General features: G+C 43.3%; 12 protein-coding genes and 11 long non-coding RNA genes across 59 annotated transcripts in view; 8 read left to right on the top strand and 15 right to left on the bottom strand.

Annotated features, from left to right (window-relative positions):
- Positions 1-2,512, top strand: part of HGSNAT (heparan-alpha-glucosaminide N-acetyltransferase) — a 25,907-nt gene extending 23,395 nt beyond the window's left edge. For all 4 annotated transcript variants that reach the window (XM_071808276.1, XM_071808277.1, XM_065836285.2 and 1 more), the window contains one exon: positions 1-2,512. This exon is cut by the window's left edge and continues 1,994 nt beyond it. The gene's annotated coding sequence lies outside the window, so the exon portion shown is untranslated.
- The window catches only part of INTS10 (integrator complex subunit 10), a 17,678-nt gene extending 826 nt beyond the window's left edge, over positions 1-16,852 (bottom strand). The window contains exons 1-17 of one of the 4 annotated variants that reach the window (XM_065836276.2): positions 16,718-16,852; positions 15,499-15,566; positions 15,136-15,239; positions 14,138-14,277; positions 13,770-13,851; positions 13,317-13,457; positions 12,772-12,940; positions 12,368-12,537; positions 10,547-10,680; positions 9,696-9,852; positions 8,984-9,066; positions 8,101-8,253; positions 6,918-7,026; positions 6,489-6,568; positions 5,897-6,059; positions 5,070-5,163; positions 1,468-1,545 (exon numbers count right to left, since the gene is read on the bottom strand). In XM_065836276.2, the coding sequence (XP_065692348.1) occupies positions 1,468-1,545; positions 5,070-5,163; positions 5,897-6,059; positions 6,489-6,568; positions 6,918-7,026; positions 8,101-8,253; positions 8,984-9,066; positions 9,696-9,852; positions 10,547-10,680; positions 12,368-12,537; positions 12,772-12,940; positions 13,317-13,457; positions 13,770-13,851; positions 14,138-14,277; positions 15,136-15,239; positions 15,499-15,566; positions 16,718-16,846 (2,054 nt within the window). In that variant the 5' untranslated portion in view covers positions 16,847-16,852. The remainder of the gene's footprint in view (positions 1-1,467; positions 1,546-5,069; positions 5,164-5,896; positions 6,060-6,488; positions 6,569-6,917; positions 7,027-8,100; positions 8,254-8,983; positions 9,067-9,695; positions 9,853-10,546; positions 10,681-12,367; positions 12,538-12,771; positions 12,941-13,316; positions 13,458-13,769; positions 13,852-14,137; positions 14,278-15,135; positions 15,240-15,498; positions 15,567-16,717) is intronic. The other 3 variants (XM_065836277.2, XM_065836278.2, XM_065836279.2) reach the window with 3 other exon arrangements.
- Positions 16,853-16,869: 17 nt separating this feature from the next.
- Positions 16,870-36,752, top strand: LOC136101266 (uncharacterized). 9 transcript variants are annotated; one of them, XR_011738977.1, is made up of 11 exons: positions 16,870-17,244; positions 17,556-18,928; positions 19,477-19,585; positions 19,849-19,958; positions 21,763-28,120; positions 28,585-28,736; positions 29,771-29,896; positions 30,379-30,462; positions 34,117-34,255; positions 34,342-34,480; positions 36,418-36,752. It is a non-coding gene; the product is annotated as an uncharacterized lncRNA (long non-coding RNA). The 9 variants fall into 9 exon arrangements; XR_011738978.1 differs by having other exon boundaries at positions 16,870-18,341; positions 18,551-18,928; XR_011738976.1 differs by having other exon boundaries at positions 16,870-18,928; positions 19,510-19,585.
- Positions 36,753-37,932: 1,180 nt separating this feature from the next.
- On the top strand, positions 37,933-51,243 carry CSGALNACT1 (chondroitin sulfate N-acetylgalactosaminyltransferase 1). Of its 3 annotated transcripts, XR_011738966.1 has the most exons (9): positions 37,933-39,558; positions 41,652-41,868; positions 42,695-42,796; positions 43,281-43,459; positions 43,845-43,939; positions 45,965-46,046; positions 46,390-47,837; positions 49,942-50,118; positions 50,463-51,243. XR_011738966.1 is itself a non-coding variant. In XM_071808266.1 (7 exons), the coding sequence occupies exons 1-7, from the start codon at positions 38,925-38,927 to the stop codon at positions 46,671-46,673; spliced, it is 1,593 nt and encodes a 530-aa protein (XP_071664367.1). In that variant the 5' UTR covers positions 37,933-38,924; the 3' UTR covers positions 46,674-47,942. The 3 variants fall into 3 exon arrangements, 1 of the variants encoding a protein (XP_071664367.1); XR_011738965.1 differs by having other exon boundaries at positions 49,942-51,243; XM_071808266.1 differs by lacking the exons at positions 49,942-50,118; positions 50,463-51,243 and having other exon boundaries at positions 46,390-47,942.
- On the bottom strand, positions 51,234-61,607 carry SH2D4A (SH2 domain containing 4A). 5 transcript variants are annotated; one of them, XM_071808267.1, is made up of 10 exons: positions 61,508-61,607; positions 60,747-61,066; positions 59,944-60,103; positions 59,131-59,284; positions 57,116-57,181; positions 56,361-56,499; positions 54,271-54,487; positions 53,584-53,717; positions 52,561-52,781; positions 51,234-52,141 (listed from the first exon to the last, which is right to left on the bottom strand). In XM_071808267.1, exons 2-10 carry the CDS (start codon positions 60,919-60,921, stop codon positions 52,049-52,051), a joined length of 1,359 nt encoding a protein of 452 aa, XP_071664368.1. In that variant the 5' UTR covers positions 60,922-61,066; positions 61,508-61,607; the 3' UTR covers positions 51,234-52,048. The 5 variants fall into 5 exon arrangements, with proteins under 5 accessions (XP_071664368.1, XP_071664369.1, XP_071664370.1 ...); XM_071808268.1 differs by lacking the exon at positions 61,508-61,607 and adding an exon at positions 61,376-61,468 and having other exon boundaries at positions 60,747-61,062; XM_071808269.1 differs by lacking the exon at positions 61,508-61,607 and adding an exon at positions 61,099-61,236 and having other exon boundaries at positions 60,747-61,004.
- LOC139827869 (uncharacterized) lies at positions 58,646-64,699 on the top strand. 4 transcript variants are annotated; one of them, XR_011738968.1, is made up of 4 exons: positions 58,646-58,792; positions 58,943-59,388; positions 59,766-61,031; positions 64,011-64,699. It is a non-coding gene; the product is annotated as an uncharacterized lncRNA (long non-coding RNA). The 4 variants fall into 4 exon arrangements; XR_011738970.1 differs by adding an exon at positions 62,246-62,366 and having other exon boundaries at positions 58,943-61,031; XR_011738969.1 differs by adding an exon at positions 62,246-62,366 and having other exon boundaries at positions 58,943-61,742.
- Positions 64,700-64,976: 277 nt separating this feature from the next.
- CDKL2 (cyclin dependent kinase like 2) lies at positions 64,977-80,827 on the top strand. 2 transcript variants are annotated; one of them, XM_065837373.2, is made up of 14 exons: positions 64,977-65,111; positions 68,009-68,196; positions 71,970-72,164; positions 72,922-73,100; positions 73,696-73,808; positions 74,030-74,169; positions 74,869-74,957; positions 75,438-75,564; positions 76,304-76,566; positions 76,868-76,958; positions 77,706-77,817; positions 77,939-78,045; positions 78,492-78,585; positions 79,999-80,827. In XM_065837373.2, exons 2-13 carry the CDS (start codon positions 68,029-68,031, stop codon positions 78,546-78,548), a joined length of 1,641 nt encoding a protein of 546 aa, XP_065693445.2. In that variant the 5' UTR covers positions 64,977-65,111; positions 68,009-68,028; the 3' UTR covers positions 78,549-78,585; positions 79,999-80,827. The 2 variants fall into 2 exon arrangements, with proteins under 2 accessions (XP_065693445.2, XP_071664366.1); XM_071808265.1 differs by lacking the exon at positions 64,977-65,111 and adding an exon at positions 66,575-66,660.
- On the bottom strand, positions 65,916-67,928 carry LOC139827868 (uncharacterized). Its single transcript, XR_011738964.1, has 2 exons — positions 67,501-67,928; positions 65,916-66,575 (listed from the first exon to the last, which is right to left on the bottom strand). It is a non-coding gene; the product is annotated as an uncharacterized lncRNA (long non-coding RNA).
- An 829-nt stretch (positions 80,828-81,656) lies between the features above and the next one.
- Positions 81,657-84,962, top strand: RCHY1 (ring finger and CHY zinc finger domain containing 1). Its single transcript, XM_065836699.2, has 9 exons — positions 81,657-81,742; positions 81,842-81,961; positions 82,335-82,450; positions 82,518-82,596; positions 83,034-83,078; positions 83,165-83,223; positions 83,637-83,663; positions 83,897-84,017; positions 84,166-84,962. Exons 1-9 carry the CDS (start codon positions 81,680-81,682, stop codon positions 84,292-84,294), a joined length of 759 nt encoding a protein of 252 aa, XP_065692771.1. The 5' UTR covers positions 81,657-81,679; the 3' UTR covers positions 84,295-84,962.
- Positions 84,963-90,519: 5,557 nt separating this feature from the next.
- On the bottom strand, positions 90,520-102,975 carry PARM1 (prostate androgen-regulated mucin-like protein 1). The gene is made up of 4 exons (XM_065837311.2): positions 102,866-102,975; positions 93,016-93,675; positions 91,873-91,951; positions 90,520-90,779 (listed from the first exon to the last, which is right to left on the bottom strand). The coding sequence occupies exons 1-4, from the start codon at positions 102,912-102,914 to the stop codon at positions 90,695-90,697; spliced, it is 873 nt and encodes a 290-aa protein (XP_065693383.2). The 5' UTR covers positions 102,915-102,975; the 3' UTR covers positions 90,520-90,694.
- Positions 102,976-106,061: 3,086 nt separating this feature from the next.
- BTC (betacellulin) lies at positions 106,062-113,170 on the top strand. 3 transcript variants are annotated; one of them, XM_071808261.1, is made up of 6 exons: positions 106,062-106,162; positions 109,319-109,414; positions 110,504-110,621; positions 110,732-110,878; positions 111,165-111,272; positions 112,960-113,170. In XM_071808261.1, exons 1-5 carry the CDS (start codon positions 106,087-106,089, stop codon positions 111,268-111,270), a joined length of 543 nt encoding a protein of 180 aa, XP_071664362.1. In that variant the 5' UTR covers positions 106,062-106,086; the 3' UTR covers positions 111,271-111,272; positions 112,960-113,170. The 3 variants fall into 3 exon arrangements, 2 of the variants coding, with proteins under 2 accessions (XP_071664362.1, XP_065693786.1); XM_065837714.2 differs by lacking the exon at positions 112,960-113,170 and adding an exon at positions 111,367-111,461; XR_010651339.2 differs by lacking the exons at positions 106,062-106,162; positions 109,319-109,414; positions 110,504-110,621; positions 110,732-110,878; positions 111,165-111,272 and adding an exon at positions 111,827-112,166.
- Positions 113,171-119,979: 6,809 nt separating this feature from the next.
- On the bottom strand, positions 119,980-122,038 carry LOC136101446 (extracellular matrix organizing protein FRAS1-like). The gene is made up of 5 exons (XM_065837591.2): positions 121,995-122,038; positions 121,536-121,897; positions 121,015-121,220; positions 120,735-120,881; positions 119,980-120,275 (listed from the first exon to the last, which is right to left on the bottom strand). The coding sequence occupies exons 1-5, from the start codon at positions 122,036-122,038 to the stop codon at positions 120,201-120,203; spliced, it is 834 nt and encodes a 277-aa protein (XP_065693663.2). The 3' UTR covers positions 119,980-120,200.
- On the bottom strand, positions 122,038-123,122 carry LOC139827867 (uncharacterized). The gene is made up of 3 exons (XR_011738958.1): positions 122,779-123,122; positions 122,405-122,692; positions 122,038-122,187 (listed from the first exon to the last, which is right to left on the bottom strand). It is a non-coding gene; the product is annotated as an uncharacterized lncRNA (long non-coding RNA).
- Positions 123,123-128,725: 5,603 nt separating this feature from the next.
- On the bottom strand, positions 128,726-130,066 carry LOC136101175 (uncharacterized). The gene is made up of 2 exons (XR_010651312.2): positions 129,679-130,066; positions 128,726-128,942 (listed from the first exon to the last, which is right to left on the bottom strand). It is a non-coding gene; the product is annotated as an uncharacterized lncRNA (long non-coding RNA).
- Positions 130,067-130,400: 334 nt separating this feature from the next.
- Positions 130,401-130,835, bottom strand: LOC139827866 (uncharacterized). Its single transcript, XR_011738957.1, has 2 exons — positions 130,591-130,835; positions 130,401-130,495 (listed from the first exon to the last, which is right to left on the bottom strand). It is a non-coding gene; the product is annotated as an uncharacterized lncRNA (long non-coding RNA).
- A 5,631-nt stretch (positions 130,836-136,466) lies between these two features.
- LOC139827865 (uncharacterized) lies at positions 136,467-140,144 on the top strand. Its single transcript, XR_011738956.1, has 2 exons — positions 136,467-136,589; positions 139,813-140,144. It is a non-coding gene; the product is annotated as an uncharacterized lncRNA (long non-coding RNA).
- LOC139827863 (uncharacterized) lies at positions 139,768-141,141 on the bottom strand. The gene is made up of 2 exons (XR_011738954.1): positions 140,721-141,141; positions 139,768-139,984 (listed from the first exon to the last, which is right to left on the bottom strand). It is a non-coding gene; the product is annotated as an uncharacterized lncRNA (long non-coding RNA).
- Positions 141,142-141,447: 306 nt separating this feature from the next.
- LOC139827864 (uncharacterized) lies at positions 141,448-141,869 on the bottom strand. The gene is made up of 2 exons (XR_011738955.1): positions 141,638-141,869; positions 141,448-141,542 (listed from the first exon to the last, which is right to left on the bottom strand). It is a non-coding gene; the product is annotated as an uncharacterized lncRNA (long non-coding RNA).
- Positions 141,870-150,500: 8,631 nt separating this feature from the next.
- On the bottom strand, positions 150,501-151,863 carry LOC139827861 (uncharacterized). Its single transcript, XR_011738952.1, has 2 exons — positions 151,453-151,863; positions 150,501-150,717 (listed from the first exon to the last, which is right to left on the bottom strand). It is a non-coding gene; the product is annotated as an uncharacterized lncRNA (long non-coding RNA).
- A 308-nt stretch (positions 151,864-152,171) lies between these two features.
- On the bottom strand, positions 152,172-152,499 carry LOC139827862 (uncharacterized). Its single transcript, XR_011738953.1, has 2 exons — positions 152,361-152,499; positions 152,172-152,266 (listed from the first exon to the last, which is right to left on the bottom strand). It is a non-coding gene; the product is annotated as an uncharacterized lncRNA (long non-coding RNA).
- A 576-nt stretch (positions 152,500-153,075) lies between these two features.
- Positions 153,076-186,498, bottom strand: SMARCAD1 (SNF2 related chromatin remodeling ATPase with DExD box 1). 3 transcript variants are annotated; one of them, XM_065837464.2, is made up of 24 exons: positions 186,412-186,498; positions 185,915-186,158; positions 179,725-179,899; positions 177,312-177,486; positions 175,911-175,974; positions 171,582-171,670; positions 170,083-170,172; positions 169,362-169,446; positions 168,254-168,633; positions 164,614-164,816; positions 163,485-163,575; positions 162,638-162,737; positions 161,637-161,696; positions 161,332-161,407; positions 160,756-160,891; positions 159,979-160,116; positions 158,608-158,703; positions 157,832-157,949; positions 157,536-157,657; positions 156,264-156,452; positions 155,266-155,384; positions 154,700-154,882; positions 153,952-154,061; positions 153,076-153,637 (listed from the first exon to the last, which is right to left on the bottom strand). In XM_065837464.2, the coding sequence occupies exons 2-24, from the start codon at positions 186,099-186,101 to the stop codon at positions 153,576-153,578; spliced, it is 3,048 nt and encodes a 1,015-aa protein (XP_065693536.2). In that variant the 5' UTR covers positions 186,102-186,158; positions 186,412-186,498; the 3' UTR covers positions 153,076-153,575. The 3 variants fall into 3 exon arrangements, with proteins under 3 accessions (XP_065693536.2, XP_065693535.2, XP_071664361.1); XM_065837463.2 differs by having other exon boundaries at positions 186,368-186,482; XM_071808260.1 differs by lacking the exon at positions 161,637-161,696 and having other exon boundaries at positions 186,368-186,482.
- Positions 186,499-256,662: 70,164 nt separating this feature from the next.
- ATOH1 (atonal bHLH transcription factor 1) lies at positions 256,663-257,947 on the bottom strand. The gene has a single exon (XM_065837852.2). It carries the CDS (start codon positions 257,945-257,947, stop codon positions 257,099-257,101), a length of 849 nt encoding a protein of 282 aa, XP_065693924.1. The 3' UTR covers positions 256,663-257,098.
- Positions 257,948-268,375: 10,428 nt separating this feature from the next.
- GRID2 (glutamate ionotropic receptor delta type subunit 2) lies at positions 268,376-822,716 on the bottom strand. 9 transcript variants are annotated; one of them, XR_011738961.1, is made up of 17 exons: positions 822,018-822,211; positions 716,165-716,320; positions 502,468-502,752; positions 492,670-492,875; positions 452,557-452,610; positions 445,955-446,128; positions 438,534-438,695; positions 431,822-431,941; positions 386,622-386,723; positions 374,677-374,874; positions 368,830-369,142; positions 349,840-349,978; positions 340,901-341,096; positions 320,535-320,701; positions 273,033-274,991; positions 272,029-272,293; positions 270,946-271,409 (listed from the first exon to the last, which is right to left on the bottom strand). XR_011738961.1 is itself a non-coding variant. In XM_065837720.2 (16 exons), the coding sequence occupies exons 1-16, from the start codon at positions 822,103-822,105 to the stop codon at positions 270,628-270,630; spliced, it is 3,024 nt and encodes a 1,007-aa protein (XP_065693792.1). In that variant the 5' UTR covers positions 822,106-822,716; the 3' UTR covers positions 268,376-270,627. The 9 variants fall into 9 exon arrangements, 4 of the variants coding, with proteins under 4 accessions (XP_065693792.1, XP_071664365.1, XP_071664364.1 ...); XM_065837720.2 differs by lacking the exon at positions 272,029-272,293 and having other exon boundaries at positions 268,376-271,050; positions 274,751-274,991; positions 822,018-822,716; XM_071808264.1 differs by lacking the exons at positions 272,029-272,293; positions 822,018-822,211 and adding an exon at positions 737,635-737,729 and having other exon boundaries at positions 268,376-271,050; positions 274,751-274,991.
- Between the last annotated feature and the right edge of the window lie 82,545 nt (positions 822,717-905,261).

The following is a 905,261-nucleotide window of genomic DNA, read 5'->3' as shown; positions in this document are numbered from 1 at the left end:
AGACGGCTGCTGCCCAGAGCAGAGGGCACCTTGGACCAGAGGAGAGGGCAGGAAGGAGCTGAAAACCCTGCTAGAGAATCCTGCGGCACCGGTCGCTCTTGGACTAAGGAAAGGCAAGCGGACACTTCCCAGGCCAGCACAAAGCCCAGAGTCAGCCAGGCTGGGAGGGTGCATCAATAGAAGCCTCTTGTGTCCCCTGTGGAGACGCTGGACCCCTGGCAGGGATTACGTTTATTCTGAGCACAAGTTCAGGATGTGAGGGCTCATTTTTAAACAGAACAAGCTAAAGCGATGCTGGCTGGGAAAAAGCCTGGGATATTGCCCTGTTAAAGGCCATTCTTATGAACAGGTCTTTGTCCTCACGCTGGCCAGCAGCACTCAATACCTGAAGTCTTGTTCTTAAAACAATGTTCTGCAGCACCAGAGCTCTACGCTTTACTTGTACTGGTCCAGACCTGGAGGCACCAGACCAAGACTTTGTAACATCTACCTGCAAGCCCTACGTGGAGGCAAAAGATACGCCCTGAAATGAAAGCCCTAGCACTACTACGGGAGCAGCATAAATTAGAGAGAAAAGTCTAACTGCTTATGTTGAGACAAGTCCTGAGTCACAGTTCAGAAGGGAAGAGCTGGACCAACCCCAGCAAATACACTGAAAGAAACGAAATTAAAAACAATAAAGGGCGAGGGCGTCTGTGCCAACCCAGAGATGCTGGAAACGTAAAAGGGCCAAGTCCAGGAATTAGGCTCATCAGCAATACCACCCCACCTTCCACTCACAGCAGCAAGTCCAGCGTTTGAGGAGAGACTGGAGTTCTGTCCCCATCGCTCCCTCTCTGCCCACCAGCGAGAGCTCTGCGAGCTCTGGGCAGGGCAAAGGGGCTACTGAGCACCAGCCTGGGGCTGCTGGGCTGCGTGAAAACGGCACAGAAAATACTCCAGAATGTTCAGAGTTTATGGGATACGCCCTTTTTTCCATCTTCACTGTTTTAAACATCGCTGGCAGCTGAGTGCTATGGTTGGTTAAACCCCAAAGGAGAATATGCAGCCTAGAGCTGCTGAGCGAGCCCGCAGCGCTTCTGATGATGTGTGGCATTAAATCTGAAACCACAATTCAGAACAACCAAAAGGGAGAAAAGTAGTTACAAATGGGCTTGGGAAAAAAGGGGGTTATATGCTTGCTAATATGTGATTGGACATCAGTGTCATTTTGGGGGGATTTCTATGTTTTTGTTTAAATTCAACAGTGTTTATTAAAATTGAAAGGAGACGGATACTGGCAACTTATGGGAAAAAGAAAAAGAAATGTTATAATAGAACAACATGGCTTGCCAGGCAATGTGGGCACAAATGGAGAAAAAAACAAAAGAGAAAGAAAAATACCGAGTAACAAATTGCTGAAAACCATGGGCAGTAAAACATGTTGACAAAACACAGCACACCATGAGCGGGGTTTCCACTCGGTACCTGTCAGCAGTCTGTATGCTGGGCTGTAGCACAGGTATGAATTCCTGCTGCAGTAACCCCAGGGGAGGGCTAGAAGTCCTTTAAAAAACAGCAAACAGCAGCATTCAAACACCCACACGCCACCCACCCCAGTGCAAAACAACTCCAGATACAGGAGCGAGAAAGGACGAGGATGAGACCACGGAGCAACGTGAGCAGCCCAAGGACCTCACAGCGTCAAACATGCAAATATCCCCAGACTTCATCGCAAGGCTGTTCTGCCACTGTGGTCTAAATACATATATATATAGATATCGCTATTTTTGGACGGTTATGCTGGGGCAAAGGGCAGCGGGAGAGCCCACGGCGTGGAGCTACGGGATGTGCTGCTGAGCCCAAGCCACGTGCATGCACAGCGGGTAGCGGCCAAGTCGGTGTGTGTTGCAGGTTGCACAAGTAGCTTTTCTTTAGCTCACAGGTGGCCTTTGTCACCTTTTCCAACTCAAACCGCACACAAAAACGGCTGCTAGAGGACGGTGCAGTGTCAGAGCACAAATGCTCCCTCAGAGCGGCCTCCCGTTTGAGGTGACCACATGAATTAGCTGCCAAAAGGTGCTTTAGCCAAAAAATGGTGAAATTAAGTCCTTATCTCCGTGTGCTGCCTATAACACGGGCTGACAACCTCAGACCTCCAGCCTACAGCAGATTCAATGCCCCACCTAAGGAGAAATGAGAAACTTGGTCTAGAGAAGCCTAGTGTCACAATGTCACCCAAATCTTAGGAGACACCCAAGCACCGAGTGCTTTGTTCACCCCTGTGGGTGCTCAGAAGGGAGCAGAGAAGCAAGACTGACGTTTATGTTCCTATAATGCTGTGTCAGGTGCCTACCAGGTGGGCGTTTTGGTTAATATCTATAATTTATTAATGAACACGGATGGTGAGCTATGGTTATAGAAGTCAAATAAAGAAGGGCATTTTAGTAGTGCAGAAACACTCTACAATAACCTGAAATTAAACACTCACAGGAATTATTCAATCTAACCTGAAATAAAATATTCACAAGAATTTTTCAATCAATTGAGGGAATTTTTCAAGAGTTCTTGGCACGAATGAGTCCAGTGCTTGCAAAAATGGACACGGGAGCAGGAAATACAAGGGAACAGCACAGTGTTACTGCCCCCAGGCTGACAGATGTTTGCGAAGGGGATTCTGCACAACTGCATTTCCATTACTGTTCGCAAGGTCTGCAGTCAGAACTAAACACACCCAGACTAAAAATTACACTTCTGAGATACTCAGTTCCACTTCAGTCCCAGATTCTCCTCCTCTGGCCCCAAGGAGAGATGAGACGGGAATGTGAGCAGAGGCAGAACACTCAACACCTTCCACATTGAGTTTACACAGCGTTTGGTAGACTAAGATCAGACTAATTAGACTAAGATCTGACTAATCAGACTAAGATAAATAAAAAGCAGGAGCACATATGAATCAGCCATATCTTGCATATTGTTCTTTTCCTCTGTAAGGCTGCTGGCTAACACTGCTGCTATTACCACTGAAATCAGGAAAACTGTGAACCCGGGCTTGCCTAAAACCGAGCTCAAAAGCACTTGAGGGCTGAACTCGTAGCTCATGGCAGAATTCTCAACCCTGCCAACAGAACGAGCTGGCTGTATCACCGGTTAAACCCTGACCGTGGGCCCTCGTCTTCCCACAATGGACACAAGCAAAGGGAAAGGGAGGATCTGTGTTTTGCAGGACCCGATAACAAGTCTGCAGGCTTCCAATATCTTCCTTCAGCTTCGGAAAACCACACTGCAGTTGGCTTTCCTGGGTTCAGGAAAATGAATATATCATTTCCTATAAAGTATAAGGTACTGAGGAAAAGTACTGGAAGAAGAATGTGGAATCCACTTGAGGAGAAAATGTCCTGGAAGTCATGAAATAAAAAGCTCTTAATAAAAAAAAATCAAACCATACCAGGACTGGTGAGAATTTTGAAAGATGACAAGCAGTCTGCAGCTTTAGAGCCTACCAGGCACTTACTGTAAGGGAAAACAAGAAACAGGGCTTCTCTAAAACCCCAGGGGAGGCAGGGATGCTGCCGAGGTCCACACGGGTGGGAGACACCAGCCAAAAACCGTCCGGGTACCAGGGGAGCCGGCGGCATCTCCCATCAGCCGACTGCCCTCAGCGCTCCCTCCCAGCGTCCCGCTCATGATGTCCTTCCTGTCCTACGTGGCTCAGCCACACGTGGCCTTTTGAGCTGGACGGGGACATCTGGCCGTTTCGGTTCAAGAAGCACAAAGAAAACGGGCCTCTCTTCTGCAAGCATTTCCATCGTTCCACAAACAAACCACTGGGCAAAAGGTTGGAGGGAGATTTTTGTCTTCCTAGAAAGGCTGCTCACCACCTACTTCCTGATGGGGGGGGTCAGAAGAGTCAGTAAGTGCTACCACGCCAATCAAAATAAAGCCGGGAGGCAGGGAGATGGTGCTGAACTGCTACAACCAACTTGGGACGGCAGCTGAGAAGTTACGGAGCGTGGTCTGCAGCGCGGAGCCCTCTGGCTGACAAAGCTCTTTACCGAACGTCGCCGTGGCAGCGCTCCCCGGTTCCTGTTCTCACCCAGCGGGTTACGAGCAGTGACACAGAGCAAGGGTAAGACTTGGAAAAGCTACAGCTTGAAAGATAAAGCTCGGTCACATAATTAAGCACCTGTATTTCTTCTTTAATTACACCTACTATCTCATTTTAGCGTTGGTTACCTGGACTCTGGAAAATCTATTGACTGGCACAGATTTGGATCTGGTTCTCTGATGTTAGGCTCCCGGTTTTTAAAAAAATCCCCCCATTTCTAGTGAGAAAGTGAAGAACCAGAACACACTGCCCCAAACTGGAATTCCCACAAACTTCCGCAATTATGTTGTCTTACGAACTAAAATACCCCAGGTTCTAATAAACAACCACCAGGATATTGCAAACATTCTGCCACTGAGCCCCACAGCAGATTCTTGTTCAGCCTTGACTCCAAACTAAGAACACTTAGGAAGTTAATCCGTATTATTAATTTCCTTCAGCATCTCGTAATGAGCTAAGCAGAATAAACTTGTTCAGTGGGTAGCAAGAGGTGAGCTGCTATTAGAGTTTACCTGGAGTGTAATTTAATCAATGTTTGTTCCCAGGTTTTTCATCCTTTGTGGTCTTTCATAGCCTTGTTTACAACAAACAGTGTTTTCTGTTCAACATCACTGTTCAGCACAATCATTCCAGACCACTTTGTACCTGTGCCTCATTATTTCAAGAATGCTTGCAAAGTGCAAGTGTCTGCCTGAAAAAGCAAAACTGTTTTCACTTTAATATGAATCGTCCTAAAGCAAATGCAACAAAGGTCTGTACAACTAAAAGCTTAAAGTTGATGAACCCCCAAAATGAAATGTACAGTTCAGCAGGAGTCAGAAGAAGAACCTCCTGGCCTTATTTGAACTCCTCAGCCAGCTCCTTCCATTTAAGCTCAAAGATCCGTCAAACCCACAGTCCAGAAGATTTCACGAAAGCAAAGACAACTACAACACCCCTTTTTTTCTTCCAAAGAAAACACTAAATGCTTTTTTATCCTTACTTGATCAACATTGCTTGATTTGGCAGCAATTCCAGATGAATCTTCCCTCCTTCCTGTGTTCTTAAGTAAGCAAACTCCTCCAACATATCAATATCTGAAGAAAACGTTAAAGATTTGAGTGGGGAAAAAGTGAGAGAGGACATTCCTTATCCGTCCCATCCCTGCTGAAAGGACGCTCCAAGCCAGCAGCTATTGAAACATCAGCACAGTGTGTATTCCTCACCCTGCACAAACTCATGGGAAATGGCTTTTTTAAAGTGCAAAATGCACACATCAGTCAATTCATTTTCTTTATTTCTCTCTTTCTCCGTACAGCCGGACAGAGGTAAAGCAAGCTCATCACTCCACACATATTCCCTGGTTGTTTTCCTTTCTTTTCCTGCCTTGCATGGTATGAAGGTAGCGCGGGGCTGGGACAGGAGACACCCCATGGTGGCACACGCAGTTTATTGTGGTCCCTTATTCACCTTTTCTTTCTTTTTTTCGCCCTCCTTTAACACCAGGGTTTTCCCACTTGTCTCAGGTAGGAGTTGGAGCACCTGCCTCCTGGGGCCCATGGCTTAAACATTAAACTGTGTGTGTGTGCGCTGAGCAAAGCAGATGTCAGCTCTCAGACCGCAGGAATCAGACACGCTTTGGACGGGCTTTGACACAGCTCATTATCTTAACCCCAAAATCTGACCTATCACAAGAGGCTGGCGTGCTATGGGAATAAAAAGAGTGTGATTTGTGGAGAAGAGCTGCTGCTGAAAGTATCGAACAGCGTTTTCAACGCCCCCGCAGACAGTTTGGGGTGTGCACCACGTTCTAGGCTAGAGAAAGGATACTCGTGACGTAGTTGAAGAAGTTCTCGTACTGGAAGTTTCCTTGCTGGCAGATTTTGTTGATGGCTTTCAGGAACAGGTTCTCCCCGCGCGGCCACTCGTGCTGCAGCAGAACCACCACGTGGCCCAGCGCCATGTCGTCCCTGCTGTCCGTGAACGCCCGCAGCTTCGGGGAAAGGACAGCGGGACAAGCGGGAAAGACGTGTTGCTTTTGTAAATACGCGCGATCGATCTCACCTATGTCTGGGCAAAGTTCTTTAGGAGTGTATTTCATCCTGCACTAATATATACATTTAAAACCGGCTGGAAATTTCCAGCCAAAATACCATGTTCTCCACTCGCCTATAAGGGAAGTCCGAATACAGACCAAAATATTTGGACATTAAACTATTTCCTCTGCCCAAAACTAAACCAAACAGAAGAGAGAAAACAGAGAACAAACCCTCCTCCATTAACACTCCCCCCCACTCAGAAAGAAGCCCCTCCACAAGCACAGCAGGCTGAGAAGCCCTTGAGGCCCAGCCAGTTTCGGGACTCGGCGACATAAGCCAGGCCTGAGAGCACAAGAGGAGGCGGAGCCTTGAGCAGAGCTCACCTTGAAGCAGGCCAGGAGGAGGTGCAGGCAGTACGGCATGATGGCTCTGCTGGTGCACGGCCACAGCTTCAGGTCGGACCCTGCCACAAAACACTTCATCAGGCGCTTCTTGAAATACATTAGAATGGAGAAAAACGCATCCACAGTCACCTCATTTCAAGCAGAGATGGGAAACTTTGAAGATAAATTATAAATTACTCAAAACATGAAGTTACATGATTCAAAAGCTTTTCTTCGTTTCCCTTTTGCTGTGGTAGGACCTTGTCACCACCAGACAGTAACAGGTACCCGCAGGAAAACCACTCGCAGTAACCAGAGGGCAACTTCCTCCTTTTTCGTAATACGAAAAGACAATAATGGTATACTCCAGCGAAACGCACCAGCTGAAATGATGCTGACACCGAGTTTAGGGTAGTAAAAGCTCCATACCTTTCCTGAATTTAGACTTGACTTTAGGTTGCTCCTCTTGTACTTTCCCTCCTTCTTGTATTGGAAGTAAAATACAGCACATGAGGTCAAGCACTTTCTCACATGTTTGCTGTACCAAGACGAGAGAGATGATGATGCTAAGTTTAAATTAAAGTTCTTAAGATATATTAATAGTGATTAAATATTTCAGACACAGCAAAAGACAAGAACTACCACAAAATTCCCTGCTAGAACTTCAGTGGACTTAATGTGTGACTTAGTGTGGTGGAGCAGAGACAGAGCTGTGATACGGAATGGCACTGAACAATCCCGGAGAGCCTACAAACGTCATTTTAATGGTGCAAAGATATGTTTTGGCATCCTTCATTTCAAGAGCGTAAAATGGATACAACTAGAATCAAATACTATTTGATTTTGGAGGATTAAGTTTGCAAATGAATTCTTTGAACAGGTTTAAAAGCTCGTTCTGTCCATGGTAAAAATAGGAAAACGGCAATTTGACAGCATGACAGGAACGCTATACATTTTTAATGCTATTTCCTAGAGACAGTAAGAGGCCTGTGGGGATATATAATCCCATTTCCAACTGGAAGGGACAAAGCCTTGTCTGTAGCGCTGGGATGGTGTTGGGGCCTAAGAGACTCAGCCTTTCTTGGTGGTGCCCACACGGGCTCAAACCGCCCGGCACTCCTGGAATATTAAATGCACAAAATCTGTATTGCAAAGGTAAAGCAAGTTCAGAGGTCAGGCCTGACAATATTGTTCTGGAGTCTCTTATACTGTCACTTGATAACTGATTATTTTGAGCAAGACAATCACAGAAGTTTCTTTTCTAGAAACCTTTTCTTGCCTGTGCCACATGGAGCCTCTGCCCAAGAATTCTCCTCTCAAGATGTAAAGCAATTCAAATTTACGGTTACATTTACAGACAACTCAAACGCTTGAAGGTGTGGAAAATCATAACTACGCCTCCCAAGTCAGAACTACCAAACAGACGAGATCAGAACGATGCTCAGGGACAGTGAGAGGTGGCGGAGCGCAGCACAGGTTTGCCAGCTGGACACCCGTTCGAGTTGGGCTAACAAGAACTGCCCATGGGCTAATGAGAACGTGCCGAGGAAGACAACAAAGGGGAGGCGCAGGGCTGGATGACGAAGGGCCGCGTGTGGAATGCCGTACGCACCCGGTACTCTCCGAGGGCGAAGTGGCACGTTGCTAACTGGATCAGCGCTCTCTGATTCTCCAGGGATCCTTGTCCTGTCATTTGCTGTGGAGAGTGAGAGCCCTGAAGAGCTGCCAAGTGATGCAGGCTGCTAATTGCCTTTTTGTATTGTCCCTTTAAACATAAGATAGAAAAAGACAGCATTAGAGTCTTCTGTGTACAATGGCTTGGGGCATAGAGAGAAAAAATCCTTTACAGAAAGCTTTCAAACGGGGTGTCCGAGTAACAGGGCTTTAAAATCTGACTGGAGCAGAAGACCCTCCAGCGATGTGCTGTGTGCAGCAGTGCGGGGCGATGAGCACAATTCTGCTTTAAAAAGCCTGTCTATGAAATCACACTTCTAACACTCCTCAGAGTTAATCATTGCTTTACTTAGTCGAATAAAGTTTGCAATAGCTCGTGTTCGGTTACAGGCAAAAATAAAAGACCTCCAAAAGAAAACCAGCAAAGCAGCAGCTCTGTTCTGCAGATAGCAGCGGGCAATCAGCCTAACTTCTGAGAAGAGGGATAAATTTTAACTGAGACACATTAAAAATCTGCTGCTGTTTTAAATTCCTTCTCTCTGATTGCGTTCCAGTAGAATGTACTGCCAGGCGAAGCAAAGGCACTTCTCTTCCATATCGCTATATATATGTACTGGTCAAAATGCCAGCGTGGGTATCTTTTCCATACGCCAAAACGAGCTGGACTCAACAAACAGCTACGAGGAGAGAAATTCGTGAGTCGGTTACCTGGGGTAGGAATGTCGTGATTCCGCCCCAAGGGTCACTGGTCAGCTGGCTAACCAGAACAGCTCTTCACGTTGTGGGGTCATTTTCGCCAGGTTTTACTCTACTTTTCTTACCTGGTAGATGATCATGTCTGTAAGAAAGATCCTCAGCCAAAGCCACGTGTCTGTCTTCCACGACAGGCAAATTCTGGTGAACTCTGCGCAAACGGTCAGAGAAGAAAACGGAAAAGAGAAAACTATGTATTTCACAGATTCAGGTTAAAAATCAGTTGTCTAGAAAAAAAACCACATAGCTGAATTGAAAACCGAAAACGCAGAACAGGCAGAGTGAGAAATATTTCCAATGTCGGATAATCTTTTCGTGTACTAGCATATTTTCATTATCTTTCTCTTCATAGTGTCCAATACCTGTAAAAGCAGTTAAGTGGCACTATTTGCCTGCTATGTAGAAGAGAATGTTGTTCTCAAGGTTATCACAGCAGATATTATCACAAAGGGAGAGACACAGTAAAGCCATGTCGTCTTAAGCCTGACCTAAAGCAGCCATTACCAGCACATCCTCACCCAGGATTATCAGCACAACCCTCAGTCAAAGCTGCTCCCAGAATTGACCGGTGAACAACCAAAGGTGCATGAAGAGTGAACAAAAATTCCGGAAGAAAACATTCAGAGTTGAAACAATAACTGCCAAGGCTACATCAAAAACAGTCAGGACCCACAGTGAATTCCATTTTAAGGATTCCCAGTGACTGGAGTTCTATGTCACCAACAGCACGGTGACTTTTGTGGGCAGCGATGCCGTGTGGAGGCTCTGCAGCGGCGTTACCTTTGTCGAGAGACTCCAGGGAGTAGAGCAGCTCCCAGCTCTCTCTGGCCAGCTTGAAGCTCTCCAGCACCTCAATGGAGTTCGCCAGGTCTGCCTTGTTCACTGTGATGTGGCGGCTCCGCGCCTTCCCGGCAGGATCCTCGTCATCCGAGCTCTGCTTACAAGCCAGTGCAAAACACAGAGTCACTTCTTCAGTTAGACTTATTTCACATGAGTCTGAAGTCATGCAACTTCCACTGAACACAAGAAAACTCTCTACTAGAGATGCCAAGGTCCTGGTTTAAGTGCCTTTAGGTGACTGTCCATTTAGCTTCTTTTAATGTTAGAATGATCTGGTTTGCTACCAGGACGCTCAGTGGTGTAGTGCGATAAACGGTGTCCCAACGAGTTAATTGTTAAACACTCGGGCCCACCACCGCACTTCAGCCACATTATCTTTGAAAAGGACACACACACTTCACAGTTTATCACTCAGAGATTCTCTAAAGGAGTGGTTTTCCACTATTAAAGAACTGGATGTATTCACAGTCCAGTCATGAGGAGTCAACTCATTTGGAGGTTTGGCTGTAGAACATCTGGCGGCTATAGTTGCCATTTTTAACAGCTGCTGCAGTCTCTGCAGTTGCAGTATTCACATCAGCACATAAACATCTACAGCAATTGCTACAAAAACGGTTTGAGTTTTGCTGGTTTTAGCAAAAAAAAATAATCTGTTTGCAAATTGTGGCCATAAACAGCTATTCCAGGATAGCTCTAAAATGCATCCATTACATCTGTGTCAAAAGCACTATTGCCTGCACTCCAGTACCAATGCCATTCTTGTTATGAACAAAGAAGTCTGGAGAAGTTACCATTGTTTTTTCTCTTCCTTCGGCAAGTTTCCTCTTTTTGTGGATGTGTTTGTTGCGGTCGATGTCGGTGTCGCCGTAGACGTTGGGCACGTCCTCCAGAAGAATCAGTGGGGCTTGGCTTGGGGCATTTGGACCTGGATTTAAAGAGAAATTAATTGGAGATGGCTTTAGCGCGTGGTCAGGCGGTTGGGTTAATGACCGTTGTATGTCCCATCCAACTGAAATCTTGTCTCCTATTCTGCTTTATTCTACTCTGCTTCCAGTGCTGTCCCAGAGCATCCAGGGGGATCTGGCACGTGTCATTTCAATCTCAGTGCTTAAGTTTCATTCCATATTATATAAAATAGGAACAACTCTTCTTAATCTCAAGCAACATCGTTATGTGGCCACTACTGAGAAAGTTTTCCTTCCCCAAATTATTTCTCGTTTCCCACGATCAAACTGTATATAGATGTGCAACACTCACACAGAGGAATGGAAAGGAAAGGGGAAATCTATGAATCCGTTTTCCCTTTTTCAGATCTCTACCAGACTACACAATAGTGCAGATGCGTATTTTCAGTATGTGCATTTGTTCTGTTTGCAGAAAGATGTGAGACTGAGGCCTCATTTGTAATTGCAAAGAACTGATTTAAGAGCTTAGTGCAAGGAGAATCCATCTCACCCCTTACCTACAGGAACTCATATTAAACTTTTCCCCTCTACCCAAAAGTGCCGTGTAAGGAGTCCATTAACACAAGTTAACGTTACAAGAAACAACCAACCTGGCATGCTTAGCAATTAACGCTGCCTTTATTCCAAAACCTCCAGTCCTAAACCAAAGCCAGGCCTAACCTCAGCCTTTACTTGGACTGCAAACTTTCTCTGCCATTTCTGCAAGTTACACGGCCACAGAAAGTGCAGTGTTGGTTTTTTCTGCCAAACTGTGCTCTAGAATGCAAGCTTACAGAGGTTTTAATTGATTTCTAGCATAGGGTGTTATAAATAAATCCCTAAAAACATCAGCCCGAATAGCAGCTCCTGCAGGCGGCCTTCCCGTTACCAGAGTACAAATCGCCTCATTTATGTCTCGAGTCCCCAGCAAGGCAGAGAGGAATTATTGAACAGAAATGCATTGAAAAGCTTTATCTCAAGAGGTTTCTTGCAAGTCCGTGCGCACGAGAAGAATTTGGTCACGGATCAAAGCTCGGAGCTGCCGGATTACGGAGCAGACGGCTTTTATCCCCGCCACACTTCCAAAACATGCACCATCTTACCTACAGCGAGCCCTCCAGAGAGGAGGAGGAAAAACCCTGATGACGGGAAGGATATGAAAGGCTCTGGATACCGCTGGGCTCTAATGCTAAAGCAGCAATGAGTAAAAATTGCCTTGGCAATCTTCTGCTGTCGGCAGACGAGGAGGGTGCCAGAAAGCGGCAGCGCAGGGCCCGTGCTCTGCCGTCTCAGCACGCTTTGTGCTGGTTCGGCCTGGAAACGTGCGCTTTAACACGGAAGAAGCAATCCATGTGTTCCAAGGAACCCGATTAACCCCAAGCCCACAGACTGGAGGGGGCAGGAAAAGCCACAGGTAACATTCACATTTTACATGTTCCGTTTACAAACTACTCCTTAATTACTTAACGATTGATGTGCAAAGCACACTTAAAAGATCACGGTTAAACTATACCAAAAAAAAAATATCCAAGTTGGAAGCTTGTGAAATGCAGGAAATCTTTTCCTGTTTGGTTTTATAAAATAGATTACAAATAACTTTGCAGCCCTGGCCGTGCACGCAGACCGGCCGTGGGTGCTGGGAGCAGCTCTGAACCATTAGAAACTGACCCTGGAAGAGCGAGGGCTGGATGTTGCTGACGTACTGGAACGCGTTCTTGAAGAAGACCAACATCGTGGAATACACGACTTGATTCTTATATTTAGCGTGTGCGTCGCTGTCGAAGTTACTGATGTATCTGCACAGGTCCTTCATTCGGTGCAAAATATCACCGTAACTTCTGAGGAAGAGAGCCAATAATAATTCAATTTGTTACACAGACTCCAAAAGGAAAGGGAAGAACGCATAGAGAATATGGAAAATTTCATGTTTTGGCTGAGGAAGTTGTATGGTCTTGAAAGAAAAACTGCACTGAATTGAAACGCAGGTTAAAATCCTTCAACCCACCTCCTTAATCATTAAAAAGCCAAGTTCTCCTTGAGAAGCAGCATGTAGAGAAGTACACCTTTCTCACCTTCGTCCCTTATCCATTTGCCACTCGCACCTCATCCCCACCACGGAGAGGATTTTGAACAGCCTCTCCCACGGGTCTGTGATCTGCGAGGATTTCTCTGTCAGGCCGTCGATCACGTATTTCTGAGAGCGCTTGCTTGGGGACAGGATATCGGAGGAGTCCTGCGAACCTGGGGGAGCAGGCACGTTCTTCTCTTTGTAAGGAACCCAAAGCAACTGGTTTATTTTCAAGGAGGGGACGTGTAAAATGTACACCTGAGCTGTCAGGGTGACCCTTCTTTCCCAAGAAGGTAACGGGAAGCGGGGGCATACCAGAGGTGCCAGGCTGGGTAAGGACATCTGGGACATTTTCTCCTACCTCTCAGTACACACAGTGAAGCATCATGATGTATTTTGATGTAAAAGAACTAAGAAACATCAAATACTGTTATTGATCTTTGTCTACCGGATACATTACAGAAAAGTAATGCACTCTTCATTATGGGCCTCGCTTCAGTAATACTAAAATATATCTACGAAAGGCTGATTTTGTGAGAATATTCTTACCTTGATATTGGCTTTCTGTCTGCGTAGATCTAGTTACATAGTTAATATAAAATTCCGCTGCTTTATTCAGGTATTTATATAACAAGCTGGCAGGAAGACGAACATCGGGGTTGTTAATGATCAGAGGAAGAACATCACAAACTAAAATAGAAAACAAACCAAAAAATCCTTTAGGTTTGTGGGGTTTTTTGTTCTGTTTGTCCTCTGCAAGGTTTCTCGATCAGCAAAATGAAGCCTCCATCGCTGGTGGACAGAGGATGACCCCGAACCTCACACGAATGAGGGCGATAACAATTGGTCCCATACGCTTGGCCTGGCCTCATGTGGCCGGGGCCCCTTCTGGCTAAAGCGGTTTTCTACTCACAGTATCCTGAAAGCAGTTTACTGACCTCAGAACCTTACTGCCGTACTGTAAAGTTGTGTAATAAACCAAGAACGTGAATATCTTCTTACCAAATAACTTTCTGAAGCAATTCACTGGGGATTCTTGGTCTTCGATACTTTCAGCCTCTAACAATGACTCTCCAAGGCCCACCTGTGCAAGCAGAGGGGGAAATCAAACCCTGGAGCAGCCTGCAAAGAGTACTGTTTGCATTTCCAAAACAAAACACAACACAAAGTTCTATTTGCTTCCGTTTGTTTGCTGCCCAGTTCTTTCCTGGTGGTGACCTCAAGGTGCAGCGATCTGAACAATGAACCGCAACTCAACAAGAGTGAAAAGGACCCACCTCCTCACCCGGGGAAATTAAACACAGGTAGGCAAAATCTCAAGAAACAGAATGGCGATGTCCTGAACAGTTACTGGGAGTGTGTGCTCTTACCCCGTGTTGCACCACGGTCTCTGGGAAGCGTCGCAGAAGCAGCAGGAGCATTTCTGCCCTTTCCAGGGTGTTAAAACACTGCTCTGTGGCCTTCAGTAACATCTCACACTGCACTCGCCCAGGGAGGGTTTCAAATAAGCCTTTAAAAGAAGAAAGCGTTTGACTCACTGTCTGAATTGTAGAGGTGACTGCCAAAGGGTTACAGACTGGTCCATACCATTTGCCACGGACAGGGAGAGAGACTGCCTTGTACGTTTTTGGCTTTTATGATCTATGCCTGGGAAAACAGCTGTTTCTTTCAGAGAACACCATGTGAATATTGATCTGTGTTTAACTGGGTGCATGGAGCTTGCTCAACAAGTAAGAGTGCTGACGAGTGGGATACTGAAAATATTTAAGTATTTGACATTTTAAGCTGCTTCTTCAAGATTTTTTGTTATTCATTTACTTACATCCCACTCCTGCAATTAATACTTCATCATCAAAAGGTACCTTTTCTATTTGAACTTCCAGTGAGACAACGAAAAGAAACCAAAAGATTCTCCCTGTAAGTTACATGTACTCTCTCCAAAAAATAAACACAACCCACGAAAAAGCAAATGTTTCCTTAAGCGGAACAGCCCGTGTGCCGAGTTACGAGCTGCTCATCTTTAGAGCTTCTGCAGTGAATCTTCAGAGGGCAGGTTGTAGGCTGGCAGGTGCAGATCCTGCTTGCAAAACCGCCTGTGCTTGCCAAGACTTTCTGCTCACTTAATTTTCATCACCCTCACTTCATACGTATAAATTCAGCCCATTTTTACGATCATTCGTTGTTCTCTGCAGTCAGAGATGATGATTCCTAATTCCCATTCCACATGTTCCCTACGGAACCTCTTTTCTCAGTGCTTTTTGTTCTGGCAGGCTCAGTCTGCCCCTACCAGCGACCAAGCAATGGGAACCAGCTCCTCCTGTCCCTCTGTCCTTCCTAAGGCCGACAGGCTGAGCTGAGCAAGCCTCACCTCTCAAAAACTGTGTCTGCTTGTCCTGCGAGTCATTCCTTAACGCCGCCGTAATAACGCTGATCTCCCTCCACACAGCAGGCTGGTCGGGGAAGTTCACAAACCTGTAATGAAGTTTGAGGCGAGGAATGCACCGTGATCTCAAAATCTGTTTCCAGGGCAAAACCTCCCTGTGAAAGAATGTGCGTGGGCAAATGGAAAATAAACCCCCCTTTTCGTTATTTCGTTTTAATTAATAAGACCTTTTCTGCTTAATTTATCCACACGGACTTGCAAGAACACTCACATTATGTCTTTGGCAAGTCTGAGGTTTATGGGAACAAGCACCTGGCGCGAGTGTAGAGCCACGGCTCCATGACTTACATGTCGTAGAGCAGCCGGCCCGCAGACGCTGTGCGCTCGGCATTCCTCTCAATCGTGTACATCTCGTACTGCAAGAGAACAGAACATTTATCAACCACATTAGTCCTTCCACGCTAAAAAAAAACATCCCCGGTTTGCCACAGCAGTCTGAATCACAGTAACGGAAAGGACTGCAGCATTTGCTGTAGGAATTAAGAGGTTAGACTGCCTAATCACACATTAAATTACGCGTAAACTTCTGTATAATAATGTGAGTAATCTAATATTAATATGCTGGCTTTATTTTTAGACAAATAAGAACCTTAGTGAGAACTCAGAGAGTTCTTTGACCAGGTTTTGCTTCCAGTCAAATGCAGAGCGAAACCTCACGGCATTATGAAAACCACAGGCAAGAGAATTACTTGAAATCCCTATTAGAAATGACTATTTCTTTGCAACAGCAAACCCAAATATTTCATCACGTGCTAACACAAGAAGCTTCTCTGTGCCGCAGGCCGGGCCCCGCTGCTGGTGCTGCCACGTAGCGCAGGAAACCGTGAGACCACATCTGGAATATTGTGTCCAGTTGTGGCCCCTCAGTTCCAGAAGGACAGGGAACTGCTGGAGAGAGTCCAACGCAGCCACCAAGATGCTGGAGGGAGTGGAGCATCTCCCGTGTGAGGAAAGGCTGAGGGAGCTGGGGCTCTGGAGCTGGAGAAGAGGAGACTGAGGGGGGACTCATTCATGTTTACAGATATATAAAGGCTGAGTGTCAGGAGGATGGAGCCAGGCTCTTCTCGGTGACAACCAGTGACAGGACAAGGGGCAATGGGTGCAAACTGGAACACAGGAGGTTCCATTTAAATTTGAGAAGAAACTTGTTCATGGTGAGGGTGGCAGAGCCTGGCCCAGGCTGCCCAAGGAGGTTGTGGAGTCTCCTTCTCTGCAGACATTCAAACCCGCCTGGACACCTTCCTGTGGAACCTCAGCTGGGTGTTCCTGCTCCATGGGGGGATTGCACTGGATGAGCTTTCCAGGTCCCTTCAGATCCCTGACATTCGGTGATTCTGTGAACGGCGCCATCGCAGGCACCGCCGCGTCCCCGTCACCGCGGCAACCGCCGGCCCCGCCCCTCCACCCCCATTGGTCGAAGCACCAGCCAGTCAGGCGGCGCCCGCCGCAAGGCCGTGTGGGGGAGCGCCGCGCCCTTAAATAGCGGCGGTGCGGCGGCGCCGCTTACCTGGATGTTGAAGTCGGCGGGGTAGAGGCTCCGCGCCGTGATGAGCCAGGCCTTGGCCGCCCACAGGTCCCCGGGCACCAGCTCCCGGGCGCGCTTCACCAGGAACTCGCAGTCCCCCTGCGCCGACATCTTGCGCTGGGCCCGGCGGATGGGGGGCGGCCACGGGGAGAAGGAGCGCGGTTGCGCCTGCGCTCTGCTCCCCGGGGCGGGTGTGCACCGCCCCCTGGCACGTGACTGAGCGGGCAGGGCCGGGGTGCGTTTCTGGCGCCGCCATGTTGGGAGCGGGCAGAGCTGTTGGGAGCCCGTGGCGCCGCCATGTTGGGAGCGGGCAGGGCAGGTGTGCGAAAAACTAATGGCTGTGAGAAAGCGTTTCTTGGTTTACGAAGTTATTTTTTTTTCCAGTTTTACCAGTTCTGTGTCCCTGGGGCTTGCGCAGAATGATTTCTCCAGCTGGGCTGCCAGTGCCTGGGAGTTTGAGGCTGTGACCAAGCGCCTTGTTTGTCCCTTGGAGCTGCAGCACGCAGGAGGTTGGGTTTGTGACCAGAGGGGAGACACCAGGAGATGGGGAATGCAGGAGTGGGGCGCCTGGGACCTGTTACAGCCTCTCAATGAGCAGTGTCTGTTCACGGCCTCCTTGGTGGCAGCATTGGTGTTTTGGGGACCTGGTGACTTCTCATGGAGCGAGGGAATGGGGATCTCTGACTCCAGCCTTGTCTGTGCATTCTTGATAGTTGAACCCAAATTCTGGCTTAAAATCAGTATAACTGCCCACAATCCATTTGTGTAGTAGTCTAAGGCAGCTTTTGCTAATTGACCTGATTTTTATCTGATAATTTAGGGTGAAAGGGACTGCGGGAGATCATCTGGTTCAGCCATGTGCTCCAAGTGCAAACAATGCAATGCAAATAATGCAGTTTGGCAGTGACGATGGGATCCATGCTGATACAGCAAACATTTCGGCAGCCTAATGAGCAGGGGTTGTGAGGTGTGGTAAAACACTTTCCTAGTTTGTAGGTCTGGGAAACAGAACCCGGTTACAGTTCTGTCCCACCCAGCAGGGCCAGAATTGTTCATCACGGTTCCCTTGTCCCCCGCCCTGAGCACAGGGGTTTGTGTGCGAGCAGGACCCTGCATTCCGTTCACAGGGCTCAAAGCTTAGCAAATGCCAACTTGCTTTGGTAAATGGGTGTATTTTATCCAGAGACTTCTTTTGCATTGTGTCAAAGCACTTTTTAGGGGGCTGATTCATTTTCACCTGGAAGGGTTTGGAGAGAAGAGGTTCAAGAGATAATTTTTCCCTGTGTAAGTTTTCTTAGTAGAGGAAGAACATGGACAGGGAGAATTTCCCTCCACCTGCTGACTTCCCACATATTTATGCTCATAATGGCCCTGTGGCAACTCTGATAGATGCATAAATAGAAGATAAATTGTATATTAACCTGCTGTGGATGTCTGTCCCTGCTTTGAATCCTGCAGTCAGGTCAGAAAGTGCATTCCACACTTGAAATTTCATCTTTTTCCTTCCTTTTTCAGATCCCATTCTTCTTCCTCGTGGGTTCTTTCTTGGCAGGTGCGGGTGGCCTTGTCACTTGGAGCGTCACCTGGTGTCTGCAGCCTTTTTATGGTGGGGAAAGCCGTTCTGGGTGCTGTTTGTAGGCGGTGAAGCGGGGTTGCAGTGGGTTGAACTGTGCTCTGAACACCTTTGCTCAGGCTGCGTTGGTGGTAAAGCAGACGCAGGGTGGTTTCCTCAGGCTCAGGGGTCCTGTGTGGTAATTCCTGCGCGGCTTTGTTAAGGTTTAAGGAGGTTGCTGGGTTTCCTGGCTCTCTCTGCAGTGAATATGCACTTTGAGGATCTGGAGATGCCACCAGTGGCGTGACAGCTGTTCCCGGGTGGGCTGCTCAGCACATCACAGAATCCCAGAATGTGAGGGGTTGGAACGGACCTGGAAAGCTCATCCAGTGCAATCCCCCCATGGAGCAGGAACACCCAGCTGAGGTTCCACAGGAAGGTGTCCAGGCGGGTTTGAATGTCTGCAGAGAAGGAGACTCCACAACCTCCCTGGGCAGCCTGGGCCAGGCTCTGACACCCTCACCCCCAACAAGTGTCTTCTCCCTCTGGTCCCTGGTGCCGTCCGGCTCCGCAGCGCACACAGAGCAGCCTGGGCTCCGCGTTTCCTTGCACCAGATGGAATGGCACAGGAGGCTTCCTCCGTAAGTACCGTGTCTCGGGGAACCCCTTTCCAGCAGCACCCCCGAGCAGAGCTGCGTTTGAGCAGGCAGTCAGTCAGCAGCAGTCAGTCAGCAGCATCCCGCTCTTAAGCCAGGGTTGTGTTCACTAATCTGGATTTAAAAACACCTGTGTTTCCCCTGGAGCAGGGAGTTGAGAGAGGAACGCGGGAAGGTGTGTGCGTGTCCCTACGCCGTGGTAGAGCAGCGGAACAGCGCATCTGCAGAGCCGTCCTGGAGCAGAGCGTGGCCGGCGAGAGGCGGCTCTGGCGGGCGATGCTCGGGGGGTGTTGGCAACCCGGCTCCAGCGGCAGCTCGGCTCCGGCGCTCCCGCTGCTCCTGCTGCACACCGGGCTCTTGGACGCAGCAGAAAGAGCTGCCTTTGCTTTCTTGTTTCCTCTTAAATCTGCCTTGCCAATTTAAACTTGTGGATATCTCTCCCCACTCGGGGAACACTTACATGAGGATTTTATTTAACAGCTCATTCTGTGAAACAGTGGGTTTTTTTGTTTGTTTTTCTTGTTTGCTGTTAGAGGATGGAGCTGGACACGAGGCTTTTCCTGCAGGTCAGCGGCTGAACTCCTGACCAAAGCGTTTAAATCCGAGCGTGGCTTTAGCGAGCGCTGCGTTTTGGGAGGAAAGGTGAGTGGCTGTGTGGTGTGCGCCCGTGTGCGCCCGCTGCTGGAATGGAACCGCTTCAGGTCCCAGGGACTGAGCTCTCAACGATGAATTTACCATCGTCCTTCTGTAGACCAATGCACTGAATTGATATTTTATTATAAACTGAGGCAACATCACAGTTATGCCTATATTGTTTAATTCCTGAGTGTCTCTACTCCTGCAAAATGCAATAGACTGCCCTGTGGATTTCAAGTATTAAGTTTTTGCCTTTTCATTTTGGGCAGGTTTTCTTTGCTCCTGGGCTGGTGCTGTTGCGGGGAACAGAGTTCTTTGCTGTTTGCGTTTCTTACATTGCTCTCAAGGGAACATAGAACTGGTATGGACATAATGCGAGGTAAGACCATCTTCTTTCCCATCTCTGAAATCAGAACATGAAATAGACGCAGTATTTCTCATTTCTAGTTACCAAGATTATTCTGTTGCTGTTTGTTTTTCCTGTGGATAAAGTGTTAATGTGTTTGTCACAAAGCCGCTCATTGTCTGTTTAACACGATATTCTTATTTAATATTCTGTAAATCGTATATTTTTATTTCAACATCTGCTACATCTCTGCATGTTTCTATTCACTCGTGCACCCTGGATTAATGGTATCTCAGTTTTGTAATAGTTTTGGTCTTCTCCACTGTTATTTCCACAAGAGGCGTGTGAGTGAGTGGATTTCTTGTGCAGACTTTGTAAAGCTGAGTTACAAATAATTTCCGCTGTGAATCACTTTCCTGGGAAGATGGTGACTTCTGTGGTGATGTTTAACTGGAGCAGACTTGTTTTCAAACACACACAGCGCCTTCTTGGCGTTTTGTTTTTTAACAGCGCTCTCAAATCCAATAGACAAGCAGTGATGGGTCTGGGGTTGTGTCTTTCCCGCTGGGAACGGCCACGTCGCTGTGCGTGGGCATCACTGCAGGTGTCACTGCGGCCTCAGCCCCGAGCTGCTGCTTGGGAACGCAGTTTGGGTGGGAAACCACTTATTGGTAGTGCCCGGAGGATTAGAAAATACCACTTGTTGGGTTCTTTCCAAGCAGTTTGGGAAGCGAACACTGAAGGGTGATTAATTTCCCTTTTGCCCTCTGCAGTACCCAGGTTATATTTTTTATAATTAAAGATTTTTGCCACATGCTTTACTATGATTTAAGTGGCTTTTTTGATCTGTCTGGATCTTTGTGGCATCTCTTAGCGTATTTTTGAGGCGGACGCGCTGTACTGCAGGTCCGGACACTTTAATTTAGATAATGGTTCTAAATCTATCCTGTTGGCTCCTCTTGCCTCTGGAACTGTTGGCTGTGTGAATTTCAAGCGCTGTTGGCTCCGTTCAAGAGATCTGTCCTTCAATGCTTTGTCCAGAGGCCGTTTTTGCACTTGGGGAGGTATTTGTTTCACCCCATGGTTGTGGTACCAGCTTTCTACCCAGCCATGGGCAGCAGAGCTCGTGGCTTCTATGCTTAACCTGTTGATACCTGGTGTATATTAGAGAGATTTCTATACCCGCCCCACTGATTTGATGCTCTTCTGACAAGGTTTGCTTGTTTTCCCGTCGTTTGCCTCTTGATGAGCCCAAGATGAGTTACTGGGCTGAGGAACGGGGTCTCCATCCCTGTGTGCAGGTTCCTCTGGTGCTGAGGAACCTCTCATTCCTCATCCCATCTTCTCTTCAATGCTTTGCAGGCAGTGCCATGTTAGTCTTTCATTCCTGATCACGTTTTGTGTCTGTCAAGACGGGGGTCGCCCTTGTTCTCAATTATTTTGTTATCGGGGACTGAAAGGTAGCGTTATTAGTGTATTGGTTACCTTATTGCACTTGAGTGGTTAGTCAAAAAAGTGAAGCTCCTCATCGCCCTTTGAGTTTTCAGGAGAAATGTCATCATGGTGAGATGTCCTTTTTACCAATGAGTGTATAATTAGGTTGGTGCAAAAGGAATTGTGGTTTTTGCATTGTTGAGATTGGGCATTTGATAGTGGAATACATTCCTAAGTAAATGTGGTTATGTTACACATCACGTTAATGTGCTTTTTTCACTCGTTTTTGCTACTGACTTACTACTTGCTGGTTATTTTATCTTTGAGATGACCGAAAATTAAAAACAATAGTTTTGAAGTATTGTCTTACTCTACACAAGAGCAATGAACCATTTCTTGATAGGATCGTGACGTGTGATGAAAAGCGGATTGTATGCAACAACTGCTGACACCCAGCTCAGCGGTTGGACCAAGAAGACCCTCCAAAACCTTTCCCAGAGCCAAACCTGCACCACAACCAGGTGACGGTCACTGCTGGGTGCTCCACTGCTGGTCTGGCTCCCTGCAGTGCTCTGAATCCCGTGAAACCATCACATCTGAGAAGGATGCTCAGTGAACTGGTGAGATGCACCAAAAATGGCTGCACCTCCAGCCGGCATTGGCCACCAGGAAGGGCCCGGTTCTTCTCCATGCAGCACCCGATGGTGCGTTGTATGCTGATGCTCCAAAAGGTGAATGCGTTGGACTATGGAGTTGTCTTGTGTGCCAGATTCACCTGACCTCTCGCCACCCGACCACCCGTTCTTCAAGCATCTCGACAGCGTTTTGCAGGGAAAGCGGTTCCACGACCAGCAGGATGCAGAAAACGCTTTCCGAGAGTTCGTCAAATCCCAAAGCACAGACTTTTATGCTATAGGAATACTCATTTCTCCCTGGCAAAATGTAATGGTTCCTATTTGGATAACTAGGCTCAAATGCATCTATATTTATAATGATTTAAAATTCACGGTCCAAACCCACACTGCCTTTTGCACCAAGCTGATAACACGCTCAGTGCTGTGCAGGGCTCTGAGTGGCTCTTCCCCTGACTCCAGTGGCAGCAGCGGCTCCCGGTGCCGTCAGCGACTGATCCCGGAGCGTGCGCTATCGCTGCGCCTGGCTGCGAGGTCCTGCGCTCTGCAGCGAGGTGATGATGTGATTAGCTGCATGTGCAAAAGCTTTTCTTTTACGGTTCTGCTTGTCCAGTGTCACAGTGAGGAAAAAAAACCTCTTATCCAACAAAACCTATGGATGTCTCCTCCAAATACAGGGCCTTTCTTTTATTTCTGGAGAAAAGCGCAAATGCTTGACTGGGGTTGTCTCGTTATGTGTGCGGCTGCGGTCGCCGTAGGGCCCCTCAGCACTGCTATAATGACTCAGGAGCAGCGTCTGAAGAGTGGCCTTTGGCAGAACACCACGCTGCTCCAGGGCTCCAGCAAACCCCAGCACTTGCGCTTATTCGTGCGATTGAGCGAGACCCTTTCATTGCAGCTCAGCTGGATTGAGGCTCCAGAAAGATGACTTGGGTAAAAATATCGTGGGCTGAATGTCCCCCATGTCTGCTTTGGGAAATGCCACAATCCCGGTGATGAAGCTGAAAGAGCGCTCTTCCTCGTGTTCCACCTCAGCTGTAGCAAACTGTCTGAGTTAGGACCTTAATAGCAGGTTTCCACTGGTTTTGGTTCATTAACTACTCATTTAGACTACAGCTATAGGTAGGAAGTGCTCAGGGGCACCTCCATTGGGAAACAAAGCCAGGGCAGCCTGGTCTTCCAGGCACCGTCTCTGCAGTTCCCGATTGTGATGTTCTCCGTGTGGATCCTCGCTGTGAAGTTTCTGGTGACTGGAAGGCATCAAGGCAATCACTGCTGAGGCTGTGGACACTTTGCAGGTTCATTTTGCCCTTTGTTTTTCCTCAGAAGTACAAATTTTGGGTCCACGCTGTGAAGGGTCAATGGTGCAACCACATGGGCTGAGGAGGAGGAGTGCAGGTCATTTACATCTGCTCTGTGCGCTGTCAAAGGCGATGCACACCACGTAGCTCCTTACCATTGGTAGAACCTGTTGAAGAGATGTTGTATTCAGCTCTGTACAATCAATACTTTTCCCCTCCTGTATCCCTTATACTGAAAGCGATAGCTGGGTTTTTTTTTAATTTAAAGGTACTAGCGTAGGTCCCGAGTTTTGTAATAGTTACAGTTCTGGATTCTGTTTTCTAGTTCACTTTCAACAAGTTTACTGGTTTTAGGCTAAGTTATGTTATACTAGCTCTGTTCCCTGCCAAGCACCATTAAAGCCAGCGGGAGGTTCTTTACTGTCCATAAGCATTAAACGTTGAGATTTTCAGTCTGCCCGAGCTCTGGTGAAGCTGCATTTCTGTCCCATCAAAGCCACGGTATCAATGGCCATTCTGGTTGAATTGGTGGCCGCTCCCAGCTCTAGAGAAGGGGCTTGTGGGGCCGGTGGTGAACGGCCACTGTCCTTGTGTTGCGTTGCCTCCATAACAGGGAAACATAAACCAGTTGCTTGGATGGGGGCATCATGCTTCTGTTGAGCCGCTCTTTGCAAACGGGGAGAGGAACTCTGAAGTGAAATCCTGGGGAAAATAAAGGCATTTGTTTCCTTTTTCCTCTGCGTTGTGTGACAGTGGTCCTGCGATTCACTGGTGAGAAGGAACGGAACAGCATTGACTTGGAGCAGCGTGTGGATGCCCTAGGGAATCCGTTCTACTGGAGACAGCAATGGGTTTCTGGCTCGCTGTTTTTGTGCAACTTGTTTTTTTGATAGCTAAGGTTATAAATAGCTGGCAGTTCTTATATTGAATAATCCTCTCTTCCTCTCTGGAATGAGAAACTGGGTCCGGATGTGCAAAGCCTGCAGCCAGATATCCCTATTCATCATCTGCTTGTCGTGTTGCTCGGATTTTGAGGGAATTCTCCTATCGTTGCTGTTTTGCGTATGGTGAAAAGACTGCCCCGGTGGCAGGACGTGTTTCAGCTCAGAGTTCTGCCTCTTGGGTGGTACTCCATTTCACGGCTGCTTTTAGAATTGAGGATTGCTTAATTTTCAAACAGGCCAGTATTTAAGCAAACCATTGCTCTTCGGCTGGAGGAGCCTGGAAATACAGGTAACAGTTTTGAAACACCCTTTTTACAGGAAACTTTATCGTTTTATTTGCGAGAAGGTGAAGCCTCTTGATTTCAGGGGAGAGATTTTGAATGAACTTGTGGAAGCTCTTAGCGAAGGATACGTGGTGTGTGTTGTGAATCGGGTTGTTGGCACGGCCGTAAAGTTAAATAAAAAACAAGGGGATCACGTAACACATCAGAATGTTGACTCAAATCCTAGAGATTGGAAGCAGAAATGTGTAAGCCTGATGCATTTCTTATGGAAGTGGTGGTTACCCGGCTAGAAACCAATGCAGAGATTTGTTTGAGCCATAGGGTGAGAACACGGTGAAGAAGCTGTCACCTCCTGCTTGGCGGGACGGTGCGGGGTGACCCTGTGAGACACAGGGCTGTGGTGACATTTTCTTATGCCTAGCTGAACCAAGTGTATATAGGTACTTACGAATGAATTAGTGAGCTATTTCATAAATATCCCAGCTTTCTCGGAGAGCTGTTCAGGAAATGAAAAACACTTAGGTAATGTGAACGGAATGAAAGGAAAATCTCTTAGCGTTAGAGGAGGGAAAATAAAGCTTCACTCTACAATCCTTTGGAACCAACTGTGCTAAGAAACTAGATCATCGCAAATGTACGGTTCCTGCAAAAAGTGTGTTTTGAGAGCACATCCTGATATTCTTTACGGAGTATTGAAAGATGTATTCAAAGTATTGCCATGAGTCATCAACCCTTCTTTTGAGATGTGGCCAGAAAGAGTTTAAACTGGGCGCGTATGTTTGCGTTTCTCCAACCACGGTTTAAGCTTCCTTCTCCTCGGTTAGCACAGGTGCGCTGTGTCCGGGGAAAATGGCCCTTGTTTTCAGATTTAAGGGACATATGTTACAGGTTTGTGTTTTCCAGTCAGTGCAGGGCTGTGCTTTCCTTGCCCTCTTTGCAGTTCCTCTGCTTGAGCTGCAGAAAACAAGCTCAGCTGGTGGTAAACCTTGATGTATTTTCAAAGGTGGCGATCTTTCTTTGGGTCAGAATGTTTTGGCTGTGAACTGCTGAAGAGGCCACAGCTCCGGAGCCCAAGCTGAAAGAACTTGGCTGGCACTGCTTGGTGATCTTGCACACGAGTTAAACCTCAGCAGCAAGAGCCGCAAAGGTCTGCATTGGAGTTAGGAACGGGGGTTTGACAAATTCTCGGCTTCACTGCTCTCCTCGGGTGGCCGCCTGCAAACAGCTCTGGGAAAAGCTTTTAATCTCCTCTTGGACCCTCTGGCATTTCACTGGTCTATTCTACTTGTGTTTTAACCCCTGTCCCTGATACTAAGACTTTTCCAGTTGTTCACTATAATACTGATTTGACTTTGAGGCAGCCCCATGCGCCTTTGTGGGTCACGTACTCCTCCCCCTCTATACTGGTGTAGCATTTCCAGTTATTTCCATATTCATGGCGCTCAGTAACTCCTCGGCCAATTGAACCAGGCAGCTGAATTGAAACTCAATGTGTTTTCCACTCCAGGAGTAATTTAATCATGGAGAAAGCGCATTATTTTTTCAGAGAGCAGAGCTGTGTGACCTGCAGCACAGAACAGCGTCCTATTGAAAAGGTTTAAGCGTTTCATGCTGTTTTGTGTCTCTGCAACTTGCAGCATGGCTAACGGTGCTGTCTCGGTGTCTTCTCTAGTGTGCACCATTCCAATGTAATCAGTTACAGGAGGTTTAGAAAGGAGGATGAATGAGCTGTGGGACCGTATTTATATCGTATGAGACCGAGTTTCAAAGCTGCAGGGTCCTGTGAAATCCTTCATCGCTGTATCTGTTTTACAGGAGTGCTCATGGAGCAGATTAAACCTATTTCTTTGGTTTCCCTCAGGACTCCCATCCTGGAGTTTAACAAATCTTGAATGGGAGTTGGATATTGGTACATTTGCACAAAAATCTGTCAGCTTTGGTAGGACAGCAAGGGACAGGATTGGCTGGGGGAAGCCTTGCGGGGGTCCTTGCATCCATCATCTTCATCTTTCTTGATTCACCTTTATTGTGTCTTTCAAAAATCATCTGTCAGTTCAAAGAATAAGAGCCCAGTCGTGTCCGCAGCACCGTTAGGTTTGTGATTACATTGTCTGACTCTTGAAGAAATCTATTTAACTGACATTTTAACCTGGGACATGTGTTGGAAGCTTTCGTATTGGTATAGAAAACAAGAAACTAAAGAGGCCTAAGTGTCCCGATGCCTGATGAGAACAGTGGTGTTCCAGAAGAAATGGGAAACGTTCTTGAGAAAGCGCTTGTAAATTCTTCTAGGTAGCTTTGGGAGTTACCGAGGTCATCGGTGTGGTTCCCTTGTGTTATCTGATAAGCTGAGGTGTCTGTGTTCTTGATGTTGCTTTAAGTAGTGGGACCGAGGAGCTTTGTCTGGCGTATTTTACATAGGGCACAGGGAAATGTGCCTTGCCAGTTTTGTGTTAACCACAACTAGTGCTGCCTGTTAGAAATGTTCTTCTGGTGTTGTCTTCATGTCCTTAACTCCTTGGGGAACTTCCCTTTACAAAGGAAAAACATAACAGTGACCATCACGGAAGTGTCATTTTGGGAGTGTAAATTGCCCTGTCCTTTAGAAAGCTTTCTGGTTTTCCCCAGTAATGGATGGAAATGTTTCCTGGCTGAGACTGAGCGGGAAACGGGGAACCCGGGGTCTTTAAAATCGCATGGGTTTTGATCTAGAAAGTGTTTAAAGTGAACAGGCTGGGCTGTCTGCAGTGGGTGTGGTGGAGGCGTTTTCTGGTGGTTCTGTGCGATTTTTGGCAGCCTCGCAGCTGAGGTGGCCGGAGCCCCAGGACAGACCCGTCCCGTGAACACAGCCACGTCGGTCCAGCGTGGGGCTGGGCTGGGAAGGGGCTGGTTTGCCAGGACTTGTGAGCGGCTGAGCTTTGTGTATTTGCAAGCAGCGAAGTCCGCTGCTGAGCGATGCTGCGTGGCGTGGGCCTCCAGAGAGGGCTGCTTTCAGGGAATGAGCCTTGGCTTGGATTCCTCTGGAACAGGAGGCTGCCCAAAAGCAGGTTTTTCTGCCCATTACCGTGAGTTGTCTTTACTTTTGCCTCCGTTTGCCTGGATATTAGGGACCCATATCTAAAGGAACCCTCGCATGCAGTTCATCAGCTGAAGAAGCCGCTTCTCATCTTCTCTTTCAAGACTGTGAATCCTCCTTTTCCTGTGCTCATGGATGTAGAGGGGCCCATCCTATGGTGGTGTTGTCTGTAGCTATAGCCCTTAAACCACAGCCTCCCGCTTAGGAAGGAGAGTGACTTGCATGGAGCATCTCATCTGGAGATCAAGGAGAGCAGTGGAGCTTCCACCGGGCAAAAGGGGCACGGGTCAAAACAGCCCCCGGAGGGTGTGCCCTTCGGAAAACAGGGACATGCAGAACGGGACATCCCAGCCAAGGTATTTGCTTCACGTCTGCTGCTCAGATTCCTTCTCTCTGCCCCTGTGTGACAGATTGATGTGACATTCCAGATCTGCCAGCAGCTGGGGACCTTGCTGTGCGGCTGCAAATACACACACAGGATTGCGTTGGTTAAGATGAGATTCCGGAGGAGTCCTAATTGCAAGGTATTTACCGTTTTCTTACTCTTTTTTCCCCCGGCCATAGTTTTTACCGTATTGGAAGTTGCTGGGTGGGTTGTCAGCACTGCTGTGCATCTTTTAGGGAGAATGAGGACACTCTGGGCCACTATCTGCTATTTTCATATCTGCTGGGGGCCCAGCTGGACCCGACTCACACTGTGCAAGGTGTTGAACAGTACTAAACATCGTTGTTCTGGAGAAGTTTGCTGTGTAGAGATAGAAGATGGGCAGAAAGAAGACCCAGAGAGTGGTAGGAATGCACACAGCTTTGGTGTGGAGCAGAACCCGCTGCCAGGGGTCGGCCCTTCCGAAGGGAACACGGCGAGATCGCACACGGAGCGGTTGGCAATATGAGGGCAATATTTGCTACTCAAAGCTGGGACGAAATGGCTTTATTTATTTAACCATGTTTGCAATAGATTCTCACCCCCTTTTTCTTTTATCCACAGATGACTTTTATGTCTGTATGGCACATTTTGCTGTTCTATAGTTAGACTTGTAGTCCTGGATGTATATGTGATTCCTCAGCTAGCAAGCATCTTGTTAGATCAGTGCCTGGCTCTTGCGTTTCCTATATTTAGAGTCGTTGATCCATTTTGAGGTAGGTGATCTGGAATAAAGCAGAAGCATGTCCATGAAACCAATGGGGGGTGGTCAAGAGCATCTGTGTTTCTATATTCTTTCACTTCTGTGCTGGGTGCACCTGGGGTGAGTTGGATTTGCTGGAGACGCACGGTGCAGTTGACAGACAAGGTGGTTAAGTTAACCAGGTAAATTCCTGGGGCTCCCATTGGGAATGTGGTTCTTGCTGTGAGCAGATGGGTCTGCGGAGATAACTCCGTAGCCGGTGCAGTGCCTGCCATGGGTAACAGAGATCTCAGTGTGTCTTTTGCTTACAATAAATGGGAGAGTCCTGCCGGGGACCGTACCTTGCCCCACTGGGGTTATCCGCAAGATGATAATCTTAGAACTTTCTCGTTATCTTTGAAGGAATACACTTTTCTTGATCCTTTTTGACTGGAACCTGACAGAACCAGTTGCAGAAGGAGAGAGCAGCTGTTAGCAAAGGCGTCTGCTGACAGAACTGGTCACCAACAGCTGGAAGTGCTGGAGGAAAAACCACTTGGAAGCAGCGTGGGGGTCAAAATAGGGAAATATTAGATGGGGTTTTAACCCTGATAGGAGAATTGTTCCCTGTGCATGTCTGCAATAAAGTATAGACTTATGCTGAGGGAAATGACAAGGGTTAGAAATATTTCTCTGCTGTAGAAGTGTGTTTTTCCTACCTTCCACAGCACTTGGCATCCTCTGCAAGAGCCGTTACAAGCCATTAAATGGACATCTGACCTGCTCTGCTCTGTCGAGCAGCTGCTCTTACCTCTGTTTTGCTTTACAAACGCAGGGATTTCCCTCAGCGTCTCCAGTTTGACTGCTGAAGTTTTTCGTCATAGTTTGGGTGCCAAGCTGCGCTGTGTTCAAACCAGGTGTGCGTTGCCCTTTCCGCTTGATCCGTGTCCACATTCAGGTGCTGTTTGCTAGGATTTAATGATTTCCTGCAGAATCTTTCAACAACAGTGGCTGTTCACCATCCTCCCTCTTCTGGGCAAGAAAATCCTCTTGTTATTTGTCTTTCAGATCCCAATCTTGGAGCGGTCTGCCCTCGTTGAACTAATTCTGTGCTGAGGGAACGATCTACAGAACGGAGCTGGTGTAAGGATAAAAGAAATATACATTTCAACCAGTTTTTGTGGAATACTGCAGGTATTTCTTATTTGTTCTCATGTCTGGGGTTGCAGAAACTTCGTTCATATCTACTCAGCTGTCACTGCTTATTAACAATGCACTCAATGGGAGTAATTGGTTGTCTGTATAGGGACTTCAAATGCACACTTGTGCTGGGGAAGGTGCTGCAGGGTTGCAGTGGGACCTTAGGGAAGGTGATGGGACCATGTGCACTTCCCAGACTGCAGCAAACAGCCGCGTTTCCCTTTTCGTGAGTTAGCAAACAGGCAGAGCAGAGGACGTGGGCTCGGGACTGTGTCCTGTGGGTTAAACCCCGTGGGTTCCCACTGAACACAGTGCGATTTTAGTATTCTGCAGAAAACTCTATTAGAAGGAGGGGAAGGGAGAAATCTGCAATGGCATAGCAGCAATTCCTTCCTTCTGTTTTGTTGGCTTCTGTAGCTGTGCCAGCGCTTATTCCAGCCAATCTTTGCTAAAATAAAAAATAATATCATTTGCAGGCAGGTTTCCATATGAACAGAAACAAAGACTCAGCAGCACGAGGCTTCGTGTCCTAAGGAAATCTCTTTTCTTCCAAAATTCTGGTAGGTTGTGAGAATGATAGTTTTGTTTGTCGTTTTGTTTTCCTGTTTTCTGAACAGCTTTGTAAATGCATTGTGTTTCAGGAAACTTGTATTTGAAAAGATGAACTCTCCTGAAAGATAAGAATAATAATTTTTGACCTTGGTGTCTTGTTAAATCAAACCAAGCTGGTTATTGTTTTGGTGCAACAAGAAAAAACAACCCCACAACAAGGGTTTGTGTGAGTTCATATTGCGGGTGGTATTTCCTAAAGCATGCAACGTGCTTGGCTTCTGCTGGGAGCCCCAGTTGTTGTTTTAAGCCATGGGCTCTTTGAACCCTTCAGGAAACGCTGACCTGACAGCGGGTGTAACGCAACCGGGAAAACAGAGCTTTTACTGGCAAGGGAAACTGGTTTTACTGGTGCCATCCGTCAGCTCTGCCTCCTCCGCGACCTGTTAACATTTAACACATTTCTAGCTTGAACTGCTTGTTTTCAAGAGCTATTGACAACTATGCAATAACTGCAGTTCTTCAAATGTCTGTAAGAAACTGCAGTTTTAGTCCCAAATACTGATAGAACTCAGTGCGGGAATTGTGATTTCTTGCTGGGCGGTGAGAACTGCAGTCAGGTTTGTACATCAGTGGGTCAGACAGCTGTGAGTTGGTGTGTCAGGCTGCTGGTTGGAATCAAGGTCGTTCATAGAGAACTTCAAAGCTTAGCTCCCATTTTCAGTGCGATTTGATGATCGGGGTGAAACCTTAGAAACGGAAGTAACTGTGAATAGGCGTCTTGTTAACAATCAAATGTGGCTTGGATTACTTAACTGAAGGATCTAGAAATGTGATGACATTTAAAATATATTTTTACGTATATTTGACCAAAAGCAGCCTTTTCCGTGGGTCTTTGTGCCTTCTGGCATTTTCCCAGAAACCCACAAAACCTGCCGTGAAGTGGGAAGTCGAGGCACTGTGACTTATTCAGTTAAAACAGAGCAGACCACCTTCACCTATTGAAATACTTTATTTCAAATTAAATCCATAGAAGTGATAGAGTGTCATACAAGGATAAACAGCTTTATTCTGTTGAAAACAACTAAAACAGCTCAGGCTTTTCAAAGAATTGGGAGGAGACTCAAGGAAATGCCAAGGAAATGGTAGGGCTGAGCAAACCCCCATGAATCAAACCAGCGGTGATGAGCTCGGTGGGACTCGTTCTATATTAATAGTCAGGGTGAACCTGGGGGAGGAAGGAAATGTGGGGTGAGTCAGGGGACCGGCCTCTTCCTCTCCATCAGTGTTGACGGGGAATTGTGGATTATTAGAGCTGGGCTTGGTATGTGAGGTCTGGGAGCTGGAAGCGCAGGACGGGTTATTGGTGGGAGCGCAGGGTGGGTTATTGCTGGGAACATGAGATGGGTTATTGGTGGGGGGTGGGTTATTGGCGGGGGGCATGGGGTCGGTTATTGGTGGGGATGCGGGGTGAGTTATTGGTGGGAGCATGAGATGGGGTATTGGCGGGGGGCGCGGGGTGAGTTATTGGCAGGGATGCAGGGTGTGTTATTGGTTCACCTGGGGCTTGGGGCACCTGTCTCAAGACTGGACCTGTCTGCAGTTGTTTCCTGGTTGTTTGTGTTCTGAAACTTGATTTTCTTTTGTGATAGCTGGACAACAATCTCAATCAGCTGTATTCGTTCCTAACCTGATAGTTCGTGCTCAGGCTAGATAACACACCAAGCCCTTCACACCTGCTAGACCAAGACGGTTTTTCTCTTGTTGCCTTCACTCTGAATGGTTTTCTTTGCTACCACACTACCAGGCAGGGTTGCTTTTCAGTACAGGATGCACAGGCCTGCGGGCTCTGCATTGCCATGAGGGTTGAGCAGGATTTGTGGGAGCCACGTGTCTCTCCACAATTCACACGCGCTGGACTCGGGAGGCAGGAAGACCCCTTTGTTTTCTGTTCTGCTGGAGCTGCTGAAGCTCAAGCCCCCCGCCTAGCTTGGTAGGAGCAGTACAGGGATTGCTGGTGAGGGGGGGATCTCCTGCTCCAGCTGGATTCTTCAGACCTCTTACAACTATATTGCGGTTATACTTCCTGAGGACTTGCACAAGATAGGGAGCTGAAGTCACTGTTATTGTCCTTTATTGCTTAGTGGCTTTTTCTCAAGGCTGAGGACTTTGATTACCCTTTGCAGGTGCAGCCGAAAGGCTGGTCTGACGGCAGCTAAACATACAAGCCCTGCCTAAAGCTAATACGTACACAGACTGCTTTACAGCTCAGCCTAGCTAGGTTTGCCTGTTTCTGAGCGTAGTCACACGTTTGTGCATTTTTATCAGTGATAAATGGCTCTCTTGCTTAATTAGATACACGCTGAAGCCTTCGCTGATTCCTGACGTGCTTCGCGAGTCTTTGTGCACACACCGGGCTCCGGGTCTCATCCAAAGCCTGGCTGTGGTACCCGGTGCTGCACACAGCACCCATAGGGCTGCCGGCATAAAGGGATATATGTCTGTATTTTGTGCAAAAAATATTATTTGTACAACAATGTTTAAAGAGAAAAGCAAAATTTATCCTATTGTTTGTTTTAAGCAGGGAAGACTAAAGGATTTTGTTTTCTATACATCTTACTAGGCTGAGTGTCTGAGCCGTTTGAGATGCTGGTGTGGCTGGTGTTGTGTTAAAAGTGAGTTCAGTCTTTCTGGAAGCCTTCTATATGCAGAGCAGTTGAAGTAGATCTTAAAATGGAATGAATTAGGGTAATATGTGTTAGCCCCTTTCCCTGGCTGCAGCTTGCCCTTGTTTTGTTAGCGAATTTCCTGCAAAAAGGCATCGTTTGGGATTAACACCCTGTTATCCGAGGGCTTGCGTAGGGTGATTGGAATGAATTGGAATAAGGTTGTTCTGGGGGAGAGAAAGCAGTTCTGGGAGTGATGTTGCAGTTATTTGAAGTAATGGTTCTTTTTTGTAATAAACATTGATGTTATGTGTGGAGATCATTTTAGCTGATGCATTGGTTCATTTAGATGTAGTTGGAGCTTCGTTGATGTTTAACTTTTGTGGTTTTTTGCTTTAGAACCAGTTTGATTTACAGTGGAGAGTAGAAGGCGATGGCACTTGGACTCTTGCTTGTGCATTCACGTTGATACCCCACGTGCAGAACGTATGTGCACTGGGAGGAGAAACAGACCCCAGTACTCGTTTTGAGTAGGTGTTTTTATGAATAGAAGTAACAATACTGTAGAATGACCATCTCTGCTGTGTTTACTGCGTGTAACAGTGGAAGGCTTTAGGAACACCTCTGGATTTCTGCTCGGGAGGGTCTCGGGGAAATCCAACCCGAGAAGCCCAGCGCAGGTGGAGCTCAGAGCGCAGCTCAAGTGCTGTTCAGTCAAGTTACTGATTTACCTTGATAAGAGGGAACCCATTAAATTAGCAGCACTGAGGTCCAGAGTACTGATGAAGGGAAATATTATGGCTTCACCATGGGTTTTGAAACTCTGCGAGTGAGAAGCCTACAGCATCGTCGTGAATATAAACCCAGGCACTTGGCAGTTTACTCACAAGGACAAATGTAGTATTTGCGATGCTTCTGAAGGTTTATTGTCTTCGGATTGCTTCTAATAGTTGTTGTAAGTTATTTGCTAGATAATCAGGTTGTAATTCTTAATTATAGAGGGGAGCAGCGCCGTTGTCTTTCTGTGGACAGGGTTAGAGACCAGCTGGTTTGTTCGAGCGTACGCGTGGGAGCACAAGTGAGATCTTCTGTCGAAGGTGGCTCTGGAATCAAAGCTTAGGAAACCAAGGTTTTTACAGTAAGTTATCTGCTGTCTTCACGTATTGGCTTTTAGCATTTTGATTCTGGACGCTACTTTTAACAACCATTTATTTCTGTTCCAAGTGCTCTATCAGCCGCGGACATCAGGATTTGATGCAGTTCATTTGAGACGTGTCGAGCGTCAACCCAAGAGGCAGCAGCGCGCTGGTTTTTGACGAGACGATGCGGGAAGGCTGTGAAGTGCACGCAGTTGGTTTATCAGGCAGGTTCCTTTATTTATTCAGCCTTGTTTTTTCCTAATTCAGTCTTGAGCAGATGAACCGGGCTGAGAAGCGGGTGAGAAATCAGGGCTCGGCATTAAGCAGAAGTAATTGAGTTTTCCATTCCCTCCACATGCAGCTGTGTGAGGTTGGGTTTTCATTCTTGTCACTTGCTCTGTTGTTCTGAGGGGCTGGAATTTCAGGTGGGGGGCAGAGGGGAAGGGGGCACAGTCTCATTCCTACATTAAACCAACCAATTTGTCTGCAGGGCTACGCGCAGGCTGCGAAATTATAAAGTTCGAGGCAAATGCCATGTGGCTGCAGAATGTATTTGTTTTGTTTGGTTGGTAAGACACTTAAAGTCTGGGTGACACGTCTGTTTCCTCCTCCCTGCAGCTTGTTTTGGAGGTAATGGTGATTCTAGTGAGACCTCGCTGGAACGTCCAGTAAAGGCGTTTCAAACACCTACCTGGAAACTAAATGCAACTTGTACCATTCACTGCCTTTATAAAAAAATAAGACATTTAAAAATTGTGGTGTGCTACAATGGTGGTTGCCAGTCTGTTGTATCTGCGATAGGAAGCTGTGGCAGAAAATACCTGAAAACACGGAGTTACTTGGCGTTGCCACCGCCATGTGCTCTGTGAGATCGCCGCCTCTGCTAATGCGGCTGTTGTTCTGCCCTCGACATGAGGAGTGAGGAGAGTGCAGAGATCAGAGGTGAAATGCATGTATAGAAAAAGGTTGGTCTGAGTCCCTTTCTTCTGCCCAAATTCATCATTTGGTTTTTGGGAGCCGAAAATTCAGGCTTGAAAATACAGCTGTGTGAGCGGGGCGACCTCTGGCAGGGCTCACAGCTCCAGCCAAGGCTGAAGATGTTTTTGCAAACAGAAGGTTTTCTTAAGAATTAATGTCCCTTTCCTCATCTATCGGTTAAAGCTTCTCTTTGCTAATAGACTAATGCTACTCGGTGCAGCTGACGGCTGTAAAATACAGAGGCGTTTTTGTCAGTTCCTGGAAGAACCTGATGTTTGTTTGCCTGCCCTTCACCTCGGGCTCTCTTCGGCTGCTGTGAAACCACGTAGGTTTGGTGGAATCAACAGCGGGGCTGTTCGGAGGAGTCACCGTCCCCAGCTTTCTGGTACCGTCTGTGCAGCCTTCAGTGCTGGCTTTAAATAATCTGCTTGTTTTGGCGGCGGCGCGGATCGGTGCTGCTTCCACAACACGCCCAGGAGACAGCACAGGAACGTGTGTGTGCCGAAATGTCCATCACGGGAGCCACCGGTACAATTTCATAATACATTTGTAGCAATAGAGGGCAATTAATGAGCGTTTGTTGTCAGGAGGCTTCGGCTGCGATGGCAAAACCCCCGTGAAGAAGGTGGAAATCCTCGTGGCCCGAATTCGTTCTAATGAGAATGCCGGTTCAAAGGACAAAGTAGCTCAGCTAATTTACTGCCCTGAAGGGTGTTTGAAGATGCTTTGTTGAGGGGTGAAATTATAAACTAGAAAACTAGATAGGAAAAAGGGTACCCTGAAGAGAGACCCAGTATTTTTTAGCAGATATATATATATACACACAGACACATATATTGTAAGGTCAGCGTTTGAAGAGCTCTTTACCCGAACCTCAGATCTGATGCTGCTTATAGAAATGAAACTGTGTGTTTATCTAAGCCCTTGAGATGTAATTTCGGTTTATGCCGTGTTAGCACAACTAATCCTTTCAGTGATGTTTGGCTCCCGCCGGCCCGCTCAATGGGGGGATTGTGCGGAGCGGAGCGTACGAGCACAGCAGAGTTTTATGTCCCACATCGTGCCACTTCCTGGCCCTTCCCGCCGCACACCACCTCCTCGCAGCCCTCCAGCCACATCTCTTGTGCCGTTAGCGATGCCCAGACAGATTTTCCCTGCTTTGACGTGTTCCTTTACATTGCAGGAGGCCGGTTTTTATAGCACGTCCATAAGAAGCGCCTCCGCTCCAGCCTTTCGCCGCGCAGGAGACAGACTGAAGATGTAGGCAGCTGGAGGATCTGAAAGCAATGAAGAGGTGTGCTGAGCCCCATGGTGTTGCTTAGAGCACACATGTTTTCTGGGAAAGGCATAAGATAAACAGGAGGTGAGTGTGGCGAGCCGAGGAGCAACTGCAGCAGACCAGGATGTTCCAGGGAGATGATCGCTGCAAAAAGGTAACGGCGCTAACTCTCCTTCCCTTTCTCCTTCCCTTTCTCCTTCCCTTTCTCCTTCCCTTTCTCCTTCCCTTTCTCCTTCCCTTTCTCCTTCCCTTTCTCCTTCCCTTTCTCCTTCCCTTTCTCCTTCCCTTTCTCCTTCCCTTTCTCCTTCCCTTTCTCCTTCCCTTTCTCCTTCCCTTTCTCCTTCCCTTTCTCCTTCCCTTTCTCCTTCCCTTTCTCCTTCCCTTTCTCCTTCCCTTTCTCCTTCCCTTTCTCCTTCCCTTTCTCCTTCCCTTTCTCCTTCCCTTTCTCCTTCCCTTTCTCCTTCCCTTTCTCCTTCCCTTTCTCCTTCCCTTTCTCCTTCCCTTTCTCCTTCCCTTTCTCCTTCCCTTTCTCCTTCCCTTTCTCCTTCCCTTTCTCCTTCCCTTTCTCCTTCCCTTTCTCCTTCCCTTTCTCCTTCCCTTTCTCCTTCCCTTTCTCCTTCCCTTTCTCCTTCCCTTTCTCCTTCCCTTTCTCCTTCCCTTTCTCCTTCCCTTTCTCCTTCCCTTTCTCCTTCCCTTTCTCCTTCCCTTTCTCCTTCCCTTTCTCCTTCCCTTTCTCCTTCCCTTTCTCCTTCCCTTTCTCCTTCCCTTTCTCCTTCCCTTTCTCCTTCCCTTTCTCCTTCCCTTTCTCCTTCCCTTTCTCCTTCCCTTTCTCCTTCCCTTTCTCCTTCCCTTTCTCCTTCCCTTTCTCCTTCCCTTTCTCCTTCCCTTTCTCCTTCCCTTTCTCCTTCCCTTTCTCCTTCCCTTTCTCCTTCCCTTTCTCCTTCCCTTTCTCCTTCCCTTTCTCCTTCCCTTTCTCCTTCCCTTTCTCCTTCCCTTTCTCCTTCCCTTTCTCCTTCCCTTTCTCCTTCCCTTTCTCCTTCCCTTTCTCCTTCCCTTTCTCCTTCCCTTTCTCCTTCCCTTTCTCCTTCCCTTTCTCCTTCCCTTTCTCCTTCCCTTTCTCCTTCCCTTTCTCCTTCCCTTTCTCCTTCCCTTTCTCCTTCCCTTTCTCCTTCCCTTTCTCCTTCCCTTTCTCCTTCCCTTTCTCCTTCCCTTTCTCCTTCCCTTTCTCCTTCCCTTTCTCCTTCCCTTTCTCCTTCCCTTTCTCCTTCCCTTTCTCCTTCCCTTTCTCCTTCCCTTTCTCCTTCCCTTTCTCCTTCCCTTTCTCCTTCCCTTTCTCCTTCCCTTTCTCCTTCCCTTTCTCCTTCCCTTTCTCCTTCCCTTTCTCCTTCCCTTTCTCCTTCCCTTTCTCCTTCCCTTTCTCCTTCCCTTTCTCCTTCCCTCACCAGCAATTCTCCCTTTGAAAGTGCTGACATTTTCTGGAGAATGCTCTAAATACTACAACAGCCATTCCACATTGACCTAAGCACAGCAGTACATGGATAGCTCACTTTAGCCTCCTCAGTTCCTACTCTACAAGTTGGTGATTTTTTCCGAGAAGCCCTGCAGGCTGATAAAATATAGGTAACGTTGCAAAGATCAGAAATATCTCTGCATGATTGCTGTATATAGAGTAATAGTCCAGCAAGACATGGAGGGCGGAAGTCAGGTAGCGGTTGATAAGTCCTATAGAAAAACTTGACTCGAGATTTTAAATAAACCTGAAACTCTTATTCTTAGATCAACTTTTAGTACCTAAGGGTCTGCCAGCAAGGGTGTGTGACTAACAGGACCAGCAATCTCTGTGGTCACAACCAGTGGCCTCCTGTCCTGCATGCATCCGAGGGAGAGTGTCAGGGGCTCATTCCATTGTCACTCAGCCTTGGCCTAAGCCTGTTGGCAGCTGAGAAAATGATCAAGTTCCTTTAACCAGTGTGGATTTGGGCCCAAACTGAGCATCTTAGCACGAGTGCTGCGCAGCTCTGAGATCCACGAGAGCAGCTGAGAAGCAACAGCGAATTCTTAAACCACTCTCAATGGTCTGGACTGAGTGACCAAACTCTAATGTGCGTGCATCCTTGTCATCTGTCTTTCAGGTCCCCAGGCCCTGTCCACCAGCGGCTGATGAGGCTGCAGTGCTGCCATGAGGATCAGGAGGTGTCCTGTCCGCTCTGCCACTTGCCTTTTGGTCCTGCTGGGTCAGCACCAGAGAGACCCCAAATTACAGGTGGAGCGCATATTTTAAGGAAGCTAATGAGACGGTTTTTGTACATACATGCATCTGCGTAAGCGTGCTCCAAGTCCAGGAGCCTCTGTGGCACTGTGTGGACGTAAGGACTGTTACGTGCGTGGGGTTAGACTCCGCTTTTTGAGAGATGATGCTCCGAAGAGGATTTATTCTGTTTCTCCCCCGACTCGCAGGCCTGCTGGTGGTGGCGTGTTGCTCGGTGTCTATTGTTTACATGTTGGCTTGCACACCCAAGGGTGACAGCCAGCAGCTGGCCTTGCCCAGGGCGCACAGTCCCACCGCCAAGGAGGGATACGAAGCCGTTCTGCAGGAGCGGGAGGAGCAGCACCGCAACTACATCGTCAGCTTGAAGAAGCAAATCGCCCAGCTCAAGGCTGAGCTCCAGGACAGGAGCGAGAAGCTGAAGAACGTGCAGGGCCAGCTCCCAGGCCCCTTGGACACGCGGCTGGACCACAGCAGCCCGGAGAAGGCCCAGGCTAACCTGCTGGCCTTCCTCCGCGCCCAGATCGACAGAGCGGAGGTGCACAGCGGCGTGAGGCTGGCCACGGAGTACGCGGCCGTGCCCTTCGAGAGCTTTACCCTGCAGAAGGTCTACCAGCTGGAGACGGGGCTGACGCGCCACCCAGAAGAGAAACCCGTCAGGAAAGATAAGCGAGACGAGCTGGTTGAGGTGATCGAGTTAGCCGTGGGGAGTTTGAACCATCCGGAGGGGGACGGCAATGCCAAACACCGCGTGTACGCAGCCTCCGACTTCGTGGAAGGTTTGTATGCTGACAACGGGTTACAAGACTTGCTCAGTACCCCTGGGGGTTCTGATGGAGACGGGTGTTATGTCCGAGGACACATCTGGGTGGTGTTAGTGCTGGGTCCCAGCCACAGCTGCAGAACGGCAGCTTTTCTGGGGAGGGGACTCGGTGACAGCAGAGCTGCCCGTCCCTTGTGGTGACCACGGCGTGTGCTCGCAGCTCTCTGGTCCTGTGTTTGCCTCAGAACTGGCAAAGCAAGGGTTGACCAGCAGGCTGCAGTCGCAAATCTGTTACCGGTGTTAAGGTTGCTAACTCCAGTTCCTATCTAAATGCCAATGTTAGTCACTTCTACCCACACCGTCCTGCCAGAGCAAGCTGTGGCGAGATAGGTGTTGAGCTCAGTAATTCAGCTGGTATCACCCGTAACTGCCAATAACTATGGAAAGCTGAACCTTCACAGGGTATCTTCTATACCAGGACTTGTGCGGCTCACCCCTTGGATTCCAAAATGAACTAAACAGGTACTTGTCTTTACCCTTACATGTGATATTGAGGCAGTACATGTGGGTTTTTAAAGTGCTGCTTTTAACAGTGGCCATTTTTTATTTCCCATCTTGTGTCACTAAATCCGAAGCACCCGCTTGTTTGCGGTCAGGAGCTTTTTCACCCCCGGCCAGCGGCTCCAGCCGTATCGTGGGAGCTGCTCAGGGCAGCTCTGACTTCACAGGGCAGGAACATCCACAGCAGAGACGTGACAAGGGACACGATTCCACAGAACTTGTTCCCAAGGACTCACAACTGGTTCTCGTTCAATAAGAGCTACGCTTTGACTTTCAATAGGGCTCACCTAGTTTCAGTCCACGGGAACCAGCTCGATCCCTGCTTGCTGTTTGGTAGCCTTGCCTGTGAGATTTAATCCACAGCTGACCCGGCTGAATTTAGTACAGGAGGGAGAACTTGCCCTTCTCATTCTCTAACGTTTGTACTGCAGACTTAGAGGACATGTGGGTGAAACAGCTCTCAGGGAGTGACTGCTCTGATGTGCTGAACACAAATCCCCATGCTTGTCCCACATCACTAGACCTTTTGCTGTTGTTTTTTTCCTTCTTCTTCTATATTTATGGATAGAGAAGAGCAAGGCGCATCCTCCCTGTGATGCGGACTGTGTGCGTATGGGGTGTCCACAGACAGCAGGTTCTTGAGCCCGTGCCGGGATTTACCTGCTGCATCGCATGGTCGGTGTTATTAAAAGGGTTGGTGTGATTTACTTCTCCGTTGTGATGAAAAATGTCGGTTTGCCATGTCAAATACGCGAAACAGTCCTACCCATTTCTCTGTAGAGAAAAGGCAAATCAACCATGTTACAAACCAGGGAATGAGTACAATTTAAGAGAAAAAGGCAGCACTTTGGTCAAGCTGCTTTTCACAACCAGGCGGGAAGAAAAAGACAAAAGTCAAGCAGAGTTTTCTTCAGATGTGTTTTGCTTGTCTCTTCAGTTTCTGCAGGAGATGGAAAGCAATGCAACCGGACCCGGCTACCGATGAGGCTGTTGGGATACGTACAGTGACCTGACAAGTAGTTAGAATTACCATTTAATTATTTGTTCTTAAACCAAACCGATCTGACTATGAAAAAGCTTTATTTCAGTATGCGCTATAAGGACCCAAGTGTTGTGTGGTGTAAAATCTATAGCCTTTTTGCCAAGTTTATCTCATTTAAGGTATAAGAATAGCGTGGGGCACGACCAATACCTTTAGAGTTCAAGCCAACCCTCAGCATGGGACCAATTTCATGCATTGAGTATGTTAAAAGTTCGTTCCATGTAGGAAATGACTCTTTGCTTGTATGAATTAGATGTCCTTGGAGATGGTCTGATGCAGTGTCCAGCCTGTGGAAACTCCGCAGCGTCACCCTCGCAGACCATTACTCACCACGAAGGAAAAGAAGCCTCTTGAGAGTGGAGTGAAGAGCAAAGTTTCATTGCGGTTCTACAGTCTTATTAGGGGACTTTGCAGAGAGCCTCACAGAAAAGGAGGAAATGAATCATTCGGATTGCGGCGTGCAGTCAGCTTCAATCCAACATCTCCTCTCTCTCGTTTGCACGCAGGGATCTACCGCACGGAGAAGGACAAGGGCACGTTGTACGAGCTGACTTTCAGAGGAGACGCGAAGCATCAGTTCAAGAAGGTTGTTTTATTCCGGCCGTTTGGCCCCGTAATGAAGGTGAGAAGTGAAAGCGTCAACATGGCTGACACGCTGATCAACGTCGTCGTGCCGCTGGCCAAGAGAGCCAGCAAATTTCGGCAATTCATGCAGAATTTCAGGTGGGTTTCCAGTCCAATCCTGCCTTTGCTTGATCTTACTTGGAAAGTAATTGAGCCCTCGCTCGGTACAAGTTGTGCTTCTCTTAAATAACGTTTCATTATGCCACTAAGAAGTTGGTATTGAGCTTAGGGAGGCTGGAAGGCGTCGGGCTGCTTAGCGCGTGGGGTAGAAGCAATTATGACAACCCTCGGGTTCCGATCTGCATGGACCTGGATGATGAGCCCCAGTCTGTGTTGTTGGGGCAACGCAAGAGCGAGCTGCAAATAAACATTTCCAAGGAAAAAGGGAATTGGTGCTCCCAGACACCTTGCCAGGCCCTCTTGGAGGAAACATTAAGGCAAGAAGGACATGTATTTGAACTCTCAGGACAGTTACTTTCCAACTGCTTTTCTTTAGCAGTGCAGAGATGATGTCTGGAGGGAAAACTTAATTGAGATCTAGCTTTAAATAGCTGCCCTGAAAAGATTGTGTTAGCAACACGTAGTGACTCTTACAATGGGGTTTGTTTTGCTTAATTACAGCTGTCTATAAATAGGCACCGTGTTTAAATTAGCCATCTGATAGATGTGGGCTTTGGGATGGGAGGCATCGCCCTCTGGCCGCGTTGATCTCTGCTGATTAATTTGTGCGGGGGAGGCGTGATGTCTGGCACTGGTTCTCCTACCCTTGGGCAATCGGCTTCGTGGACAGTTGAGACTTAATGTTTCTTAACAAAATGCAGAAGGTATCAACTCTAGAAGATTTGTTAAAAACCAAACACAACAAGTCAAGGTTAAGAAGTAGAACTATGCGTAGCATTTTTACGGTCCCCCTTCTGTTTTATAGGGAAATGGGCATTCAGCAGGACGGGAGAATTCACCTCACCGTGGTTTATTTTGGAAAAGAACAAATGAGTGAAGTCAAATCCATACTTGAAAATACCTCCAAGTAAGTAGCTGAGTATCTAATGTGTGTGGTTCATACGCAGCTATCGCAGTGAACTGGAGACCAGGTAGCTTCCCAAATTCGTAGTTGTACCAGCCACGTGGAGGAAGCTCCAGTGGTGCCCTGACAGTCCCAGAGCTGTGGCTTTGTGATATTGATCTTCAGACCAACAAAGCAGATTTTACAGTAGTATGGCCACAGGTATTTTATATTCATGTACATTTTCCTACTAAAGATATTTTCGTCCATCTAAGCCTCGTTGGGATTTTGGTGAATAGTGTCAGTGACAGGAGTGCTAGAGCAGGAGAACACGGCTCCAGCTCTGAGTGCAGCGGGAAGCTCCTCCGGGCTCACAGGACAGATGTTTCTGCCCCCAAACCGCACTCACAACCCCGATGCCGCAGATTTCCAAGTTAATTCTTCCATACCAGGTTCCATATCAGCTTGTGCTGGAAGGACGGGCTAAGTTGTGTTTTCCTTCTCCTAGGTCAGCCAACTTCAAGAACTTCACCTTCGTCCAGCTGAACGAAGAATTTTCCAGGGGCAAAGGATTAGACGTTGGTGCTCGAGTCTGGAAAGGAAGCAACGTCGTTCTCTTTTTTTGTGACGTGGACATTTACTTCACCGCCGAGTTCCTGAACTCCTGCAGGCTGAACACGCAGCCAGGTACAAGCTCTCATCTTTCAACAGACATTTACTTGCTGTCTAACAGCCTTCACCGGAGTCTTCTTGCCTTTGGGTTGGTAGCGAAGCTGCTGTAAATCAACTTACAGAATGAATTAAGATGTATAAGAAAAGGTTGCCGTTTGGCTTTTGAAAGGCCAGAAGACCTCTGCTCCCCCGTGATTGAATTTCTTGCTTTTGGCGGCTGTGCTTCCTGAACAGCGTCTTCCTGTTAATGATATCCTCATATTTTCATGCAGAGAACACAGGCTCAGTCCAAATGCTGTGTGACTCAGTCTGGGTTTAGTCTGGCCTGGACAGCACCTTGTAGGCAAGAGAAGTGTGTGCTATGCAGCTTTTGACAAGATGAACCCCTTGTCATTTGCAGGGAAGAAGGTGTTTTATCCCGTTCTCTTCAGCCAGTACAACCCCAGTATCATTTATAGCCACCATGACTCCATCCCACCTTTAGAACAGCAGCTGGTAAGTGCGTGTTTTTCGGAATGCCTGCTCTTATTTGGACAAAACAATGTGAAAAGCTGCATGTGCTCCTGGGTATCATTTTCCTATTCCTCGTGCACAGTCACAATGGCACAGGCAAAATAACCTGCAGCACTCGCCTTACTGTCACTTCCACAGTTAAGTTTCACAGGGAAGTGTTTTGGTAGTGTTTGTTTTAGCCCTTGTTTGGTGTTTTATACATGGAACCGAAGAATTTAGACCACGTCTGCTTCTCTGCCAAAAGAGATTTTCTAATTAGCGCACAATTCCTGTGCGGTTTGCTGGCTTCTGTCGCTCTCATTTAATGGCACCGCTTGCACTGGGTTTATCTCAGAGCAAACCTGTTTGGGTAATACCATGGATTCACGTTGGCTTTTCTCTCCCTGAGGAGAGGCCGCTGGGATCCTCAGCCTGGTGAGCACTGGAAAATAAATAGAGTTTAGCTCTCAAGCTAGCGTGAATTCCACAGAGCGCGTTGTCAGGATTGCGCAAATATTTATAGCTAAGATTTGAGTCATAAAATGTGATGCTTATGTCAGAAAAAGCCTCTTGATTTAAAGGAGTACTACCAATCTAATTTTTAATGATTTTACTATTTCAGCCCCCATTAGTTGGCGGGCATGCGGCCAGAGCTGTGCCTTTGAACAAGACAGAGTTGGCTCTCTGTCCTGGTACTTGGGCTGCTCAGGAAAAAAAATGAAGTAAACCTTCAGAGATGTTTGAAATAAGTTGATTTGTGCAGCAGCCACTTGAGCTAATGGAAAATAATAACACTAATGCATCGGAGTAGATCGCTGCAAGGACATGGTTACAGACACTGCTTGTTCCAGCGCAGACCTGACAGGTACAACCTCATTTCATCTTCATTGCGTCTGCAGCAGCTTGGCTCTGAGAAAAGGAGAAACGAGGAGATAGAGAGATGTGAGGTGTAGAATAAGAAAAGCTGCTGAAGTGGTTATGGACAAAAAGGGGAGGCGTGAATGAGAAATCAGAAGAGACTATTTTGTAAGAGGATTGTTTTGGAAAGGAAGCGGTGAGATTCGTAGATCCAGAAGTGGAAATCCTGTCTCGTCGTCTTCTGGAACTTTGTCACAGGCAAAGCCAGAATTGTCCAACGCGGCTGCTGAGGGGCAGGTTTGTAACCAGAGCTTCAGGAGCGCCCAGCACTGCTGGGTCCCCCAGGGGGTGTCAGGACACGTCCCGGTCCCTCGGAGCCCTCGGGTGTCTCAGCCGATCGCGTGAGGTCTCACACCCGTGGGCTGTGATCTGGGGATCTGTACTGGGGTATCTGCTTCTGAAAGTGCAGCCGTGGCCTCTCTGCTCCCATTTTCTACCCGTAATACCAAATGTTTTCAAGGTCCATCTCAGTGGTGCAGGCTGCACATTAATGATGACAATGGTTTTTATGGGATATGTATTATCACCTAATGTTTCTGGACTCCACTTGAACTGAGTTACAGGAGTTCTGTCACAGAAAGCTATTCTTACCCCAACCTAATTTTTGTCAAAATGGAGGTCCTGAAGACGCTGTCAGTTGTGCGACCAGACTGGAACCGCTGTTGTCGTGCAGAGCTCTTGGGCCCACAGTCCTGTGGACAATCTGCTCTGCAGCACAACTTGGCTTCCAGCTCAGCAGGATGGTCCTTACGTCAGATTTGAGCCCCGCAGGAACTAAGGGTTTTGGAGATTGTTTGTCCACAGAAGAAACAAACTCCAGAGTGATGTGATATTGCTCCATGTGGTCAACAACAGCCAGAGTCCTTCTGGATTAGGGAAAGGACTTAGATCATTCTCCTTGATAGCTAATGATACAGCTGGCTTTTTGGCAGAGGAACGTGCAATAAGTATTATAGCTACAAGAAATGGTTCAGGACCAACAATGGATTTACGCAGGGGAGAATAAAAGTGCAGCTGTTCTATTTCTGACCAGATTTGGGACTGGTTTCCCTGCTGCACACACTGCAAGCATTTCTGTTCCCATATAAATATTCCTTTCCTTCCTTGCAGGTTATTAAAAAAGAAACTGGATTTTGGAGAGACTTCGGGTTTGGGATGACTTGCCAATACAGATCGGATTTTATCAACATAGGTAAGAATAATACACTCCAATACATCTGCCTTTTTACTGAAACATAGGAAATGATGGTCAGCTCCCTTCTCCCTGGCCAGCGTGTCTGGGTAGCAGCGCTCTGGGTAGATGTTCAGATTGTCCCCAGGTGCCACCGAGGTTACCGGAATCTAAGCTCTGCTTGGTACAAATAATGCGATTTTGGCTGATGGTGGAAGATTTGGAGCTAAGAAATGCGGACACTTGGATGCTGGCAGAGTCTGGGTGTTTGGAGGGCTGACTGGAGAACAGCGGTGGTGCGATCCATAGCGCTGATGTTGCCGGTGTCTATTTCTGGTTTCACCTCTGTTTTTCTTCCCATCAGGTGGCTTCGACCTGGACATCAAAGGCTGGGGCGGCGAAGATGTGCATCTGTACCGCAAATACCTTCACAGCAACCTGCTGGTGGTGCGCACGCCGGTCAGGGGGCTGTTCCACCTGTGGCACGAGAAGCGCTGCCCGGCGGCGCTGAGCCCCGAGCAGTACCGCATGTGCCTGCAGTCCAGGGCCATGAATGAGGCGTCCCACGGCCAGCTCGGCACGCTGCTCTTCCGGCGCGACATCGAGACGCACCTGCGCAGACAGAGCCTGGGCAGCAAGAAGACGTGAGGCCAGCAAGGGGATGCGAAACAACCCTCTCTGGATTGGACTATTGGGTGTTTAGGGAAAGAGTCGCTAAGGAGATAAGATAGGATGAGACTGAAAGAGGATGGAGGTGAAAGAACACGAGGGAATGTGCTTGATGTGCTCGTCCTCTGTTCTGGTTTTTCATAATAGGGCTTTTCACAGAATCCCGGGATGTCAGGGGTTGAAGGGATCTGGAAAGCTCATCCAGTGCGATCCCCCGGTGCAGGAACACCCAGCTGAGGTTCCACAGGTGTCCAGGCGGGTTGGAGTGTCTGGTGTCAGCTCTGCGTTAGCCAGGCTGTCCAGCACTTGCTGCCGGAGAGGCTTGAACACTTGATGAGATTCGGGATCGCAGAGACAAAGAACGTTACACAAATGTAGTGTCCACAGTAACAACTGGGTGTGCTTTGCTGGAGAAATGTTAGTGAGATGGAAGCAGTTATTCAAAGGATTGACCCTTTATTGGGCGAATGAGTTGGTTTCTACATCTAACCTGATGTGTCTAAAAAGGGCTGGTTTTAAATCAGTGCAGAGCTGCTGCTCTGAGAAGGAAACGTGATTGTTCGTGGTGGTGAAGTTGGAGCGGCCCAAGATCTCCTTCCCTTCCGGGGCTGGGGCCGGGGGCAGCAGCGGGTGCGCTAACGGGGTGTTCCTGGGTCCTTCCGAGACAAGAGGCGTCTCAAAAAGTGCTTTCTAAAGTTCCAAAAGAGCAGGCCCTACCGATCAAGTGTGATGATGCAGAAATGCTGTAAGGTTGTTGAACAAATGCTTGTTCTTGCTGGGGAAAGAGCACCAAAAGCAAAGAGCCGTGTCTGCGCCGCAGGAATCACGGTTTGTCTCTGCTTTGCTATACTGTCAGTATCTCAAGATTTATCTTTAAATGAAGCTGGTTTTGCTTAGGGATTATTTTGTCATAGTTCAGGTTTTGTACTTCTAGCCTTACTAGGAAACAGCGCAGCCTTCCAGAACGTGGGAAACGCTCCGCAGATGGGTGTTTGGTGTGGATGGGAGCTGGTTCAGATGAGTGAAGTGGTTGTTCTGCACGGCTGGGGTGCTGGAAGAGGAGCCGCGTTGCCCGCTGAGCGGAGGGGAACGCAGCTCGACCCGAGTACCCATTCAACAGCAGCACCTCAGGTACCAACACCGGTGAGCGCTTGCTGGCTTCATACCAAAGTCTGCCTTCGAAACCAAATCCAGAGCATAGCAACCTTTTGTAATTAACAAAATAAATCTTTGTGATGGATTACTGGACCCTGCAAGTTCTCTTATGATAATTGTAGGTGCATTCTGAAAATTAGTCTCCTTTTCAATACTTGTTTTTGATTGAAAGCACGTGTTACTCTGCTCCTAAAAAGCTTTTTTTAAAAAATCCTGACTAGTGTTTATCACTTTAATATTAACTAGCAACAAAATGCATGGGCTTGGAAATCCCATTTGCTTATCTACTGCTGTGGTCACTTTGTTTTATAGCTTCAAGCTTAATTCAGGGCAGTCTGAAGCCAGGTTCTGATTTGGTTTTTGGCTTGTAAGAGCAGGGGGAAGAAATAAGGGAGATGTGAGTGACCGATGAGTAGCAAATGCTGTGTGGTGCTGCAGTGGGCAGCGGGAGAGCCTGGAAACCGCTTGGGTAAGCAGAGATGGGGCTGCTCCAAGCGCCTCCTCCCTTGGCACAGGTTTCCTTGTCTTTGCCTTTTGTTGGATACGAGTGGTCTGTGTTGTCCTTCCCTTGCAAGTCGCCGAATGTCCTGAAATGCTGCAAAAAAGCAGAAGGATCTAATGGAAAAAGAACTCTGAAAAAAAAAAAAAAAACCAAAACAAAAGCATCCCCAGATCCATCACTCAACATTGAAACTTCAGCAATAACACAAGGAGGTCTGCCAAAGAGCTTTTTCTTCCTGGAATACATGATGAATTGTTCACAAATGGCTTTGTTTTGATGGTGATGATGTGTTTGTGCTGGGGGAGCCAGGCATGGCTGGTTGAGCAGCTGAGCCGCTCCAGGGTGCGAGTTCTCCTATGGTCCCACTTAAGCTGAGTTGGAAACTGGGTGATGCGTGTTACAAAAGCTCTGGACTTGCCCCAGGCCCAGCCTTACCTGTTTCCCATGATGGTTTTTGGTGCCTTCCCTTAGGTTTGCCCCGAGAAAGTTCATGTGAGCTGGAGGTTGGCCCCTCTTGTAGAGCAGAGCTCAGCAGACCTGCAGAGGTCATTCCAAACTGTGCTGGTCTCCAAATACTGGGCATGTGGGAATTCAGCACCTTGGCTGCCTTACCAAGCACATCATCCGGCCCCTGTCAGTTCCACCGCGGGAGGGGAAGATTTTACAACCTCAGGATTCTCTTTTCTCCCCCTGAAACTGCCAGGATTCTTTGCCTACCGTTTCATTTTAGTTCCCCTTATCCCAATCCTCTTCACACCTTCAAAATGTCTTCCGAAGTCTGAACTCATTTAGCTTTACTGAAGTTCAATGTAAATAATTTATTACCTTGAGACATAAGAGCCTAGGAAATGAATCATTATAAGCAACAGTGCAGCTTTTCGTCGCCTAGGGAGAGGTTCATAGTCTGAACAGAATCCTCCTCACCAGTTGGAACACCAGTATAAAACTCCACTTCACCTGTCATCACAAGGTCCTCTTCAGGAGTTTCCTTGAAGATGTACCGGTTTCTTTTCTGGCTTATCAAGTACAATGTCATTTGTGGAGTGTGGTTTTTGTTCTTCTGTTTGGGTTTTTTTCTGTGGTTGGTTTTTGGTTTGTTTGGTTGTTTTTGGGGTGTGTTTTGTTTTGCCCTTTTTTGTTTTGCTCAAGTTCTTCAGCAATTTATTTGGAAAAATAGGTTAACTTTTTTTTTTACACTAACAGACCTTCTCTTCCAAAATGTCTTATCCCTTTGGATCTGGAGGGGCATGGTTTAATTCCTGTTTCACATGGTTAGCAGAAAGAAACATTTTCAGAAATACCTTATCAGTTGTTGATGAGTGTCTTATATTATGTTTGCTACTGGTTTGAAACACCAAACCAACCTCCAGTCCACACAGGCTTTAATTAAACAGCCAAACCAATTTTGGCATCGTGGCTTGGGTACCACCAACATGGAAAATTGGCTTGGGGGGCAGCCTCGTTGGCTGTGTCTGTGAGCCAAGCAGAGCTGGAGCAGCATCGATGCTGCTTTAACTCTGCGGTGATTTTTTGGTGTGGATGGTCGCACCCTCTGGCTAAAGGCACCGGCAAACCGCTGTCTCCTTCCAGGTGTCACGGTCTCTCCAGCCAAGCCATCTTCACGTGTGCAGCATCCCTTGGGGGAAGACCCTGCAGAACCCCTCCTGAGACGTGAGGCCGGCGTCCCGCAGCGAGCGCTCCCTGTGCCGTGGGCTCTCAGCCCGTCCCCAGGGCTCTGTTCTGGTGACGGCGCAGTCATCTGAATGTGTAGGTATAAAGCTTCAAGTCTCATCCTTCACAGCAGAGCAGTGAAGCTCAGAGTGTTTAAAAACCTGGAGCGCGATTTCTTCGAAGATGTGGGGTAGGTGTGAGCTTCCCCATGGCAACACTTGCAAATAAGTAGTTATAATTTAAAGGGATGTGAAGCTACCAGTTCCGCTATAGATCTCGGAGATAAAACCAACTGTGTCGCACAGCCCTGCTGTGTCCGTGCCAGGTCAGCCTGCAGCTTTATTTCTGCAAGTCAATGCTGTGATTTTTTTTAAAGGAGACTTTGTGTGCTGACTGTACCTGCCCACGGGTGTACAAAGAACATGGTGATTTGTCTTCAGCAGGACCACAGCAATGGCACCTTCTTCACGTGAGAACGGACGCCAGCGTTTCTCTAGCACTGCGGACCTCTGAATGACCATTAATTCTGGACATATTTTTCCAAAGAAACAGGGAAGGAAGGATTTTTCTCCTATGCATGATCTAGCACTCCCTCTCAAGACTGTTGCTATCATGTTGAACACCTCTCTCTGATATGCGTGGTACGGTGCTCAAGTGGCTCCAGAAGTCGTTTGCCCTGCCGGAGTGTTGTTTATTTCAGAGTCTCACTTTACATTAAAGCTTTATGTCGAGCAAGCTAAACCTGCTCCAACTGGAGTGCAACCACCCCCTCCTTCCTCATGTGGAAACCACCTCTTGGTGTAGTTGTAAGTTTTAAGACCAGATGCTTACAACAATTTCTTTTAGTCTGTATTCTGCAAAGCACAGATTAACATCGTTCCTGAAGATTTCCTCAGGTTAAGCAGAGGAGCCCTGGCCCATCAGGAGAACTGGAACAAGGTGGGGGCTTGTGCGCTGTTTGGGGATTGCGTCTCTGAAAAATGGTGTTGGCAGATTGGCACCACAGCCCTCAGCTCGAACCGGGGCAATTTGAGTGAGGGTGAATTCATGCGACTCCATCCAGCCTCCCCCCAATATTCTGAATTATGTCTGTAAAGAGCAGCGTAACAGATACTAAAGGAGAACATAACCTTGAAGGAAAAGCTTCTATGTTAAAGTTTACACCAGATGCGTCTCAGTAATCACGACACGACTTGCAATAAATAGCTCTGTTTTGGAAAATAGTGTTCTTTACTGGGAAACACTCTTGTGGAAACTGTCCTAATACTGACACAGGTGCTGCTTTTTACATTGCTGTGCATGTTTTAAAGTCTTTCAAACAAGTTCCCATATCCCTGCCCCCCTCCCTTTCAAACCACCAATCCCTCTCTGTGCAGAAAGGCCAGGGTGGGATTTAAACCCAGGTTCAAGGAGTGAGGATCTACAGTTGGGAGTTAAAGGACTTGGGGAAAAAAAACAAGGCACTTTCTATGCAAATCCCTCTTCACACAAACACCGTTCCCTGGAAGGCACTGAGGGCTTGCTTGGATGTTTGGCTTGGACATCCTTGGCTCTGAGGGTACAGCATTTTACAGGATTAAGGTTCACCTATACAAATGACTCTATCAAGAGCGATTCACCTCTCGGAGGTGTTTTGTGCCGTAGGAAGGTGCCATCTCTGTCCGGCTGTGGGTACTAATCCATTTCCCAGGTGGCACACAGCTTTGCATTCAAGAACAAAAGGCAGCTTGAACACACAAGGACCCCCGCAAATCTGCAGAAACCCACGGAAAATACGAGGCAGCATCTCCCTGTTCAATGAGTTGCTTCTTCCAACCTCCGCGACCACCCCGGTGCTTTGCAGCTTGCCAGGCTTAATTCTGTTGACCTGACAAGCTCAGGACGGGGCTTGTCCCCCTGCCCTTTTGCTGTGAGGGGTGTAACAGAGGCACTTATGGCAGCTGTTCCAGGTAGACGCCAGCAGCTCCGCTCTGAAGCTCACTCTTTGTGAATGCGGGCACGGGGCTGCACGACGAGATGGGGGCGCTCACTCAAAGAGAGACGTGTAATCTGGTTCTTGGTCCTCTTGGCCGCACGGGTAAAGCAGCAGCTCCTTCCCCAAGGAGGTGATGGGTTCATCCTGTTGGCAGAGGGTGTGATTAACCACCGCCTTTCAAACAGACCGGGGCACAGCCCATCCATCGCAACACCGCTGCTGTATTTTCTGCTCACCCAGCTCACCGGGATCCCGCAAGCACGGAGCCAAATCGAACACAAAAAGGGGCCTGCGTGAGTGCGCTGTCACCTCTCACCTTATCAGCTTTGCTACTAAAGGGCATGCAGTGACTCAAGCCCTGTGTGGAGGGTGAGTGGGGTTTAGGATGCCTGAGATGTGCCCATCAGGCTGGCGTGCCCCTCTGGAGCAGCACACTGGGTACCTGGCAGTAGCTAAAACGGGTTTAGTTATCCACTTTAAAGCAACAGAATCTATTCTTTCTTACTTTTAAGTGTCCCGAGGAAATTAAACAGATACTAATGAACGCATTGCTCGATGTTCACCTTATGGTAGTCCACGAGGTCGGCCAGTGTTGAGTGCTGCAGCTGGTCCACCCCGAGGAAGCTGTAGGAGTCGCTGGAGGCATCGATGAGGAAGTGCTTGCACCCCTCCCCGGAGCGGTAGGAGAGCACGTAGCCTTTGATTTTCTCACTGACCCGGATCAGGAAACTCCCCGGCGCTGTTCTGTTCAGCAGCTCCTCTGCTTTCTTCGAGGTGAGGATACCTGTTAAAACCAAAACATGCAACGGAAGGGAAAAGAGCACCTGTGCAGGACTGGATGGAGCGGTTCTCACAAGAAAGCTCTGTTGCTCTAAAGCCATGGCACTTCCACCCATGGCGTGGTTCCTTGCCCAGCAGCCCAGGAAGAACATCACTGCCATTGCCGGTAACAGACTGTGGCATCGTGGGCTGCTCTGGAAGCCCAGTTATGAGAGGGTAACGCTTCCTTTGCTTCAGTCTGGGATCTGAGGGGTTTGCACAGCAAGGGAGATGGATGGGATCATGATGACCCATTAGAAATGGGACAAAAAGGTGATGGACGATGAGTGTGTATGGATGGAGAATCATAGAATCACACAAGAATAGAATGGTTTGGGTTGGAAAGGACCTCCCCAGGTCCCCAGTGCCACCCCTGCCATGAGCAGGGACATCGTCACCAGCTCAGGGTGCTCAGAGCCCGTCCAGCCTGGCCTGGGATGGCTCCAGGGCCTGGCACCAAGGATGAGTGGGATGAGGTGATGAGATGTGCCCAAATCTCTCTCGCCATATGGTCCAAACAGTTACCAGGGTGACGGTGCATCCAGGACAGATGTGGCACAGAGTATTTTGGGGACCTGGTCTCTGTTCTAACACTTTAGGTTGTCCTCTGTAATGCTAGAGCAACTTAAACTAGGTTAATACATAATTAAAGCAGAAAACTTAGCCACCCTCCAGAAGCTCCTGGCCCAGCCTGTGTCCACACTGCAACCACGTAAGAGAAACTACTCCTAAAGCACTGGGTTGGGGCAGAAGCGCCCAGGACTCACCATGGAACCAAGGTGCTATTGTGTCCGTGCTTTTCTGGTAGCCAGCTCGCAGCGGGAATTGCTCCTCTTTGAACCACCTGATGATGCTTTCTTCAGTGGAATTGGAGATGGTCCTCTGGATTCCCTCTTTTCTGCTAGAAAAGACCACGGTTTGGGCATCAAGCACAAATGAGAGCTGCTGAGTCCTTGGCAGGACTTGTCTTTCTGTCGGGGTGTTAAGAGCAGCCCTGAACAGGAGGTTGATGCTTGTGCAGCCATCAGCAAAGGTACGTGGTTTTCAGTGGGCACTTAACAAAAAGGATATAGAAAGAATCGTAGAATCACAGGAGGATTTGGGTGGGAGGGACATTCCCAGCTCCCCAGTGCCACCCCTGCCCTGAGCAGGGACATCTTCACCAGCTCAGGTTGCTCAGAGCCCGTCCAGCCTGGCCTGGGATGTCTCCAGGGATGGTTCATCCACCCCCTCTCTGGGTACCTGGGCCAGGCTCTCACCACCCTCAGGGCACCAATTTCTTCCTCATGTCCAGCCTGAATCTCCCTCCTTTAGTTTAAAACCATGAACCCCTTGGCTCTGTATTTTTTCCCTGCACGGTGTTTTCTCCATGCAAGGAGCAGAACAAACCTTCCCCGTCTCACCCATCCCACGCTGGACCAGGAGCATCTCAGCCCTCCTCGGGGTGTCCGTACCTGATCGCTCTCCCGTTGGCCGTGGCAGGAGGTAGAACTTTAGGTTTCGGGGGGAGAGGCGGGTACAGGAGCGGTCGCCGGTCCCCCGCGGTGCCGGTGCGGGGGGTCTCTGCCGGCTTCCTGCGGTGGATGCCCTGCAGCGACAGCCGCCGGTAGTCGTCCCGGGCTTGGCGTGCGAGGGAGCGTCTCTTCTCGTCCGCCGCCTTGGATCTCCGCACTGCAACAGAGCCAACAAGCAGGTGAGCGCTCAGCTCGGCTGCCCTTGGCCATCCCCTGCTCACTGGAGCGAAGGAATAACCCGCTCCACCGGGTGAAAGGTGCGCTTGTCCCTCACCACTTCTGGACATCTCCTGTGTAACAGGGCCCGTTTTTTATTCCATCACATGCAAAAAATCCGAGTTTCTTCAGGGCACCAGATCCCTTTGTACTTAGAGACAATTTTTTGTGGTGTTTCACTGCCGATTCTTGGTTTCAGACACGGATTTCTGCGGTGCCCTTTCTGTGAGCAGGGGTGGAGAGGGCGGAATCACACAGAATCACAGGATGGACTGGGTTGGAAAAGCCCTCAGAGATCACCCAGTCCAACCCTTGGTCCAACTCCAGTCCATTGACCAGATCATGGCACTAAGCTCCATGGCCGGTGAGTCCAGCACCTCCCTGGGCAGCCATTCCAATGCTGACCACTCTCTCCGTAAATAATTTCGTTCTAATCTCCAGCCTCAATTTCCCCTGGCAGAGTTGAAGCCCCTGCCCCCTTGTCCTATTGCTGACTGCCTGGGAGAAGAGCCCAATCCCCCCTGGCTAGAACTGCCCTTCAGGTCGTTCTAGAGAGTGCTGAGCTCACCTCTAAGCCTCCTCTGCTCCAGACTGAACAAGCCCAGCTCCCTCAGCCTCTCCCCATAGGGCTTGTGCTCAGTGAATCTGCTGGAGTGACCCCAAGTCGATCCTCTGAGGGATCTGAAAGTGCCGATGGGTTGTGAGTGTGGGAGGGAGTCTTGCTGGGACCATCATGGAAAGTAGGGGACCTTGCTAGGGGGTTTTCTTGCTGGAAAACTGCCGTGATTCCCTAGGTTACAAGCGTTCAGTAGCTCATCCTGGTCTGTCTGTGTTAGGTGAGTTCTCTCCTTGCTTTTGTAATCAACCTCAGATATTTTAATTGTTTTGTTTAATCGGTAAGAAAAGCAAAATCCCTGGCCGAAAGTGGAAACAACTGGTGGTACGGCATTGCCATCTGCTGAGCAGCGGGGGAGCAACTGGGAAGAAATTCAGTGCTTAGGAAGGATTCAGCAACAGATGCTGCTGCGCGTCTTGTGCTTCTTGCTGTTTTCCCTCCTATCACTGGGGTTAATCACGTGAAGCGGTGCCACAGGGACCGTGTTTGGCTGACAGGGAAGCGGGGGCGTCCTCGCTTCTGTTTCATGCAGCCTCTTTTCTCATGTTTTCACGTTCTTTCCAAGGTCTCTGCTCAGCCCGCCCTGTGTTGTGCAGAAAGGAGCTTCGCCCCAGCCTCGCACTGACCTTCTGTATCGAGCAGCAAAACCCTCCCCGCTCATTTCTGAAGCCCAAAAAGGGCCACGTTCACTCCAGCAAAAGGAGTTTGCCTCCAACCAAGCGCTTTTGAAATTGGCCCCATCACCCTTGTCCTCATGGGCAATGGTTACCGCAGTCCCACAAAAACCCAGCTTCTAGCTTAAGATGAGTTATCTGGGCTATATTTACGTGGTTCCTATTTGTTGCTTGTTTTAACAGGGCACCTGAGCCTCGCCACACAGACCCACGCTGCGTGGTCCTGTTCTTAATATTTAAAACTACAATATTCCAAATAAAAACCAACTGGAGCAAAACATAGAAAAAAGTGACAATGGGAAATGTTGACAAATGGTCACGTTTTCTGCAGGGTCAATCGTCCATTTCCCTGCCCAGCTCCAGTGCCAGTGTGGACTCAGCCATATGTCTGACAGCGCAGCGCTGTATTTTTGGCAGTGCTTGCCACCCACCCACCAAATTTCCCATTCCAGTGTCCGTGTTTGACCCCCCAGGCCCCCAGGGTTTCTCCATCCCCCCAGGAGAAGCTCGTCCGAGGCTCTTACGGGATTCCTGCCACTCGGGCTCGCTCTCCTCCGCTTTCTGCGGGATCCTGCGGCAATCGGAGCCGGGCTGGCTCTGCGGCGGTGGCTCCTGGGGGGCCGGGGGCTCCTCTGCTGAATTTCTCCTTTCTGCTTCCTTCACCTGTGAAAGAAACGGTATGTGCAGTGATTCCTCCCAGGTTACTTTTAGCCCTGCTCTTTAGCTAGTCTTAAAATACCAAAAATTCTGTTATTTATTGTGAATCCCTCCGATTTCGACAACATCCAGACCCTCTTTCTTTCCAGCAGGTTATAACAAAGGAAGGGAAAACGAATCTATCAGAAAGCACGGGGAGCATGTCCTGTCTGCCAGGCTGACCTGCTTTGTGTCACCTCCTCATGGTCCCACCACGCGGGAGGAGACCAGTCCAAGAGGTGAGGATGTTAGAGTCATAGAATGTCCTGAGCTGGAAGGACCCACAGATCATGGAGTCCAACTCCTGTCCCTGCAGTGACAACCCCACAGGTCACCCCGTGTGTCTGAGGACGGTGTCCAGTCTCCTCTTGAACACTGTCAGGTTGGGCCGTGACACCTCTCTGGGAGCCTGTTCAGTGTCCAGCACCTCTGGGGGAAGAACCTTTCCCTCATGTCCCACTGACCCTCCCTGGCACATCTGCTGCCGTTCCCTCAGGTTCTTGGGTCAGACGAGGCACTGGGGCTGTGGGATAAAGCCTGGAACCCACTCGGGCCATTAGGAACACCCTGGGTTGCCACTGACCTGCTGGATGCCACGCTTCCTCAGGTGGCAGTCGGCCAGCATCTGGTGGACATCCCTGGCTTCCCTCTGGGAGGAGAAGAGCGGTGAGAAATGAATGCTGCTGAGACAGCCCCAACCGTAGAATCATGGAATCGTTTAGTTGGAAGACACCCCCAAGATCAAGTCCAACTGTTACCCCAACCCCAGCACTGCCCCATGTCCTGAGAACCTCATGTCCGTCTGTCCAACCCTCCAGGGATGGCAACTCCAGCACTGCCCTGGGCAGCCTGTTCCAATGCCCCACAGCCCTTTGGGGAACAAATTGTTCCTAAATCCAACCTCAAGCTCCCCTGGCGCATCTTGAGCTGATAAGGTCTCCCCTCAGCTCCTGTTCTCCAGCTGAACCCCCCAGGTCCCTCAGCCGCTCCCATCACACTTGTGCTCCAGCCCCTCACCAGCTCCGTTCCCCTCTCTCCACTCGGTCCAGCACCTCAAGGCCTTTCTTGGCACAAGGGGCCAAAACTGCCCCCAGGATTTGAGGTTTGGCCCCCCCAGGTCCCAGCACAGGGACGGTCGCTGCCCTGGTCCTGCTGGCCACACCAGTGCTGGTACCAGCCAGGATGCTGGTGGCCACCTTGGCCCCAGATCCTTTTCCTCCTGACTGCTTTCCCCAAGCCTGTAGCATTCATGGGGTTGTTGTGACCCAAGCGCAGGTTCTTCCCTCCCGACCCATCTAGGAGCAGCTGTCACCAGCCCAGCCCAGCCTCAAAAGATGAAGGGTTTGCCTTGTCTCGGAGCCATCTCCCTGCTGGACCCTGGTTGCCTCCCACGGCGCAGCGAGTAACGAGTTAATCGCACTGCACTGCTCGCCAAGGACACCCTGTGTTTTATCTTCATCACCCGCTTGGCTAATATTTAATACAAACGTGGCTTTCCAACTTCCCCCTCTCTTGGCCAGGGAACTAGGACCTTCAGGTGTGTGTGAAGCAGCTTGTTTTGGCAGATCAGCCCCGCTTCCCTATTGCAGACAGAGCACAGCGCCCCGTCCCTCGCGCTGAATGGGAACCAGGTCTCGGAGGAAGCACCATAATGAGGGAGGGGAGAAAAATACCCTTTGCAGGCAAGAGGGGTCTTAGGTCTGGATCCCTCCTAATAGAAAAAGCCTGAGAAACCTGGGAAAAAACCACTAATAATACGACAAAAGAAATTACTAGCAATGTAATGTCAGGAAACAAAAGTAACGTGTACAAACAGCCTCTATTTCCATGTGCAAGACTTGGAGAAGGGGTCGGGTTCTTGGTGGTGGCGGGATTTTTGGTTTGGGGGGGTTATTTATTGATTTAGCTATTCTTTTTTTGTTAGCTGTGACTAATAGTTTCCTTTGAAAAGAAAAAACAACAAAATCTCCCACACAGTTGCTCAACCTCAGCAAACAGCGCTAAGAAAAGCCCCCTGTGACTCAGACGCTCTCGATAAAGGAGACAGAGCCACTCCAAATCTCCGGTATTTTGGCACCAGGGGCGCTTTGCCAAAACCCAACCTTCAGTTATGCTGCTTTTTATGCTGAAATACGCAGCGGCTGTGTAATAAAAGAATACAGGCTCACCCGAGCCAGCAGCAAAAGGCTGAATGCAAACTCTGCTGCATGAGCTGGGCTTCTCCAGTTAAACTGATAGGATGCTCAGCAAAGCAGACACGGTAGTTACTGCGTTTGGAGCGTCCTGGGCTGTCGAGGCCATGAGCTATTTTCTAACTGTTTTAAAAGATGGCAAAAAAATTTTTAAAAAGGAAAAAGGGAGGCAAAAATATGAGGATGTTGGGAAAATCATCTATTTCTTTAATAAGCAGGTGGTTTGCTGGAGGGCTGCGACAGATCTTGGGGAGCCCCAAGAGCCGGCCGAGCCAGGCCCAGCGCGGGAGGGAGCGTGCGACCCATCTGCTGCCCGTGAAGCAGAGGAATCAAAGGTAGCTTCTCTGTTGGTACAGATCTCAAAGCACATATCTCTGACAGGGATGGAGAAAAGGGCAAAAACTACCTTTGGCGGCTCCTGGGGTTTCCCTGTGGTAGCAGCCGTGTTTTTTCTCCCCTTTTCCTTCTTTTCCTCCACGGTGCTGCTTTTATTCCCATGAAGATCCGTCTCACCCGGGACTCCTGGTTGTAGCGACCATGTTACGGAGGAGTCGATCTCTCTAAAACCAAAGAGAAAGAGGATTTTGGAAGCCGAGGGCGTCGCTTTCCGCTCCCAAGCGCATGAAGCGGCGTGTGTGCCGGCAGCGGTCGGATCTCCCGTCAGGTAGGGCGGAATAACTAACGTGACGAGTCGCGGTGAGTGACTGTCACCCTGCTGCGCGGGCAGGTGAGTCAGAGCCATCCCAGCGCCTCACCTGCTGCCACAACAGAGCTGGCATTTCCTGGGGTTTGCAGAGGCTCCAGTGCTGGGGTGATATCCTGGGGGGGCTTGATGAGCAAATCATAGAGTAGTTTGGGTTGGAGGGACGTTCCCAGCTCCCCAGTTCCCCCTGCCATGACAGGGACATCTTCACCAGCTCAGGTTGCTCAGAGCCCGTCCAGCCTGGCCTGGGATGTCCCCAGGGATGGTTCATCCACCACCTCTCTGGGTACGTGTGCCAGGCTCTCACCACCCTCAGGGCAACAATTCCTTTTCCTCAGGTCTCTGCCATCATTGTGCACACCCCCAGAAGCCAACCCCCACCTGCACCTTCTGCCTGCGACTCCGCTGGCACAGCGATAACCACGGCCCCTACGGAGAACACTGGGGTCTCCAGAAACGCCTTCCCCGCCTCACCTGCCCACCTGCCCTGCTCACCTGCCCACCCGCCCTGCTCACCTGCCCTCCTGGCCGCGCTCCCTCGCCAGCCGCGTCGCCCTTTCCGCCTGGATCTCTTCGCAGATGGCCGCGTAGGGTTTGTCTGAAGGATGCTCGCCCATCACCCAGACCCAGACGTCGTTGTCGGCGCCCAATTTCCACGTCACCGTCTTCCTGCTGCCTGGAAAAGAAGCAGCTTCTGTGGCAAATGCTCCGTACGGGGTCTGCGTCCCTCCCGCCATCCCCTCCCGGCTGCTGCTGCTGACAGAGCCTTTCCAAAAGCAGCTGGACGTGGGGAAAGCTCGGCCAGGATCCTGCTGCACCTCCCGTTTAGTGCCATGGTGCTGAAGCCAGGTGGGTGAAGGACACATTGCTGAGTCCGAGGGCAAGGGAGGAGGCTCGCCGCTGTTTTCTCTCCTGCTTTAATTCCTCTGAGGTGCGGGACAGCGGGAGGAGAGCGCTGCCTTCCTCAGGTCCCGGACACCGCGGGATCCCAACGAGGGGACTTGGGTCTGCAGGCACAATGGGACCTCCCTGCAGCTCCAGCGCCTCAGGACAGACACCCAAGCCCGTAGTTATTTTATAGACAGTTACTTATATAGTTATTTATAGACAGATTCCAAGGCCAAATTTAGTGGGAACTTAACGAGACGCATCTCCTGGGGGCAAGGAAGCCCTGTCTGCCCAGCCAGGGCAGTGGGGCAATTTGGGCAAGGACAGACGTGCTGTTTGGAAATATAACTGTGGTGTGTCCCGAGGAGAAGAAACAACCATCTCGTGCTCCCGGGAGCAGCCGGCTGGCCAGAGGCAGAGCAGGCTCTCACCTTTCCTCGGCGCTGGCTTCTCAGCTGCAGCCCTGTTGGCGGCGGCTTCTCTTTCCTCCCAGCGCCTGATCTGCTCCTGCCTCATCTTGAAGAACAGGATCTGCTTCTGCTCCTCGCTGAGCTCCGCCAGCAGCTCGGGGTCGATGTACATCTCCGATAGGATCTGTTTCAGCATGGCTGCGGGTCGCAGTTACCCACGTCTGCGGCGACGATCTCCGGGGCTCAGATCCGCTCTGGCGAGAACAGGTCCCTCGGAGCCTGGGGCAGGAATGCAGGCGTGCCAGGGTAATTATACTCCCTTTTTTTTTAGCTCAGACTTCCTGCGCAGACCAAAAAAAAAGTAAATAAGTACCTTAAAACTTGCTATTAAGATTCCTGGAAATAAGAGGTGAGCTCCCACGCAGCCCCCGCGCGCTCGGCGGGGCCAGAAGGGCCGAGTGCCGGAGCGGGGAGGTTGTGCCGATGCTCGGATAAAGCCGGCGATAGGATATCAGGAGAGAGCCGGCCGCAGTCGGCACAGGCGCGGCTTGGCCGTGCCGAGCAAACATTCCTGCTGGGCAGGGAATCAATGAACCCACCAGCTCCTCCTTCCTTCCGAAAAGCAAAACTTAGATGTTCCAAAGCCCAACCTGCCTGGGAAAGGTGGGGAGGGCTGTTGGTTCTGCTTTTAGGGGGAGGGGAGGAGTAAGTTTGGGGTGTTCCCGTCCACTGTAGGTGGAAAGCCAAGGGAGGAAAGAAAGCCGAGGTGGATGATGAGGAACCTGATGGGTCCTGCTGATGTGTCTGCTCCGGGCAGCGAGCCCGGTGTGGGACACCCCAGCCTGACGAGACGGAGCGGGTGGGGAGAAGGAGCAGCGCTCCCGTTCCTGCCCAGGGTGCTGGGTCACGTCCGGTGCACGTCAGCGAGGACCCGACACCCACACAGCTCCGGGTGTTTACAGCTGGGGTTTATGTGCAGAAACTGGGGAGGTGCCAAGTGAGGAGAGAGAAACGCGGGTAAAGACCTTGAAAGCAGCTCTTATCTTCTCTGGGTGAGCTCAGGGACATCAGGAGGTTGGTCGGCCATGGTTTCGGTGACACGGGGCAGCTGGGGCTTTCTGGACACCCTTTTGGGCGATGTTGTTAGCAGGCTACCAGCAAATGGAATGAGTGGGGTTATTAATTCTTTCTGCACAAATCCTGGGAGGCTGAGGAACAAGGATGCTGGGACAAAGGGGGCTGGTTGGGCAGGAACGTGGAGGCACGGAGGACACAGATGTGGCAGAAGGACCTGTGCCAGGACTATCTATGGAATCTTGGAGTCAAAATTCAATAGGTGTCTTATGGGAGAGGGGATGGATGCCTGGGTACCCGCATGTTGGAAGGAAAGTGTCGGGAGCACCTTCAGCGTCTGACTGCTTGGCTTCTTCCAAATTAAATCGAATAGAGGAGGAGCGGGAGAGGAGCCGGCGAGCTGAATGCAGCCCCGCTGCAGTGAAATCCTGATGTATTTTCACCAGGGAGAGCTTGGGAGGAGCTTGGGACAGGGAGACACGTTGCTCCTGGAGGAGCACGGTCACACCAGAGCATCCCCATGGCCGGGAGCAGGAGTCCCCAGGGCGGCGCAGTGACCGGAATCAGGTGCGATCCTGCTCGGTTCTGCTTTGTTTCTCTGGTTACTTTACATCTTCCCTATTAAAAATGCTCATTCCAGCAGAGCTGCCTGAAAGAGCAGCTGTTCGCAAGCAGATCTGGGTGTCAGAAAAACGCCTTTAATCAAAAGTGGGTCCCTTGAGCTTTTACAGTTTTATTTTTATAAAGACAGGAAGGAGGACACAAAGTTTGAGGCTTATTTTAGGTAAAGCGCCATCTTCAGAAGGTAGTTGGTGCTGCTGCGATGGTGACAGTCTCTTGGAGCCGAAAGGTGGGGTTTGTTTGGGAAAATAACCAGGGTTGGATATTGTGTGGGTCCGGAGCAGGCACTGGTGGCCGCGGGCACGGTCTGAGCTCTGCGGGGCTGGCGGAGACACCGATTAATTAATCACCGTGTCTAAAACCGAAGTGGCTTCTAACATAGAAGACTCATTGGCACACAGGGAGGTGAAACACGTTTATTCGCTCTGGCTGAGAAGGGTTTGTGGTTTCTGTGGGCCAGATGCCAAGGGGTTTGTTAAGCTGAGGACGCTCAGTGAGTGCAGACCGTGAGCTGGATCCCTGCTCCCTGTGCTGCTTCCAGCGGGAAGCGGCTCAAATCTGCTTTTGCCGGGCTGGGTTTCCTTGTCACACTTGCTGCAAGAGGAAATTTCTAATGTCTGTCCCAAAGGCACCCTTGAAAGCACCAGCTCTGCCGCGAAATCACATAAGTGTGCTGAGAAATTTGCAGGCTTTATTTTTCAGTGGTCACTTCATTGAGGATCTATGGGGCTGCAGGTCCTTGTCATTTCAGTCATGTGCTCTTCCCTAAAGCTGCGTTACCGACCCTTGGCAAGAAGGGGTTTTGCTGCTGCTGTTCCAGCTGTTTGGAGGTAGAATTTTGGCAGCTCAAACTTAGGGAAGCCGAGGAATCGTGGCAGTGGAACCTCGGAGCTGGAAATTCATAGGAAAGCTCTACGAGAGATCTTATTAAACGTTCTACCTGCTCGTATTATTTTTTCCCCTGGGAGTGATAGATGGGAGCTGGTTTTGTGGAAGAACAGGAGATGAGAGGAGACAAAACCAGCAAAAAATCAAAAGCATGGGGGAGATGTGAAGGCAAAACAGGACTGGGGGGCTCTACCACTTGGGTACAAGGCAGTTAAGTTGAAAGCCATAAATGTAAATGCGATTCAAAGGGTGATTGACGGTTCAGAAAGCAAGGACACGCTGCCGCAGAGCAGCCGCTGCTCCTGTAAATCATCTACCGGGAGCGGGGGGAACGCAGACCCGAGAGCACACATGGAAAGGCGGTGACTTTGGGAAGAGCCACCGCGCATCCTGCTCGCTGTGACACTCCAGCCACCAGCAGCACCCCGGCCCTCAGCACCCATGCTGCCCGGAGGGACAGGTTCTCCCAAAGCCTATATACAAACATACCTCGATGTGCGTTTGATGTGCTTCGCACCAATAAATCACAGAAGAGGGTATTAAATGCAATAGTGGGGTTTGTGCTGATTTTCAGGGCTTCTTCAGCCTGCTGCACACATCTCTTTGCCAAAAATGTGACAGGAGTGTTCAACTAAATCCTTATCCTGTTCTAAATAGGGGAGGGATTCATCTCTCTCTTGTTCTAATTTTCTTCTGTTTCAGATGGAAGGAAAACTCCCAGTTTGGCCATCACAGAAGGACAATATGACCGTATAAGCTTGGCCCTTGGAAGACAGAACTGTTTGTATTTTATTTAGCATAAATAGACGGATTCTGGTGTACGACACTTGAAAGAACAAAACCAACTGAGTGACCGCAACATCAACTGCCTTGAAATGATTTACAGCAGCACTGACTTGCCTTACAGGTCCCTGGTTTTGCTGGAGGTTATTTTAAAATCATTTTGCAGAGGTTGTTTTAAAGCGGGTACAAATGGATGAGGATGGTGATACGGAAGAATAATTAGATAGGGCAGTGGTGGCCAGACGCAATCTCTCCTTTCAAGAAGAAGGTTTATTTCCTGCTAAACTCAAGTATAAATATCTCTACAACGTGGGAATCATCTTCCTATATCAAAATTACTTAGGGTATTACCCAAGAGAAGGTCAGTGTGGTGGCGAGGTTAACACACAGGACCACACATAGAACCCTGCCCGCTATAATGAAGTTTTTCTAAACCTGACACCTAATTTAACCTATTTTCAGGTTTTGAAGGTGGGGAGATGAGCTCAGGGATTTTTTTTACTGTCAATGTAGACTGCAATATTTATGCTTCCTATTTGCATAGGGTGGTTTGGTCAAAACAAAGACTGTTTTTGCAAGCAGGAATAAAGGTTATTTACGGTAAGCCGAAGCAGGCAGCAGGGAGGGCTCTGAGTGCACCGTGTATGGGGAAGATGGCAATAATGGGAGACAAGGGAGTGAGAGGCAGGGAACTGGGGGGTATATTAGATAACCGCGGGCTCTCCCCCTCTTCTCTCCAGCCGTGCCCTCTGCTGGTGCCACGGTCGCTGCGGGTCCTGGGCGGGAATGCGACGGGAGCGCGGGGGCAGCACCGCCCGGGCGGGCGGGCGCTGGGACCCAGCGAGCCTCCGTCCCAGGTGGGCGGGGCGTTCCCCAGGGCGCCTGAGCGGGACGGGGCCTGAGGAGTTTTGTCCCTGACAGCCGCCGTTGTTTCTCAATTTGCTTCTTTTCCCGCGAAGGGGCGGGAGGTGCCGGGTCACCGGGAGCTCGGCGCGGAGGGGCCGAGGCTGCTCGCCCCAGGTGAGGAGGGGGATCGGCCCGGAGAGCGGCAGCACCCGGGGAACCGGAGGGTGTCGGGGCGGAGGCGGGTGGGCAAGTGCAGCCGGTTCCCGGGCGGCTCCGCGGGGAGCCCTGCCGGGGGACGGAAACCAGCTCCCCCGGGCCCGGCAGAGCCCGCGCCGGGCAGACCCCACACGGGGACCCGCTCCCGCCTCTGCGCGTCCGTCGGAGCGGCGCCCCCTGGCGGCCCGGAGGAGCTTTTGAAGCCTCGGGGGGGGGGGGGGGGGGGGGGTGTGTCACGTGACCGCGGGCTCAGCTGCCCCGCGCAGTGGCGCCGCCTGGCGGACACAGAGCGGCAGCGCGGGGTCAGCGCCACCCGGTGGTCGTTGGGAGGCACCGCAGCTCCCGGGGACACCGGCGGGGCCGAGCAGCCAAGCAGAGCCCCAGAGCCCGGCAGAACCGGAGCCTGTTGTCAGTAAAAAAGGGAGGAAAACCCCCCAAAACTCTTTATTTTTATGGTTCATAAAAGGCTTCCCATCACTAGCACGCTAGTCCTGGTCCTCGCCATCGATGCTGCCCGTGGAGGGACAGCTTCTCCCAAAACCAATATACAAACATACCTAGACATGCATTTGATGTGCTTCACACTGATAAATCACAGAAGGCGGTATTACATGAAATAGGGGACACATTGAATGGTGTTTCTTGTGCTGATCTTCTGGGCAGCAGCTTCTTCAACCTGCCGCACACATCTCTTTACCAAAAATGTGACAGGAACGTTCAATTAACAGTGACCCAAGAAACTCAAAGGCAGGAAAAAAAACATGCAAGGACAACCAATACTTTATTGTTTTTCATCAAAGGTCACGTATTTTTCTCTTCCCTCTTCCTTTTATCTTCTTCCCCCTCCTCGTGCTCTTCTTTGAGATGACAAAGAGATCAGAGTTTTGAGGATTGTCGCCCAGTTGAACCTCAGATTTCAGTGCAGGACATGACAAGGTCACATGCTGCTGTGAGGCACATCGGACAACTCTTAACACTGCTTCACTAGGAAGAACAAACGGTTACAATGCTTAATGCCTGAGAAGGGCTTGCTGCCTTTGCTATTTTTGTTCCTGTAGCACCTATAGCTTTTTCAAAGCACCAAAACGGTTTTCCTGTCATCCCGAGAAGTAAATTAGTGTATCTCTAAGACCTCACCGAGCATTAGAAGGCCGTAAAAAGCCACATGAAAAGTAAAAATGAACAGATTATCATTTCTTATCTTTGCTTCAAGATGCTGTAGGTACAGGCAGGGCCCCTTTCTGCCAGGCGCTGTAGCACATGGCGATCGCAGTCCTGTGCCAAGGAGCTCATCACCTCCAGGGCTCGAGTGCGGAGGAAGGCTGAGGGCAGCAGACGAGAGCCAACAGCACAGGCAGCAGCAGCGGGGACGAGATCGGCCTCCACGTCTCACCTTGACAGCTGCCCCCAGCCCTTGTGTACCTGCAGAGCAGAAAGACTGATCCTTCCTCCTTACACCAAAGCTGCACTTCCCTCCCCCAGGAGTTACAGTGAGGAATGCTCACAGGTAACCTTCTGCCACAGGGCTTGGAAAACACTCCTCTGTGGAGCCTTCCCGGCCTTTTCCCCAGCCTCCCTGCGGCCACCGTGTCCTGCATGAAGGCTTCCAACGTGGCCCCAGACACAGGGCACTGCCCACTTTGCACAGCCCCTGGGCTGTGCAGCCCTTGTCGAGCCACCACATAACCTTATCCAGATAAATGGGTTTCCTAGGGAAAAACCTTCCCTTTCTCATGCTGAACAAGCAGGGGAGTCACTGAATTAGTACAGGTTGAGCTGGAAGGGCTCTTCCCAGCTCCCCAGTGCCACCCCTGCCCTGAGCAGGGACATCTTCACCAGCTCAGGTTGCTCAGAGCCCCGTCCAGCCTGGCCTGGGATGTCTCCAGGGATGGTTCATCCACCCCCTCTCTGGGTACCTGGGCCAGGCTCTCACCATCCTCAGGCCAACAATCAATTCCTCGTGTTCAGCCTGAATTTCCCTTCTTTAGTTTAAAACCATCACCCCTTGTCCTGTCGCATCAGCCCCTGCTCAAAAGTCTGTCCCCATCTTTCTTATCGCCCCCTTTTAAGCACAGAAAGGCCGCACTAAGGTGTCCCCAGAGCTTCTCTTCTCTGGCTGAACAGCGCAGCTCTCTCAGCCTGTGCTCCCAGCAGAGCTGGTCCAGCCTTGGATCATTTTTTGTGGGAAGGAAAAAAAACCCTAAAATAATTCAAATTTCAAAGCGTTTCATCACTGCCTGGCCAGGTTTGTCATCAGCACCACTCAGGGGCTGATGCACAAGCACGCAAGGAATCAGAATCATTTCAGTTAGAAGAGACCCTGAGGATCATCAAGTCCAGAACCTACCTGTAGCACTGCCCCCTGTCCTGAGGACCTCCTGTCCGTCTGTCCAGCCCTCCAGGGATGGTGACTCCAGCACTGCCCTGGGCAGCCTGTTCAATGCCCCACAGCCCTTTGGGGAAGAAATTGCTCCCAAATCCAACCTCAAGCTCCCCTGGCGCGACTTGAGCTGATGAGGTCTCCCCTCAGCTCCCGTTCTCCAGCTGAACCCCCCGGTCCCTCAGCCTGTCGCCGACCCCTCGCACCCCGCGCCAGGACACGCCCCGGACACGGCCCCGCCTCCCTCACGGCCCTGCGTGTCTCCTCCGTTTCCGGGGAGCAGCCGCTCGTTTGCCGGTGGCTCCCCGGTCCCCTCCGCTCCCCCCTCACGGCGGCCCCGGGGCGACCGCTCCACGAGCGGGGCGGTTGGCGCGCGCGGGCGGGCGGTTGCCCCGGTGACGGCGCGGGGCGGGCTCGGGCCCGTCACCGCCACCGCCGCCGCCCGGAGGCCTCGGTGACTTCAGCCTGCCCTCAGCAGCGGAGCCTCCTCCGGCCATGGAGAAGTACCAGGTGCTGGGCCTGGTCGGGGAAGGCAGCTACGGGGTGGTGACCAAGTGCCGCAACAAGGAGACCGGGCAGATCGTGGCCGTGAAGAAGTTCCTGGAGAGCGAGGAGGACGCGGCGGTGCGGAAGATCGCGGGGAGGGAGGTCAAGCTGCTCAAGGTGAGCGGGGCGGCCTGAGGGCAGCGGGCCTGCGTTTCCGATACAATTTGGAGCAAAACGATGGGTTTTTTTTTGGCTTCGTGCTTAAATTCGTAGCTCCTTGTACGGCTGGCGGGTGTTGTGCTTCTTGCAGAGCGTGGCTTTTTTTATTTTGAAGCTGCTATTAGTTGATTGCTGTATCAATAACTGCTGCAGGCCAGGGGAATCATAGAGTCGTTCGGGTTGGGAGAGACCTTCAGGATCATAGAATCATAGAATTATTTCATTTGGAAGAGATCCTCAGGATCATCGAGTCCAACCATAACCCAACACTGGCACTAACCTGTGTACCTGAGAACCTCATCTAAACACCTTTTAAACCCCTCCAGGATGACACAGCCTGACCGGGGTGTTCCCTGGGGTGCAGGTCCAGCCTCTCCCCTGCTCCGGGTGCCTCTTCAGGGTGTATTTTGGGTCCTGGTCAGACATTTGAATACCTTCAATAAGACAGATGTCTCCTTCAAGCAGAACAGCAGCCTTTGTGTCTGTGATGTGTGTTCCTCGTGGTAAAGGCGCCAGTTGTTGAGAACCGCGGGGTATGCGTGTGATCTACCTGCAGAGAATCGATGGGTTCTCAGCAGGAAACCCCCTCTTGAGACTCCGGAATAGCCCTTTAAGGAGTGGTGTTTATCTGGTCAAACTGTAGGAGGGGTGTAAATTTGAAACGTTGGGTCAGTTTTGGAAGGTGCTTTCATTTCAGTTGCATCTGACTGTGGCTCGCAAAGTATAAATAAAGTTCAAACCAAGAGAGACATGATCAGGTCTTGTTTGTATTTCTGTGAACAGCCAAGCCATGGTAGATTGGTTTCGTCTTCGAGCTGTAGCTGTGCAGAGCGGTTTTTCAGTGTCCCCGGGCACTGTGCTGGATTTGCTGGAGCTATGTATGTTTATGTGCCCTGTATTCCGTAAGGAAAGGTAAAAGGGAGCCACAAGGTTTCCATTACCCCCAGGTGGTAACTGTGCCCGCCTGCGTTGTGTCCCAAATAACAGCACCATACTGCTGTCGGTGTGCTGAGAAAAACAGATGAATGTTGAACTTGTAAAACCCACAGGTGAGCGGTGACCTGGATGTGTGACAGTGTGTCTGACCAGGCTGGGTGCCGGCGTTATCTGATACGGAAAGCTGCTTCTAGGAACGTTTTATTTTGTTTTATTAATGGCACTTTCCTGGCAGGCTTGTACTGGAGGCAAGAGGCTGGAGGAGGACAGGTAACAAATTCCCCAAACTTTATCAGTCAGCAGCTGCCACTCTGTCCCTTGCTGTTTGGGTGTCTGCCTTCCTTGGTATCCATTGTGGATGCTTTATACGCACCTAAACGTCCACTCCTACTTCAGTCAGCGTCTCATCAGCAGTGTTATGTGGTGTAGCACCCTTGTGTGGGTTGGTTTATTAGAGATGCTTCCCTTCATGGGCCATAGATACTCTGGGAAAATACTCAGGTGCTTAAGATAAAGAGAGTTTTGTGTGTTTGCTTTTCAGTGTTTTGTCATACGGTCTTTGGGCTTTCTCTCTCGCCCATGTTCTTCATCCAGAAGCTTTTGCAAGTTCCTAAACTGTTTCACTGCCAGGTTTTTCTGCTGCGTTTCTTTGTAAATAGGGTGACAAGCATGCAGGGTGGCATTCTGTGGCAGGACACGTATCCGTCATTCTGCTCACTTGTTTTGAGCACGTTCAGCCCCTGTGTTTGCCGTCATCGCCTCCAGCAGCAGTTGCAGCATTTTCCTCCTTCCCTTGTCCCATGGGTGCCTGTCCCTGTGTGCACAGGCACACGTGGTGGCTTTAAGTAATCTGTCTGGTGAAGAAATTAAGGAAAGTCTAATTACAGGTGGAGTGCATCTGGGCTTTTCTCATCTGGAGTGTTCTGGAGTGGGAATATGTGCAAGCCTACCTGCTCTCTTCACAAATCTGCCAGACTACAGTCCCTGGGCTGAGAAGGAAACAAACCTGATTTCTGCCATCACTGCAAGAGCTACAGACCCTGAGAGTTAATAGAGATGTAGGTGCTGGAGCTCGAGATGCAGCCTGTTTTAAAGCAGGTCTCTGTTAGTCTGGATCATACCTTATCCGTTGGCAAGGCTCGCTTAGTTACCGAGTCAAAGCACGTACCGCCTGCCAGGTCTGTTGGGAATTAACTTGTTTTCTTGGGTAAATGGGAACTTAGCAATGGGAACATTTCCATAAATAGCTCAATAACTGTGGCCTCTCACCGTGAAAATAAATACCTGGAGATGCAATCTTTTTGTAGTTTCTTCCCTCGCATGCTCGCTGTGAACCTGATTTTGTTGTTGTTGTTTCATTTTTTTCATTCCTGCTCTTGAATCTGGGCTGAAATTTAATCTTGGCTGAAAATGGCAGAACTTCCCTGCCAGGCTCCGAGCTAATAACCGGCTTCCATCGTAGCGTGGGCTGTTCTGCGGTGTGTGCTGAACTGGTGTTGCAAATGTGCGACGGATCGGAGATGGATCCTTGTCTGGTCAGAATGTGATCACACTATAACTAGAAAATACAACTGCTTTTTAAAAAAGTGTTTTTTCATCTAAATTACAGTCTTTTCCTCTAAACCATCTTCAGCTTTCCCTTTGCATAATATTAAAAACAAAGAAACAAACAGAAAAAACCCTTCAGATCCTCGGCTTGTCACTTTTTGCTCTGAATCCACTAGGCACAATTTAACAGAAGCTGTTCAATCGACAACAGAGTATTTTAGGTAAGAATGATGAACCTTTTATCCATTCAATGTGCTTGTAATTGTGGTACATGTTCGTTATAGTAAGTGTGTATAAGCTAGCAGTGCCGACAGAAATGCTTGGAGTATTTCAGGAGCCTGACAGGAAAGTCTCCTAACAGCTTTATTAGAAAAATTAAGATACAGATGCTGAGTAGTTGGCAGCTGGATGGAACACAGGTATTGCACCTGCTTTTGGTTTGCTTTTCAATGGCCATGTAAGAGAAAGGAATGAAAGAGAGCAAGACTAAAACTTGCTGGAAATGTAGGAGAGAAGAGATGAATCTGTTTTGGGTTTTTAGGAGAGTCAAAGTTTTCTTCAAGCGTGGAGCACTGTGCTCAGGAACCCTTTGGATCCCGTCTGGAAGGGGCAGCTGGTGTCGCAGGAGCAGGCAGGGCAGCCTGGTGCCACTTGGTCACCCTGGTGACAGCATCTCCTACAGGAGCTTGTGTGTCAGAGCCTGAAAATCCAGGGCCTCTCGATTTTCCTTTCCTGTGGCAAATCTGTGTTGGAGGTGCTGGTAGGGACCTGCTCTCTCGCGTGTAAACCATGTGCTGCTCTGGAAGTCTTCTTAACTTCCTCGCAATTTGTCTCATGTGGAATATACATTTGCTGTAAAGCTTGTGGAGATGGAGGCACAAGTTAGAGTCACCTCTCTGTGAGGAGAATGTTGTGAGAAGCAGGATGTATGAGGATTTCCGACAACACAGCAGTGTATTTTGAGCATCCCCATTAAGAAGAAATGTTCGTAGTCAGTATTTTCAGGTTTAAAAAGAGGTGTCTGCATGTATCAGGTGGTGGAAATCCTCCAAGTTATGTTGAAAAAAAAAAAAAGGCAAAATAAAACATATCTTAAAATAGCAGTGAGGTAATTTTAAAAACCACCAAATGTGGGTACCACAGCACTCCAGGGCAGTGCACCGGCTGGGGCGCAGGTAAGTGTCTGCTCTCAGTTTACCCATTAAATGCTGTCAGGCTCTCACAAAATATTTCCTGTTTTATAACAGCAACTGAGGCACGAAAATCTGGTGAACCTGCTGGAAGTGTGTAAGAAGAAGAAACGGTGGTATCTGGTGTTTGAGTTTGTGGATCACACGGTGCTGGACGACCTCGAGGCGTTCCCGAACGGCCTGGACTATGGCAGGGTTCGGAAATACTTATTTCAGATTATAAGAGGAATAGCGTTTTGTCACAGTCATAACGTAAGTACGCACGAGAAGCCGGCTCTGCACTTAACCCTGAATGGACAGATACAGAACCGTATTTTTTTAATGTGTATTACAACTTGAGGAATTAAGCTTTGGCACAAAAGGAAGAGGCACCTCGATGGAGGCTGGCTCATCTTATAGAGGGATATAGTCTGTCTTCAAAAATTTTCTTCTGATAGCATCTATATAAACATGCAGCCTTACTTTCTTCTCTTTTGTACTTTGAGGGGTTTGTTTGTAACCGATTCCTAACAGGTTTGCCACTTTAATCATAATCGTGTAACTGTATGTTACACATGCATTTATTTATTTATATGTTGGGAAAACTGTCTGTTTTATGAATTCGTAAAATACTCTTCACATTTAACTGCAGGACGTGCCCATGGCCCTTGCAATACTTAACAGCTTTTAAACTGGTGGTTGAGACCAGTTTTCCCAGACATAATAAATTGAGCCTGTTAAAATACCTATAGTAAATACACCTGCAGAACATATGCAGAGTGATATATAAAATTAACACTTCTGCGTGCAAAAAAATTAGAGGTTCTGTATTCACCTATGGACTTAGGTTAGCACTTGTTTGCTGACTGTGTGCACATCGCTGTATTTTACAGAGTCCATGTGTTTGCCATGCCTGCAAAAATATAATTTTCTACTTGGATGTAAGCAAGTGATTCTTTTTGGTGAGCCACTGAATTTACTGTGTAGAAACGGGAAATCTGTTTGTCTCGCCTTGCTTTTCTCTCTGCAGATAATCCATCGGGATATTAAGCCAGAGAACATACTCGTCTCCCAGTCGGGAGTCGTAAAACTGTGTGACTTTGGCTTTGCCCGCACGTTAGCAGCTTCTGGGGAAGCTTACACTGACTACGTGGCCACCCGCTGGTACAGAGCTCCGGAGCTGCTGGTGGGAGACATCAAATACGGCAAGTAAGAGACTCACAGAAGGGCTGTGGGGAGTTTGGGGGACGATGCTCTGATTTTTTTGGGGAGGGAGGCCTCTTCGCTCGGCAGTCAGGTTAAAGGGATGTTGTTCAGCGTCATGGGATGAATGAGATATTTTTTTTTCTGACTGGGATCCCCAGTGCCACAAAACCAGGTGAGAATTTAAACTGTGCCATTCATGGGTCTGCTCTTACAACTGCACAGGTTTATGTACATCCCTGTGTTACTTAATGTTCATTTTCAGTAAATGTACCTGGAGAGCAGATGCCTGCAGAAAGAAGGGCTGCTTACTTTTGTCATTCTCGAGGGCAAGATTCTACTAATGCCTTACATTGGATTATTATTTTTTAAAGCATTGGGGTTTGGAACCTGATCTTAAATCTGCTAGTGTTTGCCTGCTTCAGGAGCTAAATACCTGCCGTTCATCAGTGCACTTGTAAGCTTGGAAAACTTGCTGTTTATGGGACAAAATCCGCCCTCAAGGCTTGTAGCCTTGGACTGGGCTGGCTCAGCCTCTGGATCAAAGAGACAAATGAAGCCGTGCTGAGCTGGAGTGTTGTGGTTTCCTTGTTTGTCCCAGGGCTGTGGACGTGTGGGCTGTTGGCTCTCTGATCACAGAAATGCTCACGGGAGAGCCCCTGTTCCCTGGAGATTCAGACATCGACCAGCTCTACCACATCACCAAGTGCCTGGGTAAGAACAGCGCATCAGGCTTCTAGTCCCCGCTTACTAATGAAGGGGTCAAATCGGTTTTGACGGGGTCTAGGGAGAAGGAGGATGTGAGGAGAAAGGCTGTGGTGTGTGCACAACTGTTTCTGAGGGCGTGTGCTTTTAGCACCTTTTACAAAGGAAAAGCTACGAGCAGGACTGTGCGGTATTTTTTCCATGTGGATGCTTTGTTTGTGTAATTCCAGGTAACTTAATTCCAAGACACCAAGAGTTGTTCTATAAAAATCCCCTCTTTGCTGGCATGAGGTTGCCTGAAGTGAAGGAGGCCGAGTCGCTGGACAAACGCTATCCCAAGCTCCCTGCTGCCGTGCTGGATTTAGCCAAGGTAATTTGCCCCACGTCTGCTACTGAAGTGGACGCTTTGTAGATAATACACAGCCCCATACTTTTTACTTGCCAGCAGAGCTGCGTGTGTGGTGTTTTCTGCCAACCATCTGCTGATGGAGGCACACAAGCAGATAGGTCTGGGTGGGATGGCATCCAGACGTGTCCCTTACTCTGGGTGCTGTGTGCCCACCATGTGTGGGAGTTGGGAAGCCTCCGAATTTGTAATGAATTCTGAAGAATCCTTCCAGGGAGTGTCTGTTGTGCTTTCACGCAGTAGTCAGAACCCTGGTATGCTGGGGAACTAAAACGCCCACTCGGTTGTGTTTGAAATGCCTAAAGATTGAAACAGATCCTAACATTTTAGCCAAACGAACCTGAAAACAAGGGAGCGTTCCTGAGGGTGGAATGATCCATTTGTCTGACAGGTATTCCCCGTGTAATGAGGCTTTGTGAGCATTAACGATTAGAATGGACAAACTTTTGAGGGGACTGTCTGTCTCTTGAGCTCATCTCAATGCAACAGGCCCTAGAAGGGGGAGGTTTTTGGCTTTTTTTTCTTGACTTCGTTCAGAAATACTAAACCCTTTGTTTCTAATGTATTTGCCTTCTTTTTTTTTCTTGGCTCCATTCAGAAATCCTGAAACCTTTGTTTCTTTTCTAATGCATTTGCTTTCTGATGTTTACATTGATTCGACAGAGCTGTTTGCAGATTGATCCTGACAAAAGGCCGTCCTGTGCCCAACTCTTGCAGTGCGATTTCTTTCACAAGGATGGATTTGCTGAAAGGTAAACAGTTTATTTCTTGCTCAGAGCAGGTTAATATTAGAAGGAGGTTCAGCAGTTGTGTTTGAAGAGGGCACGCTGGGTTTGCAGAGCTGTCTTGGGTTTGTTTGATTTAACCTTCCTGGAAATGGGAGAACAGTTGAAAGGGAACACATTGCCTCATTAACTTGCCATGACGTCCATTCGTCAGCGTGTGCACCCGGTGTCATGCCGTATTGGGTAGCACAGTTTATCGCTGTATTCTCTCTCTGTATCTGTGCCAGACTGGGATACAAACACCTTTAGTGCTGTGATGTGAAAAGTGTGTCCTTGTAAGATTTTATTTATTTTAATGGATGCGTTATATTTGGCTTCTCGTTACTTAAAAAGGCATGGTTTGTTTGATTACTTCAGTCTATAGGAGCCTGCACTGAACACCAACTGATGGTGATATTGAGACTAACAGAAGCCCCTCTTTTTTTTCTTCCATTCTATGGAACGTAGATTTGCACAGGAGCTTAAATTAAAGATTCAGAAGGATGCCAGAGACCATCAATTACCAAAAAAGTCAAAAATCAGCAAAAGGGACAAAGACGATGCCTTAGAAGAAAGAAAAATGCTTGCTGTCCAGGTTGGTCAATCTTTGCTTTCCAAACTTGTATTTTTAATATTTTTTTCGTGTTTTAAAGTCACTGTATAAGTAAGTGCAGGAGTTTAAGTGGGAGTTTTGGTTCAAGGCGGGGCATGAGGCCCGGCGGTGCTCAGCGCAGTACAGCAGGCAGGCTGTGCGTGGAAGGGAAGTTCTCTGCCTTGGGTTTTATCCTTTTGGCTGCTACAAGGTTGCTCTAGTGCTTGGCTCCACAGGCTGCAAGTGGCTGTTTGGCTGGTCCTTGCCAATAAACTACATCGTGGTGCAGTTCTGGGCAAAAACGGAGCCGAAAAGAGAATCAATTAGGAAACCTAAGTCATGCCAGCTGAGCAAAACATCCTTGTATGCTGCTGCTTACCTGCATTAAAGCCCTGTCTCCAAAATGGTGTGGTTTGCTTTCAGTCAGATACAAAGGCCTGGAGGCTTCAGAGTGACCGTGAGGTGACACTGAGCTCAGTTCGTGTTTCGTCTTTTCGGAAGTGACAGGGTTACAGCTGTTCCTCCTCCCTCACTGCCAGTCCCATTCTGAGGTGACTGACTTACAGAGGGTGCAAGTCTCCTCCTGTTTGACAGAAAACAGAGGGTTTCCACCTAAAACCAATTCATCTGCATCAGATCCTTGCACAGTTGTGTAGGCTTTGGACTTTTTTTTCCTGCGTGCACTGCTCTAAGTTTGCAAACGTGACTGCAAGACAAAGATGATGCTCATCTTCCCGAACAGGATTTCAGCATTGACCCAAGGAGCAGAGACACTAAGCTGTTCAAGGCAAAACGCTCTAAAGCTGATGCAGAGAAAGCGGATCGATCCTCCAACCTGAGCTCCTTCTATGACAGCCCAATCAACCCCTTTAAAATCAGCCCTCAAACCAGCCTAAAAGATTCCAGCGGCAGCTTGGAGTACGCCAAGAACACCGGAGTAGTTATTCCTCCCATCAACCAGAATCTCTCTCCCACTATGGCTGGGATGGGAACCCATAATTACAGGTATGGAGCAGAGACAGAAGAGCTTTTGTCCATTGTCCCTGTTGCTGGAGGACGGGAATGTCCTGAGAAGCGTGCAGGGTGACAATGTGGGGACACAGGGTGTGGGTTTGGGAGAGCACACGGCCAGGAGCAGCTCTTAGGTTGTACGCGGGTCAAACTTCTCCGTTCACTGCGCTCACGAGGGTGTTCTCCTCGTCAGCCTCCTTTTAATGACGGTGTCTCTGGGTGTCTTGTGTTTGTTGTTTTTACACTAACCGTGTAACCCCAGATAACGCAAAGTTTGGGGCATTTCTGATTACAGAACTGATGAAAAGAGTAAAAAATACTTGAACCCGTTTCTAAAGCAACGCAAGCGTTCTCCAACGGGCCATTACAGCATCAGCCTCACACCGGTAAGTCGTCAGTCTTTACCTCGTGGCAAAGTGAAATACATTCCTAGCTGAAGTGTGTGTTTTATTGTCAAGAATCCCACCTGTCGCAACCTTCGCCATAACTCCCAACTAGAAATATTATTTCTTTGACCCTCTTTTTCCTACAGGAGTGTTGTCTGTTATTCTTTGTTAATATTTATCTTGTATGAAACACAGTTTGCGTCAAAGGACAATTTGAAACAGGGAGGAGCCCAACACAGGAGACCGTGAGATATGTGGAATATGTCCGTGGCTGCCTGCCCGGCCAGGACAAGTAGATAAATGTGTGCTGTGCTACTGATGCAGAATATAGGATTTGGATTTAATGGTTATTTAGTCATGTCATAAATGCATTTAAAATTTTTGCAAAGTGAAGTGCTGAGCTCTCTGCTGCACTCAGCACCCAGACAATATTCTTTCCATGCCGGCAGCAGCATTTGTCTTTTGACCTGGAACTAACCCGAGCCATTCTGCAATGGTTGTTCTGTCTCTTTGCAGCCAGTCTCGCTTAGGTGGTTGTGGGTTTTTGCTGTGGCTCTCGTGTTGTTTCCAGTGCATAACGACACTTGAGCAGAACGGATTCCTTTAAACACATTGGAGTATTTTCTTCTTCTCTTGTACAAGTTCCAGCTGCAGCGGAACGTTGCTGTGTTCATGCTTTTTTAAGCTTAAAAATAGCTTTTTTTTTCCTGTATATTCATGAGCTGGTACTTATGCTTTCAATTGCAGGTTACTAATGAAAAAAACATCCTTCAGGCAAATAGAAAAAAATGGGAATTCTCCAAGACAGATGTGCGTTTGCCAGAACTGAATCATCTCCCCGAACTGAGAGGAGCGGAAGGTATGAACCTGCCCATCCTCTGAATAAAACCTGCGTGCTAAATCAGCGTCACACAGCAGCGTGCATTGCAGTTGTCAGCTCGTGCTTCCTTCACACGCTGTGCATTGGTTGTGTCTTGCAGCGTGGCATCCCAGATTTCTGAAAAAGGAAAATAGATTGGGTTCAGAATCCCGTGTCCCTTCTCTTGCTGCTATTGACCTCCATAACCCAAGTCGAGCTTCACAGCAGGTAACAAAAGCAGCAATAAAACACTTTGTGCTGCTTTCTATTTGGTTGGTTGGGGATTTTCCAAACAGTGCAACTCAAAGTTTCCAGTGTGGCTCGAGAGAGAGAGCAGAGGGAGAAAGTGTCAGAGAGGGAGAGAATGGGCAACTTGGCAACTCTAGTAAAGATGAATTCCTTAGTAACGCAGAGGTGCCATTTGGGAGTCGTGGAGTTCACCGGTAGCCACCTCGACCACCTTCTCACCTTGCCCATTGAGACTGGGCAGGTTGTGTTGGGGGATGGAAGGAGCATTTCGAAAGTCTGATTTGACCCAAGGACAGGTTGGTTTTCAGTCGGGTGTTGACATCGTGTGTGTCCCTACGAGGCGGTTTCTGACTGCTCTCTCTATTTATACTGCACTTGGAAATGGACCCCTTCATTTTTAATTCTTTTTCCTTGCTGATCACCAGCTGTCGGGGCCTTTGCCTGATGCATCCGAATCCAGCTTCCCCAGAGTGGAGCACTAGCCTTACGGAGAAGGGAGATCGCGCCTGCCTGCAAAAGGTAGGCTTCAATTTCTGCAGCGTGGCTTCCAGACGGATCATTGAATGAACACTTATCTATTTGGGAAGGGCAGTGGGGAAAATACTTGTACATCTCACATTTAGGGCTGGGATACGTAGGAGCACAGATCTTTAGCGACACTGAAGCTGGCTGTGGTAGGTGCTGGGCGCTGGAAATGAATCGGCTCATGAAATCGGGGGCTGAGGAAGCTGATGGAGCGTGAGGAAGGGGAAACTGGCTGCCTGCACCTGAGGTGTGGCGAGAAGTGGGTTGTGTGCACAGCACTGTCAGGTGCCTCACAAAAAATAGACTTGCAGAAGGAAGAAAGGCATTTCGGGGGGATTGTCAGGCTTAACATTAGAGAAAGTTTTTAGTAATTATGTCATGCAATCTAAAGTTATTTAACGTAGCTGCTGTTACCTCAGTGCTCTCCAAGCATGAGGGAGGACTTGGGGAGAGAAGGCGGCTTAGGAAGAGTCCTGGCTGTGTGCTAGATCTGCAGTCCTGAGATGGAAACACTACATTTGAACTCTGCCACTTTGTGTTTTTGCTTAGCATTGCATTTTACCATTCTGGATTGTTTTAAGCTGAGACTTTTAGCAGTCTCTGATTTTGCCCATTGAAAGACACGCAGTTCTCCGAGTCATTTTGTCTGAAAAACTCATGGGGGAAAAAAAACGGTGTGGTTTTGTTCGTCGTTTTGCTTTTTTCTTGTTGGGGTATCGTTCCCTTTTGCTGCTCAGCGTGTTCGGGGCGCCTGCCGCACGTGTTGGAGCTGCTCTCATCCTCCGGAAAGCGAGAACTGCGGCGCTTAGGCGCAGGTTTTGAGTCCCGCTCAGCCCCTCACCTCGCTGGGGCTGGGCAGGACTGAGCCTTCGGAGGGAACACAAACGGGAGGTTCAGGAGGGAAAGGCCCCCAGGCTCCGCAGTTTCCCTCCTCTCTGCCCTGGCCGGTGTTCTCGTGTTAGCTGCACATAGCCAGGAGCGTCACGGCAATACCGGGAACGCACGGGTGCGAACTGTGCCTCTCGGGGGTTTTGTTTTGGGCTCTGGTGGTTTGTTTTTGAGGAGAGGAAGCAACCGCTGACTCTGAAATCTCTACCCGAGCACTGTATGTGCTCTTAATATATAGGAGTGTGTTTGGCACTTATATTCATGTGATGCGATGGCTTAATGCTACTAGGATAAAAGGAGAAAAATCACTGGGATAGGAAGTGATCCTCCTAATGTGAGGGGAAAAAACACCTTATTGAAGTTGTCTGATCTGTGAAGCACAGAGGTGTAAGTGCACGGCTTTAGCGAGGTAAAGGCTTGTAATAAATAAAAATAAAGGAAGCACATGATCAGGGAGGACCTCTGTGTTTTGGTTTCCCCGTCCCGTAACATGGTCCTGCTTTTCTCCTCTTGGTGCAGGTGGCTGAAACGGTGGGAAGGACGCACCGGGACATCCAGGTGCTGCCTCGGGCAGGTCTCCGCAGGCACGAGGAGGATCCCCGCCTCTGGGTAACCGCGTCTGCCGCGGGAAGGGCTCCGCTCAGCGCTGCCACGGAGCTCGCGCTGCCGGCGCTGCTGGATTTCTTGCACGTGAAACAGCTCCGCAAATGTTGACTCGTTGGCCTGGGGGCCAGGGTCTTCACTGAGGTCGCTCGGTGGTTATTGGTGCGTGACAAGGGCAGAAGCGGGTGTGCAGGATTTGGATTTTGTGAAACCACTGCCCTCTTGCCAAGGATTTCTTTTGGAAGGGTGAAAAGAGTCCGGAAAGCTGCTGAATTTGCTGTGTTTTGGTGTTTATGTGGTCTGTGTTGGAAAGAAAGCACCTTTGCCTTGACTAAAACGTCCAGGAAGAAGATATTTGTGCAAGAAATACGACACGTAAAGCTTCCCCAGCTGTTCTTTGCACCCCTCGCTAACACTCAGCAGCACATGGGACCTTGTGCCAGGTTCCTTTTCCCCCCGTGCTTTTGTCCCCCAGTCTGTGGGCGGTTTGTCCTGTGGGTGTTAAACCAGACCTGTGGTCTGGCTGCTGTTATGTCGAAGGAAAAACGTCGGTGTGAAACCCTGAGCTGTGGTGCAGCTCCCGTACGGTCTGGTTAATTGTCTCTCCACAAAACGTGGCCTTTCCCGCTGATGTGTCGCGGCAGAATCCGGGATGAATGTCGCTGTATTTAGAGCTTTGTGGCCATGCTGTGTTTTGACACGTACGTTAACATTTGTAAATAAAAAAGGACACATAAATGCCAAATTTCTCCTTCCTCCCGCGCGCCAACCCATGTAAGATGTGCGCGCTTAGTCCGCCCTGGAACTGCCGTTCGATCTGCTCATTTATTTTATAGCATTGCCTGCACTGAAAAACAGGACTTTGGGATCGCTTTTTATTTAGTGCTGTGTGGCAGATGGGAGTTTTTTCTCATGGTTTCTGGATTACAGCCGCTCAGGATCACGGCTTTTGTGGGCATTCTTGATTTGCTTTTCAGCATCTGCGTTTCCCTCTTTCTTTAGTGCTCTTCGGATGAGCCAGCGCTTAATTGGAGGGCAAAAAACTAATTGTAAGCGTGGGGTCCTCGTTTAGGTGAGAGGCGATTTCTTTGGGTGTAGAAGGGGCCTGGAAGAGGAGGTAAAAATTGAGTTTTCTGTGTGGGTAATGAGAAAAACATTTAAAAAAATAAGAAAGGTTTAAGGGGGGGAGGAAAGGGAACGTTTGTGGGTGAGGAAAAGGAAAGTTTAGGGGGAAGAAAAGGAAGGTTTAGGGGGAGAATAGGAAGGTTTAGGGGGAGAAAAGGAAGGTTTAGGGGGAGAAAAGGACAAGTTTTAATGGTTGGAGAAAAATGAGGGGTTGGGGGTCGGAAAAGGAAGGTTTAAGGGGGGAGAAAAAGATGTAACTGGGGTAGAGAAGGTTTAAGGGGGCGAAGAAAAGTTGTGGGGTGGAATACGCAAGTTGTAGGCGGTACGGCAGGGTTGCGGTGCGGGCAGAGCTCGCTGCGGAGCAGCCCCGCTGCAGGACCCCGGTCAGCGCCGTGCGCGCCCCCGGAGCGGCGGCGGGGCGGAAGCGGCGGAACGGAACCGGAAGCGGCGGAACGGCCGGGGCCGGGCGGCCATGGCGGCGGGCGGGGAGGAGGAGGAGGGCTGCGAGCACTACCGGCGCGGCTGCCTGCTGCGGGTGAGGCGGCGGCGGGGCGGGAGGGCCGGGGCGAGGCGAGGCGAGGCGGCGGGGCCGTGCCCGCGGCCGGGCGCTGATGATGGGCCGTGCCCTTGGCAGGCGCCGTGCTGCGGGAAGCTGTACGCCTGCCGCCTGTGCCACGACGGCGCCGAGGAGCACCAGCTGGACCGCTTCAGCGTGGCCGAGGTGCAGTGCGCCCGCTGCCGCCTCCTGCAGAAGGTGGGTCCGGTGGGTAGGTGGCCGTGGGGGCGCCGCCATGTTGGGGAGGGCACCGCCACCATGTTGGTGCCGTCGTTCAGCCGCCATGTTGGTCCGGTCGCTCCGCCGCCATGTTGGTGAGGGCACCGCCGCCATGTTGGTGGGTGCCCCGCCGCCATGTTGATGCGGTCGCTCCTCGGCCATGTTGGTGGGTGCCCCGCCGCCATGTTGGTGAGGGCACCGCTACCATGTTGATGCGGTTGCTCCTCGGCCATGTTGGTGGGGGCCCGCCGCCATGTTGGTGAGGGCCCCGCCGCCATGTTAGTGAGGGCGCCTCTGCCGTGCGGTGCGGCCGGGCGGCTCAGGGCCGTGTCCCGGTTCTCGCCCCCCGCAGGCCCAGCAGCGCTGCGAGGGCTGCCACAACCTCTTCGGCGAGTACTACTGCGGCATCTGCCACCTGTTCGACCGCGACAAGCAGCAGTACCACTGCGCAGAGTGCGGCATCTGCAGGTGCGTGCGGGGCGGGAGCGGGAGGGAGGGAGGGAACCGCGCTGGGTGACGACGCTTTCGTCTTCAGGATCGGACCAAAGGAGGATTTTTTCCACTGTTCAAAGTGCAACTTGTGCCTGAGCTTGAGTCTTCTTGGAAAGCACAAGGTAAGAACCATAGAATCACAGAATTATTTCGACTGGAAGAGACCCCTCAAGATTGAGTCCACCCCAGCACTGCCCCATGTCCTGAGGACCTCCTGTCCGTCTGTCCAGCCCTCCAGGGATGGTGACTCCAGCACTGCCCTGGGCAGCCTGTTCAGTGCCCCACAGCCCTTTGGGGAAGAAATTGTTCCCGGTAACTCCGCATCTTTAACCTCGCACCTTGAGCTACAGGAGCTCTGGGAGCTCTTTGCTGCACCTGCTTCCCGGCTGTTTAGTTTTTAACACACTAAAACGCTTGGTAGCTCGCAGAACTTCAAAGCTACGTGCAAATAGTACCGTTTTGTACATCTTCTCTTCCTGTTCTAAAGGAATTGTATGATTTAGGAAAGCGCAGGTATTCACAGAGTAGAATAACTCTTTATTTTGTGTCTTTGCGCAAGTGCATCGAGAACGTGTCGCGGCAGGACTGTCCCATATGTCTGGAGGTGAGCTCCTCCCCGTCCCCACCGTTTGGCCGCGCCCCGACCTGTGCCCTTGTTTTAAGGGCTCTGTTTTGTCCGTGCCCGAACAGGACATCCACACGTCCCGCGTCGGCGCTCACGTCCTGCCCTGCGGGCACCTCCTGCACAGGTAACGCACGCGTTTCACAACAGCCAATTCCCCTCTTCTCTGCGTTCATTTGCAGCCCTACGGGCCTGGTTATCCTGCTGGGATTTAAAGCGCTGTGATATATAACACCGGGCACCTTTGCAGAAATAATGAACGCGTGTTTCTCTTCTGTTCTGCTCACGTCATAACCTCGAGGTCGTGTTTTCCCTTTCTCGCTCCTGTTCTCCGTGTTACAGACACCACTTTTTGTTCTCCCCCAGCTCTCTGGATTGATTGTCCGAGCATCGTGTGGTTTTCCCGGGCATCTTTCTTCCCTTGACCTCGGGTTTATTTTATTCTATAGAATAGAAGTGCGCCCTTCCCCTTCGCTCAGCGCTGTTAACATCAGCGATTTAATTCTTCTTACTGAGCTTCTCGTCCTGTTTCCTTTGCAGAACGTGCTACGAGGACATGCTGAAGGAGTAAGTATTTCTAAACGGCTCTGAATATTGTTGGAATCCAGACTCAAAGAGGCAAAGATGCGCGTCCTGTACTTAGTAACGGCTCCTAAGGGGAAAAGCGGCTTTTAGTTCCTAGTAGTGTGCGTGAGTTTTTGCTGTGTGGTGTTTCTGCGTGATGGGTACGATGCAGCACTTGTGCTTTTGGGCTCTGTATCCGAATTAGAGCTTTACTTCGGTTTTTGCCGGGCGTGCAGGGGTTACAGGTGTCCGCTCTGCATGCGCTCGGCGCTGGACATGACGCGGTACTGGCGGCAGCTGGATGACGAGGTGGCGCTGACCCCCATGCCCCCCGAGTACCAGAACATGATGGTGCAGGTGAGCGGCCTGGACCCGGAGCCTCCCGGGGAACGGCGACACCTCCCGCTCCGCGCCGGGGTGCCAACCCCTTCCATAGCCGCCGTGTGCTGTCGAGCAGCCTCTTGGTGCTAAGCTGTTGTTTTTTTCCCTTTCTCTGTGCGTGTAGATCCTGTGCAACGACTGCAACGCCCGCTCCACGGCGCAGTTCCACCTGCTGGGCATGAAGTGCGGCAACTGCGACTCGTACAACACGGCGCAGGACGGGACCTGCCGGCTGCCGGCCGAGGAGCCGTGACGGCCGCCCCGCCAGAGCGAGGGACCCGCTCCTCGCTCATAAACCCACACAAAGATCCCACGGCGTGGTGTGGAACGCGGTTTAGTGGACGCGGGTGTGTTCGCACCCCTTCCTTCCCCGTTTCGCTTTGTTCGCTGCCCTAGGGTTTGGGCCGCGGCCGTAGCGTTGGTGGTCGCGAGCGCTCAGGGCCGACCGCTCGGAGCCCGAGGCGTTTGCTGAAGTAGCTGCAGTTTGTAGAAGCACTCGAGTAGTGCGGGGACCAGTTTTCTGTGATGTTTCTTGTTTTGTTTTCTAGTGGCACCTGATTTCCTTGGGCGGGCAGAAAGGAGGGCGGAGGAGCACTGCTTTTTAAAACAAAACACACATTCCCACCCTTTTCTTTCAAGGTGTTTGCAGACAAATGTAACAAAGGGTTTAGTGGATGAGGATTTCAGGACGTGCAAAGTATCCAAAGTCCATGAAGTCTTTGTTTGTTAAAGGCCCATTTGTCTTCACCATGGGACCACTTGTTGACAAACACAGCTTTTCATTCCCTTTCTTGCCGGAAATCCAGGATTCGGGTGCCGCTGTGACCGAACCTCCCCTGTACCTGAGTCTCTTTTTTCCTGAAGCACTTTTCTCTCTGTTTATGTAAATAAATGTAAAATAAAGTCTCTATTAAACTGAAATATACCGGGTTTGATACTTGATGTATTTACTGGAAATTCCCTGTTGAGCTCAAACAATTCAAGGCTGAAAAACGAGTGTTCAGCTTCTTCCAGCTGGGTGGTGAGGAACCAGGTGTGTGCGCAGGTGGCCCCCGTCACCTAGTCCCTTAAATCCAGTGCTGGGGGGAGTTTGGGGAGGGAGCAGGTGGGATGGTTTTTGTTATTCGCGCTGGAACTTGTTGATTGTGGGGGTGCTTGCAGGGGAAGGTGCGTTTTTGGAGGTTGGGGACTCGGGTGGTGGGCACCATGGGGTGGTTTCCTCACAGGGGAATGGGGGGGGGAACCACACTGAGGTGTCTTGAGAAGCTGAAGGGCAGGAGGATCGGGGGGGCTGGAGCTTTTGCTGCTTTTCTCCAGCCTCGCACAGCGGGGTTTGGGGGGGACACCCTGCAGAGCCACCCAGAGGGGACATGGCCCAGGGAAGGGGTTGGTTTGACGATGGGGCTCTGTGGGACTTGCCAAGCGAGAAGTCCCCCTTGGGCTCGACTTGGAGCTTGTGCACATGGTGAGAAGGACTCGTCTCTTGCTTGTGGATGATGATATGGGTTCCTCCGGTGACACCACCAGCTTTGAAGCCCCCTCCGAATGCGTCCCGTCGTCACCTGGTGGCTTCGCTGCCCTCCCAGCTGGCTGGAGACCCCCCTCCAGGTAAGTCCTGAGGGTCACCTGCCCACTGGCAGCATCTCTGAGCCCTCCTGGGGCTTTGGGACAGCTGGGGACACCTGGCCCCAGCAGCTCTGGCCCCACGGAGGTTGCCAGGAGCTGGGTATGGTGGTTTTGGCTGCCCAGAAACGTTCACTGGTGCCACTTTGATGTTTTCAAGGTGCTCCTCATGGTTGGGGTGTTATTGCTTGAAAAGCGATGTTCCGTAGACCTCAGAAGGATGGACTGGGGTAAATGAGATCAAAACGTGACATCAGATGGTGTCTTTGAGATAAGGAGGCTGCAGCACGGGGGGTGTTGGTCTCTGCTCCCCAGGAACAAGCGCCAGGAGCAGAGGAAACGGCCTCAAGTTGTGCCAGGGGAGGTTGAGGTTGGATTTAGGAACAATTTCTTCCCCAAAGGGCTGTGGGGCATTGGAACAGGCTGCCCAGGGCAGTGCTGGAGTCACCATCCCTGGAGGGCTGGACAGACGGACAGGAGGTTCTAGGACATGGGGCAGTGCTGGGGTGGGTTATGGTTGGACTCCATGATCCTGAGTGTCTCTTCCAACCCAAATGGCTGCGATTCTGCAGCGGGCAGCTCTGCAGGCAGCAGCTGCTGAACGCGGCCTTAATTAGAACAAAATACAGAAAATAAAGCAGACAAATTGTCCTGCGAGCAGCTGCTGCAGGAAAGCAGACGCAGCAGCTTGTTGGCTGCGATAACACATTAAACCAGCTGCTGCGGGGCCGGGCGCTGTGCATCCTGCGCCTCCCGTTTCCAGAGCGCTCGGCTCATCGACAGCAAAGTGTTTCCTGCCCGGGGTTGGTTTTTCTGTGGGTTTTATTTGTGGCTTTTTCTGTTTATTTTGGTTTTTCCCCCCTGCAAAAGTACATTTTTATTCCTCTTTGGGTGCTGGGAACCGCGGGAAGATGCTCTGACCCTGGTGCGAATTAGGGGGTGTAACGAGCGTTGTCGCTCGTTGTGCCGCATGTCGTTAATTCCCGCTCCCTTAATTCCACCGAGAGCATGAGGAGATGATGCTGGGCAAAAATATCGATGAGATCGCGGTATATCGGCTAATGAACAAAGCAAAAGGCTAATTAGCAAGGCCGGAGTGGGTTTGGAGGTGGTGGGGCAGAGCCCCGGAGGGGCAGGGGATGTTCTCAGTGGGAACTACGGCTGTTTTCCTGCTGAATAAAATAGCTCTGAGATTAAATGTAGCCGAAAGGGAGCGGGGGAGTGGGAAGCCTTTTGCTATTTTTGTAAATAAAACAAGCTTGTGTTGGAGTTATCCTGCAGCTTTTGGAAAGAAAAGGGGTGTGGGGGGAGAAATACTCTTCTTCCCTACCTTCCCCTTCCTCCCTCCCTCCCTCCCTCCCTCCCTTCCTTCCTTCCCTACCTTCCCCTCCCTTCCTCCCTTCCTTCCCTTCCTTCCCTCCCTTCCCTCCCTTCCTTTCCTATCCTTTCTTCCTTTCCTTCCTTCCTTTCCTTTCTTCCCTTCTTTCCTTTCCTTTCCTATCCTTCCTTCCCTCCCTCCCTTCCCTTCTTTCCCTCCCTTCCTTCCCTCCCTTCCTCCCTTCCCTCCCTCCCTTCCTTCCCTTTCCTCCCTTCCTTCCCTCCCTTCCTTCCCTCCCTTCCTTCCCTCCCTTCCTTCCCTCCCTTCCTTCCCTCCCTTCCTTCCCTCCCTTCCTTCCCTCCCTTCCTTCCCTCCCTTTCTTTCTTCCCTGCCTTCCCTCCCTCCCTTCCCTCCCTTTCCTTCCTTCCTTCCTTCCTTCCTCCCTCCCTCCCTTCCCTTCCCTTCCCTTCCCTTCCCTTCCCTTCCCTTCCCTTCCCTTCCCTTCCCTTCCCTTCCCTTCCCTTCCCTTCCCTTCCCTTCCCTTCCCTTCCCTTCCCTTCCCTTCCCTTCCCTTCCCTTCCCTTCCCTTCCCTTCCCTTCCCTTCCCTTCCCTTCCCTTCCCTTCCCTTCCCTTCCCTTCCCTTCCCTTCCCTTCCCTTCCCTGCAAGCTCTTATGTTTCAAGGAGGTTTCTCCGAGCAGCACGAGGTGGCACCGAGCGCGTATCCCACGTGGGTCTTTTCATCTCTGTTTCCAAACTATATGGACAAAAGCAACCTATTTATTTGTTAATTCCTGCTTGGAGTCAGCTGGGAGCACCCTCACACCGTCCTCTGCGCCCGCAGCACCACTAAAAATACCAAAAAATCGCAATCAATCCCTTATTAATCCAGAAACAAGGCCGGATCGCGGGCGCGGGGCGAATGTTGGCGTAAGGGCTCTGGTTTGAATTTCCCTGGGAAATCGGCCCCGGCGAGGGGGTCCGGGTCAATCTCTTGGTCAAACCCTCCTCCTGGAAACTCGGTGTCGTGCACAAGGTGACACCCATTGCTTTTCTCCTTTGTGGAAAAGGAATTTATTCCCCTGAGGGTTATATATATGTATATTTTTAAGTGCATTGCTTTTCCCCTCCCCTTATTCCCACACTTAATTTAGCACCAGCGCTCGAGCCAAGCGAGCGGGAGGGGGGTATTTTGGATCCTCTGGGTGGGCTGTGGCTGCCGCTGGACAATGCCAAGCTCAGCAGGGGTTTTAAAGCCCAGCAAAGCAGTTCTGCTCCCCACCGTGGGTTATTTTGCTGTTGGGGTCTCGGGAGAACCTTTTCCATGTGGTTTGGGGGGGCGAGTGCAGCACCGTGCCGTCCAAATCGTTTGGAGAGCAGAAGGGCGCTGGTTTGGGTTTTGCTGGGTTTGGGGTTTGTTTATTGGGGTTTTTTGGTGTCGTTGTTGTTGTTGGTTTGATTTGTTTGGTTGGTTGGTTTTGCTAATGCATGGAAAATTATTATTATTACATGGAAAATAGTGGGGTTTCCCTGCATTTACAGTGGAGTTTATGGGTACAGGTGGGGTGAGGCGCATTGGAGGGACCGGATCGCTCCTGCACACCCAGGTCATTCAGCCCAGGACAGGAATGTTCCCTCTTGCTGTCTGTGCCAGCAATTATTTAAACCCTGAAACGCAAGAAGAGAGCGGTCCTGTTATACATCTCAGCCTATAGGGTGATATATCCGATATATACAGTCCCAGCCGCAGTGGTTTCCTGGGCTGGATGCAGGTTGAAGGTGTGATGGTGGTTTGCTGCTTTATTCTCGGTTTCTACCCTGTTTGGATTAAAAGAGGGTAAGGAACAGCCGAGCAGATAGACTTAGTACCAGCAAAACCTGTGCTGAGGCCTCGCTGTTGAGCCAGGCTTGAGCTACCCGGCCAAGGCTGGGTTTAATATATAAAGAGAGGGGAGGGATGGAACGGTGGTATATTAAAGAAACGAAAATATCTTAAAAACAAAACATAGGAAAATAAAACTAAGTCAATCAAGCTTTTGGACACCACGGCCCTGCCAAAGGGGCCGCTCTGCAGGGGAGGGTGTATGTATGGTGTATGTATGTAGGATCTATCTAGGGTGTATGTATGGTGTATGTATGTAGGATCTATCTAGGGTGTATGTATGGTGTGTGTATGTAGGATCTATCTAGGGTGTATGTATGGTGTATGTATGTAGGATCTATCTAGGGTGTATGTATGGTGTATGTATGTAGGATCTATCTAGGGTGTATGTATGGTGTATGTATGTAGGATCTATCTAGGGTGTATGTATGGTGTGTGCATGTAGGATCTATCTAGGGTGTATGTATGGTGTATGTATGTAGGATCTATCTAGGGTGTATGTATGGTGTATGTATGTAGGATCTATCTAGGGTGTATGTATGGTGTGTGCATGTAGGATCTATCTAGGGTGTATGTATGGTGTATGTATGTAGGATCTATCTAGGGTGTATGTATGGTGTATGTATGTAGGATCTATCTAGGGTGTATGTATGGTGTATGTATGTAGGATCTATCTAGGGTGTATGTATGGTGTGTGCATGTAGGATCTATCTAGGGTGTATGTATGGTGTATGTATGTAGGATCTATCTAGGGTGTATGTATGGTGTATGTATGTAGGATCTATCTAGGGTGTATGTATGGTGTATGTATGTAGGATCTATCTAGGGTGTATGTATGGTGTGTGCATGTAGGATCTATCTAGGGTGTATGTATGTAGGATCTATCTAGGGTGTATGTATGGTGTATGTATGTAGGATCTATCTAGGGTGCATCTATGGTATATGTATGTAGGATCTATCTAGGATCTATCTAGGGTGTATCTATGGTGTATGTACGTAGGATCTACCTAGGGTGTATCTACGGTGTACGTATATAGGATCTACTTAGGGTGTATCTATGGTGTATGTATCTAGGATCTATCTAGGGTATATCCACGGTGTATGTATGCAGGATCTACCCAGGGTGTATCTGTGGTATATGTATCTAGGATCTATCTAGGATTTATCTAGGGTATATCTATGGTGTATGTATGTAGGATCTATCTAGGGTGTATCTACAGTGTACGTATGTAGGATCTACCTAGGGTATATCTATGGTGTATGTATGTAGGATCTACCTAGGGTGTATCTATGGTACATGTATCTAGGATCTATCTAGTGTGTATCTATGGTGTATGTATGTAGGATCTATCTAGGGTGTATCTGAGCCCAGCCCCCAACTTTGCTCATTGCCTTCTGTTACACAGAAATTGGGGAATTAAAGAAAAGCTTCACTGTATTTCAGCGGGCAGGTTTTTTGAGGGTTATAAATAAAGCTGTGGAGCCAGCGGCCACCTGCATGGAGATGTGGCCCCAGCCCAGGGGTGCGGGTGGTCTCCGCACCTTCCCCCGGGCTGTATTTGGGGGAAAAAACATAATTAAATAGAAAAAATACTAAGCAACGAGCTTCTGCGTGAGTGTTCCCCCCTCCCAGCCGTCAGAGATTCCTACACAAAGGCCAAAACTCAAGTTTATTGTGGGCGCAGTGCACGCACCCCGTGTCACCCGTTGTCCCCGGTGTCCCCTGCCCGGTGCGGGGGCAGCGGCGAGGGGGTCGGCAGCCGGTGATCTGCTGCTGAAGCGCTTATAAATAAGGGATATTTTGGTGAGGTTTTTGTGGTCCGCATCCCCGCTAGGAGTCGTCGTAGAGAGGGTTGTTGTAGTTGCCCCAGGAGCCGTAGTCGTGGTCGTCCAGCAGCCGGCCGTAGGACGAGTGCCTGGGGGGACAAAACCACCGCCTTAGCCCGCGAGGGCTTCCCCGTGGGCTTGGTGTCCTCAAAATGCAATGTATGCACGTTCTAACCAGCAGTGTTTGGGATGATTTTGGCCCCAAGGGTAACACAAGTGCGCCCAGGTGGCCACCAGCATCCTGGCTGGTACCAGCACTGGTGTGGCCAGCAGGACCAGGGCAGTGACCGTCCCTGTGCTGGGACCTGGGGGGGCCAAACCTCAAATCCTGGGGGCAGTTTTGGCCCCTCACGCCAAGAAAGGCACCGAGGTGCTGGAGCGAGCGGAGAGAGGGGAACGGAGCTGGTGAGGGGCTGGAGCACAAGTGTGATGGGAGCGGCTGAGGGACCTGGGGGTTCAGCTGGAGAACAGGAGCTGAGGGGAGACCTTCTCAGCTCAAGTTGCCCAGGGGAGGTTGAGGTTGGATCTGGGGAACAATTTCTTCCCTAAAGGGCTGTGGGGCATTGGAACAGGCTGCCCAGGGCAGTGCTGGAGTCACCATCCCTGGAGGGCTGGACAGACGGACAGGAGGTTCTCAGGACATGGGGCCATGGGTTATGGTTGGACTTGATGATCTAGAGGGTCTTTTCCAACCAAAATGATTTGGTGATTCTACGATTTTAGCAGGAGACACCAGGACAGAAAACAAGCTTGGGCAGGGTTTTATGCCCACAATGAATCAGACTGGGGAATTAAAACAGACCTTTGCTTGTCTTGGTTGTCAGCAAAGCCTCGTTAAAGATGCTCGGTGCCGGGTCGTGCTGCTGTTTAGGGTCTAAATCACCGCAAAACCCGTGGCAAAGCCTGCCCGGGGGATGATTACTGGTTCTGGCCATGCGCCACGCGGCGTCGCTGGCGTTAGAGTGAGTAAAATGAAGATGAACAGCTCTGCTTTTTGATATTGACGCGGCACAAAGCGCAGCTGTGCTGGGACTGGAGGCTGCACGTGGTGTGGGGACGGCATCTCCCCAGGGCTCTGTCCCCGGGCACCCCCTTCGCAATGACAAGAGGGGCTGCTCCCCACCACGCAGACACCCCCTTCCCAGAGCAGCGCCTCGCAGCGCCCCAAAGAAACAGCCTTACCTGATCTTGAGGTACGCTGCGGCCCCGAAAACCAGCACCACCACCACGATGACGGTCGCGGTGATGGCCACGATGCTCCCTGTGGAGATGGGGTCCATCAGAAAGGGCAGCGCTCAGCAATCCCCCAAGCCCCATCGCCACCCCCACCCCACCGTCTGGCTTTGTGACGGGCCCACGAGCATCACGAACAGCCCCTGACCTTGTCCTCCTCTTTCTGCCTCTACCTCAGCACCACCACAGCAGCATTGAGAAGGGTTTTATCCCCACAGTCCTTTCAGCAGAGGTTTTTGGGGTGCCACACAGCCCCCTGCAAGCTGGCTGGGACCCAAGCTTGCTGCTTCTGCAATATGGGGCTTAAAGGGCACGAAATTAGGTTGGATCTTGGGAGCGATTTATTCCCAGAAAGGGAATGCTGTCCAATGCTGTGGGGCATTGGAACAGGCTGCCCAGGGCAATGGTGGAGTCACCATCCCTGGAGGGTTGGACAGACGGACATGAGGTTCTCAGGACATGGGGCAGTGCCAGGGGTGGGTTATGGGTGGACTCGATGAGCTTGAGGGGCTCTTCCAACTAAAATGATTCAATGGTTCTATGAAATGAGACTGGATGCCACCACCTGGGGACGCTTCTGTCCTCACCGAGGTGCTCAGTAGGGACCATAGACTTGATCCACGATGCTCCTCCTGGCACTCGGTCGCATTTAATGCTGAACCAAGGCCAGAAAATGCTCCCAGATCCCTCAATTTTCTTGCTTTATGAAGCACTTTTAAGGTCTCTGAGCTTGCAGAAGGGGATGGGTCAGAGCTATCATGGGCTTGGTGTGGTCTGCAGGAGGGAGGAGAAAAGCATACACCAGGTTGCACCCACTGCCAGGGCACTTCTTTCCTCTCGTCCTTAAGCGTTTCAATGCCAGTTTGCAACTAAGGCTTTTATTTGTGTCTCGGTTCGGTGCCTATGGCTCCTTTTCTCCACCGGTGGAGTGGATGCTCCAGAGAGCGAGTTGGGAAAGCTCAGCTGTTGCTGAACAGTGCTTTCAGAACATTCATCACCTTTTCGCTTCCAGTTCCCCCCTGATATAAGCACCCTGAGGCTGACATTATATAAATACATATATATATGTACATGGAGGGCGGTGGAGCTCACCTGCATTCAAGGCGCGTGGGACCTCTTCCATGGTGACCCCGGTGGAGAGGGTGGTTTTGCCGGTGGCCTCGGCTGTGGTGGGACTGGCCACAGTCACTGGGGGGGACGTTGGCTCCACGGCCAGGCTTGACGCCATGGCCAGCGTCCCCAGGGAAGGGACATCCTCCGTCAGCGCCGGCGGCTGGGTGGTGCCAGGGCTCGCAAGGACAACAGGTGTTGGGGACAAAACCGTCCCAGGGGATGAGTGCAGATCGCTGGTGGGGAGGGAGGGTGAGGAGGACGCAGGGACACCCGTAGGGCTGGGAGATGCCCCCATATCCGTCGTGCCTCTCGCCGAGCTGGCGGTATTTGCTGTCCGTGGACCTGGGGCTGTCTCCGAGGTTGGTGGCACTGAGCTGGCGCTGGAGGTGATGGATGGGCCGTCCGCTGCGGTGATGGAGGTGGGAGCAGGGGATGGTGCCGCCGTGGGGGTGGCATTGTGGCCACCCCCCTCTGCTGGCCTGGAGATCACCCCTTCTCCAGCAGGTCCCCTGGACGTGGGCACTGAGGGCTGGCCAGGAGCTGGCGCGGGCAAAGCCAAGTCCCTGGAGCCTGTCCCCACCGGGGGGGAGGGAGGGCTGCTGGGGACAAGGGGTGACACTGAGGAGTCATCGCCCAGTCCTGGAGGGAGAGAAAGAAACAGTAATGATGGGCAAACCCTTGGGACAGCATGGGGTTTTGGTGAATGTTAAAGGGTTTTGGAATGAAGCTGGAAATGGTTATCGGCTTTAAAATGCTGAGAGATATCTGAAATTGTTGTCAAGCGCTGGAACAGGCTGCCCAGGGCAGTGGTGGAGTCACCATCCCTGGAGGGTTGGACAGATGTGGAGATGAGGTTCTCAGGGACATGTGTTAGTGCCAGGGGTGGGTTATGGTTGGACTCAATGATCTTGAGGGGCTTTTCCAACCAAAATGATTCTGTGATTCTCTTCTATGCAAGTAAACGTATGGCAAATATCACTGCATGGCAAGAGGAGAAGGTTTAAACCAGCCCGTTGCCCCATGCAAGGCTGGGATCCCCCATCCCCAACGCCCCCTCCTTCATCTTCCCAGCATCTCGGAGCGCGGCAGGAGAACAAGTTCCTCCTCCACAGCCACCACGCAGCTGGGAATGATAACAAGACGCTTCTTTCTCCTCTTCCCCCCTTCTCCTTGTGCATTCATTCATTTGTCTCCATTTCTTGACAGCGAGATGAGTCATCCTCTCCTCCATCCCCACCAGCAAACTGCTGGGGCTTTTTCCACCCCCCACTTTTCTGCTCCCCAGGGTTAAACTCAGCACTGGGCCATCACCAGCAGCTCCCTCGGCACGGCTGGGCTGGAGAGACAGTGTGCCAACCCTAAATTACATCAGCGGGGATTTCTGTTCCCATTCATTCCTTCATTCACAGCCCCAGAGCATCCCAAGCCCAGCACTGGTAATGGTAAGAACTTGCTCTGATAAATTAATTACCCCAACAACTCCACAAAATGCTGATTTTCTGGGAACCCTGAAACCAAACTCCTTCAGCTCCAGAAGCAGGAGCTTGGTGGTCATGTAAGGGAGAAACAGCAGCAGGAAGAGCCCAGAAAATGATGGCGGTAGCTCTTCATTAACAGGGTCTTGCAGGTCTTACCTGGGTGGGCATTGTCACCAAGCCACCCCCTAAGGACTTGCTGTCACCCGCCACTGTCAAAGCTGCTTCCCCCACAGGCAAACCGCAGTTCCACCTGTGCAGGTGACACCCAAGGTAGCGAGACGGACCCAGCTTCCACCAGAATGTGGGGTTGCTGTCCCACCACACGACTGTTATTGCAGGTAAAGCTCCACCAATAAACCACGGGGTGGGAAGGACTTGAATTTGGGAGCTGGGACTGTGCCACACGAGGTTCCTCCAGAGATGGTGGGGTGAGCAAGGACTCACTAAATCACGTTTTTTGGGTGTTCTCAGCCATCAGTGCAACCAAGAGGCTGCAGGTGTCTCGTACAGCTCCACTCATCCTGAACATCTCCAGAGGAGGAGGACAGCACAAGGGACATCTCTGCTGAGGACCTTGGGATCACAAGAGCAAACTCAAGGTACGTGGGTGACTTTCATCACAGCGTTTTCTGTCTAGAAACTGCAAACACATGCTTGGCTAGGGATTTAAAGCCAGTTCTGGGGCAATGCTTTCACTAGAGCACAAACCCCTGGTGTGTTTGACCCAAAATTGTTTTTCCTGGCCCTGTAGTTGCCCCATTTCCCACGCAGGAGAGTTTTGGAGGTGGGACTAAGACCATGGGTGCTCTGCACATCTGACGCTGCATCCCTGTCTGCATTGGCGAAGCAGGGAATCACATACCTCACTGCAAACTCTTTCCATGCAGATCTGTTTTGATGGGCTCCCTCACCACCCTGTCCAGCATTTGGTCTCTCTTTGCCCCGTAAAGTCAGAGGGGGTGTGCTGTTGCCTTGATTTTTGGAGCTGGTGGAGATAGCACCCAAGAAAGACCTTCCTCAGGCTCTTGGGCTGCTGAGGCGTAAGGCTGGTAGACCTTAGGATGAGGAGATGGATGGCAAGCTGGAGTCTGGTTATTAAATAAGTCGCTTGCCTCAACATCTGTGATTTCCATACCCAGCCCAGCCACAGCAAAGCACCCAGAGGTCCCACCTCCTCCTTCCCAAAGTTCCTGCAAAGCCACCACGTGCTTCTGCTGTCAACAGGGTGCTCTGCTGTGTACCCATCCCAAAATGTCTGTGTCTCTGCCTTCTTGGTTAATACCTGGGAATTATCGGCCTGTGAACTCGGGTTGCATTGCCGTGCTAATCCCGAGCTTAAAAGCCATTAGTTCAGACAAATGCACCGGTTTTCACAGCTTGATGTAACCCAGAGCATCTCCCCAGGACAAAGCCTGGCCACAGCGCTGGCTCCATCCAACACACCCAACAGGTCCCCGTCATCCAGCAGAGGTTCATGGCTCTCTCGCTCTGTTCAGACCCTGGAACGCCATAGAATCCACCATTCCCTGTGCTGCTCCAGCCCTTGGGTAGCTTTCCACACCGGTGTGGAACCGGCAGTACTATCTGTTACTCCTCTATGACCATAGATGCCTTTGGTCTCTCCTGGATACAGGGAGCTTACCACCCCTCTGCAAAGCCACCCACGTTGCTGGTTTTGTACTCAGGGTCAGCAGAGTCATCATGGTCTACTTGAACTTCGGAGAGAAACCACCAGGGATCTCAAAAAGCTGGCAACGCTGCTAGCCAGGATGAGTCAGGCAGTTTCCGATAACATCTAAGGGGTATAAATTCAGAGGGCGAGCCAAAATTGGACGCAGGAACAGTCCTCGTCCGCGGGCTGAGGGCTCCTGGCCAAGCTGGTCACAAGCCGCAGGGACACGTCCCTGGGGAGCGAGCACGGCCAAAGGCAGCGTTGCTGGAGTCACTCAGCTCAGCCCTGGATTCCCCTCTCCCTCGTCCCTGGGCAGGGTGCAGGGTCATTGCCAGCGTGGCGCTGGTTTGCAGACGGACAGTCACCTCTGCTGGAAAACCCTGCCTGGGCCAGCCCTCTGTTGTCCTCTTGTTCTCCCCATGCCGTCACCTCCACCGCACTTTCTGGGACCCAGCATCCGCGCTGGGCTGGAGCCCTCACCCCCAGCACTTCACCCCAGGCTGTGCCCCCTTTGCACCGCAGGACAAGTCCGGATGGGACCCCGGAGGTGACACAGGCTGCTTCCCAACCACTGAGGATGGGACGGTGGAAGGACCTTGCTGAGGAACCCCCGGGCTGATGGCTCCACGCGTCCCCGTGCCACCACGCCGAAGGACAACCTGCGTCCCAGGTGAGTGCTGCCTGGTCCCAGGGAGCTGGGGGGATACAAGGGCCCCCCAGCTTTTCTGCAAGCCCGGTCCTCTACCAACACATCTGAGAAAGTGGGAAATAAAAGGGTATTTCCCTGTTTCTGCAGCGCCTGGTTTGTATGAGCGGCAGCTGCGAGCAGGAACCAGAGCAGTGCCAAGGAACAGAAACCCACTAGAAACCTTCTTTTGGGACCAGAGGACTTCAAAAGCCATTCACAAAATCAACCAGGGGCTGTCCAAGGGACTGAGGGACGTTAGCTGCCTAAGGATGCCGCACAGAGCGGGGCCGGGAGGATTTTATCCATGTCATCCCCTTAAGGCAATTGACCGTTCTTCTGGAATCCACCCTAGAGCAGAGCTGGACAGGGGACACAGGGACAAGGGAACCGCTCCAAACAGTGGTTTCGCACTTCGCAGCCCTGTGGGAGCTTTGAAAAGTTGTTTTTCTAGGCAGTCTTCCCTAGGAAGGTTCTTTCATGTAGGAAAGAGGAAATAGGGATCCAGAGCTCCTATAATACAAATATAAAAGTCCAAAGCTCCTGTAATGCAAAACTAAAAATCTAAACCTCCTATAATACAAATATCTTACTGTTAGGGAATATTAATCTCAGTCACCTGCCAGCCCAGGGAATGAATCTGATAGAGTTAACTCCTCCTCCTATTTTCATGCTGTTCTTCCTCATGCACGCGAGGGTGGGCGTCTCACCCTGCGCAGGCTGAACGTTTCCCACGTCCTGCTCGGAAAGCAGCTGCCAGAACCAGAGCAAGCTTAAAAAAACACCCCAAACAAACGGTTACGGCAGCTGAAAAGCAGGGTAAGCACCAGGGACGGTCCCCAGCCCCAGCGGATGACATCAGATGATGGAGCGGCTCCGCCGCAGCAAACGAGCAGCGCCGATAAGGCAGAGATGCAGCTCTTAATGACCGCGGCTTCGTGACTCATCACGGCTCATTCAAGCAGCAGAAGGTCCGCACGCCCCGAGCCGTGCTCCACATGCTGCGGTGCTCTTAGTCTGAATTAACCGAGACACCCGTACCCCCGCTGGGGTGGGTAAAACCCCTCCAGCAGCCGAAGGACCCAGAGAAATAGAAGTTTCTGGATTATTATTTGATTTTCTTCTTCCTCTCAGCAATTCATCCCATCTATATTTACAGGCAGCATCCGACCACCCTTTCTGAGCAAGAAATACAACTCAGGAACGAGTTACTGTGGAAAGATCTGCTGGGCACCCACATCATCCCCTGCTCGTGCAGTAGAGCTGGGTACTGGGTTTTTATGCCAGTTTAGCAGTTATTTTGGGGACGGGCGCTACTAATGGTCCTTGACTGAGATCATACTGAAGCAATATATGACTGAGCTTTTAGGTCTCTACTTTTGACAACAAAAGTTAATGGGAGCCTCGTGGCACACCCGCAAGACCCATCTGGGGCGGGCAAAGGGTGTTAGAACAGCCCCGTGCTCCGCTCACAACAGTGGGATACGGTAAGACTGGGGATTCGCACAAGGAACACAATTAGAAATGAAGCCACAATATCAGCGGAAATTGAGGAGAAGAAAAGAAGAAAAAAGGAAGAAAATCAAAAAGGAAAACCACCACCACCAAAACCCATCACGAGTTAGAGACAACCCACCCACAACACGGGTCTAAAAGCCACACAGATCGCTTAAAAAATGGGCGCGCGAGCTGTGTTCTTTCTGCACGGTATTCCTGAGAGTACGGGGAAATCATTGTGGGTAATTAATTGCAAATGATGCTGCTAGTGAGGGAAAACGTGCAGGGGAGAGTTCTTCTTTCAGCTCTTTTTCAGAGATACAACCAGACCCTAAAAACCGGGCTAAGCTGGTGTGCCTTGTTACGTGGTTTTTGGCACGCTATCATTTTTTGACCAGGTTCTGTGTTTTGCTGGTTGTCCCCGGGCCAGTGACAGCGTGACCCCGACTCCTCCGGCCCCGCAGCACGTGTTGGTTTGCGAGCAGGTGAAATGATGCAGAGCAGTAAAGCAATTTATGGTTAAATATGGGGCGAGCACTTCCTGCTCGTGACCTTGTTGGCTCGTTTTAGTTTCTGCGGCTGGGGATTCACGAGCCTCGCGGTGTTTTTCCTGCACTGCCTCTTCCCCCTCGCTCGTGCTCAGGTGCGGTTTGGATTGCATTGTTGTTTTGTAGCTGCGAGAAGCTGGTAGCATCTGGCCGTGGGAGGCTGAAGGTCCTTGGGTATAGCTACAACTGAATAAAACTGGTTTTAGCTTTGGGTTCAACTTGTTCTTCGAGTAAATCAGCACTGGGCTGCTTCGCCTTGTCTGTCACCATGTAATTCGGGCTTTGGTGTTGTGAGTGTCGCCAGTGGTAGGGTCCCATGTGCAGTAAACAAGGGTCTGGCTGAGCTCACGTTGCTCTTCACCGACACAGGACAAGGGGAAGGGAGGATGCGTTGATCATCTTGGGTGTTGAACTTGTGTCTCCGCTTCTCTAGGAGACACTTTATCTGCCATAAATAAGGACGAGAGGGGGATCTGTGAGCAGCTCTGCAGGACCTGAAGCTTTGCGTGACCCACGTCACGTCGGAGGGAGCACCCAGCCAGGTTGGTACCACTCAATGCTCATTCTTTGGAAGGTCTTTGAGCTTAAAAGAGCAAAGCAGGGCCAGGACGGTGGCTCTGCAGGTGTGTAGCACAGCTCCAGCACCGCGTGTGCTTTCTGGCGACCTGTAATTCCAGCGGCAGCCAAAACCCCCTTGGGCAAAGCGCCGCTTCCTTGCCATCTGTTTGCCTCATGCTGTCTCACCTGGATTTTTCAACGCCAGGTCGCGCTGGTGAGGGTAGAACAGGATGGGGATCGCAAGAGGAGGAAGAAACCAAGTGAGAAAAGCAGGGGGCAGAGACATAACCAGGTAAATAGCAAAGCTTTTGGAAAAAAAGAAAAAAAATTTAAAAAAAAAACACAACAAAAACCCAACTGTCGAGAAGCCAAGGCAGTCAGATCAAATAAATGTGCAGTGGCTCTGATGTACCGGCGAGCTGAGCTGGCTTCCTGCGTGATTAGTTTTCTCGTGCTGAGTGGCCCTTAAGTGCTTTGGGTCTAATTGCTGCTGAAGCTTTCTGTAGCGAAGAGGAACAGAACGGCTCCGCCATGGAAATGCATCTGCTGTCTCCCTGTGTCCCGCACCACCCCGAGACCCATGGCTGTCCGCCTTGTTGGGTGTCGCTGTGCTGGAATAGCTCGTAGATGCACGGTCTGACTTGGCAAAACGTGAGCCGTGTGGATAAAGCCAAGTGGCCTCGGGCAAGGTGGCAAAGAGGGGCTCCAAGCGGTGTTTGCGCTCGCTGGTGTGATGTTGGATGGCTTGAGAGCAGTGGCTGCTCTTCTCCAGGTTATTACATGGGAGGAAGGAGCTAACAGGGGGTCTTGCGCATTTTTCAGATGCTGAGGAAAGCTGTGGCAGGGAGATCGAGAGGAACCGGGCGGGCAGCCCCAGCACCTTGTGGTCTGTGCTCCTCCACGGCAAGTTACCATGAAATTATAGCAGAAAAGAAGACGAAGGTGAGTCTCGAGAGGGTTTGCTCCTCCGGAGAGTAATGGAACAACCTGTGCCAACCGGTCCGTCCGCAAGGCCCGTGGTGTGTGCTGGGGACCCGGGGGGAAGTCTCTGCTCCCTGTGTCCCCGGTGGGCTGTGTTGGCAGCTGTCACCTCCTGGCACCCGCTGCCTTGAGATGGCACAGTGTCACAAACCTGCTGGGAGGCATCGGGACTCTTCATCGTGCCATGAGCTTCGCCCTCGTTAAAAACAGGCTTGTTTTACAGCAGCAGCGCTTTCTAAAATCATTCTAAAATTATTTTTGCTTGATTTAAACACAAGTAAGCCCTTTAGATCCCGGCTGTTATGTTTATCAAGCGTGCTGACGTGTAGTATGCTGTGCTTGTTTCCCTGGGATGTCGCACCAGGATTTGTCAGCAATTCGGGCTGGGATGCCGGCGCAGCCCTCTCCCTGTCCGTGCCACTGGGCTCGGGCACCCTCACCACGCAATTTTTCAGGCTGATATCTGTGACACAGCCCTCGATCGAGCCAGGCGTGTTGCAAACAGCAGCTCTGCCCGAGCGCCAGCACCCCGGCCTAATAATTTTCCTGGCTAGCTACTAATTACTGCTGCTAGGCGCAGCATTAGCCGTGCGTCAGCCCCGTCCCAGCCTCCCGCCGGCGCGGGGAAACAACTGGGCGCATCACAGGAATTTCCGAGCATCCTCTGGAAAGGCAGTATTAGAGGCTGAAGATGGGTCTTGCTTGTTTGGGCTGGGCGGGGTGATAATTATTGTATTACTAATATAATACCTGCATATCCTCCTGCTCTTCAGCGGGCACGTGGGGGCTGGGAGCAGTCAAAGCCGCCTGTAACGATGTGGTGCCAGGCCCTGAGCCCCCAAAAAAGCAGCTTCTTGCTCCCTGCAGAAGCACCCGAAGCCTTTAAAGCCAACAGGTTCCTCTTGAGGGTATCTCAGCTGCTGGATGGGGAGAAGGGCAAATTGCTAGAGGGGAAAACAGGCTCAGGGCATTTGTACAGGGCCAGGCATCATGTCAGGAAAGCAGCTTTGAGTTTACATCCACAGTAAGAAGTAATAATAGGATGAAAACTTTCTTGTGGGAGAGATGCTATTATTTCCCTACCTGGCCAGGCAAAGCCCAGCCTTATTTTGCTCCTGATGTCCTCTCTATTGCCAAGTCCTGAAAAATGAGCTCAAAGTATATCTAAATAATATTTTTTATGTTCTCTCAGGCAGCAAATATATTTTTTGAAGTATTATTTCTATAAAAAGCCATAGAAAGCACCCGAAAGATTCGGGGCTTTGGGGTTGTTTGGGAGCAGCCCAAGAGCCCCGGGGACAGTGCTCCGGGGGAATGTTTCCCAGCTCTTGCGCCAAGCCCTGCTGATGCTGGTGCTTCGGAGAGGGACGGTCATGGGAACAGCCTGGACTTTGGCCCGGGCTCTGGGAAAAACCCGCCTCCCACCTCAAATCTGACTCCCAGCAGCATCCCCGAGCAGCGGGAACGGGGGGCACCGGCCAAAATGCAGCTTCATCCCCACCCATCCCAAATGCACTTGCTGTGAAAGCGCAGAAACAAGAGCTTTTGGTCCAAACTCTCCGTTTACAAGAAAGATTTAGCCAGATCTTTATCCTCTTGCCTTAATGGGGTCACTTAATGGGGGGAGATCTCCCCCGGCCTGGTGTGCTCCACAATGCTGGTTTGCTCCTCTTGCAGACCACATTTTGGGGACATGGCTGCTGGTTCTGGGCTTTCCCAGCTTGGTCCCCTTGCCCCGCGCTGCCGCAGGCCCAGAGCCATTTCATAATTTAATAGCAACAGCTTCACCCGATGTATTTCTCCTTGTGCATGTCCCCGGCGCTCTGTTATGCGAGTGTGTTTTTAATGTTCCTAAGCAAGCAGCTCTTGGTGTTTATTTAAAAACCCAGCCTGGATGGAGGGATGAGCGGTGCGTGCTGTCATGTGAAAGCGCTCGCTGTCACCCTTGCTGGGGACCGAGCCATCTCCTCTGACTGTGTTGTGCGGGGAGAGATGTCAAATTGGGGGTGTTTGTGTGAAATGGGGGGGTTGATATTGCGGGGGGGATGTAGGAGGACAGAGATGCCAGGGAAAGCGCCAGGTGCTGGGTGCGCAGGAGCCTCTGCTCGAGGTTGGAGTGAGCGATAAAAGCTCCTTCAAAGTGGCCACCACGCTGGGAAGGGGGGGATAGGAGGCTGAGGGCTGAGCTCCAGCCTGGACGGGGCGGGGGGCTGGCTGCTGGTGGTCCCCTGAAGTTATCCTCCTGCATCCCGACTGGGGACCGAAATGGGGACCCCTCTGCGGGGCAGGGGGTGGAGGAAAGGAGAGGTGAGACCCCCCCGGGACCGCGGTGACTCCCCGTCCCCATCGCACGGCTCCCACCCCGGCGCTCCCCGCTGCCCCTCACCCCGGTCCGGCGGCGGGCACTTACCTGCCGGGAGGAGGAGGAGGGCGAGGAAGAGGCGGCAGGAACAGCCCATGGTGCCGGCGGCGCTGGCAGCCGCGGCCGGAGGGACGGACGCACCGCCCGGTCCCCGCCGCCCCCGCCACCGCCCCCGGTCCGGCCTCCGCCACCGCCCCCGGTCCGGCCCCCGCCGCCGCCGCCGGCAGCACAGCGGCACCTGCCGGCACCGGGATGGGGCACGTTGTGCAGGACACCGGGCGCCGGGTCCATCGGGAGGGCACCGGGCACTGGGACTGGGTGGCGGCTCCAGCGCCGGGCACTGGGATGAGGCACTGGGCACCCAGCGCTCATACCGGGTGCTGAGCACCACGCCAGGACCCGGGCCCAAGCGCAGCGCGTTGTCAGCGGGCATCACGCACCGGGACCGTCACGGGGCACGGGATGCTCTCGTCCCAGCCGGTGGCATTGGGCTGGTGCTCAGGGTGCTGTCACACTGTCCCTGGGGTCTCTCCTTCCTCTGGGCCCATGCCAGCTCCTGCCTGGGTAGGGCTTACGATGGGGACAGACTTCTGAGCAGGGCCTATTGCGACAGGATAAGGGGTGACGGTTTTAAACTAAAAGAGGGGAGACTCAGGTTAGAAATGAAGAAAATTGTTGCTCTGAGGGTGGTGAGAGCCTGGCCCAGGTACCCAGAGAGGGGGTGGATGAACCATCCCTGGAGACATCCCAGGCCAGGCTGGACGGGGCTCTGAGCAACCTGAGCTGGTGAAGATGTCCCTGCTGATGGCAGGGGGGGCACTGGGGAGCTGGGAAGGTCCCTCCATCACAAACTGCTCTGTGATTCTATGATTTAAAAGCAGTAAGTGGTGTGTGTGCCTTGCTGGGGCACTCCCCTTCCCACCGGCTTGCCCCTGCCTGCCCTCCCTGCAAAAGCCGCTGAGCATCCATCACCTGCCGCATTCGGGGAGTCTGGGGCCCACGGGGGAGGACACCCCAGCTCTGTGCATCACGGGGAGCCCGGGCAGAGCCGGACGGCCAGGGCCCTTCCATGGCATTTGCTACCTGCAGTGGACGGCCCCCAAAATGCAGATCCCACTGCCCAAAGGACCCAGCCGGGAGACACCTGCGGCACAGTGGAAGGTACAAGTGCCTTTTCTTTTTAGAAGAGATTTTAAATCTCTCTCCCTCTGGAAAGCACTTTGCTCCAGGTGAGATGTTTTCAGGCTGAACTCATCTTCTCCGTTCTTTTGCATGCTCGCTACGAAAAAGGATGTCCTCGAACCCGGGCCACGGCCGAGCTATCTTTAACTGGGCTTACACAACCATCCAGTTTGTTGCATTGTGTTGCATTTTTCTCAGGACGGATCTTGGCTTCAGGCCTAAAACAGCAGGACAGAAAGTCCAAGTCAGCTGCTGCTTCTGGAAGGGCCAGGAGGCGGCTGCCTCGCCGTACGTCGGTGGCTTCAATGCACCATCGGCATCCCGGCTCTCCTTGGAGCCTCTCCTCTGCTTGGGAGGAGGAAAAATAACATCGTTATCAGTGCAGGAGCTGGGCAGCGTGGGAAAGGCACGCTAATGTCCCCATCGCCACTCTCCAGGCCTTTTTGTAGTTTTCTTTTGAGAACGTGCCACTTGTTCCCACGAGGAGGAGATTTGTGGTGGTCACCTCTGCCTGGCCACATCTGCACGGCCACTCCTGCCTGGCCAGACAGGTCCCTGGGAAGGTGTGACACTCATGGTGACAGCGAGAGCAGAGGCCATACGGCCGGCAAAGTCCCTTTTGGAGACACCTTCTGCCAGCCCTTCCTGGTTCCTACTGGGGAATGGAAACCATTGCCTCTGGTGACATCTGCCTTGGGGCTCCAGCTCTTTTAAAATTCTCTTTAAAATGATTTTTCTCCCGAGTTTCATCCCGTTATGAAGGATGCTGAAGGGAGACTGTTTTCTTTTGGTGGGCACAAGGATCTTTTTCTGCTTGCTCCCTGCCTTTGCCCACCCCACCATGACAAAGCCACCTCCTCTTGGCTGTCCCTGTACCCCAGCCAGGTGCCAGCCCCTGGTTTTCCGCTGTTGCCCAAGTCCCTGTTGTCCTCACCGGAGCTTTGCAACGTTTCCCTGGCGGTTTAGCACCCCCTGCCTGCTTTTGGGGGGCCGGGACTGGGCTCTCGCCCCACCACCAGCTGGGAGCTGGGGTGAGGATGCGCTGGGGAGGTGACAGTACTGTCATGCCGGAGCTTGCGGCTCATTTTTTGGCTGGCCAGGGCTGCAGGAGCTCGCTCACCCCTGGCCGGTGGCCAAATGGCATGGCTGGGCAGCTGCCAGCACTTGCATTAATAGTTACCAGCTTGCGGTTTGAGGTCACCCGTTCTTTCCAGTCTTTCATTTCCCCCCTCCCAGCTTATTTCATGCCTGTAAACCACAAGGAGCAGGCAGCAGCTCCTGTACCCCCCCGGCCCCGCTACCCCTGCCTGCCTGCTCGCTGCAGGCAGGGTTTGTGCCCCTCTCTTGTTTTGGGTCTGGGATAGCATCATTTCACACCACCACATCCCTACTGAGCATCCCCAGGTGCCAGGAGGGGACAACCAGCATCTCGGGGAGACACCTTCACCCCCACATGGCTGGGGGGAGCAGAAACATCCTCCCAGCTACCCCAGGGCTAAACTTGCCCTCCCCAAAGCCCAGCATGCAGAAGGCTTGTGCCAAGGCACGGCCCCCTTGCAAAATAATTTGTAGCTGCCGTCATCCCCTGCCAAAGGCTTCGGGAAGGGTGTTTTATTAGCAACTCGCTAGGAATAAATCTCCCTTTTCATAACACGCCGGCCAGGGATAAATAGGTTTGGGGGAGGTGAGTCTGAGCTCTGCCCACAACCCCCCGGCCCAGAGCCCCACTCGGAAATGGGGGCGGTGGGATGAGGGGTCCCCCACTGGACCCCCGGGGATGCTGCTGGGGGTGAGGCACCGGGGACAGCGCCTGCCCGACACCTCCTGTGCTGCCCACTCCCGGCGGGACGACCAGCGGGGACACGCGTGGGGGTGGGAAACAGGCGGGGGGAGGGACACGCGTGGGGAAGTCCCGGTACCACCCGGTGGGGCTGCCCGGGGATGTCCGCGGCGGGGCAGGAGCGGGGCAGCGGGAGGAGGAGGAGGAGGAGGAGAAAGAGGAGGAGGGCGGCGGTGCCGGCAGCGGCCGCCCCGTCCCGCCCCGCCGCAGCTGCCGGGCACCGGGGCAGGCGGAGGCGGCGGCGCGCATGGAGGCAGCGGCGGCCCCGGCGGCCCCGGGTGGCGGTCCCGGTCCCCTGCTGCTCTGCCTGGCCCTCGCCTCCGGTAAGCATGGGGCAACCCGGGGCGGCGGGGTCCCCATGTCCTCCTGGACGGTCGCGGTCCCCGGCTGGGTGCCGGTGTTCCCCCTGTCCCGGCCCGGTGTCCCCCGCTCCTCCCGGTGTCACCCCGCGTCCCGGCCCCGTCCGGCTCTCTGTCCCAGCCCGGTGATGCCCCTGGTCTGTCCCGGTGCTCTCCGGGTCCCACGCCGGTGATCGTGCACCTGCCTCTCGGTCCCAGACCCGTGCTCCCCCGTGCCTGTCCCGCTGCCGCCCCATCCAGTCCCACTGCTCCCCTGCTCACAGCTCACTGAGCCCCTGTGTCCCCCCGTCCCACCCCATTCCAACGCTGTCCCTATCCCATCGCGCTGATCCCTGTGTCGTCCTTGTCACATGCCATCCCAACGCTGCACCTGTCTCATCCTGCTGAGCCCCTGTCCCACGCCATCCCAGTGCTGCCCCTGTTCTATCCCACTGAACCCTGTGTCCCCCCTGTCCTGCCCCATCCCTGCCCCACCACAGTGCTTGCCATGCCCACCTTAGTGTTCCTCCAGCCCCATACCTGTGATTCCTTGTGTCCCCCTCACGGTCCCACCCCAGTGCTTCCTGCATGCCCAGTCCTGTCCCTGCCCTTCCCTGCACCCATCCCAGTGCCCCCCCGTATACCCCCAGTTCTCAGTGTGGTTCTCCCCACCATCCCAGCCTGGTGCTTCCCCACATCTGTGCCAGTTTGGCTCCAAATCCCTTGGGGCCAGGGTGTCCTGGCCAGAGGCTGGGATGTTTTTTACCACCTGTAGATGGGACATTGGTCATGTACGCCCAAATCCCCACGTTTCGCCATCCTTGGCAGCACTGGGAATGGGGATGCAGGGAGAGGAAGCCAGTATTTGGCAAGAACATGAGTGTTCCTGTGTTAGAGCCAGGGTTCTCCCTGTTGTGGGACCTGGACATTTAAATAGCTCAGAGCCCTCGTGAAGGCGGGGAAGGGAAGATCCTGTCTTCCCACCTCATTGGAGGTATTTGGGTTGGCTGGATTTGGGGGGAAACGTGAGCCAGCAGCCTGTGGTGCTGCTCCTCAGCCAAAACCCACCCGGCAGCAGTTCCTGAGTGATCGGGCAGCAGGTGAAACAGGAGCTGCCTGCTCAGGGCTGGCAGGAGATAACCACAGCTGGGCTTGGTGATACCCCCCAGCAAAGAGCAGCAGCCCCCGGGGTTTTTGGGGAGCCCTCCCCTCCACAGGGAGCAGTTTGGGTTTGGCCCTTCAGCAGATGCTTGGCAAAACCTGCCAAACCTGTGCTGGCAGGAGGAAACCAGGGGCAGCCAACCTGCTCTGCGGCCGCGGTGCCACCAGGCTGGCAAAGCCTCGGGCGGCTGCTCCCCTGCAATTTGGGCTCTCCCGGGGTGGTGTGGGGGGGGTGTTGTGGCAAAACAATCCAGTGTTCGGAATGCTTCTGTGGATTATCTCTGCCTGCTTGGGAAAGGATGTGGCCTTAGGTAGAGGAGCTGCTCTCTGTGAGTATCAAAGGGAGGAGGTTGCTTTGCACCCACAGCTCCTGGGTGCTGGGACCTGGGTGTTGGGGTGGCCCCCCAGAGCTGGCGGTGCCTCTGGGCAGGTCCTCGCCGAGGGGCTGCCAGCCGGGAGGATGCCAAAGCACCGCATCTGCTTGCATTAAGGGTGGAGATCTCATCCTGCTGGGGATCTTTCCATGCCGAGCTGCCAACTCGGTCACCAGGGATGAAGTCAGCCTCCCGCCCCGTGCCGCCTGCAGCCTGTTCCCTGGGAGCAGGGCAGACAAACACCCCATGGCTCATCCCCGGGCTCCCACCGGCCAGATGGGGTGGTGGGCTCCATCCTCACCCCGCCAGGCCCTTCCAGCGGGCAGGGGGATGCTGGCCAGCAGGGAAGCCCCGGTGCAGGCTCAGCCCCAGCGTGGTTGCAGTTCTGTCACCCAAAGCACGTCATCACAGCGGCAGTGGCTATATATAGCCAGGAGGGACGTATGTGCTGGGAACACCACTGCCACAGGCCAGGGGATACAACTGAGGCTGGCCAGGGAGCCCCCCCCGCTGCCGGGGTGCCAATGGGAAAACACGGGGTACCAGGGGCTGCCCAAACTGCCCCCTCCCCACGAAGCCATGGCTGAGCTGCGAAGCGCAGGCAGTGGGGCTGGGAATGCACCTTTCCTCGGTGTGCTGCCCCCGCGGGAGCCACCCAGCACCCTGCCCCAGCAGGCAGGACCTGTCCCTGCTCCGGGGTGCCAGCGCAGGCGGGTGAGTCCCCGGGAGGGCTGCGCTGGGAGCGGGGCCGTGCTGAGTCAGTGCTGGTATGTCAGCGATCCGGTTACCGCCGCCGCGACGTGCCGGGGCTGAGCCGGCCCTCGGCTTCGTCCTGCGGCCGTGGTGAGCACCGTTACCCCCTTCCCAGCTCCGGGCATCCCATGTCCCAGTGCAGCGGCGACCGACACTGGGAACGATGTTTGCAACGGGGGTTTAGCTGCGCTCAGCGCTTGGGAACTGGAAGGAAACGGGATGAATTGCAGCGCTGCCATCCCCTCGGTCTCATGGCTGGTGTGGTTTTTTGGTGCCCCTGAAATCCAGGCTCTTCAAAAAGGGGCAGTGCAGTGAGATGGTTCTCCCTGGGGATCCCTCCTTGCAGCCTCCCCAGGCAAAGGGGCTGCTGGCTGCCCATGGGCAGGGCTGTGCTCCCCAAAACCCACCCCTGGAATCCCTGACCCCTGCAATGGGGCACAGAATCATAGAATCACCCAGTGTCCCACCTGCCATGAGCAGGGACATCTGCACCAGCTCAGGGTGCTCAGAGCCCGTCCAGCCTGGCCTGGGATGTCTCCAGGGATGGTTCATCCACCCCCTCTCTGGGTACCTGGGCCAGGCTCTCACCACCCTCAGGGCCAACAATTTTCTTCCGCATGTCCAGCAGCAGCGGGCAAAGCGGCTGGGGCGCGGGTGGGTGGAGGAGGCAGGCGGGGACCAGCTTTCCCTTCTCCTCGCCCAGGGAAAAGCTGATGCTGTTTGAGGGAGGGGGGCGGCGAGCGCAGCTGCGGAGCCCTTTGCCCGTCCCCTCCCTGCGGCTGCGGTGGGGCGGCAGCAAGGCTGTCAGGCTCTGGCCGGGCTTCCCCTCTGATCCACCTCCACTGCCTTTCAGGTTTGGCGTTTTTCAGCTGCGTGGGCGCCGACACCAATGTCACCGCTGGCCATGGCACGGATGGGCTCTCCTGCAGCGCGGCCGAGAGCTGCACAGGTAAAACGTGGTGACAGCCACACGAGGATGCTCGGGGGAGATGGTGGTGTTGCAGGGGAGGGTGGCGGTGGATGGACTGAGCATCTCACAGCATCCCAGGCTGGTTGGGGTTGAAGGGACCTCTGTAGATCCCCAGCCCACCTGCTAACGCAGGGTCACCAGAGCAGATCACACAGGGTCACCAGAGCAGATCACGCAGGGTCACAGAGCAGGATCACGCAGGGTCACCAGAGCAGATCACACAGGTGAATCCAGGTGGGTTTGAATGTCTCAGAGAAGGAGACTCCACACCCGCTCTGGGCAGCCTGGGCCAGGCTCTGGCACCTCCCAGCAAAGACGTTTCTGCTCATGTTCAGATGGAGCCTCCTGTGTTTCAGTCTGTGCCCGTTGCCCCTCACCCTGGCGCTGGGCACCGCTGAGCAGAGTCTGCTCCATCCTCTGACACCCACCCTGAGATATTGATCATTGATCACATCCCTCTCAGCTCCTCCAGCTGACCCCCAGCTCTCTCAGTCTCCTCATCACAAAAATGCTGGAGACTCCTCAGCATCTTTATGTCCCTGCGCTGGACTCTATCCAGTAATTCCTTGTCCTTCTTAAACTGGGGAGCCCAGAACTGGGCACAGAAGTCCAGATGCGCAGAGCAGAGCAGGAGGACAACCCCCTTGATCTGCTGACCACACTCGTACTAAGGCACCCCAAGTACCACTGGCCTCTTGGCCACAAGGCCACGCTGCTGGCTCATGGTCACCCTGTTGTCCCCCAGGTTCTCCTCTGCAGAGCTGCTTTCCAGCAGGTCCACCCCAACCTGCGCTGGCGCGGGGGGTTGTTCCTGCCCCGGTGCAGGGTGCGGGGGAGAGGGACGAGGCTGAAGGCCGAGCAGGATGTTTTGTCTAGCACAGCCGCCATGGATGTGGGATGCGACCGGGGCAGCCGTGTCACCCCCAAGGACACATGTGCCAGCTGCTCTTTGCCGCTGGCCAGGCTGGGACCTGCTGTGGGGATGAACCAGCTCTGGGATGCTGCCACCTCCGGGCAGAGCCATAACCCCTCCAGGGAGGGAATTCTTTGTCCTTGTCACCTCCCCAGGTAATGTGACACAGCTGCGACGGCAAGGTCACTTCTCCAGGTGCCCGGAGGAGTACAAGCACTACTGCGTCAAAGGGAGATGCCGATTCCTTGTGGCCGAGAAGGCGCCAGCTTGCGTGTAAGCCACCGATGGTGGGGACAAAGTGACACAGTGTGGGGGGCGGGGGAGGAGAGGGGTACGGACACCAGGGCGGTTTTTCAGACCCCTCCTCCGCCTCCCCTGCGCAGGTGTGAGCAAGGGTACACAGGGGCTCGCTGCGAGAGGGTGGACATCTTCTACCTGCGGGGTGACCAGGGACAGATCGTCATCATCTCCTTGATCGCAGCCATCGTCACCCTCATCATCTTTGTCGTCTGCGCCTGCCTCTGCAGTCAGTATGTGGGGGAATGGGGGCGAGGGGCGGGGAGGGAAGGGGCAGCCCCAGACTGGGGGTGAGTCCTGCCCACCTGCACTGGACAAGACCAGGTTTAATTTGGGATGCACTGCTGAGGCGAGACACAGCTTCTGAAGGTGCTGAGAGGGTGCAAGGGGCATTGTTTTGGGGCTGGAAACCATGTGTGATCCTATCCAGGAGTAGGGTAAGAGCAGAGGGAGGAGCAGCGTTGCTGCAGTGCCTCATTCTATTTTTTTTTGTTTCAATTATTATTTCCCTCCTCCAAGTCACTGTCGGAAGCAGCGGAGGAAGAGAAAGGCAGAAGAGATGGAGACACTAAACAAGAATTTGCCTTCCAAAAGTGAGGACGCGCTGGACACGGACACGGCGTGAAGGTGCGTGGGGCCGGGGGGCGGCTGAGCCTGGGGGAGGGGACACCCCCGGTTGGGGGGCGGCTGCTGGGGCTGCAATCGTCCCCTCTCTCCGCAGGAGCTCCAGGTGCCTGCGGGCAGGTCCCGGACAGAGGCAGCGGCGGGCAAGGGTTAAAACCTACAATGGCTTCAATAAAGGGGTGGTGGAAAGTGTCCGCATGTCGCCGTGGTCCTTACGGGTCCCTCTTGTCACCAGCCCGGGGGGGGGGGTCAGGCCGAGCCGTGCCCTGAGATCCCCTCAGCCCAACCCCACCAGCGACTCTTCCCAGACACCTTCCCCCCCCTCCCCGATGCGGGAACCCCGGTTCTCCCCCCGTCAGGTGAATGGGACACGGGAAGCTGTCACCGGTACCGGGTGAGCTGCTGTGCCGCCCAAAGACCACCGGGTGGCGCTGCGCTCTGCAGTGCCGCGCTGTGTCCGCCAGACGGCGACACTGTGCGGGAGGGAGGGGCGGGGTCGAGGGCGGGGCGTAGGGGCGGGGCCGAGGTGTGCCGGCCCGAGAGGGGCGTGGCCAAGCCACGCCCGGACGCGCCCCACGAGCGCAGCTGAACCCGCGGACACGTGATTCGGCGGCCTCCGAGGCTTCAAAAGCTCCCCCGGGCCGCCAGGGGGCGCCGCTCCGGCGGGCGCACGCGCAGAGGCGGGAGCGGGAGCGGGGCCGGCGGGAGCGGGTCCCGGTGCGGGCTCTGCGCGGCGGGGACTCTGCCGGTCCCGGACCCCCTTTGGTCCCGGTCCCGGACCCCTTTTGGTCACGGACCCCCTTTGGTCCCGGTCCCGAGCGCTGCGGCGGGAGCAGAGGCTCATCCCGGCGCCGGGCGAGGAGCCCGTTCGGCCCCGAGGCGGCGAGGACGTGCCCGGTGAGTGTCCCGGGGGCTCGGGGAGCGGGGCTGTGCTCGGGGCTTCGCCCCTCGTCCTGCTGCAGGCCGGGGAGGGGGCTCCCGTCCCCCGGCAGGGCTCCCCCGGGGCTGGAGGCTGCTGGGGGTGCAGGGGGGCCCCGCGGTTCTGAGCCGGGGCCGGGCCGGGCTGGGGGGTGTTCGGGGAGGCGGCAGCGGGCGCTGGGGGGTCCGGCCAGAGCCGCTGGCCCCGCTGGGCTGGTGGGGGCCGGGGGCTTTGGCCGCGGGGGTTTCTGCTCCAGCTCGGCCTGGGGGGCCGGGTTGTGGCCCCGTTTGTGGGTTCTGCACCAGTTTTGTTGTTCGGGGGTCTGTGGTTTTGGGGGAATTTGCAGCCGTGGTTTTTGGGGTCTGCACCTTTTGTTTTTTGGTGTCTGCAGCTTTTGTTTTTTGGTTTGTGCCCAAGTCTTTGTTGCATTGTGCACCCGTGGTTTTGGGGTTTGTGCACCCGTGGTTTTGGGGTTTCTGCACCTGTTGTGTTTGAGTTTGTTCAGCTGTTGCTTTTTTGGTTTCTGCACCTGTTGGTTTTGCTGTGTTGCCCCCATAGTAGTTGGTGTATGCACCTGTTTATTGGCAGTGTTCCAGATTGTATTTGGTCTGGGTTTGTGCTTGTGCCTCTTTTGTTGGGTGTGTACCCCAGTTTATTTGGTGGGTACCATTTATTCTTTGCTTTGTGTTTGTGCTTCTTGTGTTTCACATGAAGTTTGTGTGTGGCTGCAGTTGAGTTCTGGTTCTGATTTCTCTCTCTGGTCTCTTTCAGCTCCAGTGTGTGCAGCTTCCAGCTTGTTTGTGGTTCCAGCTCCTCTCCAGCTGCTTCTGGTTCCAGTTCTGCTCCAGCTCCAATTCAGCTTGTGCTTGTTCCAATGAGCTTGGCTTTGGGCCAGATCGTAAATCAATCACTGTCACAAGCTGCATATGAATATGACCTGTCATAATTAATCATGAATAAAGATGAACTAATTATCTAATAAGGAGTCCAGTGGTTGTACAGTCCTTGAACAAAAGGAGTAAAAAAAGGGGGGAAAATCACTTTTCGCGCCAGAAACTAAGTCCAACACCTGAAACAGCCTGGTGCATGCCAGCGTCCGAGCATTTGGGGGCCAGGGTGTCTGGACCCCCCCCCCTCCGGAGGGGGTCCCCCCTGCCTGGCCCCCCACCCTGCTCCTCCCCAGCCTCCCACTGCTGCCCACCCCCCTGCCCAGCGCCCCACCAGCCCCTGCCCAAGGGGCCGACCCGGCCCCTGGGTTTGAGCCCAGGAACAGCGACTGGGTCTCTGTTCCTGAGCCCAAAGCCCAGGCCTCGGCCCCAGGAGCCCCTTTCCCAGCCCCGAGAACGCAGCTCAGGCTCCGTTCTCAGGGCTGGGAAACGCCCGGCTGGCTCGGGGCTCCAGTTGCACAAGCACCCACGGAGCCAACAACCCCAGCGAACCCAACCCCGCGTGTGGTGTCGGGAGCCCCGGCGGTGTCGGGCGGTGCTTGAGAACTGGCTGGGGGGACCCGCGGAGCGGGCCCGGCCCCGTGTGGCCGCGGGCGGCTCGGCCGGGGACGGGGGGCGCCGGGCTCCGGCCCTCCGGGCTTTATTCCGCCCCGGCGCCCCGAGCCCCGCGGCTGCGGCTGCTGCTCCGCGGAGCCGCCCGGGCACCGGCTGCCCTCGCCCACCCGCCTCCGCCCCGAGACCCCCCGGCCCCGCGCTCCCAGCCCCGACCCCCGGCGCGGCGGCGCCCGGGCCGAGCTCCCCGCACCTCACCTGGGCCCCGCCGGGAGAGCCCGGACCGGCCGCTGACGCCCCCGCACGCACCGAGAAACCCGAACAAATCGAAACGCGCGCCTTAAATACCCTCGGCCCCGCCCCGCGCACGCGCTCTACGCTCCGCCCGCCCCGCCCCTCACACCTGTGCTGGCCCCGCCCCGCCCAAGTGCGCATGCGCCACCAGGCCCCGCCCCCACACCTGCGCTGGCCCCGCCCAAATGCGCATGCGCCACCAGGCCCCGCCTTGTGCACCTACGCTGGCCCCGCCCCGCCCAGGTGCGCTGCATTTCCGGCCCGCCCCGCGCACGCGCCGCCTCTTCTTCCGGCACAACCGCGGCGGTGCCGCTCCAGGCGGACGCTGGGAACGGACCGGGCGCTCCGGGGGAACCATCGAGCGGGACGCGGCGCTGCAGCCCCGGCCCGGCCCGGGGGCGGTGAGCTTGGGCTGCGGCTGGAACCGGGGACGGGTCTCGCGGGGACCGGGGCTGCGGCTCTGCCGGGGCTGCTGCCGGCCCGGGAGTCCCGGCCCCGGGCTTCGCTGCTTCCCGGGCGGCTGGGGCCGGAGGCTTCCGCTCCCCCGAGCGCCCGGAGCCCGAGTCCGTCCTCCCCGGCCACGTCCTGGCGGCAGGAGCAGCAGGAGCAGCGCTGGAACCGAGCCGGGAGCGGCCGGAGCTCCGGGGCTCAAGTCCCGCGTTCCCCCGCGGCTGCTGCCGGGCCGGGCTGCCGGGGACACCCCGGGAAGGCTGGAGCCACTGCGGCCCTAGGGCTGCTCCGGCACCGTCTGCCCGGACCCGCCGCACAGCTCGGGGCCGCCGGGGCCCGAACGGGGCTCCCGAGCCCCCGAACACCGACCGAGGAGGGGAAGGGGCGTCTTGGCTCTCACAGCCCTTCGGGCCCTGCACCCAGACCAGACACACCCGGGCGGCTCGGGGCTGAGCCCCGAACAAAAGCGCCCAAGTGAGTTGCATTTCAAGCACCCAAAACACAGGACTTGGTGTCTGACCCATCCATGGCCACATGAGCCTCGTGGCAACCACAGGAACACGGGGCTGAGTCTCCTCCTTCAGCCCCAGACCTGCCCCAGTAACACGGGTCCCCAGCCTTCCACACACAGCACTTTGTTTCCAGCCCCGCACAGGCCAAATGAGCCCGGTTATCAGTGCACACACATGGAGCAGTCTCTGTGACCCGGGTTCATGACGTAGTCTGTGTTGGTGAGCCCCACACTGCACAACTTAATATCTGTGACCCAGATTTAGGACTTAGTCTCTGTTTGTGAGCCTCCCAATTCAGAGTTAGTCTGTTTGTGAGCCCCCTCACTTCATGACTTAGTCTCTTTTTTTTGAGTCCCACAATTCATGACTTAGTCCAAGTCCTGCAGTTGGGGCTGGATAGGGGGTGCATTTGGGCAGAGGGAGGGCTCAGGGACAGAGATGACGTCATGAATTGTGGGAGTCACAAGAAAAAGACTAAGTCGTGAATCTGGGTCACAAACAGAGGCTAAGTCATGAATATGGGGCTCAGAGATTAAGGACATTGCAGGACTCACCAAAAAGAGACTAAGTCAGGAATTGCAGTGCTCACAAACAGAGACTAAGTTATAAATTGTGGGGCTGCCAAACAGGGGCTAAGTTGTGACTGTGGGTCACAGAGCTGTGTGTTGTGGTGTTGATTAAAACAGAGACTAAGTGGTGACTCTGGGTCACAGAGACTGCTCCATGTGTGTGCGCACTGATACCCGGGCTCATTTGGCCTGTGCGGGGCTGGAAACAAAGTGCTGTGTGTGGAAGGCTGGGGACCCGTGTTCCTGTGGTTGCCACGAGGCTCATGTGGCCATGGATGGGTCAGACACCAAGTCCTGTGTTTTGGGTGCTTGAAATGCAACTCACTTGGGCGCTTTTGTTCGGGGCTCAGCCCCCAGCCGCCTGGGTGTGTCCGGGCTGGGTGCAGGGCCCGAAGGGCTGTGAGAGCCAAGATGCCCCTTCCCCTCCTCGGTCGGTGTTCGGGGGCTCGGGAGCCCCGTTCGGGCCCCGGCGGCCCCGAGCTGTGCGGCGGGTCCGGGCAGACGGTGCCGGAGCAGCCCTAGGGCCGCAGTGGCTCCAGCCTTCCCGGGGTGTCCCCGGCAGCCCGGCCCGCCAGCAGCCGCGGGGGAACGCGGGACTTGAGCCCTGGAGCTCCGGCCGCTCCCGGCTCGGTTCCAGCGCTGCTGCTGCTGCTCCTGCCCGCCGGGACGGGGCCGGGGAGGCCGGACTCGGGCTCCGGGCGCTCGGGGGAGCGGAAGCCTCCGGTCCCGGCCGCCCAGGAAGCAGCGGAGGCCGGGGCCGGGACTCCCGGGCCGGCCGCAGCCCCGGTCCCCGCGAGACCCGTCCCCGGTTCCAGCCACAGCCCAAGCTCACCGCCCCCGGGCCGGGCCGGGGCTGCAGCGCCGCGTCCCGCTCGATGGTTCCCCCGGAGCGCCCAGTCCGTTCCCAGCGTCCGCCTGGAGCGGCGCCGCCGCGGTTGTGCCGGAAGAAGAGGCGGCGCGTGCGCGGGGCGGGCCGGAAATGCAGCGCACCGGGGCGGGGCCAGCGCAGGTGCACAAGGCGGGGCCTGGTGGCGCATGCGCATTTGGGAGGGGCGGGGCCAGCGCAGGTGTGGGGGCGGGGCCTGATGGCGCATGCGCACTTGGGCGGGGCGGGCCCAGCACAGGTGTGAGGGGCGGGGCGGGCGGAGCGTAGAGCGCGTGCGCGGGGCGGGGCCGAGGGTATTTAAGGCGCGCGTTTCGATTTGTTCGGGTTTCTCGGTGCGTGTGGGGGCGTCGGCGGCCGGTCCGGGCTCTCCCGGCGGGGCCCAGGTGAGGTGCGGGGAGCTCGGCCCGGGCGCCGCCGCGCCGGGGGTCGGGGCTGGGAGCGCGGGGCCGGGGGGTCTCGGGGCGGAGGCGGGTGGGCGAGGGCAGCCGGTGCCCGGGCGGCTCCGCGGAGCAGCAGCCGCAGCCGCGGGGCTCGGGGCGCCGGGGTGGAATAAAGCCCGGAGGGCCGGAGCCCGGCGCCCCCCGTCCCCGGCCGAGCCGCCCGCGGCCACACGGGGCCGGGCCCGCTCCGCGGGTCCCCCCAGCCAGTTCTCAAGCACCGCCCGACACCGCCGGGGCTCCCGACACCACACGCGGGGTTGGGTTCGCTGGGGTTGTGGGCTCCGTGGGTGCTTGTGCAACTGGAGCCCCGAGCCAGCCGGGCGTTTCCCAGCCCTGAGAACGGAGCCTGAGCTGCGTTCTCGGGGCTGGGAAAGGGGCTCCTGGGGCCGAGGCCTGGGCTTTGGGCTCGGGAACAGAGACCCAGTCGCTGTTCCTGGGCTCAAACCCAGGGGCCGGGTCGGCCCCTTGGGCAGGGGCTGGTGGGGCGCTGGGCAGGGGGGTGGGCAGCAGTGGGAGGCTGGGGAGGAGCAGGGTGGGGGGCCAGGCAGGGGGGACCCCCTCCAGAGGGGGGGGTCCGAACGCCCTGGCCCCCAAATGCTCGGATGCCGGCATGCACCAGGCTGTTTCAGGTGTTGGACTTAGTTTCTGGCGCGAAAAGTGATTTTCCCCCCTTTTTTTTACTCCTTTTGTTCAAGGACTGTTCAACCACTGGACTCATTATTAGATAATTAGTTCATCTTTATTCATGATTAATTATGACAGGTCATATTCATATGCAGCTTGTGACAGTGATTGATTTACGATCTGGCCCAAAGCCAAGCTCATTGGAACAAGCACAAGCTGAATTGGAGCTGGAGCAGAACTGGAACCAGAAGCAGCTGGAGAGGAGCTGGAACCACAAACAAGCTGGAAGCTGCACAGACTGGAGCTGAAAGAGACCAGAGAGAGAAATCAGAACCAGAACTCAACTGCAGCCACACACAAACTTCATGTGAAACACAAGAAGCACAAACACAAAGCAAAGAATAAATGGTACCCACCAAATAAACTGGGGTACACACCCAACAAAAGAGGCACAAGCACAAACCCAGACCAAATACAATCTGGAACACTGCCAATAAACAGGTGCACACACCAACTACTATGGGGGCAACACAGCAAAACCAACAGGTGCAGAAACCAAAAAAGCAACAGCTGAACAAACTCATACACAACAGGTGCAGAAACCCCAAAACCACAGGTGAACAATGCAACAAAGACTTGGGCACAAACCAAAAAACAAAAGGTGCAGACCCCAAAAACCAGTGCTGCAAATTCCCCCAAAACCACAGACCCCCGAACAACAAAACGGGTGTAGAACCCACAAACGGGGCCACAACCCGGCCCCCCAGGCCGAGCTGGAGCAGAAACCCCCGCGGCCAAAACCCCCGGCCCCCACCAGCCCGGCGGGGCCAGCGGCTCTGGCCGGACCCCCCAGCGCCCGCTGCCGCCTCCCCGAACACCCCCCAGCCCGGCCCGGCCCCGGCTCAGAACCGCGGGGCCCCCCCCGCACCCCCAGCAGCCTCCAGCCCCGGGGGAGCCCTGCCGGGGGACGGGACCCCCCTCCCCGGCCTGCAGCAGGACGAGGGGCGAAGCCCCGAGCACAGCCCCGCTCCCCGCGCCCCCGGGACACTCACCGGGCACGTCCTCGCCGCCTCCGGGCCGAACGGGCTCCTCGCCCGGCGCCGGGATGAGCCTCTGCTCCCGCCGCAGCGCTCGGGACCGGGACCAAACGGGCTACGGTCCGAGCCCGGCTCCGCGCAGGGCCCAGAGCCGCCCCGCGGCCCCGCCGAGTGGAAGCAGCTCCCCCGGCAGCAGCTGCCCCGGGCCCGGCAGAGCCCGCACCGGGACCCGCTCCCGCCGGCCCCGATCTCGCCTCTGCGCGTGCGCCTGCCGAAGAGGCGCCCCCTGGCGGCCCGGGGGAGCTTTTGAAGGCTCGGGGGACCGCCGCGTCACGTGACCGCGGGCTCAGCTGCGCTCGCGGGGCGCGTGCGTTCGCGGCTTGGCCCCGCCCCTCTCGGTCCGGCACACCTCGGCCCCGCCCCTAGGCCCCGCCCTCGATCCCGCCCCTCTCTCTCGCACAGTGGCGCCGCCTGGCGGACACAGCGCGGCACTGCACAGCGCAGCGCCACCCGGTGGTCTTTCGGCGGCACCGCAGCCCCCGGTACCGGTGACAGCTTCCCGTGTCCCATTCACCTGGCGGGGAGAACCCGGGTCCCCGCTTCGGGGAGCGGGGGCGAAGGTGTCTGGGAAGAGTCCCTGGTGGGAATAGGCTGGGGGAAGCAAAGGGCACGGCTCGGTCTGACTGGGGGGGCCTGATGACAAGAGGGACTCGTAAGGACCACGGCGACATGCGGACACTTTCCACCACCCCTTCATTGAAGCCATTGTAGGTTTTAACCCTTGCCCGCCGCTGCCTCTGTCCGGGACCTGCCCGCAGGCACCTGGAGCTCCTGCGGAGAGAGGGGACGATTGCAGCCCCAGCAGCCGCCCCCCAACCGGGGGTGTCCTCTCCCCCCAGGCTCAGCCGCCCCCCGGCCCCACGCACCTTCACGCCGTGTCCGTGTCCAGCGCGTCCTCGCTGCGGGCTCGGCTGCGCTGACGGGAAACAAACGAGGCACCAACGGCAACCAGACAAACAGGGGAACGCACCGAACAAACGCGGCACAGCACCGACCCCATGGAAACCGGGCACCGCGGCCCCGCTGCGGGCTCAGCTGCGCTCGGGGCGCGGCCGAGCGGGTTGGCCACGCCCCTTCGCATCTGCGCCCCGCCCCCTCTCATCTCGGCCCCGCCCCCTGTTACTTCGGCCTCGCCCCCTCCCAGTCCGTCCCGCCCCCCCCGCAGCCCGGGATGGCGCCGCCTGGCGGACACCGCGCGGCCCTGCAGAGCGCAGCGCCATCTCGTGTCCGTTCGGCGGCACCGCAGCCGGGGCAGGGACAGCGGGGCCGGGACTGTCACAGGGGGAGTCACACGGGAACGACCCCCGGGCAGCCCCGGTTCGTGTTCCCGCTTCGCTCTCCCCCTCGTGGCACAACTCCTGTCGCTGCCGCCCCCGACCCAAAACGAACCTCCCAGCCCCAAGCCCCCAGTCCCAGGGCTGCACTTGGATTTTCCGAACGGTTCTGCCGCATTTTCCGCAGCAAACGCCACGTCTCGGGTGTTAAACGAGGGGTTCCTGGGGCTGCACCCAAAGCCCTGGGGTCGCTGCTGGAGCTGCTCTGCCCTCCCCAAGAGCATAAAAACAACAGCACAACTTTTCTTACCTTTTTATAAAGTCGTCTATAAAAGGTGTTTCTCACCAACCCAAAGCAGGCGCTCCGTTAAACTTCCGTCCCGTCGTGCGGATCGTTCTGCGCTTTGACTCCCCCGTTCAGCCGCTGCCCCTTTACTGACTCCTGCAAACACCAACAGAGCAGCTCATTGTGGTTTGGGGAGCACCCGCAATCGTGCTCATCACCAACTGAGGTGTTCGGCCTTCTCATCTGCCTTTCGCAACTGCACTAATTAACTCAGGAACGTTAATAAAGTCTTGCTAAGAAGCTCATTTCCCAACTGCTTTCAAAAAACAAAGCACCTTCACCACCAGAATAAATTCCTCACCTCTGTTTCCCGTGCTAGAGTTTGTTTCTTACCTGGCTCCGCTGTTACTTTGCGGTACAACAGACACAGCCCACTGGGGTACAAATACGGCCTGTCTGGGGAAATCCCGACATCAAATCCTGCCAGAGCCTCCCCAGCGCGGATTCGGTGTCTCTGGGCAGCGTGGGGCCCGGCGCCCGCCATTCACCCAGCGAACCCGGGACGTCCCGGGCACAGACGGGAGCTTTGGGGCCCCCGAGCCCCCGGGCACGGACCTGGTAGAGAGCGTCCACCCTGAGCGTGAAGCCGTCGACTCCGGGCGCGCTGCTGACGGAGCGGAACTCGGCCAGGTCGGAAGCGAAGTGGGCGTCGAAAGGCACGTCCTGGAAATACTGATCGGTCACCTCGGGCTGGGTTCGGTCCTGGCACCGGAGAGAGGGGACGAGGGGGTTGCGACCCGCACGATCTGGCGCTGGTTCAGCGCTGAGTGTGTCAGGCCCGCAGAACTGACCGTAGGGACGGGTGTGAGCAGCCCGCTGGGGTGTGCTTACTTACCAAGAGCAGAAATCGGTGCTTCAGGTGCTTGTTGGGCTGGATGCAGCCGTACTGGGGCCCCTCGTCACAGACGGTGCCGGTGGGGTCGAAGAAAGGCACGTGCCCGTCCTTGCCCGTGCACAGATAGACCTTTTCCAGCTGCAGCTTGTAGGCGGCGTTCAGGTTCTGTTCGGGGTTCCAGAGCACGCGGCCGTACAGGATTTGCCCTGAGGAGGGTGGGGGAAAAACGGTCGGGCTAAGTTCTCCAGAAGACAACAAATATGAACGAACAAGAGGAGCCTGGTGAGAGCCAAATGCACCGAGCCACGTGCGGTTCTGGCTCTGCAGGGCTGGGTTTGCGTGTGCAGGCGACAGAACGCCGTGCAGAGCACGTTCTTGTCCCTGGGCGTGCTGTGCCAGGGCTGGAAAAGAGGCAAAGCCCAGCCTGGTTTACCCCTCTCTCTCACAGGCGTGGAAGCTGGGAAGACGGAAACGTCAGGGACGAGGGGAACAGGTGAGAAGGAACAACATGGAACTCCCACCCTTTGAAAAAACCCCTTTGTAATCTGCCACAGACATTTCGGACTGGGTGGGATCCGTCAGAAACACCTTCTCGTTGTTGCAGAGCTGGAACTCCGTGTTCAGGGAGCAGGCGAGGGGAGCCGGGCGGTTCGTCTGCTGGAAGGCGATGGGGATCGGGAACCTGACACGGGCACTAAAAGAGGCAAAAGGAGAGGCTGGGGCTGCCCGCGCCCCGAGCGCCCGCGCTGCTTTCCCCCTGCTCCTCTGCTTCAGCGCCGCCGGTCCAGCCGCCCGTGGGCCGTGGCGCTCAGCCCCTGCCCCTTCCCGCTGCCGTCGCCGCCGGCACACGGGACCACAAACCCCCGACCGCGCTGGGACCGTCCTGCCGGGACGGTGACAAGTCCTTACCGCTCGGAGCGCGGGCCGCTGTGCGCACACCCGCAGGCGCGGCGCGGGAAGAGCCAGAGGCCATAACGCACCGCAAAGAGCTGCTTGGATTTTCGCTCCCTCTCCACCGGGGCATCTCCGAAGCCGCACCTGAGCTCCCAGCAGAGGTGGCACCGGCGGGGACGCAGGCGCTGGCCGGTCCAGCCCTGCCGGGAGATCACCGGGCCCGCTGAGCTCGCCTGTGTTTCACGGCTTCAGGCCGGCGCGGCCTCCCGCTCTTTCTCTCTGCAAAGCAGGAATCGCAGCCATAGCCATGGGGTGCCTGGAGTTTCCCTCAGGCCTGCGTATCTAACACAGAGGTTCTGCTCATCAAGCACACGAGGCCGGTAAAACAATCAGTGTGATGTATGTGCGTTTCCCACAGACAGGCGACAGTCACTTGAGCGTATTTACATTGCCAAATCCTCCGCTCTATCCCCGTACATTCCACCCTCTCTCTCACCTGACTTGCGTCTGCTGGGGCCAACAAAGCCAGAGTTATTCATCCGGGCCTGTGAGGTGTAGCACAGAGCAACCTACAGGGGCACACAATAAACACATACAGAAAAAGGAAAAAGCATATTTCTGCAATGATCAGGTGTCCCGTTCATCTTGTCAAGGAATTAAAGGAGTCATTCAGCCAGGCGTTAGTTCCCAAGATGCCAGACGTCGCCTTCCGTGCCGGCCCGTTCATCATCTGTGCTGAAGCAACACACGCCTTCAGAATCAAAGCAGCACTTGCAGCTACTGCCTACTCAGAGAAACAGCAATAAGAAACATTACTGTTGAGATCTCTTGGCCCAGCACGGTTCTGTAACACAGCTATGGGGTTCTCACCTTCCAGTAACACAGGGGCTGCTGCTCCAGCTCCTCAGCTGCGGTCACTCTGGGTTTAACACCTGCTGTGGGCTGATTGCCCACACAGACTGGAAAGTCCTGGCCCGCACTTTTTCAGGTTGGACTTCAGTTGGATGTTGAGTGTGCGACACCAATAACATTGTTCCAGTGCTGCCTCCTCCAGATAAAACACAGGCGTTCACTGAAGAAACCTGATATACAAGAGCTCGAGAATCTGATGTTAGTAAAGGATGTAACGTAAGAGGAGAAGTCAGGGTACAAATCCATACAGCATGCTCTGAGCCATATGAATTTTTCCATCTAGATCAACAGGCTGCAGTCCCACTTCACAATCCATTGGTGTGAACAGTTTTATTTCCCCTGTAGTTAGTGCTGACACTGCATCCACAGAAGTGTATACATATTGCCAACCCGTACATGGGGGTGCGGGGCCAATATAATCAACCTGACAAGTATTCCAGGCCCACTGACCCCGTTTTACCTCTCCCCATGCTCTTTAATGTAGCTGTGTACAGGCAGCAGGATGATGTGAGCATGTTTTACAAGTATATAACAGCAAAGGGGTTTGATTGTGACCAATGTCCCATGCGTGTGCAGCGTAAGCTGATCCATGTCCACAAGCTATAGGCACATTTAGAGCTTGAGCATGCAGCTCAGCAGAGGTCACATTATCTGCTTTCTTACTGTTTTGAGACTCAAATGAATCAACTTGGGATTCGAAGAGTGTTTTGTGGTAAGAGTACAAACGTGAGAACACAAAAACTCACTTTTGGCCTATTTTTCCTTTTGTTCCTTAGCAATACACGCTAGCAGCCGGTCTACATTCTCTTGCAGCTCATAGCACCGCTCTGCTTGAGCAGTAATTACTTCTTGTGCAATCGCCTTTGCATCCTGTAAAATCTTAACCTCCTCTTCCAATTCCCTCATTTTACTCTTCAATGCAACAACGTCACGATCAGGAGCTCTAAGACCGGTAACAAATAACCATCCCAATCTCCCCGCTGATTTGCGAGACGAAGTTGATGCCGCTCTCCATGGAAACTTTAGCATAGCTGCTTGAATTACCTGGGGGGTGATCACCGCCCCATCATCAATCTCAGGCCAGGCCTCCCATGGAGCAAATTCAGACAGGAGAGCAGCCACGGGAGCCCAGCGCTCCGTACTGGGCCATCCCGGAATTTGGGGAGTCACCCTCGAGTCCTCCCCTGTCCCTGGCTTTCTTTTGCAAGGTGCAAGTCACCTGAGCGTGTTTACATGGATCTGCTCCAGCAGATGCGGGAGGGACAAACGTGACCCGTGGGTTTAATTTGAGCCTCTGTGCGAGCAGCGGGACTGAAGGAAGAAACAGTCACGGGCAGAACTGAGAGAAAGGAATTCCTTCTAAAAGTGAACCACATTTTCCTACATCTTAACACACCGACCTCCACCAAGCACAGCGCTACTGATTAAGCTGTGGACGCAAAATCCCGCTTTTAACTTGCTGACGGCAGAACAACCTCGAACACATCATCAGCGCTGGTGTCTGTCTGCCCCGGCTTAACTAGAAAAGCGCATTTTCAATGGAAGCAACGGGTTTTGTTCTCCGAGTCTGTAACACGGGCCGGTTCCTGAGCAGCCACACAACTGCTGTGCCCGCGGCTGCTCCAAGGGCCACAGGGATGCTCTGGGTTCGGTTCATGGCACACACACCATCGGTTCAGAAGCTGAACCCGCCAGCCTCACCCATTGTAGGAGCTGGTGGCTCTGCAGAGCTGGGAGGGCGAGTCGAAGGTCCGAGCGCTCCACAGCAGCTGCAGACCGAACTGGATCCCCCCAGGTGCTCCGGGGTCAGGGAAGCCGAGCTGGCGTGGGGCAGGCTGTGGTGCTCCAGCACAAACAGCCCTGGGGCAGGACACGGGGGGACGGGTCAGGCAGCGCAGGGGGACTCGTCCCGGGAACAGCGACCCGGCCCGGCCCTGGCGATCCGGGAATGAAGGGGACGGGCGGGTGGACCCGGGCTGTGGCAGAGCAGGGAGCTGACGGACCCTCGGCTGGGCCGGGGAACGTGAGGAAGGACAGCGGGGACGGCCGGGGGGCTCTGCCCGCTCCGGCTTCGTGTTGACCTGAGCGCGGGAGCGGGGCGACACCGGGACCCCCCGGAGAGGAGCGGGGGACAGCGGGACTCTCGCCGGGCACAGCGGGGCAGGGACGCCCGGCCAGCCCTGCCGGCGGGGACTCGCTCCCTTCTCGGGGAGACACACAAGCCCGCGGGGGCCGGAGCGCCGGGCTCGGGGGGGCCGGTCAGTGCCCCCCCCGCCGCCGGGGTTTGTCGGTGCTGCGCGGGCGGGCGCTGGGACCCTGCGGACAACGGGCCGGACCCCTCTGGCCACGCCCCCGCGCCCCGAGCTCCGCCCCAGCGGAGCCTCCTCCCCCGGGCCGGGCGGGGTGGGGTCAGGGCGCCTGCGCGCCGGGTCCGAGTAGTTTAGTCCCCTGGCGGCCGCCGTCCCATCTCATTGTGTCTGCGGCTCCGGGTCGGGCGGGTTGGGGTCCCGGTCGTGGCTGCGGCCCCGGGGGCAGCGGCGGCACCGCGGGCGGGGGGACCGGCCCGGGCCTTCGGCGGCAGCTCGGAGCGGCGGAGGGGCCGAGTTCGCCCGCCCCAGGTGAGAGGCACGGTCGGCCCGGGGAGCGGCAGCAGCGGGGGTCTCGGGGTGGAGGCGTGTGGGCGAGGGCAGCCGGTGCCCGGGCGGCTCCGCGGAGCAGCAGCCGCAGCCGCGGGGCTCGGGGCGCCGGGGGGAATAAAGCCCGGAGGGCCGGAGCCCGGCGCCCCCCGTCCCCGGCCGAGCCGCCCGCGGCCACACGGGGCCGATCCCGCTCCGCGGGTACCCCCAGCCAGTTCTCAAGCACCGCCCGACACCGCCGGGGCTCCCGGCGCGGCCCCGACACCACACGCGGGGTTGGGGCTGTTGGGGTGTTTTGGGGGCACAGCAGCTGGGCTGTGAGATGGAGGACGAGCTGCGGGGGCTGCCGAGGGACAGGAGCTCCCTGGGGGGCTCACAATCGAGAGACTAAGTCATGAATTGTGGGGCTCACAACAAAGACACTAAAACGTGAATCTGGGTCACAAACAGAGGCTAAGTTGTGAATTGTGGGGCTCACAATCCAGAGACTAAGTCGTGAATCTGGGTTACAGAGACTAAGTCATGAATTGGGGGGACTCACAGAGACTAAGTTATGAATTGTGGGGCTCGCAATCCAGAGACTAAGTCGTTAATCTGGGTTACAAAGACTAAGTCATGAATTGGGGGAGCTCACAGAGACTCAGTTATGAATTGTGGGGCTCACAAACCAGAGACTAAGTCATGAATTGGGGAGGCTCTCAAACACACTAAGTCCTAATTTGGGTCACAGAGACTAAGTCATGAATTTGGGGATCAGAAATTAAGTTGTGCATTGTGGGGCTCACCAAAAAGAGGAATTGAAGAGCTCACAAACAGAGACTAAGTTATGAATTGTGGGGCTTACAAACCAGAGACTAAGTCGTGAATCTGGGTCACAGAGACTAAGTCATGAATGGAGGGGGCTCACAAACAGAGACTAAGTCGTGAATCTGGGTCACAGAGACTACTTTATGAATTGTGGGGCTCACAAACAGAGACTAAGTCATGAATTGAGGGGGCTCACAAACAGAGACTAAGTCGTGAATTGAGGAGGCTCACAAACAGAGACTAAGTCGTGAATCTGGGTCACAGAGATTAAGTCGTGAATTGAGGGGGCTCACAAACAGAGACTAAGTCGTGAATCTGGGTCACAGAGACTAAGTCATGAATTGAGGGGGCTCACAAACAGAGACTAAGTCGTGAATCTGGGAGCTCACAAACAGAGACTAAAGTCGTGAATTGTGGGGCTCAGAAACAGAGACTAAGTCATGAATCTGGGTCATGGAGCTGTGTGTTGTGGTGTTGATTAAAACAGAGACTAAGTGGTGACTCTGGGTCACAGAGACTGCTCCATGTGTGTGTGCACTGATACCCGGGCTCATTTGGCCTGTGCGGGGCTGGAAACAAAGTGCTGTGTGTGGAAGGCTGGGAACCCGTGTTACTGGGGCAGGTCTGGGGCTGAAGGAGGAGACTCAGCCCCGTGTTCCTGTGGTTGCCACGAGGCTCATGTGGCCATGGATGGGTCAGACACCAAGTCCTGTGTTTTGGGTGCTTGAAATGCAACTCACTTGGGCGCTTTTGTTCGGGGCTCAGCCCGGAGCCGCCCGGGTGTGGCCGGGGTGGGTGCAGGGCTCGAAGAGCTGTGAGAGCCAAGACGCCCCTTCCCCTCCTCGGTCGGTGTTCGGGGGCTCGGGAGCCCCGTTCGGGCCCCGGCGGCCCCGAGCTGTGCGGCGGGTCCGGGCAGACGGTGCCGGGGCAGCCCCAGGGCCGCCGGTGGCTCCAGCCTTCCCGGGGTGTCCCCGGCAGCCCGGCCCGGCAGCAGCCGCGGGGGAACGCGGGACTTGAGCCCCGGAGCTCCGGCCGCTCCCGGCTCGGTTCCAGCGCTGCTGCTGCTGCTCCTGCCCGCCGGGACGGGGCCGGGGAGGCCGGACTCTGGCTCCGGGCGCTCGGGGGAGCAGAAGCCTCCGGTCCCGGCCGCCCAGGAAGCAGCGGAGCCCGGGGCCGGGACTCCCGGGCCGGCAGCAGCCCCGGCAGAGCCGCAGCCCCGGTCCCCGCGAGACCCGTCCCCGGTTCCAGCCGCAGCCCAAGCTCACCGCCCCCGGGCCGGGCCGGGGCTGCAGCGCCGCGTCCCGCTCGATGGTTCCCCCGGAGCGCCCGGTCCGTTCCCAGCGTCCGCCTGGAGCGGAGCCGCCGCGGTTGTGCCGGAAGAAGAGGCGGCGCGTGCGCGGGGCGGGCCGGAAATGCAGCGCACCTGGGCGGGGCGGGGCCAGCGTAGGTGCACAAGGCGGGGCCTGGTGGCGCATGCGCATTTGGGCGGGGCGGGGCCTAGTGGCGCATGCGCACTTGGGCGGGGCGGGGCCAGCACAGGTGTGAGGGGCGGGGCGGGCTGCGCGTAGAGCGCGTGCGCGGGGCGGGGCCGAGGGTATTTAAGGCGCGCGTTTCGATTTGTTCGGGTTTCTCGGTGCGTGCGGGGGCGGCAGCGGCCGGTCCGGGCTCTCCCGGCGGGGCCCAGGTGAGGTGCGGGGAGCTCGGCCCGGGCGCCGCCGCGCCGGGGCTCGGGGCTGGGAGCGCGGGGCCGGGGGGTCTCGGGGCGGAGGCGGGTGGGCGAGGGCAGCCGGTGCCCGGGCGGCTCCGCGGAGCAGCAGCCGCAGCCGCGGGGCTCGGGGCGCCGGGGGGAATAAAGCCCGGAGGGCCGGAGCCCGGCGCCCCCCGTCCCCGGCCGAGCCGCCCGCGGCCACACGGTGCCGGGCCCGCTCCGCGGGTCCCCCTAGCCAGTTCTCAAGCACCGCCCGACACCGCCGGGGCTCCCGACACCACACGCGGGGTTGGGTTCGCTGGGGTTGTGGGCTCCGTGGGTGCTTGTGCAACTGGAGCCCCGAGCCAGCCGGGCGTTTCCCAGCCCTGAGAACGGAGCCTGAGCTGCGTTCTCGGGGCTGGGAAGGGGCTCCTGGGGCCGAGGCCTGGGCTTTGGGCTCGGGAACAGAGACCCAGTCGCTGTTCCCGGGCTCAAACCCAGGGGCCGGGTCGGCCCCTTGGGCAGGGGCTGGTGGGGCGCTGGGCAGGGGGAGGGGGGTGGGCATCAGTGGGAGGCTGGGGAGGAGCAGGGTGGGGGGCCAGGCAGGGGGGACCCCCTCCGGAGGGGGGGGGTCCGGACGCCCTGGCCCCCAAATGCTCGGACGCCGGCATGCACCAGGCTGTTTCAGGTGTTGGACTTAGTTTCTGGCGCGAAAAGTGATTTTCCCCCCTTTTTTTACTCCTTTTGTTCAAGGACTGTTCAACCACTGGACTCCTTATTATATAATTAGTTCATCTTTATTCATGATTAATTATGACAGGTCATATTCATATGCAGCTTGTGACAGTGATTGATTTACGATCTGGCCCAAAGCCAAGCTCATTGGAACAAGCACAAGCTGAACTGGAGCTGGAGCAGAACTGGAACCAGAAGCAGCTGGAGAGGAGCTGGAACCACAAACAAGCTGGAAGCTGCACAGACTGGAGCTGGAGCTGAAAGAGACCAGAGAGAGAAATCAGAACCAGAACTCAACTGCAGCCACACACACACTTCATGTGAAACACAAGAGGCACAAACACAAAGTGAAAAAACACACTGAACAAATGTGGGCACAAGCACAAACCCAATAAAAAGTGGTCACTACCAATAAAACAGCTGCACCCAAGAAATAATATGGGGGCACACACCAAAACCAACAGGTACATAAACCGAAAAAGCAACAGCTGAACAAACTCAAACACAACAGGTGCAGAAACCCCAAAACCACGGGTGCACAAACCCCAAAACCACGGGTGCACAATCCAACAAAGACTTGGGCACAAAACAAAAAACAAAAAGTACAGACCCCAAAAACCACGGCTGCAATTTCCCCCAAACCCACAGACCCCCGAACAACAAAACGGGTGCAGAACCCACAAACGGTGCCACAACCCAGCCCCCCAGGCCGAGCTGGAGCAGAAACCCCCGCGGCCAAAGCCCCCGGCCCCCACCAGCCCAGCGGGGCCAGCGGCTCTGGCCGGACCCCCCAGCGCCCGCTGCCGCCTCCCCGAACACCCCCCAGCCCGGCCCGGCCCCGGCTCAGAACCGCGGGGCCCCCCCCGCAACCCCAGCAGCCTCCAGCCCCGGGGTAGCCCTGCCGGGGGACTGGACCCCCCTCCCCGGCCTGCAGCAGGACGAGGGGCGAAGCCCCGAGCACAGCCCCGCTCCCCGCGCCCCCGGGACACTCACCGGGCACGTCCTCGCCGCCTCGGGGCCGAACGGGCTCCTCGCCCGGCGCCGGGATGAGCCTCTGCTCCCGCCGCAGCGCTCGGGACCGGGACCAAAGGGGCTCCGGTCCGAGCCCGGCTCCGCGCAGGGCCCAGAGCCGCCCCGCGGCCCCGCCGAGTGGAAGCAGCTCCCCCGGCAGCAGCTGCCCCGGGCCCGGCAGAGCCCCCGCCGGGCAGAGCCCGCACCGGGACCCGCTCCCGCCGGCCCCGCTCCCGCCTCTGCGCGTGCGCCCGTCGAAGCGGCGCCCCCTGGCGGTCCGGGGGACTTTTTGAAGCCTCGGGGGGCCGCCGCGTCACGTGACCGCGGGCTCAGCTGTGCTCGCGGGGCGCGTCCGGGCGCGGCTTCGCCCCGCCCCTCTCGGTCCGGCACACCTCGGCCCCGCCCCTAGGCCCCGCCCTCGACCCCGCCCCTCCGTCCCGCACAGTGGCCCCGCCTGGCGGACACAGCGCGGCACTGCAGAGCGCCGTGGGCGGCACCGCAGCTCCCCCGGGACCGGTGACAGCTTCACGTGTCCCATTCACCTGGCGGGGAGAACCCGGGTCCCCGCTTCGGGGAGCGGGGGGGAAGGTGTCTGGGAAGAATCCCTGGTGGGAATAGGCTGGGGGAAGCAAAGGGCACGGCTCGGTCTGACTGGGGGGGGCTGATGACAAGAGGGACCCGTAAGGACCACGGCGACATGCGGACACTTTCCACCACCCCTTTATTGAAGCCATTGTAGGTTTTAACCCTTGCCCGCCGCTGCCTCTGTCCGGGACCTGCCCGCAGGCACCTGGAGCTCCTGCGGAGAGAGGGGACGATTGCAGCCCCAGCAGCCGCCCCCCAACCGGGGGTGTCCCCTCCCCCCAGGCTCAGCCGCCCCCCGGCCCCACGCACCTTCACGCCGTGTCCGTGTCCAGCGCGTCCTCGCTGCGGGCTCGGCTGCGCTGACGGGAAACAAACGAGGCACCAACGGCAACCAGACAAACAGGGGAACGCACCGAACAAACGCGGCACAGCACCGACCCCATGGAAACCGGGCACCGCGGCCCCGCTGCGGGCTCAGCTGCGCTCGGGGCGCGGCCGAGAGGGTTGGCCACGCCCTCTCGCATCTCCGCCCCGCCCTCTGTTACCTCGACCTCGCCCCCTCCCACTGGGTCCCGCCCCCCCCGCAGCCCGGGATGGCGCCGCCTGGCGGACACCGCGCGGCCCTGCAGAGCGCAGCGCCATCTCGTGTCCGTTCGGCGGCACCGCAGCCGGGGCAGGGACAGCGGGGCCGGGACTGTCACAGGGGGAGTCACACGGGAACGACCCCCGGGCAGCCCCGGTTCGTGTTCCCGCTTCGCTCTCCCCCTCGTGGCACAACTCCTGTCGGTGCCGCCCCCGCCCCAAAACGAACCTCCCAGCCCCGAGCCCCCAGTCCCAGGGCTGCACTTGGGTTTTCTGGACGGTTCTGCCGCATTTTCCGCAGCAAATGCCGCGTCTCGGGTGTTAAACGAGGGGTTCCTGGGGCTGCTGAGGGCTCCCAAAGCCTTGGGGTCGCTGCTGGAGCTGCTCTGCCCTCCCCAAGAGCATAAAAACAACAGCACAACTTTTCTTACCTTTTTATAAAGTCGTCTATAAAAGGTGTTTCTCACCAACCCAAAGCAGGCGCTCCGTTAAACTTCCGTCCCGGCGTGCGGATCGTTCTGCGCTTTGACTCCCCCGTTCAGCCGCTGCCCCTTTACTGACTCCTGCAAACACCAACAGAGCAGCTCGGTGTGGTTTGGGGAGCACCCGCAATCGTGCTCATCACCAACTGAGGTGTTCGGCCTTCTCATCTGCCTTTCGCAACTGCACTAATTAACTCAGGAACGTTAATAAAGTGTTGCTAAGGAGCTCGTTTCCCGACTGCTTTCAAAAAACAAAGCACCTTCACCACCAGAATAAATTCCTCACCTCTGTTTCCCGTGCTAGAGTTTGTTTCTTACCTGGCTCCGCTGTTACTTTGCGGTACAACAGACACAGCCCACTGGGGTACAAATACGGCCTGTCTGGGGAAATCCCGACATCAAATCCTGCCAGAGCCTCCCCAGCGCGGATTCGGTGTCTCTGGGCCGCGTGGGGCCCGGCGCCCGCCATTCACCCAGCGAACCCGGGACGTCCCGGGCACAGACGGGAGCTTTGGGGCCCCCGAGCCCCCGGGCACGGACCTGGTAGAGAGCGTCCACCCTGAGCGTGAAGCCGTCGACTCCGGGCGCGCTGCTGACGGAGCGGAACTCGGCCAGGTCGGAAGCGAAGTGGGCGTCGAAAGGCACGTCCTGGAAATACTGATCGGTCACCTCGGGCTGGGTTCGGTCCTGGCACCGGAGAGAGGGGACGAGGGGGTTGCGACCCGCACGATCTGGCGCTGGTTCAGCGCTGAGTGTGTCAGGCCCACAGAACTGACCGTAGGGACGGGTGTGAGCAGCCCGCTGGGGTGTGCTTACTTACCAAGAGCAGAAATCGGTGCTTCAGGTGCTTGTTGGGCTGGATGCAGCCGTACTGGGGCCCCTCGTCACAGACGGTGCCGGTGGGGTCGAAGAAAGGCACGTGCCCGTCCTTGCCCGTGCACAGATAGACCTTTTCCAGCTGCAGCTTGTAGGCGGCGTTCAGGTTCTGTTCGGGGTTCCAGAGCACGCGGCCGTACAGGATTTGCCCTGAGGAGGGTTGGGGAAATATGGTCGGGCTAAGTTCTCCAGAAAACAACAAAAATGAACGAACAAGAGGAGCCTGGTGAGAGCCAAATGCACGGAGCCACGTGCGGTTCTGGCTCTGCAGGGCTGGGTTTGCGTGTGCAGGCGACAGAACGCCGTGCAGAGCACGTTCTTGTCCCTGGGCGCGCTGTGCCAGGGCTGGAAAAGGGGCAAAGCCCAGCCTGGTTTACCCCTCTCTCTCGCAGGCGTGGAAGCTGGGAAGACGGAAACGTCAGGGACGAGGGGAACAGGTGAGAAGGAACAACACGGAACTCCCACCCTTTGAAAAAACCCCTTTGTAATCTGCCAGAGACATTTCGGACTGGGTGGGATCCGTCAGAAACACCTTCTCGTTGTTGCAGAGCTGGAACTCCGTGTTCAGGGAGCAGGCGACGGGAGCCGGGCGGTTCGTCTGCTGGAAGGCGATGGGGATCGGGAACCTGACACGGGCACTAAAAGAGGCAAAAGGAGAGGTTGGGGCTGCCCGCGCCCCGAGCGCCCGCGCTGCTTTCCCCCTGCTCCTCTGCTTCAGCGCCGCCGGTCCAGCCGCCCGTGGGCCGTGGCGCTCAGCCCCTGCCCCTTCCCGCTGCCGTCGCCGCCGGCACACGGGACCACAAACCCCCGACCGCGCTGGGACCGTCCTGCCGGGACGGTGACAAGTCCTTACCGCTCGGAGCGCGGGCCGCTGTGCGCACACCCGCAGGCGCGGCGCGGGAAGAGCCAGAGGCCATAACGCACCGCAAAGAGCCGCTTGGATTTTCGCTCCCTCTCCACCGGGGCATCTCCGAAGCCGCACCTGAGCTCCCAGCAGAGGTGGCACCGGCGGGGACGCAGGCGCTGGCCGGTCCAGCCCTGCCGGGAGATCACCGGGCCCGCTGAGCTCGCCTGTGTTTCACGGCTTCAGGCCGGCGCGGCCTCCCGCTCTTTCTCACCGCAAAGCAGGAATCGCAGCCATAGCCATGGGGTGCCTGGAGTTTCCCTCAGGCCTGCGTATCTAACACAGAGGTTCTGCTCATCAAGCACACGAGGCCGGTAAAACAATCAGTGTGATGTATGTGCTTTTCCCACAGACAGGCGCCAGTCACCTGAGCGTATTTACATTGCCAAATCCTCCGCTCTGTCCCCGTACATTCCACCCTCTCGCTCACCTGACTTGCGTCTGCTGGGGCCAACAAAGCCAGAGTTATTCATCCGGGCCTGTGAGGTGTAGCACAGAGCAACCTACAGGGGCACACAATAAACACATACAGAAAAAGGAAAAAGCATATTTCTGCAATGATCAGGTGTCCCGTTCATCTTGTCAAGGAATTAAAGGAGTCATTCAGCCAGGCGTTAGTTCCCAAGATGCCAGACGTCGCCTTCCGTGCCAGCCCGTTCATCATCTGTGCTGAAGCAACACACGCCTTCAGAATCAAAGCAGCACTTGCAGCTACTGCCTACTCAGAGAAACAGCAATAAGAAACATTACTGTTGAGATCTCTTGGCCCAGCACGGTTCTGTAACACAGCTATGGGGTTCTCACCTTCCAGTAACACAGGGGCTGCTGCTCCAGCTCCTCAGCTGCGGTCACTCTGGGTTTAACACCTGCTGTGGGCTGATTGCCCACACAGACTGGAAAGTCCTGGCCCGCACTTTTTCAGGTTGGACTTCAGTTGGATGTTGAGTGTGCGACACCAATAACATTGTTCCAGTGCTGCCTCCTCCAGATAAAACACAGGCGTTCACTGAAGAAACCTGAAATGCAAGAGCTCGAGAATCTGATGTTAGTAAAGGATGTAACGTAAGAGGAGAAGTCAGGGTACAAATCCATACAGCATGCTCTGAGCCATATGAATTTTTCCATCTAGATCAACAGGCTGCAGTCCCACTTCACAATCCATTGGTGTGAACAGTTTCATTTCCCCTGTCGTTAGTGCTGACACTGCATCCACAGAAGTGTATACACATTGCCAACCCCTACATGGGGGTGCGGGGCCAATATAATCAACCTGACAAGTATTCCAGGCCCACTGACCCCGTTTTACCTCTCCCCATGCTCTTTAATGTAGCTGTGTACAGGCAGCAGGATGATGTGAGCATGTTTTACAAGTATATAACAGCAAAGGGGTTTGATTGTGACCAATGTCCCATGCGTGTGCAGCGTAAGCTGATCCATGTCCACAAGCTATAGGCACATTTAGAGCTTGAGCATGCAGCTCAGCAGAGGTCACATTATCTGCTTTCTTACTGTTTTAAGACTCAAATGAATCAACTTGGGATTCGAAGAGTGTTTTGCGGTAAGAGTACAAACGTGAGAACACAAAAACTCACTTTTGGCCTATTTTTCCTTTTGTTCCTTAGCAATACACGCTAGCAGCCGGTCTACATTCTCTTGCAGCTCATAGCACCGCTCTGCTTGAGCAGTAATTACTTCTTGTGCGATTGCCTTTGCATCCTGTAAAATCTTAACCTCCTCTTCCAATTCCCTCATTTTACTCTTCAATGCAACAACGTCACGATCAGGAGCTCTAAGACCGGTAACAAATAACCATCCCAATCTCCCCGCTGATTTGCGAGACGAAGTTGATGCCGCTCTCCATGGAAACTTTAGCATAGCTGCTTGAATTACCTGGGGGGTGATCACCGCCCCATCATCAATCTCAGGCCAGGCCTCCCATGGAGCAAATTCAGACAGGAGAGCAGCCACGGGAGCCCAGCGCTCCGTACTGGGCCATCCCGGAATTTGGGGAGTCACCCTCGAGTCCTCCCCTGTCCCTGGCTTTCTTTTGCAAGGTGCAAGTCACCTGAGCGTGTTTACATGGATCTGCTCCAGCAGATGCGGGAGGGACAAACGTGACCCGTGGGTTTAATTTGAGCCTCTGTGCGAGCAGCGGGACTGAAGGAAGAAACAGTCACGGGCAGAACTGAGAGAAAGGAATTCCTTCTAAAAGTGAACCACATTTTCCTACATCTTAACACACCGACCTCCACCAAGCACAGCGCTACTGATTAAGCTGTGGACGCAAAATCCCGCTTTTAACTTGCTGACGGCAGAACAACCTCGAACACATCATCAGCGCTGGTGTCTGTCTGCCCCGGCTTAACTAGAAAAGCGCATTTTCAATGGAAGCAACGGGTTTTGTTCTCCGAGTCTGTAACACGGGCCGGTTCCTGAGCAGCCACACAACTGCTGTGCCCGCGGCTGCTCCAAGGGCCACAGGGATGCTCTGGGTTCGGTTCATGGCACACACACCATCGGTTCAGAAGCTGAACCCGCCAGCCTCACCCATTGTAGGAGCTGGTGGCTCTGCAGAGCTGGGAGGGCGAGTCGAAGGTCCGAGCGCTCCACAGCAGCTGCAGACCGAACTGGATCCCCCCAGGTGCTCCGGGGTCAGGGAAGCCGAGCTGGCGTGGGGCAGGCTGTGGTGCTCCAGCACAAACAGCCCTGGGGCAGGACACGGGGGGACGGGTCAGGCAGCGCAGGGGGACTCGTCCCGGGAACAGCGACCCGGCCCGGCCCCGGCGATCCGGGAATGAAGGGGACGGGCGGGTGGACCCGGGCTGTGGCAGAGCAGGGAGCTGACGGACCCTCGGCTGGGCCGGGGAACGTGAGGAAGGACAGCGGGGACGGCCGGGGGGCTCTGCCCGCTCCGGCTTCGTGTTGACCTGAGCGCGGGAGCGGGGCGACACCGGGACCCCCCGGAGAGGAGCGGGGGACAGCGGGACTCTCGCCGGGCACAGCGGGGCAGGGACGCCCGGCCAGCCCTGCCGGCGGGGACTCGCTCCCTTCTCGGGGAGACACACAAGCCCGCGGGGGCCGGAGCGCCGGGCTCGGGGGGGCCGGTCAGTGCCCCCCCCGCCGCCGGGGTTTGTCGGTGCTGCGCGGGCGGGCGCTGGGACCCTGCGGACAACGGGCCGGACCCCTCTGGCCACGCCCCCGCGCCCCGAGCTCCGCCCCAGCGGAGCCTCCTCCCCCGGGCCGGGCGGGGTGGGGTCAGGGCGCCTGCGCGCCGGGTCCGAGTAGTTTAGTCCCCTGGCGGCCGCCGTCCCATCTCATTGTGTCTGCGGCTCCGGGTCGGGCGGGTTGGGGTCCCGGTCGTGGCTGCGGCCCCGGGGGCAGCGGCGGCACCGCGGGCGGGGGGACCGGCCCGGGCCTTCGGCGGCAGCTCGGAGCGGCGGAGGGGCCGAGTTCGCCCGCCCCAGGTGAGAGGCACGGTCGGCCCGGGGAGCGGCAGCAGCGGGGGTCTCGGGGCGGAGGCGGGTGGGCGAGGGCAGCCGGTGCCCGGGCGGCTCCGCGGAGCAGCAGCCGCAGCCGCGGGGCTCGGGGCGCCGGGGGGAATAAAGCCCGGAGGGCCGGAGCCCGGCGCCCCCCGTCCCCGGCCGAGCCGCCCGCGGCCACACGGGGCCGATCCCGCTCCGCGGGTCCCCCCAGCCAGTTCTCAAGCACCGCCCGACACCGCCGGGGCTCCCGGCGCGGCCCCGACACCACACGCGGGGTTGGGGCTGTTGGGGTGTTTTGGGGGCACAGCAGCTGGGCTGTGAGATGGAGGACGAGCTGCGGGGGCTGCCGAGGGACAGGAGCTCCCTGGGGGGCTCACAATCCAGAGACTAAGTCATGAATTGTGGGGCTCACAACAAAGACACTAAAACGTGAATCTGGGTCACAAACAGAGGCTAAGTTGTGAATTGTGGGGCTCACAATCCAGAGACTAAGTCGTGAATCTGGTTTACAGAGACTAAGTCATGAATTGGGGGGGCTCACAGAGACTAAGTTATGAATTGTGGGGCTCGCAATCCAGAGACTAAGTCGTTAATCTGGGTTACAAAGACTAAGTCATGAATTGGGGGAGCTCACAGAGACTCAGTTATGAATTGTGGGGCTCACAAACCAGAGACTAAGTCATGAATTGGGGAGGCTCTCAAACACACTAAGTCCTAATTTGGGTCACAGAGACTAAGTCATGAATTTGGGGATCAGAAATTAAGTTGTGCATTGTGGGGCTCACCAAAAAGAGGAATTGAAGAGCTCACAAACAGAGACTAAGTTATGAATTGTGGGGCTTACAAACCAGAGACTAAGTCGTGAATCTGGGTCACAGAGACTAAGTCATGAATGGAGGGGGCTTACAAACAGAGACTAAGTCGTGAATCTGGGTCACAGAGACTAAGTCATGAATGGAGGGGGCTCACAAACAGGGACTAAGTCGTGAATCTGGGTCACAGAGACTAAGTCATGAATTGAGGGGGCTCACAAACAGAGACTAAGTCATGAATCTGGGAGCTCACAAACAGAGACTAAGTCATGACTTGTGGGGCTCAGAAACAGAGACTAAGTCATGAATCTGGGTCACGGAGCTGTGTGTTGTGGTGTTGATTAAAACAGAGACTAAGTGGTGACTCTGGGTCACAGAGACTGCTCCATGTGTGTGCGCACTGATACCCGGGCTCATTTGGCCTGTGCGGGGCTGGAAACAAAGTGCTGTGTGTGGAAGGCTGGGGACCCGTGTTACTGGGGCAGGTCTGGGGCTGAAGGAGGAGACTCAGCCCCGTGTTCCTGTGGTTGCCACGAGGCTCATGTGGCCATGGATGGGTCAGACACCAAGTCCTGTGTTTTGGGTGCTTGAAATGCAACTCACTTGGGCGCTTTTGTTCGGGGCTCAGCCCGGAGCCGCCCGGCTGTGTCCGGGGTGGGTGCAGGGCCCGAAGGGCTGTGAGAGCCGAGACGCCCCTTCCCCTCCTCGGTCGGTGTTCGGGGGCTCGGGAGCCCCGTTCGGGCCCCGGCGGCCCCGAGCTGTGCGGCGGGTCCGGGCAGACGGTGCCGGGGCAGCCCCAGGGCCGCCGGTGGCTCCAGCCTTCCCGGGGTGTCCCCGGCAGCCCGGCCCGGCAGCAGCCGCGGGGGAACGCGGGACTTGAGCCCCGGAGCTCCGGCCGCTCCCGGCTCGGTTCCAGCGCTGCTGCTGCTGCTCCTGCCCGCCGGGACGGGGCCGGGGAGGCCGGACTCTGGCTCCGGGCGCTCGGGGGAGCAGAAGCCTCCGGTCCCGGCCGCCCAGGAAGCAGCGGAGCCCGGGGCCGGGACTCCCGGGCCGGCAGCAGCCCCGGCAGAGCCGCAGCCCCGGTCCCCGCGAGACCCGTCCCCGGTTCTAGCCGCAACCCAAGCTCACCGCCCCCGGGCCGGGCCGGGGCTGCAGCGCCGCGTCCCGCTCGATGGTTCCCCCGGAGCGCCCGGTCCGTTCCCAGCGTCCGCCTGGAGCGGCGCCGCCGCGGTTGTGCCGGAAGAAGAGGCGGCGCGTGCGCGGGGCGGGCCGGAAATGCAGCGCACCTGGGCGGGGCGGTGCCAGCGCAGGTGCACAAGGCGGGGCCTGGTGGCGCATGCGCATTTGGGCGGGGCGGGGCCAGCGCAGGTGTGGGGGCGGGGCCTGGTGGCGCATGCGCACTTGGGCGGGGCGGGGCCAGCACAGGTGTGAGGGGCGGGGCGGGCGGAGCGTAGAGCGCGTGCGCGGGGCGGGGCCGAGGGTATTTAAGGCGCGCGTTTCGATTTGTTCGGGTTTCTCGGTGCGTGCGGGGGCGTCAGCGGCCGGTCCGGGCTCTCCCGGCGGGGCCCAGGTGAGGTGCGGGGAGCTCGGCCCGGGCGCCGCCGCGCCGGGGGTCGGGGCTGGGAGCGCGGGGCCGGGGGGTCTCGGGGCGGAGGCGGGTGGGCGAGGGCAGCCGGTGCCCGGGCGGCTCCGCGGAGCAGCAGCCGCAGCCGCGGGGCTCGGGGCGCCGGGGCGGAATAAAGCCCGGAGGGCCGGAGCCCGGCGCCCCCCGTCCCCGGCCGAGCCGCCCGCGGCCACACGGGGCCGGGCCCGCTCCGCGGGTCCCCCCAGCCAGTTCTCAAGCACCGCCCGACACCGCCGGGGCTCCCGACACCACACGCGGGGTTGGGTTCGCTGGGGTTGTGGGCTCCGTGGGTGCTTGTGCAACTGGAGCCCCGAGCCAGCCGGGCGTTTCCCAGCCCTGAGAACGGAGCCTGAGTTGCGTTCTCGGGGCTGGGAAAGGGGCTCCTGGGGCCGAGGCCTGGGCTTTGGGCTCGGGAACAGAGACCCAGTCGCTGTTCCTGGGCTCAAACCCAGGGGCCGGGTCGGCCCCTTGGGCAGGGGCTGGTGGGGCGCTGGGCAGGGGGAGGGGGGTGGGCAGCAGTGGGAGGCTGGGGAGGAGCAGGGTGGGGGGCCGGGCAGGGGGGACCCCCTCTGGAGGGGGGGTCCGGGCGCCCTGGCCCCCAAATGCTCGGACGCCGGCATGCACCAGGCTGTTTCAGGTGTTGGACTTAGTTTCTGGCGCGAAAAGTGATTTTCCCCCCTTTTTTTACTCCTTTTGTTCAAGGACTGTTCAACCACTGGACTCCTTATTAGATAATTAGTTCATCTTTATTCATGATTAATTATGACAGGTCATATTCATATGCAGCTTGTGACAGTGATTGATTTACGATCTGGCCCAAAGCCAAGCTCATTGGAACAAGCACAAGCTGAATTGGAGCTGAAGCAGAACTGGAACCAGAAGCAGCTGGAGAGGAGCTGGAACCACAAACAAGCTGGAAGCTGCACAGACTGGAGCTGGAGCTGAAAGAGACCAGAGAGAGAAATCAGAACCAGAACTCAACTGCAGCCACACACAAACTTCATGTGAAACACAAGAGGCACAAACACAAAGTGAAAAAACACACTGAACAAATGAGAGCACAAGCACAAACCCAATAAAAAGTGGTCACTACCAATAAAACAGCTGCACCCAACAAATAATATGGGGGCACACACCAAAACCAACAGGTACATAAACCGAAAAAGCAACAGCTGAACAAACTCAAACACAACAGGTGCAGAAACCCCAAAACCACGGGTGCACAAACCCCAAAACCACGGGTGCACAATCCAACAAAGACTTGGGCACAAAACAAAAAACAAAAAGTACAGACCCCAAAAACCACGGCTGCAATTTCCCCCAAACCCACAGACCCCCGAACAACAAAACTGGTGCAGAACCCACAAACGGGGCCACAACCCAGCCCCCCAGGCCGAGCTGGAGCAGAAACCCCCGCGGCCAAAGCCCCCGGCCCCCACCAGCCCAGCGGGGCCAGCGGCTCTGGCCGGACCCCCCAGCGCCCGCTGCCGCCTCCCCGAACACCCCCCAGCCCGGCCCGGCCCCGGCTCAGAACCGCGGGGCCCCCCCCGCACCCCCAGCAGCCTCCAGCCCCGGGGGAGCCCTGCCGGGGGACGGGACCCCCCTCCCCGGCCTGCAGCAGGACGAGGGGCGAAGCCCCGAGCACAGCCCCGCTCCCCGAGCCCCCGGGACACTCACCGGGCACGTCCTCGCCGCCTCGGGGCCGAACGGGCTCCTCGCCCGGCGCCGGGATGAGCCTTTGCTCCCGCCGCAGCGCTCGGGACCGGGACCAAAGGGGCTCCGCTCCGAGCCCGGCTCCGCGCAGGGCCCAGAGCCGCCCCGCGGCCCCGCCGAGTGGAAGCAGCTCCCCCGGCAGCAGCTGCCCCGGGCCCGGCAGAGCCCCCGCCGGGCAGAGCCCGCACCGGGACCCGCTCCCGCCGGCCCCGCTCCCGCCTCTGCGCGTGCGCCCGTCGAAGCGGCGCCCCCTGGCGGTCCGGGGGACTTTTTGAAGCCTCGGGGGGGGGGGCCGCCGCGTCACGTGACCGCGGGCTCAGCTGCGCTCGCGGGGCGCGTCCGGGCGCGGCTTCGCCCCGCCCCTCTCGGTCCGGCACGCCTCGGCCCTGCCCCTAGGCCCCGCCCTCGACCCCGCCCCTCCGTCCCGCACAGTGGCGCCGCCTGGCGGACACAGCGCGGCACTGCAGAGCGCCGTGGGCGGCACCGCAGCGCTCTCGGGACCGGTGACAGCTTCCCGTGTCCCATTCACCTGGCGGGGAGAACTCGGGTCCCCGCTTCGGGGAGCGGGGGCGAAGGTGTCTGGGAAGAGTCCCTTGTGGGAATAGGCTGGGGGAAGCAAAGGGCACGGCTCGGTCTGACTGGGGGGGGCTGATGACAAGAGGGACCCGTAAGGACCACGGCGACATGCGGACACTTTCCACCACCCCTTTATTGAAGCCATTGTAGGTTTTAACCCTTGCCCGCCGCTGCCTCTGTCCGGGACCTGCCCGCAGGCACCTGGAGCTCCTGCGGAGAGAGGGGACGATTGCAGCCCCAGCAGCCGCCCCCCAACCGGGGGTGTCCCCTCCCCCCAGGCTCAGCCGCCCCCCGGCCCCACGCACCTTCACGCCGTGTCCGTGTCCAGCGCGTCCTCGCTGCGGGCTCGGCTGCGCTGACGGGAAACAAACGAGGCACCAACGGCAACCAGACACACAGGGGAACGCACCGAACAAACGCGGCACGGCACCGACCCCATGGAAACCGGGCACCGCGGCCCCGCTGCGGGCTCAGCTGCGCTCGGGGCGCGGCCGAGCGGGTTGGCCACGCCCTCTCGCATCTCCGCCCCGCCCTCTGTTACCTCGACCTCGCCCCCTCCCACTGGGTCCCGCCCCCCCCGCAGCCCGGGATGGCGCCGCCTGGCGGACACCGCGCGGCCCTGCAGAGCGCAGCGCCATCTCGTGTCCGTTCGGCGGCACCGCAGCCGGGGCAGGGACAGCGGGGCCGGGACTGTCACAGGGGGAGTCACACGGGAACGACCCCCGGGCAGCCCCGGTTCGTGTTCCCGCTTCGCTCTCCCCCTCGTGGCACAACTCCTGTCGGTGCCGCCCCCGCCCCAAAACGAACCTCCCAGCCCCGAGCCCCCAGTCCCAGGGCTGCACTTGGGTTTTCCGGACGGTTCTGCCGCATTTTCCGCAGCAAACACCGCGTCTCGGGTGTTAAACGAGGGGTTCCTGGGGCTGCTGAGGGCTCCCAAAGCCTTGGGGTCGCTGCTGGAGCTGCTCTGCCCTCCCCAAGAGCATAAAAACAACAGCACAACTTTTCTTACCTTTTTATAAAGTCGTCTATAAAAGGTGTTTCTCACCAACCCAAAGCAGGCGCTCCGTTAAACTTCCGTCCCGGCGTGCGGATCGTTCTGCGCTTTGACTCCCCCGTTCAGCCGCTGCCCCTTTACTGACTCCTGCAAACACCAACAGAGCAGCTCGGTGTGGTTTGGGGAGCACCCACAATCGTGCTCATCACCAAGTGAGCTGTTCGGCCTTCTCATCTGCCTTTGGTAACTGCACTAATTAACTCAGGAACGTTAATAAAGTGTTGCTAAGGAGCTCGTTTCCCGACTGCTTTCAAAAAACAAAGCACCTTCACCACCAGAATAAATTCCTCACCTCTGTTTCCCGTGCTAGAGTTTGTTTCTTACCTGGCTCCGCTGTTACTTTGCGGTACAACAGACACAGCCCACTGGGGTACAAATACGGCCTGTCTGGGGAAATCCCGACATCAAATCCTGCCAGAGCCTCCCCAGCGCGGATTCGGTGTCTCTGGGCCGCGTGGGGCCCGGCGCCCGCCATTCACCCAGCGAACCCGGGACGTCCCGGGCACAGACGGGAGCTTTGGGGCCCCCGAGCCCCGGGCACGGACCTGGTAGAGAGCGTCCACCCTGAGCGTGAAGCCGTCGACTCCGGGCGCGCTGCTGACGGAGCGGAACTCGGCCAGGTCGGAAGCGAAGTGGGCGTCGAAAGGCACGTCCTGGAAATACTGATCGGTCACCTCGGGCTGGGTTCGGTCCTGGCACCGGAGAGAGGGGACGAGGGGGTTGCGACCCGCACGATCTGGCGCTGGTTCAGCGCTGAGTGTGTCAGGCCCGCAGAACTGACCGTAGGGACGGGTGTGAGCAGCCCGCTGGGGTGTGCTTACTTACCAAGAGCAGAAATCGGTGCTTCAGGTGCTTGTTGGGCTGGATGCAGCCGTACTGGGGCCCCTCGTCACAGACGGTGCCGGTGGGGTCGAAGAAAGGCACGTGCCCGTCCTTGCCCGTGCACAGATAGACCTTTTCCAGCTGCAGCTTGTAGGCGGCGTTCAGGTTCTGTTCGGGGTTCCAGAGCACGCGGCCGTACAGGATTTGCCCTGAGGAGGGTGGGGGAAAAACGGTCGGGTTAAGTTCTCCAGAAGACAACAAAAACGAACGAACAAGAGGAGCCTGGTGAGAGCCAAATGCACCGAGCCACGTGCGGTTCTGGCTCTGCAGGGCTGGGTTTGCGTGTGCAGGCGACAGAACGCCGTGCAGAGCACGTTCTTGTCCCTGGGCGCGCTGTGCCAGGGCTGGAAAAGAGGCAAAGCCCAGCCTGGTTTACCCCTCTCTCTCGCATGAGTGGAAGCTGGGAAGACGGAAACGTCAGGGACGAGGGGAACAGGTGAGAAGGAACAACACGGAACTCCCACCCTTTGAAAAAACCCCTTTGTAATCTGCAGAGACGTTTCGGACTGGGTGGGATCCATCAGAAACACCTTCTCGTTGTTGCAGAGCTGGAACTCCGTGTTCAGGGAGCAGGCAATGGGAGCCGGGCGGTTCGTCTGCTGGAAGGCAATGGGGATCGGGAACCTGACACGGGCACTAAAAGAGGCAAAAGGAGAGGCTGGGGCTGCCCGCGCCCCGAGTGCCCGCGCTGCTTTCCCCCTGCTCCTCTGCTTCAGCGCCGCCGGTCCAGCCGCCCGTGGGCCGTGGCGCTCAGCCCCTGCCCCTTCCCGCTGCCGTCGCCGCCGGCACACGGGACCACAAACCCGCGACCGCGCTGGGACCGTCCTGCCGGGACGGTGACAAGTCCTTACCGCTCGGAGCGCGGGCCGCTGTGCGCACACCCGCAGGCGCGGCGCGGGAAGAGCCAGAGGCCATAACGCACCGCAAAGAGCCGCTTGGATTTTCGCTGCCTCTCTCCCGGGGCATCTCCGAAGCCGCACCTGAGCTCCCAGCAGAGGTGGCACCGGCGGGGACGCAGGCGCTGGCCGGTCCAGCCCTGCCGGGAGATCACCGGGCCCGCTGAGCTCGCCTGTGTTTCACGGCTTCAGGCCGGCGCGGCCTCCCGCTCTTTCTCACCGCAAAGCAGGAATCGCAGCCATAGCCATGGGGTGCCTGGAGTTTCCCTCAGGCCTGCGTATCTAACACAGAGGTTCTGCTCATCAAGCACACGAGGCCGGTAAAACAATCAGTGTGATGTATGTGCTTTTCCCACAGACAGGCGCCAGTCACTTGAGCGTATTTACATTGCCAAATCCTCCGCTCTACCCCCGTACATTCCACCCTCTCGCTCACCTGACTTGTGTCTGCTGGGGCCAACAAAGCCAGAGTTATTCATCCGGGCCTGTGAGGTGTAGCACAGAGCAACCTACAGGGGCACACAATAAACACATACAGAAAAAGGAAAAAGCATATTTCTGCAATGATCAGGTGTCCCGTTCATCTTGTCAAGGAATTAAAGGAGTCATTCAGCCAGGCGTTAGTTCCCAAGATGCCAGACGTCGCCTTCCGTGCCGGCCCGTTCATCATCTGTGCTGAAGCAACACACGCCTTCAGAATCAAAGCAGCACTTGCAGCTACTGCCTACTCAGAGAAACAGCAATAAGAAACATTACTGTTGAGATCTCTCGGCCCAGCACGGTTCTGTAACACAGCTATGGGGTTCTCACCTTCCAGTAACACAGGGGCTGCTGCTCCAGCTCCTCAGCTGCGGTCACTCTGGGTTTAACACCTGCTGTGGGCTGATTGCCCACACAGACTGGAAAGTCCTGGCCCGCACTTTTTCAGGTTGGACTTCAGCTGGATGTTGAGTGTGCGACACCAATAACATTGTCCCAGTGCTGCCTCCTCCAGATAAAACACAGGCGTTCACTGAAGAAACCTGAAATACAAGAGCTCGAGAATCTGATGTTAGTAAAGGATGTAACGTAAGAGGAGAAGTCAGGGTACAAATCCATACAGCATGCTCTGAGCCATATGAATTTTTCCATCTAGATCAACAGGCTGCGGTCCCACTTCACAATCCATTGGTGTGAACAGTTTCATTTCCCCCGTAGTTAGTGCTGACACTGCATCCACAGAAGTGTATACACATTGCCAACCCCTACATGGGGGTGCGGGGCCAATATAATCAACCTGACAAGTATTCCAGGCCCACTGACCCCGTTTTACCTCTCCCCATGCTCTTTAATGTAGCTGTGTACAGGCAGCAGGATGATGTGAGCATGTTTTACAAGTATATAACAGCAAAGGGGTTTGATTGTGACCAATGTCCCATGCGTGTGCAGCGTAAGCCGATCCATGTCCACAAGCTATAGGCACATTTAGAGCTTGAGCATGCAGCTCAGCAGAGGTCACATTATCTGCTTTCTTACTGTTTTGAGACTCAAATGAATCAACTTGGGATTCGAAGAGTGTTTTGTGGTAAGAGTACAAACGTGAGAACACAAAAACTCACTTTTGGCCTATTTTTCCTTTTGTTCCTTAGCAATACACACTAGCAGCCGGTCTACATCCTCTTGCAGCTCATAGCACCGCTCTGCTTGAGCAGTAATTACTTCTTGTGCGATCGCCTTCGCATCCTGTAAAATCTCAACCTCCTCTTCCAATTCTCTCATTTTACTCTTCAATGCAACAACGTCACGATCAGGAGCTCTAAGACCGGTAACAAATAACCATCCCAATCTCCCCGCTGATTTGCGAGACGAAGCTGATGCCGCTCTCCATGGAAACTTTAGCATAGCTGCTTGAATTACCTGGGGGGTGATCACCGCCCCATCATCAATCTCAGGCCAGGCCTCCCATGGAGCGAATTCAGACAGGAGAGCAGCCACGTGAGCCCAGCGCTCCATACTGGGCCATCCCGGAGTTTGGGGAGTCACCCTCGAGGCCTCCCCGTCCCTGGCTTTCTTTTGCAAGGTGCAAGTCACCTGAGCGTGTTTACATGGATCTGCTCCAGCAGATGCGGGAGGGACAAACGTGACCCGTGGGTTTAATTTGAGCCTCTGTGCGAGCAGCGGGACTGAAGGAAGAAACAGTCACGGGCAGAACTGAAAGGAATTCCTTCTAAAAGTGAACCACATTTTCCTACATCTTAACACACCGACCTCCACCAAGCACAGCGCTACTGATTAAGCTGTGGACGCAAAATCCCGCTTTTAACTTGCTGACGGCAGAACAACCTCGAACACATCATCAGCGCTGGTGTCTGTCTGCCCCGGCTTAACTAGAAAAGCGCATTTCCAGTGCAATGAACGGGTTTTGTTCTCCGAGTCTGTAACGCGGGCCGGTTCCTGAGCAGCCACACAACTGCTGTGCCCGCGGCTGCTCCAAGGGCCACAGGGATGCTCTGGGTTCGGTTCATTGCACACACATCATCGGTTCAGAAGCTGAACCCGCCGGCCTCACCCGTTGTAGGAGCTGGTGGCTCTGCAGAGCTGGGAGGGCGAGTCAAAGGTCCGAGCGCTCCACAGCAGCTGCAGACCGAACTGGATCCCCCCAGGTGCTCCGGGGTCAGGGAAGCCGAGCTGGCGTGGGGCAGGCTGTGGTGCTCCAGCACAAACAGCCCTGGGGCAGGACACGGGGCGACGGGTCAGGCAGCGCAGGGGGACTCGTCCCGGAAACAGCGACCCGGCCCGGCCCCGGCGATCCGGGAATGAAGGGGACGGGCGGGTGGACCCGGGCTGTGGCAGAGCAGGGAGCTGACGGACCCTCGGCTGGGCCGGGGAACGTGAGGAGGGACAGCGGGGACGGCTGGGGGGCTCTGCCCGCTCCGGCTTCGTGTTGACCTGAGCGCGGGAGCGGGGCGACACCGGGACCCCCCGGAGAGGAGCGGGGGACAGTGGGACTCTCGCCGGGCACAGCGGGGCAGGGACGCCCGGCCAGCCCTGCCGGCGGGGACTCGCTCCCTTCTCGGGGAGACACACAAGCCCGCGGGGGCCGGAGCGCCGGGCTCGGGGGGGCCGGTCAGTGCCCCCCCCGCCGCCGGGGTTTGTCGGTGCTGCGCGGGCGGGCGCTGGGACCCTGCGGACAACGGGCCGGACCCCTCTGGCCACGCCCCCGCGCCCCGAGCTCCGCCCCAGCGGAGCCTCCTCCCCTGGGCGGGGCGGGGCCCAGCGCGCCTGCGCGCCGGGGCCGAGGAGTTTAGTCCCCTGGCGGCCGCCGTCTCATCTCATTGTGTCTGCGGCTCCGGGTCGGGCGGGTTGGGGTCCCGGTCGTGGCTGCGGCCCCGGGGGCAGCGGCGGCACCGCGGGCGGGGGGACCGGCCCGGGCCTTCGGCGGGAACTCGGAGCGGCGGAGGTGCCGAGTTCGCCCGCCCCAGGTGAGAGGCACGGTCGGCCCGGGGAGCGGCAGCAGCGGGGGTCTCGGGGAGGAGGCGGGTGGGCGAGGGCAGCCGGTGCCCGGGCGGCTCCGCGGAGCAGCAGCAGCAGCCGCGGGGCTCGGGGCGCCGGGGGGGAATAAAGCCCGGAGGGCCGGAGCCCGGCGTCCCCCGTCCCCGGCCGAGCCGCCCGCGGCCACACGGGGCCGGGCCCGCTCCGCGGGTCCCCCCAGCCAGTTCTCAAGCACCACCCGACACCGCCGGGGCTCCCGGCGCGGCCCCGACACCACACGCGGGGTTGGGGCTGTTGGGGTGTTTTGGGGGCTCAGCAGCTGGGCTGTGAGATGGAGGACGAGCTGCGGGGGCTGCCGAGGGACAGGAGCTCCCTGGGGGGCTCCCAATCCAGAGACGAAGTCATGAATTGTGGGGCTCACAACAAAGACACTAAAACGTGAATCTGGGTCCCAAACAGAAGATAAGTTGTGAATTGTGGGGCTCACAAACCAGAGACTAAGTCATGAATTGGGGAGGCTCACAAACACACTAAGTCCTGATTTGAGTCACAGAGACTAAGTCATGAATTTGGGGATCAGAAATTAAGTTGTGCATTGTGGGGCTCACCAAAAAGAGGAATTGAAGAGCTCACAAACAGAGACTAAGTTATGAATTGTGGGGGCTCACAAACCAGAGACTAAGTTGTGAATTGTGGGGCTCACAAACCAGAGACTAAGTCATGAATTGGGGGGGCTCGCAAACAGAGACTAAGTTGTGAATCTGGGCCACAGAGACTAAGTCATGAATTGAGGGGGCTCACAAACAGAGACTAAGTCGTGAATCTGAGTCACAGAGACTAAGTCATGAATTGAGAGGGCTCAGAAACAGAGACTAAGTCATGAATCTGGGTCACGGAGCTGTGTGTTGTGGTGTTGATTAAAACAGAGACTAAGTGGTGACTCTGGGTCACAGAGACTGCTCCATGTGTGTGTGCACTGATACCCAGGCTCATTTGGCCTGTGCAGGGCTGGAAACAAAGTGCTGTGTGTGGAAGGCTGGGGACCCGTGTTACTGGGGCAGGTCTGGGGCTGAAGGAGGAGACTCAGCCCCGTGTTCCTGTGGTTGCCACGAGGCTCATGTGGCCATGGATGGGTCAGACACCAAGTCCTGTGTTTTGGGTGCTTGAAATGCAACTCACTTGGGCGCTTTTGTTCGGGGCTCAGCCCGGAGCCGCCCGGGTGTGTCCGGGGTGGGTGCAGGGCCCGAAGGGCTGTGAGAGCCGAGACGCCCCTTCCCCTCCTCGGTCGGTGTTCGGGGGTTCGGGAGCCCCGTTCGGGCCCCGGCGGCCCCGAGGTGTGTGGTGGGTCCGGGCAGACGGTGCCGGGGCAGCCCCAGGGCCGCCGGTGGCTCCAGCCTTCCCGGGGTGTCCCCGGCAGCCCGGCCCGGCAGCAGCCGCGGGGGAACGCGGGACTTGAGCCCCGGAGCTCCGGCCGCTCCCGGCTCGGTTCCAGCGCTGCTGCTGCTGCTCCTGCCCGCCGGGACGGGGCCGGGGAGGCCGGACTCTGGCTCCGGGCGCTCGGGGGAGCAGAAGCCTCCGGTCCCGGCCGCCCAGGAAGCAGCGGAGCCCGGGGCCGGGACTCCCGGGCCGGCAGCAGCCCCGGCAGAGCCGCAGCCCCGGTCCCCGTGAGACCCGTCCCCGGTTCCAGCCGCAGCCCAAGCTCACCCGCCCCCGGGCCGGGCCGGCGCTGTATCACCGCGTCCCGCTCAGTGGTTCCTCCGGAGCGCCCGGTCCGTTCCCAGCGTCCGCCTAAAGCGGAGCCGCCGCGGTTGTGCCGGAAGAAGAGGGGGCGCGTGCGCGGGGCGGGCCGGAAATGCAGCGCAGCTGGGCGGGGCGGGGCCAGCGCAGGTGTGAGGGGCGTGGCCTGGTGGCGCATGCGCACTTGGGCGGGGCGGGGCCAGCACAGGTGTGAGGGGTGGGGCGGGCGGGCCCAGGGCGCGTGCGCGGGGCGGGGCCGAGGGTATTTAAGGCGCGCGTTTCGATTTGTTCGGGTTTCTCGGTGCGTGCGGGGGGCGGCAGCGGCCGGTCCGGGCTCTCCCGGCGGGGCCCAGGTGAGGTGCGGGGAGCTCGGCCCGGGCGCCGCCAGGCCGGGGGTCGGGGCTGGGAGCGCGGGGCCGGGGGGTCTCGGGGCGGAGGCGGGTGGGCGAGGGCAGCCGGTGCCCGGGCGGCTCCGCGGAGCAGCAGCCGCAGCCGCGGGGCTCGGGGCGCCGGGGCGGAATAAAGCCCGGAGGGCCGGAGCCCGGCGCCCCCCGTCCCCGGACGAGCCGCCCGCGGCCACACGGGGCCGGGCCCGCTCCGCGGGTCCCCCCAGCCAGTTCTCAAGCACCGCCCGACACCGCCGGGGCTCCCGACACCACACGCGGGGTTGGGTTCGCTGGGGTTGTGGGCTCCGTGGGTGCTTGTGCAACTGGAGCCCCGAGCCAGCCGGGCGTTTCCCAGCCCTGAGAACGGAGCCTGAGCTGCGTTCTCGGGGCTGGGAAAGGGGCTCCTGGGGCCGAGGCCTGGGCTTTGGGCTCAGGAACAGAGACCCAGTCGCTGTTCCTGGGCTCAAACCCAGGGGCCGGGTCGGCCCCTTGGGCAGGGGCTGGTGGGGCGCTGGGGAGGGGGGTGGGCAGCAGTGGGAGGCTGGGGAGGAGCAGGATGGGGGGCCAGGCAGGGGGGACCCCCTCCGGAGGGGGGGGTCCGGACACCCTGGCCCCCAAATGCTCGGACGCCGGCATGCACCAGGCTGTTTCAGGTGTTGGACTTAGTTTCTGGTGCGAAAAGTGATTTTTTCCCCCCTTTTTTTACTCCTTTTGTTCAAGGACTGTTCAACCACTGGACTCGTTATTAGATAATTAGTTCATCTTTATTAATGATTAATTATGACAGGTCATATTCATATGCAGCTTGTGACAGTGATTGATTTACGATCTGGCCCAAAGCCAAGCTCATTGGAACAAGCACAAGCTGAACTGGAGCTGGAGCAGAACTGGAACCAGAAGCAGCTGGAGAGGAGCTGGAACCACAAACAAGCTGGAAGCTGCACAGACTGGAGCTGGAGCTGAAAGAGACCAGAGAGAGAAATCAGAACCAGAACTCAACTGCAGCCACACACAAACTTCATGTGAAACACAAGAGGCACAAACACAAAGTGAAAAAACACACTGAACAAATGAGGGCACAAGCACAAACCCAATAAAAAGTGGTCACTACCAATAAAACAGCTGCACCCAACAAATAATATGGGGGCACACAGCAAAACCAACAGGTGTAGAAACCAAAAAAGCAACAGCTGAACAAACTCAAACACAACAGGTGCAGAAACCCCAAAACCACGGGTGCACAAACCCCAAAACCACGGGTGCACAATGCAACAAAGACTTGGGCACAAACCAAAAAACAAAAGGTACAGACCCCAAAAACCACGGCTGCAAATCCCCCCAAACCCACAGACCCCCGAACAACAAAACGGGTGCAGAACCCACAAACGGGGCCACAACCCGGCCCCCCAGGCCGAGCTGGAGCAGAAACCCCCGCGGCCACAGCCCCTGGCCCCCACCAGCCCAGCGGGGCCAGCGGCTCTGGCCGGACCCCCCAGCGCCCGCTGTCGCCTCCCCGAACACCCCCAGCCCGGCCCGGCCCCGGCTCAGAACCGCGGGGCCCCCCCCGCACCCCCAGCAGCCTCCAGCCCCGGGGGAGCCCTGCCGGGGGACGGGAGCCCCCTCCCCGGCCTGCAGCAGGACGAGGGGCGAAGCCCCGAGCACAGCCCCGCTCCCCGCGCCCCCGGGACACTCACCGGGCACGTCCTCGCCGCCTCGGGGCCGAACGGGCTCCTCGCCCGGCGCCGGGATGAGCCTCTGCTCCCGCCGCAGCGCTCGGGACCGGGACCAAAGGGGCTCCGGTCCGAACCCGGCTCCGCGCAGGGCCCAGACCCGCCCCACGGCCCCGCCGAGTGGAAGCAGTTCCCCCGGCAGCAGCTGCCCCGGGCCCGGCAGAGCCCCCGCCGGGCAGAGCCCGCACCGGGACCCGCTCCCGCTGGCCCCGCTCTCGCCTCTGCGCATGCGCCCGCCGGAGCGGCGCCCCCTGGCGGCCCGGGGGAGCTTTTGAAGCCTCTGGGGCCGCCGCGTCACGTGACCGCGGGCTCAGCTGCGCTCGCGGGGCGCGTGCGTGCGCGGCTTGGCCCCGCCCCTCTCGGTCCGGCACACCTCGGCCCCGCCCCTAGGCCCCGCCCTCGACCCCGCCCCTCCGTCCCGCACAGTGGCGCCGCCTGGCGGACACAGCGCGGCACTGCAGAGCGCCGTGGGCGGCACAGCAGCCCCCGGTACCGGTCACAGCTTCCCGTGTCCCATTCACCTCGCGGGGAGAACCGGGGTCTCCGCGTCGGGGAGAGAGGGGCAAGGTGTCTGGGAAGAGTCGCTGGTGGGGATGGGCTGGGGGATCTAAGGGGACGGCTCGGCCTGAACCCCCCCGGGCTGGTGACAAGAGGGACCCGTAAGGACCACGGCGACATGCGGACACTTTCCACCACCCCTTTATTGAAGCCATTGTAGGTTTTAACCCTTGCCCGCCGCTGCCTCTGTCCGGGACCTGCCCGCAGGCACCTGGAGCTCCTGCGGAGAGAGGGGACGATTGCAGCCTCAGCAGCCGCCCCCCAACCGGGGGTGTCCCCTCCCCCAGGCTCAGCCGCCCCCCGGCCCCACGCACCTTCACGCCGTGTCCGTGTCCAGCGCGTCCTCGCTGCGGGCTCGGCTGCGCTGACGGGAAACAAACGAGGCACCAACGGCAACCAGACAAACAGGGGAACGCACCGAACAAACGCGGCACAGCACCGACCCCATGGAAACCGGGTACCCCGGCCCCGTTGCGGGCTCAGCTGCGCTCGGGGGGCGGCCGAGCCGGTTGGCCACGCCCCCTCGCATCTCCGCCCCGCCCCCTGTTACCTCGGCCCCGCCCCCTCCCAGTCCGTCCCGCCCCCCCCGCAGCCCGGGATGGCGCCGCCTGGCGGACACCGCGCGGCCCTGCAGAGCGCAGCGCCATCTCGTGTCCGTTCGGCGGCACCGCAGGCACAGCGGGGCCGGCCCCGGGGAGGGTGAACTTGGTGTTTTCTGGACGATCCGGCCGCATTTTCTTTAGCAAACAGGTTTTCTGGGGCTTCAGGCAGCTCATCCCATCTCAGCCGCGCACGTTTTGCAGCACAGCCACGGATTTCCAGTAAATGCAATCTGGACGAAAACTTTAATTTGGCCAGAATTCCGGTTTTATAATCAATGCCCTAACACAACTGTGATTAGAGGGTAATGAGACGCTGATAATTAAGCAGTGCTGGATGAAGCGAAGCCAGTTCGTACGGAACATCTCAGCTCGTTTATTCACAACACGCGAGTTGTCACCACCCCCAAATCACCACGACGTGAAAATATTTGGTTAATCTGTGGAATTTTATTCGAACAAGTTGATACAAAACGGTTACGGTACATCAAATGAACCGAAAACAAGCAGAACCAGACTCAAGCATTGTCAAATAAGGCACATATAAAAAAATCTACACAAGTAATCCAGTGAAACAGACGGTTTATATATATATATATATTTGGAGGTAGAAATAATTACAAAAATACTGACAAATCTTCAGCAGTAGCAGATTTGTTAAAACAAATAGTACTTAGGTCCCCATTTGGAAAAGCGATCTGTAAAATAGTATATTTTTCAGCATCCCATGTTGGTACATCTGGGCCGTTCATGTTTTTAAGCATCAAAAGAATGCTACCGGTGTTAAAAATATTCAATACCATGAGGAATACGATCAAAGGAACTACAAAAAGTTAAAAATGTCCATAAAACTCATGGTTGCAAGTAATAGAAGAGTCCTTGGGGTTCAACATCACCTTTCTTCCTTGAATTCCACAACGTATTTACATTTCAGAGACCTAAGGAAGCTTTTAGTAGTGTGGCTATATCTGCTGGGATGGTTCCTTCTTCTCCTGGGGAATGAAAACGAGTGTTAGTACAGCTCACAATATTCCATAGAAACAGACAAAATCCACATTCCCAAAAGCACACAAAACCTTCTCCACGTGCGAGTTTGTCGTTGGTTCGTGGGCCAGACTTCGAGCGCACAAACCAAACGATAACCAGCACAAACCCTCCTTTCTAGTTTGTTATTTCACGTGAAACAAAAATACGAAACAGGTATAAAACCGAATCCCAACAAACAAATAAAGGGTCATCTGCATCAAGCACCCTGGTTGTTTTCAGAGTAATACACTGATTCACATAATGAAGCGCAGAGACTCACCTGAATCTGCCGCAGTCATATCCTGCTCTAACTTCAGTTTCTGCTGGCTGATTTTGAGCATGGATTCCTCGATAGTCCCCTTACTGATCAGCTTTATGACTTTGACTTCTCTGAAAAATAAACCCAAATCAGGATAAATCCATTATTTTACAGTTCCTCTGGGCTAGTGCCAAAGGGAAGGACGCTCTGCCTTTGCAAAAGGGCGATACTGATCCCTTCTCGTTTTTCTGTGCTGCCAGCAAACTTGTTTTCTCCAGCACTTCCAGCCACCGCAGCGTCTGTCCGGTCACAAAACTCCATTAACAACACCCCCCTCAGCTGAAATACCAGTTATCAATTAGATCCTATCATCTTGTTCTGACAGACGACTCGAAAACAGCCCCTGGTTTCATTTTCCATCACAGGGCGGCACTTGGGAGCTCAGAAGCCTCCCGAAGAGAACAAACAGCTTTGCCAACTGGCCCCAAACACCTCGGATCTGCCTTGAAATGCTTCCCAGCACCAGAAATGTGAGAATTACAGAGAATTTAAGAGCACTGGGAAAAAAAGAGGAGACCGTAAATGCGGTTTGTGCCGGCAGCAACACTTGCTAAGACAATTACAACTACAATTACCTGCAAAAACCGGAGCTGGGTGACAAAAGTCTCTGCTTAAAACCGGAATATTTAATGATAAAATCTTGGCTTTTGAGGCTCTTTTGAGAGCTCGCCTCCAAGAAAAGCCAAGCACCGTAACTAAAGAGCCCTACCTTGTCTGACCTACTCTGTGGCACCGGTCTTCTGCTTGCTTATCGTTGTAGGGGTTGCAGTCGATGTCGTGAAGAATGACGACGTTTGCTGAGGTCAGATTGATCCCCAAGCCACCGGCTTTGGTCGACAGGAGGAATACAAATATACCCATGTCTGTATTGAACTGGTCTATGAGATGTATCCTGCGGAACACGAGAGTTGAATACAGATTTAGGATGATTATGATCTTTTGAAAGGGAGGACAGAGGCGTTGCAAAGCAGCTCAGAGCTCCACATGTTCTGCAGAAGGAAAAGCGGCACCAATAGTCCTCAGCAGTGACCTCAGAGCGACAGACCCATAGCAAAGCATGGAAAAAGATTTGGGGTGACCACAGAATACAAAGAGCGAGTTGGAGGACGAGGGGGGACTGAAGCACACGGAACAAACCCGAAATCCAACATTAAACCCCTTCCACAGTGACCACACAACTCTACGCTCTGCACAACAAAGGGGTTTAAGTCACGTCCTCCCCTCCATGCACACGTATATTTTTTCCTCTCGTCTGCAGCAAAAGAGGTCACGTACCGATCAGAAATCTGTGTTTTTCCATCCAATCGAATGTATCTATGCTGCCAGTGTTTTAGGAAAACTTCCAAGATATCCAGCATCATAGTAAACTGGCTGAACAACACAACCCTGTCCCCCTGGAAATGACAAAGCAGAACAAAAGGCTTACAACGTGTAAATTATGGATAACGAACTACACAAATACTTCACTGGTGGGAGCACATGATTTTACTTTGACTTAATTCCTACTTTTTCCAAGCTTAAAAGGCTAAGTTGATGTTAATCCACTCAGGACTGAGTTTCAGTGAAGATGTTGTAACCAGTGTTTCTGCTGCACTTGATCCACCTTTTGTCGGTGCATTAATCTGTTTAGTTACTTTGTGCTTAGGTGACTCTAGAAATCACACGTCAAATGCATACATGACAGACCTGCTCCATCTAGGAACAACAAAATATGTTCATTAAAAACTTAAATTTAAACCCTATTCCATATAATACAGAGCAGCAGCACTCTTCTGTCTGAAATAATCCAACAGATGTGCAATACACACTTGTGCAAATGCAGCATACTCTGAAGTATTATGGTACGTGCTCACTTGGAAAATCAGTCTGGATCTCTGACTCAAAGCAGTGAGCTCTTCTTACCTTGACACTGGCTTAACACATGATTATTCTGGTGTAACACTCTTATTCAACCGCCAAAAAGAGGTTGACGAGCTGTGAAAACGAAGGCAGCCCTCTGCACACCCAGAGAGCAGCGCTAATGTGGGATGAATATTCTGAAACTTAGAGAAATGGGAAAGCTGATTTCAGCTGCCTCTGAAGTGCCTGCGCAGGCAGGACCGCACATCAAGAGCTCTAAGTATCGCTTTGTAACGCTGCACATGCGCTAAATCACGTTGTAACACTCCACAACCGGGTTGCACACACAACCAGCAGGTGCTAATTTAACCTGGTGTTCAGAGCCACCCTTTAGATGGGCAGGAAATGAAGTTTTGGCTGCCTGCAGAACCAACCTTCTCCTTGAAGTCGGCCAGGATGCGTTCCAGCGCCCTGAACTTCCCCGAATCCAAGATCTGATCCATGCCCAACTTGTAGTCGCTGATGTGAGGATATTGCTTGCAAAGCAGATGCAGCTCAAAATCCGTCATGACCGTCATGTCTTCCAAGATAAGGTCGGGGTTGGCATCACAATGGGTGGGTTCCTGTGGGCGAAACGGAAGGGAAGTAACGCAATGCACGATTCCCACCAGGCAGACAAGAAAAAGCCAAAACCGACACATGATAAACATCCAAACTTTCTGAAGGAACAAAGCAGCACGATGAGACACGGACAAATGCCAGAGCGTGGCTCACGCGAGCGAAAAAGAGATGAGCTCTGCAACCCCAGCTTTGTAGCAGAGGATCATTTGTCGTTTCGCTTTTACTACCAAAAACTAAGAATTATAATATAGGCTCAACGTCCACAGCCATTACCCAGATCCCATCAAGCCCTATGAGCTTTGAGCCCCCTACCAGACCTCTTCCCATGAACACACATTCCCTAAAAGGGAGGCCTGGTCCTTGGACAGACGGTGAAGACATGGGACGCCCAGCCCAAGATGTGGGGTGGGCAGGGGGATGTCATGGCTGGAGGAAAGAGGGAAAGAAAAGCCACATCTGGGGAGCACGACGGGACGGGGCGGAATAAAAACGAGACAAAAATCCTTCGCAAATCAACAGTCGCTTCTCCCATTCTCCCCAGCCTCGACTGGCTTCATTTCAAAACAAAGAGAAAGGAATTGGAAGCCAGGGGCAGCTTTCTCAGAGCACTTTAATACTTGAGAGAAAAGCAACAGTTTTCCCCAAACTCCACAGGCCAAATTCCAAACAAATAACCCTCAAAACTTCACTGCTTGTATCTTCCCTGTTTTAGTTCTGCACAGCCTGTATTTCCTGTTGCTCAGAAACTAGGAATCAACTGCCCACCCAAGGTCTTTTTTCCTATGTACTCTGCTTTTGAATTTTAGGGCAGAGGGAAGAGGCGTTACGGGGGAGCTCATGAAAAAGGAAATGCCTGCAGTCCCACGGATGTTGTCTCCACTTAAAAATCTACGTTAAATACATACAGAGTTTGATTAGACCCCTGGATAGATGCGGAGAAATACAAAGCAGCAGCAATGAACGCAGTTCAGCAAAGACACACCTTGGACCAGTGGACTGACAATAAAAAGAATAATGAAAATCTATTCAAGTTGCATTACAAATGCGGAGAAGTTAAGAATTGCTTCTGAATCTCATCGCCTCACCTTGAGCATCAGCGTGGACATTGTCCTGAGCTTGTCGGTCGTGTAATGCTGCCGATGCAGGAGGGGGTGATTTGCCATTTTCCTAAGTTGCATCATCACATTTCCCATATCAGAGTTTTTCTCTGCAAACAAAGAATGTGACAGTTCACTCAGTACCTGAACTTACAGGAAGAAAAGAATGATGAGAGAGGATACGGTCAGTTTATGAGCATTAGACACTTGTGCAAAGTGAGGGCTTTGTGATCGCACACAACAGACGTGTGGGCGTGAAACAAGGCAATGAGCACCTCACACACCATTGCTGTTGAAAGTCTTCTTGAGCTTGTTGAAGAGATCACAGTAGAGTTGTTCCTGCTTCTCAGACATGGCACATAATTCGATGAGGTCTTTTTTGGGAGGTAGTTGTTTAAGGACCTGGCAAAATAAAAACACAGCAGGTAAAAACTGTGCTGCAGGAAACAGTCGTGAATTCTGCTCTATCTCAGAAGCTGCTTTTGAGCTGCTCTGTTCCCAACTCCTTTCGTTGGCTGCAACTTCACCAACTCAGCAGAATGCAAACTACTACTCAGATAACTACTGAGCTTTCCCTTTCTTTTATATATGTGATTCTAAATAGAAGAATTTAAATAGGCTTTGGATTTTGGAAGAAAAAAGAAACATTTTGATGATGGCGAAATAACTTACAACACACATTTCTAGTCATACACATGCACCAACACATACTCACCGCCCTTCAGTTAACTTTGTTAAAATAAAACGTGGTTATTACGAAGTCCTAAGTCTTTTTGTCATTAATGTGGAGGATTTCTCACTTCTCATCACTTACATAGCACTGAATCACCTTCCAGTCATCTTTCCTACCTAAAATGCCTAATTGCAAATAGCCAGTGAATAATAAGCATCAAAGCTGCAGCAGGTTCACGTTTTCACTTGAAAACTGCTAAAAGTTTCTTGCTCTCCCTGGATAAAGAGCTAAAACCAGCCCTGACAAAGTTTGATCTGAAATTCTAGTCTCCAAAATTATCAGGCTTTTTGAGAATATGAACCCAGCATTTTAAAGATGCAACATTACCTCATCTTTTACTCTTCTCAAGATGAATGGTTTTATTATCTGCTTTGCATGCGCGATCCTCTCCTTTTCATAGATGCTTTGTTCTTCAGCACTCTTCTAGGGAAAATATTGCAAGGATTCAGTCACAGTGTGAAGTTTGCAGCTGTTACAACACTACCTTCACTATTCCAACCTGATGAGACACCCAGCCAGAACAGACAGATCTAGTGCGGTGCCTCAGGGGTCAGTGCTGGGGCTGGTATTATTCAATATATTCATCAATGATTTGGATGAGGGAATAGAGTGAGTGTCAGCAAGTTTGCTGGTGACACCAAGCTGGGAGGAGTGGTGACACTGGAAGCTGTGCTGCCATCAGAGACCTGGACAGGCTGGAGAGTTGGGCAGGGAAAAATTTAATGAAATAGAACAAGGGTAAGTGTAGAGTCTTGAATCTGGCCAGGAACAACCCCAGGTTCCAGTGTAAGCTGGGGAATGACCTATTAGAGAGCAGTGTAGGGGAAAGGGACCTGGGGGTTCTGGGGACAGCAGGGTGAGCATGAGCCAGCACTGGGCCCTCGTGGCCAGGAAGGCCAATGGTACCTGAGGTGGATTAGAAAGGGGGGTGGTCAGTAGGTCAGAGAGGTTCTCCTGCCCCTCTGCTCTGCCCTGGGGAGACCACACCTGGAATATTGTGTCCAGTTGTGGCCCCTCAGCTCCAGAAGGACAGGGAACTGCTGGAGAGAGTCCAGCACAGCCACCAAGATGCTGGAGGGAGTGGAGCATCTCCCGTGTGAGGAAAGGCTGAGGGAGCTGGGGCTCTGGAGCTGGAGAAGAGGAGACTGAGGGGGGACTCATTCATGTTTACAGATATAGAAAGGGTGAGTGTCAGGAGGATGGAGCCAGGCTCTTCTCAGTGACAACCAGTGACAGGACAAGGGGCAATGGGTACAAACTGGAACACAGGAGGTTCCATTCAAATACGAGAAGAAACTTGTTGGGGGTGAGGGTGGCAGATCCTGGCCCAGGCTGCCCAGGGAGGTTGTGGAGTCTCCTTCTGTGCAGACATTCAAACCCGCCTGGACACCTTCCTGTGGAACCTCAGCTGGGTGCTCCTGCTCCATGGGGGGATTGCACTGGATGAGCTTTCCAGGTCCCTTCCAACCCCTGACATTCTGGGATTCTGTGATCTAACAGGACCATTCGTATTCTGAGATACCCTGTTCTGACACTTTCTTACTTTAAATGGCTTATTTCATCGTTTCATTTTCTAGTTTTTCATAATCTCATTACCCGTTCCCCTAAGATACCAATAAAACACAAGTTATGCAGCAACAGCAGTGTTCCAGCAAAAAAAAAGCAGCTATTTTCAGAAAGAATATATATAATCCTTACTGCTTTTGAAGAGAACATCCTCCGGATTTCGCTCGTGCTGCTGCTGAACATGTGCGGCATGACGAAATTCAAAAGGGACATCAACTCCAACAGGTTGTTTTGCACCGGAGTCCCCGTCAGCAGCAAGCGGTTCTTTGCCTGTTTGTCCAAAGTGGAAAACAGAAGCGAGAAACATTTGTCAACCGGTTTAAAAATGAATACTGGCCAAAACAACGCAGCTCTGGACAACTGACAAAACAACTTGATAAATGATAACTATTGAAACTTCAAATCAATTTCGATCTCGTGGAATAATTTCCTGTTCAAGTCACCAAAATGGTTTACAGATCGGTAGGGAACTGTGCACATTCCAATTTCAGATTATTCAAGAAGCCTAATCTGGATGTAAGAACAGCCTTCCTGGCTCTGTTCGGATCTTATTTGGTTGGTTTTCTTAAATTTATGTGCCAACTGTTCCTCCCATGTTGTATCTTCTCTAATGTTATAAAGAATTTAGGCACAAGTTCTGAATTACAAGCAAAAGCCACAGTTTAACCGCTTAAAGATCGCCTTCTTAAAAGTGCTTTTGACGAAAAGATGGCGTTGAAAACTAAGTTGTAATAAGTGATCATATAACTACTGTACCAATAGTACAGTGCTAAAATCGCAGCTCTTAGAGAAAGAGCGGTGCTCCAACTTTTTCCAGATGCTGCAGGCTCCGTTCTGCCTCAGCCCATCACTGCAAACCAGCAGAAACGGGAGCTGTCCCCAGAACTGAACGATAATGAAAGCTCTTACATTGATTGTCATGAGGTGCTGGTAGCGCACAGAGCTCATGTTCTTCAGCATGTGGCCTTCGTCGAAAATTGCATAGTTGAGCTTCAGCCTGCGAAACAGCCCTCGGTCGTCTGAGCTGCTGATCGCACAGTTGTATCTGACAGAGAAAGACACACATTTACCATGAACATATGGCTATCACAACGGTATTAAATGCCCTAGAACTGCAAAGAGCTGTGGACAGAATACACGAGGGGCACGATGTCAAAGCAACCAGAACACGGTTCACTACTAGCAATTAATTACAGTTTACTCGACGAGGCAGCGCTCTCCGTAACTTCCCAAAAACCTGTGCAAACCTATTACAAAGGAATATGTATTTATTAGTATTACTTCCTTAACAGAGAGACAAATAGTATCTAAAGCATCTATTATGTACTATCTGCCACAGTATTAATAAAATTCTAGTTAATCGCCACCTGAAGACAAAAGCCCGTTCCCTTCCCACCTCACCAAAATCCAGACTTCACGTTTTTGTGCCGCTAGAGGTCAGTGGAACCCAACCACATCCCACTGATTATTTAATTCTGCACTTACGTAGTCACAATCACATTGAAATCCACGGCTTTGTTATGAATGTCCACCCTGAGATGCTTCCGATCTTCTTGGGATCCTATGGAAGAACAGCGCATGCAATGAGCATAAGTACTTTTTCATATATATATATATATACACATTTATAACATAAACCTATGAAAATTAAGACTGTCCACAGAAACACAGTCAGCAAGTGATGTGTATTTAAACAACTGTCTTAACACTCCCATAAGCAATTATGTTTTCTCAGGCTGACCATGCGAGCAATTGTAGCACTGGGTTCATTTCTAGATTATGTTCCTCACCATAGTAAATAAGGATGTTCAGTTCGGGACACCACAGGTGAATTTCTCTTATCCAGTTATCTGTAAGGCATCATTAAAATAAAAAAAAACCAAGTCATTTATGCTTTTTATTATGTCTTACGCATTTTTAGATGCAACTCAGGATTAAACCAAACATCTGATTCTTAAGCAAATCCCTCTAAATCCTCCTGAAGTTTAAGAAACTCCACTTACACCTCTACATACATCTCAGTTTTTAATTCATGTGCATTTTTGAGAGCTATTAATAAAACGAGTGCTGTTGGATTTCAAAAGCACGCTGCAAATGGCCATTTCAAACGGGCATCCAACAACCTGAAGCTCTTCTGATGCGTTCAGAGAAATTTTTGAAGCCTGAGTAAGTATTTGACATCAAAAGCAGCATTTTCTTTCCAAATCCAACTTGCTGCTTTCTCCTGTCTCGAATCATTTAACAAAAGCAAATTTAACTCCACAAAAACCCAGTTTCTACTCAAACTCATGGGCTTCGCTGACACATTTTGTCCCACCACATTCTTCTTGCGTTCAACTGAGGCCATAAAACAAGCAGAACACACAACGAAAAGACCGCAAAACCCCATCATTTTAGGATTTGGATCTGCTCCGACACATTCTGTGCAGCAAAGAGGCAAAAAAACCCCACTGAATGTCTCAAATGCCATGAAACCCAATCCCAAGCACAGCCTGAAGACTGGGAGTTTCAGCCAATGTTCAGTCAGGAAAAAAGACTTTGATAAACACGTTCAAATTGCAACAAGCAGCTCTACTTTCTGTGAAGCATATTAAAAAATCTAAGCCCACGTTAGGTGTAATTAATTCAGCACAAGCACGCCTTCAGTGTGCTTTGCATTCCAACTCAAATTACTTAAGGCGCTGAGTATCTCCATAAGAAAATCAAGTTTTCTTTCACAAAATTATCTGTTTCACAGGCTGTCCATGAGGTTTATTTAAACAAACAAATGATTTTGAAGCATTTAACTTACCTAATGTTGAAACCGGCACAACTATCAAATGGGGACCCTTATTGCCCTCTTGGTAGAGATAAGCTAGGAACGCAATAGCTTGAATTGTTTTTCCTAAGCCCTAAGAGAAAACAAAGCCATTTAAATAAAATTTACAATCTGTGGAACATAATCATGTTTTGTACTCGTAAGATAATGACAGTGAAGCCGATGAAATCGTTCTGTTTAACCACATTGTTTTACACAAGACAAGCACAATCGCAGCAAACCTCAATCATCTTTTCAGCTCAACATTTGCGCATCAGGGATTCATCTTTCCCATTTATAAAGATTTTCGTTTTAGTTCAAATTCATCCCTTAAATCTTCAAAACTCTACCTCCCCAAAACAGCGCTGCAGACCAACGATTACCTGCAAACTAATTGTTTCTTTCCATTTGAGCCAGTTGTACAAAGGATTTCGCAGCTGTTTCCAAAGGGGAATTTAATAGGAAAATCAGATTTCTCTCCCACCCATACTCACTTTTGTGTCTTCCGTACCATGGATTTAAAAACCCATCCACCCATTCATGGCCTTTGAAACTGATGGGGAAATGTAGAAGATGGGCTCACTACAACTAAATGCTGGGCAAGTAGCATGAATTATATTTGTGGGCAAGGAGCTATTAAAATGAATGGTTTAGGATAACCTGTTGTGGCAGAAACTGCAGCTTCTCAACACTTGGAGAAACTGTTTGCAATATTAATTACTTATATTAACTGAAACAAATTACTTAGAACCTGCTTGGGGTTTCTGGGAAACGAAAGAATTTAATGAAGTTATTTTTGCAAAGCTTTTAATGGTTATTAAATGACCTGTTTGGCACTTACCATTTCATCAGCCAATATGCCGTTCAACCCGTGCTTATGCAGCAGCGCCAACCAGTTCAAACCAATCTTCTGATACGGCTTCAGCTCCAAACTGTTAAGAAATCAAGCCTAACGTGTTACCATTTTTAGTTGTTTCTCCATGAAGCACAACTGTACCTTTCTGTGATGAACCTAAGTTGAACATTACTTATATTTTAATGCGCTCCAGGCCTCCTCGTGTAGTGAAAAACACGAACTTCACTTAAGCGGTCACCTGAATACCAAAGAGCGTTTCTGAGCTTTCTAGGGAGTCAATCTGAGCTTTCACACATCTGAAATGATCCAAATGAGCGCCACAATAAAGACCTTTCTTCTAAAATCAACGATCCACAACCAATTAACAGCAGTTACACAACTGCTAATTTTTAAAAAACACAAAAAATCCAGTGGCGTTCAGCAGCTGCATTGCTAAGTTTGCTCTGTTGTACAATTACTGGGGGTGCTGGCACCAAACAACAAAAAAACCCACACGAACACATCACTGATCACCCCCAAACCCCAGCCTAACTGTCCCCCACCACACCCGTTTCCATTCCTCCTCAATTCTCTTTATTCCCAATATCCATTTGGAGATCCTTCCTAATTCACCTCTCTGAAATAAACCTTTCCTCCCTGGTGGCCCTCCCACCGGATACAGATTTCCCGATGATGTTGTATTAATACATCTGAATTCCTGACCGAGCTCTTCAGTCCAGCTGATAAACTTTACAAGTTTGCTCGGATCCACTTCAATTTGGCCTCTTTGAAATAGAAGGTCCCCTATGACAGCAGTTTGCTTTGATGTAAGTTGACAACTCATGATCCAATCACTCAGGGTTGGCTTCTACATTCAACAAAAACTGGAGCAAGTAAAACAAGGTATTGTGCACTGTTATAGATTCCTGGGTTTATGTTCGTAACCTCCTCACCTGCTTTCCTGATGCACTTAAAAACATTATATTGATTTACTGAAGTGTTGCACCTCACTCTCCGATAGCTGCAAAGTGTCCAACACTTGCAAGTCTACTTTCAGACACAACAGCTTTGAAAATCCCAGTCTTCAAGCATATCTTCTTATCAGACATCTAAGTATAATAAAAGGGAAAGGTACCTCTGATTCAGAGTGGAGGGTTGCTCTATGTTCCACCCGCATCCTCCATCCTCAGTAATCCTGGTTACTTGTTTTGTCAGTTTATTGGAAATTTCTTCGCATTTATTCATAAGCTTCAGAACCACGTCCCTCTCCTTAAGCAGGATCTTGCAGTTCCACACGATGTCTTCTGACAAGCCGGTAGTCTTTGTCATTTTGGTGAACTGTAAAATAATAATCATTAAAATAAAATGCGATGAACACGAGGTGCTATGGTGAAAACCCACGGCTGCTGCAGGTAGCAAGGAATTCAAGTGGCGGACAACAACAGCATCCCAGTCGCCTCAAAGCTCCAAATATTCCCTGTGCACACTGCAAATCTGGGCACCCGCAGTGAAGGTCACCATTTCAGCTCCTTGCGCTGTACATCTTAGAATAAAATAGGCAGTTTTTCTGCAGAATTTCTAGTGTAAAATACAGGAGCAACGTACAGCACAATCCAACAGAAATCCACAAGGAAGATAAAAAGGCACTGATTAGCATTCACGGGTGTATGTCGTCCTAGAATTCCTCCTTTAAGGGTTGTATGGTCCAGCTATCGATCAATATTGCCATATCAAAGCATACAAAAGCGCGATGCCCTCTACTGACCATTGGCACTATTGGAGGTTTGGGGACTTTTTGGGGTGGTTTTGTTCCATTTCAACAAAATGCAGAGTTTACCAGCTCTCAGGTGAAATCAGGCTAAGGCGCACGTGTCAACACTTGCAAAGAAATCTCCTAAATAGACACCTCTATTTAGAAATAAAAAGAGACATAAATAACGTGATTTTTAATAGATGATTAAAAAATTTCAACATTTGTTTTGATGCCTAAAGCTCTGGTTGGCATGAATATAAATCCCGTAATCTATATAATAAAGGTGTGGGGAAAGAGGCCATCTGTTATTAACAGAAATTGTATTGTTTGGCGTCAGCACGTCCGCATTCACCTCCAAGTTACAACAAGAATAACTCCAGCCAGCGGTTTGCGTGCGGAACACGCGGTGTTACCCTGTCACGCACAACAAAACGCAGATCCCCAAACGGCCCCGGGTTTACCAGAGCTCCTGAACATCCATCTGGGGGCCATTTTTTATCAAAGGGGGTGCAAAGATGTGAGACCATCACAGACAACCGAACCCCTAAATCGTGAAGTTAAGCCCGAGCTGAAGGTTATTTAGGATTTCACTGCTGTAGGGTGCGAGGCGGCCTTGACCAACAAAGCCCAGCTCTGCTTCAAGCAGCTCCCATTTCCAGCCTGATGCATTTGCCTCCTTGGTGCGAGGTGCCTCTGGACTTCCTGCTAGTTTGGTTTTCATAGTAGTTTGTAGGTGTGTGGTCAAACGAAAAGAGAGATGACAAAAAAGCCAAAGCCATCCTCCCTTGAGTGTCTCTCTCCCAGCTCGTGTGCTACTGCAGTGCACAAAACACAAGGGACAAGTCAGTTCAGCTTCGACTGCTCAGTTCTCCCATTGTCTTAAAAGCGAGAAGCTAAATATACGTCATGTCAGAATTTCTACGTGACTTTGCGCATCGGTTTAAGCTGGGTGTAATTTTTAAAAACAACAGGCATTGTTTAATTCATGATGCTAAAAGAAACGGATTGTTTTGTGACTCTGCAAAGCAGAGAAACCAGAGCATACAGCAAATCTTACACAGACACGTTTCTATGCTAAAAGGGAACTCAAGTGGTTGACAGTCCTAAGACTTCAAAATCAAAACCACCGTAGCATTGTTACTAGATCAAGTTAAAAGTTTATCTTAAATACCTGCTCTAAAGAGTATTTTCAAGCATTCTTAACTTCGCCAGCTTGAAATTTGCTTAAACCCATCTGAAAAACATCTCAGTCCAACTTACAAAGCTCATCTAGAATAAAGAAGCGTTTTTAATGCACGTTTTCCTGGAATAAGGTGTTCCATCTAGAAATAAGTCGGCTTTAGTCTTAATCTCAGGCTGAGAGCCTTAAGATCTTCCTCGATTCTTGTCATAATTAGGAGGTGGTAACAACTTCTAGTGCTTCACATTGTGTTACAAAATACACCATTAAAGTGAAAAGAGACCTTAAAACGAAGCCAATTTCTCTAATGCTCAAACTGAATCAGTTCTCCCCATTATTCTACCGCTCATTAATTAGTAGGAAAAATGCTGGGTCGCTGAGCTACCGCATCCTTACAAACGATTAAATCCACACCGAATCGAAACATCTGCTAAGACCTGCTGCAAACTGCTACCCTGGGCAAGTATTCACAATATTACACAAACATGTGGTGCTGACAGCAGCAATCTTTATGAGAGACACATCTGAAACGCAAACAGGCCCATGCAGCTTTTTTTCTGCTAAATATTTTACGGGGAGAAAAAGGAGAACAGCCCCGTAGCAAATATTTCTGCGAAGAATGAAGCTCAGGCAAAATCCAACACGTTTCGAAAGGAGCAGCCGTATGACAGATGTTCTGTGAGAAGCCAAAGGCTCGGGGCAAAACGGATTTCTTGTGCAGCATACCTGTACCCGGGGTTTTTTTTCAAATATCTTCCTCTTTTCTCCCCCCTTTGCAACACAACATACAAAGATCGTTTTGTTTTCCCTTAAAAATCTGTTTAGTGTATCTTATTGTTTGTGGTAAAACACTTCACCCACCAAATAATAAATGTTGTTGTCTTAAACATATTGAAATGTGTTCTGCTCTGACAAAATACACAGACAGATCTCGCATACATCAGTGGGGGAAGCTTCAGAACAAATACTGATGAAAAGCCATGTCAATTAGTCTGTTAAAAGGCCTACGTTCAGTTACTGGTTTAAAATCCAAAGTGCTAACAAATTAAAACGAGACAATGTGCTGTAACGCACTTCAAATTTCCTACCAGGACGCTGCTCTTACCAGGTCTGATGTCTTGCAGTTAACTGAAACTGCAGGAAATGTGAAGGCAACAAACATTTGCAAGTAACATCCCAGAGACGGTAGGTAATCTACTTACCAAGAGAGAGTGTGTTCCCATCTGCTGTGGATTCTGGTTCAGCCTCCTGATGCTTCACCTCTTATTAATAAAAACACAGCAGCTCACTCCACTAAAAAAATGGCTGCATTGCTCAGCCAGCAAAACCATGCTGGAGCTGAAGGAGGTTAAGCAAAACACACCAAAAAAGAGACGAGTGTTTCTTGTATGAAAAGATCCATGCTGGCAGCTTCAACCATGGAGCTGCCCTGGAAGCTGCTGCTGCTGTTCAGGTGACTGCAGAAAAGGTCCTGCCACGTTCTTGCCCCTCCTGCATGGCTTTTCAGCGACAGGAGCTCAGAACAGCCTAGCAAACACCTCCTTCCCAACTGAGAGCTCTAATTTCTTCTTCTGCAGTGAAAACAACCAACTTTCCCAGCTCCAGAGTGAGTGACGGTAATGTCAGCCAATTAGCTCGAGTTTTCCAGGAAAATCACCCCTTAATTCATTCAAAAAATCAGGTCATATGACACTATTTGAAACGCTATTGGCTTAGGAGGAACGGAGCATTTGAGCCCAATCGGGATAAGGCCACCCATCTAAGGCTCCCTGGGCTGAAGCTGCTTTGAGTCTCAGCAGGCTGGGGAAAGGAAAGGGAAAGAAAAGAAGAATGCGGACCTACCAGAGCCTCCCAGCTGTTAAAGGGCCGGAGCGCGATTATCTTCTGAGCCTTTTTCTGAGAACACTGGGGGATCAAAGCCAGTTCGCTCAGGGAAGCATCCTGCAGGAAGCTGAGGATTTTGGCTCGGTAGCCGTCGTCCATCACCTCGTTGCCGCTGCTGTAGTCCTCGTCGAGGGAGCTGCCACCATCGTCCGAGGCCGACTCATCCTCCGAGCCTTCTGCTTCTCTTTTGGTGCTCCAAATGCTCTTTTTGCTTTCGTCCTTTTTCTGAAAGCCGTTCCGCTCGTTCTGCTTTGGCTTCTCTTCGCCCTCGTCGCTCGTGCTGTTGGCGGAGGCTTCGGTCCGGTCGGAAGCTTCGCTTTTGGGAGGAAACTCCATGCCTGTGCGTGCAATGTAGAAGGCAACAAGTCAACGCGTACTGGTTGAGGGGATATTAAAACACAAGGTTCTTCCAAAAAGAAAACTGATATAACACACAATTCCAGTATTTAATACCCAACTGAACAGCAGGCGTTGCTAAGGAAAGAGGAGTAAGCACAACGCAGGTCTGTTTAAAACACGCAAACAGCACCAACTGTGAGCCTAACACGAGCAATGCCAATTTGTACACTGCTCAAATAGCAGGAGGTTTTATGCAACACAGGAAAATCAGCTATTCTTTCCATTTTAATCGATCTCAGGACAGCGTTAGAGGTGAGACAACAAAAAAATGCACCTGTTAAGGAACCTGGAAGAGCAATGTGTTCCCAACCAAAATAACCCTGCTGTCTTAAAGTAAGATAGAGGTTATTTAAGAGAATGTGAATGTCAGCTTTGACACACTTCAAAGTATATTTTATTAGATGCCTATAGGTAATTATAACTTCTTATGTAAATCTGTATTAGCAAGGCAAAGAGATTTTACTCCACTTACTGAGCAAAAGATGAAATAACCATGAAACTTAAAAACACAGAAAAATTGAGTTTCGTTCTTTTACCCTCCCCATAATATTAATTTCAAGCATCGATGCAAGTTTCTAGACATACTGTCGGGACTGTACATTAGAACAGATTTATATCGTAAGCCTGTTTTATCTTGAGATAAAATGCATTATAAATCTGTCTTTACCCTCATCGTCTTCTGCAAACACTCTCAGGGCCTCCAGTGCCTCGTGAAACACCCAGTTATGCTCCTGAAGCACATCTCTCAGCTCCTAGTAAATTAGAAGACATTTTGTATTGTGGTAAGGTAAGCAAAAACTACATTTCTGTACATAATAACAAGGCACCAACATTTACTTTTAATTGCACGAGGCAGAGAAAACCCCCATAAACCCTACGATTCGTAACAAAGGAAACCAAAAAACCCTTCACTTTATCCTGAGATGCTCAGTCTAGGCAGAGCTGCTCCGCTTTTCGAAAGGGCAAGAACCCACAGAAACAAGCCTTGCTTCCAACAATTTAAAGCACAGTATTAAACTGCCCTGAGCAGTTGCTGAGTATCTTCAGATGCTAAACTAACAGAAAGCACACAGTGTATCGAGTTGTCCAGGGGAGAAAAGCGTGGGCCAGAGGGACGGATAATTTCCTCATGCGTTTTTATAACAGGTCGTCAAATCTGACTGTGCCAGGCTTGTTGTGGCACCAAAGAAAGTTCCATATAACCCTGATTACATAAAACTGCTCTCAATTCGTGGTAATACTACACTCCAAAAGCAGCAACAGGGAAGATCTTCCTACCCTGGGCTCTTTTTGAGGGTGCTGCTGCTGTAAGGACGGTTTCATTTGGACTACCGACAGCGGCAACAACTCTCTTAAGAAGTCAAAACCACCAGGAGACGTGAGCTCACCTCCTTATCCAGTTCAGGGAAGGTATTTTGCAGCTTCTTCACAAGCATCTCTTGCCTCTCCCATTGTCTTTGGGGTTCTGACTCATCCAGCTATGTTAAAAACCAGAAAGCTGTCAGGTTTCATGTAAATTACAAGCACAGAAAATACAACAACAACCACACACACAAAACCCACACAAAATCAAAAAAATCCAACCTAATCACTCTTGTTTACTCTCAAGGAGCCACTGGGAATGACAAAAGCACTCAAGACAAATCCAAGTTGCCAAAGTGGTACAAAGCCAATGCTCAAAATAAGACCACAACTTTGATAAGCATAGAAAATGTTTTCTCTCATCAAAGACTGGCATTCTTTAGCTGATAAACATACACAGTGCAAAATCACATGCCAAAATAGAAATCACTTAGAACTACCTAGATTGTATTTATTTAAAGTAAAGGGTTAGTGGTGATTGTGGATGATATTTAAGGCAGAGGATGTCAGGGTTACGAGTCAGGCCATTAGGTCAGATCGCCAAGCATGCAGTATTTAACCCACCAGAGTCTATAAACACGTCCACTGGTGTGTTTATATGAAGATTCACAGGTAATAAATGGACAAATACTGTGTTGCAGCACCACGAAGTCACAGCAAAACCTCGCAAAAGGTTTCACCCACAACAGCTTCTCTAACAGTGACTATCAGCCTGCAAAAAGTCAGGTTCCTATGTACCCATGCCAAAACTCCTACTTGCCACAAGCTGCTCTGTTATGTATCCACCACCAAGAATTGCACAAGTTCCTTCTCAGAGCTTTGAATGCAAAGTGGTTGCAGGTCTACTTATCTCCAGCAGAGATGCCAAGAGGTTTGATTCATATTTACTTTGCTGATTGATGCTATTTGCTGAAAGAGCACAAACTAGATCACCCAGCAGCTCTCCATGGAACAGAGCACAGGGCTCCTTTCCTCAGGGAGCCTATAGTATCAATAAGGGTTTGCTGGGCTGGCTGGGCAATGATTTAGTGAAGTCCCTTTGTGACCAAACCCAGGTGTTTAGTGAGGAGGAACAAACCCCAACCTCAGGAAATCTCACCTCGCCAAATTCACAGCTCTCCTCTGGGAAGCAGGGGAATATCTGAGTAATATTCTTCTTGCTTTCATGGAAAACTCTGTGTTTCCTTCATTTGGTTCTAACCGAGGACAATGTTTGGTTACATTGCAACACAAAGATAGTCCCCATCCTCCATCCAGCCTCCAGCGTCTACTGGAGAGTTCCCTTCCTCTACCAGAACTGGTTTTTAAGGATGTCTACTGGAATAACTGGGAGCTGCCCTCATGACAGCAGCGCATAAGATCTGCCAAATACCAACGTGAATGCGCAGGGATCATTACACAGTTCCTATTTATGAGCAGAAGTCAAAGTAATAGTTCCTTTAATTGTCATCAATACATACACAGCACCGCTGTCAGGTAATTCCGCTTGCTTTACAATGCAGAGAGAGAAAAAAACATTACTTACGTAATTAGATTTTGGCTTTTTGGTGACTTGCTCATTTCCGTTTTTGCAATTTGTGGGAGAACCTTTTAGCTTCCTTTTACGAGATGGAGCTTTCAAAAGAATTGAGACAGAAATTAATTAATTACTTTCATTAAATTCACTCCAAAGCAATAGGATCATTCAAATAGACGCTATAGTAGCTACTTATTAGCTGCACGAGATGTTTTCCCAGTCTCCATTATAGGCCACAGACACACTGAAACTTGAAGCAAAGCAGCTGCTTGAAAGTACATCCTTATTTACCTCTAAGTTTTTTCTAGTAGTTTGGCAATTAATCAAGCAATTACCTTTCATATGTAACAACTGAAATAGCTTTTTTTTTAAATAATTGCCACACATTTTATACACAAGTTGCATAAAGGTATCTGTTTCTATTCAAGCTGACTGCTTTGGGCAAGTTGGTGTTTAATCAAGGCTGAACCCCAGTCCTGAGTTGGAATATGAGCATCGCTGCCAGTCTGGAGGTGCTGGTGAAGGATTTCTGGCCCAGGTGCACAGGGGAGAGGCCACCACCAACAGTTTTCAACATTAAATCCAAACGTCTGAAAGAAAACTATGCATATTAAGTCAGTGATAACTAAATATCAGTGATAATCATATCACTTATGAACAGCCCATATGAGCCAGAACTTTGTGAGTATCTTTGTGCCCCAGTGATTATCAAGAGATTATCGATTTAGCGTTAAGACCTGCCCAGTCAGATGCATTCTGTCGAACGTCTTTATCAATGATCTGGATGAGGGGGCTGAGCGCACCCTCAGTGAGTTTGCAGATGACACCAAACTGGGTGGTAATGTTGATGTGCTGGAGGGTAGGAAGGCCACACAGAGGGGTCTGGACCGGCTGGATCGATGGGCCCCAGCCAGTTGTCTGAGATTTATCAAGGCCAAGTGCTGGGTCCCACACTTGGGTCACAACAACCCCATGAACGCTGCAGGCTCAGGAAGAGCGGCTGGAAAAGGACCTGGGGGTGCTGGTGCCAGCGGCTGAACATGAGCCAGCGTGTGCCCAGGTGGCCAAAAAGGCCACCAGCATCCTGGCTTGTATAAGGAATTCTGCGACCAGCGGGACTAGAGAAGTGATTTTCCCTCTGTACTCAGCACTGGTGAGGCCACACCTTGAATATCATGTTCAGCTTTGGGCCCCTCATCATAAGAAGGACATTGAGAGAGTGCAGAGGAGGTGACAAAGCTGGTGAGGGGCTGGAGCACAAGTGTGATGGGAGCGGTTGAGGGACCTGGGGGGTTCAGTTGGAGAACAGGAGCTGAGGGGTGACCTTCTGATCTCTGAACTGCCTGAAAGGAGCTTGGAGCATGGAGGGGGTTGGTCTGTTCTCCCAAGCAGCAAGTGATGGGACAAGAGGAAATGGCCTCAAGTTGTGCCGGGGAGGTTTAGATTGGATAACAGGAAAAAATTCTTCTTGGAAAGGCATTGGAACGGGGTGCCCAGGGAAGCGGTGGAGTCACCATCCCCGCAGGGGTTTAAAAGACGTTTAGGCGAGGTTCTTAGGGACACGGGTTAGTGCCAGAGTTGGGTTATGGTTGGACTCGATGGTCCTGAGGGTCTCTTCCGACTGAACTGATTCTCTGATTTTCTGAGTGCTGCCACGCACAGCTCACAAACGCAAGAACACGTTACCCCTATTCCTGCTCATTAGCTTTGCTTGAGGCAGCAACTGTTACCAGATCAAATTATTGTCAAATTCCTAGACCACGATCTGAAATAGAACTGCAAGTGAATTTTTACTTTTTTGATGAATAACTGCCTGTGGAGCTTTGCTGTCTGACACCAGCATCTCCGGCCAGGAAAACACCCCCAGGGCAGAAAAGGAAAGCAACAGCAACGCTTCCTTAAACAAAGGATCTGGCAAAAGATACCAAAAACCACTGAAAAGCCTTTTTCAAAGTCTGCATATTCCTACATATAGGCATAAATATATACACGGGGCACAGTTTGAAGCATCCAAAGACTGTGGCAATGGAGGGCGGGGGGCTCTCCTTTGCCATTCAGACCATGACCTTTTAAATTAAAACCGCATTTAGGAAGGATAATTCTGAATATGAACAGCGACCCTGGAAACCTCTTTGCCCTAAAACATACATGGGCTCTATATGAGAGTATTTCAAAGATCTCCCTGCTTTGAAGTTGCGGGCTGAGCACTCAATAGCCTTTGAAGAAAGAGCAATTTTAGAAGCAATTAAACTGGAGCAAAGGATCTGGAAAACTCTGGTGTCAGGACCCTATCAACACAGAATTATTCCAAAAGCGACCTGTGGTCTTACGAGAGCCCACACATCTGCAAACAACATAAAGATATCCCAACTTTGTGAAGACATTAACTTTGCTAGGTACAGTTGATTATTCCTTCCTGCTGGGGGGATGAAGAAACTCTCTTACTGCTAGAAGGAACCATCCCTGGGGTGGAGGGGCCTTCCAGAGGAATCCCGGTTATCTCTATACATTTTATGATCAACGAGCAAGGAGAAAAGCAGCTCCGGGGTTTCAAAACTGAGAGAGGCATCTGTAATTGCTTCCACTGCTATTTGCTGCTACCACTACAAAAAGCCCCCAAATTTATTAACGTGACTTCCCCTGCTATTACAAAAGAAAGTCATTTAGGTTTACATAAGGCTTCAAGGAGCACCCTCCCTGATACGATGGTTTTCAAAAGGTATAGAAAACACCACCAGAAACAAAGCACAAGCAGCAGGAATTACTGTAACTTTACAACTTTCATTCACGTGCATCTTTTCAGTGTGTCACGTCTAATCTTCATACCTACAAGTCACCTGCAAGGCTTCATGTTTTAGCTGCGTACAACTACCGGATTCAAGCTATAAATACAAGTTTTTGTCATTTGGAAAGGACAGAAAAATGCGAGGATGATCCGGCCACGCTTTCTTAGCAAAGCCGTGCCTCACTAAACTGTGTCTTGTCCCTGACCTCTCACACACCCAACACTTCACAACAAGTAAAGCGCATCCCAAACTGACAGAGATAAGCAGATGTTCAGTGATGTCTCCATTTTTAAAAAATGTGTCCAAAACGAGGTGATTTATACCATCACTCTCAGGCATGCTTACTCCTAACTAAATATTTTATCAAACAGCTGTGATTAGCGAGAATTTGGCTGCCAAAAAGATTTTTCTGTGGGCTCATACGGAAAGGATGTGAAACAGTTTTTAGATCAACACAAAAATGGCCAAAAGGCAGGGCCCACATACCAGAAATCAAAGTGGTTTAGTTCAAACGCTGCGAACTACAACAAAGTTTAAGGACGTATATTAGCTACAATTGGTTTAAGATTAATCAAAACCCTTGAAAAGTAATCAGAGTCTTTCAGGATGGGAAAAATCAGAAAATCAAAATAAGTACAACAGGCAGAACCAAGTTAGCAAAAGGTCTTCTACTTCAGAAACAGAGTACAACTGTTCTCCCTCAGCACATGAGCTTCCCGGACATAATGCATCCAAATCATATGATATTGCCTGAAAATAAATGTATGAACCACTTAGAACCACTAAAACAATCAAGAGTGATCATAAATAGCTTTTTGTGTTGTATCCAAACCATGCAGTTTTCTCGGGAAAACCAAGGACAACTGAAGTTTGCAGGTTCCTCCCAATCCAAACTACTCTGTGATTCCTTGTGTTGGGGTTTTGTTTGTTTAGGGGTATTTTTTAATAAGAGCGTGAGAGTGCAGGAATTCAGATGCAGAACAAATAACCCTCAAGAAGCTCTGAGGGCTCAAGTGGATGGGCCAGAGGATGTTTTGTTAGAGAACCATTGGTATTGGTCTAACGTTTAAGCTTAATATCCTTATTCAGAATTACAAGCAAGGCTTGAAGTCAACCTGAAGAGCAAATTGTGATGGGTCTTGACACAAATAATATCTAGTTATGAGTGGCGACACACTCCAGTGTATTTTTTCCATACCTTTGGATCTCTCATATTTAGAATTACTATTGCTAACCCATCACTATTGGCCTCAATGTGTGGGCAAAGAAGGAACCAGCAGGAACATAAATCACTTAAGGAGCCACATGTAAAGCAATTCTAAGCATCACAGAACAAATTCGCCTTTTTTGTTGTATTTTTAAATTTTGGTCTGCAGCCTCTTTCCATCTTCATTTCAGTTTTGTGTTATTATACTAAGCAAACAGTAGTATAACTATTAACAGATCCTTTTCCACTTTTTAAATCATTCCCAGCCAGGTTTACTTCACTGAATTATCTATGGCTTCTAAAGATTGCTTTGCCCCCCTTTTTGTTTCTTTTTGTAATACATACCTTCATCGTTGAACTTCAAAGCAGCAGCTACGGGTTCCTCCCTTGTGCGTGTTGGTTCAGTTGACTGCAAAAAAACCCAACAAATTAACTGCTAAGTGGTGGATTCGATGCAGTTGAACAGAGCGGGACAATCGTCAATCAGCGTGATTGAAATGCACTTTAAAAAACACCCCCAAAATACACGTATTATAAAATCCAATAACACAATTATCAGGTATCAAATTAGCTAGACTGATCACTTGGAAACACTTTAAAAAACCTACAGGAAAACATTTTTAAAACAATCTCATTTATCATCACTTTTTTTCCTACTTCACAAACACACCAAGCAGGTTTACTTAAAAGCTTTTTCACAACACCAGATGCTCCAAAAAACTCATCTTTTAACTCATAAGACGTCTCTATCCTGGTATATCACATTGGTCCATTTCCTCGAAGCACACACACGAAATTGAGAACATGCCCCAGAGTTTATCTGCACTTCCTTGCAGTCCTGGATTGTTTCTCCATCCACGTGTCATCTCCAAATAGATCACTTTTACAAATTAATTGGATGTTGAGACTTTCAGAATGCTTTCTGCAAGTGAGACAAATTGCTTTTGAAAAGGCTCATGATTTTTCCCTCATAGCCTTTAATGGCATTTCAACGACCAGAAAACTTAAGAGATTAATTTGAACGCATGTAGCTTTGAAAACTACAGCCAGTAAAAACCTGGTTACGCATCAGCACTGAAAAGTAACCTTGCTAAAAATCTATGTTACTGTACTGACGATATTTTACTGTAATCAGTTACCATAATGCTACTGTAGATTTGTACTGTACATTGGACAAGGGACAAAAGTATCTCAGGTTCACATGTCAGCATAATCAGAACAAATTCTAACTTACCCTCTTTTTGCCTGACTGGAACCACTAAAGGTTTTTGAGTATTAAACTTCATAAATGCAAGGGTGCAACGTTTCATTTACCGCAGAAGATGGCAATGATTTCACCCATTCTGTATTTCATCTGTTAGCTGCAGTTAGCAACAGTTTTCAAGCAAGGCAGCTATAATTAAGATTAAACGTCACGACAGAAAAAGATAATAGAAAAATTTACTATACACCGGAATTCACTGTTGCTGAGTTGATCTCAAGGTGTGTATATATATATATACGCACATATATATACACACACACACATATAAAAGCGTGTATGTATATATATTCATTTCTATATATTAATAAATGTGTATGAATGCAAATGTATATGGAAATGTGATAAGGCTGTAGTTCCCCTAAAATACTAATATACCTTTTTGCTAATAAGAACTGAGGCTATTTCCTCTAATAAAGCACAAGCTTAGCAATATCGCCCACAAAATAGCCATCGAAATAAATCAAAGAACAGGGGATTATTACTTGTAGTAATTCTTGGTCACTTCTCCGTGAAAAAAGCTCCTTCAGCGTTTGGATCTTTGCGGCTCTGGTGTTTTCCTCTCCTCCCTTCTTCACAGCCGGGGGCTGATCCCCACCGTTCACAAAGGCCAACTGGGGTTGTTCGTCTTCATCCTGATCATCGTCAGACTGTTCAGAGCTGTGATGGACGGAGGGGGAGAAAAACAGTTAATTTTTGGTTTACTCTATCAGAAATAGCACAACCTACCCTCATACTGTGCTGTAAAAGGTCACTTGCTAATTCAGCAACACCATCCTTATACGTTTCGTCATTACGTTTCGTCATTTCAGCTACTTGAATAACATCAGAGCATCTCAAGTTTGTCTCAGACAGACTCGTTAGCAGGTATTTGTCCAAAAGATAAACAGATGTGGGTAAGTCCTTTGTAAAAGCTTCCCAAGTGCAGCATCAACTCTCTGTCCTGGTTCTCAGCTCAGGAAATTCAAAGATCCTTCTGCAACGTCTTAAACAAATAAACATGGGAAGAACCTTTCTGAAAAGAAGTCCTGAATTTACTGGAAGATTTATTATCTGAGCCAACCTGCAGGAAAAGCAATCCCTGTACATTTTTTCTGAGAGTCAGTTGCACAGACAGGACAACGGAAGCACAGGTCTCCCATCCTACTGCCCTCCATAGACACATAAAAATCTCTTTTCCTGAATGAAAATTAATTGAACTGTACGGATTTTGCCATTTCGGAGGGTCTTCACCACCAGAAAGGCTTGCCTACAAGTCTCTTTAGACAGATATAGGTAAAAGACTAAAAATAAACCCGGTTTTCCTCACTATATCTTTCTTTAGCGGTTGCAACAGGCAGATTGCAATACAGCTCTGCAAAACAGGAGCAACGTGCCACTTAGGTAGAAGGTACACACTGTTTTGAGACAACCGTTCATCAAACAAGCCTTTTCGCCTTGTCCTGTTCAGAAGGCACATACAGCCCGTGGATTCTCTAGCTGTGCTTCTCAAAGTGAAAAAGAAACATACTCTCAACAAAAAAGAACCCAAATTCCTCTTCAACCGAGTAGGTCATGCAGTTGTAAGCTGCAGAAGGTGAATCCAGCATCCACTTTAAAAACATCTTAGTGAAACAGAAAATTAAAATTCTATTAGCATATTTCAGATCTTTTTGCCTTGATAAGAAATTGTTTCTGTATAACCTGCATCTGAAAAGAAAAAAATCAATCCAAATGGAAATGGTAACACTGCAATTACCTTATCCTTTCCTATCAGGGATTCACATCTAGATGCTTGTCAACAAAGCCGGAGTTGCACACATCATAAATCTTATCCTCTCTGCATAATCGCGTTTTTATCGAGCATGAAGAAACACTCATTTAGCTGCCATGCAAGTATGACTGACCCACAAAACCTTGCCTTAGAGTTCAGCTTGCCGTCTGGGTATCTTTGCACAATCTACAGCTTCAACCAGAGGCAGAAACGGGACTTCACTCTGCTAACCAGTATTTCTCTTTTTCTTACTACCTGCCTTAAGTTGAAGCTTCAGGGGAGCACTTCGGATAACAGCAGCAGGGAAAAGCATTCTTTAATTTCTGCTGACGAGCTCCGGTAACTCCATGCTCCGCATCAGGCTTGAAAATCTGACAAGAGACTTCACCTGCTAAGGTTGCTACTCCCATACAATTTCTTCAAAAATTAGTTCAGTCAGACTATCGGAAAAAGCAGGTTGAGCCATCTTGTTTTGCTTTGCACAACAACATTGAAGGGGCACAGACAATTCCCACATATAACTAGCAGGGGTTCCTTTAAACCGCTCCAATGGTGTGTGAGGTGTCTGTCCACATCTTGTCTCTCCTGCACTGTCCGTGCTGCCCTTTCAGCACCCACACAATGACTCTTGCACACCCTTCTCCTCCTTCCCAGCTTATTCAAAAAATATAAGTTTCCAAACTACTAAAAAAAAGTTGTCACTAAGCACAGCAAACATGGCATGCAACTAATGCTCACCTTTAGCTCAGGAACTCTTATATTGCACACTGAAGCTCTGTTTGCTTCCCTGTCGACTATGGTTTCAGAAAAAAATATTACATAAACTCTAATACAGTTAAAAACTAATAAAGTAAATATTTTATGGTTAAGCTTTCAAGTGCCATTTAAAAGGATTTCAGAGAGGCAAATGCACAAACGTATAAGAAACATCACACGTATCATTCAACATCACACAACTCCTCCCTCTTAAGCATCTTCTCTGAGAAAACGGCTTAAGAGCTGGAAACCCTGTAAAATTGTACTGAGGGGCAGGTGAATCACAAACCCGTAAACCAGAACCCAAGCCTTGAGTCTCAGCTCAGTATTTCAATTTAGAACAATGCTTCATGTCGCATAAACACCACAGAAAACTGGCTTAAACATACATTACAGCCACGTTTCTCCTCGGGGCCCTGTTTTCTTTTGCAGCACAGAAGTTTCTTGGTTCTTCGCTGTCGCTGTCTGAAGATCCATCGAGGAACTTTACCCCTCTGCGGGGCTTGAAATAAGACTGTTTCCTTGTCCTCTTGGCTTCAGGAGTTTCTGGGACAGCGGAGTACTCTGCAAGCCATTTCAACAGGAGAAAAGATAGGAAACAATGAGTTATGACTTCAAATATTGATCCGTACGCGGAACATTAGATACCTATGATTTCTTCCTTATACACAGCAACCATTTAAACAGAACCTACATGGAAAATTCCTGTAAGCTGTGTTCCCTAAAGAGGTAACTTACCTGGCAAAAGATCCTCAGCCCTCTTACATCAAACAAATCATTTTTATAGTACAAAGTTTAAGAGAGCACGTATTTTAGCTTAGTAACTACTTATAAATACACTTTTACTTTTGGAAAAGTCAACAATCATCAAAACTCTCTGAACTATTTCCAGGCTGATCATGACACATATAGAAACATATTGGTGTATCTGATGGTTGATTTGTGATCTGCTTTTCAGAATGGGAACATCACTGTCATACTGCAGAAAATTAGGAAGCTACACTGAGGAACTGACAGATAAGCTGCAACACCTATAGAGATATAATCTATTTAGCCAGTCTTTTCCACATTATACTCCAGACGATTCTTAATAAGCAAACTTAGCATATGTTGTGTTATATACAAAGCATCAGGATATAGAAAATCTATACATAACCACGGTAAGTCACTGTGAAGACACCACACGAATCATATATGACTTTCACTGAACTGACCCACTATGTGTATATTAGCATGTCTTAATTTTTCAGTTCTGAACATGCTTGTAAGAGAGCCAAAAGCACAAGCAGCCAGACTATTGATATAATTAAACCGACCCAAATAGTTGGACGCCTATTGCCACCTCTTAAGTGTGCTATTTCATGTCAGTTATTGAAGAAAAGCACTCAAGGCGTTTTGCAAAAGGTATGAGCCAAGAACCATATGTAGCATATGAACCATATGAACCCGGTGCAGCACTTCCGCATAGTGCAGACTTCATTCCTTTCTACCACTTCACCATTTCCACAGCCAGAGCTGGAAAGAAGAAAACAGTTGGTAAGCCGAGTAATTTTGTTTAAGACCAGACAAATAATGGACCCTGGAGGCATACGAGTGAAGAGAGGAAGGAGAACGCGTGGAGCAGAGAACACGACAGCTGCGGAGAAGCATTTTCTGCATGAAAATAATCTCGTAGAAAATAAATTTAAAATAACTCACTGTGGCAGCATTTGATGGAAACAAAGATAAATCCCAGAAGTACAAGCGATTTGCTGACATGGGGAACTACCAGGTGATGCTGGCTTCGAAAGGGAAAGATCCTCAACAAACTACAAAAAATATGGTACCAAATGGTACATTGCACGCTAGTGAAAAGCAAGAAAAGAACTTGAAAATGGAGCTTAACACTGGCTGAAGGGTTGGAGCAAGCATAAGTCACATCTTCAGTTACGGATACTTCTGTCTTTCTTATTTTTGGTCTTAAGAGTCAAACGCTGGTCTTACAATTGCAGACATCCCCTTAATAGTCCTTTTAACTGCCTCCAATAATTACATGCTGTGTCAATAACTGTTTCATCTGCTACTACTCTACAAGTGTATAATTTGCTTTAAAGATGAGAACTCCTCCTTACATATGCAATTTCTGCTCGCTTCCCACCCCCCCCAATAATAACGGATTGTGTTCAGTGGAATAGGTGGAGGAAGTGAAGAAGGAAATAGTGCTTTTTATTTTAGAAGGAGAATGCTTCTTCCAGGTAACTCAACATTTCGTACTTGTAGGAGTTAGTTAGGAGTTGTTATGAAGACTGGACAATGGTACTTGTAGGAGTTAAGAGTTGTCATGAAGACTGGACAGTGATCGCTATTTAAAATAAAAAGAGAAATTACCACGTGAAACAGTAAATCCTTTTTATTTAAATCTAAAACTCTCACAAGGTTTATATTGCAAAGAATAAAATTATTTTTAAGACTGTTATTTTTGGAAACTTTTCATGCTGCTGTTTGTTTGTTTGGACAAACAGAACAAAACAATAAGGTTGCTCTTAGCAAGGTGTCGTGTGGAGCTGGCACGGGGTGTCATGCTACTTGCAGGAGGAATGTATTTGGAATATAGTCTGACTTACAAGGCAAAGGTCATGAAAACTGGCTTGATCAATTCTGTTAATTCAGCAGAGATGTGAACTTCTCATGGTTCTTATAGACCTGCTCTGATATTTCCATTTACATCTTTTTATGCATCTCGTATTTCTTTCCTATTGCGATAGCCCTTGCTCGGTCCAACTTTATCACCTTCAGGATTTTTCTGCTTTATTTTTCTTTGCTAGAGAGCTGAAACAAATTCACCCGCACCTTCATGTTTAAATCTAATAAAAATGCTTGATATGTTCTCAAAGGTCTCTTTTGCTCTTCTCCTGTATTCATCTTAAAACTGATATGGTTTTAAGGTAAAGCAAAGCAACTGTGTCGAGGACAACACATCTCCTTCCAAATGTGGACACAGACAGAAGGAGAGAAACTTTTTACAGCCAACATGCTGGTCTCAGTTTCAGGGAGTCCTGTCTTGGGACACTAGGTAACTGCTTCACAACTAGTAACTTTTAGGCCTGCCTAAGTTTATGCATGTATGGGCTTTTCAAGGCAAGATTACTGCACAAAGTGAGACTTCTGCCTCTTTTAAAAAACAACATTACCATAATCCTCTATCATGTGATAGAAAGGATTTAGATCTTTATGATAATTAAAACTGTGGCCTTTTATCACAGATGAAGGAATTAGACACCGTGCAGCTCATTTCTGCATTTGATGGTCAGGTGAATTTATTCCAGCCACTTCTGCTGGCAAATCAGCTTTGAAAACTGGTGTTAGGCTCTGTAGTAACTTGACTCAGCAAGTTTCTGTGTCAGTGAACGGAGGGAGAAGAAACTACCTTTATTTCCAGCTGAAATTATGGTCATCATGGTGCTGGGATCACAGGCACATGAGTTTTAAGAAAGGACTGACCCTAGAGGGGAGAGGATGCCCCATGATGCTGCATTTGCATTATGAGGACATAAAATCCTCTTACGTGAGGACTTACACTGACAATTGTTATCATTAAAACTCAACTCTCCCACGAGTTTTGTAGCTGAACCTTCTGCACTTTCCCCGTGTAATTGTTTTCGTCTGTTTTCTTACGATTCAAAGCTCTTCGGTGTAGGAAATGAGTGTGGAGATTCTTTTTCACCCATCTGCCATCCCAGTTCAGAGCATATTACTGTCTGGCACCCTTCATTGAGGTTCTTAATGAACCATAGCTATTATTTCTTTAATTTCTGAGGCCTCTTCTACCTGTTCTCTCTCGCTCTGTGTTCTCACCCATCTCACAATGTGATGAACATTAAGGAGCTCCTGTTTCTTCAGTACTTATTATGAGATGCTGGCAAGAGTTTTTTAGGCTCATACAAAACTTGCTGTGGGATGTTAAAGGGGAGAAAGCGAAGGTGGGGAAGTGGAGGGATGAAAATGGTTTAAAGAGGAACAAGTGTAGAGAAAATAGCGAGACAGGGGGGTAACAGCAGCCGGTTACACGTAGACAGGTCGGTATACTTGTCTGGCCATGCCTCCTTTGTGATCACCACAGTCCATTCTGCCTTCTTGTTAAAATCCATTTCTAGTTGCTTTCGTGGGCCAGGGGAACCTGGTCTGGGTACACAGGGGGTCGAAGTTCCAGCAGCCTGAGTGAGGACCCGGGGTCACAGGGGCCCATGTGTAGGCTGCCAGCAGCTGGAGGGACCAAAGTGAGCAGAAAATCAAGTGACAGCCGGTGTGGGCCAAGGAGGGAGCGAGGACACCCAGGGATGAGCGAACAGGTGCAGCCTGGGAGGGACCACAGGGTCTGAGTCATAGAATCATAGAATCTCCTGAGCTGGATGGGACCCACCAGGATCATGGAGTCCAACTCCTGTCCCTGAATTGACAACCCCACAGGTCACACCGTGTGTCTGAGGACTTTGTCCAGTCTCTCCTTGAACACTGTCAGGTTGGGGCCGTGACACCTCCCTGGGGAGCCTGTTCCAGTGTCCAGCACCTCCGGGGGAAGAACCTTTTCTGAATGTCCAACCTGACCCTCCCCTGGTACATCTTCTGCCATTCCCTCGGGTTCTGTTGTTGGTCACTAAATAGAAGAGTTTGGCGCCTGTCCCTCCTCCTCCCCTTGTGCGGAAGCTGTAGCCATCATGAGCTCTCCTCTTAGTCTCCTCTTCTCCAAGCTGAAGGAACCAAGTGATTTTAACTGCTCCTCATACGGCTTCCCCTCTAAACCCTTCACCAACTTCGTACCCTCTTCTGGACACTCTCCAGTAGCTTTATCTCCTTTTATGCTGTGTCCCCAGTCCTGCACACAGTGCTCCAGGTGAGGCCGCCCCAGATGCACCCAGAAAACGGGTCCCTCTTGGAGCCAGAGACACTGTTGGCTCCTGTTCAACTCACAGTCACCCAGAACCCCCAGGACCCTCTCCACAGACCTGTTTTCCAGCATCTCGTCCCCCAGTCTGTCTGTACAGCCAGGGTTGCTGTGTCCCATGTGCAAAATCTGGCACTTGCCCTTGTTAAACTTCATGCGGCTGGCGATTGCCCAGTTCTCCTGTGTTCGGTAACTCCTGCACCACAGACAGACACATGACACCTGTTCCCAAGGGTCCAAACTCCCCCAGAGTGCCAGTTTTTCCATGCAATCCATTGCAAATCTCAAGGTAAAAGCCACAACTAACAGTTTCTTGCTTCCTGTGCGAACAGGTTACTTAAGTCTAAAATGGCAACTCCCCAGCCAAGATTTAGAGGAGTTTTTAAATATTCTTCTAAACACAAAGCACTGACCGATATTCACTAATGTAAACATGAGAGCACCCCAGTCAACTGAAAACAGTCACCCTGCACAAAACCTAAATTCATGGAATAGTAAATATCAGTCCCCTCTCATACTGATTTATTTGGCCCACCTTTAAAAGACGAACTCCTCCTTGTACATGAAAGGTCCTCTGTTATCACACAGATAAGGTACTACAATAAACCATCTTCTACTATGGGAAAGTTGTACGTAAAACAAATATAGTTAAACACCAACCAATATTGTTGCTCTATTACTGACTAAATGCGTAGTCCAAGCCTGTCTGATCTCTTCAATAACACTTGTACCTTGGCATCTGTATCTGAAGTTCTATGGAATGTCCAAAAAGTATAAAATAATCCGCAACGAATCTGGTTTTTTTTCTTCTATTCTTACTCCTTCAGCAATAAAAAAGCTACCGGTGAAGGTGATTATGCAGTTGACAGCCATTACAGTTGTTTATTGGTATTAACTGATAAATCCAAACAGAAGCAGCACATCTCTAGTGTGTCAGCCAAACAAACCAATGAATTACAACACAAACACGTCTTCCACACTTTCACGAAAACCACAAGCCAGAAAGAGGCCAAACGCTGCGACCCAGCTATTAACACGGTCACCTTGGGAGAAGCAGCAGCAGGTTTCTCGGCTCTTTACAAAACCAGGCCCAACTGAAAAGAAACTGTTTCTTTTCAGTTTTATCTGTGATATTGCACATTGCACTAGCCTAGGACTGTAGTGAAAAGGTTAAGTCTTCACAGCGTTACACTTATCAGACAACTAAACGTTTTCCTTTTTCCCTTTGAAGGTACTATATTAGTGTAAAGTATCGGTAAAGATGATTATTAAACAGGAAAACAAAATGCAGTTCAAACACTTAAATTGCAGTTTGTTTCCCCAACTGAAAGAAATAATTTCGGCTTTAGTTATCAGAAAGTTTCTAATTGACTGTAAATGCACAGATTCAATTAGAGCACTGTTAAAAACAATCACAGAATCACAGAATGTCAGGGACTGGAATGGACCTCGAAAGATCATCCAGTCCAATCCCCCCACCGGAACAGGAACACCCAGATGAGGTTACAGAGGAAGGATATTTTTGTGGAAATTGCTATGAAATATGAACTCATAGAAAAACATATCTGTATAATAACTGGGAAAAAAACCCACAAACAAACAATAAGAAAACAAGTACCTGCGCTGTTCTTATTCTACCTGCAAACCCTGTGACTCACCAGTTCTCTGTGTCACATCCGAGGCCGGTGTCTCCGGCCGGTTGCTGTCATCTGTGGCTTCATCCTCATCCCCTCCAGCCGCATCCCCCGCCGCAGCAGAACCCTGGGCCGCGGGGGCCTCGCTCTCCTGCTCCGCTTTTTTCCTCTTCCTCTCGAAGCGAAACCGGTCCAAGTTGTAGAGACTCATGTCCTCAGCTTCTGGCTCCCACCTGCAGCGGGCAGGCCCGGCTCGACCCGGCGGCTCCTGCGGGAGAAGAGGCAGCGAGGCTCAGCGGGCACAGCTCGGGGCAACGCCGGCCAAGCCACGGCAGCGGCCGGAGGGCCCCGCCGAGCGGGCGCTGCCCAGCAAGCACCCCCGTTCCCACGGAAACAGGCGCTGTCAGACAGCGGGGCGGCGCCATCGCCTCCCTCCCTCTCCCCTCACGGCACCTCCGCCACGGACCCCGCACACACCTGCCGCGCACCGGGAAGCCGCGCCCCCCGGTCCCCCGAAGCACCTTGACCCGCCTCAGCGGGGGAAGAGCGAGGGTCTGCGGGAAGCGGTGCCCGATGGCGGCGGCGACAGCCCCGCTCCCCTCAGGGGCGATGCGCGGCGGCGCTCGGTTATGACGTCCCAGCACCACCCCACCAATCGCCTCGCCGGGACGGGGCGCGCGGGCGCGTGCGCTTTCGCGCCTTTTCTGTCCGCCGCGGGACGGTGGGAAACGAAGAAATGAGTTTAACGACAGAATCAGTTACACTGTTAAGCACCATTCTTTACTTTATCAACCCTGGGGAGCTCTGGGGATCATCCTCCATAAGCGCTCCAAAGACTGGATGGCCTTGCATTGCTTATATTCACATAATTATTACATATGCATTACAATTTTTGAAGTTTTTTTACATACAGCACATCTATACTAAGAAAGAATTGATGAGGGCAGTTGTAATCGTTTAGATTCTTATTTACAATACATTAATTATTAGTTAAATGTAAACCAAGCACTCTGCTTCTGAACAATGTATCTATCTTCTGTTTAAGGGAGATTGAGGTTGGATCTGGTGAACAATTTATTCCCCAAAGAGCTGTGGGGAAGAGGCTGCCCAGGGCAGTGGTGGAGTCACCATCCCTGGAGGCGTTTAAAAGACATTTAGACAAGGTTCTTAGGGACAGGGGATAGTGCTGGAGTTGGGTTAGGTTATGGTTGGAATTGTTGATCCCGATGGTCCCTTCCAACTGAAACGATTCTATGATGTTATGATTGTCATTGGAAAGGTGGCACAGGCTTCAAAAGGTTTTACCATCTTGCAACCCATCTCTCATATATAGTGGTAGGGTCTCCTCTTCATCCTCAGGGCTGCGGCAGAATGTTTTGTCATTGTGGTCTGCGCTAACGCAAGACAATAAAACTGAGCCCTGAACAGGCAGATAATCTTTGAAGAGCAAAAGGATCTGGAGGAAGCCCATTCCAAATCAAGCTTCAGTGAAGATGTCTTGCCTCCAAGTTAAATATTGATCTAAAAGTTAGAAAGCAGATGAGTTGAAATTGGTTGTTAAGCCCAAATTCGAGTAAGTTGCAGCTGAATGTGTACGTTGAACAGAAGACGGATTTGCCCTGCACAGGTGGATGTCAGGGCACTGGTGGATTTGCAGACATGTCCGGTGATGGAACAGGAGGTGATGTGAGGTTATCTTCTGAGAATTGTGCTGGAGAAGGATGAATACCTGGGCTAGAGACACTGTGGAAATATTAACAAGGCTACCGGTCTAGAACTCTCATGGAATAATTGTGCTTTGCAAGTTGTATCTAAAATAAACAATGCAAATGATTTTCCCATCAAAACTGAGCCAGACTATTACCAACTTGAAATTATACTCCCTTGAAAGGCAAGTTACCCCAAAATATGGGAATAGAGCAGTTCAGAGATACATCAAAAGCTAAGCTAAGTGGGGGTTATAGGAGAAAAAAGGATGGACTGTGAGGGCACGTTCACTTGAGTTCCTGGGACATGGGAACCATCACCCTCTTTGCAAAGTGTTAGTGCTGGTGTTGGCATCTCCAATCTCTCACACAGTCTTATAGCAACACATTTGATCATCTATCCTTCAAGAATCTCAATGAGACTTTGACCACCCTTTCAACGAAGAGAGGATGACAAAATACACGTGCGACGGATGTGAAGCCACATTGCTTGACTGACGTGGAGGGCACAGCCAAACCATCATAGCAAACGTACAGAGAGTGATAGACTGTGAAGCTGAAAAGCTGAATGAGTAATAAAAGTTGGGTTATGAAAGATTAAACCGGAGAAAGCAAGAAAGCGTCCACTCTGCTCCGCTTGTATTTGTGGCTCAGCAAAGCAGTCAGGCCCACCAGCCTTGGGAACGAGGGGAACAAAGTACGTGAACTCCAGAACCTGGGAAAGAAAGCAAGTACAAGCTAAGAAAACCATGGAAATGAAAGGGATTAAAGTCAACGCTCCACAACATGTCAGATTTTAAAAGCATTTTGTTAACAGGAATTAGCGCCAACCTAGAAAACGCTGCAGCAGATCATTTCAGGGTTTTATAGTGTTTTGAACTTAAAAAGACTAGGGAGTTCATAGGTATTAGTATCTTTAACAAGCTATTGTGAATTCCTGGCAAGCAAGGCAGGCAAAATGTCTTTTTTGAGGCGCTAATAACAGCGGTTAGACAGCTCGTGCTTACCGGAGAACTGACAGATTGCTATCTGCTATTGTTTTGAAGGCTGATTTATGGGATTTTTTGGAAGAACGGTAGCAGAAATTTGAAAAGAATCTATTTATGTACAGAATTGCTTCACATGCAACATTAGAGCTGTTAAATTGGATGTATTTTTACTTAAGCTACAGTTGAGCTGCTATGCCAGTGAGAAAGAGGAGCATACCAGATGGTATGTTGGCCTTTTGAGATAATTATGAAGGTTTATAGAGCAGTGATATATAACAACAGCCCAAACACCGAGGGAGAAAAAGAAAAAGATCAAAATTACTTTCTTTGCAATCAATGCAAATTGAATTTTCATCATCTTTACTAGAAGTAAATTCAGTTTTAAGGATCACATAAGCTAGAATCTGTCCAGATACGAAGAGTTGCATTTTATATTACATTTTACAAATTGACAAGATATTAGGAAAATTGTTTATTAGTAAACAATGAACCAAGACAAAATTTGTCTATAACCATTCCTAACAAGTCTCTTTGGTTTCTAATATTGTTCTTTCAGCTCTGATTCGTGTCCTTTTTGTGCCCTGCTGCTTCAAGGAATATTGGCAGGGGTGCTGTTTTGTATGGAAAATAGAAGTGAGGGAGGGAAAGTCTACATGAACTGCAATATGGGAACACCCCAAAGTTGTCCTGTGATATACAATCAACAGGGTCTGTGGTGTAGATAGATCCTCCCAGGACATCTGTTGGGGCTTGCCCCCAAATATTATATAGGATTGGTGGGAAGTGTTTCTGCTTTGTTAGGAATTGTGAGCAACAAGACAAGCTGTCAAAGGCAGATGGGTTTGTACTTGACCATAAATTAAAAAAAACCCCAACAAAATGTTGAAACTAGTTCAGCTGCAGCTGGGAAAGCGATGAGAGTTTATGTAGCAACCTCACCATACCTAAATATCTCAATATCCAAAGTGTTTCGGTGTGTGAGCTGCACAGTGACTATAGAATAAGGCCTTGGGTGGGAACTGCCCCAAAGCTGTCTCTGTTCTCTCTTACCCAAGGGGGTTTTCCTTTTTATTGCCCATTGAATAGACTTAAAAAGTCTATTCCTCTATTCCTCTTCCCCTTTGGGGAAGAACAAGAGGATAAGACGGTTTTTGTAGTATGCCTCGTTTTGTATTGGCATTATGCTACAGTAAGTCGCTTTTTTGGGTGTCTGAAGATGCTTGAAAAGCGTCTGGTGTGGTTCATTTTTACCAGGAAAGCGTCATTCCAGTATCTTTTTTCTCGCCTGAAGTTATTTGAGATAGATGAACCCGATTTTCAGGGCTACAACGCAACCAGCTTGAAACCTAATACACTTCAAATGAGAAGGAATGACTATGCCAATAAAATGCCAAGAAGTTATAAGCACTTAATGCACACCCACACACACCCCTAAGGAGCAACAGCCAAACAGATTTGTGAAAAAGCAGCATCAAACCAATTTGATTTCTTCTGAATCAGAGCAGGGAGGCTTATGCATATGGGGAAAAATGTTACATGTGTTGACTTCAGTAAGGTTTTTTGGAGCGTGTCATTATGACTTATCCATAATTTGGGGTATCCTGTAGCATACCCAGAAGCCATAGAAACACAATTCAGATCAGACTCCAGAACTGGTTAATGGCTGGATAGGGAATGGTCAGCATAGAAGAATATATCAAATAGGACGTGTTCACATGGCTCCTGTCCAGTCTTTGTATTTACAACCCAGGCCAAGCAACACACACGGCACATGGTGAATCAGAGGATGACACCAGACTGAGCACTGTAAGCACGCTGGGGGTCAAGATTAAAATGCAAAGTGGTCTTGCAGATTAAAGAAAGGGTTTAAAAACATCTCGTGCTATGCAACAGCAAAAAGCACAGGTTTCACATAGGAAAAAAAAAATCCAAACAAACAACTACATAACAATAGTGCAGAAGCAGATGTGAGAACGCCAGCAGGTCGCGCCACTATGGAAGATGGAAACACCACGTTTGGTTGTATGAAAACAAATACATCCCCAAGACTGCGGCCTTTAAAGATAGATTAAATAAGCGGGACAGGCTGAATATAAAGCAGAGAGCGCCGAGGAGAACGTGTCTGCAAGTGCACAAATATACTGCAAAAGGCAGAGAAACATCTGTCCCCTGCTGTCGCGAAAAACTGAAGCAGTGATTGCGTTAGGCTTAAGAAGTTCTTTCAAAGCACAGAAATAATTTAACACCGGAGTATAACATCTGGTGAGGTTGTGAATTCATCATCTTTAGAAACTTTTAAGCAGCAGTTAGGCAGACATCTGTCAGAGCTGACACAGGCAGAGTTGCTCCTGCCTCCGGGCAGAGAGGGCTGCGTGATGATCCACAGCCCCTTCCAGCTATGTATTTTTAATGATCCTCTCTCCCTCTGTTTCATTGGTGTGTTTTCCTCAGCTTCTTCATCTGCCTTCTTGCACCTGATTTTAGCAAGAGCAACACCAGACAATTCAGAAAGTCATGTAGGCCTCGCGGAGACTTTCCTTCGTTTAGCCTTTTAATTAATTTTTACCATGTAAGACAACATTATCACACGAACAAGCCCGTGCAGTTGATTTTAATACGTTGTTTTCTATGGTCAATATGTGTATGCTTCAAATCAGACTAATGGGCATGAAGCCATAGAAAGGCAATGCCGCCCTGGTTTATTCCTGTACCACGTGTTAATAAAACGTCTCCTTTCCACTGAGAACCAACAGAAAAGGAGCTCAGTACCACGCAGAACTTCTTTCAGTTTCTGACGTTTTATATTCACTTCTTTTTGGAGGGAAGGGAAATATTTAATAAGTGTTCCTCAATACATGCTTCGCATTAAGGCTTTGTTGAGGTTTTCAATTAAAACTGAATAAACCTTTTGGGATGAAAGCAAATGTGCCTCTCAGTTGGCGTGGCACATTAAGCACAAATAAACATATTGTATTGCCTACACTGCAAAAGCCAAGAGGATATGTGCTAGGAATTCCCTAGCAAGTGCTATGGTGCCTTGTTCTCTAACTCACTGATACGCTGAAAGCTCAGTTTTCAAATACTCATTAAGCGAGGTCATGGACATTTCTGTCACTTTTCTTAGCTTTATAAACAAACTGAGTTCAAGTACATTCTCTCTTTTTAAAGAGACCAAGAATGGTAAAATACGTATTCTTAGGCCTTTGTCTTTTCTGTGGCTATTTGGTCAATCTAATCACGGCAGAATTTTCTACCAGAGCAAGTCAAGCTCCACCATCTGCGTGCCAAGAAGTTCCGTCATCGCTCCGTTAACATCTGGGGTACCAATCTGCAGGAATCCGCTGAGCTTTGGCCCACGGGGTTTGCAGCTCACCCAACAACAAGGGTTTGAAGGGTCACCTCATTCTACCGCCGAGGCTCCTCGGAGCCCTAGATCCGTCAATTATTCATTTTTGAGAAAACTATGCATTTAAGTTTTTCTTTTCCAAAATGCTGTGAAACCTCTGGGTAATAAAGTTTTACTTAATTCGTAAATATAAAATAATTTAATAGTTATGTGGATATTGCATATTACCTTATTTCAGAATGAATCCCACTATTTTTAATAGGACTGAGTGCATGGTAAGATATCATTCAGCATGAGTAAGCACAGAAAAATATTGCTCTAAGTGAAAGAAAAATAATCTAGTTGAAGCAACTATACAGCATAACATATACTTATATACCTTGGCCTCTAATAAATTCCAAGTAAGAATGTGAAAGAGAAGGAAAAGAAAAAGGAATCATTTAAATGTCCACTCGGTAGCCAAAGAAATGTACTCTGTGCACTCACAAAATTCAGATTGTAAGGAAAGAAGTAGCGAGGCTCACATCTCATTGGAACAGCTAATAAAGATATATTTGACATTTAATGACAACAAGCTAATAAAGGTATATTTGACATTTAATGACAACAACGTAAGTTCTCTCCATAGCACCTTTTAGGGATATTGGATCTTGTACCTCTCCTTCTGTGCAAGTATTTAGCGTGATTTCCTCATATATCTTCCGACAGTGGTTTTTCCACACGTTTGCACTCATTGTGTAGGAAAAAAAAGCCCAGAGAAAACAGGTTGTGTGCACAACAGCAATTTCCACCCAGAAACTGTTTAAAATACAGCTCAGCTGCACCTTTTAAAGCAGCAGCCGGTCAGATTTAAGCCAGCACAAATTTTGAACTGCGATTAGGAATAAAGCTTATTGCACTCAGGGACAGGAACTCGAGGTCAGAACCGGTTTTAGGGTGGTGGATTTTGGGGTGGTTTTAGGTAGCCCCTCAGCCTTACTAAGCCAAAAGGTACAAGAGATGCAAGAGCTAAATGTCCACTAGATGCCAGGCTTCCTTCGCTTTGTGCAGATGGCCTCGGCGTTCGCCTCGCACACCAGCTCCCGTGTTTAGCACCAAATCCTGATCCCATCCAGGTTCAATAGCAAACCCTCCGGATTTATCCCCAGCACCTCCCGGAAATTTTGGAGAGAGCGAGAACACTTTTCAGAAGGGTTAAAAATAGGAGCTATCAGTAAGAAGAATTAGGGTTGGGGGGTTGCGTCCTTCTATTCTCTACCCGCAAAAAGCTGCCGGTGAAGAGCGCGGGATGAGTTTTGTGATTGACGTGCTCTAATCAGCAAACAAACCCGGTTGGACAGGGGGGAGGAAGATTGCTGACTCTGCCTCCCGTGCTCCCGGTGGCCTCATCGACAGGTAGGTGACCTCCAGCCTCCGCCTGTCACCCGACAGCCCGGGCGGCAGCTCAAAATATTGACTTAAAAACCACATTGGGGCAATATTTGCTTTCCTGATTATCTCGCTTCTGTGGTTGAGAGAGGCTTCCAGAGTGCAAGCATCCCTGGCTGTGAGCAGACGCCTTGGTTTCAAAGGGCTGCTTGCAAGGAGAAGAAAATACCTGATTTGAGCAAGGGCCTCTGGCGAGTGAGAAGCTACAGTAGTTAAATTACCTATCGCTAACCTAGAGCATTAGCTACTCAAAATCGCCCACCTGTATTACTCAGAACGCCCTTTCTTGAGTTCAAACAGGGTAACAGAGAAGAAATCTTTAAAAAGACAAAACAAACCAATTCATTTGAGAAACATCACTCCTGGAAAATAATGACGACTGCTTTCTTCCGTCCAGGGTAGCATAGTACAAACTGCCATTCTGCAATGAACACATTTGCTCAATTAAAAAAAGAAACACCTTCATTTATTCAATAAAATGAACTTTGGTGAGCGGGCTGGTTTACAAGTATTTGTATCCGTGTTCCTCGTTTCAGCTCTGAGATGTTGCCTCTGGCTCTGTTGGCCCTGTGCAGTTTTTGTGTCTGGATTTGCAGAGATCCGGGCGCTCGAGGGTTTGGAGATGAACCACTCGGACCCTGCTCACCGCCCGGCTCTCCCTGCTAGTCCTGCCCTACACTACACAAGCAATTTGGGGGGGTAGAACAGGGCTCTCCACCGCTTCTCCTGTCACCAGCTTCCCTGGCCAGATCAAGCTGCATAAATGTTAATGCTCTGGCTCATCTCGCGCTCGTTGTTGCATCCCTAAACCCAGCAACACTCTGCGGTGTCGAGTCAGAATAATCAGCTGCAGCATTAAGCTTTGCACTGCAAGCTGGAGATTTCTTTTAAAACTCAATTTTCCTCGAGTTCTAAAAAGGGAAAAACGATAAAATTGGCTACTAGCATCACAGAGAGGAGAAAACGTTATTCTCTAAACGCATTAGAGGTACCAGCCGTTCTACACTGGGCAGATCCTCATGGATAGAGACATTTCTTTATTCATGTATCTCAGTGAGTGGTAAATGAGGCATGCTCGCAGAAGTTATTTGGGATGGAAATGAGTCTAATTAGTCTATCCAACTTAGGAATAGCACTGTGAGGCAAGTCTGGGGAAGACGAGAGAGTTAGCAACAGAAACAGCAGTGGGGAAACAGAGTTATGCACTTTCTGCAATTAAGCAGAATATTTGAGGTTTCACTTAACAGAATAAACAATAGGTAAGGGAACCGTTCAAGCAGGCAAACATTTCTAAGAAACTAGTTTAAAACCATTCTTATTTTAAATGCAAGGTCTGTAAGTAGCCTCCTACATATCCCTACATCAGTTTTCTGCTTCACAAGTCGTTGCACCTTAAACAGTAAAAAGCTGCTCAGTTACTTTAGAGCTTTCTGAATGGGGCAGATGTGCTCAAAACTCAAATTGTACTCATAAAAATTTGTGACTGTCGAGGTTAGTGAGGGCAAAACAATGATTTTAAAATAAGCTGCTAGAATATGTACATGTATTTTATATACTGACAAATCTTTTAATCTGCGAGAATCACATCTAGTAATGAATCACATTCTTGGAGTGAATAATTCAGCCCTTGACGCCAACCTCTGAGGGAGAATATTGTGGTCATGGTGTCTGAACAGTGTGGTAGCTATGGCTACCTATATAATTCTTAGCAATGGAAAAAAAAGTGACAATGACATTAAATTTAATCAGGTTCCCCTTTTCTGCGGTTCCCACTGGGATGAGCCACTAGTGTCTTGCCTTAAATATTCAAAGCCTTCAAAGTTTGCATGTGTTCATATACTGGGACAATATCCTGCTAATACAGAACAATGGATCTGTCATGTATTTCTCCTGTGAGTAGCCGTAAGTCTGAATTTAGTTAGTATAGGGTATTATGATTGCTGCTGCTTTAGCGATTGTCTTTACATTAGTCTTCACTTGGAAGGAAGAAGAGCAGTAATGAAATGTAGGCAAAAATACAATGAACTTGGCTATTTTGGTTTGGAAATATGGAGCAAAGGACTGTGTCTTCTTAAAAAGATCCAGCTTTATTTCCAGTCACACTTCATCTGATATGAATGAGCTGGAACTACATATTGCTTGGCTGAATACATTTGGGAAGCACAACCTAATGTATATTTAGGAAAGAGAGTTTGGAATCCAACTAGACTAGTTAAACGCACCAATTATTTGAATTTTCGTCTGGTAAAGTGCATAAATACTTTTTGCGTTTTGTTTACAAAGCTGAGAAAATGTGACTTTCATTAATAGTTGCTAGTGCAGGAACTTTCCTTTGGGTTGCCTTAATCTTCAGTAAAAGTCAGTACCGAAAAGGTTGATACTGACTATAAATATTTGTGAGTGTGGATTTGAAGTAGATATTTAAAACCATAGTCCTTTACACCCCCCTTTTATTTTGTTTAAGTGTGAAAGGGAAAAATAAAGGATGTATTTTGCTATGGATTTGGAGGTCAAATCTCACAGCAGGTGAACACGCCACAGGGAGAACCTGGTGCCCGTAACTCTTATAGTTCAGCACACTTAACAGAAAGTTGTCCCCTCAGTTTGTGATTAGAAACCAGTCGGGTCCATGATGATTTTATATTCTTTCTCCAACTTTTGGTAGCTTAATGATGTTTATCTCTGTCTGGCACAGCGAACATTGGCCTGTTCTTGATACTTTCTCAGAGAATTGAAGCCACAGTTTGGAAGGTGTCCCTAGTAAAGTAACTTCTCTCGCACACACTCACAAATGAGTTCTAGCAAGTAGAACACATAAGCACCTGCCACTATTCCTACGTGCAAACCACAGCGCTTGAGGAGAGGTGACCACGTTCTCACAATCTGGGTCTCATTAAACGATGTGCAAATGGGACACCTATTTGTCCTGTTGGAACTCAAACTAAAGCAAATGCCACTCTCTTCTATAATACCGTACATCATCAATGAAACAGGATGGTATCCACCTTTATTTATTTTTCTAAGTTATTATATGGTCATATACGCTACTCAGGATCTTGCTGTATGAACGCTTCTCATAGTTACGATGTGTTCATGTCAAAAAAACAATCATTACTTTCGTTTTTCTCTTGCTTTTTCTTTCCTCCATTCAGATCAAGAACCCAGCTTTAATTTATTTTGTTTAGGTAATTTAATGTTAGAAAGATAAGTACTGATCACGTAGCAAAGACTACGTGTTCCTCCTCTGATTTTTCCATCATAAAATCCATTATCTAGGTAAAACAATTTAAAAAAACCCCCGTGTTTGAGACAGCGCAGTTTGCATCCCAGCTGGAATACAAAGCTCCATGGGATGTCCAGGGATAGCAGTCTCATCAGCCTCGGTCCCCAAAGCTGCACCACCCTGAGTATGGTCTAATGGTGGAGGTAGATGTTTGAGTTTAATCGAGGATAACAGCATCAAGACTTCTGGTTCCCTTCGAGGATGAAGAGAGGAACGCGTTCTGCCTGCTCCTCTGTTCCTCCTCGCTCCTTACCCAGATGTTCTTGATGATGATCGTCCAGCCCTGCCCCATGTAATACAAATTTGGGGTTGAGATCCATCTACACTTTAATCCCGTGTTTGGTCCTGTTTTGTGGACACCAGTTCAGGTTTTGAACAGGACTAGGGAGATCTAAGTTTTTGAGCATCTGTAGGACGAGTAATCCAGTTTAAACATACATTTAACTCATCATTTTCCTTCAACCTCCCCCAGCCCAACCTACCCCTTTTAATGTCACTTCGAAAGCTTTGCTTTGCAGATTGGATCACTGATACGGTAATGCCAGAAAAAAAGGCTTAGGGGAATAATCACCCCAAACCTGTCGACACCATAAAGTGACAGCTAGTCTAATTAAGACGTAATAATGAGTTACATGTTAAGATACACAACAATATGAAGCAAGTCAGGAAAACTGAAAGAGAGTTTTACCTCTTGCCAAGTCAGAGTTAAGTGGCCAGTCCAGTGCAAGAAATGGCACTTACTTTGACAAAACAGCTCTTGCATCTCCAAAAAAGTGACACGTAAATTTAATGTATTTCAAGTAGCATCAGATCTTTCTCTTAAACAAAAGGGGAAAACTCCATCTCCGATTTAATCTTGATGCAAGTAGATGTTGTGTTTCCCTTCCTCTGTATCAGCTAGTCACTGTGCTTTAAACAAATATTTTTATTAACATTTCCTCCTGGAATAAGTTAAGGGTCAGTTCAAAGTACATGACTATTCACAAGGTGTTTCTTAACCAGCCATGTAGCAGATCTATAAACTGGGACACCTCGATATGATGACTCCTCCTGGCCATTATGTTCTTGGGTGGACCCAAATGGTAAGAGGTTGTTTCCTCACAGAAATCATATAAACTGGTTTAGGAGCTGATATCGCAGAGGTTGAGAGGAACAAGAGTCTTCCGAGGAAGTGGTGACAACAGGAGGCTGTGGGCACCACACCTGAACCACAGAAATGCCAAGAGAAATTACGTAATCATGAAAATACTTCATTAGAAAAACACGATTCTCTCTTCCCTGGACAAACCACATCCGTGATGGCCGAAACACCACTCCTAATTGCCTGTTGATCATTAATTGATACCTAGTTGACACAAGTATACATCTTACAATGAATTTGTCATGAAGACTGTTTAGCTATATTTTTTTCGTGCAGTATCGTATACTGATGATATAATACACACTGATGATATAATACACACTTAGGCTTAGTTGTAAGTTAAAATGGAACAATATACCACCAAGAAAACAGCAAACTACAAGAAGAATACATTTACTCCAAGAGAGAGCAGAAAAGCAGGTTGTGCCAAATGTTCTACTTGATATAGACAGACAAATTCAGATATTGGGACATCAGTTTGAATTTTATCATATATTCCTACAGCAATAGCTACAAGAAAGCCTAAGTTACCAGTATCAAATCTTTCTAACAATCAGTAGTGGGCCAAGAGAGAAACGTCAGCGACTTTTTTCTTACCCCTCCTCCTAGAAGTTTTAGCACTAATACAAAAATGACTTGAGTTAAACTTCCTTTGTGCATTTAGGGAAACAATTTTGTCATCATTTATTTTCTTTCTGGTTACACAGTCAGCTCGTAGTTTAAAGAAATATATGTATTTCTCCAAGTAACTCCGCAACCTAAGGCATAGTTAAAGTAAACTCTCGCAAGAATACAACTGTAAGAATGCAGATGCTTTATCTAAAATACCCAAAGTGCTAAACCTGGCAAGTGCGATCCCTGAAGAGGTAAAACAAATGAGATGTATCCACAGTGATCGCTTTCAAAGCGTTGTAACAGTCCTCAAAAGAGTCACATCGTCAATAAAGCCGGTTAAACCAGAAGGAATTCTGATTGTCGCAAGATTTGGTAGAAGAGCTGTGGTACTAAAATAACATCACCAATGGACTAAAAACAACCAACCAACATAACAATCATCATCATCTGCAACAAGGGGGGGGAAGACAAAACCCAAAAGCACCAGGAAGACCCTTTTGAACCAATTCTGCTAACAAAAGTCAAGGGATCTCATCTTGACCAAACGGTCAGAGGTGTAGACTGGGTAATCTCATATAGAACACAGATTTCGAATTACCTGGTTAATGGCTCACAAATTAACACTTTCTCCTTCAACTACTTGCTCCTCCAGCCCTGCAGTAAAAAGCACGCATACCCCAGCTATCTTTTTGTGGTTTAGATGTAGTCCCTTTTCCATGCTAACTCAATTAGTATGATTAAAATACTTGTTGGCCAAAAATAAAAGCTCTTCCTTTGACTTTCTACATTAACCACAGGGAAACCACCTGACTCGCTTTCCGAAGTATAAAAACACTAACCCAAAACGATGCTGCTACCAACTGCGGTCGTGCAGGCTTAATGATGGTGGGGTTTTTTTATTGCTTGATCCCTGTGATAGCTCTCGGTGCAGGGAGCAACGTAATAAAAAGGGTAAGCTGATCCGGCCCTTTAGAATAACAATCTTCTTAATTGCTTTATGTGGACTTAATTCTCTTCCGTGGCCTCACCTCGGGGGAGCACACCCCGTTGGCAAACAGCAGGTTCTGTAATACGGGTATGGAACAGCGATTCCAAAGTGCAGCAACTTAGCTCAGCGCAGGTTGGGGGGGACATGAGGTTATTGAACATCCCACGGCGCAACAAGGTGGGTTGTAGCTAATTCCATAACACATTCCTGCAAATCAGTGTAACGCTGGGATGAGGCACGAGCTGCACAGGTGCAGCCCCCAAAACTTCCGACCTGATCCCTGTTTAATATCTCAAATCCCTTCCAAATGGGAAATAGCTTTCCTGAGCTGCTGGAAGCTGCAGGGATGTGGTTGTTGCCACAAACCGAAAGGTACGGCGTGACGGCTTTAGCGCCCTCTTTTTGGGTAGAATTTGGCAACAAGCAAATACTGTACCTTTGTCATTACGACAAAGACTCTCTGTTCTTCCCATTGTGCTAAAATAAACAGGCTCGGTCGGCACCGTTGGGTTTCAGACTCCATGGGACGATGAGTCTCACCTGGGACAAACTGTTTGCTGTTTCACAGGACTGAGTGACATGGGCACTATCAGCTGCGGACACCTTGGTTCCATTTGGTTCTTCTGGTGCTTGTGAACTGGGCTGTGAAGTCCTGGTGCTTCCCAAGCCAGTCGTTCCAGAGTTTGTGGGATGCACAACTTCTCCAGCCTCACAAAGCATCAAAGCCCCAAGCTCGCCATTACAGTATGAGCCACTTTTAGCTGCTGCGCTTAAATTAAGAGAATCTTTGAGAAATCCAGGAGCTGCTTATGAACAATTAACACCATGACATGAATCAAGGGTCAAAGGGGAGAGGTTACTACAACCTGGAGTGGATCAAAGTGATATTACAGGCTAAAGATAATTTGGAGATAAAGATAATCCGATACAGTTGGAAAGCTGGTTTATGCAGTTTGCACAGATGCCACAAGCCCAACAACCAAACATTCTCGCTTTCCAGTGAAGTAAGACAGCAGAGCTGTGACTTAATCATGGAAGAAGCCTTCATTACCTCTGGCAAACGGACACTTTGTGCCCCAGCACGAGCATCTGTTGAATTCTGAAAGATTTCTGCAGCTTTCAGAATTTGATTCCTTGCACCATAGTCCAGTATCAAATATTAGGTATGCTCTTTGCTCCTAAAAATATTTTCCTGTTTTTTTTTCATACCTAATATATTTACATAAGAGCAGATTCAGTTGAGGAACAGGGAAAAATGCTCTTAGTAAGGATAAACAGAGAAAAATAGCTTTCTGAGAGAGGTAGGGTGGTAAAAACTCACAAAGGGCTCACCAAACAACATAAGGACCTTTTCTCTTATCCTGTAATAGCTCGTTGATTTTTAAGTGCAGTCATCTTTGTCCCTTTATGTCACTACACGTTGCCTGAAGTATACGTATGTGTGTATTTCCTTTGTTCAGGGTTAACATGAGCTAATCAAAATCGATCCCGTTGGGAATATTTGATCTATTCCTATATCATGTTGATAGAGCAGACACCCGTAGACAAACAGTGTGCCAGTTCTTATATCGTGCCTTGAACCTACAACTCTGAAAAACAGGGGCAATGTGGGAGTACAGTCAGTTTTGCTGGGCAAAATGACTATTCCAAAAGGTTTTGCTGTTTGTTAAAATGCACAGGCTCTCTCTGCCCCACCGCAGTGCTGTTTGCTTCTGTGTGAGGTCAGGGAAATTCTTCCTGGTAAAAAATACATATTTAGTGAGTCTCTCATAGATTAGATATGTCAGCTTCTAGATGCCTGAACATTTTCAAATGGAAACACAGAGCCTGCGGCTTTCTCGCCAACTCTTCTGGTGGCTCCCAACCTTTTCGCCCCCGAAAGACTCGCCCAAATTGTGCAGATTAATGTGAGAAATCCTGCGGTTGGGTTGCTGCCCGGGGACAGTGATGGATGTCCCCGAGAGCGCGGGGATTCCCCGCATGGCTCTTCTCGCCGATCCCCGATCGAGAGCTAATGTGGCGACAAGACGCGCCGATCCCCGAGGTTCAGCGTCTGGTAGTTAGACTCATTACAATTAGTCAACTTGATATATTGTTTACAATTTACACCAAACAAGCTCGGGGCTAATTATGACTTAGCTAGTTTGTCTCTTTGATGTCAAGATCCCCTGCAGGAGGCCCGGCCAGTGAACAGCAACTACGTTTAGTCTCAAGCTCAGGTGCAGCGAGTCAACAAGGCCTTCAAATTCACTTGTGGCAACACCAAGTCCTCAGGCATTAATAATTGTAGTATCACAGCTGATAAACTTTCTTGGAATACTTTTATTTCTATACCTTCTTCAAACACCTGCTATCCAGGACAGCAATGATTAAGAAAAAAAGAATCACAGCTGTGACTTTCAGCCATTCGAACACAGCAAGACTCGACCCACATGAAATGCTATGAGAGAGTCCCAAATATTGCTTCGTTGCATTGAAATTTACGGGTTGCGCTTCTGGTTAAAGCTGCATTGTTGTGGAAGCTATATCATTAGAGACAGACGGTTCGACCCTTTCACATAGAATTCCAAGTTTGCTCTACCGTTTGTGATGCTGAAATAATATTTTATTAGCAAAAGCTAGGCCATCAGACATGATGATGGCTTTATGCTATAATATCAAACCACAGAAGTTATTGGCCAAGTTTAAGAAAGAAACCAGATCCAGTCAGAGGTGAAATAGGAAAGCAAAGGGTTTCCTTCCCTCAATGAAAACTGAGAGCCACAGAAACCCCCTTTGCCATGTGGGATCATTGACCTTGACTCTCACTCTCACCTTTGGCTACCATATAATCCCTTAAATCAAACCCGCCACATTATAACAGTTTATTATTCAACCCATCTTTAGTTGGCTGGGTAGAATTTGCAAGTTAGTAAAATAAAGAGAGATACGGATCTCAGCAAAGCAGTTTGTGAGACCTGAAGGAAATGTTGAGTTTCTTAGTCGCTCTGAAGATGGGAGCACTTCTATTTTTGTGCCTTACCTTACATGGTCAGTATTGAACCAAACCAGAAAAGAAACCTTAAGCCTTGGCCTAAAACATCATTACATTCGGGTGACAACTGACACAAAGTGGGGGGTAGAGGGAGAGAATTTGGTTGGAAAAGTCTCATCTCTCTCCTGAAAAGTTTAAGAAGAGCCAATAACAAGGTAGGATTTCCCAGTAAATTCTCCCCTGCTCCTGAACAGTAACTTGATCGATTAGTACAAAAGTATTTTAAAACATTGAAAGGTGGATGAAAACAGGTGTTAGAAGGAAAACTCAATAGTTTGAGTTTTACAGTAAATTCCCAATCACTTGGTATTCTTTTCCCTCTCTCCGTACTTTTCTGTAATTTGGCTTTTTTTTTTAACTACTGAGGCAAAATTAGAGGAATGGATAAGATAAAAATTACAGTTGTGAAAACTAAAATTAGAGTGGGTAATCAGACAAGAGGATGCTTGTAAATGGCACTTTCTTTGTGTGCCTCCAAAAAACCCACTCGTGAGTAGCACTAATGGGGGAGAATCTGAGGTAAAGTCCCTGGAAAATAAAAAATAATACCATGCCTAAAATGAAATCAACCTCTGAAATCAACAGATCTAATTTTTAGAAGCTATTTCAGCTACTGATTGATCCCCTTCAAGCATTAAGAGTCTGAAATGGAATGCGAACTTCCCCCACTTGTCTAGATAACCAGCCAGTTTATCGGCAGAGATGGGGATTGACCATAACCCATGGTTTGCATTAACCTGTCCCAGCAACGCAGCGAAATCTGCAAATTGAAACACCAACTTCCGAGAAAGTCCTGACCAGCTTCCTCACGAGACTTTAGCATTGAAACAAACAAAACTTTCCACTGGATCCCTTTGGAGAACCAAAGTCCTCCTGCAACCTGATGTGCATCTCTGAGCAGATCCCTGCAGTTATTTTCAATACTCAAAGAAGTGCAGTGGAAATTTTGCCAGTTACAGATGGGGTTCTCTGTTTCTTTTGAAGCTGAGGGACCATTGTTCGGCAGCTACGGCCGCTGTTATCTGCCGTGTTTATTCCACTTGAAAATCTCTGACCTCTGCATTCCCTGTGTCATAAAAAGAACAAAGCAGTGAAATTTGATTAATAAAAGTCTTCGACTCTATTGGCAAAGCAGTTACGAGCATCAGGAACTTGTATGAGTTGAATACTATGTCCTCCAAGACTAAACACCTCTTATTTCTGCTCTGTTGACCCACAGGAACCTGCTTCTCTCTCCCTCCACTGAGTAAATTCACCTGGCCAGTTGGAAGCAAGTTGTATTTCCCTCCCCCCTGAGACAGGAGGGGAAAGTGAAGGGAATGTTATGATGCCTTTATAACATGAAAAGCAGCGGTGAATCTGAACCACCTGAGCTCTGTCTCTGCAGGACAATGATAAATGTCCGCGTGAAGTGCAAAGATCAAGTGCTGGGAGAGCAAGGTCAGATGCTTTACATGACATCTAACGTGACTGTCATTTCTCAGGCTGGGTCGCCGATGGAAATGCGGCGACAGGATGAACCAATCACTAAGGTACCATGTCTGGCATTTAAATAGAGTGCAGTAATTCCAGCAGTGCCCAATGATTAGAGATCTAATTGCCATTGTCTAATGAATTCCTCTGTGGCGTGGCGTGTATATTCAAAAGAGAGTTAAGCTGAGTCTGGGAAGGTACTCTCGCTAAAATTGCATTTTTAAAATAATAAATTCTGGTTTTCTATTCCTAAATAGTCTCATGAATTAACAAAAGGTTCTATACAGACATATGTATAAATAATGGACAACCATTTTGCTGTTTTATTGGGAATTACCTTCCTATACATTCCAACATTTGGCTCTAGGGAAATAGTGTGTCTGTATTAAACTCCCCACCAAGACTGTGAGAATTCTACAGTTCAATTTTTTGTCTTAAAAATCATTATCAATTTCTTTTCTTGGAAGAATATATCACCTTGTGATCGTTTCAATATACTAGTGACATACTCAATATAGAAAACATCGATTAAAGGAGTGCAAAATATAATTTATTGGGAGGCTGAAGACTGTGTGTGTCAGTTAAGGTGACTTGATCACATTCTTCGAGTACCTCTGGGTGAACAGAAATTTGGTAGTTGGTTGCTCTTCAGTTGATTTGACTTGAGCCATTACACTGCCCAATGATGTAATATAACAAGTGTAATTTGGGCACACTGACCCACAAAATTAGATGTCCCTTTTTAAAACGAGACAGTAGTTGACAAGTCATGCGGTTCCCAAAGACCATCACAACCTTCCTGTTTCTGGCAATGCCCGAGTGCGGAGAGATTTTTGGGGTTTTTTTCCTAGAAAAGTATGTTCTGTTTCAAAGAATTATGACCAAAGTCAGGCAGCCCAACATCCTGTGTAACACCAGGCTGCAACTCCCGTCTGCTCATGTAACCCAAACGCTGCCACTTGCATTCAGAACGACACTTGCACGAGCCACAGCACCTTAAAAAAACGATACAGAATACTGATTTTGATTTGTTCTTATTCCTGAAAGCTTTAAAAATCATGCAGATGAGTGCGTCTCATCAGCTGAACACCCACTGACGTGAGGCTTTATCTGCCACCTACGTCCACCCTGTTCGCACTTCAAATGGCTCTCCCCATCTCCTAAAGGTGGGATCAAAGCGGCCCAGTGTAGGCAGATCAAGTTGAGTGCAGAGGGCCCCGAGCTGGTTTTCAGCCGCTGTGATTGACAGCGAAGGCCTTGCACAGTGACAGTGTCACTTGGGAGACCCTCCGCTTGCTTTCCCAGGTTCTCCGCAGTCTCTGGTGTCACGGGGGGACAGCCCCCCGCGGTAATGCCAGGCTCCTCACTGTCAGGGGGCTAAGACCTGGACTAATTCATTGCGGTGCAGTTTAATTAAACTGCACCGGAGTTGTTTCCCTGGTAAAATAAGTGTGGGAAGAGAATGTGTGTCAAAAGAGACATGCCTCTTACTGTGTGTGCTTTATTGTTACACCACAGCTAATATATTGTGGGAATTCCCATGGAGTCAATGATAAACTATATTATCAAGCTCCATAAAATAGGCATTCTACGAGTGAGGGTTACTGTAGCCCACAATTCCATTAATCCTCCTAATTTATTATATTATAGCTGTATGTGAGGTCTCATAAATTTATTATAGCCCTTTCATCTTGATAAAAATGCTTGTTTCTCCTCTCAAATAAAAACCCTTATTATTTGTTGTGTCTGTCTCTGAAAAATAAATGTATCAACCACTTGCAAGAAAATGTGATTATTGGCAGAGAAATGTAAACTGCACTTGACATGTCTTCTGCCAGAAAATTAAAGTATTTTATTAAGCCTCGCTTTCTGAGTACAAACACCAGTATATGAAGGCCCATTGAATTTTTATTTACTTTTGGTTTAGAGCATTGCATTCTCTTTTATTTTTATATATCTACAAGGTTTTGAATTTAAAGCCACAAAACCTGCGTATGTCAGCTTTGCGTTTTATGAACAAGGCGATTTTTGAAACTCACCATTACGTGTCACTTGGAAATTGCTCTGGGTAGCAAATCAAATCATTCCCTCATTTAGGGCACTTCACGTAAGTAACGTGTTTGTCAATAGGTTACGCTGCAGCGATCTCTACTAGAGCATTTGATGTGTGCTAATATATGTGCTGTGTTAGGTAAGTCTATATGATGGAAATAGCAAAAAGGGCTCCTCTAGACCAGCATCTCCGAGCTTTCAGCTCAGAAGACCTTTTGAGAGTGACCCGGTTTGACTTATTTGCTAATCCTCCATGGGTTTGCCTTTCAAACATTTCTCCTTTCTCCCCTTGAACCCCTGTAATGTTTTTTTAAATCCACATCAATCTTTGGCGAGAAGTTCCATGCAGCTGATTCATGTTGGGGTGAGAAACAAATCAAAACAAACATCTCCTTGCATTAATTTCGTCCCTGGCTCCTTCCCACATGATATCACAGCCCTAGATTTTGTATTGGATGAAATAAACAGCACATCTGTCTATTCTACTCCTTACTTTATTGATCTCTATTATCCTCGCACTAAACCCAGCCCAAGTCATTCCTCATGCAGAAGCTGCTCCATGAACACCTACATTTTAAGAATTGCTTCACCCTCCTGTATCTTTCTGCCTTTCTGGATTCTGCTCCCAGTTATCAAGGTGTATTATAGGCTTTGTTATGTGATGAGCACCTGCTAATCCAGCTCTCCTTGTGAGCAGAAGAGTGCTTATCTGGAACAGCCGAAAATCTGTCAGCTTTATCAGTGGATAATCCCTCTTACTCCTTTCAACAGATAAGGCTGCCAGGTTGGTTGATATTTGTGCACTTATTTGCTGCAATGGAGGGGTTTTTTCTCCTGCATACTCGATGCTTTGCACAATCTTTGTTCTAAGATATTTCATCAATAGCTTACTGAAAGGTTTTCTCCTCATCAAACCTTAGGTTTACATTAAAATACAAAGGAGAAGCAAAGAATAAACCCACATACTGCCTGTTAAAAGCTAAGGAACTGCAGAAATGGAGCCACCTGTATCACATGAGAGGTGCCCAGAGCTGGAAGGGTTTTATGAGGGTCCTGTAGGGACACAGCGCATTAAACTGGCTCAGACTATTCCAACAGGTCCCAGGTTTTCTGCTGTGCTAGTCAGGAATAAACAGAAGCTCAGTTCTTCTGAAACACAGGTAGCCAGGGCCCTTCATAGTTCTTAACACTTGGAAATACCCACCCCCCGAGGTACAGCCCATGGCATTCACTACGCATGAAAATAATACAAGGAATCAATGCTGAAATCTTACTGAACAGGAGACTCCTGATATTCAGGATGGTCCAGATGAACCTACCAAATGCAAAATCTCCCTTACAAAAAAGGACAAATATCACCACTATCACGTGGAGCTGTAACTCAGAGCGAGTTGCTAAGTATTGCTTTTAAACATAAAGGCTTAGGGAAAAGGTTTGGTGTGTTGTGATACAGTCTTAAAAGAGGAATTGGGAGGAAGGCTGGGAAATGCTTTAGGAGAAACTTCAATGCGAAAGAGGATTCAGTGTTACCTCAAACACCACCCAATATTCTCCATTTCAACAGTTTGCTGTTTCAAGCTAGAAAAAGTCACTTTAAAGGAGACTATTATCCCAAGCAAAGTGAAGCTGTTAGAAGTGTCCAATTTGGTGTAATTAACCGCAATTCAAGAAATAAACATGAAGCAAATTATTTCATTGCCACCTGAGAGGGGGACAAAAAAATATTGTTTTGCTAACAGCCTGGAAAATGAAGACTCAGAAGTATTTCCTAACTAAGCCTTTGCTGAGATCCTTGGGCAAGAAAAGGGCAGATTTAAAACTGCAGTGAGCACGCAGTTTGATAAGGAATAAGCTCCCACTTGTGTCACCTCCACTGTTTGTTGTCTAAAAGCTTCTGATTTCATAACAGAAGAACAAACTTTTAGATATTAAACCAAACGCGAGGCTTGAAAACCAAGAACATGTCATTAGTTCAACACGTGAACTCCATGGCCTCATTGCTCTGGCCAGATCTGAAGCCACAGTGAGATGCACCTTCCACTGCTGCTTTAGGGACCACAAGATAGAGAAGCAAAATCCCAAACACCCAGAACATCAAAAAAAACCTCAAACCACTACAAGCAGCCAATGTGAGACAGTTTCTCATTCTGGTTTGCAAAAATTACTCCTTGATCACTGAGCAGTGTTCAATAGCTGTTCCTTAGGCTGTAACCTGCAGTTTGCACTCCTATTTTCCTTATTTCACTTAGTTGCATTTAGCAGCCAGTGATTAAAAGGACTAAAGCCTTAAATGAGAATTAACCTGTCATACGAGACAATTCTCTTAAACTGTAGCGGGCAAACACAAATCCATTGCATGTGCTGCATATCCACTCTTGTTGACACATTGAGAGACTACGAGAGCTGCACATCTTGTTCAGGAATAGAAATGCACCAACACACTAATGAAGTTGCCTCCAACCCAGAAGTCAAGAGGCTTGGAATCTGTAAGTTGTCTCAGCTGAGACACGAAGGGGTGATGCAGGCTACCCGCACAACTTCAATATAGCTTTGTATTTGGAGCCCAGAAATTTAATTGGGATAAAAGATCAGAGGTTTACATGTCTTGGCAAGGAAACAGATTCAGTGTGCAGGCAGGAAAAGGGTCCAAATGTGGGTTACTCTAATAAAGCTGAGAAACATTTGGTTCATACAAGGTTCTTCCACGTTCATTGGCAGCGGTCCTGACTGACAGCATCTAGCAAGACTCGAATTTCAATAGCCTCCCTCCAATGACAGCCATCGGAAGAGGTTGTTCAATCTTAAAACAAAACTAAAATAAACCCATTGTGTTCTTTGTCTGGAGGAAAGCTCAGAGGGGAGAAGAAATACATTAGAAGGTGAGAAATCTGTGCCATTGGTCAAAGTCGGGAAGAATATCTGATGGAAATACATGACATTGTTTCTCACCTTGGGGAATGTTTTCCACTGTACTTCTGCAGGCACTTTTAGACTTCACTTTTTTGCAGTATTGCTGTAACTTTCAAGTGCTTTTGTTATGACTAATGCCTAGTGAATAAAGTTTTGCCCCTGCCCTCCAAATTGGTGTATTGCTATGGTGGCTTGACCTTGATGACTGACAGACACCTACCCAGCCACTCTGCATCTCCCCCTCATCAACGGTGCAGGAGGTGAAAATAAGATGGGAAAATCTGTGGGCAGAGAGAAAGACAAGGGAGACTGCTTACCAGTTACCATTGTGGATGAAACAGTCAACTTGGGGAAAACCAACTTAATTTACTGCCAATTAAAATAGACTTGAATAACGAGAAAGAAACGTGAAATTAAATCAAAAGCTTCTCTCTGTTTTCCCCAGCTCAACTTCACTTCTTTCCTACTCCTCTGCCTCCCCAGCATTCCTCCCCGCAGGGGATGGGTTTGGAGGATCGTGGTGGGTCAATACAGCCCCTCTCTGCTGCTCCTTCCTCCTCGCGCTTTTTCCCCGCACAGTCCTGTGGGACAACCCTGCTCCATCACAGGCTGCAGATCTCTGCTCCAGCATCTGCAGCATCCCCTCCCCATCTTTCTTTCACCTTCATGCCTGCAGGGCTGCTGCTTACGCCATTTTCCCTCACTCCTGGGCAGCATTTTGCCCTTCCTTCAATACATTTTTCAAAGCAGCACAGCTGTGCCCTGCAGTGGATCAATTTGACCCAGTTCTGCATGGACAAGGACCACCCCTGCAGCACCTCGTACTATTGCTCACAAAATGATACTGATAAGGCCAAATTTGGCCTTTAAAACAAAAAATGCCAAGGGACAGAAAGCCAGATGTGCATCTCCTTCCAGCACCTCCTGCTTGCCCCATGCGTGACTGCTTACACCTCAAATTCCTCTTAATACATTAAAAGGGGTATGATAAGTTTGCCATTGCTAACCAACTGAGGCAAAGCGATTAAAAATCATACTGCAGGTGACAATCCTGCCTCTTGGCCTTCAAGGAAACTCCTCCCCAAGACTATTGAAACATCTACATTTAAGCATCTACCAGTGACCTGGGGTCTCAGTGGGAGGAGGACGGAGTTGCCACCAGGCTCCATTCCCATGCTCGGCACAAGCACAGCTCGTCTTGCAACGACCCGAAATTCAAACGCGCCGGCGCAACCCAAGTCCCACCAGACATAAATCTTGCACTTAGAGATCTCCAGGCTGCCGCTGGGGCTGGTAGGAGCCTTGTGTCTCCACTGAGGATGTGCTGCCAGGGGGTGGTGACAGCTCGCAGACTGAAAGGGGAACATGACAGGGGGCTCTGTCTGACATGGACCTTCGCAGCATGGGAGAGGCTGCAGGGACGGCAGCCGGCATTAATTCTCACCCTCAGACAGAGCCTTCTGCTTGAATCAGAATGAGAAGTCCACTTTTAAATCCTAAGGAAAGTTTTGGGATGTTAAAAATAAAAATCCACCATAAATAAAGTCCAAAAAAGCACGATTTAAAATATGCGCAGTGTAATATACGTTTCTGTTCAAAACAAAATTTACCTCAAACTGCTCGCACACAAATCAGTGTTTTCTGATAACAAGACCACCTTCTCTTTTGCCTGTTTATGTGTATTTTATTGATTTGTTTTAAACTCTTGTTGGGGACCGTTAAGGATTTGGAGTATAGCAGCGTGTTGTAGTGACCAGAAACGCCGTGTGTGTGAGGTAACCAAGCGAGCCTTTTAAAACCTCGGGAACAGTCTAAGAAATAACGTTTTCCAACGTGAGTTTTCTATGTCTAGAACTAAGAAATTAAAGTTAAAACCGGAGGTCGCAGTCAGCGGATAGTTAAAAACTGCAGCTCGGCATTTACGCCTGGGTTAATTTTGGCAGCTGTGATTGATCACCCAAGTCAGAGAGCAGTTTCGCCTCCACTATAAGCCGGGTTTACCACTTAAGTGAGAAAAATGACTGTTCACAGGTAGCAGTTTGACTGCCCTGTACAAGCTCTGGAAAGAAAACAGGCAGCAAATGCGAAGGCAACAGCAGCGTTTGGACAGAAGGAGCTGGATGGTGGAGAAGCTACAAGAGATACACGCTTCCCAGATAAGAAAATAGCACCAGACAGTAGGAGCTGGTGGTTTTCTCTGCTTTGGTCTGACACAAAGGGGAGCTGACGGTATTCATCTGAAAGAATAATATCTTTCAGAGATGCCCTTGAGGAATATTGTTAAGAGTTGGTCTCTGATGACTAACCAAGTGTGTTCAACACAGGGTCAATTCTTCTGTAAAGAGAGTTCTCTGGACTTCGTTGCAGAAGTTGGAGTAAATATTAAGGTCAGAGTAAGTTAGAAATATGCACTTATTCTATTACAGAGCTCCATCAGGGAAAAAATAAGTTAGTCATGGAGCAAAATCCCTAGTATTTTGATTTTAACACCAATTCTTAGAAAACTCATTGAGAAGTGACTTCCAAAAGACATCCCGTGTCCCGCCTATGTAAGCACACAGTGAACATCTCCGTGAAGTGCGGAACACGCTCTTAATAGGGAGACAACTCTTAGAACAACTGAATAAAGAAAAAACCAAGCACATTAAAACAGAATTCAGAGACACACGGGGAACACTATCGGCAGCACGCTGCTTGGACACATTCAGAACGCCAAATTGAGCCCCAGCGTTACCAGGCTGGCCAACGGTGCCACGATAATGTAGTTTTGTTGAGGAAAAAAGCACATCACTTGTCATCTTTGGCCAGCACCTGAAATAAAACAAAATAGCTCTACAAGGGGCAGAGTTTGTGAGACTCTATGAGCTCTTGCAGGCTCTCTAGCACATACATTGCAATATAACTGCAGAGGGGTCATTGTTAAAGGACAAATCATTATTTAGCTATGAGTTGGAAATGAAAGAACAAGTCATTTCTTGTTTTCTTTATAGATCACTTAGACTAGCAAGCAGAACTTTAGGCAAAAAAGTATCATTCACCCTTAATTTCTAGCTCGGGAAATGCAAAATATTTGTGGTACAAAGCGAACATGGACCCCGTTGAAGTGCAATATTTTCTCCTGTCTGTTTAAAGGCATCAGAGAGGAAAGTGCAAAGGCGAAATGCCCCCAAGGACGAGCCAGCTAAACTCTGCTCACCATGAAAAGAGCTGGAATGTAACACGGTACCAGCTCCCCAAACCAACCTTTGTGCGAGGAAGTAAATGTTAGGGCTTGAAATGGGAAACTGAAGGAGGTCACTCTGCTTTTATTGAGCTTTTCCTCCTTGTCAAACCAGCGGGTTGTGTGTTATACTCTTTATGGGTCACCGATAGCCTATCACAAAGCCCCCTCTGTTTGGACACCGTCCCCCAAGCGCCACCGGCGCGCAGAGCACAAACACCAAGGTGGAGCTACCGTCCAAAAAGCTTCCCGGCACAATAGCGGCCGCTGTCACGGCAGCACAATCAAGTGGAGTTTATGCCGGTATATTTTTCTCATCATATGCATGACAGAAAGTCTAATGGGCCTTGCTGGTTTCTTAGTGGCTTTTAAGGACCTATAAAATAGCTCGCTATCAGTTCCATCTGTGTTCTCGAGATGTCTGCCCCAACATAAGAGAGCTCCAGCAGGAGCTATGTTTTCATCCCCCCAACCTGCGTGGAAGAGATAAGCTAACTAGCTGAGAAATTAGAGAGGGAAACCATTAGCATCACAGAAGCGAAAATGAAGACACTATGAGAATTCATGGATGGGGGACACCTGCCCATCTACTGCTCCCTGAGGTCTGGAGGGGTTGGGTTAACATACCTTCTGTTTTCCAGAGGAAAGCAGTTCCTGCCAATATCACAGTATCACAGTATGTTTGGGATTGGAAGGGACCTCAAAAGATCATCCAGTCCAATCCCCCTGCTGGAGCAGGAACGCCTAGGTGAGGTCGCACAGGAAGGTGTCCAGGCGGGCTTTGAATGTCTCCAGGGAAGGAGACTCCACAACCTCCCTGGGTAGCCTGTTCCAGTGCTCTGTTACCCTCACTGAGAAGAAGTTCTTTCTCAAATTTAAGTGGAACCTCTTGTGTTCCAGCTTGATCCCATTGCCCCTTGTCCTATCATTGTTTGCCACTGAGAAGAGCCTGACTCCATCCTCATGGCACTCACCTTTTATATATTTATAAACATTAATAAGGTCACCCCTCAGTCTCCTCTTCTCCAAACTAAAGAGCCCCAGCTCCCTCAGCCTTTCTTCATAAGGGAGATGCTCCACTCCCTTAATCATCTTTGTTGCCCTACGCTGGACCCTCTCCAGCAGTTCCCTGTCCTTCTTGAACTGAGGGGCCCAGAACTGAACACAATATTCCAGATGGGGTCTCACCAGGGCGGAGTAGAGGGGAAGGAGGACCTCTCTCGATCTACTGACCACCCCCCTTGTAATACACCCAAGGATGCCATTAGCCTTCCTGACCACAAGGGCACAGTGCTGGCTCATGATCATCCTGTTGTCCACCAGGATCCCCAGGTCCCTTTCCCCTACAGTGCTCTCTAATAGGTCATGCCCCAACCTATACTGGAACTTGGGATTGTTCCTGCCCAGATGCAGGACTCTACACTTTCCCTTGTTAAATTCCATCAGATTATCCCCCGCCCAACTCTCCAGCCTGTCCAGGTCCCGCTGGATGGCGGCACAGCCTTCTGGCCTGTCAGCCACTCCTCCCAGCTTAGTGTCATCAGCAAACTTGCTGATAGTACACTCAATTCCCTCGTCTAAATCATTAATGAATATATTGAATAATATTGGCCCCAGTACTGACCCCTGAGGCACTCCACTAGATACTGGCCTCCAACTGGACTCCGCACCATTGACCACCACTATAGTCCTGATCGGCAGGCACTCAGTTAATGTTAGTGAAGAAACACTTCACAAGTGTGACTATATAGTGACTTCAATAGTCAACTTGCAGTTGAATGCCCAGCTCTATGGAGTTTCAAAAGGAATCCATTTCCACAGGACAAAAATACCTGGCTTCACAATCACTGATGAAGGGAGCTACAGACAGATTTGGGTACAAAGGGACGTGGTGAGACACTTTTCTTCTGATTAAGACTTGATGCCTGGTCACTGAATCAAACCCCTCTCCCTTCCCTCTTGGCAGCCTGGGTCTGTCCTATGCCACTGTGTAGGCAAAAGTCACTTGGTGGCAGCTCCATGGGGACGGGTACATCCTCATCATTGCCCTGTATCCATTGTTATCCTCAGTTCAGGAGAAAGCACAATACTATTTTTCCTTTCTCTGAGTCCTGGTTATACTCATCTAACCTATGGCAGCCGGGTCCAGAGGTGACGCTCGGAACACGCAAGACAGACTGCATAATGTTTTTGCAGCATAACTTAGAAACGTCATTCTTAGAAAGCAAAGAGATTGATTCCTTCTGTTTTCAGTTTTACACGGGTCCAAATTTGCCGTCTCGCTCCCACCATGGCGCTTGATAATATATTAATGAAAACACGCACATCTGAATATATCTACTGCACAAACGCATGATCATTGCCACAGACCCTGCCAGACTCCCTCCCAGTTAAAAAGACATTCCTCCGGAACAGTGTGGCAAAGCTTTCCACGGACTAAGCCTCATACAAGTTGAGCATCACCAGCAGAGTCAGAATGACGGTCTGGTCAGAGAACAGCTAAAACTTGTCTCTGAAACAGCTCACATACAGCCCCCGACTTGGAAAACTCTGAGGTGCAGGTTAAGCTCCAGAGAAGTCTCTATTTGAAATGAAAGCTGCAGAAAATGTTACACTGGAGTGACATTTGCCTTGCAGCAGCTTATATTTGGACCCTACAGACTGATGGCAAAATATATCTCTATACTGCAAACATGCGCATCTGGATGCTGAAGTTCTGCAGAGCGAATACAGTCACTTGGGTTTGGATGGTACAAAGCGGAGAAAGAAAAGCGGGACAGCGAAGCTTCTGTCTTTTCTTAAAAAAATGCAAGATATAGTTCAAGTTATGTAGCCACAACATGAAAAAATAGGCAAAACAAAAGCATACAATCAGGGAAAGTTCAACATGCACTCCACATGTACAAGTCATGCACATAGAAAGCCGCCAAACACTTGATCTTTAACTCCTTCCCTGGAAGACATAATAATATCCTCACCTCTACCAAAGACTGCAGAAACGGAGGTTGGTGGTAAAAAGGATCAAAGGCAGGAGCACATCTCGTTCTCCTGTGTCTCCCAAGTTTTGCTCCCAGCCCTGACCACGTCTGACTTTTGTCTGTCAGGGACCACTCAGCTCCATGAGGTAATTACAAGCTAATTTTGCAGTAACGTACCCAGTACTTCACTTGCTATTCTAAACAACAAACCCTGGCAAGAGCTACTAGAGCTCTCCCAACAGCATCATGAACTAGGGGGCAGGCAGAGATGCCCCCACACATGGAAGTGGAAAGGTGTCTCTGTTTTTGCCGAGTGCCTAGTTCAGAAGAATGAGTAACTGTCACAGCCTGCTTGCCCAGGCCATTTTCGGCACAGAAAACCCTTGTTGTATAACCTAAACAGATGTGTTCGAGTGGTACCCAGCTCTTTCAGAGACATTGGGAACAACCTGGCTTCTTGCACTCCCCACCCCTCTCCTACGCATCACAGTGTAAAGACACAGGATTATGTGGCCCTGTGTCCTACAATAGCCCTTTTGAAGAACACTGAAAGAAAAGTAGAAGTTAATAAGTGTCTCTCAATACCCCCTTGAAAAGCTAGAAAGATTTTTGTCCACCGTTAAGGAAATGTTTCTTCTGTTGACTAGTACTGTCACTAAATGCATATTTACATAAACATTTTGTATATTTACTGTCGGTTTTGAGAGACACGATACACATGTCACTGAGGTCAACGACATTTTAATTGCTAAAGAATTTCCTGTGTGTGTGCAAAGCCACCTGGGAACATTTCAAAGAGGATACGGGGCTTTTATTCCCACTTGCCTTCCCGAAGTGAGCTCTGTTCTCTGCTGTGCACTCGATAGTCGCTCTGCATACAGATAAAGCACTAACAATACTATTCTGACATTTAAGTATTTCACCCTCGGTGCAGGACAGCCTGTATTTCTAAGCTTGGTTCTTGGGCCAAATGCAAAGAGACCACTGTGTGACTCCGGGCTTATCTTCTGTGCTCCCGTCTCAAAAGTTAATGCTGGAGTGTGTCAGGTATCACCCGGGGATTTAAGCAAGAGGCTTTTTGCAGTTAACTCAACCCCGTGACCTGCTCCGAGTTACCTTTGATTTGGAGACGGTTTAGTTAACTACCAAACTGCCCCTTCCATTAATCGGAATCAAATTCTCCTGAAATGTGGGCGCACAATAATTCCTATCTTGCCTCTTTAATGCCTGTACACATACTCAGTTACACCTTAGAGCAAAGGTAGCAGAGAGACACAGGTGGAGAAGGTTGTTTTGTTGTGCTGACCTTATTAAACCCGGTTTTCTTTGCTGAACACTTTCCAAGTGTCAGCATCGAGTTATCCTATTGTCTGCACAGAGGTTAGGGCCTCCTTGTTTAAAATGCTTGCTTACCATTAAGAGAAACACTGTATTCATCACTGGTTTCTGCTTTACCTACACTACGACCAAACTCGCTTTTGTGCATCTTTCAACATCTGGCCAAGCAGAGCAACAGGCATGAGCTCTGCCCCATGTCTCCTCATTACTGGTGTTCAAGTTGGCATCCAGTTTGTGTTCAAAAAGCATCAGCCCGAATCACCAGGCAGGCGCTCTTCTTGTTTGTGGGCTAAATCAAACCTTGCGTATGCCCCAGTCAAGGGCTGAATAGGATTTTGTGTCGGTGCCACAAGGAAGCTGAGCAGGTAGTGGAGGAAAACCGTCTTTATAGCAAACGGTACCAAATGGCATAGGCAGTGGCTGAGTTGTCAGCTGGATTTTAGACCCAGAAAGGGGCACAGACACGAGTCCCACAGTTCCCCGCAGTCACCGTGGGGTTGGCTTTGCCACCACAGCCAGGACCGGCTTCTCTTGCGAGCCAGATTACACCCACCCCTCTGCAGCGACGCCTCTCCAGTTCCAGCCACAAACTGCTGCACTGTGCACAATAGGCAGCAAGGGGACATTTTAAGACGTTACGTTGCAGAAAAGAGGAATATTTGTTGCAACATCAGTGCTGCTTACTTTCAATGCTTTACCAAATTATATCTGTTTTATAAATCCTTACTTAGGGCAAGAATAAATAGGGACCGAAAAAGAAGCATCGACCAGAGCTGTGCCTGGAGCAAGTACGTTGATAGCATCTCCATCCTTCACTATTCCTGCGGGTTTTGTCGCTTCTGCAATTAGACCAACGGGAACACACGGCACGGATCCCATCTCCTCCTTCTACAGGCTGACTTGCCCACTTAGGGCATGGTGTATGTGATAGATATTCTATGTCTTGCTTCCACGACAGATACAAAGACAGAGGCTTCACGACAGAGTCGCTTATGTCGACCTACGGAACACACGGACACGGCAACTGTTCTCATTTTGTCACCCTAACCATTCCTTGAGGACTGGTGCCTTTTTTGACTGTCCTCTAAGCTTTTAGAAGCAGCAAGATTACCGGCTACATTTAAGATGTACATTAAATATAACTTTTGGTAAATGAACTACACCTCTTGAAAAATCCTGCTAGCAATTTTCCCCAGGGTATTTCCTTTGGGAAAACCTAACTCGATTTTGGTGATTTAAAGGTTCTGTCTAGTTCTTTTAAATATTCCTTTGACGTTGTATTGCTCTGCTTGTAATAGATTGTTATTGCCCTATATTGAGTTTGCAGAGTGAGGGTAAATCTTTTGTGATGTGATTGTGCTACCCCAAATTCAATCTTGTTCAGAGGTCCTTTATAACTCTCTGGTTTCACTGCAACAAGCAGGACAAATTTTCATTTTTACTCTTTTAGATTTTTATTTTCTGTTCTGAAACTCTCAGGGACTCTATTTACAGGCAACGTCTAGTGCACTTCTCATGAACTGAGCACTCAAATGCCATGGTGGGACCGCTGTTATTCCCTTGGCCCCAATCACTGCTTTGCAATATACAGGGAGAAAGAAAATGCACACACGTCCGGGCATCCTATCATAGTATTACTAATACTGCAGACAACCAAGAAGCTTCCAGATCTGATATCAAGTGTATCATGGCAATTCTTACTTTAGAAATACCCAATGTATACATTTTTGTATAATATTACCGGCCTAATCGCTTACATCGGTACTATAGGTATGGCAACTAGCTTCATACCGCAGAGAATGAGTGTGTTTTTGTATGAGGACATGTTCATTCTGCCAAGTTGCTTACTAGACAGAAAAATAAATCAAGGAAAACTATCAGCTTATGGAGGGATCTCTTTAAACATCAACTATCCCCAAATCTTTGTGTTTTCTTAAACGCTTCGGCTCTTCAATGTCCAGGTTTAGTTTGGAAAGCCACACAGGGTGCAGAGGCTGTGTGTCTTCTCAGGAAAAAAGGACCATTCTTCCTCCCTCATCTTTGTATGAGCAAAAAACAATGTCTGTACTGCCTAAGGCTATTTAGTAAAGAGACTCAATGCTTATGCAGGTTAATAAAGCAAAGAACGAAAATAGTTTGTCGCTATTGTGTGGTTCTTTTGGTTTCATTTTGGTTTTCATTTGGGACCTCTTTTTTGTGTGTGTGCGTGCACGCATACTTCTGGGGAGGTAGGATTTCATTAGAAATGCCTTAATTAGTCTGAAACACATCAGTAAACTCAAGCTTGCCGGCGCAGAATCATGGAGTGTGAAAGGCCGACACACTGGGGTCAGTCATGGCGAGTTAGTGGGTTAGTAAGGCTCCCACAAACCCACCTCCCAAAATTATAAGCGGTCAACAAGACAAAAATAGCCTTGATCAGCCTTCAAAGTCTTGCCTGTCCGGACAGGACACTTAGCTACTGTTTTCTGCCTACTAATGTTGCAATGATTCTTGGTGCCTTTTGTGTCCTGTCTCTCCTATTCTAAAATGTTTGGCTGGAACCCTTTTCCCAGGTGAGTGCACTTGGACTTTCTGTAAGTTAAAGGTCCTTTGTGAGATGTGGCTTTGACTCCGAGAACATGATCTACCAACATTTAAGATGTTTCGGGCTAAAATCTGCTCCAATGTTCAAGGCAGTCACCCCACGTAGTACAGACATACCTAGAGCGTACCAAAAACCTTGGGGTGAAATAGGTTGGAGATTGAGACCTTCAAAACATTTACAAAGATATAGGTGTGTGTATATATATCTATATATCTATATACATATAGATATATCTATATATATTTTAACTTGCCTAGCTGAAAAGCTGAGGGTATAATTTCTTATTTGCCATTTCAATGTTATTAGAGACAGAGCAGCACCGCAGAATATTTGGCAGCTATAACCTAAACAGACCCAGCTAAGCTAAGGATCCGCAAAACCCCAAATGTGTTGCAGTTCCTATTTCCTGAACATAAAGCAACAAACCCACCAAAAGACCCCAAAAACATCCTCAAGAGCTTCTGCTTCCCCTAAGGAAAGAAAAGGGCGTATTTTGGTGTTACGGCTGATGTCACTGGAGGGAGTTCAGGGATGAGTTTATTAGGTTTTCAGAAGCTGCCCAGGTTACTGCAGGGAACACACTCACAGTGCAGGATGCTATTGGAGACAACTCCAGCTCCTGGGGATGCAGGGAGAAAAAGGGGCCCCAAGGCCAGTTTTACCTGTTTTGTTGGTTTTTTTTTAAATTCCGTATCTACACAGAGATCTCTCTGGTTGATGTTTAGCTCTCTGTGTAGCGATTTTATCTCTGCTACATAACACATCCCAAGGCGTTAACAAAAAGAATAAAGCTACTGGGACCAGGCAGCTGATCTCCAGGCTCCGATACGCCGGGCTACCCTCATCCGCCTTTTCACCCAGCGCCTTGCCTGAAAAGAAGCTGGAAATCAGAGGCGAGGAGCCAGTGCCCAGTGACACCGCAGAGACCGCGGGAGGAAGATCACCTAACGCGGTTTGCTTTCTCATTGTTAGCTCGGTCTGATCCCGGGGTACAGGAGGCGGTAGGTGAGCTTTGCGAGGGTCATTCCCCCTCTTCACGCTCTGCGTTAACTCCTTCACCGCCCCGTGGCGACAGCCGTCACGCACCCCATGTACAGCGCTTCGAGAAGCTACGTGGAAAACAGACCAATACTGTACAAAACTCTTCCACTGGTGAAGGATTTGGGATGGCAGAAATACACTGAAGATGAAGATTGTAGTTCCAGTTTCCTGGAGCCTGCCTCCTTTTGGGTCACATATGCAAAATAAAGATGAACGCTTTTTTTTCCGCCTTAAGGAACATCTTAGCTTAATTTACACGAACTGGAATTTCTGAATTGTAAAATGATTCTTTCTGCAATAGGTAGCAGAGAAATAAAAGCCAAGCATCACCTTTCCCTCCTTTACGTGTCCTCTCCCCCTCTTCCCCAGCCTTTGTAGTGTCTGTTTTTCCAAAGAGTTAAACTGGGTAGTTCTCAGGGGTTTACAACAGGCATAACTACTCCTGAAAAACAATCTGATACATTCAACTTAGCAAGGCCTTGCTCTTTCTCTCTAATCTTTCAGCAGGACCCAGGGGAGTCTAAAGCAGAGATCAGCCTATTCTCCCCTCGAACTTTGATTCGCTATTAAATTCCTCCTAATGACGATGACTTTGCCATCTCACGTTCATCAGCGGGCTACACGCAGAACAATGCGGGCCCAGCGGTGGATAGAGGGACATTGTTCCTGCCTCCCGGGCGCTCTGTTTGAGCAGCATCACGTGAAAATCCCCATACACAAGAGCCATGTAAAACCAGCGAGCCCTATTGCTCTCCAGGGTGCGACGGTAACTCAAGTCATCGCTTGTGCGTGCGCGTTTGTATTTGTGTGATCTCCCGTTGAGCTCCGAAAAAAACAACAACGAAACCTCCAAAAGGATAATGTATAAGGAAACACCAAAGAGCTCGGTGGAAAGTGAAATGCAGGGCTGCGATGGAGGTGTCTCCTGAACATCCACTGCCCAAGTGCCCTAATGATCTGCGCTGAAATCCTGTACCTCCGTTTGTGCATCTGTGCACGGCAGAAAACAATTGTTATAGCTTTTCAAATCCCAGATTCCTTACCCAATTATAACTAACACAGCCCTTAGCAAATCAGCATGTGCCCCATCACAACCCACTTCCACACAGAAATTCACACACAGATTTCTATGCCGTTTTACAGAAGCGTCCCAGCCAGGAACAGCGCTCATTACGAAGAATAACTCAATTTTCTGGAGGTGCACACAGCCAGCAGCACCATCCCTGGCACTGCGGGACAGCCGGGTCACGCAGGTGGCCAAAATCCTTCTCCCCAGCCATGTTATTGCACCGGGTGCCAGCCCTACCACGCTGTAATAAGGACCACAGTTCTTGGTGTTTGTCCACCTGTTTTCTGCATCCCTGTTCTGCACTTCCCAAGGTACAAGCGGATCATTATGGGCGCGCATTGCAAGCAGCAAGAGCTGAATCTTACGTGTTACCATAGAGGACACAAGGCAAGAAAACAACAAAAGCCTTACATTTGCTACACTCGCTTTCCTCTTTGCACACTATGTGACTCTTTCCTTGCCCTGCTCCAATAAATAACTTGCTCAATACATTAAGTTCTGTAAAATCTCTGAGGAAAAACAAACTGGAAAGCAGTAGTCCAGGCATGAAACATTTTCAATTGCTTGGAAACTACAAGGATTCTGTGTCTCATTCATTCCTTCAGCTCCATCTCTCAAAAAACCCCAACCAAACCAACCAAAAAGACACCACCAACCACAAAATGCACCACCCACAAAACAAAAACCAAACACACAACTTGAACAACAAATTCAGTTTAACTGTTTCAACTATTTTTCTAAACTACCTCGGTAAATTAACTAGTTTCATTTTCTTCTCACTGAACGGTATTCACCTACTCAAAATAGGTGGTTTTTTGAGCTGGAGCCTCAACATGTTAGCTCAGCTTTTACCAATCCAGCTCAAAGAGAATCCACTGCAAACACTTCTCTTCTGCTTTTTTACATTAGCCAAGACATTTTTATACATTCTGTAAGATGCTCAACCCAAAGCAATAGCTCATGACCCAGAGGCGGCAGCAGAACCAAGTAGAAAGTAAAATAAAAACCTTAATGCGACATATTGAAAAAGTATTGGGTGTTTTTAAGGTTGAAGTTACCTGTCCATTTATGAAAGGACTTAACACAGGTTCACATTTCGTGAGGGCACTGAAATCTGTGCGCATTAGAACACAAAATACTGTAACAATATTACCCTTACAAGGGAAGAAAAACTGAACTTCCGAAGCTGGGGCTTTATTATTATTATTATTATTATTATTGGCTAAAAGGTCTTACAGTCCTTTTTTTTTATTATACCAACAGAAGAACAAAGAATGATCTAAGTACTGGCAAAGAATGCTTTAACCCATGTTCTTGTCAAAGGGAAGCAAATTACTCTGTCCTTATCTCTGAAAGGAGATCCAGCCTCACACAAGAGTGTGCCCAGTACCCAAAAGGGGAGCTCAGCGTGAAAAGCAAACCCTTTGGCTTTGTGATTATTTTTACTACCTGCTAAATCCTTTTCCATATCGGGCACTCATGCGTTAGGATTCATTTACTCAACCGGTCACCATTTCTCTCCCTTTAAGACAGTGACAAACCTCAGGTCACTTGCAAGATACGGCACAGCCCTCCCGTGGGGTTATCGCTCAGGTTCATTGCATGAACCAAACCCCAGAAGAGAGCGTGAGAAGCAGCACCAAGAGCGGTACCTTGTCCAAACCTGCCTTCAGAAGCCCCCACAAAACCCTTTTGCTTCTGCAGTTGCCATTTCATTCTTCTGCTTGGTTTATTTTGTCCAGTTTTCTCAGCTGCTTGTCCCACGAGCCTGTTTTGTACTTCGGAAGGTGACACCAAGCAATCTACCACACCCATGGTCTTCCAATTATAGCAGGTTAAGTTGGACACCAGGCAGCTCTGTTAAAGCAATAGATTTGCAAACCTCACAGACATGAGTCCTGCAGAGTGGGAAGTTTCTCCCCACCTTCCCTAATATAAGCAAATCCCGTTCTTATTCCTGAAACACCCGCGTTCAACCCCACACACGTTACTCCCAACACCTTTATTGGTGGCCTGTGATGGATTTCGCATCAAAAACTCAATTGCAGTTTATCTGACATCAAAACGGTGCCCCTGTCATCGCTTCTGCTCAGCTCAAACCACCTTGCATGGTAACACCTTGACTTGTCATTGCAATGGGGGCACAAAGTGGCTTTTCTTTACTGTGTACAAACATATAGGCAAGAGCTATTTATAATAAACAAACAGATAAATGATTTCCCAACATTTAAAGCAAAACCGCGCACTCAGCTACATTCATGCAATTACACTCAAGCCAGGTTAGGTAACAAATACAAAACCAGATTGCTGGCCTTTAGGAAACAATGTACCTTTCAAGTATAGGTCACTTTTAAAAATGATCTTCGAATAAAATATAACTGCTTTGATCAAGGGTGTTTTGGAGGTTTTTTCGGCAGAAGAGTTAGCAATCAATAGTTCTTTCATAAAGTGTTATTTCAGATAGGAGGAAAAAAATCAGATCTCCAGTTGGTCTGTTAATCATAAAAATCTCAAAATCCTAAACCTCGGGTCGATTGTTCACTGTGCAGGAGAAGCAAAAAGATTGCAGTAATATCATGTTTTCTTCCATCTTTCACTCATCTTTCAAAACTCGGATGTGAAGGGATTTTTCCCCTCTCAAAGCCTCTCCCCTTTAAACGCTTGTTGTCTCTACCACTGATCAAGTTTCTGAGAAATGACTTTATGTAAGAGATTGAGCAAGATAAAGTTGCCACATTTCGTTTTATCTTTTGGGTTGAATTATGAGGACTTAAAGTTGTGGTGACAAGGCTGCTACCTCCTAATAGGTCTTGTTGCCATGGGAGTGGGCTTTTTGAAAAGAAAAAGGCCCACAGCCACCAAGACCTTTTTGACTATTATTCCCATCCTCGACCAGCACAGAAATCCTTAGTCACAGACAAGAAAACGCAGTGTAGTATACACCGTAACACTTGCTGACAGTGAAAAACAAAAGGAGTGGAAACTAATACTGCAGAATGCTCAATTGCATCACAGCTTACAAGCACAAGCGGTTCTCCTCCGTAAAAGAAACGCTTTGTGCATCCAAACAATCCCCTCAGCTCTGGGTCTCTTCGAAGATAAAAGGGAAGAGGGATGCCATGGTTCAAAGCAAGTATTTTGGAACTGACAGGAATTTGTTTTCCTCTGGGAAAAGACAAAACTGCGTGGTAAAAACAGGCGAACGAGCAAAAAGCATCAGCCAGTGGTCCAGGTGGTGCCCGGCCACCACCTCCTTATGGAGCAGGAGATCTGGTGCCTTTCTGCAGGCAAATGTTTCACAGGCTCCACGTCTGCACCAGTTCAACCTTTTTAATTAAAGAGGCCTATCAGGTAAAATTCTGACCGCAATTTTTGCAATTTAGCGCATTCGATGTGGGTGAAGGCTGAGATGTGTCAGTGGTTCAGCAAAGCACGTTGAAGGCTTCTGGTAAGAGAGATGTAAATATAGCGTGCTGGTTGATGAAAACCATTAACACTTTACCTGCCTGACAGACATTCACTATTTTTTTCTATTCACAGCAGTTAAGAAACAAACAAAACAGCTTTATTAATACCTAAACATTATGCTTTTTGAGGAAGTTATTAATTTAGCTGAAGTCCAGTAAAAAAAGAAACAAACAAAGCTAGAACTCCATGGATCACACCAAGGACAGATATCCATGCATTCTATCCAGCTTTTAGAAATGTCCCATATCAAACATGGGCTTACAAAAGCCCAACAATATTTTTGAAGGAATGCATCAGTAGCAAATCTCAACACACATACTGATATAAACACGCACACACTTTGCTAAGAAGCTGTCTTTGTGGACAAAGTATGAGAACAGAAATGCTACCAAAAAATTGGCATTAAAGAGTACCTGAGATTGTGAAATGCATCTCATTTGGCAATGCTGGGTTGCTCTCAGAAGATATTCTACTTGCTTTATCCAGTCAGGTTTTAAATGGTGATACACTTGTTCTTTCTGTGTGTTCTCAGCACAGCTCTGAATATGACGATTGTTTGAAAGCAGGTGTCATAGCAAGAAAAGAGCTAACTTTTATTTCCTCAGAACTAGAAGTTAAAAGTGTTCCCCAAGGAAAGCGTAAGATGGCAATGAAGGTGGGGAAGATGCCAACAAGTATAAAACAATAAGAAAAACAATAAGAAGAAAATCTCAAACCAAAACATCATGACCAGCGTTGTGTTGCACACCAAGATGCAACAAGAACAAGAAAAAAAGAACCAACACCGTTGGTTTGTCTTCCTGATTGTGTTACCATCTAAACACACTCGTCTAAGTAAAGCTGCTGGATAGAAAATGCCTATAAGTGTCACCCCTGCTCCCTTGGGAAACAATATTCAAAACTGACCAAAATAGAAAGAATTTCCCCCCCCCCAACTCTGGTCCTTGGTCACCACAGCAGCATCAGAAAGAAAACTCAACCATGCAACTTTACTGTTGCTTTTTGGAGGGTGAAAACTCTTTCACCTGTCTGGCTTAAACCACCAGAAGTTTGAAAACACCTCAAGGAATTCGCTCAGGTAAAGGCAGGTTTATCTAAAAAAGGAAAGCTTGGTTAATATAACAAGATATTATTCATTGTATACCACCTGTTTATTGCGGTGTGGCTCCTGTGTGCTTAGCTCTTCCCTTTCTGTTGATTGTCAGAGCTACTACTATACGGATTGGAACTTGATTTTTCCTTCCCATGCCAGAAAATCTACTACCAAGTCGTCTGAAATTAAATGATATATGACGGTATTACTGCAGCTTGCACTGCAAGAGATCTCTTAGGATGTCACCAATGGGCATAGCCATGGAGAACAGTGCAATCAGGCAAAATTACTGCCTACCGGTATTTTGTTGTAAGAACTGCAAGAATGTGTAAATCTGTAGGTAAAAGAAGCTGTTCCCTTAATACATCTCCAGATCTAGACTAGTTCAGTTGCTCTGTCTATATCAACTGTTTAAATACTCTGCCCTGCGTACGCGACACCCATCTTCAGTCAATGCCTTTTGCTCAAAGCCGTACCTGTATTTGCATTTACACCCCTACAAAATGCTCTGCTGATTCTCAGTGTCCAGAGCATCCCCCAGTCACTTTCAGGCATCTGCCAATTTTTGGGGGAAAAGGGTTATAAAAGGGATTTGGGGTAGGAGGAAAGGACCAAATATACTTCTAAGAGAAGGGTGAGGACAACAGGACTTTTTACTGCTACGTCCATGAGAAAGAGCACATGATAGCTGTTGATGCTTGGGATCAAATGTGAAGTATTAGTACCAGCTATGACATGTGGCTAATTAATGCTTTGAGTGTAAATAGGTAGTTCATAATGAAACAATAAGCTGTCTCTCAACACTTGTTTGCTGTTTAATGAGTTTATGGTGGACTTGATGATCTTAAGGGTCTTTTCCAGCCTGAATCATCTGCAGTTCTACTCTATGACTATGAATATGTGGTCAAAAAAAGTGTAAACAAAAAGAATAAGTGTTAGAATGTGAAATAATTCTGATGGTTGTCATAATCTATCTTTGGAATATATTACAAATATTCAAGCAAAATAAAGTCTCTACGTAATGACACCGCAAATAAAATAAATGAAGTTTATGAAACCTAGATAAGTCAATCGAAACATACCAAAGGAGGATGCGTATTTTAAGGATTAAAAGATAGTCTAGGAAATTGAAGACTGGAAAGCGCAGGTAAAATATTCACTAGCTAAGGAACGTCATTGTTCTTTACTCTTCTTCTAACTGTGGAGAAAACCAAATTCATTTCTGGAAACATCTGTGCCTACAGTGTTATTCCTCAAATGCACAATGTTGTTCTTCCCACTAAAGGGCCTATTTTGTATTAGAAACATCAACTAACATCAGCAAAACGCCAGCAGTTTCCTTGAGAGGTGCTTCTGATTCTCTACTCCTAAATTACATAGACATCACTTCAGTTTAATTTATGTAGAAGAAATGTCAAGTGTCCATGAGAGTGGACCTCCTGGGAAGCATTCAGAAATGTAGATGTAAGGCCTATGTGTGTTCCTATTTAATCACATACATCGTTAGAAGCCGAGACTTGAAACTGAGGAGGGGTATTCTCTTGCTCCTCCCTTATTTCCAGGCGTTTATTTCGGAACTGACTTCATTTCTAGTGCGCAACTTACATCTAAGTATTGGTCTTCAAAGATAGTTTCATAAGGATCTGAATATGGCGCTTTGTAGAGAAAATTGTGGGGAGACTTCTATGTAAATGTCACCGTAAGCAGTTCCATTGGTATTTCCAGCTATAGGTGGCTGAACATTTATACCAGACTCTTCCTCATGGACCCCGAGTGCCCCCCGTGCAAGCAAACAGCCAAACAGCTCCACATTTCCATCTCACCTCCTGCCTCCACACCCCTACAAGCACATGTTTTTACACCAACTTTCTTTTTTCTCCGAGGGGATGGTGTACTGGGGGGAAGCACAAATAAAAAGCCATGGTCTTTAAATTTGATTTGAAGGTGGCAAGTTTTGTGGTGGTTTTGATCTCCTCCAGGCATTCCATAATCGTGGGCCAAGTTGCCTAGAGATCTTTGTCTCCCGCACTTCCAAGTGTCTCTGTTGCGGCTGACAGATCCATTGTTTGGGAAGCATGTAGCTGTCATGGGAGGTCATGATCCCCCAGGCGTGAGGCAGGCCCTGCCCTGCTTTGGGTTGGGCTTTGAAGAGAAAAATGGTAAATTTGAACTTGGGCGTGAGGCCGTTTGACAGAAAGCCTCCCCTTTTCTTCCCTGGAAAACTCGTGCCAGCAGGCAGCGGGCATGGTGACAGCAAACCACGTATTACTGTGGTTATTCTGTTTACACTATGGTTTAATAGCTGAAGTCGGCTGGGTCAGGGCCCATAGCTCCTGGGATAGCGCGAGCATATAGTAAATGACAATTGCTTGGTCAAAGCAGTTACATTTGACCTTTATATTCCTTATGTTGTATCCGTTCTCTCGTCACCAAAAATATCTTTGATGACGTTGTGTCAAGTCAATGTAATTTTGCCTTATACATTTAATCTGAGGATGAAAACTGGAAGGTCCTGGGAGCGAATCCCATGCAAACCATGTAGAAATACAGACAGGAGGCTCATTCCTGCTCCTGTATAGGAAAATTAAATTGAAAAACCCCACCAAATGTGTTTATATTACACCACTGGCTAGACCTCTGTCTTCCTAGATTGTATCTGTAACACAGGCCATTTCCCTCTGCAAAGGGAAGGTGACAAATGGAAATATGGGCTAAACTAACAGGTACATGCTCAGTTGGTTCTTGCGGATTTCTCAGGAACCAACTGTGCCACTTGTTGTGCGACTTCAATTACTATTTGTTTGGTTTTTTTAGCTTCCTAAGCTCCTGCTCTGTCATCTCTGGGTACCAGCAGAGTGGATTAGAGCTGCCTGTCAGCTTTCCCTGCCGGTGCGAGCTCACAGAAGAGCGCTGGCCCCGCTCCTGCTCCTCTTGGCACAGAAAGGGGCTCCAGTTCCCCTGGCACACGGCAGATGTGGGGCTGCCCTTGCCCCGGTGCAGCTGGGCAGCCTAACAACAACCCAGCTCTTTCTGCTGTTGTACTGGAAGAGGAATAAAGCACTTTTATAGCAGTATATCACAAAGGACCAAACCGATGCAACCACGGCGGAGTAAGCGCAAATGAATTCCGCAAGGTTTAAAACACCAAGCACACAAGGGCAAAACATTTAAAAGCAACAAAGCGAAGCTGGCTCAAAAACTGGTTAGTGCTGCTTGGAGCCAACGTCACGCACCTGCCTGCTCCCCAGTCTGCGTCAGCAGCTCGGTGTTCACTGACTACAGACCCTTGGTCAGATAACTGGAGAGCCAGCATCGCAACAAAGCAAACTGTGCTCCAGCCTGCTCTGAACCTCCTCAAGTTCAACAGTTCCTCTGCTGAACATCACTGCATCCCTGCTTCCAAAATAGGCTTGTCCAATACGCACCCTCTTGTATTGAGAGCCCCAACTATGCACTAAAACCCACTCTATGTCCTCAACTTGCACCCCAAACTGCAGCACATGAAGGTCAAAATCTCCTTCAGCCAGGTCGTGCTGCTCCATTAGGAAGCCACGTCATCCACTCCCACACCAGCCACACGCTAACATTTAATTATATATAGGTAAACGCAGTCATCTCGGGGGCCGGTTCGGGTGAATCAGGAATAAAGGAACCTCGCCGGCATTGTTCACCCAAAAAACGCTATATTTAGGCAAGCTGCACTTGCTCTGTTTTTCAGGATGCTTCTGGTTCTTAAGAAGGGGGCAAGTTTTGTGGTGCTTCTGCTTCCTCACACGTACTTCGGCATAGAGGGAATCTACTCTTAAAATCCAGAGCAGCGTTTGAAGGTCAATGTGCTTGGGATGAGGCAGCTGCACCACAACTGGGACTCGAAACAGGAACCCCAAATGAGGTACCCCAGTTACTGTGGTTGGGCAGAATGTATCCACCGGCAGACAAACATTTAGGCAAACAAACCTAAATCCGCAAGGTCCAAGATCACTACAGAAGGTATTAATGAAACCATGACATTTTTTGACAAACACCACAACAACAAAACATGGCTTTTCTCCTCAAGAGCAGGGGAATAACACAGCTCTGCTTCTCATAGTGTATATCAGGTGTGAATGGCACTTATCTGCTTTTTTCTTCTGCCTTTTTCCACTTGTTCAAAACAGGAGCGTTAGTACTTGCAAGTACAGCAAGAAATAAAGAAATGCTAGTCAAAAATTTATAGCTTACAACGCTGAATTATGTAGTGAAAAACATCATCCCTGCTAGTAATGTTATGATGTTTCAATTTCAACTAATTAATTTTTTTAGGTTAAAAAAGTGATTAGTGCTGAGTTGTAGATTTTAGAAATTGAAATTCATCCATTATTCAAGTAATTAATTACTTGATAAGTCGTGCTCCTTGGAATTTACTTCATTGCATTATCATTGTTTCTAAGGCAACCACGCCGCCTTCTGCTGTTTTATGGTACGAGATCCTCCGAAAACGAGGCAGTTTTGGGTATCCCAGAGGTTTCCAGATATGGGAGAAGACAGGGAATTATCACCCAGGGTGGAAAGGGACCCTGAAGAGCAGGGAAAGAGCCCACATAGTTGTGTCTGAAGGGCACAGGGTAACCGTGGTGGAGAAGTGGGAAACAGAAAGCTGCTGCGGAGGAGATGACACCTTTTGTGACACCCTCATGTGCGAACAAAGGGACCGGGCGGCGGGGAGAGGCTCAGCCACGGCTTCCAGTGACCCACTTGCTCTGGCAGGGCTTGAATTTGTTGACCTTCAGCATCTAATTCAAATGTTAACTAAACACTTGGGCTGCGTGAGAGGAGGATGCTTGGAGAGCTTTGTGCTTTGAGTTTTTACATTGCTGGTTTATTTGGTTTGTTCCCTTTGGGTTTCTAGCACAAGTAGTTTGAATCTCGACCGTGACAGCTCTATTTTGTTATAGCAATAAAAAAACAGTCTCTTGGTTTAACATACATTAAATGCAGAAATAATTTTCATAAGCAAAGTCAAGCACCACCAATTCTTTGAGAAGTGGCTGGGATGACAGGGAACGAGTTCACCTCACAAAGTACATCAGAAAAACTCAAAAAATAAATGAAAGATGGAAAACAACCAGCAGAGACAGGTTGTGAGAGGTCTGCCAGAAGAACCGATATTCTCAATGTCTGTTTTTCAGCTGTTGATATCTTACGTATCTTCCTTTTTTTAAAAATACCTATTTTATAGTCGCTTTTTCATCCCTAAAACTCAAGGCAGCCAAAACGCTTTCTCCCTTTGAAATGGAGGGGAAAGTGATGCACAGGTGCAGTCATTTGTCCCAGGTCCCCCAAGGAAGCCTCTGACAAAGTCAATTAACGTCCACTCAGCCACAGTGCCCTGCAGAGAACACACTGCTGCGTGTTGTGGGTCAAATCCATCGCACAAGCCATACCCACAGATATTTTAAGTCTATTCCTCACAAAAATGGATAAAGCACAGATGACTTTATTTCCAAGTGCTCCGAAAGTTCATCTGTGCTCAGAGCTTCATTCGCGCCAGTGTTTCACCATGGTATGTTACACTTATGTAGATGTATCTCTCCATAAAACATAGTGATGATGCAATATTTCCATTGTTAAGCTGTCAGTGAAACGTTGACCTTTGCTCCTTCTAAAACAAACTTCCCTGTCAATCAAAATCTCGTTATACATGGATATGACATTAGACCTATGGATAACAGTCTTGTTGATGGACAGCTCGTCTGCAATGACTCCCCTTCTAAATCGCCCAGAGTTTAAAGCCTTGAACAACCAACCAACCACACTCCTCTCTAACTTGAGCTCTATACTCAAAAAAATACAATTAGCAGTCATACAGATTGTAATTTTCCCAAAGCAAACAAGCAAGCTAGAGAGCTGTAGGCATCCAGGGCTACGCCTGAAAAGCAGGGGAAACAGAAAAAGTGCAAGAAAACAGCTGAAGGTTTGCTAGGGCTGCTTATTTATTCCCCCACTAACGGAGCTGAAATATAAAATTTTAGCCGCTACTGGTTTAGGGGGGAAAAGGGCGCAACAAATAATAAAATTTAGATTAAAACCAGCTAATTTCTAAACCAAAATAGTAACCATAATTACAGTCATCTTGGGACTACTACAACTTCCACCAGCTTGACGCAGTTGCTCTCTAGGAGACCTCACACCTTCTTGATCATAGAAGCAGTAGCAAGGAGCTGTTACCATTGGTTAACACACATTTACCACTCAACTTGATGCGTGCTTATAGACAAACCCCTTGACTTCACATCATGAGGTAATCTGGGTTGGAGGAGACAGCAAAAGGTGTCTAGTTCTGCTATGATCAGGGTCATCTAGGAGATCAGACCAGGTTACCTGGGGCTTTATCCAATTGGGTCTTGAAAACCTATTCGTTTTGGTTGAAAATTAGCATTCATTCATCAAGATAAATTAAAAAGGACACACTCGTTAGAGCTGATCATTAGAGCTGCCAAATAGGCACCTGACTGTGTTTTGTGCCATTTTGCTCTCTCTGCTGCCAGGAGGGCATCAAAAAGTTTGGTCTGATTCCTTCTGTACTCATTCATACACTCCTACCCCCCTCATCGCCAGGAAAAGCTCCAGTTGACTTGCCAACAGCTATTTGGTCTTACTTTATAAGCTCTAGTGAAGCAAAGCCCTTTAGGAGTGCAGAACCACAAGGGTTCCATCAGCAGAACGTGTTTGTGCCACAGTTCCCCAGCATCCAAAACTCACCCACGTCCTGAAACCCCTGCCCAGCCAAAAGCTCCTGCCCTCTCCCATGTGCGCAGCTCAAAGACAACCACAGCAGAAGAGAGAACGGTGCTGCTGTCGGTTTAGTGCACTGAAACAGCTTGGGAGAGAAACGCTGTGCTGCTTGGTATCTACACAAGCTTTTCAGCATCGCTCACTTTTAATCCTGCTCTGACCAGCGGGGCTCTGCCAAAGAGAATAATTCTCATGCACAACGTGGTGGGAAAGGCCCAGCTCCTGTGTGTGTCGGGTGCTGAACGATGCAGAAGAACCGCATTTCTCAAGCGCCCTATGAGACGCTCGCACCGATATCACTTACACGTGCCAAGAGCGTTTAACCTCACAGCTGCCTTCAGAGCACTGAAGGTTTCCTCAGGGGAAAGTGGATTCTTTCCTGAGAGTCCACCGTGTAGCTTTGTATTTTTTGCATATACCCTCTTAGCTCTAATCATGGAACCACAAAAGAGACCCTCAGGATCATTGAGTCCAACCATAACCTAACCCAACTCCAGCACTAAATCATGTCCCTAAGAACCTCGTCTAAACACCTTCTAAACCCCTCCAGGGACGGTGACTCCACCACTGCCCTGGGCAGCCTGTTCCAATGCCCAACAACCCTTTCCAGGAGTAATTTTTCCCTAATATCCAATCTAAACCTCCCCTGGATGATAGTCCATGCTTCAAACCTATAGGAAGGGAAAGCTTCAGAGTGGAAGACTATGAAGCTGAACCATTTTCTTGCATTGCCGGAATTTAGTGATCGCGGAGTACAGGGCTGTCACCACCCTTGACCAAAACCTGGAGTGCAATGACTCGCTCAAGTTTTCACTCAACACTGTGTGGAACGGATAAGAAACTGGATTTGGGGACAGTCATTGTTGTATTGGTACAAGTTATGTTGTAAAAAGTACAATGAGTTGAAAAGTGCTGGGTGCTCTTTGACCTTATCAGGTCCCCCTCTGTTTTTGTGCAAGGCAACAAAACGCATCACGTACAACACGAGCAGACCCTGGTACGGCCGGGTGGCTTCCAGGACAGATTGCCCCAAACTCAGATGCTTAGCCACAGGCTCTTCCATTCACATGCCTTCCTTTCTGCAAATTTCTCAAAAAAACCCACCCAAAACCAACAAAAAACCCCAAATTCCTCAAAGCAAACCGTCTACATCATTCATAAGGGCTGCACCACAGGTCTGTATTCCTTACAGATCCTGTGATTTAGGAGAAGGCAAGAGGGGGGCGATTGAACATGGAATTAAAAAAAGAACAAAGCATTATGTTGTTCTACATTTAATAAACATAACGCCATAGAAACACTAACGTAAGCAGCAGTGTTTCAGTATAACAGAGAAGATTTAGTTTTACTAAAAAAGGTTTGAATTAATGGAAGTTTCTGAGAACTACGAACTACACCCTACAAGGAATTCAAAATAAACAACGCTGAACCCACAAAATGCCGTACCTGAAATATTCAAGTGTTGTTGTTTTTATGGGTGTCACTTTCAGATTTGGGATATTACAGGCACTGTGATAAATATTTCAAGTAGCTGATTACAATGAAAAGTAATTAACCCAGCTCCAACAACAGGTGTTGTATGGGGAACTGCTGGCTTTTATCACCAAGTTGTGGGCGCATGTGCTAAGTGCGTTGGCCATTTTCTCCTTTTATTCAGAGAATGCCCTGGGGAAAGTATTTTGGTGCCAGCACTTATAGGATATAATGAAACTCCATTAAATATGTATCTGACTGCTAACGCCTGTGTAGAGGAAGAATAACCCCACTCTGGTTATGTAAGGCTGCCCATTCAGCCAGCTCTGGTAGCAGCAGTCATCCCATCTATCTCATGTACCCTGCACTTAACTGCTGGGTTTGGGTTGAGGGGAAAGCTACAATTATTTTGTGTCACTTAATTTCATTTTCTAATCAACAAACGCACACAGTGGGATTCAAAGCTCTGTTTGCTTGAAAAGAAGTACCCCAAAATACCCCTAAGAATTATAATCACATTTTCAGTTATCTTTTGGCACAGAAGTCATCCTTACAGAGAAAATGCCGATGAACATTTTGACCTTTTTTACCCAAAACACACGCAGAAGCTTCACTCCTCCCCTCCTATCTGCATTTGGAAGGGACAGAGGAGCCGTGGATCTGCTTCTCCTGGCTGCCTCTCACCTGATATAACCTTGAACAGCAGAAATACGGGTAAAAACCAGAGCTGAAAGCCAGCTGAGCTGCTCCTGCAGAGCGGCAGGAGGAAAACAACAGCACTTTTACCGACCCGAGCTGTCTTCTCTTCCGCGCAATGAAACCCCACATCCTTCGCTTTGTTGCGAGAGATGTTTTAGAGTGGTGTGTGATTGGAAAAGGCTGAGGAGCAGCAGTTTAGCACAGGACATTGCGTGTACAGACCCCTCACAGCCCATGGGGAAGAGACAAGCTCCCAGCTCTTGTATGGAGAGAGAAACCCATATAGCCAGCATTGGTCAACCCCAAATTCTCCGAAATCACAAACTTGGCATATTCTTTCTGCTTCACAGGTTATTTCTCATTAGGACTATGCGACAACATGGAAAAGAAAAACATCAGTATAGTTTGCTATGGATTTCCTCAGCAGTAATAAACTTAGCTGCATGCATTCCCTAAGGAAAAGGACAAAGAAAATCACATTTATGATGGCACTTGTTATTTTTCTCCAGCAGGGCTAGATAGGGGGGATGTGTTTGCAAGGCGGGTTTGTTTGTCTAAAGATAAACAGGATTGTCTCTCTTAAGCCAGTTATGTGATTTACAAGGGAAGACTTTCCAGCTTCTAAACAGCCTTAACAAACTCTAAACGTGCTCATAAAGTGTAAAGTTCCTCCCGGCCGAGGCTCCGTGAGTTCAAAAGTCATCTCCCGCTTGTGCAGAGATCACCGCTGCCTCATAAACCGGGAATTTACGGGGACCAGGTTACACCCACTGACCCCCGGAGACAAAAGCCGAACCTGACATTGATCATTTAACATCTTACTGACAAATGCAGCTCAGGAACAAAAAAGTTTGACTGCGGGCATTCGTAAGTCTGAACTCATGGGTTTGGGTCGGAGTTTAAATTTGCAGGGGTATTTTTGTGGTGCGAGCCACATCACTTCCCGTGATCAAATACAGACATGAGCATCTTACTAAAAAAATTAAAACCAAACAAAATAAAGGCATTTGACAGGTATTTGAGGGTATGAGGCCCATCCCCACCAGCAGGTCTGCGTTTCAACTTTAAGCGCCTATCTTAAACCTGCTGCCTAAACGGTGACAAGCAGCTCGCAATCCCAGCGCAAACACATTTATCTGTCAGAAAAGGCTTCTTGGGAACGCTGTGCCTTGACATCTTGAGATCCACTGATAATTCTAATAAAGGCTGTTATCTGGCAGGGGGTTGTTTACCCCCAACATTCAGTAACACCGCACGGGTGCGTACGTGGGAGGACGAAGGGTGCTCCATAGGAAGGTCCTGGTTGCCCAATGTCTCCCGTGACTGAGGTGACACCAAATCGGGTGTTTGGCACTTGCCTGTCAAAAGTCATCTGCACATCACCACACCACCCTGACAGCCGCAAGGGCTGGTCAATGTCCTCGCTATTCCTCTCTCAAGAATACATGCGCAGAAATTAAAGAGTCATCAAGAAAACTCATTTCACTAATGAGCTGTAACAGCAAGCAAATGCCAGGTAGCTGTTAAATGAATTGCATGGTCTGAAGCTAATAAAACACAAGTAACTTAATAGCGTTGGGGAGATTTTCTCCCTGTTTTATAAAAGAAAGAGTTACAACGATTTCATTGAGGGTCTGCTTTAGTATTATGCATTGCATCATTTCATTCGCTTTGGAAAAACTACCATCCCAAGGGGGATACCTGGCAACCGCTTGAGAAACAGCAAGACCGAGCATCTCCAGCACCTTCCTATGGAGCATCTCTTGCCATAAATGCAAAAGTCCACCTGACTTGACCAAATTATGAACCGCTGGAAAACTCCGCTCGCAAAGGTTTAAAGGGTTGACAGACACGTTGTCTGAGCTACTGACAGGACACTGCATCCTGCAGCTCTAGGGATTAAATAACCCTGAAGACGTTCCCCTGCAGCTCCAGCTTCTGTCTCAAGACCCAGTTACCTGTAACCTGTTCGGTGATGGAAGGGTCTGGTCCCGTGGGTGGCCAGCATATGTGTTAATATGAAGGCACACAACAAAAACCGTGCTGACAGCTTAAGAAAATTAATCACTGCAATCACAATAAAGGCATTTGAGAGTGCAACACCACCGACTAAAAATTCAGGAAATGCTAGAATTGAGGTTGCTGTTAAAAACATATTGCAATACCTCCTTTAGTTATGTTAGCATGGGCGACTTTCTTTTTTTTCTATAGGATAATTGCTTCATTTAATGCATTTGGAGAACAAATCGGGGTTGTGTAGCAAGACAAACTGTTGCACATCTTGAGGGCTGGAAAGCAGTCAAGGGCTGGCAGGGTGGCCTCGCTCTTCAGGGCAAGCACCAGAGACACATCCCCTGCTACAAACTTGCTTGACACCCGTGGGTAAGGAACATGGCCAAGTTCTTCGTAGGCTCAATGTCACTTCTGCCCCCCTTGGAAAACTTGGCTTCTGAAGAGCCGAGTGGTAGCAGCTGGAGCTGAAGTGATGGCTACGATGCCCACAGGACCACAAGCATCTTGGGCTGACCATCACAAGTAAGTCCAGACTTAAGGCATAGTCTCATTTTTCTTCCTGCCTTCATTCCCCCCCAAAAAAACCCCAGACACCTTATCCTACTACCTTATCCCAAAGAGCCCTGGAGCTACGCTGCTATCTCTGAAGCATTCAAGATACTGAAAAAACCCAAACAAAAGACACACAAACACTCACCTACTGAAAAACAACACCATGGGGGAATCACCAATAAAATAGTTGCTTAGTGTACAGAATAGGGTGCAAAGTATGTAAAAGTGAGTCATGTCAAGGGCCATATTCAGGAGCTCAGTACAAACTCTGACAACAGTAGTCGCCCTGCAAATTAACTCACGGTGGCACATTGTGCAGGAGAATAATATTCCACAATCATGTAATCCAAAAAACTATCTCATGAGCATTTAGATGCATTAAAATCTGCCTTATGAACTGGGCTTTTGTGATAAAAATTAGTCCGGCACCCCGTAACTTCTAAAGTCTGTGTCTTCCCAGTGGCTACATCATTTATAAAACACTTCATAGGCAGCTTTTGTACGGTGTGCAGAACACAGGGAGGTTACATTGCTTCTGGGAAGCAACTGCTGGAAGACTGCAAACACACCCTTTTGTTCTCAGTGTGTTCTAGGCAGCAGTTTAGTTAAACACAGAAAGGGATCCCTCTAGAAAGAAGTGAATAAAAAGCAAACGAACAAACAAAAACACGCGCACATCACATCACTTCTTTTGGTCCAGGATTTGCTTTCCGCAATTTACAAAAAATAATAATAGCAATAATAATAACAAGAATAAACGACAAGCAGTTCTTTTGTGATACGGACTCTAATTTAAGCCTCACTTGAAGCAGCCAGCAGGCAGAGAATTTGTGGTACGAGCTGCTGAGCGATGCTGAAAGCGCAGCCTTGGCAGAATCGAGGTTCGAGGGGGTCTATCTGCAGTATTATTTACAGACAGGACAGCTGTGCCGGTGGCTGAAGTGAAACACCCTGACTAAATATAATCTGAAGCCAGAGATAAGTGAGTGTTTCAAAGCTGCGTCCCTACAAGAGGCGCATGTTTAGCTTTTCATGCATCACAATGGATGTCCCACATGAACTTTTTTCTTCTTCAGGTTTCCTTCAGCCCCCGACTGTCCCTGTCACCCTGTGCCAGATGGGAAGTGGGAGCTAAGCCGATCCACCTCTTTGTGGTGGAAACCCCCCGAGCTTCGGCTACAGGTTACTGAAGCCTTCATGAAAAATTCAGAGCTGGTATAACAAGCTTGCTGAAAGTAAAATGCGTGTCACATTATCCACCCTCCCTTTTCACGAGCGCCGCGCTGCCAGCTCCAAGGTAGGAAACGTTCCCGTAACAAACTTGTACAGAAATATAGGTGCAAAAAAATCAGCGTCGTTGTGTTCAACTTTTTAATTTTAGCGGCGAAATTAATATAGTGTAAAAGCTAAGGAACAATAAAAACACAGGAAGATGACTTATAGTGATGCATAAGGGGACACTGAAGACTGCAAAGCTGCTGGAAAGATTTGGATGTGGAAGTAGTTTGTGCCTTTCTCAGTATCTAAGCCTTTATGGCTGCTATATATCAGATCTCATTTAAGAGAGGTAATATACCACTTAGTGTCAAAAATTCACTTCAGATGCTAAATTCAGAGCCTTTTAAGGGTGTGATTCGCTGTAACAAGGGGAGATTGAGCAAAACATTGGAAAGCAGAGTGGCCTGAGTAGGAAAGCAGCTTCGTAATTTGGCCCAACCATCCCTTTGTGCTTTTATCCTGCAAGTGCGAGGGGACACACGCTTACTGCAGGCAAGTGTGCGAGCTTGTCCAGCCATCCGAAACACTTGAGATGGGCTATGGAAGTGATGGAAACGCTGCACAGGGCTCTGCTCATTAGAGACCGCGGGCTCAGGGAGGTGGGTGCGGCATTCCCCTTTAGAATTAAAGCATAGAATCATAGAATCATTTTGGTTGGAAGAGACCCTCAGGATCACCGAGTTCAACCGTAACCTAACCCAGCTTCAGCACTAACCCATGTCCCTAAGAACCTCATCTAAACGCCTCTCAAGCCCCTCCAGGGATGGTGGCTCCACTGCTACCCTGGGCAGCCTGTTCCAATGCCTAACAGCCCTTTTAGTGAAAAATTTTCCTAATATCCAACCTAAACCTTCCCTGATGTTTCATCTGACTGCCACGTCACCCTGGGGAGTCTGCTTCTTGCCTACATACTCTATTTGTAGGGAAAAGACATAAATAAGAGGTGGATAAACCAGAGAGGCTGTGTACAGCCTGGTCGGTATAAACAAGAACTGTGCAGGGCATCACTTCTTTTCTTGGAGTTGCCCCAACTCCAGTCCTCTGAAGAAAACACAATTCCTTAAAGATGCAGTTTGCCCTTCACATGCGAAAATCCCATACAACAAAAACACAGAGATCTCTCCATGGTTTTCTTAACACCTGACTAAAGTCAGTGCTTCTTTCAGCCCCGGTGCCCACACGTGTGGTTCATTTTGGGTCACGCACACACATTCATGGGGCTCAAGCACATCTCAGACCCTTGGAGCGACCATGGAATCTGTTCAGCTGTTGAAGAATATTATCAAGCCACCAAGACCACAGGCAAAACAAAAACCTTACAGCAACTACGTGATTTGAAAACCAATCGTCATAAAGTAGCATTAGTAACAACCGGTCACTTAAACAGAAAAATCACGTTATGACAGTAGGAAGAATAATCTCAACGGAGCTTTAACCTTGGGCAGGGCTTGCGCCAAGCATGATGAGGATAGAGGGAAAATTTAGCATCAACACACAGACTCTACAACTTGCTACAGTACCAATACTCTTCCCAAATAAAGGAACACTCGTTCTGCACCCGCAACCTACACAACCCACTGCTACACACATGGCTAAGTGTCCTTTTCTTTTGGCATTTGAGCCTGTAAGGCTCCATTAAGTGTATCAGCACCTGCATCTCAATTTAGAAACGCTTCTGCCTCAACAGTTTCAACCCGGAGGAGTAAAGTCACCTTTTTTGCTAAAGACAGAATTTAACAATATAGTTATTGCTAGTTGTGCGTTTAAGTTGTATTTCTAAACATTCAGTAAGCATCAAAAAGTCTTTCCTATCCAGAGAAATAAATATGAGGATTCGGGATAAATATTCATGCAACAACTTTAATGATCTCAGAGGGCCTATTGATGGAAAGAATTGGGGTGGGGGAAAAGAGCAAGAGGGGGAAGAAAAAAAGAAAGATCTACAGAGGGATCTTGTTATTTGCCCCAGCAGGGCAGCTGTCTCTGAGGGGAAACAGCAATCGCCAGAGCTTTGCTGCAGCTGGATCATGATTTATGGATGTCGTATTGATCTGGAATGGCAGGAGTAACCAAACAGATTTAAAACGAGAAAAAAAAGAAGGGAAACATAACTGCAATATAGCAAGACCTTAGTGTTGTTAAAAATGTGTGACTACAAAATGCTTGACATAACCTCAGCTCCGAGTCTAAACATCTCCTTATAAATCAGTTCCCACAGAGTCCTCTGGGTGAAGAGGTACATGGTGAAGTTCAGGAGCACGATCAACTCTTAAAGCATTACAGAAATGATCTGCACTTCTCAAATCCTCCTCTACTACAACGTTTTATGCTTTGGATCTCATCTGTTCCAAGTACCATTACCTACAGTCGTAACGCAAGCCAATTTAATGGAGACAAGAACGTCACTGAGCCACCTAACATAGCTTTTACAGCTCTTACATGGTACTGCACACTACCTTAAACTCTGGGCTACCAGTAGATCCTGACCTAACCCTGTTTGTATTTCATTTGCTATTTAGAAAAGTAATAAACACACACACACCAAACCCTCTTGGAAGAGAAATCCATGGACAGCAGCAGCCCAGACACACCAAATAGCCTCCCTAATCATTAAAATTGTACATGAGAAAAAACCGAATTTCTGGAAAGCATCTCGCTTACATACGGGCAACAACACGTGTTGTTCTGTGTCTTTTATAGCAACCGCTTTCTCCTGGAAAAACAGACCTTTGTCTTCATTAAGCAGCATTTGGATTAAGGGGTAACTACATGGCTGCTTGGAGAGTTTAGGTAAGCATTTTCAGGCTAAAGAGTAGGCTGTGAAGATATAATGTTATTTCTACATACATTTCTTGTTTTTCCAGTTCTTCCTTGCTGAGAAAACGTCCATGTAATAATTTAGGCATGAATACTTACTGATAGGACGTGACTTAAGACTGGTATGTACATAAGCTACTGAGAACATGTAAGTAGTCCCAAACGCACTGAAGAGAAACCCACAAAGACTAGAAACTCATGTACCCACACCTGCCTTTCTGCTCACTGCTTCCTCCTCTTAGCAAACCCAGAATTAAAACAAACAAACAAAGCAGATGTAAAGGCCTAAGCATTCTTTGTCCCAACCAACTCAGACTTGTGACGTGGTTTTACTTCAATTTGAGGTGAAAGACGCATGCAACTGCTTTCTCAACTTCTATCTTTTCTACTGATGTTTTATAGAACTCTAGCTTTTGAAGTCATATTCGTCACATCCAACTCTGTCGTCAAACACTGGTGCAATTACCTTAATGAATATTATTTATAATCCACCGGTGTTTTCTTTTATGGTATAGAAAGGATTGTGACAGTTATTAATGACGTTCAGTTTTATTTGCTAAGGACTTTTTCCTCATTTTCCCCTATCTCTATTATCTTATAACCTAATCCTCTGCCTACCTACCCTGGCTGCTTTTACACTCCCTCATTGTTTACAAAATGAATAATTAATGGCTGATAACCTGCAGCCAAATCCCTCCCGCCCTATTTCTTTCTGCCTGGTCTATGCTATTTTCTAATTTATTCCAGCAGCTTGGTTTACAAGACTTGATATCACTTACATGTTTGAAAGAAAGAAATGGGAGAAAATAAGAGAGTAGCAAGGTGAAAGTTCACATGAACGGGAGCTATAATACTAATATATTTGTACGTCATTTTTGTAGTACTTGTCATAGAGCAAATTTAACGACAAAGAGCATCCAGAGCAGCAAGAAAATCACGGCAAATGCATTGACCGGTTTCTGAAACACTTCTACCATTTCCCAGCACCAGCCTGGGCCATCCCTGTACCTCAGGGCATCTTCCCAGCATCGGCAAATGCCACTTGAATTGTCCACCTCTCACGGCACAATCATTAAAATTATATAAATAAATAAAACAAGGTCTTTGCTCCAAGCAGCAAGTGACAACTTACAAGTCTATGAAGCAGAGCCCTCAATGCCGGGATGAGATTCCGCTTCCCTGCACAGCAACAAAAGCTGTGTCAGGGGATGCTCCTTTTGACTTTCCTCTGATGGCCCTGACTTCAAGACTAATTTTTAATTTAATTTTCCAGCTCAGCATCTGAACTAAGACCTGGAGCTCCTCTCAGCTCCATTAGTTTGCACTAACAACAGGTTTAAGTCACTTGTGGGCATGGGAGCCAGGCACCGGCTTCCAACTCGCCCTAGGTGTGTTCCACAATGCGTGCGCTAAGCTCAAGATGCCTAAACCTCAGGTGAACAATAAAAATAAAAGTACACATGATGCAGACTAAGCACGCCATGAAATTCAAATATTTGGCAGCCGTTTTTCTTCTTCAGGCTGAAGTTGCATACCTCTCTTTTGGTATCTATGAGGCACCAGGACTTTGGTCGGGACTTACAGCTGTAAACAGGAGCATTCAGATATTGCACTAGCTATGAACGCACATCAGCCTAGTTTAAACCAATTCTAGTGGGCTTTTTTGCACAGAGAAGTGCTGATGAACTTCACATGGCTCACACAATGCCCTTTCAGTTGGGATTTTATGAACCAAAACAGTAGAGCAAGTGTTCTTGGTGGTGTTGATGGTTCAAAAAGTTAAGACAACACACCTTTGCAGTTCCTCCACCGATACATGTAAGGTGAACCACAAATCCTGTCCAAATACTTTGTATGTGTATATATGTATCGCATACTGTAATCTTACTGACAAAGGGAACATAATGATAAAACAGATTAATGATGGTGCTGACAGCAAGGGTTTCCTCCAAACTTGGAAGGTCTGAGTCTCTCCTCATCACAATTGACTTCTGAAGGGCAGGAGACCTTCAAGGCTCAGCACATTTGACGGAGCTACAGGTTCCCAGCAGCCTGCAAAACCTGTCTACACCTCAAGAAATATTGCTGGAAAGCGGGGGATTTTCTGCAAAGCGGTTTGCAAAATATGCTAAAAAGCAACATTTCTTTTTACCACCATGAAGTTATTTAAGTAGAAAATCCTGACAGATCGTTGAAAGTTAGAAATTAAACAGAGATGCACTTGGAAGCGTTACCGGGGCAAGAGGGATGAAGACATGAGGAGTGGCCAGTGGGACATGAAGTGTAAAGAAAATAGGGAGGATGCTCTGTTGAGAGGAAAAGAACACAAAGAATGTAGAAAACAGCCTGCAGTCACAGGGGAAGGAAATGGGTCCATAAAAGGTGACATAGGTCTATGGCACATATAGAGAGTCTGACTGATTTTCAAGGAAGCTATCAGGAAACACACGAGAATTTAAGATGAGATGTGAGGACATAAACAGATAGTTGGAATAGGATAACTATGAAACTACCACATGAGATGGAGGGGCAAGAAAGGAAATATTTAGAGGGACTTCAGCATTATGTTTAGTCCAAATCCCAGATGCTGAATTAAAAATGCAGAATGGGAAGAGAGGTGCGCCGGGTAAAGAGCAGAGAGTAATAATACCATCGTGATGATATAATCAGTCAAAAAGTGATATCTATCTAAACCTTGCAAACAATCAGAGCATTTTCACAAGAAAACTTTATACTAAGAAGTAATGCGGTTAATTTCCGATGAAATCCAACAGCTAAACCTTTCTATTATTTGCATGAAAAAATTAAATACTGACAAAGCAACCTGTGAGAAATTTGATACTCTGATCCACGCAAGAGATTTCCTGGAAGGATTCTGAAAGACTCAGCAGTTAAACCATTTCCACCAACAAGCTGAGAAACATACAAAGACATTCTGAAAAATTTTATCTGTGTGTCACATGTTGTGTTGTTGGGTTGGTTTTTCTTTCTTTATTCACACTTTTGCCGTCATATCTGAGAAATAAAAGTAATAGATCAGAAGCTCACTTTTTCCTCTCCGTGACAACACGTTTTACACAAAGCTTTAAAAGGAAATTCTCCGTGTGTTTTCCTTCAGCCATAAAATACTTGTTATAGCAGCACTGAGGCGCTACAAGGCGCATTTCTGCCGTACCCGTATGGCCTTGTGCCACCTGGCCAAGAGACGTTGGTGAGGCGGCCGAGCACACACCCTGTCGTGTGCGCTCACCTTTTATTGCCCGTTCAGAAAACATCATGTTCGTAGGAACGGAACAAATGCCAAGAGAACCCCCAGCCTGGATGAAATCCGAGTCAACCCTCACAGGCGAATTTTCGGCACAGGCACAACCATGGGTCGGGCTCAACACCGCTCACCAGGCTCTGCCCACCCTCCCAAACCCCCATCTGCGGAATGAATAGGAATTCATTTGTCTAGGGGGCTTTTTAAGAGAACCCACTACAAACACATTTGGTTTGGAGCCCTCTGGTAGAAGGTTCACACGGAGTTGTAGTAGCGGCTCTTTCGATGGGCGGTCGCTGTGCCAGAAGAAATTGCTGTGCTGGCAAATTCACAGTTGCATCTGCTACAGAAATGGGAAGGAAGTAAATTTCTAAAAGGAGGAGATTAACTTTCCTATTTTGATTTTTTTTTTTTTTCCTTAGCAGGGACCTGTTCCATGTGACACAATCAATAGAAATGCTCCTAGAGATAAGTACTTTGATACTTAAATAAAAGTCTTGGTCCAGTAAGGGACCTATTTTTTCTTTTTGAAAGGGAAGAGACATGGTTTATGACTTAGAAGATCATCCATTTTTCAGATACCTAAAGATGAACTTGAACAAGGTCCTCTCAAAGCGCACCAGGAGGTGGCTTTTGAGACCCTCAAGGCACCGATCCCATCAGTTCACCTGCTCCAACTGCTTTCAGACACCTTCCTGGATAAAGTGCATAAATGATCACCAGATCAGGGCTTACCACCTTTATGTGAGTGATCACACTGGAGTCCTAAATGAAACACCCATGTAACTCCAGCTAAAACACACACAGGTTGGTTTGTGTGATCAGGGCTTTGCAGGCACTAAATCTGCCCACGTAAAGTCACCCGAGTTAGAAACAGTGAAGCTTCAAGTACCAACATCAACGCAAAACACGCTATGCTTATTTTAATAATATTTCATAATATCAACAACAGGGAATGTCTCCATTCATACATGGGGTCATTGTTTTAATTACATTGGAGAGCTTGTTTTAGTTTGGTTTATGGGCACATCCTGTGCCCTCGTGCGTGGTTGAGTAATCTCATCCAATTCCAAAGGCTTATTTATGAGCATAAAGATGACTTAGAGTAATAAAGAGCTACACCCTTGTCGTTCCAGCGTTCACCTGCTCACCGAGAATGTTATCATAATGCAAACAATGAGGGAAAAAAAATCAGTTTGTGTTTTCAGCCATGCCTGAGCAAAGCACAACTATGCAGCAAGGGGTAGACAAGGATCATCCTACAACTTCCAATGCCTGCCATGGTTGAAGGCAAGAGAAGGAAACTGGAACCACAGTTCTTAGAAGGATGGAAAGTTCTTGTTTCACCATGCATTCAAATCCAAGACACACGCGTCTGCCGTTGTTTCTTTCATAGGAATGAAACATCTGCTTTTGAATGTCTTGCCTCTGGTTTGTTTCGGTGGGGGTTGGTTTGGTTTAATGCTACAAGCATTTATTTCTTTCTGGTTTATATATCAGGACTAAATTATTATGCAAACAACCTAATCCAATCAAGCATGCCACTTTGTAATATAATTGCAAATTCTGATAGATTGTAGTTCTGCAGGACCTGGATTTTATTAATCCTTTTTTTCCTCCATCTTTTGTTTCACCTTTTATAGCTGCTTGTGTCAGTGTTTTTATCTCAACCAGTGATACATCTCCATGTTTCTGCCTCTATTTATTTTTTTCCCTACATAAAATACCCTTCTCTTAGCCAATTTTTCATCCTGTTTGCTTCTTGTTTCTCCAATGGAGAGTGGCCAGGTGAACATCCTGGGGTTGGAGCCAGCTCAGAAGCAAACACGTATTTCCCTGCCAGCCACAAACCACTGGGATTCTCCCTGCACAGAGGTGACTCAGGGAGAGGCTCTTGCCAATATAAATACACTTGCACTGTGTCAACAGGCAGAAGGACCAGAGACTACGAGCCCTGGAGAGCAATTGCTTCCTTGTGATAAACGACGCTGTGAAGTTTAAAAAACACCAAGACCTCAAATGTTGAGAGATTCAAAGAAGGATCAAGTTAGGCGAAAACATCACTTTGCATCAGCCAGTTGCTTCCTTTATTTAGGCTTCAGGGGCTGATTAGAATTTATTTCTACAGTTCCCCGTCCCGCCCAGCCCTTGTCTATTTCTCTCGTGTATATGTCAAAACTCACCCACTCAACTGGATCATTGAGTCCAACCATAACCTAACCCAACTCCAGCACTAAACCGTGTCCCTAAGAACCTCGTTTAAGCACCTTTTAAACCCCTCCAGGGATGGTGACTCCAGCACTGCCCTGGGCAGCCTGGTCCAATGCCCAACAGCCCTTTTAGTGAAGGATTTTTTCTTAATATCCAATCTAAACCTCTCCTTGTGTCCTTGTATATCATTCTGAGCCTTTCTTTTTCTTCAGTTTGTTTCATATTAAAGCTCACAAATCGAAATTCAGATTGGACCAATATTGTCTGTTTTCAATTAAATTGTAATGAGAATCATCCTTCGGAGTTTATACAAAAGATAACCTGCAGACCCCAGAAGAAATTACTGCAACGTCACCTGTGTAACGAGCTAAGTGCCTGTGTTTTACATATTACTTGGGGTCTTATAGGTAGAGGTACTATATAGATTAAAAATACACGCCGGGGTGGGGTGAAAAGCTTTACGTTGTGCAGTTTTTTAATGGGAGTCTGTGTTAGCAGGATGGGACCCAACTTAAGAACCAGAGTCAATCAGCAGGGATAAAAAAATAAGACAATAAAATAAACCAGAAAGCCCCAGAGAGCCCCCAGAGCTCTGCAGCCGGTGGGCAGAGCTGGTGGGACCGGGGTACCATGGACAGAGCCCGCGGTGGCCCCGGTGGGATGGGGGAAATCGGCCGTTTTATGGGCTTTGTGCTTTTTTTATGGCAATTTCAGGCTCGGGTCAGACTCCGCTCTGTTGATTCACCCCTCGGAACACCTGCCTCCGGGCAGTTGTCACGTTATTATTAGGCGAGCGCAAAAGCCACGAAGTTCAGTTGCAATAAAATGCTAATAAAAAGGTTTATTACAGGGCGTGTAAGCCTAAAATTTTAAATTAATCAGGAGAGCAGCTCAGAGGCAACTTCAAAGGTTATTTTGTTAAACATAGCTGTGTCCTCCTATTTACAATATAAAACCTTCGTTAAATACATTTTTGTTTGGGGAAAACTATTCTTCCTGCAGGCTGATCCTCCAATCGTGAGCCCTCGAGGATTTGCATTTCGGGTATACAACATATTCAACATGGGAATGCCCTATTCCCAGTTCTGCAGGCTGCTACTTCTGAGGGATAGTTGCCATTAACACCTCTTTTTTTCTACATAATGTCACACTAAAGGGAAATCTCAAACAGCAATAGAAAAGCTGAAATGAATCTGCTGATGCTGCACCCCTAACAACTTAGAGCTGATGTCTTTAATCAGCCCAGTAAGGACCAGACGCTAATGCTGTTACTCAAACCAATTAAGTAGCATGAAAACCAGAAATGGAACTCAAAGGTAGAAATGAAAATATGTAAAGTTGATTAAACTATTCAATGCTGCCTATTAGTAAAATTGTAAAGTAAAATATTTCTTGCCCCAGATGAGAGTATCTGAGAGTATCAATTTTCTCTCCAAAAGATTAGCACTCAAGTAACCTCACCAAAAAGCCACTGATCTTAAAAACTAATTAACTGAAATGTAAAAATGCATTTAATTACCAGACCCAGTTTGCTCCATCTTACCAATAAAATTTGTAAGAAATTAAACCCAAGACTGATGTGAGCCACGAATTTTATATCTGTTGGGTTTTTATTTGAATAAGCAAATTAAAGGCCTGCCAAAAGAAGACAACAAGCTATTTGTTCCCAAGACTTTGAAGAGTCTCATTCAGTCTTGCCTGCCAATTCTTTGCCTATACTTCAGGAACCCCTCCATCATCTCCACCAGCGTTGTCAAGGTGTGCAAGTATAATAAATACGACAGCAAAATGCACCCACGGATACAACTTTGGTATTTCAGAAGCTGAGGTTTCCTCCCCTGCTAAACACCCAACTGCCATAGAAACAACTGAAAACCTCTGAATACTCACAGCATCCTCTGAAAAACAAAAGCCTATCTTTACATGCTCATATATCATTTTCCTTATTTCTATTTCAGGGAATAACTTTTCTTACTTTTTCTTTTAAGAACATTTGAAACTATGACAGCAGAGTTTCAATAGTAAGTTTCAACCCCCTGATACCAGTTGGGCCAGAACAATGCTCTTCTACTTTTCTTGATTATCTGCAGTGGGGGAAGGAAACCAAAGACAAAACTATTTTCTCCAAATGTCCCTCCCCCCAGGGGCAGGAATACTAGCAAAAAAAACCTATGAATTACTTTGAAAACTCTTGTTTAAGCACGGGTACAAGACGCTTAAGATAAGCCTTGGAAAGCATTGGGGAGGTCACATCTGGGGCTGCCACCACAAGCTTCAGCTGCACAAGAGGTGCAGGTCTAGGGACACTTGTCATGGGGGTATCACCCAAGTATCAAAGCAGCCCCAGGCAAGTGCATGACCATTACTAGGAGCTTTCTAACACCCTGACAGTCTCTCATAGCTGCTTAAGTTACACTGGACCATGCCCCAGCCCCTGGAGCAGCACAAACCTGCAGGCCCAGATTGTGAAATTGCCATTAAAACCACAGCCTAGAGTCTCCACACACTTAAAGGAGGTGACACAATGGGTTCCTTGCAGTGACACTGAGTAGCCTCTACAGGATCATCAGCTAATAGAACCAACTAAAACTGCCTTTCCTTAAAACCTGCATCACTCCTGCAGCCTCAGCTTTACATGCTGCTCACTGCAGTTCCCCTGGGCAATCACAGGCAACAGCAGCATCCGAATGAAACAACCCCATTACCTGTTGGCCCCAAAGTTACAAGCAGTGATGTTTCTAAGCTTTTGCTTTCTCAACAAGCAAAGCCTCGAAACCTAATGGCAATTCAGAGCCCTCCTGTCTCACTGGACTTCAGTATTTCAAGCTTTTTTTTTAACAAAAGGCTTTCTCTCTGCAATGTAGAGAGAAAGTCACCAAACTAGAGGAAAAGGATTATTTGGATGCTAACTAAGCAATAGACTTCACCCAGAAATCTTTCCATGACCAGAGAAGTACCACATGAAAGTCTGCTATGAGAATACTTTTGCAAGACATTATGGCAAGTGATGCAACATACATAACAATACAAGTATGGCTGTATTCATCACAGCCTCACTACAAGCACTGCAGCATTGGTAAATTCAGAAAAATAACATATTTTTCTAACCTGAGAGGTGATCCAGGCCAGCATGCACTGCGTGTTCTGCACATCAGATCACGAGGGACCTTCTCACGTGCCCTGGAAAGCTACCCCAGGCTCACACTCTCACCCAAACCAAAAGGAAAGCTCCAACAGGAACAATTTATGCTGCCTCACCTGCAGGTACTCCTCATCACACTTAACGAGAGAACAACCTGTGGGTCAGGAGAATGATTTTGCTTGCTTCCAGCAATCATACTCCCCAAGGTGTTGATCAGCTTCACTCTGCAACAGAAAATACCACCTCTCCCTGCCCCAGATAACGGGCTACAGCTGTAGCAAAGCATCTGCTCTGCCTCCCTAGGCCCTGGGACCCTACCAGGTGGAAAGAATGTGCCCAGTTGTCCACAACAAATCACTTAGTTCAGTATTAGCACTCTCGTGAGAAAAATTAATAAAATAAATAAAAATAAAATAAAATAAAATAAAATAAAATAAAATAAAATAAAATAAAATAAAATAAAATAAATAAAATAAAATAAATGAATAAAATATTAAATAAAATAAAAATAATAAAACAAAATAAAATTAAATTAATAAAATGAAATTATCACAAAAGAGCATGTGGATGAATACAAAACAAATACTAAAGTGATACTTTCGCCCACAACAACTGAAGTCCAGACAAAACCAGCTGTACAGAAATACGTAGCTGCTATCTCATTGCTGTTTCACAATACTGTACACAAGAGCTCAGTGCCCGTTCTGAGAGGGGTCCCTGCCCCCCCTGGCCCCCAGCTTTGCTCCGACCCTCTGGACAGCCTGACCCGGCTTCAGCAGAAACCAACAGCAAACCTTGTCCCAGCACCACCTCCGGTAGCCAAACAGGCAAAAGGACTATGTTTAAGATAATAATAATGCACCACCAGCAACCCTTTTTAAAAAAGGGCAAAAAGACGTTGCAAGGGACATTATCATGCACGGTTCTTTGGATTTAATAAATAAAAAGATCGGCTTCCGAGCGCGGCCCCGGCCGGGGGTAGGGGGACTGGGGCCCACCCGGTGCCCACCCGGTACCCAGCGGCTGCCGGGGGAGCGGCGGGAGGCCGGGGCAGAGCTGCTGGGCGCCGATGCCGCCCCGGAGCCGAGCAGGATCCATCCTTGGGCACGATAAAAGTATTGACTGTAGATAAGCGAGGTGCAGGTGGGGATTGAGGGCGCGACGGCGCTGGCGGCTCCGGGAGGGCGTCAGCGACACTCGCCCCTGCCCGGATCCCCGAGGAACGGTTTTTGGGGTTTATGGGAAGCAGGTGATGTCGTTGAACAGTTTCAGGCTTGTTTCAAAGTGTACCCTGAACCAGAAAACTTTACATCTGGGGGGAGGGGGGGGACACGGAGTAGCCGAGCGCCTCGGCAGTACATCCATCCACCGGATCGGCACAGCCCTGGAGAAAGGAAGCAGAATAAATGAATACACGTTAGAAACTTGCAAAGTCAAACGCTTTCCGCTGCTCCAACAGCTCCGCTGGGTCGGTGTCGGGCCGCAGCCCCGGGTGTGCCCACGGGGTGGGTGCCACTCGGGACCAGCCCCAAGCGCACGGGCCCAGGACCGGGAAAAGGATCCGATCCCCCCGGTGCGTGCCCCCCCAAGCCCGCTGCCAGCACAGCGATCACGGGGGAGCAGTGCCGGGGTCCTGAGCTGCCTGCCCGCCCACGCACCCCCCCGCCGCGTGTCCAGGTTTCCCGCAGGAGCACGGCGAGGGGCGGCGTGTCCCCCGCATCTGCCGGGCAAGGGCTGGAGGGGTTGTGCTCTTAGCAAGAGGATTTTGTAGCGCGGTTTTTGCACCACAGATCGTACGCAATGTGCACACCCCATGCACCTCGTGCTTCTGCCGCTGGATAAAACTGTGTTGCTAAGCACTGAATGGGAAGAAAAACAAACAAATAAACAAGAAAACCAAACCAAAACAAAAGCAAACCAAAGATCCTGAAACATAAAAATATTAACGGGTGGCTGGGGGTGAAATGATACGCGCTGACCCGGTGGGACCGAGGGAATTGCTTTGTCCCAAACAGATCTTTAAACACCAATCTGACAAGAAGAAGAGCGGGTTGCCGTGCCGGTGGGCTGGGTGTCTGATTTCAGCGAGTCACGTACCATTAAAGAGGCACTTTTACAAGTTTACGGGGAGGCGACGAGGCATTAAAACCTGCTCGCTCGGGAGGAAAACCCGCAGCGGCAGCGCTTAGGGAAAGGGTTAACCCGCTGGCCGCCCTGCCTGCGAAATGATGGTAGATTACCCGGCCCGTTCTCCCGGGGAAGAAATTAGACTTCAAAAGGGTTGGAGCCCTCCTGAATATATATCAAGCAGATGGGCTGATGCGCTGTCTCGCTGATGTGCAGTTGATTAACCGCCCCATAAAAGTGCAGCAGTCCCGGGCACCCCCGACAGCAGCATCGCTCCTTTTCGGGGCTGATGCCTCGGCATAGAGCAAGGGAGGAGGAGGAAGGGGACATGGAAAGGGAGAGAAGGAGGAAGCAGGGAGGAAATAGCGAAAGGAGGGAGTTGGGGGAAAGGAAACAAACTGAGGTGAAACGCAAAAAGAAGTCTCTTCCTAAGCAGACGGGATTTGCTCTCCCACTCCCAGATCGTGCTTTCCCACTCCCAGATCTTGCTTTCCCACTCCCAAACCTTGCTCTCCCGCTCCCAAGTCTTGCTTTCCTCTACAGAGAGCTCATCCCCGCCTCGGCACAAGTTCCCACCGCCGAATCCCCGGCTACCCGCCGTGCTGGAGCAGGAGCGGGGGGGGTCGACATCCCCCCCACACTCCGACAATCCCCGGTTCAACCGAGCTGGGGGCGAAAAGCTCTTCCCGCTCCCGGCTGCAGGACGGGACAGGGCGGCCGCTCCCGCGGGGAAGCCCCCGGTTGTGACAGCGGGCTTCAGAGAGTTTTGACGGGGGAAAGCGCTAAAGGGATGTCGCACCCATCCCTGTAGCAGCTCCGTAAAAACGTTTTCTCCCTCCTCCCGGTCCTAAGCGGGGAGGGAGAAAAGCACACGCCAGAAAGCCACCCGTTGTAGCGTTTAAATGCCTCGGCGCTCAAACCGTCTTTGACACGCCTTGGCTGGGCTCCCGGAGGCATCCTGTGCCATTTGATCGCACTTCAGAAGAGGCCTGTCTGTCTGTCCTCGCTCCGGCCAAGGCCGACAGAGGCAGGGCGCCCACCGCACAAGGGCAGAGCAGCCACTTTTAACTCCCGGGGTGTGCAGCAGCTCTGCAAAAACGGCTTTGGGAGAGTCAACCCGAAGTTAAAGCGGCGGGACGGCAGCACTGGACCCCAGCTCCCAAGGGCTGGCTGCTGCGCGTCCTGCACCCCCCGGGCAGCTAATCCCGGGTAAAGCCCCTTGCAGCGCTGCAAGGATTTGGCCAAGGCCGAACAACTTGCCTCCTTGTCCCTGCGGTGCGCAGGAGGCTCCTCGCCCCAGCCTGAGCGCTGCGGGGCTGGGCAGCCCGCGGAGCGATGCTCCCCGCACCGGTCTAGCAGGGTGCCCACGTCATCCACGCACACGCCGTCCCCTCGCCCCTTTCCCCGCGTTTTTCTCTCCCCGTCCCGCGCAGATGTAAGGGTGGGTGGCCGGACCCAAGGACGGGATCGGTGCCCAGACGTGTCAGGGGTGCACAGAGGAGCCCAACCCGACAGGTGCCCCACACGGGGCCGGGGCTCTTCCCCTTGTTCCTGCACAACAGGAATCGGAGTGCGACCGCGTGTCTCCATCCCCGCAGCAGCGGCTCGGATCTCTGCAAGCGTGTGCGTGCGTCCACGCGTGTGCACGCCAGCTCGCCTGTCCCTCTGTGGGCGCCCGCCTCCCCGCACTGTCGGAGCAGACACGCTGGGCCGGTCCTGCGTATCTTTTTCTCCTCCTTTTGTCTCCCTTTCTTTGGCTTTGACTCTTTCAGGTGCCCCGGCGGTGCCCTCGCGTGCTGCCGGTTGCTGGGAGGTGGCGTGGCTGCCACTGCGCTGCTGTTGTGCGAGGGGAGGGAGGGAAGGGGGGCTTGAATACGGGCTGTTGTGTTGGGCTGGGGTGGGGGGCCGCCGAAGAGGAGGAGGCCGGTGATGATGATGATGGAGGGGAGGGGGTGACGATGGAGCTCACCGCGGGCGCGCAGCTCCCTGGGGAGCCGCCTGAAAGGCCGCTGCGCTCACCAGCTGACAACGCGTGCTCCGCTCCAGACACTGCGCACCGCGGCCGGGAGCGGGGCCAGACCCCCCCTCCCCGCTCCCCAGCCCCCTTATCCCCCCCATTGTCCTCCCCATCGCATTGTCCGCCCCGCTCTAATTAAGAAACACTGGCCCCACGGCCAGCTCCCCACCGCCCCCCCCCGTGGTCCGTGCGCTTTTCTGGTCTCCCTTCGCCGGGTTTAACCCTTTCCCCCCTTTTTTTTCCCTTCCTCCCACGTCCCCGAGTCCAGAGGCTGAGCAAACCGCAGCCGCGGATCCGCAAGGCAGCGATGCGCTCCGGCCGCCTCGCTGCAAACTCGCCCCCCACACCCACCGCCGCTCCTCGCCCCCCTCCAGAATCCCCGCACTAAACCCCGCCGCCCAAACGGGCGCGCGGACCCCGCACCGGAGCTCCTGGCTGCGGTTTATCCCGCGATCCGAAAGCAACGGAGCTCCCGTGCGCCTCGCACAAAGGCGACCACCTCCCCCCGTCCCCCGCTCCCCCCGGTTGTTCTGCAGACCCCGGAGGATATTTAGCGTTCAGCCAAAATTTAACGCTCGGATAGTGCGCTTCTGGCTCGCCGTTTTCAAATAAAAGCCCGTTTAAGATGATAAAACCACGCGAAGAAGCAAGCGGGGCGAAACTGCTTCGAGGGGCTGGTGCGCGTCCCTGCTCTTGTTAAAAAAACTTTGCGCTACTCTATACAAAACAAACACTGTCGCAAGCTCAATAAAGCGATTTATCCATCTTCATTACTTAAAGAAATGTTGTCTCTTTGTTTGTTTGGGAGATATTAAGCATGCTTAGCTTGCAACACATAGTTGATTCCTTTGCTAGTATCTTGGATACTTGGATCTGACTTTGGAAGGTAGGAGCTAATTGCTAATAATGGAGAGAAAGGAACCAGCCAGCATAGCGGGAGTGGCCTGGCATATGGGGAATGAGCAGTCTGAAATACTCAATATTCAAGTTTCCAAAATATTAATGAGATTATAGCAACCTGCAGCTATACGTTACAGCTTGTTAACGGAGTGTAAGAGAGGGGGGATGCCAAAGGGTTGTTATGCAAAGTCTATAGCTGAACCTTAACATGGAAATGTGGGTATCTCTTTCAAAGAAGTGTTTAAAAAAAAAAAGCCCCTCAGACAGCGAGTGCTGCGAGCACCAACTGCACTCATCTGTCGGGGGAAGGGAAGGGACCCCCGCCCCGCGGAGAATTTTGATCTGCGCTTTTCAACCCCTTCCTGCGTCCGCAGCCGCCGAGGGAGGCAGCGCCTGGACGGCGGGGCCGGGGGAACCCACAGCTGCCCCCTCGGGACCCTCCCACGGGGTGATGCCCCGAGTCACAGCGGCAGCCGCTTCACCTGCGCTGGGCATATACCCAAACGAAATCAACAAAACAACATCTGCACCTCCCCCAAAATTGGCGTCATTTTGCTCCGCCGCATCACTCCCGTACTGGGAGCCCTAAGAAGCGAGACCGGCTCCCGGAGCCCAGAAATAAATGCCATAAACCAAACGTGACCTACCACGAAAAAGCTGTCTTTATTTTAAAATTTGTTTTAGGAAGGGAAATGACCCTACCGATGAACTTTTCACCCTGCGGGACCGTAACCCGCCTCGGCAGGTACGGGGCTGCGGGTGTTGGGGGAGCGCAGCCCGGGGTTACCGAGGGGGCAGGTGCCCTGTTTCTTCAGGGGAAAGCGACACTCGCAAAGTCTCCGCTCCCGCCGGGGCTGCTGGCTCCCTGGTTAGCGTGTCCCCCGTTAGACCCCCCCGGTGTCACCTGCTGAACGCAGGGGGACCTCGGCTCCCGGCACCGGCTTAGCCCCGGGTCTGGTGTTAGAGGTAGGATGGGCAAAGCATCTTCCCGCCCCGGGGCTTAACCCGAGCTCAGGGGTCGCATCCTGCTCCCCTGTTGTCCCAACACCCCGCCGGCTTTCCCTGCCCGACCCCAGCCCCACCCGCACCGCTTACACCTCCACCCCCGACGCACACGAGGCTCCGTGGGGGTCCCGCTCGTGTCCACGACCGGAGGCGGGTTGGGGGAGAAGGGAACAACGGGAGTGGAGCGACAAGGCGGCCACCGAGCAACGCACAGCCTGCACTTGTTGCAATTACCCGGGTTTTCACATCACCTTGACTCAGGCCGTGCGGGGAGAAAAGCTAAACCTGGTCCCGCTTGCAGGCTGGTTTGGTATTTTTTCCTCACTTTTATTTGATCTCAAAAACATTAAAATACATAAAACAATGGCAGCTGGGTTCGCTAAAATTAAAATAAACGATTCTCGTCGTAGAAAAGCTTTTTTTTTTTAAAAAAAATCAGAAATAGTTGCAAACACTCCATAATAAATACGTTTCCTATTATCACAAAAGCAAAATAAAACGAACATAAAAGTTTGACACGACAAAACAGTTTTCGTTTTTAAGAAAGCGTTAGGATTAAGTGGCTTAATTAAATATTGGTCTCCAATTGGCAGTTAATTAGTAGCTTTCCTCTTGAAAACTCCATCTCCAGCCGCTGATAAAGTGCTTGCACCAAGTTCCCCCCACCCCCAAAAGACGCCGACATGGTGCGCTGCGGAAAATCCACCTTTTTCTCCCCCCCCCCCCCGCTATTTACAGGACAAGACGGTGCGCTATTTACACTTTGTGTGTTTCCACAGCAATACGACCCGGGACAGGATCGGGGTCCTGGAGGGCGCGGGTGTCAGAGCAGGTGCACATCGGGGTGGGGGGGGCGATGGCGACACCCCCGCCCGCCGGGCAGCAGCATCGGGGCCAAACTTTGTCCTTGTGCATCGTCTGCTCGCTCAGGCTCCGCGCTGCAAAGCGGCGTGTTGGCAGGGGGGAACGACAACGACTTCTAGGCAAAAGCAACTTTTGAAAGTGGTAACTAAAGATAAAATAAAGAAATACGACCAACCCTGACAGCGAGGGCGGTACAGTCACTCGCTAACAGTCATTCCCCCGGACAAACCGAGGAGCAGCCGGGGTGGGAGGAAGATGGGGCGCGTTACAAAGCTCCGAGGGGCGGCCCGGGGGTGCTGGGACGGCGCCCCCACCCTAGCTGGCCTCGTCCGAGTCGCTGTAATGGGAGCGGGGCGAGAACTCCCCGTCGCTCCTGTGGGACCGTGGCGACGTTTTGCTCCTCTCCTGCGGCGGCTGCCCGGGCTGCGGCATGAGGAGGGCGGGGGAAGGGGCTCTCTGTCCCATCAGGGCGCCCTCCGCAAAGGAGGGGAAGTGCAGCGGGTCGAGCTGCACCGAGTAACCCCCCGCGGCCGGCGGCGGGGGGAAGCGAGTCCTGCCGTGCCCGGGAGGGGAGGCTCTCGGCGGTCCCGGCTGCGGCGCGGGGGGCGGCCCGGCCCCGGGGGCGCAGGGCGCCTCGAATGGAGCCCCGCGGTGCTCGGCCTTGCCGGGGGTGTCGGGAGGGGCGTCGGGGCTGTGCAGCAGCTCGGCCAGGGCGCTGATGTAGATCTGCGCCATCTGCAGCGTCTCGTACTTGGAGAGCTTCTTGTCGTTGTTGAAGGAGGGGATGACATTGCGCAGCTGGTCGAAGGCGTGGTTCAGCCCGTGCATCCGCCGCCGCTCCCGCGCGTTGGCCGCCAGCCGCCGCTGCTTCTGCACGCCGCTCACCTGCGCCCGCAGCCCGGCTCCGCCGCCGCCCCGCGGCCGCCCCCCGCCCGCCGCGCCCCTCGCCCCGCCGGGGCTGCTCCCGCCGCCCCGCGCCGCGCTCCCCTCCGCCGCCTCCTCCTCCTCGTCCGCGGGCAGCAGGTAGCGGGGCGAGGCGGCGGGCAGGCGTGCGGCGCAGCACACGCCCAGCCAGCCCGGGCCGAGGCCGCAGCCGCCCGGGGCCTCCGGCACCAGCCCCGTCGCCCCCGATTCCCGCCCGCCCTCGGCCCACGGCGCGCTCATGGGGGGGGGCAGGGCAGGGCCAGCCCGGCTCTCCACGGTGCGTGCCCGCCCGACGGCTCCGGTGTCGCCGGGTGCTGCCGCGCCCCCCTTTAAGGAGCGGCACGCGCCGGGGTCCCCCCCGCCCGGTGCCCCCCCCTTCCCCTCCCTCGCGCCCCACCCCTCCCGCCCTCCACTCGCGCCGGTCGCGTGTCGGCGCGGCCAATGGCGCGCGCGCGCGGGGGCCGGCGCGTGCGGGGAGCCAATGGCGCGCGGGGCGCGGAGCGGGGGGAAGCGGAGGTTTTGGGGGGGGGTGGGGGGGGACCGGTGGCACGCGCGGTCCCGCCCTGCCAGGGGAGGCGCGCGCCTGGCGGCCGCCCCGCGCGCGGCGGTGCGGGGAGGGGGGTGGGGAGGCGGGGAGCGGCCACCGCTGGGAACGCGCCCCCCCGGGAGAAACATCTATAAACACCTATAGACATCTTTAAACGTCTATAAACATCTATAAAGGTCCAGTTTTGTTCTGGGCCCCTCGGTTCCAGAAGGACGGGGAACTGCTGCAGAGAGTCCAGCGCAGCCACCAAGATGCTGAAGGGAGTGGAGCATCTCCCGTGTGAGGAAAGGCTGAGGGAGCTGGGGCTCTGGAGCTGGAGGAGACTGAGGGGGGACTCATTCATGGGGATCAATATGGAAAGGGTGTCAGGAGGATGGAGCCAGGCTCTTCTCGACGACAACCAATGACAGGACAAGGGGCAATGGGTGCAAACTGGAACACAGGAGGTTCCATTCAAATACGAGAAGAAACTTGTTGGGGGTGAGGGTGGCAGATCCTGGCCCAGGCTGCCCAGGGAGGTTGTGGAGTCTCCTTCTCTGCAGACATTCAAACCCGCCTGGACACCTTCCTGTGGAACCTCAGCTCGGTGTTCCTGCTCCATGTTGGGGGGATTGCACTGGATGAGCTTTCCAGGTCCCTTCCGCCCCCTGACATTCGGCGATTCTGTGATTCCTTCCCCGCCGCCCAAAACTCCGAGGCTCCGGTAAACGCCCGGACTGGGGTCGCCGTCGGTCCGTCCGGCACTCGCTCCGGACGCGGCCCCGACGGTGCCCGGGCAGCCCGGACCCCGCGGGCGGCCGTGAAGCGCCGCGCGGATTTGCGGGGCTGCCGCTGCTGCGAAGCTGCCGAGTGCGTGCGCTTGTTTTCAAACCGTGAATCCCAGGGCAAGGTGAGGAGCGGCGGCGTTTGCAGCCGGGACAGCACATGTGTGTTGCACCCGGAGCTGCCGCGTTTTCGGCAGGGTCCCGATCCCCCGCGAGCTGGTTCTTTTGTTCGGCCGACAATAGCTCCCCAAAGGTGGCGGAGAGGGAAATAACTCCGTGCACGCATCTTAACTTTCCTTCCGAGCAGCCTCCCCTCCTGCCACCACCGCCCGCTTCAAGAGGAAAAGTGGAGGTTTACTCGTGAATAGGCGTGTTGAGAACAAAGTGATGGGCACAGTATGAGGTAGATATGTTTTTTCAAACGTGAATAACTCGCAAGCCAAGGAGGGAGCGAGGGAGCGCAGCAGCTCAAAGCCGTGCGGCGGTGACATAAAATGAGCAACCTTATTAGTTTATTAGGCTGGCTGAGCGCGTTGCAGGCGCCGGGGGCCCACCTTCCACAAACAACTGCATGTTTTTTGAGCAAATAGCACGTCGATGATTTGCCTTCTCAAACTTTCGCTATCCTTTTCTGCTTGCGATTATGTTTCAAAGGCAAAGCTTCTGTTTTTTTTTTTTTTTTTCCCTAAACAAGTTGTTTCCGATCAAGGTGGAAACATCCACTTGGTAATAAAGAAGAAAAGGAGCAGAAGTTTATGCCTTGTTTCTGTATATTATCCATAAAGTTGGCACGCCATCTATTTGTACCCAGCAGCAACTTTTATAAGTTCCTATGATATTACCCCCTACACAGAGATGCTTTTATTATTAAAAACAAAAAAACCCCACTTATCTCTCCACTATACTGTTCGCCAGCTAAATACCCAACCCTCCAGCTTTTCTTCCCATCCCCAGGCACCACCTGTTCCTTTATCCCTCACCTGGGTCCCGGTGACACACGCTTGCTTTGTGAGGAGCCCCCCCCGCACTCTGCTCTCCTTTTGGAGCACTGGGTGCCATGGCTGTGACCGCACGATGCAAGGATCTTGGGCCAAAGCTTTGAGATGAGCGGGATCGTTGCCAAGCAGGAGCTGCTGACACACGTTTCCAGAAGCCTTGCAAGCATGAGAAGAGCGATGACGGTGTGAAGACCTGAACACCTTCTTCCTGGCTGGTGGACCGCAGGGCTTGCCCATTGCTCCGTGATAGCAACCCCAATCCTCCAGCACATGGGCCACCCACTTTCGAAGGCGGCCAGGCCAGAACCCCAGGCATGGAGGGGAGCGGAGTCCCATTAGCATCCCATGCAGATGTGGGGTGATGGGCCTCTGGGTACCCCACACTCCCAGAAGGTGCTGGGGGGCTCCTCTTAGCAGGACTGCAGTGATTTTACAGAGCGCAGGGGGATCATCCTAACACCCCGTGTGCTTCTCAGGCGCTCAGCTCGGCTGACAAATACTGCTTGTTTTTCGAACGCATGTTTTGTGAGCGACCAGTTTGAAACTGGAGGCATTTGAGACTCGCTTGGTAGTTTGCCTCTGAAAGAATGGGCACAAAAAAAGCTGTTTTCACCACCACAGCTCAGAGGGGGGAAAAAAATCCCATTGAAACCCATTCCTCTGCGTATGCCCATGTCCGCTGTGCTGCACGCACATACACTCACAGTCAAAGTCAAAGGCAAAGGGTGGTTTATGTCAGTGCTGGGTTTAGCTCTGCTCTCCCAGAATAAGATAAATGTAAGTGATGAAGAACTCCTGGGGCTGGCTGAACTCATTTTGTATTCAACACTGCCCGGCCCTTTTCTCTTGCCTTTCTCCCTCTCTTTGTATGTTCAAGCCTACTTGAGTTTCTTTTTCTCTTTTGTAGAAGTTGGTTCTTTTGAAGCGGTTCGAGGCACGCCCTGCCGCAAAGGGAACTTCACGGGAGTCGGAAACACAGGCACACCGCTCTGAAACACTTACTGTACAATAGCAGGAATGTAGGAAGCCTTGAAAATGAATCTGCTCTCTTCAAGAAAGTGTCAAAGCCTTCAGAGGAAAACAGACTGAACTTATTCCCTTATCTTTATGCAGATTTCCCCCTCCCGCTCCTGCGTTTCCCCCCAGCCTGTTAAGGGCCGAGGCAGCAACTCGGGGTCAGGCACATATTAGTATTACAGAAAAACGGGTTACAAAAGGCAGGGGAGGGGGGGAAACAGGCTTGCAAAAAGCCTCCTCTATCATTACAGCCAGAGACATTTTCAAAGCACACAAAGCACATGGGTCAGCCCTCAGCTTAATTGTGCTCAGAACTCTATTTGCTCATTCCATCCCATTTCAAGATCAGCTGTCTGCTCTGCGGCCATCACCCCGGTTAGGAAGTATTTTATTCCTTCTCTTCCCTTGCCCCGCTTTCTCCACATGTTCTCCTGTTTCCTCCCTTCCTTTCGAAATGCAGGGGGGAACCCTCTCTGCATCTCTCCCCTGGCTCGTGATCTGGCCTTCAGGCAGTTGAACGCACGACTGGGTAGAGACAAAGTTGTGAGTGTCGCTTACCAAGGTCGGGCGATCCTCGCTGAATCCCAAGCACGACCTGCACAGGCCTCCAGCCAGGGGAGGGAAGGGGGATTCCTGCCCAGCCGGTGACCGACCTGCGCCCCAGAATGGCAAACCCCATCTAGAAACCACTGCAGTGAGCTACAACAAACACATAAAGACAACACAAAACAGAGGAAGGTCCAGCAGCAAGTCTGTCTTAGACTCCTGTAGTCAGTAGCTGACGCTTTACTGTCAAATGCACTTTAAACACACAGGAGAAGTGACAACGGCAAGGAATGCAAAAGCCCAGGTACTTGGGACATCGCTACGGACTCCAACGTTCTTGAAACCTGCCCCTTTCCACTCATTAGGACCGCATTGCAGCTGAAGCAGACGTGCCCTCATTTCTGCACAGCAACCTTCCTGGGCAGGTCATGATAACTGCCCCGTGCCATTTGCTTCAACTCTTTGAGAGTCTATAAACTTAATTCCCATCTCTTGGTGGCCTTTACCCCTGTAAGGCTCTGGTGCTGGGCCTAACTCTGCAGACACGTTCTGCTGTGCACCGTTAATCCCAGCGCAAGCGCTCCCACTGCCTCCAGGAGCAATGGGAGCGTCGCTATAACAATACTTGCCCACCTCTTGGGGTCATTGTAAGGCATAACGAATGCAGCTTTCTAATATATTTGGAAACGTCATCTGTAAAATTTATACCTACGTACACTTTGCCCCTTTATTTAAATGTCTGTAACTGTTACTGAGAACTTAATTTATGCCCATAGTTTAAAAATAAAAAGCTTTATGTTCAAGGAAGCATCGCTAATAACAGCAGGAGCAGTTTCACCAGGCCTGTGCGCACCCACACGTGCCACCCGCAGCTCCATCGTTCTAGTCACTCTGGAGATGAGCAACAACCATAGCGAAGAACACATTGCATGCTAGAAAGTGCTATAAAAGCAGGTGTTGTCTAGCATGCTTTCATTAGGCTGTTAATTAATATGTTTTACTGATATAAATCACTTAACCAAGAAAATGAGCGCTGCCATCAACAGTTCTACAGCATAAGCACAACACCTCATCTGGTTAAAGATGGAAGAATTAACATCCATCCATCCAGACAACATCTTCCCTTCAGATCTTATCTGTTCACCTCCACTTGCTCTCAGTGGCTCTTGCACAAGAGCCCAGGGAATGTAAAAGTGCTCCACATTTCTAGGCACATACAATTGCTGGTATTAGATACATGTATACATATATATTTAAACTGATAGCCACAGCATTCCCTCTTTCACTGTCACTTCAGCCATTGCACAGAACATAGTTACACAAGTTTCCTCTGGGAAAAGGTTCTAATCATAGGCTTGAAGTATAAACTAAAAAAAATCAGCTTGCAGACTCTCTGTGGCACAGCAGGAACGTATTTCAGTGGACAAGTGGCAAAAAAAAGCCCAACAGTTGATATGTAAGCATAAGGAAAGATTTGACATCTTAAATAGTCTGTGCTGCCTCTCAACAACAGCGTTACTAGAGCAGTAACCTGGGAGCATGGGGGGGGTGGTGCTTCAATCGTGCTGGGCTTCGATACGGGGTTCTCACACCCATCACCCACAACGCTCTGGGCAATCAGGGAGCCCTGAGCCTGAAGGAGGTTTCTTAGTAGTGGAAACGCCAGCCTGGAATTGGAACCTGCGCAGATCTCCCAAGGAGAGGAGGTCTCCAGAGTCCAAAGAGTGAAAATTTACAGTCACAGAAGCCAAAATAATGCAGAGAACAGGGGTCCCTCTAAGGGGACAGAAGCATGTGAGTGGACCCACGCTGGAGCTGATCAGCACCTGCATGGATCCCCCAGAGCAGAGAGTATTTCCCATCAAAGAAATACACACCACAGCACCAACATAAGCTCTCAGGAACTGCCCCTGTGAGAAGCTGTGAAAACAAACCCCTCTGAAGACAGCCTCATCTGGTCTCCTACCTCATACATTAGGGTGCCTCAAGAATTTTCAATTACCTGTTAAAACAAGAGTTTGTGACCACGAAACCCCACCTCTTGCTCCAGCTTGGCTGTTGCACCCATGCCGCTAGAAATGAGTTTTTGCTGCGGGCCTGCGCACATTTGGGTCTCGGTGACAGCACCAGGAGACAACACCTTGCCAGGAAGGCAGCACAGAAGCAACTTGCAGCAAGAGCTGCTTTGCTAACCAAAAGCCTGGTGTTTCCACCAGGGTGGGCGTGTGGGCTTTGCTCTCTTACCCCTCCCAGCAAAACAGGTCCCCCCAGCTTGGGGCACCCGCCTTGGTGGCACAGCTCTTTGGTGGACACCATTTCCCGGTGGGGCTCCCAGACCCCCAAGCACGCAATGTAAGAAGTTCCCCCCCAAAACCTCACTACGGTGAGAGCCACGAAGATGCTGAACGGAGTGGAGCATCTCCCGTATGAGGAAAGGCTGAGGGAGTGGGGGCTCTGGAGCTGGAGAAGACGAGACTGAGGGGTGACCTCATTCATGGGGATCAATATATAAAGGGTGTCGGGAGAATGGAGCCAGGCTCTTCTCGGTGACCACCAGTGATAGGACAAGGGGCAATGTGTGCAAACTGGAACACAGGAGGTTCCACTTAAATATGAGAAGAAACTTGTTCCCAGTGAAGGTGGCAGAGCCTGGCCCAGGCTGCCCAGGGAGGCTGTGGAGTCTCCTTCTCTGCAGACATTCAAACCCGCCTGGACACCTTCCTGTGGAACCTCAGCTGGGTGTTCCTGCTCCATGGGGGGATTGCACTGGATGAGCTTTCCAGGGCCCTTCAACCCCTGACATTCTGGGATTCCGTGTGATTCTATGAAACGGCTGCAAAACCCCCCGAGCCGTCCCCGTCCTCCCCCCCCGCGCCCCTCGGGTGGGGTGTGCGCCCCGGAGCTGCCCCTCTGCCGGCAACAGGTTGGATATTGTAGGTGTGGGCGATTAAAGTGTCGCCGGCACAATGGCGGTCTGTGTCCCATTCGCCACGCCCGGGCTCCTCTTTGCAAAGCGCACACAAGAGGTGACACGGCGCTGGCCCCCGGCGGCATAGCGGCGCGGCCCGCTCCGTCTCCCGGGCGATGCGGCTCCACCGGCAGCCGCGGGGCTGCGGCGGGACCACCGCGGCCGCGCACCGCTCCCCGCGACGGCGGCTCTTCCCCTTCCACCCCCGCGGGGGGACGGCGAGCGCCTGGCGGGGCGGGGGAGCCGAAAAACGGGGGTGTCCCCCCCATCCCGGTGGCCCCGTCGAGCCGGAGCGGGAGCCGGTGCCGGGGGAACCGCAGGCGGGGCGGCAGCGCCACCGTCCGGACAGCGCCGGGCACTGCAGCGCTGCTCGGCCCCGCCGCAGAAATCATCCCCGCGCCCCCAAATCTTCTTCCCAGCCCGCCCGGGTTTCCCCGCTTGCCTGAGGGTAAAGCCGGTCAAGCTCCCATTGAGGAGGAGCAGCAGCCTCCCCGGTGCAAGATTCGCTCCTACACAACGCACGAAGCTGGTGAAACGCAAACCGGGCTTAATTTTCAGCTTCCCCGAACAGCAGCGTCACCTCGGTATATTCATACGTATGTTAGGCCTGCTATATCTTCTACGAATTGTTTGAAAAGGGAAAACTTATTTCCGTAAATATTCCTAAACATTTATTCCATAAATGATGACACATACAAGCAGGTTTCCCTCTAAAACTTACAGCCGTCTATCTGTAGTATATAGTCACTTGCCGGAGCGTAAATAGAAGTTAACCTGGAGTACAGACATGAATTTCTATTTCATGTGTCGAAGCCATGTCAGGAAGCAGCAGGTACTCCCAAGCCTGCGACAGGTTCCTGCTCACCTGCAGCCCCATTCACCTGTGCGAGGCCATGAGCTGCAGGTGAGGAGGCAGGAAAAGCCACCCATGAGTAAATGCAATGGCTGATGCAGAGGACGGTAGGCAGAAGCTGGTAGGTGACAGTCAATTCAAGTCAGGCTAAGAAACTAATCGGTCTGTTTAACACAAGTGCTGAACCGAGCAATGTCACTTTTGTATGAGAATAAACCAGATTAAGGCCAAAAGTCTTCATAAGGGAAAATCCAGGTAGGTGTTGTGACAGTCTGCCGGGCTCAGGGGCTCCTCACTCCAGCAGCAGAGTAACCAGCGCTGTTTGGGGTTTTTTTTCCACCTTTTCCCCTTTTTTTGGGCCATGCTTTTGCAAGTGACCACCACCCACTCAGGAGGATGATGTGTGGGTCCATGAATGGAAACAGGTATGCAAAAGCAGTGTACCTGCTGCTTCCTGCCGTGGCTTCAACACATGAAATAGAAATTCATGTCTGTACTCCAGATTAACTTCTATTTACGCTCCAGCAAAGGACTATATACTACAGATAAATGGGTGTAAGTTTTAGGGGGAAACCTGCTTCTATGTGTCAGTATTTATGTAATAAATGTTTAGCAATATTCACGGAAATAAGTTTTCCCTTTTCAAACAGTTCATAGAAGATATAACAGGCCTAATATACATATGAATACGCCTACATTTGCCAGATGCTACAGCAAGCCTTTAAACCCGAAGATCGCGGTGATATTTATTGAAGACAACAAATACATCTTTCAAAAGTCAGACTTCCAGCTGTATCAGCTCCACTTCTACCCACCTTTCATCCCGATGTAGGAAAACCAAAGATCCCTGCTCGCCATACCAGCTACACCTTCTGTATTGTCTAAACAGTCCAACAGCGTTTTTAACTCATACAAAGCGTTTGAGGGAATCCCGGTTCGTTGGGGGGAGGAAGAGAGAGAAGAAAACACCATCTGCAGTCTCCTAAGCCTGCGGAGATACCAAAGTGATCCGAGCAACAGCAGACAGCGTTCAGAAAGGTCTGCGAGAGTCAGAGCAAGACAAACCCTTCTGGCGTGGCCTGAGCGCTATTTGGTAGAGCAACAGGCTTTGCTGTTACACTGCATCAGTTTCTGGCTGTGTTCGCTGCCGTGCCTCACAGACCATTCCTTTAAAGAGAAAAAAACAGGTGTCAGATTGTAGGAGTAGCAAGCAACCACATTATTAGCCTTGTTCGCAGTATTTGCTTTCTTCCTGCCATTCCCCCCGTGTGTAAGCAAAAGGATTGATTAGTAACAACACGGGTCAGCTGTGATTACTCTTACTGTGGTCCGCAGTGAATATTCATACACGGGGAATATTCAAAACCAAACAAGACCTCCCCACTGCGTGCTGGAAGAAGCACGTCCCTGGCTGCTGGGGGAGAAACACAAGGGCCACAATGCGCTCAAATAACAGCTCCCCGCTCCCCCCCTTTTGATTTTCCTGGCACTTGACACGGCCACGAGGCAAATGTACCGCAAACAGCCCATGGGATGCGTGGTTTTGTTTTTCCAACTGTGCTTTTTCGTTTCTAGCGCTCATATAATGTTTACTGCAAAGTGCTCGCCACGGCATCCTCTGGCCGCGCTGGTTGGGAAAGGAGGGTCCCTCTGCAGTCCAGGAAGGGGAATAAGCAACATCTCCGAGCCTTTCTTTGAGGGGTGACAAAAGTTTGGTTCAGGTGGGGTAAGTTCCCGTATGCAGGAGGAGGATCTGGTGTTTCCATTCACGAAGATGGTTCCTGCAAATGTTTGCATCCTGCGCACAGTCTAACAGGAAAGCCTGGGTAATCAGAAGGGGCTGCTGAGAAGGCAGGGGCTGCTTTCCATTTCTCTGGCTTGCTCCATTTTCCCAGTGATGTCCCGTCTGGACAGCGCTTTCCAAGAGGCCACCATTACTTGACAGATAAGGAATAGCCTAAGACTTCGCTCCTGGTCACGCAAGCATCTCCGTGGCTACAAGAAGCCCTACTAGACACACCGGAATGTGCATGAAGGCTTGTAGGGTCAGGGTTTGCCATAGCTCTGCCTCACGGAAAACAAGCAGAGCTTGTTTCTTGGCCCATTTTTACAACGCAGTAAAAGCAGCCATATTATTAAAGTTCTAGCATCCTGTCGCTAGGTCTCTGGTGCCCGCTGAGGTACGCGCCTGTTGGCATTGGTGCATAGGTACCTTTACATTTTAACCTCAATCACTTTAAATAACCTAACTTCCTTTAGATTTTTAAGCTATCCGGATTCAGGTTTTGTTTATGTAATGTAGCACGAATTGAGGACTCCTTCCAAAAGCATTTTTGAAACTGTAAAACGAAATCCCCCGAACGCCTGCTGAGCTTAACAGAAAATTGCAAGGGGTCAAAAACATTATTCAGTGAATGAAATACGCTGATTGTAAGAAGCCAGCAGACAGACTTAGGATTAGGTAAGATAAATCATCACGAGTGACGTTGTCGCAGTACATCCTGCGTGACTTACTAAAGATGAGGCCATTAAGCTTGACGTGCTAATGAAACTTAAGGATTGAGGCGGCCGCAATGAAATACGGGCTAAATTCTCTCCCACTCAAACTTCTGTCAAATCGAAAGGCAGCGTACGTCTGGTATCACAGCAACCTAACTTCTGCACACCTAAGGATGGCACAATGTGATTGTCTGAAAAGAACGACCGCGTTCCACAAAAACTCGTAATGACACTAAGAAGGACAGAGATAGGATGTTGCATTTCTACACATCGTGCCCACGAATCCAAAACGCTGCTGTTTCCTGAAGTCTGAGCCTGACACTGATAAATGTGGTCAATCTCGGTGATTTCCATGGGTGCTCCAGAGTGAGCTTTCCCCTGGCAGCCTCATCCCAACCCCACGGGCTAAACCCACCCGGTAACCGCGCGGCAAAACCACTCGCGAGCGGCAAAAACCCCACCGGAGGAAACGCGGGTTTAGAAAACAATTTTATTAGACAAATTATTTAGACAAATTATACACAGAAAGCTCTGCCACTTGTAACTGAGGCCTCCAAAAAGTGTTTTGTGTATCTGTAGAATAGGCAACACATCAAAATAGGCCTATTTTAAACATCATACATGGTTAACAGGTTGGTTTTGTTTTTAAGAGCTAAAATCACTGCGACATCAGGTATGTCCCTATGGAGCTTGTTGGAAAGGATTCTTTCTGTTCTTTATTTCACTCGGAAGTGTGGATGAGTTCATGGATGCTACAAGGGGGAAGCAAGTTGTGCATGCGTTTGGACACTTGCTACCCTGCAAACAAAATGGCCTTTTGCACGATCAGAATTGGTTCTGCCTTACACAGTAGACAATATTCGAAGATTTAGTACAAAAAACAGTGACAGTACAAGATGCTCCCCCAGAACAGAATTAGCATCAAAATAGAATAGATCTGAAGAATATACCTTTTAATTCATCCTAAAGCAAATCACGTAGGCTGATTCCTATTAATCCTAGCCAAAGAATGAGTTAGGTTAAAATAAGCGTATGGTTGCATTAAAACCAAACCAAAAGAACTCACAGGCTAAACTGCTTGCTCTCTACTTAACCGCATTTTTAGTTGTAAGGATTACAAATTGAAAGCTCTTCCTACATTTCTAACAGTGTTACTTGAAAAAGCTGGTGCCAACGCGGGCACTGGTTTTGCTCTCACTGCTGTTCCTTCTCTTGCTCTATAGAGTTGGCACTAATGTAAAAAATACATCGCTCCTCTAAATCTAACTTAACGTATAAAGGGCTAAAATAAGCGCCTGTTCGCATTTTTTTTCCCCTTCGAACAATCCGTGATTATAATTAAGGCCACATCTGTATTTCTTGAGGGCTTTATTCTTTTTCCTCCGCTAACACCATTATTGTATCGATCAGCTGCATCGATTTGGAAAATGATTTCTTAACCTTTGATCTATGTTTAAACTCCTCTAAAGCTATATTAGAACGTGGTGTACCTAAGAGAGAGTTCCGTTCGTCTAATTAATTACAATTATCAAGGTTAGCCTTATATTCTAGAGTGCTCAATAGCCAATGCAGAACCTAACCAAAGGAGTTACATCCAGGTACGAACCTTAAATTGCCCCAGATGCCCTCATAGAAAAGTATAAAATATGCTCTTGTTGGCAAACGATGCGAGTCAGGATAACATTAAAGCCACCTGTCTTTTCTAAACGAAAAGACCCCCTGCACTGTACATCTTCCCTGTATACAACACATTTGTACTAAAGCTTTATTAAATGAATTGCGATAGCAACAGCTGCCATTTTATAGCTATATATACATGTATATATATATACACATACCTGTGTGTATATATGTATATATATATGTATGAGATACTGATTTATTTAACACAACAGAGGCTTCTGCCATATGATACAGTTTACTGTACATAAGAAAATCTTTTCACACTGTACAATCACATAAAGGTCACATGCACTGTTGCAGTGCAAAAGTAGATTTAACTGTAGTCTTTACTGGCATAGTAATGGCTTTTTTTAATTCTACAAAATTGCATTCTCACATTATGGGGCCTGGACGGTCTTTTCGCTTCATTTGTTTTGATTTTTTTTTCTTTTTTAAAAATTATTTTTGCCTTTTTTTAAAATTTTTTTTAAAATTTTTCATTTGTTTCAAACTGCAGGGTTTGCCTTTGGTCCACAGTTAAAAGGACACACAGCAGTGGAGCGCTGACTGGAGGCAGCAGGATAGAAGAAAAGGATATAAGTTATTGCAATTATAGTAAAAAAGGCGGTGGGGGAGGAGGAGCGAATGCCCTTTTGTAAAGTAATCCTCAGGTTTTCCTATGCGTGAATCGCTGCACATTTGCTATATTTAAAGTATATGAAAAGCCTGAAGTAACCAAAACCTAACGTGGCGATAAATCAAAGTGATTCAAGTAGTAGAGAGAATAAGGAGAGAAAGAGGAGACCAGACCGAGGAAGAGAAGAGGAGGAAGAGTTGTTACTAATCATCTCGATTCTTAAATAAAATTTCAAAAAGAAAATAAAATGAACAGAAAATAACCCCCAAACAAATTAAAAACAAAAAACAAACAAAACCAACAACCCTCGAAAACAAAAAGATAAGGAAACGCAAAAAGGTTACATCCATTGTTAGTCCCACAACATCACAGCGGCTCCTTGCAAAGGGAGTCCTAGAAAAGGAACGGTGAAGGACGCTGGTCTGATGCTCAGATGGAGGTGCCTCGGTCGGGGTCGCTCCCGATATTCAGCCCCAGGGTCGGCGTCGGTTGGTAAGGGATGGATGACATGGTTTTGATGGGGCTTCTAAAAAAGCCGCCGTTGGGTGCCCGGTGCCTGAAGGGGCCAGTCCGGTGCTCGGGGACGCTGCCGAAGGAGAAACCCGAGGCGGCTTTAGCGGACAGCGTGCGGCTCAGAGTCTGGATCTGCTCGGGTATGAAGGTGGTTGTGGTGATGTGAGTGTTCCTGAAGTCACTGATTTGCTCCAGCGCCTGGCGCGTGGGCAAAGTGTCAATGTCCAGCGGGGTCAGGTCAATGGACGAGGTGGAGAACTGTTTATGGGGGCTCTCGTCGTCTGTGCAGAGGCTGTTGACGCGCCTGTGCAGATGCTCCAGGTCGATCTCCTTGTCGTCCTGGGGAAGGAGAAAAACAAGAGGCACCACTCACCATCGCCGTTTGGGCTGGGTGGAAGCTTCACGGTGCGATGAGGACGGCGCACAACGACTGTTGGCTGACGGCATCTCTGAACATCACCAGCAAACATCCCCACCGCCCGGGGCCGGGTGGGCTAAGCCAACCCTCACACCACAGCCACCTCCAAACCCCGGATCTGTACAACAACAATTCCAAGCGCTGCCCGTAGGTTCCCATCAGGAAAAGCCAGGCTCAGAGCTAGGCGGGCTGGACTAGCAACAGCTGAGTAACAGCGAACTTTGTGCCATGAAAGCAAAGCATCGTCTCAACGGCCTGGGATGATGCCAGTTCTTCAACTCTGCAACGAGGATTAAGTTTGAACGTCAACACGGGAGGCTCTGAGCAATCAGGTTGCCCATCCTGATCATCCTCTCGGGGCTTAAGGGAGGGCTAAAAACATCTCAGGCTACTTTTTGGCTTTATAACGTAAGTTGCAGCATAGAGAAGCTGAACTTCCAGGCAAAAACCTGAGCGCTGGTGACTCCCTGGCATCAGACAGACAGGAGTCCGCCAGGCAATTTTACACTACAATGCCAAAGGAGGAATTCATTCTCGCCTACAAAGCAGCAATTCCACAGATTCTGATGGAATTGCGCTCTCGTGGCTGAGAAGAGGAGGCGGCCTGGGGTATTTATCATAATATATCATCCCTCCTCTTACCTCTGTCCCTTCTTACATCTCTCCTCCTAGAGACCTCAGCTAAACAGGCTTGTTTGTTATAATTAAGAATTTAAGTGCACAGAAGTTAAAAAAAAGAGGAGAAAGCCCTGGGTGACACAAGAAATCTGTATTGTACGGGGGTATTTCTACCGAACTGCAAAGCTTAATTCAAAGCAGCACTAAGTACACACGTCCGGGGGTTTTCCCTCAGTCTGGGGAGCGCGGCTCATTCAGAACAAAAATCGATTTCAACTAACCTTAAAATTTACCTTAATCTCTGTGAAATCTACTGGCTCTTCCAGGCCACTAGAAATATCTCTCACTCTAGGACCTCACAGAGGATAATTAGGCGGCCGATAGATGACGACTTCCAGCCTCCATTACTGCAACTCAATGACTGGCTTGATCCAGAGCTCCCTGAATCAATGGCAAAACTCCTAGCAAAGCAAACGGCCTCGAGATCCCTCCTGTGTGTCTAGGAATGAAGTCAAGCAGTCCGAAAAAGTCCACACCTGGAACAAACTGCAGGAGTTCATCCGCTTAGCAAAACGGGTCACCAAAATACCTGCGCTGGTGCCGCGTGGGCACAGAGCAAAGGAGTTTTACCCTCTTTTAGGACAGGGAGAGAAACGGGGGGGAAAAGGGGCAGGGAATGGGGCATCGGGGACCGGCCACAGAGGCTTGGGTTTGAGCTCACGGCGGGAGGGGAAAGAACGCAGCGCTCGTTTCTAGGACTTGGCTTTCTGGTCTATAGTTTATTTGCACATGGACTTAGACACGGGTGCACGTAACAACCACAGGGTGACACCAAAACCAAACGCGTTCACCGAGCGCCCTCTCCTGAAAATTTAGGGGGGGGTGCGGCAGACCTGGGGCCACATCCGGAGGTAAAGAAGCGCACAGAGGCTCTGTTAGCGCCTGCGAGCCGTGACTGTGTCTCTGAGGGACAGATCTACACATTTTCCTTCCTTTGTTGAGCTTTGGGTTTTGTTTTACCTTTTTAAAATACCCGTTTTGTTTGGTTTTGTATTTAAACACACGCAAACGCTTTGTAACCTCAAACGCCAATCAGGAAACCATTGGAATTTCATCACTTTTGAGCCTCTATAAGCTGCTCGAAATATTCCCCTTTCTTCTCTTACAGAGATGCATCTGGGGCCGGGGTCAGCCCAGTGGAGATATCTAAGTGGTGATATTCTCCCATGCTTAGCCCACAACCCGATCTCCACCCAATCCACACAGCAAAACGAGACCCACTCACGGGAAGACTGTGCATCTCTCCATAACATGAGCTTTCCTCTTCTCTCTTGTGTGAGACCAGCAGTGAAATATTCAGCAGTTTTCACACTTAAATTATCATCAGGCTTCAGAGTCAACATCCCATTGAGATTACTGGGGCGGTTGGTACTTCCCTCAGAGAAGTTTAAGGCTGTCTGCAGCCTCACACAGCACTGAACGGGTCGCTTCTGGCACGTTACCGAAATGTTATCTTCGTAACCACAAGACAATTAGTTTTTCAGCATAAACGCCACAAACTGGCCCAATCTGACCCCCGCCTCTGGACTAGTGGCCTGGAAGAGCCAATAGGTTTCATGGAAGCTAAAATGAATTTTAAGAGAGTTAGTTCAGACGGATTTCTCTGCTGAATGGCTCCCAGGTCCAGCAGAGCGGGGACATTCAGCACACACGGCCACGGCAAACTCGCTTTTGAGCCAAGCTTTTCAAGTCAATTCCAAATGCTAAGCTAATGATCACGGAACAAAGATCAAGGAGGCCAAATGATACCATTTGTGGAAAGGATACACTCAAATTTCTCCGCATTTGAAAACTGAAATACAAAATTTATTTAGAGTGATATAAAATATCCGTGTTGTTGTTTTGTTTTTCCTTTGTTATTTATCTTTATGTTTAACAGAAGATATATATGAAGCATGAAGTTCTGAAAGTTTCGGTAAACAACAATTGAGTAAATTTTAGGTTTTCAAAATAATGTACCAATTAAATCTCTATGGTTTCGGTTCCTGAGAAACTCAATTTAAAGCCTAGATTATTTTTTTTCCATAATGGTCTGGTCCAGATCTTGAGCAAAAAGAAAAAGCTTGGGAATTAAAACAGGCAAGAAAAGATGAAACGTATTCTAGCATCAGTGCCAATGCTGTTTAATTAGGTAGTGTAATTAATCCTGCCTGATTACACAGCATTAGATTAGCAGGAATAAACACAATGGAGAAACTGCAGAGAAGGTGAACCCGCTGCACACAAATCAACAGCAACACCCCACAAGCTACAGAGATGTGGTCCAACTACACAGATAGAAAAGTTATAATTGATAGTGCTACATTCAAGTTCATCTTTAGGTCCAGCTTTGGGCATTGCTGCCAAGTACATTTTAATGACTTCCGTCTTCCTAATGTTCTTCTGGTATTTTCTGTCCTGAATCTGAAAGATCGAATAGACTATTGGTTCCCTGGACTTCAGATTAAGCACTGAGAGCTGAAGTTCATGGAAGTCTCAAGAGGTTAACATGTCTGAAAATGGGGACCAACTTCGTTGAGACGCTGACTGCTAATTAAAGGGCCAAACTTCACAAATCTATTTTGAAAGATTCAGCCACTGAGCTCAGGGGAAATATTTTTCAAGAAGAAGCCAAGAAACTTTGAACTTACTGGTGAGAATTAGCTCTTCCCAGTGGGAATAATGAACTAAATATTGATGTATTAATAATGTACTATTCTACAAGTAACAGTGGTGTTTTACTCAGAATAGTTGCATATTTATACATCATCCATATATTTTTTAATTCAAGCTTTTCTAGATAGAATAGCTAAAGAGATTTTGAGGAACAACCTTAAAAAAAAGTCAGGAAAGCTAAGGAAACGTCTCTGAATTTGCTTCCCCACCCTCTCTAATGCTCTAAATTCAAGGCAGCAATTTTTAGGGTGCATGAAAATTCCCCAGGAGAAACGGAGGGTCTAATACCTCTTTTGACGGAACCCGGGAGCCTTTCCTTTTATTCCACCACGTTTCCAACATTGCAATGAAACAGGACAGGACAATCCCAGCGGCGAGGATGCAGAAAACACCTGCAAAGCTTTTTATGTCCAGGGCGCCTCCTTTCTGCTTGGTGTCCACGGACGAGTAGAGATCGCACTGACCGTTCTTCGGCCACCACTTGTGCTTCAGGATGTCCATGTCACCGCTCTGCTGCAGCTCCAGGATCCTGGGGGAGAACACAGAGTCAGGGCTTACGGAGGTGGCACCCAAGGGCGTGAGGATGGAACCCAACTGCTTCCAGCCTTCCTGTGTATCCCAGAAATCCACAAAACCCTGATTTAACCAGAAATCTCGAATATGGGTTGTCTGTAAGGCTGAGCATATGGATATCCACGCTCCACTCTGTCTAGAAGGTGGCACACGCAAGTCTCTTTCTGTCTTTCAAGACCCTTAATGAAAATGCTTTACTTAATAGACCATATTTTCTTAAGTGGCTTTCGCTATGGACTACGTCAATTGACTTTTGCAGTGCATCAGATATTTGACAACACGCATTTTGCACTTTAATCACTGGAAAATGGAACCAGGCTCTTCTCGGTGACCACCACTAATCAGACAAGGGGCAATGGGTACAAACTGGAACACACGAGGTTCCATTTAAATTTGAGGAGAAACTTCCGTGAAAATAAACATTTCAATCAAAAAGAAAAAGGTAAATACACTTCAGTTGTACTGCAGGTTACCTTCTTGTAAGCTCACCTTTGCTAGGTTACCTGCTTGTTGCTTTATAGAGAGAGCAGAACCCAATTAGTTGCAGCCAGTGAGGACCTAAACTAATCTTGCTCAATCTTGTGGGACCTGCTGGCAAATGATTTCCATGGGTGGCTCTTTGCTGCGGAATTAAATTGTCCTTGCACCCACGTACCCAGCCCATTGCCCAAGACGGACTATTTTGCCAGACTTCCTGCGGGATGAGCAGTTTGGGAAATGAGAGTGGTGTTTGGGAGAAGATGTTCATGTTTGGTTCCTTGGTTCATCTCAATAAATTCCCGAGGAGAGCGTTTTCTTACCAACAGCCAGAAGTGACTCAGAGTCGCAGCTGGGCGCATCTGGCTACCCAAATAAAGAAATGCCATGATTACACTTAAAAAGGGTGAAACAGGGGGAATGTTTTCTTTCATGCAATAAATTTGTTTTTCATTTTGGCGGTGGAAGGAAAACAATTACTCGTGCAATCATTTGACACAGCATGCAAAAAGATCCAAGCGCACACAAACGAGCAGAGCTCTGGGATGTCGCTACCAGAGACCGCACTGCATTGACATGGGAAGAGTTGCCTGCGCTATACTTTGAATTGCCTGAAACCCAATGCCAGCTTGGGGAAGCCCCATCCCAAAGCTTCCTGAGCGTCAGCGTAAATAAATCACTTTCGTTTAAGTTCTTGTAGAGTAACAGATAAATTTTCAATGCCCAACCTCAAATATTTGGCATGTATGTTTGTATATTTAGGAATTGCTGTGCTATCTTCATGAGGCAGTAACAGAACGACATAGTGGGGCTTGTTTCTTCCAGCAGCCGCTCTAATCCCCATGCAGGGCTATTCTGTTTCTTTTATTCAGCTGGTAATAGAGCGAACCATCCAAATGATTGCTCTATTCTCATTAATTAAATGATTCTTCACTTGTCAGTATAATTCCTGATTACACAAGACATTTTTTCAACAATAGGCATTTGCATAAAGACAATGAACTTTAGCTTGTTCCTGAACAGAGATTTATTCCTAATTGTACTCCTGCTAATTATTGGCAATTTTCTTTATGGATGTAACATCTAAGTCCGATTATTTAAAGGAAAACATAACAAAGAAGCAGAAACCAGGGATAGTAATTGTATCATTACACAGAAAATCTTGAGAAAGGGAAGGCTTATAATTAAGCCTTGTACAACCGCAGCTGAAAACAGATGTTGAGAGATAAAATACATATCAAAAGAAATTATTAAGAGCATGAATACCTAACTATATTAACTTCATACAGAGAGAAAGGGAGAACCCACTTCTGTTAGACTTATAAACACTTTGTTTCCGAATTCACCTGTTTGCGGAACTGAAAGAACAGTTAATACGTCAAGAAGATTTAACATCATCAACCTGCTCCTAGTTGTGCAACTTCCTATTTTTGCCCACACGATGGCACCCGTTCCGTAGAAATAGGGGCTTGTTCCTGCTGGGGGCCCCTACACAACCTCATCAGGCACCCCTCGGGTGGCAGACACTACAATCACTTTGATATTTGATTTTTCAAATTTAATAAGCGACTAAAATAATTACGTGCTAACTAAATGCTCTGAATTACAACAATGCGCTAAATGCTCTAATTCCAGCAAGTTCTTTGCCTCACAAGTCCCGTATTATTACAACAGAACTTTTCCTCGACAGAGGCTGCGGTATTGGCAAGGAGTAGTACAGCAACGCGTAAACCAGGAGTAAGAGCGGTGGAAAGCAGTAAGTAGGGCGCATGGGGTTCCTGCTCTTTTCAAATACAACACAAAAGAATCTTGAAATAATCTGATCTGTCTGGAAAAAACCCGACTGTTCAAACCTGCTTATGGATAGAGTGTGGGTCTTATTATTTTTCTCTAGCAGGCAAACTGTTATAATAACATTTTTCAAGGCAATGACATACAGTTATTAAGCCGTGCAAAAGAAAACGTCTGCATGCACTCTAATTTGGCCCTGGATTCAGGGTGCCAAGTGACATCTAGTGGACAGAAGCACAGAAAACCAACCTGCCTGCGCTTTCCAAATCTGACAGTGATGCGGACAAATCCTATCAAATCCACAAGAACAGGGCTGGACTCAAGTCGGTAACCACACACTTTGCTGCTCGCAGTGAAATGGAACGACTCCAGCAAAATAACCCCAGATAAAAAACCCCCAACTTGCTATGACAGCAAGGTCTCACAACTGTTACAAAATTGAGACATCTGTGACATCTGTGACAAGACAGGTTTTTTGGCCGGCTCAAGGCTTAGATGCCAGAGAGGATGGGGGAAGAGGCATTTCCAGCCACGGGGAGGGAAATGGGGAATAAGGATGGAGAGGGCAAGTAGGACACTCTTGGGGGTCCTTTCCATCTCCTCCACCGGCACCTCCCTGTCTTGCTGAGACCTGTTGAGCTTTCATTATTTTGACCTTACCCTTGGTGCATTGTGGTAGATGCATATTGATGCTCATATCTTTGATGCCAACAAATATCGTCCTTCCCCAGCTGCCCAACAAATCATGTTTGGCATCACACTACAGCCATGGACCTTTATGAAGAGTGAAGGATGTATCTGTATTCACCCCCGCAATGTCTTGCCCAAAAAGCACAGGATAAAGAGGGAAGGAATGGTCAGAAATAAAACTTAGAAGTGTTTAAAGAGCTGATGGGAATGTGTTTATCCAGAACTGGCTGCTTGCCCGGCACCAGATGTACTACCCAGTTAGCCATCCCTAGGCTTAAGCTTAGAATTAAAAGGGGCACCAGACCGTTGGAAAACACAGCCCAGGAGGTGTGGGAAGGTGTAGGGCAGAAGTAGCTGTCCCAGGGTGAAATAGGGGAACAGTGCAGGGTCCGCTCCTGAGTACCGAGGCCATGGTAGAACTTGCAAGATGAGCGGAGACACAGAGATCATCGCTATTCCAGCCCTTCCTTCTACTATAGGGCTTCATATCTGTAAACAAATATGTTGGTTTCAAAGAGACTGTTTTCTGTTGTGGGGTTGTTTTTTAGCTTTTTGGCCAGTGTTTTAATGAGCTGCCAATCACAAGCTCTGCGAGAGGGGATTTTTCACACCAGCCAAACGCGGCTCGGGCTGCCAGACGAGAAGAATCCGCGCTCCCCATCCACCCATTCCCACCACTTAGCCCTGAAAAAGAGCACCCCTGGGTCCAGCCGCAAAGCCTGTTTGCAGATTTAAACCCGTGCAGATTTAAACCCGACTAACTTGCGGCTCGCAATGTCGCCTTCTGATCTGCCCTTCGGCATCGCGCTGCTATGGCCAGGGAGTCCACGCACAGGAACAAGGACAAGCACCTCACCTTCCAGACACGATGGAAGATGCCGTAGTAAAACCAGACCTGATGTTCAGCATCAAGGATTTGCACACCAAACAATATTAAAAGAGAGAAAGCAGCCGACCGCCCGTTTTGCTCAGCAACGAAGCATTGGTTTCAGAAGACGCAGCTCTCGTGACTGGGAATCCAGAAATTTGTATCGCTACGCTCAACGTAGTGAACGTCTTTTTACACCAGTCTGTTAAACTTACACGGCCACTCTCAAATACAAAAGGTTAAACTTCAATGAAACAGCATCTACAGTGAGAAATGAGGTATTAACTATATTTAACATATAACTGTGGTAGAATTGTATAAGGTAGGCTCTGTAATAGTTTTCTTCAAGCCACATAGTTTTGCTGAACGCTACCAATTCGGAAACCCAGATAAAGACAAAAATCAAGTTATCCAAGATTTCTGCTTACTGCTAATACAGAAAAAGTCGAGGTGAACTTAACTGGCCCTTAACCATGCAGATCTTTCCTGCTCAGGAAAACGCAGCGAAGAAAGTATTAGTACCTCTTTATAAATCCTAAATGACAAGAGAGCATCTCCAGACAGTGGTATAAACATCATGAGTTCATTAAACTCGGTGCTGGTATGGTAAACCAATTAATTCATTATGGCAAGTCACGGTACGCTGCCAACCTTATTAAAACAAATAAATGTCCTTTCAAGGTATATTGGTTCCTGTGCGCTACCTGTACTCCAGTCCCCTTTTAAAAATTGCCTGAAAAATGCCAGTTACTAAGCTTTACATAAAATTCAATACTTATGGCCACATGAATGCCTGAGGCGTAATTCTTCTCTTGCTTTCCTTACCATAAACCCAAAGCAAGCCCCAGCAGATGCAGTCATAAAGGACGTTTTGCCTATACCAGGAGGCAGGATGGCGATATACATACATACAACTTGAGACTTGAAAAAAGTACTTTAGTTTGAGTTTGTTTGTGGTTTTATTTCTCTCTTGAGTGAGGTGCAAATGGGCACTTATTGGAGTCAACTGCTATTTCACCTACTCCATTCGCAGAGTTTTTGAGTGCAAAGTGATAAACTAAACCCCAAAGTTTGCATTAAGAAAACACCACAATGAAATAGTTGAATGTTTCTTTTAAGGAAAAATATTAAAAAAGAAATCAGATCATAAGGAATAACTTTAATCTGTTTAGACCATCCTGCTGATATCCTGTAAGAGGGATAAACGAACAAGGACTTCAGCGACCCTGACCTAGCGTTGAATGAATGCGAAAGCCTCAGCTAAGAAGCAATGACATGAGAAATCAAATTACCAACATGATTAATCTTAAGAGTTGTGGTGACCAGCAAACTTTAATTTTTATATATATTGAATATGTTTATGCTACCATTGAAGTCAAGCAGTCATTACAGCTTTGACAATATGGTCTCTGCTAATACCAAAGTTGGGCTCCAATGAATTGACAACAGGCAGAATTCTTGTACAAAATACCTACACCCACATTTGAGAGCCAGAAGACACATCAGTTCCATTAAGTCCTGTCAACCGATAGTCTAGAACAACTCATTTTTAAAGTAAGACAGACATCTAGGTGGCACTTGCATATTTGACATTTATTTGCTATTTACGCAAGCAAAGATGAGAAAATATAGAGCTGATGATTCTCTCAGATTTTTAAACTGTTTGTCCAGTGTTTTTTTAAAGCCCTTAAAAACGAAAATCAAAACCTTCAAAGTGTTCTTAGATAGTGTTTAAATGAATTATTTACATAGGCTGATAGAAATATCATCATTTGGATTATAAAGAACCCAGATCAATAGTTTAAAGCTGTTTCCAGGGTGAACAGGGTTGTTGATAGAAGCTAGACAGATAAATACAGAGTCTGAAGATCAAATCACAGTAAGATACTTTGTGTCTGAAATATGACATTTAAAAATATCTCCAAGGCTTTTATCTCCTGGGTACTTGGTTATGGTACTAAAAGCTTCCCAGATCCATTCCCATCCAGGGTTCTAAACACATTGGGGCTTGAAACAAGTACTTCCAGACATGAACACCGCACTAACCAACCTTATAGATTAATATTAAACCGAGGAGAGAGAGCTCCAAACAGTCCTTTGGACACTGGAAGTGAAAACATTGAAGGCACCCTACACGATATATTAGTGCTTCAAACTTTAAGTAGCTACTTTGATTTGTTCTCCTAAGGAAAAACGTTTCATAGAAGAACCATTTCTAGAGATGCCCCCCAAATAGTTTTTCTTCTTTAAAGCCTTTCTCAAGTCATCCTAATGAACACTCTTGGAAGACACATGGCAGTACAGCAGGGAACTGCCATGGTTCTGCCTAGGAAATTATGACAGTCCCTGCCAAATCTACAGAAAGCAATGAAGAGAGAATTCAACCATCCTTAAAAAAACCTATATATATATATATTACATGAAATCTTGCAGCTTACCGACAGATTTTGAAGACGAACTGGGTGCCGTTCAATGCGGGTAAGGATCTGCGGGAGGACTGAGTGTTTATTCTGTTAATAACGGCGCCTCACCGGTAACGCTGTTGTTTTTCAAGAGCTGCGGCCAGGGGGTTTGGCTGGCTCCTCATCTCCCAAACGTCCCCTAACCACCTCCTCCGGTCCCTTCTGCATCGCGATACACAAAGGCTCAACCTGTTCACGTGCATAATGGTCTCTACTTCAGCGCTTTGGAACTAAGCAGCACAATCCAGACCTACCGTGACTTTCAGGAGAATCTGAAGCTTTCAATTTCACCCTGTATCTTGTTTTTTTTTCCTCAAATCTAGGCCCATATTATTCACACGAACTTGAGGGGTGCCTGTTCCACGCAAAAACAAGTTTGTTAGGCAAAATATACGCGTGGCAAAGCCACCAGAATCCCGGAGTCTTGTGGCATAAATCTCAGCCCAGGCAGAAGCAGGAGGACATAACTACTTCTCTTTGCAGCTCATCCAACCAGGTCAGAACTGAGACTTTTCCATGGAGTAGGAAGAGTAAATAAAAAAGTAAAGCTAAGTAGAATAAGTTCTTGCCATCTAGCTAGAACACACCCTTCTTACGCCCTATATGTCTCATATTTCATGCTGGAGTGTCCAATGATTACATTCAACACCAAACGTCCATAAGCATAAGTTAGAAATAATGCAAACAGGAGAAGTTTCAAGGAGTAACTTAAATCTTAATTTTTAAATGGAATGTTTAAATAATTAAATGCAGAGAAATAGCACAGGTTGATTTGTTTTTTACACTTCTGAATTATTTTAAAGCAGGTGACATTTTCTAAGAAAATTCAGTGATTTTCATGAGGAATTCTACCTTCTTTCACTGTGTATCTCGCTTAGCAAAGTCCACACGGCTAAACAAAGCCATTTTTTTACATTCTGTTCTTAAAAGTAAGCAACACAATTTCTGTATTTAGTTCTTCAGTCTTAGAGTCCTTCATTATTTCTGTGGTTTTAGAAAGGCGTGGGGTTTTCTTCCCCTCCATTCTCCCCAGTCTGTTCGTTACTGACCTGAAGATTATGTCCCATTTTGCTCCAGGGAATAGAAAACATGAAACATAAGCTTGCATAGCAATACCAGCATGCATGATTTCTATCCTAAAAGTGTTTTACAGCTTGACCAACCGAATCTGCAATTACGGGGGTGCCTTGAAGCAAAACTCTTTCACAATCATAGGGGACAACAGGCACGCTTACCCTCTGTTACTGTACCCACTGCCACTTCTTTTACAAAATGATTAATCCCTCTTGCAGTTATGCAATTTCTCAAGATCAAGGGCACGAGGTCAAATCCTGTGGCTTCTTTTTGACAGCGCAAAGACACAAGGTCCTTCTCCTGAGCTGGACAAGGGATCCCGTTTGGCGACAACCAGATCCCATCGGAGAGTCCCCCCAGCAAGATCTGCTGCAGGAAAATGCAGGTTTTGGAGGGAAGATGTAAGACAAAGGAAGAAAGATAAAGCCTCCCAGGTTTAGAGGAAGAATCAAGACTATCCTGACTTCTCCTGAAAAGTTGACTGGTGGGAGAGATGGGAACATGGATATTCCCAGCCCTAATTTCCCATTGCCAGAAAGTGAAAGTTTATTTGTGGGAGGGCAAAGGAGGATATGGACAGATTCTTATTTTCCCCCAGCCAGTTCACCTGTCTCTATCCCCGTGTCAGGCTGAAAATCAGGATTCCACCGAACGGCCCCGTCGCCGCGCTGCAAATTCACAGCTGCAGAAGATGACGCGCAGTAAATCACTGTCGTCTCACTGCGATCTGCCATAAATAATGCCACAGGAGTTCTCCCCCAGCTGCCTGCAGCTGCTGGGAGCAGAGCTGGAACACGGCCCCCAGGTAGGCAACGGAAAGAAGGCAAAACAGAGCAGTCTGAAAAATAAGATCCTGGCATTTATCATCACATTAACTTGTAAGCCTTTCAAAATATTTGTCTCTTCTTTCCCACAGGAGAATTTCTATAAGCAAGTTGTCATAATTTCAGACACATTTCAGGAACGTGCTGTGTTAATTCCCTAAAAGTACCTAATCTTCAAAGCATTTTCATTAACAGCGAGTATTATCACTCTGCTTTTTCGGAGGATAAAGCTGAGGCAGAGACTGCGAGGCAGGCAGGGCAAGATCAGACCTCAGGTGAGCAGTGGCTGAACCTGGTCCCTGCTCTCTCTGTTAGATTAGAGTGGATTGGTGGCCAGGGATAAAAGAGGGCGACAGAAGACCCTTCTTGACATTCCCAGCAAAGCCATAACATTTACCAGCCCGACCTGTCACCACCTCTCCCATGAAACCCCGCACCATTCACAGCTTGCATCACATCCTTAAACACAGGGTTTTTTTCACCTAATTTGGGACAGACCTTGCAAATATATGCAGACACTTCTCTCCCAGGGAGCACTTGACTGAAGAGAGAGACCAAGGCTATGTATTGCGGTGCATGCCAGGGGAGGCTGAGGCTGGATTTAGGAACAATTTCTTCCCCAAAGGGCTGTGGGGCATTGGAACAGGCTGCCCAGGGCAGTGCTGGAGTCACCATCCCTGCAGGGGTTTAAAAGGCGTTTAGACGAGGTTCTTAGGGACACGGTTTAGCGCTAGAGTTGGGTTATGGTTGGACTCGATGGTCCTGAGGGTCTCTTCCAACTGAGATGATTCCACGGTTCTATGATCTCCTGGACGCTGCCTGCGGCTGGGGGTAAACAGCAAAACACCCCAGGTCATCCCAAATTCATCCCTCTCACGTTCAGCAAAAAGTGGGAGCAGAGGCTTTTTGCAGTGCACTCATGCTGCCCTAAGATTCATGTAACTACGATCAACTACATAAACCCCTTTTAGTTAGGATTTTGCTAATCACCAAGCATCGGGGTAAAGTTTCCCTTGAATATTGTTCTAGCCAGCATGGAATTAAAGTGGATTTGCCAGAGTTCTGTAAATACCATTTTTTAAATAAAGATGTGCCTAACTTCTGAGAATTGGTAAAAAAAAATGCCAAACTAACGAAAAACCAACACCGCTTCAGAAACAGATACGGCTGTGATTGACTGTGGAGATAGCGATGCTACAGGGAGCCTTCCATGGAGATTGCAATGGAAATATTTAGGGCTAAGCAGATTCCGGGGAGGTTTTTGTTAGTTTCTAATTCTGATTTCAATTATAAACTAAGAAGATCTTTATTTTCTTTTCTCTTTCAGTCCTCCCTTTTTGGTCGGGCTTCAGGTCAAACCGGCTATTATGGCCAAACTTCTCAGAGAGAAAGATATACATGCAGAATGTAGGCAAACCGGGCTCATACCCTGTTTGCCCAATTCACAGCAAGGACTGTGAGCCAGAACTCCTTTGTAACAGGGATTATCAGGTAGAGAAGCTACGCCAGAGACAGCGATAAGAGACTTATCCCTGTAAGCAAATCTCTAGTTTAGGAAGCTACTGCAGGGTGCAGGAAAATCAGATATAGGAACCCGCCTGCACAAAGGAGAGCTGCAAGCCTCTGGAAAAAACAGATACTGAAGCTTAAGTTTCTCCTTATTCCCCTCACCTCCGCAAAACAGGATTTTTGCTTTCCAGCCAGCTCTTCCAAAAACCGGAATTAAATACCCAGCACAGCGCTTCTCTGTTGGAAAGAGCCACCTTCACTGGACCAGAGCTGGCACCAGCCACTTGTCACCTTCCCTGGCACAAGGAGGACACGGATGGAAAAAGGCAAAGCTCAGCCATGCTGCCCGCTCAAGGAAAGCCCTTTACACCGCTCACAAAGGTTAGGGAGGGACGACAGAAGTCAGAGCAAACACTCGGCACGTACCTTCTCACCATTCCCATCTCCCAGGATGAGCAGAGCAGCCAGAAACACCCCAACTAGCAACGCATAGAGCACGAGGCCACCAACCTGTTGCCTGAGGAGCCTGTAATCACGGGCTGTGTCTCTCTTTATTGTGTAATTCCAATTACAGGTGATGGGTATCAAAGAAAACGGAACCAGCTGCAAAACAACACAGCAACTGGTGTATTTTGTTTTAACACCAGTGCTAACAGAGGGGAAACCCAGGTCAGGCAGTCCAGCTTTTCTAGGCAAAAAGATATTACACTGCCTAATTCTTTTCTTACACCCATTTTACTTTAAAGCAATAACACTGACTAAACAGTGGGTTCTTGTTCGCATCTACAAGAGGAATCAGATTTTACTTATTTTCCTGACAGACGAGCTCCTCAAGACTGTGCGCATATTTGCAAATTGAATTAATATTTAATATTTAAAACTTATTTTTAATGCAAGCTCTGTGTTTAACCAGGTTTCAAGCGAAGCCCTGTAGAGCTAAGAACTGAGTTCAGAATTACTGCTTGCTTTTTGCTTCTTAAATAAATAAAGCAAGGAATCAATCCCAGGTGAAGACTCAGCAGCAGACGTGGGGTTTCAGTAGAAAAAGAGATTCACGTTCCATTTTAAAATAATTTTTGGGATGCATTACATTTTCAGGTTTCTCTTTTGTAATTCTTTGTTGAGAGGACATGAATCTGTTCTGCATTTGGCATTGTTACCTGTCTTCCCGGTCCCGTGCACAACCCTGGGGTTAGGAGGAGACTTCACTGGATTACAGTGATTTCTGGGATGTTTCAGCCTGGTTCACCTGCTCAGACTTTGAAGTCAGGGGAAGGAGGGCTCTGCTTGCAAAGGAGAGATTTAAGATCAGAGTGTTGCTTGAAGCCTTATGGCCAGAAAACACATTGAGAAACCTCCACGCTCCTCGGACAGGCTGATCCTCTGCATCGGCAGCATTTTCAGTCCTCGTAACGGAGCCTTTTCGCTGAGAAAGGGCAGGGAAAATTTCAGGTTTGCATTTCACAAGCTGTCCATAGCTCGCGGTCTGCCTCGCCATGAGGGAGAGCTGCCACGGTGTCGCTCTAAGCAGCTTAAAAACAGAGAGCAAAACGAAAAACACGTTCTCTTTTCTCTAAATGTAACCCTTCTGAAAAGCTAATACGTGTTATTCACATTTTTGGGATATGCAGTGCTTTAGACCTTCACCACTTCAGCCTGCAAACGAGCGGATGAAACACGCTCCTCCTTTACCTCATCATGTTATTCGACTTCTGCATGATAGGTCGCAGGTTAAAAAGGAGGCAAAATAGCGCCTGATTCTTTGTCAAGGAGATTTTGACCTTCCGAGCCTTTCTGGAGCTGCTCTCTGCAACTAAATATTCGGGGTCGTCAAGCTGCTGGACCTCATCTGGCTGGAGGAGGACCGGTGACAACATGGGTAAGTAGCCAAGGAAAGCAAATTGATTTTATAGTCTCCCAGCTCGGTAAATCATGTGTGAAGTCTTTTATGACACAGAGTTACCTGGGAAGTGGCACCGGAGAGACAGGTGCTCGTGTGCTCCATGCAGGCGTGAAAATGGCACAAAGCTTGTGAGTCACGGGCCTTAAAATGTAATGAAGTTAATTTCCTTTCATACTGACACACAGTTTATAACATCAGTACCTTCTCTTCCAGGCTGAGAATTTCAGACAGTGTTTTCCAAAGCAGCTAAATAACATCAGCATCTCAGGATTTTGCAAAAATAGACCCTAATTTTGGCTAATTACACTTTTCTCGCTACATTATATATAGCAGCCGTAAAAGTCAACCCCAGTCCTGCTTTAGACACCAGGACAAGCCTTGCCCATCACTGAATCACTACTGAACTCTCCCTTATGCGACTGCATCTAAGACACGACTATATTAATGACATATCTATCTTGCGTGTCGTTATATTGCAGCGGTGGAGCAGCAGCAGCTTTGGGGAACGCCAGCACCTCAAAAGGGGCTCAACCAGACTGCAAGGAGCACACGTTGCTGTATTTTCTTCCGTGCAGATGCTGGTACGATCCGAAATCTCAGTGCGGGCATTGAGACCACCAGATGTGCACATGGCCGTGTTAGAGCAGGGAGGCAAATTCCATCATCTTTATGGAGCAGGCGATCCTGCACGGGGCAGCCAAGCGGCAATGCTATTGTTCCTCTTGTAATGACTTACAACAACGCTTCTTAACCTGAGCAGCCCCGGCCTCCTCCCCATCCCATGAACAGCAAATGGGGTGTGAAGCCCCCACCTCACCTCAGGAGCCATCAAGTACAATAAGGTACAAAGAGCTCTGAATTAGGCTACCGTGGTTTAGAGGAGCAATTTAAATGGAAGAAGCTTTTGAGAGGTGCTGAGAGAGGTCCCTGTCTCGCAGTGCTTGTACAACATGAACGCTGGGTCATTACTGACCTTGATAGAAAATACAAGATGAATCCTCAGCTCCCTCTTGGTTCCAAGAGGCAGATGGGAAGAACAACCTATATGAAGCTGTAGTTACAGTGTCAGATTTTCCTCCAACATACAGCACTGGGCAGAGATGAAAGCGATGCAGCCGTGGCTATGTGGCTTAGCTCAATGCCTTTATGGTTTGCATCTGATAAGACGCTTCTTCTGAAAAGGTCTCCTCATCAAGCACGGAGAGCACAGCCTTGCAAACCTGGTGTCTTTCTTATTCAATAGATTATTATCTGTATCCAGCAAAAACATCTCCCAGCTGACTCATTCTGGCAGCCAGCAGTTGCTCCGTTTTTCTTATTAGCACTGTGTAAAAGACTTCCCAACATCTATCATTTCAAAAACTTGATAGTTGAAAAGAAAAAAAACAGCTAGAAAAATAAAAGACAAGCACAGAAAAAAAATATCATTATCTTAATTACAGAGCAGCTTTGTCCTCTAATGGGCACGTAATTTTTTCATAAGATACCGCTACTCTAATGGAAAACGTGCTTTAAATAGGAGCGCAGTTTGGACACCGCACCGAACTTCTAACCCTTCACAGCTTCTATCTACTGCATTTCGAAATAGCAGAAACAACAAGAAGAGTTCAGCCCCAAAGTCTTTTTCCACTGAATTTTCATGAATTAGGTTTTGCTCCCATGGGTCCACTTCAAGTTCAGAAGATGAGGCATGACAAGGACATCTCCTTTTCTGTTAAGAACGTGTGACCCGCCATAGACTCACTCTTCATACGGACAAACCATAACGTTTTATTTCTGAGCCTAAGCACTGTTTGGGAAAGTCGTTGTGATGCTATATATAGTGCAACATAAATAGGAAATCTAAATATTCCATGCAAATGTCAAGACACATACTAAATATTATGATCCTTCACAATGCACAAAGGCGACAATGAAGGCAGGATTTACCATTCACAGCCCAAATACATAAGCCACCGCTAATTCAAGTGTTGCCAGTAGCTGATCTGCTTTGTGCAGAAAAAAGACGCTCAAATGTGAATCAAAATTGGAGCAACGCAAGCAGAGCTTTCAAAAAAATACTTGAAAATATAGTGCTGCAATGGGAAAGCAAAACATCCAAATTGTATTTCCAGCACCCAGCTTGGCATATATCATTACTCATTGTCAAGAAGGCAGTTTGGCTCAGTTTTTCCTAATTTTAATTCAATATTTCTTACTCATCACGGTGGCCTGTTGAAGGCCAGTTAAAATCGGAATGGTCATATTTGCAGTTCTTGTTGTTCAAATAGAACTGCTCGTCCTCGCGATCCCCACACTTGCAATCACAGCCTTCTCGCAACGTTTTTTCCTGTGGATGGGTGTTATTACTATTACAGTTATTACTATTGTTGTGAACGTTCCCACCCACAGGAGACGAGCTGGCTCCGTGTTAAAGGTTCAGAAGTGATAGCTGAGCCATACAGATTGAGTTCTCCATCAGGGAACAGCCGCCCTGTGCTCTCACATAGGAAACTCTGATTTGCAACTTGGTTGAAGAGGAGGCAAAATAAGGCGAAATACAAATCTATCTTTTATTCTGAGCTGCCAGGGAAAAATACATTTCCTCTACAAAAATGTAATTCCTTTCAGAGTTTCTACATCCTCATTCAAATACAATGAATAACCAACAGGCGCTATATATACTCTCCTGTCTTGATTCATAAATATGGTTATGGAAAGCGTTCCTGCAAAAGAGCTTTGTCTAAGGGATACTGCAAAGCTTGACTCTCAGTTCTAGAAATCTGGATTCAAACTTTGGGAATTAAAATTAGGTCTGTAGAATGTTGACATAAATTACTTCTTTCTATACCAGAATAACTTTACAACATACATCTCCAAACCCGAGAAGACAGTCTCTTAAATCATGAATCAAGCCTGGACGTTCTTCCTTTAGGCAAAAATCTAAGTTTTGACAATAAGTAACGCTGATTTTAGAAATTAAAATATGCCATCAAACTTGAAGGCTATTGAGGCCGGAAAGGCTCAGCATCACAGCCTGGTTCTCTGCAGAAGAGAGAGGGAGGCAAAGACAATTCCGCCCACAGCTCCCCATGCAAGCCCAGCTGGTGCGAGAGCAAAGGCACATCCTTCTGAAATAGAAGGTTTTAAATCTCTAACTAATAGAAAATCTTTCACAACCCCCACTTCCCTGCCCATGGAATTGTTCCAAAACTTAATGGTCATCGGTCGAAAGCAAAACACAAACCAAAAAAAAACCTGTCGAGCTAATTCGTAACTGACTTCATCCGGCTTCAGTTTTCAGCCTTCAGACTTGGCTGCGCCATTTCTGTTCTAGATTCCGGTATCGGGATTGTCTTCCCACATAATCACACCACAATTCATCACCTTTTCTTTCTCATTTTGAGAAGCTGGATAGCTTCTAGCATCTTCCATGCTAAGTCATGTTTCTCAGGTCCCTGACTGCTTGCATAGCCGGGAATTTTTACGGTGCCTCCGTACCAGAAATTAACTTAGTATTAACGACCAATAAAAACCTCCCCAGTGTTGCATACAGAAACAAATCCCTTCTGCCTGCTCAGTAGCATCCAACTTGCATATTCAATTCCCATCATTTCTCCTTAGGACTCTCCAAATAATTTTAGGGGCTGTTTGTAATAGAAAAAGATTATTTAATCTGGCCTAGAGTGAAATGCTTTGTTCCAGACTTCAGCATCTAAGAACTTTGATTTTTTTTTTAAAAAGTGAAATTAAACGCAATTAAATCTAAAATTAATTCTGAATAGAAAAAAGTGTCGTTCACATTTTTATGCCAACATTTAACATTATTTTTTGGGCCCACAATTTCTGAAAGAGAAAGAAATTTATGTCACCACCTCAGCACACTTTGCCTGCTCCTTTCGCTCCTGAAATCATCCCAACAATTCCACGACTTCTAGGAGGGCTGATTTGGGTTAAGGCGAAGTGCAAAACCAGGACACGACGATGACAAAGGTCTCGTTTTCCATGCAGTTTATTCCACTTTGGAGCGAACTAAGTTAAGTCAGATCAGTGGATTCATTTTTTCTGAGAAATACCGTTTACACGCCCCATCATTTGGATGAAGCTGGATTGAACGCAGGCACCAGCACACGTCAAAAGGAAAGGAGAGTGCACCGAGCCACTGCAGGCAAAATGCAGCTTGGGGAAACTTTATTAACTGCAATGCTAAGTTAGGACTGAGCAACAGCGCTGATTCCAAAATTCTTGAAATTATAAACGCCAGACCCAGCGATGTCATTTTCAAGTCAATTTTCAGAGGGCTAATACAAGAGCAGGCAATGCCAGAATAAACCAACACAGCTCACTGAACTGTTTATTGTCAGAACAATAGCTGTGATACACTCCGCCACTATTCTGGAAAATTACCTTTTTAAAAGGGAAACGGATGCAATAAAAGGTTCTCAGCCCCTGCAAGAGCCATAACAATATTAATGTCATTTGAAAAGATGGTCAAGGCGCTTTGCTAATGCTCATGAATCATCAGCTGCTTTCGCAACGTAACCGCTGTGTTTGGAAATTGCATTTCCCCGCTCGCTCGTATTATTGGGACCATTCCTTTAGTCTGCCTGGTTTGTAAAGAGTCACCACATATCCAGGAGAAAGTGAAGAGGAGCCTTGGATGTGCTTCTCTCCTCCTTTCATTACAGAAAGGGAAAGTATGGCTGTAAGTGCTTGCTCTGAGCAGAAGAAGCCGTCCTGCCCGGCTCTGCAACGCGACCACGAGCTGATGGAGTTGCTGTTGTTATAAAGAGCGGGTAGGAGAGCTACATCTGCTATAAGAGACATCCCCCTTGTAAAAGGGAAGGATGAACCAAAATCTTTACTTCAAAAGAACAGCAGAGTTGAAATACCAACAAGCAAAAATCCTTCCAAATGAAGTTTTAGCGAAATAAAGAAGGCTGACAATGTTTCAGAGCGTGAAAAATTGGGAATAATAAGCAACATGAGGTCTGTTTTACTGGCAAATCTCATCACTTAAAAAAGAAATCAGTCCTCTGAATCACCCTTGATGCTGGGTAGCAGACTCTCTGTTCAGAGCACAGTATCTGCCCTATCTATAAATATTACTCAAGGCAATGGCAACGGGCCTGTAAAACTATTGAGGGTAACATACACCGCAGTGGTCGTAAAAAATGCCGTAAAAGAAAAACGCTCTTCTATTAAATATTTTTGTTTGGGAGGAACTTTGCATTTCAGCGGGGCATTTAGCAACCAGGATAGCTCTGCAAAAGCAGCAATCACTCTGCTCACAGTTGAGATTTGGAGCCTCGTCAAGTCCTAAAGTGACTTCAGCCAAGAGGTGACGGCCCATCCCCATCTCAAGGAGCGGGATGTTCAGCGCTAACACAAAGCTCAACTTGCCCTGTTCCCCGGTCTGTTATCTTTTCTTCTAAAAGCTCGATACACAGCTGCAAAAGCTCAGTATGGAACTGCAAAGATTAATGTCTCAAAAGCTAGATACAAGCCAGCTAGAACAAAACGCCATCCATTTTATTTACGCCGCGTAGCTAAAGACAGTGGCAAGGTAAAAAAGTTGCGTGGAGCCTGACAAGCCAACTGTTGTGCTGTGGCTTAGCAGCACAGCTGATAACCAGGCTTTTATTGATGTTTTCCTGCAATGGGATGCAGTTGAAAACGCTCTGGGGTACCCGTATAAATCAGAACGGTGGGGGTTTCTGAAGCGCGTCTGTCTTAGAAGATGAGAGAGGAATTCCATCTTGATCTCTGGACTCTTTCCTGGTCTTAAGGCAAAGACTAAAGGACCTTCAACGCCCTGGCCAGGGTGGACACAGCTCACATGAAGCCACCGATATTATAAAACTCAGCCAAACTGCCTTCAATTCAAGTGTCAGGATGGGCAGGATTATGACCAAATAGAGAGAACGCTAATATTAGAAAGCCAGACACAGCATACTTGTGACAAGATAGATAGATGTTGATTATTTCAATGGAATAAAAATAAACATACTGCTTACAAAATAAATGAATAGTTTAGAGGTTTGATAGCATTTGTCAGCCTGTGCAATCATAACAAAATATGATACGCTCTAAAGATTAAGTACGACTCTCACGTAAATGCCAAATGAGTGCTTTGGGAGTTGTTTTTACGTATCCGAGGTTTAGAGCTTGGCCCTAAGAGCATTACTATTTCCTTTAGGAATAGCGCATGAACAGCAAATCCAGCAGAACTCTTCCTGGTGCACTATAAACCACATCTCAAACAAACTCCACCTCACCCACGGAGAGCTTCCATCTTCGCATAACTCAACACTTCTCGTTCCTCCCAGAAAGAATCCTTCCGACCCACATAAACTCAATCTGTGTCATCGTTTCTATCACAACGCAGTCTCTCTACGCCAGAGCCTAATCAAACACAAATGTTTACTTAAACTAGTCACGATCTGTTACTTCATACTAAAGCCAGCATTTGTATCTAATTAATCTTCCTGCTTTTCTAGCCGTGTTGCTTGGATTGCATCTGAGCACTAAAGCCGTGACAATGGAATTGAAGTAAAGAGCTCACGAGGGAAAACTCGCACTCCGTCTCAGCCTTTGGTCGCATCACCTAGGAATGGTTTTAACGTGGCCTGTATTCCACCAAAAGCCCCCACAAATACTTCTCCAGCAGCACCGCTTCCATCCAAACGACACTTCCAGAGTCGCGCTATAGGAGAGAAGAGCAGCGTTTGCTCCGGCAGGCACCGCAACTGAATTTCCAGCCTGTAATTGGATGATGTGGTTTGCAGCATCTCCAGAACCCTCTTATGGAATTACCTCTGCCTGACAGATCGTACGGTTTTGCAGAACTGTATTTTACACAATGCGTGGAGCCCTGTGTCCTAAAGTCCCGACGGGTACCACCTGCCTTCTGCTCCTGACATCCCAAGAGAGGCTTAAAGCACAACGAGCCACCCTTTGCTCTGACACAGAGCAGAAAGGAATGCCCAGGAATCAATGTGAATTCAACAGGATTAAATTCTCGTTTCCTCTGCTGCCTTAAGTAGTGGACAGCACATACCAAGTGGATTTCAATCTGAGATTGTAAGAGGAATTGAAAAATAACTCATATATCACTGTAGTACTCCTAATGGCAGCCTCAGTCCCTGAGAACTGATGAAAGAAGCAGCTTTTCCTTCCTCTACCTATCCCCTTATTAAAAGAGAATAAGCAATGAGGTTGGACGCAGAATAAATGAATGAGAAAACAGCCATTTAGTATACTTATTTAATTAGTTCTTTCTGCTTCTAATGGCAACGTGGCAGAATAGGAGGCTGAGCAGAGCAAGGTAGCTGCCTATGGTATAATTAGGCCTTTTAAGGAGGGAGAGAAAGGCATCGGTGTGCACAGGCTGGCAGAGAATGGAACTTCAGCGAGCATCCAATTTCCATAGCTGGAAACATGCAGCTCCTTTCATCAATACATCTGGTAAAGCACTTAGTGGGTTTTTAAAAAAATATATATATATTTTAAATAAAACGCAATCATAATCTGCCCCTTGAACAGTACTTATCAGGTGTTTTTTACATTAGATGGCAATGGAGTTCCCAGCCCAAACGTGTGAAGGACGATGCTAAGTTTTAACACTTGAACGCTTTTAAAACAAGAGAATGAGGAGGAACGGGGTTGGAGGAATGGAAGTCACCAGAAGGGAGGACTTCCCCACACCTCCCCTTTAAAGCCACAATTAACCACTCTGGATTTCGATCGAGTGCCCAGGAGCAAAGACGCTGTCAAAATTTCTAGTTACAATAAAGGAATAGCCTTAACTAAAAAATATTTAATTAAAAGCACTATTTCGGGCATAACATCAGCGTTTTCACTGGGCCAAAATGCGTATGCATACTTACATATACACTCATCGCGAAGTGAAGTGTATTACAACCTACGTTTGTAGTATCCGAATCCAGAGACTCATATAAACTCATTTTTAATGGATGCTTGATCTCTTCAAAGAATTCTGCCTCAAATCTCTTTGCGGAGACTTCTCCTAACGTGACCCAAGTCCAAAAGCTTCAATGTCCACGTGCAGCAGAAATCACGTCTCGGCACAACTCTTTCCCTCAAACTAATCAAAGTTGGGCTCTAACCTACATTCCTGCGAGATGTAGGACAAACATTATCTTAAGTGCACCTCTGTTCACTTAACAGCGCAATTTAGGGTACAATAAATACACGCAAGCACAGATCAGGATCATATCTGGTAAGAAGCTGCTCTGATTGAAGTTGATAAATACTTAGCAACTGATTTGAGTTGGAATCGGACTACCCAGTAGGTCAGTAAAATCAGTATCTATCTGAAAATTGCTATAACTACTCCAAATTGCCTCACCAAATTGTAACAAAATAACACACGGGATCAAATGAGGAATTCATGCCAGGACACTGAAAACAGCCTAGAAAGTAGCGTTAAAGAAACATGGTCTGATATGGAAGACAATATTTTATTCCTAATCCAATGGCATTACTGTTTATGTCTTTCTTGGTATTAATAAACCTGCAATACACACAGAGATGCTTTACAGTCTTATTTATCAGGTAGATAAGCATTTAATCAATTTTTCTTTGCTTTGCACAGCGCTGCCCTTTCATCTCCTGCAACAGCCTATTTATGCAATTAAGAGGCTTTTTCCCCATTTTAAAATTCAGCTCGTCCTCGTATCTCAACACATGATCTGGGGAGACGAGTAGCACCTCTACTTAACTTTTATGGATAAATTTTCCAAGTCCAGGCCGTGCAGAAGCCCAAACTGCTGCCACCAACCTACGCTCCCGGAAGGGAATAACCAACTTGGGTGTGTTTTCCATCTATTACTTTATCTCACGTATGCATTGCTTGCTATAAGCTGCAGCACCACTTCTGCAAATACCCTGCAACACCCGATTTGGGAAAACCAGAGCACAGTACAGCATCTTTGGAGATGAGAGAGAGAGCGAGCTGATAACGATGCTACAAACCAAGCCGGATATCTTGCAAAAGAAAACATCAGTATCTGAAGTCCCTGCCGTTCCTTTAATCACACTAGTTAAGCTGGAACAGAGACTTTGCAATTTTCTGAGTCAGATTTTCTCCCTGCTAGGAGGAAAAAGCGAGCACAGGTAACCTGAGACTGAGCAGAGCACCTTCTGGACACGTTTGTAAGCTTCTTACTGGAAGAAAATAGTCATAAGCTTTTCCAACCGTGCCCCTTGGACAAGGGGCAGCTCTTTCCCCTTTCAGATGGGTTTTACTTACAACGACATGATTTATTTGGTACTTTTCCATGTAGCAAAGGGAACAAACAGTAAGTAGGGTTGTGGTTTTATTTTGTCAGCCTCAAAGCATCCAAAATTGCTGTGCCTTGTGTAACTTCAGAAAACAGAACAGATTAACATAGCATTATTGTTTCCAGACCCATATATACTTATGTCAGAAATCACAATTCTGGTTGTTTGGGTGTTTTTTTTGTTTGCGTTTAATCAGCAGAACTTTAGCATCTCGCTCTTCTCTTAGAACTGGGATTTGCTGGAGGAATTAATGGATTTTGTTTACAGCTGGTATTCACTTGATTATTTCTAAATAAATACTTAGGTGAGAACGACACAATACCAGCAAATTGAAGTGATAAATTTCACTTTTTTACTATTAACTTATTAAAATGATAATATGTACTATATAAAATTGATATATCACATGTAAATATTTTTTTAATTACACAACAATTATTATTTGTTACCAGCAGAAATAGATGCTTCCAAGGTTGGGTCCATGGGAGTCAGTGCAGAGCTCTGATCTAACCTAACTCAATAAGCCCAGATAATTGGCAGTAGCTTTCTGAATATGAGGCATTGATATCAACCCAGTATGATGGGACAGGAACCCTAATAATCTTATTCTTAGAAAGGAGTTTGGCCCATCGGTTTCCCATAGAGTGCCTCCATTCCTTCTGTCTTTCCTTCCATCCCCTGCTAGAGCCTGGCAGGGCTCGTGATGGGGCTGTTCAACAGAGCAAAGTAGCAAAAATACTTCATAATGACTTTTTCTCAGCACGGTTAGCATGCATGAAATGAACGAGGCTTCCCGCACAAGGGATAAATCTATAACTAAGTGTCAAAAACTATAACTCTCTCTGAAGGTAGCTTATTAAGAATTTGCTATGGTTCATTTTGCAGTGACACTTCCATATTCAGGAGTGTCAGAGTACGGAGGAGCAGCCTGGGATCAATTCATTCTGACATTAAAAAAAAGAGATTAAAAAAATAAAAAGGGGGAAAGGAGGGAGAACAGAGCTGGTATCTAACAAAGCATCTGGACTCAAAGACAAAGCAGATTCATGATTCATTACTGAGCCCCCGTCCCAACGGACAGGCTCGGTGACACAGGGTGACTATGGCTCAGCAGAGGAACGCCGGGCACTCCCAAAGCACCATTTGCTCAAACAGCGTGATGGAGTTCTCCCCAAATCACCTACTAAAGCTCTATAGAAAACCAGTGCAGGAGTGAAACACGCAGCATGCATATGCCAGAAAAGATGAACACCAAGGCTGTTGGGAGGAAAGTATATTAATGACCGCACTAAACTCAGGTTGCTGACACTATTCGCTTTTAAAAGCAGTACTGGAAGCAATGCAACATTTTGCTTAAAAGCAATAGCAAAACGCAGCCCTAACTATGCAACTCTCCACCATAAACAGATACACAGAGATCGAATGAAAACAAAAGATCAGAAGAAAAATAGTTGTGTTTTTTTTTTTTTTAAAGGGTATTTAAATATGTTGCTAAGGAATCTCCGGACTCCCAGGGCAACTACACATGCTCTCATGGAGGATGCTGGCTGCTCGGGTACCCTGATAAACCAAGTGCTTGGAGAGGGACCACCATGGTTTAAACCGACGGCGTGAGCACTTCTAACGCCCTAATGCAGAATAAGAGGCTGCTTTAGTAGTTCCATTGGGGATAAAGGACAACGCGCATCAGCAAAGTTAATTACATGAGCACATGTTTCACGACAGAGCTGAAAAAGATCAGATAAATACTCCATTTCAAAACCTTTTCCACTCGTATTTTTTAAACGGTTCTTGTCTTTTGTGCATTTTTAATCGCACAATTTTTGAGCGCAGGGAAACAGGATATATGAGTAATGTATATATTACTCATATATGATGGTTTATAGTAAAAATCACTAAGAAGACTCGTCTGATGCAGGTAATGCAACAGGGTGTCTGCGGGCTCTCCGAGAGGCGAGGCAGGAGAGACAATCAGACAATCACATTCGCAATGGATCGAACGGAGATGCTCCCTTCTCTCACCCGACATTTCCTACCTGCCGCCTTCTGTTTCGGAAGAGCTGCTTTCTCACTCACGTAGAGATGCTACCTCATATCCAAAACAGCTCCCATCTTAATCACACCATTTTCAGCAGCAAAAAGAATTACATTCTAATGATGCCACTGATGGCTCGCAGAGATCTCGACACCTTCAAAGCATTGCATAAGAATAAGCGGAGTAACGCATAACTGTGCACGCCTTTTATCAACTCCAGTACTTTTTACTGTTCATTAAATGTTTCCTGGGATTCAAATGCACAGTACTTTATGACCGAAAGCCTCATTGTTTAGAAGAAGAACAGAATCCATGGAAGCAGTTTTCTCTGACGGAAGGAAGTTTACATTTCTCATCAGAAGCACAAAGCACGTCTAGCTTAGCACGTTTTATCTTGTTATTCCAGGGAGCGCTGTACATTGCAGCCACGTGTCTGTTTTTCTGAGGGACTGGGGATAAGTACAGTTTATTAAACCCTGCTGAGACAATCTGTTGTGTCTGTCTGTTTTAATGTTGTTATAAGTCAGTTAAGCATGTACCATACTTGTTAGCTGCATATATACTAATTTAATGTATTGATGGGCTGTCAGGACGAATACCTAATGAATATTAAAATACAAACTCGGATACAGAAATGCAAAGCAGAACCAGCATGTGGTCAACATTTTGAGGGACAGGCAGAGAAAGGAAAAGAGCGGAGTTCAGAGTAAATGACAGTAAACACTCCTGAAATGAACCTGGAAACAAATCACCAGCAGCTTCTCAGCAAAGACGGAGGAAAATAATAATTAACAGCCTCGAAAACACAGGCTCTAAATCTATGCTGTGAACTTTGTCTTCTGCCAACTGATTTCAATATAAATGAAACAAGGGCCGGCTGGAAGACCAGTATGCCAGTAAGACAAAGAGAACCGGAGAAAACAGAATAAAGACACTGTACCAGGGGAGGAGAGAAGGAGAAATCTCCCACTGTCTCTACCGCGATGCTAATTTTCTGGGTAACAATGGCTCTAAAAATGGCCAGCAGTCGATACTTTGCATGCTCTGCATAATTTCGCCTTTCAGCAACACCGTGTACGTACAAATCTCTCCTGCTTCAAGCGGATGCGGCAGGAGCTTGGTGGGCACGTTTCCCCCTGTTAGATGATATTCAGAGCTGCAGCCAGCTGCTTGATAGAGAGTGAAAAGTGAATTACAGAGAGAAAGCCCTTGGGCCAGAGGAGAAAATATCAAACCGCTGTGAGTGGGGAGGCAGGGGGGTAGGGACACGCGGGCTCACGAAACCAGGAGGAACAGCCCAAGTTGTGCGGGATCTGCCTGGAGTTCGCTCACTTCTTCCTTCCCCCCTCTCCGAAATCATAAAGATATCTTGAGGGTGATGTGGAACTGGTACATCCACCAGCCACGGAAAAGAAAAGAGCAGTTCAACATCAAGGAACTCATGGTCGGACCCCCACGCCAGCCCACAAGGGACCCCAAAAAAGGGCCCGATCTGCAAAGTTACCCCTGGAGCTGGTGGCTCCTTCATGGCGCCGGACCTCTTGCTCCCACCTTTTGGGGTGGTGACCCCTCCATCGCCCACCCGGCAGGGACCACAGGGATGCAGGGCACGAAGCGACCGCAATGCAGATGCTGTTTGCTCATCAGCGTGCGGGGACACGCGGAGCCGTCGCGAAATCTCTGCAGGCGACAGGGGAGATGTGAAGCCAAAACGGGCTCCGGCCGCGGTTGGTGGGGAGAGTGGTCAGTTCTGATTTAGAGGCGAGTGATGTTTCTCAGCAGAGACCTTCGCATGGGGGGGAACGTGCAGATTTATCCACGGCAAATCCATCCTAGTTTGTAGCCAACAGCTGCGTCTGTTGATGGGAAAGGGAATGTGTCCTCGTGGAACAAACGCGCAAGGGCTCGTCAAAATTTCAGGCACTACATAAACAGCCGCTGGAAAGGCAGACAGCGAGCCTTTGAAATATTAATAAAAGGGAAAATCAGCGAAATTGTAAAATTATGTTAAGAATCAGGATCTTGTTAAAGATACACTTCCCTGGTGGCTTCAGTCGTAAAAAGATTTAGCAATAATCTGATTGAAACACAACCTAATACGATCAAATACCTCGCCTTACTTTTTGAGCTAGAAGGGTAAACATACAGGTTTCTTTACCATCTCTCTGCGCCCTTCACGGCTCCTGGTTTCTCTTCAAATGACTTCAAACAGGCCCTTGTAGCACCGGGAGGTGTGAAAAGTTCTCGTCCTCCCCAATCATTTGGGCTCTGGCCATCAGAAACCTGCTGGAGGAACTGCGGGGATAGTAAAGCAGGGAAGGGAAGACTAATCATAGCTTGGCATGAGGTACTTCATCACCTTGACTTTACAGGTGAGAAATCTCCCCGGGTGAAGTGGTACAAGCAGGGACATTCGCGGTAGTAGAGAAGAAAAACCCGCTGGGAAAACTGCAAGAAGAAAGGGCTTTTTGGTCTACTGGCAGATGTTGGGTAGATGATGGAAAACCCAGCTACAGAGAGCAGATGAATCCAAGGGCACCTACAGTTTGGGGAAGGCGAAGAGCTGAAGTTTGCACTCATTAGAGCTTTCTTATCCAACCCAAAGTGTCCTTTGTGGAGAGCTCAGTGCAAAGCCACCACCAGGCCAGATCAGGACAAGCACTACCGCGTAGGTCCAAGCACTTTGTTAGTCAGTATTCTCCTCATTTCCAGGGTTTTATTTGCCTTCTGCCAGCAGAATAAGGCCTCATATACAAAGGTAGATGTCAAGCAAATATTCAGTTCAGTTTGATATGACAGAGTGTAAATAACACAGACTCTACACTCGACGCTCACTAAATAAGACTGCATTATTCCTGTCTCCTGTGGCTTCTCTCATTGTTTCTGGCAAGAAAATATAGAAAGGCAAGAAATCACTTACTCTGAAGTAGAGCCTTTGCTTCTGTAATAACTCACTAAAGGCCTAATCCTGTTTGGTTTGAAAAACTTTGGAGAGACAAAGGATGTTTAATTTAATCAAGTATTAAGGTCATGCGCGAAACAAAATAAACAAGGAAAACAAAGAGGAAATCAAACGGAACCCTTCCACCAAGAGGCTGAAGGCGAGAAAAAGGAGGAAGAGTCTGATGGCTTTGTGCACAAACAGCTAGAAATATTTGCTAGAAATAACTGAAACAGCTGAAATCACCGTTTAAACCAGCAAACAGCTCCGGGTGCTGGTCCGTGCCCTGTTGGTGGCCGCGGGCAGGGGGACACGGCCGGGGCACCGCTGGGATGTGCTGAACGAGGCAGAATAAATCCCCGCTCAGCCAAAGCTGAGCCGGTGAGCAGGGGCAGGTCTGAGTGTGCCCACCGGGGCGAAACGTTTCCACATTCAAGCAGCCACCTGCACATCCATCATCCGGGCACCAGGGCGAGGAAAGCGACCTCCTATTGACTCACCTATTTCCCTTGCTCAATCATCTTAACAACAGAAGAAACCGCCTCAAAAGCTCGGCTTAGCTAATCCCACCAGTGTCCCTCTTGCCTGCTGCCACACTCCGGTCCCACCTGCTTTGCCATCACCTGGACGCCAGGTTTCAAAACACCTCTTTTTTGGCATTCTTGCACTTTCCTTGCTGTGAAAGGTCCAGAAAATAAACCAGTGTCTGGCACTTTGGAGGAACTGAGGGAACGGCAACGCATCGCAGCTACATTTCACATCTGAAGCTATGTAAAGTTAGTTCCAATCAAGCCGTTACTTGTCAAAAATTAAGAGAAGGCCATCATTAGGCCTTAATTCAGCTGGTTCGAAATCAGTAATTAACTTTTCAGAGAAAACAGATATTTTGCAGGGAATCAGAGGTGACATTTTAATGCATGATGTACTTTTTGAGCCAAAGGAGGCTGCGTGTTGACTATAAACATGATGCCACCAAACCCCACTGGGCTGGGAGACAGCAGCCAGCAGAGCACCAGCAATGTGAGGTGTTCCCGATAAACACCAGCAGAAACCACCGAGCAATAAATTCAGCAGCGACTCGGCTGAGGAGCCTCCATCCGGGAAGGAAAAGCAGAGAGGGAGGCAAAAAGTGACGTTAGCCCATCACAAATCCTAAATTACGGCGTCTTCAGCACAGGAAACGCTTTCGCATCGGTTTAGAAACTCGCAACGCTTGGTTCGTTGTTCCTCATTCACTTTCCTTCTAAAAAAGCTGAGAATTTGGGAAATGATAGAAAGGCCTGTCTTGGCTCGCGCTGGAAAATGCTGATACAGGCTAAAATCAGCAAGTTCTGCAAAGTGCTGCGACTCATTTAAACAAACGCATCCGCACGCACAAGCATAAGTATTAAGGATGCAGCTGACAGCCATAAATCACGGCAACGCACTGCGCAGGCAGGAGGGGAGGAGAAAACTCGCTTCGGTGCTCAGACACCACGGGGATGGGCACCATACACATCCATAGCATTCACATAATACAAATTAGATAGCTGTTGCCTAAAAGATGACCGTTAGGGAGTACAAAGCACTGACACTTGGGGAAAGCGGTAATATAATATTTCTGGTAGCGAGAAAGACAGGAACGCCCCAGGAGAGTGAGGTTTTTCTTATCGATGACTACATAAAACACTCAGTTCATTGCACTTCGATAAAAACCTTTGAAAAGCACCCCAAGCTGTTAACCTGCCCCTCTGCCCACGTACCAGCGCAGTCAGGAATCAAACTGGTAGCTTTCCTGTTGTAAAATGAACTTCATACAACCGGGAAAACACATTTTATTTTGTTTTGTTCTAAACTGAGATCTACTTGCTGACATGGATCATTAAGTAAAGTAGAACGAAAAGGATGGGGAATGAATGAAAAGCTATTTAAGAGAGCAGCAGCAGCGCTACCTGGATGGAATAACAACCAAGAGACAATGCGGAGTATCCAAGGGGGTGGGTGACATTTGGTGTTCACCTCATCACGCCAGCACATCCCAGCTACTCCGAAATCTTTGTTATGTAAATCAAAAAGACAGGCACAACGCACTGTGACAATATGCAATATGATGAGAGAACATTAAATTCCGTAAAACAGCAACACCCAGCACGGTTGTGGATGTAGACCCTTGGAACATTTTTATTATCATCTCTGTTATACAAGGCTTTGAAATGCAGCCATAAAAAATCCGCTTCATAATAAGACCTGGCACACAGCACAAGAAGATCTTAGCCTGGAAAAGAGTTGCTGATTGACTTTCTTCTCCCTGCACAGACTAAATCCTAAATTCACTTACCAAATGCAAACAAATAAATACATTTTCATTAAAGATGAATTAAGCATGATACTCCCGCCTGTCTTACACCTGTCAAACATAAAACAGAGCAAAGAAGGTTGTTCCTCATTTGGAAAGATACTGATTAATTTCCCAACGGGGACTTTGTGCAGAATCCAGCTCTGTTCTCCCCACAGAAAGGATGCTCAGTGCGCTGGAACAGATTTATGCCAAATGGCGACAAATCTTGAAGGAATAAACAAAACAAGGAACCATGATTTTGTACCCATATTTCAAGCATCCTCTGTGCAGGCTGACATCCACAAAAGTTGTCGTTTTGAGACGACCAGAACCCGGATACCGCTAACTAAAATTGAAATTTGGGCACATTTGTACTCACTAAAGAAGCAGCTGTCAAAGGAAAATGGCAACTTCAGCAGAGAACTTACTCGAAGCAGTAACAAACTGCACGAGCAAACCACCCCAAGTTTGCCGCAACGAGCCGATCCTCGGCGATCTAGTGGGTGATGGAGAATAGGTGAGAAAAGCCTTGCCAAATTCTGATTTATCCCTGCCTTTTACCAGTCGGTCTGGCAGGTAATGCTGCCGTGCAGTCATTTCTCAAAGGGCTAGAAATTAAAGCTGATTTTGCAGGACATATGGAAAACTGGGAACGCCGAAAAATTCAAACGCAGCCCTCATTTTTACAAACGCGACAATGCACCAAGTTAAATGCTTCGCGTAGTTACTCATGCTTGATTACAAAAGGTTTAAATGGCAGCTTTATGAGCTTTAATGAAGGCAGAAGCTGCTGTGCTAACACAAAGCAGAATTTTCCAGTAGCACTGGGTTGTTCAGCATTTGCAGCTCAGACTTCCGAAAAACAAAACAAAACCCCCTCTCCATTTGGAGAATTTGATTCCTGGCTATTGTCTCCCAACTTTGCCAATGGCTATTATATGCAGGTATCCTTTATGTAATAGATCCCTCTATTACGGTTTATTTCCTTGGCTCCCACCAAGAGTTTCTAGAAAGAATGCGCTGTTATTCACTTAAATTGGACAATTCGACAATAGCGGAGCGAATAATGGAGAGGAGCCACAATCCCTCAAAGTGATAATAACCTGCAGAGATATTTCGCTGCCCATTTTTTAGCCAAAATCTGACATTTCTCATTATTTCAGAGTGCAGACCGCCTAATCCAGAAGTATATCTATCACAAGTAATTCAGGTACAGAACTGACACTGCAATTATTTTTACTAGTTCTAGCCAAAAATGAACTATGTCTCAATGACCACAGATCAAATCTCTCCTACAGATACAGCAGCACCAAAAACTTCCAGTTATTGGAATGAAAACACGCACTTGTCGATCCAAATCAAGCGTCTGGGGAAGAAAGCGCCTCTGTTTGCCTCTATTTATTACTTTCCAATAGCCCATCTCTGTCAAGTAACAACAGTATTCTGTTTGCTGTTTAACATGTAAAAATCCATCGGAAAGCATAACGGATTTATCTATCAAGCAGAGATAAGAGCAGTTCTAGTGCAAACTGCTTGCAATGAAAGTTCAACCCACGGGAAACGCACCAGCCCGGCTTTTGCTGGAGACTCAAAACCAAGCCTGGTTTTGCTATAAGGTTCAGGACCCAGTGAAGAGCTCTGAGGCAATTTATATCTTGCAGCTCTTACACGTTGGTGACAATCACAAACACCTCTGACTACAGGACAGAGAGAAAAGCAGACTCAGCTCCACTTTCACCAAGGCTGTTCTGCGTTTTTCATTTTGCAACCATACGTAGTAAAATCTCAATAGCGTCATGGAAAAATTCAAGAGTGGTGTAATTGTCCCACTACAATGAATAATCAGAGACCAAATGTTGTGTTATTATCATCAGCTACATCTCCGATGCAGTCTGCATCTATTATTCTCCAGGTTTGCAAAGAATAGAGACTTCCTTGGGAGAAGTCATCTTTAGCTCACAACAATGGCATTTTCTTCTGTGCTACCATTCTCTTTACACTGAAGGAGCGTGGGGGTGAGAGAAGCAAATGCAATTGAGCTCACTCTTAAAAACAACCTGAATAACCAAAGAAAGGTTTTTTAGCTGAACTACAGTAACACATTCACATGGGGCCCTTTCCCACCCAGATTAGCAAACCCGTATTACTACATTGCTACTGAACAGCGTGATTGGGACTTTTCTACCAAAGCTTACCCTCAGTTTCAGAGTAAAACAACAAAACCAGAAATAACATCTTTCTCCTCTGCCCCTACCCCCCTCCTCAACTTTAAAAAAGAAGAAGAAAGAAGAAAAGTCCGTGTGGTCAGGACATAGCGATTTACCTCTATGAATTTTACAGACACTGAAGTCGATACCTCCATCTCAAAATTCCTACCTTAATCCTCATTCAAACTCAAAACCTGACAGGATTTCTTCCAAAGGTTTTTTTTTCTCTCTTTGAAATACAATTGATAAATATACAAATAACACCACACATTTCTTTCTTGATTAAAGGTTTGCTGTCTTTTGTCTTGTGGCTGCCTCCTGTGTTTAGCGTGTTTACTGAGGTTTCGGTAGAAATGATTTCCCCTGTTGAGGGTTGGAGTGCACGGCTGCTGAGGACCAATATACCAGTATACCACACCAGCTGGGAATTCATCATTTGGTCATGGATGAGGACAAAAAAGGTTGGGGCATCATAGTGACTAAGGATGAGGCTGCAAAAGAGGCAAATCCTGTACCGGAATGTGTCGAATATTTCTGATACACATTGTGAAAGGTAGAGGGGTGATCTCACCCAACACACTCTGCACTGCCCTTACCCACCTTCAGGACACCAGACATGAGATATGGGGATGAACAAGAGAACAGAGACCTTACCTCGGGAGGGTAAAAGCCTTTCTGACTTGTATGAGAAAGAGGAAAACTGAGATGCAGCAAAGCTTCGCAGCAGGAACAGCACCAGAAAGACAACAGAGCTCCCAGGGTAAGACACTCCAGTGAACAAAAGTCCCCCAGACTGGTATTAAGATGGTGCTTGATGAAGGTATGAAAGGACTCGGATGGCATGCTTGCCTATCATAGCAGGGTAATGGCTTCGGTGACCCAGCAGATCCCCGCGGTCACAGAACAGCAATAAAGCAAATTGCCTGTGGCTTTGTCACTCGGGTCTTCTGTCAGACAAATGGAGATCTCGGACTGCAGATCTGAAACGAGCACCCCAGCCCAACGCGAACGGCTTTTGCAATGCCCCATCGGTGTTCCCCCAATGGTAAGGGGGACATGTGGTGGATGAAGGACACGAGACCTCTCATCTCATTGCTCCTCCTTCTGCCAGTGTCCCTCGGTGCTCTTCAAACCCCAAGCCCAGGAGAATCCAAGGTGAAACCACCTCTAGAAACCCTGAAGTGCTGTACAGCTGCCAACGGCTGGCTCTTGAAAACAATTTAGCTTTCAATAGCCTAGAGTAAGTGGTTTTTCTAAATAAAACCAGGTATATAATAGTAATGAAACATTAACTTTATTTACGCCAACCAAGCTTACTTAAAATATTATCGTGAGCATATAAATAGCTGAATGAATGCAAAGTTATTTCGGAGCTCCACAGGGGATATTAATAATGACAACTTCACCACGCTGAGACCCTGAAGACTCTACTAAAAAGTTAAGGTTTCCTTCAGGCTTCCTGGTCCAGCAAATATTTATTTACAGCAACCCCCCTGTAGTACTGAGGCTTCTAACACTATTACTCTGGCTTTATCATCAGTGGGTAAACCGCACATACTAGTGAGTCAAATCCAAGTGTTTGATGGATTGACGGTTCTCCTTTCTGTGAGGATTTTACACTCTTTACTCTGTGCTAACACGACACTGGGAAGCACTTTCATTCATTACCTGTTCACAAAGAAATATATGATTAACTCTCACTTCCTCCAGATATCTGTAATCTCAAACCACTCTTTCTGGTGCCTTTTGCTGATAATGATCCTTGATATGCAATGCCAGCATGACTATGAAATTGAAGCACGTTAAGGCAAAACGCCTTCCAAAGTTTTGGCCTCCCACATGAAATGAATCATTACAGTATGAGTTTCTTTTTGTGTTTGCTGTCAAGTTATCCATAGCAAAAACCTGCCAAGGGTTCTCTAATGGCTCCTCTCAAATTCTGTCTGGCTGCCTCAGAAACACCATTGACTTCAGCCATCGCTTCACCCATAACTTCATCCTAAACAACCCCAAGCCTGTAAAAGCCACAGAAGAAGTAGTCTGGCTTTATTATCATATCAAACATGTCATGTTCGTGAAAGAAACCGGCATTGCGAGTCTTTAATCCTCTTTCGACTTCCCCTAAATGCCATCAATCAGAAAACTGTCAGCGCAAGTGTGACAACAAACCTGGTTCCATTCCCCCAAGACCTCAGTGAAATGGGTATTGTTAGCCCATTTTTTCCTTTAGAGGGGTTCACGACAAAAGCACGAAGCATCGAGAAGGAGACAACTCTTGCCCATGCTTTTGCCAGTCAATAGACTAAAGACCGTCCTTCTCCTCCTTGTCTAAACACGAAGCGACCGCCAAGCAACCTGAGATACTTCAAAACACTCCTGCTCATGACAAGTTGCTCAGCAAACACCAAATTCATGCCACGATGTGCCAGAGACATAATTTTGCCCTATAGAGTGTATCTGACTTAAAGGGTTGTGAAGCATTTTCTCCAAATTTTAACAAAGTCATTTGATCCTGTGTATGGAGCTGTGGACTGAACAAATTTAACAGAAACTTCTCCTCCTTCCCAGCCTTGTTTTTCATGGAAAGGGTTGTTTTGTTTTAAGAAAAGAGGTATACATTGTGATATCGCTTCAAGGCCCCACTCTACTAATTTTCACTGTCATCGTTTTACTAAAAAGCGTATTGATGACAGGTTACTCTTACAAGCGCCTGGCCTGTTTACATCATTTGCTTTATCTTGCATTTTATTTATTAGTTTATGTAGACTTACAAGCATCTCAGCTTCCTCAGTCAATACAAACAAAATACCCGAGGGGGAAATTTAGTGGATGGAGACATTTAGTAGCTGAGGGTATGAAGCCTTCTGTTTTGTGTTTGTCATCCGGTAAGAATAACCCATAGCTGGGTTAGCAGTAATGGTGTGCTCTTACCATGCATGGACCTTTTTCAAGCTTATGCGAGGAGATTTTCAGACTTAGCTCTGCTTTCACTTCATAAACAAACAAACAAACAGCTGTATGACTATTAGACTATAGCAACTTGAAGAATTACTCCATAGAGAATGACCCATTTCTTTCACCAGTGGTTTCAAATGTCATTGTGATTGTTAAAAACCAAATGAATAATATTCATTCAGGACCCAATGCGAAAGACACACAGGATATTGATTGGAAGTCAATCTACCAACTGCTACAGCTCCAATCATTTTGGTCACTGAGCAGTATTAGAAACGGATATTTTATGCTTCTTTGAACCGCTGCTTCTTCTGGCCATCAGCTTTCCTCCCCTGCTCCGAGCACACGAGTTGCAACCATCCGACAGTAATTGCCATGACAACTGATGCTGGTCCCAAGAGTGTGAAAGACAACACCGCCAGCGAAATTCAATAAGCCGTGTAATGAAGTAGAACAGATCGCGGGAAGTTAGTTGTGGGTTCACGGTATGGACAGCGAGCAATCTGGAGGATCCCCTGGGTGTCCCGGGGCTATCGACGGCCCGGGCTGGAGCATCCACATATGGTGCTGAGGGTGACCTAAGTGCCCTGAGTAGGATGGAGAGATGCTGCAAAGGAGCAAACTGGAAGCTTGGAGGAGAAAGGCAGCAGGGGAAGAGCGGTTTAAAACCAAGCGACCAGATTTGCAGACAGCAGGGCCAGAAAGGCCATTACAACACCCAGACCAGCATCCTGGTCCACACAGGATCTCCCACTGGTGTAGGAAAAGGCAGAGGTAGATTTCTCAGAGAACAAATATGGATCAGGCACATCCCTCCCATGCATTTTGAACTTCCTAAGTTTTCCGCTTACCAGCCTTCCCATCCCTGCCACGAAGTAATCATCTGAAGACAAAAATCTAACGTCTTACTGAAAAGAAATAAGCACGCTTGTTTTTATCTACTCAAGTTCTAATAACTAAGGAAATGCTTTAATTATAAGCACAGGTTAACTGCACGACACCATTATAGGGCTGATTTGGAGTTGGCTGACTGGATTAATTGCATCAGGTTTCTTTGATGTGGAACCTTAATTCAGACTTTCCGCATTTCAGGATGACTGATTCTGGAATTATTATAAGCATTCTTTTCTATTTCTATCAAATAATGGGTTTCTACTTTCGACTTTAACAAAGACTTCAGTGTAAGAGTTCCTACTGACATTGAAGTATCTAGGTAATACTAGCTAATCTAGCTAGTAGTTATTGTGGCACAGACAGAGTAACAGAAGGAATGATGTGCTAAAAGCAGCCATTCTGATTGACAAGGCCTTGAGTAAATGCTTTATAATCTCATAATTTGTTCCCTATTTTGAGTTTAAAATAATCCCTGAATATTGTACCGCTTTTCAACCACCAATTACTACAATTTATTAAAACAAAGCCCAAAAACCTTAGCTGAAATTTCTTCGAAAGAAAGCCTTTCGGTGGCTCCAGTTCAGAGCAGGTAACAAAACTTCAGCCAGGAAACAATTCCCTAGGAAAGCAACTCTTGCCAAGGATGCTCAGTGATGGCTCAAGGCGAGCACCACTAACGCCCCGAATGAAAGCGATGCCGGCTGCCAAAAAGAGCAGCAGACAGAAATGAGGAGCTTCCTTGCCCAAATGAAGTATTTACAGTAGTGCTGGCAGCAAAGCAAGAGGCTCATGAAGTCCAGCATCAGGCCTGCAGAGAAAGAGACTTGGTTCATAGGCAGCACGCTGGGTAAACTGCCATATCCACAAAGGGTAAATCATCAGTTTTACCTGCAAGCATCACAAACTCGACTTTAAGAAGGTGCGTCCAGATAGGAGTAAACTGTCCTCTTTATCCAGATCAATATATCAGTGCAGACTTGCAGCCCTTCTCCTGCCGAGTAAAGATACTGCACGGCTTACCCAGAGATAAACCACACCACTACCGTTAAGATTCGACCTGTAAAGGGTCAGCTAGATGCATATTAGCGATCTAAACAGCTGTTAACATTAAAGATTTTAGCAAGGAGCTTATCATTGCCTGGCCAAGTTGAAGGGCTGGCAGCTCTACTTTTTCCTGAATTTGGAAAAAGATACTGGTGTGTGTGAGGGGGATGAGGAAGCCTTGTGAGCAAGCAAATCTTCAGAACTGAACCCAAAAAAGGTGTTAGAGCCAGTAAACAGTTAAGCCACGTGGCCTGAGCTAGGAATAAAGAATCAAAAGCTGTGAAAACGGGTAGAAAAGGGGTAGTGGGAGAAGAGAGGGCTTTGCTAGCCGGAGTTACCTTGGATGTGTCGTTCATTCCTGCTGCAAGGTGGAGTGACGGCCCCTTTGCTTGTAAAACTGAAGGAGAGGCCCTTGCTCCGCTACTGCCCGGCTAAATATTTCATTTTAGGGGTGAAAATAAAATATAAATGCGGCTGCCAGCAGAGCGACCTGCTTACCTATACAGCCAGGGGTATTACTTGTTCTTGAGTTAAACACCTGCCAGCGGTTGCTTCTAAAACCCCTTATTTTCAAGAGCCCTTCTACGTTTAATTTGAAGCAAGATTGCTCCTCTTGAAGAAATGTAAAATGAGCGTGGTAGGCGTTTCTAATTTAAGAGGAGCACAAAGAAGATCAACAAACCCTCGCTTCCTCTGGGTTGTCACCATGCGTCACTTCCAATTGCCTTTCTCCTATGGATTTTGCAATTTTCTCCAGATTTATATAAAGCGGTGGAGGGAAGCAGAAGAATTTGATGCTGCGGGTGAAGCCCAACACCTTTGTGGAATCCCGGGTCACGGCACGAGTGTGACTGTCAGTGAGGACACGTTTCTGTAGCTTTGCACAGTACTGCACGGGCAGAAAAAGAAGTGAACATAAACGCCCTGTTTCATGGGGATGTTCATCTTGAGCCTTACATCTGAACTATGCCAAAGACATATTTATAGCATTAAATGCTCCTGTCAGCTAAACCGGTAGAAATCTGGCATAATTCCACGATCTGAAGATCCGTTGCTAATTAACTCGAGTTCTTTCTAACTCGAGGAAATTAATACAACCAAACAATATTAAAGATAAGAGTGTATGCTGCTCAACTACTCAAGGGCTCACTCTACAAATACCACAAACAGAGCCAAAAACCCTCTGTCCTGGGTCAGGAACTTCTAATCCCTGCTCTCAATGCTGCAAATCCGTGCTTGCTACTCTGCTCCTTTTCTCTCCAAATATTACTGCAATGGAGTTGTTTGTTGTATTTTTTTGTAATTAAAAGATTAGAATTTTTAATTAAAAAAACCCATAACCACAACAGCTTATCTATTTTCCAGGCTTTATGTAGGAATCTCACGTCTTTGGAGAGACCAATGATCCTTTTGGTGATGTTTATGCCTCCCATCTATGAGACTGCATCCAACAAACGTATTTTGCCCTTTCGTGCCTGTTAGTAGTTGAAACCTTTCTGCTTTGGTGGGTGCAAGCACGTAGTTACCTACAATTAATTAAGTGGCAGCTTTTCTTTACTGCTTTGGAAATTTGCCTATTCTTATACTATTTTTTTGAGCTGAAGACAACAGCAGCAAATACAAGGAAAGCTATTTTTTTAATTACAATGAGCATAAAAGGGTCATTACCTTTCCAAACAAGTGTGCTTCCCTCCGGGTTCAGCCCTAAACTGGAAGGGCTTTTAGAGTGAACCAGCCAAGCTATTAAACATATATGTGCTGGTTTGACATATGCATACGCGCTTAAACAAAGAGATTTATTTTTTCTGATTAATTTGGTTGTGTGGGATTACAAATCCTGCCTTGCCCTCCTCTCCTTTTTTTTTTGTTTTTTAAATTATTTTGGCTGTTCATTTAAAGCATCTATTTCCGTTCGTTCAGTCTAATTTTATTCCGGCTTATCTATTGTTTTATTGAGCAATTTCAATATTCTGCCTCTGCATATGACTTTTCCCTTAGTCAGGAACTGCAGTCTGTAATAGCGGCAATCAAGGCAGTTCATTCTGACAAATGTATGTCAGAAAAAGACTGCTGTGGCTTTAAAATATAGCCAGTGACTGATAACATAATGGGTGAAGCAGAATAAATGCATACAAATGGAAGTTTTAGCTGAGCAGTCAAAGTATGAACTAAATACGGTGTCAGAGCACTGCACTGAAAGCTCTGCGTGCAGGTGGTTACAATGGCAAATTACTAAATGCACTTTGCCAAAGTGTTTTATGAATAAAGTGGCAAGCACAGTTTTTCCTCGGCTGTATAATCCTTTCTTTCTGTTTGCACTTAAGTCATAAAGCAGAACGAAGCCGTGTTGAAGTACAAAACCACGGCCTGGAAAACCACTTGGTTTTTATAAAAGTTACCAGAGCTACGATGGCTGGGATGAAGGTCCCGCTTAATTTTGGGCTAACCAAACCGGACTGGCACTAAAGCAGCAACTTGCGATATCTCATCCCCAGAGCATTTTTTCCTGGAGGGTCCTGAGGTCCCATAATTTCAGAGAGAAAAGGCTTCCACACCCCATCTTCACCTTCCAGCTCGTCCAGTCCTCTCTGACGACCGCATTCCCTTAGATCACCGTCCCTGGAGGGGTTTAAAGGGCCTTTAGACGAGGTTCTTAGGGACGTGGTTTAGTGCTAGGGTTGGGCTAGGTTACGGTCGGACTCGGTGATCCCGAGGGTCTCTTCCAAATGAAATGGTTCTATGATTCTATGACTTTCCACACGCTCTTTTTCCCCTTTTCTACGTCCAAACTTCACAGAAGTCACCAAGCAAAGCTCGCACCTTCCCTCGCCTACTGATGACTCGGGGATGAGTGACAAAAGCAGCAAAGTGTTTTATGGCAGGGGGAAATCTCTGCAGGCTCAGGCAGCCCCTGATGCAGCAGTTCCATGCATGGAAGCAAAATGTTTAGCTCGGTTATGGATAAACCCCCTTAGCTGCCACACCATCGAGTTCCCTATTTACCAGAACATATTTCAGCTTTGAAAACAAGCTTTATTTCCAGGTAAAAGGTTTTCATTTTTATTTGGAAAACAGGATCAGCATTATGGCCAGCTAAAGGTTAATTACCTCTTGAGCCAACAAAATGGGTTAGGAAAGATGTATTATTCTCAATTGTTTTGCTACTCTTGCTCATTTTAACTGAAATAGGTTGACCAGTGTTTTGAGCAACTTAGGTCAAGAGGCAGGAGCTTTTGGCAGGTAGTGTTGGGATGGGATGGGCAAGCTGAACACTCACTTGTGGTTATATGGTTCTGTCAGCAAGACAGCTGCATGGCTGGATCCTTCCTATCCGCGGGAAAAGCTTTGCACTGGCTTTCCACCCCGTCGTAAAGCCAAGACTGCCGCCCTACTGAGCCAGACATAGGAGCTGAGACTGACTCACACAAATGTAAGAGGAGCAAGTCACAAAACACCAAAACGTACTGCAGGAAAGTGCGCGTTAACTGCCGACTTAACCTCTTCTTTAGGAACGCATAAAAAGGCAAGTTCTTGGAGGGAAGCCACTCACTGAGGCTTCTTTTAGCTTCACTATCATCAGATTTATAACCAAGCAGTTTCAAGTTCTGCAGCCGTGCACTTACTCTATAAAACTTTAAAGCGCATTAACAACTCGGCTTACAAGAAAGGTTCGTTCCATGGAGTTGGACGAGCAACACTCCTTCCACTGACTGTACTGCACACACATTGCTGAGTAATATCTGCTCATTTTACACGCCAAGTCTGTGGTGCCTAAGGCTACAGAAGTGGATAGAAAGTAGTAAGAAATAGCTTGTGAAGCGATATATACTGGCAACTTCGCCTTTTACAATTAGGCTGTTTTCTTCGGGGCGGTTCACGGGTAACGATGGGGAATCAGTAGGGATAAACAGCTTTCCTGGCTTGCCTTCTTGGAACTTTGATGCCCTTTCTGAAAATGAGCACTGATTAGGCAAAAGAGAAGGCCTGAAGCTCTCCTTCTCATGGTCCCTCTTTTCCAACGTGCCGCAACCCCTTCACCACCACATCCTTTGGATGCAGAGGTGCCTTCCCACGATGAAGCCTGATTCTCTGATCCTTCCAGATCTATGTTGTACGAAGGCAGAAGACCTAATGCCTTTCCCTTAAGGTTTTCTTTTCATGCTTCATCTTAATATTGCCACTTCAGGATCCTTTAACTTACCCCATCAATTCATATTACGGTATATTTTAAAAGCCCGCTAAACTGCTCGCCGCCTTTATACGTTTTCACTAATTAATTCTCCATTATGTGCCTATTACAAACTTCAGACCTGCTGCAGAATCTTTTAATCCACCTCATCAGTTAATATTACAGCACATTAAAAAAGTCACTGAAGACTGTGTTTCTGTAGGCGTCTCCATCTCTTTCAGCTTCTAATCAGAGACCTGCAAACACCAGATGCACACCACCAGGAATCAATAAACCCCTCTTTTCCTGCTCTCCACAAGGCGATGTGTGGGAGCCACAGCTTCTCCGCAGTCCTACAGGCAGCAAGCGACAGGCGAATGGGTAACAAAGCCAGGAAAACACTTGCGATGACGGTGCAGGAATCTTCAGAACCTGCAGTTAGTGGAGCAGGATGCAAAGGGACAACGTCAGACGGTCTGGTCCTCGGGGAACGCTATCAGCAACGTGCAGAAGGCTGGAAGCTTGGATCAGATGGTCGTGGGCTTGGTGGAAACAAGAAGAGAGAATAGCAGGGGGATGAAAGCTGCTAGAGATTTATAAGAAGCAGTGGATGCCTTTCTAAAAAATCAGAATGAAGCTACATGTTTTCTTGCAACCTATTTGAGGTTAGAGATCTTCAAGGCTGGATTGGGAGCGGGCTGTGCAGAATGAGACGCCCTGTGTGTCCAAGCAGCACATCCACAAGGTGAGTTACCCGGCACCGAGGCCAATTGTGGTTTATGTCGGAGGATTTGGGCCAGGAAAAAGGAAGGAGGGTGTGTTTTGAGGTCTAGGGCCTGATGCCATTCTGAGTTTCACTCCTAGGAGTCAAGCTGTCTACACTTGACTTGCAAGAAGTAAGGATAGACTGTATAATTTTGGACAGTCAAGAAATACTACATTGCTCTGCTACTGCAGGCTTTTTATTTACTATCCTTGCTACCTGACAAACCATCTTGTTCCTATGAGCTGCTCCGAAGTTAAGGCTTTGCTTAACAGTGACTGTGTCTGGATCAATTAAGACCGGACTCTCGTTTCAGTTCTATGAACTCGTGACGTAATCTGAGGGCAGGCTCTAAGAATAGAAGTTTTCTATTTAAATTCAGGAGTTCGCTTCAAGTCCAATTTGCAAAGTTCCCTGATCTTCTGGAATAATAAGAGAAAAGATCTTTGGAGGGGGATTTTTCTATTTTCCATGCTGTATTATTCAGAATGTTAGAGATACAGCTCAGAACAGCACTGCAGTCCTAAGTAAATAACAGAAGCAAAGGAAAACTGAGCTCTTACTAAAGAATCCACTGCTCTTTAGATGATGGCTGTATTTAACAACGAAAAATCCAATTAGACCATCATAGTCAGTCCTCTGCAGGGTTGGGACGTAATAAAAAACTCTAACCCATAGTTAGGAAAAGATAAATCAGATGGTATTGGCTACTGTCTTGCGTTTTTACTTAAAATAAGAAAAAGGGGGGGGGGTGTTGGAATCTCCTCAAAGCAAGGGGTACACAGTCCCAAGGACTCAGCAAAAGAAATCAAGGTAGTTAAGGAGAGGTAACTTTCCTTGCACTGGAGTCTTTGGACATCAGTGACCTCCGAGACACAGAACGAGAATCTAAGGAGAGAGAATTAATACCGAGGAGACAGGGAGAACACAGATTTATGACTCAGGGCAGGAACTTTCTAGAACTCAGGGTTTTGCTGATGAGATAGAAAGAGAAGATCTGTACTATTTATTTAAAGCGTAACTCTAATAATTTGCTAAGGGAGAGTCTGAAATGCTACACGATGGCTCTCTCCTCCTCGCCTCCAAAGTTTTGAACATCTGAAAGCGCAATGCTTGCTGCTAATGAGGTGTCTTTAGGCTTTCCACAGGGAAATCATTATAAGTCTCCATTTCTTCTTTTCCCCCCCAGGACAGAAAGAAGGGACTGGCTTTTCTAGCTGCAGCACGGGTTCTTTGCCACCTCACACGATTTACGCCAAACTCCATCTGAGGTTCCTGCAGACGCTCTATGGCGGTTGCACCCTCCATATAATACACCATCGCATCTCACAGGTGCCCACCCGCAGGTATGTGATGGCTGTTGTGTCTTTTGGCACACAGACAATATTAAGTGTCCATAAGCCTGTGCTCGGCCAGGGCGAGTGCTATTTGGGCTGCCACCGTTTCCTTTGATTTAAAAGTTAAGTCACTGGGGCAGAACGCACGTGGATGCTCTAGGGATATAAGGGACACAAACCAACTATGGGTTGATTTTTCAGCAGCGCTGGGTGTTGACAGCTGTTACCTAAGCGAAAAGCTGGCTGCTGGCCTCTGATGGGCGTGAAATCAGTGCTTCCTCTGCCTCTAATGTTGTGTGGCCAAGACTGTGATGCAGCAGAAGAGAAAGCCGGGGTATGAACGATCCAAGCACTTTGCTGCCGCCCCTTCCTTGTCCCCCACCAGAAACCAGCACCATTGCTACCACGTCGTAGGGAACTATGAAGTACTCTGGAAAGAGTTTGCAATTAGATCTATTCCTTGCAGGGGTGCAATGGAAGTTTTAAAGTGTAGAGCTGAAAAGACTTCTTAATGGGTGCCAAATTTAGTGTCAGCACCACAGTTCTTTACGAACCAAATGACACCTCCTCCTCAAGCTCTCCCAGGAAATTTGGCAGCTCCTATTATTACAGCCCCCGTCATTATCTTGAAAGGAAAATGGAGAGAAAACTGACACGCTTGCCTGGAGGCTGCCGGTGCTCAGAAGGTTAAATCTCAGTCTTGGCAAAGAAAAGGGGACAGAAATCCAGCCGAGCGCATCAACCGTCAGACGTGTTTGCTAAGGTCTGCAACACACAAATAAAGTCACCAGGACGCTACGACAGGTCCGTCACTCAAACGTCTCCCAGAGCATTTTCTGCATTATTTGTGCTGCAGCCACACATCCGTTTCCAGGATGGACTCGAAGGAGCTGTTTCCAGAGAGCATTAGGCACGGGACGCTCACGGGCACCACGTGGGACCCCAGTTGCCCACTTTGCCATCCCCACACGGCAAAAAGCCAATTCCGTTTTGCAGCCAGAGCACTCAGTGCTGCTCATGGCTTTGTTTTGGCCCAGAAGAGATCTTCTGCATGCGAAAACAAAGGTCTCAAAAGCCTTTACAGTTTCTTTACAGTGCTTTCAGATGCTTATCCTTCCCCTTCACTGAACCGTATCTGCACAATATTTCAAAGCATATTGATACTGCACTTCGAATGGTCTAACTTCTCTCATTAAAAACATTTTGTTCCTCCCCAAAATGCTGGATTTCCTTGAGTCTGGAAAGAATAAGCCTGAAGAGGGTTCCACCTTCTGTGTTGTGGCTGGAATTAATCTCCTAAAAGCCCAGCAAATGTGCACGGAGTTTCTAAGCGATGTGCATTTTGCCAGATTCTCCGCTAATGTTTCGCTACAGCCAAACTTGCATTTGTAAGAATAACTCTGATTTTAAGCTGCACTAGGCAAAACATGTGGGAGCACTCACCCTTCCCTCCAAAGGCATCACCTTGTATTTGTAAAATAAACACAAAAAGCAAGTGTACCTCAATGGCAGCACATTCCCATACGATACTTCAGCCTTAAACTTGTGCCCATGTTTCCTGCACTGAGACCAAAATCTCCTGTAAGCTCGTCAGCCCTTTCACAGCTCCACCCCAGGGATTTCACACTCTGCAGCTTATGGGTTTACATGAAATTTCATAAAAGAGAAGCCCTGTATTTTGACATAAATATATTTATTTGGGGAAAGATCAAGAAATGACAGTATATTTCCAGCAAGTCCCCTACTGCATTAAAGAATGTGAAATATTCATGTGAACGTTTGCTAATCCTATACAGCGAAATCTATTTCCCTCTCTATTTAGCATGCAGGCTGCAGCAGCTGCAGGTTGTCCAGCCTTTTCATTAGGAAGAAAAGGAAGGATGATTTGTGAAAACTGCATGGAAGTAATCATAGGGAACGCTACTAAAGGCTTGTTAGAACAAAACCTTGTCAGGTACCTTGTAAGCATGCTTTCTCTTTCATGTGTTTGTTTCTCATACGGTGTTTCACAGCTTCAAACTGCAAATTTATGTCTATGGACATAATTAGAGGTGCAATATAATATGCTTTCATAATATAGAAATAGAAATGTATAGGGCAGCACACATATTTTTAGAATATATATCTCAAGCTCTCTAAATTCTCCAGTAGGTAGCATCCTAGCAAATTATAATATTCCTGTTCAACCATTACTCTTGGTAATGTAACGAGTCATGTTCTCATCAGTGCTAAGTTCTGTGTATCCCCTCAGACCCCCCTGTGTCTCACAAATAATCCCTTTCTTCATCCACCTGAACTCTGATAACTACAGCAGGAGATGGAAAATGAGGAAATCTGAGCTCCTATGATCCCTGATGCCGCCAGGGAAAAACATCTGACCTTGGGAATTCATTTAAGTCTCTTTATGCTATGATTCCCTAAGCGCTAAACGGAAGTGGCATTTACTTTCCACTGAGAGATGCTAATATTTGAATATTGCTTCCAAGATCTTCAGATAAAAAGAGCTATATACGTGCAAATTTTTATGCCTCTTTCCGCTTTCCTACACCTTGAAGATATAATAATACATCGAAACGCTGAAATTTCGTTATGAAATAAAATTGTGCTTGGAAATGTCAGACTTGCACAGACCAGTGATCCAGAAGCTGCTAAAGGCAGCGTATCAGGAGCTGTAATTTCGCCTCTCCAGGTACTGAATACGGCAACAAAGACGACGATCGCTCACCAGAGCCAGCCGCGACCATTGCCCCCATGAACTGAGAACTATAACCAGCACAGAAATGATGCCAGAACCAGCCCCTGAGGGGCAGTTTGGTGAAGGCTGGAATATTAAAGTATTCAGCAAACGATTGCCTATAATGTTGATTGTAACATAAAAAAGGAAATATATATTTCATTGAAATTAAATATTTTGTTGACCCTGTGAACTTTTGCACCACGTTACTGCTCCGTCAGCAGAAAACTCAGCCGAATCCCTCCCGATATAGAACAGATTCAAAGATTTCAAACCGTCTCTGTTCATACAATGTGTGTGAATAGAGCGATTCCCCTGAATGTGCATATTACTTATCGACTACGTTTTCCCCCTATGTCATTCTATGGACTGAACACAAAGGCAATAGCATGAACGAAGCATATTCATATGACATAAAGGTTCCTGTTCATTATGGCAACCAGACAAAAGAAATTCCATCACAGCAACTGGAACATTTTGTTACGTGCATCTAACACAAAACACTAGAAACCAGGTTGAGAATAGGTTCAGAATGAGAGAGGATCATGAGATAAGCCCACATGTTCCCCTAAAAACCAGACTGCAAATATTGCACTTTTAAAATATTTGGTCATTTTTACACTTCGCACACACCTTGATTCAGGAATCAATACTAGACGGAAGCGTAAATACTGCAAAGGCATAATACGTACATTTAATACAGGATTTCTCATCCTAGCAGAAACACAGTGCCAGAAGCATCTCTAGAGATCTCACGTTCGCAGCCCAAGAAATCAATTAGTACTGGGATAAGCAACTAAGCTTTTGGGTGTTAACAGGAGTCTATTCTCCGAAACGTCAAAAGTTGTCCTTCATTCCCTTCAGTTTCTCCATCAGTGTCCAAGTTTACTCTTCTCTCTTTAATAAAGGCTTCTGTAACAGCAGGGGTTGACTTACGGTGTCCCACTATAACAAATGAATGAACTCCTTCCTCATTTTCCTCCTAATGAGGTTCAGCTTCTCTCTTTTGTTTTCCAAAAGAAACAAGGACACTTCAACATAAAGCAACGCGAAGTATTTTCAATGCAGTTTCTAGAAAAGTGAATAATCCCGTGTCTCCAAGGAAATGAACGCCTGTGTAGGAGAAGGACTGCAAGAACAAGATGTTTGTCCTTCACAGAAAATCAAAAGGAGGTTTCATAGCTGAGAAACAGACCCGTTCCTCCTCCTGCGAGCCCTTACCTTTGTGAGAAGACGTCCCGGTAGGGGCTGCCGTGCTGCAGCGCGATCCCGTATCCTCTGTCCGCCACCGTGTTCCCAACCGTGTAGAAAGAGCAGTCGGCGTCGTTGATGGCCACGTACTCCAGCACCGCCGCGTCCCACACAAAGGCGTAGTTCCCATGTTTCACCTGCGGTAAACAGACAAAGAGCTCAGACTATGGGCTGTCGAGTCCAAAAAGGAGGTGAGGGCACCTAAAAACACGACAGTTTTGACATAATCTGCTCTTTAAAGACAGTGAAGTTGGGCGCCCAACAGTTACCAGCACAGAAAATGCCCTGTGACTGGTGCAACACGGGACTCGGGCTGATTTTTCTAAGCTTTTCCTTTGAGACATAAAAGCCACGATGTAGAGAAAAGGTAGGTGTTCACATTGGGAGAAGGAGGGCATGGCCACCCAGATGGAAGACCACCCTTCCACACGGTCCACATTTCAGTCGTGCTTCAGGTCGCCATAGACGACATGAACACCCATTTGTCTTTCGGGCTCTGTGCACGACTGTGAGCACGATCATGCCAATTAGGTTTTTTGGGATTATTTTTCTCAGCATGATGGGTTTTCGTATATCCTCACTGACTTTTGTATAGCAAGATCAGGTAAGACATTGTAACTGTTTGACTAAGACAAATAAAAACGCCTCATTATCTTGAAAAGCTTTTAAAATAACATTTTACTATCCATTCACATTTGAAACAAATCCAGATTTGTCTTTTCATTTCAATATGAGATGCATACAGAATTTCAGCATTTGTCCAGAAGCAAGGTTTTAAAAACACAACTTCAGTCTAAACTGATCCTTCCCTATTTGAGTGAATTTCTGCTTTTCAAGTTGTTCTGAAAAAACCCAAAAATCTCTAGCTGCTCTAGCAGATCTTGTACCTGTTTTCCATTCCATTGATCTCTATGTCAAACCTAAAGAATCATCGTGCTTGTTTTCTGACCCTTTGCTTGGCTCATTCTCCATGCCGTATTAGCCAACTAAGCCGAACCCACTGACTGTGCATCTAATGGGAATAAATATGTGACAGCTCAGCGAAAAGCCAACCAAACACAGAAAGGCCGTCTGAGGCCAGGCAATCCGGGGAGAATTCAAAACCAAGTCAGCATATCGAAATAAACCATGTCAGTACATCATTTAGATTAGGCTTTGACAATGTGGATTATGTTTTTAAAGACTGTTTACATATAAAGACTAGCGAAGCAAGGCACGGCGGCTGCTTGCTCACAAGATGTAGCGCCCAAGGAGCGATTGCATTTGGGACACGTTCCTTTTCATGCAGAATCAATCTGAATTAGGCACCGCAGGCCTGGAAAGGGAATTCTTCCTATTGCCATTCGCAGATATGGCACAGGGAAGATTTGCGCAGATTGTGGAGCAGAAATGCAGCCATATCATCCGCGGAATCCGAATAATTGGCAGGATAAAAAAAGTTATTTTCGAAATACACACAGCTACAAATGCGGGACTGGGTCGGTTTTAATCTTCAGGCTCTGAAAATGAAGAGAAGCTGCCAAATTAATGTACACTGTGAGCAGCATTAACCAATTGGCAGGAAACAGATGTTTTCTGACCACCTGCAAAACGAGGAGATGCTTTCAGGTTTTGGATCCTTGTGCATGACAAGAGGGAGATGGAAGATTAAGTGATACACTGTTCAGAAGCAGCGTGCTTCGTTTATATTTAACTAATAATTAACGTATTGTAAGTAAGGAACTAAACAATTGTAACTAGCATCATTTATTTCTTAGTATAGATGTACTATATGTCAAAATTTGCAAAAATTGTAATGCATATGTAATAATTATGTGAATATAAGGAACACAAGAGCACCCAGTCTTTGGAGCGCTTATGGAGGATGATCCCCAGTGTTCCCATGGCTGATTAAGTTAAAAAAAAGACACTTAACAGTATAATTTACACTGCTGTTAAGTTCATGCCTTTGCTTCGAAAACAGTCAAGAAAGTTGTTTTCTGTGTTGTTTATTTTATTCAGCCTCCCAGGGGAGTTGTAGCTCTACCTAAATGGCCAGGGAACGAGGGACAGAAGTGAGCTCACTGTGAACGATCACTACAACTCGTACGCTTGTCGTACAGGCACTGCAGTTCACAGAGCTCTTCCTAGCTTGGGTTTGCACTTGCTCTGATGTTCCTACAGACACCGCTTGGCTGAGAAATAGACAGCGTGACTGAGAAAAAAGCCCGTCCTAGGAGTATCTGAAAGGATAATGACTCAGCCTGGAAGAGTCAGGATGTGCAGGCAGCAAGGGAGGGAAATGGGAGACAAAAGCGGAAGATCAGAAGGGGGGAAATGAATCCTAAAAAGGCTCAAATGGACTTTTCCAAACAAAGGAATTAAGGAAAGGTGGGGTTCAAAAAGATGAGCAATTTCACATGCAGGGAGATAACCTTTGAGGCGATGGGGAGAGCGGAGGGTTACGTTTTGACACCTGCCTTTGTCCTAACCCCCCCTTTTAACATCCCAGCGCATTGTATTCACCTTAGCGATTGTAAAGAGACTTCTCAGCTGGCCAGGAAAAACCCTCTTGATTTGGCTGCCTTGCTGTGAAACGACTCGCAGCGAGAATATTTAAAAGCGGTAAAAGCACTTAGCGTCAATAATACCTATGACGAAGGGGTGTATGTAAGATCCTTAGAGCAGACCTGATAATATCCCAGTTGAGGTTCCCACAAAGATTACTTTTCGTAGATAAGATCACAGCGAGCTTCAGTCAAAGTGCACCGGGCAGCCAAGAGATTGAAGAACCAGGAGGGATCATCCCAGCAATCAATGCAATCAAATACATCCTTTTTAGCATTTTTGCCCTATCCTTTTACAAATCGAGGCAATTCGAATCCATGAAGCAAACCTAAGTTGCAACCGTCGGGCTTGCAGCCGCTCTCTTTACTGAATTACTCCTCAGTCTAACAGTTTTGATTGCTATTCAATATATTTATATATTATTTAAAATAACTTTCTTAAGTCATTCTTAGTTATTCTTCCTTTTGCAGTTCTAAATCCTCGCACTTTGGGGCTAACGCCCTTCAATTATTGATGAACCTTTCTGTTACTTAACTGGGCTGGATATAACTTTCTTTAATCTTTCCTCGCAAATCTTATAAGTGAGAAAAACCCCTGTGTCGCTAAGAGAGATTCAGTTACCTGGCAGCTCAGGAGGCACACGATTCCCATTCTGAGATTCACCGATTCTACCGGGTCGCTAGACTATTAAAAGGGGAGATGATGCTCTGTGTGAAAGGAGAAGGGAATTTCAGGACAAAACGTCAACCAAAACCCTATGCCCTTCTCTCCCTCTTACTATGAGAAGCACATGTTTTGTAGCTTTCCATTCTTGTAGACTTCCACTTTGGGCCTCAAAATGAACAGCAAAAATTCCAGCTCTGCATTAGGAAAAATAGTTAAGGAGCTTACGGTCCATCAATTATGGGGGCTGAATGAAGGCAAAACCTCATTGGAAAAAGAAACAGCTCTTTGTAATGTATATAACTTGCTATTCATAGAAGATCTACATCCCTGATGCTCCATTTGCATATCCTTATATCGCTGTTTTTCCCCCATCCACCAGTACTGTCACCATGGCAGAGGTGAACAAGATCTTTGGGGTATCTGATGACTATTGCCACAGCAAAAGAAAAATTACAGGCAAAAGGGAAGCTGTTAGTGGCTCATCAGGGTATTTTGAACTCATGCCCTGCGCTGGCTCAGTGAAACTGGGAGGTTTTGTGAGCAATTCCAATGGAGTCACTGTAAAGAGTTGTTACACAGAACAGGGGCCATCAGCACATAGAAGGTAAGATATTGCTATAAGGCTGCTGATATTTCTATTTTCCATCACTGCACATTCACGAGATTTTTATTTGCCTGTAGATATCAGTTAAAATTTATCTTTGATGACTCCACCAAAACCCGGTTGAGTTATATGAGGAAAGCACTTAGAGCCAGTACGCTGTTGCATATGCACATATTTTACATCCAAAACAGATGTGGAGAGTATTTCTTCTTATAGCCAACCCGTTCATGCAGGGTAAGCTGAATAATTTATCTGTGTACCACTCCAGCATCCTAAACCCATATTTCTAGGTCTAGAAAATTATACATTTCAGAAAAAAATACTGGTAAATAAGAACCAACCAACTACTGCAATTTTTCATGCTTGAATTCTTGGACATGATCTTTTCTCTATCTTACAATTCTTTTAAAAAGCAATACAAAGAATCCTCATGAAAGAAAAAGAACTATACATGAGAGTCTGCAGGTTAAACAGAAGAGGTGGTAATTTTTCCCACAGACATCTTAAAAATATTTTATTCTGCATAAAATATGTTACAATAGTTTTAAGGCCAGGGAAATCTTGTTTTAACTGATTAAAAAGATATTAATTTCCTGTACTCCGTGGTAAAACAGCCTTGCCAAGGCTGCTGTTACACGAGGGATGAAGAAGAGGGAGCAAAATGGAACAAACGCTTGCAAATATAAAAGCGAGAGCTCATACACATAATGCGGATATCGCACTCCAAAATGGGAAAAGGCAGAGACAAAATCTGTGGTGGAAGCTTAAATCTAGATGTTTATGTTTTCAGATGTCGCCAAACGTTCACAGCAGCGGCTGTTTCCAGCAGAAGGGAATGGGAACACATTGATCTCCATAATCCTCTTCCAAGAGGCCAATAAAGTTGCTGTTTATCGGACTGAAGCAGAAGTCGGTTCTTCTGCCTTCAGGGCAATTCTCCTTTGCTAATCTGTTTTTCTCCAGGGGCAAACGTTTCGCATTTTGGGGACCTGCAGAATTTGGAGTGAAATGCAACCCTACAATCCAGGAGGCGGAATACGAATGCGTCTGACAGCCCTCTGCAGTATCTGATGGGAGCCAGATCCCCATGGTGCTATTAGAGCACAGAATAAACATTCTTTCATACATAAAACTCTACCCAGTCACCAAGGCAAGCAGCTAATTAAATAATAATAATAACAACAACCCTTCAGGATGTCATTTTGAAGCATCTCTAGCAAGATATTTAAATTCAAGGGGCACTATTAGACAAACATTGAAACTTATTCTCTGTACTTATTCAAACAGAAAAGTGCAGAATCATTTCTAAGAGCGTTATTGAGATCGTGCCCAGGAGTGAAGAGCAGCAGGAAATGAAACACCGGGGAGCTCAGGGGAACAAAGAAGAGGTTAGAAAAATCCCAGCCTCATCTCCTCTTCAGAATGAAGTTTATCTTTCATTACATTGTCATATCAGCTTCAGTGGCGCGTCTATTTGCTCCAGATAAAACTTCATCAGGAAAAGCATTAATTCCCCATAAGCAATCTGCCAAAAAAAGCTTCATGATCACACATTCGCTTGTTACACTGGGCAGACCTTGAATAATTCATCCAGAATTAGAAGAATTACTCAGGTAAGAGAGCTCTGTAATGAGAGGGCGCCTTGGTGTTAGAATTGCTCCGTTGCTTGGTGCGTTCACATTTTGCCACTGTAATTAAACGCATCTTATAAGGTACAAGAAAGCGAATAACAAGCAGAGCGGAGGCCAATCAAAGGTACAATTTCGGAGGGCAGGGAACGGAGCCGGCAGCTCCTGCAGGCAATCACAGCAAAGCACTCAGCAGGCAGCAGGTCGTGCTCATCGCCTACACGCAGCTCAACCACAGCTTCTTTACGGCCAAAGTTAATTTCAGATGGATGAGAAACAGGAGAAAAAAAAACAATAGGAAAAACAAAATGGCAGCAAAGCAGAGCTTGGAAAGGTAAGGAACAGCTTTTCTTTTTTTTAATATGCCAGCGTGTAATTTATTTTATGACAACTTACTGCTTGTAGATACTGGCAGAGAGTATTGTAAGGGTATCACCAGTGCAGGTCATACACACTAATTATATGAAAGCACTTCAGGTTCCTCAAAACTCCAGATCTGCAGTAGCCAAGTGGCAGCCTCAATAACGAGGCCAATTTCAACCTGAAGTCCAAGTGACTCCTCCCTTCTGATTTATCTATAGTTTTGTGGCAGTGAATTCCCAATAAAGGAACATTTAAATGAGGGAACGCACGCAGATCAATCCTCTGAATTTGGGTGAAAAAGTAAAATTCTGTGGATTAAAGTATCAGGGAGAAGATAAATGCAGGTGAATTTAGGGAACCAGCATCCCTCTTTAAATGAAATCAATCCAGCGTGACACTACCTGAAGGGTTCTTGTCCTCATGCTTTACGGTAGAAGCAAGGTCAATCTTAGTGCAATTCTTGGGCAGCGTTCCTTATTCAATTAAACAGTGAATAGCAACTGCAAGGATAGGAAAACCATCAACATTCCAAAAACTACTCATCAAAACCGTTCATCATCTGTAAGAGAACTTCCACTACAAGAACATTCTTTGCAAAGCTGCCGGCATTACTGAAATATCCTCTAGAAAAAGCTTAGCTGAAACATACGGTTTCATTTCAGAAGCTTATATTAAAGAAACTGACTTAACTTTCAGTTTTTTATATTCCTTATACAAGAGCTCTGATGGGACTCAGAATGTCCCTCTACCCACCCAAAATAATTCAACTGTCCTGTTTTGAACCACTTGATCCTTCTGTCTTCAACAAGCATCTCCTGCCCAGGTGTTTTAAGAGCCATTATTGTTCTAACATCTGGGTTCCTAATGCCACCACACTGCCCATTGTCACTGGCTTGTCAGGTCTTTGGAGACCCTGCTCTTGAACACGTTTTAATCCCTGGCTACAACCTGCGCAGGCATTTGCACTCACCTAAGGCTAAAACATTCATTTCACACCCCTCTGTAAATAACAAACCAAGTGCAAGTCACAAGCTCCTATTACATTTGTTTCTAATTCATCCTGACCTGGCCACACGATAGCTCAGATGTCAGAAATGAGTTTATCGTTGACAGAACTAAGAAAGAGCAGCCAAGTATCAACTAAAAACCAAACAGATTGTTGTAAACCAATCACTCAATTCCTTATCGTGATGGAGGATTTGTCCAGGACTGATATTTTTCAGGAAAGATTTCTAAACCCTTCTTTCTCCTGCAACAGAAATCAATAGAAATTCCTGGGCAGTACACTTGACACAAACTCAGAGAGGTAATGTTAAACACAGAGCTTTTGCTTGAACAAAGTGATAAATGGAGCTGGGCAGAAATCAGTTATCTGTCTGCACAAGGACTTTCAAGAGTTTGAATTAAGGAAAAGCGTCACAAGTTTGGGGACCAAAACCAGTTAAGAAATCCAAACTGGACAACATTCTATTCCAAAAAGTTGACTTCTACCTGAATTATTTTCCTCGCAATGGATTAACATTTCAAAATGAAAAAAAAACCAAAACATTTTGATCAATAGTTAATAGTTCAATATGGAAATATCCTATGATATATTGGCAATTGTAAACTAAAGCAATTTTTAATAAAAATATCTCTTTCCTTACAGAGTTTCAACTACTGTAACAATCCAATGGATAAATCCCTTATGACAACTAAGTCTGGTTTCCTAGCTATATATTTGTGGGCATCTTAGCAATCTAAACTTATATATATAGAATCATTAATACAATAAGCAATCTTATTTCCTGCTTCACTCTAGATTTCCCCTAAGTTTGGAAAATGGTGGAAATTACGTCTCCTCACGTTTTGCCCAAGTCTCTCAGATCCAAACTCGGACAAAACGCGCCATGAAAACTCATCGTATCATAAACAAGAAGAATAGTTCTTTGGTGAATATAATGCAATTAGTCAGCCAGTCTTATTTATTTACTTCATTTGAATGTGATGTGTATACTCTGTGTCAGTGGCATTCTTTGGAAAAGTATGATCCAACTGGGTCAAAGTCAAATACTTCTCCTAGTCTCACCGTATTCAGAAAAAACACCAAAGTGTCTGAGAAGATTAAGGAGAAAAGTGGAGCTAAAATATTTATGGCATGGAAAAAATGCTGGTACAGGGATTTTTCAGTTTTAATTGCGATGATACAACGCAATCAGCTGGTTTACCTTCTTAAAATGCAGTAGCATCTCCCCTAGAACTGGGAGAGCGAGTTGAGATATTCTCAGTTACGCGACGCCCTTGCAAATCAGGTATTTGTACACGCGGCATTGAAAGCTGAGTGCCCAGCTAATCATGTACACCGTGAGTATCTTACTCAAATAATTTCATTAGTTAGCAGCAAACAATGGGAAAGCAACATGACAAACACGAGCAACAGCATCATAAAATCATCACCTTGATGTTTTAGCGCTTCTTCCAATGTACAGCAGGCACCACCCAGCACCTGTGTGGGGATGGCTTGGAAAACTCCACTACGCTCGTTAGGAAATGTAATCTCATTTAGTGCCTTTTATTTATTTTGCTGAAAACCAAATCAGACTTTGAGCATAAGAAGAATTAATATCTAAACTGATGGGTAATTGTTAGTTACGTTTACACCATAACCTAACTTGTTCTCTTTTACAGAACGATGCCACGAGAGGGAGCCTACATTGGACAAATATATACTAAATGCGGTGAAGAGCTGCAGTTTCTCTCTGGCATTTGAACGCACACGACCAGCTGGAGATACATCTCCTTCCTCTGCTCGGTTATATTGAAACATCATACGCAAACACAACTTCACACACGTGGGTTCTTCTGCTGAAAACGTGATCCCTTCAGACCCAAATGGAAGGTGTAATTCCTACCGATGGACACCTACGCCATCTCCGATGTAATAATACCTTTGCGGCTGTATCTTTTCACTTTACATTTTAGAAGAAAGTTTAATTCACAAGATGCAACGAGAAAGCAGAGGAAATACAATGCCAGGAAAATATATCCTCCTTTTTCTTATGTATGACATATCTATGAAGGGTGTGTTTTACTGTAGCTGAAGGAGATAAAACCACAACAATATTTTATCTTGTCTCCTTTGACTTCTTTTTAGCTGTGTTTATGCTTTTTGTCATATTTCAAATTATTTAGAGCCCAATAATACAAGTTCAATGGGAATCTAAGGCCCAGTGCAGTCATCTACATTTGGCAGCTACTGAATAAGTAATAATTCAATGGACTTACTCTATACCTACACGGGCCACATACTCAGAGCAGAGCTTAGGATGAACCAAGAGACAAACCAGAGACCTGCAAGGGCATAAAATACAGCAAGTGCATTATAAAAAGAAAGAAAAATCTATGGATTGAGTCTAATATGATGATTAAATCAAAGCTGCAGTCACATAAAACTTGTCATGGGGCGTTAGGAACACCTCATAGCTTACAAACCGTGTCAAGTTGTAATAACTAAAACATACTGAAAGCTGTATAGAATGCGTCCGACACCAATCACGAAGGGACGCAATAAAATTTGACACAGTATCTGTCAAAAGTGCACCATGTAAGACTCTATGGGGACTGAAGAAGCTCCACCAGGCCTAGGATGACTATTGGAAAGAAATTCAAACCAAACCTTCTGCAAGTTTCTCTGTTATTGGGATGTGACTTGTCTTCCTTCAGCCAGGAATGCATCTGGATGACACATAACGATACATATAAAATAGCAAGATTTTGAAAAGCGGGACATAAGTTTGGGAGCGGAGGGGCAGAGCAAGAAGGGGTAGTAAAATCCACCAGATGCAAAGGATTGATGCGATGTTGAGTTACAGGCTTGGCGGATGTTTCCACTTCTATTCGCTACACTTCATTTTAATTTTGTGGAACCGCTATCACGTTTGCTAATGTGAGGAGACTCTCAGCACCACAGCATGAGATCATTATTGGCATCTACGGAAAGACAAAATAACACCCTGAGGATTCTCCACAACTGTTGTTATTCCCAAACGTACCTTATATGTCATTATCTTACCCGGAATTTTGGTATGAGCTCTTTAGATTTACTTTCTGGTTTGTCTACTTTGATTCCCTTCTGTGATCTCATGTCATGTTGCATTTGCTGTTGTTCTGCTCTCTTTGTTGTGTTCCATCTGCCGCTTACTTTGTTAAATCCAAAATGATTTAATGATCAAGCTAATCAAGAATAAGATACTGTTTTAAAGAAAACCATCTCCCTCATTTAACTTTCAGCACAACTAGAGGATAAGCAAAAACGTTCAGTTTAATAATAGCCTCATCTGAAGGACCGAAAGCATTTTGCAAACTTTCATTAGCTGATGTTCACATTTTCCTTTTGTGAGAAATTGTCCCCACCTGCCCGATCTGTCCCTATGACTTCGTGTGTTGTCTCCAGCCTGTGCTGTGAACTGCAACACCCGGACTCAACTTCAAACAACAACTTGAGTAAAGTGTTAGCGCTCGATCGCTTTTTTCGGTGCATCCCAGAGGTCACAAATTCAGACGGTTTTGGACCGAGGTGTGTTGCAGCACCTTGGATCAATCACTAGAAAGATGTCCTGGTCATCCATCTCTTCTCCAAAGCATCTGCAGCCAGCACTTAGTGGAAGGCTGATGAGAAACTTTGAGGTTTCCTGGGAATTAGGGACAAGACTCCTTAATAAGAAGGTGCCATGTTCTAGATTTTTTACTTACGGGTTGAGAATTCTCACTACAAAGGTATTATAAGGAAATCCTGTCCCGAGGTCAGAGCGATAAAACAACCAAAGCTTCTGCCTGACGTTATGACCAGAACCTCTCGCAACTTAGACTTGTATAATGCAGCAGCTTATCTACTCTCCTTTTCTCATTACAGACTCATATTTTTCACCCATCTCAATGCAGCCCCTGGTATTTATATCCCTCCCTCTTTCACATTCAGCAGGGAACGGCGGCTGTTTTATTTGATTAACCAGCCCTTCTGCAAACAGCCACAAACACCAATCAACCCCGGTGCAGTGGAAAAGCTTTAGAGCCGGGAACGGTAAAAAACAACCCTCTCCTGCCATTGCGGTCCCAGCCAGGGAGTCCGGCAGCCTACCTAGATTGGGTATTTTATGCAAACTGACAGAGGTATGAAATGTGATTACGGCCTGTTTAAAATGCTTCTTAAAATACTCTATGTGGCACTTTAATCCTCTCCTCCCATAGCTTGGCTATTAAAAAGAAACTGATTTATCGTAGCCACGTTTTCGAACCGGACAACTCCGCCACCTAATTCAAATACAAAGAGACATAAACTGCTTGCTGGCAATTTAACTAAAGAGAATAAAATAGTGGAAAAAACACAATTATCATTACTCTTCGGCCTAAGGAAAGATTCTGCTTATTTAACAGAAGAATTTTATCCTTATTTTTAGTTGACATACTTTCAGAAAGCCAGCTTGCCTACCTGGCATACCTTGCTCGATGCTGTGCTCTTACTGCTAAATTATTAACTTGTCGGCTGGGAAGTTCACTCCATCTACATTTCTTTCCAAGAAAAGCACTCAGAAAACATCTCAGAATCAGGTCAGTAAAAAACAGTAGCAGGAGGCATCTTAATATATGCTATAGAATAAACCCACGTTATTACGGTAGGCTTTCTAAGGATTTTGCTGTGTATGAAAGGTGCCAGGTGAATGGCAGACAACAAAAGGTCTTTTCTCATTGTCATGTGTCGATGTCTGTGTGAGCGCAACACCGACACACACCAGCCTTGTGGGTTTGAGGAACGGGAGAGAAAACCAAACAGGTTTTCAAGCTCCTGAAATATTTAGTGGGAGTTAAAGAGAGGTGTTTTCATCTCACATCACTCCAGAGGAGGCAAGTGAATAAGGCTCAGACCTTAGTGCCGCCTGACAGCACTGGAGACTTTCTGCTTACTATAGGTGTCCTTTAAAGAAAGGAGCTCCTACAGCCCAGCCTCAGGATTCTGTTGGCATGAATACGGTTTAAGCCCCAAAAACTTATCTATTCTGCCACTTTGCTTAATATGACACCAATTATTTCTGTGCAACAACTACCCAGTTTGAACCACTACATCTGGTGCTTCAAGCTGGTCCTCTTCCTCCTCCCTTCCTCCTTAAACACAACATAACCTACTTTTACTTCCTCCTCAAAACACTTGGGGTTCAATACATAGTTGTATTTCCATAAAATACAGTTTTACTAGAATATTCCCCGCTATGTGCAATCAGAAGACTGAGGGCAATTTTAAAAAGCAGCCGTCAACAGAAGTCGGCTCAGTCCCCAGTCTCTCAAACCAGACCCTGGAGATCTCTCTGGCTCTACAGCCTGTACCTGCATTCAAATGCATGGAGGTATTTTGAAGCACAGACCAGGGGTGTGTAAACCATTTTGGGGATGCATGGGTAAAGTTTTGGGTTTCCGTTTCATATTTGGAAAATGAGTTTTTTACTGTGCTTCTCTCCCCAAACATTCCTGGCCTTTGCAGCTGATATACGGAAGGCAGAACGTCATCTTCTTTTGGTTTTAATTGAGGGAGTAACATGCAACAGAACTTCCATTTTGCTGCAAATCTCTCTGTAAAGGCACCTCCTGTTTCGCACGCTTTACTAAAGCCTGGATTTTTCTCCTAAGATGGTTTGCAACAGCACCCACGAGAGCCGTTTCTGTTCCAGACCTCCCCTGTGCTAATGCATAATATATGCGCTCGTCACATAGTAAATACTCAGGAACCTTTTCCTTTCTAATGGAAAGTGACAATAGCATTACTGTTAGATCCAAATATGCACAAATTAAGCTGCTTGTTTGTAGGGGTGGGCTGAGCATCCTTTTGTGTTTATGCCACCCTTTCTAACAGGTGCTTCCTTAGAGAACACTTCAGCAACAAATAACGTTCCTTCGAGCATTACCCTGACACACTGGTGCTCAGCTTTTACAATCACTGACCCAAAAGGCACTATTTTTCTTAAATTATTTCTTAACTGGTTAGTTTTCATACTCCCTGCTCCCTCCCCAAACTTCCCACCCCCTAAAAATCTCAGCTTCAGGACAGAGCTTGCAATTTCTACAACAAATCCCTCACCAGTGCAAACGAGAGCAGCACTCACACTGCTTAGTTATTCAGAAATGTTGAGTCTCTTGCATATAAAGCTGGAGATTATGGTATGATATGGCCACGGAAACAACTGGGGTACAAACTACTCCGGCATCAGTTCCCAGAGCTGCACACCTCATGCTTTTCCAGGGCTGGTCTCCTATTGTCAATTCAGGGATGTTTCTCTCACGTCACCACCCTAATTAGCGAACTGACCACTGTATTTGTGCACCGGGATGAAGGATGGGGACCCCCCCCACCCTACGCTCGCTCCTCCAAGGGCTCTCAGTCATCCTTCCTCTATTTGAGAAGTCAGCACTCAGCTCTCTGCAGAATGCAATTCTACAGGATTCAAGCAAAATTAGTTCCTCAGGGTACGTTTTGCTATTTCTTATTTTTTTTTTTTTATTTTTATTGCCACTTCCAGTCATGGAATATGATCTGATTTTGATAGCTACTGTACAAAATAAACTGCCAAGAAAAATAGGCTCCCAGCTTAGGCACTCCCAGCCACTCTCTAGAGAAGGAAATTGTCCATCTATGATATCTGAGAAACTTGGACGTCTAAATTAGGCACCTAAAGTTACACATGACGGGAGTGCAGTTGCAGCCGTGACACTGTAAGGATCTAAGTGAAGCAAAGTTTTAAGAGAGAATTACCTTTAAACAGAAGAAGGGATCTATCTGCGGGGGGAACCCCTAAGTACCCAAGCTTTCAGACAAACGAACCTCCGAAAACAAGCAGAGATCTTCAAGACTTGAAAACTGACTCTGAGATTGATGCTAATCAATGAGACAACTCAGGAGAAACACGTAGCTGGTACCACTGAAGCTGGAGAAACAAGAGATAATAAGGACCGATCGCTCGATAAAATCCTTTCCCCCCTCCCATATATTTTTATACTGTATCTGACTGTTATGCACTTAAGGTCCCATGCTTGTCTTCTGAAGTTAGGCTGTAGCTCTCCTTTGAGGATGAAAGGTGAGACACGGAGAGGTTGTTTCCTGCGAGATCATCTTCTGATAGTGGTCGTGTTGGTTAACTTAGTCCATCCTGGGGCACAGGAGTCCTTTGGTTTCACCCACATCACATCTGCGGTGGCATTGAGATGACTATCGTGTGAGCTCCTCTCTCGCCTCTTCTTCGGCAGTTATAAAATACACCAAATGAAGGGAAAGAGCATAAAGAAACAACAAAACAGCGCTACTCAGCTGATGGGTAGCGACTGCGGTACACCAGAGACCCAGTTGTCAAGGTTTTTGTTGGTGTAATAACAAAGGGGAGTGTTAAGGAGTTTGAAGAACAGACAAGACTGCTGTCTTGAGGGAAAACTTCATGCCTTACAGAACAGATGCTTGCTTGAAAAAGGAGTTGTGCTTGAAGCTCAGACAAATGATTTCCAAGTCAGAAATGACCATGAAGGGCCTTGAAACTCAAGACTCTCTCCCTCTTCCTCTCTATTTTTCTTTTTTTTTCTAAATGCAGAAACAGCGTCTTGCAAACACCAGAGAAAATTACACTGAAAACTACTGAAGCAATGGCCTGGATGTTGTATGGGTAAATCATCTTATGGAAGGTAAACTGACAAAAAAACACACACTCAAGCTTAAGCAACAGAAACCCACAGGAAAGAAAACGAAGGTAACTAGATCAGTCGTAGGTTTCATGTTGAACTAGGCTAATGGTCAGACGTGAAAAGCCAGTGGAAGAAAACACACACATTTTGTTTCAGATAAAAGCAGCTCAGTCTGGCTTAAGAGAAGCAGAACTGCCAGTTGTCCCCCTGGAACCGCTGCCTGAATTTGTCTGGACTTGAGAATACTCAGGGATGAGCTACGGAAAGAAAAGATGATGGTCTTGGGTGTAGGACGGCCCATAAAAACTGGAGGAATTCTCAAAATAATAGAGATATAGGGAAGAGGGCAAGCAAAGACAGGAATGGCACTGCAGGGGGACATCAGTGACATCTGAGGTTGCTAAAGTGACTGGCAGCCACATGCAGACTGGCCTTTGAGCAGAAGCCAACTTGGACAGCATTTCAGTGAGAGCAAAAGGGGCAAAATACACTTGGGAGCATCTTAAGATGAAACAGGAGAAGACGAACTCAGATAAAATTTTTGGGAAACTATGGAAACAAAAGGAAGACGGCAGTAGTTGGCTTGCTCAGATGTCAGATGAACACGTGTCTGGGTAGATCCGTTTCGCGGTATCTAGGCTGACTTGGATTTTGACTTACATTTTCATTTGAATAAAGCCAAACTCTACGGAAAATAACTTTGACAGCTGTTCCGCTCAAGATAAAACCTGTGCAAGCTCCCTACAAAGCCAAAGTTAGATCAAGCTTCAGTATATGCTTCGGAGTGTTGGTGAGGGAGAACAAGACTTCTTTTGAGCCTACCTTGAATTCTGAGAAAACGAGGCAGCAGGAAGAGTTTCACATTTCGTTTTTAAAGCTCTGCACAGAACCTTCTTCACGCTCCGTTAACTGGCACAGATCACTTATTACACATCCAAAACACATCGACCCCCTAAGCTAATCCAGATAACTATTAACCTTTTGATAATGCCTGGAAGTAACAGCACACTGTGTGTGCAATGTTTGCTGGTCAGGACTCGGAATTTTTCCACCGCTTTTAGTTTGTTTGGGCCCTGGATATGGAAAGCAAAGATACACAGGATTATAGGAAAAAAGAAATATATATATATATATATATATCTTTCTCCAGGCTGATTATTCTTTCGGCTCATGCAAACTGAAGCCAATTTATGATAAGGCTATGAGAAATATGCTTTGCAATGAAATATACTCCACTCCCCTGCCCCCATAAACCGACATGTTGACAAGCTATTAAACACGCTCGTGTCAGTGGATCGGGCATTCCTCCTGTCATTATTAACAGCATTTCACTGGTAAATCCGGTTCAGGTTTTATGTTGAGAATATGTGACTAATAATATGGAAACAGAGCACCCATGATAATACAAAGTGAGGACAGCACGTGCATTTGGTACCCCCAGGCACCCATGAGTTCCAAGTCATGGACTGTGCTGGAGATGAATATTGCAAAATAGATAAACTGCACCTTCGTGAACATCTTAAGGATTCTCCTGAACCTTAGGACTTGTAGACCTGACACAGAACATCTCATCTGCATCTCTTGTTTTCAGTGTCTTTCTATTGGCCAACTCCATGGTCCGAAATGTTCTCAATAAAGATGTATGGACTTGCACACGCTAACCAGAACTTTTCATAGTGCCACAAGATATATTTATCTGCCACCAGAATGGCAATTCCAATGGCAAATTTGTGAGTAAATCAGGATAAATAGTTAATTTATGAGGTTTTTGGCCCATCAATAGAAATCTTCCAGCTGTTGCTACTGCTGAAAACAAATTAAGAATAACTACGTCCACTTACTAACAATTTGTTTCAGCACAGAATCGCAAATCATTCTCACCCCTTTCTTCACAAGATCAATCACCTTAGCAAAGCTTCCTTATGGCCTGTTCACAGGCAGTTTAAACGATATTATTACAGTTACGGTGTTCTCAGGAAGGTGAAATTGCCATCCGCAGTGTCCGGGGAAAGCAAAGGGGCTCAGCAGTCGCCAGTGTGCTCCCACCAGAAGTGCAAGTAGGATCACAAGAAAATCAAAGCCTCAAAGCGCAATTCCTTTTGATACTGTGTGAAAGTTGAGGAGGAAATATTATGAGAGCCTAAGAGGAGTTTCTTTTAAATGCACCATCCAGAAACATCATTTCACCTGACAGTCACTCACAAGGTTCCTACCGGCTAAATATTTTGCAGCTAGAGTTAAATAGAGGTTTCAAACGCATTCGGATTCTGCCTGTGCAGCCTGGGAAAGGAATTTTCCACTTTGTACTGCTGAGAAAAATGTAGACGCTGTGGGCTATGGTATCATGTTCAGAGGAACAAGGTGGGTAGGATAGGGCATTAGGCACTATTATACTCTAGGGAAGAAAGACCAGACAAGGGCACAATGGAAGTGCTTCATTATGTTTTAAATGGGAATAGTTCCAAGGATAGGAAAAGCCTGTGGTGCTTGTAAAGGATTAAGCAGGGTAATGTGCTTTTTAAGACGACATAAAGAGGTATGTAATGTGATATGTTTAAGCCTAAATGATTTTTCTTGGAGTCCTCAATGAATGTTTAAGCAGGCATGACTTAGGCCTCCGCAAATCCCCTCCGAATAAATAACTTTAGCGAAAACAGAGAATCTTTCGACAGAATAAGATGCGTATTTCATAACCTATGCAAAATGGGAATCAATTTGAGATACACGAAACACTTAGGAATAATAATAATGATAAAAAAAGATGATAAAAGTGAACATTCACCAGAATAATCCAAGAATATGTAGGAATACAGCTACGGCCCCATCCATTTTGATTTGACAGAGCAGGAAGACAAGCAGCTGAACACTTTCCTACCTTCAGTTCAGACCTTTTTGTGGCCTTTTGAGACAATAAGTGGTAGAAAATTTCTAAAGCACTTGTGCTTTTCAGGCTGTCTTAAAACTCCGCTCTCTCTTCAGGGTAAATCTGCTCAGCTGCTTTTGAACCAGACCTGATGGTGCATAAAGCCGTTCGCTACGGGTGGAGCAGCAGCACACCGAGTGATACGTATGCACCCGATTTATAAGAACAGAAGCAATAAACAACAAAACCTGAAAACTTCAAATGACACCATCTTCCCACCTCATTTCTCTTGCCTTGCCCTGCTCCCCTGCCAGGAGAAGCAGGTCGAAGTGGCAGATTGCAAAACGGGACTACACAATCAGTGTCGTTTGGCTGTATTGTATTCTGGCTCACGCAGGCGCCGTTCCCCAGGACGCCGCTGGTAGAGTGAGCAACGCGGTCCTGCCGAGCGCGCAGGATGATGCCATCAGTCAATCAGCGCTTGACTCCCCTCCCTTCCCCCTGTTTATATGCACATTACTATCAAACCGCTGCTTTCCTCAAAATAGAGAGCGCCAGCCCCGCTGCAGTTTGCAGAAGAGCGAGACAAAACTAGAGGACTTTTAAGATATAACAAAATTCTTTGGCAAAGCCTTTTTTTTTGCAATGGCGACTAGAAAACCCCATTTAACCTCATTGTTGTTAAAGAAGAACACGTCCACCACATCCGTCCCTCCTGCACACCTCTCACCCGCTGGCCCCTCTCCTACCGCTGTTCCTTCACGGTCATTAGGCAGTCTCGTGGAAATCCCTTTCCCCGTACCCATTTGGAAGCGCTAATTAAGTCTCAGCTCCAGAAACACGTAACGGCCTCGGAGAGCTTGGACAAACTGCTGTTCAGTCGTGCTTTAGCGCTGATTAATGGTGGCAACAAAATGAAGCACAGAGGGAGACCTGGTGGCTGAGCTTGTCCAGGGCCATGACCTGGTTGAGTTAATAGCTCTGATGTGGCCGGTTAAAGTCGTTTGAGACCCCAAAGAACATTACGAATCATACAAATAGGCCGAAAGGACCCATGAATTCTTTCCTCTGAAATGCTTTCATTTTTTTCAAGTATGCTACAGAGCTTATAATCCCTGCCTCTTGCCAGCTACCTTTTAAAATATTCATTTTCCTTGCCTATGACTAGCTATTAACGTCATATTCTTCTTTCAGCTTTCCTCCCGAGCAGGCAAAATACAATCTCCCCAAAGCTTATGTGTGAACAGCAACTGGCAAATAATCATTTTCTGTGTTATTTCGTCCTTTAAGGTGATAGAAAGGCAGAAAAGTGTGCACACACAGGTGGATGCCTAAGTTTATCAGAATCAGGCCTGAGCCCTTTGATATGTTAAAAGTGGCTTGCTCACATGCTGTAATTTGTTTGTTCAACAGTATAATTTGCAAGTGCTTGCTCCTGGGAAGCAGAGGCAGAGGAAATTCAAGAACTCAGGCATTCCTGGGTTTGTAGGTTTTAAGACGGCGACTGCCACGTTTCCAGGAATGAGAAATCAAAGGCTGTAATCTGGAATTACCTGCCAGCAGGGTTTTTTCGGCTAAAAGACATTAGTCAACACAGCTGTGTTTGACACGCTCCTGGTTTTGATTCATCTGACACCTTTAGTATAACTTGGGAAGGCAAACCGGGAGGGCAGCTTTGCTTTATACAAAAGGCAAACCCCAGCTTTATCAGCCACTTACAAACTGAACTAAAATAGCTTTTCTACAAAAAAACCACAATTTCCTTCAGCCCATAAGGCTTCAGACTGTCTTCTCCTTCTTTTTTTTTGCCTTGCTTTTTCAGCTTATGACTTTTTCTAAAGGAGTTGAAAAAGTGCAGCTCCCCAGGGCCTCTCTTGCCTCTTCGTTCGTGCTGTTTAGTCCTTCAGAGAGGAAAATATGATCTAGATATAGATATAGAGGGTGCACCAGTGATTTTTAAAACTCCAAAGAATCTTTGATACTTCGTGGCTCTTTTACTATCAAGAGATCATCAGCGATTTCGCGATTCTTTTCAACATACTCTTCTCTCTTTTGTGTTTGTATCCGGCGTGAAAACACCAGAAATTGCAGGTTTTACTGGCAAGCGGATTTAGGTGGAGACAAAAGGAAGAGTTTGTCTGGATTTTTAGAAATCTCTAAACCAAGCTTAAAACAAGTGAACGCACAACTTCATGGATATTTGCTCTAATTAATATTCACATTTTGAAGCTTAAAATAAAGTCTATAAAAGATAATAGTTCTCAGATATCATTTAAAACTCTCAATATGAAGATACAATGGTAGGGATAAAGTCCATATACAGTCACTCACGAACCCATTTGCACTCTCATATTGAACTCTTCCATGTGCTATTGTTATAAAATCTGCAGCTATCAACCAAAAACATGTGGCACAACCATTGCAATCACAAATATACCTACAAAATATTAACTCCTGTTCTCAAAAGTATTTTCCCCCTGCTAAACTCACTACAGAAGGTGGCTGTGAGACTCTTATTTATATCCAGATCATCTTTCTCTGCCTGCCTTTCTCAAAAGATACACAACCCGGAGCTACAACTGAAAGATGTTTTCAGTACCAGGAGTCTACAAAACCAAGTTACTCAATGTCTTTTATTCAAAGACCTTTAAGCTTTGTCCAGTACATCGCCATGTCTTCTGGGGTTACAAGTCCAGCGATCCTATTCCCATTTTGCATCCTGAAAAATGCATTCATCTCTCATCCCTATAAATCCCTTTCAGAGCAAACACTCAAGGTACTTACATTATAAGATGTAGTGGAAAACAAGCCCCAATCCCCCGTGCCAATGCAAGAGGCTGCATAAATTGGTACTGGGCACGATCATTTGGGTGCAAACGCATCTCTTAGAGTTAAAAGCAACAACTACGCAAATGTGGCGTTAGAGCAGAGCATCTCCAATGGGAAAGCAAAATCTCAGCCGTACCAGTACCTTTTGAATGCCTGCGGTCGACTCCATGACGTTGTTCTCCGAGCCGTTGCTTCGGTTGATCATCCGCCACATTTGGGAATACATGCTGTCCCTCTCGAAAGGGTTCATCCCTTTCACTCGGACGTGCTCGTAGACCGCGGAGTCCAAGACGGTGCCGTAAGGAATATCCGTCTGCCTTGAGAGATCCTGGAGAGACCTTGGTTGTTGGGGAAGAAAAGAGACACGGGAGACTTGAAGCTACAATTTTAAGAGGAAGGAGCTGCAGGCAAGCAAAGGGCAACACGGAGGAAGACGCTGTCAAGCCATTTTGTTTTAATCTATTTTTTTCTTAAAAGTCAAAGTGAGACTGAAAAATCGTTTTTATGGTTTAAGAAGCAAGGAGGAATATGAAGTGAAAGGAAAGGGTGGAAAAAACGAAAATGGATGAAAAGAGAGCAACAGAAAGAGGTCACATCCCACGCTATCTTCAGCAAATGGAAGATCTCTGTTGTGGTTTCCTGAACTGCCTTTTCATCACAGTTCATGTTATTTAGCCCAAAAAATTTGCTCTGCTGTACATATTATCCAGTCTTATCTTTTCCCTATAAGCAAGAAAAATTAACCAGGTAAAAAAGTTTCTAAGCATCCCAAACACGGTTTTGTCAATCCTGCTTTGGACTTCTAACGGTATATTAGAACCCTCTGAAGTCTCCTTACCTCTTGGCCCTTATTTTCCTGTCCTATAGAATCGGTCTCTCGTACCTTTGCTGCTTTAATGGCATCCATTAAAGCTTCAAAATAACGACTGCAATATGTCTACTGCCTAAAACTCATTACAGCTTTCCCGGCACAAATTAACTTGGTTTAAATTGGACGAACCTAGTGGATGACACCTAAGGACAAACCAAGGAGATGAATGCTGTCTTAAGTAGGCAAAAGTAAATTGTAAAAGCTCATCACAGCCATGGAAAATGCAAATACAAATAGAGGAAAGCCATCAAGTTCCAAGTTGTGTTTCTGAAACATACATATAAACATATATATATATGTTTGTTTCTGAAACGTGTATATACAAAAGCCAGTGAAAATGACCCTACAGGCAGAAAAAGGAGGAATTGTTAGTTGTTCCAGGGCTGGCACTGAAGAAAGCAGTAATCGGATCTCAAAGGGTATGGGTGCCTCTGGACACAATGGAAAGCAGCAAAAGAAGAAATCAGCAGAGCTCAATAGCAAGGGTTTAGAGGTCTGTTGAGTCAAAAAGATACCCTTTGAAATTCAGACATATGGGCTCGGGAAAACATTGGACAAGCGCTAAATTCTAAGCACATAATACATAGCAAATATAAGGAAAGGATGAATTTAATTTTGAAGAGTAAATAACTAATGTTCTTAAAGACCCCACAATCCTCTCTCCTCTTTCCCCAACAGGATGGCATTGCTCTTCAAGAATCTAAGCAGTAGGGAACCCGAGAAGAACCAGTACACGTATGGGATCATCAAAGGTGATGAAGCTTCTCCTGAAATCAAATATATCAGTCTTCTACCAGAGGATTGAACCACGCTCTTTCCTAGGAAGAAAAATGTGGGACTCTAGTAGACTAAGGTATCAGGAGAGTAAGTACGGTGGTTAATTTGCAATTCAAAAGTCAAATAAAACCCCAACAAACAACACCAAACTGAAAACACAACTAAACCAAAACTAAAGTAAAAAAAGACCCAAAAAACAAGTCCAAATAAATACCTGTGTCTTCTGAAAGGTTAAATATGAAATGGCTGAGCTGTTAGCAAAAACTTGAAACCTTGTTACAGGCAGCATGTGAAAGGGAAGCAGCAAATATTTTTGAAAAGGGCCTAGTGGTAATAGTGGGAATTAGGAAAGTAAACAACCAAGATGTTCTACTGAGGTCTAATAACTAAAGTGAAATAAGGATTGATACAACTTGAAGGATCAGTCCTGGAGATTGGACATAGCCACCAGGTGCGTTTCTCCAGTAAAAGCAATTCCATCCTCTCTTACACTTTGAAACAACTGAAAAAACACAAGACTTTCAAAAGGCCATAATCTCATCAAACAATACACACAAGGTGCGAATGTGGATAGGCTACAAAGGGGGAATTTAGAAACATATCCTCCCAACTCTGGATAGCATTAGGAAAGACAACACTCATCTGGAGTGGATGCTCTCCAAGGACCCCAAGGGTAACAAGAGCAGCTTCTGCAGAACTGGTCATCAGTTTGCTGGTCATCCAACATCATGGAGAGTCCTCTCAGAGCACATAAAGGAGGGAGCAGTCAACATTGATTTACCAAAGATAAGTCATGCCTGACAAATCTGGTTGCCACCTACAGTAAAATGACTTGGTTTGTAGACAAGACCAGAAAAATGAATATAGTCTACCCTAACTTTAGGCAAGGCTTCCAATACTGTCTCCCACAATATCCTGGTGTCCAAATTAGGTCATTAGGTCTGGCTGGGTAGGAAACCAGATGGATAAATTCCTAGATGGATAATCAGGCTCGCAGCGTTGCTGTTAATGAGTTGTATCCTACTCAGAGGTTGGTAACAGGTACCACAGAGATTAAACCTGCAACGTGTCTTTACCAAGAGCCTGGAGGAGGTGAGCAAGCGCTCTCTTGGCAAGTTTGCAGATGACATAACGTTGGGGACCAGTGGCTTGTTCAAGGACAGGCTGCCCTGCAGATGGACCCAGAAAGGCTGGAGGGACGGGCTGGCAGGAGCGCTATGAAACCCAGCATGGACAGATGCAAAAGCATCACTGATGAAAGGCACTGGATAAATACACGATACTATATCCACTCATCCTGTGTCACTGCTGCTACCAATACACTTCAGTACCTCCTGCAAGTGCTCCAAACTGTCACAGGATGCGTATTGTAATGTCCTGTAATTGCTGCGTTATTTGTCATGCATATTGCTAGAAAAGTACACAAGAAGTATTTACTGAGTCTCCAATTTCTCGTGACAACACCTAGCGAAATTGCAATCATTACAAGACTCTGCATAGCCATATAATTTCTAATATAACAAGCGACAAAGCATTTTTCTGAAATACTATCACTAACTGCTATATAAATGAAATGTGTAGCTGCTGCCACAAAACAATACAGCTAGAAACGGCACAAGAGAAAACCAGCTCCTCTGTATATCTTGTGGCTGGAAAAGCAACCTTTCTATTTTGAGGAAGGCAAAGCAACACAAGCCACAAGCTGTTAGTCCGGAAGGATACGGCAATCAGGTATGGGATGCTTACTACAAACAGTCAAGAGTGCCATCGCACACAAAGGCATCACCAGCAGGGAAATAACAAGGAGTAGAATTATGTCAGTGCCTTCAGGAAGGCACGGTGGATCTGCCAAGTCTGGCTTTAACTCCAGCCTGCAGGTCTTCACTGCTCGGTGCGTTATCCTAAAGCACAGGACGCCTCTCCGCTGCCCTGCTCTGCCCCTTCACGCAGTTGTAGGTGCTGAGAAAATCACGGGGAGAGGAGAAGAGCGAGCCAAGTGCGAGTGTGAAGTCTACGGATGTGCTAAACGCTGCTCTCAGCAGAAACACCCCAAGCTTTGGTTCGCCTGACCCTGCGGGGAAGGAGCGAGAGAGGTTTTGCAGCCTCTGAGGTGTCCGTGCGTGTGTTGCTGCAAGCGGCAAAAATGGGAAAGACCCGTCACACCAGAGACCTCATCCCCTCACACAAACATGCCAAATAGGATCATAATATATATATGACCTCCTTCAGAAACCGTTGTTTATAACCTGCAGCTCTGCAGACTACTGGAATGACATTGACAGCCGAGCAGCCAAGGTGCAGCAAAACAAAGAGAAATGACAGACCTTGACAGAAGTAATAAAATTATTAAAACACTGAGGCTCCTTTCCAGAAGAAAGAATTTTGATAGCTACTTTGCCTCCAGACTGGTTTGCGGGTTACACATTCTTTGATGTACCTTTATTCCTGGATTAAACAACTCATTCTTTGTTCAGACAACTACATTTAGTGGAGACATCAATCCCCAGCCTATGTCACCCGGTCTCAGCTCAGAGCTGACACACATCTCAACATAAGGAAAACATATTTGTCTGACTGATTAATTCCTACAGGGTATCCTTCGATGCCCAAATTCTGATACCATCATCCGCACTGGATGGGAATTTAATTTTGCTCTAGTTTCTAGTTGAAATAGCTGCGAAGCGCACGTCTAACGTGCAGTAACGGAATTAAAATCCCACCATTTAAAACCTTTATCACTTTGAATTTCTAATTTGGAAGCAGTAAGGTAACCAATGCTAAAAGTGTCTAAAACTAAAAAGAGCAGATACAGTTGAAAGAGTTGTTATAAAATACCTTGAAGTGTGCTTGCGTATAGAAAAACTCTGCTTATAGGGAAGTGACCACACAGGTCACAGTTTGGCTTATTTTTGGTTATTGCTCATGAAGCATGGTTGGGAAAAATGTTATGTGTGGTCTTTCTGATAAGTTTTTTTCTCATTGCAGTTACTGGGATAACACCAATATTATCCCATACAAATTAACTACAATATAGGGTTGTTCTGAGGATGACTTTAGTCATCTGAGGATGAATTCTTAACAGCTATTCATATATGTATTTTTCAGCACATGTTTGTTTCGTTTAGTATTCTGTACCTTAAACAGGCAGCAGTTGTCAGGTCACTTTCATTTTCTGGCTTAGCACAAATTAATTACTTTGTAATTTAAAAAATTATCTCTGCTTTCAACTCAAAGAAAATAAATCCTATTAGGTTTTGCATGTGTTTCTTTCCCCAAATCATACCCTCTTCCATAAATACAAATCCTAGACTTAGAATTGGCAACATCCTGTCCATATGTGTCGGCCAAAAGTGTTTGATAAGTATACAGAAAATGGAGAAAAACAAGAGATCAGCTCCGTAAAGCAATAACCAATTCCTTTTTAGATAATTAAACACCACCGAGGTCAGAGCCTTGGGCATCGAAGCATCTTTGTACACCTGGGTTACAGAGTGACTTAGGCTGGCTGTGTTGTTAGACTCGACTCCTGCACAGAACGACCTGCAAGAAGGATCAGTACATTCTAGAAAACAACCGATGTCATGGTTTACGCTCAAGTCTTTATGACTAGTTCAGCCAAAGCTTTCCAATGCCTTTTCTCTGCTTGCCGGCCAGCTTGAAGATCTGGGTGAACCACATTCAAGGAAAGGTTAAAGAACATTCTGTTCTTCAGTGTAAGGAAATATCTCCTCCAATTCCTACATTCTTTTGTAACCCCCCCTTGCAGAAAAGCTGTAAGCAGCTCTATGGAGCTGTTTAAAGCTCTGAGGACATCTGAGCTCCAAGAGAATCACAGTTTAGGAAAAGATGTTGTGAAAAGAATAACTAGGCAAAACAAAGATGACAAAGGGGATGCTTTACTGCTATGCCTCCATTATTTGGAGGCAGAGGTCTCACCTATTTATAGGGCATATGACTTATAGGGTGTAGGACATACTATTTATAAGATAGAGAATGTAGCGTGAACTTATTTTACAAAACACACAAGACACAGACTCTCCCCCATAACCTGTATAATCTAAAGTCTCCATCAAGCTTCCACACTTGCACGAGTGGATTAGACTTAAAGTTGAAACCACCTAACACCAACCCTTCATCTGAAAAGCCCTTCGACCTCCCCTCTGCCCACCTCACGCCCTCAAGACCTCCAAATTTATTTGGCATTTATCAAGCAAAAAGGCGCTTTTTAACTATTATTCATTTGCATTGCATTTGAGGCAGTGATCTAAAGATTTAAGAAACTGAAATTACGCTTTTCTATGGCGCCACAATGTTTTGGCATCTCAAATGCTGTCTTGTCCTGATTCAAATGTCATCTGCGGTGTGGGTCAAGTGTGAACAAAAGACACATCTAGTAGCTATTTCATGACTTGCACACTCCTGGTACTGCCTGTTGGCAGAAGATGAAAAGCTGAGCTCTCAAAGGTATTACGAGTAACCATTTGCTTGGAAAAGGAGATTAACACCCACTCTTATTCTTCTTGTTCCACTAAATTCATCTAAAAATTGTAACAACTTGAGCCAAATTAATCAGTGAAGCAGAGAACAAACGCCATCAACTTCAAGTGAGGTTGTACAGCAAAGATCTACTTCGAGATTCTCTAGGGAAAGGGAACGTTTCGTTAGTCATTCCTAGTCCATTGCCTAACCAAATTTTGTCTGTTTTTCTCCTCAAAATAGGCTTCTGGACACTGTGGGGCACTGATTGGGAAGAGCGGCCCAACTTTCACACCAAGAGCTCTGAATTCAAACTGGCTGCACATCCAAAAGCTGAAATGTGGTACCTACCACAATGTTTCACAGAAATGAAATGCGCTGGGAGCTACCTGATTCCTCCTGTCTTTCATAGAAGATATCACAAGGACCGTACCTTCAACAACACACTGTAATATCTGATGCTAGCCGGACAACTGAAATGAAAACCTATTAATGACTTGTTACACCTGTGCAAACCCACTGGCTTAAATTTCCCCCATTTTTCTGACTTCTCTGAAGCCGCCTGGATAGCACTGCAAGCAGAATCTGGTTTGTTTTCTTTAAATACTTAAACTCATTTTCATTCTGGCCTTCAAAGCTCCCCAAGGTGCAATTTGATCCATTAAAACAACCGCAACAAAAAAGAGCATCAGCTTGTTTCTTTATTGCTTATTCATGTTTCCCACTTTGCAGTAATTCAGGCTGGTAAACAAACAGCCTCTCTCTTCCTTGTTGGTTTGAGTTCCAATTCTGGCAGTTTTGTAAACTCAAGTTTTACACTCCCACCATAGTTAGGATAACTTCATTCCCTAATGGATACTTAACACATCTAATTACTCTATTTTTGAGCTCCAAGTGCTGTTGAAAAATGTCTCCATTCTTTTATTTCAGGAGCTTTCCAGCTGCAATGTTTTCTACTGAATAAAACATTTTCAGTGACTTTGCCCATAAATAATACAGCGCAAAGACCAATGTAGTCCCAAATGTACATAATAACCTCAGAATTCCACTGAGGGTTTTCTATTGACATCATAATAAACCGCAAGAAAAAGCTGAAGATGTAGTAAATTATAGTTTGGGTACATTTTCTTATTTTCTACACATGATAAGAAAACTCAGCCATTTGTCACAGTAATTTGACCATTTTTCTGGACTACTTCAAAACTAGAAGGGACATAATTTCAAAGCAGGATGCAGAGGCGTATTTTATATTTGCAAGGACAAACCGAATGACTGAATATATCATTGCTGTTTATTTTGCATGTACGAATGTCTATGTTTCATCACACTCCCTAGTCAAATGTAAGCCTTTTTAAACTTAAAAAAAATAAATCATCCTCCCTCAAGACCTGAAGATCCATGTTGACAAACATTGACGTATAATGTCATTTTACTCCCTTGTAAATTGTGAAGGGATTGTAATTAGGACTACCCAGTCAAACAGTTGGGTTGTGCCAAAACAGCCCCACAGCACTCCATGATCTCAAAAGAAAATGATAACTTGATTTAACTGGTAATCCAACTGTGAAAGGAGCTGGACTAGAGGCAGTAAGACCTCAGGTGATGATACAAGGACCTGAATCAACAACCAGAGTGAAAAACCTGAATTTTCCCTAAGGTCAACTTTGAGCCTGACTTGGAGGTTGGGTTCCTACCTCTCTGGAGGAAGAAATACAGCAAAACACGTCTTACTGCTTTAAAGCCACTCTATCATTTTGGTGAAGAAGGAGTGTCAGCCTCACATGCTGTCATGGACTTGTAGCCTCAAGATTAAATAGGAAAATGGCCAGCTGGCCCTTGGAGTGCTTGGTTAGCTAATGCTATTTTCTAGGCTTTGCTTTGGCCCAAGAGGAAGGATTTGGGGGTGGAGGAGCTCGCTGGAGCAGTGGGAGCGAAGACAATTGGGCTTGCAGCTTGCTGAAGGAAAGGAGACCGAAGAATAAAAAGGCAGAGAGAGAGGACAGGAAAACGTGGAAAGGTTCTTATGGTGTGGAGAGATGAGATGATCTGGAAAAGGGAATTGGAAGGTGTGACAGAAAACCAGTCCACCGTAAAAGCAACAGGAGAAGATAAGGATGTTCATGTTAGAGAGACTTAAAGCAAAAGAACCAATAGACAGAAAAAAAACCCCAGAGCAATGTCATCAGTTAACATAGTACAAGAGCATCTGCGAGCAGAGGAACAAAGATAAATATTAAGGGATTTTTTTGTGTTTGTTGCTATTAACATTTTTTGTTGTTGTTGTTGCATTGGCAAGAAAAGGTGAATTCAGCTTTGAGCTGCCCATGCACTGAAGAACCACCGGGCTCCTCCTGATCCAAGTGTCAGAGCACACGTACAGCGGAATGCGTCTGAATGGAAAGCAAAGCCTGAACGCACACAGCAACAATCTATACTTGCCCTTTTCCAACACCGCTACACTCATTATCTCAAACTCAATTGCTTCTTTCAAAATATGTATGTGAGCACACATATGTATGTATATGTGCCACAGAAGAATATCTGCAAGAGGCCGATAATTCTGATCCCAAAGACAAAGCGTATCCAGGGAGGCTGGAAGTCTGTGGTATATTGTTTGGGTTTTTTAGCTTCCAAACTGCTTCTCAGGATGATAAGTTTCTCCCTCTTCTCACATTTAAGTAGAACATTCATAACCCTCTACATGTGTGTGTGTCTATATCTATCTATATCTATATCTATATCTAATCTATATCTATATCTAATCCATATCTAATCCATATCTAATCCATATCTAATCCATATCTAATCCATATCTAATCCATATCTAATCCATATCTAATCCATATCTATATCCATATCTATATCCATATCTATATCCATATCTATATCCATATCTATATCCATATCTATATCCATATTCACCCTCCTTTCCCTCAGTTCATTGTTTATCAACTTACTGGATGGAGTTCTCGATGCGTGTGATGGTGAGGAAAGCTGCTAGGTTTGCCGTGTAGGAGGAGATGACAATCAAAGCAAAGAGCCACCAAGCCCCCATCATCAGCCGGGTCGCCAGGGTTGTGTACGGAACCTCTCCTCCTGTGGGGAAGAAGGAAAAGCAAGGATTTTCATTTGGCAGAAGGAAATCCAGCTGCTCATTCACGCATTGCTCAGGAGAATGAAGCCCCAAGGTGAGCAGGTCACTACAACAAGTTGCCTTAGTAAACCGAGCAAGACTTGGAAACACACTTTCCATGCAATGAAAGCACCGAAGGAAGCCCACACTATCAGCCATTATTACTGTATTTAATCTCTTTCGCTATTGTGCCTTTAATAGCAATTTGTCGGCCTGTCCTGTCCAGTAATGGAAACAGATTTCAGGATCTCAGAACAAAAAGAGCAAAAGTAAATTCTTACAATGTCCTTAGAGACCTTCCCTACAAACCTTAATTAAGCTTTTCTTGCATTCTTGAGAACATAAAGTTAAAAAACCCCATCAAAACACAATTGCTTTTCCCAGTTCTGTAGGCAGGCAGATGCTCGTGAGAGCCATATGTGTGCACAACTTGACGCAAGTGAACACGGACACGCCAAAAACCGTAATAACCGCATGTATTGAAGAAGAATGCAAAATTGTTTTGGATTCCCACAGTTGCTGTCCCTTAAGATTCAACTGCCGTGTAAGCAAAACATTAGCAGCAGCTCAATCTACCAGGATCTGAGCTTCACGCCACTGTTTGCGCTAATGGAGATGAGAAACATTTTTAATTCAAATAGTTGCCCCCAAAACACACCAGTTCAGAGGTTTTGAAAGTAAAAACGTATGAAGTTAAAAACATATGAACCACAGATTTTTAGACAAAGGAAAACCTCATCGTTTTAAAAATACCCTTATGGGTTTTGTCGCAGCTACAAGTCATTAGAAAGGATGGGTGAATGCAGCCAATGCTTGCTCAAAATGTTCACCCTCTTCCTCTCCCCCTGCACTCAGCAATTTGAAAAGCTGGCATTACCACTGAGGGAGCTCTCTCAGATGCAAAATCTTATTTTGGTCCAATAGTTGGGATTTTCAAAGGAGTTTGTTACAGATTCAATCACCCGGAAGCGTTTTGCGCTGGATCTTCACCTACATGAAAACTCCTTGATGTTTCCCCAGCAAGAAGCTTTAATGGGAATACAATTTACAATTATCTCCATTCCAAGCCCAAATAATTTTCTATTATATATATAAACTAGATATTCAATGAACAGTTGAATATGAAGGCTCACCTTCCTGTTTTGTGCCCATTTTGTCCTACCTCTACAAAGCATTGTGAACTTTTCTACTCCAGTTACATGGAGTTCTACTGTATATGAAATAACTGACTCCATTCATTTATATTTTTGGTGTATAAGCATTGGAATCCTTTGCCTTTTAAGAATTCCCACACTGAAAGACAAAATCTATATTAGACTTGAGCAGCTGGAAATAAATTTCCTTTAATTTCCAAGATGCCATGTAATTATCGCAAATAAGAATCTACCGATCAGATTGGGAGATATTAATTCAATATAAGAACTTTCGAAGATGAACATTAACTTCGACATCTGAGTATTTGGTTTTCTCTCCCGCATAAATTTTAAATGATTTTTAATAGAATATTTCTGCTTCACAAAAGTTTTTGCAATGTCTTTGGAGTATTTATTTTAAAAACTATTTTATTAAAATGAAAAGAGCAGGCAGCTATACTAATTTATTGGAATAGGCTCTTTGTCCTTTTAACTTTCATATGCCAATCCTTGCAGAGAATCTTTGTATTGAATTAAAATGGGTAGAGTGATGGAGAAGCCAACCATCTCCTGCCCATCCTTGCATCTTCATTTTTCAGCTTAATTAGTAAAAGTTGAAGTTGTCACGTATTTTTCTAATCTAAATGAAATGGCAGGAAGGAGACCACTGAGAGCCACACACCTGCCTTCTGGTTTTCAAGCAAGGATGCTGTGCCACAAGCGCTCAATTAGAGCTCAATCAGAGCTCAGCTAGAGCTGAAGCTTTTTGAGACTTCAAAAACTGTGAGTTCTGGTCATCCCAAGCGCTTTCAGTTCGGCCGGGTGTTCGTGGAGCCTTATTCCTAATTCACAGTTGCACCTTGTATAGCAGCAGGCAATAAACGAAGCTTGAAGGCAAAGCTTGGACACGTACAAGAAATACACATCAAAATCATCCGTCACTCCTGCCTCTACTCTCAAATCTTGGCACTGACACTTGGTAAAGCACCATTTCTAAAGCAGGGCTGACACCGCAGCTGCAAAGGTACATGATTTTTAAGCAGTACAGGCAAGGTACTCCACCCCTCCCAGCAAAAGAAAGAAAGAAACAAAAATCAAAGGAGATCATTTCCTGCCATACTATCATTTCTTTGGCATCTATTAGGAGACTTAATGTGATACAGTCTTGTTCTATCGTGTTGTTTGCCGAACCACCTCCCGCACCGTGACAGCTCACCTTAAGAAACCTCTTCGCTCCCTCCCCCAGGTTTGTTTCAAGGGATAAAACTTCCAAGAGTTTTCTTTCCGTCCAAATTTACACGTTTTCTCAATGCAGAAGAGGACCAAATAATTCAGGGGAGCAACAGTCATTTGTTTTCTATCAACACTGCCACAAAAAAGAGCTACGGACCTAACAGCCAGCCCTGTTGACTCCAAATTAGCATGCGGAAGGGAAATAAATGCATGTAATTCTCCCCGGGCTCTGCTTCCCAATATATGGTATGAGTTTCAGGTGCACAGACATCTTTATGGACGGCAGCATGTTCTGTGCGCTAAACTATGCGCAGGACCCACCATGCCAGGGAGGAGGGAACCAAGATGCAAGAAGCCTTTCCTCGCATACTTAAAAACACTGAGCTCCATTCACTAAACAAATGGATATCAAAAAAGATGCTCAGCACCCCTGGACTTGCTTTGTCGTCTTATGAGACAGACCTCAAATTGTAACAGAGGATGTTTTATTCTTTAGACTTGGCCCATCCAATACATTGGCACTACCTGTAGCTCACGTTGTTGTGGCCACAGCCACTGGTATAAATTCATCTGCCGCTTCTGATGCGTACTAAAAATCGTTTAAAAATCTAATCTGCCGTTAAAATATTCCGATTGCATGTGCAGGAAGGGAAAGATATTTCCCAGAGTAAACCTAGCTAGCAGAAAGCAATCTCATTGGGAGTTTCCTCAAAGAGCTGAATTACCGTAGAGGTGACAGTGGAAGAAATTACTTGTAGTCTTCCCACTCTCATCTAATGCAGCTCCTCTCCATCAATCCTAGACCACTTTAGTGCTGGCCTACTTCACATGGCAGCCTTACACTTGCAACTTATCTTATGAATTCTTGTTTATTCCCGTTCCTTTTCAAGTGCTTCAAGCTAAATATCATAAGGTAAGAAAAACAATGCATTGTCTTGACAATGCAAACAATATAATGCATAATTACGACAGACCTAAATATCAAAAACACACCTCAGGAGATAAAATGTTAACCTATACAACTCTCATACAGATCTGTAATATCTTAAGTTATTCTCCCTTAGCAGCAGCAGAGTTTAAACATTTCTTCAAGTCAAAAATCGCAAGGGAGGATCGCGGGCAAGTAGAAGAATTGAAAACATGAGAAAAACGGGCAAAACAGGGAAATGAAGGATCACAGCCTGGCGAGATCTTGATATTCCATAATTCTGGGCGAAATTTGAATAATTCAAAATGCACAGGGTGTTTCTCCAAACACCTTGTTCTCAGGGATCTGTCAATTGCTTGCCTGCAGAAGAAACACAGCGTTCGTCTGTGCACTCCAGAACTATGAAAGGGTTTCAGATCAGAATAGAGAAAAAATAGGGTTTTTTGTGAACACGAAGAAACGGTGAAATGTTTCTTGCAGGAGTTTTCACTGCATTTCTGAGCTTAAGCCTGGCGACGGTCATCTTGCTAGAGAAGTGCTGCATTTCTCTTTTTTAGTAGTCATTCAGGCAGTAAATGTACAAGATAAGGTTTCTCTCTGGTTTAATATCGATTGAAGAGCTGCACCAGGAATGTGCAATATTTATACATAAAATTAATTTGCTTAATAGCTCAAAAATACTTTTTTATTACTATTATTACTAAAGCCAATAGCTTGGCAGCACAACGTTGACAAAACTCGGAATTGATTATTGAGAACAATCGTGGCCCTTGAAGATTAATTATTGAAACGCGTATCATCAACAAACGCACTCAGGCAGAGAGAAAAGCCATAAAGCACCACGATTCTGCTTCCCAAATTGGATAACTCTACTAAATGATGTTTCTGGGGGCGGCGAGAGCCGGACGGGGAGCCTGCTGGAGCTCTTCCAGATGTGAAGAGCAGCCTTGGGTGAGAAGACTCTGCCCTTGTCCTCCAGGAAGGACACCACAAGAACCACGGCTGCCAGGGAAATCCCAAGACCAGCCTCTTATTACAGACAAAACTCAATTTGTCAGTAGTGCTCCCCATCACTGCTATCCGACCGTTCTCGCTCCAACAACGCATCTCCGTTGCGAATAACTTTGTCAAACGTCAATCACCGAAGCCACAATAGACTGTGCAGTGAGCTGAATTTCTAAGTGAGGAGTTTCAGCCGATATCTTACAGAAAATTTTGAGAACCATAATAAAAAATAAGTGAATTGTGACTATTTTGTTGAGGAACTCTAATGCTATCAAACTTGAAAGCAAAGATCCTCATTTTGCTCGCAAAAGAGAGGTGAAGAAATAATAGGGTGGGTTATCTGGGGACAGATTTTGGGTTTGCTTTTCCTTGCAAATATTCTGTCCGCATTCAGTGAATTATTGGCCTTTGGAAAAAGCCACAAAGGACTGGGAGTTGGCTGCAGTTTAGCCTTTAGCTTGTTAGAACAGTCACATCAATTATGCTGTGCTGCTGCAATTTCCATTTGCACAAATATAAAGTGTGGAGTTCTGTTGCAAACAGTTTAGATCAATGTACGCCTTTAGTTTTCTTTGTAAAAGGGACATTTAATGGAGAGTGGGTGGAAGAGAAGTAGTTTGTATTAACAAAGAGGCAAAGGTATTTTGTATTTCAGCTATTTTTGCCGTCAGAAACAAAACCTCAAGTTTGACTGAGCTCTGTTATCTTTACAAAACTCCGCCAAGCAGAGCTCTTCAAAGGCAGAATGTTTCAAGGCATTAGCTAGCACTATTGTTCTGTTCAAAACTTTCTTGATAATGTAAAATCTTCCCTGTTTTCAATTGGAAATGTTCAATTCAGCACAGGACAAGAAAAAAACACTTTACAGTCAATGAAGCCTGTACCTATTTCCACCAGCTGTGAAATAAATGCAGCTTGGAAGTTGTTGGAAAATCTCTCCCCACAATTTTTTCTTCCTTTCTTTTCATTTTTCACCCATACTTATCCATTCCTTCTTGAACCGTACAGAGCGTATTCATTCCCATAACATATAATCTAAGTTTGTAATACCACGTTTTCTGCTGAACTTAGCTCCCATTGACCACAGCAGGCATGACGTGTATTCTTCCAATAGTCAAGTACAACCCCTCGAATCGCTAATGCCTTCCAAATAAGCTTGTAAAGCAGTGCATGAATTCTCTAGCCTTGCAAATATTGGCAGATTGCAGGGGACTGAGGGCAGGGAGGAACTAAGCACAGGGTAGGGCTGGTGGCCAGGTTCTACAAGGTCTGGGCAAGCTCAAGAGCCAGCTATTGTTTTTATTCACCGCACCAACTGTTTCTTCCCTAGCATTTTGGTTTTATTAACATGTAGTGATTTTTATTATTTTTTTAAAACTTACATATGAAAAAAGGCACTCAGGTATTTTGTTTCACATATTAATCATTCCTTCAGGTCTTACTGTTGTAGTAGGATTGGAAGGGAACCGCTTTTACTAGAGTGATTATAAAAGCTTCCATCAAATCCAAACGCTCAAGCAATCTTTTAAAACATAAAATAGTGAAAGTCACATGCAGCAGGGGTTTTCATTGTCAAGACACTCTCACCTATTAGTCTCCTAAAAATAAATGTGAAGCAAAGGAGAAGCAAAAAACACTTCAAAAAAGATATTTGAAACATGTTGAAATGTTTAGAAATGTTCGTATCTTCTTCTGTTTACCATCAAAATAACTTAGTGAGTCCATTGCAAATTCATGGAAAAGTTGGAACTCATCAATCTTACCATTTGAAATATTAGATACTTTTTTTAATGTCTGTCTTCCTGGTAGACAAGGACAAGAGACCGTTGCTGCACTCTTGGAGAAATACCAATGTTCTATGCAAATACACATATTTAGTACCAAACTTTTTAATGGTGGTATCTTTTGGAACTGTTGAGTGTCTATTTATATTTGTGAAGTCTTTCAAGTTGTTCCATCCATATGTTAAGATGGAATAAACAGTTGAGTTGAATATTCAGTTTGGCCTTTAGGTTTTACACTAGGGTTTTTTGGTCAGTTTTCTAAAACCCGCCCAATGCTCCAGGACTCGGACCCACAAATAATGGTCCTGGAAGCTCCATAGCAAGCTCTTTTAAAATGTTAGGGTGAAATCAGTTCAGATTTGCTGATTTAAAAACGTCTGATGTTAGCACCTGCCATTTAACATCCTCTAGAGCTGCTCTTGACATGGAAAGTATTTAATCTGCTTTTTCACAAACATGGAAGAGAAATATTTATTGCCTTTCTGGCGTAACTATTTGGAATGGTATCGCCTTCACCTAACACACCACGATCATTAAGGTTGCTTTAGCTTCTAAGAAAGTTTTCCAAGCCCTCCCTCCTGTTGTTCTCAACTCAACCTCACCTCTGGGTACACTTGCTCTCCGTGCCATTTTTCATCAAGTTTGTAGCTCCTAACTCCGTGGTACGATCAATGTTCCTTTTTCTTTCCATCTGCTCTATATGTGCATTCAAGATGCTTCAGCATGGGCAGCCTGAGACTTGAAATACATCATTCAGATTGAATACCCCTATTACAGCTCACATTTTCCTTGATACATTACAGATATGCTCTAGAGGAGCCCATCATCCTCTACTCCAGTGTGATTTGGTGCTCTACACCAGACACTGACTCCCATCTCATTTTGTGCCCCAACCATTAGCACACGGTCCTACAAGAAATAAAGATCAATACTTTGTAAGTTCTCAGTGCCTCTGAAATACCTAATGCCATTTTGACATAGTGACACTCGTCTTGCCCTTTTGCCCACCTTGTCCATCTGTCTTTCAGTACTTCACAGTGACATATGTTCCTACTGGATTTTAGTAACACCACGAAGGCCAAATCTATATTCGTGAGTAATTCCAGTTGTTCTTTTTTATGACTCAGATTTCTGGCGCTGGTCTATAGGTAATTAAAGAACGCGTTAGCTTTGTCGTTTGGTGCCCTGATTTTTTAATGTCTTACTCCCAAACTAAACAATCAATTACTCTCTCCCTTTTGTTGTCATTAGTGTAATGACACCCTGATTAATATCATTGCACTTGCTTCCTGGAAGATACTTTCCTTTCAGCTGGGTGGGAAGCACTGCCCTCATTGCCCTCCCAGAAGGGAAGCAATGATCTGCAAACCAAAGCTCTCCTCATTTATTTCTCCTCTTTTATGTGACAGGGAAAATATCTGAGACGATCCTTCTTCTTCGGGCATATTTCAAATCACTCTTACTCATCTGAAACGTGTAAAATAGTTTGAGAAGCTGTATCTTATACATGCGTATAGATCCTTATCACCAACTCTGGGGGCCAGATAACCTGAAGGCATCTGCACAACCTTGTGCAGGTAGATGTTGTCTCCCCTACCAAGGAGGCCAGGATGAGCCAGCTCCGATCTGAAGGAGAGATTACCAGGCTGCCTTGTCTCTCTTGGTTACTGCTGGCCAGTAATCGCCTCCAAGTTATATTTCCTATCTTGAAAACTCCCTCTGAAAAGCCTTCGTTTGCTCCTGCCGTGCATCTGTGCGGATGTGCCTTTGGCATTCGACTCATATACTAAGGCTCATTGCTCAGCTCTGGCTCCTCATTAATAGGAAGAGATTACCCATGCTGAGATTTCAAATGCTGGGACTAATCGTGGACCGGTGGCACTGCCATTAAACCTTCATCAAGTTGCAACCCAGTGTAACCATCTCATAAACCTGGCCAGAGAGCCTTGACACATAACCTGAGGATCAAATAGAAATACCCAAAAGACGGTCCAAACAACTGCTCACAAGCTATTCTGCTTGAAAAACAGGATCGTCAGTCCTGTTCTTTGAAACCTTCTCTCTGAAACTAGAAAATGCCCCAGCGCTACCCAGGGCAAAGCATTTCGGCCCATTACAGCGTTGAGTCACGCCTGGGTTAGCAACCTACAGAGTGTCCGTAAGCTTAAATCTCTGCTACTTCTATTACCAAGTTATTTTTCTATCTGTCTTCAAACGCCCAGCCTGCCCAGCTGCTGTCTCCACCGCGCCAGCTTCACTCCAGTGGCAGAGGGCGAACATTCGGCCACCAGACTCCCTTGTAAAACGCTGCCAAGATACAGCAGGAACCGTAACAGACATCCTCCATTACAATTTTGTTTCAGAATGAATCTATCTGCAGATACAGCTATTGACATCATGCTTCCAATCGCTTGTTTATGCCGAGCCCCTCTTTTCTCCCTGCATCTAATTTATACACAACAGTAGTCAGTAGCTCTATAAAGCTGAAAAGTAATTTGTGCCAATAGCACTACTAAGGGCAAATCAAGGAGGGCAGCCACACACAACATGTGTTGTACCTATAAAGGTCAGATTTAATTCTGTTTTAATCTTCAGACACTGAATGCGGGCTTTCTAGAATGTTCCCCATTCTCATTTTGAGGAAGAATGGGTCGGATTCTCTTTAAAATCACTGCTACGCTACTACTGTGCAGGACTCGGAATAATCCAGATAGGACTGCACTCCGCCTGCTGCTACTTTTAAAAGCCGCTGCTTTTTCACAGCCATAAAACCTTTCCACAAACCAAACCCCTATTCATCCTAAACACAATGGTCAGGCTTTGCACAGAACGAAACTGAGATGTTTTTCATGGATGAGGTAACAGAAAGTCAACCCCAAAATCTAATGGACTTTGTTTAAGGCTCTATTAAACACAAATTCAAGCCTCTAATTAAAAGTGAGAACAGTACAATGATGAACGTTTTTACTTACTTTTCTACTCAGGAATTTTTAGATAAAACCCAAACATTTAAATGTATACTGAAGGTTTTAAAAAAAGGACCTAATAACTGTATTCCAGAAGAAAGGGATCTAACGTGATAATGGAAAGTCTAACTCCTTTTCAGCTGAGCTGAGATTCCAATTTTCTGCATCACTAGCAATGATAATGTTACACAAACAGTGCTCAATCACTAAATTAATTCCCATTAAATCAATGTCCTTAAAGGCCAAACAGTCCTTTAATAATTACCTGATTAAAATGGTGTTAGCACAACGTATTAGTTATATTACATTTATAATTCCCTTCCCAACAATAAATAATTCCTTTCCACCCATCTCACCAAAATGTTGACAAGGAGGCAAAAGTTGAGAAGGGAAGAGTGTCATAGCACCATGGAGCAAATGGTTGGTGACACTTCAAAAATGTCCATCAATCACATTCACATTTCTATTACGTGGTATTTACGGTATGGATCTTCAAGAGCTATAGGAATTAATTCCTGACTTGTAAGCCAAAACCCACAAGATAAAAGACTTCTTTCAGATATTAGCGGTCAAATTCTGTCTTTCTGCAGAATTAGCAAGATGGGACATTTTCAATTGAAAATCAAAGCGCGTCATAGATAAAAGAAAATGTTAGATACAGCGGTCAGTAATTTAATGCCAATACATTGTTTTGACTTGTGCAATGGAATTACACAGAGGCAGGGGATGGACAGACATCACAGTGCTTCTAAACGTTGTGGGAAGTGCATCATAAACGTGCATTTCATTTTTTCTCTTCTGCTGTTGTTAGAAAAGAAGAGTAAAGACTGCATCTGAAGTTTGGAAGTGGAGGCATCTGCTTGTATGTGCTGAAGTTACCGGGAGCTCTTAGATGCAGCATTACTAGACTTACAATAAACACATTCAAATGCTAAAATATTCACGCAAGTCTTGATATTTGAAAGTAAATATTTTGATTGCGATCACTGTGACCGTATTGGAACTGTGAGGCTTGGTGCTCATCTCTAATGAGTCAGTTGGCCAAAATCTCTCATATTAATGCTACTGAAATGCATTGTTTTATCACAAGACTTAGCAAGGTTTCAAATTTAATGTTGGGGTTACCCAATACATAATCGCAAATAACTGCGCAACAAGCCTAGCAATTCTACCAACAGCTGCTTTCCCAAAAGAAGTTCTGACCAGATAATCTTCCACTGCCACTTCTGCAACATAGGACAATAATTTCACATGATATAAACGCCCACGCGTGCAGAGGCAAACACAGGGCACTATTTGCAGCGGCTGTGAACGCATCAAGATGGTACATGTTATTATTTCAGAGAACGTTGTCACCTGATCTTAAAATATCCTCACACACTGGCAACCTTCTAAGATTTCAAGAGATGCCGAGACCCAGTTTCCCTAATGGCTGGATATAAATGCTCTAAAGCTTTAAACAAACAAGCACAGTTATCATCTATGGTTCATATTCATAAGCGGTTAAGCAGTTGTCACAAAGAGTTTGGCCTAGCGGTGGCCTTTCCATAGACTACCGGCAGTGTCATACGTAGGACGTTCGGGGACGGCAAAAAGAACTGTGCGCAACGGACTGGAAACAGGCCATCTGGACATCCAGTAACAGTGAGCCGAACAATGGCATTAATGAGGAATTAAAGAGAAAAGCCTGCCAGGGAGGACATTATGAACACGAGGGAGAGAGTCCCCCTTGGCTGCAACTGAGCAGCTCGGAACCGAGCAAAACAAAAGCCAGCTCAGTGGGACCAGAAGGACAAACAATAATTCCAATAAAGCCTCTCTGTCTTTTGACAGGTACTTTTTCCCATATTTTTTCTTTTTTAGCCTCTACACAGCTCTGTGACTCCAGACTTTGGGGGCAAACAGAGTTTTTTAAAAAGATCCCACGCCGAAATATAGTTTTTTGGCTTGAACTTTAAAGTATTATGAAACGTTTTATAAATCTGTTCTTGCAAGATTTCCAAGCGTCCGTCATCACAGTGGCACCCAACTACTTCGAGGCAAGTAAAACACTGACACCTCGGACACATCAGTTCAGTTTTCACGCCACTAATTCTAGTTATCCTTTAATTTTCAGAGTGCTTCTCTGCAACGAACTCCTAACCTTACGGAATTCAATCATAACTAACGCAGGAGCGCTCTAATTATGTTCCAAAATAACACATTTTAAAATTTAGGCTAAAATTCCACTTCAGTACATCCAGTGACGTTGTTATCACAGCGATCTCTAAAACTCACAGTGCCCTAAACTAATCCTATGGCAGCTCACGGTGAACAGGGGGAAGAAGAAAACCCTCAACCTTTTAAGCTTCACTAAGGATAATTCCATAATATCCTTTAGTGATGGAAGTCACTAATACGAATGATTATGTTTGAAAGTTGAATATCGCCCTGCTGAAGATCATGACTTGGATTTGGTAGAAGTGAAAAGCGACTCCAAGATGACTTCACTGGATAGCAAGGACAGACACAGAAATGAAAGAAGTTATTGTAAGAACAGAATATGTGCTTATATCCAGGCATGAACAACCAACACTCCCACTCAATAGATTATCAGCGTTCCTTATCAGCCTGTTTACAGAAGGTTTTATTTCCTACCTTTCCTCTGCATTGTTGTCTTTCTCCTAGTGTGGGGGAAAGCAGACTCTTCAGTCCAAACCCCACGTGCTCCTTCATCTCCGTTTGTGTCTGCATCACACGTTTTGAACCCAACCCCACCTCACCAGCTTCAAAAGCACTGAAAAGGTAAAGTCCTCCTTTATGATCTCTCCCTCCTCTATTGACAGTGGAAGAATAAAAATGAAGCAGCAGGAGGTTCCTCCACCAGGATGCTGCAGTAATGAAGGCAATCCTCTTAATTTGCTCCCTGGGAAGCTGACTACATAAAAAATACAAATAAAAACCCCAACAGCTCTCATTTTCCTGCATTGGCTGAGAGTGGACCTTCATCTCAGCAATCAGGGGAAGCAACAGGTTGGTTAACTTAATCAAAATATTCATTTGGTATCGTTATTTGCTTCCTTTCCACATTAATTTCAGCCTACTGAAAAGCACCACGTGTGCACCTCTTAACCCTTGGACATCCTCTGCTGAAAAAAGCTGAGCAGTTTGTAAATGAAATTGCTCTCACCCGAGCAGAGGGGGAGTGTTTTTAATAAAGCTAAAACCCATTTCTCACTTCCTTCCTACCTTAAACAGCCAAAGTTGCCAACTTCATCGTAAGCTGCTATGCAGCAAAAGCAAATAGCAAGGCAAATAAGGCTTACCTCTTCAGCTTCTAAACATCTTTGCAGACAAAAACGTGGGCTGTAGTCCTCCAAAGCACCAAAAACATTCAGTTCCTGGCTAATATCTCAATTAAATATGTGTTATACACAGGTGAACTCCAAAAAGTCAAAACTGATTACTTCATCTGAATCTATCTTATCCATTCTTTACCCAAATACAATATAAAGCCATGTTAGAAACCACAGCAATTAAAGAAACTGTCCTAAGTAAAATATTCACCTTCGGATGCATTTGAGAGATGGAGAGATGCCACAGACATCCAGTTCTATGTTTCCTTTTGCTCATTTGGTCTTGATCAGCATTTACACTATAGCCAGACATACATCACCTTCTCACAGTGTATTAGGCAGGCTTGGAGCTAGTTCTAGGGGAATGAAGGTGCTTTTTGGGCTGAGACATGCAGAAAATACATACTAATAGAGAAGCCTAAATCTAACATAATAAAATGAGAATTTGCATGTTTGATGTTTAAGGGTGGAACTATAATGCCACAAATATATCTGCTGGTGTTGGCGCTAGAAAAACGTGGAGGCTGGTTCATTTCCTAACGTGTTTGGTATCTGAGTTTGATTTGCCCGGCTTAGTGCGGTGCATTTTAGGCCCAGCAAGTCTGTTCCTCTTGTTTCAGGAACATGTCAAGACCTGGCATTAGTTTGAAGAGCGATTAAAATTGTTAATTAATGACACTGGGATTCAAGTGTTGCTTCCTATCACAAGACGTAAAACATGTTTTAAGAAAGAAAACAAGGTAATATTTCCATTTTACAATAGAGAACTGATATACGAGATACTACATGAAGTTTCTATGGTCGGTCAGCAGATGAGATGCAGAGTCCAAATTAGTAACTAGGTCTCAGTCCTAAAGCCTTTATACTGGATATTGTTTGATTTGCTAAGCTTAAAAAACAATTAGGTCTCACTACTAAATATTCCATGTGAAGACGTAATTGATTTCTAACATATTTCTTTCAAAACACTTCTAGAGTTTTCCCCTCAATATCAAATACATAGAGACGGGTGTACAGTTAATTAAGAGAAAATCTCAAATACGTTGCCAGAGCGTAATGGTTGCCTGCAGACGGGGATAAGCGAGATAGAGTCATTTATTAAGCAACAGCACCCGCCAGGTAGCGCATTTCAGGGGAATTAGCTCAGGTCTTGGGTGGTAATACAAGGAACAAGCCCGAGCAGCTTTACCCATCCGAGAAGTATTATAATGACTTAGAAGTGCCAAGGCTTGAGGTCCATTTTATTGCTCTTATGAAATGTAATTTAAACAAGGCAAACAGTGAGATTTGCTCATTTACTGGGCATTATGAACATAATTGGCCATTACTGACACCAGCGATGACCAAGCAAAACCTGCGGTTGTGAGCGGCATCTTAAACTAACCCAAAAATAAGGGGGGATTTCACATCATTCATCTCCTAACTTGGTTAGGTTAAGCAAAAGTATCAAGATCTCTGAAGAAAATAATATTGTTGGGGGTAATACCTGAATCACCGATTATCCTATGGTCAAACCCTATTTATAAAACTATAAGAAATGTTTGTTTTGTTGCAGTCACTGTGAAATGATTAAATCTTCGATGATTCAACCATTTTTAATATATTTCCTAATATAGCAAAAAAACCCCAACTAACCAAACTCCACCAAAACCCAACTGTCTGGTCCTCTTTCTTACAGACATTTCCAAGGGAAACAGAGCCTTGCATCTTTACCTGCACAATTTACAATTCTGATGGCCCAATTCAGACATAGTAAAATGAATAGAGATAAGAGACAAAGTCTTTCTATCATGTCTTTTCTATTAAATACAAACCATCGTAATTTTCAGTGTAACTTCGTTATTTTGTCTACATTCACTTTAATTCTATTGAACTAAGTAAGCTTTTCAGTGCTGCTCTCCAAAGCAAATCCTCTAGAAGATTCCTCTGCAAGTTCTTGCTAAAAATCACGCAACATTTCATCTGCCTCAAAAAACCCACCTATTATACAAAAAGGGTTGGGAATAGCAAAATCTTCAACTTCTGTTTCTTAAATCATTGGTTTTCTCCAGCACCGGTGAGAGCAGAACGCTCTCTAGAGTATTTCATAACAAGAGCCCATAAAGTAGTAGGAAGCTAATAGAAAACCTTCCAGAGATTTAACCAAGTTCTCAGCAAGAATAAATAGACATTCTGCCATTGCAGTGGTTCGATTCTGTTCATCTCCATCACGGTTTTAGTAAACCTAATTTCCTCCCCAAAACAGCTCTTTGGTCCTTGTTCACCTGGCAGATTTCCAACATCGGCGCGTTCTAAAGAGGGCGAAATTGGAGGGAACAGCAACAATACCAGGGCAACATTTTTTTGTCCAAGCGGTAAAATCTAGGTTTGAAAAGAAGCAAAATACTGAGCTTCTGCTACTTCGTTTTCTAAGATGAGCAAGTCGAAAAGAACTAATTCAGAAGCCACAACACTAAATTTCAATATAACTTGCTTCATCTTTAGACATAAATAAGGATCTCTGAGATGACAGATGTGTGTTACAGAATCTCGTGCCTGGATGAGTTTGTTTTTCATGTAAACCACAGCACTGCATGGCCAACACCACTAAAAAGTCTCTGCCTTCTTAGTGACCACAGCGTATTGCAGATTCAGTGGGTATATTGGGTAGTAAGGCAAAGAATTTCAATGCACTGATCATAATTCTTTTGTTCAAATGAAAGGTTTGAGTACAGAATAAAAACCAAAAGAAAACACCTTGCAGTTTACACACTTTTAGATTAATGAGGCTCCCCAGTTACATTGCAGTTCTGCCTTCAAAATTCTATCTCCTAATCCAAAATCACACGTATCTTAAAATGGCAAAAATAATGTATATAAGTACATACACTGATCTCTGCGATGAACATAAACTTAAAAGGGCAACCGAAAGAAAATATATCTCTATACTATGATAGTCTCAAAATGGTACTTAGACCAGTCACTCCAACAGAGAGAAGAGAAGAGAAGAGAAGAGAAGAGAAGAGAAGAGAAGAGAAGAGAAGAGAAGAGAAGAGAAGAGAAGAGAAGAGAAGAGAAGAGAAGAGAAGAGAAGAGAAGAGAAGAGAAGAGAGAAGAGAAGCCAAGTTCAAGAGCCAAGTTTAAATGATCTAAGCTACAGTGACAGCAAGTTTCAGTCTACCTTCAAGGAAACAATTACAATTATGCTACCGAGTATGACAGCAATCATAGACCTGCCTTAAAAACTATTAGACCGGTCTGTGCTGAGTCTGGTCTACAGACAATGACATCGTTTTTTTCCTCTGATGCTCCAAAAATTGCCAAAGGTTAAAACCTGTTAACAGAATTTCATCAGGGCATCAGAGTCAAGGCTGAAATAAAACCTAAAGTGACACAGCAGACCAAAGCTACCTGGGAAAATCTGCAGCGTTTTCACCTATTTTAGAAGAAACAAGCGAATTGTTTTCTTTCCTGCGTCTAGAGGACAGAAGGAGAAGACGACGCCAGAACGCGCCCCATAGACTCAGACTAAGAGCCCAACGCAATCCTCAGTTCACGCTGCTTTGTTTCTCTGAGCGCAGGATATAAAAGCATCTTTGGCTGTGTGTTTTGATAACCAAAATGAGTACCTTGTCATGTTTTAAATCGGCATCTGAAAGGCTTCTTAAGCGAACGTGACAGTATTTGAAACGGCCCATGCTGCCACACTTAAGATATGCCAGTCACCATTAATAGCAACAGATTTGGTATTCCAAACCAAATCGAACCTGCAGAGTTCTGCTGCTGAATGAAGGGCTGATGAGTGAAAACAGAAGCAAAATTACTACAATAGCCAGTTAGCCTGTCAATGGAAATTACTTTCATTTGTCTGTATTCACAAGGGTTAGTAAACAATAACGCTTCAGCTAATACAGTTTTTGTTATATTCAAATTGAATGTGAAATACAGGCTGGCATTATAAATGGATTTCTTACTCTTTCGCACTGGATTTCTGAGGCCTCCTGAGTCTATAAATTGGTTGTTAAGTTTCATATACTTTAGTATCAACCCTATAAATCTTTGTAATTCTTCCTTCTAGCAAATGAAGGACCATGCTTCTTGTTTGAAGGCGAGATGTGCCTAAGGCTGCCCCTCGCTCAGCAGGAACCAAGTGAATATTCTATATTATTCTAGTGGATTCTAAAGGGTTGTGCTGAAAACCCACTTGGCAGGGTGGTAAGATCTCTCTCTCTGTAAATAAAAGCCTCTCACCTTCCAGGTTCCGTGAATTTGTTTTTCCGAAGCCCCATAACATTTTTGGGGCTCCCAGCTGCCTTGTCCCCCCAGCAGGTTCTACTGAGATGCATCTCCTGACCTTCTCACCACGGGGAGTGATGCAAACCTCCTTGAGTGAATTCCTTTTCTTTGCCTTTCCTCCCAGCCAGTAAACTCTGCTTTTTATCATCTAGTCCCACTCCTTTTCACCTTATTTCTTCCTCATCTTCGTGCTTAATTCAAGGCTTCCCTCTAACCCCCCCTTCAAACACTCATTTTTACTGACTGATCAGAACCCCCTTTTATTTGTAAGCCACTGAACATCCATTGAAGGCACCTCCTGTGGGCTCCTACTCTGGACCTAAGACTTTGGAAACTTTGGGACCCTGGGTAATACAGGTTTACTTGAATAGATATAAGGCAAACAATTCTAACAATAACACAGGAGACTGACGCATGTGATTAAACTGGCTTTGCCTCCTTTAAACCTTTTCTGGGCAGTCTCCTATAAAGCTTTTAGGGACTAATGATGTTTGGAGCATAGCAGGGATGCTAAGGCTAATACCAGGCAATAAACCTATGCAAAATTACTCGCATTTATGCAGTAGAAAAACTAATTCACAAGTTTGAACCTAACGGGCAGACAGATGTAATGAGTCTAGTTCTGTAACAGACCAACTGCTCGCTCACAGTTGGATTCCCTACACAGTTACACTGGGAATATTTTGGACAGAAAGAAAACCCACCCACATACATTCAAAAAACGCCTGCAACTCTCGGCTGGCTCCGAAGTCTTTGGTTTTTCTTAAAAAAAAATAAAATTCACAACAAACACCAAAATATCTTCAGCCTTCCTCAGCTAGAATTCGCTATAATGTGCATTGAGCAGTGATATCAACGCAAATTAGAATTTTAAAAGTAACGTGTCTAGGTCAACGTGTTTAAAACGATCCCTCTTGTGGAAATTCTCAACTTCATCTTTTCTTCTTTTTTTTTTTGGATGGTAGTGTTAATTTAGCTTTTTTACCTTCTAGGTGTTTCACACTCAATTTTCCCGCATGCCTTTAGCTTTTTGGATGCCATTTGATAGTTTCTAACAGGGAATAATACCTTTTCTAAATGACACCTTGCCAGCGTTACATAAATTTGATACTTTCACCTACAGTATGAGTGTCAAACTCATTTTCAGTGTAACTAGCCCTACATTTATACAGACCTAAAATTACCTTTGGCCCTTTGAAGGCAACCATGAGGCTGATGTGGCCCCTGGTGAAAACGAGTTTGACCTACAGATTTCCATCCAAGTTCATGGTAAAATCTAAAAAACTGGGAGTTTTGAGGCTGCAGTTGACATTGCTCTTTGTAGAGCAGGTGCTCCATGCAATTAAAAACAGGTGTATCGGCATTGCTGGTAGGGACTAATGAACGATTACACGCCTATGCCGGAAGGTATTTGTTCTGTTGTGTTGTCAAGTGTTATTATCTAAATCTTCTTTGTTCTTGTAGGAAGCTGTATTTTCTTATTCCACTTTGCAATACAATCCGAATTTGTAGACCTGAATTTTAAGTAGTATGTACCCAACCCAGATCTCTAGTCCCTGATGGCTTTGGAACGTGTGGTTTAAGCTCTGCCAGAAGAAGTAGGCTGTGAAGGACTTGGGAATATAAACCGAACTGGGGAATAGCCTGGGCTCCACCAGATGCTACAGGGGATTGAGAGAGCATCCAGGGGGGCCAGAGAGGGTTGAGCCGAAACTTTACGTAAGAAATTGCGATAAATCAGAAGAGGGAGATCATCAGATACAATAAGATCATTTAACACTGGTGACTAGTCTAAACTTAGTTCAAAAGCCAAATCCCAACATTCACTGTCTGACTGTGAAAGAACACAGCGCTCACATTAACTATGAGTAATTTTTCAGCAGATATGAGAAATACTCTTTTTTTTTTTTTTTTAACCTGAGGAAAGAAAAAAAATCATCTTTCTCTCATTAGACAACTACAGATACAAAGAAGATGGCATGCAGTGCTCTGAACTTCTCATGGTTCCCACACTGGGCAGCCAAATGCCTCAGAAACCTTATAGCACAAGGTTTTCCAGTGCTCCCGGTCCCCCGTGGGCCACGGGAGGGAGACGCGGAAGATGAAGGTCTCTGCAGCAATGCGGAGGATGCATAGGTTTGCTCTCGTCTCTTACCTTGTTGCACAAAGGATCCGTAGACAAACCACATGGAGTTGTAGAGAGTTGTGGAGGTCATGGATCCCATCTGAAGGCGCGGGGGGTTGAGCCAGTTCAAGAGGTAGACCAGTAGCCCCACTAACAGCACAGTGCCGGCGATGCACGCCCACAGGGAGAGGTCGAACGGGGCCAAGCAGGCAAACATGTCCACTGTCTTCTCCGCCTTGCGAAGCAGCACGCCCACTGAGTAGTCCATGTAACGCGTTGTGAAGTCCACCACGTTCTCCCTGTCGGGGGTGATGGTCAGGGCAGAGATCCCTATATCAGCTCTCTGAGGAAAGCGGGAGAGAGAACACGCATAAGTGGAAGCTTCAGGAAAGATCTTGGTTCCCCTGTGCTTTGTAGCAGCTAAACTTACGGAGAAGCAGATGCCAAGACTGAAATCTTAAGCATCCCATATGTGGTCCCAGAAATGTGACTAAAGCTTGGACAGTATAACTGTACCGTCTGTCAGTTTCTGTAAGCAAACCTCACTCGGTGGACTTGGGCACTTCGTTTTCCAAGGAATCAAAATACTTCAAATATAGATAACAGCCAGCGGAAATCTACTTCTGGTCATTTTTTTCAGCCTGGCTTACTGAAGCCATCATGGTCATTGTGGGAAAAGGTAGACCTTGTGTATGGCCTTTCCAATCAGAGGAGCCACACGATATCCAAAATTTTGGTGACATGGTGATCATGACAAAGGGCCACTGCATGCCAAAGAGCATCTTGGATATCCTGGGATTTTGGGGGCAACTTGACATTCTGAAAAAACATCAATTTTGACTGCAGAGTCTGAAGTGCAGAAGAGCAGATATTCCACGCGGTTCCTTTACTATTAATTGCTCTATATGCTCCTGCTAAGCAATTCCTCTCCACGCCAACATGTCCTGCAGCTACCCGAGACTTGTGCCATCTACATTCTTCTAAATTTAAAGAACCCATTTCAGATGAGAAGCAGATGAATAACATTCCTTGATCTAACCATTGTATTTCACAGCATGTCTGGATATTGGGCCTCCAGAGACACCGGGCACAACTACAGTAGGTGCTATTTTACTTCTTGCTCGTACAATTAGAACTGCAGCGAAAACAAGAAAGGGTATTCAAAGCAGACACATTAACACAATTTTAAAAAGCCCAAATACCGAACAAAAAGGCTGTGAATTCTAGATCTTTTAATATGAAAAAGACCACTTACAATACTTGAAGCCGCTACTAGTTTGATTCAATCCATTTCTGTTCTGCCTGAAGCCGTGTGTGGTCCTTTGGAAGAGGGTGAGAACAGCACAAAGGCTTGAAAGTACTGTGTCAAATGTTATTAACTCTCTTGAATCTCTTTCTTCTTGCCCAAAGAAAGCAGAAATTACCAGCTCCTTAGAAATGTGATGTGAAATATTAAGTGGGAAGGTATGGCAGCTGAAACTGATTAGAACCAAATTTGCAAATCACCTGGGCTCTATTAATACCACCTGCAAAACACTCTGCCACCCATGGTACAAACACACTTCATCACAGCACACTTAAGACTTTGATTTAAACCATATTACTTTAACTTCCTACTAATTGTTAGCTGGCTTGAGACAGTGGCAGGAGATAGCTGGCGGCTGATGATTTGGGCAAACAAAAGTGTTTGAAAACATTCATTTGCTTAAAAGGCACGAATTATTCAGCTTTAATTTGGGGGTGAGATTCTCTAGTGTCTTAAGTGAAGCTGTGCTGACGCGCACAACTGAAAACACGGTTTATCAATTCACTTCACGTCCCTTCCAAACAAGGTTTTGTGAGTGATGATCTAAGTGCCCTTTGCCCATGGGCACCAGCAAACTCGGTCAGTAATCCAAGGGAAAATTTCAACAGTTTTCCACAATTGTGAATACAAACGTAAAAACCCAACGCTCTATACTAATAGTATCAAACAGGAAAATACGGTTATACTTAATGAATAAGTACGTTTATTTTTGTTTTTCCCAAAAATACATCAAAAAGTCAAACAGGAATTCAGGGTTAAGGACACATGGAAACAAAAATCCCTGCTGTTTAACTTTAGCTGTGTTATTAATTACCAGCATGGTACTAAAGTATTGCCCTACTGCACCAGATTATTGTGAGGTGCTAATTCAGGCTGTATTTGTAAGATGTTTAAAGATTCTCCACTGAAAAGCAATATACATAGGCAAAGATTCTTTTATCAAATAACAGATGAGTGTAGAAATGAATAATAGAATTTTTTCTGGCTCTCCCCACCCTTTTAAAAGGGAAACCTATTTCTCTATGAACTACACTGAATACAGTACATGGCATTTGTGGAAATGCTATGTTACATCTCTGGGGAGCAGCATCTCCAAATTGCACCGCATTGTGGTTCCACTGTGGTTATCAGCCATCTATGGCAGAGGAACAACGTTGTCCCAATGGAAAGGTTGCATTTTCTTTGCCATACTGCAGTAGCAATCGTGATATAATTACGTCTTGCAATTAAAGAGTGGTAGTAGAGTAAAAAACAGACAGGAGAGAATTAAGTCCTGGCCTCTCAGTACCTCTGTACTGAGCTGTTTTAAAAAAAATAAAGGTTATACTAAAATATGACAACTCATATTCTAAACTAAATCGAACGGTAAACATCAGTTTACCGGAAGACTACAGGTTTAGCGCACAGCAAAGCTTAGGCTTAACCTAACAGTTGATCTACTGATGGTGAGCGTTCTTAATTACATATAGATCCTGTCAACTTGTATCAAACTTGGAAGACGGAAAAAATCAAACGCTTGTCATTAACACGTCAAATTGGATCAGAGAAGACATCCGTTTGAACAAGTCAAGGTTCGCTTAGTGTTTCTGAGACAGAAAGGCAAATGCACACAATTATGTCAATATTTAGATGAAAAGCTGCCAATCTGAATTATAAACAAGTAAAACTCCCCACTCACTAAGTTTTCGCATTGCCAAAACCAACCATCAGCATCCTAGATGTCTGTTTAACACTTTTCTGATGAATGAAACTCCTCTGACTCCTAAAACCCACTAAAAAAAACAGCAGAGGGCATTATTTTTCTTCACGTGACCTGTCTAGCAATTTGTATCTGTTAACAGCAGCTCTCCTGAGATCGTTGTAAAGCAACGTTACCAGAATTAGAAAACCCAGAAGAAATGACCAACTGGGTGTGATAGCATTGTCACCGGTGTCACAGAACCAGCTCATCAGCAAAGCCCATAAATCCCTGAAATGCCCTGATGCTATTGCTTTCGCAAGCACATCTCATACACATAAAAAGCAATCTTGTGTTGATTCCTATGTTTCGTGATCAAGAACAGGGAAAATAAATGAATCTACTTTAAATTATTCCCGTGAGGCCTTTCATTTTATCAATTTCCAGCGTTAAATCAGGTTTCAATGAATGCTGGAAGCAATAAACCACAGTCCCACACGTTACATCGTTATTAATGGGGACATGCAAAAATGAATCACAGAGACACTTTTGCTCAAGTTAACACACATACATCCAAATAATTCTCCTTTTACTCAGTTATTATTTGTTCTTCTTGCTTTTCCTCCCCTCATGCTTCCTTCTTTCCTGTACTACTCCCCTTAGCAAGACGCATTAAAAAGAGCCTTATAAGAGGCTTCTACTTGGCTTGTGGTTTCTTTTAGAAATGTTTAGGCCTGTATTTAGTTTACCTTTTTTTTTTCCTATGGACCTAAGTGCAATCAGATAGTTTTCTCTATGATATTTTCCTCCTGATGGCTCCTCATTGGAAAAATATCCTAGCAAATGAGGTAACATGGTTGCGTATGGGAAACAACGGCTGATGGATGTGAATATCACTGGGAGGTCCAGAGCCATGCTGGAAAGCCTACTGACCTTTCCCACGGGCACATTCAGCTTATTTTGACAGAATAAAGGGCATGGAGCAAGGGTGAACTTGATATAGGTCTTGACAATCAAAGCAGGGGAGGCTTGAGCCGGTTTCCAAATTCTAAGTAAAGACCAGTTGCTTTGATCTGCTGGTTCCAGCTCCTATTTTAGCAGCCAACAGGGACCTTGTCTTCAAAGCTGGAATGGAGCAAACTTGGCGTGATCTCATAGCTTATCTTCTGTAGAGACCACAGACCTCCTTCTCAACCAGATGTACTCAAAAAGAGAAGGCGGCTGTTTCATTTCCCTTGAGGGGGGACTTTAACTTTTTGCAGAAATACATTGTTCCAAACTCATTTCTGGCTCAAGCACCAACAAAGAGCACTCTCCATGTTTCTGGATTTCCTCCACACATTGGCCAGGCCATCACATTAAGACTCGGTTGGGAAAACAAGGAAATGCTCTATTTTGAACAGGTTAGACCTTTAATTTAGAACTATTCTCTGCTCCTTCGCTTCCTCTTACCAAGTTGCCAAGCAGATAGATATTTGAGTTCTGGGAGCAGAACTCCGTTCACAGCAAATAAGAAAGCAGCCTTGCAAGAGCAGCTTGCACTTGTTAAGGGGTGGATACACACTGGCTGCTCGCCCAGAGGTTCTTTTGCCTCAAGAGGGACAGAGAATGGAAGAAAAGGGCCCAGTGAACCTTTACTATTAATTATATAAGGGGTAAGGAAGACAAAAAACTCTACGTTTCCATGGAGTATCGGGAAAATAAGTTTTTCGAATTACAAATGCAGTTCCATTAACTCTTCATAGTTTCTAACTGTACAGAAATATTTCATATCCATGAAGACTCGTTTATAGCAAATTTGTAGCACACTGGTAAATTTGTTCCACCCGTGACATCTAAATTTGTTCCACCCGTGACATCTATCCAGGTGGTCACCACCTTAAGTGTGTTATCAGAGTTATACAAGTCCCTGCCTGCTAGAGGGACAAGAATGCCATACACGATATAAAAATAAACCACACTACTGTGTCTCATAGTTAGATGAGGGGCTTTTAGTTGTTAAAATTTAGAAGATGGAGGAAAATATACTTTTCTAAGTATAGAAAGCTTTTTCCAGCTTACCATGTATGGTCACAGCATTCCAGCTTCATAAGGGCATAGGGAGATAGCAAAATAAGTTTATTACTACGGTGTAAATAGCATCATAGAATAGTTTGGGTTGGAAGGTACCTTTGTATGAACTGTGCTACAGGTATGGCTCATTTGGTTGTTTTCCGTTCCAACAGGTTTCAGGAAGACAGAATAAGTTAAGCCCACTGCTATTTTTTTCCTTTGCATGGAGATCATATTTTCATTCTTGTATTTAATGTAAAATTAAGTAGACTAAATGGTTTATTAATTACAGAACAGAGAACATACTACTCTTGATTCATACATCTACATAATGTGTTATTATATACCAATAAAGCATTTTCTCTTGATTCTATACTTCATGTATTCATCTCACCAACATTGTTCTAAGTGCTATATGATATTTACGTAATTCTTCACTAATCACTGCAACACCAATTTTTCTTTTTCAAACAGCCTCTTCAACTCATTTGTGTCGGGTCTTACCAAATTAATTAGGACGCTGTGCATCCCCTTATTCGACTGCGTTCAGATTTCACACTGCTATGCTTTGCTTGGAAAAAAGGGATTGCCCTGGTGCTTAAACAGTTGCCAGCAAGCACTATTTCCAGCTTTTTCTTTCCTGCCCAAGGCACCTGGGGATACTATCAAATACTGGTGACGCAGGTGATGAACATCATTATATATGCATATATATTATTATTACATTATCAGCCAGTATCCTTTTTCAATGAGTTAGTGAAAGCACTTTGTTCCGAACGTCAGCCGGTATATATACCGTGTATTATTTGGCTTTATCGTATGACCTCATTAATAAACTTACCTTAAATACCAGTTCTCCTATCAGTCCATTCCACGACCCATCATCCTGAGGGCTCCCATACTTGTGATCTGGTGCAACATAGATTTCATATTTAAAGCCAAGGTAAGTGGCCAAGGCTTCCAACACGTCTATTGAGAAGCCCTGATACTTCTTCGGCTTTCCCAGAACGTTTTCAGACACCATGACAAAGGGTTCTTCCTAAAGAGAAAACAAAGTAGTCAACAGTCAGTAAAACATTCACATGTCACAACTGGGTGCTGTGTAAGGAATGAAAACCATGGCAAAATAGGCCGTACATGCATTTCTCTTGTCCTTCTACTGTCAACTGAATCTGAACATAAGGCGGCTCTATACGAAGAGGATCCATTTAATTAGTTTAGGGAGAATCAATTATGGAGCTTAAGTTTGTCTATAAAGAACAAGCAGTGAATATTTGTCAAAAAGATGACTGTAATAAAAGATGCAAAGAGATACTGAAAGTTGGAATGGGTTAGTAAGACTTCCAAACTGTATGCTTTGCTTTTCTCTTTGCCAAGATCTGTAATTGTTTTCTTCATTTTAAAAAATTAATATTTCTAATAACATTCTCAAAACCAGATGATTTTTGGCTAAATTAATTTCTCCTCTCCTGTCCCCAATTCTTCATATTGAGTATTTAATTTCTAGCCATTCTCCTGCCTGTCTTTTTAAAACTGAACACAAAAAGAGATCATATTCCTGAACACAAAACATATATTTGCCATACGTGGATCTCACTTGTGCTTGTTCTTTATTTTCTCTAAGAACATCTGTCTGATTTAGAGCAAAAGTATCAAATTCCCCCAAAAAGCATGAAGGCATTGTAACACTTAGCTATTTTTAAAAAATATGCAACACTCCTTCCTTTTAATTATTCACATGGGGCTGTAATTTAGTATGAGTTCATCGGGAATCTACTCATAGGTGTGGAAGGTCAAGCCTGCATGACCCACAAACATACAGAAGAAAACAGAAACCATAGAATTTATTGCTTCCAGTTTTCCAAGATCCAAATAGAACAAAATCGGAGGACCGCAAGTGAATTTTTCAAGTAGTTCCCCAGCACCTGGGTCCCGAAAACATCGAAGAAACACAAACTAAGTTGGTCAAAAAAGAGGGAATTTGGCTTTGCTGATCACTTGGGAGAAAGATTCTTTCCATGCAGACTCAAAACTGCTGGAAAAAATGTTTCCACACACACACAAATATATAATTTATCAATCTAAGCGTATTATGCACAAAATTCTCAAGATTTGTGTGTTTTAGAAGTTGATAATTTCCATGTTAGAAAGAATTTATTCTTAACACTTCCAAGTCATTAAAAAATAGCTGCTCATAAACGGAATTCTTATTCATTTACTTAAAAAGCAATTGCTAATTGTACTGATTTAAAACACTTTCAAAAATGCCGCTTTTCATGACTGATTTCAATCCTTTACTAAGCTCTGTAATATTGCTTGCTGTCGAGAGATTTACAAAATAACCCCAATGTCCAATGCGCTGTATATTTAATGAAATAGAAATAATCCAATAAGCTTTATGCAAAGCAACTAATACTTCCCAATTTCTGCTGCAGCCTGGAGCAGCAAAATATTTAATCACATTCCAAAGGAAACAAACCCAATCTATTCCTATGGGGTTTTCTTTTCGTAGTTGTTTACATTTCTCAAAAGGCGTTGAAAGAGGACAAAAATATTTATCTGGATTTTTTCCCCCATAAATGCTGCGAGCTGAAACGATGGCTTTTTACACACTGGGGAGGTGTTATGGGAGTTCCTATGGAAAGGGATATACATCCCTACGACCCTATTGTTAAAATGATTGTCTCCATCCTTGAAAAAGCAGATCTTGCAGAAAGAAAAGACACAAAACCGGTCAATATATTTCTCACCTACTCAACAGAAAAATAATGAGAAGGAAAAAGAAGCTTGCAAAAGGAAGGTGTCAAAAACTCAAGCTAACTAGTGAGTTTGGAGGTGGCCAAATTCACCTGGAGGATGAAATTTCCATTTGACCATCCTGTTTCACTTCCTTTACTAGACCACCTAATAAAGTTAAACAAAACCAAACCAAACCAAACCAAACCAAAAAAGAAGAGACAAGCTTTTGGGCAAAGAAAACCTCCTTGTCTGAAAATGGAAAGAGCAATACTCAAACCAACTAGCAGAAAAGAGCAGTAACTCTGTGTTTAACTTGGTTACGTGAATTAAAAAGACAACCAAAGAGCAACATTGGTTTATAACTGTGCTACAGAGGTAGGGGATAAAGTCAAGCAATAAATTCAGGCCTTAGAGGAGGGAGGGAAAGCAAGAGAATGATGGTTTGTGAAGCACTCGGGGACAACTTATATGCAGGCAACAAGTACATCCCTAAACCCAGAGTCTCTATTTGGTATGATCTTCAGCAGCCAATAGAGTAGTGAATAAACTCCAAGCTTTGATCATCATCTTCTGGTTCTTCAGTGAAAATCTTGGTGTGGAGGCTCTGGTATATTTGAATAGATTCTCTCTTTCTGGACAAATTAGAGAAAACTCTCTTGAAAGAACAGGAAAAGCACCATTGGAATCTTCAACGCAGCTCTCGACTAAATGTGTGACGGGAAGAAAAAATGGCATTCATGGTCTGTCTGTAACAAAGTGGTGGTCTCAGGCCAGCTGTACATGATTTTATGTGCACACCGCATCTTCAGGAGATCATTGGATGGGCGACAAGACAGATTTTGTAATTACAAGGGTGGTTCTGTGGCTTCAAGTTGAGAGTTATTGCAGGATAGAAACTATACGGAGCCATGATACACTGCACTGCTGCACTTATTTATGAGAGTCCTATGCTCTCTCTAAAGATAAAAATGCTAGGATGTACTTTATAAATGGAAAAACAAAAGCAAAACGAAATGCTTGGGATTATTCTCCCGCTCAGCTGAATCATCTCTGCCCCTTAGAATGGTCTGAAAAACTTCCCGGCCAGAAGAATAGACAAAAATCATTAAGTGAACACAAAGTTATTGGCTTGTGAGATCAGAAGAAACAATCACTGCTCAGATTTACAACACGCATTGGGGATTGACTCTAAAGCTGCAGATAGGTTGCCTTATGTTCTTCTACAATGTTTGGGAGAGAGTTTTGAAATTAGGTAATTGTAAGGGTGGTTAGAATTCATAATGCACACAAATATGACCTCTGTGTCTACTCAGCAGAAACGCCTGAACACACTGGGATATAATACTTTAATATTGACACTCTGGGTTCATTAAACGGGACTCTGTTAAATATTCCAGTCTTCTCTAATGAAAGCAGAAAGAGAGAGGAAAAAACAGACGAAATGAAGCTCGGTTGTGAGCAAGCCTGACAATCTGTGCCCAGCACCGACTCCAGGAACAGTGGACAAGCACATTAAATCATTCATACACCTCAAGCAGAGCCCTGACAGCCACATGAAGGAACATTCACTGTGACACCTGGAAACTCCCAACACCCGCAAATGCCAAGAAACTGCTCCCCACACTGAAATTCACTCATTACCCGATCTCTCAGCTCCCTTCCAACACCACACGCAGCCACTGTAACCAACAAGAAACACTGTCATAAACCATAAGAAAAAGATTTCCACGCACAAAGAGCTGTTGTCTTGTTGCTAGGCATAATTATATTTTTCCCGACTCATAAAATAAATAACCCCCCAATTTTAAATGTTGGCCACTTTGCCTTTCTTTCCCCAAAAGATTTCCATGAAATATGCAGCCCCAAAAACTCAATTTCCTCAAGTACCTTATTGACCGCTGTTTTGGGGGATTTTATTTGGCTAGGAGCAGTACAGCATCTTGTTATTTTTAATTGGGCAGCAACGCACTTTACTTCATGTTAGAATCAATGACCAAAATTTAATTGAAACATTTCATTCTCTCATTACAGAAATTCTCCCACTAGCGATGGTTATAAAAGTTGCTGCAAAACAAAACCCAATCCCCACCCCTTAATAACACTAAAACAAAGATGAAGGTTTAAAGCCTACAAAATCTTGGTTAATTAAAGTATTACTCAATAGCCCGTTGTGCCAAGAGGCCGTGTAACAGTATTGGCATCGAAAACCCCGTGTTTTCAACCAGACTGAAAACCAAGTCGGTTGTACTAACAGAAAAGAAGCAAGAAGCTAAGCTCATGGCTCAGAAGATGAACACAACATTAAAGGAAGGGGCTTTTACATATGACCTTTATTTACCACCGTCCTTACACAGGTGCTTCATCCCTCCCTTTTTTAAATGACAGTTTTAATGACGTCTTCGACGAGGCATGAGCCTGTGCTTTCAGCTACAGTACTTTAAACAATGTTTTTCCTCCTGAATGAAACAGCGGCTTCCAGATTTATTGTGCTATTTAGTTTAGCGCCATTTAAAAGAAACAAACAAAAAAGGTTCGTCCGTATCCCCAATACCTCCCATTGCTCTGCAGTGGGACTGAGGCTTATTTCAAAGCGATCTACTGCAACGGTGTATTAGGATACTGCCAAGCCCCGTGTATTGATTTTAATTCACAATAACTTAATGCACCTAATAGTTCTTTCTGAACCATTACAGTTATATGATAGGAAGATGGATTGAGATTGGAATCGATTGGAGCGTCTCAGAGTATGTCTAAACAGCACAATGCCAGCTTTAATGTAGGCAGCTCAGATACTGGAATTATCAAAAGCGTAGTGTGGGTACATTAACCTGCAGGGAGCTGCATTGTCCTTCTTCCAGCAGCCATCCGAGAGCTCCCATTCATAACAAATTCACAGAACACTTCATGACATCGCACTGTAACGTGGTTCGCCTCCTTTTTTATCCCGCATAGCACGCAAGGATAATTACAATCAGACTAAGAACCTCTTTCTCTTTAAAAGCCAAATCTCCTATGTGCTCCCTGAACTATGTGAATCCCTCTGGAATGCAAATAAGCCCACGGAGCAGATGGGTAAGGATCAGTGACGAGATAGGAGAGAAGGACCTTCGAGATGTGGCCCTTGACATAGAGATAAATTGGGTTAGTCCTACCAGGTTTTGCACTGCACCCACCTTGCTGTCAAACTGTGGCCCCCGCCAGGTCCCCAAACATTTGAATTCCTCGACATTCACCCCATCTTGTATACAGTACCCATTACTTGAGAAAAAATAGATTGGAAATATTAATTGAAAACGAAAGGGGCCGCGTGTCCCAGCAGGCTCTGAGATTAAAGCTTGTGAAACAGATGATCCCAGTAGACATGTGCAGTGTAAATAACTGTAAGGTACATAAAGCAGCTATTAAATGTAACCTGTGCCCAGTCAGCGGCAATTTCAATTTGGCCCTTGTTCAGGTGTGGTGGCGAGAAGAGGAATGGAAAGCCAGGCTCTGCCTCTATCAAGGGATATCAGCTCCTGTTGTTATAAGGATGATTTTAATCATCAGTATTTTGAGGAAATCTCATCACAGTACAGCACCACTTGAGGAAAAAATCAAATGGAAGGGATTAACATCTCAGCTGACTAGCACGGTGTATTCAGTTTGGGCTTAATTCAGTGTATGGCACTATAGGTATGCACTGTAAGTGAGGATGAGCCAGCGTCAGAAGGCACCAGAGCTTAAGGAGCAACTTTTATGCGCCAATGGCTTCTGAAATGCTGAACGGGCCTACAAGCTAGAAAAATAGGAGGTGCTACGTGTTATGCAGGATAAGTCATGAAAAAAGGTGAAGCAGGAGAAAGACGCATATCAAGGCCTCTCCTGAATGCTCATAATAAGTATAACTGCCACATAATGCAATTATTACCAACTTTAAGGGTGAAAGTTTCTATCTGCTAAAAAGCATCAGCTAAAACGCACGGAACTCAAGGAAAAGTCTGTCTGACTGTGGATCTAGCATCTCCCAGCGCCGTCTCCTTGCTTTTTAACAGTACTTGGCTCAACTGAACTCTAGAAGTCTTTCCTTATTTTCAGAAATTGAAGTCTCTACGTGACTTTTTGCTTAGAACCACAATAAAAGTGTCTATTTTTTAAAATTAAATTGTTTCTAACCAGTATTTCATGAGGAGAGTTAGGTCAACACAAACTGCTCCTGCAAAGACCACGTCTTAGTTTCTAATTCTTTGTACATGTTACTATGGTTTTTTGTTCCAATAATACCAACCTATTTTCTTTTATTTGACTAGAAATAGATAGGTTTTCATGAAAACGTAAGCTGGAAGGAAGCTGGAAAACCTTCTTTCCTTTCTCTGATTCAGGATAAAACTATCTAGACCAACCAAGGCAAAAATGAACCTACTGTTCCTTGACGCCCCTCTGGCAAAGCAGAGCCCACAGCCACCTTATAACTCAATACCTAAATATTCTTACCACTAGAAACTGTCCTAGGAGCCCTGTTTTTAGGAGAATAAGAAGAAATTTATACTATCAGCATGCATGCCAAGCCATTAGAAACAATTCTCTTTACATTAGGAATGAGCAAGCTATTATTAAAACGTGTAGAAGTGAATATTTTTTTAAAAGTCAAAATTGCAGTTTCAATCAATGCTTGCCCAGAATCATGCCCTCAACTCTCAATTAAAGTTACCAAATTGGAAAATCTGCCCCATGAAAAGATATTCCAATACCAAATGACTTTTCCACGGGCATCCTGGATCTCCCATACCAAACAGCAGCTTTCATGTCAATAACCGGGATAACTATGATGAGGAGTAAACAGCCTAAACCTGCCATGCATCATTGCTCCTCATGATTTCATTCATTTACCAATCAAATGAACACCCTTGCCACTGTTCCTATAATTTACCACCATCTCGCTGAGCATTTTTCTTGATGCGTTTGTCTATAAAAAGATCCATTCTTTCCAACTTTCTTTCAAAGGGCAGCAAAAAGAAAGAGAAATCAAGACACAGGGGTTTGTTGCTGCCAAGGAAACTACGCGTTCTTTGCAACCAGCAATGCAATATTCTAAAACTTCAAGTATTTTGAAAGTATTTTAACTATGGCACATGTGGTAGATACTAAATACATTACTGACTTATACATAGAGATTTTAAGACAGACTCCAGACCAACCTACATCACTCACAGCTTTTCTGCCATTCAAACTAGGCTGCATGAGCAACCATCAAAGGATTTATCCCTAACAGGCAAAAGAGTCAAAAATGTTTGCCCAGAACACAAATACTCCAAGAGATGAAGATAGTCAAGTGTTTCTTAACCTTTCCACCTTCTAAGGCATTTCTGCTGCCTGCAGGAAATTCACTACGGTGCACTAGAGTCCAATATGCCAATAATGTTGAGACACACAACAACATATAATTTAGTATAATACACACCTTAATTTATTTTTTTGGTGAAGATTGTAGGCACTGGTGCATCTTATAGAAAGTGCAGCCCGGCAGAATGAAGAAGGATTCACAGAAGTGCACCCCATTCCGTTGTTAAAGTTGGGAAAGGGATCAGAATTGCATGAGAAGAGTGAAAAAATGGGAGGAAATGGAAGCAGCATTATCTACGAGATTATTCTGATTGTACAATATCATAAAATGTTTATTCTGTACTTCCTGAGGTACCCACACATAATCCTCGCTGCAGTTGATCTTTATTTTACAGTCATTCGCTGCTTTTTTGCCCTGCTGATTTTTCATCCTTTATGACTTCTGACTGTTTATTCCTCTGCGTACACTTAAATACCGTCTTATTTCATCTCTCTTACGCCTTCCCTTTTTCCTCTCACTCTGAAAGCTGCTCCAGCTTCTTGGAAAGGACTTTTGTTGGTTTGTTTAAAGCGGTGTTAGAAGTCAAATCCCAAAGACAGTCCCAGCTTTTAAAACCAGGACTTAGCTTCATATCTCACTTTTCATCTTTTCTCTGCCTGTTAAGTTCAGCAGAAAAAGGGGCTGAAGAATGAGACCTCCTGCGGGCTCGTGTCCTTGAAGATACCGTTGCTTGTGGGTTTGTTTCTTTCCTAATGTGGGCAACAAATGCTCCTGAATTTCATGTCAACCACTGAGAACTGAACCAGTCCACATAATGATACTATTTTCCCTGCTGTAAATGCTATGAAAATACATGCCCTCTGTTTGGGAGCTGTGTCGAATTCTCATGTCAAGTCACAAATCTATTTCGCAGCATTAGGAAGTTATGCGGTTTCAGAAAAGGCTCAGTGCTTGTCGGTCGAGGTATTAATTCCTGAAAACGGGGAATTTCAAACTCCTTCCTTTTCCAAACAACAGGGGCTTTTGTAGAAACATGATCTGGGGAGTACCTGCTGGTCCACTCATTGTCAAACAGGCCAAATCGCATTCCATTTCTGACGGCTTCACTTTCCTGTGAATAATTCATTAATTGCCACTACTACTAAGATGATATTATGAGAATACCTGCTGTATTCCAGCTCCTTTTCAATAAAACTGAGCAGCTGAAAAAGAGAAGGATAAACTGAAATAGCCAAAATGGATAACTAGCTAAATTTATTCTTTAACAACTTCATTCAAGGCATTCTGTACTTTTTTGGAGTTATCACGCTGACCTCTGATTGAGCTACATTTCAGAAACTCAGAATACATTTCAGAAATTCACCAGCAGGTGACTTGAACTTCAATGTAACTCGTCAAGCACAAAGTTCCCCTCAGAATAAACCACCAAGAATTGTTTCCTATTCCTATTTATTATACGAGGGAGACAATTCCCATTAACTTCAGAGGAGTCGCAATTCACTGCCAAATGAAACCAGAGGTGTCCAGTTTGGGGACATACTGTATCCTGTCATATTCACAGAGAGATTTTATTTTGGATCTGCAGATACACAGCCCATCATTATTACATTTATCCAGGGAAAGGAATTAGTAGATGGATGCGGATAGTGGGAATTGTTCAGCACTTGCTTTTTGAAGGACTGCTTTGGGGAAATCGCTCACAACCATTTATCATTTTCATGCTGCAGAATGTTTCATTTCATAATAAGTCTAATGCCGTATAACCCAGGTGTTGCAATTCGCTGTCCTCTCAAATTCGACTGCAATGTTTAGAAGCAGTCCTTCCCAACCTGAAGGCACAACAAAATTAAACTGGAAGAGGAGATCTAGAGAGATTCAAAATGTTAACAGAAGAAATGAACAAATTAATGTTAACTTCTCAAACGTCGATGAAAATAAACCCACTCATATTCAAAGGTAATATTATTTAATTTCGCGTAAGCCTTCTTGTTTCCCCGCATTAAGCCAATACTGTTAGAAACTGCCAGAATTAATAACAATAGCTAATCATTCATAGTCAATAATAGATTCTTTACTTTTCACAGAAAGGTATTCACCTAAGAACTCGGAGAAAGATGGAAAAGGAAGGATGATGAAGATCTGCAGTAAAACAAAGCGATGGGTGAATCCCTCCTGCACTCACATCAAAGGCAAGAACCGCACATTTTCATCACAGCTTAAATGTGAATCTGCAGTTTTGTCCTACCCAGAGGAAATAAAACCAGATGGACGCTGCACTTCCACATATTACTATGGCCTTGGTTTAACTAAGAGTTCCGTCGATTTGTTCAAACTATAACTTGAAATTTTTATTCTATTTTGCAAAATTAATGCCCTTAATAATACTGTAAAATGAATAGAGTTTAATGAAATTCTAGTCGGTGTCTTTCTTGATCAAGTTTTTCTAAGAACAAGTTTATCTAAATTGAATACCAACAAATAGAGAGACTTAAAGTTTAATATTAAATTGAGAGAAAACAAGCATTAATACTTTTTTTATAGCTTTGCTTCATTTCCGGTGTTATGGCATCCCAGTTCAAATTCAAATAGTATACCTATTTATTCATTTTATTCCAGTAAAAATCACATGGTTGCATCATTGTGATAAGCTACGTGAATAAAGATGAGAACAAAGCTATAATCAGCAACAAGTAAAAGCCCTATAAATGTATCCTATAGGCACATATAAGTTTGAAGTAATGATATGCTAATGACAGCTATATTTTAAGTCTTGGATCAAAGAAAGAAGCCAGTCCATCCTCATGAATAATCCTTACTTATACGTAGTAAGAGGAGTAAGAGAAACTACTATGGGGTGAGCATCCTAAATTGCTCTGTCATGCACAGGACCGGCAGCAACATCTGCCCATATCCAAAGATGAGAAGAGGTTAGAAATAATGACAATTTTGCAATTCTGGCATCTGCATCGTCCAAATTCTCTTGTGGCTTTCAGTTAGTAGCTTGATTGGTTGTCTGTCTGTCTGCCTCTCTATCAGCCATTAGAGCTCAGGGATGAGGGAGAAACGGTATTTTATCACACTGATTTCGGGCATGTGAGGGCAAGAGAACTGTTAGTGAAATCTATTGTTTCTGGCTCAGGGGTTTAAATATTTGCTTCCTCCTTTTATTCATACACTTTACAAAATCCTTGCCTCTCATCTTTGCTGAGCAAAACCAAACAAATCTTGACTTGCAGACGGTTCACAGCTGGTTTTGTCTAAATTGCACCAACCGGCCAAAGCTCCAAAATTTCAGAGAATAAAGGAAGTTTTCTGCTATGAAGCCAATACGAATAATTCGCACCTTCCCCATATATTGCCTTCAGCGCACATTCTACGCAAACCAAGAGTCAGCTGGCAAAATCAGGGAGCAGAATTTGTTCTTTGTGCATGGAAGTTGCCACCAGTTGCGCTTTAAAAGTGTCAACAAAACCAAATGGCTTTTGTGTGCTCACGCGAGGAGGAGACTGAACCGCCATGTGCTGCGCGCTGAACTTTAAATGTCTGCCTTCTGGCTTTATTATTCATATAGAATCCTATCAGCATCACTAATGACTGGTTTTGTGTGTTTGCACGTTGCTAAATATTCATGCTATTATGACTTGAAGGAAGAACGCTCTCTGGCAAGCTTACTGAAATAACTGGGGATGAAATCAGAAGAATGGAGTTGGGAGAGAGAAAAGAAGAAATAAAGGGGAAAAAAAAAGTCCAAGACTCTAATTTGAATTTATTTTGCTAAACAACATCCACAGATCATTTCTGTCAACGAAAAATTATACTGAATCCATTAACATGAATACCAGGCACAACTCAAAGACCAGCCACTGCCACCATGATGTTATTCTGATGAACATGCAATTAAAGCGTAAAAAAGAACACCCTACTGCTTTGTCTTTTTCTGTGCATTCATCCTTCTTTTTTTCCCAAACTGGGAAATGAAAAACAAGTGTAGGTGGCAGAAAGAAGGAAGCAACTCAATACAACCTTGACCGTTCCGCAGCCCTGGGTCAACGTTGTGTTTGGGTATCAGTCCAAAAAAGCCTATACATCTCATACTTGTTTCTTTATTTCTTTCTTTTCCTCCACTCTAACAGCTTCTGCTCAAGCAGCCAAAGGTTAGGAGAGGGAATACGCTGCCCCTAGATCCCCAAAATACCTTCCTATTCTTGTAGAGCTTTTCCGTTCAGCTTTAAACCAACAGCTGCTTCATGCGAGGTGGTCTGATGGGAACAACCTGGTTGAAGAAGAGCTGGAAGGGGACAGTGGATGTTTTACTCAGTTAACATTACTCACCCTAAGCTGATCCTGAATATTATCCGAGTGAGGCAATTTGTGTCAGGTCGCACTCAATTTGGCAAGGTAACTGGAAGGCAGCTACATCTTATGAATCATTTGGAGTTCCAGCTAAGTAACTTGAGCTAACGGGGCACTTGAAGTTGCCCTTTATCAGTTCATATGGTTGTGTTAGCTAATTTTGCATGTGCCTGTGGAAGAAACAGGTTTGAATGCGTTTGATTCGCTCGCTGAAATGAACTCTAGTGATAAATTTGTGGAAATTGCTCTGGTATTGAGAACCTGACAATGGACACTCGAACGCCCACAAAGTTCTTGGTAAAACGGAGTATTTAGTAAAGAGGTAAGGGAGAAAAGACATTGCTCCCAGTGCAAAAGGATGAGGATCTGCTTACCAGCACGGTCACCACACGCAGAACCACTCCTCGCATGTTATTCTCCAGCTTTCTGTCGGTCAGCGACCCATTCAGACCAGTGACGGGATTCCAGCAGCCCAGCTGAAAGAGAACACAGAGATCGCCTCCTCAGTGCCCAGCAAACTCTGCCGCTCACTCCTCTAAGGATCGCGCAAAATAGACGGAACACCTGGAATCAATGGGGTGGAAAGCCAGGGAAGGGCTCGCGCACAGGTTCATTGCAAATGAAGCAATTACGGATATCACTTTGTGTTTTAAAACACCAGTGTGCAATGGGTGGCAGCATCCAGGGTTTGGGAGGATATGTATTGCTTTAGAAGAGCTCAGGGAGGGCTTCTGCATTAGTGAAAAACGTTTAAAAAGTAGTACAGCTGTAACAATACTTCTACCTTGCTTTCAGTGATACATTAATTGGAGAAATAATAGCTACCATAATTCTAGCACGCTGCCTGCTCCAGCCCATCTTTCCCAGCAGAACTCTGATGAAAGAAATTGCACTAGTTTTAATTAAAGTTTATACTACTCATTGATAATGAAACAGCAGTGATTTTTAGCCAGGTTAAAAATCACATGTAATGACGATTAAGGAAAAGACCATTGGATAGGCACATCGCAGTACTGAGAAAGGACTGCAACCCACGATGCACAAAAGGAATTCAGCTGCAAGATGCTTTGCGTTTGTGTTATAGTATTTCCTGGGCTCCGATGGGCAGCAGCTTTTTCTCAAGGATCTCTCTAGAACTAACTGCCTTTCAACAGGAATTTAGTAGATATTGACCTGTAGTTTATCTTCTCTGAAAATATAACTTGCCAACATTCTCACATGATGGTAGATGCTCATCTTGCATACAGAGAAACAAACCAGCCCTCCAGTCATTCCTTAGCACCGTACACAAACATTACCGGTTTCATTTCTGGAATTCATTACCACATTCATCCAACTTGTACAATTACCAGTGTTAAATCTCAAATCTAACCGTAAAACATCCATATTTTAACGCACAGAAATGGGGAGGTGCCCGAACAAGCTGAAGGGGTCTGTGAAAGAGGAGGAACCTTTGCTGACCGTGCCTGAACACAAACTTACAGAAACCATTCTTTTGGGTCCTTCACGGGAAAAGCCTTTCCATAGGTGTCTCATAGGTCTTTCAAAGAGAAACCGAAAACAAGGAACAAACCCCGACTACCCACATTTAACAATTTAGGAAGCGGACCATTTGAAATATTTGTTTTCTTCATCACACCCGCTAAGGTATTTTAAAGCAACTTCTAAATTATTTATATTCAGTATATTCCCCTCAGTTCTTTGAAGATGGCACCTTCAGAAATGGAGGTCTCAAAAAGTAAAAAAAAATAAATCCAAACCTTTCTGCAATGATACAGAGCTTAGGTTTGATCTTAAAGGTCTTTTCCAGCCTAAATGATTATTTGTTTCCCAAAAGATTGCCTTAAAACTATGTATTCATTTCCTTCTGCCATTTCCAGGTCTTCATCGCCCCTCTGGCCAAGCCCTCCACCACTTTAAGGTCAATAACCTACTTGCTGAAGCGTGTTACCCATAATAATGCAGTGAAGGTATTTGAAATGCGCGCACTGTGCGCTATATGTGATAAACCACTGCCATCCTGTAGGGCAAAGTATTTGATAGGCTGCATTTTCTGCACTAGAAATATTGAAAACGGCACTAAGTTCAGAACAGAAGTGCATTAAATTAATTTGGCGATTGTCATTCTTAGTCACATAAAGAAACTAATTAGAACTCAGATCCAATTAGCATATCCAAATGTGCTGTAAGTATAATTACCACAGAAAATGTACTGCTTTTGCCAGATTTAAGACTCTAGGAAGTTACTGAAGAGCCTTTGTATCCTTTTGAGGTTAAAGTCCGTCTTTAATTATGTCCATTAATATGTACATATTTATATAATTAACTTGTTAGCCTGACGCATTCTACCTTTTTAAGGGGGGAAAAACCTCAACAAACACCAAAACCAAGCCAAAAACCCCAATCAACCAAATTAAAACCAACCAAAAAAACCCCAAAGCAAACACCGACAAACAAAACCGCAAAAAAACCCCCAACAACCCACAACTGATTCCTGGAAATTTAGCATAGCAATAATTTTCTTTTAAAAAGGCACATTTTACTTTCAATTATTGTTCATTTCATTTTCAATTCAATTGTTCCTTCATGCGGCAAAGTCGCGGCAAAGACAAACGCGCGGTGCCTTGCCAATACAGCTGAAATTGATTTTGAGGGGGAGCTGCTTACTGTTATTAGATGAAAACAAATCAACATTTATTGATGACAACTTGAGCTTGTCATTGCAGCAAAGAGCAAATCTAACTATTGCTCTACCTCTCACTAAACCGCTTCTGCACAACATCTGTTGCTTCTGCATGTCCTTCCTTGGGCTTTTGTTCAGTCTCAGCTCAAACGAGAGAACAGATCAGGCCATTACAGAATCTCATGTTAATTCTGCTTGATTGGTGTGGAAGAAGATGGGTGATGGGAATTCCTTATGGAGCACAGTACTTGTCATCTTCATAGCGCAGGAATTTAGTCAGTTAAAGTTTCTTTTCACTCTGCTACATTCAGATATAAAATGATGAAGACGAAAAATGTGACAATGTTCTGCTTCTTTTGATATCCAATTTACAGTGTCTTTATGATCTCCCTTGTTATTCCCTCTATCATCATTATCGGAATGGGTTTCGCTCTCCTGTTTTACCGGCAGAGCCAAAAACGTACCTCTCTTTGCACAGATGCTTCTACATGAGAAACTTGCCTATATGAACTATGCGCTATGGAAGGTCTGTCATTTGTATATTGATATTAAAACAAGCAAAATCTATTTTATCTATATCTGCAATTTCCAGACATTGATCTACAAGAAACTCGGAGCACTAAAATCTACAACGCCTTCACAACAGGGCTTCCAGCCAGATTTTCTCCCCTATTTCCTATTAAATCAGCGGACTCTGTCGAATAACTGAGAGTTTTTGCTTCTTTCTTTCTGTTTTGGTAGAGTAAAATTAATTGAGAAAAATCCATTGGCCTGGCGCGATCACAGTTGAGGACAATCACGGGAAATCAGTAAAACCAGAATACTGATATGAACGCGTTACTTAAGTGATTGTCACTACAGGAGAGCACAGGGCACTCCGTTACTTCAATTAACATAGCAAATATACAGGACCCAGTTCATCCAGCATTGCAATGAAACCGCTTTCCAAGCATGGACTGCACCACAGCAACACTACCAGGCAAGAGCAGAAAATACCCTAGAGAAGCTGCAAGGGAAATTTGGAAGATAAAACACCATTACATCCGCTACTGCAATCCATCAGGACACCACGATTAGTCACTTCTATTTCCTTTCTTTTCTTGCATTTATAGGAGAAATGGCACACACAGCAAAAAATAAAGCAGGAAATGTTTGTTTTTGTGATGTGTGGATCCAGCACTTGCAAAATTTGCTAGGACACCAGTTTAGGCAAAATTCAAGCAGGACGAAACAGAAATAGTTTAGCACAAAGTATTGCTGATGCTTCTTGTCAGCTTTTCTTCAACGTGTCCAACAGTGGCCAGGAAATCAGAGACTAAATCCTATAGATGAAAGATTATGTCTCGCAAACGAATTGCCATAAAATATGTATTTCAGTTGTCATTCTGAGACTGTCGGTTATGAAAAATTTAGTCAGACACCCTGTCAAGCTTGTTAAATAGCCCTTTCAGTTCGGGTCCCCAGCCAAGAGCTGGTCAACCAAATTCAAACAAAGTCTTATGGCCAGGGCTTTACTGAGGACCTTTGTACTCCTGGGCTTGATCAAAGAAACAAGGATGTTTTGTTCTTCACAACGATTTCCTAATATTATTGGTGAGCAGCAAAGCTTTCTGTGCTTAACTTTTCCCTTCACGGGAGCTTGGGTAACACTCAGCAAATAATAAGTTGTTATTAATAACACCAATAGAAAATACTGCGTTCAAGAAATTGGACCATGTATAGCAGCACTTGTTTCTCCCACATTTTCTGTGGTGAAACTTGTATAGTTTTGTGCATTCAGTTGATTATTTTGTACAGCGTGTTTTATTGCTTTGTCTCTGGACTAGAAGAAATGACCCGCCCCTGTTATTTTCAAGCTGTGTTAGGAGAACGCGAATACCAAGTCTAGTTTTATATCCAGTGGCTTAATGATGATAATTGCAGCAGCCAAGGTGGTCTGTTTGTTTTATTAACTGACCATAGACACAAGTGGAAGTGACCTAAGGATTTCTCTCCTCAAAGCCAAAGCACATGGCAGAGTAATGCTGCACGCCGTTAATAAAATGTTTTCCTTTGGGGACGGCCCAAAATTGCTTCTCTTATTGAACTGCAATGAGGAAAGTTAATGGAAAGCTACCTGCTGGTAACCTGCTGTTTGTTTGCCTACCAGCTTTTGGCTCAATATTTTCTTAAGGATTCATGCACTCAGATTGGTGCCAGAAGTTATAATTGGATGGATTAGACTACTGACAAATGTTGAATACATGGAGAAAAAAGCACAGACTGCGTCGCTGTTCTCATGAAGCTCAGGCTCAGCGCTTGGGCCAAGCTGTCAGAGGAACTCTAACGGTACGAGATTTTGAAAGCATCGTAAATCATCACATCTCAAAGGCAATCAACCATCTCCCCGAGCCAGTGCTTAATGATCACTCATTTCCCCCCCCCTTTCATCTCTTGCTTACTTTCTCTATTACTACTTTTCCTTTCATTGGAAATTGGGTGGTTTTAATCTATCACTTCCCACTTTTAAGCACCTTATCTTTGGAAAACACCCTTTCTTCCCCCTCAAGCCCTCTCTCTGAACTGAGCACTCCCAGCCGTTCTCCAGCCTGTGCTTATTTCGCCCTCTCCTCTTGCCACCTCTCTGTGCGCCCCCAGCATCCCTGCTCTCTGCTCTTCTCCCCCTTGATCTTCCCTGCTCTCTCCTGTGCCCTTTTCTCGTCTTGCACTTTTTCTTCAGGGCTCGGCTTGGTAAAGGGACCTCACTTTTCACTTCGCCCGGCTTTGATGCATCCTTCAAATCACTTTGGGTCCTTTGTCCTTCCCCTTGGATCTCTGTTTCTTTCAGGCATCCCTCTCTCTTCAGAACCTTTCTCTCAGCTCCTCTCCCCTTGTGATATGAGGGATACAGAACTTATTAATACACTTCTGTGTGGCCCCACTTCTCTTGCTTTCACCTCCTATACTTTTTTTCATTCTTGTCCTCTGAAACCCCCACACAACTCTGAGGAAAAAGACCCAGACAAAGATATTAATGAGCCAGATGGTCACCTTGTTATCGTTTAGCAGGTGGCATAAATTAACTTGAAATAACATAAACAGACTCTTCCTCCAACCAAAAGAGCGAACGTATGATAATACTCTTTCCGTAAAACACACATCAGACACTTTCTTTCCAGGATGCAAACCTTCCTTTAGACTATTGAAGTTCTTCATATTTCCAGAGTAAAACTCACAACTATCATTTTACACCGAAAGCTCTCTCGCTCATGTCTGAATTATTGCAGGGAAATTGATACTACCAACTAAGTTCAGGTTTATGTGCAGTTTAAATACAGTCACTTTGATTTTTAATTGCAATCCTCATTTCCTTTCTCATTAAGCATTTTAAGAGTTTAAGAGGAAGTCTTTTAGATAAATCGTCTAAGGTCTGAAAAAAAATCAATTAAAAATCAGGGTTTGTAATTGACCCTGGTCCGTTTCATGCTGGGACATCACTGCATCTTTATCAAATCAAAGAGAAAATTATTCAAGTTACCACTCCAGCTGGTATTGGATCACAATATGGAAGATTTCCCTATTTCTTTTGATCAAACCTGATCAGTGGCAAACAATGAAGATTATTGTTTTCCACTGGGTTACGTGAAGCTCCGTCTCTACAGGTAACAACAAAACTCGGGTGGCACAACTGAGCTTCTCATCAGTTCCCTCTAAGTATACAAACATTCTTCTCCCAGCTCTCCACTCAGCTTGCTAAGGTGCTTTTTGGGGATTAGATTTTTCTGGAAGGGTTTAACAAAGGGGAATATCAACAGAAACCATTTGCGCTGTTGCAGGACTCAAAATATCCGGGGGTAGCTTTCCAGAAATAAATCAAGATTGTAACAGCATTGAAGAAACCCAGCGCTGTTTCACCTGGGTTTGCAGAGCAGGATACTCAACAAACCCAGTCCAATAAACCACTTAAGCGAATCCTTCGAGGTAAATTGGTGCCACATCGAGAGGAACCTTGGCTTATTTTCTGCAATGAAAGCCTCCCCTTTAATATAACTGCAGGATTAGCAGTCTAGGAATGAGTTCTGCAAATAAACCTGCCTAGAAAATTGTGTATTAGCTTAATGACTCCCCAAGTCGGGAAGCAAAAGAGAGGTGGTTGTCCAACTCCAGCCCAGAAGCTGCAGCCATAGAGCAATAGTACAGGCCTGTGCTTGTACTACAGAAATGTGTGTTTGTTTTAAGGGCAGCTGACAGGGAACACTGTGTTTAGCTCCATGTGGGGCCCAATGAGGCTACAGAACATCTCGACTAATCTTAGCAGCACCTCTTTAACTCTATTTTCAAAGCGTAAGCGGAATTATCACACTACTGCTCGCACAGAAACGTGTCAACGAACTCTACATTGGGTTATCCTTTCATATGAAGCACCCTACTTACTCAAAAGGGGATGTCTTTATTTACTTGGCCACTGAGTGCTCCTTGAGCGTTACTGCTGCCGTTTTCCCAACACATGGAAATCAAGAGGTGCATTCACAGGACTTGGATAAAGAGTGGAAGATGTCTCTAAGATGCACATCGCGTGGAAATACACGTACTGAAAACCTTCGAAAGAGGTCACTCTCGTTTTTAAATATGTGCTTACGCTTAGCATGTTTGACATTGGTACATAATTAACTTCAGCATAAAATAAAGAGTAAGAAAAAGACACGGAAAGACACATCCTGCCTTACTCAAGGCACTGATGTGCTGGCATGAAAACACTCCTTCCGAATCCCAGATAGAAAATCAAAGAGTGGAACATGCCATAAGATACTATTTTTCTCCCTGTCTCCTCAGACACATTCAACTTCTCATCAACACGAGAGGCAAAGGAGGCTGTGGAGAACACGCTCCACTGTTCAGTACAGAAGATACACGTATTTTAGAGCATATTTGTACCTGTCTGGAAGCTGTTCGAGCTCACACCACATCAAAGAGCTTGTGCTCTCTGCTGTTCAGCACAGAAGTATTTGCTAGTGCCTTCTTGAATGTAGTATAAAGAAAGAAACATGCAATGAGAGCATCTCCTATTCATACACGCTGGCGCACCACGTTTCCCATGCACCAGGACTACGAAACACCTGCTCACAGAGCAGCAACAAAAACGAAAAGAAGCGCATGAAAAATTGACATGAAAGGCCAATTTAGCTCGTTACCATCTCATATATGCACAGGTGAATAATGGAGACTGTTGTTAAAAAAGGGGCGAACCAAAACCAGTTGTTACTCAAGTGTTGCCTTCAGGTTTCTCACCGCAGAGAAGCTAACGTGACAATGCAGCGGGCACAGCGCCAGATGGGGAACCGCTTGGCGCTGATTGCCCGCGTTTCCACGACACTTAGATGGGAGATGCAGAGATTGAAACCATCTTTGCTTAGACATAGATCAATACTCCGTTCCTAAAACCGGAATTTATTCTTGGTGCTGGCAGAAAGAAAGAGGCTTGCTAAGTTGGACATGTCACAAACTCACTAGCTTGATGCTGGCTATTAAATTAAAGCAGCGTTTTGTCACTGATATGTTAGGAAGTATTATTCCAGTATAAGCCAGGCTCACAAGGTGTATGGCTACAGCATCATCAGTTTTCAGTGCACTATAGACTAGATATTACAAGTGATTTACTGGATCATATATTTTCAGGGTTCGGTAGCAAAACAAATAAGGTTGTGGGGTGTTTTTTTCCCGACTTGTTCAGCACAGAGCAGCTTTCTTAGGGATCGGAACTGGTTGTGAAGAACTAAAAAGCAGTGATTGAGTAGGGTACCAGGACCAAGCAACAGCTTCTTCTGAAGGGTGGTTTTGGAGCATGAAGTTTGGGCAGTGGAGAACAGAAAGGTTGAGAGTGAATTTGAAGAGATGGTCATGGGTTACAAAAGGGAACCTTTTCCCACTACACGCAACTGCAATGAGAGCAGATGCGTTCACCTGGAGCCCTAAAGACCAGCACAGAGGCCCAGGAGCACTGGGAAATCTTTGAGGAACCAGATCACGGTCTGTCTCATACCACAGGTCCCCTCCTTCCATCGCGTCCAGATAATACTTCCTAAGGTGTTTGCTTCCAGGTGATCCAGCCTGAGTCCCAAAGCACAGCCCTTCCAGCATCAATAAGCTGTTACTGAAATGATTTCTGCGCTAGGGGCCCTGACAGAAGCGCTACACTGATAACCAAATGTTATACTGATAACGATGAAAAGCAATTTCCTCTCTGACCACCAGCACTATAAACTCACCTTCAGCACACACAGTACATTCAGCTTTTTTTCCCTTATACAACAGGGCACCTGCTACATCATTATTAGAGAAACAGAGGCATAAATTGCATGTGCTGAAGTGTGGGTGGGGAAAAAGGCTGCCTGTTAAAGAATGACCAGTAAAATATTTGGTAAAAAAGTGAAATATTTCTATATGCCTATTATTTCTATATGCCTATTTACTATTGAAAAGACAATAAACCACCACAATAAAACAGCATTACAGAGGCAGGTTATGATTGTCTTTCCCATGCATTAAAAAACCCACCCTGCTCTGACAATTAGACACCAAGACTTTTCAAGTATTCCAGAATTGCTATCAAAAAAACCCAAAACAACCAAAACAAAATAAACCCCCCTCTTCTGTTCTATCATCAACTGGACAAAACCGGAAGGTTAAAGAATTTTGTGAAGGAAAAGGCTGAGTTTTGCCAAGACAAAATAGTTTTAGTAGATTGCTCTGAAGGACCTGAACGGCTGACGCTATAAGTGATTTTACAAACTCATCGCTCCATACAGTGCAAGTATTTGCTCTTATTATGGTAAATAAGTTTGTCAGAACAATTTACACATCATAAATATTTAAATGGCAAATGATATGTAGCAGAATAACTTAAATAAAGGATCCTTGTGGAAAAAAGTAAACCATTAGTTTGAAAGATGAGCTGATACTTCTAATAAGCCCTCTCTGGAACAGCTCAATTGTTAAAATAAATTCTTATTGCAAATTAAAATAACTGCTTTAATAACACCAGGATTTGCCACAAAAATAAATTAGCAATATATCTTAGTAATTAAAACTACAGAAACACAGTATAAATCTGCCTTGCAAAGGAGGTGAATTATGTTTGCTAGTACACTATATTACCACAATAGATCCTGTTTAGCACACACAAGGCTGAAATTTTATAAAGAAACCAACAATTTCAAGCCATTGAGATTTTTTTAAGTTAGTTTAATATTGCAAAGCTCCTTCTAAGAACATATTGTGGCATATATGACAGGGATTATTTAAGCAGCTACATCGCTACAGTGTTTCCAGCATTTAATTTTAAGGGATAATATCAATTTTAAAATCACCTTTCCATTTGAAAAAAAATCTACTACTTTTATAGAAGGGAGAAAAGTCTACCTTGAGTTTCTATTAACAAATCAGTAATTGGGCTTAAATTACCTTCTTGAGCACACTGCAGCTGCTATACTTGCCCTTTGAGCACATTACGGTTACTACACCTGCCCTGATCGCTTGTTGCTTCCCATTTTCAACAGCATCATTAACAGAGTTTTTTACCGTAATCATAATTACCCGTAGAGATATTGCCAAAATCAAGTATCTTGTCCTCCTTTTTCCTAAAGGTTCCACTCTACCTTGTTTGTGTCGCCTGCCTGACTGCTACCCCAGACTGTTTCTCCTGTCTCATCGATTATTGAGGGGTCAGAAATGCCCAAGAATTCTGTTTCTATCCGATCTACCTGTAGCTAGGCCAGAATCGCAGCCTTTACGCAATGCTGATGGAATTAAGTGGATTAAGCTCTTTCCCACGAGAAGAAATTTCTTCACTTGGAAAGGTGACTTAAAATAATAATAATAATAATAATAATAATAATAATAATAATAATAATAATAATAATAATAATAATAATAATATCCCTCCCAATGTTAGACAGAGCTCAGGAACAGAAATCTGAAGTCCCATTTCTCTCTCCATTATAATTGTGACAGAGAATGTTACTGGTTCAGCCAAACTCAGAGAGAAGACATTATTACTATAGCTTCAGATTTTACAGAAACTTCCCCTACTTCTTCTTCTTCTTATCATTATTATTATGCTGTAAGTCCATTACTTCAGGCTGAAGAGAAAACAAACAAGTAAAAAGAGCCTATTAACTGGTGTGGCATCTATCCATCGCCTAAAGTGGAGATGAAGGCTATTACCCCACCGGCATTCAGTTCTGATTTAAACACTTTACTCTAGACGCTTTCATTAACCGTGTTGACACAGCTATATATTATTCATTTAACCTGCACTTCATTGCGCTCCTAATACGCAATCATGTTTTGCAAATGTGAACCTGAATATAAGGCTTTCAAAGCGTGGTGCAAGCCAAAGTATTTTAGTGCAAATAAGGCTCATCAGTCTAGCTGAGGATCCAACCCCGTCTCTACACCTGCAAATGCATCTCTATTTCTTCCTGGAATCGGTCCTGAATGTCTCTCCATTTTTAGCACGACACCTGGGATTTATGCTCAGCTCACTTTTCATTGCATTAAAACACTCATTAAAATGAGAACTTGTACTGTTACAGGAAAAGTAAAATGCTTGTATGCAAGATGCACTAAAACTAAGTGAATAATTAGTCTGTTTTTCATACACAAATTCATTAATGGAATAATATCCTCTAATAACTCCTTTATGGAGATTGCAGGCAGTTTCTTCAATGATCAGAAAGCCCTGCTGGTTTATTTGGCTGGACAGAATACCTTTGCCTTGTGATTGGACTGTCAGGTTTCTGGTATGAACATCTGCACACATCAGCTCCAGCTTTAGAACCCATGAAAATACTGAGCACATCCTTTCTAAAGCAAGCATCAACAGTATCTCCGTGTAAAAATTACACAGCACACGATACTCCTACTCTCAGTAACCATCATTCAGAGTTTTAGCAAATTTAAACCCCTTGGACAATCAAAACTAAGTCCTTAGGCAAACGAGCAGTGCTAAGTCCAAACCCCAGCCCACAAACAAACCCAAACCAGTCTGTCTACTTGGATTTTTTGTGCAAAGATACAGCACTATTAACAATGCATTAAGCTATAATACATTCACTAATGTCCTTCTCCCTCAGCTAATGGGATTCATCATTATCTCACTTCAGTAGCTAAGAGAATTTCCTCACTATTTCTTTGCAGTTACTTTCTCATACGCTATTTCCCTGAAGAAAACTAGGTTTAAGCCACTACACCAAGTCTATTCCTACCTTTAATGCACTGGCATCTTCTATTCCCATCTCCAGATAGCTATTAGAGTCATATCTCTTCTGAAAAAAATTCGCTAATCAGCCCAGTCTATTTCTGTGCTAATTATTGCCATGCTCAGACTGCGTCTATTGAACAGATAATCCTAATACATACACATTACTTTGAATTGTGTAGGCTTCTGCGTCCCTTCTCAAAGACAAGTGTCACCGTAGTTCTGCTGGTGTAATTCTATGAACAGGCTGGGCTTGGAGAGAGAAGTAATATCTTTTATTAGACCAAGAGAGACAGTCAGGAAAGAACAAGCTTTGGGCTCACAAAACTAATGAAAGCCCTCTGAGATAAAAAAGCTTTCTTGTTTTTCCTCAACTGTATTATTTGGTCTTATAAAAGATACGGCCTTTTCCCTATAGGTCTAACTGTCCTTGGTTATAATAGATTATTTACGATGGAGATAGACCAAAAAGGAGTTGCAGAACAAAATAAACCAAAAAGCCACAAACACAGTTAGGGAAGGTAAAATAATGGCCTAGATAAATAGCAATTGATAAGGGGATGCTTAAACAACCAAATGAGACCGCACAGGATACATTGAATGGGGCTGAGGGAGCTGGTGGATGTCCCTACGAAACTCTGATATTTGAAGGTCATTGTGACTGGGAAAAGGCAAACATCGCACCTTCTAAAAGCACAAGAAAGAGGATCCAGTGAAGCAAAGATTGGTCAACCCAACCTCAGTTCATTGAGGGGTTATGGAGCAAACCCCTTTGCGAAACATTCCCAAAGACACAAAGAACAGGTCTCCCCTTCGTCCAAGCAACTTCCAGCCATATCTTCCATCCAAACAATCCCCTTTTCTTATAAGACCGATTCTTCAAATCCCAGCTTATGAATTAATCTAGATTGTTTTTTACAGTAGACAACTGGCCCCAGTTACCGGCAAATTGTACCAATGACTGTTGTCTGGTTTCTTGAAGAAGGTTGACAAAAATATTTAAAAGGAAAACAATTTTTCTTGAATACAAATGGACCTCAGAACTAAACAGTGGCCAAATACAGAATTATAGCATGAACTGATGTACTACCAGACAGGTATAACAGAAGAAGGATTAATCAGTAATTATTAAGGTCATCCAATGACTCGCACTATGAAGCCTCCTTTTTCGTTTGTTCGATATTGCCAACTTGAACTACCTACGCCAAAGTTTCCCATAGCAGATATACGTTCCGGTAAAATAAACTCTGCCATAACTCATACACACATACCATTTGAATTTAAAAAACTGCTGTTCAAATAAATTGGTCCTGTTCTAATTTCTGAGTAGTGTTCAGCCCTGGAAATAAAGACTTTTTGGTTGTTTAAAGTGATAATACAGTAGGTACTGTTTTAGCACAACTTCCACCAAGTTCACCTCCCACTATTTTCCTATTTGTTTCACACTTCCTAGCTGGAAACGTTCCACGCTTTGTCTTTGCCCGATGTTTAACTTTTTCCTTAAACTAGGGCAAAACTTTCCCAACTCTTCGCAAAATGAAGATAGCAGGAAAAAAACCCCGGCATTCTCAAAATTAAAAAAGAAATCCTAACGGTGTCATGACCTACTTTCAATGCTATTTGGGCCAGAAAGCTCAGTTCAGCAAGGAAACAAATGGTCTGTGAAAAGTTTGCATATGCTGAAGCATTTCTGAGATAGGCAAACGGCTCCGTTCGCTATTGTCATTGTTAAACTGATCCACAGCTCTGGCGCTAGATCATCTTGCCAAAATCCGCTTTACGCTAATGTTGAAATCCTACTAATATGCCTTTCCTTGACACAATGGGACACAAGTCTTAATTCCTAGCTCAGAACACTAGAATTAGAGCTTTAGATTTTAGCAGGCTTTTTCGAGCATGTTTTCAATCACGCCACAAAAGGCACTTTTCAGAGTATATATTACTAGCATTAAATACATAAAATTTCCTGTGGACTTCGTGAAGCCGTTTCTGACGCGGTAGATATTGACTTGCTATTAATCAGTCATGAAAAAACCCAAAGCACTATTTTATGGGTTAGGTTTCTGCTGTTTCTTCTTTGATGAAACAACTCTTCAAGCATCAGGAAGGGCTGATTAAAGCAAAGTGCTCTTTCTTCAATTGGTTTAGAGGAGCACAGGGTTCTCATGTAAAATACCTTAGGAAAAATGTCTCTTTGAATGGGGTGAACTTAGTCTTTTCTAAAGTAAGCTCGACTCAGTGATCTGTGATTTCTCAAGGATCAGGCTGGCTATTTCATTCTAACTCAAACTCTCCCGCTTTGATCTCAGTCACAGGTCCATACAACGATTTGAAATCATTATATGATTTAAAATCAAGAACACACCCTTCCTTAAATGAGGAAGAACAAAAGAGAAGGCAACTTCTGACACTCAAGAAATGATATCTTTTCTATTCTTTACACAGTATAGAAATCATATTAAAGAAGAATTTTGCAAACAGCTGAAGCTTTCACCCAGGTCCGAAATCAAAGACCCATTTCTATTTCGATCTTCTCAAGCCCTTAAGGAACGTGGCTGAAAAAAATCACTGTGCATGGATTATCTCACAGAATGAACTGTTTTGTTCATTGCTTTTAGGTATTGACAGCATCAATAAAAACCAGAGTATGGCCGAGCCTGAGACCGTCGCTTCAGCATTTTCTAACAGACCGTGTAGGCTACAAACTTGCATGGAATCAAATTACTATCTGCACATATTAATTCTGGAGTCATACATTGCTTTTAATCTCTGCATTTCTTAGTCCCAGCGTTCCTAGACAAAACACATCAGCAAAACCTTCAGTGTACTGTTAAAATTTAGGAAATGAGTTAATAAGCAAAGGGAGTGAAGTTCCATAAGAAATAACAGCTCTGCAGTGGGACGACAAAGGATGGGATTGGTTGGAATACAGAAAAGCTCTCTCCTCAATTTTTTGTGTTAACAATTCTGTAAAACCTCTAATCATCACCGCACAAGACCTACAATTCTAAAATCTAGAGTTTAATATCGGGCTTCTCAGATTTGCTTTTGTTCTTATGCCAAGCAGATGCATTTGCTATGGATTTGCTACTCGCTTTCCAACAGCGAAACAGCACGACAAAAATAAAATCCCAAACCCCCAGAAGATGACAGAAAAGATACCGCATGTCATGAGGACAGGAACGTTCGCTGCAGCTGCAAAAATCTGTACAAACCGAGCTCATCTGCAAGTGTAGAGAATGCAGGGAGGAAAAAGAACACAAAGCCAACTCTTTTGGCCCAGGGCCGGGCCGTACAACACATCAATGAGCTCATTCTCACAGACCTGTTCTGAAAGCTTACTGCTGCCATATCGAGTACCTCCGTAAGATTTATGGATAATGGATACGAGTTAATACAATCTACAATTTTTTTCTTGCCCCATTCCAATTACGCAAATCCAGCAAAGCCCACAGACTCAAAGAAACTGGACTCAAAAGTGGAGCGAGGACTTTTCTTGTAATGAAGCTACCGCCATCTGCCTCCAAAACACAGTCAGGATGAACATGAAGCCTCTTCCATAGCATAAAAGATTGTAAGCTTGCAATGCCTATAGTTTCACACGGGATACGTGCAAAAACCTCAGGGTGATGAAGACCTTACCACTGCCCCACATCCAATATCTTGTCTGAACGACCAGAATCAGACATAAAGCTGTGTTCTTGCAAAAGAGCAAAACACACACGCACAAAACCCCAAGGAAAGACACCAAAAAATACACGAAAGATCCTGGCCAAGCAGTTCTGGATTCAATTAACTCCATGAAAATTCAGTATCTTTTCATAAGTCTTCATTATCTCCTTTAATCACAGTCTGCCTTTTTATGACCCATTCCAAACCTTAAAGGGTAAGGTTATCATCGACATCACATTAAAGAATCACTGTTCCCTTTCCACCTCGCACTCCTACTTTTGAAACTGTAGGAATATAATGAGTCTCTTAAAATGTATATAGTCAAAGGTAAAATGTTGACAGCTGTGATGAGAAGAATGAATTCCCCTTTATCTAAAAGTTGTGTTTTTAAAATCCATATATATCTAAGAGGAATACAAGTATCAAATTTCTTCCATGATGCATTGTTCATATAAAAGCAGCAAATCAAATAGCCGTGGTCAAGGCTGGTGGGAACTGTAGTCCAATATAGATGAAGTTCCAACAATTCCACCATAGGGCTCTTATCACTCTAAGTGATCTTCAAACATGGTGGTGGTGACAAGATTCAAATGAAAAGAAAAAGGATAGGAAAAAAAAAATACTACTTAAAATACAGATTCTCTTAATGTTGTCCAACACACAAGGGTCTCATTGCCAAAGATAAACTGAGTGATCCCTATTGACTGTAGCCATTCCCAACTTTCACATCATCTTGGTCTGTATTCAAGTCACATCAAGGGATTTCAACCATTTGAACGGGTATTGAACTTAGTGCCTGAATTCCCATTCTCTAAATCAGGACAGATGAGCTAAATTGCCTCATTAGGATGCTAGGAGTACAGTTTCATAAATGCCTTTCACCACTTCAAAGATATAAACCTTTCTGAATACAAGTATTTGCTTAGATAATGAGAGGCCTAAGTTTAACCTGGAACAGCTCAGAATGAGACTGCAGAGCTCACTTCGGCACCAAAACTTTCCATCTTTTCAGAAGTTTGTGACATTGCAGCACTGTGGCTCTCAACATCGCGTGGTTTATCATGGGCTGGCAGGCAGATGACACTATGGAAAACACGAGTTAGTGCAAGAACAGATTTCTCTTCTCCATTCGGTCAATTCCATTCTCACTGCTCTTGATGAGAACTGTGCATTTAATTTTCTTTGCACCATATGAACCAGCTGATATCACAAATGTGACCAAGTTAAACGCTTCCTACTCAGAATGCCGATTTATCAAATACTCAAAACCACATTTGTAATACGAGATTGGTTGAAGGGCTACGTTAAATAAGGCAACGATATTTTAAAGGGGTAAATCAAACAGGAATTGTGGAAGAAATTTCAGTTCAGTGACGCAAATTGAAATATGATGTAGGTCTGCTTAACTTACAAATCCCTGAGCAACACAAGCTGATATCTATTATATCTGTTATCTATTTTTTCTGATATCTATTACATCTGATATCTATTATATCTGATATCTATTATATCTGATATCTATTACATCTGTACTTTAAAATAAATGTCATAAATTGCTGAGGAGGACAAGGACAATTCCGAAAACTTCCAGAGACAGCTCTAATTTTGGCAAGGATCCATCATCACTGTGAAATCCCAAATGGGATGCCTTCTCTGAAATAATGATCCAGTCTTCAATATTTCATTGACATACTGAATTACCTGGGAGAATTCAATGTGATCAAAGATTATTAATCACATCAGGTTGATTGATTTTAATGCGAATCCAAATAAATCTTCGGAATTTTGGACAGCACTTCTATTTTATCACAGTGATATTGACTAAACTCTGCCCTCCGCACCCTAAAAATAATCATATTAATGGAGAAAAATTCAGGGATCAATATGCATATGACTGAAGAAATTAATGACCCAGCACCAAATAAACAGTGATACAAGAATTTTGATAGCACAAATACTAAGCAAGCGTAGAGTCATAGAATCACAGAAGTGAAACCCAAGTAAAACAAAACGTGGCTTTACTTGCCTGAAATAAAAGGGGTTTTGTTGCTTTTTGACACGCTAAAGCATTCAAGCAAGACCTCAAAATCTACCTCGACTGTATTTTTGAGACATAACTGATCTGTGTGGTCAGAATTGATGGTCTTACTTCAAAGCCTGGTGTAAAAAGCAACTAGGATTTCACTGGGTTTGTTTCTCTCTTTCTGAAGGTGGGTGGAGCAGAGTATTGTCGGCATGTTTGTTGAGACATTCCTCTATTTCTCATTATTAGAGGTAATTGGTAATAGTAACTTTAATGTAAATTACTACCTTCGCTATTTATTATGTGGTGGCATTATTATGATTATTGCTGTTGTGTTTAGATACCTAATCAGGACTAATATTATCATCATAATGGTGGCTGGGAGAACTACTCATGCTCCCATTTTGCGAATTAAAATACAAGAAGGAGCAACCTCTGCTCCTCAATCATTTTGAGATGTCGATGTCAATCAAGTGCTGCCTTACAGTTCAGCATCTGCTGGAAATGTTTTCCTCTTCCACTCCAGCTCAGCTGCAGCTCAGCTACACCATATGCCAATTTTTAGATCTCTCATTTGCATTCACGCAATATTTCATTTATAAAATTAAAATTAGTAAGACTCTCCAGCTCCATACGGGTTATTTAAGGCTGACAGTCGGTCACTGGTGGCTTGGACTACATTTGAATCAGTGACGGCAATGAAGGATATTCTGCAATTTGTTACCGTTTCCTGAGCCAGGCGCGATGATGTTTTACATGTTCACATCAAGGCAAAGCGTGGCATTTGATCAAGCTGCCAGCGCCGACTTCTTGGCAGAGCCTGAGGGAAAGCGATGACAATAGGAAAACGGACGGGTAGGTTGTCAGGAGAAGTGGCAAGGCTTTCCACTGCAGACTTCTATGGAAAATCCTGCGGTGGAAGGGCTGAAAACATCTCCAACAGCACCCATGACCATCCTGGAGCTGAAGGATTGGTTTATGAACTGCAGACAAACTATCAGTAAATTAACTCAGATAAGAGTTAAATTCATTCATTCACTTAACTCTACTGTTGGCAATGGAGCAAATCCTCAGTGGCGTAAACTGGAATTGGAGTGATGACAATTTCCAGCAGGAGGGCGTGTGACCCTCAAAGTATTTATTTTGCTTGAAAAAGTAAAACTGGTTTATATGTAAATGAGATGCGGCTTTCCAGCTCTCTGTAATTTGTCAATACGGATGTTAATTTCACAAAGACTGAGCAATCTCTGCTCTAGAATAATAATAAGACTTGATCCCACCAACCCTTCCTTGTGCCAGTAATTTTATTATGGTGGGGGGACTGGAGGAACAAAATAAAAGCTCCTGTCATGAACATTTTCTGGCGAATGCATATTATAAGTTCTTTTATATAATTTCTTTGATGTTTCTCCAGATCTCCTTCAACACGATGAGCGATGCTAAGAGCTAAAATGAAACGCTAGGGCCTCTGTTAAAAGTCAGCTTTTTGATGGATTTTCAGGGAGTAGTATGTCTTGCAACTGGATCTGGATGTCGGTAAAAATACCATTTCACAGGGGAAATCTGATATCAAAACTACTGCTACCCTCTCGCTTCTTCATTATAAAAGGATTTATACCTGAATGCAGAAACATTATGAAGCTTAAACCTGTCAAATGAAATGTTTTTTGGAGAATTTCCCCTCCTGGGTGTTTCAGGTATAAATCCAGATTCTCTGATTTATTCCCAGTCTTGATAGCACTGGCCTCAATCTGCAGGCTCTGCTTTTAAGGATTTGGAAAGAGCTTTAAAGGCAAGAGTGCTAAATCCATTTCAAGGTGTGCCATAAGATAATAATACAAGCTATAGACATATTTTTCAGAAAAGACACATTTAAAGTGCTGTCTCAGACACAGCACTGAATTATTAAACCACTTCACCTGAGAACTACCACAAGAAAAAAACAAACAGGTGCAGAAAATGAATAACAGCATCTTTCATTTTCATTTCACCTCGTTCTTAGAACATTTGAATTTATTTTGTTCTCATTTTATTCTGACCTAATTAGCATTGACTTCAGGATTTTGAGTTGACTAACAGATCCGTCCTGATTGTAATATATATGTTCTGGCTCTCAGTAACATTTTCTAATGATCTTTCTCCAAATCGTTCTGTTGGTAACAGGTCTTCAAACCTCATCTAATAACCTTAAGTAGGAAACCAGGTTGACGCAGGACAGCACACACCACGTAAACCTGCTTAGTCCTGTTGGAACTTCAACACATTTTAGGCAACTAAATACACACTTCATTGCTCGAGTATTATTTTTAGTAAGGATGAGTTTAAGCACAGCCTAAACTGTTTGCCTGAATCTGGCCTTGTACCTATTTACTTCTAACATCTGCACTGGAAACACAAATTCCCACTAAACAGTCTCGTGCCTTCAAAAACAATAAAACATGAAATATATATTCCAACATCAGTTGTTTCCTCACGGGAACAAACAAGGTTAAATCAAGCTCAAAAGCCCAAAGGTAATTATAAAGAAATAAATAAAGAAATAACAGCTTTGTTTCTTTTCACTGAAAAAGGTGAGTTGCCCTGGAAAACGACTCCTTTGCAGGCTGCTCTCCCATTGCCTTCCCTTCACAAATAGACAAGTAGCGCTTATCTTCTCCACACCTCTTCATTAGACTCCTTTTACATACGGAGCTGTCGCAAACGGGGATTCATGACGTGATCTGTTTGATTAGGAAAATGAGAACAGTGCTTACAAAAATAAGGGAACGTGAATATCCTATCAAAGAGGATGTACCTAGAACTTCCATGGGCCGTGCCCATGCAAAAGAATTATAAGCTCATAAACCTAGAATTCTAGAGATCATTAAACAAGGCTATATTTTTCTTAATTTATTGTTCATTAAGGATATTTTTATCAGCTTAAAGGCTCGCTGCAATGCTGTCATAGCACGGATCAGATTTGTGGTCGTCTCTTGTGTAGACGTAGACCATGGGCCCACACAACGTGCAGTTTGCAGTCACACTTAAAATTTGCAGGTTGTCAGATCTCCGTATCATTTATTATTCCTGCTATCGTCTCCGAATATTTTTATGAGCCAACACGCTTTTTTGGTTTCATCAGCAGGAAAACAAGCCCGAAAATATACCAAAAGTAACATTTCCAGACACACAAGTTTCACGGAATGCATATAAAGGTGCCCTTGATGTTTCCAAAATGCATACGTTCCCGTGATGCTCTGGTTTCATTATCAACTGAATGGGAAATAAAAATTAAAGCCCCAATGCTACTAAAAATGCTTCCAAAATATATGTTCTTCAGCCAAGGATATACTTCAGAAAAACTCTTACTACATTTTCCATTGAATGGATAAAATTATACACCTCACCTGCCCTGCCAAGTTATCAGTGATCCTATCCTCTGGTAAGCGAAAAATCACTTGGAAAGCAGAAAAATAATAAAGGAAAAAAAAAATCTTAGGTTTATATCACACATTTCACCTGCAAAAAAGCTATTTGATCATCATGTAAGGAAGCGCAACACTAAATCATGACACACACAAACAGATAACAATAAAAGAAATAGGGATACAATTTAATTGATAGTTCTGAGGTTTCTACTTCCATCAGATACCTTTAAAAGTGACTGAAATCTATCTTGGGTAGATGGGTATGGAAGTGGGTAATAGGGTCTACGCATTATTACTTTTATATAGATGTCTGTCGTTTCCCAAAAAACTAACATCAAGTCAAATGTTGCCCCATTTGATTGCAGATGGTTAGATGCAATCAGTTCCATCTTTTATTTGATTTCTGAGAAGAGCTCAAAGTAGATCTCATGTACTATATATACATATATATGTATATATGTCACCAACGTGATCCCCTTTTCTTCCTCCTCTCAAAGTCAGATTGTCTAAATCCCTCTAAGAGCAAGACTTTGCAGTTCACTGCATTGATTTATCTTCTTTTCTTGAGTAAACACCGACCTTTCCTTCCACTCCCATCTTTTCTCTCAAGGTGTCTTAACATAGCCCCATCCTCGGGAAAGTAAACCTGTTAATTTTAGCCAGAACCAGACAAGCCGGCATTTCCAAACGAATGATCTAATTGAACAGCGCTGTAACACTAAACCAGTGATGACAGACAACTTGGTCATTAGTCTAGCTGCTTTTGTATTGCCTGCATTTCTTTTGGCAGGCATTTCAGGTCCAGTTAAGCTCTCCCAGTCCGAATAATACCAGCCAGTTCTGCGCTTGGGTGGGAGATACCTGAGGAAAACCCAAACTGCATCAATAGATGGAAGGCTGGGCTTCAAGTTGGTCTTAAAAGTATAATTTCCAGGGCTAAATTTCCACTTTAAACAGCACCTTACACTAACTGTGCACTTACACCAGCTTTTACTGAGCTGAGCTCATTTTCTATGGACGTTTGCACCTTATTCTTGAACACAGATCAGTGTAGCAATAAGACTGTGCATCAGGTTCACTCGAACGATGATGTAGTTTTTGTGTCTAACACCTTGAAATTCACCGTCCACAAAAACACAAGCCAGTCATTTCTGATGAAGAAAAACATCTTTTTTTCCTGTTTCAAGTGGGTGAGGAACACCAACCTCTTCTGCACAGCAATTAACCGTAGGCTGAAAGAAAAGCTCGTGTTGATATTATATCTCTGACGCAAAATCCCACCGCACAAGGAAAACATTTAAAGGTATTTCTTGGATACAGAGCGCCTCTTGTTTAATCGGTGTAAAACTTCTTGACATCTCTGGTAAAAAATACTCTAAGTACTGTAAAAGGACACGTTTTACATTCATAGCACCAATAAACCTACGACAAGTTTGCACAATTGCAGTTCTGTCTCGCAAGGCAACTTTTTCACCCCAAACTATTTAAGGAAAATATGTACAATTCTTCATCTACAGTCAGACAAGTAAAAGTGATTTTACAGTAAACAGGCAACATAAGATATTTAATAGCAACCCAAAAAGAGGCTGTAAACGCAACACTTTCAACTCTAATGGAGAAAGAAGCACTGTGATTTCACGATTAGCCATAAATGCCACGCAGCGCAGAGAGTTTCCTTTACCAAAAGAGACGACTCAAAATGAAACACAAAATAATTCAGACCACAGCAAAGGGAGCATAAGAGGAAAATGAGAGAAGAATCAGGTATACGAAAAAAGAAAAGGCGCCATTAAGAAAAGAAAATGTAGGCACAGTTTGCTCTCAAGATATAACCATGAATTCCCCTGCAAAACATCAGGATGCCTGAGTACACGGAAGAAATCTCAGCAAGTGCTGCAACAGGTAGGGTGGGCTGCTCCTGAATATTTTAGTGGTAAAACCAATATTGCACAGAAAAGATTCTTCTCACGCAGCTCACAAGAGATTATCAGCGCTCACAATTAAATCCTGTTGTTATTACCAGCAGGACAATGATTGCTGACCACAAACGTTTGTTTGGGCACACAGGTGAACACTTTGGTGTGGAGCAAAGAGGGAGAACAAGCGAAGATAAAACCATATAGTAAGAAATTAGGCCCTGCGGAACATCCAGTTTTGCATCCTATCAGATACAATTGCAGAGCTATGAAGATCTTTGAAAAAGCAAAGCGAGTGTGGTTGATAAATAGATTCCATCTCACAGCAATATCAAGATTCTAAGGTCGTGGTTTAAAACATTTCACTTCAGTCATTCACAAATATAGTGCTAGAAGCCTGAAATGAAATATGACATTTATTACTTATGTGAGCAGTTCCACTGATACCAACCACTAGAATAAATAAACGAATTAATTAGGATACGTAAAAGGAATGACACCGTTACACACCTACTTCTCATCATACTTCAGCGTTTCTGATGTTCTACATAACAACTGAATCTTAAAATTCAGAATTAAGGACAAAAAAACAATCAGTCTTTCAGAATCATTTTAACGCAAGTTTACATGAACGCACATGTCCATGCACATAGACACAGATTAATACACATTTGACGAACATGAGCAAGTCAAAGACCTCTGCTTACAAACACGGCCACAGATTTAGAGTATGTATGTGTCCAGATACTCCAATTTCCATAATCTACGCCTGATTTTTATACAAGTCCCACGAAGAGACAACATCAACTGAAATCAACGCCTCGTTGGATCAACCCTTCCTTGGTAAAACAAATTCAATCACCTCACATTCAGAGAACAAAACATAGAGCTTTTTGACCTGCAACCCCCCCCAAAATCTCTAGCGGTGTCCCCAGATTTGTAGTTCTAATTTGATGTAGAATAAGCACGGAACAAGCAAGACACAGCGCGTAGGTCGAGTGGACTTGGGAATACGGCATCCACAGAGACAAATTTCTCCTACCTTTCTCCTACCCATGTCAAATAGGCGGAACTCACGTCCAGGAAAGAGGGGAAAGGAAGAGGCCAGGTTGTCAGTAACCAGAAGAAAAAGAAAGAGATAGAAAGATTATTCCCTGCCTAAGCATTGAGGGAGGTAAAGAAGAAATAACTGAAGAAGGAAGTGGAATGGACCTTGCGAGGCCATCTAACTCCACCAGTTTACATAAGGCAAACGTAACCGTAACTACACAAACTTTAAAGACAGACCTTTGCCTTATGTGAATGTATCAAGTCATCGTATTCCCACACCATGTTTGCCAAGCAAACTGCAGTTCACCATCACAGTACAACTCAATGCACTTTATTTTAAACCTTGCTGAACATAGGGGTTGGATTCTGGCTGTTAAAGGTACACAGGTCTGCTTTAAATACAAGCCAAGGGAGTTTAGATCACTGTGCAACTCAATTCACTGAGCAGTTCAGATTTGTTTTTCCTACCTGAAATGCCTGTATTCTTTTCCTCCTATGAATTAATCCATACGAAAAACCATGACTAAAACCATATGGGGCACAGTTCCTTCTCATACAGCACAATATTCAAGTCAGAAGAATGGAAATGTCTAAATGAATCAGACTTGCTTATTAAAATACTTCATTCACTTAACAGGAATGAACACGTTACTTGAGTTATTGTGGTCCCATGGCACATCAGTAGCCTGCAAGTGCCATGTTACAATATTTAACAAAAGATATGCTATTAAATAGAGTATTTGTGAATAAATCAGCAGCAATTTGTCTGCAGTGTCCAAGTAGGATGAAGCAGCAAAATACACTTTAAACTCTTCAATTATATTGCAAGTTTGGGAGTTTGTCATTGGCATTATTAGTCTGACATTTATCCTTTTGTTCAAATAGCTCTGCCTAATAAAATGCCTGTGTCTTTTTAAACTACATAGCTTTCCTACACACTCGAGGCTTTAAATGCATTTTAAATATTAACAAAGCTTTCATTAAAATGCAGAAACAGGGTGGGGGAGCTACGAGAAAAGGCTCTACTCTCCGTCCTTTAGTTTTATGTGGAAATATCAATCAAAATCTTCATTAATCTTGTACGAATTAGGAGCCTTTGCACAACTGGAATGCACATTACTTATTATTTACATTACTTTAACTTTAGGGTACAGTCCATTTAACAAAAAACGTAGGAGACTGAGGATATTTATGCATGTATAGGAAGTGCTATATCGCAAAACTCATGTTCTAGGCAAACTTCTGGATTTCTAAAATGGAAAACGGAAATTCAGTAGCAATCTCAAGCAGTATTTCCAAAAATATGTGTTTGATATGGCAACTTCAGCCCCGGGAGAGACCAATTATTGAGTTCTCGAGATTTATGGTTAGAGTTCCCTTCTTTCCTTCGAGACTTGGGGTGAACAAATGTGCGCTGTTCACTAATAGAAACATCCAGAGGCTCCAGGAAACTGGGGGAGGTTCATCAGAATTCCCAACTGCCCTGCTAAATACAGAATTCTGAGGAGGAAACAGTATGTTTTAGATTAAAGTCACAAATAGTAGAAGCTGTGATGACATGTAAGGGAAAGTACAGTGTTAAAGGACAAAAAAATGATAGGAAGAAGGGAACAGTTTCCTATTAGGAGGGCATTACTAATACCCTGGTATCTGTACTAATGTGGGATCGGTGCTCTTTGACGTATTCATACATGATCTAAACAAGCTGCTGAACAGCAGAGTGACCAAGTTTGCCTGTTGTGCTAAATAATTCAAAGGAGTAAACGTGAAAACAGATGACAAAGAATTCATATAGATCTCGCAGTACTGACTGTGACACAACAGATGACATTCGGTGTTGATAAACGTGAAGTAAAGCACACTGGAGAGAACAAATTTAACTCTAAAAGGACAAAGGAAGCGGTGGAAGGTGTCGCAGATTTTCATGAATATCAAAACCTTAGAAGGCTTCAAAAGCAAAGAGAAAAATCTATTAATCCGGGTTCATTAAACACAAAACATTATCTCAGTCTAAGCTTTCAAGCTGGCACTGCTGGAAGGTTTCTGATGGTTTATGGAGGAACTGCGATGTTTTTCTGTTCTCTTAAGCCTTCTCCATCAGTATTCAATGAAGTGTATTGGACTAGGGGACCTTCACAACCCCTCCATGTATTATCTGAAATCGATTTGTTGCAACCAAAATCAGACCTCTCTTATATATTACTAAATAATACCACTGTTTTTTGTGATAATATTCCACTGCAAACCACTGAAACAACATGTGCAAATCCCTCATGCTCCCATTAATACAACTCTATTAATTCCTCTACAGTTGTGCCTTCCCTCTACTATCTACCATATAAGCCCAGCTTTACATATAAGAAGAAGAAGTTGGAAATGACTACTTTTTAAAAAAGGCAACCTGGAAAAGCAACATCCAGTGGGAATGGTGCTGGAATTCCCTGAGGTCAAAACCTCACTCAAAATGTCACTAAAAGGCTTTTTGGATTCAGAGGAAAGAGAAGACTTGGGATCAGTCTTTTAACTGGGGAAAAAAAGGCTGCACAACAGACAATTTCTTTTCCCCCCAAAAATATTTAATCATCTCTTCTGGCTATATTTTAAATTCCAAACAGCAACACGAAAATGAACAGAGAGATGTGAAACTCAGAACTAATGTGCGAGCTCCAGTCAATATTCTAACAGTGCTGAGTTAATGATACAAGTAAGCATTTTAAATTTACATTCCTGGATCGCTTGCATAGTGTAGACTTACATTACTCAGTATGTGGATTTTATAAACAATGGCTGCAGTTATTTGCCTCGGCTAAGAACCCATTTGAGCATTTTCACTATGTGTATTACACCCAGTGAGTTTAAAGGATTTTTTAAAAACGTATTTCAAATGTCATCACATGGGGATAACAAAGCTTTTCATCGTCTGTATTTTGATTTGCTTTTGTCAGTTCTCTAAATACATAATGTGCAAAGCTGATCTATATTTGCACTGGATGGTGTGAGGCAGCTGCGTGCTCTGAGATAACAAGATATAGGAAAAAATGCCTGTGTTAGGCCTTCCCCGGGACTTGTAAGGATCAAGTTTACTTAGTTCTGGTTTCAATGCACTAATGTAGCACACAGATATCTGTCAGTTCAGAATGAGCTTGTATTTGCCTACAAGACTACACTGTAAATATAAATACCTCTCCATCTCAGAAAGCAAAAAGGAAACAAAAGGAATAGTAGTTCCTCTTGAAAAGCTGAGCTATTACATTAGTGTGAATGAGATGAGTAAGGGAAAACCTAGAAACTAATCAAATCTTTGAGATTTATAGAATTTGTCTTATTTTACAAATGATAAAGGAAACTTTGCCACCCCAAATCAGCACCACATTCTACGATACACGGAACACATTAAATCCGCCTCGTTATTTCTGGATTGTAGCTGTCTTTTAACGCCTATGTCCAATGTGGTATATTTGCAGGCAGCAACTTTCAATTTCAGCGTAGGAACACATGAAATCATGACACATGTTGAAAATGAAACTGAAAACGTCTTATAAATCATGTTTGATTCTGTAAAATCTAGAGAATTTGTCATTAGAGATTGTTTTTGAGGTTACTCTAATTCAAAATACACCAAATTGCTTGCGTTGAGGGCAGAAGGGATTTATTTCAAGTAGCGACAAGACAGAAAAGCACCTTAAATTTATTCTAATTAAACCACTTGCATTCTGCACAGGCAGGATCAGAAGGGGCTTGAGCGGGGGTCACTTGCCTGAAGAAGCTCTGAGCATTGTGGGGAACAATTAGTGTCAGATTGCAGTTCAGGGTTCTCTCTTCACTTCATTATGACCATCTATTCAGAGTTAACTATTTGGGAACCCATTTCCCAGTGTCTTTCTAATGACACATCGCAGCCCCCACGGTAATGTGCATAGCAAATATGCATTTAAAAGCACCTCTGCATTTAGCGACAGTCTAACAGGCAGAGAAATGGAGTAAAAAACAAAATGTGAAGAAGAGAGGTGCAATTCTAGAACTTCAGGAGGTTGTATTCCACTAAAATAGAGGCAATTTCTTTCACCAGTCGGAATAAAAATACAGCAAAGTATATTCATGTGATAAACGTCTAAGGCTATAAACACTAAAGCCAAGGAATATAAAGAGATAATCTATTTGTGTGTGTGTGTGTGTGTATATATGTATATATATATATATATATATATACATAAAACTGGTTGTGGATATCAATGAAGAAGCCGTGACACACAAGCATCTGGTGCACTAAGGTTCATAATGTCAATTCTGGAAAGCATTAAGTCTACGCTACCAAAGGAAATTCCAAGCTCCTGTTTCTTCAAATCAAAGGACCAAAAGGGCCTATCTCCCTTTTTGGGAGATACCATTTGGTACCTGCTTGCCTCTAATCCTGCTGTGTAGATACTAACACCCCATATTGCAGACTTATAGATTTTCCAGTTTTCAGTCTATAAATAAAAGATGCTTTGCCCTGTTTTTACATCCCATTAACGGTGGAGTTGTACAGCTGGCCTTCTTTGCAAGTTATTCAAGGTTTTACTACGTGTCACAACAGACTTCCCAGCTAATTGTCAGGCAAGATAGTTGCAGCAATCAGCTCAGTGCCTTCAAAAGAATAACAATAACAGATTATTTTTTATAAAGGTGTTAAGCTTCACAGAAATTGTAGCGCAATAGAAGGACAAGAATAGGGTTGATTAGAAGCTACGATACGTCCAAAGATCACGCTGGGAATCTCTGGTAAGCACACAATGCACCTTTAATGTGAATCAGTATCGGCAGCCTGACGATGGCCCTCAAGAAGGGAATTGCAATCAAGCTGCTGCTCCAAGAGACAGAGCCGGTCCGGCAGCGAGCGGATGGGTTCCCTCTTCCCAGCGTCAACGGGAGGGAAGGATTTGTCTCATAATTACGGCTGTTCAAATGATTTTTCGCTGTTAAGTAGGCTGTGATATCCAGGAAGCCATTCTGGGGTTTGCCTTATAATGGCGCAATCACTCATTGACAGAGCCCAGCGGCGCCGTTGTGGGGAACGGCTCCCAAACATCAGCCTTACGGGCTGCAGATGACGTGTAATTTGCACAAGAACTTGTAAAGTTCTCCCCATATTGTCGTGAGAGCTTCAAAAACCCACTCTGAAAACTGTGAAGTGTTGCAGCAGCTTTTTTGAAGAGTGAAGATACCAAATGAGGGCACGTAGAGACCTCCAACTCCCAACCTCAGTTTTTTTGGGGTTGTGTAGGCCCTGCTCACCAAAGAACAGTAGGTGGGTATAGTTCTTACAACATTTACTCATTTATTTCAATGTGGTGTCTAGAGTTACGCTTCTTCCCACAAAAAACCTTCCACAGTCTCACTAAGTCTCCCCAAAACATATGGTCCTAACTCTACTGTTTTTAGCAGCAAAATAGAGCAGGGCTAAGCAGGGATGTTCAGCAAAGGAAGACAACCCTACCATTGAAAAATCGTAGGTTTCTAAAGCGTAGTTTACATTCCACATTAATCCAGGACGTTGAATTAAATGTAGATTTTAAAAATAGGTTGAACTAATTCCCCCCTACCCCCCATTCTCTGTAAATTCAGATATAACTGAGCTTGCAGGATTTTGAGATTAATATTGGAGGGAAAGAAAAAGCACACTCCTTCCCCAACAACATTCCTGTCTGAAAACATTGATTTCTTAAAGGTATGTCACTGACATTTTGAAGGCCAAAAACTATATATAGGCACAGTGTTGGCAGCGAGCTCTGCTCCTGCAGCCCAAATCCACGAGAGGGCTTAGACCAGAGATGATGGGGACTTAGACACCCCAACTCACATCAAATAGCTTTGCTACCAAAAAGCATATTTGCTTTTAAGCAGGGGCTTTTTTTAATGGTAACTCCCCCAACACGTAGCCAAAGAATTATAAATTACTATATAGTGCTTAAAATTCACAAGAATAAATCATCCTTGGAGCTTAATTGACCACAGGGTTCTGAAGGTTTTGTTAAATGGGTTGAATACCTGTAAAGTTGTAAAAATAACTTAAATGTTATTATTTCTGCAACTAAACTTAAGAACTTAAATCTTTAATTTGCCATATAAATCTAAGTGCTCTCATTTTCCCAGATGCTTAAGACTCTTAGCTGCTATTAACTTTGTAAATTCAGATTTCTAACTCCTACTAAACAAAAACCAACTCTCCATGCTTCTAGTGTTTTCATCCAGTATCCTTCTAGTGTGGGATGATATTCCCCTCTCCAAGGAACAATTATGTAAATAAGATTAACATATACGTATTTAGTTACATTGCACACTCAACAACACAGCTAAAATTGCTTTTACACAGTTTCCTGTTTCATCTTACAATATTACAGTTTAATGATTAACATATACTTTTGCTTTTAATTACCGATGTGTTAATTATATAGCTATCCTACCACATTGAAGAATGAGAACTTCGGCTATGCAGGCTTTTTTTATTTAGTGTATATTTCACCGCACCATTTCTCAAGTACCCTAAAGGATCATAAATACAAATTCACAGCTAAAAGGAATATCACATTTCTAAGGATTTTCAAGAAGCTTTTCTGAATTTTCTGGAGATAATGTGTCTTGTTGGAAGAAAAAAGAGATAAATTAAGCATTCCAGCAAAAATTATATATATATGTATGCATGTGTTTGTGTGAAGAAGAATTCTATCTAGTCTACTGGAAGATGAAACCAAGTTACATTGAGGAGAATCTATCACCAAGAATAAGTCAAGGCAGTAGAAAAGTCAATCCAACGTGCCACAGATAGAACATATGGTCCAACAAATCCACGGATGCTCAAACATCAGGAAATAAACGTGAAGAGTAAACATTACGGGGTACCACGTGCGGGAAAAAGAGCAAATCCAAAGCAAGATAGCAATTATCATAATAAGCGATATCCAATCACGAGCAAAAATCACAGCACTGCATAACATAAAAGCATAAAATCATCTCCTTATAAGTCTCTTGTCCGGGGCTCATGGTGGCTCTAATGAACTGCTCCATCAAAGCCTAAACCCAAAAATAAATGGCAAGTGATGCTCTTCTAATTCTCTATCCAAGTCATTTGGCTCATTAAACACATTAAAGTGAAAAAAGTCTGGTAAGTGGGTCATTCAGCAGAACAAGAATACGATTTGATAGCTTCCCCGAGTATATCTATCATCATGATACGGAGGGGCAAGAAGAAGGGAAAACCTGATGACAAAACTATTTAGAGTTAAGGACGTAAGGACAAAAGTGCTGGAGGTTAAGAGGAAAAGAGAGACCAAGAAGTAAAACGGTTCCCTGTAAAGCCATTCATCTCCCAAGTTAAACCCCAGGCACAGCTTCCTACAACTGCCTCGAGCATCATGTATCCATTAACGCTATAAAGAACAAAAAGCAAAGCTCTGAGTTTACCACCAGCACTTGGAAGGAGAGGAGAACGGGGTGACTCTTCATTCAAATAGGGGTCAATGGAAAGAATGGGAATAAAAACAAAGAGAGGCCAATAATATGTGGTACCGTCCGCAAGTCTTTTGCGGACCTGAGGCAAGCGATCCCTCCCAGGAACTCCGGCACCCTCTGAAATAGAGATTTCCAACAGATCTATGAGTGCCAGGAGGGAAAAGCCTCAGGGCTTTAGAAACAAATACAAAGACCTGGACTAAAACGTCCATCTCACCCTCGGGGCACTCAGGATTTCTGAACACACTGTATTTGAGACAATCTATTTTCACCCAGGGAGCTCTGTGGCCCAGGGCTTTTAGGAAAACTGCAGGCCACCAGCTTTGGTGTGCACGCACCTATACGTACATATGTATATGCACATATATATTAAGGCACTTCTGTATGGATTTAAAATGAAACTGAGCGCAGCCAAAAACTTTTCTCAGCTATTCCAGGTCTTCCTAGTGTGCTGTGCTGTAAGAGAAGGGTGCGATTTGAAGGCATTATAATTATTTCTACATGAATAAGATATACAAATACTAAATTATTTGAGTCTTAAAATGGCAAGCAGGCGCCTCATTGGGAATTGTGTTCATTAGCTGAATTACAGGGAGAAGTCTGAGGGCAGTGGCAAAAAGCTTAAAAGTAAAGGTTTCTTCCTGATCAGTTTTTCAGCTTATTAGGAAGTCAGTAGTAAAAGCTGGGCAGTGATCTTCTAACTGTGAAAGGGACCAGAGGAGATATTGGTATCCAGCTTTTGGCATTTCACACTCACCGAGTGTCCTTGAAGCCCTTGGACAGCAAAAACAAAGGAAAAGGAACACCACGGAAAGTCGGGTAGGAAGCAGTCACATTCATTCCCTTCCCTCGCTTCTCCCAAAACAGCGTTTCTTCCTCAAAACTGTTCTGTTCCCACATGGACAGGGGCACAGGAAACTGAGCATCCTCGCTGTTGTATCACCCAGTGACACCAGAAACAAAACATCAAGAGGAAAAGAGACGTCTTGCCATTCCATAACATTATTGAAGGGCTTCTCCCTACCACCCACCTTGATGTCCTACCTGCTTACTTCATACTCATTTCTGCAATTTGCACCAGTTGTCAGCCTAAAATTCATCCTCCAGACTAATCCAATCCCATACACAGGCTACGTGGAGATATGCACCAGCCAGCCAGGTTTGTATTTCCAAGTTTAAATGCTGGCCCTCTCTACTAATACAGAGATAGTCAGTAGAGAATACCAGTTAGTTGTGAATTCATCCTCAAAAATGCAGTAGAGGATGGGACATATCCCACAAGACTGACTTGAAACAACAGCTACACAAGAAAGAAGGCAGAGAACTGCGCGGCAGCCCCGAGGCACTTTAACAACACTGTGTACAAAGATTGCCGCATCAAATACATTGCATTTTTAAAATGTGTCGTGATTCCTCTTTTTCTGCTGTGTTGAAAGAGATACGACTTTTTTTTTTTTCTCTTTCGTTAAAGACACGGACAAAGAATTAATAAGGGTCTCTCAACCTGGTTCTTCAATTGTTTTTCTCCTCCTAATTTCCTGCCAAAACCTGTAGTCGCTTTGCAAGGTGACATTTGCAGAAGCTCCTCGTAGACTGATTGGCCAGCCTGCTGGGGAGCCGAGAGAATTAGTACAGAGAACGACCTTCATTCACGACAAAGCCAGACCTGCTGCTATTGCCACCTGCCAGGAAAACCCCCTTGTCCCCGCTGGATGCTGGGACGGGGCTGCTGTGGGGTGCAGAGCACAAACAGGACAGCAAACGCCACCCTGGATGATCTGCAGAGCTCCTGATGGTCAGAAGTCAGGTGGTGGTGCCAGACAGGAAAGGAACAAAAGCAAGCTTGGCTTGGAAGACCATCAGGCATAGTAGCAGAGAGGGTAATAGCGACTTCAGGCAGCAAACATGCAAATCCCTGCTTGTCGTAAAGGCTCAGCTTGTCTTTCCATTATGATTTGCCTCCTTTTCAGCGTTTTCCTTGGAAAAGCTCTTGGTGCAGCTCAAACTTTTTGACACGTCTGCTCCTCAGCGCTTTCCAACCAAGCAGCTTGGGACAGGGGCTCAGGCCAAATTTGCATTTACTACATAAGAAGTCATTGCTCTGTACAAAAACATCTCACACAGATTAATAATTCTGCTGTGCTACCAGCAAGGGCAAACCGTGGTTTAACATTTCTGAGTTCAAAGCGGCGTGCCTGCTTTGCACAACAGACTCCACACATGTACCCAATTTCTGTTTTCCTTTACGTCTTTGGCTGGAAAAAACCACATTGGCAAAAGACAAGATGTGTTGGTTTATTTTTGCCCATTCAGTCCTTTGTAAATATTGCCATAACATAGACCTCCTGTGATATACAGCAAAACATAACTTTCATCAAAAATGATCTGTTCGGGAGTTGCAAGATATATATATATATATATACACATATATATGTATCTAACCGGTGGCATTTCTAAATTACAGTCCCTCCTACAGCGCCTCTCTGAACCTATAATGCTATCATTGAAGAATTTACCCTGCAAGATGTTTATCTGCTTTGAAACTAGACGGTGAAATTAGCTAGATAATATCTCCAAAGACTTTTCTTGGTTGTGAACTGCTTTCTAGGGCAGCACCTCTCTATGTGGTTTAGAGGGAGATTACTAGTTAACATATGCACCTGAATTGCCCGTCTAAAATGGGCTAGGTTTTAATAAAATAGCTCATTGTTCCATCAAGCCATTAAGATATCATTAGCTTTCTCACCGCTCATGAGACACAGAGATTTAAAGTGTTTTAAAAATATTTCTATACAATTACGAAAATTGATACATTGTCATTATGTTTGTATAGGGTTGAACCACACAAATAGATTAATAAATATATATTCCTAGACATATATGCCCACACACCACAAATTAAAGCCGGGAGCTCTTACAGACTTGAAGCTGAAATAAACTGTACAACCACCACAACTTCATGGATTCTTATTATTCCAAAATATCCAGCTTCCTATGGTTTCCTAGCAAGTAAAACTAAAGGAGAAGCCTTTGTTTGCTCTTGGGTTAAGGTTTGTGAAGCAGAGACTGGTTTTATCTCTCACCAAGAGAGGGCAGTGAAATATCTCCAATTATTAGAAGATCCCACTCAAGAGCCATAGACCTTTATGGCAAGCGTGATAGCAAACGATCTCTGCGGACATTTCATTTTAAATTCTGTGGAGCATTCAACTGATGCTGGATTATTTTTAACTAACATCCTCCCACCCCCGAGTGAGTGAACTGTTTGTTTGGAGCTGGAAAAAAACGAAGGAGATAATGCATAAAACCGAGTCCTTGTGAAATAAGGTTTTTTTCAAAGAAGAACATTAAGAAACACCTGGTTTTGAACCACCGTTCAAAAAATACAGTTGGCAAAAAGCCATCACCTTCCTGTTTTTCACACTCTGCTGAAGATTACAGTTTGGCCAAACTAAGATAATGACCAACAACCGAACATGTAACCTTTGGGTAGGTGGAAATGGATAGATGTAATCCAAAAGGAAAAGATCTTGTTTAAAGGAAAAGAGAGAGGGAGAGAGAAATACACCACTATTTCATATTATCAGTGGTCTTTGAAGGTTTAGAAAGGTTTTAAGTGCTTTTTTTGTTTTAAATGGACTTAACTAGACCAGACACCGTGTGGGTTTTTCCTCTAAGGCAAACGGAATGAATAAGAAAATTCAAAATAAAATAATGATGACAAACATTTATTTAACAATGCATCATAACATTCTGTGTTTTCTTTACTGACGTTTTCATTTTCTCTTGCAGAAATGAGTTGCCTCAATGTGCTTAAGTGGCACAGCAAACTAGAAAGTGGCTTCCAATGACTAATGGACCGACTGACAATTTAGATGTTAGCAAAGAGCCTAATGAAACTTAGAAGGAATACACAACCAGAAGCAAAAGTAATCCAAAGGAATGGATCTGCCATAAATATGGAGTATGATGTTACATACTGAAGACGTTAAACAAATAGGGATGTGGTACACTATCAGAAAAAGATCAGAATTTCTTATTACAGAAATATTCCTATCAAGTTCATCCTCATTCCTCCCAAATGGTAAAAGAAGCATGAAATCTTAGCCGTGCTATCAGTTTAATGTGAATTTCACCCCGCTTCGGACTACACAGATACACTTCAGTATGTAGGGATGCTAAAAACCATTTGCGTTCAACTCATCAATCCCTGTTCAATGCAAACTGTTGGTGGCCTGGAGTCACAAAGCAACATCAAGCCCGTATTCTCACGTGGGAAGATACCCAGCACCTGGCTGGGCTTGTCATGTTTGCTCTCCTGCAGACATAATAAGCGGCAAAGCTAAAAGCAAGCAGGGTTTAAAGTTTTCAGCAGTCAAGTTAGCAGCAAGAGAGGACAATAACATCCCCACGCTGCTCAGGGTACAACAAGCCCCAAGGCCAAACAGAGAGATCGATTTAACTCTCCAGAATCAAGCGTATCAAGAGACTCATTATAACTTCACCGTAGACCAAACTAGCTATGAATTATTCTAGTCTTTCAAACACATTTGAAAAGGTAATTTGTGAACAAATAGGTCACAAAATATTGCGGAAAAGCAATTCACCTTAGTTTACGCTGCCTGAAAGGTTTCCTGCTAGCACCAGATGTGTTGACTCTCCAAGTACTGTAGATTGGGCTTTGCATAAAGTATTCCCATCTGTCATTACCACTGTAGAACAGAAAGGCCGTTTTATCTGTTCCTTCCTCTGCAACAAACTGTTACAGAGATAACACGAATATCCACCCATGGCAAACCAGTTTTCCAGCCAATTTCGAGAGCTAAGAGTACCTGAGTAATAATTCAGAATACCAATAACTTTAGAGTACTGAAGCATTCTAGAGCCAAACTGACGGAAAACAGCAGCATCAAGGCTTTAGAATATCAAGTATTATTTTTAAAAGCAATCGAGCTATAATGCATAATAAGTAGAGGTGTATGCAAACTGCACGTTGCATGAAAATATCCACATAAAACATGGCTCATTAGTAAGTCACTCCATTTAAATGAGTATTTTAAATCAGATTTTTATGAACTACAGCTATTAAGTTATTAGTTTAAATCCAAATGTTATCACCTTCATTTTTTAAAATCAAACATACTGGTTTTGATACAGCACACTACATTTTTCTAAAGCAAGTCATTAAATGCTTTACATATATGACCAAAATGGAAGTTCATTTGAGCTCAAATTTCAACAAAAGACCTCGTGCAGTTTAACCCATCCCCTTGTTTTCTGTTTAAACAAGAAAAGTGTTCTATCCACCGCTACACTTGAGAAAGAAATGGCCATAAAATAACTTTCATAGCCTTTGAGAAACGGAGACAAGTAATATCGGAATTGAGGATGAGACTATTTTCTACCAGACATCTCCCACAGATGCAAGACACACCTTACCGAATTCCTTAAAACATAGTATTTCCCCCCATTTCCTTCTAGCCTCAAGACTTTCAAAGCCTTGTTAAGGTTTCCAATTTCCTGAAAAAATATTCTTCAGAAAAAGAAATTCTGTCAAATTAAAATTATTCTGTTCATTGAGATGAAAATATTCATGTGAATCGCTTTTTCTATTACTTCTGCTGTGCATTTTAAAGCAGGAATACACCATGACAAGAGTATTTATTATTGATTTTTATTGTAACTCACCCTTTGATTACGGCATTATATCATGACTTTGGAACTGGCAAAAATCAAGCACTGCAATTTTAAGGCTGAATCATAAAAATCTTTCAACATTATGAGAGAACTATAAATATTATGAAGTCATCGAAAGCTTCATCATCCTCATCTTTATTATTTGTAGAGAACTCAAGAGGCGCAAGGAGGCCGCCTTTACCAATTACGCAGAAGTAACATTTTATCTCTGAAAAATCGCTTTAACATTATTTTATTTGCAGGATACAGCTAGAACCACTTTATGGGAAACATATCTCAGCATTGCCACAAATGCAGTATTGATTGAGACAAAATAAGGTAGCACTTCTACTTCCAGAGTCTTTTTGGCAGACGAGAAAACGTAACTGAAAACTTTGACTTTACAAATGACAATTTATGCATTGTATTTTGAAATACATGAGCTGAGCAATTAAGCTAGCAAATACAAAGCGTTATAAACAATGATACAGCATCCAAGCTGAAATCACAGGGATGCTTCCCTTAGTCTTCTCAAATATTAAACACGTTAATCGTTTGGGTTCTCCCTGCTTTAGTTGAAAGTGGTCACGGAGGTAAAGGTCGTTGGGCTTATTGGGGCTGCTTACTGCCAACTACTGTCAATGAAGTAGCATTCAGCAACAAAACCACAACAACAAAACCAACAACCAACAAAAGACCCAACAACAAACCACCACAACCACAACGCAACCAAAAAAAAACCCCACGACAATCCCCCCTCATCAAACTAAACAAAAATCAACCCAGCTTGCTTTCACCTCTGCGACACACCAATGTTCGGTGTCTAATAAAACACATTTTTGTATTTTTCTGCCAATAGGTTAGTGTGGAACAAAGGGGTCTTACTGTGAAAGAAGACAGTTCTGCCTAATTTATAACATGCACCAGCAAAAGTTTGATCAATATGAGCCTTCCGTGCCTTTCAGATGTACCACAGGGGCTCATCCAACATTCATCAGCCTACAAAGCAACACGGCCTTCGAGCAGAAATTGCCCACAAAATGTGCAAATTAAAAGCAGCTTATTGAAAGGTTGGAGCAGGTGATCTTCGAGACCCAACCTGGGCTGTTCTACAATCCTAGGATTCATTATCACGGGGAGACACGGACTTACGGAGCCATCTAATTGCGTCTGTCTTGGCCTGTGGTTCTTGAAGAAAAAGAGCAGCTTATCAACTCTTGTGAGATCTGGGTAGATCTACTCCCACGTATTATGGACCAAAAGCTGTGTTATAACCCTTAGAACTGTCATCCCTCCCAAAGGCTGTGAACTGAGCTCTTAATTCTGAGAACTGAACAATACCCTTCACCACCCTCAAAAGCTGAATGACCCATTTCCTACTCCCATCTCCTCGTGCCTTTTGTTAAACGAAGCAGCTCAATTTTTTATCATCTCCTGTCTACATGGTTTTCCAATTACTATTAATTTTTGACTAAGATACCCAATTTACATTCAAATGTGGATGGAAATATTTAACTCACTGAAGACATAGTTATTATCTCTCTCCTCGCACGGTAAATTAGCTACAACACCTCCTCCTTTTGGACTAACGGAGAGTTAAAGTCACTTATTACTTCTTCCTACCACTGGGAAATGTATTATTGTTCCATTTACAAGTATTCGTGAAATAAAGCAATTTTTGTCAGATGATAGCTTGGGTCAAAACCAAACCGTCTTTAAACAGCAGAAGACAAGCACTGAAAACTTTAATTCTGGAAGAGAACTATAATTCACTGAGAGTCCCCACCTTAAAACAAGTAATCCTAAGTTAAGCTAAGTGTTTTATACCATTAATTTCAAGCATTATGAACCACATTCCTGACACAGCACTCATCGAATGCTCCCTTAAAGATGAAGAGAAGTCCCTAATGGGATTTCCAAAAATCGCATAGAGTATTACCGTCCAAGAGGTCTGTGAAGCACTGACTCCATTCTTCAATCAATCACAGCTCCTTCCAACATTATCCCAAATGTCAGTTTTGAGGCACTTCAAAGTTTCCAAGCACTTCAAGTGAGTTACAAAGCCCATTTTCTCACCACAACTTGTTCTGTAGATCCGTGTTCACCAGGAGGCTCTCACAGCTCCTCAAGCAGAAGAAAAACACATCTAACCACAGTCAAGGTATTCCAAAAGTGGCCCAACCAATCATACTTAAAACTGTGAAGGGTTACTAGTTGCAAATATCAAGTTTGGAACAACAAAAGTGATACACTCTGCTTAGCCTGGTTGACCTACAAGTAACTCAGGTGGAAAAGAGGAACCCAGAAGTGAAGGGGAAACATCTAACAGATCTGATTTGCAAATAAGAGATGAAGTTCTGTATCATTCTTTGCTCTTATGCCTATTTTCAAGCACAGAACAATCACCCTGTGGTTAGGCACTTGCCCAGCAGCATCAACAGAAAACAGGAGCTACTGACACGATTGCTGGCTTTTTTATTGTTATTTTTTGATGGATCTTTCTCAAGTTTCCATTGTCATAACAAGATATTAAAGGAAATTAAAACCACAGCTTTGGAAGTGGAAAATATTTCTCCTGTTCTTTGCTGTCAAGACAACCGCATTTTGACAGAAGATGGGTAAAATGTAACCTCTTATCCAGATGAACAAAAAATGAATAAGAACCAGGAAACTATATAATTTAAAGCACATAGAAAAGATTTGTCTCTTTCTAATGAAAGCATTCAGTCAAAATAGGCAGCTCCCAATCCACTGAAAGCAATTTTGCGTAAGAACATTCATATCAGTTTTAACAAAAGGTTGAAATTCTGAGCAAAAAGAGGTGGACTCATCCCTGCCAAAACTGCCAAGAGAAATACTGCAGAGCACCAAGGTCCCAAGGGGAATTGCTGTCGGACATCAGTGCTTCTCCCCATGGTCCCATCTCCACTCCTGCTACCCTGCATGTTCCCTTTTTCCCCACTGTTCCCACTGCAATGTTACCAAAGCAAACTCCTTTTCATTCCGGAGGCTGAAAAGACATTTTTGGGGGGGTTCAGATGCCACTGTTCTAGCCCTCTAAATGTCACTGCTAACAGCTCCCCAACTGCATGCTGAAAACCAGATACATCTGTATCTTAACTATTGGAGTTGTCTTTAAAACCAGGCATTAACTTTATTAATTATAGGCTGGAAAATCTGGACACCACCTTGTCTTACAGTCTAAAATCACCTTTCTGTTTTCCAACAGGGGATGTTCAAATGTACAGACACGACCGACAGTGCAGAAATAAGCAGGCTAACGTGTCTCTGTTGCACGATGTTTGCCTTGGCTTTGTGGGAATTAGTTTGCAGTTCTGCATTTAGTAATTATCACTAGAAGGAGGACTTGAACCTTGGGCTCCCATATTCCTGCAGCAGCACACACCAAGACACTGAATCCATCTCTGGCTCCTTTACTTTGCACTTGTTACGAACACTGAAACGCTTTATTTACAAGCAAAGACAGAGAACTTTTTTAAACATTTACTTTTTGTTTGTTTCTTTGTTTTTAAATTCAGGAATACAATTACGGATAGCGGCATTTTCCCATTTCCCATTAGACTCAAATACGCATTTAGTTTGACTTCTAAGCTAAAAAGAAGTGCGCGTTCAATCAAGTCACAGCTCTTCGCTAACACTACTTTCATTGTGATAACATGCAAATTTCCAAGACTTCCCAGCCAAATTAATTCTCACTGAAATTTCACGAAAGATCTGCAGAAGCTGGGAGAAAGTAAAGGATCGGTCACCACATCTTCATCTATCACCAGCACTAGAGAAAAGTAAGTTTACAGCAGATCTAAGTGCGGTGCTGAGCTGGAACAGCAGGTCCCAGTACACCGAGGTATTTAATTACCTCTTTACCTTCAGCACTAGAGTAGTTTATTTCATTTCTAGCGGGCTGCTTACGTATTTAAAGTTGCTCTAGAGAGAGTATCATGTTAGTGCTGTGCCAGGTCCATCTTTTCTATCTACACTAGAGGTAAAGCAGCCAGACGCAGCAACATTTCTTTTCAGCTCACCACAAAACAGACCATTAATAATGTTTCCGTAAATTGCCAGTATACCTTTCAGTCACATGATAAAATGCTTGTCAGCCTTTAGAAACAAATCACAGCTTAAAGTACCAGGTGCTGATAAATATACATTTTAAAAATCACATTACATTACACCTTTGATCACGGTCACAAAGGGAATAAGTGAACCCATCATTTACCTCAGGTAGCTAACCAAGTAGAAAATACTTTGTCCTCTCTTGGTTACTAAACAGTGTTAGCTAATATCTCTATAATATCTCTTCTTCCCTAACGAAGGAAAAGGAAATAAGAAATAAAAGACGCAAAAAATAAGTTTATCAAAGAAAAAGTTATATACCAGATAGCAAAGCCACGCCACTATTGTAATCAACAACTGTTCTCGGAAGAAATACAAGTGGCAGTTATCTTACTAGAATGAAATCCAAAAAACGCCACACAATTTTTCCAACTCTGAACAAATAACGCTATAGAATGTTTCACACAACCCTTAATAAAAACCGGCATTATTGAGTCCACAGGGAGGGTCTTGCCATTCGCACCGGCAGGAGGAGAGATGAACAACACATCTGGCAGCTGTTATGGCCAAAGGCCTTGAGTCAGATTCCTACAAAATGGGAATTCCCCAACCACCTTCAGAAGACAAAGAGAAAGGCACGGGAGGTGGGTGTACGCTAACAGGGACACGGATGCAGAGCAAAACGCACCACAGATCTCCAGATGTCTACACGTACTCAGAAAACCAGTGTGGGAACACGAAGAAAGTCCTCGAACTTCAAAAGGTGCAGCACGGAGCCTTTGAGAAGAAGCCCAATCTGAATTACAAGGAGCACTGTGAGAAACATGAAAACCATTGTATTTCTGCAGTGCTGTTTTCTACCCCACTAAGATATAAGACAGCTCTCCCAGCTACCAGCTCCCTTTTGTCCGTTTGTTTGTTGGACGGTTATTCACAGGAACGGCAGCTTTTATTTCAGCGGCACAGATAAAAGTATTGCGCCGAAATTTAAATGTCAAAGAATACACACTCAAATGCCAAGTACCAACAGACAAATGCCAACAGAGAAATGTCAGAAATACAGCCGTGTCGCTCACTGAACATCACTATATCTGCACAAACGCAGGCCGCGGGATGATGGGTACAAACAAGAGTTCTCCCACGGTTCCTTTGGGATGGTGACACCGCCGGTGTCAATGAAAGCAGCATCTGGCATTAATGTGACCGTACTACCCAACTCTGGCATCACGTAACCCAAGTGATCCGTGCTCTGCAAGGTGAGAGATGACATTTATAACAGTACAAAATTCATATTTCAGGCAAATCCCGCTCCTGAACTTGCTAACTCCTCGCTAGATGAAGGTCCCCAACGCCATGAACCTCCACATCAATGTCCTACCGCTCTCCAGGTACGACAGAAGCTCATGAAAGCTGAAGGAGGGGACTAACGGGCAGTTTTTGCTGCATACATGGCATAGTTTGGCCAATGAAAACAAACACTAATTCTTGACATTCCCTAATTTTTTGTTGTTTTTGTTTCTTGAGTCCTAGGAATATTAACCTGTGAATACAAGTGAGCTTTTCAGAAGCAGCCAAATTACTCTGCAACCCAAACAGAGCTGACTTCAAGCACAATTTGGACTTGAGAAATTTGAGTGCGTTTAAGCATTTGTCTTGTTTTAATTAAAATCAATTGATTGTTCCCCAGGAAAAATAAAACAAATTCTTTACACACTTGACTTGGTGTGAACTTCTGGTCCCAAAGACTTCAATGGGCCTTTTGTCATGATTTCAGTCTTCATTATCTCCCATAAAAGTACTTGGAAAGATGTTAATTAGGGAAGATGCATTTGTTTAGAGATTTCAGACAGTCTGCTAATTGCAGCTGCTTCCACTAGAGTTGAAAAATAAAGTGGTTTAGGTAGTTCTGCAGTCAGACCACTAAATACATGAAAATCTGAAGTGCACTTTAATTAGCCTAACTACCAAGAATATATCTGATTCCTGTCATTATTGTGATTTGCATCCCACACTAGTGGCTCATTCACTGTAAAACCCAATCAAAGATAAAATACGTGAACTTTTGTCAAAAGGCTAAAACCAACATGTGACATTTTGACCTAAAAAGTTTTCTTCTTCTCTCTCACTTGATGTAAAAGTTTAAGGGTTCCCAGGTTGTTTTTTCGGTGTTTTTTTTTTTTTTTCAACTTTGTGACACTGATTGTAAATACCATTTTTATTTTAAACCCTTTTACTATTTAGTATAAAAAATACAACATTTAATTGGAATTATTCCGATTGTTTTTTGAAAGATGCTTTCTGGAACAATGATCGCATTCTCACACTATATAGAGAAATCCCTTTCTAAAGACCATTCCTTTCTGTACATCAGGCCTCTTTCAGAAGCTTTTTCTCTGCATCACTGAACGCTGCTTAGGAAAAACCAATGGAACAGATTAAACCTGCTCTGCTCTGCTGCAGCACATCACAAAACTCTAAGGGTAGACGTGTATAGTACAATCTTCAACAAGAACACGTTCTTATACCATCTAGATTTAATTTCGAACATCCATCTCGGCAAACATAAACAAATTTACAGACTTTCAGGATCTCAATTTTTAACTTTGCTTTTCTCCTGAATAGGGTTTCATGGTCTAATAATGTTCTGTGCAAAACTCTGCTCTCTTGGACCAACTTCAAATCTCTTTCCTTTCAAAGACGGTCAATGTCTCTTTGTCCTTGAACTCTGATAGAAGGTAAACAAGGTTCAAAAAGCCTGTTTGCACTATATCTCATTGTTCTGCACAATGCTCATTAATCTCTTCTTTAAAAGTAAACTATACCATAGTTCAAATTTGCACTGTAAATCTAAATTATACCATTGGAAAAGAGTTAGATAGGCTAGGAAGTCTTTTTGCACTTCTATATTTCCAAGACCTTTCTGGGGGTCTCTCTCTTATCTTTTTTGTGAAATGGAAGAACACAATTTAATGCCTCACTCAGACAGGCCTGAAGTAAAAAAGCAGCCAAAGTCAACCAATTAACTGAAGATACAGAGATTTGTGTTCGGAAAGACTACCTGGTTCCTCTGTACAACAAGTAGCCCTCGATGCATAGCACGGAAAATAAATCAAGTCAAAATATAGGAGGGGGAATAAGGACTCATCCAACATTCTGGTCACCCCAAGACTTTGGGAAGCACATCTCCAAATATCAATAAGATCCAGCTCCATATATTTCCAGGATCTCTGCTCAAGATGACATAGCTATGGGCACATATGTACATTAAGGTATTGACAACAGATGAAACAGCTGGAATGGAATAACGACTCCAATGAATAGCAGAGGAGAAACTTCAGGAGTTTAAAGACACCTTTAACTTCTTATTTATCTCTCCCTTCTTTCAAAGCACTTATCTGTTACAGCAGAAGGTGTGCAGACAAATGACGTACTTCATCATACAGCGACACCGACACATGGAACCAGTTTACATATATTAAGATAACTTTCTCTGTCATTTGCTTTCAGACAATGACTTCGGGTTCCTCACATATTAAAAAAACCAGTGTGATGTGATATACTAAATCAAGAGATCCTGGTATTACCTTTCAGGTATGAATGCGAGATGCTCCTGGAGAAGTCTATCGGTCTTTTTATTTTCCTAAAAGGTACCATATGATTTTCGCTACTTTTGCCATCCCAGCTGGGCAGTTGTCCAAAGTTAAAGATGCACATTGCAAATAGAGACCCGCTCCCACCATTCCTAAACACAGGACTTAACATTGATTCTTACAGGCTAAGAAAACTGAAATACCAAGAGAAAGGAGTTTTGCTGGAGGTGGACCCTGTTTCCTCAAACAATCTCCGTCCGAGTACTTTGGACCGTGTCTGGCAGCTGAATCCATAACATTACTCTTATTCTGTAAAACTCATTTCTACTAAAACATCATGTACTTGTTTTATGAAGAGATTACAGAAAATCTGTCTATGTTGCAACAGATTTTCTCTTGCAGTACCTATGAATTTTAATCATCTAGTGGGTGCAGCATACCACCACGAGTATCAAGTGTCAATCTGGGTTTTCTAAACATAATTCCTTGTAAAATCTGCTATTTTGGGCAGTTGACCAGCAGCTTAACACATTCGGTATCACAGGCACCACCTTGATCAACACAACCTCCTGCACGGTCCCCTCGCAATAATAAAATCAATGGGTACGCAGGGGTTCAAGACTTTTCTCACATTTCTTACTTCTTCAAACAACGCACAACGACGTGTTAGCTGCCATCAAACACCTTTCTATTAACATGCAACACAAGAAAGGTTTTTAAAAAATTGGTAAACATGGTCTCATATATGTAACCTCACCTTGCGGATGCCTCTGCCAAGATCTTCTCCGTAATTTGTCCCCAAAATTTCAAAATGCACATTGGGATTCCCCCCATTTTCTGCAAACTCCAGTTCTCCAGTCAAGCCGTTCACTCCACCCTAGTGGAAAAAAACAAAGGAGAACGGAGTGAAAACTCAGAAGTAGCCAATACTGGCAATCTTTTGTTTCTCCAAGCGATTTGTGCAACTCTGTAGAACACATACACAACTACCAGAATTAGGACGGTTTTCCGTTTCTGAAAACCACGTTTCCTTAAAGAAATTTGGATGTTCCTGTATCATTTAAGCTCTTCACAGAAGAATCAAACTCAACAATGCTAAGCAGGTACAACACAAGCAATACTCTTACTCCTAGACAATTTGCACTCCCATTTGTGTTCTTTGATCCATCATACATAGATATATTCTAGACCCATTAAAACCAAAAGTTTTGCCATGAATTTTAGTGGAAGCATAACTAAAGACAAATACGTAAAATACATTGCGCAAAGTTTTCTCACTTAGAGGAGATTTCCACATCAGATCAGATTGAGTTTTGGATCACGTTAGGTGTCTTTTAAGCCCAGCGTAATTGATCTGCACAAATGAAGAGGTGCTTGTCTAGCCGAATATTGTGATTTTCCTGTTTTCCTCCACGATTCTTCTCTACTACTAAGAATGCATGATATGAGGGAAAATACAGCATATTTTTGAGCTTGCTTTTGCTTCTTTACATTTTAGTCAGAAGGGGTTTAAATACTGAAGATGAAACAGTGAATATTGACTGTAATAAATCAGAGTTGAAAGGGCTATGTGTGCCACAGCAATACGCAAAATATATTCCAGGGTTAATTTAACATAAAGCACATTTCATTTTTATATAAGAACTGCGATGACCTGAGCTGTAAAACCAACAGAGCCACATCAAATGGCTACAATGAAAACCTTCAGCTTTAACAAAATTCCTTCAGTTTTCGGATTCAGGGGAAATGAGATGTTTAACCCACTCCTTCCCAAACCTTGAACAGTATTTTATATTGCAATATCAACTACCTAGCTAAGCACATTAGCCTTGCTAGACCATGGTTTTAAAAGATCGATTCTCACATCTTCAGTTTGGAGAAAATCCAGGAAGGAGTATGAAATTTGCATCTCTATTAAAGATCACTATGAACTGACATAATCTGGTTATCCTTTTATAAGCATTAATAAGATTATAATAAAAATAAAGAAGTTGATCGTTGGGATAATATGTTTAAAACTAACTAGAGGCTAGTACTATCAGGGAATAATACATAAAATATTGTGTCATTTTCAGTTAAAAACAGGAGAATACTTTGTGTATATATACATTTTGAACCATGAAAAAATATTTTCTATAATATTTACATTTTGAATGAGATACTAGAATACAAATTCAAAAATCCTGATTAAGAGTACATCTGTACAAAAGCCTCCAGGTCATTGTGCCCTTGGGAAGAGCCAGCCAGGCAATTTTGATGCGTGGCGCTATGCTTAACGTGACACTGAGGTTACTCATTAAGCTCGAGCACAATCCTGTAATAATCACACCTTCCTGGCTTTTAGATTGGGGTTAGCACACCTCTGGCTGCTTCGCAGGAAAGACAGAGTGAGCTTGTGTTTACCTGCAAATTCAATTCAAAATATCCTGGGGCAAATAATTGACTTTCACTAACATCAACCTTTTCTGCTAACTTAAATTTTATTACAACCTATTCACAAACCATAAAAAAAAACACCCCAAATCAACTGTTCCATGTACCTTTTTTCCTCATACGGTCTCATCTGGCTTTTTGATTAATTAAGCCAGAATTTCATGGTACAAGTGATGCAGAAATGTCTTGCAAAGCAGCACAGATCTGCAAGGCTTGGGATCCCCATCTGATCCCCCAAAACCTCCGTCTGGCTGACGTGCCCTCCCTGACCATATACTCCTTTTATTATATTATATTTCATATTTCCTATATTACTTCTGAAATGATCATTTTTTTTTCCCCAAAAAGGGAATTAAAGCTGTGGGTTGGAGGTGGATGAACTATGAAAATTAATTCAACTGTTATAGCTCATCTCAGCTGCACCACGATTTCAACATCTGGAGAAGGAAGGGAAAGCTTTGCAACAAAATAATTAAAGAAAGGAAACAGTCAACAAAACCCCTACAATCTGTTAACACAGTTTGAAATGGGTAAGTTTCATTACAGAAAACTAAATTGACTTTATTTACCAGATTAAAAGCGCTCCAAATAATTTATAGGATGTGAAGATAGAATCATGTCTAAAATATACATGATTTTTTTGAGACTTGGGACAGCAATTAATCTTTGTCCTTATTTGAGCAAATATGATTAAAAAGAGATCACACGAAGCAGAATTTCACCTCAGATACATAGGGAGTAGTGAAATCCACTTTTTAAGCAAAGCCAGAATTGTTTGGAAATACGCGCCCCCTAACAGACCCACCTACTGCTCTTTTGGAATTGAATCTCTACCCAAACCCATTGTCTAAGTTTATTTACCTTGATTTTTAACCAGCTGCAAGTGTTGGGGCAAGATACAAGCTCCAAGTCTGTTAGTTGGTTTTATTTTGCTGAAATCCAGTGGTAACCATAACAACAATTTTTCTCATTTATCTATTTGGGCAATTTCATCGCGCTTTGAAAATTTTTCTTGTGAGAGTGTCTCTGATTAAAGGTTTCTTTCCTATAGATTGTGTACATCTGCAAGAAGTGTAAAATAAGAGCTCAAATGGGATGGGGACACTCTTGTCCTTTTACGCAGAGTCTTCCCAAGTGCGGATCCCCCTACAACACTTGTTTGATTTATGGCACGTGTTTTATTGCTCTGCTAATGCAGAGTGGAAGGCGATCACAGCCGAAATGGCCATCCGTATGACAGCTACTAATCCACCAACTTCCTGATGAGATTTTCCCAAGTTATTTTAGCGTTAATTATGGTCACGGCTAAGAGTCCAAGAAATTTTTCATTCCATTTAACTTAGAGAAACGAAGCTATTTGGGGAAAAAAATATGAAGACAGATTTATTATCTCCTCTCTCAAATCCCTCTAAGGTCGAGCCGCAACCATGCAATTTCTCCTGACACGCTTAAAACCGAAGAGCGAAATGTCAGTTGTTAGGACAAAAATGTTTTACTTACATTTCCGATCACCGCTCTGGGCTTTGCAGAGCTGTTCTAAAGCTTGGCAAGAGAGTTAAAGCCTACTTGAGTCCCGCCTAGACTGGCAAGATGAAGTGCAGTTTATAGATGCTTAGGCACTGCTGTACTGTAAGTCCCTGAAGAAAACACTATTTACCTGGCAGTCAGGGCCTCACTGGGGAATGTCAGCTTGCCAATCATCACTTATAAAACATTCTACTTGCTCTCACAGTTTCTGTTCAAATGTCCTCTTTTTTGCCAAAATATAGTCCGACACTACTGATTTTGCAATTAAGGAAAAAAAACCTGTGGCTACAGTGAGAAAAAATACTAAGTATGAGTTTCGCATTTTATTCTTGAAAAGATCTGATATGAAAACGTTGCATTTTGAACTCAACGCACCATTTAGAGCATCAGCGAAGAGAGCCTGAGCTACTGCCTCAAAAACAACTGGACACCTTTCTTTGCTTGGCATCACTGAGCATCGCTGACATTGCTGAGACCACAACTCGTTGACAGTTCCACCTGTGATTCGCAAAACAGCGTGGGGTACAGCTCGTTTTAGAATCATAGAGTCATTTTGGTTGGAAGGGACCCTCAGGATCATCGAGTCCAACCATAACCCAACTCTGGCACTAAACCATGTCCCTAAGAACCTCGCCTAAACGCCTTTTAAACCCGTCCAGGGATGGTGACTCCACTGTGGGACTACGGTGGGTCTGTGGATTCCCTGGTGGAGGGCATGGGAACAGAAATTCGCCTGGGGGATATCAAGGCCTACCCATGAGAAAGATGGGGGTAAAGAAGTATCTGAAGAGGTTAAGGATGTACCCGTGAGAGAGAAGGGAGTAAGAGTAACATCGATGATAGCAAAAATAGCCGATGAGATGTTACTGCTGTAACTTGTAGCCAAGAGTGAAGAGACACATGAATTGGTAAAACTGTCTAAAAATGCACTTGTGGCAATAAATGGCATCTACTACTTTCCTCCTGGAAGAACTTGGTCTATGTCGTTTGTCCATCTCAACGGCAACACTCCACCCCTGCCCTGGGCAGCCTGTTCCAATGCCCAACAGCCCTTTCCATGAAGAATTTTCTCCTAATATCCAACCTAAACCCTCCCTGGTGCAACTTGAAGCCTTTTCCTCTAGCAATAAAAGTTTTCTGTTTGCCAGCAAGCTACGCAAATGTTCCTGGGAAGAGATCAGGTGAGCATGGGAGAAGACACATGCAGTAACTTGATGGCATTTTTCTGAGTTGATCCTCCATCTAATCCTACTTAGATTTATTCTCAGGCTATTTGGGAAGATTAATTTTTCCAACAGTAGAATTATTTTCTAGCAATACTTATTTCTCTCCCCGTGAAATGGCTTTACTGAGAAACAAACACATGAGCATGTGTTGGGGGATAGTTCCTATTACAGAAGTGATTTTAGAACTAATTGAGAGAGCTGGCCAAATTCATTAGAATAATTGTATTTCCTGATGAACTTAACTATTTACTCAGTTCCAGAATGGGAAGAACAGATATTAGATTTTAATAATTGTAGTGGGCTTAAAAGCGTGGGTTTTGTTTGTTTGTTTGTGGGGTTTTTTTTTAGGCTTTGTCCAATTAGCTGAATTCACACCAAAAAAGCAGCTTTTGAAGTTGGTTGTAGAAATAGCGACACAGGAATCATATGTTTGACAGTGAAAAGTAACAAATGGCAACAGGGAACGATTCAAACTGCTATTTCGCCATTTCAAGAACCGTTTGAAACTCTAATTCCCCCTCATTCCCTATTAGGTCAATAATCATAAAGAAATTAGTTTATTTCTTTATAGGTGAACAGCGTTCTCCTATTTTTAACACATTTTAACATATCTTCTTATGATATTCCATGATACACTACATCTTGAAAAAAGTGGTGATTTCCAAATGAAAACACAAACCTTTCTATTCAGAAACTACTTAAATAGCACATAGTAACTTTTTGCTGTTTTAGAGAAATAATCGTTATTTCAGTTGGTTTTAGAGGACGTGCTGACGTGACAGAAAAGATGTTTAAAGAAAAACACGCAGATGGAAACTGGAAGTATTCTCAAGAAGAGAGATGAAGTGGGTTTCATTTTTCCTTTCCTTGCTTTTTAGTGTTATCGTTTATCTGGTACCTCATCGGACAGTCACCAATGTCAAATTTTGATCTCAAAAGTACGCAGCTGTGATGCTAAAGTCCTTCTATATAAGTTCTTCAGTGAAACAAAAGGGAAGGTAGACCACAAAATTGAAGCAGATTTCGTCTTTCTTGTGCAATTCCAGCACTCAGCCGCAATCTTTAACTTTCCTCCGCCTTGGGATTGAAACGGTACAGACAATCGTACACAAAAGATAGTTCTGCGTTTCATTTTGGGTTGAATTTTAACTTCCAATTTTTGCAAGTTACTTCTAAAAGAGATGCCAGTAGCTCTAGCAGCCTGTGCCTGCAACTCCAGCTCGCACACTCAGTTCTGATCCTAAAGTGGAAGTGCATTTCTTGACTTCTCTGGCTCAAGCTTCCTATTTGGATTTGATAAGTAGAAATAGCTTTTCCTTTATTAATGAAAAACTGTGCAATAGCATTCGCAAAACCCAAGCTGAGAAGTTCCAGAACCAGCCTCGCCTGAAACGTCACTTCAAACACACGGGGCTACCAAATGTGATTTTGAAATTGCTCTGGTAGGTTAAGAGCAACACAGTTCAGAGAGACTTAAAGTCATATCCTGCCCCCGAAATAAGAAATATGTCCTGGATTATCCCTGCAGCCTCATGACTTCATTAGAATGGAAACTGGGGACAGGCACCAAAGAAAGGCTTCAACTTTTATTTTGGAGCTAATGCAGATTGAGCCATGACTGGGGAAAAAAACAAGCAGTGTTACATAAGGAGAGTGAAAGGAATAACGTACAGGAAAGGGTGCGTATTTTGACTCAACACTGACCCAGAGGGCTATTATAATTGTCTCTGAGTATATGGAGGCGGTAAACCCCATAAAGAAAGTGAATAACTAAGAAAAAGTATTTCTAGAGATGGAAGAACAGGAAAAGGCTCGGGCACGAGCGTGATTAAGGTATGAAATAATAACCAAAGGGAAGTAACAAGAGCTTAACATTGGATAAAGGCACCATAGAGACGTTATAGGGAACGGTTCTGCAATGGCAGGATATAGACCACAAAAATTAGGGTTTTCCTCGCTCTCATTTCTATATTTCACTATATTAATGTCAACAGCAGTACAACAGCACATTGCACAGGACATTACCCACCTGGGAATTCTGCAACCTTTTTGTTTTTTTTTTGATTTACAAATAAAATAGCAAATTTATCTGCTTTACCCTCCTAATCGGTACCATTTTTTCACCAGGATACTATTTATTCATAACTGAAAATTCTATAAGTTTGGTACTTCTGGTAAACAAACACACCGACTTCATTTCAAATATGCTCATTACGACATAGAAAAGAAACCCACAACCAACGGACAAGCAAAGTATTTTAGCAATCGAAGGGGAAAAGGTACCTTCTTGATGGTTTCCAACATGGATCGCCCTCCTTGCCAGGGTTTGGAGTTCTTCCTGATGCAGGTGAGGCTGGCCATGCTGTGCCACTTTCTGTCCTCCAGCTTCTTGTGGAAGGCGTTGGCCAACAGCAGGACGGTGTCGTATATATACAGGTTAGAAATCTGCAATTCAAAGGGGAGTATTAGCGTTAGTATTTGTGGTCTCCCGCCAGCAGCCAGGATTTAACATTTGTTTTGCCTCACCTATAATCCTCTGCTATTTAAACGACTTACTTGCTAGTAAGAAGAAATCGTAAGAATCAAAAGTCTTATCTTCGGCTCTTAAAAAATGAAACGCAGCTGAGGGCGGTCTCCTTTCAAGTGATTTGCAGCAACCATCTCCACATGTGAAGCAGAGGCAGCCCAGTCACTGGCCCAGCTGCATTGGCAGCATTTGAAGACCTTCTCATGAAGGTAAACAGGCCTTTTATTTTTAACCAGTTGCCTGCAACTTTCAAATTTTTCAGTCACCAGATATTTGGACACCATCAGATGCTCTTTAAGATTGTTTTGTTCTTTTGAAAAATAGAAGCTCTGGGAATTTAAAATGAATCATTTCACTGGGGGTTTTTGTTCCTGATTTTTGCAGCCAATTCTGATCGAGGCAATTTCTGTAATGAAATATAACGCTGTGAAATCTTTCTCATTCTGCAACTGATAATGTTCCCTCTCAGAGTATTTGTGAGCAGCTGTTAATTCCTTGCAGGACAAAACTCTTACTGATGAAACATGTAGATATTTCACTGTGAAGCACAGTTGCACACGAATGGTGCGAGGAGGTTCCAGTTTGGCACCCCAGAGAGAAGAGGTGAACTCAAGAATTCACTTGTGTGTCCGTTCCACTTCCCCATGTACTGTTTCTAGATGTGTATTTTTAAATGCTCACAGTACAAAGCCAGATGTGAAAGATAAAACATAACGTAAAAGAGCAGAAGATCAGAATTCATGAAACGAGTAGTTTACAATACAGTTTTATTTCTGTCCTCAAGCAGCAGGAACATTTAAGCCGGTAACAGTATTACAAAGAGAAACCTCTTCTCGGGAAGAGAAATGATAAGAACCTTTGGGAATATTATTTTTAGATAACCTATTGGTCATCTGAAGCCACGGGGACTGAAGTTACTGAGGGAAACGCCGTTTCCTCGGCTGGAATGTGAAGGGGGCTGTACAGCATTCCTAGTGCCTGGAAATAAATTACCCAGCAGCAATTTGCTAATTGAGGTTGCTGGTTTTGGCTTTGTTAGTTTGGTTGGCTGGTTGTTGTCCACCAGTGACAGAGAAGCCAAAAGACATTTCCTAGGATTGTGGAATATGCTGACTGCTCTGCGTAAGGGTTTCTCCATACGGATGGTCTGCTCGGAACCTTTAAAGAAGGAAGAAGTTCAGAACGGGAAAATATTCTGGCTTTGTAGGGAACACAATACACCTCTACAGTGTTAATACCACAAACAAACACAACTTTGATCCTCATTTCCCTTTTTATTTAGATGACAATGATCCTTCACTCCCTCTTTCTGGAAGATGCTTCTCTATTGTTGTTTGAGCTTCCCCAGTGACCGTGAATATTTCCATGTCAGTATTCGCCCAGGAACGAATTCACTTCACACAGATGCACAGGTCAGGCATCGCTGGGAGTGGCAGGATTAATAGCACAGATTGAGGATCTGGGTTCAGATTAATCAAGCGTTTTTAAAATAACTTGGATGATTTGTCTGTGTGTTGTAAACCTACAAAGAATTCAAAGCATTTCATATAAAACTGTTTTTCCCCAAAGTAAGCACCACAGGGACATTTATTGGTGGGGAAGAGGAGGAATTATTACCATGCTGTGAGGAAATATTATTCTATAAAGAGAAAACAAACAAAACAAAAAAGCCACAATGCCTAGGGAGCAGAGACAATAAGGTCAGTAATGAGACTAAATTGGTACATGAAGGGCTACAGATGCTAGGTCATCATTTCCTGACAAAATGAAATGACATTGCTTTCAAGGTAGCTCCCGTAACCTAATAATCATGGGAATGGAAGACGGTTGTCACGGTTCATGAGGAAGGATGCGCTGGCTAATCTAAGAGTAATATAGCTGGGCCTTCGGTGAGTATTAACAGGGCTCGGGAGTACAGAGTTCAGCAATTATTAAGCATTGTTGTTCCTTCACTAATAGTTCGGTTGAACACTCACAGCAATCAATCTCTGATAAAGACACTGCGATTAATTTCTGCCTCTCTGCCTTCCCTGTCACTACCACAAGGATGCTTCATTAGCAGCCGTCCCGATGCACAGAGCGGGGCCGTAATTTAAAGTCACTTTGCACTTTTATTCATTTCCCACGGAAACTTATTGGGGCATTTAACGTGTTGCCTGGTATCTATTAGCGATGCTTTATTCATTCCAAGTCTCTTAGACTAATCCTTGGACACTTGATTACCAAGAAGTGTCCAACTGCATTACCTCCTGTTGATGCAATTCCAAGTTCAGATAGGATATTTTATTCCATATTGTAGAAGAAAGGTATTTAGCGATTAGATTAAGTATGAGTGATTGATCTGGATTAACCATGTTTATTTTATGTATACCTAGAATATTGCACACAGGTTTTAGACAAAAGGGTTATGGTACTGAATACTTCTGTGAATCCAGTTTTCAGCTTCCAAAATGATACAAATGCATAGCTGTTGTTTTCAGTGGGACAACCCCAGAGACACAATAAGAGGGCTTCACCAAAATATTTGTCAGCGTTTTAATAAAGGTACTGAAAATAAAATCATTATTCACACAGACTTCAGGGGGAGTAATTGAGAAAAAATAAATCAAGAAATCCACCCTTGTAATTTCCAGAGAATATTCCTGATTAGCCACACTATGATGGCATTAAAAAAAAATCATCAGAAATTTCAATTTAGAAACTGTTTCAACTCCCCAATGGAACAGAAGTTAATTTATAATATTGTTGGGGAGAATAATTAGACAGTGAACAAACCCCACAGCTCCTAAAAGGTCTGTGCATCATACAAAGACACAGGGAAAACCGTGTCAGAATTTTCCTTCCTCTCATTTTTTAGTGTTGTTTCAGCTACTAATGCAGTGCAGCACAAAAAACGCAACTCAACTGTGCAGAACACTTAAACCAGTCAAGTTGCCATCATTCCTTTGAACCAAAACATTCTGAAAGCTTTTAATAGGAATATTATAGCTCTCCTAGCTATAGGTTGATCAAGAAGCACAGCTTAATGTATAAGGTCCAGTTTAACATGTTCAATGGAATTTGTAGAGGATAAACTTTGATTTCCACAAGTTTTCTTCCCTAGAGTCAGTTCACTGTTGAAGCCCAAATGAGATGTAAGCGAAGTTGAAGAGAAAAAGAAATGAACACACGAAGCCTCCCATTGATATGTGATTCTTATTTTTTGCCTTGTTGTAGTTAATAACTTTATGCTTGAAAACTGCTCTTTGCAATCTGTGGTGGCTGCAAATAACTACAGCCTCTGTTTTTACGCTTTATCCACAGACTACTCAAGTGCCCCCTAGGACCACACAGAATATAAGCAGGAGGAGTTAGAATCCTATGTTCGGTCGGGAGATTATGATCTGGTGGCAATTACAGAAACGTGGTGGGACAGTTCACATGGCTGGAATGTGGTCATGGATGGCTATGCCCTTTTCAGGAAAGACAGGCCAGCCAGGCGTGGTGGTGGAGTTGCTCTCTATGTGAGAGAGCAACTGCAATGTACTAAATTCTGCCCAGGAGCAGATGAGGAACGAGTTGAGAGTGTATGGGTCAGGATCAAGGGACAGGCTGGTAGGGGTGATACTGTTGTAGGTGTCTATTACAGGCCACCAGATCAGACTGAGGAAGTTGATGAGGCCTTCTATGCGCAGCTGAGAGTGGCCTCACAGTCACAGACCCTGGTTGTTGTGGGTGATTTTAACTTCCCTGATGTTTGCTGGAAGGACCATTCAGCCAGCCAGCCACAGTCCAGGAGGTTCCTCCAGTGCCTTGATGATAACTTCCTCATGCAGATGGTGGAGGAGCCGACCAGGAGAGGTGCACTGCTGGATCTCATCCTCACTAACAAAGAGGGTCTGGTTGAAGCAGTAAAGGTTGAGGGCTGCCTGGGTTGCAGTGACCACGAGATGGTGGAGTTCAGCATCTCGTGTGGCAGGAACAAAACAGCAAGTAGAATTGCAACCCTGGACTTTGGCAGGGCTAATTTCGGCCTTTTCAAGCACCTGCTGAGGGAAACCCCATGGGCAAGACTGCTTGAAGGAAAAGGGGCCCAAGAGAGCTGGATTGCATTCAGAGATTGCTTCTTCCATGCTCAGGATCAGAGCATCCCCACACGTAGGAAGTCGAGGAAGGGAGCCAGAAGGCCTGCGTGGTTGAATAGGGATCTGTTGGGTATGCTCAAGCAGAAGAGGCGAGTTTACAGGTCATGGAAGCAGGGACTGGCCACTTGGGAGGAATATAAGGCTGCTGTTAGAGGATGCAGGAAGGCAGCTAGGGTAGCCAAGGCCTCCTTAGAATTACAGCTGGCGAGAGGGGTCAAGGACAGCAAGAAGAACTTTTTCAAATACATAGCAGATAAAACTAATACCAGAGGCAATGTAGGCCCACTGATGAATGAGGTGGGTGCCCTGGTGGCAGAAGACACAGAGAAGGCAGAATTGCTGAATGCCGCCTTTGTCTCTGTCTACTCCGCTGGAGGATGTCCTGGGGAACCCTGTACCCCTGAGACCCCGGATGAAGCCAGGTTAATGGAGGAGTTTGCTTTAGTCGATGAGGACTGGGTTAGGGAACAATTAAGTAGTCTGGACGTCCATAAATCCATGGGTCCAGATGGGATGCACCCGCGGGTGCTGAGGGAGCTGGCTGAAGTCATTGCTAGACCGCTATCCATCATTTTTGCCAAGTCTTGGGAAACGGGAGAGGTGCCCGAGGATTGGAGGAAAGCAAATGTCACTCCAGTCTTTAAAAAGGGCAAGAAGGAGGACCCGGGTAATTATAGACCGGTCAGCCTCACCTCTGTCCCTGGGAAAGTAATGGAACAGCTTATCCTTGGTGCCATCTCAAGGCACATCAGGGATAAGAGGGTCATTAGGGGCAGTCAGCATGGCTTTACCAAGGGTAAGTCATGCTTGACCAACCTCATAGCCTTTTATGAGAATGTAACAAGGTGGATGGATGATGGCAGAGCGGTGGATGTGGTCTACCTTGACTTCAGTAAAGCCTTTGACACAGTCCCTCACAGCATCCTCACAGCTAAATTGAGGAGGTGTGGTCTCGACAATAGAGTAGTGAGGTGGGTTGCAAACTGGCTTAAAGAGAGAAGCCAGAGAGTGGTGGTCAATGGTGCGGAGTCCAGTTGGAGGCCAGTATCTAGTGGAGTGCCTCAGGGGTCAGTACTGGGGCCAATATTATTCAATATATTCATTAACGATTTAGACGAGGGAATTGAGTGTACTATCAGCAAGTTTGCTGATGACACTAAGCTGGGAGGAGTGGCTGACACGCCAGAAGGCTGTGCCGCCATCCAGCGGGACCTGGACAGGCTGGAGAGTTGGGCGGGGGATAATCTGATGGAATTTAACAAGGGAAAGTGTAGAGTCCTGCATCTGGGCAGGAACAATCCCAAGTTCCAGTATAGGTTGGGGCATGACCTATTAGAGAGCAGTGTAGGGGAAAGGGACCTGGGGGTCCTGGTGGACAACAGGATGACCATGAGCCAGCACTGTGCCCTTGTGGCCAGGAAGGCTAATGGCATCCTTGGGTGTATTACAAGGGGGGTGGTCAGTAGATCGAGAGAGGTCCTCCTTCCCCTCTACTCCGCCCTGGTGAGACCCCATCTGGAATATTGTGTCCAGTTCTGGGCCCCTCAGTTCAAGAAGGACAGGGAACTGCTGGAGAGGGTCCAGCGTAGGGCAACAAAGATGATTAAGGGAGTGGAGCATCTCCCTTATGAAGAAAGGCTGAGGGAGCTGGGGCTCTTTAGTTTGGAGGAGACTGAGGGGTGACCTTATTAATGTTTATAAATATATAAAGGGTGAGTGCCATGAGGATGGAGTCAGGCTCTTCTCAGTGGCAAACAATGATAGGACAAGGGGCAATGGGATCAAGCTGGAACACAAGAGGTTCCACTTAAATTTGAGAAAGAACTTCTTCTCAGTGAGGGTAACAGAGCACTGGAACAGGCTACCCAGGGAGGTTGTGGAGTCTCCTTCCCTGGAGACATTCAAAGCCCGCCTGGACACATTCCTGTGCGACCTCACCTAGGCGTTCCTGCTCCAGCAGGGGGATTGGACTGGATGAGCTTTTGAGGTCCCTTCCAATCCCAAACATACTGTGATACTGTGATACTGTGAATGGCACAACCTAAGGAATTTTCACAGTTCCCAAACAGCCTCTAGAGATACCCTGTGCATCTATTTAACTTACACAGCCCTGTTCATCTCAAGAACCCCAAGAGGATCTCCATGCAGTGTGCTACAGCTCAAGTTTTCCGTCTCATCAACAGTTGCTTACTGGCTGCATTGTGAACAATTCATAGAATCGTAGAATCATTTCGGTTGGAATGAACCCCCAGGATCGCCGAGTCCAACCATAACCCAACTCTAGCAATAAACCACGTCCCTAAGAACCTTGTCTAAACGCCTTTAAACACCTCCAGGGAGGCAAAAGCTCTCAGAGCTAACCTGAAATCCAGCAAGACCAGCCACACTTATCCTTTTCACCCTTGCATATTCTTATTTAAAGAAAGGACACCCTTCAACACCTCTCTTATTCTCTCACTCCTTGTCTTTCGTCGTCACAAGGTGATTGCTCTTGGCTCCTAAGTCAGATACGCTCCTCCTGCATCGCTGCGAATGCAGTCAGTCTTTCTAAAACTCGATAAACGACCATGCAGAAGAAAATCCGAAAATAGAATCGACACCTTCAGCCAATTTCACACTTCTAATTTGCCATAGCTTTGTCATGATGAAGCCCAAGCAGATACGGGAGATAGAGGAATTGCTCTTGGAAAAAAAGTCAAGTCAGGGGGAGGGTGACCTGTGGTAGGAAGGCTCTTGGAGTTTAGTTGTGATTTGTAATTAACAATCCCGCAAATAAGGTCTCTATGTAACACAGGCATAGATTTGGGTGCATATGCATATACCCCACTGCCTAGAGATCAGGTGGCTTTTTTTGACTTATTTTCTGTGTAGCGGATGAGTTGTTCTCGTCCACTCAAGCCCCACTCAAGTATTTTCTGTTCACGCTACATTAAACCTCATGTCTGAGAGGACACGAAAAATACAAATTATATTACACTAAGCCCCCGGGGAAAACCCTTGAATGTATCTATAAAGAGAGTTCCCAGGTGAGAGCAGACCGGTTTATGAACTACCTCCATGCTTTGGGAGAAAGGGTCCTTCGGATCACACAGTGATGAAGATATCCGGTGGTTGCCACGGAAACAACGCTGACTTATGTTTTGGGGGACTGGAAATGTCTGTCGGATAATTGTTAACCTTCCAATTGACCTTCTCACCAGCTCCTGCACATCCACATCGTTTATTTCCTGGAAGAGAAGGCAAGGGAGAGGATATGCACAACAGTTAAAACGCAGCAATGTTACCACCAGATTACAAACAGAAGGTTCGCTGAGAGGACCGAGAGGCGTGTGATTGCTATGAGGCTGTTGTCAAGCTCTGCCGTAGCCTCAGACAGAACATCTGCATGCTCATTTAAACCACTGCCATAACACCCTTAGGATAATTGCTAAAGTTTAACATGCACTGTGCCCAAACCTCACTGAATCTTTGTAGATGTAACTGGGCTTAGTTTCATTGTTCTCCTTTTACCTTTGATCTTTTACTTAAAAGCGTTTCACAGCATCCCCAGCAGATAATGTGTAAACCCGTAGGAAGCCATAGCATGATATATTTCTAAGTGCAGCATTACTTGGGAGCTGTGAAGGTACAGACAATTATTCAGGCCTTAAGTGTTCATTTTCCTGGAAGCAGAACATCAAGAACCTACACACAATGTGCACATTAGCAAACGTTATTTACCAAAAGGGCAAACAAGATGCGTTAGAGTGTTCTAGGTGTGTACACACTTGTTTATAGGAAGACCTCATTTAAACCCAACTTCTTACTCTGTAGGGTACCTATTAAGGCTTTCAGGTGAACGCTCAGCTCTATGGACACACTCTTAGAAGAAGTAAAAACATCAATATGTGAAAAACTAAGCTTAATACATTAACTTCAAGGCAGGTTAGGGAAGCGAGAAAGACAGCTCTTTACCCAGTACAAATTCCGGCAGTTTGGGAACACAGTGTTTTACACCATTGAACGGCGAGGCCCTCGGGGAACATGGAGCAAGAGCTCATGAGCAACTGACTCCAACCTTCCCATAAGAACCTAAGCTTTAGTTAAACACCGGCTTTTTCTCCAATAGGCTCAGCTGGCCGCTTTCACAGCACTCCTGTGTCTGCATTTCTCTATAAAGCAGGGGAATGAATCCACAAAATCGCTCCATCTTTTTAACTAGAATCCATTTTCCAACATGGTGAAACATCTGTCCATCACCCATAATTAATTACAGAGGCCGATGCCCCAGGCTTTCTAGGGGTTTAAATTTGCGGATACCCCCCCCAGAAAGGGAGGTGCTTGAGGAGCTCCTGTTACCAGCCCTTCCATTCAGCAACAGTTCATTGAATACTTCCCATTCTCAACTGGCCATCTCTAGCTTTCCATTTCTCAAAGGACATGGCACATCTGCACTGTTACACCCAGAACTAAACACCAGCATCTATTTTGCCTCTAGCTTCCCCATCTATACCCGTGATCAAGAGCTTAGGAGACAGCAGGAGATAGGTTTGAACTCAAATTGCAGAATCTTCCTCGCGAAAAGGAAGCCAAGGTTTTTGAAGCAGCAGCTCCTTAAACGTCAAGACAACCGTCCCCATAATTTAGGCTTTTTTTTTGAGCTTCATCTAACATTCTTTAATCATTTTGAAGCAACTTTGGCCATACTGGTAGCTGTTTATTCCCTCTTCATTTCTGAAGAAAAACACAGGAGATGTACATTTTAACTTCTGCTCTTCTTGACCTCAGTAAAAGTCTTTTATTCCTCACAGATTGTCATAGATTCCAAATTAATCTCTTACTAATGTTCTTTACAAAATAGCGATTTTTCTGCAAACAAAAATAACACAGGGCATCAGCTGTGCCCAGTGTAATATCTTGCATTTCTGCTCGATTAATTCTTAATGTACCATAGATAATGGTTTCTCTCAGCTTAAGATGCTGTCTTTCCATTTAGTCTGTATCATTTCACTAGCCGCAAGGTAAAAAATACAAACTGCTGTTCTAGCAAAATGCGTGGGATTCTTTTTATAATAATTCCAATGGAACTCGAAAGGAAAGCTCAGAAACTTAGCTTGATTTTCAACTATATCCTTTCTTTAGAAAGTTTTCCTTGTTTCATTTTAGGCCGTGCACAAGCTGTAAATGCAAGGCCATTAGATTCATCCTAATCATGTAAACCCCACTACCTGCATGACCATGTTATGTTGCCAAATGAAACTTTCAGACAGATTCTGACTTTCATCTGCTCAAACATTTGTCTTTCCTGCCTCAAAAGTGCATTTTTATGTCTATTCAGCACTTTTTGGTGTATTTTAATTGGAGTGTCCTCATTTTAACCTTTAGGTTATCGCCTCATCATATTTTTATACATCACCTGGGAATTAATAACAGAATACAAACACCAGAGATTTTGGTATGGTTGCCAAGGAGATCTATACATCAATAGGTTAATGACAGCTATTATTTTAATGCCGTGAATTCCACTGATTATCTCATAAATCCAGATTTTAGGTTAACAACAAAGCAATGCCATGCAAACCCAAATTCAACTTGAGTCATTTGCTATATATTTCTTTGTCATTTTTTTAATACTTGGCATTGACTGACGAGCCTTTTATCTAATGACTCTCTAATATCATCTCTCATTCTTGAATTTTGGATCTGACATAAGAAAACTATATAAAGCAACTATTGTATGAGAGGAAACAATTTTCATTTGCACTTCAAAGGAGGATACAGTATAATGATATAAGGATGGCAGATGATCTGTTACGCAAGCACCAAATGTCAAAAAAAGCCATCCTCAAAACATTGTTCCCCAAGTCCAACTGAGCTGGCACCTGGATAAATTTAGCTTAGGTTACATGGGCTTTTTTTTTTGGAAAAAGCAGAAGTTCAATATATAGTTCCAAACCTTTCTTTTATTGGTCTGAACTTGGAATAAAGGGGAAGTTGTCCTATTTCAAACGGAATTAGAATAAAATGAGGCGTCCATTTCCTCCAAGTGGGCAAATAAATAGGGAAAGAAATGCTATTTTAAATTAATTGCTCTTTATAGATGAATTAAGGGAACTGAAGAGGATCACCTCGACATATCAGTAGGAAGCAAGACTATATACCGGACACCTAATATATAATGCCATTCAGCTTTACCTAATTACTTTAAGATAAGCAGCCTACGCTGTGGCCGTTGGAAGATTCAGGAGTTCAAACGAACCCCTCACGTTACTACTAATCAATTATCCATATTAAAATGCAGCATTATGGAAGCTCCTGGGACTGAGCTGTGATTTTAGCACCTGAGTTAGCTGAGTGAGCTTAGAACATAGTCTTGCTCTACACTTGGTCCTCCAGTCCTCTCTCTTGCGCTACGATGGGCAAAGATGCTGGATGTTTTTCCATAAGCTGTTCAATAAAAGATGTGTTTTGGTTTGGTTTTTCTCCTCCAAGGAGTTTTTCCAGCCTGATGTCTCTGGTAATTAGAAACCTTCTACTAACTTTTGCCCTCGGTTTATTCACGGGCAATTTGAACTCATTTGTCCTTGTGCCAACCTGGTCCTCTGGCCCTTGACAACGATGCATTTATTCTCACTCTCTATGTGTTTATAAACAGAGAGCACATCCTCTTTCAGTCTTTGTCTTCATAGGCTATAAAGCCACCCTTTCCAGCCTCTCGTCACACAAATTAGATTTGCTGTGCATGCGGTCCGTTCCTGGCCAGAATTGTGCTCATTATAGCAGATGAAATCCAACCAATCTTTTGTACAGTAGTATTTTCCCCTCCTGGATAGTAACTGTAGGCACCGGAAAGTGTTTGGGGCCATCCTGGAGTAAACTATACCAGGAACCAGTAAACTACCACCAGGAACTGGTGGTAGCCTTGGGCATAGTAAGACGAGCCTGAATGCTTTAACAAAGGAAAACCCTTGAGCAACATATGGATTTAAAATGAAATTTGAAAGCAAAAAAAGACATTTCTTTCATTTAAAAAGAGCAAAAGAAAGAAAAGTGATGAAAATCATGCAAACGCTCCTTAAGTTTCACTAAAAATCTAAGCTTGCTGCATACCTGCTATTTAAGAATCACGGAAGAACTACAATTATACTACTCTGGGCTTTTCGAGGTTCTATTTACTGTTGTGCAGAGGAGAAGCAGCGGGCAGAGACAGACAGACAGACAGAGCGACAGAGTGTGAGAAATCCATTTGCACATTTTGCTAAGGCCTATTTTCTCATGACTGTATTCAAATCTATGACTCCTGCAAATTTTAAATAAGGAACTGAACCATCTGCTTTAAGGCCCCGAAGAAATAGCAACATTTATTTAGAGGATGTTTCCTCAGCTGTCTGCACTGATCAGAAGAGATTCGTACTATTTGCAAAGGGCTAATACGATGCATTATGCTTTAACAAATTATGAACCCTTTCATTTTATGGGAACAACCCCCCTCCTCCCACACACGCATTTCTATTAGGATACACAGTCTTCAAGCAAATTTGCTGTATTACATAAAATAGCAACTAATGGGACAACAAAAATTAAGGAACTCTTTTCTAGGCATTATAGCATTTAAAGTGAGCAATTCAAATACCAGATTCTACCTCACAACGCCTAAGGAGATTCCTGATCACAAAACTGAAGGTGGTATTTCCTTCTTTATTCCTATACTCAGTACGTGTGTTGTATCCCCTTGGCACAGTGGTGGAAAAGGAAATACAATGCCAGCTCCTTTTAGTCTCTCAATAAAAGGAATTATTTGAATCGTATGTGGATTTTGCAAAGCAACGCATTTTCACTGTAACAGATCATCTTAGAATTTCAAATTAGGAGGACATATAGATGCGTAAGTTGTCCGAGATGTCAAAAAAGATCCACGTAAACAGCAAAGCAGGCAGAGCTCTGAGATCATGTGGGTCATATTGAGGTACCATGGCCATCAACAGCTCATGGACAACCATGTCAAATGGACTTGGATGTGAAGGTAAGGATTTCACATAGCACACAGAGAGGGGTCTGTGAATCACTGCATTTCCAAATCACAGAATCATTTCAGTTGGAAGAAACCCTCAGGACCATGGAGTCCAACCATAACTGAACCCAACTCCAGCACTAACCCACGTCCCTAAGGAACCACATCTAAACGCCTTTTAAACCCCTCCAGGGATGGTGACCCCACCAGTTCCCTGGGCAGCCTGAATGGGAGGCACTGCGATCCCTACTGACCCAGTAAAACATTGCAATAAGCAAGAAATGTTATGCAACATTCTGCATCCAGGAAATATTCACATTGCTGTTGCAATTTGACCATAGCAAGAAGGAAAAACAGGGCAAAACATGATTCTTTCTATGTTGTTATCTACAAATCTTGTCTATTGCTTGTCTGACTTTTGTGTCTGTAAAATATTGAGATTATTAGCATTTTTAAACAAACAGAGCTTGAAAGTAAGCTACGTAAGTGGCCAAGAGAAGGCATGCACGCTAGGAATGGATCCTTGTTTTCATCTTGGTTTTGGAGGGTGGAGAAGCTGACACAGCTAAAAGCAAGCATCTTCTTTTGAGATTTCCAATTCAAATAACATTTTAAACGAAAGGCCAGTGGCAGTGTCTTTAACTTGAACAGCAAGGCAATATCTAAGCTCTGCCTAAGAAACTGTTGTCTCGTCTATTGCTACAGAGATTCACGGCGGACTACTTTCGATTTGGATTAAATTCTTTTACTATTAGCACGCCGTACTAATGAAAATCTAACAATTAAGTATGAAAACAGAGGTGAAAATCTAGCAATTAAGTATGAAAACAGAGGTGCACAGTAGAACTGGAATTTACATGCAATATCTCCAAGCAATCTTTTATCCTGAGAATATACATAAGCCATACGATTTACACGTTAGGGGAGAATTTTCTCCCCAGGGAATTCAGCTGGTCTGGACCTAAATTGCTTTGCACAAAAGTCTGAACATCGTCAAATCTAAGAACAACAGCACTGCTCAATGTTTTATACGCAAAGTCACTTCACATCTCGACTTGTCCTATTTTAGCTGACAAACATTCATGGAAGAATCTATTTCACAGTTTAAGAACAGGGCATTCATTTAACTTTATTTCTCTTTTCCTTTCATGAACGTTCTTATATGACCTGATGCAGCAATATGCCAAAAAGCCTTTCGCTATTATCAACAGGTTTGTGTGTCAACCATAACTGAATTCTAGGGGAATTCTTAAAGGAAAGGGAAAGATGGGATTTTACTATTCTTATTATTAATGAGAAAATAATTAAAATATAAATCAAACACAAGCACTCCACTACGAAAGATTACATTTTAAAAAAGACCCTAAAAAGATCCTCTAAATACAGTCACAGCTCAAGTCAAATGTGAAATCTCAGAAGGAAAGGGTTGGTTTTTTTCCATTTGATTTTCCATTTATTCATTCCAGGACTTGCGTTTAAAACAGGCGAGACAAAACAGCCAAGTCCAAGAACTTGTCAGTCTATTTTTATCAAACACCACCTCAGCATGTCCGAACTTTGTCATAGCTGCTGCTTCCTCTTGGCAAAGGCAACATCGGCACGAATATTGTCAATAAGTCTGAAAACAGGATTCATGGTTCACGACAACGTTCGCTTGACAGTTACCTCATTTATAATGATCCAGTGACAGTCAAAAGCAACCAAATTAGTCTCCACGACCTGAAATAGAGAACAAACCAGCTATCAGTCAGCTTGCTTGTGAAAGCCACAAGAAAAAATATTACATGGATGCTCTCTGCAAATGACAAAAGATGAAGCACATGCTCTCCAAGACCTTTGTATTCAACTGAGGATACAGAACCTTTAGCAAAGTGCTGCAGAAGCATTTGTGTTATTGTTTGACTTGCTAATTAAACTTGGAAAATACATTTCATTGCTGGCATCGCAGAAAAGAATGTGTTTCAGTTGACTGAGGAGAAAATGAAATCGGTTTTGCCTTAATATTGTGTGTTGAGAGGGAGCGACAGAGGGGAAGGCAGAAAATTAAGATCAAGTAACTCTTGTTGGGTTTCTGCAGCTCCTGCCTCTGAGACCTTTCCAGCATTCACCGACACGGGAAACCCTTCAATTTAAAACCCCCAAAATACCCCAAACAAAACACAACAAAACCCCCAAAACAACAAAAAACCAACACGAAACAAACCCAAACCAAAAACCTCACGGCACAAATTCCACTGAGGTCTATTCTTTCCCTTCTTAAATCCACCACACTTCTGTGGTGAGTAGTCATGTTTGATTCACCTTCCCGGTGGAAGCAGAGAGAGGAAAACAATACATTTGCTCGGTTTTCATTAGCGAGGACTCCCAAACAAAACCCAAAACCAACCAAAAAAACCCCAAACCAAGAAAGGCTTGGAGCTCACAACATTTAAACGTTCAGTAGATAACCAGTGCTGGCTCACGGTGACAAGGACCATCGCAGAGCACTCACGTTTGGCTTTTAATGACGACCAACACTAACAGCGGGTGCCAAGGATGACTGCAATTTGTACCATGTCATATCCAAAGAGGAACAATTTAAGCGGCCACGAATCATAAGAGCAGCAAAGGGCCGCATACTGATAACCTCCAGCATTAATTCAAAAGGCCTTGGAATTGAGGTCACCACTTATTTACCAGAATGAAAGGAAAGATTCAAAATTCTCATTTGGAGAAACCAGGAAAAAATAAAAAGGCAAGAGCAGCAGCATATGAGCTGACTCCTTATTCGAAAACCTCACAGCACCAATAAGAAATGAGGGGAAATGAAAGCCGGAGCTGCTAATGTGCTCCTGGAAACCGCCAATATTATTAGCAGCAGGAATCAGGGTCTTCACTTCACATGGAATTCAGACTCACCGCTCTTTCCTTGTGGTGACAACAACACATTGTGTCGTTCTGACATTTTCTTGCATTTTCCAAAGCCAACCAAAACTTCAGCATGCAAGGAATCCACAAAATGAAAATCCACATTTCTTCTATTCACTTTTGAATAACAGATTAAAAGTTGGCTTAATCACTTCTTTGCACCTGACGCTTCGGCCGATCAGATTTTAATGCACTTTATCCTCCGTTAAAACTTGGGTTTCCATTCATTTAGTTTCTTTATAAAAACTTGCTTCTGTGTAGCTACTTTGCCCAGGCTCTCAAATTTTGATTAGACAAGGTCTTTTCAACAGAGTTGAAGGTTCCAAGTGTCACTGGTTTTATTATGTACAGCTCACATAGCACTTAAGCCAGGCTCTTGAAGACCCTTACTGGTCTCACAAGTCATTATTATTTCAAACAGCTCAGGCTACAACTTGCAAATAATCAGATGAAACGCATCCATTTTTTAGTCACAGTCGAAACTCCTCGGCAGAAAGATCATGTTTTATCCATTCAAGTTTATGCATTCATGAAACTACTTAACATTAAAGCCAGTTTCAAAAAGCTCATGTCAAATTGAGATGAACTCATAACGCACTCAGAGACACTTAAACTAATATATTTTAAGTTTAGATGGGCTACAATTAGCTCCTGAATTAAGAGTTCGCTTTCCCTTTCAGTCTGGCAGAAGCTGTTTTTTGGCGTTTTCCTCAGCCCATCCACCAAAAGCTTGTTCTAGCATTGACAGGGGTTGCTCAAGAAGATGACTGATGACGTCCTGAGAAAGCTGATATAATTTTTTAAAATTATTTTTTACATTTTATTTGATGAAATACAGATTCACATGTAACCAGCCTGGGATTTCAAGGCCATCTTTCCATCCTTGGGTCATTCAGTCTTACTTGACGAAATCGTCATCCCACTGATACCACTCACAAAGAGCTGCCCATTTCAGCAGGACCGGGATGCTGCATCTCAGCCTCTCACCTCTGAACATCTCCCAGAATGGCCTATATTGCTCATTTCATTGAGGCTAAAATCGGGCAGTGCACATTCTGGATATGTCTGTTCAAACTGCAGGGCACTATACTATTGTCATCATTAATAACCTTCTGATATTTTTCAGTTATTATGTTTCTCAGTGTAGAAGAATGCACAGGCACATCCACCGCTTTACAGAAAATAAATACAATAGTATGGAAACCTTAAGTTTTGATGCTAGAATGAAAATATTGTTCAACCTTAAAGTTTTCTTCAACCACTAAGAGTACTCATCTCACAGTTAGAAGACTCTATCAGCAGTTATTAAGCACAAGTTTACAAGTTTGAGATGATATTAAATCAGTCCAAGTAAATAAGTAAATTAAAGTATCTGAGGCCAGAAGCAACACAACTTAGATCAAATTATCCATCAGAAAACCAGTCATTGCTTGGACACAGCAAGCCTTTACAATCATGACACAACACCCTTATCTACGCGCTGAGTTTGCTGTTTCGTTTACTTAAAAAGACATTGCATTTTCATTTTGAAGGGAAGATAACAAATAAGGTTAAAATAATAATAAAAAAAGGCAAAACATGCAAAAGAGCATGGCTACTTTTGATCACAGCCTAAAAGTGCATATAACACGGCTTCAACAGATGTACATAATGCAGTTGCGTAGAAGGTTTCTATGACTACTATGTTCAGAAAGTTAAACCGCTTATTTGTTATCTGAGTGATGATCTTCTGGCTGCAATTCACATCTGCATGCACATCAAGTGAGCTGGCACCAACTCGTGTTCTGTGTCGGGGAACAGCTAATGCGCCAAATAATGCTCGCAAAGGCACCAGGGCAGTAACCAAAGAGAGATCTGATATCCTCTACATTCAAAGCGATAAAACCATTTGACAGGGGTGTGTAGGAGCTCCCAGACCCCAAGTGTCTGAACACGGTGCAAGTTTCAGATTCACGTGCCAGTTCTGCTGTCTCTGTGATGGGAGAGGCAAGGGACAGATTGGAAATTTCCAGCCGAGACAGCGGGCAGGTGAACGCATTGTTTATGCAGCTCACCTCTGGAGCCCCAACTGCGAAAAGCCAGAGTGTGCATTCATAATGAGAGCTGAACACCAAAATCCTACACGGATACGGAAGAGAGGAAGAGCTGACCCTTCCCAAAACAAAGAGAACCATGCGCATATTTGACAAATTCTCTTTTCGTGCTTCCTCTAGGGGAAATTGTACAAGAAATCAGCTACGGATTACTCAACAGCGATATTCAAAATGCAGAAAGCTCTCTGAAGCTAAACACTGGGAGGGTGTCAGGAGACAGGATCATCCAAGCCTATTCTGCTCTTCCTGCTCCCTCAGGCATTCAATTGCAGCCACCTTTGCAGATAAGACACCAACACAGTCTTGGGTCTAACCCAAGACGGCTACTTTAGTGCTCCCAAATATATTTTGCTTTCTTAACTGTGATGAATCACAGCAGAAACTTATTAACTCCGTATCAACTGTTGTGCAGTTCAGGCTGGTTTTATTTGCTGAAAGGGTAAATATTTGAAACAATACTAAAAAAAGGCACTTTGTGCTGTTGAGGTGACATTTCTTTCGTGCCACTGTCTCCACTATGTAGGGATGTACATGCTTACGTATAACCCAGTGAACTCCAGCATGAACTGGAGAACTACGTTCTGATGGTCTGATGCCCATAGCAATTCACACATCCCTGTCTCACCCAAATAAATGAGTGTCAGAGAACAAGCAGAGGACAACCATCACAGCCAACAACTCCAAAGAATGACTCTTCTGAATTCAGCATTTTTTCATCCATAGGCCATTAGTATTTAGTTAGTTTTAATGCCATATCGCATCATTCTCCATCACTCTAACTCGAAGCAGCAAGTTAGTAGACAAATTCTGAAAAGGATTTAACGAGATTGTGGAAAATCCAAAAAAGAAATGGACTCTCTAGCCAGTCAAGCACTGCTGAGACTGAAGAGTTCACACCGCAGTTTTTGCTAACGTTGTGCCATTATTTGCATAAACCCTGCAGCAAAGGATAGAGCCCATTGAGTATGCAGTGCCATTCACACACAGCCATAGAAATCCACACCGATAGATACGAAAGATCATTCTTAACATCTCTGCAATTTTAGAAGTGCATTCGTGTCAAACTCCAGCAGCTCTCCTATTAAAACGAATCAAACTTCTGCTTCATGAAGAAGGTGTTCCACTTAGTCAAATATGGATGCTGTTGAACCGATGAGCAAGAACATGAACCAATTCTAAAGAATTCAACTACACACCAAGGGAGATTTTGCGGAGAGCAGAAAAACGCCGTCAAGAAGACAAGTGATGAGCGAGGACAAACCATCTGTCATCGGCACTAATTTCAGAACTTGTGAATCTTCGGGAGAGCCTGACAATTTGTCACGACTATTTCTATTGTTCACACTCAAACCTTCAAACGGACTAAATGCAAGACGGTCTAAGGCAAACAAAGCAAGAGTACTGCCACCATGCGAGCATTTTGCATACGCAATAATAAGCAAGAAAGCAAAATAGCTTCTCAACAAAAAGATCTTGCAAATTAGCGGAAAATGACATCAAAACTTCTCTGCGTTTCTTCTTCATTATAGACATGGGTCCAAAGGTGTGGGCCAAAATACGAGATGTAGATCAGAACCCTTTCAAGGGAAAACTGTTCTGGATCTTCAAAATTCATCTCCACAGACGTACAAGTCAGAAAACTCTTGCAAACACCTCATGAGCAGTAATGTTGCACAGGTGGAAAGATCCACACAGAATTTGGCCATCTCAAGGGTCACCTGTTTGAAACACAAGAGAGCTCCTGTGCTCCAGTTTTACCTTTGCTACCGTTGAGCCTGCTCTAAGCTGTGATAGTGACTGTGAAGCTCTTTCTGCGGGACCACCACTCAGCAAACCACATTTTCCATTCCATTTTTCACAAAAGCCAACAGATGGCATTGAATAATCCCTTGTTTTGGAACTGGCTGGTATTGAAAATAATTCAGAAAGTGATTTAGAAAGTTAGTTTTCCCAAGAGTTGGGCTGGGATACAAACGCCCTGCTAACCTCTTCCAAACATCCTCTGTCTACAATATGTACCGTTTATGTGATCTTGTAATCAGAAACGCGCTATTCCAGCTGGAAGACTGGTAAATCGTTTTCATCCAATACCACTAGATTTGCCATCCCTGTCTCTTCACAGACCAACCTCTTGGAATCACCACTGCTGTTCCATAGGTGAACATGACTCAATCTGATTTTCCCTTCCAAGGACAGAGAAATTTGCTGATCACCAATATAAGATAAAAAACAGGCTCTCTGTACACCCATGTGAGACAGGGAGCCACCCACCCCCCCGAAAAAAAGACCAAACCAACCAAACCCAAACCACCCAACACAACAGAACAAGTCAGAGGTCTTGTCTTGATATTTCCTATAACTGAAGATATGCGATTTGACTAGTTTGGGCACCTACAGCAGCCTCGTGTAGACTGCAGGTAGCACCAAGAAAGTTAGGTGATAAACTGAAGACTGACTTAAGCGATCTGAAGTTTGGAAAGGTAGATACATGGACTTGTACTATTTCATATGTTGTATTAGGTTAAACACCGCAGGACTCGTGCATGGAAACCCTCAGCTCTTCGCCAAGGTTTGCTTGGGGTTTTGTTTTTGTTTTCTTCTTCTAGCTGGTAGTTCATTAAACCAGCACCATTTTATCAGGCTATCTGTACCATTTCTTCCTGCTGGTACCACAGCAAGACCGTTTCTGTACCCCTGCCCTTAGCCTTTGAGCGTCTCAGCAGGAAAATCAGTTGCTGATTTATAAAGCTTCATCTTGCACACCAGAAGCTAAAGCTCATAAAGATCTCCCTTCACCAAAGGCAATACGTTTAGAATCTAATTTTAATCTCTACCCATTCTCACTCTTGGGAGGTTAAAAAAGCCGCACACGGCAATACATATTTTTATTGTTACAGAGCATCATTCCTCTCCCTTGAGTTCCTTCTAACCAAAAACCCAATACATTGGGTGAAACCTGATAGAGAAATCCCTAGGCCACTAGTTATCTAGTTACCAAGGATTAAAAAGCTTCTACAGCACTTGGGCAGGAGAGGTGTCATTAAGGACGGGTGAGATTCGCTGACGTGGCTCCCTTTGTTCATCTCACAAGAGCGCGTTTATTTGAAAAACAAAGTAGTTGAACGATTTTGATCAGTTTATATTTTTCCCCCAGATTTATTTCAAAATATGATACTTTTAAACAAAAAGAATTGGGTTATTCCACTAAATAATTAGTTTTATATTGACTTGGCTTGCCATCCTAATTGCATTTGAAACCAGTCAAGCTCCAGGGAAAATCTCATCTCCCTTGCCCTATGATTTTAAGAGATGGACGCAGTTCAAGCAGAGGAATCAGCCCCATGCTAAAGAAAACAAGTCAAGTTAGGTGTTCAGCAAAAGTAAACAACTACCACATTAATACTTCAGTAATGATCACCAGAGGCTTGCACTGGGAACACAAAATAAAACCACGTTCTGTCCAGTAGAAACGGCCATTTTAAATATTTCATTTCTTTCATCATTGAGAAACACTAATAATGTATCAACTTTATAGGAATCTAAGACCACGCATCCTCTTCTGAGGTCAACTTGTAGACTGTAGTTTTAAAGCAATCCCTATAAGTAATTTTAACATCTTTCATTTCAAGGTTTATTTTATTCTTGTAGACACTTTTGCTATTGCCCAATTTATCTTTTGTTCTATAGTCCGATTATCCACATGAAAAGTGTTTGTAATAACCTCAAAACAAACAAAATCACCACAAATCTGGTTTTGGCTTTAACTCAGAACCACGAGCACATTCTGCTGCCTGCACTGGAATACAGTAGCTAGAAAGTAGAATAGTATTCTCAATTAACAATAATGTACCTCCCACTTAGAAGCTCCTAATTTCAAAGTAACACTGTGATCCAAACCCCCACGTAAATTCAGATTCGTTACTGGTTTACAATTGCCTGCACCCTTCTTTCTTGGCAAGGATTTCTTGTAATCTCTTTTATACATAACTAGATTTTGTTCATCGTCATAGTATTTAATTGATGCCTGAAGATCTCCTGTTCTTCATCTGTTACTCAATTCCATTTGGAAATGTGAAATCTAAGCAGAAAACATTTGGGTTGAACATGGGCTTTGAATCAAACTGGTTGTCATCGCCTTTGAAGGTGAAGAGTCAAACATCAGAAGCCTAAATCTAAAGCCTCCAAATTTCCTCTCCTGTATGGATTAAGAGCTGGAATCAGAGATTTCTCCCAACTATGTTGTTTGTTCACCCTCTGAGTGAACTTGATGTAGAGAAGCTGTTGACAAGTCCTCCAAAGGAATGAAAATAATGACCTTGTCAATTTTGACATATTTGTAACCAACTTCAACAAGGCCAGAATTTTGCCACAACAGGGAAATCTGTGGATTAGTGAAGTCTTTTTATAGATTTAAATTTATCCTATGCATATGCCTAATTTATTTTCCTAAGCAGAATGAAAAGTTCAATTCCTACTTTTAATCCTTTGCAGACTTCATTGGTAGTTTTAATTCGTAGAGGAAAAAGGAATACCAGGTGAACAATGGATCATTCTTAATGTACGCTTTAAGTAATGAGGCTGCCAAAGAAGAAAGCTTGGGAGGAAAAAAGCACAGATGATACAGTGGTATCTGTCATAATTTCAACATGTGCTCTTTTGGCATCTCACACAAAAATATGCAAATTCTTATTTAAGCTCTCTTTAAACCTGTTGCCGATACGGAAACGTAATATTTCTAATTGGGAATCATGATTAACCACATAAAGTTATCACTTAGTAAGGCAGTGAACGGTTAAGACTGAAGGAAAGTCCACTCGCAAGGCACAAGATTCCTTCCCAGGTTGCATTAGTACAGGTTGACTACACCCAGCAAAAGGACATTGATTCAAATAAAACTTGTAAAGGAATCATGTCAGAGTGGTATTTTTAAATAACCTTGCCCTTGTCATACCTATCTGATTTTATACCTGAATAGTTCTACAGATCGCAGTGCAGTTACTCTTGCTTTACACCAGCTTAAATGAGAAGAATAGTTAAACCACTGTCAGAAAGAGGGCGAAGAACATGGGGCTTGCGGAAGAATTGGAAGGAAATGAAGAACGGCAACACAAGAACAGTCTCACTGATTCACAAAGCTATTTGGTAGGGTGAACAAATCCTTTTAGACCGCCACTGTTTAAAAGCAAGCAAACAACTAACAAACCCACCCAAAGACAAAAATCATAGATTTCTTAATAAAACTTCTTGCCCATCCCAGGTACCAGCAACCCAAATTAATGAAAAAAATAAAAAGGGACAGATTAAATTTAAAATAATCAATTTGGCTGCTTTGGGTTGACTGTTTTCTGATACTAGGTGTGGGTGCTGTTGTTTCTAAAAGTTTGAAAGGATTTAAGTAGGAGAACTGTTAAACGTGTAGATTAAATTTCTATCTTCAAACTGAAAACGCAAAGCTTATTTTACCTTCTCTTTCCAAGAGTATTAAGGGAATATTTTAGGGTCTGACCCTCTGAATTGTTCAACATCTGTAAGGCAGCTGGATTTTCCTCAACAGGGCTGCAGAATTTTGACTGCTTTTGAAAACTTGCCCATTGCATCCAGGTTTTTAAATGTAAGTTGAGCGCCTTGAAAATGCATCCTTGGTTATGCTGGCAGCATGTTGTGTGTTTTATTAGTGAAACAGAACTGTGTTTTCAACTATTTTTGCATCTGCTGGCAAACTCAAGACCTAGTCTGGCTAAGTAGCAGGGGAAATATTCAACATTATTCACTACAGAGTATAACGGGGCTGCTCTTTTTTCTTCTTCACTGTTTGCCTTAAAAGCATTTCTCGCCAAGCACTGGATTGATGTTACTGAAAGTATTTCATTTTCCTATCACAGTTTTTATGAAAAAGGTCATTGTTCAAGTTACAAAACATCACCAAAGCCATCAGCTCTTTTTGGTCTTCAGCTCTATGGTGGTGCCTTCTCCTGTCATTTCACATATCTGTAAAAATATCCTCTCAAAAGCGCATGTAGCGAGGCAAAACCTGTTCTAAACATATTGAAAATATTCTGGCCGCCAAATTGCAACAACAAATGGGAAGCCCATCGGTCAATTTGGTTTCTGTGCTTCACGGCAGGTCGGTAAAATCGCTCTGACTAAAGGTCCAAAGGCACCACAAGCCCAGAAGATCCACACAAGGACACATTGAGTCATAGAGAGAACATGGACTCAAACTGCGGTCTTTTTTCATAATGGTTCTAAATTTTCCTGATAAAGAACCACTACATTTTGGAAAAACTCTGCTATTACTCTAGTCAACTAAGCCATAATTTGAAGATTTTTAATATTACCTTAACATGTCCATGATGAGCAATGTCTGTCCTAGCATCTGCCAGGCAACACAGTTCAGATTCAGCTTCTCCCCGCCAAAACGTTGGCCAGAACTCTGTTTGCGTACCTTAGGTCTGAAATCCTTCCTATAGATCACTAGTTTTTAACAAAATAAGGTTCAAGGTGAATACAAAGTATTCTGGGTATCCCTATAGCCGCTAATGGTCAAGGTAACAGAATTATGACAGCTCAGCAGAAACGGTTACAGGTTAAATTCTACTCTGGCCCTAAAAAGAAATAAAATATGTACCTTTTTTTTCAGCACTGGTTGATATTGATTTAAAAAGTGGTAATTGCATCTGAATCCAAAGTGGCCAAACAGCAGCTCTTTTCTTGAAGGATACAAACATGCCAGAACTGCAGGCTCGGGCACACCTGAAATACTCAGCTCTAATATGGGATGGATCCAAATAGATCCGAAAGTCCTTTATCACTGAAAGAACACCAGAACCAGCCAACGCGTTCATTTACAGAAGGCAGATCAAGCTTTCTAGCCATCAAGTATGGGTAGACATTCTAAAACACTTCTGTTTTGAGGTATTAAACCAAAATGCAGAGGTATTATAGAAGAGGTAAAGCTTGCAATCACAACAAATATCAGCATTTAACATATGCAGCATAATTTGAGTCATTCCATACAACTCTTTAATAATTTACAGGGACTAAGTCGTTAGGAACTGTTCCTTGAATTTTCATTGTGGAACAGTTGCCCATTTATTTTGGCTTGCTGAACAATGAGGCTTAAATTAGATCCTCGCTACCATCTTTTAAACATAAATTGGAAAGTTCTGATGGAGAAAAGTGAAAAGAGTGGGAGAACTTTAAGAGGATTTGAGCATTCCAGTGAAAGAAAACCAGTGTGCGCTTAGCTACAAATACAATTAGTTCTGCATTTTAAGTTTGTGAAAGCAGCGATAGCCTCAGCAAAATCACCTAGAAAGAAAAAATAAAGACCTTTTCAACTTTTGCAAAAAGAAGTATTGAAGAACATTCTAATCTGAGCCTGGATTCCAACTACATTTTTTCACGGAAAAGAAGCTAAAACCATATTTTTTAATTGCCTCTTTTTTCGAGTTTAGATCTATAAACATCAGTAACTTGACTCCTGGTAACAGTCCCTCTCAAGTCAGTGTAATCACTAAGCTGATGAAACTACTCATGTGAGGAGAATAATTCATACGTATAAGAGATTACTGGCACAGGTACCTTGATGTAAATAATGAAAGGCACATATTGCAAAAGGTAATAATTTTTCTAGAACCGCATTTCTTATTCCCGCAGGTACTGTCAAACACCTTTTTACCTTTAAGCACTGCATTCTCGTAGTGTTCTTTCTATCATCCTTTTTGACTAGCCTGAACCAGAAGAGTGATATATATCTCTCCTCTTCCAGCTATTAATATTATGGGCACATGGTCTTTGCTTTTGGACGGTGATAGAAGCAAACTGACAGAACCAATAGCCAGACAATCCTTGAAGTGATACACGAGCTTTACACAAGAATGATCAACAAGATAGAGCACTGTTCTCTCCAGACTGATTGATAGGAAAAACAAGTTGGCTATAAGGCTGCATTTTCAGCTGGGAGCGAGTACATCAGGAGTCCTCTGTGGGCCTCCAAGCATCAACCAGAAACTCAGAGAAGCAAAAGGGAAAGGCATTCGACAGATGTATTGAAGTTCAGGAGAGACAGATATAGATTAAAGCTCAGCGAGAAAGACTAAAAGCTCTAAGGGATCATGAGAAATACAAGTTCAGGTCATTTTCTGCACGGGCATCCTGGAGATACATTAAAACCCTTAATTACTGCAATATCTGATGCTCGCAACATAGGCTACAACATACAGCTATCTGAAAATATAATATTATACTGACTAAACAAAAGCTTATTTCCTCTTGTCCTACAACGCACAACTCATGTACGCACATATGCATCCACCATGTATTTATTCCTGTTTGTTTCATCTACCATTTCTTGTCCTACATGATGAAGTTTTCTTTCTGTGAGATCAGAAATACATCTTTGTACACACGAAAAAGTCTTTCGCATCCATTATAAAATCCAGCCCCTACATTTGTTTCCCCAAGCAGGCATTTTCCAGGATCCCGGAATACCGAAAATTATCCTCATAAACATCATAGAAAATTTCTCGTACTGAGAAAGTTCCACCACCCTCTGCACACCAGAATGTGTCTCCAAAATGAACGAGAAGCCATCAAAATTGCTTATTGTGTATCTATTTCACTCTCCCCTGGGCAAAAGAAGATAAAAGCAGAGCAGTACCATATTTCTGTCAAAATATGAATCTTCCTGAATGTGCATTTCAACAGCCAGTGGATGACTCTGTCTTCTTTTTAATACATTTATAGCAATAAAAGGTATTTTTGCCACTATTGTTCTGCGCTTGTATGTCTAACAATGGCATCCTGGCACATGACTGAGCAATAACAGAAACTAATGAGATACCTTCTCTAGCAAGACGTTATCACTGCTCTTATGATTATACTTTGACATTTTGAAGAACATTTGAGAACAAATGCAACAAAAAACCTTGGAATTAAATATGCAGTACCACATCTCCCAATCTCAAAATCAAATTTGATCTGAGAGGAGCTAGAATTAGAGGTATCATGACAAGAATTCCTGCTTCGCTTCAGTATGAGGGGTTGGTACATGGGAAGGAATACAAAGCCATACTCCTTCACCTAAAGCAACAGAAATGAGGGTTTACATCTTGGAATATATCACGCTGTAGGCACAAAACCTGGTTTTGGAGGCAGTATGTTTTTCATCACGTTCCAGGACCAACTCCTTTTGTGCTATACTCTTCTATGTGCACCGAGGCTCTCCACAGCCGGTTTTCACTTGTTTAATGTCCATTTAATCTACAAATGTACTTGGCATCACCCCCCAAAATATCACACAGTGCCTCCTTCGGAAGTCTCTGAGGCTTTGTTCACTCTCTGGATGTATGTTCTTGAAACTCTATGGTGTTTTTTTCTAACGAACTTGGTACATACTAATTCAGGGAGATGGAAGCACTAAAGATATCGTGCTAGGTTAATCAAACCTGGAACTTAAAGTCCCTACAAGTAAAAATGCTCCTCCTCTGGTCCTAGGGACAAGTGGAGAACACAAGAAGGTGTCACAATTCCTTACCGAGACACTCAAAAAGCTTCAAATAGGGGTGCCAGTGAGCACTTAAAGAACATTCAAACCTTATTAATGCTGACCGAGTCCTACGTTAGAGCATTTGTTGGTTCTAGTATGAATGCACCTACAAAAACAATAAATCACATCATTAAGTGGCCAACACTGATGCAATCCTAATAGATTTTTTCTGTATTTTAGTCTGGAAAGCTTCTGTTATAACCTCAAACACATTAATTAACTGGACTTGCACCATTTGTGCTGTATAAGCATGGAGGAAACCTGAAGGAAGCCCTAAGAAAAAAGATGAGGGAAAAATAAACACACTTCCAATATCTGTCCTGTATAAGCACCATTAAAATATCATTACTCAGTAGCTACAGTAAGTGCCACTAACTACAAATACGAATACATATAAACAAGTAAATCTGATTTTTAAAATGTTACCTATAAAATAAAGCAAAAATTCCACCCTCCTAAAGAGAAGGAAACGTCAGGGAAATTACATGGATATTGAATCGCAGATCCTCAGACAGACAGAAAAGAACCATTTGCAGTTTCCACCTGCTTGGCTTGCTCTACATTGTGTTGCAATTTCAGGAAGGGAACACAAATCTTGCAAATTCTGCACTTTCCTTTTCAACCCCCTACCTCCCCTTTTGCTCAAAATGATGATATAAAACCAACAGAAAAGGGGTATGTGGCCACGCAAAATTTGGTTCAAAATTATATCCCTCGCAAAGGTAATTTTAAGCAGCTTGGATTCACACTAAACCAAATTATATCGTTTCCATGACAGCACAGAAAAACCCAGAGAAAGGAGCTTATAGTATTTTATGTGAATTATTTATTACCGTGTCCAAAACTTAGAAGTGAAGGATCTATGTTGGCTACTGAGACAATGAGGCCAATATAAATTGATCCAGCCTTTCTCCTTACAGAACCTGGAAAACTGCTGTGTAATGTTCATGTCAACCAGTGACTTCTCTTTACCACAGTATCGCCCTGTAAAATAGGTCCAATCATAATGTTTTACCATCTGAGCTTCTGGTCCCCAAAAGAGAGCTAACTCAGACCTAGATTTTAATACGTATAGTAAAAATGATTTAAGATTTTATAGCTTTTAATCGATATATATATATTTGTATTCTATATTGTGGAAACGACATGCAAGGAAATACTTGCCCTAAAGGTCTATTTGTTGTCTCAGTCGTGAAGGTGGGAACAAACCCGTATCTACGTCCTCAGGACCTTTGATGCTGCTTCGTGCCCTGGAAGCTGTTTTCAGCCAACTGCTGCTATTTGGCATTGCTATCGCTTCATTTCCAGAATAATGGGATGATATTTCGGATTTATCAGGGCAGAAGCACAACTTACTCATGGGAATGAAGAGAAAGCGTCTCTGAAAGTAATCATATACAGGTACTTAAGAAGACTTTTCCAAATTATTCTGAAAAAACCAGAGTTTCGGTGTAAAGAGCTCTTGTCCGCCTTTGCTTTAATGGCAGTGAGATTCTCCAATGTTGAGACACAGAGAAACTCACCTTCCTCATGTTACTGTGCCTTTTCTTCACAGCTGAACACCAATACAAATGACTAAGGACAGAGAAGACTACAATTAATTAATTTATTAGTGTGTCTAGCTCTGTAATTACGGCAGGTAAAGCACGCAGCAAATACTGACAAAGGCTTGAAGCCTCTACCAAGCTTATTTTAAATAAGTAAATAAAAAACAGTCCCAGGCATACGCATCCCCATGTGGCCACGTCTCATTTTATTACATTAGTACTTTTTCACGGTTTATCAAATTTCATACTGAAGGCACCAAATTCCTGCAGTGCAATGCACGGATACAAACGGTGGTTCAACACCCCCTCACACATAAATCAGGGAAGCTGATTATTATATTTAAACCACCTATAAGTGCTACAGCGAAAAAGGCAGCGTTCCTACAGCGACCACAAATAGACTCAAGTTAAGCCCCCAGATAGAACACAGTATTCTCTGAGAACCATTTCTCAGTAATTTGAAGCTGGATGTGAACTCCGAATTCTATAGCAAACGCCTCAGCATCAATATACCCGTGTAGATCTTACAAAATAAATCAAGAGTCCACCTTCCCCTTCCCAGGACATTAATTACTGACGTACCACGGCAACACGTGGGAGTCACAAGGAGAACAGAGGTTTGGACACAAGCTGTTGAAGACCCGTTGACTTACTTGCAGTTATTCAATCCTTTCTATTCAATCAGTTACTGTGCTAAACTAAGTCCTTGGGGTGAAGCGTTTACAGTTAATTATGGAACTGGTATAATCTGTCTTGCTTTCAAATTAACAACTTATGATAGAACAAATTAATTCTCTCTATTTTTTTTTTTAATAGCACATTAGCATATCAACCATAGTGGTTAGTCTCATTTCACTCCCATTATTACCGCAGTTTTCTTCCTTTTAATTTAGAGAAAGCATGAAATTTTACCACCAAACCTACAACTCGGCTATGAGCAACTTATTGAGAAAGTTTTCATTGCAAATACAAAATGACTTACGGACACAACTTTAACCAAGACTGAGCCACTACGAACAGTCCTGGGGATGAAACCATTACAGTTTTAAAGTATTAAAGTAATAGAGAGTTTTTTATTCTTGTTTAGTTGCTACTTTCACAAGACACTGTAGCGATTCCAAAAAACACACAATTAACAGGTCTCGTAATAAAATGTTTCATTATGCTTCTTTTCACGCAATCATTGCCTTGAAAATCTAGAGTGCTCACCAGTCATAAAAAAAAAGGCAATTACAGCAAGCAAGATGCTTTTGCGTGACAAATCTGCAGTCCCATTGAATCAAAGAATGGATGGAACTGAAGTCAAATCATCCCACAAAGTTTTGAAGAGTTTTCTTCACGAGCGGTTGATTTGCAGTTCCCAGGATTTGAAGGAAGTTTTAAAATCTACCCTGAGAAAACACAGTTAGTTTTGTAGTATTTGTGACCTTGCGAGAACCTTGGAATATTACAGAGTTATTGAAAAATGATTCTTAGGTGTTTTCCAGGCTAAAAATTGGTTCATTAGCTGCAAGTGCCCTCACATGCAGATTCTCACCAAACTTGGGACTGTTTATTGTTTACCCATTCACGTTAAACCACAGACTGAAAAACACTCTGAATAATCAGAGAAAACAGAGCTTGATTTCTGCCTTTTTCTCTCACAATAATTGCTCCTCGGAGTACTCCTGCAAAACTACGTTTGAAGAAGTGTTTTGACACACAAACCAAAGCATGATGTTCTTAGGTAACACTGGGGAGCGGAGCTTTTGTCTCAATTTTGTAGCTGTATTGTTTTGAAGAAAATCTTTCAGCTAGAGGGGAAAAAGTAGCTCTCCATATATGTGAACGTAGAGACAGAAAATAGATTGTTTGGCATAAAATGCAAATATACTTGCAGATGAAATAGAGAAAAGTCAGAAGAAAGAAAGAATAGTAATTAAGAACTATTTGGATGAAGCACAAAAAGCAAAAATCTCACATATATCCATACATCCTTCTATTAAGAAGTCTCCCCAGGGCCTTGAGCCAAAATGCGTTATGCATAAAGTCCTATAGATAGTCTATAGCCCCAGTGAATTCTCACAGCAGTTGGTTCACATCCGCGTGTAATAATATATTAACTGGGGAGTTTACTTTAACCTTTCTGACAATTTAAAACAAGAAGAGAAGATGACAGACAGATACCCCCCTCTTGGGCCAGAGCCTGAGAAAACACCTTATTAATTATGTATAATGACTTTTACCTTGGCCCACTTGCTCTTTTATAACCACAAGACTACCTGTTGCTAAGCCCCTCTCTTATTTGCTTCAACAAGCACACTGCACTTTCATGTCAAATTATATATATATATATCTCCAAAATGAAAAACTCTGTTACGCCTATGGGAATGATTCCCCACAGCTTGAATCAATGATGGCGATGCTGAGATCTTCACATGCGAGCTTTCAAAGAGCATCTTAAATAAAGCTGCTTTCCAAATGAGAAATGAACTCGTATGAAATACATACTTAGGTAGCTCCACGGTCTCATGTGCAAGAATATGTGCATTTGCTTTTGCGTGCATGCAAACCATCTAAACTTTGGCTCATAAAGTGATTGGAAAACACTGGATCATCACAGTGATGCTCTCGCTCCCCCCACCTCCATCTGATCTTGTCACAAACAGGCAAGCGGGGAAAGCTCAATAGAGGGGATGAGTGTAATTACGTGGCACCTCAAACCTCCCCCTTGGACCTTCCAACCTTTGCTCTTTTCCTTCCATTTTCTATTCGTTTCCCTTGCTGCGCCTTTTCTGAACTCAGCTCAGCATAAAATCCCATTACTAAAATGTCAAGGCAATAACCGTATCTTTATCTCCTTCATTTTTTTTCCCCCGTGCAAAATATATACACACTGAAGGTGTTATTATGGTTTTATTATTTTAGGTAATTAATAGTTCCAGTTCAGGGTAGGAATACATTACGCTCCATATTCTGTAGTGCATTCTGGAGATCTCGCAGTCCATATTAATATACAATGTGCGTTACCTATTAAATGTAAAACATACAGTTGGTATTCAGTGAAAAAATACGGAAATAACAGTGTGGCAACTACGAGGTTACTAAAGAGCCCTAAATCTTATGTAAATAATAGCAAGTACAACTCAAATGCTTAAGGATCTGTAAGTTGATTTGCGAACAGACAGTTATGAAAACTGATTTCTTGTGTTTTGCCTCAGACACTCAAGACAACTTGGCAAAAACGTGTAATGAGCCTTATTTTCCGTGGGAGAAAGGACACTTTTGGCGGTCATTGGAGAGCTCTTGATCACTCCCCACAGACACACTCTTTGTGTGCAATTTCTAAGCAATCGTTCCTCGTTGTTGGGGTTGATTTTTTACATCTATTTCCCCACACAACAGGTGCTTGAGGGTGAGCAAGCAGAGATTGCATTGGCCAAGAGTAAATGGAAGAGTAGGTAAGGCCAGTTCAGTCCATACAGGCCTATACTATATATATATATATACACACATATATCTATATATAGAGAGAGAGATACACACACACACAAGGTCCCACTAACTTCTATTGTATCATGAATGCGCAGCACCATTAGAAGTGCAGTATTATCAGAAGCAGGAACCCTGCAATAGATATGTCTGCCCATCCGGATTAAGTGAGAGCTTCTTCAAGTACTTCCCTATAATAGGGATTTCACAGCTGAAACAAAAGACAAGAACACAGCCAGTTTTCTTCACCATTAGTCAGCTGTTCAGACACTCATAACGAAGGCATTTCAGCTATCTGTTTTTTCTTTTAAGTAAGGAATATGGCCCTGAATCCCCCCCAAACAGGTTGTCTCAGCATAAGGAACCTGTACACAATTCTACTTGAAAAGATACGGACCTACCATTCGTCGGTGAAGCATCTCCGCTGCCTAACGTGCACGAAAAGACAAACCACCCAGACCAGCAGAAAACACGGCCGAACTGCTAACGAGGGGCAGCGGTAATACTTTTGTGGCTTGCTTTACAAATGACAGCCAGAGGGGCAAGTCCTTTCACCCTTCAGAACTGACAGCATCAGCGCTACCTGGCAGAGCAGGGCAAAGGGCCAGGGTACCAGATCTGTCATGCCTTACTCAAATAAATACATAAATCTGGATTAAAACCAGAGGTGAAGGAATTATTACCTTTTCTATTTTTAAAGACAGACTTGTTAAAACACAGTTTTGTGCCAGGCTACCTATTTGTATCGTGTATTTTCCAAGAATCAAACGCTGCATCGAGTCTGGTGCACAAAACGCCAGCTGAGCAGCTCCTTTCTCTTCACTGAGTTAACAGCATCAGACACCGATTGGTGAGTGATTTAAGTCTCTTGCTTTGCACATTACCCCGGTTTTTAAGGTTAAAAGGCTGTCACAGGGCAGCAACTGCTTCATTCTTTGCATCTTGTTCAGAAGCTGAAGTTGGCAGTAAATTAAACACAAGGATAGGGGTAGGATGTTGACAACTACCTGTTGTCAAAACCTCACCATAATGTTAACCTTCTCTGCTAAAAAAATACTCCTGCAGACTTCTTTCCATTTTCGATGATGGTCTTCAGAGATAATATACATCTCGGAGCCTCATTCTCTCAGCTGGCACGTTCCTAATAAGGCTGCTGATGCGATCCATATTCAAACAAAATTGGTTTAAGAGACCAGGAAAACAAACAGATCTGCAAACCGGGGATAAAAATAGGCCACGAAACTTCAAGGGACCAGCAAAATTTCTGCCTCTGATGTATGCTTATGAAAAGTCACCTCAATTTGCATTCCCTCCCACCTCTTTTTCTTTACGCTGTTTGAATTGTAATTGACAGCAAGCGACAAAACGACTACCCTGAGAAATAAGGAAGAATCCTCTGTAGCAACAGTGATTTCCTTCACTTACCCAGGCTCATTAATTAGCAAACGTTTTCTTCTGAATGCCCATAGACTATGGCCAGGAGAGCATCTAAGAGGAGGGAGTTGTAAATAAGCACAGTAGAGCTGCTGTAACACCAGCTAATGAGGTGCCGCGAACAATTCCCACCACCTGCCGTCTGGATTTACAATGGAAGAAGCAGTTTAACAGTACCAGTATTTGCTGGTAGGGCTATGAATGATACAAAGAGGAAGGCAGTTATTTAGAAAAGCTGTATTAAGGAAATTCTACGAAAAGTTTGGAGGCGGCATCAAGTTTTCGTATGGAAAGAGATGACTTCGTGTGCACTTCACGCCGATCAAGGCGTCTCATATGTTTTAAGACTCATGTTATGTTTCCATAGCCAGAGTCCTAAACTGACCCAAAATTAAAGTTCTTTTCATTTTAAGATTACTTAACCCAGCTCAGTGGAATGAAATAACCAATCATGAAAAAAAAGTGAGGTCCAGGAAAGTAAAACTCAGAGTGTTTATACCTGAAATTCAACTAATATTGGGTTTAAAAAAGCACAATGGTTACGACGCCTCAGCACGGCTTTAAGTCCAGGATATGTGTGTCTTCATCTCCAGTTCCATTAGAAACCTTTGCTTTCAGAGAGAACTGATTTGCGAGAGAATAAAACATCCTATTCCGAGTGGAAATGCGGGTTGTAGAGAAATCGTTCTGGAACAGCTTTTCTGGAGCAACTGTAGAGACTGAAAAATCCTTATTCTTCTCTCCTACAAACTGCTCTACCACCTTCGCCTCTTACATTTTCAGTCACAATTGAGCAAAAGAAATGGAACGTGAATGCAAAACTAAGCAGAGTGGCTGCAGATGAAAACGAGAGGAGGCAAGAACAGAGATCTCGCCTCCTAAAAGCCTGTAGTTCTATAATTAGATAAGAAACAGGGGATAAAAGACAAGAAAGAGGTGTAATTTCTGCAGAATTCTGGCAAAATGGTTTATACAAAGGGACAGGAAGAAACAAGCCATGTACAACAGTGGCCTGAGGATGATGATCAAGTCAGAGTGCTCATCTTCCAAAAGTAATAATCATTTGCAGCAGTAATTAAGGGGGTGGCCATGTTTTCTAATTAGCTTGTCAATATTTTCCATACAAGTATTTCAAACGGTTTCATGCAGCAACTCATTCTGTAGTCTGGGTACTTTTCATTACTCTGATTCAGCTCGTCTAATACTTCCAAGTGATTCACTCCTACTCTCTCATGAGGTGTTTATCATATATATAATTGCTGATATTTTATGTAAAGTACTGCCAATACTAAACACCAAATACGTTTCAAATAGCAGATAGGGAGAGTGCTCTCTTTATATCTTGGTCTCCAAAATCATCGGAGTGGAATACGAAAGAGTAAGAGGTGGTGCCAGTGTCCTCAGGGTGCCCGATTGCTGGGTCAGTTCTTCCCTCTCCGCAGCCCAATAACGCGGTGAATTTAAATTGTAAATCACAATAAAGCCAAGCTGAAAACATTTGCCAGGGGTACAACATGTTGCTTCGGTATTTTTTTTTTTCCAGATTTATTTCATTATAAATACAGTATTTTCTGTAATTGCAATATATGGTTGACTGGTATTCTTCAGAGAGCACGGCAGTGATGAGCAGCAAGCTAGTTATGTGTCTGACTTCTCCTATATATATCTTCCATGTTTGTAAGGAAAAATAGCAATATATACATCAAAATTCCATGCAAAGCTATTGCTTTTGTTAGCAGTATTTTTACATTTTAATAGCTTAGACTCTATGTAGTACAGTACCTTTTTTCAGAATACTTACTATAGGATGATTTCTGGGGTAACGTAATTTATACTACAAAAGTATAGGAGGAGTGTTGCTTTTAAAACCATGTCTATTAATAAAAACATTTCTGTAGCTTTCAGCTTGCAAAAGCCTCTTACGTGACTGCTGGTAAAGGGATTCATCTTTTGGTCTGGATTCGAACGTTTCTGTTCTGTTTTCTCCAAAGTACCATTAATGAAAGCTTCTTTACACGAAGTTAATTGCCAGCATACAAGATTCGTTCAGGGTAATATAGTATTATTGGTCAAAATGTAGATTATATGAGAAATAAACTGCAAATTTACTCAGCATTTTACTTTTGCTTAACTATACTTGCTAGAAGGAATTGAAGCCGACAGTTAATGAGCGCTCAGATTACTAAGAAACATATTTTTATTACCTAAAATGAACAGTCGGATTAGACGATCCACTGATGTAGAGGATGGAAAATGGAAGAGAGGAGCAAAGGACTCGCTCTGAAGGGACTGTTGCAGTTCATAACCCTCTGTTATCAGCCAAGATAAAATAAAAGAAGAAAGGAGGACGTCTGCACTGCTCCTTTCTTCTCTACCTTTAGTGGGCGCAGGTGCAATAGCCTGACCTTTCCTTTGATAGCACAAAAGACGGGAGGAAACTCTAGCAGCCTATACACAGGCACTTGATAGCAGAAAGAAGCACTGGTTTCATTCCTAACCCAACCTCCCCGCTCCCCAAAACAACAAAGACAACCCTGCAAGAGCGACGATAACTTGCCAGGAGCGTCTTAGCGCATTGTTTAGGCAAGGACTCCTCTACCCATCACGAGATCATGCTTGTGTCTCTCCTCCCACAGTGTCTGAGCGTGTCGTGACCGTTTCTTGTAGCCCACCGCGATAGCTACAATCAGGTTAAAAGAGAGGGAAGACCCAGAAGACCTCCTCCTCCTCCTCTTCCTCCTCACTTAGCTCTTCTCTGCACTGTGAGCAGCCGCCTTTTAGATAAAGGCACAGCAGGGCTTTCCTTCACCTAGACTTTCCACTATTGCAGCTCAGCTTTTGCTAAAGATGGAAAGAGCATTACATAGGAAAACAGTGAAGCTCCTAGCACTGCCTCTACCAGGCACGCAGGTTTCAATTCCAACTATGCATTTCATCTAAAATCCTACGCTTCTACCAAAAAACGCAGCTACCACTCTTCCCAATGTTTCTGAGAGGACATCCCAACTGCTTGCAGGAGCATGAGCCCCGAACAAAACCAGAAACACAACAGAAACGCCAGAACAAAGCCCAAGAAACCTTTCATTTTCTTCCACTTTCTTGCTTGCGCTATAGTGAAAGGGAAAGAAACGGAAGGGACCTTTCCATGCGAGATCTGGACTTCAGTCCTCATTCTGTAGCCACTGAAAACAGATTAAAGAGCCAGCAAAACACCTTCCCTTTCTGCAGCGTTCTAGCCTGGATCGCCAAGTAAATATTTCAAATGCTTTTTACACTTTAGAAAATGACGCTTTTCAGACACCGGGCTAATGAGACATTCCTCAGGGACTTTGTTAAGATGCTAAAAAAGCTCCTGAATTACAGTGTTGACTTCAGCTTGTTAAAGCAGCTATTCAGTAACTTTCCGAACAGCAAATGACCGCACTAAGCCTTGTTACTAGAAGCAGCATTTACTGCTGCATTTGGACAACACACACAGTTCTGACTATAAACTTTAAACAGTTTTTGTTTTTCCTGACTGTTCCAAATACGGTCTAGGAATCCAAAGTGATAAAGATGGTATAGCACTAAATTACCTCATTTGAAGCACAAATCTTGAAAACTGCCTGAGGAAAAAAGTGTCAGATAAGTTATCAGAAGACAAATTATATTTCACATGTTTGTATTATTCAAGCAGCTGAAAGCGCAATGTAAGACAAGGACACTTTGCTAGAATGCAGAGCAGTTTTTGTGTTAATCTCGGGCTAGTTTCGTCTGCCTGACAAAAAATGGGGACTGAGATCCATCAATCACCTACATCACCGTAGATTATTCGGTGGGAGACACAGCTGAGGGTCTGGCCTTCAACGGCATTGGAATCTGTCCAATTTGAAATTATTCAAGCAAATGCCACCGAAGATCAATCTGCCTTCCAAACACCTTGAAAACAGAAAGGCGCCCCTGCATTGCACAGCTCTGAAGATCTTTGTTGTTGGGTCATTGTACCCAGTGAGGCTAAAGTGAGCCAAGTGCCTAAAACCCAAAGCAAAAGGCTCTTTTAACCAAGTATTTGAGTTTCAAAAAGACAAAGAAGTGAAGAGACTCGTCCACATTTACAGAGCAAGTCATTAGCAGGTAGAGGAGTTCAGATTACCAACCCTACAACTAACGCAAGAAGTCTTCGTATATCTTCAAGGTTTCTTTTCTCTATTTTATTGCAAACCCCCTGCTTCTGTGATGACACAAGTTTTCAATTTTCCTTGGAAATAAACTCTGACTTGTGCTTTTACATAACCCAAAAAGCCAAGGCTTGTAAACGGAAACATCAGCAGACCCCGAAACGCAGCAAAGCTCTAACGCTTCTCTAATGACTCCATCCGGGTTAATGCAAGGTATTGCCAGTCATCAGAGGGGAACCTTTCATTCTCTCAGCTATGCAATATAGATTGAAACAAAAATTAGTTTTTTGCTCAATGGGATAAAATGAAAGCGCTGAATTTTCAAGTCAGCGAATCTCACGCGGATTTCACCTCCATTCAGATATTATACTGGTGTTTGGAAATACAAGCCTTTCTGTGAAATTTCCATTTAAATCCTGTTTACCTACTTTCTAATTTTAAAGTCTTAAACTATAGCGCATGGTTGGTGTTCTCTGCAGCCTTGAAACTCGTCTGGTGTCTTCAGAAGCTTTGTTGAATAGTTTGTAACCTCCCTCCTCTCCTCCAAACGTCTCTCTTGGAAGTGTTAATGCTCCGAAGTTCAAGACAAACAAAGGCTGAGGACAGCAAACCACAGCTCCTAAGATGAGGAAAAAAGACTCCTAGGAACAGCTTTAAAATATAATTTAAAGAAAAAAAGGCTACCTAATGAGCAAACGTACTCAAAAAGAGGCTTCCCCTGCTTCTTGCTGCATTAAATAATTGCCCAGACTTACAGCATCACTTCAAGACAGAGAAGTGATTTGGGGAGCGGGGGCAAATAATGGCACTCATTAGGCAATAAGAAAAATAAATACATTAAATGAAATTGCAATACAGCCCATTAAAACCTCCTAATTATGCAGCTGGATTTCCGAGGTCTCCTTTCTATTATAACACATTTTGTCTCAATGCTATAACCATTTCTGTAAATATGGATGAATATATATATATATATCTATCACAAGAATCAAGACTTGTAAATTGCTCTATTTCTGAAAAATGCCACTGATATTGCCATTATAAATATGCTGGTTGTACCCAAAAGAGAGATTTAAAAACCTCGAGGAACTGTAATACAGTCTTAGCTCTCTCTGAAATAATAAGACTACTCAGAGATCCATTCAACCTGATCATAACCTCAACAACCCAAACCCTTGTGTACTCTGTATTTCCAAATGGTATTTCAGTTTTTGCATCTACACAATATATTCTGAATATGAACTTGCTCCACCCATTCTCTGGCCTGAATAAGAGTCAGGAGAAGCACACACTCCATATTAATATATCCTTCCCGTTGGCAGAGATAATTAGGTGATATTTAGCATTATACCACCTGCACTTGGTTAAGTTCCTACCTGCTCTAACTGTGGACAAATTCAATTTGACTTTCTCATTTCATCCACATCCAGGCATCTTGATATTGTTGCTATGGATTTATGCTCTCCTGCCTGTATTCTTATCATTAATATGGCATTGTATTTATACTTTCATGGTTACATTTTAGCATCATGAAAAGAAAATGCTTTGGAAGGGTTTCTTTTCCTGACTTTTCATTGCAAAAGAAACTTTCAAATACCAGCCTTTTGTTGCAGCTCATTAAAGTTTAGAGGTCTCAAAAATTCTCTCTTATGATCAGGTCCCTAAAGTTGAAAATCTTCCCTTTTTCATATACACTTAAACATGTAATGGAATTCTCTTCCAGGTATTCATAATGCAGATAGTTGAACTTGCCTATTAGTATTTGAGCAGCATCTTTTCTCTTTCCAGTCTCTGCCATCTGCATTATACCATAAAGCCAACATTTTTAGAAGAGCGTAGCCAAAGCAATACCAAAGCGCACACCTGAACCGACCCACCCGCCGGGATTCAGCGAGGTCTACATTACATCAATTCCCATTGAGGAAAACTCCGGTTAAAAATCAAAGGGAATTCTAAATATTTAACCTCCCTACACATCAGCAATCCATTTTTACGTATCAATATAGATTTAACGGCAACATTTTAAATGTTTAACATATTTAAGAGTTTATACTGAATGCTGGCATGCATCTCAAATAATTTCGCCTGCAGATTCTGAAACTAAATGATTTAGCCCGATCTATATGAATAGCTTGGTGAAGTATTTTGACTTCATAACATCAGGAGCCTGCTGTGGGTATCTAAATTTAGATTCCAGGCTGGCTGCTTTGTCTGCCTGTAGAGCATCAGTTACCTTAATGTCTGATAACACTGCTACTGGAAACTTCACTGCTCTCCGACTCAAATACGGGGATGTATCTTGTCCTTTTTTGGTTCTGAAATTAAAACCATGACCTGTCTTGATTTTCCTACCGCAACGTGAAAGCTTATGCAATTAATTGTGCCTGACATTTTTAAATGAGTCTGTGCTCAGAGCCCTGAATCTTTTCTAAACTCATTTCAAATAACGTACCTAAAATCATATGAATGGGACACATGACAGAGGTCCTGATCACTTCTGACTGTGAAGAACAGATTCTTCTACCAGCCCCAAGTGCTGACTGGTAAACTCCTGATGTTTCATGCTAATCTGATACCTAATTCTTTACATTTGATGTCAAATTTCAGTTTGAGTCGTATTTTTCATCTACAGCTTGAATTAATCACAATATTTCTGACTTTGAGCTGTATCAGAGTTACCGTCTCCATAGCTATATCAAACAGACTTCAGGACAAATCTCTCTTTTTGAAATATCAAGTTTTCCTTTAATACTTATTCAAATCCCATCTGCAGTCTCCAAACCAATGTGAAAGTCTCAGCTCCAGCCTATGGATTGTGTACGTCTAACACAAGATGATGGGCATAACTTGCTCCTGTAACTGTGAAGTCTTTTACTGGTTCGGTAAATTACCTTGAGACAGGGTAAATTTACACAATTCTGAGACATCATATTTGAAACAACGGCAACTGTATGTTTTCTGCTTTTATAATGAACCTCACTGTGTCACTTATTCTTGCCCTTTGCTGTCTTTTCCTAACACCTTGACACCACCAATGCCGCAGAGACATTAAAGTAAATAACCGCTTATTTATCCATTTTCAATATTCTCTTATTTTCAATTTAGGCAATAAAGATTTCCATTTTAGGTCCGCTTCCTTTCTCTCTCTCATACTGGCAAGTAGTTCTTAATTGATATTTTAATCTCACAACATACTGAAATAAAGAAACTGCTTGAACATTATCAAGACTGATCTAACTTCTTTGTTACTGAAAACAAAGGTACACTGCTTGAAAATCATTTCATACCATCTTGTTCATGCGATGGAAGCAGTATAGAAAGTTGAACACAGATGAAATAAATGTATGCCTCCAAAGAGTTTAAAGACTCTAATTAAATTATGCCCCAAACTTGCACATTACCGGAAACATTTGTTGTTTGTTAACCAAGGGAAAATATTTACCCATCTGTCACACAAACCAGTTTTCCTGACATTCTATGAGGAACTAATTGCTATGGATAATTTCATTATTAAAAAATGAAATATTTGTGGTTCCACCGTCACCAAAGATGGAAATGTCACAGATAACTCATCTGGGATGCAAGAGGGATGGAAACGCAACCTTACAGCCAGAAACGCATTGTTGTCGCTTTATAGCAATATACTAATATTGAACAACACACTCATTTGGGTGAAATGGTCAAATTGAGAGCGCAAAAGGCTAATTTCTCTTTCCAGAGAACACACGTATGCAGAAAGTCAAGTGTAACATGTAACCAATGTGTTCAAGCTGCAGAAAATTACATGATGTTACTTTTAGCAATGATTTAAGAAATTCTCCAAGATAGCTTCGTTTATGAAGAACACCTAGGATTTAATCTGAACAAATGTTTGTGGCTGGTTTTAGTTTCCTTTCAGCAATAACGATGGATAGAAGATGGAAATCATAATTTTGCATCTCGGTGGGTGTGGCTGTAAAACAGCACACGAAATTAAATTAGGATACACACATTGAATAACAGTTCATACCCAGATATAATGTTCTGATGTTACAAATAGGGCAAACCATGAGGAATCAAAGCTAACAGTTATGACCAGATCAGGTACCCGAGAGATGAGCATCAATGAACAAAACCTTAGTAAACTAGAAAAGAAGCAAGTGGCACAGTGCAGACACTCAACTGCACATACTTATGCATTCAGTATTACTCAGCTCTTTTAAATATCATTCTTTAGGTTACAATATATTTGAATGCATTAACTACAGGAACCCAAACCTCATTCTTCCATCACAATGCTGCAAGAATTTAATCTGCCAGTTTTATTGGCATTTCCTTTCACTCTTAACTATTAGTGGTTTTGTCACATTTTGTGTTACCTGAAATGTTTTTTGATTATCTCTTATTTCCAAGGTTTTCAGTACGGATTTAATTAACAATTTCTACACGCATTCTAATAATTCTTTGCACCAACCAATTCATACACGACCTACATTAAATATTATTTCACAGTTTTAGGGCAACATTGGGAAACGCACTTGGTATTTCAAGTTCTAATTGGTGATAGAGATGCAGTAAAATGAAGACATGGGTGAGGAGTTCAAAGAAGCAAAGGAATATGAGTCACCGCAGTAGGTGGTTGTCTCAGCGTAGCAGCTCCCTGTACATTATCAAGTTAATCACAGGCGAGGTGACAATACGGTTCCGAGCAAAGGTTTGAAACAGGGTAATGAATCGGTTCAGTGTGAATCGGTAGTGTGCACATTCCACGTGCGAGGGAAAGTCACGGCAGAAGCAAGATCCCTAAGAAAGCGACGAACAGCAATGGATGGGCAAAGCAAACAAGAGCTGACATCTGAATGCCATTTGAAATGTAAAAGGCAACATTCAACACTTCAAAAAAGGCAAAAACCTTTGTGTTTCACACCGCTAAGGCGGCAGACCAAAGAACAGGTAGATGATTAGAGCAACAAGCTAGAAAAATAACCTTTCATCAGTATTTTGAACAGCTTCAAGCTGAGTGAGATTGTATTTATCAAGACCAGAGAAAGGAGATTTTGCAATTGCAAGGAACACACTGTAGCTGTGCACCTTGATTGAGAAAGTCTGCACCTTACAAGTTACTTTCTAGACAGAATTACCTATATTTAAACACTGGACAGATGTGAAGATGCTGAGAAAGGAAAACATTGAGCAATAAAGGATGGATGAGAATGCAGCAGCTTGCCCAGAATGATCAGAGTAAACAAATAAACTTGCTTATGTTTAGGTGAACAGACATTAAGCAGATGTCTGAAAGGCAGGGAACACATCTAATTTGGACAAAGATCCAGAGAGAGGGTAAAGCTGTGAGTCATCGGCACAGACAGGTCCTGGATTTATGTTCACAAACATAATTTTCCAGACATTACGTAGGTAGAGAAGATGGCAGGAAATAATTATGCCCACTGCAAATCACCAGTATCCATACTGGGATAGTCACCCATAGGATGAAAGCTGAGAACCTATTCTATGGATAAAACTCACCATAGTAAAACTCACCTTTGAGAGTCAAGGACTTACTGACATTGGTAAATTTTGTGGACTAATAACTATCACCGTCAAAATCCTAAAGAGAACTTCCCTTTTCATCCTAAATGTCATTGTGCACATCTTAAAATTATCACGTAGTGAAAAGATGAGATTTATGTATATTTATACCTTTGTTACTGTTAATACAAAAGGAACTTCAATTCACAGGGAATTATCAGTATAGAAACACACAATACATATCACTAACACGGAAAAATGAAACATCCTCATACAGAATATGCAGAAATGTGACAGAAGAATCAAATTCTCCACGTTGAACGGAAGATACGAACAACAATGGCTCGTGTCAAACAAATCCACCCGGCAGCTGTCATGTGAGATAGGAGCTCCTTGAAAAAATGAGAACCACCAGGAAAATCAGTTGAAAGTCACAAAAAACAAGTCGGTTGGGGAAAAGTAGAATAAAATGCTGCTTATTTTCACAGACGTGCTTTGGTGTGAAATACGCTCTTGTGATAATCTTCTAATAGTCTGCTTGGGTTAAATTCATCAACGGTCTTCTGACTCAGAATAAACTCCCACCAAATATGAGGCGTTTTCTGGCAAAAGTGATTAAATTCTCCTTGCGGAAAATCTGGTATTTTTGTGTATCACATGAGATTAAATCAAAGCAGCAAAGCCCATCAGGACAAGAAGTGAAATCCTTGAGCAAGTAGAGGAGCGGGACTGAGCAAATAATAATGATGATAATAATAATGATGGTGATGATAATAATGATGATAAAAATAATAATTATGATAACAATAATAGTAATCATCATCTCGAGTGAGTGTGTAAAGGAGAAGTAGGCTGCAATAGAAGTTGAACTATGAGCTGTGAAGAGATTACAGAGTCCTCTGCCCCAAAAACAAGCATCGAATTTGGTGGATCAAACAAAGAAAACCAACCATTTTCAAGCAACCAGAAGCTGAAGGTCCCAGTTCAGTCTTACTGAGCACAGCAAGTGTGATGGGCTCGGGCAAGCAAGAGATGCGAACAGAAGGGAGTCAGCTCATCATCTTCACAGCCCAAACACTCTGTCTCTAGGTCAGATTGAATGGGATAAACTCAAAAAGACAAAGTACAATACTGATAAAGTTTGCAGGGACATGATAAAGCAGTCATATCTCCGCTCTTTGTGCTACTAAGGACGAAGGGCATCTCAAGTCATCAGTAAGACTCGCATTAAAAAGAAGAGGCAAATGTATACAAAAGAATAAAATGCTCTTAAGTAGGAACTATATGAATTGTTTGAAGTACAAACTATATCAAGCGTTCAGAATGAACGCAAACTATGCAAATACATTTATTTTGTATCTATTCGCCTAAACTGATCCTCAACAATCACGGATTTTCCTTGCTCTCCATTGACTCTTTCCACTTTCTCAAGTTGTTCTGCAATGGAATATCTCAATCAGAAAAGCAGCTTTTTACACCAAGCAATGCTAGGGGATGCACATCTGTACCAGGCTTAAAATCATATTTCACACTCTTACTACATATGCGTATATTTGAACTAAAAATATTTAATCCGGTCAAGTTTATTTTAAAATCCAAATCAAGTATTTGTCAAAACTGAAAGCAGCTCCAGCAGTTTCTCCCAGGGGAATTCTATGTGTCTATTCCTCTTTTCCCACGGGAAAGCATTATGCAATTCAGACATACCTCTTTTCCCTATATTTTGTAACACACATTGGAAGCATCAAGTCTGGAGAACACGTAACTTTTTTGTCTTGTACAAACACAACACAAATTTCCTTGAGCAAACACTACCAGTTGTACCTCAGGGAATATCACTGCACTGATAGACATACAGAAAACACATTGTGAAGCCTCTCCTCCGGTTGATATAACAAGGAGAGTAAACAGAAATAACAAGGTGGGATGAAGTTGTAGTTTTGGATTCAAAATAGTTTGGTTAATTTCGTATATTCTTAATACTGTTTTTTGAAAACAAATCTCAACTCATCTCTCCCAGATCTCCAGACTGGAAAAGAAATTCAGCACAAATAAAAGTATCTCTTATCAGAACTGGCCCTATATTTCATTACTAGTTCTTTCAGTGAACTTCTGTATTATTAGTACATAAACCTACATAGATTATATGTAAATTTGCTTGTGGCAAAATTGGTGTGAGAAATCAGATATTAGCATCCTGCCTCCCACATATCAGTTCACCTTTAGACTTCAGGCAATTTCATATTTATTCAGTTGATTGTTTCCCTCTGAAAATGGACAGAAGCCCAATGATGGCGCTGATTTTTGGATGTGTCAGCAGTCTATGGAGGCGGTTTACCCCGTTTCCCATGGCTCACCTCCAGGGGTAATAGCAAAGGTAGGAAATACAGCCTGAGGAGTTTGTCTTTTCAGACGCTCTGGGGGCGATCAGACAGCTGGGAAGGGAAGGTGGCAGCACCATCATGGGATCAGGGCTGGAGAGTTCAGTGGGGAAAAATTTAATGAAATAGAACGAGGGTAAGTGTAGAGTCTGGAATCTGGGCAGGAACAACCCCAGGTTCCAGTGTAAGCTGGGGAATGACCTATTAGAGAGCAGTGTAGGGGAAAGGGACCTGGGGGTTCTGGGGACAGCAGGGTGACCATGAGCCAGCACTGGGCCCTTGTGGCCAGGAAGCCAATGGTACCTGGGGTGGGTTAGAAGGGGGTGGTCAGTAGGTCAGAGAGGTTCTCCTGCCCCTCTGCTCTGCCCTGGGGAGACCACACCTGGAATCTTGTGTCCAGTTGTGGCCCCTCAGTTCCAGAAGGACAGGGAACTGCTGCAGAGAGTCCAGCGCAGCCACCAAGATGCTGGAGGGAGTGGAGCATCTCCCGTGTGAGGAAAGGCTGAGGGAGCTGGGGCTCTGGAGCTGGACAAGAGGAGACTGAGGGGGGACTCATTCCTGGGGATCAATATGGAAAGAGTGAGTGTCAGGAGGATGGAGCCAGGCTCTTGTCGGTGACAAAAAATGATAGAACAAGGGGCCACGGGTGCAAACTGGAACACAGGAGGTTCCGCTTAAATTTGAGAAGAAGCTTCTTCCTGGTGAGGGTGTCAGAGCCTGGCCCAGGCTGCCCAGGGAGGCTGTGGAGTCTCCTTCTCTGCAGACATTCAAACCCGCCTGGACCCCTTCCTGTGGAACCTCAGCTGGGTGTTCCTGCTCCATGGGGGGATTGCACTGGATGAGCTTTCCAGGTCCCTTCAATCCCTGACATTCTGGGTTTCTGTGTGATCTCTCACCCCGTTCAGTGTACGTGCAGTGGATCCACCTGCACTTTACCCCACATAAGCCTGCCAACCCGTCTGAAGACAGCACTTGGCTTTCTGCATCTGCTTTGAACGCCGGCTTGACAGTCTGCTCGGATTCACAGTTGCAAGCCTAATTAGGATCCTCAGTAATGGCAGGCTGGCAGCCACCATCTAAACAAGATTAAAATGAAGATTGATGAAACGAACAATGAAAAAGTACTTTCAGCCCAAACTTAGCAGTTGGCAACACAGATACTTAGATGCCCTAATGTGGATGACTTAACAGCAAAGACAGTAACGTCCTCTCTGTAATGAGAGACCCATGACCGCAATACACCGGGCTGAAATGTAAAGAACTCGGCTTGGAAGTAAATTTAAAAGCCAGTCAGGAGAACAGCAGCATGAAAAAAGGTCACGTAACTCTGCAGAGGATGTAGGCATTTGAAGATCTGGGTTTATCTCAGCTTGCAATGAAACCCAAGAGGTTTGAAATTCTATGAAAGAGATTTCAGAGCCCAGGCCCTTGGGTTCTCTGCCCGACTGTCTTGGAACCACAGACCACAGGACACCTGACAGTTTTTGATGGTAAATAAAATAGTCTTAGCTGGCTTAACTCAGGATCTCAGCTCTTAAAGTCAATGCATTTTTCCCCATATTTAACTAATTTACAGAACAGAAACCACGAGCATTATTCCTTAAATACTGATTACAACAGCAACGTACTGCTGGCATGATTTCTGCGCTACAAGCACAGTTTTTGGCTTATGTATGTGTTTGACAAATACATGTAAGACAGGACATATATAAAACATGTTTTTATTTTATAATTATTAATTTCCGCTTCCTAAAATTCAGGCAAACTGTTAAAAAAAAAAAAAAAATCAAAGCTAGACAAATCAGATCCACATTTACATTGCTAACGTGAGGACGCACCAAAGAATTAACAGGGGATATGGGTTGTGCTGTAATTTATTCATTTTAAGTGGACATTTTAACCGGTTGGTGAGTGTCAGATATTGAGAAAGAGCTGAGCATGCAGCACCCACCCTCCAGATTACCATCTCACTTCAGCTGAGACTGAGTCTCCAAAACAGACCTTCATTGAGAAGGCAAAAGTGACTCAAACATGTTATAAACCACAGAGTGGTTTATCACCAGACTGACACACCGAGGCACACTCTGGAGGGGACTAGAACTACCGTACAGCTCAGGTTTGAAGGGCTCACATCAATTTGAACAGCTGAAGAGATGGAAAGTTATATTTTGCCTTGACGGGACATCAAACCACCTGGAAAATTCTGACCCAAAGCACCATGAGGTTTCCCCAACATACATCTCTCCCATGTCATCACCTGGGGTTGGAGACACCATGGCCCCAGCTGCAGTGCTCTCTGTAGACCCAACAGCCCCCGAACTCCTGAGAGAGGAAAATTTCAGCGCTAGAGTGCTTATTTTTGAAAAATATATCCAACTCTGAAAGCTGCGAGGGCTCCCAGGACGCGTTATCTTGCTTTGTTTATACGTATCCAGGTAAATCAAACATGAACTCTGTTTGAAGGAGATCACACGTGAAAAGTTTTCATTCCTCAGAGTGTCTCAAAACGACAAGTATGTTATTTTCAAAAGTCTGTTCCAATTAGAGCTTGTGGGAAGCTGTTTTCATCATTGGTTGACTGAAAATGAAGAAAGCTTGAATAACCCACTTCCCCCTTTTTCCTCTCTCAGAGTGCATCTTGCTTCTTGCTTGATGTAAAAACGGTGAATAACACATGTAGTAAACTGCGGGGTTTTGGTTTTCTCCACTGGAATCCCACAGAATCCAGTCACATCATGTCAATCAGCCTCCTTCCCTGCTTGTGGCCCATCTCCAGCTACCCAAGGATGAGTTCAAAGGAGCCCCTTTATAACTAAATGGATCTCTTATGTGAACCACTTTACGGCCACTTCATTTACCGAATTCCTAAAGAAAGCTGACAAAAATCTCTCTCTCCATCTAATCACTTCTGAACTTGCATGCATCTAAGTCCTCAGGAATGCTGGCTCCAGAGCCACATAAAGCACAAAAGACCAAACAAAACACACTTCTTCCCTCTTCTAACACAGCAGGCAAATGGTATCATCCCGCAAATTTCCTTCTCCTCTTGTTCTTTCTCTTTGTGTTTTCGTGCCCAGCCACTGCTTCTTAAATCAATTTGTGCTGACAGCATCAATTCCTACTGCTTCACGTTCGTTGTTTGCTCTGAAATACAGCAACTTCTGTAAGATAAAAATATTTATCTGTCTTCAGATAATCCCCTGTGGTTCTGAAGTTTGTTTTCAGAAGCCCTAACAGTACTGAGTATGGTATCACTTCTCAGACTTCAGAGAACCATAGGATCAGGGAATGGTTTGGGTTGGAATGGACCTTGAACGGTCATCTGGTCTCAGGAGGTTCAGCGTTACCAGCATCCCAAAAGCACTTCAGTCTAACACACACACATCCTTTAGTTCTTGTGTAATCAGCATTTCCAAGAGCAAAAATTAGAGAGGTCTCTGGGTTTATTTCACTGCATAATTTGGTTTTCTTGTCAGCTTTAGTAGTGCTGTGTAGTCACTTGTAAGTAGACATAATATGAGTGAACCCTCCAAAATGCATCAGGAGATAGGGCCTTTGGTGGAGATGACATAGGAAACCAATAGATAATGTGTTTTTACAAAATCTAAGCGATACTTTTCACACCTATTCTCACAATCACCAGAAGCAGCTATTCACTTTATTTATGGAAATTCTGAGATGAATCACAGTCATTAATTCTCCATTTGAAACCAGAGCATCGGGGACAAAAAAATAAAATAAAATCTTCTGGGACCATTTATAAGCTAAATAATACATGTCCTAACTAGGAAAACTAGTGAGAAACTAATATTGCCTAAAGCTAAAATCAGCTTTTGGTATCAGCAGTCCACAACTTCTTATACTCTGTGGAGACCACAAATTCAGCTCCTGTCTGCTAAACACTTCCAAAATAGAACAAATCATCTTACAATCGTCCTCAAAAGTATCACTGCTGATCAGGAAGCATCCACAAAAGCTGATGCTGAGGTACCCATCATTATAGCAATTGTTTCTAATGGTGTACTACGCATTTTTATTAATGTGCTGTTAATCTATTTGCAGATAATTATCCAATTTGGTTGACCAATTTTCAAAAGAAATAATTTAGATTGGCAGGAAGATGACTGAAGCTTATGCAGCAGAAAATTAGTCAGAATAAAACTACTGAAAACAACATGGGAGACCCTGCTGAGCCAAATTTCATAAGCGAACTCAGTATCTTTATAAAGGCTGTGTATAAACTACTCTCTTTACTTCAGGGCAAACTAATGAGATCGTTTCACCAGTGCCACAGGGAAAAATCTTAAAATAGAAGAAATAATGACTATTAGTTCTCCTCATTTCAGTCCAACAGATGGACAAACCGATTTAGATATTAATTGATTGCGAGTCAATTAATTATACTTCAAGGCTTAGAAACATTCAACACCAAATTTTCATGGCAGCTAGAAAAACAGTGACATTGTAGGGAAAGAGAGGTTTAGCTAATGCATTTGCTATACTTGCACTAATGCACTTTATATATATATACACACATATGTATTTACTAGTGAGGAGGGAGGAGGCAGAACAGCTCTGCCCATCAGACAACATGACTTTGGAAGCAAGACTTGAATTCGAGCTGTGTCAGATCTTACCTCCACTTTAAGTTAATCCTCCCTAGATGCCGTTTTATTCATTTTATTCCAAAAAGACTCATCTGGGTGGCAGCTTTGCAGATGCTCGGAGTGAGCCTTTTATAACACCTACATGAATCAGCCTCCCTCAGTTCCGTGGAAAATACACACTTTAATACACCGACTGTCTCTACCAATGTGTATATAACAGGTCGGTTTCATTATTATTATTATTTTAAAATTTATTTCCTGTTTGTCTGGCTGAAGCAATTTGCTCTCTATGGGAAGACATTTGTCTCTCAAGAGGAACGCAACAGAAGTGTTTATAGGGAGGAAAGATAAGCAGTAACCAGGACTATCAGATCCAATTAAAATCGCTGCTGTAACAACAGGAGAACATAATCAACTATGAGAGCAATATAAGAAAGCAGGACAGAGAACAAACAATACAGACAGAAGAAAAGAATTATTATAACACATCTTTTAAGGGCCATGGGAGGTCAGCCCCTCAGTTATTTGCTTTATTGCAGAAAACAGCATATCCAGTAAGAACCCAAAGAAGAGAATGTCAGTGGCTGAGATCGTAAAAGCCATGGAGAGTAACAGGAATGTATTGCTAGGAAAGCATAACCGAACAGTTGTCTGCACAACCACGAATATTAAGAGATTCCCATAAAGCACATAATACACCTCCTACTCACTACTTAATCACTAAAGCGCCTCTTCATTTCTCTCAAACACACAGTTTTAGCTATAGTTTTCATAAATATTTGTGAGAAATCACTTGTGAAATTGTAATGAATCTTAAGAGTTGCTCAGTAGCTTCAAGTTCACTGCAGGACGGAGCCTCTGGACTAATAAAAAGCTCATATTTTTTAATTATCCAAAGCATATAGTGTACATTGAGCTGAAGAGCAGCGTTCTGTCCACTCTGGGAACTGACAACGCTCACTGCATTGATGGCTTGTGACTGTCAAGCCCTCACAACAGCATAATTTTCCTCTATATCTGAAAAGTCTCGTTATCAGCTCCTGGAGTCTCTGCACAGAACACCACATCCAGATTCCTGCACACAGCTGACAAAGTAGCTTCCTTAGCTAAACAGAAAAAGCTATAGCAGGGATGTACCGAGAGCAATTTGACACCTGGCTTCCCCAACTTGCTTTGTTATCCTCCAGAATCTCTGCTGCAACCTGAGTTACCTGGCCTGTTCCTCCTCACACCTGGATTTACAAGCCCTGGCTTTGCAAGACGAGCTCAACATAGGAGTGGTTTCAAGGCTGAGATGGTGATGGAGACTTTCTTGGTCCACGAAGTCCCTGCTCTTTTGCTAAAGCACCAGGTGATTTTTTTTCTTCCTTCTACTTTTGTTCTCTGTCACTTGACCCTGGATTTTTCTCTCATGCTGAGCTGGCAAGGCCATCCTATTCCTTTTCCCATAGGTGGCTTTTCACATCCTACAAGTTCATCACAAATCAGAAGAACGCAAAAAAAACCCAAAACACTCAAAATAAAAAGCAGAAAAGCGGCACACAGTTGATATCAATCACCAACGCTCTCAAATAGCACAGCAATTTTAGTACGAGACGGTTGGTTCTGAGGTGCTTTTCAGTAACCACGAAAGCTGGTGTTAAACCTTTAGCCAGTAAGGAGAAGTGCTGTGATACCTGCGTCTTCATCTCCATCTTCTTAGGTGTGTAAGTATGGATCTCATCTCTGCAAGCTCCAGAGATACAAAAAGCTGGCGAGAAAGAAGGGATCTAACACAAAAAAGCAACGCTCCTTTAAGAAAAAACAAACACACACCACAACGAAAAGAAAACCGACCAAAACCCACCCGTCAAGAACGTTCTTAATCAAAAATAAGAATTCCGAAGAGTCAGAACAAAGATAAATTCTTCCACGAGGAATCTCTAATGTACAGACTGCCTATTTACACAGGCCAGTGTCTATTTACCCTGGAAAAGTTGTTACTTGCATAGTAATCAAGCCCCCGCTTGCTCCAGCTGTTGCAGAGTGAATGAACCCTCTTCTCAGCTGAACAATGAGGGGCTTCAGCCAAACCCCTCATCTAAGAAGGGACCGAGCACCACAGACTACGCGAGGTCTGGGGACAGAGGCAGCCAAGAGCATCTCTTGGCCAGGAAAAACCTCTTTCCTGCATACGCAGCTGATTCTTATTCACTTTGTAAGGTTTACATGCTAAATTCACTAGGTTAAACTGAATTTCCAAGTTAAACCGATTACACACAAGGCACACTCTTTGGAATAAGCACGTTCACACTCAAATTGTATACAAATATCTTAACCCATAGGCTTTATAACTTGTTTCCCTATATAGCGCAGCTGCCGGTTCAACTGCAAAATGTCAGTTTATATTATGTATCAGCAAAGCCATCCCAGAACCTTGCACCGACGATGGGTGTTGGAGAACACTTGTGCAGTTCATTCCCCACCACCCACAGAAACCAAGTGCATCAGTAACCAAACTCCTATTGGAGCCACTCCTCCTATTCAGAGGACCTTGCTGTCAGTGTTACCAGCCACACGTTGTACTCTATAATAAATACTGCTACTACTACTACTACTACTAATCTGTTGTGTTGGCAGTACCTGTAACATAGTGCCTGATGTGAGAGTCTCTTCGAACCCCACTCCCAAAACAAGAAAATGACCTTTCCTGATAGTCTTAGTCTCCAAGAAAGGAGAAACATTGGGAGTATTTTTTATTTGGTTGGGTTATTTTTTGTTTCGGGGATGGGAGGGGGATCGTGGGTTTGGTTTAGCTGGTTTTTGGTGGTTTTTAAGTGGCCAACACCCAAGTGCAAACTCTAAAATAAACCGTCTACTTTCTTGGCAACACACACAGCAACTACAAAAGATGACAATGACTTTGTTACTATGCTCGAGTGTGTAAAAATAAATGATAATGAAAGCGTATTATTTAAAAAGAGTGTCTCCCTTTAGGAACAAGGCAGAAGTTTCGTTTCACCAAGTTGTACTTAGAGCCCTCAATGCTGCTGCTTTCTGTTTCTAATGTAAAATATCCTCCAACGCCACTTATTGAAAAACACAACATTTGTGACTTGAGCGATGGAAACAATGCAGAACAACCTAAAACGCCCAATGAGGACGGCACAATGCCCGGTCAAAGGAAAATAAAAGGCAAAACAAATCAAAAGGAAACAAGCAAGGCTTCTTCTAGCATTCCTAAAAGACATTCGCTTGAGACTACATAGGCAGAGTTCGTTTTTAAGCCTCAATTTCTGAAGACCTAGGGAACAGGAAAGTATAAAAGTAACGCGAGTTACAAATAGATCCAAAGATAAATTATTGCGGAGAAACTGTATTTCTACGGAGCAGAAAACAAATATGTTTTTAACTACAGGTTGATGATGAAGAGTACAAACACATGTAAAAACCACATTTGAAACAGCACAGTGCTGTGTAAAAAGAACCACGACACACATTTTGAAACATTACATGTCCCAGCCCAATGCAATATGGAAATGTTCTACCTCTAAATCCTGAGGAGCTCCTTGCAAATTCTGTCCTTTGCAGTTTTTGTTTAAATACATAAGCATAGCTTTAGCCTATCATCTTAAATTCCGCATTCAGATCCAATCCTTTATAAACTCCATTACCTTACTACTTACTCAGCGGTACAAACCAGATCATTATTGAACATTATTATCCATAAAAAATGAAATGCCAATCGAGTAAACGCATTTGATTTGCAAACACATATCGTAGATACCTAAATAATAATTAAGCTGTCAGTCATAAAGATGTTTTAGTGCGGGACACAATGAGAAAGGCAATAGCAATACAATATCCACGAGCTGCAAAGACAACTTGGAGGGATAATTCTTCTGCATAATTCCTAAATGCCTTTGCTCATGCAGAATGTAGTTAAGCTGTTGTGTCTGCACATTTATGAGGATGAAAAAACACCCTCGCACGACAACCTTTGAAGAGAGAATATTTAAATTTTGAGTTGAGGTCTTTTTGTTTGCTTCGTGTGATTGTTTTTACGAAGTCAAATAAAGCGAATGCTTTGACAAACAGCTGCAATCTGGGTCAACAAAACAAGTTACGAGTGACAAACACATACCTCTGTTAGGAATGATTTGGCCGTCGAAGGGTTCATGATAAGAATAGCTCGTCTCAGGGTATCCCGGTAGCGATTCAGCTCTTCTATCCGCATAGTGGCAAAGAGTCCTGTGATCATTTTATTGATGTTATTTTCTACTTTTTGCAACGCTACATCCATTCCCTGCTGGGAGATTTTGTCCAAAAACTCTTGTATGCCACGGATATCTGGGAAAAACCAAAAGCCAAACAAGACGTTAATCTGTAAGTGGAAAAAAGACACAACTGTTCAGTTCATCTCACTGAAACGCTTTGTTTGGTGTCAGGTAGACCCCTGTAAGCTTTTACTTAATATTCCATGGCGTCTCTTAAAGTACTATAACAGGAGAAAGAACGGCCACACATAGCCAACCATTAGAAAACAAATTGACAAATATTAATATAATTATATTAACACTCTGAAGTATTTGACTTCACGCTACGGCAAAATAGGATAGTTGAGAAGTTCTGGGTTCCACACAAGTCCAGCAGCTCTATCAAGGAAATACGAGGCTTAGACATTCACACTTTGATCTGCATATTTTTGGCTACAACAGCAGCGTAAGGAAAACAAAGTTCAGTCTCCAGGGCAGAGAAAACACTCTGTCCCCAGCAGAGATGCACTAACTAGAGAGCGTTACACATCACCATCCTCCTCCGGCACCACACGATACTTCAAATTACAAAGAAATAACCATGAATAAACAGCCCCAAAACCAATTCAACAGAGTTAGTCTTAGACTATCCTGATCAGTGAACTGAGTTCTAAAATACCATGACCTGGGAAGAAATGGCATTTTAGGCATGGAGGTTATTCTAGGCACTCAGCCCATTCTTCAGACACTGGTGAAATAATAGATTACTAAACACTTGAAGAATAGTTGAAACTTAAAAAAAATACAGGCTTGCCCTAAAAATAAAATTCCGTAAGAGAAGCAGCTACTAATTACAGCTTCTATTTAATATCTAAATCAAGAAAATTAAATTCAGTCTAATCAGAGATGTTAGGTTGTGTGTTGTTTGGTGGTTTTTTTTTTTTGGCACTTTAAATATCAATTTAAGAAGCAACAAGACTTGAACTGCTACAAATATGCCTAGGTTTTACGCAAATGATAAAATAATTTCACCTTAACCCCTTCATTCTAAAGTACCTAAGAGTTACTCAACCCCAGGCTCCAGTGTAAGTTGGGGAATGACCTATTAGAGAGCAGTGTAGGGGAAAGGGACCTGGGGGTCCTGGGGACAGCAGGGTGACCATGAGCCAGCACTGGGCCCTTGTGGCCAGGAAGGCCAATGGTACCTGGGGTGGGTTAGAAGGGGGTGGTCAGTAGGTCAGAGAGGTTCTCCTGCCCCTCTGCTCTGCCCTGGGGAGACCACAGCTGGAATATTGTGTCCAGTTGTGGCCCCTCAGCTCCAGAAGGACAGGGAACTGCTGCAGAGAGTCCAGCGCAGCCACCAAGATGCTGAAGGGAGTGGAGCATCTCCCGTGTGAGGAAAGGCTGAGGGAGCTGGCGCTCTGGAGCTGGAGAAGAGGAGACTGAGGGGGGACTCATTCATGGGCATCAATATGGAAAGGGGCAGTGTCAGGAGGATGGAGCCAGGCTCTTCTCGGTGACAACCAATGATAGGACAAGGGGCAATGGGTGCAAACTGGAACACAGGAGGTTCCATTTAAATATGAGAACAAACTTGTTCCCGGTAAGGGTGTCAGAGCCTGGCCCAGGCTGCCCAGGGAGGTTGTGGAGTCTCCTTCTCTGCAGACATTCAAACCCGCCTGGACACCTTCCTGTGGAACCTCAGCTGGGTGTTCCTGCTCCATGGGGGGATTGCACTGGATGAGCTTTCCAGGTCCCTTCAACCCCTCACATTCTGGGATTCTGTAATCCAGAAAAATTGAAAAAAAAAAAAAACTGGAAAAAACTGACCAGTTGGAGTGAAAATGATGAAAGTGCAAGGAACATGTGTAGAAGGGATCCACATACACTATGAAAATACTGGGGGGAAAAAGTTACCTAGGCTATGAAAAACTTTTTCAACACTTGAATTCTATCGCCTAAATCCATATATTCTTCTCTGACACCAGAACAGGGTAAGCAGGAATCCAAGTTTTATTTGTCCTTTCAAAACAAGAACATCATTTCACTTGACCTGAATTTCTGAACACACGGGGGTTATTGGCTGATATTCTGTCTAATCTGTGTTGTCCCAGAAGCCAGATTATGGGATCAAATGGCTTTGTTTGCTGCCACAAATATCTGCAAACATAAACAACGAAACAATTATATTGAATCTTCACCAGATGAGAGGACAAAAGGGACAGAGGTCCAGTATTATCCTACAGTTCTACAATTATTAGGGTGATCGTGCCAAAATATGGTATCTGTGTGGTATGCTTTTAGGAAAACGGCACCATACTAATGGAAAGGATACCAAACAAGGTGGTATAAAACTTCTGTACTAGTTCTGCCTTTGGCATCGATACAACACAAAAATAACTACAAGGCTTTGCTTACACACCAGCTTACCCAGTAGAAGAATGGAGGTACTGGTGATGCTCACCTGCTGCTGTGCAACAGCAGACAGCACATTAAAACACCCTGCTATTTAAATGCTATTTAAATCATGGGGTTTCCAATATTTCAGCAGCAAGTCGCTAGCAATGACCATATTCCAGGCGTACACCAAAGAACAGATGCTGCCCCTGAATGGACAGCATTATCTTTCCTGCGTGGACTGTCTGCGAATGGCACGTATCCACACCGCGCTGTGGAATCGGCTTTCTGACAGATCAATTCCTTCTGCAGCAAGATCTGCCAAGCGACCTGTGGCACAGATGGCTCTGCTGCCCAGACACGGGGCTGCTGGTGTCTGGAACACAGGTGTTTCTCGCCCTCAATTTGCCAGCCAACCTGTTGCCCAGCCAGGAGATGCATTTCTATTTTCTATTTCAATGAGATGGGCCACAGTCATTTCCAGAAATGCAGAAGAGCTGCCCATTAACAGTAGTATTAATTATCCTCCCTAGTGATGAAAGCCAAGGTTGTGCCACAAAGAGCAACGGTAGAGCCAACGTTGCTATCTCCTCTCCCAGCTCAGTGTCACTATTAGTATTATGTTTTCTGGTTTTTCCCTGTACAACCATCACTTCCACTCTACACAGATGCACAAGACCATCGGAACATTCTGCAGTCAGATATTCAGCATCAGCCATAGGCTTAAAGCAAGCTAGAAATCATAATAGAAAGAAACGTCATCAAACGTTATCTTTCGAACCAGAAGCACGGCTGATTTCAGAGGTCCTATACCTAAATCTCCTTAAATAACCAACCCAGCAGGAACACTCAGACCTCACCCAACACAAATAATAGCACCATTTAATGGAAAGCATTGTGTGGAGCCGGGCGAAAGGGAAAAGGAACCAGTGCTGCTGGGAAATCAGGAGGATTTAAGGTCCGCAGCTTCCCCTGATGACAGATAACAGGAGGGAATGTGTTGTTGCTCTCTTTTCATTGGGGTCTCTACACTGTATGTACGATAAACATGGAATAAGAAGTTTTACATAATAATAATAACAAGACTTGCAAGACCTGATCTTAATATATATAGATATATAGATATAGAAGTGATCCTTCCACCAAGGCTTTTTTATCACTGGATCAGATGTTTCTCTCAGTTTATTCTCTCTGGCCCTCTGTAAGGTTCCTTCAGCATCTCTGATTCTATGCAGAGCAACAGTTTCAGAGGGAGCAAGTCCCTAAAACATCTTGGGGAATTCTAGGATACCCTAGGAAAAAATATGCTACAGTTCAGGCATCTCAGACAGGAAAACCAGTATGTGTTCATATATGCACTGAAGATGGTAGAAGCTGTACAAAATAAACAACTCATGTGCTAAGCACATCTTATACCCTTATTAAAAAGGAGAAATCTACAAGTTAGGAGTAGATGCAAAGTTCCTAAAAGAAAAAAATAAAATAATGTCATGCTATGACCAGGAGAAGAGAAAGATGGCGCTATTCACCAATGGTAATTAATTAATCCATCCACCTCTGTCACTGTATTCAACCTAAATAACCAAACTGCTGAGCGAGCGCCTTGTTATCTCAAACCTGGTTTACAGTTGTCGTATTATCCTCCCTCTGATATCATTTTAGACCTGAGAATATTCTCCTCATAGCATGCAGATGATAAATACCAACCGATCCAGCTGTTGCAGTAACGGTGAATGCACCCATCATAAATGTTTACTGTCTGATTTACAGAAAAGACCACTCTATTCGTCCAGTTGATGAGAAAAGCCACTGTGTAACAAATGACACTGTTTGAATTCTTATCAAGAAAGCTTTCTAAGTCTAGCACAGTGGTTCTTCCTTACGCAATGACGGCAAATATTACTTATGGAACTGCACAGCACGCCAGGGAGATGTGCAGCTCCAGGCACCATCCCGCTTAAAGCCTTGAGCAAAGTGTTCGCATCCTGTGCACGTGTCGATATTTATTAACATGGTTAAGATGTAGACGGAAGAAAACAACAATTCAGCATCATGATTCAGTAACAGTCCTTCATCCCGCATTCCCAGCAGTGGGATTCCCTCTCATTAGCCAGCTTATATGTAATTCAGTGAACCTCCAAAGTAAAAAACCAAACAAATCCACGTCATTCGGGTCATATTAGCATTTGGGAACTGCAAAGGAGCAGTTACCTGAACTAATTCAGCTGGGTGATCCAGCTTCAGAGAGTAGAGCAGTACTTCAAACTCATTATAAGGAAACTCCAGATCATCTGCAGCACTACCGCAATGTCTACGTAATCCTTATTTTAAAGGATCACCCAAAATGTGGCTTACATGGGCTACTTATTTTTTCATGTCATATATCAATTATTAGAGATTAGCCTTTAAATAAGAAAAATCAATAGTCTTAAGTAGCTGAATTAATGTTGAGGGAGAGACATTAACTTTTGCAGTCTCCTGCAAGGCTTCCGTCTCCAACCCTACTGGTGATTGACACAAGATTTTCCCTTTCAGTTTCTCAGGTTTTTAACTGGAAAGAAAGAGGGCGGTGGAAAAAAAGGATAAAAAAGATAAATAAAATTGAAGCTAGAACTAATCCTTTAGGGTATCAACTGCTACCTCGGCTTCTCAAAAATAGAAAGGGAGAGAGATTGTGATCACCTCTCACTTGAGGAGGATGACAAGGCAATAGAGAATATATTCTATAACTTCTGACTGTGTAACCTGCTTCCTACCTCTTCATTCCATTTCCTTTTGACCACAGTTTGCATTAGAGATTTCCAAAATGCTTCAAGGAGTAAATCGACCTCTTGCAAAGAAATCGGTTTTCCTTGGCTTGTGCCTCCCAAGATGATCATGGCTTAGAGCCTAGAGCTGTTTATGTGCAGCACCTATTCTCTTGTTAAAAATCACGCCAAACTTGAAAAATTATACTTAAATCCTATGAAAGCAATGCTGATAAGCTAAGATTTAGAAATGATGTAATACATGTTTTCTAGCTTTTTCCTGTCTCTCTGCCTCCTCTTCTTCTTGACTGGTTAAATGGAAAATAGAACTTCTGTCTGAGAGTTTTATGATCCTACCTGACGTTTATGATGTTATTACACCTAACTTATGCCCTTTTTGCCAATGGTGGTATCATTTCTTCCATTCAATATGGAAAGTACTTTGTCCAGTAGTTCCCTCGTTTGATAACCGTTCACTTACTTAGCTGCCAAAATATCAGTTTACAAACTCAATTTTAATAATTCTCAGAAGATATTCAAAAAAGATGTGTTGAGAGGTGAGAAATACTTAGCAAACTGTAATGGAGATCATTATGAAGCTCAGGTATTCAAATATTCTTAAAATAAGTCACTTTTCTTCTGCTACTTGCAGACTGCGCATATACAAAAGAAATCTCGTGTCTCTGCAAACCCTTGAGATATCACCTCATTTAAAGCAATTACCCATTATGTAGATATTAAAAGAACATCTACAGTTTTATTTTAACCTCAGCACTGACATTCTAGATAAAATAAAACATCTGGTCTTCCTTACTTAATAACACAGATGACTCTCAGGCCAAACCTTCATATACTTTATCCGTCCCATCCTTCAAGGCAACAACACGGGCAAGTGGTAAACCCTCTCTTACCTTTCTACATATTCACTTATAGCTCCTGAAATGCATTTCCCCAGCTACTCCATGATTAAAAAGCAGAAGCGTGGTTCCTGTTCCACTAGAGGAATTTTACAGAACAGTTATCTCAGAAGTTGAATAATTTTAGTGTCAATCAAAATATATATTCAATTTCCAGTGGTAATGTCAATCAGCAAAAGCAAGTTGCTACCAAAGTTCTCACCAACAGCTGCTGACTTGCACTATAATTGACTCATTAAAGTTACACAGATGAAAAATACATGTTCCTTTCCTTATCTGGTTGACATAATAAATACTAATGGAAAAAAAAAAAGTTCAATAATAAGCTTGAATTAATTATACGTTTATTGAGGCACAGTGAAGTAAATGAGCACGGGAAGCTGGCAAAGAGCCAGATGAGTAATAAACAGTTTTAAGACTGTCTGGAGACTGACTTGAGAATATTATAGTCATCAGGCAGCTGAAAACAGCCTCGGGGTAATTATAAGCATTTGCAATCGATTAAAGAGAGCATGATTCTTTTATGAATCTTTATTAAACTTGCATTAAAACTTTAAATGATCTGAAAATGTTATGGTTTCGAGCACATCTTCGTCACTGGGCACCATTCCTGGAAACTGTGCTTGCAGGCAAGTGTCAATGGAATTACTTACTCTACACTGGTTTTAAAGGAGACACTGGGAATCTCCCCTCTTAAAACACAGCAAGCTCCACTAACTCCATCCTCTCCTGCGCACAAATCATCTGAAATCCCTGTGTATCCATTGCTAAATATACATAGTATTAGTAGGAAGGTCGAAGAACTGTAAGTAAAGATATCTCAAGTCCTGGAATCAGTAAATATTGAAAAAATCAACAGTGATTATATCGGAGGCACATGAGGTTGAAAACACAAGGTTTGGACAGAGTAGTGGAGTATAACCTTTTTCTTTTCTACTATAAAATGTAGAAGGGTTTTAAAATATTACTGCCATGACTACAAAAGAGAATAGGAAATAAGACAAAACTCATTCTCCAGACACAATCCTATTCCCCCATCCTTCCTGGATAAAGTGCAGAATCTTTCCGTCTGCTTTGGCACCAACAGAATGTTAAAAATAAATGTTTTCAAACAGCTACACTTCCTCCCTTTCATTTTTGAAATGCAGAAATAGCCGCACTGTAAATTGCTCAAAATTCACATTTATGTTCTTGGTTTCTTCATGAAGAATTTACGACTACAGAAAAGTACCTACGCGCTCCTGGAAAATACAGAGAACCCTAAACTGCGTGAAGAATAGGATGTGAATCACAAAAGCTTGAGCCTTGTTGACCAACAATATGCTGAGATTCCAGGTCAACTACTCTGCTTATATAGTCTGAGCTCACACATTCAGATCTCTAATGACTCCTTTGTTTTCCTCTGCAAATGACTTGAAATTTTCTGCATCTTATTTTAGCTCAAGGAACAAAGCACAGTGAATACAAGGGGACTGACTGCAGTGTTTTCACTGGGACTTTGATCCAGATCATTGCAGCCGAGAGCAGGGATGAGGGAAAAAGTCAACTCATTCTGATTTGCTCAAATTCATCTGAATTTATACACTAAAGGCAAAGATGCAGTTGTGGTATAGGAAATGCAAACAACATCACCTAAAGTCTGTGCAAGCTACAATCTTCTGGTTTTTCACCTCCTCACTCATTAACTGTTCCTGTGTGTTCCCATCACACTTGTTACCAGCAAGGCTCTACCACTGAGACAAGAGGCTACAGCTTTACTAAAAGCTTTCACTACTTATTCAAGTCAACAGCAGTAAAATACTTTATTATTATCAAGGTGTCTTTTGTGGTGGAATAGTCAGGCTACCTGCAATTTTACTTCGGAAAAAATATCAATTAAAAACTTAGATGCCAGTTACGTCAGAAATGCATTTCTACATCACTTCTTCAACACCCAGCTGGGTATGACTTAATGAAAGAACTGATTCCTTTGAAGACTTTAACTGTCTCTGTTGGTAAAGAGCCTTCAAGTAGACTTGAATCTTCCAGCATTCATAGAGCAGAAGTGTTAAAAGGTTTAAAGTGAAATAGCGTTGGTCTCGATACCGACCCGCATGGAACACCACTCGTCATGCACAATTTGCCCTTAGTGAAGCCATGCTGGCTGTCCCAAATCACATCTTTCTTTTCCACAAGTCCTATCTTCCATATCTGCCACAGCTGGGGCTGATGTGTCACTGAATGAGCTACTGGTGAGAAACTTATTCCATGCAGACAGTCATTTGTGCTACAGAAGTCACATCACAATGAGATTCTTACCCAGAAATCACAGACAAGGTGACGTGCTGACCTGCATTCTCAATAACACTTGAAAAATTTAAAACTACTATTTATGAATATTATTATTCAAAAACATTAATTATAAAATTTGTTCAAGGGTTTTAAACTCAAAAATACATGCAAAGATAACTTTAAGCTGGCAAGATTATGGTCTTCTTCATAGGTACTTAATGCACAACCTCAGCAAACACGAGCAAAAATACTCTTTGCTGCAAGCTTTCTGGGTCTGTCTGCATGTGTCTCATCCTCTGGCTAGCGCTTTTAGGTGCTGCTTTGTTATAAATAGTTCTCCTATTCATCATTTTCTATCATTCTAATTTAAGAATTTATTATGTAGCTAGGGAACAAAAATCGATAACACCTGACCCGAATGAACCAGATATTATTCACAGCAAATCGCTGAAGTGAGCATTTTTCCATAACTTAAAGATTTAACTTTGAAATAAGTTTTTAAACGTTCATCCAAACCGGTCATGACTATTAATGAATAATGGATGCACCTCAAGAAAACAGCTCTGGTTCCAAAGCAATTTTCCATCGGAAAAAAGATCATAAAGTTAGTTAGATAATGCACCTATATTAGAGAAATCTATCCAGCTCTCCTCTTGAGCCACAAAAAATATCGGTACTGAACATGGTTGAATGACTGAGTTGGATGGCACAGTCTTGAGATGCTGCCGTCTGTGTCGCACTCACTCCATCACGTAACAACCGTCAATTCAGCACCTTTCAGGAACAAAAAAAAGACCTCAAAAGAGAAGGAACATTGCCTTCTCCAGGCCCTCCTCCTCAAGTTCTTCACTCTACAGAAGTTCTTGCTGCAAGTTTCACGTTTATGAATAGCAGCTTGTTCTTGCCAAGGCCCCTGACCTACATTCACCACCGCTTCAGCTTCTGGCCATCGAATATACGCCAACAAACAGGACAGATTCATCACGCAATAAACAATTCTGCAGAACATAAAATCTTACTCGTTGCTTCTTGAATTGTCATCTTATATTTCTACGGTCCGAAAAACAAGAGAGCCTGCTAAAAACGTTTATGCTTCATTAGAACCGGCAGAATACAAAGGCAGAAAAGTTCTCAATTTATCAGCTAACTCTGACAAAGAAATTATCAAATAAACCGGTAGACATTGATGGATTTTAGAAATAGATTTCTCTGAGGTGCCGCGAAATGCTGACAGAACCATAAACGTTCACAAGCAAAACATAATCTATTGGAAGACCATAAAGAAGTAATGTGACTGCCTTCAACAGAATTATGGATTCGACAAAAAAAATCACCCCGCTAAATAAATACTTACCGTAGTCAATGTCGTAAAAAATAATGAATTTCTGCCAGGCGTATTCCGTGACCACCCTCAAGATGACGTCGTTTAAGTAGACAGGGGGGCGGACAGAGAGGGTGTAGTCGTCATTTCGGGTGCTCCTGGTGAGCCCGCAGCCGCTCCTGGGCGTTCCGGCCGTGGAGCGCTGGATGAAGAGGTGAGGGATGTGCATGGCGTCCGCCAGCGACTGCAGGGATCCCGCGGACGTGCAGCCGATGGAGCTGACGAGGGCCAGGATGCCTTGGTTCATCAGGTCACAGGCTGGAAGGAAACACAGCGAGATGCAGGGTGAGAAAGATTTAGCGCATAGCACCTATAGGATCATCCAATGTCCTGAGTTGGAACGTCAAGGATCATCAATCCAACTCCTGTCCCTGCATTGACAACCCCACAGGTCACCCCGTGTGTCTGAGGACATTGTCCAGTCTCTCCTTGAACACTGTCAGGTTGGGGCCGTGACACCTCCCTGGGGAGCCTGGTCAGTGTCCAGCACCTCTGGGTGAAGAACCATGTCCAACTGACCCTCCCCTGGCACATCTGCCTGACGTTAATCCCTGCCATTACATTCCTGTCGAATAAGTGTTTGTTGCTCACTAGCATTCTCTTTAGTAAATAATGACTCAAGTAGCTATTTATCCAAATTTTCTCAAAGCTGCTCTGTATGAGAAGGCGTGAGATGCTAAACCATGAGATGGTTTGGTAGTGAATTCCCCAAAGCAGGAACTCTCCCCCCCAATGCCTCAGTTTCTGTGCGGTGCCTTTGCACCCATTGAACTGATAGAAAAGGACGTCTACACATGTTTTTAGATGTCCGTCTCTTCTTTGTAGCCTTAAAAAAAATATACATCGATAAAAATCATCCTGTTGATTGTTTTGCTCCCAAACCCAACAGGTTCCATCAAGCGACATACGGATAAAATTTTGCACATTGAGTAATTCAGACCTGAGATTCATTCTCTATCCATGTTGAGCTGTCTTGTGGTGAAAGCTGGAAGGCTGCCCTGCCCACCTTGCCCAGAAATGATTTATCCCTTGGAAACACGAGCCACCCCGGGCCCTCTGAGGAACATTTGGAACCGATTCCAGCTACCGAATTAACATGACCACCCAAGGAGACAAGCACTCAAAGTCTAGCACAACAGCTCCGTTTATAGCATCTTTGCATTATACAGAGAAAACCTCAAGAAATAACAGCTCCGGCTCGCTGTCAACTTTTGAAGACAACTGAATATGATTATGTACATCAACTTGTCCAAGCAAAATCTGAGTTGCTTTTGCGTTTTAAGAGATATGAGATATAAACAACAACCTTATGTAACTTTGGTGGTTTTTGTTTTTAAAACCTAGTCTTATAAGTAGCAAAATATTTTCAAAACCAAGCAGTTTATACACACTTTCTCCCCTCTCTTCCGTAAAAGCCATTGAGTTGTCTATGCAAGAAATAACACCTTGTAATTAAGAGTCCTGTTAATGAGGGCTGAGTTACATCAGGCAGCGACAATGACATCCACATTAATTCCAAAGGTGTTTATCATGATTAATGTTAATGCAATCAATAAATATAAAAAGAATTAATAATGATTAGGTCTGTAATTCTGAAGAATTATCTTGTGAAATAAAGCAGACTTAAGCGTCTATATCGGGTCTCTAACAGAGTTGAGATCTTGAAAGAAGAAACAACGCGGGTTTGCAACAGAATTCCCCAGAGCGCACCCAAGGCTCATTTTCAAAATACTCAATTTGCCACTGGCAAAACTACACATGCAGTTAACCTGTGTTTACAGATGTAAATCAGGTAATGGGATGGTAAAGAGTGATATCTATTTACATACGAATATCTAATACTAAACCGTGCAAATACTTCATTTTTTTATTTTGGAGGAATATTCTGCGCGCACAACAGGTGCAGGCAAAGCCCAGAAACCCACATGCGAGAATACATTCCCCTAAAAATACAAAACCATATTTTAGTGCCAGACCTGTTGTCCCGTATCATATGGCTCTTACTCACAGTGAGTAATGTTTTATTTTGCAACCACCATTCATCTCAATGGGAACATTTACAGTGTGTGTTCCCTCTGGATGTGCCCCGAGCATATTTCACTTATTGGGCCAACTTCTGGGCTTCACGTTAAAGGTAATAGATTTTTAATAACCACAAGTATTCTTTCTCAGAAAAGTACTAAACATCATTAATAAATGGACAAAAAAAAATGATCAGTATCTCCCAAGTTTCTAATATTCGGAACATTTCAAAACAATCTTCTTAGCTATTCATCTTTTATGCTACGTTCTTCTTCACCACCTTCAAAGACAAAAAGCTTGTCAAGTTATCTTTTTGGGGAGATGTTGCATCTCTTCCTTGATACGGTTTCCCTGCATCAAGTCCTGCATTAGCTAGGTTGCACGCCTCAGTGACAATGCTACTGCTTTTTATTGATATATTGATCTATGCATCAATAAATACCTGTAGCAATCTATATGTCAACAGATATTATTGATAGGTGTATACAGACAAATGAAACTGTATTAGATTTTGCAAAAGCCTGCTTTTAATTCAGTGAAAATGTAAGTCTATGTGGTCCTGATGCCACCTGTTCAAACAAAATATGTAGTGAGACCCTCCAGTCTCTCAACCATGGATTTTAAAATACAGCAGAATGAAAATGCATTAGAAAATCACTTGAAAAATGTCTAAATTTCCAGGCACACTTTGAGACTGAAAATAACCAGTACACTACTCTCCATAATGCTGTTAAGTAAGAAACATGCTTCTCATGAAAATTGTTATATTGAAACACGAAGGGGAAGAAAACGGCACGGAACATTTAGCTCCACAGGGTCGAATACTAATACTGGCAAACAAACTGAATAAAGGATTAAAATCTTCTCTCTTGACACTGCACCACATTTGTTACAATAGCCTCAGGACTGAAGTTACCAATGTGGCTCTTTTTTCCATGCTACGCTTGGAAGAATCGCATGTGCTGGACTGGGTCAATATGCACTTAATTATCCTCGCAAATGGACCTTATTCTTGTACACTTAGGGACTATTTAATACACAGAGTTAGCTGCTGGAGAAAGGGCTGTTATCTCAGAGCCAGAAGATGAGCGTATGAATTGCTGAGTTCACCTCCGAGTCAGTCTGAATGGATTATTCTTTGAACAGAAATACAATTTCTACAATATATACACATACAAGTAAAGCCTATAGGATATGTCAAATTACCATGGATGACATTCATATATTCCTTAGCCAGGAAGAACTTGAAAATAGTCTTGTTTAACCTGTTCGTCAATGACCTGGATGAAGAGACCCTCCGAATGTTTGCTGATGATCCCAAACTGGGAGGAAGGGCTGACAAACCAGAGGCTGCGCTGCCATCCAGCGAGACCTGGACAAGCTGGACTGGGCGGAGAAGAACCTGATGAAATTCAACAAGGGCAAGTGTAGGGTCCTGCACTTGGGGATGAACCACCCCAGGCACCAGTACAGGTTGGTGCTGAGCTGCTGGAAAGCAGCTCTGCAGAGAAGGACCTGGGAGTTCTGGTGGACAACAGGTTGACCATGAGTCACCAAGAAGCCAATGGTACCTGGGGTGCATTAAGAGTGTGACTGGCAGGTCAAGGGAGGTGAATCCTCCCCCTCTACTCTGCACTGGTGAGGCTGCATTTGGAGCACTGGGTCCAGTTCTGGGCTCCCCGGTTTAAGAAGCACAAGGAATTAGCGGAGGGAGCCCAGCGCAGAGCTGCAAAGATGATCAGGGGTCTGGAGCATCTTTCTGATGAGAAAAGACTGAGAGCTGGAGCTGTTCAGCCTGGAGAAGAGAAGGTTGAGAGGGAAGCTTACCAATGCTTATAAATATCTCCAGGGTGAGAGTCCAGAGGATGGACCAGACTCTGTTCAGTGGTGCCCAATGACAGGATGAGGGGCAACGGGCACAGACTGAAACACCGGAGGTTCCATTTGGATATGAGGAGAAACTTCTGTACTTTGAGGTACCAGAGCCCTGGAATAGGCTGCCCAGAGAGGCTGTGGAGGCTCCTTCTCTGGAGACAACCTGGCATTTCAACATCCTTACCATCACTTTACTTGTGCTAATCCACAATCAAATCAGGATAAACAGCTGATTCAAGGGGCAAAATACAACATCAGGTGACTTGAGCACCTACAAATGGACGTTAGGCAATCAGAACTTCTATATAGCTTTGAAAGTATAAGTTGTTATTTCTTGTTTACTTTGAGAATAATATGCTGCTGGCTGCTCCTCAAATCCTGTCTTAGTTTCAGGATGCTGGTGAAGACCGAGGAAAGTGTAGTGTGCAAATCCCCTGTTGCAAAGGGTAAGGAATAAGGTTAAAGTCTGGATTTCTTTCACTGAGATATCCTGCTCCCCGCTCAGCAACTGGCCACGCCAACCACAATCCAACTTTTGTAGTCTTTGTCACCTTTCAACAGCAGTCCCGAAACATCAATGAATTCATTGCAGAAAGATAATGTACTCACACGAAAATAAAAAATCAGCCATGAAAACTTACAAGAAGTTTAAACAGATAAACTACAGATCTTTTAGCTTGGTGTTCATAACCTAAAATGCAAGAAGTAAGGATAAAATGGGATTGTAAGACCCATGATCAAGTGAGTCTGCCTTCACATTTTCAATAAATCTTTTTAGTCGCTTCTGGATAGCATTTCTGCTCTTGCAAATTATTTTTCCTTCATAACACAATGGTTCATCCCAGACTTAGAACTGGATTATTTCAAGATGAGTGAGAACACATTTTTAATATATCCTGAAATCTGTTCAAAAGGAAATAAGGGTAAGATGAGGGGGGGAATATTATTACCTGGATTTTAAAGAATATTCTCCGCTGCAGTGCAGATAACAGACTCTATCCTGATCCTTTTCTTGATAAGGTTATAGAAAGCCACTTCATTCACAACTTCTCTGTAAACATCAGCCATTCTCCCCCTCCCCTCCACTACATTATAGACGTTATACATCAGCCAATCTCCCCCTCCCCTCCACTACATTATATACATTATACATCAGCCAATCTCCCCCTCCACTACATCATACACAACTCGGACTGCTAACAGTATTTTAAATTCAGTCGTAATTAACCTTTAAGGGATTTTAGTTTGCTCTGACTGTAAAACAAACTTATGTTAGAGTCTTAACAGCTGTGCTTCCTAAGCCTTGAGATTTCTTTGTGTGGGAAAAATAATCCAAACTTCTGATATCTCAGTGTAAAAAAACATTACCAGAGAGCACATTTGCATCCCTCTTGCACAAAACACCACCACCACTTTCAGATGTTTTTATTGAAAAGCATTTTGTGAGTCTTTTCTGGGTCAGATTTCTTCCTGCATACAGGCTTTGCTGATTATGGTAATGTTAAATCCATCACATTAAAATTTAATAATTCATCTGAACCTTGAAAAAATAAACTAGCAGTCGCAAGTTTGAAGCGAGGCAAGATTTATACACAAAAGGATGGAATACGAGAGAGCTTGAAAGAAGCAGAGCTTGCAAATGCTACCAAATGGAAGGATCTGCAAGTTCTCTTTTTGGGCACAAGTCCAGAATGACTTATTTTTTCCCTGCAAGTCAACCTGCAGCTCTTTGGTTCTATGCAGAGGGCACATGTATTGCTGGATTACCATGTCAGGTGGAGAAACAGCTGTACAACTTCTTGTATTTCTATTTTTCCAATCTGTTTTCACCCTGGTATTCAACAACTGCACCCGTGCTTTGTCTCAGAGGAGTGATAACTCCTGGCCCTTCGAGAAGCCTGAACTGCTTTGGAAAAGATCAGAGAACCCCCCAACATTTTAAAGAAGTTACACATCCACTAATGTTCAGATGAAGAATGTCTTCAGCTGCCATCTCCTCTAGCACGTGAACGTGACTATAGTCCCAAAAAAGTGCCACAGCTTCTCAAGTATCTATGGTTGAGGTAAAAAGAGGAAAGAAGAGACTGTGTAGAAAGGTTTGATATGAGTGCTAATGGGTTGAAGGGGGCAGGGAAATAAAGGGCTTAAATCAATCAAACCCAGGCAGTGACATTCTTGGAGAAAGGGCTAGAGACGCTCACAAAATGGACCTCTAGGATCCCGGCATACCAACGGGGATGCCCATCTGCAAAGTCAACGTAGCTCACTGGAATACGAGGAATGCAAGGAAAACTGGGCCTAGATTCTAAGAATGACTCCAAAATCCTCCTTTTTTTTCCTCCTGTGCTGATCCCTTACTGACACATCGAATCTCGCCGACTGCCAAGCATCCTTGCTCAATGTGTTGCATGAGCAATTTCCACTCATCCATCCAGCAAAATGAAAACTTTTCATTTCAAGTGTAACCATTGGTAGATTACACTCAATTACCTATTTAACGACAAGGCATATATTACTTTAATATAGAGTGAAACTTCCTTCCATGCCTTCCTTTGTTCCTCTTTGCCCTTGCACTGTTGCTGAATCGTTTAATTTTCCTAAGCAGCACTATTTGAGAAGTTATTAAGCAGCACATTGTGTCTGATACCCTTTTAAATAGCTAGCTTGCCTGCTGCAGAGCAGACAATTGCTGCATAGCAGCAACTACATGGAAACAAAAAGACTTGAGTAGCTTAATACAAAATTGAAGACAATTTTATCAAAAGACAACATCTTGATAAAATCATAGGGATTTACTCTAGTTCTGTGTTCTCTGTAAGTCTGTGTAGAAGTGCTGGGGAAAAACCATCAACAACAAAGCTATTTAAACCATGAGCATCAACAATTCTCATTCTATGGACTTGCTCCAAACAAGCCAGGACAACACTCTTGTTAAGAGAATAAAACACTGAACTTGATGCCATTTGACAAAAATTACACTTTCCTTGCCACCTATCAGTCAGATTGTCAGGTAATTTTCCCTTCCAGCGTTTCTCTCTCGGATCCAACTTCACCTTCCTCTCTGCTTTTCCTTGCCCCGAGCATTGCAGGATGTTGACTTTCACCCTTCCATTGCCTGTTCTCCCTCTCTCCTTCAGATTTGCTCCAGCCAGGCAATGCAACTTGCTCTCCCTCTTCGTCTTTTCTCCTCCATTCCCTTAATTCTTTTGTTCCTCCACCTACTTCGCCCCATCTCCTCTGATATCAAGAAACAACAAGACCTAGAGCACCTGGCACCGGACTGAGAATTCGAAGGCTCATATCCTGGTCCTACCTCTGTTGCATGACTGAATTTGGATGAGTAACCTCTTATGCTTATTACGACACTTGACAACTTTTAAAGACACATTTGCATGATCTAAATATGAATTATTATATTTTTCCAAGGTTAGAAGGGCTGTTTCCTAGCATAATTGACATTGTCAGAAGTTGCTTTACATCCCCTCTCTTTTCTGAACGTGCATGTTTCATAGCTCCCCCTTCTTGTCCAAACTATTAGTATTGGAGACACCAGGCTGTGCTGGAGAGATGCAGCGTGAAGCACAGCACCACAACCTCGTCCAGGACACACAAAAGAACACCCAGCTGGTAGCATTAGTTTAATTGGAAGCTCTACAATGGAAAGAGCTGCCTGCGCTGCCCCGGATGGGCTTGGCATTCTCCCAAGCATGGATATTACCGAACAATACTGCTCAAAATAAGAACATCCCCCCCCCTCCAAAAAAGCAATGTGTGAACAGCAATGTGGGAGAGCTTGGAGAGTTTTCTTTCCTACAGTGCAAAGAGCAAACATTCAGGGAATGTTCTGCTAAGAGGACAGTAGAGCAACTTTTTCTTTAATGTGGCATTGTAGGGAGAGGAAAGTATCTTCATGAGCCAAAAAAGGCACACATTTAGTTCTACTAGACAAGCGAATTGAACAGAGCAATTTGAAGAGCAAACAATGCTAAGGCCAGATCTTGCATTTTCCATGAAAGAGGGAAACAGACTCTACGTTGAGATAAGAGAGCTTTGTATGAGAATAAAAAGCAAGCAAGGAACACAAAGAATACATGGGTGTGAGAAAAACAGTCTGTAGGAGTTCAGAACATCACTTCCATTAGCAGCTTAGCCACTCAAGAAAATCTCAGGCCAGTCAAAACAACTATCACCATTATTATTTGCTAAGAATAGGCACTGTGGTTATTTCGTTGACTGACACACAGAATAACAATAATGATAAGAATAAAAATATCAACTATCTTTTATAGAACACTTTTTTATTTGTAGCTCTGAAAACGCTTTGCAAAGAAGCTCGGCATCTTCATCTCTATTTCACAGAAGAAAAAAACCCAGATGTGCCAAGGGGAATTTCTTGCCCAAGGTCAGAAAGCAAAGCAAGGAAATTGTTTTCTGTGCCAAGCTAAAACATGCACAAAGCCCAAAAACAAAGCCTTTTGTTGCAGCTTTTCATTGTTTGTTTTGCACATTAACGTGCCATTGAAAGCATTGTATGTTCTGATCCCAACATAACTAAGAGGAAAGATTTGAAAGGCAAGGCCATGTCTCCTGCAACAACAGAATTGAGTGATAAAGAGTTCCAGATGCATAGTGACCCCCGAGCAAGAGTACGGCTGATTCTGAGGGATGGGGGCATTTATGTGATGGGGAGGGAATGGCAGAAAGGGAACAGAGCTGTAGGTGGGAGACAAAGCCTTGGTGGATAACAAAACAACAGCAGATGTGCGGAATGTATTGTAAGTGTTCCATAAAGGAGTAATCCTTTCACAAGGAACATTATAAACACAGTGTTTAACTGTAGGGAACTTGTAAGGTATTAAAGCAAGGCGGTGGAGGAGGCAGGAAACCCATGCATTTCCTGGGAAATGCACAAAATCAGGCATTTTGGAGAAAGGCGCATACTTAGAATCAGACTGGTATCTGGTACCAGCGACAGGGGAATCCAGCATTGCAGCTCCTATTACAAACATCCTCAACGTGGCTTCACGTGATTGGTCCTAACAACCTCAGATAAGCTACATATTCACTAAAAACCACGTAAGATGTTGAAATCCAGAACACGTTTAAAAAGGGTTGATGGTACCACGGTTATATAGTGAATATAGAAATATTAAAACAGTACTAGTGGAAGACGTGGGTATAGCAAAAAAGAGAACCAACTGGTTTTCGCAAGGAACAACAATAAAGGAATATGAAGAGTAATGGGATGTAATCACAGCTTCGAGGTCACAGAGGAGGATGTTAAATGCTGGCCAGTAAGTGATGAGGCAGGAGAGATTTGCCTTCGGGAAGTAATAAATCCACTTAGACACCACAGAGGAGGAGGTGGGTTGCTGCAATGTGGGAGGAATGGAAGAGACCAAAGATAGAGCAAGGAAGCCAGTGACAGCGACATCGTCACAGCTGGAGCAGGAGATGGCCAACGCATTGGCAAACGTGTCCCTTAAAAGGGCACTGAGGAAGAATCAACGTGATGTGTGTTACACAAGCAGGGCTTGGCAGCAGCCTCAGCCTGCGAAGAGGAGCAGAGAGAAGACAAGACGTGCCCAGGTCTGAACGGCTATTTTTGCTTTCTTACTCCAGGAATAACAATGGTGTAGTGTTCTTCTGGTGCCAGCTGCAACCTTTTACTGAGATTGCTTTGAATTTAATGGCTGCGAGAGATGCCAGGAAAAAAAGGTAACGCACCTTTTCTTTTCCCTTGACTTTTCCCAATGTCACAGAAAGAGAAATTTGCATAAGTCTGAAATGGAAAATACACGTTTTCAATAAGGAGCATTTGGGTGATACTAAACACTTAAGCTTAATTGGAAGCAGCAGTTGATGTAAACCATGCACATCACGGTAAAGCAGGACTGCCAGGATATTTAACACCCATCTGCGACAAAGAAGAGACACGCGTCCAACACAAGACATACCCAACCGACTACAAGACATCAAGTGATGCAAATCCTCTTCAGAATCGGAAGCAAAGCTTCCCTTTGCCTTTAAGTAACGTTTTAGTACTGTATCTGTCACTAACGAACCCAAATCACGCGGGGAGGAGAAAACAAACGGTCTCAGCTCCCAAAACTGGAGCAGAAGCACTTTAGCAGAGCACGTATAGCACACGGCTCAGTGCCTCGTGCAGGAGCATCACGCGGAGTGATGCTCTTGATCTAACTGAGTCGTCTTCTCACTTTTCCCTCAAATGCAAGTTGCATTTTTCTTCCTAGCTCTCTTAAAACTTCTAATTCCCATTGGAACTAAGCACCGGCGCTCACCGCCTGACTTCAGACACCAGGAACTTTATCCCTTCATTGCAGTCAACCCCGTGGGCGCAGCATTTCATGTAGCGACTGACACGATTTTCTCCCCTTTCTCCAGCTCTTTTGCGAAATGCACTGACACAATAACTCCCCACGGCAAAACCATTAACTCCAACTACACGGTTCTGCCTTCTTAGCACATTTTCTCATTTTGCAGTGGTACGACCTCATGAGTTTCAAGCAAGTTGGTCTGTCACTATAGATGTGAAGGAGAGGGGAACCGGGCTTATTGTGTATACCGAGAGCTCCTGGCTGTGCGTTGCAAATAGTTTAATTCCCTTCAGCTTTATTTTTCTATTCAACATCACAGGGGAGGCACAAAACGCAGGTAATGTTTGTTTCAGCTGTCAAATGCCTCTGGGGCATCACACCTGTGCATCTAGCTCCAGTACCACGTTCTGCACCCATGTGGAAAAAAGGACCCACCACCATTCAGCTTGTGGGGCTGCCTTCAAAGGGCACTAAACCAGAGTACCAGGGGTATCAAACCACAGCAGAACAAAGAGGCAAAAAAAGAGAAGAGAACTGACACATACACTAAAATTATTTTCATTCAAGCATGTCAAATAATTTAAGAAAGGAACTTAAGTTATTCCTCTTTTGCCACAATATCTGAAGTAGGTAACAGATGAAGCAGCACACCTGAAAAGCTGGAGTTGCAAAACACAAGTTTGTTTTTTCTATCCGGTAGATATGTAAGCAGTAAAAGGCTTACAGATATATATATAAGCGGCACTGTAAACATAGCAGTAACAGGCCAGTCCATATATATACGCAAAGTGTGACTCTAAACACCAAAGTCTGCTGTTTGAATCCTGTACACACAATAGAAGACGACACTGAAGTTTCAAAACGGCTTCTTTCGGACCAAACAAAGCACAATTTTCTCAGTAACGTGAGCAGTGCCAAGGGGGTTGTAGTAATGCCTGTGTGGGTTTTCTGCCATTGGGCTGATGTGATCAAAGAGCAGACGCTGCCCACCTTTCCTATGGCATCTCGGCATCGTGCTGCACAAGGAGATCCACTAACAAAAGGCAGAAGGTCAGTGTTCAGAAATATAATCACAGCTGACTAGCTGCCAAAAGCAAATCATTTCAAAATGCACCGTAATGCATGAGCATGCATAAGTATAATACATCACTCCACTGTCTATAAGCCCGTTTCTGCAGAACTTATATAAAACAGGAGGCATAACTTCAGCAAATAGCCCTGATCTCATGTCACCAGTTTTGGAAGGGGTGAAGCTGTCTGGCTTTTCCAAGAGTTATGCCTGATCTTGGCCTATGAATGAGTGAGCGGACAGTAAAGTATAATTCGCCCTTTTCCAAGTTCCATACAATCAATTATTTCCCTTGGTTAGCAGGGGGATTTCACACTGCTATCTCAGACCCCACTGTTACTTAGCCTGCATCTTTCTCCTATCCTCTCCTCCTTGATGCTTCTTGATACCAGCCTATTTTTAACAAGAAAGCAGTTGATACAGTAGAAATTATTTGCAGGAATTAGATGAAGTATTTGCTTATTTGCAGCACCCATAGACACAAATCTGCATGTATACATGGAAAACATCTCGTGACTGTCTCCCAGTATTCTGGGACAAGCTGCATGGTTGAAAATGCAAAACCAAGAGAAAAAGACAGGCTTCAACTTTAAGAACGTAGTCTCTGTCATTTATGGAAGCTGCCCACATTTCTAAGCCTTTAAGTCTAAGGTCAGCGCTTTGTAAAGCTTCAATTAACACAGGCACATATTTAGTGGTAGTGCAAGAGATGACCCAAAACCCAGTGGTTTTGTCCTCACAATAGAAAATTAAAGTCTTTTCTAGCCTGAAATTGACATTTGAATTAATGCAGCTTTCAATCTGTGCGAAGGCAGATGAGCAATGTCAAATACCACAGAATAAGATGATTCGCACGCAAGTTTGAAACATATAATGACAGTAAAATTACCACGCTTCCCAAAGTAAGAAATAAAAGAGGAGACAGAGCAAGGAGGAAAAAAAGGATACATTTTTAAAAATCCTCTTATTCTCAGTATTGCTGCCATTTCTCAGTCTCACTGCCATTTCTAAAGCCAAAACCAGTGTTGAAATCCAGGGATGTGAAATAAAAAATGGCAGAGAGTAAGCCTAGCATCTTCATGGAGCTATAAGATCTCTAAACAACAGAAATTGGTACAATATTTAAAACAGGAAATTAAAATAAAACAGAACAAGACAAACCCAGCTCTGTTCTCAGTCTTCAAGTATTTGAAAAATAAGGACACCGTCCTGAAAATGCAGTAAAACGCCCCTCTTAAAGCAATTTTCCCTTCAGATGAAGAAACCTCAACAGTTTCTTCCAGAAATAAACACTTCCTTCCTATCACCTCATACTTTTTAGAGTGCTCCATGCCAATTGGCACTTAAGGCACCCCAAGATTTTCACCATGGAACTTGTGTGCTATCTTCACTTTTGATGTCTGCCATGAAGACAATTAGCTCTACGGATATTCCTCTCTCTACGCTGTGATTTGCCGTCAAGTCCTCTACATGGACGCCCACAGAGGAACCTGGGAGCTCAGTACCCCTGTATTTCCATGGACAGACTCTTGGGGAGGTCTCCAAGTCTTCCACCAAAAGCCAGATTTGCGGATTTCACTGGAGAACAGCAAGGAAATGTCCCATAAAAGCTCTTGCAAGGCGGGAGGAATTTCTAGAGGGCTGCAGACCTCAAGCCATCCTCACAGATCATCTTTTCTAGGACCTGAGCCAGCTGTTCAGCCCATGGTTAGTTCTGCGATATAATCCCCAATTGACCATATCCTACTGCCTGGTAACCACGCAGACACCGAGTTGTCGCTGCATTGCGTGTTTCCCCCAGCTAAAGGACAGCTTTCTTCACATGCAATTCTTTTATACCTAGGAGTATAACAGAAATAGAAGCTCCTCTGGCTGCAGAATACGTAAACTGCCCACTGACTTCAGGTATTGGCTTTCTGCTGTTAACAGGAGTTGGCATGGGCTCAGGGACCACTGTTCTTTGGGAAGGGTTTTCTCCTTTCACAAAGACAGACTATGGCATACAACACTGCTTCGGCGGACTGATACCGTTGTTTTATTTTTAATAGATACAGCCACAAAGGGAATTGTTAACAGTGCTGCTGTTATGAAAAATAGATTAGAGAAAACAATACACTTCCTGGAGAATGCTGCTCACGTGAACAATGATAAAATTAGTAGGGCGACTGGTTTAAAACGTAGGCTATGACCACTTCCCTGCGGCTGAAATGAAGGGGATTAGCAGTTCTGCGAATGGGAAACCTTCACGTGAGGACAAGCAGACATCTGGGAGGGACGAGGAGGAGCTGCTGGCTGCAAACATCACCTTTTGTCCAGCTTTGCCATCAGCTGCACACCGCCATGCTCCTTTCCACGTCCATTTAAAACAGCCAAGCCGAACTCCACCTTGCCAAATTTCCTTTTTTTCAGCCCATAAATTCCGTGTACAATACCACCTGGTTTTGCAAGCTGGTATGAACATGTCACTAACAGCAATGCTATGAATTATGGCGATTTAAACAAACTACAGACCGGGTCTTACAAATTGAGCTAAGCCAGCACACAACCCAAAACAATCTAATTTACAGGGAAAAAAATTCCAACCAGTCCAATGCGGGCACAATGCAGTATTATGTTCACTTTGTATGCCATGTATTTATAATATAACATTAAAAGAAGGAGTATTATGTTCATAACCATGGCATTATGAGTTTTATCAATGCAGGTCAATTGTCTTTTGGGGAAATGTATCACTACCCACTCGAGTTGCTCCAGGCAGGATGGATAAACCCCCAGCACTGAGGGGCTGCTGCAGGATTTTCACTATGATGTTCCACACACAGTGTTTTAGAAGCCTTAAGACAGGACCTCTGCCTAACCCTTACCAGTAATTGTCTCTGCAAGCAAAGCTTTTCATCCAGACGGCTGCTGACGCCTCCAAATCACAATATTAAATTGGTTCACCCGAATCTGTGCTCACAAACTCCACACCTGGCTCCGCCACAGTGCTAAATTCCTTTTCCTTTATGCCATACAGCCCTTTGCAATCAAAATGCAGATACTCATTGAGGGCCTGCAGTACTGGGATAATTTTTTCCTTATCAACAAGCTTGCTGGAAAACACAATTTTTGTCGCCCTGCTTATTGGAAGGACTCACCACTTGCGAGTAATGCCTACACACATAGGCAATTAAAGTGATGATTCAGTGTGTGGATGATTAAGACCCACATTTCTTCTTAACATGTGCCCCAGCCCAAGGGACAGGAGTATCCTGGGTGGTGAAAGCTCAGACTGTTCTCTGACCACGGCACTTGGCGCTGGCTGTCAGACATCCCATGGAGCCAGGTCTGGAAGCCAGGGCTCCTGCCATCCTCCCATCGCACACCCCGTCCTTATAGCGCAGTGATTATTAGAGATAGAAGTTGAAATCCTCCTTGGCAGAAAAGAATTTGTGCCTCCTGCATCCTGACTGTGCACATGAATCACTCGGCTATGGTGGAAAAGAAGAAAATCTCCTCCCTTAGGAATTGTGTGAATCCAGACTCTCACCTCCCTTGCTGCTGCTTACAAAGACTTCAGACAAACCATTTTGCTTCGGGTACAGCACATACTTCTCATCTGCTGGGATAAAGTTTTACTTCATTCTTTTAATCTCTTCTTTTCAGCGGCGAAACCAAGAAGTCTAATTGCACACAAGCATGAAATCCCGTATCATCCAAGATGCCTTTAGTAGACTGATGAGAAGGTGTATGGACCACATATCCAGCAAGCATCTCAAAGGAAAGGAACTAAATATTCTTGCTCTTCTTAAGGACAAAATGATACGGCACTCAAGTGAGATAAGGTATAATAAATGCACATCGCTACCATTGAAATTAATGTATTTAATCTTACGTCTTCTCACAGGTCACAAGAGGGTAACTTATCTCCTTTACCGCAGATTGTCACAGAGCCTTTGACAAATCAAAAATTGACACTCTGTCCTAGTACCTGACATGTTTTCTACGCCACAATCTCAGAATCTTCATTCTAAATCCAAATGAGATGTCCCTCTGAAATCCACGCACATTAAAACCCCTGATATACAATCTTCAGATTCAGCAATATAAAGAATCCTGTGGTGATATTTTACAGAGATTTTTTAAAGAAAAACGTGTATAATTTAATTTAGCGTAGATGGCATTATGAAATCAAAATAAGTGCACAATAGGACCTGATGTTTAACCAATGTTTTCCCATTTTTTAGATTGCCAGAGGGAGGAATTGACAAATACATCTAAAAGCTCTGCTATCAACAACATGGAAAACACAAAAATGTATTTGCAAACATGTTCTGCTGGAGCACCCACAACAGCTCCGTTTGCACGTATAACGGGAAAGAAGTGTCAGCGCAATTCCCATTAGCAAGAATTAATTTGTTCTGAGTGGAAAAACTGGGTCAAATTCAAACCTTGTATTAGCAATGGAACTCCATGCTGTTAGAGAATTGTTCAAAACCAATCCACTATGCTTTTGTTTGTTCTCTATTTCTTTGGTACCGTTTTCCCTAGGGGAAACTGCCTTACCGCAAAACGCTTACTAGAAAGGTCAGAGAACTACTAAACCTACCTGATAGCAGCTCCGCCGTGTCCCTAGCCTGAATGCACTTATTAAAAAAGCCTACAAAAAGAAGCGGCAAATTAATCTTCATTATTTTAACGGCGATTCTTTAAATCATCGCAAGGTACTGCAATCGCTTCACAGCGTCTCTCTCAAGGACTTGTAAAGAGAACGTTTTGAGAGACCTACACACCTAAGCAACTTCAGCAGGTCAAGAGAAACAGAAAAGCATTTGTAGAGAGGTTTTAGAGGAATCAATATTCTCAGATTTATAAGAAAAGCAAGCAGGGCGCCCCAAATTTCCCACCCTCGACAGGATACTTCGTGTTAGCTCCACCAAGGAAAAGCAGACAGCAATGACAGCCCAAGGGACATCGCATGGACTGAAGAGTCCCATCTGAGGAGCAAAATCTTCTCTGTGGGAAATAGCGACTGATGTTTGACCACAAGAACTATGGCAGCGGCATCATAGAGAGAGCAAACAACAGAGTTATCGCATCCCTTCAGAAAAACCAAACCTCAGAAAGCTGCACTGATTTTCAGCTTATTTAAAAGAAAGAGGGGAGGAAAAAGAAACTGAGAAAAAACCCAAAGTAAATACATAATAGTTATGAGCGCTCTATTGGTTCGCGTGCGCAAACCCCACAAAAATAGCAAATGGTGAGAATGGTTGTTGGCCCGAGCACAAGGCAATCAGTCCATTAGAACTGAAGTGCGGGCTGCGCTGACAGAGGCATTAGCTCCCTGCTATATCGCATTTGCCAGTTTAATGGGAAGAAAAGCATAAATCGAAAAATAAAAGGTGTCGGAAGCATTGACCTCTAGGACTGGGGCTCGCCAGTGACTCGCAGATGTCGGAGAACCTTGTTGATCAGATGCAGTGATTTATCAAAACGTCCCATATTTACAGCGCATGAGAAATGTTCACTTTTCAGAATAAATTATTTCCTAGGAGTAAGGGCATCTAGATTGCATATTCTCCTGACATCTAGGATGGAAAAAATTAAATTAAAAACCCCGTTGCCAAGCCAACACACACCAACTCTCATCAGAACGCGATTTTCCACCAGCACACCGCACCCACCATGACGTGAAATATGCGACGGACTCCTTGCCAGAATGACAAACAAGTGGCTTTCTGTTAAAAACAGAATCTGGGGATTCAAGGGGTGGTGGTGTAGGAGAGGAATATATCCAAGTAAACATATATATTATCCAAAATTTCAATAAAATCCAAGTACGGCAACATCCCCGCGCCCAGAAGATGGGACTAAATCCTGCTTTCATTACCAGCCAGCTCCCGGCTTGCCAACTACCTGAACTTTTTCCAAATGCTTTAGCGAGCTCCAATTTGACTGCAGTCCATTTTGGCCCTGAATTTAAAAATACATCCCTCCGTTCGTGTATATTGCCATCATTTTGCGAGTGCTAAAGCTAGACGTTACAATTACAACATGCATTACTCAAGCATTTATGTGCTCTTATGCGGTTATTTTTTATCACGCTCATGCATGCAAGCGTGCATCTCAAATCATTCAGGCCACGTCAATCTCAATTCATTTAAAGCATAGAAAACCTCTATGTTTGCTTCAGAAATTAACACATCTAAAAGCCTCCTTATTCAGGAATGGGAAACATTTCTTCAAATGCCTTATTTTTAAGGCAATCTGTGTTTATTCTTCAGCTTAACTGGCAGTCGCATTAGTTTAGTATGCAGAAGTTGTTTTCTACAATCAAAACACTTCCCAGACGCTACCAATCTAGGGTCATTTTCCTCTACAACATTGATTTAGAAGGAGAATACAGGGGGAAAATTCAGATTACTTTCATGAGACTATTTCATACTTCATGAAACTTGTACAGCTGAGCTGAACTTGTTCCCTTGACAGGGCAGTTTCTCAGTATATTTCCTAGCCTGAAAAATGACAGTAAACTATATATATTTGTTGGATTTTTGGCACCCGAGAACTTCTCCTTACTAAATTTTTTTCACATTGATGAAACTTATATTGCCAGGATCTACCACTTTGTGTGGTTTGCATGGCACAGAGGGGAGGAACCGTATATAAAAATACATACGCAGTCCCATTATTTAATATGGCAAGTACAAATACAGTCCTGGGCACTTGGTTGACCGTCAATATCCTCTGATGGGTTATGAAGAACAGACACCACCCTTACACTATATTTTCAAGGTAGTCTGTTATAATTCTCCAACAGCAGGGAATGGGCATTGAAGAAAGGGCAGAAAACATGGGAGAGAGGAGGAGGGAACGTAAAGGGAGTGATGAAAATAGCAGAAAAGATGAAGGTTGGAGCTGAAGGAGAAGGTGCTCCATGGCAGAGCTGACGTCCATCCACACAAGGTGAACATCTCATACCCGAAGGGATCAGACTGGGGATGCGATGGTCACCGCTCTGGGTACATTTGTACCCTGGCTCCTTGTAGCACCAGATTTACCATAGGACAGTAGCAGTGAACGTTCATTTTCATCACGGGTACTGTTACAAATCTCACTTAAACATGATTCTGACATTTTCCAGTAGAAAAGCTCAGCTCTTCCCAGATCTCTTTCACATCAGTAATGAGTTTCAGCAGTGACAAATGATACCCTCTGCAGTTTTTTCTCACTTATCTTCTCAATACCTATTTTCTTCAGTGTTCCCTGCTGAGCATCCTTTAAAAGTCTGAATCATCTTTTGACATAACAGACAGGCTAGCGCTTCAATAAAAAAATATTCAATCTTGCAGCATCAAAACTCCAAATGCTACTGGAGGAGGGAACGGGGCATTCAATAGGTGGGATGTCTGTGCCAAATTCAGTTTGTTGAACAGCTCAGGTCGTTTGTTGTAGAACACTAAGGCTGACCCAAACCTTCATTTTCAAAAGGAGGTGTTTCTAAAGGTGTATCATTTTATTTTACAACCGTCTGTTAAAAGACATAAACATCTCTGATAGAAAGCTATGTATTTGGTTTTGCTTTGTTCTGTCCTTATATATACGCCTTTTCAGGCATGAGGATTTAATATTGGGAACTTGTTTTTCATATTTATACATCTCTCATTTTAACAGCTAAAAGGGAAATATACAACTTTCAATTTTTAATGTAAGCCATTTCAAAGTTTCCAAAAGCTCTGTAGAACTAATTTCATGTATATTTACCCACGCATTAGATACTTAGGTATGTTTATTTCCACTAGCCTACGTCTCCCTTACCATTACGTTATTCCAAAGAATATTTCCACCAGCTGGCAATAAGCTCAACATTTTGCTGTAATGGACCAGACACAAGGAGAACCCATTAACCATGATCAGTTGAGCAAACACCCACATCTTCACCCAGGTGAAAGCTGCTATTTAAAACCACCTATTCCTTCTTATTTGGCTAAAATGAGCCTGGAGAGACAAAAGCAGAAACACAAATCAGACAACAAAGCTGTTTAGAGTCAAGTTTCTGTATGTGGGTGTGACAAATCCTGTACCAGTTGGGTAATAATAAATATACTAACTAGCTGTAGTATGATATTCTATTGCGACTTTGACAATTGTTTAACTTGGTGTTATTCATGATATCACACAAGCAGATCAATTGTCATGAAAAATGCAGCTTTTCATGACTGGGCCACAGCACTTGGAAGATGAAGATTGATACAGAAAACTTAATGGCTAAACTCTGCTTCGTAAATCCTATTCCTATCAACAGTTCCCCTTTTCTTAGAAAGCAAGGGACTGTTCGCTTGCTTTCAGATTCTTATTTAAGTTTCATTTTATTAGAAGGAATGTAGAAAAGTTCACAATCACCTGCTCCAAAGCATATTTGAGTTACTGAGGGTGGAAGAGCAGACTTTCGTAAGCTGGCATTGCTTCTGAATTTCAGAGGTAGCCTCCCCCTCTTTACACGGGTGTCATGTATGCATATGTATTATACACACACACTAATATGTAGTATACATGGGACATCTATTTATTACACAGAAGTCTCTGAGAATGGATAAAAATAATACAAGCCACAATAAAATAGACCAAAAAGCCAGGGTGACGTGCACGTTCAGAGCAGCCTTGTGAAAAGCACGAGTCAGGTCTGAAAAATCCAAAGTGTTTTAACATCATGTGAACCTTTCACTTAAAGTCTTGATCGGTTTCTTTCTATTTTATACTGAAGCACAGTAGTCCTCTCTATCAGGAAGAAATCTACTTTTTACATGGTATAAAACTATGAAATACAAAAAGTTGACGGGGATGGTAGCAATCCTCTGGAAACTGTAATTCACCCATTAAAAATTAATGTTGTAAAAGTTTATAAAATCTTACCATAATTTCCCATCTCTGTTCCTTTCCCTTCCCCTCCCTTCTACTTTTTTAATTAAAGCTTCTGAGGAGCACTGATTGAAAGGTCTTTTATCCTCCTATTGCTTTTTTAGTTCTTCACCTCCGTCCTTCCGTGCTCCGCCTTCATCACGAATGCAAATACAATTCCAAGTGCAATCAGCAGCTGCCTAAGGAGAGCGCTGAGCTCGGTTGCCTTGGGAACAGCCAAACGAGACCTTGACCAAAGACTCACACCGACCCTTCTGCCTTATTCCCTTCCCCATCCCTCGCCCCCTCCCGTTTCAAACCACACGCGCTTCCCTGGAACACGCGGTATCCGACGACAAATATTTGCCAAATATCAAAATATCAGCATCAAATATTAAAAGTGATCTTTCATATACAAAAAAAATCAATGACCAACAGCAGCGGTGGTTGATCCACCACACCGAGCATCGTTCTCAAGCTTGTGGGTACAGGGCGAGGGTCCTGGTTGCTCAGAGATAACCACCCACCCAAGACCCTCTACAATCAGAAACACTACATCTTTTTTCTCACTTGGACATCTAGAGAAATTATATTATTGCCTTCCTATTAAATGTCTCTAGAAATGTCTAATTGACCTGTTAAAACAAACTTGAAAGCCTCAAGATAGAGGAATTTTCAGACACGAACAGGAAAATTCATGTGAACTCATGGTTCCTTTTCTCTTCTGAGTTTATTCATCCACGTATATCATCAATTACATCCATGGTGCCCATTACCTTTGAGGTGTATCTAGCAACTAATGACACCACCGAAGTTCTGGAACGCTATTTTGCTCCAATTATTAATAGAATATGAAACCAGACAGACATTGCTGCAACATTACAATGCCAATGTTTTTAATTTGAGAAACAAGCTTCCAACTATCGATATTTCTGGAAAAAGAGGAGCAAAGTATAACAAAACTGCAGAGACAGAGCCATAGAGCTGCTCCCCCTGGAAAAGCAACACATTCCAAAAAATACACATTACATTAACTATTTGTATGATTTCCAGGACAATTTTTCTAACATCCTGCACTTCCATTTGCTCTTTGCTTTGCTGAGGTTCTTGCCATACTTTGATACTCAACACACCTTGTCAGTGTAAGTAGCTTAGCCCACTGTTCCCAAAGAAAGGGGGAAAAATGACATTGGATTATTTTCTGAAAATCCCCAAACAGACCTGGTTAAGATCCACTTTAGATAATCCACAAAAGATCAGAAGGAGTGGAAGGATCTGGTAACACCAACCAGTTCTGGTTTATTTCCACGTGCTTGACCACAGCTGGAGTTTTTGTCGGGCATTTTGCTAATGACTGATGCTTCTATTGTGTTTTTGGTAAGGGCACTGTGACTCAACAAACTGCAACTAGGGTTGAGTCATTCCGCACTAATTAAACTTTCCAGTAAATAAATAAGTCTGTCATCTCACGAACTTGGACAGAATCCTCAGGAGAGCACCATTGCCCAGGCTGAGGCAACTGGATATTCAAAGCACTTACATACATACATATATCTATATACACACACATATATGCATACACACATTGAAAACAAAATAATAAATACAAAAATAATCTTCTCTTTAACTTTTATCTGGAAACTACATTAAATGGTCAAAGTCTAGAATTTCACACTTATTTAAGACTTGCTTAAACACACTTTTACCCTTGGCACTTGTTGAATGCATCTTCATTAAGTGGAATTCTTAGTTAAAATGTCCCAATTAGGCCGCAGTTATCCCCGTTCCCTCTCATTATGCCAAATCAGTCTCACCAGAGATGTCTCACTGCTGTCCCGACTCTAATAAGCCTGTGGTAATGAAACAGAAGTGGATGACCCAGGATGCCGCCGTGCTTGTTAAACATTGGCTACATAAAGCCTACCAAGCATAGCACAAGGTCTATGTTGTGGTTATAAAGAGAATATTTTGCTGGCAAGTGTAAACTCGTTTCGCTATTTGAAATACTCACTGTGGCAAAAAGTCTTCAAAAGCTTATTTGAATGTTCATCTTATTTTCAGCAAAGAAAGCAACAGAGAAACTGCCACTAAAAGAACAGAATAAAAACAGGAAGGAAAAACCAAGAAAAATAAAAGAAATAGGAGAAAAAATGGCCCTGATAACTCCGTTAGAATGGCACTGATTTTGGCACCGTGTCTTCTTGGCTTTATACCAGCTGCTTACTCCAAATACAAATACCATGCGTTGATATAAGGCTTGATGTAAATATGAGTAACAAACCATAATATAATCTAACATTGCAATCTCTTGTAGCCATCTGTTGCCTTGATTGAGAAAGACGGATATCAAAAACATTAAGAAAATGAATTAAAGGGAATGACTATAAATGGTCATGAGGAAACAAAAAAGTAAATTGGAATTATATAGAGTGTGTAACTGCATTCTTAATTTCTCTGTGTGATTTTCCAGTGATGATAATTAATATAAAAGACTCCCTATCACGGTCAGGTTTCTGTTTTCTGGCAGAAGGGTGAGGATGGGGAAAGAGGTGAAATCGGCTGAAAACAGATTTTATCTTCCAGTTTTTATTTAACAAAATCCAACAAAAACAACCAAGGAAAAAGGCAAACTGACCACAACAGTGATGTCCCAACCTCGCTCCACACATTTGGTTTGTTTAGGTAGAGCTAAACTGAGAAGTCCAAATTACATTAACATTTGAAGTAGGAAAAAAAAATGTGAATCTGAACTCAGAAAAACCGGTAATCACAAAATAAATGGGGGCACTCTGCCCTTCTCTTACAGCCTGAGAGTCTTTTCTGTCTAGAACATTAACCATGATAAAACATGATGTCTGTACCTACAATTATGTCAACACTGTCTCTGGAAGGCTCACGAGTTCTTTTTCTCTCTTACTGTTTACTGCGTTGTATATTTATAATTCATACCCTTTAATTACAATAATGTATTTTATCCAAAGGTTGCTAGTGTTGCTTTTGTTTGTTTTTCACTCTCAACCCTGTTCTTTCAAAACCAAACCCAGATGCTCCCGTCTCTTCTATCAAATTTTAAATGAGGTTCACTTGCACTTGGTTGCAAGCCTCGGTTAGGACCTTATGTACATTTTATGCTCTTGTGAACATGACACGTAACGCACACGCAGCTCTTACGATGTATTTCCCATTCTGTTGCTGTAAATTCTCTAAATCCAGCCTTGTGGGAGCACGGAGAAGTCACCTCAACTAAAAGCAAGCTGGAGCTGAGAACCACATCCCACGCTGCCTTCTCCAAATCACCTGAAGCTTCAGTTAGATGACCACCATCAGTGATTTACTCATTCCCGTTGTACGCAGTCCCTAGAAACTGAATCCCTTACCCAACCCCATTGGTCTGAGGCACAGAGAAGCTCCTGAGATGTTTCCTGGTCTGAGAAAACGAGGTGAAAACTCTCTCGTTTTCATTCGAAACCATCAAGTCCCCAAGAATTCACTTTTTCTTCTTCAAGATTAACTCACACTTGATTTAGCTACTGACATGGGAGATAAACTTCCAAAAACTTGAATTCTGTAGGTAGATAATGTCCCTTTTGTTCGTTATTTACTTGCACCTGACAGACGAGAAAGATTCATCATTCGCTTCTATTTAATATTTTCCTGCATTCTGAAAACTTAAAATCCATATGTGGGCCTGTTTTTTGAACAAATCCCCATCTTTAATTTCTATTCGTGTTGTGTTATGGCACAATTTCCCTAAAAACGCCTCAAAGCTATTTAATACTCCCGGAAGTAATGCACATATATACAGTGTACATTCATGATCACTTTTCTGTGCATTGGCATGGTTGTGAGGTGGACAAAGAAAAAATATTCTATAGTTTTTTAAAAAACTTCTTTTAGGTTTAACTGTGTTGTGCCTTTTCCAGGTAGCTTCAGCCCATTTAAATCTCAGATAAATAGTTGCTTATTACTACTCAGGTTTTTTAAAAGAACCCTTCATTTTCCCCTGTAAAATGTGATAAGGAAAATTCTCCATCTTGCACCAGAATGTGATGCCGGTTGTGAAGAAAACCCTTCCAAATGAACCAGGAATGCAATAGCAATCACAATAAATGCGATGTAGTACACGTTTGCCTGAATAAGGTGTCCAAAGCCACCTTACTGTTAAATGTTATACATCTCCAGTTGTACCTTCTGGAACAGTTTTGCTTTCCCTGTCAGGATCAAAATAATTCAGTTACTTTTTTTTTTAATCTAATATTCTCCAATTTTTCTCTTGCAAAATAATGTCACTTTAAAAGGAGGGGTTACTTTGATGAAAAATTATTCTGTTCTACTTTTCATTTCTGATCAAGCATGTTTCTGCAATTTCAACATGAACTTATCCTCACCCTTCTGGAGTCATCTGCATCAAGTGGATCGTCCTAAAAATCACGTATCTGCTGTTCTGATCGTGAAATGGAAAGGAAGATGGTACAACAATCAATTTTCCAGTGCAAAACAATAGTGTGTAAGGTACCCATATGCTTTATTTAACAAATAATTGTGATGTTACCTTGAAGAGCATAAACCTGGTTGTAATGTCAAATTAAACAAACAAAAAACATCAACAGGACAAAAACAAAAGAGCCAACACCATCAACACGACAACCCACTCTGCTCCAAACACTCAACTTCAAATCTGCACTTGGCAACTACTTATCTGAGCCATTCACAAAAAATTACTCCTCTCATTATCCCTTACGGCTGAAAGCTGCTTCTATACCAGACCTTTATCCTTCCCCAGAATCAAATGGGAGGAAAATATATTGTACTCCGGGTAACTGAGACAGCTGGTAATCGACACAAGCCATAACGACGTTAGAACTCCTAGTGAAGCATCAAGGGGTTTCATGGCCATCCCGGCGAGTTCAGCGCCACAATAAGTAAAGCCTATTGCAATGGAAATAGCTTAAGTAATTCTAGTTTAACAAGTCTAGTTTGTCTCAACTGAAGTTCCTCTAGTCACTTTTGTAAGTCAGGGCTGGGCGGAATTATTTGATATCAAAGTAGGGTTGAGGAACGCATCAGTAACATAACACAAGTTTTGGGCATTTAAATACCTCTTATATACTCTGCAACTGTTGCTAATGTGTCTCATCTTGTGTCTGCACACCCTCAGAAGAGAAAGCTCTAATCCATAGCGCCGTTTGTTTTCATCTTGTTTAATGGGACTATAGAAACTACTAATATTTCCGATTGTGGTTGCTTCTCTAGGTTTCTTATTTATTTGCTTTAGATGTTCTTTAATAACAAAGCAAATCTTTTATTCAGGAAGCAATGCCTAAATATGAAATATTACAGAGCAAATAGTTTTTAATGTAGATACAAGCATGACGCAGTAAAATAAAAAAGAAGCTGCAGTGCCTCCAAAAGAAGTAATTTATAACTCAAAATCACTCTTTGCAGATAACGCTTCATTACAGTTACACTCACTTTGTTTCAACTGGAAATTAAAGCGGTATTTAAGCAATAAAACTTTAATTACAAGCTGAAGACGTCGGAAAAGAACAAAGACTCCGATGACAAATCAAAGACAATAGGAAAACACACACTCTCCTTCACCACAAAAGCAGACGTTTTAACTTCATCAGGAAATTCTCCTTGCAGAGATATTCTCTTTTCAAATTGGGTCCATCTTTTTGAAACATGCTGTATACAATTAGACTCATATAGACTCATAGACTCATGTTTATGGCTGTTGCCATAGAAAGGCAGAAGTCTGCACCTCTCCACTTAACCTGGAAGCACAGGAAGAAGTTACCAGGCATGACCATAAATAAATGGTATTTATAACTAATTAAGTCGCGCCACAACAATAAAAGGATGAAGTGAATGAAATGCCTCAGTACCACCAACCAAAATGCAAAGAAAACCCACAATTTTTTCACTGTAAAAAGAAATAATTTCTGGTTACAGGGACAGAACTGGCCCTGAGCATCAAGCACTGACTTCAGGTAATCATTTCTGAACTATCTGTACTAAATAGAACTGTAGTTCTCTATGCAATATTCCTGATACAGCAAAGCTTACGTGTGCCTGTGAGGACACTGCTGAATCAGGACCTTTCGGCACTTCCAGTCACTTAGAGCACTCATCTAGAAAAGGAAAATAAGCATTGGAACTTACAAAGACCTAAAAGTCACTTGGTATGTCAAGGAAAAGAAAAATTCAACCAGAGATAAATCCTCAAAGGCATTAGAAGGATAATTTCCTTCCAGTCAAAACTCTTAACTGCTTCTGAAATTATGTAAATATTTAAGAATAAACAATTACCTGCCATGGAGTTCTCAGCTGTAAACAACGCTGTGCTTTAAAACACTTCAAATATACCACTTTACAGTTCTTTTATACCACATCTTACACGCAGATGTATCTGTGCTCTTCTGCTATGGCATAAGATGATGAAGACAGGCTTGGCTGGATATTTTGTAGAAGACAAACTAAAACCAGAACTCATTTTCCCTACATACGGCATGGGGAAAGCTCCGGTAAACATGGATGCTATTGTATGCACACTACTTAATGCTTTCCTAGTTTATGTTGGATTTACAGATAAAAATATTGGGCAGATCTCTCCAGCTGCGCTCCCTTAGCAGATTGTGAGCTGCAGCAATCTGCTTGAGAGCAGCTGTTGGTTCACATGTACTTTCATTTGCAGCAGTATAAAATAGCAGCTTTTTACATGAATAAAACATGCTTACTCTTTGCCCTGTTCCGGTAGACAGATTTATCTACTTCATTTAGTTTCAGACGGAGGAGAGCTTTACTTTTAAATAATATTTTCTTCTTAATAAAAATTAATGTCAATTACCTGTTTTAAGATTCTGAAAAGTTCATTTAGTCTTTTTGGAACATGTAGGATTTCAAGTTTAAGCGACAGGAATTAAAGGAACCAGAAACGTTAGCATTTGCAGACAGATTTAAAGAGTGTTCAGTCCATGCTCTGGTTGAAAAATCCCACTTCCATGCCCATCATCAGAACGACCAAACACACAGTCAAGTTTCCATGTTATATACAGAAATACGCCATATTCCATAGTCACGGTAACTACATAACACTACCCAAATTTTCAGACAGTTACTAGCTAATTCTAAATATCTAAGGAGGTACAAATCAGCATGTAATTACAATTGAAATAAATAAACCATAGGAGACCTCTGAGAGACATTTTGAAGTATTTAAAGCCTATCACTTCCCAATGGGACTGACCCTGACTTTTTTGGGGGGGATTTGCTTGTTTGTTTTAAATCATTTTAGGGCTTAAGTGAGTTTGGTTCAATAGAACTTAAGACTACGCTTCCACTCACTGATGCTGCACGACAACAGCAGCTGAATTCAGGCCATCTCCTGTATTTTTAGGATCAAGGACCATGTTCTTCATAAAACATTCTTAAGAGCTGGAGGACTGAGGGTGAAATTAAAACATGACCTTTACTGCACCCTCATTTACCTTTCCTGTAAATGTTGCAGGAGGGCAGCGAGGAGAAACGATCCAATGAGTTTAATTTCAAACTCATTTTTGAGAAACACCGGGCAGCGTTTGTTTGAGAACGCTTGAGCAAAGCTGCAGCCAACCACAAAGGTCAGCATCGCATTCTTTTCTATATGAATCACAGCTTTATCTGATTCTACCAGGCCTTCTCCAATGTTTCTTTTATTTTTTAAGATCTCCATTGTGCCTCTTGGATTGCAATTGCTCGGCCATTCATGAGATTACAGCTTTAGCAGCTCCAGCCTCGCCAGCCTTCACAAAGGCTCCCAGATAGCTTTCACAGACACGGGGCTACAACCGCGTGTCCCTTTCCTGCAACAGCTGAACTTTCAGATCGATTACAAAAGGAAGCGGTGACAAAGCAAACAAGAAATGTCACCCGTTTGGATCCGATGAACCTGATTTTGCCACTCTGACAAACAGTATTTCCCTCCTCCCGGGGGGATAACCGCGCTGTTTCTAAAGCAAGAACACGGGTTAAGGACCACACTCTACGTAGATGAACCACAACACACATAAGGAACCCCCCCATTATTCAATTCCCATTCTCTTCAAATCCATACGAACTGAGCAATATCTATTCAGCACATAGCTGGCTGCAGAGCCTGCCATGTTTTCCTATGCCTCCTCTGTCTCCAACGAGATTTCTGGATGGATTTTAAAGACATATTCGTGCACTACTTGGAAGAATACGCTAAATGGTTTGGATCTGGTTGCGGCATATGAACTGGATAAAAGCATTCACTTAGTCTGCACTTCGCTACCTAATAGGTGGATTTATCTGGTTTTTCCCTGTGTTCCTTCCCTCCCAGGCAGTGGGGAATTTACCAAGATAAGGGCAAAAAATGTCCCATTTTTTGAAGTCACTTATTGCCTGCAAAAGCTCCAGGAGCAACAAGTTCCAGTGCCTACAGAGAATTCTATCGTTTCTTTAGACACTCTCTGAGACAATTCCACAGACTTTTCCTCAACATACAACCCCCACTCAAGTACTGCGAGAAACGACAATAAACGAATAATTATTTATTCATCTCTTTTATACCTGTCATGATTTTCAACAACATGATTGTATTCTCCTGAAGAACACTACTCTATTTCAACTCCCTGTGCCTCAGTGGTCGGTTAATCCGAATTTCAGCTGACCATCTTTTTAGTGGTGCTGTGTTTGAACCATAAGTCACAAAGCCTTGGCTGAACCCGATTGCATTTGTACCGTGCCATTGTGGATTACACATCCCATTGAAGCAGCTATAAAAGGCTTTTCCCATTTAATCGCAGGGAAGCTCAGGTGAGTAGCAAGAAGTCAGTATATTCAGTACCCTGTCCCTTCACTGTCTCTCAAAGGAAATACACCCCAACATAAATGTATAAGGTAGAACGGCAAACATGATAGCAGCAGCCTATTAACGTCACTAAGAGTGACGGGAACAAAACGTTTTGTTGACTTTATTCAAATAGTGAAGGATAGGCGTGAATTAAGCTAATTGGAAGAGGTTAATAAATCAGTTTAATATCAGGTTAAATATGAACACACATACAGAGAAAAAAGACCGAAAGGCAGACAGCAAAACCAATACAAATGAGCTAAGGATTTAGTTACCCAGGACAAAGATACCTCAAATCTCGTCACCAAACGCCACTCAAACTTACTGTTGATTCTTTTTACCATATTTCTCTTCCTGCAGCATTCAGTAGGTATGAGCTGCAGAAAGGGATCTATGGTTCACTGAAGCAGACTAAATACCCAAAGTCCCTGTTCTTAGTTTTCACAGCAGTTTTCCAAGTCGTTTCTTACTGGTATTAAAGATATAGCTGTTAAAAGTGAGTGAAAATTAGTTTTTAAAAACACCCTTTATTCAAGGTGCTCAGGAAACACAGCATCCTCAAGAGCCGGACTAAAAGAAGAGTTATTGCACTCACTCCTGTTCCATTTTTCAAGGAAAAGGCATTACATTTTAATTCCTGCCTCCAAATACATCTTATGGTTCGGATCTTCGAAGCCTTATGAGAAATGAATAACGGGGTTTAAAATCAGATCAAATTCAAAGCAACAAATCTTGTAGAACCCGTTCACCGCATGGACTGACTGACATTTGAGCTCAAAGACACCAGAAGGGCTCAAGAGATTTTTGTGCCCTCCAGTTCAGATTAGACCCCTGAGACCTATTTTCAAACAAATTTAAATACAACCGGTAATTTCTCATCTGCATTCACTTTTTTCCCTATCTTCTATCCCTCATTAGCAGCCAGTTCTGTTTTGAGGTCAGATACCTGCTGAAGAGCACTATGACTCCCCAAACTTGGAAGGGCAGGCTTAGCCATTTAATAAAATACTGCACTAAAGAATATTCCAATGACCTTAGAGATAAAAAAACAGGCAAACAAACAAAAAAATCCACCGCACCACAACAACAAACCCAACGCTTAGTATCAGTTACGTGCCAAAGTGTCTTGAAACAACTGAGCTCGCCAGTCTTTTACTACAGCATTGGAGTTACTGGGTTTTCCCCAAACTTTGTTACATCTTAATATGGGTCCCATTGAAATCTCCAGCTCCTTTATACCCAAAACAGCCTCTATACCACTGACATCCATCCATCATATTCCCTAGATCTTGCTAGTAGCCAACTGCATGATGCGTGGTTTGGAAAAGATGATGCAGAAGTAAGATAAGAACTGGGAAAACATGGTGCTAAAGGCAATCTCTGCAGCTTCAAAAATGATCGAAAGCTCTTTTGTCTTATGCGCTTCACTGAAATTCAAAAAAAGCCATTTGATGGCTCAGTTTGGAAAAACATCTGGTTGTTGCGGCTGTGAGACTGGAGACAGAGTGGTTGGTGTTGACAAAAGAGAAGCAAAAGCCCTACAGAAATTCTTATTTTCAGTCTTCTTATAATTACCAGGTTATCTGAAATCCATCGGGAGACTCCCACAAAGGATTTTGACCAGGGAGAAAAGCAGCCCTACGTCATACACGATACTGAGCACTGAAAACCAGCCCACTCTATCTGACCTCACACTGGGAGAGCTGCTGCTGCTACCCCCTCATTACGGGTTTTAGGAGAACACCTGTAGTTCAAGAAAGCACCAGTGACCACCTCGGCTTCTGAGCTCAACTCTTAATCCCACGTCACAGGCCCAGCTTTGCTCCGCAGCCGCCGAGGGACATTTCCCCTTGCCTCAGCCTTTGCCATTTTTCTGCTGCAGCTAAAACATAAAGATCAATGTCAAAGGGAATATTTCAGCAAGCAAAGAGGCGAGGCTACCAATTTCGCTTCTAGTGGTGGGATCCTGCCACTCTACATCAGAAATAATGGTGCCTTTTTGCTGCGCACAAGCTCGGGCCCAGCTTGTGGCAGAACGCTGTTTTTTGGGAAGGTCGGTGGGAGACGCGTTACTGCGGGCCCACACACAGGCTCACAAAATCTCCATTTACGTGCGTTTGAAAGGATTTTTCAGAGCTGTACTCACAAATAGAGCGATTTCTTCCTTTCTTTTAGAAACACTAGGCAGTAGCAATACTGCAAAGCCATACACGCTGCAGAGTAAAAATGATCCCAACCTGCAAACTATCCTCAAATCCATGTTCTCCCCCCTAAGTTAATTTAATCAAGTTCTCACAAATGTTCCTGTTCAATAATTAAATGGAGTATAAAAAGCAATAAAACCTGGTGTATAGCTGCAGTGCTAAAATAATTCTGCATCTGCCCAATGAACCGCTTGGCAATCAGCCAGATGTTGCATTTTATTTAAATGCCTGTATCACAACACTGCCAATATCTCCACGGATCCTTGCTTTTATTTTCTCTCTTCAATAGCACCAAAACTTTCAGAACACCTCCTGTAGTTTATCCCAATAATTCAACATCAGCTGCTCAGTTGTGACTGACTAAATACTGGGCCTAGATCCCAGCCAACTTGAAATTATGTCCAAAAAGTGCCCTACATAGCAGCAGGAAAATGAGACAAACGCATGCTTTTCACCTCAGGATATAAAGTTACGTATACACCATTACATTTCATTACACCATTAATTTCTCAGCTATCGCACAGCCGCGTTTCCCTCAAAGGATGTAAAGACATAAGCAGAAGGTATCAACTAACAGACATTGATATTGCAGTTAATTAATATGTTTTAACTGCGTAATTAAACAAAGCAGAAAAAAAAAGTAGTAGTTGGAAACCAACTAGAATCCACACATTTTCTCAGTTAGCAAATGTGTGCTATATGAGACCTTATTTCACATTATTCCATAAAACACATCGTCGTCACTGTTTTTCTCATTACCACGATGTCATCGTGCTTTTGTCTCAATATTTGTTTGAATAAACATTGCTTTTACCCTTTGCAAATGTTGGCAACAAAATCCAGCCTCTGTCTTCTCAAATTGCCTTTTCATGTAGAAGACAAGAATATTCCCTCAGAATTTTCTTCAAACAAAAACTGTTGGAAGACACCTGTGATTCAGAAAGCTAATTCTAACAAAATCATTACAGATGGCCACAATGATGTGTTCAGACCCTGGTGGAAACTCAAAAGGTGAGTTATTACAAAGCTTAAATCACTCCGACACTTTGTCCAAGATCAAGTCGAGCAACAGCTTAATATCAGATACACCCTCTGTTTGAAAGGCAGTAGAAAATCAGATTTTATGATCTAATAGCTTCCTGCTCTTCTCCAACTATTTAATAATTCTAAACATTCTGATTCACTGAGGTTTTCACCAAGGTCAAATATCTAAACTGAACTATTGTGAAGCATTTCAGAAAAGTCAGTCTTCCTTATCATGTCAATAAACTGTGTATTAAAATCGATTCACAGAAGACAACACCTGCAAACTAAAGGGTCAAATCCTTATTTTGTAAGCGAAAAATTCAACAAATACTGTTAGACTACAACTGGGAAGTTTCCTGGTCCTCAAGCTATTAGAAAAATTACGTATACTCTTGAAATTCTATCTGTGCTTGTTAATAAAACAAATGACCTATTTTAATCAAGTATTACGTATATATTTCTCAAAAACAAGGGGTTTTTTTGGTCTCCTGCTGACTCGTTAATATTTTTATCAAATATACCTAACATTTTTATGCACCGAACATGAGATTTCCTAAGGAAGCTTTGTCTTTGGGAAGTGCCACATGGCCCATTCCTGAAAACGCAGCTCTCTGGAGGCAATAAAACACACAAGTTCACTTTGACCTCTTCACCTCTCACTAAAGCACAGGTCTCATTATCATCTGGGACTGCAACAGGTGCTACAGAGCTAATATAAATGAAAAGTGTTCTTTTGTCCTTCCAAGTAAGATCCCAACACTGAGACACATGGAGCACAGCAAACCTCCTTCAGCTAAAGCGAGTAAAACATTTCCATTTCCCTCCGAGTTATTTTTGCTTAGAATAATAAAGCACACAGCTATTAAGAAATAGTGTATTTTTATACCGTTATTCCCTTTTGATCCTTTTTTGCCACCCACCTCAAAATAACATTGGGTGAAGAACCTTTTCCTCGTGCCTAGAGAGGAACAGGCTCCCCAGGGAGGTGTCACAGCCCCAAGACTGATGTGTTCAAGAAGAGACTGGACAATGTCCTCAGACACATGGTGTGACCTGTGGGGTTGTCAATGCAGGGACAAGAGCTGGATTGATGCTACTTGTGGGTCCCTTCCAACCCAAGCCATTCTATGATTGATGTCCAGCCACCCACCAGCTGATCAGAGACCACACTACAGAGGGATTGTATCCACACCAGACTCTGTGCAACAGCTTAATGATTGCAAGAGAGATGTGCAGCTGAGGTATTACAACAACACCTCCACGCAGGACTTTTAAAAACCAAAACCGAGCAACAAAAGAAGATCCCCTTTTATACCCATCACGCTGCAGAGACAACGGCTGCAGCTGCACACGTACCCCCACCAGCACAACGCAAATTTAGCAAAACACATGGCTCTGCATGTTATACAACCACACATTAGCGCGGTGATGTAAACATTTGAATATATAGCGCCTGGCAAGGAGGAAAGTGCAATCTTAGAGGACAAAACAACCACGGGAGCCTCCTCCGACTTCTCTTCCTTCCAGAATACACAATGGCTTTATAGAACCCAAATGAATTAGTTGATTCTGGTCACGGTGAGACAATAAATAAATAAATAACTGATTTATTTGCCTTCTCAACATTCATTGAAAACTATTTTCTCCTCTCAGATACAGAGATCTACATTGTTGTTATCTCATCTGCCTCCTGTTATTTCTCACCCAAACCAACAACCTTGCCTAAGCTATTTCATTACCCATTGCTTTTCTCCCTGTATAATAAAGTTCTCTCTCTTCAGTAATTTCAGCAAGCAGAATATGTTCATACTTTTAATCTAGTTTAAAATATTATTTACAATTAACTGTATATTTTGGTTTTGATTACTCTAACAGATCATAACTATTTCTTCACCATGCCTATGTAAAGCAAACTTCACACATATTTTCTATTAAATACATAAAAAGATATTCATTTACTCACACTCAAATATTACGGGATTTTCTTAAATCCATTATATTACCTACTACTCCATAATCCTACTCTTGTGCAGCAGAGAATCCACAGCAAAAATTGATTATTGTAATATTAATAACAATCTTACACTCACCTCCTGTGCAACTTTTCATGCAAGGATATATTCAAAAAGTCAAAAGTCTACAGGCTCCTCTCAGCTCCTGAGTGTGAAGTGGCAAAAAGAAACCACATTGTGAAGGACCAACTTATCTGTGGCTTTGTTTCCTGATACAACCCAGAACCTGATCAACCCAGGTGTTCATCTTTAGAGTCAGGTGGAGAGGATTAGCAATAATAACCATCTACAGAAAGAAATCACAAGGGAGTAACTACTGAGCCAATAAGAAACAGCCCTCACACTCACAGCATTTAATGTTTAATCAAATCTTTTCTTAATAACATGGTAGACAACTATTTTGTTCGTTCACATTCACTAGCTTCTCAATTATTCCACCCGTAACATCAGCACTGGTTATTCTGGTACGTTTTTCAAGGAAGCCAAAGAGACCAACTTGTTTAAAAGTCACAGTGTGAAAGGGAAAATTGAAATTGAAATGGAATTTGTTGAAATTGGAACACAAAGGATGCGCTCATTTGGGAAGAACAGGCTTAGGAGTCCATGTTCTAACTATGCAAACGGCTCTTTTCAGTAACATGTGTCTAATGTTGTTTTAATTCAAATAATGTCATTGGATTACATCCATTTCACTACAAAACAAAGAAGAGAGAATCTGACCAGGAAAAGATAATGCCCTAATCTTTACTAGTGGCCTTTACTGATTTTCACAACTTCTTTTTTAACCCAGTCATGACATATTTTGCCGTATCAATCACACTGTGACATGTCAAAATCACTTGGTGCTTTGACTTATGTAATGAAACATCATACAAACGAAAAGCAAAGCTTGGAATTAAAAAGAAACTCCAACTTGAACCAAAACCTCATAATTTGCCCATTATATTTCTCTGAGGGAATTTTAATCCAAGTCCATACAATGTAATCAGAGATACAGGGACTTTTTTCTGTAACTTTTCCCACTGAGAATTTCTTTTGATCAAAATTGTCCTTTCCTATTCTTGGTATATATTAAACCATATTTTCCCTACATTACATTACTGCTACTATTTACTAATAATTAGTAATAATATAATAAAAATTACTGTTATCTGTCCAGCACCAAAAATAACAACCAAATATAGTATGACCAAATGTAACATATTTTTTGAATATAAAGCATTTTTTGATTGCGGCAACAAAGCTAATCCACAAAATTTGAATTTCAGCAAGCGTCTTGAGAAGTCTGCACAATTCACACTATTTACAAAGAACCAGGAAAGAAAAGAGAGCTGGAGTGGATCTTAAGGGGTCATTTAAGTCCCCGCAGCAGGATCAACTATATATAAACTATTCCTGGCAGATATTTGTCTAATCTATTCTTAAAAACCTCCAAAAGACCGAAATACTCATGTCTCCCCGGGCAATTTTTCCCAATGCTTCCCAAGCTTTACAGTTTAAAAGCGTATTTTAATACCTAACCCCAGCCTCCCTTGCTGCAATCTGCTTCCATTATTTCTTGCCCTAAGTACATCTGGAGACTCCCTTGTTCCTGACACTCCTCCAGTCACTTTCGATGTCACTGAACAGTGTTACTGCCTTACTTTTTTAAGTTAAATCAACTCAATTCCTTCGCTTTGCCAAATACATTCTTATTTCTAATATGGACAATCCTTTTTGTTTCTCTCTTCTTCACCTCCTACAAAGGAGTTCAGTTCATGGAAGAACACAACCAAGGAACCTTCAAACCTAAGCAGAAGTTTTCAGGCAATACAATTTATGAGGTCGCTAACCGAGCTGCATTTCTGCAAAAGGACCAGAAAACCAGGGACCATGTTCTCAAGTCTTGTTGCTTGTTCACACCTTCTTTTCACTTCTACTACAAACTTGTGAAGGGGTTGCTCTAGGCAAGTAAGGAAAATTGTGTAAATGTACACCCACGTGCTTTGCTGAACGTGTTGCCCTTGCTATAAAATGTGGTTCCTGAGACTTCAGTGAAACTCAGGCTTTGCTAAGCTCTTTTACAAATTTTACTATATTACCCATGTCTTAAATGTCCCCTCCACTTCTTAGCTGGTAACAAGCTCCAGAGCGTTTTTAGGTCGATAAAAGGAAGGGAATTATGAATGGTGTATACCTACTTCTCTGCAACAGTAGATAGGTTTCTTTAAGGTTCACTTCTTCCACTTGCTTTGCTAGTCAACAAAACTAGCAAGGCACATCCTTGAGACAGATCTACAAAACTGCACTGCAACGTCCTTAACCTCTTTGTAAAACAGATATTAAAGACACCATGAAAGCTTAGATAGGGTAAATCATTAACTGCTCTTTGAGCAGGCCGATAAAGCTACCTGAAAGCTATTAATTATAGGAATGCTGTATACTTGCATGTTAGAAGTGATCAAAAAATATATTAACATGTCAAGGTCGTAAATAAAACTATACAGTTATCATAATCCCCAATTTCTTTGGGTTGGCAAAAATGAAACAAACAAATGGTGGCAGAGATTCCAGGCACTAAAGAGAGCGGCTCCTCCTTCATCACCTATTGTCACGCTGGCTTAGCCCCAAGCCATCCCACCCCCCATCTGTAAGTCTAATTCCTCGGTTATGTATTTAAGAATGGTACTAAAAAGTTGCTCTATAAGTTAATTATATACTCCCATCACTCACTCATATGCCAAAATAAATCAGTCTCGGGGCTATCTAATATCACATTTATAATTTGCCTGAAAAAAAACACAGCTCAGTTCTAATAATGACAGAAAAGCAGAAAAATATATGTTGGAAGAGACCTTTTAGGGTCACCCCCTGCTCAAAACAGGGTTAACTGCAAAATGAGATCCAGTTGCTCAGGGCACAATCCTGCTGAGTTTGGAAAACCCGCAGGAATGGAAACCCCATAGCCTCTCTGAACCCTCTTCCAGGGTTTGACGAACATATATAAGACGTTTCTCAATGTAAACCAGGACATAATGTGTGGGAGAAAACAGAACTCCTGCTCTTAAAAACCATCTAAGTTGCAGAAATAAAATGATGGTAATCAAACAGCTGGAGCAAACTGATGGACATAGTATAAAGGAAATTATCTCTAATTTCATTCTATCATTCTTCACATACTTGGGTCTCAGAAATTAGGAGGAAAACTTGAAAAGGCAAACTGTGACATCACATTTCCCAAGTTTTTACACACACTCAGCTTTCTATGCAAACCAAATGAAATTAACGTCTCAATAAATAAGACTGCTCGTGTGTGGGGACAAACAGAAGCGCAACCTCTCAGTCAAACCTTCTATTTCTATACTGATGTGTCAAATTTAGGGTTGAGCTTTGATCCATGCAATGCGATAGTTAGGTTGAGGAGAATAATTGTATGTGGTAGCAGTGTTTGCTTTTGAACCCCAAATATTTTGAAACATGTAAGAACAAAAAAGCTTAAATGTATTCATGTTCTCTTGGAGAATAGCTGCCTAGACAGGACATAATAAAATAAACATGTCCTGTCTATACAGGACATATAAACCAGGATATAATGTATGGGAGAAAATACAACTCCTGCTCTTCAAATCATCTAAGTTATACAAAGAGGAAAGGAGAAAGAGAAAAGTTTTCTCATCAGAATACACTCCTGGCAGGCAAAAGAAAACATAATACATAAATATTCCCATATAAACAGTATAGCAAGCCTGCAGAAGATGGCAACGCCATTCAGTTCGTAGCACCCCAACATCATGTTGGAATTGCCTCTTTTCTACAGATACGGCAAATGCCTCTCAGAGACATTTATCACGCTTTCAAACAAGATCTCCTCCTTCCGTTTTACACCAAATGTGATCTGGACAAAGCCGAGATGCTGGGGAAAGAGCTGCCCTTGCTGCTCCATCTACGAAACGCCCGAGAACCTTCCCCATGCTCACCCCGCAGCGTCACTCAATAAACCGCTGACTCCACAAGGAGCACAAAAATCGAGCCCGTTTTTCTTGTTAAAATCACTTCCTTACGCTTATTGATTGATTAAACACAGAAGCAAAATCTGTCCGCTTGTATTTCTCCTTCTACAGCCTCATTTTATGTAGCGCAAAAATAAAAGCGAAGCTTCATTGCTCTCTTCTTCGATTAGAAGAATATAAAACCATCTCCAAGCAGGACTGTTCCCACCACGATGCAGACAAGCTGAACTGTACAAACACCATCATAGGAAGACTTTCATGAATTGAGACAGCAATTATGCCAGCCTTAGCTATGGAAATTATAGTACACATCATCTAATTCCTTTTATTTTTCTCAAGAATTCAAGCCACTGACATTTACGTAATTCATCCAACTATTTTACTGAACATGCTCCTATATTAATTTGTCTTGCAAGTAACAAAGAGACAGCCATGCTTTCCATTTCTCTTTTCAAAACCGCATCACAGAATGGACTGGGTTGGAAAAGCCCTCGGAGATCACCCAGTCCAACCCTTGGTCCAACTCCAGTCCATTGACCAGATCAAGGCACTAAGTGCCATGGCCAATCTCAGTTGAAAAACCTCCAGGGCCGGTGAGTCCAGCACCTCCCTGGGCAGCCATTCCAATGCCTGACCACTCTCTCTGTATATAATTTCGTTCTAATCTCCAGCCTCAGTTTCCCCTGGCAGAGTTGAAGCCCATGGCCCCTTGTCCTATTGCTGACTGCCTGGGAGAAGAGCCCAATCCCCCCCTGGCTAGAACTGCCCTTCAGGTAGTTACTGTAGGGATGAGGTACAGCACTCACAGCTCTTATTGCCTCTCCAGACCTTACCACGGAGGAAATAAAAGCAAATATCTGCTCAAACTCAGGATCAGCTTTATGCCAGATACGACTCTGTGAAGCAAGCGGGCACAGAGGCAAAGCAGGCAATGCGTTTATTCAGAAGCCGTGCTATCTTTTCACCAAGTATTTCATTTAAACAGGATATGATATCACTCCCAATATTGCGTGGAAAATTAATACTGACAGGATAAAAGTGATCGCATTTACTTAGCCCCATTTGCTGATTTTTTCCTAAACTGTAGATGTTATATCGGAGACTAAAATGCAATTTAAAAATAAACTCTCTTTGAAATATGATCCTTGAAATGTTGAACATGACAGAGGCACATTAACCAGTAACCTCAGTAGACTAGTCTGCATTTAAAGCTATTCAGTTCTATTAAAAAAGATAACACGGCTCAGGATATATCTAAATAAACTTCCAAACTATTTGGATATGTGGCTGTTCTAAGTATGCCCTTAGTTAGCTACATAATTATACTTAAATTTCAACTTTGTTATCACTGTAGAATCAAAAGCATGAGGAAATTTACAACCAGATATTCTTACAGCAAACTTTTCAACGCTATTTAGTTCTTCAAGTCTTGGATCATATATATTGCAATAATGCATCTTGCTACACATGTGGGGCCTCTGACCACAAATTAACATCAGAGTAGCAACTAAATATGTTTTCTGAACAGCTCATGCAACCTAAATCTGTATTTAATGAGCGCATCAAATAGATACAGAAGTAAACGTGGGCCTCATTTCCCCAAAACATCTGTTATTGATGTCATTATTTCCTTCCTGAGGAAAATTCTTTGCTTGTCATAATCAGATCTAAGAAATTTCTTATCTGATTTTTTCCTATTTTTTCAAGTCATTTCCCACACAATTTGCCATAAAATGGCAAATGAAATGATTCCTGGGCCCTGCAAAATTGAGACGTGTTTAAATAAAACCAACTTTCGTTGATGACCAGACTGTAATATGGAGCTAAATCCTGCTTTTCTTTAAAGGAGGGAAAAGAAATTTAACAAATCAAACTCCTTCATTTTGCACATAAGGCTTGGAGTCAGCCTAGCAAATCTTCGTCATGGCCAGCATGCTCTTTCAGGTCCAGCCTAAACATTCTCAAGTCACAAGGAAGGAAGAGATGCGGAGAAGAGAAAATACAAGGTACAGAGAAAGAACAGTGGGAAAATGAGTAATAAGTTATCAGTAAAGTGAGGTTGAAACACGTCAACGTGAATTTTGGAAAGAAATTGGACAAAGGAAGATACACATACTTTGGAGGGCAAGTAAGAGGAGAGACCATTGAAAAGCAACGAAGAAAAAGATATACAGGTTATAGACTGGAGAAGAGCAGATCATGTGAAATCACGGCAATTGAAAACCTACCAGCCAAAGCAACATCAGAAAGAATAAGAGCTGGCATTCAGATGAGCTAAAATTAAGAAGAATATACTGAAAACAAAAGGCAATGAAGCTATTGGAAAGTGACAGGAGAGGTAAAGAACTAGCGTGGGAGAAATGAAGAGACAGAGCAGAGACAATCTAGACGTTCACATGTAAAGTAGTTCAATTACTCTTGAAAAGGAAAGACACGGGTTTATTACTTTCTGTAAGTGGAGGAGGAGTGGGGGGAAGCTCTTCGGAGTGGGATCAGTTCTGCATCTGAAGAACAGCAGGTAAAATATTCCAGGAGCAATTAGTATATTAATCACCACCTAATACAAGAAGTAAAACCAGACAATCCTGCAAAGTGCAGAATCCTATCTGAGCAACCAGGGAATCCAAGAATTTAATATAACACATTCAGCATCAATTCATCAAGCATAATGGCTGTTTGTTTATGTAAAATAATGTATCAAAAGCTTTATAAATTTTGGCTCAGGGACTTGGAATGTTTGATACTCGAAATTTTAATAGGTTTGAGAGAAGAAAACTCTCCAATGAATAAAGCTGTTTTATCTTACAGGCATCTCATACATTTTTTAAATAGAATTGAAAATATATTAGCTATGAAAACCCAAACTATTTTTGAAATGGACATATGATGAGCTTAGGGGTTAATTTTCCCTCAAGAACCTCAAATACATCACAAAAGTGTTGTATAATGTATATAATGCCTCAGCTGCTTTTGTAGCTTTTACTAATCTGTTTCTTACCCTTTGGAGACCTCTGCTCATAGAATAACAGAATCATAGAATCATTTCATTTGGAAGAGACCCTCAGGATCATTGAGGCCAACCATAACCTAACCAATCTCCGGCACTAAACCGTGTTCCTAAGAACCTCGTCTAAACGCCTTTTAAACCCCTCCAGGGATGGTGACTCTAGCACTGCCCTGGGCAGCCTGTTCCAATGCCCCACAGCCCTCTCCATGAAGAACTTTTTCCTAATATCCAATCTAAACCTCCCCTGGCGCAACTTGAGGCCATTTCTTCTTGTCCTATCACTTGCTACTTGAGAGAAGAGACCAAGCCCCTCCATGCTCCAACCTCCTTTCAGGTAGTTGTAGACACCAACAAGGAGTTTGACGTTTTGCTGCCAGGATGATGCACGCTTCGGGATGGTTGAAATGAAGAACACTCACACCTACCATTGCTGGGCTCCAAAAAGCAGCAGCAAGAGCTCTTCCTTAGGAGATGAGAAGGTGCACTGCAACTGGTTGCAATGGAATGAATGCTTTTTGTAGCAGCCCAAATGGCGTTGTGCTTTGGATTTGTGACTAAAAGTGTTGCTAACACACCGGTGTTTTGGTTCTTGCTGAGCTGGGCTTGCCCAGCTCCCAGGCTTTCCCTTTTTCCCCACTCCGCCACCCCGGTTGGCAGGCTTGGGGGTGGGCGTGAAGCTGGAAGGGAATTCAGCCCACCCTAATTGACCAAAGCGATATTCTGCATTTTATGTTGTGGTCAGCAATAAGAGCTCAAGGCAACGTGAAGGAATCCAGGGTGTTTGCAGGTATGGTGTTCGTTTTCCCAAGGAATGCAGGCTTAGGTCCTGCTTCTGCCTGCCAATGGGAAGAAGTGAATTCCTTATTCTGCTTTGCTTTCACACATAGCTTTTGTCTCACTTACTAAATTGTCTCTATCTTGATTCCTCAGTCTTCTCGCCTTCCTTCTGTTTTCTCCCTACCCTGCAGGAGAAGGGGGTATATGAGCAGCTGGATGGCTGCTGGCTGGGGCCAACCTAAGGAACAATTCTTTATTATTCACAATGTAACTTGAAATTACAATCAGGAGCCATTTATTCCCCCACAACCACCAGGAGAAACGCAGAAGCCTCTCTTATACCCAGATCATGCCTCACAAACATTGCGACAGGTTGATAATAACAAAGCAAAGGCTCTTCCCCGCGCCAAAATTCTACGCAAGGTGCGTGGTTCCACTTGGGAAAACAGCTTTAGGACTTTATAAATATATTTAACTTTTCTGACTGACTCGTTTGACAGATATTTGCCTACAAGAGCCAGAGGTAGAAGAACAAACCACACGGTTCGGAATTTTACTGTGCTTCCACAGCTCTGAATAATGACACAGTGCTGGCGCGACCTAAGGGCTCACACCCCCAGCAATCTATCTGGAACGCTAATTAATGCTGAAAACATATGAATCCAGTTTAACATTCCTCCCGGGTGGACTTCCTTCAAGGTAAAGATTGCTACAGCATCAGTCTGATATATATGTATTGTATTTCTCGGAAATCCGGCATCTTCTCAAACATAGATACCAGCTTGCTGAGCCTCTGTGAACCAGTGCAATTCTGCCTGCTGCTGTTTTCCTAGGATAGCAGTGTGATGAAGCACTGATTGGAATGACAGATCAATGTAGTACGCAGATGAAATCCATCTGAAAACAACATTTTCTCACCTCTACAGTATCTGGGCATTGATCTTAAGATTTTAGATCCTGGATTCAAATCTGGAAAGCTCTTTAATTTCTAAATACAGCTGTCAGCAGATATCCGCCTGCCTTTATATTGAAGACAGCTGGTGTGGGAGAGTTAATAACAAGGAAAAAATGTAAAAGGAGCAGTCCTCCATCATGACTGAGAGTCCAATATTAATATTTTCAACTACAGACAAGTTCAACAAGCTATAATTTTTATCTCTTATTGATCAACACAGTCTTAAAAAATCCTAGGTAGGAAACAATGGGTGGAAGAGACAAGGAACACCATAACGCTGTATGTTCAGCATTAGTCTAAAGAAAGAGCTGAAACATGTAAATTACGCTGCTATTCTCACTGGATCTTTTGTCATTGTTCCCTCAGTGAATAGGAGGGACAGAAGTGAGGAACTTCAAAAGAATAGATAACATCTGAAGAATGGCCAAGCTGACAAAAGAGATTAGCGATGAGATGCAAGATATCAGCCCAGCCAGATAATACCCAACATCTGTGTAAGAAATGAACGAGAACGTGAAGGTTACAGACAGGACTACTTCTCCTAGCAAGAAGTGTCTGAAGGACAGAGGGGAAATAAGAAATAAGGTAGCATTAAAGACAATTACCAGAAAAAGGTTACCATTGAAAGTTAAAGAGCAGTCACTGTTGCTTTATAAAGTGGGAGCCACATATTACGTGAACAGGACTTACATGTGAGGGAAGAGATCTGTTCCAATATGGAAAATGCCACAAGGAAGAGGAGGAAAAATGAACACTGGCCTTTTCGTTTATAACAATATGTCTATTGTGCAGTTGTATGAGACACAGACCTATTAGAATTGCACGGTTTCTGCTGTACAATGCAACAACTGCACAAAAAGTGGTCACCAATTTCCTAAACTGCATTCACACGCCAGGGAAGTATCAGAACTTGTCTGTTTTGCCACCATCGCGCACCACAGACACGCAGAATCTCTTAATACAGGGAAAGAGCCACACAGAGCCAGCAACACATGGAGAAGGAAATCTTGTGGTCCTGCACACGCTTAGCACTTTGATGTGCATCAGTAACTCCAGGCAGGTATGCAAATGGATTAGTGAATCAATTCAAGAATTACTTTTCAGAAACGACATGAGACTGTAATGTCTTTTATACTTTAGCAAGAACAGCGAAACTTTGATCTTAATGACTTGGCAAGGGAACAATTTCCACCTGGGCGCAGTGATTCTCATCAGTTCCAATACAGAGCCCACCGAGTGCTGCACGTGCCTTGCCCAGAAACCCAGGTCATGCCTTGTTGCTAATCCATAAACCGTAATGCTTGTCTGCCTAACACTTTTGCTATGACTTACTGCATTAGTGTTCTTAGCATCTATGAAATACTCAGATACTGCATTTTAAAACCCCAAATAGGTAAGTAGTTCAATTAATTACCATCGCATCTCAGCAACACCCAAGTGCTTTAGAGTTTCTGGGAACGTTTGCATGTTAAGAAACCTGTAGGAGTGTTAGATGCAATGCATTAACTTGGAAAACGACTTCTGGAAAAGTCTGGTTTGTAGCAGCAATCAGATGCTGCTCTATCACCTTATAGCTGTCATCTTTCACTCAATTGTAGGAACGAGTTCATAAAAAAAACCCTTTGAGAAGCAGAATTGATATAAATCAGTGTAGCTTCAGTGATTTTAACAGAACCACGCCAATTTATGCTAGTTCAAAGCAATAATTTAGGTATTTTGTTATTGTTGAAACTCATGCTTGAAAAATAAATTATTTTCCGTTTTTCAAACGGATTTGAAATATGTTTATCACTAGTGTTGTTCACACGCCAGCCCACCCAGAATGCCGTTAAGGTATTTCTTCTAAACACGTGCAGAGTTCCCCATGGCTGTCAGTAATTATTGGTGCTACATTAAGCTCTTTTGGGGTTAGATTCCTTACATCCACACCTCAGGTCAGTTACAGATAACTTCCATTGTTCATTTTTTCTTCCTGTGTCTGTGTCAATACCTGAAGCACAATCACAGATTCCTAATTACAGAAATATACGTGCAACCTTTTCCTTGTTAGTCGGAGCTACCTTATTTTAGCCTTGGCTAGCAAGACTTCCCAGCTCATTCAGTGTCTGACTGCTGCTTTACAAAGGGAAAGAGGAGGAGGCCAATCTAGGCTTTAGAAACAGTTGTGAACCCTTTCTGCTTCCACTCCAAAGGACTATTAAAATATTTCAAAATGAACGCCTGAAAGTAATGTCCTTGGTGCACCTATAGCACAGGCATTAAGATAAAATACCGTGGCATCCAGAGTGTCCACTGAGCGTATTTTCAAGCAGTTACAAAGATTTACTTTTAGGGATGAACAATCCTTGGCAGAAGAATTCTTCTGTGCAGAAAAGGTAGAGAATAATAGAGAAAAGATGAAGATTGAACACTACCGAGTAATACAGGACCAATAGTTTGGAGGAGCTGACGCGGCTGGGCCGGTTTGAATATTTCTTATTTCTTCTTATTTCTTTCCAAACACATAAGTAAGGTAACACTAAAAGCCAGAAGTTTTTAGACAATGACAGAAATCAAGACGGTACCTGTAGTCCTGTATATCATACAAGTTTACTATGTAATTGCCTCCACTGCAAGCTTTGATTCCTGAATGACATCTTCTGTTTTCTACGTGTTAATCATTATAAGTAAAATGATCAGAATATATAAGAAAGTCTGCGTGCAAGAAAACTGATTGGACAAAAAGAAGTTTGAAAACAACAGCTTTGCCTGGACAAATTATTTCTGCGCTTTTCATTTCCACCCAACTCTACTTTTTATTTACAGGGTGTTTCAAAAAGATGGCCCCAATTTGAAATCACTGTTGCTTTGAAACTGGGGCCATCTTTTTGAAATAACCTGTCCATTGCTCTCTTCAGAGACCTGGAGTATTATCTCAGAGGAGTTCTGCACAAAGCCTGTGCTCTTCATTGCTATCCTCCACAAACTTCTCTTAAAAGCTATCATCATCCTTACTTGTTCAACTTATTTTTCCCCAACAAATTCCCCCCAGCCCTTACATTTTGTTTTTTATGAACATTAGTGTTCCATGGTAAGTGCTTTATCATTAAAATAAGAATAAAGGGAAAATACATAGAAAGTTTTTTCTAGATCCTAATTGTAGGGAGGGAGATGTCAGTGTATTATATGCTTATTATATTTGGAGGAGTATCAGGATATCAGAGAGAGAGGATGAAAATCTTTAGACCTGTCAGTCTCGCTATCCGGTGTCATGACCTCAATTCTGCCATGATCCCTCCATCAATAATACTAAGGATGTGGGTACGGTTTTCAGCCTCTTCAGCTCTTTCTGCTCATTTGTCACTCTCCAAGTCCCGGGGTTCAGAAACCCCCAGCTTTTCTGTCTTCTATTCATTTTTTATAAAAAAGTTGATTACAAGACTTAGAAGTCGAAAAGCTGAATGAAGCTCAGCTGATTTTAATGAAAGAACAATGAAATATAATTATCTAATCTACAGCAGGATACAGTGGCAGGTTCAGTCAAAGAAAAGGTTTCAAATATATATTTGAAAGTAGACATTTGTTGGCCAAATACTAATTTCTGACAATGCTCATCTGATGGAAATTAATTACGCATCCTCTTTACAACCAAGTAAGCATACACCAGCATAGCATCCTTTGTCCCTTGTTTTAGACACATCTACTCTGATTTCCGTCATCTACTACACTGAGGTACCACAGAGCCCTACTTTTTTAATAGTCCAAATCTTCAGAGGTGTTTAGATACCTAATTCTCTTTGATTTAAATGAGAAATAGGCAGTTAAACCTACTTGAATATGAAAAAAAAGCAGTGATCCCCGCTCGTTGTGCAGAGGTTCGAACGTTCCAGGGGCCATTCCCAATAGGTGGGTGTATTCAGCATCCTGATTTTTGGAGACCACTGGAATACACGATCCAAGGACTGCAGGAAGGCTCAAATGTCAGCTTAAGACAAACTCTTTCCAGAAATGAGTCCTGCTAATGAGATCACCTTGATTCATCTCAGAGGGAAAGTGTCAACGTCTGAATGATATCAGGAATGGATGTTATACGAAAACAATCAAAACGTACATTTCCCGTATTACGTTTCCATTACGTAAAAGTTATGCAAGTTGAACGTCAACCTTTTAATGTACGGTAAGTAGGGGAAAACCACCACTTGCAAAGTTCCAAGATACGCATTAACACTAATTAGTCTTCTGTAACAGGACTAAAGAACCACAGTTAAGGACAATTCAAGCTTATTTCGTAATGATTTATTCTTATACGGCATTTCTCCAAACTGCCATTTCACCATCAACCTCTCAAGTTCAGTCAAACCAACCCAAAGTGAATATTTAGGACACAACGGAAGTTGAGTCTCTTTCTTCTTGGCACACTAGTTGTGAGTCTGAGAGAACATACAGACTGACTGAAACTCCCCTGTCGGAATCTGCGTGGGTGTAGAAGTAAAATGGTAGGAATCCACTTCCATAAGGTAACGATGCATAGGTCCCACTGGTTTCAGCAAAAACTCAAAGGAAGTCTAAGATTGTAGAATATATTTTAATTTTACTAGCCAGGACTAACTCTTGTTCACGGAGCCATATTGAGAAGTGGATTTAAGCAAGCTTAAATAAGTCCACATAAAGAATCTGAAAAGTTAAGTTAGATGTTACATGTGAAATCAGCTTGCGCTTCATGGTCACGTTCGCTTGTTAATGATGCAGATGATCCGATCCCCTTGCCCAGGCAGGCACACAGGATGGAAAGCAGTACAGGGTGGGCCAAAGAAGAAACTTGTGAAGCAGAAATGACTAAAACATGTAGATTAAGCACACATGGGAAGAGTGGAGAATTGCCTTCTACCCTAGCTTCAGGGTTGCATATAAATGGCATTTTGATAAGCAGAACTCATTGCAACATTGGAGTCCAAGTCTTGAACTACATCACTTTCCATATCAATTCCAAATTCAGCCTCAAATGACTACTAGAGTATCATAGTCTTCTAGATAAAACAGCAATTGTCAGGAAAGTGCTGCCCTAGAACAATTTGCTCAATATTTATAGACTTTTTGGGTTTCTCAGAAAAACTTGCAACAAAACTGAGGTATGCAACAATGTGCTTTTTGAATCTGAACATACTCCCACAGCAATCCTTTTCTTTTAAAAGCAATTCTGGTAAATCATGTATTTAAAATGTGCTTAAGCTATAGAAATCCCTCTAAGGTTTTGAGTGACAAACATCTAGAACAGTGTATCACAATATATCACAGGAAGTTGTTTGGGTTTTGTTGTTGGTTTTGGTGGGTTTGTTTGTTTTCTCAGGGTTCAGGGGAAGAGCTGCCTGGCTCTTCTGCTTGAATATGTTAAAAGCACACAAATACATCAATGGTTGAGGCAGCAATACACAAATCCCTTACATTTGCATGTAAAGCACTAGGGTTTGGGCGTGCAGATATCTTGACAAAAATTCCTGCTTGTTTTATCACAAGCATCCGTTGCATTTTCTGAAAAAGAAAGCGCGATGCTTTCATGTCTGGCTGTATCCCACTCCGGGTAATTGCATCCTACCTCTATAAATTGCATTGGCAGTTTTCATTAGCCATGATATTATTCTTTATTTCCAACCTTGCAGTGTTGCTGTATGCTATTAGCACACGGCTTTTCGTGCTTCAGCCGAGAAGTGGCTGCATGTCTGGCACGAAAAGCCCACAAATTCATTGGTTTCTATTCATCCACTCCACACTGCTCCCCAAAACCAGCATTCCGGATAAAATGAAGCAACTGTGAAACCAATAATACACCGCATTACAGTAAGTCTCTGATTTTTCACACACACAGCCTTTTTTAAGGTTACAAGATAAAGATAACATCAAAAAATAAATATTGTTGGTTGTTGGTTTTCAGACAATTGTTGAGGTGCTTTTCTGTGTTCGGTTTTGTTCTGTTTTGAATGTGTAGCCACTCGATTTGCTTAAGGCAAGAGGAATGAAAAATCAAAACGGTGTTCCATCAGAATTTCATCCAAAACTAAATTTTAAGACAGTATGGAAAAGCCTAGAAGAAATCATCCTCCTCTACACGACTCCCAACACGCAGGCCAAGTTCTGATGCACAACCTGAGGATGTCACCACGTGTGTTGATGGACGCAAAGCAATGGCAGGAAGGTTGTGCTTCCAATACACAATCTGTCCCCAGGGAGATTTCTCTGTTTACTGTGATACGCCTCTGCACATTCCTGCTCATTTGTCAAATTCTGCACCAAGCTATTCTGTTTCTTTTTAGTTACACTACAGTTGTTTTTTGCCCGTAGTTTGTGAGTAAGTGTTCATGAAATAGTGATTTTCAACTTTCTAAAGTCAATTCATTAAAGGATAATTAATTAGCTATGCATTAGCATCTCTTCCAATATGCTTGGTGAGAATAAAAGACTGAGCAGATTTGGTTCAGAAATAATTGTCTGCCATGATGTAGGAAAATTCAGAGATTCTGGTAGCAGGAATAAGAAGGCAGTTTGGAATAATTCATTGCGAAGAACAAACTCCCTAGCTTGTTTCGTTTGTAACTCTATGGCCTCTGCAATGGAAGATAAAGCATTAAGACAGCAGCATTAGCCCTGTTTTGCAGCATCGGCAGCATAAATAAAAAGCTCATGTAAGGATGGTGCTCAGTTGTACAATCTTCACTACCTGCAGTAGAAGTTGGATAAGGTAAGGTAGTTTCACGTTCATCTATCCAAAGATCCTGTCGGTATTCCGTAAACCAGACTCTTGGAGGACATTCTGTAGAACAATAGCCTCGATGAGCTGGAGACAGGAACGAATGCGTCCTCCCATGGCTGCAGAGAGTTTCAGATCATCTACCACAATTGCATCATAATTGATAATCAAAAGGAGGTGGTTATTCTCTCTGTCTTCAGAAATATGATTAGACTGAAGATATACACACTAAATGGACTTCCAACAGGTCCTAAATATATTTTTTTGGCAATTTTGTAGTATCAAACGTAATGACAGTATCTCTTGGAAGACGTGTTATGGATAAAAGAGCTCCATAAAGATGTAACATCAGTAAGGTAGCTCCCAGGGTCAGAACTGACAGCAAGTAGACAACACGGATCCACAGCAGCAGGACTGGGGCTGTCCATTGATTTCTTCATGGATAACTGAAGAAATATGGTTTTTCTTAGTGGCACAAGGTTGCTGACACCACAAGAACACCAAAGGCATTCTATCATAAGCAAACTCTGCTAATTCACTATACCTGACAGCCAAGGCAGACAAAAACGCTGTAAATCCTTCTCGATAAGACTTTTCTCTCTGCCAATATCTCATGAAGATTTCTACGAGGTGGCGATGCCAGTGAAGAACGGCCATCGCCATACTCAAGGACTGCAATTAGCCTTTTTGGAGAGACACCAAACATCCCCTGAAGCGATGGAACTATAAAACTTGATTGTATTGCCTTATAAAGACCAGCTAAGATGTCCAAAGATTAGCGGGGAGATCGTGTACTGCTGGGAAGGCTCTGTCCTGTGTTGTAAAACCAGATCAACGATGATGCTCACAGTCAAAATCAGACATCATTTCCACTGATACTTGAATTAGCGTAGTACACACATACTATTAAAACTAAAAAAAAATGTTAAATAAAAAAGGCAGAAAATGTGAAACGTGCTTACCCAGGGATGCTGTTTCACAAGTCAAATGAGCACTAAGAGTTGGGTGGTAGAGAAGATGCCTGACATCCTGGAAACCTGGATGACTTGGCCAGCGATCAGTTGCAGTGCCATTTCATCTGCCAATCGTTTGTTCCTCCCATTTCCAAGGAGGTGACCTTTCCTTTGGGCTTTGCCTCCAAGATGATAATGAAATAGGACAGCTCTCATATTCTGAAGGCTGGAAAACACTTTCAAGGTGCTTAGTGTCTGAAGTTTTAGCTCTTTTACATTAAGACTACAATTTTTATTAGGAGAGATCTAGCATTCATAATTACAGAGCTCCACTGAGTAATCAAAAAGCTGTTCTTTTAGCAATGGACATAAACTTTCTGGTATTCTAACTCTTAAAACCAAATACAATGAGCCTGCTCTACATTTAGGCCCATGCTTGCTTAAGTTTTTACTGGTAAAGAAATAAAGCTTTACATCTTGTATATGCACAACCAGTGCAATTCTCCACAGGTTCTGCTGGACAGAAAATGTAATCCAGCCAGTGTAACCCATTCAGAGTGCTGGTGAAACCTCTGCTTGTAAATTGTAGTGGTTGTGGGTTGGTTGGTTTCTTTGTTTGGTTGGGGAAGTTTGTTTGGTTTGTTCTTGTTTTGTATGTTTTATTTGTCGGGTTGGTTGGTTTGTTTTAGTGAGCAGAACGACAAATATTACTCATTATGTGGCATGGGTGAATCCTCAACTGCCTCCACCAAGCATGTGCATTTCCAACATTGCTCCAGTGGATGTCAGTGGAACCTACAATTTGTTTTATTGTCTTTATTCTATTAAACAGGCTAACTCTCCGTTTTTCTAGGATTGCCAAGTCGTGATCTGGTGAGGTTATAGTAAACAGCAGAACCATTCAAGTATTTCCAAGTGCAACTCTGCTAATGGTTTATGGTGGTTTGAATATTATGTTTGAGAACTGATCTTAGTCCATTGATTCATAGAGTCGGGAATCACAGCTCTGAACAGCAAATGCTTTTGCCACAGAAAAACATATTACTTCTAGGACTACAGGCGTTCTTTATTAGTAACAAAACTGAGCGCTAGTGACCTGTGGAATACATAAAAGATCAACTGCTCTCAGCAGACAGCATCTCTACATTAGTGAGATGAAGGAGCAACGTTGCAAAAAATTCATATTTAGGAAACGTTTCAGAAGCAAAACTTGAAACAAAATCCCTATGAAAGAAATTTTAGTGCACTGAGCACGGAAATTAAATTTCACAATGAACCAGTTGCGATAAAAGCCTCTTAATGTTCACATGAACTCTTACAGAAAATCCAAACTGCTTCAAGGAGATGCCTTTGTTTTCTCAGTGTTCACAGCCCTGCCATAAATTAATAAATCTCACAGTAATTCCCCAAGACTGCTCAGTTTAGTGGCACAGTAGACAATATTAAGAGCTGCTGCTTATTTCAGAACACACACAAAACGTTGACCATTCTTACAAATGGGAAACACACTTGTATCTTTCACTACAAATTCTCCATGTCCCATTTGTATTTTATTTCCATTCAGAGCTCTAAGACGTTCCATCTGCACTGCCAGCCTATACTCCAGATTTGACGCTTGGTTCGAGGTGAAATTTTAACCAAAATCAGAAGGATGTCCCGAAATGCTGAAAGGCCTGATGAAAATCGCCCTCTTCCTCCTCCAAGCCCCAACATATCTGACCAAGCGCTCTTGAGGGCACCGGACTTTTAAAAAGTGGGTATTCAGCCATTTCAACATGGGGTTTTTGCCTCTTTTGGGTGCCTCTAGAAGGAATATCCATGCAAAGGAGTAGCGCTTTTGATTTCTGGCCAAATGCTAGAGCACTCATCATCTCCCACACCTTGCAATTAGAGTCTCTTTTTCCCCATGGGGAAACGAAACTATTGGCAATGGATGGATCCGACACATTTCCATGGCTTCCTGAACCAACCGATGGGTTGACCTGTACCTTTAAGAACTGTTTTTCATTTTCACAAGATCATTGGTTTCAGGAAGTTTTGTTCACCATTGTTCCGCTTGTGTTCAACCAAAATGAAGGATTACTATGTAGACAGCAAACACAAAGTTCTTCTGCCTCTGTCAAAGTTCACAAAAATCTTGAACAAGAGTTTTGTTTCGAATCCTGACATTTAACAATGCAACAAGTCTCCACTACTTGTCTGAAATATTTTGCGTCCTACGTATAGTAATTATTTTTAAAACTGCTGATAGTATTTATTTGTTTGGCCACGTTAACCACCTGTGAGAAGAGCCCACCGATTTCAAAGGAGGGGTGAATTCTTCATGTGCATTTAAGCGACTGCTACTTCTGTACTGGGGAGATCGCAAGATATTTTGACGCTATTCCCATACAACACGCGAGAGCTTCAGATGGGCTTGGACTGTCAAAGCCCACGTGTATTAGTTAATGTATTTCTGCCAGTGTCCTATTAGGGAGACAATGGCCATGGGGCTGTGCCAACAGCATCACAGCTCAGGGCTGCCCTCCGACTGAACGAGAAACATCAGGACTCGATTGTAGTTGCAGGTGAATGTAGGAGGGGATGCTCTTCGTGAACACAATTCCTCACCAATTGAGATATCAAATAGCGCTCGCTCACCGCAATGTTCTGGCTATCCCTTTTATCCACCCTAAAAATGACATTATCTGGAAGAGTGCCACAACAACGGCGCTGGCCCGAATGCCCAGGAATAACGGAGCAAATCTCAGCCCAGATAAGGGATCTCTCTGATGTAGTCAAACATCACCTCTCCGGTCGTGCAGCAGTACCAACGTGCTCTTTATTATTTTTAATCTACCGCACTGTATCTGACAGAAACTGAGTTTGAATATATTCTGGCAAGAAAAATTAATCAGAGGGATATAGAAAGGATAAACATACATAAAACGCACATTTTGTCTCATGCCTGCCACCATCGGATAAATAATGTTTACTGGTAATATTGATGTGCACACATTTACTATCTGCCACCGCACAAGCTTAGAAACACAGACCAACATATGCAAGCAGCCATGCGAGCAATGACAAAGAGAGACTAAAATATTTTTCAGCATAAAATAGCGGGAGAGCTTTATGCACTCAATATACAACAGTGCCATTTAATTTCAAGAGTTCTATTAAGCATTGCTCTAATTGTACATCACTTATAGTTCCTGATCTGTGAAGGGGGATAATAGATATCAAGTCATTGTGCTAGTAGCCATTCATTCCATTTATATTTTCAAAATAAAAATCATACACGACTCAAAAAATCCTTCTGAGCACGCTGAAAGCCTCATCACGAAGCCATCTGTTTTAGGCCATGCAGAGCTCAGTAAGAAAACAAATGTTGCATTTCGTTTTCAGATCCAGGCTTATTGATTATTTTCTCTCCTGTGCTGCAGAGTATGCCAGAAGGCCCTGCTCTGGAGGCAAGTTGCAATGAAAAGAGACAAGAATTTTATTAGTGCTAGAAGATGCATAGCTCTGCTTTGGGAAAAATTACACAGCTCCCCAATGAGAAAAAATGATACAAATGAATGAGGCCTGACAAAAAGCAGAAAAAAGCCTGCAGCTGCCATAAAATTGATGAACGCTGAAAGCGATCTCAGAGATATAAGTGCAACGATGCCTAAGCCAAAGACATTTCGTGATTATCTCTCCGTGGCTGTCTAGGAGAGCAGGTGGGTTCTTGATGCGTTCTTCACCACGCCAATCACCAAATTAGAGACGAATCACCCCCAGGATCTGCAGGGCAGTCCAATGCGGCTTCTTTTCAGAGAAGAGCCCCTTTAGACACAGCAACACCCCCAGCACCAGCATTACTGCTGGTTGGTATTACCTGCTAACAACACCTACAGAACTCTCTCCCTTCATATATCCACCATTTCTAATGGGTGGGAACGGCACAAGGAAACACTGAATGCTCTGAGAGTGGGTGCTGGTTATGGCACTGCGATCTGTAAGAAAACGCAGCAGAGTCTCTCTCTGCTCCATATATTTTCCGATAGAGGAAGAAAAATTTATCTGGGGATGTTGTGACCCGCTGTTTTCCACTGACAGAAAGATGCCTTCGACAGACACGGCTGGGAACAGCAAATGGAATAATGACGGCTGCAATCTACCCAGGCAAGCAGGCGCTCCCTCCCCATCACCATTTGTGAAAGGACAAAACTCCGTGTTTTCTCAGTATTTAGGTAAGGGGGTATTTGCCCCTCGCCCCCCAAGTGCAAAGGTGACAGCTGGTTTTCAAGAAACCTTGATAAGTTGCAAACGCAGATGTACAAACCCACGTTTCTCCATAAGGTAATGTTTTCCAAACCTCACTCTGCTCCCTCTTGGACCAATTTACTGAACGCTGACTCAGAGCACGTGTTCTGTTTTTTCACCTACTCTCTGCATAGAGAAAGGGATTCAATTTCTTATAAATTAATTTCTTCTCACTCCACAAATTCTTAAATATCTTGGTGGTTTGAATTACTTATCTCTAATAATAGTATATTAGCATCAATCCTGTTCCCTGTCTCCCAGGGTTTTATACACCTTGATGATATGCCCCTCATTCTCGTGCCCCTAGAGCTTCGCAGATCAAATTTGGCTAATCTTTCACATCTTGCAGGCTGCAAATTAGAGATCTCTGCTGCAACCTAATCTCAGCAATGTCCTTCTTATTAGAAGGTCACTGGAAGTGCAGAAATTACTCCAAATGCAATTGTATTATTTCTTCAATTTGTACCAAAATAATTTAAAATTTATTATAAGGCTAATTGTCTCTTTACAAGCCTATACCGAGACTTTTCTTCTGCTTGCATGTAGTATTCTACGTAGACTTTACTACCTACAAATACTTTTCTTAAGGCTGCATTTCTTTCCCTTTTCCTGTTGTAGTGTGTGTATTAATTCCTTTGGGTCTCAGTTTCATCGCCCTTTAAATTGTTCTGTCTCGAAAACATTAAAATAATCCAGTACCGCTTTCTACTGGCATAGGCAGTAGTACTGGGTTATTTTATTGGATTGGAGGCATATTGTATTTAAGGACACAAAGCCTGAGTTGTCAGCGCAAGCCAAGGTTTGGGTTTGCCAGTGGCACCGTCTATTTGCAATACGTCCTTCTCCAAGGTCATTTACACGAGGCAAACATCATCATTTCTAAAAATTATTGTGGCTAAATAGAAATTCTGCAAAAATTTAATGGCATTCGCCCATTAAAAGGAACAACAGTAAACCCCCACATTTTAAAGCATTTGAAATCCTCCTATCTATATAGATTGATCTCACTTTTTTTTTTACAGCCCCTTTTGTGTTATAGGAGCAAACATTTCCTTGAAATTTAGCTGTCGAATACCATAGGAAATATTCCTATCGTACGAATCTAACGGCAGGGCCCTGCGGAGAGACAAAATAGGTTTTACAGATACCAGAATGGAATGATTAAATTGTGATAAACTTTCTACAGATTCTTTCTACTATTGTGTAGAATCTGACAGGAGGGATTTAATTCTCTATTAAATTCTACAGAACGGTTAAAATATTCAGGCTGATGTACGAAGCGCGCTTTAAATTATAAGTGAAATGTCTTGCCATTCATCAGCAATTATGCCCTTAATAAGTTCTGACTATTGTCAAAGCTTTCCAGCTTGTCACTGCAGGTATCCAAGGGTTGATCTCTACAGGAAGATTCAGGAATTCAAAAAACTCTCCAAAAAGCTCCCCGTACAATCTGCCTTTAGGATCGAACAATAACTTGTGTGCACAATTTCAGGAGAATGGCCCAGTCTGGGGTCAAGGTGGGTAATTCAAAGCAAATGCATATTGTTCATCTCTTTACGAAAATATTCGTAAGCAGATCACAGTTTCTCTCAATCTATTCATTACCACACGGAACTGCAGTAAGCACAAACTCTTCAATTAATTTTAGTGGACTCTGGATTAGATCCTATTTTAATTCCCTCTAAATACATATTAAGTAGGATTTTACTTGCTTAGAAAGAAACTTGCATGCAGAGTCCATTTAGAGAGCACTCAGCATTTGCTGCTTGGTTTATTTGGGTACCACCTTGTTGCTCACGTCAACATGAATGACATGACACCATTCTTTCCCACTGGAGTAATGCGACTCCAATCCTAATTAAAGGCAGCACATAAAGGGGTATTTTAATCTCCCCAGGGAGGCGATGGGATGAATTGGACTGGGGTGATTCACTTCATTCCAGTTCATCATTCCAGTCTCCGAGAACAGCTGTCTCCGGTAGCATCCTGGGAGCACAGTATTCACACAGGATACGCTGCAAAAATCACTTCCCACTGACATCAGTTCCAAATCAGAAAACTTCAGCGAGCAAGTGTTTAACTCAACAAACCAGAAAAGCAATGCCCTTTTGGCAAATGTGCAGAGACGGGAGTGAGGACAGCACCGATTTACAGAAACAAATGCAGTCCTGGCTACCCAATGCAAAGCTTTAAGCTGTTAATTTATCCACTACACAATTTGTAAGATCATGTATTTTATTAACTACATGGTGTTCGTTTAAGAATCGAGAAACCTTCCTTTAATTTAGCTTTTAAGCTATTTGCTTATTCCTTGTTATTCTCCTACACGTAGAATTCCTCTCTAAATCTCGGAATTACCAACAGCTGTTATTTTATCTCCTTTGTGTGTCACATTTCATCTTGCAGCAGGATATTTTTTAATCCTTTCATCCTAAAATTCTTCTTCCCTCACCAGTCATGATTCTGGATCTACATATGACATATAATCGATACTCCGCAAGCACCGGTCAATGCAAACTAAACTCCATAATACTGCTTGAGTCACCATCCCCAAATCTCAAAGCATCTACAAAGAATCCAAATTCTCCATCTTATTACTTACCTACCAAAGCTGTGTATTCGTTTCCCTTGAACTTTCCTGCAGAGTTGAAGGAGAACTCTGCAAAGCCTTTCAGCGAGCCAAAGCCCACTAATTGCGCTGTGTTCCCAGGACGTGATTACTCGAGCGAAGTGTAGGAGTAAAGCAGCTTTCGCTGGCTTTATTTCCATAATCACACCACCAGAGGACCATAGCTATGTCCACTTGTGTTTAGAAGTGAAGACTACATTTCACGTTGCAAGTCAGTAACAGCAATAATAAGGCAAAGCATCATTAAATGGATGTGGTTTGGTTTTCCTCCAAATTTCTCACAGCTAGATGGACAAAACACAACCTGTTCCAGGGCTCTGCGGTTGGGCCGGCAGCAGGGAGCACTTTGAGTTTATCATTTGTCTGCTATAACGCTACACAGAGTTTAACACAAAGTTATGAATCGTGTAAGATTCAAATGCGTGTATACGTAATACATATACGTGCCTTCATGTCACAGGAGTCAAACTGGGTAAATATACACAGGGGAACAACGTGGGGAAAAGCGAGAGAGCGAACGGAGCCCCTGAAGAGTTTGTTCTTGCTGTACATAGCAGAAGAGAGCACACGCTACAAATTATAACGGGAAAAAAACCCGAACAAACACAAACAAAACCATGAGAGAGGCAAACAGGCCAAACGAACTACATGTCAAATTCACTTTGTGGATATTCCCAGGCAACTCCAGCCACTCACCCAAGAACGTCAGTTGGAAAAGGCTCCCCCAGCCTTTCCTCATGATGTCCACTATGAACCTGCTACCCACAGGTTCCACTAATCCTTGGTGATCTTCCCACTCTATCTCCCTGTATTTTCTGCCCTGGCAGCAAATTCCAGAAGTTCAATACCACTGTTAAAGAAAACAAACAAAAAAGTACTTTCTTGTCTACATTATGAATAGATTTTTCCATTGTTTCAGCACATGCACCCTTGTTCTACTTCAGGATTTCGTTCCTCTCAAGTCATATCCTCACCACAGCATTTCTTCTCCAAACCAAAGAGCCCCATCCTCTTTACTGTCCCTTTGATAGCTCCTTTCTTATGCCAAGACAACTGTTCCTTGGCCCTTCCAGATGTACTAACAGCCTTGCAACGTTTTGCCCACCATGGTCTTGGCCCCAGAGAGCGTGTTTAGCAGTGAAATAGAAAATACTATGGCCCAAGACTCTTACTGGAAGAAGGTTTTTGTCCACATCTGATACTATTTAAGACCAGAACAGCTCAGATCTTTTTTTGTGACACCTTGGAAGGAAGGACACACAGCTTCATGGAGTAAATTAGAGTAATATTTCATACAGTCACAAAATTAAGTATTTAAGAATGAAATAAGTAGAACTGCATTTTCAACAAATAATTGCTATCTCTGGAGTAACTCCAAATCCTCAAGAGCTTTCTACATTTCTCATGCACTCCAAAACAGGGAAAAAGGCGGATCTTAGTAATCTTGGTGAAGCTGAGGGCTGCAGAGAACAACTTGGTAAATTGCTAGAGTAGTGTCAATGTTGATAAATACATGCAAATATTTCCTCATTTTTGCTGTCTCTGTGGATTTAACGTTGCTACAGTAGAAGGCCAAGCCAATACCGTACGTGTAGAAAACAATAATTATGAAAGGTACCTAATGTTGATCATTAGAACCTAACAACTGTGGGTCCTCCAGGACAAGGATACGTTGCTGTGCTATCACCTGGAATCCTAACGCTTCAAGATTAATGTGGTATTTATGGAATACAATGCAAAACCTGAAGGTCTCAGAAGACCTTTTCAAGACCTCCGCACTTTAACGCAACCTATGTAATAAGACATAAAAATGAATTCTAATTCGGTGCAACTTTCAAAGCAAAGAACTATGGGACAGATCCAAAAAAGTAATTTTAGTGCTTGCTCTGTCAAAATTAATGGACCCACATAAATCCTGGCTTAAGTTAAAAAAATATATTTAGTTTAATGTGAAATTTCAGGTAGTCTTTCATTGGCTTGTAACACCAACGCAAAGTATTTCTGTAGTCAAGCTGCCAGTTTGTGAACTGAAACAAAGAAACACAAAAAAGTTAATTTTTGAGATTTTGCTTTGCAAGTTGTCAAAACTGGATACAATTTTCCTCAACTAAATCTAATTATTAAATGATGCAGTTCTAATTAGTTACGGATTTTAGATAGTCTTTCCCGCCAATGTCAAAAGTACCCAAACCATGCCACTCATATCTTCATTCCATAGTACAAAATTTATCCTTACTAATGACACCTCATGATAACATGAAAGATTTTCTTTTCCTCTCCTTTTCACATTTAAGAATGGAAATTCATTGCTTTTCCCAATTCAACATGCTGACTTCTGACAGTAAACACTCAACTGACACGATACAGTGCAGTTTTATCATTCTCATCCTCCACGCAAGACTCTTGGGCTTCACTTTTTTGTTTAATTAATGAAACAACCACTATCTCTCTCTTTGTTAGCCAAGGGTGATCTTGAGTAAATTAATATGACAGACACTTTCCATAAGTAAATGACATGAAACTCCTGGAGGCTCCAGTACAAGATACAATTATATACTTATCCAAGAAGAAATGGTTTGTTCCACATGCAGATTAAAAACAAATGGTCCACAAAGAGAACAAATTTAAACTAGAGATGAGAAAAACTCAAAACGACAAACCTCACAAACAAATCTTCAGCTCAGGTTTTTCTCAGAGAGACAAAAACTCTTTTCACTTGTGCTTTTTGCCATCAATAAAATGCCACTGGTTCTAAACATTATTATTGTTATCAGACTTAAATACCATCATCGTGCCCATAAAGAGAACTAATGGTGACACAGCGGATCTGAAACACCAATCCAGACACCCCCTTGAGTGTTCGGAAAGAGAAACAGAAGAATAAAAACAAGACTAAGGTAAATTACCTCACTAATTTCATTAAGAATGTCCAGAAATCTGACCTATTTACTAGACTGGAGCATTACAGACAAAAGAAGGGCTGGACCATCAAAAAAACCCAGAGGGCCCATATCCAAAATGAAGACCATGAAGTTGCTGTCACATATTTTTCTATCATCTTGAGCAAAAGCACAATTTTTGGGGGTATTTTTTTCTGCCCCCAACACTGGGCTCAGTTGGGACCCAATTAGAGCTTTTCCAATAGCCACAAGTTTGACTCTAGGCACACATTTCAAAGCATTAACTTTCATGTTTTATGTATTTCTAATTCAGATTCAAAATAACCTAAATAATATATTCTCTTCTAAATTTTTGTTTTTCAAATGAATTTGTTCCTTCCAGCAAAACGGGGTGAAAAGAAGAGAAAATGGGACATTTTTGCCTCACATATGCACTGTCTTTCCAAATGTTGTAAAATGAGGTAAACTGGTGACAAATGGATGATCCTTTGTCTAAAAAGAACCTGTAGAGTCTGAAACTCTACGATGGCATAGAAACACTTTTCAAACGTCACATATGTTACACACATCCTTCCCTTTCTTCTTGAGGAATTAAAATCTGTGTTTGTTACAATTCAAGATAGTCATTACTTTCACTTGGTCTGGGTAAGGTGCCTTTCAGATCCCTGCATCCAAGTTTAAGTAAAGCCTTAATAAATCTCTACAGACTGTATAGTCAAGAACTCGTAACATCAAAAATAATAATATAAAAATAATAGCAAGTGGGTTTTTTTTCTTCATGTAAAGTGACATTTTTCCAATTAAATATGTAAATCTGGAGTTGTTATCCAGCATTAAAGTTCTTGCCAAGGTTTTGTTCAAGATCCAGGCCACTGTCCGATGCCATTTTTACACAATGTCCTTCAGAACACAACAACATGTTCTAACTACACAACCTGGCTGTGATGAACAAAAGGTCATTAGGGTTATTTTCTACTAATTAAAGTGTCTTCATAGAACAAATGCTTGTTGACCAAAGCAATCCTTTGATCCTATACAAAGATTCCTCTAATACTCACTAACGGGAAGCTGTACGTTGCTGTTCTGTATGTGAAGAAGATATCTGACATACAAAGTGCATTGAAAGGACAGGGATAATGGAAATAAGTCAAGTGCCTCTTCAAGCCTCTCACTTTTCCCTCTGCTTCGGTGGGCTCGAAGTATAAATTGAAAGTAAACTTTTATGAACAGTGTATTTCAGTCAGCACCTAGTTTAATTTTATTATTTAGACACACAGTACAAGACTTAGAAGTGAAGCTTCAGTAATCTACAGACTAGCCAACTAATCAAATCACGATATCAAAGTAGGAACAGTTTTAATATAAAGAAAATTAGCTGAGGGTCTACATTAAAATGTTTCCTGTGCGGCATCACCTCTTGCACCCAGAAGCTGAGACCAGTTTGCCGTTGTCTCATCATAAACAGAGAGGAGGGCGGGAGGTGGAATTGCAAAGAAATAACGACGTTTAGCACTGAACTGTTTCATACCAACCGGGAAACAGTTTCTTGCTGGAAGAAATACTTTTGTGAAACACAGATGCCATGCTGTTCATCTAATGACGAAGCAGTTGAACCAGAAAGATGGATGGATTCTCACTGGTGTTTCCTGCTGACCACGATAAGTACCAGAGCTGAGAGATTTTTAGACTTTCCTGGAGTTACTTCCATAAGACTCAATTGAACTAAATGTACTCTATGCAAATCTCTAAATATAATGAAAACTGGAATCAGCAAAAAGGGTTTTCCTTGCACTCGCTCAAACCGCAGCAAACAGAGCTACACAACCTGAAATGCAGAAACAGCGCTTGCACAAAGAGGACTTGGGTGTTTTCAGATTTCACTCTGGATTACAGAGGAAATGAGGTGGAGTTTCCACATTACTCGGAGCGCAATCAGTTATAATACTATGAATTAAAGCAACTCTCTCTACAAACGCTCACCACTACCCTGCAACATGAAGTAAACAGGCTAATTTTATTAGGACATCTTGAAGCCTAAGCTACGCATCTCGAAATGCAGTCCTCCAAATCGCCTCCTGTCCAACTGGCTAAAATTGCTGAGAGAAGAGTCAAAGACAACTTCACTATTAAAAAGCTTAAATAGGGTCAAAAGATTAACTGGAACTACCACACCACTAAGGTCTCGAGCCAGCCAGCAATGCTTCTTCCCCAATAAACAACAACAAGAACCCAGCTACAGTTCAAATTCACATGAGCATCACTCTCCACTTTGTGCTTAATATAACAACGAAGAAATTTATCTCAAAGGACTTTCAGAGCAGAAAGAACATAAGTGCTGTCCTTGTTAGACTGTTCAGACTATTGTTCTCAGAATACTTTAAACTCACTCAGATCTACCTTTTTGTGTCAGTTTATAAGTTCCATTTCTTCTCTTTTAAAGCTGTAAATCAGTTTGCACAAGCCCGTGCAGCCCTTCTCAACGCACTGGAGCTGCGTAGATGAGCTGCACTGATTTACATCATCTCAGAATTGGACTCAAAGACTTTAAGTAGCATGCTGAGATCGGATATGTAACATCTATACCAGAGCATCTAGGATTTGATTGCAATATAATGAAGAGTCATTTAAGTAATTACTTTTGCATAAATTACTCTACGCTGGTATGTTCCAATCTATAATTGCTGCACAAGCACCATGGTTACCAATCAAGGAGAGAAAGGAATTTGAGACCCAGAAAAAGCAAGAGAAATTAGGTAGAGAAAATACACAGTTAGACTAAAGAACACATTACTCATCTGCCATCTTGACGTGTAGCGTGTGTATAAGCTGGAGGATAAGAAAAGGGACCCCAAAGTGACACACCTACTGACCCCAGCCCAGGTATCACATACACAGGTCACAGAATATATAAGAAAATGCCTACATTCAACCAACAGAATAAATTTCCTCATAGCGGTTTAAATAAAAAGATAAATCAAGATGCCACCATTGCCGTGTTCCGTAATTCCATAATCACCAATAACCTTAAAAGAAATCGTTCTGTTCATTAGAGAAAACCCCATGTCTTAGATGTAGCATCCTCCCAGTCTTCCTCTGCTTTAGGACAGGAGTCTGTGGCCACAGCAGAGGGACTTTGCTGCCTTCCAATAGGAGAGGAAACCACTACATAGGACCCCTGGCAAATGCAAGGAGAGTAATACTGAAGGTAAAATTGAATGGAAGCCCACCATCCCACAGCCAGCATGGGAGCACTGGTGGCCGCTGTCTTCTGACGTACACTTGCAAGCTTTTTATGACCCCGGCCCTTGACTGCAGGTTTTGCAGTCAAAGCCAAAGCACTTTTCACCAGTATCCATTTTTTGTTAGGAACACTTGGCACAGCTGCTCTCTTATGAAACTAAATGTCTTGTGACAGTAAGCCTAGCGTGATGGAAGGTGTCTGGCAGAGACGCCAAATGATCTTTGGCCTTTATTTATATGTGACATTTCCAGAAAAAAAAAGAAGCAGCATCTTATTAGATAAGCCCCTAGGGAGCAATCCTTCAATAAACAGCTACAGCCCTGTTCTTCTGGCAAAGAGAGGCAACCTTCTGAGAATGCAAGCTACACGTTTGGAGGTTATGTTCTGCAAAGCAAAGTAGAAATGGAAGAATAGGAAGGAAGAACCCTTAAAGTGGAGTCATATTAGGACTGAATGATTCCTGAGTTGTCACCACACTCCGAGCTGCCCACAGGACCTGTCCTAGTAAAGCATTGGTGCTACCCACCCACTGAACCACTGTTCGTGGATGCTAAATAAACCGTTCATGTTTCACCATTATCACAAATAATGATTATGTACCCTCGAACCTTACTAAAAGCAGAGTGGAATTGAGTGTGAATATGGGGAAACTGAGAACAAAAGACTGCCACAGCATGACTGAAGAATTAACAAAACACCACCACAATCCAGGATGGTTTTCTTTCACAGATTCCATTACTGTCTCACATAAAGTATGCAACTTACAAAGGCTGTAATTTTACAAACTATGAAAAATGGGATGTGGAAGAAAATACAATGTCGTTTACAACAGCTTTAGCCATCATCAGAAAGTATCATGACCATATATTTGGGAAACTGGTTCAAAGTCTGAACTGCTTTGCTATCATCTGGAATGGAAAGAGATTCCGAGCTTCTGCATAAGGCATGGAGACAGAAATTAGTAATTAAAAGACATAAGTAATGAATACAATGCAGAGTGAGGAATATAGGAAAGAACAGCTTCTCTCTCCCCCTTACAGGTTGTATTAGTGGGATATGTTGTCTAGTAGTCTGAAGTTAAAGTTAGCCAAATCTTTCGTGTGGGAATAGATTTATATACACATATAGCACAAATAGCTACGTAAACACATAAGCCCAAACACAAGCTAATCCCTCTAATGAACCCAGCCACGACAGTCTAATCATTACAAATTTTCTTTATAACAGAAGCTACATTCACATGCACAAACACAACGCAATCTTTCTTGCAAAGTATGAGGAGCTTTATCCTTTCAGAACCTGAAAATAACAAGGCCTAGTTACTTTTTCTCCCCAACTTTCAGGTCTCCTCGGACCCAGATTCTAAGTCTTCCTGATGTTAATTTCTGCAGCTTAATTATGCCGCCGTGATTCTTCTTCCCCACTAGACACAGAGTGTACAAATCTACAGAGAAAACATCAGTTCCTGGCAAGAGCTCTTGGCAAAGCAGCGATCCTTGCCCCTACTCATAGTCATTTTGAACGTTAAGACTATGCACAGAAACACCAAAATCTGTCACAAGATGGTTCGGGTTTGCTGAAGGCCCCTTTGAAGCCGCGCTGAAATGTTTGAGCCAGGTTTTGAGCTTGGTCTTTCCCTTGAGATGAAACGCAGCAGAAAGGAAAACACCAGAAAAGTGCAGGAATGGAGAAATACCATAGCAGACAAATTCTTCCAACACTTCACCTTTCTAAAAGTCTTCTGAACAGATTGGTGAAGGTGTATCAAGCCAAAGCTGCTACTTTAGGGGAAGCCTGCATTTCATTTAGAAGTTTCTGCTGCTCAGTAGTGCTACGAGCTTGCAATATACCTGTATATTTGAGCACTGCTGGCTAACATTGAGTATAGTCAGATATTACACATTTCAGCTTGGGATTTGACGAAAAATCTGATCTACATATCCCAGCTGATATTATAAGCCGTACGATATGAAGGAATTCTCTCCCAGAAGGTAAATAAGTAAATGAAATTGCGACAAAAGCAAAATTTCATTAAAAGAGTTGTTGTTATCCAGTCACTATACCATCTTGTAAAATTGGCTTTCAGTAACTACAGACTTCTGAAAATGATGAAATGGATTAATAGGGACAGTCTCTAAAATTAGTGATTAGCAGTGTGATTATTTCTGCTTTGCAAGCCTCTCAAGCTGCATTTGTTGCTACACACATTTGTATATGTATTGAATTACAAATAAATAGTTGCAACTAGCTAAAAAATAAATGACGACAACAAAACCAACTTAGAAATGAGGTTATCGGGTTAGTCGTGGTCAGTGAAAACCATCATTGGGGTAAATCTTTCTCTCCCAAGCCCTGAGAAGATTCCTGAGCAAGACAGACAGCACTGAATGTGCAAATGGTGACAGCTGTCAAGTAGAGGAGCTTGTCAGCCATGGAAAGGTAAACCAACCAACCAACCAACACAACCCCAAGAATCCCAGCTTTTTCTAGCAGAAATATCCTTTCTTTCACTCTTCTTCCAATGAAGAACACTGCACCACAATCCAACATTACAAAACCGATCTAAAAAAATACAACATTAACTTATTAGCATAAGGGCATTTGCAGAGTCCAATCAGGGTACAACCTGTTAATTGTCAAAAAGGATGCAGCCCTTGTATAAACTTCGTCACCCTGAAATATGGTGTCTTCTGTAGACAAATAAATCAGATATTATGGGGATTAGATTTACTGCAGTTACAGGAAGGGCAGAATTTGCCTTATGAATTCTTGCAGCACTCTCTTCTTCATCCTCACTCACTAAGCGCTGGCTAAACAAGATGAAATACTGATATAGTATGGCTACCTTTTATTACTGAAGAATTTTAAACCTTGTTATTGCTAAGACATCAAAAGCAAGACAAAATTATTTTCAGTTGTCGTTTATCTTGCAGCGGCGGCAGAAAAAGCTGCTGAATTTTCTCTCAGAAATGATTTTAGCTTTCAGATGATGCCACTACATATTGGCCCCTACACAGCGTCTATTGTTTTCAATACCCACAATGAGCCACAAATGCTTTTTTAGCCACTGATGTTAAGGGTACCTAAGGTTTCATTTTAGAAAAGCACAGAAAATAAGGCGAGGTTTTTCACCTCCATCTCCCAAGAGAAGCAGCAGACTGCATGTCATCTCTGCTCATCTCAGCTATGAGCTGATTCTAATACGCTGGCCATGTTACACCTGGGACACAGCTTCCGTGGCCGCACAAAATAAATTTCTGGGCTTTTCTGGTTTATATTACATTTATATGCTCTTTTACTAAAGTAATAGTTTGGTCTGACCTATACAAGGATATATGAAGTGTCAATGTCAGGTAAGCAGCAGAGATGAGGGACCAGAGGCATTCCTCCATCTTCTCTGCATTACTCACTCCAATTCAGCACATAACTGCCAGAATAAATCACCGTTCCCAGCTTATGCGAGATACTCTTTTTCCAGCTCTTGTTATTAGCAATTATGGCTGTTTTATTTAAAATAAGCTCAGGGAGTACTCAGGGAAGAAGCCACGAATTAGATTCCAAGTGCTTGGTTTTCTCGCTAAGATAGAGATTTGAATTTTTATCAGCGAACAGAAAGATTTACTACCCATCTCTAAGAAGCGGGATTGAAGTTTTAACTCCCATCCTGAGGCACACGGCCAGACCCCAGAGCTACCACATATGTATTTTAAAATGTACCGCCGCTAGAAATTCTATTGCAGTAAGTCAATATAAAGCATTTTCTTTACAAATCTCAGCCTGGGAATATCTCGAACCACAGAATCCCAGAATGTCAGGGGTTGGAAGGGACCTGGAAAGCTCATCCAGTGCAATCCCCCCATGGAGCAGGAACACCCAGCTGAGGTTCCACAGGAAGGTGTCCAGGCGGGTTTGAATGTCTGCAGAGAAGGAGACTCCACAACCTCCCTGGGCAGCCTGGGCCAGGCTCTGACACCCTCACTGAGAAGAAGTTTCTTCTCAAATTTAAGTGGAACCTTTTGTGTTCCAGTTTGCACCCATTATCCCTTGCCCTATCACTGGTGGTCACCGAGAAGAGCCTGGCTCCATCCTCCTGACACTCACCCTTTCCTTATTGATCCCCATCAATGAGGTCACCCCTCAGTCTCCTCCAAGCTAAAGAGCCCCAGCTCCCTCAGCCTTTCCTCATAAGGGAGATGCTCCCCTCCCTTCACCATCTTTGTTGCCCTACGCATCTTTGTTGCCCTCAGGCTCTCCAGTCCCAGCTGGTTGAAGATTACGGCACAGCAAAAAGGCCTGTTGGAAATGTTACCAGGGTGCTGCCAGTTCCATTTCTGGTACAACACAAGGTGCCATGATCTTTTTTGCTACCAGGGAGCCAAGGACAAGTCACAGCACCTGATGTGATCATTAGCTGCCTGTTTGCTCGCATTCCCCAGCAGCACACGAGTCTTGGACACGGAGTTTGACACAGAACATGAGCTCCCATCACCACCCAAGTGATGGATTTGTCAAAAGATGAGACATGGCTGCAAAAAATCTGCACGATCCCACTCCAACTGGAGAAAGCAGCTGTATAAAAATGATACGGAGGCAAGGAAGGAAAGAGGAGGAAGAGAAAACAAAGAGAAACTGTTCAAAAAGGCGAAGAGTGTGGCAAAGACCACAGCAAATGATACCTTTTAAACAAGGAAGAGAGCTGGATGTCCAGCATTGCCCAGCTAGGACCCTGATACGAAGTGTATGTTGAAAAATCTGTTTAAAGTTGCTTGTGGCTTTAGATCTTTCCAGAGCACTCATAGGATGTAAACACACGGCTCTTGCACCACTTCGTTCCCCTCTATACGTGCACGTGTGTGGCAGGGGATTGAAAACATCTGAGGTTTGTACAGGCAAACAACCGCTGAAGATACAAGGAAACAATAGGAAAAGGGCTTAAACAGCCACGTGAAAAATCAAAAGGGCACAGAGTCCAAGTATCTATCATGATTTAATGTTCAAAACCAATAATACCTCTGTTAACCAGTCTAATCAGCTCTCAGACTAGAAATATTTCCTAAAACATACTTATCAGTGTAAAGGCAAGTTTTTTATTTGAAATTATAAGGGCTTAACACCCAACAGAGTCTGTTGTGAAGAGAGTAGAAATATCAATCTGGAAAATATTTATGATTCCCAGTTTATGTTTAACGAAGCCAGTAAAAATGCAAAACTATTTATCGACTGGAAACTCCAATATATATTTCAATGAATTTCTGTTGAGAACAGCCTGCTTCCAACAGTTCCTAATGCGAACCATTTCACTGCAGTCTTGGCCGCGGGCAGTTCAGACTTTTATGGCCATATTTTCCAAGTCATGTACACTTTATGCTACAAACACATCTGTTTGAAATTAGCTCATGAACATGATTATTTAATGCACACAACAAAGTCAAAAGGTCCAGCTGGCCATATGCTAACAAATGGACTGGACACCTGCCCTCAGCTTCACTATAGAGCACTTTATGCATCAAACTACAAAAAGCCTGGGGAATTCGGGGCTTTTTTTCTGGTTTTATTTTGCCTTCTGTATTTGTATTTGATCTGCTTCCCAGTTATAATGAATCAAATGTAACTACGAAGATTTATGCTGTGTTATCAAACATTAATGTTGATGCTTCGTGTCTTTACGCGTCTCTTAATTAATTTATCAGCAATATTCTTTAAAAAAGCCGGCATTACGCTCAAGAGCTTTGTTCACCTTTCACTGCTGAACTCTACACTCCTAAAAGCGGCAACAAACAACAATTTGATGTCTGACACGATACGAAATACACTTTTGAAAAGATTGCAGATCCCAGGGTTACTTATAAAGGCAAAGAATGAACCGCAGAGACGCTGGGGTTTAAGGTATTACAGGAGTTACTTATCAATATTTACACTAAATTTATCAACTGAATCTGACATATTTTTCCTTCAAAGTACAAATCGAACCTTATTATTTCATGAGCACAGAAGCGGATCAGGAATCACATCCACGTGTCTGGTTATTTTAGATAATGCACGATATCATACTGAAACAGATTTTCTAAATGGATGGTTTTGGTATAAACTGTAGGACCCGAGCCTGACTTAAAAACTGACTCTAATGTTATCATTCAAGATGACACCCAGACAAAGACCAAGACACAGGATACTTGGAAACCAAACATTTGCATATTTGCCCAACCTGCAACTACTGTTGGTTAAAACCAGAATTTATGTCCCTTAACGAATGGTTCTCCAGGGACTGTTCTGTCCTTGAATTCTTCTAATTGCTTTGGATTTATTTTTTTAACCTATATAAACTTACATATCTACATGTTTTGGCAAGAAGATGCACAACGTAAATATTTGTTGTGCAAAGAAGTAACTACGTTTCGTGTACCAAATGTACTTGTGGACAAGTTAAGGAGGTTTCTGGATATTATTTACAGGATCCTGAAAGTGACAAGTGGGCCAAATAACAGATAGTTGAGATAATTTGGGTTAATTCAATTCTGGAGAATATCTTCTTATAAACTACAACTACTGGGAAATTGTATTTAATACCTGGACTGGAATTGTATGGTAACAGCAAATATTCTTTCCAAAGCTAAGACAGAGGGGGATCTTTCGTTTGAAATGATGGCTATTATATGTGAAAGAAAAAATAATAATATTTGGCTTAGAGGAAAATAAACCTAGAAGAATCAAAATATAGTAATTATAACTCCTATTGTGCTGGAGGACCTGACCCTTTCATAACAGAAAAAGCCACAGATCTACAAAGCCAGTGTCATGTAGATTATAGCAATGCACTCTCAGGTGCTATGCTATAATGAGGACAAACTTCTTTAATATTCATTACTCCTCTTCTTGTTTGCTCAGTAGAGAGGGAATTTGAACTCTAGTGTTCAAATGGACTTCAAAGACTAATTTCCCCTGGGTAGCCTTTTTGTTGAAATTCCCATAAATTGATATCTAATCAAGGGAATGGGGAGAAGTAAACAGTTGCAAAGCTTGGTCGAGTTCATGAACTCAAGTGTTTTCTTTTCTGAGAGCACTGAAGTTTCAGACATCAGAAGATTATTTGAGTCTTAGCCCTAAACTAATTCTATCAGATGGCGCTTTCTTCTTGTATTTAAACACGTGAAGAAAAGACCCATTCTTAAATTATCAGCTTCCTTAACATGAATAAAAAGCACATTTATAAATGAGCTGTTCTGTTACAGAACACAAAAAACTCAAATGGAAGGGTATCCTACTATTCTATTGATCTCAAAGAAAGAGGATTTGCAACAATCTGTTGAATGAAGGAGTGCAACAGGTTGCCTTTGATGTTTTAAAACACAGTAAATAAAAACCACCCATGCAATGTTGTATGAAGAAGATTGGCGGCTTTTTAAAAATTGATTCTTGCATCAATTAGCTTGTATTTTCTAATGTGCGATTTGTTTATTCTTTCACACGAGGAGCAATCTATACATTTTGGAGGTAACGGCCTACAACCCACTTAGAAGACACACTCTGCTATAATACAAGAGCAAACCAATGCAGAAGAATTAACATCATAATCCATAATTACCAAGGCAACAAACGAATACAGCAATGTACCACCACGAACAGAGAAAAAAAGAACGCTTCAAGGCCTTCTTGGTTATCTGCTCTTGTGATTGTTCTCATCTTTCAAGTTTTTATTCTATTGTTTTATAATCTGTCATTTGCCTTTGAAAAACACCAGTTTCTCAGCATTTCTAACGCTCCTGCGAGCAGCAATGTTTGCCTTTGTTGTCTAAGATTAATTTTTTACCCTGCCAAGATAATCAGTTTGAATGATGCAAAAATTCCCTCAACGTCCACAGAGAGCCAACAGGAAGGAAAAAGGCAAAATTGAAGACAGGGCTGAGGCCACCTGGTCAATGAATTACAAGTGTTTAATTGGCAGGAGTCCAAGGTATTATACTGAAGAGACCCATCTAACTTATGATTAGATTTCCAACCGTTAGTATGAATTAATACTGAAACACACTGAAACTTCTGTGCTGACTTGTAGGCAGTTCCTTATCCCTAGATTTCCACATGATCTAATGGATGATATTGGAGCATACAAAATAGTCTAACAACAAAAACTTCACATTGGTTTATGGACAGTGTTCTACCTTCCTTACCATTCGCATTTGGCATCAAAACACAGCCAAAGCATATAAATAAAACCCAATGGCAAGTAGGTAAAAAGGCCAAGTGTCCTACAGTGAAAACTCCGAGTCAGATCCGTGCTGATGTTGCCGACTCACACCAAAGATTCACAGGACCTTTGACAAATCCTTTGCTTTCCCAAAAGAACCATGACTTGCTTGTTCAAGGTTTTTTTACCTTTCACTACTACGGTGAAATTGGCAAAACAGTTCTGACCCCAGGCTGTTAATCTTTAATGAAAATGCTGCAAAACAGATTTCAGATCTGTGTCAATGCATGAAGGCTAACAGAGTTTAGTAATTTAAGCCAGTCATTCACCAGCCATGATATTACTTTTGCCTCCCACATATCTGCATTGATTGTCTCACATAAAATGCACGGGTAGTTCTCTCTTTATGTACCAACATCTCCATTGCTCGTTCCACTTCCATTTCTCAAGACTGCCCCCACGACTGAGCCATCAGTGTTTCATTTGCAAGAGAGACTTCAAGAGAAGTTCACAAAACGTCATAGGAGACTTTCGTCCCAAAGCGCTACTGAATTTAAATCTGAGCTGGCTACTGAGTGTCTTTCAGGCTGGTGAGAAATCTGCTGCCTTAGACATCTAGAAATGTATGCGTTCACCTGCCCTACGTGGTTAGTCATGGTCTACAAAGCCATGGTCTGACACACGGGGTGGTCAGTACTACATAAGCCTGACCTTGGAAAGCCTCACCGATGCCAGTGGATGATTGAAGGCAGTTCCCTAAAAAATTTGGAATCTTTCATGTAAATAACAATTTGAAGCTGGCAGGACTAATAAAGCCACTCAAAGTTCATCACTTTGTTGTCCGTAGGACCAAGGAGGGCAGTTTGGTTTTTTCAGTAAAGTTTTAATCTTTGATCCAAGTTCAACCCAAAAGGCACAATTCTGCAAATGCCCCAATGGGATGAAGTGCTCCGATCAGAGAAGTTGAGCTGTCAGAAAGCATCCAAGAGACAGGGCTACAGGAACTATGACCCGTAAATTAGATGTCACCACGCTTATCCAGAAGAAATCCTTCAATGTAGGAGTGTATCGCTGCTCGAGCAATTACTTTCCAATGGTTTGTTGGGGTTTTTTTAGTCCTTTTAAATAATTTCCTAACCCAGCAGGGTCACATGAACCCTGAATACTGGTTCTGTGTGAGCTTCTCCAACTGCAAACTGAAATTCCCTGACCTTTGAGGCTGAGAGAAGCCCTGTTAACACAATCTGCACTGATCACTTCTCCTAATTTAAACTGTCGGGGTGTTTTTCCTCCATTTTCTGAAAAACAACCATAGTGTGTGTAACAGACACTTTCAGACTCCATAAATTAACCTGACACGACCTTCAAAACAGAAAAATGTTTTAGAAGCAAGGAGGAGTAATTATTAAGCTTTTTGTCCATGCTGCTTGTCAATTTGCATGGCATTATCTGTAATGCTTTGCAAAGCCTTTTTTGGAGGTCATCTAATCTTGTTAAATCTGTCACGGGGCTGCCACCATATCAGACTTAGACGACGCATTTGCACGACACAACAAGTCCCTCGCAATGGTGATAAATGTGTTTGTTTCTGGCAGTCCGACCACGTAGATGCTTATTATGCGTGTCTGTGTGCATGCATTTGCATCGTTTAGCTTCAGAAAGGAGAAAAAGGTCTCGGGGTACCCAAGATATAGTTGGCTTTCTATTCGCTTACAGCCCGCTCGTGAGAGTTGTAAGTAAGAATTATTTGTTAGCTGATCCACAAAGATCGTGAACTTCTTAGGAGTTCCACGCTATTAGTATTGTTACTATTTATTTGCATAGCCCTAGCCATGCAGATGGAATAATAACACAGACTATCTTTATCCTGTCTAAAACTCACCAACTGGAAACTAAAACATAATCAGAGACATTAAGAAGTTCAGGGGAAGATAAATGTTGCTAGCCAGACTATTTGTACCAGAAATTTCCTGTGGATAACAAAATATATGAAACTAGTAAGTGGAGTGTACACAACTCATCTGCTTTTATAAAGCGTGGAGGATTGAATTAATTTTCCCTTTAGGAATCTAATCCATAAGCACGCCAGGATCACAGATAAATTGAGGGGAAAAATTTGGAGGAAGAGGTCAATCCTGTAAATCCACACAGACAGGAAAACAACGTTTCAGACACATGTAGGACTAAAAACGACAATTTAAAAAATGAAAGGAAGACAGTATTCAGAAGCTGGCAGCTAAGAGGTAAATTGCAAGCAAGCCATTCATTCTCCTCCATATGAGAAAAACAAGCACGTCCAAGTCTCAGTCTTTCATAAATCCAAAAGCTAATATCAACCAAGCTGTTCCAAGAGCAACTTAAGTCCATAAACTGCTACCAACCAAGACAGAAAACGTCAGTTTAATTATTCTCCTGAACTAGCATTTCTCATTGTTAAATTTGAAGTACTCGACCATGATGATTACTATCGAAGAAGGTAACTTTTATTTGGTCAAACTCACAAAACGAGGAAATGCTTATATATGTGGAGAATTAGATTCAGTATCCCACACTACATACATGTACAGGTGAACATCCCCTCAAAACTTTTATGTGCTTGGAGATAAAACTTAATATTTCTAGAATCTTCCATTTATGCTCAAATTGCTAGAATAGCTAGAAAAATGGAAGAACAGTACTAGCTACTGTATAGTATCGTGCAGTGCCACGCACAGATTGCCAGAAAAAGAGGATGGTAAAGTGACTGAATTCACACAACTGCTGGTTAGCTGATCCACCCAAGGTTGCAATGGAAGCCAACTCACAGCTCTGCGATCGCTCAGATAAAACACTGATTTATGTCACAAGCTGAGAACACCGTAGAATGATCCATAGATGCATTCTGGTTATTTTTATACAAGTTAAATAATCAATAAGTACAGACTGGAATCAAGCACTTTCCCACTGATACAGGAACTTGTGTATATTTCTGCTCATATAGCAAGAGGAGGTGGATTTTCGAAAGAGAACTGGGAGATGGAGATCATCAACAAATTCTGTTAAATGATAAGATATGACATTCCTCTCAGCACTTTGAAAATTGCCCACATCAAGTGTTTCCACTTCTCAACTCTGAAGTGAAAATTATAGAGTTTCCAGCATGGCCTTCAATCTTTCTCTCCTGGTTATGATTACAAACGTCTACATTTTCAGAATATATTTTCTCAAGTGAGGAAAAATATCCATTGGCCTGAATGTACTGGTAAAGGGAAACATATAGCACTTATCATTTGCCAAGAAAAATATTTTTAATGTATACAAAATATGGGTGTATATATATCAGACGGTGCGCTACACAGCACTGTTACTTCTGTTTAAGAAATGTCAGTGTGTTCAATACTAAGTCATAAATTCCAAGTCTTCCTTGACAATCATAGTGATGGTTATTATACTGCTATTGACTCAGATGCTCTCTTAACAGAGCTTTTCAATCATTGCAATATTCTAGAAATTAAACATCATAAGAAAGAACAACTTCTTGCTCAAGAGTCTGCATCTTTTGCCTTCGTTAATGCCTGAAGTGGCAGAGGAAGGGAATTAACAATTTGCCAATCAATTCAAGTCTGACTATTGCTTAGGAGAGGATAACTCTGGTTTTCTATAAGCCAACTTTTGTCCAACCTTGTTACAAAAAGTCTGACGTGTGGTCTTCTCAAAAGAATGGAAGCAATGAAATGATAAAAGGAATGGCAATATAAAACTAAGCAGACAGGATATTTTAAAGGAAAATCCTAGCTAGGGAAAAATATAAGCACTACGATCTGTTTAATAAACTCCTTTTGAAATAGCGGGATTGTTCTTAAAGACATACACGTACTCGTAGTGAGTACGGAAAGTTACAACACTCGCGATTGCGCGAGGGTAAATTTATAACACACTCGCAATCCTGCGAGGGTTAATTTACTTACACGTGCAAACGTGCACGGAATATTACACGTGCTGACGTGGAAGCACGGGATAAAAATACACCCGCGATTATGCGAGGGTAAATTTTACACGTGCTCATGTTGAGCATGGAAAGTTACACGTTCAAATGTGCACGGAAAGTATAAATACACTCGCAATCCCGCGAGAAGTTTTATTCACACACGTGGCGGCCAGGCAAGCGGAGTCTCCATCCTGAGGAGGGGAGCAAAAGAATTTACCCTCCAGGTGAAAAATCCACCTCAAAACAGACAAAATGGCAGGTTATGGGGGTAAAGGAGGGAAAATTGTACACGTTTAAAGAGGCATAAAATACTTTATTTGATGTACGTCTAAACATAAGCTGATCAACACAAAAGATTCAAGATTTTGATGGCATACGAAGATCATTTTTCACTCTAGTCTGCTCAGAAACACCTTCAGGATAATTACCTTTGACTTCCAGGAGCAATTGAGATTAATGACAGAAAAAGACCACTGTTGAGTGTTAAGCCACATGTATTGTAAAGCAACCATTCAACATCACTGAAGTTTTAAGTGGGCTACAAAATAACGTAGTTATAAGTACAACTCTGCGCTCAGAATTGCTTTTTTTCCCCCTCACAAAAAAGTCGGGTGAGGTGTGGAAATAGGCACTCAAGGTGGAAACACTGAGCTGTAGTATTACCAGTAATACTACCATTCTCTCACAAGTTTGTTTATTCCTAAAACTCTGCTTACATCTGAATTTACCCACCCTCCCAGTAAACAAACTTGATAATACTTCTATAACTATAAAAATCTAGATAGGTGGGAAATAAAATCCCTAAAATCTTCCATTTGTCAGGCTGTTCCAGAACTGAGGCCTACATTAAGCTTCTAAGCCATCAGCAGAGTAGCGACATACTTTTTATTTCTGAAGTTTGCTTATGTTATAGGTTAATACAAACACTATCTCAATTTCAAGGTCTCCAAGGAGACTGGAAAAAATATGTTCCACTTCTAATGGAACTGAAAGTGTAACCTCCAAGAAAGCTTTAAGGAGGTAATCTTCAGGAAATGATCTGAAAATCATTTTGGGAAAGATCTCGGTTTTCTAACTGGCTACACTGGGGGTGACATAAGTTGATGGAGCATGTTCTTTCCCGATTTTGACAACATTGTATCTTCCTAAAGAGGTCAGGAACCACAAGACAAACGACAGGCTCTGTTATTGATCAGTTTGGTGAAGATGCTATCAAAGTGAAACAGAAACCGTGAAAGATTTATGAACAATTTCCAGTAGCTATTTCTCTACCGTAGAGATGCTCCATGGGATTCACCCTGCGTGGGCTCAGGTAGAAATACAGAAATACAGAACAGTCCATACAAAAATCTGCAAGATGATCATATAAAATAAGTGATTAATTCAATCAAGTGTTTGTTTGTTTGTTTGTTTTTAACCAGATGGCTTCACAATGACTGTAAGAAGGAAGCAAGAAGCTGTACATCTATTTAAGTATTACAAGAATCAACCCAAACCTCACGTGAAATTACTCCGAGATTAAAGAAGTAGTCTAATTAACTTAGCAAATATTTGTGCTGAATCAGGTTAGCTGTGACCCTCCAGGCTGATGAATCTATGAGCATCCTCTGGGCTCGCGTGTGCTCGGTGAAGAACGAAAGGTCGCGTTGTCAGGAGAAGGGGACAACGGGGACTCTCAGACACCCGCTGATAGTTGGCTCAGTGTGACAGAGCAAGGGTTTCGGCGCTGGGAAATGCCCAAATTGAGCTCCAGAGAGCTGGAAAGTGTCACTATAAACATGCTTTATTTATTCAACATATCTATGGTTGGACTTGATGACCTTAAAGATCTTTTCTGACCCAAATGGCTCTATGGTACTCTATGTACTGCGCAGCACGGAGTATATACATCTCACTATGTGCAGTTGCCTTTGAACACAAACCACGTGGAGTGCCTGTGAAAACTCACTGCTGGGTGCTAGGAAAAAGCCCTGAGGCTGTAGGCTCACATATAACAGTATTTGTTTACGTGTACCATGTGCACATTCTTCCTTACTATGTATCTAAGTCCTATTACCCTAAGAGAAGACATAACGCTGTACTCCTCCACATTTTCTGTTTCCATTTGAAGCTCAAAAATATTGGGGGAAGGGGGATGGGGAAATCTAGTCTTGGTTATTTCCAGCCCAGAAAACAAGCAGCAGCAGGATCCTTTTGCAAAACAAGCTGTCCCTGTGAAATTCCTGCCTACTGCACATTCGGTTGGCAGCCTAAGCTTTGAATAAGCTTCTCAATTTCTAACATGCTTTTATTTGGAAAGGTGCTGCGCATCCGAGTTTGCAAACCTGTGTGAGACATACAAAGCGTGTATTTTTATTTTTCGTGTCTAGATTTTTGAATTATTCAAATCTAGAAATACATACCAGCAAAATACACCTGTCTCTTTGCTTTGATGTTTAATCATTCACCAAAGGCATTCAAGGCTGGAAGTCAAGGATGCCACCAACAAGTTTACCATAAAACATGTGCTTACATACATTACATTTCTTATGCTGAAGCTATTGTCTGAATTTCACCTTCCTATAAAACTCCCTCTGAGAGGCTGACTACCTGCGTACGTTCAAGAGATTTTTGGAACCCTCTCCCAGCGCTAAGACAATCAATCTAAGATGTCCAACATATGACAAGAGGCCCAGGTCTCCGTTTAATACTTCTCCCACAACTTATCAACAACTTTGTGCACCACAGGCCAGGGAAGAACAGTGTTCCAGGGTCCTGTGGGTGTTCCTCCTCTCCCTTCTCCCATATTCTCAAATCTCCTCAACAGAAGGATCCCGTGTTTACTCATGTTACATGGAGCTCAACATTGCTCCTGTATCATAACATTCTTAATTCTTTCTATATGAGGAGACATCATTTAAATTTGTATTTAAATATGCAAAGTAGAAATCTAGTAATGATGAACTGGAAGAATCAGTGGTTTCCACCAGTTAGATATTGTTCTGTGTCTGGAGTCACTTATAGAGGTGGTGGAACCCCCTGAACGAAGGGCAGATCTCAAGGCTGACAGGTTCATGTCAGGTTAAATGAGCCTTTCCATACCTCCATATGCAAAGACAACGAAAATTCACTGAAGATGGCTTCCAATTCACAAAACCACAGGTGTCTGGCCTTATATCAGACCGAGCCAAAATCATCACAAATAGGAAACACATATTTCCCACAGCGTAACACATTTGAGAATCTTCAGCATCCAGATAAAATCGATGCATTGCAAACTTAGGGGAGTGTGTCTCTTCTTCAGCCTCCTATGATGAGACACAGAGCTTTAAAGGCTCCCACTTTGAGGTTACTGGTGTGTACGAGCACCCACTGGACAACTCTTGTCTTGCTGTCTAACGTCTACCAGCAGCTGCTATAATACATCTTCCATAGCATATGTGCACCACAGAGTTGCAGCTTGTGGATCATTGGGAGATATTTGACGGTGAGCACGTAGCAAGGGCTGCCATGATGTAGAATGTCAATAATCCACGTCACTCAGAGTGACTGTCGATGGATTAAAACATTCCCCAATTGCACCATACAACACAATAGACTATAACAGCTGTAAAGGGGCCATTGTGCCGCTATTAAGTGTTCTGTCATGGTCTGTCAGGGAGCACTAAGGAAAATTCAAGTTTGTAGATTGCCAGTAGGATAAAATGCAGTGCCTCATTCAAATACACACGAAATCCCCTCGTGAAAGATTTAAACGAAAAATTCCTCTCAGTGCCATGGGAATTAGCTCTATGAATTCCCCGCACACTTACAGCAGCAGGACAGACCCTCGTGACACCCGGCAACAAAGGATTTGGAAATTTGTAACCGAAAAAGCATTGAGAATTTACTGGTAGGAAGGCTTGTTGTCTTTCATTTGCTCTTTTCTTTGAATGACATAGCAAATCGGTTTTAATCCTTTTGTACCGAAACACCCAAAAGGCACCGGTATTTATCTTGCAAAACTTCAACAGAGTCATTTTTTCCCCTCCCTCAAGACCTCCTTTGAAAAACACATATACTCCTAAATCTCTCTTGTTCGCTCCTTCCTTCTGAGTATAAAAGGAAACATTTCTAGATGGGTATATACAAACTTATTTGAACCGTTTTAATTCCCAGGGCTTCCAGCTGTAACAGAGAGAGAGAATTGACAGAAAACAGGACCAACGGAGTCACTCTCCACCAGCAAAGCACACCTGTGATACCAGAGCACCCAAATCTATCAGCATCAGGTTTATGGATGGTCCAGGGTCATGGTAACCATGGCACGTTCTCATAAGCTTTTAACTGGTCCCACTGAAGGGAGACATTGTAAACTGGGGTGCGTGAAACACGCCAAAGCAAACCCAAATCACCCCTGCAATGCTCGCGGATGCTCTAAGCTCACTACTGCAACAGGGTACAACAAACCGTATTGTCACAGGCAAATAACATTCCAGGGAAGAATTCTGCAATATTCAGAAATGTACCTTTTTGTCTTGTCTTCCCTGGTTTCAGACACAAGAAAACCAGCTATGTAAAGGAGTCTTTTATATGAGAAAATATTGTGTTGGTCCTTGAGGACCTCGTTCACGCTCTCTCCCTTTCAATTTATTCCTCTATATACTAATCTAATGTGTCGTTTCATACCACCAAAATCCTCCAGTAAGACTTGAAAACACATATGAGAACTGTAAGGTAATTTTCCTTCTTTTCTTAGACAGATGGTCACACACTACAGCCCACTCTGTTTAGATTCACACAAAAAACTAAATAAATCCTATGCATCGCACTCACTTTAAATAGCACCCAATCTTTAGACTGAGCTAAGGTGAGACACAGCCAGGGTGATGTTGTATTCCAGATACAACGCGGTGAGGCACAGGCAGCATTTGCACCAGGTCTACAACTCACATTGGGTTAGAATTGAAACTGAGTGATTTGCTTTGGGCACCCATTATTAAAACCTTGTGTTTCCTTTAAATAAAGTTTGTGTGAAGTCTTCCTGTTCGGTTTTACACAAACGACAAACAAATATGTCACCTCATTTTAACTTACAGATTGTTGAGTCACGAGAACAATGGGAAAAAGAAAGTTAGTTGCCAAAAGCAGTCTGACAATGCCAGACTGTCAGAAAATACATTAGGTTAGAAGCCTGTATGGTTGCTGGCCTCACATAACGAAGCACAGAACAGTTTTGGCTGCAGGGTCATTCTGATACAGAACAATGTGTTTTAATAATGGATGCAAAGTACGTTACCAGCGCAGTGAGGAGGCACGAGGGTGGGAAGGTGATGAATGGCTTAAAATTCTGCAGGGGGCTTGTACTGATGTAGTTGTTTAGAAAGATGCCAAGCCCTGTCACATTGCTTCCCCCTTCTCTGGGTTACAGTGAAATGAGTGCAGCTAGGGAATCATAACCTCATGCAAGAGCACGGCATGGTCTTATCTGTCTTTAAGATCCAGCGTTTTCCTATCTGCAGTTGTGTGGCATCAGCTCAGAAGATGAATTTCTGCACAAGAACCAACTGAGAGTCTCGTCCCACCCTCTGCAAGGACCGCAGTCTGGATCAGCAATCACAACAAGACCTTGGCGCTGCTCTAAGAGAGAGTCCAGCAGGACACACCAGCTTTGTTTCGGGCTCTAATGGCATCGCAAAACACTAGGACCTTTTCTTTAACTACCTCCATGCTAAATATTCAATGGACTAATTATCTGTAATCACCGTTCATGAGCTGTTTCAGCTACACCAACCTTACATCCAAAGAGCAACTTCATTATTTTTGACAAAGCACTAATTGTACTCAATGTCTTCTGCAATTTATTTCTGTTCTGCCTAATCCCTAACCTAGATTTTGACCTTTAATATCAGCATTCAAAGCAGTTCAACTTATATGAAGGTACACATTATGTTTGAGATCAATTGACACCATTGTCAGCGATGCCAGAAACACGTATTTACATTTTACCTTCTCAAGTACCAAACTAAAATGAACAAAGTAAAAACTAAACTTCAAACAGAAATACCCACAAGTCAGGGATGGCAATTTGAGCCTCATCTTTTAAATGTAGCCTGCTTCTAGAGAGAACGTACACTTACGGAATATGGGGATGCTTAGACCATTTTAGAATCCACAGTTTGGTATCTATTGTACTATAGAAGTCACGAGGGCTTGATTTGTTCTTTTTCCTTCTAGTAGCATCTAAAGAAATCAATAAACCAGAATGCTGTGTTTCAGTAATATTCATTTTTTTAAGTGACACATGCAACACTCCTAACATACAACAAGCTGCCAAATACTATGGCTAAAGCACCCAGCCCATTATCTCCTTTGCATTATACATTTATCTTGCAGAAAAACCATGAACACCAAAGAAGCTCTAGTACAGGTGATGCTTTTGAGGCTCTAAATGGCTACGTAGTTGGTCACCTGCTGACTGCACACATTCTGTTTAACTGGCTTGGAACACAGAGGAAGAGGCAGCACCATTCAATCTACTGAAACGTTAAAGGTCTTTTGTTGCACATCTTGGGAAAATACACGCTTATATTAGATTCCAGAGAGCAAAAGGATGGTGTTGACAAAGGGCACATTTATTAGAGGGGACCTAATTGCAAACTTTACCTTAGGTACACGCTGTCTTGATGGCAAATGGAAATACGCCAAACATTCTGTATGTTTCAGAAGAACCAAAATCTCAAGGCAGAGAAACATTTTCTTTCTCCTCATTTCATCATGGCTAAAGCAACCTCTGGATGCCCTCAGATTTAGATAGCTGCAAACTAATAAATGAGATGCTTCGGAGAAGACGATCTCTGTTCTCTGCAGCCCCATTGCTCTGCATACACACTGCAGTCTTTTGCACCGCAATGGCAAAACAAGTGCCCTCATAATTAGTGGACAACACTGGGTAAAAATGGTGTTACATTTAAACTGCTTGCACCTTCATATCTCCATTTTGTCAAAATTCTTATCAACCTTGCCTCTCCTACCGGCGCATAGCAAAGAAAAATGTCACGCTGAGGGAAATTGCCTCCAATCATCCGCAATTAACTACCACACCTCTCGGTAGCTGCTAAAATCACACGGGCTATAGGGACCTAAATTGTGCTCCAAGCCTTTGGAGAGAGATTATGCATGATCGTGTATTAAAAAATCCTTTTTGAGGATGAAAAGAAACAAAGAAAAACCACCACCAAATTCACTGAAGAATGGAAAACTGAATTGGGAGAAAAATCACAGCACTGATCTCTCCATTTGAAGCCGTTGACCAGGATCACCAGGGAGGTGACTCCTCGGTCCCAGAGTCACTTGCCAGTTTTAGATGTATTTTATGAATGAGTGTCCAGGGAAATGTAGAGGACAACGTGCCTGCAGTCATGTCCATCTCCACCCAACAACAGGGACAAGGGTGGGTATATAAGGTGGGTATATAAGAGGAAAGCTATCTGGAAGGTGCCCGGGGAGCCAGAATTTTCTGCCCAGGGTGAGAGGTGAGAATTCCAACTGCTTATTTACAGAAAAGACACCATGATCTCCTTGTTTGGTGAGCAAGGACCACGCCAGTGAGCAAACAGAACTGAAAACCAAAATTTCGCAGAAAAACAACCTGTGAAGCATCAGCAGCTGCGATACAAGACGAACCAGGCAAAACCAGTGTGGAGGAGCGTGCGTGTCTCCCTGGTTTCACAAATCAACAGCGCCTTGGGGTGAAGAAACCCTTGTTACATTGGCCCTGACAACCCGCATGAAACCCTGAATACAATTCAAGGCAGAACAACACAAAGGCCAAGTAAGCACCACATGCAGATTTGGATGTTCCCTCCCGTACATCAATCTTTGGGATGGTTCCAATCTTCTTACCACGTGCTGAAGATTTACAGCAAAATTAGGGCTCAGTCCCACAAGATACTCGACTTACTGAAGACTCAGAAAAGAAGAAAAACCTCACAAAATAATAAACACATTTTTTACTGTATTCCCTGTATCTTCACTCCCCGCTTGTGCGGGGGCTGTAGGAGCTCAACAGTAAGAGCTCTGTGCCAATGTGCCAGCAGAACACACACAGATTTGCCACAATCAAACATCAGAATTTAAAATAAGCAAGTATTTCAACACTGGCAAAATAACTTAAGATCTCACTAATTTATCCAAGTGAATATTCACTATGATTCTTCCTGTGACAACGACAACCTGTACTAAAGATAATGCTTTTTCTCCCCTTGCAATGCTGCCAGCAGATACACAGAGACTGACATTTCAGTGTGTCAAAGCTGTATTTTCGTATCCTCGAAGACGTGAAAGTATGGAAAACAATAAGAATCACAAGGTAATAGGAAATACCAATCACATTTGAGCCTAAAACTGTGGTTTCTATTGTGAGAATAATGCATAAATATTACTTAAGTCTGGGAGCACTTGAAAAAGCAAGCACATACTTTCCTTCCCAATTTCAGATGGGAAATATGGAACAGAATTGTGCTTTTGCAATTGGACAGAGACACCCAGGACCCCAACTCATGTCTTCTTAAATCTCAGTCAGGTGTGTATTAAATAACATGCGTTTGTTCTATGAACTTGTATTTTGACACATCACAGGGAAGGAAAGGTTTGCTTGCTTTTAACAGCCTTCTGATTTAGTTGGTTGGGCCTTTTTTTTGTTACATTTTTAAAGAATTATCTATCATTTGCATTTATCTTGCACATTTTATCAGCGGTGTTACTCACCCTTCCGTTCTGTCCATAAATCCCCCTAACTTTACCACGAGTAGATGGGCAGACCGTTTAATTTACAACAAAAAGTATGGACTGTTCCCAAGAAGAGGAGGGAGGGAAAGGCCGAAAAACCCTTTATTAATGATCCATGCATTATTTACCACTTTTATGAAACCAGCCCAAACTGTTCATTAAGATCCAATGAAATTTTAAAGCATCCTGCGACAGGTGAAAAACAGACTGTGCAGAGGAAAAAGTGGGAAGGTTTCCACAACCATGAAGGAATTAATGACAAACACAGAGCAATGAAAGGGGACTAAGAAAGAATTTACTTAAGAGAAGAAGAATTAGAAAGTTGACATGTGCTAAGGCTGGAACTGCAGCTTATCTGAACAGTCTTAGTCTCCTATAAATAAACAACTGGGCAAACAAACAAAATCTACTTGTGGCGAGTTCCTAATCCCCTAATTACCTGAAAGAAATCTGTTTGCTCCCTCAAAGTTTCCTTAATGGCAGAATGAGGACTTCGTGGCATTATAGCGTATCTAAAAGCATCTTGGAGTTATGGGAGCGATTCTGAACGCGCTTGATGGATCGCGGTGTGTAATATATTGTAATACGTTTTTCAAGACAGTAAAAACAAACCAGGAACCTCTTTTTTTCCTTATGGAAAACTTTTATTTAACTCAGAGAATTCTAGGAATACTGTAATTAAAGTCTAATCTGTGTTACAAGCAGCCTGAACGTGAAAATTCAAGGATAACTGCTGAAAGTAGGAAAATATGCTGCAGAATATCTTTGATGCTTAAACAGTCAATAAGGGCACAAGCCTCTTTAAGCTACTTAATTGCAAACTGCAAAACCTACTTAATATCATGGCTATATATAGTAAGTTGTTTTATGCATAAATATGTCAAGGTCATTTGGTGCCATTACTAATATAAGAAGCCATTCCAGTGTAAATGTTATTAATTGAGGGGCTAATCAGTCATACAGCAATGCTTAAGCAAGTTCTTCACAAACCTTGCAAATTCAAGGGTCACCTCTCCAAATATTTAAAAAAGGCCAATCCTTTCCCAATTTGTAAATCTCTCAAGGAGATTTATCGCTAAGTCAGGTCCCAACCATCAACTTGGGATGAATTCCTTTTCCATTCTGCACGATGCAAACAGAAGTCTCTAAAAATGAATGAACTTAAAAATTACTTAATTACTATTTCTACCAGAAATAACTCAACCTCTTGTTTCTTTCCAAAGGCTGCTAAAATTGGAACAAGAAAACCACCATAGATGTTAATCACGAGTATTAACTTCCAAATCCTATGTACTGAGCTAATACACTCCAGGAGATACCAGTTCAAAATGTAATCTAAAAGAAATGAGTGTTCTGATTACTGGGGTTTGTGTGCAAGGGAATAGCTCTGGGGTCAAAAAAGACAAAAAAGGAAGGCATTTTTAAGCTGCTTATTCCACATTTTCTCAAAGTGATACGAGAAATGTTAAGATATTTGATAAATATTTTTTCAGAACCACAGTCACTAAAGACTTCTTTGAAATTAGAGTAAAATGAATACTTTGAATTAACACCCAAGATGAGCAATTAGGATGTAGCGAATGCAAAATCTGAAGAGAGATCTATTTATGAATTTTGGAACTTCATCAAAAGCCCATTGTCTTTGCAGACTCCTACCACGTTCGCTGCTAACGCTAAACCGAGATGAAGGACAATATTAGGTTAAACAAAAAGAAGAGGAGCTCTGGTTTTTTAAGTATAAGAAATTAGCAAATATTAGAAAAGAGTTATTAAAAGTTATCCATTCTATTGCAAACACCATTCATCTGCTCAACACAGAGTCATTAGACAATCCGCGCGGTTCATAAACATCGGCAACATCCACCCACGAGGAATACAACACCCCTTAAGAAATTAAATAGGCTTAATATAACCCTAATACTTTTATATGGAGTTTATATAACATTTTATATACTCACCTGCACGCATATATAAAAATCTATATGCACAAACCATATGTACTATCATCTATTTACTGTTTCTTAAGACGACTTTGCAGCTCAAAGTATCATTTGATTTGAACTCAGGTAGCAAAATGTGTTCATCAAACTGTTGCTCCCCAACCACTTTTCCTCTACCATTCACTCTTGCCTGTAACACCACAACAGCTTCAATACACCCATATTTACAAAGCCTGTAGTTTCCTAAATCATCTCTTTATGTTCCTCTCTCTTCCACCATGTATCTACAGTAAATGTAAATCCATGACTCTCCTATATGTGGTTTTAAATAAGCTCCTCCTTTGCCTTCGTCTGCTTTTCTAGACAGGAATAGACCACACACAGCTTTACCTAAAAACATCAGGCTGCTGTTCTTGGCCGGCTTTAATGCACAACGTAAGGTGCCTTTTCACTCTGAGGTGGTTTTTTTGTGGTTTTGTTGGAGTTTTTTTTGTCCCCTGCCCATTTCACATCTACTTTTGATAGTACCTGGTGAGTCACAGCAGGACAGACAACTTAGATAAATGGCATCATCGCCAGGAAAGCCCATCTCACAGCTGCTCTCTACCTCTGCAACAGAAACATCCTTCATCATAAGATCTATTAAAATAAGCTGTCAATAAAAATCCCCCACATTGCTCTCGAAAGGACTTTCGGAGAGAAAAGGCCCGTAGCAATAAAACCAGAGATAAGGTGCCGCCTGTGTTGAGCGAGGAAAAGGAATCAAACCACTGCTTTACATTTAATTACGATTAGGCAGAAGAAAATATGAGGTCAAACGGTGGTTGTAAATCACCTGAGCTCCACTGTGCCTCACCCACTAAAAAGACACCTTTCTTCCTTCCTCTGGAAATGAAATGCCATATTCACTGGTCAGGAAGGTGTTTATATACATATTAATGGCCTGTACATCCCATCCAACGTTCCCCTTTCGATGCGGTGTCGCACTCTTCATGCACCGCGCAGCCACAGGAATAACCTTAATCGTCATTCTCGTTGCAAAAGCACTAATACAGTCATTTTACATGTCAAGGAAATAAGGCAGAGAGGCAGTAAGCAAACTGCCCAGCCACAGAGCCAGGAGTAAAAAAGGGATTTTCAAGTCCCAATTCATTGCTGCCGCTTGTAGACCATATTTTTGTCTTCTTAATGGTCCACTATTGATCCCTGTATAGGGTTCCTTTCAGACTCCATATGTCTTAAGCAGAGAAGACAAAACTACCTGATCTTTATTGGCACGAAGGCACTCAATTGTCTCAGACTGAGGTAATAAGAACAAACCAATGTTCACTACAGCTGAGGAAAAAAAGAATCTGCTATTCTTCCAAGGTTTCACAATACTTCTTGTTTTGTTTATAGAAAGATACTTACACAGTACGGTTAGAATTGCATCACTACTATTTAGCTGAGAGCTGAATCCTCAAAGTACCAGCTACAAAAAGAAACTCTTTCAGACCTTTGAAGTACCTTGTTGACCTGTATAAGCTCTGAGGTCTCAGCATTGGAGTAAATTATATTGCACAGAATATGAAACTCGATGAGAGAGAGTTGAAGCTGTATCTCCCACTGTAACCATATGGCTTTTCCTAGGCTTGGCTAAGGTGCTCCCAGTCTCTTCTATTGACACTGTTCTTTAAAAAACAATGGGCAAATTTGCCACTCAGCTTCCTTTTTTTAAAAAGCGACTACGGATTTGGCCTCTGCATTTCTCTTTGGGCATCCTGTTCATTCACTCATAGGTTGTAACTCCTGTGTGTTTCCGAAGAGCTTGGTTTTGTTTACCATTCATTCCTTTTCCTAATCCCCGGTCTGAGCCCTTCCCTCTGTGAATAATCCTTCCTCAAAGAGGAAAAAAAAGTTTCAGTGCTTTCTTATCATGCATTTTATTCTTGCACTGTGAATCAATACATTTGGCTTGAAGGCATTTTCCTTCGCATTCTTTAAATCAGTGATGATCTGAGTGTTCATCAGCAGCTGCGGGATCCAGCAAAGAGAGAGCAAAACAACGTTCAGGGCTATCCACTGCTGCTTTGGGGAAGAAGGGGTCAAACCCAATAAAGGACTTGCACATCTTCAACTTTCCAATGACTACGTCACACAGCACAAAGAGCATTCAGGGTCTCTATCCTGGAAACCAGCAGATTTAATGATTCCACTGACACCACAAACCGAGCAAGAAACAGCCTGAAGTCTGCAGATTGATTACATGACTGCCAAAAGTTCCCCGGCGAGCGTACACCCAAAATCGTGTCAATCCTTGTCACGCTGCCGCTTCCCTAATGTCAGGTACCTTGAAATGACGCAGTTACCAGTCACAGCGGCCTCCTTGTAAGGCACCCACCTTTTCCCTGCTCACCCAAGACTACATGATGCTCATTCTTATGGTTTCATAGTGAAACACAGCAAGGAGCGGAGGAGGTGGCAGTAATGCTGTCCTTACTCCTGTTGGCAATAGCAATAACCCTGTGTTGGGAATTCACGGTGAGGAAGGACAGCTCTTGGCTTTTTCCTTCTCCTCTGCTAGAGGGGGGATTAACTCTATACCGACCAAGGGAAAAAATGCACGCTGAATAAGGAGCAGAGACGCAGCACAGTGAAAATAAATCAACGCAGAGGAAGGAGTGCAACTTCATAATTGAAAAAGGAGTCGCCCTAATCCCTTCTCCATGTGCTGCTCACACGCATCACCCTGCTGATGACCTGGGAAGTCTTAATACAAAGCCACCATAGCAGTTGGGTCTCCGTGGCACTAAAGATCAAGCGGCTGCCAAGTGTGTCAGCGCCTTCCTTGCAGTTTGTTCCACTCTGCGGTCTCACTAAAGCCCTTCGAGCCTCTTCTTCACTGGTCTGAGGTCAGTTCCACACTTATCTTCTAGGAGCCCCTTAATAACGACATTACTCAACAACCATTTTTTCCCAGTAGAAGTTCCATGGACTTGTTAAAGACATTTTGCAAAGAGCTTACTGGAGAAAAACATCACGCCTTTGAAGTCTACAGCATTCCCAGCAAACTCCTTTCTTGATGCAGCATGCTTTCTACTTCATAATTAAAACAACTTGAAAAGTAACCTGCTGGGTTTTATATTCAGGTCTTCTTAACTCTTATCTTTCTTTATGAGTAATAACAGCCTTATATTCATATAGCGTTATTATATGAGAATTTTCACATTAAAAAAATATTAACTTCGCACAAACGCAGAGGAGTTTTTTGTCCATATAGCTCATACAGGAAATTATTAAGTTTTCACATTGAAATTCAGTATGGACCAAAAATGCGGAGGAGGGTAGTTCTTATACTGATAAAAGGAGGTTAGGAGCTTTTACTTCAGATAGAAGTAGTCTCTTGAATCACTCAGCTTCAGGAGGCGGCTTGTCTCCCATACCCCTGTAAATACTGTTTCCAGAATTACATTTCCTATAGCTGCTATGGTAAAATTGCACTGAAGTTCTGATTATGTATAAAGATGTACGTGTATTACCAGAAACACTGACATGAGCCATGTTCTGTGTTAGCTTTAGAAAAGTAAACGGTGTTCCTCATGCTCACACCTTCAGGGACTCTGCTAAAAACAATACCTCTTGCTGACCATAGGCCAACATGTGATATAGAGGATACGTAAGTGTAGGTGTTGGTCCCTTAAATACAACGATGAAAAAAGATCTGTAAATATGTATTAAAAACAAACAAAACAACAAACAAAAAGCAACAATGCAAAAAACCCAACAACCCAACAAAGACCGTAGCAAATGCTACTTTTGGAATAAAAAGGTGCAAGCAGCATTGCAAGAATATGACCTTGATGCTAACACAGGTCATCTAGCAAAACTTCCATTGCAGTAAGTGAAGTCTAATGTTTTACTATGTCATTTTACATCAGAAAAGGCTCGATAAGCAGCGACCACCACCCTCTCCATGAGGAACATGTCGGCTTCATTTGAAAGGAAAACTTTAGGAGTTCTTTAGGCTGGTTTATTAGATGACATCCTAAAATTTCTCAATGCTTTCAAAGAGCTCCATCACACCACACTGACAGGAAACATCACAGAGAGGTATGTGGTCAGAAAAAACATCCCTGTATTTCAGACACTTGTTTATTCAAACTACTAATGAATCCTTGAATCTTTTCACTTACTCTCTCCATTCCTTTTGCTGGGAAGACCTTATTTTCCCATCATTCAGTTTCCCTGGGGAGCCAATGCTAACGAGAAATCAAAATACTCAGTAGATATTTTTTGAGGCTTTTCCGAACACCTCCCCAACAGGTTAAAGACCTACTGATCGTATTTTGAGCACAAAGAAGGAGTAAAGGACCACGACCATCCTGTGCCATTACTCTCACATATACTCTAACATGATATATAAAGTAGTGAGGCATCGCACATCTGGGAAAACTCAAGAAGATTCAACATGAAAATACACTTTCCTATCATTTTTCAGTATTAAAAAGAGCATTTTTGATCTCCTAAACTGAGAGCAGAAGTTGGCATGAACTGGGTTGGTGCACTTCAGGGACTTGTTTAACCCCAAGGCCAAGACTAAAGTATGTGAGCATGCTCACATTTCAGAGTTATTCTGGATCTTCACAGGAAGGCAATCTGAGCAGCACCAGCCCTTCCAACCGCACTCCCCACAGGGCTCAAATAGCCTTCAAAAGCAACACCGTTTTTTGGGCAAGAATTCCCAGGGATTACCCTTTGATCTATGTTAAAAACAGCTGAGATGCATTAATAGTTTAGATCTTGCTGCTCCGAACCAGCTTGTAGTGTTCAACTTGGATGGCAATATTTTTCTTACACGCTGCAAATATACACACTGCGAGTATATAAATGTGAATTTCTATATACTGTGCCATACATCATTATTGACTTTTTTAAGAAACAGAGTTTACTCTTTTTAAAATCTACCTAAAAACGTAGCACTCAAATTACAAGCAGTGGAGCCTACTGGGAAAAAACTACATTAAATACTTTCTACTTAGGTATAATGAATTATACTTTCAGAAACAGACTATTCAAAGGGCTTCCTGATAAAAAAGGCTTCAGTCCTAAACGAAACAGGTCTAAACTGACAATAAGGTCTCTTAAGGATTCAAATGAAGAATTCTTTCCAAGAGAGAGTGACAACCAACAAGCCATTATTATAATCTGTTATTTGTGATTTGTGAAACGATGATTTCTACCAACAGATCAATTTACTGATTGTAGACTAAATTTTCTGCACTCCTGAAGTCAAAAACGTATTTTTAAATGAATGAAACCTTACATACGTTTCTCTAAAAAGCCTCTTTGAAAAGAGACGGGGAAGAGCTGCCTGGATAAATGAATTCCGTTACCCAAGAACAAACACAATATAAAGCTGTTCATATTATCTTGCCTACACAGCACAGCACAACATTTTCCTTCTATATAATAGCATACTCTGCATTTACAGAACAGAGATGTTCTATGTTATGACAGAGTTGTTTTATCCTGCTCAAAAAAACCGACACGCATCAACGGGAAAATATCAAAAGAGCGCAAGGAGGAGATTCTTTATTATTACAGACGTGGTAGCCTGCTGTAAATTAGCAAGGCCATTATCAGCCAGAGCACTGATATACGCGCCCTGACAGGAGCTCATTTCGGAAGCTGTGACATCCTGATTAATGCTATATACTCGCAATGCATTTTACATGCTATATATCTTTAGAAAACTATATCACCTCGGACAGGATTTCATCCTAGTTCTTGGCAGCCGCCATTCAGGGGCTGGGGAGATGCCTCAGTTAAACATTTGATTATCACTACTAATTATTGCTCAGATTTAGACAGGAAGCAAAAAGGTCTAGTAACTGCTTTTGGGAAGCAAGGGTTTGTTATTTGTATACTATGGAAATAAATGCACGAACAACATCCAGTGAGCTTAAGGCATTAATAAGTGATAATATGTTTACAGGACTTAAAACAATTCCGTTGATTGCATTAAGTGCTGCTTGTGCTTGCAAATTTTCTTAGATGCTCTTTGCTGGAAACTGTTTCATAGGTGGATCTGTTCCTGTAAAAGCCTCCTTGTTCCATCTTTCATGTAAAAGTAAGTCAGGGCCTTATGAGAAAATTCGCAATGAGATCTGAGGCGTAACGCTGCTTGCTCATCAACACACCGTGTTTGGTAATGCCCGCATTACATTTGGGATTACTATGCTGCTTTAACAAACGTGGCTGCGCTTGAGCTGCAGATATTAATCAAAAACAGGCAGAAAACAAGAGATGTCTGAATTTTTTAAAATAATATAGAAAGAGATGTTTAAAAAGACATTTCCTATTTACCTGACACACCTACTGGGAAGGGGTTCCTGCCACATCCATTACCATGTTAGGAATAGCTGACAAGGAATGAGAAACAATCTACCCAACACCAAATACAAATAGCTTAAAAAAACAGCCAGAAATAGAATTCCATAATTTATCTGCCTGCAGCTTCCTAAACCTTGTCCCTGATCCTTCCTTCCTAGCAACAGCACCACATCATCTTCTCAGCTGCCCTTTCCAGTTCTCAGTCTGGATGCTAGAAAGACAAGATCCAAAAATGACAAGAGCTTTTTCACCATATGGGTAATCTGCCCAAATTTAGGAGAAAAAGCTAATTTCTTTTGCAAGAAACAAGAAGGGAATACTGTATTTTTTTAATACAACACAGCTTTCAGCTCCCTTCATCTAGCAGCCAGAGTAAGGCACTCTCAGGAAGGTGAGACAATTCTGTGGGTTGTCAATTCAAGTGAAGCCAGTGAGACACATCACTGGACCACAGGGGCAGCTTCAGCAGACCCACATGATTTTTGCCAGGCTTCTTTACTTTTAAGCCAATTGGGTTGATCAGTTTGGAGAGACAAATTGCTTTTGGGTAGCGTAACCTATTCAGCTGGAAGGTACAGAGCTCCAGTTGCATTTGTGACGTGCACAGTGCAGGTTATAGAATTACAGAACCATCTCAGTTGGAAGAGACCCTCAGGACCATTGAGTCCAACCATAACCCAACTCCAGCACTAACCCATGTCCCTGAGAACCTCATCTAAATGCCTTTTAAACCCCTCCAGGGATGGTGACTCCAGCACTGCCCTGAGCAGCCTGTTCCAATGCCCAACAACCCTTTCCATGAAGAACTTTTTCCCAATATCCAATCTAAACCTCCCCTGGTGAAACTTGAGGCCATTTCCTCATGCCCTGAGACGTCAAACAGGGTACGTTGCGGTCCATAAACCTTGAAAATTCATGTTTCAATAAGAATCACGTGAAAAGAGAGAGACAATAATCACGTTGCCTTCAAGAGCGGTTCCCAACCACACATTGTGGACGCTCCATTTCCCTCAGTGAGGACCCGAGGAAAGAAAACAGACACAAAGAAATTAAGGAAAGCACTGTCTGAGGAAGGTAGATTTTAGAAATATAAAGGTATGCACCCTCATGGTGTTTCTTTTAACTGCAGCTTGGTTTGAAACACATTTGTTAGTGCCTTGTGGGACCTTCCAGCGGCTCAGGACTTGGGTTCCTTCACTGCTGCCCCTGCCAACGTGGCCCTCAGACACCTACTGATGTTCTCCCTTCCTGCAACTTGTACAGGGAGGTCAAATCCCTTATGTTGGGTCAGCCCAACTCTGTATTTTTCTTTTTCCTAGGTGGATAATGTCAGGTGAGGGGAGACTAATGTATTATCACACGGCTTTTGATTTAAAATTAGCTTATCTATTGAATCTTTTCCAACTGGCCTTTTGAAAAGGCTAATATATTCCAGCCACTGAGCAAAGACATCTCTCCGCTGGCATTGATTGCAATAAAAGAGCAGTTTTGCTTGAAGAGGATTCCCTTTCTGACCCTTCTTTCACTTGATACTCCAGCCTGCAATTTCAGTAACCTGAAGCGAATCTCTGCATATAGCCATTAACCTCATGAACCAAAGACTTGGCCAGAGACGTAACTATTTCCAGACTTTTCCTCCACCAGCAAATCCCCCATTTTCTAATCGCTGTTAATTTGTAGTTTACTAGCGCATCTGTCCAGTCACTAAAGAAATCACTAAAAGACTCCACTCACATACAATTAATGTTCAAACTGATCGCAAATGAAAGTCAGTTTTTGCTTTGACACAATTACATGAATGAACACTAGAAAGAGTTAGGTGAAGACCACAGGGTGTGATATGTGAGCGTGTTGGCTCAATCCAGCTGTGTTTCTTTTCTGCTTTGATGCACCCACACAGAAAATTGACAACTGTTTTACAATGGAAAGTCCTCATTAATCCCATTACAACCTATACAGCCTGTCTGTGGGGCCAAGAATACTATATATACTGGGAACAAACATTATGCAAACAACTCAAGCTATACCAAAATTTAATCTATCACATCAGAAAGGATCGATAATTAAATCTGCACAGAACCAAGTCAAAAACCAACTCAGGCATTGGAATGGCTGCCCAGGGAGGTGCTGGACTCACCGGCCCTGGAGGTTTTTAAACTGAGATTGGCCATGGCACTTAGTGCCTTGATCTGGTCAATGGACTGGAGTTGGACCAAGGGTTGGACTGGATGGTCTCTGAGGGCTTTTCCAACCCAGTCCATTCTGGGATTCTGTGTGAAAACTCTGACTGATCACATATTCCCACAGCTGCATAGATGCTTTTCTAAAATAAAAGGGAAAGCTTTCCACGGTTGATCTGTGCTTCTGCTGCACAGCACTTCCTGATAATTTTAGAGATGAAGTTTTCCTATGGGCAAGTCATTTAGGGCCAGAATTAACACCTGGTGTGCTAAAGACACTTAATGAAAACAGGATTATTAGAATGCCTTTAAGAAAAAAATAAATGGGGGACAAACGGTTGAGAAGTGTGATGTACAGCATTTTACCATCTTGCTGAAACTTTCAAACTCCAGCTAATGCTCAAGAGCAAGTACATTTACCACTCCCCCAGCTGCCAGCATGAATGTAGCTGCTTCCCGCAGAAGTTCCAGACATCGGAAAGTGCATTGCTAGGTTATAGCAGCAGGAAATCTCCTTCCCACAGTGAACTCTTCCACTTTTATTTCCTTTGATAGACCGCGATTCAGGGAAAAAGGAATCTTGCCGTCAGTGGCTGTCGGATGCTGGGCGCCGTTTGTTTCCCAGCAGATTGAGGATGTGCGGGACGCTCACGCCGCCGGGAAACGTTGGCGCTCGCTTCAGCTCTAGTGAGCCAGCAAGATTCACAGGCCCTCAGGTCTTAAAAGACCATCAAAAAGCACTGGCGAGGAAAGGATTTTATTACTTGGAAAGCAGACCTCCCAGATTCACAAGTTGCCGAATGTAAGATAGCATTAAAATCTACCCCATTCCACGCTTTTACAGTAGATAAAACTGGTTTTGCTTCAAGCAGATATACTACTAACAACTTTGAAGTCTGAGATGTTTTACCACATAGTTTGGAGTAGGCTTTAGTATTTTTAATGGAACAGTATCTCTTCCTTATCATAGCCTGTAAGTTATGGGAAGCTCATCTTTCGTTTTAATATCTGTTTTACTGTGATGTTTTCCGATTACGTTTCTCTTTAAAAATCTTTCCTTTCCAACATTTTTACAGTTATGTGTTTTAAGATTAATATGAATTACCATATGGTTTAAAATGCAATAGACTTCAGTGAAAATTTGCATGAGGCACACCTGGCTAAGTTTGGGTAATGGCATTTTTGTCTGTACCAAATTCGGTGCTTAGCTCGCAATCAAAGCCTAGTACAGATCCCATAAAACTCTTGATGAGCTGCAAATGTGCTTCCATCAATTCACAACCCTGAAAGCAAACCCCACCTTGCTGTTCCACCATCTTTACATTTGCCACCCTATATGAGGGTGGCAGATTGGTGATATAACCTACGCAGATCAAGTTTTTCGTGCTGCCTACCCTTTGAGACTCAGCAGCTGACTTCAGGAGCCAGAAACCTCATGGTTATAGGTGTATGTGATGCTGCTTTCTTGGTTTGCACCCATAAATTGTATGAACATACACATATAATGCGTCCTCATTGCAGAATGACTAAAGACTTACCCACAGAAGGTCCACTCAGATCTTACCAGTCCTGATAAGCCTTACACACCAGGTGAAGAAACCTTCTGTCAAGAAACACTTACATGCCAAATCATCTAAAAGTGCCTAAAACTATTATGAAAATCATAGCGTGTTACAAGACGTTATTTCACGTGGCAATGTTGTCCAACCTGAACACCGTGGAGCTGCTGCACGAGGATTCATTAACTACGTGCCGCTGCACTTGCATCCCATGAGTAGCTCAGCACACACCTGACACAAGCTCGCAACACCCAATTCAGCGCAAAGCAGAGCGGCAGAAACACAGCAGGAGAAACAGAGATATGCACCTTTGCACTAACAACCTAGTGGTAACAGGCGAAGGACTGCAGGCTAAACTTTTCCCTACCAGAAGCAGCTCAAACCTTCTGTTTTGTATCAACCAAGAGTGAATAAAGTCTAAACTGGGTTCCTCGGTGCACTTTGTCTTGGAATGGAACAAGCGCCTCAGCAACACCGCAAAATTCAAAGGGACAGAATGAGAGAAGGCAACTTGGCACATTAAAGAAAGGGAGAATCCAAAGGGTGTGTCATCCATCCCATCTCTGCAAAGGGCAGAGGTGACAAGAAGTTGGCCTCTTCCTGGGGACTGGGCTTTATCTAATGGGCTATGGCCACGCACTTTCACAGCTGCCCCTGCCTCTACTGGGAGGCACGCTATGCATCCCTCTTAAATAACGATGAAATGAAGTAAAAACACCACACTCTGCAGCAAGCCACTGTCATTCCTAAGGACTTAATCACAGATGGCTCAATTTTAAACTCCGCGTGCCAGAATAACCCCTGTATGTCCTGAGATAACTTTATAAATGAACGCAAAATCATAAACTTACCCCACAAAATTTTATAATGTCATCTAGACCCCTACCAACCGTTTCTTTAAACTGGGAGAATGAAAGCGAAGCTGAACATCAGAAGCCATAAAGCGTTTGGACAACAACTGGAGACTCCCTGCCTAACTGCTGAGATCCGAAATGCAAAATAAGGAGAACTACATGAACATTTTAGGGAGTTGCAATGCATTCAGGCTGTCTCTACCGTAAGTACAACTCAGCAGGTGAATTACTAACGGTACACCATCCCACCCAAGTCAGGCAACTGTTTTGCCAATATCAGTCTCATGAGACAAGGTTTTGCATTTTGCTCCAGCGCAAACACCTCGGCAAGGATGAATAAGATCTCTGCAGGGAAGGCTCTTCTTTGTAAAGGAAGAAGTTAGCTACGTTTTAACGCTGCTCCTATTGAAATTGCTATCAAGAAAGAATACTTTGCATTTTTACAACAGCTAATTTATAGTAATTTCAAAACACTCTGCAGAAGTGAATAAATTCTGTTCCTTACCTCCCATGAAACATGAGAACATTATCCCCATTTCAGCAAACATAAGCTTAGCTTAAAGTGTTGAGATGAAGCAATTTAGCACAGGTTACAAAGGAAGTCTAAGGAGGAGACAAAACAAACCATCTCAGCTCCTCTTCCCCCCTGCTCTGACATAAAGGGGAATGCACGGCTAAATCAGAGGCGAGGGGATAAGTCAACATGTTCTCAAGGTCTCACCTTCAGTTGTTTTCTCCCACCTGCACAGCTCATTTGTCTTCAAAACATTCTTCCAGCACAACTGGCTCCAAACCACCCCATCTGCTAAATAACCAACTGCCCTGTTTCTTCTCTACGGGAACATTGAAGCATAAAAGTCAGAGGTTATACACAAACGTACCCCGGGACTCATTGTGAAACATCGGATTAGCCAGAACTGAACAAATAAATCTATTTGTTCTGATGGTCTAAGTGAAAAATAATTAAACAATTTTGTGAATGTGCTTTTAGATCAATCCGGGTTTCTTTTTTCCTCTATTATTGAAGGGAAGGGCAAAAAAGGGTAAAAAGAAATAGTCCTCCTCACCTGAAACTACATGATACTACGTTTCAGTTATTAGCATTTTTTCCCAATTTGACTTTTCCAAAATAATAATAATAAAAAAATTAACCATGGGTTTTTTAAAAAACACACCCAGACAAAATCCCCCTGCTATTAAACCTTCAAGGGCTCTATGTAAACACATGGCTAAGCAAAAGCAGCTGAAGATAAGCCAAAGGGGTCACCCCCTTATAACATCAATTTTCTCTCGGAAGGAATTGCAGCAAGTGTGAATCGAAAGGCAGACATATGGCTGAGATACAAAACGGTCACATGAGCCTGACAAGTCAAGTTATTTCACTACAAAACCAGTAAAACCGAATGGAAGTCTTTTGTAATGATGGAAGTCAGCCAGTCAAGGATGGTCCACAAAAATATTTTACTGGCCTTTTCTTTCGTATCCAAGCTGGGGCATGTAGTCTGTATGGCTCTTTAGAACTTGGGTGAATACATTTCAAACATTCCAGCTGGATTCCACCCTGAGTTTATGTGTAACAACAATAACAACAAAGCCTCTCCTGAAGCAACGCATTAACTATAAACCTCTTCACGAAGGCCAGACCAGGGCTGAAAGGTCAATCTTCAATTAACGTCAATTAAACACCGAGGTGACTGGGAGGAAGACAGAACAGTGAGTTTTGCTCCTAAATATCATCAAACACACCTTATTTTCTTATAAACAGATAAACCAGCACGTTTCAGTGTGTCAGAGGTAACATTCGGATCATCGCGAGTGGCTGTGGACCAGGCTCAGGAACAAGACGCTTGGCATTCATCGAGGGTTTTTCAAATACCAAAACCATAGAGAGAAAGAACATCTCTATTCATCATCAAACAACAGCTGTGCTGTAAATTTACTTAGGCCATAATGATCTTTGCTCACTGTAGGAGCCTGGGCAGCTGAAACAGAAAAGTAAAGTTTACATTTCTCATATTGGAGCTTATTTTCCACTTGTTTTGAAACCCACTTGGTCTATTCTCCGGTGTCCTTTCATTTTTCCTACAGGGGACGTGTTAACACTGAAAGAGAATCCAGGGAGCTACTTCTTAATGAAAGGTGGAACAGCTGCCCCTGAATTCTACTGAAAGGTGGATGAGCGGGACCTTAAAGCCCAAATTGATGATCACCAACCAGGTGCCGGCCACAGCACTTCAAGCAAATCCCAACACATGAAAACTGGACTTGATTCTTTGAAGAAAGCTTCTCCACAAAGGCAGATACTTCAGTTCATCCCCAAAAGACATTTATCTTCAAGAATATGCAACAAGTAGAAAGGAAGCATCAGGGATTTAGAGGGAGCCCAGCCCTGCAGAACCCACTCGTTTCACCAGAATCCACGAGCAAGTCCTAACGATGGATGAATTCAGCTGTTGCCCAGCCAAGGTGTCCCCTCTTTCTTAGCACTTGCAAACCAGACCAAAAGCAGCTGGAAAAACATTTACTGCAGAGTGTGTATCAGGGCTAAACCTCCCTGAAACACAGCGAGACCCCACAATCAGCCCTGGAGTCAATAACTGAACTGTATTCCCTTAAGAAAACAATTGTAATCTTAATATAATTAATGTTATAGAGAAAACCCTTAAGACAGCAATACTACAGGTTATTAGAGATGAAGAAGTTTTAAAAACTCATGAATTTTTTGTCAATTTTGCTCTCGATCCACTTGGCTCTAAGCCTGCTTGAATGGCTAAGCTGGCTTAACTCATTGTCATTCCTAGATATAGATATATTCAACTTGCATTAATTACCCAGTGTTACTCATGCTGGAGATCATACTAACACATCTGTTTAATTTTTATTTGTTTTTAAACTTCCGCAAAAACCAAATCTTAACATTTTTAATACTCTTTTTAAACACTATTTAAAGAGCTTTGATGTGTTATTTATTTTTAAAAAAACACTGTCAAATTAGGCTTCATCTTTTAATGCAATTTATATCCAAGTACTTGGATAACGTAGCAAAAAGGAATGGATTCAAACAGCCCGACTCTAAAAAACTTGCCTGCAAGGCACCTTCTACAATTACACTCGTAACCATATAAAAATCCATAACTTCCTAAAGCTTTCCTGACTCGGGACCTGTTTTACTAATACAAGACAAAGCATAACTCAGAAAAACAAAGCATGATACATGTGTATTCGCAGGTTTTAAATGGTCTCTGCTTGAAGACACAATGTTTAAAGTACTTCCCATGTACCGTATTGCAGCACCTGCATTTCTCAAAACATGGGAGGAGTGGGTGTTTGTTGGCTGCTTAAATTCATTTCAGGTCATTCTAATGGAGATTTTGATAAGGAAAACAGTGTTCTGACAGGCAGGTGCCCCTTTAAACATCTCACTCGTTTTCACTCTCATAACCTACAGCCCACAAAACAGAAACACGAGGAAAAAAAACGCCACCGCTATAATTAGCGAGAAAGGATTTCAGCCTTCATGCATCTCAGACCCATCCTGCAGGAGATGACATCAATGTCTCCCAAGAACTGCATCGTGCCACCACATCCTCACGGTGCCACACGGATGTTGTCACCAAAGGGTGTCAGCACCTTCATGGAGTGGGATCTTCATGCGGGTGGGAAGATGATGATGATGATTTCCCAGGGGCAGTGGGAGAGGTGGAGAAGGAAGCACCACCACTACTACATTCTGCTCTCCTGATGGGTTATGCAAAGAGGAATTGCGTTTTCTTCACCAAATGGAAACAGTAATTAAACCTCATACTGCTGCCAACCATGTTCTCTTCGGACAAATATTTCAATTCAGTCATGTTTGAGGTTTGAGGGCATTTTTTTTTACTTCTGAAAACCAAAAAATTCGATATAATGTCAGCTACAGGACTCTGCAATGCCACCAATACCTCAACTGCCGTTAAGGGAAAAAAAAATAACCTGCTACATTTCATTATTCAGATATAAAGACTTACTGGAAAAGGCTTCAATTTCAGACTGATTCAATGCTTTATGAAACAAAGGCTTTCCAAAGTTCTTTTCTGCGATCCCAGGGTGGAAGATGAAGCTTTAAGGATGAGCAAAAGGGCTGCTGAACGGGTTAAAAGTGTAGCTAAGAACATCCTTTGCTCACCAGCCTGACTTGTCATAATATGTTGTCGCTTTAGGAGGAAAAAGACAAAACAAATCATGTCCAGTTGCATCGTTGTTATGATTTTAACCTCAGGATAAACATCTGGACCAACTCTCAATGCTATTATTTGTTGCCACTATTCTCCCAGAATCTGCAGTTCTGGAGCAAGACCATAGCAATGCTGATCAAGTGTGTGTTGGCAAAACAAACTGGCTATTTCCCCAAAAAACCCACAGATATATAAACAAAAGGACAGAAATTATAACAAAAACCCAAACAACAACAAAGCAGTGACATAATACAGATAAGAACGGTGTGTCCACTCCCTTTTTATTGTCTCCTTTTAAATCAACCTTCAATATTTTTTTCTAATGGAAAGCAGAACAGCCCTTCTGCAGACCATAACAACTGAACGCATTCACAACGTGCCAAGACTGTGACTTTAGCACATTATTTCCATTAGGTTTAAAACATAATCCAATGCTAATAGGGAAATTTGCTCTCATATTTTATCTACGGGATTATCGTCATCATTGAGGAGAAATGGTAGAGAGGTCCAAGCAAGTCCTTTACCATGACTTGAGACTGATGCCTAAAGTACTGCAGCCCATTGGCATAACTGAGGTTCCATCGTAACACCCGGACTAAAGAAGGGAGGGCTGGAAAATTGATGCCAGTCTCCAGATTAGGTAAATGGAAAGCTACTTTCCTCCTTAGATCCAGGGAGAATTCATTTCCCTAAAATGTACAGCATTTTTCCAGCAAGTTCTATTTTGAAATAATTGTCCCATTAATGCAGTGGAGATTTATCTTTACAGATACAAGGTATATTATTCTAGCTCTTCCTCTTATAAAAGAAAGATCTTGATTTCTTTTGAGAGATTTTGGGTTTGAGATTTTCTTTTTAAAAGATTCTTGTGAGCCTTAAATAAAGTTTGTCCTTCCACCTTTTCAAGCTAAAGGACAATGAGATCATGTTCTGTGTTTGGGAAGCCAGTACGCCTTCCTTTGGAAGAGCACTCAGCTTATTCACAGGCATTGAACGGTACCAATTGGCAAGTTCATGGTCAACCAACCTCATTTTCCCCACAGCAAGTCCAGCGTGGGAACCCAGCTACAACATAGTCCTTAAGTCAATCGAATTCAACTGAATTGCAAGGGAAATTGGGAATCCATGTACCAGTATAAATTCCTTTATTTATTATGAAGTATCTGCATAACTGACTTCTTGAATATAGCGAAAAATGAATTTAAAAAATAAGGCAAAAAGCATTCACTTCTTCCCGTCCCTCCTCACCTACACACAGGACGAGCATCTTTCCTCTGGCACAAGGGGAACACTGAGAAGTTCCAAGTGGCAACTCAGTTTTGTCAAGTTCTTCTGTGAAGATGGCATCACCGCCATCATTAACTGTAGAACCAGCCACTGCCTCTGAAAGAATGCACCAATGGGGATATAATTTGAAGGAAAGAGAAATACTGATCTCGGAGACCTGGGCAAACAGGATCCATACCAGTGGAAGCTGAGAGTCACAGCATGACTTCAAAGAGAAGAACAAAGGCTTCAGCCTTCCCCTAGGAAGGACTGTTGTAAACGTTCAAACACGGCAACAGGACATCCAGCACAACGACCTCCTGAGCATGCAGGGATAGATTTTCAAGCAGATTCATGATGTATGATCTATTATACTCCCTCTTACCTAAGCAATGCATCCCAACCTCAAGCAAGGTTACACAGGTGGTCTAGCAGGCTTTACTTCTCATATAACAACTCCAAAATCATGCTCTTGAAACTGAATTTTATTTCTTTAAAAAGCTTTCCAGCTGTTTTTGGTTTTGGTTGGGGTTTTTTTAATGTTCCTGTGACAATATTGGTGTGTGGCAGAGATTACAGAAGAGCAGCAACGTGGGTTTCCTCCACTATATCATACTTTGCAATCTCATTTCAAACCACACTATTTCTCCTGTTAAACAGCAAAGTCTAAAAGGGAAAATGGGAGAGGATGAACTAAGCAGTATGGGCAGGTTCAATTTAATAAACAAAGGTTTGATGAGCACTGTAAATCGCAGTCATTCAGACTTTGAAGACTCTTGACAAATATTTCAGCCCTCCAAAAAGAAGAGATTAGTCACATTAAGCAGCTAAGTCCTGAATGCAAACTTGTTATTATATACAGTGTCAATTTCCTATGTCCATAAACACACAATTCCACTGATATAAATAGAGAGAAGAATAGTTTTGTCAGTGTTGTATATTTATCTATTTGGTTTTTTAGTCTGGGAATTTCTTGGATAGATTTAATTAAACCCTGCCTGTGCTTCCACGCTTTGAGAGCCTGGCATGGGCAGCTGAGATGTGCGTGTTCACTTCATAGTCTGGTCCTTTTGCTTCACAGACTTGGATAGAAGGGAAAAAAGCAAGAAAAAAGAAAGCAAACACATCCTCGAAGTCACTTGGACTAAAACCTGCACTTCTGCTTCACTCAACATTTACATTAAATCATTAAACCTGCTTGGCTGATCATAAAAGGACAGAAACTGATTTTAAGTCCAAGAACCCGGTCACTCCACATTAGCACCATAGAGAGAGGACGTGATGACACCATTTCTCCCCTTATTTTGCGGTTTGCAATGTAAAGCGTGTTACATACCATTGCATGGGTCTGTAATCTATCACTGAAAGCAGAAAATGACCTTGGCAAGCAGGTAAGAATACGCAACAGGTTTTAATTCACCGTTATCTAATTGCCGACTCTTTTCTGGAACGGCCATCATTTCTCCATCACGTTTTTTTCACTGCAAACCCCAAAGTGAGCAATCTCACGTCTGAAGTGCTTATTTTGGCCTAAAAACTGCGGATAAAATCTAGGTCCTGATGAAGTTGAAGGGAGTTTTGTCACCGACTTCAAAAGTGTTTTCATTTCACCTTGCGAAATTTGAAATCCTTGCCTGGTGAATCTTGCATATGTTTTCCGTGAATACCCAATTCTGTCAGCTCTGAAATACAAAGTATAAGGGGATGCTGCAGGAAAAGTGTGGGAGAAATTGGAGCGCTCGGTTTAGATGGAAACTTGAACGAGAGGCCACGTTTGGGAAGGCTACAAAAGAAATAAGGGAAAAAACGGGAATGCTGTCACATCAGCAATTTACGCAACTATCAGCTTCATGTATGCATTGCAAGCACCCACAAGAGCTATACCATTTCACAAGCTAGTAAATTCTGCTACAAAAATCTTTACATGTGGGATTTGGTTAAGATCCTGTTTAATCTCTGAAAGCTGCACTGAACATATAAAAGCAGTTTTAATCACAGAAACCTTTATGTTCATCCTAGACTTTCCAGGGAAAATGATACCGCAATAATATCTTTTGACTTTTTACCTCAGCTAATATGATGAGCAAATCTTTTCTATACATAATCAGTCTGCTATAAATTTTCACACAGGAAGAGGCTCTGGGGAAAAACAAACCCATACAACCCAACATGAACATACGAGCAAAAACTCACTACGCAAGGTACATAAATCTAATTTCATCCAAAACACTAAAAGTACCCAATCCAGATGTGTGATACAAGAGTTTAAGCCATTCTTTCGCTTTATAGTATTTGTACCAGAGTCTCCCATCTATTTTGGTTTGCTTGCGGTAAAACCAAAATCATACTCTTATAGCCCCGTTCATTAACACATTGAGTATAGACTCATATAGAAGAGTGGATACAGGAGTGGAAAGCAAGCTAACCTCACATTCAGCAACACAAATCATTTCCATTTAGGTGGACTGCAAAGCAAGTTACCCCGTTTTGTCCTCACTCCGCTTATGCCAACCGTTTTAGCAACTTTAGCACAAGGTCAACCAACTTTTGTATGCAAGTAAAACAGTCTCAGGGGCTCATTTACTTCCACCTTCAAGTTCAGCCAAACTATTACAGCCACACATCCCAACCTTCTCCGAGCCAGCACACACTTCTGGCTATTTAAATAACTCAACGCTTAGAAACACAGAATACAAGTGTGCAAGGAAATCTCTGCATTGCAGTACAGACAACCCCGACCTCCAGTTATGGGTGCAACTTCCCCAGCATTATCCCACCAGAACTGTCTTCCCTGCGGAAAGGTGCTGCACCCAATCCCCATTCATCTCCCCATTGCTCTAATTAACGCTAAGCTCCAAATTGGATTAGCCATGTAAGGCAGCTCTGTAAACAAGTTAATAGGATCTCTCTGCTAACAACACTGTTACCAACATCCAATTACTGTAACCAGGTATTAATCTAATGCTCCTAATCTGTCAGATTCTAAAACTTAAAGCGCACTGCTGTAACATTTTAATACAATTAAAAAGTAATTTTTCCCCTTGACTAAAAGATGTGTACTAATTAACATTTGCTTTTGATACCACAGCAATGGATACGTAGAACACAAATAAACAAAATCCCCAAATCAGCTCGGGCCTGGGGCTTCCATTACTGCATTAGTCAAACAGTGATTTTGACCTTTTATTTTTCTGCCTGTTAAGTAGATTAAGAGCAATGTGTCCCACTCACTTCTTAGGAGAAATGGCAAGAAGTTTCTAACAATTCTTATAAAAAACAACTAATAAAAATAATAATGACTATGACCAGAATCCACTGTGATATAATAAGGAAAAAACCTTCTCATTATTTAAACCTTTTCTCTTCTAGCTTCTTTCACCCAAATATTAAATACAGTCTATCAAAGAACAAATGGCAAATTACTAAAAAGAGACCAAACAGCTGATTTCGAATAGACCACAAATTCTATCAGCCAAGTGACTGGTTTTTGTGTTCTGTAAAAGAAAGAGACCAACCCAACGATGACAACCTCTGTTTGTTCACTCCGTCATGAGCTCGTGAAGCATTTATACCGTATGGGGTACAGGAAGCTATCGCAGGACAAAGTACAGCAAGAGGAGCACAAAAGAACAAAAAATACCCACTAAAATATGCATTCTGGACAGCACAATCATCTCTCAAAACCCCATTATTTTCTGAATATCCTTCACATGGTAATAATAATAAAAAAAGTAACAATAGCCAAGTTATCACAGATTTCATGTTTCTGAATGAAACACACAGCATGTATCCTATAACTCTGTATATAGAAAGCAACTCTATTCATGTTTACATTATATTTCCCTCATGAAAAATCAATAATTTGAGAAAGACTTCAAAATCAGTAGAGATAATAAACATTTCATCCATTACCTTAACTACTATTCAAACGACAAATAATGGCATATGCCAGTAAATTCCCCAAGAAGCATTCCTAACTTTCTGTTCCATGGGAGAAACTGGCTGAGGTTAAAACATTGTAAATAAAACATCATGTCATCACAAGTCTGAGATACAGATTATCAGAGACCCATTAGTTTCTCCTTGTCCAACACGAGCTGTTAAAACGCGCAACTGCAAGACTCTGACTTGTTAGTCCGCTCTTTATTTGATGCTTCACATCAACCTCTTTTACAGGAATAGGAAAAACCCTTAAACTCTTAAACACCCATAACCCCAGCTGTTCACCTACCAAGGCCAAGAGCACTTGGAAGGTTGGGGTACTTGAAGCCCACAACGTTTTGCAGCATCAGCTTAGCACGTAGTAAGACAAATCCTGTTGGAAGCTCCTGCAGTTGCAAAGTCCCATTAGGGGCCACCACATTTGCATATAGTGCAGTAAATCATGAAAACGTGTTAGAAACCATAGAAACGCTTTGTTATCGAGCACAAAACATGATCTTGTTAAGTGGAAGCCAACCCTACTGGCCTTGCAAAGGGACTACTCAACCTTGAAAGAGGTTCTACATTCAGTAGCGCTGCATGGATTTACCCATATCCTGAGAGAACAAAGGAAAAACAAATACCAAAGTGACAATGGGATATTTTACTCAGAGCACAGTCAGATTCTATAAATAAAAGCATTTTTCATTCTTCTTCCTGGACAAGCACACAATATTCAAAGCACAGCTATGGAACACTTCTGTGCTGGCCACCTTTATTTACTGTGGCTAATACAAACTGGTACTATTCTGAAGGAGAGCACTTCGCCACAGAGAAAGATCTCGTCAAGATCTTTTCAGATTTACATCTATACTAGAGGATGTTTCCACATGAGGGCAAATAATTCAGAAAAGGAACATAAATGCAAGCCATGTCTGTCTTGAGCCTTACAGGAAGGTGAAAAATAAAGCACTCCTCATAAAGACTGAGAGTCTACAGACCATCTAACTATGCCAAGCAAGAATCAAGTTACCAGGCTCCCCTCATCTTTCTCAGTCCTTTCATCAAAATTATGAGCCATTCCACATTACATTACAAAACATGAGCTATGTGCTCTAAACACATCTCTTATCGCATTATTCATCTGTGCTCAGAAACGTGTGGCATCACAACAAGACATGATCACGCAGATGGACTTAGTCTGGGAACCGGTACGGTTGTGGTGGATCTCCCAGTTCTGACCACTGGTACCCACAGACACATGGTGGTGCGTCCCAGCGCCACTTCAGATGCTGAGGGATCTCAGCCTCCAGCTACCGCTCCAGAAGGTCATGACAGTCCTTTTGGTCCTATGTTATTGCCCTTCTTTGTACTTTAGGCAGGCTAAGACAGTCCTGAAGCATTTGTAATCTGGGGGTGTAGCTCTCCACCTCTTCCTTCCAGAATGAAGTCCACCCTGAGTCACAACAAACAGGGAGTGTGTGATAGAGACACTATTGTTTCTGCAGTCTCACTCTGCACTGGAGTGAAAAGAGGTTACAAGGTCTGGATAAAACCTCATTCTCAGTATGCAATATTTTGGAAAAAGAAAAGATGAAAAAGGCTGTCACTCCTCAGACAGGTCAGCAGTATTCCTCAGGTTTTTTTATCCTTTTTAATCCATAATACCAGTCTGTAAGGCAAGAGCACTTCTGTGAAGTTTAGGATGGAGAACAACCCTCACTGCCTCTTGACTCTACCCTGCAGTCCTCTTTCAGCATCCCTCACCAAGTTTCAACTCCTAAGGTGATCCAGACACAGATTCTTTGACATGCTGCTCCTTCAGTGGGTTCCCTAACAGAGACTATTGATCCCTCTTCATTCAGGGTGGAAAACCAAAAGTATGGTCCAGATGAGCCCTTGCAGCTCGCTGTGGATTCCTCCTGGCTACACTACAGCTCTAGAGAAGAGCTGGTGAAGATATTTGGGCGGCTGCTGGTCCACAGATAGACTGAGGCACGTGTCCCCCACATAGAGTTGTAGACATTTCTAAGGGTATCTAAGGAGCAGGTTAAGGGAAGCATGCAATCGTGCACATGTAAAAGATGCCTGACCACTTTTCTTACACAACATTCCTCCATTCCTTAAGTCTGCCGTGCTCATTTTCCCTCTCATTTCTCCTCCCAAAGCTGCGCTTCTTCCACATTTCAGACTATAGCCTCTTTGTCAAAGTCCTTCTGGATCTTCTCTGCAAAAATATTATCTCCATGAACAGTTGTTATCACTCCAGAACAGATCTTCTTGACCTTCCACGTGGCTTTGGGGATAGTTCTGTTAAAACTGGACTGATAAGAATCCCTAACTGCTCTTATGGCATTTCATGATATGATAACTGCACAGCAGACATGGCCCAAGTGCTGCTTCTTGGGCATTTTCCCAACACAGCAATTATGAGCACAGGATAGACTCCAATGTCCAATAATGACAGAGGTTCACCAGCTATACATGGTGGTTTTTGAATGATTTTTCAGTATTCAAAGGCTTTAGTCAATAAATGTTCTACGTTGACAGTTTAGACTGAAAAGGGGCATTTTTCATGCTCTTATACGCCCTTCAAAATTTCAGTTAGGCTATACACGTTTAATAGAAAATACATGAAAAAAATCATTATGTGCTATACATCTACAGATGGTAAACGTGTAGCTCTGATGTTCAGTGCTTACAGTATGGAGAAAAAACAAGCAAACAAACAACACCCTCTGTTTCCCATTGGTTTGTGAATTAATCACTTCTGGGATAAATAATGGAAGCTCCCTTCTCTAACAAAATAGTGTTTATACAGTACAGTATGTAATGGGAACTACAGAAGAGACTCATCTATCCAAGCACTGTGTGGATTTATTGAGACTGATTTATAAGTTTTAATTCAGCTACGCTCAGGAACATCCCGAGTCCTCACAGCATATGAGAAATTACTTGCATTTGGCTCCAAAACAAAACATTAATTCAGGTCAGTTTTTCTTGAGATTTGTCAAAATAGTTTACGACCTCATCAAGCTTCTTAGACTCATTCAAAATTAAGCAAAAAAAGAAATCTCTGAACAGAGACGCATTGGATAAGTCATAGCAGAATTTCAGGAAAACTGTTTAAATTAGTTATGCTGGAATTTCATCGAAGACGTTAAATGTAATATACCTTTTTTTGTGAAAAGGTACCGCAGGGTTTTAAATGGTCTGCTCAGTTCTTTAGCTTGACCTCTCACCATAAGCTTGACAGCACAAATAGCATAGTACTTTTAAACCACATGACAGCATAAAATAAAAAGGAAGCAGACACCACATTATTTCCAGCAGTGCCCACGTTAATACCAGAAGTCACAGCTAAACCTTGTTAAGCTTATGAAATCCCATAGAAGCACGACACAGATTAGCGGCAGTAAATATAGTTATTACGTACACCAGACCACGCAGAAGTACTTTGATGTAGTTAGATCAACTCAGGTTTGATAACATCAAAACTTCAGGTTATACATGGTTTCTGCCGAGGATTTAAAGCGGTATTACAGATTTAACATACAAACTGCAGTTCTTTTGCTGTTTTTGCACTCTGGTGCAAGTTCCTGGGTGTCTCTAGGTCATCAACAAATGAATGTCCAGGTATAGACAGAATTTAATCCATTAAGTACAGACTTGTTAATATATAAGAAAAAAACATTATATTAATTGCAAACAAGCGCAAATCAATACTACTTTTCCCCCAGAGATCTTCTTATTATTAATCTACTTGTCTACCACTTAAGATAGCGATTACCCTCAGGAATTATGAGGAAAAAAAGGGAGGTCACTTCAATTCAATAGACAATTCATACTACATGGAACAGTAATTCATATTTCAGCACATATGAAATCTCTTACATCTGGGGTTTTCCTCCCTCATTTTTTCCAGCTAAACACAAGATACGGTCCATGAAAAACCTAAGTCAAAACTGTTCTTTTAACATCTAATAATCACAGTTCAACTATAAAATTGACAGTATGGATCACTTTCCCATAAGGCATTTAATGTTATTGATCCAAAGATTTGTAAGCTAAATATAACGCTGCGTTCATCCTGCTCACCCGCGGATTCTCCTAGTGGTGCCTTTTGTCACTACTACATGGTCACTATGGACGCAACATCTCTAGAAATGACCTTGGTGTTCCAGGAAGAAAGTTACTCCATGAACAGCATTTGGAACAACAGGTCTTGAGTTGGTTCTCTTGAATTTTATCCCTAAATAAAACACAGTCTCATGTGAAGTATTTAGTTGTTTCTCATTTGGATTGAGGGCAGGTACAGTAACACCTACATGTAATATATCCATATGAATCACATACACACATGCATTTTCTACGTCAATATCACAGATTTGCTACCAAGTCTTGTAATCAGTATCCTTGCCTAAAGCTCCTATGCAGACATATAGTTATTCTGTTAACCAAATAGGGCTTCAGAAATAGACGCACTGATTGAAATTATGTGCTAAAATTTAAAAAAATCATTTCAGTTCACTACATTAAGCACATTGAGTAGATGAAAGGGTGCAGCAAAACTGCTTGTGTCAAGTTCTGACTTGGATCATGACTCCCACCACTAATTCAATTTTTTTTCAATAATATTGCAGTCCTAATGCTATATCTTGTATTGGTAATAAAAGACAGATAATCACACGCTGTCACCATTTTGTTATTTACGCAGCGGCATTAAGCAGCCACAAGCAACAATAACTGCTGTTTGCTGGACTCTAATGAAAAGTGAATACAGAAAATAGCCTAGACAACAATTTAGTCCTCCTACCTTGGCGCTAGACAACTGAAAATAACCATAAAAACAAATATCATTATTTTGTTCGTGCAATGATGAGTACATAGATGACAAGGTGGTCCCAAGACTTTGGTTCAGCCGCAAACCCAGTCGGAGCACACTTGTCTTTACTTTTAAGACACCATTTAACACACCGAAAGTGCAGTGACCCCAGGGGACCAGCAAATGATGAGTCACGAGCGAGCCAAATTGTTGACAGGGATGCTGGAGAACATCAAGACTCGGCTTTGACTGATTTCAGCAACAGAAAACCCCGAGTGCAGAAGGGCCCTAAAGGCAGAAAGAGTCCGCTGAGTACCGCGCTTAAGAGCTTTTCTGCACACAGAGACCCTGATGGCTGCAGCCCAGCTTTTATGTCCTGGATTCACTCATCCCTGACTCTGCATTGACCCCCATACTCCAAAACTTGGCCGTACTCCTTGCACATCACCTCCACTTGCTGCTGCCCTCAGAGCCTCCTCAACAGAGCTGTGTCCTGCGGGTATCACATTGCACACAGACACTTAGATTTGGAGGTTTTTTTGTAGTTTATCTAAGCAGTTACTTTATCTGAAAGTCCTAAGCAACAGCCAGTCTAATAGATCTGAACATCCTATTGACTGGAAAAATCTACGGAGTTGTTTTCGAGTTCAAAATCTCGATGAAAATGCATTTGGCAAACTGATTTAGATTAAGCAGTGATCTGAGTGGCTGAGATTCAAGCTGCTTTCCTGATATTTTCCTGACACAGAATCTATTATTATCAGGTCCTCAGGGAAACCTGAAGGAGACCCAACACCTCACATCTTTGTCTCTCATCTCCAGACCTTAATGCTTCTTGATGGGCACTGCAGGAAAGCAAATCATCTCCATGTAGAAGAGTAAATCTGCGGAACCAAGAGATGCTTTGTACAGTAAACAACGTGAAACTACTGACTTTCTATATTTAAGTTACCTTTCAGGTATTTAGCAGAAGAATTCAGTGCTCGGTTCTGGTTTTGAAATATTTTTCCATAGTACTATGATTTTAATATTGTGTTCTAACTCCCAGGGCGTATTGATGCCTTTCCTCTTTTTGATCTGCATTTTCCAGATTGGGAACTGTTCATCACCACTCTCAAGTCAAAGCTTAAAATGATACTAAAACTACCACTAATAATAACGCCAACTTGTTCCCAAACTCCGCGACTTGTAGTACATAATATTTACAACATATGTCTGGATTGCATGTAATTTTAGAAACAGTTGCCATTATTGCAGAAATTACTTAAATACACAAGCAAACAGATGCACACATGCATATACAAAAAAATACTTCAAACTCAACCAACCTGCGCTAAAAGAACATTAAGGATGTAATGCCAAGCACACAAAACCCAGGCAAAATGCCCATTTGCAGTTCTTTAACCACCAGTAGTTTTTAATTTCACAAATGTACTTTTTATTCCCCTCCCACGGGATGAGCGCTCCATCCGGCGCGTAGCGTGGCACCGTATGACACAAACGTACCCAAGGTTGATGGCCATGCCTCATTTGCTGCCAATGCTGCAAGGAGTTAACAAATGGAGCTGGAGACAGATGGAAGAGAAATGAGGGTTTGATGGTGAAGACAACTGAATGATGCTCTGGAGAACTCAACTCCATCCCCATCCCTGCCATTGAGCTCCAGTGTAACGCTGGGCAAGCATTTCACTGATGGGCACTGATTGTGTATCTCTCTTTTCCTTCGTGCACGGTGGGCAACACCTGGGGCCAGATTTACAGAAGCGCTAAGCATCCAAACTGCAACTGCACTCGATCGAAACGGTTTTCCGAATTGAAACACTGCTGTAAAACGCTTGATACTTGCAAAAATTCATATTAATACCATGCCTCTTCATTGAAACAAACGTTTGCTTGACCGTTCCAGTCATAACCTCCTGAAGAGCCAAGCGTGTATTTGTGAAATAGAGATAAGGCAGTAACTTTCCTTCGGGTATGATTAGGATAAATTCATTAAAGTTTAAGCAGCACTTCACAACCACGGCCCCCTAATATGAAATTCCCACTACAACACTGATAATGATGATGGAAAGTGTTTAGTGAGAAGCTGCAATGAAGTGCATTAAATACCACGTTCAGATATACATCAGAGAGGATTAAAAGTACAACTACACGCACTGAACAACTGACAATTTCCTCATTATTAAAGACTTCTAAGAAAATACGGCTCCAGGAAAAACTGTTTCACAATATAACCGCATACAAAAAGGTAATGGATTAGGGATAGAAGGCAGTTTTCATTCTAGTATCTCCTATCTTTCGAATATTTTATTTCTGCCATCTTAACATTCATATTTTCTGCCACAATTTGTACTTATGTGAATGCATATACATTATGGAAAGATTTCTGTCAAATTTCATCACAGTTTGCACCTGTTGCCTTGGCAACTCGATTTAAACAGATCATCTAGCTGCAATCTTGACCCTTTCTTCCTGAAGTTGCGCTGAAATTTAGCTTTTCAATACTCCTCAATATCCTCTTGCTCTGAAAATGAAAATATGCCACAGACCGCAAGCAACGGGGTTCCTATGAGATGATGGGCAATTTCTGTCCATTGTTGTTGCGCACTTGACAAGTCAGGCTGGCTGACAGTAGCAGTCACACAGGTTCCATGGCATCATCTAGTCCACTTGAAGAATTATTTATGAAAGTATCCATACCCCCCAATTCACACTGAGGAACAGGCGTAGAAGTTTTACCTCTATTTTTCAGACTTTGTGGCTGAACTCTCTATTATTTTTGCCTTTACACTTTATGCACGCTGTCTTTCCACACTGATGTTCAATACATTCAAGAGTAGTGTTTCCCAGTAGGGCTTCTCATGATCCTGTTGATGCACCTCAGCCTTTCCCTTTTATCCCCAAATCGTCAATTGGAGCCACATCAAGTCTACTCTAAATTGTGTGCGATAGAGCAAACAAAGCCCTGCTGGACTCTGGGATTTACTCTCACCAATTTTATTCCCCCTTTCCCTGCTCCCCAAGGCGTCCTCTGCCACATACTTCACATTGCAGACTGCAAGGAGGAGTGAAAGACGCCGGCTCTCCTGGAATGATGCCATCGAGGGATTTTCCCCCCTCCAGCACGTTCCCCGGGCCGTAAACTGTGCCAACTCATCTGCCAGAACAGCACAAAACAGCCCGAAAGAACACGCAAGATCTAGGCCACGATATCTTTTTAAAGAAAGCATAGATTCCCCTTCTGCATTTTCTATTCAGGATGATTCAGGTTAATGCTTTTAAACCCTTATCTTGGGAAAAAAGGGTTTAGTGTTCCCTCCATGCCTCTGACTGCAACAGGGTCAAGTTTAGGGGCTCGGAGCACACAATTGGTTATTATTGGCAGATAATCAACACCGGCTATCAAGAGTTGGTTAAGCAGTTGACAAACTGTCAGCAGCAGCAAGAAATACCATCAGCTGTCCCTACACCCAACGTTTTTCTGAATGTTTCTGTAATGAGTTGTAGAAGGAGAACAACAGTTATTTACATGCTGTTTATGTATAAACAATTACTTTTGCAGGCTGTTTTAAATAACATTGGGAAGCTTCTATTAAAAACTCGACAACCTAAATTTCTGCTGATAATAGTATTCACCAAGTGACAGTTTCTGAAGAATCACTGTGCAAAGAACTGTCAGTTTTCATTTGAGTTTTGCGTTAGAAGGATGCATTTGGAATGATAAACTGTAAATTACAGCAAACTGGAAAAGAACTTCATAAATGTTAGTTGTATTAAGCAAAGCCTAATTCCAGCACACTTAATACAAGACAATTAATCAAGCTCGGCTCCAATTAAGCTCAGTTCCTAACCAAATAGCTGCTATTGTCAGAAACGGTGCTTGCTTTTCAAGTTCGGAGTTAGAAGCAGAAAAAAAGTTGTAGCATGTGGCATGTCAGCTGGAAAGGGAAATCCTTGAGGCTGGGATACACTCTGAAATGGAAACCCACGGGACTAAGCAACACTGAGAAATGCTGTTAAAATAGAGATTATGCATATTTAAACTTCAATCCAAATCACTTCTATGTGCAATGCACAGGATGCCCACAGAGGTGGTAGACGCCTCATCCCTGGACACATTCAAGGTCAGGTTGGACGGGGCTCTGAGCAACCTGACCTGGGTGAAGATGTCCCTGCTCATTACAGAGGGGTTGGACTAGAAGACCTTTGAAAGTCCCTTCCAACCCAAACTATTCTATGGTTTCCTTTCCATGGCTTGATATATTTCTCCTTATGCTCTTCCACCTTTCGACCAAGTTGCACTCAGCTCAAGCAAGATTTCCTCATACAATGTCATTCTGGCCCTGGAGGTCCCCGTTTGCCAATGCTGAAAAAAATCATCAGACAAAGAGATATATTTCATTCCGAAAGGAAAAACGTTAGTGAGAGGTAAATCAGACACGCTGCGTAGTTCTCTGAGTCTGCATTTGATATCTATGTAACTCTCCATGCAGCTAGAAACCAAAAGGCACTTAGAAGAAACCCAGTTTTGGGGACAGCCTTTCTTATTAAAGGGCAAGGCCTGCATGCTTTGATTCATTTCCCATTCAAAGAGAATAATAATAATAATAAAAATCAAGGACTGTACCACAGGATCAGCTATTTTAAGACAATTATCGCTGGAGGAAGATGGAATGATGGAGGTACTAGCAACAACTCCTCCTCGGGTTTACACACACTTAACAGCTAAAGTGATAACAGATCCCCAGCCTTGTGATTCCATCTGCACTGTTTCAAATTCTTGCTTATGCTGCTTATAGAGAGACACACGCGGAACTGCTGTGCTCATTTATCAACCCTAGTAGCCTGTACCATAAGCTTTCATAATACAGTGCTTGATCTCTTTTTATTTACCACAGTTTAGTCCTGGATAACTTCTATTATTATTTTTTAAATAGTAAATATACTTAGTTTTTGCTTAACGTTCATGTTTGTAACAGTAGACTCTGATGCATTTCATGCACGCCTATTTTGCATCAATGAGAACAAGGTAAAACCAACCAAGTCAGTACATCCCCATGCATTAGCTCCAGTGTAACAGTGCTGTTACAGCTGTATCTCCTCCAGCGCTAGCTTGTCCTCATTTACTTAGCATTTCAAATTTTATTCCAATCACACCTTTTAAAATAAGAGTCTGAAATTTCCTCATATCTTTCCCCATTTAGAAGTTTTAGTTCTGTATCACCTTTAAGTATTTCTGCCTGGCTACACGAAGGATTTATCTAAATTCCTTCTGGCTGTCAAAATCCCACAGCAACCACTTCCCATGATAATATTCCCTTTTATGCTGAGCTTCCATACTACAAAGATAAACAGGGCATACAAGAAATTGAGGCCAGACATGCACGCAATCAAATGATATCAAATGAGAATTGGCTTTGCATGTGCTATAGCTCCTATTTAAGTCCTGGTCCTTCTCAGGGCAGGGGTTATTTGCTGAGGCTTCACACAGTGCTAGCACAATCCTACCACTTCTTTTCTCTTGCTCCAGTCTCCAGAAAAGGAGCTGCTGGGCAAAACAAGCTCCAATTGAGAATATGAGCATAAGACCAGAGCTTGAATTCAGCTCTGTCCCCCAAATTCTGCAGCTTATCATATTATTTCTACCCTAACGCGTTTTGCTTTCTGATCAGAAGACTCAAAGTCTGCAGTTCAACCTTGAAGTTTTTGGTTAAAGCAAAACAGAACTCCATACTTAAAAAACAAACAGTCACACACAAGAACAAATTACCTTATGTGCTCCAGGATGTAGCAATATCATGTACTTTGAATGCAGTATAACACCAAACCAGCCCATGTCCCCCACGCTAGATACTTAGGCACATCTTAGGGTGAACTTTCATTGTCATGCTTATGGCTGGAATGGATCTCAAGGGTCTTCTCCTACCTAAATGATTCTGTGGTTTTAACCACAAACCTGGGTGCTCTGCTCTCTAGGCTCCCATGTTCGCACGCAGGAACTGCACAATACTTGAATATAAGCTCTGTCAACAAGATGATCTCATTAAGCTAAAATTAACAGAATTTCCAGACCAGATGGAAAAAAAAATTTAATTTTTTTTAAATTATTTTGAGTTTGCATCCTCAGGAAATGCAACGTAGTGGTATTCATGTTGATATTCCATATTTTCTGCTAAAGATAGCTTCTGATATTCAAGAGCTGAAGGGAGGGAATCTGAGAGTGACAAACAGACACAGGGTGAGGTCTCGGCTTCCAGAGGAGCTGCCGCGATGTGTCTGAGGGAATAGGAAAACCCGTAAGAAGAATATGAACTTAATTTCTATCACAAGTCGTTAAGAGCAGCTGAGGCACAAGCCCTTTCACAATGGAACGGACATTTGGATTGATCGGTATTGACAGGTTGTTTACTGGGAAGGTCTCAAGAACTGCAAGTGCTCACCAAGTAGTTTAAGCCTCTTCATTCCAACCCAAGGAAAACACAGCGAGGGGGAGGCGAGCTCTGCTGATGGGAAGGGAAGAGAAAACCTTTCCCTTTCTGGTTTTGCATTGATTTGTAGAAAATTTGACTTGCTAATCTTTTCTATGTTGGCATTCTTTCATCTTCTTGCGAGATAAATATTTTTAATCAGGCAATTCCCTTCAGGATGACAATGATTCAAATTGCACTGATGAATGATATCAATCAGTTATTAGGCATGAAATATGTGTATATCAAAGGCTAACGACATTTATACTGACAAAAGTGCAAAGCTTTTTCCCCTTTAAAAAAAAACAACCCACTCTAATAGTTTTCTTATGCACTCCAGAGGGTTATTTTTTCCTTCAAATGTTACAATAAATCCAGCAGTTAAATAGTGAGTTCTGTTTGCAGCAGAACATTATTAAATGTGGAATTCATCAAATTAATTGGAGATATTACGCCACATCCCTGCAGATATATAGAAAAAGAAGTTTTCAAAGGCTGCTTTTTAACATGGAAAAATTAACATGAAAATGGCACTGTTGACTTTGAAGCCCTAGCCAGGGTTGCCTCTATTTCCACATTATTTTGCCAGATATCCATCTTGACTCAGCACCCGATTTTAAGGATTTTAAATGATGAGCACGTCAGGCCTTATCCCCGGGTTGTTCTGGCACAGATGTTGTCATGAGGAAACAGTGATTTCAGGCAGAACCCAGGGAGAGCCCTATCACAGGCTTTCCTTGGAGAGACCCATATGTTGGCTTTAGTAACCCCTATATAACCTGAGGATATACCATGATTGCCTTTATTCTGTTCTTATGGAGACACATAGGAATGCGTTGCTCTCCATAGACCTCGGTGGCTGCTGGACAAACTGAGGTGACGAATTTGGAATGGAGGAGCCTGTATGTGGTTCCCACCCAGTCCATGAGCATGACACAAGCTGCATACCTTGTCTTACCTTTAGTTAAGCAGCATACCTATACATAACAATCCTTTACCCAACAGCAGAAACAATGAATACGTTTGTTCGAAACCTCCGAAGACCACAATGCTAACAAACCTCATCGAGGACAGGATCTGTGGAGCATTATCAGCTTAAAGAGTTCATCTGGTGCTGTGATAACCAAGGTTCCCAGCATCAGAAGGGACTTAGACTTGCTGTCACCTTTCCCACTACTTCTCTTAACATCCAACGTGACATAAGATTGCCATCACCTTTCCTATTATTGCTGTCACCTTTTCTACTACTTCATTCCTTACACAATAAACTCATTAATCAACCTCAAGTGTTTGTGCTTTGCTGTTGAGATCTCAAAAGAAACTGTACATCCTCTGCGAAATAAAGACTTAGTGGTGTGTATCACGCTATTGACATGGTTCTGTCGGCTTAAGTTAGGGGAGAAAAACAAAACGAAACACCAAAACACAATGCGACTCCCATTGCCCAAACCATTTGTTTTGAGAATGACACAAGGACTAAGATCTACAACACAGGGCTGGAAAAAAACACCCTGCAAAATCAAGTCCCAGACCTGTTTCCCATCTCCACAGTCACCACTAAGAGCGAAGTGCTCCATGAAAACCAGTGTGACCATTGCCATCATTCTCTCTCAAGGGAAACAAAACTGAACGCTCCCTTTGGCATTCAAAGGGAGAAATGTGAATGGGTGTTCACAAAAGGACGTGAGGAGGAGATGAAAACAGTAAGAATCTGCAAAAAAATCCAACATCCTCAAAGCACGTTCAATTTCCGAACAACAGAATAACGATAGAGGACAAATAACGTTCATCTAGATTAAGTTACAGTAAAATCAATTCATATCGCTAATCAGCAGAATAAATACCTAAAGCAAAGCAAGACACAGCTGTAAATTATGACATAACTTCTTTACAGCTCCTTTCTTTGTCATTACGGAACCAAGCATATTGTTTAGCTGCTGGTAGTCGGAGCCATTTCTACAAAACAATATTTGTTTTCTGCATAATACATCTGGTGCTGAAGATAAAAGTTCTATATATGAAACATGTGAAGATATCTTGCTTAAGTCGACACAGTCATTTGAAACATCGCACCTGCATAAAGAAAACCAGAAAGTCTTCAAAGTTTATCTCAACCCAGGAGTTTTCTCACATTTACTCTGCTCATTTTCTCCCCCATTCCACCAGGATGGAGAGGACAAGTGGCTTTGTGATGCTTCGTTGCCAGCTGGAGTTCAACAACACGCAGAAACGTTTTAACGAGAAGATACAACCCTGTGCACAAAGTTCACTTCCCAGCAGTGGGTAAATGCCTAATCCAAATTGATTCTGGTCAATATTTCATGCTTTAATCAACAAATATATGTTTCAGAAAGCTATCTGAGGGAATTAGAGGGGGAAAAAAAAAAAGCAAAATATAACAAAACATGGGTCTTGATCTGATGCCATGAAGGATATTCATTAATGCAACAACAGATGGTTAATCTGCAGACTTAAAATATGTCAACTCCATTTAATTAAAAGTCAACATTAGTATAACATTGCCATCGTAAAATCAGGTTCTGACAGCAGGCCAAATTTTATTGCAGTTTTCCTTTGAAACAGAAACTTTTTGAAACAGAAACTTGTCTGGTTTTGTGTCAGATCAAACAGTTCAGCCGCCACCCTGGTCTAACTAAGCGTGGTGCAACTTACCATAGGCGTATATCAATAGTTGGCTGCAGTTATTTGTGAGGAACTAAACAGAGGGATGCACTTGACATGAAGTAACACTCATTAATGTCACATGCCACCCAAGCAAAGCCCCATCTGGTGATGGATGAATTCTATGCTCTGAGGTTTGACGTACACCCAGCTTTGTTAATAATATGAAAGACCATCTTATTGGCTTGGATTAATTTGTCACTGTCCCAAGAATAACAAAAGAAATGTAATATGTTTATCTGGAGGAAAAACAAGGCTTTCTTCCTTTTTATTTTTCCTATTTATTTTCTCCTTTATTTTTGTTCCTTTTTGTCTAACTAACAAAAACCCACCCAATGATCCTGAAGTATGACCCCCCCGCATATGTCACTGACCCACAAATAGAAAGTGTGAGTAACAGCAGCACCAGGATACACTGGCTCAGGGGCCAGCGTCTGAGAGTTTATTTTTATGTTGCAAGAAAATACCCATAGGCAGTCTTTTAAAACCATTACGAGCATGCAGTCTGCAGAAGGCTGTTGGAAAAAAAAAAAACCCACAATCAGAATTACTGTTTTGCTGCGTGTTCGCAGACATCAAACAGGGAGCTCAATTCCCGACGGTGGCATCTGCATAATCACCCAGCAGCCGTCTGACCCTTGCTGAAGCCCCCACGGACACTTCCACAGCTGCTCCGGTTCTGAGCAGCGGAGCTGGAGCAGAGGTCAGGGAAAAGGACGGAGCCATGGCGCAGATGCCACGCTTGGAAACCAGCAGCCAAAGCCTTTTGCGGCTCCTTAACCGCCTTGTATTGGAATGCGGCGCCTCAATTCAATCAGCACAGCAGGCGAATGCACATAGGCACATTCATCGGTGCTGCAGTAGGAAGGTGTACAGTGACAATGGGTAAAACACTGCTTACACGCGCCTCAGATTATTAAAGGATGCTAAGCAGAGCTTGGCAGATGCTACCAAAACTTGGTAGGCACTAACTTCCTATTTACATTTTAATAACCGTGTCTTTTTTTGAAGGTTACTCCTTGGATGCACAGGAAAAAAAAAAAAGTGACAGACACACTCGTTTAAAATATCAAACCAAAAAAGGTACTAAATTCTTCAAAGCAGAGAAAGGGGCTGCAGGTTTGTCTTGGCAGTTTGCGCTGGCTCTTATTTTACGTAGAGACTACATCAGCCTCTCCAAATGCCAACACCAAATCTGGACGCCACAATAAGTATGAGACCACCCAGCGCTCCCTATAGTCCAACAAAAAAAGTGGAATTATATCGAGTCCAACTGTGAAAATAACAGAGTTTCTGGCAGAAAAATATGCAACGAACCCACAATCTCTCTACTATAAGTTATGTGCTAAAAAGCACAGAATTTCAGTAAACACGATGCCTTGCTGGATATGGGATGCACTAAACTTTCCTGATATTCAAAGTGGTAAACCTGGAGCGAACACTAATTAGTAGTAATACATTCAGGGAAATAGCACTATTTCTGTTATTTGTATTTCAGTTCTGAACACCGATTAACTTCAGTATAGGAAATCATCAATCAGCTTTAACAGCTTCATTTTGTTCTTCATTTTGGTCAATATCATGAAAAAACTAATAGTTTTTACACCAAAAACCTCTCTGAGATCGACTACCTTAGTTGATCTGTTTGAACTGGGTAATGCCCTGATGCTTAAATACTTGCTCAAAACCAAGGATGAGAGTCCAAGGACATCTCCAGTAAAGATAATGTTTTCAGAAGCAAAACTATTCCGTTCCCAGAGCACTTCAGGATACATCCCAAATATGTCACTACGTCCAAGAAAGAAGAGAGAAATTACAGGGAAACATGAAACGCTTACAACCTGATCCAAAGGTCACAGGGATCAAAGGAGACACTCAGAACAACTTTGGCAAACTTTGGGACTTGGTCATAGTCACTGAGAAAAGGACACTGCAGAAATTTTACTGGTTTTCAATGTTTTTTTCCAATCTAAAAATCAAGAATAGGTTCAAAGAACTAACATTAAATATATACAAATATGCAGTACCGCTCGGCACTGTCAGAGCATCTCTCAGTAAAGTACTGTCAGTATTAAACTCATACAACTATACATTGTAAGCAGGATGAAAAGAGATCACAAGCAAAGATAAAACATATGCTAATTACCTGGCATTTTGTGGATATCACAAACTTCACTTTCTAGTTCAAGTCACTTATTTTAATCCTAACTAAAAATAGACTTCCAAGCCTGACAAGTAGTCTAGACGTGGTTAGATAATAGCATTTACCTTTGTTAATAGTTTAATAAATTCTAGTCTAATAGTGCTTTACGACAGTCACATCTGTCAATAAATTCCAAGATGTTTATAGCTACAAAGATCAGCTTTGTCCTGAGACACCTGAATTAACACAGATTATCAACATGCAGGTGTTATATGGAATAGAAACGTAACTGACTCAAAACATACTGCAAAATTCTCTTTGTGCTCCAACAAACACAGGCAAACGACAGCTACATTTGTTTCGACAGGACCAAGTAAACATCAAGATATTTTGTGCCATTCTAGAAATGTATTTTAAAAAAATGTATTTAAACAGAAATGTATTTAAAATGTCTCTAATATTATACAGCACTGGGTAATGCTCACATGAGAGCAGCTTTGATGAGGCAATGCTCAGTAGCGCTTAGAGCCACAAGTCCACCACACGTTCCTCTACATCTTCAAGTGTTTGCTGAAAGTTGCTCTTTTCCTCAAAATCACTACATCCTTGCTTTTCTAGGACTACTTAGTTTCTCAAACTACACCCAGTATCTCTGAAAACCATGCAGCGTTTTCCAAAGTGAAGATACACTATATTTTCTTACAAGCACAACAATCCACACGGCAAAGAAATGTTGCACATTATTAAAACTATTTGAAGCACGTATGCCATTTCGAGTTTAAGTATTTATCTAAGCCTTGTCCCTCAGCTTTCTCATGTAATTTCAAGCCGTGACCGCCTGGCAGAAGGTTTAACGACAAGGAAGGAAATAATGCCTCTATGTGACTCAGCAGCATCCTAACACAACAATATCTAAATACGTGCGGACCCTAAACCTTCACAGAGCATCTGTATGAGTTGATAAGAGATCCATACAATCCTTAGGTCACAGATCATTCCACCTGAATGTTTCAGTCGCAGGAAACCCTGACAGCTTCAGTGATCACAAATGCTTTCCTGCTCCTATAATAAAAGGTTTATAATTCCCAAATATGTCTTCTCCTTCCAGTCTTCTTTACCTCCCAATGCATCGCACGAAAAACAGCAGCCTGTACAGTATGGCTACAATCAATGAGCATATGGGCCTCCATTTAAGAAGGATAAATTTGTTCTCTGCTGATTACTTAGAGAAATTTAATTGGTGTCCAGCTTCTGCAGTTACTGCAGAACATCTGGGTTTCCCCTGCCTCTCTTTTCCATAGACGAGAAGGAAAATCATTTCCTTTCTGTTTAATGACTCTGTGGAAAGGGGAACGTTGCTGCTGCCTTGGAGAGGAAGGAGGAAATTTGATTTACTGATGTTAACCTGACCAGAGTTTTAGTTAGGATTGTTCCTATCTATTCAAGAAAATCAAGGCAGGGAAATTAATCCACTGGGAGTTAAGCTGAGAAAACCAGAGTCAGAAGTGATTTCCTATGCAAACTTTGGTTAATTTTCTGTACTTGGGCACAAATTTAGAGTCAAGATCAACTGAACTAGCACAGTGGCAGGGATTAGTCTTCAATGTGATAAAAGCTCACTTGTCTAAGACAGACAAGTGATGTTTTATCCTTTCCAGAAAAGCTCTTACAAAACGTCTGCGAGCGCTTCAGGATCTAAAATACCAACTTACAAGCTGCTTCACAAATGAAAAGGCTCGTGGCTTCAAAGATCTAGAGACGGCCAGTTCCACGGGTGTTACCTTTCTCAAACTATCACTGCATGCTTAATTACTCTTACTTTCCCTTCTCCACTTCTCATTAATTCTTTGTCCAAGAGCATCAACATCAGTCAAAGCATCTGAGGAGTCACATCAGCTCGTGGGAATTCTGTGATGTCCTAACTCAAGATGAAGAGGAATAACAGATGATTTCATGAAGCCTGGAGCATGTGGTCATGCTCAGGTCCTACAGAACTTCAGGAGAAATGCCTGGCTTATGGTTTGGTATCAAGCTGATCATAGCTTTGATCAATGATCAGGCAGAACCCTCAGTAATGAGGAAAACAGCCACGAATTGTGTCCAAAATACTGTGCTGCAATCCACAGCTCCATACACCTGAAATAACGCTGAGTCCATTACCCTGGGAGCACTCCAAAACGGTTCGATATGCCTGAATTTTTCCAACTAGACCATCAGGCACCAAAAGCAGAGAATTCCTACCATTTGGCGTGCAGCAGAAAGGGTGAGCCCCTGGGGTATGACCACATTTGACACATCAAGACGATGCGCACTGGAGAGCTGCTGCTCCAGGTTTATACACCAAGGGGAAACGCGTCTGAACGTGAGAGACGCACATCATCGGGGTGGAATAACTCTGGGCAGTCTGCCCTGACCTTCACATGAAGAAAGCGCTGACGCGCTTCCCCCTGCTGTGATCCAGCCTCGGAGCCCTATGCAGACACCACACCAGCAGAGCAGGTTCTGCCCTTTCTCTGAAGGGCAAGTGATGCCGTGCAGACAACGCTCCCCCGGCGCATCGTCCGTCTGGAAGTGAAAAGACTGTTTGTCCTTTTACACGGTGCCTGCTGGGTCCTGCTGCGTTGTGCCCTGGGGTCGGCGTGCCAGCCGCGCTCGGGAGCTCAGAGCTTTTCCTGCCATCTCGTCCCCCTCCACACATGCTTTAGAAGGCTCAATAAAAAGAACGCTAAAATAGAGAGAAAAACATCCTCCCGAAGATGGTTTGGACACATTTTAAATGCTAATGGCGAAGGAGGTTGACGGGAGAGCTTATTGCTCTGTACAACTACCTGAACAGAGGTTGGAGCATAGAGGGTGTTGGTCTCCTCTCCCAAGTAATAAGTGATAGGACAAGAGGAATCAGCCTCAGGTTGTGCCAGAAGAAGCTTGGATTAGATATTAGGAAACATTTCTTCACTAAAAAGGGTTGTGAACAGGCTGCCCAGGGCAGTGGTTGATTCACCATCCCTGGAGGGGTTTAAAAGACTCGTAGACGTGGTGCCTGGGGCCATGGTTTGGTGGACCTGGCAGTGTTAGGACTTGATAATCTCCAGGGTCTTTTCCTGCCTAAATGATTCCATGGTTAACAACCTGAATTCACCTCTGTGGTTCCCAGTCTCTCTCCTCCCCACTGATGTCATCCTCTATTTCTCCCCACCACCACCACCGCCCCACAACCAACCCTATGGGGTTAGGTTTTCCTTTCCATCAGGCCCCTATCCTTCCACTCCTACCTTGGCTGGATTCTCCTCTCCCTTCAGACCTCCACCTCTTGTATCCTTCACCTCCTCCGCTTCCCTCACACTTGATTTCTCCTTTTCCTTCTCCAGAGCTGCCTCACCATCACCCTTCTCACAGCGCTCAGTAGCAAGCGCACCGGCACAACATTAGCATATTATTAACCTTTCTCAAATCTGTGATTTACCGAAGTTTGCAACATCTCTCAAGCGTTACTCAGTGCCTGTCTCCAGATGTTTTTCCTCAGCAACTCCTGTGCTATAAGATGCGTGATTTACGTGCACGTACCTTCGTTCTTCCTTGCAAGTTAGCTGTATGCAAGTGTGAACTCACAGACACTGGTGCAGGCTTCTGAATTTTGGGATTCTTTTTTCTTGGAACGTATTTCTCAAGATAAACCCCTCAGAGCATGTATAGTTTAATAAATTGTACAGTTCACTAGTAGCTACTCCCTATGGCATTTGGTAAATTTAAGCTAAGCAGCTTTGTTTGCTGTTACCCTGTCTTGTCTGCCATTTAACGGCTTTTTTTTGTGTGTGTGTGGCTTTTTTCCCCTCCACCATCACTCAACAAATAATTTTAACGCAGAAAACAAAACTGACAACTCCTAAATGTCTCTGCTCCCAAATGGGAGCTTCTCTTACTGTCATGAATACTTAACTGGCTCAAAAGTACAAGGCAAGTTTTGCGTACTAGAAAAGCACATTAAATATGTGATAAAGTTTAAAAAAAAAAATTAAAATAATTTTTAAAAAGCAAATAAAAAGATTCTGTCCTCAGGAAAAGGAGCAGCTCCACTTTGAACATGTTTTGGGAATGATCTTGGGAAACTTGCTCACCAAAGCTAGAAGCGAGACTTCTTTGCAGGTGCATAACCGATGATTTGACACAGACACTGAATGAAGAGCAATTTTCCAGACATTATGCACCTGAGTTCCCAGCTGGAACTGGCAATTGCATGCTTAACTGGGAACACACTTAAACACTTAATGTCTTTCCCACTCAGAGCACAAAACATTTTCCTTGCCTTGAAGCAATTGCCGGTACTCACAAACAGGTCTGAGAATTCACGCGAGCATCGAGGTAACCGTGCGGAGTTACAGATCTGATTTCAGCACCATGAGACCCATCTCACATTCCCAGGGAATGGGTTTTATTTCAGCAGAGCGCTTGTCAGGGTCAGATCCTGGCACTATCAGATAACGGCTCTGGTTCCATCACCTCTGATTGCAGGTGCTGGGCACTTCAGGGATGCTAAGTGGGGAGGTGGGGAAGTCCCCCATAAGAATAGTAATGAAGATAATGAAGGTAAATGCCTCCAAATCCACCTGGATGCAGAGATATTTACAATTACATGTTTTCATAGATTCTGAAACAGTTTTCAGTTCTCCCAGTCCATTACCTCTGTTCTCCCAATTCATTACCTCTGCAGGTAAAAATCCAATAGTAAACAGACGGCATCAACGCACCTTGTACACCCCCTGAATAACTTCTTGAGAACAACAAGTTGAACAATAGAACAAAGAAACAAATTGAATGGAGAAAACACCAAGACAGAACTGGACAAACCACTGACAACACAAATTCTTAAGTTATTTAATTATCTTGTGTTAGTCCTTAGGTAAAAAAATCTGTGAGAATATACATTGCAGGCAATACCTTTTTGGGCTTCTCTACATATGCTAAGTTTGTATATAAATAGACAAGGACAGTGGTGCATATTAGGTCCTCATCACTGTCTTCTTTCTTCTAAGGATTCTTATAATAATAATTAGAAAGTATCTCTGTGCAAAGGAGTAAGGAACTGAGAGCACCTACACTGACCATAACTACAGACGAGCTTGTGAACCACAAATTTCCCCCCAATTTGCCTGGCTGTACTTATTGTTCCCCAGATAGTGGGGAAAGATAGAACCAAAACCTCTCTAAATCCCACAAAACAGGAAAAAGCTACCACACTTCTGTTTCCAAAAGAAAAAATGTCACAGGGCTGAAGATGAGGAAAATAAATCGTTTTCATCAGATTGTGGAGAGTTTGAGCAATGGTACTTTTAAAAGCCATAGTTGATACTTAGCAGAAGTTGCATGGAATTTAAAACAACCCCAACTGATTAATATTTTCCTGATCACCATCAGTCAGAAGCAGTTCTGTAACCGGAGTCAATATTTTGTGCAAATACAGTATTTGAATGAAGACAGAAGAGAGGTTGTCGAAAACAGGAGAAGAAGCAAGGCCCTACTGAAAGCACAAATATCCATATTCAAACCGCGCTGGGTACGTTTTGCAACTGAATTGCCTGGAGAGGAACTAAACAAGAGCCGGGTTTACTCATCTCATCTGATCCAGTTCTTGGATGGCCTCTGAAGGACGTCTGTTCATGTGCAAACACCAAGCTAGGGACTTGAGCTCTATCTGGAAGTCTAATGCACAGTGGAATGAGAAGGTAAGGACAACACTCCAAAGATTTCCTAACACATTCACCTAAGAACTATCAATGAAAGACAGGTTTTCTTTATTGTGTCCGTGCCTCTGTGTTCAATTCCCGGCCCTTCATTTAAATCTAAGAAGAAAAAGCTTCAGGGACAAGACTCCCCCTCCCCAAGGTAAGTTCTGAAAGTGATCTTTTTAAATTCATTGTATTAACTCAGTAATAAATCCCATTTTTTAATGAAGTGCTGAGTCATTCTCATGCAAAATCAAAACCGATTTCCTATCCTAAGCCTATTATCTGGTTGGCGTCACGCACCTTTAAACAATATTTATCACGTCAAATGGCAGGGCGTAGCTTCAGTTTTTGTTCTTGGTTTGATCTCTGTCTGCTAGTTCACTAACAAAATAAACCCCCTAAAACCAGACTCTCTTTTTCTTTTGGAGCATCAAACACTGCCATAAGATGTATTATGAAGCATACCTGGAGTCTTAACAATAACATCGAGCTGTGTTATGTTTCTAAATCAAACTAAGGAAAGTCATTAGAGCTATTCAAAGAGCACAAGCACAGTTCTTCAAAGCGGCATCAGTAAATTCTAAATATACACATGCTTACTTCAAAAAGCTCTCAGTCGAACAGGCATTGTATCTTCAGTAATACTTCAGGATCTAAGCCATGTCAAGGGAAGATGAGAAAGACGAGCAAAGCGGAGAGGAGCTTCTTCTAAAGGGTGACAGGGAATCAGACTGAGCAATGCAAAACTTGCAGAATGAGGCCAAACCCCTAGGGAGGCGAGAGCTGCTCGCCCAGAGGGGAGAAAAGGGCTAAAACTGCCTCCGAGGACTATGCATCCTAAACCCAGATGTTTAGCTTCCATTACACTGTTCTGATATAACGATTACCAAGAGCGATGTGCTACGTGCCTCTCGAGCTCAGTAGTACCTGTCCATACAGTCCTGACGTGAAATAGCACGTTTAGTGCTTTATCAGTGCCACAACAAACTAAGGCACGTGGGGTTGGTTTGGTTTGGGATCTTTGGGCGGTGTCTTTTCTTTTAGGATGTTTTTCTTGCACACCGATTTCATTTAATCATATTCAATGTTACGATTCCTCCTCAGCCCATTTGCAAATCAAACTAACATTGCCACAGAGCACCCGCAAACTTACTTTTTGGGGGAAGGAACCTTTATTCCAGTTTCAACAGTGCAAGTGTCTGTGTGCAAACACAACAGCAACTTCGATTAAATCCTGATGGGAAGGAAAAAGACTTGTACAACAAGCTGTAGAGCTGCTTTTATCACCCTAGGAAAGTGAGCAAGCTTCAAAATTTCCACATATCCCTATCAGAAAATTACATCGAGATCTGAGGCTGAATTTGAGCTGACAATTAATCACCCATTATTTCCTATTATTATTTCATCCCATCCTTTGCAAACAGGTCGATGAATCATATTATCCCGCTGTACAAAATAACATTCCTGCCACAAATCGTCACATGCAATATATTGAAAATGGAATATCTTTCCATACAAGAAAGAAGGTGCGTGCAGGAATACTGCTGCAAGAACTTAATCTCAATTAACTCTATGTGATTTATAGTTTATATCATTTTCTTCCTCCCATATTCATTAGCACTGATTCCTTTCCCTTCAATTTTATTTTGACTGATTTTGCTTCCAATACTACTTACAATCCCCTTAGGGACTGCAGCATATATTGAAATACAATCTGGGCTCTGCAGTCTTGCATTCTGAGTCACACAAAGCCTTTGTATCTTCAAAACACAGAGGATGGAGGAGCACGTACCAGAGAATCTGAAAGCTTCATAATGTAAAACAAGTACAGATCTTCTTTGCCAAAGATGTACTAGACAGCACTGCAAGTACAAGTGATAGCCGTGTAAATGGGGAGCCAGTGGTCCTCCACATCTGGCCCAGCCTTCAAGTTCACCATATATGCACACAGGTTCTGTTATGAAGCGATTTCAGAGACGTCAGCCTAGAGTTTAAACCCATCTTGGACTTGTCTGTATAAATCTGGCCACTTTTTGTGGATTAACCAAGAGTTTCAAAGGTAAGACGTTGTCCAAGGCCAACTGAAGCCAAGGAGGATGCGTCCAGGTACCATCTGCAAAGCCCAGCAGCAGTAAGCGTGCTGTAAATAATAACAGGGTCACCTCTAAAGTCAACAGCAGTTTTGCTGCTCATTTCAGAGACACATGATAAAACCCAACAGGTGCTACTGCAATCCCCCCAAAATTGGAGAAGGGTATAACCTCTTGGTTTTTTATTATTACGCTTATTAACGATTGGTCATCCAAAGCACATTGCGGCGAATGGAATATCACTTCAGCAGCTTTTCATGCGTATGCATCTATGTATTTAAAATTTCTACACAGCTACCAGTGTCAAATTATATTATGCTATAATCCAAACTCAAATAATTTCAAATCCTGGCACAGGGGATGCAGTTAAGCATTCCAGTAAAAATCTGTTGTTGATCATGAGTATAGGGCTCCCTACTGAAGCTTATTTTATGTTTTGATAGAAAATAGAGGTTCACCTACTACGTAGTTACGAATCAAGCTTGTATTTCCAGCTACAACAAATGTATTAATGCAACCATAGATGCAAAATGTGAGGACAGAAGTCCTGATATTTTGCCTTAAGATAGATACTGTAATAATTCCATTGCTTGACTATGGCCAGCTGGGAAGTGCTGAACTCAGTCCAGAGTGCTGTTAATGACCAGGCAGTGGTAATTTCCCTGATGCTCCCAGCAGTGATGTGCCTGGTCTCAAACAGCCCACAGAACAATGATGGTTTCAGGGCCCTGCCCGCATTCTGCCTGGAAACTTTTAAAAGATTTCCCATTAGTGAAAGACTTGGCCAGGCAGGAAGACGCGCCACTAATGGCCACCCTCATCAGAGCCCCAAGACGGAGGATGATTGCATGCTAGGCGCACGATCATACATAAGTCTGATCTCACCCGAGCTAGCAAATTGCCAAAAACAGCTCCTCTGTTCAGCCTTAGCAGAGTCATCAGTGTTACGAGCACGTGGTTCTGTAAAACGGCGGAGACCGCAAGACTCTTCTTTCCTGATGGTCAAGCACTAACCACACACTCCTCATCAGCACCAGGAGAAACCAGGAGCTGCTCAGAGCACATGTTCCTCTGCTGGGTCGCAAATTACCCAAAGACCCGGCAGGTGAACTTCAGTTATTAGCCCCTGCAATTCGCAGATCCAGAAACCACCGTGGTGCTTAAGCCGCGACTAAGAAAAGCCATTATAGAATCCCAGCTGGCAGGGCATGACCTTGGAAAGGAGGAGAAAAGCAATTCCAATTCAGCTGAATGCATCTCCATGTTTTCCTCCCTCCTGAAGGATTTTTTTCTAAATATCCTCACCACCTTGGGTGGTCACTTTATATCCAAGTACTAAATACAACCTTTGCTCAATCACAAGTATGTCAATTATATAGCAAAAATAAAGTTACAATCTTAAAACCTGTGTCTATGTTGTCCTACTCTGTGCATTGAAGACAATGAAGCCACAGTTGTTGCAACCAAGAAGCCTCAATTTTATATTTTCCCCCTAAATTAACACTGAGAATCTCAGTCTCACACACACACTTAACTTCACCTTGTAAAACCCTCTTAGCAACGTTTGAAGAACGTCCCACCACCTGCTTGCATACTAACAGGAAATCTGCAGCCAGCTAATTACCTGGGAGGTCTTTTATCACCCTGCCAAGTCTGACTGTAACCAGGTAGATATCCACATACACACACATCAACTATAGCGCTCTGGAAAAAGCACTTTATCTGCTTCATCTTTCAACATCACTTTATTTCTCCTGGTGAAGGAGACTGTATGAATCACTGTTGCCAGCCCATTGACAGAATGCTTAGCTGACACTTGCTCGATTGAATAAAAATGTAGAAACCAATAGAAGTTGAAAGTAGAACAATTCAGAATGTAATTGTCTAAGGTCCTTTTTTCTTAGACCTCCTAAATCACAGCAGCACAAAGGTTTACGTTGCCCCAATTTGTCTATCAAACTATCAGATATGTCTGAGACCATTTTAAGCTGTGCATTGTTAGAGCTGCTAACATTTCACAGGCAGACGCAGAGTTGCTTGTAAGCTGCAATCAGTCATAAACATTTATATTAATTTCTTGCAGTCACGTAATCTGAAGTTGCTTATCAATTCTAGCATGAGGACTCAACTATTTACAAAACATCTTCCTATTCCTATAGGCATGCTATGCTCAGGACTCTCTTTGAAGCTTCCCAATGGATGTAATGTGAAATATGACAGCAAGCAGGAGAAAAAAGACACGGACCGGAGTCTGCCTAACTCCTTCTAAACAACCATGTTCTGAAAAGAGAAGCAGAAACCTTAGAGACATGTATGTTTCTTCTTTAAAAATAACCCTTAGAAGTGAAACAAGATCAATAATTTCTTACTGGAAAAGTAGGTCTTAAACATTAACTCTTCAGGTCCTTTGCTGAAAACTTCAGCTTTAAAACTCCTCCGCTGTATCCTTAGGTCTATCTTCTTGTCTTCACTCTGAATATATTTCCGCTGTGTCAGATTCCACCACCACCTTTAACTCAACTTAAGGAAAAGCCCCTCATCCTTCATTTTCTCCTTCATGTGATGTTTTTCTTGGTTCATTGTTCTTTCTACTTTTATATATTCATCTGCAATCCCTTCAACAAGTTGCATTTTTCCCAAGTCCAGAGTAGAACAGATTTGCATTCAGCCACTGAATTAGTTCTGCTGACACAAGCAGAAACCCTGCTTTCGACATGTCCCACGCCTCCAATGAACACCGCACGCTACCTTGAAATTACTCAAGTCCAAGAAGCTTTGATATAGGACTCCAGGGACAGAGAACCACTGCCCTACCACATTTGTCACACTGCTCAGTACCCTCCTTTCCACGCGCAGCTCTGCCATTGTGCTTTATAACTACATCTATTTGAAATCATTATTCTCATTTTTTCTTTCTTCACCTTCCCTTGCCCCCTTTCCTGGCTCCAGTCTTCGCTAACAAGGTTTCCCATTCTTTTATGGCCAAGAGTGCTACTGTTCCATCAGGATCCTGTTCCAAAACACAGCTGTTAGAGGAACTTGGGACTTGATCTTCCAACTCATTAACTCCTTTCTTAAAAACAAAACGCAAACACTTCTGCTCTGGGAGCTGGTGTATTTTACATGAATGCCCAGTAATAGTCATCTGTTTTGTTCACTCTCCTCTGCTTTTGCTTCTAGTTCTACAAAAATACCATGTGGAGATGCCTGGTTTCTACTTGGCTTTCTCTGGGCTGCACCAAGTAGCAACACTTCAGAAAATCTTGAATTTATAGACCAAAGAAAATATTTCTCTGTTAGCGTCTTTGAAATCCAACCATCTGCCTGTTTCCAATAATGCCATTATTTATGTTAGTTAAATTAATGGGGTAATCTAATTTCAGCCTTTTAAAATAACCATCAGGCCTAGCGCATTCACCTTGTGTTGCTCACCAAGTATTTTAGCATCCCAAATTGCAAATAAAGTTTCCATATAAATTGACCATGGTCTTTAAAAATATGCCATTATCTACCTGTTTTGACCGGACTAAATCTTCTCAATCAATCTAACATTTTAAAATGCCATAGTAAATTTTAGAAATGAAGTCTTGAAAAGCATTATTACTGTATAGGGTTTCATTTCAATGAGGACACTACATCAGAGAGAGAAATAAAGGAGAAGGGGCTGGTTGAAGAAGCACATGAAAGAATATATTATCCAAAAAGATATAATGAGGTTGGATTGAACTCACATACTAAGCATATACATTTCAAACCAGAAAATGCTATTTCCAGTAATATGTATTTTATAAGTCTTTTCTTAGCTAAGCTGAATTTTCAGCCAAAAAAAAAAAACAACCACCCTGAAACCAAAATGCAAAACAAAATTAAATGAGAGATGAGCAAATAAGCCAGCCAGAATGTGAACTCTTCTCCTGAGCAGCTGCTGAAATAGTGGATTTAAGCTTTTCATATTGGGGGTCAGGAAGCAAATCAAGTTGGATTAACAGATACTAAAACTCGAAATAATTTTAAACTGAGAAATTATACAAGACACAGAATCAAAATACATCTCCCACACACCCTATATATAACCCTGAATTGATGGGGAAATAATGATCGGTTGTACTCCATCTACAATTGCTACTGAAACAATAGCAAGAGGAAATGTAGATGACACAAAATACTTAGAGAATCAAGAGTAAGGGTACTCTTTGGAACCACATCCTTAGCATCAGTTTACGGGCAGATAAGTAACAAGGGAGAACGCAACAGGATTTCAACAGCCTTGAATCACTTCTTTCCCTTCTCGGTTGGCCTACCTGTACATCACTGAGGAACAAGAGAAAAGGACGCACACGAGATGCTGTTCTGAAAAAGTGGGTTTGATTTTTGGTTTGATTTGTGGTGGGGTTCGGTTGTCGTTTTCCTGTATATATTTGATACCTTGCTGGAATTGCATTTGCGGCTGAAGGGGTGGGGTGCCAGTTTATTAGGGGATGCGCAAAGGGACTGCACCAGCAGCACATAGGCAACTTCAACATATAAAGCAATTATTTATTGATGAGCACACACACAAGACAGCAAGTTTAAGAGTTGCTAGGCTACTCACTGCCCTGATAAAAGACTCTTCTCACAGCTCTTTCTCATAACTTGGCAATTTTCTCCACCATCTGAGCCCAGGTTACGTAGCTGGGCTGTGCTGGAGCAAGACCTTGGGTGTCTGGAACAGACCCAGCTGAACTGGGCAGTTCAGGGAGAAGTTGGGGGGGGCTTACAGTGCACAGATAAATCAATACTACACGAATATAATTCTCATCTTGACACAAGTGTCTAGATCCAGCCTAAGCCAGAAATAAAAATACCTCCAGGGGGAAACAATGGTTTCTAAATGACAAGAATATGAAAACAACTGCAAGACAGATTTTCACAATTATGCATTTTACAGATGCAGCTGATAACTTTTAATTTCGAGACCACAAAAAGTGCTTGGACTAAGAGGTCTCCCTTATACCAGAAAGCGCTTGGACTAAGAGGTCTTCCTTATACCAGAAAGCGCTTGGACTAAGAGGTCTCCCTTATACCAGAAAGGAGTTGAAATTTTCCTACGAAAGAAGCGATCACTACCTAAATTGGGGTATGTTTGACAAACTCTTACAGTCCTTAGCCCAACATCATCCCCAGCAGATGATCCAACAGAACAGAAAACATTCCCCTGTGTTATGCCAGCAGACTCTGCTATCTCAGTGCACATTTAACTCCACACTAGGTTGAATCTGCACATCGAACCTTTGCCACTTTTACAGGACAAAACGAGATAGATTTGTATAGACAACCTGCTCCTACAGCAGAAATTCACAAGCATTGGCAAAGACAGGAAAAGTGATCACAGTTGTTTGTTTCTTTTCTTTAAACATAACTTTCTCAGAGTTTTTGGTTGCTGTTGATATTTTGTTAACCTTTAACTTCTCCCAAGGTCACTGTTTCCTATTCGACAAAAGCAGCAGAAGCCAGGAACGAATTATTGTTCCCCATTAAGAGGCCTATCTCGGCAAACACTGATCATTCCAATAGATTCCCTGATGCTCACACAGCTGGAAATGTCAATGAGCATTGACAACACAGAGCTGCACAACTTAAGAGAATTCATATTTTTGGAGGTATCGCCCATGGTCATCATCTATCCAGGCTCCGGGGAAGACTTGGGGGACTCCAAAACAGTATCAGCAGCAGCCAACTTGTCATCAGGACATTGCCCATGACACCCAAAAATAAATCAAGGAAAATAAAATCTAACACCAGCAGCAATGCTCAATATACAGGTAGAGAGCAAAACAGATGCACAGAAAATGGCTCAGTGTCGGTTGATATGGATTTGCGTGTAATGGTTAATTTTGCAGTCACTCAGACTTCAACACAGCTTCTGAGATGACACAGGCATGCTTCATTTTTACATGACTTCAAAGTCGTTTTTATGACAAAGCCCTTAATATTGTTAATTTTCTCTCATTTTATAAAAGCCAATGCTATTCAGATTGTTCAAGTTCTGAAACTTTCAGTGCAGCATTTTAAGGACATTTTCATAATTTTATGAGTGTCGCAAATGGCAGCAAATCACACAAATGACACAGAAAACTCAGGAATTCTTGTCTGTGTTTCAGCTCGGTTTTAACCATCTCACCAGAAGCTACAGGAAATCATTTGTCTTCCATTGCAAACAGACCTACCCCTTTCTTCGGTTCTTAAACCTGCATCTCGTACTTTATCTTGCCAGAAACAAAATGCCAATAATTCAAAGGGAAGCTCTCTTAATAGGGAACACATTCCATATCTCTACTGTTCATTTAAAACAAAAAACCACCAACCAAACAACTTTAATTTATGTGCACCCTGTAACTGCAGAATCTCAAGATAAGAAGAAGTTCAGCTGCACCACTACAGTCAATAGGCTCTGGAATTTAATCAATTATGTCTTCCATGAGTGGCGAAGTGAATAATTACAGGTGCTCTACTGTAGTCAAAAACATCATTTGCAGATTCATTTTAGCCTCCTCTGGAATAACACAGCAGGTAAATCTCCATCAAGTCACCCAGCAATGCCGTCTGAATTTTTTCAGCCCTTGCAGCCCCAGGTGAAAGAATTAATTTAACAACAAAGCATTCCACCTGACTGGGAAATCACTGCCTCATTGATTTTTTTATCACTTCATAATATCACACCAATATTTCTTAAAGAAAATCTACTAAGCCCGGGAATGGCAAAGTGCACTGGCTCAGCCAGGTGTGCAATTCTATTGACATGTTGTGTGTCTGAGGTTTAGATTAGAGAGACTTATATTTCTGAATAAGATAACCTCTCACAGAAAGTAATTATGCTCTCATTTTGCCGACCTCACATCTTACACGTGTCATTTTAGTCTGTGATCCCTGTATCCTTACTACCTTCAGCGTTGCCCAGCAGAATTCCCACTGATAAGAGGTTTCCTAGGCTTTTCAAGCCTGAAGTAGCAGCTTAAACAGGTGTGGAAAACAAATGTCAACTTAACTTTGAAAAGCAAAGCACCACATCCCCTTACAGCTTTACCTGTTGGCTCTTTGGGCAGCCCAGCTCAGCACTCACTCATGCGTTATTCCTTCTCCGTGGGTCTTTCATTGGAAAAGACACAAAACATTGCGGGTAGTACCACAATTTGTCTACCAGATCTAATGGAAAGCTTGGCTAGGAAGCCACTGAGCAATCCCAGCACAGAACAATGGGTCAAGACAAATAGGATTGAAATCTATCTTAATTTCAAGAGGGCCAGTTCTCTTGCTCCTTAGTTATCAGAAAGGAAATGATACCTTATCTCCCATTTATTCAATTATTAGAAGGCACTCAGCCACAGCTGCCTAAGAGACTACTTCAAGCACAGCTGTAACTTGTTAGTGCCCAATGCTGTCAAAGAAACCATCACAAATCTGCTTTCCAGGAAGCCTGAGTGACTTTCATTCATGCCAGCCCCTTTAGCAGATTCATTACGAGCTCATTATTTCTATTACTTTGTTCTCAGTTAAGAGGGTCCGTGCTATTGAAACAAGTTACTGGGGGAAGTTTGGATCACCAGCTGAACCATCTCACTGCTGGAAAACATCACATTCGGAGCAATTAATTGCCTCCAGTTCTACAAGGAATTTATCTCGTTGAGTGTAAATCTCCAATAAAGCAATTCAAAAGCAAGTACCACGTGAACAAAGGGTCAGGAAAACGTCCTACAGAAGGTCCCCAAAATGTCCGTCCTTGGCCATTCAAAAATAATAGCAAAAATCCAAAAGTGGATTTCAAAATTTTCAGTTACTTCTAAACACACACACGTCTATGTTTGTCTCTCTATGCAAGGTTATTAACAGTCCTCATCTAGAACCTGCATGTCAGACAACATGGTGGAAGCATTTGTACACAACTGAATTAATTTAAAATACAAAACCACATAAAACAGTTGGGAAGATGAACCTTTGTGAAAGCAGAGGGAAGATTTTTGTTATTTATAGACAATAAAAGTTTTATTAAAAACTTGACTGTATCAATTAAAGAAATGCACCCTGACAAAAATGATTAATTTTTAGAAAACTCCCAGTAAGCCGAAGAAATTACATTTTGGACACTTACCAAAACAGTTTGCACAAAAGATCACTGTCCCTTTAGAATAACCTATTGATAACAGCCATTACCATCACACCAATACAAAACTGCCAGTCTCTGGACCATTCTCCTTTATGCCTCCAAGCTTTGCCTGAAAATTCAACACGATAATCCATTTATTTGAAACTGATTTTTAAGATCCGTCCAAAAACTTGTGAAAATAAGATCATAAAAAGAAATGCTTTCTAAGCTGCCTAATAAAATCACGTTCCCATTTTATTCTCATGATAGCCTACAAAAGCACTGTATTCAAATTTAACCTCTCAAGCTTCCAGTAAGGTTTACCAAAGTAAACAGACGTTATCTTCATGTGCTCACTGCAAACTACTCTTCCTTTCGTGTAAAATTAATGAGACAAAGGCTCCGTGGTTCTCCTCTCCCCCCTCGCCTTGACAGAAAGCAACTTTCTTCGTCTTTCTGGATCTGATAAACATCTAATAAAGAAAACACTCATTTGTTCTGAGCTGCTTTTCAGCTGGGCAGGGACACACACAATCAGCCCGATGAGAACTAAAAAAGCCTGCGTTAAAATCGCAGTCGGAGCGCAACGTTAATAATAAGCACATTCTCACAAAATGCAGAGTAGCAGTTCCCATGGCAACCATAAGTCTCAGTGCACATCTATTAAAGTCGGGCCTTTCTTCACGTAAGTGCCAAAAGCGTAGATAACTCGCCAACGTTTTGTAGGGTGTGTATTTATATGAGTGTCTACGCATCCTCTGTTGCATTAGTCTGAATCTTACTAACCACAATTAACGCCACGGTTGTTCTTTCCCCTGCGATCACTGAAAAAAGCCACTATGGAAAATTGTTTATGGTGTTATACACCATTTCTCAAATACTTCGACACGCCTGTCATGACTGCGTGACCTTCAAACCGCAGACGCTCTTTAAACATCCCCTGATGCCGGTTAAAAGGGTCCGAGTCAAGATTTGAGAGCAGCTGCTCATACCACGTGCCCTGTCCGTTTTGCAAATGCAGCTTCATGGTTCATACTCCACTAATAATGGTCTTGGTTCCCAGGAACCTTCCTGTCAACTTATTTTCCCTTTGACAAAACAGTACTTCAGTCAGCATTGAGTCGAAAAACACCAGGCTCCCACCATCGCTCCGATAACCCAGACCTCGCTCTCGGTGCGAGAACTCTTCGGTTTTGCTATTCTGCCCTCATTTCACCACTAAATTTTTGCTTTCTCCGTTGCTGTCAGCCCCCCAATGCCCTTTCCAGTATGGTACAAAAAGGCAGCAGCGTGAATATTTCTGCTGCTGAAATGTACTTTGTGATCTCCACCATGCAGCAGAAAACGCTGGAAAAAGCTTCAAGAGCCAATGACACATTTACATCCAGGTCAGGTTCAAAACCCCAAGTTTAGGCCTGGACCCACTATCTCAAGCGCTTTCTCACTCCTGACTAAATATCTTCTTCGGCAGCTTCTTTATTCACCCAAATCATAAACCTGTATTTGAGATTACCTAGATTAGGTATATAATATATTACTGTAATCTCAGTGCTCTTGGACCAGTCTGCATCTTTCATAAATACTGATGCTCCAGGAAAAATTTGAGTTATTAATATATACTACATGAGCAAATTTTGCGAAGTTCTAGTATGCAGCTAGATTTCAGTGCTTTTGCAAACAAGATCTATAGGAAAAGATGGACCTTACCTAACTCTGAAATCTTACTATTCCTTTCCAGAAGTAAAATACAGAACACTATTCTTTAGAACATCTGGAAAGTCTCACTGTGGGATTCACGTAGTACAGCAATGATGCATGTACCATAAATTCACCCTTCTAAGTCTATTCTCAAATAAAAAGTCTAAGAAACAAACAAAACCACTCAATTCAGAATTACATAACCACCAAATCTGACTCACTAGACATGTTCAAGTCCTAGCAGATTCCAGTATTTAGTTCTAATTTGAAAACATGTTGGGATATACATTGTAAGTCTGACCCCAAAGTCAATTATCTGCATTGCAGGGAGGAGTAAAGTCACACTTTTCAGAAACATATGGTATATCCATTTCACCAGCTATGTCTTCAACTAAGAGTAAATAACTTGGTGATGCTCTCATCACCTAATCATTGCAACAACAGCTGAAACGCAATGCGCTGAAACTTCTTTCAACTAATAAAACAGTTAAATTCAAGATAGCCATATGAAAAATACTCTTCAAAACTACTTTCATTCCTAGCTTGAGGTTTATCACAACAGAAGTTAAATATTGAACATAAATATTCCAGAAACTCTAAGCAGTTGGAAACAGTTGAAACTTAATAGGCGGGCCCTATGGTACATTAATAGGGCGCTAAAGGGGAAATAACAGGATTTGTCTTCTCTTGGAAGGGGGAAAAAAAGGGGAAAATATACATGTAGTATTTCTGTACTTGCCTTCATAGCTATCTTTTTATCTACTGCCCCTTCCAGCTCTGCAAATCGTCTTCTCACCTTATGGAGCAATATCAGCAGAGCCAGCACATTCCATACCTGGCTCATCCCAGGCGACTCTGGTGTGCAGTTTGTTTCCATCCATCCATCCATCCATCCATCCATCCATCCATCCATCCCTGTGTTGTTTTTCTTTTTTTAAAAGGTAGCTATACTCCGCACATGTTCTCTCGAGCAACATGCAAGACTTTTTGATGACTAGAAAAGAGGTCTTGGCACACGTTTTCAAGCCCGAAGCACCCTTGCTGACCCATTTGAGTAGCACGTTCTAGATGACCAGCGAATCCCCAGCATCACAGAAATTCAGCCTAGATAATCACTCCAACACACACTTTCATCACATTTATTATAACCTCTCCTGTCTACAAGACCAACCTAGAATTTAGTATTAAAGTACTTGAGATTTGTTAAGAATAGAAATGTAGAAAATACACAGCTGCAAAGACAGTGGAGCGCTTTCCTCTATAAGGATGAAGTCAAAACAAGTTGATTCCCATGGGCAAAAGCTCAGAACTTTTTCCACCCCCCCCGGCGGCCTGGAAATAAAGAGCAATAACAGCAGCACTTTGGCTCACAGCACGCTGTGCATCTTCACACCTCTGCTCATCAATGCGTTCTCAACGCGCAGTCAGATATAGGAATACAACCCTCCTACTGGATTAGGAAATGGGGATGTGGTCAATTTCTGACTTTCCAAACTGTTTATTGTTAAAATCACAGTCAAAAAAAAAAGATGGAAGAAGTCCTTTAGAAGACATTACAAGACAGATTTACATAAGAAACAATGCAAGTAATCACTCCTAACATCTGTGCTCTTAAGAAGTTGAAAATCAGTGTTTTTAAACCACACCGTACTAAACAAAGCTTACCAAAAAAAATTAAGAGAGTGAGCTTCATTCAAATAATTTCAAGCATGAATTGTGCAAGTTATCAACACAAAATACAAAGGATGACAAAAATGTTACTGGGTTCCTGGGTTTGTGATTCCAAACAGTGAGGAGTAACAGAAATAGGAAAATAAATCTTTAGGAAAATAAAAAAATCCCATTTACTGTTACAGAGCTTCATATAGAGCAGATAAGAGATACATCTAATGCGGTTGCACTCATAATTAATCTGTATTCCTAATACAGCAAAATATGTATACTAGGCACTTATTAAGAGGTATTGCCAAAGTTCAAATGCTGTAGAAAATAACACTCACATGCAGATTTTCTCCTCACCATCTTTACTTTTATTTGCAAGCTATTTGCCACACTTTTATTTTTTGTATCTCCTTTACGTCTGTCTCAACATTCTTTTCTGTATAACTCCCCCATCAAGTGACCGTATTTTTTGTTCCTTCTGTACACATTTTTTGTTTACCTTCTCCCCCATTAACCAGGTAAAACATATGGAAAAGAAACAATGCTACAAGATGTTCCTGTAGTGAATGCCATAGGAGGACTACAAAGCTGTTCATTAAATTTAATCAAACTTAACAATGTTCCTTTGCCTGCTGGGGGATATTACAATAATGAGTTTAAAGATGGAAAAAATAAAGCCCAGAAACAAAGGGTCTGTCCGTAGCTCCCTGGAAGAGAAAAATATCATTTGGTGTGTTCATTTGAGCTGCTGATGCCTCAGACTTTCCATCGGTTTGCAAATTCGCTGTTTGCTTCCCTCTTATACGATATTCTTGCAATGCAATGGGCGTACAGAAGGAGGTTTTGCAAGACTCGACTTCAACCAGAACTAATTCTGAGCTAGCGGGTCCCAGTTCACCAACGGAATTGGCAAAGGTACGGGATGCATCACGCATTAAAGGTAATGTTCTCTGATTAGGAGACTTGTAAGAGCATCGTACCCTGAGGGTGGAGAACACGAGGCCAGAGCTCAAGATAGAAACTCCTGCTGCCTAATTCACACTTAGTCATACCTGCATGGTCACAACGACCTGAGCAACAGCCTGTCTGGCACATCACACGCTAGAGAGCTGAGAACCCATCATTACAGACAAAATTACAAGAGGAAACGAGATGCTTTTAAAGGTTCAAATATGTTTGATCTAAGCATTTGATCTGGGAATTTCTCTATGTACTATTTCAGTTTATTTTATATCAATTCAGCTGAAAAAAAAAATAATCCTTAAGGACTCAAGCTGCAGCAACTTAGCACACACTTTCTGGATTGACTGAGTTGTTATGTTTTTAAACAGGAAAGCGAAGAGCTATTGAAGCTACGCATACAGGTGGAATCATTATGAGCTGGACTGTGAAACTTCAAATAATAATAATACATTTAATACTCGGTAACACCAGCCTCAAAAATCACATCAAGTCTATCTTCGTAAAAGGGGGACGATTGTCACTTTCTTCATCATCGGTATTGAACCTTGGTCAGAAGAAATTCACAGCAGTGGAATAATTTTCCAAAGGAGGACTATAATCAATTAGACATTTCTTCTAAACTGAAACCAACAAAAAAGGAAGAATCCATACTTTTTTTGCTGGATTTAAAAGGAAAAATTATAAAAAGTGTAAAACTTTCTACAGTACGGCAAAAAATTTACCTCTTTGAATATTCTAAGATTCTTCTGTAAAATTAGCAGTTAATTTTGACTCATCCAGAAACGATGACTGACCCTCACGGCTGATTTTTAAATCGAGATTGGGATTGCCATCTTGCCCTGACCTTTGCATTCCATTGCCAAGTCTTATAGCATCTTGATTAATGTAATTCATAAGTGAAGGCAGGAACCACGTCTATAAGCAGGAGGCTTATCTTGTAAGGGCAGCATGGTTGACTTTCAAGCACAAGTGAAATGGAGCCTTGCTTTTTCTGTATAATTAGCCCATTGATTTTCCACAAAATATCATTCAACCAGTTCCATCCTGTCCGTGTCCTCTTAGCCAGAAGCGTAATTAAAAAGCCAGTTCCCTCAGGTACTGGTAAAATTAACTAGAACGTGGGATCTCGCAACACAGGACATTTCCCAAAGCCTGCACATTGCAAAGAGAGGCTCAATCTTTTTAATGCGCTGAATATTACGGGTCAAATTAATTCCTAAGGTAGCTGTGTGCAAGTCATGGTAATTTGGCCCAAGGGTAGACTTACAGAAGATATAGGACTGACATAGTGCAGGTCTGAAATGCTGAAAGCTTTGAAATAGGTATTTGTTGCTGTGGGAAAAGAAAGCAGCACTTGTTACTCCAATAAATATGTCATTGCTATGGCCTCCAACAAGTCACAAATTGATATATTTAACTATAACCATGTACAATCTGAAATACAGCAGCTTAGTCTTGCGATGCTTCAAATTGCTTAACAGTAGTGAGGACAGATAGGGGTACAAATAAAAAAATAGCATTAACACTATTAAAATTAAGTGAGTATACATGATGCCAACAGGGCAAAAATCTGCCTAAATTCATATCTCAAGTGCTCAATCAACTTGAACGTGATACACGACCTGAAGGGAGTGACACCAAATTGCAGTGAGAGTTTCTATAGCTCATGTTCAGCACTGACTCTGTCAATTTTAAAAGGTCCATGTTTCCTGAAATCCAACTGATTTTTCCTTACAAGCCTTTCTCTTTGGAAACTGCGATTTTGATGCTAAATATTAATTAAGGCCCCTTCCAATCCAACTCATTCCGTGATGCCTTCTGTGATTCAGACGTGCAGTGTCACTGGGGGAGGCTATGAATTAACCACATGAATGAACAGCAGGAAAGGTAAGTGGTCTCTCGTGCAGAATCTTTGGTATTTCATATAGTACCGTAACATTTTGTATCTAGGATGTATACAAATATTGCTATAACTGCTCATAGAGGGGTTTACAAATCTGAAAAAAAAAACACACTGATTATCTGTGTCATTCTTAAAATGAATTAAAAGTATAGTTTTAGGTGCTACATGTGCTCTAAAACCTTTCTACCAAACGAGAAGGCACTGGCTAACTGGATTGGATGATATACAAAGAACTAGGAAATCAAAAGAATACACTGGTTTTACTAAGAATTTGTCCATCATCCCCTAATTTACAGCTCCCTGTTTTAAAACAAAGAGTTTAAACGCGGTACAAGCTTCCCAAGTGACAGATATCCTTGGAAAGGATCCATCCAGGAAAGGGGAAAACAGAGTATTAGTTCTGTTAGACGATTTTAAAAATCAACCGATACGCTGGTTTCTTCTGACACATTTCTTTTCTAAAGCCTGATACATAACATCTAGTTTGCAGTCAGTTTTCTCTAACGTAATTTGCTAAAATAGCCTTGTCAACGCAGCTTTTTTCACTGCTGTTGCTCAAGGAAGAACATTTTACCTCAAAAATGCCTCTGTTTTCCAGTCTGCTATTGGACTGACCACCATACAGAAGAAATCTGAAGCTGAAGGAACCAGAAAGCTTCCAACACAAAAAATATTAAGAAATACAGTTGGATATTTGGCTGTTCTACGAGAAGGCACATCTTAATGTCAGATTTACATAATCTGTCTAAAGATAAAGGTAAGTAAAAGTCAGCTTTTATCTGATCTTTTAATTGACCTTCAAGCAGCGATGTAGAAACAGTAAAAACTTCATGGCGCTATTTAAATGAAGGTGAGCTGAATACATAAAACTTTATGATGATCAGTTACTGCGAAAAACCTTCAGTCTCGGGCTTCCTGGTCATGTTTACCTCAACTTAACACATTTAGATTTTTGGGATGAGTTTTGGTGATGGTTGAGTGTCCCCTTCTGAATAGGATCTTTGTTCTTGCTTGGTCCTTAAGCTCTTTAAGAATTGATTCAAAGAATTATTCTTGAAGAAACTCAACGAGTAAGTCTGATTTGAACTACTTACTAATGATATCAGTGCAAAACCGCTCTATCGACATCGTGCACCACTCTTAAAGATACATGTAAGTCTGTAGGGTGTATGGCCATGCATTTGTGTGCATAAATCTTGTCTGTCCCAAGAGAAAAGTAAATCTCCCTAAGAAACTCTTCAGCAAGAAAAGACTCAAGTTATGGGCAAGAGAAATCTTTCCGCTGAATGGAAAACAGTTTTTCTATTGCAAACTTCATTTTATTTATATGTCTATAAAGCCTGTCCTACAGAGAAATCCACCTCTCATTAGATTATTACTCTCTTGAAAAAGAACTGTCATAAATATGCAAAAGCGTAAGAAGTAGCAGCTCTGAAATAATATCAGTGCTGCTCTCAGAGGTAGGAATTATTTTACTATAATCAAATAGTACTAAGATAAATTACAACATCAGTGGGATATTATTTTATGCAGACAGAATACTGAGAGACTGAAGCTTACTTAATGCATATGAGCTAAATTAGTGCACCCAATACATATTTCTATTAAACTTTTATTGTTATGTCAAATCTTTCCTCTTAGAAAGAATAAAACCCACAAAAAGCACATTCTTTTTGTGCTTATAGCAGTAGAGTAGAGCAGGAATGGCAATCTCACCCTTATCACATTTTTGCTGGTAAAACGCCTGCTAAGCCCGCAGCATAAATATGTCCATTGATAATGCTTTGTTGAGCTCCTTAAGTTAATAAGCTTATTGTTTATAAATTGTGTAAAACAGCACAATCCATTAAGTGATCACCAGCGAGCACTTCAGTCTGCAAAACTACAATGTCTCGTTCTGATCAGACGTGGTTGCAGTGAAAATACCTGGACAAGTCGACATTGAAAGGATGTTCTAGCGCTACCATTATCGCCTCATTTGGAAACCACAGGAGGATGTTCTCCACTCAGGACTCATAAAAATAAGTGAAGTAAGTTTGATAACCCATTATCACTACATTTTATGGATGCTATAGATATATACATCGATAGAACTGTGTTCTTTCTTTAGCTAAACAATAACCTCTTTACTTTCTGATACCCGTGGAGGGAAAATAACCAAACATGCGAGAAGAACCACAGCAACTCACTTGATCACGGTCATAAAGCGCCGGAGTTGTGAAAATAAACCTGCTTGGAGCAGTAGAAGGTCTGCACACTAATAGAATTTTTAGCTGGCCTTGAATTAAACAGTAGTTGAGCTGACAAACCAGACGTGCTGCTAAAAAAACAGAGCTGTTTTCTAGCTCTAAATTAACACACAAAGAATGAGAGAAGAAAATGCATTCAATCGATTGGTTTTAATGAACGTGTAGCAAAAGTTGAAAATGCAAAACTTCGGGTGTGATTGCAGGAGACGGAGAAACCAGTTCCACTAAAACGAGGAACATCACAGACCATGATTCACCCATTTTCCAGAAATTTTAACAGCTCTACTTTGTAGTTTTCCTTGCCTGATTTTCCCAAGTGAATTAAAATTTGAAGAGAGAAAATTATAAACTTGATTGAAAAAACCTCATCATTTTTCTGCTCCATTTGTGATTTTCAAGGAGCTATCAGAAAGTTTTATCCCAGGAGATTTCTCATCATTTTTCCCAGAATCTTAAGTCTCCGAAGGATAAAATTTGAGATCCCAAAAACATCCCTTAGTCTGTTAGCAAGTGCCAAAAACATTGTTGTTGCACACATAAAAGTTGCCTCTTTTTTAAGAGAAAAAATGAAGTTTAATGCTATACAGTCTAAAGTCAATTAAGAATAAAACCTGACAAAAATTAAACAATTAAGTTAGATGCCTAAGAGTTAATTGTTTAAGTCACTCGCACAGATGCTGCAAGGCAAGAGGAAGCTCCGAAGGGCTCTTGAGTCCATCTAACTTAAAACAGGATGAATTACCCTTTGAAGGTATCTACCTATCCATGTATTTCAGAAGGGCTTAGACAACTATCCTACGTGCTGAATTTAACATAAAACCTTTCTATCGCCTGGTGAAAGTCAACATCAGCAATGTCTAGTCTGCAGAACATGTTCTCCAACCCTGCAAAGCCACCTGTGGGTCACTGAAGTTCCCCCCTTACGCTGTTAAATGGTAGGAAGCCTTTTTTTCTGGTGCTTCTTATGAAACGACAACAACAACAAAATCATTTCACAGATAAAAGAGAGTGGAAAAATCCATCAAGAAAGGCTGGAATTTGGAATTGCAGATCTGTCGGCCTATAGCCGCAAACCTACAACGCAAGGCTGGGCAGAATAAAAATAGAAGCTGAAAGCATCCAAACCGTGTTGACACTTTTAATTTGATCTGGTGCTGAGAATAGGCTGCTTTTGAAGGGGCTGTGTAATTTCCCATATAAAAGGATAGAGAATGAGCAAAATGAGAAGCATACAGTCTTTAATGTGTTTTTCCTCCCCAGCCTTTAAGCTGCTGCAGCCCTTGCAGACATTTGGAAATACCCTGCTTAAAATCAAAGTAGTAAACAACACTGATTTCTACCAACTTAGCAGTACCAAGACGTAAATAAAAAAGCAGCTCAAAAATGCACAAGGGAGACAGAAAAATAAGGCTGAAAGGCTCATTGTGGACCAGACTGTAGGTTATAAACTAATCTTTGAAGATTAAAATGCATCCTAAAGAATGCAAATAGGATATAATTATCTACTCTAGATATGTGTTTCTTGTTGAGAAGCTCCATTCCTTCCAGCATACTGCTTAATCTTTTCCAGCAGTGTCTCTTCATGCTTTCACTGGCTTTACTGGGAGCCACTGTACATTATGCATGACTTATATGGGAAAAACCCATAACTAAAATGTTCATGGCTCGCGCTTCTATGGGACGCTGTCAGCAATATAGATGTTTGCTTTTGCCTGTTTGTCTTGGGTCTCAGTTGAACTTCTAATGGAGGCACCACATGCAACCCTCTGGCTGCCAAAAAGGGGAGGAGAACCCAGTTTTCACTGATTACATTATGATTTGTTGAGGACAATAAATGCAGAAGTTCCTTAAGGTGAACTTCTGATAAAAGCTGACAGAGAACACTTTCTGTTTAGATTGTGAAGCGACCGCACTTTAGCAGTGACCTTGCAAACCCACTTTACTAACAACATACGCTGGGAAAGAGAACATGCTTGACTAGTTTTTCTTATTTGATTTCTATCATGTTTCTTTTAAACTTAAGCCAGGCACCCCAGCACATATTATTCCCATTTTCCCACCCAAATCATCATTTCCAACGATACTAGACCCCTCCTGTGTGTGGGGAAGCAGTTGGCACCATTGCCCAGCATCCCTGCATCCCTGTATCCCAGCATCCCTGCATCCCAGTAAATCCCAGCTGTTCCCTGCATCCCAGTAAATCCCAGCTGTTCCCTGCATCCCAGTAAATCCCAGCTGCCTCACGCTCTCCACCCACACAACAGCGATAATTCTCCGTACCCGCCTCAATGCCACAGAGATTAAGTAGGTTTTATTGGGACGACCTTTTGCTTCCTGGGACAAAATTATTTCTGCGCCTTACGTTGACATTTTGGTTGATTAGGGGGGTTTGTTGCACTACTGTGAGGTGCTATTAAGCAATGCTTTAATGTGATGCTAACGTGAAGTGCACCGAATTTCCTGTCATTTCATCCGCAAGAACCTCCAGCCACTGCCATCTCCAGCTTCCAAGAGCAATTTGGCCAGTAGCACTTCATGGGAAAGAAGGGACAACACTCTAAAGTACGTTTGAAACAGCTGCTTTTTTCAATACTCCCCTGAGGGGATGTAGCATCTGATTTCTTGGACATACACACGCTCCATTGGCCCAATCAACAGCATAGTTATTTCTAAATTTAACTTTTCTTTAACGCGGTAATTCTATGTTTTCCTATTCCATGTAAGTATAATTGCGTTTTTTACAGAACCTTAAGCATGATTTTCTTCTCCCTGAGCAAAGACATAGTAATAAACGACTCTGCCAAAGTGACACAAAAAAGCATAAGATCAGTAGATACAGGGGGAAGGAGAAAATCCAAGGAATAAACAACAGGTAAAGAACACCATAAAAAGTGCATCATAAATGCTTAGTTTCCAAAACAGGGGGAGATAAAGATAGGTCAAAATGAGAGAAATACTGCAGGCTTCTCTTCAAAAGAAATGTAGATTGTTTGGGTGGTTTTTTTAACTGTGTAGGTAAAATTCAGGTGGGCTTCTGCCCATTGGGGACATAAATTCAAAGCATACAGGAGACAAACTGCTTGTATCCAAAATCAAATGAAACATTCCTTCTTGGCAAAAAAAGGTCACAATGCAGCCTAAAAAAATGATGCTCATTCATTCTCAGAATGATATGGCAGCTTAAAATAGTTAATGTCTAGCATCATTATGATCAGACAGGAATCTAATGTCTCCATTATACTATAGATCAGTGATAGGTTTATTGCCAAAGGTTTTAATGTAAAATCATCAGTTTGCTTTTTTCAGGACATAGCAGGACAGTTTGTGTACAATTCAAAGCCAAACAACCTTTGCCCAATAATTTATTGGTTTTTGTTTCGGTGAGTTTTTCTCTAAGAAACAGAAAGCGTCTTACACTACCAAGATTTTCTCTCTCCCCTGCAAGACAAAGTAGTTTTCAACTTGGAAACGAAACTGATAATGTCAAAACATCCTTTTGAATCGCATTATCCAGTTCCAGATACAATACAGGGGGAGAAAGGCATTGATCACATTTAAATAGGGTAAATTATTCTGCAGAAAGCTATACTAGTTTACACCATCATCCTTCAAGCCACAGTAGGATACATTAAAACAAAAAAACCCACAACAGTAACAAGAAAAAAGAGCTGCAGGGTAAGTATTGTGTAGAGTAATTAATTGTATTATATATGATTTCACTTTATTTGCATGACTGCCCCTATAAAGTTTGACTAACGCACTTACAGCTATATTTCTCGAGTGAGTTCTTAATTGCCAAATGGACCTCCTACCACTCTGTTACTAAGATTTAGTACAGCTAATAAATACATTCACAAGCTTCTCGGAGCAGGACCCACATTATTATTTGTGTAAAACCTAAGCACGGCGATAACACTACGGCACAAAACCGCAATACTGTCTATTTATTATAAACTGTTCCAATGAGCAAATCAAGACCTGTGGTCTTGTGCAGAGTTTTATTTTCAAAGCTTCAGATATTCCAAATGTTCGATATGTCTCAAAAATACAACTGTAGCTGCTTGATAGTGGATGAAATGAGGTTTGGTTACTCAGCAAGCTCCAAAAACAGGACAATGTGCAAGTTTCTGGTCAGAGAACTGCTCTGAGTCTTGGGAGTGGAACAGAAAAATGATGAAGAGTTGTGCAAATTACTATATGCAACTTAAAGTGACTTCTAATGTTTACTGATAACCAGGATCATTATCAAAATTACATGTTAGCACTGAGCAGTTTAATATGGCTGGATTCTACTGTGACAGTTATTTCAAAACGTTACATGAATTTAAATACTTTTCATTCTAAACAGTGAGACGACTTTTGTGATATTAAACTCTTAGACACGGCCATAACGCTATTAGGCGCTCTCAACTGCCTTTCCTTTTTCAACGTCAACATGTATTAAAAATGACGGTAAGTTTTGAAATGTCATCATTATTCTTTTTAGTAGCTTTCAGCGTCGGCGACATCCAGCCAGAAAATAAGAGTCAGCATTGGTTTATATAAGGATGATAGCTATTTATGGAACATGTCTGAAAATAGCCCGTCACCATAAGGAATCCACCACCAGAGAGGCACCCACACATCCACACACATACAGGATGGGGATCCAAGGCAATCCTGGCATTCCCCTCTCCAGCTTTCATCAACGCAGAGCAAACGCGGTAACGTAAGGACCGTGGTCATCATCACGAGTCGATGTGAACGTTGCACGATGACTTATGCATTAAGCAGTAATGTACATAGAGCGCAATGATGCTCCCCTGCCTCTCCTCTACAGGAGGACTCTTGGCCACCCCAGCAGGAGTTTGGCCGAGGCCCATCATTTAGAATCATAGAATCCTAGAATTATTTCAGTTGGAAGAGACCCTCAGCACCACTGAGTGCAACCATAACCTAACGCAACTCCAGCACTAAACCATGTCCCTAAGAACCTCGCCTAAACACCTTTTAAACCCCACCAGGGATGGTGACTCCACCACTGCCCTGGGTGGCCTGTTCCAATGCCTGACAAGCCTTTCCATGAAGAATTTTTTCCTAATATCCAATCTGAACCTCCCCGGCGCAACTTGAAGCCGTTTCCTCTTACACTCAACACAGTGCTCCTCCCCCAACAGAATGGAATTAGTCTTGCTCTCCTCCAAAACCATTATACTTGAATATTATTAAAGGTTCCTTGGGCTACAAGCAATTTTCCTGAATATTTGCAATGATTAATAGCTCAAGGGACATGATGCGCATCCCCGCAGATCAGCCATTCGATCCTTAAAGTGTCAGGTATGATGTTCTTCTCAAGTGAGAGTAACACAACTTGGGTATTCGGGTGACAGCTGAACAAACACAAGATTAACATGATGAGCCAGCGTTTAAAGCAATAAGACAAAAAGGACACAGTTTTTCCTTCCTTTCCTTCAAAAATAAAAACATTCAAAGGACTCGTGTTAATATCTGTGTTTGTGATTTACAAGAGCTTATAATGATTTGACTACAGGGTTCTTTTTAACAAAGTGAGAAGAGACGCAAATGTCAACAGGAGCTGAAGATTCTCTGCGACTTCAAGTCAAGCCTTCAACTTTCAAATTATTAGTGTTTGTTTTAGAAAGATTCAGTAACGTTTTCAAATCTAAAAGGTGGGTTTTTTCACTCCTTTTTCCAGCTCTCTTCTTTCCCCTCTCTCATCAATTCTATTTTCCCAGTTGACAGAGGAGAGGACTTTGAGGCCAGTGCTATTTAATATGATAAATTTAGGTCCTGATTCTGCAAAATAATGATGCATATGGATAACCTGACATACATGAACAGTCCCTCTGCTTGAGTGTATTGTAAGGCTAAGGGGTTTAAATTCCATTTTCAAGCTTGTCTTACACACCTATAAGACTCCATGGTTTTGAAAACGGACCTTAGCCTCGGTTATCATTTCAGTGCTTAATCTTTTATATTAACGGAGTATATATTTTACAGCACGTTCTATTCATTTTTCTTACCTACTAACGTAAAAGCATTAATTCCCAGTACAACACCTCTTTGAAAAGTGACTGCCTGCTGCAATAAATAACACCTAAAATCAATGACAGTTGTATGTTGCTTAAAAACTAGTTCTGCTTTTTTGTCATCTCTGTTCATCATTGTCAGGCTTCGGTTAAGAGAAACTTGGGGTTGTCTGACAGATGAGGCTTTGTACGTCTGATTAATATGACAATTACATTAAACATGCTGTACAAGTCCCAAAATTTCATATTCAAGAAGCAGGTTAAGTTAAATTAGGTAGGGGGGAAATAGAAATGCATATATCTATATATCTATATATAGATACCTATCTATCTATCTATCTATCTAAATCCTAAGCTGTTGAAAACACATTGGCAAAGATCTAGGATGTCTCTAGCACTTCTGTGCCCACAAAAGAAATGAAGCTTAACAATTAATATGTACTTGAATGCAATTTCAGTTCTCTAGGGGACTTTTACTCTGGATTATATATTTACAGAAGAAATACAGAAGATATAGAAAAAAATTTAGGAACGCCTGTTATGGCTTAGGCCAAAGGTCCATATACTCAGCACGTTGACTGGGATGGAAAGAAGTAAGATACCCGAAAACCGAACTCAGGAGCCACCAAGCTGGCCAGAGACAATCCCCTGCTAATTTTGCACTGGAAACATTTGGGTAAACAACCACAGGGTTTTTCTCCTTTCGACATGTTCCATGCGCTTGCTCGTTCACAGGGAAATCTGTGTGAATTTCAGAACTCCAGAAGTTCCGGAAATCGAACTTTCTGAATTCAATGGAATTAAATTATTCAAAAACTTGATAAACCTAAAATACTGACTTCCAGACTGCGCATTCTTTTTGGCATCCCTCATTCTAAGAAGAAATTATTTTTACAAATAAGAGATACATGAGATTAGCAGCGATACCTCATTCTCACATCACAAGAATTCAATTCAGTTTAAAATGACTTCTCAAAATTAGTAATGCTGCCATAGTGAGTCAAATTTTCCCTTTTGCCTTTCAGATGTTGATTTTTTTTCTTCATTATGAAGGTCAAAGCGTCTCCAGCGCTGGAGCAAACCATGTTGTAAAAATAACAATGCGAAGGCTAAAATGTACAAAGCATTTGCCATCTTGACACGTCCCTAATGAAAATCCCTTCCACTTCATGAACTGGACAAGCCGTATGCTTCATTGAGTCACAGACAGCACACTCATTAAAGATCAATGGCATCTTCCAAATGCATTTTGTTTTTCTTTAGTCCTAACATATGGTCATGATAATGCATCTAACAGTAAGCCTGGGCACTAATTTTTAATGAAAAATAATGTTCAGACTGGCCCATGTAATTTGCTTTTATGTTTCTGACCTTGTTCTGAAATGAATCCCCATAGTTCCAAAACATTCTCATTCCAGGTTCTCAGTTCTCTTGCCAAGAAAGGCAGATGCCATGCTTGTAACTTACAACGTCTCTATTTAAATCATACCCCTTCCTATAATGCCGGTATTAGTTTTCCCTTCCTACCAGCACACCAACTCCCAAAGAAGGAAAGAAGAGGTCCAAAGCATCACGTTTAAATTCATGCAAGTGATAGCAACGCAAATACGCATCAGAGAGGCATGACGTGCTGCTTTTTAGCATGAGAAAAGTTGCCATTCCAGAGACACACGACATCAGCCCATCCTACCATCTGTGCAGGAGCTCCACAAGCCCAGAAATGATCACAGTGAAGAGTGATCAAAGGTCTGGCAGCTAGAGAGACATATTTCATTTCTGAACGAAGGAGGGAGTCCTACCGCCTTTGCTACTAAGGCACCGCAAAGAACAACTCCATACGTTGGGGTCTTCTCCCAAGTATACCAGCCTAAAAGCACAAATTCTTAGCTTACACTTTGAATTTTTTCGATTCTCTTTGCTAATTACACATACAGGCAGTGTCAATCCTTTTTCCACTCATTTTCTCTTCTAGCATCCACTCGATGGTGAGTGCCAATGTGTGTATGGTCAAAGTGACAGAGCTGCGAAACATCAAATACAACATTTGAAGGTCCATCTGGAGTTTTTGCACAATATTGTTGTTCACGGTTGAATTGAAGCCATCACTTGTCTCTATGTTTCCTCAGGGCCGTGTCCAAGTGCCAGGTTTATAATCCTATTTTTCTTAGAGTAGAACCATGTATTTTCAGTTCAATCACCAGACTAAACTACCTGCTCAGGTATCTAGATTTTGATCAACACTAAGTCCAGAAACGCTTGCTCTTCAGAGCCTTAACTGACGTTCTCCAGCCCAAACCTTCACCAGTGTGCTTACATTCCTCAAGGTGACTACTACATGACTATTTTAAGCCTTTTCTTCCCATAACCCTACTTCCATAGACCTCAGGAGAATAATCAGAGGTCTTCAGCAGCTCTTTTCTGAAATCAGCCCTGAATTCTGTTTTAATTTTAGCCTAATGATGCACATGAACATGTAAACCGAAGTAACCCTCCATGCTTAATCCTAGGCGGTCTGCAAGACTCTTCAATAAATAGACCTGAAACCTGCTCCAGTCTTCTACATTATTTTGATTTGTTAAATGACTTTTTTTTGGTTGCTGATTTTCTTCCTACAAGGCACATGCCTGTATTTGACTTTTTTATTACATGTCATTAACATCTAAAACTGGAAATGAAGTTTGTATCAAAGTCAAATGAATTAACACTAATTCAAGGAAGAAAATTCAATTAAATTCCAGTCTTCATTTTCATATAGTTTGATTTCGAGCTTACATGCCACAATAGTACAAAACAGATGGGACTTTTATGCCTTTGTGATGAAGCAATATTTGAGCAGAAAAATCCTTCAGCAGTATGTTTATCTCCAAACTCAGCCTGTTTGGCCTGTCTGGAGTTCACACATGGCAAATGGCTCAGAGATTTTACTCAATTTTCCATTTTGCTCCAAAACCATTTGTCTCTTTTTATCTAACCGTGTCTTTCAAAGCTGCCTATTTTCACGTACGGATGTCCTTTTAGCAACGTTGTCATTATTTTGCTAAGCACTCCAGAACTGGGGGGGGCAGAAGGCACTATGCACATTAAAGTTATGACATTTTGTAGAATTGATTCTTTACAAGTGTTATTTTGTGGGTTTAATGTCTTATTTTTTTGCTTTCCCCCGATTTGTACTCGCTTCCCTAATCCTTTGGCTGTCTAGAGGGTTTTCTAAGTGGTTGAAGCAAGTGGGGATTGGGACATTCCTTTACATTTTCCTACAGCTCAAGCTCAGCTTCACTCACTTTGTTGCTCTGAGAATTCTGTTAGCCCCATTTAAAGATACACTCGGTTTAGACCTTAGAGTGGTCTACCTGCTGAGTTAACTGTTATTATTACCTATAAAGGGAAAATGTATTTTGAAAGAAATGGAAAACATGCATTAGTGGAGAGGCTTTTATATCAGCAATTAAACAACTTACCTGAATTACAGTGACAGATTTGCAACTAAACTGTCATTTGAAAAGGACACTTATAAGAGCATCAACACAGCACTATTACTTAACTGGCTGTAAAGGAATGTAATTCCTCGAAGGAATGAACAATAATGTAGCAACCTAAAGTCCACATATTTCATTATTTCAGCAGAGCTGAAAAGACACATTTTCCCCCTCACTTTTTCGTATTCATTTAAAACCAGACATACTTTGCAAACGCAAATACGCTTCTTTATACAAAAGCCTGGGTAAGATCTTGGTGAAGGCAGCCAGAAAGCCAATTCTTAGGTTGAACAAGGGGAAACCCAACTGACGAAAATGCAAAGACAAGTATTGCTGAAATGTCCTCAGTCTTAGAGACACACGTTTTTAAGTCTTTGAGTAGTTTGCGAAGAACCAGAAGCACGAGCATGTGAAACTCCCATCAACGAGATTCCAGGTACACACAAGATATGTTCACACCGAAACCCAGCGCCATTTTTCACTTGGAATTACATGGATTTCACTAAGTGCTTCAAGTTAAGGGCGCTTTTAATTGCCGTTGCTATACCGGAGTCATAATTTGTGAACTGTTCTGCAGCCTCCCGGGATTACAGACCCAGCCTAATTGCAAAATAAACTAATACCAGTGGTAAAAAGTATTTTTGCCTTATTTGAGTATTGCATAAATAGCATACGTGTAATTTCACTGCAATCAATGGAAATCACAGATTTCCATCTCACATGCTAAACGCTGAGGATGATTACCATTATATTTAATTTATACTAATCAGTGTGAACCAAGTGGGGCTTTAATATCACACGGAGATTTACAGCAATTATTTTCTTTTTTCTCTTTTTCTTTTTAAGAGAAAAAAGCAAATATACATAGGGCCCGAAATGCGTGTTCATAGTCAACACACAATATAGGCACTTAGAAAAACATAATAAGTATTTTAAAACCATTTGGATGTTGCTATGTGAAAATACTCAATAGAAAGCTTTGTCTTTCCTTTTGGAGATGTCTCCTGAGCACTGACTAAATAATTCAGTAACCCTAAATGAGTTAAAACCCATTAATTTCTGAAGATCTCTAGAAACAGTTTCTTATTTTGCTCAGAATTCAACAAAAATAAAACTAACTTTCATGTATTTTTTAATATGGGAGAAAAATGCAGATTAAAATCAGATCAGCATACGGTATGTATGGGGAAGGAGGTAAAGGAGCTGGGGATGAAGGATGGAATTTGAACCTAGGAAAGAGGGAGAGGTGGTGTTCTAATCTTTGGGTTTATCACTAGCCAGATCTATTTTAATTGGTAATAAATTGGTAATAAATTGCATCAATTTTCACCGAGTCCATTTTCCCCTGACAGTAACTGGTAAGCAATCTCCTTGTCTTTTTCTCAACCCACACGGTTTTCCATCTTATTTTCTCCCCGTGTCCCATTGAGAAGGGGGAACGAGGGAGCAGCTGCGTGGGGCTGGTAACGGGCCAAGGTCAAACCTTCACAGCTAAAAAGGCTGTAGGAACAGGGACAAGAAAACTGCCGTCAGCAACAAAATACTCAGCATGTACCTTAATGTCTTACCCTAAAATTACACATCACAGCAAAGTGAGCTATGACGAGAGAAAAGGTACTTACATTTTTAATGCCTTCCCCTTCCCAGGTTACCTAGAAGCTAAAGTGACTCGGAATGTCAGAAGGCATCAGATCATTGCAATGCGGTTAGTGCTGTAGGATGGGGCGGCGTTAATTCCTGCTTCGCGTTAATGGCCATGTGGGTGAGGAGATGTCAGGTTGGGTTTGCAGGTTCAGGTTTTACCTACACTATGGCACACGGTTCTGCGAGTTCCTACGTGAAATCTCCAGTTCTTTGTTGCTTAGAAAGACACAGATGTCCTCTCGGTGATTCAGTGTCCGCCGTCACAGAGTACAAGTGGCAGAGCATAGAGAACCAACATGGAATTGCCAGTTAGGTCGTTATTTAGAGGTTTAAAACTACATTCGGGAATGCAGAACAGCTGTACTCTTTTTGAGGGCAATATACCATACACACCTATATCTCATTATAAAGTCATAATATCAAAACGGGTTTACGATCCCATAAAATAATTAGGAATGGCAGATTTTGTATAATCCCTTCTACATTTATCTATGTTAAAATGAATGCTTAACATTCATTGGATTGCGCCATACTAAGCGCAAATGTGGATGCTCTTTCAGAGTACTGTTATACTATAGTGCCATCAAATCTGTTCTATTACAATATACCTTTTGCTCTTTGTTACTGCTAGAAATTAAAGATAAAATCACCTTCCCGAAACCCTTACAAGGGACTGAATCAAATAATCACTCAGTGGAGTCTGAAACTTGCACTCGTGCAGAGAAAACACCATTTTGGAGTTCAGGTGCCCCGAGCACGCCTGAAATCACTATTGTCTCTTCATTTTCTGCTCCTTACTACACTGTAGATAGAACTCTAACCAATTTGTCACTGACATCTTTTGCAAAGATCAAAAAGACAAATGGAAGAGAAGGGACATGGTTTGGCCTGGGTGGTCTGTAAGAGAACTCCCGATGCTCTTTCTTGCTTTTAGGATGAGTATTGTGTTCACAAGTTAGGCATCCAATTCCTGCTCTCATTGGAACAAGCAGAGAAACTGAGGATCTTGGCTCAGATTCTTTCCAATGGAAATGACACATATTGAGAAGAAGCACAAAGCTTTCTTCTCAAGGAGAGAAAAAAAGAGCAGCTTTTCGGCTAAAATTAACTCAGTCTCAACAGAAACCAGCATCAATACTGCTTGGTCCTCTTTCTGTCTGTTTGAATGGTTTGTTGATTTTGAAGACAAATGTAAAAGAGAATCAGTCATTAAGATTTATAACAGCGTTCTTTGTTGCTCTATCCAACTGGATATTTGTCTTTCAGTTCACTTATCTTCATTTTATTTCAATCTCTAAGAATATTAACAAAGGCAACAGCTAATGCACCAGCAATGAAGACAAGTAGGATCTAGAAGTACGTGGACAAAATTTTATACTCAAAATTATTACCTCAGATGTCAATCTCAGAAATTAATGTCTGGAATGACTAAAGCACAAGTGAGACCAAAATTTAGCCAGTTCCTCTGACAATCAATTCATAGATACTAAACTGGATTAGCAGTTTCACACAACACTAAATTTCCTTCCCTTCCATTATTTTTTCTTATTTTCTTCTCAAAAATGTGTTTCACAATTGTATTTAACCAACAGAAAATTCAACTTGTAATGCTAATATTGAATATTACTAATATTGAATATTGAGAGTTGTCATTATTGCACTGCCCAGTTGTACAATCACACCACTCTTCACGATAAGTTACAATATTTTAAAATAAATCTCGATTTTTTGTTCTGAAATTATCCAAATTACGGCAAGAAAAAGTCACAGAAAAGGAAACTAAAAGGAACTGGATTATAATGGTTATTAATATACAAACAAGGCGGGGGTTGGGTGAGCCCTGTCCAGAGCTTTGACATTATTCTGAGATGTTGAAAATTCAATAGAAAGCAGAGATGGAGGAAAAGCAGTAGCAAAGCTCTTCAAGACTATCAGAGGGAATATAATTCTTTCCTGTTGCATGGGGAAAGCCAGGGGGATGACATCTTGAAAAGAAATGCTTCTTCATGGTTATTCAGATATGCTACTTGAGATAACCGGGCTTGGGATCAAATGCTTTTGATCACACAGCCCAACCACCAAACCATGGGCTCGGTAGGAGACCAGCGACAGGAAAATCACACACGCCTGGCCCGGATTATCTAGGAAAAGCACTCGGTCTGGCTCCAGGTGTCGAGCTGGAGGGCAGGAGCGAGAATGCAGAAGATACAGGCTGTTCCAACCAAATGACAAATGCGGTTTTGGCTCTTGTTGGCCACACGAATCCCGTTGGAGAAACCTTCAGCACACGGTACTCGACAATAACCCACTGTCCCGTGGAACAGCAACGCTGTCAAAACCTAATACTCCTTGGCACATTCTCACTGCTTTAAACACTACAGGCGAGGGGGAAAAAAATCACAAGAAACTGGTTCCCAGCCAAATCCTATTACTCGGAAACGTAAATTTACATGCAGAGCATGTTTTTTCTTTCTTATCTCCATTTTCTCATTTTGCAGCACTAAAAGTAGCTTCGGGGTGCTTTAATATTTAATTCCATTGAGAAACTTCAATGCTTATATCTAGCTTTGTAAACTTAAAAAAAAAAAAAGGAAATTAAACGGGAATATTGCAAATACCATCAGTAGAGCTTCAAATCTAGAAAGATCAAGAGAGAACACATATATTAACACATCATCCAAAATAGCTTTTGACACCAACAGTTACCCAAAAAAAATGATTCCCACCCACAGTCTTTTCGTAATTTATCTTACACTTAAGTTTGACACAACAACAATATCTGCACCGATGAGAATCGGGTTACACATCAGAGTAGATCTGATGCAATTAAAACACTATGTGATCTATTTTTTCCCACATTAGAGATATTGAAGAACTGAAGAAGACTCTTAAATCTAGGGGAATTCTACAAAATACTTTCCCAGATTTGAAATCAGAGTTTATCCTCAGAGATTTTTCAGATCCAGGTCACACCAAGAAATTCTTCCGATTAACAGAAATCTCTTGAAATGAGCATCAGGCACAGTTTAGAAAGTTCGTGATGGTTTAGCTGGCAAAGTTCCTTGGAATACGTTTATTCTTTTAGCTCTCCATTTTTTCCCTCTGTAATCAAAGTACAGACAAACAAATTGCAATACAATTCCAAGCATTAAATCACTAACTGGTTTCAACCCTGGCAGCATTAGAAGGGAGATTGCGCGTCAGGCCTGCTACAAAAAAGCTGTAATCACAGTTTATTCTCCTTGAGCTAAGGGTGGAAGGGTTCACTTTCTCCAGCATATTCACAAAAAAAAAGACATATTTCTCTTTAGGAAAACAAAAATACATATTTTCAACACCTGATAATTAAAAGTACCTATTGAATATGTAAATACCAATTCAGTATGGAGACACAAATAAGTTTTCACAGGAGGAAAGCAAACCTTTATTTGGTGCCTATATTGATTATTTTTGCCTGAGTTTTAGAATATTTAACTGTGGTTTTTTATCTTCTCAGCTTTGAGAACATATTAAATTGATTTTCCTATGATTGAGGGTGCAACCATCAGCTGAGAAAACTGGTCAAACAAATTCAGCAGCCTGCAGGCAAAACGCTTCAAATGAAACGAAAATACAGTTTGATAATATGCAGACAAGCACTATACATGGGCCCCTATGAGCCCTCGCCAGCATTTTTCACAGAAGCGGATGGCTGAAATGATATTAGAAATGTTAAGGAATATTAATGCTCAGACAATTTCAGTAACTTCTAATTAATTTCAATTTACTGCAACAAAGTGCTATGTCACAATGTTTTCCCTTTATATCACAGCAAAGACATATAAAGCACAGCAAAGTTATAAATGGCATAAAAAAAGCGCTCGTAAACTTCCAAAGCCAAGAACGATCCATCTAAGAAAGAATTTACAATTTAAACAACATCAATTTCATGTTTTCATCACAGACCTCAAACTCCTCCCTAATTTAGCAAACTGAAGGTTGCACACAACATAACTGATAGGAAACAACGCTACCCTTTAATGCCAAATCATGAAAGATTTTGTCGTTTTAAATGGAGCTCATTTTTCAAACGTGAATGTTAAAGCAAAGCTGAATTGGTTTGAAAGAATCTATTCAATAAATGAAAAGAACTTAAACATTAACCTCAAGGATGAAATTCGAGCAACGTTAGTAAGACTGTATACAATTTTATCAACTGGTATAATTTATGTATTCATTCTTTTTCCCATTCCAATGGTAAGATTAAAACAAATATATCCATAGAAGCATTTGAAAATATAAAAATTATGTTGCAAGGGAGCTTATGTATCTCAAAAACTGTTTCTTCCAAGCCATAGCTGTAGTTTTTCTCATTAAATACAGGGACAGCCAGGCTTTTAACACAACATAAAGTTTGTTAATAACTAGAACTGAAATGCTGTAGATCAGCTGAGGCGTGGGCAGATGTTTGGATGTGTGGCTATGAGAAACTTCCAGTTCTGACTCTGTAGTAGACTTAAGGTCACTTTAAAAATCTTACCCACAGATTATCAGGGAAATAACCAGATTTTTTTGACTCCTGAGTGTTTTACAATCTCAATGAAAAATGACCTGGAGTCCTTTATCCCATCAAGCACAGGAAGGAAATGAACAATGAAGGAAAAAATAAAAATAATAATAATAATAAAAAAGAGCAGGCAAGATGGAATTTATCGAGATCTATGTTTGCTTGAGCGTTAAGATCACCAGCTGAGGACGCCAGTTTTGCAAGCAAACCCTTCACCTCGCATGACACGACTGGGAACTCTCCCAAGCGCAGACCCCGAGAGCAGCGTCTGAGCTCGCACATCAAGGTCTAACTTGGCAGTACGAAAGCCACAGAAAGCAGTGATCAGATACCAGCCCATAGAGAGGATCTCCCGGGTGCCACTTTAATGCTGGAACACAACAAAAGCAGGGCGGCGAGCCGCTGTTGTGCAGCGGAGCTTGCTGGCTGTGTCACGCCACGGCGCCCAGCAAAGTGCATTTAAATGACAAACTCTGCTGAGCTTTCAATCCCATTTGCAGGGCCCCAAGGGACCAGGGTTCCTAAGTGAGCTGCACCCAGGGAAAACTCTCTGTTCCATCAGCACTTCTTGGCTAAAGAATGAGGAAAATGGATCCGTCTGCTTTGAGCATAGCCGGGGTGAGGTGGATGCTACTCTGAGATGCATCTTGGCAGCTTCGTGAGCGGTCCAGCTATTGCGGGCTGGGATTCCTACAGCATCCCTGTTGTCCTAAAACATCCCCTGCCCATAAATTGAAAAGAAGGAACAAGAAGTGAGAGATATAGAAGAACTTGAGGAAAGAGAATAACAATGGGAAATGAGATAATGAGAATGTGAAATATTTCCTCTTTTCAGAATTTCTCCAAGTGTGACTCTTACCCTCTTTTCCCCTACCTTACATTTTCTTAGACAACTTTCCTATTCCAGGACTTGAAGATTATATTAGATTGAGAGCAGATAACGGGATCTGTATTTCAGCTTCCTTGAGAATCTCATATTCCGATTTCCAGAACTAACACACCCTGTAGATGAGCTCCCAAATACAGACTCACCTGCCAAAATAATAGGTCTAACTTGTAAGTACAGAGTGACTTAACCCATGAGCTGTTGTACGTTCAACTCTTTTCAAAGTCACTCTATTTACTTAAAGTATTTTAAAGAATCTCAGTCTAACTGTGCGCTTACATCGTTCCTCACAAAGACCTGCAGGATAAAGACCACGACCACGCTTATTTATTGACCAAACGTCCCTGACATTTCCAGATTCCCTTTCACCCAAGCAGTCCACATGGTAGGAGAAGGAAAAGCTGCGACCATGTCCCAGACTTCTTTCATGGGTACAGGCAGTTAGAGGAGGCTTGAGGCTGGATTTTATCTTGAAATGGGGAGCAAACACATCTGAAGACTAGAAAGCCTTCCTGGGTTCAAAATCACAGATGCAGTCAGAGATAGAAAGGATACACTTCAAAGCTAATTGAAGTCATCAGCGGTACTTTGAAGACAATGAACTGTATTTAGCAAGATTTTAAAAGCAATTAACGAATTGGTCATCACACTGTAGTGTTTATTAAACAGGAAGTTATCATTTGCCATGGAAAATGAACTTTCACAGGATAGCACACTTGAACTGAAAATTCATTTTTCTACTTAACATCATCTACTGTGTCTACTGTTTATTGCATGTTTTCAGTAGTAAATGCCTAATTGTAGCAATTCTATTATGGGTTATACAGATTTGAGATGGAATTAGATAAATTAATATAGCTTCACTGATGAGTGCACCTGTGTTAAGTATCATCCCTAATATCTACTCCTGTAAGCTAAAAATACCCATCGCTTTCAGCATACTTTGTCTTTTAGTAGATTCTATGCACAGGTGTGGGACAAAAAGACAAAGTATAATAAACCACTGTTCCAAAAGCTCTATTGAGTGGCTTTAGCTACTTTGTGAATCTTTTGTAAATATTCTCATACAAAGAATGTGAGCTGGCTGCTGTAATGGATTAATTTGCTTCAGCAACCGCCTGGTTCCAGGCACAATCCATCTCAAACATCATTAAAATACATTTGGTAGATTTGAGGCTAAGCTTTTTGAGAACAACAGATTACATCAGAAAGATTTTAATGAGGGCAGGGCTGATTAATTCCTCGCATCCTCTTTTGGATAGAAACTGGGGAATCCTCTGAATGAGGTTAACACACCATTTACCAGCTAGAAGTTACGGAAAATAGGCAGAAAGAACTAAAATAATCACAGGATCTTTCAAGTTTTTAGTAGCACAAAATTAACGTGTTTAGCTTGTATTCACTTCTCTGGAAGAAAAGCAAGTGGCGGTCATATATCACTGTCACCACAGTGCTATTATCTACATATTATTCCTGTATCACTTCCACAAAATACTGCTCTTTTCTTATTATACCAGGTATGTTTTAGCGTGCATCATCCTCCACAGCCAAACTAAATGCTAAGTACTCGGTGAAATAAAACTGTTTGGGTAGGAACGTGCCACACTTGTGAAGTAATTTACATGAATTAGAATTCACATTAGCAACGTTAAATACACTCTGATACCTCTAGAGGAAAAGAAAAGCATTGAGTCTTCTATGGGATGACAAGATGCTTTTATAATTTTCAATACTTGTTGAGGACGGAGGTGAAGTCCTGCCCAGAACACCAGTGTTGTGAGTTCCATTCCCAGCCTTGTCACATAATTTCCTTTTCTTCAATAATATCACAGACAACTTCTCTATTGTCTTCAGCAGATTTGGGACCATAGCAATACTCAATATTTATTCTCTGTCTGCTAACTGGAGATATATATATATATATATATATATTTATTATCACGCTCAATGGATGCATTCATTAGCACTCGGGAGACATCCAGATGCTAGGGTGGTAGAGATGATATTAATAATCTCAGTGTTAATGATCTAACACTTAGACATCTCAAAACAATCACCTGAATAAACGTCCAGATGTTCAAAAGGATTTAGCACCTCAGGGTCCCTGTTACAGACACCTTGCGTCTCCTCCATCTCCCCAGGACTAGAAACACGGGCCATGGATTTCAGAAGACCACGTTACATTCCTAAGATCCTATCCTAAGTCATCTACATTTCCCAGAAAGAACAGGTGACATGGAATATCTGGTGTAGACGATTTCACTCAGTCTTCTTTTCAAAACCAGAGGAAAAGTGTGGGCAGTCACAAGCACTGAACCAGGACTTGACACATTCAGCGGTACTTTAACAATGTCATCAGGTTCCCAGGCAATAAATCTTCACTGACTCACCATAATAATTAGAATCACTATTAGGATACTTAAATAGCAAGATGAACATTGCCCAACGTTCACTTAACCATTTAAACTTTCCCGCAAAAACCTGCAGCTACTACAACCTCTTCAATACATCATCATAGATCAGTAAAATATCACAGAATTACTATTTAGCACCTAGATACTATTTCATTCCAAAATTTTATTGCAAAAATACTTTTTGTAGATGACTTAGGTAAATTGCCCAATGCTATGTACAAAGAGCTTAATATTGTGTTCCATCTTCAATATTTTCACCATGAGCCTGTTGTAAATCACCACAATGACACACTTGCTTTGTATCTTCAAATGGTAGCAATCTTGCCCACAGTAAGATTCAGGGGAATATGCAGACAATAGCTCCTATGGCTGATTGAAAGCTGAAATGTTTATTATGGCAGTTAAAAAATAATGCTGAAAAAGCCTACTGAGCTTATCTCCAAGTACATCATAACTAAAGGAACGTATTACTCAATGGTAATTTCGTAGATCGCTGAAATTAGGCAAAGCTGAAATGCCAGACACACATATATTGCAAAAGATGAAATAAGCTTATAAACAGTCCTCAGTTAGAACTGGGATCTTTTAACAGTATTTTTCAGACCAGATCTAAAACATCTCACAATCCTGTGAGTATATTCTGCCAGCTTGAAAATTTAACTCCTAAAACCAGTAAAAAGTGTATTTTAAAACCTAAGAGATTACAAGAGTTAGGAGGAGCAAAGCTCTTCAAATGCAAAGATATATTCTAACCACCATACACACATATTTAACGCCAGTTGTAAACAATTCAAGCAAGAGGTTCTGCTGTTTGTGCAGACTCGGTGTTGGTGAACCCAGAACCGCTCCACATAAAAGTAAAGACAAGGGGGCAAATCCAGAGTGACCCAGTGGGTGACACAGTCACACCAAAAATAAGACCCACAGATAAAGACGTGGTGTAGACCGAATGGAGCAGAATAACGGAGCAGCGCCCAGGTCAGAGCGCGAAAGAGGGAAGGCCAAGAGAAAAAGAATTGATCACCTAGGATTTCATCAGCAAAATGTCACACACAGCCTTTGTTTTTCTACCCTGAGCTTCTACATTCCTCAATTCAACAGACTACACAACCTTAATATATAGCACAGCACACTATACAGAATTATCTCTGTTTTTAAAAACTGCAACAACAACGACTACAATGAGAATTTTGCCATTAAATATTCAAGGATCTTCTTTACTATAAATATTTTATATTTCAAAATGTTGCATAATACTTTTAGTACCGAAGTTCTACAGCCACAACGACTTAAAGTTATATCGTATACCTAGAGGATTCTCTCAATACAAGTTGTTCAGAGAAATTCCACTTAACCTCTTTTGTTTAATTAGTGCTTCAAATACTAAACTCTTTCATTTTACATCTGAGGAACCCCATGTGCAGAGCGTTTCTAATCCGATGGAAGTATATTAAAATATAATAGTAACAGGTGGGTTAATTTTTACTGAGACTAGGACATCATTGAGCAAAGCTAAGCCAGTCAAATATATATGATTTCAAGGCTTAATATGGTGCAGAAAGAATAATTCTCAAAATTTTTGGTTTTCTTGATTCAAAAAGCCATGCATTCTCCAATTTTCACTTCATTAGGCTATTTACATCTAACAATTACTTTTCTATATTTTGATTAACTGACATTCAAACTTGCCTTGATTTCTCATAGCTCTGTACGAATGGCAAGATTCAGTGTCTGTGACTTAATTTGCTCTTTTCTGCAAGAGTGAAACATGCAACATTTGTCCTTCAATTCCACTGATCCAATGTGTCCTCCTGCAAACCAAATCAAACCACGCTGCCCCTTAATTTCAGATGCTTGTAGCAATATGAGCATTTTATTCCGGGTCACTCAGAGTCTGGCACATGGCAACTGAGTGCAACAGTGTTCTGAACATGTAAGATTTTTAATGTGGAACATTAGAATAATATGAAAATAAGCAACATGAGTGATGAAAAGTGAAATGTTGAAGAAATATCTGGTGTGTATGCATCGTCCAGGTAAATTACAAAACCAGCACCCACTTCCACCTAATTTTCATTACGTATTTGCCCCTTTGTTTGTTGGTTTTCTCTTGGAATGTATGTTGTGACATAGACTTAATTCTCTTCACTTCCAAGCTCTCTAATCAGTTTGAACTACATATGGATATTTCAGTGAGGCACCCATAAGAGAAGGAGTGAACATTTCTCAGTTCAGAAACTTCCAAACATCTTTTGTTTCAATATATAAAGGTCAAAACACAGAACTGCTTAATGAGAGAACGCCAGATTTCTGACATCCCATAGAATACGAAACAGCAGTTGCTTCTTTACATTTCACCTCGGGGACACTTTCATATATGACTCATGAGAATGATGCTTTACAATTTCTGCTAATAATAGAACTAGAGAAATAAAGGAGAACTATAAGGAACTGTTCACATAATTGGAGATGTTCAGAAATAATCCCTCAGTTTGCTACGGAGCTGAACTTTCCTACAAAGTCTGAAAGGAAATTCCATCCCTTCCACTGAGCACTGTAGGAAGGGGCAGAACACAGGGTGTTACTCTCCATTCAACTTCAGAGGCGTTCTAAAGTGTTTCTTTAGACTTCTGCTATATAATATATAATTCATATATGACATAGGATTTTTGCTTCTTGGAATTCTCTGAAGGAAAAAGATCTATGGAAGCTCCTGTGCATGCCTGAAGTTGCTTTTTCTGGAATAAAGCAGAAAGAGCAAAGTCACATTCCTAAACAGCACCGCCCATCGTCCCACACGCTTGGGAGATCCCACGTGAAGGTCCTGAACAGACCAATTTAGGCTGGGCTTGGACCTACGGCTGTTTCAACAGTGTCCCAACCGCTGCGTTGCTGCAGGGATGGATTTCTACTCGGCCTGAGTCTTTACAAATACTATAATTCAACATTACTTTATGTCACTTACCTACAGTGCAGCACAGCAAAGCTCAAAATCCAGACCTAATGAGTAGCTAATTATTAATACAATGCAGCACACGTACAAATGGGAGGATTTCAAACAACACAAAGCAGAACGTGGCATATTCCAGACCAGGGTTTGAACCAGGCAGGGTCGCAATTCACATTCTGGCTTTCTGTATCCATATGGGGGCATATACTTTGGAACAAGAAGTCTTAACGTTACCAAAAGTCACAGGAGTTTCCTGCAGGAAGTTTGGGGTTGAAGCCATTTTTCTTTTCCCTAATTCCGCACGGCATTGGGAATTTGAATTGCAGGACTTTGATATTTTCTGGGCTGCCTGTCTGACCAAAAGGAGACATTTCATATTCGGACAAACAACTACCAGCACACCTAAATCGTTTAAACAGACAACAAATTGAATTGAGAAGAAATAGATGAGCAAAAGGAGGGGATGCTCTGGACCGGCAGGAACAGCAGTTTGGTCAGCAGTTGACAACCAGTTCTCACTACGATTCAATGGAAGGTAAAACATAAACACAAATGAACTCTTACACGGTGCCAATGTAAGGTATCGTGTTTAAGCTTAGTACAGAAGGCCACTGGAACGGTTCTTGTACAAATGGCACAAGACAAGGCATTTCTGTGATTTTTTAAATACATGTTTCTCACTAGTGTTCTGGGAAAAAAACCCAAACAGATTGAAATGGCACATTCTTGTATAATAAACACAGCCTCATTCATTTCCTTCCCACTTTGCTACCCGTTCTTCAGTAAAATTGATACAAAGTAGACTTCCAATAATAGCTGAGAAGGAAAAGAATTCACAACCTTCGGTTTTGCTGATAAATACCCATCTTGTCTTAGAAATTTGTCCTCCTGTCTGATACACGTTACTGATACTCCCTGTGCAAAGAAAGGATCTGTTTTGGAATTATATGGCGCATATGACTGATTCCTCCCAATCAAAGGAAAAAAAAACATTCATAGCATTCAGTTGTTTTTGTACAAGTCTGCTTCTTTCCATTGTGTAATCTCTGTGCACACATTTAAGCTCCTTACGATTTGAAAGGAATACATTCTATCACTTGAAAAATCAATCCCTGGGAAATGCCTAATGTCAAAATCCAACAGGTAAGCCATGTGTTGCAATGGAATCAGCAAAATGTGTTCCCCTCAACTCCCCAGCACTTTGCAAGCATCACTTCACAAGCGCTGATCTCTCACCGTGTGTTCATCAAGGCCTCTGACACTGAGCATATTGATAATAACAATAATAACAATAATAAAAAGGGTTTGGTGCTTGGTCCCGTGTTTGCCGTTGTACTTTGTGACAGGTACGACACCCTCTGCTTCCCATGGTGGTTGGGGTTAAATAGCCAACAGGAGATGCAACTTCGACACGCTGCTAGAACTGTTGGACCGTAAAATAAACACTGCTTAGCGCATTTTAAATAAACGCTGAAGAATTAGAGAGCACATGGCAGAAACATTAATCTCATAATCCTCCTAGCATGTCTGCTGTTTCTGTGAACACAGACAGGTGGTTCGGGCTCTGCCATCAGCTCCTGTCTCGAAATACATGCAGGACCTACACTGAAAAAGCAATGAATAATCACATTGTGTCTGGAGCTGTGGGATCTGGGCTGGTTGTTCAGGACAGCCTGGAACTGATGAAGGCGAGATGTGCGTAAGCCCAGCCTAGATACGCGACAAATACAAGATGCAGTTCTTGTGCCCTTTCCATTTGGAAAAGATGCAAAATACCCAACTGACAGCTACATATCCAGATTTTGGCCTGTCAGATGTATCGCACAGTAGCTCTTCATTAATGATGATTTTTCACAATCCAGCGGTTCTGCTGTTCCGCACGTATTTCTAGAGAGCAGCCCCAGCTCCTTGGGGTGACACATCACACCCACACCCCGAAAACCTGATGTACAGTAGCTGAAGACAACTGTTCTTCCCCAAATCAAAATCAGCATGTCACAAAACAACTGGATCTATTGATCTTTACTTCCAACACAACGCTAATGACACAGTTTAATTTGATTGCATTCAAAACAACAGAAAACTACGATCAAAACACAGATCAGATTTCTGTTGAGATTTAAAAGCCTTCTGAGGTCTTTTCTGATCCATTAGCTGTTGGCTGGCAAAATATGGGACATGCTGTGTACAAACGCATGCAGGAGGAAAAAGCGCAGCCGATTTATGTTGATATTACCTGAAGTTATATCAGATTAGAAAATACAACCTCTAAAATCATTTAGGTCTAGATTATTCTACATAATTAACCTACTATAAACAGAGCGCAGAGGCGATTTTTGAACTGGAGGCATTAGTTCCAATTGAACAGATACTAACATCCCTTAGTCTTGAAAACCAATTCATCATTCCTTCCATAAGGAATCTAATTCCACTTCCACCTGTAAACTCCACAGTATTTGGTTTCTCGCAATCTCCAGCAACATTTCTGAAGTAGGACTAGCTGATCTTTCTTAAAATGCTTAAATTTGTTTAACAAATCCCCAAATTAGATGCTGGGATACCGCAGAGCAATTGCTACACGTGCTAGCTCGTTTTGACAGCTGCTTTCTACTAGAAAAACTAACAGTAAGAGCCTCTCAGAAGCAGAGTAAGTAGTGAGAACGGGAGCAGAACCGGTCCTACAAACAAACTCCAAATCACTGCTAATTCCAGGATGAAATTGAAAATTAAACCCTTACAGTTTTGTATTGTTATTTAAAAGGAAAATTAATTCCTCACCGTTACACAACACCACTTCTACTATTCATTATCAGGGCTTCGCTTAATCTATAAGTTTCTGACTTGATGACTCATCCCTCTAATCCCTCTCCGCTTTGTTTTGTTTCTTTCTATTTATTTTATTAATCTAGTGGCACAGGAGGAAAACAGGAGAGGAAAGGAGGAAAAGAAAGAGAGGACAACTTGTACAGGGTTCTCTTCCAAACTGAGTTTTGGGACGTGTGTGGATGGGGAGGGAGCAGAGCGAGCAGTGGGAATCCAGGAGTTGTCAATGTAATCCTTGTCTTTTAAAGCAGTGAAGTCCACGATCTTTTCTCTACTGAAACCAGCAATACTCATGTTTCCCATCAATACTTCTCTTTCAAATCCACGCTGTGTTTCCTTCAACATGGTTCTGCTCAGATCTTCCACTGTCCGGAAAATTTGGGTCAAGCTTGGCATCGCAATTTTTACACATCCTGCAGCTTTCTCTGTCCCTTGCCAACTTTCCAAAAGCACAGGTGAAATTGTATGCTATTTTCCAGAGGCAATGAGCCCCTCTTCAATTACAGAGAATAGAAGTATTAAAGCATTAACACCAAGATTTTAAAACAGTTTTAAAGTCATCTTTTGGGCGACCTGCGCATACATTGCACAAGGTAAGGACAGTGATGCTCTCGATATACAGCACTCACTTATGTCTATGGACATGCTGCATTAAAGTGGAAGTGCCAGCAATTAGCACAAACAAGTCCTCTTCATTAATTTTTAAACAGTTATCATTATTACTATAATAGAATGAATGAATGAATGGGGATGAAAACCCTTAATAATTTAGGTAATGCATCGGAATAAATAATTTGCTCATATTTTTGCCAGCCGTCTTTCAAACGGAAATATTATATATTGGAAAGCTCTTGGCTATATGTGCAGAAGAGAAGCGTAAGTACTATACATGGCTATGATTACAAATCCATACCTGTTTACTCCATTGATAACCAATAGCTGGATTTCCATATGATGTACTACTGCAACTAGGCTCGAAATAGAAATGCAACTTCATGCTACCGAAAATAATACTGCAAGCACAGCAGCGCAATCATTTCTCATAACTCAAAGCTGTCTACTGCACTGGTATAGGAATGTAAAGATAAATCACTAAGACAAACTAAAATAGCTTATTTTACATTGAGATAAGATTTGGTTCCCTATCTATTTGTTTTCTGCAGTAAATGTTTATAGTCAGTGAACCCCCCAAGTGGAGAACTGTATCAGCAGGGCCTGGTCCCTAAGGGATGCCAGGGACAGACTTTGCTTAGAAAGGCTGGAAAGTAGAAAGCCGAAAAAGCTCCACTGCACTGAGATTTACATTTGGAAGACAAATTGAATTTGCCTGAATTATACCCTGTTTTATTCTAAGTGGATATTACTACAAGTAAAACATTTCATCAGATTAGTCAGAACAGTGAGCTTCACGCAAATATTTCCAAAGGTTGTAATCAAAAAAGTTTTCATCGGATGCCTGGTTCACTTAAAACATATTTGATACAAAGCTATGAGTTTGATAAATGCTGTCATTGTTCAAGGCAAAATTAGGCGGAAATTCTTTATAGCAGTTTCTAAGATTTGCATGGTTTTTTGCGTTTACTTTCAGAATTCACTTCCTTGGGCTCACCTCGTATTTTAGAAAAATCTCCCAAAAGTTGTTTTTGGTTTTAATTCTTCCTTCCAGAAAACATGGCATCTGCCAAGACCAGAACACAGAATTTTGCATTACTGCGATATGAAATGTTACGACTCTTAGATCTGCACATGTCTAACAAAAGCTGTATGTTTGAACTGTCACGCTAAACGAAAACCATGTAAGAAGCAAGCAGATGTTGGGGTACTAAAGGTAATCAAAACTGAGCATGAGATCGGGTTTATAGGTCAAACAACGGAGAAGAGCTAATACTGCCCAAAGTGACGGGGATGCACCCTGCGCTAACGGACACAAGATAACGAGCTCTGCTTTGGACCCTTTGAAACGACAACCAACGCCGGATGAAAATTAAACATTTCCTGAAGACAACGCCACTGTTTAAAAGGACACAAAGCAAGAAACAACATTGCTATCGATACGTTGTTTCTCACAAAAACATATCTTTCGAAGAAAGAAGCTGTTGCAGATGCTACCGATACCTCAACTACTGGTGGGACTATTACTGATAAAGAAGGGGGGGTGTGCAAAGCAGTTCCTACCCACCCCAGTTTTTCAAAACACCACAATATCTCCAAGCTGACTGTTTCTCCAGCTAAAGTGCAGCATCCTTAGCATCCTTTGAGAAGACTCAAAAGCACCGACTACATCTATGTGATAAGAAGTGATTCTTGGGGACCCATGATCACCATTTCTAAAAACACTGAGCTGAATAAATTAAACAAACAGCATCCCCCACAGACTGTTTTCCTTACACTTTGTAAGTACTTACGCTTCTTCTATACAAAACGCTAAAGAAAAAACCGGAAAAATAAAAGGAAACACTTCCTATGCTGCCTTCCACTGCAGCAAAGCAAAAGCTATCTTATCCAAACTCTCCTTGGGAGAAATAGATGGAGACCGCACTGTGTGTAAGAATGGGCTGGAAAGGGGGAGAGATAAGATGGACAAATGACAGACAGGTGGAATTAATAATTTCACAAGGGGAAGCGAGCAAGTGCCTGTGTAGTCTTATCTATCTACAGTTTGGGCTCCAGATCATGCCTAATTCCCCTTCATGAGAGCTTAAAATAAACCACTGTTCACAAGCCATACGAAATCCAACGTTCATGCGGATTCCAGCACAAGTGCTCGCACCAGCCTAGTAAAAAACATTAAGAGCTTAGGAATTAAACATTAATTTTCCAACACCAAAAGAACAAACCCTTGTGCTTTTAAACCCACACAATTTTGTGCATCTGTAAACACACGCCCACACCATTCTGTACATATAGGAAATTCTCATTAAATTCAATCCGAGCCCATTTGCAGAGCTTGCAATGGCACCACAAAGTGAAAGGTATTACGGAAAGTTCGTGAATAATTTAGGAACAACAGAGAAGGCTCAAGCGTTGCCAAAACGCAATAACGTTAATTTTAAAGCTGGAGGAAATATTTAAAACAATGTTTTCTTCACTAAGCGCAGCACAAGCCACGCTGCCATCCTAAAACTAGATTTGTAGGTGTTTCTGTTTGTACCTAAGTACAACAGGATATTCTAAAGATGTGAATCTAGGCATCCGTCCTACCAGCAGAGATAATTATAGATCCACCTGCTACAACACTTCTGCATTATCTTCCCACACAAAGGGAAAGGATCCTCCTCCTTTTCATCATTGTTTTAAGACATTTTCAAAGGTGCCTTGTTGCACTGCGGGGCTAAAGCAGCGACTTCGGCAACGTGCTCAGTTCTTTGGAAACGATTTGAAAAATCACAGGTGGGTTTCAGAAAAAATAAACTATTTCATCAGAATATGAATAGGAAGGAAGTTACTACATTTCCTCATTTTCACTTCAGGCACGATCCAACATTTTTCTCTCTCTTACACCGTATTTGCTTCTTCTTAACAAGGACCTTTTATAACAAAGTGTATGTGGTTCCATTTTAGTCCCGTGTCCTGTTCTCCTCTCCCACTACTCACCAACCGCGGGACCTCCACCAACACACCTGGCTATGTACAGAAGAAAAACCACCCTGTCTTTATGCCATATGAACATTTACAGCTTTCTATTGCAATGCAATTACTTTGTTGAGGCCACTGTGATTTCCACTCCTAGGCCATTTAACTGTATCTTCCAAGTTTTATGTCCTCTAATGTCTGGCAGGACATTATATCGAGAAAATATATTCAGGAGCCACTCAATAAACAGCAAAGAATTTAGATGCAAGATAAACAAATAGGACAACCATAAGGAAGAACAACATGTTTCCTAAGTGAAACTCACTTAGTACCATCAATTCTGATAAGTAAATAAAAAGAAACCATTATTATTATCACTGGCATTTAATACCTGTGAAAGAACAAACCTCGTTTCTAATTCAAAGTGCTCCTTCCCATCCCTAAACTGATGTTGGAAGTCTCTTTTTCTAGGGTGGAAAGGAAGGCTGTTTGGGTTTTTCATCCATAAGATAATTTCTCAAGTGTTAAAGCTCAACTAGACAACAATAAAACATCTCCATGAGGATGCAGAAACCAAGGCCATAGTTTGCAGGACATCAAAGGCAAACTAGAGATTTTCAGCTCTGCTCTTATGTACTAAATCAGCAGTTCCAAAGAGTTACAACTACTCATACCAACTTAAAAGAACAGGACTGCACAGGTGTAAGCAGAGGGCAATTATACAATGAAAAATACGACTTAAGCACAGCAACATCATTAAAGTTGCAGCACAGCCTGATTTACAGCTCCCAGAGGTACTATGTAGGGCTGGCAGTTTAGAAAACACATATTGTTACTTGTAAATTGAGAATACTTTAAATGAAAATCACTGAAATGTTGAAGTGAAATTCTAACGCCTTCTGATTGAGGGCAAGGCTTGGACACAGGACTGCAAGAAGAGAACAGAAGGTTCCTAACGCAGAAATGGGGCTTGGACTTTGGTTGAAGCCCATTGAGCATCTCTTCCCAGATGTCTTCCAAGCATGTGGGACCATCAGAAATGTGTCCTCCCAGCAGTGCTAGTGAACCAACGCACCTCTCTCATATATATGCAAAGCCAATAAAGTCTACATTAAAACTGGGTTCTTCTCCAACAAGAAGAAACCCGAGAGCAATAGCAGCGGCTCATAAAACACGTCAAGGTAACTTCAGCATCACCAGTATATTCTGTCATTCTTTAATACCTCTCCAAAGACTGCAGAAGAAAACAAAGCTCCCAGAAAGCAAAATCAAAAACAATACCAAGGATAAATTAAATTTTGAATTTATCGCTAGGCATAACCATGAAGCATTAACAATGAACAAAATTTCATTTAAAGTTATGAAGAACATGACCAATCTCCAGTGTTTTTTAAAGAAATTAAGCAATAATTTTATTCTAAGTGAATGTTCCAGAGGGTAAATGACTTCTGCAGTGCAATAAATGGTACAGCAAATTGAGGAGTATATTTTTAAAGTAGGAGCAATTTTCCTTCCATAACCTTCACTTGAAAGAACATTATTGCTATTTTATTAAATGGACTAAATGAAAAATAAATTAGAAGGCATTTTATGGGGTTTAAATACACTTAATATCACAGTAAGATCTGTGGATTGAAATGGCAACTTTCTAAATTACACTGCATTGGCAGCACAGAATATACAGAACATTTCAAAGAAACAATCAAGCAACATGATGGGACATTTGCTATTGTTTCTTAGAGGACCCACGAACTATATCAAAGATGCATTCTGTCTCCGCTTGAGCAACTTATTCCAAATTTCACTTGATATAAATCATACAAATTTGGCAAGAAAAAGAAAAAAAACCCCACAAGTGTGGCAAAATCTAATATCTATACTAGGAGATTCACTTCTCATATAACATGGAAGGAGTTTTCAATGTCACGAGATGTCTTACGACATCGCACAAGTAATTAGGAAAATTGGTCTTACATTGAAGCTGCACAACAGTAACTTGTGATTTTTTGGCCAAGTTGCCTAGTGGGAATATCAAAATTAAAGACTTCTTGTTTCATTATGAGAACAACGTCTGTCACGTTTACCTAACTTGTAGGTAACTAGACCATTCATGTTTCCCTTGACTTAGTTTATTTCCATTATGTAGTTAATAAACATCTAAAATGGCCAAAAATTACGGGTTTCTCCACTAAACTTAGCCCTAAAGGGAACTTGCTGCCTTATGCAGAAAGAGAAAAGGCACCGAAACAACAAAACGTTTTCATACGATGCTTTGTGAAGTTGCATAAATATGAATATTCATTCCTTGAGCTGCACACAGTGGAAAGGCACATGTAGAACCACCCGCAGGAATCCTCCTTGCTGATCCACAGTCTGTAACTCTCACTACTCCGAGCATTTCTCCATGATGGTTCTATTGGTTTCTGGTGAGCTCCCATCAGGACATTCAACTTATTTGGGCACAAACCCATTTTTGCAACAAGGTGCAGATCTTCACCCCTCTATGCAGACTGAAGACCACCCTTTGGGATGTAAAGAATCTTTTCTCAGTATAAATATTATAAACAAAAATTAAGAACTTCTTGAGATATGATATTCAAACAGTTCCTGACTGAATCTGGCAGTAAACTCTCTATAAATCACAGGTGTATCCCCAGGCCTTTTGAGCTAATACACTTGAGACACACATTTTCCTGTGGTACCAAAGATCATCTAGAATCATTTTGAGACTTCCTTGGACTCCCAGTTCAGACAACTGAATTATCATCGTAATTTCAAAGCTCAAACTCAGTCCTTTAAACCCACTCTGGGCTAATTGAGCCGCTTTCCAATGTCGCTGACAGACCCCTCTTAGGACTCCTCCTTGCAAACCAAAAATTGCTCCAAATCTTTCAGAATTCAGACATGACCTGTGCTCCCCAAATGTATCTTAAACACACTTAAAAGTCTGGCTGGCATAGTGAGTAAAGGTTTGAGAGGAAAATAAGTAGTTTTTTCTAAGGCAGTTCTATAAAGGTGTGTGGGTTTAACCTGTTACAACCCGGTGTGCTGGGTTTCATGGGGTTTTTCCATTTAGGCACCTTGCTCTTCTGTGGACTCCGCGTTTTTCTCCACTAGATGAGCCTTGAGGATTAATTCGTGCCCATGATTCATAAAAGCTATTAGTTCAGAAATTATGGCCAAACGGATTGGTGCTCGCAGAAAACTGGTATAATTTATTTACTGCCACACGTAAAGCCATGCTTTGAAAAAATAAAGCTACCTTAAATCACGGTCAGATTTTGTTATGCTGAACTTAGGCATTCCTCCCTTCTCCTCCTATTGTTTAGTCCTAATTGCTGTGTTTTCCTTTTAATGGGGCTCAAAGAGTAGATGGCGCTGGCTCCTTCCAGATCTAAATGGTTTCAGCAAACCTACACACAGTTGGAGTTATGTGAATAACACAGCTGGTGTATTTCTTCAAACACACATGAATGTAGGTAAACAAATTGTCTTTTTTTCCCCTCACCTTTTGCATTATTTCAGCTTATTGAAGCCAAAAATAAACGTGTACTCCCATTCTAAACGGCAATAATTGCGTATCCCACCACAAAGGTTAATGTCCATTTGCCCTTTGAAAAGCACTGAAGAATTGTAGTACAACATGCCTTCTTAAGAAAATCTTCACCCAAACCATATATCTATGAAAATGGCAAAATTAAATTTTAAAAGGTTCTCCAAAAACTGGAACGTGGCCTCTCAGGTATTCATTGAAGCAATTTAGAGGCACAAATGCAGTAACAAATATGGCTTTGTGCTACAATAGTAGCAAGTGGGCTGAGCTGTATGGAAGCCTGAACTTCAGTAGGAAGGTTTTTGCTGGAAACGGACGGTAACCAAGATGATGCAGAGATAAGTCATTTGCTTTGCTGTTTGAAAACAGAACTGGATTAAAAGATCACTTACACTCCAGCTTGACTGATGATTTGTCACTTGTGCTCCCCTTTTACTGAGCAGCAGATCAATAAACAGACAGTGACTTGGAGCGACAGTGAACCCGGAATTTCAAGTAAATTATAGCATAATAATCTGTACAGATAGCAGTCAAAACAAATACCAAAGTCTGATTGTTTTTTCCTCTTCTCCTACAAAATTGGGATGTAGTTTAATTTCATAATGACAGCTTTGAACTAAACCATCTGCATTTTCTTTTTCCTCTCCATATTATTCTTACTTTTCTGTCTAGACTGTTATACTGTCATGTTCCTAAGAGTCAACAGCAAAGACTAAGTGTACTGAATGGCAATGCTCTCCTACGTAGGTAACAGTAACTGAAGATAAAGGTTTATAGGTCATAGCATCTCGTCAGATGAACCTGAACAACTCTCTGCAATAGCATCGGTCAATAAAAATGAGCTTGGGTGTGTGCAGGTAAGAAAATACTGAGCAGGCTCAGTTGAGTCCTGGTACCTCTGCATCTATCATTGAATCACTGGACTGCTGGGTCCTGCAGGAAAATGGTTGAAGACCAAAGAAGATTCCAAAGGGAAACTCAAGCCCTGAGCCTAAAGGAAAGGGTGCTGCAAAAACAAGCAGTAATCTGTTTCACTGATCTACAGAAATATGAAGGAGTGACTTGATTACAGTCTTTAAGAACTACATGAAGCAGAAAGATTTGATAATGGAAGAATCACAAATGAATGGCCAAAACCTGAAATAAGATTAATAGAGTCTAAAAATAAGGAGGATATTTTTAACGCTGGAGGCAATGAACCACTGAAGCACCTTATCATGGGTTGACATCAGCTCTGCAGCGCTGGAAACATTAACTTGAAGCTCAGCGCTTTCCCCAAAGCGCAGTTCTGCAGTTCAGCAAGGGCGCTTGGAACAAAGGTCTCTGGTTAAATGGCAAACACGGTCCCTCCTCAACCTCCAACACTGAACCTCGAGAAACCATCAGGGGGGCAGAATAAAGAGCAATGAATTGGTCCCAGGGCAGAGCTGTTGGTTAGAACGTGAGAGAGGCTTCATTTGCACCAGATAAGATAAGCAAATTGTTAGAGCATCCACTACTTAATTGTTTAAGTTGAATGTATTTCATATTCAGTGGCATCTCTGAATGAGTCGTATTCAGAGGAAAAAAAAGGGCAGCTTAATTAAATTCTATGAACTCAAGAATCCAAATTGACAAAGGAGGCCAAAACCAAGATGTGTTGTCAAGGCAACATGGGCCAAGAATTGCCTTTGATATCTGTTAGACCTGACAGTTGATAACATTAGGCATCATTTGTATGGAATACTGATGCATGGAGCTGTAATTTTAATTTCTAATGCGAGGTGAAAGTAATGCCTATAAGCAAAGATAAAATCTCATGGTTTAGAAATGTGATGTAATTTTTAGTTTGATTTTTACTTATGCCAATCAAGCAATACTGAATATAACCCCTGGATGTTGGTGTCAGATTCAACACAACACTGGTAAGGAAGTGTTATCTCTAAGGGCCCAATTTAATTTTTAGCAGTTTAGGGTTTGATAAATGTTGGAAGTTAAGCAAAAATGGAATTCCCTGCAGCTAACCCAGAGAGTTTATTACAGCATTAATAACTCCATCTTTGTCATGTAATTAGAAAGTAAAATGCAGAAAGGTATTTGAAAAACATAACCTCATGAACAACTCGGTTTCTAACAACAACAAAAGCAGAAGGAAATATAATACAGAAAAAAAAAAGGCGGGGTATTATTCTAATTTGTGACAAGCACTTGAGCGAGCCAGAACTAAAATGAAAGGCACTTAACATACAGAGCTACAACCATTCCAAGTGTTGGCTGAAGACAAGACAGAACCCAGATGGTTATGGTCAAGACAAAATGAGTGTTTTGGGCAGAGTCTGAACATCTGCACCAGAATCTCCGCACGTTCACTAACTCTATGTTTCCCGCTCCATGGGGCACATCAGTAGTGTTGGACAGCAAATGTTTCTGCTTTTACTAAGAATTCATTGCTAAAATAAATACATAAATAAATGTAACTGGAACAAGTGCAAACCTGGAGCTATACAGTTGTCAGAGAACCGCTTTTCCTCTCTTCTCCTTCCCTCTCTAGAAGAAAAGCACAACTGCCAACGCAACCGATATTAACATCTCTCTAGCACCATCCTGTTCCAGTTGGTTTGGAAAAGAACAAAAATCTGGTAGGAATTTAAGAATAGTGAATGGAGTAATTCCCAACATAACCATACAGGCTCATCTGTATCCAGGTGTTCTCAAACTCCTCCAGCTACAGTTCCATCTTCAGAGAATACACATTCAAAGCTGTTCCCTGAAGCTTCCCTGCTCAAGTTTGTTTTGTCGCTCCGTCCTCAGACAAGCAGAGACATTAGAAGCTCGTTATAGCTGTAATTACAAGTTTCTGCAGCTGATATTCAGAGAAACAGTGTGAAGTTTCCATACTGCTTCATTAGAAAACGAAGCTTCACGGAATCCTTTTCTAATGAAGCAAATTCAGACCCGACCACATTTGTCAGGCAGGTCTGCAACGCATCTTGTTGTAGCTCCCAGAGGTCAGGTCTCCCGGGTGGGTGCAGAAGGTTCATTCCTCCATCATCCCTACATATTTGCTCAGCACCTTATACTTCTCTACTCACTCAAAAGAGTGAGTTGTGCCATTCTAAAATATAACTGTGGTGGCTTTTACCGTGGCTGGTCCATGGTTGGTTGTGATTGTCCAAATGTCACATCCCAAGCGTCCCGTATCAGGTAAATGACAAAATCCAGAAACTATTTGCCGTAATCGCAAGGGACTGGGTCTTTAGCTTTTGTAAAATGGTTGTGTGTATCTGAATTGCAAACAAGAAACACCAAAACACAATTTCTCCCCTTAGCAAACTAGTGAGGAGACAAAGCCCTGGAAACTGGAGTCTCCTGAACTGGCAAAAAGGAAATAAGATACAACCCGCTAGAGGAGAAAAACATATGAGAGTGAACTTGAGAGAGATGATTCATTTCTATGAAGTAAACTTAACCTCTGGAAATTTGTCCAGAGGAAAGAATCAATTACATTTCTAGCCCGGGCATTAGCTCTTCTTTGTACTTCTCTTATTGGATCTGATTGCCAGTGCTTTCCATGTAAGAAGCTTCATTACGTTGTTGTTTTAATAAAGCAGTGTGAAGATGAATGGTCCTTCTGCTACTGAAAGAAGATTAAATGCTCAAAATAAACCTGCAGTTGAAAGTTAAAAGCATGTAAACTTATAACAGACTAAATTAAGGATTATCATAACACAGGAAAGGAAATGACTTTGTTGAACTACGCTTTTCTTAAAGCCAGGCAGCCTCCTAGAATTCCATTTAATTAAATGAAAATGAGCAATCCTATCTACAGTATCACTAGCGCTCTGCTTTCATAATTGCGTTTCAGATGTAACATCCAGAGAAAATAAGGAAAAACGAAAACAGAACTGTCTATACGATATCAAAGATTCATGGTTTTGTAACAAAGAGAGGTTGTTTGGTACTTCCATCTAATAAACAGTAAGCTTTGCTTTCTGGGAAATTCACAGCAGAGAAATTGAGATGAGAAAGGAATTACTGGTAATTAAGTATGTAATGAAAATACACACTTTTGTTTCTTATTTTGGGGTGTTTTCCTTACAGGCTACACATAAAAATATACGTGTGTTCAAATACAGATGAAACAACTTCATGGAAGAGCACCCAGGCCCACAAAACACCGAGATGTAGCTGTAGCAAGAAGATGAAAGGACAAACCAACACATCTGAACCCTCAAATGTCAGCTCTGAAAGCTCATAATGCCCTTAAGACTGCCAATAAAACTACAGCCACACAAAAGAACAGCTCTGATGTGAAGATGAAGGTCGGCAAGATCCAGCGGAAGCAACAGGGAATGCTTTCATTTGGATCATTTATCAAGAAAGGAGAGAGAAGACATTAACTTCCCTAAAAAACATTCTTTGCTAGTCACATGTGAATGCTTGAGCATTATATAGCAAACCGATCTGCAGTTTAACAACTATGAGAAAACAAAACCCACCATATACCCAGGCCAAACTTGTACTGCCTCCAGCTATGGCTGTGAATTTCCATTACAGGTAGAAAAGAAAAAGTAATATTTCATATTTTTCTACAGTGCATAATAATTAATGTATGCGGGGAGGGGGGGAAGAAAAAGTCATCTCTCAGTTTCTCATCCCTAAATCTAAAATTTTCCCTTTCCACTGTTTTATCATAAAATAAGTTTTTGTTACCTGCATTGTCCCAATCACTGCTCACACATGGTCTTGCTTTTCTACTTGCTAATTAAACTGGTGGCTGTATCAGACAGCCAAACCACACTGTTTCGAGTCTGAGGTTAACAAGACCAAATGTCATAACAGTAAACACATTTCCACTTTACCGATATTTTCTCTTTTGTACCCAACTGTGCTGTCCTGCTCACTACACCTATGGTTATTCTTTTTATTCCTCAGGGTCTTTTAAATAAAACTAAGGCCAAATCAAGTTCTAATGAAATGAGGGAAAGCTTTACTATTGATCTCAGTATCACCATGAATTGGCCATTAGTGAATAAAAGCTGTGTAGTGTTTTATCCTCTGTATATTATTGAGTCTCCACAGCACATCCAACACTTCCAGTCTTTTGCCGATTTTCTAACGTATTTACATTCTCCTGTGAATGTGCAATGCCTTGGCGTGATGACCACCATCTGTTTAAAGTTGGGTCACGATGAAGCTTCTGGGGGCAGCAAGTATTTCCTTGGGGCTGAGGTGCAAGTTGAACAAGGAGGGGAAGGAGGGGAAGGAGGGGAAGGAGGGGAAGGAGGGGAAGGAGGGGAAGGAGGGGAAGGAGGGGAAGGAGGGGAAGGAGGGGAAGGAGGGGAAGGAGGGGAAGGAGGGGAAGGAGGGGAAGGAGGGGAAGGAGGGGAAGGAGGGGAAGGAGGGGAAGGAGGGGAAGGAGGGGAAGGAGGGGAAGGAGGGGAAGGAGGGGAAGGAGGGGAAGGAGGGGAAGGAGGGGAAGGAGGGGAAGGAGGGGAAGGAGGGGAAGGAGGGGAAGGAGGGGAAGGAGGGGAAGGAGGGGAAGGAGGGGAAGGAGGGGAAGGAGGGGAAGGAGGGGAAGGAGGGGAAGGAGGGGAAGGAGGGGAAGGAGGGGAAGGAGGGGAAGGAGGGGAAGGAGGGGAAGGAGGGGAAGGAGGGGAAGGAGGGGAAGGAGGGGAAGGAGGGGAAGGAGGGGAAGGAGGGGAAGGAGGGGAAGGAGGGGAAGGAGGGGAAGGAGGGGAAGGAGGGGAAGGAGGGGAAGGAGGGGAAGGAGGGGAAGGAGGGGAAGGAGGGGAAGGAGGGGAAGGAGGGGAAGGAGGGGAAGGAGGGGAAGGAGGGGAAGGAGGGGAAGGAGGGGAAGGAGGGGAAGGAGGGGAAGGAGGGGAAGGAGGGGAAGGAGGGGAAGGAGGGGAAGGAGGGGAAGGAGGGGAAGGAGGGGAAGGAGGGGAAGGAGGGGAAGGAGGGGAAGGAGGGGAAGGAGGGGAAGGAGGGGAAGGAGGGGAAGGAGGGGAAGGAGGGGAAGGAGGGGAAGGAGGGGAAGGAGGGGAAGGAGGGGAAGGAGGGGAAGGAGGGGAAGGAGGGGAAGGAGGGGAAGGAGGGGAAGGAGGGGAAGGAGGGGAAGGAGGGGAAGGAGGGGAAGGAAGGGAAGGAGGGGAAGGAGGGGAAGGAAGGGAAGGAAGGGAAGGAAGGGAAGGAAGGGAAGGAAGGGAAGGAAGGGAAGGAAGGGAAGGAAGGGAAGGAAGGGAAGGAAGGGAAGGAAGGGAAGGAAGGGAAGGAAGGGAAGGAAGGGAAGGAAGGGAAGGAAGGGAAGGAAGGGAAGGAAGGGAAGGAAGGGAAGGAAGGGAAGGAAGGGAAGGGAAACGGTTGTAGCTGACCAAAGTGACAGGAGCCTGGACAGCAGATATGGGTGACCCAAGTGACAAGTACAAACACAGCCAGGCCTCAGAGGTGACATAGAAAAGCCTCTGTCTGAAGACCACAGAGAAACCAGAGGTGAAACCAAGCCTGGAAGAAAAGTCTGCAGTGGTACCAGGGAAAGGATGTGAAGACTGAATTTGGAGAGAAGTAGAGCAGAGTAAAATTTGTAAACTACCAACATCAATTTCAGTTTACATGGCATTTTTTTTTCTTTCCTCTTGCTTCAAAATATTAATTGCCATAATATACTCAAGGGAAGCCTGGCCTTTGGATTTAAATCTCTTTTTGTCTTTTGGGGGTACTTGCTACAGAAAACAGTCAAGGCAAATCCACCTAGAAGATGCGCCTGACTCAGTGTCATCACACCTACACAATCCAAATATTTGTAAGGCTTCTCTACCACAGAAAATATGAGCTCGTGAGCTCTCATCTGAAGACTGAGAAGCTTTATTACCCACACGCGACCTTGGACTTCTGTTTGCACCCTCTCTCCTGTAGACACCGCAACTCTGCCAGCGAGCCTCCTACATTCACAACTCCTGCATGTAGGAACTGACAGTCATGTATCTAAAATTTATCATCTATGCTCTCTGCAGAGCTAGATTTCTAAAAATGGGTTTAATTTCCAAGTTTTAATTTCCAAGTTTTAATTTCCAAGACACTCCCCCTGTTCTGCTTAGTGCCAGTCTCCTTGATGACTTATTGTTATTAAGTAGAACTCCCTGGAACTTTCCTGCAGGTAACGCTTGATTTCTCTCATAATTTCAGCAGCGGTACTGGCTTATTTTGCATAATTAAAAAACTGTTCTAGTTTATCAAGTACTTTGATGAAATTCACGCTTATATGCATGTATCGTGAGGTGTTCTCTAGAACTTTAGTTGCACTTCAAGAAATTCAGCCTGAAACATGATCCCACTCATATTCTTCACTATTTGGTAAATATAGCAATACACAAAATACCTCAAATAGTTGTTAGATAAGCACATATCCTGATTTTGGCTGGGAGAGGGTTAATTTTCTTCCTAGTAGCTCCTATAGTGTTGTGTTTAGTTGCCAGCTGGGGTTAAACCACAACAGTAGAAGTTGAGTTTTCTCTGTCAAATAACTGGAGAGAAGAGCTATATAAAAACGTGGAAATACCTTACACGTGATCTATTTTATGATCTCTCTGGAAGATCAGATTAGCGTATTATCTAAATGGTACCCAAATGCATCCATTTTCCAGACAGATCTATGGTAGTTTGGGTGGAATCTTGAGCCTTTTAGCTTTCCCTGCCTTCCAGGAGGTTTGCTCTTATGCTCTTATCTTCCTGCAGCATGAAAACCTTCAAAATTAAGGCTATTTACTGTCATCTAAAAGCTCTCACGGAAGCTTCTCTGATAGTTTCCTGCAGAACTAGAAGAACCTTTATTTTTCCAAGTTTCACAAAAATCATCCAAGGATTTGTGGCATCATCATCTCAGTGCTTCAAGAGGTGGAGATGGAGTAATTGATGTTTTGAGGTTCTGCCCCACCGAAGGCTGAGAAAACCTGGATGAAACACGTTTTAAAACAGGCCACAGACTATCAAACTGCTCCTCTCGAGTTTCTGCCAACTAAATACTCCCAAATGGTAATGCCACTTACAGAAGGAATGGATGAAAACCCTTATAATTCAAATATTAATCTAATCGAAAATTCCATTAACAAAGAATGGAGTGGCGGTGTATTACAGATTCATCAGAATTCATTACAGCTTTCTCCTGTGGTGCTAATGATTCATTGGTCTTTCAGTAGGAGACTGAGGGATAACTTCAGCAGCTTACAGGAGTTGTCTAAGAAAAAGAAAATGTATTGGCACTGGCTCATACTTGCAAAACACTGGCACAATATTCCATCTTACAAGGGAAGTACCATCCTGAAGAACAACCATGTTCACAACACATATCAGCGTGGCCACACACACAAAGAAAAACAGGTACTTTAATCATTGAACTCTCTCCAATTAAGAACTCAATTCCCTCAGTAGTCTCAACGTACCAACAAAACACAATTATATTAGAAATCAGCCAAAAGAATGCGGGCAGCAGAAAAGCAGAAATGCTCAATTTGAGCTTTCAAGCCACAGTGTTCGCTTAAATTCTGAAGGGAAGCAACTCTAAGCACGTGCGGTTTGCATCTGAGGTGGGTTTCTTGGGTTTATTTTAGTTCTTTGTCTCAGAAGCGACGCACATTTGATTGTAGTGGCATGCCTTTTAATAATTGAAGGCATTTAACCTGAACTGCAACCCAAACAATTTTCTGCAATCTAATTTGCAGCTCTTCAAGGCACATGTTCTTTGCACAAGAATAAGCAAGAGATGCACTGTGGGTTGCCATGATTTTGCCATTTGTTTTTTCGTTTTCTGCTTCAGAAAGTGCCAGCAATGCGGTAAAGCTGGATAATATTTTGTGGCAGATTATAGTGTGTGGTACATACAGGTACTATTGCAGAGTTGTGGTGACAGTGACATGAATAAATGCAGTTTGATCTTCCCGGGAACGCATTACAGTAAAAATGGGATGATAACATGAATCAACACTATATTCCATTTTCAACAACAAGAATATAGACAACTGTATTTGTTACCTTTCCTTTTTCCTTCGCCATCCACAAATATTTACACTTTTAAACACTACCTTCTAGCACGTGCAAAGCTAGTAAATAAATAGCACACCTGACATAAGTAAATGCATGCTCTATGGGCTTTCCCAAGAGCAATACCAAACTCAGGTACGCACCTAAATTACCGCTCCACAAAAGACATAACAGGATTCCTGTTTTCCATTTTCCACCAACGCACATTTGCCAGTTGCATGGAATGATATGGAAAAGACATTTTTATAGGCTATAGTCTGCAGCTACCATTTGAAAGTTGGCGCAGTGCAGAAAATGCCACGGAATGAGAAAAAGGCAGATTTTATGTTCAGATGACATGTAACATGCCGCACGTCCTGTCACGTGTTACTCTTTTTTGCTCTCAAACGCAATCCTTACTGTGACATCAATTAATGTATATGCTGAGGAATGGGGGAATAAATAGATGCTGATGGGGCCTCGTAGAAGAACAGACTTCAATGGCCTGGTGTGTCTTTCCCAACCCTGAATGCTCCAAATCTTTGAACAGTTTCACCGCGCTTCAACTTGCACTTTAATAAGAAAGAACACAAGATACCTTAGGCAAACCGAGTTTAAACTTAAGCAAAGAAGCAGCAGGAAATAACCTACATCAATCTTACCTTTAAGAGACAGAATCATACCCAAGTAATTTTAATTAAGTTACTCCATTAGCGCTGATTTTCTTTGACACCGCGCTGCATGACCTTCTCTATGCTATGGGTTAGCACCAAGGCAGAGTTTCCATCACAAAAAGCACCTCACTTAAACTTCATTACGTTGTTGCACTAAAGGAGTGGAAAGGATAAAGAGAGCATCTTACATTTCTTCTTTAGCCCATATCTCTGCCCTCGGAGAGGGATTCTGCAAGCTCACAAGCTCATATGTGCACTGGAAAGGTGCTGTTGTCTGCTACGATACCTTCAGCATCAACTGCTGTCTTCTGCAGAACTTATTTCTATCATAACGTGGCTACAAGAAGCACAAGTTGGTATATCACTTATTTTCTTACATTTCAGCTTATTTCTTCTAACGTGCCCATAGCAATTCCAATTCCCCTGCCAATCCATGCACTTCTCCTTCCCTCCCCCAACTTCTTCCCACCCTTGTCTTGTGTTTAAAAGCATTTTGAAGTCAGAATTTAAAAGAATACAAATACACCCTCCTTCTGTTGCCATCACGCAATACATCCCCTGAGCAGGAGACAGTAGGATTCACATTGAGCCCTGCAGGCAAAAGAAACATTCACTTGCAGGAGAAAAAGCACATTTCTACTTCAAATGCCTATGTGGAATTTACTAACACCTGAGCTGACAACCAAGAGGAACGCAGAGAAAACATATTGGCCTTCTTTTTCTTTCAAACATCTTTACTCAGAGCATTAGCAACTAATCCAAGTGCTAAAAGGGTCCATAGATTTCAGTGCTTTCTGAAACTCAGTGACTAATGTAACGTTTTATAGCCTAATTGAAAAGTAGCTGAAGTCTATCACGAGAGGATGCTTTAGATCACTGTGGACCTCCGGAGATCATTTCATTACATTATTTGACTACTATGATTTAAATAGCAAAGAACGCAATTTTGAAGAGGCTCCATTCTTGAAAACAATATCCAAAAGCTAAATTATAGGTAGAACGTAACATGAAAAAGCCCTGGCGACTCTTTAAAGCCATTTCCCCAAAGAAACGGGCCCAAACCTCTTGAATTATCAGAGGTGTCAAATCTACTTTTAGTAGAAACACTTCATAGATCATTTCATTAAATCATTTGATCACTGGCTATTAAATAACAAAGGAAACAATTTTGCAGGAGACCAGAGAGGTGGAAAAAACAGTTGTAATTAAGTCTAGCAATTTAAAGTTGCATTTTTCACACACCATTAATGTCATCAGAAACACGGTGATACGTCAGCAAAGTCACACGCTAGAACAGTGAGAAAAGGTGATATGGAGTTTGCCTGAAGAAGTTCAAAAAAGGTGATTTATCCCCACAAATATATTATTGCTTGCTCAGCTCTATGTGTGGAAATATTGAAACAAAAAGTGATAATCAAGCAGTGCTTGTGGCCAACTTTCTGAACTTCTCCATCGCTATTTAGTCCAGGATTACAGAAAAATTCAGGATTTTGATTCATCTTCTGCTTGGCACAAATTGTATTCTACTCTCCTTTTGAAGAACTTGATCCAATTTCAAATAATTCATATTATTTGTACGCATCCTAACAAACTGAAATGGAATTAATACATTAGTGGCATGACCTTGTCTTCCATTATACAACTCTGGGTCTCGGAGGGCAGTGAAAAGTTGTCAAAGCACCAATATGCTCCCTACATTTTCAGTAATAAAAAGCGGAGAGAGATGAGGGAGGAGAAGATAATTCACTCGTGTGTGCGAAGGGAAAAGAAAGGTGACTGCCACACAGAGAAAAGGAGATGACAAATTTGCTAAAATGAATTATTTACAATTACACGAAAACGCATTCAAATATTTTTTTTCCTTAAGTGGATCTTAAAAACCGCACGGAAACGGCACTGTTGGAACCTTTAACAACAGAGCTTGCAGGACCTTGTCAGGTCTATCAAACCCAGTGACAGAGGGTTCAGGGAGCTTGGCCATGCACCACCTGCCCAATTGCTTTGTTATTTTCTTCTAGTATTCATAATACATCTGGAAATGTTACTGAACATAAAAATAAGTCGCTATATTGCAGGTTGATTCTGGTTTTCGTTGCTGCAAAGCACGGGAGAGCAAAGGAGACCGCACTACATGGATGACGGCAGCTTCAGTCTTCACCAGACCTACAACAGATAGTTCAGAAGAGCGCAAAAAACTCCGTAACACATCCCATTGTACATCATTATACTGTTAGAGAAAATGTCTTCATGCATGTTCAGGCTGTTCATTCTTTCAGGTATCAAGACTGAAAGTGTAAGGCAGCTTTAAGCATTAACAGAGCTGCAGATCTGTGCCGTGCACATGTCATGAAAACCTCTCGAAATTTCCAAGAAGTACAGCCCCCGTATCAACTGGATTAGTGTACATGATTCCCTGTGTCAGAAAGATTGCATGGGACTGCAGTCACATCCAGAGCTTAGGAATTCTCATCATCACGTGGAGGTTTTCTTAAATTATTTTTTAAAAGCAAGAACTAATAAAAATCCTCTTTTTATAAGCCTATTTCCACCGGACAGGAGACTCAATTCTTTCTGGTTGGGCTTGTTTTCTCCTAGAACGGTAAAGCCAACTGACTTGCCAAGGGAATAAGTGACCAATGGAGTGGGGGGAGAAAAAGCACGTGGTTGGGAGTTGTTAGATCACGCAACCTCACTTGCGCATTAAATGTCATAATTTAAAGTCTCAGCGTTCCCAGGCCAGACTGAGGTAACGCGGAACCACCTTCTCAGATACACCTGAAGAAAAAAGACTGTGAGAGCTGCTTGTTTATTACCTGGCAGTTTCTGCACTCCTTTACATTTGTGCAATGATGGTACAAGAATTTAATGCTGTGGTCTGTTCTGGGAGGGAATATTAAATACGTACTTTAACAAGTCAACTGATGGATTGTATAACAGATCTGCCAAGCTTCAATACTAAAAATACGGAACCCCAAGACCCTGACCCAGGTGACTCGGCTGATAATCACACTGACACCAATTCCTTCTTAAGCATTGGAAGAGGACGGAAAAACAAAACAACTCAGCAAACAATCAATATAAGCATTCTGCTCAGTTTGGGATGTTTTAAAATTCCTGCCTATGAGTCATTAAACAATTACCATGATTAAAGAACCCATCTTGAGCTTTGGCAAAAGCTTTTCTGGTCGGAGTTTACTCATCTAAATGCCAACGATGCAACTTCCCATCAGCAAAAGGTCTGGAACGATACTATGAGAGCATCCGATTGCAAGGCAGAATCATTTTCACAGCCTCTGGCCTAGGGCTGTAATCTCACCTTTGCAATTTTGCCACCTTTTTCATGTTTCAAAGCCTTGCTGTCCTGTGCCACCATCACACCTACACACCTGGACAAGCTTACAGAGTTATTCCCCTCAGCTGTGGTCTGCTACAGCCACCAAAGGGGACAGAATTGCAATGACGTGGTCTTATTTAGCCATTCCTCGTATTTAATTCGTAGTTTGTATTTAGTCCGTTGAGATGGACACATGACCAGCAAAAGAGACAGACCCTAGTGCCTCCCACCGCGGCATCTAATCATGGATCTAAATAGCGTTTTGGGCAGAAAAATGAGATGAAGGTTGAGGTGCGAGAAGGAGATGAGATTGAAACTTCTTGACCTCTGATCTTTGAAGCTGAAGAGCGATGCGTCCTCTGAATTTCAAGCCAAGGAACATAAAAGGAAAAAATGTGTGCTGCCACCACGGTCTAATCACGCATAGTTAGGTGTTCCCAGCCATCAGCACTTTAGCATACTTGACTAGTGATGTATGAAGCAGGCCACCTCTGGAAATTGGTTTTCTTGCCCTGTGTCCAGCACCAGTGCAACCAGAGGCCATAAAATACTTCGGCTGTTCGATATCCTCTTACTTTTATTTTTTTAGAATGATTTATTCACGTAACCAGGTTAAAACTGCAGCAGTAATTCAGATTGCGGATTGAAAAGCTGTCTGGCTTCAAGGCACTTGGGAGTTATTACCCATTTAGACTACGGGCAGAACAAGCCCTGTAGCCTGATTTGCTGACATTTGTCCGAAAAAGGTTTCAGCACTGCTGTGTTAATCGACTGGCCTTGATTTGGGAAGGGGACATCGCATAGATTTACTCTCCTCTTTCATCATAATCTCAATTCCTACCTTCCATCCTCTTCGGACTGCTTAAAAACCGTCACCAGAAATAATTAGCGACACTGAAATGTTTCTGTGGATTCTGTTACTCAAATTGTTTTCAGAGTTGTCATTCACTAAAACTAACCATTAGTAAAATAAAGTTTCGAAGACAACAATCCTGTTTACAGAGTGCTAACTATTTGTCTCTACTTGTCCCCAGAATAAAACCACAATAAGATATTGCAATAAAAAGGCAGTGCCGGCTTCAAGCGTTCATAAAAACAGCCCATGTTATTTTCAGGCGTGTCATATCTGGAAATAAATTGCTCCAAAATTTTCATCATTTTCAGACTACATTGCAAAAAGTGACTTGCCTGTCTCCCTGACACAATCCTGTCACCGCAGAGGTAATTTTGAAAGCAGAATTACACAATTCACAACAACATAATGTCATGATATCTGGATTTTAGCCCCTGTCATTTCACATAGTGGATATTTAGGGAGCTTTCCATGAGGCCACCTAGGATGTGGATAAAAATGTATCTTTTCTAAACAGCAAGACAATTTTGATCCCTCACATCTGCAAAAAGGGTATTATTAGCTGAAGCGGGACAACAGTCCCAGGAACAGCATATTTAAGGGAGCTGGAAAAATCAAAGGACGTTCAAAGTGATTATCTACTACCAGTCGCTTTCACTCCTGCTTTAAAATTGGATGAACGATAGCCTATCCCTCTCCCAGCAGCAATAACACAGTAACAACCCAGTTGTACTGAAATTATTCTATAAATGTGGGCTTATCAGTTTTGTTCATGGTTCTTGCTCTCAACACGGATCCCATATGTGATTAAACACTTGCCGAAGCAACATGTTAATGCAAGCGTGGGGAAACACAAAAACAAACAAAAATGAAACAAGCGACCACGGAACAAAAAGAGCAGATCATTTTTCAACTGGACACCACGAAGTACACACAAATCAAGCAGAACTGGAAAGAATGGGAGCATAATCTGATTTATTTGTTGGAAATATTACTTCTGCCTCAGTTTATCTCCTTGATGTTGAGCTGGCTACCTGCACAAATTGCAACAGAGGAGGGGAAAGGTGATTCTATCCCAAAATGATTTCTGAAAGATCCCGTTGACCTGACCTGAGATCAGAAATTTCTGCCAAATTCTAAATCTGGTGACCGATATCTCCTTTATGCTGGTACAACCTATGCAAAGGCTCCCCAGAGAAGTCACTCTGCCTCCTCATAGCTTACTTAGCATCATTTCTTAAGCCATAATTGCAGAGCTTACCTACAGGTGTCCCAACACTGAAATGCAGGTCTGTAGGTCTTTCCAAAGCTTACATTTTGCTCCCTTCATTCTGAATGTATCTGATCAAAGAAGCTATTTTAAGTCTTTTTAATCAGATATTGGCCAAAAGCCCTTCGGTTGGCAAGCAGGAATTAGGAAGATGAACTTCTGAGATCTGCCTGCAACCAGCGAGCTTTAAAACAACAAATGCAAATAACTGCGATGGCACAGAGATCAATGAGCAAGACAGACGTGAATATTAACTCAGTACCAGGCATCTCTCAGGGGTTCTGCTGAACTTCATCCTTACACAGTCTTCAGTATCAACCAAGCTCTGTGCATAGCGGGAGGAAAGGGCACGTGAAGTGCACAAAACCGCAATCCCGGCAAAGCACCAAGAGCTGCATCGCATTGTGTCCAAAAACCCAGGCAAATTTCACAATACCTCAATACCTACACAATGCCAGCTCTCATGTGAATGCCTGATGCTCATGCCAGAAGGAGCAAACATTGATATTATTTACAAACTTCATGCAAACATCCAGGCGTTTGTGCTAGATTTAACCGGGCTTCCAATTGTGTCGTGAGGAACACTTGGATGGGTAGTGTGAGAACAACTAGAAAAGTCTGTGTTTGTGGAGATAAACAGAATATTAAACACTGCAGTAAAATACAAGAATTTCCAGTGATTTGTAAAATGTTGTCCATCACTGGAACAGAGAATCAATTGAAAACCAACCTCAAACATCCACAAAGAAACAAAAAATATCCCACCACCAACCTCACCAACTCAAAGGAACACTTGAAATGCTTTCCCTACAGGTGACTGTAATTGTCGAGTTTGCTTCTGCAAGAAAATAAAGGTCCCATACAATTTTCCAAAATGAAACAGTCAGTGCTGGTTGTCTTCTGATCTGAAAATCTAGAACTGAGGTTTTCACCCAACCTGCACTTGATTGGGATGACTCTGGACAGGCCGACTTGCCCAGAAACGACATTCAGGTCAAGCACATATCAACTTCTAAATAAAGGTTTTTTCTTTTATATATATATATATATATGTTATTACAGCAGCCTCTAATTGCTTCTTGCATCTTTCTAAGACAGAAATGTATTCTGATTCCTACCTAATAATATAATAGATAAATAAGCCACTTTACTAATTCATTTGATAGCAAAAGGCTCCTGTCTTTGGTGCTTTGTTGGTTGCAAAGCAAACTTATCTAAAGTCTCCATGCAAACTGCCAAAAGGGATGGCTAACAAAACAAAAGTTAAATTCTCCACTTTTTCTATGGTCTGAAGTTGAATGGGCAAGGTAGAAGAGAAAGTTGTTCACAACGAACACTAACTTTGTACTTACAAAACGTTCAACTGAAAGCAAAATACCACTACAATACTTCTACAGGCAAATTTTGCAATTCAGTGCGTTCCACTCGGTACTTCCCTGAATCTGAGGGGACATCTGTTTGTAAATACGGACATTTTCCTGGAAATGAAGCCAAACAAAAGAAGAGAAGGAAGCAAATACCGTTGGTTCTTAGCATCTTTTCACATAGGTCAAGAAATCATAACCAAAATTTACACCTATCATCTCCCTAGAAAAAAAATATAAAATTCAACAAACTCTAAACTGACTCAAAACCAAAGCACAGAGTCCAAGCCTTTCTGTACCAGAATAATAGGAGAAACAGACCCACTAAGCGAGGAAACAGCATCGGTCAGTGGAAGAAACTTCACCAAGGAAGCCACATATAAAAGGACAATAAGGTACAGAACCATCCTCCTGCTGGTGGAACTTCCTTTGTGCCAGGAGTTGTCCCAGCCCAACAGAGGTGGACTCATTTGTCTTTCTCTGCATGGTTTGCTGGCTACTTCATGCTGTTGGAAGATTTCTGATACAGATTGGCTCTCAATTATTTCTGGGATACAGAAGCCTACACTACAAATGGTATTTTCCCTTGAAAGAGTCACGTAAGGTTTTGTATGAAATCAGAAACTTGCCTCTAGCTGTAGTAAAGAAAAATAAGGCTTTATACTCTTTGGTGTGGTGCTTTGCAAAGGCACAACTGCCAGAATACTCATTACCCGGTGATGAAAAGAAGCTCCGCAGAAACACAGGTGCTTTTCAGAACCTCGCTGCGAAACCTGGCACGAGCCTCAGCAAAATTGAAATTGCCAGTGCCGACACCTACAAAAATCAAGTATAAATCCTTCCGCTAAACAGGTGCGAAGTTCTGCTAGTCCTGATACGCTCCAAAAAACCCACCCCTTTTTGGCCATAAAAAACACACCGGCAATAAATTGACATTAAACAATAAAAGCAAGCTTTTTAACCATTTTGAAGCGTCATAATTTTCCTTGTACGCTGGTTTGATGAGCAGAAGTTGAGCTTTCTCACTCTACTCAAAGCTGCAGCATTAACATAAAAATGTATGACATCTATAAAAGTTAATAGGCATAACGCTAAAAGCTGCCAAGTGTAAGAGCAGAATAAAAATGAAAGCTCTTGCCTTCGGAATCCCCGTAACTGTGAAATCTATACCCACTGCAGCACTGTGCCCTAGGTTTTTCTGCTCCAAATAGAACACTGCCAGAATGTTATTTAAGCGGTGCTGGGAGAGCTCATCACAGTTGAGAAACATGGCCACTCTTCAACAGACAAACCAACCAAAAAAAACCATATACAAAACAGATGTATTTCACAAAGGGATTTCAAGTCACCCACCAAACTGGGAGAAAATAAGTCTTCCCACTCTATTTTTAAGCTCTACTGTCAGCTTGCTTAAATGAAGTCTGGCATCGTGCATTATCTGTATTTGTGCTTCCAGACGGACGGCAATAACCAATAAAGAACAAATCCAGTCAGTCCATTAACGAAGGTTTTCTTATTACCATGCTAAAGGCCGAAATGGTTGATGTCTGCAGTCTGTCAGCTTCTCCAGCAAGATCCGATCCCTCAGAAGAAGGTACAAATTGCTCTCCAATTGACCCACTCCTCTGTACATAGGGATAAATTATCTCATTGAAATATATGGAAGGTCAATAACAATTGAAATTGGATTTTATGCATGTTTATCTCATTCCACAATTAAGCTTCAATCGTTCTACATGCCCATAACAGTGTTTGATGTTGTCTCCGACAAGAAAAAAGCCCCAGCCTAACTGTGCTTAATTAAGAAATCCCTACACTCCAAAATAGATGGTTCCTTAAATTAGACTTCTAAAATCACCATGAAAACTTATCAGTGCGGATGTAAAGACTCATTGTTTCCAATTATAATGATTATGAGAAAAGAGGATGATCATCTTAACAACAAACCAGACAATGAGAATAAGCACACGCTCATTAACAACACATCAAACAAGTCTGATAGAGTAGGCTGGCTGAGGAGACTTTTATGGTCCTCCTAATAAAATATTTGTTGAATTCCCCGGTAGGTATTAGCGGAACAGACGTACAAACATGAAAGATAGCCATTTGGTCAGGCAAAAAATGTTTTCTATTTCATGTCCCTGTGACTAACCCAGCAATATCACTCTCCCGGAACCATTAACAAATTCCCCTCTGACTATTATACTGCAAGCAGTAAAGGAAGAAACCAGTTTTTACACATCAGTAAAGCCCACATGATCTACTTCTCTCTCCACAGCCTGTCTCATCAAATAGGATCTCAAATACAACCTAAACCTTATATGGTACCAAAAATAAAATGAGTGTTCAGAGATCATTTTGTCTAACTCAATATCCATCCACCTGCAGATGAAATAAACCACCCACACTATTTGGTAATATACCGGAATGCTTTACAGACTTGAGGGGGCATAATTCTTATTCTATCTCAAACCGTAGAGATGACAAGATGATCTCTGTTCCTTCAAACAATTTGGCTTTTGCTCTTTAATTCCAGATAAAGAGTCACGGGTAGACAAAAAAGGCAGACAAATAGAATGAACTGAGTCAAACACACAAAGTCCAGAGCAGGCAAGAAGAACCAGAGTTTGGAGGAGAAAGACACGGAGCAAAACAGCAGCTCATGGGGACCTGGCGATCAAGAGGAGCTTGGGGAGCACAGGAAGCCACGTGCAGCCAATACAGGTGGTGTTGACCGGCATTTTTCCTGGGTTCACATCTGCTGCCAAGATGCTGCTAGAGCTGAGGCATCCATCTCTACAACACTTTGGAAGTTCTTGCGTTAGCATCGTGTTAGTTTGATGGCATGAAAAAAATTACCTTCATGCCAGTAACGCAAATTTTGGCAGCGTGGCATGTAGCTATGGCAGGACACTGGACATTTGTACCTTAGTGGAGGGACAAAAAACATCACTCGTAGATATTGAAGGTGGAAACACAATAGACATTCTTAACAGTTTCTCATCACTCACCCCTTTATTAATATACCATTGCTGCAATCAAGACGTGATTGCCAGAACCTCTTCTGCAATTCTTTCCACTTGTCCACACGATAGCTGTTTTCTCACCTTCTCTCTCTCTATAGGGAGAATATTAGGAAACTTTTCCGTTTCCATCAGCTCTTTGTATCTTCAGATGCTCGCCCTGCGCTGCCAGGTATACGCGTACCAAGTTGAACATAAAGTCTTCCTACAAGCACACAGAGCAATGAATGAAGTGATGAGATGAAAGGAAACAGCAGCTCCTTCAGCGTAGGAGTTTCATGCGGTGGGAAGGTGTCATAAAATATGTTCCTTTAGTCTAAAACTGTTGCGCTGGAAGAGCGAGATAACAGAAAGTTGCCTGCAGTTACATTTAATGATATCCTGAATGTCACTCATTCACAGAAAGTTGTTATACATCTCAAGCTTTGGGTTCGGTTCTTTCCCAGAGGTGCGGAGCTTATTCGGTCTGTGGATCTGCAGTGAAAGCACGGGCAGACGAGAACTTCTCAGCTCCAGTCCTACAGTTCCTTATGGAAATAAATTCCTCTTACTCTGTGTTGAACTCACACAAATCAGTCTACGTAAAAACTTAGCTGGAAAAGTGGTTTAAAGCACTACTGATATACGTATGACAAAGTAGTAACATCTTAATACACAAATCAAGCATTACAAAGTGTTGCTAAGCCTCCTGTTGGCTGCAAACTTGCATTTTATTTATATACATTGTGGTGTATAAATGCACGCTGGTATCTTAAAAACACAGAAATAAAATATGCAAAAAAAGGACAAGAAATGATTTCGTGCCGAGACCGTAGGCAGCTTTAGGGACAATTCTCAGTAACCGCTCTTTACACAGCTCTCTCTACGTGTTATAGTTATTTAATAATACATAACGTTAAAGCTTCTTGCTTTAAGAGCTCCTGCTTGAGGCCTTACAACACTATCTTCTAAAAATGTTTCAAAAAAAATCATAAAATCTCCTGTAAAACTGCATTTGCACCTAGACAATTTGTCAGAGAGCTCTTTGGTTATAACTGAGAAGGGTAATCTCAGGGGAAAAAACCCGTATCACGAATGAAAGAGCCTAACGCTGGCTGCCTTTTGCCAAAATACCACGCAGGAGTCTGCCGCTTGCTTTAAACACGACTGCGACATTCACTAATGCCAGTTTTTAAACCAAGGCTTCAGACTCTGAATTATTCTTCCAGCTACAAGCACAGAAATCCCTTTGCACAAGTGTTAACTGTCTCTGCACGGTGCCCTTCAGTTCAACTGATAATAAAAGAAAGGCACATTTCAAGCAGCGCTGTGTCAGTCAGCCCCCATTTAACCAGGGGATGCTCTTCCCAGTGCTCCCAGTGCGATGCAGGAGTTAACTGGAGGATGTTATCCCTTGCGTTGTGGAGCATCCCGCTGTTCCTCCAGAGTCCTGCGCTGCAGTGCGCGCAAATGAATTACACACCGACTGCTCTTCGTCTGAAAGCACTAGTTCACGGCATAAAGAATTGCAAATGTCAAATGGCGTAAGTGTAATGAAAATAAATTCACTCTCCTTTGATTTCCTCTCCGTATTTTTGAATAGGTTATTGCGCTGCATATGCTGTAATAATACAATCTCCAATGGGCCTTCATACCTTGTTAGTAGAGAAAAATATATTGCGCTGTGTGGTAATGTCTTGCAAAGACAAATATTCTTTGGGGCAAGGAAAGCGAAGAGTGATGGGGTACAAGAAATTATAACTGAATAGGCAATAAAAATTAAATAACTTTCAAAAGCAACCAGTGACTTAGGAAAGCAGCCACAACTGCAGACAGCGTTGACTGCAGCTTATTACTAATGTACCTGTAATTATAACTGTAACAATTGCTAGTAGGTGGGATGACACAACAGTACTAATACAATTCCCAATCAATTTTCTCTCCTCCCTCTCCATCTAAATCCTGACACTAAAAACGATGCCGCAGATTTCATTGTATTAACAGAAAGAATAATTGAAAGCATTTAGAAGCCTGGCAGACAAATTTCTTCAAAGTTTTCTCCTCTAAAGGCAAATACTCGAGTTGACTAAAGCCAAGTGCCCAAGTTGACTTCAGCTTACTCCTGCGGATGGATGGGTGAATGGGGAGGCTCCTGAGTGCTTTCTTGGCTTGTTGCCATCAACTAAACGGAAGCTGGTAATTAATAACCTCTAGCTAAACAATATTTCATACAGAATTGAACTGCCTTACAAATGCTGTGGCTTGATGCTGCTGAAATTACTGTGACCTAATTTGAAATTAGTGTTTTCAATGAAATCGTCCCCTGACCCGTTCTATGTGCATATTTTGGCTGATGAGGGGATGAGAGGAGGTACAAGGGCATTTGATTGGGTGAATCACAACACACCCACGCTTGGTTTTGGTGATTCTCATGTCAAATACATTAGAGTTAAGCAGCCTAAAAAGTCTGCCTGACAAGGAAAAAGTTAATGAACAAAACACCAGCCTCCTGCACATTGTACAGAATGTGTCAACTTCAGATAAGTAATAATGAGTATATTCCTGATTCTGGCTTCCAAAGACTAAAAAAATATACACCAGAAGGATAAAAACAATAAAGAAGATATATCATTACAGAAGCAGGCAGGAATCCTGGAAAGATTCACCTACTTCATGCCAAAAATTTTGCTTTAGACCCTTTGGCTAAAGGTTGTAATGATCAACTTCACGCTAAAAAAACCTTGCATTTCAGGAACCTTCAAAAGAACTGAAGCTTTAGAGAAAAGGTGAAAACAGTAAACTGGGTATTATGTGCTAGTCTGGAACTATAAATTGGAATGAAGACGTAGAAGTAGGCTTGGAAGAAGAAAGCATATACAGTGCCTTTGGTAGGGATGTAGCCAGTACAGTTACACACTGTAGATAAATAATCTCTTTGGGGCAACTTTAATTGCTTTAATTTAAGAGATTTTTCTATCTGAGTCCAAACTTCAGAACATTTATTAGCTGGTTGAAAATATTTTCACCTCAGCACCTAATTTGGGGAATGCAGATTCCTTTGCTTGATAGAATTGCCCCCATCACTTCTAGTCAGGAAGAACACATCAAAAGGCATCAGAAGTCCCAGGGTGTATTTGTTTCATCTTATTTGTGGTATCTTTCGCAACATGCAATCCACACAGGGAAAAAGGTGCCATCTTAGAAGCCCAGATCCTGCAGGCAGATGTTGGATTAGGAGACACAAATTTCACTGTCATCAACTTTACACGCTCCCTTTTCATGTGGGCCATTTTTTGTCCCTCCATTTCTCAGGCACGGAAGTACTAACTTCAAAATTATAACCTCAACCATTTCCAGTGACGGAGAAATTAAAGGAAGCATTCAGCCACGTTTAGCAAGCCTTGGTAGCCTTTATTCATCCCTTTAGGTTTTGTTTCTCCTCCTGGAAACGTTTGAAATGAAAAGGCAGCAGCTGCACACTTTGAGCCCCCCGTTCCTCCATGGGGTGAGGGTGGCAGTTTAATCCAGGTGAGCTTTTGACTGATACGCTTGTTTAAGGCTCTGCAAGATCTCCCAATGAAGCCATTTCTGAGCATCTTAGAATTGCCCTACAACCAATTAAATTACCATGTTGAGCGCTGCTGAAGTTGTTATCCTTCACCTTCGAAAACATTAAAAATGCAAATTAAATATGCATTATATTAACTGAATAATACATGAAGCTCTCTTGCCCTCTTACAATAACGCAGAGCAAGGAGCAAAAAGTGAATCAGGCAATAAACTTGGTCTTGTCTATCCTGTATTCATAGTTTTAGTTGGAATGTACAGACTCAATTTGTTTGTGCAGCTATTGAAAACAACCAGAATGTGATGCCACAGAAGCGGGTGAAGGGAATGGAACGTATCCATGATGCTCAGGGATGTCAAATTCTTGCTGCTCAGGTGTCGTACCTTCCAAGGGTAATCAGATAGGAAGGTTGGGCTGCTACAAAGAGTGGGGAAAACCAGCACTACCATTCATCAGAGGATGCATCGTCAGTATCTGTTTACATAATTTTCTGGAAACAATCTCATTCATCAAGGAGAAACGCTTTCAAATCAATAAAGCTAAATGCCTATCATCCAAGAACATTAGAAGGCAGCTGTGGAAATAATTGCTGTTGTGCCGGTACTAAATTTTGAAATTTGAAATAGCGGATCTTTTCTGCAACACTAAAAATGTTACTATTGCAATAATGAAGGAGGCCCAGAACGTAACTATAGGGCTCTCACCGTGATATCAACCAGCACAAAGAGAATAATGACAAATTATAGAGGTGATAAAGAATTTGAGGACAGGTTAGAACTGGTACCAATCAGCCTGATAACAGTATAAGGTTGAGATACAATGCAGGTATGCTGATGGCTAAATATATATTTTAGAATATATTTTAGAAAATTCCAAAATTAGGTTTTGTATTAACGGCTGTTTACCTGGAGAGGCAAAACGGTGTGAAATGACAACTCTCCCTAGAGCAGCTCCCACTAAGATCACCAGACAGTTTGTCTGTAACTAAATCTTACATAAATTACTGCTTCTGCAGAAAACTAAATGCTGTCCAAAACCTTATCTTGCACAGGCAGAGAGCAAAATAAAACACCAAAACCAAAGACAGGAAAATTCCACCTCCAGGAACATGAAGATGTTTTCCTCTGTCCCCTCCCAACCCTTTTTCTTCCACCTTCTCCAAATCAAATAAGTTGCTTACACACATGACAATATTAAGCAGCAAGAAAACCAAAGTGTCCTCAACAGTAAGGAATGGTTGGGGTTTTTTTAGTTACCTTTGCTTTGTTTTTTTTTCCTCCCTATAAATTAAGGCAAATCTTTCTCAGAAGGTCTGAACTTTGTATGTCTTAGATTCTACCTGCATGGTAATTTACTCCAAAACAGCTATTCCTAAGTAAATATTTTCATGGACAACGCTCACAGCCAGCAGCCCTTGCAGACCACAAGAGATCACAAAAAGATCTGATTAGAAATAGTTATTCCCCTTCTTTTCAGTTCATATCCTAGCTTAACACAAATTTATCTGGGTACAAAGTGCTGAAATTTACATTTAAACACTTATGCTCTATATAATTCTATAGCAAATATGAAACATTAAGTTTAACTTGCATTAATCTGGAGATGAAGAAACAATTTAAGAAATAATCAGACTGCAGACTTTGAATAAGATCTAGGAGAGCTGACAGACAAGCTATCAAAAGTGGGTAAACGTTGCAAAGTTTACCTTCATCCATGTGTAACACACAACTTGGAAATCATATTTTACTTTACCCTAAGTCTGATATTTCCAAAACTGCAATCTATTCTATCTACATATATATATTCCACCTGCCAGATGTAATGGCTCTGCATGACAGATACTTCTGCCAAGTATTTTTTATGCCAGGTAAAGCTTTAAGAAATGCCTATTTTGAGTGCTCAAGTTGCTGCTAAAATGAAAGGTTTAACGGAGAAGATTATTGATGCATTTGAAGATGACATCAGGTATGTTTTGTAGCCTTGGTAACCAGAAGAGTTTCGTAGCGAGTTAATATCCTGTACATACTCACACACATCTCTCTCCAAAACTATTCTTTTAGATTTTTTTCTAATTGCAGTACTTTATTTTCAATTAATGCTTTGCTAGGTATAAATACCAAGAATTTATACAGGTGACCGATTTGAAGAAATATCCTCAGATTCCTTGTATTAGCTGAACAAGCCCATTCCTTTCTGGCCATGGCCCTGTTCAGCCTTCCTGCAGAGCCCAACAGAGGTCACAGCCATGGGGCTCTACCCAGGTCCTATCTTGAAAGTGAGAGATGGACAATTAGCCTCAAACCCTTCACATCTATACACCAATCAAAAAGCTATACCCTCCCCATTGTGGGAGATAGCTTTTCAATTCTATAAACCGAATTTGAGTGCCCTCGGTAGAAGCCACATTAGACTTCATATGCAAACTCATGACAAGTAGGCGCATTTCATATTTTTCTAAAGGTTTCTTTCATTTCCCATTACAAAAGAACCAGGATACACAAATGCATTTTAGAGCTGAGAATGATATAGTTTAACTTTGTTTGGTAAATATTTACAAGGAAAATAAATTAGTTAATTTTGCATAAGTTCTATGGCATCACAAGCGAGGCCCTTCGGAGGCCGCAATTCTTTCTCCTTCAGGTTCCACACCAGAGACATCACATTTTTGAAAAAGAAAGCAGATTCTTGCTGGCTTCCCATCCTGCACCAGGTCACGAAGGGATGGGATGAACATAAATTGTCTACCCGTAACACGAAACTGCAATTTCTGAGTGCAGCGTTCTCGTGCTTTGTGATGACCCAAGCCTAGTACATCACAATCCTCTTGTCATGAAACTTCGCGTCAGAAGCAAAACCTCCGTAAGCTTTTACTTGTTTACCTGCTTTTTGTGGCCTGGCACTCTGGAAGGTTCATCGTGACTTCAAACTTTCTTTTTTCCAGGTATCACAGGACCTGCAGCCGCGTTTTCTGCTTCAAGCAATAGGAGCTGCAGCCATCTAGCACAGTCATTCGGGCAACCAGAGGGGTAGGATGTGAAAACACCACCGAGAGCTACAAGTTTCTGGATAAAATATGCTCTTAACTAAACAAAATAATGAATGCCAGCTGCCAAAGAAAATTAAGTTACCGATTTGTGATTGCTTAAGCACATCCCTGTTGAGGAAAGCTTTTGAGCAGGTGCTTAATTTCCGCCGGAAGTCAAGTCCCGTGAGTTAGTGCTTTATATTCCTCTATAAAGCTCCCAAACCCAAACTCACTCTTGTGTGTCAACAGCACACGAGAGGCTCTGCAAAGCTCTCGTGCCTATTCCAGGCTCAGAGTAAATGGTTCCAAGAGTGTTTTTTGATTACCATCAACGCTACCTGCTGCATCTCCCCCTGCAACAGCCGCATCCTTCCCACAGCCTTGGTCTCACCTCAGGCCTCTTGCACCATAAAGAATTGCAAAAGGTTGGATTTTAAGGAGGAAAAAAAACAAATCAGAAGGTCCAGTAGTCACAGAAGCTAAAGGTACAGCAACAATCGAGTGGAATGAGCACTGAAACCCAACAGCAGCCATCCTTTCAAAAAGATCACATAAAGGTTACGGTTTTCGGATACGATTAGTGTTTTAATAAAACACCGCCTAGTTTCAAAATCTCTACTTGTAACTGCTCTCTTTTTGCTCAGACTTTTCCATAAATTGATATTTAGTCAAAATTACTTGATAGCGTACAATGTAAAGGGTCTAAGTAACAGGGAACCAAGCTAAAATGTAATTAATTTCCCCATCTAAGAGAATGACCTTCATAATTCCCTTCAGGCTGCACCTCCAGAGTGTCACAGCTCATTTCCTCATTATCGGAATTAGATTTTTAAAACACTACCATCCTCCACCAAGTACATTTTGTCTCTTATTACATAACACAGAGAGGAGTATGTTTAAAATTATTTGCATCACATAAATACCCAATTGCTTCAAATACAGATCAGCAAGAAAACAGCCTGTACCCAAAGAGCTAATGGATTACAACAACAGCTAAAAGAGAATGTAAATGAAACAAAAGTTATTTGAGAAGGGAAAGAAGAAGAGCAAGGAGGGCTCTAAAGGAAGAATTTAATTAATTAAGCAATTAACTAATTAAAATTAATTGCATTGACTTTTAGACAAGCGCAGATATAGATGCACATATCAAATACTGCTCTGTACGCAGTCAGATTAGTATTTGTACCTGAACCGCCAGGTGAAACAAAGACTTAGTGACTTAGTGATCCAGGTAATTTAGTCAGGAAAAGCACAATCTCGAATTAGCACTATTTTCTGAGTGTGCTCAGGAGGACCCGTATAGCAGAAAACGGCACAACGCAGCGGGTTATTGCTCGGTGGTCGCCACAACCTGCTGGGAGGCCTGTCTGGGAACAGACATTTCTGGCTGGCCAGGGATGATTGACTGCTGCAGTGATTTCAGTGGACGTTGCTTCACAAAAAGACAGGGAGAAAATCCACACAGGGTGTCCATTACTTATTTAAGGAGATTACTTTGGAGGACTGATCGCCTAGGGTGCTAGCTAAATAAGTGGCATCTAGGAAGACGAAGCATCTCTCATTTGCTCCGTCTCGATAATTCTGTTTGTTAAGATACCCCCAAAAGCCTTCAGGCACCGTGGCTTTAAACATTTAAACGTACTACTGATATTATTTAATCACATCACAATTTGTATAGCTCTTTTAAAAGTAAACCACTGGCAGCGTGTCAGAGCACATTAGCACAGCAAACCGAAGCGCCGTGTTTAATGGATGAAAACATAGATGGGATGCTTGCGACCTGCAAGTGGAAATACGCACATTGCAAAAGCAGAAATGATGCGATCTGGATTTAAAGAGTAAGGAGTAGGGAATATCAGCAGATCTAGCTACTCCTAGTGTAACAAAATTCACTCTGCACTCCACCAAAGGACATCAGACTTGTCCAGCTATTTATTCGTTCAACTTTTTAAAAGAGATAAAGAGATTAACATCCTGCCTCATTCACATGCTTTTTAAGCAAAAGCCTGGGAAGAAGATTCTTTCAAGTCTATTAAAATTCCTGTCTGTCATTTGAACGCGGAAGCTCTGATAGAAATGTCAAAATCTGCCATAACAACCAACATTGAGCCAAACTTTGGCAACTGACAATAGTGTTAGGAAAATCACTCCTGCTGCTTTAAAGTCGGGGGAAAGCAGAAGGAAAAGAAGATGGCAGAAGGGTAGCGGGGTAAAGTCTGAAACGCTACTCCTCGGTTTACCATGTGGTCCTATAGAAACGTCTCCGGCCACATCGTGGCACCTGAACGCCGAGATACAGCCGAGTACAACAGTGGGATGCTGCTGGGTCGCCTGCTCACCTGGAGAGAAGTGGTTTCCATGGAAACACTCGTATTCTTTCCTGAAACCACAACAAAGATGCGCAGCAGTCATAAAGCAGATGTTCCAAGGGGTTTAGGTACTTCTGTGAGAAAGCACAGATAACAGCACCTTAAACACGGCAGGGTCTTGGCTGTTCTCCTCAGAACCCCCCCACCCTCCTTAGCAATTTGGAAGCCATCCTTCAGAAAAGGCTCTTCAGAAGCGCTAATATCTGTACTTCAAATTCTTTACATTTGCCATCTGGGAATATTAAGGACTGCAGAGGTTTGCACTTTTCTTCACGCTGTGTTTCTCCCTGTACTTAAACTGCCTTGGAGAAATCCATTCCTGATTGACTGATTTTTCTTTTTAATTTATTTTAGATTTTATTTTAGATTAAAATAAAGGATTTTCTTTTTTTTTTTTTTCCCAAGTATTTGAATGTTTAATACAGCTGCCAGAGTTTGCTTTCAAGCTGGAAACAAAGATAATGGCAGTTGTCTTGCAATTGAAGAAAACATTACTACAAAAATAATTAGGAACTAGAAAATGCCAGAGCCCAAAATCCAAAGACTGGAGAGCAGTGGAAGTCTTGCAATTACTGTAACTCCTCTAACACTACGAGGCCTTATTCAAAATGAATCTTGCACAGTTTGCACTACGCTCTAGGTAGATTACTTCCAGCTAAGGGAAGGTCGCAACAGCTTTGAAATTGCTGCTGAAAATGTGTTAAATATGCATCCTACTCCTCCTAAACTGAGTCTCTATCGCGTGTCCCTTGTGCAGTTGAGTGAATGCTCACTCTTCCCTTCGCCCTGATCTTCTCCATGCAACCACTGTCGTCCCAAGTGTCACGATTTGATCACCAGGGCTGTTCGAACTTTCTTCGTCAGCTGCCAACACTTGGACACCCCGTGGCGCATTTATGCGAACTGGAGATCTGATTGATTCTGTGGGGTTAGCAGGGCTGAAATGAGAACAAAGCCCGTGTGTCGGGCTTGTCACCCAGCGCTCTGAGAACAGGGCACGGTGCCACCGCTGCGGGCGCATTATACGGATGTGCAGAGGAGAAGCAATTCAAAAGAGGGTTTTTTGGCCATATTTCCTCAAGTACTGATGATACAAGCAATTTGCAGTTGCAAACATTTCCAACAGCTTGATTTTACAGCGGAGTTTTTTTATCACTATCAAAATGCTTCTGCTTCTCTTCTCCCTTAACTTTTTATAGTATAAATCCTAGTTGACTTTTTTATTTTTCCCTAGTAACATCATTTCACCGCAAAATCCATTTTATTGGGAAATAAGGGAGCAAACCTGGAATGAAATGGAAGGGTAGTTAAAAAGTGCAGCCCTGTCAAGGTTTAATCTCAAACTGAACATGTAGTGGTTAATAAACAGCACAAGGAAAGCTGAGAAATTTCAAGAAATAAGCGGCATAACGTAAAAGAAAGTTTAGCAGCCCATGAAATCTGTGGCTTTAAACAGCTTTCTACAGCAATCAGAGAAATGAGAAAGGACAATCTTATTATACCCATCTAGTCCCAAAGGCCAAAGCAGATGTATCCATCAGGCCATAATTTCTGATCATAAAACTTTGCTTGAATAAAATCCTGCATGTGACCTTCATACATATTGCTGCCCTACAAACCGCCGCTACTCCACAGCCGAATCCCATTTAGCTATGACTCACTGCTTTATTTACTTCACTGATCACAATAAGCTTTCCAAAGCCATTACGAAGGCTTGGGTTGGTGTCTGTGGGCACACTCTGGTGACTAACCTGAATGACAAAAAGGTTGCTTTAAAAAACCCACCAAAACATAACAAAAAACCCCACGTATGTATGATCGCAACGGGAAAACTTGTCAAACGAGCACATTTCAAAGAGCATTAGTCAAATCTATTTGCCTTGCAGTATAGGTAGCCTATAGAATAATACATTGGATTAACTACAGGTTATTTAAGACACTTAAAATGTGATACCATCAAAAAACAAGGCAGGAGAAAGGTGCAGGATTAAATATCTATCTATGTGTGTGTGTGTTTGTGTATATCTATCTATCTATATTTATCTATCTATATATATATCAGCACCAAATAAAATGTTTGCTATGACATTTAAAATATGGAAATATGGATTTCCTAGGACCCTACAGTGTTACCTCTGGTTCAAGGTACCAAGGTTCCCCCTCCCTCCACTTGCCTCAAGATAGGAATTGTGGCAGACAACTATACCTGCGTCAATGGAAAACATCTTCCCCCAAATAAACCAGTATTTCAAGAATATGACTTTGCGGGAAAGTGTTTAGAAGACAAGGAGGGTTTAGAGAATCATTAGCAGTGGATTGAAACCGACATTTGGTAGTCTGTCTACCAAGGTAACTCAGCAGAGAATCCCACAAAAATGCACAGTATATTTCATATTAGCCATTCAGCAACCATATGATCATGTTTTTAATGAGAAATTAAGGATTAGAGGAAATAGCAGGCTTTGAGCCATAAAATTTGGGCTTTAATTATGAGTATATTGAAATAAGCAAAAGAGCAACAAAAGAGAAAGAGAACACAATGATTTTCTGACAAATGAGAGAGATGTGCTTATTTCAACCGACTTTCCAGGTCTGTTAAAAAGAAACATAGAAACACAACTTCCCCAAAGTAATGATAGTTTAAGTCTCTTGTAGAACTCAAGACCTTTCGAAGGCCTATCCCGCTCCTTCCTAAACGCGGCTGTAAACTGAAGTCTCACAAGAAAGGAAGTTCACACTATGATATCTTATTATTGCCGCTAGTATGGATCTGGCACCATAATTACTTGTCTTGTAGTACTAAAATACCAACTTGCTACCATGCAAAAACTGGCTATTCCTACTTCATTTACTGGCTGCACAAAGCAAACTTAAATTCCTGCTTTTCCGATGCGCGCACGGCCACGATATTCGTCCTTGAGTACACAAAGCCACGAATATCCCATAAAAGTATTATAAAATACCGTGAAAGACTTTGTATTGAAGAAGAAAGGGAAGAGAGGAAGCAAAATACCACATCAGACATGTCCACAGGTGCATGTCACGGGGACACATCTCAGCGACCGGGCTGCAGCATCATAGAATGGCCTGAGTTGGAAGGAACCCACCACCATCATCGACCCAACTCCTGTCCCTACATTGACAACCCCACAGGTCACACTGTGTGTCTGAGGACGTTGTCCAAAATTCCCCTAACCTGAAGAAACTCAATTCCACCTCCTATTTCCACATGCTGGAACGTGCCTATAAATTGTCCCTGAGGGCACTTCCAGTGGTATTATGGGGCACGTCAGTCACAGCTCCCCTAGGGTAAAACCATGCGGCTTTGCGATACGGCCTCACCGCTCCAATCAGAACTACTAATGAGATGCCCTAAGGTACAAATGGAAGACATTTCAGGGTACCATAATTTATACAAACAGATTCAGAGGGAAAAACACTAAGTACTTTGCAACAGATGATCCTCTGAAACTAATTATCTTTACATCTCCAAAATCCATGTTAAACATCGGAGTGTTCCTGTTCACATTGTTTGGGAATAACTTGTTAATTTTGCTAATAAAATGAAAATCATAGAAGACATGCTGTTTTATCAGATCTTTGCTCATCATTTGTTCTTTTCTGAAATCCAAAATCCTAGGCAAGTTTCTTTACAAACTTTCTCTGTTCACTGAGAGGCGTGTTTTAGGCAAATGTAGGCCAATTTTAAGTTGTTATTATTGTTCTAATGCCTGAAAATTAACACTTCGGCAAACACGAAAAGCTCTTTATTTTTCAAGGCTGTTCCGTAACTTGGACAAGATGAAAAGAAGTCAAAACCATTAAAAAAAAAAAAATTGAACCAAACCAAAGCAAACTTCAAGTAACTTATAGATAAAAAAGTAATACAAATAAATAGCAGAATACAATATAATTTTTACACATCAGGCTTTACCTGATAGGAGAGACCACGGCACCTCAGACTCTCAGTCCTGTTGCTATGCTTCCAAGGAAATGGCATGGAAACAGCAAGTTTGGGCGTAACGAATGCCATACACATTAAAACACATGAGATTTAGCCACATTCTAGTATTTCTTTTACAAATGGAATACAGAAATAGGCTGTTTAAATGATCTTTTTTTTCCTGGTGTTTAGTATAGGGCATTTTGGCATTTATATTAGTGGATTTACAAGAAACAGATCTTACTGGCAAATACCTCCTTGAACTCATCAATATCGCAACAGAACTTCTTCCCCCCCCTACTCCCCTTCACAACATATGGTTGTAAAATTTAGGTCAAACCTACTCCATTCACATTTCAAATATTGATTACGCTAAGATACTTTCCAAAATTACTAATGTAACTTTTATTTAAAAAAATTAAAAGTAATAGAAAATTGAAATATCAGGTCATTAACTCCTTTGAAATGTTCTGATTTCCTAGATGATCCTGCTTTCTTTAAGTTAGAAATAAATAAACAAACAATTTGCTTAAAACATTGTTCTGCGAAATAATTTGCCACCGCTTTAAAACAATCATAAATGCTCATCTTCAGTGTTAATCAATATTACTCACAGATTATCAGCTAACATTATCCATCCTGGACAAAGTGCTTCAATATTATCAGTGTGGAAGGTATCTAAAAAAGATCGACATCACCCATTTCCCCCCTCTGGATTCTAAAAGTATCTGATAGCTTCCATTTTTATGTTGGCCTTTTCAGATTGAAATAGATTCAATTGATACCGATTTGAATACTTTCTAAATCACTTTTTTTCCTGCCGCAGCCTTATGAAGCCCGAACTGCAAGGTTCCTCATGACCTAAACTTAACAAAACTATTCCTAAATTGAACACCACTAATAAAAAGTTGTCATCTAAGCATTAAAGACCTTTTCATCAACATTGCCTTGCCAATAGCCCATTGAAGCAAAACACCTATTGACCTTTGACTTCACCAGTGTCAGTGCAACCGTGTGCAAGTTTGCTGCTTAAATCTCAAGTTCTACCTCAAATGTCAAAACAGAGCCAACAAGGATACAGAAACTCAACAAGGAAACAAAATAATGGTAAGAAAAGTTTACAACATATCTACAACAAACACCACCTGTGTCTCAGACATAAGTTAGTGTGCCACAAAAGCGAGGAAATAACAAATGCTCAGGAAACGAATTTGAACCCCTATTTCTAAAGGCTTTGTATGGCTGTCTTTCCAGACCAGCGCTCAGTCATACCAGCGATTTACTAATCCAGCTCAGAAGGATTTCAAATATTGAGCCCTGTTATCATCCTACAGCTATCACAGGAGCCCAAAGCAACATCCTCACCTCTTGTCCAATAATTGCCGAATGACAGAGGACGGACCGAGTACAAAATTGTATTGGACACAGGTGGCTTTCCGAGTCATCAGGTCATCTCTAATCCCTCCTATAAAACAGGTAACTTTTCCAGGTGTATGTGATGAAAAGGTTATCCACACAACAACCTTTCTTTTCCAGCTAAGTGCCGTTAGCTGCACAACATTAAGCCAAAACGTAGTATTGACAAGTTATAAAGTAAGGACAACCAGTTTGACAATAACTTCAAAACAGCCTGCAAAGAAGGGAAGGTACAAGCAAACCGTGTCTGACTTCTCTACAATTTCTCAAGAGTCTTTACTTATAAAATGGATAAAGGTAAAGTTTATGGTTTGAGGTCACTACACCAACACAAACAGTAGCAGCTAAATTCAAAGTTAAATGCAATATTTGATATTCTGTGTAAAAAGGCAGCAACAAGAATGATAAATATCTCATAAAACTAGGAAGCTCTCAGGGTAGTATTTTGCAAGTCGCTGCAGAAGCAACAGCACGAGCTCTATTTAGATGTCCTACCTTCTTGAACCGCTTGAAACGGGTTGTTGCCATCCACAAACGTCACTGAACACGTGATTTTCTCCGTTTGTAAGATTTCATCGTTCTGGTTGAGATCAGCAACTGCCATTCGAAACACTTCCTCATCTTTTTTGGCAGATTCATCAAAAATTGCCCCTGGGGAAAAACGAAACAAAACAATCACCTTGCATCTTTCAACCACAGTATCCTCAAAGTAGTAATCGTAAGCACTAAAGACATTTTATGCTATAACATCATCCCTTCACTCATTTCGGAAGAGCAGTTCTCTCAACACAGAGCCCAGAAGCTACTTCACAATATAGATAATCTCTCAATTTTGATATAATTTAAAACATAAATTGAGGAGAAGCATTGATTCAAGCTAAAAATATTGGGGAAATCTATTTAAGCACAAACCAAATCATCTGTATAGGAACGTGACCAACTAATTAACCTTCCAAAGGTGTTGTTGAATACACTGAATGAATGCAACGGGTTAGGATATACACTTAACATCATGTCTAGTAAAAATTAACAGTATAAAGTCCAAACGAGGTAAGAATAAGTCTAAAATAGTAGCAGCACCGGGAAAATGAGTTAGAATTGACAACCGTGATCAATAGCCAGGTCAGCAGCTGATATAAAACTATTTCAGGTCTAATTCCTATTGGATTTGTACAACAACCACTCCAGCTAACTGTCTGACTCTTGAAGGCGGTAAATTCGTCTTAAGTGGTTAATTAAAATAACGCCTGCTTTTCTAAATCTGACAGAAAGTGACTGTTCTGCCTTTTCCCCAAAACACGAAAGTCAGGAGGAGTTGGGGCTGTTTGGATTTCCAAGCACCTTTAAAGCTTTCCTTTCCAGGCAGGAGGAATAACTCAAAACCAGGCTTCTGAAAGCTGTATTTAATCATTATGAAATTTCTTCATCCGTTTCCAGGTTTATTTATTCTTGAGTGTCTGTTGTCAATACAGAACTCAACCAAGGCAGGGTATGTGGCGAGGCAGCCAAAGATAACAGAAAATGTTGATCACTGATTGTTTCAGGTAAATACCTGCAATCAGTGCTGAAAAGAACAACAACAAAAAGATGCATTTACAGGAAATGGCTACTTGAAGAGAAAGAAACTTCATAGAGTGTTTACCTGTTTTTGCCATTGACCTCCACCACTCATCTCCCTGCCAGCACCACTCATCCCGCATGAGCATCATCTCTTCCTACAACCTGACCGCGTTGACTCCAGCATTTTCCCTCCTGAAGCTGCTGCCATCTGGAACAGCTGTTCTTTACCTCTCCACCTCATTCACCTGTCAGCTCTCTGCAAATCTCAGATGAAAACATTGATTTTCTCCCCTGCACCCATTTCTATTTCCCTTGTTTTATTTAGCTCCATAAAGAAAAGTTGCATATGGCCAAGGATATTCTTGGTATGCAAGACGCTGCAAACTATGTCTTTTGCACAAAGACAACTATTGGTGTATCCAGGTAGCATTTAAGGGTACAAAAAACTTTTTTCAAGGATACACCTTAAAACGTAGTTGTTTCTAACCTCATAGAACGGTTCAAACCAAACCCACACTTGCTTCTTTTTGGGGATACGCCTATATCCATGATGATGACACAGCCCAGCAAACTGGCTCTCTAAAAGGTGCTTCCACAAAACTATTTACAAAGAGAAGAAGTCTTCACATTTATACAAAAGTAGATGCTGTTTGTTTTTCTTCCCCTCCCACTGCTCATCTCTGAAACGGGTCTCATGCTTACTATGTCATTTCTAACTATACTCAAAGAGTATTCCCGTGATTGCATCAGGAGCCAACGCGCTGACACAGCAACTACTCTGCACCGGTTTCCCCCTCCTGTTTTATTAGCATGTCATTACTTTCAGCTTTATTTCAGAATCTGGATGAGGACAGCACAAATGTAATTCTCTACTGGCTTTTTAAAAGACCCTCAGCACATCAATAATGTCCTGCAGCTTAGCAGAGAATTCTTCGTGTTTAACTATCTCATTCACACTCTACCGTGGCACCAGGTATCCGTCCACTTAAATGAATACAGACCAAATCATACAAATACTCAATAGTTCACCAAGTACCAAAGTAATAATTGGAAAGGTTTTCCAAAGATCACTTGTCCTACTGACCCATACACACAAAAACACAATCCAAATTAGACATCATCAGCTATTTCCAGAATCATTTGCGCAGTCTACTGGAATCAGGCCAGAAAATGTAAAAGTGGGAGAGAGACGCATCACGACCAAAAGGATGAAGCGTGAAGATACTTAAACCAATGTTCATCTCTCCATTGACTACGGAAGGACAAAGTCCACTGCTTGCAGAGTTTTCAAGTATTATAATTTTATTAACTACAAAAGCATGACATTTCTGGACCTTAGTGCTCCCTGTTAGTCTCGGGAAATTAAATACCTTGTTTCAAAGAGGAGGGGATTTAACACCATTGTGAACTGAGGTCACAGTTCAACTTCAGCACAGAAGTTTGATTTTCGCTACGTAACATCATCCACACTTATCTCACGAATAGAAGCAATAAACACTTCACCCAATAATTCACTATGACACCGATATTTGAGATCCCAAGATACGTTTTAGAATAAAATCCCGTGTTATTTTTATGCCAGATGAGTGCCTGGTTGGGAAAATTTTATAGAATCCATTCATTTTTAACTATAATGGCAAATACCTGGCTATACTGTGCACTATCACGTCTGATTGACTGAATGTATACACACAGCTTTAGAAGGTAAATTATATTATAATAAAACTATTGTCAACAAGAACAAGAGGGACTTGCCATGTCTGCAAGTCTGGCTGCGCTCATGTAAGGATTTTAAGGTCACATACAGAGACTTTCCCTTGCACATACAGCTCCGGTTATCCCAGTATTCACCATGCGCTAACACACCTGGACCCTACAATTTCACTTGCAGTACATTTAAATCTGCTGTTACGTTTCTACATTGATTATGTGCAATCACATCTTGATTTTGTCAATAATGGGAATACATGCTTTACCTTTCTCTTTTAAGCTGACAAGGTTTTACAAACCCTTTAGAAAGGGTTTACAAACCCTTTGGAACAGGCACAGAGAGCTTTGCCTTTGCTGCTGCAGCACAAAGGGAGTGGAAATCCTTCATCTCCTCTGTAGCAAGAGTTCGGAGCAGATGTGTCCTCAGCTACCTCGCACGTCACACTGCGGGACAGGGCTTGGCTGCCGAGTCCCCAACCCTGGGGACCATGGCTGGTTCTGTGGGGCCACCGTGGGGCTCCAGCTCAGGGCAGATCCAGCCCTTGGCATCTGGAGCCATCAGCCCCATGTGTCTGCTCCCCAGGGGATCTCTGCACTGCGGCGCATCTAGGCCAGGCTCAAATTGTTCAGAACTCCACTTGTTTGTTCATTTTAATTTTTCAAGACTTTCACAGCTCCCATGATGAGGGTGAAGGAGGCAGCAGACCTGAGAGTACCTTTGCCAGCTCCTTCTGCAGCAGAAGTAACGTCCCCCTGCCTGCCAAACTGGATTGCTCTTTCTACTTTAGATACCTCCTATTTTTATAAGCTGAAGAAATTGAACTAGCTATCAGACACATAGAAGAAAGTGAAAATAATCAGCTTAACAATGTATTTGTCAACACCAAATCTACACAGACCTATGGAAGGTCCGCTTTAAGCACCACATGTAAGACCAGAGGATCTGCAGTGGAATTTCTGGATTACTACTGATACGAGAATGTTCAAGCCAAAAGAAGCATCTGGCCTACTGTATTTTTTTTTAATAGACTTTCATAAAGGTCTAAGTCTGACAGAGAAGGGTTGATATATTTTCAGGCCACGCCATGAGCTACCCTTGTGGTTGGACACAACAATTAAGTCAAAGATGAAAGAGCTGGATTGGAGAATAAAGAGTTTTCCATTGCGTTTCCCCATTCACACCCAAGTTCAGTAAATGCTTTGTACGCAGGAACCTGACTTCAAGCATATGAATCATCTCTCCCAGGTGACACATGAAAATGAGACTCTGTGCTGACCCTTCCACTTCATGTGGCACCACTTCACTCCAAGCACTGCAGAAGGTGCCTCTCTTCTCGCTGTGGGAGCTACACCAAAAATATACATGGTCCGTTTTAAAGTTCCTTTTCAAAGTGATCAACCACCTCCTCCCAGTGCAGCTGTACGGCTGGAACATCATGCAAACAATACAACCAGTCCTTCTCTTTGTTGCTTTTTTGTTTTCTGAGTTTAAATATTTGGAACAAAGAGGTGAATGAAGAAATGTACAGGTTTTTCAATCTGGCCAACTGCTCGAGGCAAAGTCTGGTTCAAATACAGTCAAAGTAAGAAAAGTGCAGTTATCCAAACACAGAAAAGTCTCTTCATTCTTCTGCTGAAGCATGGTTGGTTTTTAGTGTCCCAGTCTCACAGCAGAACAACCAATGCAGCTCTACTTGTTTCTTAAGTCTGTTATTTGTTTTAAATTATTTGACTAAAGAGTATTCCACTATATGACATATTTTCTTCTTTTGTTTTGGTGTTGGTTGTTCTGTTTTCTCTCTAGAGTATACTAAACAGTTTTAGAAGTGTTAAGGTGGCTTGACAGGTTGACAACGAGAATAAAGACTCATGAGCTTTTTTTTTTAATAGATTTACACAGAATCATAAAACTCACAGAATAGTGCCAATGCTTCAGGTATTGCATGTCAACCTTCATAATTATAAATCAATACAGGATTTTTGTAGGAAAGCTGAAACACCAGCCTGAAGGGTATGGAATCTATTGTTTTTGCAAGATTTGATTTGAATATGTCTAGAGGGAGTCTGGGATCAATTCATTTGGCCACAACAGTTGCTGGAGACCTGTGGAGCTCTCAAGAAATTCTGAGACTTACCGCTCTCACGGTTTGCAGTACTACTACATATATTAGAAGCTTTTCCTGTTTAATTGCACAATGCCATTGAGAATTACGGAAAGAGCATTTGGAAAGAACATGATCTCCTACTTATTTACACTGCCCATCAGGCATGTATGCACAAGCATGAACCCTTTCCCATTGCTAGTGATATATTATAAGCCCATCCTGACAGACACTTCTAATTATTCACGAGTTCTAAACCATTTTACACTTATATTTAACACAAAAAAATGGGACAATTGATCAAAATCATTTGCAGAGTCCCGTTAATCTCTTTACCAAAAAACCAGTTGTCATTTGCCAGTCCCTTTTGGGGGGATTATTGTTGGCTAGAGAGTACAGAAGAGAGAAAGGCAAAACACTGGGGTGCTACTAAAAACATGCATTTATTCAGGTGCCTTTTTCTTTTTGTATGCAATTTATAATCAAAAGCATCTTTAAAAGGCATTTATATAAAATCTGGTAAATCACGTCCCTTCTCAATTGCTCTACATTCTCATTAACTTAAGTGATCCTTCAGTAGAAAATGAGCATAAAGACTACTATATCAAAGGAATAACAATTGACATACATCTTGCATTTCTTCTAGACAACTGATTGCAGAAATTGCAGAGCCACAAAGAATTTGTTCCCCCTAATTGAAAAATACAGTATAAAAACCAGCTGTGGCATTGGAGACTGCTACCGAGTTCTGGAAATGCAGCAGGACACAATATTATCATCACATAAACAATCCATTTTTTATACACAACGTATCTTTCACAGGGTAAGAATTAAGATATCTTCTGTTCGCTGTTCCACTATCAACTTGATGTGGTGATTAACTACAGTGATAATATCTTCACATTCATTATGCAACAAATGAGCTGATAATAACGAGAGGTTTTTCATGTTTCTATCATATCCTTAACTATCAAGTTGGGGTCTCGCTGTGAAAAGCATCTGGTTTGGTAGATACTATTGCCGCATTATTAATATCCCATACAGAAAGTTAGTGTGATGATCATCAATTTGCCAAATAGTATCTGCATTCTTGAAGAAAAGATTAAAAATAAAATCTTACAGCGTACGGAGCTTGCTCATATGTTGGTTTAGAACCCTAACCAAGACTGATTTGATACACTGCTTTGTTATTTTTATTAGCCCCTGCTTGTGAATGCAAGAACACCTCGCAAAGCAACATCAACAAGGTTGACAACAGCCTAAAAACCCCCTAAGTATTTGTCATTGCTTAATGGCTTCCTCTCTAACACTCACTGCTCTACCTCTATGCACAAACTAACACTTTAATTAGTCAAATGATGCAGACTGCTCGGTAGGGATGGAGGGACGACCCTGCCATACTATTGCTTTAAGACACGGAGCAGCTGCAGCACTTTAGTCCACTAGCACCCCAACTTCATGGAGAATGCGATGCCCAAGATGCTAGAGACATTATTAATACACAAACCTATGCCCACATAGACAGAAAAGTGCAAAGATTGCAGCGTGAGATTTTTCTGGATGGTATTTTTCTACTTTTTCCTTTCCTTGGAAGGGATTTTTCAAGATCACCCAGTCCAAGCCCTGCCATGGGCAGGGACACCGGCCACTAGACCACGTTACTCAAGCCCTGGATGACCTGACCATGAACATTTCCAGCGATGGGGCATCCACAGCTCCTCTGGGTATCACAGAGAAGTAAAGAGAGATACCTGTGAAACACATCAATTTTAAACATCTAACCGATCCCACATGAACACCACGGTCAAGAATTAAGTAACAAGGAGGAAAGCAGCAGTGAAAAAACGGTGTTGTGTCTAAAAATGCCAAGGCTGACTCTGAAATTAAGCTTTTTCTTAAACAGCTTTTCTATTCTTTAGAGCAAGGTTGGTTTATTTTGTCAGTTTGGTTGGTTGGTTTTTGTTTGTTTTCTCCTGCTGAAGGAGAAACGTTCATCGAATTACACACAAACGCACCCTCTGAACGGCAATGGAAGAAACCAACCAAACCAGTCGCATTGTCACCTGGCCCATTTTCTTGCCAAGGCAGGACTGTCCCGTAGAGTGCAATTTCCATCCCAGTTGCAAATTAACATGTGTCACCTCTTTCACTCTCCTGTCACACAGAGGGTAAACACATCTGGAAGCCATCACAAAAAATACACACAGAAGTCCCTAAGAAATCTCCCCTTCCAAATGACGTGTTTCTTATTTCTTTCTCGGTACAGATTTTGCTGAACTAGTATTACTCCCCTTAACTGTAAACTTTTTGGTAATTTTGGTAAAAGGACAACCCATGCTGCTCAAAAATGTGCTCTCCAAATATCCAGGCCTGTGGGCTCAAAGTGACTTCATGTTCATAGATGTCAAATAATTAAATTCCTTGCCTTTTTTTAATAGAAGACAGTGCCATATCTTCTTTCTATATTCTTACACTAAAGAGAATAATATCGACTTTCACAAGTCATAATTTACACATGTACAAAAAACCCAGACTCTCAGAATAAAACTAACAGATAAGCCAAGTTAAACTTTTATTTAAAAAATTCAACCAATAAATTCTAGTAACGATGTTTCTATTTGGGAAAAGGCAAAAGAGGTGGTGGAGAAGAGCCAAAGCTGAACCTCGTTCTACGTGAAACACATCAAATACAACCTAAATGGCCTGCTTTAAATTCCTCCGATTCTCTACCGCAATTTGACTTGGCGCTTTGTTTTTAATAACCCGACAGTTCTCCGGCAACATAAAGGTCTTTGAAAAACACAACGCCGTCATATGAAATGCCCATGAATTGACATTTCCCAAAGCCGCACTGCAAGTCAGTTACATGTAGTCAAATTCTGCTAAAGAGCCGTTCCATGGTACAGTATGTGTCTGTAAAAATTCTGTTTTAAAAAAAATCAAGTCATAATTCCTGATTTTAAGCTAGAAACTGGGTGAGGAATGCACAACAGCTGTTCCTTCCATTGACTTCTATTATTTTGATGCTCTTAGAAGGTAAAATGAAAAGGTGAGAGTGAGGCGGCAGCTGAGCTATTTCCATAAACCATCACGTGCCAGACACCTCCTTCAATCCCAACCTCTCTTCCTCTTTTCCACATTCATAAAAAACTTCCTACCACAACACTATACAACAGGCTACTTACAAATCCATGGCTTCGAACCTATTGCTCTACCATCTAAAGAAATAATCCTAGAAGAAATCAATTAAGCTCAAGGTCAACCTCCATCTCCAGGCCCAAAGTGGCTACAAACTCAAATTACTCCAAGTTCACAAATATTTTTGAGAAACTAGCTCGAACTTTGGTTTTTTAAATGAAACCTTGCATTGCTTTTAAGTCAAGAATCACTTACACAAAGCCATATGCAAGTGAATAATCACAGCCCCATTTTAGACATGAAGGAATATTAAGCAGATGTGCAGCGACTTGCTCAGACATTCAGTAATCAGTTGCCTGTCAAAATTAGAAGAATCTAATAAAAACCTGATTATTCAAAGCTCCTATCTTTATTACTATCACTTAACACATATAATCTTGGAACACTGATATTAAAATAACAGTAAGTATGCTATTATTATGGATCACACTTGATCTGAAAGTTGCATAGGGAAAGAGGTTTGGGGTTTTTTTGGTTTGCAGAGGTTTACATGGGGAAGTTGGTGGGTTTGGTTTCTTAAAATTTTAACATCTTTTTGAAATTAGAAAAAAAAAGGGAAACTGCAAAATAGCGAAAGAAAAAATTTAAAATTATAAAGAATGTAGAGACCGAAAAATCATTTACAAAAAAAATCCAGAAGTGATATATGTGGAGGGATAAAAATTGTTATTACTGCGTGGTCTCTACTGATCAATTCACATTTGTAAGTAGCCAACCAAAGTGAGAAAAAGCACTTTGCCAGCAGCCAGTTGTAGCCACCACATCATTTTGAGACAAAGTCCTTATGCATTTACAAAAGCGATAAAAAAGAATAAACAAAACCCCCACTTATCATATCAAAGCACTAATACAACCTAAAATAGCTCTGTTACCAACATGCTGCTAACAGATCAAGATTTGGTTGTGACTCGGCAAATTGGTACCTGGAAACAACGTGCATTTTATTTTCTGTCACGTCTGGTAAGTCCCCAAGTGATGAACGCACAGGGAAACCCACTTGAGAAGTAAAACCTTCACATTATTCTTCTTGTAGTTGCTTTTAGTCTTTGCAACTCTCTCAGCTCACTAATTAAAAAAGGTCATGTCTTATAACCCTCTGCAACGTGGAGAAAGCAACCCCAGCAATCACTGTACATCACAAATACCAACATCAAAGGAAAATGGGAACTTCTTTTACAAAGCAGAAGGACACATGTTACATACTAGAATCCACATTCTACCCTCCACTGCACTTAAATACTTCAGTGGATACATTCAGCTCCATTTTCCAGTTACTTCTGCCTTAATAAAGTCATTTTATGCTTTCGGATAACATGAGTAAACTTATCTCGCAATTTACTTTGCCTGCAGGCCCATCACATGAGCAGACATAAAGCTTTACAATTTGTCTACAGGCTTTGAATCTTATTATTACTGTGTCACTTAATTATTACTGCATCATTTTAATTAATTATTACTGTATTATTACCATTTAATACAGAATAGCTTGAGTATAATATGGCACTTTCTATCTGGGAGAATGTTGAATTAATTTGCCATATTACTCCACAAGACTACGCCATAAATTTACCTAATAAATGCTTCTTATGCCCATAACTCTGGGTCCTTGATTTTCTTACCAAAGGTTGGTAAAAATCCTGCAAAATTAAGCACTGCTACAAGGATTCCCCAAACACAACTGGGGTTTTTAGATTTATATCTATTTTTTTTCTCTTGCTGGCCTATTTTCAAGCAAAAGAAGACATAAACATTCTATATTTAACAGTAACGAAAAAGGCATTTTCAGGACTTAGATTGCAGCTGTGAGTGTGACTCCAAATCTCTCATTTCTAAAAGCGGGTATTTCTTAACTGAAGTAATGATTTCCCATGTTAGATCAGCACTGTACAATCACTACTGGTTTTAACAAAGTGAAGTTTATTGTACGGTAAAATTCCTAAGGAAGATACAAACTATCCTGCTCAGGTTTTGAGAGTTACGTTAAAACGGCCCTTAATGAAGAGGAATAGTTAATGAAGAAATAAAACTACAGCAAGTATTCACATCGAGATCTCTTTATCCATATCCTGTGTTCCATATACAGTGCATTACAAGTCTGTATTCAGATAGGCGGCTCTAAATCAAATTGCAGGTGCAGTCCACAGTCTCATGAGCAAAATGTAAAAAGGCAGCTCAAAAATAGCTAATAATCCAGAGAAAAACAAAATATTATTCATTGGATTCACTGGATTGACAGGGCAAGCAAAAAGTATTTCCCCGATTCTTGGATTGCAGAGGATTATCTTTTAGTATTACCCTTCCAGCATTGATTTCTCCTACTGAAACATCTCCTGATGGTTCCTTTTACAGGTTGAAGAAAAATAAGCCTCACAAAGTATCTTATGCACCATTCGTGCATTTCCACTTTTCTCTCTCTTTCTCTCCCCCCAGCCCCCAAGACAGATAACATTCCTTTCCTCTTTGGTCTTCGAATGCCAAAACACGACTCCTTGAAGCGTGACATAAATTGTACACCAGGCACTGAAGAAGGGACAAGAACACCGAGCTCTGCTGGGTGAGTCATTACCCTGTGGAATCTTCCCATGTTCCTCTTCCCATCCCTCCCTGACTTTCATGGGCTTTGCGTCAACAAACTTGCAATTGGTTTGTGGACAGCAGAACTTCTTCACCGGTGCTGTAAATACATCCTTTGTACCGAGACGCTGTGATGGTGGCCTGGACATTTTCATGGCATATAGTCTAAAAACCTGAGACAGAGTTACAACGAGCAGAGCTCTTGAGTCCTTTTGACAGGTTCTTGGATAACATTCTAGTACACAAGAGAAAATCGCAAGATTCCCCCATTTTCCACTGTGTTTCATAGTCCGCTGGACTACTTTCAGAAGCTTTTAGTTTCCATTTCTTCTTATTTCTCTGTGTCTGAACATGTATGTGCAGAAAACTAGGGAGAAAAACACTGCTCAGGCTTGAAGATGAATGATTGACCATGCTTTCCTTCTGTAATTATTTCCAAAAATCCCTCAATACTTCTTTATATAAAGTGGCAGAGAAGTTCCCTTTCCGATCTGTTCAGGGTATATAAATAAAAACATCACTCTAAAAGGTCACATTGTTTTATATATAGTTTGCAATAAGCCACTCTGCAATATGAATTCATGGAAACTTTGAATAAAGAATGAAACCGCATATACAAGCTGTCCTGGTTTTGGCTGGGATAGGTTGAACATCTTCCTCATAACCGGTATGGTGCCGTGTTTTCAATTTCGAATAAAAGGAACATGTTTCCCCAAAGAAAAATTGCATATTGCCTTGTCAAAGGGAAGGCAGAGCCTTCTAGAAGTGTAATCAATATTGGTCAGGTAGAAGTAATTTTGGGTTTATAGGCTCTACACTAAAACACGTAAGAATGACAAAGCTGACAAAGACTATTCCTTCACGATTCTTCACTGTCAGCATATATTGTCCATTATATACGAGCCCGTGTCTCAGGCTTTGTGTTTCAGAGATGGTTATAACCACAAAGAATAAAGACCCAAAAGTTTAAAAGCAGCAAATCTGGGGGGCGGGGAAACAAACAAAAAAGAAACAAACCAACCCAAAACCACACAACACACAAATCACCAACTTGCAGGGCCATTCCTGCTTCCTTTAAGTAAACACTTTTGCTACTGAGTCGTTATAAAACCTTCTAATTTTCACCTAAATTTCCACAACTAAAATCTTCCCACTTGCTCTTTCCATATGACTATAGAAGCCCATTTCTCATAGTATAAATATAGATTTGCATATTATCTGCCTTATTGCACTTGTTCTTTTTCTATTAGGTTACTCTACTCTCAGAAATATGCAGAAGAGTTAGAAAGAGCTCCTGGAACAAAAGCGATATCTCAATTCACACGAAGAGATCCGAAAATTTATTGTACAATGAGATCATCAAATCATGATTAAGAGTGATTGAACAGGCACAATCACTAAAAGGAGAAATATTTTCTAATATACTCCCATAAAAGATTATTTTTTCTAGGAATTGAGCAGTAAACAGCTCTCCTTGCGCCTTTCATCAACAGCATCTTTACTTTGTAGCCCACGTTACCAAAAACATCTGAAGAGTCAATTCCGATCTACACTTGTTTAAGTAATATCTAAATATGCTTTTGAAAATATCTGCCGGTGTCTCTTGAACTTCTTTTTGCAGCCTTTTCGCTATCAAACCCCATATTTAGTTTACAGAAACTACCAAAATCTTGGTATCATCTTCTGAAAGTAAATGGGAGTGGAATAAAGTGTGTTGTGGCTTTACTGCAAAACGTGCAAGTACTATGTTGCCCTCAGATACTGCATATAGCATCTGTATTTATAAAAAATATTACTATTTCAATAAAAAGAGACCGTAAAGGAGATTTTTGAAGCAGCAAGCAGAAAAGCAATCGTGATAATCACCGCAGAAAGCCCGACCCTTCTTCACATTGTTCATATTCTGAAACTCTCTTGGTAGGGATAGAATCAAGAGCTTCTTTGAGAAACCAGAACTAATTTTCAGAGAGATTATTTGTGACACATTTCCCGAGAAACCCTGTGGGTTTTCAGGAAGAACCTGACACTTGGCCCACGTTCTTCAATGGATTATCAACGCAAGCAGGGCTGCACGATATTACCGCACAGCTTCAGCATATATCACCATCTTTAAAACAAAACCACCCAAAATCCAGATTCTCACCAAACACCCGAGACTCAGTCCTGGAAAGGTTTTTATCAACCATGCAAAATCAATGCTAAGAGCTTAGCTTTTACTCCAGAGAGCAACAAATCACCAGAAGATACAGACTGAAAGCTTTCATCAGGAATCCTCATACATCCAGCAGTTTAAGTGACACTATCAAGTTTATATATCCAAATATATTTTCGTTATATATTGATTTGGTTTTTTAATTGCAAATCCTACGAACAGGAGGAAGTGTGAAAAGAGCAGCTCTGGGAGCTGCAGATGAGATTTTGAAAAAGAGGCAGAAATTATAAGCAAGTTACTGAAAAAGACTTTCTAGCTTTTCATGCCATCCCATGTATTTGCAGTGGGGTTAAAGGCTACAGTTGTTTTGCAACAGAACGCTATTGAGCAAGTGAAATACTGCACTGAATTACTACAAGTACAGTGTAATTGGAGGCTCACTTTTTACATGTAATTTTCAAGCACGGCTCTTCCCAAATTAAAAGGTACAGCGGGTGATTAAATAGTGTCGTGAAGCTGCACTTAAAGGCAAATGTGGCTTGGGGTGCATGTCATCTGCAAGGTAAACACATTCTTCAAGAACAGCCAGGACTCAATGCATCAGAGTTGAGGAAAGCCGAACCACAAAGACGGCATTTACAGGGTGCACAGTGTGTTTTTCCGACCTCTTTCAGCAGGCTCAAATACTGCGCTCACCCAGTCAACATTCATTAGGCTGATTTATATAATCAGCCTTTCTCATGCATGCGTATTATTCTTTAGCATCTTTACTATTAAGCCAGCGGATCTTTTAAAGCGGCTCGCTAGTCAAAGAACCCACGAGGACCATGTTTTTGGGGCTGAAGACGTTTCTCCCCATACATTGTGTGAGGAAGAGCCGGTTCCTGCAGCTCCGCTGCCTTTGAGAGGCAGACGCGCCAAGTGCTGCCAGGGGGATGAATCGAGCCAGTCATGCTAAACGTGCATCCTATTGTTTTGGGCTGTGTGGGTCACATCCACTGTCAACGCTTGTTCTGTTTCTCCCCCTGCCTCCCCCATGACCATCTTTTGTTGGCAAGTAACACCCATCCCGTCGGATTCGAGATGAATATGCTGTGAACCGTTCTGCGCCTGCTGGAGCCACGCTTTTAAAGAAACACACGCACTTTTTATAAATTATTTTTGAAAGGACTCTCAAAATAACCCGTTGGGAAGCAGGAGGTGTTTTTCCCCTTTGGAAACTAACCCAATCTCTTGGGGAAATTCAGTGTGTTCCCTCCTCGCCCCAAGGACAGAGTTTCAAAAGACGACGCTGGCTGGGGGGACACATCTCTCCAACGCATATATGTGTGCTGCCCTACACGTATAGATGTACGCACATGGGTATGCATCTATTACTGCTTTAAAACTACTCGGTTCTGAAGAGAGCAGTCTCCCAAAACTTAGTCACGCCCTTTTAAAGACAATTGACCTATCCCTCAGCCAGCTCTGTATTTGCGGGCAGAAAGAGTTAGAAACCTTAACACAGGACACGCAAGTTGGAATTTAAGCTACAAACTTCCGAAGCAAGGACAGGGACTTGCAAGACCTTAAAAGTCAATGACAAGCCAGAGGCGGCTTTGGGTTTGTTTCATTTTCAAAACAGATTAAACTGGCAACTAGCCTTGAGCTTAAAGAACAATAATAAAATGCACACACGCTGCAAACTGGTTCCTCTCAGGTTTCCCTTAGGGGAAGCAACACATGTGTCAGTGCAGGGAATGCCATCTCTTGCCTTCCCCGTGGCCAAGTAAAGGAACTGCCTAAAGAGATGCTTATACCACAGCCATTATGAATGAAATCAGAAGATAATAGAAAGATAAAGTTGCCAGGGTTCTGGCCTACACACATTTGAAGGAAGACGGAAATCACAACCTACAGGGAGAGGCTGTCAAAGCGATGGATGGCAGAAAGTCACCCTGCTAGACACAATAGGAAAGATTGTGATATCTGTTCTTTATCAATCGCACAGACTGCATCGCATTACTCTTTTTAACCCTCAGCCTTCGGGAAGGAGAAGGCATGTTTCTAAGGACCCCTGGGTTATTGCAACGATAGGAAATCAAATGAAAAATAAATTATGTTAGACAGAATGGCATAAAAAAAAAAACCCAGATATCTGTTTCAGAAAAGCACGGGCACCTGCAAAAAATAATATTTTCTAAGCTGCATGATATCCTAAAAGTGACATCCAGAAGGTGAAAAACCAGCATAGCTGCTGCCAGGAGGAGGGAGGGAAGGAGATACTCAGGGTTACACTACTTACCAGGTTATCCCTGATCGACATCTAATGCATTGAGAGATTGTAAAACTTTACTACTGCTTCCCAACGTCAGGCTGCTTCTGATGATGCCATTGAAGCACCAAAGATCTGCAAAATTGTTGTTGTCCCATCTTACCTGGAACTCTACAGATTTATGAATGAAAAGGGAAAAATGAACTGCCTTGCCAAGGTTGAGTTCTCTGATAAATGTTTTGAATGGTATTATGAGTCTAGAGGGTGTGTTCTGCACTGACCGTGACCCACCGCAAATGACTTTCAAAAACAAACAACTCACCACATCACAACAAAAAAGCAAAAACTCCATGGATATTAAGGGATTATTGAGAACAATATTTTGAAATTTCTGGGGTGCAGCATCTGCAGAGTTTGGAAACAAAAGAACAGATTCCCCTTGGCAATTTTTCACACCCACACGCTTCAACTTGAACTTCCTAGCTGGGTAATAGGTTGATTACCAAATAATTCAGTTTTCATCCCGTGGGAAATGTCCCTGAAAGAAACTTGTTACGTGACCTCAGCCTCCGACAATCCAACACGGGTTCTGCTCAAAAGTCTCATTAATTTCTTCTTTAGTCTTGGGTTTCAGTGCTCTGTTCACTAACACTCGGATTCTTTTTTGTACCCTGTCTTCTCCCCTCTTCTCTTTCCCTTTCAGCCTTATCTCCAGTTGTTTTCTCTGCTCCATCTCCCATCTATCCCTGACTTCACCTGTTAAGCTTCTGCATTCCCTCACAGTCTCTCTCAGGAACTCATTTTTCAATCACACCTATAAATAAATCATATCCTGCACCTTTAGAATATAAATACAATACCTAAAAATGAAATAGAAAAAGGTAACCAAAGTCTAATAATTTCTATATGTTTTCTATTTTCCATCCCAAACTTTTACTCTCAGCTACACATTCCAAGTGACTCCTTCAAACAAAGCTATTTAAAATAAATTGTAACTTCAGTTTCCCTGGTTTCCAGCTGTAGTATTAACTTAGAGTTGCGTATCTATTTATTTTCCAAGACAAAACCTAATTGCTGTGCTCCTTCTACGTCCACTTTCCTGCAGCCCAAACACAAGTACGTACGGTGGAGAAGTAACAGAGCTTGCAAGAGAGGAGCACAAGCATTAAGAGAAAACTATCTTTATAAATCAATTCAATTCAGAAGCCTACGTTAGATTTAAATCAACATAACTGAATTATCATGGAAATAAGAGCAGGACAGGTCATCATTTATACTCGGGCCCTATTTTTTGAAAGTATAAATAGTATTTCTCCAAAGGCTTATGATATCCTGCAGTACAGTCAATCGGATGTTACAGGTTAGCTCCATGATTCCAGTGTTGGGTATTAACAACAAGTTGTAAAGATTTTTATATGAAGGCTTAATAACTTTTTAACTCATTCTAGAAAGACTTCAAAATAACCTTTTACATCATTAGACTTAGTCTGGCTTTATTTCATTTAAACAGAAAAGCTACAAGACTGAAATCAAACAGTCCAAGTGCAACAGTAAAAATTGCTGTCATTTCAGAGGTGTCATTATTTTCTAAGAACAATGGTGCTAATTACAATACGCAATGAAGAACACCTGGAATCTAAATAGCAACTTATGCTTGTATAAAGACATCCATTAGCTTCACCGGGCACTGAATGGGGCAGATGGGTCAACGCAATTTTACTCCGTGTCTCAGCCATTAACGGAGTTCACAGGGGAAGGAACAGCGCAGCAAGCAGCTGATGACAAAACTGCCCCAAGCGCTCAGCGACTGCTCGAGCCTGCCCATCAGGCACAATTTCATAACCTCCCGAAAAGCTTTCAGACTCCTGACAACATTCTGTTGCTGTCATTACAAACGAGCTCATGACATTTCTGATTTTACTGAAAGGCAGCATTCTGGCCTTACAAACACTGATTCCAAGTGGGAATTTTTGAACCTAAGTTTATGAAAAGTTGCATTCTCCGCTATCCACAAGTCAAAGTAACAAGATGCATCTTTACCACCTCCCAGCAGATGGAAGAGATTAAAACTTCACATCTTTATTTCCTCTTGGGGCATAACATAGACAGAATTTATGTCATTGGCTCAGACGTTCTGCATTGGTTGAATTTCACCTCCCCCTCTTTTGGGAATGAATTATTTTCTTGAAATAAATCACATATATGCGTATATATATATATATATATATATATATATATATATATATATATAAAGCCCAGGTACCATTAACCTCACAAACGTGAACTTGCCTTCGAAGACAAGCTTTTAGATTCCTCTCTAACTCAATAACTGCTAACTATTGAAAGCCTAGTAATATTAACCTTTGCAATCAAGAACCTAGAGTCTTCTGGCCTACTGATAACATGCTAACACTGATGGAAATTAACAGCAAGTCAGTCAGCCTACAAATGAAATATTCAGACAAGTATAAGGCTTCTACTATTCAATTTAGCTCATTTAGATAGCAAACAACCTCTGGAGCACAGCACCACACTGTCTGGACTCCCATTGTATTTTTCCTTACAAAATGCCCTCTCACCTGCAAATGTTTTTGTGGCTGTTTCCTGAAATTCCTCAATACTTGAAACCTGAAACACTTCCCTTGCTCTGGCCCATGCCTGAGAGGTGTGAACACGGACTCAGAACTGGATTTACTAATGAGAAAGGACAACGGGAGCCTCATGCAATGGTCTTAGTAAAATCATTACTCGATTTCTACAGCGAGGCAGATTCTTGTACGCAAGTAGTGTCTTTAGAAGCCGTTCGGGGTGTGCTCCATGCACCTTTTCTGTGTGATTTTCTGGGTACTCCTTACCTCTTACCTCCCAGATCAATTCTGCACAGTAAACAGTTCCATTGGCAAAGGCTCCTTTGGGCTGGCACACTCAGCAAAGTCAAGATCAAAACATTGTGAAAGATTCCTTGAAGAGTGCACTTTATAGAAACTTTCTCCTTTTACACAGCTGTCTTCCACTAAGGGCCGAATTACAGACTTTTCATCGCTTTCATTTGATTTATACTCATGTTTCACTCTTCTTGCTTTGATTCACCTTCGCTCTGCTTCCAGCCAAAGCTGAGGAGCTACAAGAGGAGGATTTCTGTTCCACAGCAGAACTCGCTCACTGGTGCTTTGATTGCCCTAAGCCTTCAAAGACACATTCTGGGGAATACCTCCATACTGCCAGATTGTTTGGGGGTTTTTAATTCTATCATTTTTGCATCGTTGCAAGATTTGTGCTCTGAATCAGCAGGACATGGAGGGTTTCAAAGAGCTGAAAATCTAGGTTTCTCCACTCAGAAGAGCGGTCAAGGCAATGAAAAGCAGACACCCACCAGCTCCAGAAAAGGGGTCGTGGTTAGAGGAACGCACAGGTGAAGGAGGTGGACCAGGAGTAGATTTGAATGGTGACAGAAAAGAACTCCTCTGCAGTTGCCAAGCACGCAGAAAAAGAATTAGCAGGAAACTAGGAGAGTTTCTGGTGGTACCTCCTCTCCAATAAGAAGCTTTCTGTTGGAACCCTGCCTGGCTTCTACGTGGTTTTCATTAGTTTCTTATCGAAACTGAAACATCTTGCAATTGGCCAGTTTCTATAGAAAACTGTGATTTTTTTGTCTCCAATGAAAGCCAACCTGCTGCTGACTGTGCTTCACCAAGCCCCTAATGACTCAGACTGTGATACCTCCACGTTGGAAATACCTTCCTCCCCTCACTGCAAAGCTATTTTCCCTTTGTACAGAACACAATCAGACCCCAGACTTGCAAGGCTTCTGCGTTAAGGTGAACAAGAACGACCTGAACTGACACAGCACACGTTCTCCAGTCAGTTGATCCCAAGGACACTCTGCGGTTCTGAAACTGCCGAGTTTAAATTCCCGGTATCGCCTTGGAGCCCAAGAAGTAAAGGTTCACGTTTCCAGACAAAGGGAGCAACAGTTCTCCCTTTTCAGATGACCAGTCCAAGGAACATTATTACAGTTTGGAGATGCATTAACCTTTGGTCACGGTTACTCCTTTACAAGCACACTGTGATGAATGGATTTTCTGCAGTTAAAAAGGTTGATGTTCATTTGAAGAAGTGTCGCTTTATCAGTGTTACAAACACGCCATATTAAAGTGTGTATAAAAATAATGATGAGGGGAAAAAAAATAAGGTTTTTTAAATCCTTGCATTAACTTTATGAACTACACATACAGTTCCTTAAACAGTAACCGTCACACCTCATTTATAGTCGGGACGTCACCTTTCATTTTCATTGGTTATTACTACTTTAAACAACAAAGCCAGGGAGATAAAACACAGGAAATTGCATTTATAAGAACACAACAAAACTGGCAGGGTGACCCAGAATCAGATGCAGCTTCCAAAATCACCGTGAAATTGATCTTTTTGAAAATGACGAGATTTTCAATTGTCAGCATCCCTTCAAAGCAGTACTTTTGACCAGTGCTTATAAATACCTGTTATGAAGGCACAAGGGAAGAAATACATTGGAAATTAATGTTATGGCACAAGGTTAAAAGAGGAATCAGAGTTAAAAGTGAAAAAAGAAAGACACAAGTAATCAGACATTCAACGGTAGCCAGCGCCAATACAGAAAAATGGTGAATGTTTTCACGTTGCTGCTTTCATTAGACCAAACCACATAGTTATGTCCAAGACAGGACAAGCTGTGACACATAGAAGAATGCGGTTTTTCACAAGCATAAGAGAAGGTAATTTTACCCGATTACATAATCTTCCATTGCTGTTTCAACAGCATAAAAAATTAAAGTACAGTCAGACACAATTAGTCTACTGTTGTGTTATCTATATACTCAAGTATCTTAAACTACAACACACATGATCCCCCGGGATACATTGTTTATGGTTTATTTTTATCTAAATATAAAATGAAACACAACTGGATGTCAGTTATTCAGGCCTGATCATGGTCTAATTTTGAGGGACTTAACAAGATCTATGAAACCCTCCTGGGATTTTTTTTTAATTATAACAAACCGGGAAGTGTGGCTGAAGATCTCTCCTTTTCTTTCAGTTGCTTATACTGGTTCTGTATAATCAACTCAAAACAATACACAAACTGATTTTGCTGTTCTTCAGCCACACAAAACTTAGGGCTACCTTCTCCTACAGTTTTCCAAAAGACCAAGTTCTCTTCATTCACTTACAATAAACTAAGCATCCCATTCACGATACCTAACCATGTAGGATTTCAGCTGCTCTCTCAAAGTATGAAATAACCCTAAAAAAAAGGAAGAGTGCAGCCAAAAATCTGCACTTCTCATCCAGAAGTGACCCAACCCACAGCATTTCAGGGCAGTTCACCCACTGATAAAGGAGATTTGCCAACAGCAAATTACAGCATGAAAGAATTCATAGCGCTTCAGTGTGTTCTCATGCACTTTATTAAAGGAGTAAAAAGGCCTTTATTTTCCAGTTAACTGTGCTGTTGTGGCATGTGTCTTTCCCACTAAAGTATAATTCAGACAAGAGTTAAGCAAACACCTGCTACCTGCCAAACACAAAATAAGCAACATAAAATGCGGCTCATGCCCCTCTCTGCACTGCAGAACGCGTGCAAACAACACTGCAGGATTCACTCAGACATAATGAGCTCTTCCAAAGGTACATATTAATAAAAAATTTAGAAAAAGACTTACAGAATTATGTTCGATATGTCATGAGGATGTGTTTTCCTCTCACCCTACAGCCTGGATTAACGTGTAAATCCTCACCATAGCATATAAAACAATTTCAGAAGGGCTGTGGTTGGGTTATCCAGACCACGAATTGCCTACAATTACTCCTAGAGCTGCTTCACTAGCAAATCAACGTCACAATTTTGGTGTCTTATCATATACATATTTAAAAAAAACCAAAACAAAACACACACATAACAAAAAAAGCTGTCAGTCATAAACCAGAAATAACTTGGGTATCTCTTGAATGCCTTCGTCACTCAGTTGGTCCAAGAACAGATCAAGAACACAACCCTGCCTGGGTATTGCATTTAATAATACAGCCTGTAGACCACAACGCTGACCTCTCGAGATGGGCCTGAGGGCAGACGTGCCTTTTCAACTAAAACGAGCTATTAATATTTAATTCCACGTGCACGCAGTCCTGCTGCCAGCTCTCTCTTCTAATTGCCTGCCATGGGGTCTTAGAACCAGAAGCCCCTATAAGTGCATTGAATCTAGAAGTACTTATGTCTGAGGTGTATACAGTTTCAGGTAATGCAGAGCCATGGTCAGCATGACCCCAAGCCACTGATATTCTCTGATTTCTTTTTCATCTGCATTTTTACCAAGAAACAAAACAGGTGCGGCACCAAGATGAGACCATTGCATTGTAAGTATATATTAGCACATACCTTCTTCCAGTTAAGAACGCTCATCTCCCAAAACTATCTTCAGGTAGGAGCAGAAATCCCACTTTGGGAAAGCCAACTGGCTCTACCAGCTTGTTGTTAAGTTATTGCACCAGTACTAGATGATATGCTCTGAACAAACAACTCAATAGGTGGAAGATTCCAGTAATACAGATCATCTTATAGTCAGCCTAACAAACAGCAGACAAATCTCTTCTTCCCTTTTCTCTCTTCCTCAACAACAGCAGCTCATCATCAACAGCAGTTGGTGATTGAGGCTGAGAGCCATCTGCTATTATATGTAAAATGCGGGACATCTGTTCAGGTTAATGGTCAGGTGGGTTGGATGGGTCACAAAGAAATTTGTTGAAAGGGTGGTTTGCATGCATCAATTAGAGAGGGAAATGGGAGCAACTCTGAGAATTACCTAATGATTTTTGTCTGAGAAGCCCGAAATGTAGATAAACAAGGAAAGAAAAAAGAGCAATATAAACTTTAAATGACAGGAGATTCTGTAGCACCAAACACAAATACTTAACAACAGAAACAATAGTCCACATGTACTTAATTCCTGTCTTATTAACTGTGTTAACAGAAATCAAAGAAAACTCATTTGATGTGAGGATATGCAACATAAAGCAGTGATGTCTGTATTCTATCTAAACTGACGTGTTTATGTAAGTTATGTGTCTGATTAGTAGTAAATATTACTGTCATGAATTCTCAAAACTATAGCTTACAGTTTTAGGCAGCAAGACAAGCAATGGCTGCCTGAATGGTAAAAAACCCTTTTGTCTTGATGCCTGAACATTACCTTCTAAACAGAAATAAATGATCCAAAAAAAAAGCCCAACCGTGGAACTATTCTCTCCTTTGCACAGAAATTCTTCTATAGATGTGCATTAATTCTGCATGAATATTGTCAAATCTTTTCCTGCGGCTGTTTTCCGTGGAATGACCTTGTGCAAAAAAACAAGGGAGAGCTGGAACTCCGTGTAGCACGGGAGTGCTAAAGGACCAAAGCCGTCCGTGCGGACCGGGAAGAGAAAAAAGCTCTTCCTCTGGTGTTCAGTGGGAAGATGTTGCCCTTGCACTTGCTTCCCAACCCAAACAACGCGATGCTTGCCCCATCATCATTGGACTGGAAAGCTGGAAGTACGTTTTCTATTTAGCTGGATTTCCAATATCAACGTCGTTTCATGGGGATAAGGAAGACTACTGACAAAAAAATTATCATAGAGCGCACTGGACTTTTAAGTGAGGTGACTCGCTTATTTCTAAAGAATCATTAGCATGGTTGGGCACCGCTATATTATATCAACAACAAATAGAAAAATCACATCCAAACTTTCCATCGGGAAAAAAGGTGCTTATTGGTGGGGGCTGGAAATCTTAAATACCAGTGACCTTGATGATACTGCTTCTACTGTCACAGAACAGAATGAAAGTCAGAGAGTTAGAACTGAGCTATATTTTCCTGGCTCCTCCAGCAACATGTCAGCAAACTGACTCAAATGACAGTGACAGTTGCTAAACCTTTCTTCAAGGAGCAGATCAAAGTGTCAGTGTGAAACAAAGAGGACTCTGGTGGTTTTTATACAGATGCTCGTTGTCTTTCTACTGAACGGGGGTTTTATTCTCATATGTTTAGCTTGGTTTGGGGTGGGTTTTTTCGCTTTTGTTTGGTTGGTTTTGGTTTTTGATGTGTCCCCCACTTTCATTTTCAGTACAGCCACACTGCCAGGCTAAACGTTAGATTGAGAAAAACAGTGTGTTTCTGAGAGCTTTCCAAAAAGTACCAACAGAATCAAGAAAACAGTATCTTCATAGAGCTGCGTCTTGAAGCTCATTTCTTCAGACCCCAGCACAGCTGGGAGATGATCTGCTATTCCCTTCTAAGAATGGACAGGGAAACACCATTTCCTGAAAGACCAGGAAAACTATTTGAAACCTTCACACAGCTTCAAGAAAGCTGCTAAAGCCCAGGATGGAAATTCTGGTTGAGACAGAGCTAAAGACTCAGTCCTAAATTGAAACTGGATCCCATCTCAAGTGAACTGGTTCCTACTGGTTACCTCAAAATGCTTTTCCCTTTCATTTGTTATTTTCTTCCACTACGGACTTAAAAGAAATACAAAAATAAGAAAGTTTGAGTGAATTAAATGCATGAATCTTGTCCACCTCATCTTAAAGAACCCCAGAGGCCAAGTCTGCTTAGTGCAGGTTTAACCTTGATAGTACGTACAAGCTGAGAAAATCCCCTCCAAAGATCTCCCCGTTTTACTTCCTTCACATGAATTTGAACTAGAAGTCTTGCAAGAATTATGGCTTCAGGAGCGTGAAGATACAATATTTGAATTAACAAGCAAGAAGCTGACTTTTGTTCACGTTTCTTAAACACTCTGTTTTGGTGAACACATATTTAGCTGAGACATTTGGCAAAGCAGTTGGAAGGAAACCCTTGCGATTCAGGATCAAAGGAGCTACGAGCACTGGGAAGACCTCCAGCAAAAGAACACATAAAACTGGGAAGAAAAATAAAGTCTCCTAGGCCTATGGAATAAAGGAGCAGGGAGAGGTGGGGAGGAAAAGAACACAAACCACACAAAACACCACAGCATAGAAACTCTACATTTCCCTCTTTTTATTTCAAGTTATTTTCAGCTCTTTCTCTTGATGTAATTTTTTCTTTTAACCATTATCATCACTCTTTGGATTCCTATCAGGCTGAACGCCACCCAGAACAGTGCAGCCCTAAGGGCACGGTAGTACATGGTAACACAATTCTCCTTTCCCTTCAAAATCAAGTCGGGAAACAAAACTGGCTCGTAACTTGGAGTGGTTTTCTAGAGGCACCACTCAAGGGTTGTGTGCCTCATAATATGACCTGTTAAAAGCAAGTAGCGTGTGCTCTTATGTCTGTATTCCATTAAGGCATTTAGGGCTGTCAGAAATTAAATTCTGAGTCAACAATCAAACACGCTGTATGTCAATGCAAACCTGAACTCTTCAGCCCGGTGTATTTCGGACCATGAAGACGATACTGCAGCAACTTAGTTAAATTACGCTTAGCAAAACCTCATGACTATCATTCAGTTTCATTCTTAGTTACTCAGATTAATTAAAAAAAATAAATAAAAGCAAATAGGTGTAAGAAAGCAGCAAGGAACTGATTTTAACTGCTCACTCCCCTGCTTTTATTTCACCGTCTAGAGCCATCTTTAAAACACTCAGATAGACGAGTGTTGGGCTTCTAAGAGCTGACTGCCCCACTCCAACATTTCAAACTGCTCTTTGAAACAGGTTGGCTACAGACAACAACAAAACTCCAAGAGCATGCTACGGTCTGATTCCTTGGGGGAAACTACAATGCCTTGGAGAAAATCAGCTCCACTCATACTTGAGAAAGAAAATAGTTCTTTCTGAACAAACTTGGAAAGTTCCTCATGTTCTTTTCTCCACTGTTTTTTCCTCCATCCTATGCTTCTCTACATATTTCCTTACCATATTTTCTTCTTTCTTGTACTTAAATTAGAGGAAAAGATGTCAGAGCAGTAACTTTTTGAATTACTGGACTAACGCCCCATGTTCTAGGTGAACCCTCATGCTATTTTTGAAATATACAGAATTTCCTCTTGTAAACAGTAATTACCACAACATACGTAGACAGATACGCTGTTAGAATGATAAGTGAAATCTGTGTGTGCAGAAGTGAAGGCTGGTGATGTGAGAACGGAAATAAAGAAGGGTCTGTGACACCACATCTCACTCCTTTGGGCAACAGCTCCCCAAATTTTCACTAATATTTATATGTGCTTCTTCTCTTAAAAGCGTATTAAAATGTTATAGATATTTTCACATGAAACTCTAGAGAAATAATCTAAGAAGACTGTCAGCAAAATTTAATTTGGACAAATTAAACATTAATAAACAGTACAGCAATAAAAACTGATCATTAGCTTAGCTACAATTATGTCTTCTGTAGGTTTTAAATAGGCACATTTTATTGCATTTTTTAATAGCGTAGTAAAACATTTACTGTAAGCCACACTAGACACAAATCATATAAATACGGAGCTTTTGCTTCAGTGTGGTTTGCCCACATGGAACGAGCTCCTTAGAGCTCCTCAGATTTAGTATGTGACTGTGTGAAAGAAGCTCCTGCAGAGCAATCTGAAACAACAGCTAAAGAAATCTTACCTAGAGAATGAAAAAAAGGATCAGAATAGTTGATATATCTTATGCAGTGTTACAACTTTAAAGAGCCTCATCTTATTTATTCATCATTGCATTTGCATTAAAAACAGACTTCTGTGGAAAATGTACTACTAAAAAAATGCAACCCAAGGGCTACTACTAAAATATAAAATAGAAGATAAGCTGATTTGCCTGGGCAATGAAAATCACTCTCCAGTTTAAGTCAAGATGCTTTTTCATGATGTTAACGAAAAAAAAGGTAAATCACAGTACCAGTAAGTCAACTATACTCTAAGCAATTAATACTGAACAGAAATCATTCACACACTAAGGTGTTTGTTCTGGAGGGACGGTAGTACTAAGAAGAATGGGAAAAACACTATGGTGAACCGTAAAAGATTTGTAGATTATTTATAATCCTTAGATTTATTCCTCGTTCTACCCTGACACCAAGAAATTAATCTAATGACTCAGAGTTTGTTGACAACATCTTGCAGGACCTAAGTAAACCAGATTTTGGGCCAAAATTTTTACTTGCTTCCTCTTCGTAGAGTGGTCTGCGCTGGGAAAGGAATATTATTGTGTGCAGAAAGTCCTTAAAATATGGACCTCTGTGCGTCATTTCAATAAACTGGACTCGTCAAATCCCCAAACCTCCCAGTGTTGAAAACCTGAAGCTGAAAATCCAACGGATAAACACAGAGCTGAGCGTACGGTGGCCAGGCAGCAAGAGAGATGTTGCTATGCAGCATTGCTAGAGCCCTCTCCACATAACATCATCCAGAACGGCAAATATTTGGCTATCCATGACTCAAAGCACACAGCACTTCCCATCAAACCGGAAGCCTTGGCAATTAGAGATACTTGAGTAGCACTTTGACCTCTCAAGAGTTCAATAATACTGCAAAACTGGCCACATCATCACCGGATTTTAACTTTCTGTGATGCTCTGACACTTGTGCTGGTCTGTATCTAAATTTGTAACTTTGAGTAATGTAAAATGAAGAGACTCTCTGCCTTTTTTATAACAGTGTTGGTTGGATTTTTAATCACAAGTATCTTCTAACATGTAGACGGGTGTAACATGGGAAGACAATAGAAACCAAGATCGTTGTATAAGTGCACACGCTCAGATAAACCAAGGTGCTGATGCTTATTGCCTCTGCATGCACAGCTAGGAAAACTGGGCATGATCACCTTATGCATATATTGTTTAGTTATGACCTTAACTAAGAGGAGAAACAGAAACAAATGATCAACTGCACGTGTGACAGTTCGTAAGAAAACCCATCACAAAATCCTGACAGGATTTTAATTATCAGGAGACTTAATGCTGTGCAAAAGATAATAAATGTCATGAAAACAAGTAAAATAGAGAGTATGTGAGCAGCATAATGAAAACCAATAACATCTCCCAATATGTGAGGGTAAGAGCTATGATTCATTTTGCAGCCGCGGTCCCATTAGGTTGATAAGCTGTTCTTGTCAAAGTTACAGGGACTGTTAACCAATCACTTTGCTGTTTCCAGCAGCTTCCACAGTCATAAACCATAGAGATCCAGTATTTGCATGATTCATAGATAATGGTTCATTACCTAGACCACCTGATTTCATCTTCAAATGGAAACCTCTTTGCCATCAGGAGAACTTAATCACATGAACTAGAGGTCAGTTCCCTTGAATTAAAAACTCAGCATTTTCTTCCTTTGTACCAAGTGACTACGGAAAAGTTTAGGCCAATATCAAACCAGCTTCTACTTATAAAGTTTCCTCTGCACCGTAACTATTGTATCTGCAGAAAAAGAGCCAATGCATAAGGTGGTACACAACTGCCAAGTCACCAGTGAACTGCATCCCCGGGATTGATCGATGCTCTTTCTCCTGGAAGCTGACTTGGGTGTTGAATTGCGCACACTAACCCGAGAAAGCTTATTTTATCTTGTAAAGGTCACGCAAGTACTCAAACTGGGATGAAAATTTAAAACACTACATTAGCGCATTTCATTTCCACAATTTATACTCTTCATGACTGATTTAGTGCTATTAAAGAGTTACAAAGAATATATTCATGAGACTGAAAATATCCATTAGATTTGGAGGACGGACTATGGATCAGCAGTCACTTTTTTTTCCCCTTCTTTACATCAGTCTAGTCTCAGACTTTCTAGTTTTGCATCTTAAACACACAGACTTAGCCCTGAGCGTGACAGCATGGAGTTGAGCACACTGTCCATGATGCATTAAAATTACAAATCAAATTAATTTTATGTGCATGTTACGCAGTTGTTGCTTAAAGAACCACCAGAAAACAAAGCTAAATTGATTAGGCTCAATATTGGCTTGAGAAAACACAGTCCTGAGGTTGAAATATGTTACGCTTGCCTCCTGGATATCTCTGTTAAACCTCTCTTTCCATCATAGGAGATAATCTAAAATTCAAATAAATAAATAAATGTTTTTAAAGAAAAAATATTAAGAAAATAAGAAGAAGGAGAGAAAAACAATACAATTTGCCAAAGGTCATACAACACAAAAGTGGCTCAGTGGGGTAGAGATTTAAGGAGCTCCAATGTCATTGTAAAGCCATGAGTCAACAGTCCTTCTGGGTACGTGTTCCCAACAGCGTGTGGTGCACAGGAAAAGAAACACATCATTTGAGTACTCGATTACTCGCTTCCTTCAAGAGCCAGCACAGTTTGTCCCCAGCACTGAGAGTATGGCACACGTATAGACACACTTCATTTTGTCAACTAAAAATAAAATATATATATATATATATATATATATATATATATATATATATATACACACACTGCCATGCAATGCAGATTTAAACTCAAATGATCTGCAACGGCAGATGATCATTAGCTGCTCCTTAAAGCACCTGCATTATGTAAGAACACAGTTTTCTGGTCCAGCTCTTTTGCGACAAATGTCAGGATGCTGCAGCCTTCACTGAGCAACCGAAAACACAAAATTGTGCTGGCACAAAACGGTATGGAAAGGTGCCACGCAACTTGAAGCCAGAAGCATCCCATTATCAAGGAAACTTAAAATGCAAATACTATGAACCTTCTGAAGGAGAACCAAAGTAAATTAAGGAAAGCCTGGCAGGTTGTATCTTAGTGAAGCGCGGTAAATTTGTACAGTCAGTGGAGACACCTCTTCCACAGTAGAACTCAAGTGGCTTCAAGCTGGCATCGGTGTCACTTTGAATTCAAGAGCCAAGATAATCAAAGACTACAAATAAGGAAGAAACGGTTCTAATTCAGCCCATGAGTTACTTTCCTTCAGTGTTAATTCTTTTAATATTTTATTCTTCTTGATACCTTCTTCGTCTTTCAAGTTATTATTGCTACTTTGGACTCCTTCAAGGTAGCTTAATAAATGTCAGGCTCTGTAAATAAATTTTACAGCCCTGTATTAATTTCTCTACTTTCTGGAGACACTTTTTGTTTTAAACAGTTGCAGTGATATAGAATACAAGATGACGGTATAATTAATTTTGAGGAAGAGAGCAATATTCAAAATAGAGCTGGGGAAATTCGCTGTAAGTCCTTGAAAACACAGCATATTGTGTTACTTTCTACAGAAATAAAGGTGGGATAAATCTAAACATATTCTACATATTTTTCTTGAAGCTGGTTGATTGGACAGTATCAGAGGCTACCCCAGATCATCATCTACAATTAAAAATATAAAACAATGTACCAGTGTCAGTCTTGGATGTCATTCAGTGACTGACCCCCCAAGAATGAAGCAAAAATGATCTGTCTGTGCAAATATGGCTTCCCTCTGGAATTAAAAGAGAGCTGAAGAGGTTGTTGGTGGTTTGTTTGTTTTGGGGGATGTTTTGGTTGTTGTTTAGATATATACATATATATATAATTTTTTAAAAATTATTATTATTTTTTTAAGCTAAGAATACAGAACCAAAATCCAGTATAAAATGCTTGACAGTAACTGAATGCAACCAATCAATGTATCCAGAGGCAAAAGTGATGACCATGGCAAGAGTTCCCAAAGAAGCAATAAGGGTTCTTCAGTGGTGCAAGACAAGGCAGAAAGCAAGCGCAGGGCAAACAAAGCATACTTGCCCAATCCATGTCAGTAATGTAAGAGAGGTTATCTAGAAGTGTGGCTTCTTAGCCATTCGGAAGCCTGCAAACCTTCTTCAAGTGATAAATATACAGGGTATAACAAAACTGAGTAGCTCGGCTACTCATACGCAAGCAACTAAAGCCTCAAATGCTTGGTGGACCTCACACAACAGCTACGACCGCAATTTTCCATGAGCCAGAGGCCGGTTTATATGTAAATACAGAACCAAGACAAATCAAGTCCAGCTCAGAAAAATTGTCCGGCACCTCCAACATCTGAAAGAGTCATTCAGAAGCCTGACAAGCTTCTGCTCTGCTTTTGATTCCCCCTGCTCTAGCTCAAACAAAACTATCATCAAGGCCTTTGGAAGATCAGCATTGTTGTTTTTTAGGAAGCAAACAGGGACTTCTTCCTCTATTTCCAAACGAAATTTACTCCCGTCCTAGTACGTTGCAAGACTCCCATTGATGTCAGTGGAAACAGGACCTGAAATCACACTTGTCCTGCTTATCCTCTAGCGACCAAGTTAATGGTGCTACTGTCACCAGCTATGCAAGAGGAGTAGGAAGAGAGTTGATGATTTTTGTTTTAAAACGTGTTGGTTAAGTTACCCAGCCATAGGTCTTACAGTAAAAATCAAAATAAATCCTAAAAAAAACAGGTGAAATACTGACTAACAGTCCAGATTCCCTGCACAGTAGTTTCGACAGTTCTTCTCGGCTGAAAGCAAAAGCATAGGAAGAGGAAATTCCCTATGATCATTTAAAGAGCCTTATTTTGACTTTTCAAATGAAAAAATCCTAATCTTCAAAATGGGTTTGCCAGCAAAAGCTGTCTTGAATTCTGCCTTGCAAAGGAGAAAGCCCTTAAAAGTCATATGAAAGTTTTAAAGGTTTATTCTTACTGGAAAATCCATTTAACCAAACATTCAAGGAAGACTTTCCTTAGTGCAAAAGGAGCTTCTGAAAACGTTTCAAACAGCTCCGGGGGTTTCAGCCTCCTGAGGTCAATCTTCCTTGCACAGTCACTGCCAATCTCAGTATCAATCTTCTTCGGAACTGCCAAACCCACTGCACTGCTTGAGAAACCTTCTGCCAAGTGGAAAATATTTCTCTTGCAACATTGAGAAACGTAAGCACAAAATAAAAATCAGTTCTCTTTACTGCAGCAATTAAATTGGAAAAACTTACTAGAGAGATATCCACGGTCTGAATGGTATCACAGCTATCCAGCACTGGGCTCCAGCTCGCTAAAGCAAAAGGTTCCCATAGCCCTAAACAGAGCCAAGACTTAGTACAAGAATTCAAGTATTCAGAAGGTGAAATATTTAATTGCAGCATAAAACATAAGTCCTTGAGAGAGAACGGGAGAAAAGAGGTACCTGAATGACCACGTGAATGAAGGTTGTTGGGAAAACAAAGGTCACCGTGATTCACGTAACCCTTTTCAGAAACGGATCGCTTGGATGAGCGCCAAACGAATTCATTCACCAAAGCTTATGTTATTCTGCAGTGTAAATGTGTATCATACTAAAATGTTACCAAAAGGCAACCCAACACTTTATTCTTCATAACTTTTCCAAAAAGCTTCCATAGTAACTCTACTTGATTTATGGAGTTAGATCGTTACAAACTACCCAACTGACATTTAGGGTTTTTTTTTTAAAATAAAGGTTCACGTAAAGCTACCCAACTGACTTACAGCAATGTATCTTCTGCTAGACGCGTCTCAACTCAATGAGAAAAAGGCAGAAGTAGTAGGCATCTCCCACTTCACCATATTTACGATCTTCTTGGTTAGATTCAGTGCTTTTTCAGCAGTATATCCCTCTGGGCCCCTACACAAAACAATTCTTGTTTAGTTTTGTTTCCCTGCTGTGCCAATCATGGAGATGAGCACAATCAAAGGGTTATTCCAACTTCTTCACTGCTTCTGCCTTACTTAGGGATCATAGCCATTAATATATCTCTTTCAAATTTGATTCAAAATAAGATCCTGATTCTGCTGTCTCAGCATTTTGGGGGACGAGAGCCTTTGTTGTAATTTGTAGTATTCTAACCTGGTTGTTTCCTGAACTTCTACTTTCCAACACTGAGTGGGGAGTTCCATGTTACCCACGTGGTCCTTCAGTATTTCTATTACGCTTTGCTTTTTGAGATTAACAACGTTTCTGCTATTTCTTTGCAATCGTTATGTTGTTGCTTGGGTTTATTTTAACTCCATGTAGCATCTTCTGCCTTTCCAACCTACTACTTTACAGAAGCATCTTTCTAGATGCTTTATTTTCACCTGCAGGAAACTTGTGCTGAAGCAGCATTAATGTGTTTTGTCTCCTCTCTGACTCTGTGTGTAAATACAGAGATATATACATACACACAAAAGTGCGTGTGTGTGTCTGTGTGTATATATAAACACACATACGTATACATACACAACCCTGTGTGTATATACACATCCCTATTTGATTGCAGTGAATGGATTTCTGAAGTAGAGCAAAAAAACCACCTAAGTCATTTCTGTGTTTTGTGTTCCCTAATTTTACTCTTTAGAGCAGATACACTCGACAATTGTTTTGGCTTTTGGTGGCGTTTTTTTGCCCATTACCCTATTAACTTCTCATGCAGTTTCTGCTCCATTATTTCCTTTTCAACACCGGGTCCCAGATGATTTTCTATCCCGCCATTTTCAGCTCGCCTATTCCATTTTCCTGTCTCAAAGTAATTTTTTTTAATTCCCAGGTAGATAAACAAACCTTTTCTATTTGCTGTTATTCAATTTCAGCTTATTGATCTCAGACAATTCCTGAAAAATTATAGCAATATGATTTTACGTCCTTTGGGACTGTGATTCCTGTTTCTTAATGAAATGACAGAGAACTACTCATGATTACTGTAAGCAGGGTTACCAATAAGGGGTAATTATCTTTGAATCATCTTGCTTCTGCATTATTTAGGGTTTTCTTTTTGAAGTCACGTGCGAGGCTACTGAAGTTTTCACTGTATTGCATGTGGCAGGCAACCCTTCCTACATGGATGGAAGTCGCATGGGTTTGACACGTTTGCCTTGTAAAATTATATTAACTTATTCTTCTTGTCTGGGTTCTTCAGAGCCGGTTGTTCGTTAATTTACTCCAGCCTTTTCTCAACTCTTGGAGTCAGAGAAGACATTGGTAGATCAGTCTCACTTGCTTTTCCTCTTTTGAAAGATTAATTACTATGTTTGCCCTTCTTCAGCTCTCTGGGGCAAACTCATCCTCTCCGAGATAAACACAGCGCTGTTTTCCGAGCCATTGATTCCCTTAGTTCCTCAGGGATTGGAAGTAAAACCTCATCAGACCTAACTGACTTAAATACACCGAGCTGGGATAAATATTCTTCGACTGGTACTTTTCCCCTTCTGGCCTGTGTTCCCAGCCTACTGTTGATTTTAACCGCGTTAAATTGTTATAAGTAACTTTTTTTTTAAAGCGCCTGAAACAAAGAAGAAAATGGAGCATTTTCAGGTTCATTTGAGCTATCCGCTATTTTCTCTTCTTCCCACTTAAGCAATGGATTTATGGTTGTCATCTGTTCTCTTTTAACACCTGATATGATGAACAGAACACGTCTATGGCCTCTTAATGTCTTTTAGTCACTGGAACTTTCTGTATCTTTTTAATTTTGTTCTTCCCTGTTTGTGTCACCCTTTTCTATGTGCCATTAGCAAGATGGTGCTATTACCACTTACAACACAGTTCTTTCTGATTTTAAACAGCTCTGACTAAACTGTATTTTTCTCTTAATATACTTCCTCTCTATGTTTTACATCAAAATCATTTTGTGTTGTGCTTTTGATATTGGCTCTTTAAGGAACCCTTCCCAAGACCTTTATCCCTTAAATGGCTTCTTCTATCTAATTATTTTCTAAGTTAGCTAAAGTCTACCTCGCAGCGCTCATTGCCGTTGATTTTCTGCTATCATTCCTTCTTTTTCTGATAGTCAGAGATGACACTCAGTGGTCCAAGTGGGCCTTTGAAGTGCTATGTTTCTAAGATGTTTTCAGAACGCTTTCATCCTAATGGCCTTGTGCTGTCAGACTCGGAGCTCTGTCTTCGCTATTTGTTAAAATCCACTCTGAAATAGTTGCTCCCTTGGTTATTTTCTCCACCTTAGCGGGTCACCTTTTTGGGGCTGGAGACACAGAGAAACTGGAATTTCTTTCAAGGTGTTTTAGCAAACACTGATTATTTTAGCAAGCTTTGATCTCAGCTGTATTTGTTAACTGTCCTCCCGTGTGCAAATCTATTATGATAAGTTTCCACTTATTATTTCAATGTGTCTTAATTTTTCAAATCAATCTCAAACTGTTTGACGTGGAGGCAGCTTTACAGTGAAATTTGACGGTATTTAGTATGCTTCTACAAATACGTTTACACACTGAATGCATTTTTTCTGCTCCTGCCCTTCAGGTAGGTATTGACATAGTAAGTTCCACATATTTAAGGAAACCATAGAAAAATATTTGGGGGAAAGCAATGCAACTTCTTACTGAAAACTCCATGAAACCTCCCAGCACACAATATTGTGGCAATTCCTACGAATACATCAGCTCATTAAATTCTTCACACAGGAAGAAAGAATCAAACAAATGATTTTCATATGCTGCATATTCTCAGTGTAGCCACTTGATGAATCCTGCATGCAGCTGGGATCACAGTCCATCAAAAACCCTGTCCCAGAACTCAAAGACGAAAGACTCTTATCTCATTAAAAGTTCATTGGCACAGAGCAGGTACGAACAAGTGAACGTACTAGATTGGGTGACATGTTCACCGAAATAAAAATACAAAAAAATCAAGCAATCAAACATTTGATAATTACTATAAACAACTACATGAAGTCTCCTGGTTGTTTGTTTTTGGGGGCTGGGGTTACTTTGTGGTTGTGGGGGATTTTATAGGGTTTTTTTGGTGTTTAAATTGCAATGATGCTCATGAGGATAACAGTTAAAGAGCAGCAAAGAATCTGTAAAGAAGGCTCTGATCTGACTTCCCTTGACTGCTTTTTTAAGATCACAAATTCCTGTATATATTAGAGAAAATGGTCATATTTTTAAGCAGTATAGCATTAAAAAAGTATTTCAGAATGCTGGGAAATTACCGGTGTTCAGCCAGGAAGTAGATCTTCATCATTACGATTTCAATCACGCCCTAAGTCCAAATGTACAATAGTTTGGGTTTTTTTTTCAATATTTCTAAGCATTTCACTGCCCAACTGAAAACATTGGAGCAAACAACAGATCAGTCCCCTTGCAAATGGATAATCATGAGCAACTATGAGAAATGTTTTGCCGTACTCATGGAGTCTCCTTGAACAGAGTCCAGCGTTAACGAAAATGCAGTCTACGTGCAGGATTTAAGCCATAAAATAACAATAGTATATATATTTAAAAAATCAACATGAACAAAGATTAAGGCCTGAATTAAACATTAAGAAAACTGAGAAAGTGAAAATACACCTCACGGGAAAACTCGATTAGAAGTAAGTAGATGCAGTCTCAACAGGCGTGCTTTCCCCACCACTTTGATTTTGCTGGGTTTCTATCACCAGAACTTATTCTAAGTGTTTAAATTACAGTCCTGCTATGGGGGTGCCACAGCTTTCTAAATTAAAGACCTGGATCACAGGGCCATACTCCACTGAGCAAGAAATCTCTCTCTGCTGCAAGTATTATTAAAATGTAATCTATCCTTTCTATTCAGCCTCCCTTTAGGTTGATAAGAAAATGCGTTTGAAGAAATGCGGTGATGACTCCCACGATGACACTTAGATTTCTATCAAATAGACTGTTCTCAAGTGACGACAGAAGAGACCTCTGCAACACATCAAGTTTTTTGCGTCTTCTTTGGCTGAAAGTAACGCATAATGGCAATGAAAACCCATAAAACTTATTCCAGGTCCAGTATTTATCACCTTCCGCACCACTCAAGCAGTTGAAACTGCTCTCATCGGTAAAGAAAGTCTGACAACACAAAGAGCAGATAAGGACACATCAGACCCGCTATAAATTCCACAACATTTTTGGGGTAGAGACAGAGATTATAGTAAATAGGGATCAAAAAGATCACAAGAAATTTTATCTCTCTGATAGAATACCAATATTTTGCTTTTCCTAGATGAAGACCAGTCCATGTGAGTTATTGGACACATCACCCGTGACATGGTGGCCCTACGTGCTTTGAAACTAAAAGAAACACCCTAAGACAGTTTTTGAGAGGGTTGGGGTTTTTTATTTGTTATCCCACATTTTCTTTGCTAATCCAAGATATTCGGAAATTGGATTCTGAAAACCAGACGTGACTAATGGTTTATGTGATTAACAGTACCAAGATTATCATCACACAAGTCTCTGTAGTTGCATTTGAACTGCTGGACAAGCCCTTTTGGAGGTATGATCCCTTCAGCTAAGAAAGATTGTTTTCTATGACTAATCTCATCAGCTTCACCGGGAATAAAAATGATACTAAACTTTATAGATCACTGACTAATGCTAGACAACATACGGGAAATTGTTTGACCCGTTTGCACTCATAATAAAGAAACCATTTCCCTTAAGGGTCTAGAATGTCTATGTAAAAATTGAGCGCTGAGGTTTCCCAGTTAATGCTTGTAAAATGTGTTGAGGTCTCGGATGAAGCCGCTACAGAAACCCAACATCATCTCCTCCAATAACAGCATGCAAACCTCTCCTCTTGAAAGCACAAGTGTCATCTGAGCTGTTAATTGTTTAACATAATGATAAACATATGAATTCTTAAAAGACTATTGCCCCAATGGGTGCAGCGTATTTCCTATAATAAAAGATGAAAAACGACGCGTTAGGTAATATTCTTGCACAACGCAATTTACAAATTATAATGGATCACAAACTCAACGTAAGTAAAACGCTTCTGTTTTCCCAGGGAAAGAAAAACATCACAGTGAGATGTGCTAAGGAGTGTTTAGCCTATAAAAGGCATCAGTGAATTCCTGCAGTCTCTGCAGTGATCTCAAGGAAGCCGCGGGCGCGCATTCTGCTCTGCATCCACCACTTAAATATCAAAATATAAGTCCAGGGATACACCATAATATTGTCCTTAAAAAAATCCACAAAACACCACAGTATGGATGAACAAACAGACCAGGACAACGGTGAGGACAATGAGACCTAATCTGCAAGGAAAGACTGAAGAAAACATACTTGAGAGGTCTGGCTAAGAATTTACGTTTACTACAATAACGTTCCTCATAAATAAAGCTGTAAGTCTGCCATTGTTTCCAACTCCCCACTCCTGAGCTAGGGTAATAATGGCTTCACAAAGTAAAATCTACTTTGGGGTGACGATGTAGAGCGATCATGAACCATCCGTTTGCTGGGCATTGATAGAACGGCCCAGGACTCTAAAAGGGACAAGAACCACATTGCACTCCAGACACAGAGTAACTCCTTGCCTGTCCCCCTTACCCTGAAATCCCCACCAGATATTCATTTATTGACACAATCCAAATAGCAACAGCATACTTACAAAAGCTTTAAAGATCCCTTCAAACATCCAAGACGAACATTTGTTCTGATTAAAGATGAAAAAGCTTCCACAATGCTCAAACATTAACATTCTAAATACCACGAAAAGATTTCAAATTAAGAACTAATATTCATTTTCATACAACCATTCAAAGCTTGCAATTACCACATCTAGGATTTATATTGGAAAAAACAAATACCTTCAGTCAGGAATACCACTAGTTCAAATGATAAATTATTTTCTCATGTATTAAAATAGAAAAAATCATCTAGACAAGATTTCTCACTTTTTTTTTTGATTAATGATTGAAAGGAAAATCCTCAGCAAAATTTATTTTAGAGAGGGAATGTTAAGGAAAACTACAGATGTATGAAAAGCGGGAGGAACAAGGGAAAGTATTTTACAGTAGTTGCTACTAGCAACTGATCTATTGTTTCACACACTATCAAATAGCTCTGCTTTAGCTCTAGATATCTTTCTATGAATATTAACTTTTGTATTAAAACCTTTACTACTCTTTCTGCCTTCAAGGGGAAAATGAAGAAAGCAAAGAAACCCCTCAGGAGGTTGTATTTTTCACTATCCAATTTCCTGCTCCATCCTTGGAACAGATTTTCTTCCTTCTCCTCCCAAATATGTCGATGAGAATGCAGAGTTCAACAAAATAATCCCAAAGCCAAGGACATGATACTTAATTTATAGACACCATAAACAACCTCGTCGCTAACTTGAACACCTCATACTATACTTCTGCTGAAATTCCACGTTTCAAACACAATCAATATCTTAAAAGTTCATGTTTCATAATTTTGGAGTTTATTATCAATTTCAAGAAGTTGAGTAATTACAAATCATTTAGCATTGGGCTAAAGATTGTTATTTTGACAGCTCAAAACCAGTTGTTTTGTCTTAATCTGGTCTGGTTTGTTTTCCAAAAATCATAAAAAGATTTAATTAATGGAATTTGGAAATCATGTAGTTCTGTGTCATAAATGAACAATACAAAAATGGAACAAAGCATTTGGGGTGAACAATTTACTGAAATCACAGAATCATTTTGGTTTGAAGAGACCCTTAAGATCAAGTCCAACCACAACCTAAATCTAGTGCTAAACCATGCCCCTGAGAGCCTTGTCTATCTTTTCAACCCCTCCAGGGATGGTGACACCACCACCCTCTGTAAGAACAATTTAATAGGAGTTTTGGGTTTTGTAATCTGCGTGTTTGCAGCACAAATACTTTCGTACTCACTTTTTACCCAGTTCTATCAGCACGCTCTGAGCAATCTAGCCACAGTTCAAGCAAAATACTCCTTTTTTGCCCAAAACGCCAAACTACCTCTTTTATTTGCATTGCAAAAACTCCCCCTCCTCTTGTTTTAATTGGAAGAACAGAAGCAAGGGTTAGAGATTTCACAAAACCGGTGAAATTCATCACTCCTGCTATGTTCGACTCAACATCCCATTAAGCCTCATCTTTACAGAGCCCTCCTTATGCCACGGATAACATCCATTACTCATTTCCTTTCTGGTCAGCAGCTTCTGACCCAACAGCCAGAGAACTTGCTAATTATGCTGAACTTGAGATTTCACTTATTTCATTTCGAGATATTAAAAGAACAAGATCAGGACAGAAACCGCAGTTAACACATCCTCAAAACATGCACAGGCATATGGGTATCGCTGGGTCCTCTTGCCCTTCCTTCCACAGATATTTCACAGAAAAAGGCTACTTGTTACTGCTAGGAGTTTTTTTAGTTTTGAAATGCTTATTCCTTCCAAATGTTTAAGTCTTCCATGGAAGCAGGACCGTAGGATCATGCTGAGATACAAAAATGAGACCCCACCAGCAGGCAAAAATACAATGCAAACCAAGAAAATCAACTGATGGCTGCCACTGTTAGTCCCTCATTTAGGGGAGTTTCAAACAATTGTTGGGAGTTTCCTCCTGCCAGATAAACTGCAGAAATTTGTTTTCAAAGATAATGTATTTTATTCTAACCCTTCCATGTTGAATTCATAAAAGAGTAAGACAGTAAAACCCGTGCCTCCCCTTGGACAACCCCTAACCTCCAAAATTCACACTTCTAGTCAAGTCTTTGACTCTGCTGTCACATTTTCACCTACACAGACATCAGGAAGATGAATTTCCTTCTCTTCTGCTTAAATTAGTTCTTGGTCTCAGGAATCCTAACTGCACAACACTTCCGCTCCCCTAAACCAAAGCAATCCATCTCCATCATAACCCTGTCGTTCTTGGGAACACTTCTTCCCATTTGCAGTGCAAAATTCACTCTTTTCACCTGAGACCCAACTTAGTAGCCACTACTTTAGGCATCCCTTTCTCCTTTTGAGCATGGAACGTAGCATTCTCAATGCACGCAGGTTAATACTGAATTAAATATTCAGGTGCAGATTGGGAAATCCCTGCAAGGCAGAGAAGGAAACAGTTGACACAGCTCTGACAAATATAAAGACAGAAGGCAGAAGGCACTGGTTTTCCTTGGTATTTGGGGCCTGAATGCCAGAATGCATTAATAGAGATGAAGCACAATTTTACCCCACTGGGCTGAACAGAAAGGTAAGAATATATTAGCTGATAAAAGGACTAATTATTTCCTAAACAGGTATCCTACACAGCACATATACTTGGCCCTTCTGAGCTCTTGTGAGTAGCACACGTCAACTATCCAGGTTACATTTTTATCTGTCCCTTAGCCAGTGTGACTTGGCTACAGAAAGATTTTAACCAACAAAATGAATATTTTATATATGCATATATTCAATTTATATAGACATACACACAGAGTACAAATACACAGAGATGCACATGCTCACACGCACATATTCCTTTTGGCACAAAGTAGAAAGTGTGCTTAGGAAGCAAAGCAAAAATGAAAATTGAAGATGCAATTTTATTGAGCCTTCCCTTTGCTTTCTTAGTTTAATTCTTTCTTAGGAAAAAAGTCACATTATTTCCATTGACACTTACCCTAATGCGTTCCTATCACAGAATACGGAAGGTTTTTAATGTTAAAGAAAATCACCCTGACATCAAGAAAAAACAAAAATGGAATTAGATGTGTAGAATGTGTAGAATCAGCTCTGAGATGACTGAAATGAATGAACTGCAGACCTACACTGTAACAAGTGCAATATGTATGTTCCAGGATACTGTCTCTGCTTATTAGCTATCGCTACACCACTACAAACAGGCTATGAAACGTACCTGTGTTGGACCTGTATTCACAGACTCAATTATATTTGATATGTTGGCAGGCATTCAGTGCTCATTCAGAGAACTATTTGCCACCAATTTACCTTATAACTTACCTTTTTCTTGAAAAATGAGAAGGAAAGAATAGGTTGAGGAAATCAACTGCTCTTGGCAATGTTCTTGAACACTGCCACTGCAAGCTAATAAGATCTAAACAAGGTGCAACACTTAGGTTCCATCTAATGGAAAAGAAAAACCTACAGCAATTTCAAAAACCAAATGAGCCTAGTTGTGCAAAAGCTTTGGTGACAAGCACAAGAGCTGCACCAAAATACCTACTTGGAAATCTCTGAGGTTTTTTCCTTCCTTTCTACATTTCTTTGTTGAGAATTAGGTTAGCAAGTAAACTAAAAGGCAGCCACTAAAGAAAATCCAGACATGTGCAATGATGCAGAGCCATCTCTACATCCCCTGTGTAGGATTAGCATATATTCGTTTAATGTGCACCAAGTACTTGATCACTTTTCCCCATTTCCATAGGCAGGCAAGTGCCTTTAACTCATGTACTTAGGATTGTCTCGAACTGGTACGACCTCCAATACTGAAAATAAACTGATATTGTTTTCCTCTGTGCTGAGATTAAGGTAAGGAAAACATTCTAAAGCCATTATTATACTGAACACCTAAACTTGACTCAACCTTGAGGTTCTATAGTCAAAATAGGATAATAAAAACATTGCTCATCTTAGTTTTTACAGTTTCGTGACTGTGCTCTCAACAAGGCTAAAGGCAACACCACGAAAGGCTGACACTTGCCACAGTGGAAGCCTGATAAGAATTGTACTGAATATCTAGTAAAACAGATTCTTCGTTACCTTCCCAGATTGCTTCCACAGCTCTGGGAGGTCTGTAGAGCATTCAAGTGTTTGGGAAGATTTAGCAGTTCTCCAGAACTGATGCTTGCCCAAGTGTAGCACAAAAATTGCAATTTCCTCTAACTAAGCAATGCCTGGGGAGCCAGTCTTCAACACACTTTGTTTTACACCCCTTCTCGCCTCTTCTGGCTGCTTCAACTTCTGAGAGGCGACTGTGTTCACACACATGACAGGCTTGGAAGGAACCCAATCAGATATACGTATTTCAATAGTTCTTCCACCTCAGAAAGCTGAACGGATAAACCAGAGCACGAGAGGCAAGGGCAGCGTACCTGCACACTTGGACAACTTCCATCTCAAGTCCCACCAGGACCAGGGAGCCTGGCCTGGGCACTGCTGCCGGTATTGGAACCTCTTCGGTCACTTCAGTAGAAGGTCTGGGACACAATAGGCTACTTACAGCTAGCTTCAAACAATCTTCTATGAAATGGCTTCAATAAAGGTAACTAAAGCCACACCTTTGGATACACTCATGGTAAATATACTAAGATTTAAGGAAAAACAGCTTTCTTCTCCCTCTGGTTCCAAGCACTTAGAAAACTACTGACTGTTACACTAGGAATCCTCAACATGCAACTGACACAACCGATTACCACTAAAAAAAAAACCCAAAAGCATTGAGTCAAGTATAATATTGATGTCTAAGAACCTTTAAGCTGTTCTTCCTGCAACAGGAGCTTTTCAACTCATGTCGAGTTGTCTCATTGCCAAGATGGCAAGTGTTTTGCTGCTGTTCCTCTTGTAGATCATCAACAGAAAGACTGAGATTTAAGTTCCCTTAGGCTTCAACATTCAAGTTGCTCTTTCAGCTGGCTGCCAGAACTCTCCTGTTCAATTACATTTGTAATGAATATTCCTCTCCTGGGTGGGTGATACGCAACAGAAATCCAATCAGAGCTTCCTACTTGAAATCACCGTTACAAAACATCATCATTACCTAGTCAATTTTACACCAAAAAGGTATTCAGGTACCTTTCTGAGATCCCAAATAACTCCGAGGAGAGCTGAATATACAGACCCTAACTTTCCACTGCTTGTGAATTTCTTCTGTCCTTATGGGGAGTGATCTGCAGTCTCTTTACTCACATATGCCATAGTAGAAAACCAGTGAATAATGCAGGAATTCTCCTGCCAGTAACATTTCCATCAAAGGAAAGAAACATTAATGTAAAACAGTAGGACCTATCCTTTGAGTTCCTTACCCTTGTCTTAAGCATGAAGCCAAGAATAAAAATTAAGCTTCTTACCAGCACCTCCACGTGTCATTTATGCTATATGGTTACTACTGCTAAAAAGCCCAGCAGCATAAAAACAAATCTAGTAAACTTGCCTTCCTGTCTGGTTATATTACTGATAATAATTGCCAGGGGATGGGATGCTAGCAAACTCTTTTCCCTTTTTGGCCATGGGCCCTGCCTGTTGATAACAGTGATAAAAGTTGAGAGCGTTGGAGGAATTACATTGACTTTAAAAAGGCTTCGAGATCTTTGTGTTTTGATGCAGAATAACCAAGAGGAGCCAATAGTTACACAAGGCACAGATTTAAAAAATCGTGTTTAGTGTTTTTACCTTGGCAATAAAAAGATCTGGAGCAATCCGCAAGGGTAAAAAGCTCTTAGAATAATTTAACTCCTTAAAGTGTTGTACAAAATAGTACAGTAAGACCAAATTTAGGAGCAGAGAGACAGATGAAGTCACTCTTGGAGTCTATTTTCTTTATCAAAGTGAAGTGATTTTATGTGTACTATAGCACAGGCAAAGCAATAAGAAAAAGAACATCAGCAACTTAATGCAGCAGGATCTCAGCAGGCCTCAGAATCAAAGTCTGTAACCCAGAATAAAATCATTCTAACCAATTTGGGATGGAAGAAGAGCTGATTTCCTGCCAGAGAACAAAAATACATCACTTTGCCTTGATTGTTGGCATTTTTTGGTGGTTTTGTTGGGTTGGCTTCGCTTTTGTTGGGGTTTTTTTTTTTGCTTGGGTTTGTTGTGGGGCTGCTTGTTTGGGTTTTGGTTGGGTTTTTGTTGGTAGGTTTGGTTGTTTTGTTGGCAAGAGAAATGAGTGGTAGCAAGGGAGGGTGCGTGGAGCTGATCAAAATTCTGACATGACATAGATCTTCTGGTGTCATTTAGATTAAGTTACTCTCAGGGGTGGACTGTGCTAACATAAGCAGTAACAGATCCTGCCAAAAGACCAGGGTCAAAAAAACAGGCTAACCAAACCAGAACCGAACTTGGAAAAAGCTGAGCAGCTTAAAATCCCAATCCATTTCAATCTCCATTGGGCTTCGTGGGAAATCAAAAACGCAACTCACAGGCTTTCATTGTTTCTGCAGGAAAACCACCACGCTGAACAGGAACAGCCAGGTGGGAAGGAGGAAGACAAAATTATTCACACGCTGCTTTTATTTGTTCCTCTGAGAGCCCTGCAGCTGCAGGGAATCCTGAGGAGATGTTCACTTCCAGAATTCGTGTTATGTAGAAAGAACAAACACCAAACTCTTGACGCTGTTTTGCTGCTTTTGCTGCTAACATGAATCCTTTCCATACCTCGCTGCATGCAGCCATCATTCTTTTAAGCACTTGACAAACCACTAAGCACAATCCTTGATCCTTCGCTGCAAACAGCTCAATAACAAACTGACAACAGTCGGTTTGTAAGTATAGCCATCAAATTAACAAAGCACCTTTTTGTTCAGGAAACCCCTTACTTAAGGGGACGCAAGCAGGCAAGTGGAACTGTACAGAGCCACCTCCTTGGGACAATTACCTGTTTGTATGAGTGACTCGTTTCTATCTCATTTCTGTATTTATTTCTTAAATACACACAGTGGGGATGGAGTAATCCATTGATATCCACCTCTGTGTGTTAACATCATTCATCCTTCTCAACTAGATTAGAATCTAAGTCAGCAAATCATAAGAAAGATAGGTAAATTCTAAAGGAGGAACACTATTCGTGTGGCTGGTTGTAATGACTCCCTACACTTCATAGGAAGGATGCCAATCAACAACAGTTAACTTGATTTCAATAGTCTGCCTACCTCCAAAAAAAAGCCAACTCAATCACAAACTTCAGGTAAACTAATAATGCAAGATGTAGCACAAGAGTAAAACCTTTGTATACTTACAAGGCCTCGTTATCAGCACGTCATCTGTTTTACAGCACAAATGATCTCTTTTTATTTTATGGTTCCCCCCTTTAAGATTTGAATTCTTCCCACAACAGATAATCTTTTGTGCGACTAGATTTGAATGCAGTCTATTTCAGGCACTACTAGAAACTAGGAATCAATAGCGACATCTCAGAAATACTCTTTTGTTTAAAGAGCGTCTTTCTATAAGATGCTGCATTTGTCCCATCTTAATTCTGAGTAGTTCAGTAGATTTCTGCAGGACCATTAGTTAACTTCAGTAACTGGTAGTTAACTTCATATTCTGCAAGAATTGTTCTGATTTCCTTCTAGCTCATCTTGCTTTTTATGTCCCAATAATCTCCACACGACTGCAAACTATCAGCACATTTTTAAAACTTCAAATTCTGCCTAAACCCCATTGAAATTATGACCTTTTCACTTTAGAACTTGGCATCTTTTTATCCGCTACCTGGCTCGTTATTCATCTTTTCAGCATGAAAAGATCCCTTGCCACAACACTTTCTCACAGAGCCCTACATTTTTCTTGCTGTGCAGTCAATTCAAAAGCAACAATATATATTTAATTTCATGTGGATTACAATTCATTTTCTCATCAGTTAATGTTTGCAATTTGCAATACTTTTAAAAAATAATTGAATATATAGAAATAACAAAGAATAAGCAGCTCAGGAGTCCATCAAAGTTTATATTTTAAGTCCTATTTAAAAGTAGAAAACTATTGTATCCTCCAGTGAGGCACTGTTGTCAGTCATCAGTTTCATCGGTATTCACTTTGGGTCACGTAAGAGGCAAGAACCTCAGAGAGGAGCAGAGGAACCCGGTTTGCACGCAAACTGCCGTCCTGCAAGGTTAAGGATAATTTTAGAAGCTATTCCCAGTAATGTATTTATGCAGGTTGGACTGACCTACGTGACAACTTCGAACCAAAAAAACACCCCACAATCTCTGAAGATAGGAAATAAAAAAGGGAGGGTGTCTTGGGCATGGTTCCTTTCAGCTAAAGAAACAGCAATTCTCTCTATTCACATACAAAGGAAGCGGTCAACAGCTTACACATGCAATATGAGAGTTTTTTTCTAAGATTAGTCTTTTAAAGTAGCGTTTTATTATGGTCCACTTATTAATATAGATGAGACCATAAATACCAGTTGGTTTAGACATTGACATACAGAATTCTTCCCACAAAGCACATGCGGTATCTCCTCCCCACACACACTTACTTTCAATTCTATTGAGGTATTATAACCCCCAAAAGGTTAAAAACTTGGCGAGATATTAGACAATATAAGAGTCAATCCAGATTAATTCAACTCTTTCTTTTACTTTCTCAATATCGCCAAGTTCCAACTCCTAGTAATCCATTTACATCCCTGTGTAGATGTCATAGATATCTCCACAGAATGCAAGTTCCAAAGCACTTTTTCCATCCTGGGCTGGCATTTTGACAAACCACCAGATTTCCATCACGCTGCTGCTGCTGTTGGCTTCCAAACTGGTAATTCTACTGAGAAAAAAGACCAGCATTTGGCACCGAACCTTACTAAATATATTTTTGCCTGGAATGTGTCTTCAGCAATGACAATGAGAACCATATCAATTCTAGGTACTTCGGTCACTTTTAAAACGTACGTGATATGCGGCACTTAATCTCTTACTGATGCTGCAACTATAAAGATGAACGTCACTGATGTCCAGATGAAAGGCCACATGTACACATCTCCAAACCAGCATCCCTGAAATCACAGCCGGAAAGATTGGGCAGACCACAACTCGGGGTTATTCGCTTTCTCCACATATACATAACAAAAACCCAATTAAAAACCCCCAACCTATCGTGTGAAAAAATATTTCATTTAACTAGTTAGAAAATTGTGATGAGAAAAAGCGCAACTCAAGCACTTTTGTAAAAACTAAATCAACGATCTCATTAGCAAAGAGTAAAAAGCAGAGAGACTTGTCCATTTCAGTATTCTCACATTAGGAACTCTATTTCAAAAACAACCCAGTAATTCATTATCACCTTCACATAGCATTCAAATAATTTTCATAAGAAACAAATGATGAGCCTACACTCCCTCCAGTGAGACTAAAAAGGCCATTATTAAACAAAGAGATTTAGTAAATAACACTGCAGTAATGTACCAGCTTCATACGTGATGTAGTTTAACAACGTTTTCCTATTAACTCATCACACAAGAATGCTGGATGTGTTGTAACGTAGCCACGCGACACCGTGCAATAAGAAAGCAACAACCAAACCTTCCTAAAGTTATTTTTGTCTATTAAAACAACCACCAACCCACCCGCCCAACACCAACATCAAAACTCTAAGGCCTGGATTTTTCTTTCTTTTTAAAAATACATTCATAATCATCTTTACTCTCTCGCAAAATTCTACTTGGAAAATATGAGTATTTTTGACCACTGAAATGTGAATGTATTGTTGAATCATTCAATTCAGATTAAAATATTCATTTCAGTAAGTAAAATTTCTCTCTCTTCTGTATATTTACAACTTATTTAATTCTAACTTGTTTGCTGGAACATTTCTATTTAATTTTAGTATTGATGTTCTACATTTACTAGCACTACAACATGAAATATTTTATCAAAGGAAACCATCCTGTTTCTTTAAATACAGCTTCTCACTTAATCTGAAAATGGTCAAAGTCACATCCTCTCCACCACTTCATTTCTGAGAGAGAGAAGGAAATCTCATTCTAATGGCCTTGCAAGCTGGACTTCTCAAGTGAAAGAAGGTTAAATATTTAAGCTGTGATCATAAATTAAGATCTCAACAATATAATATCTTTTTGTGTTACTGGGAGAGAACGTTTTTGCCTCCATACACAATGTGCCAATTTGTAACTCCCAACCAGCAAATAATGAGGTGGCAAAGGCTGGAAAATGGGACTGTGTGTTTAACTCCAGCCTCAGCCAAGGCACTGAAGAGGTGCAGAGAGACCTGGACTGCTCCCTTTGCTTCATCCAATCCTTTGAAGATTAGCTTTATTATTTTTCAAAGCTGCAAAATTTCAAATATCCTAAAAGCAAAAGCATGCGAGATTCCGTAGAGATTTTTAAATGGAATTTTGGGATGAGTCATCCCCCCAAAAATTTCTGATGCTGGCTGAACGAGACACCAAATTTTCTGATATACTCTAGACATTCCCAAGTGGTCAGGTCGCTATTCAGTGCTGTTCAGCATGAAGGGAAGGAAAAAACCATTTCCACTAAGATAAATATAACTGAAAATATAACTATTTTTATTTCTTAATTATCAAAAATATTCTTCATAGGGTGAAAAGAGGAAATACCGAGGTTCTCATTCAGTTGCAATTCGAAAGTCAAAGCACCTTTATGAAATTGCTTCTGAAAAATGCCAAATCTTTTCTGTTTACTCTATTCCACCCACTTCTTGAAGAACGAGCTGAAAACTACTACAAGCTCCTGTTTCCTGACACATTTAGCACATCAGTAAAACGCTAGTTTTATATAAGCACCAGTAATACTCTGGTCTGCTCCATGCATTAACTATGCTGAGCTAACCTAAGCTAAGCAATTAATCCATTAGCTTTCTTTGGTTTGCCAATGCCAAAATGGCAAAAGCAGCCACCCAAGAACAACCGCATCACAGAATGTTGTCTGTTCCTGATCATAGCACTTAAAAAAGATATAGATATATAGATATATAGATATTATTGGGGAAAAAACAAAACAAGAACAAACCCACACCACAAGACACCACACAAAGCACACACACACACAAAAACCCAAAGCAAACTGGGAACGGTGACAAATGCCCACCATGGGGTCACCAAGAGCAGCTCGCAGTGTTTGCTGAACCCCACAAACAGATGGCTGAAGGGGTTGGCACCGTGACTTCAGGGATATTCACTTCTCAGCAAGTCTCTCTTTTAGGAAAGAATATCCATCATTGCTGTTATTGCATCAATAACATTGATACTAAAAACCACAATAAGGGAAAGAAGCAAGGTCACTTCTCGGAATCATTCAACTCCCCAATGCCTCCTATATGATTTTTTTGACTGAGCTACGATTGTATGCTTGCTGCTAAATAAAAATCTGCAAAGAGGCAATAAGAATGAACACACGAGTTTAGTTAATGACACTTCGTGCCACGCACCACCATTATGCACTCCCTTCCTATGTATTTTCTTGGAATATACGTGCACGTTTTGCACACATATCTATATATAATCACTTTTTCATATAATCACTTCGGTAAACCATTTGGAAATTATTTTCCTTTAAATTATCAGTAGCTGTAAAATGATAATTTTCTTGGGGAAGGGATCCAATTTTGTAGCACATACCAGCTATAAAACAAACAGAACAAAAAAACTAACCACAACCACCCCCCTAGCTGACACCCCCCAAAAATCCCACAACAAAGCCTACAGATTTGTAGAGAAAGGCAAAAAATACCAAATTGCATTTTGTTGACACTGACCATCACTTTCCCTGATAAGAAATGAAAGCTACAAGTTTTCCAAGTGCCCCTGAGGAAACTTATTTCACAGTTACTGTAATTTGCCATCTGTAGTTTCCTACTTTAATGAAGTCTTTAGAATAGACTCCATTGCAGATGAGTAGGAACCGTTAACTCTGCATTGTGGGGGTTTTGACAACTTGTGCAAGCTCTTCTAAATTAGAACTTTTGCATATTAAAATGTAGGTTTATCCTTTCCTATATGAATCATCACACACTCTGTTCGTTAGCCTGTTAGTCAGGAAGAACATATCTGTTGCACTTTAGAAGCTGCTGATTTTATTACTGTCTAATGCTACATTCAAACAATCTGGTACAACTGAGTAGCCAGAACTTCACATTCAGGTTATGCTGTGATAATACAGGTACGACTGATGCTTCAGAGTCTGCCGTCCACATCCTTAGGTGAGATAAATTTAAGCAAATATGGAAAAGATTCTCTTCACTTAAAATTATTATAGGATGCTTTTGTATTTTGGCAGTCAGGATTAAAATCACCACCTAATACTTTATTTAAAAAAATAATCTATTGAAATAGTTCAAATAGCATTTGACAAGTAGCATATATTACAAAAATGAATCGCCTGCAATTATTGTAAAGCCTTATTTGCTTTCTAAACAAGCACCTGCATCAACATGATGCTGAGCTAAGGTCTATGTTCATTGCTTTATTGTCACCCCAGCCTTTGTTTCTCCATCTGTACCACTCATCTCTTTCAGTGGTCATGACCTCTACAAGGAGATCTTTGAGGAATATCCTCTACCTACTACAGCAAACTAAAATGCATAATAACATATACAAGCAAAATATGAACAGGTGATAATAAAAATGAAGCGGCTTCCATGCTTGTCACTTAACTATTCGAGTCATGGCCACTTAGCTTTATTTTCACAGTTATGATCATTGGCACATTTGCGACAAACCTCATTTTGTACCTGTGTCTCATCTACCTACAGTGTCGTCTTTATCTGCAGACTTAACAGTCTGTTTAATGCACAGGCTATATGAAGTCATAAAATTACAATGAACAGAAAACCTGTTTCCTACATAAAAGCATTGATTTACTATATAGGCAGCATGACTCAAAGATATCAATTAAAGGAAGAGATAAGCAGCTAAATCACTGAATGCTCCACTTTCCACCCATCAGTTCATCTTTCCAGTCTCAGCCATATCTTTTCCACTCCACCACCCCCACCTATATATTTCAGCTCTTATCTCCTCCTGCAGTGGTGCTCATGTTTTATGAAGGCTCAGACTCACATCTGCACAGCTGGCTGTGTATTTATGGTGCAAGTTAAAGCCATATTAAGGTTAAGAAGAAGAACTTAAATGTGGAGTAAGATGGCAAATGGAAAAATGCACCAAGTTGCACAACCCAAGTGTATAACATACCCAGTCACAGCCATAAGGCTGATAAAATTTAAGTGGGAATACACAAAGTATCACATATTAATATTATTATTATTTTGTAATATGGTTAACTCTAGAAAGCAATAGCCTTGCATTAAAAACACCACCGTTTTCGTCTGTAGTGGAAGCTGTACCTTTATGCAAACTGAAGGTATCCTCCAACCGCTTTATATCTGCAATTGCTATAGTATAGTCTAATAGCCGGCCAAATATGAGCCATCAAATAGTCAATACATTCTTCCATTGCGATTTTTAAGCACTTGTATTTAACAAGAATGTTGTATTGATTTATGATTAAGATAGTGAGATGTACTTTCAGTGTTATCAGTTCTATACTAACGGAAATGTATTTTACCCCAAAAATTTACATATACCATCCAAATTCCAAATGAAGTACAATGTCAGCAGCAACCTTTTATCTCTGCCATTTCTTTGGATACGCTACGTATAACAAGACTATTTATAAAGTTCTAGTTTTAGAGCTGCTTTTCATACTAGTATTTTCATTCACGTTAGTAAGTAAACCTAAACTTTCAGCAAGATGTTACCTTTCTGACACCATATGCTTGAATTTCAATTAACGCCATGTGAATGAGAACATACGTATCATTTTCCTTTCTTTCCTCTTGCCAGCTACGAATGAGAGAACACTAAAGACTGTAAGGCAGCGCAATCCAAATTTCATGTTCAGAATATTCCATTTGATTGCCCAATTCTCTATAGCTTTCAACTATTTTCATTTGTATATATATTTGTATATTTCAAACGCTTTAATTTGCAGACAGAATTTAGAAACACTCACGGAAGTTCCATATAATATCGATGCGTGCATTTTGTTATGCAATAGTTTACAAAGTCAAATAATAAAATAATGTTTTATAAAAATTTAATCAATTAAAATCAGGGGAAAAACAGAAGAGAATTTTCTCCAGTGTTTTAACCACGTTCCAACAGTAAATCAACAGAAACAAAATATTTTCCTTCTAAGTGAACGAACAATAAGTTTGTCTATAGGGGAAACAGTATACATTATGTATACTCAAGCAAAAAGAGGTATTCCTGTGGCAAAATAAAGAGCACTGGAAAATATGGTGACTTTTATGACAGGAAGCGCTATAATTATTTCTTCATTTCAATGTTTATCAAGTTTCTTGTTCTAGAGTATTTAGGTGTCCCACAGAGCTTTCCTTTACAAGCCCCCTCAATTCCCAATTCACGCCAAGGAGATTTCCCATTGCGACCATCAAACTAAGTAGATCTATAAATCAAGACCTATGAAAATAAAGTCAGAGCTCTCCACATTAGCGTAAAATAGTAGCAAATTGGGCAAACTTGTACGTTAGCTTCTCTCAAGCTCATTATTTCTAATAACAGCAGCCAATTTAGAACCATGACAAAGTGGAAGCACATGTCAAATACAAGTACAATGCTTCATGCACTACATATACATATTTGACAGGGACACGTCTTGAAGATTTTAAAAAGATTCAATTAATCTAAAGCTGATCATTTGCCAGGTCAAAAAGAATCAAGAAGTACTTTCATGCTTTGGTAAAATTAAATAAAAAGGACACCTTGAACAGCAAGATTGCTCCTGAAACAACCCAAGCTTTTCTTAAGCACACCTTAAGCGTGGAGAAATTCTCTCAGCAAAGAATCCAGAGCAGAAGGTAGGAAGACAACCAGCCAGGCACTGCTGGCAGTGACCCACCGAGGCATTTTTCTTTGGCATGAGCATCATTGTCTAAGGACCCAACGTGCTAATAGTCAAGTACATCCTGTAGGGCTGAGTACCCCCAGTTCCTGTGGGATTTGGGCCTCTTCACTGCAATATTGTTGTCTGCCTGATTCAGAAATGCATGGCTATGCGAAACCATACACAAGAACAGTATATGAAATAGAAAAAGTCCAAAGAGAAAGGCTCGGGAGTCCTTGTAGCCAAGAAGATGGACACAAGCCAGCAGCGTGCCCTCACAGCCCCATCAGGTACTGAAATCAGTTCTATTTTGGTTTAGTGATCAATGCTGTAATGCATATTGCCACCATTTGTTTCCCTTTTCAACACAAAGAGGACTACTTGCTTTAAAAAAAAAAAATTAAAAGGAGGAGAAATAGCAGGGGACAAAAGTGCTTTGAAATTACACACATTTTCCAATCTGTCAAAAATAGACCTTTTAACTTGCAAATACCAGTCTATACAAAAATCTCTAACTAGGAAGAGGAGCATAAACACAAGCTTGTTACGGATAATGAACTGAAATTGCCCGCTGTGTAAACAGGGCCATACTGCCGAACCAATACGGTGTCGGTCAAGTGAGTAACGCATCCTCCTCACTTATACTCAACGTTTTAAAGCTCTCGGGAAAAGGCTGCCCCGTAAACCAAAGAAAGTCCGTTTCGACACGCTGGCTTACGGGTAATGGCTATTGTGATCCCTGTCTAAGGCTTCCAAATTAATTCCTGACCTCAAAATTGATCCAAACCATAATCCTTTGTGAGTCCATTTGAAAGCACCTCCCCTCCTCCTGAGCGCGTTTCCAAGTGCCTTATAAAATGATAAAGAAACAACTTAAGATCAAGTAGGAACAAATAATCAGAAATCAGGATACAGCAGGAAAACCAAGCACTGTGGCCATTAAAGGTCAGATTTTCTCTTTCCAAGAGAGTAGGGCTCATTTTCTAAGTGACTCTGTCTCATCTTTCGAGTCCTACGTGTCAGCAGGGAGTAGCTCTGAACAATGTGTTTGGTCATGTATCAGTAGCCCAGCTATTTCTAGCTGGGCTGCTACTCAGAGAAGAGTTTATCCAGAAATCTATAAGCGCCACCTTATTCTACGGAGTATTTCTTTCTCACACTTGTGCTGGCCAAGTAATGAACAAAAGTGATTTCCAGTAAACTTCACCAAAAAGCCCAGCACTGCTACCAAGAATGAAACTACATTGATTAAAGAGAAAAATCATTCTAATAATAACCTGATACACACGTAGTTGTGACTTCTTTCTTCTGTACAAAGCAACGGGGAAAAATAAAGGAGGCAAAAAAGATGTGATAACAAGAGCAAAACATAAGATTGAGGCAAATAGAGGCAAACGTACAATTTAGTTCTGAAAGTGGCATTTGAAAGTCCCAGTCAGATCAGACCATGTTTTGTATTCTGAGAAGACAGTAGGTGTTCAGTTCAAAGTACTACCAAGAAAAACTAACCACGCTGTATTAAGATCAACAATGCCAATATATAAAGTGTCATTTAATTTAGCGTAACTCTGCTCCTAATCCAACTCAAACTCTGCTGGCAGATTGCTTGATTTTGCAAATTTTGTATATCAAACTGAAGGCAGAGGAAGAGGTTTGAGCAAAGTGCTTCCTGAGGAGAGGTTGTAGCTGAACAGAGCTTAATTTGTGGTCATCATTTCTCCTAACCAAAATCTTTCATGAAGCTGAGGTAGTACCCATACCAAACAGCTCTAGTAACAGGTATTTGAGAGCAAATAGACTTAGATTTTAGGTCTCATTTACAAAAAAAAAAAAAAGGAAGCATTATATCACACTATCTAAAAACACTATTGGAAGGGGGTTAGGTGTTCTTTTCCATGTCTTTAGGTAACTGTAATCGGTACGTGATGAAACAGAAGAGCCAAAGCAGCTGAGATTTAAACTCCCGTAAGAACTTAAACTTAATTCAGCTGTAATCTACATAGCCATGTTAATCATACAGCTGAGGTAAAGCACTCAGAGGACGGGCACAAATGGCAAATTTGGCATCTGAACAATGTTTCTGGCACAGGCCAGGGAAGCAGTGGCAGGAAAAAGCAAATAAGCTTGGCTTATATACCATTCCAACATGCCAAGGCCAGATACATCTTTTGTGAAAGTGCCTTCCTACTTGTATTAATTTAAACACCAGTTGTGCCATTTGCCAAAGTGCTCGGATTCAATCAATACAGTGTTTTTGTCATGCAGATTACAGCCTGGTGGCTGGAGCCCTTTACATGCCCTCGGCATCAAGTCAAAAGCCACTGGCCCACCAAGTCCTAGTTTGCCTTCAAAAATAACGGTAAAACTAGAGATGAAATTATATAAGGACTAAACTCACATTCTGCAGCAAGGACATCAGTAAGCCGTACATCAATAAAATCATTTCAAGAAACAGTTTGGACTCGGACCCAAATACCTCTACAGATGTACAAGCATCTCCTTGATACACACTAACATAATAGGAGCACTTTGGTAGGGTTAACTCATTTTTATTCATATATACACAGCATAGGTAGTATAAGGTCTTTTTCCTCGGAACAAAAGGATATTTCACATACTGATGTGAGGTTCTGAGATACCTGACTGGTTTTTTCTCCCCAGGAGCCCTCACCACAGGACTCATCTCTCAGACAGGGAAATAAATCGCAGCTGGGAATGAAACTCACCATAAATAAGTTGTGACAACGCTCATAGAAATGAGCTGACTCAGAGATGTCTGCACATTACACCTTCCTCCCTTCTACCCCAGCAGAAACCGTGTCCTCACGGAGAAGTCACCACCAAATAAAACCCAAAGCCTTCTCCCAAAGGATCCTCCCTCCACTATTTCTATAGAGCGGAAACTGCTTTACAGGGACTCAACGGCAAAACTACCACCACATGCTGTCCATGAAGTGGAAGATGAAGCTCGGCTGCTGTGATTTTAACCCTTATGGAAAATCTGCACATTTCACAAATACGTTTCTGTTCTACAAGCCATGATCGTTCTGACTGTAGAGCGGATAAATTCCTGCAGCAGCCGTGCAGACAGGAACGGCACAAGGTAATTTTACACTACGTAACGTTCAGCATAAAACCGTTAACACAGATGACAGTATCCAAATCTCTTGTTAATTATCGACTGTAAAACTTTAAGAGCTTTAGGTTGACAAGTGCTCTCAATGGAACAAACATAATTAATTCCCTATGAAGGAAAAATAAATAACACTTCAAAAAAACCCATACTTCTATTAACAATGCAGACCATGTTTTTCAAATTTCTACTTCTTCCTTCCCATCCTCTCACAGAACAAAAATCATCCGTGAGATTTATAACAACAATTTAAGAGTGGGAATAAATGCAGAAGTTAACTTTGCAAAACTTCAACAACAGCAAACATGAGGTATGAAACGATATTTAGAACTAAGAAAAACGGTTTTACAGGGAAAACTCTGGAACTATTGTTGAAATAAAGAGTATATTTCATTCAAGTGAGACTAATGACTGTCACTATTAAATAATTAGTCTTTACTAACCACTGAAAAACAGAACAAACCAGAAAAGGAAAACCAACCAAATAGGATCTTCCAGGTATGCCCCATAGTCTCACCCAGGTTTAGCTTTAGTAAGCAAGAGGTGAGGAAAATATTAAAATGCATTATTTTTACTCCCCCCCAGCCCAAGATTTCTAAGCGACAAGACCCAACAATGTACTATAAAACGGTTAATGGAAATGGAATTAATTAAAGCAGCGGTACTGTTAGAGATGCTGTGAGAAAAGCAGAAGGCAATGCTTGCTGTTAGCAAACCAGTGACACATGATTTTCTTTAATATAGCAAATGGGTATTGGAAAAATAATAGAATGTTTTAAGTAAGCCATTAAGGGCCAAGTTTCCTACAACAGCAGCAAATCTCAGTGATTTTGGTGTGAATTTTTTAAAGACAAATCAGAAAAAAAAAGGTCACTTTAACTTATTATATAATGAAGTGTGACAGAAGAATATTCTTCACGCTTTATGTAGGAAGAAAAATGTACTGTCAACTTTGCTTCCTCTTTATTTTTTTTCCTACTCTGTAATACACCATGTTGGCCAATGCAGTTAAGAAGAGCTCCCATTCCTGTCTCTTCTGGTCTCTAATTCCTTCCGAAAAAAGGCTGACTTTTTAGGAGCCTCACCACAACGAGTGGAAGAGGCAATCTACTTGCATCCCGCACATTTACCCCATTGACATTTTCAAGACACATTCAACAGAGTTTTGGAAAGCCATTGGGTTTTCAGTCCATAATCAAGCTGACATTATCAATCATGACCACGCTATCATGAGCTCCTGGTCCTCTAATTTCCACACTTACAAACCGCTGACAAGCAAGTCAACCGGATTGCTCCAAGTCAATTTTGTTCCAGATGCTATTTCGCAAATGCCCTATGGAACAAGATAACACCTCGTTTGACCCCTCCGTGCACACCTGGAACGTATTTTCCAACACTTTTCCAGCAAGCTCTGTGCCTTCAAACACTCCTGTGCATCCTTATACTAAGTCCCATGGTGTGCAACACCTCCCCTTGTTTTCTTGCTTCAAAAAACACAACTTGAGCAGACTGCAGCTCGGGTTTTGCATTATTTTAGTCAGTCTGTACTGAAATCCAACAAAAAAAGCCACCCCAAAAGGACGAGAAAGAATCATTATGACAAAAGGATGTGGAGATGACTAAGGAGAAGCGTTCTGTACTGCTCACTTTGCTGTCGCACCAATGAGGACAAAGGCAACTTTGCATCTGGTTTGCAAGTCAGCCACAGTACGGACTTAGTCAAAGAGAACAGGAAAGCGCATTTCATTAGGAACCAAGGGAACAAATCATTAGCAGACTAGCAAATCCCTGCGCTATTGCCCACAGTTAGTAAGCGTTAACTTTTCAGACCAACAGGACAAAAATTAAGGCTGAACTGTGAGTAGTTCTAAGGCAAAATAAGAACTGTCTGTATCACTCAACTGCTCCTACCAAGGTATTCCAATAGATGGGTTACCTAAAACTCACAGTAATTTCCAGGAGCTGACACCCGTTTGGGATGACAGCTGGACTCACAAAAGCTTTGTTTCATCTTGACGCTATTTCACCCATAACTTCTGCTGGCAGACGGCACAAGACAAAGATGCTGATGAATGCAAAGGGCAAACAGAGAATGATCCTTCTTCCTTTGCATCTCCTACCTCGGGCTGTTCTTATGACACATTGTGTGTTTTAAAACATCAAAGGTTCTTTCCTAGGCCTGCAATGACAATTTTGAGACAGAAAATACAAAACTAGCAGAGGCAGAATGTAAGGAATATATCTTTGCCCTTCTCCTGCATATTTTTTCCCAGAGCTTTCACGTATGCCAGTGCTGCGTGTCATGAAGCACTATATTGAATGTCTAGTGCATGACAGACTTACGTAATTTTCACATTTGGAAAAGCTGCTGTGCCTGTGCCATCAAGTCTTTTTTCTAATCAGTATACATCCAATACAAATTTTGAATAAAGATGGTTATTTACAGGGAATGCTGTGAGCAGCTGATGCACAGCAAAGCAGCACAACGGTTTGCATTGAGAAAGCGTAATTAACAGATTATAGCTGGAAATTAAGGTTTAGGACTCCTGGATTCTTTTCCTAGCCGTGCCACTGATTATTTTACAACCACTACTTCATATTATTGCAAAGAATCCTGAAGCATAACTAATATTTATAGCATAATTTAAGGCCCCAGGTGAAAGGTGTGTTCATCAGGACTTAGCATGACAATTAAAATTTGCTAGTTTAAAAAAAAAAAAGTCATTAGTGACATAAAAATTCAGGGTAAGTGTGAAGTGACCTGGGCTTATTATTTCTGAAGGAAATCTTTGGAATGATGCCAGCTGAAGATCTGCCCATGGCATTTGGAAACGTGTGCTAAGAGTCTTCCACAGAATAACACAGGTTCAAAGGGACCTCGGCAGGTCATCTGGTCCAACCTCCTGCCCAAAGCGGGGTCAGCTGTTCTTTAATCCTTCATAAAAAGCCATTTATCCTTCCCTCAGAGTTAAGTTATCAAGGGCACGGTGAGTTGTTTAGTAAGCTGATTACAATGACGAATTAATCAAGCCTGAATTTTGTTAATCCAATTACAGTCCCCTCAAAGAACTCAACGCGTGTTTGGCCGCACAACGTAGTTGATACGGGAACATTACAATAGGTCTAAGGGCAAGGGACCATTTCACCACCAGCAGCTCATGGTTTATACACTGGGGCAAACCACACAACTGGCAGCAACTCCCATTTAATACAGAGCCAGCAGAAAGCAGCCTTGTCCTGAAAATACGGGGAATCATTGAGAAGATATTCCCTTCATGCACTTTGTCATTCACAGCCATTCCTAATCTCTTTCATTTGAGCTAACATATATATTTATTTTTGGGGAGAACAACAACAACAGAAAGAAAACTGAAACTTATCATCTTGTCTGATTCATCACAGATTTCAGACCCTGCAAACCTTCCACTTTACCTCAATATGGCCCCTTCGGCTGCCATAGATCACCACTGCCCTACCACACATTTATACCTTTTAAATTACCCAGTCCACCAGAAACGAAGCCTTATTTTCACTAATATTTTAATGCACTATTTACACAAAATTGCTATTGTCCTTCAAAGGGAAGAAAAAGATGACACACAAACCCATGCAAGATTAACAGCTGCTTATCTGAATTAGCATTTAAATTTCCTATTTAATCCTGCAACCATTTGGGATCTAAACAATTGTGTCCTGATCACAACAAGCAACCACGAATATATAATCTCCCTTTAACAGGAATGCACCTAGTGGAAGTACACTTATTTACCATGGGGTTTTTGTACAGAGAGGAACTGAGACATTGGTTAATTTTAATTACCAAAAACATGAGTTAAAAAAACCTCTATGTCCAAGCCCATGCTTATACCGAAGGTACCTGGACTTCAGTGACAACACACCAAATATTAAGTATCTTTATCTAAATAATGTTTTACATTATATTGCACTTCATAATAAAGCCACAGCGACCTGCTGGTTTGGTTCTGCTCCCGGGATGGTTACAATTAACCAGACCATAACGCTGGAATATCATCCTGCTCCGAAATTCAAGGGTGTGTGAAAAGAGCAGACGGGAATACGCTCCAATAGATCTATATTAATTGCTCCCCAGACCCCAAAATTAAGGCAGCTACATTCAAAATCCTCTGTAGTACTAACATGATTAAATGGCCGTGTTTAAAGCCTATAAGTTCATAAGCTGTACCAAAATAATTTGTGTAGAAACAGTACCATTTCTCTTCTCAAGCACAAAACTTATTGCACTCTATCAAGAAAAAGCAATGTTTTTTATTCTTTATACAAAGGAAACAATCTTCTTAACACTCTACGCAAATAAATGCTCTAAATTTCACGCATATCCTATACAATTGAAGAGTGGGGACAAAGCAAAATCATCACTTTCTGGGTCGGTAGAATCCCAGCAGGCAAACAATTAAGCAGTTCTTTGACTGACTGGGGCACTTGGACCAAAATTTGCTCTTTCCCATCTAACATAATAAATTGAAGTACATTTTAGGTCATGCCCAACTCCCTTAATGTAAGTATACGTGCAGCTTTACGCAACATAGATAAAATATCCCCGTAAAGCCACCGTAGCAGCAGCGGTACACGTTCCTTTGCATAGCCATTCTGCCCTTGCAGATTGGATCTCGTACAGTCATAACTAAATTCAATCAGCACTAATTTATCTTGTATTTTAGCCAAAATCATTATATTGAGACAGGCTGAAAGTAGCTTTCTTTATTCAGTTATTACAAGAATATCACCTGGGTCCAACAACTAATAAATGGCAGCCGATACAGCAAGAGGACAACACAGCGGCAATGACACCGAGCTACGTCCATTAACATCCCGATACAAGGAAGAGGAGCACTTAAGAGTAGTGAAAATACAACCTTTTGATCCAAATGTACCGTTAACAAATTTGACTTCATGTTAACTAGGGCCCAACCAAAGCCTCCCAGGTTGTCTCTTACTACTAGAAAAAAGGATCGCTCAGCACAATATACAAGGGTCACGCTGCGTGAGCTTTAGATATTCCATGCAGGCAAATATCTAAAAGGGAATAAATAAGTGAAAGCAAGCCAGTACCAAATGAACAATGACTTTGAAGTCAGTCTTGACTTCAGAATTAACTTCCCTGGCTCTTCTTTCCACCCGTGTCAAAATAAATCCATTAAAAACAAAACTGCTCAGCAAATAATAAAAAGGCATATAACTAAGTCAAATTTCATTATGTAAAAATAAGTCAGGTTGCATTAAATAATGCTGCATTCTGATTATCTAACGTTATTGCTATTCTGTTGTACGCTAAAAATACCTCTACAGATAAATAATCATTTTTCAGCATCTATATTACTGTTCCCCATGGAACTATAATGATTTATATTAGATGAGGATCTGACCCTATTTTCTTTCCTTAAACAAATCTAACATTTCACATGAAACCTATTTTGCAGAGCATCTGTTTATTCTTCATTATTAATAGATGATTATCACAGATCTCCCTCTGTTATCTTCTGTATAAAACTAGTACCATGTAAGAAACAGTTTAATTACAGGGATTCACCATCTTAAGAACCTCTTAAGTACATTCTGCCCTTCCCAAGTCATAACATCTTTTTTCTAACCAGATGATCAGTTTCCTGAATCAAATTATAATGTCATAATACACAGAATCAACAAGAAGTTGACTAAATCAGTTTTAGTGCACTCCCACCAATGTATACATACCATTCACCTCATTATGCTAACAATGCCTTTTTTAAAAGTTTATAATAAAAAAAATATACAAGTAGATCTAATGTTTTCTATTAAAACCACACACACACAAAAAACCACATTAAAATGAGCTGGGTGTCCCTACGTCACGGATATTGCATATACTCAGTGGCTGTATCTAAGTGATGCAAATTATAAGCTCCAAGTGAATGCAGATAACGAAATACTGTCTTGGGAAAATAGTCACTTTTCTGAGATGTTTTGCTGATACAGAAGAGCCGGAAGTCAAAGACCCACAGCCCCAAATGTTGAAGTAGACCCTGTATTTATCAGTCAATTCTACTTGGCAGTAGAGTCCAGAGTACTAGAAATTCTGGCTCAATTTTTGCCTCAGCAGATAGAAAACCTTTCCAAAAGGGCTCTGTTGAGTTTCACCTACTTTTCTTTCCCCTCCAGGTTGTGGGGAAGGGCTTCCAGTCCAAAAAAAGAAAGAGGAGACTAATGGAAATAATTCAGCGTTTCAGCCATGAATTCTCTATCTTCACTGGAGTAGGAAATGAAAACTTCTAACACAGCCTCCAACATTTTGGATGAAGTCTTGACCCTGAGAGCAGCCCCATGTCAAGGACACATCACCAAGCGCTTTTAGTGATTGATCCATAAGCTTTTACAAACTACTTTGTTGTAATTGTTTTGAAATCTTTTATACTATTTTTTTCTGTTACTAATAAATGCCAATGCTTTCTGTTAACTACATGTCCTGATTTAAAAAAGGCAAATAATCATAATTCTCCAGATATCTTTTTTCTCAAAATTGTTACCTCCCCTACCAATGTTATAAACAACCTATATTCAAATACATCTAGAAATGCAGGACTAAAATGCACTTAATCTATATATCAATTTTAAACGTGTAATGCAGACGAGTTCTAATCATAAAGATTGTTATAAAATATACACATAAACATGTATATAAAATATATGTTGTTTATACTCTGCTTTTCAGCAAGCATAATGATCACTTGAATCTTACCGTGTTTCAGTCAGTGCTTTCAGTGGAGGGGAAAACAATCCATTTCTAGAGCTAACAATTAATAACCAGCTTATTGCCAATTACTTAGAAATTAGGTTAGTTCAAGAAATAACAATTTCACTGCATTCATCTCTCTAGGTCATTAATGTTTGCAAATTATATTTTTCCCCTCAAACATAAACCCCATAATATCCTTTTCTTGTGGAGAAACAGCCAATATCATGCCAGGATGGCTGGCATTGAAGCATTCAGCTTCAAAATTCGACCGTGTCCTATTGACACCATCTATCTGCAGCGACTCATCTGCTGGTCATGAAGCTGCTGTTGGAGTGGTAGCCCTGATTTTCTCCCTGTAAATAAATATCAACGCAGTATCTCAGTCTTTCCCAAGCAAAGCACCAAGGAAACTTGGAGGAAATGTTCACAATTTCTTGGATCACCCTAAGATACGAGCAGAGCTTCACAACAATACTTATTCAACATGGAAATATTAATAGTTATCTCAAATATCCATGTGTGATGATTACTGCTTGGGTCAACTCCCTGTCCATTACTTGGACAAGCCAGTGACACTCGAGAGACAACTTCATATTGTTTTTTCCCTTGCAAAAATGAGGAAAATCTTTTTACCCACTCTCAAAAATCTTCTCTGGTTGCCTTCCCAATGTCCAAACACTTAAAAACAAACCCTGGTTTTTTCCCCATTTGTCAACACTTTATTATATACATATTTTTTCTTATCACACTATCAGTTTGCTTTCGCTGTTGTCAAATAATGCTCTGAAAGATCCCCGCTGTACATGAATGATTAAAATGAGGAACATTTCCATCTTCTTTGCTGACTATGGAAAGTCCATTTCTTCCACCACAACAGAATGATTCTCCGTGCGTCTTACCAAGTGTCATTGGATTTTCATTCTCCTAAAGGCTCTACTAGCCTGCCCATTAGGTAGGAAAAAATGTACAGAAGTGTTAAATATGACTTGAAGTGGAGTTTTACTGACTATGACACTGTCCTGCACAACATAAATTCTCATCTGCAAGAGAAACTAAGTGTCCTTATTCCAGGAAATGCAGTTTGGCCGTAACTTTTATGCCCTCAGAAATGTGTAATTTACATTCTTTCCACTTAAAAAGGCCACTGTAAAAGCTGTCACCTTTACAAAAGCTGCTTCAATAAAACTTTACTTCCACGCTGTATTTTAAAATTAATTTGACCTTGAATTCTAAATTTCCGAAAGGCGAGTATAGAACACTTCTTTCTGGACAACCGTTTTAGAAAGAGATATTTGACCGTGTATCTACTGCATTTTAGATCGCAAATTAGGATGCTTGGCTTATAGGAAACTACACGGTATAGCTTGAAAAAGCTTGACAGATTTGCATTTCTGGCTTCCCAAGATGGCAGAAGACAAACCGATTATTTTATGTAGTTATGCCAATAAGGGGAAGGATCTGAATCTCTTCAACAGAAGGAGTTTAACCCTGATCTCACAAGGAAATGTATAAGGTACACATCAACATCAGGTAGCAAAGCTCCGATCATCAAATAGTAGCTTAATAAATAAGTAAATCCTTTAAAAAAATGAACTACTTGTATTCCTTATGGCACGTAGCTCTTGAAACAGAGATCAACTGGCAAATCGAAGTGAACACCTTCATAATATCACATTCTTTATTACCCTACTCTAAAGCGTTCTCAGACTTTTCGCCTTTCCCATGTTATTTCACAGTTAGCAGCCATCAGCTCCATTCACACCATTCCGTTCTGTACCTTTCAGTGAAGAAATTATATCTAATGTACCTCGAGTCCTCCCCTGCCCTCTTCTCCTTGATACAGCCTTACAAACCAAGTCATTTTTCATAGTTCATCTGTTATCTCCCTACCCACTAAATGTGACACTTCGCACCCTTAGTTTAGTAATTGCTCTCACGGCTTTGTCCTGAGCTGCAAGACATCAGATCTCACTAAGTCTTATTCACATTTCAGGTCTTTCCAACTTTTGGGAGCACGTACGATTGTTAGTGAGAACCAAATGACTCAAGTGATTTCCGACTTCAATTTCTAGGGCTCACATCTAGGACGTACCTGACAATGTCTCTCTCTTGGGGAGGGCAAGAGAAGCACTCGCCTTAGTATTTAGGATTGTTCTCCGCTTTGTTATATATAGGCTAACAAAAGGAACAGTGTTTTGTCCTACGGTCACAAGAAAAGCACTAATTGGGAAAAAAACCGTCAATAGCAACAGACTGGTGAAAAATACCTGCCAGCTGAACTCCTATGAAGTTGTTCTTTAATTCCTATTAGGAAGAGTAGGGCATCTGTGAAGACAAGAACATTTTTTTGGCTGAGCACAGTTTGCTGTTTGCAAATGTACTTCCTTATCGGCAGCTATGTTTGCAGTCGGGATGTATGCTATGCCTGGTGTTTCCATAAATTAGCGATCTAAATAGCGCATGGGAAAAGCGCTGGAAGACGTTTCTGAGGCAAACAAAAGCATATAAATAAATACACCATAATATACACACGACTCTTCTTAAATATTTTGTTCAGAGCGCTCTCAGGGTTTTGTGTTTGCACTTTAGGAACAGCAGTACATTAGGCCACTATAAACATCTACAATAAATATTGTACGATGATATCAATACTTTCAATTTCCCATTCTGTAGAGATTTAGGTACGTTCACAATTTTCTATCTATGTGCAATTTCTACGTAGATTCCTGAGCTTCTTAAATACTTGGACATAAGAGTGATATGCGAGTCTTTGCAGGACTGGGATCTTTTCCAGCTCCTACTGACTTCAATGGGAATTAGTTTATGCTTCAGCATATATTATTTAACAAAAAGCATGTTAACATAATTGGACTACAGATAAGAAGAGATCGCCTAGAAGTAACAATAATAACTGGGCTATTTTAGGTGCCACACCATCTATACTTTCATACAAATCATTAAGCTGAGAATTCCCCAGCTCTCCACATCACCTTTTCTCCCTTTGTTTTTGCAAATGCAGGAAATTTTAACTTTTGTTTTCAAGTAATGCATTTTATGCATCAATACAAACACGATACCACGACAGTAAAAAAAATATACATCACCGCTTATTAACAAAAGGACCTGAGAGCAGCTCGTTTTCCTTAGCTCTTTAAATTACCCAGGACATTATAGAAATGCATTTCTCCTCTCTTATTGGGAAAGATGATTACGATACAAACTTGGACTGTAAAGACAGTCTCCAAATTGAGACACAATCTGCAAGGTTGTTGCTACTGAGTCATAAAGAAAGGTTAGGGGGGTTTAATTATCTTTATTTTGAGAGTGAGAGAGTTCAACGCTGATTTACATTAAAATCAAAGGACTAAAAGAAACCACGCTACTTAAGCACCCTGCTTAAAGGCAATGGGCTGGGACTCAGCCATTTCTTCCTATCAGCAAAAAATCCCACTGTCATCCTGAAGACCACATAGAAACAAAGAGACCCACAGTCTGGGCCAGGGATGAGGAGATTTCTTGCTGAATAAGGAAGGATCTTAACAGAGATCACACTTTGATTTACCATCTGGGTTTCTAGAAAAAATGAGGAGGAAACTGAGGTTAAGAGATTAAGAACTTTCAAAAACTTCTTCTCTAAAATGATGGGATGATAATCCTAATAATATAATGATACTATATTATCCCTAAACGAACTAAACAAAATATTTATTGAGTGGGGTCATGATGTAAGTTTGACTTGATTATATTACTACAAATTGTTCATGTTCAGTCCTGGCTAACGAGCAGAAAGTAAAATCAATTGCGATGTGATATTGAAAGCATTTGAGTCTAGAAATGTCCTACACATCACCGTCATCCACACACCCTCCTCTAGAATAAACCCACACACTTGTCCTTCACCAGCGCTTGGGCTCTATTGCCTGGGTCTGTATCGCCTGGATATGTACACAGGCAATTTAAAATACTCTATTCGCAGGTGTAGGAAGAGAGAATTGGCTTTCTGTCCGTGTTAGTAAGAGCAAAACAGTTAAGTGGACCTAAAAATCAAGTAGAACAGTTGTGCTGTTGTGGTACAGAGAATTCCTTTAGTGAAAGAGACAAATTCTGAACAATGTAGCTGATGTTAGCACTACTAGTCTCCTTCCAGTTAATACGTTTTAAAATCAGCACCTCAAATAGAGATGATTTATTCAGAAATATTAATATTTTAGTTCATTACACTCAGCCTTTTCTCTGACACAAATCGAACATCACCAACTTAATGAACAGAAAAAAATATTACACATCTGTCTGAGTATTTTGTGCCTTTCTTGCAAGGAAAAAATAAACATGAAAATCACAGCAGTTTTGCTAACTTAGATTAAAATCCTTCCCTTATCCTCCCCAGAGCGTATTTTCGTTGTGCACCATTGGTAAACTTTCTTTTAAGAGCTGAACAAAGCTAGAAATTCCAGGGCTCAGCCATTTTATGTTATTCTCTTCCAATTGCAACGCATGGTCTTGCACAGAATGCACAGGAATATTACAATTGCATTTATAAAATGGCTTCTCTATGCCGATGGTCCTCATGATCGAAAGACTTAAATTATAGGGGAGAAATAGAAAAACTGAGCGTGAAGTTTTTGTGCAGTGGCTGTAATAGGGATGAGAATGGGCCGTGGTTTCACCAAAACAATCCATCTGTGAAGTGTGCTCAGGGATGACTGCGCTTGGATACCGCAATTAATCACCACGTTATTTATAGCACTTCAGAAGCAGCTTACAGTACATTAATCAGGGATAACTTCTGCTTAATTAACAGAGCTGCCAAAAACGTCAAACAGGACCATAAAAAAATAGAATTGAGTAAGAAAGAATTAGCAAGGGCCTGGTAATGATGAAATACTCGAAATCTGTCTTCAGCAAAGGTCTTCTCCCAGTTTCACGTCCTACAGCTCCATCAAGCAACAAATTCCATCTACAACCAACTACAGTGGGTGACTACTGGTAGCCCTAGATACTCATGACGAAAATCAAAGCAACAAGTTGAACTTTTCCACATGGCTGTAGAAGACATGGGAAACAAAGCACCAACTTCTTAAAACCATTCTTTTGTCAGTCTTCCTTTGTGCAATTAAAAGAACCGCTGGAGTGAGAAGGTGTGTGGATTACACCTACATTTGTGGTCTCTGCTACTGCACGGACTCTGTTAGAAGGAAAGAAGAAGAACAGCACAAGACTTGCTACTTAATCTACTTTTCATATCATGACTCAATGGAAGTTGATTATGTAGAGGCTCATAAAATAAAATCCTATTTGGCAGAAGTGTGGAAGACAATGTAACTCTCCCAAAGTACTTGAAAATAAGTTTAGCAATTAAAACTAAGTAAAACATTAGTGAGATGTGAGGAACATGAGCAATTTGCATGTTAGGCATATGCAAATGAGAAAACAAGATCTGGTTTAAAGGAATAAAGAACTTCATAAAATTACATGGCTATTAAAAGTAGCTTATATGCTAAGAAGTATTCTGATTTACATAAGCAAATTTATTTCAATTACTACATGCAAATGGTAATTATATCAAGTAAAAACAAATTTTTATTGAAAGCACACATAATTACAGAAAACATTAATGATTCTTTCAAGTTTAGGCCTTCAGTAAGAAGGGATGATGAATAAAATACAGAAAAAATACTTTCATTATTCAGTACACAGCTGAAAGTTTAACTATGAGGCAGCCGTAATTAGGTTTTGTCAGTCTTTTTGGCATGGTGTCTATAGATCTCCAAAGGACTTAAGAGTCCCACTGGAAATATCAGTGCAGTGTCGGTTTTTCCTTGCCACGCTTTAAAAATCCTATAATAAAAATACTCCTTTTCTCTGTTGAAACTCTGTTCTTATGCAAATAAAGATATCTAAAAATGTATGATTAGTCTAACATTATATATGTATATAGGTACAAGTAGTAGAATTTTGGGCAGTATAAAAGAGCAGTGTCAGCACTTTTGGTCTAGTCATTTCTAATATTATCATTCACATTGTTATCCCTTGTCTTAACGGGTTTGGAAGTGCATTTGTCTCATACTGGTAACAAAGACTGCCAGGAGGTCACTCAAAACACACTTAGAGCGCTCACATTAAATATTTAGGTTACCTGGTAACAGTATCCTCCCCAGTCACATCATTTCAAAGTATTCTCCTCCCTATAGTTGTGTTTTGGTGACCTCGCTGAGCTTTCCTGTGCTGCCTTTACCCAGTGACAGTTCATTACAAACTGCTTAAAATGAAGAAGAAAAACAATCTAAAGTGGCTGAAACAACCTGATTATTCTTCAGGCATCTCAGAGTGACTTAACTGGTGGGGTCCAGCGTGTACTACAAATGGCAAATCAGTCTACGAATCTTACAGATCCCCCCTAAAACGCACCCCAGTTCTCTATTTGCTCACAAACCCTTTAAAGCTGACAACAAGCGCTATCCATCTGAAGCCACTATTTCAATAAGAATTGCATCAGGCCCCCAGAATCACAAATACAAGACATACTCCTCAATATCTCTATGAGTCATTGTAAAATGTCCCTTTTATTTCCCCCTGCAGAAGTCCTTTTATCACTGATAACTGCTCTTTGACAGGCAGTGTTCTTTCACCACTGATAAGTACTTCTAGACAGACAGACAATGCCAGACAGATCCAACCGATGCAGATAAGCAGTCTGAGCATTTCACAGAACTACAAATAAAAAGGTTTCTAAAAATGAGTGATAACAGGAGTAACACCCCAAGCCCAGCGAAAAAAACCTCTAAACACAACGAGGGGGTAGAGTAATTGCCTTCACTTTACACAGAAAATGTGAAAAAACACCAATAAATGACAGACAGAAAAGGCTCCATCTGTAGAAAAACAGCATTCTGCTTTGAATCAGAATGCATTTAAAAATACAATATAAGGAAAACTCAGTCAGGCAAGACCTAAGCTAAGTATACCAGGCTCAAATCAAATAACTCACCATATTTGGCCACAAAACCAGACCTAAAGCCTGGGACTATTACAAAGTTCTATCAGACAAAGCAACAGTCACCAAATGGTCTTGTGAAGGGTTCAGTATGACACAGTAATTAGGTACCTGCAAACCAAATGACGAGCCCAAAAATCACAATTACAGTCCATTCGAATGGCAGGTAAGACCTAAGCCTCAGAGAGAACTCCCTTTAACACCAAAAAAATTATTGCAAAGTGGTTATTTCTCATTCAAACCTTGAAAACCCAGGATTACTTGCATTTTCACAAGTAATTCGATTAGTAACACTGAGATTAAGCTAGTTGCAGTAAAAAAAAAAAACCAATCATCAGGTAAACCTTGTGGTTTTACACTTTGTCTTAAATACTTGTTCAACGCATAATACAAGATTTTCATTCTGAAGCAGCAGGGACAAATAAATAACAGAACTACTCAGGAGTCATGTGCCACGTATTCTGCATAGCATATTAGGTTGGAAATGAAACCGTGCATGCTAGTAATCAAATGAATCAGCTTGCAAAGGGAAGCTAATCCTCTTTGACATCTAAACAAGACAAATAAATCCAGCAAAACTGTATCCCGCAAAATCTGTGTCTTTCACTAGCAGACGTTTGGGAGCGACCAATGTGGTTTAGCAACGTTCCTGGAAGGGACATTTGCTGGATAGTTTCTGATTTGTAAGAAATATGTAATTGGGAAGTATTTTGCATGTCTGAATGACCGAGACATTGGAAATTATTTTATTAAGGATGCACTGCTGATACAGAAGAGGAATGGAATTACAGTATTGGCTCTGCAAATCTACTTAGCTAGCTAATTATCCCTTCTTCATTACCAGGCACGTGAGAAAACACATACTAAGGAAACTCTCGCTTTACTTGAATTCACATCTCAGTTCTGATTCTCAAACTTCGTTATTTTCTTTAAAAACAACAGCCTACAAACATATCTTCATCAGAATTCTTGCTCTTTAAACATATTAAATCAAATATTTCAAATCAACTAACCTGCTATTAGATCGGGGCCAACGGCTTTCTAACACTCAAGGCAAGACAGAAATATTGCTATACGCACAAATATAGACATTTTCAACACTCTTCCTTTGCCATTCCTTTGTGGTTTTCATGCCGCTCCTTTTCTAAATGACATCAGTGCAAGAAAAGGGCTGTTTTGTACCTTATTGAACAAAACAGGATCCACCCAGGCAAAGTAAAACCTTCAAGGCCAGCAAAAAGCAGCTCTGAACTACCAGCCATATGTGCAGCTAAATATGATCAGGGCCTGGCTGAAGTTAAGGAAAGAATCCAACGAGAAGCAAGGAGAGCCCAGACTCAAATATTCCTATTAGACAGAATCATTGTGCAAGAGGCAGTTAAATAGTCTTTAAGGGTATAATTACCACCGAACTCCTGTGTTCAGTTCAGCATCTGTTCAAAGGCACCCAACTCCAGCAGACTCTACTGCTCTGCTACTCTATTAAATTATTTTTCTATGAATTTCAATGCCTGAGAGTTTGCTTTGAGAGACCTGGGATCCAGACGTCAGTGACCTGGCCCCAGGCTCCTAGAGAGGAGGTTGAGATGCAGCTTCTGAAATCTTAGCCAAGCAATATAAAGAATAGAGTGTGCATATATAATCCTTTGGCAATAAACACATAAAACCCTTACCGGCTTACTCTCAACCTTTAGGTCTCTTAGACAAACTGCTGACCAAGGCTGGGACTAAGTTTGGATCGAGCTGCACCAAGACTCCTAAGAAGGAGTTTAGAAAGCGTGTTCATTCTGAACCCGGTGACTCGACAGGAGGGTTTCCCTCTACCCTTTCGTATTTCCTGTCCCCATATAAATCACTCTAAACCAACAATTCGCTTTGGCGTAGTTCCGCCATGCAGTAATAGAACGAACTTTGCCATCGACCTCTGTCAAGTCACACTTTACTTTTAGTGATCTAAACACCGCTCTGCAGCGAGCAGGACCCTCAATCACTCACCCGCAACCACTGACTACCTTTCGTTTTCCCTAATGGTTCGTTTTTTGGTAAGAATACTTGCCAAATACTTTCTGGAAACCTAAGCAGATCATAACAGGACTAGTCTAGCCCCCAAAGTGAGTTCTAAGAGTGAGGAATGACTAAATAAGCCATATCAAGCCTTCCCTAACATATCATATATACTTATATGGCCAAGAATTATTCCTTTTTATATTTCCTATCAGTTTGCTGAACGCAGGCTTACTTTTTAGTAGTTCCCTGGATACTTCTCAAGAAATCATTTTATAGTTTGACATCCCATTAATCTTACTCCAATTCTTTGGTACCAAGGAAGTGCCAGGCAAGAGGCAACGCAAGGAATACAGTTCAATTTAACTATTTCACCCTACAAGGTCTTCTAGAACTATTGGGCGAATGAGGATTCAATTTTGTGAAGAACATTTGTGTATTTAGTAATCTCTCTAATCTTGGTGTTTAAGGTAAGTGCTTTTTTAATTTGGTCTAAAATACTTTAACGCATTATTTAACTTCTAATACAACATCCATGCCATCTGTAAAGGTAATTTTTTAGCTGTTTCTCTTCAGTTTCTTTTGAACAAACAGCCGGATTTTAATAAAACTCCCATTTGTGGAATACAGTACTGCTGCATTGCTGCTTCTGACTCCTGTTGTTTCTGTGAGGATGTTGAATTTAGGGATGTTGTTAAACAATGTAGTTCGGCAATAACACTGTATCAATAAACCGCCCCTCTGTTGATACTCCGGTTAGTTTCCTCAATGAAAAGTCATTCATGGTGTCTAAAAGTTGAGTTTGACCTGAATTGCCGTCTCCAAGGCCATTGCCACGAGGAGGCAGCTGCAATCACCCATTGCTCTTGTGTTCTGACCAGTGTCTCTGCCCTCTCCTCATACACCACGTTCATTGCCTCTACTGATCAAGCATTTACCAACATAGTCTTATTACTGATACTAAATTTAGGCTTGGAAATTCAATAGGGATTCTTAATTACTCCCTGAAATAATTAATTTGTTTATCTAATACAACCCTGCATTTCATTCACCACATAGCACTATTTCTCCACCTGCATGACCTAGTCTTTCGTACATTACCTTGTTGTTATCCCAGTACTTGTTTTCCTTCCAGAAAATTCCCAGTATGCTTTTTTCAGCAATAGACTAAAGCTAGGCATCCTATAAAATGCAGGTATCGCGAATTTTACACACCACCAGCCCCCCCACCCAGAAACTATTAGTATTTAAATAACACAGCAGTGGCAAATTCAATACCTCATTCCAGATTCCAGAAACAAGTCTCTTTAATAAACTCTCGCTGACATCCTTGTATGCATATGGCATCTTCTCTATTTAAATTCAGATACTATATTTCTACAGGACATCTGTTTTGTTCGAAGCAGGGTACGGATAGTACTCAATTGATAGTTATTCATCGTTTCTTTTCACATTCACTACCCGGAGTGTAATCCCACAGCGAATTTACTGGACACGATCCAAATCCTGTGCTGAATACGGAATTATTACTTTCCTCATGGGTTTTCTATGGTTCTCTTATTGTATTATCTTAGTGTGCTCCTCTTTTAAACAAACATAATTAATCTAGCTTCATAACTCTCCTGTACAACAAGGTGGTCCATATTATACACAAGGAACAGAAGGGAAGCAATTAAAGGTAAAATTGTCCATGAATCAATTAATTGTAGCCGGCTAATTACAAAACAATATCTTAGAACCCACTATCTATCTCTGAAGCACATTTCCAATGATGTGATTAAAGCTATAACCACTCAGAACCTCCTCAAGTGAAATATCACGGGTATCCAGTGAAGGAGCCAGAAAGGAACAAGCATCAAAGGCTGTTTGACTCGCTGCATATTCAGCAGATGCTGGTTCTCTACAGCAGCGTTTTACAGACTATTTTGCTTTCTATTCTATTGCCTCTTTTTGCATGTTCCTTGCGTCAAATAAAACAAAGGACAGTTTACGCAACTTTTGTTTCATTCCCATAGCGCATGCTGTCATGTATATAGCAGTTAAAAACAGGAAAACAAACCAAAAATCACCCGATCATATAACTAGATAATAGAATAAACTTATGAAATGATCATTAATAAGCACACTGTAATCCTCTGTGTAGACAGCCTGTAGAAGAACATGAGACATCTACCCTTCCATCAGGTCTCATTGATCCTCATGGTCAACCACGAACAAGTTCAAGCCCAAGCTCTGGTGAGTAAGACCAAAGAGTTCAACTGCTCCCCACATTCTACTCCAAGTTTACTCCTCCCCTCCTGCATCCACCCAACCTCATGCTTCTTGAGTTGTCTGCCAACTACTCAAAACCAAAACAGGGAACCTGAGAAGATGGAAGCGAGGAACGAACCATTCAACTCATTGTGTATTTACAGAAGCAGGAGCACCTTGAGGGTCTGAATTTATGGCAGACAAAGTCACTGAAAAATCTACAACACAGCGGAAAAAAGTCTGGTAGGGACAACACGTAGGGTATGAAAATAGTCCACAGGGATCTGAAAGAAACGTAGTAGAGAAACTTTCTCCCAGGTAAACAAAAAGGGCTTTTTTCAGCCCTTTAAATCCACCCATCTGCCTGCCCGGATACAGTATCTGTCTTTTCAGAATTTCAGATAAGCTCCAACAAATAGTACTTAAGAAGCCAGGATAAAATTCTCTCATCTGAGATCTCAGCGATTAGCAAAATAACGTGTAGCAGCACCGAGGGCAGGCTATAGATAAGCTCGAGGAGATGCAGGATGATAATCCGCAGGTACATAAAAGGCAGCTAACAAAGAGGATGGGAACAGCCTGTTTGCCGTGTTCAGTAATGGATTCAACTTGCAGCAAGAACAATGCATATTAAACACAATGGAAACTTTCAAACAGTGAAAAGAGTAACAGACTGTGACAAATTGCCTGGCAAGGATGTGGAAAGTCTGTAATTAGAACAGGCAAGACAGATATCTGCTTGGAACCATACACAGAAAATTACTTGGGGCAACAAGATCACCTCTTGAGGTCCATTCCAGGCTTAGATTTCCACTTTTCTTTATACCCTGTAACAACATATCAAAAGTAAAAACTATTTCCCTAAAATTCTGTCTTCGAGGAATGTATATTTAAAATCATTCACCCTTCCCAGCAGACAATATAAAATGGCTGTGACTGTTCAACAGAAAAGGGAAAAAACGAAGGTTTCATATTTCCTTACACTTGTATAAATCAACCAAAACACTGAGAACTTAGGAAATGCATCCACTTTTATATGCACCAACAAATGGAATAGTTCTTTCTGCACACAGGAGTCGATTAGCTCCATACAATCAAACCCAATAACGTGCTAAGTCAAAGCACAGTGACACAACAGCATCCATCGAAAAGCTGATTTCCCGATGTGAATGTGCCCCATCTACCTGTGGCTATCAAAAAATAAAGGGGGGGGGCAGGTGGAGTAAGATAGTGTCAATTTTTCACTTGTTCAAATGTGTTCTGATATAACAATTATAAATTCCTTATTGTCGTTATAACCACCTGAGCACTTTTTTTTCCCCCCTCTAGTTTCTAAGTCTAATTTATCTTTCTAAAATAAAGGCAATTAAACTGGTGGTGTAGAAGAGAGTGTTGCTGATGTTGCAGTCTCAGCATCCTTTCACAGGGGGAAAAGTGAGTGATGGTTCTAGGTAGGTAAAAAAGAGTGACTAGAGACGGAAACGGCAAATGGGAGGTTGAGGGGAATGGACAGGGGACAGGTTTGTATAAAATTCCAGGAAAATACACTTGGGAAAGACATCCAGAACGGCCCTGAGTGGAAACTGGGGCGTTATTAGAGACATAGGAAGCAGGAATGAAATAACACTTCAGATGAGGATTAGGACAAACAGGAATATGAATGGTAGAATATAAGAAAATGCAGAAAATTCGAAAAGTGGGAGTATGGATTTGCTTTGCAAAAAATCTGAGAAGAAGCAGCGAAGGGGAAAGAAACTGAATTTATATAAAGAAAACCAACAAAGATCTAAACTAAACCTAGAACTGTCAGGGAGCTGAGGTGGTGGTGGAACGGGACAACAGGAAGGAGATAAAGTTGCGACTGGATCCAGAGGACAAGGAGAATGGAACTGGAATCTCATCAGGAGAACTGAAAGAACTTGGGGGGAAAAAAAAGACTGATCCACACAATGAGAGGAGAGAGAGACTTCTAAAGCTATGTGTTCTACTTGCAGAGACATGTAACTGGTATGACCTTAACATAAAGCTCCATCTAAAACCCAACTCTTGCCTTGCAGACTCATTAGTATGAGTGAGACACACTGAAGGTTTGGCGAGGGCTTCCATCAACATGACTTCCATTCCATGATTAGTTCCACTTAAAGCAGTCATACAAAATGCTTTTGGCAAATTCATAAATGCCCTGGAAAAGAAGAGTGTTTATTGGCCCATTACAACCTCATGCATAATGAAGAAATAAAGAAAACAATTACTATAGCATCCTAAAATAACGAAGCGATAGTTTTAAGAGTGTTGGAGGGGGTTGATTGTGCTTGTTACTACCTCGTTCCTCTTCTCACACCAGTCTCAGTTTGACCAACTAACCAGGTCAGCATCATACCCACAGTTTCACACAGTTTCTCCCTTATTTGTTTGCTAGACTGGCATTCAGGTTAGTTTAAATTTTACCTTCTTCACTGCTAAAATTCTTGTCTTTTTGTTTTACAGTCAGTTTACCATTCTGGTTTTCAAACACTGGTACAATGACTGTCACATGCCAGGTTTTGCAGGAAATAAAAATTCAGCTGGGTTAAGAACTAAGTAAAAGATTAAACTTGAGATGTCTGGAAGGGATTAATGATTCTGCCCAAACCCAGAAGGCAGAAGGTTACACTCCCAAAAAGCAGGATGTATTGAGCTGGGCAACCCAAACGTTTACCAGCTTAAGAAAAATCTCCATCTGACTCCTCAAATACAAAATAAGATGGAATGTAAGTCACAAGTAAATCCAATTCCTTCGCTTTCAAAAATCCAATCCTTTCATTTGGAATAGAGCCACAGATGCACAAAATCATTCACTGTTGATCCAACTGAATCATGAATGATTTAGATTCTTAACAGGATCAGTATTTTTTCAAGCTACAGTCAAGGCCTATTAGTTTTTCATGTTATTGGATAATTTTTTATCTGTTTGACAAGACTAGTTACGTTACATCAAATATTCCTCTAAAAGCAGTAAGTCCCATGCTGTTTGTACACCTTAGAAAACAATCTGAACTCCTGTGATGATCAACGACACCGAATAAATGCAATTTTCATAAATATTTATATAGCATCTGAATACAACCCAACAGACCTACAAGAGAAGGGTCTTCCCGTTACCTCCAAGAAGCAAAACGTCCTGCTCCTGGATAGAAGCTTTTGTTCAGAACTTTACAGAGTGCTGTTCCCAACAAAGCAGTCATTACATCCATGCTTTATGGTCTGTTTGCATTCTTTTCTTTAGGTACCACAAAGAGAAAGGTTCTCATGGAAGTGTTTTTACATGTTGGGCTTTTTCTCCTTGTTAGGATCAGACATGAGAACAGACAGGATGAAATGGGTAAAAGGGATGCCTTCACTGATTTAAACAGCAATATCATGTTATTTGCATCTGACCTGCGGCTTTATTCCATCTGTTGAGAGCTGGAAAGAACAGTTGAAACACAAAATATGTTCTAGCTAACTGTGTCCCCCAAGATCTTCTTGAGTCCCCACGTGGAATTCAAAATGGAAGCAAACAACGAAGAAATGCTGCAAAGGTCTACGGTCACCCCTCAAATCACAAAAGGAATATAACAGAAAACACTTGAAAAATTATAAATAAATAAATATCTTTTCACTCCTGGTGGAGGAAGGAGGCCCTGACTGAAAAGCAAGATAAAACTTAAATTAGAATTTAAAATCAACAAGATTTACCGCAATTTGTTTGCTTCCCATTTTAATCTGCTGCATTAAAAGGGATCAGGCTTCAGAATTTCCCAGTTATTTATCACCTGGTTAAACAACGTTTAGTAGCACAGCACCAGGGAGCTGCTGAGCCACTGAGCAGAACACAGCCTAATACCACCCTGATCAACAGCCCTCATTGCATCTCCATATCATTAGGTTACCCTTAGAGAGAGATACCAGCACTGGGGCTATTCTAATTAAGTTTATTATGTGGAAGGGAAGCGTGTTGCACAGTAATTCAAATGTTTCTATTGCAGAACTAAAGACTATTTCAACAAGTATAAGGAAAACAAACAAACCACAAACATGTAATTTTCACCCCAAAGCTGACTCTAGCTCTGGTTTGCAGCCATCAGAAGGAGAATCAGTCCAGATTTGCATCTTCAAATCTGCCATCGAAAAGCCAGGACTGAAGTCAGCTGATAAACTTTAAGGCTTAATTGAAAAGAAAGCCTGTCAGTAGCTTTCAGTCTCATTTTGCTGCTGGGTAACAGGCTCAGTTTTAATTTGTTGTGCAAGATGAGCACGAAAAGGTAAGGCTGGGTCACCTCGTGAGTCACCACACCAAATAAATGACTAATGATCTATCCACAGCGTGACAGACCTAGGTTCAAATCCTGCTGCTCCGCCAGCAAAGGCAGATCTACAGCTCCAAGGAAAAGGGCTTCATGGCACAGGTTGTGCAGACAAGCTAAAAATAAAAAAATAAATAAATAAATAAATAAATAAAAGCCACTTTCTCCATTCTGCCTTTAGAAAGTTGCTGTTAACTTTGTTTCTTGAGAAAATGTTACTTTGCGTGCGATCATTTCCCTCCACACAAACTCTTGCATGGACAGATACCATCTCCTTAATTCTACTGATGTGCCCATGGCTCTCATCGGCCCCTTCCATTGACCGTCCTATGTCCAAGACACATTCAATGTCTTCCTTCTGTTCAGTCTCTGTATCTTCCTCTCTTTTCTCTCAAAATTTGAATTAATCTAAGTACAGAGGTTTACAGCACTTTCTTTAAATCCCCCTCTCAGAAAGTTTTACTTATCAGATATTTACAGACAGCTATTTGCTAAAACCAAAGTGGCTTTCTAGGGTTATCTACTTAATCTTTTCACAGCTTCTTTCCAGTACTGAAGTGTTACCCCCAAGTTACACACAGAACGGGGCGGGGGGGGGGGGGGGAAAGGCAATAATAAAACACCAAACCCAAACCAACCCCAAAACGCAACACCCCCTAAGAAAAATAAAGCCCAAAGAAAATTGTTCAGAAGACTTGCAGCAGTCCGGAGAACAGCAATCACACCTACATCACACTAACACCAGCTTCCAACTCTGGTGTTCAGACAATTATATATTATTGTGTGGAATGGAAATATTCCATATGCATCCGTACCAGTCACTCCTAAACCCCCAGAAAATGACGAACAATCTCAGATGTGACTGCTTAAAAACAAGTTGTAAGGTGGATCCTGTCTCTTCTTCCAAGTAGACCCCAGAAAGAGCCCCAAGGTCACAAAACCCCAAAACTATCCATTAGTATTTTCATTTAGAATGAATGAGAGGGCATAGACAGAAGAAAACCTCAGGCATAAGTCTAGGTATCCTGTTCAGCTTACTCAGACTCATACTAGAAAGACTTAGCTGGATAAAATCCATCAACACAGAGCCTAGAAAGCTACCAGAACAGCCCATCCTCTCCTCCTTGTACAATTCTTCCAATTAGGTGTTACCTGTAATTCTCATGGCCTCATTGTTCAAGCCAGAAGGCTCTAATGTCAGCATCCACCTCCTGCATCAGTTTTGATTCCAAGCACTTTGGTATCGCTTGCTTTGAAGTTGGTGATATTGTCTTTAAGATGCCAGCCCCGCTGTAGCTGTGGAGGACACTGCTATGATGGCATCAGAGTTTTGAGACCGAGTGGAGCCTTTCATTTGTTCCGAAAAAGCAGCGGAGCGGTGCTGAATAACATTTCTAATAGAAATCATCACCCGACTGCACCTGCATTAGCAGCTTGTGGTGAGGAAGACAACCAGAATGGAGGAAGGAAGATTAAAACCAACAGTGAAGAGGAATCAGCAGATCAATGATTTATGGGTTTGTTTCACCGCCAGCAAAGGTGGCCTGAGACACTGAATTACTCTAAACTGTTAAGTTTAACTTGAGACTTAGATTTTACTGATTACACAAACCTTTATAATTTGGTTTTATTTATTTTGCTGGATATTTCAGAGATGTGACCAAAATCCTGTTTCATTCCCCCAAATGGAGACAAAGCAGTGAATTCATAACAGCGACAACTTCTTTTTTCCCCAACCCTCACACTTCAATCAAACAATAAGAAAAACTTCAAAAGATGAAAATTTGATTCCTTCCACAGTTATTCAAGTGATACTTGAATAACATCTTTATGTCGGTGCTTTGTTAGCCAATTGTACTACTTACAGTGCAAACATGTAACAAAGACCTTTCCTCCAAGAAGCTTATGAAGGCTAAAACTACAGATAACAGCTGGGTGTAATTAAAGTACAAACCCAAAAATGGTATCTCGGAGTTGCACAGTCAATCAGTTCCACAGTACATCAAGGTCTGAATTTTTAATTAAAAAAAGAATAAATCTTAAAAGGGAACTCAGACCTTTCTTGCATATCACAGATACAAACACTGAAGAAATTCATTGGTGGCAAGAAAAAACTCACTCTGCAGCATCAGACCACGTAGAATATAAATCAGCAGGAATACGCCTAAACTAAGAACGTGAATTCCCACCTGCCAAGTCCGCTGAGCTGAGTAGGTAGGACACCCTAATCTAGACCTTTAAACCAGGGATGAGCGTGGCTTTGCTCATCCTTCAGGCTGCTGAACTCTTTTAAGGATGGTAACTTCATCCTACTTTGTGGAGTGGAGTTTGGTTACTAGTTGATAATAAAAACAAGCCAATATCATACCGAATACCACGGGAAAGGAGAATTCAGTTGGAGGACTCAACGCTACAGTGTCAGTCGGTCTGAAGGGCTCCGCAGCCCCAGGGGACAGTGCAAGCTGAGGCAGATCTGCCCGTGACAAATGGCACAAGTTCTGGCACTACAGAAGAATAGATGTCTGCGGAAATGTCACCAGAATCAAGTCACAAAAAGGTGTTTCACCTTGCTGGATATAAGCACTTGTGCTCTAAGATGCTACTAGAACAACTTTTTGTTTTGCTTGGGACTTGGAGCCAACTTTGGTGACGGGAAGTAGGACATGATACCCAAATCAATGCTTCAGCGCTACCTATTAACACTACTTAAACAGCCCTTGTGGAGTTGAACAATGAAGAAAAACACATCACTCCACCACCTGAAGCTCCTGTGCTTGTCTCTTCTTTCTTGCTACACAAAAAAACACATAATGCGGCGATAAATCCACGCTCCGTTCTCCATGGTGCTGTTCCACTCGAACTCAGCAGCTGTATCAGAAGGAAGGTTATGGACACAGACCACACGATTAGGATCCTTCTTTTTTTTAAAAAAAAAACCTGATACAGTAAAGTAACAGACTCATCAAGGCTTGAAGAATTGCTTAAAATCAGTCACTCCAGCCAACTCGGGTTTATCAAATTGAAACAACCAACCTGCTGTTATTATAAATACTGCTAATAGTAATTATTTCCCAGCTTTTCAACTGGCAAACAGTTTAAAACCTAAAACAGTGAAATCAGATTAAATACACAAAACACATCTAGACAGTTACACAACTTGTATTTTCCTAAGTCCCTCCTTCCCCACTATTTCATTCCCTTTGTCGCAACGGTTCGCAACGCGCCGCACCGTCCTTGGCCTGGCTCCAGGAGCACATCGGTTTGAAGGTAAAGTCCCCATGGTTTGACTGTGAAGGACGTGCCCCTTCCAGTCACAGCATCCCCGAGATTCTGTCTAAACAATCTATTATTTGACGCTGACATTCTGGAAAACATTCCTGAGAAAAAAAGGCAAACACGCATACACACGCTTGGGAGACGGATTGGAGTGGGTGGGCACATCTGGCAAAACCTGAAGAGCACAATAACCTTCCACAACAGTGGAATTAAAAGGAGCCTGGTGCTCAGCACCATTATAAAACTGCTTTGGTTTTATTTGGGGAGCACTCATGTATGGTTTAAAAGTACTTTTGAGATTTTTTTTAATGGGTAAGTTGTTGGGAAAACAGGATTTCTCAATGAGCAAGCATCCAGACCCCCACACATCTGTTCACACCAACATCTGTTCACGGTACACGGCAACACCACCTGTCTGTCACCTCTGATGGCCCAGAGGACAGCAGGAGAAGCAATGCCCACCGTCAGTGGTCCTCACTGATTATAAAGGGTCATAATGTCACTTGGAGTTAAACACAGCTCTGTTTTCTCTGTAATATAAGAAGGCAGCACTGTGGTGTCATCTTTCCCACTTACTCATGCTTTGCTACCAATAATTCAAGCAATATTAGCAACTAATGTCAGTTCCGATGCGTCATCGATGCTCAGCTAATAAAAAACCCCACTTGTCCATTTTATCTTTATTTTTCAGAAAATCTGGACCTGTTTCTCCTCTCCCTTCTCACCAGTAACGTTTCTGCGACTGCCTGCAATGCCGACTGATCCAGGCCCATAGCATCTGTCCAGATGTGAGCGCCTACATCCAGCTGTTGGCTCAGCTTGTGTTTACACCACAGGCACTTCAGAATTTCAAGTCATCTTTGTTCTCTATCAGTTTAGTAGTGGCACAGCAGAATCTCTGGTAAAGACCAGAGTCTCCGAGTGCTACAGTACTAATTCCACCATCTACAACTGTTCACTGGTTTAACAGCATTCTATAGAGTTCATCCACATTTCTAACGCTGCAAGAGTAAATAATCAGGTATACTCTATATCAATACACTTCAATCGCATCGTCTGAGCTACTCTGAACTGCACTATAAAATGGGTCAGTGATTCAGAAAACCATGTCATTTGTAGATTAACTTCTAGCCAGATTTACCTCAAACAAGCAAACAGTAATGAACTTTTCAAATTGAGATTTAAAAACTCGCCTGTTTCCGCTGAACGATATAATCACCTCGCAGAGACTTGGACAAAGATGAGTGGTGACGAGAAACAAACAAATATTTTCAACTCCTATTCTATAGAACGTGTATATATTACTCTTACTTGCAATATGCAACTAAGAACAGTAAAACTACTGATATCAGAAATAACCAAACAGCAGCGTTTGTACCTAATTAACACAGTGCACTTATTTTTCTCCTCAGATCCCTAAAAATCCACCAATGTATAGGAATGTTCGTTTATGCCAGACCCCAATTCCTTATTATGGAGTCCATAATGGTTCTCTTTCGAGTCTAGGATTTATATTCTTAATCCTTCTTAACTTCTTTCTTTTTCATGTATTACTTCTATTCCTGGGTTGCTTTCTTAACCGGCAGATACACTGATAACACTATCTCTATTTTCTGTCCAAAAATCAAGCCAGCTAATAACTTGGCTCTATGGATGATAAACTCAAAGACTTCTTCAAAGACTGAGTTTGACTCCATCCACAGTTAACAAAGGAGGAAAATAAGGCTCAGAAAAATTATGAAGGGTTACAAAGCTCCGGTAACATTAAACAATAGTTTTCTCAAGGTAGCAGCCTCCCCGATTTCAATTGAAACCTATAAACTCATCTTTGCCTACTCCTCTAAGCTCCGACAAAGGTGCTTGGATCGCATCCCACCCCCAGGTTCCCACCCACAATCGCTATTTTGAATACATTCTTCCAAACTGTTGGAAAAGTTTCGTCCTTCTTGAGCGAGATCGCCTATTTTACTAAACAGATCTCAGTGGTTTAGCAGCAAATGCTTATTCTATTAATGCTATAAACTGTAACCCCCTCAGCTGTAGGATTATAAATTACCCAGTCCCTGATCTCATTAAGAAATGACTCTGTAGAAGAAGCGTTAATGAAACAAAGGGGAGATAGCAGTTCTCTGATCTGTGTTGGTGTTTGTCCAGAAGGGGGTCAAATAAATGCAACAAGGACAAACTGATTTCATCTGGGCAGCATCCGCTTAACTCAGGGATTGTAGAAGAGGAAGTAAAAAGAAGGTTGCTTTCGTTAGAGAAAATTTGTTTTCATTTAAAAAGCCATATACAAGTTAAGGTTTCTGTGAAGTTGTGCACATATCTTTGAAACTCCAGTATAAAGGTCAAAGGTGTGGTATCCAAATGGAAGAACTTTCAGCATAGGGAAGATAGCCACATAAACAAATTAGATGAAAAGAACAGAGTAATGCATATAGAAGGTTTAAAAATGGAAAGGCTTGTTAAGATGAAACCGGAGAACATGCCTAGTTCTTATAAACACCTTTAGTAAAGATAACTTCATCCATTTTACTGTCCACTGACATGCAAGCCACTTCTCATTAAAACAAAAGTCAGAGCTCTGAAATGAAGCTGGATAATATGTTTTTAAGCAGATGCTACATGAGTACTTGCCAGAAAGCAGAAGATTCTGACTCTTGTAATGTGTAACAGATATAATTTCTGCACAAGCCCATATGGCTTCCACTTGCGAAGTTCAAATATAGACTATTCCTATGGACAGAAGCAATAAAACTGCACATTTACATCGGTACTTCTCAATATTCTTCATACTAATAGCAGTAATAGTAAAATATCTGCAACTGTGTGCTTACCCTAAGAGTTCCTCACCAATTTGGGGGGCAAAACATCATAAAAGATAGTTTTACCTTGTTGTTTTGCAAACTGCCCTATAGCCAAGTCCTGGGGCAATGCTGCCAGGTTTTGGAGACCTGTTAAAGTGGATTTATTGTGGGCTGTTTAATATCACTACAAGAAAATCCAACCAAACCAGGAGATGCTGTTGAAGGGACTGTCAGACACCAACAGAATTGCATATATGAATCAATATGCATTACTCTGGGTTGATATAAATCAATATGGCACGCGGGAAAGTTATATGCTTTATACTTCCTAATCTATAGAGAGTCTTGTTTTAAGCAGCATCAAATAAATGTTATAATAGCGTTTGATTTCCTTAGCTATCAATTGATTCCATGTAACCAGCCCTCCACCAGCTCCCTGTTCTCACACAGAATGCCAAGTAGCCATTTACTGTGGTGTTTCAGTGGGGCCAGCAAAACCCTGGATAAAGAGACAGGATGCTTAGCGAAATATTTAAGCTTTAATCACACTCACCTCAAGCTGTCGCCCTGAGAAATACATGAAATACAAAAAAAACAACGAGCAAAATTGTACAAGGGTGACTGTGCTTTTGGTCTTGAACCTCAGAGCTTGAGCCTTGAACGCTGCCCAAACTCAGCAACCCCAAAAGCTCCTCTCCTCAAACAGGACAAGCTAAAACACCAAATCTTTTAAGAAATTGATGCTTGCTAGACAAAGAACACCAGCTCATGGTGTGAACTGCACTGCCTGCTGAGAAACCAGCAATAAATACGAGCTTGCCCTGCAAACCCTTCGGGCTGGCAAGAGTGTGCTGGGGGCTGTGCTGGAGGGGCTCCCATCGCCCCAACACGCAAAGTCAGCTCCTGCTGCTGGGAAAAATCCTTTCTGCAGCGCTGAGAGCACGGGGGTCGAGACCACAGGCTCAGGAATTTCAGTGTGAAGCCCTTCTTACTTGTTGATTATAGGTTATTGCTAATCCCAAGCGAGAGATCTGGTTCCTTTCACCAGGAAACCCAGGAACTCAAGCCACAGGTCATTAAAACTGGTGCGACAACAGGTCATCCTTACGCTACGCGGCACTGCTGAGATTCAGCACGCTTTAAGTGCTTTGCAACTAATGAACACGTTGCACTTGCTCTTCTCCTCAGATGCCCAAATCCATCCATTTATAGGGGTGTTCGTTTATGCCAGACCCCAATTCCTTATTAAGGAGTCCATAATCGTTCTTTTGAATCTTTGATTCATATTCTTAATTCTTCTTAACTTCTTTTTCATTTATTACTTATATTCCTAGGCTGGTTTTAAGATTTCTAGGGTTTGGCCAGTTTCAAGCCTGGAGAGCTGGGGTGACAATTGCAAATGTCACCGTCACCATTCCTCTGAGGCTTCCTTTACACCAGCTGCTTACTGAAACTCACAGACTACGGTTTGTTCCCTTACAGACATGGAAGAAGTTCTTAAGCAATCCTTCATCAGCAAATTTCTGAAAAACAATTTGAAGTTGTCTGTGCTCTTCCATATTATTCTCCACACCTAACGCTTGCTTCTGCCAGGGATTTTAGCTTGCTGGGAGTATTTTGTTTTTACTCCACATCAGCAAATGCGGCACAAAGAGATAAAACAGCTGCACGCCACTTTTCGTCCTCTCAAGTGGAGTTTATTTCCCACCTGGAAACAAACAGCCCTGTATAGAAACAAAGCAAAACACAGCCTTGCTGACTTCAAATCAATTGTCTTCATACACTTTCTGCTTTTTATACACAGCACATTTAATTTCCTGTTTAATTCAGCAGAATTTCTTCACTTTCTTCTCAAGCACTTTGTCAGTTCATGACACTTGCAGCGCACCTAGAGCCTGCAGCTTAAAGACAAAAGTAACTTGATGCACATAAATCTATTTTTAAAAACATATGCAATTATGAAAAAGTAGTTTGGTTATGTGTTTAAACTCATAATCATATTAAATTCAATTTGCATGTCAGCAAATAGCATCTTTGAAGTTCTCTGAGAAGTGTTCTGCATAGGTATGCACACCCGGTCTGCTCCAAAATCAATAAAGCTGAACATTAAGTTGAGGGGGAAAAAAAGAGACCACATTTATTAAACCAATGAAAATGGCACAAAAAGGGGCTGTTCGAGAGGTCTTTTCAAAACCCTCGGATAAAACCTGGTGTCCAAAGCCAAATACAGATTGTTCTGCATATTTCCTATGCTGTAGTGACTTGTTTGTCTAACTTTGCCCCATTGCTCTTTTAATTAACTCAAATTACTTTTATGTGACAAATACATGGAAGTTTCTTACAGTTTTATGTTATCGGAACCACAGGAAAAATGATCTCTTATAGATTCTTTTCCACAAGTACTGTGAAAGATACAGCCTGAATAACCTTTTCCAAGGCCAGAGATGATCCCAAGGAACCAGCCCAAACCTCCTTGCCACAACATAAACTTAGTTCCCAGGCCATTAGATCAACACCGACTCAGTCAATAAGACACCAGTGGAAAAAGACCAACCTCAGCAAGAATATTCACCACCAGCAGGCAATTTGAGCAAAGTCATTTTCTGTGTGGTTCTCTGTATTTCTTAGATTACTAAATACATTAGTTTACCGAAGTTATTTTTTAACAATACAGTTAATAATATCATTTACATTTTGACTTCTTGTCACTTCATTTTCCCAGAGATGTATTCACTTCCGAGGGGCTGGGCTAGCAAGTCATCCAAGCTGAATTAATCCATATTCCTCCCCCACCGGTGATGCAACCACAACTTCTTGCATAGAGACTGATAGTACCAGCAACAACTGGAACTAGAACGGGGTTGGAACCCAGATCAATGTCAGATACCTGGAGGTTAATGGGATACTAAGCTCTTTCCTGAGTAGCTGGGCCAGGTGCCTTGATCCTAAAGTGCTGTTACTGTTCAGTGACTACTCCAGTAATTATTCAGTGACTTTCTACAAATACACAGAGAGAAACACTTGGTAACTTGGCACATGCTGTGGACACCGAAGCTGTTCCTATACAGAGAAATTCATGAAATATGCATGAAGAGTTTAACTTGATTTTCCAAAAGTCCAAGATTCCACTGATTTTCTAGCAAGTTACCTCAGAGCCCTTGTCCTCAAAGGAACTAACTGAGCCAAGGAGTTATTTTGAATAAACCACAGCCTGTCCTTAGCCCAAGAACACATGGAAATAACCCGCTCCCTCTATCCTCTGCTACCATTTACTCCAAGAGCAACGTATCTCCTTGGCAATCATCACACCAGAGCAAAAACACAGCGGCCTGGCATCTGTGATTAAAAAGGATGGAATATTTTACAGAAGGCTGTACATAGGAGGGAAAGAATAAGTAGAGGGCTTATGGCTTTGCATTGTTTCTACTCAAGAGAAATCTTTTGAAGACCATCACTTGCCAGATGGGGCAGAAATAAAGGTGGTTTTCTACTAGGAAACAAAAAACACAAATTACTTAGAGTAGAAGGTATTCAAGCCAGCAGTTACAAGTCAAGGAGCCATGGAGATGGAATTAGACGCCGTGAAAACCAGATTCCGGTCCCGTTTGACTGCCAGCAGCCCAGACGCTATCACAGGCAGCAACCGCTGCCGCAAACAAGTTCTGGAGTGCAATCATATTCATATTCTGAAACTACATATTGAACAAAAGTATTACTTGTCATGCATTCACATCATCCGTTTTCCACACCAATCTCGCGTATGGTAAACCACATAAATCAAGCAAACAATGCTGCAAATTGTATTTATTTTTCACTCTTTGTAACCTCCAATTGTTTTCTGTTTAGCAGACATCAGACAGTTGCATGCACGATGCTGTGGGGATTAGGAAAGCGCAGAGGAGTTCTCCAGCATTGTAAGAAATATTTCTAAGCAGAACACCAGCACAAACCCAAATGTTTTACTGGAGGCAAGTGCCTGAATCATAATCTCAAGTCTCCAGCTCCTTAAGTGTTTTTCAATTGCTGCAGACATAGGTGTTGATGGAAATCCATCACCTAATGAGTTTGCAGCTACTTTGACTGGTCCATCAGCCCTGTTAATAGAAGGATGTTTCTCTCTTTTTCACATCGCTAATGTGCTAATGGCTGAAATTTATCACCCTCCAGCAAAGCTCTGGCCAGCTCATCTAAGGACTCACAGCAACTCCACAACAGTTTAAAACGGTACAATGTGTAGTTTAATCTCATCTAGGACACTCGTTCGCTTCCCCTTTAGAGTTCAGGGAATGTATTTTTCCTGCCTTTTCACAGAGCAAAAACTGCATTTCTTTCCCCTTCGGAGCAAAGTTAATGGGCAAAGTTAACAGCCTTGCAAGAAGTTTTCAGAAGTGTTGTGGTCTAGAACCCAAATGACTTGCTTCCTATGGAACTGGATATTGCATTAGATCAAGTTCAAGAATATCAGCAAAACATTTCTGAAGCCAGCAGAATACCCAAAAAATAACAGTATTTGCATACAGAGGGCCACGTTACCAGGCAATACCAACACCTACCCGTCGATATTACATACGTACACCCCCCTCTGAAAATAAAAACTACATTTCACTAATAAAGTTTATTGCTGACTGTCCCTTTTAATAGGCAGCTATGGATTTAAACAACAACCAACACACTACATTTCTTCCCTCATCTTAATTATTGTTCTACATAGTTACAAACTATAAATAAGGGAAGAGGAAAATTAGAAGACAAATTAATTCCTTAATCTATCAGAAAACTCTGTAGGATTAGGCAAACAAATGCAGAACTGTTCACAGAAGAAGAGCTACATGTGCACATTGGAACAGAAGGAAAAGGACTTGGTATGCAGGAAAAAGAAGCACCAGTAAGCAGAAAGAACTGTTTACCCTCTACAATAGCAACAGTCTCAACATTTTGGACAGCAGGTATCTATAGAGCCAACAACTCAAGCCTCACTCTGAGCTGAGCTATCATTTTTAAACAGAACAAAACAAAACAAAACAGATAGAGAGGAAAACAAACATCTTACAAGGAAGTTTTCATTCAGCTATAAAAGTAACAGATGCCTACCAATATAATTTATTTGTCTTAAATAGAAAGAGTACAGTATGGATTCTTTTTCTTTACATGTAACTCCCACCAGTTTTGATATCAGCATATGGATCAGCCATGGATCTGTAACAAACTTGCAATCAGAAATGGGGAAATTCTTCAAATAATTGTTTTCAATCAACAGTTGAAATAAGAGCAATAATCCATTTTCAACAATGGTGCACGTAAATTGTCCCTCTGAATATTCCTGGGGGAGCAAAATAGTAAAAATATGCAGTTGCATGTGGCTGTGTAAGTAAATATGTGTATGAATAGCCCAGAAAGTATTGCCATTGCCACACTAAAACATTTTACATACATGCTGTCATCACCTTGTCAAGATCTGGCAATGCCACATTAGTTATGTATTGCAGATCACATCACTCAGAGGGAACAGAACATTCTAAATGTGCCTCCGAGTGACACAGAAAAGCTGAAGGAAAAGGTTCTTGTGCTGCAGCCCTGGCTCCCGGTTACCTGCTCAGGATCCACAACTTTTCCAAGTTCCCTTAGAAATTGTAGTAAACACAAAATAACATTCTACAGATAGTGGTATTCACGCAATGAGTGACTTGCCCAACATCACCCCAAAATTCATGAAGTAAAAAATAACCACCCCATGGGGATCTCCCAAGTGTTCTATCCACAGCGTTACTCTTACTTCTCAAGTACGCTACTAATCTGACCTGGGCTGCTCGGAAGATGCTCCTAAAGCTCAAGTTCTACACCGACTGCTAACACTTCTTCCTATGAGTATTTTAAATAGGATTTGTCTAATCCAGCCAGCATAATAAACAATCCAAATCTTCCTAAAATATGAATTCATGCTTCGCATTTAAGACTTACAATTGCTGGATAACTTAAAAAAAAAAATCTTATTTTGACACTACTTGGCCTGACATAAAATACCATAAAAATATTCATTATTTTAGCACGACTTCCAGATGGAGACTTTGAACTACTTTAAAATAAGCTGTGAAGTACGTGAACTTTTGAGAGCTTATTCGAACTTAATCCCTTCAAATATTTTAAGTATACGATGCTGCAAACCCCGTGAACTTGAGCGTACAGACATTGCCATGAGGTAGTAAATAAGTGTGTCTTTATAATATTCCCAATGGGTGTGTAGTTCTCAAAAATACTTTTGCAGCACCTTCATAAGAAGAAAGCCCACCAGTTTTAGGCTTTCAAACTGGATATTCCAGAATCTAATTAAAAACGTTGCAGCAAATGCAAAATAGAGCAATTCCTTGAGACAACACAAGTTTGTCTGCAACAGCAGATCAGTGTAAAACCAAACCGGGCAGGTTTCATATACCTATGGAGATGCATTAACAGCAGTATTTGAAACAGTCGCAGCTACCTTCACACAAGCTAGAGCTGGGCTGCTTTCATAAATACACATATATACTTGAAACCTGCAACTAAAGCCCCAATTTCTGCCCATAACAATAGCAATTGACATCAGCACTTTCCAGCTTCGGTGTAACTGAGCAAACAGCCCTGCTCCACCGCTTACAAACAATCGTCTTGGAAGGATAACATAGAATAAGCTCATCACTTGCATCCAGATTTTGCATTCCTGCAACATAATGGCTTGTTCTAATCACTGATTCACTTATATGCTCCAATCGTTGTTTGTCTTTCTTAAGGTCAGAAAAGAGATCAAAATTGAATCCGCCATTTACAAATTCTAGTCTTATTCTTAAACTATTAACTACTTTTTGTCTCCTTTCCTGTCAGTGGAAATAAGAACAAAGCATGGACCGGACTGATATCAGGGTAGACCAATGGTCCCTCTTGTCCTGTCTTTAGTAGTTGACAGTGATTAACACATCAGGAAGGCATCAAGCTCACTGAACATTAACCAGCTTCTGAAGAAGGGTTTTGCATCTCGAGACAGAAATACTTAGAGCAATACAAAAGACTACGACAATGATATGAACAATGTGCCAATGGGATTTCCACCTATGTTAAAGCTGGAAATGTGAAGATTTCCCTCATCAGTCTCCCTCAACTCACACACCCATGAATACTACACATGCTTTACTGAAAGGCTGCTTATGAGTATTGGCAGCTACTAATGACTTGGAATTAAAGAGAAAAGGCAAGGAAGTAGTTGATGCGAGAGAACAGGGAAGGATAAAAGGACAAGATAAGATTCAGATAAACGCAGACGTGATCCAAAGTCCAATCAATCCAATGGAATGATTCATACTGTCTTCAGAAGTCGTGCGAGACGGAGTCTGAAGAGGCACGGAACAGATTTCAAGCCTAATGGCAGAGATGCTATTTCTCCAAATGTTCTGCAACAGAGGACACGATGTTTACTCTACAATAATCATCTGTAAGAAGAGAGTTATAGGCCATTTCGTTTCCTTTTAAACTGCTCTGACAGCTTTTTCTGATGTGTGATGTGGGAAATATTTCTTCTCTTTTTCCCCCAATCATCTCTCCTAAAAAATATATATACTATCCGCACATACTCATATCTATCAGACCGTGTTAGTGGCCACGCCACCACAACCCTCAGGGATTATGACAATAACGTGAGCTATGAATTGCATGCCCTGCCTGAAGAAGTTGCAGCCAGTGACTACTTTGAAAATGCTGTTAGCTCTTTGTCACATCCCAGTTAGGAAAAAGGAGCATGGCCAGCAGTCTTTATCCTGATGACCGTTCCAGCAGGAGCTATTACCTAAAAAAACAAATAATACAGGAATAAAGCTCCATCCAAATGCAGCAACACATTCAAATGCACACTATGGTCCGGGTTGCTCAGCAGGTGAGATGAGACCATGATGAGTTCTTTCAGATCTTCGCAGAATAGGAAGAACTTAAAGCCTGAGAATATTTCAAAGCTGTATCCAAGTCAGCAGCCTCGGTGGTCAGCAGCTGAAGGCAAAAATATCGGTTTGCGTGCCATAAAAACAAACGCACGCAAAACCCTTTGTTGTGCCACTGCACAAACGTCTTGGCTGCACGATTTACGATTATTGTTTAGAAAACAACTATCTGCTCTTCACTTTCGGTTGTGTATAAAAGCAGCTGAATGCAGACTGTACACTGAACAGAAGACCAAGGAAAAGTGAGTTTGGTGCTCTGCCCAGGCACGTTCACCCCAGGACCCAAACCAGTACCATTGAAAGGCACTGTAGTGTACTATGGAAATTACATCAGCCAGAATTTTTACACCCAAAATCCTATTTTAAAAGAAGTAAACCGATAAATAAGCAATTTAAAGAGAATTTTAATAAGTATTTTGGCTCCAAAAATTATATTGTGCTAATAAATACAATCTGTCTGCACAGATGGGGAGAAGTAAGAGGTAATAAAAGCAGAAACATTTCCACATAGTTTTAGGCTAAAACTCCTATTGAAGCTTTCCCTCGCCTTTCTGGTAACACGAACACAAGAGCATTGTCCTGGGGCATGAGACCAAGTAAACGAAGCTGACAAGCAACAACAAGATCGCAGGATTACAGCAACTTCACCATGGGCTGCTTTTTACTACGTACGCAGCACGGAAAACAGGGCCATGTTCTCAGGTATTATCAATGCAACGTTGATACTAAGCAATGCTATTAGATTAACAACACCAGGGAACACAAGGTACACTTTTTTTTGCCATGAATTTCAGTGGCAGCTGTTGCCTCAAACATCTCCTTTTCCTCCCTACCATTATGCCAGATTCCAAGGTAAATACTCACATGCCAACAAACGTAACGTCACATTATCGTAAAGGTCTGGATCTCCAAAACAGCCAAGAGTATTGCTTGCAATAAAGGTACTGTGATGATAAATGTCATTGCACGTATCAAATCCAGTCTAGAAGGACTGGGCCAAAACAAGGTGAGACAGACAGATGAGTGCTTGCAATAAGCACCTGCCAAGTGGCAGAAAACTCTCTGCTTGCTTGGCTTCTAAGCTCTTCTAAAAATAAAAATAATATTAAAAATTCTCACAAGGCATCTTTCTGCAGTTTTAAAAACGTTTAGACCTCATAATTCTAAAGGAAGAAACAGATACTGAACGTGTGTGCTGTACGACATTTCACTACTTCTATAGAAGACACACTATTCCAGGTGTGGTCTCCCCAGGGCAGAGCAGAGGGGCAGGAGAACCTCTCTGACCTACTGACCACCCCCTTCTAACCCACCCCAGGTACCATTGGCTTCCTGGCCACAAGGGCCCAGTGCTGGGTCATGGTCAAGTTCCCTCTTCATAAAGATCAGTTCCTGCTCCTATATGGTTTGAATCTGTCAGTAATAAAAGAGTTTTGAAGAGGGAAGAGAAACTTTAAGTCTGAGGACAAAGCAGGGAGAAGGATTTTGGCTAAAGGCATGCGAGGGATATGATCTACTTCTCTGCAGAGCCAGTTAAGAGCATTAGTTACAGTCCGTGCGAGACTGTGGATAAATAAGACTCACTGAATCATTTTTAGGAGACGGGAGAGAAAGACACCAAAAATGCTTCTAGTTGGCCACACTGTTCCTCTTCTCAACTGGAATTTTTATAAAGATGTGCACTTTCAATATGGAACTCTAAAGTCCTTCTTAAACTAGGTGATCAACAGCTGCATGTCTCTGCCATTACTAGATTTCTCGTCTTGCTGCCCTCTTTAAATATTGTGCAAGATTTAGCTGTTCATTCATTTGAATAAAACGTCCTTAATACTGGTGCAGAAAGCATTTCCTAACAGGTATCAGCACGTTATGCTGGCTATTGAAATAGGTTGGAAAGCGGTCTGACCCTCTGCTCGCTGTACATTGATTTGGTTTTGTATGTTCAGCTGAGAGAAGTCTGGGGATGGAGATGTTCTCTTACTGACAACATTTCCAGCAACACATCATCTAAGTGTAGACCAACTTTCATGTATAGAAAGAGCTGATTGTTTAGGTGGTATCCAAATCCCCATTGGAACACTAAGTTAAGAACTGTTTTTCAGCTAAATGATAAGGAATGAAGCTTTTTAAGTACCCATGGTGAACACATTCCCTTGTTATTTTGCCATACAAACTGTATTTTTAGTCACCACTGAATTGTTATCATGATGTGAACGAGAAGTGGTTGTAAATAGAAAGGATTCTACTGCAAAACTGGGGGCCTAGCCGAAAATGGTTAGAAACAGGCATTGCTCTAGTCATATAGCTCAAATAAGGGAGTAAGTATTTGTGGTAGGAGCACGGCACACACATCTCTAGTAGGCAGTGGTCTCCACAAAGACTTGGCAACTCCTTGAACTAAAACCCTAATTTAGGGTGAGACTTCTCTTCACTCCATGACTCCCCTGCTCTTTCTGGGAATGATGGAGACTATTAAATAGCACTAATCCTCACTAGCAGATGGTAGTAGCACTTTGTCAGAGCATTATTACATCTAAGTAAACACTTTTGAGTCTTATTGCAACAGCTCCAAGATGTACTCCTCAAACCCCTCCATGAAGGAGCCATTTCAAAGCTTGCATCTACATCTGCTGCTGCCCACTGGCTTCTGACCATCAGGAGAAGCAGCCCTTGAAACAGTAATATTAAAAGTGATAAAACACCTTCAAAGCCAAAACGGTAGAGGTTACAGGGACAACTTGAACGGCTTCCAAAGCACAGACACCAACGATTCCAATGTTCTATTTGTTAGCCCAAGCTAGCGGTACAAAGTGACGCAAGGACCTTGTTTATATAGATAGACTCTCTCTCCCTTTCATGTTCTGGATGGGAGCATATAAACCTAGGATTTTCTGAAAACAGTTGTACTCCTTACTTGACACAACACAAAGAGCCAATTAATTCCAGCCTCTGGGACATTTGGCAGCCTTACAAAATTGGGAGGGAAAAAAAAAAGTACTTTACTGAACAGCCTCTAACTCCTAAATCCTACAGAAGATAATTTTCAGCAACAGCAGTTTCCAAATGCTATCATTACCTACCTTCCCCTAAGGAAGTATTTACCTGCTCCTCCCATACATCATTGAGTCCTGTTATTAGAGATCATGGATCTCAAACAGAAAAATATTTCAAAACCTACTATCCCCAACCCTAATTGTGTCTCATTCCGCGGAAATCCGAGGTGGTGGCTTGGAATGGGAGCTGGACAACTCTGGTGTGGACAGAAAACCAGACTTTAGCCTCAACAGCCCCAATGAGAACACGTCCTGCAAGGTGAGCGTGAAGGCAGATCCACCCACCACTCCGCATCTTCAATGAAGCAAGCTCTAACTTTTAACACAAGCCCCGCAGCTACCCAAAAAAAGGAAGAAAAAGCCAGAGCTCTCACTCCACACAAGACACCGCAGGCTACGAATCCAGAAACACGCTGCATTATTTCCCCTTCCCTTCCAACCCTCCTAAATTAGGTCAAAAGTCAGTGGAGCAGAAGCTGAGGCTGCCTACGTCCCTTCCTCCCACTCAGCAGCCACGGCGCAGACCGGCGCTAAACCGCCGCACAGAGGAACAGAGGGAGATTATTTCATCAGAGGGATAACGCTGAGGCACAGGGACACACAACACGCTCCGTTATCCTGGGAACAGAGGGGTGGAAGATGACACTTGAGTACTCCTTGTTTGTGTACAGCAGGAACAGGCAACACAAAGATAACGCGGATCTCGCTTCTCTGCAAAGCAACCGGATACAATTATCAGCTACATTAAAAAGAATTTAAAAATCTACCACACAAATCAAATGCTTTACGGTAAAACTATAGAGGCTGGACAGGGAGAAACAATCCCATTTTCTAATCTATAATTTAGTTTCTTTAAAACTTAACGTTATCTTCTAGAACTATAGTTCTCAATACATCATTTGCATTAACGTTCTTTTCAGTAACATTCAGGTCATTCCAGTGCCTCACTCCTTCGGATTTCCCAACTTTCTTCATTTGCACACACTACACGCCCTCTGTGGGGCCTGTCCCACGCGTTTCAAGCCCCGTTACATCAGTGTAACATTACTTGCTATTCCCTACAATTATCTTGTAGTGCTGCAAAGCCAGCCTGGCCCATCATTCCAGTGAGCCCCTTATATATTGTGCACAGGCCAAGCTTTTCTCCTGCTCGCTCCCCTCAGCCCCTTTATTGATGCAGCCCCTATTCTCTCTGCAGCACTGGCAAAAATGAGACAACCTTTGCAAGTAGAGGGGTGTTTCTTGTGCATCTCCAGGACGCAATCCTGTTCCACAAGGATTGAAAAATAATTTCTCTAGATGGTTACAATTGGCCAGCAACATCCCAGAAATTCTGTGAGGCTACCTAATGGGGCTGCAGATGCTTTCAGAACCACTGATTGCGTTCAATTCTCTCTTTTGAACAAAGCATTTTGCAACATACACTTAATCAAAGAGGGCTGTTCTCCTTCTACCCAGACAACTTCCAAAACTAAGCTATGAAATATTTACTCAAACAAAAGAGATGGAGAAAGAGCAAGAGCATTCGCATAACCAGGCAGTAGTTCCAGTACTAGGTAAAGCCAGACTCTAACATGTTGGCGACTGATTAAATAACTGGTTTTGCTTTGGCAATAAAGGGTTGTAGATGGTGATTATGCACCCATAACCAGCCTTCATCGCCCATCACCTCTTGCCTCACGGCACTGTCACTTTTGCCATCACCTGCCCCAAACCAGGGACATCAACCACGGCACATCTGCCCTGCCAGGACACCGATCTATGGGCTTTCACTCCTTGGTACCCACAGAGATCATTCACAAACTGGGATGAATGAACGCGTCTCTCAAAAGAGACGTCGGAAGATTTGCAGCTTCGACTCCTAGCGTGCAAACTGTCTGAGGCGCAGAGAGATCCAAGCTCTCTCTTTCACTTCATCTTGAAATCTTGACAGCCAACTTTTTGTTTCATATTTGTACGGTTTCGGGCACGGCGGGGTGCCGGTTCCCGATTTGTATTCGCGTTATGACTTCTGCAAGCAAAAAAAGCCTCCTAAATCTGTGCTGTTACTTACGGTAGAAACTAATTTCAGCCCAAATTAAAGAGAAATCCAGTCAAAAGGAATAATCACTCTGATTACTGAAAAAGCATGTTTATCCATTGTATACATGCACATAAATACACACCCCACTGCTACTCAGTAACCTGTATCATGGAGCTGGAAATTTAAGTAGCGAATAGTACATTTCAAAAGATACTTACAGCAAATATATTACTGAATATACTGCAATGCTGCTTGGATCTATACATTAAAAAGGGGGAGAGCTGAAGGAAGACCAGCCTTAGGCATGATAATTAACTTTTGGGGGTATATTTGTCTCAGGAGAGGTCAAATAAGTGCGATTACAGAGAAATAAAAAGCAGCTTTATCTGTCCAAATAACAGATATTTGTGTTATGGTATGTTCACCTTCGTTCTTCCTGGCCAGGAAAAACAACACAACAGATATTTAAGAGTATAGAACACAACAAGCATCACAAGTGCTTGCTGTGAGCTTGGAATACAAGAGAGAAAGAAATTAATAAAAATAGTGAAAGGGAAAAGTATGTGTACTTTAATGACCGATAATACCATTGCCATCCACTTGCCATTTAACACACAGCCCGTACTCCACATCAGCTTCACCCAGAACCAGATCTTTCCTATTTCTTCCTTTTATCACCACTCTAGCACATGATACAGTGTAAAAATATTCTCAGATGTTTAAGCTGAAGACTGTAAAGATTACAGGAAGGGAAAGGGTAGACAACAACAAATACCCTTGCCTAACACTGGCTGGTTGGTCATGTCCTCGCTGTGTGCTTTCAACCCATTGTATACTGCCAGGGAACTTTTAGTACTGGTTGCAAGCAGTGAGGTAACTCGGTAATAGTCTCTTGTCACCTGAGAAAGACAAGTGACATGTTCAGAACATGTCAAAGGCTCAGGATCCTAAGCTCTACTGGCACTCAGTCAGACTCGAGCTCCCGTACGCTTTAAAAACAAATCAAGTTTCCATCCGTCATCAAGCCTGGGGCCCCAAGACAAATCTTGAGTTGGAATCCCAAGGCAGGGAAGCCCGGGCTGCGCACGTCTTCAATTCTCCATCCAAAAGGATTTGCAGAAGGGGTCGTTGTTATATCTGTATACGTTAAAATAAGGCACAGCAAATCCAGGCCTAAGGCTGGGGTCTGCTGCTACGTCTGCTCTCTCCATATCTCCCATCCAGAGCTACTTCCCACAGCACCGGAGTGGTGCTATTTGATTTTGATTTATCACAAGTGAATTATTATAATGAAATCACCAACTCGATTTAAGCTTCTGAGAAAGATATGGTTGGACTAACAAAAAAATTGTTCTGCAAAACAAGCAATTATTGTTAGGTTCACTGGATATTGGCCTTAGCAATCCAACTGATTACAGAAAGTTAATGATTTAAAAAGCAATGAAGAAGTAAGAAATTAAATCCTTTAAATCTGCATGAAAGACTCCAAGAGGAATTTTACAGTGATTTTCACTGCATATTTTATTAGATATGTGATATTTTATTCATGGGTAAAGCAAATATAACAATTAGGAATAATTAGCATTTCAGCACAGAGTGTTATCTAATAGGTTAAAATACACATATAATTCTTCATTTAAATTCTATGTCTTCACATTTGCGCCTTTCTGGTTCAGAACTTTTCCATTTAGCATAGCACTTAGAGCAACATGATACAGCTCCCAACGAAACAGAAACTCAGACAACTGGTGGCTCTCGCCTTTGATATCTTATTTCTCTCTGCCACTTGCTTTTTTACTCATTTTCTTTCTCAATTTCCTCTAGAGCATAGATTTTCAGATTAAACCAGCATAATTCTCCGGAAGCTTTTTCCCTTTCATCTTTTTTTCCACCCTACTCACCTCCCACATTCCACAAGTAACGTGTGCAATGGGAACCTACTTCAAATCCAACCCTGCACCACCAAATCCACCAGTTCACAGTTGACTAAAACTCCAGCATTTGTCTTTGTACCACCTCTTCCACTACCACCTTGATGCTACAGAAGAATACCATACTTACGGTATTATCCTTTCTCATTAAGTGCCACTTTTCACGTGGTTTGGGACTTTTAAAGCAACACGTAGAGCTCACAGAATATCCCTCTCCTCGAGCTGATGGCAGAACGATGCTCTCCAGCTGAACTGCACTCTGCGGTACAATACAGAATATGAAATACCTCCTTCTCTGCATTAAATGTATCACCGCTGAAACCGGGATATAAATTTTGAACCTTGCAAAATTACAGCGCTGCACAATTTCAAGCCCATTCCCTTGCCAAGTTTCATAACCATCATCCAAACGCCGGTACATTTCATCTACTAACCTTCGATTTCTGGCTGCGTCCTCCCTGTTACACAGATCACTTCTAACTCCCCAAGTCACATCAACCTCTATTAATTATAGCGGTTGCAGACACAGGAGAATCTTTCCCTTACTCCACCATCTCTCACATAACCATTTGCCCAACAATAACCAGAAAACAAAGCCCGACTCCTATAATGACAAATAGCACAGGAAACTGCCCTGCTGGTGCTCACAGGAAGAGACTGAAGTACAGACAGATCCAGCAAGACAGACACTTTTCCCCAACCAAACTTCCATCTCAGCCTTTATTTTTAAATTACCACCTCTGCATCAAGATTACACGATTAAATTCTACTCTGTAGTGGGAGACAAAAGCTCCTCCTCTTCTCCCTGTGCTGCTTCAAATGCACAAGTCAGCTAAAATCTGTGCCCTGAAGGTTGTGCCCAGGCCTTCCCTACCTGGTATCAAGCATGGTTTAACTAGCACAGCACCACACTTATTTTACATGCATTTAGCACATATTCTGTGCCATGTATCACGTTGCACCAGCTCAATATTGCCCCTTCCCCAACACAGTCTCTCCACGGCCAGCATTACTCTAAAAAAGGCCAACGTAGCTCACGCTTTGGTAACTGCTGCAAGCAACAGGTCAACTCGTACTTGCTGGTGGACACAGCAGATGGTGCAGAGAGATAGAATAACATCACGGAAGGAAAGGAGCTGCATCTGTATCGCAGAAGCCCAGCCACTAGGTCTAGGGTACAAAACACCCCGGAGAAACGGGAGCTTTCATGCCCAGTTCCCACCCAATCCGTTGGTTTGGCAGCAAACCGCATGTTCTGCTTCACTGCGGGGCTGTGATTGTCATTCCTGCCTCTTGGCGCTTCTAGACAGCACAACCAAACGGGTTTATCTGGGGTTCCCAGAGGCGGGTGTCACCACAACCTGAGCCGGACACTGGACTTTCAGGCCTAGGGGATGCACAGATGTGGAGCCACCCGGGTTTTGACAGGCATGCCAAGCCTGCCTCTGAACTCAGCTTAGATAATACCTTATTCCTTCTGGAATTCAAATCTGAATTAAAGAAAGAAAAACCAGCAACAGCTGAGTTCAGAGATGCACAAAAGTATCCTCATTTCCCTCATTACCAGTGCATCACCTCAACTCAATATTTTGCACGTACCAAGCTATCGCCTATCATAATTTACCCTTACACAACATGTTTTCAGAGTTTGATTATTTTCTCGTATTTGCTCAAAATATAGATTTTATGAACACCATTTCATTTTCCTCGTGTTCACTTTTAAGTCCAAGCAACAGTAACTTTCTGTATCTATTGGGTTTCTTAAACTCCGAAACACAAACTATGTTCGGAGAGCATGTAGATGAAGAGAGTTTTACCATGTAATTCAGGTAATTAGGAAAAGTAACTAGAAACTGATAGCCAAGCAGAACTACTCTTTCATATAAACTATTTTTAACCCCATTGTTAGCATGTTAAAAAAAGATAATCAAGCAACAGAGCAGCAGTGACAAAGAGTAAAGATACAAATCTCAAGAGAGAAAAGCCTCCAATAAATTTCAGCAAAAACCAGACTGTCATGGCAGATTATATATAGCTATATATCAAATGGAAGAAGATGATTTAAGTTCAAGTCTTTACCTAGGGAGTCACCTAATGGCTTACAAAAGTCATCTCTTGCCAATAGCACTTGCTTTACAGGGCCAGGGAGTGGAAGAGAACCATACTTAATGCCTTTGTTCATTAAGTTAAATGAACCTTAGTTGGTAGGTTTATGTAGTCACAGCCTTAAAAGATTTTTCTCCAGTGTGTTTTTTCAAAGATGACATTTTGAGAATAAAGACTCTGTGCATCCATAAGTAGTCATGTGAAAGCACAGCAGCGATTGCCACGTCAGGCGTCCATCAGGATACCACTTGAATATTGATGGTTGGGCTTTTTCCTCCGTCTTTATCAAGGACAACGAACTTAAAATAACACTAAGAATTATTTAAGAACGTGAAAAGGAGCCACATTCTGTAGTCAGCAATCCATGGGCTCAGTTTAAAAAGCTTCTGAACTCAACTAAGCCACTCACCTGGATTAGGAGTGACTCCAGATCACCCTGGTGATCACTAAAACGCTCCAGAAAGCGGTGACACCTGATGGCAAACACGGCCTTGGAGGAGACCAACCTGCAGTCTGCGGCGCGGAAAACGATGCCTCTGTAGCTGCAGAATAACTAGGACTAAAACACAATACGAGGGCTGAAATACTACCACAAATTTAAGCTCCTGGGAGAGAGTTGAAGAAATAGTGCACATAGAAAGAGTATAGCACAAGTGCTATACATTTAAGCACAACATAGTTACTTATAAAACCTATTGGCTGCTAAGCCACAACACGCTCTATTCTAGGTCTTTGCTCGTGTGTATGCTTAAAATAAGCAAGGAACCTTGGCACTTCCAGAGCAAGGAGAACACAGACCTCAACACTTATCTGTACACACTATAGGCACACAAAGATTTGGGTTTTTTTAATCAAGTTGTTTGGCTCGCTTGCCCCGTGCTTTTCAAAATATATTCAAGAATAACTGTAATGAACAGTTAGTGACGTACGCTACGTACCTTCTAATGAGGCTTTACCAAGAGCACAGCAAATTGAATTCCTATTACCAATGGACAACACAGCCAAGGTGCATTGTAGTATAACAGCTTACAATAAGAAATATGAACATGCATGTCACCAAGCTAAAAGCCTTACTTTCCCTTAGAAAAAAAGGAAAAAAAATACATTTTAAGGGCACTACCAACATCAACAGAAGTAGTAAGCAATGCACCCCACGTTGGAATTGCCTTCGTATTACTATCCATGGTAAAGAAGAGCTTAAAAGTATGAACAAGAACTCAGGACCCAGCAATCCTGGGAACTTGACTAACATAGGAATCCAGCAGTCCTGGCCTGCAAAATCTAAATGCTGAGCGGAGTGAGGGAAACGCAAATCCCAACTTCTCCCTCTGAAAAAAACAATTATATATGTATTAAAGAACATGTATAACTTAAAGAACACATATGTAACTATATAATATATATATATATCTCTGAACTTGCCATTGAAAATACAAAACACTAAGGGCAGTATGCAACTGAGTGCATATGACAGAAATCACTGATAAGCATTAAAAAAAACCCCACAACCTGGAAGTAATCAGGGTATACTTGAGCTATTGCTGCAATCATTCAGCCTTCAAAAGTACCTTGGCATTTTTTTTTTCTGGCAAAAACTCTTGTACCATACTATGTGACCGCTTTTGTAGGTGATTCTGCTGCACCTAACGCACATATATTTGCGTATATGTTTCTATAGGCACCATAGGAAATCCATGTGCACATACAGATGTATTAGTATGTACATGACAAGGGAAAAAATGAGCACAAAGTACAAAAATATAAAAGCGTGAGACCATCAGCTGTAGAAGATACAAAGCCTACCCAAATTGTGCAGTTGACAAGGAATGCCACCTAATCCCTGCTTAATTAAACCACTGTTCTAAACTACTGTTTAGGGAGTAAGGAGTGTGGGATGGCTGATGTATGAAGAAAATATCAGGCAGCGTGGCTAATCCCAAAGACTTTGGAGCTTTCGAGCTACATAAATCAGAGCGACTTTTTGAATAGCCTCATAAAACACAAAATCATTGCCATTCCGCTCACGACTTCCAGATTCTTCCTACAGCATACAGATCATTAGGAAACTTCTAAGCAATCAAGTAATGTGGGGCTGATGAAATTACTCAATCAATGCACAGGCTGAGAGCAGCGGCATCATACAGAACCGCACAGTTTTGACACGGTAACCCTGCCCCTTTCGGTTTTATACGGGGGTAAGGAAAATCACAGCCGAGTCAATTCATTTCAACGTTTTCACACGAGGGCTTAATGTAGTCTTTCTGAACTGCCAGCTCCTATTTATAATAGCAGGGCAGCAGAACCATGCAGACTATAAACAGCCCTGCCAATGTTTAGATTATGCTATAGGAAAATGTTTCTTTTTAAATGTGAACATTTACATACCCACAGACCTGCTCTAATGATCACAAGCAGCAGCTGTAACCGTTCAGAAGGCAGAAATACCAAAAAGCATATTGCAAACACCAGTCCCCGTCCCCCTCCCACTGCCATCACCAAGTTGTTCATCTCTGCTCGCTATATTATAACCTTTTTTTTGTCATTGTCTAAGAGATGGTTGACAACATAATTCAATACAGAAAGCGTCCCTTGACACATCAAATGACACGTTGGCAAGCAAGACAGTTATACCGAAAAAGTACATGTATCAGAAGAAGGGTATGCACAGGTAACATTATTCCCTATGACCACCTGCCCCTCCCAAACACGGGGAAAATATTTCCCACTTGAATATCTTAACACTGCAGAATGAGAAAAAGATAATGCATTTATTTTGTTACCTATAGCATCAATACTATATCTGGCAATATTTTTCCCCTGTACCGAGCATTTTGTTTTCTTCATTGGCTTTACGAATTCTTCTCTAGTTAGCTCATTCGCAGAGTACCCTGCTATTGCTTTTGCTAACCCATACAAGGAAGTACAGCTTATTATTTATCTCTAAATATTTTATACGTAACTTTACGCAGTACAAGTGAAAGAAAACAAAAGGGGGTCAAAACATCCAGGTCACAAAACACAGTGGCGTTACCAGGGGCAGAATTTTCATCTGTGAGCTCTGTAAGTTGGAATATTTAGCTGTCAGCCCATTTAGTGTTCAAATAGCTCTAATTTCAGGCCGTTTATTTTCAGTGTATTCATTTTAGCAGATTTAAAGCTCTGTGTAAAAAAAAATATCAGTTTACCAATTTGATGGCAGCATAAACCAGTCTATAAAAAGAGGTAATCTCCTTATCAACTATACTAATTGTCTCTCAAGACAAATTAATTGTGTGAGAAGCAACTACTCTGGCTTTCTTCTTTTTCTTTCAATGAGCATTTGCTGTGTTGATGCATTTAATCACTAACAGCATTATTTAAAACCAGGGGTAAAATGTGCTGCGTCCATCATATATAAACAAGCAAAACTGTCATTAATATGAAGAGAGAAAAGCTGGCATCTCCCTTGATACAAAGGCACACAGCTCGCCCAGCAACACCCCATTAGCCAGGAGGGTGGAAGAGAGGGGATTGCAAAGAAACTCATCTGCCACACACTCAAAATTCCCCCCCAAACGCTAAGATTTGATGGGATAGCTACAAGCTCCTGAGAAAGAAATCCTCAGCTGTAACTCTCTCCTAGGGTCGCTTTAACAGTCTACAAAAAATTCAAAAAGTCGTTCTCCCTTTAAAAGGAGGGCACACAGCCCTGCCTCCCCCGTGCAGTATTTGATGCTCCAGTCGCACAGTTCTAAGGACTGACCCCTATAAAGTTGCGGTACCCAAGGGGAGCAGGAGCCCGTGGGGTCCGGGCAGGGGGGGCTACACGAAGGGCTTGCACGTCCCTGGCCAAATCTCGGTGTCCTGCAGGAAAGCTCTCAGCAGCCGGGCTTTCCGAACGCTATTCCCCCTTTTACAGAAACCTGCCGCGGATCCCCACGCCACGCACCGGCAGACATGTTGACAAAGCGAGCCCCGGGGAGAGCGGCGGCTGCCCCACGGCCGGCACTGCCCCGCCGACCTCCCCAAAACACCAGCGGGCCCCCCCCGCCTCCAAACCCACCTTCCCCGGGGCAGGGAGGCGCTGGCCGCCCGCCCGCCCGCCCCCGCCTTTCCCGGCTCCCGCTCCGCCTGCGTGCGGTGCCTGCAGATGGGCGAGCGGCCGCGGGGGAAGCGCTCGCCCCGATTCCCCCTCCCCGCGCATCCCCCGCCGGCGCAGGGGGGGCGACCAGTCGCCGGAACAAAACGGGAATGCGAGAACTGCTGGGTCGGGAAGGGTTCCGGATAACGGGGAGGGACGGGGAACAGGCGGGCAGGGGGGAAGCCCGGCAGCCTCTCCCTCCGGCTGGGGTTGCGGGCAGCGCTGTACACGGGCATCACCCGAGCGCACCCCCTGCAGCAGCCGCCGCCGGCGGGGGAGGCCGCTCTGCTTCCCCGGGCGCCGCCCGGCCGGTGGGGTAGGGGCCCCCGGGGCAGCCGAAGCCCACCCCCCCCAGACCCCGCAGAAAGGGAAGAGCTCACGTTGCCAAACCACCTGTTCCGCCGCGGGAGAGAAAGGCGGGATGGGATGGAGGGGTGAAGGAAAGGGGGAGGAGGGGGAAGGGGCTTTGCGTGGCGGTCAGGGTGGTATGGAAAATACGGGGAGGGTCGGGGTACCCTCCGCCCGAGGGCGAAGCGGAGCTGGAGGAAGGGAAGCTGGAGCTGAAAGGCTGCGGGGAGGGGAGCGGGGAAGTGCCAGAGCCCTGAGCCCCCCCCAGACGATCAGCCGCACAAAACCTCAAGGTCTAAAGCACGCACATAGCCAGCCGCCAAGAAACCCTTCCACAGGGCGGTATGGGGAAAAGAGGACGCCTAAGATCCGGGTGGAAATTACAGGAGAGGGACAAACAAACAGGCAAGCCATCAAGGGCTAAAAGAGAGCAGGGGCTGCGGGGGGAGGGAAGCCTGCCAAGAGAGGGAAGGTTGCAAAGGAGAACTGGAAAAGTGTCCAGCAGCACCAGCAGACGCAGCAGCCCCTTACCGATATGAATGATTGAATCTGCAATCGCCGCTTTCCAGGTTCGAGTCCAACAGACGGACACGACCAGGATGAGGGAGAAAACTTCCATCTCCTCCGGAGATCCAGGCTTTGTAACAACAGATCTCTTCGCCAAACGGTGCCACCGCGGAGGATAACGCGGCGCAGCAAAGCCAAGAGTTTGAGGAGCGTGTAAAATCCCGGTGGCTGGCGCAGAGCCGCGGCTGGGCAGGGGGCGAGCCCGGGGGCTCCGAGCGCCTCTCCCCTCGGCGAAACCCCGCGTCACTTCGGGGGGCTCCTGGGCAGCACCAGAGTTGCTGGGAGCGCCGGCAGCAAATCCATCCAGCCCGGGCGCGGGCAGCAGACGCCTCTGCTGGTCAGACAATCCCCATCCTCAGCCGGGTCCAGGGATCCGCTCGGTCCCGGCTGCTGCACGGCAACTTCCAACCCACACCACGCACACGCTCGCACACACACACACGCACACACACACACACACAAACCCTCTTGGCCAGGGAAGCGCCAGGAGCCCGCAGCAAATAGCTCGGCTTGAGCGAGGGAGGAGGAGCGGGCAATGGGAGAGCGGGCGATGCCGCTTCCAGCAACCAGATTCCTGCAGGAAAAGCACCCCCCCCCGGAGGCCAAAAAACAAAGTGAACTTCAAGGTAATGCAGATAGTAATGCAGAGATTTTTCCCCACCCTTCGCTTAAAAAAAAAAATATGCTTTCCACAACTGGAAGAGAAAAAAAAAAATATTTAAAAAAATCTGCGAATGAAGCCCAGCGTGCTGTCTGTTTGTCTGTCTGTCTGTCCAGGGCAGGAGCGAGAGGAGGAGTGCCCGGAGCAAGGCAGAGAAAAGCAGATGATGGTCTGCAGGTTGCTTTCGGAGCTTGCTTTGCTGGTGGGATGCAGAGAGAGCTGGCAGCTCCAGCACCAGGCAGCACGTTGCCTAGAAATGGATCACCTAGGAGAAGGAGAGACAGCGAGAGATAAGTGCTATCAGCCAGAGAGGGAGAAACAGAGAGCCGAGCGAGTGAGAGCGCTTCTCTCTAATAACCACCTCCTCCCCCTATCTGCAATACAAGGGAGAAACAAAACACAGCTCTCGCCTCCCTTGAAATCTTCAGCTGGGACTAAGGAAGAGACATAGGCAGGAGTGCAGACAGCCCCAAAACACATTTGGGGAGGGAAAGGCGGAGGAGGGGGAAGATCTTTTTGAACAAAAAGGAAAAAAAACCACACGCCACCGCCACACACCACAAACCAATACACGCACCCACCCCTTTTAGTTAACCTTGTAACTCTGCCGCAGGTATCAAGTTGAAAGCTAGGTGGGCACTTTTGTTTGACAACTGAGTCAGGGACACTGCTTGAAGGTGAAAAGTGGGAAAAAAAAAATAATAATAAAATTTAAAAAAAAAATAAATCAGGGACACCTGATCTCAAGGGGAAAATGAAGACCTAAAAATCTATTTATATGACTTTAATTATCTGTGTTCTTCATGGATTCTTCACATTTCTGTAAAGAAATGAATTGGCTTTTTTTTTTCCTCCTTTCTCTTTCTTTAGGTAGTGGAGACATTTCTGTGGGAAAACGTTTAGAGCACACTTTGCATGCTCGGGGTGCTATGAATTCATTAACCGATTAATCCACATACTTCTCGTGCTGTAGTTAAATACATTAGCCCCATTACACACACGGAGTATTGCATAGAGAGGTTAAGTATGTTCCTATAAACTAAATACCCACTTTATGTCTTATTACACTTTCTTCTGACTTTTTCTACTCACACTAGAAACAGGACACAGAAGTCAAGTAATTGCTCCAACATAGCGGTTATATCCTAAACTCACATAAGCCATTGGTAAGACATGGTGGTCCTTGTAGTAGTCTAAACAGAGATTAATTATTTTCAGAATGAAGCTTTTTTGAAGGCATCTCTGTAGTTATAGCACTTAGGTCAAGTTTATAACTTGATCATATCTAGCATATAGAATAATAACTTGCTTACTTCTCCTGGCTTGCATGTCATCTTTCAGTCATGGGACTAGTTAGCAAGCACACTTTTCTACCTACAAAATATAAGTATTTAGTTCAAGAGGAACAAATAACACTTTTAAGAAAGCACAAACTAAATCAGTGTTAAGGAGCAAGATAACTGAATTTTAAAAAAGCAACAACAAACCCCACAAAAGCAAAAAAATCACAACAAACTATCAGCAACTTGGCTTAGGCAGGTGACAACTGCTCTGGAAACAACAATGCTCAAAAGGCTTCCAGACAGATCCCAAGCGCAAGGCAGGGCTCATCTTTCCACTGCTAAAATGGGCTTTCCGTCCTCCTAGAGCTGTAACAAATCACAACCAAAATTGACTTTAAGAGACAAGAGGAAAGATATATAAAGAGAACAAAAGCTGATGAGCAGTGTGAAGCGAAAGTCTCACAAATTATATCATTCATGTGCTGCATTTATCCATATCTTCTGTGCAAGTCACGGATCTGTTATTGATAACAGCAGAAAAGGCGCTTTTTTTCCTATAAAGGACAGTTTATGCACAGTATAGGTTAGTGTAATGGGCATTAAATTACAAGTAATAAATTCTGATTCATCCGAGAAACTTTTGGAGCTGCTTGAGTTATTATTACTTCTCCACAGAAGAACCAAGTTCACAAGAAATGTTAATTCGCTTCTTTGGGGGGCATGTCAGAGCAGTACTCTTTAATAATGTACAACACACAGTAGGCAGAATAGGAAATGTAATGGAAACCTTTGGAAAATGATAACTTTTTAATCCTCAGTTTAGAAAACACTAAGAGTTTTGAGGCCTTGTCTAGAAACTGGTGATCCTTACTGACTATTTAAAGCACGGGTGGGATTGAAAAGAACCCATCATGTGTTACAGGAACGAACCATCAATCACAAGTACCCAACAGTCATATGCAAATTGGTATTGATGCCATCTGAACATGGGAGAAGGGCCAGGAAGGCACATCTACTATTGCCAAGATTGGTTTCTATTTCTGGACATTTAGTGTATATATATATATATATTTTGTTCATTTCCACTACAGCTGCTTCTTGTTCTTTGAGCCTTTGTTGGTTATTTTAAAAAAAATGCTCCTGACAGGGGAAGATCAGCAGTAATTCTGTGAATCTCCATACTTCTTTGATAGCTATACATACACACATGCATTTTTCCTCTCTTCAGACAATATCTGGAAGTTCTGATCTGTCACCATTATGGATGAAATGCAGAGCCCCGTAACACCCTCAGTACTACAACTCCGAAGGATAACAAGCAGATTTGGCAACCAGATCCCCCCAGAAGGATGTAATTCTCAGATCAAATCCTAATTTGCATGTGATGAGGAGTAAAAGAAAAGGTTGTCACTAGTTTTATTTTTGTTACCTATGGTTATTATGATGTAGACTGTGAGAAGGTCTGCCTAGGTTGAAGACTTGGTGTACCCAAGACTGCCCAGATAAATATTTCAGGATAATAAGACAAGCAACTATAGGTCTCCACCCCTAATGTATATAGGACAGCAAGCTCCATTTGACAGTGCTATGTCAATCTAAATAACACTGAGTTTCCCCTGTTTTAAAAACACGAACTGACAAATATCCCTTACCTTGCCTTGCAATTTTTTTTACAAATAAATGCCTTCTTGAGGTGCTGGTATAAAACAACTGATGGACAGATCCATCAAGAGACCAAACAAATGTTCCTCAGCCCCTGAGCTGGTGCCCAGACTCTCTGGGGAAGCTCCAAGAGGTGACTCCAGTTGACATGTGTACTCAGTCTTTGCTTTACCTGGCATAGCTTCAAACAAGAAGCCATCTGGAAGGGCTTTAGTTAAGAGGACATCTGCCCATTAGGAAATAGACTTGCTTCAGTGACCACCAAATAATCTTTAAATGAAAGCCTTAGCCTACCGCCAACTTTAAGGTTGTTTGCGGTATAATGAAATACGTCGAGGTTAATAGGACCATTCAAATTCTAAGTAGTGGACCAGCCATCGACTCCATCTGTCCTGTCACACTTTGAGTGAAACATGTGCTCTTGAGCCTCCATCACCACTTCTGAATAACACAGATAATCTTGCTTTTACTTATCCAAATAGTTTGAGGATTGGTTTATTTTTCAAACACAAAGTATGACATCCTTTGTCTACTTTCCTTCATTCTGTTTCTCCATAGCTTAAACATGCGAATGTCCATACATCGGCAAAAGTGAGTTTGTATGTGCACATGCAGATAGCTAAACAGACAAAGTAATTTCATTTGGCCATTATACAAATAAACAGAACATTAAATATTTACTGCACTTTCAAAGAACAGTGCATGGTGTGGCCTTGAATATCTTATCACAACAGAACAAATGCCAAACCAGAATCCAGAGTTATTCTGCTGGGCAGAATAAATACAAAAACCTTTGTGCGGTGCATGGCAAGGATTTCAAAGTGGTGGTGGTGAGGTTTGGGTTTTTGTTCGGTTTGAGGTTTTTTTGGTGGTGTTTGTTGTTGCGTTGTGGGTTGTTATTTGTTTGTTTTTAACTACATTGCTGCTGAATTTAGTGGAGAGTTTGGGTCTTATCCTTTAACCTCAAGTCAACCCTTAGAGCAACTGGTGTTACCAGAGTGAATTCTCAGGGACTGCTGGTGAGGTAGGTTTGTTTTGCCTCCCTTTAAACTCACGTTACACATCTCCCATGTTCCCTGAGCCACCCAGTTCTGTACCTCACTGAGAAGCCGTTGTGTTACTGGAGGGAGGACACGGTGCCTGATAGCAGCAAAACTTCTTTGGTACGATAGGAACAGAAAGAAAACAAAACAAAGACAGAAGGAAAAAAAGATGTCTCCATTCTCTTGCTTCATCTGCCCAGTAAGTACTAAGTATCAAGCCAGATTCTCCTAATGCCAGATCCTTCTCTATAAGGACCCAGCTCATTGCCCTCCGTCTCTGAGGATCTCTCAGACTCCCCCTTATTCACCACTTAGCAGATTTGGTTTTCTTTCCTCCAGGACTCTCCCGGTTCCTCCTGAAGGTGCCTTACTGTACCTCAACACTATACATACAGTTTCACTCTCTTCTCTTGCTGGCATTTTGTAATATTCCTCCTCCTATTGTTCACCTCATTTCACAATCATGGCTTTTACTGCCATCTTCCCTCTACCCCTTCTTTCCTTTCCCTTCGGGAGGTATAAAAGGGTCGAATAGATGCAAGACACTCTGCCAAAGCCACAGCACAAACATGCCAGGTGAAAAGCAAGTCACAAATGATGCAGAAAGCCAGCAGGGGAAGCAAGAGAAGCAGGAGTGTGCTGACACCTGCAGCCACGGCTACAGTCCTACCTATGGATCCTCTATGGCAGATGCTGACGAGTCACTTCAAGCGCTCAGGCAGGTCTAAAAGCTTGGGAAGTGTATGAATGACAAATATAGAGATGGCACTCCTAGCAATTGGTAAAAGACATGTATATTTTCTGTTTGATGTCTGTCCAACTCATCCTAGCTCTTTTCCTAACACCCAGGTAGAGACTTTTGGCTCATTCGCAGGTTCAGGCTATGACTACAACAAGGGCTGCTGATGATGTATGGAGGAGGCACTAAACCAAACACACCAGCCACTGGGGAAGGTGTGCACAGAGGAGAGGTTGTCAGGAAGGCTAGAAACCGAATTTGAGAACGTGATGCATTATAGCGGAGAGAAACCCATAGAAAAGAAAGCAGTGCGGTAGCAGAGCACGGTGGAGTCACAGTTCAGATCCAGCAGCTCCTCAGGTAGTCTCTTAGTGTCACAGCGAAGGACTCCGACTATTCTGGATGCTACACGGAGAGAAAGAGCCAGCCAAGAGCAAACCATTTGAACTGATCCCACTCTACATCCTCGCTGCTGCTGAGAGAGAGCGGAGAGTTTCAGCTGCGACAGTAAAAGAAAGGCCAGTCAGAAGTCATCGCTGAGCCAGAAATGCCACATGCTGTCTGTTTGCTGCACATCATGCGAGACCAGAATCGGCTCTGTCTCTGCTTCTGTGGGTAGTGGAAGAGATAGCTGGGAAAGCTTAGTATTGAAAACCGGGATTATTGTTGCTCTGTGACGGTTCAAGCAGGGGAAAACCCCGCAGGTTAGATTATTCCACCTATTTGGAAAACGTTGTCAGGAAGCCTGTTAAATTTGGTGGTTTAGCAAAAATACGACTCAATTACTTGTAAAAGACAAACAGTGCCAGCATTACTAGTTATTTAACACTGTAGTTTAACTGGCACTGGCAAAGCTGTGTGTATTTCTGCATTGCATCTTTATTTAGCAGTTATCATTAGCGTTGTGATTTCTAGCCAGACTAAGATTTCATTGTGGCACATACAGCACCAAACGCACAGCAAGACAGTCCTCAGCACAAGTACAGCAGGCTCGGGTTCCGCAATAACAACAAGAATCGGGAAAGGGTGCAAGGAAGTCACACGTATTCCCAAGCTTACATGGCATAAGAGCCAAAGCAGAATCTGGATCACCCAACCTGCCGTACAGGGAACTCCCCCCTAAAACTGCCCACTCTTTCCTAGGTGCATTTGGACACTATCTGGGCTCTTCCAAGCAGAGGCAGCAACATGAGAAAAAACTACTTTTACCTGTGAATTTGCACACATTTTTAATATCGGGACCCCAGAAACATTTGATAAGTTGTTTTAATACGATATTTGAATTATGGTGCGTGCTACTTTGTGTGTGTGTGTGTACTTATAAAAATCAATTCTCAGTAAAAATAAATCTCATCTTGCCTAAGATTTGCTGTCCAATACAATTATTGGTGCTAAGTTTTTCCAACAAACAAGAAGTTTACTGAACCAAATGAAGGCCCAGGTAGAGAAAGATGACTGCTGAATTTGAGACCTGTATAAATTACTGCTCTTTATTAAGAGTCCAATAATTCTCCATGCCAGAAGGCAGGAATTTGTCATTACATGGTTGGCTATTAGTATATCTAGTCGTCTCTGACAGAGTTAGATCTCCGTAGAGGAAAAGGATGTTTCCATATCTAAGAGCCTTTAACCACTCTTTATGATGCATGTGTTCCCACTGTTATTTTCAGTAAGAATTCCTCACCTTTCCTTCATTCCTTTCTCCCCAGAAGAAACACTAAATCAAGGTAGCTGAAATAACCTATTCGAAATATCTTGCTTTGATGCATTAAACATAATTTCCTTCTCTGTGTTTTCATCATAACAAACAGCATCATTACGGTTGACATTTACCTTATTCCACAGTATTTCTGTCATAAATTAAGAAAGAACCATTAGATCTGATGACATGGCAAGGAAGAAAGCACCCAACTAACATGATAAATTATTTGTGCTGATTTTTAAGGTAATTCAATTTTGTCTGTACAGTACCTAAAATTGAAATAAACAACCTATTTTTCCTCCCTCGGATCTGGCTTCTACAAGTATTAGACTTTTCACATAATATTTACCCTGTATAACTATCCCAGCAGGGCTGGAAAGGCCACACAACTCTCAAGTACTATTTCAATGAAAGCCAGTCCGAAAGACTTCATTTCAAAGAGGCTCTTGAAAACATACCGCTCTAGTAAAACCCTACAAAAGGTGGAAAAAAAGAAACATAAAGGAAAATTAACTTCCTATTATGACCTACTTTTCAGTGATGCCTACTTCATTTGCTTGGAATTCCTAACAAATGAGTTTTGAAAATAAAAGAGCTGCATTTTCTATTTTGATTAGGTCAAACGTTTTCCTCACGATAGCAAAGTAATGCCAATAAATTGAAACAATTCCTATTAGCGTGGTTGGGAAATGTGTTTTGGATGACTCCAGATATTGAACGTTCCTGCATCATCCCCATCACACACGCACACATTCTAAACTATCTATTTGTATCACATGCTTTCCAACCATTACCATTCTCCACGTCCTTTAATGTCTTATCACTTCTCAATGTGTACTTTTCTCATCTGGTCAGTATACATTTAAGTGATCAGCAAAGCACAAGACATTTGTGAGCACAAGAAAACAAGAGAACAAGTTCACCACCAGGGATGAGGACAAAATGCCCCATTTTGTTGTTATTTGCCTTTCAAGTTCGCAGTCTATTCTGAAAAGGCAATTACTAACAATAATTTAGCTCTTTTTTTAAGTATTATGTGCACTGTGTACTTTCTACATTCCAGTAATTAAGAGCATAACCACCCTCCCCCAAAAAAACCTTCCATAAAGCTTCATTTTAATCTTCAGAAGTAATTGACAGTAACATTGTCCAGGTGTAGGGAATGGCTCCATAACACTCAGTACTTCTATTGGTCATTTGGCTGTGGAAAAAGGGGGAGATGTTCCAAAAACTGAAGTCTTGCGTGTATTACGCTATAGCAACTATATACTTCAAATTATGGGAGTTTAATAATGACACTGGAAGCATGGGGGAGGTATGGGGGAAACAGCAATTGCATTAAATCACATTTGAAGTATTTTTGACAGGTGGATCTCGACACAAACCGGAAAGCAGAAAAACACCTCAGGGGTTTAGAACTCTGAACATGGCCAGAAACCTGTATTGGCATCAAGACTTAGTTACTTGAATCCCTTTCAAATCAGTTAAAGTCTCAACTCCATCAAAACTTAAAAGATCTGCTCAGCTCTCCAGAGAGTTTCAGTGACATCAGAGGATTTTCCCATATGCAGAAAGCCAAATACAATAATACAAGTGTGAAAGACTGGAGTTTAGTGGCATATGATTTGTCTATCAGTTCCCTGTAGCATTTATTTACTGTTGTTCTTAATAAAATGAAGCATAGAAATCAATAATCCATAGGAACTACTGTGTTTCTTCTTTGGCTGCTGAAGTTAAATGGGGAAAAAACCATATATGTATGTATGTATATGTATATGCGTACTTGAGTAGATAACGGAGCACAAGCAACTTTAATAAACACATTGTCCGAGAGGTTTTTCCTGCCTCCAACTTTATGTGTAACTACCAGGCACAAAGTCTGATTTCAGTCTCACCACCACTAGAAAATAAGCAGCTGCTCCTTTGTAAAAGAAAATGACTTTGCGGAGACCATCAAACTTGGACTTGAACTTCAATACAGTCATTAAAAGGGTCATACAGGTGCAGTCCCACAGGGAGAGCTGCAGTTAATAAATAAATACACTAACGTATTAAGCACTTCACACTAATTAGCGCTGCCTTCTGTTGGGCTAGTTATAAAACCAGAATTATTTCAATATTAAAAAAACCCATAGAATTTTAGTAGAACAAAGCAAGAACTGAATTTTTTGGGTTTACTCAGGGGAGCAGAAATAAGAACATCACCTCCCCTATTGCTAAAAAGTCACCTTTAAAGAAAGAAAAATAAGTCTCCAGAGGAAGTAAAACCAGCTTCATATGTGGCAATATGGTATTTTGACTAAGGGGGAAAAACCCCACAACGTGTCCTCTTTCTTGTGGATGACCTTTTGTTGTCCAGACCTATGCATAAAACATCACAAGGCTGTGGATGGGGACTGAAGCAGGACAAGACTCATAAACCCTGCGGGTAAGAATAATAAACCAACTGGTTGGTGTGGATTTTGAATCCCAATGTCAGTTTGCTGTGGGACTCATCCAAGAAGAGCATACATGGAATAGGTGGTTGGAGTTTTGCCACCAACTTAATTATTCTTTAAAAAATTCAGAACTTGCAAGTTGAAACAAAAAGGTCGTGGTTCCATGAGGATGAACCTGGCCAGAATAGGAACACGTTCCTTCCCTAGGTAACCGAATTACTGGCAGGGCAGGGGTTTTTGTGCACACCCAGAAGAGCCTGACACAACGAGGGCGAAAACGCAGCACTAGGAGCTCACAAGTGCTCCTTGGCACAGCAATTTAAACAATGCACCTGAGCTTCTCCTGACAGGGCTGTCCCACTTTCTATAAATAATGCTTTAGCTCAGGAGACTGACACGCTGCTTAGGCCATTCTTACCTAGGATTTAATTTGGACCTTATGCTTTGGCAGTGAATGGCCCTGTCCGTAGAAGCAGTGGTTGTGCTAAGATTAATTACAGGAAGGACACAGATTTAAAAACATCTCTGAAATGCTTTTTTTTTTTGCCATAGTAGGGGGATCCAGTGGCACTGAAACTGTTTCGTGTTTGCAACTTTGGTTTTAGAAGTGCTGAGGGATATAAAATACCAAGACATGCACCCCTCTTTGTTGAAAACGAAAATAAAAATCAGGAAGGGAAATACTATAAGATGAAAGAATCAAGGGTTTATTCATCTGGTCTTTATAAGAATCTGTGGTGAAAGTCAGTGCAAGAAGAGCCCATCCCCAACTTGACACATCTCCAGCAGGTCAGAACCATTCAAAGGAAAACCAGTATACACCACACTTCTGCCTCAACTCCAGCCTAATATCAAAGCAACTACCTTCTCTTTCAGCTCCTTTTAGTACATCAAGAGGAGGGACGAGGTCACTTTGAGAGGGAAATTGCCAGGGAGACAGAGAAACGGGGTCAGTGGGTAGCAACAAGTCACACTCCCCATTGCTCTTGTCCCTTTGTAGAACATCCAGCCCTTGGTACAAGTCAGTCTGAAACATCTTCAGAGAGATGCCACGGGCAGAGATAACGCTGTGCTATGCAGAAAAGTTAAAATCTACTAGGTAAAAAAGTTAAAAATCTACTAGGTAGAAGGGTAAGTGCTAATTAGCAGTGCCTGCTCAGCATAGTGAGCTGTCTTATTACCATGGTGGTCCATAAGAGACAGCAGAGAGATTTAGGAGACAAAGTAAGATGCCTCATTGGGTTTTGTCTGTGTGATTTGGAATCTGCAAATATACTCACATACGTTGAGATAATTTGCTTTCCAAGTGTGTCACGTTTAACAATTTGATTGTGGACTAGAGTTCAAAAGGAAAAGGCAGAAAAGTGCCCACATTGATAGGCAAATATCCGTATATATTTATCTCCAAATCAGTATTTATGTGCACTTGGCATTTCAATTTATGTGTATACTGATACAGCACTCCAGAGAGTAGATCTGAAGCTTCTTTAAGAAGAAAACCTATTCCCCAAGTACAAAACTATTCCAGCTTTGAGTACTAGCACTGAATCTTAGAAAACCTGTGAAGTGAAGCTAACTTCACCTGCAGTGTTTTCATATGCAGTGCACAATATAGAAATGATTTGTTAGTGGCTTTGAATTTACCTGGGGTAGTTCTGTTCACGTTGAAGTAGCTTTGAGTTCTTGCTACAAGCTCTGTTAATTCTTGTTCTCTCTCTACGCTTGATGCCTTGGATTTTTATACAGCAAAAGGTTGCACTGTCTGGTCAGGGAACTGAACAAAACCCATTCGCTTTACAGGGGAAAACCTGCAAACTCCTTGAAAGACATTAAGTTTTAACTTTGCGCATATATTTACGCACACAAGTGCGTACAACAAGTATATATATGCGTATTCACACATTTCAGCAACCAAACACATTTTCGTTGAAGTCTGGTTTGCTTTCTAATGTGATCTGCAATTCTGAAAGGTGATGGGATAAACTCCTGCAGTATTTCCTTTCTGTAATAAATGTCTTAGCTGTTCTTCCATATCATGGAAGTTAACGAACATGGAGATAGTAAACGTACAGCATCGGTCAAACCACATTTAGACGAAGCGTGACTTCCACTCCTGGTCTCTTTGTCTCAGTCCAGGAATTTTCCTGAGGGAAATTTTCCTCTCATTAGATTAAAATTTGCTGAGTTCATCTCATACTTACTTCCACGCTTGTAATTTTGGCTGAAATACAAATATATTCTGGTCAACAGCAAATGACCATCAAGAGGTCCACAGATCTTGCAGATCACTTTTAAGAGAGAGCTGGGAAAAACAACAAGCTAATTTGATGGGAAGAATCAAAAAGATTGTCATGTATCGACTGCTATTTTTTTTCTTGCAAACTTAATGATGATAGCTACATGTCAATCACCCCTTCTTACTATAAATACAATCTGCTCAATGAGATCTAACAGGTTTATTTTTATACATTCTTTAGATTCGCCTTTTATGTTTGGCAAGGCTACTTTGATGACCAAGAATCCTGTGATCCCAGGTGTGGGACCCTGACAACGATGAAGATCCACGTTTTGCTACTGTAGCTCTACTGACATTTCAATTTATCTAGATACAGCAGATTGTTTCCACATCATTTGTTCACTTCCAGACATGCTGATTTCTTTCAGCTGATGTATTAATTTCACTCAAATGTGTCAATTTGTGATGTTCCTTGAATGCGTACCGTTTCTTTAGTAATCGGATCATGTATTTTTACTTCCCATTTGTTAAACGTGTACTTGGAAAACTTATCGCCTGGCATTTACCTGGTCTCAGAAGGGTTTATGTCTAAGCTTTGTGCTTTCTCCAAATATTAATTCCATGATTAATTAATACTTCTCAGGTTGCCACAGTCACCACTCTCTTCTCAATACCTCAGAGGTGGTTCAGAAGCTGAACAGCATTCACAAGAGCTCCAATGCTTCTCCAACTTCTCTTACTACTTCCTCATTACTCTCAGTTGTAGTTTCTCTTTTTTCCGATCCTCAGATGTCCTACATTGGCCTTTCCTCTATGTTATATCAGTTTTTGAGTTGTTCCCCACTATCCTTCCAAGTATAAAAAGATCACTCTGCATTTTTAAGTCTTGCGTTTTTATGTCTGTCTCACACTACACACGCACTTAAGCGTTTCTTAAATGCTTTGAAAATTACATGAAAACAGTGGGTTGGGCGTATCTGAAGAGATGACTTCAATTACCTGGGCTAAACTCTACTTGTGGACTAAACAGGCAAAATTGGATTTCTACCTCCAATTTAGTTTATTACATAAGAGGCTTTCAAGAGCCTATTTGAAGATGCAACACAACAATGTGTTGGGCATTGGTCATTTAACTGGAGATTTCTGGGGAGGGTGTATTAAAACTGGTCCTTCCGAACTCAGGTGATGTGGGATCAGCTCAACGAGCTCATGCACCCATGATGTGGTATCATTGTCATCGCAGCAACAAGCTCACATGGGGGAGCTGGATTTCACCTGCACTGATGCTATACATTGAATTAACACGGGAACGGTGTCAAACTGGGCAAATCAGCACATTTTAGCACACATTTAAGTAGGAATATAAAACTGGTGGGTCCAGGAGAAGACACCTTTGTGGAAACAACACTGGGAATTCCACAGACAGGGTTTTCCCACTGACTTCTCTATATAATACTTAATATTTATGAAAATGTCAGCACTGGGAGTTCCTTGGGATCAGGTGCTCCCTTTCTATCAATGTCTCCTCATCAAACACACGAAGCTCAGTAAAAGAGGGACTGCGGGCCCACCAGCTCATCCGCAAAACCTTCTCTGACTTCAGCTCATTCTCTCACTTACACATGTACAGCTCTATTAGTCTGAAATGGGTTTGGATCAGCAGCCCAGAGGAATAATCCAAAGAGATTTGGGTTTGCAGGTAAAGCGAGGGGAAGTGACAGGCCCGTGGGCTTTCTCTTCCCGCAGACAACACATGAAAAGGAGTCAGCTTGGCTGTTATATCTGAGCTGTGCTTGCAGGGCTGCAAGACAGATTTTTATGCTACAAATGAGTATACATGAAACAGGGAGAATAAACAAAACGAGTGAGATAAAATGAACACAGAATCCTAAGAAACAAGTATATGAATAGGTCATATTTAACTTGGAATGACAGTTTTCAAAGCCATACTTCTGATATCTCTCTCATCTCCTGGCAAGACCTCGCTATATAAACCTAACATTAAAATGCCTGTAGGATTTTATTTACAGTGAGCTGAAGACTATGCAAGTTCATCCAGCATTTGTATCTTTCAACAATAAAACAATAGGTCACCAAGTCCAAAGACTTCTATTTATTTTCATGGTTTGTGAAGAGATATTTCAAGATTATTTTGCTCTGCGCATTTCAGTAACAGATTCTGCTTAATATGAGCTTAGTGGGAAGCCGTGTAAAGAAAAAACCTGAGTTCAACCCTTTATTCAAGCGACTGGTATTTTCATATACGTCGCTCTGTACTGTGTAACAAAGATAAGGATTTTCACTGGGATTTGTGCTCCTAAATCGGGGGGATATATGAAAATAAGTCCTGTACAGAACCCTTAAAGGTGAATGCTGTGCCTCAAAGTGTTTAAAAAAAAAGGTGCTCAAGCAACAGACTATGAACCCATTGCTTTACTCCCAAGTATACTTTGATCAATTCAATTTTTGTCTGTAATTTTGGGACTGCAGCATTATGCATACATTGCCCGCAATGACTTTTACAATAACAACAGCCAAACGAAAAATCCAATAAAACCATAATTCTCTCTTACATTGCAGGAGAGTACTGACCCAGTCTAAAAACATCACCACGCTTATAATGTTTAAATTAATAGCAGGAGATCCTAAAAAGTAACACAAGCTGACAGTTTCAAAATGGACCTAAGTGTAATATCGCCGTGTTCAAACAGGTGGCATAAGCAATCAAAAATTTGCTCTACACCCTGAAGAAATGTTTCATAAGATTCACATGATGTTCCCTGGTTTAAATTAAACAAACCTGTATTTTCTAGCCCCAAATCTCTGGATCAGCCATTCCCACCACCCAACATGCCCCATGGAAGCCATGGGATGGTTTGAACAGAGGCCTCTGTCTTGCACAGGGCAGCACTCAACAGCTGTCAGAAAGCACCCAAACCAAATATTTAGAAGTTTGAAATCTTGAATTAATGGAAGAGAAAGGAACAGAAGCAGTTGCACGATGGCTTTTCCGACAGAAGAACCAGGAATGCAGCTGTATCCTGGTTCTGCAATCACAAGTGAGATCTTCTAGAAGCTTTAGGTTGTAATCTAAATAATTTAGCTGATGAATTCTAAGCTGAAAATCCAGTAAAGACTTGCAGGAGTTCAACCTAAAATAAAAGAGGAGAAAAAAACCCAAACTGTTGCCCTTCAATACAAAGGCTGTACTTGTTGCTTGTTTTTTCCCCTCTTGCAGTGACTAATTAGAATGGTTTAGATGGAAATGACTTCTGGAGATCACCTGCTCTTGAAACTAAGCAAGTGGCTTATTATTTCTATATATTTTAAGTGTTTCTTAGGCTTTAAGCGAGTAAGCAGTAGAAAGGCAGCCTCAGATACCTGCCTGTTCTTAAGAAACACATCCCTCGATTTGTCAGTAGTCAAGATTCAATGTTTAACTGAATTGGAACAACAGACTATAGAGACAGAGCACTTCTGTTTCATAAAAACACACATTTTTCTTTACTCCCATCGAAATTAAAGGAGCAATCCTTACATTCTGCTTCCCATACAAGAATGGATACAGGTCAATGTGAAAGTAAGGTGATCTCTACCCAGAAAAATTCAGCCTCTATTTGAAACCATCCCCACGTGGAATGGATAAAACCTTGTTTTCGTTCTGCAACACGTATATAAGCTTACTTTGTCCAAAGAGACCACAATGCAAGAGAAGTTGCTAATTTGCAGTACAATCTATTTTTATCTCCATCTCCCTCTGTTTTTTCTGTCATGTGAAGAGAAGACACCAAGATCTGTTTCATCTTGCCCTTCTTGACACAGTGGAATACCTGTGCAGAAGAATGGGGTCTTTCATATGACATGACAGTGTCTTGAGCAGCTCTGCTCAAACTATGAAGACGGCTGAGTGGATCAGAAGTTTCATCCTCAGCTGATGGATCACCCATCCCTTAAGAAGATTTATCAAACTGGAGAGAAATGTCTACATTTATCAAGTCTCCCCATGGACAGAAAGATGCCACATACATTTTAGGTTACTATAGTACACGTATTTTAGGTTACTATAGTACATTACCCTGAGTATCTGTGGAAAGAATTTGTTTAAATTATCGTTTTATTAGCTAATTGGAGGAACAGCACTATTTATTTAGTCAGATAAAATGCCGCTTATCCTTTGGCAGATCTGAGCCCTTTGACTTGCATATGCAAGTAAATGAGAATCTTCCTTTTAACTACAGTAGTTCAAACATTTTATTTTAAAGGTGTTTCAGATAGATAATTGACATAATTTAAGAGACACTACCAGCTACCCACTCAACAGTATATCATGTCACATAGTGCCTTCTGCTATTTTAGAAACAACAAGATCATCAAGAAATACACACCGCACACACCAACACCCAGACACAAAGAGGAGAAGGGAAGACAAAAAGCTACCACACAAATTTGGTCCGTCCCTCATGATCCCAGTATTCTACATAAGCAGTTGGTAAAGCTTCGAGCTGCTTTCTGGAGGATTTCTGTAGAGGGAATTTTTCTCACAAGGGGATTAAAGAAAAATAAAGTCACAATGCCACAGCGTTTTATTGGTCATAGAGGAGCAAAAATTACTTCACAGACTTACATAATAGAATAAATAGTCTTTTGAGAAAAAGGCCGTCTACTGACATAAAAGACTGGCTGACATAATTGCATAATTTAGATTCCACTGGAATGAGGGGAAAACTAGCGGAATCTACAACTAAGTAGAGATTTTTTTTATTCTCCCCTTTGCACAGTACAATAATTATGTAAGTGAAGTTCTTGCCTTAGGGGTGATACTGAGGTGCTCTTCAAATGAGCTTAAAGTGAGTAATGGCCAAAGCAAAGTGACTTCAAAAGGTCAAGAACCACTCTGGCTCCCATCAGTGTAAATGCTAAAAGCTTAAAATGAAGGAAGGCTGAGTTTAACACGGCCTCTTTGTAGCACACCTGCCTATGGAAAGAAAATGGAATAAGTGCCTCTTCAGAGCGCAAAGGGGAGGGGACAGCAGCCCCAGTATCAACCAGGGAAACTGGTTACTATTGCATTTTGTGGCCAGGTTGTTGGCAGACACTATGGATTTAAGTGTTTCACGAGCAAAGGTCTTGCCGATGATTTCTCTCTCTTGGTATTGTTAAAGAAAAGCCGTAAGAAATGAAGTGATTGTTGAGCATACTGGTTATTTGAATAAACAATAGCTCTGTGTTTACTGCAATGCCAGAGAGCACCAAGAAAGATATTTCAAAGCTCTAAACATCAAACTGAAAGATCATTCCTATTTTTAAGAAAATTCTATTTACCAAATGCCTGCATTGGTAACCACTGCAGCCCGGTTAAGGAAATAGCTCTACCTGCCAAACTAGAATCTGCATTTCCAGCTAAAATCGCTCTAAGTTTCTGAATACTTATCTGCTACAGTATTTGCACTGCATCTTTCTGCTATAGAATTGGCTTCCCTTGGCAGATTTTTTTTTCCAGACCTATATTAATTAGAATTACAAGCCCCAGACACGCTCAAACCCATCATGTTTTAAACGCTGCGATATGTCAAGTTCAGTGATATTTGTGGCTGCTCATCAACTGATGGCATCAGGTCTTTGAACACAAGGGTCACGTTGACTCCTTACACAACAATATTTTAATTGCATTATGCACTATCATTTCACGCAAAACACCAGTAAACTCATTTATGTAGGTGATAGGTATTAAATGATTTTTCTATATTAAGTTACTCCGTTTACCATAATTTTCAGTTCTTTTCTTGAGAAATTATTTTATTCTGTATACTTTAAAGGAGACCAGTCTGATTTTTGCTTTTCTCTGACAGTAATAATACTTATGTTACATGTTTCAGTATCTTCCATAGTATTTTGGCTATTATTTTAATTCTTTTCTGCTTTAGGCGTTTCCTCATAATTCTCCAGTAGGTATTTATGGACAAGTTCCGAAAGCTATCTTCAGCCTAGAGTGTATATTCCAGTTTAGTCAATCACTGGTATACCTGTTCTCTTCAGCTTCAAAAGAGTGTCTGAATACCTTTTGAATTGCCAAGCTAGTTCAACTGCAAATTCAGGTATTGTGTGTCAGAAATTTCTCTGCCTTATTTTCTATTGCCATAATTAACTTTTGGCTTGTTTAACAGAAATAGCTTGTGGAGTTTTTTGGTACTATAAACAATATGAAGGTATGCTGTTCCCATAAACTGTAGTTAATCCCACGAGAAGATGAGTGTCTGTATTAGAAACAGCTGTATGATACTATCAACACAATACAAAAACACATACGTGTCCTGATATGCACATTCAACAGGTAAAGCTAACACAGAGCATGGAATATTAACTCCGTCATTTCCTGCCATCTAGATACTTTCCTTAAACATATAATTTTTGGTTTACGACTATAGCATAAAATTAACATTATTTGTGTTTTGGAAACAAGATTTTTTGGCACATTCCAATTAAATCTATGATCACTGGAGCATTCACTTGACAGATTATGAACTACTGCTCATTATAAGTTGTTTCAGAGCTATAATTGCTGGAAGAGTTTTAAAGTATTTTCTTTTGTTTTGAAGTAGAGAAGCAATATTTTATTAGTTCGCTTGCATTCTGAAGTGACTTTGCTTGAGAGGGCTCATCAAAAGTTATCTACCCAAAGTGAAACCATTCACAAAGTTTTCCGTTCTGGTTAGAGGGAATTAAAACAAAACTCAATTATAGTGGTTGCCACAGCTCTCACCACCTCACTCTGGTCAAGAAAACCACAAAGTGTTTTGATAGCTCATGTACCTTCTATATTCTGCAACATGTAGAGGCGACTAACCTGCACAACTTGGACTGGCACGTTCTTCTAAGGCAGAAATATTTATGTGTGTGTGCATATTATCTTTTACGCTTTTAAGAGTTCATTTAAAAAAAAAAGCAAGGAAGGAAAGCACATTGAAAATAAGTGGAGAGCATCGGCCCGAAATGTGGTCTTAACATGATGATAATGGACTCCTATCATTAAGAACATTGTTCAGCTGCCCACCAGAAAGAACTAGATTGTTCTTCTCCAGCTACTTGCAGCAAGATCATTCTGGGAGTTACAGTCTGCAACTTTGAAATGAAAATGGAACTTTGAAATGTATTTCTAAGACAAAGGCTGCAATGAGTGATCCCTTTTTAACTTAACTAATTAGCTTCACTTCCCCTGAGTCCCTCTTTAGTAGTTTCTTTTAACTTCAATGTCACCCTTTCATGGTGACACCACCAATGCACATACAAACCCATTATCACGAGTAGGCTCTTGTTTCAATTATTAGTACAGAAAAAGAGAGGGAATAAACAACAAACAGGAGTATTAGCTTGACAGGTATAATGATATATTTGAAGAGTATTCAAAAAATAAAGAATTATATCTGCCAGTAGAGATCAATCCTAAAACTTATAACTTTAGGACTGGGAATATAATTATCTTGTATTTCACTTTCCAGTACATAAGAGGAACATATAAATATATGTTTTATTTATTCTACATTGCACTGAAAGTGACAAAACCAATATTTTACACTTTGGCTAGAACAGTGCTGCAAGCTGTCCTAACCTAGCAACTTTTCCTATTGTTACCTTTCCAAATGTTCAGTTGTGGATTTAATATACATTCATCGTGTTGACTTAGCTATGCAGATGCTATTCTAGAAGTATCTCTAAGTTATATGTAGGGCTTTCTCCTCTCAAGTGTCTTAAAGCTTCACAAACTAATATATGCTTTTGTAACCACTCAACTTCATTGTTGCTATATTTTTTTTTTCCATTTGGGGAAATTAACATCGTCTGCACCTAAATGGGCTATGAAAAGACTGTGGTATACACTAATTTGTTATTTCCAAATACACAAAATTCTACAAAAATAACAGCTCCATCCAATCATCCAGTAAGAACTGGTACTTTATTCTCTTACTACATCACTCACCAACTAGCTGCTATTTGGGATCAATTATTAACCAACTGAATGTGTAATTCTAATCATACATGATTATTTCTGTATTTTGAGAGGCTGACTTAACTTGACACAAGGGGCTGGGATGACTTTGAATGCAAACTGCCCTATGAACAGAGAAAAATTAGAAAATCTCAGTTTCTCTAACTCCATGTGTGCCCCTAATGCGTGGGCAGGAAGGAAAAGATTTGGAAGCCATTCAAACGTCCAAAATTAAGGGTTTTTCCCCCCCCCGCCACATTCCAGCTCAAAATTCAGTTTGGTGCTGCTCATTATGCTGAAGGACTTATCCAAATTTCTCATCAGCCACCAAGACTATTTCAGTTGTACTGGATTTTGTACTGGTCACTAGTGACTTCAGGATTATTGTGCTCAGTGGTGTTTAGACTCAAGCCAGATGAAGCCTTAAGTCAGATACAGGATGTTTTTAGGTTTGAAAGAAATTCACAACTGATACACAAAGCCAAGGAACCCAAACAAGTCCCACCGGCATAGAAATGGTCTCCAGGAAATCAGACGATGGGAGAAATAACAGGACTGGCAGAAGGAAGATGTGCTAATAGATGATTGAAACATGGAAACAGGACATGCAGCTCTTTTTGTTTCAACAAGTGTAATCAGGCATATAGTAAGGAAGACAGTATGTGAACACGTGGGAGTAAACGTGCGAAAACCCATAAACAGCGTGGGTTTGTTGAAAATCTAGTAGGTCATGCCAAAAAGAAACTAATAGCTGGCTTGTGCTTATGTTTATTTCTGATTTTACTTTAAAACAGGAACGGTAGAGATTGAAAACTGAGTTGAGCTTGGACCAGACAATGAGCACCAAAGGGACTTCACCTTACGCTGTGCACAATGGAATTCGAGTGCAATACAGTGAACCGGCAAATAAATGTTATTTTGGCAAAGATCAAAACTCCCCTAACAAAACCCACACTTCATCTACTACCATCTTTTATCTGCACAATCCACTAATTACTGAATGTAAACCACTGATGTTTGTTTGGCATGGCTCAGTAGAAGCATCAAATTCGTGTTGTTAGTCAATTAGGCGATTTTTCTTTCTTATTTTTTACATGCTGTCACGTACAGAAATAAACCCTAGTGACCAGGAAAATATAATTGCTCACGCAGCATACAGCTCATTTACATTGAGATGTGCTGATAAAGAATAGCATGTCCAACTGAAAGAGCAGAAGTTGAAAACAATTAGACTCTAAAGAAGGTATCGGAATTTTCCCATGAATACAGTATTTTGATGACAAGTTCTTGATTCCTTTTGTTTTCACAAGTGGTGAATACACCAAGATTGCTTATCGGTAGAGAGTTTGTATCAGAAAGTTGCATGTTATTTGGGAAATGTTATCCCATAGCACATGGTCTTTTAAGGTCCCTTTTAAGGTCCCACTGATCTTTCAAGGTCCCTTCCAATCCCTAACATTCTGTGATTATGTGGTCAGAAAAATATGTCTTTAGCAGCAGATTTGTCTTAGTGATTAGAATTATCCTGCTTTGCTTGGTTTTATCAAACAAGGTATAGGAACTTAGAGTTGCACAAGAAAGCGCATAGATATTGCCTTCTAAAAATACCGAAATGATTAACAGAACTATACACAAATGTACTGAGACAATCAAGTAAATACAACTGAAATGCTACTGTGATGAAGTGTTAGTGGAGTGTTACAGGAACAAAACCCGAGTTGGGAATTATAAAGCAATTATGTATACAAAGAAACTATCGGAGCTATTGCTTCAAGTATTTATGGATTGTATTTCACGGTCTCCTACACCTACACATCTCCTACATGGTCCGCAATGGTACATTGGGTATTTTTTGTGCTTTCTGGAGAAGGCTGAAAAGCATACACACAAGTTTTTCAAGATTGCCACCAAGTACAGTATAATATAACATATCCTACAGCTAAAAATATAAATTTTGGAGCAAATGTCAAACAAATAATCAAGCACTAGAAATTATAGGTACCTCTGCAGTTTAATCTAGCTTCATGGGGAAAAAAATGAAAGCATATAACATGTTAGCATGAGGGGAATCTAGAAGAGTCCCACCAATTTATGTTATTTTAGGGCTTTTTGCACATTCAAAGGATGGTATATGTATTTAACGACATACAGTTATCCCTCTCAGCTGTTTTAAAGAGTTCTCCTGCACTGACTTTTCTTCAAGTATGGAAGTGTTTGACTATATCAGAGAAAGCACATACAGTAATAAAATACATGCTGCTCCTCAGCTGGGACATTACCTCCTGCTCTGACAACCATTCCTTCCTGATTTCACACCAAGTTTGCAGTTGCATCAAACTTAACGCATAGCAGCAATTTGGTCTGTCCAGAAAACCAGAAATCAAACTTCACAATGATTAAACGTCAAAGCTGACGGAGCAAACTGAACCCCTGAGAACAAATATCCCAACGAAAATCCCTCCCAAAATACAACTGTAAGCAAACGCCACACCTCAACTCCCCTTTCTCGCGTGAATAACAACCCTTGTAGGTAGAAAAGCATCAACTGCAACTAAATGATCGCTGAAATATAGCGTGAGACTACCAACTGTGACCAACAATTCTTCATTAACCCTTCCAGCCGTACTACAGAAACGCTGAAGAAAAGCGAGGTGAACACCAGGTAACCCAATAAAACACATTTCTTTTGACAGAAAACAATTTTCCTGAATCCTTTCCCAGTTTTCCCAGGTTGAGACAAACATTCCTCCTTCTCCTTTTCACTAATTCTTTTTGATCAACATATGTAGGATAGTACTTTACCCACATGTTTACACAAACATATGATCATTTTCATTGCAAGTAGAACGTCACCTACCAGCTTCTGAATCACCCAAAGAGTGTTCCTAAAACTGAGAAGTATTGTATTTGAAACAGAACTGCTCTGAATACACCTTGAACCTTTCTCTATAATATAAATGGGAAAAGAGGGGCACGAGACAGATAATTTATCGCAGGCACACAGAAAAGCTCTTTGACAACCTGACCTTCCTAAATCATTCACTGACATACACCACAAATAACAGATATACATTATTTTTCTGAAAGGAGGATAATTAAAAAAAAAATGGAAGGATGTAATAAAAACGAATTATCAGTTGCAAATGTGCAGCACAAATACAGCTTTCAATCTGTCAACACTCAGAGGCATCACCCAAATAGTCAAGGGCAGATGCACCAAAGACCAAGCCAGCTCTTGAGGCTCCTTCCTTCTTTGTCCCTTTATAATTCTATTCAAGAATATTTGCTTTATGAGACCCAAGAGCTGATACAACTACTTTGTGATCATTGCACAGAGATATCTGCCTATTAAGTGCATAGGTATCTTTGAAGGACAACTTACAGAAGCATCTATCTTCATCAGATTTTGCTTCAGAAACTGTTTCTAACAAATACAGCTCCTTCACCTCTGAGCTTTTATCAGCTTTATAAAAATTAAACAATGGGGGGTCAAATTACCCCACAGTGTGTCTTATTTAGTCTGACCTTTGCAATGTTTGAGCCTTTTCTAGCTGCATTTGGTGCCTTTGTTTGAGTGACCTTTATTTAGTCTGAACGAGCTTTTCTTTTCTGGCACCTGTTAAACATTTTATGAAACTCTATAAAACAGTGTAGAGATAAGCGCAGGAATGCAGGTGACAGAAATTCAAATCAACAGCAGGAATTTAACCCCTGACATTTGGCTAAATATATTTGTCTACCATAGTAAAGAACTGCACCTAGACAAGGTTCGTAATCCTGAACTGAAATGTAGCAGACAGTCATGGGTTTGTGTAATTGTGAATTTAGGATATGTTGGAAAACGTTGGGAACAGAAGGCAATGTGTGGTGTAGCATGAAAAAGTATTCATTTGAACATAATGGAACCTTAGGAATGAGCACAATTTATTTCCGTTAGGAACTGGAAATGGGAACAGATTTTTATCTTTTTACTTACTATGGTCAGGACATAGATATCATATCTAAGTGTTTGTGAACTTGTTTTTATTGAGTAGATTTTGAGGTTGAGATGATGGACCTACCATACTACACCACTTGCACTCTCTCACTTAAAACCATTTTTACCTGTGCAGCAGAAAGGAAAGATCACATAAAGTAAGAAAATCTGGAAGCGAACAGGTAAAGGGTCCTGCTCACCATTTTACTGCCCTGTAATCCTTCAGATGTCTCATCTCAAAGTAATTGCGTGCGTTCAGCCTGCACAAGTGAACGGCAGCAAGTTCCCCTGGTAAACACCATCACAAGTCAGGAGCGGTTTATTTGATTGAAATTCTAAGGCGAAAGAAGAGACATGCTTTTTATCAGAGAGTGCAAGAAAAGAAACTTGTCCATAAATTCCTCATAGACAGGATGAGCAAATAAAAAATCTGCTACCTGGCATTTGCAGATAAGAGAGCATTTCATTCCCTGAGAAAACACTTAATATTTGATTCAATATAGACAAAGGTTGCTTTTAGCTCCTGAGAAAAATATAATCAGACTTCATTACAGTCCTTACAAACATATTTAAGAGCTTGCATTACGGATCTCCAAAAAGTATCACTTCTCTCTAATATCCTGGTAGCAGTATAGGCAGTGGGACCTTTGGAGAGCTTCAGCTTCGCATCAGACACAGCACAGAAGCCAGGCCTGGAGCACTAAAATGTCTGTTTCACAGAGGGACCAAGGGAAGTGTGTTAAAGAGACCTTCCCCAAACTTTAAATTGAGTTGCCTCAAGAGTTTCTCCCCATCACTTGCAAAACTAAAGCTTCGTCTCTCTACCAGTTTCCTGAACTTGTTGCATTCTCTGGGGATTTTTCAAAGTGCGTAGAAACCAGAGTGGGACAAATTAAAGAGAAAGGTGAGTGCCTTCTCTGCTCCATCACTGCTGAACAGCGTTGGCCCTTCTCTCCAAATGAACAGACCAAATACAAGTGCCAGTTTCAATGGGAAAGCACATGTGCCTTCTGACCTTTACGCCATGGGTAAGAACCGCAGGATTAGGTTCTCCAGGTGGTTCTCCCCAAACACGTATCTGCCAGTGAGAGGTTTCTGCCACGTTATTCACCCTATACTGAAATAAACAACCCTTAGTTAACTTTTAGCAAGCTATTTATCTGGAAAACATAGAATAGCATTTCTGCAGGAATGTGGTTGCAGGGACAGACAGGAGTATGAAGTTATACATGGACATAATGCTTTGATATAAAGTATTTATGTACCACTTGCTCTCATCCTCTCTCCCCCTGTTTTTATTTTGCATAAACTCTTCTCTGTACCCACTCTGCTCAATGAAAAGCCTCCAGAAAATAGACACTTATCCTATAGGTACATTTATTCCAAGGCGGAAAACTCCAGTTTAACTTTCTCAGAAAACACATAAGAACCCAAGATGAGTAAGAAACACCTATTAAAAAAAACATTGAAAGTGAGAATGCGGCAGCAGATCTATTTGCTTTGCTGACTAGGTGGATACCAAAGTCATCTAAGGGAATTAGGAATCCCATAAAAGAAGAGTAAAAATGCCAAGGAAAACAATTACCTGCATTATAGTAATTGGTAATTTTGTCAGTTCGTGGCTTGCATTCGGTGACTACAATAAGTGGTTATTTTGGTAACCTGCAATTCATTACCATAAGCACACAAGAGAAAAACCCAATTCCCAAGTCTGGTGTAAGAGAAATTACAGCAGTGATTTATAACAGTCCCAGATTTATAGCAGTCCCAGCTGGTTAGCCAGGGTCTGAGACAATAACCTGAGCATTGCATAATCATTGTAGAGAGGGGTGTGGGATCACTCTAGCACAATGGATCCAAACACACATACGGTAGTTGATGTAGTGCCTGAACGCTTCCCAAGTAGATGGGTGTCAGTAAGCAGTGCCCATTAGCTCATCCTCTACATCATTTTTGTTCTTTAGTATAATGGACAAAATTCAGTGACATCTGCACAGTGAAATTCGAAAAGCTCTGCACAGGGAAACCAGCAGTGAGAGAAAGCAAAGGCCACACGAGATCACACAGTTGCTCATGCAGAGGTGGGAGCAGGAGCAATTATTAGACCTGTGGTAAGCACATCAGATCAAACACCTCAAAGCAGATTTTGAGTTATTAGATGCTTCAAGAGCACAACTCCATAAATTTGGGATTTCTCCCAATCTGCAAGTTGAGGGTGGGATGATAAGAACACAAACCTTTTCATTCTGAAATGTTGTTGAAGGCTTCTGAAAGGTTTTCCGAAGTCTGCCTTCTTCCCTTGGAGATTTCTCAGGGGCAAGCGTTCTCTGGCACGTTCCCTTTCCTCCTTCCCCATGTGCTGTACCACAATAAAGATCTTTTCCCCTTCCTCCCACCACTGCTTCCTGATTGCATCGCAGCATTAAACCCTCCAATAAGCCAGAATAGCAGCTCCGCTGCCTCAGACCTTTACTCCGCACCGTGTAGCAAGCAAAGCCTGCCTCAGGTACCAAGTCTGAAATGATGAAGTGGACAGGAGAGAAACCATCTATTGCATCCAGATGATCCGGATACACAACACAGGGAGACATAAGCACCGCCATGGTTTTCAGCTCGGCCACTGTCTCATCTTGCCCCCCCCGGGTGTCATCTTACGTGAAGTTATGGAAACAGAATACCTCAAATGCCTTTCTGCAAAAAGGAGACAGGATGGGTACAGCAGACATCAGACATCTATGAAGAAAGCAGTGCAGGGAAAGGCTGGGAGCTATAAACGTCGTAAGAAGAGTTCAAGTGCCCAGAAGTGCACTGCGTTAAGTCAAGCTCCTTAACTGTTCAAGTACAGTACATTAGATACACAAGGGAAGCATCTGCCTGGGCCAAGAAGCTAAATCAATATTAAAAGGGATCAAGTAGGAAATGTCTAACTGAACTTTGAATAGCTAATTTAAGGGAGATGAATCTTATCCTTAGGGCCACATTTCGCATCCTCTTTTCTTTCTGAGCAGTACATTGCTTAATCCAAAATGACTATTTGCGAAGTATATATCTTTGCAAAATGAGCAAGGGTATTACAAGCTGACACTTAAACTATATAACTCTGGAGCCAGAGACTTGCTTTTATTGTATGCGGAACAAGATTGGATTGTGCTGTTAGGCACTACTGAATATACCAATATTAACTAGGTAGTACGGAAGTGGTCTAAGCGAGCAAAGAATTCCAAACTTAATATTTGTTGCCGAGTTCTCTTATTGAAATAATAACAAGGAGATTTATTCCCCCCTCACCCTAAAGTTTTTGGATTCTTCTGCTAAACTTTTGCACTTTAAAAATGCTGCTATATTCGTATACATAAAAAATGGACACAGGACAATTGAAAAAATACCTTTGTTATTATGACTGCAGTCTTAATGACAGTCAAACAGCTTACAGAAGCCTAGGAATTTGAATCTTGTATAATCCCATTGAGCTGAATGCAATGCTCTGTATGCCATAGTCAGGGTAAGAGCACTGAATGTACTACTACCCGGAATGTTGCATTTAATGCTGAATAATGACATTGCGCATAAAATTTACAGCGTGATTTACAGGTGAGCTTTAAAGACCAAAATCAAGATATCGTAAAAGAAAAAACAGACCAACCAACCACAAACCACAACCATGTTTTATGACTTAAGAAACTGACCAATGACAGCATTAAATTAGGCAACGTGCAAATTACTAAATAGGTGTAATCACATCATCACCATCTCCTAGTAGCAGCTGGGTATGAACTGATATGTTCATATAGTCTTTAGGGCATCATTACATAATCTAATCTGATTTCCAGTGTTTCACCAATAAATGTTTGCCCATTTTCCCTGTAGTGTGCCAATAACCAAGATGTGACCATACTCAACAGAACAAGAAAGAAATTGTGATCTATGCTTATTACCATCCTCTGACATCCAAACTCTGGACCAGTGCTACTGCTTCCTATCACCCACTAGTTACTCCATCTACTTACACCAGGGGTTAAACCATCTAGAATCCAAAAGAAGGACAGTAGGTGATATTGTGGTTGTAGCAAGGGGAGCTGAAGAAGCCAAAAAATGACTGACAGAACTATTAAAGAAAATAAACCAAAACAGACCAACTTCCAAACCCCAAACCAAACATCAGTTCTACTTCTAATAAAGATTAAACTGTTTGTGGACTGTTACCAAGCCTAACCAGAGCCTAACTGACAGAAAGAACATTTGCTATTAATTTGAAAGCTTCAGGAAATACACAATCCATACTTCCCCTTGGCAGTCTGTTTCAAAGGTTAATTACTCTCGGCATAAAAATCTGTGTCTTATTTCCAATTTGATTTTATGCTGCTTCTGCTTCCAGCTATTAGTTCTTGCTATGATTCTTCTGTAGGATTAAAATAGCTCAGTAATACATTTTCTCAGGGCTGTCAATCATTTTCTATGTCTTTTTTTCCACATTATCTTCAGGTGGTTGGTCCATTAAATGCCAACACCAGATTGTGCGGCGCAGCAGAATCAGTCTCAACATTATTGTTTTAAAAGAATAATAGAGGTAAAATAAAATCCAGATCTACTATCCTGTGTTAAAAAAATACTGAAAATATCCGCAAGAGGCAGTAGGTAGTATTACTATGTTGTTTCTGCAACCCCTTTCTCAAACCTCTAGTGATATAGGTTCCTCAAGCCTTCCTTCCAGCTGCTTCAAAACTCTTCCTAGTGCATGATAAAAATACCCATTTTTGTTTTATGCCCATCATGTTGTGTTTGATGCAGAAGAGAACAAGCAAAATAGTTCACTGATTCTGTTGCTGCAGCTAATTCAATATACTTGAAAATTACCACCTTACCTCCTCTGTCTTTATATCCCAGAGTCCATTGGCTTCGAGACTTCTCCAAACCTTACAGTTTCCTAAGCTTCCCATCATTTCGTCAGTGACATTTTCTAGACTTTTGTCCTCTCGGTCATGAATTCCATGAAAGATGGCACAAGAAGTTAAAACAATAAAGAAGCTGAGGTTTCACTGCTCCTTATAAAGCAGAAGGCTGATCTCATTTCCTCATTTGCTGTTGACCAGCACCTGTGTAGTTTGCACACCTTGAATTAAATCACCAATAATGTCATGTTATTCCTTAGAGGGTTGTGTGTATGACATTAAAGATAAACCCAAACGTGTAGCACATTTAGGTAGGGTTTATAGAAGTGTTAGATACCATGACCAGCATGAAGACTCTATTCAGACACAGTTCTGCAGATCAGTGAAAAGGTATTTTTGACATTCATTGAAGAAGTGACGGCAGATGTGAAAGGATGAATGTGTAATGGGCTCTGTATTTGTTATCGTCATATCTCACCTGGTACAAAAGCTTCATCTGCCCTAAGCAAGGGAAAAGTTTCATTTCACATGACCTTAGTTGCTGTGTGGTGTACTAAATCCACTTTACATATTATTTGATGAAGTATGTGCCTTTATGTAGTTTATTCCCTTATTAGATTTGGGTCTTTCTCCCTGTTTGGGCCATCTTTACATTACTGGCATACCTATGAAAGCATATGACCTGTGTCATCAGAAGCACACCCAAATGAAACACAGTGTTATCAAAATTTCACTGTAAGATGTCCACAATTAGAGATATAAAATTCCGGTGTTCTAGGATGAAATTTCAGATTTTCAAAAGCCTGGTTATGGATTTGTTATTTACAATACATACTACAAAAGTCTCGTGTAGATAATAAACTCCATGATTTAAATACACGCTGTGCTAATCTCTGCAAAATACTGTAATTTTACCCTTTCCTCCAGTTTTAAAAGTAATTGAGGGAGAATTTTTGTGATATGTTTCCTCCATCATCTTCTGACTTTTATATCATGTTAAGCACAATGTCTTGTCTTTTAATCTCATGTCATTATTGTGAATATTAATAGCAGAAAGATTTTACTTCTCTTATAAAACTCCATTGATTTAATGAGCTCTGAATTGAAGTGGAACTTATTTTCCATGTTCAGCTTCCCACTTTAACTGGGAAAAGTTTGTACACATGACTTTTCCTCACAAACACAACTTTATCATGTAGAAATGTATTTTCTTATGTGCCCTGCAGTTGAAAGAGGCTAAAAAAAGGTACAAATACCTAGGGAAGGAATTAAAGAAAATGTTGTTGTAATACTCTGCAAACTCACAGTGAACTTCCACCTCAAGGAGCGTGCAGCATGATCTTCTGTCTACACGGGCTCGAGTAAAACTGGAAAGTCTTGAAATAAAAGATGAATGGATTAGATGGATTCTGTGCAAAGAAGTGGGGTTAGACTTGAAGATGTCCTGAAATCCTTCCTACCTGAGTTGTTCTATGAATGATTATGTACAGGGTTATTAGAGAAGGATATGCACCAATGGTCTAATAATTCATGAGCAGCATGGAGGAAAACGGTATAGAATGATCACCACCTCTTCTGATAGAAGAGCTAAGTTGTCCCAAATAAAAATCACTATCTGACAATTTTGAGATAACCAAAAGGAGGTTGTTCTTTATATTGCGTGGAACAAAGCTGTGGGAATCCCGGCCACTAGATGCTGCAAGTTAATACAAGTTCAAGGGAAATCTGGGCGTCTTCATGGAAGATAAATCCTTTGATGGTTAAAAAAAAAATACACAAAAAGCCCTTCCAGCTCAGTAAGTTTCCAAGTTATAAATGGTTTGGGGCTAGTAAAGTAATGAAGTTACTATGCACTCGCCTCAATCTTGTACTCTTGCCCAAGTATTTGCATTTCTCCCCCCAGCCACTATCACAGGCAAGATAGCATGCTAGATAAATGTTCAGCCTGTCCCACTACAACTTTTTCATTATATTACCTTCCTTTGTCCTTAAGCTAAATCATTGATTTAACTTGAATTTTGCTGATGAATCTTTCAGCGTATGCCTTTATTTGCCCACTTTAAATGAAAACAACCCCCTCACTACATCTTCTCTTGACTTTGATCTGCAAGTGAAACGTACCTTCGTGAACCAGGTTTTACAAATAGTTAGTATATCTTAATTACACTTCTGAATTTTCTTACAGACTACTTATCTGTGAGTACGAGGGCCTGACAGATTTCCACGTTATGCTACTTACAGAGTGTGTCTACCAGACTCAAGAAGCCCCGGTCTGGCACAGTTCACTCTTGTTCTCAGTGGAGTTCACGTCAATCAATAATAAGAGGAGCCAGATCAGGTTCTCAGAGTGAAATACAACTCTTGCTAATGTCAGAAAAGTCAAGTTACACATGTGGTTCTGCCCAGGAATAACTGGCTGTTGACCACACTGAAGCTGAACTAAGCATCTCTAGAACACCAGTGCATGGCACTGGTATGGCCAGTTTGGCTTGGATTGCCTTCAGTCTTTTGCTGTCCTGTATCCTGGGTCTTTAATTTACTTCTATTGACCACAGTCTAATGGCAAGACCACCTTCAGGCTTTGCCCTTATTTCACAGTACAACCTTCCACACGTGAGAAAAAACTCTTCTGGAAGACACGTATTCAGAAAAACTCTCCTTTTAGTTCTCTTCTCACATCCTAACTTAACTGTGGTCGTAATACCTCAAAACTATTCCTGTCTGTCGCTAATTAAATAAACCACTATCTAAATGGAACCTATTATTCCATTTTCATGCCAAGCGCTATGTTTTGAAGGACTTGCCCTGTTTGTGTGATTTATCTACACTGTCCTCCTGGCTCATTGGAAGAGCAACTACATGAGCATTTTCAGTAGAGTATGTAGTACACAAGTGTGTTATTCTCTGTTGCTACACTTAACATGCACATCAAAAGTCAATTTAATCTTCAAATTCTTGCTAGAAATGGATACAGAAATCAGATATTTAATGCTATTTGAATATATATATTTGAATGTTTACCAACAGTTCAATCCATCTCAACTTCAGGATCTCTTTCCAACTTCAGATGTCAGCTTCAAGACTTTAAAATTCAATCCTCTTACTATACCACAGTGTTAAGGGGCATTTAGCAATGTTGGAAGGAGCAAAGCACAAATCAGAGTTTGATACACATGTGAAGTTTTACCTCCTAGCTACATCTACCTATACTAACCCAGCTCTTAATATTAATAATTGATCTTGACCCAAACACATTAGTCTTGTGCTTATTTGGTTAAAATTTAGAACAAAAGTGAGCGAACAATGACTAATATACTAGTCAAATGCAAGTCTAAGCTGGCTTCAGGATCTATCTCTCCATTAAATTAAATTGACACATCCAAGCAATGAAAATTGGTTTTACTTAATTTGCATTAGCTAAAGTGTCACATTTTATACCATTTGGTCTGTTTTATGTTTTACCTTTGATTTGTTTTCAAGTCTGCCTGAGTTCTGGGTTTTTCTCCTTCTGAGCTAATGAAGAGGAAAGGGGAGAAAAAAACCAAGCAGCAAGAAGAACCCAAACAAACCAGGAAAATAAACAGCCCTGCTCTGTTAATAGTTCCAAAGTCCACTGAAGTATTGGTTTCTCTTTAAATCCATTCTTAAAGAGTGCAAACACTTTTATGCTCAGAGCCACATGCTTTTAAATAACTTTGAAGATGACAAAAACATGCTCTGTAATCTTACAGTGAACAAACTTTCTTTAGGTTGCACCATAAATTACAGCTATCTTCTGCTGAAAGATCTAATATCTTTCCTGGGTCATCTAATTCCACCACCTTTCAGATATCTCTTGTTGATAAGCCTAAGAAACCTCTGTAACTACAGTTGCCATGATGCTAAGCTAGAAATACAGAAAACTAAATAAAACTGATGTACTGTAGCTGCAAGCAAAGAGACAATATCACCCGCTTAGAAATTTCATATACTCGGTTGTACAGAGGGCACATTAAATGTTCTGAGCACAACTATTCGGGTAAAGGGCTCACAAATAACCACTGCAGCAGGTCAGTGATTATTGCGGGGCTTTTCCTTTCAGCAAATTCTAAGGCACAATCATCCAGATATTGAAAACCAAGTTGTCATTTTCAATACTAGGAAAATTACCACTTAAAATAAACCAATCTTTTGAGTAGTCTGTCTTGTTTTGCCAATTGTACCCTGGTACGCAGACATTTTAACAAGTAGGAAACAAACTTTGAACCATGTTCAACATCTAAAACCGGCACATACCAACTACCTAATTATGAACCTATACTTTTCTTTGAAACCACCATCAGAGATTGCAGGTTTTCCTTGTAGAAATGCACTTACACTGCTGGCATATTTCATTTCAGCTTATAGAAACGTCATTCAATGCTGTAATATCTGTAATGAATAGTATATCTTTATTAGTCTCTGATTTATTGGACTTGCATTCCTGCTACCGTGAAGGAAAAGTATCACAAAGTCACTTCAAATAGAATGAAATATGTGTTATGGGGAAAAAGTGAATAACCAGATATAAAAAGTATATAAACAGACATATTTATAGTCTATTTTCTACTTCAGAAGACAAAAGTAGTTCAATTTTCCTCTGCATGGTGATGCTTTAATAATCAAGTTTATAAGGAATGAATACTTCTCCATTCACACAGACAAATCCCTGTTATGAAACAAAAGGAGGGCTCATGCTTTTAGGGTGCAGAAAATGATAAAACACAAGAATTTCTGCTATCAATGATTGCTGACTCAATTTCACATGGAGGCAAACCCGGGGAGAACCAGGGATGGCCAGATGTTCTGTAGCCCTTTTCCTGCTAGGAAAATGACCTATGCAAATCATAGCTGAATTAGTGCTAAATGACTAATTCGCTTCCATTTTTTTATAAAACCCTGCATGCTAGAGAGTTGAAATTTATTTATTTGCAACATCCCCAAGGTGGCCAAACGTTTTAAATGAGGAGTTGACACTTTAAACGCAAACAACTCAATCATAATCATACGCTTCTCACACTTTGGGGTCTGACAGAAAGAATATTTTAGCATACTGGATCACCAACAAACTTAATAGAGAGGAAGTTACAAGTGAACACTGTAAAAAACATTGGAAAAGTTTTTCTTTTTTTAATCTAATATTTTTCCTTTCGGAATTATTTTTCCCATCACAGTCATTGGACTCTTTTCACAATATTATGTTAATAAAACAACACTGTCTGCAGGTTCTTGGCATCATGGGGCTTTAATCACATACATGGATTCAATTGAATGCACTAACGCACTCTAGTTGGAAGTTTGTGGGTTTGATGTTTCAATAGAGGTAAATATTGTGAAAAAAATTCACGATAGGAAAAAAACCAAAGCTGATGTATACGAGGAATTGGAAAAACCTTTTTGTGTTAACTGTTTTATCAGTTATGAAAATTAGCTTTAGAGAATCAGTACGACTCTTATATAAGCATTAAGGGGAACAAGGAAGGTAAGAGAAGAAGCTAAAGCCTTCAGGAACATGAATAAAGTACATGTTCCATTTATTTTAGTATTATGTAGGATATTAAATAGAACAAGAAAAGCCAGAGCTTTCACTAACTGAGCAGAGAGATGATGGCACTACCAGCTGATCATTTTGTCTGTTGCCCCAAGGTACAGAAGTTGAGCAATGAAAATTCCATTCACCTTAAACTTACACTACCTTAAGTTACAGTGGCTACAATGATCTTGCATCCAGTAGTGGGAGATCATGTTGATCAAAAAAAGTGCTCATGAATACTTGAGGAAAAAAAAAAGAATTGCCAGTTCTGGGCTTGAGTTACTTAAAGCAGTAATTAAAATAATTTCTTTTCCTTAGACGGTTCCAATTCTGGGTACCCTGGAGCGCTTGTAAATAATTGCCTGCTTCATTGGAAAGACTCTTATATTTCTATTACAGCAGATAGTGACCAGGTTATTATCATAAAGCTCTTCCTTAGTTTCACAACACACACAAGCTTCATCGTGTGTTTTCATTTGTCTAAGCTGGCAAGTTCCTATAGCAGAAAAAATACTAGAAGAAAATCTCTATTAGATGAAAGAGCAGAGCATTTTTCTTCCAATAATTTAAGTATCTTAACAGTCACTGACATATGCATTTTCCTGTAGTTTCTAATTATTCTCTGTTCTCAGACATTTAGAGATGTCCTTTGGAAGAATGAAGAGGAGAGAGAACTCCATTTACTGGAGTCAGAGCGCTACTGAACAGAAGAGCAAGTCCCAGTTAACTAAGGCCTTACTCTACAACCCCTTATAGTACAGCGCAAAATGTTATATACGATCACTGCAATTTGCTATTCCCATTGCCCAAGGAGAGGGTGACGTGCCTGCAAGGACAGCTGGGAACATTTATAGTGCAGGATTAGTGTTCTTCTTCAGAGATGGGTGAAATCCTGCAAGACAATTGCGTTTCGCACATCCAGTTTTCAAAGGAATAAACACCACAGCACCCTCCTGAAAGATAACTCATCCAGCCAAACCATTTATTTTCACAGCCTCGATTTTATTTATCAGTTACGAAAAATAAACTTGGTGCATGTAATTTATTACCTTTAATGTCAGTCTGATGACTTAATAAGGTAGTTTCCCATACTGAGAGCAAATCAAGACATTTATGATTTATTAATTAGAATGTCTTAAATTGCAAGTATTTCTGAAGCTAACACATAGAACAGCACCCCGTTATTTTGAATATACTTTGTTCGAGGGCCTAGGTCTTGCCTCTTTCCCATGAGGAAATTGTCACTTCACATTGTACACTTGAATTTCTAAGAGCAGTAACTCAAGTGAGCCAATGTTTCATTTACAGGGCATCATAGGAGTATCGAAGTACTTTTTCCTCTTCTCTCAGTGATCAAGGTTTCAGTCTCAGTGGATCTGTGATTTGCTCTACATTGCGCTTCTTCCTCTCATATGATAAATTATATTCTTCAAAGTCAAAGTTCCATGTGAGCAAAGTATTTCTAGGTCACAGAAATAACTGGGATAAAACACGTGTGGTATAGGACAGTTTTATTTGACACAACCGGTCCAAGTCAGGCAAGTCAACAGTATCTGTTCAAAAGGAAATCTATTCCTATAGAAATAGTGCATTAATCTCTTCTCATTATGTTCGGGCCATATTCACTGTGCTTTTCAAGATTTGGCATCTGTATTGAGGTTCTTTTTTTCCTCTTTTCCACCCCCCTCATGTTAAGTGTCTTCCAAAATAAAGGGCAAAACACATAAGAAAAGTCACACTTGCTTTATCTGGATTTTCAAGTTTGCGGTAGTCATGATGCAGATACTGTATCATGGAAGTCAGTCCTATTTTGATATAGGAAATTCCCAGTTTAGCTGAAAATGTTGTCTTACATATCTACATCTGATATCTCATCCTCACCCATCCAGGATATTTCTGCTCAAGATGCATCTCTTTTGCTTCAGAATGATGACTTCAAACTATGCAGCATAAAACAACCAACCAACCCAACAAACAAACCAACCCCAACACACACAACACCAAATAAGCCATGCCTAATCACTTAGGTAAGTCTGGAAGTTTACCAGATATGTAGTCTTGCTTCTCACTGTCACTGTTCCCTCCCTCCCATTTACCTCTGTACAACAAAAGAAATCTTAACATAATACTGAATAAAAATATAAGAGTAATTATTTGGGGGTCTAGGTTAAGAAACCTAATGCACAAGACATAGCTAGATTAAGTTGACTGAGTTTCTTTAAGATTTGGACTTGTTTCTGTCAAAAATTCAGTGACTAAAAAAAAAAAAAGAGTCACTTCTGTGGCTTGAAACAGAACAAAAATATTAAATAACCCTCAGCATAACAAAACTAACCAAGATCCAAAACTAACACTAACACAGCTTTTTCCCAGCAAAGCCCGCTTGTTGTTTTTTGAACTCTCTTTTTATTACCAATTGTTACATTAAGAAAGAAATCGCATCATTATCCTGATATCTGTAGGCTGGATAAATTTATAATAGACTATGTAAATAATGAATTAAAATGATGAAATAAAGAATAACAGTGTATTATAATTTCTTTCCTTTGTCTGAACACTGCTTCAAAACAACTGTTTCAGATCAAAACACTATACTCATTCCTGTCATTTTCAGTCATGCATTAGGGACAATAGGATATAATTAGAGAGCTGTGACCATTTTTAAACCTTACCATTCCAAGCTACAATTTTGTAACAAAATAGATTTATTTTCTTTAGCCACCCTATCTTTTGTTGCGCTGTTAAGCACTTTCCATGCTCAATTTCCATTGTGTTCTCATAATTTCAGTGTCAGGAAGGCGCCATTCATCTCATATCACACCACATGAGCTGTGTTTCCTTTAAACAACTGTTTGTCCTATAGGTGTGTGTGTTACTGAGGTTCTGGGGCATTTATCAAGTAAACCAACTCAAAAAAATCATCTAATAAGAAAACAAACAAACCACACAATGCAAACAACCAAAGTGTCAAATTCCATTGTTGTCCGAGATCTTTTCACACACGTCAAAACCATTCCAGTTTTAGGTACCAGTATTTCTTACGTGCACTAGAGCAGAAGGAATGGTCTCAATCGGGCACAGCCATGCCAAATAATGTATTTTGATGTACTAAACAAGCTTAATTTGCAAGTCAGCTAGATGCTGACCTTTACCACACACACTGGACAGCCATTCTAAAAATCTTACTTGTTTTATTGCGGATTTTTCATGTTTGTATCAGTCCTCATTCTCAGATAGCTCATTTTGCTCTGGTGACAGGTCTCATCGTGCACCTCAGCTTCATCCTGCCGTGAGTCTCCTGTCTCAACCCTTTCACTCCTCTCTCTCCATCTACTGTCCTTAGTCTTTGCCTAACTCATGTCTAAGTCCTCTGTTGTTCTTGTATTTGTTAACTTCTACTTTATGGTATCTTCTGTCCAGCCCTTACTTCTATTTGTTCCTTAGTGCAGGAAGACTATTTGGCAGTTATATTGTTTTCTCCTCTAGTCAGTCTCTTCTTTTACCTTGTCCTTAACAGCATGAGCTTCTATGGATTGCCCTTGTGCTTTACAGTTGTGTCCCCTTCATATTTTGTTCAGTAAGTATTTGCAAGTATTTAGATTTTAACATATTCTTTTCCATTGTGTTCCTGAGCTGCAACCTCTCACTGCCTCCGCTTGCATCTAAACACGGCACGAGGAACTAGACGTAAGGAATATCAGACACAATGCTACACCTAATACCACTTATAATCACATCATGCTTTGCTTTTCATGTTAAAATATCTGCAGCTTGTCTACGTGACACAAGTGATGCTTCTACTTGGCAATCACAACAGACTTTCAGTCCCTTAATAGATGTGGCAAAGGGTTTAAGTCCATTTAGGACTTGCATCAGGCAGCTTTTCACGAGGAACTTGTTTCCCCTGAAGTGCCAGCTAACATCCCCGTAAGAACTAGACAAAAACATACTGCTTGACAATCCAACCATCAGGTCTTTAAACTATATTATTGCTTATGTTTTAGGGTATTAACTATGTGTGAATATGTTCAAACCAATTTCTGTCTCTGCAGTTAGATGACTGAATGTCTGTTGAGATCCAGGAAAAATAAAGTGTTCCTTATGCCTGATAATCTGGACAAATTACGTTGAACAAGTTTCAAAGTATCAATATCAGTTCATTTAGATTATTTTTCTAACTCACTTGAAGAGATTGGTTTCCCCCACTTCCAGAAAGTAAGACTATAGTATTTGCACAAGATTAACAATTTGGGGTTATTCCAATACCCTTAATCATGTTGAACACCACTTTGCATTGCCAGTAGCTTAAGTTACTACTTGCAGAGAAAATTACTACCCAACTGCACAAAGAACAGCAGAATTTGGATCTGAATTTTAATGCAATTCAAATTAAAACAAAAAAGAGAGGGAGAAAGAAGAATGTTGTACAGTGTAATTACCATTAGGAATACTAATATAATAAAGTGGTAATAGTATTCCTTATATTTTTGTTAGATAGATAGCAGTAATTCAATATGCCCAGAATTGCTACATTTGCACTGAGCTCTAACGGAATTTGTTGAACCTTTATTGGTGAGAAATTACAGAGATTTGTTTCCCACAACAAAACTGCGTCCATGAGATAAGGTCCATGTAGGAGGTTGAATAACGTTTAAACTGTATGCTTTATTTTTCAAGCTTTGGTTTAAAAGTGTTTAAGGTTGAACTGTCAAACTAGCTCAGTCCCCTTCCTCATTTCTTTGCTGTTGTTACTTGCAGAAGAACTAAATGATAGTTCTCAATGGTCACTTGCATAACACACCTTAATGAGACTGAAGAAATTTTATTAACTAGGAAGAGAGTTATAACTGGAAACTGGCACACCTTAATTAGAAAAAAATCCCTTATAACCACATTACATAGCACATTCCTTGATAAGGGCATAATGAAATTTCACATCATTAGCTGCGTGCCCCAAAATGATCCTTAAGACTTCTGTTGAATAGCACGCATCATTTTCATAGACATTCAGATGGCCACATAACGTGTTGCTATAATTTAATAAGAAACTATCGAAAAAAGGTAGGCAGCTATGTCAAAACAAACAAAAAACCCAACAAAAAAGCAGATTTAAAATAATTATTCAGGAAGTTATAACCTGCAAGTAGATTCTGTTCGCAAATTACTATTTGCAAAATAGGTTATCATCCACATCTAGAGTTCTATATGTGTAAAACTATCGCCAGGCCTAGGATTCTTTCTGATGACGCTGGAAACGTTTAACGTACTCCAGTTTGATGCAAGTAAATCATAATAAATAGAAAAACTTAGAGAAAACAGAGGTGCTTTGTCACCCTCAAGAAACAAAGCTGAAAGTCTCTGGTTTTCCTTATACCAATGAAAACTTCAAAAATTTCAAAAATTTCTAAAATATATGAAAAGAAAAACATTAAATAATTCCCTCGTTGTATTTTCTCATTCCATTCAGAAAATGAAAAGGAAAACCCAAAAACGTCAACATGCAAAATACATATATTTTTAAGAAAGTGATCATCTTCATTATCATCTTATCAAAAAAAAAATGGAAATTGTAACAAGACACCATAAAATTATGCAATCAAGCACTACAATAAGTTCCATCTTAATCCTACCCCCTTTAAGTAGCTATTATGGTGCAGACACTCATTAGTCGGACCTGTCCTCTTTCTTCCAAAAGCTGTCCTACCTTCAGGATGCTCATAGAAAAGGGGAGGAAAAAACCCAACACATAGAATTAGTACTCTTGCATCTTCTCAATTTCAAATACTACTCACTCTTGCATCTTCTCAATTTCAAATACTACTCTTCTGCTTTTTAATTTATTTATTTTTAAGATGATGCAGGATATTAAACATTTTAACCAGGAAATCCAACAAGGACTCACTTTAATTTAAGAGCTTAGAATTTATAACATCAGCTTTCCAGGTCTCAAGAAATCCTATATTGAACAACACAAGGACTGGCCTAAGGACTGTTACCAAGGACTGGTTGGCCTAAGGACTGTTACCAAGGACTGGCCTAAGGACTGTTACCAAGGACTGGCCTAAGGACCGTTACCAAGGACTGGTTGGCCTAAGGACTGTTACCAAGGAAGGTACTTTACCAAACCATCTCTGGGGAGGTGAAGATTAAACTAACATTTCATGGGGGTTATTTCACTATGAAGTTGCAACTAAGTCCTGCAAACGCAGGTACCGCACCAGTCACATGCATAGCAGCAAAAATGCAAAGTACCATGGTTCCTACCGTGCCCTGAGCATACTCAGGGGTTTGCAGAGCGAGGGGACCGAGCATCCTTGCCTGCAATCTCTCTTTGCAGACCTCAGCAAGGTCATTCCTCCAGAGCAGCACCTCCAAGGCCTCTTTAATGCCCTTGTCCCATCTTCGTGCAGCTAAAGCAAGTTGTGGAGAACCAAAGGGTGGAAGCAGCACGCTGGCTCTGCGCTGTGCAAATGCTCTGCTTCGGAAGTCTAATGAGCACTAAGCAACCAGCGTGGTTCTAGCAACCCCAACGCCAGGTTGCTGGTGGTCCACGTTTGCAGTGTTATTCTGAAAGCTCTTCCCCGAGCAATTACCAACATGTAAAGCAAGCTCTGGTGGAGGGCGATCTCAAACTCCGCATGGATGAGGGAGAACTGGACCCACCAGTATAACCTGAAGTGCTGCTCATTAGTTCTGTGTGATTATTTGGCTATTTTTACCCTTTAGCAGTGCAGCACTGGCAGGGCGTGCAAGGCCAGGATCCTGCAGAGCTCTGATATGCTCAAGATTGCTCAGGCTGGTGTTCTTTACTGGTGGCAATTGTAATACATTACAAAGTTAATTGATGCAACTGCCAGTGAGATTTATTTGCCTCTCATTCCTTCAAGGACCCCGCTTGTTTTCTACTGTTGTAGATGATGAAGCTGCACTCGTACCATCGTCAGGCCAAATACAAAATACAGTTATATGCTAAGCATTTAGATGAGGGTGATTGAATGAGCTCTTGAAAGGCTGAAGACAAGATGGCACTGGATGCAACGGCTCAACATTATTTATAACTCTCACTGGTTACCAATTGTTAGCGTGGTGAAAAGTGGATGTTTTAATAAGGCATATACCCTGCATATAAATTATTTTTTTTACTGATTTATCCAAGTGGAAATCAACACAACTAGTAATATTAGCCCAGCTGAAAGAGGGGCGGTCAGTGGTGGACACCATATGTGCACATTTCCAATAACAGCATTTGCATCCTATACATATGTCTTGTGCATTACCATAGGATATACTATATCTGTACGGTACAAGAGTTTAAAACCATGCTTATTTTAATTTTTTAGGATGCTGTGAAGTGTATATTTATAGAGTGTGTTGTGCCTGTAAAGCTTAATAAGCTACAGGCAAGTATAGATGTGCTGTTTAACAAGCGTTACATCAGAACTCTTACAATTAATTTCTACAGGTAATTTAATATTGTCTCACTTTAAAAAAAAAATTTAATTGGAAAACAGAATGTCAGCACTATTTTCTAAAATTTTCTTGCTGGGGAAAAAATTGTTTTGATAAATTTATCAGCCATGGAGAAAAAAATATTTATAAGGCCTATAGGACAACATTGCTCATTGAAATGGAACTACTTAAATGCAAAAGCAAGAGGGAGAGTGGGGGAGGAATAAAGCTGAGCCCTCCAAGAGGTGAAGAACAAGCGACAAAAAGACAAGATATGACATTTTCTTACTACGTTCAATTATAGGTGACCACTAGAGAGTGCCCAGAGCTGCAGAAGCATTTGACACAAACTATCGGTTTACAAAGTGACCTTTAAGAAGGTTGGATTTTTTTCTCCCTCTAAAGGCAGTGCCTGAAAAGGTTGCTTATCTAGGTAGAGCATTTGCTTTTTTAGAGCAGTGCAGCTGCAGAAGGATCACTTCACCGTGGCAGCTAAGCATGCAAAGAACCCCCAGAAACTGCAAGCTTGAAGGTATCAAGCAGTGGTTAATCATAATAATCATAATAAATTCCAGGTATGACTTGACAATGAAAATGTTTTACACTAATATACTTTTGTGTATGACCGTACAGAAAAAGGGGCTCATCTCCATTCTAAGTAATACCTTATATAAATAATTCACATGTTTAATCTTGGACTACACTGCAGTTAATGCCACAGCCAACTCAGAGGCTGGTGCACAGCAGTTTGATAGGAGCAAGCTGTGGGTAGTGCCAAGAAACCAGATTTACCTGCAAGCTCCATTAAACCAAACCAAACAGTTTGCAAAGAAAGAAAGGTCTTAATGTCCTGATTTATCTCTAAAAATATTTTATTGTTCTTTACACAGCTATGACTTCTATATTTGGGAAAACTACATATTTCGCTCAAAAAAAATAAAATGAAAACCAGAGAGTTACTGAAGAATTACAGAGTTGGTTTTCATATACTTAAATATACCAGTGAAAACTTGGACTAGTTCGGGTGGAAATCTATTGTTGATATCCTATAGGAAGTGTACACAGGTTAACACAGTTCAAAGCACTGATCATAAAGCCAAATTTCTATACTGATTGTCATCTTTCAAATTTGCTACGTAAGCTTAAAACTTGAAATAATTTCTGGGGAAGAAATAATTTATTGCCATGCCCACCATTAACAGTGGTCAAGCAAAATGAGAACAGCGTAGTCCAGGTGCTTAAGAGGAGGAAAAGAAAACATCATTTTTAAGCAAAAGGAAGCAGAGGATTTCAGCCTGAAATGCGAAGATGCCAATAGCTCTAATAGTGATCTTTGTGAAGTTTTTCTCCGCCTACAAAAGCAACACACAACCTTGTCTTGATATCAGAACCACAAAGATGATACATTGCTTCTCACTCAAGAGTAGCGTAATTGATCCAAACCCAAACTAACAGTTCAAATTTGGCTAAGAAGATGTTCTAAAAACTTCACAGCAGTCAACTAGGAAACAAATTCTCCATGGAAAAGAACGGCTAATTTGCAATCCTTTTCAGAAAAATGACAACTTTCTACTCTCTTCATAAGCAGCCAATCTCACATCAAATAAAAGGTGATACATTTTGTTCCTTCTTGTCCTACACAATTGGGATAGATGGAATAATCCATGTGCTATTTCTATAGCCCAGCGACAGAACAGTCACTAAGTGCCCATCAATTACACTTTGCAAATGTGTCGTGAAGTGGGTTTAAATTGGCTTGTGGAGCTCCATTCCCAGTGATCAAATGGATGCTAGAAAGACAATCCTAATTGTATCTATAACTGTTTACAGAGCTGGCAGTTAGTTTGAAAGATAATTTCTAAATTAACTGTAGTCGTCTAATAGAACTAGACATAGTTGATAGTTACTTAAGTCAGTTAATAGCTCATTATCTCCATCAATAGACAGATGGGCCTAAAATGGAGCTCTTTTTATCAAAGAAACCAGTGACAATGATATTTTAACTACAAGTCTGTTTTCAAAATACAACTCTTTACTGTCATTGTTAATATTTAGGTTCTGAAGGAAACAAGAGCCTTAAAATGCAATTTTGTGGCCATTGATCCTGAGCAGTCCCAATTCCCAGGCATATTAAAGGTGCCAGTGTGAAATAAAGGATCATATCTCATGGGTTGGGGTTCATTCTGTAGATCACAAGATCCCTGAAAAATTTTGCATCAGACAGGTACAACAGCCAAGCAGAAGACAAAGTTAAAATTGGTAAAATGCCATCAACCTTTCTCTAAAGGGTTTTTATCACAAGAAAAAGCAAGTCGATTCATTTCATTTAGAAAACATGCTAGAACGGATTGAACAGGAGTGTTTTGAGCATACAAGACGCAATCATACAGAGGGCATTATTTTGCAGGTGCATTCTTAGGATTTACCTTTCTTTACAAGGTCACCTTTTATAATCACCGATAATTGCAATTTAGCAAGCGTTCCGTCTATGGAAGCATTCAGAACTGTAGGGGCTTTAATCTTAGCACAGCTTTTGCTACCAAGTTTCTTGCTAAGGAAAAAAGACAGACTTTCATATGCTGCCTTCCTCCGAGCTACATTTAACTGTGATCATTGACCTGATTTACGGATGCAGAGGCTAGACAACCACTTCATACAGAATTATGCCTTCAGCCAGTGAACTAAACATACTGAACACCACCGGTGTGATAAGCTGGGTACCTACATTATCTACCCGTGTCCTGACCCTCCGGTGCAGTCACATAACCTTCCAAACTGTCTGTCTGAGGCAGAGGCCTCTGAACTCAGATCAGGGGCACATGATGTTCATCAGGTCCCACGTGTTCATGCCCAAGTGCCAAGAGTGCTTCAGACCTCCAGGAGAAGGCACAGGATTGAGAGGCAGCTCCGGCTGCCAACGAGACAGGTTGTGCTGCAGCAGCATCCAAGAAACCCTGAAGACCACTTGTGATACTGAACACGGAACAGAAGGAGCCTGCTGCCTGCAAGCGCTCTGGATAGAGGCACCATCACCAAAAACAACAGCTTGAGGAAAGTACTTCATTACAAAATTGAGACTCAACCTAGCGTTTTGTTTTCCTCATGGTAACGAGCATGTCTAACGCATCTACGTGATCCTCAGACCTGATGATGGCCACATAGCACGAATTTATCTGTGTAGTTCAGCTGTAGCTAACCTGAGCTACACGATAACATTCAGGGTGAGATAAAAGACTTCCCTGGGAAGCATCTTACTGTTACCAATCTACTTGTGGGACCTGACCTAACCAGCTGATATTTGCTCAAATACATTCATTGACCCAGAGTCATAACTTGGCCTGTAATATTAGCATGGCTTGTAAGTGCTGCCTGCCCTCCTGTTTAGAAAATGAAGGTGCCTCATGCTTGACCACACCAACACTTGCACACAGCATCCAGAGAAGTGGCTTCAAAAAAACCTCTCACAGGATGTCAACATTTCTGATTTAAATTAAAGCACAGAGACACTACAGATGTTAATGGAGAAAGATACCAGAATAGCATAGACATGTTACAGGAGTTAGGGGAGAAAGAAGAGAGAATGATGTTAAATTATAATCAACGTGTAGAAATACTATATAGGGCCATAATCCTTACGACACTGACAATTACCTTATTTTCTTGCTCTGATTTGTAGTACTGAAGTGGGTCCCAACTTCTGTTTTGCCAACACTCTCTCCCCTAACTCAATACTGGATCCAGACTACAAACAGTTACAGGAGAATAATTTCATCTTCAGATGTATAAATCAAGACTCCCCAGCAATCCACGGTACAATAAGCAAGCAGGAGCTGTGTTATTCTCACATCGTATCCTAGATCTGGTTCGTGACAGCATTGACAAGAAAGCCAAGTTCTAGTGCCTTCATACTAAAGTACTCTAAAGACTGTTTTGATCCCCAAACAGCCGAGGGGGCATGAAGATGCTAAAGTTTGCTTTGCCCTTTACTCTCCAAAGTTTTATCATGTTCTAGAAAAGGCACAGCAAATTTCTAAGGTGTTTTTTTTGTTTGTTTGTTATCTTTTCAGTGACTGGGCTAAAACTGACGTTATGCAATACAAACGGTTTTCCATAGGAACCCAAAATTCACACGGCTGCAAGCAGCAGAGGTATAAAGTACACCCAAAATAAGTACCGGCAGTCAAAGTTGACTTGAAAAAGCATCATGGCGTGTGGCAGGTAAGCATACAGAAAAGCTTTTAGATGTTATAGTAGCACCTGCAGGAATAAGTTATCCTCAAAGCATGACTCACCTTCACAGCTCCATTCAGAAGGCAGCCAGCTCCTACTTGTCAAGCGCAGGGCTCGGAGAAAAGCACACGCAGCTCCACATTCAGAGCTTGCAGTCAGCAGAGGGCAGTGCAAAGTGTTTTCTTATTGCAAACTTTGTTTTTCAATGTAATGCTTCCCTTATCCTCTGCATTTAGAAACACTTTGTGATGCTCTGATACTGATCTCCCATGGTTCTTTTTTTTGTGTGTGTGTATCTTATGCCTTCAGGCTTTTGGAAGGTATTATTCCCTCACCCCTCCTTGATTTTTAAATTCTATTTCATAGTAATAGATATTCTGGATAAACAACCCACTCAAGTATTTATTTCACCACATACTCAGTAATCTGATTTTAAAAGACACAAAGCTTTAGATGAAAATAACTCAAGGCTCCTCAGCAACGCGTGGCAAGCAGCTTCCCCAACGGGACATTGTCACAGTGCTTCAAAAATTATATTCACCAGACAAATGGTTAAAAGGCAAGAAGACAACTCCTTCTGATTAATACAAATCCTGTATTAATCCCCTTTCCTCTCCAAAAGGGTGTTCAAACACTTAAAGAACAGAATATTGCCACAGCAAAAGTAAATTGTTAGCTTTGCAGCTAGTTTATTATTTCCAAATAGAAACTTACACAGATGTTCAGTTGCTTTGTAAGCTACTTCTAGGTCTTCAGTTTCTTTCTAAACTTTCATCCTCTTCCTAGTTCCCAAATGTCTAAAGTTTTATGAAAAAGTAAAGAGGTGTTTGGCATCCAAATTCTTGTGTTGATGTTGCCATGCTCATTTCTTACTGCAAAAGTCTTGTAAATTGCACAAACGAAATTAAAATTTTAAAAAAGCATTGTGAAACCAGATAGCAACGCCTATTAAACATTATTTTATAGCATTTAGAGCCTGCACAAATAAAGGAGTCATAAGAGAGAAAAACTATATTATGAAAAGCCTACTCCTTTTATGAATCATTCCTGACAACAGGAAAATACCCAGTAGTTTGCAGCCAGGGACACATGGTGCTAAAGCTTCTATAGTATGGACTACGGATTGCCCCTAAATAGTTATATTCATACTATCAACTGCTTGCTATAAACCCTAAACACAAAGGCAAACTCCATAGTGTGTTTATTTCTCCTGTAGGTAGGAAAATTACACCATATCCTGTTAAAACTTAATCTCATTTCTCTGAATTTCAGATGCTATTGGGAGTACATGGATGTCATCCTATGTAAATTATCTTATCTTGGGTTAGGAGCGAAGACAAATGCAGTTTCATTTATAATTATTATAAATTCCTGGTAGCCCAATTTATCTCAGAGTCATAAAACAAAATCAAAAGCTCGCCTGCTGACTTTCCTGAGGTTTTGCAGGTGTTTTTGGTCTTTTTAAAAAAATATGTATACGTAGATAAAATTGACATTATGTCAGAACAGAAATAGCATCTTACAAAAGCAAGAATAACAGGTGCTGACAAGTCAATATAGACTAAGAAGCCTAATCTTTATAGCAGTATAATACCCGAGTGGGCCACAGCGTTGTCTCCTTGGCAGCAGCGTAAAAGCCAAAAATTAAATTAGCCTAACCTTTTGAAGTCAAGCAAGTTGAGACAAACAGCTCAAAACTACCCCAATCCTGCCAAGTGTCAACGTTTCCACCAGTCACCTCAACAGCATCGCTTGTTTTCTAGGCGTGCACACAAATGCCTCTGACCTGATTTCTCAGCAGCTGGTTATGAGATCTTTGAAATGCTTTTCATCAGCAAAGGAGAGAGGAAAAAGAAATAGTCTGACATCTTAAGAGCAAAGTTAAAATTAATGAATTGTACCCAATAATGTCAATGCACAGAAAACAAAGGCGAAGGGAGCGCAGACAATCCATCCTATTTTCCATCTCCTTTCCAGCGCCGGGTGCCTTACACTCCCTTGGAGCGGTTATCAGCGGTCTGATCAGCATTTAGCTTGGCTTTACCCAAACCTGACCTTGCTTATTTTATAGCAAGTCTCTATGAAACTCCTGCAGCTGCTAGAGCAGCTCCAGCCAAATAACTTTGCTAGCTGAGGGCTTTGAAGATATACATCATACCCCATGAGCTTGCCCTGCTCTGAAAGAGGGTTTAGGCACTCGCCTGCAAAGGAGATTCAAAATTCCAGCTCCCGAACTGAGCTTGCAACCCTGTGAAAGAGCTTAGATAGGTCACCAGTCAGTGCTTATTTATCAAGGCTTGCTGTTTCCCATGCCTACAAATCCTAGAGGTTCTGCCTTGCTCAAGTTTAGACCACTGTGTCTTCCATGCCGGGGTTCCTATAGCCATAGAGCAGGATTGCAACTTTAATAGGCATTTTTGCCCTGAATTCAAGGCTATAATGAATTCCAGCTCCTAGCAAGGCTATTTAAAGCCAGCTGCTGCAAAGTGCAAATATGTAGTACTAAAGTAGTCCATGATGTCAACAAAACTTGATTAAAAACTTGGACTTTTTTTTCTATTTGCATTGATTTTTCTTCATATGCTACTGGTCAGAAGACAGAGGGGGGAAAAAAATAAAGAAGTTACATAGGTTGTTTAAAGGTGCAGGAAAGTACATCTGAACCTTTTTCACTGTGCTAAGCAATCCTCTGCCCAAAATAGTCACTGGGAAGTAGCTGCTTTCCAAGTTCGTGGAGTTTGCATAACCATTCACAACTGCACATATTGCTCATATTTAAAAAGGCACTTCTTCATACAAGTATTTCCCACTCTCTAGTTTTAAATTTAAAGTTTTCTTTCGCTAGGTGCTATCGCATTGCACATGTCAGATTTTCCCAGTTTCCAAGCATCTGCAGAGTTCTACATGTCTGAGTAGGTAAAAGTCTCTCAACAGACCTTCTTCATATTTCAGGTACAGCTGAGATGAAAAAAACCCGGCAGGTTTACCCTTCCAAATGATCAAAGTAAGTGCTCAATTTTCATGCCAGCAGCACTTGACACTGCCTTTTTTTTCGGGGCATTCTTTGGGGACTCCACTGTATAGGAACCTAGCTTGCTTTCTCTGCAAGTAAGGGATAATCTCCTAAGGCACAGTCTCTGCAAAATCATCCCATTTATCCTGGGAACAGCAGAAAAATTAAGAGTTTAAACATGGCAAGACATCAGTGCATCTCTATAAACTCTGGGGAGTTTCACAGCAGAGCTACACAGCTCGCATTGGGAATATTCTTGCCTTTCAGGTTATGAACTGCCTGCTGTGGCCAAGATGCGCGGCTCTGAAAGGCTTTGTGTTACACATTATGACAAGCTCACGATATAACCTGTAGACAGCAATATGAGAATTTAGTAGGGCTCAAGCTTAAGGGTTTGGGGTTTTTTTTTTTGCACGTCACGAGTCTTCCTACTTCATAGGGAAAATGCAGTATATAAAGCCAATCTGACCCCACGTTATATCAATGTCATATCACCATAAAGTGCCTGTGCAGAGATATATGATTATTCAGAATGGCTCTCATACTCTCACCATAAAAATGCTAAAATACTAAGACTCTTGTAAAGCAAATTATTTTGTGAGTTACAGGTCTATTTGGCACTGGCTTTTTCCTTTGCTCTTGACTTGTCTCATCTTTACCCTTGAGGGTAGCTGCTTACCAAGGGAAGCCAGCAGCTGTAGCTATACCTTTGGCAGCTAACACAACCTGGATTTAAATGCCAAGCACTCGAGTACTTTGCATTTTACTCCACATCTCTATCACCCTCAAGAACAGACTCAGGCTCCACATATGATCTTGCTTTACTTGGCAAGGTCTTCAGCGAAAATTGATCATTGACAATAGGGCAGCACTGACAGTAGAAAGAGCTACAGAAGACTCAGAGGATTGGGTCTGATACCACCTGCTTAGACTCTCTGCTGACAGAAGGTGTCCTACCTTATAGCAAAGTTCAACGGCGTTCTCAAGCTTTTATTCCAAAAAGAAGAGAGTTCCACGGTAAAACCCTTTTTGTTTCCAACACAGATATTTCTCTTTGGTAGACTTGGTTGGCAAGAGTACACTCCAGCCACAACGTTCAGCCTTGCACCCTTTACACAGTGCTAACTGGCTTACTCCCTAACATATATCCCTGTCCACGACATACAGAGTTGAGGCTATATGCAGTAGAATCCACTTAATCCTATGTATTTCCAGCCCCAAAACCTATGACAAAGACTAAACAAGGAACGCCTAAGCGAAGAGTAACTAGGATGACCTTTTAACTCTAATATTTTTAATTAGCCTGCCGGACTAGGCCTGCACACTCCAAAGGCACGCGTAGAATGGGAGAGAAGCCGTCCTGTATGTGGCCAGGGTTTGGTAGTAGCTGCAATAACTGCTCTTTTGTTTCTTACAGCATCTGACAAGCCATTTGGTAAGAGGCATTTTAAACAGTAGGCTTTTTAAAGTAGTCGCTATCATTTAAGAGCTCATTGAGTTGTTAGAGGTAGAAACCCATAGAGAAGTATCTGGAAGCATCGCAGCCACAGTTTCATATACACAGTGCAGCAAAGAAAATATAGAGAGCATTCCCCTTAAGCACACACAGATCACTGAGGTTTGTGGATCGTGGTGTCCATCCATGGATACAGTCTGGGAAACCTAAAATCTGCAGCAGCACCGACACAGGTTCTTTCTGCACGCAGCATTAACAAGTCAGTTTAAAACAGAGGCACACAATGACTCTGAAGGAGTAGATTTGTATGGTCAGAACCTTCAGGGAGAAGGTCACAAATAAAGCTCTTCGTCTATTTCAGCGGGAAAACTGTCACCCTATTGAGTCACAACATGGAGTGACTTGATATTTACACAAACACTCCACACTGAAGCACATCCGTAACAAAGAATACAAAGCCACAACCGACCTCTGTTAAAGCACAAGTGCCAAGTTAAAAGCCAGCCTACCATGAGTCCAGGCCTGTAACATCAGGACTCAAAAAGTTAATAAAATACCTGCTTTTTCAACATAAATAAGGAAGGTCCTGCTGCATGGAAGAGACCTCTGAATGACCCAGCCAGCCACATAAAGTGGAAAGCAAGAAAATGTAATACAAGCCTATTTCCTCTGAGGATTATATTTATGAGCAAAACTATATAAAAATACTTTTTTGGGGTAATTCTGCCATTATAGTGTTCTGAGAGGACAGAAACACACTAACTGTTCCTAAGCAAATATTAAAGGCTGAGGATTTTTACATCCCCACGTGTCATTTGGTGCTCGATACAAGAACCATTTTATCTTCAACACCACAAATACAACATTTTGCAACCCAACACAGGTTGCACTCTGCTAAGCATCACCCAACAGCCACTTAACAATGAAAATCAGAAGTCTAGATATCAGCAAGATGAAGCCTGGCCTACTTCCATACAGCTTGATATAATCCATTGCAAACATGGGGTCGGTTTTACAGTCTTTGTTTGAATAAAGCTGCCATAAACTTCTAAGGTGGTTTATCAGGAAAGACCAGGCCCTCTGTTTACCCAAGGGAACATACAGAAAGGGAGTTTTCTTTGTCACAACCAGAAATAAGTGCCTTCACACAATATACAGAAGTTTTTTAAACAGTTTAGATTGCTGAAAAACAATTAACAGTGAAGATGCGTGCAAGCAAAATAAAAACAGAGTAAGAAAAAACTATTTAAAACCAAAACTCACCTCAGTCCACTCTTCTACCTCCACCAGCTCTTGATCCAAAGAGGTTGCAAACTCTTTGTCTGCTTTACATGCAGGTTCAAGTCTCACAAACCCCGACCAGCTGCACCTCATCAATGGCTGATTGCTGGGCCACAGCAGCACCTGCGTCTCTTAGCAACCTGACCTCCCCGCTTGCTTTCCAGGTGTTTCTACACCATGCACTGGGTGTCATCCACTGGACGTGTTCTAAACATAATGTCAACAACATCCTTGTCCCTTCAGAGTCCTCTGCTCCCTTCTAGGCGGGAGCTTCTGCCACCTAACGCTCTCCACCTGCTTCCCCGGCACACAGGTTTCCCCCATCTTTCTACCACAAAGGTGTCCGCAGCTGCTGGACTGATGCTAAACGAAGCATATTTTCACTAACCTCAAAAGATTGTATGTATATTGCAAATATATATTTATATATTTATAAATAAAGCTGCTAGAAGCCTCTCCAGTGGGATGTCTTCTGAAAAGAGGGGAGCGAGCACCTCAATACTAGGAGGTGCTTAGGGGGGAGCAGAGAGGGTACCACGGAAAGGCCAAACTATATCAAAGCAACCTACATTACCATTTCTACAGTAATAGTAAGAACAAATTAAAAAATATAGACAATGTTAACGGTGTCAGTCGAAGTACAACATCAATATATACAGGCATACTTGGACAGAGCTTGTTTGCTCATAGATAAAAAGCAGTTCTCAAACTCACAGTGTTGGCTGCCTAGAAATTTGTCTTAGAAAATTATCACTCGGAATCTTTCTTGTCAGCAGCCGTTCTAGTGTAAATCTTTTTCTATCAGCCAGAAAGCACGGTGATGCAGGCTAAAGCTCAATGACAAGATACAGAAGGAAATTATACCGAGAAAGAACTGTAAAATACAACCCCCCACCCCAAACAGATCACGTTACTGCGACCAAAATAATATCTAAAGCAACAGATGAACTATAATAATAAATCATCTATCATTGAGACCAGTATGCATGTTTGTTGGAGGGAAATAAACTTAGTTATAAAGGACAAAGCATCTGGGATGTCTTGCAGAAGCCTGCAGAGGAGCTCTACCTGAAGGGCTTCCCAGAAGAACGGCGTGGAGGACCTTGGGGAAATGCTGAGAGTGACAGCTTGAAGAAATCCAGACAGAACTGCATGCGAGACTAGATAACACATGGCAGCCATCAGCGGACGCCCAGCCAGCTCCCAGCTAGGAAAACATGCCTTACCCACAGGTTAGAGAATAAACACAGATGCAGCAAAATGAGTCACCAGAGGAAAACAAAAATTTAAATTGGAGGCAAAGGAAGGCTTTGCACATGCATGACAAGAAATCCATTGAGCAAAACTAGTATTACGTCTGTGCTGGGGTAGCTGTCTTGCATGTGAAAATTAAAAGACTGCAACGGGAAGAAGGGAAGTAGTGAACGGCCTCAGAATCTAGGGGGAAATAATTCAAAAAGCCCATCCAAATAAAGAAAATATATGAAGAAAACAAAACTAATTCAGTTGCAAAAAAGTGGGTGAGAGGAAAAATTAGGGTGCACATAAAATAAACATTATTATTATTATTATTACTATTATTATTTAGTTATTTCATGGAGCCTCACATTAATAGCTTTCGCTTTCTATTTGCTGCAGGCTAAGAAGATGCTGTGGTCATTCAATGCACCTCAGCTAATAGAGAGTAGCTCATCAACCCACAATAACGTGACTGTGAGTCTAGTACGCATAGTGCATCCTTCACACTAATAAATCTTACTTTGTTTCGAAAGACCAATCATGACTAGTGTCACCCTGTATCCCGAGGCATACAGAAAATAAATGGTTTGCAAACCACATAAATACATGTGGAACACATAATATATATTTTTTTAAAAGAGCACATCATAATTATTTTCTTTTCTTTTTAATGAATAGCAGAATTGGTCATGGAATGAGATCCTTAATCCACTCAATGCTCTGCAAACATCGAGTGAAAATCCAGGTTCAGGTGCGGTGAGCTTAGTTCAAATATTAATCAGGTATCTTCTGAAATATGTGTTAAAGAGAAATGCTTTCGTAAAGGCTCGGGTAAGAGGGCTGTTTCAGAAGAATGCAGTGTGCGATGTGGCTGCTTCATGCACATCAGATCCTAACCCTGCGTACTCTATAACCTGCGTAGATTTCTGCTATAAACAGGATTTATAAACTCTTTGAAAATGAAGAAAATAACCTACAGCTTCTAGAAGTTTATATGTCTGTATACACATATACACTATTTTGATTTTACATTAATTTATCTCCCATAATAGCCTTCCTAGCAAAAACCCTATTCACAATATAAGAGCCAAGTTTTTCCTACAAGCCAGCTCTGCAAAAACAACCACTGTCAGGGGCCAAAAGAACTCTTTCCAAGTCAGGAGTCACAAGCAGGTTACCCTGTGTCACTATGTAATTTTAAATTGTTGCTCGGCCTTTTGGCAGACATCTTACCACCTATATATGCTGGTTCTTGGTTATCTAACGAGAGAAGAAGCTGAATAGATACTTTGAAAGCGATCTACTGTTCTCAGATAAAGGGAGACACACAGCCAGATGGCCAGAAATATACACGGGTATATGTACCCTTATATTTGTGTGCATTCATGCTTTGTATTTCATAAGTTCAAATACTGCGTACTTTAGAAATCGAAATAAAAGAAAAATACTTCATAGAGAAAGTGAAGGAAGCTCTTAATATGTCACTCATTTTAAGAGATGTAAAATCACAAGCAGTGAGTGACTATAAGAAGAGAGAGTATTTAGTTAGGTATGGTTTACTGGGCCTTATAGAAAAGTCTGTCTTCTTATATGGTCATGGGTTGTGGTGTATGCAAGGTTGTAGGTTTGATTTTGGGCATGGACCTATAGGAATTGCCACGCATTCTGCTCCAAACAAGCCCTAGGTTTTGGAGTATTTCTCTTTTGTTTGTTTGTATTTTATATGGGTTAAAAAAATATCCAGACTGACTTGTTTGGAGATACTCTTGCAAGAAAAACAACCAAAAAAATGGAGAACAGTAAACAGCCAGTTGCTAAGCAATACGCTATTCATAGTCCAGATGGAGCCCCATCCTGCATGGGACTCTCACTGTTTCCCTTTAAATACTGTGCAATACTACAACATCAGTTGAAAATGTATTCTCCAAATGGCATCCTGTGAGTCGGCAAAGTGGAGTGTGTGATTCAGCCTCGCCGAAGTGACAAGTGCTGCAGTTGTGCAGGGGGAAAATAGATAGCGAAATGAATAAATGCAAGGGGACCAAAGGTCCGCTGGTTCTTGCCTATGCGCTGCCTGCTGGAATAGTCTTTCTTGCCACCTTATTTCCACAAAACCAGAAAAAAAAGCCCGAACCTAAACACCTACACACATAAACACAAGCAACTCAAATGAAAAAAAATTAAAATTAAAATAAAATATAAAATCAGGAGCAGCAAAGCAACAGTTCATCACAGTTGAGCCTTGAGCAGGGAAGTGTAAAACCCCCAGGTTCAACCTGCTCCACCAACTTGCTGCCCACGTTGAGAAAGCCTCATAATTTGCTATTACGTCTCAAGCAGAATAGACCACACAAACATAGTTGCACAAACATGCAAGAAACTCCCTTCCAAACACCTTTGCTAGCTTCATTTTGTGAAATGTTGGTCAGCATTATCAAGTTTCCAAGCAGATGTACCAATAAACAAGTTAAGCTGAACACTCAAGTATTTATTTACTGACAAGTTTCAAATTTCCTGAGTATCACTCATACAACAATAACGCTAAGATTTAAACATCACCGTGCCTTAGTGCTGTGAGGTGATGTGGAACAGCTGGCAATCTGCATTTCCCGGGTATTAAATATTACCGAACAATGTTAAAGAACAAACACAGTGTTCTCCTAGGGCCCAATTCGGAAAAAAAGACAGACTCTGGCTCCCATTCCCTTTGCTGGGAATCGAGGGAATTCATCTCAGAGGAATGTTTTACAAGGGTGAGCTTCAAATTAGGTTATTTTTTTATGTATTATTACATTCTGGGTCTATAATAAGCACAGCTGTTTACTTATGTGCTAGCTATGTTTAAAAAGGCATTAGAGGTTAAAATCTAATTTCCTAATTTTAATGCTATGTGCAAACCGTCTTGCTGCTGCCAAAAAGTCATAGCGTGCTATAAAAATCCATACCCCCCCTTCATCTCTGCTTTCATAGCACACACGTATATTAGCATGGGTAAATGTGCTGACGTTCAGAAGCAACGATGAAAAGTCTGGTCAAAAATGGATAGTGTAGGGGATGCATATCACAGTGAATGAAGCACATTTGCAAAGCTTATGGGGTATTTTGCTTTCTTTCATGTTTCTCAGGTATTTTGCCAAGTGGGCCTGTGTTATCCCACGAGCAAACCAGGAGGAGATTCACCAGTTCTACAGCAGCTCCTTCCATTGCTACGCTCATTCAGAAGATGCATTGCCACCCTTTGCAGGCAGATTTAGAGCAGTTCTTTAGTGCATTTCAGAAAGGTGGTATATTGTGCCACCCTCTCCCCCCCAAAAAGAATCAATTTCCCTTTAACTTTATTGCGTTTTCCTTATTCTGCATATTGTGCCTGAATGTGTTTTAGTCTTCTCATTAAATAAGGTAATCTAGTGAATGTCTATTGCTTGTATTTGATCCCTAGAAACAATCCAAGCAATTGGAGGAAAGATTACTGTTGTTGCTGTTGCAATTGCTGATCTTTGTCAAGTTATTGATTAAAACATGGTTTCTTCACTTATAATTCTGTTGCACCTTGAGGAACTTGTGAAGGGAGTTTGGATATAAGCTCCTTGTTTTTGTGAGCTCCAGGGATACCTCGGTTGGATTTTCATCCTTTGATAGACGTGTCATTTTGTAAATATCATGATATGTGTTTGCATAATTACATGTAAATATACAGTAGGTTAAGCCCTAAGATTCTGTTGTAAAAGGGTAAAATATAAAAAAATATAAATGGCATCATGCAGGACTGACAGGGACAGCCTTTAAACATTCAGCTATGGAAATAAGACTTTTTCAAGGGTTAATTATGTTATCATCTTGGCTTCCTCACTGTCTTAACATGGCCATGAAAAGAGAAGGGCTTTAAGGGAAGAAGGAGAAGGGGAGGAAGCTGTGCAGGGTGTTAAGTGAGGACATAGTTACAGAGAATTCCAGTAATCCTCAGTGCAATCAGAGGCCTGGTGAAATTGAAGTACATAACTACTCCATAGCCACGGAGTACAGGCTCTGCAAAATTGTTCCTGACTTCCACAGGGTTATTTGGGACTCAAAATGCTTTTCAGTTTAAGCCCAGGTTCGTACTCAGAGGCCCAAAAATAGTCAAATCAAACGGAAAGGTGCAAAGGAAAGAGAAAAGGGGCAAGAGACCAGAACTGGAATGATATTTGAGAACATTACCAATGCATTTCACAGCTTAAAAACTTCGGAGTGCAGAACTCAGAAGCCAAACAGAGCATTGACACCCACGGCAGTCCGAAGAATTTAAAGATGGGTATTGGGGATTGAGACACGGGAATTATTTCTCTTGTCACCGAAAGCCGAGCGCTCGTCCAAAGCGACATAAAAGGAGGCACCGCAAGTGCAGCATCAAACATTTTAGGAAACCCGATGTTGTGCCGTATTTCTACTCACAAACATGGTGAATGTCTTAGTGTGACATCAAAGGAAAAGAAGGAGGGTAATGTCATTACAAAGGTTGGTTTGAGGCTATCGTATACTAAAAGTCATGAAGTGAAACTGGATACAGGAAAATCCCGGGCAGCAGAAAATATTTCCCAACGACTTTTATTTGTGTGTGGAAATTGTTGAGACAAGGCATACTGAAAATGTCTTCGGCTGAGTTCTTTGAAGTGGTCATCTACCAGGTGGAAAACCATAGGCAGATAGAGCGGATTCCCTGAAGGATAAAAATCTGTCATATCGAAGACACGCAGTAAACAATTAAAAGGAAACGGGGAGATAAAAATCACTGCATTTGTACTTACTTCATTTAAAAAGTGTTAACTGTCTGTTTTGTTTTGTTTTTCCTGATTTATAACTGTGTGAGATGTCAGCCGTTAACATGGAAAGTAAAATAAGTCGTGCAAATGGGCAGAGAAATGAAAATAAGTTCATGTCAACGTGCAGGCAAACGGTGTTACAGCTAGAACATGCAAGATATTCTAATGAAAGCAGGTGACTAGCGATGGAAAACTGCTTGCTTACCAGTGGTTTATGCCATGCTACCCTCAGATTTTACAGAAAAATACCCAAACCTCACTGAAGCTTAGAGTAGCAACAGCTTTCCAAAGGGTTTAAGCTGTTTCAAAAGCTGGTTGTAGTGAACAGTGTTAGACGGCACAAGGTGCACTGGAGGGGTTTGCAATAAAGCCAAAACCAAAGTAGCATTCAAGATCAATGGGAAATTGCTGTTTCATGAGCTGTGCTAGAAATAATGCCAGCTAAAATGCATGCTACTCCACGGAGATTTTAATGAACCTGCTTGGAGGCAACTGAATGAAGGTGCCATTGTTGGCATGGAGCGATATTTCAAAATAACCTGGAGCAGGTGGCTTCAAGTCCAAACATTCATAACAAAACATGAAACAGGAGCAGAAACTGGAAAGAGGTTAATGAGGTTCTGGAAATGGCATCAACCGCTTCCTAAAACACACAGAGCAAACAAACTGCGGTCAACATTCTTTTTAAAGCACCCTGTGAGATACATTAAAATCATTCGAAGAGGAGGGAAGTTTGCTTAGCTCCTTTGAAAAACTTTAAGCGTTTACATTCAGTAAACAAGAATTCTAGAGAAAAATTCCAGTCAAGCCCTCCTGTCCCTCCAAGCAAAGTTCTTTTTGTGTTTGTCTCTTTTTCTTCTTCATTTACCCCACACTCCTTTTCATCTGTGTTCGCTTTCAACGTACCGCTTGGGATCCCTACCCAGCAACGCACGTTTCCGTGTAACTGAGTGAGGAGATTATTCACCCACATGCCCGAGAAGCAATTTCAAGGCATCCCTTACTTCGGGTTTTTTGCGTTAGGAGATTTTCTCCCTGCTCCTGGAATCTGAAACGTTACAGCCAACAACACTGTAATTAGAAATCACGCTTAGATAATCAGCACATATTTCAAGCATCTCAGGGTTCAGGAAGTGGGTGTTTTCAAAGCCAGCACTGAAGAAAAAAAAGGTGCTTCTCTCTTCAGTTATCGTCTATTTTACTCCTTTTATTTTTGTATTTATACTATATACATCCTGACCCTAAGAGGAAACAACTGTCACTGTCTGACACAGAGCTGAGCCAGTGTTGATAGAATGAAAACGCTGCTTGTTTGACCTCTGAAGATTGCATCAGGTTATTGCTCTGTTACTATTAATTAACGGTGACGAGTCCCATCTGTACCAGGCACAATGAACGCTGGATGCTGGCAGAGTCCTCAGGATAGCTGCTTTGTAGTAGAGGTGCCCCATGGTATGAGACTGCAGCCGAACTGGTGAAAGCAATGGGAGAAAAATAACAGGTCCTAAGTTCTAGCTTGTTAAACTACTGCAAATGTTGTGGTGAGATCTTAGCTTCTTCTGACATGGTGTCACAAGTTTCAGACACCAAAAGGATGTGTAAAACACTTGAAACAAGGAAGAAGATGTCCACTCTTCAATTATGCTTTTTATTCCGTTTTTCTCCTGGTCATTTTGCACAGTGTTACAAGAAAGGAATGCATTAGAAAATTGCAGCGTGTCAATGTCATCATCTTACCCACGTGAAGCGCAAAAATAAGTAACACTTAAGTGTCATAAAAGGCAAATCAAATCCTTAAAAGTCTTTACTATTTAGTACTCACACTAATAACAACACTGTTGATGACCATTATCCCATTACACAGTGATGCACAGTATAAACAGGATATTCCGATAGCAACAGTAGGCTGGGTAATATCGGGTTTAGGATCTCAACCGTCTTACACCACGAACCTCAGAGATTTCAGGACTAGGTTGAAAGGGCCTATTGAGAGAAACATTCATTATTTATGACCTTGGATAAGGATGAACAGAAACAAAACACTGACAAACAAACAATAAACTCAGCAGAAATTCTACCACGTGGTTTATTACATTAGGAGTTTTGGTTAATAAAGTGTGGGGTTTTCTTTTAGCAGCGGCGTACCAATTTAAAATAATAAAACCTAATGAAAAACTAACAATAACATGCAATGTTTCAGTAATGTTCCCTGTAATGGCTGTTGACGTGGGAAATAAATCATCAAAAGGATTTCTGAAGAACAAATTTAACAAAGAAATATGTAGTAAGAGTGGCTTAGATAGCTATATTCAGTACAGAGATACAAAATGTAATTCTACATTCTCCCACATTAAATATTTAAATTCTCATAAGGAACAAAGACTTGGACTAACTCTCTCTTCAGGCATAATGCATTTCAAAGCAAGTGTGTCTTTAGGATCCGGCTAAAGCCTGGATCTGCCACTGTCTTCTATTGTTTGGCCTCAAACTAATTGTAGCAGAAAATTAATTATGTCCGACATTTCAAACTGAAGTTTTTAAAACACAGCTTGAAGCTGAAGGGCAGGAGTTGCTCAGCATGTTACATATTGAAGCTCTAAGTGGCCTGGTTTTTCAGAACCGCTTGACACATTAGCTTTTGATAGAACCAGATGGTGTTCAGGTCTCCGTATTTCAAGGCACCTTGACACAGATCCTTCAGTGCATTTCTGGATAATTCAAACTGATTTTTAATACCTTTGAGGGCTTTGCCGCCGGGTACGTAGTGGAGTGGACTAAATGTAGGCACCGACATTTGGAAACCGCGGTCTAAGTGTTAAAACTTCGCGTACGACCGTGTCTGGGTCACACTTGTGCAGGACAAACACAACTGGAGGAGGAGAGAACAAAAGAAATAGGTCTTTCTGTATGAATCTAAAACACAAGGGAAATATTGTACTAAAGGTCTGGGCTAATTTTTTTATAGAAATCTGCTTAGTTATCTCTAGCTGAAGATTTCAATTTGTTTTCTTTTTTTCAGTTATATCGGGTTGTGTATTTTACTTTTGTAACAAATAACTGGAATGACAAAGGAAAAAAAGGAGAAAAATCCTATGCATATAATAGATGAAGCTGTGCTTTTTGTTAACTAAAACAAAAAGCCAAATTTTTAATACTTAACAACAACATACCTTGAAATGAGGACTTGTTGACTTGCCACGGTAGAGCTCAAGTGTTCTGTAAGATTTTGCTTCCAACATGTGGGAAAACATTGTGCGATAAAGTCTCAGTTCTCCCATGAAGTCTCATTACTCCAGGGTGGTGACGCTGGGTGTTTACTAAAAGGCTTGATTTGAAATAGAAATGTCCCGTCTTTGATTTGTATTGAAACCCTGATACTTTCTGAAGTACATCCATGTTGCTTATACCTTCTGGAGACTCTGAGGTTTTTAGGTAGATATTTATAAACTGTGCAATTAAAAACTTATGTCAATTACAGCACCTATTTTGGAATTCAACGTCTTCTTTTCTGTAACTCTTTACCTCAGATATGACCTTATAGAGCTGTTTGATTTAATATGTACCTGTGTCTTGACATGCTATGGTCTGAATTTGACTAAAGCTATCAGTGAAGTAACACTAAGGTCAAAACCACAACCCACCACAAATATGCTATTCATCTTCACTTTCTTTTGTGTGCCTCACTAGCCCAAATACCTTCAACAGAATGACTCCCCCTCGTTCACCCTGCTGTGAAATGACCTTTACAGACCTACTGGTGACAACGTGTAGAAGGGAAAAAGTAAACAGAAATGCAATGTCCCACTGCATTTTAATTCTTGTGTTGGCCTTTAAATACCCCACCTTCAAAAACGGGGCACAAGTGAGTGTTAAGAACAGTAATTTCCCTGGCCAGCTGTGCTTTTCACCGCATTGTAGACCCTGTGACCCTCTTGCTTTTGTTGCAAACATTGAGTTTTGGTTTGTTGTTGACATGAAAAAGCAGGGAGGAAACATGCTGAAGCAAATGCAAATGCAGAAAGGCTCTCGGGTCCCCCAAACTGTCTGAAGCAGATTCCAAGGCCAGTCAGAAAGTGTTCATGTTTTTAAAAACCCATGTCTTCAATTCGTTATTTATTCAATGCCCTAGCAGGAAGGAATTCATTGCCTCATTTTGTTTTCGTGAAGCCAATTTCTTTAACCATCTGTGTATTCATGAGAGCTCATCTCTATCAGATCTGACTCTATTTTTTGAAGATACAGGCCATGTAAAGGCATTTTACAATGTTTACCCATTAAAATTTACCGTCAAGGCATCACAGACATAAACAGTATTTTCTTCTGAAATGTAAGGATTAATGCTTATACAGAATGACCTGCAGAGCATGAAGGTTTGAAGCTAACACCCACTTTGGTTTGAAGGAAAATGATGGAGGAATTCGGAGTCTCGCAGTAGAGGAAACAAAGTAGTTGACCTTTTTTAGGCTGTTCAATGTGATCTTTATTGTGAAATAATAATGATAATGATGGCAACGATGACAACGCTTGGTGATTTGAGCTACTCAGAATAATGAGGAAAAAACATGTCCTTAAACTTGACTTATAAGTAAAAATGAGCTGCTAATCCTCATAGGATCCCTCCAGTATACAATCAGTAAAATTGCAAGGGATTTTTTTTCCTTTAAATCCATATTCCTCATAAAAAGCAACAGACAAGAAGTAAACAGAAGACCTAATTATACAATGAAGTACAAAGCCTGAGGATGCAGCATTCAAGCCAATTTTTGAAATGAATAAATACAACGGTATGATTGAATTATGTACAGTTTTAATGTATTTAAAATGATGATGCATTTGAATTGTTCTGACTTTCCTGTCATGAATGTTGCTAAGAATGATTAAAAGCAAGGGGTTAGTTGTAAAAGCGGAGACAGGCCAGAATCAGGCCCTTCTCACTATGTTCTGCAGCCATAAAACTGATTCTATGTATTAGACTCTGCAGTATTGTTTTCAATAGAGCTTGGTCACAGACTGAAACCTGGCCATGCAAAGAACTAAGACTATGGTAAGGAGGAGAGGTGAATGGACAACATGAGTTGGCAGGTCTTTTCAGCTTTTACTTATCTTATGGGTTCTATCAATAGGGAATGGAGATAAATCCAATGACCTTCACAGCCTGAGGATGTTGTTGATGATCAGATTCCTTAAAAAAAGATCACCAGGTGTGATAAGCTGAGTCACAGAAGAATTTTGCTGTTGCAGTTCTTTAAGATAATTATGATACCATTTTCCAATTCTAAATTCATTCTTCTCTGACTAAAATAAGTCCTCCTTCTTTTGCTAGGGAAAGAAGAATTATGGGGTAAAATTCTGCTTGCTAAAGTCCACTGCACAATTAGACTCCCCTCCTGAACATCCTTGTACAGATGAACATCAGTTAGGCTATGTCTAAGCTTAAAAAGTGTTTTTCATCGCTTAAGAAGAGCAGTGGTTATTTATAATATATCCATCGCAGGTTTTCCTTCACATGTTGCTTAATACTGGTTGTACCGAGAGGTTAAATGAGCTGAATTTTGAGGGAAAAGTGGGAATGAGGGGAACAAAATCTTCCCAGTTTAGGTTTCTCCTGCCAATGTGTTATCTGCACTAAAAGACTCTCCATATGTATTTTGATTAAAGGAGATGATGTTTGATATAATCTAGCCTATTCAAAACTTTATAAACCAATCAAGTTAAACTACTTAACAAGTGAAAATAAAGCAATGTAAGATAAATTTCTTGGCCATGTTAACGGTTGGATTTAATGAACTTAAAGGTCTTTTCCAACCTAAATGATTCTGTGATTCTATGAAATATGATCAAAACAGTCAAGATCAGGAATTACTATTCCACTGTATCCCAAATGAGCAGAAGACTGATATAAAGGGTACATAGCAGCCAAACATTTGAAGTTGGAAGAAATGATCTGTGGTATCTTCATTGATACATACACAGGCATCTTCATTTTTTGCTTGATTATCCTGCCCGGAAGACCAACAGAGCAATATTAGTTACAGAAAGAATACTGTATTTTAATGTATGAAAACAGACGGTTATTTAAAATTACTTAGTTCTAATTTTTAATGTTAAGAAACATGCTTAATAACCATAAATGTGATGCTAATTAGACATAATTTATTCATGTATCCTCTGAATCATTGATGACAATTTATTTGAGAAAACTAGGCTCTTCTGCCTGTTAGTTTATTTATATACTACACAACCAAAAATAGATCCATTTTTACTCTTATTGGAAAGGACACTTCCGTCCCAGCTTTAAAATTTTTCTGCTGGAGACAGAATTTTGTAAACTGATGAAAGAATTGGTAACTTCAACCAGATATAATAACTTCAAATAGGTGTAATAAACCAAAATCAAGCTTCATGTTCCCCCAGGTGTTTGACTTAGGCTCAAAGTGTCAGGGGAACCTCACAGACATTTAAAATGATCACGGTGGTGAGCTATAAAAACAAAGGTACAAACCAGCTAAAAGCGTTAGTGGGTCACACACCATGTATCAGGCAAAGAGCATCAATATTCTGACCATTTTACTACAAAGTTTCCAATTTGGCAAGTTTTGCTTTTTAAAACACAACAAACCAAACAAGAACACAAAACATGTTTCTGTTCTTAACCAATCCTAGAAATATCTTTGCGGAAAATGGATCTAAACTGTAGCGAAAAGAGTTTCAGAAAGAAGCTCAACACAACTATCTGAAAAGCTGCTATTAAGAAAGTCTAGGAATACAGAAAATGGACAATCTATCTATTATTAACAAAAAGCCATAGCGTGAGAATGGTATTTACTTTATCTAAAGTACTGACAAGCTATCAACATCCAAAATGAGAAAGCATTATCACTATTACTATAGCAGCACTTGGGTATGAATACTGTATAAAATGTATATGCAAAGAACATGGACAACAAGGTCCTTCAAAACCCATGGGTTTTACTCCCCTCTAGAAATGATTTCTTCCAAGGATCCCCATCGTGCCAAGGCAGAGGCAAACCTGCAATTGTTCCAAACAAGGTGCCACCCACAGTGACAGCCTGGACCACGGGGTGGTCTCATGAGTGACCATTTGCATTGAACCGTCCACGATGCCCGTTTAGTCCTGGCAGTTGCACCCTCTGTTAATGAACACGTTAATGAAGGAAGACACAAGTACAGTCTTCAAATGGTTCTCGGAGATAGAAAACCAGGAATGAAGGGAAGGGGAAAAAAGAAACAACCGTAAGTAGATGGTGAGATGCATAAAGAGAACGCAACGAGCAGTTAGAGAGATTATATTCAACCTTTCACCTCAGTAATACCAGTTTAAATCTTGCATATTCTGGAGCAGCACCATTTCTGAGACAATAAGAATAAATATAAGACTAAGCCTTTGGCTTTATTATCGCTTGTCACAGCATTGGAGAAATGATGCCTTTGGGAATCTCGCTCAGTGATAAAACTGTTTTTTCGGAATTTAGGAGTTACCAAAATAGGGGGAAAGAATGGAATATCACAATATACATAATATTGCAAAAGATAATTATTTCAGGCATAGATAAAGCAACATAGACGGTTGTAGTTTGAGGATATAATGACATGGTGTACCAGGACATGCATTGCCTTTACGCAGAAAGCAGAAATGAAAACCACTTCTTTCTGTGTATTGGTATGGCTTTTAACTATTAATATACACTGCCTTTGCTACAAGAGACATTTCTTCTATGTTCCCTTATTTGTTTGCAAAGTATCAGCCACGTAAAGAATACTGTAAAAATGAAAACCTCAAGCAAAGAGGACGCAAAGAGATCCGGGTTTCATTGCTAAGTCTGCCCATTTGTTAAGTTTCAAGAAAGAAATTGAGGTACCACAACTTATTTTCATCACCTCACATGAACCCTTCCATTGCTGACTGCGCTGTACTCTATAAGGTCTTGGTACAGCTTTAATTTCCTCTCTATAAGCATCAATAAACCTGGCTAAGAAGCCTGACAAGGATTACTCCTGAATATTCTAATTACAGTGGCCTATCATCCCTTGTGTTATCATTCCTCTTGTACACTGATGCAAGACAGCTGGGAGAGTCTAATCCCTGTTTGCCGAAATCAGTCCTTACGGACTGCTTACAAATGGCCTGAAATCTAGAAAAGATACAAGAAGTGCCTTCTAAATACTTCACTTCAGCACTGTGTTTCTGCTGAGCAGAGCTTGGGCAGAGGGAAAGTCCTCTGGGATGCTTTCTTCATATTATGCTACATCGGTTGTTGCAATTAGAAGTATAGCAACCTTTTTCAATACCAGCTGCTGTGTAATGGACCGAGCGCCCACAGATTTTTCATTAGGAATGTGAAAGAAATTAAAACGAAACAAAACCAAACAAACAGCAAAAAAAAAAGCAACCCTATGGAATGCAGGCCTAGAGATGAGCTCTTCAATAGAATAATTAAAAGAAAATCCATTCTCCACCAAAAATCTGCAAGATCCAAGTCAAACTAAAGGATGATGAAAGGCTTGGTTGTCTTCCAAAAGAGTTGCACTCCTCTTGTGAAACAAAGGCTGGAGCTAACTATCTGAAAATACTCACTTTTTTATGATATAATGAAATTGATATCGGATCTTCTGAATGTTGTCACACCTGTGGAGTCATTGAAAAAAATAGTTTAATTGAAAAAAAAAAATGATACTGTCCCAAAGATTCATAAACGAGACACTTGTTTGTCCATATGTTAAAAATAGTACCAGATTCAAAGCTACTTTTCTGCTTCAAACAGTGGGTTTTGGTAATAGATGTTAAGCATGTTTGATCTATCATCTTGACCTGTAATATCAAGTAAAAGCCTGGAAGAACAATTAAGACTGAAGACTCAACTAAGACACCATCAAATAAGCCACCAAAACGTAGTGATGTTACTTGTAGCCAATTGATTTGAAAGTCCTTTCTGATATTTTTCTTAGAAGCAATGTTATTTACAATAATTAGCGTATGCAAAGGATGGATTGTAACTCTCTTCCACCAAAGTGTTAATGCAAATACAGCAGCGAGCAATTATTGTTTTGGTGCTCAAAATCTTGTCACTTTAAGGTTGCGTTCTCCCCGTTGCCTCTTTTCAGAACTGTTTTGTGCAGCGGTTCAGTGATCCCCCTAAACTGAAGAATAATGGTGAAATAGTGAAGCAATAGGCTATGCCACGGGGCGTATAATGATACATCTGCTGCTTGGGTGCATTTTCCTCTTTTATTTTATTTTTTTTTTTTTAGCGGGGGAACTATATAACCTGCTTTTTAGCTACTGAAGTGTGGTTCATCAAGCATAGGTTATATTCTTGAAAATACTTTGCATTAATGCTCCGCTAGAACACGGATGAAGAGCACACATACCCAACCCCTCTGCTGGCACGTTATGTAGAGCCATAAATTTAGAACGCCTTTGAGATGACACGCTACGCTGCCATGGGAAGAGGCACACTAATAAAGCTCAGCCTATGTAATATTAGTCCACGGTTTCACTGCTCTCCTTTTGTTCCACCAGCAGTCTGCCCAGATAAGAGTAGCTCTCAGGTTATATCATCAGGGACTGGCTTGATAATTTGATGAGTTTTCCTCTGTCCTAGGGAAAGACCCGATTTATTCAGCATCTTGACTTCTTTACTACATTTTTTTAATTAATAAGACTGTGGAATACTTGCAAGACTTTCTTTTCAGGACATTAGCTGCTCTTTCAGCATCTGTTTGTGACCCAGTTCACTTTGCATTACTAACCTACGGATGAGAATGTCCTTGCATACAGAGCAGCAGTGGAAGCTTGTGGATACCCGAACGAGTACATTTGGAATATTAAACACCTGCTAATTAGAGGCCAATTTCCAAAAATCAACACGTGTACCTATTCATGTGGGCAAATTACAAATTCCTCTCCAGCTGGACAGGAGAACTGGTTCAAGGATTTTGTTTTCAGCAGAGAGATCATCACTATATTCGCATGGAACTGCTTTGTACATAATGGGATAACTGGCCAATGTGCATTATTTAGACTGGTTATTTTCTAATAGCCGTGCCATTAGACTAGCCAAGGAGATGACAGGTTTTCTTCATGGCTTTATGGAATATCTTTATATAACCATTCATTTGCACTGTCAGGCTGGATTTCCCTTATCTTAGTGCTCTTCCCAGAAGGAGACCTCATCTTAAAACAACAGCAGAACATCAGCTTGCACCGAGGTACCTGAGGCACCATTCACTACGCGGAGATTCTGAGAAACAGCAATGGCAATGTTGCCTTTTAACAAAGTATGAGACAAGTAGCAACAGCCTAAAATTTTGCCACTAAAGGTGCAAATGAACAGAATTAAACCTGAAAAAAAGATGTTATTTTACGGCAAGTTTCTAGGACTAATATTGGCATAGTCTTTCTTAAGAAAAACCATTTGCCATACATCAAATACCAAATCACTCTTGATTTCAAAAGCGGTATAAAATTATTTCATGTTAAATTCACAGGAATATAATTGTCTTTCTTTCTTAGCTCCTGGTCATACATTCCTGTGTACTATTGCTAAAATTAGAAAACACAACATCTCTGGCTTCTTTTTTTCTTAGCAAATATATTCGAGGCATCTAATTTTCATACAAGCGAATGTTTTTAAAGTGTCCTATTTCTTTTATCCCCCCAAAAGTAAATATACCCAGAGGAATACTCGTCTTCTCTGAAAGTATTTTGTAGCATGTTTATAAAATACGTCAAATGTTCTGTGTTCCAAAAATAAAAGGATTTTACAGCAATTTTTAAAAAATAAATAAAAACAAAACAACCCCCCCAAACCAACAAACCAGAACAACCTAATGCCACATTCTGGATATGGTCTTCAAAATTAATCTGATTAAAAGATAACAGTTATTGTCAATTACATTAATTCCCAGGAGCAAACATTTCCTATCCCCAAAAAGAAATGCCAATGGAAGCGACTGCAGTTTTGTTGTCCACAATTCCAACTTTAGATTCCCTAAGGAATGTTCTTTGGAAACCTAAACATTTCTGGTCTTGTCTCCTCTCTCTTGGTACCTTTTGCTGCCCATTCACTGGTAATTCAGCAATTAAAAACAACCCTAAAGCTGAAGATACTCAAGAAGATGGAGAAAAATTGAAATGGTGCCTTAACTGTTGGGAACAAAAAGTAAATGACATAGAGTAATGTGTGAAGACACAAAACCAAGGTGTTCATCAATTATGGATGAATTAAAACGTTAAAATTAGAAGAGAGGGAAGAAAGATGGATGATCCGTAATTTTCATAATACATCAACATTTGCCCATGATCAGAGATTTTTTAAAGCCCATTTTATCGCAAACTTCAGACTTCTGTTGGACTTAGTAACAAAGCTTCTGAATAGAAGGGATATAGCACAAATGTCTGAACAGCCTTAAACAGAGCATTGCGATTGGATGTTTCTATAATAAACCTGCAACACTGCTCTGAAGCTGAAAACCTCATGGCTGTTACTCAATAAATTTCTGAAATACAGGTTCAATAAAAACCTATCCAGTTGCTGCACTACAGAATCTCACAAAGCCACGAAAGCTTTGTATATTTTATTGAATTCTGCCTGAAGCAGGGATTTGTAAATGAGAAATTATCTGTTCCTGAAACCTAGCGAGAAGATATCATTTTATTCTCCAAAGTTGATTGTATCGCTCCTCAGCGCCACCCCCTCCCCCAAAAGAAGAGCCTAAAAATAGCAGACGATATTGAAGGCTTTTTTGCCTATTTAAAACACCGATCTGCGTATCACAAACATGCAGATGATTTTTTTAAGAGTGAACAATGCCATGGGATATTGTTACAACAGCACAGTCTTTTTAATGCTCTCGTTATGGTTTTAAGTAGGTAAGATTATTGTGTACAGCACCTACTTGGCTAGTGAAGTGTGAATACAAAGACTGTTGCTGAGACACATTCATTTTATTTTAAAGCACCTAGGAAATGCTTTGTGTTCATTTGATTTCCAACCCTAATATGTCTTTCTGATACATCCATGGGTTATGTATATGCAAGTGGGCAGAGGAAGTAGTCAAGGTTCCTCTCCATTTTGAATAAAAGAATATACAAATTATTTGTTTAGTCTTCAGCGACTTTGAGCCAGTGGATAACATTGAATAGCTATGATAAATCAGCAAGAAATTTTTCTCATTACACCTTCATTAGAAGAATTCACCTTTCCAGAAAATTGGAGGAAAAAATAATTATCTAATGAAATTTGGACACATTTTTCCACCAAGTCCAGATTTTCTAAACCAGTGTGGATTCCGGCTTTTCCTAAGCCCAGAAACCAGCGCTGCAGCCAAAGATTGCTGCGTGTCCCCTGGAACATCGCCCAGCAAGGGGCTGGATAATTCCGAGGAGCAAATCAGAAAACTGGTGCCTCCCTGTGGAAACATCGCTGCATCTTCACAGCCAAACGCCACACTCCTCCAACCATCAAAGGCAACGCTGCTGACTGATGTCTGAGGCCAAGACAAACAGAGCTAAAGATAACTTTAATGGAGCAAGTATAAAAGGATCAAAGAATCAAAGACATAGAGGAAACAAGGGCGGACACTGAACCTGAAAGCGTATTGGAATCCCAGCCACCACCAACTCAAAGTCCCACCTGGTTGTCCTGCTGGGAAGCCACTCTCTCCCATTTTTCACAATGCCACCCAGTGTCATGGGTTACTAAGCCACCCTGCTCTTGCCAAGCCAAGAGGCACAGAGGTTGGTGAGGATGGACTATGAGAAGTAACGAGGAATAGATTATAAAGATGGATAGTGTCTCATTAGTGACTGGGTAGGCTTGAAAAAGTTGGTGGATAGGAACAGGAAAGGATATAAATGGAGTCAAAGCACTATTTAGGGGTTACCAAAGCACGAGTTGCTTATGGACTGAATTCTCCTGGTTCAGGAGATTAACAGCAGTGAATTGACCCCTTCTTTAAATGATTGAGATGAGGGCTCAGCTTTTGCTCCAGTCAATATCATCTGGAGAATGCTCTTTTAACATCCAAACCAGGTACCACAAGTATAAACCAATCCCCTGATCTCTGTATCTCTCCAGACTAACAGCTAACCTTAGTATTGTTATATTAGCCTCATTATTTATAACAGGAAACCCCCATCTCTTCGCCTCATGTGAACTGCACGCTGCCCAGCTCTGGAGCTCATATTTTTGTCACCTTACCAGCAGGTACTTAACTGTGTATGTTATTTAAAAGAGCTAAGTCACACTAAAATTTGCAAGTATTGTTCTTCCAGTAGGCAACTAGAAATGGCTTCTTACAGATTTAGTGCATTTTTATAGTACGAAGAGCTTTTAGCAAGTCCTAGGACAATATCAGTAAATTGCATCCCTGTCACTGAATTTTACATAATAACTTCAGCAGAGGTAACTACAACTATTAACTTGAGTAGCCCTTTCATGTTTTGATGAACAAGAAACCTCTCGTGCTGTCTCTAAAAATAAACAGTTAAAGTCAGCAGCTTTCCAAAGAAATCGACAACGGAATAGCTGCAGTTTGCCTTACTGTGACCATCGGATGAAGGTTGGATTCTTCCTCAGTACTCTCAAGAGCAACCCACCAAAACATACCTGCCGGCTACTCATTGACAACAAACAAAAAGTCAGCTAAAGACTGGGAAAATCAGCAAATTACTGTAGAACAAATCTACTCTCAGGACAGGGAGAGAGCTCATGAATTCTCTTCTTCTAAATTCCATCAAAATGTTTGGAAATGATAATCCTTTTTAACAGGTCTACGAGGAACATCTACATGTCGCAATGTATTGTCAAAGTCAAACTTCCCTGAGCCTGTAGCCAGAAATTCACAGTTTTTCAATACCTGTCCTTCTTAATGTTTTAAACGTAAATTTAAAAGCTGTATTTAGTAGGAAGAAGGGCCAACAGGTTTGTGGAAAGCCACAAAACACCAAGTGAGGAGTCAGAGCCTTATGCACAGATGATTTAAAAAAATAAAACACCCAAAAACCAAAAACCCAAACGTTTTCAGGAACATAGTGAGCAGAATGAGATTTAAGATGATAGCCTTTAAGAGAGTGTTGGTTTCATATTAAACAGTTAAGCTGTTAAGAAGTAAATAATGAGAAAGTCTGTGAGAACAGAATTGCCAATTACCAGAGAGGTGGAATCTGAGGAGAATATTAGTTCTCATTTTCATTTTTCATTTTCTATACGTGCTATGTACGGTGCAGAATTCAGTGGTTGTTAATCACTCTGTGGTACCACAAACATTCAAATATTAGAAAATGCCTTTATGCACAACTTTCACTATCAATGTCCATCTGTTTACCTAATCCACACGTACGTACTATTTCCCTATCGTGTAGCTATGGGTTCATGAGGTTTTAAGGTTCGAACACCCAAACTTTCTTTAGAACCCTGAGATCCAGAACTTTTCCTTTAACTGCATATCAGGTTGATATGGCTGAAAAAACAGAAGAATCAAAGTGTCTTCAATGAAACTGGAACCAGTTTTAGGGAAAACAAGCACAGTAGGATAAGGATTCTGACTGTTCCTTTGATGAACGCTTGTCTTTCGGGCTGGGTTGTTGGGGTTTTTGTTTGAATATCTTGATTAACCACAATATCATGTAAATACAAGTAATGGAGGAAAAAAGAAGTTAGGTTACCATGGGCTCGTGTGACTTCAGGAGCTGAAAATTTATTATTTCCTGATGTATGGTAATAATTGCATAAATACATGATATGAGTTCTGGCCCCCCAGTTTACTCCTCTATTTCACACTGTTCTTCAAGTAGTCTTCAATATTGCCTTGCTTGGTGTTATGAATACATGACAATGACAAGTGTAGTGGTTGAGGAATGTTACCTGTATACAATAACAATTCATTAAAATTTCTGAGGGAACTAGACCTTTGATTAAATATTGTACAGTATGATAATGTTAACTAGTCCCTTTAGGTATTTGATGCTGAGTATTTAACGCTAAAGCATTTCCATGGTTCTTTTTCTTCTATTCGGTTTTGTAAATTTTGTGCTACAAAGGAACAGGCTGACGATTTGATAATTGTTTCAACTTTTTTAATATACCCACAAGAAATGAATAGTACTTTTACAGGTCATATTTCTTTCTAATTCTAATTGCTGTTGTGAATGCTGTGCCACTGATGGTGAATAAAACCCTTTCATCATTCCAAAGAAAATTTTCTGCCCTTACATAAACATAGGGAATTTGAATTAAAATAAGATGTGAAATTAAAAATTTCAGGTGTATTATCAACTTGTGTTTTGATAATTGCGACAAGATTTTTGAAATGGTTTAGCCCCTGAGCTGAGTTTTGCTAAAGTCTGGCTTCAGCTGAGTCTTGAAACCTTGGCTCATCCAGCTATCAAGCTACACATTTGCATGCATTATACAATGAGATTACACTTGGTGTGATCATCATAAGATCCACGTAAAGCAACACCTCTAGCTAATGTTGCTGGAAACTTCCCACAGCAGAAAATTTCAGTTCAGTAAACTAAATTCAGGATGTATAGGAACATAGAGAGTTTCTATAGTCCCCCTAAATTAATTTTCTGTGCACAGTTTTCATCCTTTGTGGTCTAAATTAGCCTAGAAACACCAGCAGACAAACTTCGGCTGCTCAGACTGACATTTTCTATGTTGCAAGTCTACCTTAGACCAATTTCTTTTTCCTTCAAGTTCCATTTAAAATAGTTCAGCCTACTTTTAAGGGACAAAAATACAGCGCTTGGCACTACGCTGGAAAGCTTTCATGCTTTGAAGTGAAGGCTTGAAATCAGGATGGGATATGTCTGGGTTTCGAGGATGTGCCCTATGAAAATCCAAGTGGAAAATAGCAAAGGAAAAGTGGCTGGGCAATAACATCCTCCACTGGTCTGCTCAGCCCATTGAGCTACACCTGCCACATTTATTTATCTATTTTATTTATGCAGACCTGCCTTCTAAACAGAAACTGCCTCTTTTGGACAGAAGGGTAGTTTATGCAGATCATGCCAATTTAAATGTCCAGGAAATTATGGCCCTAGAGTTGCCCTTCAAGGAAACAAAAATCACATTTTAAACAGTGGTTAACCAGGCACTAATTAGGTGTGGAACTCTTAGCTAGTCTATTAATAATGAAGTTGCTGACTACAAATTTAAAGAAGCAAAGATCAAATAAAGATGAAACAGACTGAATCTCATTTATTATTCTTACATCTTTATACAGTGGAGTATTTTATGTCATTTAGTTTTTAGACTTCAAGGAAAAATGGCCTCCTGCTGATATGGGAAAGCTGCTGAACCGGACCAAAACTGTCCTCTGAGATACTACCAATTAAGGAGATATTATAGAATTACACCTTCAAATTGTTATTCTGACATGCAGCTATATGTGTGGAAGTGTTTTTCTAGAGGCAGACCCAGTTGCCCATAGCTTATAAGAAGGTGTTTACGGGTTGCTTCGTAAAAACATGAACAAGTCAAAATTATTGAACTAACTTCCTCTCACCTTTTTCTTGCAGTGAAGATACTGTAAATGACTTTTTTGGTTTATGGTTCATTTCCCTATCCAAACAATTTCCCTGCATACTTATTTTCCCTTTCCAGACCCTCTTATACACCAAGAAAAGAAGGTTAATAAAAAAAACTATGATAAACACAATACATTATGTACCACGTATTCAAATGCATTGCATTAAAACTCTATTAAAATAATTTTAGAAGTGAAAAATTTTTGTAACTCTTTCAAATTAAAAAAAATCACTTCCTGGTTCTTTTCAAATTATCCACAGATCTTGTATTTGACATGTCTTCAGTTATAAGATTTCAGTGTCAATTTAAACATTAGCGACTTATTGTTTACATTTGCATTGCAAATACGCTCTAATAGTGGAGTCTAATGCCCTGCTTTAATCTATTTTGTAACATAATGTAGCTGGTTCTAATAATTCTGGTGCGTTCGTTTTGTGGACAGTAAAATATTTCGGAATCATAGAGCATAAGAGACAAAAATTCTGTGCTTCCCCATGTTTACACTCTCCTACCTTACAAATCTGTCCATTCTGATTGCAACCAAACCCAATTAACCTGCTTTGGGAACTGATAAAGTGGCCCTGACATGGCCTTAATGTAACAGAGACTCAGGCATATTTAATTTCACAAGGAATCTTTACATTTCTACTACCACAAACAAGACTAAACTCAGGTCCTGACTCTTCGCAAATACAATCACCACTTACCCTAAGACCTCTTCACACAACTCCTTCTTTCTGAAATAGCATTAGTGCGAAAGTGAATCAGATCCATTAGGTTAATGAGCCAGTAGTTGCTCTATTTATACTATTGGGGGCATCTATGATTGACTCCTTAGGGGTTTTCTATGGTTAGTCCTTTAGACGTTCGAACAGTTATTGAGAACATGAAATAAAACTGGTTACGCGGTCCTTCCAGAGTCATTTTTGTAGTTTCTTTGGGTTTGTCTAAATAAAAAGGAAAATAAAATATGAAGGTTTCAAACAGCCTCCACTTTAAGACAATGTGATGATGGAGCCTGTACACATTCAAGTATGACTTATTAATAGGATTTTTAAAAGTGTGTAGTTGTTTGAAATATAATTAGATGCTTGAGCATATTTTGGAAGGTATGTGCTTGCCTCATGACCACTGAGATGACATGAAATGGCAACTTCTTGCCCAAGATGTAGTATCATTGCCAGCAAAAGCACTGACTCGCATTCTGGATGACGATGCTCTATTAGCAGCATTCCAACTCTCGAAGAAGAGCATCCTACATAAAAGTGTCCCAAATTATTATTGCCTCCCCTTCTGGAGGGTTTGGTGGTCATAAGCTTTTCTCTGCTCAGAAGTTACCTCGTTGGTAAGACCATTAATATTGTTCAGATGCTGTTGTGCCCTGAGTCTCAGTAAAGAAGCAAGGGCTAAACATACACCTGCTGCTTTACTCTGAAATATCTCAGCTTTGCAAGGCTCAACTTCTATTACTAACTTCCTTTCCATTAGTTTAACTCAGTATAGAGGTGCAGAGAGGTGACAATAACATTTGAATATATTTTATCCCTCTAGTTCATCTCCTTTTTAGCTTTTTTTTTCCCTTGAGAAAATGACAATTATTAGTGCAGGAATTACTGCACCACGGAAAACAAAAAAAATCCCTGAATTGTCTGTATGTGGCAAGTTGTGTTTTGGATTATTTTGGAAAAGGAGCCCCTGGGGTGGCCTCGGTGAGAAGATCAGAGGCTGAAATCCAAGCAACTTTTCTGCCTCCTGAGATACCCATTAAACCCAAATTGCTTACCTTTAAAATTCCGCCACTCTCTTCCAGTTTCTGTCAGATGGGTCACTTTTCTCGGTTTTGTTGCTGTCTGTTTTTTCTCTTTTAAATACCTAATTACACTGTCACAGGCTACAGATGTATCACTGACCCTTCTTGGCCTGAGCAAAAGTGCTTTGGGTTCTTGCTATTCGCAGAAAACACTCCCGATAAAAGACCTGTATTTGGAGGAATGCTGCTGTTTATACAGAAGATACAAACTGCCCTTTGCCCTTAAACATAAAGCAAGAAATGAAGCTGTTTGCTTTCCCAATAAATACTGCCCAAAGAGACATCCATGGCTCTCACTTTGGGGTGGGGGCAGCATTTGATGTGCAGCTGAGACCAGTTGACCAATCAGCCTCAGCTGCATCTGCGATCAGACCCGGGGCATCGTCTCGCTCTTGGACTTTGATGTTTATCCTGAATCAGCTTCATATGAGAAACGAGACTGCAAAACGCACTAGAACAGCCATCTAAATCCTGCTGGTGGTCTTAAAAAATAAACCAAAACTAATAGCAGCAAAAAAAACCCCCTACAACTGTAAGCAGACTGCTGTTTGGTACTTGGAAGGAGATGAAAGAACTACGCTTTACCTGAACACATGTATTCCAGTGGCGTTCCTCTCCAGACAGAGGAGGAAAACATCTCTGTTTTCTCAGAGGAATCCTTCCTGAGATTGGTAGGCTGCTTCATCACAGGGTAAATGGATTTTTACTCTGGGAACAGCTCATTAGTTGCAAGTTGAACTAAAGGATGTAAGTAAAATTTTGTCAGCAGCACTGATAAAAGCATCAAAAGAAAATCCATAAGTCATGAGCACAAACCAGAGCAAGACCATATGTTTTATAGAGGGGCTAACAGCCCATTAGAAAGTGTAGGGGAAGGGAAGGAGAAAAAGAGAGAAGTGGTGATGATGATGAATCTCTTACCTCAGCTGTATGAAAGAAGAGCTCATATGATGTATTTGGTGATTAAAAGCTTTATTGCTGGAGGAAAATAAAGAAAAGAGCTCAAATTAGTGCAAGAGTTGCAAGTTAGATTACTTTTTCAGAGTAAGATTTCTGAATAATCCTTGGATTAGTAAATGGAAGATAGGATTCTCCTGCCCATTTATGTGCCCTGATACTGTGATATTATAATCTCCCCTTTTTCTATTCATGGTTTCCCCCTTTTCTCTTAATACTAAAGAAATTATGGAAATCATCTTACGTAAAATCAGCTACAATCCACCCAATAGGGGCATGAGAGTCGCCTCGGGTAGAAAACAAAACTTAACGGGATCTCTTACAGTCACGTACAAGGACATCAAGCGTGTCCATTATATGAGCAGAGAAAGCAGTGTGAGACATCCATATTTCTCTTTTAAATGACCTGTATCCTCTAGTAATGACTGCTGTGCTAAGATCCACGAGGCAGTGACAGGGGAGGAAAATAACCTGGTTCTGGATAGCGCTTCTTTTTAAGCATGAACTAGAATATTCAATCCTATAAACATGGAAGCCTTTTTAGGCATCAACAGAAGCAGGCTTCTGTGTGCTTGTGGAAAATGGAGATAAAAACGTACGACAGTTCAGAAGAGTGAAGCTGGAGCTGGTTGAAAATGTTTAGGGTTGCAATTTAGGATTTCTTATTATTATTTTTTTACCTCTGGCTTTAAAATCAATTAAATTACTGAGCTTCTACATCCATTATGGAGCACTAGATAAACAAAAATCACCTAACCAGTGGGTCAAAATACATCTCTTGAAAAACAGAGGGAAAGCGAGAATGGGTGGGAGTAAACAAGGTCATGTTTCTGCAGTTATACTCCATGATGCCAGAAGGCTCTTTTCCCTCGCTGCTCTGGGGATTTTTCTTATGCTTATCTACATAATAACGCCTGGTTCTGGGTGGGAAAGACTCTGGAGAAAATTGGAAGTGTCCAAGTAAGAAAAGAAGTTGATTCTTATGTAAGGCTGAGGATGCTGGGGGTGGGGAAGGTGATGCAGGCCATTTGTTCTTCTTGCAAAGTTTGGGACATTTGGTAACCAGTCCTGACACTTGCAAACTTCTTGAGGATGGTATAGGAACTCTGAACCAAGGATGACAAAAATCTTGCGAAATGAGAAAAAAACCCAAGTTATGCAAATTTTACCTATACCATATGACCAAAACCTCCCTTTTAAGTAATCCCATTCAAAACCAGCTGGGCATACTAGACAGACACAACTAGCTTGCCTCTCGCAGGACAAAGATTCATCACAGCTGTACCACTACTCTGAAGTCAAATGAGACAATACAGTTAGTTATTGACATCCTGTATGGAAAAAATGAAGAGAAACTTTTCAAACCACTAACGGATTATTGATAATTCTGCTCTCTTCCCAAAAGAACCACAGAAGATAACACTGCTAACTAATGAGACCCTCAAAAGAAATACATGGGAGATGAGCTTCTACCCATGCATTCTTGCCTAGGGCTACACTTGCATGCGATCTATTAGTCTCCTTGCAAACTGTCGTGTTGGACTGCTCTTGTCCTCAGGACAAATATGATGAATAGGGCCCCAAATTTCTGTTACCAGATGTAAAGTTTAAATCCCATTTCCTCCTAACTCTCCAAAGCAAAACGATCATTCTCCCAGCACAGGCTGGTTAATTTAAATATGCAGCTGCAAAAAATACTCACAGTTTTTCTGGTTTCCCCTATAACCGACACATAACAGAGCCCAGGAGAAAGGAGAAAAGCAAGGAAATATCCTGGCAGTTAGTTACATCTAGAAAGCGATAGAATAATATCCAGCCAGCTTTAGAAGAGAGACCCCCACAGGCTGCTTAATGACTCCTGTATATGATATTGTTCTGTTTTACTGACTCTGAGCAATAAGCAACATTACAGGGATGCTGCTTAGATCAAATTTGCTTCCCCAACTTTCTTCTCCTTTATGTACTTCCCAAGCAAGAGACGGGAACATTGTATTCAGCACATTTAGAGATCTGCAATACATCCGGTAATTGGGAATAACTGTTTCAATACCTGGGATAATAAAACAGGTCAAGAATAGCAGAATCTTCATTTACAAAGGCGCACTATAAACTATGCAAGTATCGCTTATTCTCAGTTTAGCTGTTCTCGTTTACATGATGTGCTGTCAGATGCCTTCCAGATTTTGAATACGCACTGTCTACACGCCAACTGTTAGGTCTGCCATCCTTCAAAAGAGCTGAGATTTCCCACAACTGCTTCAGCCTGTAGTCTTAGCGATCAAATCTCAATATGCAGATTTGGAATGCCTAGACATCTATAGCAAGGATTCTTTTATTTGTCCTTTTACGATGAAAAACTCTGGTCTTTTTATGTCCTGAGAGAAAATATTTCCTACTTAAAAAAAAAAATCCCTATATTGCATGCCAAAATCTCACCATATAATTGAAAGTGACTGATCTTCTGCCAAGGCCTGAATAGCAGGGAGAACTGCCTGCAGAAATGTTTCACAATTTTTGTTAGTATAGCACTTCGCTCATAACAATTTATTTTTTTGCCTGTGCTAAAACTTCATTCTAAAGTTGTGAAAAACAAACAAACAAAATCTGATGCTGATATTAATTACAATTTGATCAAGATGGCAGCACAGATCTGTCACCCACCTCGTCACGATCTCAGTTTTTCACCAAGTTAACCATAGTTTGCTTTGCTGTTTTCTTACTCTGTTTTCTTGCTACTAAATTCACGGCTACTGCTCTCACTTCAAGAGAAGCAGAATTTGTGGTCTGGATGGCCAGCTGTTTGTACATCAGAGAATAACATGACTGCTCTTTCCAAGCATTAAAAATCAAGCATATACTTTTATGAGAATGACTGATTAATGAGGATTTAATTTAGGACATATCTCATTTTATACAATTAATCTAGAATTATTTTCTAGTCAGATATTCTACCAAACATATAATGATAGGCAATTAACGAAATAATATTTGTGTTAGGCTGACAGACAGGCTTTGAATATCTCAAGTTCCAGTAGAACAGGGGCTCACATTTCCAATAATTCTTTGCAATAAAAAGTTATTTTATTTGACTACCTTTAATACTTTATGGACCTTTGAGTATTTTCTTAGTGATTATGCTGTACCAATAGATTTGAAATACTGTAAATCATACATTCCTATCCAGCATTACAACGTCTTACTTTTAAAAATTTATATGCTTGTATGTCACAAATTTACTAGGGTTTGGGGTTGGATGGTGGAGCTTTTATGCAATATCTTATTAATGATATCATTGTCTGAGTTTATATCTTTAGTTAGGAACCAAACACTTTTCAGTGAAGTGTGGGGGATGCACTCGGTCCCCAGCCAAACCAGAGAGCAGGGAAAGGTCCGAGCTGCAGCCAGGCCAAGGACTTATTTTACGAAACCCACAAAGAAGCAGAATGACAACTAAACCCCATAACTTGTGGGTGTGGAGAGTCTCCTGCATATATTTCCCACTGCGTGCAATTTGACTACGAGTCAACCACTTTATTCTATAAATACGACATCTTGGATGAGCTGACTCTGAGCTCTCCCTGCTAAACAAGCGGGCTGAATGGAGATGGTTTTACTACTTGCAGGTCAGTGGATGAGCCCAATTCGAGTTCAATATTAATCATTTAGCTTCAGTAGATGCACACCAAATGTAAAGGATTATTTAGAGATATAAGGTCGTATGATTTTTTAATATACTCTTTGCTTCATGTTACTTGGTAAGCTGTAAAGTCCTGATCATATTTACCAAAAGCAACTACAAACTACACTGAACACTTGCAAGATGAGGCCTGGTTCACACTTTGTTCAGAAGGAAGGATTTATTCAGCTAAAACAGTATCTGCAAGGCTATGGACCATTAACAATGTCTAAACCTGAACAAAACAAAGGCCCATGTGGAATCAGAAAGAGATCTAGTGAGAAGCAAGAAGACCTGAAAGCAGGATATTGCTATAGACTGAATCATGGTATGAATGGTCTGTAAAGATATAAAGGTCTATGTTCCTCTATGCTCAGGTTCTGCAGCAAGCAGAACCCTAAATTACTCCCCTGTGACATGAAGTTAGCAACCAACTTACACGAAGCAGCGCCTGGTCTTTTGATTTTATGAAGCATACTTTAAGTCCATGTTTTTTAAAAAGTCAACTGTGATTTGGTCCAAGAGAAACGAGAATATTTTCTCTGAGAAGTATCTTAGGCTACAGGCAACTATAGGAGATTTTGGTTTGGTTTGGCTTTGAGTAGGTGTAGAGGTGCATCTCCATCAGTGTATTCAAACATCATGTATTCAAACATCATTGTATTCAAACATCATTGTATTCTCCATCATGTATTCAAACACAGAGCAAGGACCTGATCCTGAAGCTGAAATCATTCTGCTATTGAAGCTCCTATAACAAGTCTATATATGAGTGCTAAACAAAGTTCACCTGTGCTCAAATAGCCTGGTCAATTCCATTGACATAAGGTATACCAAGCCAAGAGAAATGTACAACACAGTAAAAATGCAAAATAAGTAAATATCCAGATACAACATAGGTAAAAATACAGATTTTCTGTATGAAACCTCTAAGTATACCTTAAAATGTGTGAATTATCTATGACTGTATCTTCACGAGACAATGAGAATGAGTCTTCATGGTAAAATAAATATTTTTCTTGGTAGAACGTTTCTTTTTTGAAATATCCAGCTCAATAAAGTGAACCTAAGCAATTAATCATTCTATTTAAAACATATTGAAAAGTGCTTGAGGATATATTTTTTCCATAAGCATATATAGGCACTTAAACAACAGGGAAAAGTATCACAAGGAATAAGGAGAATCTTAACAATCCATTCATAAATTGTCTTCTTTATGAGGAAGGGTTGTCCACAAAGATTATAAAGAAAAAAAAATCAAGGATCTCATAATGCATATGAAGAAAATTGCATCTCATCAGATAATAAACTTGCTTTTAAGTGATGAAAATTATAATGAATCCATTAGTAATGCTGTTCTCAGGATTAAATATGAAGATGGTGATTGTGAATGCAGTGTAGAAAAAATATTTCCATACTAGGTGGAAGAATATGGTATAAACAACAGGTAAATTAAAGTTAATTAGAAAAAAATATACATTCTAGTAACAAAGAAGCAAGAGAAACTTCACTCAGCAAATGAAAAACTTCAGATGAGAATGCATGTGGTATTATTAGTTCTGAAGTTAGAAACTCTACAGAGCAGATTGAACAACCCCTGAAAGATATGAATGCAAAACTATCCTTTCCTATCTCAGTTTGAATATTGAAATGCATTTTGTAAGTCATCTGTATGCTTCTAAATAGATCATGAGCTCATAGATTTAATCTTATAGTGTAGCAAGAGCATTGTTCTCTTTAAGATTTTCACCTATTGGATCTCAGAGAACACCTACAAAGCTACTTTCAAAGGAAAGACGCATGAAATACAGTTTTTACTTTAGTAGTGATAACTATTGGCTTCAATTAACAGTTGGTATTTCCTAACCTGTTCGTAACTGCAATCATACTAAATAACCATATTTTGAAATATTTATTCTCATTAGTAACTGCTTATCAGGCATGGAATTTAGATCTCATTCTCTAGGCACGTAATGGGAAATTTGGATTGAATAAAAATGCTAAGAGTTGTTTTACAGGTCCTAGGCATCTAAAAGATTTAATGGCATTTCAGATCTCCCAGTTCAAGCATCTAAGTCCATCACCCACAACTCACCAGTAAAGCATCGTCCAAGTCAAATTGCAAACAGCTGTTCTACACTAATGAGGAGAACACATGTTTAAGAGATTAATTTACTTGAATACTTGGTAGATCAAAACATTATTATAATAAGAGTTACAGTCCAAACTAAAAAGATATATATGCTGAACTAAAATATATCTTCGACATTGAACAGTCTAGTGAGAAAAATGTGAAATGGGAAGTGATAATTAACTCTGGTTTTTGTTGGGTTGGTTTGGTTGGGTTGTTGTTGAATCAGAGAACAAAAACCAAGGCTCATTTTATGCACAGTGTTCAAAAATTGCATTATTTTTTTCAGAGGTAAGAACAAAAATGCTCTGAAAAGAAAACATTTCCTGAGTGGTGCTTTCATGTCTCATTGCAGAAGGGACAAAAGCAAGAGCTACCTGAGGGCATTTTGTCCTGGGAATAGCAGGAGGGAAACACTGTCTAGGGGGAGTAAATTGCAAAGCA

The sequence above is a fragment of the Patagioenas fasciata genome, chromosome 4, assembly GCF_037038585.1.
Source record: "Patagioenas fasciata isolate bPatFas1 chromosome 4, bPatFas1.hap1, whole genome shotgun sequence".
Classification (NCBI taxonomy): Eukaryota; Metazoa; Chordata; class Aves; order Columbiformes; family Columbidae; genus Patagioenas; species Patagioenas fasciata.
This window is presented reverse-complemented; position numbering and strand designations above follow the sequence as displayed.

Coding starts and splice junctions, on each gene's coding strand:
- PARM1 (XM_065837311.2), bottom strand. CDS start 102,914: ATGGGCTGTTCCTGCCGCCTCTTCCTCGCCCTCCTCCTCCTCCCGGCA. Junction 91,952..93,015: donor CCCACGCGCCTTGAATGCAG/GTGAGCTCCACC, acceptor CCATCTCCACAG/GGAGCATCGTGGCCATCACC. Junction 90,780..91,872: donor GCAGCGTACCTCAAGATCAG/GTAAGGCTGTTT, acceptor TTGTCCCCCCAG/GCACTCGTCCTACGGCCGGC.
- CDKL2 (XM_071808265.1), top strand. Junction 68,197..71,969: donor GGGAGGTCAAGCTGCTCAAG/GTGAGCGGGGCG, acceptor GTTTTATAACAG/CAACTGAGGCACGAAAATCT. Junction 77,818..77,938: donor CGAACTGAGAGGAGCGGAAG/GTATGAACCTGC, acceptor TGTGTCTTGCAG/CGTGGCATCCCAGATTTCTG.
- RCHY1 (XM_065836699.2), top strand. CDS start 81,680: ATGGCGGCGGGCGGGGAGGAGGAGGAGGGCTGCGAGCACTACCGGCGC. Junction 81,962..82,334: donor GCTGCCGCCTCCTGCAGAAG/GTGGGTCCGGTG, acceptor CGCCCCCCGCAG/GCCCAGCAGCGCTGCGAGGG. Junction 83,664..83,896: donor TACGAGGACATGCTGAAGGA/GTAAGTATTTCT, acceptor CCGGGCGTGCAG/GGGTTACAGGTGTCCGCTCT.
- ATOH1 (XM_065837852.2), bottom strand. CDS start 257,947: ATGAGCGCGCCGTGGGCCGAGGGCGGGCGGGAATCGGGGGCGACGGGG.
- SH2D4A (XM_071808267.1), bottom strand. CDS start 60,921: ATGCTGAAACAGATCCTATCGGAGATGTACATCGACCCCGAGCTGCTG. Junction 56,500..57,115: donor GGAAGCGTGGCATCCAGCAG/GTCAGTGGCAAC, acceptor TTTCTTTCACAG/GTGAAGGAAGCAGAAAGGAG. Junction 53,718..54,270: donor GCCAACGGGAGAGCGATCAG/GTACGGACACCC, acceptor GGTCTTTTCTAG/CAGAAAAGAGGGAATCCAGA.
- GRID2 (XM_065837720.2), bottom strand. CDS start 822,105: ATGGAAGTTTTCTCCCTCATCCTGGTCGTGTCCGTCTGTTGGACTCGA. Junction 446,129..452,556: donor ACTGGATCATTATAAATGAG/GTAACTGTCAAG, acceptor CTTCTCTTCCAG/GAAATAAACGATGTGGATGT. Junction 431,942..438,533: donor TGTTGGAAACCATCAAGAAG/GTACCTTTTCCC, acceptor TTTTTCCACTAG/GGTGGAGTGAACGGCTTGAC.
- CSGALNACT1 (XM_071808266.1), top strand. CDS start 38,925: ATGATGCTCCGAAGAGGATTTATTCTGTTTCTCCCCCGACTCGCAGGC. Junction 39,559..41,651: donor AGCCTCCGACTTCGTGGAAG/GTTTGTATGCTG, acceptor GTTTGCACGCAG/GGATCTACCGCACGGAGAAG. Junction 43,940..45,964: donor CACCTTTAGAACAGCAGCTG/GTAAGTGCGTGT, acceptor CCTTCCTTGCAG/GTTATTAAAAAAGAAACTGG.
- BTC (XM_071808261.1), top strand. CDS start 106,087: ATGGAGGCAGCGGCGGCCCCGGCGGCCCCGGGTGGCGGTCCCGGTCCC. Junction 106,163..109,318: donor CTGCCTGGCCCTCGCCTCCG/GTAAGCATGGGG, acceptor ACTGCCTTTCAG/GTTTGGCGTTTTTCAGCTGC. Junction 110,622..110,731: donor GAGAAGGCGCCAGCTTGCGT/GTAAGCCACCGA, acceptor TCCCCTGCGCAG/GTGTGAGCAAGGGTACACAG.
- LOC136101446 (XM_065837591.2), bottom strand. CDS start 122,038: ATGCCCCGGTGGAGAGGGAGCGAAAATCCAAGCAGCTCTTTGCG. Junction 121,898..121,994: donor AATCCAAGCAGCTCTTTGCG/GTGCGTTATGGC, acceptor CCGTCCCGGCAG/GACGGTCCCAGCGCGGTCGG. Junction 120,882..121,014: donor AGCACCGATTTCTGCTCTTG/GTAAGTAAGCAC, acceptor CTCCGGTGCCAG/GACCGAACCCAGCCCGAGGT.
- SMARCAD1 (XM_065837464.2), bottom strand. CDS start 186,101: ATGAGTCTCTACAACTTGGACCGGTTTCGCTTCGAGAGGAAGAGGAAA. Junction 161,408..161,636: donor GAACATCCTTATTTACTATG/GTGAGGAACATA, acceptor GTTCTTCCATAG/GATCCCAAGAAGATCGGAAG. Junction 160,117..160,755: donor AGCACCTCATGACAATCAAT/GTAAGAGCTTTC, acceptor TTGGACAAACAG/GCAAAGAACCGCTTGCTGCT.